This window comes from Lepisosteus platostomus, chromosome 20 (assembly GCF_059453375.1).
Source record: "Lepisosteus platostomus isolate fLepPlt1 chromosome 20, fLepPlt1.hap1, whole genome shotgun sequence".
Taxonomy (NCBI): domain Eukaryota; kingdom Metazoa; phylum Chordata; class Actinopteri; order Semionotiformes; family Lepisosteidae; genus Lepisosteus; species Lepisosteus platostomus.
The window spans coordinates 1,591,373-2,598,884 of NC_142630.1; the positions used below are offsets into that span (position 1 = coordinate 1,591,373).

At 43.8% G+C, this 1,007,512-nt stretch overlaps 37 protein-coding genes, 6 long non-coding RNA genes and 1 other non-coding gene across 91 annotated transcripts; 26 read left to right on the plus strand and 18 right to left on the minus strand.

The window, feature by feature from the left end:
• Nucleotides 1-5,378: 5,378 nt before the first annotated feature.
• On the minus strand, nucleotides 5,379-26,908 carry tcf25 (TCF25 ribosome quality control complex subunit). 2 transcript variants are annotated; one of them, XM_088613545.1, is made up of 18 exons: nucleotides 26,575-26,908; nucleotides 25,885-26,004; nucleotides 23,635-23,703; nucleotides 22,993-23,120; nucleotides 22,704-22,769; nucleotides 21,803-21,885; nucleotides 20,268-20,398; nucleotides 19,927-20,026; nucleotides 18,344-18,437; nucleotides 17,864-17,956; nucleotides 16,678-16,783; nucleotides 15,574-15,733; nucleotides 13,976-14,063; nucleotides 12,366-12,524; nucleotides 11,082-11,172; nucleotides 10,526-10,605; nucleotides 7,661-7,736; nucleotides 5,379-5,731 (listed from the first exon to the last, which is right to left on the minus strand). In XM_088613545.1, exons 1-18 carry the CDS (start codon nucleotides 26,818-26,820, stop codon nucleotides 5,564-5,566), a joined length of 2,058 nt encoding a protein of 685 aa, XP_088469671.1. In that variant the 5' UTR covers nucleotides 26,821-26,908; the 3' UTR covers nucleotides 5,379-5,563. The 2 variants fall into 2 exon arrangements, 1 of the variants encoding a protein (XP_088469671.1); XR_015928630.1 differs by lacking the exons at nucleotides 5,379-5,731; nucleotides 7,661-7,736 and adding exons at nucleotides 5,994-6,839; nucleotides 7,519-7,660.
• A 3,811-nt stretch (nucleotides 26,909-30,719) lies between these two features.
• On the minus strand, nucleotides 30,720-37,285 carry cyba (cytochrome b-245, alpha polypeptide). The gene is made up of 6 exons (XM_088614347.1): nucleotides 37,105-37,285; nucleotides 36,348-36,417; nucleotides 34,490-34,567; nucleotides 33,835-33,918; nucleotides 32,804-32,885; nucleotides 30,720-32,303 (listed from the first exon to the last, which is right to left on the minus strand). Exons 1-6 carry the CDS (start codon nucleotides 37,160-37,162, stop codon nucleotides 32,109-32,111), a joined length of 567 nt encoding a protein of 188 aa, XP_088470473.1. The 5' UTR covers nucleotides 37,163-37,285; the 3' UTR covers nucleotides 30,720-32,108.
• Nucleotides 37,286-38,201: 916 nt separating this feature from the next.
• mvda (mevalonate (diphospho) decarboxylase a) lies at nucleotides 38,202-46,596 on the minus strand. 3 transcript variants are annotated; one of them, XM_088614338.1, is made up of 11 exons: nucleotides 46,477-46,596; nucleotides 46,209-46,302; nucleotides 45,547-45,617; nucleotides 45,330-45,444; nucleotides 44,498-44,644; nucleotides 43,830-44,029; nucleotides 43,346-43,420; nucleotides 42,039-42,257; nucleotides 39,845-39,960; nucleotides 39,260-39,368; nucleotides 38,202-39,035 (listed from the first exon to the last, which is right to left on the minus strand). In XM_088614338.1, the coding sequence occupies exons 2-11, from the start codon at nucleotides 46,282-46,284 to the stop codon at nucleotides 38,937-38,939; spliced, it is 1,227 nt and encodes a 408-aa protein (XP_088470464.1). In that variant the 5' UTR covers nucleotides 46,285-46,302; nucleotides 46,477-46,596; the 3' UTR covers nucleotides 38,202-38,936. The 3 variants fall into 3 exon arrangements, with proteins under 3 accessions (XP_088470464.1, XP_088470465.1, XP_088470466.1); XM_088614339.1 differs by having other exon boundaries at nucleotides 46,545-46,563; XM_088614340.1 differs by lacking the exons at nucleotides 46,209-46,302; nucleotides 46,477-46,596 and adding an exon at nucleotides 45,914-46,118.
• A 77-nt stretch (nucleotides 46,597-46,673) lies between these two features.
• On the plus strand, nucleotides 46,674-65,477 carry zdhhc7 (zDHHC palmitoyltransferase 7). 2 transcript variants are annotated; one of them, XM_088614343.1, is made up of 9 exons: nucleotides 46,674-47,367; nucleotides 51,012-51,102; nucleotides 54,946-55,065; nucleotides 55,219-55,525; nucleotides 57,344-57,468; nucleotides 57,929-58,025; nucleotides 58,904-58,985; nucleotides 60,022-60,152; nucleotides 63,202-65,477. In XM_088614343.1, the coding sequence occupies exons 4-9, from the start codon at nucleotides 55,229-55,231 to the stop codon at nucleotides 63,379-63,381; spliced, it is 912 nt and encodes a 303-aa protein (XP_088470469.1). In that variant the 5' UTR covers nucleotides 46,674-47,367; nucleotides 51,012-51,102; nucleotides 54,946-55,065; nucleotides 55,219-55,228; the 3' UTR covers nucleotides 63,382-65,477. The 2 variants fall into 2 exon arrangements, with proteins under 2 accessions (XP_088470469.1, XP_088470467.1); XM_088614341.1 differs by lacking the exon at nucleotides 54,946-55,065 and having other exon boundaries at nucleotides 46,677-47,367.
• A 1,710-nt stretch (nucleotides 65,478-67,187) lies between these two features.
• Nucleotides 67,188-75,150, plus strand: terf2 (telomeric repeat binding factor 2). Of its 3 annotated transcripts, none has more exons than XM_088614327.1 (11): nucleotides 67,188-67,410; nucleotides 68,707-68,802; nucleotides 70,050-70,180; nucleotides 70,349-70,435; nucleotides 70,843-70,983; nucleotides 71,238-71,371; nucleotides 71,904-72,494; nucleotides 72,857-72,961; nucleotides 73,180-73,262; nucleotides 73,573-73,628; nucleotides 74,143-75,150. In XM_088614327.1, the coding sequence occupies exons 1-11, from the start codon at nucleotides 67,224-67,226 to the stop codon at nucleotides 74,299-74,301; spliced, it is 1,770 nt and encodes a 589-aa protein (XP_088470453.1). In that variant the 5' UTR covers nucleotides 67,188-67,223; the 3' UTR covers nucleotides 74,302-75,150. The 3 variants fall into 3 exon arrangements, with proteins under 3 accessions (XP_088470453.1, XP_088470455.1, XP_088470456.1); XM_088614329.1 differs by lacking the exon at nucleotides 67,188-67,410 and adding an exon at nucleotides 67,528-67,708; XM_088614330.1 differs by lacking the exon at nucleotides 67,188-67,410 and adding an exon at nucleotides 67,772-67,790.
• Nucleotides 75,151-75,570: 420 nt separating this feature from the next.
• tmed6 (transmembrane p24 trafficking protein 6) lies at nucleotides 75,571-79,261 on the plus strand. Of its 2 annotated transcripts, none has more exons than XM_088614345.1 (4): nucleotides 75,571-75,947; nucleotides 76,945-77,071; nucleotides 78,035-78,189; nucleotides 78,785-79,261. In XM_088614345.1, the coding sequence occupies exons 1-4, from the start codon at nucleotides 75,717-75,719 to the stop codon at nucleotides 79,061-79,063; spliced, it is 792 nt and encodes a 263-aa protein (XP_088470471.1). In that variant the 5' UTR covers nucleotides 75,571-75,716; the 3' UTR covers nucleotides 79,064-79,261. The 2 variants fall into 2 exon arrangements, with proteins under 2 accessions (XP_088470471.1, XP_088470470.1); XM_088614344.1 differs by having other exon boundaries at nucleotides 75,580-75,947; nucleotides 78,830-79,261.
• Nucleotides 79,260-82,164, minus strand: nip7 (NIP7 nucleolar pre-rRNA processing protein). The gene is made up of 5 exons (XM_088614348.1): nucleotides 82,001-82,164; nucleotides 81,705-81,791; nucleotides 81,279-81,417; nucleotides 80,396-80,536; nucleotides 79,260-79,794 (listed from the first exon to the last, which is right to left on the minus strand). Exons 1-5 carry the CDS (start codon nucleotides 82,054-82,056, stop codon nucleotides 79,675-79,677), a joined length of 543 nt encoding a protein of 180 aa, XP_088470474.1. The 5' UTR covers nucleotides 82,057-82,164; the 3' UTR covers nucleotides 79,260-79,674.
• A 62-nt stretch (nucleotides 82,165-82,226) lies between these two features.
• On the plus strand, nucleotides 82,227-87,459 carry cog8 (component of oligomeric golgi complex 8). 3 transcript variants are annotated; one of them, XR_015928747.1, is made up of 6 exons: nucleotides 82,227-82,810; nucleotides 83,425-83,632; nucleotides 83,895-84,713; nucleotides 85,204-85,372; nucleotides 85,726-86,059; nucleotides 86,888-87,459. XR_015928747.1 is itself a non-coding variant. In XM_088614326.1 (6 exons), the coding sequence occupies exons 1-5, from the start codon at nucleotides 82,356-82,358 to the stop codon at nucleotides 85,989-85,991; spliced, it is 1,917 nt and encodes a 638-aa protein (XP_088470452.1). In that variant the 5' UTR covers nucleotides 82,227-82,355; the 3' UTR covers nucleotides 85,992-86,004; nucleotides 86,888-87,459. The 3 variants fall into 3 exon arrangements, 2 of the variants coding, with proteins under 2 accessions (XP_088470452.1, XP_088470451.1); XM_088614326.1 differs by having other exon boundaries at nucleotides 85,726-86,004; XM_088614325.1 differs by having other exon boundaries at nucleotides 85,726-87,459.
• nob1 (NIN1 (RPN12) binding protein 1 homolog) lies at nucleotides 87,428-95,044 on the minus strand. Its single transcript, XM_088614337.1, has 10 exons — nucleotides 95,024-95,044; nucleotides 94,507-94,575; nucleotides 93,884-94,016; nucleotides 93,388-93,521; nucleotides 92,681-92,752; nucleotides 91,690-91,836; nucleotides 90,498-90,776; nucleotides 90,236-90,333; nucleotides 88,882-89,026; nucleotides 87,428-88,378 (listed from the first exon to the last, which is right to left on the minus strand). The coding sequence occupies exons 1-10, from the start codon at nucleotides 95,024-95,026 to the stop codon at nucleotides 88,109-88,111; spliced, it is 1,350 nt and encodes a 449-aa protein (XP_088470463.1). The 5' UTR covers nucleotides 95,027-95,044; the 3' UTR covers nucleotides 87,428-88,108.
• Nucleotides 95,045-95,148: 104 nt separating this feature from the next.
• wdr59 (WD repeat domain 59) lies at nucleotides 95,149-114,108 on the plus strand. 2 transcript variants are annotated; one of them, XM_088614322.1, is made up of 27 exons: nucleotides 95,149-95,290; nucleotides 96,472-96,521; nucleotides 96,897-97,032; nucleotides 97,499-97,584; nucleotides 98,148-98,228; nucleotides 98,483-98,520; nucleotides 98,683-98,771; nucleotides 99,151-99,267; nucleotides 99,580-99,657; nucleotides 100,340-100,496; nucleotides 101,316-101,395; nucleotides 102,113-102,251; nucleotides 102,931-103,061; nucleotides 103,449-103,613; nucleotides 104,187-104,282; nucleotides 104,973-105,129; nucleotides 105,401-105,470; nucleotides 105,994-106,147; nucleotides 106,557-106,613; nucleotides 107,586-107,719; nucleotides 108,040-108,121; nucleotides 108,769-108,881; nucleotides 109,418-109,568; nucleotides 110,216-110,273; nucleotides 111,120-111,243; nucleotides 111,435-111,577; nucleotides 112,240-114,108. In XM_088614322.1, exons 1-27 carry the CDS (start codon nucleotides 95,237-95,239, stop codon nucleotides 112,473-112,475), a joined length of 2,976 nt encoding a protein of 991 aa, XP_088470448.1. In that variant the 5' UTR covers nucleotides 95,149-95,236; the 3' UTR covers nucleotides 112,476-114,108. The 2 variants fall into 2 exon arrangements, with proteins under 2 accessions (XP_088470448.1, XP_088470449.1); XM_088614323.1 differs by lacking the exon at nucleotides 106,557-106,613 and having other exon boundaries at nucleotides 95,150-95,290.
• Nucleotides 114,109-114,765: 657 nt separating this feature from the next.
• LOC148644224 (cilia- and flagella-associated protein 20-like) lies at nucleotides 114,766-118,629 on the plus strand. The gene is made up of 6 exons (XM_088614346.1): nucleotides 114,766-115,312; nucleotides 115,771-115,850; nucleotides 116,740-116,851; nucleotides 116,963-117,151; nucleotides 117,547-117,657; nucleotides 117,901-118,629. The coding sequence occupies exons 1-6, from the start codon at nucleotides 115,229-115,231 to the stop codon at nucleotides 117,904-117,906; spliced, it is 582 nt and encodes a 193-aa protein (XP_088470472.1). The 5' UTR covers nucleotides 114,766-115,228; the 3' UTR covers nucleotides 117,907-118,629.
• Nucleotides 118,630-118,936: 307 nt separating this feature from the next.
• LOC148644225 (mixed lineage kinase domain-like protein) lies at nucleotides 118,937-129,872 on the plus strand. 6 transcript variants are annotated; one of them, XM_088614336.1, is made up of 12 exons: nucleotides 119,012-119,102; nucleotides 119,462-119,529; nucleotides 122,706-123,155; nucleotides 123,336-123,440; nucleotides 123,898-124,069; nucleotides 124,759-124,859; nucleotides 125,062-125,194; nucleotides 125,734-125,818; nucleotides 126,277-126,416; nucleotides 127,010-127,059; nucleotides 127,674-127,814; nucleotides 128,610-129,872. In XM_088614336.1, exons 3-12 carry the CDS (start codon nucleotides 122,708-122,710, stop codon nucleotides 128,657-128,659), a joined length of 1,425 nt encoding a protein of 474 aa, XP_088470462.1. In that variant the 5' UTR covers nucleotides 119,012-119,102; nucleotides 119,462-119,529; nucleotides 122,706-122,707; the 3' UTR covers nucleotides 128,660-129,872. The 6 variants fall into 6 exon arrangements, with proteins under 6 accessions (XP_088470457.1, XP_088470459.1, XP_088470462.1 ...); XM_088614331.1 differs by lacking the exon at nucleotides 119,462-119,529 and having other exon boundaries at nucleotides 118,937-119,102; XM_088614333.1 differs by lacking the exon at nucleotides 119,462-119,529 and having other exon boundaries at nucleotides 118,989-119,102; nucleotides 122,669-123,155.
• Nucleotides 129,873-130,672: 800 nt separating this feature from the next.
• Nucleotides 130,673-144,890, plus strand: rfwd3 (ring finger and WD repeat domain 3). The gene is made up of 13 exons (XM_088614324.1): nucleotides 130,673-130,878; nucleotides 132,101-132,404; nucleotides 133,352-133,593; nucleotides 134,350-134,420; nucleotides 135,837-136,064; nucleotides 136,848-136,939; nucleotides 137,598-137,712; nucleotides 137,971-138,205; nucleotides 138,946-139,096; nucleotides 140,624-140,800; nucleotides 141,498-141,712; nucleotides 142,228-142,445; nucleotides 142,711-144,890. The coding sequence occupies exons 2-13, from the start codon at nucleotides 132,109-132,111 to the stop codon at nucleotides 142,852-142,854; spliced, it is 2,184 nt and encodes a 727-aa protein (XP_088470450.1). The 5' UTR covers nucleotides 130,673-130,878; nucleotides 132,101-132,108; the 3' UTR covers nucleotides 142,855-144,890.
• A 3,439-nt stretch (nucleotides 144,891-148,329) lies between these two features.
• Nucleotides 148,330-151,663, minus strand: LOC148644227 (uncharacterized). Of its 2 annotated transcripts, XR_015928749.1 has the most exons (3): nucleotides 151,502-151,663; nucleotides 150,907-150,989; nucleotides 148,330-150,820 (listed from the first exon to the last, which is right to left on the minus strand). It is a non-coding gene; the product is annotated as an uncharacterized LOC148644227 (long non-coding RNA). The 2 variants fall into 2 exon arrangements; XR_015928748.1 differs by having other exon boundaries at nucleotides 148,330-150,989.
• Nucleotides 149,688-186,531, plus strand: LOC148644228 (Golgi apparatus protein 1-like). Its single transcript, XM_088614321.1, has 26 exons — nucleotides 149,688-150,222; nucleotides 167,263-167,292; nucleotides 168,683-168,769; nucleotides 168,876-169,091; nucleotides 170,439-170,642; nucleotides 171,320-171,391; nucleotides 171,490-171,676; nucleotides 172,479-172,693; nucleotides 173,267-173,388; nucleotides 174,320-174,421; nucleotides 175,076-175,229; nucleotides 175,797-175,934; nucleotides 176,181-176,267; nucleotides 176,608-176,670; nucleotides 176,783-176,896; nucleotides 177,391-177,479; nucleotides 177,901-178,018; nucleotides 178,657-178,749; nucleotides 179,159-179,296; nucleotides 179,419-179,542; nucleotides 179,634-179,776; nucleotides 180,124-180,225; nucleotides 180,929-181,036; nucleotides 181,385-181,505; nucleotides 181,920-182,026; nucleotides 182,134-186,531. Exons 1-26 carry the CDS (start codon nucleotides 149,902-149,904, stop codon nucleotides 182,299-182,301), a joined length of 3,423 nt encoding a protein of 1,140 aa, XP_088470447.1. The 5' UTR covers nucleotides 149,688-149,901; the 3' UTR covers nucleotides 182,302-186,531.
• Nucleotides 186,532-187,930: 1,399 nt separating this feature from the next.
• Nucleotides 187,931-206,216, plus strand: pdpr (pyruvate dehydrogenase phosphatase regulatory subunit). Of its 5 annotated transcripts, XR_015928765.1 has the most exons (19): nucleotides 187,931-188,066; nucleotides 189,397-189,652; nucleotides 190,860-190,993; nucleotides 191,430-191,511; nucleotides 192,286-192,449; nucleotides 192,984-193,105; nucleotides 193,598-193,715; nucleotides 194,437-194,586; nucleotides 195,415-195,607; nucleotides 195,704-195,828; nucleotides 196,545-196,700; nucleotides 196,984-197,117; nucleotides 197,664-197,812; nucleotides 198,417-198,529; nucleotides 199,137-199,231; nucleotides 199,600-199,689; nucleotides 200,267-200,449; nucleotides 200,755-201,439; nucleotides 201,475-206,216. XR_015928765.1 is itself a non-coding variant. In XM_088614456.1 (18 exons), the coding sequence occupies exons 2-18, from the start codon at nucleotides 189,408-189,410 to the stop codon at nucleotides 201,145-201,147; spliced, it is 2,646 nt and encodes an 881-aa protein (XP_088470582.1). In that variant the 5' UTR covers nucleotides 187,931-188,066; nucleotides 189,397-189,407; the 3' UTR covers nucleotides 201,148-206,216. The 5 variants fall into 5 exon arrangements, 4 of the variants coding, with proteins under 4 accessions (XP_088470582.1, XP_088470585.1, XP_088470584.1 ...); XM_088614456.1 differs by having other exon boundaries at nucleotides 200,755-206,216; XM_088614459.1 differs by lacking the exon at nucleotides 187,931-188,066 and adding an exon at nucleotides 188,460-188,613 and having other exon boundaries at nucleotides 200,755-206,216.
• Nucleotides 206,217-211,132: 4,916 nt separating this feature from the next.
• LOC148644230 (fibulin-7-like) lies at nucleotides 211,133-227,397 on the minus strand. Of its 3 annotated transcripts, none has more exons than XM_088614462.1 (9): nucleotides 226,644-227,397; nucleotides 220,793-220,956; nucleotides 216,059-216,215; nucleotides 215,191-215,361; nucleotides 214,560-214,685; nucleotides 213,572-213,703; nucleotides 212,917-213,054; nucleotides 212,678-212,816; nucleotides 211,133-212,242 (listed from the first exon to the last, which is right to left on the minus strand). In XM_088614462.1, the coding sequence occupies exons 2-9, from the start codon at nucleotides 220,862-220,864 to the stop codon at nucleotides 211,882-211,884; spliced, it is 1,296 nt and encodes a 431-aa protein (XP_088470588.1). In that variant the 5' UTR covers nucleotides 220,865-220,956; nucleotides 226,644-227,397; the 3' UTR covers nucleotides 211,133-211,881. The 3 variants fall into 3 exon arrangements, with proteins under 3 accessions (XP_088470588.1, XP_088470586.1, XP_088470587.1); XM_088614460.1 differs by lacking the exon at nucleotides 226,644-227,397 and adding an exon at nucleotides 221,274-221,484; XM_088614461.1 differs by lacking the exon at nucleotides 226,644-227,397 and adding an exon at nucleotides 221,069-221,261.
• Nucleotides 227,398-229,117: 1,720 nt separating this feature from the next.
• On the plus strand, nucleotides 229,118-246,607 carry LOC148644231 (C-type lectin domain family 18 member A-like). 2 transcript variants are annotated; one of them, XM_088613820.1, is made up of 13 exons: nucleotides 229,118-229,226; nucleotides 229,475-229,526; nucleotides 230,274-230,365; nucleotides 238,623-238,853; nucleotides 239,428-239,525; nucleotides 240,237-240,358; nucleotides 240,982-241,089; nucleotides 241,850-241,942; nucleotides 242,830-242,936; nucleotides 243,218-243,347; nucleotides 244,004-244,100; nucleotides 244,456-244,547; nucleotides 245,386-246,607. In XM_088613820.1, the coding sequence occupies exons 3-13, from the start codon at nucleotides 230,354-230,356 to the stop codon at nucleotides 245,421-245,423; spliced, it is 1,128 nt and encodes a 375-aa protein (XP_088469946.1). In that variant the 5' UTR covers nucleotides 229,118-229,226; nucleotides 229,475-229,526; nucleotides 230,274-230,353; the 3' UTR covers nucleotides 245,424-246,607. The 2 variants fall into 2 exon arrangements, with proteins under 2 accessions (XP_088469946.1, XP_088469945.1); XM_088613819.1 differs by lacking the exon at nucleotides 229,118-229,226 and having other exon boundaries at nucleotides 229,290-229,526.
• Nucleotides 246,608-247,921: 1,314 nt separating this feature from the next.
• Nucleotides 247,922-251,959, plus strand: LOC148644232 (uncharacterized). Of its 4 annotated transcripts, none has more exons than XR_015928688.1 (4): nucleotides 247,922-248,316; nucleotides 249,689-249,823; nucleotides 250,850-251,011; nucleotides 251,607-251,959. It is a non-coding gene; the product is annotated as an uncharacterized LOC148644232 (long non-coding RNA). The 4 variants fall into 4 exon arrangements; XR_015928687.1 differs by lacking the exon at nucleotides 247,922-248,316 and adding an exon at nucleotides 248,325-249,036 and having other exon boundaries at nucleotides 249,398-249,823; XR_015928689.1 differs by lacking the exon at nucleotides 247,922-248,316 and having other exon boundaries at nucleotides 248,325-249,823; nucleotides 251,119-251,959.
• On the minus strand, nucleotides 251,577-254,744 carry LOC148644233 (uncharacterized). The gene is made up of 2 exons (XR_015928690.1): nucleotides 254,627-254,744; nucleotides 251,577-253,985 (listed from the first exon to the last, which is right to left on the minus strand). It is a non-coding gene; the product is annotated as an uncharacterized LOC148644233 (long non-coding RNA).
• Nucleotides 254,745-263,293: 8,549 nt separating this feature from the next.
• Nucleotides 263,294-331,181, plus strand: LOC148644234 (heterogeneous nuclear ribonucleoprotein C). 4 transcript variants are annotated; one of them, XM_088613491.1, is made up of 8 exons: nucleotides 265,411-265,617; nucleotides 272,657-272,732; nucleotides 309,197-309,247; nucleotides 320,941-321,113; nucleotides 322,876-322,992; nucleotides 324,841-325,010; nucleotides 327,558-327,611; nucleotides 328,489-328,626. In XM_088613491.1, the coding sequence occupies exons 1-7, from the start codon at nucleotides 265,581-265,583 to the stop codon at nucleotides 327,594-327,596; spliced, it is 663 nt and encodes a 220-aa protein (XP_088469617.1). In that variant the 5' UTR covers nucleotides 265,411-265,580; the 3' UTR covers nucleotides 327,597-327,611; nucleotides 328,489-328,626. The 4 variants fall into 4 exon arrangements, with proteins under 4 accessions (XP_088469615.1, XP_088469613.1, XP_088469617.1 ...); XM_088613489.1 differs by lacking the exons at nucleotides 265,411-265,617; nucleotides 327,558-327,611 and adding an exon at nucleotides 263,294-263,845 and having other exon boundaries at nucleotides 328,489-331,181; XM_088613487.1 differs by lacking the exon at nucleotides 327,558-327,611 and having other exon boundaries at nucleotides 265,409-265,617; nucleotides 328,489-331,181.
• A 3,676-nt stretch (nucleotides 331,182-334,857) lies between these two features.
• On the plus strand, nucleotides 334,858-340,543 carry urahb (urate (5-hydroxyiso-) hydrolase b). The gene is made up of 5 exons (XM_088613493.1): nucleotides 334,858-335,634; nucleotides 335,853-335,967; nucleotides 336,759-336,901; nucleotides 338,073-338,208; nucleotides 339,873-340,543. The coding sequence occupies exons 3-5, from the start codon at nucleotides 336,768-336,770 to the stop codon at nucleotides 339,960-339,962; spliced, it is 360 nt and encodes a 119-aa protein (XP_088469619.1). The 5' UTR covers nucleotides 334,858-335,634; nucleotides 335,853-335,967; nucleotides 336,759-336,767; the 3' UTR covers nucleotides 339,963-340,543.
• A 535-nt stretch (nucleotides 340,544-341,078) lies between these two features.
• On the plus strand, nucleotides 341,079-346,760 carry pdcd5 (programmed cell death 5). Its single transcript, XM_088613492.1, has 6 exons — nucleotides 341,079-341,242; nucleotides 342,951-342,994; nucleotides 343,942-344,003; nucleotides 345,589-345,680; nucleotides 346,125-346,196; nucleotides 346,549-346,760. The coding sequence occupies exons 1-6, from the start codon at nucleotides 341,177-341,179 to the stop codon at nucleotides 346,594-346,596; spliced, it is 384 nt and encodes a 127-aa protein (XP_088469618.1). The 5' UTR covers nucleotides 341,079-341,176; the 3' UTR covers nucleotides 346,597-346,760.
• A 2,978-nt stretch (nucleotides 346,761-349,738) lies between these two features.
• On the minus strand, nucleotides 349,739-396,045 carry ankrd27 (ankyrin repeat domain 27 (VPS9 domain)). Of its 8 annotated transcripts, none has more exons than XM_088613494.1 (31): nucleotides 395,888-396,045; nucleotides 386,435-386,557; nucleotides 383,304-383,414; nucleotides 381,179-381,335; nucleotides 380,669-380,823; nucleotides 377,589-377,648; nucleotides 377,430-377,483; nucleotides 375,797-375,862; nucleotides 375,483-375,559; nucleotides 373,985-374,106; nucleotides 372,739-372,817; nucleotides 372,294-372,426; nucleotides 369,393-369,485; nucleotides 369,115-369,239; nucleotides 364,828-364,962; nucleotides 364,606-364,688; nucleotides 364,296-364,411; nucleotides 363,567-363,659; nucleotides 362,792-362,989; nucleotides 362,006-362,065; nucleotides 361,267-361,386; nucleotides 360,327-360,371; nucleotides 358,062-358,187; nucleotides 357,323-357,520; nucleotides 356,843-356,962; nucleotides 356,090-356,263; nucleotides 355,734-355,775; nucleotides 354,396-354,495; nucleotides 354,139-354,214; nucleotides 352,583-352,652; nucleotides 349,739-351,846 (listed from the first exon to the last, which is right to left on the minus strand). In XM_088613494.1, the coding sequence occupies exons 2-31, from the start codon at nucleotides 386,534-386,536 to the stop codon at nucleotides 351,493-351,495; spliced, it is 3,444 nt and encodes a 1,147-aa protein (XP_088469620.1). In that variant the 5' UTR covers nucleotides 386,537-386,557; nucleotides 395,888-396,045; the 3' UTR covers nucleotides 349,739-351,492. The 8 variants fall into 8 exon arrangements, 7 of the variants coding, with proteins under 7 accessions (XP_088469620.1, XP_088469625.1, XP_088469621.1 ...); XM_088613499.1 differs by lacking the exon at nucleotides 395,888-396,045 and adding an exon at nucleotides 390,050-390,173; XM_088613495.1 differs by lacking the exon at nucleotides 395,888-396,045 and adding an exon at nucleotides 387,065-387,168.
• Nucleotides 396,046-396,168: 123 nt separating this feature from the next.
• On the plus strand, nucleotides 396,169-398,638 carry LOC148644238 (regulator of G protein signaling 9-binding protein). Its single transcript, XM_088613505.1, has one exon. The coding sequence runs from the start codon at nucleotides 396,897-396,899 to the stop codon at nucleotides 397,611-397,613; it is 717 nt and encodes a 238-aa protein (XP_088469631.1). The 5' UTR covers nucleotides 396,169-396,896; the 3' UTR covers nucleotides 397,614-398,638.
• A 6,430-nt stretch (nucleotides 398,639-405,068) lies between these two features.
• tdrd12 (tudor domain containing 12) lies at nucleotides 405,069-435,273 on the minus strand. The gene is made up of 37 exons (XM_088613506.1): nucleotides 434,304-435,273; nucleotides 432,643-432,686; nucleotides 432,302-432,466; nucleotides 431,559-431,695; nucleotides 430,407-430,526; nucleotides 430,112-430,167; nucleotides 429,722-429,807; nucleotides 428,533-428,683; nucleotides 427,803-427,894; nucleotides 427,274-427,383; nucleotides 426,547-426,612; nucleotides 425,575-425,632; nucleotides 425,327-425,448; nucleotides 423,881-423,928; nucleotides 423,098-423,175; nucleotides 422,876-422,936; nucleotides 422,553-422,660; nucleotides 422,016-422,201; nucleotides 421,113-421,266; nucleotides 420,713-420,840; nucleotides 419,965-420,156; nucleotides 419,419-419,547; nucleotides 418,093-418,210; nucleotides 417,703-417,842; nucleotides 417,253-417,470; nucleotides 417,010-417,091; nucleotides 415,152-415,333; nucleotides 414,453-414,660; nucleotides 414,216-414,308; nucleotides 413,759-413,931; nucleotides 413,445-413,546; nucleotides 412,429-412,487; nucleotides 412,032-412,080; nucleotides 411,515-411,628; nucleotides 410,454-410,607; nucleotides 409,939-410,005; nucleotides 405,069-408,477 (listed from the first exon to the last, which is right to left on the minus strand). The coding sequence occupies exons 2-37, from the start codon at nucleotides 432,664-432,666 to the stop codon at nucleotides 408,395-408,397; spliced, it is 4,113 nt and encodes a 1,370-aa protein (XP_088469632.1). The 5' UTR covers nucleotides 432,667-432,686; nucleotides 434,304-435,273; the 3' UTR covers nucleotides 405,069-408,394.
• Nucleotides 435,274-435,517: 244 nt separating this feature from the next.
• nudt19 (nudix (nucleoside diphosphate linked moiety X)-type motif 19) lies at nucleotides 435,518-440,123 on the minus strand. 2 transcript variants are annotated; one of them, XM_088613504.1, is made up of 4 exons: nucleotides 440,005-440,123; nucleotides 438,094-438,861; nucleotides 436,801-437,008; nucleotides 435,518-436,163 (listed from the first exon to the last, which is right to left on the minus strand). In XM_088613504.1, the coding sequence occupies exons 2-4, from the start codon at nucleotides 438,850-438,852 to the stop codon at nucleotides 435,934-435,936; spliced, it is 1,197 nt and encodes a 398-aa protein (XP_088469630.1). In that variant the 5' UTR covers nucleotides 438,853-438,861; nucleotides 440,005-440,123; the 3' UTR covers nucleotides 435,518-435,933. The 2 variants fall into 2 exon arrangements, with proteins under 2 accessions (XP_088469630.1, XP_088469628.1); XM_088613502.1 differs by lacking the exon at nucleotides 440,005-440,123 and adding an exon at nucleotides 438,980-439,878.
• Nucleotides 440,124-441,096: 973 nt separating this feature from the next.
• Nucleotides 441,097-460,254, minus strand: slc7a9 (solute carrier family 7 member 9). Its single transcript, XM_088613501.1, has 13 exons — nucleotides 460,095-460,254; nucleotides 454,722-454,849; nucleotides 451,811-451,958; nucleotides 450,995-451,237; nucleotides 449,686-449,811; nucleotides 448,608-448,707; nucleotides 447,618-447,662; nucleotides 446,964-447,087; nucleotides 446,460-446,563; nucleotides 444,657-444,753; nucleotides 444,374-444,523; nucleotides 443,577-443,751; nucleotides 441,097-443,028 (listed from the first exon to the last, which is right to left on the minus strand). Exons 2-13 carry the CDS (start codon nucleotides 454,827-454,829, stop codon nucleotides 442,967-442,969), a joined length of 1,482 nt encoding a protein of 493 aa, XP_088469627.1. The 5' UTR covers nucleotides 454,830-454,849; nucleotides 460,095-460,254; the 3' UTR covers nucleotides 441,097-442,966.
• Nucleotides 460,255-469,502: 9,248 nt separating this feature from the next.
• On the minus strand, nucleotides 469,503-554,879 carry cep89 (centrosomal protein 89). Of its 5 annotated transcripts, none has more exons than XM_088614473.1 (20): nucleotides 554,633-554,879; nucleotides 553,411-553,517; nucleotides 552,473-552,628; nucleotides 551,673-551,871; nucleotides 545,259-545,355; nucleotides 544,613-544,647; nucleotides 542,348-542,396; nucleotides 540,737-540,838; nucleotides 539,022-539,240; nucleotides 536,927-537,066; nucleotides 531,788-531,838; nucleotides 530,955-531,038; nucleotides 530,437-530,540; nucleotides 526,688-526,803; nucleotides 526,232-526,412; nucleotides 525,117-525,284; nucleotides 523,691-523,832; nucleotides 518,556-518,645; nucleotides 487,666-487,835; nucleotides 469,503-474,661 (listed from the first exon to the last, which is right to left on the minus strand). In XM_088614473.1, the coding sequence occupies exons 1-20, from the start codon at nucleotides 554,672-554,674 to the stop codon at nucleotides 474,334-474,336; spliced, it is 2,580 nt and encodes an 859-aa protein (XP_088470599.1). In that variant the 5' UTR covers nucleotides 554,675-554,879; the 3' UTR covers nucleotides 469,503-474,333. The 5 variants fall into 5 exon arrangements, with proteins under 5 accessions (XP_088470599.1, XP_088470602.1, XP_088470603.1 ...); XM_088614474.1 differs by lacking the exon at nucleotides 469,503-474,661 and adding an exon at nucleotides 481,068-484,739; XM_088614475.1 differs by lacking the exon at nucleotides 469,503-474,661 and adding an exon at nucleotides 484,761-486,568.
• On the plus strand, nucleotides 487,816-503,077 carry LOC148644243 (E3 ubiquitin-protein ligase RNF182). Its single transcript, XM_088614478.1, has 2 exons — nucleotides 487,816-487,954; nucleotides 501,795-503,077. The coding sequence occupies exon 2, from the start codon at nucleotides 501,809-501,811 to the stop codon at nucleotides 502,529-502,531; it is 723 nt and encodes a 240-aa protein (XP_088470604.1). The 5' UTR covers nucleotides 487,816-487,954; nucleotides 501,795-501,808; the 3' UTR covers nucleotides 502,532-503,077.
• Nucleotides 554,880-554,997: 118 nt separating the features above from the next.
• Nucleotides 554,998-558,548, plus strand: faap24 (FA core complex associated protein 24). 2 transcript variants are annotated; one of them, XM_088613940.1, is made up of 5 exons: nucleotides 554,998-555,376; nucleotides 555,907-556,032; nucleotides 556,440-556,579; nucleotides 556,967-557,119; nucleotides 557,825-558,548. In XM_088613940.1, the coding sequence occupies exons 2-5, from the start codon at nucleotides 555,933-555,935 to the stop codon at nucleotides 558,083-558,085; spliced, it is 654 nt and encodes a 217-aa protein (XP_088470066.1). In that variant the 5' UTR covers nucleotides 554,998-555,376; nucleotides 555,907-555,932; the 3' UTR covers nucleotides 558,086-558,548. The 2 variants fall into 2 exon arrangements, with proteins under 2 accessions (XP_088470066.1, XP_088470065.1); XM_088613939.1 differs by having other exon boundaries at nucleotides 554,999-555,366.
• Nucleotides 558,549-561,280: 2,732 nt separating this feature from the next.
• On the minus strand, nucleotides 561,281-596,295 carry rhpn2 (rhophilin, Rho GTPase binding protein 2). 2 transcript variants are annotated; one of them, XM_088614485.1, is made up of 15 exons: nucleotides 596,038-596,295; nucleotides 588,254-588,369; nucleotides 581,263-581,391; nucleotides 576,298-576,373; nucleotides 575,237-575,314; nucleotides 573,765-573,889; nucleotides 573,254-573,420; nucleotides 570,617-570,804; nucleotides 569,908-570,064; nucleotides 569,293-569,412; nucleotides 568,671-568,865; nucleotides 568,318-568,364; nucleotides 566,826-566,972; nucleotides 564,474-564,629; nucleotides 561,281-563,546 (listed from the first exon to the last, which is right to left on the minus strand). In XM_088614485.1, exons 1-15 carry the CDS (start codon nucleotides 596,104-596,106, stop codon nucleotides 563,292-563,294), a joined length of 2,025 nt encoding a protein of 674 aa, XP_088470611.1. In that variant the 5' UTR covers nucleotides 596,107-596,295; the 3' UTR covers nucleotides 561,281-563,291. The 2 variants fall into 2 exon arrangements, with proteins under 2 accessions (XP_088470611.1, XP_088470610.1); XM_088614484.1 differs by having other exon boundaries at nucleotides 568,288-568,364; nucleotides 596,038-596,293.
• Nucleotides 596,296-601,122: 4,827 nt separating this feature from the next.
• gpatch1 (G patch domain containing 1) lies at nucleotides 601,123-621,407 on the plus strand. Of its 2 annotated transcripts, none has more exons than XM_088613600.1 (20): nucleotides 601,123-601,255; nucleotides 602,327-602,461; nucleotides 603,449-603,534; nucleotides 605,016-605,176; nucleotides 605,327-605,424; nucleotides 606,336-606,394; nucleotides 606,860-607,105; nucleotides 608,200-608,347; nucleotides 609,165-609,244; nucleotides 610,131-610,335; nucleotides 614,124-614,393; nucleotides 615,206-615,384; nucleotides 615,858-615,985; nucleotides 616,413-616,555; nucleotides 617,316-617,503; nucleotides 618,179-618,386; nucleotides 619,268-619,384; nucleotides 619,921-620,027; nucleotides 620,491-620,642; nucleotides 621,020-621,407. In XM_088613600.1, exons 1-20 carry the CDS (start codon nucleotides 601,183-601,185, stop codon nucleotides 621,045-621,047), a joined length of 2,811 nt encoding a protein of 936 aa, XP_088469726.1. In that variant the 5' UTR covers nucleotides 601,123-601,182; the 3' UTR covers nucleotides 621,048-621,407. The 2 variants fall into 2 exon arrangements, with proteins under 2 accessions (XP_088469726.1, XP_088469727.1); XM_088613601.1 differs by having other exon boundaries at nucleotides 617,319-617,503.
• Nucleotides 621,408-622,443: 1,036 nt separating this feature from the next.
• Nucleotides 622,444-632,508, plus strand: LOC148644247 (WD repeat-containing protein 88-like). Of its 2 annotated transcripts, none has more exons than XM_088613602.1 (11): nucleotides 622,444-622,684; nucleotides 623,090-623,200; nucleotides 623,486-623,574; nucleotides 627,382-627,445; nucleotides 627,659-627,797; nucleotides 628,437-628,566; nucleotides 629,769-629,953; nucleotides 631,032-631,114; nucleotides 631,254-631,322; nucleotides 631,531-631,623; nucleotides 632,053-632,508. In XM_088613602.1, exons 1-11 carry the CDS (start codon nucleotides 622,574-622,576, stop codon nucleotides 632,176-632,178), a joined length of 1,200 nt encoding a protein of 399 aa, XP_088469728.1. In that variant the 5' UTR covers nucleotides 622,444-622,573; the 3' UTR covers nucleotides 632,179-632,508. The 2 variants fall into 2 exon arrangements, with proteins under 2 accessions (XP_088469728.1, XP_088469729.1); XM_088613603.1 differs by lacking the exon at nucleotides 622,444-622,684 and adding an exon at nucleotides 622,723-622,861.
• Nucleotides 632,509-633,009: 501 nt separating this feature from the next.
• On the plus strand, nucleotides 633,010-633,083 carry trnat-agu (transfer RNA threonine (anticodon AGU)). Its single transcript has one exon. It is a non-coding gene; the product is annotated as a tRNA-Thr (tRNA).
• A 720-nt stretch (nucleotides 633,084-633,803) lies between these two features.
• LOC148644249 (cysteine-rich venom protein-like) lies at nucleotides 633,804-641,799 on the plus strand. The gene is made up of 10 exons (XM_088613670.1): nucleotides 633,804-634,116; nucleotides 635,252-635,404; nucleotides 637,165-637,272; nucleotides 638,483-638,580; nucleotides 638,848-638,945; nucleotides 639,048-639,071; nucleotides 639,812-639,904; nucleotides 640,280-640,381; nucleotides 641,023-641,148; nucleotides 641,542-641,799. Exons 1-10 carry the CDS (start codon nucleotides 633,955-633,957, stop codon nucleotides 641,619-641,621), a joined length of 1,044 nt encoding a protein of 347 aa, XP_088469796.1. The 5' UTR covers nucleotides 633,804-633,954; the 3' UTR covers nucleotides 641,622-641,799.
• A 514-nt stretch (nucleotides 641,800-642,313) lies between these two features.
• Nucleotides 642,314-670,486, plus strand: lrp3 (low density lipoprotein receptor-related protein 3). Its single transcript, XM_088613666.1, has 7 exons — nucleotides 642,314-643,363; nucleotides 647,343-647,390; nucleotides 654,774-654,912; nucleotides 659,970-660,175; nucleotides 662,094-663,180; nucleotides 664,128-664,260; nucleotides 665,661-670,486. Exons 1-7 carry the CDS (start codon nucleotides 643,288-643,290, stop codon nucleotides 666,276-666,278), a joined length of 2,307 nt encoding a protein of 768 aa, XP_088469792.1. The 5' UTR covers nucleotides 642,314-643,287; the 3' UTR covers nucleotides 666,279-670,486.
• Nucleotides 670,487-670,533: 47 nt separating this feature from the next.
• Nucleotides 670,534-708,503, minus strand: LOC148644251 (asc-type amino acid transporter 1-like). Its single transcript, XM_088613668.1, has 12 exons — nucleotides 708,369-708,503; nucleotides 690,157-690,344; nucleotides 685,675-685,879; nucleotides 684,409-684,560; nucleotides 681,111-681,236; nucleotides 679,283-679,436; nucleotides 678,445-678,568; nucleotides 677,412-677,515; nucleotides 676,818-676,914; nucleotides 675,327-675,476; nucleotides 674,696-674,873; nucleotides 670,534-672,517 (listed from the first exon to the last, which is right to left on the minus strand). Exons 1-12 carry the CDS (start codon nucleotides 708,398-708,400, stop codon nucleotides 672,432-672,434), a joined length of 1,596 nt encoding a protein of 531 aa, XP_088469794.1. The 5' UTR covers nucleotides 708,401-708,503; the 3' UTR covers nucleotides 670,534-672,431.
• Nucleotides 708,364-753,161, plus strand: LOC148644252 (uncharacterized). 2 transcript variants are annotated; one of them, XR_015928643.1, is made up of 2 exons: nucleotides 708,364-708,502; nucleotides 735,778-737,569. It is a non-coding gene; the product is annotated as an uncharacterized LOC148644252 (long non-coding RNA). The 2 variants fall into 2 exon arrangements; XR_015928642.1 differs by lacking the exon at nucleotides 735,778-737,569 and adding an exon at nucleotides 752,515-753,161 and having other exon boundaries at nucleotides 708,377-708,502.
• LOC148644253 (uncharacterized) lies at nucleotides 737,877-844,955 on the minus strand. The gene is made up of 3 exons (XR_015928644.1): nucleotides 844,803-844,955; nucleotides 841,222-841,338; nucleotides 737,877-738,045 (listed from the first exon to the last, which is right to left on the minus strand). It is a non-coding gene; the product is annotated as an uncharacterized LOC148644253 (long non-coding RNA).
• On the minus strand, nucleotides 833,724-836,149 carry cebpa (CCAAT enhancer binding protein alpha). Its single transcript, XM_088613671.1, has one exon. The coding sequence runs from the start codon at nucleotides 835,865-835,867 to the stop codon at nucleotides 834,962-834,964; it is 906 nt and encodes a 301-aa protein (XP_088469797.1). The 5' UTR covers nucleotides 835,868-836,149; the 3' UTR covers nucleotides 833,724-834,961.
• LOC148644255 (uncharacterized) lies at nucleotides 837,356-841,156 on the plus strand. Its single transcript, XR_015928641.1, has 2 exons — nucleotides 837,356-839,712; nucleotides 840,793-841,156. It is a non-coding gene; the product is annotated as an uncharacterized LOC148644255 (long non-coding RNA).
• Nucleotides 843,437-851,205, plus strand: cebpg (CCAAT enhancer binding protein gamma). Of its 2 annotated transcripts, none has more exons than XM_088613672.1 (2): nucleotides 843,437-843,653; nucleotides 848,179-851,205. In XM_088613672.1, the coding sequence occupies exon 2, from the start codon at nucleotides 848,306-848,308 to the stop codon at nucleotides 848,759-848,761; it is 456 nt and encodes a 151-aa protein (XP_088469798.1). In that variant the 5' UTR covers nucleotides 843,437-843,653; nucleotides 848,179-848,305; the 3' UTR covers nucleotides 848,762-851,205. The 2 variants fall into 2 exon arrangements, with proteins under 2 accessions (XP_088469798.1, XP_088469799.1); XM_088613673.1 differs by lacking the exon at nucleotides 843,437-843,653 and adding an exon at nucleotides 843,660-843,831.
• Nucleotides 851,206-855,041: 3,836 nt separating this feature from the next.
• On the minus strand, nucleotides 855,042-969,207 carry pepd (peptidase D). Its single transcript, XM_088613669.1, has 15 exons — nucleotides 969,082-969,207; nucleotides 964,771-964,954; nucleotides 957,422-957,549; nucleotides 953,942-954,005; nucleotides 938,344-938,391; nucleotides 937,142-937,203; nucleotides 935,280-935,324; nucleotides 927,713-927,788; nucleotides 920,227-920,273; nucleotides 894,104-894,172; nucleotides 892,943-893,020; nucleotides 883,884-884,032; nucleotides 863,051-863,235; nucleotides 860,485-860,676; nucleotides 855,042-856,002 (listed from the first exon to the last, which is right to left on the minus strand). The coding sequence occupies exons 1-15, from the start codon at nucleotides 969,096-969,098 to the stop codon at nucleotides 855,853-855,855; spliced, it is 1,494 nt and encodes a 497-aa protein (XP_088469795.1). The 5' UTR covers nucleotides 969,099-969,207; the 3' UTR covers nucleotides 855,042-855,852.
• Nucleotides 969,208-1,007,512: the final 38,305 nt, after the last annotated feature.

Below are 1,007,512 nucleotides of genomic sequence, written 5' to 3' on the forward strand. Positions count from 1 at the left end.
ATCTCCTGAGATTTACAAATTTCAAACTTTCAAATCCTCAGTCACAACTTCCTTTGAAAAGAAATGTCTTTTATCATTTTCAACTAGATTAGCTTTTTGGGTTTTTTTACGGAGCACTAGGAGTAAATACAAAATTAGGGTTATTTATTGGTTTGCAATGCATCTTGTACACAGAGGAAAAAAATACACCTATCACCTTTCTCTCTGCCTGTCCCACAGGCCTGCTATAAATCTATATTTAAAATGTATTTAGGAAAATCTCAAAAAGATTTGTAATTGTTCCTGCCAATATATTCAGTCTTATCATTCAGATAAGAATGATTTCACAGCTCTTTGTAACTATTTTCAGTGAAGCAGAACAAAGATTGGGTGAAATGGAAGGCAGAAAGTGAATCATATGATGGTTAAGCTTTCCTGTCTCCAAGATTAGAGAGCAGATTACACTGTTTTGCACTTAGGAGGTCATTATGAGCCCTATTCACTAATTTGACAAGAGGTCCTCCAGGACTTTTATAGTTACAGATTGTTGATAGGGACTTTGCTTTTGAGGAATATTGCATTTTCAGGCTTCTAGCAGCCTGAGGTGCAGAAGGGGCTCAAGCTCATCATCATAAACCATAAACCCTTTATATTTTATTTACGTTCACACCGATGGTCAAAAAATTAAAACTGTATAAAAAATAATTTCTGTTAACGTTTTGACAGCCTTAGAATAAGAGGACTGAATTCAAATGCTACAACTATGCTCTCATCCTGTCTTATTTGAAAAATACAAAAAGAGATCATGGGTGTAGTAAACATTATTAATCAGGAATGAGACAAAAAAACAGCTGTTTAATATGTACCACTAAAATTCCCAAGCTATTGGTGTTAATTAGGCTTGTTGTCTGGTATGTAAAAGGTGTGCATGAGGCTAGTGGCATATAACATCACAGCCCAGCCAGAGTGTCACCTTAACGTTTCATGTCTTAAGCTGTCTGTCACTCAGTCTCAGGAGTGGAGGTCCTCATGAGTCTTAGCCATTTTGTCAGTCCACTCTTAGGGAAGTCTGCACACTCTTCCTTTTAAGGTCTTCTATCAGGGTTTCCCTCTATAATCACTACTTACTCATCATACAGGTTCAGGTGGTCAGACCTGTTCCTTGGCAGTACACTTCATCCCTGCGAGTCTGGAAAAAGAGTATCCAAGCCATCTTGCCTGCCCAGCACTTGTGATACACCCACAGCCAAAAGCTATGTTGACAACTCACTCTGGAGCTCTTGCTCTCCTTTCTCCCAAGCTGATGCCCAGTAGACACAGACTCCTTTCCACCTGGCCGCACTTGAACACCTTCCCATTAGTCTGGGGGAGTGGCCAGTTCCAGAGCCTATCCTATCTGCTTCTCCCCCGGGCGGCAATAATCCTCCCCTTACCCTGCTTCTGTCTCATTAACAGAAGGCTTTCTTCCAAAGTCATCTCTCAGTGCCTCACAGGGTGCTTGGATGGTTTCTGGATGCTATTTGTTTGCAAAATCCAAAAAATGTATATAACAGCCCCTCCTGGAGTTTACACCTTGTGGGCTCCGTGAGCATTTGTGTGTGCAGACCCTTGAGACTCCTCTGGTTGGGGCTGGGGTCTGTTACACGTATTACACCACTTCTATGTGCAATAGCTGTAGTGCTTGGATGTGGAGCTGAGCTACATGACCCCCAGGACAAATATCAGAAGCAGGACAGTAGCTTCTCAACATGGCTAACATCCTTCTATCCACCATCAGAAAGCCACTTCTCCTGGAAGTGGTCACGCCATCCCAGTACAGGACATCAGTCCTTCACAGGGGGGCGGCAGGGAAAACATCAATAATATCAAAGCCTGCCTTTCTCAGACCGGCAGGGCTCTGGGGCTCATGAATGGTACTCATGACACAGCTCCAGGTAACTTATGGAACAAGGACAAGGACTGCATTTATTTTTTTCATACCAGCTGTTCCATACACTTGTCATGCGCTTTTGAAAGAATGTGTGTTCTGCAAACAGTAGCTTACAAAGTGCTGTCTCCTCAGCGCTTAGATCACCAAACTCTACCGAAGTACTGAGGGTCCCTCTCTCCAACTGCTTTAGTCAGGGCGCAGATATATATTGAAATATACAAGTTTCACTGCACTTGTAAAAATATTAACTTCTAACAGAAAAAAAAAGTGAAAATCGTTTTATTACCAATACGTGTATTTTATTTTAAAAACTGCTTGAAGATGAGGGAAGCTGAACCTGTGTTGACTGCATACAATTTCAGTAATTAAAAGAGGATTTTAAGAGGACCAGCAGACAAATCCTTAACAGTAAAAGAAAGAGGCAGATGAAAAAAGCTGTAACGTCGTCCTTAACCAGAACTAGTTTCATAGGACCTTCATGTGTAAAAACTTGGATAAGAAAGGCAAGGCAGACCAGATACAATCAGGCTGCCAATTATTAATGACTTACATTATTAATGACTTACATTAGTTCTTTTCACCCAGATGAATCCCAGAGGGCTTGCAGATAGAAGGGACTCACTTCATCCATCTGCGATCTCTTGCACACCAGCAGTCACACTCCACAACAGATCAGGTAGGGAAGTGAGAAATTGCCTCACCTGTTGGATTAAGAGGAACACTTAGGAAGGCCAGATTGTACAAGCCCAGTATGAACTCTAGCCTGAACATCACAGGGTTAACGCCCCTGTTCTTTCATGAAGTGTCCTGGGATCCTCAAGGACCTGTTCAGGAGTCAGGATCCGATGCACCTCTCTTCCCACAGAAGGCTCCTCTTACACTAGAGTCTCTGGTCACCACACTGGGACACCACTTAGGAGGGAAGAGCTCCACATACTGGTCCAACGCCAACACTTACAGCAACGAGCTGGTTTTCCTTGGAGGTACCGACCTGACCCAGCTTTGCTGAGCTTGTGAGACCTCCTTTCACAGAGGGGTCCTTCTCCATGGCCTCTTCCATTGGGCAGTAACGTCTTCTGCAGCATTGCCTTCTTTTGCTATGGTTTCTCATTTTCAGGACCTACTGTATTGACTCACTTCAATAAATTCAGACATATTACCTGAGGGTTCGTGGCTGTTTCCTTTGATATCCTCTGCCTCCGAATTCCTTCCCACAGATCACAAAGAAAAGAGCTTTCTTTTATTGGGAGATATGACAGGGAGCAGCAGAAGACTGTGTCCTGTTGATCGCTTTAAAGCACTTACATTTGTTCTCCAGTTTTACACACATTTATCCCACTACTGCATGGATTTTGTACAGTGGATTCCTCGAATCCAGCTGCTGTTTTCAAAATGTGTCCCTACAACACATGAAATACATTTTTGGTTTACTTTGGCAAGGTTCTAGTCCAGGCCGCTGTGCTCCATTCTTAGAAAGCTAAAAAACTCAAATTCTGCTATTGAGGAATTAATTGAAAAAACTGTATTTTTTTCCCCTCAATTAGTGAACATGTCTGTTAGAGCTTATTTGTTCTAAGTGCCCCCATTCTTGCTTAGACATCATTAAAGACCATGTGATTTCCTTTTAAATCTTGGAACCATGTGCTCCAATTCTTTATTTCTGGAGTAGATCAGACAAATGTCTTGTGTGTGCTAACAGGGGAACTTTTAGAGGAAAACGTGAAGAATCTCTTGGCTGATCACTATTTGCCAGAAGCAAGGACACATTAAGGGTGTCCCTTCATCTGGGTGTAAAAAAACAAAAAACATGTTTACTTTAGAATCACAGCATTTAGGACTCCTTGTCCCTGTTCAGACCACACTTGCCTGGGCTGCCCTTGTGCCAGAGTCGCAAAATATTTATCCGAGAACTTTCACCTTCACAGGATGAAGATGATGAATGTGTGAGATCCGGCAAACACAAAAATTAAGAAATGTTTCACAATGTTCCTGTGCAGATTTCATAACCTGCTTTAGATACCAGAGTGAATTCACCTGCTGATACACAAAAATACCATGTCCACCAGTGTGGACAGGCCAGTGCTTCAGTGTCTCATTCCTGAGCCTTGAAATTGACAGGCTGGAAAAAATAGCCACCTGCTGGCTAACCAACACCATTTCCAGCAGTTTTTCTTTAATGTCTCCCACTTATATACCAACTGGGCACAGACATGCTTATTCTTACAGACCAGCAGAAAAATGGAGCTTGGCAGCTAACAAAGTGACTATACTGTACAAATCCACATCAGAAAACACACATTTCCTCTGAACTGCTTTGGAGCATCTCTCTTCAGTGCTCTGTTCACTGAATTAACAGCGAGTATCAAAGTATCAAAGGAAAAATTACGAGCATGTGAATTTAAAATCACAGCTTCATAAAAAGTTCAACACACAATTTGAAATAGTGTGATCTTTCACATGACCAACTGGAGAAGAAACTTATTCTGATGAGTTTCTTTTACTTTCAGAACGCTTTTCCAATCTGTCATAGTTGAAACTAATCTCTTATGTTCTTTACATAGCCAAAGGGTAGGCATGAAATCTTAAAACTAAGGTTTTCATTATGAACACATCACGTCTTCACAATTGAAAGTAGTAAAGGAAGGTGTGACTATAGCACAAGCCATATTTCTTCACTCTGTTGGTATTTTCAACAAGATTATGTATTTAAACATAAATCCATACATCACAACTCCAATAAAGCTTAATTTCTTTATTCAAAATTAAATTTAGATAATGGTTCTGATCCCTTCTCAGTATGTTTATTAATTGATGTAAAGGCAAATGAAGCCAATGCAATCCTGGTGTTCTGTGAAATGAGTATAACCTTGTCAAACAGCATATTTTTCAGCCATGGTATAACATTAACAAAGCTGTGATTTCATAATTCAAATTTAACAAACCATCTGCTCGCTGTGTTCCAGTAATTAACTTTAGAATTGAGCTATGTATTACTAAAAGCAGGACGAGGGTTTCATTAATTAAAGCTCTTCATGTACAACAATAACTGTGCCTTGGTAAATCTAGAACTTTAAATTTTAACTCTATCCCTTTACAATTATATTAATAAGCTCTATAGAGCTTTTAAAAGCAATTATCCCAAGCGTCAAACACAGCAAACAGCAGACCTTCCTAGTTAATATTGTGGATTTCTGTTTTGTTTAATCATTTTCATAGGTGGTAAACTTCAGCTGTTCATTTTTAAAAATATATCAGGCACACGCTTTATTTGTTAAAACATTTTAGTTTACAAAATTATCTTATAAAAGAAGGCCGTTACTGCTGTACACATTTCATAAACCACCACTCTCTTCAGAAGCTCATGGACCGCTCTCTACTTACACATACTTACTCCCAATAAATATGGGAGCTACTTATTGCCTTTCCCATACGGCCACAACAATGCATTTTGAAGAAAAAGAACTCCAGGTTTGCTACAGACAGATCACACGGTTTTAATTAAGGAATAGTGCAGAGAGATATGATCAAACTGAAAAGACAGTTTTTGAATGCGATGTTGTTGCCACTGTTGTCCAAAGTCATCACCCTGCTTTCTGCTGCTCAGCAATCCTCTTCTCTCTCGCTCTTCCTCCCCTCCAGGCGAACCCCAAAGTCTCACTCCCACTCCTCCTCATCCCGATCAGGGTGGTCCTCCCTGGGAGGCTCCTGAAACTGGATATTGGCCAGCATGTCCCTCATGGCCACCATCAGCCGGTTCACTTCCTGGTTCAGTTCTCGCCCAGCGCGGGCCACTTCCAGGTCATCCTCGGCTCTGGCAGCGCCCTACGACCAACAGCTTTCGTCAAGTCACAGAGGCCTGAGCACCAGCCGAGCTGCCCCGGCAATCGAACACAGGAGCTTTCTCTGTGGTGGAGAGAGCTGAGCTGGGCTGGTGCCCAGGCATTCTCCAACACTCATTTTGCAGTTTTCAAGCCTTTATACACAGGCTTCTCAACAAGAAATATAATCTTGTGCCTTAACGTTTCTGAATGTCTGGTACGATAAAGGTTTAAAAGGACCTTACTGTATTATTTTTCTCCAGGAAAAAAAAGAGGCACATTTACATCTCTTCTTCACTTTCAGGACTAACAAAACCAATTTCAATTCTGCCCAAGGTGCCAAACCAAAATAAAAGCCTAGTAGTCCCATATTGTTTATATTGATATTGTTAAGGTCAAACAGGTAGAAATTCTAAAACAATAAGTGTGCAACTGCTTTTTCAAATGATTTTATTTTTCACTTTTAGTGGAGGGTCCAGAAAAGCTCTATGTATGTATAAGGAAATGATCATTATTACTTGAATTCTCTCCAAGTATTCTAAAATCAGTCCTTTGCATTTTGCAAAAGAACATTTTTATTTACTACTAGAACACCCTTCTTAAATATTATTCATATCAGAATCAATCACACTGATGTAAAAGTAACACTTCATCCCCTGAAAGCTATGGAAAATTCTAAATAATGATATTCTATGTCATTAAATGCATATTCTTTCTCTGCATTTCTACTGTGGATCAAAATATGTTGTATAACACGAACACATTGTGTAATTTATCTGGGAAACATTCAAGTCCAAAACCGCAGACACTGAGATTGCTTTGTAACTGCAGTCACATTGCATACTGTTAATAAATGAATGCAATTTTGAGATAACAGTATTTTTCATTTAATTTTAAATAGAAGGCTCTCATCTGCTTATGGATCTCAAGGCGAACGTCTCAGAGATAAGGAAAATGTTCCCCTTTATTACCAACCTAGCCTGCACACAACAGTGTACCTGCAGTGGCAACAGAAGCATGTTCTTAGTTTAAAGCTGGACATTGAGCTATTCCCCCAGGTCTAACAAGATCCAGTAAGAGTTCAGGTGGGCAGCTGCGTCAGCATGCGTAGGCTGCAAAGGAACAAGCAATAGGTTTATTCCATGCTGTTAAAAAAGAAGAAAGAAAACACAACGTTTCGGCCGAAACGTTGTGTTTTATTTCTTCTTTTTTTTCAGCATGGAATAAACCTATTGCTTGTTCCTATACAAAATCCAGTAAGTCTCACGTGAAAGTACTCTTCCAGTTAAATTCATAACAGTTAGATCAGTGCACAAGCTAACACAGAGAGGTTATTATTTGCTTTCTACCCATCCATTTTCTCAACTCTCTTCCAGTTCAGGACCACAGGGAAGACCGACACAAATATGTACACGCTCATCACTGTCTCTTTGGACTGTGGGAAGAAACCAGAGCACCTGGAGGGAACCCATAAACAGTAAATGTGGGGAGAACAAACAAACTCCACACAAGTAGACCCCCAGGAACTGAACCACAGTGCTGCAAGGCGCAAACAACTGCCCCACATGCCATTCATGTGCTTTCTGAAAAGGGACAATTCCCACCAAACCACCTCCATGTGGGAATGTGGCTCTCAGCCCTTCACCAATTATCTCATTAATCAATTAATGCGCCACATGTGAACCTGTACGTAATCAATAGAAGCCCTAACACCCTCTAGTGGCAGGTCAGATGTGAGCATGGTCCTCATTGCTGTTGGTGGCCTCACTTGAGTATTCGACTGTCACTGACCTGATGCCACAGCAAGGCTGAGGACAAGAGGAACACAGCCATCATGCTGTACCTTGTCCTCCACTAAAAACACATGAGTGCCTCTCATCAGCTGGGCTGCCCTCTGCCCCAGGCGCCTGTCAGGAATGGAAGCTCCACTCACCTGCAGGTTGAAGTTTGGCAAGAGAGAACGGAAAAACAGTGACAACGTGCTCTCGCTGGACGCTCCTCGATCGACTCTAGGGAGGACGAAGAGGAAACGAACATCAGATTTCTTTTGAAAAAAACAGCATGCTTACATGCACAGTAGTTTCATGGTTAGTGCTGCTGCCTCAAAGCCCTTGGGTTCTGGGATCGATTTTGAATTCTAGCTCCTTCTGTCCAGCATTTGCATGGTTACCCTGTGACTGTGTGGGTTTTCGGCATGCTCTCTAGTTAATTCCACATTCCTAGCACTTGCTGGCTGGGTTGACTTGACGTCTCTAAACCGTGTCTGTGCACTTGTGTGCCCTGTGATAGACTGGCATCCGCATCATACCTGTCATTGGTATAGGTTATTGTCCTGCCTATTGACCACGGATGATGATAAATTAAATAACGTCTGTGGCTCAGCTCTCTTCCGTAATTTACACACTCCACAAGAGGATAAGAAACACCAGTGAGGAGGTCAAATTTACATGATTTTCCTGTTCTTGATTGCAGGCTCAGACAAATCTGGATCTAAGCTCAAGCGCAAGAAGCAAGTTTCTTCCCAACAACAAAACTTTTCTTGTAGAAACTGTCAGCTCTATGGTGCTTAGGGCATTACTTAGATATGAAGGAAGCTCAGATAAATTAAAAGAAAAAACAGCCATATCACTGCTTGTCACAGCTGCTCTCAGCTGGGCAACAAATGGCCTTCTACATCAAAATCAGTTTGATTTTTAAATAGTTATCACAAGACCAAAGTAATAGCTTCAGCCTAGTGCCAGAAGCCCCATTAATACACAATACTTTTATTTTTTAAAGTAAATAGTAAAACGACTACAACCACATTGGTCAGGAAAGAGCTATCAGCTTGCTTCTGCAAAGAAAAGTACATTTAACACCATGACAAACAATGATCAGAGGATATAAACCTTGCAGGGGCAACTCTGACTAGTGACATCAGCTTTTCACACACTCACAGAGCAAACAGATTATGCAAACCTCAAACAGCAAAATAAACTTCCTGAAAAAAAGATGCCCTTTCCTTTCCTAGCAAAGCAAATGAGATAATTGATCATTTAATTCAATATACCTTGTAGGCAAAATAGGACCAAAATATATTTTTTTTTCCACTGACGACAGTGAGATGAAAGAGCCCCTAGTTTATACTTATGTAAGCAATCGTTACAAAATCCAATCAGATACACTGCGCCAGAGCTGACCTCACATCTGAGGAATCTGATGGATTCTTTAAACACTTCATCTTCATTCATAATTGTTTCTTAACGTTCAACACAATGACGCAGAGGCCTAAAAACACAACACATCTGCATGTGTCACATACGCACTGGACAATCCACAGTATGTGTTTGCGTGACTGCCATCCTATGTGAAAGTGAAATGTGACAATAAAGAAGTTTATATGAAATTGAAAGCTACAACAGCAGCAACAACTGTGTTCTGTGAAAGGGTATTCATTTTTAAAATGATTGTGAAGTACGAAAAAAATCAAATGTTTCAGAGAGTTTCGGTACAGTAAGACAGGATTCTTTTTGTTCCTGTGTTTTTAACTGCTTCTTTTCAAATATAAAGTCTGATTTCTGGACACTACATTTGTTCCCCAACCTGGAACTGTAGTTCCACAGTCCCATACACCTAACACATATGAAAAAAATCTCGTACAGCATGTAAAACCTAACGCGATTTAAAGTTTGGCCCTTTGTTTGCAGGCTCAAACAGTGTGGAGATATTCCAGAGACCCCAAGCAGAATCCCTTTTTTTAGGTTTAGCAAGTAACTGATTAAGATACTGATAAGTTATAATGTCTGTATATGGAAGAATTCACATCTTGCAATTATTGCTAGTAGAATGTATTAGCAGATGACCTGGTGTAACAGTGATGAACATCTCCCATTATACTGCAGTTGCATTGCTGAAGCAGATGAGATTGACGATAGTCAGTATTGTATTTTGACATCAATTGAATAAGTGAAGAAATAAGGAAAATTAAGGTTCAGAAAAACCACATGAAAACCTATTAACAAAACCTTTTAAACCTCCATACCATTGCAATCAACAATGAGAGGAATAATTTGCAAAGCATGTTATAAAACGTGCTGGTAATCACTGCCAAGTGTAAAACTACAATATTGTGACCAAATACCTTTTCACTTCACTTTGACACTCCGAACTCTCAAGTACAAAACTCCTGCAGCTCTTACACAGTAATGCACTGTTTTTAATTCTCGATCTGGCAAACTGCTTGTTGTACATATTCACCATGAAATGAAACATTCTAACAGCATGTCTACATTATTGCTTTACTTTTTATATGCTTAATATTGATGAAGGACCTCTCAAAGCTGACAAGATCCCCATTCCATCTCCTTCAGCCAAGATTTTACTGACCCATCTGTCTGCATCCATTTGCAGGGAATTCAGAACTTCTACTGTAGGAAGGTATCAGAAGCTCATGCTACCCTTTAACTTCAATCACACCTTTCCCCTCCTCTCAATGAATAAAAACTTCTTTTCAGACCTAGTCCATTCATTCACAGATTTTAGCTTTTCACATTTCCCCCGCAGATCACCCTTTGTTTGGAAAAACTCTCACCTGCTCTGGGATTTGAACTGGCAACCTTCCAGCCACAGGCGCAGATCCTGAGCCACAGAGCCACCACTCAACACTGAGTTTAATTTTTATGCTGTTGAGTGTGGAGTTAACCCTTATGTGTTGAAGACAACAGACAACTCGCACAGACACAGATCCCTTCTTAGAAACACACAGCTTGATCCACATGTCGTATGCAGAGTTACAGGCTTGGAGCCTTAAAATCTTTACCTTTCGGGCCTGGTGTAAGAAGCCATTGAATCCAGCGGAGGTAAAGGGTCGAAGCCCATCACTGGCTGAGTGGTCACTTCCTAAAAGGCAGCAAATGGGCAAATAATCAGAACGCAAGAAGAAACACTGTTCCCATAAACATGGTCCAGTTTTGTTGGAAGACTGAGTGCACCTCCAAGAGTCTTCGACAAACTTCATTCAGCCCTTCCCACCCAAGTTGTTCATATACATAAAACACAAACAGGGCTTGAAACCAGACGAATCACCATTCTTTTTCAACTGAAACATCTCTCAAAATTGTTACTTCTGAAGGTTTCCTTTAAAATGCGGGACAGTGACATTAAACAGAAACGGCAGAAAAAAAAACAAATGACAGGACCTTCTGCTATTTCGACTAGTTTCATGCATACAGTCCTTTTCTTTTGGGATTGTTGTGACCCCCTCCTTCCCCAACAAGAAAGGACCCCCAGAACGCCTATCGGGACGATCTGATTTTCTCCGATTCCTTCGTGCTGTTGAAGAGCCCAGAGCGAGTGCCCAAACCCTCCCGTCTCACCAGAGGCAGCGTGGCCACAGCCCCCTTGATCTCAGACAGGATGACGTGCCGGTGGATGTTTCGGGGGGCACTCTGGTACCTCAGCTTTCTCCTGCAAGTCATCAGGAAACACAAGACAAAGTGCTCTGTCAGTGCATCTCCCTGCCCTCCCAAGACACAGAGCCCCAGCAGAACACACATGACATACATAAAGATATCCTCATGGGAACATGTATTCAAAGATTTCACTTTTTCACAACACTACGAAGCCAAACAGTCTAAAGAGACTTCTAATTCCTCTTGGCACATAAAGTAAAAGGTTTGCAGCCAAGGGTAGCTGTTTCACCCACAGCTGCTACTTGTGTCCTGCCAGAGGAGTTTGTGGTGCAGCTAGGGATTGTAATAGGTTACTGTTACATGTTTGAATGTTTAAGTGATAAATACTGTCTTCACAAAAGGTTAGCTTTCAACCTTTAAGGCCCAAGATCGTGTGCTCTGAGACAACTGAAGCGGACTCACTGTTACACGTTTTACATGGACATACTGAATATTTCCCAAATTGTACGGAATTGACTGGCACCTCGTCTTAAATGTACATTTCCTGGAAACTCTTCCTCTCCTTCTCCCACGACTTTTGCATTTGGCTATGGATCTGTTTAACATGAAAGCTTGATCTTCAGTCATGGTGAACACATCAGTTAAGACTTGATGGTAACAATAAGGAAGCCGTCAGTAAATACCCACAGAAGCACAAAAGCACTACATGAGCTTCAAACTATTCATTCACATCTTCAAACCACTGCCAAGTTGGATAAACTATAAACCGCGGTAATATTTGTAGCCCATCTTTATATGGATTTCCCATGGAGCATGAATTTCCCACTTCTCCTGAGCAATTCTGATTTTTATAAAACCTACAACAGAGCTCCCCACTCATTGTAGAGAAGTACTGGGGCTCTGCAAGATCCAGCTGATAGTAAGAGTTGTGCAGCTACAGTAACAGCCTGCTAAACAAGTTTATCTCATCAGGCAACAAAACCAGTCAGGCTGAGGATTCATGATGCTGGAAGCAAGTCAGTTTTTTTTATTTTCTTTTATATAACCGTTCGGGGCCTAACACAGATTCAGCAGAGCTGGGAAACCCAACAGTGTGTGTACTATGCTTTGGGTTTGAAGGAAATTATGGTCAGATGCTTTTAATTTTCCTTGTCTAACAGTCAAAAACTGATTTTTTAGTTCTACCCAGGGCCCCTGTCTCTGAGACCTGTCGCCACTGGAGAGCCGGGCGGTTTCACAGCAGCTCACTTGCTCTCGGAGTCCTCCGCGAGGGACTTCTGGGAGTCCACTCTCCGCAAGACCTCCTTGACGTTCCCCTCCAGCCACACCATGACGCCCCCATCCTTCCACAGCAAGTGGCACCGGCCCACGAACAGCGACACCAGCTCATTCAGCGCGGGGGGCTGCCTGTGGAGGAGGGACAGAGTGCATGACCAAGACCCCAACGCTCGCATCAGGACCCGCCGCAGAAACTCCAGTTTGCAAACCTCCCTTCGTCCAGAATGCTGCTTATGACTCTCAACAGCGTTCCAACGGTTTTATTATGGATACATGTCAGGATCCTGCACTAAGCTAGGATGCAGTTGCCAGTCAGTGCCAGAGTACAGCACATGGGCCGATGCACAAAAATCTGGGGGAGAAAACAGCATCATTGTGGCAAAAACCACGGATTTGCTCAGGCTCTTAATCCAGGTCCCGACCAAGGCGTTTCTCGAAAAGATAAGGGATCCTGGCCAAATTTCCCCCTTGGCCTTTATCAATCATGGCCTCCTTATAACCCCACTCTCTGAACTGGCTTCATCACTCTGCTCTCCTCCCACTGAGAGCTGGTGGGGGGGGGGTGTACTGGCTCACTATGGCTGCCGTCGCACCATCCAGGTGGGAGCTACTCATCGGTAGTGGAGGGGAGTCCTCATTACCTGTAAAGCGCTTTGAGTGGAGTGCCCCAAAAAGTTATTATTGCAATAGACTGATAGGGTTTGTAATTGGTTTCAACCCCATACTAATCTGTGAGCTGCCCTCATGCAGGTGTGTTGCCTAGAATGCAACCAATGGATTAAAGCAGAATGAAAAAAGAAACACTGATCATGGACACGTCTGATCCAGTGTCATTCCCACCTTGCTACTCCTCATTAAGTTGGGAAGTTTTCAACCAGATATAATGAGGTTCTGCACATTATTAGACAGTTTACCTTGAAACAAGAGTTCAGAAAAAAGTCTAATCAAGCAGAAAAACATCCAGCAGACATTGTGGTCCACAAGGACAGGCCTGAGAAATGCTATCTAAGGCAATTTAGGGACTAAAAAATTCCAAGCAAGTTGGTTTGGCTTCGGATCGTACCTGTACCTAGTTACAACGTTCTTCTATCTAGCAGAGCTCTTGGTGAGCTTGACTAAGATGATGCAGAGCTCGGTGGGGTTGGAATGCGAGAGAGACAACTGTGAACTTGTCTGAAGCAGCACGTTATAACACACTGCAATAAAAGATGATACTAAAACCAAGGAAAGCAAGAAAGCTTTCATGGAAGCTTATTCAAATATTCCTAACATCCTTTAGCAGTGTCATAAAATCACTGCTAAACGATGTGTATCTAATTCAAACATAATTCCTGCAGTTTAAGATGTTTATCTTTCGCAGCTTGGGTGTTAAATGAGTTAGGATTTTGTCTAAAGAAATGGACACTGAATTTCCATGTAGACTATTTTAATCTCAATTACACCCATAATGATTTGTAAAGAAAATAAATCAAAATACTTAACACAGCACTGCAACACTTACGTACTACGTATCCATAAAGCCATTAGTACTAGGATGATAATGACAAAAACCGTAGTTGGTATATTGACGTTTTGGTTACCCTATTTGGCATTTCGGTCCAAAAAACTCATGTGAGGACACCGCAGCGTCGGGCTGTACCGTGCACAGGTCCAGCAGGGGCATCAGAACTATGGGCAAACAGAACCAGCAGTGAGTCACGGGAACAAGCAGCAGGCGCTTCTACAGCAGGACCTTCGCAAGCACACGCAATCAAACACGCGAGGGCTCGTGGAAACCCATCACGAAACACGCAACACTTTACACTCCCTTACTGGCAGCGTCCCACTTCGTGTCTGCCAGGACCCTAAAGAAAATGAAAGCCGGCTTTGTCCCAGGCAGACCCTCCACAGACAGGTGCACGTAGGCAGTCCGAGATTCAGGCTCACTCAGTCACTATGGATAAGGAATTGGAGGAGAGACACAGACCCTCTCCCCCCCACCAGACTTATTAAGGCTTGGACAGGACGTCGTGGTGAAGGCCTGCAGTCCAGTCAACGCAGATGCGCTGCAGGCAGCCGGAGGCACTGGATCAGTGTTTGCGGAAGCTCTTTGCACGAGAGAAGGACAAAGCCCTGCCTCAACTCCAGACCTGGGATGCTGTCCGTGTGGAGTTTGTATGTTCTCCCTGAGTACCACATGGGTTTCCCTCCAGGTGCTCCGATTTCTTCCCCTAGTCCACTGGTGGGTTAACTGGTTTCTGATAAAACTGGCTCTACATGTGAGCTGTGTGATTCTGTACCCTCCCTTGCGCCCGAAGCTTGCTGGTATAGACTCTGGCTCCTCCACAACCCTGAACTGGAAGAAGGGGTTAGATTGTGCACTGATGTTTTCTTCTCCAGTTCTTCAGTACACAGCATGAGCACTATATTTAATTAACTAAATGACAGCAAAATGGAGATAAAATAATTTAATTAATAAAAGCTGCATAAACTGCACTATAGTGATGGAATATGCTGTTTTTGTTGTGTGTTGTGTTGTCCATGCTATAATGCAGACAGCAAAGACAGAAATGGCGAAGGAGCTGAGGAGCTCGAGTTATTGGCACAACAGACAGTAACATACGTTACACAAGCAGAAGGCACATGTTTCAAAAGCAGAAGTGATTCAACTTAAGTCCCTCTCTAAATAGGCTCTTAAAGCTGTTTGCCATTTTATACCTTCAGTTTACATATTCATTTTATATACATGCAATACCTATCTACCATGAAAATCACCTGTCAAGTGATTTCCCAGTCCCGAATTTGCCTTTTGAATTTCTTTTGCACCAGTCTCCTACGCTAAATAACATCTCGCTTTCCTTAAATAGAACTGACAGAATACCATCACTGGGCCTTGGAGATCTACCCTTCCTGCTACACACACTGTCTCCTCCTGGAATACTGCAGTATTCCATACAGATCTTTGTACATATATTTGCAAAACCTGGTTGGCCTTTTCAAAATCATTTCTCATCTCTATTTGGAATTCATTACATCCTTTTTCTCTCGTGGGATCCTGTGCGGTTTTTTTCGGAGATTAAAGATTATTTTATGCATTCCAAGACAGCAAACAACCGCATGGCCTCAGAGAATCCGCACTCCTCCTGCGCCCTCCCGGAAAGACTCACAGAGAAGCGTCACTCCTCGTCACGCAACTCACCGCTCGGGAACATGATCAGAGCGCTCTGGAGCAGCTCGTCTGACTTCCGTTTCATCCGGGTGCTTTCTTCTGGGCTCACGTCATCCTGAAGGCTGAGGAAGTAGTAGGAGAGTGCAAGCGAGCAGGCAAAATTCGGGAGCTGGGACAAGTTCCTATGAACCTGGAAGAGCAAAAACAGCGTTGCACCACACAAACAACTTATAAAACTTAAAGAATATGACTACTTCTGTCATATCCTCTAGTGTAACTGAGAAAATGCAGTTTGGAGGACAGGGAAGAAAAATAGTTCAACCCTTCAGAAGACTGAAAGCCCTGTACCAATGACTCGTGACAACGCCTTTATGCTGCCTCTCATTTTTAAGAATGCTGATGTCTCAGGACTGTTTTCACCATCCTTAAATATGCCAATTTCAAGGTGTGCAATTCGAAATGACATATAAGACCTAAACATAACTGTGACTTGCACGAGAGGTATTCAGGGCTCACAAACCTACTATACAGCAGCATATCTGCTGTTTAAAAGTACAACAGTACAGGGAGCAAAGGTATACAGTACCTTTTGTTTAGATTCTTGTTGGAAGTTGTGCATATCAACTGATAGAAAAATGACCATAATGCACAGCAATAACAGTTTAAATTATGGGGTTATGGGGGGTTCCTTGATCACAAATTGATAAGAATGTTCTGTCAATTAACAGCCAGGGCAGGACAGAAAAGCAAATATTTACTACATAGTAGTTAATAAAAATTTCAGGCAGCATTTAAGGTGCAGGATGAACTACATCATAAAAATACAGGTTGTAGTAAAAGGGGAATGAAGATGGAGTTGAGCACGTGAGTATCTCTAAGACTCCATACTTTCATGTGTTGATATGCACATATCTACATATATATATACACTGTACGATATAGGTGTATTCAAATAAATTACTACATGCTTAGTCCTTTAATGCCTTTCTGTAATACCAGAGACAACAGAAAGAGCTTAGAAATGAACACTGATTTATAATGGGTGGTTAAACCTATAGTGATAGTTCAATTAATGATGTGCATTCAGATTTGCACACAAAAGCAAAGATGACCAGCTTTATTCTCCCTCCTTACCTCCCACTCATCATACAGCCTGATGAGGAAGGAATACTCTCGCGCCCGCAGCGACAGGAAATCGATCAGAAGCAGCATGCACAGCGGGTCGTTATCAGGATCAAGACTTTGAAGGAAAAAACGTTGAAGAGTTCTCAGTTGCATAGGACACCAATGAAGCTGCTGATTAACATGTCTGAGCTGAATGATGACATTTCAGCTCTTGCTGATCATTGCTGACATCAGAATTCATGTACTGTAGTTCAATTAGGATCTCTAATTGCACATTACAGACTAAGCATCAGAAGAAACTTACCACTTTACTTAAACAGAAGTGTTTTAAAAGAATAAAGTATATAGACAATGGATACTGATAAAATGCTTTTAGCATCACTTTGATTAATTGGTCTCTCCAGTGATTGTGACTGGTGCATAAGCACTTAATGGTTTCATTAGTGAGGATTTTGACTAAGCATGATGAGGTGATTTAACCTGTTGAATGTCAGCCCTAGTGGAAATCAAGAAAGAAAAACACAGAAAGGTAGCAATATGCCCTTGTGACACATTCGCAGCCTGCAGTTTCTCACACAGCAAGACATTACAGCCAAACTGTCCAGCAACGACAGGCCACAATCTCACAAACGTACGACACCTTGACAGCATCTTCATCATGCTAAACCTTTATGATTGGTTTCGTACTGCCAGCTGCACAGCATTCGAAACACCAGGTCCCAACAGCTAAGCAGTTCAAGTGTACAGTTTGTTCAATAATGTCAGTGCATCTACTACAATAGATAGATTTTTTGATAACGCTATGTACGTGTTGCTCTTACAAATGACAAATTACTTTTGATGCTCTTCAATTAAATAATCTTCAATTGGAATCACAAACCTGATCATCTACTCTAATGAAGCATCTACATTATACAAGGGGAATATTCAAAACTTCAAAACGCAAATATCATTATAAAATATCACTGTGCAACAGTGCTGCAGTCCAGTTCACTGCTAACAGTGCAGAGTCACTCCACATAGATTCCGTACTGTTTCTGAAAACAACAATGAAGGCCCTGAAGTCAAAGCCCTTACAGTCAGGGAAATGGTATTTTGAGATGCCCGACAGTTTTTCTCCAGTTCTTTACAACAGGAAATTACATTTTTTTTTAAAACAGAAAATGAGAAACATGGCGCTCCAGTCACAGCTCACCTGAGTATGAGTTTACAGAACTCCAGCGCAGTGCGAGGACACCCTCTCTTCTCCAGGAACATCATGTGCTTGTACAGGGCCAAGTAGAACGCCCTGGGAGGCAACGAGAGCAAGACTTCAACCCCACGTCAAACAGGGATTCAAGCCCCCTTCAAAGATCCGTCACTGACCAAGATGATAAAACTCTAATAATAAAAGCTGTCTGACTGAAAGAAACTCCATCAATCACACAGGAAAATAAGGGAGGAAATGCTGCTTGCTGCATTTAAAAAAATAAACTAGAATGTTTTCCTAACATGTGGCTGCAGCAGTTCCAGACTTCAGCATGCAGAATCTTACACCAGTCCCATAATGACTTCATCAACTCCCACTGCAGAAGTGACATTTAAAAGAATGAAGCTCTCCCCAAATACCGGTACAGGATTCTAACCGAAAGCAGCGATTAACGACCGGAGGCAGACTCAAGACTCCATTGCACACCTGTTCTCTGGCCGCAGATAATCAAGCCTGCATGTTCCCGAGGTCAGGCTGAAGATGGGGTGGAATGCACATTCGAAGCTGTACAAAGCTCTTTCTGGAAGAAGAAAAAAATATTGCTTAGCAAAAAAAAATATTTTTTTTTAAGTTTTGATATAAATCACTGCTTTATTTTAATTATACTTTTTATCTAGAATAGACTAAATGAAAGTATTTTGAAAAAATAATTAACTCAACTTGGAAATAAGGCCTTTCGTTTGCATAATAATGATGTCATGTAATGTCTGCACTTCTGAGTATTACTAAGGTACAATATACCGAATATGTACATTGAAAAGCCACCCTCTTCCTCTGACCTAAGAGGTCGCAAAACTCGCAAAACGAATACGCTCTTTTCAACACCCAGTCTTTGGCATTACAACATCTCTACCATCAGTCTAAACGGAGGCTGATGATGCGAGACTTTAATCTGACTACTTTCTTAATGCAGAAAAGCCTGGAACAAGTCTGGCTTCTTCCCCATGTGGAAATCTCTGTAGGGCTATCCTGGTATTCTGACATGATTAATAACAGGATATGGAATAAGTACAACACCCCCTGGTGAACAGAAAAAACATTATTCTTTTATGAAGTACAGTTAACTAAGTGTTCAATAGCATCTGACTTCCCAGTATTTTATGAGGTTTCTGTGATTCCAGTCGTTATGTGCTGTCATTTTTACTAACCTAATATACTATACAAATATTTCCTGGGGAAAATATTATTTCTGAAAAGTGCCTTTCATGATACATTTAAGAAAACATTGGAGGGCAAGTACACCAGTAGTGCACAGGTTTCAGTGTGCAAAAAGGATTTCGGAGAACACTAATTCATGTGCAATTTTTATATTCCCACATAACCCTTAACCCTCAGGAGTTGCTGGTCACGATGAGTTAAAAGCTGTTGAATAGATGATCTTTGCTCAGTAGTGCTCTCCAGCAGACTCTATGTACAATGAACATCAGTTCCCATTTCCAAGTCCCGAGAGACAAAAGCAGCTCTTCCCCAGTTAAGGGAATTATACTATATAGCTCTTTTACAGGATGTGTACTTCTAATAATGGAATATTCTTTTTTTCATCCTTCTTTGCCAGTGCTTAGTGAAATCTAAGGGCCAGGACCATACTGGTCAAGAGCCTGTAAGGGACGTTCACTCTCTCAGAAATTTCATGCTGTGCTGTGGAGAATCTCCACATTACTGTGGCTTCATACAGAACACAGCACACAGATCTCTTCAAAGCAGCATGTCACCAGTGCAGGTATATTATTAAAGACATGTTTAACAGGCAACTTTATTAATTTTTCAGGAACAGATCAACTCGCTTGTAGCACCACGGCAAGAGAACAACAGATTTTCCAGGTGCAGTATCTTTATTCCATCCATTTTTAACTTTATTGCACTTTTACATTTCACATTTAATCGACATTAAGCTCTTCTAGTTAGTATTGAAGAATTATCCCAGTTCTGGACCTGCTCAGCTTGCACAGTGCCCAGGCACTGTACTGCTAGCTAACACATAGCACAACACCACACCATTCTCTCCTCACCTATCAGGTCCCTGGCCATCTCCTGATCCTCCTGAATCCTGCAGACATCCGAAAGCTGCAGCAAGGAGTCAATGTGATAGGGGTTCATCTGCAGCAGGAGCTGCAAGACAACACGCACATTCAGAAGGAAACCGGGCACTGCGGATACATATTACTAGAGATCTAAGAGTTGCCTTTTAAGAAAACAGCACAAATTGCTGACAACTACTGTGCAATAAAGGAAAACAGAAAGAGAAAATGTTTATTTTGAAGACTTCTTTCTATATTCATGCCTTTTGTTTTACTATTTAGCAAACGCCATACTGAGGAAATCACCACGGGACCTGTGCAACAGCACCTACCACAATGTTGTTTGGATCCATCGACTCAACTGCGTCCAGGAATTTGAACTGAACTTGCTGATAGTCCCTGCTGTGTTCAAACGTGTAATACTGGACTCCATCTCTTGTCTCCAGTAGACTCATGGAAATACCTAATAACAAATGTAGGAGATGCAAGAAGTCAGTGCACTTCCGCAAAGGTTATAAATGAGTTCCAGAGAACACCCAAGTAAACACATATAGTGCATTTTCCTGTAATGCACAGGATTAAATCATTTTCAGGAAGTCTGAAATGACTGAAATGTACTTAGACATTTTATGGCCCGCACACAGTCTCGATCACCATCCAGGGACTAGTGTTAGAATGAAAGGATGTGCAGAAGTGACAACTGCATATGCATTAGAACCTAGCAGCAGTATGAACATCTGGAATCTGATCTCATTAAACAATTTATACAAAACAGTGACACATCCTTTCATTTGTGGTCTGGGTTAAGACTTTAGAAACTAAATTTGCAGGTGCAACAGAGGCCTGATACCCCTGGTGGTTCATCAAGTGAAAAGTTTTGTACAGAGTGAAGTCTGAGCATGCAATCTGGAGATCAGAGGGTCAGACTGCACACGCAACGCAACAGCAGTTGTGCCAGGTCTGAATGAGCTACTAACACAGACCCCATATATGTATTAAAAGCAAGTAAAATAAATAATTGAATAAAAGTTAAAACATGACATCCTTGTATAAATATATAACCCTAAATGGGTCCACCAGACCTTATGATGTTTATATTAGAAAGTTATTTTTATTTGTAATCTTTGTCAAACCTCCCCCCAAACTAAGTTACATACAATTGTTTCCCTTCACGGAAGCAAGGCCTTAATGTCTGATGAATACCACAGCATGCTTGGACTCTTCATGTTTGGGGTTTGGTTACTGAGCCTTTAACACTGCATGGCAGCCTACATAACACTTAAGATAATGTTTACATTGTGATGATGTTCAAGGATTCAAAGTGTTTTATCTTGTGACCCAGTTCAGGAGGAAAATAACTCCTCAATGGGGTCTCTCATGAGGCAGCCCTAAAGATATTTCTTTATGTGAGAAAATGGCATTTCTGAATTCTATAAGGCTTTGCCCATGCTGGTAATATTGCTTCATAGAATTAGACCATTGTCGGTTACAAAGACGGGCTGAGGGAAACGGTCTGCAGTGCCTTGAATGGCTGCCTTTGTAATGACAGAGGGGATTCTCAAGGTACTGCTTCACACCGATTAGTTACGAAATGGGGAAAAAAAACAGCCAGGGACACACACAACACTAAAAGGAAATAGTTTTCCACGGCCTGTAATTCAGGAGACTATTAATCTTTAAAACGGTCATGGTTAGGCAATAACTTTTATCTGCCTGTTGAGCTCAATTTCTTGTGTTTTAGTCGGTTTTGTTCAATAACACACCATGACTTCTTGCTATTAGCATTTAATGGCAATTAATGTCATATGTACGACATAGAACAGGAAACACTCCTAAAGCCAGAAGCCCCGTCTCCGGCGGGACTCACCGGGCCTTGTGAAGCGTGGCCAGGTGTTTTTGAAGACAGTCATCCAGGTGCTGCGAAGGGCATGCCGCTGCCTTTGTCTCGGCCTGTCCAAGGAATTGACACTCAGCAACACTAGACGCCACACAACAAGCGCAGATGCTTGGATACGAAGAGCTCTTTCGTGTATCAGATTCTGCTAAGTCTGTGCAAGAATGGAAAGCCCAGATCACTGCAGCTGTCCTCCAAAATACCTCCAAAATGAGGAAGACATGGACTTTTAGGTAATTGCTGGTAACTTAAAGAACCACTTCCTTCATTTTATTAAGCAGTCATGGCCATTATCTAAACCTAGATGATTATAACCAGCCACTTACATACAAGGGAGACAGAGTGACTGGGCAGGAAAGAAACTGTACTTCCCGTCTGAGGCTGATGAATCAGAAACTAGCACTCAGCTCCCTGAGGCCAAGTCAGCAAACTGAGGAGCTGGCCTCTGGCAAAGGACACAGGGGCTCAGTGAAATCAGCTGTGGCCAGGGGGCTGCACATAAATGGAAAACATCCATCCATTTTGTAATCACTTCTTCCAATTCAGAGTCGCAAGGGAGCCATATCCTGTCCCAGCAAGTGACTGGAACAAGGCAAGGTACAGCCTGGATGAGACACCAGGGCTCCCAGAAGCCAGTTAACCCACCCGTGTACATTTTTAAAATGTGGGAGAAAGCAGAAGCACCCAGAGGAAACCCAAGCGCACACGGGGAGAATGTGCAATCTCCATGAAGAGAGCACGCCAGGGCTCTAGCGCTGTGAGACCGCAATCTTGCCCACCGCGCCACCATGCCGCCTGGAGAAATGTGTGAGCCGGTTAATTAAAGGGGAACATTAAAGTCATCAGTTACCCGCAACGATAAAAACAGTCCTACCTTTGGTCCCCTAAAACGGCCCGTGCCCCAAAATATCTCTTCAGCTCCGTCTCTGGATTCAGATTTCTAGTCGTGAGGTGGACAGCAGAAGAAAAGGCACGAGTCAGGACTGGCAGCTCTCTAGGGAGTCGTGTAAAACAGGTTCCAAAGCAAACGGGTCGCAGCAGCAACACAAACATGGCAGAGCACGTTCGAGGACGAGGGGGACCGTCGGCCTTCCACCCTCAGAGACAGCCCCCGCCCCCCCGCCCCCCCGCGGCGCCCGGGCTGCGCTCCCGGCGGAGCTCACCTGTGCTCCACGTGCAGCACGGGCCTGCTGGCGGCGCAGCTGGAGCTCTCGCTCTGGTAGCAGAGCCCGTTGCTGGTTTCCATGGTCTCCAGGAGAGCGTCGATGTCGCCGGCCGCCCCCTCCGCCTGCTGCTCGAGACACAGGGCTGGGCTCAGGACTCGGTGGCCGCCTCAGCCCACGAGGAGCTAACGTTTTGTCCATCATAAGCGAGAGACCAAAAAGGCAGCCAAGCAAACACGCCCTCTAAGGACGATCCGATGGGACGCACAATTCGACTTATCCCCACCAAGGCCCTGACTAACGCAAAACTGCGACCCCAGGACCTGCTGGAGGCCTGTGGTTTGAGAGAGACTCCGCAGCGATGCGGTCATCAGGTTTTGGGGTAGGAATGTAGGATTGGTCCAGGGCTCAAGAGTTTTGATTTAATCCACACCCGGGCACTGGTCCTACAACAAGCTTGTCGACTTCAATGTTTAACTTACAAACTCAACTCACGGAGGATATCAATTTTTTTTTTTTAATGTAATGTAGCTTTAATTGTCCTGATTTGCAAGCGCATCTGATTACCCATTTTTAATCAAAACGGAGAGACAGAGAGAGGGCTAACATTTTGGAAGGTGTGGAGGAGGCTGAAATTCTGACCTGACTGTTCTCTGGCATGCTCTTCTTCTTTTTCTTCTTCCTCTTCCTTGCTTTCTCACTGCCATTGCACTGACCAAAACAAAGGCATCAACTTCATTTTTCAAAGGAAACAAAAGGTGAAATCCAAGACAAAAATCCTTTAACCAATCCTTACACAGATTGACTCAGCCAAGGAGCTGAAATTCTTAACTACTTTCATGGAAGGTTTTGTTTTCCATTTACAACAAAACGCTCTGAGGACACATTAGAAGATAGCCCATAGCTAAAATATTTACAAGGTTCCTTTAAAAACATTACATTATAACTGCTACAGTGCCTTGCGAAAGTATTCGGCCCCCTTGAACTTTTCAACCTTTTGCCACATTTCAGGCTTCAAACATAAAGATATAAATTTTTTATTTTATGTGAAGAATCACCAACAAGTGGGACACAATTGTGAAGTGGAATGAAATCTATTGGATTTTTGAAACTTTTTTAACTAATAAAAAAATGAAAAGTGGGGCGTGCAAAATTATTCGGCCCCCTTGCGTTAATACTTTGTAGAGCCACCTTTTGCTGCGATTACAGCTGCAAGTCGCTTGGGGTATGTCTCTATCAGTTTTGCACATCGAGAGACTGAAATTCTTGCCCATTCTTCCTTGCAAAACAGCTCGAGCTCAGTGAGGTTGGATGGAGAGCCTTTGTGAACAGCAGTTTTCAGCTCTTTCCACAGATTCTCGATTGGATTCAGGTCTGGACTTTGACTTGGCCATTCAAACACCTGGATACGTTTATTTGTGAACCATTCCTTTGTAGATTTTGCTGTATGTTTGGGATCTTTGTTTTGTTGGAAGATAAATCTCCGTCCCAGTTTCAGGTCTTTTCCAGACTCCAACAGGTTTTCATCCAGAATGGTCCTGTATTTGGCTGCATCCATCTTCCCCTCAATTTTAACCATCTTCCCTGTCCCTGCTGAAGAAAAGCAGGCCCAAACCATGATGCTGCCACCACCATGTTTGACAGTGGGGATGGTGTGTTGAGGGTGATGAGCTGTGTTGCTTTTACGCCAAACATATCGTTTTGCATTGTGGCCAAAAAGTTCGATTTTGGTTTCATCTGACCAGAGCACCTTCTTCCACATGTTTGGGGTGTCTCCCAGGTGGCTTGTGGCAAACTTTAGACGAGACTTTTTATGGATATCTTTGAGAAATGGCTTTCTTCTTGCCACTCTTCCATAAAGGCCAGATTTGTGCAGTGTAAGACTGATTGTTGTCCTATGGACAGACTCTCCCACCTCAGCTGTAGTTCTCTGCAGTTCATCCAGAGTGATCATGGGCCTCTTGGCTGCATCTCTGATCAGTCTTCTCCTTGTCTGAGCTGAAAGTTTAGAGGGACGGCCAGGTCTTGGTAGATTTGCAGTGGTCTGATACTCCTTCCATTTCAAGATGATCGCTTGCACAGTGCTCCTTGGGATGTTTGAAGCTTGGGAAATCTTTTTGTATCCAAATCCGGCTTTAAACTTCTCCACAACAGTATTACGGACCTGCCTGGTGTGTTCCTTGGTCTTCATGATGCTCTCTGCGCTTTCAACAGAACCTTGAGACTATCACAGAGCAGGTGCATTTATACAGAGACTTGATTACACACAGGTGGATTCTATTTATCACCATCAGTCATTTAGGACAACATTGGATCATTCAGAGATCCTTGCTGAACTTCTGGAGTGAGTTTGCTGCACTGAAAGTAAAGGGGCCGAATAATTTTGCACGCCCCACTTTTCATTTTTTTATTTGTTAAAAAAGTTTCAAAAATCCAATAGATTTCGTTCCACTTCACAATTGTGTCCCACTTGTTGGTGATTCTTCACATAAAATAAAAAATTTATATCTTTATGTTTGAAGCCTGAAATGTGGCAAAAGGTTGAAAAGTTCAAGGGGGCCGAATACTTTCGCAAGGCACTGTATGTGCAACAGATATTGTGGTGTCTTTAAATTGATCAAAATTATTTCAGTTATCACCACACCTAAAAGCACGTACAATACACCGCTCATTTCTGAATCTTTAAAAACATTAACGTGTATTAAGTCTTGTACAAGCTCGATTAAATGAAACATTTATACTCTCGGCTCGGACTAACCACTAAACGAGGATTAACGAAACAAGGTTCAAGTTCGGCTTCATTTACGAAAAGCACCAACACAGGTGTCCACACAGCTCGGCGACACCGGTCTCTCCTCCGAGTCGAGGGCAGCACCCAGCCCGACTGCTCACCTTGTCGGCCTCGACAGACTCGCCTCCCGTCTCGGTTTCTCCGCGGTCACTCTTCTCCCCGGCCTCCTCCTGCAGCCTGGAGCCCAGTTCTCCCCCGGGGCCGCTGTCCGCCTCATGTATCTACAGACAGGAGCACAGACAGCGCATCTGCAGCGGCACGACCCCGCAAACCAGGCCGAGAAACCCGCTGCTGTCAGGAAACCCCCTGGGCAAATATAACCGTGCTGAAAGGGCAATGCTGAGAGGGCACTTAGTCCACCTCCGTTTGTACTTTTCCCACATTGTTATTTTTATTGTCACGTTACGACAGACGGATGACGTGTGCCAGATACCGGGGTAACATGGGAGAGACAAACGGGGAATATCCCTCAACAAGGGATCAGAAGGGAACCAACTGGGACAAAAACGTTCTTCTGCACATTCGATTTATGAAACAGTTCTCCTAAGCCTTAGTTTTATTCAAGTGTGGACATCTCTAGGTTAAAGAGCCTGGTGTGAGCCTTTCACAAGAACGCCTTTACGCTAGTGAATGTTAGTTTAGCTTCTTGGGTGTTATTTGCGCTCGGATATTTATGTTGAGGGATGTGGGTAACAGCTGTCCCGTTTAAACAAACTCATAGCACTGATGCGGCCGTACGGACTGGTGTTAAAGCCCAGTTTAATTTTGTTTCGTGCTGTGAGCAGCCTCACCAGCTCAAAGAGGTTGCTGATGTTTTTTTGCGTCTTGTTTTTCTTTGCTTTCCGGTTGCTGCTCGTTTTGGCCGGTACCAAAACACACGGGTCAGGGGCTTCATCGTCATCGTCATCGCCATCGCCCTCCTCCTCCTTCTCCTTCTCCTTCTCCGCGCCCCAACCGTGCAGCAGGAGGTCTTCGAGGTGCAGGGGCTCCTGGCCCCGCTGTTTCCCCTTCAGCCTCCGCAGAGCCCGACTCGACATTGCCCCGGGATGTCACGACTCCGCTGCTCCCAGTTTGCACAACCTGCAGACAGACCCTCGCTGCGGTCTCACCGGAAGCCGGCGAGTGGTTCCCTGGAAGTGACGTCATAGAAATACGAAGGGCGCTTGGAGACAAACTGTTGTTTTTGCAGCGTTTCGCTGTAATGCAGCTGATGTGGAATATCTTTCGTTTTATTTGGTTTCTTCGCGCAGTTAGAAGAAACGCAGTAAGAGTCGACACCAACATTTACATTCACGAGACCTTATCTAATGGAATACAATTAATGATGATGAAGAACACAAAAACATTAATAATATTATTAAGCACGAATAATAATAATAATAATAAGGATGACGATGATGATAATGATGATAAATCTCTCAATCACTTATGTTGTGTGAAAAAATAATGAATGCATTTACTTGTCACGCTTAGTCGCAGCTATATCTCCTACTTGCAGCCCACTGATGCTCAGTAGGTGTGAGCCTGTTCAGTACCTGGATGAGAGACATCCTGGGACACCTGGGAAAGCTAAGGTTGCTGCTGAAAGAGGTGTTAATGGGTCCAGCAGGGGGCGCTCACCCTGCAGTCTGTGTTGGTCCTAATGCACCAGTATAGTGACGTTGAGACTATACTGTAAAAAGGCACTGTCCTTCGGATTAGATGTAAAGCCGAGGTCCTGACTGTCTGTGGTCATTAGAAGTCCCACTGAGTTTCTCAATAAAGAGTAGGGGTGGTGTTACCCTGGCATCCTGGCCAAATCTCCCCCTGACCTTTACCAATGATGGCCTCAACTGGCTTCATCACTCTGCTCTCCTCCCCACAGAGAGCTGGTGTGTGGTGAGCGTACTGGTGCATCGTCCAGGTGAGGTGGGGCTACACACTGGTGGTGGTGGAGGAGAGTCCCCGTTACCTGTAAAGCACTTTGAGTGGAGTGTCCAGAAAAGCGCTATATAAAGGTAATGAGTTCTTAAAGGTCAAGTGCTGGATGACGGGTTCACCACCAGAGGGAGCTACTTCCACAGCCGCTGACGAGGATACTTTGGCGTGTTCAAGTTTATCACCGTCAGGGACTCGTAATTCTACTGAAGATGGTTACACATTTCTTTCTTTGACCATGACTCAAAGATTGACACCAAGATTGTTGTATTTCACTTTTACTATCTACAACCGTCAACACATAGAAGACGTATAGAAATCATTTTTATTACTGTTACATAAAAATATCGTAGTTGATCACGACATGTTTGTCAACAAACCCCTTCACATGTTCTGTCACAGACTGTTTGCATACCTTGGCCATGGATTGCTTAAGAAATTCGTGCACGACTGGAATGTGTGTTTTGTTTCTAATGACAGAAATGTAGTAGAACTAGTTTACAAAAAAAAAATAGACATTTCTTCTGCCTCACATTTCCTGCAAGGGAAAAGCGTCCCTTATACACCCTGCCCGAGGTCTGAATACACTTTCCCAGCCCTGTGCAGAACAAGACTGCACGGTTCACACACACACACATCTTTTCTGGAAGCCAAATGAACTGTTGTTCGTAACGATTAAATCCAACCATCCCACTGAGCCACAGGTTCCAAGGATGCACGGAACGTCTTCCCGACAGGGATCCTCCTGCCCAAGTGGGGTTTTTACGGTGTGCTTGGTTTTGTTACAGCAGCAACAAAAGCACCTTTGTTTGCGCCCTGAAGCAAGTCGGTGTTTTCAAATGCGCTCGAGTGCCAAGCATTCCTGTACAATCTCGAAGCCCGGACTGGAACTTCCCCCGGTCCAGAGCGAACAGGAGATTCCGCCCCAGCAATAGAAACTGAGCTGCACAAAAACTGTCATCATCACGAAAATAAAACAGGATCGTGCCGAATATATAGCAAAATATAATGGAAAACCTGTGATATCGTGTGAAGAACGACTGACAGACGTGTAAACGGAGTTGAAAAAAGGTTTCCAAAGAAGTCTGAAGTACTTGAAATGTCCCAAAATCTACTAATTTTCCGAGTCATGGTACGCATGTCTATGCAGTCATTGCACAGTACGCATCCATAACAGCTAACTACTCAATGCGCGTCTGCACTATGTTTTTCATGGTCTGCCATGATTATTTTCAGTACTACATATTTATTTTTCTGTTGTTATTATTGATGTTAATTTGTATCTGAAAATGCTTTTTACATCGCTATTCAGGTAATTAGGTGAGAAAAAAAGTTACTGCAAAGTTAAGTCAGTGATACCTATTTTAAGGTAACACCGGCAGTTTATAGTTAAGATGAAATGTCAATTTAATTCACATTCGGAATACCTTTGCCTGCTATTACATAACAAGTTTGCGTTTTTGATCAGGACAATTAAGCCACCATTCATTGATTCATTATACACATGGAGTACAAATACATTTTCCGTGACAGTATAAAGAGGGAGCTAAATGTTTAGCTGGTTTTGTAGAATAACAGTTGATATTCAGTCCGACAAGCTGCATGGCTGTTCTTATGGCGCGTGTTAAAACTACGGCAAAATCACAGCACAATCCTCCAAAGCTTGTGAAAAGACGTCCAGGCGGAGACCTGTTAACTATACCTGCGCCCACCGTCACTACAAAATGCTCCCCACGGGTTTATTTTATCAGCTGTTTTGAAAGCCGTTCCCCACGGCATCCAGCAGCCTTCATTGTTAGCCGGTGTGTATATAACCCAGCAGCCACGCTCCCCGGCCGATACCGACCGCGCCTGAGTGCAGTGAGGCGGACAGTACAGCTTTCAGCCCGGCCCGGCCCGGCCCGGCTCCTCCGAGACTACGGCCGGCTGTTGCGCCCTCCTCGCTTCAAGGACACCAGCACTCCTGTCCGCCCCCCGTTTTCATATCCGACTACACTTTCCTCTCCGGCGAGCGAGAAGTCGTTTTTGAAAAGCTGGCGCCTTGCTCGGAGGAAGTGCACACGTTAAGGGAATTTCCTCCGTCTTGAAACACGAGGTCGGAGAGCGCAGAAAGTGATGAGATTATTAACGTGCACATAAAATCGAGAATTAAAAGGGGAACTGCGTGAAAACAAACAAACAAACAAACAAACAAACGTTTTAACACCTTAAATGATCTTGCCAGCGAAAAACTGTTTCTTTTAGATTTTTTTCTCACAGGTGTTCTTATGTGCAATCAGGGTTGCTCCGAGACACAGGAGGCCAGTATCTCGTCAATTTGCAACTTGGTGATTTAAAAGTTTGAAAAACAACTCAAGAAAAACAGTTTCATGTTACACGGTTAGAATTAGGAACTTGAGGTCAGGCATTGCAAAAAAAAAATTGAATTGCAACTAACTTCCTTTTCTTACAACTTTGCTACAGACTACAAATGACACATAGTGTCATAGCGAGCCGCGTAGCTCAGACTGCAAGTGCGTCCCGGGTTCAATCGCAGGTAGGAGCAGGCCATGTAGCTTGCTCTAATTCCTTCCACACGGCTCCCAGGTCCCCTCAGCCTGCTTTCCAAATGAGTACCGGGGGTTAATCCTTCTGGGGGCGATAGGCAGGCCGGAGCGTGATGCTGACCACATCACCTCCACCTCCAGTGTCGGATGGTTGAGAAACATGGTGGCCCTTGCCCCCCATTCCCCATGGGCCTTGATGCCCTGAAAAGGGACAGATCTACCCTACGAATGACACACGAGAAAATTAAACGAGTAACAAAAACACTTATGAGACAGGTGATGGATAAGAGGCAGTCATTTGCTACAACTCGCTCCAAGAACGCTTCACTTTGTTAAAGAACCGTCTCGCACTCTGCCAGTCAGTGGTCATTGGCTTCGATTGTAAAACCAGAGATATATTAATGAGGGTGGATTTTGAATATTCTCTGGAACTAGAAATTAGAAGGAATTAGAAAAATGAAAAAGAAAATGTACCAACTAATACCGAAGCAATACAGTATACTGCTTTTATTTATTTGTTTTGTCTTGGATTACACATAATCAGTTGTTGTTTTAAGATATACTGGTAAAAACACATACAGAGCATTTACAAAAAAAGTATTATAAAAGTTTCCTCACATGAAAATCTTTATACAGAAACATCTTTCAAATTGCAATGTCAGAATGCAGGTATTTACTTATACAGTACTCATTTACTGAACAACTAGAAAATTATTAATGCAAGCAAGATAAATTCTGAAAATGAACATCAGAAAAAAGACCTTCATTCACATTCAACTGCAGGTAATTTTAAGACAAAACATGAAAACAACATTCTTAAGCTCTTCTTTATTGCATTTGGCTTTTTGGGTAAATCTCAGTGATTCTTATTTTTGCCCTCACAGGCCTAATCTCAGGCTTGGTATACTAGTTTCCCAGCTTGGACAGTCCACAGAAGGGATCAGAAGCAACATCACATGAAGCGAAGGGTGTAGTATTTCCCATTGGCCCAACATCTTTCACTTCTTTGGCTGGGACAAACAGTGTAACCATTGTAAAGGAAATTAAGATTTTGTAAATGCATGAAAGACCAGGAGTGCTGAACTCCAGAATTTGAGAGGTGATGAGTCTTCTGATTTTCATTCTACCTGACACTTGATGTGGCAGTTTGAATAGAAATTTTGCTTTGAAAACACAGGCCAAGACACTGCACCAAACGTGTGCTGATTTTTCCTGGTCTTCCACACCCGAGTGTTGACTGGAAGATCACTCCCAATGCACCCGGCAGAGAGACGTTTGGCTTTGAAGCAGGTGTGGTCAAGCAGCTGCAGGTTTTTTTCATTTAAAAAAATGAATATGCTAATCAATCCAGAGACAAAACTTTGTGGAAAACACAATTCATTTTTTCACTTAAAAATAGTTCTGAATTTAAAAAATGGGGTCTGTCTTTGAAAGAGTGAGTAAAAGTATCCAAAGAATTGGTCTGGAGCGAAATATTTGGAACATAGTCCTATAACCATACATCACTGTGGATGGCAGGTGGCACTGGTTTCAGACCAGAGTAAAAGCTGACCAGGGGAAATAAACACTCGCAGTTCATCTCACTAACAAACAGCACTGGGTCTCGGTCTTCTGAACTGGTCAGACAGTAACTGGAAAGCTAGTAAGTATTCCACGCAATGAATGGCAGGTATAAACGGTCAAACAATTGCTAATTCTACTCTGCTCCACAAAAATAAATAAGTGAAAGCTCCAGAACGGGAACACCATCCCCAGACACACGCGCAGAGGGCCCAGTGCTCCCTGCCCACCTCGCACCCAGCCCGGCCCGCGAGTGGTGCCGCGCGCTGTACACAGCGGCTGTGGGCCCGCGGGCCGGGCTGTTAGGACTCGCTGGCGGTGACAGGAATGGGGTTGACATAAGCGGCTCCCTCGGCGTCGTCTGTCCGTTTTCTGCGGACGTCCACGGGGGGGCGGGGAGGGGGGTTTTGGGGGGGCTGCTTGATGCTCTGCCCGATCCGCTCCTTGGTCACCGTCTGAGGCAGGATGGGCTCCCACTGCTCCCCCCGGATGGCGGCCTGGCGAGAGCAGGGGCGAAAGGCATGTCAGGGTGGGGCCTGCCGGCGCCTGGGAGCAGACGGGTGGCGTGGGCGGCCCTGCACACTACCCCCCGGCTCTGAACACCTCCACCTGCGCCCCGACACCCTGCCACACGCGCTGCTCTGGACCGAGTCGATTTTCAGTGTCATTAACACCTCTCCTCATACACACAAGCTGGGCAGGACACATGAAGATCTACTCCAAAACGTGCCACGGTTTTAAGACTGGGTAGACAGAGGGATACCACCAACCACATGGACGCAGGTCCTTCAGGGATGAAGGAATGCCTTTTCTCTGCCTGCGCCACCTGCATGCCATCATTCATTTCAATTTGTGCCTGTTTCAAGGGCTTGGTGTGACAATTGTAGACAGTGGTCTGTCACCCTTGTCCCAGAAAGCCACGGTCCAGCAGATCATAGAGGCAGTTAGAAATCATTTGTCAGTTTCATCAGTCTGGTCTAAGTAATTTGACACTCACCGCCAGGTAGATCAGGCTAGCAATGCCAAGACAGACACAGCCCAGGACAGTGGGCAGAATGAACCCTCCTGGCACGGACAGACTGTGGGGAAGACAGCAAAGTGCAGAGAATGTATTAAAATGAGATTATTTTAAAATTCAGAAATATAGTACACGTGCTATGGGACATGTGAGAAAAGCATTCAAGAGACACACCTATAATCCAAATAATTTTAATGTTTTAGGCTATAAAAGGAAGTAAGCAAGTGACGTTAATTGCCTAAAATGTATAAAATGTTTAAAATCAATAAATCAGGACTTCCAATCCCTCCTGGTGGGGGTGGTTGTACGTTGACCTCAGCATCCAGATGCTGTCTTCCTGGTCTAGAAACATGAATCACACTCTGCCAGTAATCAGCACTGGGAGGAAAAGGCAGGCTGCTCAGCACAGGAGACGGGCAGGACAAGGAAATAAGGTACAACTGTATTTAACTCTCTTCAGTCCTGCCCTAGTGCTAACAGAAATACACCTATTAAAAATCTTTCAGCCAGACATCTGGGAAGAAGGAAGTGCACAGTGTAAGTCCTGTTCCTCTTAATCGAGGGCGTGGAGGCAGTGCACAGGGCAATGAACCAAAACAACCAAGTACAATAAGCCCTTCCTGGAACCCCACGGTGGGAATTCACCACAGGCAGTGTGTGGAGCAAAAATGAGGAATGTTACAATTCCACTGAAATGATGCCTGAATCAGGAATTTGACAAAGAGCAGCATTCAGGTTCAGTCCTCATAACCTTCAGAGTCCTCCTGCTCTTGACTCCTCACCCCTTCCGACTCACCGGACCTTTAACTGAACTTTGCCAATTCAAAAAATGTGCAATTTTAATGTTATCAGTTTCTGATTAAGCTCGGCTTTAAAGAGAACCGGAGGCCCTAATGCAATGGTGACATAAGTGATCGTGCTGGTTAGCCCAGCTGGAATAAGACATTAGACACAGACAGACTGGTAATAGACACTACCAGACCCACATGTGTGAAAACCTCACAACTTACATTGCGTGCAGCACCGCTCTGACGTAGTAGTTTCTAGTGACCGGCCCAAACGCCTTCACACAGATCGTCAGGCACCTCTGTCCCCTGTAAAGAAAAGAAGCTATGTGTGTGATGTGTTTTTATTTACATGTGGAATGTAAAACAAAAGCACTTGTCTTTAATCTCTACATGCCCACCTAATGAGGAAATCACAGCCTGCTTTGTTAACCCCACACACAAGACGGGAAGAGAGAGGCTCTTGGCTTTGTGTTTTGCTCCTTGTTTTGAACTTTGTGATTTAACTTCTGAATGGATTGAGATTGGATGTGACTCCTCAGGCCCCTGTTGCACAAATGGACACCATGAGGGAGGCTTCCAATAGAAAAGTTAAGCCTTTCTCTCCTGTTGCAGTTGTTTTAAAGAAAGGATCTTGCTGAAAACGAGGGGTTTGGCTTTCAAGACAAGTGCTTGGCTTTCAGCTGAGAGTCATCCAAACTCTGAAGCGCACTTTGTGCTGACCAACTCTATTTGCCAGAGGAGTGCGTGAAACACTGAGTGCAGCTTTGGGGTTCCTGTCCAGAAACGAGGTCATCCAGTCCCCCTCCCCCCGCCCCCAGTTCCTGCAGACAGCCCCCGTTCCGAGGCTCGGGGTGGGCAGCCCTGGGCTGGCACTCACGTCCGCTCCATGTTGGTGCCCTTGCTCATCCTCTTGCCCCGGGGGTACTCCAGCAGGCACACGAACACGCCGGCAGCCCTGTGGAGGCAGTCAAGGACTGCAGCCCTGCAAGACACGGCTTCGGCCGCCCCCGTGCCCCTGCGCCCCACTGCCCCTGCGCCCCTGCGTCCACACGCCCCTGCGCCCCACTGCCCCTGCGCCCCTGCGTCCACACGCCCTGCGTCCACACGCCCCCGCACCCCCCTGCCCCCACACCCCTGCGTCCACACGCCCCTGCGCCCCACTGCCCCCACACCCCTGCGTCCACACGCCCCTGCGCCCCACTGCCCCCACACCCCTGCGTCCACACGCCCCTGCGCCCCACTGCCCCTGTGCCCCCCTGCGTCCACACCCCTGCGTCCACACGCCCCTGCACCCACATCCCTGTGTCCACACGCCCCTGCGCCCCACTGTCCCCACCCCCGCGTCCACATGCCCCCGCACCCCACTGCCGCCGCACCCCCGCGTCCACACACCCCTGAGCCCCCAAACACATCAGAGTGGATTCATTATTCCAGAGGACTGTGGGAGGAACAGAACTTCCTGGTTCTTTTTCTGTGTGAAGAGTACCTGTAATCTGCACTGCAGAACAGAGCACTATCTAGCATTAGGTTGGATTATGGGAAATTCATCATTGTTTCCTCCGGAATTCCATGCCTAGGTGTAATGTTTTACTCTTTAATGTTGTCAGCTGTTTTTCACCTCCGAATTAAAAATCTGTATCTAAGAGCTTACTGGGCTTCCCCATATTCAGATGACCACATGCATAGTTCTGAACAGACAAACAGCTCTTAAGGGTCTTAAGAGAATCAGTCAGGTCCAATTTAATCAAAAGAGCCTGCCAAACTGGTTTAACATCTTCTCTGAACACCACTTCCTGGAGCTCTGTTCCTCAGTGTGCCGGACAGCCCCAGCACTACAGTACGTGACCACGGTGCTGCTTTAAGACTGAGCCGTCTGAAGTAACACAACAGGGTGTGTCAACACAATCGACAGAGGTGCTACAGGACACACTCCCTGGAGCACACCCCCTCGTGTCCGGGGTACAGTCCAGCACACGTCACAGCCCTCTTTCCTGGAGTACCCCAGTTTATTCCAACCAAGCTATCGAGTCATTAAAATGATTAAATCATGAAACTATTTGCTTTTAAAAATCAGCTTCAGCTTCAGCTTCACCCCTTGAATACAAAAAGAAGGGTACTAATTAGCACCAGCCTGGTGTCAAATGTTAGACTTTGTCATTCTTGTCAGTCAGGCTTGTTTCAAGGTGAACTTAGACAATGGAACTATATATCGCAGAGAATGTAAAGTTTATAATTTGACTGTTTGGCACAGTTTCTTTCCAACCTGTGTGAATACATCAATGACTGACAAGCAATTAGGTTTTTTTCTTATAAATCTGTAGGAAAGCAAAACATGTAATGCAAATTGCAGCAATAAAATACATCCTATATTTCATTGACATAACGTACTTAAACGAATTGATCACTAATGCGGGAGATTAAACAGTTTATTCAATAAATATAATTAATCCAGAAGTCAGATGAAAAACCAGTGATGAAAGGTCAGCGATATCCCCACGACGGAGACTGGGACACACTGTGCCAGAGTACAACAAGTGTAACCTAACTATTCCTGGGCTCTCTCCCTTCCTCACAAATCCCTGAAAACAGCACAGCTTCCAGAGACAGGCTGATACTGTGCCACCGAGCAGCCCTCTTCGGTTCAATTTGCTGTAGCCCAGTCACTGAAGGTTAAGTTGTTTTTATCATTTACATCAAAGCACATTCCGAGCGCGCCGCATGAGCCAAAAGGATACACTCCATAAGCCGCAAACTCCCACCCGCGGAACTGTCCCGCCACCCCCACGATGCCGCCGGCCAGGAGAACTGAAAAGGGGAAGAGAAGAGAAGAAGAGACACTGAACACCAGCAAAGACGGGCTTCGAGTAACATCCTGCAGACACTCATCGGCTTTCCCATGAAGGATCGATGGATAGTTGCAAAAGTAAAGAATCTTTTTAAAGGGGCAATATACACTCTTGACAGCTTGAAGCTGGAGGCAGGAATCTGGATATTTCAGTGGTATTTTAATGTTTAATTACCAGCTAATATATAATTAGAGAATGAGAAATGCAAAGGAAGGTGCGCATTACATTTGTACCCTTTATCACCATTAGATAAAGATACAGCTTCTTCCTTTCACGATGTTATTATAAGAACACATTTAGCGTTAGATTGAATCGTTTTATTTAAAAGATAGGGAAGGAGTTACCTTAGAATATGAAAAACAATCTACTGTTAAAAAAACATCTCAAGAGTTTTAAAAAAGACTAAAACTACACTACTTTCCAAACTTTATAAAAACTGACTTCTTGTATCAGAGAAAAAGGAAAATAAGCACCCATTTAAACATGCGATCAGCACAGACCTAATGCTTTAGTTACAGGTAAGACTGCCCGCTGTGCTCTTTATATGTTAGAAGCTACAACAGTTCACACTTCGAGGTGTCTTCGAAGTAGCAATGGAAATAGGTGGACCACCTTCGAGAAAAAAGTTCAGTGAAGTTTAACTTACTCAGCCCGGACGCCAGAGCTTGCTCATTGGCCCACATAGCCCACTCTATCTGCCCCATTGTAGACACTCAGCTCTCGGACAAACAATATCTTCAGTCAGCGGCGACAGCCGTCCTGATCCCCAGACTGACACATACAGTATGATGATAGAGGACTGCAGCAGCCGAATATCTGCAGAAGCAAAAAGAGCTCAGGCTCCGCCTTCGCGTCACTTCCGGCAACATGACATGAGCCGAAAGTTGAGATTTTGTTCCTCTTTTTTTCCATGATTATCATGTCTTTGAGAGGGAAAAAAAACACGTTGACGGGTATTTTTCGATGTTCTTGAACTTCTCACAGAATACCCGTTCTCATGAATCGGTTATCCACTGTAGGATAAGGAAATGGATCATTTCTGCTTCAGTCTTTTTTTTACACCATATAGCTGGAGAAAAAATGACACGATTTTAAACTTTGACCATAAACCTATCGGGTGTAGCCGAAATTACAGATTTGTGCGTTTTGAGGAAGTTTTCCTCTGTGTGTAGCAAGACGGGATTTCACACAAGTTTTCTAAGCGGGTGTGTTCTTTGTCAATATCGTTGTACTCCGTAGTCTACTTATGCATGAAGTCGAGAATGTCTGTATGATGCATTACACTAGTTCAAGTAGGTATCTGTGTCAGCAGGCGTAGGCTACAAGGGAACAGGTAAAGGTCTATTCACACACCTAAAGAAAGATCCACAGCCGAAACGCTCTCTTTTTTCTTTCACCAAGGAATAAACCTTTACCTGTTCCTATGTATTATACTAGTGGAGAATGTCTATATTATTGGATTAGTCATATTGATATCTCATCTATGCAGTAAGTGTATAATTTATTCAATATAAACAAACTTTACAGTATAAGACTTACACATGGGCTAACTGTCAGAAATCTTAGCTTTTGGAAGCTTGAGCTGGATATATTTCTAATTGGGACCTTAGACTGTGACTACAGGAAACAGTGCAGGAAATTAATGACTAAAAGCCCAACTCTTGTACCAATTTCAGCTTCACTGAACCATAAATGGCTCAGAAAAGAATGCCGATAGTTTAGAAAAATCTCTCAAAACACACGTTTAAATTAGAAAAGATATTTTATTTCAGAAGAGAAAGGCACAGAAAAGCACAGAACAGTGAAGATATTTAATGATCATTTTTATATGCAAATGTGGATACAAACAATTCCCATTTTGTTCTTGGTATGTTCTGGAACTAATGTTTGTGTTTGTTCTTTCACTGCTTTACTAATGCAGACATGAATGAGTGTACAATAAATTAAGAAGTTGTATCATCAACAAATAAGTACCCATTATCAGAAAGCCACTTATCCTGATGAGTCAAAGCCTTATCCTTGAAACTAGGGTACAAGGCAGTACTAGTACATAAGTGCTCTCCCATTGGATGGGACACTAGTCAATCCAAAGGCTCAACAAATAGATTTACTTTATAAACCAAGAGGTCAACCTAGCAGATCAGTGAATAGTTTAATTCAAATAAGATGAACCCATTTGTATGCTGACAACCGCAATAGCAAAAAGCAGCACTTGAATTAAAGGAAAACATTTACAGTCAGTGCCCCCCTGAATTTTACTTAAAAAACTTCAGAACAAAAAGCTTTTACTATCAATAATACAAAATGAGGTATGCAAACCCCTCATAAAGTGCAGCCAACAATGTGGATGACGCAGTGTAAAAACACCAGGGCTGGAGAACAAACACTTCCTGGTCTGAATTGGCGGTACTTCACTTCCTGTCTCTTCCCAGGGTCTCCTGTGGTTCCCTCGGGCTAGGAGCTGGGCCGTAGGAGATTCTACACCGACACCTCCTGATCAGGCACTTTCTTGGGCAGCCCGTCTGATCCCAGCAGATGGAGACTGGGGTCCTCCACCATGCAAGGACCTGGGCCAACCTGAGGGACAGAGGAGGCCGTCACTCAGCTGACGAGACCCATGGCAACAGAAAGCTGGTGCCAAAAACACAAAGCCTGTCGAGCCATATCTTACGTACTACTGAGGGTGTAAACAGGTTTTCAAAGGGGAAATTCTTCTGGGACAATTATATTGTTAGAATGACTGTGCTTTGACATCAGTGCATTTCCTCAAAGAGAGTCCTGCCTGACTCCGGGCCTCTCACCTTTGTGCTGATGATGTAGCTGATGCCTTTAGGAGTGGGGTCCATCCCGATGCTGGCCTTCAGCTCCTCAGACAGAGATGCTGGTCTCACAGGCAGACCCTTTACAAACCTGCACAGACATGCATGTCACTCTGATCCACAGACACGGTCAAAGCAGAGCAGATTATCTGCTTGACCGGACAGATTTAGAACCGTCTTCAGGTTGTGAGCCTTGGAGTGACTGCAAGCTTCCCAGAATGACTGGAGCTGCTTTCTGTTGGTCCAAGCTGCTCGTCCATGACGCACCGCTTCACAACCAGCCGCACTCTCGCTAACTAACGGTTCTTTCAGGAACGACCCACAATAAAGAGCGTTACAATTAAGAACAAGCCTGGACTTGAAGAGCTGCGGGGATCTGCTATTCTTTGTCTCAGGTTCTAATTATTAGGCTTTAGCAGTCAAAAGGATCAGACACTTAGCTACTAAAGAACATTCCTGCAGATCTCTCTGGATGGGCCGTTTTGTGCGACAGTCAGTCAGATGAACGTTATTCGAGACCTGACGTGTTGCGTTGGAGGCTCTTGGTTGTTGACATCAGGAACTTACTGTTCACCATTTGTCTCCGGGGGGAAGAAGTGCTTGACCAGCTCGACAAATTGGTCCAAGTGCTGCTGCAGAGTGTAGATCACAGCATTGGGGCCGGCATCAAAGGTGTACGCCACCTGGAGAAACACGGCACCATAGACACAGGCTGCAAAGATTCTCTCCATCCACTGCCATTTCTATGCAGCTCTGATTGTTTTTTTTTTTTTTTTTTTACAGACACAGACAAGCTGATGAAGAAAGACAATCAGACCCAGATGAGCCCTACATCGCCGCGTCAACCCACAGAGCGGGTCAGATTTCCACTGTCCGTCTCGGCAATGAGAAGAAAAGCCATCACCCTTGCTCTATGAATGCAGGTGTCCCTGCCAACAGACAAACCCACAGAGCAGAGCACCGTGACAGTCTTGCTTTTTCTCTTCCTCTTTTATTTCAACACTCAGCCGAGGAAAAAAACCTTCACACTTCCCCCTTTCACCATTTCAGGTTGCTTAATAATCGCTGTGTTTTAACAGCTCTGCAGCAGCAACCACTAAGAGAACATCTTGGCATCTGTTTCAACCACTCTGGTAAATTTCATTTTCACTCATCTGGTTTCACTCATCTGTGGACATGACAGGATATCTCTCAATACACCACACTTTATTGTTTGCGTTTCTGTTTAGGTTCACTAGTGAAATGGTTGTCTTCAGTAAAAGAATTGATGTAACTTTTTTTTACTTGTTGTATTAAATATTTTTGGATCATTTTGCTTAACTGAGCATTCATTAGTGAATGATATATTGTAGTGAGTGGTGCAGAAGCACCAAATCACTGTATCACTGAGAGCTTTCATTAGGCACAGTTGATGAGGTGATTTAACCTGCTCAATGTCAAGCCTGGTAAAAAAAAATTCAAGAAAGAAGAACAGACATAGCCCATCTCCCATAGCAAGACCACATGGCACAACACCTTGCCAAAGCAAACAAGAAGATCCAAGAGCGATGGCTTTGCCAAACGTGTCTAGTCAATGTTTGGATGGCGCTGCACTGATCAAGTACCAAGAGTTCACTTGCTGCCCTCCTTGCAAACTCATCCAGGACAACGCGATGTCCTTATGCGAGAAGCAGACCTGACCCACTCGGGGATGAGCTGGGACAACAAGTGGCTTCAAGGGATCAGAGACCAGTAAACAGGCACAAGTCTGCCCAGGAACGATGAGAGAAATAGATCAAAATTCCACAAGACGGCTTCTGCAAGCAGGTGCAGAGCCTGTGTCACCGACGTGCAGCTTGTGGTGCTGCCTGCAGTGGACACGCATACTACTAGCCTGTGATGTTTACATAGAACCCTATGACACAGACAAATGTCATGACATGTCATTTGCCAGATCGCTTCATACCATACGGTGTCGCGGGAAGCCGGAGCCTACTCGGCAAGCAAAGAGCACAAGGCAGGGTACACCCTGGACAGGACACCAGTCCATCGCAGGGCCAGTGCAAGACAATCACACATGGGGACAATTTGGAGGCCACGGTAAAGACTGAGGGGGGAAATTTGGCCCAGACACCAGGATAACTCCCTACTCTTCTCGAGAAATGCCCGGGGATCTTTAATGACCACTGAGTGTTCCAGCCACTATATCGGGGCATTAGAACCCCCACAGACGGCAGGGTGGGCGCCCCCCACCGGTCCCACTAACACCACTTCCAGCAGCAGCCATAGCTTCCCAGGAGGTCTCCCTTCCAGGTACTGACCAGGCTCAACCCTGCTGAGCTTCAGTGGGGCTGCCAGTTGAGAGCTGCAGGGTGATATAGCTCCTGGCACAAACAAATGTTAATGAGCATAATTAATGTACCTATGTCGTGTGGGCTCAACACAGTGATAAAAGATAGTCTTCTTCCTAACGATAACTGTGTGAACTCAGGCCTCGACCACAGCTGGCTGCGGCTAGAGCAGGGACAAGTTTTTGGAAATGTCTAAATGAAAACTGTCGTGACAGTAATAGAATCATTTACCCCTTGTAAAAAGCAAGATCTGACTTCCCTTTGCCTGTGAAACACAGCGCGGGGATCAATTCCAGTCTAAGTGTCCAGTCTGAGCCGCTCAGCTTGGTCCGTGTCCCTGTAGAACTGGCACCCCCCCACGCCGAGGTGCCAGTGACTAATGCCCACCCCCCCCCCCCGACTGTGCCAGGCCCGTGCCCCCGCCAGCTCACCCGCGTCTCCCCACAGTGGGTGTTGTAGCGGTGCACCAGGCTGATGATGCGCCGGGACGTGTCGTTCAGGTAGAAGATGGGGGGGCAGGTGTCCAGGCAGGTGGCGTGGAACTGGTTGCTGTCCTTCATCGTCAGCTCACCGAACGCCGCGAAGTCCCGCTGGCGGATGGCGGCGATCATCTCCCTCATCCTCTGAGGGACCACAGCGTCCGCGCGGTGCTGGGGAGGGAACCGTGGGCTCCAGCATTAGCAATGCCTTCTCGCCACCATACTCTCTCTGGAATGTGTTCTCCACAATCGCCTTTGCCTGTCTTTACTTTCAGCTATTCCAGCCACCAGAAAGGAGATATTTTGCAAGACCTTCAGCCTGGTCTAAAAAACCTTCCATGGTCCCTCACGTTTTCACTGTCAGCAGTCAGATACATTCCCTTACTGACCCAAGGGGAAGCTGGGTTGTCCGATGCTACTTTATTTGTCCATTAATTATTTAGGGAGATTCCGATACAGAGTGCGACATTTTAACCATTTAAGTTAATAAAAAAAGCAATTAGCCCCACTGCTGTTTAATTATGATACCCCCAAATCAGAGGTATCACACTTAAACATGAGAAAAATTGACAAACTTTAAAAAAAATCATTAAGAATTACACCACAGGACAACACAAAGAACATCAAATTAAATCAGCACTGAATCTCCAGAACAGGGCTGTGCTCTCAGTGAAGGGCATGTCTCTCCTCCAATCAGCACTGAATCTCCAGTACAAGGTGGTGCTGTCAGTGAGGTGCGTGTCTCTCCTCCAATCAGCACTGAATCTCCAGTAGAGGGCTGTGCTGTCTGTGAGGGGCATGGCTCTCCTCCAATCAGCACTGAATCTCCAGTACAAGGCGGGGCTGTCAGTGAGGGGCATGGCTCTCCTCCAATCAGCACTGAATCTCCAGTACAAGGCGGTGCTGTCAGTGAGGGGCGTGTCTCTCCTCCAATCAGCACTGAATCTCCAGTAGAGGGCTGTGCTGTCTGTGAGGGGCATGGCTCTCCTCCAATCCGCACTGAATCTCCAGTACAAGGCGGTGCTGTCAGTGAGGGGCATGGCTCTCCTCCAATCAGCACTGAATCTGATCCTGTGGCGTGTTAAAGGGTTGTGGCTTCAAGGCAGGCAGGTCAGAAAAGTCTGCCTACACCTCCTCTTTCTCCACTGTGAATCGTCATGGGGTTCACAGCTGTGAGTGGAGATGTGAAAAACACACGACTGCCTTTTGCAAATTGGTTCCAACAGGTTTTGAAAAGTTAAGCAGCACTGTCACTGTACCTTCAGGAGTGGACTGGTCTCCACACTGGTCTGCATTCCTGCGGTGCTGCCCACCAGTTTACGCTCTGCGCTTACCTACAGGATGGGGACACACACCCATTAATAATCCAGTGACTTTAAAAAAAACGTTTAAAAATAAACATAACATCCCATAAAGGACATCAGCCCTTATATTATACACCAGCCCTACAGGAATCCACACAGCCATCCAGAACCTGTAAACTTACATACTTCCCCACAATCGCCCTGAGCCCCTGTAATTACACAAAAACCCCTAATTTATACACAGAACCTCTAACTGCCCTTGCCCACAACCCAGTGTTCCTTTATTTAGGGTTTGCTATGGCATTAAGGGATGCTCTTTCCGCTCCAGATATCTGCCAGAAAGACACAGGTGGATTTTAAGCGTATTCTCCTCATTCCCCCCCCTGGCTTGTCACTACCTTCCTTAAATACCGATAGCAGAAGAAAAAGGATCCCCTACCACCAGGATGAGGACGCGCAGCTCCGGCCAGTGAGACTCGGCCTCCACCTGCTCCGCCACACTGTCCTTCCCATCTTCCCTCTCTCCCATCAGCCACTGCACGAAGCCGCCGTACACGCTGCGGCAGGCGCTGCCGGAGCCCAGCCGCGCCACCTCCGACAGCTCGGCCTCCAGCCCGTACAGCCGGGCCAGCGCGTACACTGCCGGGGGCCACACACGCAGAGAGTGAGGAAGAGTGGGCCGCGGCACCTCATCTCCCACCACCCTCCTCACCCTGATCAAATTCACACTTCAAACTGGACGTTCAGCAAATCCCAAGTCCAGACATTTCTCTTTTCACCTGTGGGTGGCTCAGCTCAGGGGAGGGTAAAACGACCCCCGGCTGACAGACTCCCTAACATTCAGCAGCAGGAAATACATCTTAATCAAGAGACACTCAGGGTCTCCATTTCCTTCTTCTTACCACAGCCAAGAGCAAAAAAGGTTCAATTTAACTAAACGGCAAACCACAACTGTGGAGCAAGACACTTTCTATGCCACTGCAAGGAGGGCTTTTCCAATTAATCGTCTCTCTGTGATTTCTTCGGCCCCGGAGAGCCTGGAGCTGGCCCCCCCGTGTGCTTTGGCGCCGCCCTGGTGGCAGTTCGGAACGCGGCGCCCTCACTCACCCAGGCAGGCGTAGCCGGCGGCGGAGGAGGCCAGCCCGGCCGCGGTGGGGAAGTTGTTGACGGAGCAGATGTGCACTTTGTGCGCCAGCCCTGAGCTTTCCGCACCCCCATCCCCACTGCTGCGTCTCTTCCTGGCAAGGCGCCGAACTGCGCGACAACAGGAGAATCAGCGTCAGGGCGCAGGCAGCCGCTCTCGGAGCGTTTCACAGCTTCTCTCCACAACACCCCCGAGCGCCAGGGGAGCCCATGTTCAGTCCCACACTGAGCCGTCTCTCAAGTCAAGCAATGCCAGAACCCAGCCGGTCCTCCGCCACTCCCTGCAGGCTCCCAGGGGCTGTGAGCAGCGTCACGGGAAGGCAGCTGCAGCCGAGGAGCTCAATCGGGTCGGTCAGGAGCCCGCCAGGCTCCTTCAGCTCAGAGCCCCAGCCTGGTGGTGGCTGGTCCTCAATTAATAATGATAATAATGATAATGTTTCTTTATTAGCCCTATACAATTTCTTGCATTAGGAATTCATCTTAGGAATTCCTAGGAATTCAGGGTCTGCCATTGTACAGACCCCTGGAGAAGTTAGGGATAAGGGCCTTGCTCAGGGGCCCAACAGAGTACGATTCCTCTGCCGGCCGCGGGATTTGAACCGGCAACCTTCCAGCCACAGGCGCAGATCCTGAGCCACAGAGCCACCGCTCCCCCTTAAGAACCACAAACAAATTTCAAATGCATTAAAGAAAAAAAGGGGGTGTCAGAGCTGAGAATACCCCAAGCCGCTATGCGAGTTAGAGTTTTCTCCCTGCACTTTACTCTGACCCGGGGTGTTTAATCTTTGTCACCCACTTTCTCTCAAGCAGGACTGCAGTCTGGGCAGGTTGATGTTTTCCTCTTTGCCATTCAGCCAGATGCGGTCCTCCTTCAAGCTCCCACTGGAGGCGACGGTGGTGGTGGTCTTCAGCTGGGAACGCAGAGAGAGATCGGCGTGGGGGGGGAGCACGGACGCCGGCGGGGCTCTGTGACATGCAGGCGAGGAGTGGCACTGCCCTCGCTAATACTCTACCTGGTCCTGGTGAAGCGTTACGCTCAAGGAGGAATTAATGGGCAGGACCAAATCCTCATCCCTCTTTCCCCCTGAAGGAAACAATATTAAAAAAACAAACATGTTTTTGTTGTTGTTGACATTATGCTCATCATTCTAAGGGGATCTTCCAGATCTGGAGTCTGTAATCCCTTCTCTTAGACTTGTACAAAATGTCAGTCATCAGAAAACATGAAGAATTCCAAGAACACTTCAATCACGGCCTCCTTATAACCGCCCTCTCTGAACAGGCTCCATCACTCTGCTCTCCTCCCCACTGAGAGCTGGTGTGTGGAGAGCAGACTGACGCATCATCCAGGTGGAGCTGCACACTGGTGGTCCCTATTACCTGAGTAGGTATGGAATGAAGCGTCCAGAAAAGCGCTATATGAGATTATTATTAGATACGACTTGTCTCCGGCAACAAGACGCTGTTCTGCGTTGTCGTTCTTGGTGTTTCCTTGAAGTCTTAGTACAGGAGCATACATAGAAATAAGCATTTCATTGCACTTGTGCACGGCAATAAACTCTGTGGTTTGCTTACGTAACAATCACGCTATATAAGGCTGTCTTAAGTTTATATTATATTTTGCGTGATATTTGCAGGTTAACTGCAAGGACTCCCTGTACTACGTCATACTCACAGTACTTTATAACAGCGATGTTGACTGGAGCAGTGCAGGTCACTAGCTTGAGGTTCTGTGTTCCGTCTTCGGGCATAGCGCAGTATTTTCTTTACTATGTTAAAAAAAACACAGGAAAAATGCCTTGTATTCAGTATTCTGTTATAGTGTGTTACGAATTCACCCCCCATAGATCCTTTAAAATCCCTTCCAAACCATCAGCGGTACACCCCCCCAACCCCTGCGATCGCTGCCATTGGGTGACATCAAAGCAGAACGATTTTCCCACCTATCAAGCTACAGGCTAGAACCTTCCCTTTCACAGCCACCCAATAGCGGGGATCAGGCCATGCTCACACGAAAATAAGATCAGCTCTGCGCGCACGCTCTCTGCAGCGCTCGTATGTGACGTCAAAGATCTGCGCCGGAAGAACTGGTCTCCTAGGTGAACACCTGACGGCTTTGTGCGTCACTTTAATGATGCGCAGATAAAAAAAAAAGCAGTGTTTTTGTCCAATACCGGACGTTTAATGTACAGTTCATCAGGTGTGAGCAGTCTTTTAATTGTCGTGTTAACTAACGTGTGATCTCAGTGATATGTTAATCTTGTGTTACGAGCCATCTGGAAGACGGATCTCTCCGAACAGGCTTCGAAAACAAGGAAAGAAAAAGCACATTGGATGTCCAAAAACCAGAATCTCCCTTTCAACAGTTTACAGTAAAAGGAAAACGGTGATTCGTATTTAAATTTCATTCGTTTGGTACATGGAAGCGTTAAAAGTCTAAAACTGTTGCATATCCCAAAACTAAGATTTTGTTTCAATTATGTAGTTTGATCGCGTATTTTTGTATTACGAATTTAAGGATTGGTGGGGGTGTTTCCGCCCCCTATACTGCAAAACAGGAAGATTCTTCACAGACCCCGGTATCGACTATTTGTGGGCTAAGGCTGAACTTCGGTGGACGAAGTCCCCGAACTCTTCCGATCCTGTCCGTAAACAGCCGAGTCTGAAGCGCCGAAGAATTCCGAAAAGACCCGAAGCAAACCCCGGAAGTGTTTTTTTTACGTACGGTGTGAGTCAGATTACAATGGGGGTAACTGCAATGAAACGAATCAAATCTTTTTACACTTAACTGTAACAAAGGAAAATACTACAGCTTCCGAAACAAGGACTATTCGGTAAGAGGGGCATCGCAGCAATCTATGTTAATATGCGAGTTGAACATAAGAAAATAAATCGCTGGTACACATGTATATTGGAGCTGGTTTATTTGTAATGAACAGTAGCTTGCTAATTACCCAACACGGAGAATCGTAAATTCTCCCGAGCGGAGTGTGCAGTATGTTGTTTGCTTTTGTGTTTTGCCATATTAAACAAAGCTTAGATTTTTTTTAAGCTCACGAAAGTGAATGTTTTCACACATGTCATAACGTTGCCTTTTAACCTTTCCTGGCCTGAAATACCGGTGGCTGAGTTAGCAACATTGCCAATCGCAGATCTATCGCTATTAATCTGTTAGCGAATGCAAACCTGTTTTCCAAAGGTGTAGCTCTCGCCCCGTTACAGGAGCAGTAATTTAGGAAGGGCATATGTATATTATTAAAGTACAGGGCTGGATGAAAATCAGTAGCGCTCTGTGTGGCATCTTCTGCGGCGAGTGATTCTGAAGCTAATGTGTTAAAGCCTCCGTCTTTAACTCCTCTTTCGTTTGTCAAAATAACCTGAGCTCATCTACTCACGATTAAGTAGGCATCCGTGAATATTTACATTAAGGTAGAAATTAACAATACCTGTGTACAAGATGAAATCTGAAATAGTCAGAGGGAACGGCCACTTGCCTGCCACAAGCTCATTTTAATACAGGCATGTTATTGGCGAAAAGTGTTTACCTGCTCCTCGTCTGTACAGTAGCTTTGTGTATAGTACTGGCTTAAGGCGCAAGGTGAAATCGTACTTCGAAATAATGTACTTTTTTTATCAGTTCCTCGAAAATCTACATTAATAATAAACGCTTCCTTTTCGGAGGAAAACTCCGGACAACTGGCGAGCACGCTTCGTGAGCAGTGCAGCAGAGAGATTGTTTTTTTTAAAAAAATGCATCCCCCACCTCTTGCGATTTTAACAAACATTTGACGGCTGGGCTGGGTGTCTGGAGTTATCCTTCTGAAGGTTGTGCTGGCCAGTGCCGCTAAGAGCTTCTTGGGCACAGGGGGGGTGGCGAGAAACACGGTTTTAAAACTGTTGCCACTTGGAGGGGGGAAAAAAGACCCAATTTAGCGGCGTAAAGACGCGACATGAAAACACTTTGTATCGAGTGAGCGTCCAGGAAGTTCAAGAAGGAAAGGAAAGGAGATGTGGCGTCTTTTCCCCGGCTGCTTGGAGAAGTTGCCGTCTGTGGTTAATGGGTTATGTGGGGCAGGAGCGCTGTAATTGATCTCGGTGTCTGAGACAGGCCAGAACTCACCCCCCCGGAGAAAGCGTGGTACTTTATTGAGACGGGGGGGCTCCGTCAACAACAGTGCTGAGAGCGAAGCTCTGATTCCTGATCACATTTCTGGTTTAAAAATGGAATCATGTAAAAAATAATACTATTAACGTACATTTGCCCTTCCATTTTCCTGAACATTGTAAGTGCTCGTCTTTCAGCGTGAAAGCTGAGACAAGGGTCAAAGGAGTTGTATTTTCGTCTCGGCAAAGGTTCAATGTGAATTGTGTGTTTGGTAGGGTGAGGCTTTGGATTAGTGGTAATTGTTTGTACAAATGCTCTCCATTAGCCTTTACGATTCTGCTAATTATAATGGTTGACAGCATTTCCTTTTTAATACGTTACAATTAAAAAGGTTTAGCTTTCTTCTGCCTCCTTAGACACCTGCGCACCTGAAGTCAGTTAAAGAAGAGATTTATGTTTTACTACGTAGAAAATCATTCTGAATCAGAACGTCATTGTTGTTTTGAATTCCCTGTGTTTGCTCAATTTGTTCTTGTCGTTTTATATTTGGGAGAATCTGGGTTAAAGATCTTGAATTCAGTTTTAAGCACATTTAGGTTGTGAATATTTAAAAATGTAACTGTACAACCTTCTAAAACTGGGCTGTAGGTATTCTCAGTGGAATTGATCTTTTTTCTTCAGTGGGGTTTCTTGCTCTTGTAGAGATCTCCGAATAGTATCTGTAGTATCTGGCCAGAATAAAAACAGCATCTGAGAGGTCTGGGGAGGGTCTCTTTTGTAATGGCAAAGAGCTTTTTAGTGCATCTCACCCTTTCAGCCAGCTCGTTAAATGGGGGGTGTTCTACCCTAGAGGAAATCTGGGACTCCCCTCAGACTCTCACAAACCTAGCTCCCCAAGGACAATGTTCTAAATAATGGAAACGACGATCAGACCAGTCCTGTGAGTGTTGTCTGGTGTAGAAAAAAGGAGGGTGATCAGTTAAAGTGACCCAAAAACCTGCTGAAGTTACCATTTCTTGAGCATTGAGAAGTAGACCAGGTTGTTGCTTTCGGCATCCTTAAAATAACTTGACCCTGGTGCTTGAAATCTAATGTGAGTAACTAAAAAACCTAGAAACTGCATTTACTGTTTCAGCTCATGCATTGAGCGTTCTCGCATGGTTCAGTGTGGATTGCCTTTGCATTCGGATTACATGCTTTCAGAGTTTCTTCTCTCACTGATAATCACAGATGAGAAGTCCACAAGGGCATTTCTGCTGCAGACTCCCGGTCTCGTTACGTTGCTTCAGAAGCGTGCCTCGTTACACAGGACTGGGCCATGTTGTGATTTATTTGGTTTGTGAATGCGTCTTGGTCTGGCGTCGCACGTTCTAGACGGACTCGCAAGGCACATGGATGGCCAAGACTTCCCAAACTCAAACGAGGCAGGAAGCAAGCCAAACTAGAGAACAGGGTAGGCTGGTTATGCTAATTGGTGTGTTTACCCCCCTGCTGCGCAGTACTGTACTCATTCTGATCCGCGGAGCACAAGGGATGTAATTGGCACGAGCTGCAGGCAAGTCGGAGTTTGGCCAGCCCGGGGCTCGCCTTGGGCGCTCAGCTGGTGCTGGGGGCTAGCGTGACGAAGCCTGTCCAGTGACCTTGGCGTATCCGTCCTGCCAGGGCTGACGCCCGAGAAACCTGAGCTGCATCGATCACCTGTTTCTCAGAGGCCCTGGACTCTTTTGGAAGCAGCGCAGGCTGGCAGTGTGAAGGATTTGCTGGGATCCCCTGGGGTTCTTCTGTCATCTTTTGTTTTAAGTTGTTTATCTGTCTTTTGGCTTTGCAGTTATAGCCCTCCACCTTGTTTTCTCACCACGGGGAAAAAAACAAGCTGTCCCCCACGTGCACAGCAGAGCTTTTGTAAAGGGAGGGGTGCTCTGAGTGTGACTTGTTTCATGTGAAATCTGTCGCTGAAATAAAGCGATGCACTGCTTTTATTTTGCCGACAGCAAGAAAATTATTTTATTGAAGTAGTTAGCTGTGTAGAACATACGGAGGCACAATCTAAAGCAATTTAAAAGGGGAACATGGAGTCGTATGGCAAAAAGGCCTTTGATTGCTGGCATTATTTTTATGATTATGGCACCACTACATTAAAGCTCATTTGAAATTGGTAGCAATCATGCAGGCTCTCCTGGTGTATAATCTACAGCAGGGCTCTTTCATTACAATGCACATTTCAGTGCGTGGAAGCTTGGAAAAGAGGTCGCTTTTAGTCCTGGCAATAAATCTTGGTTGTCATGGTGCATTTTACTTGGGCTCTTTGTCCCCGAGCAGGTGGAATATTGACACACTTGCATTCTCTAATGAAGGCTCTGGGTGTGTTTCTAGGTATCCGGCTCTTGAATGCTGTTCGGTAGACCTCGCTCGGCCACGGGCCTGATGAGTGGACGGCATGCCTGTACAAGACTGAAATTCTGAGGTGAGTTCACGGGGACTCAAGCTTGCAAGGGGGGGTGATAGTTGTCAAGTAAACAGTGATGTTAAATGGGGTTCTTTATCCTGGGGAAAAAAGGTCGAGGCCATCGCAGGTACAGTCCTCCTTGTGCACAGGCACTGAAATGAGCAGTTCTTGGGTGATGTTCTGAAGGAACAACTGTATCACTTTTTCCTCAGTTTGGTGATGGTAAAATGCAAAACCCTTTAATTTTGTGAAAAATGCTCTGATTAGCTGGTAAGTAAAAAGCATTTCTGCCCCGCTCTGCTTTGACCCCTGGGAGTTTCTGGAGGTGATCCCTGAGGTCAGTTACTCGGAACCTGATACTGTAAGTTGTACACGTGGGCCACACTGCTCTCCTGTAGCACCCCTGACAGCAGGCCGAGAATAGAGGCAGCAGCTCGAACAGCATCTGTTCTTCCAATTAGTGCTCCAGTCTTTTCACTCTGGAGCTCTTTGGTGGGAAAATCAATACTGTGCTCTCCTCGGCTGAGGGCCTTCCTGACAACGAGCTTCTAGGTCCGACCTCGTGGTGAAATGGGAATAAGAAAACAAAGTACTAGAATAAGTTGGTATCTGGTTAAATAGTTCATTGTTGGGGCCCCTATTCATAACCTTTTTTTTAAAAAAACTTGTCTGGCGAAGAAAATAGCTCTGTTCTGTTATTTCCTGGAAACGAACGTGTCGCGCGGCTCCCGATGACGCTGGCCTGTCCCAGCCGCGTGCGGACGGATTGAAGCCGTGTCCAGTAGGGCGATGACGCGACCTCTGTGGCTTCCCTGGTGGGTCGTTGCCTTGACCTTGGAGCTCTTGGGCCCCTTGCCTTTCACTTATCAAGGAGCAAAGCTGTACAGAATAAGACACGCGACTGGGGTTCATTCAGGGGCATGTGGCTGGCATCCAGCTTCTCGAGACGGAGGGAGGCAGGCGAGTCTCCCCCGTTTGGAGGTTTCATGGTAGGTTCTCTCTGTTCCCAGCCAGTGGCCAGGGGAGCCAGCCGCCAGTTAAGCAGGTTAGCAAGAGACCCATAGTGGCAGCCCAGCCATCGTCACGGCCAGCGGGCGCTGTGCTGGCGCGGGGCAGGGCAAGGTGGGGTTACCGGAAGGAGGACCGGAAGGGAGACGGTTTCCTGCCGGCGGGTGCGAGGACAGGCCAAGGACCCAAGGGCTTGTGGTGTCTTTGTGCTCATTGAGTCATCTACGGCTCTGACGGCACAGGCCCTGCGTTTCCACGTGTTCCTGCCGGGCTGCGTCTCTGTGCGTTTACGTCTCGAGGCAGGGCGAGATTTTCCAATCGGCTTCGTCGAGAGTTGAGTCTTGAACAGAAGAGGGGAGAACGAGCGGGTCTGGTTCAAGTGCCGTCGAAAGCCTTGCTCTTGGTCTGCTTGAGCTCCCGAAGGGCGGAGACTCTAAAGACGCGCGTGGGAACTCCGGAACGGTTTGCTTGGGCCTCAGCACAGTGGCGTTTCTTACAATTTCTTTACGCGTTGTAAAGTGTTCTCGTGTTGTGTTGTTGGTGCCCACTTCTCAAGATGTTTTAGAAGAAACATCTGGCTGGATAGATAAAAACTGCTGAATGAAGATGATGTACTGGCTAAGCGAGAGCAAGTTTTTCGTTGTTTTATGGCAAATGCTAAATGCCATCTTCAGTTTCACATAACCTTTCATAAATTAATGACAGCTATTGGCCCTTTTGTTGTTGTTTTTTTAAGCGTTGATGAAATTGTTCTTGTTCTAATTTCTGTCCTTTGTTTTAGACTCTCTGGAATTTCATGCTAAAAGGTATCATAACAGTAGAATATATGCTGTGTGCTAATAGCGCTGGTGGTGTGTGCTTTAGTATTTTAAGTGAATTGAGGGCATATGTTCATTTACACTTGGTGGCTTGGTATATTTTTTAAAACATTTATTACAGCAGTCTGAGTGAGGTACCATTCTCATGATTACAACAGCAGTGTCCCATGTGGGACCTGATCCCAATCTGCTGCAGTCTGACCATTCCTGCATGGCCTGGTCACTGACCACATGCCCTGACATGGACGAGCACCCACAGCAAGGCCCTGTGATCACGCCCAGCATGACAGTGACTCACCCTCCATCCTCACATTACAGCCATATTGCAAGAGGAACTTCTTTTGTTCACTAGTCTGCAAACATAAAAACAGTTCCTGGAAATGTTTTAAATCTCTTTCCCCCTTTTTTTTTCTTGTTTTGCCTTGGCCAGTTTTTTTGTAACCCGGGCAGGTATCGGTTTTCATATTTAAATGTAGCCATTCAACAGCCATGCCATTGCAAAACGTAAGGAATTTAAACAAGGTTGCATCTAGTCACAATAGGTGCTTGTCAGCAGAGAGAGAGGTCTCTTACTGGCAGGTCTGTAAGCTTGCCATGGTGTTTTTGCAACTTGAAAACATGAATGCCAAACTAGAACACATTCTTTGCATTCTTGTCATCTAGAAATGAATTTACAGTAATTTATAATCGCTGACTGAGCCCTTCACTGTTTTTTAATGCTGATTTGTTTCAGTAATGGCTCAGTTAATGTAGAAAATGTGGCCAAGTATGATATGGTCGCTATGGAGAGACTTCATGCTTTACCAGAAATATACTTTTTTTTTAAACATTTATTTCTATTGTTGCCCAATAGTTCCTTCAGCTAGTGTCATTTTAACATGTAGCAACATTTCGAGTTTCTTTTATTGACCCCAGATTAGTAAGAAGTCATTTGGATCCTGTAAACTCTCAGCAGTTATCGTTGCAGGGTTATTTGTCATTCTAATTGCAGTGCCTGATCTTTCACGGTGAGAGTTGTCACAGGTGATCTGTGTCTCGGCTGTCTCCTTGCTGGCCCTTTTCTGTGCATTCGCATAAGGAGGAAGCACACCGCAGTGTGTGCCAAGGATACAGCTGGCACAGAGTCCTACAGGCGGTCAAGTAAGGCAAATGTTTACTTGAGGAAGGCAGCTGTGGTCAGTGTTGGTGTCTAGTGCCTCCTCTTTCGCATTTACTTTGCTTGAGTCAGGTGAACCCATTTTTTTTAATTCATTTCTTGAGCTGTTTGTCTGAAAATGTTGCCTACTCAATGTTGTCTTTCTTGTTGTAGTTGGCCGCTGGTATTAAGTTACGTCATCTTTCCTCCGAAACCTTGAACCTCACCTTTCAGTCTAAAAGCTCCTTTAAGACAGAATGTCTTGAATCTCGTTCTGTTTCTTCATTGATATTGTGTTTTATTGTGTATCTAGACTAAATTTAAATATACGAATAAATCACCACTTTCCTTGGCTTGCCGTTTTAACGCCAGTGGAGTTTTTTTTTTTTGCTTTCTGAGGAACAAATTGTATTTAATTCACCTCAAATGTTAAATGAAGGTTAGAACAGTGACATGATCAAGAGGGAGTTTGTTTCTGATGCTTTATACCTAATTAAATATTGAAATGAAGAATGTGCACGTCTGTGCTACAGTGGAGTGTAATACTACTACTTAGTGGTGTTATTCACGTGACCAAGCATGAATCTTGAGTGTCTCTTGTAAGGAAGAACTTATGGTGACTGAGGCATCAGTATATCAGAGTAAAGTAGCAAACTCACAAGCCTGGATACAGCTTTTCAAGTAAACAAAGTGGTTGTAAACAGAGGAGACTTCTATTTTCCCCTAGGATTTTCTCCCAGGACAGTCTTCTTGATTATTTTTGACTAATGTTTCACAAATTCACTTGTAGTCTTTAAGTTCATGAGATAAAGCTTTTTTATTGTTTAGATCCATTTCCTAACCAGTTTATCCTTTATTATCCTTTTATTATTTAAATTAAATGTTTATTTATTTATACAGGGTTGTGGGGAGATGGAGCCTATCCCAGCAGGCAGCAGGTGCAAGGCGGGGTACACCCAGGGCACCCTGGACTAGACGCACAGTCCCTCACACAGACGCACACTCGTACCAGAGCCAATTGTGAGCACATCAGTGTGTGCCCTGCCGTGGACTGGCGTCCCATCCAGGGCGTACCCCGCCGGCAGCTCTTGGCCTCCCCTGCAGCGGAAGGTGGAGGGATGGGCGTGACTGATAACTGATCTCAGGGAGCGCATCAAGTCTGTCTTCTTCCAGGTCAGGGAGCATGCAGTCTTCGGGCCACCGGCTTCGTGATGTGGAGCACCATCCTCTGCTGGGTGGGGAGGAGGACTTCGAGGGGCCCCCGGGTGACGGGGAGCGCGTCTGGTTCATCCGGGACGGCTGCGGCATGATCTGCGCCTTCATGACCTGGTTCCTGGTCCTCTACGCCGACTTCGTGGTGACCTTCGTCATGCTGCTGCCCTCCAAGAGCTTCTGGTACGCCCTGATCAACGGCGTGGCCTTCAACTGCTTGGCCGTGCTGGCCCTGTCCTCGCACCTGCGCACCATGCTGACCGACCCGGTGAGTGGTGGGGCTGGGAAGGAGGTCGAGACACAGGGGATTGTGGGAAGGTGGTAAGAGCCGTTGGCTCTGCAGGTCTCTCATATTGTGTTTCACTGTACAGGAGTAACCCACTCAGTCCTTTATATCTTATGGTTTTATGTTTTAGCATGCTAAGATAGTTACACAGCACAGAGGGAGTTGTTTGCCTTTGTGATGTAATCTCAGGCATCTCGTATATTCTTTGGCATGTGTGGGGTGCAGAGGTCTCCCTGGATGTGTGTCTATTTGAGTCCCCCAGCTCCGTGTGCGATTGCTTTCCTCTGCTGTTGAACTCCACGGTGCTTACGGTGCCTTTTCTGCACGGAAATGCTGCTGTGCTGTCAAAAGCACACCGGCAGCCTTACCTGAGTCAGCCAGAAACCAAGCCGCTGAGGTCAAGGAACTGGGAATTGATAGAAAACAGAGATGTTTTTTTGCTCTCACTCTGATTGGGAGCATTGTGCTGGGGGTTTTCCTAGACCCGGCCTGAAGGACAAGCTCTTCCCCAGTGTATAGAAATGTGAGACAGAGTGGCATTGCGCTCACAAGGTTACAGTGTACAGAATATTTGTCTCGTTAATGCAGCTACTGCAGAGATGCTATGAAAGACTGAGAAAGACAGGAATTCAGACAAATTCATGTTTACACCAAACAGCGACGGAGCAACGGTATGGTCGCTTTTAACCAGCTTGAGGCTGTCCCCAGTGCTGGAAAGGAGAAGAGATGTTTAAGCCATAAAATTTCAGATTGTCCACCTCAGGGGTAACCGTAAAATTACAAAGAAAATCTTTTTCTCCAGTGTGACACCCCTGGGGCCAAGTCACCTTCCATCCATCCATTTTCTGAAAGCAGTTTGTTGCTGGACAGGATTGCAGAATGGTCGCCGAGCCCGCCGAACCTGTCACGCACAAGGGGGCGCTGAACCCTGGACAGGTGTCGCACACTCTCTTTAGAGAAGGCAGTTCTTCTAGCCAGCATGTTTTTGAAAGTTGAGAGGAAACCAGAGCACCTGGAAAAAACCTTGTGTGAACACGGGAGCACACGCAGTCCCCACACAGAATTGAGCCTGGGGCCCAGTGACAGTGAGGCAGTGTTAACACTGTGCTGTGCACACCTTCCCTAAATTCTCATGTTGATTGTTTAATCAGCTAAACTCTGCAGACGGGCCCCGGTGCGCTACAGGAGTGCGGTGTGGCACTGTGATTGCGTGACTCCGAGCAGAGTAGGAGCAGACACTCTTCCTGATGTCACTCAGATTGGTCTGTGTTTGCAGGCTACCTGCTCACTGTCTTCGCCATGCCCAGGATTCCAGGTGCATGAAGAAGTCTGACAGGAATATTGTTTATGTCCGATATGTGGCTGCAAAGGGAGGCAGGTCAAGAGATCACCTGCATCTTGCAGTGCTTTTTGTTCTTGGTGTGGAAGTCCTAAGGAGAGCTCTGGGAGTAAGCACCGTTTATTAGAGAGGGCACTGAACAGGATAACATTCGGACTGGGGGTACCTTACAGCTTGCAAGGAGGAACCCACACTTCTAAACAAGCACCAGCTATCCCTGATAACTTTTAAAGCTGTGGCCATTGACTCACTAACTGAGGATAATGGTAGAGTTCTGTTTCCCAGTCTTGCCTTGATTCCTGCGTGGTTCGTGTGCATCGTTCTCATTCAGGTTCGGCGAATCCCAAGCGTCGCTTACAGAAGCCACACAGCAGAACAGGGGCATCAAAGCCCATTTTGCCCCTGTCTGGGCCTGGAAGCACACTGCTGGTCCCCTGCTCACTGTGCTCTGTGCTCTGCAGGGTGCTGTGCCCAAGGGCAACGCCACAAAGGAGTACATGGACAGCCTGCAGCTCAAGCCAGGGGAGGTCATTTACAAGTGTCCCAAGTGCTGCAGCATCAAGCCGGAGAGAGCCCACCACTGCAGGTGAGGGAGGGACTGCCCTTCTGCAGCACCGCGGCGCCCCCTGCGGGCCCCGGAGGGTTCCGAGCACGTCACCAACTCTCTCCTTTCCCACTCCAGTGTGCCACCTGCTGCTCGTTCCCGCCTTTGTAGGGATTGATTGTTAACGTTACGTGGAGTGAGACGAAAATTGATGGGCTCTCGGGCACCAGGACCTCTACCTGATGAGCGCTTTCATTTGCGCTCAAAGCAGCCGAAACTGGAGCAAACTGCAAACTACTGCAGCCGTGTGGGTTACCGAGATGAGACGCTGTCTTGACAGATGGGTTGAGGTTGGGGTGGATTGGGTGATTGCTTAAGATAAGCACCGGGATATTTTATAGCATAATTCAAGACAGCAGAGGTATCAAAGCACTTCATATTTTGATGGTGTTTATTCAGATGTAATGTGGTCTCATGATTCTCTGTTCCCTCTGCTCCACAGTATCTGTAAGAGGTGTATTCGGAAAATGGATCACCACTGTCCCTGGGTCAACAACTGTGTGGGGGAGAACAATCAGAAGTTTTTTGTGCTCTTCACAGTGAGTAGAGCCTCTTCTGAGGGGGGTGTTTTAGTTAACACAGGGACTCAGGAGGCTCACCTGGTGTTGACAGATGTGTTTTTTTATGAAGAGGCATAAGTGGAGAACAGAGTGAGTTTCCCCACCGTCAGCTAGTACTGAGAGAATTTTAGCTACTCTTAATGGACACTGCTTGTGTTGTACCTTGTCCCTTTGGGCACTTTGGTTACTTCTGTAATGAGTGTGACAGGTCTTGGCAAAAAGCGCCTGCCTGTTTGCAAGATGCACGTCAGAATACTGTAGGCAGGGCATGTCTCTGAAGCGGCAGGCATCATTTTGAATGATGATAAACATCTTCAGGGCCTCAAAAGGTGCTAGCCCATGAACAATTTGAACCGTATCATGCAGGTGTCGTGAGTTTGACCTTTTTTTAACTAATGGTTAACTTTTTTTAACCATTTCATGCAAATTGGTGTTTTGGGCTTTCTCGTGTAGAGATCTCTTCAGGGCCATGCTTAACAGAAAGGAAAACAGGAAGCTAGCTGGCAGGGCCAGCAAAATTCTTGCACTGTTACATCATGTTGTATAAATAACTTGTTGTTGGATTAATGCTTGATGTGAAAGTAGTTACTCCCTTAATTATGTCTGAGCAACAGTTAATAGGCCATGAGCACCTGAACGCGGAGACCAGGGATCGAATGCTCCCGGCTCCAGTATCCTTTTCTTTTAATGTTATTTTTTTTTTGTGTGTGTGATGAGGCATCAGGGAAACGTAAGGATTAAAAAAGGCTGGTTCCAAAGAAAACCAGTACTGACGGTGTTGTAAGATGTATGCCTGCTTTTCATTTTGGTGGAGATGAATTGAGATGTAAATGTTCTTCCTCTCTCTCTCTCTGCAGATGTATATAGCAATCATTTCCACCCATGCGCTCATCCTGAGTGGACTGCAGTTTTTCTCCTGTGTCAAAGTCCAGTGGAGTGGTAGGTGTCAGTGACCATAGACCTCTTTACAGGCCAGGCATGCAAATACCCCAGGTGCCTTTTTTTACATTTAAATTCATGATTTTCTACAAATCATCCTCGGGCTGTCTGGGTTCGTCTTCAACGTGCCTCAAAAAACACCGCTCGTGTTTGGTGCAGCATACTTCCAGCTGCAAATGCACCTCCTCTGAATCACAACTTGCCTGGGTCCACACGTCTCTGCTCACCCTGTAGTCACTTGGGCTGAGAGTTTTGTAGACTTGAATCCAACCTCCTTGTAGTCTCCTGTGCTCCTGTGTGAAAACAAAAGAGGTTTGGTTCCTCTAGTTGCGTGTGTATGTGACAGAGCTTAGAAGACTGTATTGAATGTTGGTTCGGCCCCATTATTGTAAGCAAGCAAATAATGCAATCGAATGATATCTGCAGTGGTGTAAGAGCTGCAGCAGATAGTACCTGTGGCCCACCAGTATAAAGCACCAGTCATTCTGCTGCTCCGGCACTGGGGATGTACAGTAGCAGTGCTGAACGGAATAACCATTGAGCTCTCTGGGAGAAGGAAAAAGATGCTGGACTCCCGAGGTTAACTGACATTTGTATAAAAGCTGTACCGATTGCATCCGATTGTGACTCTGTTTAACTATATGTGACTAGTCTTCCACAAATTCACTTGTAATGTTCATAACACGTAGCAAGTTTTTCTGACCCCTGAATCCAATTCAGGGTTGCGCAGGGAGCTGGAGTCTATCCCAGCAAGTAACAGGTGCAAGGCAGGGTACGCTCTGGATGAGACACCAGTCCATCGCAGGGCAGACAGGCACAAACACACCAGGGCCAGTGTTCCCAGAAGCCAATTGACCCATTAAGTAATGGCTGTCCTCAAATCATTTTGCAGCCTGTGTGTGGTAGGTTTATAGCAGTGTGCTCCAGTGTTGTAAAAAAAGATTTTCAATCTTCAAATGACGATGCTGGATGTCCACACTGTTGGAGCTGCCCGAGGACTGACTGACGGCTGGACCACTGCTGTATTTCTCTGCAGAGTGCAGTGACTTCTCCCCCCCGGTGACCGTCATCCTCATGATCTTCCTATGCTTGGAGGGGCTGCTTTTCCTCACCTTCACTGCCGTCATGTTCGGCACCCAGATCCATTCCATATGCAATGACGAGACGGTGAGTGAAGTACAGGCTCTGCAATTGTCTCCTCTGTGTCTCTCTTTATATATGCAGATATTTACAGGCTGTCTTTATTCACATGCATAATCTACATCCAGCCTTCTCTCTATTAATCCACTTGCTCATGGTACATTTGCACATTTCGTCTTGCATTTTCAGCCGCAAAGCACTTGAGCAGTGATTTCTTTTTTTTGATCCAGTGTTAAAAAGTTCTGTGCATGGAAGTTCTTCTGAATACTCATAGTTTCTAATTACGCTAAGCACTAAAGTATCCTAATATAACATTAAGAAGAAGATCTGCAAGAATAAAGAACGTATTCAGCTCTTTTAGTCGGCAGCCTCCTTGTGCAGGAGATATTTCAAAATACCTTCAGAGGCTGATTGCTAAAAGCAAAGCCTTAAACTTGGGTCTTGCAGCCTAATTAGAAAAATTAATGTCTTAGGAGCAGCAATGCAAACACAATCTTTGAATTCATGGCTCTTCTGCTTTTCTGATCATTAAAAAATAACACACCAGACTAATATGGCTTAATATTAATATTTTGTATAAGTCGAACGTGGTCATATCTACTGTAATCCTTTTACTTAAACCTTTGTCTGAAAGCCCTGTTGCAGATGGGTCTGGTTTGCCAGTTGTATGGCTTTCAGCTTTCTTGATTGTTGGATCTTAGAAGATTTACTCAAGTTAAAAATACCAACATGCTTAGATTGTTTGTTCCTATTAAATTATAGGTCCTTCTCCACTTAAGGTTTGATCAGAAATCAGTTTTAAAATGAATTACTAAATGTCAAATTTGTAGATTTTGCAAGATTTCTGATATGTGCCCTACTTCTTCATTTATGTGTGCAATCTGCAACAGACATTGGGTAACTTTTTGTCAACATGGTAATCTCATTATCGTATTTAGAAATGCTCTAAAACAATTTGCCCAATAATTCCACCACTTAGAAACATTGTTAATAATTGCAGGTGTACAACTCAGTTTAAAATGCTGAATATCTGAGCACTCAGAAAAGGAAACATTTTATGTATTCATGTTTTTTTAAAATAAAGTGTAGGTATGTGAATATATATGGATATGATTAAATATATCGGTGGTGTTCTGATTAGTTGATCACAACTGACCATAATACAACGAGGTGATGTTTGACTGTGGCATGAACACGGTATCGCCGGGTCAGTGAGAGAACTGAGTGTGCAGAGGTGGTGAAGTGATTTGACATGTTGATGATCTAGGGCTGAGAGACCAGTGAACGGGCACACGATTGTCCAGGCTCAGAAGCTGGTGCAAAGCACGTGTTGCAGATGCACTGCACCAGGTTTTGTGGTGGCCATGCCTGAGACACAGCAGACCCTCTGTTAACCTAACCTGCTGATGACAAACGTTAATCAACATAATGAATTTAACTACGTTATGCGTGTTCACTAAAATGCCAGTGCAGCTGTAGCTTGCAGTAGTAGTCCTTGATGATGACTTATTTATTATTGGTTGGTCCTTTTTGATACTCAGTATATAAGTAAAGAGTCCACAATAAAGAAGTCTTTCTGATGGACGGACCAGTACAGTACCTGACTTGAGCTGGGTATTGAATTTGAAGGGAGAACAAATACATATTTTCAGGCCCATTACCACAGCGGGATCCAGCGGGATTAACACGGATATATTTGGAATTTTCCCTGAATGCAAATCCTAAGCACTGTCCAGGACTGGATTGTACAATCGCTACAAGAGATGGGATTGTGATCTTCCTGTGTATTATTGTCTAAGCACTGCCATGCAGTTAATATTCTTGGTGGACTTTGATGGACACTGGGAGTGGAAAACTGTCATGCTGTCGTGAACTGATCATATGTTAATAAGAATTTGATGTAGCAAATCATTTTAGTCCTGTATGCATAAGAGAAGTAAAAATATGGGATTAATCACTTCTATGAAACTGGAAAATAGCAAGAGTCTCTGGCCCTGTGAACAAATGTATCTGAAAAGTGGATTTCTGTGCTGGGTTGAAATAGCCAAAAAGTTGAAGAGTCTGAAACTCTTTTCGTTTTAAGTGGATACTGATTAGTGAGATAAGATTTAAGAGTCTTTGTTGGCCATTTAGATGTGTTCTTCCCTTTTGTGTTCTGCTGTTTAAATGCAGAAAGGCTTTGCCCAGGAAGTTCCTACTGTAAGTAACTGGTAGAAATGTGGAGTACAATACACAGCTTACTTGTTACGGAATGAGTGTTGCATATTAAAATGTTTCTTAATATGTGCCTGAAGAACACAAGTTAAAGCCACACAAAAGTTTTATCGCTAATCTTGATTTGCAGTGACTGTTTTATTGCTCAGAAGGTAGAAAGCGTGCCTACATGAGGGAAATGCAAAGGCAAGATGACCCTGTTGTGTTCCAAATGCAATACGTTAAAAATCTGCTCTTGCCCCGATTGTGTAAAGGCTGAAGTATTGCTTTGAAGTGCACTCTGCAGTTAAACAGCTGAGGCCAGAGTCCTGAGGAGCTGGCATCTTGTTCTTCGTGAGTGTAGATTTCTGCCCTGTCTGCCCCTGAGGGGCGCAGCGATGCATGTGGACTGAGGTAGGTCAAAGCGAAACAAAGGCTGTCTGTGGAGGAGAGCTCTGTTTGTAGCGTGTGCTTTATCTGTGAAAAAGAGCTCTTTATCGCAGTCTCCTTGAGGCAAAACAGGAAAAAAATAAAACCTGTCCAAGAGTGTTTTCGTCATGGGCAAAGCAGAATAGTTTACTCTTCGAGGAGGGGTTCATGAGGGATTTCTGCAGTCACCGAGAGGCGTGCTCGAGTTCAATGTGTTTTAGAGGTATAATGGTACCAGCATGATTCCCGTTTTTATTTCAAAACCATTTTTGACAGTGGCACAACTAGCCGTAATGTGAGCGCTCTCTCCTTTTGCGCCTGTAACGTTGCAGAGTGGTCTCTGCCGGTACGGTAGTTGTTCCCAGCGGGTGCCGGGGCAGTGTTGTATGGGTGAAGGCGTGCGCTCAGCTGCGCCCCGCCGGCCGTCTAACCTGTCCCTGTCCCTGTCCGGCAGGAGATCGAGCGGCTGAAGAACGAGAAGCCCACGTGGGAGCGCCGGATGCGCTGGGAGGGGATGAAGACGGTGTTCGGGGGGCAGCCGTCCCTGCTGTGGATCAACCCCTTCGCCGGGCTGCGGCTGCGGCGCCTACTCCCCCGCGCGGCCCGCCGGGGAGGCCCCGAGTTCTCCGTGTGAGGCCCCTCCTCCCCCCGCCCGCCCCAGAAACCTTCAGTCTGTGGCACCCCACCTCCCCACCCCCCAGTCCTTCAGTCTGTGGCACCCCTCTCCCCCCCACGGGCCGGGGACAGAGCAGACCCCAGCCGGGCGGACTGGACAGCCGCTGCCTCCACACGCGTCTCGGGCGCCCCTCCTCGCCCTGCTGCCTGCCACGGTCCGAGGCCTCCCCAGCCAGAGCTGCGCGACACCCGAGGAGTTCGCCTGGCGCAACACCCGAGGAGCTCGCCTGGCGCGACACTATAAAAGCCTCCGAAAGGTGGACGAGACTTCGCGGGGAGCCCCCGGCCTGTGGAAGCGCTTGTGTCAGAGGGGACGTGGTGGAGCTTGTCTGGGGAAAGCGGGGCTGTCCCACGTGCTGTTTTTATTCCCTCCCGACATGTCCTGTGTTTCTATATCAGTGCTGCTTACTTCTTTTTCTAATTACTAGTTTCTAATTAATTCTGGGTCTGTATTGGGTCCACAATCCACAGCACATGGCAGTATTGGTCTTGACCAGGCCCGCCTGAGCCAGCAACTACAGAACTGACCAACAGGCAGAGCAGCTGGAGAAACTGCTGTACAAATCCCTTGGAGAGTTCTTAATCAAGGCATTTCACTCTTATCTTTCTCTCCCTTCTTCCGTTTGAACCTTTATGAGGTGTGGTTTTTAGAAGGCTACTGCAGGACCTTCATTTTACATGCCTCTAAGGTAAATGAATGCAGTATATTAAACAAACAGTCATTATTGTTGATCCCCACCTCCAACACACTCTTCCTTTCATTTTCTGTTAGGTAAGAGTGTGCATCAGCTGTCCTTTTCATTATGAGGGTATCCAAGACACATTAGTGATCGTTATTGCTGTGCAGCAGCCATTGATCAGGATAAATACAGGCAGTAGTCAGAAGCCAGTGCATTTCCTGAGCTGGCCGTGAGGAGCACCTCGGGCGCCTTGCGGAGGGCAGAGCAGGGGAGCACGAGGTTGGTGTGGCTGAGGCCTTGCTGCCCAACTGAGGTGCCCCTGAGCCTGTGAGGTTAGGAAGAATAGGCAAGGGCATGCTTCTCGGAAAGAGCTCGGAGAGACCCGACGTCCGTGATAATCCCTTCGCAGCCCGTGGAGTAGAAGACCCTGGGCTGGAGAGAGGGCGCAGGGCACTCGAAATGCGCTTGGGCCGGAAGCGAGTTGCACAAGAGGCAGTTGTTTGAAGCCTGCAAGGCCCTGTAAGGCGTGCAGCTTACTTGAGCTCTTTTAAATCGTTGTATCTCCAGCTGTTTTTTTTTTTAGCCGCGAGGTGTCGCTCAGTGGTAAGGTTATTGTGGTCACGTTTGTTGTTTAAAACTGCCCCCATAGCATTCAAAGAAGCCACTTTCTTTGGTGCTGCTGCTTTCAAAGGTGACAGACGTCTGCCGGGGGACAAGCTGGCGAGCCTGGCAGCCTCAGACAGGCCTGCCCTTGGAGAGCCTGTGCCAGGAGGCCTTGTCAGCGTCGGTCTCATGGTATCTTCTGTTCCATCCTTTCACAGCTGGTCCTGCTGAGCTCCGATTGTGCACGACTGTCTACAAACCCCTCATCTCTCTGGGTCAAGTCAGTGGGGCTGGAATAGATAGTAGATAATTGCCTGTACTGTATTAATGAGTCTCCTAAAGGCCAAATATTGTAAATGCACACTTTCCTAAAACAGTATAAAGACTGCATGTATCCGACTTTTTTAGGGAAAGTATACATAAGCTGCCATCAATGCCAAATTAAAAATAGTTTTCTGCAGCTGGTGATTAAGTGGATAAGTCACTGAATGAACAATAGTATTTCATGTATTTGTTTTCCTCGCATTACCTTTTAAGCTCTTTAACCTCCTTCTTTTTCTCCTTCCCATGACTCAAAAGTGAGGTTGCGATAACTTTAGCCAAAATCAAGGAACTCGGTATTTACACATCATGAAGCTAATAAAGCATTTCGTTCTGCACCTGGCCTTTTCAGACTGTGCCTGGTGTAGCGCCCCATTGAAGACGATCAAATCATCGCTGTCCTTTGTTGGAAAACTGTGATAAGAATAAATGGCACGTGTTTGGTTTTTAATCTCGTTTGTTGTTGTTGTTAGTAATCTTACTGGCTCATATAATTTCATATGCACTCCATTTAAAAACAGCAGTATGCCTGCGTTTCAGCAGTCCTTAATGCACCGGTCACTACCTCATTCATAAATGTGTTGTGTGATCCTAATAACTCATAGTAAAGCTGCACTTCATTTTAAGAGCATCGGAAGTGAACAAAATGGGGGATCTCGGTCATATAATAATTACGTTAAGAGTGTGTGAAATCTGCAGACATGTACAAACTATTACACTGTATTTGAAGGTGCTGCAGGTACAACTAGAGTAGAATGCTGCCAGTGTTCCACTGTGGAGTGGTGAAGAAGCGCAGTGTCTGTACAGTATACTTTTTATTGATGGTGGTAGTGGTGTTTGTAGAGCTTATTTTCCTAAACTGTTGCATGAAACATGCATTTCTGTTTGCTGGTCGAAGGGGCGAAGCTCACTGCTTCTGTGCATCCAACGATGTCTGTTGGAAAATACTCTGTAACGTTCATTGTGTAATGCTAGAGCACCGAACTTTAACAGAGGGCTGAGTCAATAGGTGTCGAAATGTGGAAATTATAAAAAGAAGAAAAGAGCAGGGGGAGATGCAAATATTTAAGATCTGTTACTTGAAAACTCAGCTTCTCTCGAAAAATATTGGAAGATTTAAATTTTCTTCGTTTTGAAAGATGGTGGACATTTTCTACCGTGGCGTTCTTTTTTCACGATAGAGTCATTAGGTTTTAACAGGGTGTGCGAAATGAAGAGTCAGCCGCTTTTACTCTTGACAGCAGCCTGCCTTGGGCTATGGACAAAATCTCGGAGCCTTTGAAAGCCTGTCTCACGTCCTCCCCCTAGCGGAGATGGTGCGATATAGCAGGTTGCAGGTAGTCGGGCAGTTGCACTGAAAATCCCTCTTGCAACTTTCATGTTAATAACAATAATATTTAATAATAACTGCTTACACTTATATAGCTCTTTTCTGGACACTCCACTCAAAGCGCTTTACAGGTAATGGGGATCCCTTCCATCACCCCCAGTGTGCAGCCCCACACACCAGCTCTCAGTGGGGAGGAGAGCAGGTACTGACCAGGCTCTCGCATGATGGACTTCGGTGGGCTGCCAATTAAAAAAATAATAGTGACTGCATTACAGGCAATCATGTGTAAACACTTTTAAATACATCCACGGGAAAATCACTGTTGATTAGTTCAGAAGTATGTTTTTATCTGAGTGAGTCTAAATTGTGACAAAAATAACATTCTTGTCAGTGCTACTTTTTAAATAAGTATTTGATTTGAATCCATGACAAATACAGAGGCTATACTAGTCAATCTAAGGTAAACATGACTATTATGTCACTTCTGTTAAAGTGTGTAAAGCTGATGTTGTAGGTCTATTGTTTCACTCATTAATAGGTGAACTAAAAACCGCTAGGCTTGGCTATTCCTATAATTAATCAGAAAACCATTGTAAGGATCTGCACACAGCTCTTCAAGCTCTTACAAAAAAACAGAATGCTTTAAGAACAGCATTGAGACGGTCATAATTAAATGCCATACCAGGCAATTATTTTATGCGTGATTCTGGACGACAGAGTGACATGCTGCTGCTGGCAAGGGTCCGACCCCAACACACTGACCTTCCCGATATGGCCGCCGGGGCGCTCCAGGGCCACCGCGCGGGCGCGCATGCGCGGCTGCTTCCGCTCCTCCCCCATTGTTTTTCCGCCGCTCGTTAAAGAAACATGGCGGACGCTCTCCAGAGCCCGGGTAGTGGGTCTGGGGGTCCCGAGCAGGACTCGAGTGGGAGATGTGCGGATTCCGAACCTGTAGTGACCCGCTGGGTTGTGGATTATTACGTGTACCTGGCGCTCAGGGCCTTTCGCGATGGGCGGTGTGAGGATTTCTCTCAGATTCGGGACATCCTGCAGAGTGAGTATCCCCCTAAGTGAGTAGGTCGGGGTTTGTGTGTTTGTTTGTGAGTGTTTGTGTGTGTGTGTTAGTGTGTGTGTGTGTGTGTCCGGGTCGCCCCGCTGTGGACGGTGGAGGGGGCTCGAGGCGGCGGGGCTCGAGAGCGGGGCAGCCGCCGCGCGAGTGCGCGGGAAACGCGACACTTCCGGCTGGACCGCTGGCGCCGCCTGTACAGGAGTTTTTATTATTATTGTCATCATGGGGGGGAACCATAAAGAAATACGTTTTCTAACTGAAACAGTGGAATTTTTGTTGGAAGGTAACGAGGAAACGGTCGTGATGTAGTCATTTTCGTATGGCAAATGTGATTTTGGGACTTGAGAGATGTCCTTGAAGTGATGGTAAGTGATGGCAAACTGCAAAGAGACCTGATACAAATATTCAAAGTCCTTAAAGGCAAATGTCAGTTAGCAGACTTTGACAAGAAAGACCCACTTAAGAACAGGAGGCTCTTACTTACGCAAGGAGGTTTGAGATTTTGGAACAAGCTACAGAAATATGTTGAGGAAGCTGCTTCTCTACCGTCTTTCAAGAATCACCTGGATAGTGTCTTCAGATCCATTAATGGCTTTCTGATGGTCTTGATGGCCCAGGTAGCCTCTTCTCAGTTGTTGCTGTTTTTCAGCTTTTAGTTCTTTCCGATTAATTATAACGTCTGTCTACGTTGTGTGCTGTAATTCCAACTGCATCAGTACTGTACTTTGTCGTCCGCTATACTGTGTGTCCGAGAGACAAGTGCGAGTTTCAGTGTACATGTCCATATGGCAACAAACTCCTTTCCTACTCTGCTCCTAATGACTTGTGCTTGTACACTGCTTGTCATTGCGAATCTTTTCACACACACTCTAGTGGCTATTAAAGTGCAGCAGCAGCAGCAGATCAGGTAGAGACAAGAGAAATTCCGTCACCCTTGGTTAGTAGGGGCATTCAGTAAAGCCAGACCGTGCAAGCGCAGGGTGGAAATTAGGCAGGACACCGGGGGCTAACACCCCTGTCCTTACAGTACCAGATCTCTAATGACAATCTGAAGGACGGTATGTCCTGCAGCACCGTATCCCCGGTCAGCATCTGGTGGCGTCGATGTTTTCGAGATCGGGTCTCGGAAGAGCACCGCCTACAAGCACCGCTCCCGGCACAAGGCGGCTCTGCCTTGTGGATCAGCCGTCCCCGTCCCAGTCTTGCTGAGCTGCGGAGGTGGGGAAGGATCGGGCCGGGGGTGGTAATGCTGACGCTGGTGCCTTCACGCTGTTGTTCCAGACCTGCTCGCCCGGCCCATGGAGGACTCGGGGGACCTGAGCGTGAAGCTGCGCGTCATGCAGTTCCTGTCTCGCATCAGTGACGGAGAGAAGCTGGGTAAGGAAAGGGGTACGGCCTTCGGGTTGTCAGAAGGGTCCTGTCCATTTGTGGTGGCCTTTGCTTTGACCACAGCTGGTAACAACACAGTGTCTGTCTGCTCTGACTTGCATAATACTTTCTCAGGGGCTCCTTTCCTCCAAGTCCTCCAGGTGCTGCATGTTTCCCTAAGGGATTGTGTTATTTTACAGAGTGATCAGGCCAGCACCCTGAGGTCTTTATCTCAGTGGAGTGCCTGTAGCTGGTCTGTGACCCCCGAGGAGTCCTTTCATCAGTGATGGTTAAAATGTTTCAACATCAGCTGCCCAGGGGCAGCTAGAAATGTCACACTGCCCCGCTTGGTGAAATCAGTCCAGTACGATCCATGATTAATAATAACAATAATAATAATAAAAATTGCTTACACTTATATAGCGCTTTTCTGGACACTCCACTCAAAGCGCTTTACAGGTAATGGGGACTCCCCTCCACCACCACCAATGTGCAGCCCCACCTGGATGATGCGACGGCAGCCATAGTGCGCCAGAACGCTCCCCACACACCAGCTCTCAGTGGGGAGGAGAGCAGAGTGATGTAGCCAATTCAGAGACGGGGATTATTAGGATGTCATGATTGGTTAGGGCCAATGGGAAATTTGGCCAGGACGCCGGGGTTACACCCCTACTCTTTTTGAGAAACGCCCTGGGATTTTTAATGACCACAGAGAGTCAGGACCTCGGTTTTACGTCTCATCCAGATTAAAACTAATATGGAATTATCCAACCGTGAAGATGGCATCCGTTTAAACAGCACAAACGATGAAACCCACCGCATTCGTAAGTGCTCCATGGGTACTGCTGAAAGTAGTGTTCGTGCTGCTTTTGTTCTTGAGGTATAGCATTTTTATTTCCTTGGGGGTATGACGTCACTCACGTCTCTCAAGAACAGCGCAGCAGAATCAAACCATTTGTTTCAGCTCGGTCTGTACCGGTTTGTGCCATTGGGGAAATAAACCTCTGAGGTGATTTTGTTCCTGAGACATAGCGAGTTCTGTTTTCGTGAAGCCGCGTGACTGGTGTCACCGTTATAGGAGTGACAAACGCTACTTCCAGCAGCACAAGTGGAGCACTAGCCCACGCGGTGGGTTTCATTGTTTGTGGTGCTTGTCGGGGGGCGGAGGGGGGGCAACTTCACAGAGCTTGGAATTACTTCGGTCCTCTGAGAGCTGTGCATAGCTGTCCCCTGACCTCAGCACTGTCACCCCCCAGACTATGTGTTTGATGCGGACGACTCCACCACTCCTCTGGAGTCTGCTCTGCGCCTGTTGGGCTCCATCAGCGAGGAGGTACAGATTTCGGGGCAGGACCTGGAGCGGATCCAGAAGTCTGTCAGAGAAATGGTAAGACTGGATTAACGAATGTCTTGCCACTTCTGCAGAAACATAAACTCCTAGTGTTTAATAACAAAAAGGAAGTATTCTCCCCATGTGTTGTGTGTGCCTCTGAATTCGGTAGAAGTTGGGTCAGTGAGAAGTGGGTTTTGAAACGTTGTGTGTTTCTGATTGTAGGCAGTGATCATGTGCATTAAACAAAAGGAATACAAAAAGGCCAGTAGCATATTGATGAAGTACTTCCCCAAAGGCCTCAGCAGTAAGGTAAGTCACCTAGTCTGACTGGTCCAGTAATATTTCACACGCAGAGTTGTACAGTGATATGCTCTTTCTACTCATGATGGGCATTTAGTTTACTTAAAGTAATTCTAGATCTGTGCTATGAATGTTAACTGACTGACTCTATATATTAGGCCCTGCATGGGGAACCTGACCAAGATTGCAAGATTTAACAGATTGCCTGTTCCATTTCATGCCTGCTTTGCAAGTAGTAGCAATAAAACTTACGGAACATACAGGGTTAGTACGTAGTATGTCAAGATCCGCTTTCAGATTGGAGCTGGAAAGCAAGAGGGCTGCGGCATTTTGAACCCAAACTTCTGATCCCTGCCAGTTGCACTCGGGTTGTGGTGTTTCCCTAATGAGAGTGCACGTCTGTGTGTGCTCTTCAGAAGGCCCTCTTCCTGAGTCTCGTTCAGCAGAAGGTCAGTGTCCATTCAGCCCTTGACCTGGTGACGTACAACCAGTTCTGCAAGGAAATGTTCCAGTTTGCAGAGGATCTGTTGCCTGACTCCGAACCATTCTTGCACAAGGTGGGTAGAGAGAGGGTTTCGAAACATCAGATGAACCCGTCTATTCCAGAAACAGCCAGGATGGAAGGGTGTGTTTTGTCTGAAGTACTAGTCTGTTTTTAAATTGTAAACATGGAGAACATCAGAATAATTTCATTTGAATTTAATTTTATTAACTATGTAAAACATTTTTACATTAGTCATTTGTATTACAGGGGATTTTGTGCAAAATTGTTTGTTGACATTATTTATTGATGCTGTTATTGATATTACAGACTGCAGAAAAGATCATAGCAACCAGGCAGATGATGGAAGGAAGTGTTTTGAGCCAACAATCTGCAAGGAGAGAGAGTAATCCTGACAGGCCTCAGTCTCCAGCACCAGCACCAGCAGTATCAACTTTTACCAGGTACAGAGATGCATAGGAAATATGAAATTCATTATATCTCTGTGTGCTAGATAGTCATAAGTTTGAAAAGGGACTTCAACCCAGGCTCTAGTTAGGATCACCAGGAAAAGTGGGTGATAGTTTTGCACAGGTGCTTTAGTATCCAGCTAGATATCAGCGGATTTGAGTGAAAGCCAAACGTCGGACCACTTCCCAGACTAAATGTCCAGGTGGTGACCAGCAGCTCCTGTGGGCGTATGTTATATAGAATACATTGGAGGTCAGAAAGGAAGTATGTATAGAGAAAAGCAGAAGTTAAAGTGTGGGTCGCAAGATTTAGATCTGATCTTGAACACTAAAGGACCTTAACTGTATTTCACTTGTACTCACGCAGGTGTCAGGGCTGACTAGTCGTGATTTAAATATTTTAAATTATTTAATCTGTTCAGCCTGTAATACTGCTAGCACCCCCTGTCTTTCACGCTATGAGAGTCATGTGCTGAATAAGTGAACGGATTGAGCAGTCCTCCCAAGACTCTGTGTCTTCTTTTAGGGACCCCCCCTGGACTGTGTTCAGCCGCTCTGTTCTGAAGGCTGCCTTCTGCTCCATGGCTGAGGACCTTCAGGTGGACGTGGAGTTTGAGCAGCTGGAAGAGACTGACCCGGAGCCTCTAATCGTGGACCACAACCCTGTTTCACCTACAAGTGCTGCCTGTCCAAGCAAGGGGCTTTCTAAGGGAGAGAGCCCCTGTCCTGTTCAACACTCTGCCAGTCCCAGTAAAGGATCCATTGTGGAAGAAACCCTCCAGTGTCCCAGAAACTCGGCCATCCCAGAGCCATGCCATCCCGTGCTGCCAGGCAACAGCACGACACGGGCAGCCCATTCCCCTCAGAACTCTGGAACAGGAAGAGGGAGCTCCTGTTCCCCGCGGAGCTCCGACAGCCCCAGGGAGGCGTCCCGAGCCGAATCGCCTGCCCTGACAGAGCTGGGCAAGGTCACGGTGTCCAAACTGGTTATGGAGCGGGACAGCTGCCCGACAGAGGAGGAGTGTGCGGGCGGTCGGCCGGATCCCACGAGTCCCCTCTCGAGCGGCAGCTTGCCTCATCGGAGGCCCCGGCGCAGACCCTCCAAGCCACAGAAAAGGCAAGGCCTGATTATTCCTGCCCGGACCCAGCAGAGTTCTCTGCCTCGGACCCTTCCCTCTGCCTTGCCTTTCGCTTCTCTTGTGGGATGAATCCGCTTTTTTGCGGACGGTTCTGGGTAATTTAAGGATAATGTCTGCTGAGGTTCTAGAAGGACCTCAGCACAGGACAGTTTAACACAAATTAGAAGGGGCTGATGGGGTTTTCCAAACATACTTAACTTCCGAACAAACGTTGTGCATAAACTCCTTGCCTGACATTAGACCCTGTAATATCTGAGTTGTGGAGCTGTATGTGATGTTTCTTTCTCTGGGTCTTGTGCACTGAAAGATGTCTGTTTGATTTGCCCTGTTCATTCTCTAGGTTCTCTCCCGAAAGCGACGAAGACTCATCTGATGTTTCTAGCATATCTTTGGAGACGTCCAGGCATCCTAATATTCGGCACAACGGCCCATCGACCAGAAAAAGGTGAGGCTCAGAATTAGTCTTGGTATTTCTGTTTCATGTGGCAGTGCAAGAGCTTGGTAAATTAGCCCCTTTATTTAGTAAAGACTGCAGAATGTCTTCTTACAGTTTAGAAAATTGCCTGTCCTTTCAAAGACTTAAAATGTCTGGTATTTTGCTTTTAAAGAACAGTATTTTTAAAAGTTGCGCATTAAACAATTTTTACTTTTTTTTTTCTGCAGGTTTAGGATTTATGATGAGATGGAAGAGGAGAAAGTTGGCTGGTCTGATGAAGATTCATTATTCAGTCACAATCAAAAATATGGTAATATATGGTCTTACTTAGGGATCACTTGTTTTACAGAGGAGGGTTACAATAAGCATACAAATAAATGTGTGCTGGACTTTGCTAGTGCTTTTTTTTGTTACCTGGGAAGTGGCATGCATACATTCAATGAATAAGCTGTTTTAACCTAACTTCTTGTCATTAACCTCTGAAGACTTACCCCTTCTGCCATTGGAGCTTCAGCCATGAATATGGTTTGGTGTGTAATGCTCTCCAGTGGGGGATTCATATGGAAAGTGGGGTGTTTTTCTTCAATTTCATGTTCATTGACTTTGTTTTTCTTGATTAGAAACCAGTGGAGGTGTTTCGGATGGGGAGAGTGGCATTGGTCACTGTACCAAGAAGGTAAGGGCTCTTCTTTCTCGTCATGGATCTGGAAGTCCACAGATGGGTTGTTTTATGGCCAGTGTGAGCTACTGACCTTGCAGAGATCGAGCCTAGAGGACTACAAGCAGGGCTTAAACATGCGGAAAATATGGAAAAACACATTGGTCCAATTTATCTACTTCAGTGAAAATAAGTGGTTTCAGTTTTTAATGCTTTCTTGCAGCTTTTACGAGCAAAAAAACAGTATTTGCACTGAAATATACATGTTGCAATTCGCATGTGTCTTCAATTGTCTACATTGATCGTTACAATTAATTATCATAAAACAATTATCACGCCTTAAAGTGATAAACTTTAAAGTGCAAGATCTGTCTGCTTGTTACGCTCCAGGCTGTGTGAGTAACTGGTGTTCTTGGAACACACAGAAGAGCTGAAAGCGGGGCCTACAGGAAGTCCCCATCCACATATGGACCACAAGCACGTGGGGCGGCTGGTCTGGCTGTTATTTCACCCCAACATATTTGTGTTGCAGAAGTGGACCTTGGAGGAGAGCGAGTGGATCAAGGCAGGGGTGCTGAAGTTCGGGGAGGGTAACTGGAAGAAGATCCAGCAGCACTTTCCCTTCAGAGGGCGGACTGCGGTCATGATCAAGGACCGGTGGCGGACCATGAAGAAGCTGAAGATGGTATGAGGCTGGACGGGGGTGAAGCCGTCGTCCCATTTCGTTCGGAGAGATCCGGACTCGCAGTGTCTCCACAGTGTTATTCTGGACAATTTTGTTTTTTAACCAGGAAGAAAATTCACAAAAAATGTGACTGTTTTTCTAGACAACACAACTGAATTTTGAGGTTGTAGTATTTGGACAGTTATGTCTCAGATTTTAAAAATCTAATATGTTCTGACTTTTTTTAATAGAAGGTGACGGTAACACCCTGAAACTTATTAAATGGTTTGCAAATAAGCTCTAGGATGTAGTCTGTGCCAGCTCATTTGTCCTCTTTTCCTCTCCCATGGTTATGCTTTTATTGGAAACGTCTGCACATTGCAATTTAATACATACTGTTTTCTTTTTAACCATTAAGATACACATTTTGCATTCTTCCCTTTCCCTGAGTTCTAGGGACAAGAATATTTCTTGAAGTCAAAGCATTAGTCTTTTTAAGCACTCGAGTGCAGGACAGTCAACATCCAAAAGGTGATGTTTGAAAGTATTTGACTTTTCAAGTCTTATAACTTTTCTATTTTGTAAGTTATCCATACGGTAATTTATCTTTTAACAAAATATTGCTTTAGAGGCAGCAGGCACAGAGCTATAATCTTTGTGAATAGTTATTTTAAGAATGTAAAAACTACAAATCAAACTGATTCTGTATAGTGTATATTTTTCCATCCATTGTAACTTTAAAAAAGATGTTGGATGACATACTGCTTTGAGAAACTTTTGAACACCTATAATGTAATATAAAAAGCTATTTTTGTTGTCCCTTTTTTGTAAAATAATTGAGGTGATTTTTAAATTATATTTCTAGAATTAAAGATATCTCTGTGTTGTGTGAATCAGTGTTTCGGTGCAAAACGTAATTCTTTCACTCATGTACACTTGCACATATAAAGGTTATTGTAATGAGACTTTTATAACACTGGTTGTAATTGAATGGCCCTGTTTATTTTCTTCATAGCATGTAAATATTTTCATCTTGCTATAATTCTGTACCAAGACCGAAAAACACGTACAACAATGCAAAATGTGTTATCCATATTGTTCCTGCTGTCCCAGGCTGTGGAGGCTGTGTTAGTCATACTTAGTATCTCGATGAAGGCTAAGCCTGTATAAAGTTATCAGCAAGACCAGCAAAGTGTAAATACTCTGCAGAGGTAAGCACAGCTGGTGCTGGTCAGTCTAGTGGCTATCTAAAACCCGCCTCGCTTTCAAGATCACTTGTGTGGTGACGCAGGTTTTCCCACATCACACAGTGGCAGCAGGCTCTGCGCTCGAGGGTATTTTTCATGTTTTATGTCGAGAGGGGGCTGGAACGGGGGGGTTGAAAAAGTTAATCATTCCCTGGGTCTTAGTGCACTGTCGGCATTCAGCTGCTGGAGCAGTTGATGGCTGCTTCTCCCGAGACCATGCTGCACTGGGGGGCAGTGTGCTGCTGTGTGATCTTGCTGTTGGTGGGAGGCAGGGGTCAGAAGACGGAGCCCCTGGCCCAGCCTGGGGCTCAGCCCTTGTTTCGGGGTGCAGACCAGTATGATTTTGCCATCGTGGTGCCAGCCTCGGGCTTGGAGTGTGTCTGGCACTTTGCGCACCAGAGTGGAAGATTCTACTTCAGCTATGAGGTAAGAGCTCCTCTTAATCCTGTATCGGTTGTGAAAGTGCTCCAATACGCTTATATCCAAGTTCCAAGTGGAAAATGTAAATGCAATCTATAGGGTGTTATAGGTGGGAGGTGTTCTGATCCTTAATTCTCAAGTAGGCAATTGAACAATTATAAAATTAATTTTTAATTCAAACTTCACTGCGCTAATAGCATCCTACTCTTTAATTTCAGTAGGATGCTGTTTTGCAACTATTGCAAGAACTGAGTATTGCAAATCTTGCAGTACAGTGAACAGTGTAAAGCAGCTGTTAGGAATCGCATATTCAAACACTCTCTCCCATACGCCGCCAGTTCTTTGCAGAACTTACACTGCATGTTACTAGAATGGAATGTGTTGTTCATCCCGTCTGCATGCAGGTTTTTAGCAGTCTGTGATATTCCACTGGGACTCATTTTACAAAGAAAGGGTGAATCAAAAATTTTTGTCTGGATGAACATTTTAGCTCTTCCCCACACAATTACTGCACACCCATCTGAGAAAGTGAATACTAGAAGATGATAGGAGGAATATTTAGGTCGCACTAGAGCCTTGCCTACTGCTGCCATACCTCGAGAGATGTCCAGTCCACCCAGCTGTATCCCATCACAGTCGCAGGCTCTCTCACCCCCCTGACGCCACGGAGACCGGTACGCGCTCCGGCCCGGCGAGCCGGCGTGGCTTGCCTACGGAAACTGCCCAGTGCACATTGGAGTCACACGTGCGGCTGCACGTTTTCCCACTCAAGTCCTTCAGCACACGTGGAGTTTCTTGTCCAATTGTCCTTGCAACACCAGAGATAAGGACAGAAAAGGCTTTGCTTGCGAGGGCAGGTCTTATCTCTCCTCTGCGCTGTACCTGGGGTCTGATTTTCCGCCGCCCTCCATCAGCCCAATCGGCAGCGCTCTGTGCTGGGCTGAGGGCTCGGGGTCAGGAAAGACGCGAACCCAGGGCCGTCACCGTCTGTGTTTGCGTGCAGGTCCAGTGGGTGACGGGCATCGCGCAGGACAGGCACATCTCGGCCACGGTTAACTCACCTCAAGGCTTGCTTGTGGGGACCTCACAGGACGTCAGGGGTCAAATCAACTTCCACACCCAAGAAACCGGTACAGTCTGCCCTGATCTATACTCTTCTTTGTACCGGCTGGACATGTAATGGGCTATTGAAGGGGAAACATTCTGACAGCGTGCAGCTGTTGCAGTGCTTGGTTATCTTGCCTCTTGTGATTAGAGCACTGCAAGGCTATTGTGCTGCAGTCCTTACACACCCAATATACCAGAGCTCGTAGTCTGTAGGCGCACAGATCTCTCTTTCACTACCCAAACAATATGACAAGATATCAAGAGTTACATACTTGGGAATGACCAGGAATCCACATGTGAGCAGTGTGTGATTATTGTATGTCCCTACGGTGGGGTAATGCTTATAAATAAACCACCCCCTGCTTTAGAGTTGTGACACTCATAACTGAATATTACATTTATACCATATCATATCAGTGGTATAAATGGATACAAATCTTAAGTCACGTAGGCAAAAAGATTCAAATTAATATCGTCACTAACTTTATTTTACTCCTGTTAAAAGTAAAAATGCAACAATTACAAAAAATAAGGGGCCAAACACACTCCTTTTATAGTAAAGTACAAATTTTAACCCTTATAGAGGACATTTCCTCTTCGAGTTTAAACAGTGAAACATTACCATATACCCAGATTAGGTGAAGCTTTATATGAATAATTGTACAGGTTTGAAGAAGCCAAATTTCAAAGGAATGACTGGCGTTTTTTGGCTGCAAGAATCTGTCTGACTGGCTGAGATAAACCTCCTTCAGGAACAATGGCCGGGCTTTAGCATCTAAAGGCATAAGGAGTCTGTTCAGAACTGAGACATCATGGGGGTGCAGGAGAAGACAATGCTGTCAACTAGACCAAGACCATATTCTTTTCAAGCACCACTCAGGACTGTTCCCTCCTTCCATCTTCCAACTGCTTCTTCCAATTCAGGGGCGAGGGGGGCCGGAGCCCATCGCCACAAACACTTAGGATCTTATTCTTGTTCAATTCAGGTTTCTACCAGATCTGCCTGAGCAACTTCCATAACCGCTTTGGGAACATGCAGGTCTTCCTCAATTTTGGCGTTTACTATGACGGCTATGAGGAAATGCAGCAGCAGGAAGCCGAGGAGAGGAAGCACCTCAATGACACCCTGGCCGCCATCGAGGTTTGACAGCAACGTTTAGGCACATATATACAGACGGTACCATATGCGGATATTATAACGTAATTACCTGATGTATTATGTAATTATGGAATTGCACCGTGGTAAAAACATGAAGGCCGAGACAGTAAAGCAGAAAATGTTTTAAAATCAGCTGTACATTTGGCTCCTGGGTGAATGTAGCAAAGAGAGCAAAAAAGAACAGGAAATTCTAGTGGCTCCATGAAGGTCTTATACAGGCGCCCAACACCATGTTAATGGCGCTGGGAATGACAGGCTTACACCAGCAATGGGGATGGTATGGAAACAGCCCAAGCCAGGAACTGGTAGTCACCAATAGTTGTGAAACAAAGCGTTATTCAGATACAGCTGCCTGTTTTGTTAATGATCTTGTGCAGAGCTAAGATCATATAGAAGCCGTTTCCCTACAAACGACTCATGCGGTTCATGCTTTTATGCAATAAGTATCTCGCCAGATAGGTCGGGACTGCTTGTTCCAGTTACTTTGTTTGCTTAAAATAGCAGAACTTGCAGTATCCTGTTTTCTGAAGGTTATTCCTCCGGGCGATATCTCAGCTCACCACACTGTGTGGTTCAGGTGTTTCCAGGCCCTCGGGATGAAGACGCTGCTCTGATTTTTCAGGCAGGTGCCACTAAGGTGCAGGGCCAGGTCTTCCACATGTGGAGGTTCTACAACTTCGGCCGCATGCGGAGGGGGGCAGACTACTACCTGCTGCTCTCCAACTCCGCCTACGTGACCTGGTGGTCAGCCGCACAGACTCTGGTCATCGTCACAGCCGGCTACCTGCAGCTCTTCTTCCTCAAGCGCCTGTTCCTCACCAAGAGCACGACCGACACCAACAAGCCACGCTGCTGACGGCCCGGCCTGGCCCATCCTCCAGCCGGCCCCTGAGGCTGAAACCCAGCTCGGCAGGACCGCCAGAACCGGACGGGGCGGTTCACAACCAGACGTACCGAACTGTCATCACCCGCCGCAGGCGGCTGTATCAACCCCACCCAATTATTCCTACAAAAATGTGTCTGTTTGTTGGAATAAAAAAATAAATAAAAAGTTGCACTCTGTTGTGTTTATTTCCAGGTTTCACATTTTAGGCCTTCAGTGTGAAATCCTTCCAGAAAGAAAGCGTAAAGGGCTAAACTGGGTCCTGGAAACTGGAGCTTCATACATCAGCACTGCGGCAGGACCCACCTGTCAGGTCCCTGGAACCACACCAATCAGTCCGCGTGTCAACGGTTTTTTAAAAGACACTAAGATTTACAAAAATGATTTATTCACGTTCCCACACGACTTGCAGGATTTTGTCAATCGCCGGAAGCCGTCTCCATTATCAAGAGTGTGAGCGCGCCGTGGGCTTTCACCAGCACTCGGGAGGAAGGCAGTCCGACTCCGAGGCCGTGGTACTACTGTCCCTCTCCCGAGCCTCACCCTTCCCAGCCCCCGGGTGTCGGCTGGAGGTCGCCAGTCATTTATGTGAGTGTGTCCTCCTTCCTCACGTACTCTCCGATGTCGGCCTGGTGGAACACGACGATGGCCATGGGGTCCATCCGCCGACACTCCTGCGTGGATTTCGCTGCCACGCCGAACCCCTGCCGAGAGACCGCAGCCGCTGGCGTGAGGGCCGAACGGGCACCGTGCCGGGTGCACGTGCCCAACCCAGCAGGGTTTTACTGTTTGTAAAGAGCACTGGGATAAAGAAAAACCCCTCTACCCCTCTTTCAAAAACACGTCTGCTTCTTCTCTAGCTCTGAGGTTGTGGTTCAGATATTTCTACTATTTAATCTGTTGTCAGGTCATTGCCTCCCTCCACAAATGTCTTTATTGTATGATCTTTCCAATTGGTTCTAGGCAAGATCCATTATCATCTCAGTGCACACTATTTCAGATGCACTTCACCATAGTAGTAACAAAAAGTGACAAAAGGATTTTACAGCCTCTTCTCATTTGGTATATATCCATTCAACTCTTTTCTAACTGTTCTATCCAGGATAGCCTGAGCCTATCCCTGCAAGCAACAGCCACAAGGCAGGATACACTCTGGATGGGACGCCAGCTCATCCAGTACATTTCCATTACAGGATCATTATTATTGTATATTATAAAAGAATATTCAGGTTTTCAAAGAGAGCACTAAAAAGTAGGTATGTAAACTAGAATGTCTTCTGCCTAATAGTTAAAATCACTGCTCACCAAAGGCACATCTGCCATGGAGTACACCACTACCCCCTGGTACCGCTCCGTGTTCTCCGTGATCCGGCCCAGACCCGACTTCAGAATGTGGTTCCCATACAGGAAGGACTGCTCGGCTCCAGGCTTCACCCACACCTTGAACTGAACAGACAGGGAATCCACATCAGAGACCTTCCCACACAGGAGGGGACCCACTTCATTCACCAGGGAATCACAGTCTCCCCCTTGGCAGTTGCACAGCAGATCCAATGGAGAAGAGTAGATCACAGACAACTGAACCTGCTTCCTTGTGTTCATCCCAGAGTCCGCTGGACAGAGGTCTGGAAACACTTGTTTCATGCTCCCTCAACTGCTTGGCAGCAGATTAGGAGCTTCTGAGTCATTTCAAATCTAGAAAGCGTGTCTGTGACAAGCTTGAGTCTCACAGCAGCGGGAGTTTGGGATAATAATAATAATAATAATAATTGCTTACACTTATATAGCGCTTTTCTGGACACTCCACTCAAAGCGCTTTACAGGTAATGGGGTCTCCCCTCCACCACCACCAATGTGCAGCATCCACCTGGATGATGCGACGGCAGCCATAGTGCGCCAGAACGCTCACCAAACATCAGCTATTAGTGGGGAGGAGAGCAGAGAGTAATGAAGCCAATTCATAGATGGGGATTATTAGGAGGCCATGATTGGTTAAGGCCAATGGGAAATTTGGCCAGGACGCCGGGGTTACACCCCTACTCTTTTCGAGAAACGCCCTGGGATTTTTAACGACCACAGAGAGTCAGGACCTCAGTTTTACGTCTCATCCGAAGGACGGCACCTGTTTACAGTATAGTGTTTACAGTACAGTATAGGATAAAATCTCTTTAGTTTTACATGACCTCACCTTGGCATAGGGAGCGAGGAAGTCCAGAGCCGTTATGTGCAGACGGAACTTCTGCGTTTTGGTGAACTTTCCAAAACACGTTCCCAGAGACACCAACTTATCCCGGGAGATATTAGTGGCCAGTTTAAGGATTTTTTCACTATAAAAAAGAACAATAAATCAGATCCAGGACACAGTCAAAAACGGCACTTTCCTTATGTTATTATACTACGTAGATAGACTATACAGGTCACATTCTTGTAATTATCTAACGCAATTAGACGATTGAGAACGGAGTGGCTTGACAAATGAAGAGGCGACCTCTTGTGGGCAGAGACAACTAGGAGTCTTACCGACAGATCACACAACACCACAATGTACAAAATCGCATATGTACAAAACACAGGAAAGTAACCTTAATGCCTTGCAGTAATCTTATTGTCTTACCTTACGTAATAAACACGGTCGTTTTGCAGTCTGAAGCAGTATATTCCATCTGGGCGATCCACCAGAAGCTTAATGTTCTCTCCAATACTGTAGGACGAAAAACCATTAATTGTAATGCCACACACATAAAGATAGGTCGTACTTTTGTCTTACCATACTGTAGTATTACCTAAATAAATTCTAACCACCCTTAACAGCAAATTATCAACTACTTTTCTCGGCAACATATTAGCTGAATGAAAACGAAAATTCTAAAGACCTTAAATGTAATTCTTATTTTTGTAAATCCAACTTACTATTTGGAAAGTTTCTCAAACAAAACCTTCGTTTCGTCGTCTGTCAGTGGTCTCATTTTGTAATGCAACCGTTAATTTATTTATTTTTTTCCTCAAGAACCCCACACTCGCGACACAACACACAACGTGGGTCAACTCAACCGGAAACAGGAAGCAGCGACTCAGCGAGGGGAGCACGAGATCTGTGGTTGTCAGGGTGATCGGCGAGGGCGGGCCAGTTGTCACAGCGCCCCCTACAGCAACACCGCCGAGCCACCGCTGGCTTAGCAACAGGCGACCGTCTTTTTCTCTGGTGTTAAACGATCTTTTTCTTTATTATGTAAACGTGTTTTTTAACCTAACGGCTTCTTTTTGGATGACCACAACACCCCGATTCTGCTGTTTATTCGTTTGTTTTTTTTTAAAAAAATCCCGAATATTTTATTCAACTTTCATTTACACAAAGCTGGGGGAGATGACGGCTGAAGTCGACCTCACCAAGATGGCCGCCGTGGACGTGGAAGACGAGAGCATCCTGGCTGCGATTTTTAAAGACAGCTTCCCCGACAACTGGCGAGAGAACCCGGACTTTGCGGCTTACTTGTCCGAGCTGAGCTCGTTTGGGGTGGACAAGCTGACCCGGGAGCCGGAGAGGCTGGCGGAGGAGCGGGCTCAGATCCTGCAGCAGACCCGGGAGCTCGCCTTCTGCAACTACAAGACCTTCATCCGCACGGCCGACTGCACCCAGGAGATCTACCGCGACTTCGGGCGGGTGGAGAGCAGCGTGTCGCGGCTCCTGGACAAGTTACCCGGTTTTGGGGAGAAATGCAGGTTGGTGCCAGCGAGTGGACATGAACATGCCTGTTTTAGATCTCTTCCAAACAGCAGCAGCAGCAGCAGCAGCAGCAGCACTGGAAGAGCTGGAAAACTGTCCAGTCGACCAGGACAGCCCAGTCCTCTTCTAGAGCGGCGCTTCACTGAGACTGTGGCTGTGTTTTTCTGTCCAGGTCCAAATTAGTTGCCAACCATCGGTCTCTTGCATAAGTCTTGTTTACTGTAGAAAACACCACTGGTACATTTCAAAATCAGTGCCTAATGTGCACTTTTATAATCTGATAAAGAACTGGGGTCAAATGTCAAGACGGGGGTGCAAAGGCAGAGTGACAGGAAGTGTGTGTGACGGCTCACCCCTGCGCCCTGCGCAGTGTGTGTGTGTGACGGCTCACCCCTGCGCCCTGCGCAGTGTGTGTGTGTGACTGCTCACCCCTGCGCCCTGCGCAGTGTGTGTGTGACTGCTCACCCCTGCGCAGTGTGTGTGTGACTGCTCACCCCTGCGCAGTGTGTGTGTAACTGCTCACCCCTGCGCAGTGTGTGTGTGAATGCTCACCCCTGCGCTGTGTGTCTGACACATGCTTGCGTCCTGATGGGGGTGCTCTCTGTCCCAGGGCCTTCATGACGGAGGCGGAGGACATTGGGGCCAGCCGCCGGATTAACAGCCTGACGCTGAACCGCCACACGGAAATCCTGGAGATCCTAGAGATCCCACAGCTCATGGACACCTGCGTCCGCAACGGCTACTACGAGGAGGCTCTGGAGCTGGCCGCCTACGTCAGGCGACTGGAGAAGAAGCACTGCTGTCTCCCCGTTGTCCAGGTACAGGGGGGCATGAGTCCAGCCTGGAGTGCTGTTCCTTTCTCCCCAGCTCTGGACTGGCTGTTTGAGCTCAGCGCGGGCTTCAGTGACCGGCTGCAGGGTGCCTTCTAGCTCGTGATGCTTCAGGATCACGCTTGGGCATCCTGGATCGCCCAGAAGGGATCTGCTGCTTCACTTTGTTTAATTAAGGCAAAACACTTCCACAGGCTTTTGCGAAATTCAGAAATTCCTCAGTGACCATTGTCATTATCTCCTCCTGCAGGGCATTGTGCATGAGGTGCGTCAGTCTGCTCAGCTCATGCTCAACCAGCTGCTGCAACAGCTGCGCAGCAACGCCCAGCTGCCCGTCTGCCTGCGCGTGATTGGCTACCTGCGGCGCATGGACGTCTTTACGGAGGCGGAGCTGCGGGTGAAGTTCCTGCAGACACGGGGGAGCTGGCTGGGCTCCATCCTGAGTGCCATCCCGGACGGCGACCCTTACTTCCACATCACCAAGACCATCGAGGCGTGCCGCGTGCACCTCTTTGACATCATCACCCAGTACCGCGCCATCTTCTCCGACGAGGACCCCCTGCTGGCCCCGGGGGGCCAGGCGGTGAATGAGGGTGCCATCTTCCACGGCTGGGTGGTGCAGAAGGTCTCGGAGTTCCTGGAAACCCTGGAGCGGGACCTGCAGCGTGGGGTGGGCAGCCGTCTGGACTCCTTACTGGGGCAGTGCATGTACTTCGGGCTGTCCTTCAGCAGGGTGGGGGCCGATTTCCGCGGCCAGCTGGCTCCCATGTTCCAGAGGGTCGCCATGGGCGCTTTCCGTCATGCGGTGCAGGATGCGGTGGTGCAGTTCCAGGAGGACATGAATTTGTACACCCTGATCTCGGTACCAGCCATGCTGGGCAGCACCATCCCCGCCGCGCCGCCCGGCACCCAGCCTGGCACCCTCCAGCCCCCCATGATCCTCCTGGACTTCCCGCCGCTGGCGTGCTTTCTCAACAGCGTCTTGATGGCCTTCAACGACCTGCGGCTCTGCTGCCCCGTGGCCCTGGCGCAGGACGTGACCAGCTGCTTGGAGGAGGCTCTCCTCAAGGTACTGGGCCTCTCCCTTCTCTTGGCTGCTTGGTGTAGGACCTCGGCCCCTCATTCTCAAGCCCTTCGGTGCATTCAAACATTCAGACAGTCCCCGGCCAGTGGAAATGAACAGACTGGCAGTCAGTGCTTCAAGCTTCTGCCTTGTCCCACCAAGAATGCTGAGGTCCATGTTTGCTGGTGGCCGCAAACATCAGGCAGGAATCAGTATTAAGCCTGCCTAGTTTTGTAATGTTAGGACATCCAACCATGTCTATCTAACCTCTTTATCCAGTACAGGGCTGTGGGGGAGCCTAGCCTATCCTTTGAAGTAAGGGGTGTGAGGTGGGTTGCACACTGGATAGGCCAGCAGTCCAGAGGGTAGACGCACAGACACAAACACGCACACAAGCCAGGGCTGGTTAAGCCCAGGAAAAAGTGAAGCTACCAGTATGTCTTTGGACTGTGGGAGGAAAGCTGTGCCCACAGTGACCGTGCTCCCCTGCCCGCAGGTGACCAAGCTGATCCTGGTGTTCCAGCGGGCCGAGGAGGCGGCCTTCAGCGACCGGGAGAGGGAGCTTTTCACACAGTTTTGCTGTGCCTTCGCCGAAGACATGGTGCCTTTCCTGAATCGCTGCCTGCAAGTCCTCTTCCCTCCTGCGCAGATGGCTCTCATACTCGGTATGTCCACAGCGTTGCGGGCTCTCTGAAGGAGATTCTAGCTGGCCGTGGGAGACCAGCTGTTTTCTGTAACTACTGTGTCTACGTATGTAAACCTCTGTGTTACATTATGAAGGTTTATGATTCTGACTAGAGCTATAAACACTTTTAAAATGTTACAATTCTAATATCAGATTCAAATATTTTTACAAAAGTTAGATTTTTCATTACAGTTCTTATTTTTTTGTAGTATAGATTTATTTTAAGTAGGTGTGGAATGTGTGAGTCTCTGCATTTGAATAACAGATCTAGATTTAGACTACAGTTTCGCCGAAGTGCCCAGCTCAGTTGTTGTGCTGTATGTGTGTATCTAGGGATCCAGCCCACACAGGTCCACAAGCACGGCTCCCTGGGCTGCATTAATGTGGGGGAGATTCTGGAGCCGCTGGCCTTCATCCTGCCCAAGAAGGAGGTGCTGCCCCCAGCAGGGGAGCTCGGCAGCGATCTGGGGAGCGCGGGAGACGTGCCGGCCAGGGGGGGCTCCAGTCCCACGCAGGAGCCCCCCCTCCCCGCTCTGTCCAGGCTGGAGGACGCAGCGACGCCAGTGGTGCAGTTAACACCGGAGGAGGCTGGGCCATAGCAACAACAGGAAGGCACGTGCTTCTCTGTTTCCACAGCACCTCAACTGGGCTTGTTCCTTCTTGATGTGTCAGTTTTTTCATCCTGGCCCATGCTCTTTGACCAGTACCTCATCTGTTTTTGAAGAAACCTGTTTGTTGTTCATAAAACGTGCTTGCATGTTCTCCCAGTGACTGAGACAATCTTCACAAGGAGCTCTGGTTTTCTCCCAGATAACAAAGACGCACTACCTGGCTATTCTAAATTGTCCCTTGTAGCTGGCAGTCTCCACATGGATGTATAAAAGAACAGTTTCTGTGAATGTACATTATTGCAGTTTTGGAACACTGGTTCACACATGAGCAAGGAGCCCAATATATAGGGAGTTACAATTTGTGCGCAGTTTTCATAACAGTAAGATTTTAGACTTCAGGAAAGAAGTTTGAATGGCTGGTTACTTCTCTTGTATCTGCCCTGGATTTGGGATCATTCTTGTGCCAAGGCCTTCATGACCTTCCTGCCAGCAGTCTCTCCTCTACTGTGCAGGGTGGATGTATGAGAGCACAGCAGCCGGGCTCCTCTGACAAGCCCACCCATGCAGCCATCCCTTTCCTAACAAGGTCTGCAGGGACGGACCGGTGGGCTAGTGCCGACCGGAGGTGTGGCACGTCCCTGTCTTAAGCCCCAGAAGTCAATGACGTGCTGAAAGAGGACTCTGATTAATCCCTGCCCTACTTAGGGAGATGAAACTGCACACGTACATCTCATGATTACGGCTTCGGCTCAAAAGGAAGAGGTCTTTACGCTTCTTATGGTCCCGGGCAACAGCAGCGACTTCACTTGGATGAGAAACTACACTTGGTTGAAAGAGGAGTTTAATGATTAATTATCCATCCTTCCACCTTCTGTTTTATCCAGTTTAGGGTCGCGGGGGTAACCGAAGACTGCTGGGGCTGGCAGGCCCATCACAGGGCAGGCATGGACACACCAGGACCTATATACCCAGAAACCAGTTAACCTACCAGTATGTCTTTGGACTGTGAGAGAAAACCAGAGCTTCTGGAGGAACTGCGATAAGTTATGTTCATCTTAATTTTTCTTCGTGGTCCTGAAGTAGATGAGTAGTCTTTCAGTGGTGAGGGACAATCATGGTGAAGGGTGTAGACTCAAACAGATAACCTCTGCCATGTCTAGTTCAGAAATTTCCTTGGTAGCTGAGCAGCTGCTCTTTATGTTGTTTTCTCTGTTCTGAGGTGCCTGCGACATTGACTTCTAACTTTCCTGTCTTTTGCATTTTTAATTTACGGAAATCACGCCCTTTGAAGCTGAAAAAAATACTTTTCAAACCCATGTTTGCCTTCTGACACCTTAGATGCTGGTTTTCGACTTTGAGAAGTGGTGGGGTTTCACAATGTGGGGGGCATAATTTGTGTAAGGAAATACAAGGGACACCTGGGCTGTAATATAAAGAATAAATTTATTTATGAGTACATTGCTGGCAGTAGTGGTCTTACTCAGATACTGTTGAGCTATTTGTACCATCAGTATTGGACAGTGAATTCAAATCCCTGCTGATCATACCAACACTATACAAAACATGCAAATTCTTAAATATTGTAATAGTTAAACAAAATGCATTACTTTAAGATAAAAGAGCAGAGTGTGAAGTCTAATATTACTCAACAATTTATTTTTAAAACTATTTGAAAGGAGACCTGAAAAAGTCTACTGTCTTCTAACAGCCAATTGAAGTCCTGGATGGAGCATCAATTCAGGAGCAGCATCAAAAGAGAGGCACCAGCTTGGGTTGTTACAAAGCAGATCTGAACTCGTCACAGAACTCTGATTTTACATTCCTACATTTTTTTTTTAAATAGACTTATGAAATCATACCAGCCTAACACGTGCTGTCACTCGTTCACTCATGCCAGGCAGACACGAATGAATCAGCCACTGTCACATGGGTCACTCTTCAGAAAGGTCATTAATGGAGCCCGACTAGAAGAGAGACCCAGGAGGAAGGAGCCGAGGGTAGGAAATACTCTGACCCCTGACCCCTGACCCCTTGCCAGCCACGAATCCTCATCAGATACGCGTGCAGCGGCGCTCTCCGTGATCGGTGCCGGCCAAGCGCCGGCTTCATCTCCTCTTGACAAGTTTCTTCCTGGCTGCGTTGGGGTTGGTGCGCCGCCTGCCGCCGCCGGCCTGCTCGTCCCGCAGGTGCAGCCCCGCCGCGCGGCTGTAGATGTCGTTCTCGGCGAAGGGGGAGGCGCCCGCCACGTAGTCTGGGTCGAAGACGTCGGTCTTCTGCCGGGCCTTGCGCGACAGCCGCTGCTGGGGGAAGCGCTGGTCCTCCACCAGGTGGGGGTTGTTGCCGTGTTTGCCCCCTTGTGGCAGGGGCAGGGAGTACTGCAGGGGGTAGGGAGAGGAGAGCAGTCAGTCTGCCATAGCTCTCCCGTTCAGCACAGGGTGAGCATGTGCTTCCTCCTGGTTGAGCACATCCTAAAATTCATGGGGCCTGAAGAATATCCCCCAGCAAAAGCTGGATCGGACCTTGTTTCATTATGTGGCTGCCTGGTCACCCTCCCAAGTGCCAGGCTCAGATTTTCACACTGGCAACTTGTTAATGGTGTCAAATTGATGACTGTCCATTTAGATATCATCCTTCTCCCCTAATCTTGCAGCATGTTGGGATATTACCTACTTTTCTAGTTTCCAGTGTGACCTGTGTGCCACAGCAGAGTACACAGCATTTTCATTAGGCTTTAATTAAACAGATTAAACAGTACTTAAGTCTTTGGTAAACTACAATTATTTAACTCTTCTCTGAAGTGCTTTAAACAGAATTAGTCTCTCTCCTGTGAGAGGATACCTTTGTCGAAGTGGTTTTCTATCCATTACCCCCCTCTCACCTTCAGCCCCCTGGGGTTCAGCACTTTGGGGTTCTTGGACAGGTGCATCTGTAGGGTGCCATCTTCGTTGACCGTCACTGCCACTTTCTTCAAGGTCTTATTCCCGCAGTGTGGACAGAACACTTTGGTCATGTTCGTCGTGCTCCTAGAAGAGCAAATACAAAACGCATTTCTCCCGGCAGCTGTTCAGAAAACCCCAGTGCTGCGAGTTTCAACCAGCCTCTGCTGGGACTTTACTGCTACTTGCATAAGGACAATGTTCTTAATCAAAGGAATAGGGGTTATTGCTGTGTCACATACTGCATCATGAACTGCTATTTTCTGCAATATTTTCATTTTTTCCCCATTTTTTTTAAATATCCGATATAGTTGTCAAGCTAATGCCCAGCACACATCTGGGTATCGTAGTCACACAGAGCTCAGTCTGTTATGTGCTTGCCTTTTTCACCTTATTCTCAGTAGTGCTGCTGCCACAGTCCTGCTGTAAAATGTTTGATGTTGACAGGAGTCGCTCTAAACAGAATAAAACTAAAATATGCTAATAGACACCAAGAACACTTACGTCTCTGGAACGCGAGCCTGCCATGCTGTCAAAGCGGATACCCTGGTATCTTTCCATAAACAGCCGGATTAAATCCTTGGGATGCTTATCCAGTGTAGCTCGTTCGGTTGCTATAAGCTGAGCCAAGTGGTCTCCTCTTGTTTGTAACCCTTCTTATGTTCCTATAAGGTCTTTTCACCTCCAATTCAGACCGTCACCAACAACAAACCATTGGATGATAACCTTAAATCGGTCACTTCTGTCGCATTATTCATTCTCTATGCATTGGAACAGGTGAGGGTTTATTCCTTTCTTCACGTGAAGAAGCTCCATAGCTGAAACGTTGTGTCTCTTTTCCTATCAGCAGGAATAAACCCTTACCTGCACCTGTGCAGCCCACGCATGCTGACGCAGCTCCCTACTTTCTCTATGCAACGCCTACTAAGTAACAAATAAACGTGTTTTAGTTCTACAGACTTAAGGGAGGGTGAGGGATTCACTCTTGACCAGAGTTATCATAATTAAAAAAAAAAAATAACAGAAAAGTTGAAACTGCAGCAGGTCTGGTCTTGAAATGATTTTAAGTGACACCTGTTACCAGCGAACACTTTTAAGGAAGAATTTTCTGCTCCAATATTGACTTAAGGAAAAAAGTATAACACGCTAAATCTGGCTAGCCAGTAACAGTTCAATTACAGCTCTCTGACCTCTTCCATATAAAACAAACACCTGGAGATTACTGTCCTTCATTTGCAGTACAATGGAATTAAAGCATGTTTGTGATCCCTCAACATTCTCCTTAAACACACTCACTTAAAGCAGGCGTGGCAGCGCAATGTGTAGCTCCTGGTTTGCCTGATGACCATTCCATTGACCGACAGCACGTGCAGCCCAATCTGAATGAGAACGTTCTGTTTCAAAAGAACAAAGTAAAGAGGTGTTCAGGGAAAAGGCAGTTTCACACAATTCCTGGGGTTTCTTCAATACGCAAGTGAAACATGGCTCATCTTTTCCAACACAGTCTTTGCGCTCCGGGGGGACCGAGCTCTCGACGGCGGTTTCATTGCAGAGTCACCTGCATGGCGAAGTCTGTGGTCAGGCAGCCCACTCTCACTTCGCCTTGAGCCTGCTGGACTCCCATGTTGAGCTGGACCTGTCTGATGTTCCTGGGAGTGATCCAGCCTCCGTCTCCACTTTCCACTTCCTCGGAGCCACTCTCCGCCTCCTCCTCCTCTGCCACGCTCCCCGCTGTCCGGGACTCGCCGCAGCACTGATCCGCGGAGACGGGCGCCGGCTGCGGCTCATCGACAGTCGCTCCCGCTGAACTGCAGGCGGCCGAGACCGTCTCGGCGTTCTGCAGAAAGACAACAGGCCTCCTTACAGCCTGGACAGCCGCGGCAGGGAAGTTCCAGACCTCGTTCAGCCTCGAGGCAGTAACACATAACCCAGCAGACGGATTCCAAAGCTGTTCTATAATTTACTCACAGAGTGGCTGAAGCAAGCTGATCAGCCATGTAGCTGGACTACTTCAAGGAACGGCTGGAGAGTCTTGGAACAATACCAGCATGCTGGACCCAATGGCCTCCGCTTAGCTGTAACCTCTCTTACATCTTATGTTGCCAAATACAAGGTAGCCAGGGGAGCTGGAGCCTATCCCAGGAAGCTATGGTTGCAAGGCAGGATACACCCTGGACAGGACGCCAGTCCATCGCAGGGCACACACAGACACACACACACCCTGGACAGGACGCCAGTCCATCGCAGGGCACACACAGACACACACACACCCTGGACAGGACGCCAGTCCATCGCAGGGCACACACAGACACACACACACACCCTGGACAGAACACCAGTCCATCGCAGGGCACACACACACACACACACACACACACACACACACACACATAGGACAGAACACCAGTCCATCGCAGGGCACACACACACACACACACACACACACACACACACACACACACACACACACATAGGACAGAACACCAGTCCATCGCAGGGCACACACAGACACACACACACACACATAGGACAGAACACCAGTCCATCGCAGGGCACACACAGACACAGACAGCACCCCAGGAACCGAACACAGGGTCCCAGTACCGAGAGGCAGCAAAGCTGACCACTGCGCCACTGTGCCCCCTGCCTTAAGAAAACATTATAATGGTAGAGAAGGCATTAGAGGTAACATTTGGACTGCTGCTGGAAATGGAGAACAGGCATCCACTCCAGCTCTGTCCAGTCCTCACCAGTAACTCCAGCAAGTCAGCTTCAATGCTGGGCAAGGGGCTTCTCCAGAACTGGAAGGAGTTGAACTGGGCATCGTCTGGGGAGCTGGAATTCTGTGACTTGGAGCAATTTGGTCTGACTCCTACAGTCTTGTCTGAAGTACCTTTCTGCAACAACAACAAAAGAAAAAAACCATTCTTAAATCAAATATTGTCCACTATATAACCTACAAGCAGGACTTCCCCATCCTGTCCCTGGATATCCTTGTATTTGCTGGATTTCCTTCTAGAGGAGCTTAATTACTTAATTGAAGCCTTAATTGAACTAATGACTTGCTTGATTGGAAATGTTGCAATATTTTCCTACTCAAAATTCTGACACAAGCTTCTTACAAAATGTGACAGTTAAAAGGCAATCTCCATTTTTTTAAAAGCTGATGTTAAAAATAAATCACATTAATCCAGTTATGAAGTCAATTAAGGTTCAATTGTGTAACTCAGAACTCAAGGTTTATTTTAGACCTCCAGGACTAGAATTGGAATCTCTTGGCCTGCTGTGTGGAAGTGTCCATCAGGAAACTGGAGCAAAATAAAAGTTGGTATCCTTTGGTGTTAACTAATTTTTGTGACACCTTTATCAGCAGCAATATTGATTTGTACAAGTGAGAGTTTTATTGGAGCAGTCTGAGTGAACTGCAGTCTGCAGTCCCACAATCTTCCAGCTATAAATCCAGGTCTCTAACCACTGTTTTGCACTGTTACTACTCTTTCCAGGATTGACGATCAAGCTAAATGCAGCTACTAAAAACAAACCTGCAAAAATGAATTTGCTTACACAGACTGTTACCTCACCTCATCATATCTCGGGACACTTAAACTGGAAAACAGAATTAACCCTACAGCTTGAAGGAGAACACTGAGCAGCTGGCCATGTCTGTGTTAAATATGTTTGTGAAGACCAGTCTCTATAGGTCCCAGCAGGATTCTGTTCACAGTGTCCTCGGCCTCTGACCTTAGACGGGATGTGGAATCCAGCAATGTTGACGGGTGCCTCTGGGTGTCTCCAGGTGCTGCACACTTCGACCTGAAACAAAAAAATATAGGTTTTACTGTTTTATTCATTGGTTGCCAATAGGAAAGTTGTCAAACTGCAGTCTGTGCAGGACCCATCTGCTTTGGGTCTTGAAATCAGATGAACACATCAAACCCAATTTAGCATCTGCGCTCTCACTGCCTGTTAAATTTAGAGTAAAATTCAAAATTCTGCTCGCTTTTAGCCACTGACATTTGGTTCTGGTCATTTTATAGTTCTTATTCCACTCCTGACTCTGAATCAAGTGTTCGCGTGACGGGATTCTGTTCCCACTGGTCCCAGGCCTTTACTCGCCGACAGAGCCGCCTGTGTGCGTGTGGAAATCCACCTCCTCCTCACCTGGCTGAGCGCTTCACTGCAGGCACTACTCCCAGCACCAGTCTGTGGCTGGTGTGGGAATTTCACCCACGAGCCCCCGGGCACAGCTGCCGAACCCGGGCTGTAGAGCACTCCGCCTAGACACGCGAGGAGCTGTGCCCGCACTGCTGTGTGTCTGCCATGCACATTTTTATCTGTCTCTGCACGTTGCACAGCACTCCGAGACGCATTGACACACGAGGTGCTCTTGCGAATGAAAATTATGATAAAACTATTATAAAACCGAACGTCCGCCATTTTCTTCTTACTTTCACTTCTGGTTCTGTCTTGAGGTGGGCGACGCCAAGGACCTCCGACTCCAGCTGGTAGGTCAGAGCCAGCACTTTAATGTCCGTCGCCGAGAGGCTTGGGTAGTCTCCGGTCTTTTTGGAGAATTCAGTCACTGGAATCAAAAAAGCAAGAACCAGGTGAAAGAATCCCAGTTGGAGAAATGTATTCCTGCACTGCCTGTGGACGCCCAAAGTGGCATTTATTATAGCTAAGATTCTTTTGGACAATGCTGATACATCACAGTTCTGATCTACTGTACATCCTCCCAATGAGAGAAGCAAAAAGTGTAACAGTCTCCAAACATTTTAACTATTTTTATGGCATTGGCTATAACTGGTATTTTAAGCAACTGGCCCAAGCCAAAACAGTTCAAATTTTGCAAATCCATACATGAACTTTGGCATAGATAACACTCTGACATGCAGAAGGTAGAGTTATTGCCAATAACACCAAAAGGCCCAAACATTAACTCACCAATTTGAATGAATTCGGGAAGGGGCTCCTTAAACTGCAGTTGATACGGCAGGAACGCCAAACTGTTCCTGGTCTGTTTGTCCCGGATTTCATTCACCACCTCTTTCACTGTGTAGATATTCTTCCCAAAATCCTAAAATAGGGGCGACAAGACGTGTCACATGGGTAAAGAGTATATTTAAAGTACAATCTGGATATCAGACGAATCTTAATTTCGATTAGGAACAAGTAATAGGTTTATTCCATGCTGAAAAGAGAAGAAAGAAAATAAACCTATTACGTGTTTCTCTGCAGCCTACGCATGCTGACGCAGCTACCCACCTTAAATTTGATTAGTTCGACATCTAAATCTCAACACCTTAGGAACAACTGAAGATCCTTAAGAGAAAATGGCGACTAGTAAAAAGCATTCGAATTTTAATATCTACAATACGGAAGAATAAAAACTACCAGGCTATACCCCTGAGCCACTTCTCCCAGTGCGATAGCAGCGCACCAACGCACTTACAACTCCGCTGTCCCAGCACGGCACAACACCCCTGATTGTGAGCTCTTCGGTTCTGTCTGTACACGGCTAATACAGAAACAACATCCCTGTGCGCTGCGCTCACTCTCTTTCTCACCTGCAACTGCGCCTTCTTCAAAAACGCTCCAGCATCCGCGACAACATGCTCCACCACGGCAGAAGACATCTTGAAACAGTTGCACAACCAATCAGAAAATTGCTAAATTTGCGCAGGTCAGAGGATTTCACAGAATAACAAAGGAGTTTGCCCCCTGTCGGTGGTATTTTGCACTACCGAACATGGTCACGAGTCTGTTACCTTGGGTCAATTTTAATCAAATAAAATACTCTTTGCATTTTTTATTATAATCTACCAATAAAGAGGTATCGAAATACTGTTTGCTATGATGCGATATTATTGGTAATGATGCTATACGAATATGATTTACCTATCAATAATAGCACCCTGTGTTCATGGTATTTCTTATAACCTACCTAAAGCTGCCGACCTGTGTCAATTCTCATACATTTCTAGGTTCATCAGTAATACATATTTGCATACATTATCTGTAGTGAACGAGGAGGATGGACAAAGTGTAATTACACTTTTGGGGGTGGAAAGGAACTTCACCCACCATTGAGTAAAACACAGCACATAGCTGATTTCAGGAGGATACCGAGGAAGAGTTATTTTAAGAACAGCACCATGTGATCAGTATTGACCCGGAAGTCAAGACCTTTTGTTCATCGAGCGCAGCGAACTCTGGGAACTCTAGGAACGCCCTATGGAGCGCCGGCAGCCATGTGACGTCACGGTGTTGTTGTTATGGTGCTGAAAGGGAGGCAAGATGGCGGCGCGCTGGAGCAGCGAGAATGTGGTGGTGGAGTTCAGAGATTCACAGGTACTGTGGGTCTCGATCACGGGAAAGCGATAGATCTGCTGGTCGTGGTCGTGGAGATTTAGACTCCCGACACAACTGACCATGTCGAGAGCGTTCGCAGGAATGAGGGTTTTCTGTAACTTAGGGTTGTCACTCAGTCAGTTTGCAGTCAGTGCAGAAACCAGGAGTTTTGCTTTATCTCTTTAGTCAGCAGTTTAACACTGCGAAGAAGGGATACATCGATGTTTTTAAAGTTTAACCTTTTCCTCAGTGTTAGGAGGCGTTCACTTTTTAGGGGACATAAAATCGAATGGATTCCGGGCTTCGATAGTCGGAATTGAGGATCCTTGCTCTGAAGTAAACATGATATAATGTTTTATTTGTAGAACCCTTCACTGAGTGACAGTTGGAAATTGTGGCTTATTGTTGGCTAATTGTGGTTATTTTGGTGTGTTTTATTCCAACCCCCCTCCCCCCGCTGAGTCAGCAGATCAGATGTGAGATCTGCCTCTGTTCTCCAGTTTGACCCCCAGCTCGATGCTGGCTAACTGACCTGTCTAATTTTCGCCTCCCACATCCCTGCTCCGTTAAGGTTGCATTAGGAAATGTATTCTTGTCTTGCGTATAAAGTACTGTAGTACAAGTATGTTTAATAGCAATTATCTACAGTGTGGTGAAGAACTGTAAAGTTATGGTTGCGTTAACATTGCAGTCAACGCTGAATGTTAATTTTGTGATTTTGAAGAGTATCCGAGACGTAGGTGTCTATTAAAATAGCGTTCCAATTTCTCAGATTAAACCTTAACGATTCAGTTTATTCAAAGCAACTTTACTTTTGAGGTGTGAGCGTGCAGTTGTGCCTTACATCAGTACTCCACAACATAAGTGTGTTCGTAGAATATCAAGAAAATCTTAATTGTTGTACCCAAAACAGGTTGATTTCACGTGGAACCTTTAATTCCTCTCAAACATTTTTATGGAATGAATATGTAATCAGTGCTTTAACTAAATTAATTCATTAAATACAGATCGCTCAATTTACCTTCATTTTGCCTATTTTCTGTTAATTGTATGACAATAATTTGGAACCTTTTGCTGATTGTAATGGTGGGAACATTAAATCCAGCTGCTTATCAATTTACTAAAAAGGACAAAATGATGTTAATGGATTGTTTGACATCTTTTATGTCCTGTCTCTCCAGGCTACTGCGATGTCAGTGGATTGTCTTGGCCGCCATGCTGTGCTGTCTGGGTGAGCTCTCTCATCAACCTCCAGCAGCGGCAGCCAGTGATGATGCACCATGAGAGCCACACTGCCCCTGTGGGCAGTGTTTTATTACAGCAGGACTCCGCTTTGCAGTACAGCAGTATACCTTTCATAGTGTGGAGGGGTGCATTCTAGTGCGTTGTACATATTGAACAAAATCTAGATAGTGCGGCCACTGAAGATTCAGAGTGGTGTGACACTGTTTTAGAGCTTCTCGGTAATCTATTTTATTTAAGGAAAAGTGAAGAATGTTGTCTCGACCTTTTATAAAGAAGGTATCCGGGGTGGCGGTGTGTCCGCTCGGTGTGCGGTACCTGGAGCCGCAGCAGGTGTGAACCGTGTCCTGTCTGCGTGTCCCAGGCGGCGGTTCCTGTACATCGTGAACCTGGACACCCCCTCCGAGGCCCCGCGCAAGATTGGCCGCCAGAGCAAGTGGGATGTGGGGACGGTGCAGTGGAACCCCCACGAGTCGGGGGCCTACTTCTTTGCCGCCTCGGTGAGACTGTGGTGACAGGAGAACTCTGGCAACCAGACAAGATCGTTTGCCTCAACCTTTACTGCATCTGCACCCCCTTGGTTCCCCAAACATGTTCTAGCACCCCAGATCAAAGTCACTGAAGCAGTTTGGTTTTTAAATCCTGTGGTATTTAGTAACTATATAATGAAAGAGATAGAACTATATAATTTTTCTAAAATAGTTAAGAATATTATGGAAGAATTCAACACCATTTTAAGTTTATCTTAAAATGCCAAGGTTTGATGGAACAAAGTAGTTGTGCCTATGTGCCTGTGCTTAATTTGTGTTTTCAGTGATCCGCCTTCTAAAAAAGCCTTCTGTCGATGTGTTGGAAGTAAACACAGGGCTGGTTGATTTTCACTGTGACAGTGCTGAGAAGCACGGCCCAGGTTTCCCTGCAGTGGTTCAGTGCCAGTCTGACCCAGAGGCCTTCTTGTACTTGCAGAGTAACCAGCGGGTGGACCTGTACAAGTGGCGCGACGGCGCTGGGGAGATCCACACCTCGCTGCAGGGACACACGCGCGTCATCAGGTGACAGGCCGGTGGTTTGGGGTAGAGTGCTGAAATCAACAGAGAGAGTCTTTATTATTAGTATTGGTGTACAGACAGAAGAAAAAAAAGTCAGGAACAACAATATACATACATATTTGCATAAAACATCACATGTTGAGTATTGATATGGCTACAGGTTATCCCCCTTTCCTGCCATAACTCGAGCCTGTTGCTTAGAAGTCCCTTCCTCATGCAGAAAGGAATCAGTTAACCGCTTCTTCACATCTTGTATCTTTCTTCACAGTGCACATCACATAGTAGAGTATGTGTTATATATTGTGGCCAATGTGACCCACTTATTTGCTTTTTCATTGCACTATTGATAATGAAATCATAACTTAGTCTTGTGCTGCTTTTGTACTTCACAATGTTACATGGGCAAGTATAATTCAAAGGGTCCTAGTGGAATATGCAGGACATGCAGGAGTAATGCACTAGTATCTGCTAGCGTGGTGTGTGTTAATACAGCAGAAGCCCAGTCCTCTCTCTCTTCCTGCTTTCCAGGTAAATGGTCTGACAGACGTGTTGTTTGTCCCTTGCAGTGACCTGGACTGGTCGTGGTTTGATCCCGAGCTCCTCGTGACCAGTTCTGTGGACACCTACATTTACATCTGGGACACCAGGTGAGAGGTGATCTTTTTGCTGTGAAGTAACATTTGTGAAAAGATCTGTTTTTTATTTTAGTTGTAAGGGTTATAATGCAAACTGCTTCAGATGTGGATATGTGACATATGTCTCGGTTTCTAGTTACATATCTGTTTTAGAGTTGCAAGTTATCAGATTTTGCAGATATCCTTCCTTCTGTGTTCTTCTATATGTTGGTAGGTTTTAAAATATGAAAATGCATCCTAAGATGCCTTTACTTCATGTTTTTCAGAGACACTCGAAAGCCAACAGTGGCCCTTTCTGCTGTCGGTATGTATTCGTTTTCGTTGATCTGGCCGTGATGTAATTTCACCTCTCAGAGGGCCTCACACTCTTTATGTCTCTCTTGTTGCTTTCCCTGCCCTTGCTGTCTCCGCCACCCCCGTGTCCCTCTCTCATGTGGCTCTGCGGCTGTCTTCCCTCTCTGTCCAGCGGGGGCGTCCCAGGTGAAGTGGAACAAGCGGAACCAGTACCTCCTGGCCTCCAGTCACGATGGAGACGTCCGCATCTGGGACAAGAGGGTGAGCTGACCCAGCTTGATCCGATCTGGCGTGAAGTGTAGGGGGACCAGCGCAGTCCTGCCAAGGAGACTGCACTGGAGTCACCTACACCTCGAAACGCATCAGGGTCGGGGAACTCAAAAGCTAACTTTATCATTCACTCAAAAATAATGCAAGTGCCGTGCAAAGGTTCCAGCTTTGTCTGCTTGCACATGTAATGTGAACATATTTGCGATCACGTCCTTCAAATGTGTGCATTAGTAGAACTGAATCCCTGAACTCCTGTGAGCTTCCAGTGTCACAGGAGGAAGGAAGGGTGATATCCACCCATTCCGCTGGTCTCCCCAATAACCGCTCATAAACGGCGGCTTTGCCTCCGGATCTCTCCCTTTATGCTCAGAAACCCAGCACAGCAGTGGAGTACGTGGCTGCCCACCTGTCGAAGATACATGGCCTGGACTGGCACCCTGACAACGAGTTCATCCTGGCCACCTCCAGCCAGGACAATTCCGTGCGGGTGAGCACGCTCAGGCGTAGGTTTGATTCGGCAATGCCGGAAGAACCTCCTCACGAGTCTAAATTAGACGCATCTAGTATATGGCATCATGAATATTAGGTGTTTTTACATGGCGTGGAATTGACATGATAGCAGTAAGTGCTGGAAGCTCGTTTTCCAGAGCTAAAGAAACCAACAGTGGTGTCTGGTGTCGACTAATTGTTTGTGACTCTTGATTGTAGGCCTTTTACATTTCGCAAGCCTTGCTTATTGATTGCACAGTGTGTTTGTGTCCTCAAAGCGGCTTCTCTGCGCCTCTGTCTGGTATTGCAGTTCTGGGATTACAGACAGCCTCGCAAGTACCTCAACATCCTGTCCTGCCAGGTGCCAGTGTGGAAGGCCAGGTACACGGTGAGTAAGAAGAGGGCTCTTGCTCAGAAAACTACGTCATGAGCAGACTAGGGGACTGCCTGTCTGACAGACCGCCACAGAAGTCCATCTTTCGCTCTTCGGTAATGTGAGATAAGGACACTTTTCCAGCATCGCCCGAACTGTTTTCACCTGCTTGGTACTGTCTTTTCTCCTGCTGTGCTCTTTTATTTGTAAAATATTTATATTTAATTCTTCCAACTGTCTATTGGAATTTGCTCTCGTAAATGTTGAGGATGTTGACCGTGTATTTAGTGCAACTGAGCTGGCCTGGAAACGTATGAAGCATTCTTGTTACGTCAAGAACTAGCTGTACAACGCAGGACCTCTTGCGGTGTCGTTCTGTTTCTGATGATAGAGGTAACATGGCGTGACGGCTAAGGAAGCACAGTGTGTGTAGGTGTGGCATCTGACTCCCAGGTCAGGCGTGTGGAGCAGCTGGCTGCTGTCTCGGAAGATGCCGACGAGAGCAGCCAAAGGGAACGGATCAGGAGGTCTTTGTAAGATCCGTGGGAAGAAAAGCACCAACATCTGTTTTAGGACAGGACTGAAAACGTACTTTAGGAATTATGATTCACGACGGCGCGCGTGTGTGATGAAAGAGGGCTCGAGAGCCGCTGTGGGCGGCGGTCTGAGCGCGGCGTCCCTCTCGCTCTCTCCCCAGCCCTTCTCCAGCGGGCTGGTGACGGTGATGGTGCCGCAGCTGCGCCGGGAGAACAGCCTGCTGCTCTGGAGCGCCCTGGACCTCAACGCCCCCGTCCACGCCTTCGTGGGCCACGACGACGTCGTCCTGGAGTTCCAGTGGCGCCGGCAGAAGGAGGGTGGGCCCCGCGGCGCCGGCCCGGCCTCAGGGTCTTCTTGCTGTCGCCACAGTGGCCGACATTCAAGCGTCTTGATCTGCTCGTTTCTGGCTGACAATATGAGTTACCGCAGTTTGAAGTACATACTGGCATGACCTCCAGCGCTGCTCAGCACCAGACCTTAAACGTCACTTTTTTTATTTCATCCAAAACAAGTATCTCATGTGTCGGACTCAGTCTTCCGTTTTCTAGCTGGGGTCATTCACTAAACATGGGACCTGTTATAACAACTTATTTTCTTTAATACTGCAGCGGCAGAGACATTATGACCATCAATACAGGATTTACCAAAAATCATAGCGTACTGCTGTTAAATCACCTTAATATGTGAGAACCTGTGTGTAGCAAAGGTTCTCTTAAAAAGAACAGAATAGCAGACAGGCAATAATATACTGTTGGGAGGCTTAGGGTTGGTATTGATCGTTACTTATAAACAATTGTCTTGGAATAATTGTTATTTAGTATCTTGAGGTGCAGTTGTGGGTTTGTTACAGCAGGGCTGTATTTCTGCAACACGGTGGCTCTGAAACCCGCTCAGAAACTGACTACACTTCAGGAGTTGGTCTGTCACGTGTTCCTTTGAGAAAAACATGTTGTAAATATTAGTATGATTTTCCAAGTCTGCGGCCCCTGTTATCAGCTGGAGTAGACCAGAGACTGGTGCAAGGTCATGCTGTCATGATGGAAGTGCAAGGGAGAAAGCACCACAGGAGGAGGAACCTCTCACTGGAGGTACTGGCCTTGTGGAGGTGTTAACTGCTGCTCCTGTCTGTCCTCCAGGCTCCAAGGACTATCAGCTCGTGACCTGGTCCAGGGATCAGACTCTGAGAATATGGCGTGTAGATCCACAGCTTCAGAGGGTAATATCTTGGAAAGAATTTAGCCAAGTCTTTCAGTTTTTAAAATGGTATTAATAGCAACTCTGTGACATCTGTAGATGTCATGTTCACTATTGACAGAATAAATAGAATTTATGGCCTGATTACAAAATGCAGTTAGAAGTGTGCAGGCCACAGATTATGGGTACATAACAAAATCCCCTATTCACAAACCACAAAAAATAAGTGTCTGAAAAGCTAAAGTGTAAGTGCACACAGTTTCTGGTATGGACATGTTCTAAAGTTACATGTTTTTTTATTTATTTGCTTGTAGCCATGCTACTGACACATGTACTGCGGGCTAATGGTTAGTTCATGCTCCTGACAGGAAACTGCTTCTCTTTAGATGTTTAGCAGTTCTTTCTGAATTAGGCCTTATTTGATTTGTGCATATACATAGGAAAGAGCGAATTTAGGATAATTTTAAGTTTTAACAATCGTTTAGTATAGAAAGTATTGCAGTGCCTCAAATAAATGCCATACATCTGGACATGAGAATAATTACAACTATGTCTAAAGTCAAATATTTCTTAAATACGTTTTTTAATACTACATTTTTAATATTCCTGCCTTCTTTATGAAGGATGACTGATTTTCTCATCAGTTTCTCTTGGAGAACAACAGGCCAGGTTTTCTTTAACGTGTGATATTAGGGTTGGCTTTTTACCCCGGCTGGGCGTCAATCTGTGTGTCCTGCAGCTCTGTGTCAATGACATCACGGAGGGGGTGGAGGAGCTGATGGAGGGCATGACGCTGCTTCCAGAATCGGACAAGGCCCTTCACCCACAAGACTCTGAGCCCCAGCACACCTCCGGCCACACCACTGAAGATGAGGAAGGTGAGGAAGTTGCAGTAATCTAGTAATCTTCTTGAGAAAATAATTAGTTTACCACCTTTTTAGAGACAACATAGGACATAGTCTGGCAATATTTCTGAGATGGCTGAATGATGTTTTTACAGTAATTTGGACATGTGGTCGAACATCACACCTGGATCAAACATCCCCTCCAGATTCTTCAATTTAGACTGAAATTCAAGCACAGTGCCATCCAGAGATAGAGTTACTGCATTGGCTTTACATAGTGTAGTTAATGGGAGATGCAGAGAATCATGACTTCAGGCTTGTCACAGTTCAAAAGGAAATTTTGAGTCATCCAGGTTTTTATATCATAGATGCAATTAGTGCAGAAACAGCTACTCCAGTGTCAGGTTTATATTATATTAGTGTGAATAATTCACACAGCTCCTGTAGACTTGAGGCAGTGATGTTTGACACCAGGGGTTCCCAACTCTGGTTCTCTGTGTCCATTTCCACCAGATTTTATGATACTCCTTAATATACAAGAACTCTACGTGTGGAAGAATAGTTTAATTTGTCCAGTTAAGGTTTAACTGAACAAGTGTGCCCCTTGTGCACAGCCTTAAGCTGTTGAGGACTTAAAGACATGTAGATGGCCTCCTGGGTTCTGGGTCCTGAGACCCGAGGTCCGCTTTACACGTTTGCACTGCGTTCCCAGACCAGCCGGACGGCCTCCAGTCCAGCGTCACGCCCGCCAGTGCTGGTAAGCAGGACCAGCTGGGTCTGCCCCAGACGCTGCAGCAGGAGTTCTCGCTGGTCAACCTGCAGATCCGCAACGTCAACGTGGAGGTGAGTGGGAGCCGAGGGCCTCATTTACGCCGTCGGTTTGTTTGCTTTCTATTTAAGAACCTTGCGTGTCCGTTAAGCTCTTGAAGGTCTTTCTAACTGTTGATTTAATGATGAAGGTCGGCCACAGGCCAGCACCTGAATGGCTGGATATCCGCAGGTTTGCGCTGCTCTGTGTGCCACACCAGCCCCCCCGCTCTCCCAGCACGGCACCATGACTGGGTGTCACTGGGCTTTCGTGCCGGTTTTGCTTCCAGTACTATAGTGTTTCAGGAGTCTCATTCTGTGCCTTTGAAGCATTGTGGCTGAAAGAAACCCGTCTGCAGCGTGCAGGAGGGCTGGGCCGCAGTGTTAACGCAGTGTGTTTGGCGGGGGGGGCTGCCTGTGCAGATGGACGCCGTGAACCGGAGCTGCTGCGTGTCGGCTCACTGTGGCAGCCACCAGGTGCGCGTGGTGGTGAAGTTCCCGGCGCAGTACCCCAACAACGCCGCCCCCTCCTTTCAGTTCGTCAGCCCCACCACCATCCCGTCCTCCATGAAGACCAGAATCCAGAAGGTAAGCCGCTCCCTCGGGCCCCTGCTGCAGGGAGGGACAGCCAGGCTTGTTAGGAGCCCATACCGCCACTGAGACGGCTCGTTCTCCGTCCTCAGTGTCGGGCAGCTGTAAAACAACTCGGTCTTAAATGCGCAAATCTTTCTGTTAAGTCATGTTTTTTGGTCATTTCTTTCTGGGGGAACTGGAAGACACTGTATATCAGAAGCACAGAGCAGTATATGGTATTCAGCGCCGTTAAGGGCAGGAGGGGTAGAAACAGTGCCCAGGGTGAACAGCTTGTGCTAGTGCTTCCTGTGACAAGGCAGACAATACAGGAGGAATGGAGAAATATTGTGGTACCAATAGCAAATGGGGGGAAAACATGTGCTGTCTGTTAACATCATTCCTTGAAGTGTTGGTATAGTGAACAAAGACTGATTCAATCACTGCTGGCTATGAAATGTAAATGAAACTCATTTTCTTGTCTCGATCACTTTATTTGTACCCAGCCCACTCAGCTCTCGGCAGCCAGGTCATGTCTCTAGTTTAATCCGAGACGGCTGTGTTATTTGCATGCGCCTGCTGCCGTTTCAGATCCTGACAGACACTTCCCTGCAGAAGGTGAAGAGGAATCAGAACTGCCTGGAGCCATGTGTCAGGCAGCTGGTGTCCTGCTTGGAGTCTTGTGTGGTGAGGCCCACTCATGGGTATTTCCCCAGGCCACTCAGAATTATTCCTCTAGCGCAGTGAGCGTCTACCCTTCCTCTCAGTAGTGCACATGGAATGAACGCTGTTAAGCTGCAAAGATATTTTCTCCAGAGTTTGTCTAGGCTCCCTCAAGAAAGGGAAAGTGTATTCTTATTAGTTGCTGTGTTTGTTAAACGTGGAAGAGCATATTGGGGGGAAAAAATAAATAAAGTGTCTTATAATTCAGAGAGAATTTGCTACATCATAATTTCATGATTATTTTCTTAATTAATTACAACATAATAGGTTAACATTTCTTGATGGCAGCAATGTGCTTCTGTAGTTAAACCTTTTATTTACATGTTACGTACTTTATTTACGCCACTAAAGCTTGTAACAGTTGCCTGAAGCATTTTACTTCTGCTGCTCATTGTTACAGTTTTGAAGTTCTACATTTGGACTTGTGTACCCCTCGGAGGCCTCTGTTTTCTCAAACAGGAAGGTTAGGTGGTTAAGTGTTCCTCTGAACTCATTTGGACTCCTCACTGTCATTTTAGAAGCTGTACTGGTGTATACATAATTAGCTCAGTTTTGAGATGAGATGATTTTTACAAACGTCTGAAGAAAACTTTGATTAGACCTGAAAGTTTTATCCTTCATTTGTTTTTCTGCCTTTTTTTCGCTGGTATCTAGACTCAAGAGGAGAGCAGCTCCGGGAATCACTATGTCCTGTCTAACTCTGTGAATCCCACCCTTCCCACTTTCCCCCGCGTTACCAACACCTACGGCTCTTATCAGGACGCCAACATTCCCTTCCCACGCACCTCTGGGGCGCGGTTCTGTGGGGCAGGTGAGCAGAGAGCTTTCCTTAAACGGGCTTCTTTTACTGAACTGTTAGTGCTGCTCTGCTCTCTTGCGCAGAGCAGTTTTTCAACTGCACGATCCTGAGTGTGAGCGTCTGGACCTGCTGCTGGCTACCTTGGCTGAGAAGCTATTGGAACTGCTGAGTGAAGTTGTTTGTAATAAATCTAGAGCGCAGCAGTCGAATGCAGGCGCCCTTTTGGTTCAGTTAAAAAAGAGCCTGTTAAAAAACCTTGACCGCACTTTTTTATTCTGCGCAGGTTGCCTGGTGTATTTCACAAGGCCCATTACCATGCACTCCTCTGTGTCGCCCACTGAACCCACGCCCAGGTGAGCTGTGCTAGGGTTGGAGACTGATTCCCCTCAGCCGCCGTGTTCGGGAATGTGGCATCCAGAACTATGTCACCTGGCTTTGTGATCCAGAATCTTTTTTTGGCAGTGGAAAGGGCCTTAACCGTCGCTGTTCTGTTTAAGCATGCCCTAGAACTGACGAAGAACAGGCCAGAAAAACTCTGCTCGCGCACGTCGGACAGCTTAGTCTCGGTTGTAATTTTTGTTAACACAGATTTATAAGGACCTCGAGAGAGAACTTTTGTCAATCTGCTGAGAGATTGATATTTTTCCACTTGGCATCTGTATTGATCCAGATCTCATTATCCTTGCTAATTTGCGCCCAACTGCCTACCACCTGCAGTGTAGATGCGTGACTGCATAAGGCGAACAACGGTCTTAATTCCACCGTTTTAAAAACTAAATCGGTTGCTTCAGGGTAGGAACGCGGAGTGCATGGCAGGCTGTGTGTACATGCAAGCTTGTGAGGGGGCTGTACATGAGGGGTCTCTTTCTCCCCCAGGTCCTTGTCGGCTCTCTCAGCCTATCACAGCGGGGTGGTGACCCCCATGAAGATGCGGAGCGAGACCCAGAGTGCTCTGCGCCTGTACAGCGGCAGCCCCACGCGCAGCGAGAAGGAGCAAGTCTCCATCAGCTCCTTCTACTACAAGGAGCGGGTAGGATGGGCGCCCGTGGCTGGAGGGGGGCGGACAGGGGTCTTACTGGGGGGTGCCGACGGTCAGGAACTTCGAATTGCGCCTGCAAAGAGCCGTCGCAGTTTTAATACTGGGTTCTGCTGGCAGGGGCTCTAAAGAGCTTGCGGTCTTTACCCATGAGTGTTTATTCCAAGAAGAATGAACTTGAGAGACGTGGTCTGATTGAATGTGAATTCCTCATGTCCGAGAACTGTGGGAAAATGGCAGACGTTTCCTATTGGAATCTAGTGACCTGACAGGGGTTCTTGCTTTGTAAGGCTTGCTTTGCTTCTGTGCTGTCATCATATGCTTGTGTTGTTAATGGCTTTTTTTATTTGTGTTTCTGGTGATTTGGCCTGCCTGTACGTTGCTGTGGTCTGTCCCCATTCAGAAGCCTCCATACTCTGGCTCTCGCCGCTGGTCCATTCAGTTCATTCTCGACTGCCCGGTACTGATTCTGTTCTCATTTCTCCCCTGCACCCCAGACCCCCGCGCACAGGGCCTCGCCTTGCTCTGTGAGATAGCACCTATCACAGGTGCTCTGGAATTGCTGTTTGTGAGGTCTCTTTATTTGGTCACTGCTGTTGTGCTTTTACAGTCTGCGCGATCCCATCATTTCCTGACAAATGCTTTTTGCTGCCGTATTTTGAAAAGAAAGGGTAGCATTCTGCGACAAATAGTGTTGTGCTGTCCTGCGTCAAAGAAATCATAACAGTGCATTTTTCCCTTTTGCACAACACAACGGTGTGAAATACACTTGAACAGTGTCTTCAGCTAATTTGATCCTCTGTTTCCTTGCTACACTGTTACATACTGTAACATAGGAAAAAACATGGCTTCACTACTGTGAAGTGTAGATCAGATTTTGTGCAAGAAAGTTTTCACACAAGATGTCAGTAACTAGGGTTTTGTGCTTCACCTTCTTTGTGTTGCTAACTCCCCTGTCTGTCTGTCTTAATTCCTACCTGTGCTTTGCAGCACTGCACTTAGAGTAGCTCTTATTGGAGAAGATCTTCCAGATCAAGACCTCTTACAGAAAAAAATGTCTATTGAAGTTTCGTGTAGATACAATTTATGTGAATTTGACATTGAGCTTGTATAAGTAATTTTAGTTCCAAATTACGTAGTTGTATTTTACTTATGAAGGCAAACTGTCTCTATAATTATAGAAACTGAGCTAATCTGTTCTCAGGGCAGGATTGCTGTTTCTAATAGAACAAATTAATTTCTGAATGAAATTATCCAGTTTGTACTTGGGATGGACTATATTTCTGATTCCAGCTCCTGTGTTTTTTGTTTTCCTCTTAATTCTGATTGCATCTGTGCAGGACATGTGTCCAGAGAAGGGCAGTGCTGACACCAGACAGATTGAAAAGACTGATTTTTCCTTCTCTGTCTGTCTCCTCTCTTTGTGTGTTAGAAATCCCGGCGCTGGAAGGGGAAACGTGAGGGAACGGACACCACGAACCGCCAGATCAAGCTGGCAGGCAAAGTCATCATCCAGGAGATCTCGTGCCTGCTGCCCGTGCACAAGACCCTGGGAGAGATGTATATGTGAGGACGTGCTCCCTTCCTTTATATCGCGTCTCTGCTCCACTGTCGTCTAGTCCCACAGTTCTAGGTGGAAGTCCAGTCCCCAAGCCTTTCTGTTCTGTTTCCTAGATCTCTGCTTCGGTTTTCCTTAGTTCTCGCCGTCCACCAAACCGCAAGTTGCTCCTTTCTCCAACTTGTAAACTCCCACATCTTGATCGCGTGCTTGACCCTCTGTCACCTCTGACAGCTGGTGCACGCCGAGGTCTCGTCTCCTTGCCAGCCCCCCTCCTCTCCCCACCCTTGTCGTCCTGCAGTTCCAATGGGTGTGACTTTCCTTTCAGCCTGAACGTGAACGACATCCAAGAGACGTGTCAGAGGAACGCAGCAGCCGCTCTGGTCGTGGGCCGACGGGACCTGGCCAAGGTGGGCAGATTCCCCGTGCCTTCGGTGCAGCCGGTAGTCTCTCAGCCCGACGGCAGCCATATCACCCTGCAGCTCACAGCTGGCAGCCCCACTGGAGCTCAGCAGAAGGGGAGTCTGGCCAATACCTGGATGGGAGACTCCTGGGAAAGCTGAGGTTGCCGCTGGAAGAGGTGTTAGTGGGGCCAGTAGGGGGCGCTCACCCTGCAGTCTGTGTGGGTCCTAATGCCCCAGTATAGTGAGGGGCATTACTGTACTGTAAAAAGGCGCCGTCCTTCGGATGAGACGTAAAACTGAGGTCCTGACTCTCTGTGGTCATTAAATATCCAGTCTTGAAAAGTGTAGGGGTGTTACTCCGGTGTCTTGGCCAAATTTCCCCCTGGCCTTTACCCATCATGGCCTCCTAATAATGCCCATCTCTGAACTGGCTTCATCGCTCTGCTCTCCTCCCCACTGAGAGCTGGTGTGTGGGGAGAGTACTGGCGCGATCGCATCATCCAGGTGGGGCTGCACATGGATGTTGGTAGTGGGATTGCCCATTACCTGTATAGCGTTGCACAGGTGTAAGGAATTCCAATTGCAGCGCGTGTTCCCGGGGCAGTGGCGCCATCGCACTCTCACCCTGCCTGTGGCCCGTCTGCCCTCTGCAGGTGTGGGCCCTGGCTGCAGCGGCCACTGGCTGCGAGCTCAGTCCCAACGCGGACCCGGATGCGGGCACTCCCTGGGCTCGACACCCCTTTGGGCGCCACCTGCTGGAGACACTGTGAGTGTGTATGAGGGAATATTGGGGATCTCCACTCCTGGTACTGGGGAGCCTCCACCCATGGGGTTTTATAGGAAACCACTAAATCATCGCTTTCTCAAGCATTCTAGAGAACGTGGAACAGACTTTTTCATAGCACAGGGACAGTGTCTCCCTAAAAAACAAAAATTACTGTACAAATTGGTGACAATAGGGCTCCAGCTGAACTGGAGCTTTGCAGGACCATGGCTGAGGCTCGCTGGTAAATAGGATTGGGAGAGATTATTAAGTTCTCTGGTTTTCATTTGCATGAAAACTAGTATCAAACTAGTATGTTCAAGGTGCTTTTCCGTCAGGATTTGGATAAGTAATGGAAATTCTTTGTTCTTTAAAAACATTAGCAAATGTTTTAGCAAATCTATATGTTATAGAATTAAATATATTATAGTATATAAAAATTATGCACCAGCTCTGTGCAGGTGTTCGGCTGTCATTTCCTCTTGGGAACTTCTTGGGCACTGTATGTTTCTGATGGTAAAAATGTGTTCGTCCCCCAGGCTGGCTCACTACAGTAAGATGCACGATATCCAGACGCTAGCCATGCTGTGCAGTGTGTTTGAGGCGCAGTGCAGCCCTCAGGACTACTACACTCTCTTTGGACACCTGCCTTACCGCTCCTCCATCTTCACGCCCCATCACTCCCGCTTTGTAAGTGTGCTGTACACACCTGGCTCTGCTCACGGCCAGTTTCTCCCTCCTCCCACTCCTTCACCCCCATCTCCCTCATCCTGCACAAGAGACACCCCCATCTGCCTCAGCCTGCTCCTCAGTGTGACAGGAGACACCCCGATCTCCCTCATCCTGCACAAGAGACACCCCCATCTCCCTCATCCTGCTCCTCATCCTACACAAGAGACACCCCATTCTCCCTCATCCTGCCCCTCTTCCTACACAAGAGACACCCCGATCTCCCTCATCCTGTACCTCAATGTGACAAGAGACACTTCATTTTCACCATTACAACCTGAACGTGGTCATGTATGGGTACCAAAATCCTGTGGGCAAACTGCCCAGTCGATAGCAAGTAAATTAGCTGGCCAGTTTATCTTCAGTAAACCTAACTTCCCAAACCATAGCTCAGCCCCGTGTGTGTCCTCACACCATAAACTGCTACAACACTTTAACCAACAAGGGACATTGCATATTACCTGATTGTTTCTCTTACTTGTTCCCCTTCCCCTCGCAATCATGCATGTCCTCATGCTGACCTTCTCAAGTGGGAATCGTTAGCATCTGTTCATGTTGTCTCACACTGCTGCCTTAACGATGTCACTGTCTTCCACCTCTCCCATCAGCCCAGCTACACCTCCTCTGGCTCCTGCTCCAGCACCTCGGACTCTGGCATCAACATCGGTAAGACAGGGGCCTCCCGAAGCCACAGCCAGGCTCCTGCTGGTCCCTGCAGCAGTGCTAAACTAATCTGAGGGGTGGCTAAAATCTGTTATGCAAATGATATCTTCCAGTAAGTGTTCACTGTTGACTCATGACAGTATGAGAAAGTCACCGTCATGCTGGCATGAGTGAGCTCAACCACTCCAGTGAGATTCACAGCTCCCGTCCTAGTCTGAAAGGCCTGTGAATACAGGAAACACTGCAGCAGTAAAGGTCACTTGAACCGGCATCACTGTCATGGCCACATGATGATTCCTCTGAGCTCTCTGTTGTATGTGGACTTAATTGTCTTTGGATCCTATTGGTTGGATTTAAACAAAAGCAACTGTGGAAGTGGCAGCATTTTATTAATAATCAGTAAGAATGATTGGTGGATGCTTTTGTCCAAAGCAGCTTATATTGTATTATGTGCATCTTTTTTACATTCTGAGTGTTGTGGTCTGTGGTAAGTGCTAGTTACAAGGCGACTATACATCTGCGACTGCATGTCGCAGTCAGTCAGGTGATCGTTAACAATTGGCTTTGGTTAATGGAACTATTTTTTAAAAGAAAGTGGGGAAAAACTCTGCAGGAGATGTGGATTGTATTTTTGTGCTGTTCAGCGTCACTTCCTGTTTCTCTTCATTAAGTACAAAAGGGTTGTTTTACATTTGCATGAACAGATGTGCCATTGATTGGTCAATATCTGTAATATATAGTGATTATCAGCTGCTGCCGGCCGTGGAGCTTGAGGAGATTGTCAGCTTGCAGGACAGCTTTGAGTCCTGGGCTCCTTGTCTGACCTTCTCCTGCTGCTCTGTCTTGCAGTAGGCAGAGACTCCGAGCATACCGCCCCCTGGGGGGAGTCCTCCCCTGATGACTTTCGCTATGGAAACCAGGGGTACACAGATCCCCGAGAACGGGAGAGGGACCAACATGACAAGAACAAACGGTAACTGGGCGCATGTGTGACATGGTACTGAGACCTGAGGGATTGGTGTCGTCCGGACTTGAGGGGTGCTGGGGCTTCTTGTTCCTACTGCCAGCGGAGCGGGTCGCGCAGAGGCGTCTGCAGAGTCCCGTTCCGCGCTTCGCTTCGCCCGTATCGGTCTGGAGCCACTCTGTCTGTCCCTCTGCCTCCAGGCTCCTGGACCCAGCCAACGTCCTGCAGTTCGATGACTTTAAGAAGTGCTACGGGGAGATCTTGTACCGCTGGGGTCTCCGGGAGAAGCGCGCAGAGGTCCTCAAGTTCACCTCCTGTCCCCCAGAGCCACACAAGGGGATTGGTGAGCCACTGATCTGCTGTCACTTCAGAACATGAGAGCCGAGTCAACCCAGAGGGGGACTCGTGGTCCATCTAGCCCGTTGGGTAGCTATTGGCCCAACTGCACTCAACCAAGGGTCTCTTATAGCCGTTTCTTAAAAGAAGCCAGCGTGTTGGCATCAACAACATGGCTAGGTAGCTTGTTTAGTACTCCCTCTGGGTGAAGCAGTACCTCCTGTTTACCTTCTCAGTTACTTTGAAAGAGCAGAGGGGGGAAGAGTGGGGAGTTGGGAGGTTGATGACTTACCACTCTGCACTGGTACTGCCCAGGGCTGAGGACGGCATTGCTTTATATCCCCTGGCGTAGATTGGGATGGGAGGAGAAATAGGACTGGTCCCTGACAGGTGTATATTTTCAAACTGTGACGGTGAAAGAATATAAATAACACGTTCAGAAACTGGAGCACTGAGATTCCATGAAGGGCAGGAGCTCCCCAGGCAGTGAATTCACAGGAGCCTCCTTGCTCGCATGACAATGGCTGCTGGAGGTGAGTGGGAAGGCCGGCGCGGGGCTGGAACCTGCCCGCCTGTTCGGGGTTCTGCGTCCTGACGCTCACCCCGCCGCTGGAGTGTGTGAGCGGCTCGGCCGGGTGTGACTCTGTCTGTCTGTCTCTGTGCCCCCAGAGTTCGGGGTGTACTGCTGCCACTGCCGCAGCGAGGTGAGGGGGACGCAGTGCGCCGTGTGCAAGCGCCTCACCTTCCAGTGCGCCATCTGCCACGTGGCCGTCCGCGGCTCCTCCAACTTCTGCCTGAGCTGTGGCCACGGCGGGCACACCAGCCACATGATGGAGTGGTTCCGCACCCAGGAGGTGTGTCCGACGGGCTGCGGCTGCCACTGCCTCCTGCAGAGCACCTTCTGAGCCCGGAGAGGCCTCATCGCCGCGATCGACCGGCAGGCGTGCCGGCAGAGGTCTTGTTGGAGTTTTTTCCGGGCTGTGTAAGGCTGTGTCGTTTTTGGCTCGTTGATGAGTCGCCAGGCATGTAACTTGAAAAAAGAAGTTCGCTTCAAGCGTGACGGGCTGCTTGGAGGCGGATTTTGTCTTTGGTTCTACAAATATCTCGCTACTGGCGGAAAAAAAGGATCAAATCTTGAATGACAGGAGTATTTTCTGTACCTTTCTTGAGAATGTGCAATGTGACTTTTTTTTACCTGTAATATTAAGCTCATTGCAAGATTACCCAGAAATGGCCTGATCATGATCTGCAGTTTGCCACTGAGAGCTGTACTGCGAGACCTCAAGGCAAGGGGCATAAGGCATGGCCATCATTTATGAATTAAGGTAATGAAGTGCATTGGTTTGGATATTCCAAATTACTTTCAAGACAGTAGAGAGAATTAAAGCTTTTTTGTTACTAACTTTTCCATCACAAAAGGGCTTGATATCCCAGATGTTTCTGGTTTCAGTGTAGGCTGTGTGCTCAGCTGTGACCAGGACTCCCGGAGTGCGCATGGAGAACTGGCTCAGCTCCTCTGGGACGTCCTGGGATTTCATCCACTCCCAGGGGTTGGTGCAGCAGCAGACCAGCCAGGCACCTGCAGAGGCACTGTGACATCAGTGGGGCCTCCAGCACTAGAGCTCCTGTGAGGCTCAGGGAGCCTGCAGTGTCGGAGCCGCAGTGTCCTGAGTGGTCATTGTGCTCAGATCTTGGAAAGATTGTAGCATAAAGCCAATTCCCAAGGGATGGGCGAAGTAGAAGTAGGAAGATTATTAGAAATAGAAAATAATCGAAGATTCCAAACTAACACTTTTTTTTCCTAGTGCGTTTGTCAGGCTTTCCGGCACATTTCCAAAGGTGCTCCGAGTATAGTGCTTTCCAGGCTCTGGTCAGGTATTCCGGCAGCTGCTGCTGTCTAACTCTGCTGTTGACCCGTGAGTTTGGCCCCTGAGTGACCCGGGGGTTTGGGCATGGCCAGGCTGCGTTCTGCAGCACACTCTCTTTCTCTTTATTCCCTGCTTAGCATCGACACCGTTTTTTAGAAAAACAGTATTTTGGGTCACTGCCCTGTTATAAGTTTTCTTCATGAACAGCTTTGATGTGAACCATTTTTGCCAGTACTGTATGGATCAAAAACTTTGCACAACGGTTGGAGATCATTGTGCTCTAACAGAGCAGACTGGGATATTACATGTAGACATTCATCTGTCTGAAAGACAGGATAAGGACCAGCTTTTTTGCTGTGGGATTTGCGGGCTGTTGGGAGGGTGATTATAGGAGAGCTGGATATGACGCAGTCAAGACTGCACTGTGTAATGAGTTTGCTTGAGGTTCTAAACGCTCTCTAACACAGTGAATGAACTGTTTTGTTTAGGGAGCAGTTTCAGTTAAGAGGCTTTAAACAGGATCTGATTGTGATAAAAGGGAAGGAAATATTTACAGGGTCACCCTTGTACAGGTGAACTTTTGTTTTTTTTGTAAACCCAACCCAGCTTGTACAGACACAAAAATGTATATATACCAAGATGTGTAAAGAAATAAACCTTTTTGATTAAATCCTTTTTTGTCAATCTTGTCTTGTAAATGTGCAAAAGTTTACACTTTTATTTTAAACTCAATTATGTTGGTTTTAATAATAATTGCACTTTCATAACATAGCTCTTTTCTGGACATTCCACTCAAAGTGCTTTACAGGTAATGTGCAGCCCCACCTGGATGATATCTCTAATCTAATCACATCTAATAAATGGGTATCAGGTGAGCAAATCACTGTGTATCTTTCTGGCCCTTAAATATTGAAGACATGTGTCCAATGAAACTAGCTCCCATTTCACGTTGAAATGAGTTGGGGGGGAGATAAACATTTCTCATTAATATTGTCATCCAGGTGGGGCTGCACACTGGTGGTGGTGGAGGATAGTCCCCATTACCTGTAAAGCGCTTTCAGTGGAGTGTAAGCAATTATTATTATTATTGTAGTCTATTCTAGATACAAAAACGTGCCTTTTCTTGCGATACTCCTGCTGGCTATTCAATCACGTGGAGTGCCTCTCCAGGTGACGTCACGGAAGCGCCATCGCGGGGTTGGCGGCGTCTGCTGTTGCTACGGCAACTCGTCACGTTGCCAACGATGCCCGGCGGCGTGGTAGGCGTTATACGTCCGCATTCGACTGAATCCCTCTGCATAGCGTCATCATATACAAAGTAGTTCCATGGTAACCGTGCACCTCACCTACGAACACGGGCACACTGGTTTACTATCGCATACTCTGAATATATTACAAGGTCAAAGAAGAATAATAAGACGCTGGCTGTGGGTTTTTCATAACCTCGTTGTTGTTTTTTCGCCTTGTCGTGGCGGATGAATCTGCAAGTGAAGTTCCCTGATTATGATCTGGGCGAACAGCAACATTGGAGCCTGTTGCGCACACGTGTAGCGGAGTTTATTCCTATCATCAATAATAATAAGGATTCATTGTTGAACCCAAGTTATTAACACATTTCTTGCGTTCGTGCTTTTTTTCCCCCAACCCGCTGCACGAATCGAGAGAAACGGTACCCCCCAACCTGGTCGTCTGAGAAGAGTCGGGGTACAACAGCAGGGTTTCCCCGGTCAGCTGCAGCGTTAATTCCTTTCATTCCTCGGGCTGCCTGTGCGGTCCTCTGGGACTGGACCATGTTTAAAAACACGTTTCAGAGCGGTTTCCTGTCGATACTGTACAGCGTGGGTAGCAAGCCTTTGCAGATATGGGACAAGAAGGTAAGACATCTGGTTCATTCTGGTTATTGTTTCAGCATAATATGTACTTTTAGTTTAATTTTATTTCTTTGTAAGATACGTAGAACGCGCAGGCCATGTTCTCTTATGGTTCATTATGCCTGATCTCTTATCTGTCATTATGTTGCGCTCTGGGCATTTATATTGAGCCAGTGTTTTCCTGCAATAGCGCGTATCTCGCCGAATGCACTAAAATAAGTATCACCTTTCCACATTGCATCAAATAAACGGATGCCGCCCTATCAGATATATTGATTTTTGTTATCTTTAGCGGTAGAACTTGTTAGTTTGATCTTGCTCCATTGATTTTTTGAAGTATTTCTAGCCGGGTGAATTTCTCATAGTTGCATTCCCTATAACGAGCCGTTTCCTTGCGAGGTCTGTACGCAGGTGTGTGTCGGGTCCGGACTTCATCTGTATCCGGTGGGTCTGTGTTTTAGGTCCGAAATGGCCACATAAAGAGAATCACAGATAACGATATCCAGTCGTTAGTCCTGGAGATTGAGGGGACCAATGTCAGGTATGCCTGTGCACTACCCATTCACCTAGTGCTGCCTCTTCACCAGGAGTCAAGATCAGTGAGAGCTCACATTTACACTGAATAAGCCTATCACTTCACTACAACAAATTCTCAAGGTTATCAGAAAAACAACAACTGCAACAACATCTTTTTTCTGCACCTGCACTGATATTTATGCACACACACTCACACCAAGGCCAGTTTTCCTAGAAGCCAGTTAACCCACCAGTGTGTCTGTGGACTGTGGGAGGAAACGGGAGCACCTGGAGGGACCCCAGGCAAATGTGGGTAGAACATACAGACTCCACACAGACAGCTACCGCCGGGAATTGAACCCGGGGCCCCAGTGTCGTGAGGCAGTAATGCTAGCAACTGCACCATCGTGCCGCCCACGAACAGACATCACACGGGTAAATTCTGTATGCCAGCTCACATTTGTCAACAGCGGAGCGTTCTGCTGTTAAAGTCGCAGGCTAGTAGTGTGTGGCTCTCACTAGGCGCAATGAAGCTTGTCATCTGTGACCCTGCTGTTCGCCAGGCGTCAGGCCCTCTCGGAGAGCCTGGACAAGCATGTGCCTGTTCCCAGCTGTCCCAGCTCTTCCCACAGATGTTCAGTGGGGCTCACATCTAGCAAGCAGGGCGTCCACTGCGTGACGGTCACAATCGCTTCTTCCAACAAAGCTACTGACAAGAGTGATGCATGTCTTTTGATCTTAGTACTATATGTCTCCAGTGCTCCCCAGAGCATGTACATAGCAGCTGTTCATCTAAATTGACTGAACTGAGTAACAAGGTGTGAGGAGCTCGTTTAATTTGATCACGGAACAACATGTTGTTTCATGTGAGAATCATTCTGCGTCCTTTTCTGTTTTCCCTCTTCTCCGGTCAGTACGACGTACATCACCTGCCCAGCAGATCCCAAGAAGACGCTGGGCATCAAGCTGCCCTTCCTGGTGATGATCATAAAGAACTTAAAGAAGTACTTCACTTTTGAGGTCCAGGTGGGGCCACTCCTCCTTCCTGTCCGTCTCATGACATCACTTCCTCATACTGCCCCTCCCACAGCGCGGCTGAGTGGATCCCGTGGGTGACTGCTGTGTCTGTCTGCGTAGGTTCTGGATGACAAGAACGTGCGGCGGCGTTTTCGGGCCAGTAACTACCAGAGCACCACGCGGGTCAAGCCCTTCATCTGCACTATGCCCATGCGACTGGACGACGGCTGGAACCAGGTTCAGTTCAACCTGTCTGATTTCACCCGCCGCGCCTACGGCACCAACTACATTGAGACCCTGCGCGTGCAGGTAAGCCCTGTGCTCCCCCAGGTCAGAGGAACTCTGGGCGCCCTACTGCTGTTCCCTCAGGCCCTGAGCTATGATATCAGCCCTTCAGGCTCTCAACTCCAGTCTGCTGCTTCCCCGTCTCCCCCCTGACTCAGCCACAGTGCTCCCTTCCTAGATCTCCATCTCGAACCAGCAGACTAAAAAGCTCTTCAGTTCATCAAGCTCAAGCCTAGGATACATCACTGTCAGCTCTCGGTCCCAACTTTGGCCTTTTTCACCTCCCTCCTATTCTCATCCTGTTCATGCTTCTCCCAGTTTTGTCTGTAAGGCCTTGTCCACACACTTTCCTCTCTTTCCCTCTCCATGTCTCTGCCATGGTGCTGCTTCATACCTGTTGGCTTTTCTTTAACCTTTAGATTCACGCCAACTGTCGGACCCGGAGAGTTTATTTCTCTGACAGACTCTACTCTGAAGACGAGCTTCCAGCGGAGTTCAAGCTCTATCTCCCAGTGCAGAGCAAGGCGAAGGTATGAGATGGCCAGGCAGTGCGCAGACCCCCTGGAGCAGACTCGGGCACCTGGGTCAGCCAGGTGCTTCTAGAAAGTGATGTATATTCCAAAACCCCGGATGAAGAGTGCAAAAACAGGTTGGGCTGTCAGGAAAAGGAAAACTGTCAGATGTCAATGTTAGAAACAAATTTTGTGTTTAAACTCTGAAAACCCCTGAATAACAAAACACATCTGACGGATTTTCTCAACTTGTTTCGCCAGCACTGACTGAGTGACCTGGACCTGCTGAAGAACCTCGCCTGAGGGCACCGGGAGCACGGTTCACACTGCACTCTCTTTCTTACGTGTACAAATATGTGTATTTAAAAATATGTAAAGTTGTTCAGGCAAGAAAAAAGGTTTCTTTTCAGAGGAGCATGAGGGGCCTGCAGGGTCATTGACTTGGGGAAAACAGGCAGCCACCCCAAGGACTTGAAGCTCGTTGAGTTAAATGACCAGGCCCCAGCTGTCAGTGTGAGGGCCTGTACCTCTGCAGTGCTAGAAAACATCATTACAAGTGCTACTGGCAATCAAGATGACGCTACGCTAAGTGTGTGGTTGATAAAGGCTTTGTATTTAATCTGTGAGAAAAAATGCAGTATGTGTTCAAGTGAAGTTTATTTGGTAACAAATGTTTTGAGTTTTACACTGAAGAATGCCAGATCTAAAATTGGCTGTTACAATTCCTGCGATTCAGTCCTCAACGGTGACTGGTAAATTGAAGAGAGCTGTTCAGATGTCAGAAACTGAGATTACAGCTTGAACTCTCAGAGTTATCTTGAAAAAAGATGCAGTTTCATGTTATGACAGTCTTGATGTATTTTGTTACCTTGAGAACTAAGCATTATTTACTGATGTTAAGACAGCTTGCAATAATTATTTTCTTATACGTTTTTTGTGGATATTATAAATTTTACAATGAACTACAAAATAAAAATCACATGGATTAAGCACATGTTTTATTAGAATTTCATTCCATTGTTCTGCCAAAGCAGTGGGGAACTTAACGGTGTTGACGTCTGTGAACTGCCTCGCTGATTTATCATGTAGTTATATAGAGTTTTCTTACTATGTTTATTTTGACAGTCTCGATTCGTCTTTTTTTATTTGTGTGTGTGTCTGGTCTAGAGAGGGTTACAGAGCTGCGGTTGGTCCCATTATGTTATTTTCACAGCCACAGGTCTGATTAAACTCTAGAATTTCCAGTTCTTATTATTTCATGTCCGGACATTCCGCTACTGCGAAGCCGGCATGACGTGTGCGCTCACCCAGGATGTGGGCAGGCACTAGGGCCCGGGGGAGGAGCGGCCCTGCTCTTCAAACGGTAAGGGGCTGCAAAAGGTTTCATTTCCAGCTCAAGCAGAGTAACAGAAAACATCTCAGTTCACTGCAGAGCAGAGACAAGATCTCCCTGGTCACTCAAGGTAATTATGCATTACAGACTCGGATGAACAAACTGTGACTCTTAAAGAAACATCGGATCACCTTTTAGATGGTGAGGGTTGTGGTTTGATTCAGGAAAAACCCTAAGGAAGTTTATTTTGTACAAAGAATCTGTGACTTCATTATATATACAGCTGCTGTCCTGTGAATACTGAAAGGAGGATTGAAATCCTGATGTTTTTCTGCTTTGGTGGTATGCAGTATGAGACTTCATCTCAAGTCCAAACCAAGATCCACACGCTTGTAGCGGTAAAACGGGCTGAACGATCTGATGGCGGGGGGGTTAAGATGAGCAGTGTGGGAATGAAGCTACAGCTTCTGCACTTGTGTTTTTCACAAGACTAAAATGCGGAGCCGTTCAGAAAATTGAGGGAAACTGTGAAATAGGCTCAGCGCCGCGGAGTTCAGGTCAGTCTTTCCCCGAAACCTCACACTCTTTGACGGAAGTCTGTCACAGCTGTGGTTGCCCTTTGACAATGGATTGCCTCATACTGCTCTATTTCACAAGAGCACAAAGCACACGCACCTAATTATGCTAAAAGGGTGTGAGTGAAGCTGTGTTAATGTGAGCTTGTCTGTACTTGGAAAATGCTGTGAGCAAGAAGTGCTAGACTTCAGTGCTGGCGTATTGTTCAGGAGTTGTAATTGAAAGGAGGAGGCCTCTACAGGACTGGTCTGTGGTAAGTGAGCATACACATCTGGAATTCATTTCTCTTGGAGCTAAAACTGATTTTTGAACCAGGAACCTCAGCACAGAAGCTTAGCTACAATCTGATATGAGACACCGCAGTGATTCTGGTCCATTATTCACAAAGCCTTTCATTTTCAGTTCTTAAAAACGTGACTCCAAAATTTGCTCTTTCAAATTAAAGAAAAACCCAGTTGAACTGATAAATTCCTTCTAGTGGGTACCTTTCTTAACGCAGCAGGAGAGTTGAGAGGTTGGTTGCAATGCTTAAAGGTTTAAGTGCTTGTCCTGCCCGGGCCTGTGTCTGCCTCTGACATGTTGATATTTCCAAGGTGCAGTCAGGACCTTCAGCTGCCTCTGTGCACATCGTCAGATCTTTGCAGTGAGTGTGTCTGCACTGCATCCTTTCATATTACTTTGTTTTGTTCTTTCAAGTTGCGCAGCGGGATGGCACAGGGTTAGGATTGCTGTGTTGGGGCCCTGGGTTCAATTCCTGGGGTACTGTCTGTGTGGAGCTTGTATGTTCTTCCCATGGGCTTCCTCCAGGTGGTCCGGTCTTCTCCCACAGTCCTTAGACACACTGGTAGCATAATTAGCTTTGGGGAAGCTGTCCCTGGTGTGTGTATCTGTGTTTCCTCCCACTCCCCGGTGACTCTTTATTGGAAGATGTGGTTAGAAAATGGATGGATATTTCACAGCTATTCTGCGTTTATTTTAAACATCAGCATTAAACATCCCTTTCCGTGTCAGCCCAATCCTCGGTTTTATCTGAGTCACTTGCTACTGCTTTTTTGTTTGCCAGTCCTTCATTTTGTGTATCATCTTGGAATTTAACTAACTGGCTGACTACACCTGAATTAAGTCATTGATCTGAATCAGGAAGAACAACAGACCTCAGACCGATCCCTGCGTACACGACTGCTTACTTCTGCCAGGTCCTCGCCTTCAGATGATGTGCTGTTTCCTATCGGTTAGCTCCACTTTAAGTTCTGAAACGGGCCTCTACTGTCTATACTGACCAAGTCATTACAAATCATTCCAGGAACTCTGTGAGACACGGGAGTACCAAAAAGGCAGATCCTGTGCATACTTTAATAAATTAATAATTTGATGCACAGATTTATAATTTAATCTAAATATGTCATGTCATGTGCTTTAGATGAGTCAAATGACCATATTAAGTGTTCAAAGACTATTATGATAAATCTGTCTTTTCTAAATCCGTGTTGGTTGGCTCTTAAAACACCATTATTCTGTCACTGTTCTAGGCTGGCTCTATTGTTTCCACAACTTGACGAGTAACAGAAGTAGGAGTGGTTGTTTCCAGTACTGTAGTTTCCCGGATCGGATTTAACAGCTGATTTAAGCAGAGTATCATGACAGTCGTCAGCCTTCAGGCGCTGTCCTGCTCTGCCCTGCCTCAAGTGTGCAGCACGCTTGGGCAATTCCCAAAAACCCCAATCCCTGGAGCAGGATTCCTGATCTCTGACTCGCTCTTGCCCTGACCTGACCTGGTAATTCCAGAGGCCCCAGGGACAGCAGTGTGATCTGTCGTCCCCAAGCAGTTCTGTTCCACGGCTCTGCTGTCAGCCTGAAGGCACTGGTGAGGATGTCAGTTGCAGCCCTGACTAACTTCATGTCCTCTGATGTGATGTAGGAGAGGAGCTTCAGTTTGAGGAAAGGACAGAATTTGTATGAAATTTTGAGTAGGAAAAGGCTATCTCTGATGTTTGTTTGGTAAATCTGTTTTTACACATTGCCACACAGTAACCACAAGACAAAAACTAGATTTTTTATGTAAAAAATATCCAGGCTTCTGATTTGTTAAAGAGATTCAGAATCTGTCTGGTTTTTTTCATTGTCTTCTTTTCTTTAGCATAAGAGGACACTTAAAGGACACTTAAAAACAAGCTCCTTTCTTGTGTTGTGTTTTGGAAGCATGAATGTTTTTTTTTATCCATTTGGCTTCTCTCACTTCCCCTTCCCCTCTTTTCACTTTTTCTAGATTTTGGCATTTCTCTGAAACCAGGTATTACGACACAAGCACAGTATTTCTTTTTCCCTTCTTAATCTCTCGGTTTGTTTTGCTCAAGTTCTCTTCAACAGCAGATGCATCACGTTGGAGATGGGTAAGGGTAGGGTGGGATCTTTTCTTGTTGAAAACAACTTGATTTAAAACTACAATGTGCTCAACAGCCCCACCCAGCAGTCAAATGAAGGCTGTTTTGCATGGTTTTCAGGAAGGATAGTGCCTGAAGCAGAGGCTCAACACAAGAGGTGTTTATGCTGCAGAGAACACACTGTATGTGATGTTTTGCGCGTTTTTGCATTTCTGTTTTGTTGAAATTCTATGTGTGTGTGAGTGTGCTTTATTAAATAGGCAAAAAGGGGGAGAATCGAGTCCAGTGAACACAGAAAGTAATATGACATGACTCTCTTTATGACTGTCAAAGCTTTTTAGAATGATTGGGTTTCACATACCTGTGTCCTTCATTGCCTGCCTTCCTGTACTAAAATACCGTTTGTTGTGTTGTGGACAGAGTTAGTATTTGTGTAGGGATGCAGGAAGTCACGGCGCAGCTTGGTGAGGGTTCACTCTGTTGTGAAAAGGGCTTTTCTGAGAACAGACAGACATTGCCCTCCCTGCCTGATCTACTCTATATGCAGATCTGCACAAGCGGCCTGTATATCTCAGGACCACTATATTTAGCATTAACCTTTAGATCCTTCATACAGATTTCCACGTATGGGACAGTGGAATGCTTAAGTGTCACATGTCTTTTCTGTAATTATACAACACCACAAGTGTCTGTTTCCCTGCTCATGCAGAGCATTGATTCACTTCTGGACTGCACGCAGCCCCCTGACTGATTGACCACGCTCTCCCCCTGCCCAGCCATGGACTTCGTGGAGCCGGTCCTGGGCCTGGCCCAGGAGCTGTACTCGCTGTGCGCGGCGGTGAAGGCCAACAAGATGCGCTGCCAGCGGCTGGCGAGGCGGGTGGAGGCGCTGATGGTGCCCGTGCAGGTGATCAGGGTGCGGGGGCCGGGCGGGCAGCCCGAGGCCGTGAGCCGCGCCCTGCGGGAGCTGAAGGGCACGCTGGAGTCGGGCCGGGAGCTGGTCCGCCGGTACGCCTCGGCCAGCTGCCTGAAGAGGATCCTCCGGGTGGGCGACCTGGGGGAGGAGTTCGAGACCCTCAACGAGCGGCTGAACGACGCGGCGCAGGTGCTCTCGCTGGCCCTGCAGGCCGACCAGAAGGCGTGGCTGGAGAGTGTGTTCAGGGAGTCCGCGCGCCGCGGGGAGGATGGCGCGGACAGGGAGAGTGACCACAGGGAGCTGCAGAAACGTAAGGCCGCCAGCTGTCCCCCGTGCCCTCTGTGTGCCCACCCTGCCCCCTGCCCAGTGTTCACTCCTCTCACCCATGGCCCCCCCAGACCCGCCTGTGCTCCTGACGCACATCAGCTCGGCTATGTGCCCTTGCGGGATGAGAGCTCGCTGTCTCACTGTGTCCTTCTCCACCCCCCAGTGCTGTCCATAAGCGAGGACACGAACTCCAGGATGAAGGCAGTGGAAGAGACGGTGGATTCCACCCAGAAAGACGTGGAACAGATCCGGGGCCTGCTGGAGTCCTGTGAGCGTGCCTTCATGCCGTGTCTCATCAGCACACACCCAGTCACACCGCTGGGTTCTCAAAGTCTCTAGAGGGTCTTTGTCTTTCTTCACATGAGCAAAGCATTTCTGAGCTCCTTCCCAGTGACTCATTAACGAGGCTCTGTGCTGCTGTGGGAGTCAACATGCTCCTTTGCTTTGCGCCCATGCTGATGAGCTCTCCAAGAACACGCAGCACCAGGATGAAATTCTCATCCTTACTTTTTAACAGTGTCAATTTGATGACTGCTTTCAAAAGCCCAAACAATCTGACACTGTGAACTTTCAAGCACAATGGTTTCAAGTGCAGATACCAGGGTTGTTGTTCGGTGTGATTGTTTGTGATGCGAGAATCATGTTCTGTGACTTTTTCCTCTGCCCTGAGGCCCAGTGTTGTGTGTCGGGTCATTGACACTGTGCTTCTCATTCCCTGTGAGCAGTAATGAGGCCCAGCCTTCACCTGCAGGACATCAGGGAAATCCGTGTGGATGAGCTGACCTACGACAGCAAGCCCATCTTGACCACCGGCAATTCGGAGCTGTACAAGGGGGAGTACAACAAGTTCACCGTGGCCATCAAGAGATACACCTACCCGCTGAACACCAGCCCCCAGTAAGCCATGGTGAATTCTGCACTGCAGCCTGCACACCTGAGTGAAAGCTGGTAGCCAGCAGGTGCAAAGATCTAACACACCTGTTTCCCAGAAGGATTGCAAAGCAGAGAAGGCAATTCGTGTCACCTTGCAAAAACACATCAGATGTTCTGACTGATGTGTTAACAACCTAACAGAGCTGAGAGTCTCGTGTACATGTTTACTTTCTGAAGCTTGCATTTGGGCAATTTATAAATCTGGAGCTAGTTATGCATGAGCGAGATTATATCACTCGGAGTGCATTATGGCTTTTGTGACTCTCTCAGGGAGACAGGCTGCATCAATCCCAATAGTCCAAGAGCTGGAGACCAGGGTCTGTGATGTGATCTGCTCTCACTGGAGGGTCTTTTACAGAAGCTCTTGGAGAGAAAGGGACATCTTGTATGTTTTGCAAATCAACCAAAAACAAGATTTGGATTTGGAAGTAGCCAGAACATGCAATGTGAAATCCAGAAAAGCAGCAACAGCAACAAAGATTTTTAGAAGTTTCTTCGAAATGTGCACTGAATGCCTTCAATTTTCAGGTCACTAGTGGCACCTCCTGTGATGGTAAAATCAGTGTGTCCTGCATGTTTAAAAACATCGATGTCGGTGACAGACGCCGCTGCAGAAGCCAGCATGTTTCTCAGGATCCTGTTTGTTTCCACAGGCAGCTGAGGAAGATCTTCAACAAGGAGGTGGAAACCATGAAGCGATTTGAGTCTCCCAACATCCTGCGCATGTTTGGGATCTGCGTGCTGAACGAGGACGGTGAGTCTGCTCGCCCTGGACCTCTACTCCCTCGTCCCGTTGTAGTCCGCTGGACAGTGGGGCAGATGAGCACTTTCACAGAAGAGCCCAGTTCCGTTTCAAGAGCTCCAGAGCTGCCGATTAAATACCGAGGGTTGAGATACATGCAAGCTGTGTGGGTCTGTAGGGGTCTCAGCAGCCTTTCGGCCGGTGTCTCTTGCAGGGCCCAGCCCAGGCTACCTCATCGTGATGGAGTACTGTGAGAAGGGCTGCCTGCGCCAGGTGCTGGACAAGAAGCCGCTGTCCTGGGAGATCAGAACCCAGATGTGCCTGGATGCTGCTCAGGGTCTCTACAGGTACCTGTACATCAATTATAATACGACTAAAATAACAGTGGCATACAATTCTAAGAGAAATTAGATATTTCTTCACCCACTGAATTAAGGGAAAATGTTAAGGAGACCAAAGGCACAAGCCTGAAGCAATATTTCACATATGTGTAGACGGCAGCATTAATACGCCTCGTCTTTCAAACGGAGCCTTGGCATCTTTAGTGTTCAAGTAGTGAGGACCTCAGTCAACACGGGCCAGAGTACAGCACCTCGTACAGTGCTGTCCACTGTCTCCATACTGGGATACTGGGGCATTGGTTTGGAAATCCCTTTTCAAGAGGGAAGAGTGCCACCTACTGGTCGACTAACACCAGTTAGTGCAGCCACCTAACATGAGTCACTATAGTGATCATGTACTAATAATGGGGATGATGCTGCTACTATTGTAAATGCGATACAGAAGGCAATGAAGCTTGACCTCCATTAAAAGATGACCTGCCAGTGAAATCAGGCCCAGTGCACTGCGACGGCCTCCATGTTTTGATTGGCCTGGTGTGTTTCAGATTGCACCAGTCGGAGGAGAAGTTTAGAGTCCATGGCTCCATCAACAGCAGCAAGTTCCTGGTGGACGCTGGATACAGGGTGAAGGTACGAGATGCTACGATAATGCTTTCTTGGCTGAGTTCTCAGAAATTTGTTTTGCTTCAAAGCAGCTATGTTTTACACATACAGAGTCTTTAGAACTGTATAAACAGTGCAAATAAATTAAAAATAAAAATAACATTACCCAGAAGACTGAATGCAATCACTCTACTTCTGATTTTCTAATTCACATATATTACTGTACATAAAATATTTGTTCAGTTTTAAATGGCTTCAATTTCTGTAACGACAGATGTTCCTTCAAGCCATTGAAAACACAGGAATCTTTCCTGAGAGATCTGTTCCTAATCCCTTCACGGGGAAGCGAATTCAGGCCAGAGAGCTGAGCAGACGAGATGGAAGGCACAGAAACCATGACTGCAGAAAGCACAGTACTGCAGCAGGCAGAAAGACCTTCTCCTTTGATGCTTCACCGCTGAGGGTCTGTGTCTGTGTGACTGCAGCTAGGAGGCTTTGAACTGGCTAAAACAGAGACCTCCCTGCGCAAGAACAGAGACCAAACAAGAACCTGCCTGGCCTACAGTTCACCCCAGCAGCTGGAGAGCATCAACCACCAGTACGACAGGCCCTGCGAGATCTACAGGTGAGCCCTGGCTCTGCATCCGCGGACACTGCAGCGCCACAGCCCCCCGCTCGTGCCCCCCGCAGAGGGGGCAGAGCTGTCCTCTTGTATGATCCTTGCGGTGAGAAGGTATGAGAGAGGCTCTTACTGCTTTATGAAGACAAAAGCCTGATCAGGGAGCTTCGTCCTTCAGTGATACTTCAATCAATCGTTTTATTCTTATAATCAACTTTCAATCCAGTGCACGCTCAAGGCAATTTGCATAAATTATACTTATAAATACCTATAAAAATACAGTAAACGGAAAACAATATAAAGCCACATATAAATGTGAAATTAAAATAGAGATTATGAATTAAAAGCCATTGACCATTGACCATTCCAGTTCTGAGCATATGTGAAGCACACAGCACTTTTCCAATATTGAAAGTCTGCAGTTTGTCAACAAGATACACTATTAAGAGTCTGCAGTTCATGTAAACCCGCACTGCACCCTGAAACCTATCTGATTCCTGTGCATCCCAATTAAGCTGTGGACTTTTTGAAATGTGAGAGTATACAGTAAATACTGTAATCGTTCTGAATTGTTTGGTATGTGTCTTCCCTGTGTGTAGTTTCGGCATCGTCCTGTGGGAAGTGGCGACAAGAAACGTGCCCTTCGAAGGTATGTTGCAGTGCGTGCTGGGGGATAAGTGATGGCTGTTCAGTCTAGCCTGGGCCTGCATCTCCGGGCCAGAGCCAATAGCAGAGCCAATACACAAACTCTCGCTGGCATGAGAGGCAAAAACACTGCCGTTTCTTCAGAAATACGCATATTCCTGGAAGGCGTTATGAGCTACAGGGACAAATCCCCTTCAGCATCCGAAGTGACATGAAATTATATTGTTTGAAAGGGGGATGAGCTGGCTCCAGGCAGCAGCACAGTGGTGTTAGTGTTTGCCTCTGGAAGAGTAACAGAGGACGCCGATGGAGCAGTGTTGTGACTAGCAGAAGAAAGACGCACCTTTTGGAATCTGGGTGGAGTTTTAGGGCTATCTGGCATCCCCTTATGTTAACATAGTATTGATTAATAAATTGATTAAATCATTTCAACTTAAAGTCAGTGCACAGCTGTAGCTTTTCACTCCCGAGACCAAGACAAGCCGAGACAAGTCTAGATAATTCACGTTCACCCCTTTAAGCGGAACTGCTTCGGAGGCGACTTGTGTTTGCCCCTCTCCCCCTAGTGGCTGAAATGTGTAAGACCGCCTAGCTTTGAGACCGGCGCTGTTTCTCCAGGCTGCTCACACTCGCAGATCTACCAGAAAGTGTGTGTGGAGCGGCAGGCGGAGCCCCTCCCCCCGGACTGCCCGGAGCACCTGGCTGAGCTGATCGACGACTGCCGATCGTACGATCCTTTCCACAGGCCCACCGCCGGAGGTACAGGACATCGACGAAAAACGTTTCAAAAGACGAGGGCAAATATCATGCAATCTACTTTGCCTTGTAATATAACATTAGGGAGGCCGCGGGGGCGCAGTGGTTAACTTTGTTGCCTTGCAGTGCTAGGGCCCTGGTTTCAGTTCCAGATCTGGGGTGCTGTCTATGTGGAGTTTGTATGTTCTCCCCCTGCCAGTATGGGTTTCCCCAACACAGTCCGAAGACATACTAGTAGGTTAATGACTCTGCTCTCCTCCCCGCTGAGAGCTGGTGTGTGGGGAGCAGACTGGCGCATCATCCAGGTGGGGCTGCACACTGGGGGTGGGGGAGAGTCCCCATTACCTGTAAAGCGCTTGTGAGTGGAATATAGAGGTGTAAGCAATTCATTAATTGGCTTCTGGGGAAATGGGCCCTGGTGCGAGTGTGTGTTTGAGTCTGTGTGCCCCGTGAAGGACTGGCGTCCTGTCCGGGGTGAAGCCTGCCGTCTGCCCACTGCTTGCTGGGATAGGCTCCGGCTCCCCTGTGACTCGGTACTGCAGACAGACGAAAGGGTAATAATTACCCAGGGAGCTCGCGGGAGTCCCCTGATGTCCCCTCATCGCAGTGCGCAGAAGAGTGGCTCTTGGGTCCAGGTATGAGAGCAGAGCACGGACAGGGGGCTGCAGTGTTTTGTGCAGGTTCCAGGCGGAAGGGTCCTGTCTCCGTGACCTTTTCACCCCGGCGCGTGGCGGACACGAGCCCTGGGCTGTGGTCCTAACCCGCGGCCCGTCTCTGCTCTCTCCCCTCCCGCTGCAGTGCTGGTGGACAAGCTCCGGAGGGCGGTGCGAGAGGCAGAGGAGGACTGAGGAAGGGCCTCCTGCGAGAGCTCGGGGCCGGGCAGAGACGCAGACTCCCGGAGAGCTGCCGGCCTGTTCCCCCCAGCTCCGCACCACGGACAACAGGCCAGCTTTCTCAAACACGCACCTCCGCTGTCAGGCCTGGGAAAACTGTCATCCCCAGAAATAAAAACACCAGGGTCTGGGGAAGCGATAACACCAGCACGGCATATTTTTATACTACTAGACTGAGCTTAGAATTTTCTAAAGATCTGGAAGTTTGGGGGTCCTGGTGCAAACTGAATGAGACCCCGAATCTAGGCTGGAATGCCCCGTGTAGACTGCAGATGGATTGGACCGATTTGCTCTCGCGTGTGACACGATAGCAGGTGTCATGAGAGTGAGAGGCGTGTTTACAGGTCATCGTATCGGAGAGCCGGAAGGATTTATATTACACACCTTGCGGATAATAATTCCTGTTGATGTATTCATGAAAGCCTGGTTTGGAGCAGAAAACTCAGGTCAAGTTTTTTTTAAATCATTAATCATCAAGGACTATTTCAGCTTTGTGTAAATGACAGTGGAACCATTTTTCCTCCTCAATTGTTTCTGGTGGTACTTTGTTCCATTAATTAACCCAGGAGCTGATTTACTGATTATGCAAAAGATTTACGAGTTTTTCTCTGTTCCGCAATTGTGCACACAACAGTTTTTCAATACTGTTTTTATCTGAATTAAACAGTTGCAATTTTTGCAATTTGCAATTATAAGATGCAATTTTTATATCTATTAAATTATAAGGCACAGATCTAGATAAGTATTAGACAAATGAGAACAACCAGGACTGGTCTGGTACAAAGATCATTTTATAAACACCTGCTTCGTACCGATGAACGGTTGTTTGTTCCCCGTGCAGCTCTATTCCTTATTACTTGATAAGACTGTGGAGAGGTGAGGTTTGTAAGGAGCTGACACCTGTGAGCAGCAGAGACGATCTTTCCTGCGGAATGCGAGGTGGTGCATGATTCAGCAGCAGTCGCTCGTATGTTTCCAACCCAACCTCTTCTGCTCATTGTAATTGTTGAACCATTTCAATCAAGACCCAGGAAGGTATCAACCTTCTTTATGCAATTAAATGCTGTGTGTGTTGAATTGTTTTTCCTAAAATGCTGAAATAAAAAAGTTTGTTTTTTAGTCTTTAATAAAAGAAGAGTACAAAGGTACCTGATTAGAATATTCAAAATCCTCAACGTCTTGACTTGTTCAAAGGTCTTCTTCAGAATCAGAAGAGAAACACAAACGAGAAAACCACACAGAAGTGCATTTTAAATGGAGAATGGGCAACATGAACACTTTTTACACTAAGGGTGGTGGGAGTCTGGAACAAGCTGTCCAGCAATAGTCTGGTTTGTTTCAAGAAGGAGCTGGATGACATATTTGGAAGTCTTAACCTGTAGCAACCACAAAGCAAGAGAATTACCTCTATGTACGATCTTCCTTATGCTGTTCTTAAATAACGTGCCTTTTGTTCAGTGCGACAGCTTGAGGCTGTTTTTGATTGAGATCAGTAAATTCTGTTCTTCTATAGGAGTACAATGTCTGTGTTTAGATTGTCACCAAATTCTGCTCTTGATCACAACGGACTTTTCAAAAGAAAAGCAATTCAGAGTGTGAATCTCAGAATTTTAGACAACTCCTCCCTTGGGTCATTGCATACCAAATGCACACTTAAGATATTAAAATGTAAAATATACTGACCACACCTTCATAAAAGTTCGTATTCGGTGGTATGAAATGATAACGTTGTACAGTAAATAACCCCTTTCTTTATCATCACCCTAACGCACCTGAATATTGGAGACATTAGTCGGAGGAACAAACTGAGAAATTCAGAAGGAATCTCAGCAATGGAAAATAAAGAAAAGGAAAAGTTTGAAAACATTTGTTAGTGGTCTGAAACATAAAATGAGGATTAACACAACGTGTGGTAAAGTTGTCGCGGGCCGACCGGATGCAGCCCAGGGCAGCCCGCTGGCCAATAGGAAAGCGCGGCTCGCAGGGGGCGGGGCCGGGCTGTGGCGGGGAGATTCGGATGAGCCCGGAGAGGCCGCAGAGCGCACAGCCGAGGGCCCGATCCCGGACAGTCAATCGCAGCGATATTGGGAAATAAAAATAGTTTTGACACCACCCGCGGGGTGGGGGGCGTCCGTAAAGACGTCGTATTGGAGACCCGAAGCACGTTACGAAAGGTAAGTTGACGTGCGTTTGTTTACTGCGCCCTTTCGGTATACGGCTTGCAGGAGACGGTTGTAAGGGGACGAAATAAGGTAAGGTAAACGAAAAAAAGTTTCAAAAAATGAGATGAGATGAGATAAGGGTGGGCCTGCAACAGATTAAACCCCGAGCGTTTTCCAGAAGTTCCTTTCCCAGGCTGAGGCGGAGTAGCCTCGGTCTCGATTTGGTGCGCTTGCCGAGCTCAGGGCCTACAACCCGGGGTGACAGCCGGGCACGGTTCCGCTGGTGCCGCCGGAGCTCCCTGCCGCTTTCTCCACTGCAGAGCCGCACAGCGCTCGCCACCCGTAGTGCTGGGACAAGCGCTTGTTAAATCTCCCCGAGGGATCGTTTTTCATATTTCCAGATTTTACACCACTGGGAAAGGCTGTCGAAATGATCGCACTGAAGTAAACGATCATAACGGACACCGCGACGTCTGACAGCGGTCTGACCTGTTTTTATTCAAGACGAATTAAAAACGGTAAACGTATTCACTTAGCCATCCTAACAGTAGTAAATTAAATCGGTCGTCATTATTGGTTTATAGTGTGGTGTGGTGTAACTGTGACTCACGCAGAGCCAGACTGATCTTCGGTTAGCACTAGCCCTGAGCGGATCGTGATCCGTACTGGACGGCCATCCCTGCAGTCCAGCTCCTGTATGACTCGCTCTTAATGTGGTGCAATTTCTGGTGGGCTGTATGCTCTCTGTGTTTTCGGCAGCTGATTATGTTAGGAGAAGTAAAGTTCGGTGTTTTGTTGTGATATGGAACCTCAAACGTTACCTGAGCTTTAGAACTTCCGATGCTCGCCAAGAAACTTAATCTGCTAGACTTTCCTGCATAGTTGTTAAATAAAACGCTTTAAGATAACAGTTTTGTCATCTTTCCACATAAGGTTAACCCCTTCTAATGTCGCAAAGCAATGACAGTGTCAGATCCGTCCTGTGCTGGCACAAGCTCCTGTTCCTTGGTAGGTGTACCGGTGATGATGGCATAATTGCCCTTGAAACATTTCGGTGGTGGAAGCACCTGCCCCTGCAGCTTTGATGGCTGTTAGGAAACAATACGTAAAAGGAAATATGGAAATATGTGTGATTTTTGTCACACCTTATGGCTGCACGCCCCCCATGGGCCCAGGGGGATCGGCTCGGATTCCTGATTCTCCTCCTGACATCCCTGAGCTCTTCCTTTCCCAGGTGGGCCCATGGAGGCCATGGAAGTGGATCTGCAGGTGGGCGCCGAGGTCACAGCGGCCGGGCAGGAGGGGGGCAGTTACCAGCTGCCCATCTTCATCCCTGACTCGGGGGGCAGCACCGATGAAGAGGACGAGCGGGTGCCCCCTAGCCCCTCACGGCCTGGGGTGGCTGCCCTCGTGGGCCTGCTGGACCACGCCGGGCATCAGGGGGCAGTGCCCGTCAGGGCGAGAGCTGCCCGGATACACAGCCTGCTCCGCCGCACCACTACCAGGCCCAGGAGGGCTGCGAACTCCAGGAGCTCCAGGTATGTCCTATTAACGGATCGGTTCTGTTGAAGTTCTGACCTCACCTCTTGGTGTGCCTGTCAGACCCAAGTTAAGGCTTTGGGTATTTGGTTAAAGGGGAGCTGCAGTCTCGGTTTCTCAGAGCAGTTATTAAATCTCAGTCACAGATATGTTGACATTATAGAAAAATGTTACAAATTTCAGATTAAGCACAAAGCCGTGACCTTTGTGAAAGCAATTCAAGTCGCCTTGTTGTCACAGACTAGTATTCATGTTCCCACGAATTGGGATGTGATGTGGCCCTTCCTGCTCACTAGTGACTGTAACGACTGATGTAATGCAAAGCATGAGCAAGTAAGTACAGGATGGGCAGCGGACATTTCACCGCAGAAAGTCTCCAACGTGATCTGCATGCAGAGATAACAAGTAAGTTAAAACCGTCTCAAAGTCAAGAGCAATATTTCTGTGGGATTAAAAGAGATGTATTCACCAGCCTGCTTCTTTACAATGTCATAGGGCCGCATCAGGTCACCATAGTGGTTCTGAATCTGAGATTACGGTGCTGCACAAACCTGGAAATTTAGTCTGTTTTGTGGCGTAAATTGAAGGGCTTACAAGTTACATTTTACTTCATTGTGGTTTCAAATGCACTCATTAATGCCGATTCTTTCTAACTCCGGGATATAAAAATAGCATTCCCCTTTAAATAACGTACAATTTTTTGAGTAGTTTATCATTAGCTTGCAGATGTAGTAAAAGGCACGCAGTGGGCATGCGATGTCTGTGTGTGGGCTCGGTGTTAGAATCGTGTGTGTGCTGGTCCAATGAATCAGTTCTGCAGCCAGTGAGCCTGGGGAGTCTGTGTCGGCATCAGCGTGTCACGAGTTCAGCGGTGCCCGGTGGGCGGCGAGGGGTTGTGTCCGTGTTTCCCTGCACATGTCTGTAGCGTGTGCCCTTCCCTGCGCAGGCCCGCTCTGGCGCTCCCGGGTCCGGTCCAGTCCAGCCTCCACCCCGCCACGCGCGCGCCGCAGGCCAGCGGGATACTGGAGTATCTGACACGCTCGCCGTCCGCCCGCGTGCCAGCGCCTGAGGTGAGCGACTCGGAGGAGAGCCAGCCAGGGGCCGACCCCGCCAGCCCGGCCAGCCTGGCACCAGAGTCTGCGCCCGAGATCCCTGCGCTGCTGGCCCTGCAGGATCCCGCCCCTTCAGGTAACAATTCTACGCCGTAAGGAAGATGTTCAAGTCCTCCTGTGAGTCTTAATTGTCACATGTTAACTAAAAGCATCAGACCCGAGGCCCTTGGGGAATCTCCTCTTTGGTATAAAGTTTAACTGGTTGTTTTTGAGAATTTCATGGGATTCTTTTCTTCAGTCGCAGTGTTTCCACTCTTGGTGCAAAGTGTCAGTTGAGATGGTTTTGATAGTCGGGAACGATCTGGATCTTGGGTTCGTCCTTCCTTTTCCTGGTGACGAGTGATTTCCTTTGTAAAACAAAGTGCAGCAATAAATTGTCTTTTCAGGCTTTTCTAGGCTTGAGAAGAGGATTTAGAGGTAGTTCTGTTGAATTGTACACACGTTCTACCCAGTATGTAGGTGCATGTATAAGTAATTGAAGGGATAGTGAATTTTATAATCCAATTTCTAGTAAAACCACAATGGCTCATAAAAAATATCCTTTGAAAATCTTGCAGGACAAAGCTGTGTGCAGTAAATTAAGAATCTTCATCAACATATTTCCAAATTTTGGACCATTAAATGATTTCAGATCATTAAAAGGTTTAAGTAACCAAATTGATGCCTAGAAAATGTTTCACCATTTTTGGATGGTATCATTTGAACTTCTAAATAACAGTTATGGAATTGACCAAACGTAAAATTTGTGTAAGCTTTTGTGAATGGGTGTGAGGGCCTTGTCTCTGCTTCAGCGGCAGGTTTGCTTGACTGTTATCTGCGTGTTTGCATGCAGGACCAGCAGCTGCAGTGGAGGAGAGACTGCAGAGTACAGAGACTGTGGAAGAAACTCCGCAGCCCACTGAAGTAAGTTACTATAGCTCAACACAGACTGTAAGCTACTTGAAATAACCCACATCTCTAGGCTCCCAGAGAATCTCTTTCCAGGTTTTATCTTTGTTGTTTTTCTAATTCTTTTTCTAATAAGCAGCTGTACCTGTAGTTCAGATTTTGTTGTGCAATTAGATGCAAAGAGTGTTGTTAAGGTTATGGATTAATCCAATAAGCTGTGTTTACATTGTGTGTAACGTAAAGGAATGGTCACCACAATTAGGCTGATCTTCAAGGGTTCCATTCAAGAAATAGCTCAGTCATTTCTTTCTTGTTCCATGGGCCCGTTCAGATTGTGACGAAACTGGGTATAAGGCTTCAGTCTTCAGGAGCGCATTCTACAGATACAGCAGCTCTGCAGAGCAAGAGTCTTGAGTACAGGGAGCAGCTAGATCAGTAGTGTCTGGAATACAGAATAGAACAAGGTATTTCGTTCTTCATAATGGAGGTCAAGTAGGTGTCGTGCTGTTTAAAGCTGTTTTGGCTCTGAAACGTTTTTGTTGAGTGCTGGCTAATCAAATTGGTTTTGATGAGTCATATTTTAGAAGAGCAAAGGTGATCTTTTTTTGTTCAAAGCTGTATTAATCCACTTATTAGAAGGATGGACTCAGTACTTAGAGGGCTGTTGATCTCATGTAGTCTACTGAATTATTTTCAGAACCGTTTCTCTGTTAGTGTGTATGGATGAGTTTGCCTTATCTTTTGTTAGCTGAAAACTAGTTTAACTCACATTAAATTGTGAGACTTCTCAGTTTTTGTACGGATTAAGATGAAGGTTTTTGCCTAAGCTACTGTCTTTATTCGGTAGGTAGGAGTGAATGTTGTCACGATAGTTTAATCTGTTCCAGTTGATTGTTGGTTGTCCTCAGGCAAGCTCGTAAAACACAAGAAAAAATGCAGGTGTGCCTTAGGAAAGACAATTAGAACTAAACTGTAAACTGATGCTCATCTACGGTTTTGTGAAAATACAATTTCACCACAGTACTGGGGCAGTGGCTCTGTGGCTAAGGATCCGTGCCTGTGGCTGGAAGGCTGCCGGTTCAAATCCCGCGGCCGGCAGAGGAATCCTACTCCGTTGGGCCCCTGAGCAAGGCCCTTAACCCCAACAGCTCCAGGGATGCCGTATAAATGGCTGACCCTGCGCTCTGACCCCAAACTTCTCTCCCTGTGTGTGTCTCATGGAGAGCAAGTTGGGGTCTGCGAAAAGACAAATTTCTTATACAAGAAACTGTATTTGGCCAATAAAGTGATCTTATCTTACTGTGGTCTGTTTTAACCACCGAACCTGAAGATCCTGCTGCTCTCACTAGGCTTCGCTCAGGAAGGATGTGTTAGCAGCACCTTGGACAAGTTAGGAAGCTGCTGAGCGTGTGTTGCCCTCTCCTTCTCCAGCCCAGGTCCCCCATGCTGAAGAAGGAGGCCAGTGATCCAGCGCTCCCTGGACCGCCGGCCGAGGAGGAGGAGGACGGGGAGGGGGGCGAGGGCGAGACCTGCTCCATCTGTTTTGAGCCCTGGACCTCAGCGGGGGAGCACCGGCTGGCCGCCCTGCGCTGCGGGCACCTCTTCGGCTTCACCTGCATCGACCGCTGGCTCCGCGGGCAGGGTGCCAAGTGCCCACAGGTCACTCCCACGTCCCAGCAGCACCGAGCACCGTCGGTTCAGCAGAGCAGGCTGCGCCCTGGCCTGACTGGGTCTCCTCAGGAGCGGGTGGAGGGGCTTAGCCGTTTCATCATCGAAGTTTTCTGGGTGTTTTCAGGCTGGATTGGCTTGGGGTAACTCCTCAGTGCAAACGTGACCTTGGCGAGCCACGCGTGTCTTTTGCGTGAGAGGACAAGACAAGCTTCTTCTGGGCCTAACCAGAGAACAAGAAGTTACAAACAAGAGGAAGCCATTGGGCCCAACTTCCCTGTTTGGTCGTTAGTAATGAATTAATCCCAGGATCTCATCCAGCTGTCACTTGAAAGAAGCCAGGGTATCGGCTTCAGTGTGGCTGGGTAGCTTGTTCCAGACTCCCACAACCCTTTGCATAAAGAAGTGCCTTTTGTTCTTGGTTTTAAATGCACTTCCATGTGGTTTCTGTTGCGGTAGGTCTGTAAGGATATGTCCATTTGCGTTTGCTTTCCTATGCCTAGAAAATTACTGAGAAGGCACTGGCTGAGTGTCCATCATTGTCCTCACCAGAGCCCAGAAGATTGGCTACATTCAGGAATGTCGCTCTTGAGATGAGAGATGTGATGTACCCTGTAATTATCCTTATTCATTCAAGATTTTGCAACATTGGTCAGTGAACCTCAGACAGGAGGCAGACAATTCAATAGCCCAACATGAAAAGATTTATCCCAGACGTTGTCTGATGCGCATGTTTATGTACTGTGCAGTAACCATCCTGCTGTCGCCCCGCAGTGCAACAAGAAGGCCAAGCGCACCGATATCGTGCTGCTCTACGCACGCAAGCTCCGGGCTGTGGACAACAGCGAGCAGGAGAGGATGAAGAGGTACGAGGCTGAGCTCTTTCCCCTAGTCTCCCCTCACCCCCCCCAGTGACAGATGAAAGATCATCCCTACCATTTATCAAAAGAAATCAGCACAAAGACCGGCTGCAGTGTCTTGTTTTTATGTCCTGGAATCCATCCATCCATTTTCCAACCGCTTTATCCAGTACAAGGTCATGCGAGAGCCAGAGTCCATCCCAGCAAGCAAGGCAGGATACAGTCTGGGTGTGATGCCAGTCCACACACAGCCAAACACACCCCAGGGCCAGTTTTCCCAGAAGCCAATTAAACTACCAGCATGCCTTTGGACTGTGGGAGGAAACTGGAGCATCCAGAGGAAACCCACACGATCACCAGGAGAACACAAACTCCAAGCAGCTATGCCAGCGTCCTGGAATTAATTCATATTGATTTCCCAGCTTTGCTTTAGTGTTCTTTTTTTCTTGTAGTTCTTGTCCTCGTATCTAAAGTGTTTTACAGTATGTTCTTCATGCTGACTAATATGTGGGACTGTGTGGAGATCAGGGAACAGGAAATCCACCGCTGTCCCTCTCTCTCTCTGCTGCGGCCTACGGTGATTTCAGAGTGCTGTGGCCCGTGTGTCGAGCCCAGTGCTTGGTCGGTGTAGCCGGCCGTGCTGACGCCCGCTCTTCCTGGGCAGGTCTCTGGAGCAGGAGCAGGCCCTGCGCAGGAAGGCGGAGCTGGAGTCGGCGCAGTGCAGGCTGCAGCTCCAGGTGCTGACGGACGAGTGCGGGCGACTGCGCAAGCAGATACAGGTAGAGGATCGCGCTCGGCAGTTCACCGACGGCCAGCCCAATACTGATAAATTGGAATTCCATAACATAAACCCGGCAGTGTTACTTCATCAACATAATCCCTGGCTTCACTTGTGTGCATTTCAGAGTCCGTCACATTAGCGGCGGAGCATGTAACTTCAGGTTGTAACAGACACGAGCTAGTTCTTGATGCTGCTGCCCCAGCGGTAGTGAGTCTGATCGAGCTTGCACTCATTCCCCCCCCTCCGTGTGTCCCAGGAGATGAAGGCGCTGATGGCCCAGCCCGGCTGCAGCTCTTCCCAGACCCCCGGCAGCTCGCGCACGGGCCACCCTCTCTCCGCTCAGGCTCCCAGTCAGGGCCAGGGGGGGCGCTATGCCTTTGCCAGAGCAGTGCTGGTGTCCCAGATGGGGGGGTGCCGGGTGCTGTCCTACTGCGAGCCCCTCGGCTGCCTGCTGGCCTCCCAGCCCTCACCCCAGGCCACGCTTGTTCCTGGTGAGCCCGACTCCGCTGCTCCGCGTGCTCTTGTCGGCGGCTCCCTGTCTGCCCTCCGGGAGGTGACTGTTGTAGCCGTGCGAGCAGATGCCCTCATCCAGGGCGAGGGATGAGCGCGTGAAAGGCCGAGCCCAGGTTGATGTGGGTGGGTTGGTTAGGCGTGGCAGCACTGTGCTTGTGTTCTTATCCTTTTTTAGTCTTGCAGTCCAGTTCAAATATGGTCCGTGTTGCGTCCTCTGAAGTGATTAAATGTAAGTTAGAAGCTGATCCATATAAGACGTATATTAAATTATTTAAAGAATGCCAGTTCATTTATTGTAGTTGAGAAATAATCACAATTTTCTATCGTGATAAATGTTCGCTAGGCTGCATCTGCAATGGAAACCTTATGTTCTCCTTAAAGGGTGAAGGGATCTCTGGTACATTCTTTGGCACAGGAAGTACACCCACACCGTGTAGCATAAGTTCACTTTATCTCAAATGTAAAATTTGCTACATTTCGTCTGCATGTAGTACTTGAATTTGATGTGCAGTTTACCGGCAGAAGAATTCTTACTCTGCTTCTAGATGTGCACCTTTTTCTCTTTACATTTCCTTTAGGAATGAGGATTAAACAGTGCTGCCGAACAGTAGGTCTCAGTTACCAGCCCGTTAGAGCTTCATTGTTTGTTGTTGAATGAGCCCACCTGTCTTGCACGGTGGTCCCTTGCTCTGGTGACCCTGCTCTGTCTCCCTGCCAGGCTGTGGGGTTAAGAAGATCAGCGCGGCCACTATGAAGGCGTGTCAGTATGTCCCCATCCACGCCAAGCAGATCCGCGGCCTGGCCTTCAGCAGACAGGCCGACAGCCTGCTGCTCTCCGCAGCCCTGGACAACACCGTCAAACTCACCAGGTGCGCTCACAGGGGAACCTCTTCTGTCGCCTCCGGCTCGGTTTGTGTGATCATTTGGCAGCGTGTGAGTTTTAGAGCCGAAATTTGCTTTGTGATTTTATTTAAGCTGGAGGAGAAATAATGTAAAATCCTAAAAATGTCTGCAGATGCATAGGGGCCGTTTTTGAAGTAATAATAAAGTTGGTCAAGTCCACATCATTTTTTGAGGGAGAAAGAAAAATGCAGTATCCCTTTTAATTCATTAGAGCTGTTCTAATAGACAGATGGGGTCTATTATATAGACAGGTCAGACTGTGTTTTCTCTGCCACCCCCATAAGATAAGAAGGGAGTCATGATGGTCATGATGTCCGTGTCCTGTTCACTACATTTCTGTGGTCCTTCAGTGGTTCTTTGTGAACAGTTATTTCAGTGCCTAGAACAGTGGTTGGCAACCCTCCAGAATCTTTTTCTATTTTCATCAGACTAAAGCCTTTTGAGAGCTGCAAAACATAAATGTACAATGAACTTCACACTGAACTGATCTTAATTTAATAAAGATAAAGGACTTTTGGGGGAATAAAATGTGTTTTTTGATTTTTTTTTTTCCTTTTCAGCTTTAAAAAGGTTAGTACTGTTCAAATAAATTATCACTGAAAAAAAATCTCACAGTTACCTCTTGTGCTCTTGTTGAGTGCTGTTTCTTTACTCACCTCCCTTCAGGAGATTTTTTCTAAAATGTACATCAGTCAGATTGTCAGAGTGCTCAGTGTCAGGCAAACATCAGTAATGATCGCTTACTAGACAATAAAACTCACAAGAAGACCATAAATGAAGAGAATCAGAATTAAAGGTAGGTAGTTCTGTGAGTCAGTAACAAACCCTTTAGGATCTATAGGCAAAAAAAACTTGGACCAAAACTTCCACAGAGAATGTCTCATAAAGTGTTTTGGTTTGTGCTTCTGAAAAACGAAATACAGGAAGTCTGATATGGCTGGGAGCGTTGTGGCAAATACCAAGGTTTCCCTCACAAAATGGAAAAGTGAACAAGAGCATATTTCCAAAGCCTTGGTAACAGGGCCATGAGAAATTGGCAGAAATGACTGTCAAAAAGAGTGGATTCCAGATGCTGTTCACTCCTCTTCTACAAATAAAAAGAAAAGGCACACTTAAAAACACATAACTTCTAATAATTTAGATCAGGTAAAAATTCACACTGCTGACTGTCTGCAAAGACACTGATTATGCAACAGTGTAAAGTGAAACTGGTTTTTCCTCTGATCTAAAACAGTGGATATCTTCAGAGTCAACAGTGAAACAAGTCTGAGGACACAAGTGCTTTTAATATAGAAGACACCTTCTTTCACATGATGGGTTGTGGTTGACTTGAACAAGACTCTCCAGCCAAGTCGTTGAAGCTGATAACCTGGCTTCCTTCAGGAGATGGCTGGATGGGATCCATGGATCACCCAATGTGCTAGATGGGCCATGTGGCCTCCTCTCTTTTGTAACAATTCCCATTTATTTGTATCTCACTTTGTCTTCCTCAGCCTGTTGACCAACACAGTTGTACAGACGTACAACACAGGCCGGCCTGTGTGGAGCTGCTGCTGGTGCCTGGACAATGTGAACTACATCTACGCCGGCCTGAGCAATGGCTCCGTCTTGGTGTACGACACCCGGGACACCAGCACACACGTCCAGGAGCTCAGTCCGCTGGGATCCAGGTGAGGGAGCAGTCAGTTCACCAGAATCGTGACGCAAGGTTTGGTTCAATTCCTGACCTGGGGGTGATATCTGTGGAGTTTCCTCTCCCTGTGTTGGTGTGGGTTTCCTCTGGGTGCTCCAGTTTCCTCCAATAGTCCAAAGACACACTGGCTTCTAGGAAAATTGGCTCTGGTGTGAGTGTGTGTGTTTGTGCCCTGTGATGGGCAGGCGTCCCACCCAGAGTGTGCCCTGCCTATAGCCCGTTGTTTGCCGAGATTGGCTCCGCCTGCCCTGTGACGCTGAATTGGACGAAACCTTGAGAAAATGGATGAATGGTTATGTCATAATCTTATTGTACATTAAAGGAACAATCTCACTCTATAGCACTCCCATAGCTGGGCAGCTCCTTGTGTTCATCTCTGGCAAATGTGCTTACATGTTGGAAGCAGACTTGATGGAGTTTGTATAGCTGCTGTTCAGTAGGCTAGTAGTGTTCTGCGCACTCTTAGATTTTGCAAGCACAGACCTGGATCCCTGAGGTGGGTTTTTGGCATTAGAATATCAAAAGTTAATTCCGTTTGTAGTGTAAAACGCATTGTCTTTATAAATGCATCAGATGAGGAAAGTCCAGTGTGTTAACGATGGTGTTTGGGTGAGGTCATTCCCCTTGCGACTGTAATGTATGAAGAGTAGGAGCGGTGTGACCTGTTCCCCCAGGTGTCCAGTGGCTTCCCTGTCCTACATTCCCCGAGCTGCCTCAGCCGCCTTCCCCTGCGGCGGCCTGATCGCCGGGACCTTGGAGGGGGGCTGCTTTTGGGAGCACCTGGAGGGGACGTCCTACCGACCCCACGTCCTGCCGCTGGAGACGGGGGGCTGCACTGACATCCAGGTGGAGCCCCGCAGCAGGCACTGCCTGGTGACGTACAGGCCAGGTGAGCTCGGGCTCCGTGCCATGGGTAGGCACTGGATTAAATTTCGTTTTTGATTTTTTCATGTGTCGGATTTATGTTATAGGATCATTTGCATATGAGTTAATTGTGAAAGAGAATACGACCTCTCACTGTATTCCAGGGTCTTGTTAAGAAAACACCAAACAGGGACGTTGCACATTTCTGCAGAATCTGTTCTCTTGGCTCCTGGGCTGGAGAGCACGGAGACGTGCTGAGAGATTAATGCCAGCCTTATAAGCAACATTTCATCCAAAAGAGTGATCTAAAAATTGAATGGTTCCTTACTCTTTTCTTTCTAGTGATGCTAAAATATGAAGGTACGTGAAGGTTTAACAGATCCCTTACACTTTAAAGGTACAGATGAGAATCTGTGATAAACTATTTTCCCTGCTAGACGAAAGCGTACTGTAAAAGCATTTGAAACATTCCAGTTCGACGGGTCATTCAGCGGTCAGCGAGTGGAGGCCTGGCTGAGCTGTCCCTTCCTCCCTCCGCAGGCAAGGTGAACCCGTCCCTGCGCTGTGTGCTGATGGAGCTGAGCAGGGCCCCCCAGCAGGACTCCACCCAGGAGCCCTCCTGCACCTGCCACCCGGTCCAGACCTTCAGCGCCGGCTCCTCCTGCAAGCTGCTCACCAAGAACGCCGTGTTGGAGAGCCCCGCGCGGGACGGCTCCGTGCTGGTGTGCGCTGGGGACGAAGCCTCCAGCTCCGCCATGGTGAGAGGCCAGGGGCCTGGGGTGGCGCTGTGTGGCACACTCGCCACACCCTGGGACACGGGAGGCCGCCGGGGGGTGGGGTTTACAGAAACAGTGGCAGAGATTTTCAGCATTAAGAGAAAAATATTTCATACTTCTTTTTTCTATGGATTGTAGGTTTGGGAGTTGACTGCAGTCTTCCATGTTTGTAATAAGTGAATGTGTTCCTGTTGCACACTGTGATGGGGAGTGAGGAGTCCTGATTTCTGCTTCCTGTTCTCTGCAGCTCTGGGACGCTAGCAGTGGGGCGCTGCTGCAGAAGCTACAGGCTGATCAGCCCGTGCTGGATGTCTGCCCCTTCGAGGTGAACCAGAGCAGCTTCCTGGCCTCGCTGACCGAGAAGATGGTGAAGATCTACAAGTGGGAGTGAAACTGGGTGAGCCGGCAGTGAAAGACCCCAGGGTGTGGGCACAGAGCCGAGCCTCTGCTCCAGATCCGGACATAGAAACCTTGGAATGAGTCAACGGTGCCTTTAATACCAGCACTCGCTGTGCTTCAGAAGATGACGTGCGTAGTTTTTAGGACTTATTAAAGAAAACATCATGGTATTCCCGGAAACTGTTCATCTAATCATCATCTGCTGTAGTTCATAGTTGAAAGAAAATGAATATCAGGAGAGACACGTGCTCAGAGGTCAATCAAAGCAAACGGCCTCTTGCTTCCCTGCCACCTCTCAGCTCTGTCTGTCCTGCATCATTCCAGTGTTTCAGACAGTGGCTGGTGAAGAGCAGGTGTTCACCCAGGACATCGGGGTTTCTGCTCTGTGCTGCCAATGTAAAATTCACACAGTTAACAGGTGGCAGTTTATTCCAAGGCAGTGCTTTGAAAAGGATGTAAACTGAGTAACTGACACTCAGGAGGAGCTCTCAGGAGTGCTGAGAACGAGGGTTGGAGACAGCGTCCTACTCTGACACCCAATTAGGAAAAGAAAGATTTTTATTTTATTTACGGCTCTGATTACCCTCTGCCCCCGACACACATTGTTGCTCTGTATGCGATTGCCATTGCAGATGAATTGGAGCCCGTGGGTGGATCTCAGCTTTCGCTCTCTTGCTCCCATGCAGTTTTCCTTGTGGTTTGACAGTGGGTGTGAAACATCCGGATAAGCAGTACTGAGCCGGGGAAATCCTTGGGCTGCGTCCGCGATCCTCACTCTGCACAGCGGTCCTTTTAAAAGCTGCATCCCAGCAAAGGCTTGAGGATGACTGTTTCAGCTTCCTCTCTCGGGGGCATCTCTGTGTTTTACAGTAATGGCTCAAGTTACATATTGGACCCACTTGTGCTTTGTAATGATTAACAGTGATTTTGTTTTAAGGTTCTGGGATTTAAAAGTTATATTTTGAAAGGCGGCATCATGGAAATAACGGATTTACAGGGAGCTCAAAGGCAAAAACATCCATAAAAGTATTTTCTCTCTCTCATGAGGGACACATGTATAACTGCTGATATTTCTGCTCTATTAGCTGACACAACCCTTAATCACCTTGCAATCCATGAGCTTAGAACAGGACAACATTCTGCCATCATGAGCAAAAACTGCTGCGTGGTTTCATTCATCCTGAAAACGAAATCCTTGCATTACATTCTTGCTTCTTATCATTCACACATTTTAATCCACTCTGTGTGAGATGGAGTGTTTCTTGATTAGAAATGACCCGAATCCCATCGTCAAAATGTGAAAAGTACAACAAAGAACAAAATCCTTCAATCTACAAGAGCGTGTTTTATAAGTAATGATATTCAAAGTTTCAAAATATCTTTAATAGCTTGAATTCTTCCAATGTATTGTGGTTAGGGGAATAATACACAAAGTTATTATAACTATTGTCAGCTTAATGTAACATACAGATTCCAAAGGCAATCTGTTTTGCATTGGTAAAGTTCAATGTTTATTTTGGTCAAATGCACCAACCAACATAATGTTATTACAAGTTTTACCTAAAAAACATCATGTCCAGCACCGATGCTGAGACTCCCTTTACTTTGAAAGTACCTGCTCTTTTGTCTGCACGAGTGATTGGATGTATCCTCCTGTCTGATAAGAGCTAAGGTGCTTGGACAGGCTGTTCAGATCCTGCTGATCACAGAATACCGCAGGATGTGACACAACGCAATGAGATTTGGAGAGGCGGGCATGAACATTGTCACAGGCAACATAAAAACATAATCCAGCTGTGTGTCTGAGCAGACGAGTAATCGCAGTCTGCAAGAGTCAGTAGGCAAAGTCCAACTTGAAAGTTTAAACTGTGACAGGTAACCACTGTGTTCTTTGTCTATTTGTTTTGTGTGGGTGAGAAACCTGATGTTTTTTTTTATGTGTATATATGTGTATATTGCTTTCAGATAATGTCCTTATTTCAGTATTGAAAATGATATTTAATTTTTTAATAAAACATATTTGCCTTTCCTGGTTGTTGTTTTTTTTCAGGATTTTGGTTACCCACATATGATCTTGACTAGTTCTTAAATCTATACAACTTTTTTGTTCCAAAAGGGTATAACTTTGCCTTTGGAGTCATAATACAAAACAGTAAATAACACTCAACATAAAATACAGGTTAAAAACAGACTCTAGTCCTAGACATGTAATACATGTACACACATCTCTATCTGCCCATATTACACTACCATTACACATAATCCAATAGCTTCATATACAGTAGGAAGCAGTTGCTTATCTGCATTTAATATTCTGATTGCATAGGAAAATGTATTGTATACAATTTACTCGGCCATAGGCATTTAAAACCCCTTTCAGTTAAGATGAAGGTAAATGTTTATTCTGCCGTTTTGGTTATATTGTTTGTAAACCCTTTCATCGCTAAATAAAAAGTTTAAAAAAAAACTTTCATTAGCAGTTGAAAATGAAAGTAGAGAGTGGGAGGGGTCATCAATGGTGAGCTGAGCTATCGTTTAAACTTCAACAAAGTACAGTTCTTTAAGGTGTTTCTTTGGTCCCCTTAATGCTTGGGCTACCACACAAACAGTATGATTCCAAAAGTAAGGATGCTTCCTACTAACATCCTACAAACCCTCATTAAAATATTGACTTACTCTAAACCGTTTCAACTTCCTGATCAGATTAGCCTTCTGAGAACTGCAGTTGGTATTCTCTGCAAAGTTTAAATGTTAATCTGTTACTGTTTCTAGGTATTTAACTTGACTGACACCACCCTTCTAAAGCACTACCCTGGGGATCACCAATATTTAAAGCAATTTAATTTTAAAATGTATTGTTCATAAGAACACGCTATAGGCAATCTGTTAGAAAATCTTTCATCCATTTTATAAGCCTCCAATTCATAGCCAGGCACAACAGCTGGTCCAACACTGTGGATCTGGATTGTGTTTAATGCTGAACTTTATTGTAAAGGTTTTCCAAGCCAGAGAAGGGTTTTGTCTTTTGCAGGTCCTATACAACCCCCTCCACCCTGTACAAGTAAGGGCAATCCCTCCTGACCTCAAGATGCTGTTTGTTTCAAACTGACATTGTCGGAACTCCCCACCACACCAAACGAGAAAATTGAAAGACTTCTAGGAATTCAAATGTGGGGTTACCTTTTCTCTTTGCTTTATGTATTTACATTTATTTCAGCCTGCTTTGGTCTGCCTTGCTTAACGAAACCCAAGTTGTGTGCTGGTATAGATAAATATTTTCACTAAAATCTAGATTTATTTAGTGTGGCTTATGATAATCACAGGTAGAGGATTTCAAATTGTTGCACTTCACAGCAATAAAACGCTCTCGGACCCAGGGGGGCAATGAGTAGTTTTACACTGGGAGCCAGTGAAGACTCATTGACTGCTGATTACTGTCAAGTCAGACGGATAAGAGCTGAGCTGAAACAGGAACATGCAGACACTGAGGCTACCGGAATCAGGACTGGAATCTCCACACGGGTCCCACCGGTGTAAAGGAGTGGAGTACGGTTTTCCCACAGGGAAATCCAGCCCTTGTAACTCAAGCTGAGCAGGGCATCAAGGTTTCCAAAAGCAGGCCTTGCACAAGCAACATGTCTTACCAGGCAAGAAAAGCTGGCTTCTTAAGGAGTGTCCCGCTGTATTTTAAACATTAACCTGTAGTTAAAATGTAACCCTCTGTAAAATGTCCCTGTTTTTGGATGGTCTTGGAAAAGCAGGAGTCCAGTGATTGCAGTTTCTTACTGTTATTCCTTCCAAAGGTCTTGTTTCTATTTTTTTCTTTTGGCATGGTGCCGAGGATGAGCTCTCCTTTGAAAAGCCACTGACTAGGAGTGGCAGGTACACTCCTCTTGCACACATTGGAGGTTGGAACAAACAACAAGAAATAGATACTGTATATTGAATTTACACTGGACATTGAGTTACTTCAAAACATTGTGCCATCAATTTTTTTACTCTTTTTTTAAGCACTTTTTAAGGGAGTTGTTTGGCAGTCTCACCGAAAGGAGCGCTATATTATCTCGATAACAAATAATTCTGTGATGACTAAATGCTACAGTATCCATCCGTCTATTTTCTGTTTCATCCTATTCAGGGTCAGGAGGAGCAATAGGTGCAAGACTGGACACACCCTGGACAGGAGCGCCAGCCCATCACAGCGCACACTCACACACACTCACACCAGCCCATCACAGCGCGCACACACACACTCACACCAGCCCATCACAGCGCACACACACACACTCACACCAGCCCATCACAGCGCAAACACACACACTCACACCAGCCCATCACAGCGCACACACACACACTCACACCAGCCCATCACAGCGCACACACACACACTCACACCAGCCCATCACAGCGCGCACACACTCACACCAGGGCCAGCCCATCACAGCGCACACACACACACTCACACCAGGCCCAACCCATCACAGCGCACACACAGGCACAAACACGCACACACTCACACCAGCCCATCACAGCGCACACACAGGCACAAACACGCACACACTCACACCAGCCCATCACAGCGCACACACAGGCACAAACACACACACACACACACCAGGGCCAACCCATCACAGCTCACACACAGGCACAAACACGCACACACTCACACCAGCGCCAGCCCATCACAGCGCACACACGCACACACACACGCACACACACTCACACCAGCGCCAGCCCATCACAGCGCACACACTCACACCACGCACACACTTTCCCAGCAGTTGCCCAACCTAGCAGTATGTCTTCGGACTGTACAAGGAAAACAGAGCATCCAGAGGAAGCCCACACCAGCACTGGGACAAAATACATCTCTACACTGACAGCAGGCCAAGTCCAGAACTGACCCCAGGCCCCAGCACTGCTGACCACTGCACCACCTTGCTGCCCATAATGCTACGCTAAATATAAATCTTATTTTATCATTTTAAATATTTTTAAAAGGAACTCTGAATATTTTTAAACCGCTTCTGCTCACTACACTGTGAGTGAAACGAATGTGTAGGTTTTCTGTAAATCTTTCTCAGTGCTGCTTGCTGGACAGACCCCCATCATTCAAGTCAGCAGGCCAAATCAAACTCCCGAATTTAAACCTAGATGTGCAGCAAATCACATTATCTAATGCAAATGTTGGCTATTGGCAAAAAAACAACTGCCAAAAACAGATGTTAAAGCTTCTCAAAGCTACTCTGTTAGTAAAATAAAACCTGACAACACCAGGAGAGTGTTGGTTTCTGCACTACCAGTGTTTAATGTGAAAGATTCTCTGATTGCATCAGGGAACAGTCTCTCAGGACCCCAAGGATGATTAATTGATTGATAATTAATTTCAAAGCAGTATTGTACCACTGGTAGAGCCACAAATATAAGTACGAGCTGCACAACTCCCTCTACTTTGTGACTTCCTGTGGGCCTGTTTTTGTATTGTCTTTTTATTTTCATGAGAATATTCAAACCATCGCAAATGGCTGCAGCCCAAGAAGGAAATTTAACAATGCTCGTTGAGTTGTTTGTTTAAGGCAACAATAACAATCTGAAGGTCCTAGTCACCGTACTAGAGGAAGGTCTTGTCTGATAGGTCACACGTAGTCAACCAAATTGGTCAAACAGGCTCACTTACTGCACATAAACGAAGAAAGGGTATCTTGTAGGTGTCTGCTAATTGTCCAAGACATGCTGGTACGGAAGACTGGCCCTGGTGTGTGTGTGCGTGTCTGTGAAGGACCGGTGTCTTGTCCGGCCTGCTCCATGCCTGGGGCCTGTTACCTGCAGGGACAGGCTCCAGCTCCGCTGCCACTCTGTTGGAAGACATGGTTAGGAAATGGATAACTGGGTAACTGCTGTCTTGTCCTGTATGTCAGAGGCTACTCGACTGTGAATGCAGGAGTAAGACAGCGTGTGTATATTTCCAGTGTGTTGAGGGAAGGGTGTGCGTTTCTCAGTGCGAGCTGCAGTAATAAGGTACTGCACCTTTCTACCCACCTGCTGCAGAGGGCCTGGTAATCTAATAGACCTACTCCTGCCTGGATCTCTTCCACACCTGATGGATTTTTATGTGGTGAAACAGACCCGCGTTGTCCAGCAATTGACTTTGGTCCATATACCCATCACCACACAGGAAACAAACCCGCTCTCTCGATGTCTAGTTAGAACCACAATGATCGAAATTAAACAGCCGTAGTTCGCCTGTTTGAAAATCCTTCAGTACAATTATTCGGTAAAAGTTCAGCGTAGCAGAAAAGGACCGTTAATTTTTTTTTGTGAGCATTTAATAATCAAAATCTTTACCGCATTTCACAGTTTGTTCAAAGGGTTCTCTCTTTTTTTTATGGTGAACGTGTCTGAATAGCCCATGCAATCGTGCGAAAGAAATTGAAAACAAACTAAAAAAAATAGTTTTATTTTTAAAACAATTATTGCCGATGGCACTGGCTATTCAGACACGTTCATTGTATAAAAAAAGAGAACCCTTTGAACAAATTGTAAAATAGAATTCACTAGGGCTTCGAAATAAGGCAAAATTCTCATATTTCCCCAACCATCAATGCACTAGATACACGTTTATCTCTGCTACAGCATCAGAACTTATCTCAAAGCTAAAACAACGGGCTCCAAACCAGATCAATATCTGATTCTCGGGGTCGCCTAAGTTTATGGGTTTACTGTCACCGGTTAACTGTAACGTCAGTGAGCTGACGTTGTGTGTGTTGTGGGTTTTTTTTTTATTATTTTAAGGAGAAAAAAAAAAGAACGGCTACTACTACTAGGCCCGTCCCTCGTAGAATAACAACTAATTTAATGTTTTTTGACAGCCCAGACCGCTGGCAGCCCAATTAGCCGTCGGTTTCGGGCTCCCGCGGTGCCGGCCCGTCCGTGCGGGGGTCGGGGAGGAGGGAGCGGGGTGGGCCGGCCCACAGCGCGCACGCCGACGCTTTAAACAGGAGTGGCGTACCGCCGTCCTGCTGTAGCCATTTCCCCGAAGATGGCGGCGTGTAGACGTGTTCAGCTGCTCCTACTGCTGATGCCCGCCTTGCTGGCTCTGTCCGCCTCCCGGGACGCCCGGCAGGGGGGCAATCTGATGGTCGTCCCCGGCGGCGGCGTCCCCCCGGGCGGCCAGAACCCCGGCGGGCCGCCGAACCCGGGCGGTGTGGGCCTCGGAGCCCCGGCCGCGCAGCCCCGCCGGGCGACCGGCTGGAAGCTGGCCGAGGAGGAGGCCTGCCGGGAGGACCTGACCCGGCTCTGCCCCAAGCACACCTGGAGCAACAACCTGGCCGTGCTGGAGTGCCTGCAGGACCGCAAGGAGGTGAGGCGGCGGCGGCGGAGGCGGGGGGGATCTGCGGGCCGGTAGGCAGGGTGTTGCCTGCAGGGAAATGGGGGGACTGGGGGGCTGGTGTGGATGCGACAGGGACGGCACTGGAGCAGCGGGGCGCCGTCCCTCACAGACGGACACGCACACCACCCCCGCCGGGGACTGCAGGACCCGCCGTGCGGTACGAGGCCCCCGCTGGAGAGAGACACCACAGTCCTGCGTGTTAAGGGGGCTGCTGCATGCGTGTCTTTGTCACGGTGGTGTGGTCAGTGTGGGGGAGACCCGTGGGTTTGTCACCGTGGGAGACGGGTCCTTGCACGACCAGTGACCAATATCAACTGATACTCACGAGTTGCACCGGCAGCAAGGTGCCGTGTTCATAATGAACGAGCAGCTCAATGGCCAGCAGTTCAAGACGCCCAGTTTGTGAGTCTTTTAAATGGCATTGCTGAGCTTCTCTCTCAGCACTGAGGCGTGCTGTTACAGGGAGGCTGAATTTCAGAGATTGCTCGTCCACGATAGTATACGTGTCTTCCCTGGACGAAGGTTTGCAGGATTGTACAGCGCCTGTTAGAGGAGTTGTTGCATTTCCCTGCCAGAGAGGAACATAAACTGAGCCGGGTCTGAGTCTCTTGCCTCCTTTTGTGTATTTGTGTGATTGTAACCGCCGTGAGGTACCTGGGTTTTCTGCAGTGCTGTAACCTAGTTGGGGGGGTGAAGTTGGAGACGGTGTTTCGTCACGCTGTTGAACGGTGCTACTCCTGGAAGAAAGTAAAAAAAAAATAACTTCAATAAGAAGTTCAGACTAAAGGGAGGAGGGGCATCAAACGTCTAAGTTATCTATGCACTTGAAATCCTTTTTGAGAGGGAAAGGAGTATGCAAAGACTGACATTAAAGCCTTTTTCACTTTTACTCATGAAACTTGCTTGGCGTTTTCCTCGCAAGAAAGCGCTTCAGCGGTGTTTCTAGGGCACGGCGTTGAGCTTCTGTTTTGGGGGAACTGACCGCAGCGATGCATAGGTTGCGTGCCACATTTCGCGAGTGGGGCATGACGTGTCATTTAGTTGTCGTCCCACGGCGCCGCCGCGGGTGGGGTTTTTTTTTTACTGTCCACGGCCCAAGCGTGTTCACTTTGCGAAAAGCCTCGAGTTTAAGGGAGGGGGGCGGGCCGTGAAAAGCAAGCAACGGGCTTGAACAGGATTTCGGGTTTTTTTTCCCCCAACATCTGGCAACTCGAATGGCATTCAACGGCAAACTTCTGCAGTAAATTACCTTACTGACGCAGCTTGCAACGACCGTAAACTCAGGGTGAGGTGTGCAGTTGACAAAGCACGACACGGCCAGCCGCCTCGGCTCATAGGGACCCTGCCTCCCTCAAGTCGTCGTTGTGAACCGCAGGGAGAGGAAATCCTGTTTCGTCTCTCCTCCGGGTTACCAAGGTAATGGCTGGTGACTAGCGCGCCAGCCAGCACAGGGCCCGAAAATGCCATTTATATCTATATATATATAAAAACACAGTTTGGCAATAGACCAAGGCAGCGGTCCCAAGAAATATTTTGCCCCCGCTATTTTTTTTTCCCTGCGAGACGTGTACGAGGCGTCACGCGTTCAGGGCAGTAAAAAAAAAAACCACAAAAAGTCGCCTTGAAAGCTTTTGCGTCTTCTGTTTAAAACAAAAGCGCCGACTTCGGCGGAGCAGGCCGTGTAAACGGTTCTCCTTGTGGTGTTTTTAAACCAGGGTGTATGTTGCGTTTTGGGACAAGTTGCTAACCTTGTTGTTTTTTTGGTTGTATGCGGTGTAGAAATGCTTCCTCGTTGTCTCTCTCCCTCTGAAGATTCAGCTGCTTGTAAAAGACCGTTTGACCGTCACACGCGTGATGAAGTGACTTGTTAAAAAATAAAATACATTGTCCCTACACTGGCTACGTAGTGGTTACAATATCGCCATCTGCTTTTAAAAGTACATGTGGAAGGAAGATTGGCACTCTCATTTTGACAGTGATAAGGATACAATCAAGAGGCTTTATAAACTTGTAAAGCAGTGTGATTGAGTAGTATAGCTGTTCAGCACCAATCAGCAGAAATGCTGCAACATTATTCTGCCTGTTCTGGGCTTTTTACACTTACATTACCATCAACACGCCTGGTGCGTGCTGATTAAACCCTGTTCTGACTCCCGTAACATTCGCCCTGAAGCACTGCAAAGGAATGGCAAAGATTAGGTTCTGAAGCTAATTTCTGTTTTGACATGGAAGGATCAGACTGGTGCTGTTGTAAAACGGGGATGTACACCGTGCTGCAGGAGAGCAGAGCTTGCTGTGAGGTGGCTCTGTGTATCATTAGGAAATGAGCGTATTCTTTTGCATTTTCATTCATTTTAAGGTAAAGCCTTAAGTTATGGTTTTAAATAACGACCAGGTTTCTGCTCCATTGTCTGTAACGGTCGGATGCAGTCTTCTTATTCTTTTGTTCTGCATCGAGCAGAAAGGCGGTGGTCTGTTCTTGGAAAGGGAATGAAGCCAATACATTCTGTGCCTCGTTCCGTTCTGCCCAGGTTGTTGGCCTCTTGGACTCTTCTGGAGCTGGTGACTCTAGGGGGGTATTGGGAAGAGGGGCGGTAGATATTCCATTGAAATAACACGGTGGTCTGTCACAATGGCTCGCTCTCCTCTTCCTCGTTGTCCACCCTGTCCTTTGTCAGTAGAACAAAATGGCTCTTTCAAGAATGAGACTGCAAGGAGTGTGTGAGTGGCTATCGGCATTGGGGTGCACATTCAGCAAAGACAAAGGTCTTCTCCTGATGGACGCTGTCAGTGTGGAAGTGGGTCTTGAATTTGTTCTGGGTCTTGAAAATTGGTTTTCACGATGCCTGATGGTTTCTTTTGGTCATTTAGAGGCTGTTAATAACTCCCAACCCTCAGCTGTGTTTATGCTCCTGCGCTGTGACATTAAATGGGACCAATTTGAGGGTAATTGATATCATTAACCAGAATGTTCCTACTATGGAGGACCCTGCTCTTAACCCTGCCATTAAGTTGTTGGGTTGCTGGGTAGCTGTTTTAAGTACAGTTGTGAACACTATTGTTCACAAAAAAACAAAACAGGAAATTCACTTGCAGAAACTTTATGGTGCTTCCAACTAACTGTTATCAATCATTGATTGTTTTAATTTTTGGGGCTCTAAAGTGTACCTCTTGAAAATGTTTAAGATTTGCATCTCCATTGCTTTTCATACTTAACCGTAATCCGAGACCGTTTCCGAACATTAATGCCGCTTCTGTTGAATAAGGAGGGTTTTCAGCATAAAGTGTCTAAATGTATGCAAATTGGGTGAAATGATTTGACTAGATCATGTCAAAACTGCCTCTGTTCTTCTGGGAGTCTGCTTGTGCTGTGTAGTAGCTTCCTTGTTTGCTGGATGGCGAGTGGTTTGGATTTAGCTTTCTGGCCCAGTAGGTGCTGGAATCTGCCTAATTTAACTGCTCTAGTTTAAAATTAAAACTCTTTTTCGGAATCTTTTTTTTTTTATTGAGGTGTACCAGTTCCGTGTCGAGCTAAGCGTTTTGGCTCAGTTCTTCACGCAGACTTGGTGTTCAGCCTGTTTGTGCTGTCTGTTCTTGAACAGCTGCTGCAGGGCTGCTCTCAACTGAGAGAGTTGGGCTGTTCCAGTTCTCGTGCTGTTGACCTGGAGAGAACAGGTTGGAACTCTTCCCTCAAGGAGAAGAGCACAGCATAAGGGACGCCTTTTGTAATGATATCACTTATGCAGAGCTTTATAAGTATTCGCCTCTCCCAGAAATGTGCTGCTTTTACACCTCCTGCAATGGCTAATCTCCTTTCGTGTCTTCCGAAACTCTTGTGGTTTTCACACTTGATGGATATCGGTATGCCTTGGTGGAAACCAGACTTAGTCATCCGAGTGTGCAAAAACATCCCTTACTGGGGCTAAAATCTTACTATGCCGGCCTCTAGGAATTGGGGCCACGAGTGTGCCTGCAGTTATCTTACTACTTAATGAAGAATCTCAACACCTGTGCCAGTCTTGTGTAGTTAGTGACGCGTCTAAATCCTGCTGTGCAGCAACCTCAGACCATCTTCTGTCCCGTGCCTTTGAGAACCTAGTCCCGAACTCCAGCCTGTTCCCCGCAGGCCTCCGTGTTGCCTGAAATCCACAGCCTCTGCTAAAAGGCAGAATCGCTGGCCTGTTCGGGCTGGTGTTTTTCTCTGTAACTCGTGACAGGACAAGCAGCAGTCTCTGACCAAGCTAACCTAGCTTTGAAGTTCACAGGACTTGTGAGCTGGCTCACCCAGGGTGGGTAGTTTTTATTGCCATAACTTTAATGGAATTATTAATTTGAGGGGTACAGATTATGTGCAGAGTCAGGGCAATAATTGGAACTAGAAATAATCCACGGCTTGCTAATGATATACAGTAGAATCTTCAGTCTCAGTTAATAACTTGTGACATGAAGGGTTTATAGCCTTTTCTTTTAGTGTGTGAATGTCTACATAGACAATTGTACTTCTGTTTTTACAAAGTCACCTTGGAAGATGGGATCAGAATACTTTTCATGGTAAAAATAAGAAACCGTCCTTCTGGTCACCCTTTGTGCTTGCCTGGCAAACCCTTATTTCTCTGTAGGTCAGCAGTAAGGAACTCATGGCTTTTGGTCTGGTTACTGTTCATCAGAGTCCTTCTGGGTTCTGTAGTCACGCTCTCGGTCTCTAGTATATTAAGAGGAACTTGGTAACGGCTTCTGCTGTTAGATCTCGGCAGTATCGGCTTGTGGTGAAGTCTTGCAGGAGATCCTCGGCGCCTCTAGAGTGTTTCCTTGCTAACCGCAGCGCTGCAGTCCATGTACTGGTTGCATCTTGAAAGGTGGCCTGTTGGACTTATTTCAGCTATGAGTTTATTTGGGGGGGACAGAGTGAAAGGGATTACATACTGCACAAATATCCATTGCATTTTGCCCAGGCCTGTCTTTACATACCGAAATGAAATGTTTGTCCTGAATGGTCAGTGGGAGAGCACTCAGCGGTATAGGCCAGTGAGTTTTTTTTTCTCCTTTGGTGCAGATTACAGGGGCTTCACCTCTCTCCTCTAGCAGCTGATGTTGTGTGCTGATACTGAAGAGCCCTTTTCCTGAGGCTGCAGGGCAACACTTTGAAGAGTTAATTATTCTCTTGGCGTGGGCAGGCTAAGACTTTTTTTTCCCCTCTTTTTCTCCGGTCACTGTTCCTTTTTTGGTTGCTGGCTACTTGGCAGTGGCTGGCTATGTTTAGGCCTGTGGTCTTCCTTAAATCGCTTTTTAAAACAATCAAAACAAACTTACCATGCTGCAAAATTCAAGGAGTCCCATTACAGGACTGCAGCAGTAAAGTCTAAAAGATACAAAAGCTGCTTTCTGGCTTCAGGCAATTCTGGTCTTATGATTAAAACGGCTGGAAACATTTATAAAGGTTTCATGAACATGGTACTCAATTTAAACTGCCCTTTATGTAACTTCTTCCTGCATTTCTGGGCAAAGCTAAAAAGAGTGTATGATGGGCATTATCTTGGACCTACATTGGGCTACAGTCAAGGCCAGATGTATTTTGGTTTAACACTACATGTTGTCCCGGTCCAGTGTCCAGGATAAGGGTCAGTGCAGGCAGGGGTGCATTCTATGTGGAGCTTGCATGTTGTTTGGGTGTCCTCTTTCTGGGTACACTGGTTTCCTCCCAATTTACCCTCTCGCGTCCTTTCTGTAAGGATGAATGCTTACCCATCCACAGATCTGGCTTTTATTTATGTTTATACAATTTACTGATGAGAAGATATTCTGAGGAAACATTTCAGTGGCCTGGCCAGAGCAGATTTTAGGTGGAGGTTGGGTTTGGTCCTGTTTGTAGCAACATTACTGTTAGTTATGTTTTTGTATTGTAACGGATACTTGTGGGTGGTTTGGCTGGCAGTGAGCTGAAGGCGTTGGTCAGGAGTGACCGTTGTGTGTTGACACCCCAGTGTCCTCATGGCAGTATAGTTGGGGAAGTGGCACATACTGACCCTTAGGAATGGGTCTTCATGCTGTTCCGAAAGAATCGGCTTTTTGGGGTACATGCAGAGGAGAGGTTTCCTTGAACGCACGAAGTATAAAGAAAAAACGTTCCCACTTGAGTGACACATGGCAGCTCTCCTGTGTCTACAGCTCCACTCCACCAGATCAGGTCGAGTGCTGAGAGGTTAAGTCTGACCTTCAGGACAGACTGTTTTGTGTATAGTGTGGAATGTAGTTGTGACACCGCAGTCTAACAAATAGTACTGTGTGATCTTTTAATAACCATGTAGCCAGAAACTTGATTTAACATCTCATCAAGCATTCTGACATGTTTAATTTTGGAGTTTTAAGAGCACACTCTAGAGCATAATCTGGCACTTTACAGCAGCTCTCCTTTATTACTCTGCTCCTGGAAGGTCTTTTAGTTTTTTATTGCTTTCCAGAATCTTAAGTGCATGCTTTCTAAACGCCAACTCTCAAAGTGTGTGGTATATGGTAGAAAGATTGATTTATAGGAATCCTGTTTGTCCTGCCTTTTCACAGCGAGTCTTCATCTCATCCACAGGCATCTGTGAAGTCTGAGCGGGTTTCTCTGCCAGTCCTGTGTTCCTCTTCTGCCTGCCTAGCGGTCTCTTGCATAATTTTAATTAATTGATCCACTGAAGGGGAACTAATTCATCTTCAGGCTCAGAACAGTGTATTTATTCATTTATTTAAGCCTGATTAACTGCACCTGTCTATTGTCCTGCTACGGTTTTAACTGGTAATTGATCAAATGGTTTTATTTGTGGCCAAGGCAATTTCCTCTCACCTCCTGAAGACAGGAGAAACCTTAGGTCCTCTTCTTCAAATGTTTGTTGGAGTGTTCTCATCAGTATCTTGTCCGTGTGTTGATTTTTTTTCTTGCTCCCGTTTGCTGTTTGATACTGACTGCAGCAGGGCTTGGCAATGCTTTCACAAGCCCTCAGTGCTCTGGGTGTCCTCACCAGTCTCCCACTGGGCAGGTCCCAGTCCACTCCTAACACTGACCCACAGCTCTGCACTCGTGGGCTGGGAAGGCCGTCTCGCGCACACTCTCGGATGGACAAATCCTCACAGATGGGCGCCATTCTGTTTGTCTGCAAAACTGTGCCCTAACATGCTCATCCACCAACAAAACACTGCAGTAACCGTATGCTTTCATGATTTCCATGCAAACTTCCTCTCGACTGTGGATCTGGGAATGTGGGAGTGCTTTTGTTTGATCTTGGTTGTGCAGTGTGAAGGGAATTGCACCAATCACTGTAAAAATTGAGATTTCTTGCATCTAACAACACACAATTGCTGTTTTATGTATTACGTTAAGTGGGCCGGAAGGTGGTGGTTGCTTATTTGCTGCTTTGCTTTTAAAACCTTTTCTCAATATTTCAGAATTTTTCATTTTATAGTGTTTGACTCTGAACGGCGTCTCTCAAAGGGAGCGTTATAAAATGTTCAGTGGTAGATGCCACCACCAGAAATCATTATAATATGAATGAAATCAAAGTAGCTCACTTTTGAGCTGTGTTTTATGTAATATATATTTAACCTAATACTATAAGTGTTATTTTAAGTCTGTTTCTGAATTTAAACAGCCTAATAGTAAGGGTTTTTAATCCTCACTATTACTGATTGCATACAGTCACATGGATACAAATTCTATCAATTTCAAAATACAGATAAAGTGTATCAGATTGTAGCAACGACTAGGTAGTAAGTGTTGCTGTATTCGCCACTCTTATCACCCATCAAACTTGATAAAGCGATATGATGTATTTAAAAGGGTAACAACGGCTCTTATTGTTGGGGGGGTGGGGTGGATTGTGACTAATTGAAAGTCACTAATGAGCTGATTGAAGTCATTAACAGCCCATCTGGACTAAAGATCAGTGTCTCTACAGTTTCTCCAGGACCAGAACTGGGGACGCCTGCTTCATAGTTTAAATTGCAGGTAGTCAAATGCAGTTAGTACTTGTTCTATGCCTGCAAAGTAAATTGTTTCTGAAGATGATGTATTAAGGATTAACTGGGACAAAGTCTTGGAGTGGAAATGGCAAAGTTCACGTTCACTACCCCTGACCTCTGTCCTTACTTGTGTGTAATTCTGAAGCTGAAGGCTCACCCAAGAGAAATGTTCATTTTACACTTACACATATGCATAGTCCCAAGTGCAAAAATGAGCTGGACTGCCCTTGGGTTGCGGTTTAAATCAGACTTGAACTGTACCTGACAAACTTGAGTTGCAAAACCAGTAAATTTAGCTTCTGTAATTGTGCAGATCTGTCCAGCGCGTGGGAGGTCTTGAGAAGGAGCAGGAGAGGCTGGTCTGGTGTGTTCTGCAGAGGGGTTTTGGCTATTGCATGTTACTGTGCCAGGCTGCAGCAGTCACTTGAAAGCAGTGTTTTTATGTGCCCTTGATTTGAATTCACTGAGACAAGTAGTTATATATTTTCCAAACATTATAGTGATCTAGTGCTTAATCTTTTACAATTTCAGTACTTGCTCTCATGACTTTGTGAACTTTGCAATTACTGAACATCACACCCATATCACGTAACCCCTACCAAAAGTGTTTATCGGTGTTTAAATATTTAAATGATTCTAAGTTTATGTGGGTTTGTTTGTGGTAGTTGCTGACCTCTCATTGCAGGAATAAAAAATGGAGGGTGCGCTTCAAGTTGACATCGGTGAGAGTCGGTGTTGCTGGATTGTACAGCATTCATAAGATTTCCTATTGGTGATGAGGAGAGAATGATCATGCAGACACATTAATAATCAGCAGGCAGTTCTTAAAAGGGCTGATTTAAATTTCACCTTGTGGCCCAATCAGGGAGTAAAAGCCCTCTTTGCATTCTCTGTACTGTAGAGTACACTAGGCTGGAGTGGCTTAAACCTGTTTTAAACAGCTTTGCATGGTGGAATGGTAGAATTGTCTTTTCTTCCCGGCAGAATTGCTCCAATTCATTAGGGACCGATGGGCTGTCATTGTCAAGTCCCACCACAGTTTTTATAACTTTGACTGGGCTGCTCAAGCGTGTTCCTTGTCAGTGTGGCATTATTATACTGAAATGTAAACCTTTGAATAAAACTGTAAGAAAACCCATGTTAGGTGATCATTGCATGAAACAACACGATGGCCAATTGTGTCTCGACCCTTTCACTGTCACAGTTTGGACATTCCCACTGCCATGTGGGTTCCTGGTTTTTGCTTTTAAGGTTGGCCTCCCTTGCCTTCTCTTATGTGTATGCCTGCCCTTTTACCTCTTGACCTCTTCATAAGGTCATAAATATAGGAGTTGGTAGGTCCCTCTTGAGGAGTAAGAGGTCTTCAGCCACCTTGAGCTTTAGCAAAAGCAGGCTTGATGGTGTTATTTTTTCCAGGCTCAAACCTTTTCATGACATGAGAAGAAAGCTGACTCAGTCGAATGTCTCTTATGGTGACATCTTTCTGTCTGGCTGTGCTAGCTGGGTCTTGTGCTGAATGAGAATGCAGGCCTTTGAGAAGTGGCTCATGGCAGAGCCTAGTCTTCAGGAGAGCTGGCCAAGAGCCGGTTGATGGGGGAGGCCAGGCGTAACTAATTGGAGGCTTGATCACAAAAGGGGCTTAACATCCTCATTTCTTTGTGGCCCCATAACTGTTTGGGGGATCGCTGTGTTCCGATGTCTGGTGCATAATAGGATTAGGGCTAAACTTGCCAGTCTCATTGTTTTGGGCCAATTGTTGTTTTTCTGGTATTCAACTGATTTGTCATCGCAGATTTCTTGGAAATTAAAACCGGGTTCCTGCCAGTCTGGAATGGATTCCCCAGTGCCCCCTGTTACATGGGAATTTTGGGAATGGGGAGGGTGAAAGCAGAGGAAGGCAGGTGCCTGTGAAGTTCCCGTTTCTCAGGACAGCCTCGAGACCGTGGCTGTTGGGGATTGACACCTGCAACACGGCCCATGCTGTAGTTGTGCAGGTTCATTTGCTCTGTGCACTAAGCTGTTGTGACTGTTGTAATTTCTGGAGATCAAGAAGTCCTGGCTGGAGAATCGTGGGTGGAAAATTCTGTAGCATCTTGGCTCTTCGGTAGACGAGTTTTGGCATCAAGTCGTCCAGAAGTTTTCTTGGCTTAATTTCCGGTTCACTCCACCCTGTTGCTTTTCTTTCTCCTCCCATCTCGTTCCTGAAGTGTGCTTGCTTTCCAGCTGTAGTCCTGGCAGAGCGAGTCGGAGGAGAATCCCGGCCAGGCCTTCTGCAGTGTCTGGTGCATTTGGAAGAGAGTTGTAACATCACTGTAATGTCTCTTTGCAAAACATCTACTAAACGCTGATACCTCCCTACTAGTGTGACGGGCGACTTTATCACACTGGTTGACAACATGGGGTCTCTTTCAGGCCAGAAGAGGATGAATCAGATAGCAGTTACATTTTTATGTAAGGTAACCTCAGTGCTTTTTAATCCACCACCTGGAGGTGGAGTTCTATGTATATGAGATTAAATGTCTGCCACAAGGAGAACAGGATGTAAGTTTCATGTTATTTTTATTTGCTGTAAAATGTCAGTGGGAAGAATGAGTTCAGGTAGAATATTGCCATGTTACTGGGTCTGAAGGAAGTGTTTTTTGTTGAAGCTGTATGGGTCCTTCATTATGCAACAACTTTGAAAGAACTGTTCATGACTGTTGTTGGTGTTTCAAGGTTGTTCAATAATATTAAATATCCCCTAGTGCTGTTTTTTATTAACTTTTGATAAGTCTGATCTCTCTGAATTCCAGTGGCTATGGATTAAACGTTAACTTTAAATGTTGCAGTTTACCACTGTATCATAGGTGGTAATATGCAGGTCTATTAAAATAGACCTGGACATGGGTACTATATAGATGAATGACAAAGTGCTGGTGATTAGATGGCTTTGGAGCTAGAAAACTGAAGTAGAGGTGCTTTTACTTCACTGGGCAGTCAAACCTGTTATTGGTAGCATGTTTCCTCTAGTTTTGCGGGTTTGGTGCATTTAATTCCCTGAACCGAAGTCTGTCTTGGATTGCTTCCACAGCACCAGAGCAAGGACATGTAACGTCCTAGGCCTGTACACACAGGAGGCTTTCGGTTTGCCTGCAAGCATCTGTGTTTGCAGGGCTGTAACCCTTAGGTTTGAATAAGGGCTTTTCGGTTGTGAAAGAGTTGGGGAGAAGGCACTGCAAAGATGTGTAGCCTGGTAGAGAAGTCCTAGACTTCATCTCTCTAGTCAAGGGGAGGAGGGAGGGAGCTGGGGTTCCCCTCTCTCTCCCCACCTCGGCCCCCGTCACACACGTCTGGAATCTGCTCTGGGGCAGGAGTCCGTGTGTGCGGGGTGTCTCCCTGGGCTCGGGCGGGGCGGGACTCTCCCGCGGGAGTGGGGCTGGGGCCGCAGGAGGTCTGTCCGCTTCCCGCTGTTTCGCCGGCAGCCCTGCCTTCTCCACGATCGTCGCTTTCTAGCCGTTTCCACAGCGGACAGTCGCAGGTGTTTCTGTCCCTCCTCGTGACGTTCCGTGTAGCACGGGAAGCAGGAGTGAGGGAAAGGACATGCTGGCAGGGTTACTGGGAAAGCAGGCCTGGCATCCCGTCCTGGAAGGGGTCCCACCTGACTGGAGCGGGCTCGCCGCGACCCCGGCGGGATGAAGCAGTCGGGAGCCAGGGTTAGGATTACAGTCATATACCGCTCCAGCATTGCATCGGGTTTTAAAACGCCTGTGGAGCGGCAGTATAAGAGAAGAGTAAAGGGCTTCCGGCTTCCTTGGCTTGAATCACTCCTGCACCTCGGGTTGGAGTTCGCTTGTCTTTTTTTTCAGGCTATAGTGCCTGAGTCTCAGTTTAGGATGTGATGTTGCCGCATTTGTGCGAAAACATAACGTTTCCTCTGCCTATGTGGGTTCTCCACATTGAGTCACTGCTCTTTTTATTAAAAACAAAGGTGCCCATTTCCTGCCCGCACTGGAGGTAGGTAAGGTGTTGATTCGTTGAGCTTCATTCTCTTGGAGTTCTTTGACACTTGGGGCCATCTGAATCTAATAGTGTTGTTGGATTAATCATTGTTTAGTTCATCCAATCAAAGTTATTTCAGATTGGAGCTGTACTTCCCAATTTCAGAACTATTGTGGTTATAAGAAAACTGTAAGAGGTGGTGTGCACTTTGTGGTTAATTGATCATTGAACTTTGATCTGATGCATTGTTTTGGGGTCCTGCTGACGTGCACCTGAGGCACAGCACTGTGATCTGGCAGGGACTGGCTGGTATCTTAAGTTGGCACAAGGATGCACTGGCAGACGGATGCACAGGAAGAAGGCACTTCTGAACTGCTGTCTATACCTGCTGCTAGAAACCTTTTGTCGTTCTTAAGGAGCAGGAAGTGCCCAGAATTTTTAAAGCCTGGTGTGAGATCAAATTCCCTCTCGCTTTCCGAGGTTCACTTGACACCTTGCACCCCAGGCGCACTGGGTTCCTCCTGGGAGGGTGATGCAGGGCTTTGTGTCTGTGTGCACGAAGCTTTGATTTCCTGCCAGCGTACCTGCGGCACGCCCCCGATTCTCATGGCCTGCTGCCACTGCCGCTCCCTGTCAGTCATTCGGAACTGAAGCCCGGTTCAGCCGGTCCTCTGGTATATCTGCCTCGCCAGAGCCGTTACAACCCGTGCTATTTCAAGATATTTATGCCAGTGTGAGATCTGCGCTTCTGTTTTAACACCTGGTTAAGTTTTCATTTTTGTATAAATACCTGGTTCTCGAGCTGTTTAAAGACTCAAAATCTGGCTAGTTGTCTTTTTTTTTTAAAAGGAAGCCTTTCTTTCCCTCGCATAAAGGTGGGGATACCTTTTTTAGAAAATGACTCAAGGTAAAACTAGTCTGCACATTAAGGATGCACAGCTTTTATAAAGCTTTCAAAGGGCTGGACTCTAATTAATGAACTAGATTAACGCTGCTGAAGAGGGGGGCAGCCTTTTGTGTTGTGATTTAAGCAGATCACCATCGATTTCCTATAGACAAAGCCTCCTTGCAGCCAAGCTGCTGCTGTCTGCGGACTGAGACCTGTCGTAATGGAGGCTTTAAAAGCAGTTCAGCCTGCTTGTGCATGACCATGGGAACGGGGCTGACCTCTGCTACCTGGACCATAGAGAGGTAATTGAGACCACCTCAGTGTCACGCCAATCATGCACAGCAAACAGGATGTTTTTCATTTGTTCATTGCCTCTCTTATTTGCAAGGCCGGAGATCGGCTCAAGGACGTTGCAGTTTTCCTGGTGTGACTCAGTGTTTGCTCTTGGCAGCCTGAAAGCTCCCTTCTGCAAAGCCAGCTCTGTCACTGTTCCTGTGAAATCTGAAGGCATTTGACCACAGATCAACACAGGACGAGCTGTTGGCTCTCTGGACTGGAAAGATGAGACTAACAGGCAAGAGGCGAACTTAGCGTCTTGTTAAAGATCAGAGAAGCTCAGTTGAGGAAATCTGAAAGAAATAAACTGTGGTTGACTTTCTCATTAATGTTTGATTTTTGATTAATAGTTGATTTTCTCATGAACACAAGAAAAGAGCCTGAAAGCTTTGGTTTGTCTTTGCTGGCCACTGCTTTTTTTTTACACTCCCTTAATTCTGAGATTGTTGCTAAATTTGAAAAGGATTCTTAACGGGTAGCGGGTGGTTTAAACCCTGGTATGCTTGCTGTGTTCTGTTTCACTCTTAATGCGAGTCAAGTGAAGGAGGACGTGCGACCTTTCATGCTTTTGGAACTACTGAGATCCATTAAAAATGTATTGGAACCAATAGCACTTGTTTCTAATGGTTCTGGGTGTGATAACTCTGTTCTGTTGCTCATCATGAAATAAGCATTCCAGGATAAATGGTGTGAAGCGCAGGACTGCTTTCTGCTCTTGTTGAGGTGTGCAGGTTGCCAAGACTCCAAGACTTGATGTATCTGCAGGGTGTCAGTCCAGGCCTTAAAATGAGGCGGGTTCATATTTCTCCCAGAAGCTGGTGTTCGGGGATGGGAGCGTGCCGATTTGTACTCCTGCCAGCCAGCTGTGCATTTCTGTGGGGCTCCAGAGTCCGGGAAGCTGCACCCACGAAGACCAGTGGGTGTGCTTGCACATGGAGAGACGGGGGGCAGCATCGCCATCTTTGTTGAAGAGGTTTGAAGGGGGTGGTGATAGCGTGTGGGCTACAAAGGAGCACAGAGGGGTTAATTCAGCACTGGGAAAAAAAAGTAAAGGTTTATTCCCTGCTGAAAAGAGGGGAAAAAAGAAACGTTTCGGCTGTGGAGCCTTGACACTTCAAGAAGACTCCACAGCCGAAACGTTTTCGTTTCCTCTCTTTTTGTCAGCAGGGAATACAACTTGACTTGTTCCCTTGCAGCCTTATGTATGCTGACACAGCTACCTACTTGAACTACTGAAAAAACGATACCACTGCATTTTTCACTTTTCAGTGTGGAATTAACCTCCCCCTGTGACTTTTAAGACCAATTGACTGCAGTGTCTTGTTTGTGGAGTTCACTTAACTGCCGATTTGGGGGACAGAGAACAATGAGTTGTCTGTGGTAGGGCATGGGAGTGATTTTTTTTTTTAAGAAAACCTTTTAGTACCAATGAATGTCGCCAAGTGGTTTTTAACAGCCATTAGCTGGAAGGTGGGGCGTTTACCAAGCACCTGGTGTCGAGCTGTGGTGTTCCCTTTGGTTGGTGTCTTGCCAGGGAAGTGACTGTTGGTCACGGGCGTAAAGCCATCCTGTTACTGCTTACAGCGGTTGGGGGATAAAACACTTTTCCCTCCCTCCCCTATCCTGGCGATCTGTTTTTTTTAATCCTTGTGGTGCAGGTGTTTAATACAGGGCTCCTGCCACTGAAGGAGACTCCATGTACTACGGCAGTGACTGGAGCTGACTGGGCCTGGAGCCAAGTCATGATTAGTTCTGTCTGTCCAAGTACATCAACACGGCAGACCTGCGGTGATGGGCTGGCCTCAGTATCGTGTAGATGTTGGTTATTACTGGACAGAAGAGATGCAACATGTCAGGATTGTCAAATCATTTTCTGCCCTAAGTTTTAAGTGTATCAGTTGTAGCACAGTCCCCTCAGGCTTTGATGGCCGCTGAAATTGAAAGCGGCTGGTGTGCAGAAGCTTCTGCCAACTGTTCTGGGGACAACTGGTCGTCAACTGCAATATGGAGACCAATAATCCACATAAACCGGGGTTCTGCAAGTTTTCGGCAAGTTTCAGCACGTCAGTTTTTGCTAACCTGCTTCTGAGAGTAAAGCTGCACATCGGCTCCAGCTGATGTGGTATCTACATCGCGCTGACGGAACACCTGTATGTTATCAGGGCCGGGTCCCTGCCAGGCTTTCAGGAGGAGAGATCCGTCTGTCGTTTTTACTGTACTGGTCTCCTGTTTCTTGTCCCAGCAGAAGTCCTTGTTGGTGACAAGCCACTTGTGGAGGTTGAGCTCCCCAGCAACTCTGTGCTGCAAATGCATTTGTGTTTTTTCACATGTTTATAAGGCGCTCAAGCTTCTCGGCTGTTGGGTATTTTCTGCCCCTCAGCAGCTTTGTGCTTGAGCAAGGACGATGGACCTTAATTTGAAAATGCGTTTTTCCTTACCCTTGATTATTAGTGGACAGTTCTCTTTAGAGCCTTTGAGGATGAGGCGTTGCTCATGCAGAAAACCTGAAAGACACCTCTTTGGTTTGGACTGGAGCTCTTGTCTCTAAAATAAGAGTGGAAAAGGGGGTGAGATTGAAGGATTTTTAATCCCTACCTCCAGTTTGCGGGTAGAGGCTGCCCAGCTGAAGGAGAAGCAGTACAGGGTGCATTAGAGCTGAGCAGTGAACAAGGCAGCCCTGAGCAGGGTTATTGATTGGGAGAGGGGGATTATGGCAATGATGCGATTTGCATTAATCAATTTCGTGTTCACTCTTCGAGTTTCCCAGCATGTGTGCTTGATTGGTATCTGTTCAGTGATTCAGACAATGTGTCCCTGAGCCTGCATCACACCCCCCCGTTCTTCAGGCTTCCTGGGGTACCCTCCCTTTGTCAAATCTTTGTGAGTGTGACCGTGATCGCAGTTGTTTTTAATACCAGGTGGAGTTTTGAGTTACCTCATGACAGCATGACCGTTAATCCAGGTGTGATCAGTATGCCTGCTGTGCCACCCTTGCCTTAAAGAGAGGCCCTTCAGTGCCACACAAGACTGGGCTGCACTAATGAGGTTGATTCAGGGGTACTGGAAGTCACCAGTCCTCGTTTCCTGAGGTCTCGTTTTTGCGTCCGTTCGTTCTGCGCGTGCTCCTGCAGGACATGGTGGATGTGAGTTTTTTTTCCTTTTGTACCAAACCGTGCTTTGACGAAGGCTTGCTGCGCTCAGCTGTTCCTTGCGGACGAAGGTGAGTGGTAAGCCCCTCTGGAATGAGCGCATCGGCTGTTCAGAAACCTGCCTGGACTGCGGCGCCAGTCAGAGCTGAGGCGCTGTGGGCCCGGTTGTGTCAAACAAAGCCGAAGGGATCGACTCTGCCAGTGGCTCTGGCTCTGGGGGGGGGTTCTGTGAAAGGATGGTAGGAGTGTTTGCGGGTTTGCCTGTCCAGTTAATGGGTGCCAGCTGAACCCCACCCCTGTGTTCAGCCCTTCAGTCTGGCGATTCCCTTCAGGAGGAGTGTGGGTGCAGTGGGTGTGCCTGCCGGGGCGCTCGCTCTGTGCTTGTTTGGAGACGCGCCCCCCTCCCTGGCCGGGGTGTCGATGCGTGCGGAGGCTGTCCAGCTCCCAGCGGGATGGGGCTGTGTAACGCAGGTGCCTGTAGCAGCGGGAAAAGCTTTGTATACAGTGGTCATTAAACCTGCGTGTGTAGGAATAAAGAAATGTTGCCCCTCTTGTTTTGGTGAACCCTGATTACCATTGGTTGAAAACTGTTAAGAGAAGCTCACCTGGTGTTTTTCTACTTGAACCGACTGATTTTTTTTTTCTCTCCTCCCCTGACAGGATTCGGAGATTGCTGCAGACTGCAACCATGTAAGTAGTGCTTCTCCCCTTCATCTCTCTCTCTCCTCAGGACCCCCATTTTCGTGCAGAGAGGCGGTGTCTTCGGCTCCTGCGCGCTCGGGGTCTTGTTCTGCTCTGGGGTGTCGGAGCCCCTTGTCTCAAGTGCGGCTTGAGCAGAGACCCCTCAGAGTGCAGTAAGAAGAGCAACGTCTACTGCCCGAGTCCCGCTTCTCCTGAGCACGATACTTTTTAATAATTATAATAATAATTGCTTACACTTATATAGCGCATTTCTGGACACTCCACTCAAAGCGCTTTACAGGTAATGGGGATTATTAGGAGGCCATGATTGGTAAGGGCCAATGGGGAAATTTGGCCAGGACGCTGGGGTTACACCCCTACTCTTTTCGAGAAACGCCCTGGGCATTCATTCATTAAATGAATCAAATGCTTCATCTGTGTAAATTGTTTTCCTTCTCAAGCTGTTTGAGGTCTGTAATCCCCTGCCTAATAGGCCTTGGAGTCTAATATGCCTTTAAATCATTAAGTTATAACAATGGGAGTAAGACTAAGCATTTTAATATGAATATTCCATTGAAATGAAATATTAGTGCCTTCCCTTCTTGACAATTTAATATCTGTATTCTGAATAAGAAGCAGTAAAACCCCAGCCATGCCTTTTGATTATTCTAAAATGCAAGATCAGTTTTGTATTTCTGTGTCATGTACATTTTAAAATAGTCAGTTGTTGGAACAAATAGGGTAGGTGAGGTGTTTAAGTTTTATTGCTTTTTAACCTTTGGGAGCACAGTGTGGGCGAATGGATCTGAAATTACCAGCAGTGTCTTGCAGGTTTATTAGGAAGCTTTCTTTGAATGTTTGCTTATCAGTGGTAAAACTCTGATTTATCTGCCCTTAGGCCTCCTGCAGACTGCCTGTAGGTTGCTTGTAAATGTATCAGGCTTGTAAAATGCCAGCCAGTTTTGATAACACCATGACCTGACGGAGCTGAAGGTGTCAGTGGAATTGTCCCGATGTGAAATTTAACAAGCTCGCTTCCATCTTAATCAGGCTACACAGTGATGTCATTTTGATTGAAGTAGCCATTTTAAATCTCTCCTAGTTGCAGATGTTGCACTTTGCTCCTTGTGGTATGTAAAATGCAAATTTGGTCTTTTTAAAGCACCACATGAGTGTTTCATGTGACTTTCTCCATTACTTTCATCTGTAGATAAAAACCATGTGAGTACTACTGCCCAGTGTGTTAATTACTCTGTAGATGAGGTCACTCTAAATAAGGGAGTCTGTGAAGCCATTAACCTATTAATAGTCTGCAGGCGGTGTCTTGTCTTTACTTTTAAAGCCATCATGTGCCTGGTTCCCTCTGAGCTTTGACAGTGACCTCTGACCTTTCCAACAGCTGCTGTGGAACTACAAGTACAACTTGACGACGGATCCCAAGTTTGAGTCCGTTGCTGTGGAAGTGTGCAAGAGCACCATCTCGGAGGCGAGTGAGCAATTTTAGTTGTGAGCAGGAAGGGGTACCTGCGGTGCTCTCGCCCGGGGTCTTGTTCGTGTTAATTTGGTTGTTTTGCTGGCTGTGTTCCGGGCAGATCAAGGAGTGTGCTGAGGAGGAGCGAGGGAAGGGCTACCTGGTGTCCTGTCTGGTGGACCACCGAGGGAACATCACCGAGTACCAGTGCCACCAGTACATCACCAAGATGACCACCATCATCTTCAGCGACTACCGGCTCATCTGCGGCTTCATGGACAAGTGCCGAGAGGACATCAACACCCTCCGCTGTGGCAGCATTAACCCTGGAGAGAAGGTAAGAGCGACCCCGTGCCCGCGCCGCGTGCAGACGCCCCGATGGCGAGGAAGATGGTGCTCGCTGCAGCCGCGGATGTCTTCATCTTGAGAAATGGGCACATTTGGACCCGTCATGGAGGAGGTCATGGATAATTTCCTTTAATTAATGGTTCTAGTTCTTTTTTTTTTAAGAGTTTGGCGATTTCTTGATTATTTTGAAAGGAGCCTCTGGGCTCATGGTAGATTTCTGAAAAACCGAATGGCAAAAATAAAAAATGCACAATCTAAACGAGTCCCATCATTAAGTGATGATAACATTGTCCTTTGAAAACCTCGAATCAGGGGGGGAAAAAAAACAACCTCTCTGTGCTCTTGTATGTTTAAGCAGAGGTCCAGTCCTGTGTAGCTCATCTGTATCAACAGTGTGATGCATCCCAAACCTTCCCAATAACCGATTGGCGGAAACCCATGCAAACACGAGGAGAATATATAAACAGACTGCACCCCAGGAATTCAACACAGGAACTTGGCTCTCCAAGGCAGCAAAGCTAACTACTTCACCACTGTACTGCCTTGGTTAAATGCAATCCTTTGTAAAAGTGCATTTTGCATGTACTCCAAGTGCATCACCACTGAAGAACCGTCTGTGTGAAAAGCATTGTTTTCAAGGACTTGGGTTACACAATTCCTTTCAGAGACAGTGCTTTTGACTGAAGTCTTTGTCCATGGCATATTGTAGCTTACCTGAAATAATGATTCACTTTGAGACATTAAAATACACTGAAATGGCAAGAAGACATGGGTTTTTAATAGGCTGCTCACGGTCAGGGTGTGTGTGTCATGATGGATGCACTGCCGAGACCAATCTAATAAAATGTAGATGGATTTTAATGGGCTGTTTTATTGGAAGAGCCAAGTATAATGAAATATGCAGTGTGGCAGACCTTACCTGCTCTTGTCTTTTTAAACAGCCTCTGAAATATAAGGTAGTTTGCAGCAAAAGAATTATAGACACCAGGAAAGCTATGGGTGCCTAGACCTCTGTACCTGTGGTCTGTCCCCCTCCCCCCCAGTCATTTCTGACTTGGATATTACAAACCCCAGTATTCTCTGGTATTGCACAGCCTAAACCCGTCTGTGGTGTAAAACCCATATCAAAAGCCTAATTTGCTCAGAACCTATTCTTTTTTTCCACTGCTTTGAACATCACATGAAATATTCATGTCTCAAATTTTCAGTCTGGCGCGTAGTGTTTGAGACTCGTGATGCTGATTTTGCGATGAGGGGCGCGACCAGGCCTGAGGACGGGCCCTGTCCGCGTGTCACAGAGCTGAGCCAAGACCCTCTCCCCTCCCTCTCCGCGCAGGACGTCCACTCCCAGGGCGAGGTGATCGCATGCCTGGAGAAGGGGCTGGTCAGCGAGGCCGAGCAGCAGGAGGGGCGGCACAGCATCAAGGAGGAGTGCAAGAAGGCCATCCTGCGCGTGGCCGAGCTCTCCTCCGATGACTTCCACCTCGACCGCTACCTCTTCTTCTCCTGCCGCGATGACCGGGAGCGCTTCTGCGAGAACGTAAGGCCCCAGAGCCCTTTTGATCAGTCTGCTTCCAACAGGCAGGCGTAGCCCGGTGCAGCATCACATCCCACCTGCTCCTGCGAAACCGGGTTGCCCTTCTCTTTCCTGGTGAATACAGCACCTCTGAAGGGAGAGGTTTGAATGGGATTCCAGAAAGGAAGTTTCAGTTTTCCTTAAGTGAATTCTACTGAGTAAAAAAAACCTTCTGCCTCACCTCTGACACTGCAATTCCAGGTGCAGGGTGCTGGGGTGCTAAACTTGATGTGCTCACTGGTTTTTGCCACCTAAAAACAGGCAAATGAGTGCAAACCTGAGGTACTGGGATGTAGACATCCTAACATTAAGTGTTGAACCATCTTGGTCACTTAACGTGACAGGTTTTTCTCTTCTCCTCTGCGCACTGATTTCCAGAGATCAGGGGTTACCACTGGTGTAAGAGCTGGACTTTTTTCAAGAAGCACCATGCTGAGATCCTTGGGCCAGTGACCAAACAGGCTGCTAGTTCTGTAGAGCTTCCTTTTTGTGCTCTTTAAACGAGAACAGCTGAGTCAGTTGGATGAGCTGGAATGTCCTGCTCCTACCCATGCTACGCTGTACCGTTTTTTACCACATTTTACAAACCTCCTTGCTTCCTTTTGTGTGGTGTGTGATCTGTTTGTCTCTGTTGTGTGTAGACCCAGGCTGGCGAGGGCAGAGTCTACAAGTGTCTCTTCAACCACAAGTTTGAGGAGGCCATGTCTGAAAAGGTACGTGAAGCCCGCCGGTGGCCACATGGGGGCAGCACCAGGGCACCAGCAGCGGTCTGGTTTCCAGCGGTTCTGACGAGAGCTGCCTTTCTGCGCAGTGCCGGGATGCCCTGACCACGCGGCAGAAGCTGATCGCACAGGACTACAAGGTCAGCTACTCGCTGGCCAAGGCCTGCAAGGTGGACCTGCGCAAATACCGCTGCAGCGTGGACAACAACCTGCCCCGGGCAAGAGAGGCCCGGCTTTCCTACCTGCTGCTCTGCCTGGAGTCGGCTGTGCACAGAGGTAATTCATCATCGCTGACACTTTTGTACAGCGCTTTTCTGGACACTCCACTCAAACCGCCTGAAGATAAGAGCACTTTATTGGCCATAATTTCTTGCATCAGGAAATTCTTTTCACATACCCCAGCTTGCTCTCCATGAGACACAGACGGGGAGAGAAGCTTGGGGTCAGAGCGCAGGCTCAGACATTTGTACAGCACCCCAGGAGCAGTTGAGGTGAAGGGCCTTGATCAGGGGCCCAATGGAGTAGGATTCCTCTGCTGGCCACGGGATACGAACTGGCAACCTTCCAGCCACAGGCACAGATCCTGAGCCACAGAGCCACTGCACCGCCCCTAATGGAGATCCCCTCCACCACTACCAATCTCCAGCCCCACCTGGATGATTTGCCAGTCCGCTCCCCACACACCAGCTCTCAGTGCGGAGGAGAGCAGGGGGGTGAAGCCAGTTCAAAGATGGGGATTATTAGGAGGTCATGAAGGGTAAAGACCACAGGGGGGGCAGAAGTTTGGCCGTGATGCCGGGGTCACACCCTTTCAAGAGACGCCCTGGGATTTTTAATGACCGCAGAGAGTCAGGACCTCGGTTTTACGTCTCATCTGAAGGACGGTGTCTTTTTACAGAGGTGTGGGGCCTGCTGTTGCAACAGCTAGTTTTGATTAAATATAACCTTGACGCTTCCGGCTTCCAGCCCCAGATCCTTTCGCCGACTCGCCCCGCTTTGCTCTCCGAGACCCAGGGAGCGCCCGTGGGGCGGGCTGGCGTCTCACTGCGGCTGTGCCTCTGCCCTTTGTGTGTGGCAGGCCGCACGGTGAGCGGGGAGTGCCAGGGCGAGATGCTGGACTACCGCCGCATGCTGATGGAGGACTTCTCGCTGAGCCCGGAGATCGTGCTGCACTGCCGCGGGGAGATCGAGGCGCACTGCTCCGGCCTGCACCGCAAGGGGCGCACGCTGCACTGCCTCATGCGCGTGGGCCGCGGCGACAAGGGGAGCCTGGAGCCCCTCTGCCAGCAGTCGGTGAGACGGGCCGCCGCCTGGCGCGGGCCTGGGGTTCTTCAGGGGGTTCCTCAAGGACTCGAGCATCTCCTGGGTCCTGTTCTGGCCAAGCTGTTTACTTCGCACCCTTGATCACTCGTTTGTCTGCTGAGGCCCGGTGAAAGGGCCGGCTTTGCGTGGTTTCGCATCGCAGGGTGGAAGCTCAGGTGGGGCAGAAGTCAAAACTTTGGGGTTCCTCTGAGAGATCAGGGTAGAAGGTTGGGCTGGCTGTTGCCTTGAGCCTGTCAGTGCTCCAGGGTGTGTTGTGTACTGTATTTCATATACACCTGTGACTGACTGTTCACGCAGTAGCACCTCTTCAAGGCGGATAGTGATTTATACACGTACAGTACGTAGGTCTCCTAAATGCCTATGAGGTGACGTCTGTGCAAGAGGTGCTTTCAGCTTGGTAATTTTGCCTTGTGCAGGTAATGTTTAAGTAGCGAAACAAAGGCAGAAATCCTGCACCTCTTCCTTCCTTAACTCCATCCTGCCCAAGTCTTGTGCTGTTGCATGTGGCCTAAGCCACTGAAGGAGCCCTCTGTGTCCCTGCAGCTGCAGAATCTGATCCAGGAAACGGACCCTGGCGCGGACTACCGGATCGACCGGGCGCTGAACGAGGCCTGCGAGTCGGTCATCCAGACTGCCTGCAAGCACATCCGCAATGGTGACCCCATGTCAGTACCTGCCGCCTTCTTTCTAGGCCTCCAGTGCCTGTAGTTGTTCCAGTTTAGTGTTTCCCCAGTGAATTACTCCTGCACCCATCGTGCACACAATCGCTACTGGAAGTATAGTGCTTACTTCTGAATCGGTTAGAATCCGTAAGTGTAAGAGTACAACCAGGTCAAACTACAGAAGGCCTAATCCAGATTACCGAAAAGGCCTGCAGAGCTGGTTTGACCAGAAGTTGGGTTCTAATGCACTTTGCTTGAAGCTACAAATCGTATTAATGGCCAATGAATCAAGTACGTGTCTGCAGACTGTCCCTGGATTTTTGATCAATTCTAGGGTTTACCTTGCAGGATTCTAGTGGAGTTTTTTTTTGCCCTGTGAACCCAGATGGGTCAGATAGCCACACTCATTAAAGACAAGGACTCCCAATGTTTTTTGAACACAGTCGAACCTCATGCCTGCAGATGGAAATATTGAGAGTGCAGCTCTCTTCTGGATGTGAGCTTTGTGCTGACTTCAGAAGAGCATCTCCCATTTTCACACCACTGTCCGTTTGCTGCTGCTGTTGCTGGCTGCTAATTAGAACTGCTAGCAGCACATTTTAGAACTCTGTAAAAGAGCCCTGAGGTTTTAATCGGTCTTCCCAAGTGTGGTTTGTCAGATGTTCCAAAATAATAAAAAAACGTTATTATATAGCACTTTTTTAAAGGTGGCTTCTCAAAGTGCTTTGCAGAATGACATAAAAAATACACAAGATATGCACGGTGAGAGGAGACTTAAGTCTTATTTTGGGTGACTTTGTATCGTTGTCGTGTCGAAGATCTTGGGTTACCCTACGTGTTGCCTGAATCTAGGCCTCTCTCCAGCTGGAGCCAGCAGTGCGAGGGAGAGTTGGCCCTGCTTTGTCTGCTGACCACTCGAATCTCTGGCCCACAGGATCCTGTCCTGTCTGATGGAGCATCTCTACACGGAGAAGATGGTGGAGGACTGTGAGCACCGGCTGCTGGAGCTCCAGTACTTCATCTCGCGGGACTGGAAGTGAGTGTCTCCTCCCCGCTCTGCCCTCCGCTTCCCCGGGCTCACTGGCAGCAAGGGGACTGGAGGTCGCGACGCCATCTTGCACAGCTGCTCTCGGGACGTGGGTTGCTTCAGATTCCTCTTCGCTCGCTCAAATAGTGCCTCCTTCTACTTGCTCTGTGAAGAGCTAGAAAACTTGTGGTTGGCGGAGTGGTTGCAAAAGATTTTCTTATTCCTTGGGTTGGTGATGAATATGAAAACGAGAGATTTGTTTCCTTCTCTCTAGCCAGGCTAATAACAGGCGATAGGCCTGTGACTACCCACACAGTGTCCTCCGATTGCGATGTGCAGTCTTGCTGTCTCTAGTTTTGTATGTAAAACTAAATTGTCTCGTTTAAAAAAAAAAAATCCCATGATGTGAAGTTGCTCTAAACATGACTTGTAAAGCCGAGGTTCTTTTGATAGCTTGCTCTCAGCAGTTTCTACAGGGCTTGTGTTGAGATTTCCATGTCGGGCGAAAAGGCACGTTTTTAAGGCCTGTTAGTCTCCACCTAGTCCAGGCTGCCCACGATGCTTTGCAGCGCTGTGTATTCTCCAGTGTGCTGGTGGTGCAGGCGGTACACTGGGGTGTACTGTGTGGCCAATCTGCACGTTGAACTTCCCTGTCTGCACTAGGCTGGACCCCATCCTTTACAAGAAGTGCCAAGGCGACGCCGCCCGCCTGTGCCACACCCACGGCTGGAACGAGACCAACGAGATGATGCCACCCGGCGCCATCTTCTCCTGCCTCTACCGCCATGCCTACCGCACAGAGGAGCAGGGCAGACGGGTACGGCGCCCGGAGCTGTAGCGTGTTCAACGGGCCCCGCGCATCCCTCTGGCTCGTCCCCGTATCCGTCCTAGAGAAAAATATCGGTCATAAGTCACACCTGCGCGTGCGGAGTGAGAGAGCCACTGCGGTCCAGTCCTCATGGTGAAAATGTATCCATTTTTCCCCCAGGGCTGGGCTTTGGATTTAAAGTGGCTTCTGTCCACCTTTCCCGTGTTCCTCCACATGTGCGTGGCTCTCCGTGTGCACACGTGGCTTCACAGGGGACACGTTTCCCAGGGGACCAGAGCGGTAGCCGAGTGGGGGTGAAATGCACATTTGGATTAGGCTCAGAGGAGGTCATATCAAGTCAGTCTATTGGCAGGTTTACAACGCAAGTATTTGTTTTACACCTGCAGGAATGGTTTGTTTGTGCACCAGGAATGGTTTGTTTAAGGACCAGTTCTTTGATGCCCTCCCTGTATACATAAGCATTAGGAAGCGCAGACATGGCCAGCAGGATGGCTTCACTGCGTGCCTGCTCTGTCTGTGCCCCATGCTGACGGCTGTCCCCCTTGTTGCTGCCAGCTGTCCCGCGACTGCAAGGCCGAGGTCCAGCGGATCCTGCACCAGCGCGCCCTGGACGTCAAGCTGGACCCCGCGCTGCAGGAGCGCTGCATGACGGACCTGGGCAAGTGGTGCAGCGAGAAGACGGAGACGGGCCAGGTACTGGGGTCCAGGGGCACGGGGGGGGACGCGGTACCGGAGTACAGGGTTGCAGGGGGGTGCACGCCACTGTTGGTCAGGTACCAGAGTACAGGGGTGCGGTGGAGGGGGGGGGTCTGGTACATGAGTATAGGGGCGCGGGGGGGGTGCAGGCTGCTGTCGGACAGGTAACAGAGTATAGGGGCGGGCGGTGTGGTGCAGCAGAATGAGTGTGCAGGTGGATGACTCGTGTCCTGTCTGCCCCAGGAGCTGGAGTGTCTGCAGGACCACCTGGAGGACCTGATGGCTGAGTGCCGGGATGTGGTGGGCAACCTCACGGAGCTGGAGTCCGAGGTGGGGCTGCAGGAGGGCACTGGTGTCTGTAGATCTGTTGTCAGGGGGATTTATAATGGGTGACTGTGAAGGCCATCTTGCATGATGGAGAAATTGTTTCTGTCCAGTAATTCTCAGCGCTTGGTATACCATACGTGTCCACTTCTTTTAGTATTGCAGCACAAAATACAACCTTTAATGCTGTTTTAGCTTTCTCATTCCCTGGAGTTTTGTGATCGAAATGTCTGACCCCTCATTAATATTAAAAATTTCAGGAAAGATGTATTGAGAGCAGAGTTAAAATACCACCGCACTTATTACCTAGCTGCGTTCTGGTAGTGACACCTCTTGCTGCCAACAGGACATCCAGATCGAGGCCCTGCTGATCAGAGCCTGTGAACCGGTCATCCAGACCTACTGCCATGTGAGTGTGCCCCTCCTGTTTCAACAACCTCCACCCAGCTGCCACTTGGGTGCCTGGGCACTGTCTGCTGACTCTGCAAACACTGTGCCATTCTTCTGCTTGTCTCTTCCAGGAGGTGGCTGATAATCAGATCGACACAGGCGACCTGATGGAGTGCCTGGTGCAGAACAAGCATCAGAAGGAGATGAATGAGAAGTGCATTGTGGGAGTCACCCACTTCCAGCTGGTAAGGCTGAGCAGATCTGTGGGGTGACGTGTCTGAGTCTCATCAGAAGCACGAGTGGAAGCAGATAGATTTGTCAGTTTCCCTTTGTGTATGCGCAGTGTCTTGAGGAAGCAGGTGTCTCGCAGTAGTCTTGTAAGTCTGCCTTGATAAGCTACCTGTATTATGAGGATCGGGAGTTTTCACATAACTTTAGTTTACTTCATTTGGTTGTCTTAACCTGTTACTATCTGCTTATGCAGAATTCACATTATGAGCCCTTCTTTGAAATGGGCTTATTGCTCTAAAGTGATCGTACTGTGCTGCAATTTGAGATTGTTGTGGGGAAATAAAGCACTGTCCTTTGAAGACAAAGGATAATAGTGATTATCGTTCCCCGTCTTCAGCTATATCCAGATGAGGGTCTCCAGGCCGTATAGTCCTGTGGTTGTTGTCTCGCCACACAATAGTGCTGCGCTGTTGACCCTACTGCCCTTCTGTTTCTCTTCCCTGTGCAGATTCAGATGAAGGATTTCCGTTTCTCCTACAAGTTCAAGATGGCGTGTAAGGAAGATGTACTCAAACTGTGTCCCAACATAAAAAAGAAGTAAGTGGGTTGCTGGGGTTGTCTAGCCTGCTTTTCCCCTCTTACTTAATGGGAAAGCAGTTCTCTTGTGTGATGTCTTATTCGACGTTTCCCAGTGTTAGTCCAGTTTGGCACAGCAGCAACAGCAGTTATAGGGGAGGACAAAACTAAATAGATTAACGTGGTGCGATGTTATAACGCCAGATGTTGTTATTCCAAAGTCGGTTTCCAGACCCCAGGAGTGCTTTAAATGCACGCTCAATCAGCGAATGTTGTGAGATTGTCACTGGTTACTTGGTGATGGCCAGCCCTGCAATGGCAGTGACTCCCCAGGAGTGGAGCTGCTACCCGTCTTTCAGGGGGGCGGTCTGGGTGATGTGGTGTGATGGGTGTGGGTGGCGTGTCTGACGTGGGTGTGTGCGCGCTCTCTCTCTCCGTGCAGAGTGGACGTGGTGATCTGCCTGAGCACCACCGTGCGGAACGACACCCTGCAGGACGTCAAGGAGCAGCGCGTCTCCCTCAAGTGCCGCAAGCAGCTGCGCGTGGAGGAGCTGGAGATGGTGAGGCGCTGGGGGGGCTTGGGCAGATGGAGCACAGCCAGGCGCGCCGCAGCGATTCCGGCTTTTCTAATGGGAGAGAGGGGAAAAGGCCATCCTTGAGCAATATCCCAGAGAGTCCTGCATTTTTCCTAATACATAGACTGACGGAAATTATTGTGCATCGCTCATTTTAGTCAAGCCCTAAAATTCTATGCCCCTCATAAAAAATTAGACCACCCTTAAATTAAACATGTTATTGGTTATTAATGGTTTGTTGGTGGTCCATTAGTGTCTGCACGCACTTCTGAGATGGCATGGCAGTGACCTGCAGTGTCTAATTAACGGTACTGGGCAATTCAGTTTCCTACAAAGTCACAGGCTTATGAATAGATATTTGGTTCGCACATATTGTATGCATTTTTTTTCCCACTGTTAATGTTTTACCAGTCATCTAACTTGACTAGAAACCTGTCCTCCTTTTTCATGATGAATGTCTGCTTCTGAGAGCTACAGATTTAGGTTTCTGCATGCTGACAAACTGTTTTGTCATTGATCAGCAGCCCAGCTTTGCGATGGTTTCCAAAGGACCAGTAGATGGTTTGGTTTCAGCCTTAGTGGGTTGATTTAGTATTTTTATAGAATTTGCTTGTTCTCTGCAGACCGAAGATATTCGCCTGGAGCCTGAATTGTATGAATCCTGCAAGCAGGACATTGGGAAGTACTGCCAAAATGTGGCCTTTGGCAATGCCCAGGTAGGACAATACTTACTTGCATAACATTTCCTTCATGATGGTTTCTGATGCAGTGTGGACTGGAATTAAGATAGTCTGATAATTCGCAAATGACAAGTTTCGTTGTCTCAGTGTACCCTGCTTTTATTGGTGATCTGTCCTTTTGTAGCTTCCATTCCCTTGTATGTTTTAACTTATCCTTTACAACGTGTAGGATTTTCATCAGAAGGGGTTCAATTAAATGAAGGGAACTCTAGTCAATATCTGGCCATGGTTTGGCATGGATGCAGGTGACCCAGGTTGTATAGCTCTGCACATGCCAGTTATTTAGAGGCAAGTGGCAAAGCGCTGCTTGGTCAAGGGAGAGCAGGCACGCAGCCTGGTTGGTAAAATGCTGGAAAGACTGTTCTCTGGCTCTTCCGTCCCCCAGGTGATCGAGTGCCTGAAAGAGAACAAGAAGCAGCTGACATCTCGCTGCCACCAGAAGGTGTTCAGGTTGCAGGAGGTGGAGATGATGGACCCCGAGCTTGACTACACTCTCATGCGGGTGTGCAAGCAGATGATCAAGGTGAGCCAGGCTCAACTCTTCATGTGCCGTGGTGTCCTTTCATCACTTCGTCTTCTAGTTCTACAAGAGGTTCCAGTGGGCTCCCTCTCGCTGTGCTAATGGGTTTCTCTTTCGCCGTCCAGCGCTTCTGCACTGATGCCGACACGAAGAACGTGCTGCAGTGCCTGAAGCAGAACAAGAACAGCGAGCTGATGGACCCCAAGTGCAAGCAGATGATTACCAAGCGGCAGATCACCCAGAACACAGGTACCGCCACGCTCGCTCGCTCCCCCCGCCGTTAGGAGCCGCTCGTTTTGCAGCGAGACGCGTCAGCCGCCTGTGTCTGTCGCTTCTCCAGATTACCGCCTGAATCCTGTGCTGCGGAAGGCCTGCAAGGCCGACATCCCCAAGTTCTGCCAGAGCATCCTGACCAAAGCCCACGACGACAGCGAGCTGGAGGGCCAGGTCATCTCCTGTCTCAAGCTCAAGTACGCTGACCAGGTGAGGGGCCTGGCCCAGCTGGCCAACATCGCTTCTCTTCCCACTCGTAGAGTCCCTGTTGGAAGCCATCCTCCAGCTGTGTCCAGAGCTGGGCTGCAACTTAAAACACATCGAGGGCTATGGATGGGCCTCTGAAATGACATGTTGCAATAACAATTTATCCATAGCTAAATGGTTTCAGATGGCCAGGTTTGCAGATTTGGTCTTTTGATCTGCTGCCGTCCCCTCACCCTCCAATGTGCAGCGTTTGCCGTACTTCCCAAGGGAAGGAATGTCTGCAGGGCTTTGTGCTCTTGAGGGCCGGCTGTGCTGTTTGTGACGGCCGGCTGTGCCTTTTGCCCCCGCAGCGCCTCTCCCCGGACTGCGAGGACCAGATCAGGGTCATCCTGCAGGAGTCGGCGCTGGACTACAGGCTGGACCCCCAGCTGCAGGTGCACTGCACTGACGAGGTGAGGCTGGGTGCTCTGGACCGCCCGCTGACCGCCGGGACCGTCTCACCATGACGGCTGTGGTCGGGCAGCAGTTTAACCTAGAGCTGCAGCAGGGAAGTAGCATCTAGTCCACGTTGTCTGAAGGTATACAAGCTCACCTGTAGCTGCTACACAGACCTTGTGAAGATGGCCCCTGTGTGTTTGCACAGAAATGTCTGGTGTCGGAGCCCTGCCAGCTTCTCTCGGGAGAGTGATCGCTTCATTTATATTAGGAAAGGTCATCTAAGGTCATAACACAAGCTGCTATGGTTCCCTATGTCTAATCAGACACAGTTGGGGTCTCTGTCCTTAGGTGACTCTTAATACATAAATGGGTTTTGGATGGTGTGATCAAAGTATGGACTAGGTTACATGTTGGAAGAATGCCAACACAATAGAAGCAGTTCTGTAAAGTGAACATCCGGAGTTCTCTGAGCATTTGAGATCACTAAGGTTACAAACACGAGGAGGCTCAGTTACTAACAATTCACCTGAGCGTCTGTTTCAATGAGGATTCTCATCAAATCCATGACACTAAATCAATCCCCAGTTTTACCCAGGCTTGGGGAAGACGTTCTTAGTATCACTTATTTGCTTGCGTGTACTGCTGCAGTTAATACAGGTGAGAGAAGGGGCCTGGCTCAGTGGAGGGCGACGACGGTTCTGGTTTCTGTTTCCTCAGATCTCCCGGCTGTGCTCCGAGGAGGCAGCAGCTCAGGAGCAGACTGGCCAGGTGGAGGAGTGTCTCAAGATCAACCTGCTCAAGATCAAGTATGAGCCCTGCAAGAAGGTGAGACACTGCTGGTCCCCCATCCCGCTTCAATATGCTTGTGACTGTTCGGCGTCATTCTGTTGCCCCGTTGTGTCCTTGATAACAGCCCCCCTTCGCTACACTACACTTAACATTGAAGTGCATGCTGCAGGTATCCTGAGCATTGCCATTCACCGGCTCGGTACCGAAGCCCAGTGTGCAGTGGTTGGACGAGGGACAGAGGTGGGGGACTAGTGCTCTTCTGCCCTTCTCCAGTACCTAGACTAAAGTTTGCAGGCAGACGCATTGTCCTGTTGGCAAAGACTGATTGATTGTTCCCTCACCAGTGAAAGATCACCCCTCTGACGGCTGCCCCTCTCTCTGCAGGAGGTCTTGAACATGTTGAAGGAGAGCAAGGCGGACATTTTCGTGGACCCCGTCCTGCACACGGCCTGCGCCCTGGACATCAAGCATCACTGCGCCGCCATCCCCCCTGGCCGAGGCCGCCGTGAGTGCCGCCGCCGCTCCTGCCCTCTGTCGGGTTCAGCACGTCACACCAGGGCTCGGTTTACAATTCCTACACTTAGGCATAATAAAATGGGTAACGTGGCTTCTTTACTAAATGGGTTCCAGAAAGCCCACAGCTTTGAAGCACAGCGTTGCCTAATCCTGACCTAAGGGACAGTTGGATTGGCTCGGCCGAGGTATGGTCACACATCGTGCAGTCAGATGATGGGTGCCGAGTTTCTCCAAAAGCTCGTGTAAAGCCCATAATTGAGAAGCAAGGTCTGCCTGACCTGCAGTGGTATTTGGGTGCTGTGAAGGGGGAACTTTGACATGAGTGTTTAAAAGGTGCAGCTCGGGCTGTACGGGGGACCTACAGCAGGACGCTGGCCTCAGCCCGTCTCTCGGTCTCTCTCAGAGATGTCGTGTCTGATGGAGGCCCTGAATGACAAGCGGGTTCGCCTGCAGCCGGAGTGCAAGAAGAGACTGCAGGACCGGATCGAGATGTGGAGTTATGCTGCCAAGGTGGGTGCTGCAAGCTCTCGAGCCTGGCCCGCCGCTTAACAGTTTCCCCCTCCTCCTGACCTGCTCTCCTTTTTCCTGCTGTCGTTCCTTGGCATGTGTTTTCCTAGGTGGCTCCAGCAGAGGGCTTCTCAGACTTGGCCATGCAGGTGATGATCTCGCCCTCCAAGAACTACATCCTGTTCATGATCGCGCTGGGGGTGTGCGTTCTCTTCCTGGTGGGCTTGCTGTGTGGCCGCATCACCAAGCGCGTGACGCGGGAACTCAAGGACAGGTAGAGGGAGTCGGAGGGGCTCCCAGTGGCCGTTCTCTTCTCCATCCCACCCTCCCTCACCTCTGCCCGTCCCAGCCTGGAAGACCACCATGCAAGCTAAAGCCCAGCGGCGCCCTCTGATGGCCAGGCTGGGGCCTCCAGTTCCCATCCCCTCTTCTCCGACAGCGAAGCCGGACCACCCCCCCTCCCTCCCCCCACCTTACTCCAGGGGCAGGCTGCTTCCTGTCTGGCCTCTTAGGAGGCTTCTGTAGTGACCTGTAGCCCCATCTTCCTCCTGTATTGCGTGTATCTGAGTCGCTCCTTCCCCCCGGTCTCCACAGACTCAAGCAGTTCATGTTCAGTTCATGACAGATGAGACTTTTTTTTTAAGCATCAGTTTGCATGTAGACTGTTTTGATTTGTATTTTTTTGTCTTCCCATGCCAAATTTTCTTCATTTTTTGGGAGGGGGGGGGCAGGGGCCAGGGGACTCTCACACAGCAGCTTTGGTGCACCTATTGTGCACAATCACCCCCCCCCTTCTCAGTGGTGTGATGTCCTGGGCCAAAACAAGGGCTTCAGATTTTTTGGGAAGGTTGAGACTTTTTTTGTTGACTTCGTTGGGAAGAAAAGACCATAGCTTTTCTGCTATCTGGCTTAAGGGTATGACTTGTAAAAAGAAGTCGAGATTTGATTGAATCGATCACTGATATTGTATCACCCCCTGCCCCCCCGGCCCCTCTCCCACTTGCCTGCCAGGGACTGTTGTGTTTTCGTTGTTGTTGGGAGTACGACTGCGCTCATCTGAGCCTGTGATGGTCTGTGGGTGGATTTCTGTTTTGGAAACCAGGGTTGGCCAAAGGTCCTGCAGACCGGCTGTTCTAATAAAAACAAAACACATCTGATGGCCCAGTCCTGTTTGGTTGCCTCTTTCTCATTTCTTGGTAGCCACTAAGTGGATAAGAGCTCTTATTCAGGAGTTGGGGGGGTTGGAATGTTTGGTTGCCCCCTTAACTTCTGAGGGAACGTCCTCCTGTTTGGGGAAAGACGAAAGGGCTGTACTGTTGCACCTTCATGGCCCCTAAGTAAAAAAGGTCAAGGTTGTTCCCAAAAGTAACTTTTTGACTCCAAAGCAGCGCGAGAGTGGAGCTACTCTGGTTTTCAAGCAAAGGCTGGCGTTTCCAGTGTGATCACCCGGACACTTGTGCCAGACTTGACTTTGTAGTGGAGAGATGGACTTTTTTTTGCACAGTGGAAGGTGACCCAACTGGTTTGAAAACCTTTCTGTATTTGCTTCATTTCTTTTCTTTATCTGGAAAAATGTGCAGAAGGGTTGCACCCTTGGTGTGCTGAGGGTTTTTGCATTACTGCAGTATCAGTTATGCATTTCCTGTGGCGGCCTGGGTGACGGATTCCCTGCCTGATCAGGGACATCCCAGGGGCTGCTGCACAAGCAGAATTATTACAGAGCTTGGAAGTAATATCGCTGTCAACAGCTGTTTTATATCCCTGCAATGTATTGTAACCTCTTGTGGAGATGCAATCTTCCAGTCTTCATGTGGGGGTAGTTCCTGCATGAAACAGAAAGCACCCTACCCTCTCAACTTTTTTTTTTTGCCCCAACCCCATTTCACAAGGATATGTGGTTATCTTTATTTCAACTGCAGAAATACCTTTTTAGGAAAGATGCCCAGTATCTCAAGAAAAATGAACAAGAAGCAGCTGTGTGGGGAAAGTGTACATTTAAAATCGAAGCATTTTTTGGATGCTAATGGAATCATTGCACATTTTTAATATTTTGTTCAGTCATAGCCTTATTTATTGTTTTGCTATTGATTTGGTTTTCTTTTTTGCTTGTTCTCTAGTTGCCTTCTCTTTCTCTCTGCGGCGCCAAGCTCTGCCCCTCCGGTTCGGAGACGGGTGTGAGGTGGCCGGGCAGGAGAGGTGACTGTTCTTTTTAGAAATAACCCAGGGAGGGTGCCTGATGTCCCAGGGGTGTGCTGGTTAGGGGATAAAGCCAGGCGTTGCCAGAGCCCGAACCTACTTTTTCTCGGTGTGCGCTTGTCACTGTCTTAGGGTCAGTATTTTTGTTCCTGGGTTGGTACTCCTCTCCTGCAGGCCCCTTCTTTTGTGACTGGATTAGTGGAGAACAGTCTTTGTAGTGTTGACTCGCATGAGAGAGAGACGGTCTCCATGGTTACTGTTATGCTGCTTAAGTTTCCATGGTAATCGGTCTCTTGTTCCCTCCCCCTTCTAGTTATCAGTATTGGGAAGGAGGCTGGATTCCTGCATGTACTGTTCCTCTCTCCCTCATTGATAAAGTTGGGAAATGAGGTCTGAATATGGCAATTGAAACCCAAGAGTGCTGAAAGTATGCTGTAACACTTAGTTGGTACTTAGGCAGCGCTCCACGTTTTTAAACAAGAATTCCTTTTACATGTTCAGCTCCTCGGTGTTCTAAATTCCTTGCAGCTTTGATTTGGATGGCACATCAGTGTTGACTTTTTTAAAATCTTATCCTTGTTAACTCAGCATAACAGTCTCCTCATGTAAAGTGTAAGTGTTTCTGGGGAGGAGTTGATAGGAGCAGAAGAACTGTAACTATTGGCATTATGATCTGTTTGGCCTGTGTCCCAGTCTTCTGGAGGATTCCTGTCTCAATTGTCCAGCTGTCTGGGAATGGTTAGACATTGAAGTACCTGCACATGGCAAGACTGTTAATGTTTTCATTCTGATTACCTAAAAATGGACCCATTAGTACAACTGTTTCCCCACTCCTTTTGTTTAAACCTGGTCCACCATGGTACACTTATGGCACAAGCCTGGTGTGGACTGAAACTCCTGGCTGCTCCTACAGAAGGAGTATGTTGCTAATTTCACTCAACTGCCAATATTTGCCAAGTAAAAGTGAATGCTCTGCATTCCAAACATTCGTGCAGTTTTTCATAACTTCTAAAGTGTTTGCTGTGGCAGACTGCTCGCACATATAAAAACCATGGGGTCTGGGTGGTTTTCCACAGGATACAGGACTGCTGCAGCAGGTGCAGAGCTCCTGTAGTAATGTCTCTGTATGGTCCTTTAAACTGAACTGTATGGAGAAGGAAGGGGGTTTTGTTTTACTTCTCAGGGGGCCACTTTGAGAGCTGAAGAATAAAACAATTGTTGACCTAAAGTATAATATTTCTTCTTTACTACCATTAGACTGTGTGCCCTTATTGAGTTGATCTTGCAGTTGTATAGTATTGGGCTTTCACTGGTGTCCAGTTGCTCTGTAGCGGATGCGTTACCTTTGCAGTGGACAACTTTGGGGACCTCTTCACATCCAAGCTCAACCTAGAGGAGTTGCCAGAGCCCGGTTTTCACTGAGGGGAAAGGTTTAAACTTGGCTGGAGGTTTCCAGCTGGTGGCTCACGGGGGGTCAGGCTGGAACACAAACGAATGTGAAGGTCACGCTGATATTAAAGGTGGTGGAGGAAGGTTTGGTAATGACTTTGTACGCTGTTTCTTAAGGGAGTTGTGTTTAAAGACTAACCCTTTTGACCTTTGGTCATTTCTCTTGTTACAAGTGTATTAAAGTAGCAAACTTTGGGGCCTTTAGAGATTTGCTTTCAATTTTTTTTCAGTGGGATTGAGATTTTTTTCTCAACTGACTAGCCAGCACACTCTTGTCCTTCCCTCTCCCTGACCTCTGTATTTCTGCCTCTCTGGACCGGAAATCACCCAAGATTCTGGTCTTTTCCATCTGCTGCCCAAGATCTGTGACCAGACACTGAGAAACAACCCCGCCCCAGGATTCCTCCGCTGTTTTCTAGTAGGGTTCAGCTGTTCCGGCGGTGGGGCTTGAGGGGACTGAGGGGCAGCGGAGTGGGAATTGTGGGTAGGAAGTGTTAAAGGAAATGACTTGGAACCCAGGAACTTCTTGTCCAAAGAGACAAGCAGCACTGCTTCACACAGCCTTCCTTTCCCCTCCTGTACAGACGGCGTTGAATACCATCTGTCATTTAACAGATCAGTAGTTAGTCTATTGTCCGTTTGAAGTGAAATTTGCTAAAATTAAAATAAAGCAGTTTTGTAATTATTTTTCTGTGTATAGTCATGGATGTGCTGTTCATTGTTTTTTCTGATTATGCCATGTAATATTGAGATGTGACAGACTAATAACATCATGTGCATTTTTAAAATGTTTTTATTTCTTTATTTGGTTCTGTACAGATGAAATGGGACAATTTATTAATAAAATGGTCTGCAGGTTTTTACATCTTGGCTCCGGGTGGCTTTGTTCATTTTGACCAATGGCACAACATGCCTTTGAGATGTAACGTGATTCTCTCTGACCAGATGGTTGAGTGGAATCCAGTGGACTGTGGCAGGAACTGTGCTTTGGGGAAAACTCTTGGACACTCCAGCATCTACAGCTGGCTGACTTAACGGGCTTTAATGTTCTAGAAATCCACAAACACCAATTTGTAATTGAGCTGATCACACACTGTGACATGCTTGCATGGGTCTTTGCAAATCAGGCACTTTGTACAGCTGATCAGTGTTGAACACCTGCTTAGTTTTAACATGAAGCTCATGTGCCTTTGGACTGTTATAAGTGTGTGCGTGGGCAGGATCACAACTTTTACAACTGCAAATTGAGCATGTCCGTTCAATGGTTTTCAAGCTATTGTTCTTGCAGAACATATGAATGGGGAGGAGATGACAGTGAGGTGTCTGCAACACACTGTCAAGTCGTGCTTTTGGAGCTGAACCAACAGGTTCCTCTGGAAAACCACGGGATGAGACTTCATGTTGTGCCCATTGCATTTCCATATAGGCTGCAGCTCTCCTGCAACCTTGAACTGGAACAAGTGGAAGGAAAATCCATAAGTGGGTAGTTTGTAGCAACCAAAGCTACCACGATGGGTTAAGGTATCTTCCCCTATTCGCAACCTGAAATCGTGCTTGAGAATAAGTGGGCCTTCTAGAACAGCCTCTGGGATTCTGGGTCATGGTGAGATTTATGAACTTGAGGTGCAGTGGGGTTTGATCTTTGTGGAGTTGGTACGGTCTCTCTACGTTCCCAGGAGTTTCCTCCCAGAGTCCAAAGACATACTGGTACATTATTTGGCCAACATCACTGAAAGAAATTGCTGGTGCTCTTCCCATTGTAAATATTTTAAAAGAGGATTCAGTAGTTAAGGCTCTGGCCTGTTCCAACAGATACAGCACCCAGCTCTGAGGTACCGAGCGCTTGTGGCGGCGAAGCTCTGGACTCTTAATTGCGTCAGTCCAAATCCCGCAGTATCTGAAGATTCCGTCAATAACCAGGAGAATCATCTATAGTTTAATCACCACACACACACACGTGTTTAAATTAAGCTTTGCCCGAATTTGTTTTGGAGACCATTTGAAGTGAGTTTGCGTCGGGACAGTTCTTTAATGACGGGCTTTTCTACACCAAAGAATGAAAAACAAACCCACCAAGGACAGTGTAATTGATAAAACCACCCCTTGCCTTTGGACTTTATTCAAAAACAAAGACCCCCGCCTTTAGTGGTCGACAACTTTTAGTTGTTTTTGAGAGCAATGACATTTGGAGAGGGAGGACAGTCAGTACCCACTAGCGCCTGCTGCGATCAGATGACCTTCTACAGCACAGCGCCACCAAGGACACATCGCCTAGGAAGGGACACCAAGAGCAAAGCAACAACATCCAGCAAAAGAGTGCTGCAGAAACCTCAACGACACGCCACGGCCTTCTTCAGATACACCCGACCCCCCCCCAAACCTCCAAAGTTTCGAGCTGGTGAGATGTTTTATTTTATTTATTTTTCAGAAACGGGCAGCACTCGGTGCACTTCACAAATTAAAACTTTTAAAAAATTACTGTCTCCGGTCATGTACTCACGCCGCCCAAATGGTGAACATTATTTAAAAGGGAAATTAATTTAGACCTAAATAGCCGGAAAATGTTATTGCGCGCCTCTGGTCTTAGGCAAGAGGAACGGTATAGTATACCCTTTCACCTCGATAACAAAAGTTACTGCTGCCTGGGTGATGTTTTGAAAACAATATCATGTGTCGACGGGCGTGAGTGGAGGAGCTGGGGAGCAGAGGAGGGTGTGGCACCGTGCTGCCCGCCCATTGGCCACGCTCGTCGTGACGTCCCGGCGCAGAGTTGTAGTCCACGCAGAGGCGTGACGCGCCGCGCACGGGTTCTCCCCCTCAGGTCACTCCGCAGTAGAGCTTCGTTTGACCGCGTCGATCCTGCAAATGCTCTTGAGCTCCGGGATTAGAAGCGAGGTCCGGGGATTTAACTCCCGGATTTAGGCCCGGACGTAGAGGGAAGACGGGTTAGTTCGAGTGCCGCCTGGCTGCCCTGGGGGACGCGGCGGGTCGCGGTGCTTTCGTGAGGACGTGCGGGGCAGGCAGGCAGGCAGGCAGCAGCGCGGAAGCTGTCTGGGAAAGGAGAAGAGAGCAGGGAAGGCCGGCGGCTGGGGCTGCCTCAGAGATTGCCAACAGGTGCGAGCTGAGCGCCGGTACAAGGCACGGAGCTCGGGTTGAACGGGTCAGCGAGCGGCGGCGGGGGGGGTTCTCTGGAGTTTCGTCGGGGGACAAAGAGGGGATTCACCCTGGCTGCGATAGCGGCGCACCTCGGCTCTCTCAGCTGGTAAGTGATGACTCCAGCTGCCCAGAAGACGCCTATGGCAGGGGAGTGCGCGGGCGGGGCGGGCTCCGGGCTCCGGGCCGGGCTGCCTGCGCTACGTGCCGCCCGTGTGGCACAGGGTCACCGCCCGCGGCAGCCCCGACCGCCGGGCGGCCCGCCCCCCTGCTGCACCACTTGTCATTGTAGTAGGGCCGGGGATACTACTCAGATCCTGGGAGGCTTCACTCGCAAGGGCGAACGCGACGCAGTTTTGTTCTTCCTTCTGCCTCCAAGCGGAGGTCGGTGCTCGGGATTGAATTCAGGCTGGTGAGCTGTGGCGGACCGCACGGCACGCAGTGTGTTTTGCAAGAGCCTAACTACCTGCAAAGGCACAGAAGGCCTGATCTCCGAGAGCGGATCTCGGAGGTACAGGTTTCGTGCTCCTGTGCCCGCTGCGCGGAGGGCTGACTGCGTGTGTCTGCCCCTGCAGGTGGCGGCGCCATGCGCGGCAGTGCGCGCAGCTCGGGGGCCCTGCTGTCCTCCGCCCTGTTCCCCCAGCTGCTGCTCGGCGTGCGGCGCCGATGGGGGTCTCCTAGGAGCCTGGCCACCGCGGGGGAGTCGCACCCCACCCCCCTGCCCTCCCAGGCCCGCGTGGTCATTTGCGGAGGGGGCATCGTGGGCATGTCGGTGGCCTATCACCTGGCCAAGCTGGGCTGGAAGGACGTGGTGCTGCTGGAGCAGGGCAGGTAAGCTCCGCCGCCACCTTTGACCTGCTTGCGGGGAGACCTCGACGGTGGTGTTCCGTCCTGTGAACCCCGAGTTTCCAAACCAGCGCCCCAGTATGGAGAAGGGGGAGAGGCGATGTGCGTTTGGAGGCGCAGTACATTGCTGCTACTTGGCCATTAAAGATTCCCTGGCACTGCTGATGAGAGTAAGAATGGTAGCTGGACTTCAGGTTTGGGATTGCACAGTCTTTCTTCCTTAATTCAGTTAGTGAGGTAACACTCCTGATCACAGGCGTAGTGGATGAAGTGGGCTCTGTCCTGTGTTTTGGGATGAAAATGCTGTCTAAATTCTCAGGATTTATTTGTGTAGGTGTAAATACTTCTGAGGTCTCTGTGTTCTCCCCGAATACCTGTAATCTTATTCCATAATTCCATAATGTGTCATTGCATGTTTACAGAGGCACAAGTAAAACAGCCTTTATCAAAAATTTCCTCCTGTACATGTGAAAGGGACCAGGTGGAGATGTAGAAGTTTTACAGATGAAAAGCAAACCTATTTAAATGTCTTATGTCCAAGAATGAAAAATTAGTTAATGTATCCAACACGTGTTATCTGCAGATAAGGAGGAATTTGCATCTTTAAAATCTGAATTAGATCTCTCTGCTCTGCAGTGGAAGTCTGCCTCTCTCTTGCTATGGTAAAGGGCTTGTTGTTCACTGTAAATTCTGCAGTTGCAGAATCCAGAGCTCACATTGCAACAAAAGTGAGCACCTTGAGTTTTGAAGACTACAGATGCACTACAAACGCACCAGGAAAAGAGCCGAGGACTTGACTCTTGTGTGTGCGCTACACAGGCAGAGCAGCCCTCTAACTCTCAGCTCCACAGTGGGGTCCAGGCTGTCAGAGTAGCCTCTTGTCTGCGTATCCTCCTCTGACAGAGCGGTGGCTCAGTGGCTCAGGATCTGCGCCTGTGGCTGGAAGGTTGCCGGTTCGGATCCCCCAGCCGGTAGAGGAATCCCTACTCCGTTGGGCCCCTGAGCAAGGCCCTTCACCCCAACTGCTCCAGGGGTGCCGTATAGATGGCTGACCCTGTGCTCTGACCCCCAGCTTCTCTCCCTGTCTGTGCATCTCATGGAGAGCAAGCTGGGGTCTGCGAAAAGACAAATTCTTGATAAAGGAAATTGTATATGGCCAATAACGTGATCTTATCCGTCTTGTGTGTGCCAGGCTGGGCGCGGGGACCACACGGCTGTGTGCCGGCATCGTCAGCACCGTCAAGCACATGTTCGTCGAGAGCCGGATGGCAGACTATTCCAACAGGCTCTACCAGCAGCTGGAGGCGGAGACTGGGGTGAAGACTGGTAGGTGCTGCCGAGTCCGGTCTCGGCACTGACACGACTCACGGTCTGTCAGCAGGAGTTCTTAATGTGACAGTGCGCGTTTAGAACACAATAGTCCATAACCCATCATCAGCTTATAATTGGGTAGGGGGAGGTGTCCAGATCCATATGGCATCTCGGAAATACCCTCTTTGCAAAGCAGAAAAAAATGAATTGATTTTAACCTTCTTGAGACCTTTCGTTACAACATGGATTTTAAGTACTTTTCACTTTAAAGCCCTGGTTGAAGACCAGTGGTCTGGACTGTTTGAGTAAGAGCCATGCATTATTTCCTGGAGCCCGAGTTTTCTCACTCTTTGTGTTTGTGGAATAACCTAACACAGTGACTGGCGGAGTTCCTCTGTGCCGCTGGAGGCTCTGCTGGGCTGGAGGAATGACGTCCCTTTGTACTCTCCAGGGTACGTGAGGACAGGGTCTCTCTGCCTGGCCCAGAATCAGGACCGCCTCATCTCGCTGAAACGCCTGGCCTCCCGCCTCAAGTGAGTACTCCTGGCGTGCCTGTCGGCTTTTTTCCTGCATTGATGTGGAAAAAAATGTGATGAAAAATTGGGTTCGTTGGCCTCAATACCGAGTGTTGTGCCTGGAGAAAGAAGAGAACTACTCCTCACTCACAAATCGCCATCTGCACATTAAAGCATGGTGTTTGCCGACTAATGGCGTGGGTTGCTCATCAGGAGATTCGTATTTCAGCAGGATAAACACAAAGCAACCCCTTACTGGCTTGAAGAGAAGTAGGTGGGAGTCTTTGAGTGACCCAGTCAAGGTCTAGACAAAATCTGTGGCAGGAACTGAAGACTTCTGTACACCAGTGCTCCCCCAGTAACCTGCAACAGCTGGAGCGAATTTCCTCTGGAAGAGTGGGTGAAAAATCAAACCTGCAAGATGTGAAAAGCTGGTTACAATGTACTGCAGAGGACTGGAGGCTGTAATTACTGCAAAAGGGGGAGCAACTCAAAATTGAATGGTCAAGGTCTCAGGGCGGTGAATACTGTTCCAAGCTGGATATTTCAGTTTCTGTTTCGCCTTAAACTATTTTACGATAAAGATGATTATGCCCCATCAAAATGTTACATATATTTTGCTATTTATGCAGAAAAAAGTTCAAATGAGTTGCAGCTTAAAGTTGCAACCCAGCCAAGTGTGGAAGAGATCCAGGGAGGGGCCGATACTCTGTACGCCCGTGTAGGTCAGAGGAAAGCTGCTGCTCTGTGTCTTGGTGGATCTGTAGACCTGTGTCCTCTTCCTGTTGTCAGGGTGATAGGGATCCAGTGTGATGTCATCACCCCCAAACAGGTGTCGGCGCTCCACCCCTTGGTAAATATTCATGACCTGGTGGGGGCTGTCCATGTGCCCGGGGACGCTGTAGTCTCGCCGCCTGATGTGAACCATGCCCTGGCGGTGGCTTCTGCCCAGCACGGTGAGTTTGAGTGGGAAGGGACTCTTCACCTGAACTGTCAAGTAAATGGGAGTTCCATCCATCCGTTTTCCAAACTGCTTTGTCTAATTCGGGGTCACAGGTCGCTCGCACCCGGGTCAGTTGTCCCAGAAGGCACTTAACCTACCAATGTGTCTTCGGACTGTGGGAGGAAACTGTGGCACCTGGAGTAAACCCACACAAATGTGGGGAGAACATACAAACTCTACATAGACGGCACCCCAGGTCTGGAATTGAAGCCAGGACCCCAGCACTGCGAGGCAGCAGTGTTAACCACTGCACCCCTGTGCCACCGACACATGGGAGTTCCTTAGTGGTTAAAGATGATCATTTGTTTTGGATTTCTGGGGTAATCTTTTCTCTTTGCATAGGCTTATTTCTCTAGTGAGGCCGCCAGAGCCACAGTGCAGAGTAAGAAAACCCCACGGGAGCACCTGTGTGCTTCTGTGCAGACTGGACCCCCCGGTGACGCTGCGCTCTGACCTCTCTCCTGCCCCTCCCCGCGCTGTCTCACAGGCGTGCAGATCCACGAGCGCACCAGTGTGAACCACGTGCTGGTCCGGAAGGGCCACGTGCATGGCGTGGAGACGGACCGCGGGCCCATCGAGTGCGATTACTTCGTGAACTGCGCAGGGCAGGTGGGTGGGCCTCTTTCAGCTCACAGGGCACCATGCGTGGGCACTATGGCATGTGCTCCACGGGCTCGGGAGCGAAACGCTGGGGTATTCGAGCAAGGAAATCGCAGTAATTACCCCAACACAAATTACATTAGTTTCACAAGCAAGGAACAAGACTTGCTTCTCCACTGCAGAAGAAATCTGGTAGTTTGTGCCACTTTTATGATGTGAAACACTAAGTACTGTAGTACTTGCTTGTATAAATGAGCTTTTGACATTTTATTGAGGAAGGTTAAATGAGGAAAAACATTTTCTAGAAATATTTAGGCACCGTTAAATGTTCAGGGAAAAATCAATGGGTCTCGGAGTCATGCTGGGCTAAAATCCTGAAACCATTTGTAAATGCTGCTATTTAAGCAGCTCATTCATTGCGCGCGTTCAGAAGGTGTGTGCGTGTTGTAGCGGTGGGGGTGTCCCGTGCCAGCCTGCCTGGTGACTGTGTTGTGTTGGCAGTGGGCGTATGAGCTGGGCCAGGCCAGCGAGGAGAGCGTGTCGGTGCCCCTGCACGCCTGCGAGCACTTCTACCTCCTGACCAAGCCCCTGCCCCGGCCCCTGGCCCCGCACACTCCAGGTAAGACAGCCCCCCGGCGCCCCCCGGGACAGGAGGGTGGGGGGACCAGCTGTGACGGGCTGCAGTCCGAGTCCGGGCAGCGCTGCTGCTGGAAGTGCAATATCAGGGGATGAAGCACAGAAGGGTCTCGACATTCGTGAGGGTTCGGTGCACAGAATCCTCTCTATTGGCCAAATTCACATCTCGCCAAGACCACCCCCATACTGTCATATAGTGCACCGCAGTATATAGTCTGTATGGTTAAAAAACACGAATAACCCTCCCGATAATTAAAGTACCACTGCGTTGGCTTTAAATTAATTTAAATGAGCTTGTTGTCTGTTTTGCCTGGTCAGTGATCGCAAGCGTATAGTAATCAGCTAAAACAGGCATCAGCCTGCACTTTCCCTCTCTGCCTCCATGATAATCATGCCTCCCCGTAATGAAATGGGCAGCAAAACTGTCGGTAAGACTCACTTGCTCACTAGTTTGCTGCGAAGCTCCTTTTCCAGTTGAACTTAACCTGGCTGGCCAGATTGAATCAGGGATAAGTGAATTGACGGGTGTTAAATTCTCATGAAGTCCGCCCTGCTGCACGTCGTGGAGTGTTGTTGTTTAATGCTTCCTGCTTGTTTCGTCTGAAGTCGGTAGGTTTCAGGGTCTGTGCTGGAAAGGCAGACGTCCTTGTTTGACTCCTCTGTGTTGACGTCGCTGACGCGCCCGCCTCTCTCTGTGCCCACAGTGGTCATGGACCTGGACGGGCGGATCTACGTGCGGGCCTGGCAGGGGGGGGTGTTGTCGGGGGGCTTCGAGAAAAATCCCAAACCCATCTTCACCGAGGGCAGGAACCAGCTGGAGATCCAGGGCCTGCAGGAGGACTGGGATCACTTTGGTGCGCACCGGGGGCGCCGGCTCGTCGTGTTGAGGGCAAGAACAGGGGGAGGGGGAATTGTGGGGGGGCACTGGAGAATTATTCATTGGCAGGACGGGATATGCAATGAGTAACGAACAGTTTTATCCCAACAATCATTCCAGCTGATTGTGTGAAAAATAAAAGTTGGCATTGTCAAACACATCAGAACTGAGCTTGGTTCACAGAGCCAATGTGTTCATTTCAATGTCATTAAATTATACAAGGCTGCACTTTTTGAACTCTTTGAATTATTTTGCATTAACTGTGGCCTTGCTTTTTGAATGACTTCATTGAGTCACTGGCCTGAAACAAGGTTTCTGTCTCAGGCACAATAATACTGACACAGAGCCACGTGTGTTGATGCAGATGGTTGTTATTGATGTTTTTGGTATATTAGCCTCGTTTTAAAGTGGCAGGTTGGTCCAAGAATCTTGTCCTCGTCAACATGGTTTGGTGGCTTGTTTTATACTCCCACAACCCTTTGTGTACAGAAGTGCCTTGTGTTTTCAGTTTAAAATATTTACGTATATTGCTTAAAACGCCTTAAACACACAGTTAGCGTAGTGACCTGGCAGACTGTTTCTTCCAGGGTGCTTGCAGTAGGTAAGGTTATCTGTTTAAAAACTACAGTTCACAAACTGTCATTGAAATTTAGTTTTACTAATTTCAAGTGCTTTTTTGAGTCTAAAGACTCTAAAGAGTTGTGATCCACGTCTGCTTTTAAGCCTTGAATTCTTCACCAGTGTCGGCCTTGTTCGTGCTGCTTTCCCCGTTCAAACCCGTGTCTTCGCCCTGCTGTGCCCGCAGAGCCCATGCTGAGCGCCCTCCTGCGCCGCATGCCCAGCCTGGATTCTTGTGAAATCCACCAGCTGGTCAACTGCCCAGAATCCTTCACCCCGGACATGCGCTGCCTCATGGGGGAGACGCCCACTGTGAGCGGGTACTTCGTGCTGGGAGGCATGAACTCGTCGGGGCTGTCGCTGGCCGGAGGAGCCGGGAAGTGAGTACGCCCGCGCGTCCTGGAGAGGTTTCCGCAGGGCAGCACGCGCGCCCCCAGCGCGTTCTGAGTGCCGCCCCCCTCTGGCGTCGCCCGCAGGTACCTGGCGGAGTGGATGACGTATGGGTATCCCTCGGACAACGTGTGGCCCCTGGACATCAAGCGCTTCGGAAACCTGCAGAGCAGTCGCACCTTCCTGCGGCACCGCGTCATGGAGGTGATGCGTGAGTACAGCCCGCGGGGGCCGGGGGCCGCCGGGGGCCGCCGGGGGCCGCCGGGGGCCGGCGGGGGCCGGCGGGGGCCGGCGGGGAAAGCAGCCCAGCTAGCGTAGCTCGAAACCCGCGTTTCAGACATGCAGCATGGAGATCTATAAAGCTTCTTTTAAAGCCACTTATTAAACGATCATCGCGATTAGTCATTTAATTACTGCAGTTTCCATACAGCATATAGCCATCGATAGTCTGTCACACCTGGATTTATTTATTATCGGAGACAATGACGCAGTGAAATAACATGAACATTATATACATGGCTGGGAGCATGTATATAATGTTTCAGCTGAACACAGAATTGTGTAAGTGGCAGGAAGACACAAATATCATTTAGCTCTCATGTTAAATTGAGAACATTTTCAGTTAGAATTCATCATCAAAGCCTGGAATAAAGTCTAAGGAGGGGACCTACTTCCAATCAGTGCTGCGTTTTAAAGGCCATTTCATGATGCCCTGGGCCACCAGGAGTTAATTAATGGGGTGCAGGTAAACGGTGTCTGCTGCACCCCGTCGGTTTGCCAGTTCTTGGTTGCCCTTGTGCAGTAGGGATAGTGGTGTTCAGTGCCAGTGAGCTGTAGGGGCTGTCATGAGGGGCAGTGGTCGGGGGTCTGGGCTCCAGGTGTCGCTGGGAGGCCTGATGCAGCTCGGGACACGTTGTGTGCCTGCAGCCCTGATCTATGAGCTGAAGGTGCCACGCTGGGACTTCCAGACCGGGCGACAGCTTCGCACCTCTCCTCTGTACGACCGGCTCGACGCGCAGGGAGCCCGCTGGATGGAGAAGCACGGGTTCGAGAGGGCCAAGTACTTCGTCCCATCTGGGAAAGGTAAGACGCCCCCCCACCCATCAGCCTCCTGCGCTCTGCGCTCAGGAATATGTCCGGTTTCGGCACTTTGGCTCATTGATTCTTGAGGCTTAAGATGATACAGAGTTCGCCATCTTACCTTTCACATGGGGAAAAGCAACAGTAAAGAATTAATTTGAATAATAACTGTGAGATTGCAAGATTAGATTAGAGAGACTCCCGCTCATGGATGCCTCTAGGCCACGTGACATGCTTTTACTCCAGAAAGGTGAGATGTGTGCTCCTGTCTATGCTCTGTCCTCAGACCTCCTGGCCCTGGATCAGAGCAAGACCTTTTACAAGCCCGACTGGTTTGACATCGTGGGCGCGGAGGTGAAGTGCTGTAAGGGGGCTGTGTGCGTCATCGACATGTCCTCCTTCACCAAGTTCGAGCTCAGCGTGAGTCACGCCTTTCAGCCTGGCTTCCAGGCACTGCATGGCAAGGAGTCGTCATGCTCAGCCAGAGAACAGGAGTGGGCCTGGAGGGGCTTGTGGTGCAGCTACACTACACACAGCTGTAGGGCAGGGGTTAGATCCTGGGCTGAGCTCACACGGGGCCTCTGTTCCTGGAAGCCATAAACCTCATTTCCACACCTCCATAAGAACTCGGAGAGCAGAGGAAAGCACATAATCGCCATAAAAACATGTTTAGATAGTGCATTACCATTGTGACTAATGTGCACAGTACTGCTGTCACTAGTAACACACTACTAACACCATTGATAAAAGCAGTTGGTTTGTACTGAGCATCTGTTCTGTGAAAAAGAAAGCAAAAGGGTTGAGGAGACGTTGTTGTTTTGGGGTGTTCAGTTTTATGGTATTGTGGGAATCCTTTGGAATTTAATCAGAAGGCTGTAGATTGAGCCCGGTTTCCGTCTACAGAGTTGTGTGGTTGTTTGAGAGTGGGGAAGATTCTTCTGCTCACCTCTCTCTCTGTCCTGCCAGTCTACTGGGGACCAGGCCCTGGAGCTGCTCCAGCACCTCTGCGCCAATGACCTGGACGTGCCCGTCGGGCACATTGTCCACACGGGCATGCTGAACGAGCGGGGTTGCTACGAGAACGACTGCAGCGTGGTGCGGCTCAGCAAGAACAGGTGCGCGGGGTGGGGGGTGAAGGGTGGGCACGGGGCCCCTGGGGCTCAGCGGGAGACCGGCAGGCTGCGCGGACTGGCGCTCAGAGCGTGAGGGCCTGGAGGGGAAATGAAGGGAATTCTCGGGAATGCTTCTTCCCCAAGAAGCAGCCCCAGAGTGACTGATATCAAACCAGAAACACCGAATGAAGCTCACGGTGGAGAAGACTTTGTTGACCGTTTGCATGTTCTAGACAGTGCATGTAAGCATTGACAAGACAGTAAGGATATACAGTTTATTGTGGCACTGTGGCCCAGTGATTAACATTGCTGCCTCGCAGCGCTGGGGCCCTGGCTTCAATTCCACACCTGGGGTGCTGTCTGTGTGGAGTTTGTGTGTTCTCCCTGCGTTCACATGGGTTTCCTCCGGCTGCTCTGGTTTCCAGCCACAGTCCACAGACGTGCTGGTGAGCTAATGGGCTTCTGGGAAAACAGGCCCTGGTGTGAGAGTGTGCATGTCCGTGTGTGATGTCCAGGTGTATCCTGCCCGGATAGGCAATCCTGAAGCGACTTGCTGATGTGTGTGCGCAGGAAAAAAGCAGCTCATCCCAGCTTTTCTCTCCCCCAGCTTCTTCATCATCTCTCCCACTGACCAGCAGGTGCACTGCTGGGCCTGGATCAGGAAGCACATGCGCAGTGACCCCCAGCTGCACCTGGAGGACGTGACCTGGAAGTACACAGGTGAGAGCCCCGCCCTGTCGCCGCGGAGGGGTGTGATCGCACCTGGCTCTTGTCATGGGTTCTGCTAAGGGCTTTGGCAGGTGTTTGAACGTCTGACTCTCTCCTTTCCTCGAGTGTTATGTCTGCAGGCTGTGATGCAACACACGTGGAAGAAAACCTCAATAACTTTTCAAATGTTTTGCTTTAGTCTCTTCACACTAACTCATTTTGAAGAGCTCATCCTTGGGATAAACTCAATCCTTCAAAATAGTTTTACATTTACGTGTTTACACTCCTTCACTGTGGAAAAACAAATAGATGTGTGTATTCCCAGAAGTCACAAGCTAAAACGGTGCAAGAAATTTGAGCTCACTTTGATTACCAGAACCAGATGGCATAATACAAGTAAAACCATCTGACATAAGTTTTAAAGGGAACAGTCAGAATAGCCGGATTGCCTGCATTTAGAAAACTTAAAAGGTTCTAGATTAGATTTAATTGCTAATTAATATAATCGCCTCTTTTGTTCCATGCCCTTGAGGTGCGGCTCAGAAGTCAGTGTGGCTGTCCAGTGTCCTGTGACGGGTCCTTTCTGACCTCTCTGACCTCTGTCCTCCGGTCTTTCCAGCCCTGAACCTGATTGGACCGCGCGCAATGGACGTTCTCTCGGAGCTGTCCTACGTCCCCATGACTCCTGACCACTTCCCCTCGCTCTTCTGTAAGGTGGGCTTCCCTCCCTCCTGCGGCGCGCCAGTCCTGACGCAGTGTAGCGTGGCGGTTCTGTGTGGACTGGACACCGAACCACCCCCCCAGCCCCTCCACACACCAGGAGAAAGACTCCTGCCTTAAACTAAGAATCTGTGGCTGCAGGGTTACTTGGTAAAAGAGTGCTGTTCTTTATTGGCTACAATGAACGTGACATCACCCGGGCCCGCATCTGTTCATCGTAGCCTTCCAGGTTATTCAGCTTGTCCTGGCTTTGCACTGTGTTCTTTAGGTCCTCTCTGCACAAGGTCTTCTTCTGCTGGTTGGGCATGGCGGTGAGTTATCGGCCATTAGGGGGCGTGCTTCTGAGTGTGCTGTCTTGGCAGGAAATGAGTGTGGGCTACGCCAATGGCATCCGCGTGATGAGCATGACGCACACGGGGGAGCCTGGATTCATGCTCTACATCCCCATTGAGGTAAGGCTCCGAGAGCAGAGGGTCCAGCCGCCTCCCCCCTTCCTCCTCATGCCAACTGCGCCCCCTGTCTCCCTGCACGCAGCTCACCGAGGGTGTAGAAAGGGGGGGGCGCAGGCGAGCTGGTCCTTTGTGCGAGTGCGTCGCCCTCCCAGGTTGCGTAGGCAGACTAGGGTGAGCTTGCCAGCGACAGTGAAAAGTCATTGGTGCGATACCAGATACCAGCAAGCCCAGACTGTTTGGGATTTCTATTAGTGTAGCATCCAGACGTCTCAAGACAGGGCTGTCCAGGGAAAGTCTAAGATTCACACTCCGTACTTAATCATCTTTGTTTGTTTTTTTGCTATTGGTCTCAGCGTCCTGGCATCCCTTTAAACTTATCAGAAGCTAGTCACCCTGCTACAGTTTTGCAAATCAAGAGCAAATGTGAGCTGCATTTAAATTTCTGAACACAGCTGGAGAGTCTTTTGCCTGCACAGTCACTCAAGAAGAATTCACAAGCGATCCCAGACTGTTGGACTTAGGGATGCATTTCTAGCAGACTGTGTGAATTCACCCTCCTCCTCTTCCCCCCTCTCAGTATGCGCTGCACGTGTACAACGAGGTGATGTCCGTAGGGCAGAAGTATGGGATCCGGAACTCGGGGTACTACGCCCTGCGCAGCCTGCGCATCGAGAAGTTCTTTGCCTTCTGGGGTCAGGACCTGGACACCTTCACCACCCCGCTGGAGTGTGGCCGCGAGTTCAGGGTCAAATTCGACAAGGTGAGACGTCGGACTTGCTGAAGTACTTTCACCTCCTCCTCTCTCAGTTTAATCTGGGGGCTGTGTTTCTGTCTATTTCCAGGTTTGAAAGCATCCCAACACTCCAGTGCTCACTCTCGCTCACTCTCGCTCACTCTCGCTCACTCTCGCTCACTCTCGCTCACTCTCGCTCACTCTCGCTCACTCTCGCTCACTCTCGCTCACTCTCGCTCACTCTCGCTCACTCTCGCTCACTCTCGCTCACTCTCGCTCACTCTCGCTCACTCTCGCTCACTCTCGCTCACTCTCGCTCTGTGCCCACGCAGGGCACCGATTTCCTGGGCCGCGAGGCCCTGATGAAGCAGCGGCAGGAGGGCGTGGCGCGGCGCTTCATCATGCTGGTGCTGGAGGACCACGACGCCGAGCTGGACCTGTGGCCCTGGTGGGGGGAGCCCATCTACCGCAGCGGGCAGCTGGTGGGCGTGACCAGCAGCAGCGCCTACAGCTACACCCTGGAGCGCCACGTCTGCCTGGGCTTCGTCTCGCCGCGGCCCCCCGCCGTCGTCACGCCCGACTTCATCAACCGCGGCGACTACGAGGTCGACATCGGCGGGCAGCGGTACCCCGCCAAGGCCAAGCTGTACCCCTTCAGCTCCCTGTTTGCCCAGCAGCGCCGCCGCAAGGACGACATGGAGCTCAGCAGCTTCCAGGGCAAGTAAGAGCAGCAGGGGCAGCGGCTGAGCCCTCATCCCCATCGCTCCTCCAGGCTCCCGTCTCTCTCACGCTGGAGCTGCTCGCACTCGCTCTCCCCCTCACCTCTGCAACACCAAACCTCTGCTGCGTGTCGGCTGTTAACGACCCTGTCGGTTCAGGGTTCGTAACCAGCCCGAGAGAAGAACGCGTCGTTTCAAACCAGAGAAGCCATCCTTCCCTCTGAATGTTCGAACTCCTCGGTCAAGTCTGTCCAACAATCTCTCGTAACGCTTGTGACAATCTAAGACCAGTCGGCTGGTGGCGTTGATGACGCCTGAACTGTCCGTCCCCAGGCGGAATAAGGTTTTTACCAGATAAAGGCGTGGCGTCAGGTCAAAGTGCATTGACTTGAATGCCTGTGTTGTGACAAGAAATGTCCTGTTTTTAAACTTGTTTGTGCAGAGGAGTTGCATTCTGCATTGTCACTTGTTTTAACACAAGGACTGCAATGCCTGAGTTCTTGGTGACTCTCCTGCGTGGCACCTGTCAGCTTGTCTAAGCTGGGGGAGTTTTTAACGTCGCTTTTTGTAAAATCTGAAGTTTATCTTCTACATCTCCCCGGTGGTTTGCTGGTGGAACATAAAAATGTTGGGCATTGATAAACCACCATTAACCCCGGAGACCGTCTGGGCCAGAGCTCTGGCTACGTCTGGTTGACCGGTCCCAAACCTGGGTGTTGAAGAGCAGGCCTGAGAAATTGATTTGGGTTGTAATCAGTTCATTGATGTTTGTATCGGCTCGCTTTCCACAACTGTTGCCAATATCCCAGAAAAGTCTCCGACATGCCCTGTATTCCTTGAGCGCAGGGTCTGATGGTCGGGGATGTTGCTGAAATAGACCTGTGTAGATCTGGGCTTCACTTGCTCCAGTGTAGATGCAGCCTTCCTGAGTTTCAAGGCGGTCTCCATCTTCAGAGGAAGGGAGTCTAGTGAATAAGAAGCCAAAGCAATCTCTGTGAACAATGTGCAAGCTGTTCCACTGATTCTGCAGAATGTTATAATGCTGTAATGAGGTCAGAAGCACTGGGCAGCTCTCCAGATCTGAAGGAATCCTACTCTGAGCTCTGAACATTTACTTTGTTCACCAATGACAAGGGGGGCATCATTTCATCCCCTCGCTTGTTTTTAATGGCCACTCCAAGTGAGGCTTGTTGCTTCTACCTTCGGAGCTTGGAAGAATCTGCTAGTGACGCTGTGAGTAAGGGCCCTGTGTCTAGGTCTGTGGATCCTTCAGATCAACTTCTGCTTCTGTCGCAGCACTGCCAGGAACTCCAGCAGCTGTATAAATCGGCTTTAATCACCTGATAGAAGCTCAGGTTGAAGATCTTAACTTGACGTCATTATTCTATCACAGCATCCTTGTCTGTAAAGACCTGGTCGATATGAAGTGACTCCATGGTGTAATCTTCCTCAAAGTTAAAAACATGAAGTTTGTTAATGGCCCAGCAGAGAGCCATCGCCCGTCTCGCAGTGAAGAGCCGTCGGCTTACACTCCAGGAGAGGCACAGAGAAGCTGCGAAGGGGTCAGAGACCTTAGCACACTTCACACTTCACTCTTCATCACCCCCCCCACCCCACCTTGAATCACAGGAGCTGTAGCACCACCTCTGACTCTCTCTCTGCCCCGTCTCGAGTCGCACGAGTCCTGCTCTGTGGCTGAGGCACCGTTTAGTAAGTCAAAGTAGTGATGGTTCTCATTTATGAATACATGCAAGTTAATTAAGATGCTGTTTTTTTTCTAGACAAAGCTTATGAAATGCCAAAAGAGCATCCTGTTTTCTGTGTTTATAGATTTGGTAACGTTTTATTCCCCTGTGTCTATGGGGTGGTGTGCTTGATGTATAGAAATGGTGATTTAAACAGAGTGTGGAACCATGATTCTCAGTCCTGGTTCTGGGGAACCACTGTTATCTCTACTTTTGGGTCCAGCCTGACAGTTTTCCCGAGTTCTTAATACCAGGCTGATTAATTTCCATTTTCTGCTTTAGCCCTGTTTTTAAATTTGCTTTCAGCTCTTCAGATGCTGAACAGGATGTGTTATTGCTAGCTAATGGGTGAGTTTCAGATCTCACTAGTTAGAAGTCTCATTAGATTCAGACCTGCTCTGCTCTGTTAGCTGAAATGTGACAGCTTGGGCTTAAGCAGGTGGAGAAAACGAATGTTTGTTGTGGCCATCTGATCCATTGTCAGTCCCACCCGTGTCTCTTCATCATAAACGAATCTTCCATTGATAACTTTTTCCGTCAGAAATTCCAAAAAACTCTTGATTAGTATGTTGAGGAGTGGTTCTGTAAAGGTCTGTGTACTGATGTTGCTGGCAATGTACCTTAGCAAGGGTATTTTAGAAGCCAAGGACAGAATGCAGACAACATCTAAACAAGCAAGCAGATAATTAAAGTCACCAATTAGCTGTGGTGATTCAGGGCCCAGCTGGTATAAAAACCAACAGAAACGGGGGTCCCAGGACCAATATTGAGAACCGGTGGTGTTGGACAGTGAAATTCACAGGCACAGATCTATTAGGGATATAAAGGCATCAAATACTCCTTATCCTCTCCTTTCATTGCCAAAGTTGCTTTCATCTTCTGTCCATTTGTGGTGTGTTTGCATGTCTCTGGTGATCTGTTAAACAGCTGTATCTTCCTATCAGGTTAATAATGAGGCTTCCTCTCCACTTTAGTTTTGTGGGACATTGAGTCATTTAAAAAAATCAAAAGACATAGTGATATACTTTGCATGACCAGAACAGAATGTAACACAAATAAAGGCTACTTTGTTTTTGAAGCTTGGTTCTATGTCCTCTTGGACACTGACAGATCCTAGGTCCTGTTGTAGGTTGTTGTAAGTTGAAGTGAAACCTGTCTGTTCTGAGTCTGTGCCCCGCAGTCTGTGTGTGTCCAGCTCTAGGGAGATGTACTGTTCTTGATCTAAGAGCAGCGCCCAGGTACTTGCGGGGAGGGGTGAGGGCGATTCTACAGGGGACCTGTGCTTTTAGTTAGTGCATTATTGTTGGTTTCGCAGCCCCTAAGCATGTTTTTTAAGTTTTGGCTAAATAATGAATAGCTTACAAGATGTTTAGTGTAGCAGGACATTTTTTTAAATATAGGTACATCTAATTAAGCTACATTAAATTATGAAGAAATTCAAATCCCTGCCATGACTTTGGGGAATTAAAATAATTTTTCTTAGAACTTCATGTGCATAATAACCTTTTCAAGGGACGTGTACATAAGAGGCAGGATTCTTTCCTTCGTCTGAACGTTGGTAATAACACAGATTTATGGTAATGCATTACCATGCAGACATGTAAGGTGTGAATTTTTTAATAAGAAGCAAGTTAGCACACTGCTACCATCTGCATAAATTGAGAGACTGGTGTTAATGTAGGAGCTGGAGCTGCTTGCATGTAATTCTAAACGAGAGCTCTGCTTGCACTGCCAAGCTGGCGAAGGTGTGTGCAGATCAGAGAGATCATGCAGATGTTGGTATTGGTATATGCAGATCTGTATACCTTGTACTTTAACTTTATTATAGATCTCTTTATTCTGCCTTAGATTGTGTAGAAATGCACTCTTATATAGAAGTCAACCAAAGGCACAAGCGTGAGGCCATCCTGTAGCCCCTGGTGTGTTTGTAAGAGGGTTTTGTATGTTGTGTTATGTTGTGCTACGTGCCTGTGTGTATGAGGTCTCTTGTCATGGCCAGGTGTGCGATGAGAGTCTGTCTCTCCAGAGCACACCATCTATACAGTGTGTGGAAATCCTGGAGAGACCCACTCCTGCAGGATTCACAGGAACGTCTAGATCAGGAGTAGGCAGATGTGCTCAAATGGATTAAGAACCAAGTCTTCTTCACAACCTGCTGTTTACTTATGTAACTTATTTTTGTGTGTGTGGGGCTCCAAACAGTAAGCTGGTTGTACATAAATCCTGGAATGAATTTTGAAGGGCTTTTATTTAACTCCCCATATCATATCCTGGAGCAAATGGTACTGCCGTTTTAGTTCGTGAATGTTGAACCAAATTATTAAACAGGTTGCCACCTTATTGGCTCAGATTCAATAAAAAGAACGGGTCCTGTGGCTTCTCAGCTCCAGGACTGGCCAGTCTGGTTACAAAGAGTGGATGAGAGGAAGGTGTGACTGTTGGCCTGACAGTCACCCCTGCACTTCCTAAACATCTGCCCGCAGGCCAAATGTCCCTCTGTTCTCCGAACACTACCAGTACAGCATTCAGACTGTCTGTCTTTGTGGAGCTTCAATTTTATCCTTCTTGTATATATTTGTTTTTAATCCTGTTGTTCCCATTTTTATTAAATTTATAGTTTTAATGGTTTAATGACAGCAAGATATGCCTGTATACTCCTCTTGAGCATAAATTGGAAAACTTTTGAGCTGTCTTATATGTGGTGTGATGTTTGCTGTCTTCTACAGGAGAACTGAAGAAAGCAGCACAGTCTGGTTTTGCACTTTGGGTTTCCTTGAGAAAATGCACATAATTGTACCTTATGAGCCAGTGCTTATGGGGCAGAAGTGTTTGGGTATTGAGCAAAAAAAATGAAAGACTGAAGATGGTTTTCTATTGCACATTGGCTACATACCCCTCTCTGTATTGCAGACTAATGTACAGCAGTGATTGAGCAGGTTGAGTCGGACTGACTAACACAACACAGGCAATACTTTAGCCTCCAGGAGCGACAGTGGCAAAGTTTCTGAATGTCCTTACGCTTACTAACCTGACACCAGTCTGTGTCGCTCCGCAGAATAATTTCATGGTTTAGAAGTGACTGCGCTCAAACGTCAGCAGAACCGTGGAGAGCGTGTCTCTGTGGCCCCAGGCACGGGGGTTGTGACGGAGTAGGAGGCTTCAGATGAGAAGAGGCCATCTGGCCTGTTTACCTTGTTAGGTTAAGCACTCATCTTCCCACCCAAACACCGATGCCTGCCCTCTCATTGTGTGCTCTGTATTTATATGGTGACCTGTACCTGTTGGCTTTTTAAACTTTATTTTAAATAAAATTCTCAAGTACAAAACGCATCCCTGCCTCCTGTTTTGACTGCCCGGTTCCCAGTGCAGCTGTCTTGGCGTGGCCTCAGGTGTTCGGGGAAGATGCATCCTGGTCTTGCCAAGTGTTTGCTACAGCCCACGAACACCAGATGTTTTCAAGTTTGAGATGGGAAAAAAAATACAGCAGAGCATTTTAAATTATTTGGAACACGGATGATAATAAATGAACCATCTCTAGCTTTATTTTGTGAAGTGTGTTGTTTTTGTTTTTAAATGGCTACTTTAAGCATTATGAGTATTTAAAAATCAAGAATGCCCTGGTACAAAAATCCCAAGCCCAACTGAAGAGAGCAGTACAGGCCGTTATTCTGAAGCGATTCTGGTTACAGTGACCCCTCAGAAGCCTCAATAGAAGGGTTCTTGTTGGGAATCAGAGTAAGTGGAGCACGTTATAAAGTGAGTTTTTGCCGTTAAGGAATGCAAGAAGGGCAGCGTGGTGGGGCAGTGGTTGGCGTTGCTGCCTTGCGGTTTCTGTTCTCCATGTGCCGGTGTGGGTTTCCTCCGGGTGCTCCAGATTCCTCCCATAGTCCAAAGGCGTACCGGCAGGTTCATTGACTTTTGGGAAGACTGGCCCTGGTGCTAGTGTGTGTGTGTGTGTGTGTGTGTGTCCTGTGATGGACTGGTGTCCTGTCCAGGGTGTGTGTGTGTGTCCTGTCCAGGGTGTGTGTGTGTGTCCTGTGATGGACTGGTGTCCTGTCCAGGGTGTGTGTGTGTGTGTCCTGTGATGGACTGGTGTCCTGTCCAGGGTGTGTGTGTGTGTCCTGTGATGGACTGGTGTCCTGTCCAGGGTGTGTGTGTGTGTCCTGTGATGGACTGGTGTCCTGTCCAGGGTGTGTGTGTGTCCTGTGATGGACTGGTGTCCTGTCCAGGGTGTGTGTGTGTGTCCTGTGATGGACTGGTGTCCTGTCCAGGGTGTGTGTGTGTGTGTCCTGTGATGGACTGGTGTCCTGTCCAGGGTGTGTGTGTGTGTCCTGTGATGGACTGGTGTCCTGTCCAGGGTGTGTGTGTGTCCTGTGATGGACTGGTGTCCTGTCCAGGGTGTGTGTGTGTGTTTGTGCCCTGTGATGGACTGTTGTCCTGTGTGTGTGTGTGCCCTGTGATGGACTGGTGTCCTGTCCAGGGTGTGTGAGTGTGTGTGTGTCCTGTGATGGACTGGTGTCCTGTCCAGGGTGTGTGAGTGTGTGTGTCCTGTGATGGACTGGTGTCCTGTCCAGGGTGTGTGAGTGTGTGTGTGTGTCCTGTGATGGACTGGTGTTCTGTCCAGGGTGTGTGAGTGTGTGTGTGTGCCCTGTGATGGACTGGTGTCCTGTTCAGGGTGTGTGAGTGTGTCCTGTGATGGACTGGTGTCCTGTCCAGGGTGTGTGTGTGTGTCCTGTGATGGACTGGTGTCCTGTCCAGGGTGTGTGTGTGTCCTGTGATGGACTGGTGTCCTGTCCAGGGTGTGTGAGTGTGTGTGTGTTCCCTGTGATGGACTGTTGTCCTGTGTGAGTGTGTGTGTCCTGTGATGGACTGGTGTCCTGTCCAGGGTGTGTGTGTGTCCTGTGATGGACTGGTGTCCTGTCCAGGGTGTGTGTGTGTGTCCTGTGATGGACTGGTGTCCTGTCCAGGGTGTGTGTGTGTGTCCTGTGATGGACTGGTGTCCTGTCCAGGGTGTGTGTGTGTGTCCTGTGATGGACTGGTGTTCTGTCCAGGGTGTGTGTGTGTGCCCTGTGATGGACTGGTGTTCTGTCCAGGGTGTGTGTGTGTGCCCTGTGATGGACTGGTGTTCTGTCCAGGGTGTAGCCCGCCTTGGACCTGTTTGGCAGGAGGGGCTCTGGATCCCCCAACCCTGTATTGAAAACAGTGGTTAGAAAATAGATGGGTGGGATGAAAAAAACTGATGTGTAGTTCAATCAAAATTTCTCAAATGAATACCTCTGAAATACTTTAAGATTTGAACAGCCTGTCAGTTTATTTTGGGAAAGTCTTTTTTTCCAATCCAATGGTCGAAATTAGTTTGTGTTTCCATTCAAACCTGATTTAATGGCACAGTCCAGTCTCCCATGAGCTCCTTTCCTAGAACACTAGGTGGCAGTGACGCTCTGTGATTCCCAGCTGGGCATCTGCAGTTTCCCTGTCAGTAGTGCTCCGGTCGGTGATTTTGTTGTTTTCTGGGCAGAGCTGTAGTATGATGAAAACCTTTCTGAGCTATGAAAGGAGACTTGTTTACGTTTCTTTAAGTTTAACTCCATCTTAAAAGTGGTTAGGTCCCTTCGAACTCCACAGCATGGTACTGAGATCTAAACCTGATGCACAGTGAGTGAAAGGATTAGTCATCACAGTTCTTTAAAGCCTGCGTTCCCACCAGCATTTTGTGTTTTGCACCCTGGCAGTGTATTTAAGTGTAAATGCGGTGGAGAGCCTTGGGGTGAGACAGGGGGTGCGGGATTCTCTCTCTGGCACTCCTGTTGTCAGCCATTGTACTGCAGGATGAAGGCTATCCGATTATCTCCCTCCCTCGCTGCTCTATGGGCCTCCGTCCCTGACACTGGGATGGGAAGACAGGGGTGCGAAGCTCAGACCCCTGCCCCACCTTTCGCCTCCCCTGCGCTGCGCCTGGCTGGCGTTACCAGCTCCCAGGCCAGGGCGGCCACAGCGGGGCCATTGTAGAGGCGGGCCCGCTTCTCACAAGGCCCTCTTTGTGGCAGCGTCCCGGTCTACAGCCCCCCTCCCCCCTCCAGCCCTTCCTGCAGCTCTGGGCCAGTGCCAGCTCTTCCTGACTCCCCCCAGGGAACGCCAAGACACTCGCACACTCACAGGGCTTGGGTGTAAATGGCAGTGCAAGTCAAAAACATCAGGGTGCGCTTTGGTGGTCGTCTGAAATGGGCAACTGAGTCTGATGCAAACATCCTGAAATCCCACCTCTTTGTTTTGGACCCATTTAGGTGAGCTAGCTAGCGAGTCACTGAGATCAGGCTCTAATAACAGCAGGCCCTGGGCTGAAACCTTAACTTTCACAGGATACAGGATTCCCTCTTTTCCAAACATTTATTTAAGGATGCACAACGTGTTAAAGGTCTAGTTTTCTAAAAGAGATGGAATTTCATCTAGGAGTCATGTTGATTGATTGCTGATGCTGCCGTATTGATTTTTTCCTATAGTACTAATTGTAATTAGCTTTAAACAGCAAGAGCAGACTGCTTAATTGAAGACAAATGTAGAGGGTTTTAGGCCAGGATCATCAGCAATGTGTCTGTATAGAATGAAACATGGTGTGGTCACAGCGTGCAGTCCCAGTCTGGTTCTGATCAGGGGGTTGGTTCTGGTGGTCAAATAAGGTCGTGCTGAACAAGAGAGATGATGGCACTTCTTCAGGCTTGCCAGCCCGGATGTGTGCCAGTCACAGTGGAGCAGTGCAGCAGTGGAGGCCGAGAGGTGTGGTGGGAGGGGACTGTGGGGGAAGTGCTATGGGCTGCAGCCAGAGCCTCTCAGGAATGACTCATCTCAACAGTGTCCTTTATACTGCTAGCCATGTGACAGACGCACTGTAGACACTTGGAATGCTTTTGTCTGGAGCCGCTGAAAGGGGGAGTATAAGTGAGAGTGGGTGTGCTTAAGTAGTGACAGCAGAACTGAAAGAGAAATAGATAATGCACATTCTGTCTTCCATCTTCCCTAAAGCTGATTGAGTTCTCTACTCTCTGTTCTTTTTCCTACTTACCTCCCTTGTCCTTGGACAGAGCTATGTTGTTTATAGCCTGAAACATTGACTGTGTAGCTGTTCACTTGCTCGCGTGGCTGGATGGGAGTTCGGGCACTGAGCCACTGGCAGTGCACACATGAACGCCAGGACACTTCTAGGGGTCCTCAGCTATTGGACTGTGATGCCCTCCTCAGTGTCATTCTGCCCTGACCGCATTTCTGAGCCCTGCCTCCCTCTACCCCCTAATTCCACAGCAACTCTGCCACTAGCTTGATGTGTCCATTCGCTGTCCTCCAGCTCCTCACATGAACAAGTCGTTCTCCCGGGGAAAAAGGTCTTCAGCACTTCTCTGTGTTTCAGAGTTACACCCACACAACTTCTTTTTTAGTTCTGCTCCTCTGTTGGGCTCTCTGCGAGAGGAGAGCCGTGCTGTCTGACACTGACGTGCAACATTTCAGCTGTGTCCTCTCAAAAGCCAGCTCTTCACTGTGCCCTGCGCAGAGAGAGTGGGCTGATACACTCCCGACTACTGACAGCAAATCAGAGAGGCTTCATCTTCATCTGGCTCGAATCTGGGGGGAGGGGGGAGAGGCGACACAATGAATAAGAATTCCTTGCTTGTACATCATGCTTTTCGCCTCAAAGCCCCTCAAATGATCTGCTGCTGAAGTGCAGCCCTGGCTGGGTGATCCCCTGCAATCGCTGTTTCCTGATACCCCAACACCCCACTCAGGGGAGCAGGCGGAAAGGTGGTCAGTTGATTTAAAGGGTGTAGTTATGGAGACCAGGTTGAGCAGGCCCAGAATGGACTTTACACGGGAGACTGGGGTAAACACTCCATCTTTAACAAACAGCACTGTGTGATCTTTACTGAACATGTAGGCATCTCATCTGGAAGACCACCCCTCCAGCAGCAGTGTTCCTGCATCCTGTCCCTAGACCATGGCTCGGAAAGTGTTAGTTGACCTTAATCACAGTATCTAATTGTTTTTTTTGTTGAGGTTTAGAAAATCTGTGATCATAATGCTACTTAAGTTTCAGAACACTTGCTGGAAATCACATTGATGTGCTATTCACTATTTTGCACCTCTCAAAAAAAATACCTCATTAAGGTTTGTATTCATGTTTTGAACTGTTAATGTTGATAGCACACCTTAATCACATGGGTCACACCCTGCCACATGAAAACAAAACTAAGAACGCATAAACTATAAAATAAGCTTTATTCATTGAAATGCGTAACTGGAGTTCCTGCAGTATTGCTGGGAAGCATCAATCTTCTTCTGCTGGTGTTGTTGTAGTTGGAATTACAAATGCAAAAACAAATAAAAAAAACTACATCTGGTGAATGGTGACCGGGAACCGTGGGAGAGTTCGAAAGAAGCCTGTCTGCTCGAGTCAACAAGCCAATATCTCTGGTGAACCTGCATCCCACCGACCCCACGTTGCTTGAGGTTTATTTTTAAGTTGCACCCTGATGGCTACATTAACCTCCCAGCTTGGTTATTGACACAATCCACCCCAGGGGCTTCTGTGGTTTGGAGATACCACTATCAACATTGTTGCCGTCACAGACAGAATGCATCTTCTCTAAATAGAGGCAAATGCACTGCAGCAATCACTTACAAAACCCAATACACCTTTCAGAGTTTCATACTAATAAAAATAATCGCAAAATAATCGCAATCAGCTTGGTCACCTGGAAATGTAATTTTTACAGCAGTGCCCACGGATTGTGTGCTGGAGAGTACTTAGCTATCGCCTCAAGAGGATTAGATCTGGTTAGATTAAATAAGAACTGTAGTCTGTAGTAGAACTTTGGCAATAAGGTCTTCCTTTGGAAAAGAAAGCTTGCATCCTGAACGTTACGAACGGAAAGATGGAGAGTATTTCTCACGGGGGTGGTTTCTGCCGTGAGCTGGGCTCCTCTGTGTGTCTGTCCGTCCTCCAGCGCTAGAAGTCATAGGGCGACACGAGAAGGGTGACCTTGGTGATGTAGCGGCCGAGCACGGTCCCCCTCTCCAGCTCGGTCATCTCCATCTCCGCGTCCAGCGTGGCAGGGCCCTTCACCGGGCTGACCAGGAGCAGCTGGCCCGTGCGCCGGTCGGAGCGCTGGACGGTGAAGTGGCGGCGCCCCCTGCCTCCCAGCAGCCCGAAGCGCAGGCTGTCCCCCAGCACCCGCGCCGCCGACACCCGGAACAGCACTCGCGGCGCCGAGAGGTTGGACACCAGCGGCAGGTAGTGGAAGGACACGGAGCTGGGGGCCTGTGCGCAGGCCTGCTGGTCCACAGGGCAGGGACTGCGCTCACAGCGCCTGCAGGGACACAGCAGACGAGGGGGGACCTCATGACAACACTGCCCGGGCGCCCTCTGACATCCTCTCAGCGTGTCACAAGTGTGTCTAATCTTTTTTGTGTGTTTTGTGTATTTTTAATATTGTCAAGAGCAGCGCAGTGCTCAGCGTTGGCCCTGGTTCAATCTGTGTGGAGTTTGTATATTTCCTCCCACAGTCCACAGACGTGCTGGCGGGATAATTGGCTCGTGGGACCACTGGCCCTGGTGCGAGTGTGTGTGCCTGTGTCTGAGGGCGGCCCATCCAGGGCGTACCCCACTCCCCCGCGCCCCTGATGGACACAGTGGTCAGAAGAGGGATGGACTGGCAGCCCCAGGCGCTCGGTGTGCTTCAGTCTCAGGGCTGCCGGTGCTGCTGCTGCTGCTCGGGGAGAGAGGCGGCGGGAAGGGCACTCACAGGGGGGACGTCTTGACGTAGGTGGCGTTGCTCTTCGGGCGGGGGCACTCGGGGCGCACACACTGGAAGCCCCCGTACGTGTTGACACACACGTCCTCGCGGGTGCAGTTGTGCTGGCGGCTGGCACACTCGTCCACATCTGCACACGTGCGCAGGCAGCGGGGGAGACAGCCGCGTTAGAAAGGACAGGCGGCGGGGCGGGGCGGGCGCGTGTTTCGTGCGCGGCGTGTCCTGCTGACCTCTGCAGCGGCGCTGGTCGGGAGCGAGGGCGTAGCCGGCGGGACAGGCGCAGCGGTAGGAGCCGGCGGTGTTGACGCAGGCGTGCACACAGAGCCGCCCCGTCCTCCCGGAGCGGAACAGCGCGCACTCGTCGATGTCTGAAACACACACACTGACACTCGCACGTCCACAGCGGTCAGGCGGCCACCCTGAGCCACGGAGCCTCCCGCGCCAGGCCGACTGCGTCTCTGGCCAGGGTTCCACACGCGCCTCCCTGAGCTTCACGTGAGACGGCGATTCTGCACTTCCCTGCACTTTCAGCCACGTAGAGAAACCGCAATGGCTCCGCTGCGCTGTCCTGGGAATGGGCACTACAGTGGTGGATGTAGTGAGTCCAGGGGCATGAATGCGATTCCCCCTGCGTACGAGCAGGAAGTCTTCCTGACTTCACCAGCTGCAGGTTTTGTTTGCAAGCACAACACCAAATCAGAGTGCACCATGCTTAGGCAAAAGTGACTTTTATGCAACAGCCAATAAACCTGGACCTGACTCAGCCACTGGGTGCTGGCAGACGTATTTCCAACCCTACCTGCACAAAGAGCGAGGATACCAGTCAGCATTAAGGTGCCGTGTGTGTGCAGAGGTCGGTCCGGTCGAGGCTGAGCTCTTGCTCACCCGTGCAGAGGCTGCTGTCGTGGCCGGAGAGGGTGAAGCCGGCCTCGCAGGTGCAGTGCGTGGAGCCCTGGAGCTGGGTGCAGTGGGACAGCCGGCTGGAGGCCGAGGAGGAGTTGGTCAGGACGCTCCAGTCTGCGGGGAGAGAAGACATGGCCAGCAGGGCCACAGGCAACGTCTCCGTGCTCATGCAGTCATATCGGTGCACGTGGGTTCGGAGGAAGAAGAGATTTCAATGCTTTCTGATCACTTTGGGTTATTTTACTAACATCGTTACATTGTGCATCCTAAGCTAACTGCTAAAACCTGGCACCTGTTTGTCAGGTTCATTTACCCTTTCTCTTAACATGCCTGTCTGCAGAATAAAAATGCTACAGTCAAGGACATCAAAGCCAGCACAGCATTGTTCAGCAAGAAAAAACAGGCTGAATGTTTCGAAGTTACTACTGAAGATGAATATAACTTTCTGTTGCTTGATTTCAGTGTGGCAGACTTGTATCCTGTTCTTGCTGGGTCTCAGAAGCTAAGCAGGACAGGGCCTGGACAGTACTTGGTGAAAGAGCACTTCAGGAAAGCACGTTGCTGGTTGGAGGACCAGTAGGTGGTGCTCCTCCCCCAGCACAAGGGTTCCAAACCAGTGCCCCTTGTTCTGTCCAGGGACACTGTGGAGGAGGGAGTGAAGTGCTTCAGATCAGATTTAAACAGAGGTGGTGATTGCTGGGTCACTAAAGATCACATGGCAGAAGAGCTCAGGGCCCCAGCAGGGCAACGCTAACCACTGCACCACTGTGCCACTAAAAAACATTCTAGTTTTTCTATTAAAAAAATTACACAATAAATCATTCGGGTTTTAGTTTGTTCCAGGTGCTGTCGTCAGCAAACAGACATTTTAATGGCGCAGGCCAGAGCGTGTGCCAATTGCTTAAGTGCTGGCCACCTGTCTGTTTGCTCACTGACCTCTGGTGTCCTGCATGTGCCCCGCTGTACTTACAGGTCAGTGATGGGGTCTGGCAGTTGGCGCCAGTCCAGCCTTTGGGACACATGCAGATGTACTGGTTGACCTCATCCACACAGGTTCCTCCATTCAGACAGGGAGTTTGAGCACATTCATTTATATCTAAACAGAACAAAAGGGTTTTGAGCTCCCACTGAGACCAGAGGACAAAGGGATTTGCGCATTGGTGATTTCAGTGACCTTGATAAGTTTATAGACTGTCAGCCATCTAATGGTCTAAAGTAACATTAAGAATAAGACAGAATATCGACATCACACTGAGAAAAATGCTTACATGCTCAGGAGGGTTTTGTCCTCTGCCTAATGACTTCCTTTCTATTTTGTTTTGGTTCCATATATGGTAATCACAGTCTAGACAAGCTTACTTGGGGAATGGGTCTTATGAGATTATACAGCACTTCCAGCATGTTCATGGCTCTTAGGTCAGAAGATGTTCAAAGTGAGAAAAGTAAAGAGTTTCAGGGGCAGTTAGGTTGAGGGTTTGACACAGAACCTAAACCTTTTACACAAAGCCCAGCTGGAAAAGAGAGTGGAATTAAATGAGCGACACTGTGACATTTAACAGGATCAACGCAAAGGAGACGGAGGGGACAGTCCTGGGACTCACTTGTGCAGGAGGGCTGCTGGCCACTCCAGCTCAGGGACTCCTGGCACACCCTGGTCTCCGAGCCCACCAGCTCGAACCCCGGCTCGCACAGGAAGTGCACCTCGTGCCCCACGGCCATCGCCTTCCCCAGTTTCCTGCCGTTGGCGGGTGTGTCCAGTGTGGGACAAGTCCCTGCGGGGGGAAAGACACGGGTCCCAGGACAGCTGGCTACACCCACAGCAGGCGGTGATGAAGTGGAGCAGGAGGCTCATAGCGCTGAGTGAAGGAGCACCACCAGCCCTGTATATACTGCATCTACACACAGCGCACACGCTCAAGACACACCCAGCTGTCACCACACTGGCCAGTGCTGGTCTTCAAGAAATCAAAAACTAAACCCAGAAAATGTTTTACATCGGATTTGAGAACTTCAAGACTTTTATAAAATGCTTTAAAAAGGGCATCCTATCTTTTGCTCCCAACAGTGCATTCATTCATGACCCAATCTGATAAGTGACAGAAAAGACTCTTCCTGTGACCTCCCCTCTCTCGTTGCTAATTATCGTGATTGATGGTGGCCGTCTTCATGGTGCTGTTAGAGTTTTAGTGTAAGATGACATTTCCTCCAGAACTAATGGTACCGTTTCCTTCTAAAAAGAGAGAAGCTAGCAGCAGATTACAATACAATAATGAGTTGGCAATAAGATCCTGTCTGAGTTCAATCTAGAAGGGCTTTTGTGTCTTCTAGGACAATTTGGATGGAGAGAGAAAACATGTTTTGTGCAATAGTTGTGTTTGTATCCCCTGTTCCAGCTGAGATGCAGTTAAACACAAGGCAGCCTCTCATTACTCTGCCCTGCCCCACTCTCAGACAGCACTGGGGACTTACCATTGCTCCTGCTGGCCAGCCTGAGTGCCGCGCCCTGCAGGAGGCTGAGTTTCTTCCTCAGCGTGCGCAGGCTCTGCAGATAGGAAGCCTCATGGGCAGACAGCAGCTTGTGAGCCTGCCGCAGGGAGCTCATCAGGTCCTGCCTGCTGGGACAGTCCTGCAGGAGGAGCACAAACACAGCCTGGGCACGGGGCTGCTTCAGGAGGCTCAGGGATGGCCAGCAGTTTTGTGGCGGGCTACGTACTGTACTACTGTTCTTCGTGGAAGAAGGGAAAGTGAGCCTGGTGGTAATGTGGGCAGGACTCACAAACCCTGGCCTGTGTCTACCTCCATCTTCCTCCTCACATCAAGCAAAGGTCTGTACCCCACGGGACAGTTACTCCTGTCTTACCCTGTATGTGTTTTTTCTTCAGGGGTGTGCATTATAATGGATGTCCCCTGGCAGTTGGTGAATAGTTCTTTCATAAAGATGGACGTAGCAATTCTATAAATGATCATTTTTTCACATTATTATTTTTTTCCCCTTAGCCACAGATTGTTACAGGTTCACATTATCAACCATCCAGTTTCTAACCACCTTATCCAGTACCGGGTCACTGGGGAGCCAAAGCCTATCCCAGCAAGCAACAGGCACAAAGCAGGATACAGCCCGGATGGGACGCCAGTCCATCACAGGGCACACAGACACAAACAGAGGCCCACTCACACTAGGGCCAGTTCTACAGAAGCCCATTAACTTACCAGCATGTCTTGGGACTGTGGGAGGAAACTGGAGCGCCTGGAGGAGACCCACATGGACATAGGGTGAACATACAAACTCCACCAGATAGCACCCCAGGAACTGAGCCCAGGACCACAGTGCCGTGAGGCAGCAATGCTGTCCTCTGGGCCACCATGCCACCCTTTGATGATCGTTTCCATGAAAATATGTGATTTTACAATTTTTCAGGATATTTCTTAAGGATCCACCCCAGCTGGAATTGTCATTTTTGTCTTTCCACAAGGACTCACAGCAAAGCCCCCTGTACTCACACAGCCCGCTGCTCACCCACCATTGAGCCCTTCGTCTGCAGACCCACTGCGAGCTCTGCAGCGACATGCAGGGGCTCAGCACTGATTGGAGGAGACGCCTGTCCGTTACTGATGTCAGCAGCAGTCAGCAGGCAGCCTGGAATCTGTGCAGCTGTGCATTTGGCTGCAAACTGAGAGAGCTGACTGATCCTAACTATCCTGTGGGTTCTTCAAATTCAGTCAGAATGAAGTGACCCTTGAAAACACCTCTGTCATTCAGATGCACTTTACTGCACATTTACATCGCTGTAATGTGAACTGCGTTTAAAGTAGCCTATTTTTCACCACTAGATTCCCACAAGACGTGCCGATTAATTCTGTTTAAACCCAGCTTTCCGTAAGCGCTTGTATTTAGGAAGTCTTTGGGTGTGCAGGAGAGGGCAAGGAAGAAAGACGCCATTGATCATGGTGCTGCGTGGGAGGACAATGAAACAGCCCTGTGTGCGTGTGTGTGTGTGTGTGTGTGTGTGTGTGTGTGTGTGTGTGTGTGTGTGTGTGTGTGTGTGTGTGTGTGTGTGTGTGTGTGTGGCGGGGGAGGTGTCAGAAGGAAGTGGGCTCAGGTGACTTCTGGGCCAGTTTGAAAACAGGGTCTGTCTCCGAGCAGAATGGCCAGTCTGTGCTAACCTGCGCCAAGGGGCACCAGAACCTGAGCAGGGAGCTGCTAAAGGCGGAGTGAAGAGGGGGCAGTGGAGTTTCTCTGTTCATCGCGCTGGAAAAAAAACAGGAGGCTCAGAGACGCCAGGCTGTTCCAGCCCTGACGCTCCCCTGAAAAACAAACTTTCAACTGAGCTCGCACTGCAAAAGAACTCAGGATCAAAAAGACCCCAAAATAAATACGGATGTTGGTCTTCTCTGTTTTTTTTCTACTTCTGAAAAGTCTGTGGACATGACAGTATGCCAGCCCAAACAGTGTCGAGGGTATGCTGAATGTTGTCCCGAATTAACAGGCTGTTAAAATTCTTCTGGCGCTCATGCCTCGCCGTAGCGCGGTGAGCAGGGAAACGGTTTGCCACTCTGGGCTCCTCAAAGGCGGTGAGCCACCAGAATGGCGGATTAAATCGGCAGGCTCTGAGGAAGACACCTGGGCTGTCTGACAGGCGCGGGTCAGGGGCTGAGCCCTTCCAGGACTATTCCCAAGGCACATACAAGCTGCATACAGACAGATGCACAAGGACTGCCCTTCTTTATCTGAAACGAGGTTACTAAGATAGAAAATATTGACTTGTCAGAGATAGCTCTTCCATATTTTAAGAAGTAAAACTGACTCCTATTGCACAGGCGTGGTAGGCAGGCACAGTGGCTAGCACTGCTGCCTTGCAGTGCTGGGCTCAGTCGTGTACCTGGAGAGCTATCTGTGTGGAGTCTGTTCTCCCTGTGCCTCCAGGTGCTCTGGCTTCCTCCCACAGCCCCACTCTCTCCCATATACTGTACATAGAGGCAGGTTAACTGGCTTCTAGCAGAATCAGCCCTGGTGTGAGCATGCCTGTGTGTGTGACCCTGTATGGGATAAAGCACTTTAGAAATTATTATCATCATTATTATTATGACACCAAACAGATTCTTAGGTTCTCAAATTGAAGAAGACTGGGTGCTAAGCTGAGCTGCTGTGTTAGTGGGGTTTACATACTGATGTGGAGCCCTGCTACTGGGAAACCTCTGACTAGTGTGTGTGTGTGTGTGTGTGTGTGTGTGTGTGTGTGTGTGTGTGTGTGTGTGTGTGTGTGTGTGTGTTTTTGTGTGTGTGCGTGTGTGTGTGTGTGTGCCGCCCTGGAGAGAAGGAGACTTTTAAGACAGCACAAGCCCTTCCATCACCAGAGCCAGCAACGCAAGGAGCACTCAGACTCTCCATGCTCGCTGAAGCCGCCCAATTCAGACAGATCCAACCGAAAGATTTAACAGGTCGGGAAGATCTGTTTCTCTGAGTGCAGGCTGGATTCTGTGGCCAAGACCCTGTGAGGGGGTGCCTGGGTCATGTCACAAGCTGTTCCACACTGGCTCAGCGCTGTCGGCAGTACAGAGTCCTCCAGGGACTTGCAGAGACATGGTGCACTCCTCTATGTTGCTGAGGAGCTTGGAATGTGTCTGGTTAGGTGGACAGATTGTAACAGCCTCTCTGTACTCTCACTCTCCCTGTGCACCCACTGTGGGCCTAGGTTTGCATCTAATACTCAAACGCTTTGACTGCCCCTGCAACTAATCTCAGTTGTCTTGAAAAGTGGAATCGCTAAAAAGACAACCTTCGAGTGTGGAGTTCACTGTGGGCTATGATCCTCCCTTAAATGCACAAATTTCACGATCTTCATCAAAAGTTTAATGGGTCCTCTGAGCTACATGACAAACTAAGTCTAATTTTTTCCAGAGATTTTACTACCATCACTGCTGTCTCCAAGACTTAATGAATCTAGCTCTCTCCAGGCTTCTGCTCTATTTATTGAGCTCCAGACTAGTGAAGCAATCCGCCCAGTTTCAAACTGAGACAGCTCTCTCACTGGTCAAAAGATCTGGAGGTGAAGGGCGCAAAATACTGTTATAGTTTCATTGTGAGAAGTATGTGTTTGATGTGTGATGTGGGAATCAGTGAGTGTTGTCTTCATTCCTATTGCTCTCGATCCTGCCTGCAGCGATTGAGGGGCACAGAGGTACTGCGATCACCCAGGCCCCCCCTCACCCCTTGCACAAGAAGAGCCAGAGCTCAGGGTCTATAAATAGTTCAGGGTCTTGACAGTGTCAGGCTTGCGTGTGAGATTTCGATGCTCACTTGTTAAAATGTCACTCTCTCGTCAGTCTGCAGGAGGTACAGAGGAGATGTTTTCATGAGGGCGTCTGTGATGGAGATGCCTGGGCACCAGCGCTCCCAGCTCACAGTAAACGCCCTGCAGACAGCGCCTTGTAAAGCCTGACATTCAATACTGATTTTCACAGGCCTCTTTTCAGCTGCAAATCTCTCCTAATCTCCTCCTGAAACACCAGAGTCTTTCTAATGCTTCCAAAAACTTTTAACGCTTATCAGAGTCAAGTGCTCACTCAGACCAGTGCCAGGAAACAGCAGGGGGTTTTGTCAGGTTTTGAGCTGAGATTTCTGTTTGAGCTGCTTGAACCAGATCTATGTCTTGTATTAATTTAATCTTATTCAAATTAGATAACTTTGTGAGATGCAATGTATTGTTTTGCAGACAGCAATGTGTAGCAGCACGAGATCTTAATTCAGCAGTATAATTAATATCTAGCAGGCTATAACACCCCATTAATATGCATCATCTATAAAACAAAGGAAACATTATTTAAGTGCATTGTGCATAAGAAAAAAACACTTAAAGGAATGTCTACAAATCTCTACATACAGTACAGTATCTTGCAAGCGATTGTGAAGTGCAGTGTTACTGCTGAGTGCAGACACAAGCCAAATAGAAAACGTGCCGGCATCTTCTATGAAATGTTTGCAGCGGATATACCTAGCTCAGCCCTTCCATGGAGTATAATTTCAAACACTGTATTGAGATTTTCTCCTCATTGCTTATATAGTAGGCACGGAACATGCAAAACGGGTCTTTGCAATACAAGAATGACGTTTTTTTTAAAAGCACATGCGATCAACGCGGTGTATCAACGCCTTTAAACGTGCTGAACTGTGCACTGCAGAAGCCGTACGACAGGAGCACTCACCTGTGGGTACGAAGAGTGGATCAGACAGAGAGACAGGCTCAGGCTCACCATGACAACGTGCCTCCACATCATCTTCACAGGACTACACACGACCAATACCCGGTCTTCTCTCCCCGGAGAGCGGCTCCTGGCTGATCGTTTCTCTTCCCTTCCAGTTAATAATCCTGTAAATTCGACGAACATGAAACATAAAAGTCTTCTTTACAAAACAGAGATCATAAATGCTTTCTGAATAATTCATACATTTCAATTGCCTGAACTTAAACTCTCGTTCACCTTAGAAAGCGCAAGACAGAGCTCAGAAGCAAGACTAAAATAACTTAAAACATCTTCCAGTCGAGCTATCGCGGTTAATATTTTTTTCCCTTGCTCGTTTGGAAAGCACATGCAAAATTTCTCTCCTCATAAAAGCCGCCCCGTTGTGGTATTTTTAAACTTAGAGGAAAAACTCAATCCACCACTCGCTAGCGGATCAGCTTACTTCCTAACTTCATGCAGAACAGTGGCGGGACGGTCTGCGATTCTTCATCTCTTTCCAGACAATATTTTAACTTTCCACACTGACCATTCTGAATCCTTCATAATTCCTGTATAAACGCGAATTCTATGTGGCTGCATTAGTCATTTCCTCATTTCAGCGAAAGTTAAGACTTCTAAAAAAATCTTCTTATTCATACAGCTCAGATCAGTACTCGATGATTAAATTAGCTAACCTGTAAAAACAAAAAAACGTTTTTTTTGTGACTGGTGGCGAAGCGCCCGATCAAAGGCAGGAAGTATTTCATTATCTGCATTTAAACAAACTATTTTTCTATCGCGAAGAGACACAGTGAATCCAAAACTTAGGTTAATGCAGCGTGTCCTTGATTGCAACGGTGATTTCTTTAATTAAAAGCTTGCGTATCGCTCGGTAAAGGGAACCCTGCAAACTCAAATCCAGAAAGAATCAGGGCAAGACGGCAAACGCATTATAGGGATGTGGCACTTAAAACCAATACAGGGGTCATATTTTCCTACATCTACCACTGGAAATTTAGTATAAATTAAAGATGGGATTGTGAAAAAATGTTTGGCCCGAGATTTTTTAGCTTCAGGACATCTCTGTTTTGGAGATTGCTGGGCACTCAATTTATAGTGTCAGTGCTCTTGGTTTATTTCGACGCTCGCTGAAATGACAGAGTGCGGCCCCGCATAAGCTGGGCGTGGGTGCTTGTGGGCTGGGGACCCACTCATTTCAAGCTCTGCTTAAGCACCCGTCCACCGAGACGTGACAGCACACGCACGCAGCCGTCACTCCGGAGATCCTGAAATAATTCATTCATCCTCCAGCGTGCACGCAAACCGTCTTTCAGCAGCGCAGGGAGCTCCTGGGTGTACTCTCTGTTGGCATCTTCCTCGGTTTCATTTCGCTGTATTTTCGTACATAAGTTGCAAAAACCTCCTGGCACGCTTGTGCTTCTGGAACGGGCTTTGGAAAGCTGCAATCCCTATAAGGAGCAGGTGTATGTCTGATGATGGGCGGATGAATGAGGGCAGCAGGGTGACGCACTGGGGGCCCTGAGGTGCCGTCTGCGTGGAGGTCAAATGTGTGCTTGGGTCTCCTCCGGGAGCTCCAGTTTCCTCCCACAGTCCAAAGACATACTGGCAGGTTCATTGGCTTCTGGGAAAACTGGCCCTGGCATGAGTGCTTGTGTGTGTCTGTGTGTGCGCTGTGACGGACTGGTGTCCTGTCCGGGGTGTACCCTGCCTTGTGCCTGGTGCCCGCTGGGAGAGACTTTGACTCCTGCGGGACTCTGACTTGGAAGAAGCAGTAGGAAATTGGATGGGTGGATAGGTCAGTGAATGGCACTGTGTGATAATAGCTGTTCACAGTGTGAGGAAGCATGTTGTGTAGCCATGAGAAGGACTGAGTTGTGTTTCTCAGGTAACACTGCCGTCTGTCATGGGCTTTTTTGAGGGCTGGCAGTAGCTGTAATGAAACATCCCACAAACACATACTTCCCAGCGATCACCCTTCATCATCATCATCTGCAACATCGGCTTCTCCCTCAACAGTGGCCATTTTGTTGTAAAATGTATGTAAAACAAACGTCCATATAAAACAGTCTGTCCGAGAAAAGCTTGGCTTCTTCTCAAATAGCAATCTGCAGGCCCAGTCCTGCCTGTTCGGTAAAACACTATCATCTTTACTTGTTTTTAAAATATGCGTTTTAATTCCAAATGTATTTGCTTGTGGTAAACTCAATCTGCTCTTCATGAAATAAACACATTTGTGTGCAGAATCAACAACTCTGGTTATTGCTGTGTGCTGTGTTCCCCACTTGGAACATCCAAGGCTCTCATTTCACAGTACAATCGCTGTACACGGAAGGACTCTGCCCTCTGCAGGGCAATCCCAGCTCTGCGTTTTACATAAATATTGAGTTATTTTGATTTATTGCAAACAAATAACTTTGGATACACATATGCCAGAACTTGAGTAGGGCAATAGGTTTCAAAAGGAATGTGAAAGAAAATAGAGAACTGATGAGCCAATTAGGATGCTAGTAATAATAACAATCATAGCTATGCACTGGTGCCTCGCAGCACTGGGGCCCTGGGTTCAATTCTGGACCTGGGGTGCTGTCTGTGCGGAGTCTGCATGTTCTCCCTGTGTTTATAGGGAGTTTTGCCAGGTGCTCCGATTTCTTCCCAAGACCAAAGTCATACCGATAGGGTAAATTAGCTTCCAGGTGTGAGTGTGTGTGTCTGTGTGTGCCCTGCGGTGGACTGGTGTCCTGTCCAGGGTGTGTGTGTGTCTGTGTGTGCCCTGCGGTGGACTGGCATCCTGTCCAGGGTGTGTGTGTGTGTCTGTGTGTGCCCTGCGATGGACTGGCGTCCTGTCCAGGGTGTGTGTGTGTCTGTGTGTGCCCTGCGATGGACTGGCATCCTGTCCAGGGTGTGTGTGTGTCTGTGTGTGCCCTGCGATGGACTGGTGTCCTGTCCAGGGTGTGTGTGTGTCTGTGTGTGCCCTGCGATGGACTGTCCAGGGTGTGTGTGTGTCTGTGTGTGCCCTGTGATGGACTGGTGTCCTGTCCAGGGTGTACCCTGCCTTGCACCCATTGCTTGCAGGGATAGGCTCCAGCTCCCCCGCAACCCTGAATTGGAAGAAGCGGTTAGAAACCAGATAGATGGAATAACCATGCAATGTCAATCATGGTTACATCTAACTTTGAAATGGTTGTAGCTGGACTGAATTGGTATCTGGCTGATACATGATGGTTCATGTTCCTCCTGGGTCAGCTTTCTTAGTTTTAAGGGATTTTTCCTTTACATGACCTTAGGCCTTTAGAGAAGAGCTGAAACTGCTGGTTTCTGTTGTTGGAGTCTGACTGGCCTCTCTGCATTGCTGCTCTGCACCAGAATAATTCAGCTTTGCTAAGCCTGTCTTTCGTCTTTTACAAGGAAGAAACAAGTAAATAATAACGTTTCTCTTCCAAATTTCCAAGTCTGCAGATAAAAAAAAATTATGCATTAACTGATATTCATTATAGCTAATCTGCTAGACTGGCTTCCTTATGGGCTCAATTTAAATATAATTTCTCATGTATTTATATTATTTCATACCTTTTACCCTTCTCTCTTGAATCATTGAGTGATTTTAAATATATTTGTGAATGATTATTAGTTTTCAGCTATTCTAGGATTAGTCATAAGAGATTGTACCTTAAAGAACCTATTTTCCACCATAATTGGAAACAGAAAATTGCAGCTGTAGTTAAAAAAAACCCATGCAGTGTTATAATCTAGTCATCTGTCCCTAGGACACCACAGAGAGCTGTTCTCATGTTTAAAATATGAAGTGCCCAGATATTACTTTCAAAAGAAAAGCAAACTGAAGAATGAACTTGTTTCTTAAAAGCTTTGCCAGGAGCTGTCGTTCTGAAGTTCTCAGCCACTATTTGCTAACTGGAAAACCTAAACATGGGAAAGCTGCTGCTTGCGAGAAATGCCGTGTGTATTAACTAACCTCATAAAGCAGAACACCAGTGCAGGGATAACCAGGACTAGGAGCTCTCCACTCAGCAATTAAGCAGCCAAACAATTTGTTTGACAAGATCCAACCATTTTCATCCAGTTTGTGGTCATGGGGGAGCAAGACAGGGGACACCAGCCCATCACTGGGCACACAAAGACCACACACACACACCTGTGTTCTGAACTGAACAGTGAAAAGCTGTAGAAGACATTTCTGAAAACAAAGTTGCCCGTGACTGAATTCACTGACTGTTCACTGACTGTTCACGTGACTGTTAAAATCAAGGTTTTCCTTCGAGGTCAAAGAGTAAAGATCCACGTGAGTTGAGGCACAGTCTTTGGATTTTTATATACAATAAGTATGATCCCAGTAGTTCTGAAGGCGTGCCCATTAGTCCACGAACAAAAATCTTATAAAATGCATGATACTGTATCTCCTAACAGATCTCTAAAAATAACTTATCAGGATGGATGCCAAGCAGATGTCTTCTCAGCTCAAGAGGCTTTTATTACAGGAGAAAGCTTTCCACTTCATTGTTGGGTATTTCAGTGAACTGTGTTTAAAAGACACAAACCTTTTTCCTTACCAGGACTGTTTTATTAAACATCTCCTTTGAAGAAGTATTGACATTCCTAATGTCATCCCTATATACACAGACCACATGACACAGTACACTAAAAATGGCAAATGTATCAGATCTTATAAGACAGCAGTCTTGTCCTGAAAGAAATTCCATCTGCAGTAGTAGGTCCTATTATGGAAATGAGACCAGAGCATCTAAAGAAACCCAACACCTATTGCAGAACAAATTCACCAATCTAGGAGGAAGATGACAAAAATCTGTTTTGTAATACCTGCACTGACATTTTATTGAACAGGCATGGCAGTGGTAGATTCATTACACTGCTTGACATGATCATCATCGTAAGCGCTGGTCTGCAGGAATCTCCTGCGAAGCAGACGGTCTAGTAAAGAGGGCACCAGGAGCGCAATGCAAGCTGCACATCTGTGATGCATGCTTTGCTCCAGGTTGCAGGTGCTGTCTTGTTGGGAGCTATCACATTCCACTGGCCTCTGTGCCCCAGGTGCTATCCCTCATACCTTCAATGCAACTCATTTCTGGCATGTAGGGTATCCACAGCAAAACAGACTGAGATGAATTCTTGTCGTAAAAAGTTGTTTTACATGAGCTGTCTATTGTCCGTCTGGAATGTCGTCACATCTACTGTAGACGAGCCCACAGGAAAGACAGTAAGTGACGTTCCAGGATCTACAGTATATACCGCCCTGCAGTCAGGCTGGAGAAGCTCTGTCGTGACTAGACACTCCTGCCTCTGCTATTGTACTCGGGCCTCTCTGCCGATCTCCGCAGGATGTCATGATTCCTGGTCTTGCAGATCGTGGCCTGTCAATCACTGACGAATCCTGTGTGGCTGTAATATCTTGCCAGGTTAGAAACTGCAGACTGTGAACACCACAGACAACAAGCAACTACAGTCCACGTGGCCTCTATCATACCAGAGGCCCAAAGGCGTTAGCAAGACATTTTGGTTCTTTTCTGTAACATAACTTTTTACTATTGCATAACATAGTGTTTATGCAATAGTAAAAGCAGGGGTGCCCAACCTTTTTTAATGTAAGATCTACTTTTTCATTTGCCTGTCCAGCCCGATCTACCAGCATGAATTTGAAACTCTGATATGGGGAAAACAGACTGTGGGCCCATCAGTACAATAACGATACCCATCACTAAAATGACAGCAAATAAAAGCAAGTGACTCAGGCTACAGTGAACCAGTAATGTTCCCCATTTTAGAAAAAAGAATATCCTACCTTAATGTGAGCATTGACTCTTCGAGAGGCTTACTTGAGAACACCTGTATTTCTTTTTTGAACGTGTTGACACTGCTGATCTTGTCGATGACATTTTTATTTTGTCCCTGCAGCTCGACATTCAGCTCATTCAGCAGTTCGGTCGAGTCTGTGAGGAAGGCTAAATCCAGAAGCCACTGGTCATCCTCCAATTGGGCATATTCACCATGTTTAGACGCCTTGAGAAACTCTTTCATTTCAGGCAACAGGTCTTTGAACCTCGCCGAAAATGTTTGTTTTGGAAATCTCCAAACAGCAAGTCAGAAGCCTCAACAAACGCTTTTTTATGACTTCTCGATGCCTGAATGGCTTGTGTTCAGCCAGGACGTAGCTCACACGGAGCGGTTGCCGGTTTCCCTCTTGTATTAGGCCTCGTGAAAACCGACTGCTGCTAGTTGAGATTTGAATTTGTCCACTTGTCTTTTCCATAACTTACTTTTATCGCGAAAGTCCACGTCATACGTTGTGTGTGCAGTTTTGAAATGTTGTTCTCTATTTCCTTTTTTTTCGCGTAGACGCTGGCATTGCAGATTTAAATACGAAAGTACAAAAAAATAATCACGCTCCCATTCCGGTAAGTCTTTGCTTCATTATTTTCGTTATTTTAACACTACAAGTATCAAATAGGCAATCAAACTGTAGGGAAATTGTCACGGATCCGGGAATTAGCACTTAGCTAGAGTGTTTTAGGAGCAAATATAATTTGGGCCACATGAGTGGCCAGAACTGTCAGCAATACAGCGCCCCCCTGAGGTTTTCCAGTGGGCTGCATCGTCTTAAAAGACTTGTAGCTCCAAGGAGAGCTGATCAGAGCACTCTGCATGAACTTCCTCATTCTCTCCCGTCACCGGGGGTTCATAGCTGAGCCGAGACACTGAGTGAAAAACATGCCATCGGCTATTCCAAACTAAGTGGATCTGAAGAAAATGCTCTGAATATTTTTAAAATTATTAATGAATATTTTTTAAATTTAGGCGGCTGAATTACTATTTGCAGTCTCATCACATTCAACTAAGAACAGGATGTAAATAATTGATCCAGGACCAGTGTCCAGAAGCAAAGCTATAACCAGGAGACTGCATGGTCGGTTGTCAGTGAGTCTCCGTACAGCCTGACCCACAGTAATGTCTGCAGATTTAAGGAGTTGAGGTGTGGGAGGCTGTTGTATTCCTCAAACTTCCATCACTCAGCATGATGGGTACAATTTCACATCCGCCTGTCATGCTCATACCTGTTTTTTTCCAAGTGATGTGTACACTGATGCATCTGACTTGCAGAGAGGGAGAGGTGGAACAAGATTAGCTACTGTACATTGTCCTGGAGTGTCAGAATCCTTTCTGGAGGGTAGGCACGCACATTGTGCCTCAGTGCCATATGGTGCAATTCAAACAGGAATACAAGAATAAAACCCAGAGCATTGGGTGCCATCCTGCCTCTTTCATCTTGTGTTGCCGAGAGTGGGGCTGTCCAGTCCTGCTCCAGGAGGACATGTGTTGTCTGTGGGCAGCTTAGGGCTTTTTAAAACAGCAGCACCTGATAAGCTGGGGAAAGATGCTGCACTGGTTCAGTTAGAACAGAACCGAGGTGGTTTATCTCATTTAGGGCTGAGATGGGACTAGGAGTGAACAGCCCTGACATAGTGCCTTCTCAGCTCCGCCTTTCCCACTCCTGTGTCCAGGTGACCTCTGGGAATCGAGCGAGCTGCATGCCGTTTGCAGTGTGCAGGTGAAGATGTCAGTGTCCTGGGACAGCTCACTCCTGAGCACAAGCACTCTGCTGGTCATGTGATCGGCCAGGCACACCTGACCAGCCTTTTCTATTAACATATCAAAGTCTTCAGGAAAAAACGCCAGCTTAGGCTTTGAATCTTCTTCCTCTTCATTCAAAATGAAACCTGTTTAATTAATGTGTGCATTAAAAGTTTGCAGTTTCATATTTTAGTGGCTTTAGTTTTATCTTTAGCGGATGAATAAACTTTGCAGTTTATTCATAAATGTAGGGACAACATTCAGAAGACAAACTCCAAATAAGTAGAAAACAAGATTTCTACTCCGCGTGTTTTAAATATCTTTGTTGTTTTTAGTTACCGTGCCAATAGTAGCAGACGATATACTGTATGTGCCATACATTTTTGTCACATCAGAGTTGCCTATATTAAAAAGAAAATAAAGACAGATGACTTTAACATTGCAACGGTTTCGACAGCACTACACGGGTGATACTCACATTTTTGTGAAAATGTGGTAGGAAAAAATAAAAAGCAGCCTTTATTACTGTTACAAGCAACAATGTAGGCTTGAGTAACCGGGTGGAAAAGTGCGGAGATCAATAAAAATACTCCCCTCTCTTGGCACCAAGCAATTAACAGGCCTAGCTTCTGTGTTTAGTGCCTCCATCGGAAAGGACCGACCGACATTCACACAAAGCCTCGTTTGTCCTGGGAGCCTCTCTCCCTATCGGAGCATCCAAACCGCACTCTGAACCACCGGGCAGCGCGGATGGGTGATAACTCACGGCCAGCGGCCCGCTGCTGCTGGGTGTGCGGTTAGTGTTTCACCTCTCTGGGGGCGTTGGGACGCGGCGGCGGGGAGGGACCCGACGCGAGTGCGGGAGCGAGCAGGGGGGGCAGAGAGCGGCCGGAGAGGGGAGAAGACAGTGTCGCACATCCAAAGTCTGAGAACAGGCGCTTGGCGCAAGTCGCCGGTTTTACGGTGTAGACCATGGGCGACATCAAGACTCACTGCTTAGGGTGGATGTTCCTTCTTCTTACGGTCTCTCTGTCGGTTTCCCAGGGGAGCTCGGTATCAGAGGCGAAAGGAGACAGCGCCAGCCCACCTGTTAGGGGTAAGGCGGAAAAATCGCTGCTTTTGTTAATTTTTCCAGCACCACTTCACTGTAAACAGCGGGGAAGCGTGAAGCGAGGAGTGATGGGGCTGCGGCTCACTAACGGAGAAAGTTGTAAACTTCGCCTGCTTGTTAAACACGGGGCTCCAGTGACGGGATAGTGCTCTAATAATCGACTCTCAATTCATTTCTGTTATCGAAACTTGAAAAGCTCTAATTCGTGGGCTATTTAAACTGCATTGCATATTATATGTCTATATGGTTGTAGATTTTCGTTGACTCATTAGGTTTTAAGGTTTTAATCACTGATTTATAGATTCATAAATTCAATCCTGGAAAAGTGCTAATGGCAATTCTGCCCTTTGAGGCGAATAAAACACAGACTCTAACCTTCTCGGACTCTTAACCCTTTCGGTGAATTGTTGTAGAAAAGTTATGTAACAAAAGAAAAACCATCTAACCTACAGCATTCAGTCGAGACTTTTTCAATAAAAACGTAACTTCGCGGCTGCTACAGTACATCTTGCTACATTTAGTTACTGAATTCAGAAACAAATGAAAACTTTTAACAGGACTTAAACGATAAACACCGTAATGGAAGTCCTTTGTGCCCACAAAAACAAGTCAAGCTTTTGCTACGGTATCTTTCTTGTTCTTTTAATCCCCTGCATTCCGTTTCCATGGAGATCTGTAGGAAGACCTCGGACCCTCCGCGCTGTTGTAACTCTGCGCTCTCCTTCTTGCCAGAGCTCGGAGTTAAGGAGCACTTTCGTATCGTTTCACTGCACAACCGGCTGAGAAGCCGAGTCACCCCAACGGCAGCAAACATGCAGAAAATGGTGCGTGCGTCGCCTTTTGTTATTTATTTACTTGTCTTGTTAGTACAGTACGTTTCAGCTGCTTTCAGTGTTTGAGGACGGACGCGCACTTGGCACATCAATGTGCACGTATCAGCGAAGAGATGAAAGAGTTAGCTGAAAGCTTTTGGTGCCACTGAGCTTTGAAATGACCATCGGCTTGTCCGAAGACATTCAGGTGTCCAGTTCTATGACCAGTTTGTTGTGTTGTCCAATTTCAAATGACGGTTTAATGAGCACAGCTAAGCTGTGTGTAAGAGAGTCATATGGATATGAACCAGTTAACACATTTTATGCAGAGTAGCTCTTTGAAAACTATTTTAGAAACCATTTGGGTTCTCTGCTTTAACCCTGTAGTAGCTGAGTTTTGGAGGTGCTACATTTCAGAAGAAACTCCCAGATCAGAGCACACTGGCTGTGCTGGCAGAGCCTGATACAAGCAAACTAAACCTGTAAAAGAGTGTCATGCTTGTCAGCGTTTTGTCAGGTGTGACGAGATCGTCTTTCGCGGATAGACTGCATGATCCCTGTAGTGATCTGGTGTAGCCAGAGAGCCACTGTGGACCCACAGCAGTGTCACACTGGGCACTTCTGAATGAGAGATTGTGGGTTGCAGGAAAGAGATACCCATATCTGTGGCACAGTCACCAATGAAACTCAAACGCCGAGGATGAAAGTTATTCCAGTTGAGAATTCAGATTTGTTCTGGATTGTTAATATGTGACTAAAACAAACTATTTGCTTGAGGCTATGAGATGGGAATTTAAAGTTGGAAGATGAATGCAGAGTTTGATCCTTTGATACAGTATAAGACACTGCCTAAGCGAATTTTTTTCCCTATGCTGCTGTGCTGATAGAGAGCATGAAAGCAAAGACTTCCGTCTGCCTCCACAACTTCCGTTAGCTGCTGGAAGGGTATGTGTGTGTGGGAGTGCTAGCAGGTGCTTGAAGCACAGCACAAAAACCGCCCTTGTTTTTCCATGGCACCTCTTTGCTTTCAGGCCCTTACTTTGGTATAAAAGCTCAGTATGCATTTCCGCCCGTCCTGAGAGAAGCAGGCTGAATTGACATGCTACACGTTGCCCTTCAGACAGACATATTTGCAGATTTCTAAAACACTGTGAATTGAGTGCCAGAACCAGATATAACCCACAGGTGACTCAGGACAGGAAAATAAATGAGGGAACAAGGAGGTAAGTGACTAAAAACCTACCAGTTGCTTTATGTTAAGGGTGGCTGTGACATTCCTATGTAATTTGACTCTGCAATCACAGCCCTATTGGGTGGAAATGTCCAGCCATTCATCCTGTTTGATCCACTTCTCCCGGTTCGGGGTTGCTGGTGAGCCAGTGCCTATCCCAACAAGCAGTGGGTGCCAGGCAGGGCGCACCCTGGGTGGGACGCCAGTCCATCACAGGGCACAAACACACTCTCACACCAGGTGCAGTTTTTTCTCAGAAGCCAATTAACCTACCAGTAGGTGTTTGAATTGTGGGAGGAAACCGGAGCAGCCGGAAAAAACCCATGTGAAGTCGAGGAGACCATACGGACTCCACACAGGATTCGAACCCTGGTTCTCAGCGCTGCAATGCAGCGATCCCCACTGTGCCACCCTGTGTGGAAAAAAGCCTACTGTATTTCAGTTTTGCGCTGTTGAAAAGGTGGCAGCTCGGAAGAAAGGGGGAGTATCTTAAGCATGTGAAGGGCTTGTTCACACTGAAAACACAGCGGCTTCAACAGAGCTGCCGAGAGCTCAGTGTGAGGTCAATAGAAACGGACTAGGCATGCAAGTGAAAATTCCCACCGTGGACACAATTGCCTTCAGTGCATTAAATGAAAGGCAAGAATGATCACGCCCTAAATGTGGATATATTTTGAATTATTTAATTTGAAAGAATGAAAACAAATCCCTTCTTAGATTTTAATAGGAAAGTAAAATGATGTTTGCAAACCGTACAGCAACGTGAGTACTCAGAAGGTTTCTGTTCCCATGTGTTACATTAAAATACAGTCAATAGTGTTACATACCTGTGATAAATCTGTCCTGTTCTGTAAACACTTTCGATTTACAATACAGAACATATGGTGTAGTGTAATATCAAGACTATTTTGGGCACAGTTCTGCCACATGTTATAGTGATCCAGGAAAACTACATAACACAGATACCGTGACCTGTACAGTGGAATTCATTGCTATACTGTTGCAGCCATAAAACATTTTTTTGTATGCCATTTTAATATGCTACATTTCACACTGCAAAAACCACAGCCTTTTTCATAAAATATCTGACCCATCATTAAATTTCTTACTGGTTACTGCTTATATAGAAAACATGCTACATTTTACACTTTCATCTTCCTATTGTTTCATTGTTTTTATTCCAATATAGAACATAGAATTTTAGATAATATAATATATAATATATATAATATAATATCTTTGTTTGAAGAATTGCACGTTGTATTCCTAAATATTTATTGTTATGCACAGATTTTTAAAAGCAGTCAAGGTGCTCAAGGGCAGAATTCATCAGGTTATTCTTGAAAACCTTTCCCTGTGGAATTCAGAGCAACTTAAGTGGATTGTTAAGTACTTGAAACAGTTCTAAAATTGCTGCTAAGAATATAAGAAAAGTTACAGAAGAGAGAGGCCCATCTTGCCAATTGGGTCGTTAATAGTTAATAGTTAATTGATCCAAGGATCTCATTCAGCTTTTTTGTGAGTGAAGCCACAACAACATGGCTGGGTACCTTGTTTCATACTCCCACAACTCTTTGGGCAAAGACATGGCTTCTGTTCAGCGTTTTAATGTAAATTCACTTCCACGTAGTTTCCATTTGTGTTCTCTGACTTGTGCTTCACCGTTCACACTGCTGAGGGCTGTTACTGCTTTGTCAGTGGAACGAGTGAGCAGAAATCCATTTAAAAACTGCATCGTCGTCTGTGCCTGTAGTACAGAGATTACTATGTTAAACCCATTTTAGATGTCTTTCCCCCCATTTCTTTAGAAGTTCTTTACTTCTAACATCTTTGCTTCTTTTTCCTGTATCTTCTTCAGAAAAAAAACACTGAAAAGGGAAACAAATCCTATACATTTCTGACTTAAAGACTGAAAGAAAGAGCTTTTAAATGAAACATCACCTAAGCAGGAACATTCTTGCTGTGTTTTGATTGTGTGGGGTGTAGCGGGTCAGTTTAAGAAAGTGCCTCTCTCCAGCCTGGAGTGTGTGTGGAAGAGGGCTCTCCTGCTGCCCACACTGGGTTTCCCACGGATCGCAGCACGGAAGGCATGCGGGTGTGATGGGGGATCTATGGAAAAGCACTGATGTCCTGTCAGTTGCTTTGTCTTTTTCACACCCTTTTAGAAAGTCTTTTTACTAACCTGTCATGCTCCATAGAAATGTTCATGCTTCATTAAACTGTTGCTGCATGACGCACCTCTGAGTTCAAGAACTTTAACAGCTGAAAATCCACTACAGGTTTTCTATCTAGTAGTATTTACTTTACATTCAATTTCTATTTTTAATTTAGGACTTCTTGAGAATTAAACTATAATGGGAATGTGGCAGCAGTGGGGGGTCTAAAATCTATCTGTGTTGAGAATGATTCATCGAGACTTTGACCCAACTCAGTCTTATTCCTGGATAAAGGTGGGGAGGATTTTGAACACACAATTCTTAACAGAATATACTGAGTGGATGGAGAGGGGAGGGTTTTTTTAATGACTTGAATATTTTAGATCTTGAATGTTTAACATCTATACAAGATTTAGACCCTGCTTTCTTAGTAGTGAGTAAAACTTTCATAGTTTTACTGCTGGCTGTAAAACATTCAACACTAAAACTATGCAATCAAAGCTCTGTTTTGAAAACTGAGGTACATAAATCCTTTGGCACTGGGATGTGTTCTGACACATGCAACATTCAGCACAACCTTACCTGATGTCTTTTACCATAAAATACTTGAATGGAAGAACTGTTGATTTGTGCACAGTGATTTTTATTTAATAAAGTTTGGTTGCATGTTATCAATGAAATAAAACTTTGCAACACTGCATGTATTTTAAAGTGCATGGAAGAACCATATTTGAAATGTGATATTCTGACATCTGAACTTGAAATGATAAAAAAATATATATTAAGATAATACAGTATAACTGCTATTTCTCCTCCTAATATGGGATTGGAAGGGAAAACATCTTGCATTCAGCATTTCTAGTGTATATTAAAAAATATGTGCATCCATATAAAACTCATGTTCATTTTCCTTGTCACACAAAGGAGTTCCACACAAGACTGGGTTAATATTTTATTTCAGACTTTCCTGTGCTTCCTTATAGACAGTGCCATTTATCAGAGCCCTCCAGACACACAGGCCCAGCTGAGTGTGTCTGCTTCTGTTAGGAATGATTAACAAGTTAATGGGCCTCTACCGACTAAAGGTGCTTTTATATGAGCAAGGTTTCTCTTTTCCTGCACAGTAATTAACCGCTTAAAGACCAAGTCCTTTTATTGGAATCTAAAACAAAGTGAGTGAGGGAATCGGGAGAAAACACTCTAGGAAATTCTTAAGTAAGACTATAAAGTTAGTTTTGGATAATGTGTATCAGATCACGTTTCTTCAGAGCCACAGTGTATGTCTGGTTTTGCTCTCTGTGATAAAGCGCATCACAAGAAGTGCTTAATTCCCAACACATTTTAAGGCTTCCTTAAGGAGCAGTTTACAGTGGTCTGAACAACATTGACTAAGAAGGGCCTTCATATAAGGACAATATGATATATGTTTTATTGTTTTGTGATTTCATGCATACATTTGATCATAATAGAGCAAAACCACTGTGCTCTACACAGTGTTTTCAAGTGACCATAAATATTGTGACACATTAGTACACATAAGTACATTGAAGTACAGTCTGTATTTGCTTGCATATTCTTTTGAGGCAATACCTGCATGTGAGCCATGACTCGCTGAGCTCAACAAGCATTTTGTGTGATCATTTTGGATACTCTGCTGCAGCCACTTCGCTTCTTGCCTGTTCCTGGGGTGTTCTGACTTGTTCCATACATGTATTATTGGATTTACATCTGGCCATTGACTTGGCCAGCCTGGGGTTTTCCACTCTTTTCTCCTTGCTGTCACACTGTATGGTAAAGCACCTCTCAATTGGTATGGAAGCATGTTCCTCTCAACAGTGTAGTGGAGAGCATTGCTGCCCACAGGAAAACTGGCCCTGGTGTGAGTGTGTGCGTGTCTGTGTCTGTGTGACTGGCGTCTAGTCCAGGGTGTACCCTGCCTTGCGCCTGCTGCTTGCTGGGATAGACTTTGGCTCCTCCGCGACTCTGAATTAGATATAGCCGTTAAAAATTGATGGATGGATGGATGGATGGTCCTCTAAACCTCACAATTAATCCTGATATGATCAAATTTATGCTTGGAATTCCCCTAAAGTAAAACACATGATATATTAATCCCATGATCATAAATAAGAATTGTCTGCCTGTAAAAGTAGTACATTTTGACTGTGTTTTAATACTCAAGGAGGGCACTGTATGTGCAACGACCTGTGTTGCATTGATATTTTTACATTTTTAACTCAGATAGTCAGAGGAGTAGACAATCTAAACAGAAATGCAGAGAGATAACTGTGCAGAACAAGGTGTAATAGGATACTTTCATGAGATTAAAAAACGTTGTTGATAGAAGATGCTTCTTTGAGGCACTGAAGAGCTGAGAAAGGATTCCTGAAAAATGTCAGAGGTCCTAAGCATGTCCTCTGGGAAGGAGATGATGACAGCATACCCATAGTTCTTGTTTCTGTGTGTGGGAGTCAGATTATGTGCATGACTGTCCCTGCTCTCTGGCAGAGTCCTTTGCCTCTCCAGCTGTCTGTCGACTCCCATTTTATAAAATGGGAAACCTTTCAGGAAACTATATCTTCTGCAAAGCTCTTCATGTTGACCTGGAACCCAGTGGCATGAGTTAATACACAGAGTGCCGCCTCACACTGAGTCTAAGACACCAGGCTGAAACACTTCGGCAGTTTGTCATTTAACTTGGCCATCGGCACACTGACATAGCTCTGGTGAGCAGTTCTGACAAACTGAAGCCTTCTTCCGTCATTTTGAGAATAAATGCTCTATATTTTTTTCACATTGGAGCAGATGCACACTTACCATATAATGTCAGTTTCAGTTTTTCTGACACTGTGATACTGAGGCACTTTTCCAGTGCAGTCATTATATCGTCCGAGGTATTCCCTGTCTGCACAGCCAAGATTGTCATCTGTGCACGGCTGGTGTTTAAGAAGGTCCTGCCCAGGACCTGGAGTATAATTGAGTTCCTGGATCTAGCAGCTTGCAGCCTGGGCTGTTGATATTGTAAAAGCTCGCCCTGGCACAGTTTGATGGTGGGCTATTTCACCCCTTGGCTGACCCGATTTAAAAGCACTTTCCTCTGTGTGTAACGAACAGTTCTTTCCGGACCCTATGCGGACGACACAGTCCGACGGAGTGGGGAAACATTGGGGAAATGTCATGCAGGAAAACGGGGCAGAAGACAGGGGGCGTGTCCAAGGTGCGCTGGTGCACGGGGGAGGTGTGGCCGAGGCGAACGATCCAAGAGTAATCCATAGAGTATCCAAAACGCAAGGGTAAGTCCAAAACCAGGAGATCCATCCGACGAAGGAATTAAAAACCACGAAGGCCGGGTCGGAACCGGCAGACAGGGACAAGGAACAGGAACAGGGGGGTTAAAACCTTAACGGGACCAGGCGCTTCCTGGTCCCGGACTCGCACGATATGGAAATCAGATGCAGAGCCCGGAAGAGCGTCAGCGCCTGGCTTTTAAGGTGGGCAGGGAATAGGGCGCAGGTGCATGGAATAAAGTCTAGAGTGATAGGGCTGGAGCACCCTTAAGGAGGGGGAACTAATATCGTGACACTGTGCTTCTCTACAGTTGTTTTGAAAACAGATGGGTTTTGTGTTGTGACCTTGAAACAGTTGAGGAGAGGGAATTTCTCTCAGCTGTTTATGCATTCCTGCCTGCGTGTCCTCATTATCACATCCAAAGAGCAAAAAACAAAGCCTCCTTCATCTTAGTCAGGAAAGGACAATCAGCCGTATCTAAAAAATGTACAGGTTACCAAGATCTGCATCTTCAGATCATTTAAAATTGCATGAGAAATGAATTTTCATTTATGCTACTTATGCAATTGATGCAACTTGCACTTCAATAAGCGTAGGCTCCAAAGCATAAATTACATTTCATCACTTCATTAGCAAAAAGACTGCATTTTGCTGAAAAAAGGAGAAAGACACAGCCATCAGGTTTTGTCAAAGAGGCTTCCTTGGCAGTTGATCGACACAGATAGTAATGGTGGCAATTTATCATTCATCTTAATTGACAAAACATCACATTGCAGCAGCTGCCATGTAATGCAGTGGTCATGAAGGGGTCCAGTGTGGGAGAAGTCTGCATCTTCATGTTTTCTGAAGCACCTCCTTCAGAATCTCGCGGTTCTTGTCAGACTGGGTGTTAATTGAAGGTCTGTTCTGCAGATTGACGCCGGAGTCTTGCTAGGTTCTCCCGAGAGCCAGACTTGCAGTGCGCTGTGTCTGACTGTGTTCCCAGTGAGCAGCTGCTGAGGCCTGAGAATCTCCCACTTGGCAAAGACTGTGGATTCCCAGCACTCCAAGCTGCTAACAGCTGACCCTGCAGCCTGTCGGCTGGCTAACCCCTCTTTCCTCACCTCCAAGTTAGGGACTGAAATCAAAAATAAGTTAACGAGATGTTGAAAGGCTGGGAAATACACACTTGGTTTACGCTCCTCCTCATTACCTTGGAAGATGGTGAAACACATGGAGGTGTTTACATTCCCAGATCAGATCTCCTTCAGGGGGTGGAATCAGAGCTCCATTCCCCTGGGAGCTTCACGGGGCTTTGTTACCTCATTAGCCAGGTATTCTGTAATCTAAGACAGGCTGTTCGCTGGAGTTTTATTTACAACCTATTTGATCTGGTTTAATTAACACATGGTCAAAAGGCCTAGGGGCTGAAGCTGTTTACATTATTCCAACATTTTCTGTTGGAAAGCTGATGGATTAGGAAACTAGTTTGGCAATAGATTTTTCTCTGGAACGCCGATACTGAAATGTTAAAAGACAGTTTTCCCCTTTCCATTTTCAAGAGGTATAAAAAAGTATCTGAGCGGTAGGTTGGTCTGTACTGCTTGTTTCCCAGGAGTGGAGCGAGAAGCTGGCAGTCTTAGCGCAGGACAGGGCTGCCTCCTGCCCCGAGGACTCCGCCCTGGAGGGGGAACACTCTGACCACATGGGCTGGAATATCCATGACTCCGCCTCCGGCTCCACCTCCTTTCCTGAGGTCATTGGCCTCTGGTTCCAGGAGGGACACTACTACAACTACCTGAGTGGCCAATGTGGAGTGAACAGAACGTGTCACCACTACACACAGGTGAGCATGCCAGATGTGATTGCCCTCGTCTTACTGAACTTCAAAACCTCCAAAACTGAATATGGATTTCTGTCATAGCCTTCTGTATTGCCAAACATACAATATGTATTATCCTTTTTCAGGCTCTAAATTTTTTAAAGTCATCCTGTATTTATTTCAGCTTTTGAACTTGGAGAACGAATTGGAGTACCTATCTGGGCAAATGTCATATACAGTTCCAGCAATAAAGCCTGTGCTATATTCATGATTTCATTTTGTGATCACAGTGGCCACACATTATCAACTTTTCTTCCATTAAGTAATTTTGCAAATATAGCCTTGAAAAAGCACGATATTTTAAAGATCAAATTGGTGAGAATTAAAAACATAAACTTGAAAATTAACCTTGAAGTTGCAGGTTTTGGAAAAGGAGGTTTTGTGTTACTGGAATAAAGCATTGCAAAAATGAAATGTTTTTAGATTTAAAGAAAAAAGTTCGTTCGTGCTTAGTTGCACTATTTCACATGTCTCTGTGGCATTAGTCTTCAGTAAAAGGTTATGATCTGTCTGTCCCCCTCTACTCTCTGTCTTGTAGATGGTGTGGGCCACCTCCAGCCGAGTGGGGTGTGCGCAGGATGTCTGTCAGAGAGCTGGGTTACAGAGAGAGCTGTTCGTTTGTGCCTATTCACCTGGGTGAGTCTGCTGCAGCACGCAGTGTCAGTACTCTCTCCCTCTGGTCTGGAGCATGCACAAATACAGCCTGGCACACATGGTTAAATCTACACTGATGGGCGTGAGATGAAGTGCTCATTAGCTTTACAGATTACAGATGTCTCGGAGGGCCTAGGAATAAGATTTGCATGGTCTGAAGGAACCCTTTCGGTGGGTTTTGTTCCGGCGACTCTGTACAGAAAATGTGCAGTTCATCTGAACTCCAAACGCAACTGCTCTGCGTGGCTCATGTAATAAGGTGCTCCAAGTGTGGGTTGTGCCGAATGATCCAGGTGTCCCTGGTTTGAGGCTGGTTCATGTACTAGCCTACTGTGACTGGGATTCTCCAAGTGGCAGCGCACATTTTGATCAGTGGCTCCAGGAGCAGGGCTGCGATCAATCAGTTAGATCTCCTCCTGTCTGCCTGCAACATGTTGGGTACCTGCAGGCTCACAGTGTCATTGCAGAACACGTTTCTCTGCCTGTCCATTGCTGCTGAGCTTGTAACGTGTGAAGGAGCCTATCTTATCTTTCTTGCTCTCCTCATATGGGTTACAGCTGTCATTGCTGAGAACGGAGACGTAAACAACTGGTGATATTCCAGATTGGTTGAGTAATAAATAGAAAAAAAGATGTTAAAAAGAAGCAGGTGTACCCATCTGTACCATGTTGTGTTGTTTTTTTTCTGTCCAGGGGGAACTGGAAAGTGAATGGCAGGCTGGTGGTGCCCTACAAGACGGGGGCGTACTGCACCCTCTGCACATCTGCCATGTCCGGCTGCTTCCGGCTGTGGAGCCACGTGGGCGGATTGTGCGGTGAGAGCCTGCCCTTAATCCTGGGGTACCCCAATACCATATATTCCGATACGGATTCACATTTTGTTTCTCAAACACCTGCTGGATTTGGAAACACCAATCCCCGCGCCTGAGCAGAGGTGAGGATGAGATACACAGATGTGGTCCTGAGGGGTCATTCATCACTTGACGCCCGTTCTGCATCTCAGGAGGTCACCTTCCTCACTGAGGTGGCTCCAGGCTTGCAGGTGCTCAGCAAGTCCCACATTTGTCACAAGCCCAGGAGAGCCGATGGATCCCCTCCATCACCTGACAGCAAGCTGTGCACAGGAGCCAGGGGAATCCCAGTCACGGTCAGCTAGTGCCATGAACCAGGCTCGAACCCATGACTGTGCAGCTGAGCCTGCACGCAGTGTGGGCCTTCAGCAGTTGAGGACGGCTAACCTCGGGTGGCTAATCTCTCCTCAGCCTTGGCGACGCTTAGAAATTGCACTCTGCTGCTGGAGGAATCCCAGTCACAGTCAGCTAGCGACGTGCCCCAGGCCTGAACCCGGGATGCCCAAAGCAGCGAACTCGACCCGCGCTGCAAGCAAACATCTTCCTGAAGCGATGCTTTCCTAAACCGAATCTTCCTCCCACTGCAGAGACCCCCCGGAACCCTTGCCGGATGAGCTGCGGGCTGCACGGGCGCCTGAACGTCTCCACCTGCCAGTGCCAGTGTGCTCCCGGCTTCACCGGCCGCTTCTGCCAGGGTGAGAGCCAGCCGGCGGCCTGCTTCTCCAGGCATTCAACTGCAGGGGCGCTGGCACTGAAAGGCACTTTAAGAAGGATTGGCAAGGTGGCATGCATTGCACTGTGGGCTGAGCGGCGGTGGCAGCCTCTGTCTGTGTGGGGTGTGGTGTGTGGTGTGGGGGGTGTGGGTGTGGGGTGTGGGGTGTGGGGTGTGGTGTGTGGGTGTGGGTGTGGGGTGTGGTGTGTGGGTGTGGGTGTGGGGTGTGTGGGGTGTGTGGGGTATGTGGGGTATGTGGGGTGTGGGGTGTGGGTGTGGGGTGTGGGGTGTGGGTGTGGGGTGTGGGTGTGGGGTGTGGGGTGTGGGGGGTGTGGGTGTGGGGTGTGGGGTGTGGGGTATGTGGGGTATGTGGGGTATGTGGGGTGTGGGTGTGGGGTGTGGGGTGTGGGGTGTGGGGTGTGTGGGGTGTGGGTGTGGGGTGTGGGGTGTGGGGTGTGGGTGTGGGGTGTGGGTGTGGGGTGTGTGTGGTGTGTGTGGGGTGTGTGGGGTGTGGGGTGTGTGGGGTATGTGGGGTATGTGGGGTGTGGGGTGTGGGTGTGGGGTGTGGGGTGTGGGTGTGGGGTGTGGGGTGTGGGGTGTGGGGTGTGGGGTATGTGGGGTATGTGGGGTGTGGGGTGTGGGGTGTGGGTGTGGGGTGTGGGGTATGTGGGGTGTGGGGTGTGGGGTGTGGGTGTGGGGTGTGCTCCTGAGGCTGACAGGGCTGGCTGGTTTGTGTGTCGCAGTGAGGTGCAGCGTGCAGTGTGTCCACGGGCGCTACAGGGAGGAGGAGTGCTCCTGTGTGTGTGACGTGGGATATGGGGGAGCTGAGTGCGCAGGTAAGAGACCTGGGTGGGCCTGGGTGTGTGGGTGGGCAGCTGGACTCGTTCAGATTCGAAGGGCTTGACTGGCAGGACCAGTGACTTACAGTGTTACCAATTCAGGAGCAACACGCAGAACATGTCCAGACATTTTCTTCCATTTACCCATGTATCCAACTGCCCTGTTCCATTCAGAGTCGCAGGAGAGCTGGAGCCTGTCCCAGCAAACAGCGGGCACAGGGTGCAGCCTGGGGACCTGTGACGCCAGGCCATCCCAGGGCACACAAACCCACACCAGGGCCAGATTTCCCAGAAGCCAGATTAACCTCCCAGTATATTTTTGGACTGTGGGAGGAAACCAGAGCACCTGGCAAAAACCCACACAGACAGCACCCCAGGTTTGCAATTGACCCCAGGGCCCCAGAGCAGTAAGGCAGCCTGGCTAACACTGTGCCACTGTGCCACCCTAGATATTTACAGTAAAAACGTGTTACTGGACATTTAGGGACATCACAAAGAAGCTTGAGGAACAGGCTCGCTGTCTGTTCCTCAGGCTGTGACAGGAGATCTGATAGCTGGCAGGAGTTCTACTGAGTTTCCTCCCCCTCTCCCCGTGTCAGCAGCAGGGTAGCGTTTCTCTCCACCTTGCTGGCTTTTGATTTACAGTTTGCAAAGTGTCCACCAGTGGGAGCTATTGCGCTACTCACGTGTTACAAAATACCTTGCTTTCTGTATGTTTCGGTCATTGAAATGCTTTTAATGTTTTTTCCCCTTTAAAACGATCTTTTTTATCTGCTGTGTTCATTTAAGAACAAAAAAGTACTTAAAAAAGTACAAGCACTGAAAAAGCATTTCTTTTCACGTTTATGGAGAACAATTCAGTAACTCGTGTTTGCTGTGTCCAGAGAAGCTGCAGTTCCCGTTCCACAGCTGTGACGTGCGCATCGACGGCGAGTGTTTCATGGTGTCTCCAGAGGCTGATACCTACTATGGAGCCAAACTCAGGTGTCAGGTGTGGTACTGTGGGATAAAGGGCTGAATTCTTCCGCTTCTTCAACAAGCAGTCACAGTCAGGGAGCGCTGCTGCGCTACAATCCAAGCTGGACTAGCAAGTAACAGCACATTTACAGCAATTGCTTTATTCCCTTGATAAGGTTATTTCGTGGAGCTTAATAATGAGCGGTTTGTTTACTTTTCCCTGATAATGTCGGAATGTAGACGTTCTCACTGTGAGCGTACTGCAGGGACAGAGATAACCCTCTGTCCTCTGTGCTTTTTCTTGCCGTTCCTTAGGAAAAAGGAGGGATCCTGGCTCACATTCACAACCAGAAGGTTCAGGACATCTTGGCCTTCTATCTCAGCCAGCTGGAGACCACCAATGAGGTCACAGACCCTGACTTTGAAACCCGGAACTTCTGGATAGGTGGTGCATCTCTCTGCTCTCTGTCTCTCTGTTTCTCTTGTGGCCTGTAGTATCTGCTTGGCATTGGCATGCGCAGCTTTGATGACTAACATGCAATATCTGAACGTTTTTCTCCTGTGCTGACAAACATGCACTAGTTACCAGTCTCAGGTACCAGTCTCCTGCAGGACTGACCTCTGCGTGGCCTGTGTCCTGTGTACAGTTCCCTGACACTGCAGTACACTCACTGCAGCCCGCTGGCTCTAGGCAGTTCAAGCACTTCCAGCGTTTGCCTCCCTGTCTTTGGAACTCGCTTCCTGATCGTATCAAAAACGCAGCCTCTGTTGATGTTTAATTTCTCATTTATAGCCGGTTTTGAAAGTATGTCCTGTGCACTGTACTGTTCTTCTTGTGTAATTTAAGTGCCGTTAGTATGCTCTGTGTCGACAGGCGCATTATTATTCTTGAGAATAAAAGTGATTGATGGTCGTGATTCTACCGGACAAAGGGAAGCCTGAAGCTGCAGTGTGAGGGGCAGACGTGAGCATTTCTTTGTCTTGGTTGTAGGCTGTGCTCCTCAGTCGCGCTGTGACCTGCAGTGAGCTGAGCTGTTCTGTTGCAAGCCTGCACTAACAAGGGTAGAGGAGATGTGTCAGCTGTCGTTTCTCTCCTGCCAGGCCTGACCTATAAAATGTCCAAGGACTCCTTTCGCTGGGACAGCGGAGAGACCCCCGGCTTCACCAGCTTTGCTTTTGGGCAGCCAGACAACCAGGGGTGAGTGAGGAGGCCTGGAAAGAGCGATGTAATGAGTAATGGGTTCTCGAGGAAGGGCAGGGCTTTTACTCAGTTATCCCTTATTTGAATTTTTAAAAAAGCTTTTTCAGCTCATTAGAAAAAGATCTAATAGTTTATTACAGTTTAGGGATTAGGGAAGAAAGCCAAACTATTGAGGCTCCATAGATATAGTAATACAACAGGTAATGGGTTTATTCCATGCTGAAAAGAAAAGAAAAGAAACACAACGTTTCGGCTGTGGAGCCTTCTTAGCTACACCCTGTTCTTCGTTAATAAAATGATTCAGTGTGCAGTTCTCCCATCTTACCACTAGATGTCCCTTTCCCCCCTGCAGCTTCGGGAACTGTGTGGAGCTTCAGGCAGCCAGTGCCTTCAACTGGAATGACCAGCGCTGTAAAACTCGTAACAGATATATCTGCCAGTTCGGTGAGCCTGGCCTCCACTGACTGTCAAGCCAGACAAGGCTGATGAAGTCAGAAGATGCAGTTTAATCCGGTTGAGCCATTCCTCCTGGAGCACACAGCAGCAAGTAGATTGTGCAGACAGAGGCATGGTAGCTACAGGACAGGGCTTATTAATCCTAGCCCCATCTATCCAGCTGAGATATCAGTTTCTTACCTGAGGTTGTAACCGAGCTGCTGAATTGCAATTTACAAACCCTTTTCATAATTATTTCTAGTAACTTTATGGTTCTTATAACATTTAACAGTTAATATGGAGCCTCTAACAGTTTAATATCTAAAACTGATGTGAAATGTAAATAAATGAAAAATTTCGACCAGTTAAAGTTTCAGTTAAGTATCTGGGGCCTCAGAAATAAAACCAGCAGAGTCTGACTGTGAGAGCCTGGCTATACAAATGTCCACATGGGTTGTACAGACCTGTGTGTCAGGATGAATATCACACTGGATTTTGTCAAAAGGAAAAACTACCAATTTATTCCTCAGCAGCTCTGTTTGATAATCAAAGATTGTTAGTAGCTGTACGTATTAAGTTTGTTTTTCCAATCAGTCCAAAAATCTAACTATAACTAGTGCAGATACAATTTAGGAACAAGAGTTTTGTGTTATAAATAGGCTTCAGGCCATGTTAGTTGTACGCCATAAGACTTCGTAAGAAAGTCACTTTTTGTTTTCAAACAAAGACAGCATTTTCACTTCCATCACTTATCGTTGTGTGTGAGTTTTACACAAGCTGCCAGCGGGGTCTCTGGGTGCGAGTAAAGAGACAGGCAGGTGTCACTCACCTGTGTGTGTGTCCACAGCTCCAGAGCACATAGCCCTCTGGGAGGTTGGCCAGTGAGGGGCTGCAGCCTTCGGATGAAGATCTGAGTCCCTAGGGGGCGATATGGAGACACACCCTGCTGACCCACCACCGGGCACACTGAGGGCAGTACCTGCAGTTCTCTGCCACGGTGCCTGAGCCACCCTGCAATCATCTAATACGTGTTCTTGTAGCGTTCCCTGTAGAGCCAAGGCCCTCTGCCACAGTAACATGGCTGAGGGCAGCTGCTGGTGTGCTGTTTGTATTGTCTTGTGTGAACAGTGCTTCATGTTTACCCTGTTCCCGTGGCTGTCACTCAGAGCACAGAGTGCGTACAGAAGCAAGACAGCGGGCACATTCACCTGCCCGTCGGCTCTCTCTTCTCCAGGGCGCTTAGCCTGATAGTGATCACTGGCACTCTCTGCCACACGATCACCCTTCTCTCGGGCAGGCGTCGTCAAACTAGCCAAACCCACACAAAACCACCACCCTGGCCTTCCCTGCACAGTGCCTCTGCATCTTGCTGACGTTTCCAGGTCTCCAAGAGGCTCACATTCAGTAGTCAGCTCGAAACCACTCTATTCATGCAGCCAGATACCCACATGGCTGTGGTGTGGCTGCACCTATCCAGAGGTGCTGACCTGAGCTGCCTCACTCGTATTTGAGGGACGGAAGGCACAGTAAACCTCGGGAACCACACTGCTGGGCTATGGGCTGTGATGGACAGGAAGTTTCTCACTGCGGCAGCAACTCGGTTTTCCATCTCCGACACACTTTCCCTCCAAGTGAAACTGAGCCCCTGTGCCTTTGAAACCGAAGACCCCCCAGTAGACATCTCCTTCCTAGACAAACAGGGGTGTTAGAATGTGCATTTGTTTGTATTTGTCGATTTTTCTATGCTCAGTGTTCTGATTGTTATTGTGTATAAGACAAGTAATAAGATACAAAATATTAATTTCGTTCACAAGCAACAGACAGTCCAGAAAGTGCTGTGGTGTAATGAATCTGTGATGTACTGCCAAAAATAGTCGTTGTTAAAAGTTGCCAAGTGGGCCTGAAAGGCGAGAGAAATAGTAATCCTGAGAGACGGATATCAGGGGTTCACTGGGATTTAGTATTTAATATTTGTATTTTTTAATGCCCCACCCAGGAAATGGTTGTGTTTAATGACCACTGTTGTATTATATCTTCTGTAGATGTTGTTAAATAAATCTAATTCCATATATCGCTTCTTTGGGGGGTTTTGTTGCACAGACACCTTCTCTGCGCCTGCACAGTAACTGAGAGACAGCTGATGGACGTACTGTCTCCGGTGGAGTCTGTGGCTGTAGATTGATCAAAGGAAGACAAGCCGTCTTGAAGAGAAGCTCAGTTAGGGTCTAAGGCTACAAAACTGAAACGGACTGCTAATGAATTCAAGTTCATTAAGGATATGGCGTTGAAAACATTTGCATATGACCGACAGATTCCGCCTTGAACACTGTCATTATAACACAGCAGGTGAGTTGGGGTCTTCAGCCTAGGGCTGAATTCTGTTTCAGAACCCTAGAAACTGTGACTCCTGGCTTGCAGATTCTTTTGCAAGCAGAGCAATGAATAATTCCTGTTGCTCCTGAGATGAAAAGCAGGAGCAGAATCCTTCTTGCAAGGGGACTGATGAGTACACCAGCCTCTTTCCTGTTCTCCGGAAAGTTCAGGTGCTGGGGTAGCATTCCGACTAGAGACTTCAAACTTCTTCTAAAGAAATGGGGTTAACAAAAACCAGAGGAAATCTCCTTGTTGTCTCTGCATTGCTGTAAACTGTAGATAATAAAAAACCAGTACCATATAGATTATTTCCCCAAATCAATTATACTCCTTACTCCAGGAGTCTTGTTTTTCCCCCCCTGATAAATCCTTATCTCACTCACTGTGCCAGTTTTCCAGATAGAAAATAACAAATTACTGCAGATAATACTCAGACTAGACTGCTTTGCATTGGGCTGTTGCCTGCATTGTCTGAGGTACTATTTGGCAGGGCTTAACTCCGAGTACAGTGTGCAGAGTTTCTCTCATCTTCCCATACAATCACTGCTTCTCTCCATTATGCTCCGAGATTTCATTAATTTCAGCTGCGATTACTACAGCACCAGTTCACACTGCATTAAGGAGTAAATGGATTTGATTGCGCTCTCTATGTAAGATAAAAAGATGAGTTTTCTGGCTTTATAGCACAGTGCCAGAGTTTTAAATAGTTTACATGTAAATGGTATCGATAAATTTAAAAAAATGATTGATGATCTTCCTTTGAGCAATATTATTGGATTTCTTGTGCATTTGCAACAATTCATGATGAAGAGCATTACGCCGACCCGGAGTTTTGCATTTTTTATACTTTGCAAAATTGGCCAAAAAAAAAAGTGTGTGTGTGTGTGGGGGGGGGGGGGCAGGCTTTAAAGTGAGTTTCCGATTGCTGGGTTTTTATTTTAGAAACGCTCGTTTCGCTCAGATACTCATCTGAATATGCAGCTACCGAGTGAGACAGGGGGGCAGCGCGGAGCAGGGTGTCCCGCCGAGCTGGGTGAATTCCCGGCGGTCTGCAGGCTGGAGCCGGGGCGGGGCGGTCTGCTGACAAACCCCCCCGGTTCGCAGGGAACCACGGGCAGTTTCCATGACAAAGGCGGCTAATGCAACTGTCACCTCTCCCCCGTAACACTGTAATCCGCAGCGCGGAGCTTCCTTATCAGGCGAGCCGGGGAGCGCAGCGAACAGCCCGGCCCGCTAGATTACCGCAATCAGCGCTTCTATTGTGCCGCCGGCTGGCCGCTCGGTGCCGGAGAGGCGGCGGTGCTGGTGCAGCCCCTCCCGACACCCCGCCGAGCAGGCGGCCGGAATCGGGCCGAGGAGGAGGGAGCGCTGGTGGGGGGCTGCTGTGCGATTCATCTCGGCCGGGGTTGGAATGCGTAACCAAGCACTTTTTTCCTAACGTACAATAATCATCGATGACCTCTTTTTTGAACACCTCCGCCGTTAGACGCGTTTAATTTGTTTGCACGTATTTGTTTAATGCTACTAAAAACAAAAAAATAACCAACTTGAGCGGGAGATGATGGTGTGTTTGCTAGTGTTTACATTTTAAGTCAATATGATCGTTGTAAATTTCACAGTAAATTGATTAATAAGTCCGCATTGCCACACGAAATATTTTGGTTTTGAATGCTGTTTTTTTTTTATTTGAATCCAGTTGTAGGCATAAGCAGTATCCCTGTATACGCGTCCGGCCTGCGCCTCCAAACCAGTCTCTTCTTGATTTTGATTTATATTAACAGATTCAATTATCATTCCCGAGCTTCAGCCTGACTAGTTCAATCTAATATCTCTCCTCAGGAGCTGGGGAGGAGGGGGTGTCTGCTAATCCACCCTGATGTATCTTGACACTTCATTCAATCTGAACATCCTTCATGCTCATATCCGCTCGGCCAGATCGCTGTCATCTCCGGCTGCTGTGCTGGAGTTTCTTTGATTTAATTCATTTTTTTCCCTCTAAAAAAACGAAACACCCTTCCTCATATTTGAAAGTCAGAGCATCTTTTTAACAACTGTGGCTGAAGAGAGGAGAGCTTTTGAATGCGCTGAAGACAGCGCGTCAGAATGACCCGTCAGGTTGCCCTGTGTGAGTAAATGTCTGACGTGCTCAATGACTTGTGTGGCACCTACTCTGCCTTGACAGTCAGACCGGCGTTGCAAGACTCTGTCATCTGCACACCTGTAGAAATGAGACGATAAAGACTTTTACTGACTGAACACTTTCACCCGCCCTCATCATGCTAAATGCATGAGACGCTGTTGGTTGTTGAGCCATTCATGACAGAGTACAGTACGTTAACTCATGAAATGGGAAAACATGGTGCCCTTTGGTTTGTGACAGGAAGGGATGGAATATTCATCTTTTGTACAGAACATTCATTTTTTATCTTGTCTTTCAGTGTTAGTTTCGGTAGCTGTAATGTAGTCATTGTCCTGTATTCCCATAGATTACAAGGGCATTGATACAGTCAACACGGACGATTTCTGCAGAAGGAACAGTGAAACACAAACCAGTGGGAACGGCGTGGAAATGCAGTTAAAAGAGGAATTTCTTTACCCAAAGAGAAGTGGGAGTGTGGAACAAGCTGCCACTATTTACTGTACATTATTACTGTCTGGCCACATTATTGAAGCCAATACCCTAGGGTTGTCTGGATGAGATATTTGGGTCAATTGTCTACTGTTCTTATATGCTTTTATGTTCCTGTATACTCTTGTAACCACTTTATCTATTTCAGGGTTGCCGGGGAGCTGGAGCCTATTCCAGCAAGCACTGGGCATAATGCAGGGTACAACCTCGATGAGACGCCAGTCCCTCACAGGGCACACAGACACACCAGGACCGATTTTCTCAGAAGCCCAGTAAGCTACCGGTATGTCTTCACACTGTGGGACCATGCAAACTCCACACAGACAGCACCCCCAGGTCCAGATTTGAACCCAGTCCTGTGAGGCAGCAATGCCACCGCTCCACCCAACACATATTACAGCAAACTCATGTCTGTTTCACAATGCGACAGAAACAGAGTGATTAATTCATTTGCGTTCTTTGCTCGAAAGCGGGGAAGAAAGCGTGGCGGGGCGCTGTGAGCTGGAGCACATCTCCAAGACCGCGTCCGAAGGGCTCCCTGATATCGTACCAGGAGCGGGCCGAGCCGCTGCTCTCCGTACCCGGCCTGCCTTCCAAAGACAGCTCAGGTCTCGCTGTGGGGCGCAGTGGCCTCAGGGCTCCAGCACTGTCTGGGGCTGCTGGGGGAGAGAGATCCTGGAGCGCCGCTGCCGTGTTGAACTGTGTGCGCTCCAGGAACGGGCTGATCTTCTAGCACCGGGCCGCGGGGCTGCGAGGCTCTCTACCAGACAACCGGCGAGGGGAGGGGAGCCGCCGCCTCCGGCACAGGGCAGTCTCAGCGACGGCCTGGCTCTTCCATAGCTTCCTCCTGATAAGACCTTGTAAACCGAGGATTAGAGCCGGGGGGGGAGGGGAGGGAAGGAGCAGAATTAGCTGCTATTGTCATGCTAATGGCAGCGACATTTTTCACTTTCGTCAGACACGGGCACCGTATTGTGCGGCAAAGGGGAATGCAATTTCTTGGCTCCTCGTGATTGTAAGGGGGATGACAATTAGAAACCTCTTTGAAAACGCGTGTCTCTAAATGGCTTTCCATTCGCACAAGGAGAGGGGGCCGTGAACCAATTAATTTGTGCATAGATGTGGTGCTCTTAGGAAGAGCAGAGTCCTGTTATTTAAAAACCTCATGTTGTTATTTAACATGTGCCACATTCATACAGTCACACATTCAGTGCCTCCTCATTCACCTTGAACACCACTCTGCCAGATTGTGGCCTTTTTCTTCAGGTCTTCATTTGATTAGAGCAGACTCAACACAAACTTCTCTCAGCCCCCGGCAGGAATCGTCTGTTGTGTGCTAAGAAGAACTTCAGATCATCCCCCCCATTCGCCCCGTACATCATCGACACGCAGATTTGCACACCGGTGCCGCTCACTCTCACCACAAGGAGAAGCTGGGGCAGGACTGGCATGTCATGAGGCCACGTCTCGGGTAGGTCATGCAAGGTCACCCAAGAGGTGAACTCTGGGAAAGGGGATTGTGGGAAGGCAGTGTTCTCCATTGGGCATCTCACTGCTTCCAGTCTCCTTTGACCACAGAACAGGACTATTAACCAACCAAGGAAGCTGAACTCGAGCCACCCAGGTGTCTGGCAAGGAAGAAATCACCGCCAAGCCACTGACAACGCCCTGTATTGGATAATATATCCTAGAAATGGCAGAAGTGTTACAAGGAAGACCTTGACATAAACCAATCTCCACCGTTTTAAGGCAATCTACTAATTATACTTGAAGGAGCAAGAAATATATTCACAGGTCATGAACAAAACACACCCAGCTGTTGCTGAAGACAGGGGTAGTACCCATAGACTCGACATTTTTAGAAGGGAAGTCATTGAAAACACAAATTTCTTTACTGATTTTTGATCAGTGAGTGAGAACATGTTCTGGGAAACAAAGTGGCGCAGCTGCAGTACAGGTCATTTACATATCACAGACATTGTGGGGAAGCAGTAAAAACAGGATCCTACAAAAGAAGTGTCCTACATTGATAGGCTAAAAATAACAACCTTTTTAATCTTGAACAGAAAAGACTACAAGGAGACCTGATACAAATGTTTCTCACAAGCACCGGCAACGACAACCCAGAGGACTCCTCCGGAACACACGACGACACAGAAACCAGAGGACAGAGGCAGGAGCTACGTAGAAATGCATTTGAAACTGAGAACAGGAGGCTTTTCTTGGAGGTGGAGGTAGAGCACAAGCTGCCTGCCTGTGTTGTTGATGCAGATACCCCGGATTCTTTTAAGAAATTCCTGAATGAATCCTCAGATCGGTTAGCTACAAGCAAAGGGGCTTGAGGGACCAGATGGCCAACTCTCGTTTGTAACTTTTCTGAAATCCCAGTGAAATGAGGCTATTTAAGATAAATAAAGATTACAAGTAAGATAATAAAATTCAATTGAAAAGAATAATCATCTGTTTTGGTTTGGAAAAACCTGATTCCTTACCCCACAACTGCTCTGAGTAGGGTCAGGGGTAGAGTTAAGGTGAGCTGTTATGAACAGCTTCTATGTCACCTTTATTCAAATTGAAAATCCCCAGATCACAACCCACATCGTAAGTGCCATCAGCAAACAGTGTGTTTTACTTCTGAATAGTTGAATACTGACTTGAGCTCCCCTTGTGGGGATGGAGAGTGAGATTTAGTCAAAAATGAAGACAAAAATATCAGAGATATCAATATCCTTCTCCTGGAGCACAGAAGCCAAAAGAGCTTTGAATCTCCCAGCGTTCAGCATGTTGACGTTGCTCGGCCTGCGACTTTACTCCTCGCATTAGTGCGGGGTCTTGAAAGCCCCCCCAGTGCCACAGAGCTCCCAGGCACTGAGGTCGTGGAGCTTCTCCTACCGCACGACAAGATCGGGGGGAACACCGCACTCCGCCATCTCCTGCCTCGGATGCCTGCTCACACTGGTACCTCGGTGCACAGTGCAAAATGCTACAAAATGTGAAATAACTAGACCCAAAATACAGTCATATAGAGAAAGGTACAATGCTGTATTGAGGGAAGGGTTTACCTTAATTTCCTGTCCATTTTCAGGCAAAGGAGCCCATCTTTGTGAACATGTGCAATATGTTATGAACTCTTCTATTTCCAAAAAAGCCACCTTACTGTCACCCACAGCACTGCAGGGCTGAGAGCCCTCACACAGCAGAAAAGCACCGTGCAGCACCTGCTGTGAAGCAGCAGAAGGATTAGAAGAAAAAACAAAAGTATAGACAAAGTTTCTGAATGCACACGGTATGTATTAGACAGAGGCAACACCAGTCTTCAAGGTCTGTTCTGGTTGTACAGCAGCTGCTTCAGACCAAGAAAAAAAAAACATTTCATGGTACAAGTTATCTAAATAAGTAGTTAATTAAGAAATTAGGATTGGAGTTATAATTAAAATGAGAAGACCCTCTAGCTCTGAGCTACCCTTCTTAATATATCTCTACTGCAATATACTGCATAATGCTTTTATTAACTAGCTAAATACATCAAATGTGAATTAACTGCCGGTTGTTAAAATGCAAATACTTTGAGGACTTGTCATTGAGGCTACTGTTAGAATACACATGTACTGTGTTCAAGTGGGGAGCTGTCAGCTGCAAAGGAACTAGGAAAGGTTCATTCCACACTGGGAAATAGAAAAGAAAAACGACTGGGCTGTGGAGTTGAGCCGTCTTCAGGCTTATGATGTAGCGATGTAGTTTGCTACATATTGAAATGAGCCCCGAGTAACTAGTTTCTCAGAACAGCGGACGTATATTTAAGCGAGAGCTAAATTGTCTCAGTATGGCTGTTATTTATGTCCAAGGTGGGGCCATCTGCTTCCTCTGCTGGCGTTAGTGGCCCCTCCTCCACCGCGGCAGCGTTTCCCAGCCCTGCTCCCGGAGAACCTGTCTCTGCTGGTCTTCACTCTCCAGTGCTGCCCGAGGGCTTCCTGGAACCGCCCGCGCAGATCCACCTTGATTGCTCCGTCCCGAGTGTCAGAAATACCCAACTTATAGAGGGAACAAGGAGGGACAGGAGAAGAGAAAAAGAAGGAGAAACGAGTGCCGCTGGAGGGTCTTCCCCTTGCGGGGGTCTGCTCGTCCCTCCCGCCGGTGCCCGGTCGCGAAGGCAACGCGTCGCCCTTCCTGCAGGACTCCGCCTCCACACTGGACACGCCCCAGCACAGGGCCACACTTTTTTTTTTAATGTGACCCCTAAAAAATCTGAATTCGATGGACTTGTTACTAAGATCTCGGGCAGAACGAACAGCAGAAGACACGGTGGTCCTCCGGGAGCAGAGATGGAAGCCATTACAGAATTCACTTCTCCACCACGCTGTCATAATGCAGCTCTTTGAACAGGTATCCAACTTCAGCAGTATCCTGTGCAGGCATACACTTGAAATGGAAGGGTACAAATGCACCTGTCAACATTTAAAACAAATTAATATATTCAATATCCAGTCATTCTCTAACTGTTGTATCTTGCCCAGGGCTGCGGAAAAACCGAAGTCTATCCCAGCAAGCACCAGGCGCAAGGCGAGGTGCACCTTGTACAAGACTGCAGTCTATCACATACAGTATATATCAAATATAAATTTAAAAAGCTAATTACAACTCCTAGAAGGTTGCGCTACGGTACACTCAGGTGTCCGGTTAATTGCATCTGCTTGTACGCGTGAAACGGTTTACTTCTCTCCTGGATCTGATAGATTGCTCCCCAACACATTAATTCTTTTCCTCTTTTTTCACTCTATTATGTATTCTAATTTTTAGCTGCTTCCATTATAAGTAGCTAGTTGTTGCATCAGTTTGCAAGATTGAATCTGATAACACTTAATGAAAAACGGTACAATGAGAGACAGGCTTGTCCCGGCTGCCTATCGACTCTAGATTCTTATTCTAAAAGAAGGCAAGTTTAGCGGACACATTTCACTGTCGAAAAAAAGTTAACGTGTATTTTTTTCTACGGCAAATCTTTATAGGTATCTCAAATAACAGGTCAATCTATGAGCTCGAGCTGAGATCCGTTGAAAAGTCGGAAGTCTCGGGTCTGCTATCTCACCGTTCATTAGCTCTTGATGTGCGCAAACAAGAGGTCATCAGCCGCGCAAGAGTGGACGAGATTGTACAGATTCACTACCAGCTTCAGTGACGGTAGCTGTGCTCACCCCGGGTTCTGGCCAGGTGACCCAGGCCAGCCTGCCAGAGATGGTTTCACATCGAAACTGCTGCGTTCCCGGTCTGAAAAAGACGACAGCGCCTGAATCTGAAACAGCGATACACTCATTTATTCTTTCACTTTCATTCTACCCCAAAAAAAAAGTATTTCACGCTAAGCAACTTTGTGTAATTATTGTATTTCCCCTCATTAAGAAGACTGCCTCACAGCGATGCTGTTTTTGAGCTGGGGGGAGTCGAGACTGGCGCTCCTCATGTGTGGGACTCTTGAACGGAGGGAATTGCACAGCAAGCCCAGTAACACTGGCAGCGCGACGAGACAGTCGGGACGCCCCGTTTCCTCTCTGCAAAGTGCGGTTCTGTTAAATGTTTTGAATTTGATTTTAAGAGAGGGTCGGAGGGAACATTTGTACGAGCATGTGTGTGTGTAGGGGAACGGGGAAATAAGGGTGTAGAAATAAATAAATAAACGAGCCTCTCAAGGACGTCATATCTTAATTAAAAATGACAGCTTTAATTAAAATGTAATCATTTTATTCGTTTTCTAATTAAAACGGAGGCAGCTGATAGTTTGTCTCATTAACTTCAAAGAGTGCAGCAACTCGGCTGCTGGTTTTATCAGGAAGGATAATAGCTGAGGAATTCTCTGAGCAGAACCGCGGAGGAGGAGAGTGAGGGTTTTATCAGCCGGAGCTCAGCTTCCCAGCAGCGCAGTAGAGTTGGACTGTGAGAAACCGGGTTGTTCCTTCCCTCTCCCTCAGTGGCGGTGGCAATAGCGAGTCTTTATTCTCCCACAGCGACACAGGAAACAGCATCCGAAACTTTATGACTTCCTTTACCATGGTAATGAAACAAGACTTAAAATAGCATAGAATAATCTGTGACTGAACAACCTAACTGTGAGTAAAGGGGTGGTTACAGTTTTAAAAAAATATCACCATATCATAGTGACAGCAGCCATATCACCTTGCAGCTCACCACTGGCAGCCCACTGAAGCTCAGCAGGTGTGAGCCTGGTCAGTACCTGGATAGGAGACTCCTGGGAAAAACTAAGTTTTCTGCTGGAAGAGGTGTTAGTGGGGCCAGTAGGGGGTGCTCACCCTGCAGTCTGTGTGGATCCTAATGCCCCAGTATAGTGATGGAGACACTATACTGTAAAAAGCTTGTGTCCTCTGGATGAAACATTAAACTGAAGTCCTGACTCTCTGTGGTCATTAAGTGTCCCAGGGTGTTTCTTGAAAAGAGAAGGGGTGCTACCCTGGTGTCCTGACCTTTATCAGTCATGGCCTCCTAATGATCCCCATCCCTGAACTGGCTTCATCACTCTGTACTCTACTGAGAGCTGGTGTGTGGGGAGTGTACTGGCGCACTCTGGCTGCCGTCACATCATCGAGGTGGGGCTACACACTGGTGGTGGTGGAGAATCCCCATTCCCTGTAAAGCGCTTTGAGTGGAGCATAGGTAATAATAATAATAATAATAATAATAATAATTATTATTATTATTATTATTATTTACAAAAGAAGTAGCTATCCAGGGAGCTTACCACATACAGTTCTGAATCAGGCTTTTGAGAAAACCCAAGCTGTGTGGAACAGCTCACAGACAGTTCCAAAGACTAATTGCTAGATTATGAGCACTAGGTTAAGTACCCAGCCACTGCTGGTCCGTGACAAACAGATCCCAAGTGCATCTGAATGAGGAACAAATCCAGTAGCAGACAGCTGGAGCTAATCTTATACAATAAAAGTCTCCACTCGGGACAAATCTGCTCTCTAACCTACAGCTAAACTGAAGGGAACTTTAAACTGAAAGAAACACGAGACGATACAACAAGGGAAGGGTTTCTTTTGTGTAGTGACCACCACAAAAAGGACAGAAACGTTTCCACAATATACCAACACAGCCTCCTTTCCTAAACTGAAATTTGGCCTCTGCAGATCTAAAAATATCTGGATATCTGTTTCTTGAGGAGCAGCGCTGGACGTGTGGCCCATATAAGACACGACGAATGAAGCTTAATTCCATGCTGAAACGTCAGGAGAAGAAACACAACGTTTCTGCTGTTGAGTCTTCTTCAGGGATCGCCTCACTCCGCTCTGTGTTTCGTCTTGCCCTTCGCCCCTAACCTTCACTCGCTCGTTTGCAGCCAACACGTGCTGATGCAGCATTCGAACCTGAGTGAGATCATTCCCACTGTGACTGTCCAGGCACGAAAGAGAGATGGATGAAGGTACATCAATACTCTTGTGCAGCAGTCATTCACACCACCTATCGGCTCACAGTTTCCATCTTTCACACAGGTCTCCCCTCATCACACACCTCTCACTCACAGAGGGGACTAATGTAACTGTGTGCAGCCTCCTGTACCTCAGTCTAGGCCTGAGCAGCTACAGCCTACTCTAGCATCTCTGGATCCTTGATACAGCCCTGTCATCTAACAGCAGGGCAGCTAGATTTGATATCCAAGATTTGTCAGTGTTTGGTGCGATGTGACATTTACCGCGTTTGTTTTTTTTTTTCCAAAAAATGTACAAAGGCTTTAAAATATCTTTAATATTTCAGATAATATAAGAGTTACGTCAGTATCACTGAGATAAGGCAGCAGGCTGGCACCTTGTTTAGCATTGCTGCCCCTCTGAACTGGGGCCCTGGGTTCAATTCTGGACCTGGGGTGCTGTCTGTGTGGAGTTTTCATCTTCTGCCTGTATTCCTGTGGGTTTTACTCCGGGTGCTCCGGTTTCCTCCTGCCGTTCTAGGACATACTGGGGGGTTCAAGTAATTAGCCTCTGAGAGGCGTGTGTGTCTGCCTGGTCTGTGATGGACTGGAGTCCTGTCCAGGCTGTACCCCACCTCATGCCCCTTGCTTGCTGGGATCGGCTCTGGCTCATCCGCGACCTGGAATCGGATGAAGTGGGTAGAAAACGGGATGTATGGATGGTTCACTCACAAAATAATAATCAAAAGTCATCCTAAAATCTGAATTACGCCGGGCACGTGTGCAATTGGAAAGAAACTATTCCAGACTGCATATTCAATGTGGTAGCCTGTATTGACAGAAATATCAGGCCACAGATGAGCTGCAGTCCGGAATAATAAGAGCTCTGTCCTGCAGGGATGGATGATTGCATGGCTTTGTGTTAAAGGGGGGGGGATACGGCTGGGCGGGGGCTGATCAAAATCCTCTGTGGGGTTAGGGGGAGTCTGGAGGGGCCCGGGGCAGTTCTGTCATCTCCCAGCAGGGGGCAGCACTAGGATGAACAGAGGAGCTGCAGGTTGGCTCTGCCTGGTTCAGACAGCCTGCACCACAGGTGGTGTCTTTCAAAGACCTGCTCTGGCTCTGAAGTCACCCACAATCAGGCCTCGGGCCCAGCAGCACACATGCATTGTCAGTGCAAGAAGCACCCCAGAAGAGAGCTGGCTCTTCTTTTCTTCTTTGTTGATCCCAGGAGGAAGGTATTAAAACGCTTGACTTGGTTATTCATTAGTTTTAAGTGAGTCCTCTTCAGACGAGAAGACCTTGGTCTGTAAAAAGAAACATGTCTACACTGATATTCAACTTACTTTTCCTAAAAAGTCTACAAACTCTAGTTGATCTTTCCTAATTATATGATGTAGAAATTTACATGGGAGATTTTTCAAATTGCTCCAGAGGTAAGGTTTCCAAAAGGCATTCCAAAACGTTGAGTGCACAATGGAGGTCACAGGGAAGTAGTAGAAATAAAAGCTATATTCTGTTCTTTGTTTCGGACCAGGTGCCTTGTCAAATTACGTGGAGTTTGTTTTGGTGTTGCTGCTGGAGAATATTGCTGTTTCTTTTCTGAGAATGTTAAAGAATAAACTCTGAGACTGTAAGGGCAGGACTCCTGCACCATGTCCACCTCAGCAGCACACAAACCCGGAAAGTGTGGCTGTCAGCTTCTTTTTCCAGCACCAAGCCAGAATCAATTGGCTGCAAGCACGATTATTAGGATGGGATCTGTGGCAGATTAAAGACCCCTTTGTTTTATTGAAGTCATACTCCCTTCAATTTGGATATAACACACGAGACAATGCTGAAAATCGAAGGGGTGTGCTGCTCATTTCAAATACTGATCATCAGGCAGGCAGCTGTGTCCACTCTGTATCTGACCTATTTAAATGTTGCCTCCCTGTTTAAAACTGTACATCCATCCATTTTCTTACTGCTGTATCCAATGCAGGGTCACAGGGATCAAAGCAATGGGACACACACTCACACACTACAGCACATGAAGTGTGTCTTAGAACTGCAGGAGGAAACCAGAGCACGTGCAGTAAACCCACAGGAACACAGGCAGAACATGCAAACTCCACACAGTCAGCACCCCAGGACCAGAATTGAACCCAGGGCCCCAACACTGCAAGGCAGCAATACGCCACTGTGCCACCCAGCTGTGGTCCAATAAAGAGGATATGCAGACCTGGAGTAGGCAGTGAAAAGAGTTCATTATTTGTGGACACTCATACAACAGAGGCATAAGCTCTTCTAGACCATGAGGGAAATGGAAAAACGCAACACAGGATATTGCTTAAACAATCAATTAAAATGATGTTGTCACAGCAACAAGCACAATCATTAACTCATACCTCTGCCAGTCTGTAAACAATATTTTCTCAAATTTATAATTGTGACCATGAGGAATCTCTTTGTTTTTTACAAGGATGTCAAAAGAGAATATTTTCCTTGTGTATCTGCAGAAATTTATTTTTAGGTCTACGTCCTGGGTACTATACAGGACATAAAGGTATTTGAATAGAAACATCATAAATTACTATGTGTTTTATATTCAGAAATACATTCAACTTTTGTGTGTGTGCCTTTTTTAAAGAGAGTGAAACCTTTGGTGGAACAGAAAGAAATGATTTTTTTTACATCTCAGGAGAAGATAATTACTTTTTAATGGCAGCAGCAAATTGGACTGATAAGGAGCCAAATTTTTTTCCACCCACTTTGGAAAACAATTTTCCCGCTGATTATATTAGAGGGCTGAGGGTCTGTCCTCTAATGAGATAGCGGCGGTGTCCTTCTGAAGGAAAATCTGAATGCAGGATCAGATAATTAAGGCACGACTGAGAATTAAACCTATTTTGTTTTTTAAGGCTAAGCCCCTGCTTCACTGTTACCTCTGTTTCAATTTCATAATTAAAAAAACCATTAACTACAGAGATAGTTCATCTACAGAGATATTGCTATGTGAATGTAGGTACTTATTCTGTATTTATTACTTTAAAAGCTTTGAGGAAAGAAGGATTTAAAAGATGTCAACATTCCCGAAGAAGAAAGCCCTCTTGCCCTCTTACATCTGTGGCTCACCTGAACCGTGTTCCAGAGCAGGAAGAAAGGTACCACTGTGACGTTCTCTAGCAGGTGTTTCAAATTTCAGGTAGGTAACTCCAAGGTCTTTGACTGCCTCAAGGGCTGGGCTCATCATGCTCAACAGCGCTCAGGTTGCCACATTTGTGAAACTGGTGTTGGGAGCCTATGAGTGTCACCTCATCTCATCTCTTTGCCACCAAAATCTGTGTACCTGAGTCTCAATATCGGACAGGTGTCTTTATAGCGCAGACAGTAGCGGTAGTCGCTGATCTGGTGTAAATAAGTATCATCAGCACAGCAGTAAAACCCAAGTGCGTTAGGGTAAATAATCTCCCCAAGAGGCATTGTACCGCATATGACCAATAGCAGGAGGTCCCAGCAGAGACCTCTGTGGAACACCCCGAGTATGTGGGATGGCAACAGATTTACAATTGTGAAGATTTATTAATTGGCTCCTAGTAGCCTAAGCAAGCAAGAAAGACAGGCACCAGTGATCTCTGGGTAGTGTCCTCTATAACCCAGTAGGATGCTGTGATTGACAGTATCAGAAGCTGCACTTCTTCCAAAAGAAGAAGAATATCCAGGTGCCCAGAGTGAGAAGTCATCATTAACTACTTTAACAAGGGCTGTTCAGCGCTGTGTCTCTCTGTAAGCACCAACTGAGTCAGTTCAAAGAGCTCATTAGGTGCAAGATGAGATTGTAATTGAGCTGCCAGTGCCTGTTCCAGACTTTCAGTGAGGAAAGGGAAATTGGAAATAGGACACTAGTTGTCAAGTACTTGGGGGTCTAGACTTTGTATTCCTCACACAGGAGGGATAGCAGCCGCCCTTAAGAAGGGAATTTTAAGACAATGAGACCAGATTTCAGGGACTCTGATGAGGTTATTATAAAAACAAAGAGCAGATAAGCTGGCATTGAGCAGAGGCATAGGAATAGGAGAGTTCTGAAACTTAAGGAGGCATCACTATAATGAATAAATAGTGAATTGTACACAAAGCTGAGTTATCTCTTTGCTATATTGAATATTAAATATTCAATATTAAATTGCATCTCCCTGCACACAGCAGAGAGTACTCAAGGTATTACAATTTATGGCAAACGAACGATAAGCAGCAACAACTTCTAGTGGAAATGGTCACTCAGATAAAAAGGTATGACTGGTGTATCAGTCCCCACAATTCTTGTTTGATCTGATCCTGGACTCCACTGCCTGCTGGTTAGTTAACACTCTGGTTCTGGAAAGGTATCGGCCTCTGTCAGCCAGCTTCTCCTCAGTCTGAATTCACTTGTGTCAGAGTTGATACCACATATGGCAATAGCAGCCTGAGCCCAGCATCTAAAGCTTCAGTGTGCAGCTGAATTTGGATGCTGCGTTTGGAGATAACTGGACCCCTTCACACAACGTGTATGCCAAAAAAAAAGAAAGAAAGTGGCTATGATAATGTATGAGCTTTGAGTTTCCGGCGAAGCATGTGCAATTGTGATGTGCAGCAGTGCAGTTAAAGTGAAGATTAATATGTCAGGCTGGAGTAATACCTCTGTGGACATGTGCCGGTGTGTCTGCGGCTCTGCTGGCATGGAGCTGGGGCTGTTGGCAGGGAGACGGGCTGGCTGGCTGGCTGCTGACAGCCCCTGCCATTGGAACTGATTTCCCTGCTGATGAGGATGGATCTCTCCCGAGCAGGAGGGTGATATTCCGTTTGCACCCAGCGTCCCCTCCCTGCTCCGCTCCGCTCCCCGCCCTCGCTCTTCGACTGGCCTTCCCAAGAAATCCGCTCGGTTTCCCCGGATAGATCTCCCCCGGAGATAACTCGCTGAAATAAGTAACGGCCACAGATTCATCCCCAGCAGTGCACCAGCGGCACCTGAATATCTTAGGCGCCGTCTGGAGTTCTGCCTCAGAGTGCGTGTGAGGTTGGGGATCGACTGGGTTCATTGTAAGAGCTGAGGCAGGACGAGAGTTAGGCTCGATTAGTGTGATTAACTTCAGGATGAACAAACAGTACATGTTATTCCTCTGATGATCGCCTGGATGTTATAACAATAACAAATTGCATTTACTATAGATAACACTCTAATACCACTTCAGCAAGACATCCATCCATTTTCTTCACCCAGTTCAGGGTTGCAAGAGAGCTAGGGCACAAGGCAAGCTACAGACTGCAAAGGAACAAGTAATAGGTTTATTCCATGCTGAAAAAAAGAAGAAAGAGAACACAACGTTCACAACACAACGCAGCTACCCACCTGAACTACTACAAGCTACAGACTGGATGGGATGCCAGTCCACCACAGGGCAGACACACTCACACCAGGGCCAGTTGTCCCAGAAGCCAATAAACCTACCACTACTGTATCTCTTTGGAACGTGGCAGGAAACCTATAAAAATGCAGGGAAAACATTCAAACTCCACACAGTCAGCACCCCCGGTCTGGAATCAAACCCAGGGCCCCAGTGCTACAAGGCAGCAATGCTGAGCACTGCAACACTGCGCTGCAAAATGGCGAGCCACTGAATCCATTAACATGGGGCTTGGATTGATTTGGATGATTGGAGCACCTTCAATAAAGAATTCAGGTTTCAGATGCCAGCTGCTCTTAATGCTACACTGTGTTGTTTTAGAATTCTTGGTGGAAGATCATTTGGGATTGTTGACTGCTGTCAAAAGATAAAGGGGTCACCTGAACACTTGCATAGGGCATTCACAGGAGTTTTAGATTGCTTTACCTTCACCTGTGCCTGGTTCTGACATTTTAGCTGTGCCTTATTTGGAGACAGAGAGAGTGAACACGTTTTGCTACAAAGAAAATGCGAGTCGTTCTGTTTCGAGTTCTCCCTCCTTTGCGGGTTGAACTAAACGTTTTGATTTTCGTCTTCTTTTGAAATCCCGTGTCGGCCCTGTGTCGAATTGGCGAAAACTTTTAATTGTGCGCCGCGGCGGAGAGATGGGATCGAGGGGATCTGTTTATTTTTAATTAAGAAGGAAAACGAGGCCGCGTTCTTCCTGCTGGTTTTGTGTGCAAGGATTTTCAATAGCTCTAATTTTCGTTTGTTTTTGGTTGCTCACCTGTGAACTAACAAACCGGCTTAATTCGTGTTTTAGCAGTCCTGTCGCGGCGCCGCCAGGTGATTAGTGATTAGCGGTGTTTGTCTCCGCGGTCTATTTTTAGAGTGTCGCTTCAAACAGTCAGGGTAATTACAGCGACTATCATGGCTCTTTCAGAAGATGAGATGGGGTTTATTAATAATACTTTCTTAATTGATTTTCTTTGATTTTACAGCCACGTTACTCACTTTCCAAGAGCTTCGCCGAAACAAAGCAGAATGCCACCTAACATCTCGTCTGCTAACCGTTATTAATGTGGCCTCCCGGGGGCTCGGAATCCACCTAATTGAAAAAGATGGCGAAAAGGGACATAAAGCGTATTTGTAGGCAGCTATGGCGTAAAGACGCGCACGGCTCTCGTCTGAACCATCTGATCCGCCACAAACTTGTCCATAATCTGCATTCCCCGCTCCCCAAGGCCACCAACGCGGTACATAACCTGTCCCAACCAAAATGTACGGGCACTCGTATGAAAATTAATTTTCACGTAAAATCTTCCATGGACCACTCGCGCGTATCACCCACGGCTGCCGAGAGGAGCCCTCTGCACGCAGCCGCACTCGCGCAGCGCGTTTGAAACCCCAGGTACTGCTCCACGCCGGCATGGTCCGCTTTCCACGAGTGTAGGATCCCCGGAATTGCAGGACACTGTAAAACGTAAGGAAACTCTTTAAGATTTTACGACTTGATAACTTCATGATGTGGATTTCCGCGTTACGTGTGCGTCTCTTTCCACAGTAGACTTTGATTGGCATTCCTGAAGAACAATCCATTGTGCTAATGGGAGCAGGGCAAGGAGAAATATTTTAAAAGCTGTAAGAGGGGGTCTTGTCTCAGTACGCTGAGCTCGGCCGCACTGCCGGCGGCGTGGGACGCCTGTCCTCTGGGTCGTGGACCTCTGTCCCACTCCTCGTCGGGCGTGTTCGAGTCTCTGCTAATGGAAGTCGAAAGATCACATTTGCATACCGCAGTTTGGTTTTGTTTTTACATTTCCCCCTGCTTATCCGTTAATTGTTCGAATCGAAAATAATGTGACTTCTGCTAAAATACGACACAAAGTAGTTTTTTTTTCCCCCCAGTATCATATCTTGGGTGTTCAGCGGGAAATGAAATACGCTTTTTGACAATAAAAAACAGTCTGCGTTTAACACCTATACAGCATATTTTTCGATGAGCAGACTGTTTTTCTAGTTTTTTGGAATGCAGTGCTGTAGGATACGGTGTTATTTTACTAAGAATTTGGATTTATTTTGTATGTTTGTTCGCTAATGTGCTACAAAGTTATTAAATTCACAAAATACTGAAAACTGCATCGTGCAACGCTTTAACAGAAGAAAAGCTTTTCTTCTAAAATGACTTCGGATGACTGGTCACTCAGTGTCACGTGACTCGCTGTGGGCTGGGGCAGCGTCCCTGTTGTTTACTCCGATTTCGTGAGTCCTCAACGCTTCGAAAAAGTTTGTTTTTGAGGGAGTAGTGAGAAATTCAAGTAGGGAAAACTATGAACCTTTAACCCATTTTCATCAGTGTGACTCAACAATGCGTCATGTCGGGGAAATTCATTTTGCAGTCAATAAGGAGGCAGATTAATTTCATACTCCTTTTACTATTTTCATGCAAGGTTAGGGATTTTGCAATACGAAAAAAAAACAGTTTTTATTATAGAGGGGCTCCTTTGTTTACTAAGAACGAGTGAAGGCTGTTAAAATGCTCCTCCCTGTTTCTTCTCATTGCTTATAGATTTCTTTTAATTTGCAATGAATTGCTCCTCTGACTTGGGTTATTAGAGCATTGTTGCACTGCTTTCTAAGCAAACAGGTTGCCAGTTTCAAACCATCCCCAGTAGTGCCCAGTCCTTCTGCAGGCCCCTGCTGGATTTCAGTGCAATCCAGGTCCTCAGATCCCATCACTGAGCTGCTCTGCCTCTGCCTGGCCTGCAGTTTTCTCTCGAGATGCTTCTCTTCCTGTTCTGGCTGGGAGAGCCCTCAGCACAGACTGGATTGGATTTCTGTGACGCTCAGGGCTGGATTCCTTCGGCTGCGAGACTCAGCAAGACACTCGGTTCTAAAGCAAATCCAGCAGCACGGTTTCCCTTCCTCACCCCCCTCTCTTGCTTCGGTGGCTCCCTCCCTGCTTGCATTTCGTACAATGGGAGGGCCCTGTTCCCCCCCCTCTGCAGCTGAGAGATGGTACGCCCTGCTGGTACAGTCTTCAGAGCACTGTCATTGATTCAGTAGTAATAGAGCCGTGTGCTCTCTGGGGTAGTTGCTCTCCGTGTGTGTGTGTGATAGCGGAAGAGAAAGGAGAGAGAGAAAGCAGGAGTGAGACTCCAGTTGCCTCCTGTCTCTAGCTCGAGGTGTCTCCAGCTGTCTCTAGTGCTTCCGTCCCTGCTATGACCCTGTTCAAGAGTGAACATCGCAGCCCGAGATGTGAGTATAACATGGTCTCTGCCTCTCTCTCTGTCTCCCGTCATTGTCTCAGTGGATCAAAGCAGCATGGCAGCAGGCACCCCCGGGAAAGCAGTGCCTGACCGGTGGCAGCGCAGCGGGCTGGAAGAGTTCAGCAGTCAGAGAGGGGATGACAGCTCCTCTGCTGTTTACTCGCCTCGCGCTCGTGCAGCGTGCTTTTGGGAAGCAGACAGTCGGCTGTGGTCATGCAGGCAGGGTGGGAGGGATCGGGGGTGCATGGGGAGGGTTCAGACCTCTTAAGTGTCCGATCGCTTTCTCAGTCGCGGGAATCTGTCATTGTCTGGCTAAGTAACCGTGCGCCTGACACGGAGGGCAGGGAGCTGTGCAGGAAGAGTGCAGCTCTCTGGAGCGAGGTCAGACCCACACAGCCCAGGCGCCGGGGAGGAGGTAGTTTTAGACCTGATGGAGTTGGCCGTGTAGTGGCGTAAGATGGTCCTGGATTTTTTTAAGTGGAAACTGGTACTCGCCCAATTACTAAATGCTGTAGCATTTCAGCTGTCACTCCCTGCCTGTTGCCTGAGACAGGGCAAAACTCTTGTGAGCAGCTGGTGCTGGAGATGCTTTTTTCCCCCATTCTCTTCAGCTGTGCAGACAGACAGAGGAATGCACCTTGATCCCTTAATAAAAGAAGACAAGTCTTTCCTGTCAGGTTTGTAGCAGCTGAGTTACCTGTCTGTGATCCCAGCAGTGTGCTTTCTCAGTGTGCCAGGCAGTGTGACAGTTCACAGTCCCCTAAGAAGGCAGAGGCTGTGATTTGCTGTCTTCCACTGTTTCAAATACAGCACTATACTCTCTATACTCTGTGTAAAATGTGACTCACCTGTGCTGGTCACTTGTACAAACATATGGGGTTTTGCAGGTGAATGATTTGAATCCGTAACACAAGGGAGATGTTTTCTCACTTTACCTATTAGTTTTTCCTCTTTTCACATACCTAATTTCAGACATATGGTCAGCATCACAAGAAATTTTCCATGAAGAGAATACTTTAACTATCTTCTCAGCAACTGAGGATTGCTGAATAGTTTTACTGTCTTTACAATGGGAGAAAGACTATAAAATAGTTAAACAATTGCTGTAATACCAACTGCTTTGCAGGGTTTTGAAAATCAAACTGCATTCGCAAATTTCTTTTGCCAATTTGGATTTTTCAAGGTCTTTGATTTCTGTTAAGAAACGTTGTCGTAGTTTGAGGTGAACAATAGGGTGAATATTGTGATCACGAGGCTTGGAGCATTCTTTGGGATTAGAAATGTTTTTAGTGAGTATTTTAAGAACCTGGGGGATCTGAAAAGAATCCAAGTAAAGGTTTATCGTATGAACCAAAATAATAAATATGAAATATTGTAACTTGTGTGAAGAATTCCAGGGAAGGTGAGAAACTTTCACCTTTTGTGGATCAAGCTGAATGCGGATACACGTTCCGCCCTACACTCTTCTCTCCTGCTCAGTCTCAGGCCTCTTCCAGTCAACACTAGCGAACTGCACTGTAGTTTCGTGATGAACAGTAAATTGCCAGTGGGTGTTGGTGGGAGCTGCGGTGCTCATTTCCCTGGCAAAGCAAGTCTGATCCTCATCTGGCCATTCAAAGATGAAAGGCGATGGAATTAAGCTACTAACCTGGGCTGCTGATAATCTGAAATGGGCAGGCTGTGCAGTGGAGGTGATTGACACTCATGTATTCGCTGTCCGTCTGAGTGGTGCTTAGTGAAGCCTTATGAAATCCCAAGTTGTTCTCTCTGTAATAGTCCTGTGCTACATAAGAACCGAGGCAGTCCATTCTCTGTAAGAATATTCCCGTTGAAATAACCTTTAATTCTTCTTGGCTATTATTGTTGCCACTCAGTGAATGCAATTTCCCTTCCCTCTACAACCTGTACTGCTGGGAAACAGGCTTGGAACAGCCCCATATTTTAAATGTCTAGCTATGCTGTTGGAGACTGCAAATGTTATGGGCTACACGGCATTTTCCAGTTGGCAGAAAAGAATGTCACACGGCTAGTAACTCATCTCCATACGAGATAGAAGCACTGACAAAGTCTGTGCACTGACCAAAATCCCTGCCAATGGATTTCAGTGGGAATCGCAGCAGACCGGCTTTGTCTGTCCAAGAAATGGGAGAACAGCATGCTGCATGAGGAAAGACTGTTTGGAATTTCTCTGGAATTATTCTGGCCAAAGTAAAATTCCGAGATTAGCTTTTATTACTTCCATGAAAGGTATTTTTTATATACTTGTTATCGCTAACAACTCTTGTTGTTAAGGGAAGAGCAACCACACCTCCCCATCTTAATGTCCGTAGTCATCTAGGTATTAAAAGGCAGTTTCACTGCTGACAGTTGGAGGTGAATGGGCTGGACTACTCATCAAGTGATGCATGGTTTATTCTGTGAGCAAGCTCCGCTCATGCTTGTGGCCCGACAACGATATTGATCTCGGCCGATGGAGTATTGGAAACCTCCGTGCTGCAAACAGATGGTTGTTATTCATAAAACCCCCCTACCGAAAGGACAACAAGCATTCTGACAGCAGCTTGCTTTCACAGAAAGGCAGCCCGCTCCATCGCCACAGCAGGACTCCAGAGTGGATTGGCTGGACAGGCCCTGCTTGCGGTGCAGTATTGTCACAGCCCCTGTTTGGAGGTCCACCTGACAGCTTTGTGGTGAATGAACCATTCAAATCTAGCAAGGCTTTGGTCTTCAAAGGTTTACATTACCGCCATTCTTCTAACCTTTATGCAGTCGGATGTAATACAAAATGGTATCAGATCTCGTCAGATATTTAACTAATAATCAACATCAGTTATGTCCCAGGAAAACTTTAGGTAACGTACTAAACAAGTTACTTCTAGACCTTTTTGGCACAAGGAGGAACTACAGAGACATACTTCACTGCCTCTCTGCTGAGGCGGTCTGCTCACGTATTGTACATTGCTCCATGTTCTGAAACACAGTACTATGGAACAGAGGTCAAGCCCTTTGCTTTGCGCATATGTTGCTTTGAGAAATGTCTTAAAACACTGAAGTTCACAATTTTGTGCTTAATTTAGAATTTGTATTTTTCTTCCGATCATGTCAATTAATTTATTTTGTTACCGAGATTTATTTACTGAAATTGGGACTGCAGTTCCCCTTTAAATTTGAGTCGCGTTAAACAGAGATTGAGGTGTTTTCTAGTGTTTCTCTTCCATTGTTGAAAACCAGACCACATGTCTTAAACAGCTCGATTTTTATAACGCAGCACGTTTTTCTCCTTTTTGATAGAACTGTGTATTATGTGGATATTTCAGTAGAAAAAAGCACCGACAATAGGGTTTAACAGGAGTGTCGCACTGCTGTGATTCTTGCGTTAATGACAAGGTTGTGCATGGCAGAAATCAATTATTACTGGTTACGCAACAATTCAGTGAGATGTCAAATGCCCCTTTGTTCCTTTTGCGGGTACTTTGACTAGCTGTTTAAGATTAGTCGGATATCATACTTCTTTGCAAAAACATCCTAACTGGAATCGGCCTACATCGGGTAATCTGCTCCACGCCACCATTACCTAAATGTCAGGTTGCAGCCAGCGAGGAGCATAAACACATAGTGGGAGAAAACAGCAGGCCCCTAGGTCTTGTTAAGATGATGTGCGAAAGCAGTAATAGTCTTGAAAAGCTCAAGTCAACTGCCAGGCTTGTTCAGCCTGACACCACTAAGTGTCATTTAGGTGATTAAAAACAGCAGCTTAAGTTGCAGATTGTTTTATTGGCACTGCTATGGAGTCAGGTCGTTTATCAGAATTCCCTCGATCTTCCTGATTAGGATTCACGTCTGTCCCCGGCATTATAGTAACTAATTTGCCCAAGGCCTTGTTTCTTTTTGTAACGGACATTATTCCTTAGCTGTGCTCTGGACCCTCTGATGAGAGAATCTGCCTGCAAACACGACGCAGTGACCCCCAGCAATTAGGACCTGTCTGCCCTCAGCCAATTACACGTTTCAGACGAGTCCTAATTGTGTGTGGTATCTGTTGGAGACTTTTCATTAGAGCTTCCTCCACTGGAAGCTTACAGTTCTGCATTTCCCCATTAAATGAAAGACTCAAGTTCTTCCTACTGAATGAGTCAACCTCTAAATTAGCTCCTTGGCATGTCCAGATCAGCTAGAGACATAACAGCAGTCCCAGGAACACAGTGGCGTGCTTCCAGATGAGGCATCACAGCTGGGCTGTTCCTTTCCGTACCTTACTCAGTCAGATTAACTGCAGATTCTGACTTTCGAGTAGCTCCATATTTTCCTCAAAGTGGAGGAAAGTTCAAACCTCTTCTGTGGTGTGGGACACACTGACACTCAACGCAGGGCAAAAGAATAGCTCATTACCCCACTTACAATGTACAAGATGTTTTTTCTCTTAAATTGCCCTACCTTTATCACACAAAGAGCTGCTTCCTGCAGTGAAGAAACTGGATCTTCTAATTCTAATTCTTTCTTGATGAGAAACTCTCTTCACTTAATGCAGGATTGCAAAAGTATAAAGCGGACGTGCTAGATACGACAGGACCAGTCACCCAAAAGCTTTGAGACTTTGAGACGGACTTGGGTCTGAGGTGCGAGCAAGGCTGCTGGGGACCTGCAGACGAGAGCCCATTTCGGAAGCTTTTGTCTGAATTATGTGCCTTAGGCACAGTTTTCCTGTCATGGAAAAATAAGTTTTTTTGGCAGCAACACTGATGTCCAAGGATCTTTGGCATATCTAGTGCTTTCCCTTGTCTTTAGTTTCTGGCTCTGTATCTGTCCTGCCACTGAGCACTCCATTTAGGAAATACTTAGTTTATGATACCAGCACATCATCAGATATTGATTCTAGTGGGAAGAACGTGATCTGTTGACTTCATGTAGCAGTGTCCAACAGGGTTGCGTTTATATGCAGAGGTTGCTGCCTCTGATAGAGTTTTTCTTAGCTTGACAGGGCTGACGGATCAATCTGTCTGTCACACGCTTTCCCAGAAATCAATAGCTCTTCCGCTGCATCTGTCAGGGGGCCCCGACGGCTCTCTTCCTCTGGGGGGGGTTGTCAGTGGCTCTCTCGCCCTGAAGGCAGCCGCCGCTGTCGTGAGGAAGTCCTGCAAATCTCCCGACTCCCTGGCTGTGCGGCAGCTGCTCAGGTGACTAGCAACTTCCGAGCATCATAATTACATCTCGTTCGGAGAATGCGGCGGGGGATCCAGCCGAGAAGCTCATTCGCATGCAAAAAGCGGGCCTTTAGTTTAGAGTCTCAGTCACTGGAAGGGAGGTGAACAGCTTTGTGGATAACAGAAGGGGAGCGAAGAGGCACTGCGGTCTGAGCAATCTGAGCTCACTGTGGGCCTGTGGTCAGAGCCGAGACCCCCGGAGACGGGCAGTGAGGGCCTGTGGTCAGAGCCGAGACCCCCAGAGACGGGCAGTGAGGGCCTGTGGTCAGAGCCGAGACCCCCGGAGACGGGCAGTGAGGGCCTGTGGTCAGAGCCGAGACCCCCGGAGACGGGCAGTGAGGGCCTGTGGTCAGAGCCGAGACCCCCGGAGACGGGCAGTGAGGGCCTGTGGTCTGTTGGCCAGAAGTGAACTAGCAGGGGTGAAAAAAGTCTATTTCTGTCTCCAGCCGATCTGTATTTCTGCTGTTCTGTAGTTAGACAAAGCCCCCCTGTTGACCTCATCTCTTCTTTGACTGTGCGGCGCAGTGGTGCACCAGCATCATAATGAATTTCCAAGGCGCAGAGCAGTTGTCGGGCAGATGCCGCGGTTAATGAAAATCCACAAATCTGAGAAGGAGAGAAACTTGGGCCAAGACTGCGAGTGAGAGGCAGGATTTGATATGGAAGCCCAGCCCCAGCTGGTGCTCCAGAGAGATGGGCGAGGGTCAGGCTGGCGCGGACAGCAGGTGTGTGCGTGAGGAGGCTCGTTAGGGAACGGAGAAGCAGAACGGTGTGGGGGTGAAGAGAAGGGGGAGGGAGCAGGAAATGTTGGGCTTTTCAAGGGTTGTGCAGAACTGATAAATGGGAGTGGAAAGCAATTAATTTCCTGCTGGCAGATGGAGGGCAATTAGATAGGAAAGCACTTCGTTTATCTGTCCCTTTTGTCCCTCAGCATCTCAGTGGCTCAGAGAAGGGTCAAGCTGTCTCTGGCAGTCGGGGCCCCTGTCTGTCTCCTCTCTCCAGGCTGGGGGGCTGCCTGGCCCTCAGGTGAAGTGAAGGAGACCGCGGCCTGGCAGGCTGTGTGGCACGAGTCTTGCACGAGTCTCTGTCTCCGACAGAGAGCACAGCTTCGTGCAGTCCGGCCCCAAAGGGGATCAAAATGTTTTTGGCCACCTCAAACTGACGTAGCTGTGAGCTTGATTAATGGACTCCTGAGCCTATCGGTGATACGCTTTAGTTTCTGTCTCTGTTGTGATGGAGCTGGCAGATGTATTCTCCCCCTTTTAAACACTTTGTCCACCTTGCTGAGGTACAGGTGTCTACGCATTTTTAAAGTGTTGCTTGATTGATCTCAAACCGGACATCTTTATGGTTGAAAGGAGTTACGTCAGCAAGAACTGCAATGAAAACCCAAAGGCGAAAATATATTGATGGCAAAGGCATTCATCCTCCTGAGCACTTCTGGCAGTAATTAATCTGAGTCTTTTTCCAGACGTTTCTACCGACTTTGCACACCAGAATGTCCGTTCTTTTGAAAGACACTGTATCCGAGGTATTGGCAGCTGTTTGGAGTAATTTGTTCATTTCTGAAAATGGGGACATATTAACTATATAACTTTAAAGTGAACGATTTCACTATATTTCTTAATCATTTTAGAAAGTGTACTTACCCATCAGGTTACCAAAGGTAAGATGAGACAAAAAGTTTCATTCTGGGGGGATTGTGAATTTATTATTTTAAACTGGGGACCCAAATTCGTGTTGGCTTGTATTTAGTACTGTAGCTACTGTTCACTACAGAGAAGAGACCGGCCTTCCCAGTGCTGCACTGACTTCTTTCTTTTCCAGATATAAGCATGGCCGGGGAGCTGAAGTCTAGCCGTTCCAGGGCGGGGCCGAAGAGGCCAGGCCGTACAGTGTACGGGTGAGTACAGGACCTGTTTTGTTGGCTCGGGGGGTAATGGTGGTAGATACCTCGCTAAACACCACAGGTCACCATGTTCCCTCGGCCACTTTTCTCTTGTTTTGTCTCTGAGAGAAACATGAAAGGTTCACAGTGCTGAACTGTCCGCTGTCTTCAGTCACTCTTCTCCTTCTCCTCCTGCTTTTGAGTCGTTCATTTCTGGCCACTGGAGCAGCCTCCCAGCCTCTCAGCCCTCTCTCGGCTGGTTGAAACGGCTCTCTAAATCGTATATTAACTCCTCAAGTCTCTGCTGTGCTTCCCCCAGGATCACCAAGTGCACAATTCCTCCCACACAGCCCCTCAGAATAAATGCAGGCACACTGTTTTATCCGTGGGCTCAGAAAGGGTTTAAATGTTTCCTCTCATCCAATGTTCCTGCCTCGGCTCTGAGTGGCAGAGCTGCTGCCCTCCTCTTCTCTATGGGTAGAGGCCATCGTGTCTCCCCTCTCCAGAGCCTCTGACCCGGGGCTCTGAGGGCACTGCCTCAATCTGAGGTGTGCGGAGCGCCAGCGATGGGCGCCTGTGTGTGGCTGCTCGTCTCTGCGTTTGATTGTATGCAAGACGCTGAGGTCATTCGACAGCTAAGGGCGGCTGTGCTGAAGCTCAGCAGCCATTTAACATTTGCAGAAGGTCAGAGCTCAGGGGAGGTGAGAGCTGGAGGAGTCAAGGCTAATTATAGTATCCCGAGCTCGTGTTCAGACAGGGAGGGGGCAGTGGGGAGAACTGGGCACGGCTCCTCGGCAGGCTCCGTTTTCCAGAATTCGGAAGATGTGTTTTCAAAACACGGATGAAGACGGCACAAGTATTGCAGAACTCACCCGAAATAACTCTGATTTTATCTTGGTATCAGAGGCCCAGAAATAGCCACAGGATGACCTCTCCTCACCATGTGTTTATTCTAAAAACAGCATGATGAATCAGATTGCTCCACATATTTAGAGTGCTTCCAATAACTATTTAACTCATTTTTTTTTTATTATTTGAGAGCTTACGTTTGTAGTTTAATACTTTGTATCTGTACTTTTAGACTTCATCGTGCAGTGCATGACCTCTTAATACAATCTTTGCACCAAAATGAAGCTTTTGTTGTGGGCTAATGGATGTTTGTAAAGCCACTTCAAGAGCATACAAAAACAAAAGGCTATTCAATGCCTCTATGGCTGTATGATATTCAAGATGAATCAAGATTTCTTTCCTTCCTCTTGTTACAGTATCCTCTAGTGTGCTCACACTACACCTGCGCTGTATGTGCTGCAGGTAGACTGCACGACCTGTGCCACACAGGCAGCAAGCACCCACAGTGAAAGGAATGGAGGAATTGTGCTGGCCTTACTGCCTGTATGTTAATTAGCAGTGCTTACTATGAGACTTCCCAGCTAACAAGATAAAGACTTGGCTCACATTTCTTATCCGTGTGATGTTTTGTACCTCATCTCCCCTCTGACACCTCTTGACCTTGAGCAGAGAGTGTCTTATACGTGCAGCTGGAGAGCTGGCCGTGGAGTATCTGAGACGACACTATAGTGACAAAAGTGCTGGACTGGGCTGTCCCCCACCTTTTTAGAACAGGAAATGGGCCATCAGTCTGTCCTGTTAGGACAGGAAATGTGGAGGAAGACCCTTTTTCCTTGGGATGTCCTGTTTTTTTTTGTATGATCTATTCAGTTTGGTAAGGGTTATTATTTACAGATGCTTTCACCTAAAACATTTTATGCTACCATCCTAAAACACAGAATCAGCTCTTTAAACAAGAACTGTGCAAAGTCACAGAAATGTAATGTGCTTGTAAAATGCAAGAGATTACATAATGCAAGAGGTTATGTCGTACAAGATGCAGTGTAGAAGAGGTAATATACACAAAAGGCAAAAAATATCTCGTAGGCGAGTAGAGTAAAATAGGACAAAAGTATGTGCAGATCAACACAATAGTCAGTAGGAACAAAGCAGACAAGTGGACTATGGGATTTACAAGTATATTCTAAACTTTTGTGGTATCTTGCCAGGAAACGTTTTCCTATGCACCTAAGACCTAGTTTCATCCTGGCTATACCTAACCGTATAAGAATTCCTTTGTTTACTGTGCTGTGCAAAGCCGTCAGTGCACCATGCCAGCACAAATTCTTTACCGTGGTAATCACAGGGGCTCAGCTGTTGTGACGGTTGAGGTGACAATCGCTTGGTTTGCATATCCTGGATGCCGTCCAGGAGCTGGGGCTGTCTGTCCCAGCTGGGGATTACAGCACGAGGATCACTGCTGATTTATGGGGAAACAGCAAAAAATGCCAGGGCCAAGGTCTCTCCCCCCTCTGTATGGGAGTTTGGATGAGTGATGAAAGGCCAGGTGAGAAGACAGAAAGCCTCCTCTTCCTGCACGCTTTGTACAAACCATTTAACTTGTGTAAACTGTCATATAGGGCAAGTACATTTCAATCACCCTCTTCGCTATCCAACGCCAGTAATGATGTGATCTGCTGTGTTCAGTACAGAGCAAAGCAGGGAAGGGTTGGGGCTGCTTAATTGAAAAATGAAAGGTTACCCTATACTGTTTGTTCTGAAATCACACAACTTCTGCAGTGACACGGCTACAACTGTTTTTAAAAAATGAAACCACGTAGCAGACATGTGGGTCTCAGATCCCACAGTCCAGCACAATGCTGAAGATACTCCTTTTTAAATAAGGTCTCGGGTTTAATGAGATGTTGAAGACTGAATCATCACTGTCGGAGACAAAGACAGCTTTTAGTAAAAGACTTTAAAGTGAGAAAACATTTCATTTTTCTTTCGAGTATATAAAAGGTTCCCCACTCAGAAGTGAAAGAAAACCAAGCTGAGCAAGCCTCTAGATTGTGAAAAAGTGAAGTCTAGTGTTCCTGCAGCTCTTTGCTGTGGTGCAGGCGGAGGCCTGAGTCAGGCAGGGAGTGCTGGACCAGAGCACCGATATGTAAGTCATGGCACTGTGCATCCTGGGAGGTATAAAATGTAAGAAGCTGAAATAAAATAGGGGGAAATGTTTATATTGCAAATCATTACGGAATAAAACAGTGAAGAGTGAAGAGCATCTGCTGAGCACATCAGCGGGAACGTTGTTTGTGTCCATGAATATCTGCTGTGCCTAACAGTTTGGCTCGACTGTGTTCCAGCTGTTTGGGTCCTGAAGAGACCGTTGTGGCTGCAGTGGGCTGATGAGCACACCTGCTTCCCTGTGGAAAGCCCTGAGGTTTCTGCTTTCTGTCTGGCCATTGGGCAGAGTGGAATTCTCTGACTGATATGAGCTGCAAATTATACATGTGAAAGATGGTTGTATAAGCTTTCTCCCACTTGCAATTTATTTTACAGCCACATTTGAGTGGTAACATCTCGCAGTCTTGGGAGAAAGCCAGGGCACTAGGGCCATTGGACATTATATTACTCTGTGCCGAAACTGTCAAACATCTTTTCCTCCAGCACATTTACGATCATTTTGTTTTCTCTGTGTGTGCTCCATGATTGTGCTATTCTGTCATCTGCTGTATTACTGTGAGGGAGGCGGTAGGGCAGTAAAGTTCCAGGGCTGGAATAATAGCAAAGGTCCATCTGGTGTGCCTGAACATGGCCAGGCTTCTGGAGTGGGAGAGTTCTCATCTGCAGCGTCTTGGACCCAAACAGCCATGCAGCTCTGGAGCCCAGAGGTGAGGCAGCACCTAAGAGGACCTGGAGAGGCGACTCTTAACTCTGAAGTAGTCCAGCAGGATGGTGATCAGAGAGCATCTTTTCAAACCAGCTCCCCTCGATTAAATGAAGTGGCACTCTGCATAGATCACTGTTAGTTTTAAATAGATTGAACTCTGAAGCACGTAAGACTTGTCTGATTGACGTTGTAATGATCAAGCATTTAATCGTTAAAGGTTCCACTTTTGTTAGGTCAAAGCATTTGGTGGTATTATGCTGTTACACTGAGTGTTAAATCGGGCTTTAATATTCAGTTAACCCGTAAACCGAAGTACTACTGAATGTAGATCAAAGGTCAGTGGCTATGCAATGTAAGTGATATCTGAACACTGTGATGGAAGGTTGAACGCACCTCATGCTCTCTTTCTTTTGTTGTTTACACTTTGATGGGGAAAAATGAAACACCTCAATCTACACTACACAGCCTTTAGATGTGTGGTGTAATTTGCCAGTTTCTGGGTTAAATGAAGATGCATTAAATCCGTAATTAAAAGACAGAATATAGAGGTTGCCCCCAAAAGCTATGAACAGCAGTAAGTAATTAAACAGGAAATGAAAATGGAAATGAAAGGAGATTTCCTAGCATAATCACGGGCTGCCACATTTTGGAAGAGAGCTCACACACAGGGACGTTTTCTGGTAATTTAGATTTCTCGCAACATTCAGTTTGTGTCTTGGTGTGAATCCCAGCCTAGGCCTGGATTCAATCAAAATGCAAGGACTTGTCCATAAAATGCAAATTATAAACCTGGTGTTCGATGTTCGATGTGTGGTAGGAGTAAGACGCCATTAGGCAAGCAAAAATGTGCCATCCAGTGCTGAGCTTTTAATATGCAGCTGGAAAATGGGATGGAGGTTCTGATGTGATCCTTGCACAAGTAAATCCGTTATTTTCAGTAATTGTAATACCTTCCATTACCTTCCCTTGAAGATATTGGTGTGGACTTATCTGCCGTGCTCTGCAGGGCGCTGTTGCAGTACAAGGCCTGCTAAAACAATAGTTTTTTATAGTATATTATGCTTCACCAGGCAGGGGCTGTTTTTTGCGATTGCATGGCAGGATGATCCCGTTATTACTTAAAAAAGGCAGACTGTCTGCAAGCACTGGTGGACTGGTGGAGGTTAATAAGAGAACAAGATGGGAATTCCAGCCCTGAAAGCATACTGAATCCTTACTAACTCAGAGTCAGACATCCCAGAGTCAGGAATGAGAAAAGTCCATAGCACACTAGTGTACAGAGGTATTTCAGGCTCGGGATCAAGTCGGATCGGAGGGTTGGGGTTCAAATCCCTGGCAGGACATTGATTAAAGCACCCCACTCAGGTTGCTCCAGGAAATAGCTCCTCACTATAGACCGATAACACTCCCGGTCATCATTGGAAAAGCATTTGTCCTCAGTTGTTATATCTAACTGCATAAAGGATCCAATTAGGTATTTGTCTTTTGGCAGAGGTCCTGGCTTGTGCTGGCCTCTTGGCTGTCAAACCTCAGCAGTTTATAGCCCCTCGTGTCCTGTATAAGGAGAATCAAAGCAGATCGAGATATCTAGTTGATGTGGTGTGAAAAGTACTGATTTGAGTAAAAGTATTGTAAGGTTACTTGGATAAATGTAATTCGTTAAAGGTACAATTTCTTGAAAATATTTAAAGCAGCTAATCTTAACATAACTCAAATAGAAGACGTAATAAAACTAGCATCCCTTAAATTTTATACACATACATTTCTATATATACTGCATATTGAAATCTCACAGGTTAGGGATACAAATTTCAGTCGCATCTTTTTTCCATTAAAACGCATCAATCTCAAAACAAATTCTTGGATCAAATTTACAGACGTCAGCTCTTTTGAGAATGCTTGTAAGCTGTGTTGGTGTATTTTGTGTGCTTTTGTGCAAGGCAATGTAATTACAGCTATTGTGTTCTGTGTCAAACGCCCTGATGCTCGTGCTATCAGGCTTTTGATATTTAAACACATTTCCGGATTAAGTAGTTACTTTGAAATGGTAAAATGAAGGAGGGGGTGGTGAAGTACAGTAAACTGCACTTGTGATGAGGTTACAAGTTAATTCTGATGGTCTTGTCAAATAGATATGAACATCCCGCCTCATCGCGGCGAGACCGACCATTACAACCATGAAGACTTAAATCCAAGTTAAATATTTATGAAACAAGATGACTGAGAATTGTTAACTAGAGAGGGTGTGTGAAGAGTGTATTTTATCCCCTGTGTACATAATACTAACTGGGACGTTTACCTTTCCCTGCTTTTATCTTATCTGTATGTAGACGCTGATGCCTGTGCTGATGGAGTCATTTCTCCCCCCTTTTCTTATTTTGCGATGCTATCAGGAAAAGAGCAGTGCAGGGTGCAGCTCGCCACAGGCACGAGCAATCCATCTCAAATTGATCTAACAACTCCCTCCTTCCAGGCATTAAAAATCAATCTCAAATTGATCTCCCTGCCAGGGGTCGGGGAAAACTAGCAGCGGACCTTATCAAAAAATATTGCAGCATTCGGCGAATGTGACAGGGAAACTTATCAGAGAGGCACTGTTGAAATCGGTGTGGGTGCCCTGGGCGGGCCAGCAGGGCCTGCGCTCTGCTGCGATCTGCAGCCCTGGTCCCACAGCCAGGCCGCATCTGTCTTGACGTGCCTCGCTGCCGTGGAGGGGCTCCGGTCTGGAAACGCAAACAGACTCTATCAAGATCCTAACGTTCGTTCTCAGGAGCCTTATTACTGTAACTGCTTTCTGCAAACTCGCCCAGGAAGCCTTGTTAAAGTGGTGCCTGTGAGAGGGGAAGGAAGGAGCACTCAGTAGTTGAAAGGCCAGTGTTGGTATACCTCTCTGCTTGAAGAAGGCAGAAATGTGCTGTGCCTTGTGGACCTTACAGATGCTTTTCATCCATTCTATAAACTGTTATGACTTCAGGGCTTGTTATAGAAAAGCCTGGAGTTAAAGCTATTTCTTAGCACAGCAATAGCTTTATAGCAATAGCTAGAAAGATAAAAAACACCACATGTATTGAAAAATAAAGAAATATATATATATACTCACACGACGACATTGTCACGACAGGATGAACTTACAGGAATGAGTGCCAGGGCAGGTCCCAGGACCTGACTAATGTGGAGCCATGCAGTTAGGTTGCAATCAGTGGGTAAAGACCGAGTTCTGTAGCAACTAATCACTCCTGCCTAGAACAGTAGACTTGGACCTCTCCAGGGAGTGGTTTTTCTTTGATACACAAGAATTTTTCTTTGATGCACAAGAACCAGTGTATCATTCTGCACTCCTGCAACACTTGCTGACATCCATCAGGATGGCCGACAAAAAACATAACTCATCTCCAATGGCTCCACTGCTGTTGAGTCCTTCTGAGGTGCTGTTCCAACACAGAAATGGCACAAAGGCCTTGTTCTCTTGATAAGCGTGGAATAGTGGTTCACTTCTGTGCTTTTCCTTCTTTTTCACTAGGCTTGACATCCAACATGTTAAATCACAACACCTGAGCCCAATCAACTCTCTGCCAGCTCTCTGCCTAATGAGCTGATTTAGGGCTTAAGCAGCAGTCAAAGTCATTCTGTGTATCACACTCATTCTGTTGCTCCAAATAGCACCATAAAATTTCAAAATCTGCATGCATTATTTTTCTAAAACTATACATAGGGGTATACATTTATTTAGTTCTCAGTATATCTTCTATCTTAACAAAGAAAGAGACCAATGTTTTGTTTAGTTTCAGATATTCATTAGGATGTCAAAGCATGAAGTTCAACAATCACACAAAGATAATTGCCCATAATTAGAAATGGCTGATCTAAATAAACTTACTCCAATGAAGCATAAAAACATTGCATCATGTGTATCTCTAAATGCATGGCATTGTTTTATAAAAAAAAACAAATACTGTAATGATGAATACTCACCATTGCAAAATAGCAACGCTAGGTGTGAACATGAGCAGGAGGACCTACTGTACAAGCTGTGCCAGACAGGAAGAGCTCCTGTACTTGTTCAGAGGGACTGGCTGTACTGTACAGGAGGTTGAAGACTCAATGCAGTAGGACTGGGTGCTGAGCTGTGAATCTTCGGGACATATGTACCATAGATTCAGCTTCTCCTTTCCTATCCAGTGCATAGCTGCTCATAATCCAGAGTTCAGTGAAGTGCGAACGCAGTTTCTGTGCGTCAGCATTCAGTGGGACAGGAGACTGCTATGGGTTGCTTTTAAAAAGCTGTGAAATCAGCAAGATTACTATAAAGAGTCAAACTGGGGTATGCAGGCTTTTTATGGGGATCTGAGATGACCACAATTCCAGCATGCAACACAGTCCTCATCATTAGCTTGTTTGGGAATAGCCATGACCAAGACTCTCCAGAGCATTTCTTACTGACCTGTGACAGTGATGGAGATTTGCACTTGTAGCGGAGCTGGTCTGGGCACGGTGACGTCATCGCCCTCCCTGCGCGTAGCAGGGACCTTGGCCGCCTGGGCTGGGGGAGATCTCCTTTAGCTCACTCGGCTGGTTCCCTGTTGCGTTGCGCCGGAGACCCGGGTTCGCACCCAGGTGTTGTGGGACGAACCGGCGGGGTGGAGCTGCTATATATATAACTGCTGCTATAGTTCTCTGTTGCATTAGCACAGTGATATAAATGATCTAGAAGAAGCTTTGCTGGCCTTTGTTGGAAGAGTTTATTTCTTTTGTAAAAGAGGTTAAGAGTCCTGCAGATGAGATATAAAGCTGAAATCATGACTAGGTAGCCCATTGATCACTTCATAATCTCTGTGTTATTTAGGATAAAGCATCATTGATTCATCACTATGAAGATGATTGTTATAGTATGTAGGGGAATTAAATGTATAATATTCTGTCAAAACAATTTATCTGGCAAAATAATTTTTCTAGAGAAAGTTAAATGGCCTCAAAATCTCCTTCCAAGCCATATAAAATGCTAATGCTAATAAACTTACTCCAATGAAGCATAAAAACATTGCATCATGTGTATCTCTAAATGCATGGCATTGTTTTATAAAAAAAACAAATACTGTAATGATGAATACTCACCATTGCAAAATAGCAACGCTAGGTGTGAACATGAGCAGGAGGACCTACTGTACAAGCTGTGCCAGACAGGAAGAGCTCCTGTACTTGTTCAGAGGGACTGGCTGTACTGTACAGGAGGTTGAAGACTCAATGCAGTAGGACTGGGTGCTGAGCTGTGAATCTTCGGGACACATGTACCATAGATTCAGCTTCTCCTTTCCTATCCAGTGCATAGCTGCTCATAATCCAGAGTTCAGTGAAGTGCGAACGCAGTTTCTGTGCGTCAGCATTCAGTGGGACAGGAGACTGCTATGGGTTGCTTTTAAAAAGCTGTGAAATCAGCAAGATTACTATAAAGAGTCAAACTGGGGTATGCAGGCTTTTTATGGGGATCTGAGATGACCACAATTCCAGCATGCAACACAGTCCTCATCATTAGCTTGTTTGGGAATAGCCATGACCAAGACTCTCCAGAGCATTTCTTACTGACCTGTGACAGTGATGGAGATTTGCACTTGTAGCGGAGCTGGTCTGGGCACGGTGACGTCATCGCCCTCCCTGCGCGTAGCAGGGACCTTGGCCGCCTGGGCTGGGGGAGATCTCCTTTAGCTCACTCGGCTGGTTCCCTGTTGCGTTGCGCCGGAGACCCGGGTTCGCACCCAGGTGTTGTGGGACGAACCGGCGGGGTGGAGCTGCTATATATATAACTGCTGCTATAGTTCTCTGTTGCATTAGCACAGTGATATAAATGATCTAGAAGAAGCTTTGCTGGCCTTTGTTGGAAGAGTTTATTTCTTTTGTAAAAGAGGTTAAGAGTCCTGCAGATGAGATATAAAGCTGAAATCATGACTAGGTAGCCCATTGATCACTTCATAATCTCTGTGTTATTTAGGATAAAGCATCATTGATTCATCACTATGAAGATGATTGTTATAGTATGTAGGGGAATTAAATGTATAATATTCTGTCAAAACAATTTATCTGGCAAAATAATTTTTCTAGAGAAAGTTAAATGGCCTCAAAATCTCCTTCCAAGCCATATAAAATGCTAATGCTAATAAACTTACTCCAATGAAGCATAAAAACATTGCATCATGTGTATCTCTAAATGCATGGCATTGTTTTATAAAAAAAACAAATACTGTAATGATGAATACTCACCATTGCAAAATAGCAACGCTAGGTGTGAACATGAGCAGGAGGACCTACTGTACAAGCTGTGCCAGACAGGAAGAGCTCCTGTACTTGTTCAGAGGGACTGGCTGTACTGTACAGGAGGTTGAAGACTCAATGCAGTAGGACTGGGTGCTGAGCTGTGAATCTTCGGGACACATGTACCATAGATTCAGCTTCTCCTTTCCTATCCAGTGCATAGCTGCTCATAATCCAGAGTTCAGTGAAGTGCGAACGCAGTTTCTGTGCGTCAGCATTCAGTGGGACAGGAGACTGCTATGGGTTGCTTTTAAAAAGCTGTGAAATCAGCAAGATTACTATAAAGAGTCAAACTGGGGTATGCAGGCTTTTTATGGGGATCTGAGATGACCACAATTCCAGCATGCAACACAGTCCTCATCATTAGCTTGTTTGGGAATAGCCATGACCAAGACTCTCCAGAGCATTTCTTACTGACCTGTGACAGTGATGGAGATTTGCACTTGTAGCGGAGCTGGTCTGGGCACGGTGACGTCATCGCCCTCCCTGCGCGTAGCAGGGACCTTGGCCGCCTGGGCTGGGGGAGATCTCCTTTAGCTCACTCGGCTGGTTCCCTGTTGCGTTGCGCCGGAGACCCGGGTTCGCACCCAGGTGTTGTGGGACGAACCGGCGGGGTGGAGCTGCTATATATATAACTGCTGCTATAGTTCTCTGTTGCATTAGCACAGTGATATAAATGATCTAGAAGAAGCTTTGCTGGCCTTTGTTGGAAGAGTTTATTTCTTTTGTAAAAGAGGTTAAGAGTCCTGCAGATGAGATATAAAGCTGAAATCATGACTAGGTAGCCCATTGATCACTTCATAATCTCTGTGTTATTTAGGATAAAGCATCATTGATTCATCACTATGAAGATGATTGTTATAGTATGTAGGGGAATTAAATGTATAATATTCTGTCAAAACAATTTATCTGGCAAAATAATTTTTCTAGAGAAAGTTAAATGGCCTCAAAATCTCCTTCCAAGCCATATAAAATGCTAATGCTAATAAACTTACTCCAATGAAGCATAAAAACATTGCATCATGTGTATCTCTAAATGCATGGCATTGTTTTATAAAAAAAACAAATACTGTAATGATGAATACTCACCATTGCAAAATAGCAACGCTAGGTGTGAACATGAGCAGGAGGACCTACTGTACAAGCTGTGCCAGACAGGAAGAGCTCCTGTACTTGTTCAGAGGGACTGGCTGTACTGTACAGGAGGTTGAAGACTCAATGCAGTAGGACTGGGTGCTGAGCTGTGAATCTTCGGGACACATGTACCATAGATTCAGCTTCTCCTTTCCTATCCAGTGCATAGCTGCTCATAATCCAGAGTTCAGTGAAGTGCGAACGCAGTTTCTGTGCGTCAGCATTCAGTGGGACAGGAGACTGCTATGGGTTGCTTTTAAAAAGCTGTGAAATCAGCAAGATTACTATAAAGAGTCAAACTGGGGTATGCAGGCTTTTTATGGGGATCTGAGATGACCACAATTCCAGCATGCAACACAGTCCTCATCATTAGCTTGTTTGGGAATAGCCATGACCAAGACTCTCCAGAGCATTTCTTACTGACCTGTGACAGTGATGGAGATTTGCACTTGTAGCGGAGCTGGTCTGGGCACGGTGACGTCATCGCCCTCCCTGCGCGTAGCAGGGACCTTGGCCGCCTGGGCTGGGGGAGATCTCCTTTAGCTCACTCGGCTGGTTCCCTGTTGCGTTGCGCCGGAGACCCGGGTTCGCACCCAGGTGTTGTGGGACGAACCGGCGGGGTGGAGCTGCTATATATATAACTGCTGCTATAGTTCTCTGTTGCATTAGCACAGTGATATAAATGATCTAGAAGAAGCTTTGCTGGCCTTTGTTGGAAGAGTTTATTTCTTTTGTAAAAGAGGTTAAGAGTCCTGCAGATGAGATATAAAGCTGAAATCATGACTAGGTAGCCCATTGATCACTTCATAATCTCTGTGTTATTTAGGATAAAGCATCATTGATTCATCACTATGAAGATGATTGTTATAGTATGTAGGGGAATTAAATGTATAATATTCTGTCAAAACAATTTATCTGGCAAAATAATTTTTCTAGAGAAAGTTAAATGGCCTCAAAATCTCCTTCCAAGCCATATAAAATGCTAAAGGTGTAGAAAAATATCCTGGTTCCAAAGATAGAAACACGCTGTATAAATACATTGGCTTCACTAGGTACTCACACGGTTGATATAATCTCAAACCAGAGTGCAATTGCTGCTGATTTATTTGCTCTATTTATTTTTATTATTTGGCTGATGCTTTTATCAAAGCGACATATAGAGGTTTATTGTTGAGCAGTTTTTGTACGCGTTGTATGAATTTCATTTTTGGTACAGGTGGGTATTGTTGAGTTTGCGGGAAGTAGCTCGCTCGTGACTCGGCGTGACTCGGGAGTCCAGAGCCGTAAGCTCTACTCCACAGTTCGGTGCAAATCGAACCCCACAGCCCTCTCATCCATGCCCTGGCGCTTGCATGCCTGCTTTCCCCGAGTGAGGGCTGGGCGGGAGCCTGTTTCTGGATTTCTCTGGCATAGGGAGCAGCTGAATGGAAATCTGCAGTCGGAATGAGCTCCAGCTCGGCGCAGAGTCCCACCTGTTTTCAGATTTCCTTAATCTGCATACATTTTCCGCGGTTGTTCTCGAAAGGTCAGGGAACGAGGGGACTGACCTTTTCGGAGTGTCGGCCCGCGTATCGAGCCTGACAGCTGGGCTATGCCATTAAAATACAAGGTGTGATTAACTTTCACTCGGCCCTTATTGATCCTGGCCCTCTCTTCCTCCCCACCGTTTCCCTTCCTCTCACACCTCATAAAGCACCCTTCCACTCTGCCTGACTGGGCCTCCCTCCCAGGGCTGGGGCTTACCTCCTCACTCCATTAAACCCCATTTACTACCTTGAAGACCTGAGCTGCCTGCTAACAAACACGAGCCGGCCTCGCTCACACACTGCTCTCGGGAGGCACAGTACCTGCTACAGTATGTGCTTGTCCAAAACAAGAAGAAGGGTAAGGTGCTCTGCAGTAGTAAAAGGAGAGCGGTGCTGGAGCAGCTCAGGGTAAACAGGGTAATCGTGGTGTAGCAGAGAGACGTGCTGACAAACTTGAGGCCGTGAGGAATCACACACATGGAGCAAGATAGACTTGCATAAGGAAGCACTAGCTGAAATCCCATCACTTATCTCGGCTCACTCCTTTTTTTCCCCCAACATGAAACATGTAGTTTCCTGCATGGACTGTGTGTTTCTCTTAACTGCAATGTTGAACTGAAATTGTTTGTTTTTTTTCCCCATGGTTGCTTTTCCGGAAGAAGGGGCTTCATCTCTTCATTGGCATTGTTTCTTTGGTCTTGTTCTGCTCCCTGAGCCAGTGAGTCAGGGGTCTCCTCTCTGGATAACAATTCAGAATGAAAGATGCTGCTCTTTTTTTCCATGCGATCGGGATGTTTCTCTTGAATTTTGAAATGCGCCGCTCAAGGAGCTTCTCCTTTTAAAACAGAGAAGCTCCCTTCCCTTGTAAATTTCCCCATGGGCAAGGCGCACTTCCCAATAGTTTTGCAAAGCATCCACTTGGTCTCGACTCCGATCTGATTCTGACTCTCGCCTCTGTTTCACAATGCCCTTGCCAGTTCCGTTATGAGCATCATAGCTTGGAGACCGAAGAAGAGGAGAAGTTAGAGGTACCGCTTTCCTCTAGTGCTCTGTGCCTCTGGCCGCTGGGGTGCTGGAGGGCCGGATCGGGCTGCAGACCTGTGTCTGTGCGAGTGCCCTAGTGGGGGAGTGGCGTCCCTGCTGACCGAGCCGTGCCGCATGCTCGCGGGCAGGGATGCGAGAGGAGGGCGGTGGATGAGGGCAGTGGTGTGGATCACATTGTGCTGTGTGACTTCCAGAGCTGAGGGGGTAGGGGGGTCCAGGCCTTTATTGAACTCTCCCTGTGGAGGCCACAGGCTGGCTCGGGAGGCGGCTGAGCAAATATCAGGCCTGTCAATCGCAGACACACCCCAGCTCCCCCTCCAGAGACTGCCCTGAGCCACACACGGCTCTTCCTCCGCAGCACTGGGTTTTTCCCCTTCTTTCTCTTGATCTTAAAGGGGAGGATCAGCAGGTGGAAGAGACTGGACAACGGCTAACTCTGTGTTTTCTTTTAGCGAAGAGAGAATCCACAATGTGTATTGTGTACCGCAGCCCAGCTCCAAATCTAGTGTTTTATTACAGTGTGACATAGTAGAAAAATCGTTAAAAATCATTGCTTTATTAGCTACGGAAAACACAAAGGATAGAATTCATTGAAATTCAGAGCCAGTTTAACTTTCAGCCAGGATATATTTATATATAGAGTGTATAAAGAACTACTTATAACATAATTATGGGAAATTCAGGTAGGGTCCATAAACTCCGTAGTGAATGTCACTGATATTCACAGTTAATTATTCACTCATGCACGGTTCAAAATTAAACCCTGCTTTATTACTAACTCTTATAGAAAATGTCTCCTCAGCCTGTGGTCCATATTAATCTAGTATTAAATATATCAGAAAATATTTACACTCGGTTAAATATTAGTTTGGCCAAAGCAAGTTTGTAAAATTTGTTTTAGATCTATTATTTCTGTCAAGATTGAACAGTTTACCATGTTCTCATAAAAGCACTGTAGCACAGGCTTACTCTGAATTTCAGGAGCAGATATCTGTGACGGTATTAGTTTTTAATCCCAGCTTTTTAGGACTTCTGTCGCAGGCTTCTGACAAATACTGAGGGGAAGGGATTAAAGGTGCATTGTTAACAGCAGTCACAGGAATCTTCGGTTTATGAAAATGATTAGTAACCTGAGAATATGCAACCCTGTTTTCGCCTTTGTCCCTTTCTAAAGCCACCTGCCTTTTCAAATTTTTAATTAAAAACAGACCTGGTGAGATGTAGATTAAAGATTATTTTTCAGCAAAAGGTTCCTATTTGCAGGGTCCCTGATTTTATTAAGTATATGGTATTCATTTTTTGGGGTCCTGCACGAGGAACACTGATCATATTACAGACACACACTGTCAATAACAGGTTTCAATATCTCATATTAATTGCATAGGATGCTTGATGCTGGGGAGCCCAGTATTTCATTAATAGTTTTTAATTGTCAGCAGACAATTCAATGCAAAGTGCATGTGTGGTCTGGATCCAGAAAACTGTACCTCTTTAAGGTCAAACGATTCCCTATGGGAAAGGTAAGAATATCGATACGAGTCAGTTTCTATGTGTGGTCTTATAGCACCTCTTCCCTGCAGCAGATCGTGAGATCATCTCAGCTGCAGTGGAATTTGAATATGCAGGGCACTGGAGTGCAAATGGCGATCATCTCGGAATAGAAAGACATTGTTAGGACTCGGATGGAGTCACTTTTGCTCCGGCCTGTTCTATCAGCAAGTAAATGCCTTTGTAGTGCTTCACTAACGACATACTGTACTCTGCAACAGCTCAGGCTGGAGCAGCAGTGAGGTCCTCTACATTCACAGGACTTTTCTCTGCAGCGACACGCCTGACTGTAGATCTCAAGACAAGCGAATTTGCATGTTTGGAAATCCCTTTACAAATGGCAAAACAGTGCACAACATTTTGCAGAAGCATAACAGAACATAAAGAGAGATGGAAATTGGGGGGAAGATTAGTATTAATTATCCAGTATGGTGCAACAATTTGACTGTTACTGGGGTAGAAAAATCTGACTTAAGTCTATCCGTCCATTTTTTAACCACTTGATCCAATTCTGGGTCGCAGGGGAGCCAGAGCTCATCCCAGCAAGCAATAGGTGCAAGGTGGGGTACACCCATCATGGGGGACCAGTCCATCACAGGGCACCCACTCACCCACCAGGGCCAGTTTTCTCAGTATGACTTTGGACTGTGGGAAGAAAATGGAACATCCAGAGAAAACCCTTTGAGAGCATGCAAACCCCAAGACCCCAGGATTGCGAGGCACCAATGCTAACCACTGTGCCACCTCTCTGCTCAAACTGTTATGCAACCTTCTGCACATACCATATATATCTGCACATAATTCGTGCATTCTCACATTGGAACCACTTGTCTGGGCAGTTATCTCTCGTACACCTGAACTTGTACTTCACAGAGGTCTGTCTCCACTTCAACACACAAAAAGTCTTCAAATGTCCTTAAGGACCAATAAATCATATCTGTCCCCTGACTCAAAGAATTAACTACACATTTCATCAATACAGTCTTGAATTTAGACACAAATGGTTGAGCATGGAGTATTTTCATTGCTGAAGAAGACTGAAAATAGTAATGTTTCAAAACCTTGAATAAGTCCATGAAATTGCACATACAAAAAAGGTTAGGTTTCAGAATGGAGAGAAATTAATATGAGACATGTTCACAGCTGTTTAAAAACACACTCTATCTTAGGGTTTAGAATAGACTCACAGTTTGCTTCCCCTGCATTGGCTGTGATTTACTGTATAATGTCACCTGAATCTCCAATAAAATGCACTGGGTTCCTCATAAAGTCTCACAATTACGAGCTGGTGTGGAGTGTACTACTGCAAGCTGATGCATATTTCATACCAGTTCAGTATGAGATTCAATGTGGGGGGGATGCTACCTCATGCATTGTAATAAGTATCATTAATTTAAAATGGAGCTACTTTTTCTCTGAGAATTTCAGCCGACCTCGCTGAGCACCAGAAGGGAACAGTGGGGTTTGGATCCTGTAAAAGAAGTGGGGCGAGACTGTGTGAAATTGTTCCTCCCAAGAAACGTCTGCTCAACGTGTGCGGACGTTTAGAGTTTATGTTTACTGTGTGCTATATCGCTGTAAACCCGGTAATTATGCTGCTGTCTATGGGAAGCCTAGACTCAGAAAACGCCAGAGAGCTCTTATCCAATTTATCCTCTCAGCAGGGATAATGTACTACAGTGCTCCAATCCAGTCTCCTTCAGCACTGACATTTGGTGGGGCTGAAGTTCCGCGACCAAGCCTGCTAAAATTATCCTTAAAGAAATGGATTTCGAAAGCTGTGCGGTAGACATTTCGGCTTTGCGCGGATTTTTTTTTTAAAAATAATAATTTCCTTTTGTTTCTTTTTTAAATGTCTGTCCAGTAAGTTGTGCCTCTGTCACGCCCCCTTCCCGATGCCCCCAGATACGGCGGAGGCTGGAGGAAATTCAGGTCCTCCTCCCGCTCCTTGCCGTATGCTAGGAGGCAAACCAGCCGGCCCTTTTCCAAGGAGCGTTCGCTTTTATTAATCCAAATCAGAGGCAGGCCACCTGCGGAGGCAGCCACTAAATACCTGTCATCTCCTCCCCGGCGTTTATTGTTTCAAATCGCTGCTTCAGAAGGTCAGGCGCCTGTTGGAGAGGACGCCTGGTGCCGGAGCTGCCACGTTGCTGCTGTTGAACGAGGCCGTCTTCTATTTGGTATTTCAGCCTAAATTACGTTTCCAAAATACTCTGGGGTCTGGGAGCCTGGCTAATCCCGTGTTTAGGGTTTTGAGTTTTTCCCCGGACCTATTTGATCGTAATTTTCCCAGCTTTAAATTTCCCCTTTTTGTGCTCTACTCGCATTTTGTATTTACATTTCCGTCCGCTATGCCTCGGCCGGGCTGTGTATATACCGCATCCACAAAACAAGGAGCAGCTGAAGGTTCATTCGACGTGGATAGTAAAGGACACAAACGCAACGTTTCGGCTCAGCAGCCTTCTTCAGGCGGCTCAACGACCGAAGCGTAGCGTTTCCTCTTCTTCTGCAGCCTAGGCGTGCTGACAGCAGTTCGCTTCGAGCGCCTCTAGAGAGGAGACGTTTTTAAAACAATTCCCCGATTGCCTGCGGAGAAAGACAGTGGCTGTATGTCATTGACATATGGACAGGGCTGAGCAGTGGCCTCAAGTGATGTACTGCGTTTGATATGAGACGCCAGACTATTGTCTTTCGGCGCAACACCGCTAATACCGAAGAGCTGAGCAGCAGAGCCTGCTGTCCGGCCGAGCACTGATGACCGTCAGCCAGGGTCCGCGTCTCCGGACGCTCCTCACTGCAAGTCCGTGCTTGTACCGATAACCTCACAACCTCACAACCTCAACTGTCTGTAGCAACTCCTAGAGGGAGGCATCCCCGGCACTGACCTACCCGTGCTCGCCAGTTTTTCAGGTGTTCTTGCAGCCCTTCTGTGAAGTCCAGTATTAGCCTTAGGAATAAAATAGCTCAGCTGTTAATTTCTTCACGTGGGTTTTCAATCTCGACTGAGACAATATCTTACGGTGTTTTTTTTATAGACATCTGTGCCTTCGGTGCTGGATAAAAAATGGTAACGTTTTTTTTCTTGCAAAGATTTCATAGGGCACATCACCTGTCCGAATTTACACAGATATTCAAATTTGCGACATCTGTAAGCAGGCCTCTTCTCTGCCTTCTTACATGCATTTCTAATTTCGTTAGCCTCTTGCGTTCGGTGCATTGATCACTTGAATGTGATACAGTGCAGCATATGGACAGGGCTGAGCAGTGGCCTCAAGTGATGTACTGCGTTTGATATGAGACGCCAGACTATTGTCTTTCGGCGCAACACCGCTAATACCGAAGAGCTGAGCAGCAGAGCCTGCTGTCCGGCCGAGCACTGATGACCGTCAGCCAGGGTCCGCGTCTCCGGACGCTCCTCACTGCAAGTCCGTGCTTGTACCGATAACCTCACAACCTCACAACCTCAACTGTCTGTAGCAACTCCTAGAGGGAGGCATCCCCGGCACTGACCTACCCGTGCTCGCCAGTTTTTCAGGTGTTCTTGCAGCCCTTCTGTGAAGTCCAGTATTAGCCTTAGGAATAAAATAGCTCAGCTGTTAATTTCTTCACGTGGGTTTTCAATCTCGACTGAGACAATATCTTACGGTGTTTTTTTTATAGACATCTGTGCCTTCGGTGCTGGATAAAAAATGGTAACGTTTTTTTTCTTGCAAAGATTTCATAGGGCACATCACCTGTCCGAATTTACACAGATATTCAAATTTGCGACATCTGTAAGCAGGCCTCTTCTCTGCCTTCTTACATGCATTTCTAATTTCGTTAGCCTCTTGCGTTCGGTGCATTGATCACTTGAATGTGATACAGTGCAGCTATGGGATTGTACAGGAAATAACGTCTCTATAGGAAAATAGCAATTTTAAAAATAGGAATTTGAGTGTTGCAAAAGAAATGACTGAGTAATAATTCAAAAACGTGTCCTCTTGCACACATCTCTAACTTCACAGTCTGTCCTGATTAGCCTGTGAAGGAGAAACTCAGCAGGCATCTTGCTAAAACCATCTACTGAGCATTTTAATTTACCAGGGTCTTAGTTTTATGTGACTTTATTCCTGCATTTTGTATTTTATTTTTCGTTTCATGAAATTCAGCTGAATGTGCAGAATGCTTCAGTTCATGCTGATAATACCCTTTAGAGATGTGTGGATGGGAATGAATATTAGTCTCAACACCTCCAGTTTCAATTACAGTAAGAACTGTAGTATCAAATATACCAACTTGAAGTTATGAGATGGAATACAAGTTATTCTTGTTACAATCTTCTTCCCTTTCTCACCTTGTCCTGTTTTTCAGTGAAGATACCTCAACTTAATAAAATAAAGGTGTTAAATTTAATTTTTTCACATGTCAGAATCAGATATTGCATATTTGAAGACTCTGCTGTATCTACAGAAAAACAAATCTGTTTTTCCTGAGTGCTGATAATAACTGTAGTTCCTTTGTAGTTGCAGCATGGAGAAATAAAAAATGGAAATGACATTTAACGGTGGTTACAATTTTTATTTAAGGCTTGTTTTGAAGACCAAAATGTAAAAACTCTTAAAAGCTATCAAAGTGATACACAACTCTGAAAAAACAACCACCGGAACAGGAAGGTTTTGTTATAGCGATGAGTGGACTCATGTAACCTGGGCAGCTCTATAATTCTTTTTCTTTTATGTGTTTTGGAGATGCTCCCCAGCACGTGAACAATGCTCTTATTGTATCCGAGCTCTGGCCTGCTCTGCCTGCTTTCGTCATTGTTGGCTTTCTTCAGAGGCTGATACACATTCCGAGGGCAGAAGACACTTCGAAGTTTAATGCATTTAATTGCCTGTCTTTTAAAGGCCTGATAGTATGCATGCCTTTGCTTCCACGTGATAAAATTATATGAATCACCAAAGCAGCAAATTCTGTCATTGTCTTTTTCCCAGACACAAGGTGGGTGAGTTGGGCTCGGGTGATGTAACTTCCTATCCGTCATTTCTTAAAAAGCTGCTTATTTGGTTGGGGTTGTGTCATCCTGGAGTCTAAACCAGAATTACAGGGTGCAGGGCAGGACTACACCACAGACAGGTCTCCAGGCCTCTGAAAGGCACACACAAGGTCTCCAGGTTCACGCACTCTATACAGCACGTCAGCAGTGTTTTAGATCTAGGGTCAGGGTTAAAATGAGTTTGTGGGGAAGGATTGGTGTAACAGTGAAGTGCAGTGGAGTGTCTTTGTGTACAGTATGTTGGTGTAGGTGAAACTTAACGTCTACTGCCTTATGTTCACATAAAGTGTAATTAATTTTATATTCATCTTAATGATTGCAATTCTGTCTGCTTGTGGTTAAATAGATTTCAAGATTTCAAGCCAAGGGAAGCTCCTCTTGTCAGTTTTTTCCCAAGTTTCCCAAGTCACTCCTCCGTTGTCAGGCCTCAGGCCCCAGTCTTTCATGGGAAAACCAGAATTAATGCAGAACAAAAGCATAGTTATCTTAAGCAGACTCAACACCTAACTTTTTACAAATTCCTGCTTGGTAAGTTAAGGCTAGTCCGTGTGGTTTGTATAACTCTAAATGCTGTTTTCTCTTACAGCAGTAAAGATCCCTACAAGACCAAGTAAGTAAATAACCTTATGAAGGATTAAATACATCTCCCACTTTGAAATATGGCAGCGTTTAGGTCCCCTGGTGTTCCAGTCAATGAGACTGTGGCCGGTGAACTTAGGTAAACTGTTTGGTATTATGGGTCTGTCTGTGCAACACGATCGACGCATCTCTCAGTCTATAAAACACAATCAATCGTCCCGTCTCTCAGTCCGGCAGCGGAGATCAATGAAAAAGAGGCGGGAGGGGAAACGGGCGTCACGCGTGCTGTGTGTTCCCCGCGCGTCGCTGGGGTCGGACTCGTCTTCCTGTCCCGAAGGACGGTCTCCGCAGGTGCGCGTCTCTAAGCGCTGTGAACCCTGGTGCCCTTAGCTGATGTGAGCGAGGCGCTAGCCGCTTCTCTCCGCAGCTCAGGGTGATAATGGATTTCCGAGGATGTGTGCTGGCTCAGCACTGCGTGCGTGAGCGGAAAGGGCTGGATGTGTCCATTTACTTTTCTAATTTATTTTGAGCTCTAATCTCCCTCTCTCCGAAATGAGCCTGCCTACCAGACTCGGGCCTGATGTGGAATAGCAGTGGATCAAGCTGAATGTTTCTGGTAAACGTTTGGATAGGTTTGGTATATTACAAGCCCCTTTGACGTGACTAAAGAAAAGAGAGTTTTCTTTCGGCTGTAGTGTACTGCTCGTGTTTTCTCAGGCGTTTGTAATGCTCAAATCCCAGTGCTGTAAGCCATTTATTTCCTGTTTCTGAGCACGTGAATTGTAGCTGATCTACGATGAAATTTAGGATTTCTTAACCCATGCTTCATCCCAAGCAGCGTCATTTAATATTAGTGAAGGCTGTTGTTTAAGGAAGTCAGGCGATCCAGAGGTTGAAGGAAGTGGTTTGCTATCAGGCTGAAGTCTGATCCCAGCTCTTGATTTCTAATTTGATACCTAGAACAGGTTAACTAAACCTCTTCCTCTGTCCTTCGGGTCAATTCGGGAGGGTTCAGTACACAGCCCTATACCACCACACGATGTACTGCAGCATGTAGTCTGTATGGTAAACAGGCACAAGTAACACCTCCTTATGAGATAATTCAAGTACTAATGCATTGGCTTCAAGTCAATTATAATAACATTCATCTCTGAACAACTGAACAACAGTTAACACAAACTAATAGTAATCATCCTTAAAACTGCCAGAGAGCCCGTACAGTCGTCTCCAGCCTGTCATTCCTCACTCTGCTGACACAGGACCTGGAGTGTGCATTGCAATAGTGAAACAAGCCCACGCTGAGCTGCGGGGGTGGGCAGAGGGTAACTGGGCAGCGGAGAGGGAGAGGCTCACTCACTCGCTGGATTCGTCTCACCATCCGAGTCTGTTGCGCCGCTGACTTGAAAGTTGCTGTTAACGACCTTTGGCTCGGTTTCATCCCGCCCTGCTCTCCTTACATCCAAGACTCCGTCTGCACCGAAAGAGGCGCTGCAGAGGCAGGTTCTGATGCGTACTTCGCTCCCCGGTTAGTGTGAGTCAGGCAGGCAGGGACACGTGTGTTCAGTCCTATTCCGTCTGAACATCCGCCAGGATGGGAGAGGACATCGGAGAGTAGTTTTCAGTCTGGACTGTTTTGAGGCGCCTGGGGAGCTGTGATTCTTGCTGCTCCTTGTCCCTGGCCTCCTTGTTCTCTCATCCTCAGGCTCTGTGTGGAAGAGGGCCAGGAAGGGGCAGATTTCAGTAGCAGGCAAGCTCAAGCCAGCTCACGGGGCTCCTGAGGGAGCTGATGAAGAGGCCACAGTGGATGAGAGCTGGGACTCCCCCTGCAGGGGGCGGGGGGGTGGAAAGAGTACAGCTCTGTCAGTCCCACACCGTTTTGCTCCGGTCCTTCCACCTGGGATCAGGCCAGGATTCACCCAGGAACACCTCCCCTGTTCTACCTTGGTCTCTGTCTTCCCCCTGCCAGCTCCCTGCTTCGCTACAAACAATGTGCGCCCTGCCCTGGATTTAAAGTATCACACGGCTCTAGTTCATCAGCTGCTTGTGCTGCCTGTGACGCAGAGCTCTTTTCACTATAAATATCATATATATTTTTGAAAATATACGGTATATCAAGGTGGCACAGTGGTGCAGTGGTCAACATTTCTGCCTCGCAGTGCTGGGGTCCTGGGTTCAATCCAGACCTGGGGTGCTGTCTGTGTGGAGTTTGTATGTTCTTTTCGTGTTTGTGTGGGTTTTTTTTCTGGGTGCTCCGGTTTCCTTCCACAGTCCAAAGACCTGCTGGATGGTTAATTGGCTTCTGAGAAAACTGACCCTGGTGTGAGTGTGTGTGTTTGCATGCCCTGTGATGGACTGGCATCCGGGGTGTACCCTGCCTTGTGCCTACTATCTGCTGGGAAAGGCTCTGTTGACCACGAAGTGGTCAGCAAAGGCAAAGGAAGCAGCTCCTTCATTTGGTTATCCTATATTCTACAGTGTAATGACTTCAGTTCGTCTTCGAAAAAAAAATTGGATGCAGAGGTTTTCGAGAGAGTGAATTGAACTGAACTCTGAACCTCATTGATCTGGGTTGTACGTTCGGAGCAGTGATCCGGACTGTGGGCTCGTGACCAGAAAGTTGTGGGTTTAAATCCCAAAGGAATTCTGTGCTGTTGTATCTTTACACAAAATTCTGTACTCCAGTTGCTCCAGTAAAATGCCCAGTATCTTATAAGTGGCAGCAAATGCAAGTTGAATATTGTCAGCCAAATAGTTAAAATCGACATGAATGGGCTGGTGGAACTACTGTATACTGTATGTACAGCTTGTGCCACTCATGGGTAAGATGGAGGAGTAATTGATGTCTGTAGCATCTTGAAAGGCATGCACAAGTGTAAATGCTTTTTAATGCACCCAGGAATTAATCCAAGGCTTAGGGAAAAGAGTTCAGGATTTTTCAAGGGCTTAGTCATCTTGTTGGTTACACTCCCCAATGATCTTCCAGTGCTTTGTCCTTCATGCTCAACCCTGGGCTTATTTTCGAGAAAGAAAAGCTTTTGACTCATCGTGAAATAAAAACCCTGCTCATTCATAGCTCAAAATCCGGAGAAATAAGAATAGGGTTTGCAACTGACCAGAAATGAACTGACACTGGAGGAAGGTTCTGACTTCTGTCTCATTTTACAAAAGAACAGAGACTTTGAAATTTTAGTGAGAACCCAGCTTCTCTAAGTTTTCTGCATGTCAAGGAAGAAGATGAATAGCTTGTTTTTTTACCAGCCTCACTCAAAGACTTGCACTGTGATGGATGAGAATGGCAGATTACTGATTGCCAAAATGAAACCACTTTGCTCCCAGTTTTATACAGAAAGGATTCTTTGCATTATTCCATGAAAATCCCAGCTTGGAATACTAGACAAGCTCATCTTGGGACCTGGCCTGGATACAGTTTTTGTGTTATGAAGACTTAAGTCTCTATTTTAAACTGTGGGCGAGCTGCCCATTCTGCTGTCAATGAATTAAATGGGCAATTTGCCCACAGTCGAAAATCAGGCCCTTATTTTTTACTTCTGACTATGAGTGAGATTAAGATGCATGGCTCTCTTTCACCTTGACAGGTGGTTGCAGACAGTCTGCCAGTTTTCATCCACATTATTCCCACAGCACAAGTCACAGGGCACCTGTTACTGACTTTCATCTTCAATATACAGGATCCAACTTCTTCTTGAGTAGCCAAATTGCCATTATTTTGCAACTACAAACAAAGAAATATATTCTTCTTTATTCTTCTCTTTTGTGGCAAATGCCTTTTTATTTGTAGTGTATGTGTACTCCAATATAAACGTGAGGGTGTTGGTATTAGAGTGTGGAGCAGTGGTGAGGGCTCTTGACTTGTTTCTGGAAGGCTGAGGGTTCAAATCTCAGGTGAGAGTAAAAGACCCAGTTGTGCAAATGGGTCCAGATCATCTGCTTTTGATCAGATTTGATTAGTACCAAATAAAAGCATCAGTGGCACCTGACTTGAATCCAGTCTCGATATTTCGAAAGTTAAATATTTGAAGTGATATATTCCACAGCACCCTTAGTGAGATCAAGGAGCTCTTTCACTGAGGTACTCAAGAAAAAGGGAAGATAAAGTAAAATAAAATATTTTCTCCAGAAGAAAGTAACAACCCTGCGAGAGATTAGGAACGACATTAAATTGAAGATGTTCGTATTATGCTAGCATATGTTAATGCCATTGATAAATGAATGAATATTAGTCACCTATGGATCTGTTCCCATACTGAGGTGAAACAGCAGCTTTCTATATGAAATTGCTTTGCTGTCTTGCTAAAGTTGGTTGTGCTGAATCTCACTGGCGTGGGGCTGGTTCTCCTGTCTTCAGGGTGGGGATGTGAGCTGTGCAAATGCTTGCCAGGCGCTTCACGCTGTCCCTGTCCCTGTCCCTGTCCCTGTCCTGAGTGTTTGAGCTGGGCTGGACGACCGCAGGCCCACCTGCTCTGTGCCTCTGTGCAATAACAGCACAACACAACCAACGGGCTCCTCTGAGACATGCATTTGCAAAAATCAGAAGGTTCAGCAAAAACCAGAAAAAACAGCCATGTAATAGTTTTGAAGTGGCCCTTTAGAAAAAAAAGGAAAACTATTAAACCTCTGTGTTGCTGCAGGCAGTGGCAGTTGTTTTAATGGAATGTGCTGCCTATTTAAATTGATGTGGACCAGCCTCTTGATCAATGCTGTAGGCAGGGTAGCATCTAATTTAATATCGTAATCATAGTCTGGTTGTGCAAAACACCAGCACAAAAAGGCTCCCTTCATCATAGTAAACTGTATCAATAGACCCCGGACACAGCTGAGCAGCGCAGTATTAATTTTAGTGCTGATTGCTGCTCTTTGTTCTTCATGGAGGAGAACGGAAGCACAGCCCTGAAAATATTTCTCATCCCTGTCCTGGTGTATCCTGGTGTCTTCTGTTTTTTGTTCTGAGCTCAATGTTCTGAATCATTGAGTCTAACTGATCCCTGTAATTGAACTTCCTACTTGATCAAACCTTTCTGACCTCTTTCTGCACTTGGGGCTGTGTTTCAAAAAGACTGTGCTGCTGCTGCGCTGGCATCTAAGTAGAGGTGGGAATGACACGATATCAGACATCCCAACTAAATAGCGCTACAATCACTTATATTCCGTGCACCTGAAAGAACGATGTGATATGCAGAAATAAGTTCCAGATTCTTAAGAGCTTGTAATAGTCTTAATCTGCTAGAAATAAATTAGCCTAATTGATTAAGAGCTCTAATACAATGAAAACTGGAAGACATAGAGGTAGTCTAGGACAAGGCTGTGGAGAATAAAATTACCTGTGTGAAGTTTTGCTGCCTTGTCTTCAGTCAGTCAAAAGCAGGCCTTTGGATTATGTCGTGTTTCATATAGACTGGTGGTTTCATTCTCTAGTTGTTCACTGCAATGCGAGGACTACAGTGTTGGATGAGTCAGTGTTGCTTAGTCTTGAACATAAAAGGTCATGGGTATTGAAAATCCTCCAAAGTACAGAAAAGTCAACCCCAGAGTCAGTTAAACATGAGCCAAAGGACATGACTGGGGACTAAGCAGAAACTCATTCAGGACTGAGAAAAGCATTTCTTTTCACAAAGGCTTATAGCTGATCACTTAGCTAACAGCCACCAAACAAGTAAGATCCCATTTGTAACCTTTCTTATGTTTCTTGTGTTTTTAAAAGCACACCAGGCTACATGAGACAGTGAGGTATTTAGAAATTAAAAGAGATAACTATCATGGGAGATGACAGTGTCGACTGCAGTCAGATGGAATATTTTAGTGGCCTCGAGACATCATGTTATATGAGAATTGCTCAGTAACAGAATTTCCTAGGAGCACTTGTTTCATTTCAGGTAATCCCACTGAAAAGCATGGAAATTTAAAATTGAAGTTTATGGAGCATGTAAACATCTCAGTATTTAAATGGTGTTTTTATTTTATAGCATTTCTTTTTATGTTATTTTTTCATATTTTTGCTCTTTTTGTTTTATCGGCGCATTGGGGTGAATTGACTGACTCTTTGGTGCCATATTCCCTTCTGCTCCAACAGCTCTGCTCCGTTAGGAATTACAGCATTGTGTTCTGCTAATGGCCCAGTGTGTGTGTGTGTGTGTGCCATCAGCCCCACTCCTTGTGTAGTGTCTTCTACACTAACTCCTGTGCGTGTGTGTGTCTTCGCCAGCCCCACTCCTTCTTGTTTGAACGATGAGCAGAGACATGTGTGCTTGTCCACAGGCATTGATTTGACTGGACTAGTTTGAATCGCTTGAAAATGGGCCCAGTAATTTGAAGTATTTGAAAAGACAATGGACGAGACCCGTCGGGAGTGTGCTGGTACAGTACATGCTTGTGTCTCTGGGCAGCCTGGTCTGTGGTGAGGGCGGTGGAGTCTGAGGCCACCGCCTCCTGGGCTGTGCGCCCCATGGTGGTGTGGGGTGTGGCGGTGTGGGAGTGTATTCACAGGGCAGGGGCTGAAGTGTGCCCGTGGCTGAGAATATGTATGCATCTTATTGTGTGCATGTGTGTGTCTATGTGACTGTCAGCGGTTGTAATTCAGCATTAATCTCACTCCCTTCGATTTGAGAACAGCTGAAGTGGCAGGAAATCAAATTTCCAGCCCATTAACCCCCGTCACGGTGCGCGAGCCTGATTTATTACATTGCAGCGCAGTTTTGAGTGTGAACATTATCTCAGAATAAATCAATCTGTAGCAGGGGAAGGATGGGGGCAGGGGGCTGGCGGGGGGGGCGTGCGTGCGTGCGGAGAGACGGGGGCTGTCTGTTCGTGAGGCGGAGAAAGACTGACCCTGCCGTGAATGAGGGGCAGGGAGCAGGGGTCAGCTGGGAAACGAGCGGACAGCCCTCCGAGCGGCCGACCTTCGCTCTCCAGAGAGAGAGCGCGGCCGTGCAGAGGGAGGGCTCGCAGGCTCTGTGTAATGGTTTTGGAAATAACTGCGCCATTTCACCTTCGAGGCCTCTGCTCAGCCAGATGAAAAATATACTAGCCTGGCAAAAAATATATATATCTGGAAAGGCATTGCACATTATAAGTAATAGCTTTTTTTTTTACAAAGGTGCGCTATATTTTTGCTACATTGTGTTGTTCATTTTGTTTCCCTTTATGGGCTGACCAGTGCAGTGAAACTGGAGCAGAATGAAACTGCCCTCATTGCAGCTGGTTAAGTTACAGACTTCGATTCTGACGTGATCTTAAAGCATTCTGAGGATTCAGGGTATAATCGTTCCGTGGATGATGAAGAGCCTCTTTCAAAGGGTTTTAAAGCTAAAATAAATTGACCGCTCCAAAATGCAGATGTTTTTAGAAGGAAGGCACAATCCTGATTGCGATGGCGATATTATTTAAGCAGCATATGATGTCTGAAAAGAAATAAAAAATGATTTCTGTTTTTGTTTGGAGTTTAATTGGTAATCAACGGCACTGAGTAGCTATAAGACATCCATTCCTTTGAAGGCTTCGTCACACAAAGATCAATAATAATGCCTAACGAGCATCATTACACTGATGAAGATAAATGCATGTTGCAGATTTTACATCCAGGGTTCCGGACAGCTCACCAAGCACTTGTGCATCACAGATTCTTTCTGTGAATTGATATGTATTTCATAATTATGTATTGTAAGGGGGTTCCAGTAACTGGGTGGTATGGTGGTGTAGTGGTCAGCACTGCCACCTCGCAGCGCCGGGGCCCTGGGTTCTGTTACAGGGGTGCTGTCTGTGTGGAGTTTGCATGTTCTGCTCATGTTCCTGTGGGTTTACTCCAGGAGCTCTGGTTTCCTCCCACAGTCCAAAGACATGCTTCTGGGAAAATTGGCTCTGGTGTGTGTCGGTGTCTGTGTGTGCCCTGCGATGGACCGGCATCCCGTCCAGGATATGGCCTGTCTGGCACCCACTGCTGGCCAGTACAGGCTCCAGCTCCCCTGTGACCATGAACTGGATGAAGTGGTTAGAAAATGGATGGATGGATTCCAGCAAATCTGACTGCTAGTACTAAAAGTGGATTATACCCTGTTTTAGTTAGAGAGTGCCTGTGAAGTTAAAGTCAAGGGCTGTTTTAGTTTTGATTCGTATTATTAATTTAAAGTATTTTTTTGTTTAAGTTATACTATATGCTTTTAAATTGCTCTTCTACTGATGTAGTGCTGAGCAGCCTTAAGTGGCACTGGGTAGTTTACGGCTTGCACTGGCTTGTAAAACAGATCTATTGTGCTTTTAGCCCATAAAATGTGCTCTTAAGCCACATTTATATATTCAGGACACGGTTCTTTCTCCTAGAGATAGATCGTCCCTTCATTTGATCGTCCTTTCATTTAACACTGATATAATTACAAAGTGGAACTGCTGGTTTTAGAATTTCGGCATCTGAGGAAACAGTTTGGAACTGCTGAGTCCAGTTACCTTCCATTCTTTATTGATTGATTGGAAGGGAAATGTTTTGATCTGTTTGACTGGCTGGATAACGAAGCACTGAAACAAACCATTACAAATGTATTTTCTTCTTCCGAGTGTCCACTGACGGACTGCGGCTCTGGCTTTGTGAGCGTGCTCTGTAGACCGCCAGAGAGAGGTCAAGAGGTCGGGGGTCGGGGCTGGGCGGAACAGCCCGGTCAGCTGCTCTGTCCTGCCTTCCTCCCTGCCTGCAGCGGCAGCACAGCCGAAAGCCTGGCTGCACCCCTCCGCCAGCCCCCTCCGAGACCTGCGGGAATGAAGTGATTTATAATGAGCCGTGTCTAATGGATTGCCCTCGCACAAGCGGAATTATGGAAAAAATTTAATTAGCCTTTAGCGACCCCGCTGTCCGATGCAGGCCGTGTGTGGATCCTGCACTATCGCCACATCTCTCCCCGGGAGGTGTGGAGGGGGAGGGGTAGTGTGTGTGTGTGTGTGTGTGTGGGGGATGAGGGGGGGGAGGCGGTCATGTTGGGGTGACAGCTCCCCGGCCCCCCAGCCCCCCACTGACACCCGCTAGCATGTCATGGAGGTAATTAGAATTTAAATCATCAGCAGTTGTTATAGCAAAACCCTGACATTCCCATTAGAGAGGCTCTGGGATGCTTCTAGGTGCAGTCAGCGTGGGCCAAGAAACAGTCCTTCATCACCTGCTCCGTCCGCACGTCTGGAGGGGAGTATCTGTGGAGTCCAGAAGCCGACAGCCCAGGCTGCTGGGTACCGGAGCAAGGAATTGATGCCTGTCTAGGAGCTGGAGAGGAGTGACATCCTTCATTTGAAGATGTTTATGAGGAAAATGGTCTCTGCCTGGTTGCTGGTATCAGACATTCTCTGCAGCCATTCTCCATTTCAGACTTAATGGCACATTTCTGCCTCCATCAGACCTGTCACCACAAGCACCGTTCCTTTCCAGCTCTGTCACCAGTAATGCACGTTATCCACGCGACTTTTACCTCCTAAGTGTATGCAAAATATCACTTTGCTGCTCTTTCCTGAGAGCATCGTAAAGTATTATTATTTTCTTTCATTTTGGCTAAAGACTCTTGTGGAAATACTAAACCAGCTATTTGCAGAGTGGACTGGAGAGGCTTCTGCTGCTTGTTGAGTTCAGTCCGAACCAAGCTAATGGATAGGTGTGCGCTCACAAACACAGAACGTATCTCAAAGCGCCGCTCTGAGTAGAAAGTTAGGTGAGGAAGAACACTCCATGGGGACAAGGTCAGCAATCAGATGCTGTGTGTGCAGTTGTAATGATTGTAAAGCTCAAACTGCACTCACAATCGTAAAAGAAGAACAGATTGGAAAGTGTTATAATGGTCTGTCCACAGCGTTTCTCAAAAGATGGGGTTTGATTACTAGCAAGTGTGGTGATTTTACTGCTGTATAATTACTGCACTTTGTGCCGTTACAGTTCCAGTGCTTTTCACAGCTGGACATGTTTTAGGAAACTAAGGAAGGAAACAAACAAACAAAGGGTTTTTAGGAAGTTTATGTCTACAGTTCTACACTAGTTTTTCCGTTTGCATTCTTATGAAGTAACTTTCTTGTGGTTCTTTGCTGTATTTTAGAAGTCAAAATAATTGCTAAAAAATGGCAGCAAGATAAAAGGGCGACTTTAACTGGCACCTTTGATGCAAAGAGCAAGAGAAGAAAGCAGAATTGATTTGCATGGAAGGATTGAAGGTGTGACCAGACATTTTGGTTTCTGCTCATCGCAAGCTGTGCTTCTTTAAGCCTGCAAGCTAAGCTTTGCTTTTAAAGACAGAGCAACTCAGACAAAGGATGGATGTGCTCTGGGCAGTAAAAGAAAATAGATTTTGTTCTGTCTTTCCTGCTGCAAACCTGCTCCAGCCTCCACTCACACACTGGTCCGGTTTATGAAACGCTTGCCATTAAATGAATTTTATGTCTTCAAAACCAAGATTGCATGTTTCATCTCCCTGAGCAAATAAAACCATTATTCAAGAGCTAATCTGCCTCAGTGACTTATCATGACATGTTTACAGAACATGTAGCCATCCCAGAGGCGGTAGGGTGAAACTGGGCGATCGGTCCCCTCAGCCTCTCTTTAGATGACACTGTGAGGGTTTGTAACGTGCCAGCTTGTTTGAATTCTCCAGACACCGCAAGGACCAAGGAAATCTTCCACAGGCCTGACATTCCACCCCTGTTTTTACTGTCACTTGGTAGATTTTCGTTTTTTCTGCACAAAAAACAGGGTAAATCATACCCTTTCCTTCCATGGTGGGAGTACCACCTCCATTTTATTTTATACAACAGGAATTGTATTTGATGGGTTTCAAGTAGTCACAACAGCAAAACGCACTGACAGGCGTCAATTTATGCATCTGTTGCGCAATGATGAGAATTTTCATCCACTGCTCTGCAAATTGCACTTATGAACCCCATGTTTCTAGCAGTATTCCATGCCAGGGGCTGTGCTTTGCTTTCTTGTGTGATTTTAACACAAGCAACTTTCCGTTGTGTAAAAACAAAAAGCACTGTCTCTTTTCTCTGCCTGCGCTGCTGTGCAGTGGGGCTGCTGGTGCATGTCACCCAGATCGGCTAGTACTTCAGGGATACAGTGAGTTTGTGAAACATCTTGGAATTCCATTGGGATGGAGAGAGTGACTGGCATATAAATGCATGGACCTTTTATTATTTGATCTCCCTTTAACATTTCTCGCAGTTGCACTGAGAAAAAATAGCCCATATTTGCAACACATGAGGTCTGCAGTGAATTTTCTCTGACTGCCGGTGAAAGGCACAGTGAGATTGCTGCGCTGTGGTGCTCGACGCGACATTCCCAGAAGTCCCAGACAACACGTGGTGCACTGCGTGTGCTGCTCTCGGGGCTCCGTCAGGATGGGGGTGCCGACACTGCGGGAATACAACACGATTGAGCTCTGCAGGGTGGGGGTCTGGGGCTCACACAGCTTGGCAGCCCGCGTGTTAACAGCCGATGTCAGGCTGCCCTTTATAGCCTGTCTGGTGCCCTTCTATTATGTGGAGTTTCTAATTCAGGACACAGATATTTGAGTTATTCTAGCTGTACCGGAGCCATCCACACCCCCTGCAGTAGTCCCACTGTGAATGCCAACCATACCCTGGCACTACCCAGCAGATCTGAGTGAGAAGCTTCGAACATGAAGCATGGTGCCCAGTTTGTCATTCTGGGTACCGCAGTCTGAGCCTACTATGACCTCACTCTCAGGGGCCCCAACTCAACAGAACAAGAGGCTTCTTCAGATCAAATGGTTAGTTTTGGGATTCCTTATTAATCAACTAACTAGACAACCGAAGAGGGACAAGAGCCAAACTGCTTTTTATAATCTCACAAAATGGATTTTATTAACTTGTTCTTCATTTTCCTCTTAATAGTTCCCACTAGGATCAAGTTCAATCGGACGGGTCGAGGCAATTCATCCTTCCTGTGCGACTTGATTGCACATGCCCAGCACACTCTCTTGCCAGTTGCAGGAGCTGTGATCTGAGCTGTGAAAACCGTTCCTACTGGTGTCTCCATTGTAGGTGACAGTGCTTTGACCTGAACAATGTGTATCAGTGGCCTAAACAGTTCATTTGGCCCCAACTGTTCCCAGGTTTGCAATATGTGATCGGTAGCATTTCGAATGCATGTTTCAAGCAGATGCATAAACACGTTTCTATTTATTTTGCTGTTAATACTATGAATAGCATAGTAGTAATAGCACAGTGTAGTAGCTTGGTGCATAGTGAATGCGAAACCACCATATTGACATACCTAATTTAAACACTTGTGTTTTGCCTGATTATTTTTTCCATTAGTAGGAGCAAGGCTTGAACATCCTCACAGCTCCTTCCCAGGCCCTCTCAGCTTGCTGTATTCCAGTCTGGCGACTTTTCTTCATTAGCAAGCCTTCACACTTCCCCTCCATGCTCAGCACTCTGACGACAGTAATCCGCTGTACCGCTGTACCGCTGTCCCACTGCCACATTCGATTCTTCTGATGGCAGGGCCACAAAGAGGTGCAGACGGACTGAATGTCAAGGGCAGATTAGATTGAAGGGTCCTGCTCTGCATGGCTGCCCACTGGCCTGATTCTAATCCTGTACCTGGGAGCAGGCAAGCTGCACAGACAAATTAGCCTCAAGCTGCTGCAAACTAGTAAACTGTGGATCTGTTTAACTGTGGACAGTTGCTGCATTACAGGAGGCTCAGTATAAATGGGTGGAGACCTGCATCTGCTACTTAGTTGAATGTCTACCTGTCCTTTATAAATTGTCATTGTTCTTAGCTGGAAAGGAGTTTAAAGGTTCATGCTGCTCTTGTAATATTCACATACAGAAACCTACCTAAACTATTCACCTCCTTTCAATGATGCCCCATTTTGCTGAACTGCAAATAATGTATGCACATTTTGTTAAAGTGAATATTTTAAATCAAAACTTGAATGTTCAAAATGAACTTCTTTATGGGTGAATGAAGTTAAATGTCTGCAAAACCTACGGAAAGCATCAAAAACTAAAATATGCTGATTGCCTGTGTATTCACCCCCTGTGCTATGGCAAACCTAAATTAGTTTGAGTGAACAAAATTACTTTGACAAGTCTCACCATCAGTCAAATGGCCTCTGGCTGTGTGCAATAATGGTGTGTCATGTGATTTCAGAATAAATACACCTGTCTTTGAAAGGTCCCTCAGTGAATTTCAAGCAAAGATTCAACCATGAAGGGGCGGTCAAGACAACTTAGGGATAAAGCTGTAGAAAGTCACGGATCAGGAACAGGGCATTAAAAACTTAAAAGTCTGTGAATATCCCTTTAAGCATGGTGATGTGCATTTTTAACAAGTCACTCAACAAAGCTGGTCTTTATGGTAGAGTGGCAAACCCACCTGAAACACCACATGGAGTCTGTAACAAAGTCCTGATGTGATTCCTATTGAGAGTCTTCAGCATAACTTGAACATTTTAGTCCATCACAGGGAAGACAGACACAAAAACATACACAGACATGCATGCACTTGCATCTAGGGACAATTTTCCCATAAGCCAGTTAACATACCAGTAGGTTTTTGGATTATGGGAGCAAATCGGAGAACCTGGAGGAAACGCACGCAAACCTGGGGAGAACATACAAACTCCAAACAGACAGCACCCTACATATGGGCTTGAAACTAGGGCCACAGCACTGCTAACCACTGCCCCTGCTACTGTCTACTGTATACATACCAGTGTCCCAGCACTGCAGCAACGTCCACGTGGCAGGTTGACAATCACACTAAACCCTCCCTGATCCTGTGAGCTCAGTACTGTGTACAGGGAGGTGCTACAGGTTGAGGAAACAAATGCTGCCGGTGGGGATTCTGCAGGGCTCCGCTCTCTTCCTGCTGGGGAGTCACTGGAAAGGGCATGGCTCTCGGCCACACTTGACTCCTACTTGAGGGAAACAAACAGAGAGGAAAGAAGTGGTGAGGTCTGCACAGTGAGAGGCAAAGTGATGGATTGCTTAGCCCTCCGAGCTGTGAAAACCTCAAATTGGATGCTACGCAAGGAGGGGTCTCTTTGTCAGGATCTTTTACAGCCCGCTTGAAATTGCAAATGAAACGATTTCTTCCAATGGCGAGCATCCTGCAAGATTGTCTTACGTGTGTGTGGCTCATTTTACCATCTGTGCCATGTTTTCTGACCGTTTTCTGGTCTCATTGATTTTTCTGAGAGTTAGTCCAGCTGCGAAAATGACAAGATGCTCGTGTTTTGAGAAGACCTCTGCAGGTTGGTTTTGGTAGTTCTGGGGGGGGAGGAAAGGAAATGAAAACGGCCCAAGTCTGCAGTCTGTAAGTGCAAGAGGTTTCAGGAGTGTTGTTGTTATTCCTTGTTTTAGCGTGGTAGAATGCACTCCAGAAGCTATACTGTATCTCTAAAACTGTATCTCTAACTGTACTGTATCTCTAAAAATCCAAACCACATGGCACTATGTAGCAGAGACAATGGTACATTTTATTGTTGTGGGACTTTACTATGTGTCAGGAACTTACTATGTATTTATTCCTCCTCCTTGCACCTGAAGCCTTAAATAATGATAGCACTTAACTTCTTTGTACTTCAGTCTTGTCTCCTTACTGCACCTGACAGCCATCCCAAAAAGCCACATGACTGCACAATTTTAACTGAAGAATGCGCTCAGTGGGGAAAAAAAATGCTCCCTTCAAAACACACTTCGGCGTCAGAACCCCGTCGCTCTGACAGAAAGTGTGCAATTTCATCACCATGGAGAACAGCCTCTTCTCATGTGGTGGCTAATTTGTGGCAGAAAGGTGCACACTGCAGGCACACCTCAGAGCATGGGCACACTGTTAGAGACATGAGGGACATTAGAAGCTATTTTAGCGGCCTTCTAAGACTTGTTTCACTCACAACCTGGCAGACTCCTTAAAAGAAAATGTGTGCGTGTTTTCACACCTACATTCTTAGGCCTGTGCATAATTACAATGTCTCCCTGTCTTTCAGCTAAGATAGAGCTTTCCACTAGGTTGCTTACACGGCAGTTATCAGTCTGTGAGCAGGAACAACACAGCGCAGCAATGCACACTGTGTTAATCGGCATGCACAATAAATTAGCAATAAAATAACAGGAAACTATATGTTAACTGCTTTAAATCTGCAATCTCTTCTACTTATCTTCCAGTTGGCCTTATTCATGCCAGATCAGCAGTTCCAAAACACTGCATCCAGCTCTGACACAGTAATGCTAAAAACATGTGGTTTGAGCCCTGGTGGCCCAGATTATTCCCAAGTGCTTTTTAATAAACACCCCACCGGGAGCTGTTAGCATGTACCCAGGGGCTACAGCAAGGTAACATTCTACAGAGGCATTTGGGATTGAAGAATCTGTCCCGTCCTCATCTGGCTGGATGTGTGTGTACAGCCACGTGAATAGTTAACTGATGTCAGTATGCGCGTGTGATCAGCGATGGTTTTGGCAGGCAGGGTTTGAATGCAAAAGGAAGAATTCCTTCCTCTCGGTCCCACACTGACACCTGTCATCTCTCTGCCCAGCCCTTTCTCTTCCTCTGCTGACAGTGATCCTGTTCTTTTCCCCACAGATCTGACTTTGATCTGGACTACGACTGCTACCACGATGACTTCTATGACAGGTACTGTCTATCACTTTACACAGCAAATATTTTCTCTTTGTAAAGCCTTTTATAAATGGAGGGGGGTTAAAATGTCAAGAAAAAAAGCAGCAATCATCATCTGCTTGTCTTTTAGGACGGCATTGTGCTATGGTAATTAGCACCACTAACTGAGTTCTAACCTGGGCTGGTGGATGTTTTATGTGGAGTTTACATGATCTTCTTGTGTCTACATTGGCTTATCACACAGATTTGCCATGATATTCCCATGGTAAAGTGTAGTAAACCACAAATTCAAGGTGCAACATTGTGAAACGTGTCAATATCCCAAGGTAAAATAATCACAGAAGAATCCCACAGGCGTTCATATCTACGAACTCCTCTGTTTTCTTGGTAATATTTAAAAACATACAGGTGTTACTGATTCTCTTTACAGTGGTGTCAAGTCCTGATTTTCAGCTGTTATGCCAACCATAAAAAACAATGGTCAAAGATCATTTCGGCATGTAACATGGAGGAAGGAATGAAAGACTGTAAAATTGCTCTGTCAGTTCAACAGATTTAAATTCTTTTGTGTGATTGCCCGAAGTGCAGAAGAATGAATTTCCTTTAAGAAACTGTCAGTATAATCTCCGCAGCGGAATTCTTTTCAAAGACGACTTTGCTGGCTCCTTGGCTTCGCTGGAATATCTGAAGGTCAAACAGCTTGGCAAATCAGGAAGGCGGCTGTGCGCAGAGCTCACATCTTCTAATTGTGTGATTGTGCTGAAGGAGGATGTTAGTTGCATTTAAGAGCTAATGTGATTCATTGAATTTCTCTGTTCACCTCTAATTGCACGTTTCTTCAGAAGCATGCCAGAGCCTCCATATGGCACCTTTCCTGCATTTTTGGGCAATTCAGCCCTATAACTGCTGTGTCAGGCTGCTCGGTACAATTGTAAGACAGGATTTCAAATGCTTTTAGATGGGCTACAAAAAGCTTCAAAGCGCGGACATCTGATTTTCTGAAATCACTCGCTCACATAAGGGGATTCATTTTCCACACACAAAGAGGCACAGAGGCAGGCTAATAGCACATTGATTAGGATTGATTAAAAGGGACTGGGAGGTGAGCAGTGTGAGTTTTTAAAAGCACTGAAGGTCAGGGGAGGAGGCAGTGGGGACTGGTGTTGGCAGCTGAGCTCCAAGGGAGTGTAGACTAATGGACGGTGCTGATTGCTGGAGTGGGAGGATGAATAGGCCACTGGGTCTTGTGTAGAGACTGGAGGGGAGAGAGGCAGTTCGATACTTGTGGCGAGGGAGCAGGCGAGTGCAAACATTTAGATAAGACATTTATAGCATGACAGCTTTTAGAACCGTATTTTTACCAACATAAAGACAAAATCTATTCCACATTTCCAACGTCAAAGGTAAGCCTTAAGGTTCCACTCCGTTATTTTCTTTCTTTCGGGTCTCGCCTTTGTCTCCCGCTCAGCTTGAGCTTTTCTTAGAGTCGCTTTTTTTTTTCCCCTTTGAGGCAGTAAGTTTGGGAAAGTTACCCTGCAAATAACTTGGCAGGGAGTGAGGAAAGAGGGGGTTCGTACTGGTGAGCGCCGAAGGACTGGGGGGGACATGGTGCATTTAGACAATACGAGCCTGCTTCCACGTTCTGTTTCCCAGCACAAAAGACCTTATCACCTGTCTCGTAATGCTAATAATTACTTGGGAAGGGGATTGTGTGTATGAAACAGATTGAAGGTGACAAGGCCTATTTATAAGCCTGGGGCTCAATGGGAACTGGTGAAAGAATGCACTATTGGCGTCTTTCTCAGGCATCCAAGGGACATTTAGTGCACTTAAAAAGGTCAATGGCTTCACTTTAGCATTAACTGGGAGCTTTTATAATTCACGGCAAATCACATCGGTTAATAAGGCGAAGAATTGGGTATACAGAAAAATCAGCAGAGGCCAGAGAAGACAGCCGTGTCACCCTGATCAGCATTTGGCTCAGAGATGAAAAAGGAAGACGGTCCTCTGATCTGCTGGCTGGAGCTCTGTGTGCCTTGTGTGCCTCTTGGCCTGAGCTGTGCAGGGCCTGAGATCTTCATTAGGAGTAGGCAGGGGCCTCTCAAGCAGCAATTTGCTTTGACAAGTGCCTGTCAGGAGGGGAAAAACAAGTCAGATTGTCACTTGTCAGTGAAAACGTCTGAGTGATACTGAAATGACCCAGTGAAGTGTTCATGGCCTGAAAAAATGGCATTTTGGAACTTAACTTGAAAGCTAAACACGTTTTAAGTGATTGGGTTACTTTTTCTCTACCTTTTGATAGCAGGCTTTATAGACTTTGACGTTTGTCCAGAATTTAGAATTAGAATCATGATGATCTATAATATATTGAGCATCAAAAAGAAATGCACCCCTTGACCTTGTGACTGCAACAAATGCATCACATTATTATGAGGAATATGGCTGTTTTGTAGCAGATGAACTGCTATTTTATTGAACAAGACATAAGGTAGGTGAATTCATTATGCTGATGAATATTCATCATGGCCAGGGTTGATCGGCAGGGGTCTGTGTGAAGGTCACAGGCTAGCAGAATGTGTGGCCACAGCTGGAAGCAGGAGCAGTACAAGCTGCACATCAGAGACACAGGCTTTGCACCATCCATCCCTGTGCTGTAGGATTTTCTGTAATTCCTCTTGTAGAGCCTGGAAAAACATGGAAAACCATGTGCCTGTTAATTGGTCTTGGAGATTTAGTTTGAAGTGTGTTTTCACGTCATAATACAACCTTGTAATTAATTGACTTACAATGGCTTGAATTCTCCAACTCTTGATCTCCCTAACACTTTTCTCAACGAGCTGCAGTATGTCCACAACTCTGCAGCTGGACCAGTTACTCACACCAGACCCCTGCAGTACATTACTGCTACACTCAAGTCTCTACACTGGTTGCCTACAAAGTCACATATTCAATATAAGATCTTTGTTACTGACTTTCAAGGCTCTAAACAATCTGGCTCCATCATATATCTCTGAGCTCCTCCATGTTCAGACTCCCTCCTGTAGGCTCCGCTCAGCTGAGGCTGGTCCCTGGCTTACTGTACCCAAATCTTGGACTATCAGTGTCCGTGACTTCCTTTCCTCTTTACCCAGGTCTATGCCTGTTTGCCTGTCTGTATAAACATGTACGCTGTTGTTTATTTTTCTTTAACTTTTTATTGTACTTTAGTATAATTATTATTGACCCTCTTTCACTAGAATGGCAGAGAGTTGTTGAGATGTTGAGACATCAGTCTCAAAACACTCGGACTCCTCGATTGATGCTGGAGAAGTGTTGTTGTCTCCTGGATTGTGGTCATTGATAGCTGGGGTCTGGCTGGGTGTGAACACCTCAGTTACCAAGTGATAGTGCACTGACATAGTCCATCTTTCAACATACCAATGACACAAAGGCACTATTCTCTTTATAAACAGAGAATATTTGTTCCTCTCTGTGTTTTTGTCCTGATTTTCACCAGGCTTGAAATTCAATAAGTTAAATCACTCCAACACCTGTGCTCAATCACCTTTCTCACTAATGAGGTGATTATACAGCAAAGTCACTTCTGTATCACAGTCAGCCATGAATGATCGATTAATTAAAATGACATCAGAAACATGTAATAAAGATCAAATTTGTATTGCTCTAATTTATTCTTCTAAAAAGATGCAGTACATGCATGGAGTGATATTTTTTTAAGCTCAGTATATATAGTTTTCTTTATAGATAGTTAAGCAAACAATCTACCTTAGTTTTCCCAATTCCAGTTACAGAAATTCTTTCAGTGTGAGAGAAACTTCTCTGTCAGTTTTTCAACATTAGGATCCCCTCTCAATGCACATCTGAGGCACGGTATAACTCTCTTCCTTTTCTCTCCAATGTTTCCCAGCTCTTATCATGATGTGAAATGTCAAGTTACAGATCCATCTGTCCTCTTAATACCCCATTAGCCTTCACCACTGACCACAGTTCAGAAGTGTTTCTTCTGCATTGTGAATAAAGATGTAAGAATGGCGTTTAGTTCATTTCCTCAGAATCCGGCAATGTGTCCATGAGATGCATCAGGGTGCTTTAGATTTCCCATCCTCGTCTACTGTTTAAGACCGATATCAGCATAAGACAATTTGCATTACAGCCCCCTGTGTGTTTCTCTAAGAGAAGGTTCTGAATGCACTTCCCCTTAGTTTTCCTTTGTGTCTTCTGGTTTACTGCTTTACTGATGTCTCAGAAGATGTCCAGTGTTTTAACTTTGTCAGTGTCTTTGATTCTGAAAGCAATGTGACCCTCACGGACAGTGAAGCTGAACCAGCAGTAGAAATGTAGTTCCAGCTACAATACAACACTAATGTGTGTCTCTGTATCCTGTGTATCTGTATACTGTCTGTATTGATTAGGGGCCTTCAGCTACTCTGGCATTGTGTAATCAGATTTACTAGGGAGAATATTTGTTTGAGCACAGCTAATATGTCTAATTAGCTAAGCGTTCACCATTTAAGGGCTATCTGACAAGACAGTTCCAACTATGTGGAGACCAGGTGGCGCCACAACCTTTGAGACTGGCATGTCTCAGAGCTGAGCAACCCAATTCGTGTGACCAACAGTACTGTAAATGATAAGGCCACAAAAAGTGAATAAAGGATATAACAGCAGAGAAAAAGTAGGGAAGTAAGAGATAAAGTTTCTTGCTTTGCAGATAAACATTTACACACACTTGGCCCTCATTGATGAACCAGGTATTGGGCATTGAAAAAGCACATCTTTACATTAAGGAGCTGTATTCTTCTGTATTTGTAGGAATATTTAATTTTCCTTTCAAATTCAGTCAAAATGTATCACTATTGGTTATGTTTGTGTAACAGGGCTCAGTACACCAATCATGTTAGAGAAGTGACATCACTCTGTTGAAGCCTAGACAGTGTAGAAGCCTGTTAGCCTGTAAGCCTACAGAAGACCCTGTCTATAGGCTCAGCGGGGTCTGTTGCTGTCTGGGGAGTGATGCTGTCTCTGCTCTGAGCCCACAAGGGACCATGTTTGAATGCTGCCAGGGGCAGTTTGTACAGAGGGGAATTATTATCTCTATGGAAACTGTCACCTTTTACCAGAAAAAGATCTGTGTGGCACCCGGGTGCTTTAGGGCCTGTCAGTGGGAGTGTCCTGTTGAGTGGAGAGGGCCGAATGTCGTGCTTTGTTTTATAGAACTCAGTCACACTGCAGTTACATAGTCTTTAAAATACCAGTTTGTGTCTTTCTGGTTTCATTAATGGTCTTTTAAAGTATTGCCCCATTTATTTCTCTACCATGAAATTGCTCCTGGACCATGGAAGAAGGCACGTTTGTATTTGCCTGCATGTGCATGGGCTTCCTCCAGGTGGTCTGGTTTCCTCCCTCAGTCCAAAGACATGCTGGTAGATTAATTGGTTTCTGGGACAATTGGCTGTGGTGTGTGTGCCCTGTGATGGACTGGTGCCCCCTACAGGGTGTACCCTCCCATGGCACTGAGTCAAAAACTATTAAAACAAATTCACCTTAACCTGCTAACGTGGGCTGGCAAACAGATGTGTCCAGTAGATCTCCAGTTGGCTGAACTTTGCTAGCTAAGCAATTCCTCAGACTAACCGATGAAAGACTGGAGCCCTATAGCAATCTTACATAACTTCCCATGCTTTAACAGTGATATGTGAAAAGGCACTGTTCTCAAAAGATATAATCCTTTATGAAATACAGTCGTCTCTCTCGGGCGTTCCTTGAGGTCCTGGTGCTCCAGACCTCCCATTTTCTTCTTTTCCAAACGCCTGTCCTCCATTGAGGTGCCTTTCTCCACACTCATGTTCTCCATCCTCCAGCTTTGGAAAAACAGTATCCCAAAGACACTGCTTCTGCTGCACGGGGAGGAAGTGGGAAGGAAGCCAGCGCTGTCACCCTGAACCTCAACAAGCACTTTCAGCTCTTTTATTTGCAGCTATTACTGCAGCAGGGCTTGCTCTCTCCCAGCAGTAATGAAGCGTGGCGGCTAATACCTTCATGCGGGGTGGAGGGGGGGGGTTGTGGCTGTGTGTGACTGTCGGCCTCTGGGGTTCAGACACTGGGGGAGCTGACCCAGCCAGTCACCCCGAATCCTGGGCCTTCACCCCAATCTGCTCTCCCTCCATCGCTGCAGCTGCCCGCAGAGACCAGGCCTCAACTGGCCTCCCCTCCTCCCTCCCAGCTGCTGCTGCCCCCCCAGAGCACGCGCGCAAGGGTCCCCACTTCAGCCTGGTTCAGCCTGGGGTCACTCCGAAACTGCTGAGCACCGCTTCTCACAGCTGAGGACCGAGGCTGTGCGTCACACACAGAGGAGGAGAACCAAGCTTCTCCCAGCCAGCTCCCACAGAACCAGGTTGGGCTGGGAGGGGGGCAGGGGAGAGCACGTTAGAGAGGAAATGGCTGACAGCATGAAAAACGAGCCTTTCAGTTCTCACCCTCAATCACCATGAGGAGCTAATTCAGCTGCTCCAAACTGATCAGCGATAAGCAGTTCGCTGCCTGCCTCTTCACTTTTTCTTCTTTGCCTACCAGTGCGCTGGGGTGAATTTGCACTGTAATCTCTCTATGCTTTGCTACACACACACGGAGAGCATTTACAATCATTTTCAATTTGCCTTGCCTACAACACAACCCCTGCCACGCTTGACCACATTCCCCTGCTCCAGCTCTGTGTGAGCGTGGGTGCGTGCGCTTTACAATAAAGAGGTTTCCTCAAACAAGGCCTCCAAGTGTAATAATTCTCTTTTTGTGTTACGTGTTAAGACAGCTCTTTTTGCGTTCGCTCACTCATGTCCACCTGATTTAACTTGGTCTTAAAATGCCATAAATCTCCTGGAAGTGTTTAATTTTGTTATTTTGTGTGGATTTGGCCAGTATCTTTGTCCCCATGAAGAAGAGACTCTGTGCTTCCATTTTCTTGACCCAGTATCAGGCAAGGGTCTGTTTACGTAGGTCTAAGGGTACTTAGGTTACTTTAATATTTGTGTTTTAGAGTTGACATAGGTGTTCCAATCATTTGTGGAGCTGCAGTAATGCAAATCTAATTTTAAAACAATGTAAAAAAGCCAGTGACTGTTCAAGACCTGTGAAGGGACTTGATCACAGTGTGTTCACAATCCTCAAAGGCACCAGCAGTGTCGACTTCTTGACAATTGACGCTCTTCAAAACCCATCATGAAGCATGAACCAGAGGTCACAGCTGGAAACCAAGAGGAAGTGTATTTAAATCTGACAATAGAAGGCGCTTCTTTATACAAAGGGGTGTAGGAGTATGGAACAAGCTATGCAGCTACCCATTGTTGAAACCCTGGCTTCTTTCAAGAAGGCTGGATGGAACCCCTTGAACAATTAGCTAGTAATTACCAAACGGGGAAAATGGGCCTCCTGTTGTTTCTTACCTTTCTTGTCTTCTCATGGCTGGAAACAGGGGCATTGTTAGATCCACCCGTTTTCTCACCGCTTTATTCAGTACAGGGTCGCGGAGGAGCTGGAACCTCTCCTCCTGGGGAAGCTGAGGTTGCTGCTGGAAGAGGTGTTAGTGGGACCAGTAGGGGGCGCTCACCCTGCAGTCTGTGTGGGTCCTAATGCACTGGTACACTATAGTGACGGGTATGATTATTATTATAGCATCCCAGCAAGCAATGGGCGCAAGGCTGGATACACCCCGGATGGGCACACACAAACACAGACACGCACACACTCATACCAGGGCCCGTCTTGCCCATAAGCCAATTAACGCACCAGGATGTCTTGGAACTGTGGGAGGAAATCGGGAGGAAACCCATGTGACCAAGGAGAGAACATTCCAACTCCACACAGACAGCACCCCTGGCCTGGAGCCGAACACAGCACCGTAGCTCTTCGAGACAGCCATGCCGACCCCTGCACTGCTGTGCTGTCCCAATGTTATCCAAGATTTCTATCCAAGATTTCAAGGGCTGTGAAGATTAAAGATCTCTCCAAGCCCATTGTTTCTCATTTCACCTCTGACGGCCACGACCACACTAATCTCTCCGTCTGTGTTCTCAAAGACGGTTTTCCGAACTCATACATCAGAAAGACCACCGAAACTAAAATTATTCTGCAGCTAGGATCACACATTCTCCCTTCCCTTAACGACAGACTACTGTTCTTTTAAATTTTCTCCATTCATTGGAAGTTTCATTTCACACCTCTCTGCACCCATTCTGACTTCACACCTCTTGATTGGCCTCTCTTTCTGTCCCCTGCTCCCGCCTCTCACTCCTCCTCCCTCCCAACCTTTGTTCTCCCGCTACTTTACCTTTGCCTACTGCCCTGTCTCTCTCACACCTGAAGAAGGCTCCACGGCCGAAACGTTGTGTTCTCTTTCTTCTTTTTTTCAGCATGGAATAAACCTATTACTTGTTCCTTTGCAGCCTACGCATGCTGACGCAGCTACCCACCTGAACTACAAGATTTCTAAATTATGTGTATCTTATTTCCAGCTACCAGAGTGGAACCAAAGTATAATTGTTTACCCGCATTCATGTACTTAAGTGAGGATTAAAAGCTCACGGACTCTTCCTTTGTAATCATCAGTACACTGTGGCTCTTCCATCCAAGAGAAACTCTTGCAGGCGGTGCCCGGGTGGATGTACTGCATGTGCAACACAGGTGCACGTTTAAAGCTGAGTGACATCTCTGTGGAAAGTTCCTTTCACGGTCGTAAGCTGGTGAAAACAAACCTCACTGGCAGCTTTTCTGCGGTATTTGTTCCTTCCTTTGATTCTTGAGCCCGCTGGACACACGCTGCTTCTGTGGCAACTGAGCGCAGCAGGAGGCCTGGCTACCCATGAGATAAATGCCAAAGCGAGCCGAAACACTCGAGGCTAACCGGCATTTATTTCAAAGGGGTGTAGTCTTCCCAGCTCCTTTTTTATTGTTTTCCCCCCAAAAATCTCTCCTTGATGTCTTGTTTCTGTTTCTCTGACGTTTGCATTTGGCTCCTTTTTGGTGCGACTTTAAAACGCACCTCAGAGGAGCCCAGCTCAGAGCCACAGAGACAGCTCCTCAGGAGAACGAATCCAGTGGCTCATGATTCAGGATCACCAGCCCTCCTCACTGTCAGTCCTGCTGGCTTTGTCCCTGTCTGTGCACTGGCGATGACGCCTGTCTCACTCAAACGCGGAAGGTACTGTATTTTTTTCTCTACGGCTGTCCTGCCCCAGCCCTCGATCTGATTGATTGGCTCTTTGTTTATCTTGGCTCTGTGAAAGTGATCAATGCCACTTTTAATTAAGACGACTTAATTCACCCTTTTGGTGGTCAGAACAGTAGAATGGAACTGTCGGGCCCCTGTCCATCTGTTTGGAAATGCGTCTCTCAATTGCACAGAGTCTATCCAGCACGTCGGGAGAGTCTGAAAGACTGGTTCCCCAGCTGCCATTAGAAGCAATGAGATGCAGACTTGAAGTCCCTCTGAGTCCAGGGAGTGTTATGAAAAAACTTTCGATTCTCTCTGACACCATCTGTTTGAATTACGGACAGGGAGAAGCTGTCCTGTTTGGATCATTCTCAAGAGCAAGCAGAGATGAGCAAGAGGCTGTTTTCAGTCAAGAGCACAGTAATAAAACAATGATAAAGATCTGATGTTGTTCTTGTGCACCAGTCTTTTCCTGCTGTGCAATGTTTAGATTGTTTAACAGTTTATGAATCATGCTAAAGAAATCACCCAGTCTCAGCAAATCCCTGTATCTCTTGTGCTTAAAAGTAAACTCTCACACACAACCCTCATTATTTATAATAAAAAATACAGAGCATTTACATCTTTTAATTCCATCCTTGGTCAAATACGAATCTTATTAGTTTGTATTTTGCATCAGTTATTAAAGAAATAATGCAAATATGTTAAAAATGATATTTCTTAACAGATCAAACTCAAGTCTACTAATACAGTATGTCCAAATAACTAAGGAGAACCTGAGAATAAAGGTATTGTGACACATATTTCTATTTGCTGCTTTGCACAGGAGGTTTCAAAACATGTCTCCAGCAGTTTGAAAGTATAACTGTTTATATACAGTATAATTAACCATCTGTATAAAGATATAGGTATTACTTTTGTGATTGTAGTATTTGGAAGTGTACAGAAACAATAGAATTAGTATGTAAAGTTACATTTAATGAAAAATCTTTACAGGAAAACTTGTGGGGGTCTGGAACAGGCTGTACAGTCTTGTAGTTGTTGCTGATACTTCTGCTTCTTTCAAGAAGCAGCTGGATGAGATCAATTGACTGCTAACTAGTGAATGGGCTGGGTTGGCCACATGCCTGTCTCATTCGTCACCTGTCATATGTTCTTGTATGTCGTGTGTATGGTGTCTTCAGTGACGTAAGAGATGTGTTTCTCCGTGAGAGTCGGTCTCACAAATGTACTCCTTGCAGTGTCCTCACTTGAAACACAGGACACACTGTTTCTCCCCAGCACTACGGCTCTCATCTGTGATGGACATGCTGGCACAGCAAAGACGCCACAGGGCCAAGCCAAAATCAGATTCTTCGACTCAGCAGGCATTGGATATTGACACAAGGCATTAAGATTTGGGACTAATCCTAAGGCTACCACTTCTTAAAAGCAACATAATCAGAAAATCACCCAGCTTTTCCAGATCCTGCTTACTTATTGATTAGCCTTGCAGGGAATTTCCTCCAGAAACAAAAATCTGTTTTGCTTTCTGATTCTTGGCATTTGAAAATTAGTTTTTGGTTGTTTTCACACAATTCCTCTAACTGGTCCTCTAACATTTCCTCTTAACTGGTTTATAAAATCACATATTGCTTTGGACCAATCAACACAACTAGATAGCATATAGGATACACTCTACAAATATTATGGTATTTCTCCAAATTCCTTATGTATGGAAATTAGCGCACTTTGCAATTCACACACAATACATGTACTATAAAGGTACAACAATGTTGAACTTAGTGTTACTGGATTTCTCTTTATACTTTTATTCAAGCCTGCAATATAGTATGAAAATAACGCCATCATTAGAGAGTACACTGCCAGTGAAATTTCAGATAGAGAGACAGGCATCTCTGATACATTTATTCTGACACTCATGTTCCACAGTGCTGCGTGAAGATCATTCCAGATTGTTTTCCTGCTCAGATAAGGGGCTGAACGATGTTTGTCAGAGTGCAGCATTAATTTCTGTAACCTGAATGTCTGGCCAAGCTGTGTTGATATCCTAGTCTCTGCAGAGATGGTTGCTTTAAGAGCTCTGTCTCTCTTGCTTCAACTGGTGACAGTCTACAGGTTAATTTAGAGTTTCTGTACTTCTCTGCTGCATGATCATGACCTGATGGCTTTCTGGATTGTGATCCAGCAGAGCAGTTGGTGACTTGATCAGAGTCACCTTTATGTACTGTAATTACCTCAGCTAAGAGCTCAATTCAAAGACTGAAGGACTGGAGGTGGGTCAGAGCAGGAGCAGGACTGGGAAACAGAACAGCAAGGGCTTTTATTTTTGTGCAAGGATTGTTTTGGAACATGTGCCAGAACTTATTGGAGGATGGGAAAAGTGGGGCACATCCTGCTCTGCAGCGAAACAGAGGCTTGGGAGAGGGCCGGTTGGCATTGCTGTGCCCCCCGGTGGGGCCGAGGAGCCGGGCGGAAACTGACTCTGGATTTTCTCCCGCAGGGTGTACGACTACCAGCGCGTCCCGGCGTCCCTGCCCCCCGCCCCCCGCGGCCCCAGCCTGCCCAAGCGCTCGCGCCAGTGCTCATCCAGCCTGCGGAGGAGCAGGGACAGCCTGGCGCCCAGGAGCGGCAGCCGGCCCAGCAGCTCCTCCGGCAACGCGACCAGAGCCAAGTGTGAGGGGGACGGGGGAGAGCAGGCGGGGGGAGGGGGTCAGTCTCACTGTGAGCTGTGTGTGTAGCTACAGTAGGCCAGCTCATGGAAAGCAGGTACGAAATGGCACCACAATGGCAGAACTCCAATGTCAGACACTTGCAAAATTAGAATTGCCCTTGACAGCTGTAAGACATGTTTGGAGTGCTTGGCAAGCATTCTGCAAGTGCAAGGTGCTGACAGTCCGGTCAATTTATTAACAGTTATACCGCTAACAAAGCACAGGCAGAGACGTATTTAAGCTGTCTACACCTAATTGACAAGACTACACAAAAAGAACCACAGGTGTTGAGGGTTCACTTAGGTGAAAGGATTATATTTGAGGGCTGTTATACGCACAGTTACACACACACCATCACAGCTGTCTTCTCACTGGCTCCAGTGAGACCGTGAGCGTGGGGTGTCAGTGCTGGCTCTCTGCGACTAGTTTGTCTTTTTTGTTGTACAGAGTAAGGACACTGGTTCACCTTTTGGTTGGGGACACAGCAAAATGACAATGGTGCCGCAGATGCCAGTGAAATCATGAGGCTGTAGTTGTAGGTGATGTGAGGGGTAGATGAGGTTCTGCCAGGAGGTCTGTCTGCTGGCCTTGACCGCTGGGCTCCCATCTCCGTGCCTGGACACTGCACTGTGCCCACTCTCATCTGCGCAGAGGGCGATCGTGCTGAGTGATGAGCCTCACATAACGGGAAGCTCTGCACAGTATCACAAGGGCTCTCATCACCTGTCACCTGTCTCCTCGGTGTGAAGTGACAAGAGTGCTAATGTATTGGTGGAGCAGAGAGCGCAATAAGTAGCAGAGAGCTCTTGTGTCTGATGCCGTAGGTGCCAGGGAATATTGAGGGAGTTGTAATCACTTAGACTGCAGAAAGTTGGCTTGCAGTGGAGTTCCAGGGATTTGATTGCCTGATGTCTGTGTGTGTCGTGCCTTTCTCCCTCCCTCGGTAATGGGGCGCTTCTCTGGGAGCACTGTAGTAACAGCTCCAGGGCACAGCGAGAGGCACCAGATGGTACCTTCATTAAAAGCTTCTCTACTGCAGGCCGTTTTTTTTCCAATCGTGCAGAGCCTATCAGGGCATGCAATTATACCAAATTAATAGTGCATAACAAATAAGAATTGTTTATACGGGTTTATTATGAACCTTAATAGTTTTTACTGCCAGCACATGGGAGCCGAATTAGTTTGCCTTTTGTTGCTCAGAGGTCAAAAGCTTCCAATCACATTTTATGGATTTTTTTCCGTCTCTTTCTCTTCAGTAAACGTGACAGGGCAGGCAAGCTAAATGCAGAATTAAATGCAGGTCGGTTGAGCTGTGAATACCATGTGCTCTATTGTGTCTTCAGGAGGCAGTTCTGAGGAGCTGAGAATGGGCTGTTTGAAACCCGTTGTCTGTCTGGGCGGTAGAGACGCTCTTGCCGAAGGGTGTCATTATTTTGAAGTGATGGGATTGTTATTTTTTTGTCGGCAGCCGGAGCCTGCAGTACTCTTGTGAGTCTGTGGGTTCTGTTTCCCTGAGTGGCAGCTGTAAGGTTAAGGTGACAGTCCTGCGCAGGTGAGGAGGGGGTGAGTTAAGGCAGAACCTTCGAGGGGAGCTGCAGAAGAGCTGATACTGGAAGATCCTGAGCGCTTGTTAGGAAAGGAAGGGGGCAGAACTGGGAAAGGATGGGAGCCCTTAGCCCTCAGTGCCGTGGCCGAACCTCTCTCTTTCTCTCTCTCTTGCGAAGCAGTGAAGGCTGAGGAGCTGCGCACGATAAAGCGGGAGCTGACCTTGATCAAAGTGCAGATCGACGGCCTGCTGGAGAGCCTGGACAGGATGGACAGGCAGAGGGGCGATCGCACAGGTGGGGCCTTCGGTTTCACGCCCCTCGCCAGAATAAACTTAAAGTATTGACCCGCAGATTGCAGCCCAGGTGCCGTCCTGATGGCAGCCTTGCAGCTGGTGGGAGCAGGAATCATCGGACAGACAACAAGCTTCTGTCAGGAAGTACCTGGGTTTGACAAGGCCAATAGTGCTTAAGGCAGAACTTGTGACTCAGTTGAGGTCCTAGTGTGTAAACTGTCATGGGTGACCTGGGTGTCTCAGACCAACAGCATTCATGTCTGAAGGGAGGCTTGGTCACAGGGGAGGGCTGCAGCGTTTGTGAGTTTTTATTCCATCTCTGTGTCTGATGACCTCATTGTGCTGATCATTACTTTGAGTGGCCCAATTTAACAATTTGCAAAAGGCCTCAGCTGTTGCCGATTTCAAGACACACAGAAAGCCTGCTGGAGTCCGGATTGCTGGATTGGTTGCTGTGCACCTGCACTGTGGCAAGACAGTTATAACGTCAGCATCTGTGCTGACCTGTGGCTTCGATCTGAAGTGGCTCTGTCTTGTTTCGCTCATCCCTGCGCCTGGGAACTTTCCATTTCTTTGTTGTTATTGTCATGCTTCTTCTTTTCGAATTTCCACATTCATTTATTTCCTCTGCAGCTCTCCTTAATTACACCCGCCTTTCAATACCCAAGCAATCGATTCTCTGTGATACCACCATTGATGGACGATCAATGTTGTGAATCAGATTGCCAGCTTACATTTTAATGACCTCAAGAAACAAATGTGAGTCTAGACAAAGGACTGGGACCTACTAGTATTGCCATCACTGGGGCTGCATTTAGAAGAACAATCCAAAATCTTTTTGAAACAGAATGCTTTGAAATGTGTTAAGTATTAACATCCTAAGTGGTTCAACAGGTAAAACTCTAGCAAGCTAGTATAGCAGTTAGAGCTCTATGATTGTGGACCCGAGCCTGTGTGGTGTCAGAAACCACATGTAGGGCAGTGCTGTCTGTGAGGGGCATGTCTCTCTCCTCTGGTCACAACGTGAGTGGCTTGAAGGTGGGGGGTCAGAGGAGTCTGACTAAGGTACTGGTGTGGTTGCTTAGCTGGATTCATAAATAAATTAAACATTTTAACAATAAAATAATAATTTAATTAATAAAATAAAAATGCATCTTTGTTATTGCAAATGCATTACTGTTGAAACACTGTGTGAAATTAGGACTGGTGGATTAATACTGTAAACCTTGTGCTGATTATAATTGCACTGCAGAGTCTAGCTGAAATCGATTGTTTTTGTGGATCATGTTATTTGCCACACATATTCATTTTTCTTTGATTTTTTCAAAGGGTGTAGACATTGTTGTGCAATGTGCATCGAAACATTTCTAAATAGTGCTGGAAATATTTATATAAACAAAATAAAAAATGAGTACCGAATGCACATTTCACATTATTTATAGAAAAATCAAATTTAGCTAGTACTGTACATGACCATTCTGACTTTCTGCAGTGTCATTGGCTGTCAGTTGGCCATCAGGGACATTGCCTCCAGCCCTGTGTAAGCAGAGGCAGTGACAACCCTGGAGTGTTTTAACGCCTTTGCTGAGGCGAGGAAACAAAAATGATGAAGTTTTTTATACCCACAATTTCCTCTGTTTCCATACTTGTTTCTAATACTGAATGTGCCCTGCATATACCTTTCAGCATGCCCGCTGTGTGGACTGCAGCTGCAACCTGTAGCTTAGCTTCTCCGGCTCTGAACCGGCGTGTTGAGTCACATGTCACACGCGGTGGTGTTCTTGGCGTCTTGCACGGTCGCGTTGCCCAGGGAACCCCTCTCTCTAACGGCCGGCCTCTCTCCTGCCAGGATCCCCCCCGGTCAGGGACGACAGCACTGGGGGCTCCCCCTGCCGCCTCTCGGCCAGCAGCCCCGAGGGCTCTCAGGGCAGCCACAGCCCACACCGCCGGGCCCGGAGGGAGAGAGTGGGGGACGAGAGCCCCGAGCTGGGAGAGGCCAGCGAGGATGACCGGCACACGGTAACCATAGCAACTGCGCCCCTGCCTGGGGGCCTCCTACCTCAGGAAAACACAGCTTCCCAAAGAGCCAGACTGGGAGGAGGACGTCCTCCTCTTGAGAGCCCACGTCAGAATTCCTGTCGCGTTATTTTCACATCCTCCGCATCCCCCGATTTCATTAAAAAAAACTCTTTTCACGTTGTCCTGACGCCGCTCCTCGTGAGAGGTTGCCACATTTCTGTTTGGCTTTTCTCCGGCTTGTCCGATGGATGTAAGCTGCTCTTCCCTGGAATTAGCAGGTCTCTGTGAGCTTCCTCATGCCTTCGCTGCACCTTAAGTGAAGGGGATGGGGGAGTGTAGCTGTTAACACTGCTGACTCACAGGTCTTGATTCCCGGGATATATTCTGAGCTCTGTACTCTCGGTGTGGAGTTTGCATGTTGTCGCTGTGATCACCCCACCTCCCAGAGACATGCAGGTTATGTTTTCATTGACTATTTATGCTGTGTCCTGCCCCTCCAGGGCTAATTCTCTGGTCCCAGATCATCACCCGGACTTCTCGTGGTATGCTATCTCCCGGTCACAGCAGGCCAGAGACCAGCTGTCCTTTATTACACTTAGCTGGGCTTTTAATGAAGTATACCGCAATAAAGGTTCAATAAAGTTTCAGAAACAGCTTCACCCACGCTGCAGGCCCTTGACGTTTCTAACTTAAATCTGTTATTTTCTTCCCCGTTTAGACATAAAACAAATGTGGCTAAGCTGCGGAGGTAAATGGGTTTGAACATTCTCCCCAGATGTGTGCTAAAGCAGAGATAAGCTTAATAAAGAGACACAGCAGTTTGGTAAATTACACTGAAAAACTTGTATATCAAGTTCCAGTGTTGCTGAACAGGCATTACTTTTTTCAAAGAAGCTGTTTTTTTTCCCCTTTACTTAGACACTTCATTAGGCACAGAGAAATACATGCGCATACTATACAGACACACACTGCATGTTCCTGGTATAAATGCAAAACACAACACAGTGCTCCCCTGGCTGCAACAACATGAACGCACACACATGCACAAACACCCATATTCACTCATACCAGACACACTCATGTTTCTGTGCGTTGTTCTTGTTCTCTCTCTGTCTCACACACACGCTGGTAATGAGATGGAGTTTTTCTCTGGGGTTGTCCTAGAGTAACAGGATCTAATCTAGCCTTGTTCCAGACCAGCGAAGTGAGAACTGTCTTGTGAGACACTGAGAGAAAAGAAGAAAATAAAAGGAATAAACAACAAAAGCAAGCATTTTTCTTGTCAGGCTGGGGGTGAGAGAGAGAAGGAGGGGGGGTTATATATAGAGTGTTATTATTCCCTGAAACAGGAGGGTAATTATCTGTAATTACTTTCAAGTGTGTGCCTACCTGGGTGACACATTAAGTACCTTCCATTACAACTATCTCTCTGAACAAAGCAAGGCATCAATTACCCTGCTGAACTGCTGTGTGCTACCTGAATTGGGGTTCCCAGTCAGCTCTCACTAATATGGGGGCCTATTGTTTAACTGGAGGATGCCAGTGGATTTATACTGAGCAAGGAGAAAGTGCTCTACAGGAATGAGTCAAAACAGTAACAAGTCTACCATCCCCTTTTCTCCTGCTCGGATCCAGGTTCCTTTTTCTTGTGCTGAAAATGATCATAGAGAATGCTCATCCCTTTATGAAGCTCCTCCAAGAGTGCACTAGACCCCAGTCATTCTGGGAGACTGGAGAATTCCGCCTGGAACTACGGGAAATCCAATTTTACCTCTGCGCTTCCACAAGACTGCGTGTTGTCATGCATGAGTAAGATACAGCGAGTGGCGCAAGAGCACTGTCTCTATTAGTGCTGCACAGTCATGGAGCCATCAGCACATGCCATGATCTCCATTCATACTGTACCCGCTGCTGTCAGTCTGGAGATGAACCTGTCCGAACGCACACTGACTCTCCTGCCCTCAGTATCCCACTGGCCTCTTTCCTCCTACCTTGTGCCAGTCATGTGTTCCCCAGCTTTTCGAACCCATGGTCATGGGCGCAGTGACACGTGAACACTGCCACAATCACACGCACACCTGCATGTCTGCACATGATTGTAAGATTTCATTTTCAAATCATTTTTACTTAAAATTAGTGAATATACTGTATATGTCTGGGGAAATAGTGGAATCTGCGTCATTTCTTGATTCTAGAATCGCCCATTATTTTTTTGTCATATGCTTCTGGTGACCTAGCACAAGCTGAATGGATTTTGTTAATTGCTTGTTTTTGAAGGGAAGTGAATTAAGTGATTTTCACTGATAATTTGGTAATGTATACTTATGGGGAAATTTGCAATCAATGGTATTTAAAATGAGCATTTCATTGGCTCATCGTGAATATGGGATGCTGGACTGTTTGCAGTACACTAATTCATGATGTTCTGGCAGGACAATGGATATTTTCAAAAATGTCCTGTGCAGTATATGAACGAAACCAAGTGCGCTGTCTGTTTGCGGAGAGGTCCAGGCAGGGCTGACTGCAATGTGTTTGTTCTCCACACAGATTAACAATCACAGCTCTGACCTGGAGGACGACATGTGAGGAGACTGAGAGCAGGTACAGCACAGAGCGCCCCACTAACAACACAGCCCGCACGCCTCTCAGGAACTATTGTGATCTTCCTGAAACTGGTCAGGCCTGGTCTAGCCTAAGAGTCCAGGATGAGCAGGGCTTCAGAGCTCTGGGCCTAGACTGGGTTAAGGAGTAACTGAGTCATTTCAAGGTTGAGAAGTTTTGAATCTGGCCAGAGTAGTTTTGAATGGTGCAGGAACAGTGGTCAAAATAGTTTGCCATGCACTGTGAGCTTGCTGTGTTATTAATGAGATCTGTGATGGACTGGTGTCCCATCCAGGGTGTAGTCCCACTTGGCAACCTGTGCATCTAGGAAAGCCTCTGAGCTGCTCCAGCCCTCACCAAAGTAAGTGGCCATTGGATCAGTCCTCCATCTGATGCTTTAGCTCTGCTGTTGGCACAGTGTGAAAAGATGCAGACAGTCACATGTTTTGGAGAGTGTGTCTTCATCTTCAAAAGTATGGACAAACCATAGAGCACACTGAGCAGGCCTGTGGGAAGAGTGAACTTACAGTAATCACCCGACCTTAACACAACGGACTTACCGGAGATAGAATACTGCAGTTTAAAAGACACTAGTCACTTACTGATCCATTTGGAAGGACCTTGCTGTAAAGAGTTAGAGGGGTTAGCTACAGTACGTGAAGACCTGGATTGACTTGAGTTCTGAGCTGATGCATAAACAGAGTATGCATGAACTCACTGATGAACTTCGTATTGATTTCGTGTATCTTCATAGGACTGTGAGCATCGGAGCGAGGACAAGAGAATTCTCATTGTAATTGCTGTCCAACAGCACATGCACAGCTGTATGCAGTGGAAATCAGTCTGCGGGCAGGTGTTGACGCGGCTTGTTTTGCAGGTGAGACAGGAGTCCAGCTCCAGTGCAGAGGGAGAGAGCACTATACGTGGGGGTGACCCCTCCCCTCCCTCCCATACCACCAGCCCAGCAGCCCTGCGCCAGAGGACCCGCCCCCCCCCCCAATGTCAGCTCCTCCACTGTGGACAGCCTTGGACCTGCTCACAGTATCGCCTCCGAAACAGCGCCCACAGTCTTTCGGTTTCCTCGCAGTCTCTGCTCTCGGTTTGTGCAGCCTCGCCCGGGGCCAGCAGGTCCCAGCTTCATGAGCACAGCACTCAGGCCAGGTTTCGGAAGGGCAAGATTTTCTTTCTGTCACTGCTCTTTTATTTACAGAGTCTTGGCAGTGCAGTTCTAGAGCTGTGGTCCTCTGTTCCGCTTTCAGCCAGGACCAGGAGAAGCATAAACAAAACTGGTGCAGGAAAATCACGGAGAACAGTAGAAAAAATAAACCTCAAAAATAAGATCGTAGTTATTCTTCAGGACCAGGGTTGTAGGCCCCCTGTTGTGTCAGTCCCCCAATAAAACTGACCTCCTATACAAACTTTGCTTTGCTTCAAAACGCTCTCAGCACCCTGTGCATGGTTCACATATTCTTTCCTATGATAAGAGTATGCAGAAAATCACATTCTATTGATAAATTAGTCAGAAAAACCATTAGCACCTATAAATGAAAAAGCAAAATGACATTTAGCAATACTTGCTTTTTTACCTGCAGACAAAACTTGCCCTTTCCCCAAATCAAGTGTGTAATCTGTCAGCCTGGTCTAAATTAAAAATTCCAATTGTTTTTTTTTTCAAATGACGTTCAGAAATCCGATTGCCTAATGCAGCACTTCGCCCTTTGTGCTCTGATGTAGCTGGAACAATTTAGATGCACCACCAGTGTTTCCCTGTGCTGCTTTTATCAGCTCCATCCACCCACATTAGTGTCGTCAGAGAAGACCTTGACAGTGTGACAACAGCTGTCGACACGTCGCTGTCGTGAAGCTGGTAATCAGATTGCTTCTGAATGCATGCCTGCTGGGATCAACAAAGTTTCCCATTATTTAGTATATAAATACAGCACCTTGTTGCTATGTGCTTTATTGTTCACATTAATTTTGTGGAGCTCAGATATGAAGATACCTTTTGTTAATGACTGGGCTGTTCCAGTAGATTACACTGCAACGTGTATTAAGCACCTGCATTAGCACCATGAAACCCAAACCAGGCTTAGATTTGATGAAAACTCAGGTGACAGCATACATTACATAGAGGTGAGTATGTTTGTCACTGTTCATTTGTTCAGGCTCAATGAATACAAGGTATAGCAATAAGAGCATCAAGGCTGAGAGTCATTCCAGGCTTTTAATGATCTTAATGAGATCCTTTTCAAACAGGGAACTGCGCAATTCTCAGTATGTTATTAAGATTTTATTTGAAGTCTGGGATGTCTGTCAGTGTTACCCAGTAGGACTGTTGTTTTCTTTTCTGAATACTCAAAGCTTCTACTCATTCTGTTCTTCTTAAATATGTATATATTTGACAGATCTCTGAACGTCTTGTAACAGTACTTCATAATAAGAGTTATGATTAAGAACCAGCCTAGCTGCAGGCTTTCCGAACTGGTACTAGTTCCTCTTAGAACAAGAACCAGCTGTGCTCATGTTCAGAATGGTAATTTCCTGTAGATATCTGGCATCAGGCAGGTGTATTGGGCTGCTTTTCACATGCTGACAAGCATATATTCCACTCACGTTTGATTTCAGCCTGATACCTGATGGCATCAGGGCTGTGCTACAGCATCTTGAGTCGTGACCAGAGAGACCACTCTCTCCTGGAAAATACACTTGAGGACTCCTGTGAGCAGTTGTTCCTGCTAGCCATTCTGTGAAACAGGCTGCTGTACCACAAAGTGATGCTTGCTCAAGAGGATGCAGACAGTGGGTGCAATGGCTTTTAACATGTTGTTGTCAGCTGCCTCCTAAAGATGTAAAATGAAACCCCACCTTTCCTAAAACAAAAGAGAGACTGCCCTGCCACAGCAGATCCAGTATATATTGTACATGCAGAAGTATCAGTGAGAGGGCTGTTCAGAGTCTGGTGCATTGCACTTGTAGACTAAATAAGAGTCTACAAGATCTTGGAGAGACGAGTTTGAAGTACATCTGATGATGTGTGGTCACACCAGACGGGCTGTCTGTCCAATGGTGGGAGGCCTTTCTGCAGTACATGCACATACTGTATGCCTCTAGAATGAAGATGTACAGTCACACTACTGCAGGATCTGCCCATTCCTTTCTTGAAAAACCTGACAGGACATCAATTCAACTTAATATCTGAATGGATCCTTCATGCATTCAGATAAAGAGTTCAGTACACACCCATCTCTGCCAGAGCGACCAATATAATAGTCTGTGATATCTTAATAATTAATTCACCTCCATGTATAAGAGTTTCTGGATTGACTGTACTGGCTGGGCTAAAGTGTAATATTGTGTAATATTGTAAACTTTCTTGTACTTTGTCAACGCGATCTGATTTTATCTTGCATTTGTTTTGGGTTTTTTTTATTTGGAAAATTTTTGTTATACTTTGATTCCAGTGCTGTTGTTAGATTTCTCTCTTTTGGTTTTCTTATGTCATAAAATGGTGGAGTGAAAACAGAAGTGCTTAGTTAACAGTAGTAAAGTTATTTTCTTATTGATTATAAAGGTCTTGGAGTGCGTTACTTTGATAGCTTCAAGAAAAATGTCATCTTTTGCACTCTCTGTCTTTCGACATCTTGCACTTGGGTAATGAGCATCTATATTTTGTGTAAAACAAAGGAGAAACAAAACTAAGATACCAGTCATAAAATTACACACAAAATCCTTCACTGACTCCACAACATGCCTTGCAGAATCTGGGGACTACTTTGGACACTTGAACTGAACTCAGTAATGATTTCTTTACTCTTGATTTTGATGTTGGATAGCACAGTGGTATAGTGATTATCATTGACGCCTCGTAGCGCTGGGACCCTGGACTCAATTCTTGGGGTGCTGTCTACGTGGAGTTTGCATGTTCGCCCCATCCTGTTTGCATGCTCTGGTTTCATTTCACAGTCTAAACATATACTGGTAGGTTAATTGGCCCTGGTGTGAGTGTCTGTGTCTATGTGTGCCCTGTGATGGACTCCTGTCCCATTCAAGGTGTACCCCTCCTTGCACACATTGCTTGCCAGCTTAGGCCCTGGGGTCCCCTGTGCCCCTGAATTGGAAAGTGGTTAAAAAATGGCTGGATGAATACCAATCACCCTAAATTAGTTTACTGTTAATAAAAGGCACACTAAATTAAATTTAAAGAAAATTACAAAGCCAAGGCAACAAAGAAGATACAGATGGTAAAACAATTACAAAAAAGCTTAGTTGGATATTAGACTAGGTGTGAAAGCTGCCAATGTGGTTGAGTCTGTGATTTCTTTTGGGGGTGGTGTTGCAGAGATTTAGGGCACAGCAACAAGAGCCGATGAAGTGCAAACAACAGAGGGAAACCCCTCGTAAACAACAATGGGTTTTGTGAAAGAGTGAAGTAAACATTGCGCTGTCTGTTTTCTAACTGCTTTCACCAAATACAAGCCAGAGCCGATCCCAGCAAGCAGGAGTCACAAGGTGGGGTACCCCCTGGACAGGACCACTAGTCCACTGCAGGACACACGCAGACACACACTCAACCAGGGCCGGTTTTACCAGAAGCCAATAAACCTACCAGTTTGTCTTTGGACTGTGGAGCTCCCAGATGAAACCCATGTGAACCCATACAGGAAACGTACCATGTAGAGCCTTGAGCTGTAGCAGCAGCATTTTAAAATTAACCTGAAACTTAGCAGGAAGCCAGTGCCAAGACTCCAGGACAGGGGTGATGTGGTCACTTCTACTTGATCTAGTCAGGATTCTCGCGGCTGCTGAATTCTAAACATACCGTCAGGTGTAAAGTGCGGATTTACAGACTCCTGCAGTTGTTAAAATAATACAGATTCATTATGTAGTTTTTCTGCAACAAGCTCAGCCAGCATAAGGCATAGCCTGACAGTCCCACAACTTCACAATATTCTGCACAGGGAGTTCAAAGGTATTCAGGGATCACAGATCATCCCCTGAAAATTCTTAATTTTGCATCAAAATCCAAGCTGTCGGTTCCCATCATTTTAGGCTCTCAAATATGGTAGAATATGGGGGATTCTTAAAGGGTGTCCCAGTACAGCTCTGTCTAAAGCAGGACCCCTCACTTCCTGTGGGGGTGGTCTCAAGTTTGCTTGTTTTCCTTCCAACGTGAGTAGTCAGTTAAACAATTAACCTAGTTATTTTCTGAGGCAGATATACAGTGCACAGGGTGTTACCCAGGAAATGTTACTGATGTTTATTCAAAAGACTCATTATATTAAGGTATGGTTATTGCTAAAACAACTCATGTTACAAGTATTACATGTTTGCAGGTGATTCAATAATCAGATCCATTGTCCAGGTTGAGTTCAGGAGAGGTCAGGTTGGAACAAAAGCCAGATTACATAGGCCTTCCAGGTACAGGGTCCGACAGCCCTGCTCTACAGCTTGTTTCCGAGCTCTCTAAACTGTGACCGTAGCCACACTGCTTCTGAGCCAGGCCACTCTTGGTCTTTGTCAGGAGTGAAGGGAGGCCGAGTCTGGGGAGTGCACTCTCTGTTACTCCCAGACCTCTGTCCTGGCCCTGACCAGCTGACCCTCATCTGAGCCCCCTACCCACACTAGAGACAACCTACAAAACTGCAAGATCTCTGCGCCTTTACACTGCAGATCTCGTCCTGCTTAAGGCATTAAATGACACGTTAGGAATTCCATGTTTAGAGCAACGGTATGGGACCTGGAGCAGGAACAAACACATGACGGGTGGTCAGTCACCCCTGGGGTAGCGTTGGAACCCACCTGTCCTTACTTAGATGAGGGTGCAGGACTAATGACCTTGCTGTCAGCATCACAGATCAAGGCTCCCGGAGGACAGACCCCAAGCAGATTAACTGGGCTTCTTCCACCTTGCCCTTTACAGTCCCTTGACATGCTGGTCTATGGTACAGCCATATTTAACAAATTAACAATTGATCCAAATGAGAAAACAATTACTCCAATTAAGCAATTAAGAGCTCAAGGGAAAGGAAGAATAGAAGACTACAGAGAGGGTGGACTTCTGGGGCAGAAAACGCGGACCAGTGAGGCTGCAGACTGAGGAGGGCCGATGTGTCTTGGGGTTTCATTCCAACTCGCCTTTTAATGACCATCGTTGGCTTGACTGCACACATTTAAACATCCCCCACCACGGGTTCTTCCGGGGTAAAGAGATGGGACAACCAGCAGAAACAGCCGCTTCCCGGGATGAGGACTGGACAGCCCTGGTTCAGAGAGACACAGGAGCAGGGCTCTGTTGAGGAGACACACCACACCGTTGGAGCACTCTGCGTTCAGTCGCAGGGTGACCAGAAGATCTTCTGAGCAAAATGCATCACGAAAGAGAAGAAAAGAAACAAGTTTTGGGTGTCACACCTGAAGAAGGCCCCACAGCCGAAACGTTGTGTTTCTTTTCTTCTCTTTTCGGCAGGGAATAAACCTTGCTTTGTTCCTTTGCAGCCTGTGCATGCTGACGCAGCTCCCTGCTTGAACTAAAACGCATCACTGTTGAGATGCACAGAGTTGTACTTGTAGTGATGGCAAATTTTTTCCATGACGATAGAATGGCCGTGCTCTGCTGGCCAGACATGGGGCAAAGAGTATTTTATCAGTCACTTTCATGTGCCTGTGCTTTTCAGACCCACACTCCAGATCAGACACGTTCATTAAACGAGATCCTGTACTGCTTTATTAAATCAAGTAGCACTAGTTATTATTAGCTGTTAAGTGTTTTGCATGCGTGTAATCACAAATTAGACTAGAAGCGGTTTTACGCTTGAACAGAGGCTGACGGAAATGAAGTTATGAAAACGCAGCAGGGAGCCCTGTCGATCAGCGAACGGAGCCCGAAAGCCTCTGTCACACACAACCCAAACACACCCAGCTCCAAATAAGGTGACCTAGCTCTCCCAGTGCTGGTGTTACGAATAAGCTAAAGCCCTTAGTTTCACATGCTCAATGTCAACAGTGATATAACTTCATGTCTTAAAACAGAGGTACTGCAAATGAAAAATATGCCTTGGGACAGCAGTAGACGTTTCTCTTTTCTGTGTGTCCCTGCTATTGTCCGACATGGCCACTGGGTGGCGGTAAAGCCTTTGCTGTGAAGCGAGAGGCCGTGTCTGCCAGAGGTGCCTTTGACTCACACTAACAGGTATGGATACATTTTGGTGCTCGACTACGTGGATTGCAGATGGACGGATCATACTGACGAGATCAGCTTTGTACAACTGACTCGTATTTCCTGTCGTTAGGCTGTTCTTGTAAACCCAGTCGTACTTCTTGTATGGTAATACATGCCTCTAGTCTGTCTGAGTTGTGTACATATTCTCAGACCGGCGATGTCTTTTAAGTAGATTACGTAGTAGACTAAAGTTTTGTGATTTAAAGTTTAAATTGGCTCCCTCACCCTGCAATAGTTAACTCATGTAAAAAATGACATCGGACATAGGCGTATACCGTGCACAGTATTTTATTTCGTTTCATACAAATGTTATACACATAAATGCAACTCTAGTGACAGACTATGGCTGCAGCTACTTTCTTGCCGCACTGTGTGTGACACGGCGACCGGCGATTACGAGTCAAGCACACACAACCTCACGAAGCGAAAATCAATACCCGGCATCAGAGTGGTGTTCTGGACAGGGGGGAGAGACACAGCGGCTGTTGACCTTTCACAGTGTACCCGCCCGGGCGCAGGTCCGGCTTGGAGAGAAATTCCGGGAAAAATGTGCTCGATACTGAACCGGCCGCGCTGGGCAGGCGCTCAGACATACTTCACGGACACGCCTTGAAGCAGGTTTTAAAACTGAACCACGATGCAAATATTGTCGGTTCGAAAAAACACCGCGGGTGTCAGTTTCTAGGGAGTGCGGGGCATTTGTGGTTAACAACGCCTCTCCAAAAACAACGGAGCCCGAAGAGCTGCTGGTCGAGACTCTGTCATCATAATAGTCCACTTTTAAAAGATCTGCACAGAAAACAGGTGATTTTCCTTGATAAAAGATCCAGAAATCTTCCATTCATAACAATGTGTTTTTAAAAACGATGAGTGATCTTATTGAGCTGCTCAACACGTATTTGTCCCTGTTGGCTTTGTATTCTCTGCGCGTGTGCCGCGGGCACAGTTTCAGGTCGTACAGGTCTCGTTTATAGCGAATGTCTCTGTGACAAAGGAAAGAAAGTTGTTAAAAATCGCAACAGGGGGCACCGCCGCAGACTGGAGGCGTCATTCAGGGCGGGGTACGCCGAGGCCGAGGCGCACAGGGGGGCGACGCGTCTGCGCCACCTTGGGGATCACCTGCAGACGGAAGCACAGGTAAGACAAGCGCCTCCCTGGCGTTTTAAAACTGTGGAGGCGGGGACCAGCGCTCATGGTAGTGGTTTCCGGTGTTGGAACTGGAACGCATTTGGCAAACCCACTTAAAATGATTGTATTATTTGCTTTGGTGCTAGCAGTTAATTAAGACCAATTAACCTTTTCCTACGTCGAAGCTTTTATCAGAAAAGCTGATATCTTCGGAAATTTCGAAGAAAAAAACAGCTCTATTTTTAGCTTCATATAAAGCATAGTATATTTTCCATTCCTAAAACTTTAGCTTTTTCTTATTTTACATAGTCTTTGTTTTTTTTTCTTCTAGAAAATACACGTTCTTTATTCTACAAATAAATGTTTACCCACTTGAAGAAGATCGGCTAACATATTCGTGTTACAAAGATTTGCACGTTACCTTTTACCCCAAAACAACATGTAATATTGGTGTTTGTGTTAGGCGCCTGTTTAGCTTGGTGCTGTATTGTATACTGTAGCTTACATTAGAATCAAAATGTTATTAAAATCACCTGTATCAATATGGTATAAGATAGATGCATTAGAACATGGATCTTTACTTATAATACGTATCTGTGGATGAAATTCAACGCAATGGCTATTGTTAATCATAAAACATGATACGACTACACTACCAGCAGAGGAATAGTGACATGATATACAGGACATGGCTGGTTCCTCTCGGTCCTGTCCGTGTCCGAGTGGGCCACCCTGGCTGTTCGCAGCGCAGACCCGCTGACACCGGGCCCCTGTGGTTCCCTAACCCCCCCCCTCGACAGCTCGTGGGGATGGACAGGCCTCCGGGGAGCCCTCTGACCACACACGTGCTGGACACAGCCCGAGGAGTTCCTGCTGCCCGCCTGCCCCTCGGCCTGTACAGACTGGACTCCGGAGCGGCAGGGTGGACCCTGGTGACCTCGGGGTAAGACTTGCCCCCGGGCGTGCCCACTGTACCTCCTTGACTGCCCCTGACGGGAAATGTGCTTTGCAGGCAGGCCAAGACAAACACGGTACAGAATGCACTTGACGCAGCATGAATCCGTTAACAAGGGCTGCGCAGTGGTGCTTCCCAGCGCTGAGACCCTGGGCTCATTTTCAGACCTGGGGATCTGTCTGTGTGGAGTTTGCATGTTCTCCCCGTGTTTGTGTGCGTTTCCTCCAGGTGCTCCGGTTTTCCTCCCACCGTCCAAAGGCATGTTTGACTTCAGTTTTTAAGAAATTTATTTTTAGTGTCGCGAATAAATACAGATTAAACACAGAAACTGTACAATATTATATGTACCTAAAACAATATAAATATATATTGTATGCACACATTAAGAGAATAATACAAAAACAATATTTTGCTCAGGTCAGGAGAAAAATCAATCATTTTCTGAATCATATAAATAAATACAAGATTACTGTTGTTTTATAAACAAATAATTTTTTTCTTACATCAATTCTCTATAAGTATAACAGTTTTGAAATGTGACCTTTTGGTCTCCATTTTTCACAGATCTTCCTCCTGCCAAAGTCTCCCCAGATCTCTCACATAATTAATTTCTTAATCACATATGGGTGGGTTAATTGCCTTCTGGGAAAATTGGCCCTGGTGTGTGTGTTTGTGTGCCCTGTGGTGGACTAGATTCAAGTCCAAGGTGTACCCTGCTTTGTGCCTGTTGCTGCTGTGATGGGCTTTAATACACAAAGCTTTAAATAATCCTGATAGATCAAAAGACAGAAAAAAAGTTTGTTGTCAGCGAGTGAAATAGATACCTATAGATACATACATGACTAAATTAAAATATAAAAACCAGTTACTTGTTAAAGCTGATAAAATGGATAAAAGTGATTATCTTGGATGCTCCTGAGCTGTGCAGAACTGCTTCCGCAGTGGGAAATGGGACTTTTCACTGTAACCAGGAATCCTGTGGCTCCCAAATCCTGCTACATGTTTAATTGTTTTAGTGGTTTTCTGATGCGCGATTCACAGCTCAAAACCTCCACCAGGTGTGGATGTTGAGTGGCCTAAGGTTCAGAATACAAGGCCAGTGTCTTAAGAAACTGAAGAACTCCTGGGTGAAAGTGACCTGACGTGCTTGTTGTTTCAGAGCCACCAATGACGATGGACGATGTCCAGGCCTGATAACGAGGCATGCTTTCCTGTCTGGGATGTACAAGATGCGTTTTGAAACCGGGCAGTACTGGGCAGGTCTAGGAGAGACTGGTTTTTATCCATATGTGGAGGTAAGTCATGTTAGAAAATTCCCTCCTGGAATCTGGCATCACTACTGGAAATTAGACTCTCATTGAGAAACGCACAACTGACATAATGAAATGTTATGTTTCTTGTCAAGGTTTTCCTGAAGTTACAGAGATACAGAGCAGCCCTCTCATGTGAATTTCATTAATGTCATCTGTCTGACCCAAAGAGTCGCTTGGAAACAGTTAAGAAATTCCCATTTTCTAGTCCATGCATGTTAGGGAATCAGTTAATTCAGATTAGGTTATTAGATGCTGTTCATGGAGGTGAACTAATTTTAATCCACACCACCTGTTCAGTGAGCTAGATTTCTATTTTATATACTGGAGGAAGTTCAGTTTTAATCTTGCAGAACACGTTTTCTAATCAAAAAACCTTTAGTGAAAAATTGGTTGCATTAAAATGTAAAATGGAAGGTTTTTTACAAGGCACAATTATGCATTAAGTGCTTCTCAATCTTTGGATGGAAATGGAATTCACAAAATGAACCAAAGTCCACTGTGTGGTGATTTTTCATCACTGTAGTCCAAGTCGAGATACCTTTTGATGCGGACCAAATGAATTTCTTGACATTAGACAGGCAGTGCTCACGATTAGAAGCCCTTTATTCCAAGATGTTTCGACAGCCACTTCTGATTTATGTAGCTCCTTTGTGTCAGTCCACTGCATTTGCAGGGAATAAATGATCACAGCCAATTCATCATTGCTAATGGTGGAGGTGTGAATTAAGTGGTAAAGCAGAACTAATAGGAATAAAAGAAGAAGAAGTCGTTACTCCCCCTCAAAAGAATCAGGCAGATTTGCTTTGCTCATTTTTTTCAGTGTTGTAGTAATTTAATCCTCATCCTCACAAGAGTGTGTGTGTGGGCATGTTTGTGAGCACGTGATGAATAGACAAGTACAAGGCACAAGGCCAGACCACTACATGCAGCTGAGAGACAGCTCTTGATGCGACAGTGTATCTTTGGGCTGTGGGAAGAGACTGTCAGATTACTGACGTACTGGTAGGTCAGTTGGCTTCTTTGAATGGTGTGTCTGTGTGTCTGCCCGGCAGTGGACTGGTGTCCTGTCCAGGGTGTGTGTGTCTGTGTGTCTACCCGGCAGTGGACTGGTGTCCTGTCCAGGGTGTGTGTGTCTGTGAGTCTACCCGGCAGTGGACTGGTGTCCTGTCCAGGGTGTGTGTGTCTGTGTGTCTGAATGGCAGTGGACTGGTGTCCTGTCCAGGGTGTGTATGTCTGTGTGTCTGCCCGGCAGTGGACTGGTGTCCTGTCCAGGGTGTATGTGTCTGTGTGTCTGAATGGCAGTGGACTGGTGTCCTGTCCAGGGTGTGTGTGTCTGTGTGTCTGAATGGCAGTGGACTGGTGTCCTGTCCAGGGTGTGTGTGTCTGTGTGTCTGAATGGCAGTGGACTGGTGTCCTGTCCAGGGTGTGCGCTGCCTTTGCACCCAATGCTTTTTGAGCTGGATAAGCGGTTATTGAAAGTGAAGGTGAATGATATAGGTTGCAGCACAAAACTGTTTAAAAAACAGGTAATTAGCAATGGAAAGATGAATCGCCCACTTATTACTTATTACAGGCCGCACTCTTTGAGAGGGAGCTAGAGTCTGATTTAAATTTCCTCAGGTTGCGCTGTTTTTTTTTCACTGCAGGTTGTGTTCAGTATCACAGACCCGTCTCAGAAGTACCACGTGCCCCTGCTCCTCAGCCCATTCTCATATAGCACCTACCGCGGGAGCTGACGGGACCACCCCTCTCTCCACCCCTGCAAAGAACAGGAAATCTGTGAAGAAAGAACTTTTTCCTTTTATTGTCACTTGACATGACTGTAGTCCGGCTTAATACTTTCTGTGAATCATATTAAACAATGAGAAAATGTACAGTGTCTGTCGAAAGTATTCACCCCCTTGGACTTGTTCCACATTTTATTGTGTTACAATGTATAATCCCAATGTATTTAATTGGGATTGTTTGCCATCGATAGTGTTTTGTGTCGATCATTGGCAAACAATCCCAGTTAAATACGTTATGATTCTATAGTGTAACAGAATAAAATGTGATAAGGTCCAGGAGGTGAATATTTTTTACTTTAGCCACTTTCGCTCTGCTTCTTTGGAATTTTGCTGCATTTGGCCACAGATCAGGTTGCAGTAGCACTGTTTTTCTGACACTGTACTGTTTATTTGACACTTAAGCTTAAAAGATGTTTTTAGGAAATATAGTAACGTGTGTCTCATGGAGAGCAAGCTGGGGTATGCGAAAAGACAAATTCTTAATACAAGAAATTGTATATGGCCAATAAAGTGATCTCTTAAAACATGTATTTCATGTTTCTATAATATATCCATGAGCTTTTTGCTCTCCCCAGTTCTGGCTATGAGAAAGCCCAGCTGTGTTTCTCCAAATATATTTTATTTGGTTTGTGGTTACCTTTACCACGCAACATTTAAACGGTATTATTCCGTGTACAAGCTACAGATTGTAAGAACTATCTTACGTGGTTCCGACTACCACGACATGTTTATTCAGAAGATGAAAATGTGTTTTCTTATACTGTGTGAGTGACGTAACTCGTAATAAATCAATACAAAAAAAAAACTCTTGGTCTTGTTGCTTTGAAACAATTAAAATGTGTCCTCCTTACAGATCTCGCATGAAAAACAGAGGTTACAAGATTGTAAAAAGAAGGCGTAGTCTTTAGAGCATGTTAGCGCAGTCGTTGAATTTATTTCTGTAAATACAGCATTTGTTGCTGCCTGGAAAGAGTCTACTCTCCCTCGAGCGACATCAGAGTAGAACGATGTTGGTAATATGCGATTGCTTTGGTCTGGCTGTGCGCCATCGATAGTTCTGAATTAGATGTAGTGCGCCTGGAGTGGGCCTCCCCTGCAGTGCTCTCCGGCATCGCACATAGCCGTACAAGTTTTGGGGTGTTGGTAGTGGTGGGACAGGCACTATGGCAGACGAGGAATTGGAAGCTATCAGGCAGCAAAGGATGGCTGAACTGCAAGCCAGACAAGGGGTAAGACGAAAATGAGAGGCGTGTAAACGTCTCCTTATGCGGGGAGGGGCAGCTCATTCATACCCATCACAGGCGTGCTTATCGCGCAGGCCTAAGCAGAATGAGCACCGGGTTGAGTATTCCGTGCAAAATAATAATAAAAAAAAACTATCCGTTTTCAATGCGGCTGCACTGCATCAAGCCACGGGCTGAACAGATAGACTGTAATCCCAATGCCGTAACTGCCCCGAAGAAACAGGTTTATCTGCAGAAAAGGGATACAGAGCCGCAACAAAGAATATCGTAGTGTCAGGCTTTTAGATGTTGGAAACGTCATGGTTAGAAAGCACCATCGCTTTTATTTTTCCCCCCATCTATTTTATTGTGTGTCATTTTCGAAAAAGAAATGAATACATTTAGAAAAAAATGTTTGAAAAGAAGTTTGGTCAGTTGAGTAGCAAGTGGGCGTGTGCTCGGAATCGCCACACGCTGCGCTTAGGTCTGTGGAGGAGCCGGAGCCCCTGACCAGTTTTAGATGCCTACGGTAAAAAGCACTGGGACAGTGAAGTGAAATTTGTCATTTTATCCGTGCAAAGAAGTCTGTATTTCACATATAGGCTAGTAAGGTTAGTAACAGCAGAAGTGTAGAATTTCAGCTACTGTGCTTGAACAGGCAGTGTGCGCTGAGCCGTGTTCTGAGCATACGCGTTGGGACAGATGGCTGACATATCAAGAAGCAAACGAGATGTGATTCTGGCTTCCCTGGTGTGTTCAGTCAGCGAACTGCCCCCTGTCAGGTCCTGTGCCCAGTGGAAATGGTAAGAGCAGGTCAGAGCACAGCTAGGCTTCCTCAGTGGGCTTTGGACAGTGGTGTTCCCCTGCTGTTCATCACCAGAGATCCTCAACACATGAGTGGAGTTGGGTCTGCAGGGGAGGAGCGTGGAAGCTGGGTATCTGTCTGACCTCGTCCAGGGCTCGAGTTATTGGACTTCTGTGGACTTCACAGAACCTTGCTGGTTTCCCCTTTTGAAGGGCACTTGGGAATAAAATTGCCAGCGGTCCTCCATTGTAGATTCCCATGCTGTGTAGAAGGGAAGGATTATGGAAGAATGTCCAAAGGCTAGGCTTCGGGCAGCAGTCTTTATCAGTGAGGATCTGCCTGCCAGTATTTTAATGAGAATTAAATGAGTTTATATGATAGGAGCTTTTCTGATCCCCAGAGTTTCATCTGTTACTCTTCAGTATGATGCAGCGGCCAACCACAACTGAGCTCCGAAGATGCTGAATATTGTTTTGATGCATCACCCACTCATTACCAGGTGTATTAAAATAGATTGTCAGTAAGCTTGTTGCCAGATTGCCTTGTATTGCAAGAGCTCATATTGCTGTGTAGCAGGTGGTTTGTGCGTCTGAAAGTGTGGCAGTATTAGAGTAAAGGACTCCAGCTCATTTAAAATGACTTTTCTAATGCTAATTGTACCTTTCTTTGGTGGGCACTTACCCACATTGTGGGCATTGTATTGGAGCCACTTGAGTGGAGCAGCTAGCTTGACAACTGCTGTGTCCCCCCTACCAAAGGATTTGAACCTGCAGCCTTAACCACAACTTCACTGCTTGTACATGTTGGCTGATCTTGGCTGTGTAAGGTGCTGTATGGTCTTGCACAGGTGGCACTATCTTTTCTTTGAGTGAACTGTGTTAAGCCAAGAATCCCTTCTTTGTTCCCCAGGATTCATCCGGCAATCAGCAGAACCAGCAGGAAGCTAAGCAGAGGTAAAAAAAAGCTTCTCACCCCACCGTACAGAACCTGGTTTTGCACAAATAAATACATGTTCCGTTGGCATGAGCTTGTTTCATTGATTCTCTCTAGTACTTTGCATCTCAAGCTCCTGGTACAGGGAAGTGATGGGGATTCAGTGTGGCTAGCGATCGGTGTTGAAAATGCCAGAACTGTGTCTATTCTATTTGTTTCCGAGCCAGAGTAAGCACCATGAACCTTCCATCTTCCCTTCATACGGAGCAGAGTAAGGTGGGAAATTGGAAAAGTGCTGATGGCATTCTTAACTATCCTAAAAAAGTAGAGTAAGCAGGGTTGTTCAGTTGTTAAACAGGGAAGGCAATTATAATGGTATAGATGGTATAGAATCCCTGTTTTTTTTTTCCATAGTGCTTATTTTTAAATTCAGGAAGAGGAAAATAAGCATGATTACATTTTTAGACTACTTAGAATGATGGAACCTTTGTCAACTCAAGTAATTTAAAGAACCTCTTGGGCTTGTATACTGTCTTTTCGGTATCCTGTTTATTCTTTTCTTTTTATTTCTGTCATGAAACAGTGGTCAGTGTTCTGGTCAGGTTTCTGGTACTGCCTTATCCATCCGTTAGCATGAGTGGCCCGCATGAGATTTTATATGATGTAACTTTTTTCAGAACAGTCCCAACTGTCTTGGTCAGACACTTTAAAACCTTTCAGAAGTTTTTACAACAGTTCATTGGAAAAACTGAGCTCTGGGTCGGAGTGCTGGTTCGTTCTTTTGGGTTTTATTTCAGACTGCATTTGTTTGCACTGGCTGTTAATTTTTTAAAAAGGACATTATGTTTAAAGCAATTACTTTCAGGTCCACAGAGCATTTTCTAATTTGCCTTCAAGGAACGATGTATGATATAGTGTTTAGTGTAGAATAAGTGTACTCTTTCATTGATTCATTTTTTCCCCACAGAGAGGCTGACATGAGAAACTCCATTCTTGCTCAAGTATTGGATCAGTCTGCCCGGGCCAGATGTAAGTAGAAATGTGAGATTTTTTGCAACCATATTTTTTCATCTTTTTTGACACTGGAAATGTTATGGCTGGCAGAAAATAAATTGGGAAATAAAATCTGTTCATAAGGTCATGCTGAGTCATCTGAGGAGCTGAGCTGAAGTATGGATAAATTTGAAAATGCAGCAGTTTAAAAGTGGTGACTGATTGATGCCTTTCAGGAATGTTAGAGATTATCAGTCGGCACTGATACCTGCTTCTGAACTATAGGGCAGAGAAAATGTGCTGTACTGGCTTTTCTTCATCATGCTCCTTTCTTCTATTGTAAACTAACACAGTAGGGCTCTCAGATGTCTCAACTGGTAAAACCTTTCAGAAGGAAGGTGCTGGTGTACGTTTGAGCACTGATCCAGGTGTCACTGGTTCGAGACTTAAACATGTCACTAGCCAACTGTGACCGTGTGGGATTAGTGACCCAAATTTGGTTTTGAACTTTAGGGTTAATTTTACATGAAAATGTAATGTTTGATTTAAGATATTCATTTTCATTGCCGGTGCTTTGTTCTGATGAAAAATGTCCCTGCACACTTTTTATTTTTTAACCTTTTCTTGTCCTGTAATGCCAGATTTCATTGGCTTTGTTTTTGGATATTTGCCTTTTCCTAGAAATTACTACAGTGTCTTGAAATAAAATCTTGCATTCAAGAAAATAATAGTGGAAATACTGAAAGACATTAAATCATTTTAGAGTAACTGTCACGGAGGGTTTACAGGGCCTTATTATCTGAAAACTATTAATTTGTTGGGACCAGGTGGGGTTTTTCCCATCATCATTGAAAATTGAAATCAGGTTATTCATAGGCCATTTACTAAGATTCACCAACGATTGCAGCTATACTTACAGATCAGAGAATTGCAGATGTAAAACCAATTCATAAAAATGTAGACAGTACTGACCAAACTGATTTGAGCTGTAGAAAACTGTAGAACGATTATTCTTCTATTACTAGCGAGGTGCTGAATTACAAGAAAGATTCCAAAGAGTTTGAAGAGATTGCCAGAATAGAAAGTCCTTCAACTTACCTGACTTCCTAGAACAAGCAGTATGGATAGTTAATGAGATCATTTGAAATTTCAAGAAATCTCTGATGAGATCTCTAGAGAAACCTGATTGGTCAAATTTAAAGCTATAGGATTCTAAAGTAATTTGTGATTGGAGATGATGGCTTAATGTCTGACTGGACAGATATAAGCAGTGGTGTGCACGGATCCTTTTTATGCCTGTTGTTCTTTTATATATTTATATCAGTGATTTAGTCTCTTGTATAGTCGGCAAGCTAGTTATATCTGCAGATGCTATGGGAATAGAGGAGTGGCCTGGGAAGGAAGTGACAGCAAGACCCAAGAGCGTAGATTGGGAATGGGCTCCACACAGTAGGAGCGACGTAGGAACTTACACGGTCTGTATGCATGGCTCAGTGCCGTAGAGGCTGCACATGAAAGGCATCGGGGTGTTTAATGTGAAGAGCCTTCTTGGTTCTTGTCAAGGCTGTGGAGTCAAGCCATAAAAAAAGACAACTGAACAGTCTGGGCTCTGTTCCTGCAGTGAGTAACCTGGCCCTGGTCAAGCCGGAGAAAGCCAAGGCTGTGGAGAATTACCTCATTCAGATGGCTCGGTTCGGACAGCTCGGGGGAAAGGTAAGAGGGGATGACAATCTCCACAACTTCAAAACCACTCACACTGCTGGACCTGCGATGATCTAGCGCACCTGTTGAAATAGCCGTTCCCCCTCGTTGTGGTCATGGAAGCTCTCAAGTGACGTCCGGGAAGGGTACAGGGTGCACACTGTACAGGGCACACAGGCACAGAAACACACACACTCACACCAGGGCCAGATATCCCAGAAGCCTGCCAGCATGTCGTGGGACTGAGGGAGGAAACCCACACGAACCTGGGGAGAACATACAAACTCCACACAGACCGCTCTCCAGGTTTGGAGTTGAACGCAGGGCCAGGTGCCACTGTGCAGCTTCTTGTATGCTGTACAAGTGTCAGTCCCATTTTACAGGGGGCTGAGTTTCCACACTAACCCTTTCCCCGTGGTTGGTGGCTGTTGTGACTTTTTGCATGTGTGTTGTCAGATTTCAGAGACAGGATTGATTGAGATCCTGGAGAAGGTCAGTCAGCAGACAGAGAAGAAGACCACTGTCAAGGTAAGGACTGAAGGACTGCTGGCCTTTATGTGCTCATGTGGGAAATTCTCGCTTCTGGTACAGTAGCAGTGATTAGGTTTGCAGCCATTTGTACATGGTCTTGAATGACCTGCAATCTGACGGTCTAGGTCAGGGGTGGTCAGCCTTTGAATGTCTGGTCTGTGCCATTGCAGGACGTCGAGCCTTCCAATTCATTGTTTTCTAAGCTGATCCTTAATTGCATAATCAGCTGTTCGTGGTCAGGAGTGGGATCCTGATGTATGTGCAGTTTGATCGTGGTGAATGCAAGACTTGGCCTTGACCTCCGCAGAGAGCACTGCTTTGTGTTGATGGGCTTCCTCCTCGTTTTCAGTTCAACAGGAGGAGGGTGATGGACTCGGACGAGGAGGATGACGAGTGAAGAGTGGCACTGAGGCCAGGAGACACACGGTTAGCTGACACACCTCTCTGGCTGCAGGCTGAGGCAGGTTCCCTGCTAACACAGCACATACTGGAAGAGGGCACTCTGCTCTGTTGAGTGGGATTTGGAAACTTGTTCCCAATTAAACTTTTTTTTGCTTTCTTCACAGTGGTTGAATGATTTGCTGTGAATTAAATGCAGGATCTATTTGTTCTGCAGAAATTTTATAGACACTGTAAAGAGTCAATACTACTATTTATTTGAGTGAGTATACAGTCACAAAAGGCCCTTATTCATCTTTTCTCCAAAGCTGTTCATTTGATTTTATATTCTTTATTAAATAAGTTGTACCTGCAATATATCAATGGACATAATAAAATGCCTTAAAGTTTTGAGAGCTGGCAACCTGACCTACCAATCCAAAATGCAATGACCATATCTCTCTCAAACTGTGCCAATGTGTTATTTTCTGCTATCCATTTATGAGGTTCATCAGCTGCTAGGCCATTTAAAATAAACGTATTGCAGAAAGAATTTATGGCAACACATTACTTTTTACAGCTTAAGGAAGCAATAAAATTAAATTGTAATCCTGGTACTTGTTTAATGTTCTAATTCATTGGATAATGAGTTATCTGAAGTGGAAGCAGTTTCCTTTCCCTTTTACCAAGACTTGTGGGCTTGGCTCATGGGCACCTCTAATGTGCCCCCGTGTGAGAGAGTGCAGCAGTGGACATGGGGCCTGTCCAGGCTGCGGTCCTGACCTGTGTGACAGGGCTCTCGATTGCTGCAGACCCTTTTTCTTTTTGGAAATGAACTGATGTCCTTTTTTTAGAATTAAGCACCAACAAATTAATTTTAAAACAGTACAAGAGCATTCATTTTCTAACTGCTTCTTCCGGTTCAGAGGTTGTTGGGGAGCGGGCAAGCAGTGGGTGACTGGCCAGTCCATCACTGGGCACCCACGAGGGCCAGTTTTCCCAGAAGCAAGTTGCCCACCAGTAAACCTCACAAATGGGAAGAATTTACAAACAGCACCCCAGGTCTGGAATTGAACCCAGGGCCATTACATTTTATTGCACAGCCGTGACGCAGGTAAATGTATTATGCTCAATGTGTAATTCACATTGGTCTCCAACAGGATCGGCTACGAATTCTCTCGGTACAGATTCAGATTGCCCTCATGGTAACATTGAGATGCTCCTGAACGTTATACTTCAACCGCCCCATCAACTGGTTAGCAATAGAGAACAGTTAATGTATTCTTCTGTGCCACAATATTGAAATTAATTATATGAAGTATTATAGAAAGCTGTGCAGTGGTTTACATTGCTGCCTTGTAGCACTGGCGACCTGGGTTCAATTCCAGACCTGGGGTGCTGTCTGTGTGGAGTTCGTATGTTCTCCCCCCAGTCACATGGGTGTCCTCTTGAGGCCTGTTTCCTCCTACAGTCCAAGGACACACTGGTATTGACTTCTGGGACAATTGGCCCTGGTGGGTGTGCTCTGCAATGGACTGGCGTCCTGCCCCGGGTCTACCCTGCCTTAGGCCAGTTTGTTGCTAGGATAGGCTCTGGCTCCCCTGCCACCGAATTGAATAAAATGGTTAGAAAATGGAATAATATATGTTCTATATAGTTCTTTACAATTACGATACTATACATATCTGTGCCCGTGATGTTCATCAGGGTGGTCTGCAGAAAAGGGCGCTTCACTCATACAGAGCACTTCTTGCCCCTGATGGCAAGTCCTGCAGAGCTCCTGGTCCCAGAGGCCATTGCGATGAAGGCAATGGCCGGTTCACAAGCTTGGCTTTACCTGATGGTGGGTCCTTTCACCTGTAGTGCTTATGCAAAACCATCACCTTGAGTGCATTGCAGAGAGTCATGCATATTCTGTTAATCTAAATACCCTCAAAACCAGTTACTCCACATCCAGCCTTTTAGACAGATCTTAAAACATACATGCATAGTGTGTTCAATTTCTTTCTGCGTTCAGCACATCTAGATAAGAGACCTGTATAATTACAGTAAGTTTGTTACTTTAGGGTGTGAGGTTGTTCTTGATCTTGGGGGGAGAGGATGAAAGGTTAATTAAGGGTCCTGCTCCTAATGTGCTTCCCAATGCAGAGGACTGTTTAACTCGTGGTTAACTCGGTCCTTCAGCTCTGCTACAGCTCTGGGGCTGACCCATTCCAAGTCTACGGACATAGGTTAATGAGCCTGGCCCGCTGAACAAGTATTGCACACAGGGCAAATTATTTGAGGGCAGCTTGTGTATATCAGTCACACCTCTCTGCATTCCCTGACATTTCCCGTTAATTACAACGCACTGCCCTTTTCAATGTTAGAAAAATAACCACCTCATCCAACTGACCATCCACTACTATTTCACAGAATGGAGCTGTAATCGTGCATTGAATTAACAATGAGTAATTAGCAGGCTGTAGAGGTGTTGTAACAGATGCCAGTTAATTGCTTATAGAGCAATATATTTAAATAACAAATGCTTTGATAGATGATGGAATTGTAGCCACTTTCTTTCCAGTTTTGATCTTCTGCTTGCCTGTCACAGTCCTTACTTGGGCCCCAGTAAAGAGACAAAGGCACAGTGCGTCTGTTAGGTAAGTGCTGTAGGACACAGAGCAGACGTGTCAAGCACAGCTCCTGGATAGCCAAGTGTCTGCTGGCGGTTGGTTACACCTGACCTCTCGGCTACATAGTGGCTCTAATTAACTGCTTTAACTGTAATACTTTAAACTGTTTTGCAGGTTACTGTGACCCTGGGGGGGGTCACTTTCAGAGTGAAGCGAATGTATCGATTTTTCAACAGTAAAAGACCACAAGGAACCTCTCATAGTTGTCTAGGAAGTAAGAAGATAATTAGGGTTAACTGATTCATTGACAAATCAGGTGGGAAATGAACAGGAAGACACCAGGCCCTCTGGAAGTCTGGCCCTGGTATAGCAGCTGTGCACTAACAACCTTGATGGCTCATTGATGTGGAGGATTACCATACAGGCAGTGTGGACTCAGGTGATCCAGCACCACACCAGAGAGCAGATAATGGCCTTTCCAGTCAGGTTCACCTTTTTTACTCATTTACATGGCATTAATGTGCACACAGCATTTACCAATCAATCTTTTCAAAAGTTAAACACATTTAATCGATTTCTATCGGGACAAGAAGGAAGCACAGCACAAAGAATGTGCAAGAAAGCACTTGCCGTTTCCCGGCTGACGAGACTAACACTCACAGCCTTCTGCAGGTCAAAGGGGTAAAGACCATCTATGAGACTGATGATAATCAGTCATAATGTGAAAGCCAACCTGTGAACCACTAAAATGCTTGTGAGTTCAGTTCAAGTATGAAGAAACTGGAATGTACAGTATCTGATTACAGTTACACTCCTTCATCACTTTATTGTGTGTTACATTTTGGCACAAATTAAATAAGGCACGTTCACCACGTTAGGAAATTAGGTTTGCAAAAGCAAAACACAGCAACAACAAAAGTACACTGTAGAAAAATAACTCCATCCTGATTTAGATTTGGAAAGGATACCTTCAGTTACACCACAAGAACATGGTGATCAAAACTATATTCGTGAACCACCTTGTAATAAAACTGCTCGTGTGAAATCAAAACTATAGCTCCTTCCTTTTTTAACAACAGCTGAAATGAACAAAACCACCCAGGTCTTTCTTGTGCTGCCCTTGTTAAAAATGAGGTCCGCTGAAGAAGTGGTAGTCGTGATAAAATTCTACATCACACACTGTGAAACCTAATTTTAGAACAATCCATCTCTGCACACAAACGTGGTGGTAAAACTTTGAAAGAGGGCTTTGCTGCGCAGGTCTTGAGCGGCGAGATGAACAGAAAAGGGGTCGTTCAGAGAAGGTGTGCTGCTCTAATGTCCTGTCTGCACCACTCCTAGCCCGAGCCAGCTGGGGAACTGGACAGGGCTGCCTGTCTGGTGTGTGAGCTGGATCTGGACACGGGTCGAGCTGGACAGGAAGAAACGGATCTTGGTTTACGAGCGTCACACCCCCATCTCCCCAGGGTGCGCCAACACAAGGCCAGTTACTCGCAGCACCCGCCTGGCTTGCAATTCCTTTGGCGTCACATAAACACCGAAAGAAAGCGTCACCTCGCCCTATTATTGCATCTTCTCCAAAACCTTAAAAAATACCCAACAATTCGTGAAACACGGAACCACAAAATTAGAATGACAGCTGTTCTGAACTATTAGACATTCAAGGAAACAAAATAGTTTACAAAAATAGTAAAATAATAATTTGCATTACACAGTAACCAAGATGATCAGATTTGTTACATCATTCCTTGTTGTCCGGTCTTTTCAGAGCCCATAGGTACTGCAAACCCTCATCAAAACCCACCTCGTCTACAATTCCAAAGCTGATGTTGGAGGGACCAGTAATTACTCCTGTCAGTCCATCAGGACTCTAGACTCTGGCCTTTGTATCTGAAAAGGATCAGTGCACCTAAGCTACCACAGACATCAGGCCCCTAGGTGCTCCTACAGTGTGGAAAATAATTCTAAACAGCAACCAAACAGGTTTGAGTCTGTCAGATGTGCACTTCCCTTTATATGGAGGATCGAGAGGATCAAATTAGATGATTTCTCTTTTAAAAGAAGTCAGTAAAACAGCTATTGCCACAACTTGGCTAAAGTGTGTCGGCGTCTCCCCAAGAGGTCTTTTGCGGGTCCCTCTCTTTTTGCAAACAGTCCTGAAAAACTCAGCAGCCGGACTCTTCAGGTGAACTCGCACTCGCTGCCCTCGCCGCCCTCGCCGCAGGGCTGGAGCCCTGGAGACCTCCCACCGGCAGTGGCCAGCGAGCGAATCGCAGCCTCTCGGCCCGCGCGGGGCAGGTTTACAGTGCTTTTGAGGACAGCTCCTCCATTTCTCGGGGCTCAGCTCTAGCCGGCTGACTCCCGGGCCTGGCGCTGGGCTGTGGGGGGGCTCCCTGCCCGCCCTCCGCTGCGGCGGCGCCGTTCACCTCAAAGGCCGAGTCGCAGAGGTCAGCGTGCGGGCCGGGCCGCGGTCGCTCTGCGCTGCGGTCGTGGTCCAGGTCGACCGTGTGTCGCCGACCCAGGCTCTTGGCGCGAGTGCCGTCCGGCGCTGTCGGGGAACGGTCCGCCTGGTCAGGGGGGGGCGTCAGGGAGCCACTCGGGCAAAGGGTCTCCGCACGCTTCAGCCGGCCTCTCTCGGCCCTCTGGACCGGCACCTGCAAGGCAGGGCAGCCTGCTGAGCGCGCGCACACAGCCGAGTCCGCCGGGCCGTTCGCACGGCGCTCACAGCACCAGCACACATATCCGCTCCGAAATATACACTGCACGTTTTATACAATATACATACATATCTAATCTAAAGTTCATCTAAAGAGAACTTGCACTACCGCCTTTGTTCAATTAAAAACATTTACGGTCAAAAACCGCTTTGCTTTGATTTTGCTGGAGACAGGTGACACAGTGGTGAGCATTACTTCCCCGAAACACTGGGCCCCGTGTTTAGTTCTTGGGTGCTGTCTGTCTGGAGACTGTGTTCTCTCCCCGTGCTCACTGGGATTCCTACCGGCGCTCCGGTTTCCTCCCACAGTCCAAAAACACACTGGTATGTTAAGAGGCTTCTGGGAAACCTGGCCCTGGTGTGAGTGTTTGTGTCTGTCTGTGCTCTGCAATGGACTGGCGTCCCGTCCACGGTGTACCCTGCCTCGAGCCCGCTGCTTGTCTGGATAAGCTCCTGCTCCCCCACGACACTGTACTGGTTAAAGCGGTAAGAGAACGGATGATTGTACAGATTTAAAAACCCCGTCAAGTTCCCCCAGGTGTAATTCTGGACTACGCCAATTGGGAAGTGTTGAATGTGGATTTTAAAAGGACTGAAAGGAAAGTGCGCGGGCACCAGACAGCAGAACAATTTCCGCGCTCCAGCTCTGTTCAGCAGAAGTTTACCCACAGTACCTGACACTGGCTGGAGTCAAACGATGGCACACTCGTGTCCCGAGGCACGGACTTCCGCCACTGCAGGTGTCTGAAACAAAATACCTCATCAGCGACTTGTCATCCCATCGTGAAAAGGCATGATGACCCCCAGGGGTGGATGGAGTGGGTCCCCAGCTACACGTGAAGCACCTCAAGATGAAAGGAGGACCCCAGTGCCTGTAATTATCTCTGAAGACTCCAATTTCCTCCTCAGTAAAGCCATGAAGAGCTGTGGCACGGAGGTCACCAGGACCAGGACTGGACAGTTCGCTGTTCACACTCAGCTTGCTGCTCCAGCCCAGAGCCTGGAGACACTCCAGCTCTCAGCTGCTTAAACAGCCTAGAGACAGAAACTACCATCTTCTTCTTCTTCTTCTGTTTAATGTCTGAAAGGTGTGGAATCAGAAATCAGGGGTGCCTCTTCAATTGTAAAATTGAAGTCTACAATAATCCATGTCCCAGTTCAGCAAATAATTAAAATCCTTAAATAAGCAAATCTCTTTCATACATGGTTCATTACGGAAACAAAGGTGTAAACCCATTCTGTGTTTGTTCCGAGATTGTTTTATAACCAAGGATCATTACATTCATTATCAACAGCCTCGTCTAAAATCACTTAAGTGAATTCCTGTATTTATTCAATCAAACATTTAGAGATAGAGGCATCCTACGCTGTGCTGTAGGGTTCCTGACAAGACACAGACAAGACCGTACTGCTGGAGGTCATCATCTAAAACAGTGCTCTCCTGTCACTGATGCACAGCTCATATTAAGGTTCAATGAGCATTTTTCAGGACATGCTTTACAGGGATTAATCGGAGTCTGAATTGTTCCAAAGTTAAATCTTGAAACCAATCATGAAATTGAAAGCCGTTCTAAAATAATCCAATAACAAGAGTACTTCTGGTGTTCAACGTGCCTTTAAATGTACATCCTCTGGGTACGCAGACAAGTGAAAAAATGATGCTTTTTTTTTTGAGAGTGTGTTTTTATATGAACCTGGTCTGTCTTCGTCCTGACCTTCACAGGAATACATTAAATCCTGCATCAAAAGAACTTGACTGGTGTGTCGCAGTGCTGTGTTGTCTGTCAGCACCACAGGGGGGCACTCAAGAGCCTCACAGAACCTTCAGTATGGGGAGAAAATGTATTGTGACTGTGCGGATGTAATGGACGGATGTAAACAGATTATTGAACCCTTTAAAACTTTTAAATCCAAGCCATTTGAGAAAAGGAAACAAAAAGCAGCCCTAGAGAAACTCTTGAGCTCTGACGTAATGTTGTGTATGTTGGTGCTATCACGTTTCCATTCTCTCTAGATTTGTATCCTCTGCAGGTGAGTTCTTTTTAACAACAGGACCAAGCTTGAGAAAAAAAATCCTTCCCTTAAAAACGATAAAAATATAATTTTTGCTAGATGAGGATTTTTACTTCTCATATCCCTCTCCAGCCAGGTACTTTCCCATAACTGCTACATCTACCCACCCAGTGCCTGTGCCCACACCGCCCCTCCCTGCCCCCCCACTCACAAGTACCTGTGCAGCGACTGAACCACTTCCAGCTCTCCGCGATGGGGCTCGTCCAGGGCTCTGAGCTGCTTCACTAACGATGCTGCTGCGACACAAGAGAGTGTGAGACACGGGGGCGACAGAGCTGGGTTTCCCTGCAGTGGCCACTGGCCTCCAGGGGACAGTGCAGCTCAGCACGGGCAGCTGACGCCCCCTGGACCAGACCGGGCTCTGCAGAGAGGGTGCAAGAGTTGCCTTAGAAAAAAAGACCACAGTTCACTCACTCTTGCCCAGGTGGGCTCTGGGAAGGACTGGCAGGGTTGCAGCAGTCTCTTCTGGGGAATGACCAGACGCTTTCTGAAGGATCTTCGCAATCTCGGAGTTCTGCGACAAAGACACTCGAGAGTTTTAAAGTGCGACGGCACTTCCTCAGAGTTTAGGATAGCAAGCCTGAGCCCACAGATGATAGGAAGAAGGAGAGGAGATGACGGAAAGGACAGAAAAGACAAAAAGAGGGGCCTGGCGGAGGTGTGGGGCCTTGTCTTCTCTCCCCTCTCAGCCTGCCGAGACTAACGGTGCTTCTGAAGTACTGTATCTGCCCTCACAGGTGCTCCTGCTGCATCCAGCCTGCAGACAGACCCCGGGCAGACTCGCGTCTGATTTAAAGTGTCCGCTGGAAAAACGTCTGCAGCAATCCAGAAAGACGAGTAAGGGCTGAGTGGAAAGGTTTGCAATTCGCTTTTCCCTGGTGACATTCTTAATTAAAACAAGGACGCAGGTGGCTTCTAAGCAGTCAGTGAAATGGGTATGAAAAAGCAATTCCCAAACGGCCTGGAATGCAATTTTACATAATGATCATTTAATCACCTTAAAATGGAACACTGCTTTTTTCTATATAATAATTTCATAAGGGAAAAATTATTCTTGTGCAATTACACAACGATAAAGCTTTCTCTCAGGGTTACATTTAAAACTGCATCATAAATTTGATCATTTGGTGGCAATGGTTACAGGTCACCAGTGTGGGACTAAAGCGAAGATGACATATCTTACTGCAAGACTTGTTTTGCAGGAAACCCAAAAGATATCGGCAATAATCACAAAGAGTTACAGTGAGGCTCGAACACGGGGCAAGGAATGCAGTTCTGATCCAACAGGCTCATTAAAAAAACAGAGAATGGTTGTTCCAGAAAAATTGTGGATCTTCAGGGCAAAGGTTGCGAGATCAAAAAGGTGAATCCTACAAATGGAAAAGTTAATACTCTAACAACATTCATTTCAAAGCTACTTGATTGTCTCCAATTTAGCACCACAGCATAAATGAAAATCAAGAGTAAACACCAAGGTAACAATTTGTGCACGTTGCTTTGCTAATTGGAAATGAAACAGACAGCGAGCACTACAGTCTTGAAAACACATCTCTTCTTCTGATTAATGGCAAACGCAATCACCGCACTCACAGAGCCCTGCATCTCAACATCCTCCTGCAACTCAACACTGCACTCAGAATCATAAATAAGCGTGACGGTATTGTTAACAACCCAAACAGTTCAGAGAGTGGCAAGAGAAGATTCTAACATGCACTAACACTTGAGATCACTGCGTGTTGAGCTGGGGTTTACCTGCACTGCTCTCCTGCTAAGCATGGAGACTAAGAAGGTGCCCTGTGAGAAAGAGAGGCAGACGAACTGGGTATTAGGCACTGGATCTCTAAAGAATTCTCCAGGACAAAACATTTCAGCCTGTTGTTCATTTGCAGAAAGAATATTCGGCGTACAGTTTCAGAAAGAGTATTCCCTGAGTTACAGACAGATCTACACAGGAAGACTATGCTTCCCATGGTTCACTGGACTATGGGAGATATAGGCCTGCTTTTCACAGGAAGGAACCTGAATCAGAGAAGACAGACATTTTTACTAATGCCGAATGATTTCCAGACCGCTGAGAGAAACGGAGAGTGAGCTCCTGGGGTACCTACCTTGCCCCCCGCGTCCAGGGTACAGTCGAGGGGCGTCCTCTGACGCTTGTTCCTCAGATGGACGGACGCCCCATACTGGAGCAGCAGCTCCACCAGGGCCTGGTGTCCCCCTCTCACTGCTTCGTGCAGGGCTGTGTTGCCTTGGTTATTGGCCAGGTTCACGGAGGCCCCACTCTGCAGGGCACAGAGCAGTCAGACTGGGGCTCCAATCTCTCGTGGCACAGCTGCAGAGACGTGCCACTTTTAAAATAACTTTTACATTATTAGGACTATTTTTCATTCTCATTTCTTTAAATGTTTTGTTCCTTTCATAACCGCTGTACGTGTTTATGTTTCTATGTACATGTACATATACATGTGGATGGCACGGTGGTGCAGTGGTTATCATTACTGTCTCTCAGTTCCTGGGGTGATAATAGTGTGTTTGTGTTGGTTTCCTCCAGGTGCTCCAGTTCCCTCCCACAGTCTAGTCTAAAGACATGCTGGTGGGTTTTATTGGCTTCTGGAAAAACTGGCACTGGTGTGTAAGTGTGTGTCAGTCATCTGATGGACTGGTGTCCTGTCCAGGGTGTATCCTGCCTCCCACCCATTGCTTGCTCCAGCTCTCCAGTGACTCTGGACTGGAAGAAGCGGTCAGAAAATGGATGGAAACAGTATATAAATGTAGGAATGACAGATACACATACGCGCACGTCCCTTTTCCCCCAGGAGTACACTGTCAGTGATGAAACCGCCAGTTCAGGGGTTAAGCACCTGCAGTAAGGTTGTGGCCGTGTCCAGGTGTCCTCGCAGGCAGGCGTGGATCAGTGGGGTATTTCCAAAATGGTCTTTCTTGTTCGCCTTGGCATTGCACTCGAGCAGAACTGTCACCACCTGTCACGGACGCAACCTGAGTCACTGTACAGCACTACGCAGACGATTCAGAACAAAACCTTCAGTGTAGCTCCGAGCACTACCCCTTCAGACCACATCACGACAGTGTGAGAAACATGTTTAAATCTCGTTTTTTAAGTTTAATGCCACTAACTACACTCTCTCATGACTGACCATGAGATCAGACTGTCCAAACGCAGCGCAAAGGTTTATTAAACTATAGTTATCACTGCAGAAATGAGAAATCTGAACAGCAAACTGTTAGCGCTAGCTGGGCCGCCGAGCTTCTCTCCAGCCTCTCGGGATGCAGTGAAGGAGCGTCAGCAGGGCAGTGCGAGAGACGGGCACGGGCATGGGCACCTGTAGGTGGCTGTTCTGGCAGGCGAGGTGCAACGGGGTGGCACTCTGCCCGTTCCTGGCGTTGATGTTGGCACCGCGGCGCGTGAGCAGGGACACCAGGGGGGCGTGCCCGTGCAGAGCGGCCACGTGCAGCGGAGTAAAGCCGTCCTGGTTACCGCTGTTCACGCCCAGCCCGCTCGCCTGCAGGCAGGACAGCTTCTGTGCACACGAGAGGAGACGCCTGGTCAGAGCACGCACGCACCGGCCTGGGATGCCTGAGATAGGCACTGCATGATCTTCAGATCTGGCTGCTGAATATTCATGTGATTGTAACTCCTCCCTTTTGTGCCTGGTACTGTGTAAAGGGGAGGAAGATTCAACAGATGCCACAAAAGCCTCTGTTGGAGCTGGAGGCTGTAGTACACCTGTGTTTTCTACTGTACTGTATATCTCAGCCACAGAGCTCCTTAGGTCTGTCAGTGTAGAGTTTGCATGTTCTTCTCATGTACAGACTACACACAGGAACAACATTGGACTGTCATAAATACACCATTTCAACATGTGTTCATACCGTAACTTGTCAATATTTCTTATACCATCAAACATTTAATGACAGCACAGCGCTTGGGCTTTGGACTTGTGTCCATGTATTGAAGGTAAAGCACACTTGCAGAAGGGGAGATAAATGAGGAAGTCTGCCTGCACGCACTTGGCACACACCACGGGTCAGCAGCTGAGCTCAGGCCTGTACAGCACTGACCTTCTGTGTGGGCGCACACTTGGCGCACTGGCAGAGCGGGTGGCAGAAGTCGGACTCCAGCAGCGGTCCCGGCCCTTCCTCCTCGTCATCGGGCTCCTCATCCAGCCATTCCAGCAGGTATCGCACCTATGGGACAGCGCACGCCTGAGCGAGGCCCGGGCCAAGCTGGAAGAGCGCCCCACCCCATCCCTACTGTACACAACAATGACAACGACAGCACCGCGCAAGAAAAACAAACGATGGGGGAAAGAGTTACTCCCACTGCACTGCAGGTTCTACAAGCCTCAGCTAATTTACTCATCTTATGAAGCACGACTGCATGCATTTTATCCACGACTGGCTTTGCAGATTCTCTTCCAAGAAGGTTACAAGCCCAGTGCTGCCTGGGGGGTATAAGCCTGTAACTTGCAAAACACGGCATGGCTCAAACGGCTATGGAGTGAGAGTTTAAGACAACATCCAAGAGTCTAGGTGGGGTGTATCTCGGAAGGCGGGGGCAGGCAGAGAAAGCGGCCTGGTCCGCAGCAGAGGGGCCCGAGCTGGGCATCGCTGGCGGAGCTGCGTGACAGCGGCCCCTCCGGCCGCCTGTGCCACCCGCCGCAGCCTAATTAAAGCTGGGAGCCTGCTGTTGGAAGCCCAGCGGAGCCAGGACAGTGAATGACAATGCTGTAAATTATAAATGACTTCCCGCTGCCTAATCTCGGCTCGCTTCTCCCTCCCTCTCCAAATCCAAGCTCAAGCCCATTAAGGGGGATTTTCCGAGATCTCCTGAAGGCAGCGATGCCGGCTTTGTAGACGGGTAATGGCATGAGGAAAGGTCAGAGAAGCCCTCCTCCGACAGCCCCACTCCTCCTCTCCTGGCGTTGGTTTGAAGCCAGTGACAGAGGGGTAACTCGTCCTCGTGTGCAGCTCCACAATCCCCCACGACCAGGAAGAATGTGTCCCAGATCTGCCTACATACACAGAAACCCCAATGGCTTCCTCGGAGTTACTTGCAATGAACTATGTCTGTGGAATGTTCACTCCGAGTAAAATACAGTTCAGACATCATGGATGAAGTGGTTTACAAAATGACATCTTTAACTCCAGAGTAAACAAAAGGCTTGTTATATTTGTTTCCCCGTGTTGCTCTCCCTTCCTCTCAGAGTTAGCGGGGGGAGGAGTCCTCTGTGGTGTGAGGAGCGCCACCTTCCTGCTGCAGCATGCCCACACTCCCTCCCAGCTCGTTCAAATCGCCAGCAGAACTTCCTCTTATAAAACCCTCCGATCTGAAAGCACCAATCGCTTATCGCTTATCCCTGGATCCTTTGTTCAATAAAGCACCAGCGATCGAAGAAGAGTCTCGTGTTCTAACTCCCTGCCCTTCACAGCCACATCAACTTTAGGCAGCATTAGGCAAGCTTAGCACTTACCACATTTGGGGAATGTGAATAAAACAGCTGTGAAATGTGTAGGGAGATGAGAGAGACTAGTCTCAGAACAACGTGACTGTGGGCATCTGCCAGGCCCTCATGGACACGGCCTGCAAGTGGAGGCTGTGAGGCATTTTCCCACTTCCCATCTCTCACAGTGGCTCAGGGGTGATGGGATTAGGTCTAAGCCTGGTGAAACCAGATGCCCTGGCTCCATTAAGATTATCTTAGTTTAGCCTGGAAAGCTCATAACACAGCAGAAGAGGCTTATTTTAAATTTGGCCGGGATAGGCACCAGTGATGTAAATGGCGCCCTGCACTGCTCTGCAGGCGGTGCAGCTCTGGATCTCTGCAGGGAACTGTGGAGGGGAGGGCCTGCCTTGCGTCTCTCATAAGCAGCTTTTGCCGGGGCTCAGACTGATGACTGATCTCTTCCAGAGCAAGGGGCAGCGATCGCCGCAACATTCCAGTCTTGCACTACTTCTCCAATCACACACAACCGATAGACGTCTGGCATTGTGATGCGGCATGTTTTGGTGGGCAGTGTATAAGCAGACAGTTTAAAGAAACTTCATGGCACTTACTGGGCCACTAACACCTCTTCCAGCAGAAACCCTAGCTCTCCCAGGAGTCTCCCATCCAGGTACTGACCAGGCTCACACCTGCTGAGCTGCAGGGTGATATGGCTGCTGGCTACATCTGTTATGCTTTCAAAAACTTTAGGGCACCACTTAACAGTGTTTGCGCAACACCAAATGGTAGTCACGCGACCTCTGTGCCAAGTGACAAGCAGAGTTCCAGACTGACCCGAAACGGAGCACAAGGCACAGCTCCCACAAGTTCGAAGGCTTACCATCTCCACATCGCCATCCGCCACCGCGCGCAGCAGCTTCTCCACCTAAGGAGGAGAAAAGACAAGGCATGACGGCTTCCGTTACTGTGCTGATCCCGAGGCCCTGATCGGCCTGGCAAGATGCTGCTCCCCGATTCCTGAGGGGCCGGAAGGCAAGACCCCCGGCCAGCTGGTCCCGCGGCGCAGAGAAGGTCTCGCAGGCCGCCGCTTCGTGTGTAAACACCAAGCAGGCCCCTCATACCCAGCAGATGTTTCATTGATATTTGAACTGCTCTACGTGTTTGTGCTCCCGGCGTGGTCCGGAGGCCAGACCTCCTTCAGCACACACAGGGCCAGGAAAAGGGGCAGCGGACTCCACTTCCGACCAGCTGGCCAGCCTCCCCCGAGCTCCCGCTCGGACTCCGGAGACCCCGACATGAAAGCATCTCCGTTCTCCGTCGCCAACAGGTCCTGTCTAGCTCAGCACCAGTCCTGTGCGACTGACCCCACAGGAACAAACCCCGGAGATTCCCATATAACCACAAGATATTTTCTATATTGCTATTTAGTACTGCATAAGTTCCCAGGGCTGGTGCAGTGGTCGGCTTCAATTCCAGACCAGGGGAGGCGTCTCTGTGGAGCCTGCGTGTTCTCCCCATGTTCGTGTAGATTTCCTCTGGGTGCTCTACTTTCCTCCCACAGTCCAAACACATATTGGTAGGTTAACGGGCTTCTAGACAAATTGTCCCTGGAGTGAGATGGACCGGTGTCCTGTCCAGGGTGTGACTCCGGCTCCCCAACAACTGATTGATGAAGCTGTTCGAAAAATGGCTGCAGGTAATGGATTCATTTTTCAAAGGAACTTTTCCCAGCACAGAGGGCGATTTAAGCAGCAAAGCGGTTAAAGACTGACCACCACCTTGGGTCAGCACGGGCGCTGCGAGGGCGGAGGCCGGCTCACCTCTTTGAGCGCCCCCCTGTCGCCGTCGGGCTTGATGTCCGTGCTGAGGGAGGAGGTGCTGGAGATCGAGGAGTGGCGGCTGGCGGGCTCTGCGGAGGGCTGGGGGGACCTCCGGGGAGACTGCGGGGAGAACAGGACAGCCTTACAGTGACACAGCGCCCCACAGCCACCCCTGTGCCAACTGCGCCTCGACCCTGCTCTCTGGTGCAACAGGACAATACAAAACTGGCCCTGGAGGGGGCGCTAGTTCATTTGAGGTTTACTACCCAGCAAAGCTCCTCCTGTCTCTTCCATGAGGATATTACAGCTGTCACAGCATCTGGAACTTGAACTGTGAGCCCCAGTAGGTACAGTACATTACTATATGCTGTCCCACAAGACATGTCTTCTAAGTGAAAAGTGTCCTGCAAGTTTTAATGTCCAGAATTGGCACAGGAAAATAGTTTAACATTGCTTCTGAGAGCCTGTTGATAATACAGCTACTGCTAGTAACTTATGAGTGCTCTCACTTAAAAATGCAGAAATGCCACAAAGTACACAAACTGCTTGAGAAGATGAGCCAACACATCTAGAGCCTGAGAGTTTGGTAACAACAGTCCCACTCTACTGTGTGAGACTGCTGTGTGTTTCAGTGAAAAGGTCTGTGCAGAAACAAACTGGAGAATTATCAACGGTCAAATCCCTTGTACTGGGCCTCAAGACATCACAGTGAAGGAATGAAATCGGGGAACAGTCCTACCTCACCAGCACTCTGCCTCCCCTCAAACCCATTGTTTGTCAGCTCCAGGAGGGACAAGATCTGCAACACGACAAAACATAAAAGTCAGATTTTTTTAGAGACACCTTGACTTAGAGGAAAAAAGGGCATTTAAGAATAACATTTGCCAGAGCAATGATGTACAAAGGGATATCCCTTCCTTCATTTTCCTCTTATCGCTGTTTTTCAAAAAAGAAAGAAGAGAGAAAGAAAGAAGGAATAGGTACCTCAAAGGACAGCAAACCATCTATGCACTGACATCGACATCAGTGACACAGATGTCCTTACAGGAACCTGAGTCTTGTGGCATTTGCCCTCTTAAAATGCTCGTGTAAAATCATGACACAGTCACCTGACTCCTGCTGGAGGAGAGAGGCAGGGGGCGTGAGAGAAGAGGTGGAAATCAGACGACCACTGCACAGGAATCTGAGGATTTATGAGCTACTGCTACTGCAAAAGAGTAGGGGTGTTTACGGGGGTCCTGGCCACATTTCCCCCTGGCCTTTAGCAGTCATGGCCTCCTAACGATCCCCGTCTCTGAACTGGCTTCATCACTCTGCTCTCCTCCCCCCTGAGAGCTGGTGTGTGGGGAGCGGACTGGAGTATCATCCAGGTGGGGCTGCACACTGGTGGTGGAGGAGGGGATCCCCATTACCTGTAAAGCGCTTTGAGTGGAGTGTCCAGAAAAGCGCTCTATAAGTGTAAGCAATTATCTTTAATCTGAGGGGCTGCAGGGGACAGTGTTGACGCACGAGCCGGCCAGCGTACCCGCGTGTTGAGTGCACACTGGAAAGGGGTCTCCTTGGCTCTGTTCTCCAGGGAGGTGCTGGCGCCGTTCTCCAGCAGCACCTCGATGATGCCCTCGTAGCCCCAGCGCGCAGCGATGTGCAAGGGGGTGTCCCCCTTGTCGTTCTGGATGTCCAGCTGGCAGGAGAGGACGTCGTAGTACACGAGCGCCTTCACACACTGGACCGCAGGGCACCGGCGTTTTAACGGGCAGGCAGGGATATGAAACGAAAGAGGCGTGTGCATTAGGGATATCAGAAACGCACACCGTTGTTGAAAGGGCAAAGGCTTTTCTGGAGCATCTGTGTCTGTTAGCGAGAGGGCATGATCACAAGTTCAGCACAGAGCCACAGACAGATTTTCTTCCAGCACGTTACTGAATGAGGTTGTAATTGAGTACAGAGGGCAAATCAGAGCTAGCGAAGAACACACCCACATGAACACTATCACCACAATCCCACATTGCTTTCTGAAGTGCTTCTTGCGAGATGGTCCCCGTTAAAGTTCGATAACTGCTTATTCCAATACAAGGCTGCGGTGAGCTGGAGACTAACCCAGCAGGCACTGGGCTCAGGGCAGGATACACCCTGGGTGGGACGCTTGTCCTTCATAACACATGAATGCCGGGAATCGAACCCAGGACCCAAGAGCCTTGGGTGCCTTCGAAGGGTTTGAGGCTGGCGATGGTTAACCCAGTGCAAACCAGAAGCTAAGTGCAAACACGGAGAGCTCAAAGGGGGGGCTGGCAGGGCCTTACGTCTTCGTTTCCATACATGCAGGCCAGATGGAGGGGGGTGCTCCCGTTGTTGTCCTGTACGGAAGTCCTGGCTTTGTAGTGCAGGAGCAGCAACTGGGGAAGAAGAGAGACACAGACTCTGCTTATCAACACCAGAACACAAGTCAGGACGGTTAAATAAAATGTGCAGGCTGGAAACTGATGCTTCACTTTCTGAAAGTAGGAGAAAAATACCCCATGGTCATAACTGACCGACACTATATCAGCAATGATTATGAACGTGTGACCTCACCTCCCATACTCTCTCTGTTTTCTGGGTTGAGTGCCCATTGTAATCCAAAGAGAGAGCATTTAAAAGGAGCTGCAGCCACCATTTCTAGATCTCATTTAGTTTCCGAATGCAGCTACGGCCTTCTGAAGGCAGGAAGAACAAATTAGCAAGGATGAAAATCTCGAGAATTTACCTCAAAGGCTTAATCGATAGCAGTAAGTGAATACTATTTGAAATAGCAAGGATTTTCTAATACGTTTACCGTTTTCACTATGTCAGAGAAGATATGAAAATATAATTTGTTAATGGTACAATTTATCGTTACAAACACATCAAGGATCTCTAAACTGCACATTCTTAAAACCAATATTGGAATAAAGTAGAGCAACATTGCAGCCAGGGTTTGCGATGCTGTTTACTGATGTGTTGAATGTATGTCATTATACTGTATATAAAGGCATGTGGCGTTGTTGTCTTACCGTCACGCCCTGGTAGCCCTTCTGACAGGACAGGTGAAGGGGCGTGAGGGCGTGGTAGTCTGTGGCGTTGACCACTGCCCCCTTGGACACCAGCACGTCGATCAGCAACGTCTGACCTTTGAGGAGGCAGAAAGGGGAAGGAGTTAGCAGGGTCTGGGAGGAGACTGCGTGTTTCAGGCACTCAGCACCTTCGTCGCCCGGAAGAAGGTTCTTCACAGACTACTGAAGAGCACGAGGCAGGAGAAAACCACAAGCAAACACCCAGGCAAGCGCAGACTTACTGTTCCGCAGTACAAAGAAATCCGCTCACCACAAATAGCAGCAATGTGGAGTGGCGTGTAGCCCCTGTCATCGCGGGAGAAAGGAGTGACAATGGATGGGTCATTCAGCCTCCTACAGAGAGAAACTCACTCTAATGAGATTGCTTAAAGGGAAAAAAAAGAACTCAAGGCAGAAGAACTCAAAACAGGAAGGCTAGACATTTTTTCTCAGTGATTTCTAAAGTGCGAATAGCTAAACAATATTTCCTTGCCAATTGATTTCGGTGCAATCATCTCCATGTTCGCAGGTAACAAGGCTAAGAGACACTGCCACTTCTTTGCTGCTGTGGTGCTTTCCATAGCAACAGGATTCAAAACCAGTCTTAAAACGTAATACGATCTGATGTCTTCAAAGGTTTGGAAAAGAATGCAACAAAAAGAAAATGAACAACAGGTTAATAAGCAGTTGTGGCTACATGTGAACATATTTAATTATATTTTCAGAACACTACTGAAGTGTTGGCAAACCACTTAGCAATGTTTAATAAAACACAAGAAATTTCCCAAGAGGACTAACACACTTTGCAAATGCATGGTGAGAGACAAACATACAGTAAAACACTCACAGGGCAGAGCAGGAGCGGATGTTTCATGTCGTGCTTATTAAGGGTATTTATCAGCAATGCTCAGTAGTTTCAGGTTTTGGTTTGGCACAAATTTAGTCCCAGTCCTAGCCTCATTCTAAAATCTTTATCACTCCTCCTCAGCTGAAAGCTTTCTTTTCATTTTTGCAGCACTTGCCTAAGAAAAACAAAGACAATGGTGGAGCAGGCCAAATCTGTTTTATGTTGCCTTATTAAATTTGTGGAGAGAATCCCAGCTTTCTGAAAGAAGGCTTAGTGAAGAAGCCACTTGTAACGCTATCAGATTGCTCCTAGCAATTCAACCCACTTCACACACAGTACAAGCATCTTTGTATTTCCAAGCAAGTGCTCCTGCTGTTTGCAAAGCAGTTCATTAGCATTTAAAAGAGCATGAGAATCCTAGGCCTTTATGGAACAGCCCGGGGTAAAGGAGTCTGAAACCGATCTGCTGTTTACCCTCACAGGATGAGAGCACTCTGGTTCAAGTCCAAGCATTGTGTCAGGCAGGAAAGCAAAATGCCCCCACAGCCTTTAAAGATAAACCCCACCACTGCTACCTGCCCTACGGAGAGTCCAGGCAGACTAAATAAGACAGAATAAAAAGGTCTGGATGGCAAGTTGTTGAAACATCAGAAGTCAGCGCCTCACAGCTGCCTGGCATTTACTGTCCTTGAACTACAGAATGTAACATCAGTGACTGCAGAACTGTCCCTTTCATTTCACCAGTGGTGTCCACAGCAACCGGAACCCACTCAGCACCGCACCGCCAACCCACAGGAGTGACACTGTCCTCACCCCGACGCCTGTCCCTCACAGCGCTCACAGGAGTGACACTGTCCTCACCCTGACGCCTGTCCCTCACAACACTCACAGGAGTGACACTGACCTCACCCCGACGCCTGTCCCTCACAGCGCTCACAGGAGTGACACTGTCCTCACCCCGACGCCTGTCCCTCACAGCGCTCACAGGAGTGACACTGTCCCCACCCTGACGCCTGTCCCTCACAGCGCTCACAGGAGTGACACTGTCCTCACCCCGAAGCCTGTCCCTCACAGCACTCACAGGAGTGACCCTGTCCTCTCCCTGACGCCTGTCCCTCACAACACTCACAGGACTGACACTGTCCTCACCCTGACGCCTGTCCCTCACAGCGCTCACAGGAGTGACACTGTCCTCACCCTGACGCCTGTCCCTCACAGTGCTCACAGGAGTGACACTGTCCTCACCCTGACGCCTGTCCCTCACAGCGCTCACAGGACTGACACTGTCCCCACCCCGACGCCTGTCCCTCACAGTGCTCACAGGAGTGACACTGACCTCACCCTGACGCCTGTCCCTCACAGCGCTCACAGGAGTGACACTGTCCTCACCCTGACGCCTGTCCCTCACAGCGCTCACAGGAGTGACACTGTCCTCACCCTGACGCCTGCCCCTCACAGCGCTCACAGGAGTGACCCTGTCCTCACCCTGACGCCTGTCCCTCACAGCGCTCACAGGAGTGACACTGTCCCCACCCTGACGCCTGTCCCTCACAGCGCTCACAGGAGTGACACTGTCCTCACCCCGACGCCTGTCCCTCACAACACTCACAAGAGTGACACTGACCTCACCCCGACGCCTGTCCCTCACAGCACTCACAGGAGTGACACTGTCCCCACCCTGACGCCTGTCCCTCACAACACTCACAGGACTGACACTGTCCTCACCCCGACGCCTGTCCCTCACAGCGCTCACAGGAGTGACACTGTCCTCACCCCGAAGCCTGTCCCTCACAGCACTCACAGGAGTGACACTGTCCCCACCCCGACGCCTGTCCCTCACAGCACTCACAGGAGTGACACTGTCCTCACCCCAAAGCCTGTCCCTCACAACACTCACAGGAGTGACACTGACCTCACCCTGACGCCTGTCCCTCACAGCGCTCACAGGAGTGACACTGTCCCCACCCTGACGCCTGTCCCTCACAGCACTCACAGGAGTGACACTGACCTCACCCTGACGCCTGTCCCTCACAACACTCACAGGAGTGACACTGACCTCACCCTGGCGCCTGTCCCTCACAGCACTCACAGGAGTGACACTGTCCTCACCCCGACGCCTGTCCCTCACAGCGCTCACAGGAGTGACACTGTCCCCACCCTGACGCCTGTCCCTCACAGCGCTCACAGGAGTGACACTGTCCCCACCCCGACGCCTGTCCCTCACAGCACTCACAGGAGTGACACTGTCCTCACCCCGACGCCTGTCCCTCACAGCGCTCACAGGAGTGACACTGTCCCCACCCTGACGCCTGTCCCTCACAGCGCTCACAGGAGTGACACTGTCCCCACCCTGACGCCTGTCCCTCACAGCGCTCACAGGAGTGACACTGTCCTCACCCCGAAGCCTGTCCCTCACAGCACTCACAGGAGTGACCCTGTCCTCACCCTGACGCCTGTCCCTCACAGCGCTCACAGGAGTGACACTGTCCTCACCCTGACGCCTGTCCCTCACAGCACTCACAGGAGTGACACTGACCTCACCCTGACGCCTGTCCCTCACAGTGCTCACAGGAGTGACACTGTCCCCACCCCGACGCCTGTCCCTCACAGTGCTCACAGGAGTGACACTGTCCCCACCCCGACGCCTGTCCCTCACAGCACTCACAGGAGTGACACTGACCTCACCCCGACGCCTGTCCCTCACAACACTCACAGGAGTGACACTGACCTCACCCCGACGCCTGTCCCTCACAACACTCACAGGAGTGACACTGACCTCACCCTGGCGCCTGTCCCTCACAGCACTCACAGGAGTGACACTGTCCTCACCCCGACGCCTGTCCCTCACAGCACTCACAGGAGTGACACTGTCCCCACCCTGACGCCTGTCCCTCACAGCGCTCACAGGAGTGACACTGTCCCCACCCCGACGCCTGTCCCTCACAGCGCTCACAGGAGTGACACTGTCCCCACCCCGACGCCTGTCCCTCACAGCCCTCACAGGAGTGACACTGTCCTCACCCCGACGCCTGTCCCTCACAGCACTCACAGGAGTGACACTGTCCTCACCCTGACGCCTGTCCCTCACAACACTCACAGGAGTGACACTGTCCTCACCCTGACGCCTGTCCCTCACAGCACTCACAGGAGTGACACTGTCCTCACCCTGACGCCTGTCACTCACAGCGATCACAGGAGTGAAACTGTCCCCACCCTGACGCCTGTCCCTCACAACACTCACAGGAGTGACACTGACCTCACCCTGACGCCTGTCCCTCACAGCGCTCACAGGAGTGACACTGACCTCACCCTGACGCCTGTCCCTCACAGCGCTCACAGGAGTGACCCTGTCCTCACCCTGACGCCTGTCCCTCACAACACTCACAGGAGTGACACTGTCCTCACCCCGACGCCTGTCCCTCACAGCGCTCACAGGAGTGACAATGTCCTCACCCTGACGCCTGTCCCTCACAGCGCTCACAGGAGTGACACTGTCCTCACCCTGACGCCTGTCCCTCACAGCGCTCACAGGAGTGACACTGTCCTCACCCTGACGCCTGCCTCTCACAGCGCTCACAGGAGTGAAACTGTCCCCACCCTGACGCCTGTCCCTCACAACACTCACAGGAGTGACACTGACCTCACCCTGACGCCTGTCCCTCACAGCGCTCACAGGAGTGACACTGACCTCACCCTGACGCCTGTCCCTCACAGCGCTCACAGGAGTGACCCTGTCCTCACCCTGACGCCTGTCCCTCACAACACTCACAGGAGTGACACTGTCCTCACCCCGACGCCTGTCCCTCACAGCGCTCACAGGAGTGACAATGTCCTCACCCTGACGCCTGTCCCTCACAGCGCTCACAGGAGTGACACTGTCCTCACCCTGACGCCTGTCCCTCACAGCGCTCACAGGAGTGACACTGTCCTCACCCTGACGCCTGCCTCTCACAGCGCTCACAGGAGCACAGGGGATGGCACATCTCCAAGCCTTCCTCTTCACTCTCGGCCTCGCTCAGCAGCCGCCTCACCTCTGCCTCGTTCCCGTTGGCGATGTGCTGAAGGAGACACAGACACATGACATTCTCCAGTCCCCCCAGCCTTATATTCTTCATGTTGCTCATTCTTCCTCCCCCACCATCAGGCTCTTCTAGTAAATTTAATGATAAAACTAAAAATAAAGCATCTGTAGGAAGAATGCACAGGCTGACCTCAAACAGACAGTCTGTCGGGGTAGCTGAATTCTGGGAGAGCAGGTTCACTTTCTGTCTGAAGAACAGCTTGTCGTTCAGTTCGCCAGACCCCTAAGAAAATAGAGGAATGAAGATGTTACAAACAGATAAGGTGTCCCCCTTTTTCACACACCTTTCTGAATAAACTTCCCCCAGTTCAGTTCGGGAACTGAAGGCTTTCAAACATGTGTCACCAAAGTCCTGCCTTAACTTGACTGTCACCTGGACACTTAACTTGGCACCAGGTCCACTGATTGCTACAAAATCCTTGCACATTTTTCTCATTCTCTCGGTGTGTACCTATCTATCTGTAGTAATTAACAGACCACATCAGTTTCTTCAGGGAAACAAGAAGCCCAACCTGGTCACACAGGAGAGTTCATTAACAATACTAATCACAGAGAACATAAGTCATATCAGCCCTTTCGCCTGACCTGAACTGAGTCCTCTCACCTCTCTGCAGGTAGTAAACTAGTGGAGGAAGAATATTAGGAAATGTAGCCTCTAAACAACCACTCCAGTAGAGGGCTGTTTGAAGAGCCTCAAGGATTGCATGTCTCAGATTCAAGTTATGGCATGATGGTCAGGTCCACAAATTTTTATGGAAATTAAAAACCTTTTTTTGTAGGAAACCTGGAATCTCTGTGTATCCCAGTAACAAAAAAGCTTAATCTTAAATTAATAGAGCACTTATGACTAGGTTCTGATAAGGACAATGGTGCCTAGAGCTGGTCTACTTACTACAAATGGCTCAAGAGCTTGCTTAATTAATTATAATGTCATAATAATTATGGCATTACTTATAATACAATTATTAGTCATAAGGGCATGATGTCTTATTAATAATGCCCTCATGGCATAATTATGCCATTGATACAAATGCATACAACACGGTGAAAGTGAGAAAGATGTTTGAGCTCCTACAATGCAGTGTATGTAGGAAGGGAAGAGTAAAAGCTAGGTAAAACTACTACTAGTTCCTCATCTCTGGGCATTTCTGAGAGCGCTGTCCTCAACAGACCCCGAGTCCTCTCTCCCTGGCTCTCCATTAAAAACGTTGTGCTTTCCACAGAACCCATCAGCTGGTTCTTTTCTGTGATTAACTCCCCTGGAACTGCCAGCACTAAGTGGTAAAGCTACATGATGTTCAACCCACAAAGGTTCTCCTTAGGTGACCTTTTGGTGAAAAAAACGATACTCATTCACACACCCCTGTGAGATTGAAAATGTGACCCACGTGGTTTCAGTGTGGAGCACAGATGGCTTCCTGACACAGACTGCACTGGCCATAGAAGTCACCCTAGTGAGGTGAAGTCAGCTGGATTAAGAGGTGAAGAGGAGCTGGGTGACTTGATCAGTTTAATACCGAAGAAGCCTGGACTACAGGGTAAACGCAGAGCCCTCTCGACTTTATCGTGTCCTTGTTTGTCGATTACCGTGTTAAACTGCAACGCTGAAATCCCCACTGTGCTTCTGGTGTGATCCTACAAGACAATCCTGCAATCCTGGCCTGAGTTTCGATGCTTTCTGTGCGGGAATCTGCTTAACAGTCCTTCTGGAACCTTTTTCTCAAAGCAGATAAACAAACAGCTGAACCGAACTGAAAAGCTGAAAACTAAGCTCCTAGAGCTCGACAGAGCCACAGCTTGCACTGTATTTACAGCTCGGCGTATCTCGGGGACCCCCCGGAAAAGTGAAGGCAAGATCAATCTAGAAACACGATGTACTGAGTGGAAGGTACTGTAAGTGGAGAACCAGTAACCGAGACAATGTATCGATGTCGCCTCCAGACGCCCAGCCTCCTTGGCAGACGGGGCGCAGTCTACCAGACTGTGACTCTGGGCTCTGGGCAGGATGCTTCCAGCGCACTGCCTGCATGAGCGCCAGCAGCAGGGAGGCAAGGGGCAGCGTGGCGTGCAAAGAGGCGCCCTCAATAATTCATGCGACGATGTTACATGAAACACTTAGAGACGGCAGCAAGTCGCATACTTTGGACTGCGGGCTAATGAGCTCCGGGTTTTCAGCTGCTGAGAGTGAGAGTGTGACTGGGTATATACCCTACCACCAGCCCATTCTCCCGTCTGCCCGGTCTGCCACACAGCCGTGCACTTCAAACAGAAGGGGGTGGAGGCAAGTCTTGTCCAAAGTCATAAAGACCGATCCGTGTCGGAGGTACAACAAGCCATCCAGTCCACAGGGCCCAAAGAGCCTTTTAAGCAAAAGAGCTTCTCAATTCCCCCCTCTACCAGAGTTACTTAGAGGTTGCATTTCCTAATTTTGCTCCCAACTGTTTTCCAAACTACAGAGGGCTCATTTCAGGTCAGGGAAAGGGGTCTTTCTCAAAAACACAAATGAAACATCATATTACTCTGAAAGGTAACAGGCACAACAAGCTGAAGAACACAGTGTGAGGCCACTCTAGTACACAATATCTGTACACAAGTAATTCATGGTCACAAGGTCAGAAGAGTAGCTGCAAATATGGACTTATCAGGAAGAGACGAGACTGGGTGGATGCCTCTATCATTTTAAGTCAATAAAAGCTAAGCTTCTAAAGCAGGCTACCAAACAAGCTCTTAATGCTACAGCAAATGAAACATTATGAGGAGGTTCTACTTCAGCGCTGCCAGTAAACAAATGGGATGTTGACTGCTTTAATTTATCTGTCACGTCATGCTGTGGGCAGACACAGCAGCTCTTCATAGGAAATCAATACAATAATCCCATTTGATGCTGCTGTCATGATGATAGTTTGGATGGTGGCTGGTGTGGGTCTCTGTGGGGTGTTAAAAGATTCCCCTCAGAGCACAGGACCCGAATCCTCGGATGGATTTGCGTGGGTGGCCCATCGCCGTGGGCGTCAGTGGGGCGGCCCTTTACCGTCTGCCCCAGGGTGAGGTTGCCCTGGCTGATGTACTCCACCGCGGCCTCGAACGACGTCAGGCAGTAGCTCAGCTCGTCCTTTGAAGAGTGGCAGAACCGGAAGTTCTTGATGTAGCTGAGGTTGGCCATCCTGAAAAACACACGGGTACGACCCACTAGCACACGGCCAAGACCGACGCCGCAGTCCCCCTGCGCGATCCCGCTGGGAGCAACAGCAGCAGCCAGCTGGGGGCCAAGCCATTCGATCTCCGTCTGACCGAAAGGCACGGCCCAACTACGACAATCCTTTCTCAGCACGCACGTACAGAGCCCTTCTCTGCTTCCCTGATCAAGCCACGTGGCCTGGCCTCGTGGTAAGATCCTGCAGAAAGCTCAATGAGAAGAGCTGCCGCCTGCACATTTACATTTGCTTTGTCAATTTTAGAATAAACAAAAAACCTACCAGTTGGGTACTTCTGTTTTCACCAATAAATACAACAGCACAGACAGGAGGTCATCGGCACACATGGCCTCTATGTTCACTGCCAAAAAAATAAGAGAAAATTGTTTTATTGGAAAAAGAGAAGATAATCACAAATCATTACCATTACCAGAGTCATTTATTACCATTAACACTGAGAAAGGAAACATGATCAACTATTAATTTCCTGTTGTAAAAGAATATTCTCAACGATAAAATGAAATTAGACCTCAGTAAAGTACGTAGATTGTTATTTTAGGCACTCTGAGGCATCCTCCCTTTCTCCTTCTTAAATAAAACACCTCCTTGACATCATAAAATCAAGGTAAAATTTCACCTCACATGCAAAATAGAAGCAAATAGTTTGAATCCTTTTTTCTAATTCGCAAACAACTAATTGCTCCCAGTTATTTTAGATGGAAGGCAGAACACATTATCGTTCTGTCAACTACCAAATTCCAAAACAAATTGCCCTGTTTCTAAATCACTGTTGGCGATGGCTGACTGAACTCCAGCGCAGTGTTTTCCTCCAATTGTAAAACCTGCCTTCTGTAATCGCCGAGGATTGCCAGCCTGGTGTTCCTGTGCTCAAAGCCAACAGGGCACTTTCAAGTGGACCAATGTTTTTCCTTCTACTCATTCTCAGTTCTGATTTACTGACAAGCGGCAGGCGGGTGTCCTGACACTAAGCGCGTCTCACTTAATGAGGAAAGCAAGAGTGTTGAAATTCAATCTCACAGAGCAGATATCTACAGTCCGGGCAGGAGTAACTGGAAATCAAAGACTCCGTGTGAATGAAGGAAACAAACTACTGAAAACCTCATGCTGTTGCCATTTATACTGTATATATTATCTTTCACACCTGAACACTAATGGCATGGGGAAAAACACAAAACTAATAAAACTCTCTTGTAGCTATGTGGGTAGCTACAGAACACTGTTATTGCGATGAAGAATTATTATGAAAGTATTTGCCTAATACTTTTTCCCCAAAATGACTTCCAAGGGCTCCAATGACCTGTTTTTCCTTTGACTCAAGTGTCTGGTAACCATTCACTCAGCTGCGCTAGCTGGACTAATCTACTTAAAACACCTGGCTGAAGGGCCTGAGCATGTCCAGACTGGAGCCCTAGCCCACTGAGCACGCTGCCGTCCCAGGAGAGAGAGAAGATGAAGCAAGAAAAGAAACAAGGCCAGCATGTTTCAACAGGCGGGCGGGGGTACGCACCTCTGCGGCTGGGGGGCTGCACGATGGCCAGGGCCACCTTGCGGAGGCACAGGAGCTTCTGCAGGGGAGAGGTGCAGCGGTTCAGCTGGCCCAGCTCCCGCTTGGCCCGCGGCACGTTGATGCTGGAAAGGAGGAAGACAGGAAGCGCGGATCTGTGCTCTGGGGTCTGTGCTCTGGGGTCTGTGCTCTGGGGTCTGTGCTCTGGGGTCTGTGCTCTGGGGTCTGTGCTCTGGGGTCTGGGGTCCATGCGGTGCAGTGTGCACGGACACACACTCACACAGCACATAACCCTGCTTGGGGAGTTCACGGCACATTTAATTCCACTTCTCACACATCAGGAAAGAAGGCTCGATGCATACAGTATTAAACAGGCCTGGTGTTTTGTGACATGAATCAAGAGTCCCTGGCTAAATTTCGAAAGAAAATCCTATATTTAATCCTAGATTAAATGATCAAAGTCCTACCACAAGGCCAGCAGCTCACAGTTTTTAGAGATTATCCCACTCATGGCAACATTACGGAGACTATACAAGACCGCCGCCCTTGTGGGGATGCAAGTCAATAACAGATTAACGTGTCACAAAATGCAGCTCTAGATTAATGCTCACTGGTTCACTGAAGCCATCTCTCCATCCATTTCCTGCTGCTTCTTCCAGTTCACGGTCACGGGGGAGCTGGAGTCTGTCCCTGCACAAGGCAGGGAACAGCCTGGGCGCCAGTCCATTACAGGGCACACACACACACTCATCAGGACCAATTTACCAGAAAGCCAATTAACCTGCCAATATGTCTTCAGACTGTGGGAGGAAACTGGAGCACCTGGAGGAGACCCATGGGAACATGGGGAGAGAATACTCACTCACTCAGAGTAGCACCCCAGGAACTGAACCCAGGGCCCCAGCACTGCAAGGCAGTATTAACCCCTGCGCCACCTCACCACCCTGGACTGAAGCCACTGGAGTAAAACTGCTCGAAGAGGCACAGGAGTGGCCATGCAGACCTAAGCCCTAAGCACTCTTCCACACAGCCCACAAGACCTCAGACCCCAAAGAAACTAATAATAACACTTTATCTCATGCAGGAGAATAAGGGAATTCAAATGAAAATTTAAGAAAAAGATCCGTAACTTCTAATATTAAAACAAGTGTTCCCAATGTGAATAATCTATTTATTTCTGGCGTTACTGTTCATGCTGCATGAACGACGCTCCCCAAGCAGTGCAGGCTGCTGTGCTGTCACAGGCGTGTGCATCAGGCATGCTGCACAGTCACGCGTGAGACCCAGACTCGGCTCTGTCACTTCTCCAGCCCTCCCCTCAAGCTTTAACAAAAGATGCATTTTGTTGGCTGCAATGTTTTAGCATCATGACATGCCGAAGCGAGACGATGCAAAAAGTAACATCTGGCATAGCTTCGCTATAATCTACTCATATATTAAAGAAACAGCATGACAGACGTGTTGCCCTTCTCCCTATTCCTCTCAATACACCTGGGCTCACCTAAATTCAGATTTAACTCCCAAGTCTTTTTGCTGAAGGTCCTGTAGACGTCTGGTAGTCTTGTTAAATGCAGCATCCTGAAACAAATGTTTCAAAAACAGCCTGTGAGGGGCAGTGGGTCCAGAAAAGTCTCCATCTTGCCTGAACCTCCTGCCCTCTCTTACATGTCTTGACATCTTTAAGGGAGGGATATACAGTGCAGTAGCAAAACACTGACTAATCTTTATTTGACTAAAAAAACAAGTGTGCTGTGATATTCAAGTAAGCCTCTAGTTTCAAACGAAAGATGCAGGAAGAAAGGTCCTGTGTCATACCTGGAAGGCTTCAATGGTCCCCACATACTTAAAGATTAAATCATGGATACCATGGTGTATATACATCTGGGGAGAGAAAATGCTGATTCAGCACCAAGTATGGACATTTTAGTGCTAAAACACATTCAGATTCAAAAGTTCAAATTAATTTGAACTTGAATTATACAGTATTACCCCTCAGACAAATTTACTTTGCATTACAGAATCCCTGATAAGCACAAAATACACAGTCATTTGCATGTCCTGACAGCACTATACTATTCAAGGTAGACTCTCTCAACCCCTGCAATGTTAGAGGAAACCGGTCCTTACTTGGCCCTTTCAATAAGAAACTTTCATTCTATCCTGGGAGTGATGAATAAGTAAATACAGAACACTAAATAATAAACTGCCTGGGGCAGAAGAAGTAATGGCTCTTTACTCCCTTTCAAGAGTGTTTGAAATATAAAATAAAGCAGCACAGAAACTCTTCCATGTACTAAGAACTGAAAACAAAACATTGGAAAACATACAATAAACCTATACTGAGCAACAAACAATACTCTAATTCTCAATTCGTGTTCATCATTTGGATGTTGCTTTAATGTTTCTGCCATCATCTTGATAAACTGATCAGTCATGACTGACCACAGTACAGTAGTAAGTCTGACTGTCCCATCAGCACAAAACCACGTCATTAGTGATAGAGTTGCTTGTGTAAAAGGCCATGAGGTGATTTAGCCTATTGAAAGCCAAGCCTGGTGAAAATCAAGAAAAAGATACAGGAAGGAACCAAGTTGCCCTGGTTATTGACAGAGCAATGCCTTAATGCCAGCAGCATGTTGAAGACACACTTCAGGTGGTCCTGGAAGCAGTGGAGTCAAGTCCTCGCACGTGATGAATCAAGGTTTTCTGCTAACCACCATGATGGACGTCAGCAACTATGATGTAGCCGTAAAAACGATTGTGACCGGATTGATGAGACAGGCCAGGTGTCTTTATAGCTGCTTGTGATTGATGTCAATCTGACTGCATGACACTACATTGATGAAATCATGAACGTCAGTTCCTGTCCACCCTGCAGGCTCATCCTGATGTGACAACATCCCAACAGGACAACGCAATGTCCTTATGCGAGAAGGGCTCTCAGATGTGCTGTGGAGGCTCTTCCCAGCAGACCGGAGCCCCACTGACCCACTGGGGGATGAGCTGGGACAACAAGTGGCTTCCAGGGATTAGAGACCAGTAAACAGTCATAAACAGGACTTCTTCAGGCTCAGAGACAGGAATGGGACAGAATTCCACAAGACGGTATCTACAAGTTGCAACAGTGGCCGAACATCTTACCAGCCTGTGACTTTCACAAATTTCACACACGGCAAAACCCAGGTTCCACCAAACAGTGGTGATGCCAATACTCCCCATAGGGGCTTGTTTACTTTTGATTTTACTTTTCGGGGGTATGTGGTGGGGAGGGTGGTCACATTGTTCATTTCTGCCAACGGAGGGTTCTCCTCAAACCTTCTCCTCTACATTTCTTTCCCTCCAGTGGCCCGGGAATAGTTTAGGGAAGGAGGCTGTACTCATCACTGCCACTCAGACACCTGCAAGGCGACACGCCTGAGCTCTTCACGCACTCTCCCCCCGGCCTCACCTCCACCGCTTGCTTGAGAAGAGTCATCTGGAGCTCCTGCTTGGACAGTACCTTCTGCACATGCAAAAACACATGACAGGAGTCAGGGCAACCCAGCAGAACCCGAACCGGCACACAGAACGATGCAGGATTTAAACAAAGTTTTTGAAAGGGACTTACTAGTCGTGAGTCTCTGAGCAAGCACTGAAGACATCTTGTGTAAAGTGCGTTCACAGAATCCTGAATTTAAAGAAAGCAGGCGCACAAATTACACCTCAGTCCGCAACAGCACCATTTCCATCAAAAACACTGAAGACCCATTTTTCAAGAACTGCTCACTGAACTGAACCTGCGATAAAAGCAGGCTTACAACTCCTAGCCTGGAAACTATAGAAAGACCAGGTCAAAGTTCTACAGATTTTTGAAAAACTGTAAAAAGAGCAAGTAAAACAGGATAAAGGCATCACTTAACCCCCCTCTAAAGTTTTCCATATCCTTAAGGACCTTTAAATGACCAACTGCTTAACGACCGTTAGTTTTTTTTTAATTAGGCAAATAATTATTTCACTTACTAAGCGGATTCCCCTCAGAGCACAGAGCCCTCATGCACAGGATCAGGAGAACCAGATATACTGTACTGCTCAGTAATTAGAGCAGGGCTGTTAAGCACCAGCTCCAAGAAGCTGCAGGCTTCTTCTGCCTTGTTTCCTGAGCTCTCAATGATTTAACAGCTCTAATGATGTGTTCATGGGGGCAAATGTGATATTTTCATACCTTGCAGTAGTAAGGCAACATTCCAGGCAGAGGCTGAGATAGTTTCGTAGCCATCTATAAATCATGAAGTGCTTAAAACCAAGGGAAGAGACTGTTCAATTAGTCCCAATAAGGGGATAATTGGGACAATTAAGGATGTATAATAACAACTAATGAATCAATTATATGACACAGGCACTGGACAATAACGCAAGTATAAAAAAAGAGACACAAATTAAAACGGCAAACAAGTTAAAAGCTAGAATATAAGACAGAGTTTTAAGATAAGATCTGGAAAGTGCCGAGTTGTACGATCCGATATGGGAGTTATTTCACCGTCTTGGAGCAACAGAACAGAAACAGAGCCTCATGCTGGGAAGTGAAAGACGACCAGAGTCCCAACAGCTCAAAACGACGTGTGGGTGCGTCTGGGGCAACAGGTCAGGAGCAAAGTGCTCAGAACCTTAAGGGTCAGCAGCAGTATCTTCAAAATACTCACACATTTCAGTTTAGGCTAAAATCAGAGCAGCTGGATTCTGAGAGTTCTGAGAGCTCTGTGCTCTGAGGGGTCATGCAAATGTTGAAACAGAGGGTCCTGTTCTGTGAAACAATATAAAAATCTTCCTTTTTTTAAAGAAAATCAGGGGGCTCCTCATGGTATGTTTTCCACACCAACGACAGTAAATCTGTGCTCTCCTGGCGCAGCGCTGGGCCCTCAGCCAGACATGTGCTAGGAGCAATTATTCATGCTCAATTGGCACGGCTTCTTCAGTTGGTACTTGAAAGCGAAGAGTGCAAAATGTTTTAATTGATAAAAGGCAGCTCCTGTAATTAGCTTAACGCAATCACTTTAATGCGAACAATTGTTTAGGCTAAAAAACAAACAACATAACATCAATTAAGTCCTTCACACCAGAGGTGTGAAACTCAGTTTTCCTCCACACAGCAGAAGGACATGCGACTCTGCTGGGATAAAGCCTTTCCCTTCTGCTGCAGATGAAGAGTTAGGGCGAGAGTGTACACACATCAGTTTATACCAATAGTTGAATCTCCCACAGGCCTAAGCTTTTAATTTTTAATCATCTAATTGGATAGAAGCTTAATTGGACCACTTCAACACTTTTTCCAGAGCCTAAGCTTTTGGTGATTTAGAGAGACACGTCCAAGCTGCTGGACAGAGGCCCTCAAGCACCTGAACTGTGCGCCTGTAGATTTGGGTAATTTGAGGACATCAGTGTGGCACAAATGAAGGAAAGGTACTAAAATAAACTAAACTCCAGGCCTCAAGGATATCCGTGTCTATGTGCAGCTGCCTGTTCTGTTACCAGGTCTTTCATTTCTAGGGAACACTTTGCTGCACAGCCTAGCACCTGCCTCACAGCTCCAGGATCCTGGGTTTGATTTCAGCTTCAAGCGTCTGACTGAAAGCTGCACATTCATCAAGCATTTGCTTGGGTGTTTTCTGTGCACTCCGGTTTCCGCCTTCCTCCCAAAAACATACTGTATGTGACTGACTGTTCTATATTGTCACTTTCTCTCTGGCTCTGCAGCGGAGGAGGAGAGCAGTTTCCTTATATACAAACACAAATCTACGACAAATTTCTTCTAACATGTTTGCCAATTGGCCTAAAACAGTTCATACTTACAAATCTGAAAAACCTTTGAGAATATAAAAAGTAGCCTTTTAGCTTCATGGATGATTAGAGAGGAACAAATTATATTAATGATGAGAAACACCGTTCAATGAGCTAATTTAGATTTGGTTGGCAATTAGACACTGGATTAGACACTAAAATGTGCCACCATACCTAGTCATGTACAGTATGGGTTTGCATCAAGTTGCAAGTTATTGAAGAATCTGATCAATCTGAATTAAAGACTGCAAAATGTCAAGCTTGGTTTCTTCTCATCCATACGAAACAAAACTGTATAAATAAGAATCAAATTTGGGCAACATTTGATTTGAATGAGGCTAAGAAATACCGCGATAACTCTTTTATAATCACTACACAACATATTACAGTGCTGTCAGAGCTGCCCTTAAATAGCCTGATTCACCTGACTGACACAGCCAGGTAGTCACAGCACACAGGTGAATCAAACTTCCCGTCTGATTACATCTCCATGACAACTGGCACCACTGTGCAGGAAAGAAGGGGTGTGGCAGGCTGCCATGTCAATGCTAGCTTGCTTCACAGCACCCCAGCAGGGGCAGGGGTGAGCAGGACCACAGGAACACGATTATTCACAACAGCTCTGAATGACAGACACTTTCAATTGAAAGCTAAGAGGTGTTTTGATGAGCTGTTTTTTTATTATTGAAATAATGTTAACAGCAGGTTGGCAGGTGTCCTTTCAGAAAGGGTCCTTTTAGAATAAAGATAGACTGCTCCCAAGAAGAGCTTCACAATTCACCAGGCTCTCAGCTCTAGCTTTTTAGAAACATCCATCATTCCAGAAGTCTTTTACCTGCGCACACGAGGTTGATCCTTTGGATTAAAACTTACTATTTGGTGGCGAAGCCCTTTCCTTTCGTGCTCCTTGAAAGTATTCCGAAAAGCGGCGACGAACTTGTCCAGCTTTTCTGCATGCCGACCCAAGAACTCCTTGACGTCCTCCACGTTTTTCAAACAGTATGGAGCTGTCGGAGCGACTATTTCCACTGGGGGAGAGAGCGAGCGAGAGGGACGCAGAAACGATAAGGAAAAGAATAATCAGATTTACTGAACCAATGATTTCTAAAAGACACGGGGAGAACACACAAACTCCATGCACATGCACCCTGGGCCTGGAACTGAACCCCAGCGATGGCAAGGTATTCTGAAAAGAACCAGTACATATTTTATAATACAGCAAGAATGGGACAGACAGTCTAGACATAAAGATATCCTTATAGTTAGGGCTGCATGAAACTGTATTTCCCCCTTACTTTAAGCAAAGTATTTCAGCAGGCCTGAATCATGCTAAATAACACCGGCACACACAAGACACGGCACTCTTTAGACTTGGAGGAGTACCTGGGCTATGGGCGGTTTCTACAGGGCGAGCAATGCACAGGATGCTGTAGCACTGCTCTTTTTCATTGTAGAAGGTCTCCTCGAACAGAACGGGAACAGTGGGCGGCGTGTTGAAGCCAGCTCCCAGCTTGACCAGGCTGTCCTGAATGACCACCTCCTGAAAGGCAAGCGATCGTGGCCACTCATGAGTCTACAGCACGCCCATGACATCATCCAACAGCGAGACGTGAGCTCAACCCGAACACCTTCTCCGGGAAACAAGCACAGGAGACTTGAGGGCACTGCTGGTCCCTCTGCCTTCCTGAGTCTGAGTCTGAGCCTAGCTGCTGATCTGGTTTCACAAGACTCCTAATACTTGTAAATGTTCCATTTTTTTAAATAGTTAAAATAAAAAGTTGATCACAAACAAAATTGGTACCCTCCTGACAATCATAATTGGCAGGCTACCAACAAACACAACAAAAACCCCACCATCAGATTCACCAGTTAGGCTGTAAGGGGCTGGAAAACTTAAACTAGGCAACGCTGCTCTGTGAGTATGTTGTGTATAATTTAAAGTATATATTGAACCTTACTTCAGTTCTTTCTTTTTTATACAATTATTAATTTTCCTTGCTCTTTTATTTTATACCCTTTTTATAAACCTGTTCTCCTCTGCTATGTAGTAAGTAGTTGCAAAGGGCACCATATTGAATAAAGGAAGACAGATTAAGTGGTATTTTCAGAATCTTTAAATAGTTTAGTACCCTTTTTTCTGTGTGTTATATATGCATGTATTTCCCTTTTTCAAAATAGAGACAAAAATGTGCTAGAAAAGTATTTCTGAATTCTGCAAGAATCCACAAAAATATCTATTTGCAATGTTTTTTTTAATGAATTAAAGGCAAAAAGTCAAAGCAAGTGCATACTTAAAATAATAACGCTCACCATTCCATACTTTACAAACCAAAGGTGTAGCCTATCCTGTAAACTGCAGAAGTTCTACACTTACTGGTCAAATATTAGGAGCCCATAGCAAATGATATGAGAGAGCTGCACCAACAGCTCGACCAGACTTTGCCATGTACAGTATTCCATAAGGTTTTTAAAAAATCATATGCAAATCCCATCGCAGGAAAGCAGGCCTGCATTGAGTTGGCTCCTCATGTCAAGTACATGTACAGCTGAAAGAGTCTGGACATTTGACTGGAAGCTCCTAACAATCTGACCATGTGTACAATATGAGGCAACCAAAATAAATTGACGTAGAAATTTTGAAAATTAAAAAAGCACACCACAAAGACTTGACAGTGAAGGTAATGGGCACTTTCAACTACTTTATTAAACACTAACGAACGTTACTAACGAAAAGCCATTATTTAAAGTGGAAGGTTGAGAGATAAGCGTGTACTGTACATGCCAAAGTAAATCATCCAGCATTAATAAAATATTTAAAACATCATCTCTGCAGAACAAGTGGAGTTAAAGAACAAAAGAAGTACTGAAAAGTAAAGACAATTATTCGGTTTTAAGTTTAAGTTGAATAATCATCTCTTCTTTTAAAAAAATGTTTCAAATTTTTTAAATTGGTAAATTTTCTTAGGATTTTCCCAGCCAGTCCTGGGAATTTACAACATATCATATGTTTACTTTTTACAAGTTACTGTATGGTCTTTGAAAAAAAACATTTATCTTTTTTTTCAGAGAATGATGATACACAACACATTATTGCCACCGCAAGCTCAAATCTCAGACACCATGACAGACAGGTCTTTGTTTATAGCAGATGTTTATCCCCTTGAAATTGTGCCATGTGCATGTATGTAAAATTAATGCACTTGTCCATTTTAGGCATTCTGGTTAAATGCAAAACTCTGGCCACCAGGGACAGGAACTGGGAAACCATTTCAGACAGTACACAGCAGGGAAAGGCTTTTAAATAAAAGATTAGGAGCTGGATGGATCAAATGCAAACAGAATTGCTTTCCAGTTAAATAGGCCGCATCCTGTTTCTGTATTTTCCACTGCTATGACATGGAGAGAAACCTGCATTATGGTCAGCTGCGGCAGAGTTTTTAAAACGATTGCAGGAAAAACACGGATCAGTCACACAGAGAGCACTTCTGACCCCACCGGCTCACGGTACCTTTCCACTGAGAGTCCGGTAGCCTCCCTCCACAGGCAGCAGGATGTAGCTCTCAAACAGGGCCGGGTCATAGCTTCTGGCAGGCAGACTTCCGCAGCACGGGACCAGGACCTAGCGGGAAGCACAGGCAGACAGGGTGAGGGGGAGCCCAGGGGTCAGTGTGCCGTCTGCTGATTCAGGGGTCCCCGATCAGCTCCTGTGTCACTCCTGGGAAATTCCCGTCTCACTGCCACTGCCTGCAGCTCTGTAATGGAGAACTGAGCAGGGCTGGGAAGCAGAGAAGACTGAGGCAGCGCAGGACCAGGAGTAGAGGGCTCGAGCTCCCAGTGCCAGCGCAGAGCTAGGAGACTGGCTGTGTTTGCTGGCTTCAGGTCCCGCATGGCACACAGCCCGCCGAGCGCGACAGGACAGGGAGCCACCTTCACCCCCAAAGCAGGCACAGGACGATCCAGACTCCGACTCGTCAAAACAGAAAAGCAAATGTGGTTCACAACTCTGCGAGTCTCTAGCGCAGCACCGCGGCTCTTTTTTTAAAAAAAAAAAAGCTTTTAAAGAAGGGTCTTCTAAAAACCAGAAGGTTCGGATGTGCAATCTGAAGTAACTAGTGGAGGCCCAGGGAAGCGTTAAGGATTTTGTGTTGGGTCCGGCCGACCGTATGTGCTCTGATGAAGTAACTTGGAGGACCTGAAGGCCAGTTTTAGAGACGGAGCCTCTCAAGGAAAGAGGCGGAAGGCCGACGAAGCCCCAGTCAGGCACAGTGACTGGATTCTTGCGCCTCAGCTGACAGGGATGAAGCAAAATTGAATTAGGCCCAATCAGAGTCAATTTCAGATGGAATAAACAGATTGTGGCACTATGGAAACTAGCTAAGGAATCAACAAAACTAAATCTGGACACAAACCAGCCATAACTAAACTGTGTACCGAGGCAATTAGCCCCTCAGCAGAGGACAAGGCCGGTTTCAGCGCAGTGCACGGAGGAGAGCGATCACATGGAGGCCGAGGTCAAGCCAGCGGGAGGAGATTAAAGCAGCGCTCCCCTTTGAAGGAGAGATCTGCTCCCCAGTCCCCAGCCTCCCCACACAACTTCCCACAGGCCCCACTAGTTTCCCACAGCCAGCAGCCATATCACCCTGCAACTCACAACTGGCAGCCCACTGGGGCTCAGCAGGTGTGAGCCTGGCCAGTACCTGGATGGGAGACCTCCTGAGACAAACTAAGGCTGCTGCTGGAAGTGGTGTCAGTGGGGCCAGCAGGGGGCGCTCACCCTACGGTCCATGTGGGTCTTTATGCCCCAGTATACTGATGGGGACATTATACAGTAAACAGGCACCGTCCATCGGATGAGACATAAAACCGAGGTCCTGACTTTCTGTGGTCATTAAAAATCCCAGGGCGCTTCTCAAAAAGAGTAGGGGTGCAACCCCGGCGTCCTGGCCAAATTTCCCATTGGCCCTTACCAATCATGGCCTCCTTATAATCCCCCTCTATGAACTGGCTTCATTACTCTGCTCTCCTCCCCACATTATAATATACTGAAACAAAGCTTCTTGTTATTCTTTGGACATGTACGCTGTTTTTTTCCTTTTTCCTTTTTTTTTTTGAGTCAAGCAGATTAACATCAAGAAGGTCAAGCAACCTGCTAAATCAAAACGGCCTCTTGCTAAAACTAAGAACTACACCGAAGGATAAAAAGCCACCAGCTAAAATTCTAGCTTAGTACAGCATTGAAACAGGCAAAGTACAGCTAAGAGGTGATTTTAGTGCTCTAACGGGTTTTAAAAATGTAAGCAGAGCTGCAAAGTTTCAGGCACTCCAGAAACAAAAGGCTGAGGCTTGAAAAGGTAGTTCTTGTGTTCTTGAACTCTTTCGCACTTGGGAAATGGACGCGCTTTTCATAATGCTCATTCACAATCAGAATGAGTTTCTGTCCACGGAGCCACCTGCACAATGCTTGCTTTACAATGACACAAGGGTGCGCCGTTAAAGCAGGTGAGGGCTCTAATGCAAGCGAACAGCGAATGACGCGGTTTTCAAGTGCGCACGAGACAGAAATGGAACCTAAAAAAAGAAAATCTCAATCAATTCGCCATCGGGAGCCCTTTCAGCCTGCTGCACATTAATTAGGCGAGCAGTCTGAGCTGTAAGAGCATGTTGTTTTGATAAAGGTTAGGTTTGCTTGGGCCGAGCACCCTGCCGAGCGCCATGATTGTCACCTGTGGGTTTAATGATGAGTTAAGAGCTCATTAATCAGCCCTCAAGCAACACATCTCAGGCAGGTTGCCTTATTGTTACTTCTTTCTCTGGTGTTTGAAGGAGCCACTGTTTTTGCTACATGGCCTGAGGCTTTTCTTTCCCTCCGGCTACTTATTCCAGACACTGCAGTCCCTCCCTGACATCACACAATCCATGCTTCCTGGTTGCTCCAACGCACTGACATACTGTACAACCGCTGCTGTGCTCCTCTACCGTGGACTTCTCTGGGTTCAGTTCCTGGGGAGCTATGTGTGTGATGTTTGCATGTTCCTCCGGGTGCTCCAGTTTCCTCACAAATCCAAAGACATGCTCACAGGTTAATTGGCTCCTGGGAAAACTGGCCCTGGTGTGACTGTGTCTGCATGCCCGGTGACAGTCTGGCATCCCATCCAGGGCGTATCCTGCCTTGCGCCCACTGCTTTCTGGGACAGGCTCCGGCTGGCAAGCTATCTGTGCAAGGCTGGATACACGCACATGCACACGAGCCAATTAACCCACCAGCGTGTCTTTGGACTGTGGGAGGAAACCAGAGCTCCTGGAGTAAACCCACACAAACACGGGGAGAAACAGCACCCCAGGTGGGGAACTGAGCCCAGGACGCCAGCGCTGTGAGACAGCAGCGCTGACCACCAGACCACTGCGCCACCCACTGCAATGTCTTCTATACTCCTCCATCATGGTACAGAAAGGGTACGAAAACCTCTGTGTGATAAAGCGGAACTCCTTAGGGAGGACTGTTGCCATCTGCAGGACGTCAGACATGCTTCAGAGGCGACGTTTTCTGAGGATGTACCCGTTTCTGTTTGCCAGTCAACCAGCACGAGGTGCAGAGTAGCAGGTTCTTGCAGGAGAGACCAGTGTAAAACGAACACTTACAACACCATGGGCTTCTGCGACTCTGCTGCACAGCTCTGGGCGCTGCTTTTCCAGTGCCAGGTAAAAAGGGTTCTTCAGGATGTCCTCATCATACACAGCCATATGGAACTCCGACGGGCGCACCTGGGCAGGTAAAGAGACAAAAGAACTTCAACAATAGCACCTGTTCACGTCTGCAGCAAAGACCTTCACCCTTCCCTCCTGACATTGTTAATGTCTCTGTAGGTCTTTAACAATCATCCTGTAAGACAGATGTCAGAGAAAGAGAATTTTGCACATTTAAATTTGAGTAACAGACGGGGTCAAACCGTTACCGGCTAAAGGCACAAGTCACCCCCGACTGGCTGAAATTCATCACGTGGGTGTCATTAAGCCACTGATTAGCTCAAAGAAGAATACAATAGCTCAGATGAAAAGGAAACGATCTTTTCATCAGACAGAATGGAGTTTTTAAACATTTCTGTCATTTAACTGACAGCAGGTTGCGTGTCAGAAACGTTCGGGGCTCAGTCGCGAGACGCGTCACTGGGAAACTCGCTCTCCAGACTCGTGCTAGAAACCGCTCCCAAACACTTCACATGCTGTGTGAAAGAACTGTTGAAGTAGGGGTCAACTGGTCAAGAAGCTCACCTGAACACAGGTTGCGGTCTAAGATTCAAGAGTGCATTTGAACCCGGGTCTTGTGCCCAGCTGACACAAGGTCCGCTGTCCCTGCAGCACAGTGGGCTTGTGACCTTTCACCTGCAGGCCTGAGGTGGAGGAAGTGACATGTTCAATTACAAGGGGCTTGAAGGAGGGCGAGTGGGAGGAGCATATCTGTACTCGCTCATCTCTCCTGTGTGAGGTTGCAGGTTTGAGAGCACAAAAAAACAAAACTGGAGATTCCCAACAGGTGGCTACATAACTGAAACAACGGATCACTCTATAATGCAAAATAAGGATTAAAACAGAAGCAAATCTTCACAACCACAGGTATTTTAAAAAATACTACTATTCTCTGACTATTTAAAATACAAAGTCGACACGGAGGCATGCCCTGCAGTTAAGCCTGGTGTTGGACTGGAGGACAGGCCCTGGCACATGGATGTAGAAAACACTCTTGGATTGTGTGGATTTCGCTACTTCTTCACGTCAACGTCTCCGATCCAAAACCCAGCAAAACAACAGTGTGTTTTGTTCCTATATTTCTGCTACTCGGTGCTGTAGCCAGCTGCCTCTCAGCTGAGCACATTAACTGGAAAACAGGGAATGACGAGGAACAGATCATTCACAGCTGAGGAACAGTGGCCTCACATTGCTTCTCCGTGAAGAGCTATTCAAACTTCTGGTCCTCTTACAAAACCATACATTGTTTTTGGGCAAAGAGTGACTAAATTGTACAATGTGAGTGCAATGTTTGTGCAACATTCTAAAGTATACAAACTATCTTATCTGTACATCTCCTCAAGGATTATCAGAGAAGATTAACAGATCCACAGACCAGGAAACATTGCTCCTTGCTTCCTGTTTCCCACTATCCAATATGTTCTTCAAAAGAGGTTTCCTGCAACGTGTTGTGGCCACCTCTCCAATAATCTAGATTGCCGTCAGAGATTTTAAAAGATTTGACACGTACTGACCTAATAACTGAAGTCTACTGAACCATAATACTATTCTTCTGGAGCGAGACTGTTAGATCCCACATGTGCAACATGCAGCTTGTGTTCCTAACCAATGCAGTTACAGTACATGTTTCTTTTCCAGGACTGGCTACTGTCAGTATCCAGGGAAGCTATCAATGCTTGGTCCCTGACAATTGCTCAATGTGACCATGTTTTTCCTATATTATTCAAGATTTCCATCAGGAAATTTGTATTTGCATTATGCTCATTTGGTACTTCAGTTAGTTTGATAGTATGGAATTTTCAGCCCGGATACAATCATCTCTAAATTCTGAAATTCATCTAACAGATGTCAGAGGGTCACAGACTTACATACCTCCCGTGCATGAGGTATTCCTGTAACGATAACCTGACTGGCACCCGAGCTGCATCATTCCTGCTGCAAGGAAGAAAGTTCAACTGTTCCAAGCTTCACCTTACTGGAACTGGCTGCGTTCTCTCTCCTTCCAGATAATATAGTGGTAAACTTTATGCAGCCATCTGACAGTTAGCCTGCCAACTCCTACATTTTCAAATGAGTATGTAAGAACTGATGTTCAGCCAAGCAATAGAGAGCATCCTACTGGAGCAAAGGGAGATAAAGAAACACTCAGCAACAGGCCCCGGGCTCCACTGCCTCCACCTATTGCCCTATGGATAAAGCAGGGGCAATATCCTTTCTATGTGAAATGCATTTATCACACCTGGTTTGTACTAAATAACAGATTTCATGCCAACTCGGATTTTGGCAAAATACTCCAAAGTTCAAACTTGCATGCGAGAGAAAAATCACTAGATACAGCCCAAACACTAAATGATAGTCGTACCCCTGGGATTTCTCAGACATGCGTTGACATCATTACCAATGTGCCTTAGTGGGCTCAGATCATTTCAAAACAGAGTGCCCATGTGGCGAAAGGTCGAAAGGTCAGCTGCAAGACCTTCCTACGAGAGCTGCGGCCCTCGGACGGGGGTTTTTGGGGTGGCACGTTTAAAACAACGTCTCGCAGTCTCTACATCGGATTGAATCAATACCTCCTGAAAGAACCCATAAAAAACCACGGCTAATTCTTCTGATGCAGAAGGGTGCTAGGTGCAGAACAACCCCAGCGAGATGTGATGCCACCACTGCGGGCTTCTCAGTGCTATTGGCCCCTCAGCAATGTCCCCGACCTTAAAGAAAGTCCTCAGAGAAAAGCCTATTAGACAGTTGTACGCAGCCGGTTTCCACTCACTGCTTTCCACCAGTCCTGCTTTCTTAACCACCCATCCATTTTCTCACCCAATTTCTAATCTGTCCAACTCAAGGTCACAGCAGCCGACGTCTATCCCAGCAAGCTGTGGGTGAAGGTGAGCTACATCCTGGACAGGACACGCAAAATGTTTACTTAATTTTTACCTTTTGCGTTAGATTCTTAAAAATGACCAGCACGTCTCGCCTTCAAGCCCAGTGCTTCTTCATGTTAAAAGCAGCACTAAGTGCAGTTCTTGGCAGTGTTTAATGACCCCTGTATGAAATGCTGATGTAGAACTTTTGCAAAGCCAACAGCTGTGAATCAATAATTCCGTGCTACAGGAAATACTGACATTTAATACCACCTCTGAACGGTTTTGCTTTTATGCTAGCACTGCATAATTTTAGAATAGAAGCTAAAACCTCTTAAACTCAGAACGGTTGGGCATGCTATGCATTATTCAAGTCAAAAGACCTATTCCTTGCAATGACCCTTACAAAGGAAGCAAAACTCTGAACTCGTGAAAACAATGATACTACTGTTACCAAACATAACAGTGCAAAAAATAGGAACTAGTCACGCTCCAGTTTTATTTTCAAAAAGAAAGGGAACAATGTCTTTTAAAAAGAGGTCTATGCCTGAATTTGCGTTAGGTCCGAGGCTTCAACAACAGGGACACAAGTACAGTACACAGCAAGACGCCAGGAGGAATGATACGAACATGTAAGATTTGTACTCACTTGCTGGTGCTGCTCCAAAGAGATCTGGGCAGTGCACAGAAGTCTCAAGTTACTGAACGTGAAGTGAAAAGGCAGGGATGTACATACTCTCAAGCTGTTATCTAGCCTGAGGGGAGGATATCTTGCAAAAATTCCAAGTAGATTAGTGCTGCTCTTTTGAAATGTGAAACATTTTGGGAGGGTAAAAAAAAGAAGGAAAAGGGAAAAAAATCATAAATCAGTTTAGACAAGGCTCCACATGATCAAGGCCACACATCACACATGTGCTTTCCCTCAGCCCCTGGGCAAAGAGCCATATCGCCGCAGCCGCTGAGCAGTGCCCGTGTCTCACCACTGCGCTGTATCGCCAGTCAGAACATTTCCAGCTGCTCCAAGAACATCTGGCCCATCCAGCAGCTGATGAGCCAGAGGCAACGATCCACAAGCAATCTACAGTCCGCCTTCAATTATTAACAAGGGCTGCTGTGCCGGATGTCCCTTCCCATCATGAATAATAGACCTCGGTGTTTAGAGTTCAGTGATTTTGTGTATTCGAAACTCTTTCCTCCTCTTCTGGCTCTTTGTGGCTACTGCGGTACATCATGTCTTAATGGCACACTCCCCTTTAGGGCATTCAGGAGTTTGGATTCTGGTCACAGGTGTGGTGCTGGTACTTGTTACGCATCCCCATAAATGACATTGTCTCTTGTAGTAGACAGTATGTTCCCAGGCTAACTGCCTACAAAGCATAACCGAGTTTCAAGACATACTGACAGGAAATGGAATGGGGAAGAATATCAGTGAAACACCATAAGGATTCGTCAAATGGCAAAAGGCTGGTATTTGCTACACCTGCTACACAAGCACTGAATGCTGGTGCTATTGATAGTTCTGACGTGTGTCTGATTTTTATACTGCTGCATCGAGGCTTTGGGGATGCATTAGAAAGGCACACATGGGGAAGCAAATGTGCGTTGCACGTCATTACCCGTCAACTTCGAGAAAAGTTGGAGAAACAGTGTCGTTTCTTAGCATCATCTGGAAAATAATAAAAAGGTACAAATACAGATTTACACGTGAATAAAAAGTATGAGGGAGTAAAGAAGGGCCGTTGAGGTCTGTTCAGTCTCACTGATCTCAGCTTGCGTGTCTTCCAGGCGAGTCACTGATCTCTGTGCAGCCTCAGCCAGTGCAGGCCCTGCTCTTGTGCACTGGGTCCAGCAGAGGTGCATCACAGCGAGAGAATTTCCATTTGCAAGACTGACAGGAGAGACCTGTAACTCCGCCTGTCTAAACCTGAAACTTTGCTCAAAAGCCATTTTAATACTACAATGAGCAGAATGCCATCAGAAGCTGAGGTCAGAAGCTCACTGAATTTTTTTCTTCGAATGCTGCTCGAAATAGCACCTCCCCAGCTTATCCCACTGAGGGACTGTGAGCAGGGCCTCTGGGTCAACACCTGCTTTTGCTCCAAAAGGTGAAAAGGTAGTGAAAGGTGGCTTCGCAGGGAAGGAATTAACGATGTCATGAGGAATCAACCCCCTCCTTCGGGCAAATTAAGAGGCTTAGAAGGACAGCTAGGAGGAAAGGGTTTTCAGGCTGTGTCCAGACTCCAGCCTGGAAGTAGGGAAAGTGGGGAGCTGTGGGACTCACAGGCGCTGGACAGACAAGATGACTGGGAGCACACTGGCAGGCTCAAGGGGACTGAAATGTACTGCCGAGGAGCAGGGTGGGCCAGCCGAACCAGGATGATGGGCAGGGCCGGCGCCACCCATACTTGGGCCCGGGTGCAAGTAATGAGCTCTTAGGAGAGCTCAGAGAGCGAGAGAGAACGACAAAACCGGCTGCTGCTGTGTCAGGGACATACATGTTGATAACAGAGATGCATCCCTGGCCAAACAGGGTAAGACAGGGAGAGTCAGTAACAATCCGGACAGCTAGTGGCTGTTAATGAAGACCTAGTGCTTGGTGAAGCGCAAGAGCTCAGCTGAAAGAGTAAGAGGAAAGCCTTGAGCTGGAGTGATTATTTTAGTGACCATTAAGTGTGGGTGACACAGAGTTCATCTCATTGAGTCCTCCAGAGCCTGGTGACTAATGAAGACCTAGAGGAGGGTCAGTGAGTAGATCTACTGACAAGTGAAGACCAGCCTGGAAGGAAGAAGACTGTGCAGTCTTCCCTGAGAGGGGAATAATGAGACACCACTTAAAACATAAAAACCTAAGGTGACTTGTGTGTGTGTCAGCTGTGGGGTGTCTTGTGTGTGTCAGCAGTAGTCACAGAGGCAGGAAAAGGAGCTGCAAAAACTTTACTCTTTTAACAAAGGACAAAATAACTGAGTATCACTTAGGCTAATTTAATCCTTTAAGATATTGGTAGAATAGATAAAGGATGATATGAAAGCAGTACTTGCAATCGAAACTCCTGAGGAACAGCTGACAACAGAAGATGACATAAACAAGCATAGCAGTAAAGTTTCACAGACTATTTTGAGTTTCACGTGCCACACAGGGTAAACTCTCAGTTCTCACAAACAAGACAAATGGCAGGAACCAGGTCCCGAAACTCCAACTGACAGAGAGCAGCCGCTACACAAAGTGCTGCAAACTTGGCTTGACATCAGTGTAAGAGAAAAGGCTTTCAGCAAGGTCTGAAAAAAAGGATGAGGTTTGAAAAATGTCAAAAACAGCCTTTTCATAGTTCCTGCACTGAGACATCACACAACCCCTCACGTGCTTTAGCACAGCGGCAGTGTGCTTGTATTTTCAATCAATCAATCAAAACATATTTATCAAACGCACAACCATACAGAGTATTTCAATCCACAATTGTGTTGACCAAGATCCATCTTTCCCCTCTTCAGTGTGATGCCACTGCCAACTGAGATTTTATCGCCAAGCATGAATGCAGTAGTGAGAACTGTGGCCTGCTGCCTTCAAACTATAAAATACATCTTAGGAAAATAAAGTGGTTAACCCTTTATGTCCATAACGTCTGTGCTGATGAAATAAGGATTATAATTTGTATGCTGTTCTGAATTTCCCAAGTTCCTATGATTATTTTTTCAGGTTCTTCAAGAAAACCATCCTCAGAACCCCAATAATTCTGTAGGTGTTTTGCAGTTGTCCTGCTCCAGCGTTACCTTGCTGTACTGTAGAATCCACATATCGGCCTTTACGTTTGAAACAAATACTGAAAGAAGGGCCAAATGAGAACACTTTTGCTTTGAAAGCAGTTTGTGAAATACAGACTCAGGCGTGCTCTCAGCTGCCAGTCGCAGCAGGCCAGACGACTGGCTCAGCCCGAGTGAGACAACGATCTCTGCACTTGTCTGGAGCAGTTTCTACCCCACTGGCACACTCGCCCAGTACCTCAACCATCACCGAACACAGGTGGCGTCTGAGCAGTGAAGCACGGCACTCGGCTTCCTCTGCAGCCTGCTCCGCAAACAAGCGCCGCGGAGATCCGTTCTGCCTCGCTGATCTCCGCTGGCGAGTCACAGCCTCTGTGTAGCCCCCGGCCCTGGTACAAGCCCCGCTCCGCCATGCTGCCCTAACCACTTCCAAGGGCGTCCTTCATCTTTCTCTGATGAAGAGGAGAGGGCGGAGGCGACACTGCCAGTCAGCCACCGTGTGCACTGATACACCAGGGAAACCTCAGTCTCTCTCAAAAAACCTGCTGGGCAGTGTGCAATGAGGCTCCAGATACAGACTCATTCTTCATTTGCCAATGTGAATCTTCCACAGCAGACAAAGGCTGATCAGCCATGGCTACTACTTCCTGTTAAGAGCTGTGTAACAGGTGGGGAGGCGGATCTACATCTAGAAATAAACAGTTAGGATTCCTCATATTGAAGAGGTGAACCTACCAGTGTGCTGCCCTACAGACACCACACTATAGTACCTCTGCAACAACTGCTCCAGCACCATTTCTTGAAGGGACGATTAAGAATGCATTAATGGAACATTTTATTCCCTCTTTCATGCCTTGTACACCTTTCCTTAAAGCTGCAGCTAACTGACTGATTAAGCGATCAAGAGCTCGTATCCGGCGCTGTCTGCTGACTGTAAATGATCTTCACACATTTCTGTCACTTAACTAGGGCTCTCCGATGGAGTTTTACACTGCTGCAAGGTCCTCCTTGCCTTCATCTGATGCCTCTTCCGGGGCTGAAATCTGCTCCTCAGGAGGTACCCACACAGCCACGCTCACGGCGAAGCCTGAAAACAGGCACTGTGCTCCAGATACAGCTGGTTTGTGCAGAATCAAAAAGCCTGACGACAGGATCAAGCCAGTTTCAGTTCTGTAGCCCACAACAAGAGAAGTCAGAGTACTTAAAGCCCAACTGTAGTGGTTAGAAACTGCTCAGCGCTGGAGACTAACGTGACTCTAAGGCAAAGCAAACCATGATAAAACCCAGAGCTCAGCACAGCAGTCAGCAGTGGAGGTGTCTCCAGTCTTGATATGTCATGGGAATGCTTTATACTTCAGCTGTTTACCCTGTGGCAAGAACAGGCCACTGTAACTCAGTATATACAGCACATTTCCACTGCCCTGAAGATGCATAACCTGTCTGTTGGCAGCTAGACAGAGCTTTCACTTCCAAAAACCCAGCTATGGATTCAATCAAACCATCTTTGTTTTTTTGAGGCAAGATCAGTTCATACTGGAAGCTCAACTTCTCTTTTCATCTCACAGGAGCAACTTTTTTCTCAATTATTTTGATACACCAGATCAGAAGCATATTTTAATTTAAAAGGGCAGCTCCAGAGAAGCTTTACACCTTAAAGCTGCTTTAGAACATCGTGCCCAAAATGTAATGACTGTTGTATAATACATGAAGTGTTTCAATCATCTCCCTTTTTATTCCATACAAGGCTTGTTTCATTACTTTTGGGAATAAATCCAGGTCCCTTCCAAATAAGAAAATTTACACTGACCAAACAAAACCTGCTACCAATACTAGACTTTTCCATTAACCTAAAATTTGGAATCGTGTTATCACAAAACAGCCTACATCTCAACACAATCACACAGGCCTATGTGGTTTCCCAGTCAGACAAAACCCATGGATTATTTTATTGTCGTGCCCTAGATAGTTTTAACACCCGCATTCATCCTGATACGAATTTAAACCGTCTGCGGGTAACATCTGTCTGTCCAAAGCGCAGGCTCTGTATATGTGTCAGAGGTACAGCACAGCAGAGGGCATGTCCCCGCTGTACCATTTATTCTTGCTAGTGTCTGGTCGTGCATCGCCGGATAAGGCCGAGTTTTTAGAAGAAAAACTGTTCTCAAGAACCATTTCCGCATGTACAACACTTACTGCGACGAAAACATTTCCGATCCCTCTGCTGCAGAAACCGCAAACTCATACCCCATCTTGTAGGTTTGTGTTATGCACCGGTATTTTACCAGTTCCCCAAGCCAGTAAACATGGAGGGGTCACTGGGTCAGGTTTTATTGAAACTTTTATTCTGAAATTCGCTACCAACCCTTCACCACCACCAAAGGATAACTCGTGATAATAGGAGACACGACACTTGAACAGAAAAGATGACCCGGTTAATTCCACTTTATATGATGTCGCTTCGCCTAATGACAATTTAAAACAGCAACCGACTCAGGGACGCGATAAAATCAGCGACCTGCAAATACGTGAACAATACAATAAATAAGAACAATGTTAACGATCCCCTTGCGTGTTATTTATTAAAGGATACTTGAAGCATACGGGAGTAGCTACCGCACAAATCCGTTTACTAACACCGGTCTATAGCAAAGTGACAGTCACCTTCCCCGAAAAAAAGACGGCGACCACCCCGGATTCCTCTGAATATTAAGAAATGGACGTGACTTACCAATTTACACACGCCAGGCTGACATTGCAAATCTCAACTTCTCAACGAAAACTCAGACAAGCACCATTCCGAGTCCACCGTCAGCACTACCGGTCCGTTTTTGCACAGGGAGTGGACTCCATCTTGAGTGAGGGCAGAATCCGGCCAATCGTATGCCGCTCTCCTGCCCGAAAGCTAGAAGCCAACCAATCAGCACGGAGCTGTGTCGGACTCGAGACTTGAACGCTGAAGCTACTGCCTGCCCCTGAGTGGTTACTTCCTGTTGTGTGCGCCATGTGACTGGACTGGGCGCTCAGCTGTATTTAAAGCTCGTCTGCTCTGCTGCTGTAGTGGACAGCTCCCAAGCTAGCAATGTGTTAACGACGGGCTGCTTGTAGGCAGCTTTCTATGGCATTACCTGACGATTTTCTTTCTTTAACCTAGTATTTGGTTTACACTGCGTTTATTTTTCCCACTTCTGTCTTGTATTAAACTGGATTTAACGCATCCTATTTTGTTACTTCATTTGGCAATTTTTTGTACCATTTTCTGCGTTTTGTCGTTAATATGAGCGCACTTCTCGCGTTTTAAAGGAGTTCGGATCTCGCTGGTGAAGCGCCTATAGCGGAACATGCTTCTTTGGTCATGTTGCATTGTTTTGCAAAGCTGCAACTACGACGGCAAACGACGTTTTCAGTAAATAACAGAGCGGCGGGGGTGCTTTTACTTCTCGCTTAATTCGTGTCCAGCAGGATTGGATTTAGGAGCGAGAGCGGGGTCATTTGTTGCCAAGCGTGTCATCCTGCAGAACACAGGACTCGCTGACATGGATGGAGAGGAATTTGCAGCGGAGAGATCGCTGTGTGAATGTGAAAGGCTGCGCATCTGCTCTGGAATCTGAAAGCACAGGGAATCGAGACTGCACACCAGCCCCTCCTCCCCGCAAATCATCTCCTTTTCGGCTTTTCCTTCCTTCGTAAATCTTCCATAACCCGGTGCGGCGAAGGAACGGTTCCTCGCACACACAAATATGGGAAAAGAGGAATGCAAAACACTATTGGATGCGCTGAACAAAGTGACCGCCTGTTACAGACACCTGGTGGTCGCTGTCGGGGGCACCTCGGACTCCCAGAACCTGCGGGAAGAGCTGAAGAGGACCCGGAAGAAAGCGCAGGACCTCGCCGTGGCCAACAGGAACAAACTGACCGCTTTGCTCAAGGATAAGACGATCAACAAGGAGGACCGCGCCGAGTACGAGCGCCTGTGGGTGATATTTTCGACAAGCATGGAACTGCTGGAGCTCGACATGAAGAAGGCGCTGGAAATCGGGCAGGAGTTTCCTCTCCACGTCCCCAAGAGACACCTCATCCAGACGGGGATGTGTGGTAGTACGTCCGGAGTCGCTGCCCGCGCCATGAGCACGCAGAACATGAAGTACGAAGCGGACAGCAATATCGACGTAGTGGACTTGAAAGAGCTGGAGCATGAGATCAGCCAGGTGGGCGAGATGATGGAGGAGATGGAGATGAAGGTAAACGTTGCCCACTGGATGGTGGAAGCGAAGCAGGACCCCGGGGCCGAGCTGAAGTCTACGATCAGCGTCGGGGCGTCGTCCATCGGGGTGATTTCGGTCAACGAGGAAAACAAGTCCCCGTGCGACCCCACCAAAATCCTGGCAGGGGTGGTATTCACCGCTGTCTTGTTCGTTGCAATTGTTTTGGCGCTTTGTGTCATTAAACTCTCATAAAAAAGGCTTTTCATTGTCCATCACGGGGGGCTTGAAAACCACACTGGTGTAGGTAAGGAGGGCGCACTTCGATGACAGTTGCTTTATGCGAGATCTGCATGTCGCCAGGCCAAGGAATGAGCTTCTGCGAACTTAAAGACGACTGGTTCTGAATGTAAAAACAAAACTTCAGAAGCTTTCCAAAGAACCAACGGATTTATCGCTAATAATAATTTGGAGATGTTCATACATTTCAAGGTCTCTCTGATTCTTTAATAGTCGTGGAATGTGAGTGATACTGAAATGAATGTTAAAATAGTGTTTTTTGATAATACCATGTTTCGAAGAAAGCAAGGTCTGGGGGCGAGTAAAGAATTGTAGCCTGTACTGTATACTGTATACGTGCAACTTACAAGCGAATGGACTCGCAGCTCCAAAAAATTAAATCGTTTCTGAGGGGAAAAAACAAACGCTGGTAGCAGCCGATCTTAACGTTTTATAACGTGGAAATTATCGGAGTATTAGCCGGTAGGATTAGCCTAAGCCGATCTATAAATAAATGTCTGTTTCTGCATAAAGCCTCTAACTTATATATAGGAATAATAGGTTTATTCCATGCTGAAAAAAGAAGAAAAACAACGTCTCGGGCGTGGAGTCTTCTTCAGGTGTGAGCAAACTTGTATATAGGCTGTGGAAACTGCTAGTTCACTTATTGCGACGGGTTGTGCACAGAATGGATAATTTGGCGTCTTTGTTGCATAACTAAATCCAACCATCTTAACTGCGCGAATTCCCATTTCTGTACTTCATTTCCATGCCGAGAATAAGATATTCGTTATTTTTTACTTTTCAGTATTCCCAAGTATAATTCACAGTGTGTTTTCAACACTGTATACCTTTTCATATCGTGAACGCACAGGTGTGATCACACTTAACTGCTCATAACTGCAAGACTTGTATACAGAATTTGTACATAATATATTCCTGTATTAAACACTGTACATACAACGAAGTATATTTATAATAAACAATATTGAATATCACAACCCGCTGATTATATGTCGTTCGTCTCCATTTAAACTCATCCTATAAGTGTAATGAAGTAGTTTGTGACGTTAAAATGACCTGGATATGAATCTTGTTTATAAACACTAATCAAACATACCCTTGCTAAAGCTATAGCGAGTGTTGACAATATTATTAAACTGTAGAATAAAGGAGACATTTGTACCATAGTTATTTTGTCATTTAAGCAGTTAAAAAGCTGGGGGTTTGCTGTAATACCCTGCTGCAGTAGGAATCCCAGTCCATTATAATTAAGGATTAAGTGGGGGTGATGAAAAAATACTCTTTTCATGCCCCCACAAGATTCAAGCTGTACTGATTGAAACCCCAGAACCAAATCTTGTACCTTAAAGCTATACTTTCCCTGTTTGCAATAACAGCAGCCAAGATATTTCAAAACAAAAGTTAACCCTAGCTTTCTCACAGCAGTCTTTTTGTTCTGAATTTAAGAGGGGTCACATAAGACTCAAGAAAGGCAGTTGTATGGTACACTAGAACAGGGGTTGGTACAGCAGCTGGCGGTAAGTTTCCTTCTGTCCCTCTCGGATTACTCGACTCGAAGACGGAGAGGTGTTTGGTCTTCAGAAGCCACTAAATGCAAATGGTTCTTGGGTCCTGAGAACTATGTTGACTTCAGCCGAGATGAAAACAAGTGAATTGGTTCTAGAACTCTACACCTGAATAGAACACTGCAGAAGTTACATAAAATATAGTTCGGGTCTATAATCCAGAGGCCTGTTTGAAGATGGGTGTCGAGAGCGTGAAAGGTAGATGAAGACGAAGCAAAAGATACAGCTTCCCTTGCTGCCGTTAGAGATGCGGAGCTTTCTTGCCGCGTCAGTAAAACGAACGCCAGGGGCGATGCCGGCAACGACAGCCAGGGGGTGCGGCGTCTGTTCCCCAGGGCTGAAGACATACTGTACTGCTTCCATTCCTCCACAGCAGCTGCCTTGCGCCGGTCCGCATTGATCCTGTGGCACCAGGCATGAGCCAGGGGGCAGGGGTCATGCTACTGCTGCATCACCCAGACCTGCCTGCATGGAGCTGCACAGGTCCCCGCCTGTCCCGTATTGTTTTTATATAAGGCAAAAAAGCACGTTAAGTCCTCCTAATCCCTCAAAGATACCCATTACATAAAAAGCATGATCAAAATTCATTTGGGATTTAGAAGCCTCTCCACGATTTGTCTCCTACCATGATTATGGGCTGGTCTAAAATGCTGCTGGGTTTTAAATGCTACAGCGTTTGGGATTTTTTTGCTGGGGGGGGGTTGAGCAGATGCAGAGAGCGATCGATAGTGTGAAAGTAATGACGAGCAGAAAGGAGTTCGGGGAATGATAAAGGCTCAGAGGTGGATTAACAGGTCACCACAAGAGCTGTGCTGGAGTAGATCACTGGGCAGACGGACTAGATGTCTTCCCATTACCTCACCCGCTCAAGCGGATCAATTCAGAAACGGTCAGCTCCGTAAAACACGTGAAAATGAAACTTGCCCCTAGTTGTCGTCTAAGTGCTGCTCGAGGTGAAAGGTAATGGACAAAGCAGGCTAACCCCGTTCAATGCAATGGCCTAGTTAAGGGGAAAGGCTCTAGATTCACGACTCCTGCTGGAGCTCAGGCTGTTTCTGCTGTTGCCACTTTTGTTTCTCAATTAAAACTTGAAAAGGTCCACAAGCAACCCAGGAGAGACTGTAGAGAACCACGACGCATCGAGGCGTATGTTTGGTTATACTGCTCGTTTGGAAGTAATTAAAACTTGTTAAAAAACAAACTGTTTTTAGACCACACAAGCATCATTGTTTTGCTTTTCTTGAGTGAATTACATTTATCTCAAAGAAACCTACCCTCTGATTGAGAATTGTACTGACTTCAGCGTGCCTGTTCTCAACGCACTGAAATACATTCTTTTGACCTAAAAATAGATGCAAGTGTAATTTATAAATAAGAACAAACTGAAAATTTACAGGAAAAGGCATTTGCCATTAACAGAAAATCTCTAACTCAGAAATTGGAAAGCAAGTTAAGATCAGACAAAATGTTTCTCCCTTTTAAAGATCTGCGTCCTTCAGCATTTCCAAACCTCCTCTTCCTGGCACCAGAGCTGGGAACCTTGATATAAAACTAATTCACAGCAACTGTGTGGAGAGGAAGCAAATTTAACTTCCTTAAGCCAGCAAATCCCAAATAAATGTTCACACCACCAAGAGGAACCTGGAAATGATTCCCCTGGAAAATCTTTGGAATGCTGTGGGTTCAATGGCCAGGTCGGACACTGATGTAGTTACATCCTTGAGCAAGCCACTTCACCCATATGCTCCCATAAATGGGTAAAACTGTGCTTTGCTCTGTGGGGTAAAAGTGTCAGCCAAATTAATAAGAAATGTTTCAACACCTGTGTACACTATGTGCCACTTACTGTGTCAAACACAGGTCAGCGTGATTAATGTTTTAGATCAACAAGATTTCTGTCCACTGCTCTACAGCCACATTGCCATTCTGTTTACAGGGTTTAAAAGTCAACGTAATGTTTATCGTCTGACCAATTTTTCCTAATTTGTGTTGTTCGAAAGCATTTGCTAAAACAAGCAGCAATCACTGCCTGTCAGAGAAGCTCAGACAGATCTTTACACCACCTACTGGGTTTCGTGACAATATTTTATAGTGCTGCGAAGAGATACAGGCATCCTCTCCATCACCACATAGCAAGAACACCCACACAGCGTCTGGATCTGCATGAACAGCCTCCCTTATGAGGACAGATATGAACTTCCAGTGGATACAAATGACTCATCCCAAAAGTAAATCAAGGACTAGAGAGCAGTGGCCCAAACCCAAAAAACAAGAAAAGTCACTTTCTAAAACAATTAGAAGCCCAGGATTCAGTTAAAGAAAAGGACTACTATGAACAGCGAGCACACATGAAAAAGGATTGTAGAATTTCCATGATAAAGAATACCACAATGAATTGTTTTTTTTAGTCATATATTACATCAACAAGACTAGGAAAGGGTGAAAAGTCTTAGAAATAACAACGGAAAGTTCTCCGACAATGAAAAGGTATACAACTATGAACTAAGTAGAAATTTAAGATCTCTACCATGGACAAAACTAAACAAAATAAATAAAATTCAGAAGGATATGAGACTATTGGAGAAGGGGCAAAAGTGTCACAGGCAACAGAAGCACTTACGATTATATTGAATATCCAGAGGCAGATAGGAGTTCTGTGATGAAGGAAATGAGAGATGCTATCTGCAGCCCATTAGCAAAGTCTTCCTTCAGTCACGCTACAGAGGTGATGCCTGCTGACATGCAACTGACCACTGCAGCTCCCATCCATAAAAAGATGGCCAAAATGAACCGGGTAATTACAGACCAACGAGTCTTGTGTTTGTCCCGTGTAAGACCTTAAAAACAAGTTGGAACTAAACAAAAGGATGGAGCTGTGGAAGTATTGCTGTTTTGACCTCTTGACCTCAGAGAGAGTGATACTGCAAAGAGCATTCTCAGGAATAAAGCTTATGTTACAAGGTGGCAAGTCTGGACTGTGCACAAAACCACACTGGCAGTGAAAGATGCGCGGTGCAATGCTGTGACTTCATGCATCAGGGTCACCGCTGGCTGCCTGTGGTGGATTCAAAACTCAGGATCACACATCAAAGCTGTAGACAGCTCTGACTCTGTAAACCACAGGCCTGGAAGCACTCTGTGGTCTGAGATTCTCATCCCACATAGTTCCTCTGTTGGTGGCTCGCTAGATTCTGTCGGCACGGCCGTTAATGATTAACGAAGATCCTACAAGATTTGCAGTTTCACAAAATGTTTGTCACCGGAGAAACTGAAACGGAGGATCTCTGTAATTGTAGTATCTTCTTCTCTAAAATACAGAAATACTAATACAAACACTAATCCATTCATATCTACATGTAAAAACATTTTCAAGGTTACATGACCACAACCTGTGTAAATGTGAAGACTCGTCCAGCTTTTTTAATCAGGAAATCAATCCATGGCATTCTTTTATCTTACAACTAGACACTATATCCTAGTAATTCCATCCTTGCTTTTTTCCCCAAAGTATTAAGGCTTGATCTCGCAATCTCTACACAAGTCTGGATAAATCACTCCCAAACAAACCACCACATTGCCTGTGCAAAGCCTTCACACATAATTTCCAAATGAGTTTTTGCTCTTCCTGGAACAATACTAACACTAATACTACTAGGGCAATAAAATGAGAGGTGAGATTGGATCAGAGCTTTAGTTTTTAAAACCAGTTCAGACAGAATGGACCTAAATAGAAAGACATCTTGCAAGTATTACTAAGTTCTCAGACAAACCGGGAGTAACACCAAATAAATATACTGTAAATGATGCTACGAGCATTAACAAGTCCCAGATAGTGCTTTCTACTATTACAGCATACTATGCACTTTGGTTTTCTTTTGGCCCAATCTAAACTGTACTTACAATCTTGTCCATTAGCATTCTTTAATTGACAGAGAAGAATCTTCAAATGCTAGATCACAACAGCCCAGAGAAAACGAATGTATATAGTTCTACATACAAGAGCAGTCAATATCAAGTGTTGTACTAGCTAACCCATCACATTCACCAGTAAAATCTAACTGACACATTGTCAGCTGTTCCTCATCATTATCATCACTTGTATCTCTGAATTTGCATTGAACAAAAAGGCTACCTCCTGTACTACAAAATCCATTAGGATTAAGGGTTATCTTAAAGCAAAATGGCTAATAGCAGTTAAGATAGAACCGTTTCTGCATAAAGAAGGAAAAACTGTGATGAGTCCACAAAATGTCCTAAGACTTTTGCACAGCAGTGTCTTGGTATTAGGTGATCATGAGCCTTTTATTGTCCTGCCCTGTTGCAGTGAATATAATGTATTGTTCAGACATCCCTTAAATCATCTTTTTAACAAACTGTGAAAGAGCCTGATTAATACCCACCATTAGAAGGAGGAAAACAGTTTCAAAAGAACTTTGTTTTTGAAAGCTGCTCTATTCAAGAAATTGCTTTTGCAAAAGCCCAAAATGCATTCACTACAAACTACTTCAGCATTTTAAAAGACCTTAAAAAGCTTGGCAGGACTGTAAATGTAAAAGACTTCAAAACCCAAAGTCCCCAGCATGAGCAAATTCAAAATCTTTCACACTTCAGCGTTTTCATATAGTATTACATCATTTCATTTCTGGGGTCAGACTTTTTTTTTTAACCAGTTGAAAGTGACACCTTCTCCACTTACAGTCCTACAAGATGTAAAGAATTTACTTGTACCCTCACTACGTAATCAGACGTTGCTGCTCATTTTCGCCTTCAAAACCTGGCACCCATCCACCTCATGCTTTTTGGGGACGGAGAGCTGTGTTTATCCCAAATCAATATATTCCATTAGAACCCTCTGCTCCCAGAAGCGAGGCCACGTCCCTATGTAATCCCACACAACGACACAGCCTTTAAACTCAGACTCATCCTGCTTCATGCTCCAAGGTCACCTCGTATTCGAGGGACCCATCCTCGAGTCTTTCGAGAGCCGCTGAACTCATCTGTGCCCACTTCATGACCGCCTGTAAGTGACTCAAAATCAAACAGCCCTAGAGAGGCTGGCGTTGCAAATTGGAAAGAAAAATCCTGTTATTCTTAAAAAAAATGGGGGCAACACTTTTGTAATACTATCAAACACTGTAAAAACAAGGAAAATTGAAACCGGTACAGAAAGAGGTTACTAATTAGGGAAGACGATGAAAAGTTTAAGTTCAAGCCTTTAAACACATGGCTCTACTGATGCAGCTGCTGCACTCTGCTTCATCAGGAAATGAAATAACGAAACAAAAAAAGAGCAGGTCTAATTTTTTGGCATCCAGTGGAGAAGGGCATCTTTAAAGTATGATGCAAAACACGTACAGCTTTGGCACACTCTTTACCAGAGAGGAGGACCGACAAAACTGGATAGGCTGCGCAGTGTGGCTTCAGCCTTGTTGCCACGGTTACACCCACTGGCCCTGACAGACTGTCTGTCCATGATGCCTCCTTGTGACAGAGGGTGACCCCTCCCAGCAGGCAGCTGAGCAGCCCAGCTGTGCCAAGAGTGGCGCAAGATGGGACAGATCACAGATCAGCAACAAAAAACCATCAGATTCTGCAAGTCCAGTATAATACCTTTTAAACCACTATATATATATATAACCTGCGTGGGTTGCAGGATTCATGTACAGCTGTAGACTTGCTGACTCCCCTTAAACTCACACTTCAGTCTTCATACGTCTGAAAGAAACCTTTGGCAAGAACTTTAAACACCATTAGCAGAAAAGCAGCAGTGAAGTGTCCATATTAAAAAAGTATAAACTTGACAAATGTCCAGAGGATAAAACAGTTCCAATTGATTCTAAAATCACATTCATGCAGCCGAGAGTTTATTAAAAACACTACACCGTATATATTGAAGCAAGATGTTTCTATTCTACTGTGCTTTCACACCCTCTACTGGTGAAGAAATATTTAATAACCCATTTAGTCTGGTGTAAAGTTAATTAAACAACGTACATGCAGTAACAGCTAGACATGTGAGAATGCTGGGTCAAATGTTGACAAAACTGAATGAAAACAAGTGACTACTGAGAAGATGCAGACAAGGAATGGCGCAATGTGGATGACCGAGTGAGATGAGCTCTTGAGCAAGTTCCAGACTGTGCACGCGAAGTTTTCTATTTGCACTCAACTGTCTTTCTGCAGCTAGAGCCTGTAATTTTTCACACCTGTGAAACTAGACATTGCAAGATGCCAAACAGGAATATTCCATCCCATTTTGTTTTTCAGACACTGTATTTGAAACACTTCTGCGAGTGTCCTGTCTTGTGTGATCCTTTGATATGTTAACGTCTCCCTACAGTTAATGTATAAAAGGGAAAGTAAGTTCAGCCAAACAAGCATGTGCCCTGATTGCTAGGGGAAACCCTTTCTCTGTGGTATGCTCCCCTTCAGCTGACTGAATAGAAGATCTGTTTGACCAGCTCCTACCCCAAGTAAAGACTGAGTTTTCTTCGGTACCATCTTGAATAAATCTGTTGGTGTCATCTTCTTAAGAAACAATGGAGTAAAGAAAACAACGACTCGTGTTTTTTCTCAGGTCCAACTTTAACTAACAGACCCTCTTTCAGTTATAGGAAATGGTTCAAGATCAAACACCGAACATTTCCAAAAGCATCAGTCAGTCATTTTTAGGAATATTTCCAGTAAACAATTTTCCATAACAAATCTTTTGAAATATGAAAACTGAAAAATGGTTGAAAAAAATGTACCATAAAAAAGGCAGAACAAAATCAAAACATTTAACCTCTAGAATGTTGCCAACAACTGCAACAGTGAACATCTGAATTTAATTCCAATATTACTTTTCACACTGCAGCACAGGCTGTATTTTATCTTCCAACTAATTCATTGCAAGAAATAAAATGTTTAATGTTCAAAAGAGTAATATAAACTGGATGGCCAAGAACTTCAAAACCCACTAATAGATAAGGACATAAGCTTTGGCTACTTCTTCCATATTCACATTATGTGTAGTCCAACACAAGCCCTAACTGATTTATGGTCATATCATTTTCATACTTGCAGCAGGAACACAGCAGCGTTAAACAAGCAAAAAGGTGATCACCGCACAGTGAAAGATCTATTACTCCAACCAGTGATGCAAAAGGCCGATTAATCACAGAAAATATGTGAATGGCAGAAGCACTGCATACCTTCCTCACGCTATATAATATGCAGGTCCACAATGCAGGTCAACAGCAGCCATCACCACTACACACACACAAAGGCAGATTCAGTCAGCAGGACCGGTTCTACCAGCACTGACTTCTCGGGTCTGCAGTAAGCCGCAGAAGCGAGACCTGCTCTTGTGTGGAGTCGGCAGCTGTACTGTACGGCACAGCTGGCGGCTGCCCCACGCAGAGCCGCGCAGAGCCGCGCAGGCCTCTCGTGGTGTGAAAGGCATCAGGCCATGTGGCCGAGAAAGAATGACCCGTCGTACGGCAGGAACTGCATGCTGGGGAAAAATGCGTATTAATGTTGAAAACGGTTTTGAAAAGGACAGACAACTGACTTGTGATGAATAATACTACAGATGAACAGTGACTGCAAGGACAGTGTGGCCAGGATTGACAGACCACCAAAAGCCCTTTTAACTTCCCCTGTGACATCTCTTACTGAGAAATTTTAATGCTGCCGGTATAGGGGCAAACACATCTGCAACACAAACTAGCTTCTTCATCATACACAGTAGTGAAAGTCACCCTTCAACACCACGTACTGTACACACATCTGCCAACTGCGGCTGGGCTGCAAGAAAGAAGCCTCTTCTTACAACAAGAGGCAACTGGTTCATCATACATGTTCCCAACGATCATTCAAATGGAGATTGCCAGTCAGCCCTCCCCTTCTGGACAAGCCCATCAGGTTCACCTTTATGCCAAACATAATGCTGAGGTCTGAATAATCACCCCTAATATGAAACATGCTCTTGAACTCCATTTCAAGGCAGCATGGTTCCACAGTGGTGAGCACTGCAGCCTTGACGTGCAGATGGCCCCTGGGTTCAGGGGTGTTATCTGTGTGGAGTTTATATGTTCTCCCCCCCACCTTCGTTCACATGGGTCTCCTCCAGGTGCTCCAGTTTCCTCCCACAGTCCAAAGACATGCTGGTGGGTTAAACTGGCCCTGATGTGAGTGATGTGCATGGTTTTGTCTGCGTCGGTCCTGTGATGAACTGGGGTCCCCTCCAGGATGCATCTTGCCTTGTGCAGAAGACTTCAAAAATCAGTGAAATCAATTCCTTCGAGCACCTCCTTGAGATTCGCCTGTGCAGACTGCAGCCATACTGTAGGTACTACCATCATTCTGCTTGCTTTCAAGCCTATCACCACCAGAACGTCACGCTCTGACGCCACCTATAGCACAGTATCACCAGCATCTCGTCTTTTTCCTGCACATTAAGTTCAATGGTCAAACAGTGAGCTTCAGCCCATCTCATTTCCTGAAGCTGCCACCATCAAATCTTGATTTCAGTCAACATGTTTGTACTAATAATTTAATATACGTGCTCCTGTTGGCCATCTGATCCGGCAGGAAAGCTAGCACTGATGTGTGGAGCAGCGTGACCGAGTGACATCACTGCACGAGTCGGCGGTGAGAGCCATGGCGGCATGGGCACGTTGGTCTACTACCCTTGGCCAAGAGCCTCCAGGATAGGGCTGGCCCACTGCGCCACTGCCACTTCAGGAATCCTTGAGCAGCGACACCACTTGTTCGAACCCAAGTCAAGTCTGGCCATAGGACCTCAGCCCGCAACCCCAGCCTGCTCTGAGCCACATGGTTACCCCAACCATACCCAACAGTTAGGACAGACTCAATTTAGTACTTTAACTTGGTGAGTGTGCATCCACCCCCAACACCCTGGCCAGTCTGGAAGCACACGACCGCGCTCCATCTGGACAAGACGTCAGCCCCTAGAAGACCAACCGAGAGGAACGATCCAGGACAGCCAGCGACTCCTTGGCCACCACGCCTGTGGGTGGGAGCGAGAAACCGGAGACCCTAAGGAAAACTGAGAACATGCAAACTCCCTCCAGGAAGTAGTCCAATAACGGGAAGAGGAGTGAAGAGTGGACTGGGGGAGCAGCTCGTCCTCAGACCCGAGACAGCACAGCAGCTCCCAGGCCCTCAGTCGCTCTCGCTGTCCGAGTACACATAGCTTCCTTCCTCCAGGGGCACCGCCGAAAAATATTTGGTCTCGGTACTGCAACCTAGAAACAGAACAAACGTGTGCTTGTGATATTTCCCGGGGTCCGCGGCCCCACACGACCTGCTGGTTTTTGTTCCAGCTGACCCAACACTCGACTCTAAAGAAATATATATTTGCAAGTTGGGAGATTGTAATTTAACAAAGAAACACACATGGGTCCTATGAATAGGTTAATTAAGGGTTCAGCTCTGTAACTGAGCAAACTATACAGTACATTAAATACCTTGAATGAGGTATCTCATTCCCCTACAGTTAAAGAAGCGTTTTAAACCCAGTCAATAGAAAATTGGACCATAAAACATAAAACAAAAATCAGATATAGCTGAAAGTATCCTCTCATGTAATAGTCACACACCTAAGCTGACCTTCAAGAAAAAGGGTTAGTGATAGCAATCTCCACTGGTGGCAATCTTTTTCCGATTTCAAGTCATAAACGCATTAGTGTACTAGCAACGGGTATAGAAATGTCAAATGAATATGATAATGTACACTTATTGAACAGACTCAGCAGACGGTTCTGCTGGTGCCAGACAGAGAGCCTAAGTACATGCCTTTATAACCATTCTGTGAAGTCCCAGACTTGATCAATGTTCTACAGGAATTGCAAACCATCACTATCACAGTAATTAATGCCCAGCAGACTTGCAGTCCCCTGGCTTACTGCCTGGAAATGTCACCAGACTGAGCTTTTTTCGCATTCCACATTCATTAATTGACAAGCTACTCTAGAAACAGGGAGGAGCAAAACCATAGACCAAGAGCTTGTTTAAACTGGAAAATCTCCACAACATTTAACACTGATAATAAATCACAACATACAGTACAACCTCCCCTGGTCAATCTTAGGTGGTCACTGCATAGGCAAGGAGATTATCAATTTAAACTATCTCAAAGGATCCCAAAAGGGTTTTACAAACAGGAGGGGACCCACTTCATCCCCCACTCAGGAGCCACCAGTGAGAGCCACCTTAAACCGCCACCAGCCCCACTACTCAGATCAGATTGAGAAGTGAGGCTCCGCCTCAAAACCCATATTAGGAGGGGGCCCACAGGCAGGCCCAACTGTACAAGCTCACAGTGGAACTCGGCCAGGACACTGGGGTTAACACCCCTCCTCTTTCAAACAGCACCATGGGATGTTTAACGCCTAAGAAAATCAGAACCCAGGTTTGAAACCTCATCCAAAGCCAGCAGTGTCACCTGGAAACTTAGGTTCTGAAGACAATAGTCTACGGAGATTCATTCCGCTCCTGAACCAGTAAGAGCTCTTTAAGATTTGACTTCTATGATTAAGTGGAGTGCAGGAAAATTAGGCGTATAATCTTGTTCCTCTGTAAAACAGGCCCAATGTAGTGCATTCATGTCTGCGGTTTCCTTGCACCGAGAGACATCAGTGCACACATGTGTAGTGATGATACACAGCTGTTCAATAATGAAATAAAGATACTCTAAAAAACCTCACCACTGACAAGATTATCTTCATCTTCAGAGTCAACGAAGTGTTCGAAGTCCAAGCTAACGAAAGCATTCTGTTGGAGGAATTACAATTATGATTCCCAGGAAATATGCATTGGAATAGATACATCACTATAAAGAGAAGATATAAAATACGTAGGGCACTCAGACCAGCACCAATTTCCCCAGAAGCCAATTAACCTACCAGTGTGACTTTGGAGAACATACAAAATCCACACAGACAGCACCTCAGGTCTGGAACTGAACCCAGGACACAGTGCTACGACCCACCAATGCTGACCACAGTGCCGTGGCGCTGCCCGGAGATTTAAAGCATACACAGTACTTTTATAATTGATCATTTTGTTCTTTGGTTTCAGAATTTGAGTATTTCATTAGCAGTAGGGCTACATGTTCTAATGGCTTGCAGACTGCTACTGTAAAAGATCTGTGGGGAAAAAAAAAAGATAATAAAAATAATTAAAAGACTGGTTTTATAACAAGATCCTGCAAAAAACTTACTTTGTGTTTCAGAAGCTTTGGCCATTCTCCTTTGCTTTCCTTGAGGAGTGTCATCACTGGCTCGTTGCACTTGATATCTACAGAGCACTTGTCTTCAACAACATTGCCATAAAGTTCCAAGTCTGCATAATAGTATTTGTCATCAACACAGGCGCTGGAAAGGATTTTTAAAAATTACTAGACCCTTCATAAGAAATGCAAGATTAAATAACATTAAGTCTTTGTGTGACAATTCATTGAAAAAAAACTTCCATATAAAATTTATTAAACGCAATGCATCATTTACAGGCCTATGATTCTAAGGCAAAAAAACTGCTAAAACCTCAGTAATGCTGGATTCTCATGCATAAAGGCAACAATTGTGGCCTTTGATATTTTAAAGGGCAGGAAGGAAAGTGAATTTAAAAAATGTAATCAAGAAATAATTTAATTTGACCACAAAGCGCACTAGTCGCACTAAGCAAGCTGAAGGCCAGATGCCAGCAGTGGCCTCCCGATTTTACAAAGGGCAGCAAATTTTGTACAGTGCCGACACTCCAATTACAAAGAACGATCTTACAAATATGACTCACTGAAATTGTTTTGCCTTTTGACATTTTTTCCTTAAATTAAACCCAACCTTGAGTTTTAAAAAGACGAAGCTTTGAGATTTAAAAACTTAGAGATCTACTCAATACCCAAATTTGTCCCACATACTAGAAACAATTCGCAATATTGCCAGTACATGTGAGCTCCTGTCTAGTTACAGCATGTTCTTCGTGCTCTTGGATATGCTGGAAGTGAGCTCTATAGGAAACCAACCCTTTCGAAAACTGTATGACAAATTTTATCTCCATTAAAAGATCTTAACAGACATTAATCTCCCCCCAAAATTAGATTTCATGTTAAAACCTGCTTAATTAATAACAGCCCTCCATGACTTATCACAATCAACATGTAATTGGGTAAAAAAAGCATCTCTAACCTAACATATGAAAACCAAACTCTTAAATTCCATTTCATAGTTTTTCATAGCAGGATGGGCAAAAACACAAGACCACAACAAGCAATTGTAAATGTACCTGTATGTCACTTTGTCATGATGAAATGTATACTGCTGTGCTCTTGGATTTAGGAGCTTAAACTTTAATGTAACAGAGTTTTCTCTCTGAAACCATTTAATTTCTGGATGAAGTCTAGAAAAAAATGAAAAGTTAAACAATTGGCAACAGTTAAAAAACTGAATCTAAGGTTACCGATGTATACAGTTTTTTTCATTTGCATGCAGCTTTTGGAAAAAAACAAGCTTTTTCATTTTAGACAGAAATGTGGTGTGTATCCACAGATTCATTTAGTTATACCACTTGTTTCAATTGATTTGTCATGGTAAAGTTTTGACTAGAATCTTGCATGGACATCGGTTGAGTTGCATTAATAAAACAAAGGCATGAGATCTTCAATGATCAAGCTAAAAACATTTAGTAAGAGGGATAGGATGCTCACACTGTAACTAAAAATCACACCTACAAAACAACATACCCAAAATAAGCACATTGTTTTTTAAAGCAAATCAAGACACCAAAAAAAAGTTTGCAATACCGTTTGTTAGCTGCAACATCTTGGAGAACATGGCCTGTTTGCTGCAGACCTATATTTTTAGAAATTTGGGGGGAAAAGGTTGATTTGTAAAACTTTAAGAGGTAAAAAAAAGACTGCAAAGATAATAGGAGGAAATTGCACAATAATATAAGCTTAATCAATGGAGCAATATTTGGACAGATTTCAAACCAACTTCTATTGATTACACTTAACACTGGCCAATAACCGATTTGCTTTTAACATGACAGCACAACTGGCAGGACTGTCATGTTATTTATTCTGGGAGTGATTTATAAACAAAGTAAAAAAAAAAACAGTGAGTTTTAACATGACAATATTAGATTGCGTCATTTCTGTTCCCAGGTTAACCCCTGGGTCCAAGTCCAAACTGCCTTACCATTCTCCACACGGAGATCCTGGAGAGCCCGGACAGAGTTGCCTCTTTGTAGATGCACACTGCCGAGAGATCCACAGCAAGGTTAGAAGATCGCACTCGCCTTATCGTTCCTTTCTGCTATTTACTGTGAACTATCCAGTCAGGTTTCCAAGACAACGGTCAGGATGAAACCACAACTGGCAGCAAACCCACCACCCACCCCTGCGAGCACCCGCGCTGCGCAGTGGAACTGAATGTGGAGAAGCTCTTATTCTTTCAGCTACAACCTAGAGATTTCAAATCACATTTTAGAATCGGAATCTGCAATGTTTATCATAAAGAACGATCAACAAGCATTAAACAAATTACTCAGTTCAACTGAGGGTTTAATTGAGGAGCAGAGGACTCAGCTGGAGTGAATTCAGACATTGGGATGGCAAAAAAAAAAAAACACTTCATAAACCGAGGAAAAGAGGGCAATACAGAATCTGTGTTATCAATACAAATATTTCAGCTCAGCAGCTGTTTTGCGGCGGCCCAATTCAGTCAGTGACAAGCATCTGATTAAAGAAGCTCTGTCTTTAAAACACAGTTTCATATGTCGCTGATAAAAGAAGAGAGGCTGTTCATCAGCAATCAGACGTGAAGCGTGTACAAAACGTCTGTTAGGAACTGTTCAAGACATTTCACAGTAATTGTAAACTGTTCTTGCACGAGCTGTTTTAGAAACAATGGGGAATTCTGCCTGACAGTTTTGCGTGGTGCTGATAAGCTTAGTGGGGGGGGGGGAATCTGCATCACTTCCATTGTGAGTGATGTATCCACATTATTTCTGCACTGGCACCTTTCCGCAGGCTTCCTCAGGAACCCACGGCCACCCCCTGAAGTTTGCGGGTCCCTTTTACACAACAAACATCTACACCCAATAGAGAACTGTGGGAAAGCCATTTTAGACACACACAGCAGAAGAAACATGAGCTGGACTGCCCAGTCCGTGCTCTTGGAAGATGAGCGTTTCGGGAGGAAGTAACACGTACCCCTCCCCTGGGCCTTCCAGCCCCTCCTGAGAGCAGGGCTCAGGGATGTCGGGTGACCCCTCGGCGACCCCTTCCTCCAGGACCCGCGGAGCAGACTGCGGCCTGACCAACACAAAGCAGACAAGGGGTGCAGCCTCCCGTTAGGATTCCGCCGGCTAAGCAGCCCTCATTTGTCAGACTTGGTAAAACTCAAGGCTGGACTGGCTGCCCACTGCACGCTTCACCAGCAGCTGACCAATGAGGAAGCTCGAGGGGGGGGCGTGGCAAGACTGGCTCAGGAAGTTCGGAAAAGCAGACCCTCCCCCGTCACTCACTGCATGGGCTGACCCGGCTGCTCCCGGCCGGACAAGCCTCGGTCTTGGCACATCCGTTTCAACCTCTCCAGGTGCTCTGGGTTGTCCACCCCCATTCCAGTAACTAGAATTTCTGAGCGAAGGCTGTAGTCATTTACATGCATCTTCAATGCAGGAAGCCAAGTAACATGGACCTTTGAAAGAGCAGGGGAGAAACATGACTAATTCTGCAACTGTTCACCCGCAAAAGAATCAGTCATTGTCATGAAGATTTACAACAGCCTTGATACTTCCAACCAAATGAAAGCCAAGAAAGCTGTTGCCACCTAATCCTTTGTACTTGCCTGCCCATCACAGGCAGAAGGGTTTTACTGTCAACTGTGGAGGTAGACATGAACCAAGCTCAACCTTGCAGCTGCAAGAATACAAGACTTCAGACTGCTTTCGACATAAGAATGCAAATAAAATTAATACTTACCACCGGATCAACCCATACTGTTTTTTCCAGACACAGAGCAACTTTAGCTTCATGTTGAACACGTTTAATCTTCTGACTGATGCGTCTCGTCACCTAGACGCAAAGGCACATTCAATAAGGTTCTGCACAAGAATGTCTTTTCTGTACAAATTAAAAGGCCAACTAGTCTGACTAGCAAAGAATATGAACTACCCGAGAACAGGCTTCTCATGAAAACCTGCTTTCAGAAGGTCTTACCTTTGGGTGCCACTCCGTTTCACTGTCTATGGGCTTCACACGGCACAAGATGAACTCCACTGCCTGGGGGGGCAGACTGTGAAACTGGCTGGGCAGCACCAGCAGCTGATGGGCTTTCACCTCCTCCGTCCTGCCCTCGTCTATGAACCTCACACAAACCCTGTAGAAGAGGCAGCCCACCTTCTCGGGCAAGGACAGCACCTGTACCCTTTAAAACGGACCAGAAGCGCAAAAGAGGGTTAAGCTTAGAGGCTCAGAGGGCTAGAGACATCACAGCTTCTACAGCATGCATCTGCTCCATTGCAAAATAACCCTTAGTGAGAGGCACATGGGCAGCTGAGTGACCAATCAGGAAGAGCCATCTCACTCAAGGTCACTAAAACTGTTGCACTGTAGACTCGAACCCCTGCCCGACTGATACCGGACCCACAGTCCTCTTCTTAACTCCTGCCACTTACAAAAACCCAGAACACATTAACTGAGGGCTTCCAAAACTGAACGGGTTAAGGTTCATTCCAGGCCAAAACCAACATGTCACTTTTTTTTTTAACCTTCCAACACAGAATAAACCTTTACCTGTTCCTTTGTGGCCTACGCATGCCGACGCAGCTCCCTACTCAAGCAGCTGAAACTGAAGATTTGGGGCAAATTCAGATATCGAACCCACATAACACTTCAACTGCATGAGGCGTTTGTTACCTGTGTAAGACAGTCTCCTCTTGCACTCCATAGAGCCCACCCTTTTCCACATTCACTGCACTGCGCTTATGGTTCACATAGTACTCTGCCATCTCTGCTGCCAGTCTCTCGTAGCAATCGTCCTTCTTGCGCACTATCCGACCAAAGAAGCAGGAAGCACTCTCTACATGCAAGGGCAGAATCTGAAAGATATGAAGAACACACCTGAAGTATTTAACACTGACATTCGCAGAGTCATCTCTTACTGACTGGTGCTGCAATTATAACCGGCAACCCTAAAAAACAAGTACAAGACTCGTCTTTATCAGGGTGTAATGAAATGAGTGCTTCAACACTGCAGCAGTAGCAACAGATTCTCTGAGTGAAATAAACTCTTCTTTACAATTTATATTAGAAGGCCATGACTCCTATGAAAACTCATGTCACACTCACAAATGTATCTAAAATTAACCTTCCCCCCCCCCCCCCGACATCTCCTTCCAAATTTCCTTCTTGTACTGGAGTGACTGACGTTGTGTGCACATCCAAGTCTAACCCTCTTTTTCCCTTCCTTGTCCTCACCCTCTCAAAACCACCACCCTCATCCTCCCATTCCGTCAAGAACCTTGGAATTATCCTCTAGTCCTCCCTCTTCCGCCAGCATTTCTAGGTCACTTCCCTGGCTGCTGTCCTCCTCTTCCGAGCCCCTCTACTCTAAGATCTGGGACTACTCCGATGCCCCTTCACTCTCGTCACAGATTGTCTTGCACCTGCTAACCATCCTGTCCACATCATCCAAGATTCTGCTGCTCCGGTGGGCTTTCCCTCCCCGGTCTCCCACGACTACTCAACCTCAACTGGTTTAACCAAAAAAATATAAAACCGATTCTCACTTACTGCTTTCTCAATTCTCCCGAATGTCCAGATTATTGATCCCTATACACATGCCGACAAGCCTCGTCTGGAGGTACTTATCACCTTTCCAGCTGGTCCCGCCATCTTCCTCCACTGTACAAAACTCATGCCTTAAGTTGAGTTTGGGACAGTATGGGCACTTTTGGTTCAATCAAACTATTATTGCTCATACCACTATTATACTGCTAATGTATGTGTACCATCCTAATTTTGTACTATTGAAAATACTGTACTTGTGCACTATACAGTATACAAAATATAGATGAGCTGCCCTGGTAACAGCATTTGCTCGTGTCCATGCGTTGTGTTATATAATCATGTTGGCACATTTCAGATTGTTGGTTATTAAACTGATGCAATCTAAATGCCTTCTCAAAACACTTCGAAGACAAATGCATGAACTGCTGCAGCAGACTTTATGCAGTATTAACAGTTTTAATGTGTCACCAGTGACAGTTTCAGCAGCAGAGTTTAACTCCCTTTTACACACTGAACTGTGCTTTTCGGTTTATTAGCAGAACGAACAAAGCATGATGCTTAATGGTAATACAGATCAGTTAATCAAAAATAGAGAAAGTATTCTTTTGTATTGCAATTTCTGCAAGATAAAGGCAATATGTGAGTGTCTTCACCTGAGCACAAAGACTAGAAGTAATTTATCAAAGTTTTCATTAATACATGTATTGCATTATTATTTCTTAAGTCTCCTAATAGCAAGAAACCTAACAGTGTGTGTAGAGCAGCCAGTTTTTGTCTTGGTTTACAGTGCGTGGGTCCTTGAGTACTTGCACAGACTTGTTCATTTTGCCACTTCCTCCAAGATTCTGCTGTTACACTTCTCCATGTGTGGCCAATTGAATGACACTTGCCAGTCTCTGTAAGTTTAACTGGTTAACATGACATCCAGAAAAGGGCATCTTGGAATAACTCTTGTACAAGTCTACCAATCCTAAAAAAAGCTCACCGTTATACATCCGGAGTCTGGGATCTGCAGGGCATCCAAGTCCGGGTTAAAGGTGTGACGGTCTGGACAAGTCCTTTCATTTCTTGAATGAAACGCATGCAGTTAAGTTTTGCTTTTTATAAAAAAAGGGGAAAAAATAAACATTTCAGTGCTCTATCCTGTCTATCCTCTTAAATTGAGAAATGGACAGAAGTAAAAAAAAAAGCGTGAACACGAACAAGATGAAAACAATAAGGTTCCAACCTGCAAAAACCAAAGCATTTCAAAGAGCTGCAGAGTGGTCTTCTAGATTTCTGGTCCTCTCTTGCCTTCAACACCCCCTCGGCAAAGTGGATGAGCTCCGGTGGCACTACTGCCCCAGCACGCTCAAAATACCGCAGGACTCCCACCACATGCCCGGTGTTCCTTTCCGAGAGCAGCAGGACAGACTTGGTCTTCTGGGCCTGCTGCTCCACCGCGTCCTTTCAAACAGATAGAAAACCCATCAAACACAGCAGCACAGAGCCTTTCAGTCAACAACCTTGATCCCGACACGGGCAACACTGGGAAAGGGTCAGAGACCTAGGAGCTGGCTTTGAACTGGTTCTGCGGGGCAGAAGGAAAAAAACAAAAAACGATACTAAGAAACAATGAAAAAAATGCCCCTAGCTAAAAATAATCGCGCTGAAAAGGTAACAAAAAAACCACTCATACCATTTCAGCTAGGTTCTGAAAGTGATCTGACATACAATGCAGCCGACTTCCAAACAGCTTTGAACACCTGGGAAACCCATAGTGCACCACACAGGTGGCATCTGTAATCCCCAGGGCGTTTATGCACTCATTGGTCAAAACTAAAAGACAAAAATCAGAAAGCACACAGCCATTAAACACAACAATAATTAAGGTACGATACAAACTAAGTTCCTCTACAGCAAGCGTATGAAAAATAGTTCAAGATAAGCGGGTCTAAACAAGCTATATATAAAGGTCCTAGAGAAGAATGCATGCAGAATTTTGCAGCTACTTTAGGAGTATAAAATAAACGAGATGCTTTAATTTTTAGAACATTTATATTAGAACTGCAGAGAAGCCTATATTCACCCAGAGCAACACTTGTCCCTGGAGAGATGTCCTTCCTCCACTGCTCAATGACAAAGTTAAACTCGTACGTCAGGCCCTGGTGAGCTTTCATGCAGAATGCAGACGTTCTACACACGGCCTGAGAATAAAAGCAAAATGCCCAGGGTAACTGGCAAATTCTGTTTATCATTCCAGAAAAAAAAGGTTCTCGATTTGCAGTCAAATCAAATCTTGAAGAAATTCAGGTCTTTAGGCCGACAGCTTGGATCCCCCACCCTGGAGTGCTGGTGTAGCCACAGGTTTTCAGTCCAGCTGAGCTCATGACTCGAGTCAGCTCTTTGGAATAACTGGACCTGTGAAAACAGTTGCCCCCAGCTTGTCAGGCACTGCTGCTTTAAAGTAACCTTGAAAACCCACAGAAGCACCAGCTCTCCAGGAGCAGAACTGGGGATTCCTGACCCGCAGTGGGACAGGAAAAAGAATCCTTATTTTTGAGGGGATATCCACAAAAATATCCATGTACACATGACTTCGTTTATTAATGTAAAACCTTGGCCAGGGTTTCATTACTCCTTTAGGAGCCTGCCAAGTAGGCAAATCCTACATCCCCTTTCATGGTCAAGATCTCTGACAAGGTTTTTAAGACATCAATGTTTCTTCCCAAACATTTCTTCTGTATCTGCGTAAACATCATGGGAAGATGGAACGTTCCCATGAATGCTGGATTGCCTGCCTGCCAAAAGAAGACGGGAATGCTGAAATGGCAAACACACAGGGATTTATGTTTTAAAAAAGGCATCACACACAAGGTTATGATTGGATTCCTTGTAGTGCAATGGAGGAATCTCCTAATGAAGGCCAAACGGCACAAAAGAAATTGGAAGGGCCCCAGTTTTGAAGTCACACAAACACTATGCTCCAGCACACAGCCTGGACAGATCATCCAGTGCCCATGACTGATGGGACACTTGCTGCAGGACACCGTCTAGCTCATTTCAAACACAGAGGCAGGAACAGGCAGCTTGCAAACCAACACATCTGACACTTTTGTCACATCAGGATCTTCTAACCTGAGAAATGCATCCATCGAGATCATGATGTCAACACCGCGGGTGTAGTGGCAGCAGCGAACCCAAGCAACAAAGTGGCACATGACAGTAGATCGAGAGAGGAAATGAAATGCTGATCATTTTAATACCCACTGTCAAAATCAGGACTATAAACTTTCATTTTAAGCCACAAGTCCTTGACATTCTCTGAGTAACTGAGCCAAAATATTAAGAACTCTGTAGAATAAACTGCGTTACTTCCTAAACGCATTCTTTTTAATAACCTCAGGCATTTTACCTTATACACATGTTCCACATCTTCAACGGAGTCAGCAAAGATTAAGATCTTTTGAGGAACATCAGGAACAAAGTCCAAGGTGCTGAGCATCACACTGAGCTTATAACAGTCCAGACAGAGCAGGATCACCTGTTTCAGACAACATCACTTTCCATAAGCATGAGAGAAATTCTGCTGCATCACAATGACAATTTGTCAGTGCATCGAAACGTACTGTATAAAGTCCAACAGAAAGCTGGCCTTCAAGTCTAGGTTGAAAAGCGAGAGAAAAATAAAGCAACCTTAAATGAACCATTCTGTACACAAAAAAAAAAAGATTCAACTGCACCTCTGCCAGATATTGGACATTTTAATCCATTCCACACATGATACAGGTTGAAAACAACTTTCTCTAAAGCTCCACGAATCTGTGCCAAGTGCTTGTTTTCAACACTATGGGACAGTGAAGGAAAGTGGCTTGTCAACCAGCAGCGACGACACAAACAACTGGCTTGCCAGCCCTGTTTAACTGCAAAGGCACTGCAATCCCATTCCTACAGCACTCACCTGCTGCACATTCCCATACAGGGCAGCCTCCTCCCTTGCTGTAAGGATAATGGAGGGGTTGCTCATGTGCTCTCTCACCAGGCTCTCCATCTGCCTGCTCCACTGGCCTCCAACAGCGATGAGCTGGTGGGGAACCACGCCCCACTCTTTGTATGCCAAGATCTTTTTGAAATGCTGCAGGACTGCGGACATCTGCAAAACGAAAAACATGCCCACCACTTTAGTTATGCTTATAGGAGAGGGGCTGAAATGAGGAAATGCACCTGTTTTCTAACCGCTTCTTCCAATTCGGAGTCATGGGGGAGGCCGGAGCCCATCCCGCCAAGCAACAGGCGCAAAGCAGGATACTCCCTGGACGGGACACCAGGCCATGGCAGGAAACGAAGAAATATGCTCTGTAAGCCTGAGTTTGTTCGCTGCAGAGGTTGTTAACTTCTTTTCACTTAGAAAATCAACAAAACGTAATTTGGCCAGGGTTGCCCAAACTTTTGCATAAAAACTAAGTAACCATTTTTTTTGGAAAGCTCTCCGTGAGCCGACACGTTTTTGGCAACTCACAGAAGTTCAGAGTAGGTGCAGTAGGTGAACATAATTCAAGCACATGGCTTGCGTGGACATGAGAGCACCCTCCCTGCAAACACTGCAGCTCTGCTTTCGCTCACAAAAACGCTCAAGAGTGAACTGGGAGTGAAAAGTCCCAGTAAGGGACGTGGCTCAATTCAGAGCAGGGGGCACAGGGGGCACTCGCCTCTTCTGGGGCTCGAGAGAAGAGCACGTCAACCTCATCCAGGACGAGGTGGCACAGCCGGAGGAACTTGAAGCAGTGGAACTCCATCAGTCTGAGGAGGCCGAAGGGCGTGGTGACCACGATCAGGCCTGCACCGAGGAATTAACAGCATCATGAGAAGCAGAAAGGAGCACGCTTCAAGAGGAGGAGAACCTCTTTGAACAAACCCAAAAGGGTGCAAGGTCATTCCACTCTTAATTCAACTGAAAGGGCAAAGCTGGAGAGGTCTGACAATATAATGAAGAACCCAGCACAACAGAGACGATGGCTAGTCACATCCAATTTGTCGCAATGACACCTAAGCAAGGTAAACATTTACAGGCTAAAATGCCCAAAAAGGCAACAATCAAGGAAGTCTTACATGCTTTTTTAATCCTGACAGCTTTTGCCTCTTCTTTCTGAAGTCCCACAAGGATCAGCATGGGATTCCAGGGCTGGCGCACACTGCACTCCTCCAGCGTGTCAAACACAAGTTGTGCCCTTTCCCATCCCGGGCACAGAACCACCGCTATGGGCTGCAACATAAGGAACACAGTCTGTTGAGCGTGAAGGATTAAACACTGACAGAACCACTGCACGTGTTCCAGCAGCTATCTCACCCTGCAGCTCACCACTGGCAGCCCACCGAAGCTCTGCAGGGGTGAGCCTGGCCAGTACCTGGATGGGAGACTCCTGGGAAAGCCAAGGTTGCTGCTGGAAAAGGTGTTAATGTGGCCAGTAGGGGGCGCTCACTCTGCAGTCTGTGTGGGTCCTAATGCCACAGTATGGTGACTGGGACACTAGACTATAAAAAAAAAAGGTGCCGTCCTTCGGGTGAGATGTAAAACCGATTAAAAATCCCAGGGCGTTTCTTGAAAAGAGTAGGGGTGTGACCCTGGCCAGATTTGCCATTGGTCTTTACCAATTATGGCCTCCTAATTATCCCCATCTCTGAACTGGCTTCATCCCTCTGCTCTCTGTGTGGAGCATTCAGGTCACCCATCCATGAAAACGCTTCATGTTGTCATCAAAGAGCTGAGAGAGATGAGCAGAAAATCCTTCCTCTAAATCTTCTGCACAGGAGGGTGGACATTAACCACCCTTGGGAGGCTGACCCTAGGGAGGGAAACCCCTTTGGAAATCTTTGTCCCCAGAAGAAGTTTGCAGAAGGATTCAAGTACCGCCACTGAAACGGCCACATGTTGGCACATCTAGATTACCCTCAGACAATTAAACCTGCGTATTTGAACAGGGTATTGAACTGCTCAGCAGTGCAGGACATTACCCCATTGCTCGTTGTTGGTGCCATGTGCACGGTGCACAGCTGCATGAAGGTGAGTAAAGGAGGAATATAGACGCGAGGGTCCTTCCAACCGCGGGATATGAGCAGAGTGTCGCCCCCCTGCGCCACAGCCGGCCAGCAGTACATCGCCGCCACGTCTGGGCCTGGGTATTTCCGCCTCGCAAGAGCCTGAAAGTAAGGCACGTTAAAAAAACAATCAGGTTTAACATGCCTCAGTCCAAAAGATTTTATACAGAAAAACCAAAACCGCCAATAGGCGAGACGTTACAAATAGTGAGCATTTGCAGATTAAGTATCCAGTAAAATCACCCGAAACAAAACGGCTCCATTCAAGGGGCAAAGTTCTCTTAATTGATCAACAACCTGTTACGTGTTCCCCACCTTTAAGAAGCACAGGAAATGTTCAGCGAAGTAGGAACAAGTAGCTTTTTCTAGAATACTCCAACATGTCCATTAAAACATTTCTGAACCATGGCTTTGCAGGCACATGGGCAATTCAGAGCCGTGTCCGCACCCCACCTCTCTCAGGCCGGGAGTCAAGAGCGCCTTCGCCAAACTCCTGCAGGGGCTGATGGGCAGGGGCGAATGCACCAGCACTCCACTCTCGCTGGGATCGCAATGGAGGCTCTGGGGAGGGAAAAAAACCCACACAATTCCTTCCGTAAACAGTATTTACAGCTAAACATTAAATTTTGGAAGGACGTAAGAATTTCTGTGCATAGAAAATCTAAAGCACTAAAGGCAACAAGACTTTGAGCTGTAACACAGAACATCAAGCTGCAACCTGTATGTTGATTTTCAATTACAGAACAAAGACGAGGCTTCCCCAGTTGTGCCCTTACCACAGGGTCCTCCGATTCACTTCCTGAGTTCAGAGGATCGGGGTTCAAAAACTGCAACAGCCTGCCAAAACAGACATTATTAAGGAAACTTAGTATCCCCCTTCGCACGTTTCTGTAATGTTCCTATTTTTTAAAATAACAATCAAGGCTCAAGTTCTACAGCAAGCATGAAGAAAACGTGTAAAAATACAAAAAACGTTATATAAGCAGTCATTAACCTACCTAGCACAGGCAAGTTCATCCAAGTCCTGCTGCCTGGTGTCAGCTGATCCCTGCCTTACCTCTGCACTGAGGGCAACAATGCAGACGGAACAAAATATTTATCTTGAAATAAACTGCTTCTGTGAGAGACTCCATTACATCTGTTGGCAATTTCTGTATTTTGCATAAGTAACAAATCTCTTAAATTCAAAACCTTAAAGGGCTGGATTTTTGGCATATGTGAAGAGAACATCCAGAGATGAAAAATTAAACCATTAAAACAAAGACCAAAATACCCACTGCACATTTAAACTACAGAGCACCCTGAAAAACAAAGTTCTTTTTCTAGGAAAACAAAACGTTTCATTACACTCATTACATGCACGATGAGGATCACTGCTCTAATGACTTCTTTATACAACATTAAGATCAAAATCCAAAATAAACAGCAGCACAACACAGGCTCTTAATTAAAAGAATTAAACTTTGGAGTTGATTTTAAAGAGCTAGTACAAACTAGAGAGAATGTTACCATTACATTCTGTTATAATTATATGCTCTCAAACACCCCTTACTTTCTAAACTGCAATTTAATTTGTTTCATGCGTTATTAAAATAAAGGTCCATTCCACACTAAATTTAACCACACCCCCAAGGAAACTACATGCAAAATGTTTCCTTTCTGCTTCTCAGCTTAGAATTCACCTTTACCGGTTCCTTTACAGCCAACACATACAGACGGATTCCCACTCGAACCATTGGGAAAAAAAGCTTCCCTGCTCAGAAGCTGAAAAAACAAAATACCTTGACTGAAAACAATGGAGCTCAGCTTCTGGACTATCTTCCTCAGTACTGTGAAAACAAACTTTAGGGTTTCATAGTCTGACACAAAAGATCATTTCTGCAATCCAGCCATCATCTTTAATCACCAAGGCTGCATTTACAAAGGATACACTCAACCTTTCCCCCGTGTTCAGTGCTACCAGCTGAGCACAAGAAAACTCAAGTATACTGTAACCTCCAGATTTATACCTACCCTTGATGAATTGAGAAAGTAAAACAAAGCTTTAAGGACTGGATAATTTTGCTTGATGAAAATTAAGTTACTGTAATCTTAATAGCATTGCACAGAGCAAAGCTATATTTCTTATAATTAGTCCAGAAAACATGAGGGCCACACCTGTTGCTTGAATTTTGTAAATTGTAGATTACACTGACAAGACGCATCCTACAATGCGTTACGAGATTCTGCCAAACCCGAAGGAGACATTGACTTTCCCTTTCAGGCATAGTTATTCTTAGTTGTTTTGTGTATGTACGTTTCGGATAGAAACACCAGAATGTCCATTTTCGTCTAAGCTTCAGTTTCTTGGCAGAGAGAACCAAGTGTTAAGCCACAACATCCTGGCAGGTGTTGGAGTTCATGATCCCCCCCCAGACTACTGCCGAGTGGTAGGGCTGTCAGTACAGCGCTAGCTGTATAGTTGGCAATCACGGAGACAACCAGGAAAAGGGGCAGAATCGGCTTTTTATGGCTTCTCGTATAGCCACCCCCACTGTTGCATGTCCACAGTCCACAGTCCACAGTCCACAGTCCACAGTCCACAGTCCACAGTCCACAGTCCACAGTCCACAGTCCACAGTCCACAGTCCACAGTCCACAGTCCACAGTCCACAGTCCACAGTCCACAGTCCACAGTCCACAGTCCACAGTCCACAGTCCACAGTCCACAGTCCACAGTCCACAGTCCACAGTCCACAGTCCACAGTCCACAGTGCCTTCGGCAGGGTCCTGCAGGGGCTCATGGGCTGGGGCGAAGGCCAGCAACCTCCAGAGAGAGACTGACCTCACTTCGACGACGAAGTCCACGACTGACTGATTGGCATCAGCTTCCTCTGCTCCCCAGGGATAACAGGAAACCTTTGGTGGGCTCTACATTGGAAGCTCTGGAGCAACGAGCACACGACTGTCCATTGGTTCTCAATGGATTTTATTCAAGGGAATTTTTAGAAGCGGGAATAAAGGGGACCTTTGTTTTTTTTCAGAATTCAATTATGATAAATAACTTTGCTCTGCACAATGCTATTATGATTACAGCATAACTATTAGAATTTAAGTCCCATCCATATCTCATCGTATTGTGTTAAATTCCTATTTTTTCTAGTGGTATAAAGAAATCTAGAGGGCAATGAATTGTTATCTAAACACTTATGTAAAACTGGCATCTGTGCAATGAAGTGCAGTCCTACCGCTCGTCACACTCGTCTGTTCCACTGATCTTCCCTCTCTCTGGGGCCGCACTAATCACATCGGGGTTGGGAGCATGCCCGGTCCTGTCCCCTGCACTTTCCCGAGATACATCCTGGGCAGCCTGCAAGAACAATTACATACTGCTCCCACTTGTGTCTAACTGCGTCATTTGAAATAACTGTGCACATCCACAAACGGATAAAGGGGATGCAAACGTCAGTCTGCAGTCAACCGAAAGACATCTTACCTCCTGAACTACCCGCTTGCTTCCTGCATTCTCCTCAGGATTCAAAAACTTCAGCAGCCTGTTGGTATGAGTGCAGCCAGATTAAAGCTCAACATATAAGCAATCAGTCGTATCATCGCTATCTAACAGCTCAAAGCATGAGCCCTGGGACAGCAGTGCCTCAGGTCTCCACAGCGCCCCCTGTCCTGGCCGTGGTGTTACTGCAGCCACAATGCAGCAGAATGTCAGTCAGTGTCGTGTGCGCAAGCCAGACAGCAGCACCTAGAGCTCACTGGGCGTCCTGCTGCCACCTGTGCCAAAGGCAGGAAACACTGAAGACCGTGCCAGCGAGCGTTACTGTCCGGCCGGGGGCGCGTCTATTAACACCCTCCCCCGGGGAGGGGCCCCAGCCCAGCCTGTCCTGGGAGGCGCAGGTCCTCATCAGTCAGGCTGGAGCAGGGACGGCGGACGGTGGTTAATCCTAGCAAATCCTTACAATGTATCGGTGCACAGCAACATTTTATGCATTTCTTGTTTCACTACAATTTAAAAGTCTCCCTTCTGCGATGAAAATATCTGTACTGCCAAAGCAGCATGTCTGTTATTCAAAGCACTGTTCTCAGGGGTTTTCATGCTAAGTGAGTAAACTGGCTTCTTCAATACAGTTTAGAAATTAACAAACTGGCACAAATTTGCTGCCTGTATCAAGACCACTACAGAAAGCATCTCCTTCTTGGCCTAGCTTAAAAGGTAAATAGTATCAGAACACCCTTTTATCAAAGAGACCTAGAACGATGCAATTTTATGTTTCTCTCACTTCTTGGCATTTATTGGAGGCAAAAAAAAAATTAGATCCCTTAGATAAGTATTTATAGAATAAAAGGGCAAGTTTTTGAACAGGGAAGGAGTATCTTTTCAGGGTCCCAACAGGGATGCATATCCACTGCGTGTCGCTCAGAACGGCCCGATGCTCTTCTGCAAATCCTGACTCACCTGCTACAGTCAAGCTCGCAGACTGACGCTTGTGCCAGCAAAGAGCTGGTCTCAACATTTCTAAGACTCGAGGGACAAAAGCAGAGTGCAATTAATGAATCTAGTACCAATGACAAAATAGGCACATAAACACTCTGAAAGGGCTCTACAGCATGTCCAATTAAATATTTCAAAGCAACATGTGCATATCAAGAACCCCACCCCTTCGTAACCTTTAAAAGTGCTCCACAATAGACACTCATTTGTAAAAAGCTGAATTGGAGGGAAAAAAGGCCACAAGTGGGCTAAAAACTGCACAAACATACACAACTATGGCACTGACCTTTATATGCAAAGGCTCCATCTAAGTGGTTTGCATCTCTGAGACACATTAGAGATGTATTTATCATGAGTTTTATAAAAACATTGTTAAAAATAACAAGGAGAGGTTGTTTAATGCAGTGAAGAAAAACATTAATCAATGTCTGTTATGCTTCACAACATAAGGAGGTTACAAATGAGGAAACCCTTGAAGCTACCGAGCGTTTTCTAGACGCTTACTGATGAGAGGTTCTCTCCCGGCTGCTTACTGTTATTGCCTCTGGTGGATACTCCAGACACACCGCTCTGTAAGAAACGCTTCCTGTCCTAGTCACACTCTCAGTGTGCTGCCCTCTGCATGTTTCAGGGCTGAACACAAGAACAATCGGGCACAACACACTCTCTCTACAGAAGCCGGCGGCCCTACTTTTTGTCTTGCAGTTCTTCTGCTGCCTCTGCTGCTCCCAAGTCACAGACGGCAGCACCTCTCTGTGTCACCATCGCCACATCCCCCCGGGCTTCCTTCATTACACCGGTCTGCCAAAGCACACAGGGTGGTATACTTACCATTCTACAAAGAACATAGCAATAAAATAGGACCTAAACCATAACTTTTCTCCTATCAATTATAAAACACCCTCAGATCAAAGTATAGTCTTCTGTACAGCATTTTTATTTACCTTTATCTTCAAGACTGATATAATCAAGCATCTTCTGAACACAGCAAATTGTTTGACTATGGTAGCCAAAGATGTGTTAAATAATGTGATGTTAAAAAGATGTGCTAGTAATTAACTTTTAAATATATTTAGCGACAACACAAAATGTCATGACATGTTCAGATTTTATATCTCCTGTCAGCTTGTAGTTTTGAACCATTACTCAGATTGGTGGATAGCCAATTGTGACACGGGTGTATTCAAAAACTTTTAAAACACCAATTTAGACCAACTTACCATAGAACCAATCTGTGTGCCAAGGCTATGATCATTTGTTTTAGGCTCTTTAAAATGAAGAGTTACATTAGACTTCACCACTCGGACCTCCTCTGCATCCATAGGTTTATTTTCAAGAGTAGAAGAGAAAAAAAAAAAAGACATCAGAAAAAGTAAGAATGACAGTCAAAGCTGCCCGAGTCCGATTACCACTGGTCTTCCTATGCCCTGGCACTGATTAAAGACAAACAGCATGACCGAAGAACTCTAAAGTGTTTGTACCAGGACCTCATCACCCCTTCTCTTTCAAGGTTATACCTCAAGACTGGTCACATCTGCTAACCTTTTCTTTACACTACATGTCAATACAAAATGCATACAGAAATAGAACAGATTTTTTAAAAAAAAGAAAAACAAGATTGAGACAGTCCAGCAACTCTCATCAGACCATTTAGTTTCTTTCCTCAAATTTATAGCTATGCTCAAAGCTCAAAAGCAGGGCTCAATAGAGCCACTTGCATCGTTCCCTTGGCTGATTATAAGGGCTTCTGTAAGAATTACAGTAGAATATACTCAACTCCTAAAAGACGGAGATCCACACGGCTCTAACGATCTAATAATTTTTGTTAAGCACTAAAAGGCTACTACACACAAATGTATACTTGTGTCATTTATGTAGTGTTAACACTAAAAAGGTTTTAAAACAACAGCAGAAACCCAACAGGAGACCCAGCAAACTACAGAATCTTACTCGGTGAAGCTTCATCTGAGCTCTTCGCTTGCAAAAGTGACGTTGCAGGAGTCCGATCAGCACTGCTGCCCTCAGGACTGGCTTGGAATTGTTCGATCGACGAAGAGTAACATGCAAACTTTTCAGTCACCAGGACATCATTAACACATACCTGCAGAGGCCAATAATATAGGCATAAAACAGTGATCAAGAACCTACATCCTCGGCGAACAATAAATGCACTTCTACATCTCGCCAGTTATAAGGATTAACTAGTGGCAGTGATTCACTGTAACTGAACTGTGCAAATGTGGCATAGTGTGGGTGCCGTGTATATTGCTCAAATAAACCTGCATCAAACTTGTGGGCTCACCCACGTGAAGGGAGAGGCTCAGTGTTCAGGTGTGACACCAGTAAGAGCAGACTAGGCCTTGGCAATGGAGATCGGCAACAGGGGCATGGGAGGGCACTTCTCTGGCAGAGGAGCAGGTGAAACAGAAGGGAACAATGGCAACACCTACTGGGACAACAAGTGAGGAATGGTCTCCCAACATGAACCTGATCTGAGAGGTATTAGACTCTAGCTATTAGTTATGGACCATCATGAGAAGTGGCTGATGAGCCAATTCACAGTCGTACAGCTGGACCTAAAGCCACAAGCTCTGAACGCTCTGGTGACGAACCAGAAGGGCAAGACTGCAGAAAGAAGCTTCTGCCACAAAGGCTGCTCAAAATATTTTCCTCTAAATGGCAGGAAGCTCGGTTATCGGACAGAGCCACGGAGCAGAGTGGTTGCAGGTATGGAGAACTCTCCCCCCCAGGGGGATTTTGAGAAGCCCTCTACAGGGCTCATGTCCCCCTGGGTCCAGACCTCAAGGTCATCCCAGGAACGCTGGAATGGCAGCATTCACTTGGACAACCTGGGAATCCCCAAGGAGGCAAACCGAGGAAAAAGATGTCCGGTCCTCCTTTCCGGAATGCTGCCAATACAACCCTCACCAGCGCAAGAGGAAATCAACAAGAAAAAGAACAGATAGATGCAGCTAAAAAAAAAAAGTAAACCTCTGAATTCACTGAGCGATTCAAAAACCAAAACGTTAAAGCTTGTGACGTTTCAGTCCAGGAGGCTGAACAGGCCATGGAGGGATGCTTAACGCTGTCACACTGTCAATTCTTTCAGGACGTTCACCCAGGCGGGCAACACGCTCACCTTCATCTTCTCTATTGTCAGGTACAGCTCGACCTCAAGACAGTTCCCCTCAACACCACACAGCACAGCCTGGGCGAGACTGGACGCTTCAGAGAGAAAGTGGTAGAGGGAGTTAAAACCCAGTATTTTCTTTAGCTAGCTAGGGCAAAAATGGCATCTCATCCCTCTTATCTCATTCATCTCTATGCTACTTTGGCTCTTTGCAGAGCATTTATCATAGTTACTAAATTAAACAAATATAAATCCTTAAAACGTTGTGAGAAGTTTTGGTGCCCTGCTGAAAACCAATAACCTCAAGAAAATCTGAACAAAGACTGAATGCAACTAGGAAGCAGTGGGAAAGAAACTCAAGATGGTAAACTGTGAAAATGTGCTGCCAAAATAAAATACCTTGGACAAGTTTATTGAAATAGATCACAGAAGAAACATCCCAGAAGTTCTTAGGTCTGAAAGACAAATGTTCATACTTGTTTGGTCAGGTCAGTGAGAAAAAAAAGTATACATGAAAAGAAAAAAAATCTCTATCACTTCAAATGATTTTCCAGCTGTTCGTACTATTTAGGAGACACTAGAGTTCTAGGGGAAAATCCTAACTGCTCCAAGGGTATTTTAGTAAATGGTATAAATCTGTAAAGATACACACATGCACAGACAATAGTAACAAATAAGAACCATAGTGTATTACACAAATTTTGTTTCTTCCCGTAAGAGGTCAACACGCAGAGCCAATGGGTGGATATGAGCAAGACTGAACTTCTGTGCCAGGAAAGGCAGCTGGAAGAACTTCTCCAAAGGTATCCGGACTCTAAAAGAGAAATTAACATTACTGGTGCACTTTCCTTACATGCATAAAGGTGCCATAAAGCCGACTTGCTTTAGCAGCTCCAGTGACTAACCCTAACCCACATATAGGTTTTGTGGAATAACCGAACTGCAGTGCTGCAGATTCACTGGGGAACCTCATGTGGTGCGAGTCATGTTGTTCAAGTCTGAGAAAAAGAGGGAGGGCCTGACCAAGGGCTCCGTGTTTCACTGTCTGATTCCTGCCAGGGTCAGACGACTATCCATGTCGAAGCAGACTCATCTTCAACACTGAATAAGATGAAACTATTAGAGATAAGGTGCTCGGGCCAGTGACAGGTGTAGGTGGAGGGAGGCAGCACTGTGCTCAACGTGCTGCAACATTCATATTTATGGAAGTCTTTTTTAGGACACAATGGCTGAAACTTTCAACTTGTTTCACTGGTCAGTTCTGAGTGTCAACAATAATCCACTTCAAGGGTACATTTTCCAGCTGCTTCAGCACACAAAAACCTTATCCAGCCTCTCCTGGGCTTCCTTCCCATTATTTGACTGTTATTCACAAAACAGTGCATACTAGCTGATCGCGTGAGGATGAACAGACACCGGTGGGAACGACTCCATCACTCTCGCTCACCAGCGTGAGCGTTTTCTTCGGTACAAGAAGGACCAACTACACACCCCATCTGACCTCTTAAAAACCCATGTTCCGCTGGCTCCACCAAAAACCTGAGATCAGCTTGGTTCCTCATGACACCCAGTGGTGTGAAAACTGGGGTGTTCTGGGAATCCCTGGTTTACGTGTCTTTGTAAATGACAGGAGTGGCGATAATGGACAGACTAACTGCAGAAATTCACCAGAAACCAGTAAAACAGAAATCTGCTTAGGTAACCAGAAGCAAAAGACCCAGTGACATAAATGACTTCTTTCAAATTAAAAACAAAATAGAACACTAACAATACCTTTAAATGGAGAACTGTTAGCATATCGACAGATTAAAGAACGGCAGTTTTTAAGCTTAATTCAGCTACTCACTCATCCGCGCTAACGATGATGTGCTTGGCATGGTCAACCAGGAAACACTGGACCCGCTGCCCCTCGGAGCTGAGGAAGAGACACTCCACAAAGGCCCTGCACCAGCTCTTCAGGCTGGGAGAGTACACCACACAGACCTACAGCACACAGCACAGGGGATACCCGATGCATCACTTCCAGCCATTAACAGGCCAGCTGCGGCGACAGTGAATCATGTTAAATAAACCAATGACTTGTTTTATGTTTTATTGCGCGACGTAGCTGCATGGAATGGGGTTTGATGAGCAAGTACAGCTCATCGATACAGCAAAGCATCAGAACAGAATCAATTCACGAAGTGAACATTTTCATTAGTTGCTTAACCGTTTCATTTTTTTGTTTGTTTTAAATGAGCAGATTTTCCCAAATTCAGTGAGAAATAGTTAAAACATTGGCAACTGTTTTTATACATCTGTCTCATTCTTAATACTGCTTTATTATTGAAGGGCAAGCAATTTCACAGCACCACTTAAGTGTAGCAGTTAAATCTACACACTGACCGCTGAGGCGACATCTAGCTAAGCTGGTACCAATTAACTGGCTGGTCTACCTTGTAAACATGTTCACTGTTAATATACTGCACGATCACCTTAAGAAAGCCACAGTCACTGAACACATTGTAAACGTGTGTTGATTAACTAGCAAATGATAAGAAGGAAGTGACCCTACACCCTACAGCATGAAGCACAACTCGCGCTCGTCACCTGTTCCTGCTCCAGCGAAGGGGGTTTCAGCTGTTGCACGTCCAGCTTCACATTATGATAGAAGAGGTTCATCTCGTCCTGTAACTTCTCATGCACCTTTGGACTTTCTATATTAACCCCATCTCCCTTGAGAATCTTCCCCCAGAAACAACCGGGATCCTCGATCTGCAGAGCACACACACACACAGACACAGAGTGCAGAGTTTGACATCAAGCAGGGAAAATGGCCTCATGTGCACAGATGCCTGGAGCACCTGAGAGGAGCGACAGACCGACCCCTGAGGGAGGGATCACAAGACAGCCTGGCTCTGACTAAAAAGCTGAAAAGGATGAGCGAGTACCATTAGAATGGATATTTCCATCATTCTTTACACGGTGCTTCCTCCTGAAAAAAAAAAGATGAAAGGCAAATCAGAAAAAAAGCTCTCTTACAAACATAGGAGACTTCCGGTCTCTTCAATCTGTCTAAAATAAGGGTGTTCAGCCCCACACATGGGGAGTCCCAGGGCCATGTACTGTACACAAGTTCATATCGTGTTAAGCTCACCTCTGCTAGTTTGGAGAAAGGAAAGGCCAACTGCTAACAATCCAGAATCAAATCAAAAGGCTGCAGCTTGTAATAATCAGAATCCGGACATTTTTCATGCCATCTTCCCATTAGGGAAAAGAGCTGTGGTTCAATGACTTATGAACGTGGCCCAAAACGTATTCCGATTTTAATTCCAGATGAGCTCCGAATTACTTAAATCGGAAGATGTTAACTTTTCTAGACCTCAAGATTTCAAGCAATCTTTTATAGCCTGCAGGATCTTCTGCTCTGCAGGCTGGACGCCCTTGTTTTCTAATGCAGAATTAGTTGACAAGAGCCAAGGCATTTTGTGACTGCTGTTGCCATATTGGGTCTCAGCTTCAGAACCATTTGTGATGGAAAAGCAGACCTTCAAGATAATTTTGTTGTCAAAGGTTTGAAAGAAAAATAAGAGACGTTTATAACACAGTACTTGCTTCTGAAAGCTGTCTTACAATCTTATGCCATCACATATCCTACTGTGAATCAAACGTTATCTACAAATGTGCAAAGCCGCTATGCCTAAGTTCTTTTATTAGTTTCAACTGTTCAATGAAAACCCCCTCCTTATCACAATCGAGAGTTTCCCGCATAAATAATGGAAAAGCACGTATAATTTGGCATTTAATCAAATTCAACTGAAAAATCCATTAGCAGCGCATGTGAAAAGAATAATTTGCATAAAAACAGTTCCACGCGCAAAATATATGCAAACACATTTGAATGGCTTTTTAAGTAGGGAGTAAGCTATTCCTAAATACATGCGCATTTTCAACGACCTGCTAAGCAATTAAGCTAGCAAACAAGCCCTCTTCCTCATGTACGCCCGTTTTCAACGCTACCCTGTGAATATACAAAACAAGCAATAAACACGGGTATATTTTTGCACGTTTTAAACTCCAGCCCTGTTTGTTTTATTACAAACTTAGCCTGAAGAACACAGACACGTGCAACGACTCCTTCTTAGAGAAAACAGTAGTACTGTACTCAAAGGTTGTAAAGTAACGTAGTAAATCGAGACTGTCGAAAAAATAACTAGACTTCGCTTTGTAAAAGGTTTGAATGCGTTTAAAGTTTTGACTATATACAGTAGGTAATTTTATGTCAATATACAATGTAACTTATTGCACTACAATTAACACATATTGAATTTGATTTTTGCTGTAACAATATCACCATAAAATAAAATGTGGTTTTACGGTTCTTGCAAAATAATTTTTACAAATAATCGACAACAAAAAAACACGCCCCACTTTTTTTCCCCCGTTACAAATGCGGTAGTTTAAACGCAACATTTTACAGCTTTTCCGACTATGTACAAATTCTGGGGAATGTGCGAAAGTCGCACTTTGAGTTAAAAAAAAAATGTGGGAAACGACAGCCTCCGATGAGCCGTGTTAAAACAGCTCCCGCAAAATCCACGCCCGACCGCACCTGCTCACGTCGCGACCCACGCCAGGCCTGCCGCGCCTGCGCACATCGCGCCTCCCTCCGCCGCGCCGGCGAACCGCTTCTAAATCACCGCGCGACGGGCGACGCCCTTCCGGTTACCCGTTCAATTCAAACTTTATTGGCCCATTGAGGGCGAATTTGTTACACAGCACAACCCCATACTCACGGCCAGGCCCTACGAGAGGGCGGGCGGCAGCAGAGTGGCCTCACCTCAGCCCGGGGCCACTTTAACCCTCCGGTGTGTTTCTCAACTTGTCGAATCCGCAACTTTTACCACCTACCGTGACTCTTGACTCAAGTCCACGGCTGTGGAAAAAACGTCCCGCTTTCAGTGCTGAATCTACCCTTCTTTAGGAGTTTCAAAATGCCCGCCTTAATCTTCCCGTCATATTATTCTTTACATTAAAATATTTGTTTTACCCCTCTTTCCAAACAAGGATGGGGGCCTCACAGCGTGAAATGGCCTCATCTGAGCTCTCGGAGGGCCAGTTAAAGGCAATCTGACCTACCCCCAATTAGCCCCCATGGGTTCATGTGGGTTTCCTCCCTCCATCCAAAGACGTAATTGAAGGTTAATTGACTCCTGGGAGAATTGGCCCAGGTGTAACTGTGTGTGTCTGCCCTGCAACGGACTGGTGTCCCATCTAGAGTGTACCCTGCCTTGTGCCTGTTGCTTGCTGGGATAGGCTCTGGCTCTAGAAAATGAAGAGATGTTTAAACGACCCGTGGCAACACAGAGATCATTCTGCACCAGGAACCCCACTATAGAGCAGAGGAAGGGAGGGAGGTAGAAATGTCTCCAATGACTTCAGGTGGAGCCTGAACATGTAAGCTCAAGGTGGAATTTAACCAGGACACCCGATTAAAACCTCTACTCTAATCCACGTTAAGGATTCATTGTTTAGCGCAGTGATGCTGCTGTACTTGTGTAACCAATATGCTTCTATGATGCTTAATCACTTAAAAACATGCAGAGAAAACACAGCACCATTTGGTGAACATACGGAGTCAGATCAAGTCATTAAGTGTCTAGGGAGCAAATAAAAACAGGAACGTGGTAGTCATCCAGGACCAGTAGAGAATATCTGTGGTTTAATGTTTCATATCAAGGAAATTATAATCCGGACAGCAGAGGATCCAACTGGGAGTGATGGTAAATTTCACTACTGAGGACAACAAAAGTAAAAACGAACAAGGAGTTTAAAAAATTTGCCACTTTATAGTGTTGTTTATTGTACAACAGATCTCAGTCTTTTATTGGGGCTCAACCACACAAACTCAAGTTAGAATTTATCAATTCATTCTGATAGACAGAGAGCACACCATGGGATACAAGATGCCACCCAGTATTGAGTCAATGAAGCTGCATTCCTGTGGCTAAAAGTGAGAAAAACTACAAAAATATAATAATTATTGATATTTAAAGGTATTTGTCCCTATCGCTTGCATATATTATTATTTTGTTGTAGTAAACAAATTTCTTTGTTTAAAACAAATGTGAGTCACTTCTATTTAGAATTACTGCGATCTGAAGGAACTCAAAATTAAACAGTTCTCCGGGATATAATTCTGCAGTGGACAGTGGTGTCATTTAGCAGAGCTGAGCTCAGAGTCACAGGTGGCTGCTGGGTTTGACGTCTGAGCCCTGGATGGGCTGGGTGATGGGGAGGAGGTGTTTGTACTTCGGTGTGATGTTGGCATGGATTGAGATGTCAAACAGGCTGTGCATAACGATGCGGTGAAATCGAGAGCTCTCCTGCAGCTCCTTCAGCGACTTCTTCTTGGTCACTTCCACACTGCCGAGACCTGACCAGTCCGGGTTCTCAGGATACAGGTCATCGCCTGAGAGAAACACAAACATACACACACACACTTATACAGATGAATACTAGATTAAGCATGGATGCAGCGGTGCCTTTTTTCCTGTGTTTTTTTTTAAGTCAGCTGTGTCTTCCACCTCGCAGCTCTGGACCCCATGACCTCACACTGGGGAGAACGAGGAAATGGAGACGGACTGATCCTCCCCACCAACTCTGAGCCACTCTGCACCAGCACGTGCCCCGCCCCCGAATCACAGCTTCCGCACCGACTGGAGAGACTGGAGGAGGGGCGTGCAAGGGCCCGAGAGGCCACAGAGGGCGCAGTGAGATCCCTAGCCAACTCACCCCACCCTGCCCTCAGTGAACAATTCTGCGTGGCTCTTGGGGGAAACCCAGTCACAGTCAGCTAGTGCCATGACCCTGGCTCGAACCCGTGACTGTGCAGTTGAGGAAAAGTAACTTGACTGAGAATAAATGGTTAACAGAAGACAACCAAACTGATTTAATTCATTCAATTTAATTCAAAGTGGTGCAAATGGCCGATTTAGACTGGTCTTCAGCTGAGACTGATCTACACTTCTACAAACTCCAAGTGAAACCAGATTCAAATTTAAATCTCAGCGGAAACCTCTAGGACGCACGCACACAAATAGCATTACCTGGCAGAAGACTGACGTTACCATCGCTGCAAGCAAGACTGATGGGCAGCCAGCGCTCACAGCCCTCTGCAGCTCGCTCCGCGGCGAAGCTGTGCAGGTCCTGCACCTTCGGGAGGCGACTTATTCTGCTGAGCTCGTAAAACTGCGGTGGCGCTACCCAGATCTCCCGGGCCTGGAACTGGCACACAATCTCCGAGGGCGTGGACCACTGCAGAGACAGGTCAGCACAGGGTGGAGCGTGATCCAGCTGCACAACTGCACACTCCTGCATGTCTCTCAGGCAACAGGTCATGGCTCTTGTAGTGGTTAAGAAGATCAGAAGGGTTACAAGCCAGAGGAAACAATTCAATCACTTGGTAGTTAGCAGCTAATTTAAGGATCTCATCCTGCTTTTTCTTGAAATTAGCCAGAGTATCAGCTCCAACAACATGTAGAAGCCACAATCCTTATACAACTATTTACTGCACTAAGCTCCACTGTTAGTTCTTCCGAAGCCAAATGCAGTGTAAACTTTACATTTTAAAGTGTGTAAAGATCGATAACAGCTCACAACAAAGATGATTATTCGAAGCAACAGGCTCAAAACAGTGGCTACTGTTAATTTACATGCATGTGCCTCCAGGATCTGTAATGAAAGACTGGTTTTCCATCTGTTGTAACACTGCAAAGACTCAAATGAAATTCACTGCGCCGTTAATGTTATCATCCAATTTATCAAACAATCAGCAATACAATTTGACTGCAGTATTCCAATGTGCCTGCAGGCAGAGATGGGGCTTCAGTCTAGTCCCACAATAGTCAAGCTGTGTCTCTCTTAGGCTCCTTGCTACAAGCAAGATACACAGGGCACACAGGGTAGAAAAAGACTATTTAGTCAACAACTACAAGAGGCAGCAACATGCCTCCCCATGAGATTAGCTTGCAATGTGGAAATAACAGGTGTGTCATCAAAACTGCTCATTTTATAATATCAGCACTGCTGGGGATCAGATTCCAGCGCTTTGTCTTTGACCGAACACATATTTATTGCGGGACACAGGAAGTACAGCGGTAACTGCTTCCTGTATACAGTATACTTTATACTGCACAGAGCATTTAATACTGGGGTGGCCGAGGTAGACACACACACACTCCCTTACTCTCTAATATTCCGAGCTGTGAATAACAAAATAATCATTAGTCAAGGTCCATAGATGAACAAATGTTTTCATATCGCGAGTTCCATAACAGTTCGCACATATATTTCTCAAAATAAAGAAGAGTGTCTTTCCGAGCGACTAAAAGACTCATCACCTTAAAATGCACGATCTCCTTCTCGTCCTGCGCGGTGTGGGGCACCCCCTGCAAGCAGCACACGAAGAAGGCCGTGTCGTATCTCCTGCCCGGCGCGAAGGTGCCCGTGGGGGTCAGCCAGTTCCCCCACTCGTGCAGCGCCCAGATGTTGGGCACGCACCCCAGCTCCTTGCACATCTGGATGAAGTTACACGGATCTGCGAGCAGCCGCTGCCTCCACTGGGCGAGCTGGCGGCTGCCGCAGAGCTCGGGTACCTGGGCCAGAGTGTTGCCCCTGGGGTAGCCTTCATCTCCCTCCTTCGGGATGGCCAGCAATATCCCGGACTCCTCGAAGGTTTCCCTCACGGCACAGATCCTAAACGCCACCTCGCCCGGGATGGGGGAGCCCAGCTCGGCCCTGTCCGCGGCGAACAGAGGGGGTCGCGTCTGCGGCGGCTGCCTGACCGCCCCCAGGCCGAAAGCCGGCGAGAGGCGGGGGGACGCGAAGACGTCCAGCCATTCGCTGGAGAAGTCGGAGGAGTCCACCAGCCCCCCGGGGAAAACGTAGGCGTTGGGCATGAACCCGCTCTTCCCGCTCCGTTTCAGCAACAGCACCTCGTAGTCGAAGGCGGAGTGGGGAGGCCAGGGGGCTCCCCCGCCGCCGCCCGGGGAGCGGGGGTCCCCGGCCTGCAGACGCACGTCCGCCGCGGCCCTGCGCCTCGTCCCCGCCGCCAGGATCACCGTCGCCGCCTCCTTCCAGTGCCGGAGCCCCGCGTTCATGGCGTGCGGCTGACAAAAGCACGACACGACATGTTTCGAGGACTAAATCGTTTGCAGGTGGATCTTTTGGGCCGTGTCGGTTTTCAGTAGTTCACGACGTGCGCGTACATCGGACATGAACTCGTACCGTAGCGCCCTCGCCCGGCGGTGAGGGGGAAGCGCACCCAGTCGCTGAGGGTCTCATCAGCGCCGGCTGGGGGTTGTAGCCGAGGGGTCCGAGGGTCCGTAAGATGACCAGCAACTGACCCTGCGTATGTCAACAGACCTGTGCTAGCTAAAGTGTCCTCTGAAGATTAGTGTCCCGCAAGTGTGCAGAGTCTGTTAAAGAGTTACCACCCTAAACATGGGTACGCGCTCCGTCTTTTTTCCTGTAAAAGAGCAAAAGCAGGTGCTTGTGTACAGCGTCTCCTCTTGTCCTTGTCCGAATGAACCCGTAGTCGTTACTGTACGTTAATTTAGATTAAAGGGCAGAACAAGCATTTTATAAGGTAGAGCTAAATAGCGGAGTTCCTCAATAAACAGTGTGGCAAAATCACTCCACGTGAGAGGATTTAATGTAAGGCAGCAATAATAAACCACACGGCTTTGTATTTAAATTAAATTTAAACCTAGCGGTGTAGGTGCGATTGATCTATATAATTGATTAATAGCGTATTATTTTATCATGCTTTTAATAATGTTTCGCATACAGATGAACTCATATCAAAATGATACGCTGCTTGTATACAGGGGCAGATTCGTAGCGTAGACTGTAATTATGTAAATATATTCCAACATGAAATAAAATTCGCCGAGATAATTCACTTCACATTTGCCCCTACCAGAAGTGTAATCCGTTTTAAAACGAAACAAAAATGGTTCTGCCTCCATGTTTCTTTCTCATTTTTTCAGTTTTTAACATCTTCTAAAACGAAATTAGGGACTTCCATGGATGAATGTAACCGCGCTTTATTCTGTAACACGGCTTAAAGAAAAGTTAAGTGTTTTGCTTTGCTGACAACTGTAAATACATTAGAGGCGGGTAAGGCGTTTAGGGTGACTTTGTTGCACAAGTCCTAAATTACCTACGCACAGGTGACGATGCAATTCCTTCTGCTGGACGTCAAAGCCTGGTGAAAAATAAGGAAAGAAAAACCACAGAAAGGATCTGACCTGGCCCACTTTTCCAGACAACAAGAGGTGCGAGAGGTGTCTAGGTTCACTCGCCACAGGTGGCCTCGCCAGCGGTGAAAACGACTGGCACAGATACGCAAACCATCATCTAATCGTTTTGTAGGGTGGAGGACTAACAGGTGGTGGCGCTATGCACTGGGCTGCTAATCACGTTGTTTAAAAATACTGCCAATTTTTTATTGCTAATCAGACATCTTCACAGCTTAGTACTCCGCCTCGTTATATCCAGAGCTCCATGTGCTCTCTCGTGGTGCGGATTGCTTTTTAAAAACATTACCATTAGACCCGCAAAATCCGATATCGTTGAGTTTTCAAATGAACGAACCGAGACTCATTTAAAGTACATAAAGCAAAGTACAAAGTTATTAAAGAGTGTGTCTTTTTTTAAAGATTTAAAGTGGTGATTTGTGTAGAGGCAAGGTTTGTGTATGTGTGAATGTTATGTTTGTGACTTTCACAGAAAACCCCTCTGTCGATCTGCCCCGTTGATCAGCTTCCTCATCTCATGTCTGTTCAACAACAGATAAGTGCACCTGTTACATAAAGCTTTTGCCGATAATAATTTTGTGAATGTGTTGTGGCTGTAAGTGCTGTGTTTGTTCTGATGCCCAGTCTACACAGACATTTGTGCGTCGTTTAAAGAAATTCAGAATGATTGTGATGTGCTGTTTCTCATTATGCTTGTAAGGCAGGAGAGAGAAAAATGAAAAGCACACAGGCATACCTGTAACAGCGATAAAAATATATGGGAGTCTCTAAGCTCTATTCAAGTGAACAGGGTGAAGGCCAAGAGATTATTACTTTGGTTACTATGCACGTTTTATGTTGTTGTTATTTATTAACTTGACTGTTCTGTCCTGTGAAAAGGTATTAAGAAACAGATAAGAGACTTTCACCCGGAGCTAGAGGCTGGATTGAACACAGATCGATTTCTTCTCAAGCGTCACATGTTCAATGCATAAACAGTTTTATCTGAACAGGAAAATTTACACAAATTCAACAGGAATTTAACCTTTGAATACATTACTTTTTGCTGATGATTTTTTTTGTCATTTAATCAGCTGTAGACACTCATTTAATCATGGCAAACTATTCACATAGTTATTACATATGGTCAGTAATCTAAAACAGTGTTTCCCTATCCCGATCCTTGAGTGCTCCTGTGTTTTGCTGATCAAATTTTTAATTAAATCATTAAAAAAACATTAAATCATTTATTTTGCATGAAAGGGTAAGAAATTAACATGAACCCTGAGTCAGATGCTCTCATTAAGCTTACTGTTTAAACAGCCAGGCAGATTTTAACAAATGACTCATTATGTCATCAGAAATGCTCATTATGTCAGTTTCATTCCTACCTGCTTCTGTACATCATTAATTGCGATTGATTAAATATGTCACTACTGCATTATTCATGTTGTAATATTGCAACATCACATCAAAATAAATAATGTCCTAATGTGTGGATATTTTTACACAGTAAAACAAAGCAGGTGAAATTGTGAAATCGTAATAAAAACAAAATGGTCAGCCCGCTTGTAAACATCCATCAAATTTCAGTTACCACTTCATCCTTAGAGCGGTCAGCTGGAACCTTAGCCAGCAGGCACAGGGAACAGCATGAGCTTGCAGCCAGGACAGAACACCAGTCCATCACAGGGCATGCACACACACTCCCTCACACACACTCCTCCTCACACACACACACTCCCCATCACACACACGTGTTCAGGGCCCAGTTAGCCAAGATAGCATGCATATTGCAGGAGAAAGCTGGAGAACCTGGTGCTGAAGACTGGCAGTGGAATGGAAGAGGCAAGGCTGGTGACCCTGATAAGTCTTGTTTGATTGTGAGGAGCCCCCCAGTAACAATCCCAGTAATCTGATCTGATCTGTTCCTCGTTTACAACTGTGTCAGTGTGGTGTGTCCCAAACAGTTTTCCTAAAGCAGGGATTTTCCATATGGAATACAGAAATAACTTCATGTTAATGAATTCGAAAGCGTAAACAGTCACATCTCTAAGACTCAGCTGTGCTCTAGATAACGCCTTCTTACACTGTGCAAGAAATAAATCAGCTTAGCAGAGCCTAGCTCACAATCTCATACACCAATCAGGATTGACTTTGTTATAAAAACATACACACAATCGCATTCCTTTTAACACTCATTTTATTTTTTGCCAGTAAAATCAAAATCAGTCAAATGGGGCTGTAGACTCCCACCTGTAACCTATAGGTTTTTTAGCTATTGACTGTCTTTATCCCTTATATTACATATAAAAACAATAATGCCTTCGATAGTGAGGCAGCATGGGGGCATGACAGCAAGTACTGCTGTCTGGGTTCGAGTCTGGCCTGAGGTGCCTTCATGCAACTTGCATGTCCCCTCCGGCCATGTGGGTCTTCTCCAGGTGCTCAGTGCTGTCTAGATTAGCAGTACTTTCTAAACTGTTGTGTGTGTGCCCTTTAGCAGACTGCTGCTCCATCCAGAATGTAACCTGCCTTGTACCCACTGGCTGTTAAGTTAAACTCCATCTTACCATGAACCCATAGGCGACTAAACATTTATTGAAAATGGATGGATGTTTAAAATCCCTTGTGAGTTGTTTCCAGTTCCTACTGAGACTAGGCAGAGAATCCCTTGTCGATACGAAACTGTCCAGTGCCTTAGAGCTGATTGAACAGAACACCAGTCGAGAAGCCTTTCCCAAGCAAAGAGGAAGGACATCGATGTCTGGTCAGAGGAAAATAGAGAGACGTCGTCTCACACAGAATCAAAGTTGCTGGAGGTGCAGCAAAGGAAGGCGATCGAGCCAAGCAAGTCCAGGAGGATGGATTTTCCCCAGCAGGTGCGTTCTTTCAACAATCAGCAGCCCCAACAGCATTTCTGTAGTTACTGTAACATGACACCACGCAGACAGCAAGTCCCGCAGCGTTCTTCTTAATCCACTTTTTGTGGTGGAACCACCTCCATCAACAGCTGGAGGTGCATAGTGAGTGGTCCTGTCGAAAGAAAAGACGCAAGCAGTCAAACAAGAACGTGAAGCAAACAACTACGTTCAAATGACACTTTTTAGATAATCAGCTTAGCTCAGACCATAATCCATCCAGCCGTTTTTTTAAGCACTTTCTCCAAGACGGGGTCACAGGGGAGCTGGGGCTTATCCCAGCACACAATGGGCAAAAGGCGGGGTACACCCTGGACAGGACATCAGTCCATCACAGAGCACACACAGACACAAACACACACACACTATTGCCAATTATTGCCCTATTGCCCCCACAAACATGCAAACTCCACACAGACAGCACCCCAGGAATTGAACCCAGGGCCCCAGCACGGTGTGACAAACCACTGTGCCACCTGGCTGCTCGAAGATCATCATATTTTTCCCATAATACACGAATTCAAGGAGGGCTGGACCTTCATTACATCGCATATCAACTGCGTGCAATGAAATGGTGCACAGCCCTTTAAAAATGGGAGCGCTGCGGCCAGCAGTGTGCGGGGTCTTGTGTCCACGGTCGAGCGAACTGACGGTCACACTCACTCATGATCTTCCGAGACCAGCTGAACTTGTGGTAAACGAAGGGGAAGTACAGCAGCAGGCCGCCCAGAATGAAGAGGGTGCAGTACAGATACTCCCACGCGGGTTTGTCAATGATGGGCGCCAACACCAGGTAGGCGGACACTATGACCACGATGGCGGCGATGAAGACTGGCACCTGCGTACGACAGGGGAAACACAGGAGTCAGCTCGAGGCAAACCCCGCCATCGTCCGGGCCCGGCCGGCTGGCTGCCAAACAAGCAGGGCGAGCTGTACGGCCTCATTTTTCTTTCCAGACTCCCATGCAAGACTCCCGCGATCTACTGCATGAAACTGCTTAATCCAGGGGCTCTGAACCTTTACTGCAGCAGCACCCCTTTGGTTCTCAAAACACGTGCTTGCAGACCTCATCAAAAATCACTGAAGCCAGTCAGTTCTTTAGACCTAAGATATATCAGAACTAGAGAACGGAAGAGACAGAATTCTATATAAACATGACATTTTTTACACATATTTGATATATTTTTAATTCATAGTAACCTTAGAATACATGAAAAATCACATACTCTTGTATGTTTACCTTTAAATACAGAGGTTTGGTTACACAAAGTAGTTGTCCGTACACGCCTGAGCTTAACTGGTGTTTTCAATGGCTCACCATCATAAAAAACCTGGCCTGTCTCTCACCCCCAGGGGGTGTGGGTACCCCAGGTGAAGACCCGCTGCCTTTGGGTTTGTGGCAGCAGACGGAGACCCTGGGTTCTCACAGTGCTCAGGGTCTCTCTTGGTCAAAGCTCACCTTCACCGGCCGGTCCAGCTCCTTCCTCGTGAACCTCATGACGATCAGAGCCGAGGCCGTCAAGCCATAGAAAGCCCACTGAGCAAAGCTGAAGTAGTTAATGAGGGTCTCGATGTCTGCGGGGATTATGTAAATGATACTCAGAAACCCCTAAAAGCCAAGAATAAAGAGATCAGCTGTGGACAAGACTGCTTCCTCATCTGCAGCTCTGCTACAGCGTAGTGTACAGTATCTCAGGACGGATCAGCCGAGCTGCACCGACAGGGAAGTCCTGGGGTCTTACATTAAACATAAGTGCCGGTGAGGGAGAGTAGTACTTCAGGCTGATGTAGGACAAGATCTTCACCATGTGACCTTCTCGCCCTGCCACATACGTCAATCTGAAAAGAAGACAACACCACCCACTCACGTAAGGAACAGGGACATTTAAGTACATTAGGCTCTGCATTCTCACACACACCTTTTAGACTTTTAGGACTGTGTAAGAAGCATCATTATTACCATTTCCAAATACATACAGCCATTGCCTAGTTCATACTGAAAAGCTACTGTATCTGCCGAATAACATGTAGCCCTAGGTTACAATGAAAAGTCATCTGGAAACATGAGACCAGATTAAATCAGATGTGCACTGTGTCTATAATGGTGTGCATTTGAAGTAAGTAGAAAATAAGATAGTTTCCATTCACAGTGCATTACTTATACATGCTACAAAGTTGACTTTACCAGCAGAACCACAATATCTCTGTGAGTTACTTCGTGCAGCCCTGCCTGGACTGTTTGTTGTCTTCGCTCCTAAGGTTGCTAGGAGACGACCAAGGAGGAAGCAGCTTTGAGGAAGACAACTGATCGTTGAAGAATGCCAGAGAACCAGAAACACGAACATCAATCATCTCACAGAGACGAGAAAACAGTCAATGACGTTAGCGTAGCTCAGCTAGTTTAACATTGTTGCCACCGTGAATAATTAATTAGAGATGAGCCCTTAGCCACTTAGCCAGGCGTGTTCAGACACTTCTCTGGCCAGGCTGTATAAAACGGTCCGTATTCTTTTGTGTCGCCGGCAATGGAATGCCTACTCAATGGAATGAAAAGGCAGGTCTGCCGGCGAGGTGTGAAGAATAAAGCCGAGTGAATTTGCTTTCTGATCTCTGGTTGGTTTTATGCTCTGCAGGCATGAGCTCAGACATAACGTAAGAGGGCAGTAAAAACTGAGACCTTCGCCTGAACCGCTCTCCCCAGAATGCCCTAAAGAATGAGCTGTTGGCCTCATCTGAGACAACGGCTGGTCAGGTGGCAGTTTAAAAACCTGGAACCAGACGGCATTTGGTATAATCTACTGTCTGAGGACAAATTCACCAGAGGCAAGAAGGAGGTGAAGGAAGCAGACATCTACAGCAAGTACCACATCTTGTGGAAGACTTCGCACAGGCTGTAGGCTGGAGAACAGTGCGCTCTTGTGGCCACTTGTTGAAACTGAAAAGATGGAAGGTAGAAAACACCTTTCCCAAGGCTCAGGAATAATAATCCTTTCCTCAAAGCAGAAACCTAGGGATGCAGCTGCTATTTCTGGAGCTACAAGAACAGCAGAGCAATGGAAATGACCTGCTGAGCTCTGAACGAAGAGATTCCCAGGCCCTGGACTGGGCCACCAGAGAGACTGAGAGAAAACGGGAGAGTACTGAGCTGGAGAAACTGCTTCGCGTGTGCACTAAGTGGACTATTGTGCTGAAGGAGAAGGCGGAGTCCCTGCAGGCAGAACAGTAGCAGCAGAAAAGCCTGTGCACTAGCAGGGCCAACCTGTAAGACAGAACAGCGAGTCGGAGAGTGAGAGGGGAAAACCAGCCCTGGTGTGAGTGAGTGGGCCTCTGAGCCTGTGTGTGCGTCTGTGTGCCCCACAATGGACTGGCATCCCACCCAGGGTGTATCCTGCCTTGTGCCCGCTGCTTGCTGGCTCCCCCGCGACCCTGAATTGAATTGAGCGATAAGCAGATGGACGGATCTTCATTTCTTAAGCTACAGCTGATGACATGAAAAAAAATGTCTTCTCTCTGGAAAGCTGTTTGATTTTCCCAGGAATTCTTACCTTCCAGCAGTGAAGCAGCTCCCATTGGCAGCTCCGAAGGTTGAAAACACCACAAACAGGGGAACTATCCAAGACACAGGGTAGAGGACTCTGTCCCCAAAGGTCTAGGGGAAGGAAGGTTGATACACAGGGGAAACATTTCTGTGTAAAAAGTAAATGTACAAAAGTGCTATAGGACAGGAGACTCTCCTTATTTTTAATCAACAAAAGGTTTTTCTTTAGCCTCAGAAACCTGCACCATACAGCATAGTGTCAGACACCATGATGCTTGGCTTTGTCCAGGCTCAGACAGGAATATAACTGTATCAGAGGAACTTTAATAACAAAAAGATTTTGCACCCAGATGTACTATAATTGTGGTGTAGGAGGCTTCATCTTTAGAAGCCTTGAAGTTTTGAATTTGTAGCTACAACCTCAAATGATTGTGTTGGAGTGCTTTGAGAGACTAATTCTGTGAACATGTTCGAGAGCCCGACGGCACAGATCCAGGCCCACGGTCCTCACCACAGCCACGGCCTCTGACTGCAGCAGCTCAGTGGGAGACATGGCGGTGAAGTAGGCAATATTGACCAGGACGTAGCAGACCGTCACCAGGGGAATTCCAATGATAATGGCCAGGGGCAGGTTTCTGCCGTGAAGAGAGTGAGGAGAAGATCAGGGCAAGTGCTGTAAAGTTGGCACATAGCACAGCTGCAGTATACTGCAGCACATTCTATCCCATCAGCCCACACGACTTCATTTATACTAGATCCTTAATTTGTTTCTTTGAAAGGCTGCCATCTGTTGACAAATGGCCGTGAAAGGATTTGACTGTAGCAAAGTTTTTAAATAGAACGGCTGGACTAGGATGCATGTTGAAATTCAGGTATTCCTCCTGCAGCTTGAAGACAGCCTGTGAATGTTCTCTTTTCATTTCTCTATACAAATCAAATACCTGGGGCTTCACCTTTAAGAGAGCAACAGCACTGATCAGAGCTTTCCAAGGCCGTCTTGCAGAAGTGTTTTAAACAAATTACAAGGGAATCTAATCTCCTCCTGCTGTGTGTGGCTAAGAGGACTGCCACACAGCCAACTTAATGCATTTCCTGTCTAGAAACTGGAACTGGATCCTACTAAGACCCAAGCAAAAGATTATCCATCTGTCAGATGGGACCTCACCTGTATGGGTCCTTCAGCTCCTCTGTGATGAAGTTCAATTGATTCCTGCAAAACCGAAACAGGAAATACTACTGATATTGTTTCAAGTTCCTGTACAAAGAAGAATGATCATTTAGAAACAGACATCACTGACTGCTTCAAGTGTGAAGCACCCTATATTACAGTATACATAGATATACGAAAAACTGTTTTATTTTAAATCCAACACATACAGACATAAAACATCTGAAGTATATCAAATTCTATATCCATCTAGTAAGATGACTCACTCATATTGCAGTAAATCATTGGTATTTTTTAAATGCATCGCTTTTTCATTCAAAAACTATTTTCGCTATGTAACATGATAGACTATACTGGTGTCCGGTGTATATTTCTTATTATCGGCAAATTATCTCATTGTAATCTGAATAGATGTGATAAAATAAAGACCATTGGAATTCAATGGCTTTGATAAGAAATGTCTCCAGTTCCATCAGATACAGGACAGCGGGACATCTGATGACTAGATTTGTTCAAGGGTTTTTTGTTAAGTGGGAAATGTTAATGTTATGTAGGGATGTTTCTACTTCTGGGGTATGGTCTTTGTCTTCTATGGATACCAATGAAATGATCACTTTTCTTCAAATAAATCCCCTAGTGCTTGATTCAGGAGTTAGACTGTTTAACAGTCAATGAAGATGTCTTACTATGAGAGAAGACCAAAGTTTTCATTTAATCTGGGTGGACGTGTCTGTAACCCCACAACACAAACCAGAGGTTAGAAGTGGGAATTATGTGGACGTGCATTTAAAACCCAGATCAGGAGGCACTCTTTTACACAAAGGATTGTGGGAGTGGGGAACACAGTTGTTGAAATGATACACTGCATCCTTCAGGAAACAGCTGGATGAGATCCTAGGATCAATTACCTACTAACTACCAAATTGGCTTCCTGTCATCTGTAACTATTCTCATATATTTTTAAAGAAAAATAAAAGGTGAAGTTACCATCCATCATATGCCCAGAGGCCGTTGTAAAATGCCAAGCCTATGGTGCCGAAGGATGTTTGCGCCCCGTCGAATGAGTTTGAGATATTCTGTGTGTTTCCTGAAAGCAGAAATGTAGCATGTAAATTACATCTGTGACAGAGAGAAACTCAAAGTGTATGAGCATTCTTGCAGAAAGACAACAACATCAAAAACTAAGCTGTCTGCATTCTGTCAGTACTCCTGTCTGCACCGAATGAGGAGTACACAGTGCACATTACAGGACCACAGGGCTCTGACACATTCTGATAGTTTACACGTTACCTCTGGAATGTGTAGAGGACCATCAAGACAACTAGAGTCCTGTGATATTCAGCAGCATATTAAGACTCTGAGCCTTCAATCCGAGTTCACCTGGGATGGTAAGAGAAGACCAGGAGCTTCTGTTTCCTACTGCCCTTTTTGTTTTGATATCCCGCTATTCTGCTTTGAATTGTATTTGCATTGTCAATCTAAGAGAGATGGCAGGGATGTGGAATGGGCTGGTTCTTCTCCCACTGTTACTCCAGTAGAACTGGGTCCTCCTTGGATTCTCCTGTGCCAGCACTCCGCAGGCCGGACAGCACTGCTTGTGCAAGCAGAGACGCCACAGGTGAGCTCATGCACTGCTGCGTGGATGTGTCATGTTCTCTATTTCGCGTGCCAGCTATCCAGCAAATAAGTCTTGACACTGTGTTTGATCTTTGGGGGCACAAATTGTAGAGAAAAATGTACTTTACATTCACACAGCAAAGCTGGACAGTCTGGGGCGTAAGGCTAGTGAGCTGGAGGGCTGCTGCTGCCATGACAACACTCGTGTACAGTAGCATGTTTCTAGGTCTCGCCAGGAGGAAGTGAGGGTGATGATCCAGACAGTTACTGGATGCAACAAAGCATCAGGAACCTCTGCACTGTGGTCGGGGGAGATGAACTAGGGATATTGGCCTAGGGCCCATTTGGAAATTAATACAGCAGGTAAAAAAATATAGTTTTTTTAGTTTTTGCCCCTAAAAGCAAGGTAGTAGTGGTTCTCGGGCTGCCCCAATCAATGCCCTCTTACCTTGGGCTAGAAGGACAATCCCAGCCACCACAATGATGAAGATGATGATGAGCTTGGCTGCCGTGAAGACATTCTGTACGTAGCTGGCCACCTTGACACTGAGGCAGTTCACCAGCACGATCAGAACTGGGGGAAACAGATGAGAGCACGAAGGTCATCCAGCCATCTCTGTCTGCCCTGCGACGCGGCTCAAGTGATTTTGGAGACAACCAGATGCTGAATAGAGAAACTCTGAACTGTTGCATGTGGCTCTGATGAAAATGGTATTTTCAAATGAGCACATTCTCATGTCACATACCAGCTCTGAGCTGTGTGGCGGAGTACAGGAATCTGGAGTGGCGAGCTCATGTGGAGCAGAGAGTAAGGTCTCCAGAAACCAAGAAACTACTCAGTGGTTATAGGAGAAATCCACAGCACCTGTAGTTAGCTGATTTCTATCCCTATGGAAGTGAACTAAAGCAGAGAGCATCTCCCAAGGAATTAGAACCATCTCAGATGTGACACATCAGAGGTTACTCTGAGAGACTGTAGCTGTTCAAGTAATAAAGGCAATTTAAAACACACCAAAGGTTGCTGTGTCAGATTCTTAAAAGACTATCGATTTAAGTTTCAACTTCTGGCCAAACAGGATCCGCCAGTGATTTAAAAATTACTTTCAGATCCAAAGCAGGAAAGTTAAACGGTGAGGTTTCAGGATCAAACTCTGGAGCAAAGGTTTAAACACCTGGTTGTTCTGACCCAAGCTCAGCAGCCATTTCCCGTGTTCCAGAGAGAAACTGGTTTATGTACACATATCCTCCACATCCTCACTGCTCGAAAGGAGCATTGATGGTTGTTCTATGTAAAAAATGCCAATTTTAGAGCTCAGGCTGTAAAGGTGATCTATCTGAAAGTAGAGCTCTATGTCCCTGGACATCACTGCCAGCTAAGTCCTGGATTCTCACAATGTGCTCCCAGGGGGAAGGGCTGGGATCAGTCCGGACTGGTGGAAGCCCTTGCTTTCACTATACTCAGTGTCCCTTATTTACCCTCATTTACCCAACTGTTTTGATTTTTCTGGTCCACTACATGTCCTTCTCCGGATAGGTGCAAAAGTAAATTCAATGGAAACATCTCCAAAGTAAATTAGTAAGAATAGTACAGTTCCCTCAGGAAAGGATGTGACATGCTTATGGGTGCCAGATTGCTTATGTGGGTGTTAAGTACAATACTTTCCTACGCACTTATGCAATACTTTAGTGGAACATTACACATAAGCCCCAGGACAGCCACAGAGCCAGAGACTGTGGCACCTGTTCCCCACACTCACTGATGGCAACAGCAGCCAGACTCTTGGTGACAACATCAGGAGGTAAGCATCCTGGGTAGAACGGAGTGGCCGCGTACTTCGCAAAGCTGAGCGAGATGATGGCGAAGGAAGATGGCTTAAGCACAATGATGCAGGTCCAGGAGTACAGGTAGGCCGGGATCGGGCCGAAGGCCTCCATCAGGTAAGGGTACTCCCCTCCTGACTTGGTAATCATGGTGCCGAGCTCGGCGTAGCACAGCGCTCCTGGAAACACAGACACACACAGTTGAGGCACGGGGGCAGGGCTGCAACTCACCTGCCCCCAGGGACAAAACTGTCACTTTTCATAGATCTCTGGGGTTCGAGGAGTTTGTATTCTCAGGAAAACTGTAAAAGCAGCTAATTCAACTATTTTCCCTCTTGGAATGAGGCTGGAGATTTTGCATTGCACTGAGAAAGTGTGAACCTGCAGCACTGGGCTGTACAGTATTTAGAGCTACTGTACATAAGGAGCTAGACTGTTTCAGATATAACTTACCACGTTCAGACATACATACACAGCCAAAAAGCAAAACTCTTGTGCTAATGTGAACATCCAGTAAGGGACTGCATTGGGGAAGATATATCTCAGGACACAGGAATATCAGAGGCTCCTTAACTGGTTTTCACTGCCCAGAGCAGATTTCTATCTCCAAACCTGAAGGGTTTTACAACTGTAGCTCAATAGCTTTTGTTTTCCAGACCCTGTGCTATCTGCACACTAGTGGAAGTTATTGGATGTTGAGCCTGTATTCTTGAAAGCCCCTCTTTCCAACACGTACCCCTATCTTAACTTACCGAGAGTGGACAGAACGCCGCAGGCTGCCCACACACACAGACAGGGGCCCACAGCGCCAGTGCTCTCCAGCACTGCTTTGGGAGAGATGAAGATGCCAGAGCCAATCATGGTCCCCACAATCAGGCAGATGCCACTGACCAGCCCCACCTGGCAGAGAGGGGGAGCAGGGGTTACTATGACACACTGCCACGGGCCTGCAGACACTCTCTCGTCCTTGACCACCAGGCAACAGCAGCTCAAGCTGTGTCAGCAGGTGATGCCCACAAAACTCACATAGAGTGAGTTCTACATCACTGCTACAGCCCCATTAACGAATTCTCCACTTTATGTTACACTCAGTTCTGAGTGAGTGTATAAAAACCAAACCAATCAAGCAAATGTGGTACAGAGATAAGAAAGGCCATTAAGTCCTTTTAGCCCTTTTGGTGGTTAGTAGTCAATTGATCTAAGGATTTCATCCAGACTTTTAATGAGTGATGTCAGCGGACAGGCTTAAACAACATGCCTGGGAAAGCTTGTTCCAGACTCCCACATCCCTTTGTGTAAAGAACTGCTAATATCCTATCCCGTTCTCATTGCTTTTAACTGCACTTCCATGCAGTTTCCCCTTGTGTCCTCTGGTTCATGTTTCACTGTTCATTTTGAAGAAGTCCTCTGTGTTGACGCTGTCAGTGCCCTTGTAAATTGTGATCACTCCCATCAAGCATTCAAAGTACACATGGAATGAACTACATTTTTCCAACAAGTACAGTATTTTAACTGATCACATCGACCTATTAATTCTTATTTCAGAAACTACAGATGACACGTTGGTATTAATTAGCTACCAGCAAACAGATTATTAAGGATGGGCCACTAAATCTCAAACAGAGTTGTGTTGTTATAAAACAATATTCCTTATTACCAAGCCCCATGGAGTGATACTCCAGCAGTGAGCTGGAGTCACAGTAATGAAATCTCTCGGCAAACCTGACAATATCTTATCTCTGTTTGCTTACAAATTCATTTTTTATGCTTCATTTGCCTTCTCATTTATTCAGTCCTGTGTGTCCTTTTGAAATGACTTACTACAGTTTGCATCTTATTTGCATCAACAGGTCAGCAAAGTGCTAAACGTTTGCAATTGTTTCAAGGGTGAAAACTCCTTAGCCTTCAACAGCTGCTCTCAAACGCATACATTTTCTCATCTCAAGAATTACAGTAAGGTATCAACATGCACTAGGGTTCGGTTCAGGGAATCATCACGAATAGCCAAATTTACATATAACCAGGACCACCCCTATACTGTCGCATAGTGTACTGCAGTATATAAGATGTATGGTTAAAGGCCATAAGTAACTCTTCCTTATAATAATTAAAGTACTAATGCTTTGGCTTTAATTGAAATAACATTGTCCAAGTAAAGACTGGGAACAAACAGTTCGAGTTAATCTTATTATGAAGTCAATGAAGGGTTTGCTTGTGTAACTCAGGGCTCTCGGCTGGAACAAAAACCAACAGGTGTGCGGGTCACAGGGACCAGAACGGGGAACCACTGCTTTCGGGTGTCACAGCTACTGTATATAGATATTAAGCTTAAAATAAAAAAAAAAACACATCTGGCTTTCAAATGCTTCTGTTCAGGGGAAAAAAGTCCCAGTTGTCTTTTTAACAAGTGTTTTACAGCATCTACATAATATAAAGAGTGAAAAAACAGCATGTGTATAGGATCGCCATCATGCTTTGTCAGTAGCAGAGCTGGGGACTGATAGGGGCTGTGAAAGGTCAAAGGTCAATGTGACCTGGTGAGGCTGTCCTTCCAGTAGCACTGCAGTTTCATTGCTGGGTTATAAAAGAACAAAATTCTGCATGGATGATTTTACTGGTGTTTTGCTATAACTCTGGTAATGGCTCATTTTTATTTAAAATTGTTGGTAGACCAGATGCGTGTTCTGTTACTCCATCTGTGGTGGTGTATGAGCTCCAGAAACCATGTACTGTATGTTTCCATTCTTTTATTCTGAAGATTAACCTACACATCAACAGCAGCTGCCTTGTTAATAGCTAAGCCTAAAAACCCAGTGAAGGGGTATTAAAATTAATCTGAAAAACCAAGTCTGCAAATCTGCCTTTGACCAGAAATCAAATTTTGTGGCTTAATCTGATTTGACAGTGGTGGGCACAAATGCTTGAAAGTACTAAATGCTTTCAGAAGTACCTCTAGAACAAAGACACAGATGCTAAAATCCTCCATCCACAGCCTTTTTAATGATCGTGAGAAACACATTATTGTGCCAGTATAAATGTTCTCAAGAAAGAGCTCTAACTCGCCAACGGGCTTATACACAGGTGTACTCACAGAAACACACAGGTATACACACACAGGTGTACTCACAGGAGCACACAGATATACACACACAGGTATACACACACAGGTGTACTCACAGGAGCACACAGATATACACACACAGGTGTACTCACAGGAGCACACAGATATACACACACAGGTGTACTCACAGGAACACACAGATATACACACACAGGTGTACTCACAGGAGCACACAGATATACACACACAGGTGTACTCACAGGAGCACACAGATATACACACACAGGTGTACTCACAGGAGCACACAGATATACACACACAGGTGTACTCACAGGAGCACACAGATATACACACACAGGTGTACTCACAGGAGCACACAGATATACACACACAGGTGTACTCACAGGAACACACAGATATACACACACAGGTGTACTCACAGGAGCACACAGATATACACACACAGGTAGACACACACAGGTGTACTCACAGAGCTGTGCTCACACACACAGGTGTGCTCACACACACAGGTGTACTCACAGAGCTGTGCTCACAAACACAGGTGTACTCACTCACACACAGGCTTGCTTCACCACACTCACGTCTTTCTGTAGGACTGTAGCTTTCACTTCCTCTTCAGTGTGCAGGGACTTGCTGTCTGCACTCTGGCTCAGGGTTTCCCTTCTCTTCTCCAGACTTTTATCCTCCATTTCTTCCCGCCAGCCGATTTCTCGGGGAAAACAAGAGACCGGGCGTTATCAGCGGGCCAGGGAGCCCACGCCTGAGCTACTCCAGACTACAGTTTACTGCAACATCCCCAAAGTGGACCCTCACTGTACCAACCCTCCAAACGCACAGAGTCAAAATGCTCCCGTGTGTTTGTATATCTGAGCTGCTTACGCAATTCAAACCACTTTGTTCCTGTTGTTAAACATCATTTGGCACCAACATTGTATCCGCACCGGTTGTCATATTGGTTCTCCGTAACGATCCTTTGCCATTCCTTCTCCACCTCTCCCATAGCCAAGAGGTGGTGGTTCCTTAGCAACCAATGAAGTAGTGCCTAAAATTCTCTAGATGTCTATAAAAAAAGTAGGTCTATTTAACAAATCGGTCAAAAAGAGCATTGTGTTTGTAGCCTACTGGAGCAAAACCAAGTTTTTATGGTGCAAAAATTGATTTTTTATCTTCAAATATGATGTGATACAGTGGCACAGGGAGATGTGTTTCCTGTATACCACCTGGTTCTTGTCAATGACTGAGCGTTCAAGAACACGCAGGCAAGGCCTTTCAGCTCCTCACTGGGCACATTTGGTTGTTGACAACTTGAAAGGACGTTGCCCAGCTATTTCTTGGTGGATTGCAGTGTAGTGGTTTCAGCAACAAGACAGCAGCTTCACAATCCTTTGTGCATAAATTTCCAACATGTAGAATATATTTGAGTTTATTAATGATTCAATGGGATCAAGCAAAATGACTTTTTGGACTTTGTGTACCGTTTCCTTGCAGACAGCAGCACGGAGCCTGTTTCTATGATGTTTATAATGCCGATGGGTGAGCCTGCAGCCTTGCGGCGCCTGGCACTCCGTCCTCAGGACAGAGCTGGTGGAGCTGGTGGAGAGTCACAGCTGGGTCCAGGCACCGGGGGGCAGCGTCAAGGCACTCCGGAAAACGGGGAAAACCAACACACCCGGTTTTTCAGTGGACTGGCGTCACCTTGTCAAAGCCAGTTTTTCCTCTGTGAGGCTTCAGTGAGGTTACGACCATGGTCATCTCAGGTACTGCTGGACCCTCACCATCAGGGGGGCAGTGAGGAACGGAGCCCCACGGGGAGACCCCAGAAGGGGGCCGGCTCCAGCAGCACCCCCGGAGGGTACTGGCACATTGGAAATGTGAGTGCGTCTCCCGGCGAGGCTCCTGGTTCTCTGGGTCTCCCGGGGAGACCTGTGAACCGTGAATTGTGCGGTCTCGAGGCGAGACTCCAGCGAAGCCGGGTGTCAGCAGAGCCCTGTGCCGAGGTTCCGGGTTCGTGCGGCTCTGCGTTGTGGCTGCAGGCGAGACCTTCAGGGGACTGAGAGCTGGGGACGGCTCTCCTTCAGGCGCCGCCTTCGTGGCGGCCATGACGGCTCGCCAGCGAAAAGGAGGCTGTAGGGGCGAGACCGTCCAGAAGGAACCGACCGAGCGAGGAAGGTCTCTACCGCTTCTGCTCTTTGGGACAAGAAGGTTATAGGTGCCAGTGATGATCTAGTCACTATCTCATCAAGATGAAACGGGTGTTAATGTGTCTAGGTTGCTCACCTATCTGTCACAGTTACATAACTTTATTAACTCAAACACTGCTCTTCTGCCCAGTCCCTGTAAGAGACCATGCCATCTTCTTGGACTTCCACTGCCTGGATTCTGACACAGAGCAGACAGAGCACATAACAAATTAGAGTCCATACGGTGCAATTACATGAAAAGTCAGACGGATCTAAAGTCTGTTTCTTGTTCTTCACCACGACAGCCAAAACATTCACCCACAAACAGACACAGATGTCTCTACATTTGAACTATTTAAGCTAGGATGTATCTCCATGATATTTTCAGAAACATAGCTGACAAGCAGAACTTTTCTTTCTGCTTTTTGGTGTGGAGTCCAGCCTCCACTTGTGCCAGGAAAACAAGAGATGCCAGAATCCTCATTTCAAGAAGTCCCAGTGAGTGTAGCTGAACCTGACAGTAACAAAGCTAAACAAATTTAGATAAGCAATTGAATATATTTCATTAGAGTTTATCTGTTAGCCAGCTGTCCGAGACACCAATGAGATCATTCAATTTGATATGTCAAGTTCCTTAAACATTATCAGCAGCACATTACAAATACTGTATATTCATATGCAGGAAAGCAATAAAGAACCCGCATGTGGGGGAGGGAGTGATACTCATGTAAGAGGCACACTGAAGGACATTAGGACACCGGGATTTCACCACTGTATTGCAGACGGGGATCTCTGGTGCCGAGGACAAATTAAACTGGGGCCCAACAAGCTGTGCTGACCTCTGAGGTTCAAATTTCAAAATAGTTCTGTTCTGACCAAAATACCCACAGGTGCATAAAGGAACATTCAGAGCCAGAGCTGTGTGACACACTACCCCCCCACCCCCCAGATCTGTCTGTCCTCACACCATAATAAAGGGCAATGAGGCAGAGAGCCACATTTAATGACTCAGCCTCCCAGTCATTGCCCTCTCATCAATAAACTCAACATCGCATGGCTCTCTGCCAATGAGCTGTCTCTCTCTCAAGGCACAGAATCCATAAGAACAAAGGTCCTGGAGCTCAGCGAAAGGTGTGGCACTAATACACACACATCAGAGCAGGATTAACATGATGCACAGCTCATGATGGACAACCCTTGGCAGAAGGGCTTCTCCCACGCTTTACAGACAAAAGACCGGTAACACGCTATCAGTGATTGTGCAGAAGAAAACCGATGTCTGCAATAACCCAGTCTTCAGCTTGTGCTTCTAGGATGTTTTGTGATTTAGGTGGCTGTCTCTCCCCCCCAACCCCATTACCTGCATGATGGCAAGACAAGGTAAAGCATTTGAACAAAAACGTATTATATTAAACATGCATTAAAAGAGCTAGTGTAGATTAAGGCATTACTAGAAATAAACTATGAATGATAAACCACCTTCTGGTCACACTCAGTGACTTTCTGACACCAGTAATGGATCACCACATTGCATTACACTGATGCGCGGAAATTCTTTCATCTTTGTGATCACACGATTGCATTTATTACAATCACTAATTCTATTACAAAATAACAGAGCAGCTATTATCAATATTTTCTGCTATATAGTGTGCAAAGAACAAACATTTACGCTAAATCATTTTAGTTCTCCTGTCAGATAATTCCATTTTACACTTACAGGGTGCGAAAAACTTCATTTTATGATTTTCTGTTATACATAATAAAAGGGGAATGCAAAATTGAGTGTTTGAGAGTAAATAATAATAATAATTCTATTGACTATTTAAAGCAGTCAAAAGGTGATGCTCCTTAATGATCCGGGAAAATAAATGCTGACTAAATTTTAATGGAGCCAATAAAGATTACCATGACCATAAACCCTTATTGCTAAACAACAGGATTGAGAATACTTAGGAAATTTCTTCATGCTTTAATCAGACAGATCAATCCACCTCTCTATTGGGTATTTAGTGACAAAGCAGCGTGTGTGTGTGTGTGTCTCCTCAAGGTTCCTGCAAGCTATCGGCAAAGGAGAGGAAGTAAAGCAGCATAATGATAAACAAGTTAATCGCTTGTTTTGCTCCAGCAATATGAACGCCAACAAGGTCCGTTCATGAAGACAGTGCAGGGTGGCCGCCCGGAGAGGCAGGGCACACAGCGTGCTCCTGGTGTGCTCAAGCTGTCCGGGCAGGCGGGCCCCCTCTCACCTGAGCAAACACACCTGAACAATGGCGCCACTGTGCAACCCGAGTGCGCGGCACGGTCAGGGGCAGCCCGGCCTCTCGGAAGAGGCTTAGCAATTCCAGTGGGGCTTAATGACACAGTGTGTGCTTTCCCCATGACCGGCCCGGACAGGACGCTCCCCTCCAGCAGAAAACCAGCCGGCCGCACGTCCCGACCGCGGCTCACCGCCACGCTAACAAGTGAGGCGCTTGACAAAGACCCGCCTCAAGCAGTCCATCTCCGCACGCCGGGCGCTCAGGGCTGCGTGTTCCCCGTAGCTGAAGCGCGACTGCGTTTCTCAGGCCGTGAACGGGGCATGGGCGCCGCACCAGGTGGGGTTGACACAAGTCAGTTTTATCTTTCAAGGGATTTCTCCAAAAGGCTGAACAAAAGCAGGCACTTGCGCTCTTGAGTCTGTAGCCCCCAAAAGACGTGCACTGCCACGCAGTGATGGACTGCCCCGGCATTTAAAACTCATCGGCTCAGATTCGGTCTTCGCAAGCAGGGAGAATTTAAGAAAGAACCCAATCTTGGCGGTCGTCAAATGCACATTTTGTGTCTGAATATTTCACCCCCTGTGCTTTGTAGGTGTCTTCGTGTTATACAACAACGGATAATTCATTGAGAGACAACCTATCAGTACGAAAGGGTATGATAGCGTATGCTTCACTCTTTTGCGCAAATATATTCTCTTAAAAGATTCCTAAACTACACAGAAGGTGACAGACTCATTAAATCTCTCGGGTTTCATTCACACATTGGTTTTCAGCCCTGTAAACTGTACTCGTTACACATTCTTCCCTGATGAAATCCTAGTGTTACAAGTCGAGAAAGAGATTGCTTTCCTGAAAATGGAAAAACTCACGTTATGTCCGAGACTAGCATCAGAATCTGTAATGATTTTGATTAGGGAGATAACAGTTAAAATAAACTCCACGATAACGTTATAAACGTCTGTCCAGAATTGTTAATGCTGAAAACCGCTCTGGAAACATTTCATCACATCTGATCCTGTTGGCAGACATCCCACATTGCGTTTCTCAACTATTAAATTACTGAAATGCAAGTGACTTGTTCTTGCAATTTAAGAACAAAGAAATGTTTATGTTTCTCATGTAATTAAAGTTTAGACTTTAAATAAGTGCGCATCTATCCATATATGCATATATAGACATAAAAAGCACATTTAAGTCTGCAGTAAAGCAAAAGTTGTTTTATTAATGTAAAGGTCCCAGCAGAAACATGCGATAGAGAGGAGATCCGAGTCAGTAACGTTTAGAAACCCAAAGAAACACGCAAGAGCCGAACAGGTTTTATTTTAAGTAACTGGGGGGAAAAGACTGAGAAAAATGATGCCAGTAAATCGCCTCGTGCTACAAGGTTAATAATTACGCGTCGGAGATCATGCTGTTAGTAAGGTTGTTTATTCTAATATAATGTAACGAAACAAACGCGTTTCGCACTTCAAAGCGGGGTATTATTAAAGACCTAGAGTAGGGTTCCACTTACCCAGTTATTTTATGTCAAAGGACAGTTGAGCGCAGATCTCCCCCGATGTGAGACTGGCCCGGTCAGGTGCCGAGAGCTCTGGGGAGCGTGTCTTTCACGGGCTGCAAACTTTGCTCCAGGTCTGGTCACACTCCTTCAGGCACCAAGAAGATGCTGACAGCAGGAAAGTGCCGGAGGGCGTGTAGGTCGTGTGAAGTAATGATTAAGCTTGCTAAAAAAGAGAGGCGCAGGAATAAAGAATCGTTCAGAACCCAGTTTTCTGTCTCCGAGGTAGAATTTTGCAAAGTCTTACTTTTCTGTGCCCTTGGTATGAAGGAAGTTTGATATCAATGTGTGGCTGGGTAAAACCGAAAACAGAGAGTACTGCGGTATTTTGGATGCACTTACAGTATGTAGTAGGTTATTCTTCAAATTTGTAATTGTATTCCTTTTTACTTGCGCTTTTACTCTGTTGTGAATATGATATGGCATCTTGTTAATTATATTTCCCTCTGATGGTTTGTCTATCGTGCTTTTTAAAGTGCAGGAGATCTGTGCCAATAATTGGGTTAAAAACAAGCTTTATCGGTTATTGTTCTGGAAGCAAAACCGACGGGTCTGGTATAGAAGTCATCGCTGTGCAACAGCAGTTTAATAGTGTCGACTACGACCAGCCAACGACGTTAAAATATGTAATATATTCATTCATGGGGGGAAAAAACTTTTATTAGCTCCACAATGATCGAATCCTGCTGAATTCTAGCGCTATTGGTTCTTGCTACGCAAACAAAACGTGACTCGTATGAGGTCTGCGAACAGGAGCTGCTATAAATGCTTCGAAGAGCACATTAGCATTTAAGTTGGCCGGTGTGTGTGGTAAATTAGGCCGACGTCAGCGCACATTCACCGTTTTTGTTTTGTTGGGGGAAATGAGGCATCCATGAATTTATGACGGGGCTGCCCAGCCTCGTGTGCTGTCTGTCCTGACAGACCTTCACACTGCCGAAAGGACAGCAGGACAGAAGGAGTCCGTCCGCACCTCATCCTACAGTCCTCATTGCTCAGTGTTCACGGTGAGGATGAGGACGTGGACTCTTGCACCCAGCAGCAATCATAATTATAATAATAACAACAGGAGCTCTCGTCAGTTGGCAGAATCTAAATCAACTCACGGCAATCATGAGGCGATAACACGTCAATAAAATCTCATTCACCAAAGAATCTGACAACTCTGACAAGTCCAGAACTGAGGGAGGTTACAGTATGCAATGCTCTCGGTAGTATTGATTCCCAAGTCTCCCATAACCTCAGGGTTACCTCCTGTAGGCTGAATGCTGCAGAAACAAGGGCAGGCGGATCTTCAGGACTGTCATGGCTGGTCTGTCCAGAAGTCCTCTTCACAGGATCTGCTGGTTGGGACAGCGGCAGTCATTTGTAAATTTTGTGTCATTTACAAGAAATATTAAGCAGAACTTGTTTTTAAATGGTTTAACTTATTGTTAATTAAGGATTTAATCAGCACAGATTTGTAGTTATGTTCTAACATTATTTCATTATTTAAGAACTGAAATGGTTTTAACATTACTGACGAATGGTTAAGTGTAAGTGCAACTCCAACTAACGTAATTCACAGTAAAAACCAAAAGAGTGATGAAAGAGTATTTCACGGTTATTGTGCGTCCTCTATCGGTGGCCGTCGTCATTGCATCTCTTGTGCTTTAAGAGGCTGCACTACCCTGCCGCCCAAAATACAGAATTCAAAAACACATCCCTTGAGCTGGATCCACTATGTTTTAAACCTGGCTGTTGCACAGTGAGCCCCACCCGGATTGTTTCCATTATCTTTATTTTAATCACTTGATTGTGTTACCAAGGAAGGTCGTCTACCTTCCTGTACACATGAGAAACATCGCAGTGCATCCTGTCGGAAGTGGGTGAATTTTCACTAATGCTGGTTTAATTTTCATTAAAACAGTCCGAGCCGATGCTGCTAGCTTCTCGCTACTCTTTACCCAGCTAATAAAGGATGTTATCAGGCAGCAATTGCGCTTCCGTGATTATCCATGTTTCACATTAAACAAAATCAACTTTCGTTTCGCACAACACAGGTATTCACAGGTATGCACTTGACAACACAGGTATTCTCACGTGTGTCTTTCTCCGGTATTAGACTAGATCGCACGGTAGCTTTTCCTGGAGAGGGGTCTTCTACTCCGTGTTGCTTAAATACCACATTCAACCTCAGCTCCAACCCCAGCCGAAACCCCCCACTAATGCGAAACATCCCCATCCTAACCCAGGGCGAATGGAAACTCAGACCGTAATATAACGCTGGTGCGGAGGAACTGTCGCTAGATGGCAGTGTTGGCCATCCTCGATAATGGGAGCTTCGTTAATCCGCTTTGTTCATTTCAGATGATTGGAAGATTGTGTTCTGTAAAGAGAACAGAAAATAGAAGAAACCTAAGAAACGATTTTAAACGAATTCATGATCTGGCTCGCTCTAAATAATGAAAAAGGCAAACAAACCAAACGGCCTATTTCCAGTCCAGGATACTAAAGTTAAGCTTTTGAAACCAGGGCTCTTTGGAGGAAACCTGGACTATGAATATAAGTCTGTTACAGCCTATAGTTACCGATTTAAAGTTTAATACAAACATGTAATAAGGCACCAGTTGAACTGATAGAAGCAGAACTATGCTCAACTATGTTTCTCCACAGAAAATGCTCAACATTTCTTTCAATATCTACGTGCAGAACAGAGAATACTGGTCTTGTTTTTGTTTCGTACTGTATGTCCCTGTGCCGACGGAGCCGCAGGCCTGTGACGGATCTTTAACTCACAGCGCCTCAAGGTGGGGCAGATGGATGTGCCGGGCTGTGTTCGCTGCTGTCAGGGAAATGGCATCATGTGTCACTTGGATGTGTTTGAGGAATGCCGATCGCCTGCCCGCCTGGGGCCTCCGTGATTCCCACAGTAAGACAAAGCCGCACAGGGAGCGGGGAAAAGCTCTGCTTCTTCCCTGGAAAAGGCACAGGGATGGATCGACAAGTTAAAACCTCAAATATTGTGGACTGGGGTTGATTGCCCTTGTCTTTACAATCTAAAAGGTGGCGCACTTTGTCGTTCTGTAAGGCTCTGTAGCTGACGGCTGACCTTCAAGAGGCTGCGTTTACGAGAGCAGATCAAGACCTCGATGAGGCTGGCTCAGTGTGGTCTTGTGATTTTGTCCCCAGTATTTGCCAGTTACTATCATTTTTATCATTCCTTTCTACGTGTCAGCGTGTTTTCGCTGTGTCTTATAATACCCTGGTATACAGCAGTAGATTTGCCTAAAACTGTTTTTCTGCTTTTTACTATATAAAAGAACAAAACATTTTTTTGTTTTTGTTTTAGTGCGAACCTCGTGTTTCCCTGGGAAATCCAAAAGGCATTTATTATAAAAATTAGCAGAGCAAATATTGTTTTTGCCACGATAAAAAAAAACACCAGTCGTAATTTCTGATTTTGTGATGTCGTTAAAGCAGGTCCAAGCGTGAAAATAGAAACGATTGTGAAGGTTACAAGTTGTCCACTAATCTGGAAAGCTGTGGGTATCCCAGGTAATAAGAAATGAGGCGAGGGAAATACACAAACAGCAAACAGGAAACAGGCCAGGTAATCATAGAATCCCTCTGAATGTATCCAAAGGTCAGTCCTGGTTAAACAAACATCCCAGCTTCTTCCTTCTCAGGGGAATATTCTCCTCTGCTTCACGGAATACACAGGACATCCAGGTCAAGTTACTGGTACAGCGCCTTCCCTGAAAATTGAAAACAGAAGGAAAAGTGCTGGGTGTAGGGGTGTTATTGTACACACCAAAAGCACGAATTCTAATTCTCCAAACCAGTAGAGCAAACATTCTAAAGACACTGGTTTCTTTAGAGAGTGCTTTTATATGCAGTATACAGCCTTAAAGCCCTTACCGTTTTATATATTTCATTTCGACATGTGCAAAATAGAATACCTTGTAAATATTCTTTAAAGGGGAGTCAGCACAGCACGTTGAAGATCATTGCTGACCCTGTGTTACGACCATTTGCCTGTTGCTTGTTATCCCACATTTATACTGGTAGAATCTTTAAATTTGTCCATTGTTTGCAACCAGTCAGCACTCCTAACACTCAGAATAGAAAATAGCACAAAGAATGGAATAGAAAACAAGACTGAAGGCTCACTCTTCTTTTACAGACTTTTAAATACTGAGGACTCCTAGCTAAATTCCTTCACTCTGCGTTGGAGCATTTTAAGTTCCTTGTGTTCCATGTGATTGGGTGTTTTATGGTTGGATTGCTGTAGAGATCTGCTCTTTTTATGGTCACACTGTGCTTTGAGATACAATGAATGACAGAGCTTTATAAATTGAAGGTTTTATTGCAAATATAATTTAATAAACCCTTTAATAGTAATAATCCATAATTAACTTTTGATTCTACTTCTTACATGTCCTTGGAGAAAGATGAATCAGAGAGTGACAGAATATTACACTGCACTGGAATTCCCTTTCAACAGGGCATCAGGGAGCCAGAATCCAACAAGTTTATAAATTCTGTCTTTAAATATCGTCCTACGTTCTTCTTTGATCAAGTGCTTTTCCATGTTTTTAGACATTTGTATGTGTCTGAGATGTATTTCAGTATTTTAGCTGAGTGCATTTTATCTCTTTAATACTGAGAGGCATTAAAATGAAACAGAGGTGTTTTGGAGCCATTAGACTTTATTGCATTTTGAATGCCTCACATTACACTTCTGATTCACAGTACAGCACATTGATATCATGTATCTGGTTGTTGTGCTATAAAGAGGATGATGATGTGATGATGGTAAGGAGGAGGAATACCATTCTCATTATTGTAACACCAGTGGTATACTATGGACCAGAGCAAGTGACTGGGATTAATGACGTAGTTTTAGGGAGTGGGGGTCTTGCTTGCACATCCTCAGAGGGGCTCTGTAAGAGTAGTAGGAAGAAACACACCCCCAGAAGGTCTCCACAGCCGAAACGTTGTGCTTCTTTTCTTCCCCTGTCAGAGTGGAATAGACCTGGAGTTGTTCCTCTGCAGCCTGCGCGTGCTGGCACGGCTCCCTGCTTGAGCGCTATCAGAGAGGTGCACGGTTCGAGCCCTTCCTCTGTGTGGACTGCCTGCCTGTGTGTCACACAGGGTGCTCCTATCCCCCCAGCATGTGGGAGATGAGCTAGAAGCAGCAATACTGCCCCAGCCCCCCAGACCGTCTCTGCTTCTTCAATCTCCTCCTCCTCCCCCGCCCAGTCTGGCCAGGTCACAGGCGCTGCAGGTGGGTTCTCTGCCCCTTTCTGATACTTCCTTTCATGCCTTTTAATAAGAGACAGATCACTGGCCATCAGCCTCTGACATGTTTTTTTTTGGTTTAAAATCTCCAGCGGCTGTTGTATTATTACTTGTTGTATGAGTTTTAAATATGGTTTCAGTTTACAGCAGCTGTCTTACAAACCCAGGCAGTTTTATCCTGTAGTCCCAGAGTGCAGCTTATTCCCCCTTCTTCTGGAAGATTTTGCCCTCTGATCTGCGCTTTCTAGATGATTTCTGATGAGGAAACGTCGGTCCCTCGGAAGCTTCTCTTAAACAGCTCGCAGCAGGAGGTAGTCTCTGTTTCTGACACCATCCTCCGGAGAAAGAGGAGGAGTCCAAGAGGCTCTGTACGGAAAACAGGCTCTCCTCGCAGTTCCAGGGCAACAGGTCCGTCCTCAGATCACTAAATCATCCTGAAAACCAATCAAGATCCAGAACATCTAAACTTAAAAGTCATAGGGTATGTCAGCCACAAATCTTATAACAAATGCAAAAAAAATCCAGATTTGATGTAAGGGAAAATATAGCTTCCACCCAGAATAACCACCTTAGAGTTTTGGCAAGCCAGGCTGAAGGGAATTGATCCTTTTTGAGAAGATAATGAGAGAACCTGAGACAAGTGTTCATAATCCTCAAAATCATCAACACAGCCCACTCAGTGGACTTCAGAACAAACAGCGGCATGGTGAGAGGACTCAAGAGAAACTACTCAGAAGTGCATTAAACCCAAGAACAGGGAACACTTCTTGACCCAAAGGAGCATGGAAGTGAGTTCTTTAACAATCTCAGAATCATTTTTAATCAAGCTAGAAATGTATTTTGAGAATCAGAGCACGGTCATATCATGGGACCCTTAGTATTGTGAGTCAAGATGAGGAAAACACATAGAGCCAGCTTGTCTAGAGCAGCATGTTTAAGATGCAGGGCCTGATACTCCACTCACTGGTCTACTTCTCCATTTCCTTTTACTGGAGCAGAGCCAGTCACCTCCTCATCATGGGCATCTGGAAGCCAATTAATCAAGAATCACCCATCTTTTTATAATACTATAAATGTAAAATCAACTGGAAAAAGACTTTGGCCAAAACCCCTCTCCCACTACAGTGGTCTATGCTAGCGATGCCCCTGTATGTTTGTTTCTGCAACAGTTTATCAGCATCTGTTTAAATCAAATGGGTTCACCCTTCTAATGTGGAAATGAACTGAACTAGATAGAGTTGTTCTGCACAGTCCTAATAAAGCTATGTAATCATTCTGGCAAACCTTAGCGAAATACATGTTCCTTATTTCAGAGGCACATTACATTTTTTTGTTTGTCCCTGTAAGGTGTTTTTCAGTGTTGGAAAGGTTTTTGCAAATAAATTTTGGCCCTTGCAGGATATTTAAATAATTTTTAAGAGTTCCTGAACTGAGCACTCCCTATCAGCATGTTATATTAAGCGGACAAAAACACAGTGTTTTAGAAGAAAAAGCTTTTTGCAGTATGCTTGCCATAAAAACACCTTTAACCGAAAATGTTAAACTCCAAAACAAACCTTTCTGTCATTGTCCAGAAAATGCAAGCCTGTGGCATTGCTGATCATCCTCGACTGCTGTCTATTCCTCAGGCCCCATCTGACGCACAGTTTCATGTATAATAGATCACCTCCTTCAGAAAAAGACAGGAATGCAGCATGACAGGCCGTACTCTGGGTAGGTGTCTTGAGCTGGACTGTCAGGCACTAGGCTGTGCTTCAGGGACTTCTTGTGTCACAGTGCCTTCAGTTATTGCCTTTCTTTTCCAGCACAGCAACAGATTTTCAGTGGCATTACCTCCAACCCCAAAAGATAAAGTTAACTGGAAGCAAAACACTGCTAGGCGGGTCACAGCCTTGTCTGCGACTTACAGAACTTTTTCGTCTGGAGACGCTGTGCAGTGTCACCATCAGCCTGTACTGATCATTCAATTTGCTCCTGCAAATACATTGATCCAAGACAGAAATGCCTAGGGCCATCATGGCTGCATTCAGCAAAAGATCAATTTACAGGAATCAAACTGAACATTTTCTAGTAATTTAAAAAAGACAAAAATGAAGCTGGTCTGTGTTGTACATAGTAGCCATGTGGTCACCTATGGCTGTGTCTGTGTTCCACATACTGTACCAAATTCTGATTATCTTATAACTTACTTCAGTTGCCACCACAGCAGCTGGTAAACCACACCAAGAACCGTTGAGTCTTCAGGATCTCAGCTGGGTCTTAGGATTTTTCAGGATCCTGTGACCTGAAATCTTCTTGAAGTGGTTTTCTTTTTCAGTACAAGTGTTTCTACTGAGATCCATGTGGGCCACCTTGATTGATACATGTGCATGCTGCAGGAACTGCACACAGAATCAAGCTCGAATTGGAACTGAAACAGAGACAGTTTGAATCCTGTTTCCGTAGCCAGCACTGCTGGGATCTCTTTTGAAAGAAGCGAACTGTCAAGGGTTGAACAGCCTCAGATGATGTTTACTGTGCAGATACTTGACAAAGTGCCTTCAAATATTTATAAGAAGTGATAAACCAAAAGCAGGCACAGAGAAAGGTAGAGATATCTTTTATTTTTTGCTTACTATCTCTCAACAAATCAAGGTGAACAGCAGCCAAACAGGAACTGAGGCCTTCCATTAATGGAGACAGATTGCAAAACAGGGCAGCCTCTGACTGCTTCATTATTGTAAATATGATTTTGGCCACAAGCATTCAATTAAAACAAAATGAAACTGGTGTGATAATTTGGCTAAAAAGTCATTTTCACAGTTAATGAAGTATACTGGTATAGTTCGCAAGTATGCTGTAACATTTAAATCAGAGCTGTCCAGCCTCTTCAAAGCAGCAGCTGGCAGAAGCTGTTAGATTGGCAGTAAGAGCCAAGCTGGAGTGAAGGGCTGCAGAAGCACCAGCCCCCCGGGACCAGGAGATACTTCCTCTCCTCACACAGATGACTGTCCCCATTAGCTGGAGACTGAGATCTGACACTGTAAACCATGCTCATCCCAATGAGCTTCAGAAAAAGACTTACCCTTTCACTAAGCAACTACAAGGAAAACAAAAGACTGCAAGGAAAATGACTGATTTTTTTTCTTGTAGAAGTTTAACGTTTGTCATCAGCGGGGGGGTCAGCTGTGAAAGTTACAGGCTAGTAGTGTGTATGATCGCTGTCAGGAGCAATACAAGCCATGTGTCTCTCAAGCTTTGCACCAGCTTGCAGATGTTGTCTTAAGGGACCATATATCCCGTTCCTCTTATGAATCCTGAACAATCCATGTGCCTCTTCACTGGTCTATGTGCTCTCGCTGCCACAGGCTGTCTCAATAAATCCGACAAGCCTGCGATGGGACTTGAGTCTGCTGGAAGGGGAATCTATGGCATGCTTATCGCTTTATCGTCTGGCAAGAAAACCTGTGCGACATGAGCAGAATATTATCAAGGGTTGGCAGGTGAGGTCCTGTGTAGCGCCATGTAGTCATAAGTAGACACTCCCGGCCAGACCATCACACTTTGGCCTCCCCAGCAATCCTAGCAGAGATGCTTGACTCGTGGTCTCCCACGGTGGGCCGGGCTACTGACGGACTGAGCTAGACTGTAATGCCTTGCCAGGTTAGAAACTGCTGCCTCAGACCGGGGGAGCCTGCTTGCAGATGAGTGTCCAAGCACACTGATGGCACAAAGCTGTTGTCTTTGTCTGGCTAAGAGGGGCCTAGTAATAATAATAATAATAATTGCTTACACTTATATAGCGCTTTTCTGGACACTCCACTCAAAGCGCTTTACAGGTAATGGGGATCCCCTCCACCACCACCAGTGTGCAGCCCCACCTGGATGAGGCGACGGCAGCCATAGTGCGCCAGAACGCTCCCCACACATCAGCTAAAGGAACATAGTGGTTCCTTTCCGTCTTTTCTGTCCTTTCCCAAGGCTGGACGTTCAGCAGGTCCCATCACCTGTACCCAGCCATCTCTCTCAGTAGTGATCTGACTTCGTGTTTATGAAGAAGTCATCATCACCCAAGTGAATCACAAAAAATACCAAAAATACTTATTCAACATCCGCATATTTTTATATTTTATTTGTCCAGAAACATACATAAGTAAAAAGGGTGATACATTTCTTTTAATGTTTGATTGTATAAACTCTTCATAAAATCACTTTCTCAACGAAGATTTTTGGCACAAGTTGGTAACTTTGGCTACTCATATCATTTCTTCTTTCCTCTAGGCCTCAAATCAGTGTGCTATTGAAATGAGTCAAAGACACTTTTTAGGTCTGAAACAGGCCTTGTCCCTCTGTAAGGTAGAACACACACTGTGCAGCACTGTGTATGTCTAAAGGTAGACTCCACAGCTCATGAGTTAAGAGCACAGCTTGGTTTCTGATAAATGCAGTAGCAGATTGGAAATCATAGACAAAAAAGGTTGTTGAGTCTCGTACACAGATTTGAAGGACTCGCTAAACCCCACGAGGATGGAAGAAATGACATCAAGGGTGAATGAGTTTCTAAATATGTAGGTTATGGAAGATTGCACAATTAAAATATTTACTAGCAGGTCCCACCTCTTAGTAGTTGTGCTGAAGCGTGATAGAATTCTGAGCAATATTCTATAGGAAATAGTGCAACGTCTTTAAGTTAGAAACATTTTATCCAAACCAATAGAAATCAACATATGTTCTGTTTAACTGATACTGTACAGAATTTACATATAAAATCAGTAAGAAAAAACATGTACTGATTGCTCTCTTGTTTTGTCTTTTGTATTTTACATCTTTTTGACAACTGACATTAGTTTGTTTTAATTTTATTTGTAACTTTCTTTACAGCATATCACTTGTTGCCTCATGTGGACAAGCTTCTCTGTGAAAATAAGGTGCTTATCACAAAGCACGTTTCTTGGTTAAATAAATGAATCTTAAATCGAGATGCTGGTTTGTTTCTCCCCTGAGTGTCTATGTATAGTATTTCACTTTGCTTGTAGACAAAAAATAAATCTCTTGTGCTGAACCTCTGAAATATAGAAACATCTTCATCAAAGTGGAAGGGTGGTGGCACGAACACACACACAGCTTGCATATAAGTGCTGTTCATTCCTCAAAATACAAAGGCAAAGAGCTAGAAAAACTGAAGTCTTCTTAAAAATAGACCAAGCCATACAAACAAGAAGAATATTTCACACCAGGCTAGGCAGTCTTAGTTCACTTAAGAGAAGTGGGAAATTTCTACACATTCCAGTGGTTTTCATAATTTATTCCACCATGTTCTCCCAAGGACTGCAGTATCATTTTTCATTACCTATGTGTGATTTGTAAAAGACCTTCCTTTTATCATGACTGTGCTTAACAACATCAACATCCGCCTGCTTTCAGAGAGCTGTGTCTAACCACAACCAGTTTTTACATGGCTGTTTAGCTGTTGGCGAAAGAGGCACATAAATGAAGAGATCCCGGAGTCTGAAGTCAGGTCCTTTACGTCAGTCCTAACGATTACCCTTTCATCCTTTACCGCTCATCTGAAATGCAGTCCTCCAATAATTCCTCCACTATTAGACCTTCATAACCAAGGCAAAATCTGAAACCTATCATTCTCCAATTACCACATCTCACTACGACATGTCTGGGTAGCAATGCCAACAATGACAGGAATTAAGGTAACAGTATTGCACCTTAACATGCTGGAGGATACCAGAGAACACACTAACTGATGCTAGCATAACTACCAGTTGTAAAACTAACATGTTATAGTGAATAGAAAACAGACGATGGAAACACAAGTGATTTAAAGCATAGACTACAGACCTTCAAAGCTGCTCTAAATGCCTCAGATCAAATATGAAACTCATACTGCATGGAGGGAGAAATGCTCTGTGACACTTTAATGTGAATAAAATAGCTAGTTGAACAGCTGTTAGAAGCAAACATATTATTTAATCTACTTGCAGCAATAAACCAGCAACAGATCAGTAAATATGTTAAACAAGATCAGGGGAGTAACTTTGGTAAAATAGCTGATGGATGAAATTCATTTTCAAAGTAAAAAGTGCTTATTAAATTTAACCTTAAAAAAGATTGTAAGATTTGTTTCTTACATTTCAGGGGCCAAAAGTGACTAAGACAAGAAATAAATACTTGGGATTTGATACGATAATGCAGGCCCTAATTTTACAATATTAATTTATTGTCAGGTTGCACAACTATGCAAGTCAAGAGAATGTGAAGAGAGATCTACATTAGTCACTATTATGTCAGAAAGAGTCAACCTGAAACTTAGCTCACAGTTTCAAATGCCACAAATGTGTGTACATCAAGAAACTTATCACTTGGCTCCATGGAGCAATTAACTACTGAAGTCTTGTGGAAACCTGGTAATGTTCACCCACACTCCTTTTAACCACTTCCTCCAATTCAGAATCATGGGGGAGCCCGAGCTCTTCCCAGCATGCAATCGGCACAAGGCAGGACACATCCTAGACAGGATGCCAGGCCATTGCAGTATACACAGGCATGTACACCAGGGCCAGTTTTCCAGAAGCCAAATAAGCTAGAAGTATTGTTTTTGAACTGTGGAAGGAAACTGGAGCACCTGGAGGAGACCCACGTGAACACAGGAAGAGCATACAGGCTCCACACAGATAGTGGCCCAGGTACACTTAAGACAACATAAGAATTCTCTTGGTGAATCTTGAGGTGAACATCACTCTGTCAACTGTTTCTTTGTGTTGTTTTTTTGGACACTGTCAATATTACTACAAATGGGGCACGTTTCCAGACAGCCAGAAGCCAGAATCTGTTGAGCCAACTTTGAAAGTAACTCTATTATAGTGCAGTAACACTAGAGGCTAGAGTGATATTTTTTTAGTTCATAAAGCTCAGTAAAATAAGATTTTTTTGTAATCGCACAATATTAGCCTTGATCGTATTTATTTTATGTATGTGTTGTAAAAACTGATTTACAGAAAAGCAAATGGATCAAGACTTAATTTGCAGCAGAGGATAAGGAAAGATTTAGCATTCATGTTGTATTAACTAAGCGAATGTGATGCATATCTAATGCATTCATTACGCTACTAACATTATGAATTAGAACATCTCTAAATCCTATTTCACACGTGACTTCTGTTGCATGAATACTTTTTATGCAATGTTTTTAAATAATATATTTAGGTCTACATATAATATATAAAAAGAAAACTAGGGCATCTGATTTCTTCAACACTGGACCTATGATGTTAGGGACTGTATCACATATGTATTAATCACATTAATTAAATTAAATTATATTTGGGAAATATTTAATACATTATTTTAATGAATTCATTTCCTAAGTTATACATTCTTTGTACTATAAAAAAACTTTAATTTGGTAATACACCAAACCTAAAATTTACAGTATCCGTGCAGTATGTTTTACGGGAGCAACATCTTTATGAAACGACACACATTTTCACACAAAGTCAATAGTGAGACCATTTTGTATGAATCGGTCACCAAGTGGTAGACTAACCCCAGGTGGAATCCAGCTCTGGCCATCTTCTAATGGCTTTATCCCACACAGTGACACGGAGCAACAGGCACACGGCAAGCCGGTCCATCCCAGGGCACACAGACACATACGCAATCAAACCAGGGCCAGTTTTCCCAGAAAACAATTAACCATCCAGCATGTGTTTGAACTGCGAGAGGAAACCCACACGAACACGGGGACAACAAACTACCTGCACGCAGGGAGTGTCCAAGGAGCTGAACCCAGGGCCGCAGTGCTGACTGCTGTGCCACCTCGAGTGCCACAGATACAACCTGAGGTCTCCCATGCACCATGACGAAAAACAGACTGGAAACCCTACTGTCACCTTGACCACAAGACAGCTGCAAGTGGTTCTCATTAGTGTTACAACCTTCGCATGTCTGGATTAAAAACAATCATCTGACCAACAGAAATCTGCTCTTCTTTCAATTCAGTTTCAAAAAGGACTTGAAAACAGTGGAGAAGCAGATCTTTAAGGACAAAAGAGAAAGGAGATATCATTCACAATACGAACTCAAAAGATGTAATACATAGCAATAAGTGGTTTTAATGACAGAACACTCTTGAAGAGAATGCTTAATGGCTAAATAGAGGACTCATGTCCTGTACTTATCAAAGGTGAATGTATATAATATGTGGAGGTGCTTTATGGCTGCATATTGTAGTCAGTAGGGCTGAAAAGGCTGGAAAAACTCCTTTTTCCTTGCAGGCTTCAGACAGTTAAGTGAACAGTATGAAGAGCATCGTGGGCTTGAGAGCCTGTTGTGCCTTTTCTCAGCTCGTCTGATGGAGCAGTAATTAAGAGGCAACCCCAGAAACCCGATGAGGCCTCTGTGACTAAGGTGCCAATAGACCACCAGCTCTCAGCTCTATTAGGGAAAATGGCATGCTAAGAGTTGTGATCTGAATTCAGATATACTCATTACTGCTTAAATTTATGCAGTTTTATCACAGTAATTTTATTGTGGTATTTTCAGACCTTTATTTTAGTTTCAGCCTTCTATGTTTTTAACATTCTTTCAATTACTGCAAGGGATCATTGACATATGGCAGCCTGCCATTCTGAAGTTGTTTCTAAGACACGTATGGTGAATACTTTGCCATGGCAAGAGCTTTTCTCTGGCTTGAGGCTGAGAGACTGGGACTTCCGTGAGCAGCATGTAGCAAAACTGAACTAGGCAAAGAAAAAAAAGCAAAGACTCCTCGTTACACGGACTGGAGAACACCAAATTGTCTGCATGAAATATGTTATGTAGGATATAATTTATCAACTTATGCAAAATAGAGAAAAATGACACCCCATCAGATTCCTAGGGTTTAATTACCCTCTCGTGCAGACAGCACACCCATCTCCTACGAATAGAAGTCCAGCCCATTCTGCTCGCCCTCATCCGAGGAAGGGCCCTGCTGCGGGTCCGAATCGGATTCAAACATGGGGCTCTGCTGGAGCCCGGACTTGCCACCCCCCTGCGTTGCTGTCAAAGGCGGGGAGCTGGTGTTCCCCGGCTGGGGCTCGGGGGCCGTCCGGGGGCCCCTGGGAGAGCGGAAGCCCAGCGCCTGCAGCCCGGGGCCGGTGGAGGCCGGGGTTCTTCTGGACCAGCAGCCCAACAAGGCCTCCTTCATTCTGCGGTTCTCTCTGCAGGCCGACTCCCAGACCAGCTCCAGCTCACTTTCCACGTCTCTGAGAGGAGCAGCAAAGGGGGGAAGAAACGGAGAAAAGACAAGAAAGTGCAATTTAATTCCCATCTCTCATCTTCCCAGAGCATTAATAAATGTCATTTTGTGGCCATAGGCAAAGTAAGTGAACCTGAGAACTCACTGCGGCCACATACAGAAGTTTGGCCAATCCCTGGCTCCCTGAGACTTCACCCTGCTTTGCCTCTTGCTAAGGAGTTTAAAAGTGCAGCAAACCTCAGGACAATCAAACTAGTGTCCCAGTAAAGGGTGACTGCGTCTATACCCCTCTGCAATGCAATTATTTACTGCACTAGGAAGCTGTGCTCAGAACCAATTATGCTGGATGAAAATATTCACTGTGCACTGCAAATGCAGTTGCACAAGCAATTTCATCACAGGAATTTAAAGGGTTAAAATATGGCACATATGAACAGGAATGGTGTATTATGTAACAAATAATACTAATTCATTATAAACAAATGCTACAAAAATTCTCTGAGTTTGATTAACTTGAAGCATAAAAATAAAAAGCATAATTTTCACAGTAACTGCAATAAGATGCGTGTCTGTACAAGCGAGTGTAATAAGAAATTACATAGCAAACTACAAAAAAGCAAAGATAAACACTTAGAAATGATCACCATGCAATCCCACACGTTAACAAGCTATGATTTGCATTTAATCATCTTCCTTTTATTTAATCATCAAACCTTGTTTTTTCCCTTGTAAAAATACAATTATCCAACTCATTTCCATATAATATGCATATTCCTTTCACCTTTGCAGATCTCTTTCACAGGTATTGAAAGGAAGAGCCATTAAAAAAGTAATTTCTAAATATTATTATAGTAGAAGCTTTAATGCCTGAGATAAACTATTATATTTAATCAGTTGTTCCTCAGAAACCCCCATCATAAAGATACTCCTTTCCTTCTGAAATGTGATTAGCAGACAGAGTAAGGTACAGTAGTAGCAGGTCTGACATTTATGAATATCACTACTCATCTCACCCCCTTAAAAATCACTGTTTTCAGCCCATGATCAACATGAGTTATGATTATCACTGAACCCTGCAGTTCACTAATGAACAAGTAACAGGTTTATTTCCTGCTGAAAAGAGAAGAGAGAAAACACAACATTTCGGCTGTAAAGCCTTCTTCAGGTGTGAGCACTGGAGTTCACTGTCAGATGTGGCATTGCCCCCTAATATTCTATAGACCTCGCTGATTCACCCACCAGCATCCCACATTTCTTTATTTCTTTTCATACTGTAGACTGATTACCCGTGTTCATTTACACCACACTACACTATGACAGAAGTGAAACGTGCACATTTGTACATCTGGCCTCTGCAAAGCGGTGAAAGTCAAATGCAACAGGATCTGGGATCAGACCTATATAGAGAGCAGACAGTATTGACCATTCTTATTATAGCTATGGACTCATTCCAGCTCAACTGCTGAAGCCAAGGGTGACAACATTAACCTTGCTGGCTTCTTCCATCTCCCAGCAGTGTTATTTAAGAAATTCATAGCATCATTAAATAAGTTACTGAGCATCAAAAGACACGTATTACTCTATTAATGCACATACAGTATTTTCTAGAAAAAAAAATGGATTTTGAACATTGATAAAATGTTCTTGGGTCCATCCTGAAAAACCGATCATGACAGTTCATGACTTACTGTACCATGAGGCACTTGAGTGGCTTTCTTGTATAAGCTGTAAAAGCGAGTGAGATAGGTGAGGAGGTGAATAAACGTCTTCAGCATCAAATGTGATAAAAATCAGAAACACGAAAAGGAACCGATATGACCCGCTTGTGAAGAGTTGATGCTTTCGTTCGGGACTGAATCGGCGCACTGTTGCTTGATGTGTGGAGTGTCCACGTCCAGCCGTGTCTAACCTGACAGGAGTTTCCAGTGAGCTAGTCGGTGAGTGGCAGGGCACGATCTCGGAGAGTCCGAGACGCAACACCTTGCCAAGATGGACACCTCATCGTGCTCCACCCTTATGATTGCCTCCAGACTGCCAGCTCCACTGCGTCAGAAACGACAGCTGCAGTTGCAAAGGAGGCAGTTCAACACTCGTTGCTTATGGGCAAGGGGGCCACACAGTCAGTGCGGAAGCAAAAAAAGATATTGTGTTTTTATTTCTGATATAATAACTTTAATTAGTTGCAGCTGTAAGTCACATAGTTGTATTAATGTAAACAAAACTTTAACTCTAAGGATGTAGCTTGAAATACTTGAAAGACAAAGGAGGGCAAACCCATTCTGATGACTATGAGAATGTGCTGGATATATGCTTGGGCTAATTCAATGGGTGCCACACTGGTGCAGTTGTTAGCGTTGCTGTCTTGTGCCTTGCAGCTTGACTTCAATTCCTGCTGTCTGTGTGGAGTCTGTATGCTCTCTCCGTGTTCGTGTGGGTTTCCTTCCACAGTCAAAAGATATACTGCTGGTTAATGGACTTCTGTGAGTATGTGTGTATTTGTGTCTGTGTCTGCCCTGGTATCCAGTCTGTGGTGCACCCTGCCTTGCTCCCATTGCTTGCCGGTCAAGGCTCTGCCTACCCCATGAACCCGGAATCGGATAAAGTGGCTAGATAATGGCTGGGTTTATTCAAATGGCCATGCCATATGATTATTCAAAAACAAAGGCATAAATCCTAAATTCCTGCAGTTCTTACACACAATGCATTTGGTTCATTTGACATTCCCTTAACTTGTTTTACCCTCTGCAGCAGCATGATGGGGCATCAGGTATGGTATCCTCCTCAAGTCCACCCTGAAGTAATTCCATATAAAATGGAATGGCACTGTCTCAAAAATACCTTTACAAGTGTATGTGGGAGTTAGATTGTGCTGTTGTGTTGTAATTGAATGCCAATGCCCCAGTCCCCAGGAAGCACAGCTCTGTCTGCCAGCCTTCAGAAGAATGGACAGAGAGAGCCCCCCAAGGGAGATGGGATGCCATGTGACTTCTCACAGCTGGAAAACAATCTTTATTTCAAACAGAAATAGCAAAAGGACTCCAGGCCACTATGCCATACAGCCAGAGAAGAAAGGCAGTGGATGGAGAAAAGCTGACACCTGGGGTGTTTAGGAAATCAAAAAGGTGCAATGACATTGAGCTTTAGCTTTTCTGCAGTTGACTCAATAGTTTCCATGGAATAAGGCCATTGGTAGGAAAGCTGAGACAGTATGACAAGATTCAACAGCAGCTACAATTCACAATTTTTAAAAACTGTCAGAAATAATATTTTGCAAATGATAGCACACAGTATTCCATAAACCAATGCAAAAGGTCTACATAAATAATTAAGCACTTCCAAAGTCTTTCCAGTCATCTCCTATTTATAGTCACCTAAGTATTCCTCTCTCTAACATTAACACTTCCATCACATGTAATTTCTGACCACATCAATGGTCATGCAACTCCACTACACCAGTGGATGTCTCTGCACTTATTTATTGCCTTTTCCATTTATTTTCCTGGGTATCCTGGTGGATATCGCCAGCAAGCATGCCGGGGTACTGACTGGGGGCGTGACATGAATGCTGATCCTTGGACTGACAATGGACTTCCTCAAGGCTCAGTCTTGGCTCTCACTCTATTGCATCTGTACATAAATGACCTCTCTAAAACCACACCCTGAAAGTTTACACATGCTGGCGACCTCCGTCTGGCAACACAATCCTCCAGTTCTGACACCTTGGACCAGGCCCTTAATGAGGATATACAGTATCAAAACAACACCCATCCTATTCACCCTGTTCACCTCTACAACACAAACGGCATGAAGGAGTTCAACATTCAGAACAATCACCTGATCTCCACCATTGCTGGTACAACATGGGACACTGCCACCCCCCGGGGTGTCGCTGACAGGGAAATAAAGCAGATCACACTACACAAGTTCACATTATTTTTTTATTTTTCATACAACTCCTAAATGTGGTCTCATCTCCCAGACCCAAGCTCTTCAAAGTATTTCACAATTGTTCCAGTTTTGTCTTAACAATTGTGATCATGTTTAATTTATGAGTACTGCCAAAGCTTTTATGTAAGGAAGTTAAGTGGATGAAAATCTTTTAGTGGGAGCAGGCATCTAAGACTCAAAGATATCACCCTCCTAAAAGGGACTGTACCTTGCAAATGTGCAGGAATATAAATATTCTTCTTCCACCTTATTATGATAAAGCTTCAAAAGCCACTTCTGCAATGACCTTTTTTCTGAATGCAGAATGCACAACACTGTCTGGCAACCTTTGGATTTTAAGACTCTGTATACACAAAAATGAGTATGGGTCATGTTAGCAAATGGAAGAGAGAACAACTCATGTTTTTTTTTCTTTCATTTTCATCATTGGGCCTTAAATGAGCTGTCAGATTAAGCCTCCCCTCAGAAACAAAGCTGTGATTGCTGCTTCAGGATGTTATTCCTATTCAATAGCTGACTGCTATTGCATTAAGCCCCCCTTTCATCTCTCAATCAGGCCACGTGGCTGATAAGCAATTAGTGATCTGTCAGAACTAGTATGTGATTGTTGTGTGCAATAATAAGTTTAAGACAGCTTAATAGGAAACGGTGGTGCAGGTGTTAAACAAATGGAAGGAAGAGAAAACTGGGAAGACAAGTGCTGCTGAATAATTACAGCCCATACCAATTGCACTCCTATGGTTACATGTGGGTTCAGACAGCGTCATGGAAAATGTAATTCAAGTTAAACCTTAGTCTTGCACTACGTAATAAGTGCAATGTTCCATAAAATGAGGTCTAAGATTTATGGTGGTTTTCCCTGGCCTGACCAAAAAAATGGTCTGCTCTGGATCCAGAGCAGTAGGAGGCTGATGCTACACTGTCTCTGCACTGAATGCCAAAGGTCAGGAAAAAAGTTGTTGCCTAGTTTAATCACACCACAAACATTGTGTCTCTGCATTTTCACATGGCTGATAATGACAGGACTGTAAACATCTTCACATCCACCTGAAAACTCTCTGGGGGGAAATACGGGAAACTTCTTTCTGGAACGGGAGAAAAAGGAGCTTTGCAGCCGGTATGGTGAAGTCTGAGGACCAGCTGGGGGAGTCTTGTGTTACGTCTACACTTGAAAATCAGACGATACTGAATCTCGAGCTTTAAATCCAGTCTGCTCAGATTCCGCTCAGCCTCACACGATATGAATCTGTGACAAGTGAGGAATTAATCTGAGAGGTGGCTGCCTGCATTTGTGCAAGGCTCCGTCTGATCAGCTCCCAGCCCCCAGCTCAACTCCACTTTCTTCATCCGAAACCTTCAGGTGTAGAACAAATTCTCTAGACATCAAATGGATGAAAGTGTTTGTTTTTCCTGACTCGAAGTTGTAAATCCTCTGGGGACTGTACACATACTGTGCACACAATAGTCCACATGGCCCTGTCAGTACTTTCATTTGCAGTTCAATTCCATTGAAAGATCTCTCTACTTCCCTCGGTCAAATCAATTATTAATTTATATTTGTATCTAAAACAAGGCTACTCATTTAGTATATAAACGGTGTCAAACTGTCATTACTTATCAATGAAATAGCTTTGCAGTTTTACAATCATTCATCCAATTAAGAGACAGTTAAGATTTTGTAGATGATTAACATAAGATGGAGAGGTCCAAAGCTTGAGTTTCTAACCACATTTAAGAAAATGTATCTTATTTAAAATAAGAGCCAATGGGCCAAATATTCTGAGGTGGTGCAAATAAATTAGAGAGCTTAAATTGTGAAAACTGTGGATCTGACCATATAAATGTCATTTAAAATGTTTTTATAAAACTTTCACCATTAATCACCGGACACCAACAATGCATTCATAACGTAAATTAATGCCACCAACAATACAGTGCATACCTATTGGGATAATCCACTATAAAAGAAAGGGGCATCTGGATAACCCAACAGGACAGTGGCTGACTGTGAGACTTGCTGCAGTGGGATGTCTAAACAGTAGTGATGCAGGGATACAGGCACTATTCTTTACGGAGAGGAAAAGGAAAGTGACTGCTGTTGAGGTATGCCCTTACTGTACAAGGTCCATGACTTCCTTTCACTCCTGAAATACTACCAAGAATTTACAAAAGACTATCTCCAAATCTGATTTATCAGGAGGTAAGAAATGTTGAGAACAACTCCATGCTCCTTTGTTTCTTAGCCTTGTCTTTTGCTGCACATTTTTCAAGTTGGGCAGCAGGAAAGCACAAGAAAGCAGGGCCTGTCCTGTGTGAAAACAGGGCTCACTAAATACAACTAGAACATTCAAACATTACTTTGGTATACTGGCTGATATTTTTAAAATAGGAGTTAATGATGTGTAATAATAAACATAACTAAAAAAAGGCCATTAGAAGAATTCAGCAAGAGTCTTAAAAAAACAATGAGTAGCAAACACAATAATTCTTGGGGGACACTTCAACATTCAGCTTTTTATTTCACGTTATGCTGTTGAGAATTGGCTTACGTTCCCAATAATTTAAAATAAAAAGTGAACTACTAAGTTCTTAAAATGTCAATAAAGTATGCCCATTTCAAGTTACTGTGAATGACAAGAACAGTACTTCAAATGGTAATGTTATCAAAACTCTAAGAGTGGTACTGTAACATTAAAGCCCAATAAATATTTCAGTATTTACAGTATTAAAATTCAATTGCTTGTTGGAAGGTTACACTGTGGAAGGCCATAGACTACTATAATCTTTAAAATATAGCTGCCCAGAATTCCATTAGAAAGTATTTGCTTTCTTAGTAAGCTTACAATCCATATCAGCATGATATAGCTCTTCCAGATGACTAGATATTCGTCTCCTGAAGACAAGACTTTGCCGGAAGGCCGAGAGACATCTCAAACTGCAACAAGCCAGTAAGGAATCCAGACTCTGCAGTCAGAGAATACGGCAGCAGAAGTACCACGCTTGTACTGCGGATCAGTCTGCACAACGTATATTGTGTTCGTCATCTGGATGCTGATCTAGCGTGTAGCAGGGTGTGCAGGGAGAGGAAGGCTTCCACTGTCAGGATCATGCTTTCAGACTTTGTAAGCAGCATAAAAAAGATTCACCCAAAGATGTCAAGTATGTGGAACACAAGAATGTATCGCACACGTGAGGCCTCCACAAGCCATCGGCCGCCCGGAGACAGTCTGCCTCCTTCACAGTCCACTGCCTGGACATCCGGGCAGATAAGCAGCTGTGCACGCTTAGATGAAAGCTGACTGGTGAAGCTGGACTTACTTTAGCAAGCAGGCATTGCCAGGTGGCAAACATAATTACAAAAGACAGTTCATTGTAGACTTTCTCACACTGCTTGTGAATTAGACATGAAAATTGCACACACACAGAAAGTTTTTTTTGAACTTCTAACAAGCACTCTGAGATAATTCTGCAAATACATCAATATATTATGGATACACAAATATGAATGAGAGAACTGGCCCAGGAGAGGAGGAACATCATGTACATGAAGGAAACCGTAACAGAGAACTAGGTGAAACACTTGTAGACTAATGGAATACACCCCAGTGCTCTATTACTTTATGGTCTGTTACATTACCTACAAAGTAGTGCCATGGTGTTTCAAACTGGAATTATCAATTACACACTACTGTGGAAGCCAGAGATACAGTGCCCAGGGATCTGCTGGTCATGAATACCTCCAGATTTTTTAAAGACTAGTACAGAAAGTGTAAGCAGATTTTGGTATCGAACAAGTGAAGAATGACTTAGTCTTAATTATTTTAAATCTTCTTTTATATTCCATTTCCATGCAGCTTTTTCATTTAGAAATCCCATTACAATTTGCTTTATATGTTTAATCAATGAAGAACAAACCATTTATTTAGAATAATTCTGTGTGATATGACTTGACCTTGAGCTCAGTGTGACATCTTGTCCTGTGGTCCAGTTTGAGGAGTCTGGAGAGACTCCCCTTCTGTTTCTTTTGACAAGGAGCAGGAGACTCCGGGCCATTTCCAAGAGGGAATAAAGGAAAGGAATGAGCCTTCTGAATGATGACAGTGACCTGTCAAACTGAGGAATGTTGAAACCCTCCTGACCCTCTCTGCCAGCCCACAAAGCTCTTCTGCTTCAGCCCTCTGGGGAATATCCCAGGAGCCCCTCTCAACTCACTATACTAATAAAGGAGGGATTCAGTATTAACTGAGCTTCATTTAGCTGCACGCACCATGTGCTGTTCACGTGCACATCTCTAATTCAAGGGGAAGAGCCAGGGCACAGGAGTGTAAGTTACTCGCCTGGCTGTTGTGAAATGCCGAATGGTAGCCTCCCCTCATCAGGAAAAAAATTCAAAATAAGACAAGAAAGAAAACAAAAGAGACAAATAAGAGAGAGAAAAAAATGCCTGAAAGGAGAACTCACAATACTGTAACTGAATGAAATATTAATACTGATTATTCCACCTGATAAAAAAAAACCAAAAAGCCCCCCTGAATTCATAAAAATTTGAAATACATAACTCTGCTCCCTCGCAGCTGTTTTTGAAGCACAACTGAGGTTGACATTCTTGTAACAAACCAAACTAGACAGCTGAGAGAGGGAAAAATGTCTCATGATACTCCATAACTTCAATGCATCCTCAGGTACAAGAAAAAAAGTTGTGGGCTAGCTACTCATGTGTTGTTCAAGAGGTGAGAAAAACTAGGTCATATTTATTTACTACTTTTTACACATTTGACAGATTACCTCCTTACATCCTTCAAATCCTAAATCTGTCTGCTTCCCCTTTAGAAGTCCTTGGAAAAATGCAAATTGCACCAATATTTTTTTAAAATGCACCATGGAATGCAGAAGCACACATAGAACATTTTATGTAAGCATTAATATTTAAACTTGTTCTATAGGATGGCTGTTTGACCTTTAAAAACCTTGCGTGATTTTCTTATTATGATTACTTACTGACCTTTTAGATTATCTTTCAACAAAGGAAAATAGAGGACAGAAAAACATGAATAGCAAACTAAAACTGAGGATAAATTACATCAAACATATAAGGGTTCACAATGAATCTTAAAGGTCAAAATGTAAAATCAGCAATACAAGAAAAGTTGTTATAAACCAGGCTGCAGATGTACTAAACCTGGTAATGATTTAAAACATACTTTGTTCTTTACAGTTTAAAAGGTAACACACTATTTACAAATATGGCTTAGTCCTTAACTAAATCCCCCGTTATACCGTTTTTCTTGCAGTCCATATTTTAAAGAGACATTTACAAACTGTCAAGTCTGGCTTTTTTTCTCAAAAATGTTAAACTGGACCCATGCCATACAGAGTGTGAAGTCCCACTGTTATATAGGAGTGTGCCATATTATCACACATACCAGGACAATGCAGATCAAAGCTTTCCTCTTTCTTTCTCTTCCAAGCCAGCTAAACAAACCTTTGGGACCGTTTTTCCTTTTCCTTCTCTTTGCGTATACAGTATTGGCATTTGCTCCAGAGGGCAATTCACACCCCGTGCCATTGTCACTCCTGCACGGCCAGAAACGCCGGTTTCCTTTTCTGTAGGGGCCAAAAGCAAACGAATACTTCTGGAATACACCGTCTGCTTTGTTTGAAATCGAAAAGAAGAGCAGTCTGAGATAAAATCTTTTGGATCTTTCATTCAAAATCCTCGCCCACCACAAGGATACCGGCCCCGGCAGGAGGGGTAGAACTTGCTCACCTCGTTCCCAGAGGACCTGCGTGCCCTGGAGCAAATGCCTTGGTAAGGGAAAGTGAAGGCTTGGTGGATATTTCGAAATAATTTCTGACCTTCGCAAAAGTTTTTTTTAATAAAGTCCTGGACTGATAAGGTCAGATCTGTAATAATTAGAAGATGCTGGCTTTGTGGTTTTTTAAACTTGTCATTCAGATTAGAAATTCCACATTAAGAACTGACGTCAAAGGGATGAACTTTCAGAGAGCTTGTCACAGTCATTGCTGTTGTTGTTTCGTCTGCCTCTGTGTTGAAATGCAGAACAAACAGGAGGGTTTGGGTCTGCTGATTTTTCCCTTAATTGTTACAGAGGGCAGGGGGAAAACCAGTCCTGGACCTGGAAAAAACAGTTCAGTAAGTCTTACAGGTCTCCTGACATTACCTGTTTCTAAAGATTTGGAATTATTACTCAATTAGTTATTGGACAATAATTAAGTCAATGATCAATTAAGTAAAGAATATGGTCGATAAAGGGAACTCTGGATCTTAGCTCTATGAATTTCTTGGTCACAATTAAACTGTCCCAGGTCTTTAGAAATTGAGAAGTAATGAGTACCCATGGAGTGCCATGCTGCTGCAGTGGTCAGCATTGCTGCCTTACAGTGCTGGGGCTCTGGGCTCGATTCGAAGTCTTTATAAATTGAGATTTCATTGTTACCCACAAAGACTCCTGAAGTGGGGTTTTCCCACAGACGGGCTAGAAATGCCTGACCTGAACAGAGCACAGTGATTTTTTCAAATTACTCATAGGCTCATAAAAGACTCATGTCCCTGAGATCAGTAGATTTTGATACCAGGCCTGATAAAATCACTCTCTATTTATCTAATCTTAGCAGGAGGAAGCTAATGTGTATAGACTTTAACAAGGAGGGAACTGAGGACAGAATTTGCTGTTCTTACATTCATGACAGCAGTGTGTCTCGAGTTAGCCAGAACCACGCAAGTCTGCTGGACCCTCACTGATTTCTAGTTCCCCTGTGATGTCCTGTGGGTAAATGATGCTTTAATCTGGCAGTGCAACTGGGACAGGTAAGGCTTTGTGTGCTGTTAAAATGAGATGATAAATAAACTAAGGATATTTTGAAGTTCAAAGCCCGATGATAGAAGTCAATAACATAAAATGAATTAAAAAACATTATTCCCAAACAATCTTCAAATTGCCTACAGAGTGCTACAGGCCACATTCTTAAAATGTGCTTCATTTAATCAGAATATTAATTACACAGGGAGAAAACAAAAATTAATTGAATGCAGATTCCAATATAGCGAATAGTATAAGAGGACACCAGTGCTTCACTTACAATCGAGTCTCTTGAATTTACACTAAAATAAAAAGAATGCAGTGCATTAAAACTAGCTGCAAGAATGCACAGGAAAATGAAAATAAAACATTGCCGTAATGACAAAGCAAACTATAAATAATGCATGACATTTGAAACACGCCACCATCAACATGCTGTTACATACATTTTTCAGATCTCTTTAGGTATAAAACACAGCCACGTCATATGGTACAGAACGGCTGATCTTCAAGTCCATATACTGTAACTGCTGCAAGAACAGGCACAGGCTCTATACAGATAAATTATACCTTTCATATTTGACCTTAACCAGTCATCTACCCACACTTGATCTTTACTTTTTTATTCATTAAATGGACTATTGCATCATGCTCTGCATGCTGGTGAAGGAACAAACTTTGGTTTAGCAAAGGTGCAAAACATCCCCGATTTCTAATCTCTTTCAGATTTAGAGCGACTCATGTTCTGCCTCTTTTCAGACGTTCTGGGAGCTTGTGAGGCCCTGCCCTCTCGGGTTGTCTCTTACGTTTCCAGAGACACTCCTAGATCAGCTGCTGTTTGAGCCTAATGGCAGCACGACAGCAATGGCAAGAACTCCCTCCCTGAGCAGCTCAGGGGGGTGGCCTGAGGGAGCCTGCGGTCCCCTTCTTCTGACTTCACGATGTCGTCTGTCAGTCTGTCAGAGAGCCACCCCTGCTTAGGGGTTTTGTCGACTCCTCAGCTCCTGTTTCCTCAGGGTGAGAGTACAAGCAGCATCTCCTCCACTTGTTTCGAAAACCACAGGAAACTACATTAAATGCTTCATACTGTTTGGGATATTTATTGAGTGGATATTCAGTCAAAATCAAGAGAGTTTCACAGATGTCTGAAAGAAATAAATCACAGTAATAAAACATGCAGGTGCACTACTGATGCTTGACTCAAGGTACTTAGGAAAGACTGCACTGTTGTCCATCTGTATACGGACTGTGCAGCTGGTAACTCTCTCTGCTGTACCTGCTGCATCTTACATCTTATCTGTGGATGGCACCTGATTTGGATTCTATTCCAATTTTTTCTTCTTCATGTCCTTAAAAAAGGATAAGGCAGCTGAAAACTGTCAGTTGACAGAGCCTGTTTACAAAACTGGCCTGCACACTTCCAACCTTTTCACAAACAACACCACGACTCCATGTCAGAGACTCTACATTTTCCAACATCACTCAAACAGATATACAGGAGGACCTTTTCTTTTTTTAGAGGGCAAATAAAACCACCACTTATTGTGCAAAAAAAGAAGAATTTAAAATACCTGCTGACACTGGACCATAAAACTGGCAAAATCCAAGGTGACAAAGGTGTGTATGTATGACTAAGTGATCTGTTCTGTTTTCAGAACATAAGGATCCTGGAAGAACAATATATATAATGTTTTAAGCCATTACCATCTGTACTGTCTGCTATTTTAACTTGGGGCTATCAAAACAAGATGACTACAAGAAGTTATTGTAGGGGAAAAATACAGTACCTTATTTCCTCAATGAATAAAATAAAACAGTGTTTACCCAGGAGCATATTAACACACAAATTAAACCTCACAAAGGTAAAGAATACCTCCAAAGTAAAAAAAGTATAAAATAAAGGACAGCATGAAAAGCAAAAAGAAGCATTTTACATGGGTTTGATGAACGCTTGCCATTCTAACCAGTTAAGAAGGATCTTGCTATTTTAACCCAGAAAAATTACAGATTTCAGACAACAGCATGTAAATGCTAGCCAGGTCTAGAGGTTCTACATTATCTGCATGCATGTTATTTTCAGGAGAGAACGGCCAGTACAAGAACAGAGCGCACTGGAGTGAGGAGAGAGAAACCTGCCAGCCAGCCGCGAGCGAGAGGAGAGGGCAGAGCGAGAGAGGGAACAGCTGCCCCCCTCCTCCACCGCTGGCCTCTAATTGGCTTGTTTTGACTGCGTCTGCCTTACCTCTTCTGCTGCAGCGCCTGGTCCAGCACTTCCTGTCTGTCTCGCAGCAGCCGCTGGAGGTGTCGGATTTCTCTCTGGTAGGAGTCTGCCTTCCCTGCGAAGTCGTCCTCCTGCTCCTGCAGGCGGTGCCCCATGACTCCCAGCCTGGCGGCGGCTTTCTTCTTGTACACCTGCGAGAGCCGGAGAGGGGGGCTGTCAGGGCACGGGCACACTGCTGTTTCCTTGCTCCCCGCGCAACATCTGGAATGCGTCTGGGAATCCCTGCATGCCAGGATTCAGGCATGAGTAGGTAAGTGGGCAATCTGTACATTTCTAAGAGGTCTATTTGTTCATACTGCAAAGTATAAAAAATGGTCTTTTGCCTTACAGCACAAGAAAAGAACGCTAAGATCATTTTATTGGATCAGCAGACAAGTTTTTTTTCTCTTCTGTGACTTAAGAATGCTAACCATCTGAAAGCAGATTCAATAAAGATTTTTTTTGTTTGACTAATTATATATATATATGTATTAACATATATCTGAGGAGTTTCAACTAAAAAAATCTACGAGCTGATTTCAAAAACGTAATGATGCATTGCTTTCCCCTTCCACAGTGAGACATCTGTTGCATGATTAAACCAACATTATCCAATACCTCTCTTATCCGGGAGGCTTGGGGTTTAAGTATATAATATTTAAAAGTTACTGGATTTAAATCTGTACCAGATTCCTCTTGGTACACAACATTCTGGTTAACATGATGCTTATTTAAAACACAAGAAAAATCTCTCTGGGGTACTGAATATCTGTAGTGTTAATTAATTTATCCCAAACATCTTCTTCCTCAATTAGAAGCCTCCGACAACAGATATAAAGCATCTTCTGAGAGCATGAAAAGTGTGCTTTGCAAAAACTTCAGTTTTAGAATTGTATAGATACATATGTCTTTAAAAAACGTTTTACATTTAGAAAATTGTTGTGACCTAACAAACGCTCAAACACAAACACATGAACCACTAGAGAATTGTTTTTAAATTACTGAATCTAGCCTGAAAATGACAGTGGAAATGTACAGTCCTTTCCTTATATTCAGGATGAAAAAGAAGCATGTGGGCACATATCACTTTTCTTCTCTTTCAGTAGGTGGCTTCAAGTACGAAGGCAAATTTAAAGCCAAAGACTGCTCAACCCCAACCCCTGCAGGGTGTGCACACAAACTGGCAAAAAAACAAAGTCTGCTTGGCCTCCCAGCCCCCTTGGAAACAGTAACTGACAGAAGCAGGTTGTACTTCAATACAATACAATACAAATTTTATTTGAAAGCATTCATTTCTGATTTAATCCAAAGCAGAGGGCAAGGTTTAAAAAAAATGGGATGACTTAAAAATAAACTGATTTTTTAAAACTGCAGACGTTAAACATATTGCTGTTTATTATTTGTTTATTAACAAGTAAAACAAGTAGAGCAAAAATATTTAAGCATACATTCTCTACTTTGAAGGGAATGATTGGGAATATTGTTCATGTACATTTCATGATACCAGACTAACTGTGCCCTGTGACTGGAATTCAACAGAAAAAATCTGAATTTCTGAAGCAGTTTGATTCATCAGTGAAATCATGCAGACTCTTTGTAAAACCATACATTTTAATGATAATAATAACCTCAATTATTAAGTCAGAATGTAAAACAGCTATTTACTGTAAGCAAAGGCAATGTTCCAAAATTCAAGAAAATCCTGTTAAAAAACAGCAACACCCTGCTCTCTTATCTCAGCTCTCCAACACATTTTCTTTCTCGATATTTATTTATTGCTGGCAGAGCATCACAGTCATGATGCAAGCACGTGAACCGAGCACATAATTCCCTGCGGTTACCTGTAACCCGTGCAATTTTCCATTCCCAGTATTGATGTATTTGGCTTCAACAATTCTGCTAAAAAGCCCCATTTTAAAATAGATGCCCAGCAGAAGAGAGGTAAAAAGCAAGTGTTTTTTTACAGTGGTGGATGGTAGAAGAATAAGTTTCATATTTAAATGAAAATCAAAGACAGATTAGAAAGAAAAACTTTTTTATCTTCTTATTTTACAACTGATCCTGTTCCAAGACCCAGAGACATGTGTCTGCCTTAGGCACATGTGTGACCTGCACAACACTACAACAATCCAGCCTTTTGATTTAATTATTTTCCTTCATTCTATTTATGTTAACCGAGAACATATGCTTATTACCAAAGATGACCTGAGGCTGCAATTATAAAACAGATGCATTTGCTGGAGTATTTTGTGTGAAATGCCTTACTGATACACACAACTGAGCAGCATCACACCGAGAATTTGAGCCCATGATCCTCTGCTCTGGAGAGCATTATTATTGTGCTGTGCACTGGAATGCAGTGTATGGTATGCTTTTGATTACCCACAATCTATAGGTTCCTGATTCACAATCCATAGTACCAAACCCCCAAGAAAAAAAGGACAAAATATTAGAAAAAGAAAATGTATTGATGCAGCCAAAATAATTAATTGAGGTGCAAGATTACAGAAAAGACAGAACTTACCTTAAAAACAATTCAATGTACTGATTCATAGCCCAAATTCATACTAAGACAGTGAACTAAGACAGACATATAAGGGATGTGCTCATCTCCACTGTACTCTGTCCCAGCGTAAAGATGAGGGGGGTTACGTCTCCGTCTTGGATTATTGTCAGATATTGTCACAGTACTGCAAACTCTAGCTTAGAGTATTAAACGTGAAGCTTGATGACATTCTGTTAAAAAGGTATAGCTCAACATCAGTACTGGGCACCGTATGAAAATGCAAGACTGTCTGATCTCTTGCTTTATGACAAGGACACCACTTAATTTTGTAGATGTTAATGGATAAGAACGTCAGTAGGGCTATGGGCTCATTCGTCAGTCTTGGGGTTCAATTGCAGCTCGAGGTCATAATTCAAATGAGCACAATGGTCTCAGGTTAGCAACCGGCAGGCAGCAAATCGCAGAATCACCGTAGTGCCGATCATGACTTGGAAGAAAAGAGACAGCTGTGAAATGACACTCAGGGATTAATTGGCATTAAATATCAGCGCTGAAGTCAGAGGTTTTCTCTCTGCACCCACAGGTGCTCTGGTACGGCTGCATGCGTGAGCTACTTCAAGTCTCCCAAAGTCTTCTGCCACTCTTGCTTCAAATATGAAAAAAAGGAGCAGCTGCAATTTAAATGCATCCTCCACTGGCTTGCCTGGTGACGTCTATTAATCTCATTTTAAGGACCTGCACTGGCCTTTCATTCCACTCCGGAGGCCACTTCCACCACCAGCAGATTAGTACGTGACTCATAGATCCGTCGCAGATGAAAATCCCGAATACTAATTCTCCTGTGCTTATGCCCACACACAACATCATTACCCCCATCGCTCCAGAGAAACACGGAGGTCACTTTCTGCGCTCTTCCCGAACTACATGGCTCTGTTTCTGTCTGATTAGACCCAGAGGACCTGGAAGAATGCTATTTTTTTTTATCGGACAAGCAAAACACCTCCAATCCTAAAGTGGTGCAAAGCCAGTGCTTTTCTGATCTTATAAGAAGGAACTCTGCATATTTGCTGAGCAGTCTTCTTCATGGTTGTGTGTTCTGAGCATGTGAAGACATCAAACCACATTAGTGCAAGTCTTCTGAGAACTCCTATCAGCACAGGCAGTTCCTAACGAGACAATGCAGGGAGATCAAACACACCAGTCCAGAGAAACTCTCACGGCATTGTTACTGTAGTTGTCAGAATTAGAGAGAAATAAAAATATCATTTTAATTTTCATGGTTCAACAGTTTGGGAATTATCCAACTTGTAGCCATCTAACTGAGAATTATTTTTATTTTTTAGATAGGCTCTTGAGTTTAAAAATAATAAGTAATTACATTCTGAAACAAAATGTAACAAGATCTTTTTAATGTCCAAAGCACTGAACAATGACTGAAGCGTGGCCTCTTGTCATGCACCACAGATGGTATGAAAATTTGGCAAATTTTGCTCATAGAGGTCATCATGTTGGAATTCAGTGGAATATTATTATTATTACTTGTAGTGGTGTTTTTGCCACTGAAGTTATATACAGCTAAATCTTAAGTGGCGTTCAAGATCTGCATCCTAAAACAAACCTCATCTTGACCGTATATTTTGATTTTGCACCATAATTCAAAATAATTAATTCATAATTAACTGAGACCATTCTCTTAACCATTGCCTTTGGAAATACCCACTGTGGCTCACACTTTTTAGCTGGAATATATGTACAGTATGCCTGAAGTTTAAAGAACGGCACCTCTAGCACTTTGAAATTCAATGCATTTTAGAAAATAATAAAGATGTTATGCTGAGTATGTAGGAGGACACCTGGGGAAAAGCAGAAGGTATTATCTGAAACAGTTGATGTGATTCATGGTATAATGGAAAGTAGAATCCCACATCATAGCAGACTAGTCTGAAGCCTAACATCCTGCCTCAAAGCCATTACCTACACTGGGGTTGAAGGCAGATCAACTACCACCTTCAGCTGAGTTTGTAACGCATGTCTAGACTGTGACAGTCTGGAGCAGGCAATTACAGATCATCATTTCTTTACAATACACTAGCCCAAAGAGGCTTAGCTTCTTCTTCACCCCTCTCTTTAAGAAAGCATAGTCAAAATAAATTGCTTTTCCAGCAGGTTTTATTGGTTTGGTTTTACTTCACATTACAGAGATGCTAATTTTCTCATCCCCTCTAGACAGCTTGCTCACTAAAAACTGTCATTATGACTAGACGAGCACCCATTCCTTTGTCAGGCCCATAGAAATGTGAAAAAAGTGATTTATTCACCAGTAATAGCACTACAGTACATCAGATGCCTGTGAACAGATAAGAATTGTTACATGACATATCTTTATGTGTCTGACCACCATCTGAGCTAAATTTACAATGTTATACAGTGGGTGGTATTATATTTTGTCTCGGCTTACTGATTACCTTTAGTTTATTTTGACCATTATCACTTTTCTGCAATCTCTTAAACTTCTCTAATGTTAACTAAAATGCTTGCTTATTAAAATCTCTTGGGACATCACAAGGAGGTCATTTACAAGAATGTCAACCTGAAGGATGTAGTCAGATAAATGCAGAAATCTAAAAAATAATTTAAAAATAAATCTGTATGTGTGTTTATGTCATGTTCAACTGACATAGCAGCCATTTATACTTCTTAAAAGCATAGTGTTAATTGGAGCATGACCTAGAAGCCATTGCTTAATGTGTTGTGCAATATAGGAAGACAAGAAATCACAAGACTTGTTTTACGTTGCAACTGATTACATATTCAAAAAGTCAAGGGTGGAACCCCAGAGATGGACAGAGAAACTGGAGAGAAGCACATTATCTTCAAATTAATTACAGCTTAACAAATCACCTCTGATTACTGTTTCCCTGCTGATCCACATCCCTGCATTAATCCTGTGACTTACATTGAATATAAATCAGGAAATAAACCCAAGTTAAATGAGTTCATTTAGAAAATAAAGACATTTCATATGCATCTATGAATCACACTCTTACAACAATTGTAACTTCCAATATATAGCATCAATGCTAACTGAAACTGACATATTAAAACGTCAAACACACAAAACACAAAACATCAATTCACACCCGAAGAAGGTTCCACAGCAGAAACATTGTGTTTTCTTTCTTCTCTTTTCAGCATGGAATAAACCTATTACTTGCTCCTTTGCAGCCTATGCATGCTGACACAGCTACCCACCTGAACTATATTAAAACATCTTTAATATTTTAAAGCAACAGCTTCAACTGAGAGTAACTAGATCCAGCTGCACCCTATCTTTCCTGTTAAAAATAACAAAGAGTGGTTGTTTGGTTCATTCAGAGATAAAGATGCTAGCTGTAATTAAAGAAGGTGCTGAATTAAATCAGTACAGCTTTTGCTCACACCCCTCTGTTTGATCTGGGACATCTTCTAGAAAACATATCAATGTGATATGAAGGCTTAGCACTTTAATTAGGAATAAGTGCATTGCTGCCTCACAGTGCTGAGGCCCTGGGGTCAATTAAGAACCTGGGCTGCCAGCTGTGTAGAGTTTGTATGTTCTCCCAGTGTTTGCATGGGTTTACTCCAGTTTCCTCCCACAGTCCAAAGAAACACTGGTGGGTTAACTGGCCTTGGTGTGCGTGTCTGTCTGTGCCTTACAATGGACTGGCATTCCTTCCAGGGTGTATCCTGCCCTGTGCCCGTTGCTTGTCAGGATAGGCTCTGGTTCTGGTGACCCTGTATTGGATAAAGTGGTTAGAAAATGGATGGATAACTCAATTTAATAGTAGCTGAATGTTTGTCTATCCTTTCAGTGACAAAACATTTGTCAAATAAATCCTAAGTATGATACTGTTTCTAGTCAAATCAATCCACATCTATTAGAAAACATACGGAGAGAACTGTGTTTTGTGGAATAATTTCACCACTATACAAGACATGTGATCTCTCATTATTGATGTCACTGACCACTGACAGCCTACAGCTCCCCTGTATGAGGGGGCAGTGTGAAGCAGTGATTGATATAATATAATAATAATAAACTTTATTTTATATAGCGCCTTTAAAGGTGGCTTCTCAAAGCGCTTTACAGGATGACAATAACAAAAAATAAGTAGACTACAACAATAAATAAGAAAATTTCACAAGACAGGACACAATTAAAATTACAACAATACAACAATAACAATAGAGGAGACCGTGGAAGATGGTATTAAGAAGAGCAGAGGGGTGAAGAATGGAACCAGTTAAGTAAAGGCTTTTCTGAAGAAGAAGGTTTTGAGTCTGGATTTGAAGGAGTTTAGAGAAGGTGACTCTCTAATATCCTTGGGCAAAGAGTTCCAGAGCTTGGGGGCATAGCAGGAGAAGGCCCTGTCGCCCATACAATGTAGACAGGCTTGGGGGACAGTAAGGAGGGCAGAATTTGAAGAGCGGAGGTTGCGAGGTGGGGAGTAGGGCGATAAAAGTTCAGACAGGTATTGAGGTGCCAAGCCATGTAAAGCCTTGTAGGTGAGCATGAGGATTTTAAGTGATTGAGTGCATTACCAGAGGACTGTAGGTTCAGTTCCCCAGTGTAGACGATGTTGCTGTATCCTTCAGCAAAGTATGTTTGTTGCTTGTTTTGTTACTGTTAATGGTAATGTTACAAGTTAATGTTTGCCAGGTAATTAAAGGCAGAGGCTTCTTCAGGTTATGTTCATCACAGGTATACTATTTTTGCACATGAATTAAGAAGGGGGACCATGTACAGTATTTGTTTATGGGGGTGCGTCATGTAACAAGGGGAATGACATTCTCCCCCAGTCTGCCCCCTGCTTTGTGTTTCTCTCAGGGTGTGTACTTGTGTAAATAGATTGCGTCTAATAGATCATTCCAGCAGAACAGAAAGCCTGGTCTCTCTGTGCAGAGTCTCATATGTGGAGTTGAAAGAAGTCCAAAGTCAAAAGAGCACAGATGATATGCAGGTATATAAGGGGTTAATGGTTCACCACTGTAGTCAGGAAGCAAACCTTTCAAGCCCTTAAGGGCAAGCAACAGTGTATTCAATCATTCTGAGATCCACAGGGAGCCAGTGTGAAGCAGCTAAAAGAGATGATGTATGCTCACAGGAACCTGTTCGGTTTTCCCCTGAAGGGGAACAATATGAGAGTTATAGGATCCCAAAAGGGTCTGAAATAGAATAACGGAGTAAAGACAGGAGAGTTAAAACACCAAATGGTCACGTGACGTTAGCCATGAGTTGTCCAGGCTTGCCAGAGTAATGACTGGCCTTGTGTCAAGCAATTATTAGTAATCCCAACAAAGATTGTTTCTGTACTATGCCTTCATCCGAACCCAGACTGAAAAGACGTATGCAGCTTATTTGCAGATATATGGGCTTGTAACTAAACAGCAACAGTTGTTCTGCTGCAGAACGTTTGCAGAAAGGTAAGATAGCTGTTGGTCAATAATTACTGAGTTGGTTGTTCTCTAAATTCTGCTTTGTTTTAAAAGAAAGGTAATAACCACAAGTATAAGGGTAATACAAAAAATAAAAATATAACAGTCGTGGCATATGGAGAACAGCCCTGCAAAACATTCATTACCTCACAATTGTTTTCTGAAGGGCACCGTCTGCTCTTTAAAGTACTGTCAAATTTCTCCTGCTGATAATGCCGAACCTCCCCCGTGTTGAATTCGAAGCAGGTCTTCAGGGCCCCAGCTGATGCCGATCCAGCAGACATCGCAGAAATTGCCCATTGTCATGTAAATAAGCTATTAACCTTTATGACGGCACCAAAGAACAAGCACAAATCACTTCACAGTTTACCTAGGAGATGATTAGTTTGGTTTGCATTTAGCATGAAAAAGGCAGCAGTCAGCTGTGAGAGGACCAGCTAATGCACTGTGGCACATTAAGAGAATCACTCTCTGAGGGACGGAAGGACCTGATGGCATTTTTTATCAGTGCCTGCAGAATGATGACGGAGGGATGTAAAAATACCCACTTCCGAAATTCTGCACATGGGAAAGAATAGAGCAATGGATCTAACCCTTGGAGTCATCCCATATGTTTCAACTCCAGTCATGTACAGTAGATGGAATTACCCAAGAACATATAATATAGTCACCAGATTCATGGTATCACATCAGTACTAATACAAAACAAATGGAATATGTTATAATTACTAATATGAAAATTACCTGTCAAACCTTTATCCTACCTAATCTAGGATTGTAAAAAGCACCACAACATGTTGTAAATGATTACACTAATCAATACTCCCTAGCCCTTTTCGAATATTGGAGTAAATAAAATAAAAAGTTATGGTGGAATCGTAAATGTTAAATAAAGAAATGTGATAATAAGCATTGTATTTGTACAAATTCTTTAAATTTGGGTTTATATCCAACTTCGGAGATGAAACTGAAAAACATAATATTTAGCTATCCACAATCAAACAAACAAAATCTTAAAAAATTGGAAAGGTATTAAGTTAATATGAAAACATTTGAAACCATATTTGACGTTGAACACCAAAATAGACTGCGTTTAGACAGATTAATCTTTTAACTATCCTTAGAATCCATTTTTTTAAGATATAAAGGGAATTCAGTTATCCCTGCATAAATATCCCCGCTATCCTGTAATATATATGTTTTGAAGGTGATCTTACAAAAGCAGGAGTACACAGCTGGAATAAATTGATTGCATATATTTTTTATTTTTCCTATGCACCTCATCATTTGTCACACACAGAAAGAAAACAATCTAAAAAACCTCAAGCGTTCTCCCTGTAGTTCAATATACATTTTTAATATGATTTAGCAGAGTCCAACAAAACCTGAGAAACTAAATTTTCTTTCCTTGGCAGATGTATTTTGTAGCAGCAGGGAGGTTCTAAGTACATTTAAGTTGGAACACATTCTTTTAAACCTGGCAAGACTTAATAGTCAAAGCAAGTGAAGCATTTTGACCATGAATTTGGTTTCTGTATCCATTGGCAGAAGCTAAAATTAAAAAAAGAACTGGCAATCTGATTTTCTAGGCATGACTGGTAAGGCATTCTGCAACCTTTCGTAAATGTTATTAAAGTACCTACATAATTTTGTTGATGGAGATATCTGTAAATAGAGGCTCCTAATCTTAACAAATAAATTGAAAAATAGTACAGCTAAAAACTATAGAAATTCCCACTTGTCTGCTACACAAGATAAAATCATAATCAACCATGTGCAGGCTCTCACAAATTTGATTTCCTTTTTTAATAAATAATGAAAAGACTTGTTTTTCTTACCCGTAAGGAAAACAACGACTGCATTTCACTTTCCAGTTTTGTCCTGGAGATTTTCAAGTAGCTGTCGTCAATAAATAGTTATGATAATTTGATTTATGCACAGCCACCTCAGAAAAATCAAAGGTATGCCTAAGGCAATAAATAAAGGAGTTAAGTCTTACAGCACATCTGACCACAAAACATAGCAGTCAAAAAAATCTGTTGTCACATTGACAACAAAATCTAAACTCTGAGGCACAGCATCAAACTCTCTGCAAACTATGCTTCTTAAACGTATTCAGCCTTTGCAAAGGCAGAAGAACCAATAATCACTCAGGTCATATAAAAAATCAATGCAGAAATGGGGAAAATTAACCAAAAATCACACCTGGTTCCAGCCATACCATGAAACAAAAAAGTCATTAATATTTCAGACATGTTTCTTTGCTGTGCTTATGATCAGACACGGCGGACCAAGTCAGACAACAAGGCGAGTCTTATTAAATGCAGTCCGGGTGTTTTCACCGAAACAGTGAGATACATGAAAATGAAAAAAACCCTTGTTGGCAACTGTAGGGAAAACTTAATACATACCCCATCAGCTACATCTGTGATGCTGTGGTTGCAAAGCCCATGTTTTTTTCTCCAATTTGATGAACGTATTTAGTTGCAAGTGGGTGACCTGGGTTTATGTGCTACAGCTTTTCTCCTTAGGAGTTAAGGTTAAACTTTTTGTATGTCTTCTGCCACCTCACCCTAAATGCCAAATGACCCCATTTATAAATAACAAAGGGTTTGATTCACAATACATCGTTATTAGTATGTTGACTATTCTGTTTGTACATTGCTTTTTCTGAAGTACCTCATAAAGATCACTGGATGACTGAACCTGTAAAACTGGTTCTTATAGGATGTTACTGTAGAAAGCATGCACATTTCACAAGTAATGTGTTTTAAATTGCAATTGTAACAACAATAGGCCCACATGTACAGTGTACAGTGCAGAGATGTTAATAAATCATAGCTGACTCCAAAAAATACAGTAGGAGAAAAAAGCAATTTTCTTTGTCAGTCCCATGCATTTATTTGTGTCTCAATCAAGAGAATAGCATTAGAGGACAATGATAACACTACACAGTATTGATTTATAGCACATGAAATGCAAAGCTTGAGCTATTCAACAAGATACTGTCATGACAAAGACACCAATTTGATGACTTCTCAAAATATTTCATTTGAAAAACAGCTTTCCTATTTATTCTTGTTGGCACTGTTTTTCTACTGTAATACTAAATAAAGTTTGATCTGCCATTTGTTTCAATTCAAAACAATCCAGCTTAGGGCACCTCAGAAAATTATTTTCTGCATGTTAATGTGCAGTGTGCATGAGCACATCAGGTTAAAGATAACATTCACATTTCCAATGATATACGTGTAGTTTAAAAGCCATTGACCTAATAGCCATTTGCCTGAAACTGTGTCTCTAAAAAGAGGTCCAAGGCCAAAACCCAAAAGTGAGACATGTGGAAACCACTGTGGGTTGAATATATGAAAGTTTTTCAAAAAGGTGGGACTGCTTAAGACCAGTGATTCAATATCTTTTCTTTATTAGCTAAATCCCAGAACACTCCCAGCTCTTCGTGTCATCAATAACAAATCACCCTGTGATGTCTTCAAAAGACATCGACCGCAGGGCCACGCGACATTAGGACAGGTTTGAATAGCTCGAAAGGTGTGATTTGGAACACCACACACATTGCAAACCTAAGGCAGGCCTTTTAGAGACTTGCAAGGCTCTCTGGAATTATTGATCAGAGCTCTTCTCACGTTCCAGTGACTCTGCAGCCTCTCCTCACAGAGCCCTGCACCAGGGAATCGCACACAGCTTTAGCAGAGAGCACTTGCCCAGGTACTTGAGGTCATAAGAGTGCTTTTACTCCCATTCAAGTGGCCACTTGCTTCTGCACTAAACTGCAGTGAAGGGACAACATTTGCATCTCCAGCAGGCATTGAATTACTGAATACTCTTCACTGCAAACATCATATAGATAAATGAAGCCACCAGCAAATAAAGGCTAGTTTCCAAGGTGACACATGCGTCCTATGGCTGAAGAACAACTGAGTTTCCTTTCTAGTGCGGTATAGTTTTTAGTAAAACTTGAAAAGGAATGTGACATGGCTGACAAAGCTCTAACACTCCCTATATATACACAATAGTTTTACACACATTCATACATCCATTTACAATCCTCTCTTATCAAACTGTGCTCTTATAACTCCAATATAGAACACTTTCTTATAGCAACTTTCAATTTTCTACAACAAGTAACCTTTTGGATGGACAAAGCGCTCAATTTTGCGAATGAATATGTTTGTCAAAGAAAATTATTTTATTACATATTTAACAGATTCAATCACACTCAATCAATAAATGAGTAATTTGTTTATGGGCATGGGCTTTCAGTGGATTGTGTGCAGACGTGAAGGGGTGATGTGTTGTCACATGTAAATGAGCTTGTTGTGATTGTGGGGAGTGTAAATCTACTGCTAATTTTTTGTATGTATAAATCACAACTATAATGTAAGAGACATTTCTGAAAATTCAGACAAAGTATTATCATACCTTAAAAAATAAAAACAAGGTTCCTTGCTTCCTTCTACTAATATTAAACTTGCACTGCTCATTTTTTCTATTTCTACACGAAAGTCGGTCTGTTATTGTTCTCAATGTTATCATTGAAGAAACCAATGTTTCAATTTGGACTGAAGTGATAACAGGATTGAAGAAACACACAGAATGATTGACTCATCCATCAACCTAGAAATAATCTTCCTTGTTCTTTTTCATAGTGCGCAGATATAAATGTTATCAATCAAATTCCCTCCAACACCCACACGTTAGTAGCGTGTTTTCTCTGCTAGGAACCCGATCATGCAGAAAAAGAGTGTTTATTTCCATTTACAGTGATGGAATGCGAGCCATATTTGAAGGGTGCCCCAAGAACAAATAAAAAGATAATGTTACAAAACATTCACAATTGATACAAAGTCAATTTCCATCCTAATCATCATACATAGCAACAAGCATAGTTTTCAGGTTGCTATCTAAAATGCAAGCCTAGCATATGAGATGTGTTTTACCTTTGGAGACCCAACGCTTGTCGATTGGGATAATATTCTAAAATCAAGGAAAGGCAGATCTCATCTGATGTGTGAGTGATGACGACCAGAGGTGAAATATGCTATTAAAAATACACAGTTTTCATCTCAAACATTGACCTGCGATAACAGCCTTCCACGCCTGTCTTCCTTGCATCACGAAATTCTGCGGCTTCCTTCTCAAAAGAAACGAACAGGCCTAGAACAAGTGTAAAAAACGTTCTTGTGTCGTCACGAAGGACACGGAAACACCCCAAGGTGTGCAGAAGGACTAGAGTTGGGCATGAACCTGTGTGGTTGAGTAAACAGAACCCCGGTCATGGGGAGCAGGCGCTGGAGTTACAGCAAGCTGCCCTCCTCGCGGGGCCGAGGAGCTGCTGCCACGAGGAGGATGGGGGCGGCAGGATCAAACCAGACCGCGGACACCAGAAAGGCAGGATTAGCAGCCTGCACTTACACAGACACATGATGTTATCAGGCTTATTTTCAGACTTTAACAAATAAAATAAGGAAGATCCTGGAGAATCACTTATTATCAAACAGTGATTATTACACGCGGGTGGCAGAGCAGCACAGTGGTCAGAATTGCTGCCTTGCAGCACTGGGGCCCTGGGTTCAATTCTGGACCTGGGGCACTTTCGGCGTGGAGTTTGCATGTTCTCCCTGTGTTTTCATGGGTTTCAAGTTCTCTGGCTTCCTCCCACAGTCCAAAGGCATACTGGTACTGTAGGTCCACCCTTATTAAATGTAGAACACAAAAACCTTCCAGTTCTTCCTGAAAAACATGAGTTCTACCCTTTACACGTTTTCAGAGTAGGGTTAACAGTTACAACAGAGCCTTGAGATCTTTTGCTCTCAATAAATTAATTGCTTAATTGCTGGCTCATCTTAAGAAATGTAATGTTTTTTTTCCTGACGCTTTAAAAATTATGCAAATAAAATACTGTAGTAGATTCATGTTACTGTAGCTATTAATATAACTCACGTTTGAGTGGAACTGGATAATGTTTTCAGTCTTTAATGTCTTGGTAGAACTAGACTCGGATGACTTGGCATGAAATGGCTTTGACATTTGCGTTTGAAAACGTCCAAATGCGGATTTCTTGTCTGCAGCCTCCGCCATTCACATGAATTCTTTTCTTCTTGTTTTACAGAGCATGAAGTAAAAATGAGCTGTTCTCACACGGAACCTGAGGAGAAGCTATCCAATGAGGAACTGGAGTGCAAGATCTGTTACCAGAGGTACAATGCACACAACCGCAAGCCCAAGATCTTAGACTGCCTTCACAGAGTCTGTGCCCGATGCCTGAACAAGATCTTGGACATTGGAGATGGATCCCACTATATCAGCTGTCCCTTCTGCCGTCACGAGACAGAGGTCACGGAGTACGAGGTGGCTGGGCTGCCGGACGACTGCAACATCATGTCAAAACTGGTCACCAGGGACAAGTCCTGGAGCACAGAATGCAAAGAGGTGGTCCTGACACCCAAGAACCTCTCCTCCACCAGCCCATCCCATGGCTCCTCCAATTGCCTGGTTATCACTATCATGGAGGTGCAAAGAGACTCCCCTCGGACACCCAGCAGAAATACTAGCTCGGATTACTATGCAGAGCCAAGTCTGGATTCCATATCAGTCACTTCTCACAGCCACACAGACCAGGACCTCTTCTCCAAGCTCTGTAACCATGTGCCAAGGATATTGGTTTGGCTGCTAGGGTTCTTCTACTTTGGATCCCTGCCACTTGGGATTTACTTGCTGGTGATTCAGAAAGTGACTCTTGGGATCGTGTGTGTCAGTCTGGTGCCTTCCAGCCTGACTGTGTGCCTGGTGTATGGGTTCTGCCAGTGTCTGTGCCAAGGGATATGTGACTGCTCCTCCAGGACCTGACCGGCACCAACTGATAGATCCTACCAGACCTAGGCTGTCCCTCACCAAGACATGTGCAGTGATCACTGGCATCCTGCACTACTTAAAAACACTTCAATCAGTGGTATTAAAATCAACTAAAAGGTCTTTCTAATTGTGTGGTCCATAATGTTTTTGTTCACTTGCTACAAAGCGTTAAAAAATCTTAGACAAATGGCACTGTTAATTTATATTAGACCACAATGCAGAACCTCGATTTGAAACACTGATAGGTCCTTAAAATTGGGGAGTGAGGAGGTGATTAAATGCACTTTATTTGAATTCAATAATATTACTTGTGAGAAGATGGGTACTGCATTGCATATACCATGTTTTTGTCACTTATCACAAGACAATGTGACTAGATATGATTTCCAACACCAGGATGCAGCTCTTGGTTTCTTTTAAGTGACTATATTTACAGTTTCTGAGCAAGATCTAAGCCTAGTAAATCCTCGAACCTAGCTTACTTTCTGTAACATGGATCAAAACTACACACTTGAAATAAACTGGGAAGTTATTTTTTTTTATTCTTGTTTTCCTCATTTATAAAATGCATATGCTCTGAATTCAGTGAAAATTAAATCAGTGAAATTGCAAAGCACTACCAATCCATATAGTAAGCTTCTTTTATTGAGCAGAAGGCAAATGTTTGTCAGCTTCAAAATTAAATGAATTACACTGCTGAGCCACTAAATGTGCTCGGCACAACAAACACGCCTGTTCTCACGCAAAAGGAACTTTCATACTCTTAAGTTATTGGATGATCCTAATGGGTAGTATTTTTTAAGTGAAAAATTCAATCTGGTGCAAGACTTTAAAGATATGATTACATACATAAAGGCAAACAGATGTTACACACCAAAGACGGCAGGCAACTGCTTTGTTTTACATTGTCAAAAATAGAATTGACTTTCAACACATATCTGACTAAATGAAGACAAACTCGAGACTGCTAATGCTAACTCTTTTTGTGATGGCAGCTTTGTGATGTACAGTATGTAATATGCTAATGATTGCATCACTTTAGAACTAGCAGCAGTCTTTAGAATTATTCATGGCATCATTAGAGGATTAAAAGGAATCATTAAAATGAAGTAATCTGTGACATATAGTGAGAAAATGTACTGCTAAATAATCTTTTTACAGTATCACTGTGACATTCACATATTATACAAATGTCTGTCATTTCTTTTAAGAATTCATGGTTATCACATTATGATTGGGTGGAAGGCTATAGGTAGTTATTTTGTAAGCAGATATCTACACATCAAAGGAGTGCAAGTCAAGTTTGACAATACAGTGCATTCTTAGTAAATATTTGTAAGGAATTATGAGTCAAAAACTAAGATAGAGTGATGAATAAAACCCACAATTTGGATCCTATACTTGACTGGTTATTCTTCAGTGACACTTCAAATTAACTGCCGCTGACTAAAAGTGATTGCATTTTGAAAATGTGAATAATGAATTCATTAGGAAGTCTTAATGACAGACTTGCAATCATATGATTTGAATATAAATGTTAATTTCAGAATCATTTGTGTAGAACTAATTTTAACTTTTGAGGTCTTCCCAATGGAAACTGTATACATAAAAAAACAAACATTTCTCTGTCTGCTGGTAGAAACCTAATACATCACACACAGTGACAAACAACTGCTACTCTTCTGTCATTTCACAGAATACGAATTTGTAACATACTGTAACACACTTGTTGCATTATACAGTAGCTGTACAATACATATCGTACAATATAATACTAATTGTATTGAATCAAGCAAGTGTTCTGTGGTATTGTTTTATATTTTTGGTTTGTTTGCTATTGGTCATACTGACAACATAATAGCTTCTAAAAGGATATTCCAAAGTGGAAAGCACGTCACATTGTGCATGAGTGGGTAAAGTCAGCACCCCTGGTTTAATGTTAATATGTCATGGGCTAAGACACTGTGATCGTTGAGTTTGTTTTCCTAGAGGAACTTCATAATTCAAGCACAACTCAGCAGCTTGAGCTCTACTTTCTTTAGCCCACTGAAACATGTTTAAAAGTCATGGTGGGGATAGGTGAAAGCGTGTCACCCTGCTTCTTTGGGGTCAGTTCTCCATTCTAGTTTATTAATCTTACTGTCAATTGGTGAAACAAAAGCTCTGTTCACTTTTTCTTGAAGACATAATATGCATGGTAAATACAATTTAAAATGAAAGAAAAGAGAACCATTTAAATCTGTACAGTCAGAAACTGGATCTTTGAAATTTATACACAATCATTTAAAGAACATCTCTAATAACTTTTGCACTTCACACATAAAGAGTAACTTCTCTGGTTCTTAAATATTGAGCTTGGATATAAGAACTCACTTCTTGGTATAGATAAAAACCTTTTAACTTGTGTTAAGCTGCAACTTATGAAATATTCTATTTATTAAATATATAAAATAATATTTCCTTAAGGAAGACAATTCTCCAATAACTTATTTTCAAGATATACTTTATATACTTTAAAAGCAACTTAATAATGTATCATGGTTTATACATTATAATATGTACTTTATTATATTTCTACATATATTAATATACATGATATGGCTTTGCAATGACTTCTGTTTGACACAGGAATCGAACACCTAAAAAGTTAATACATTTAATAAGAGCAATGTATAGAGTATGTATCATTTACAATCTTTGAGGAAGCACTGGTCTGTCAGTATGAGAAGTTGGTTTTGATGGGAGGTTGTGGATGTTCTCAGTTTACTACAAGTTCAAACTATTTTTAAAACCCTTATTCCAGTCTTTACAAGGGATTCCAACCTCCACCCTTGAAAAGAAACAGGTCTCCCTTTATTGAGTTTGCTTATTAAAACAGTTTAAAACAAGTTTTTTTTTTCTTGCAAAAGGAAAAAGATATTAAGTTGAATGTGTAGCACTTTCTTTCTAGCAAATACAGACACCATTTAATTTGAAAACGAGTACACTTAAATCTGGAAACCAATTTAATCCATACAGTGAATCATATTTACAATTTTTGAATATTCCAGGCAATCGTCTGTATAGATCTTTATCTTTAAATTAAACAATCCACTTGATCATTGTTACTTTCCTTCAGTATGTACATATAATTTTTAAAGGCCTCTTATTTTTTCTGTTCCTTGGGAATACAGGTGCTTGGAAAAGATACCTCTAACCCTCCACAGGGAGCCTGGACACTCCGGTCGGCAGTGTCAGTTTATAAAATGCATCAGTGACGCTTGTGTTCCAGTGCACAATTCTGGTTTAAACCCTGCTCTCGCAGACTGTCTGTCAAGAAGCTTCTGTGCAGCATGGCTTTATAAAATTGAAGGCGACATCCAGCTAATTTATTAAATCATGTGTTTCCTGGTTCCCAAGTGTAGAAAATATGATATCATTGAATTCAACAAATATGACAAAGAAGCGAACAGCTCCTGGGAAGAATGGCAGGTGTTTTAAAGAGCTAGTGATTTTGTTTACTAGATTTTTTAGTAATTAATACTTATGTATCTGCTGGAGTTTGTTATTTTTATTTGTGAACAGAATCACATCTCTCACAAGATAGATAAGATTACAGTCTTGAATTCTCCATCCCTGTTCATGGATTCTCCTGTCCAGGAGGTCTTATAGATCATCCCTAAATGACTTGTTTCTAAAAAATGGAAACATCAGGTATTGATCAATTAAGCAAATAATTTGTTCAATTAAAGAAACACAGTTCCTTGAGAAGTATTGAACTTTGTTTTCCAAATGATTGAAAAAATGACTTAATTTAACAAAATACCTGCTTGAGTGATGCTAATTAAATGGCTGCAAGTCTTCAGAAATAAAGAACTAAATGATTACTTAGAAAAATAACACTGGACTGATGTTCCTCAGAACCGAGACTAGAGAGATCTACAAATCTAGAGTTATAACTTCAGCCACAAACCTGTACACATCAATTAGTATTTTTAAATTACCTAAACCTCACTGGGGAAGTATAACTATTTCGGAAGCTACTGTTTTGTTATACTGCATATGGAATGTGCAGTCTAGAATCCATCTGGCAGTGACTCATCCCAAAATATTTTATTGTTGCATTCCCAGCAGAAGAATCATGCAAGACTATAAGGTCATGTCAGAGTTAATTAGAGATGGAGTCTTTTATGCCTCAGAAGCAGTAACCCAAAGGAATAAACAATTATGTAAACTGCAGAATCCAATTTCTCCATGCAGCCCTAGAGGAAATGGGTGAGGGATATTTTTTCCAAATTCTACACTTCTTCTAACTGTGTAGAGAGAAGTGTTTGTCTTGAAAAACAGCAGGCATAATAATGGAAATAATGAGGTGGGTCAACTAGGGAATAGTGAACAGAAGGAAATGTGAAATGGCTAAATTTAATTTTTTTTTCTACATGGTTTTAAAAATAAAATGGCTCTGCTCTCTGGGCTGAACTAATCTGACAGCTATATGCAGACTCCCTTGAATATGTGCAAGGTTACTACTTAACAACTACCTCTTTGAATCTTTTTTAATCCACTTATGTATTTTACTACATAATAGAAACTATAAAAGAATATATAAAGCAACATCTGTTTAATTTGGCACCTTTAAAGTACCTCCTAAACTCTGATCCCAGGGCGGACCTGCCTAGGACACAAACTGAGACAATTGAAAATCAGGTTGTGATTAGAACTGGAGTTACTGACCCAACAGGCAGCAATCTTCCTGTGGACAGAAATTCTAAACTAAATCCCTAGAAGGGGGCAGAAGACACTGTCTTCTCAGATATCCCCTTTTCTGGGTGACCTGTTAGATTTTCTAAATACTTGTAGCAATGAAAAAGTCCACGATATTTGAGGAAAGGTTATGGATGCTAATACATCTTAAATGTTTCAGTTTGTCTTACCTATAATTTTCCCCTCTGGGTTAACTTTCTATGTCAATTCCTCACTTCAGCCCCTTATCTGACATGAAGTGTGCTACACATAAGCCAACCCTAATGGTATTTCATTTTGCCCCATCAGTAGGAGAAGTGCTAGCTGTAAAGCAATACATTTTTTAATATTTCATATTTCACTCTGGATTAAAATAGACCTGCTAAAACATTTATTCTCCAGTCACCAAGCATAAAGGCTTAAAGTGAATCAATAACAACGACTTACTGGGGGCGGGTGGGTAGATGAGGTTTACTATATTTCTGTTGCCTGTGCCATCGATATCAAAGAGCATTCCAATGTCTGGGACTAGAAGCTAACGGATATGTGTTCTTCAGCTCTTTATGCAAGTTTTTATTGTAAAGCTTTTTTCTCATCACTAAACTGAGTGGCACTGTATACCATCAGTTTGGCTCAGCATGATGGCAAAAGCCATCACTTCACTGACAAATGGATGAGCCAACAGACAGCCTGCTGTGTCCTTGGCAATTGCAGGAGTTCAGAGCAAAGCAGTGAGCGGTTTGTTAGCAGGAGTCTGAAATCTAATGAGTCAATTAGGATCTCTCTGCGTTCTTAGGAAATGAAAGATCTCTGATCAGAAAAATGCAAGAGGAATGCTACCAGGTGGTATGCCCCCTGAAAGCTGTTTATAACCTATGGAAAACAGATTGCCTTATGTAATTCAAGGACAAATGCTCAAAGTGTTAGCCAAAATAGAAAAAAAATCTTTACAGCTTAGAATAAAGATGCTTACCAACATTAAGCTTTGCACTTAGCTTTGCACTTAGCTTTGCTTCTCCTAGATCCATCACAGATGAATTATGATCCATGAAGTACAGATGTATTTTAGTAAAACAATTCAGGCACTGAAGATTTCACGGGCAATCCCTAGCCAAGGCTTGCTGTAGGGTGGAATGAGATCTATGCGTGGTGTGCTGTACTGAGGCTGGCGTTCTCAGGGATGTGACTGGACCCTTGGAGATATCTTTGTGGTCCCCTGCTAGGTGATGGGAGATTAGGCGGAGCAGCGGTTTAGTACACACTCATCAGGTAGCTTCACTTCACCAGGGGAACAAGCAATGGCTTCCTTAAATTGCCTAGTGCTGAGCAGCACACAGGACTGCTTCTTGCGCACTGCTAATGCTCTTAAAATGAGTGCGAAAATGTCTGAGATATGTACCTACGCTAAGTATACAGCTGAGTTTGGACAAGGCTTCTGAATATGTTAGAACCTCAGCAAAGACCATTTTCCAAGAATATAGCCAAATCTTTTTTGAAGCAGGTGAAGAGACCTGACCCAGGTTAATTCATTTTGAATGAGAACGCATTCGAAGTCACAGGGCAGTAGCAGGTGTGGCCACCACTGGAAGCAAGCTGCACATCTTTGAAAAATGTTTTTCTGAAAGGCAGGATTCTTTCCATTTCCTCTCCTGGAGCCTAGATGAGTATGTGGCTGTTCATGGTCTGATCAGTCCTGGTGTTTAGGGAATGTTCTCACATAAGAATATGCAAGCGGGCAGGACAGCAAGCAAGGTCCCAGAACAAAGCAGCACCATGCAGACAGACTTTCAGAAGTGGAGTTCTGTGGAAACTAGACATTTTTGGCCAGAGCATCACACCTGGACCTCCCCATTGACCTCGAAGTGTCCTGACTCATGGTCTCCAAGACAGTGGCCTATCACTGACAGACTGTTTGGCTGTATCATCTTGCAAGATTAGAAATTGCTGACTGTGAACACCCCACAAAGCAAAAAACTCCCAGAATTAACTGATTTAGTGATTATTCATCATCAAAGTCACTCAAGTGCATCATAGTCAGTCAAGAATGATCAATCATTCATCAATAGAGTGATAAGTTTATTTTGATGCTCAGTATATTTGGACCAGGTGATAATGAAAGCTGAATAAATTAATCAGTTAGCTCAGCTCCTAATACAGATTTTATTTAGAAAATGTAGCATAGAGTTTTTGGGAAAAATATGGTGCTCATTAATAAAGATAACAGAGCTGCTGGTTTTCACTTATACATTTTTTAGGTTTATTATTCTTCCAAGATGAGAGGATTAATTTGCACATAAGAATCATCCCTGCTCCCCATCCAGAAACTCTTGTACTGCTAGAAACTACAGTCCCTCAGCACAGAAACCATTTTCTGCTTTTATCTACAGAGAAAGTGAATGCAACATCCCTTATCTCTAATTAGACATCCAGAGACTGTGAAAAGAAGGAGTCCCAAATGTCAGGTGTGGGAGGGCTCTTATCTAGGCGATAAGTGCAATTAAAACTAACAAAATATGTGAAAGAACATCTTGCAGTGTTAAGTTAGCTGCTTTTAAGAAACATCCTAATCTCCTCAAAAGGCATAAGGAAATAACCTTCCCGCCTGAGGTTTTTGACTCATTCATTATGCATAAAAGAAGAGATGATTTGAGCTTTGTAGACTATTATGGGATTATCGGGCAAAACACATTTTAGATTTAATATTCATCTGTGTTGTAATAAAATACTCCCAAAGTATTGTGAGAATTTAAGAATAATGAACAACTCTTTTCAGCCATCAGGACTGCAAACGATTCAAACTGTTTAAAATCCTAAGACCAGAAAGTCAGCATAATTAGGTCTCACATCAGTTACATCCAAGGTGCAAGATTCATTTTAGCTACATTCAGCTATAACGGGGCTCGTATGATACTAGTATTGTATACAGTATAAGATACATTTTTTCTGTTGGTATCTTTCATATTGTGTATCTTAACTTTATTGCTATGCTGAGCAGGAAGCTGACTTATCTAGAAGTCTGTTCCCTGGTAAATTCCTCACAAAACATATCTTGTACTTGATAAAATCGTCTTATAGATGTTTCTTTCAGGTCCATTGGAAGAGGACCTGAAGCAAACTAATAGCAAATAAAAGAAAGGAGCAGCTTCACAATATATTAACTTTTCCTTTTATAATTTTTTTGCCTCCAGTCTCATTTGTAACTTGCATTGTGTCCTTCTCTGCATAATCTTAATGATAAAGGTTTGCTTTTTTGGATCACAGTTTCCCATTCCTGCTAAATATACTCTCAACATTATTCAAAGGGGAAAAAAGATGAAAAAAAAACAGAAAACAGATAAGAAAAACAGGAATTGAAACACACTGATTCTCATTACTGTGCCATGCTAATGTGCTTTCGATTGAATTTCTTTTACATACTGTATGTATCGAAAATCAAAATACATTTCTCTATTTTACATGCTTGTTTTTAGAAAAAGTAAACATTTTTGGCATAATTTTTTACTCACTCAGCATTCACAACTGACCATAATGTGTGACTTCAGAATGTTGCATATTGAGAGAGTTAATATACTGTAGATAGGTGATTGAACATGTTGAGTGTCAATCCTGGTGAAAAACTATAAATGAGAATTCTCAAGCAGTGGACTAAAATGCTCTTTAGCAGGAATCAAGGTTTTGTGAAGACCATGGTGGTGGACATTCACGAGTATGGCACAGTAATTGTTTTGTGCAATAGACTTGCAAATGGTCAGCAATTGACAATGCAGAGTGTGACAGTGTCGGACAGAGTGTCTAGTCACTACAGATCCCAAACTGTCAACCTGACTGCATGGAGCTACAATAATCAAGTCCCTCAGGCAATAACGACTTTCATGTAAGATAAGAATGTGACCGTTATGGGGTGGATACTCTAGTCATTCAGGCTCCATTGAACATATGGGTGGAGTCAGGATACCATGTGACATCTTTGGCTCTGAGACCAGTGAACAGGCACATGCTTGTTCAGGCTCCGTGAGAGGAATAGAACTGAATTAAACCTGGTGCAGAGCATTTTTCTAAGACATGCAGCTTGTATACCTTTCTGTGGGCACAGGCATTTCTAGCCTGTGACTTTCACAGCAGATCCTGTATCAATCAATCCTGAAGATGATGTTAATGACTATAATGAATTTTCCTACATCATGGTTGTTAAATTAATTGTCAGTAGAAAGGCTACAAAACAATATTGCAATTTTCCCACCAATTCCATTCCAGTTTCTAAACCGCTTAATCCAGTACAGGGTCATGGAGTGAGCCAGAGCCTAATCCAGCAACCAACGGGCATAAGGCAGGATACACCCTGGATGGGACATCAGTCCACCACACTTGTACTGCTAATATCCTTCAGAATTTATTATAGTTAGAAAATTCCTTTGATGCACAGTATATATAACTATCACACTTGGAGATAATGATATTTACAGCTCTTTGAGAAAGAAGGTGGTGAAAAATTGTTGCTGCATGGTGACAAGTTCTTTAAGGTCAAATGCTTGACCATCCTGTTCAGAGTAACAATCCCTTGAGCTATTCCATTTGACCTCAAAACCTAGTTTTTACCAGAACAGTTGCTGAGAGTTTTGCAATCAATATGAAAGAGAAAGCAACAAAAATAGTATAATGGATACACAATAGCAAGATTTAACAGACAGAAACAGCAACAAAACATACAAAAAATGATAAATTGGATTCTATAAACACCCTTACCTAATCTACTATCTTTGTAATAATTCATTGAATAGCAATGCCATTATGTGACAGTCAGGTAATTTTGTTCAGGACAGGTGTGATGTCACCCACAATCTCTCAAAAGAAAAGTCAGCTCATGCAGTATGTATGAGCGAGTTTTAGCCTTTTCCCTTCAAAACTCCAATTAAACATGCCAGCTAATCACATCACAGCTAGAGAGTGATTAAAACAGGATTCTAATTGATCTCCTGTTAACTCCTCTCAATTAAGATGAAGTAATGACTCAATTGATTGGGGAACAGTGTTTCTTTGATTTATTCTCTCAGAGGAAGACACGAAGCTGGGAGAATTCCTTTGGTGAACAGCCTTATTTTCTCATTTAAGACTCAGACAAGGGACTGCCTTATAAGATTTTCTAAAGTTCATATTTAATCATTTGTAAGCAGAAAATATATATGACTGCAGCTAAGTGTCTCTTGACATGTCTATCTTAATTCTAATGCACAAGTATGATTACACTGTCTTTATAATCCTACCTGATGTGGGACTTGTAATATACTAATATAAGTTTGGAATATATCACACACTTGTTATATATCCAAGACAAAAGTACATACAGTATGATCCCATTATTTAAAAAAGGTTAGTTATTTTGAGAAGAAAAATAAATCAATGTTAATATGATACATGCAAGTCCACTTTCACATTATCCCAAAACTGGCTGTGCAATTGCATTCTCAAATGTTAACAAAAGGCAAAATCTTGCAAAATAGACATCACTATGAGGCAAGCTTTAGCACTAATGAAGTGGTAATGTGTCAAAAGTTAGGATAATGAATTTTACAACCTGATACCATTAAATTTATTAACCTTGTTTATGAGCTGTACAACAAATTATTCCAAGGCTGATCAGTGATTAAGTACTAATTTTAACATCTTATTCTTCTTAAAATGAAACATATATTTCCCGATTAACTTTTTGACTAGATCATTTCACACTGTGCTAACCCTACACTATACCCAGTATAAAAAGATTCAGATTTTATCCCAAAGGACTACACACATTAACGTTTTCCATGAAGTCCTTAAGCTAATCAGAAATTTTGTTTCCTATTTTTAGCAGCTCAGATTTTCTTTGAACATAATAAAACCCCAGTTCATACCAAAGTGCTCTCTTATTTAATTTATTCTCACTTTACCGATTAAAAACACCTTCCTCTCTCTGTGCACTATTATCCTGGCTTAAGAGAAGATTTCTATGAATAGAATTCAAATTGCATTTAGTTTTGAGGAAAGGTTTGCAGCCCACAGCCTTACAGGAAAACATCAAGTGACATTCATGTACGAAAGGTTAATGGATTTCGTGTCCTTGTCTATGTTTCTACAGCAGTGAACATGTGGAAGTCTATGCCTTCCAGATATAGAAATGAGGTAAAATAACTTTAATAACTGGATAATAAAGGTAAACAGCTTTTCAGCAGATGGACTGATGCTGATCAGGATTTGTGCATTGATATTTTTTTGCTCATTTATTCTTATTGCATATTTCTGGGTCATATTATCAATACCAAACAGTGCTGTAGTAACAGGACTCATAGTGTAAAAAATTGCTGTTACAGTGATACCACTTCCCCGGTATCTCAGGAACATTCAAATACCCAGCAGCAACGTACCAGGCTTTTACTGGAGCAGGTTCAAAATCAAGGAATCCCACTGCATAAGGTAAAGTTCGACACTTTACCTTATGTAATTAATTGTAATAGTTACATACATTACATTAATTAACTAGTAATTAATTGTAAACCATAACTAAAATCTAAAATGTTTCACAAGTTGCAAAATTGAAATGCATGTAGCTATGTAAATAAGTTTATTGGTGACTTGTAGTGTTGCCTCAAATGGATTTTACATAGTTACTGTTCTGCAAAAATAATATTCTTCTGCATGTTTAAGTGGCTGTCTTCTCTATAAGCCATACGCAGTTTGACCTGTCCTACACTAGTGTCACCTTGTAACATTCTCACAAGACCCAAAGGCAGAACAAGGGATTCACTGTGGTGCACAGACAGAAAAAACAAAGTCTATAACTCATTTAGCAAAATCTAAACATTCATTTAAAAATTGTCAGAGAATGTCCATGATGTATTGTATTATTAAAAAGCAGGCTTTAGGTGTTTCCACATTAGGACGAAAGACATAAGAAATATGTACAATCCAGGTAATTCAATTGTATTAAAAAAAGGCAAACTTGTTCTGAAAATTGTGGAACTGCTTCTAGAAAATGGTTTCATTGATATTTCATTGAGGTGACATCACATTCCTTTGAAGATTAATATTAATAGGTAATATGTTTTTAGCTCATTGTGAATTTATTCACATTTAGCGCTAGCTTCAGCATAAAGATTTACTGCTTGCAACATTGCGATTCTACGATCATTTCTGAATGTTCACACCAGAGGAGTTCATAAAACACATCTGAAGACTGCAGGGATCCTTTTGGGACACAGTAGTGTGTTTGCACAAAACAGCCTCCAGCCATTTTCCATTGTAGTGCTACGTGTGGGGAACAAGTATTATGAAGGGGAAATAAACCACTGGATGAATTCATCAAGAGGGTATAAATTATAAGCACCACAGAACCTCAATAAGCACATCCATATATCCACAGCTGGCGTTGCTGAATCATGTCCAACATGTTGTATAACATCAACCACACAATCGAAACCTAACCTAAACAGATTTTAGAGATGTGATTCTATGGAGATTTAAATACAATTGTGGTTTCTGACTGCAATTACCTCACTGTATTTACTGAATTACTGTAGCTTATTTCAGTTATGATTAATTCCTTACTAACTAATTACCAAGAACATTTTTATAATTTAAATTAACCAGGCTTTGTGAAAAAATCACTTAGTCAGGAAGCTTTAATCATGTTTAACAGAAGTAATTGGATTTGTATCATCATTTGCTTTTGGAGTAGGCTCAGGTAACTCGATTCTCCTACTGCATCACAGCTGAAACCAGGCCTTAGAGCTACCAACTTAAACAAAAGCCTAAAAAAACTATCTTAAACAATCAAATATTTTTGCAAGTGTCAGTTTAAGGAGACTGAGAAGTGTTTGATTATGAGGTGAGGGGCATGGTGGCGCATTGCATTTACTATACAGAAGAAAGAGAGCTCACTAGCAAGCTTCAGTCATTGCAGCAGTGTTTTTTAAAAATGTGAAACTGAATTAAATATGGGCCTGTTCTGCCCCAGTAGTTGTGTGATAAAATCTGATTTTAAAACAACATTAACTGAAAGCCATGCAGAGACATACAAAAAGATCAATTAATAATAAATCATTTAAAGACCCGTATGCACAAATCAATTTGTTCTTTCGTACTTTTATACAGCTGTCTTTTTCCATGGAGATACACTTAATAGGCTGCATCTCAACACGAGCCAAGATGAAGGTCACTCTTCACTAAAGCTAGGGCACATTTGCTGTAAGAGCTTCAGATTTAATTATGTTAAGTTTAATTTTTGATGCTAATCTTTCCAGAGATTTCTTGATTATATTATCAGAACATATACTGTAGCACCCGCAGTGCCCATCAAGCCAATTCTTTAAAAAAATGAAACAGATCAAGAAGACATCAGAAGCACTATGCAGTATTTTTAATCTAGTCTTCATATCTCCTGTTGTATTAAATCAACAAGCGAAAATTTCCAACAGCTAATTAAATGAAATGAATGAGAATAACATGCTGCACTCAAATCGTTTGTAACTGGGTATTAATCCCTAAATCTTACAATGACATTTTTTTCATATTGTATACTGGCGCATCACAGAAGGCCATCACAGGTCAAATGTTCAAGATGCACTGTGTGAAGGGCTATGGCTGTAATCTGGCCAGTAAGCCAGTGGCTGGTTTGTCTATATCTGCCCACAGACTGCGCCTTTCAGCAGCTGCAGTCGGGCAGGCTGTTGAATGCTGGCAGTCCCTAGGACCAATGTTTTTCAACAGCAGTTCTGTCATGATCTGGAAAGGTGCAGACACTCAGAATTCGAAGATTTAAAACCCTAGACTTGTGAATTTAGTATGAAAACTAAAACATGACAATTTACATAAACAGCTTGTAAAATGAGATTGCACTGTAAAACCAATTTCCCCAAAATATTTTCTCACGTTTCAACATACTGTAAACAAATCATTAGTGTAAATTACACAGATGTCTGGCCTGCAGCACAGCGTTACTAAATTGTGCCAAACCTCCTTATGTGAACCTGTAGAAACCAAGAGATTCGAGCCTGAGGTGTCCGTTCGCCCAGCCAAGCTTTACTGTATTCATACAAGGAACCACAATAAGGACTGTTGTTATAGTAGTTCAAAGGGGTGTTAATATACACTTTTCTCTACACCCCCCCCCCCTTCTGTCTTTGAGGTACTTTCTCAAGAAACTCAAGGACTCAGAGAGCAATTAAAACATTCCTTCCTTATCAGGGAGTTTGGTACAGAAGGTGGGAGTTTAGTACAGAGAGGGAGAAGCATCTGTGCTCAAGCAAGCGTGAAGGTTAGCGTTTAGCATCTGAATTCAGCATGATTTCACAGCTCCTTCCACTATATAGGTAGAGATTCTGCTAGCGGACTCCATCAAACCTGATGAATATTAAACTATTAGAGCACTTGAAAGGGACACTGAATAGTGGAGGTTGTTAATTTAGGTGATGCGTTTATCCAAGATGATTAACACTTAAGGGTGGTATAGGTGGGAATTAACACTGCTGTCTTACAGCTCTTGGGCTCTGGGTTAGCTCCCCTGTGTGGGGTTTGTTATGTATGTGCTCTCTGCATGTCCATGTGCGTGATCTCCGGTTGTTTCCACATACAGTCCAAACACATTCTGCTGTTTCTGAATTCCCCCCTATATGCGTGCGTGAACAAATGTGTGCTCTGCACTGGGATGGTATCCCATCCAGGATGTAGATCTGGCCCCTGCAGCTTGCCGTGAGCTCTTAGGACACAGCCATGACTGACAATGGATGGATGGCCTCACGCAATGTTTATATACAACAATGGAATATCACAAACTTGCAGATAACTGTAAACCATTGCATCGCATCCATTAATCAGAAGTGTCCAGGTCAAGAATGCAAGAGTTCAGTCTCTTCATTTGTTCTCTTTGTTTTATTCAAAAACTTCCATTAAGAAACCTACCATTCTCTAACAGAGGAATTTGTACGGCTTAATCACTGTTGTTGTTTTTCCAAAAATACTGAAAACGTTTAAACTGTAAATATGAAACTGACTCACAATAAATGGTGGCCTATGCTTTCTTAATGGGTTCATCTCGTTCCAGACTGTCAGCTCCATGTCAGTTTAACAGATAAGACTATCATTTCAATTGTAGTTAAGCCAGCCAGTTTCCTGCATGTGAATCTGGATTACCAAACAAGGATTAGCTTTATCACACCAAAATCTGTTTTTCTGATTTATCAGAGTAAAAATACTTTAACATTATCCCAAAGCCTATTTTTCAGTTAACAATATAGAGAAGTGGACAGAATTTGCAGTAAAGAGCAAATACAAAAAATAAATGTTATATTTCTGGTGCCCTTGACACTTCCGTTCAACACCCTATTCTCGACCTGTTCCAGTCACCACTGGCATGTTATGATAACAGAAGGATGCTTTTTAGATGTTTGTGGGACAGAAGTAGTTTTTTTTTAAATGGAGAAAGTCAAGACAGACAGTAAGACAGTAAAAGTGTGCATCAGACAAAATACCAGATTAAGAATGCAAACCCTGGTGATAATTAAGGTGACACATTAAGATAAGTAAATAATACATATGTTCCATTAAAGATTAATTTACTATAAACATAGGTTCTGCAGAAAGTTAATAAAGCATCTACAGACACACTGTTCACATTAACCCAAACCAAACCTAAACCTCCCTCAATTTACAGTAATTATTCAAGACCCAGAATGATTCCTGAACTATTTTAATTATCCTCATGCATGCAAAAAGGGAATTGGCATGTCATAAGACAGCAGAGCTTAAGAAAACAACTTTTTAGCACAAACCTAAATCTGCTTAAGTAGAACAAAAAAACTAATTACTCAACAATAATGCAATTTCTTCACAGACACATCAAAGAAATAGTATTGGACGGTGCTTTGACAGCTTTCTTCCCACAAAGCTCAGACAGCTACAAATGTGCAGACTGTTCCTAGAAAATGTTGACTTTCTCTTTATTGTAAAATGTACTCGATTCAATTACTTTGAACTGCCAACCAAAGTAGTTTTCCTGGACTGGGATTGTTGCCTGTACACCTTGGCATCACCTCTGGTTAATCACAAAATAATGTCTCCCCAGGCTGACATCACACACTCGCGATCAATATCAGGTAAACTCTGTCAGGCAGCTATTGTCTCCAGAGCTTCTTAAATTAGGTTATTTATCATATCAGCTGCAAATATCTCCCAGGCTACTTAATTAATGTCAGGACATTACAAAGTCATCAGCAGATTTGAGTCAAGCTGGACTGCAGTTTACTACTGGTCTGTGAAGCAGACTTACCCTGACTTTTTCTTGCATCTTTCCCAGTCGAACTGTGCCCTCTATAATCCGGTTCAACACGCCATTCTTGTCCTGCTCCAGAGTGGATGCCTGTGATAGAAAGGGCAGAGGAAGGGTTACGGACCTGGGAGTTGAAGGTAAAGTGGAAAAAGAAATGAAAAGACAAAGGGTTAACAGGGTAAACATCATCCTTCTTCACACCTGCTGATATCACATGACATGGCTCCCTAGATGGTGCTCACTAAAGTATATTATTATGTTTCTCCCATCTATTTTCTAACTGCTTTATCCAGTGCCGGGTCTCAGGGGAGCCAGAACAATAGCCACAAGGCCAGATACAGCCTGGATGGGACACCAGGGCCCGCTTTCCCAGAAGCCAATTAACCCTTAAATCTCTTTGATCTTTTGAAGCGCTTTTGGTAGCAATTTCTGGTAGTGTCTCAGATCTCAGATTTGTAAATCTCTGTATATAGTAGTGTAAATAGTACATGTAGTGCATTTGTTTAAATTATTGTAATAAATATGTCTGTCCTGTTAAGCTTACCATTTAATAAATACTTAATTACCAAAGTTTACGAGAGAAGTAATGAACATGTGCTGTACTGTAAATAACACTTGGTATTTTTCTACTCTAAGGGTGGCAATTATACAATTTTATGCAGATTTTTAATGTAAGCAATTTTATTAATTGAATTTGACTTGAGCCTGTGGTCAGGGTAAGCTACAGTACATTTTATTAACTGTTTCACACTTGTTTTGATCTTGTGTTCCCATTTCTACAGCAGCTGTCACGACTTAGTTATGCCACAATATATTTTTCTGGTTTTAAATTACTGCCATTAGATCTAAAATTTTAACCATGGAAACAGTGGCTATTTCACTTAGGTTCAGTGATAACCTTTCTTCTGTTCACACTCTGCTTTGTAATTTTCAGAAAGCAGAAGCTAGAAGTTCAAAGAGACAAATGTGCTTTTTCACTGTTCCTTGAATACTGATGTGAAGACTGCAGCCATTAAGCAGGCCCTTTGGACCAGATACCTAGACACTATCAGCAGACCAAACAGGCCCATTTCCAGCAGCTAAAAGAAAGAATCAGGCGATGCAGGCAATGAGAACACTAAAGAATTGAAAATAATTATTTCATTTTTCCAGCTATTTCCTCAGTGTCTTCACTGATATAAGGTAAGCCCTTCCGAGTTAAATAATACAAAACAGGATTATACCTTGATTCAACCACCTCCCTAATAAAGTAAATTAAATTAAGTAATTGATTGATTATCTCGTTTTACCAAAGTCCTCAAAAAGGAATGGAATTTGAAATTCCAGCATTTTGGCTATCCCTCTGACATATGAAACTAAAGAAAAGCAAGATGATATCAAATCTTACACACCTCACTGACTTGAAGGTAAAAAAAAATCAAAGGGAAACATGTAACTTGTGCCTGTATTTTAGTTTTTAGATTTTCGTGTTTACTCGCCAGCAAAGAGCCCTGACATGACATTAATGGACTAAACCATCACCTGGGAGCAATGAAAGAACAAGTAATAGGTTTATTCCATGATGAAAAAAAGAAGAAAGAGAACACAACGTTTCAGCCGTGGAGCCTTCTTCAGGTGTGAGAGAGACAGGGCAGTAGGCAAAGGTAAAGTAGCGGGAGAACAAAGGTTGGGAGGGAGGAGGAGTGAGAGGCGGGAGCAGGGGACAGAAAGAGAGGCCAATCAAGAGGTGTGAAGTCAGAATGGGTGCAGAGAGGTGTGAAATGAAACTTCCAATGAATGGAGAAAATTTAAAAGAACAGTAGTCTGTCGTTAAGGGAAGGGAGAATGTGTGATCCTAGCTGCAGAATAATTTTGGTTTCGGTGGTCTTTCTGATGTATGAGTTCGGAAAACCGTCTTTGAGAACACAGATGGAGAGATTTGAGTGGTCAGAATAATACATATTCATTTTAAGGCTGCCCTGCAGCCCATCATCAACAAAGCGCTGCACGAGGCACGTCCTTGAGAAACACATACCCCAAAACTTCAATTTTGTAGCACACCCCCCCACATTAGAAGATCTGGATCATTACTGAGAAACCTACCCTGAGCACTGATCCTAGAAAGACCATGAAAACAGCCATCACTGTATTAGGATAAAGTTCTTTTAAGTCTAAGTCTTCTAATGAAGACCAATCAGTAAATCCTGCTCAGGACCTGAGGTCTGTAGGAGGGTGTCTGCTCCTGCTGCTCTAAAGTATCTCTCTTGTCATCATGCTCCACAGCAGGAAGAGGATTTACTGCTGGGAGGTACAGAGCCAAATTACCCAGTCACAATGGGAATCACAATGGGAAACTTAAATTAATTCTTATTTTTCTTTGTTCTCAGGCAGCTGAAACAAAATCAGGATATTACTGAGACAAGTAATGAATGTCAATAAAAAGAATGACATGATTTGTCATGAACTAATAAGTTTCATGTACACTTGCCAAACTAATCTTTTCTTTTTTTTAAGTTTTTCAAATATTTCATTCACAGTTAAAATCCTCAGACTCATACTTTGAACTTAACCTTAACCTGTTTAGCGTTTTCCTCTTCAAACGTTAATAAAATGTTCAGGTTTGATCAAATATAAACATCATGTATATATAGAATATACTAGCATATAATATAATGTATTAGGCCAAGTTCTAACTAAAATGGAAAGATGAATTTTTAGGGGGTATTTGTGACACACAACCTAAATGGAGTTTAAAGGTAACAGTCCAAAGCCTTCTGCATCTTGCATTAATATGTGAACATCTGATACTGCAGATCAGACCCGTCTCTCTTAGATCACCCACAAGCTACCACATTCAGTTCATCAGACACACTTCTTCCTCACAAGCAGGCACAGATTCTACATTTACTAAAACAGGACATTTAAGAAATCTAGATAACTAGTAGAGTTACCGTATAAATCAAGAACGCCTTCCAATCTACAAATCCTCCAGTAATACGTTATCAAGAAAAACGGGTCTTGTCTTGAGGCTTGTAAAAGAGAAGCTTCTACATAAAACAATGACTAGCAGCCTGTATTCGATGCTGTGAGCAGTTTTCTAAAGACCTAAAAGAACATTTTCCAATGTTTCTGTAATAAGCAATCTCGTGAAAATTATATAGCTGTGACTCACACAGCCAGAAGGCTTTAAAAATGACAATTGCAGTAAATGTGCTAGAAAAGGCAATAAAAAGCTATGGAAAGGAGGTAAAATGGCGATATTATGAAAGGTGTATAGAAAATGCCTTCCCACTTTAAATGTTTAATTGCGTTACCTCTTGAACCTTCAATTACGGTAATTGCTGATTGAGTTAAATTCTGATTAAAAGTGAAGCTGAAAAAAGCTTACAGACTATACTTTCACAGTATTATAAACTGCAAGGAAGCTGTATGCAATTTCTATTCAATAAACTTAAGTTTATTGTTTCTGCAGTTTTTCACGGAACACTACATCTAACCTGAGAAATGTAAAACAATTAAGTCAGGATCTTAGAAACAAAAACTGAGTAGGAGTCGTGTCCATGTTGAAAAAGCATTTAGTTGAATATCTTTCAATGTCCAAATGCAAAAGCATATGAGTACAAAATCATCACTGATTGTACTGCCACTCCCTTTCATAATGACACCCTCACATATCACCCATGTTTTTTTTCTCTTGAATAGTTCTGCACCAATGTACAGGCATCTGTTTTCATGCTGCCTGCTTTATGATAGCAAAGCAACCGATCTCCGGTTTCAGCACCTCCCCAGAACTGTTTCCTTTTCATGACGACACTGACCGAGCCACATGAGGGATAGTCATTTTCTGGGGGGCTTGCAAATCATTTCAAGTGTTAAAATAATCTAATCTTCACCCTTCCCAATTTTTTTCAGGAAAAAAAAAGCTTCTGATGCGAAATGATCATATTTTTCTTTCATTGATTTTTCTTTGGCATAAGATACGAGTATTTTTTAATAAAGTCCAGGTGTTATGGCTGCACAACAACAAATGCCAGACCCTTTAAAGACTTTTTTATAAAGGGTTGCAACTAGTGTGCTCTGTCAACTAATATGATTTCCTTCACAGGCTAAAGAAGATTAATGTTACTTTTAATGTAACAAATAACAATGAAAGCTCTTACTTTCTTCCATTATGTTTTCACTCAAAATAAGAGCCACCACAAATGTGTTGCAAGCAAAATGTGTCAGAAAGACTGATGAAATGCCACTGGATGTATTGCTGGGGAACATAAATTGGGATCTATCTGCCTCATCAATTGAGATCTTACCAGCCATATATTAGATTAACTTTTCTATCAAAAACCAGAAAACAAACACAAAAGTAAATAAAATTGGGCTTGGAGAAGCAAATAAATAATTCCCATGTTTGTTTGCCTCTGTCAAAGCTTTTCTTTTCACAGTCAAAACTGATGAGCTTACTTGGTTCTTGTTTTTGTGTGTGACATATCAGAATGATCTAAAATCTATTTGATTGCAGAATGTCCTGTGGCTCTCATCACAGTTGATGAAGCCTGATGGGTTTCCAATGTTGTAACTATCCTTCACTTACAGTGTGTGTGATTAGTACAGGGCAGGTGCCTGGATATATTGCAAGAGAGGGATAACATAATTTGATAACGGGCACTTGTGCAAAATCCAGGGAATTCCCCTCACTCATTTTCTTTTTTTTTGGGGGGGGGAGCTGGGGGCATGGCCAAAAGGGGGATTAATTCTTCATTTCGGGAGGGGTAAAGGGTATTCCCACAAACCTTTTCCTTTTTAAAGGGAGGAGATCCATCTAGTTATCTTAAACCCCCAGCAAACTGTCAGATGTTCAAACTGGGACAAGGTCCCTTAAAGCTTCCCATAGCACAGAGCTCTCCTAGTACCACAGCGTATCATGGCAGTTCTAGGATATAACACCACAATGTACAGTATATGGATTTCCAAATTTGCAAGAAATTTCCAATTTAAACAAACCAATAATAATGAGAGAATTAATTAATGAGAAGCCCATGGAAAGCAAAAAAATTCGGCACAGTGTGTGGGTGGTCAGTGAAATTGCCTTTTCTGCCACTTTGCTCCACCTTGCCTGTGCACTGTGGATGTGCGCATTGGGAGAGGTGTGTGTAAAGTACCATGTGCATGAGCTGGTCTCTCTCCTGCGTGGTTCGCTCCGCTAGGGAGATGATGCTGGCCAGGTATTGGTTTGCTGCCAGCTCTCTGTCCATGGCCTCCTCGACCTGCTGCTTCAACAGCCTGATCATCTTCTGTGCTTTCCTGAAGAAGAAGGAGACAAGGTCTTTGGAAATCTGAAGTTGGTCTCTGCCAAGTATATCAGTCTTTTAAGAGTCTGCTGAGGATTCAGGATTACAGAGGATCGGTTCCCAGGGACTGGACCCAAGAAGAATGTGTACTATTATGCCTAGTGGAAGCAGAAGTATGTTTTAAAGGGGAACTGCAGTTCCAGTTTCTCAGACTGGTTATTACACCTCAGGAACAAAATAATCACAAAATTTTACAAATTCTGAATTAAGCACAAAATCATTGACTCTGTTAAGGTACTGTACGGTCGCCAAGTGGTTGCAAATTGCTGGTCTTGTCATGACCATGACCATGATTTTACATTGATGTTTTACTTTCACCGCGGTTTGAAATGCACTCATCAATGCCGATTCTTTCTTAACCCCCGAAATATAAAAATACCGTTGCGGTTCCTCTTTAAGCACACATAGCTACTGAAGATTAAAGATGTAGGAAAAAACATCATTTGTTCATCAAACAGTCCTTCACAAAAAATTAATTTGCTCAAATCAAGTATGTGATGCTCTGGAGATTTACCTTCTGTTCATGTCTCCCGGTTGGACACAGTTGAATGCTTTGGTAGATGGGTAATTAAAATAGTACTGTATATCTGGTCTTATTAATCCATCCATTTTCTTACTGCTTCTTTAAATTCAGGGTTGTGGGGGAGCTGGAGCCTACCCCAGCAAGCAATGGGCACAAGGTGGAATATACCCTGGACAGGACACCAGTACATCAAGGGCAGACAGACAATAACACACACTCACTCACCCGTGCCAATTTTCCAAGCAGCCAATTAACCCGCCAGCATTTGGAGTGTGGGGTGGAACAGGATCACCCAGGGGAAACCCATATGAACATGGGAAGAACATGCAAACCCCACAAAGAAACCCCCCCAGGTCCGGAACTGCACCCAGGGAAGAACTGAACCACTACCTGAACACCACGAACTGAGCGTGTCTAGATTTTGTGAGGCACTACCATACATTCCACAATGTAAACATGTCTGGGGAAAAAGAAGGAAACGGGTACGCCCAGAAATAACCCATGTAAATATGGGAGAATATGCAAACTCCACATAATAGACACCCATCTGAAACTGAACCCCAAAAGCTGTGAGGCAGTCATGCTAATACCCAAACCCCATGCCTCATAAGAGCCTTATAAATTTAAAATTCTGTTCCCATATTTTTCACAGTTACATCTTTTGTATCAAACATAACATGTTACAAAACAGTACTTGTAAGGGTTGGTAAGTACCTGTTGGATTTCTGTGATATTTCAAGCTCTGCCTCTAAGGTCTTTTTTTCAGCACTAAGGCTCTTATTTTCCAAAAGCAAGGTTTTCTTCTCTGCTTGGAGGGACGCAATTGGACCCATCAGCTCTTCAATTTCGGCCTTCTTCATCTCTTCCTCTTGTTGTAATTGTCTTAAACAAGATGTAAAAAATGCCACAGTTTAATCACTGTGATTTTGATGTCTTGAAACATTATCTGTGTCTGGACAATGGATTGTAAACCATAATAACAATTATATTGCAATATCAAAACACTATGAATAGCTCAGAAAATCACACAAATCCTTCCATGTGACCTATAATGTTGTGTTTTAGAAGTGGGAATGATATAAGTGAGAAATCAGTACCATGATAGCATGATGCCCTATCTATATTACAGGATTCCATGGGATATACAAAAATAAGCTTTCTGGATCAACTGATTATAGATAGCTTGTCAGCTTACTGAAGTGAAGCTTGATTTAAGTGACTCCCACTGTCCACAGGTAAATATGTCAGTGAAGCAGATTCTCAAAGTGTCAAAATTATAGTTGGAAAGATAGAATCTTATCGTAGAACAAAAATGAAAAGGCTTATTATAGGCTTTTTAAAATTATCTGCAAAAATGCAGCCATTAGAGGTTTGAAACCATAAATCTATATATAATGTTCACCCTACACTGTGAGATGACATTATCTTCTATGAGTTAGTATTTACAGTCCATTGAATCTTTCAAAATGTCTTCTAATACAGTGTTCTGTGAGCAGAAAATCTTAAAATGAGAAATTGGTTGTAAGCTGCTACACTACGTTTTTAAAAATTGCTTGATTTTAAAATCAACAATGATGAAATTTCTCATTTCTTAAGAAAAAATGAGATGACATTACAAAAAAATATTACCGTACCAAATATAACAGATTAAAAACAAAAGCCCGTCTTTCAGGAATAACTGATTTCATTAATACGGATATATCATGAACAGATATCTTCAGATACATTAAATGTTGAACAGATATATAGTAAACCTGGGGAAAAAGCAATACATTAGACTCCATATTAACCAAAAGCATTCATGATCTCTAGGGGACAGAAAACTGTACTTTTTGAGTTTGTTAATGGCGGTGGAGTGCTCCTCCCAGCTCACTGCAGTGTCCAGGTTGCTGCGGGCTTCCCTGTGTTGGGCCTGCAATGCTTGGAGCTGCTTGTCTGACTTGGACAGCTCCTCCTGCAGCCTCTGCTTCTCTGACTCCAACAGCATTAGCTCTTTGGTAAGTCTGGAGACTGCGGAGACAGAGCAAGTCATTTCAACAGTATGGTCTTTATACTGCATGCTTGCCACCTCCTTAGCAGCAAATTGTTGACTTCCAGAATTGAGAGCACAAGAGCAAAAAAAACAACTCATTTTTTGGACTCAATTTCTTTGCGTTAACAGTGCTCATACAAAGCAAATCTGTGGCTTATTTGACAGTGCAGCAATTTCTTTACCTTAAAACGTAAATTGATATAATTAAAATGGAGATCACTGCAGTGAAAAAGAGAAAAAACAGCAATCATGCCTTCGTTAATGTGGAGATTGTGGGTTTCCTTGGCTTTAGCCTGCTGTATGTCAAGCTGTTCCATCAGCACTTGATTTTCCTCCAGTACCAATTTTGCCTGATCTTGCAGCTGATGCCTGAAATACATAAACAGCAATAACAGGGGGTGCTATTGTACTTGCACAAGCACAGGAACAGCAGAAAAAGATCTGGAGCAGGAGATAACACTCTCGTCTTGTTTGGTTGTCCTTGAGCTTCATGATTCTGTGCTATGCATGTATTTCACAATCAATCAACGATAAAGGGAAAGTTTAAAGAAGCTTCACATCATGAGTAATAACATTTCATCCTCCATATCCTGATGAGTATAGTTGTTGAGTGTGATTATGTGAGATTTCTGCTCACATGGCAACTGTATTGATTAGAAAAGAATAAAAACCTTCTAAGATATCTTCTTTAAGGATCAGTCCTTGAGACCCACAACGAATATTGGGTTCAGTAAGTTTCCCATGACTTCATTCATGTAAATTGTTAGTTCAACTGAATTTGTTCAAGGTTGTGTTCATCTTGTGATGCCATGAGGGGCGTAATCCTCGAAGGAGGGTACTTTCCCCGAAGTGTCATACAGTTTACCAATAGGTTTGCGTGTACCAAGATTGCCGTGAGAGATTGCCAGCACTCACAATGGCATTGGCCTTGGAGGGATTAGCTGTATGCCCTGTTACAGCCTGTATAAATCAACTACTCAGCTGGTAGAAAGCGTATCTGCTATCTAGGGAAGAAATGCAGGGTGAGAAAAGACTGCTGAACCAAGGATACAAAGGGATTGCTCCTTTATCTGTGCAGACCAAAGACTGGAGGGGGAAGCTGAAATGTGGAGCGAACATTGCTAAGGCCAAGGGCTGCGAGTATGGAACAGCCATTCTTTTTCTATTTTTCTTCCAAAATGGCCTTTTCGGAATATTAAAGAAGACAACTAAACACACCAGTAGCACAGTAGCTGTCCAGTGTTTAGTTAGGGAAACAAAGCCAGTTAGGAGCGCAAATAAGAGGCAGGTTAATTTTATTTCTTGTTTATAAATAAACACTTTCAGATTGTCAGCCTTTCTCTGGGTGTGGCTGTGTGCAGACTCATCTATTTTTCAGGCCATGTGATGATTGTGCCTCCTGCAGCATCACAAGCTAATGAATTCGAAGACTTCTTTAGAACTAGAATGCATAGTGGGGTGTAGTAAAAAAACATTAGAATTATTTTAAAAATTGGACTAATTAAATAACCATTAACTTAAATGGAACAAAATTAAAAAACACAATGTTGCTTGTTCAGGAAATGAGTGTGTAGCTTCTACTCCAAGGTAACTGTGAGAAAGGTGGCTTACACAAAGCAAATTAGCACTGCTCAATACTCCAAGGTCCACTGGAGAAATACTGTACACTTCAAAATGTGCCTTACTTACATACTTCCCCACAACACATCCTCATTCTCATCCAAATCCTCAGCACTGAGGAATCTTGGTGGAAAACTGTCTTTGTAAAAATAGATGTAACTTAAAACATTACCTAAGCCAAAAACAGATTTAAAGATATGGAAAGATATGGAAAAAGAAATAAATTAAATAAAAATCTGAATAGATATTACAGCCATCTGAGCAATAAGCAGCACTCAAGCTACTTCAAATCGTGTGCCTCCACTGAGCAACATCAAATTCAATATGTACAAAAAAGATAAGGCAGAAGCAAAAACAGCTTCTAAAAGGTTCAGCGTGAGCATTAAGATGGATTTAGATGGCAATCAGTCAGCCTTTAATCAAGAGTAAGGACATTCAATTTGGAGGAAAAGTAGTGAATTATGCAATATATAGTAATTGTAATGCACAGAGCTGGAATGCATGTTAACCATTTTTTTCTTCCCAAAGCTTAATTCATTCACTGCCTATTTAGCAATTGAAATTACTGAATTACCGTGATAATGCATTTTTACAAATATAATTTTATTTTAATTTTTATTATTTCCCATGATAATTTTTAAGTTCTAGTGTTTTTAGCAAGTCAAAAGGAATGTTGAAAACAAATCCTGAAGCATAAGGAACAAACTGAAATGGAATAGTTTATTTTGCACTAAGATTTCCTGTGGACATTTTCTTACCAATATGCTGACATTTATGGGCTTCACTTTGGTCACATTCGTAACAGACAATGCATAAAAATGTAGTACATGAGTGCCGTTATAAAAATGAATGATTTTTTTCCCCATTATGGAGAGTTACAAGTTCCACAGCAGGTTTTACATTTGCATGGGTTTGGGCCACAGCAACAGAAATCTAATTCTCAGAAGAAGTAAACAGAAATCAGAAAAGGCTATGAATGATGATGACATCTCTAAACATTTGCAACTACAGCTGTTCCTTTTGGCATAGTGACTTTAATAAGAATGGAAATAGAAAAATTAATTAAACAGCCTAAACGTAGTTTGGCTTCTTGAATTTGAATAAAATATTTCAAAAGGATTAAGACTGGGAAAATGAGGAAGACAGTGCTATATTTACAGATATTCCTAGCTAGAAGTTATTTTGCTATGGTTGATATGGTAAGGCAAGGGCAGAACAAGTGGGTTCTTTCAGAAATTAATGCAAAGAGTGTAGTACACACCTACAATCACTTCCATTGACAGTGTAAATTACACTGTAATTAAAAGGGGCATACAGAATACAGTTAAGAAATATTAAATGCTATGTAAATCAAAGTAAGTTCAATCAGTTATTATAATATTTTAATGAAATTGTTGCTACTGTATATTATTAAATTAGTTCAAATTTCACTTTCTGAACACATACTGATTACCTTAACTGAACAAAACACTTAAAGAAACATTGCTTTTTGATATGTGTCTAAGCATTATAATAAACATTTTTGCAGGCACTGGTCCAACAGAATAGAACACATAAAAATGTTGTAATGTCTGTTCCCTGCAATTCCAAAGCATTTTGGGTACCGTTTTACACACGACATATCACAGTATTCAAATAACAACTAGTAACACTAGAAGATAAGATAAGATCAGTTTATTGGCCATATACAATTTTCTTGTATCAGGAATTTGTTTTTTCGCAGACTCCAACTTACTCTCCATGAGACACACAGACAGGGAGAGAAGCTTGGGGTCAGAGCGCAGGGTCAGCAATTTATATGGCGCCCCTGTAGCAGTTGGGGTTAAGGGCCTTGCTCAGGGGCCCAATGGAGTAGGATTGCTCTGCTGGCCGTGGGATACGAACCGGCAACCTTCCAGCCACAGGCGCAGATCCTGAACCACAGAGCCACCGCTCCATCCTGTATACAACATACTATAACTATATACTAGGTTACTTGAAAAGGCAGGTACTAATAAGTATGTAATAATATCAGGAAGGGTATTACATATTGTAAGCATGACTAGGCTTGATATTCCAAGCTAGCTGAACTATTTGACTTTAGTTTCCTTATAAACTTTAGTGCCTAAATAGTATAGTAAAAAATGATCAAGATCTGTAATGTATATCACATTTTCTTAGGACCACCTAGTGTGCCCTAAAGCCCACCATTGGATCCAGTGGGACCTAGAGATCTTGCAAAGCCTTAAAATGTGATGGAGGAAAATGATACTAAAAGTCAGAGTTCAATCCTGAATCCTTTCTTACATGAGCACTTTTACTGGACAGATTGTTGAAAGCTGTTGCGCCCATCACCCTTGCACTTACACTGCACGCTGTCTTGGGCCGAGACAAAGCACTCACCACTCGCGCCGGCCGACTGGGCCACTCCTCTCAAGCTGCTGGTGGAGCTCCTCATTCTCTCTCACCACCTCTCCCACACGTGTGCTGAAGGTCTTCAGCTCCTCCTGGTTGACCAAAACAGACCCGGGCAAAGCTTTTTTAGGCTATTGGTTCTGTAACGGGTTCTAGACTACGGGTCTCATGCATCAGCTGCCACCCATAATGATGAACAACAGAAAACAAAGGCAGCATGTTCTTGACTACAGTTATTAATCATGAAATGTTAACTGAAGTCTAGAAGCCTCACTAAAAATAGCTCAACATTTTTAAACAGCAGGGCATAACAGATGCTTCTCAACCTTCAGTACCTACAGACATTTATTTGATAACTTTATAGGTACATAGTTAGATACACATGCAGATTTTGCTTTTACTACTGTTTTAAAATATGGGAAGCTCAAATTATTTAATTTAGTATTTAGGAATAATACAATCATGAGAATTAAAAGGGTTTTTCGTTCTCATGAAATAACACTTACCTCACAAACACGCAGGAGCTCGTCTTTCTCACTCAGACGGTCTTCGTATGCCAAAAGTAAAGGAGATAAATATTTCATGTCCAGCTAAAAAAAAAATGTTCAAATAAAGATGTGATATTTTTCCAAAGATATTTCATATTAAAGAATAGCTGAGTGCACGATCATGTATAACTTTTTTTTGATGATTAGAAACAACAGATATCAACAACTGCAGTTGAATAACATGTATGTTATAACAGTTACTGAAAACTGTATAGGGAGGATTATTTTATTTCACACATTTTTATCTTTATTTGTATTTGTACAGCAGACTCCAATGTGATCTATATACACACAGACTGCCTTGGGCAGTCCAACAATGGTGACAGCAAGGAAACTCAGAATATTCTGTGTATAACTCCATGTCTAATTTACCACTAACTCTCTTTCACTGTCTCAGAGGTGTTTTTTTAGTAAAATTTTATTAATAACATTTGGCAGGGTGTGGGGTTTTCCTGTGATTGATTCTACAGTTATGTTGATATAGTGTTGTGATTTGATTTGATTAAAAAAGATAACTTTACAAGAAATCAAGAGATTATCGATTTTTCCATATACCAATATTTTTTTTCCTTTAGACTATAAATTACTCCTGTCTATATAAATCACACATGTTCTGAACAACTACAACCAAAAAAGAAATTGGAGTCTTTCCTATTTTGACAATTGCACCTCTTTTCACCTCTGCAAAATGTAAGAAGCCACAGATAAATGCTGTTGAGAATATTAATTCCTCAGGGTGATGTGTGCTATTTTTTCAACACATATCATATACTTCTGTATTCAGGTCCTACCAGCCAGGGAGGGGGCGGTCCTTTCATTGGCAAGGCATTGATCTTGGGGCACTGGATTTAAAAGAGAAGAACATGGGTTTAGGCAGATTCCAAATGGTGTGTTGTGGCATATCCACTATGAAGTGCAGCATTATCGCAGGCACGTTAATGAGCTTCACATTAGACATGACATTATTCTGAAAGAAAGGTAACCACAGATAATCTTTCCTTTAGTGCCTTCTCTATTTTCAGCCTTAACTCCTTTGACACTGTCTGTCGAGTGTCAGAGTTATGAAAGCAGAAGGAACAAAAAGACCTCCGTGTAAGACTCAGAATCACAGCACGCAGTCATGTTGATTAAAAAATCCTCTTGATCTGTAACTTAAAAAAACGAATAAAACTTGTTCTTTTCCCCCATTCACACTATTACAACACACAATTCCTAAGTGAAAACCTCCATAAAAAATTCTAATTTCTAAAGGAGTTTTTTTTCCCACCATCCCATAACCTCACACATTTCAATAACAGTTCATTAGTGCTGACGGAAGAGACGTGAATACTGCAATTTCGGTTTCTCCACTGCTCCAGGTTATCCAAAGAGAACCTAAAGTGTCTGTCATTCGGGTAAGCCATTTCAATATTTAGAAATCCACTCCACACACACACGTTTCAAAAACATTTACCATTTACATTTTCATGCAAGAAAGGGTTGTACAAATCAAGAGTTTACTTACGATTAGCATTCTCCAAAATGCTAACAGTAATTACAGTTTAGTGCCTAAAACATTGAAGAATATGCAAAATTACTGAAAGAACATTGTACATTGATTTGGTGCCAGTCACAGTAAAGAATAGCCATTTGTTTTTTCCAAAAAAATTGTTTGTGTATCACTAGCCACAGATGGACCTGCTTGGTCTCTTTCAGCTAACCAACGTACTGGTCAATGTTACCTTCACATTGTTAGTTTTTTTACAGTTTTTGAAAAGTGGAGGAACAAGTCTTTTGATATTATGCTCTATTTAAAAAAGATTTTTCCATCTGTTTTTAACTCTTCATTTAGCACAATTAGTATTGGCCACAGCCCCTTTTCAGGACTTGATTTTTCACACAACAGCGAAATCTCTAGCAAAACTAAATTAATGCATGACCCCCTATAAAATAAAATAAATCTGTACAGTGGCAGATTTAATTATCCCAAAGGTATTATGTGAAAACCTTCACAAGAAAACGACACCACTGACACTCTTGATCTCATTAGGATTTGACGGGCTCCTTAAAAGAAGTAAGACGTTTTAAACCAAAGGTGAGGAGACTGCCATCCTCTTTTCCAGCCCTTTAAATACAAATTTGATTTCCAAGGGAAGTGGCCTAGATCAGGGCCACTTAAAAAAACATAAAGATTAAAACATAACCCTCTGGGGACTGCCTTCTGAGGTTTCCTGCCACAAAGAATTAACACGAGGACCAGTGGTTCCGCAGTGGAACAATCTTCCTCCTCTCTGGAAATAGTGCAAAGAATGGAGTCACAATTACAGTCCAATAAACCCGACTGGGTTCACAAAGAATGGATGGCTTGATAAAGGAAAGAGAAATCTTCAAATGTAAGACGTCAGCTGTTTGCTGTCAGAATATATTTTCATCTGCTTTTGCCTGCTGTACCGATATAGTTTATATTCTGTGGTTCCATGTTTTGTAAAAAGTGAAAGTCACAGGTTTTCCGTAATTTTGCAGTGTCTGTCCAGTGCAATAGTAGTACGTTGTATTCAAGCCGTTTCATTATTAATTTTTATAATGAAAAAAAATAATGTTCTGCTCTGACCAGACTGAAAAATAAGACTAATGCTCTCATAGCTTGCATATTTCATGTTTTTTTTTCTATGAACATCATGAGTTCTACTTGATTTGTAAAGAAAATTAAAAATATCCCATCTGCGGCAAGTCTGAAGGTCACATCTCTCACGAACTTTCACTACTGATGCCCAGTTTGAATGTCAAATGCTAGGTTTTCAAAGCCTTAGGAAATTATATCTGGTTTCTCTAATAGTTTGAAAACTATTGAATGTGTTTTAGACCCATTGTTTTTTTATATAGCTGATAATATAGCAGGGTTGACTTGAAAGGTTTGTTTGTCTTCAATATACAGTTTCTATCATATACTGGACATTTATCAGTTATATTATAAATGTACTTTCTTTGAACAAAATAAAATATATATACAAATATATAACCTAAAAATCCTCCTGAATTAAGCTTTCATGAAATAACTTGTAAAAGCAAAAAATGTAGACTTATGGGAAGAACTGTCTGATTTTTGAATGTGTTTGTCTCTATCTGTGTGCCCTGTGTCTCTATCCAGGTGTACCCTGTCTGAAGCCCACTGTTTGCCAGATTAGACTCCCGCTCCTTTGGGATCTCGTATCAGATAATGGTTACAGAATGGATGGATAGACATGCAAACTATAAGTGTCTATTACACATTTGCAGGTTTACACCATAACAAAAAGGTCAAAATTAAGAGAAGTCCTGCTTGACTTCTAGCATCTTAGTGACTCCATAATATCCAGCATGAGACTTGGGGGATCGTAGCTGGTTTGCTGGGTTAAAAAGCTCAATGGTTTATACCAGCCTCCCATGATTCTTATAAGTGCTCAGCATTGCGATCTAAACCATGAGACACATTCTGCAGCCAGGAAACAAAAGCCGAAAGCCCAATATGCACTTTGCTTTACAGCACACAGACTCTTCTAGAAGTTCTTTCACAGACACAAAGAAATGACTTATGTGGCTCCGGTAGCTCTAAAGCTCACTGTCATGCAATAGCTGACCTCCTTGAGAGAAAAATGAATAAACTGAGAGCTGACAAAGCAGTTATTATAAATACCAATCCCTCACTGTTTAGGAGAGTAATCTGACAAGACAGTGATCTAATTGCTCTGATCCAACTTTCTTTTAAATTGCCATTTCTGCCTTCCTGAGGAACAGAAGTTCTGAACACATCACCTTTTGTAACTGGCTCCACACTAGTAACCCATGTAGCAAAGATGCAAGGCTCACACACACCAAACACAAACAAAAAGACTTCAATTCAGCCTCAACATGGAAGAAGCCAACGACGGGAACTGCAGTGGAGTCAAGACTGTTCAAATCCACGCCAAGCCTGAAGTAATTGCACTCTTGAGAAAACCCATGATTATTCAGGCAAGTTTACTAGGAGTTAAAACATTAACACTGCAGGATCTGTAAAATGAATTCTGTGGTGATTAGATGTCAGGTTTCTCTAGTTACGCAATCAACTGGAAATTACCATTTGAATCAAAAGCAGTGATGCGTGTGATTGGAACTAATAAGTAAAAATGGAAAATTGGCTTTATTTATTTGAAGAATTATTTTATGCTTCTGACCTGTTTCTTTCCATTTGTCTAACAGAGTTATGGCTAATGAAAACAGAAATCAGCCAGCTGGTCTTCAGTTTTAAGTGTTAATCACTTCAATCAGTGTTATTCTAACCCCTTTAGGAAATCAGAGTGTGAATAAAGATATAAATGTTCAGGACAACTCTAGACCATACCACAAATACCTTTTATAAGACAGAAAAAAAATAATTGAGGTAAGGTAATCTAAATATTTTGTACATATAGGTAAATATATTTTGAACTTATTTAGATTAGATGTTAAAAACAAACATTTGAAGGAGATAGACCTTATATGTCTATAATTTACCATGAAACATAATGTAAAAAGATTGCAATACAGAAAAGCCCACATTTTGAAACTATTTGTTTTTTTATAAGGGCAAACAGATCTTTTGTTAATTTTCAGACTTTTAGATGACATGAAACTCAGAGAGCCTGAAATTTGGAAAGCACGGGATACAGTTTAGAAATGTTTGTAATCACATTAAACATAATCAACAATATCACTGAACTGTGACAATGATAAAAGAACTAAGAAACAGGAATCTAACTGTAGTAATATTAGTTTTAATAAAAAAAACTATCTAAAACTGAAAAAAAATCTGAGGAGAGTTTTTATGGTATTATGGTATTTTATGGAAAAATGTGTGCCCTGGTTAATTTCAGTTTGGATTCACATAGAAAAAAACATCAGCCCCTTTTCTGAAGTTAATGCTGCTTTGAAATTATAATGTGAGCTGAACTATCATCTATAATGCGTTAAACACCACTGCAAGATGAAAGCTGAAAGCAGAATTTCATTAAGGTTTTGTCAGTTAATATTTCTTTGCAGCCCCAGCCAGACAACTCAAGAGCACAAAGCCAGGTTGTCTCAGTGCTTGATAACAAGAAAGAAATTAACTTCAAATTCCCCTGCTCCATGGAGTCATTTACTTTCAGTCTTTTACTGTAATTACACTTTACAATCTTACTCCCAAAATCTTCAAGTCATTAGGAAATCAGAGTCTCAGAAATAGATAAAGCGACAGACATCCTTAATTTTGGTATTTTGAATAAGTCATGGCTGTCTGTAAGCTTGTAAAGGGCGGCTACCTTAAAGCAATTATCACGGTATTAAAATGCCAAAACGTAATGTTCCCAGTTTCAAGACATTTTAAATGCAAAATAACTTCACCTCTAGTATAGGGACCACTGTTGTGAACTTCATTCTTCAAATTGTAAACCTGAACACTAGTAACCTGTTAATTCAATCCACCCAACCATTTTCTATTACTTCTTCCAATTCAGGGATGCTGGGGATCCAGAGCCTATCCTGGCAAGCAATGGGCACAAGGCAGGGTACACCCTGGACAAGACACCAGTGCATCATAGGACAGACAGACACACACACACACTCACACCAGGGCCAGATGTCCCTGAAGCCAATGAACCTACTAGTATGTTTACTGGTCAGGTCTGGAATTGAACTGTAAGGCAGTGATGCTAATCACTGCACCACCATGGCACCCACAAAAACGCCAGCTCATTTTTTTGGGTGGCTGGGATTCAAAAACATATCCCGATATTCAAACTGAAGTATTTGTTTATATGGTTTTTAGGATTAAAAACAGACCACAACTTTAAAGGTTGATCCGAGTGGAAAAGCATTATTGGACAGCTCATTAAACACTCACTCACAAAGCACACAATTACCACATTTTAGTGCTTTTTATCTCCATCTCTCTTAAATCAATGGAGATTTGTTACCTCGGCTTTGGACAGCGGTCTGAACTTTGCCTGATAGCGACTCAGCTCCACATTCAGCCGATGGACAGTCACTTTCAGCCCATCATTTTCATCAACCAGCTCCTGGGCCTGTTGTCTGAGAGACAGCAGTTCAGCCACTTCTGGAAAAAACAAGTCGTACCAGAAGACCATCAGGATCCCAGAGCTGGTTCTGGGTCAACATGTTAAAAAACAACTATGTACAAGGACACAGCTGGTGTACAAGAGGAAAGAGATTCTAATGGTTAAAACAACTTTCTACATTCTGATATTATTATCTGAAATTCTCACAGGATGCCACCATGTTTTTGTAAATTATATATATACATTTTTATGATCTCTTTGGTTGTATGCAGGGCGTAATGGACAAGATAAGATTGCTATCTCTGTTATCAGTCTTTTTATAGACAATAAATTTAAATTAACTTCTGAGCATCTCAGTTTGAGGAATATTAAACTCGACATTTCAAAGATCCAAGACAAACTACAAAAGCAGAAGAAGGACACCCAGAGGGGTTGGCAAATCACTGCCTTTATTTACAGGCCTCCAACCACTTCTGCCTTAGTTTTGGGATGAATAACGTCACACTGAGCACCAAAATAAACATCAATCTATTCACACACGTTTTGATTAAATGTTCTGGGGGGCATTTTTTTTATAAACTGATCATTTATTACAAACTAAGACACACTTGAGTGATTTTGACACCAGAAGGAAAAGCACAGACAAGCTCCCACATATTGTCCTTATCCAGAGAAGGATGTGTTTAGTGTGTTGGAGGCTGGACTAAACCTGTGCACTGCTGATCAATAGGTGTTCATGGCCAGCAATTCTTTACCTGGCAAGATGTTTCAACCAAACACAGTCCATCAATCGTATAATCTGAGAGACCACAAGGTTTGGCACCTCACCAAGATCAATGGGGAGGTCAAAATGTGATGGCATGGTCAGGAGTGTCTAGTTTCTGCAGAACTCCACTTGCAGTGATTGATGGCAAACCGACAGGCTGGCTCTACATTGATGAAGGCCTGGGACCATTCCAGACATCCTCACACTGCTCAATAACAGCGATTGACATGCTGTGGCTGCCCTACCTGCCCGACCTGAGACCAGCAGGATATTTGCCCGATGAGCTGGGAGCATGAGTGATACCTATAGACTAGTGAACAGGCACGTGTGTGCCCAGGGTTTTGGAAGGAATGGGAAGAAACCCACAGCATCTGTAGCCTCATGCACAGCCCAAGGCAGAGATGTACAGCCGATACTGCTTCCAGCAGGGGCAGCACACGACCAGCCTGTCACACAGATGATCCACCCTGTAGGTCATGATTAATGATGATTAATGTAAATCAGGACACTGGTGCAGCTGCAGGGGCTCACCTGACGCAAGCTACACCAAGATCCACCTTAGAGGACCCTCCTACATCTACAAGTATGGTCCCACTATTAATAAAAAATTTTAATTTTCTGTGAGTCACTTGTATTTATGCCACTAATATAGAATGTCTGAGACCTTCCTAAAACTCTCTTGTAATTTCCTCAGTGCTAAAGTTTTTTTTTTAAGAATCTGATTAAGGTCTGGGTTAGAACTGGAGCTGTATGGATGGAAAATTTAATTAAAACTTAATTAACTTATTTAAGTAAGACTTAGATGAATGACTGTGCAAATGTCTGTGGGAAATATATTGATTGTGGTATTTAAATAGGCTAATTAAAAAAAGACAGGAGGCATAAACTGAAGTCTCTGTCAGTTTTCGAAATATGTGTACTGGGGCCTACAATTGTCAAATTCCACTACTGAATCAGAATAAGGAACTGTGCCTTTTTCGTGTCTGCTCAGTAAAATGTCAGTGAGCCGCAAAAAAAAAAAAGAAGACTGGTCTTTTCCTGATTTTAAGTTGGAGCTGGAGAATTTGCTGGAGATGTAAGTGGTGTTTTTTTCTGACGCTCAGTACATCACTGGACGAAGACCGTGCAGAAGCCTGAAGTCGAAGCGTGAAGTGAACAGTTATGGACGGGGAACAGGCAGGTGCAGGACCCCAGCCTGACGGGGGGCTCCGCAGGCACGGCTCCCACCTTGCCGGGGGCTCTTCTCGCGCGCCGCCCGCAGCTTCCTGTTCTGCTGCTTCAGCTGCTCCAGCGCGAGCTGCGCCGCCTGCAGCCCCTCGCCCTGCTCCTGACACTGCCGCGCCAGGGCCTGCTTCTCAGCAGCCAGGGCCTGGGTCTGCGCTTTCACCTCTCTCAGCCTCTCCTTGTGCAGCTCCAGGGCTTCTCTGTACGCCTCCTCAACCAGCTCTACAGACCGCCCAGCACAGCACAGCACAGCCCAGCACAAGCACAGCCCAGCACAGCACAAGCAAAGGCAAAACAAAACACAACACAACAAAGGATTGGCAGGATAAGAGCAAAGGTGCACATTCAACTTTAAAGGACTTAAACTTACTAAAGTGATGATATATTAATAATGTGGTCAAAAACATCAAGTAGGCTCATTCTCATCCTATCACAGTTCAGCTTTGCAGCACTGAGTAAAGATCTTATGGTAGAATCTCCTGTAGTATAGTATCATTGTTTTTTAGAAGTCATTCAGTTTCATAAAACAAAGCATCTTACGCAGTCTAATGTTTTTGCACATCTTTGCTTTAAACACCCTTTGCAAACTGAATATAAAACAAAACACATATTAAAACACAGAAATATACAGTTCATATAATTATTTGCCCATTGTAAAAGGTTTTGATAGAGAGGTTGAACACAAGTCCAAAAGTAAGAACTGATTTTTTATCTCAAATAAAATTACCAAGGGGAGGAAAACCTAGTATATTTGACAGGCACAGGTAACATTGCAAGACACACAACAATAAACAACCTGTTTGTTGATGACCTCACAACGCAGATACTCTCCGTCAACAGATGACTTCATGGAGAAAGCATCCACTGCCGTCAGTCTCAGTGTTATTGTGTAACACTTTTAACACATTTTATTTGAAATTTGGGCAAACAAGAAAGAACTGCACTATTTAGACATCAACAAATAAATGCATGCTTTAGTATGGCAGAAAATAACAAATACAATCAGACTAATTGATTATCCTATATAGCATGGGAGTTCTTCTGCTAGGTTAAATTAAGTATTTCAAGTTCAATTTTCTCTTTTGTTATAGAACCCCAAAGAAATAAATATTGAAATGATAAGATGATCAACTTTCCTTGGAAAGGGGTGGGTTAGAAAAAACATTTCAATGGATTAATAAATAAATTGACAGCTAATGTTAATAATATTTAGATTGTGTAATGTCATTTGGTACTTCTGTTTTTTTTATCAGATGTTGTTCTACATGCTAACTACCATAGGAAGGAAGCCTTACATTTCAAACTGAAAATGCTTACCTATGGTGATAATTCAGCAGTTAGGATTGATGATACAGCCCAATACTAGAACATTCCCAATATAAAGCAATTCCATAAGCTCAGTTCAGTATATGAAGATATACTGTAGATTAATTTTACATGATTAAATCTTGTTCCGTTTCAATATGTGCTTCACATAAATGCAATAAATCTGAGTTACATTTTTCATTACAAAATACCAGGTCCTGTGTGGTTTGTAGTTGAGCTTAGATTCTGTGCCCAATAATAGCCCAAAAGCCCCTCTTGCAATCATGTCTCTAATCAGCAGAAGAACCCTTACAGCATCAGAAAATTGGCTAAGCTCAGGCACTAATGAGAGGAGTAAAACAGACAAGCATCACTGCATGATGCAGTGCTTGACCAAAAGGCACGTATCTAACCTGATCTGTTGTCCTTCATTAAATTCTTCTTTAATAATGTTTGCTTCTTGGGAGAATTGGGACCTGTCCTAGGTGTTTCTACACTCAAGTCATCGGTTAAATCTGGAAAATGAAAAAAATAGGTTTTAAAAAGTCCTGGAGATGCATTTTGGATTAGGGACTGCAAATGAGGCATTCTAAATGCATAGTAAGCAACCTAATAACACTATTTTGTCAATAAAATTTACATATGAGAACAATCTGAGTTTTGTTAAGATGTTATTAACCATTAATAGGCATCAGTCTTGGCTAGAATTTTCAGAATTCACATGGAATTTGCAAGCCCTAACCTAAAATGTTACTGAAATCATCTAGAAATTCTGTAAATATCTATAAATGTTGGTGAGGACGTCTGTGAATAGAAATTTCCACCGATACAATAAATATCTGCCAGACATCTGATTTCTGCTGAGAAATATCTATGAATTATGGATATTTAATATAATATAATGAATTAACCCAAACATTATTTTTCCAAAGTTACTAACTTACAGGAATTACATCAACATCTGGTATTCTTGAGTCACTAAGAACAGGAACTAATGACATAATCAAACTAATTAACTGGATAAAAAAGTGAAACCGACTGGTTCCCAGGTCTTAATCGGATCCTAACTGAACAGGAATGTGGCACTTAAAACCCACATTGCTAGATTCTGCATAAAACCAAGGTCCTAGACTCCTTGGTGATTAAAGAATGCCATTCGTAATAGGTATAGATTCAGATCTCATCTAAAGGACAGAGCCTATTAAAGGTTATGTTCTTGAACGGGTAACACAGTTATTTGAGAGGCTTGGGAGTGATCCAGGAATCTCCCAGTAACATGCCCTGTATCACCAAACTTCATACAAAAATGGCTATTTTACAAAATCTGTTCTGTGAAAAAAGGTTTTAAGAGGTCAAAGATTTTGAGGTGAAGATCAGACTGAAAGAAAAAGCGGACAGTTTAGGAACCATGGGTAGTGGCCTTGTCCTGGGCTCTAATTGAGGGCAAAGTTAGCTCACAATATTGCAAAAATAGTTTCTACAGGTTTTAAGAGTTTCTACAGTTTGTTGCAGGTGTTTTAGTTTCTACACCTGGATTAAAAGAATGATAAATACTCTTGAAACAAATTACTTACACACAAAGACATTTTCACTCATGTTTTCAGGAACGTAGGCCAATTCAGAAAGCATTTATAATCAATTAGAAAATCCAATACTTTATATCAATAACAGGAAGAAAACCACTCAGCATTGAACATAAACACAAGCAATCGTTATGACAATTTCTTCAATTTGCTCTTATTGTGATTGTAACTCATTTCATAACTTATTGATTTCATTTGTTTTTAGAGCAAACAGAGCAAAATGTCCTTGGGAATAGTGAAATTAGAAACAAGCTTTACAAATTTATTATGAATAAGATATACTTCATAAATGCAGCTCTATGGAGTTTTTAAAGCCTTAAATGTTCACAGTGAAGTGTTGTGAGGAATATAAAAACTGGATCATACTGAAAATACAGCAGATTAATACCATTGTTATCATCACAGATTGGGCCAACACAATGAAACAAAGAAGGTCAGTACCTGGAGATGGAGTTGTCCTGTGAGCCTGCTCCATTTTTGGCATAGTTACCTTAAAAAGAGAGGGATAATAGAGAAAATATATGGAACTAACAAACAAAAATCCACTTCAAAGTAGCAAGGACTGTTCAAGTCAATCAAATGAATCCCGACATTACATCCTGAAACCCATTCCATCAGACATAACCCAATCACTTCCAAGAGCCATATGCTGTTTTTCTCATCATTCATTACACTGCATCTGAAAATCACTCAGCTTGATAAGCTCTACACTCTTCTGTCTCTCTAGGAGAGGGGCCCCAGCAGGGCTTTGTGTCCTCTGGCTTTGCTCGAACATGAGCACTCAATTAAACAATTAACATGATTATTTTCTCAATTAGACATATGGGATTTTCTTAAGGTATTTTACAGTTCATTACACAAGACATTCACGACATTTAAAGTACAGTCACTTATAGAAGTTCAAGCAGGGAGCTGCGTCAGCATGCGCAGCCTGCAAAGGAACAAGTAAAGGTTTATTCCCTCCTGAAAAGAGAAGAAAAGAAACACAACTTTTCGGCTGTGGAGCCTTCTTCACACCTTTAGTTGTTCCTTTACAGTCTCCTGTAGATCACCTCTGGGTTACAAGTGTTACAAATATGTTCCTAATTAAATAAAACACAATGTGACTGAGAACATGAACAAAAACCAGAGGGCAGCAGAGCCTCCAGGAACTGAGTCTGAGAGCCCTGCCCTAGGATGTCTAGCTGTCTCAAATAGTAGTGTAGGTCTACAGAGAGAATATCATTTGACTAAAGACTGTTAAATCATAATTTAGCTGTCCATAGCAAATTATCTGTACTTGATGTGAAAATTAGGATTGCAGATTATGTAACATAAATTAATAAAAGTTTATTCTGCACATTAAAAAACATGATGGTTGTTTTACTACAAAATAGATGACTATATCAGCCATGCCTGGGTTGGAAAAACAGCAACTTAAAAAAACAGCTCAGATTCCATTAATTACACAGGAGGAACTGTGAGACGAAGCTGAATTTAGAGACGATGGTAGGATCTCGGTAATAGATTTTAAGCTTTCTACTGGGAACGGTCAAAATTAAAAAAAATAAGCTACTAAGAAGGAAGACAAATTCACTCAACCATCCCAATTAAGGCTGCCACTTTAAAGCTTTCACACTATCTAATGAGAAGGGTAATGAACCACCACAGGTGAAAAATATTCTTCGATAAAACAAAGCAGTTTACAAGTGTTTCTGTGGTCGATCACTAAAAGACGTGTACAGATATCCTATGCTAAAACTGCAGGCATTTCATGCTCATTATGTGAAATGAGTACATTTAACACTTTAGGTGGAATTTTATTGCATTGTATTGAATGCAAGTGGAATTTCACAATCATCTATTTAAGATGACCATTAAAAAAAATCAGTGAAAGTTAAGAAATAACACAAGCCCTATTTGTGGAAACTGAAAGCAAGACTTAAGTAAAATATCTAAAAACTGTTTATAGTACATTCTGTTATGTTAGGTTGGAAAGGAGCAGGTGTAAATGCTTTTTCATTTAGGGGAAATTAAGTAACAATTTTTATGTTAAAACAGTGATTTAATTAAAATTGAGCTTCAGTAACAGGTCAGTGTTAGTCTTGATGGTCAACTCGGCATTTTCTCTCCCAGAAACCTTTTTTACTTTTATCAATTTCAGAGTCATGAAGAGGCAAGCTGAAGGCTGCCGGTCTGCATTGCTTGTTGGGTATTGGCTTTAGGCTGCTTGAGAAACCAGCCGGCTGACTTGTGGGCAAGACAGTGTTAAGAGCACAATTTCTCATTTGGACATCAATCTGCCCATTAGCGGAAGGCAACAACACTATAAATAGTCCAACTAAAACATTTAAAACTTCAAATCAGTTGCTCAGCAGGGGATGAATCAAGCTGCAGTATGTGCTGGAAAATCATTTCGGCTTTTTCTCGCCTCCAGTCTTTCAGTCTCTCAAGGGGCTCACTGTTTCATAAATAAGAATACAGCACGTTGCAAAGCTCCTCAAAGATGAATTACTTCAAGCAACGTATATAAATGCCCATGTAAAAGAGCCAGTTGTGCAATCAAGCATATCACTCTTCCCTACATCATGGCATTCATAATAAATAAGACTTTAGAAAAACTGAGAAACTGGATTTTTTTTTAAAAAGCAAATAATGTTTCAAATTGACCCGATCCCAACAAATATAATGGATTTCAGTAGGAAAAAAATATTTTAAATCCCTTACCTTCTGAACTGCCCTCTCTTGAACTGTAATGTTCTCTGAAATAAGAAAAGGATTCTTTCACACAAATATTTATTTTTGGATAATTTCAGAATTAACACCTAGTAAAACCTGTAGAAACACTTCGCAGACAGACATAGAATGTTTAATTTATGACTAAACAGTCTGCAGCCCTTGGTAATTCTAATAGTTAAGGGTACCCTAATACAAGGAAGCAAAGCTAAAAGAATTACTTGTTTCTATTGTTATTTATTTATGATGCCTGTATTTCTAGGCATTGCCAATCATGTTCAGGGACTGTTGGAAATTCAATAACAGTACCAATATTGCTAGTAATGCTAAGCCAGTGTGAGCTGAAGGACAATTATTTCATAATGAATATAATTAATATGGGATTACTTAGCAATTTCCTTGTGGAGGTGATGTTCTTTCCAAAGCCCCTGTGATTATCAGACAGTGTATCATCAGGTAAAGATATACAGTACTCATTAAGGCAATAATGCACTTCTGCAAGGATCTGGACCACAGTTCTATAACTAACTGAATAGCTGATCTCAACCTCAATAACATTTTATACAGGCCTGAGCGACCGAGCCATAACAACAATGTGTATTCAACAGCGATTCCAGCTGTGCAGCTTTGCACTGACCTTCTGTCGGCTGTGGCTCGCTTAGGAAACCAGCAGACAACACCCCAACAGCAGAGCAGTCCGTCGTGCTGCTTCTCTCGGACGTGGGGGGAGCCTTCTGGAGAGCAACAGGAAAATGGAAGCTTGAGAACTCGATCATGAATTTAAAGATTCGTTTAGACCACAGTGACCACAGTCTGTTGTTGAAGGAGCAGTTTTTATCAACAGACATTTTTTCCCAGTTATATAGTGTTGCAGATTCAACTTTCTGTCTTTCCTGCTAAAGAGGCTGTAAGAAACAAAACTGATATACAGTTATATCAGATTTACAGAGGTCCAACAGAAATAAAGGTTCAGATCTGTGCTCCAAACAGCAATGGCAACACCTGTATCCATCTAATTTTCAATAGTCTTTCCAGCAGTAATTTGTGATGAAGAGTCAATATAGAAAGTAATCTGACAACAAAGCAAGAACATCACATGGGAAACTAATATACTAAAATTAAATGTAATATTTTCTAACATTCTCTTATTGCAATTGGTCAGAAGGCAGAAGGACATTCCCCACAACATTTTGGTGAATCCAGTTGAGACTAGAGCTTCTGGTCTAATCTTGTTTAACAAGATTCTTGTCTTAATCTTGACATTTCATTTCTATCCATTTGTCTTTTAGAAATTAATTTATTCATAAAGTAGATGTGCAATTCATTGTTTCTCACGCTTTCTCTAACAGCACTTGAAGACGTGCCCCATTTTAATTATGTTTTGCTGCATCACTCCATCTGCCTCTTGGCAGTAATGTATAAACAACCCTATCCTTCCTGACACACTCTGAAACAACATTATGAATAAATGGTAGCAGTCAGACACTGCATCAAGCAACATATGTTCTCACTTCACAACTGCCAATACCTCTTATTTTGTCATTTAGAATCTCTTTGGCTTTTAATTGCAATTACCAGAAAGTAGAAAGATGCATACAGTATATGACTCAAGCTTTTCATGGTGCGATTACTAATGTCAAGATAATCAAATTATTTAATGTTGTGCAGGTTTCATAACTTCGGGTGTTTAGACCTTTTGATTTCTCTTCCAGCTTAGAGGCTTATTGATCTGCTAATTACAGTAACTGATCTACCAAAACACTGAAAAGCAGATTGATCGATTGGTTATCAAGGCAGCACTTCATTAGCTCTGCACAACACTCAGAGGCCTATTTGTAAGGCAAATGCAATTCTGATCTATGCCATCTTCTGTTAGCATCTCTAAATTCTCCAACACATACTTTTATGCCAAAGAACAACCTGCATTGAAATATTTTTTTTTTTTACTCTTTAAAGACTGTTTCCATTCACACTGCTGAATATAGTCATATGATTTCATATGACTTTGGTGCAACTAACATTCTTCTGTTGAAGATTCACTAAAGCAGAACAGAAAACACAGGCAATGAAGATTATACCACTCTTTCTCCACCTTCTGAAAAGCATCATAAGTGTATTGTGAAAGGCTGAAACATTTCCCAGTAGGCCTTATAACACCAGTGCTCCGAGTAACTTGTAATATATTCTTCCTAACAATAGTAGCTATTATCATCATAGCTAATCTTTGGCCAGATGGATGCAGGGATTAGAGAACTGCACAACCCCATCAAAACAGAAGGGAGTTTAATTGTTTAAAGAGCAGATCCTAGGAAAGCAATAACACTGGCATTCGAGCTAAAGACCATAAGGTCACAAATAACTGGAAGGCATACGGTCCATGACTTGACTGGTAAAGGGTGACCTTCACTGAAAAAACAACAACTTTACACCAGTGAAAACTACTGCTTTTTCTTTACTAGACAGAGCAAATACTTCACAGAATGTCTTTTGTGATCAATGTTAAAGGCAATCCTAAACCAATCTGTAAAACAATTGATTTCTTCTTATGTGTAAAACATGAAAGATAAACACTTGTTATTACATGGCTGATCAATGTCAGCTAAGCTCCCATCCACTGTTCATGTCACTGAGTGTATGTGAGACACATACTGTTGCTATTCTTTCCCATCAATGATTAAAAATCCAGGAAGGCAAAGAGCCTTCCACATTTTTAAAGAAAGAAAAGGCGGTCAAATCTTACTACTTACTGCTAAAGAGTTACATCTGTATTTATTTACAAATGGTGGTTCCAAAAAAGGCCGTGATCATTAAAAAAGTTTTAACACCGCTTAGTACATCTATATTACACAATTCAATGGCAAACATATCTATAGATCATGCATTGTTTCAGAGAAGAAAAAAATAACACCAACTCTAATCCTTCCATCCATTTTCTAACCACTCTATCCAATACAGCGTCACAGGGGAGCCAGAGCCTGTCCCAGCAAGCAATGAAAGCAAAGCAGGAAACATCCTGGACAGGCTTCCAGTCCATCTCAGGGCACCAACTCTAGTCATTTAATATTGAGAACAATTATCAATGGATGACACTTGCTTGCCTTTATTTATTGCTTTTCATCCCAAAGGACACAAGAGAAGACTCACATGAGCGGTGCTCAGCAGGGATTATACAAGTGCAAGAACAGGTACAGAGTGAGAATTAACCAGAGGGCTGTTCTGAGACGTGCCACGGCACCTCGGTTTAAGGTCTCCTCTGAAGGATGGAACCTCCTACAGCACTGTGCGCCCCATCACCATACCAGGACAATGGCTTCTGGAATTTCTGATCAGAAGAGAAGAGTGCCACAACAGCAGCGACCTAAGGCTTCTTTGATGAGATGTCTTTAAACTCTGTCTTTAAACTCTGGTGATAAACTGCACCACCGCAAAAGGTGGGATTTGTCACATAAAATGTAAACAGCAAAAACCGACCTTTTATCCATTTGAAACATCACAAAAAAACAAAGAAGAGATTTTCTCGTCAATAAACAACTCTCATAACACCACAATAATAAGATCATGTCCCAATCATTCTGCTTTATATTAATATAAAACATACACACAGATTTAAATTTGCAAAGAAAGCCTATGTATAATAAAAAGCAGAAGTCAATTTCACATGTGGGGATACGCTTGCTGTTACAATACGAGTTCCAATTAGCTGTATGGATGCAGACGTTATTTTCAACAGGCACCTATTCTCAGGCATTCGCAACCTGAACATGTGGTGTATACTTTAATAATTGCCTAGCTTTGCGTGTATGTACTGTACATGGTCTCCTTGGAAATACAAAGCCTAATAATAGCACATCTCTAACTCTAGGAAGGTGAAGGAAGCTACCTTGGAAACCTCCTGACACTGGTCAATCAGCAAACAGAAGCCACCCTAGTTAGAACTATGTAAATTGTTGTTTCTATGCATAATGTTTGTTAAAATATCGTATAATATGCAGTAGAACAGCTGTGTGTCACATCAGGGAAAAATCCTGCGTGAAATTTGACACGTGACAAATACAAATTGATCTGTATCTAAGTCTGTATAGTTCAGTCATTTCTTCTGACATATAAGACCAATTTTGTTTATGATGGTGGATACTTAGTTTTGCAACTGTACACATTCACTAAGCAATGGCTGAAGCTACATCCGAGTTAGTAGATGTGCAGACTTTGTGTAACTAACTGAACATGTACAAGTAAATTCACGTACAGTATGCAACAGCACTGAAAGAAATCCCAGGGATTAATGAATGAGAACTTTTTCAAAAGCATCAGTCCCAAAGAAAAGAACGATGGTGTGGCGGCCCTTGGTGCCTTCTTGTGCCCTGTCCAGGTCTGTGCATGGTCTTGCCAGGTGCACCACTTTCCTCCCACCTTCCACAGAAATGCTGGCTAGGTTTATTTGCATCTCTAAAAAGTGCCAAAGTGTGCATACCCTGAGACAGATCCTGTTATATCCACCTCATATATCCACCATATAAATGGCTGACCCTGCGCTCTGACCCCCAGCTTCTCTCTCCCCGTCTAGTGTGCCTGTGTGTCCCCAGAGCAAGCTGGGGTATGCGAAAAGACAAATTCCTAATGCAAGAAATTGTATATGGCCAATAAAGTGATCTAATCTAATCTAATCTCACACCCTTTCATTCTGGGATAATTTTGGGGGTTGTCACAAACTTTACCACGTATAAGTGACTTTAGGACAAAGGATGGCTCCATCACAAGATTGGAGAAATTACTGTTCTGTTGGGCTGAATGTCCATGACGCAGAAAAAGGAATTATCAACCCTGCCCACTGTTGTTAAATGACAAGCATGGAAATTAAATAAATGCAGTTCAGTGCAATCTGTATTAACCACACAGGATATTTTACCATCCAAATCCATGCAGAGGTTAATTCTCTGCTGGGGATTCCCACCAATAATGATATCAATAGTTGCTAAATTTTGAGATCATCTATTTAAAAAAAGGTGAAGGAGGAGACTCAACTTGTTTTCCAAAATGTTGTATTAATCCACCCAAAGACAGGCACAAGTCCTTTCAATATTTCCTTAAAAATGCCTCTAAATTACAGGAATGCAATAACCACCTGTCAGAGACAAAGGCTGCTTTGTCATGGTTAATACACAAGTCAAGCTCCTTACTGCAGGTGTAATTTTGAATTCCACATACCATAAATGTTTTTGAAGTAGTTTTTGCAAAACCTCTCATCATTTTAATTTTTTTTGCATTCATCTAAACTTAGTTATGCTACTTTTTATTAATCAAATTAATTTCTGCAGTTCTGCATTATATAACCATCTATTGGGTTACTCCCTGAAGATTTCAGGTATTCAGCTAAGTTTCTAAATTATCAGCTGTATTCACTCCCGTATTAGTAACATTTGCAAATTATACAAGCAATGAAGAAAATTAAATAAATTTGATTGGTACCTTAAAGCCTGCAAAAGCTTTAAAACACTGAGTATGGTACCTTAAAGCCTGCAAAAGCTTTAAAACACTGAGTACAGCATGCTCAAACAATAAGATCTGCTGCATTATATCAGTCACACCTAGAGACATGCATCCTGCTAGAACATAACATCACAAAAGAGCTATATTTCAGGGTTTTTTTGCCAAAATATTGAAGGTGTAGCGCCACCTTTTGGTTAATGAAAGAATCCACCTAAGGGCATTTAAAAATTAATGTGAAATTAAGATATCTCACTCTCAAATAATCAGGCTTAAATTTAGGAAGTTCAATTCTTATCATGTTCTGACACAAAATAAGAAAAATATGCATAAGCAATGAAAAGGAATAAACAGAACCTACAATACAGGTAGGATAATAATAAACATTAAAATAAATGTTGCTTACAACTGTAACAATTTCACTAAATTATTATCAGCAAAAAGCTTTATGTAACAGGTGCACTAATTAGTTGTTGAACAGACATGAGATGAGGAAGCTGATCAATGGGGCAGATCGACAGAGGGGTTTTCTGTGAAAGTCACAGGCAAGTAGCAACATGTGAGACCCCTGGCAGAGGTCACACAAGCTACACATCTGTGACACTTGCTGTGCACCAGGTTGGAGATGCTGTCTTGTTGAATTCTGTCCCATTGCTCTCATGAGTCTGGGCCAGCTGGTTCCTCTTCACTGCTTTCTGAGCCCTAGGTGCCGCAGAAATGTCTCAGCTAATCCCACAAATCATCAAGGGGGCTCAGCCTGGCAGGTTGGACATCCACAACATAACTGACATATTCTCATCTCACAAGAAAGCCACAAAGGGACACAAGCGACAAAAGGATATGTACTGTCCTGTTTTAATGTTATCATGTCAGGAGAAGCCCATAGGAAGGGTAGCAGATGAGGTCCCAGGACTTGATCAAAACAGAGCCAGGCAGTCAGGCTGCAATCAATCACTACAGCTGAAATCTGTATTGACAAATCACTACAGCCCTGAACACTGCTCTTGATCCCCACCATCGCTTTGTCTACTCTGCACAAGAACTAGTGCATCATTCTGCTTGTCTGCAATACTCGCTGACATCCATCCACCAGCATGGTCTACAAAAAACATGACTCTTCTCTAAAGACGCCACTGCCTTTGAGTCCATCTGAGGTGCTGATCCAACACAGCAGTAACACAAAGCCATTGGTGGCACTGCTGTGTTGACAAAGGCAAAAAAAAATGACAAAGGCAAAGCTGATCTCTTGATAAACGAGGAAAACTGGTTCGCTTCTGTGTTTTTCTTGTTTTGCACCTGGCTTGTCATTAAACTGGTGAAATCACCACATCATCTGAGCTTGATCAGCTCTCTCACTGATGAGTTAATATACTGCTTATGAAACAGGCAAAGTCACTTGAATACATCGCGGTCAGTCATCAATGATGAAGTAATCGAAAAGTTACCCAAACATTCAAGCAACATCCAAAACTCTTGATGTTTCAAACGTTACAAACACTTTATTAATAAAGTTAAAAATAATAATAAGTTCATTCTGAGTCTCAGTATACAAATAAAATGGAAATACCTTTTTGAGCGGAACAGCATAAACAGCATCTTGAATTGGGCTCTTATCCTCCATTTCTATAGAGTGGTACACATGTCCTTCATCAGAGTCTGAAAGCACCTCATTTTCTGCATTTTCCTCTTCTTCTTCATAGTCTTCATCCGTGTGTATGGGAGAGGGCAAGCGGGGTCTACCATCCATTGACTCATTCCACCTGTTCCTAAGGACAGTATGGCAACAACACAATGTTATAAAAACCATGTCCTTCAAAATCTGCACTTACTGTAAAACAATGTTTATCACCAAATCATAATTCAGAAATTAAATGTTGATTCAGTAATGTGTGTACTAATATATATTAAAAGGCATAATGAAACAAACAGCTTGTCATGGTTAAAGGATTAAATAAATGAACCTGTTTAGGAATTTACAGCCCAAGCTCTGCTGGGCACATTTTCATTAAACATCACCTTATCTAGTTGAGAAACGCTTACAAAGACGGCTCTGTCTCATGTGTTTGCCATATTTTAATGTTGTTGGAAAATAGAGAAATGCAAATTCTACCTTTAAAATAAAACTAATGTTCACTTCCACAGATAAAATATGACCACCTAATATCCCAATCCGCAAATAAAAATAAAATAAAAAAGCAGGTCGTCCATTTCTTCTTTTGCCTCAATATTGTCCAGATGGGTTTATATCAAGGCACAATTTTCTAGTGCCACAACAGGACAAACAACTAGAATCAACACCGATTAGATCAGTATTTTCAGTAAAGTGTGAGTTCCATCGTTCTGGTTAGCAGAGGGCGACTTTGTTACCCCGTCAGCTCAGCAGTAGTAGCATAGGGGTCCACGGTGCTCCTGTTCTCGGAGTAGGAGCAGTCACTCTCCGAGTAGGATCTCTGCCGGAGAGGCGGAATGGCCACTGTGCGCCCTGTTAGTGTTGAAGCCAAAATGGCAGCTGCCAGAGCAGACCTAAAAATGGATTCAAATGAGGGACAAACACAGAGCGTTGTGTCAAAGAGTGTAGATAAGCTTCTTAGAAATCAAACACATCATAAGCTAATTTTAGAACTACTACAATAGTGTGCTCAGACACATTGTGCACTAGAATTCAAAGAACCTAAGGCCCTGAACCTTCTGTGACCATGAGGATTCTGAGGCTTTTCCAGCCAACATGCTCAGATTGAGCCAGGACAAATTTCGTGAGGGGATGTTGAGCTGGGACAGTTTGCTTAACTCATGATCCAGACTGAAACAACATATTGTTTCTACGTCCATTAGAGTCTTCTACCCTTCTGTTTTGAATCAGCCACTGAAAACCTAATTTTGACCATGTAAGGTGAAACCTTCAGACATGATTTCTCCTGTTATTTAGTGACTGAATATTTAAATATCCAGATGAGTGCCATTGGATAATGACTTTCCAGGAAAGGAATCGGCCTTTGATTACTCATTCTGGAATGGATAACAAGGATACTGCAGTTATGAAATGATCAATTAAAATAATTCACAAGCTGACCTTTAAACATTTAACATTCCAAATTGTTTGTGTGCAATTAATACAATAAAACAAAACCGGACAGCCACAATTACTGTGAAATGTAAGGATGACATAATGAACTGCTTTTACTGTCTTTTATTTTGGGAAACTTACATGGATTGCAAAGCCCCAGTGGTAATGAAAACTAAATGGAAACAGGACAGCATTTAAATACACAACAAACAAAAAAAGTGATAAAACGTCAAACGGATACCTGGGTCTTTCTGGAGAGGGGTATGGACTGCGAGGGGGAGGGGTACGGGGGACTGCAGGTCTAGGACCAATAGTGGCAGCAGGGATCAAGCCATGAGCTATGTGTTTCTAAACAGACCATGAAGAACAGTGTTAGAGACAGGCAGATGAACACACGGCTGAAATCAAAACAAAATAATGCCATCAAAGCAAATGAGTTGGACATTAGGGGAATGAGGGGTGATCAGGGTGTGAGTTAGTGTAATCAGGTGTGAACCAACTACTTCTAAAGCAAAGCATCTGCATCTACATTGCGAATTCACACTTCTCCCATCTGGGAGACGCCTCTGTGCCCCCGGGTGTAAAACGAACAGACTCAGGAAATCTTTCATTCCCACTGCAATTACACTCTTCAACAATGCAAAGTAACTACCTTGGCTCTTGTTTCTTATCTCCTTTAACACTACTGGATTCACTTCCCTTTTGGTGATGTTTATTTGTCAATGTGTTGTGTTTGACTGTGCTGTAAAACAAATTTCCCCTAGGGGACAATAAAGCTTGAATTGAATAGGTACGGTACGCTACTGTTTGTAGACCATCCGAGCCAGACGAAAAGTAATTTTCTGTGCTTGTATGTGTAAGCAGCAATAATGAATCCAGATGGACACAAAAAATGCATATCTAAAACAACTCTGATTCCAATTTTTACATACACAAGAATTAAGATAACATGTTCATACGTGTAACCTGCATGTTTACACCACTAAACACTGTTCATCGCCATCTTCTGACCAGTATATTAGCCCGAGCTATAAGAACCGGTAACGAGAGGCCAGAGGAATGATTCCGACATCACAATCAAATCAGCCGATTCAATCTGGAAATTTACGACCAAATATCTCATCCTTCCCCCTCACAACCGTAGTAAATCAGACAATGAAACGACACGAGATACTAAACTCTTGGATATTCAGAGAAATCTAAGAGAACTGTAACCAAATATGCATCGAAAGCGTCACTGTGTTGCAAACGGTTCATCATCTACGTGTGTTACAACAGTACAGCGAAGAAAATCCTTTGAAACGCCACGTAGAAAAATAATGGAGTAATTCATAACAGACTAATTAAAAAAAACAACAACATGTGTACAGGCAAGTCAAAGAAAAAAAACTGAAAAAAATCATTGCGTAATGACGAAATCTTTGAAACAGAATTGTACATTCATATTCAGGTACACTACTTACAAATGCCATTTTGTCGCTTCTCCTAAAGCTAAATTTGGACATATTTGCAAAGTTAACTACTACAAGGCTTGGAGCCGAAATTTCGCCTTAGCTAGCTCTTCTGTTTGCAGAATAGTCGGAGGAGAACAATCAGATGGAATTGAAGATTTTGCTAGCAGCAACAAATTAAAAAATGAATAAAAACAAGTAACTTCTAAGGAATAGCAGTTCAACATTGCTGTAACTAGACGCTTTCTCGCTCCACACCACCCTCTTGCAACGCTCAACGTGATTGGCTGGGAGCACTTCAAGGGCCCAATCACAGCTCAGTTTTAATCCTCTTAGCAACGCCGTCCGTTTCTGGCCTCAGCGTTTTCTGCTTTGAAACGACAGAGCTCGTCTTTGATTGGCTTAACCTGCTCTCCCAGTAATAGGTCAAAGCGTCTGTCGAGTGCTTTATTTCTTTAAAGGGGGAACACAAAAGGGCTTGGAGTTTAGAAAGAATTCAAAGCTGCGTAAGAGAAATGAGTAAATGCTTTAACAGTACCGAATTACATGCAAGTCTGATTCACAAGAACATCAATTCACTTTGATGTTTCTGGGGGGAGCTCATATCCACGCTGCTGTTTCCGGGCGGGTTCAGCCAATCGGTGTTTTTTTACTTCGGGGTTTTTGAAGCTCCGACGTCAACAAGCTGCCGTATTTACCCACGTTTACACGGTTCAAACGAAGATCGTGAAAGGACGTTGTAAAAGGTGATATAGCGTAAGACATCCGTGCTCGGAGTTGGGAAGGGGCCCGTCTCGCAAGTTATTCAGGATGAATTACTCAGTTTCCTCTTTGGCGAAGTATAACTCCAGCACATTGAGCTTTTTCAGACATTTTGTGTAAGGGACGTGTGATAATATAGTTATTGTGGGTCCACACTGAATGATTAGTATTTTCAAAGAGCGCAGTTATACACTAAGGAATGCATGCATTGTTTTGACCGAGCAGACACGGAAATCCCTGAGGATTTTGTATTGGGGACATGAACCCCTCGATACAGAATCTAGGATATGTGCCTTAAGTTCTTGAGGATTTCCTCCGCATTTAGCTGTGTTAGCCGGAGGTTTAATGCGAGTCTTCACGTATTAAGGCAGCTAAAACGCCACTTCCCACATCCAGCAGCGTCAAGGATCTCGCCTTGCACATATGATTGCATGATCTGAAAGAGCGGGCTGTGGGAGATTCGGATACACACATTAGTGTATCGTTGCCTTTGGTAGCGTGTTAAGTGTCGCGTTGGTTTGCAGGGAGAAGGGGCCTGAGGGCGGCACCGATGGAGGGCACCCCAGTGCGGATAGGAGCAGCGCCCCCCTACGGCCATGTGATCGTCAACGAGAGGTGGAGGGGCTCTGCCATCGTGCAGGGCTTTCAGGGTGAGCCGCGCAAAACAACGCCGTGCACTTTTTTAGTTGCATATTATCTGTCTTTTACGTGCATTCTGCCCAGTCCGTAAAAAATAGAGTTGAACGCCGACTTCTAATTGCTTACATTGATGGCCATCCTCATAACTTCCGGTGTCAGCAGAAACCACCAGACCGCTTTTAAGCGCTTCCAGATTTTGCCGTTAGGGGGTCTCCTTGATCTTCGTGCACTCCTTGCTTCTGTGCAGTAAAAGTTAAAACAACTCGTTATGCGGTTAAAAAGCATAGAATATCAAGCAATCAGTCAGTAATCCATAATAACTTCTGATGACATCTCCTCGCCTAAAGCAGTATAATAAATACTATTCATAATTCCCTTCTCTCCTTTGCTGACGTCTTTTTTATGTCGTTGTGTTCAGGAAAGTTGAAAGCAATCTTTGAAGAGGGGCTGGGCCTGGTGGACTTCCACCTGTCTGACCACAGCTGTGTGCTGTACGTGTCCGAAAGTGGCCTGGTGGCAGGAAATGGCTACAGGAGGAAGCTTGTCCAGTTTAGAAAAGTAAGGGGACGCCCAAGAGCTTGCATGCGAAGCCTGTTGGATTCGAGTGCTGGTGAAGGTCAACCACAAAGTCTGTGGAGACCTGATGTGACCAAGACACACCTGTGCTAAGCCTTCAAGTCAAGTAGTTTCAGCAACACTCCCTTCAAAGCTACACTGGGCTGCCAGAAAAGGGTTATTCAAAGCAGTCGATAGACAGAAGTGTGCGAGTAATTAACAAGTTAATATACTCCTTACTTTTCCAACTAACATCAGCTTACAGGCACACAGTTATTACCATAAAGACAAGACATTGTGTTTTTTTTTATTTGACGTTTCTGTCAGCTGGAGATTTGGGGAATTGCAGCTGGATGTTAGTTGCCTGTTCTGTGTTCTGGTTTCTTCAAGGCCAGCAAGCTTCACGGGATTATAGTTGTGGAGAAGACGCGGCTGAGTGAGCAGTATTTCCCAGCCGTTCAGAAGTTCGTGGTGTTCGAACTGGGGCTGACCCTGCTTCCTGTTGCCAGCCAGTCTGAAGCCTCCCAGCTCATTGCCCAGCTTGTAAGTTCTAATCTTTGCTAATACGGTGAGCCAAGGTTTTAGCATACAGTGGCCCTGAATGGTGAGAACTGGACTACACTGGGTTCATTTTTTAGGCTTTGTAAGCAGGCCAGTCCCAGCAAGGAGATTATGATAATTCTTGCAGTGCAGACTGATCTAAATAAGGAAAGTATGTTCGTGTAGCTGTGTGCCAAGTGTCACGGGAGCATGTAAAAACCGGAGCGCATTGTTGGGGCTCAGCCTTTTTTGTGTGACATGGAGTACTTGATGGTGTTTGACTGCACGCAGTGGTGTGTATTTGGACCTGACTGGAATTCTTAACATTTGTGACAAAATCCTTTCACTTGTGCATAGCGTGGTGTCATAGCATATAGTTACTGCTTCACACCTCTTGGATCCTGAGTTTGATTCTGGCCTGGTGCACTTTCTGTATGGATTGTCCATGATCTCTAGTCTAGCTTAATCTGTCCTCTCTGTATTGTCATTCTGTCTAAGGCGTATCCTGCCTTGTGCCCACTGTCAGCTGGGATTAATCACTGCGAACCTGTATTGACCTACGTGCCTACTGAAAATATCTAGATGCTTTTGCTTGCCCAGCATAACCAGTAGATTTAACATGGATTTAATGAAATAGGAGTGAATGGAGTTAATAACGAATCCCAGTGCAGCTGAGCTCTGAGTGACATTGGGATGTGTCCCCTGTAGGTCCACGATGAGAGTAAGGAGGAGAGTCGGAACCCTTTCCTGAGGAAGAAGGCAGCCAAGCTGTGCGAGCCTGTGGTCCTGGCCCTGGCTCAGCAGATCCCTGGAGTGGGCAGGGTGAAAGCTCTGGCCCTGCTCAGACACTTCCCCAGCATTCACCAGCTGAGCAACGCCACGGCGCAGCAGCTGGAGGCCGCCGTGGGCGCAGCGGCGGCGCAGAGCGTCCGGGGGTTTTTCCACACGAGCCTGGCCCCTCCCCGGTGACGGCGAAACAGGGTCTTCCCTTTCTCTTGTGAAGAGGTCTCGGTGCCACAGATGCTGGGTCAGACCTGGGGTTTATACTGCTGCCTCTGAGACACCCTGAACCCCTGAGCGAGAATCAAGTCTGATGAGCAGAAAGACGGCTTCCTGGGGGGCTCTGCCAGCGACACGCCATGTAGGGATTATTCTACACTCCGGCCTGTGTCCACTGCGTGTCCTGGACCCTGTGTGCAGCTGTCCAGTGGGCGAACTCCTGGTGGACCGGCTGGCCTGGGTCGGCAGTATCTCGAATGCCAGGACTGTGAAGGACAGTACTCTGGGGTTTTCCACTAAGAGCACACAGATGAGACACACTGGCTGGTGTAACATTTGTAACGGTTTCCTCACTAGAAAATAATGAACAGGAATGGGGACCGACACATTATTTTTTAAAATGGGGATGTTCGTAAAATGCTGAGATAACAAACTGTTTCCTTTTTTTCTTATTTTGATATTTTCCTTTTAAGAATAAAAAAAAAACTTAAAAAAACGTTTATCAAATGCAAGTCTGGTTTTCTTCCCAATTCCTTGTGCCCAGCTTCCAGCTTGTCCTGTTATAAATAAAATGTATCTAACTTTTGAAAATGCTATATATTCATCAGTCACCTCAAAACAGATATGAGTGGAACTTGGTATGGGCATGAGCCTACTGTTAAATATGAGTTTGGAAAGGAGCAGTCTACTGTAGCAGAACATCCTTCAGGCTAGAAAAGCTTGAAAAGCCTGATCCTTCAAGCTAGAAAGTAGAAATCAAATAATCTTGGAGCGATTTAAAATACATTACGTTTCAAAGGCCCCGGCAGTCCTCTTTTATTTTAGATTTATATGACAGTCTTTGCGTGAGACTGACGCAGCAGGACAATATGCACTGAAAAAAGGTTTAAAAAAGTTTCATCCATTTTAATCCAAGGCCAGGTAGGACAAAGTTAATGAGAAAAATGTGAAGGCTCTCTGGTGAGTCAGGATCACATTTCAAGCAGTCTCCCCTGTAGGCTTTTTGGGCAGCTATGAGGCAAGAGAGCATGTCATCAGGGCTGTAGGCTGACCTGCCACCCTGCTTCCTCTACAGGAATGAGGGTTCATATTTCAGGGATTCCTTACCGTGAAGATCAAAGAAAGGGTATGCTTTTAATCATCTCTTGAGAACCAACTCAGGAATGAATGCAGAGGTGAGAAAGGTGTTGATCATCTCGTTCCACACACGTTTCAGTCTATATTTGTTGTAGTTGCGTGCCCTTTCACCCTGTCAGTTGTGTCAGTAGGCAAGAAGGTCAAATGATTTGCACCCTTTTCTCCTTAAGTAGTACCTGCAGAATGAATCCTAAGTTTAGGAAAACAAATACATCATAAAATGAAATCCACACCGATAGTAATGTTAGCATTTGTTTTGGGTGATTACAGCCTGAGAGGTTTTCTGTCTTTTTCTGGGTGGCGGTTCTCTTGCTTTGGTTAGATGCAGCATTTCCTGACGTAGCATATTCACTGCAGGGTTATTCGTGCAGAAGCCTAGCCCTCCCACACAGCCGAGTAAGCAGTAATTCTGCGCAGCCCAGGTAGAATCAAGAAAAAGTGAACAAGAAGTCGTCTTTAAAAAAAGATCAGTGTTTATTGAATTTAAGAAGATGATCTGAAAATAAATCTCAACAGTAATAAATGATTCAAGTTGAGACAAGATTCTGATTAAGCTATGTCTGTAATGCTTCAGTACTACAGCTTTATATGTCATCACTAAAGACTATTGTACACTGTACATCCTTAAATACAGCGTTCCTTCTAGTTTTTGAATCTGGAAAACGTTTTTTAATTGGGGATTAACAGCAACTCCATACCAGAGCAGATACACAGTCCGGCTCATTAAGGATCTTCAGTAACTGGCTTTTAATCTAGAAAAAGACAACCTGGAGGTCTTCTTTATCAGCGGAGGAAGTGAAAGACAGCAATAAGGCAGATGAGGGAATTACCTGACATTTGCCAGCTTTCCTCTCTCCACAATGTGAGCTACAGTCAACAGCTTTCAGAAACTTACAGTCAGGAGAGTCACCTTGCAGTAAAGAAATCCCTCCCCACAAGAGAGGCACAGTGAGCAACAGAGAGGGAGTTTTGATACCTCTGTCAGCCTTGTCTGCAAGATGCGTCTCCACAGAGACTGAACTGCTGAGAGTGCCAGATGTACAAAGGTTTCCCAGGAAAATCTGATGACTGATGTGTTTTTTCCTAGATTACCACACTCTGCCAGTGTCGGACAAGATGAGCAAGAACACTTATCTCCATCCCCTCCCTTGCCAGTTACCAGCAGTAATCAGTTTTATTTCTGACTGTTGGGGCCTGATTCTACCTCACCAAGGATCACTGAAAATGAACACAAACAGGAAATGGTTCAGAATAAAATACTGTCTCTAACCTACCCAGAAAGAGTGAGGGAATGAAGTACAGTCTGTGCTACTTCAGGAGCTAAAAGAATGGCATTCTCCAAGCCACAGTTCCAAACACTGTCACAGATTTTCCCAGTTCTTCACCAAAGTTTTCCCTTTGGCCTTGGAGCTTACCGTGCATTTAGAAAGAGCAACGTCAGTCCTCCCTGTGGTGGAAACCCTGTTGCTTGCAATGGAAGATTTGCAGAGTGGAAGTCAGGAATTAGGATATCTATCCTAGGTGGATACATTTTTAAATGAAAGTTTATTGTCGTAGAACATTCACAGACAGGAAGTATCGCCAATTGCAAATCCTAAAACAAAGATTCACTACAAAATCTTTTGCACCCTGTCCTGCTTTAGGCTTTTCTACTCGATATTTAAGTATTGCCCGTCCGTAGTTTGTACCCCAAAAGGCTTTGATCTGGTAGTGAAAATCATAAAAATGTAACCTTTTTCTCCATTTGTTTCCCTGTTAACAATACATTTACTTATTTCTATGATTCATTTAACAAATGTTTGCGTTGTGGGAGTTGACACAACATCATGGACAAGCCTAGTAATGCTTTATGAAAATCAAGTTAATGTTTTTTTCCCTTGAGTCATGATGATCACCTGCAATGGTTATGACTCTTTGCTGTAACGTTGCCTTTACAGGGCCTGAATTGCAGGGCACATCCTGCATTGGGACCCCAGTCATTGCATGAATTCCACACAGTACACTCTGATAAAACTAGTGTCAGACTGGTGAGGTTTTTTCCCATTATTTATTCAAATTCCAGTTTGCAGTTACAGTTTTTCCTGTGATTTAGTATATCTAGTGAATAATTCTAAGCATTAACACCCTTTTTTAGTTACTTAGAAGATTATGTACAGTCCCAACATCTCCGACTGAGGCACTATTAAGGAACAAAACCAAGTTCCTGGGGAAGTGAGGACAGTGAGTAAAGAAACCTTCTGCCCGTCTCTACAATTCCATGCACAGGTATCACCTCAGAGATAACAAAAAAAGCAACCACAATAACGCTTCATCTGATGAACAGCAATCTTTCACTATTTTGTCCTGTTTCATAGGACTCTCCTATGGTAGGCAGGCATCCATGAACAAGAAGCCCCAGCAACACCACAGTCTGTACAAGCACTGCCTTAAGGCTTCTCATACCTAATTAATTTATTCTATGTATGATAAGCAAAATTGTAGAACGCAATAAAAAGAAAACAGAAAAAAGCACCTAAAATGTAAATTAAGAACAGCAGTTACATGTGACTGAGGAAATTTGTTTTTTCATCTGTGTTTCCAGTTGAGCATCAGGAATATTATTGTCTTTACCCTTCTGCGTGTTCTATTGCAAACATCTAAACCTTTTCATTTCAGACATGAACACTTATTAAAGGGTAATTGGCAACTTAAAAAAATGGCAGGTGGAGATTGTCAGCTTCTTTCTTTAGAATTTCCACAGAGAGATTTAAAAAACACCAAACAACAAAATAGCTATTGTACAGCACAAAGAATCATTCACTACATGCAAAGTACAAATCAATGAAACAGATAATACACAAATAACTACTTCAAAGTGAATGTAGTAAATATGAATATAGTTTTTTCTCATTTTTGTTGTACATAAAATTATTTGAGTATCAAACGGTATAAATTATTATCTACCTTGTAGACAGAGAAATGTTCTTTAACACTTTCTGAAGTGTTAGCAAATGGTAAGAGTCTGGTCATATGAAATACAATAATGGTAAAAAGAAACTTTGGACATTTTATCATTATGTTCACAGTAGCCCTGCCCCTCGCTGTGACTGACATTACCGCTGGGGTCATCAGAAATATCCAAAGGCAGGTATGACCATGCTTATTAAACAGCTAGAGACGATACTTCAGTAAATTTAAAAAAAATCCTTCAAAATAAGCAGCAGGATACACTTGGAGTGTATAGGTTCTAGAAACACCAAGAAGTTTCTCTCCCTCTCTATCTAGAAGTAAGATCCCTTCAGCTTAACTGTTGTCTGTTACTTTGAACAAGGCTGTGTTGCACCACAGCCCATACAGTATCGCAAGAAATTCTGTTTCAAATGTATGAAACTGCTGAAATAGAAACAAACGTGCCAAAATAATTCTCTTTTCTTCATCATAATCAGTTTTCTTCCACTTGCTTTCTGTTACCCACTTTTTCCCCATTCGAAAATGGAAACGTTTTTTTAAGTTTCACCTTTCACTTCCAGCTGCCCAGCACAGATCACAGTTACCTTTGTGAGGCCTTCTCACAGAAAGGCTGTTATTTCCCTTCAGTTCCTCCGGCGCAGGAGCTGGCTACACAACACACTTTGTTCCAGCTTTACATTTCGAGCACAAGCAATGCCTGGAAGAGGGTCTGGTCCTCCCCCTCCATCACACAGGGAAAAGACAGTCACACCCCTCCTCCACACAAACATAGGAATGTATATGGGACTATGAGTGCGAGAACATCAAGTAACACGGTCTAGGAAAACCTAAACCCAAACTGTCCCTGGGTGCACTTCAAACGAGACTCGGGGTCGCCGTATTAATACGCCAGAATGACAGCAGCATTTGTTAAAACAAAACAAGAGGTAAAAAAAATAGTACTGACATTTTAAAACACTAATAATAATGTGCAAGATATAGTTTTTATCCAAGACAATTTTATACATATATACACACAAAAACCCCTCTTCTGCAGTATAAAGGTTCCGAGCAGGAACAGGTCTCTGTCCAGTGTCTGGGGCTGCAGGTCCTAGTACAGTGCGCTGGTACTCTGGGGGTTGGGCAGGGGCGCGGACAGCCTGCTTCTGGGCAGGGTGTCTGAGTAGCCGGCATTGGGCAGGCTAAGGGTGCTGGCACTCTTCTGCTTGTTCTTCATCCCCCAGCTGAGGAAGGACATCTTCTTGGTGACCTTCCGGGCCTTTGTGATCTTGTCATCGTCCATGGCCAGGCAGATCATGGAGTAGGTCTTGGGCAGGCCTCCAGAGAAGGTAGCGCTCTTGTTGGGCTGAGGAGGAGAAACCGAGGAAAAGGCTAAAGCTGGCTTAAGCATAGACCAGAAGTGGAATTAAACTGAGGCTCCGAGGGAAAATTCCTTGATTTTCCAGCTTCCCTGCATAATGAAAATCCTTTGAAATTCTTTAAAATTATTTTCAACATTTAAATCACAGCATTTGTGTAAAAGGAAAAAAAAGTGATTCAGTCCAGCACCTGAAACCGTAGATTAATTAATAATAATAATTGCTTACACTTATATAGCGCTTTTTTCTGGACACTCCACTCAAAGCACTTTACAGGTAATGGGGACTCCCCTCCACCACCACCAATGTGCAGCGTCCACATGGTCTCTGCTCAAGCACTGACATTTTGTTTTAAAAGACGACGTATTCACGTTCACAGGTATCATTCGGGTCACTTTCTTATTGACGTTCAATAAATTGTCAATACTTAAAAGGGCAGTATGAACAAAAGCCAAGAATTCCATTTATCCCCACTTCTGAAGAAGCCCAATGACTGACACTATACTGTAAAAAGGCGCTGTCCGTTGATAAAACCAAGGTCCTGGCTCTCCATGGTAATTAAAAATGCCAGGGCATTTCTCGAAAAGAGTGTGGGGGGGTTACCCTGGTGTCCTGACCAAATTTCCCCCTGGCCTTTACCAATCATGGCCTCCTAATGATCCCCATCACTCTGCTCTCCTCCCACTGAGAGCTGGTGTGTGGGGAGAGGACTGGAGCATCATCCAGCTGGGGCTGCAAAATGGTGGGGTGGAGGGGATCCCCATTACCTGTAATGCGCTTTGAGTGGAGTGTCCAGAAAAGCACTATACAAGTCTAAGGAATGATTAATTATAATTGTGGAGAACATGATGATCTGTAAGGATATATCCTTTCAAGAAGGCTTCCTTTTAAGAGCAAATGAGCCCATTCCTTACCATGCAGGGGCTGTTGTCCATCATGCTCACAACTCTGATGTCACATCCCTCTTCATCCACATCCTTCAGCAGCTTCATGACCTCACTGACTCCCATCCACTTGCAGTCCGTGTCCCTGATGGACACAATGTAGTCTCCTTCCTTCAGGCCCTCAACCTGCCCAGACAAGGTCAGAGGACTGTCAGCTCGTGAGGAACGGAGAAGTGCTGATGGTGGGACTATCACAAAGCAAACACAACGAGCACGTGGCTTCACACCGGTCCCTGGTCAATCAAAAGAACCGTAGTACTTAGTGCAACAGGTGGACCCTGCAGCCGCTAATAGACATTGGTCACCCCTCATACTGTATGTGTAAAACATTACATCACACATCACAGCCAAGCAGTTCTATAGAAGATTAGCCAGGCTAAAACTGCATAGTTTGTTTTTTAATTCACCGTGCTTTCAAAGGGTCACACTTTGAAGTTACTTTGAAGTCGTATTACCGTGTTATTTGAAGTCACGTGACCTCACTGTTTCTCCCAGCATTTTTCTGCTGCTGTGGGAATTCGTGTCTAACCTTGTGTGTTTAGTGAGGCTACACTATAACTCTTCACAGGTTAACACTTTTTTTTTAATGCTTAGTTTTACTGTGACAAAATTGTATTCAGGACTGTTACTCCTGGATGCGCCGTCAAACACATAGCTAAGGAGCCAAGCAGTGAAGGTGCTGCGTGGATTATTTTTTATCATATCCTATTTTCAATTTCCTCTCAATTCCAGAAGCCTGCAGAAAACAAGCACAGTGTGAAGGCCTCTGGGTGGCTGTATCAGAGGGGGAGCCAAGCCTGCTGGCCTTGTGGCTTAGCCGCCAAACTGGGTTTGTGGAAAGACAATCCAATGACGTTTTCTCTGAAAACAAGCTGCAAGGAACTGATAGATATAAACAGACAAGGCCAGGCTTCTTCTCCAACCAAGGAGCGGCCTTAAAAAACGTGATTGTCATGAGTCAATAAAATGTTAAGTGTGCTTAACGCTTGAGTATCTGTGTTTTGAATGTGTGGGGAATTATATTCCAGCCTGGTAAAGCTGATCGGATTCATGATTTTGCATCCATATACTGTACCTCTGCCATGTCCTACCAGAATTAGCTTGTGACCCTGTACTGAGTGCCGACAGGGTAAAGGCTAGAAGACACACTGTAGGACCGCTTATGTGCCTAAATCTCCCTGCCAACATCTTCTTGTAACTACTTAGAAAGTGCAAGCGGCCTTATTCTATGATTACGGTTATTCTGCATCACATTGAAGAACCACAAATGCTGTATCTAAATCTGGCCTTGCCCATGATAAGGGATATGTCATCCTGACCGCTGCTGGCAGCTGTAGTTATTCATGTGTTTACTCTCTGACAGCACAAGGGAAAAGAGGAAAAACTGAATGCTACAGATGTCTGCCTGCGGTCTTTCCAAAGCTCTGTGCAAGATCTACGAGAATGAACAGGAGAGACTGCTGTTTCAGTTTCCATTTGAGAGTTGTGGGAAAAGGCTGCAGAATTTGTCAACATCAGCACTTCACTTCTGACAAAACATTTCACTTCTTTTTTTCTTTCCTCTTTTTTTTCAGGCAAAAAAAGCTGGTCAAACAAATGTTGTCTGGTAACTCATAATTAAAGAGTTCACCCACAGCGTAAGCACTTGAGTACAGCCATTATATAATCTTGGTAATCCCTCTTTACATGAAGCCTGTTGGTTTTAATTAGGGCCCGCTCTTTGTTGCTAGCATTATAATGAGCATTCTCACAAAAAAACAGGAGTACAGTTCTCAGAAGTTTAATTAAATCAGCAAAAGAAGGGGAACTTGTATTTCTCCCCAGGAAGCCTTACAAGGTACCCTTGTGCACTTGCACATCTGACCCATGGTCTTAGTTTAAAGATCACTTTAAAGTTCAGCTTTATATCCCAAGAATCGCAAGTAAAGCTGAATGCTGTTAACAGGAGCGGGATTCTGTTTGTTAAATAGTTTTCTCTGAAGTCAGTGCAAGAAGCTATTGAGTTCCACAGGGAAGCAGCTACTACAAATATGTCACCACTGCAGTAAAGTGGCTGCAGATACACTGCTTTCACTGTCCTTTCACTATTTCACTATTTCGTTAAGAAAATACTAGTTGAAAAAGTTGTAAAATTAATAGTTTCGAAGCTTTTAAATTACAGAATAGTCTTATGGGTCCTATTTTACAAAGAAATAGGTGCTTATATCCCCACAGGAAGCAGAAGGAATGTAAGCACCTAAGTGTTTTGAAAAGTGGGCCCTGTGACCCGAGTTGCTCAGGGAGTGTTTCTGGGCGCTGCTCTTCAGACAGAAGGGTACTCACAGCCGCAGGGCTCAGGGGGTCCAGGGACTGGACCTGCACTGGTGAAACCCCCTTGAGCGTGAAGCCCAGATCCCCATCCTCTGTGCGCAGGCGGACTGTCCGAGGGGCTGTCCATCTCTGCTTGGCTGAAAACAGGGACAGGGGGCCCTGGAAACCAGAGACAGCTGTCAGCACAGCTGCAGTGACATCACACAAACTCAAACAAGAAATCTCGGGCATGTATGGCCTTGAAGTAGAATGACTCCAGAGCTCACTCATCTTGCGACACCTACAGTACATGACAGTTTTATCACAGCACCTTCCACATTAGCAATGCCGAGGTAAATAAATATTAAATATTAGAAACAGGGCAGTGTAGAGTTTATTAACAATTGCAAAACTGAAACATCCATTCCTGGAAAGAAGCAGCCTTTTTTTCCATTTTTATAAATAGAAATGGAACACACCTGCACATTGTTTCATAACTGCAAATGCAGAAAAGCTAATCATGCATACATTATTAAACTGTACTTTAGTGGTGTTTTGTCAGCTAAATTCAGAATCTGTTCAGGTGGAGCTACACAAACAAGCCTGAAGGACCAGACACAGTGTGGGTTTACCTTCACACTGAATGTCTCCACAATCCCATCACTCTATTTATAGACATATTTTAACTATGAGCATTACTGCAGCATATATCAGAGTTTGTAGCCTTTTTTGCCCCAGAGATTGAAAGGTAAATAAAAATCCAAAGATAACACTATCATTCATTTAAATCATTCTTGGTTATGTAAACTCTACTCCATAAGTCTGGAAGAGAATGTGGCATGAATCTGAACCCCGAGCTAGATGGATTTTGCTGCATTTTGAAATAATGCTAAAGGTTTAAAGGTTTTGAAGCAAAAATATTTATTACAGCGCATTCTTCCAAACATGTGCAAAAAAGGTGTTTATGAGCCCAGTTGGCTTTGTGGATTACACAGTCAAGAGAACCAAATACTGCAGGATGCTCCTCTCAGAAACACTGGAGAATTACATTAGGGATGGAAACAACTCAAGAAAGAAAGCATCTGACAAACTGCTCCTTTAAGGCATCTTTAGAACCAAAGTAAACACCTGTTAATTGAATTGAAAAATATTTTTATGACCTCAAAGAATGTATTTATCATAAACGTGCCATGGTTTTGTGCCAGGTACGTTGGGATCTGCCCTTCGATACATAGAAGAGACCAATATTTTTCAACTATTAACAGGCCTCCCACATTCCATACCAAGTGAACTTCAAGATAAATTTAGTTGGTTAATATTGTTAGTAGTGCACCACTTAAAGAACGCATGATTTGCTGTATTAAAAAACAACGCCAAAGTTTTCAGTAGTGTGTTTTATGTAATTGAAATAATTCAGTGTTGTTTTCCAATAAAGCACTTAACCAGTTGTAGGTAAAAGAGCCCTGTTATTTGTAGGAATTAGTAACCCACATACCAGCTTTTGGAAAAAGTCTTTGACTTTCACCTTTGTTGAAAAGGACACGGCAATTTCAGCTCTCTGTTCTGTTTTAGCTGAGGATGAAAAACAAATAATATTATTAATATAGTACAGCTCTTCAAGAACGGGCACCACACGATCAACAAAATACAACACTCTAAAAATGAAGCTTAAACGATAGCGAAGACTATCATGTCACCTACCTACAGTGAACACACAAAAGCAAATTGATAATGAACATAAACATCAGACAGAAGCCTTGTCGTGGCCCTGCCAGGAAAGAGAAAGGCTGTCCACATACTGAACCCCTCGCGAATCCGCACACAGCGCTGCACACGCACGAGCGCAGGAGCCTTGCGGGCGCCTCAGTTCACACTCACAGATGATGTCGGGCGCCTCCCTGTAGTCCACGAAGTCGTCCCCGGTCTCGTAGGTGGAGTACTTGTCGGCCGAGCGCCGGTGGCTGACCTGCAGGATCTCGTGCAGGATGTCTAGCTTCTTCAGGTGCCGGCACAGGCCATGGACCCGCAGGGCCTCCTCGTGCCCCAGGACGGCCTTCCGGAGGTGCGCTTTTCCTGGGGAGAGGACGCAGGTACCACTGTCAGAGCGCTGCAAGGCTGTCGTTCACTAATACAAGCACAACACCTTGAATTTACACACCTACGCTACGCACACACAATTGGGAACATTTGTGTTGATCTTTTCTTTCTTTTTAACACAAACTCAGCCCAGTGCAGTTTGGAGGCAGGGCGTGTGAATCTCTGGCACCACCTCACGCCCTTCGGCACTCAGGAGGCCACAGGGGGTGCTGCGCTGGGGAACCCCAGTCACTGTTGGCCGGTGACGTGACCCTGGCTTGGCCCTGCCAGGCCTGGGTCACACAGCCTGCTCAAGGCTCAAAACACGCGCCGGAAACTGGAGCACTGCGGCCCAAAAACACAAGCAAAGACCCCAGAGATTCATCACAGGCTTGCGGTGATGTCCGAATCGCTGGAGATTTACCTAGGAACGTGCGTTCATCTTTGCTTTTGAGGATGTCGAGAGGCGAGCGTCCCTCAGGCATGCTGTCGTAGAGCTGGGATAAGGCCTTCTCCTGCCGGTCTTCATCATCGTTCGGGCCCACTGAGCACACAGACACACAACAGAGACGGGCATCAGCTAATCCATCTTTAAACTGAGAGATCATGGTATCATCTGACACACACGCTGAAGGAGATGCACACGAAAAGGCAGAGATGCACTTTTTATCCTTCAGGACAAAGCCTGTTATTTTTTCCTCGTTAAAGATGTTACAATTAACATGCTTGAAGCGGATTAGTTCTTTTAGTCTGGTTTATTAGAGACTGGTTATAAGCCCCTAAAAAACGGACTCAATGTGTAACAGAACGAACTGCTCATTATTTCCTAGTAGTTTCATCTCAGTTGATTTAAAAAAAATATTACATGGGGAAAGATTAAAGCTTTTCACGTATTTTGCAACACTACTGAAATTGCCGTGAAGGAAGGGAGCAGGACTGGTCTTTGGAGCAAACTGGTTTGTCATGGCAAGACTGCTGCGCAGCTCGAAACCACACACCGGAAAGACGAGGGTGAGGAAGACGGCGCTGTGGTGCTTACGTCTATGATCAAGCAGGGCGGTGGCCACAAAGTAATGGGCCAGGCCGCGGTAGTGGCTCATCTTCACCTGCACCATGGTCGACCAGAAGAAGGGCACGTTGTCCTTGACTGGACTCTGAGTCATCGCCTGGTGCACAAGACTGTAATCTTCCGCCACCTGCGAGAGCAACGGACACGTTAGAGCCCCGGCCGCCGCGTTCCACACATGGGAGAGGAGCAGAGGAGGAAAACACGGCACCGTCAGACCGAACCAACAGGCCAAAGAGCTGCTCTGTTCCATCCTGCCGTAACATAAAACAATCCTCATTCTCAAGGTCAGAAGCAAGCTTACACAGCAAGATTCGTTTACAAAGATCAGATGCTGCTTTGGAAACTGGACTGTGTTTATTATACTGAACCACACACTGAAAATTGAGGGACATCAAAAAACTGTTATTAGTTATTATTATTAGTTTAAAAAACTTGACGATGCGGGTGACTATATACATAGACTAAGTACATAAGATTCTGCATAGAGAACATAATTCAGGTCAGTGTGCTTCACAAATGTGAAAACCTATCACATGTAGGTTCACTAACTCATCTGAGCTCTGTCACTGACGGGGGTAAATGCTCTTCCCTGATGTATTATCAACGAGAACAGCAGCAGTGCTCGTTGGGTTTAGCTGGGGCTGTACCCAAGATGATCCCAGTCACTGGCTCTCCATACCTTGGCAACCTCCTGTGCCATTCTCAAGAGGGAGAAGTACTCGTTCCTGATGCCAGGGAGGGCGGTCTTCTCGAAGACGCACTCCTGAGCCTGGGCCAGCATCATCTTCTTCAGCACGCCGAGCATGGCAGGGCTCATGTCGTAGCTGGGGGTGTGGGTGAAGGTCTCCTTCAGGTGGCTGAGGACTCCTGAGAGGGCGACACGTACGTTAGAAAAGTTACATAGGACAGGAGGCCAATCAGCCCATTTAGCCCATTCAGTAAGTTGCAGCTAATTGATCCAAAGAAACTGAAAGAAACCAGGGTATCAGTTTCACAAACATAGCGGGGCTGCTTGGCCCATACTCCTACAACCCTTTGGGTAAAGAAAGACCTCCCACTTTCAGTTTTAAATGCACTTCTGCATAGTTTCCACGTGCGTCCTCTGGTTCGTGTTTCGCTGCCCTTTCTGAAGAAATCCTCTGGCTGATATTTGTCAGCGCCTTTGAGGATTCTGAAGACTGGGATCAGGTTCCTTTGGAATTGTCCCTGTTCCGGACTACAAAGGCTCAGTTCTTTCAGCCTCTCAGTGTAGCTCAGTCCCTTCAGCCCTGGAATTCTTTCTGCTGGATCCTCCCTTTACCGATTCCAGCACAGCAACATCTTTAATGTAACATGGCGAACAAAACTGTACAAAAATATTCTGACTGAGGCCTTCACTGTGCATTATACAATTTAACATGACATCCATGGATTTAAACGCTATTATTGTAACCATACAGTAGTTTATCCTAGCAAATTTCCACCTTTTTAATTGCTTTCCTGCATTGTCCGACATGTCAACATAAACAGCCAAGTCTGTCAGCATGTCAGGCTCAGTTCTCACAGTGGGGGCTGGATTCCACCCAGTCTTACAAGTTGGGGATAAAGCCTGTTGACACATGGGCCACTTCTTCTGCATTCACTGAATTCCTGCTGAAATGCCTTTTTAATCAGAAGCATAAAATGCTAAAATCAAGGAAGGCAACAAACACTGTCCCAACAAGGAAAACACCACCTGTGCACTTCCTGATTGTTAAGATGCCAAACTAAATACTTAAACCGCATGCAAATCTAAAGCTTTATTGGATTTTACCCTCAATGTAACCTTTATCATTATTTTATTGACTTTATTTACTTATTATTTAGAAACATTACTTTCTTTCTGTGAAACCTTTAATGTTTACCTCTGCTTTGTCTTAATGCTGATTGAACAAAGCAAAGGATTATAGTGGACCTCTAGGCCTGACTTATGTTGTACAGTTTGATAATGACTGCTGTTATTTTTGCCATTAACTTTAAAGCTGGATCTCAAATATCTTTTCAGATAACAGGATGTAATGAAATTCCTTGTTAACGGGGAACAAAGTCAACACTGTCTGCATGAACCTGATACCAGAGTGTTTTGCATAGCCTGTTTCTCATGCACAACAACTTTGCATGAGTAAAGACCGTAGGAAACAAAGCTGAAGTGCGACCTTCCTAATTCATCACATGAAGACAAACCTAACCCTCCTTATTCTCCTAGTTTTATTGGAACCAGTACAAGTTGCTCCGACTGTTAGTCTTGTTTCAGCACAGTGAAAATCTGCGTTATCAAGGTATTGTTACATAGAAAGTAGTGTCTTATTCTTTGAAGCTGTGGGGGGTCACATTTGTGGCTATGAGGTATCTTAAACCCAACAAACTAACCCACAAAGAAATCAATCTGAAACAAAGGACACCTGCTGATTGCATTCATCGTTAATAGTTAGTACTGCATATAAATATAAAAGTCAGTGACAAACTACTAAAATGCATTTGCATTTGCACAAAAGAACAAAGCCAACATCATTTACCAAAAGGTGGCATTTCATTAACTATTAACCTTAAATCCCCCTCACTTCCTCATCTGTAAATAGGGCTATGCTTGTCTTCAGCTATTGCTGGCCCAGAGCGGTGTAACACAATAAGAGATAGCTCAAGAATACAATGAGAGGAAATAAGAAGACACAGAATAGAAGACATTCTAATTAGCATTTCCAAGATTTATAGATGAGCTTAACTGCGAAATGTTGTTTCATGTTGAGTAAAGGGAGTTACTTAAGCTTGAGCTTTAAGCTAAGGTTAACTCAGGCTGCTGCTGGAAGAGGTGTCAGTGGGGCCAGCAGGGGGGCTCACCCTGCGGTCCATGTGGGTCCTAATGCCCCAGTATAGTGACGGGAACACTAGACTGTAAACAGGCGCCGTCCTTCAGATGAGACGTAAAACCGAGATCATGACTCTCTGTCAATAAAAATCCCAGGGCGTTTCTCGAAAAGAGTAGGGGATTTAACCCCAGCGTCCTGGCCAAATTTCCCATTGGCCCTAACCAATCACGGCCTCCTAATAATCCCCCTCTATGAACTGGCTTCATCACTCTGCTCTCCTCCCCACTGATAGCTGATGTGTGGGGAGTGTTCTGGCGCACTATGGCTGCCGTCGCATCATCCAGGTGGGGCTGCACACTGGTGGTGGTTGAGAGGAGTCCCCATTACCTGTAAAGCGCTTTGAGTGGAGTGTCCAGAAAAGCGCTATGTAAGTGTAAGCAATTATTATTATTATTATTATTATTATTATTATTATTAAGCTTTGAGCGTACCTGCGGCTTTCTGAAAGGCGTCAATGGTGTCCTCCAGGCCGGTCCTGGTCTGGCGGTCACAGCGCGTGCCTATCTGAGTGTAGAGTGCTGCGATGTTGAAGAGGACGCTGGCCTTCTCCAAGGAGATGTTCTGCTGGCACACCGGCACTCCGGTGAAAGAGTCATACCTGCCAGGAGGCACGGCTGAGGTCAACGTCAAGCTTCCGAGGGCTTCAGCCAAGAACACGCCTTGAACTGTGCTCCATCAGGAACTGATACACTATTACAAGAACAGTCACTAGATCTAACTTCTAGTAAACCCACTGGAGGTACATTCTTGTGAAGACTATGTTACCCAAATCCCTAAAAATGATACCCACATTTTTGTTTTTCTTAAAAAAAAAACTATAAAACATTTTTTACTCTCATTTTTTAGGCTTGTCAAGTATATAAGCACTTGTTTATAACCATTCCTCACAAGTGAAAACTTAAGAGAGTAAACGTAATCACAAAGCAATAAAGACCAGAATACCATGTGAAAAATATTCCCATCTGTCGGCTGGGTGGGAAAAATCTGTTTTCCACCAACGAGAGCTGGCTGAAGTAGCTGGAGAGCAACTCAACTCCAGTCTCACTCCTGCTGGGGTTGCGGCAGGCCTGCGGACACCAAGAGACGCCATCAGGGTCAATTCCAAAGGACAAAGAAGAACACCCACTGTGTTGGCCAGCAGCCATATCACCCTGCAACTCACAACTGGCAGCCCACTGAAGCTCAGCAGGTGTGAGCCTGGTCAGTACCTGGATGGGAAACCTCCTGGGAAAAACTAAGGTTGCTGCTGGAAGAGGTGTCAGTGGGGCCAGCAGGGGGCGCTCACCCTGTGGTCCATGTGGGTCCTAATGCCCCAGTATAGTGACGGGGACACTATACTGTAAACAGGCGCCGTCCTTCGGATGAGACGTAAAACCGAGGTCCTGACTCTCTGTGGTCATTAAAAATCCCAGGGCGCTTCTCGAAAAGAGTAGGGGTGTAATCCCGGTGTCCTGGCCAAATTTCCCCATCGGCTGTTATCAATCATGGCCTCCTAATAATCCCCCTCTATGAATTGGCTTCATCACTCTGCTCTCCTCCCCACTGAGAGCTGGTGTGTGGGGAGCGTTCTGGCGCACTATGGCTGCCGTCGCATCATCCAGGTGGATGCTGCACATTGGTGGTGGTGGAGGGGAGTCCCCATTACCTGTAAAGCGCTTTGAGTGGAGTGTCCAGAAAAAGCGCTATATAAGTGTAAGCAATTATTATTATTATTATTATAACACCCATCAGCCATTGTCTAACCGCTTCATCTAATTCAGGGTCAAGGGTGGAGCCGGAGCCTATCCCAGCAAGCATCGGGCACAAGGCAGGATACACCCCGGGCAGGACACCAGTGCACTGCAGGGCACACACACACACACTCACTCACACCAGGGTCAATTTTCCCAGAAGTCAAGACTTCCAGCAGGTCTTGGACTGTGGAAGGAAACCAGGGCACCTGAAGGAAACCCGTGGAACACCTGGAGAACGTGCAAACTCCCTGCAGGGCTTCGGCGCCGTGAGGCAGCGATGCTACACACAGCGCCACTGTGCCACACATATGAGAACGTCAGAAAGGTTATCCAGCCTATTTGGTAGTTAGCAGATAATTGATCCTAGGATCTCATCCATTCAGACAAATGAAAAGTATAGAAAATACACAGAATATGTATGAGTATACATATATTAAATATATGATAGAATCTTCCAACTATTTTAATCTAGTTACGATACTATGTAAAACGATGAAGTAGGCTCTGGCTCCTCAGCAACCCTGTATTAGATGAAGCAGTTAGAAAATGGGTGGATGGATAAACTCACGAGGAACATTTAAGAATAAAAACAAAACTGTCAGGACTTGAAATTGATAATATATAAGTTCAAATGTAGAAGTTAAGAAACCTGCACTGGGTGTGGCAGTATTGCAACCTCACCTGTCGCAGATCCATTAGGTCTGCAATTTCCTCTTCATATTTTGAGCCATCTTCACTGTAATGTTCCAAAATGAAGTCCTGTGATGACAAACAGAAAGGTCACCACATGGAAGGAGCTGGCGGGAGCAGACCTGCATGTTAGAAGTGCTGCAACAATAACCTGAAACATCTGAGAAATGGAGTTGATTACAGAACTTTGGCAGGAAAGTCAGACTGTAGTCCTGCTCGTGTGTGTTCTCCTAAGTGTGTAGATATTCCCTGCCTCCCTTTGCACATCTGTCTTGCACCCCTCCCACCGCCCCATCTCCACCCTTGCAGCAGCTCCCTGGCTCATTCCTCATGGAAGTGAGGGGGGGGTTCAGTCACTCTCATCCTTACAGTCCGCCTGCTGGTCCCCCAGCTGGGTGAGTCATGCCAAACAACCTCTCACACAGTTTGTCACGGTATCGGACTTATTAAGGATCTGACCCAACTACTGAAAATGTCTTCTGGAACGGAGGCAGACTGCTGTGCTAATAACGTGTTGCTCCAGTTTGTGCTTTAATGCCTCACTTTGCTCTCTGATCTGGAATGTAGGACTAGACGCCCAGACAGTCTTTAAATTAACTGGAAGCTCAAGTCTTGTGCAAGTCACTGCCAAGCATTTCTGCAGCACATGCGGGAAAGCTCTCACAGCAGAGCCGTCAGCAATGGAGGAGGAAACCTGATACCTTATCATTAGACCCAGCATAATGATGGTCTTAACTATGGCAAACCTAGCCTGCAATTGTCTTTTATAAAGGGTGTAAATCAAGGAGATACCCGAGACAAGGTATGGCGATAAGAAATAAACACAACACTACTGACAACCTCTATATTACTGAGCTTTCAAAAGAAAAGGCTTCTGCATAGATAACGCATTTGGGCAGCTGTAATTCTAACAAGAAATAAATAATACTTTGGTTTTGGATGGATTTTTAAAGCATGGGCTGCTTCTGAACAACATAGCAAAGAGAGATGTATTTATGGTCAACCGTGGCTGACACTGTCATCTCAAGGCTAAACTCTCAGCAGTCCCGTACCTTGAAAGGAACAGAGAAGTCCACTTCTTTGGTCTCTTTCAGTCCCAGTGGGATGAGAGGAATGCTGGACGTCTCTCTGACCACATAGAAAAAAAGATAAGATAAATCAACACAGGTTAAAGGATTGATGAAGCTGGAAGCATGTAAGCTGTGTTGATTTTCATAGGTAAGGCAGAGCAATATCAACGTCTGCTTATTTACAAAAGTAATTCCTTTTTTGTGAGGCAGGGATTCGTTTCACACAATTGGTCTTGATCAGATCTTTACCTGAAGAAATATTATAATTCACACAATGGTTGTTTATCCACCCTCAGTTAGAGTGAAGCCATTATGGTTTTGGAAACTGCGACACAAGAGAGACACAGCTGTGTTTTGCTCCTAACCACATGGCACCAGGTCCTCTTACTCATTTGTTTTGACTTACAACAAGGTATCCCAACACCCGCCTGCAGTCAGACTTCTTAAAAAACCACGAGCGTAAATCCAACCACACAAATCAATTTGTTTGTGTGTTCTTTAGGACAGGGACAAATACAAAAAATAAAGAGCACCATGCAGGATATATCAATATTATAAAAATGGAAAATCTACCATTTCTTTGCAGTGCTGCTTGTTGTGACTACCTACAAATTTCCATATTATAAGCTATGGTCTCAAGTTTGCTTTTACGGTTTCAAGCTTTGATACAGGGCGATACTTCACACAGGATTATAAAGTTTGCTGCGGGACAGGGCATCACTGACACGTAACAGAAAAAAACATTGCAGAGCACTGACTTGATGAAAAACACATATACTGGAGCTTGCTGTCTGATGCTTAACAAGTGCAGTTTCTTATCTGGTGTAAAAGGATACTGTCAGGACTGGGCACACTGGAGCAGATTCCAGGAAAGAAGGCACATCTGGACTTCGTTCGCTTCCTCGGCTTCTGAAGTTTAGTATACCTCTCCCCCATCTCTTTGACAGAAGCTAAATGGGGAGCTGCTGGATCAGCAATGTTTGGAGTATCTGTGAACCACTGTTTATCCAGTTGTCAGTCTTGTGAAGACCTTTAACCTTTCAACTCTTAAATCCCCACAATTTATTCCACTTTGGGACACATCTGTTGTGTCCTAGTAGTGGGCCTTCATCATTGCTTATCCATCCGTTTTTAACCACTTTATCCAATGCAGGTTCACAGGGGAGTCGGAGCCACAGGGCAGGTTACACCCTGGATGGGACACCAGTCTATCGCAAAGCGCACACACAGATAACCACACACTCACACTTGGGTCAATTTTCCTACAAGCCAATAACCTACCTAGTTTTTTTTTTTTTGACTGTGGGAGGAAACCAGAACACCTCAAAGAAACCAGTGTAGACACAGGAAGAACATGCAAACTCCACACAGACAGCACCCTCGGAATTGAACCCAGGGCCCCAGCACTGCGAGGCAGCCATGCGGACCACTTCACCACCAAGACACCCTGATCAATGTTCATTAAAGAAACAAGTCAACAGCTCACTTTGCTCTTCTGAAAGACTCAAAAACAAGGATTCCTTCGTGTTACATATGTTGCTCCCTCCCAAACACAGATTGACATGTTATATCCTGGGGTTCCTGCTGGCAAGTGCTCAAGAATCTCTGCTGCCACAACTCTGATCGTATGTCGGGAGGAAAGGGGAAAGACTCTTTTATCAGTAAGACAAATATGGAGGTGAGAACTGTGACACCAAACCCAAATCCAATTTGCAATAACCAAATGTTAGTAACCCCAAGAGGTGACACAGCTGGCCAGGGGCCTTAGAACTTTGGTGGCTGCCCCAAAGTGGACAACAATAGTGGGAACAATAGACGACTGTTTAACTTTGATCTTATTCATCCGTGAAAACAATCACTATCTACAGAGCTGTAGATGGGTTATCAAAAGGTGAACCTTTTCTCACCTGCTGCATGAAAAAAGTGAGTTAGTGTTACCAAGGGCTAAAAGATTTCTATGACAAGAAAGCCTTCATGGAATTTGCACTAACTAACTAAAGCTTTCAGTTCTGGACGAATTCTGTACCATTATGCTAATGTATCATATCAGCGTGTTATTAATTAAGCTTTTGTTTTCAGTCAGCATTTTTAATGTTATACTAGGCGACAGGTTTTATATTTTTAAGAGAGTTTAGATTTCAGATTTGTTTTCAAGGATTGTAAAGAAACATCCTGCTATGATTCTGTGTAAAAATGAAATGCCTCATCATGTACAGCACCTGCTTAACCTTAGACATTTCCAATATATGTGAATCAAGGTGCAGTTCCACCTTGCACTCCTGTCACAGAGAATAGCCTGTTGTAGTATTTATTCAGACAAGCCTCAACTTGTTCCTTGGCTATCCTGACTGCAACTGTCCAGTCCAGGGGAACACAGTCTACAGATACCAGGGCTCTGCCTGTCGGATGACAACATGACATAGGTATGCACTGAAATTACAGGACAGTCATCAGTCTTGTGCAATACGGGAATGTGCTCATGTGTGAATTTAGTAAGAGGAGATAAGGGGGGGAATAAATTGGATAAATGGGAACGAGATGAATATTTTCAGATTTCAGATCTGTAAGGAAATCCTTGGATAAAAAGGCTACAGCAGTAAAAAAAAAACTTGGAAGTAGTCCAGACATTATTAAAGAAATATCTTAACGACTGCTCAGTAAATACTTCAGAGTACATTACTGGGAGTACATACTCACAAGATGAAAGGTGTAGTTTGGTCCTTAAGACAAAATTAATATTGGACCCATAGAAGTCAGCCACAGTGCTGACTGAAGTGACTTTCACAGTTATACAGTTATGCTACTTGCGTAACATTAGTAACACAACTTACTGTTTGACATTTACAGGAATAATTTTAAAAAGCCATCAGCTGCAGTGGTCTATGTAGTGTGTGTAGTTACCATGTAAAATATACATTTCCTCTTAAACTGCTATTTTATTTTTGCAATGTTATCCATTACAGAAGTAACTTGCAACTGGAATGAACTGCTTCTTAAAAGTCACTTTTCCTGGCACCCTGGTCTTCTATGGGCAAAGTCTCCCTGAGAGTGCAAATCACTTCTGAAGGCACTTCGACCGCAGTCGTTTGCCTGTGTTGCTGTTACAGCGATGTTACGGCCCCAGTGTGTATAAGACTGTTGATAAAAACAAATAGATGTGAACTGTTCCAAGAACAGACTGCTGCAGTCCGCTAAGTAAGTGGGTGTCTCGGGAGATGAGAAGACTTGGTGATTTGGGTGTCTCTTTTGTAAATTGATGGCTTGGATAAAGGCTTGTGGAGAGAAATGGGGCTGAATCACATATCTGCAGGCAAATGCCATTGACTATTCTCACAAATAGCCAGAGAGGCAGAGAGGACGTATGGGAAAGTGACCCAGGCCATGCCAGATGGGCAGGAGTGGTAAAACAGACCGCTGGATTGTGCTCAGTGAACGCTGACAAGGCTTGCCCCTTGGCTGGAGCTCGGGCTCTGGCGGGGGTGAGCAGGCGCGCTGCCGGGCTACTGGTGCTCCTTCACCCAACGTCACGGCTGCTTCGTTTACAGCTTTAATCACTCTTTTCATTGCGGTTGCCATTGGAAACCCTGCGTGCTTCCACAGAGCGTGACTGTGAATACAGATGGGCCGTCTGAACTGCAGCCTGAAGGACAGGCTTTGGCACTGCCTTCCTGGTGCCATTTGGACAGGGAAATTGCTGGTTTCCTCTTGTGCATATTATGTTTAAATGATGCTGTAAAAACAGATTAACATTAACAGTGCCAGTAGGCACCCTGAAACAGGAGCCTGTTTCTAATCTCTTTCAGCGTTATCAGTTGCTTTCACGCGGTATATTTCACAAGTTCAAGACTTTACTTATAATGTTTTTACTTGCAAATTAATGTTAATTAAAAAAGTAGTTAAAACACAGACCTTGTTTGGAATATGAACTCCAGGAATTAAACTTAAAAGATTTGCTCAGTCCCATAAAAAAAAGAACATCTAGAAAGCTGCCAGTCACACATAAATGATATAATAGTATTATCAATCAAACTGCCCAGCTCCAAAATCTAACAAAATTGTTCTATATCTAAACAAAACATACGCTCTTCCAGCTTATAGAAAACACAGAACTTTCTTTCACACTCAACAGCACAAGAGTGCATGTACTCTTGTAAAAAACATTGTGTTTACTCTAGGCATAGAAGAAACAGGTGCGACCAGAATCCTGCTCAGCTTTACCAAGTGCGCTCGCTGAGGTGAGCTTGACACCTGAACCTCCTGAAACTGAGAAACACATGAACTGTGATCCAACACCTTCAACAGAGAAAACCAGCCCTTCCTGTTCTGCACATGCCTCTTTCCATTCTTTCAGCAAGAGCAGCCACACACTGGCCTCATGGCTTGTCAACGTGCCAAGGCCTGGAGCCTCATTTTGCAGCATGCCAACTTCATGATAGGGCATCCCAGTACAATACCTAGGTTTTACATTTTACAACAAATTAAGGCTGCAATTTATTAAGATTATTATTATTAAAGGTCCTCGCAATCCATCATAAATCCAAGATCTTAAGACCCAATCCTGAAATTAATTTGTGACTCTGACTTTGCCTTAAAACACTGAAATTCTATAGAAAAGGATCCTGTCGTGAGGCTTTTGTTTTACCAAAAATAATTTATGTTCTTAAGTACAGGGAAAGGATTACAGTAAAGTGCAAAACTGACATGGCACTCAAGGCTCCGTGCCTGCAGGCTCTCCTGAGCACTTGAAGCCTGTCAACAGTGCTCCACACAGTTTCTGCAACCCTCGGTACTGCAGCTGCACGGAGGCACCTGAGCCGGGATATTTCAATCATCCCAAACCCTCTCGACTTTGTGTGAAGGAAGGCGTCTGCTGCTTCACCGCGGTGTCTCCCCGCGGGAGTGCGCGGAGGACGAGTGGGACACAGCCGGGGCGGCGGGGGGACTCACTGCACGTTCTGGTAGACCTCCACGGAGCTGTTGAGGCCTTCCAGCTTCTCCATGAGCAGCTGCAGGTTGGAGTTCACATAGCTCAGCTCCAGCACCACCATCTCCCGCACTTTGTTGTTGGTGGTTGCCCTGGAAACAAAGCGAGAGGAAGAAAACAAAGTGTGAGGCTTGGAATGGGATGGGCCTGCCTCTGAAGAAGAGCCCTGCCAGCGCCAAGGAAGGCAGGAGGAAGCTGAAGGATAAGCAGCTCTTGCTTCTCAGGTCCTTGTAGCAGATAATGAGAATGAATGTGCTGCCTCCCCATCGAAATAGGCTTCATATTCTCCCCTCTGTCATCTGATTTAATGCCACCACAAGTTAGGAAACGTTTAATTTCTCGTTCGGTTTATGTATGTATGGGCACAGTATTGAGTTTCATTTTGTGATAAAGGGTATGTAATTACACGAGAAGGAATATATTTCATAAAGAGAACACAGGGTAAGCATGATCATTTACAAGAGAATCATCACAAGCAACCAACAGATCCATTTTAAATGAAATAAGGTGCGCGGTACAAACTTATCTGTTTTGTCTTATCGGTTTTGGAAATCAGATATGCTGTGAGCCAGATGTGTGCTGAGCACAGACAATTCAAGGTTTAGAATTTCTGTTCAACCGGAACATAACTGAAATTTTAATACTTGTTTCTTTAAAAATCCGATGTTCCCATGAGAAACAGGAGATACTGTCGAAACGACATTCAGAATGACAGAATGTCACTGAGTTCTCTCTACTGACAAGCCTGCAGGGAGCCTGTGTGGATGGCACCCGGAACCAAAAGGACAGGAATGAAGCACATACTTCAGAAAGTACCAAGAAGTAGGCTCAATTTCTAACAGGTTCATTAATAAATCACACTAGATTGGTGCTCTCCTGAGAGATGTCCTCCGTAATGAGAGTATTTTACTTGGATTCCTTCCCTTCTCATCAAACGATTGCTTCTGGAAAGATCTTGGGTGCAAGATGGAGGAACTGAATCCTTACTGAACCGTTCGTATGGGACCTCAACAGAACTTTATCCACTGGGAAAAGCTGCAATGTCCTCTATATAATTGTATACCCATTTCATTTTTCTTTACTACAAATTAAAAGCAACATTGGGAATGCCAGACAGGCTTGATCATGCCTGGATGCTCTGCTTGCACAGAACCACTAGCCCAGAGAAATCATGCAGCATCACAGAGGGTAGCGGCTCTTGCGTCACAGACTAAGCCACTAAATTGGCCTTTGTTAGGGAAGAACCAGAGGCAAACTCACGCTTGTTTAGACAACTCGATGATTTAACCATCACCTTAGTTTACCTACTGCCAGCCAGTCCGTAACAGAATCCCAAGCACAGGAACCTAAAATTTCAAACACCTGTTGGAAGCTGTCAAAACCAACCTACCACAGTTCATAGTTCACAATGGCCAGAGCAGGCACCAGCCCAGCAGGCACCCTTCATTAAAGGGGGGCTGCAGTAATAATAATAATAATAATAATAATAATAATAATAATAATAATTGCTTACACTTATATAGCGCTTCTCTGGACACTCCACTCAAAGCGCGTTAACAGGTAATGGGGAACCCCTCCTCCACCACCAGTGTGCAGCCCCACCTGGATGTAACCATGTTAGCCCACTAACTCACCACCAGAATCACGCCTCCTCTTCACCTTAATTTGGGGTTGACCAAACAACTGAATTCACAAACCTCATTGTTGCCATCCTCTGCAAATCAGCTAAACGTGGTCAGCACTGACATGAATCACTGCACTGCACATTTTTGCAAATTTTCATCTGAAATGACTGAAACATTTGCTTCCCTATCTTAACCCATAACTGAAGCAGATAGCACTCTCGTCCCCTTCTCCAGTCTGCTTTCATAGAATTCCTGATGTGTCTGCATTACAGGGGAGGGGAAAAAGCATAACTAGGTGCAGGCTTTGATAGGCTTTGGAGTCTTTAGTGGATTTTTTTTCCATTAAAATGCAGTTTCATGACAACACCCTGAAAGAACAAGGCACAGAAACCAATAAATCAAAAGTAAACATCTTCCACTGTTTTAACTATACATCTCCCTAGGTAACTACCTTGTCAAGTCAAATAAACAACTGCCCGCCGGCCCGGGATTTCAAAATTAAGCTAAGTCCCAGCCAGCTAGATCCTTGAAATAAATGCCAGTCTTCAAATGGTATGTCTCATAATCTCAAGGTCAACATTTTCATGAACTCTCGCTCTCATGCGGTTTGCTTGAGGTTTTTGCTAAACATCTGCTGGACGATGTGCTTGGCAGATCCAGCTCTCTCAGGAGACCGGAGCACAACAGAGCACAGGAAGAGCAGGGAACATTCCTGCCGCTACCCAACCCAATCAGGAGGCAGCAGGTCCTGAAACTTCTCTGAGAGCCAACTTTCAACCACAAATACAAATTGAATCTTTACTTATCTTTATTGATTCTTCCCGATCAGTGAATGTGGATTGTTTTCTAAACATACAGCCATATTACAATGATGAATATGTTGTTGCTGTTGAACAGAACAACATTCCGAATAGCTCTCAGTGTTTCTCCTTGTTCCTCAAGAAAACCTACCTGATTGATCATTTCCCCTCAGACACTGAGAATTATTGCGCTACTTAAACAATGCAGTAGGACCAAGACTTAGAAAGAAGCCTGGACTTAAGAGGAACAGGGCCACAGCCATTTTCCAGCAATAGTGCATTTTGGCCGGACCTCCACATGCAAACTTCCACCAACAGAACTTGTCCACCATGACCCTGTGCTGTATCCTTGACTGACTAGAATATGGAGTATGGCAGAGTAACAGAACATCAAGGGTTACAATCCCAGAGCATAAGAGAATGGAGACAGCCCTAAACAGATCAGCCTACCTTCCTTATGATTGTAATTACAAATAGACCACATTTCGCTTCAGGGACATCACAGGCCTGTCATTTGTTACAGGGAGTGACTCCTCAGTCAGGTTTTGTTTGCCAGCTGAAAAACCAGTACAGTACAGCAGTTTCCTTTGTGTTCACCAGGGGTCCTAAAAAAGTAGTGGAAAAGTCCAGCACACCTGCTGAAACACAGCATCTGACTCTTAAGGCGTAGGACAGAAGTCCCATATCTCCCTGCTACTGAGTATCAAGGCCACCTTTGTTTTTCATCCACTTCGAACTAATCAGAACAAAACCGAAGAAGTGCAATCATAAAACAGGACCAGGAATCTAAGCACAGCAGCGCAAAGAGACATTCTGAATTCAAAGCGTCTGCACAGCTCCCTGAATAACAGATAAGCGACTTTGGGCTTCATAATGTACCGAAGTTCTGATGTTTGGCAATTCTGATACACCTTTACATTACCCAGATGCAAATAAAACATAATTTTAACACTGTAATTGTCAGCAGTCCTTAGTTTACAACCTGTTTGCTGATATTAAACGTAGGCAATGATGAGGAATGCTTTCTAAACCGCCTGTCAGAGCTGAGAAATATGGTAAGGAATGCAAAGGGCTTTGAAGCCTGAAAGCTAAGTGTTCCAAAGTCAGCGATATGTTAATCAAACGCAGATAAAACATCACCACTCCTGCTCTGTTCTTCAGGCAGGTTTGTGTGCTCATACCAAGGGTGCGATAAAACTTGCATGCCAAATATATGTTCAAAACTTTATGCCGGTACAGTAATGCTGCTAGGAGATGAAACTGTGTTTTTTTGGGGGGGAGGGGGGGAAGGGAGAGTATTTATCATCAAATCTGATGCTAAAAGTTCATAAGAATAAAAAAAGAAACCCTTTGTACTGCAACATAATTTTTGCAGGTTCTTTTTCTGCATGCTTAACTGTGTGCTGTTTTAAATGTTGTCATTGTACATACATATTCTACACATTTAAAATTCCAGCACCTAAATAAGAGAAAGTATTTAAACACTATAAAATGTTTTATGGAAGACTGACAATAAAGCTTTGCTCTCCTGGTTTTGAAAGTGCATTTCAAGGAAGGTGCAGCCAGCGTACACAAACAGACATTCTCATTTGTTTTTCAGAGCCGGACGAATTTTCCAGGGCAGATCGCTCAACTTGAATAACAGGTTCAGTGGGATCACTGTAACTATTTCTTTCCATAGAACAGTGAGACAACAAATGCATTATCTGATCATCATGGGCAATACCACCAGCATTAAGACCAGATCTGAGAAGACCAGATCAGTACTGCGATGGGACACCTCCAAGGAAACCACACTGCTGCCGTAAGAGATAATGGGAGACCAGTAGGTGGCGCTCTTTCCTCTGGATCCCAGTATGAAACAGGGCACAGTGTGCTGTTGGAGGTACTGTCCTTCAGATAAAGGCAAGATGTTGTAAATTTCTAGGGGGTGTAGTGGATGTCCACTCTGGGCTTGCACAATCTGTCCTATTTAAATTTCCCTCTTAATTTAATTATTGAAGTAACTTCTCCATCTTGAAGGCAGCACCTCAAGAATGACACAAGCCCCCTTCCTGCCTGAGAAATGTGATTTGGGGTCAAATTTCACACACAATTGCAAGCAGTTGCTATTTTCTCTGAAACAGGTCACTGACGAGAAAAAAAAAACATGACATAAATTCGTTGACAAGAGGCTGCCTCCCCTGGGAACTGGAACAATTAACACATTTCTATGTGGCCATGAGAAATGTAAAGAACCACTGTCTAAAAATTGTCTCTGTGTGTGAATGTTTATTAAAAAACTCTTGTACGTAGCTATACAATATACTACCTGGATGGGAGACTCCTGGGAAAAACTAAGGCTGCTGCTGGAAGAGGTGTTAGTGGGGCCAGTAGGGGGCGCTCACCCTGGGGTCTGTGTGGGTCCTAATACCCCAGTATAGTGACGGGGACACTATACTGTAAAAAGGTGCCATACTTTGGACGAGACGAAAATCAAGGTTCGGACTCTCTGTGGTCATAAAAAATTCCAGGATGTTTCTCGTCCTGGCCAAAATCCCCCCTGGCCTTTACCAATCATGGCCTCCTAATAACCCCCATCTCTGAACTGGCTTCATCACTCTGCTCTCCTCCCCACTGAGAGCTGGTGTGCGGGGAGCGCACTGGTGCACTCTGGCTACAGTCGCATCATCCAGGTGGATTTGCAGAAAATAATAATAATAATAATAATAATAATAATAATAATAATAATAATGTGCTACAGCAATGGCCCAATCAGCTTAGTTTCTGCAGCTAATTTGCTAGTAAGTCACATGGCTTTGTGTATATTAGGTTAACGGAGACCACTGAGACTTTGGAGAAGCAGCAGCAGACAACTAGAAGCCCGGAGCTCATCAAGTGCATGATGGAAGGTTGTGGGTTCCAAGCCCAGCTGAAGCCCTTAAACAAACTTAAACAAGGCTCTTTACCCACTTGCGCAGTTTTGTAACTATTGGTGACATACACACATTTGTCATATACTGACCTTAAAATAAATAGGTGTGTGCAATACATACTTCAGCAAACATTCAGAAACCAGCACCATAAGTATGACTTATTTTACTCAACGTAATGAAACCAAAAAATGTCAATATGATGGGTGTTACTTCCAAGATTAGCACTGGAGGCCTAAACAAACTTAACTTATGTGTTCTTTTTGTAGTGTTCCCTAGAGACATGGGCTTCTCAGAAAATATGGATAAAGAGAGCTGGCTTCTTTTAACCCTGCTCTGTGAATTAATATAAGTTTTGAAAACCTATGTCTCCAAGGGGTATACTGCACCAACTAACAATGGAAGCATTTATGCCATTTAAAGACTACAAAGAATCTGCTGTAAAATTATACTTCTGAAGAGATCCTCTTCAAATAGAAATATAATGAATACAAAATGAATTGATTATACCTACTCTGTCCTTTAATTATTCACTTTGACGTGAACTTTGCATTGTTTTTGCACAATTGTTACGATTTCCAAAATCAGACGTTTGAATCAGACACAGTAGAATCATTCACTTTGGTCCTTCTAAATAAATCATCTTCTGCAGAAACATGTTTCTGATCACAGCCAAGGAACAATGAGGCTGAATCGATATTCGTGGTTTCTATGCTCTGCAGTCTTTGTGCTTCAGGAACACATTTGCAACATCTCCCCCACGAATATCACCACCCCTCCGGATGAACAGTCCCAGAGGGGCGAAGGAGCAGCCTGGGATGTGAGACGCATGTCTGAAACCCGGAACACATTCATCTCATCTCCCACAATCGAGGAGCTCGAGGGGAAAAAAAGACTTCCCATGAGTGTTTAAAACTTTCCAGGGAGACCAGAGTGCTGTTTTGAACATGAACAAAAAACGCATTTTTCTGGTCCAGCCCGAGAAACAGACTGGAGCTGGAGGACTAAACCTTGACACAGTGCTATTTACAGGAGGCATTGTGTGAAAACAAAGGTGGATTCTTCCCTTCCTTCAGAAAGTACCCTTTCTTGTGAAAACAGGCATTGCAGTTACAGTTTGAACTCCCTCCTGACAGAATGCCGCAACACCACCATAGAGTAGAGTGAGACGCGCCCTGGACAGGACAGAGCAAGCACCCACGGGGAGACAGGGGCTGGCGCTCAGACGAGAGCCAGAGCACTCGGCAATAACCCACATCAGCACCGACAGGACACACAGGAGGCACCGCAGAGACAAACCCAGGGGCTTAAAGCTGTGAGAGATCCCTGCCCTTCAACATGGCATCTTCTACAGAAACGAGATGTTGCAGTTCTTGCACCAAAGAGCCCAAGTATGAAAACACAGTCCACAGTACACATTCTACTCTGCACTTTTCAGCACGATTAGGGGCCCGAGAAGCCTTTCCAGCCAACACCCCCGCCCAGGAAACAAGGCACCTCGGGTGCCCATGGGGTACTCTTCTGCACATGCCAACCGTGTTGTACATGCTTGGAAAAAACCCAACATTTTTGTTCCTTCCAGGTTAGCCCTGGGCACACGCTGAGAGACGGTCATACCGCAGGAGGTTTTCTGCTCCGGCCCTCATTCTCATCTCCTTGATGATCTGCTGGTTCAAGACGGCTCTCTTGTTCTGCAGCTTACTGCGCCCAGTCTGGGCAAAGGGGTTACAGCCCTGTGAAGACAGAACGCAAACGATGAGTTTTTAAAATCCTCAAAGTCAACACAGCAGGCTTCTTCACTGAACACTGAAACCGGAACCAGGGGACACGGGTGAAAGCTACGTGGAAGTGCATTTAAACCACAGAAAAGGACGCTTTTCTTTACACAAAGGATTGTGGGAGTATGGAACAAGCTACATAAGCATGTGATTAAAGCCTATATCAATAATCAACGCACTAGATGAGACTCCGGGATGCATATGTTTCAAAATGGGCAAGCTGAGCCACATGCCCTACGACTCGAGTGGTTTGTAACTTGCCTTATGGGCTCAGGTGAACTGATTGCAGTATTGCTGCGGTGAATCTCATATGGGCAGGCCTAAACCAGTAACTGCCTTGACACACAAACCAAGCCTTTTCATTGGAATTTCAGGTTATATAATAAATGTAATGCAATTACCTTCATACTTATTAATAGGGTATTAATAAGAATACCTATTAATAGTAGTGTAACGCTTACGGCCGACAGGCACTGTGTAAGAGCCGGCGTACCAGAGCAGGTGACGTCGCCGCCCTTCCCTGTGATAGCAGGACTACAGCTACTGGGCTGTAGAGAGATCTCTCTTTAGCTCACGGGGCTGGGTCACTGCAGAGAGACGCGGGAGTCCCGGGTTCGAGCCTCCGACGGTGGGGGGCCGACCTAATCCAGGGCGCCTGCCTGAGCCCCCGTTGCGTTACAGTATTAATACCTTTAATACTACAAATCTATAATTCATAGATGTCATGTATTGTGTTCTAATGTCTTATATTCTGTTAATACAATTGAAGTGTAATAATAAGTTTAATTTATTTTAATATACACAATAATAAAGCCCGTTTAAGCAAATGGGTTTTGAAATGTGGATTCTGAGTCCCAGGTGCACATCTGTGATGGCCTGTGTGCTGGCCATGGGGACAAGAGGCCAGCAATGAAAACAGGAGACAGGTGACAGACCCGCCTGTTGCAGTATCCTGCAAGGCTCATAAAAGATCACGTCCATCACTGTAACGCCTGCTGAGACAGAGGGATCCTGTGTGAACTGTTTCTCTTCCCCCTCTTTCTCGACACATCCCTGTTGTGTGCGCTCATACCTGTCAGAGGCGTCTCTGTGTCCTTTAAAAATGGAGATAATGTCACTTCCTTATCCAGTCATCTTAGTTTACTTTTAACCCTTTTTGCTCTGAAAACCTTTGTGGCATACAGTACCTAATGTGTGAGTTATACACTGTATTAGGGGATTATTTATTTTTCCCCTAAAACATGTAGCAAATTATAAAAACAGAACCAAACCAACAGAAGCCATAAAGTGTATATTCAATGGTCTTTATGTATAAAAGGTATTATAGCCGTGGATTTTACAGTTAGTGTTAAAACAACTTACAGTCGTAGTAGCTAGAAACTTCTGAGTATCTTCAGTCTCTCTCACAAAATAAAATAATTGTGGTGTACAAAGTGGTGAAAACAGGGCTTTTTAAAAACACAGAACTGGGAAGCACTGTAGTAAGTTTATGGAAAATTGTGGCCACGTTAGGAGAGTGACTAACTTGGTACAGCCTCCTTTGGATAAAGATGCCTGTCTGTGGGAGAATTTCGAATGCAACCCCCTCACCCCTCATTTGTGTGCTCAGCGTGCGAAAAGACATTAAGCAGGCCCCAAAATCTGATAAAGGAAATGAGACCAGAGATGGCAGCTTCACAATGAAGTTCATCCACGCCCCTGCCTGCTCTGATACCCACGTTGTGTAATCACATGGTAACAAACATTAAATAATTGTGCGATAATAAAGAAGGTGAAGTGCATGAGTCATCCCTCACTTCTCAGTAGGAGATAAAAAGAAATTTCCAGAATGTTCTGGTATAATTCAGCATTTGGGACATTTTACTAACAATGACAAAACACACATTTATTTTACTAAATATTTAGACTTCCATTCCCATGGATCAGATTTCTAAGAAGATCAAAAAGAGACCTGCACAGTAAAAACCGCATTTAAGAGTTTTTTTTTTGGTGGATATGTTCTGCCATGTACTTATATATGAATTTCTGCTTTTCCCTTTTATCAAGAAATTTTGAAAGACTAATTAAAACCTGGAAGTAGGGCAGAGATGGTCAACAGCAAACTTCCACTGGCATCAATACACAGCAGCTGCTTGCTAATATACCCTTACAGACAACATAACTAGATGAAGCAATACGTGTGACTATATCTGCCACCAGAAAGAATTAATAATTAATAATTATTATTAATAATAAGAATTAATAATACGCAGATGAAGGCACCTGCAATTATGTGAAGTGGAAAGCCAGTTGAGGAGGGTGCGTGCATGCGTGTGAAGATCAGAGCTGACATGTGTTGAGTCAGAACAATTCCAAGAGCACACAAACACTCAGACATACTGTTTAACAGAGGAGCTAAGAATTGTTAGTTGGAGGAACAAGCCAGTTCAGATCTTGTCCTGGTTAATCAGTGTCAGGAAAGAAGAAAACAAACAAACACCAAAGGAAAAGGGCACAGAGCCCTTTGTCCTACCCGTGTTGACTACTGTAGGCTACTGCTTCATATCAATGCCTGATTCAATACTTTTCTATAGCAAAGTATACTATTATAGAATACCGCTGTAGGTGAAGGAACACAGCCTTTTCTGTCCTGCACAGAGCAAACTATGAGGAGACTAGATTCAAGTTCTCAAACCCCCAAGCCACCAACAAATTCAATCCAGTGGCAATCATAATCAGCAGCGAAACATGAAAGCATTTAAAACCAAGAACAGGGTGGACTTCTTTACCCAAAGTGTAGTGGGAGTGTGGAACAAGCTACTCAACCATGCTGTTTTGAAGCTGATACAGCCTGACTTCCTTTGATAAATGTCTGAGATCCTTGGATCAATCAACTGCTAACTACCATAGGGCTAAATGTGCCAAAATGGCCTCTTGTTTATCACTTTTCTAATAGTCTGTGCGGGTAGCAATCCACTCTGTATGTAGTTGGTCTTAATTTAACTTTGTTATTGTGAAAAGACAGTTTATTGTTGCGCTCAAACTGTGAACTGAGATAATGAAAGGCATTAGTGGATCTCCTCAGGCAATTAACATCTTTCAGCAAAACTCTGTTTGTCTAATGTGACGGCTATTGGTGACAAACAGGTTTGGACTCAACTGGTTATTAACAAAACAATACTAACTGTGAAAGGGTTAAAAAAACAGTGATGAGTGAACCACTATGAACACCAGACCCTGCGTGTCTTAGTACTGTAATACTTCTGTCTGAGTACATTAGTGTTGTACTGTACTTATCTTAAAGCCACAAAGAAATTAGCATAATCTCATTTTGGCTTTACACAGCTTTCAGCCAGACTGAATGACATACTGTACACATAAAGAGTAGAAAGCAGTTTGTCTTGAAAAGTTTACTACATTCTTAGCAATGAATGTTCCACCGTAATCAGAGAAAATAATCCACTGGCCATTACACTCCAAAGGGTAATGTACACTACAGACTACTGGCACATCCTGCGCCCGAGAGACTTTTTTGTAAGCACTCTGAGCAAGAACAAAGTCAGCCAGGTCCGAGGTAGGGAGCAATTAACACTAATAAGCAAAAGTCATGTCTGAAGGCCAATTAAAACCAGACAAAAATTCAAAAATAAAGATGTTACACTGCCCCAAACCTGTTAACAAGGGATTGGTGGTGTGCATTATACCCCTTCAGCTAGTGAAAAGCTGGCTTCAGTTAGAACAGACATACAAACTTTGCTTTAAAGGAAAAGGAAAAGAGAATCTGGCTTGTAAAACTTTAAATACCTGGCAAATCCTGTGCACACAGCAACTATAAACACCAGATGACTACATGAAAGAAACACACCAGAACGGCACACTCTCTACTGTACTGTATAAAAAATAATAATTACTCAGTGGTAAACCTCCTACTGGGCTTTTGCCCTTCCACTAATTTTTCAGTTCCTGTGCAATTCACCAGAAGAGGTACTTGCATGTCTTTCTCTCAGGACAGCAGTCATACGGACTGCGCTGCAGCTCTCCAGCAGACTGCAGAACACAGTCCGCCTCCCGGCAGCCAGTGCAGATGTTGTCAATTTGTGTTGCGGCTTCATGCTGAGGAGGCACTGGGCAGAGTCTGCTGTACGTCAGCGTCTGGAGAGCTGTGTGTGTGTGAGGGCAAAGCAAGAGGAGAACTGTTCACCAGCGGAGACAGCAGGGGGTGGAGGGGGCTGGAGGACTCAGAAGAGCGACCGCATCGCACCGCACAATCCGTCATCCCAGACCAAACCAGTCTGGGTCGCAACGAGCACATTCGTCCGCTTCCAAATCAGAGTTGCGCAACATGGCTGTGGCATTTCGGAGAAAAGGCACACAAAAAAAAAGCAGGCAGATTTCAGCTTCCCACGTTCAAACGGGAAACATATGGATTGTTTCCTCAAGCCCTGGATCCTTCATGGATACAGAAGTTAAAAAGACGACACGCAAGGCCCCTAACAAGCAGCAGTTACGTACAACTCAGTCTGCTGGGTTTTCACCCGGAGGTGCACCCGGCACCAGCACTTGTGTCTCTTCTGATGGGGCCTCTGTAAAGCACACATCAGTGCCATCAGCGCACTTCTGGGTCAGCTCTGCTCCGACCAGGCCTGGAACAGTTATTGGTACAGGAAGTGGAGAAGGCCTAATGCCAGACACAGTTCACATACAGTGTGCAGGTATGGAACAAAAGACCCTTTCTCTGCTCATAACAACACCCTGGACAAAGCCATGTTGTGCAGCAGGAACAGAAAAATAACCCAAGCGGAACTCTGGCTCTAACAAATCCTCCTCAGTCCCCGTAACATTACCTGTAAAACCCTTCTTCTGCAGTATTGCTAATTAAAAGGCACTGTTGCAATTGAGTATGTCTGTAGTATGCCGAAAGGTCAATTCCCAAGCAACTTCTTCGAGCTTGCTACATTGATGAGAAGGCAATATTTACGACAGCATTGAGTGGCATTCGTTTTTATGAAGAAGTCTGAGTAGAGAGCTGCATCAGCATGCGTAGGCTGCAAAGGAACAGGTAAAAGTTTATCCCCTGTTACAATGAAAAGAAAAGAGACACAATATTTTCGCGATGGAGCCTTCTTCAGGTGAGTGGCTTCACAGCCAAAACATTGTGTCTCCTTTCTTTTCATTTCGGCATGGAATTAACATTTTTCTATTTGTTTTTTTAGGCTGTACAGTTTTCATAAATCACAATAATATGCCTGCAGTTTCCGGTTATTCCAGTTTCACACTTTGCACTTTTGAGAATGGTGGAGTGTCCTGAGGTTCTGTACTACCTCAAGGCAGCACCCTTACAGTGGAGGAAGAGTGTGTTCTGTATGGGCCACCGAAAGACAACACACAAGTAAAATTGAATCTAAAGCTAGAGCTAATATTTTGTCAGTTTAATTTAAATGGGCTCAATACATAATATCTTTTAATTTGTTATAACGTTGGGCAACTCAGATACAGCAGAATTAGTTTGATAGTGGAACAGAATGTTATTGTTGTGTTAAACCAGGAACAGTACAATACTGCTTTCTTTAAAAAACGTCCGTGAGATCACGCAGTGAAGCCATATGGAATTCAGCAAAACACCACCAAGTTTGCAGAAATATTCAATACTGTGCAAACGTTTCTGACAGAGCCTTGACCGGAAAATTAAGAGCTACCCTACGCCCTAAAATAGATGTGAGCACATGATTCTCCTCAGAAAGTACGAAACCGTCTTCTCTCTTCCTAGATCTGGACTTCTTAAAAAGATAAGTCCTGAGTAACGACGAAGCGCCGTTTAATAATTCCGGTCGTGTCTTTCATGTACTGCGTGTATTCTCTGTGGAATTTGGAAAGCAAAAAAAAAAAACCTGTGGTATCTAAAATCCATAATTCTCTGTCAGTTCTCCCTATCCGGCATGTTCTTTCTGAAATACTCCTGCGCCCTTTATTAGACTCTGTTATCAGACAGCCCTGCCCTGTCAATCCCCGATATCCGTCAGCATTCCGTAAGTACTTCATTAGTAACCCAGATTTTGTCATCGCTGGGAGAAATATGCGCTCACTGTTGCTTAAAAACCGCCAAGCGGAACAGGTGCCACTCCGCCCTGAAACTGTAACCTCGACTGTGACCCGCTTCTCAACTGGGCCGAGGCGCCTGAAGCTGAACGCGTACATTGGGGTCAGATCGATGTTCTGAAGTTTGTTTTGCGATATTCCCTCAGAACAGGCTGTCCCACACTTGAGTTCCTAATTCATAAAACCTGCCCAGCCACCTTCTTTCTCCAAATGCTCAGGGCTACAGTACAAGCCAGCCGTGCTGTTGTTAGGTGACTGTGAAAATGCGCCAACAGGCCGATCCCAGGTATTTTTTTAACCCATTCAACACCACATGCTTGCAAAACAAAATTAAAAATATCCATATTTGCTTGAATTCTTCTAGTGAAATATTTGCACATTCATTTCGTGCTTTACGTCAAGAAAAATGCACTTTGATGATAATCATGAAATTAGTAATAGGTTTATTCCATGCTGAAAAAAAAAGAAGAAAGAAAACACGTTTCGGCCGTGGAGCCTTCTTCAGGTGTGAATAATGAAATTATAACTGTAGGATTTCATAACTAGAATAACTATTATTGAGAAGACTCACAGCAGCAGGAACCACCAATCCACATCAAGGAAAGTGTGCGTGGTGATTTCAGTTCCCTTTCCACCCTCTCTTTATGAGACTAAACTGCCGAGGTGACCTTTCAACACCGTGGGTACACTGACCGCATCGCCAAACCTGAGGACAGACCGCGACAGGTGGCGCACGCCAGCCGAGTTTCAGTGAACTCCCACTGCGAAGGAGAAAAGGGGCCGAGCCAGTCACTCGAGGAATCCCGAATATGCCGTTTCTTGGGGTGCGTCACGCCCGTGAAGGAGCGACGCACCTTGCGAGACCCGAGGAGCGCGGCGAGCCACGCCCTGCGAGCGGGGACCGTATCGTGCGCCACAGGTGCGCCCACTCCCGGAGCACGGCGGCCAGGGTGCGCAGGTGGGCATTTCTAGCAAAACTGCCCTTGGAGGGACGTGACATCACCAAAGCTATAAAATACGAACCGAACTGAGGACGCTTTTCTTTTCCACATTTCAGTACATGGAGTGACACAGGATTGCGCCGTTTTATTATGTTTATAACGAATACATCTTAACGCACTGTTAATATTGGAACAGTATTACTCATAACATAACACAGGATTAAAACAATAAACCCCCTTAACAAAGATTTTAGTTGAGAACTCAACATTTGGTCTCATGTATATATATATCGCTGTTGCGACTCCTAGGTCATGGAGAAAAGTTGTCCGTAAGGACAGGAGTGTAAGGTGACCCAAGTTTAGAACAATAGTACAAACGGACTTGCTTTGTGGTCTGTGGAAAGGGAAAGGGCTGGATTTATCCACTGTCCTAACAGCAATCCACAAATCAACCGCAGTTAAATGAACAAAGTCAAGATTTCGAAAGCAAACTGCGACGCTCTCTCTCCTTTCCGATAGCCGTCTTGCCGCCCGCGATAGAAACTGGACGGGACGGGAAGAGGAATAAAAAACTTTTAGAAAGAGTTTCCCGAGAGTTTTAGCTCACCTTTTTAAAACAGCCATCGTCACCAGCCTGGTTGTCCTTGCACCCGTTGGGTAGAATAGTATCCGTCATTCCGCGGCTCCAGCAGCAGCAGCACCAACAACAAAATGATCTTCTTCAAATAAGACCTGTCCTGTAGCTGAGAAACTGTCACTCAACAGGTGCGACTTTCCCTGCTCGTCTCTCTCTCTCTCCTGTTCGCCCAGTGACAGCTCTGCTGCTCGCAATCCGTATTTCCAGTCCTCTGGCAGAAGCCCCGCCCCCGAGTGGATGACGACATCTGTCCCGCTGAGTTCGCCTGGGTGGGAACCCGAGAGCGATGTTTGTTTGAAGACTTCGGGCTTAGCAACACCTTGCTCTGCAACTGACGTGGCGGCTGAGGGCTCAGTATTAACCTGCGGAAGCGAGAAGCAGGTAGCAAGGACTGTGGGCGTGTGACTTCATCCTAAAGCACCCCTGCGAGAGCTCATCTCTAACTGGGGTGTCGGGAGTTGCGGTTTAGGAGCGACGAGGCTGCACACTCTGTGCTCCGCCGGGGAAAGATGCGCAACTGCTACGTAGGAAAATAAAAAAAAAAGTTTTTGCTCCTCCTTCACTTTCGTTCGGGGGGCACGTCCGCCAGCACTGCGGCCTCGCAGTCTGAGGGGTTCATTCTTTACCTGCTGGGCGCGGCTGTCTGTGTGGAGCTTGCACGTTGCCTCCATAGTCAGGTGGTTTTATAGCAGGTGTGCTGGTGATGCGTTTTTTTTTTATTTTCAATCCCCCCTTGTCCCAGAGTGGGGTGAGGTGGGGTTCAAGTTGATTTAATAATTGGGGGGGGGGGTTTGGTCCCAGTTACAACCAGTACTGACCACAAGAAGGAAACGAGCAATCAACCAAATAGCTTCCTCTCACTCGAGTCCGCTTCGCAGAGCTGTCTCCCAGTGTAATACAACCAGTATCTAAAAGTGATTTACCACACATGAAGGAGACGCAGTTATCGACAGGTGAAATACAGTGAGAGAGATAAATGGTCATCAAATACACCACCCAGAGATATTCTTAATTTCCTCTCTGTTTTAACAGCCTTTAAATTACTTTTTTTTCTGCCGTTTAAACCTGGGGTATGGTGTCAGAAAAACAGTTCTCAGAAGTAAAACATTGAATGGTAGGCATCATGGGTGCATTGCGTGTTTGAGAGTTTGTGTTTCTACCTGCTGACTAGGCAACACTGGGTATGATGACGGAGGCCCCTGCTGCTGCCAGATTACATGTTTATTTATGTCTTGGCAGGCAGGGACACCCCATGTTGAGGACTGGAAGAGCACACATACTGTACTTTAAACAAATAATGGATATGTTCAAAAAAGCTCAAATGAGTATTTCAAATATTGAATGTAACCTTTAGATACAGAATATAGAATTACAAACAATGCATGTAAAATTAATTTAAAAGAATGTTTGTGTAGATAATTGGAGTATAAGCACTATAGAAGGCTCCACGGCCGAAATGTTGTGTTTTCTTTCTTCTCTTTTCAGCATGGAATAAACCTATTACTTGTTCCTAAGCACCATTAAGGTCTGTTGCATTGTGTGATGGCCAGTGATTAGGTTAAGAAAATGTCAGACTACAATGTAAAATATTGCAGTTTAATTAGCTGACATATAACATTTTTTCACAGCTCATCCTGATGTAAGAGAGGGAGAAGGTCTATTTTAATTGTCCTTTTTGATTGAATTGGGTATAATTAGTGTTGGTTCAATTACGTTATCCTCAGTGATTATGAGCATTGTCCTTAGCTTAGTCAGCAGTTGATTCACAATGAAGTTTAATCTTCATCCATCAGTGTTCTCTAATCTTTCATGCAAGATACTGCTCACCAAAATTCTTTCTTCTTTCTGTGGCTTTTTAAGCAGATAACTTTTTATCTCATAAATACGACTTCAGTGTTTAAATGGTCCAGACTGTTGCCAAGGAAAGCATCCCGACAAAGGTGCACAGGTTACCAGATACTAAAACTAATCAACACTGCCCTGTCCTGTTTCCTCAGACAGTTAAGGAGGATTCTGGTGATCCAGAATGATTAACTATCGAAGGAATAACAGAAAGAAAAGATTACAATAAATACCCTTCAGATGGAAGGTGTTAAAAACCCCTGTGATTTCAAATACTCGCCTCTGGTCCTGCAGACTGCCCAGAGAATGTTTTTTCTCAGTACTTTGGTGTGGGTGACAGTGGCTTTGGAGACTCCAGGAATCTGTACTAGAACCACTGCTTTTCCAAATTTATATCAGTGCTATAAATAACCTATATATAACCTACTCAGCCATGCTGCTGAAACCCATAACCTGGCTTCTTCCAACAGAAGCTTGAGATCCTTCAATCAATTATCTACAAACTACCAAATGTGCTCATTTATGACGGTGACAAAGCTCCTCACCCAATACCTGCTCATACAGCATGTTTCCCAGATTTCCCTAGGAAGAGACTGCTTTGGACTAAAACAATTAGACCAGTGCAACTTATGTTTCTTCTCAATGTGGTCTCTGTGGTCATATAATCCCCCTATACTGTTCAATTTTGTGCTAGCCTCCCTATTCAAAATTTGACATTAGAAATAGAAGTTTTATTTAGAAAAATAACAAAAACAACATATTGAAAATCCCAGCTGTACATTCATGCTTTGTGTTTTGTATAAGCGCTCTGTATTAGCAAACAGTTGCAAGACAGTCAGCGATTTGGTAGCATAGCAACAGAAGATGTCATTCATGTGACATTCTGGGAACAATTACTCAGGGTCTTTTTCTACAGTGAGTGAGTCTAGCCAGGCTCTTCCTATCTTTACATGACATTATCTTTAAATTGTCTTCTTTGCATTCACACTGGGTTTCTTATCACCAACAATTAAGAAAAAATGTAATTAAGAATTAGTGATTAGGTCCATATCATAGAACATCATATTTAAAATCTTATCAGTAATAAAAAGCACACAGATGTTGGTTGTCTGACTCATAAATCAAAAAAGACAGGTCTACTTATTAACATTGTTGATCCAATTAAACACTAAAAATGAATGAATTTGGAAACAGGCTAAAAGGCTAACAGGTTATTATTGGACCAAGAGAAACATTCATAATACAATTCAAAACCTGGCACGTCATTAGCATCCCTTTTGTAAAATCATGCATAACAGAATTAAATTTTGTGTAAGGTGGAAGCTTCAGATCTCAGGTAAGGCACTACTGCAGTGTCCTTGGACAAGCTGTTTCACCTAAATTATGCCAGTGAAATACCTTGCTGTATAGATGGGTGCAAATGTAAGTTGCATTTGGATGTAAGTGTCAACCTCCTACATTGCTGTAAAAATTCAGGTTTGCCCAGTACCTCAGATATATAGTTTTAAATCTATCATGTTTGTAGAGTAGGTAACTTATAAACATTATGTCTGGATCATGCTTTATTTGGAAAACAACATAGTCTCCCAGACAGTTTTTTTTTTTAATTGGGGGTGACTGGGATTCATTTCTCAGATGATTAATAAACTCTTTTTGTTACGTATGAGTTTCCCTCTAGGATCAGAACCAGTTATCCAGACGACGAGACATAAAACCACAGCCCCAACAGGATTACCCTGCAGCCAGACTGCTGTTTTAAAGCTGGTCACTGAGTGCTGCAATGGGGTCAACGCAGACAAAGCCTCCAGTATGGGAACAAATAACAGACCACATCTCGCTAATGCACTGCTGTCTGCTCCAAAACTCACTGAGCAATTCCCTCGTCGCCCTTCATAATTATTCTGTCCTCTCCAGAGCAAAATGGAGAGAGAGGGGGAGCTGGGAAGCAGGCCAGGAGGCCAGGTACTTCCGTGCTTGTTGCTAGTTCTCGAGTTCCTCAGCTGAAGGTGAGCTGCCAGCAATGCCGGATTTTTACAAACTTGGCAGCTAGAATGAAAGGGAGCTCAGCTGCCTAATAAAAGAGACATTTTTAGAAGTATAAGGTTTGTATTCTAGCAAATTGGCTTATGAAGGTTTCCTCCCTGTAGCAGCATTGCAAAGGTGATGGTGCTGAAATTAAACTTGTGGTGGATGGAAGCTAGGAACCTTGGCTTTAATTTTGACTCTGTGATGTAATTTGAAGCGCATGTTAGGGAAACTTCTATGTGTACCTTTCTTCCACCTGTGTAACGTTGCTTTGTTAAGACTCTTATTCTGCCTGTCTGATGCCGATATGTCGGTACATGCCTTCTGCTCATCAAGACAGGGCTACTACAACATCTTACTTACTTCCAGTTGTCCTGAACTCAGTCTGTGTGTAAATTCAGATCACTCCTGCATCAGCACACAACTCTTCTCCTTGGAAATTGCACAGGTTGGCAAGGAAACTCAGAGTGAGCTTTAAGGCTCCAAACAGGGAGTGATCAGACCCTTCTCACTCTGGTGAGGATCGGGCTCCACACAGTGCAGTTAGAAGACCTTCGCACCTTCAGTGTGTGTGTCTGTGTGTGTCCCGTGATGGACTGGTGCCCCGTCTTGCAGTAGTTGATGGTGGGGATTGGCTCCAGCTCTCCTGCATTGGATAGAGTGGATAGAAAAAAGATGGATGAACGATATATGTGATATTATGCAATGCCATGAGTTTCTTGAACTCATAAATGTATTTCAAAAATAGGATTATTATTAAACGGCGCTAACTGTATTGACTGAGGTACTGTACTGTATTGTACAGTACTGCACAATAAATTAAAAATGATCAACACAGCTGCTTCTAAATAAGCAGAAAGGTTTTGCGTATTAATTGCATTTCCCAGCAGAATTTAGAAGTGTGGAATATCTCCAGTTCTGGATAATACAGCTTACATTCTAGCATGTTTTAAGATGAACATACACATTTTTGATACACAAAAACTTCTTTATTATTGTGTTTCTTTACTATTACACTGCACACTTCTAAATAATTCAATGCTGTACTTATTAAGCCATTGCCTTACACCACTTTACATTTTTAATGCTGAAAAATAAAATGTCAATAAAAAAATATTGCAATATGTTCTGGTTATTACAAAAGCTAACTGCAACGCACTATGATTTGAGAAACTATGATTTCGAACGCCGGTGTTTGCAGAAACGTGTTTGACCTAGACAGGACACCGTAGTTGTAGTAGTGTAAACATGGCAGCCTCTGGCAGTGACAGTGAGGAGGATTTTGTCTCTTACGGAATTCCTTTGGAGCCCTTTGAAGAAGGTAAATATAACATAATCTTGTTTCTTTTTACTTAATTGTGACTGTAATAAGCACGTAGATTCGTTTTTTAGTTTGTTGAGTCGTGTAGGCCTCTAAATGTTTGGAGCAGCAAGTCAGTTCAATTTCCAGCGGTTCATGTAGTCGTGATGTTCTTTATAAACATTTTTAAAAACCACAGTCAAGACGAGGTATAAAATATCAGACTCGTTGTTTCTATTGGCCGTTCATCGTTTTGCTAGTGCTTGCTTCGTTTCCAAAAGCGTAGTATTTAAAATCATTCGAGGGGACATCTTTGTCATCGCTCAAAAGTAGTATCTGGTTAGTTTTATGCTGTACACGCACTGCACATATTTTTAACTTACATTGTTGATTAATATTCACCCAGATGTTTTCACACAATAAATTAAATATTAACAGAAGCTGCATGATGGCGTTTAATCTGGGCCTAGAGAAAACAGCGGGTGCCTCTAGCATGCCTCGTACGAACTGCTGTATCTGTTATTTAAGGCATAAAATACAAAGCACAAAGTATACACTTTGAAAGGCAGATTATTATAAACCGCAGAAGGGACACTGTATTCTTCAATATTAATAAAGTTTAATGGAAGTCAAGGTGCTAATAAGCTGCTTTTCAGCGTGAATTCCTGTAGTGATTACATTAACCTTTTTTGCCCCAAACGGATTTTCTCTCCCATATCAGGAGTTCATAACATGTCACACACATGACAATAATACAATACAGCAACACCGCGATTCCATGATACAAAACAACATTTAACAGCATTGCTCAGCAGAACTCAATCCAGTGATTATTTCCTTAACAATTTAAAATGCATAATGGTTAAATGGATTAACATTTTGATTATCATGTTATTGTCAGTCTGCGTTGATTTCTCTTAAAATTAGAATTCTGAAGTAGTGCAGCTGAATCTTGTTATCTGGCCTTTCTTGGCTGGAAAAGCAAAGAAACCGAATGGATTTGATTTACGATTGATCCGCATAAGGGGAACGGGAAAAGCTGTTCAGAGACCGTGTCCGTACTGTGCTGACGGCCTTTTCCCCCCCGGGCAGATGGAGCCATCAGGAAGCCGGTGCCCATTCAGGAGCAGACGGTCAAGGACGAGAAGGGACGATTCAAGCGATTCCACGGAGCTTTCACTGGGGGCTTCTCCGCCGGTTACTTCAACACCGTGGGATCAAAAGAAGGTGTGGGAATGTTTCCTGGAGTAGGGGCAGGTGTTTCGGACAAACACCGGTGTCAGTAACCACTTACAGTCTAACCACAGGTGTCCCTGTCCCTGGGTTTGAAACCAGGAGGCCTGCTGTGTTCAGATTCTGATTTAAAATCAGTCCCTTTCTTGGAGTGGTTAATGACCGTTATTAAAATGTTATTTAAATGCTTACAAAGATGTCAGTTTTGTGGCTTTTGTGACATCAGGTATACTTTGTTCTGTTTTGGGAACAAATATTGGGAAGTTTACATTGTCAAAACACAAAAAAACAAGGAAATCCACTCCTCCAGCATCCCAAATCCCCCATCATCATCATCGTATTCTTATTTATAAGGGTCTCTTGTCCTGGTTCTGAAGAGCCCCAATCCAGTTATTTGCTTATTATTTAAATATTAGTAACACTTGTTAAAGTAAGCTTTGTTTGAATTAAGGGCATTCGGTCCTTGAAGCCTTGAATTGGATATTTCAGTTTTTGTTACAAATGATCTCTAAATTACTTATTTGAATACCACCTGTTTAGTTGATCATAGTCAATTTTCTCCAGGCCTTCAGTGGTTGAAGATGTCGAGGCTGCCTGCACTATAAAGTTTTTAATGTGCAGTAGTGGTTCTCAATCCTGGTCTTGTAGGATCACAAGAACAGAGGAATGGTCACAAACCAGAGGAGACCAATCGGTCAATGTTCTCTGTTTGATAGTTAGTATCAAACAGATCCAAGAAAGATCTCATCTGGAATAACCGTCAGAAGAGACATGGTATTCCTGGAGTGCAAGCAAAACAACCTTAATGTAACACACAGTACGTGGTGCTGAATTTTAACATGGTTCAAGTTACACTTCTGTGTTTTAAAACAGATCTTTTTACCTTGTGTCTGCAGTGCATAAGTAGATGGAAATGGCAGAATGCCATTTGTACCATTTCTGAATTGCATGTTTTCATAAAACACCTCCCTTTTTTTTTAGGATGGACACCTTCCACGTTCGTTTCATCACGCCAGCAGAAGGCAGACAGACAGCTGCTGAGACCTGAAGATTTCATGGATGAAGAGGTAATCGCATCACTTCTGTAGAAATGCTGTGTCAGGTGTGTGAGCCTGTAAGAGGGTGGGACACCCGTGAGGTGTGTGAGCCTCTAAGGGAGGGGGACACCTGTATGCTGTGTCAGGTGTGTGAGCCTGTAAGAGGATGGGACTCATTTACAAACATGATTTGTGCGAATTCCTGGTCACCTGCAGATTTGCCATGTTCACAAGAGGGGCATTGCTCCTCCGTGCTAGCTTTCCTGTAAGGCCCTATGGAGCTTGCAGCATGGAACTGGTGAGCTGGGATGTCTGTGCCTCCTTAGTTTCTCCCTGTACTGCTGGCATTGGTGAGCTGAGCTGAGTTTTAAAGGAACAGCTGGCAATTTCAAATTACATACCTGCTTAAGCCCAAAACCCATTATGCAGGGTTAGGCCATTTCCAACTTTTCTCCATTGTATCCTATTCTGTGTGCTCTTCTCTGCCGCCTTTTGATGTGTACCTCTGACTCCACCTCCCAGTGCCAAGTGTTTCTGGGGAATCTTCTGTTCCTTTTCCCCTGCGGTTTCCAGATAAGGGCTTATCATGTGATGTTTGTCTTGGGAAGCTGATTCCATTTTCTTTAGACCTGTGTAGTTTGGAATCTCCAACCGATTCCAAATTACAGGGTCAAAGAAGTGGAAAATACTAAAAAGGTCTTGTGACACTGGCCGTGGCAGAACGTGTTTCTCTGGTCTCCGGGGACTTGATTTCAGTTCAGGCCAAAAAGGGCGATGAGATGGCACTGGCCTGCCTTGGCCGTGACTGACATGAGGATTGACCATTCAATAATAATAATAATAATAATAATAATAATAATTGCTTACACTTATATAGCGCTTTTCTGGACACTCCACTCAAAGCGCTTTACAGGTAATGGGGATCCACCACCACCAATGTGCAGCCCCACCTGGATGATGCGACGGCAGCCATAGGGCACCAGAACTCTCCCCACACACCAGCTCTCAGTGGGGAGGAGAGCAGAGTAATGAAGCCAATTCAGAGACGGGGATTATTAGGAGGCCATGATTGGTAAAGGGCCAATGGTAAATTTGGCCAGGACATTGGGGTTACACCCCTGCTCTTTTCGAGAAACACCCTGGGATTTTTAATGACCACAGAGAGTCAGGACCTGAGTTTAACGTCTCATTTGAAGGACGGCACCTGTTTACAGTCTAGTGTCCCCGTCACTCTACTGGGGCATTAGGACCCACATGGACTGTAGGGTGAGTGCACCCTGCTGGCCCCACTAACACCACTTCCAGCAGCCTTAGTTTTTCCCAGGAGGTCTCCCATCCAGGTACTGAGCAGGCTCACACCTGCTTAGCTTCAGTGGGCTGCCAGTTGTCAGTTGCAGGGTGATATGGCTGCTGGCTAAGAAGGGAGCAAGTGCACCACAAGTGACGTTGAAACGTTTGTTCCCTCGGTTTTCGCGGAACTATTCAGTGGTTTTGTTTTTGTTGTGCTATAGGACCTAGGCGAGCACGGGATAGCATCCAAGGAGATCACCACCACAGACGACTTTTCTTCCAGCAGGAAGGATGAGATCCGGGACAAGGCGCGAGCCGTGGCCTCGATGGCTGGTCCCATCCCTGGAGACACTCTTCTGGAGGACCTGATCACTCCCGCCAGGTGAGCTGCGGACTCTGCCTGGCCCTGCTGCCACTCAGAGGGCTTTCGCCCTGGATCTGCGCGGCAGGTCACAGCTGCTAAACAGACGAACGCACGAGACAGCGTCTTTAATTCCTGCGCTTTATTCTTCTGATGCTTTTTTCCTCCTAGGACATCGATAGGGGTTGAGCTACTGAGGAAAATGGGCTGGAAAGAGGGTCAGGGAGTGGGACCCAGGGTAAAGAGGAAAACTCGGAAGCAGGAAGCCGGTAAGCTGCTAATTTCTTTTAGGTGATTTTCAAGAGCCAAGAGGAAATAAAAAAGCCCAAGCTGTTGCTGGGTGTCATTAATTTAGCTTCTTCCGCAGTATTTACACCCAGAGGGTATTACTGAACAAAAAGGTGTGTTCTCTTAGGGAACTGTCAAACGTGGGACCTGTTTTAGAACTTGTTGTGCTGGGCAGGTAAGGTTAAGGAAAGGGTTTGAAGATCTTTCACCGTAGGGTCATTACATGCAAAGTGAACCAAAGGTCAAAACCATCTCTTCTTGAGAAACTAATACTTAAGACCATGATTGCAGTTTAATTTCTCTGTGACTTTGTTGGAGTCTGGTATGGCTATTGAAAAAATGATACGCTTTACCAGCAAGGTGGATCTAATTATGGGTTTTAAGCACTGTTTAAAAGACTTTTAGATAAAGTCACTTCAGGCTTGGGAGTCATGAGTCAGATTTTTAAAGGGCCCTGTCTCAACCAAATAAGGGGTACAATTACTTGGAATTTTGTCTGTCTGTATCTCATTCTGTAACTTTTTAAGAGAAAATCAGCCCATTTGAATGACCATTTATGGAAAGTTTCATACAGTTCTTAACAGTTTTCTGTCCAATGTTTTATTTTTTTAAATGGTTATTTTGTCATAGAATTCAACACAAACATGGAGCAGAGGGAAGCCAAATCATTTGGGTCAACATGACAGAAATATCAGTAATTACTCCTGAAGTGCGTCCATATAAATTATAAGATGGCCTTGTACACCTGACTGACAAGTAATTTCTGCTGTTTGTGTTGTTGCTCCTGTCCTGTATTGGATTACAGTATTGTTCTGGCATTTGCTTTTGCAAGGTGAGCATCTGTTTGTTCTTTCAAAAAAGTAACATCAGGTTTTGTTTGTGGTTGTTACAGATCCTGGTGTGAAAATCTACGGATGTGCTTTGCCACCGGACACCTTAGACAACTCTGAGGTAACTCATGGGTTCTGTGTTATACCTGAAGCACTGCTGTCATGAGACCACAGAACTTTCGTTTATTTTGTCCTAAGCAGAACCATACTGATGTAAACCTGGAATTTCCTCATGACTGACCAGTTCTACTTAGTTACAGTTTTATAAAACTAAGTGTTATATTGTTTCATTCAAATTCACAGTACACACTTGTCCACTGCTTCTATTTGTGTTTTAGGCACTGGTTCTTAGGCTGAAAGCCATGGTCAATATTTATGTAACGAGGGTGGGTTTGTCCATTTTCTACTGCACAACATGTTGTTCAGTTGTTATCTTACTTTTCGTCGATGTTTGGCAAAGAAACAACAGCTCACTTTCCCCGGAGCACAGTCCCTTGAGGTGAGATATGCCAAATCTCTCGATTAACCTTGGGCAATATGTAGGCTGCCACTTATCCCTGCAATTTTTGTGTTTGCTGCTTGGCAGGGTGAAGAAGATGATTACGCTCCTGAAAATGTGACTTTTGCTCCGAAAGATGTCACCCCCATTGACTTCACCTCCAAAGATGACCTCCATGGGCTGGGGTACCGTGGGTTGAACCCGCAGCAGGCCCTGCTGGGCAGCTCTGGAAGGGGGCACATCGACCTCTTCTCTCTGGGCTCCGACCGGATGAGCAGCCTGCTGGGGCAGGACAGGCCGAGACACAACAGGAGAGTCGGGGTATCGGGACAGGTAGGACTCCACAGACCCGCAGTGTTGCTTCAGACACTCCCTGTGTTTCGACGCTTGCATCCAGGAATAAGTTGAAGCCTTTGTATCATATGTAAGGTTATTCTCTGGCCTGGGTGAATTTACTGTTGCCACCTTTCTATATGTTTGAATACATGACCTTTTCTTTGAATATCTGAAGCAATACATTGATAGATGCAATACTTAATCAAGATTAGACTACTCTCATGACCTGTGGTATCTTTTAAGTTCAGAGTTCTCTGGTTTCTTCTAACTAAAAGTACTTTGCATCAATACTGTACATAACTCCCCTCCTCAAAATTGCAATGGCTCCTGGTGAAATTGGTGTGATTTCTTTTCTATAAGGTATTGAATGATCCAGTTCCAGGTTACCTTAGTTTAAGATTTATTTCAGTAGTGTAGTCCAACTCTATCTGAGACTAAATCTGAGACAACAGATCCTGCTGATGACCAGTCTTCTAACAGTGAGTGAAAGAAATTTGTGAAATCCATAGCCCAGATCTGTTATAGACACTGCGACGTCAACATATTTGCTGTAAACGTTTAGTTCTACTGGGTCATTTAGCTGTGATTTTCTTCAATTTAATTCTCTGTGTTGTACAGTACTTTAGGTTTTCTTGAAAATGCTCATAAAATCTAATTATATCAAAATGTGAACATATAGAAACAGTCAAATGCAATACACTTGCAGAGAAAGGAGATTTGTTATGACAGATTTAGTCATACTTCTATTACTACTACTGCTGCTGCTACTACTAATAATAATCTTTTGTTTATAAACTGCCTTTGCAAGGATACATAGTGCTAAAAAATACAAGAAAAAATAAGCATACAAGTAAAACTGTAAGAGAATCAGACAAAGGCCCCGGTAATAAGGTGTGTTATAAATACAGACTTAAAATCAGCCAAAGAATCTGCTTTAGCACAGTCACCGATACAGTGAGACGAGGACCAGCCTCAGCTGACGGAGCCTACAGGAGGGAGTGTGAACATGGAGGAGCTCAGAGGTGTATGATAGAGCCAGGTTTGACAGTCCCCTCACCCTCCTGCTACGGTTGTGTGTATTGAATGCCCAGGCGTTTGGGGTGGGCGCCCTGGAGGAGGAGGACGATGACATCTATCACAGCGACTCCCTCACCTCCTACGACAGCGTGATTAGAGAAGAGACAGGAGATGGGCTGTTTGGCTGGACGGCACCACAGGAATACACTGGGAAGAAAAAGGGTATGAATGGACAAATATTTCTGCACTTGGAATAGATCGGGGGAAGATGCTTTAATACGCACAGGAAATTGTTGTCCCTCATGAAATTAATATGCATTCCATTCACTAAACTTGGACATTTTTTTCCCAACACCTCTAGTTTTTATAAAGAACGATTGTGTTAGCAACTAAAAAGAATGACAAAAGCTGTTAAAGGCCTTCTGTTTCATGCTGTTATGAGGCAGAGATCTTTTTCAATGAAATTCGAAAGTAGCAGGGAAATGAGATCTCTGCCTATTTAGGTCAGTTAAATAGAACCCATTGTGTCTGGCTTTAACAAACAATTCCCAGATGCAGCACTCTTAAGAATAAGTTTATTGTCACACCACTAGAAGAGGATGATAATGCTCTCATGGAACAGGTGCTGAGACATAATATTACTAAACAGAAATGGCCCATTATTTCAATAAATGTCTGTTCTTGGCTAGTTCTGCATACCACACTGTCAGTCTCTAAAAGAGGATTTCAGAAGTAATCTTTATTTTACCGCTTTAGCTTTCTTAGCCTTATAAAATCAGGAGATTTGCAGGAACTAATTTACTCTAATTAAAAATGTAATGTTGAGAATTAACCCTGAGTTACACCTGGTTTTCAGAGCTGAGGTGACAGATGTTTCCTACTTTCTTCAAAAGTCCAATCTGAAATGTAATGTTTCTTTTACTCATAGATTTGGGTCTTTTGCTATTATGAAAGTAGTAGATTGGGTGAAGGTGGTGCTTTGCTCAGAGAGAAGGCTGTCAAAAATCAATGTGTCCTTTTGTTGTGTTGTTCCTTGCAGGATCTCATAAAGATGTTACTTACGTGGGTAAAATTTTGGATGGCTTCACTTTGGCTTCACAACCTGAGCCTTCCAAACCGGTAGGTTTTTCACTTCCTGGTTTGTTTTCCTGTGATTGTTTGCTTTATTGTATCATCAGTAGGAGAATTGAATGCTAATCTCCTGAAGTTTTGAAGGCTTTTAAATGCCACTGATCAGGGCTGTCACCTTCTCTTTTGTTTCATAGTCTCAATCTCCATTCTCTGCTGAGAATCCCATCCCTGTGGAGTGTAATTAAAGCCTGATGTGTTTATACTGTATATGAGGTAGTAATTCCTAGCCAGCATGACAATTTTATCACCCTACCAGAATGCTGTAAATCTTGTCTTATCTGCAACACTGCACTGTGTTTGGAGGTGTAGCTGTGAGTGTGTGCGTGTTTGCACACCAGTATCCTACAGTTGTTTTAGGCTGTTATTTTTCACTCCTGCTGAAAGTATTGCCTGAAATTCGGTAGTGGTTTAAAGTGGTTAACCATGACTTTGCAAATCAGGCGTCTTATATCTTAATTTATATTTGCCTTATCACATTCTCTTCATTGTTTTTGCTGTTTCTCTTTTAATGCTTGTATCCCTTTCTTCGAGAGAGATGAGATAAACAGAGTGACCTGTGGCTCAGTGCTGACCAGGTGTTTCACATCTGACTGCACGACCTCTGGGTTCTAGTATTAGCTGTACTTCCGTATATCCAGCTTGCTGATCCTTCAGGTTGTTATAGCAGTGTTTTAGATGAGAGGTCAGAGGTAACATTCAGGTGAAGAGCAGCACAGGTGTCTGCAGGTGTGGGGAACGCAAGACCTCTGTGACAAAGTCTCAGCAGATGACACTGGGTTAGACCGTGTTCATCTGTAAATTCGTGAAGCGTCTTCCCGCTCGCCTCATCTCTCAACCCTCCGGCCCCCCGTGCTTCTCTTTCCCCGCACCCCAGACGTACCCTCCTCCGGACCTCCCCAGGGACTTCCGGCCCGTCCATGTCTTCCGGCCTGTCCTGGACGTGTCCAGCGCCAGCCCTCAGGTGGTGCAGGCGCTGCAGGCCTCCGCCGGGCAGGTGTGCCAGGGCGCCCAGGAGAAGGGGCGGCACGAGCTCGACGCAGCCCGGAGACGGGAGCTCCTGGGGGAGTCAGCGCTTCAAGGTGGGAGGAGCCACGATCCGTCTCGGCACGCGCGGACATGCGCTTCTTCTCCCGCTGTCGGAGGAGACTTTCTCAGTTTGCACTCGTTTCCACTGCTGTTTTTTTTTTCGTTTCCGGGGGAATTCCCGCCTCTGGTGTGACCCTCCTGCAGGGCAGCTCCCATCGGAGTATGGGAAGTGTCTGTCCACCTCTTTCAGTCGGATCTCGCCTTTCCCAGTGCTGCACTCAGTGAGCTGTGCTGCGCTGCTCGACTCAGCACAAATGACAGACCTCAGCTTTCTGTCCATTTGTATGTGTGAGATGAATAATTATTTATTCATCTAAATAAGCTTACACTTATTTAGCTCATTTCTGGACACTCCATTCAAAGCACTTTACGGGTAACGGGGATCCCCTCCTCCACCACCAGCGTGCAGCCCCACCTGGATAATGCGCCGGTCCAATACCCACACACCAGTTCTCAGTGGGGAGGAGAGCAGAGTGATGAAGCCAGTTCATCAGAGGGGGATTATTAGGAGGCAATGTTTGGTAAAGGCCAGGGGGAAATTTGGCCGGGATGCCAGGGTGAGCACCCCCTGCTGGCCCCACTACCACCTCTTCCAGCAGCAACCTTAGTTTTTCGCAGGAGTTTCCCATCCAGGTACTGATCAAGCTGACTGAGCTTCAGTGGGCTGCCAGCTGTAAGGTGTAGGATGATATGGCTGCTGGTGCTCTGTCTGGTGTGACACACCCCATGGTTTTCAACAGCAGCCGAACTGAAACCTCATTGTTTGCAGATGCATGAGCACTGAGCCTCTCTTTGCTCTCTGTTCGGCCGCAATTAGTTTCTAGCGGGGTTAATAGCTGCTGCTGTGCTGCTGTATAGTGAATGTCTCCCCAGTGGTGTAGTTATTATACAGAGTCTGAACAACCATTGCTGATTACAGAACACTCTGAATTCGGCGCACACCAATTAATTTGATGTTAGTAGGTGCAGTCAGGTGCACACACAGAGTTCAACATTACTGAAGGCTAGTTTCTTTCGACCTGTTTTGAAAGGTTTTTTTTGCAGCAGCTCTTCCCAGTAGAGACCGAAGGAGCCGTGAGCCAGAGCTATGACAGAGCTAGTGCTCTGAAGAATCGATAAATGTCCGGAGGCTGGAGTGTAAATTCGGTGAACTCCCGGAGCAGCTCCAGTGCGAGAGAGTGAGAGTGAGGCTGACTCTAGTGGGGGGCAGGAGGGTCGCAGGGTTGCTGGGGTTTTTATCATCAGTTGGAAACCTGCAGCTCAGTGTCTAATCTCACTGTCAGCAGATTTCACTGTTTGAAAGGACCCCTGGTGGGCGAGGGGGCTTGAAGCTCTTCTGAAGAACCCTCTTCAATGGAGTCTGTCAGCACCAGTTAGATAACTCTTTAATGGATTACGTTATCTGATGAAATGATCATTTAAAAGAAACTATTTGACCACCCATAATCTATAAGGTCACCATGGCGAGCCAGGTTAGCTCACTGAGCCTTCCTTGAAACCTGCTTTTTGCCGATCTATTATGTACCTTTAAAAGCAGAAAAAAGCACATATACTGTCTGGGTTTCCAAATTGCTAGGGAAATATCTGTGTGGGCTCTCTTTCTGGGCATCTGATAAATGTAATCATGCATTTCAAATGTCCACAAATTCTGAATTTAATGACAGCAGAACCAATGGGATGTATGCTTGTTTTCCTGTTGAGAATGTGGTTATTTAGTTCCCATTACCATAAATCACCATAAAAAGGTGGTTTCTTTTAAAAAAGGACATGTTGATGTTTTAATGAAGTACTTTCTGCATTCTCCTTTCACTCTATAAGCTGTTTTCTTTTCGTAGACAAAGCATATTTCAGACATTTTATTAATCAGTTATTAGAATATCATACAATGATATTAACAAACAAGAAGACAACTCTTAAGGAGTGATTATTTTTGTACATTTATACTGATAACCCTATTATACCACTTATGGATCAATTTAATTCTGTTAAATAGAGATAAATATTTAATATGCATGAATACAGAATGATAATTAGAAAATCATCAAGTTAATTATCCCAGACTGTTTCTTGAAACGGGTTTTAATCACCAGTACACAGCTGTGTTTGGAGATGGTATCGCTATTGCTGGCTCAGCCTCAGAGTATGTTTCATGATTGAGACAGCTAAGGTATTGGTTGTGAGGAAGAATGATGTTGTTTCTTCCTCAGTGTGCGTTCACATGCCACAGTCATTTGTAGCTTACTTTTCTGGGAATTTCCTTAGCTAAAAACAGGATCAGATCCAATACACGTAGGACCAGATGTCTTTCTTCACTACATATTTAGGATGTATGGGAGTAGAATTTTTGTAATGAGTTGTAATTTGGTGGAGGAAAGCATTCTATTGTACCATTTTAAATGTTAAGTTTTATTGAGGTTAAAACAGTGCATAAATTCATAGAATGAGAAAAAGAAACATTTCTTTTTCACATATATTGCATTTTCTCAGGCTTAATACAGAAAGGATGCAATCAAAGACTCAAAGACTGGTTTCACATTTTTTTCACTTCTCTCTTCTCCCAACCCTTACCATGCGATTGATATTGTAGTGTGAGAGATGAGGACAATGTGCTGTTCTTGCTGTGTTTTGTCATATTGTACACATGCACAAAAAAAAGAATGAATAGGGCAGGTGTTCCTGCTGGGGTCAAATAGCAGCTTCGTACCCTAGAGCGATGTTGAGGATGGTCGTTTGTGTGATTCTGTGATTCAGTGATTGTGTGAATTCTCAAACGTGATTGCTTGAGCAGTGCAAGCAGCTAAACAACAGCTGGCTGTTGTCAAGTGGCAGTTCTAATTACAGTGTGTTCCCACACTCTGCCTGCACCTGTAGACTACCATCAAAGCTCTTGATGTCTTTACTTGATTTGCTCTCAGTCTTCCTTCATGGTAAATTGCGTTTGAGAAAAAAGACATTAAAGAAATCATCCAGAATGACCTTAAGGTGCACAATATGTATTTTATTCTTCATTATTGCTGTATGCAAATGTATTTAGAATCACATATTAGACTGAGGTAACAGCTATACTGTAAAAGGCTTTTTTCTACAAAGGCATCTTTTATCTCATATTTTAGGGAGTAATTCAAGACTCTGTTAGACACCTTATCTTTCTTTTTGTCTATTGAGCTGTGTAGCACAGTTTTTTTTTATTTATTTTTGAACTGTTTGCGTGTTTTGGGATCATATAGCCTGTGATGGTGAGCTAAAAACTGAACTGAAAGTGCTTAAATGTCTAATCTTTAAATGTTACAATCATGCGCAGACATGCAGGTGTGCGTGTGATTGTGGCAGTGTCCACATGTCACTGCACCTGTGACCATGGGTTCGAAAAGCTGGGGAACACATGACTGGCACAAGGTAGGAGGAAAGAGGCCAGTGGGATACTGAGGGCAGGAGAGTCAGTGTGCAGGGTTCCTCATGTCACACTGCAGTCAGGATGCTTTCAGATGTGTTCAGCTCATCAGCAACAGCAACTGTTGCGTGGCACCTCCTCTGTGCATGATCAGTACAGTGATCAAGGCAGCCCTGGGAGCTGCTGCAGAGACACCTGATCACTGTAGCCAGGTCAGCACCTATACGTGAAGAAGGCATCTCCAGGATGCAGCTATGTACAGTACATGGTGCTAAATAACTAGCTTGAGTCGTTAGAAATCTGGTAACCAGCCTGAGGTATGCAGCTTAAGTCTCTGTCTTTCAGTCTGCACCGTCAGGACTTGTAAGGTTTCTTTTGCCCTGTCCTCAGGCCCCAGCTCTGTCTTTGACCTCCTGGACAGCCGAGACAAGGAGCGCTTGGCAGGGATCCGGCAGGCGGCAGAGGGGAAGACAGCCTCCATGGCCCCGTCCCAGCAGGCCCTCTCTGGCCTCTCCCTGCCAGCGGGCGCTGAGCAGGCCCTCGGCGCCTGGCACGGCGTCACAGCGGATTCCTGCACCGCCTTCAGGCCCTTTGAGCAAAACCCCGAGAAGCAGGCGCGTTACGACGACTACATCGCCAAGCTGAAAAACGGCCAAAAAGGTGACACTGCCTTTTCAGTCAGCACCATTCAGAGGTTCATCGTTGTGTTAATGTAGACATTTTTTATTAAAAAGCATATATGCAGTACCTATAGCAGTATACATGGGTTTGTGGCTTCATGTTGCCGTATTAACAGGCCCGAAGTTAGTTTTCTTTGTGGTCAGTTTCACGGTACAAGACTACGGCATCTGTGAACCGATATTTTCTTGGCTGTGTGAGGGAGGCATTGGGTTTATGAAATCTGTAGGTTGCGCCAGATTACTGCAGCCCATGTTATGCAAAGGCCGTTTTAAATGCTTATTTGCAGACAGATTATCTGAATTGTGATGTCGGTTCAGATGTTGCAGTAAAGAAGACAATGGAAAATATATTAAGCCTTAGTTTCAGGAGACTGCAGTAAAAACTATGGAGGTTAGTGGGTTTTGCATGGAATTAACCCCCACTTTTTTCACAAGGGGATTAGTTCCGCTCAGGTGCTGCTCTTAGGTGCCCAGAGTTGAAGATTTTGCGGGGGAGCTCAGATCAGGGATGAGGTGTGCCTCCAGCAGGCGCTGCTGACCTAAGAGCCCACAGACCTCAGAGACATTCCCCAGTATAATAATGGTCTTTACGCTTGTATAGCGCTTTTCTGGACACTCCACTCAAAGCAGTTTACAGATATTGGGGATCCCCTCCACCCCCACCACCAGTGTGCAGCCCCACCTGGGTGTGATGTGAGAAATAAGGATGCCGGCGGTGCCTTAACTTCACCTCCACCAGCATGTGTCCGGTAGGAGCGTGGCTGAAGGGCTGCTTGTGCTGTTGCCCTCCAGACGCGCTGGATTCCAGCCTGGACCCCCGCATGACGGAGTGGGAGCGGGGCCGGGAGCGGGACGAGTTCGTTCGGGCCGCCATGCTCTACAAGCCCTCCAGCTCCACCCTGGCGTGCAGGTTCACCAGGGGGCGGCAGGAGGACGGCGCGGACACGGTGGAGGTCCAGCGCGATCAGGAGGTGCGCTCGCCCGCGGCGCTGTTCCCGCCCGCGCCCTTGGTGCGGAGAGTCTTGGGCTCTGTGCCGGTGCAGATCTCCACCTCTGCTACCCCTGCAGAGGCTTTGAACTAAAAACGGTTCTGTACATTTAGGGGTTTCTGGGATTCCAGATTCCAGCCTTGTTTCACACACGTCCCAAAGACAGTCTGCTGCCCCGGACTCCTAAAGGCAGCTACCCCTCTCCCAGTAACACGGCTCTGAAATGTCAGTGTGCACAGCTTTCCCTGCAGTTTCAGTGTCGGAAAGGTGTGATTGACACGCAGTTTCAGTGTTGGTATCCTGTAGCACGGCCCGAGAGCCTTTGACACATCTGAGCCCAGACAGGATTTACCACCCGCGGTTACTGTTGCCTTGCAGTGTGGTGTGTTGAGAGTATCAAGATTAAGGTGCACAAGTGCGCAAGTTCTGCTTTCATTCATTTGCTTTTCCTCCAGAACGACGCCAGTGATAAAGAGGCGGCAGTGAAGATGAAAATGTTTGGGAAGCTGACGAGAGACACATTTGAGTGGCACCCTGATAAACTGCTCTGCAGGAGATTTAACATTCCTGACCCTTACCCTGGGTATGTAAACAAAGCCTGCTGTCCTGATCAGAGCAGCTGTGTTATAACGCGTTGCCTTTAGGGAGCACGGTGCCGTCTTATCACAGTCTGTGTTTGGGTACAAAACAAATGAATTCACATCTGCTGAATTTCAGCTTTGCTTACTTGTAACATATGTTCTTGTTAATATATACAGTATCAGAGATGAGGAAAGCTGTAATGAATTACCCACACTCACAAGTGATTTACTTCTGTTATTATAGTTGATGTAAACAACAGCAGAACTATGACGGGCAGTAACAGTGTTGTGAGTGTTGCCTGCTTAGGGAAAAATGTTTGGTAACAAAGTCCCTGCCTTGTGAAGGATGTTAATTAAATGTAAATTTCAGGGAACAACAACCAGAATGTTGTTTCTTTCCATCATTTCTGTTTCCTGATCGCCTCTCAGGTCGGGAAGCGTCGGTCTCCCCAAGGTCAAGAGAGACAAATTCTCTGTGTTCAATTTTCTGACGGTGACGGAGAGCAGCCTCCCTTCGGCCAGGGGAGCAGCACCAGAGGCATCAGCGCAGCCTGCGTCTGGCCCATTGCAGGGTACACGTCCTGCAGCGCTCTGCTCTCACGCCTTCAACTGTTAAGACAAAGATGAGGAAATAGCTACTGCCCATGTCAAGTTAATTATTCCAATCCCGTCCTATGGCCTGTCCAAAACTACTTGATAGCAGCTTTCTTTCTTGCCTTTTCCCAATGTTGTTGTTTAGTGTGTAATTCGCGATTAATGGTCCTCAGATCTGAGTTTAAATATATTGGTATCCACATGTTTTTTTTTAATCTAATGTTACTTTTCCATGTAATTTATATGCGTCCTTTAAAGTAGACACAGATTCTGCTTTAAGAAAACACTACCCTGGCTCTTCTGCAAAACCACATTCTTTTTTGAAACAGTGTCTATATTTTTAGAAGGGTGTCTGTCCGTGACATCACTAACCCAGGTGACATAGCTGATGTTCTGTGCAAGTCTAATGATCAGTCTTCTCTGAACAAAAAAGAGGAATCCCAGTAATGAAATAACAGACGCCCCAGAATGCAGAAAAACAGACATTCTGAACTGGAGTGTAGAACAATTCAGGAAGGACTATCCCAGATCTTTTCTGCAGATATTGCATCATGACGACTTAAATGCACTAAATAGATTTATAGATTATTGAAGTTTTTATGCCAGGTCACAAAAAAAGATTTTGTTATGTAATATTGGATATATTCTACACACAATAAAAAGAGATTTTAAGTGTTGTGACATGCAGGAGTGCCGGCTCAGCCTCTCTTTGCTCCTGCTTTCTGCCCTGTGTTGCAGCAGACTCCGGCAGGCTGTCGCAGCCCGGCAGAAAGTCGAGGTGGGATGTGTCCGCCCCGAGCAGCGAGACCAAAGACCCTCTCAGTGAGCTGCTCAGCGCAGCCCGGAGCCAGGCCACGGCGGAGAAGGAGGTCCAGGCCAGCCCTGCCCCGGGGGCTGCCGGTCCGGGCAACCCCGACTCTAAAGAGGTAAGACCTCGGACCCCCAGGCGGTGAGCAGGTGATGCCTGCTGCTCAGCAGAGTACAGAGCAGGGCCGCTCAATGGAAGTCATGTCAGTTGAAGCTCAGCAAGCTATGGTTCTTGCTAACCTGTTTAAGAAAAGTTCAGTGTTAATACTATCAGAATGTTTAATTAAACGTGAATGTTTAGTTTTTTTTTTGTAAAGACTTAGCATGAAAATACAGAGACATGGTGGCGTAGTGGTCAGCATCGATGCCTCTCGGCCCTGTGGCCCTGGGTTCAAATTCGGACCTGAGGTGCTGTCTGTGTGGACTTTTATATGTTCTCTATGTGTTTGCGTGGGTCACCTCTGGATGCTCTGGTTTCCTCCCACACTCTCAGGACATTCTGATAGTTAATTGGGCAGTAGAATTGGCCCTGGTCTAAGTGCGCCTGTGTCTGTGCCCTGTGACGGACTGGCATCCTGCCCAGGGTGCATCCTGCCTTGTGCCCGCTGCTTGCTGGGATAGGCTTCTGCTCCACTGGGACCCTGAACTGGATGAAGTAGTTGGAAAATGGATGGATAGTACTGAAAGACACTTTGGGTGCTTACTTAAGAAGCAGTTGCTTGCAGCAAAGGGGAACACTTTTTCTAGGGATGTACAGCTTGATGTTGAGAGCAGTTTCCATCTTGTTTTTTAAGCTGAAAGAGGAGGAAGAGGAGGAGCAGGAGAGCAGACCCCCGATGGATCTGTTTAAGGCTATCTTCGCCAGCTCATCTGACGATAAATCTTCGTCATCTTCTGAGGACGAGGACGAAGAGGAAGATGAGGTTGAGCCTCAAGAGGAGCGCGCTCCCGGCTCTGTGACCCAGACCCCTGCTCCGCCTGGCCCACTGCCTGGCAGCCAAGGTGAAGGCTCTTGTTGAGCGGTGCGGTCGCGAGTTCGAACCTGGGTCGTGACGGGGATCGGGATCGCCCCGAGCCCTGCTGAGCTTAGGCTGGGTTAGTCGAGGCTCTCGGGGTGACAGCGCCACCTGCTGTCTGCAGGGTGCTGTCGGGCGTCAGTGCCAAACCTCTGGTGCGGGGCTGTTGATGTTTCTAACGTGTTAAAGGACAAAGTTGGACGGGACAGAGGAGTCTGCCCACACTTCCTCATTCCCCTCTGTGTGCGGCTTGTCGCTGCGAGACACGCAGAACACACAATTGGCAATTCTAGATCGAGTGGGTATAGCAAGGTGTACTAGGATTCTAAATGAATCTGCTGAAGTACAATAAAACAGCTGTTTTCTTCTTTTTCATAAGGGATCTTGAAATGTCATTTGTTGGGGTGAAAGTCCGACTAGTCCCAGAACTAGTTTTTACGGTGGTGCTCGTGCAGTGGTTTTGGTGAGGCCACGGTGACGCCTCGCACTCAGGAGATCTTGACCGAGTGAAGCTCAGTCGGTCCTAAGAAAGGTAGCCGAGAAGTAGTGTGGACCTAGAGGACAAGAAACTGAAAGGCAGCCTAGGGACTCTCGAGCTCTTGTCAAGGCAATCAGTGGTGCCCTTGTCAGGCACTACTCCCTCATTCCCTGGCCTGAGATTAACAAAGCCATCTACACACAGAGAACAAGGTACCGAAAAGCATGTGTGAAGTTGCATAATGTCATGCTTTTGTGTCAAGGTCTGAGGGATCTGGATGCTTTTATTCTGCGTTGATGTACAGTCCGATAGGGAATTTACCTAAATGAAAATAAATTGATAAAAATAATAAAAACGGGCTGAAGTAGCTGTTCTCATCTTTCTTGCAGGAATCCAGGCTGCTCCAGTGGAAAACCGCCCTCCTGCTAGATCTTCAGCCCAGTCCCAGGACAGCGGACCACAGGATGAGGAATTTGGACCTAAGCTACCACCCCCGTTACCCCCTGGTCAGTAGTCCTCATTCACACTGTATTGAAGGCTACAAGGGTAGTATGGGATCTCCATTCGAACAGCAGATCAGATCAAACTACATGGATTCGATGGAGAAATTGGCGTTGAGATTAAAGGCCAGCGCTCTTTCTTCCTCTCTACATACTGTATATTTACATAGGAATATACATGCAACGGGTGTAACCAAGTCTGTAAAACAAGAATAGAAGTTAGTGTGCACCCCAACCCCCCCCCCCCCGCCACACACACACCCCACATTCCCTGTTTGTTAGGCGTTAAAATACTTTGTGGAGACATTTTCTCAGCTTTTATCCCTGCATTGGTTGGCATGGGTGCCGTCTCACAAGCTATCATCAACCTGGACCTGTTTTTGTAACCAATGCATGTGAGTATGTGGCCTTTCGCATGCTTTCAGCATTAGGAACCTCAATCTGGAGCATGTCTACAGTCCACTCATATTCAACTGCTTCTGATTACAAGCTGAACATTCAGCTCTCAGAAGGTATTAAACCTCTTTCCTCTTTCCCTCTAGGGGCTTCCTCCTGGACACCTCCTTCAGCAAAGGAGGAAAAACACAAGAAGAAAAGCAGAGAGAAACACAAAGGCAAGAAAGACCATAAACACAAGAAAGGAAAGAAGGTATGCTGAAAAACTTCCTGGGCCATCGACACCACCCAAGCCCGTGTTCACATCAGCACGTGCTGGTCACGGCCTGGAAGATCGGACCTAACAAAGTTTGTAATCGAAAAGAGGGCTGTAAAAACAACTTACATAAATATCTATTCTCAAGATGAAAACAAAGGATCTCAGCTATTGTTGTGTGGTTTTGCCAGCTGATATTTTTTCTTTTTACTTTTGTTGTTACGTTGTGTTTTGTAATCTGGTTCAGTCTTCGTGCCTGTTTTTCTTTACAAAATAACAGGTTTGCCTCAAATGTCCAAATTATGTTTGTAAGCCACATTGCTTGTTCTTTAAATACCGATCTCTGGTTTTCTCTTCCTTGGTTAACCTGTTCAGGGCAGGTTCGGCTGTCAAGAGGTGTGGTTCTGCACTTTTCCATGGTTGTTTCTTTCCCCTCGGGGTCTTTCCTGTGGCTTTTTAGCATAAGAAGAAACGGAAGAAACAGAAGCACAAGGGCAAGCAGAAGAAGAGGCCAGCAGAGGAGGACAGCGACAGCACAGACACCTCTGAAGGGAGCGACAGTGATGTGGAGAAAGATTCTGGGGCTTTGTCGAGCGAGGAGCTGCTGAAAAGGTTGTTTCTTTTGTGTAAATTGGGTGTTTAAATCGAAACCACTTGATTTCTTTCCATGGATGAGATTGATGGCATGTGGGTTTATGGGCAAGTCAGCTGACAGGAAGACATTTCTTCTGTGCCACTAGATGCCCATTTCCTGTTCCAGGCATGTAGGCCGTCTCTTAAAACAAAGCGCGTCTGCCTACGTTATACAAGCCTTTGCAATGATCAGAAGAGTCAGTATAGTAACTTGTCATCACCTGGGTTGCTCTTTACTTTACCTTGCACATCCAAAAGATTAACACTGTTTTTTTTTCCCAATCTAGGAACAAATTAATGAATCTGGAATTAAACCGTCTGTCCCTCTGTTTTTCTCCCCTTGTCTCTTTGAACAGATTTAAAAGCCTTCGAGGAAAGAAATGACAATGTTCCTTGAAGCGAGTGCAGTGCAGAGTGACCTGTCTCCTCTATGAGGATGTTGCGAAGACCACAGTTGCCATGTAACCTAGACTCTGTCGAATGTTTTATGTAACATTGTTCTACTGCTGACCCACTGCTGCACATAAGAGTAACTTTCCCTGCAAATACAATTTTGAATGTTTGAACGTTTAATTCTGGAGTCTGCAGACTGAAGTAAAAAATGTGATTGTATACCTTTACAAAAATAGGTGGTGACAGTACCTCTAGAAAGGTGGAAGTTATTTTCTGAAGTTATGTAACTGAAGTTGAACAGGTTTTAAAATCTTCATCTATAAAATAAAATGATGGTACATTAAAAAAACATTTTCGGCATTTCGTTTGCTGTTTTTAGAGAATTGCAGTAATATTCTAATTCACTGAGGTTTTTCCCCAGGCCTTTTTTTTTTAATTTGTAAAAAATTCGAGACCTAGGATGACACCGTTGGTACAGGAAACAGGTGAAACTGGCAGAAAAACCACTGACCTCTTTGTGACCTCTGTGTGTGGAAATTCCCTTACAGTGTCATTGAACAATGTGTCCATTGAAATAATTTTTCCTCTTCTATCTGTCTCTTATTAGATTATATCAGATTCTTATAAAAAGAGGACATGGACAATGAGGTTTTAAAATGAGTTCATGATCAAATACTTGTTTGTGAAGTTGCAACACATGACCATTTACTACTACCTTGGAGTTTTTGTTACCTTACCATTAAGGTGTCACTTTTAAGAAAAGTTCAATATTCAATTGGTATTCACTTCAGAAAATTCAATATGACAACATTATCGCCTTAATAAGAATGGAAACAATGGGTTTAAAAGGTAAAGGGAACTGAGCTTGACCTCAGAGTTGTGCTGTACCCTGACAGATGGTTGGGATAATGTAGTACTAGAACTAGTTCATCTACAATTCCACTCTGAACTAATCGGGAAGGTGAGATGCTGTAGATCTTCCTTGAAAACGCATCAAAGGGGGTGTTTTCCCTTGCGTACTCCTGCTGGGTTGCTGGGTTGATTTACATCAGGAATAAAAATCATACTGCTGACATGGTACATGCTTGAGACTATGTCCATCTCGGTTTTTAATTGGTTTTGCACCGAATATTTTATGAAAATGCTACAGTGTTAAAAAAAGCATTGTTTTTTTTCACAATTTAATGGCTATATTTAATTTTTTTTGTTGCCATTTTTAATCGTTAAAGTTTAACCCATAAGCCAAAGACTTTTTTTAGACTCGGGGACGATGTGTGTTGTAGGATTTGTTGCAGTTAAGGTTGCTCCTAATGTTGTCAAATAAACATTAAATGACGGGGCTCGGGCTTCTGGGAGCCCGATATTTGCGACAGTGAAAACCCTGTACGGTAATTGCCATGGAAACGCGGGACGCCGGAACCAACACAAAAGTATTTGGCCTTCCGCAGGCGTGCGATTTGAAGTGCAGAGGTGCTTCATATTCACATTAATCACAAACAGCAGCTGTGCGTTAGAAAATGCCTACAGCGAGGAGCAGTGTGGACCCTCTGTCTGTAGAGGAAGCGACAGAAGACACAAAAGAGGGTGACAAAGGGACTCCACTGTGGGAGCATCAGGAGCTGTCTCAGGTGAGCTTAACTAGAGTTATTCAGTACTCCGCAGGAACACATCGCAGGTATACACGGAATGTGTTTTTGTACAGGCAAGTCATGAAGCACAGCGTGATGACTGTGAAACCCCCTTGTGCTACCTTCGTAGTCTCGAAAATGTTGCGTCGGACTCCCCCTGCCGGGACCTGCGGGAGGGTGAGTTTGTGCGGTCCTGTCTGTAGGTGTCGGCTCTCTTCACAGCACCCGGAGATCGGGCAGAGAGCGGGCTAGTAAATATCCAGCCTGGCTCGTTAAGGCTTCAGTCGGCATGAAACCCCCCTCCAGGACCAGGAGAGGAAAGTTTACTGATGAGGGGCGTGAGCTATGCAAACGAACATCCTGTGCGATGAACTTTGTCTTTAAACTCCTATTCGCTTTCCGCAGATACCCATAAAAGTCTTAAGAGGCCACACTGATGCCGTTAGTAGCTGCAGTTTCTGTTTTGAAGACAGCAGAATCGTGACGTCTTCCCACGACCGAACTGCGAAGCTGTGGGTAGGAGCTTTGAAATGTTAAACCATGAGTTTCTGTTGCCACTGATAAATTCAATTCAAATTCAAAATACTGTGTTCATCCCAAATGGTGAAAATAGATGTCATATCAATGCCACACATAAGTACAGGACTAGAACAATAAATTCATACACAATGTAGTGCAGTTAATAACTTGTAAATTTTAATTAATTACAAATAAAAATACTTTTGAACCTAGCGAATGGGTGAACAGATCATCTCACATCTCTTTCCAGCTCTAACACACCCCACCTTCCTCCCGCTGTAGGATGCTGAAAGTGGAGTGCCCTTATTGGTCTTCGACAGAGGACACTCTGCGCCAATCACTGGATGTGCTTTGACTCCGGATCATAACAGGTGACCTCTGAGATGTTTGTTTTATAGGGCTATACATTTACAAAAGAGAGGTTTGCAGTGCTGTGGGTGGGCACAGCTTTGGATTGTTATGGAATATCCATTAGATGCTGTGAAAGGTCAGGTCTGCCTGGTGGGGCTGTGGACCAGGGAAAACAAGGAAAGTGCTGCTGTAACTCTGCTTGTTCTGTGCGGTGTGAAGAGACACACAATGGTAAAAAAGTACGCCGATTATCACCACTGGTTTGGAAGAGCCTAATTAAAAAAAAACATGTGGTGCACTGGTATATTTAAGTCCAAGCTTTCATCAAAGACAGAAGGTGGATATGTTTTTAGAAATTCACGTCCTAGGGGCCAACCAATGAATGCAGTGTTTGAACTGTTTAGCACCTGATCGCCTTGGTCGATCACAGAAGATTATGAAATCTAGTAGGACATCTACAAACGTGAGGCTGCAATATGATAGTAATTAATAATTCAGAGGTAGAGTAATGAAATGCAAGTTATGCAATGGAAGGAGCATAGCCACTACAGTAGCTATAGCATGTTACAGAACAACAGAACAAAAACATTGGGAATATTAGACTATACAAATTTATTGAGCACAATTTAAGAATGAATATTCATGCTTGGTCTGTATAAGATAAAAAAATATACAGTATAATTTCCACTGGATACAATTACAGTATGGCTTAAGGATATTGACTGGGTGCAAGACAGTCTCCCATCCATGCACAGCACACAAACCCAGGACCAAGAGCTGCGCGACAGCAGCAACAGCTACCACAGCAAAGCACATATGGGCTAATAAAAGTTTTTACTTTACTCAGGGAGAGCGCCTATTCTTACGAACATGAAATATGTCGTACTCTTCAGGAACTTTCACTTCAGTGGCTCAGAACATGAGAACAATGCCAATGAAATGCAAGCACTATTTTTTGCTATCTAACTTAAATGGCTTAAGTAGTATTTACTTTAACATGTTCATTTGTTTTAGTGTGATGACTATTATAATGTTGTGTTCTTAAAGGTTAAAATGAAATAGCGTGCATTTCTCAATGCTATTAAAAAACAACTGCTTAGCATGATTTTAATTATTAAAGAATGGGTTTCCAATTTCAAATAACTTTTATCTTACTACACTAGTTTTTTTTATTTCTAGAGTTAATTTCCCTTTTAGGTTGAGATGTGCATTTGTGTTACAACCTTTAATCCCTGTGTAACTGTAGGGCTAAAGTCACAGCTGATGTTTTCTCATGGATGTGCAAGGGAAACTTTTTTTCCATGTGAAATTCCCTGGTATTCAACAGCATCCAAACATCACTTCTGCCTAGATGTGGGCTGTGATGTGGTCAGCCACCTCAAAGAGGGATGTGTTTGCATTCAAGGCCAATCAATGAGTTGCATGCTTCCAAACATAAAGAAACTGCAGTTCCTGGGTGATTTTTCATTTTCAGATCTTTGTAAAGTGCTCCTGAAGGGCTCCCTTATTACAGGCCTGTGTGTTTGTGCACCCCACTGGCACTGACGCTGTCGCCTGGCAACGCCATCAGGAGAGAATGCGCATTCGGCCTTGGATACATCACTTTCATAGACGTAGAAAAAAATTGAAACTCAAACCCCCACAAAAGCATCTGGTAATTAAAATGTTACTGACGTCGCTCGAGCCCCAACACTGTACTATAAAACCAGCTGTTTACTTCAGACGGGGAGTTTTGCCTGGAAACAAATTATATTATGTTTGGCAGGACTGGTCGCGTTGCCTGTATTGCTTTTCTTCAATTTATTCCCAATGACTCTTCATCTAAAGGCCATGTTCTTTTTCATACTCCGTCACTATCCAGTTTTTTTGCGGCTTGGACCTAAGAAGGGGTTTTCTGTTGAAATATGGGATTAATTTGTCCTGTGGCTCAATATTTATGATGATAGCTTCAAGGTGAAATTGAGCAATCAGCTGGGGAAAACCTAATACCTCATCAGTATTTCCTCATTTTATGCTTATATAAATAATAAAATGTTTATTCACAATTGCCCAGATAAGAATGGTGTGTATGTAGAGCCAAACTAAACTAATATATATGCAGTATTGGAAACAATTATGGAAACAGGACAACGTGTGTATATAAAGCAAAATACAAGTGGTAGAACATTATATTTTATGTAAAAATGAAATGTTGCCTAATGCAGTGTTGTGTTGGCTAACCAATCTAATTGCGCCAAGTAAGTTTTATGTGAAATGTTAGTCTCCATGCTATAAAAAAGATATAGCTCCTCTGGAATCGGTCCAGTGAAGAGCAACAAGGCTAAAAGAATGAAACCTTGTCAATCTACAACAGAGAAGATTAAAAGGGGACCTGATCCATTCAAAATCCTCAAATGACAGCGGTGGTGGAGGAAAATTTAAATGACCCAAATGTGATATCTAAATATTCAGATAAAACTGAGTGTTGTGATCTTGTGGATGAGCCCAGTGCAAGTACTGTACAGCTGATAATGTTTCTGCAAGATCAGTGAGATGCTGACCCGTGGTGGTGAGCCGGGAGCCGAGCTCTCAGACGAGTAGAGTCAGCGCTCTTCTGGACCGGGAGGAGCTAGTGGAGGTGTTTGGGCATCACCCAGGGCACCTCCCACTGCAGGTGTACCGGTGTACCCCAGGGGCAGAGCAAGGACTCGCTGGAGGGATTGGATCTCTCGGCTGGCCTGGGAGCACTGGGGAATCCCTCAGGAGGAGCTGGAGGGATTGTATCTCTCGGCTGGCCTGGGAGCGCTGGGGAATCCCTCAGGAGGAGCTGGAGGCCATCACTTGAGGAAGGGAAGTCTGGTCTGTCCTGCGCACCCTGTTACCATCGCAGTCCTCGCGGGGGAGTGGACACCAGAGAACACATGGATGGTTGGAAGTACAGGACACAGACTGAGGAAAAGAAGCAAACCAAAATGTTCTTCACAGCTGAGTCTGGGCTTCTTGTAGATTATTGACAAGAAACAATTGTTAACGATGTTTTGTTTAGAGCTGGACTGGAGAGCGGTGTAGTATATAACAGCTACAGTATAGCATGGTGCTTGACCACTATAGGTGCCCTGGCTGCCTACAGACTCTGATTCACCATTTCCAATCCCAGCAGGGCACTTTTAACTGGGCAGGGTTGCATCTTTGGCGAGACAATAGACCTGAGCATACAGCTCATGGGAAAAACAGGATAATAGACCGATGGCCACCCATCATACAACATACGGGAGCATGAAAACAAGATGTCAGGCTCTGTACAAAGCAGTAGGGTCACACACCAAATATTAGCACTCTGAACAATGTAGACATTTGTCTTTGTGCATATTTGCATTACAGTACTGTATATACACTCTTTTTCCTGTTGACCTAATTCGGTTTCTAATGTAGAATTCTGTGTGTTTTCAATTTTAATTATGAGAGAAACCTGAAGTGCATTTAGAGATTCTTAATTAGCTCTTTACTAAGCGTCATCTTATCTAATTAGTAGAAAATTAGGGGATGGCTGCCTTCACCAAAACTGAAATGAAATGCATACACATTGGTGGACGATGCTAAATCTTACAGTCAATCCATTTTGAATCCAAATAGCTCATAGAACCGAAGTGTTTTCCTTTACCCAGCTGAGGAAAGTATCCACTTTAATTTGATTAAAGAAAGCATGTGGATACAATCTTGGGAATAACAGATTCCAGTGTGGGCGCTTGTCTTGATGTACAGTACACAATATATCGGTGAACTCGTACACAGAGGAAGTATAACCAGATTGTAAAAGTCTCACTGTAGTTCCGCCTGTTGCTTTTCAGGCTAATCACAGCATCCTGGGACAAGACGATGAAAGCCTGGGACATGAAAACAGGAGAGGTTCTAGTAGGTCATTCCGATTCCTTTGTTAAGTTATGACTCAGCTTGATTCTCTTTCAATTCAGAGTTGACAAACAATAATTGGTCGGCCACGTGCATAGATCTGAAAGGCAGCACTTTGTATAGCTCTCTGCCCACCGTTAAGCCAGCTGTAATAAGAGTAGTGTTGGGAGGATTTGCTGGGCTGGTAGCCCTCGCTTACTCCTGCTGCTGTTCCAGTGGTCGGCTGCTCACGATGGCCTCCTGACCTCCTGCAGCGTGTCTCCCGATGGGAAGTACATAGCCTCCTCAACCGATATGGAAAATGCGATCTACATCACCTGCGTGGACTCTGGGGAGAAAATATTTAAAATCAAAGGTGGGACGTTTGCTTTTTTGGGGGGGTGGTGTGAATGGCTTAAAAGCGGATAAACTGTACAGTTTTCTTGCGAAATCGTGAATGGAGTTCTTTACTCCTGCATAGTCGTTGCTCTTGCCCAGTCTTTGCATTTCCAGGTGAGCTGCTTACAGGGCCAAATGCAGGCTGAATACTTACTAAAGGCTGGTTGTATCAGTACGAGGGCTCTCGCACAGCGGGCAGCTCCCTGGAGCCCGTGAATTAGCCAGTATTGCCACAGGCTGCAGTCTAGGATGCACATTAATGAACCGAGGTCGCCTTCAGGAAGGATGCCTGTCTGAGCTTAAAATGCTGAGAAGATGTTTAAAAGAAAAACATTTACTCAACTGTGTAGAAAGAAAAAAATTATATCTGCTGGCAGTATAAAAAAATGACACGTATGAGATATTTATACTTCGACTTCTCAGTTGAGCAGCGGTTTTGGTTGGTTGTTCATTAGAAAAGGAACTGGGAGACAAAACCATTTCAAATTACTGGCATTAAGACACTATATAATAATGGCAAACTACTCTGTTGTAGCTTATATTTGGTCAATCTAAGATGGAGTAAAGGGTGACCCTGGGCGTTGCAGACACGGCTGTTTGTGTGTTGTCCTCTCAGGCCACCACAAATCCACGGTGACAGGATGCCGGTTCGATCCTGGAAGCCAGCGTGTTGCCAGTGTTTCAGCAGATAAAAGCATTAAACTTTGGGATTTTGTTGCCCGCAGGACCACCCTCTCAATAAACAGGTCAGTGGGGATGTGCTTCCTGTATGTAAAAGCCCTGGGGCAGTTTATTGAAACAGCACATTCTTATCCCTCAGCAGATAGGCTATTATTCCCCATACGAAAACAAGCCTGGCCCTGTAGCCCACCGGTATTAGGCATGTATTTGATTCCCTTCATGATTATAAAGCATGCTATAAAAAGAAACCAAGTGCTTTTGTTGGAGCTGTAAACCTGTGGTGTAGATTTCATGCTGTTTAGGCTTCCCTGGGGTTCCTTAATCCAGCTTTAAGCCATCCTTTCTGACTCCGGAGATCCCTGCTGCAGTATATCTCATCTTCGGGAAAGCACTGGGCCTCTGCCAAGACGCAGGCTCTGAATGAGGCACAGTGATGGAATGCCCAGCGATCTTTTTCAGAAAGTGTCATTGTTAAAGTGTACCCCCACCAGGTCACACTTCACAACATCTTTGCACTTCATGTCTTTGACGAGTGTTTTCAGAATATACCTTCCAAGGTTATCTGGAGAAAAAGAAGCCCTTTTAATGATTTTTATTCTGTGACATTCATTGGCAGACCAGTGTTTACACCTCTGTTTTTTGTAAGGAGAACTTACCCCTAGTTTGTTATTAATTCCTTGGAACTTCGCAATAACTCTACAGTACTATGCACGTTTCTTTCTCGTTCGGGGCTCATATAATTCCAGATGCTGAACCATAACTCTGTAGAGCTGTCATAGACGCTCGTCTCGGAGATGTTGATTTTAATCTCGCCTCTAATTTAATAAAGTGAAGATGGGGACATGGTGAAAAGATAATTGATTTTTTTGTGAACAGCACGTTACGGGGGTAATCTTCAACTTTTACGAATTGTATAAACATGCGACCGCCGAGCAAACGGAGTTTAGAGTTATGGGCCTTAATCACCACCACTATATCAGCTTTACCACAGGGAACAAGACTCACGTGGCTGTTCAGGAATGACTGGCTCAGACATAAGGATAGTAAACACTGATTAACAGTAGGATGAGCAGGTGCAGGTTATTCTGCACGGTGAGTCACTAACATCTCCTCATTGTGTGGATGGGATTCTTGGATCTATCAATGAACAACAGATGGAAGCCAAATGGCTATCTCTTGAGCACAGCCTTGCTTTGTCATGAATTGCGCTGCTGCTGTTTAACCCTCTTGTTGTCTGCCTCGCACATCGTTGCCGGTTCCGCTGCAGTGGTCACTCCAACGTGATCTCCAGCTGCTGCTTCACCGGGAACGGGCGGCACCTGTGCACGGCGTCGTGGGATAAAACCTTGCGGCTGTGGGATATCCCAACGGGGCGGTTTCGTTCACGAGGAGGAGTGACGCTAAGCAAGGGCCACGAGGGCAACATCAGCTCCTGTGTGTTCTCTGAGGACTGTAAGACTCTCTGCCCCCTGTCTTGTTCCTCTCTCCACCACTGCAGCGGGTTCGCTGATTGTGTAGCAGTCAGGACAGATCGTTAGTGCAGTTTCCTTCTCGAGTATTTGCCTTGTCGGAGCTGTACATGGCAAAACAGCTGTGAAGAATTATGTCATAAATGTGTTCACCACATTTTAACAATGCGCCGCGTTCAGTGTTCAGCTCAGGGCACGGGCTTACAGAGGGATACTTTCAGCTGAACATTCTCTGACTGAACGTAATGGCTCTGAATGCAGGTATTTTCATTTGCAAAGACCGGCATGCTGTGGAAAATGTGAGTTCGAGATGAAGGGGAAATCTCCATCCTAGTTATCCATAGCCACGGACAATTGCAAAGTCCCATCTTGAATTTCGATTTACCTCTATGCTTAGCCTGTCCCCCACAGTGACCCTGCACTGTAGAGTTGTTATCACAAAGGGTCAATAGAGACCCATAGTTTTTTATTTCTTTTCTTGTGTTATGTATACTTGTGTTCATGTTTGTTTTCGTGGACCTTGGATTTATCTTGATTGATGTCTCTTTTGGGACTTGGCTGTCTGTGCACACTATTGACAAGGTACTGTATGCTTTCCTGACACTCATTTTGCCTACATGGAGGGTTTCTTGTCAGGATCTAATGAGATTGCATGGCTTTTTTAGTAAAGGCTCTTGTAGGTAGAAGATAAAGTGTGTAAAAACAACTTCTGACCTTATTAAACTCTGGGATGATTTAAAGAAGAGAAGACGAGAACCTGAAATTTTCTCCTGTTGCAGAAAGGTTTATAGTGTTGCAGAGATTGCCATAGAAATTTTCCCTAGGAGGTATTTTCAATTGAACATGCTGTAGTATATTCTCATTTCACAAAGGTATGCTAAGCAATTTAGGCAATTTTGTAAAAACAAGAATAATCATCACTTAAGAAAGTTTAACTTTGCCACTTGATTTGAATTATGATCTTGCACTTTTGTGCCTGTGCTGCATATGCAGCCTTTCTGCATTGTTAGCTGCAAAGGTGAAAGACATGATAGAAAAACTGCTTTTTCATTGGCTTACAGCCTCTCTCCTGGTGTCTGGTGCCTGTGACAGAAATGTCACCGTCTGGGATATGGAAGGACCTTGTAAAAAACTGGTTCTGAAGGTAACAACCTGCAAAACCCCTTACAGAAACTGACTCGAAGCTGACTGTGTATCCCCTGTGCGTTCCGCCGCAGTGCTGTTGCTCATGTCATTGGGCATCTTGCACGACAATGCCGATTAATTGTGATTGCAATCCCCAGGGACACACAGACTGGGTAACGGATGTCAGCATCAGTGCTGACAAGAAGTGGATTGCTTCAAGTTCTAAGGTACGTATTTCTGGACTTTTTAAACAAGCGTGTCATAAATACGACTCTTTGCAATTTCACAAATGAAATAACTTTACTGGGATTTTTTTGTAGAAAAGGATTTAGCTGCGCCACACGTGTTTTTTAACCTCGGTTGGATTATCAATATAGTAAACGGCACTTTGGTAACTTCTGCTTGTGGAAACACTCTGTCTTGCTGCTGTTCCAGGACTCAACCCTGCGGCTGTGGAATATTGAAAATTCCGATCACATTCCAGCAGTAATTGAAACCAGGAAGGCGGCGGGGTTTCACATCGTCAAGGTTGGTAATTCAATTCACAAAACAGCGTTCATTACCGTGAGTTCTACGAGTTTGGCTGTCGTCGTTACGTTTTACGTGTATGAAACTTTTGCGTTTCAAACAGCTGTCATGATGAGTACATCACTGAGAAACAACCACCTATTTTCTAACGCATTGGCCAGTACAAGATCTCAGGTTAGCCAGAGCCTGGCGTGGCCAGCAGTGTGTACGAGGCAGGACACACCCTGGGCAGGACACCAGTCCGTCACAGGGCACACAGTCACCCCTGGGCCACTTTTACCAGCATGTCTTTGGACTGTGGGAGGAAACTGGAGCACCCGGAGGAAACCCATGCAAACTCCACACAGATAACCTATGGCCCCAGCGCTGCCAGGCACCAATACGCAAATAGTAAAAATGTCTGAATATTTCCCCTTGAATCTTTTTCAGTGTGAAGCATGTGAAAAACCCTTCTCCCTCACCCGGGCAGAGAATTCCGATTTTATTTCCAAATGTGTTTTCTGCCGACTGACGTCGCCTTCCCGAAATGACCTTCCAGCCCCTCCCGTCCTCTGAGCTTGTCCGTGGGAACCGAAACACATCACCTGCAGTTCCCCTGCACGGAATAACCAGTAAACAGCAGAAAACAGATTATTCTGGTATCAATCTCTGTTCACCGAGAAGGATTTCCTCTGTGATATATTCCCTAAAATACCTGCTGTGCATATTGCTTTAAAAGTTAAAGTGTGTTTCGAAAACCTGACGTTTTAACAACAGCAATACACCAGTAGTTTGAAATAAAGAATGTCTCCATTCCTTATTATTTATTATAATTATTAATAAAATGAATTATGTTGATATTATTGTCATGCATTAATAATACAAATAAAGTTTAACTGTTAATTACATGTATCGTTTGTGGATGGTTTGAGGTGGCTTTTGGAAGAAGCACGTTTTCGCTTACAGTAGGTCTCAAACTTCGTAGCATCCAGCCCCGTATTTCTTGTTAAGATTTTTCTTCGCACTTCGGGGTGATTCCGACGTAACACAGCTAACGTGCGACGTGTTTGTTTTACTGAAAGCGTGCGTTTTTGTCTCTAGAATATAAAATAAACTTTTCGAGTAAGTCGACGTTTTTTGCGACTCCAGTATTGACGAAGCTAAAAATGAAGATCAAGCTCGACAAAGTCTGAAAGAGCGAGTGATCCGGATCAAACTGTCTTTACCGTCACTTCGGAGCATTTGCAAAGCATAGAATGCGTTGGCTTTATAGAGTTGGAACCCGAAAGGAACACGAGTGAGAAAATACTAATTTCTCATATAAAATGATTTTAGAAAGCGGCAGGAGTAGCGCCGCTGCCCGACCCATCCTGTCATGATAGCAGTTTTTCCTCCTTGCACCACAGCGGCGCCGTGGCTTAGTTGGTTAAAGCGCCTGTCTAGTAAACAGGAGATCCTGGGTTCGAATCCCAGCGGTGCCTTTTGTTTTTTTATTTTTTCCCCGCATGAAATTTTTTAACTAATATTTTAAGGAATGTTAGTTTAAAAATAAACGCAAATGACGTTTACCGTTCATCTAGTAAATATTTCAGTAGCTTTTATATGGATTTAGCAATATATAAAAAACGTACATGCGTAAATCCCGTAGTAGACCCACTTCGCATTTTCGGGTGCGTTCCAGGGAGATGCACCTGGACTACCTCTTGCTGGTTGTATTTATAAGGTATAAGTAATGCGTCGATATTTTCATGTTTTATTGTCTGTGGTACACAGTTAACTCCTCTTAACACTAGGAGTCGCTAGGTCTACGAATCCACACGGACAAAACGTACTTACAGTCAACCTTACTAACCTTTTACGTTTTTGTGTTTGTAGTAACTAAATGTGTTGGTCTGGTAATCAGAAACTCATCCATTTAACAGAGAAAAATGTGCGTTTAAATTAGTTGTTGCTGGCAAGCCACCCCGTTAAACAGCAAACCGCATTTGCCGGCTTATTTGCTTGTAACGTGTTACAAAACCCAGATTAGTATTTTGATACAATAGTCTGCCTCCCTCACTCTCAAAAACGTTAACTGTTCTCTGTTGTAAAAAAAAAACGGAAATTATAAATAGTCTCTGCGTCGCTCTTCTTATTTTTATCTTAGAGTTTTAAAGGTTCAATATCTAGTCGCCTTCGGCGGAAGAAACGTTTCCCCCTGGTCCCCCTGCTGTGAAATGACGAGGCAGGAGTTCCTCGGACAGCAGAGGCTGGCCCGTCCTGTCAGCGAGCCTCTCTGAGCGGACGGGAGTCTGACCGAGCCATTCGCACCCCTGACCGACAGTGGCTGCGCGGAGCCCCGTTTCAAGGGCGATGCTGCAAATGTTTTATTTCTGTTTAATCGCGCTAACCCCGGTAATCGTTTTACATGGGAGAAATACCGATTACACAGCAGAAGAAATAAAAATCCTGATGGATTTGCATAATAATTACCGAAAGCGGGTAAAGCCACAAGCAGCTAACATGAGAAAGCTGGTAAGCCTTATTTTATTCCTTACCGTTGCCGCTAAAACGTAGAAGAGACTTGTTTGGTGTGAAAATAAAGTACTACACAATTTTCCTGAGCTAAGTGGATGTTAGCCTCAGAGCCAAGTTTTCTTTTAAGCGCTAAATGAGAACCCTTCTCAGACTCTTACATACTCTGACCAGGGGTTAGCTACAGTTTTATCTCATACTATTTTTAATTTGGGGGAACAAAACTGGACTTACATTTTATCATGTTTTCACGGGTTTTTTTTCCAAATGAAAGTCAATACAGAACCATGCTTTTTTTCTGTTTCTGTCTATCTGTAAAAGTGTATGTGCGAATTGAGTAACTGTTTCCAGAACTAGGGGTACATATAATAATAATAATAATAATAATAATAATAATAATAATAATAATAATAATTATTATTATTATTATTTTAATTATATAAATTATATATATAAATATATAAATAATATAAATTAACTATTTATAAAGCATCTTTCCAAACCCAAGGATACTGTACATCTTGAATTAAGAAAAAGGCCAGGAAAACAAAAAAAGAGTAAATGAAAAAAAAGGTATATTGGTTTTTACATATTGACTGTGGGCAATCACACGTAGACCTTGATAAAAAAAAGGTTTCAGTTTAGATTTGAAGAGAGTCACAGAAGTTGTCTCTCGTCAAGTCCGAGGAAGGTCATTCCGCAACACTGGAGCAGCGACAGAGAAGGCACGGTCTCCCGGAGTCCGGGACTTAGTCCTGTGGACAGTCGGAAGTGGACCGGGCTCACATGAGGGAGGGTTAGCATAGAGGAGTTCAGAGAAGTACGATGGAGTCATATTGTTTAGAGCCTTATATTGGATATGTGGCTTTATAGGCAACCAGTGTGGAGACCTGAGTGTAGCAGTGATGTGCTGCCGGGGTCCGGTGTGAGTAACTGGTCCAGCTGCAGAGCTGTGGACAAACTGCAGCTCGTTGAGAAGAGAGTGCGGGAGCCCATACAGCAAAGAGCTGGAGAAATCAAGCCTTCGTGAGACAAATGCGTGGATCAGGCGTCGGACATCGATAATGCGGGCAATGTTTCTAAGGTGAAAGAAAGATGTGTTAGTCCAGTTTTTCACACGCTCTTTCCCCTGCAGGAATGGCACGCAGGTCTCGCCAGCCTGGCCCAGGACTGGGCTGATCTCTGCAGCTTCGACCACGGCCAGCCGAGCGCGGAGACCGGCGGCTACACGCACCTCGGGCAGAACCTCAACAAGTTCATGAGCACCGACCCCCGCAGGCTGGATTCCGTGAGCACTGCCCAGTATCGATTCGGAGGAAATGGTCCTTTAATAATTAAACGCATTTTAATTAATTCTCACCAGTAAATATGCGAGGTGTAAGAAACACGTCTTCTTGGATGTGGTGGATGTTGACGATGCAGTTAACGCCACGTGAAGAATTAACAGACGATTACAGTGGGATTCTACACATTACGTTTGTTTTCGTTTCAAAAGAGAATGTATTACATGCAGCGCAGATTCATTTTTTTTCTCCTATACTTTTCTCGCAGCAGGCCTCTCTGTGAACATGAAGGTTTCATAAAGAGTTTTAAGACGGGCCATTACAATGACGAGATTCAAAGTTTCGCCCCACATGCGTTCCTAAACCCTCTGCGAGTCTCGCCCACAGAAACCTTTGCTTTCTGGTTGTAAAATCACAGACAGAAATGCGATCCGGCGGCTGCTCGACTGGAAAACTAGGGGGGTCTTCCTGCTTTGCAGCGCCACCTGTCGACCAGTGTTTATCCCGTCAATAATTAAATTGTCCTCTGCGGATCTTTTTAACAAGGCGGCGCTGTGGCGCAGTGGTTAACGGCGACGAGGCCCTGGGTTCAGTTCCGGACCTGGGCCACTCTCGGCGTGGAGTCTGTATGTTCTCCCTGTGTTCATGTGTGTTTCCTCTGGGTGCTCTGGTTTCCTCCTACTGTCCAAAGACTTACAGGCAGGTAACTAGGCTTCTGGGAAGATGGCCCCTGGTGTGTCTGTGTCTGTGTGCCCTGTGATGGCCTGGAGTCCTGTCCAGGGTTACACCTTGCCTTGTGCTCCTCACTTGCTGGCATAGGCTCCAGCTCCTCTGGGACCCCGTACTGGGTAAACTGGTGAGAAAATGGAAGAATCTAGCTTCTCACATTGCCAGTAGCTAATTAATTTCTTCAAAGAAGCAATAGTATCACATCAGCAACATGACAGGTAGCTTGTTCTCCCACGACCGCTTTGTGTAAGAAATCTCAGTGTTTAATGAACTTCTCCCAATTTGACATGTTCTGTCCCCGGGGTTTTTCAACCAATTCCAGGGCAGCGGTGTCCTTTTTATATCATAGTGACAAAATTGTACAAGGTGTACTAAATTAGGTCTTACTTGTACTGGTATACAACATTAACATACTGTCTAATTAAAAAAAAAGGAAAAATCCACCCATTTTCTAACTGCTTTATTCAGCGCAGAGCCTCTCTTGGCAAGCAACAGGCACAAAGCAGGGTACACCCTGGATCAGACGCCAGTCCATCGCAGGGCACACACGGACACAGACAGGGCCAATTTTCCCGGAGGCCAGCTAACCCACACATATGTCTTTGGACTGTGGGAGGAAGCTCACAAGCCCATACAAACTCCACACAGACAGCACCCCAGAGCCGAACCCAAGGCACCAATACTAACATCTGCGCCTCCCAATATAATGTTCCTTGATTTAAATTCTACATTTTAACTTATATCCTAATATTTTATGTAGACTTTTTTATTGCTTCCCCGCATTGCCTAGTAGATGTAAATGCTGCATCAATATAAACTTCTAAAGTTTTTCTCATACATGACCTCTTCAGGCTCAGTGTTCCCCATTTTACACCTGTTTTCCCGGCTCGCTTGGAACAAGCTGCAGTCGTCTGCTTTACATGCTGCCTGCACCACGCTCACCTGTGTCTTGTCTTCTGTCTAAACGTTTTGGCTTTATACCTGCGTCTGGCAGTGCACCTGGGAATGACAGGAAATGCTCTGTGCTGCCCTGCAGGTGGAGGCCCGGACCGTGCTGGCCGTGGGGGCCTGGTGGGAGGAGGAGCAGGGGTACGACTACGAGGAGAGTCGCTGCTCGGGCCCTGTCTGTGGACACTACACTCAGGTACTCCCTCACACAAGGCGCAGTAAAGGTGTCCCTGGAGACACTGCTTCGGAGCTGCTTTGCAATTGAAAGAACAAATCTTCAGATTCGTATTTCCCCCTCTATTTATATCATAACAGGTCTCTGCCAGATACTGTAGATGCATTGATCGCCGGACCAAAGGTTAGGTTCCTGAAATAAAATCAAGCTACTGAGATGTGACGTCAGTGTACGGTGCCGCTGTGTGTGAATAAGAACAAAATCCCAAAACATTCCCTGTTTTACGGAGAAAGGCAAGGCAGGAAAAGGAGCTGTGGTGATCTAGTAAGGTGAGGAAGTGCCCAGAGGGAAGATTTTAACAAGCCTGTTCTAATCTGAGACATCTGTTTAGTAACAGGTCCTCAAGGTCTGCAATCCAGCAGGATGTATACTGCACCTCTCTTGAAGTCCTTAGCAGCTTAAGAAACTTAAGGCAATCCACAAATTGATCCAATTAAAGCTTATGTGATCTAATTTAACCCTGGTACAGAGATCTTGAGATGCCACTGAATTAAGATCACCTTTTAAAACACTCACTTCTGCTCCTACAGAGAAATCCAGTCAGTTTCAGCTCATTAGTTTGTCATTGTATTGACTGTTTTAATTGTTATCTTTTCCGAACTGCAGTTGAGCTCTGACATTAGCTTGTGGATTGAATACTTTGTCAATGGTATAATATCAGTTTTGGTCTTCTTTTCATTACTCCTTAGGACTTCGAGATGTGTTCTTGGTAAAAACTAAAAGGTCCATCACATTCCCATTGAATACTTGTGTGTCACTATTAAGACCTGTCATAATGTGTGCCACTGCTGAGACTGTGGGTGTCATTTCACAAAGCCGCTGGTGTCGCTGTCATTAAGATGGTAATCGTTAAGCGACCTCTGTAATGGACCCCAGGGTGGGTGGAAATGATGGCTCACTGAGGATGAGTAATGTCGTGTCTATTTTTAAACAAGCCAGGAGAGACGCCCCTGATGGCGTTCGAGCATCAGGGACTCCTCAGGCCCCAGCGCGCAGAGTTCGCGAGCTGAACCAAAGACGAATCAGAGTCCGATAGACTGCTGTCATTCACCTCCGTCTGGGAGATAATTAAGTGGGAAGACAATACCACAGATTCCTTCTTCCGCCACATGGCTGCGTGCGGTTTTCCACCTCGGGGCCCGCTGCTCAGTCACGCTGGTCTCTTTTGCAGCTCGCCTGGGCAGGAACGCAGTATGTGGGCTGCGGGTATTTGAATGGCTCTCAGTGCCCTGGAAGGTTTACCTATGTGGTCTGTAATTACGCACCCAGGTGAGAATTGCTTCAGATTTGTCTTTCATCCTGGTCAGCTGTGTTTATCTAGGTGTTCCAGTGCGGTTTATTTGTAGAACATTTGGTCAGTCCTGCATTTTCTGTACCTATGTCTTCTGTTCATAAACTGGGTGATTCTGGGTGGTCATGTTTTTGTGGGCAGAACTCATTCTAAGGCTGAATAATCAAACTGACTGCCACTGAGTACTGGTCACTTTGACCTTTGGCTGGAGGCTGACCAGGGCAGTGTGTGTCTTGTAACTGCAGTGGGAACAGTGGACTGGAGCCCTGGGTGCCTTACCTGAGAGGACCGCCCTGCTCAAGGTGTGACTCAGGCCAGGGCTGGTGTGAAGACGGGCTGTGCAGTAAGACCCCGAGTTTTCTTGAATAGATAATGAATTTCAAAACCCAAACGTGTTTGTGATCTTTAGTGGACTTTAATACTGTATTCTGCTTTTCTATTACAGTTGTCTGTCCCCGTGGAGACTGTGGTAAGAGTGTTTCAGTTTCAGTGCAGTGGCCTTAGTAAACAAGGAGATTTATTGCACACAGTGAACATGTTATACTGGTGACAGAATGTGTGTGGGAGCATGATCATGCAAACATTTGTTCTGTGACAAACATGTCTTTTTGAGTAAAGCAGATGTTCATAGCATCTTCACACTGTTCTTAAAACACATTGCCCTCACTTCAGTCACTCACAATCTCGTTTCGTTTGCTGAAACCTGATACTAGCAGTCGTGAATGGCACGTAGATTAAGGATTCTAAAGAGACTATGCAGGTTTGTTTTTATACAGACAGTGCATATATGTGACTCCTGTGCATCACATTGCATTGTAAACAGACATTGCGTTGGCACCTGAAACAAACTAATTCATTTAACAGTGAGAACAGATTTTTGTATAGATCTTCTTATTTGACAGTTCACACAGGACATCTCATTTATCTCTTCATGCCATCTGTGCTTAAAATACTGGGTTTCCGGTGGAGAGGCACAAGAGCCTCTTGTGTAGGCAGAGCCAGGGTGCCCAGCTACTGTACCTTCTTCATGCAGAGCAGGGGGCTGCACCCTGAGACTTAGCATTAAAATAGCTCCAGGGGGTCTGGGAAAGGAGAGGAAACAGAACTCCACTGCCACCTAACCTGTCATTACGAATTAGTGATCAGCCTTGCCTTGGATACTGTGTGTGTCTGTGTGCATCTCAGTTGTGCTGTTGCTGTGTGCTGCAGGTTGTCCCCTGCAGTGTAAGAACTGCGGGGTTCTCAACGAGGAGCTCTGCAGCTGCTCCTGTGCAGAGGGCTGGGACTACGCTGACTGCTCAGGTGAATGCAGTACCTGCACTGATCTGGACTATCAATCAGACGGGCAGGTTTCTGGAGTTCAGCTCCAGGAGAAAAGTTAGCTCCACTCTCTTTTAGCATAGGCTTCCTGGGATAGGCTCCGTCTCCCCTGCAACCCTGAGTTGGATAAAGTGAGTAGACAACGGTTGGATGGAATTCTAGACATGGCCAGTTTAATATTAAAAACTAAAAAATGTTTCAGCAACTAAACCGACCTGAGTTATGGCACTTACCTGAGTGCGAGTTTCCCAGTCACTCTTTTTCTGTTGCACTTTGCTGAAGTGCACAGAGTCTTCCCGTCCTCATCCTGCTCTCTTTCTCTTTGCTTTTGCCTTTTGGCCGTGCTCACTGTTTCAGAAGCCTGTGAGGACTCAGACCCCAGCTTCTGCTCCACGCTGTATGAACCCAACTGTGCTGTGATTAGAGTGGATCACTGCAGAGCCAAATGCAAACAGTGCGGTAAGCAGAGACCAGCAGAAACCCAAGACCTGGACTGTGAACAGATTACAGTTGCTAATGCCTGACTCACAGCGCTTACATAAAGTCCGCTCATCAGGCATGATTAATGCCCATCTTGGATACATGCTGCTACCCACAGCTTGTGCACTCTTGTGTTCAAAAGGCTGTGCTTTGGGAAGTTTGAATTGGATTTATTTCACAAGCTGGTGTTGGTTAGAGAACAACAGCCACTTTTAAAGATAATATCGGATATCAAGTTTATTCCCTTGGCGATTTCCGGGGTGTTTCCAGTCTGGAGCCGGAGATCAGCACCTGAGCGAAGCAGGCGGAGTGCAGGCGAGTATCTGGCTGTCTCGCAGACTCTCGCCAGACCCTGATCTACCGCGAGGGGGTGGGGGGTGAACTGTCAGGAGGAGAGGTCTCTCTCTACCGCAGCGCAGTGAAGCAAACAGCCTCCACAGGTGTCCCCCACTTAGCCTCGCGGGTGTGGGGGTCCCTCTCCTGCCCTCCCTGCAGGCCCCGGCCGGGAGCCAGATACCTCCAGGAGGGGCGGCTCACCCTCGTCGGGCTCTGATCCGTGACCCTGTGATCTGTGTGAGAGGCGTGAGGGCGCTGTGCCTGACTGCCCTCTGTCGCTGCAGCTCCTTTCAGAAACACCACAGGCACACCCAAGTGCTGCGGGGGCAAGATCTGCCACAACCAGGGCTTCCTGGACACCCAGAGCTGCGCCTGCGTGTGCCCACGTGCCCACTCTGGGGAGCGCTGCGGTAAGGGCCTCCACCGCCGAAACGTTTCTTTCCTTCTCTCTTGGGTGTGGAGTAAACCTCTGCCCGTTCCATTCACCCAGTACGTCTTGCTTTGCCTTACTATTTTGTGCATACCGTATGTGGACTTTATATTTTATTATTACACTCATGTCTGTAGTTTGTTTTTGAACCTTGATTGTTCATCCTATAGCCTGACATTAAGGGTCAAAATGCAGTTTAAAACCCATGCTTTTGCACATTTAGGAAACTCTCAAAGCTTTTAATGCGCCTCCTACTGTAAGGCTTCAAGAGGTAAAAACGATGGGTGAGGGGTTCGTATAAGGTCTGTGAACACGCCCCTGATAACTCGATTGTAACAGGTCTGCTGTTGTATCTGTTTGTTCGTCCTGGCAGAACTGAGAGGTGGAAATGTCAACAGTAATCGCCTGAGTCCTCTGCTGGCTCCACTGGCTTTGTCTCTCCTGCGCCCCTGAGTGTCTCCACAACCCGGAGGCGCCCTGCCTGTCCAGCATGTACAACTTTATTGTGAGACTGATAATAAAGTCGGACTTTCATTCGTTTTTTAAAATATATTTAACACAGAAATGTAAACAAATTAACACGACTATTTTATAAAAGTGACTTTATTCTAATAAAGTATAGAGCAACGCTTTGTATGGTAGCTTCTTTGTGGTCGGTTTATAGAATTTATAACACCAGAAGCAAAACTGGTGCACTACCGTTCTTGTTTTTCATTTTGGTGCGTTATTTGAAACAAAACAAAAAAGATTCACCTTTCACCCCTCCCCAGTGTTATCTACCCATATGAAATTCTGGGTACGAATTTGACTTCTAAGCTTTTTCACCCGTTAAGTCGATTAGCTTGTGTGTGTGTGTGTGTGTGTGTGTTGTGTGTGTGTTTGTGTGTGTGTGTTTCACACATTTCGTGATTCTGGGACACTGTCCTGCGGTCGGTCTTCATCCTGAGCGCCCGTCCATCTGCAAGCGACTCATGGAGCGAAATGACGTCATGCTTTCCAGGGACGATAACGAAGGGAACAGGGAGACGAACTCCTCCTGGTGCCAACAGAATACACTGCGCGCTGCTGTCAAACAGATGTACGCAGCCAATGGAGTTACAGACTAGGAAGGCGGCCGGACATTGGTCGTCGGTCTCTTGTTGTTTTTGTGCTCATTTCAGTCGCTGCGGGTGTGTGACAATCCGGTTAATTGAACCGAGCTGGGTTAATCCAAGCGCAGTATTCCCCTCCGCCCGCAAGAGGGCTTGCGTTTGGCAGTAACATTCGTAGTCGCGTTAAAACAAAGCGGGGATCTTTTAAAGACAGAGAAAAGAGCGTGTAACACCGGTCCCCTCCCCTCTCTCCCTTCAAAACACACACAACCTGCTCGGCGCAGAGCCCGTGGAGTCCAGGCAGGGAGATGTCCACAGGGACCGGCCCGGGTTGCCGGCGTGCGGCCTCTTTACCTGTGAGGGTTGCCGTGTGATGACACGGTCGGGACAGGAAGTTGAAAAATGAGAATTTCTGCTGCCAGCCCCCCCATTCTTCTCGAGTGGGCTGCGTGACTGACGGAGGCAGGGGTTGCGACGAAGACACGCCGCCACGAAATGATTTGTTGGATGTGCCCCCGCGGCCAAGGGAGGAAACTGAGAACATTACATCTCTGGGGTTGTGTTCCCCCCCCGCCTGTCCTGGCTCAGCCCCCGTCCGTGTGAGTGGCACACGCGGATCAATGAAGACGAGCAGAGGGCTGCTCTGCTCAGCGGAAGGCGGCGGTGATTCCTTTCGGGCAGATCAATAGCGGAATAGGAGTCTTTTTAACTTGTGTGCGCCCGAACTCACGGCAGAGAGAGACCAGTGTTGATTTCTAGGATGCCAGCCATGAACGGCAACACGGTATCAGTTATTTTGACTCGTTAGCAGCGGCGTGTGCGCTCGGAACTGCTAAGGTGAATTGTGTCATTGCAAGAAAGACAGTGTTTCAGTGCTGAATTGGGAACTATTCCTTCGCTACGGTACCTGAGCGAGCGACGGCAGTTTTTCCCCCCCGCAGGGTTCGCGTACAGCACCAGACAAGGAAAGCTGTAGATGTTTATCATAGTATCCCCAGGATGACAAAGGAATTGTCTGGGGAGTTCGCATGATGGAGAGGACAGGAAAAGCAGAGCTTCCCAAAATAAGATGGATTTTGCTTCGGCTCGCCCTGGTTTGCACGGGTGAGTGTTTTGCCGGCGCGCCGTGTTTGTTTTTGGTCTGCGGGCGATTCGAGAGTGAAATCTGTGCTGTGGAAAATGGATGTTATAGTGTCGGAGATTTAAAGGTTACACGAAAATGTGCAAAACCGTGCTTAACTGTTTTATTACACTTGGCAATATAACTCTAAATCCGTAATAATATGTGTTTATACTGTACTACCAGGTTCGGTAAGCAGCACCTACGCCACAAATCTGCCCATTCAGAGTAACTGATAATATTAATTCATACTGTGTTGTGGATATTTTCAGTTAGATCTGTCTTAGATAAGGAAAAAAAAGCTATTCTGATCCACCAGAGCCTGTAATATATATTTACAAAGCATACGTAATTAGAGACACAGATGTGAGAAATGTATTATACGGATAAGGTAAACGAGAAACTGACTCTTTCAGACAGTTAATGATCAGTGTATTCGAGTACAAGGAAAACAGCTGGTACTGGTCTGTGTAAACCTATAACTGGGTTTATTTTATTACACACTATAATTAATTGTAGATGCATATTAATGTTACTCCTTTCATTGGAAAAGGGGATAGTTCTTACGGAAACAACAGTATATTAAGGTATACAATGAAAGCGCGTAAAAAGAAACCAGAAATGTCCACAGACTGTGTTGCAATGCACTGAGCCAGTCTGGGGTCACTGTGGAAGATATAAGCAAGACTAGATGATCACCAGCTGAGCTCCAGATGAAGGTTCAAAATAGTTTAGATTTGTGATCGGTAACTCTGAGACGTTTTTGAGAATTTAGATCCATTCTGCTTTGGGCGCGCTTTGCTTTTGAGTACGTGCAGAATGTTTTGGGGGGAATACTTAACAGATTGTTCAGCAATCAATCAGCTGCAGTGTTTATTTAGAAAGGCTACATTATACTCTCACTGGTGCTGCACACTTGACATTTGACAAAATGCTTGTGGAGACATTTTTGTCAGCTTTCCCAGTGATCACACTAAAATATTTCCCCAGACAAGACAGGACTTGCATTTTGAAAAGCATCTGAACACTGTAATCAGTATTTATCAGGAGCACAGTTACACATTGGTCTTTGAATTCCTTTGTATAATAACTGGAAACTGCATTCGGGCGGTATTAGTACAGAGCTGTTGAAATATTAGCTCAAAAGTACAGAGCGTTGCCTGTTGTTTCTGGTGTGCCAGGTTTATTACACTGTTTTTAAGTAACAGAGGATAACTGAAGACCAGTGAGTGTTCTCATATGTCATCACCTGGCTAAATCCCATGACCCCTGAGTTCCACCAGCAGATGCTATTGAGCTGATAAATCCAGGCAAACGAACTCAACTGGGAATCAACCCCAGTTCAGTATCTTAGTTCATTCAGTTTGTCCAGCCAGTAGTTTAGTGTTGCTTCTCTGTTCTCTGATGTACTGTAGTAACACAGTTCTGAGAATTTACCATGAACACACATTTGAAACAATCAGTGCTGTATTGCTCCAGGACCATCCTACAGATAATACCCACATAGCATGTTCTTTCTGGGCTTGACTGGAGAGATCAAAGTACAAAGTGAACCCTGATTTGATGGGAGTGGTTCTTTCCATTTAGCTCAAGAAGAGGTAACCTGCTTTATACTTTAATATACTGTATGCTGACCACTTCTCTGTTTCTGGTCCCAGTTAGACATTATGATAAAAGCTCACAGTTTATTGTTTCATGGTTCTGGAGAATTGAAAAGCCCAGGATAAGAGATCTGGCACTGCCCACCAAAATAGAGTGTCAGTCTCTAAAATATCTTTTATTTTTAAAAGCGAGGGTGTGTTTGCAGTGGGATCTTTCTCCAGGCTCCCCTTGATTAAGAAGAGCCAAGAGGAAGTCTTGTGATTGAAACGTGCAAGCTGTCTCACACAGTGATGTTTTTTCCTCGGGGGAGAAGTGTGTGAGAAGATTACAGCCTCAACTATCTAGCAGTTTCAGTTGGGATAAAAAATAGTTGGTTTGTACAGGCTCATGTTTGTTTTTTGGTCTCCATTGTAACAGTTATTTTTTTTTAGCACCAGATCTGGGTCTTAGGCAAAGTTGTATTCAGGAGAACGTTTTATGGTCTAAGGAAGTAGACTGAAAAATGCAAGCAAATGTGAACAGGTACATCAATATTGCACAGTGGTGAGAGTTCAAAACTAAAAGCTGCAGGTGATGTCATGAGGTTGTTACTGAAAACTACAGGACTTGCCTGCATAGTCGGGCTAGTTTGGTCATATACACAACAGTTCAAGGTTTTTAATTATCGATACTGAGAACCAGATGCTAGTTCTGCACTCAGGGCCTACTATGTTGCACTGTTGTGCTCAGACATGTTCGGGAAACGTGACCGTTTGCCAGTAATTTGAGAATTTTTTCGCCCCAAACTGCTTCATGCAAACTGTCTTCTCCAATGCTGGCTTGGATCCTTTCCAACAGGTAATGACATTGAAACTGAAAGCCAATACCTGAGTTTTATTGGCAAAAACTCCTGTGATTGATGGGAGTTTTGCTTTAGTTTTTTTCTTTTCAAATAGTATCGGATTTGTGGAGGGATCCATCACTTCTGGGTCAGAATAAGACAGTTTGGATAAAGAAGAGCCTGGGAATTTGGGAGTACAGTGTCTTATCAGAGGTCTCAGTAACTGTAGTTCTAGCCAGAGCTCTGTGCCAGAGGTTAAATGGCAACTTCAGACCACCTACCAGTTGTCAACTTACAAGCATGGTGCGTCTTGCTATGTTCCCATTATCAAACAAAAATTGAAGGATTTTTATGCAGGTAGGTCATCCTTTCTAAGCGTTTTAAAATAAGGTTACACTGTGGCTTTATGGAGTGCCTTTGTCTACAGATCTTCACAGGAGTGTGCAAGATAAGCCACACTGAAACAGAAATGAGACAAGATAAAGACACATCATCACTGCAAGCAAAACTTTCAAGTTTCTGAAACACACTGGAAGGGAGAAGAATGCAGGAAGCTCTGTATACTACAGCCTGCTGTTGCATGCCTGTTTTTTTAGAAAAATGTACTGTATGCACCAGTTTTTGCTCCTTTACAATTTGCTCCTTTACAGGGACATGTTGTCAGTGTTAAAGGACAACAAGCAGAAATTCCAACTTTGTTTTTCATCTGGCAGGGTAGGATGAAAATGGGGATTTAAAGGGGGAAGTGAGGAATGACCTTGTGCTTTATATTAAAATGCTCATATGTTCTATTGCGATAAATGTTGGAGGCTGTCCAAAGCTATGTAGGGATGAGTTTAGGTCATACTGAGAGCTCTGCTCCCGGTTAAACTGTTCAGATGATTTTCAGCATTTTCTAGGTCCAGCCTAGACTTATTTTTTTTCGGATACCAGAAACTAAAAATGTAAAAATATAGGCTTGTGTGTGTCTGTGTTTCAGACATCAAGCCTGTCAAGAAGGGAAACCGTCTTTTCAAATTGGGGAAGGCAAGACCATCGTTTTACATTTAGTGTGACTTCACAATGCCACCAAAGTTTCATGACATCAGTTAAAGTTCTGCATTCTGACCTTGTTAAAACTGAAATTTATCTTTGGAAATGACAAGTAAAAGTCATATTGAACAAAGTGCACAAGAGTGCAGCTGCTTGTATGCTTGTTAATGTGGTCATAGTGCAATTCTTTTCCTTCACAAGAAGCAAAGTCTACATGTTTACAGAGTATACTAGTATACAAGCAAGTCCTGTAAAGTACCGTATATCAAAAGCCTTCAAACAATACAGTATGTTTAAAATGCTTTTGTTTTTCCTGGTGTTTCATTGCTTTTTGAGCCTTGTTGTCTTAGAAGTGTTTGCTGTTCCTGCTGCGTGTCTGTCATTTGACGGACCGCTCAATAAAAGTGTGCAGGCAGGGCCGGTGCATCAGGAGCAAACTGTATATCAGGGGTTCAGAGCAGATCCTGTCCTGACCTCGTCACTCACCGCCCCCTTCTTCCCATCCACAGCTGGCGTCTTCGCTGCTCGACGGGGGGAGTCCTCAGCCATAGTGATGGGTAAGGACCGTGACTGACAGCGTCGGTCCTCTCCAGCACCGCCGCCGTTTCATCCTCACTCTGAAGCCACAGCAGTGCTTCTGCTAGGAGTGAAGACATGTTTCCATTGACATGCAGGGCGACTGAGGTTACTCGTTCGCAGGTTATGTTCGCTGTACTCTGCTGAAAACGTTTTTTTGGTTGGAGTAAAACGCACCACATCAGATTGCACACACAGACATTCAAACTCGATCTCATCTGTTAGACTTATCAGATCCACAGGGCTTGTCTGTTAAGTTATAGCTACACTGCTAAAGGCCTGTAGGCCTATTTACTTAAGAAAGTGACTTAACCAAAGGGTCCCAGGGTTTGTTTTATCCTTAAATGCCATGTTTGTCTTTTTATTGTTTTTATGTGCTGGTCACTGGTTATATTAATTTATATATTTATATAATAGGCAGACCTTGATCATCAGTTCTGTGCCACCAAGTGTTTTACGATTGGTTGGTGTTTGAGTGTTCTGTTAAGATGTGAAGGTTCAGATCCAGTTGGAGAGGGAAAGAGGTGAGTAAGTCTTTCACATCCCTTCAGCTTTTTCTCTAATTGACCTGCTTCTGTTTACTCAGTACAGAGATCTTGAGTGTCCTCAAAGGCTGTGAGGGAGGACTAAAATTGCAGTGCCTCGTGTGTGAAATTCATACTCTATAGACGTGGCACAGGGGACTGCTGACTGTATTCTGCACTTGTGACCCCAATTCTTGGTTGATAACCTGCTGACATCAGTCATTGCAGCAGGATCTTTTGAAAGCTTCAAATGTAAGAGTTTGGGCAGTTTAAAAAAAATGCTGGACTACTTGTTCTTTCTCATTCAACATGTGCTTTAACAGAGGCCATACAAAATTGTTTAGTAATTCAAAGATGGATACTTTCAACAGGATTATCAAGAACCATTCTTGCAGTAGATTCAGATATGATTTGTTTAAAGGCAGTTGGGGGATGTGTTTGAAGTGTACAGTATATCACAGAATAAATGGTCTTGCCACATTAATTTAACAAGACACTGACTAAGGAATTTAGGCTCTTTATAATAATGCAATGTTAACACATTCTTACCATTCATTCCAGCCTGATTGCTAATAACATTTGCCAGTTTCAGTATTGCTCTCTGTTACACATTGATCTAACGTACCTGGGTTTCATAAGCTGGTACCTTTCGAAGACCCAGAAAAATGGAAACAGGATGTGCTATGTTATTGGGCTGATGACATTTCACAGCCTCAGGTGTTGTGTCCAGCCCTGCTGTAGGAATAGCATCTCCTGAAGAAACCTCAGGTCACCCACAGAGGAAATACCATCTGAAACCTTGCGTAAAGAACACACAGGGAAAAACAGTTCCCGTTCTGGAAAATGTTAAGCGTGTATCCGAAATGCCAGCATGTTTGTGTGTGTGTCTGTGTGTGCCCTGCGGTGAACTGGCGTCCTGTCCGGGGTGTGTGTGTCTGTGTGTGCCCTGCTGTGAACTGGCGTCCTGTCCGGGGTGTGTGTGTCTGTGTGTGCCCTGCGGTGAACTGGCGTCCTGTCCAGGGTGTGTGTGTGTCTGTGTGTGCCCTGCGGTGAACTGGCGTCCTGTCCAGGGTGTGTGTGTCTGTGTGTGCCCTGCGGTGAACTGGCGTCCTGTCCAGGGTGTGTGTGTCTGTGTGTGCCCTGCGATGGACTGGCGTCCTGTCCAGGGTGTGTGTGTGTCTGTGTGTGCCCTGCGGTGAACTGTCGTCCTGTCCAGGGTGTGTGTGTCTGTGTGTGCCCTGCGATGGACTGGCGTCCTGTCCAGGGTGTGTGTGTCTGTGTGTGCCCTGCGGTGAACTGGCGTCCTGTCCAGGGTGTACCCTGCCTGGGCAGCTCCCCTGTGGCCCTGAACTGGATAGAGCAGTTAGAAAATGAATGGATGGATCCAAAATGCCTTGTCTAATAAAAGGTGTTTCAGGTCTTTATCAATCTGTTGAAAGAATTCAAGGAAAAATTCTCCCTTTCTGTGCATAAAAGCACCCTCAAACTGCCGAAGGCAGCACAGCGGGATTCTTCATGACGAGCAGTGCACCACGAAGCTGAGGGCTGAAGTGGACACCGCGAGGAAGTGCATTAAAATCGAGAACGGGGGGGGGCACTTCTTTACACAGAGGGTTGCGGGAGTGTGGACTCAGCCGTGGTGTCGAAGCAGATACCTCGCCATCGTTCAGAAAACGGCTGAAGGAGATTCTCGGCTCAATTAACTGCTGACTAGCGAAGGGGCTAGAGGGGTTCTCTCGTTCACAACCCTTCTTGTGTCCTTATATCGTTATGTAATGCATCTGAATTTGTAGAATCTAATGGAACTTGAAATGGCTGAACAAAACGACTAAATACTTTTGTTGAAAAGCTCCTATGGTGTCGTCAGGCAGGTCAAATGACCACCGACATGTCCAGGGTCTTGACACGATTCCCAGCCGCCAGGAAGAGGCAATAGCTGAACCGAGGCTCCTCTGAATAACGTCAGTGATCTTTTACACCTCAGCCCTTTGTAAAGTGTCAGCATGGGGTTTTTGTCGAGGGTGGTACTGGCCTATTTTAGTGGCAGCCTTTCATCACGGCTTTCTCCACCACAGCAATAATTAAGTGGCACCAGTCTGTCACACGCCGAAGAGGCAGCAGTGCCTTGTTCCTTGTTCACTGTAGCTGAAACTCGCCTCTCTGAGGACTCATCCAAGGTTCAGCCCTGACGCCTGCTTCAAAAAACAAGCAGGCAGCGCACAGCAGATTAGATTAAGCAAAATGGAAATCTAACGATGGGAACATTCGGAGTGTGCGTTTTGTTCCTTTTTCTCCTTTCTAGCAGTTTTAAGAAAAAAACAAACAGAAACATTGGATGCCCTGAATGCCTGTGCTTTGGTTGTTCTGTCACTGTATTCGTTATTAACAGTTCTAGGGAAATGCAGCGCTATTGTAATGCAACGCACTGCCACACTGCGTTTCACATTCCGGTCACGGAAATCCTCTCAGTATGACACCCTCCAATCCCCCAATCCCCCACACCCCTCCTCCGCTATTCCCTGCAACTCACGAGTGTGCAAATAATCGGCAAGGTCACACGCCCCGGGATTCTGGGATCCTGCCTCTCCCAGCGGGGAGCCGGTTTAACTACCCCAAAATAAAACACAGCGCCTCCCTTTCCTTACTGGCCTCCTGGGTTTCATTGAAGCCGACTGGACGCTGGAATTGGGAACCGCGTTTGCAGTCTTCAGAATTAAATGAACGTGATGAATGTGTACTGTATGCCAAGGGTGTTGCAGGTTAATAAAATAAAGGTTTTAAATCTGGTATCCAGGACTCTCGGTTGCCCTTCTGACAGAGGGTTAGTAGTTGTAATACTGTTACTGCCGTGGAACGAAGGGGACGAAGTTAATATCCTTGTCATGGGTATTTGTAGGAGAAGGAATCTACATTAAGAGATTTGAGCAAGTGTTGACACGTGCTGCTCTGTCTTGTCAGCAATCACAGCAGTGTTCTGTTGCCTCTTCTTGATTTAGATTGAAAAGAAATGTTTAATTGCTGGCAGATGAATGATCCAGGGATCCCATCCAGCCTGCAAGACGTCCTTTGGTCGACTTCGTCAGTGGCTTTGATGATTTTCAAATACTTGCGTCGGATTTATTTGTCCAGGCTTGCATCTTGTCTAAGTCTTCATCGGCTTCCTTTGCTGCTTTCACAGTTGTCACAGTATCTTTCAGCCCTGGGTTTATCATCAAAGCTTTGCTTTGTTGACACCAAACATATCCAGATATTCTTTCGTTGTTTTTTAATTGCTAGGTGGTTCTGTTCTTTCTGTTCAGACTTTCTTATTATTACCCAGAGGGAATCAAGGTGCCCAGTGGTTGGCATTGCTGCCTTGCAGTGCTGGGGCTCTGGGCTCAATTCTGGACCTGGGATGCTGTCTGTGTGGAGTTTACATGTTCTTCCCACATTTGCATAGGTTTCCTACAGATGCATCAGTTTCCCATTGTGCCAAGACCTACTGGTAATGAATTGGTTTCTGGGAAGATTGGCATTGGTGTTAGTGTCTGTGTTTGTCTGCCCGGCGATGGACTGGCGTCTCGACCAGGGTGTGTCCTGCTTCGTGCCTGTTACTTGCAGGGACCCTGATTTGGAAGAAGTGGCTAGAAAAAGGCTGGATGGGTCATTATCTGGTTCCAATTCTTATTCCACTCCTCGTTTTAAGCTGTGTTAAGTTCTGAACCCTTTTTTTAATTAGTGAGTCATTTTTCCAGGGCTTCCTCCGCCACAAGGATCCACCAGCTGATCCTAAACGAGAGCCGTCTTATTCATGTTTTCAGGCTGTGATGTTGCTGGGTACGTACGCCCTGGGGAAGTGAAAAACTTGTTTATGTAAAACAGAGGACCATGCAGTTCTGATCTTGACCTTAGAACTGGCGAGCATTGTGAGAAGACCTTATTTCTTTCTAGCGCAAAACTGAACTGCTTCAAGCAAATCAGCTAATTCTGCAGACCTAGATTCAGGGAAGCCAATTATAATTTATAGGTTTCCCACTGTAAAATCACTTCGTTATATGTTTTATGTGCACTGCAAAGTGAAAAAAAAACTAATTAAAAGCTTTTCTGCTCACAAAGCAGCAACTCCTGTTTCCCTTGGCTGTGTTGGAACAGAGCCATTATTTTCATTAATTATCTGCATATGTTTTCTTGAATGCTTCTTGACATTTTCACACTTTGGAGTGCAGTATAATGTAGGAACTGTGCTGAGAAACACTGTGTGAGGGGAGATAACTCCACAGGCAAAAGGCAACGCAGAGTGATTTTAATTTGATGCCTTTTTTCATTTAAAACTCGTTCTCTCCTGAAGGTGCCGACTGCGTGCTTTGAGCTCGATAGATGTGTCAGAATTGTGAACTGGAGCATCGAGCGTCAGAAGTAAACTTGCTGCAGTTTTTCTCCTTTTTGATGTTTGATGTTGCTCAGATAATTCTGAAATTGCAGGCGGTTCGATTTGTTTTTAAGGGTTACAGTTGTAAAGCACCAATAGAAGCTGACCATCGGGAACATTATCCATTGTATGAATTCTACTTCAAAGATTGTAAAGAGAAACTGAAATGGACTTGGCCTCAACATCTAAGTTTATATTCATTGTTTTTTCCTGTCGCTTTATAATATTATTAGATACCCTTGGAGATAAGACCCTGGTCATTTTTATTCTCTCTGCAGATTAAGAGTATTGAGAATAGCCCCAAGTACAGCTGTCTGCATCACTACAGCTCTGTGGACAGACGGATGCTTGTCTTTGCCTTCTATGTGCAGCTTCTCATGTAACAAGCACAACTTGCAACAAAGAAAAAAACGTGATTCCTTGCTTATAATTTGGGAACATTGCCTTGTATGCACAGTGTTGGAAATAGCATGTAAGGCTGTCTTATTTTTTAACTCTTCTTCCAAGGCTCTTTCAGAGCATTGCACAGAGGCTTAGGAACTGGCAGATGTGAGTATCTCCCAAGGCTGAAGTGCTGTTCTGTGGATATGTGTGAATCAGATGACTTTATTTGCCTCAAGGAGTGGGGAGAAGTTTTGAGTGCTGGACTCAGGTGTTACTTTTGTCTTCGTGTGCAGAAAGCGCTATCTTCTGTGATGGTGTTCAGACAGACAGCATATCCACGGGCATGTATTTGATTTTGTGAAGCTGCATCACTGACACGGTACTCCTGACCTGAATGCGTTAGGGGTCCTCAGCCTTTGTCCTCCTTCCTTGGTGTTTGAAGCAGAGCGCGCTGTTCTGAAAGGGAATCCAGAGCAGCCACTTTTTTTATCCTTAGTCTGCTGTATCTGGCTAGAGGAGCAGATTTCAGAGACATGCTGGACAGTGTCAAAGGCGCTCAATGTTGCCAGCATATTGGGGTGCATGCATTAAAATGCGTTCACATAGGGAAATTTGTTGACCCCATTCCTCACACTTTCTTTCTAACTGGTTTATTGGATAGGTGGTTGCTCACTCACACCGGGGCCAGTTTTCCCAGAGGCCAGTTAACCTGCCGGCATGTCCTTGGACTGTGGGAGGAAGCCGGAGCACCCGGAGTAAACCCACAGGAGCACAAGGAGCACAAACAAACTCCTCCCCACGCCTTAACACACCTCGGTGTATAATATCACGTCTCGATATCGATGAAGGCTTCATTAGTTGTCGATGCCCACTTCTCCTGAAGGTGGTTCTTGTTCCTCTGGTGCTAGTGTAGCCACCATGAAACACATTCGAAAGTCATTTCCTGTTGCTGCCAAAATAAGTTCAGATATTGGGGTTTGTCTTTTTTTTGTAGGGCTGGTTTTCCAAATTATTTATTGACCCATTTCTGAAATGTACATCTTCGTTGGCATTTCCCATCCCATGCAAAGACCTTTTCACTTTTTCAGATTAAACTTTGGTTGCTTATGATGCACTGATCAGTTATTAAATTATAGTTACAGAAGTAACTAACAAATAAGTTGACTGTGGCGGCTGAGACAAGGCATAATAGTTACTTAGCACTGTGTAAGCACAGTCCTTTTGTGATCTCTCAAATAATGTAATATTTAGTAATAATGCACTTGCCCCTGTTTTAACAGCAGTATGATCAAAAATACCGGGAGCGCTAGAGAGCTCACAGAGCTGCTGGCTCTGGACACTGTACTGTGCTGTATCTCCTATGAAATTCTGTTTGATCTTTATGAGTGAGCTGCCTTGAGAATTACTGAATATGTAATTAGATGCAGAAACTGAACCGCAACTTTTTAAACTCCTTTGACAAGAGCTCCCAGAGTAACTTCTCATTTTAGCAGTCAGAGAGCAGGAATCATGAAAGTTTCATCAGTCTATTTCTGTTTCTGGACACTTGGAGAACAATCAGTTTTGTAACTGCATAATCCAATTCAGGGGCGTGGAGGAGCTGGAGCCTATTCTGGCATGCAATGGGGTACACCCTGGACAGGACCCCAGTCCATCACAGGACACACACAGACACAGACGCGCACACACTCACAGCAGGGCCTGTTTTCACAGAAGCCAATTAACCTGACAGTGTGTGTTTAGACTGAGAGAGGAAACTGGAGCACCTGGAGGAAACCCATGCAGATGCAGAGAGAACATGCAGACTCCACGCAGACAGCACCCCTGGTCTGAAATTGAACCCAGGGCCACAGCGCTGCGGGGCTGCAGTGCTAACCCCTGTGCCACCGTGCCACCTTTGAAGTGACTATTTTAGATCAAAACCTTTACTGCACAATAGGAACACCTTCAGGGGAGAAAGCAGTTAAATGTCTACAAAGAGTAAACATGACCCGAGGGTTTGGGATGAGTCTCAGTCCTGTTGTGCTGTCTTTGTGCTCTGTGCTCAGCTGCGTGCAGTGGGAAAGTGGAACAGCACACAGAGAGGCGAGGAGTCATTTACAGCCCGTCGTGGCCACTCAACTATCCAGCAGGGATGAACTGCAGCTGGAACATCCAAGGAGACAAAGGAGACGTCATCACCATCAGGTAGGTGGTGAGGAGCTGGTCCTTACTGAAACAGCATTCACACGGCCTACGAGTGTTCTAGCCTGCCTGCTATTATAAGCACTCACTTTTTATTGTAAAACAGCATGATGCTTCTCTGGCTCTGCTTTAAGCAATGTAAACAATTGATATTTGAGCAAAATTAGATGCTTCTTATTTTCAATAGGTGCTTTAGGGTTGTGTTTAGGTAGATTCTCATTGCTTATATGGATCAGGTAGAGCAGTGGCCCTAATGATAATAATAATAATAATTCTTTACACATATGTACACTTTATAAATGTAAGCAATTATTAATTAATGACATTTTACCTGTCTGTAGTAGTTGGTCTGTAGCTACATCTGTGAAGACCTGTGAAGAGTTATGAATTTACATTTTTAAACAGCACCATTTGCTTTGCCTGTGGTTAATGTGAACTTATGATTGTATCTTGGAGATTATGACCTTACACTGTCTTAGTTGTTTCAAAACCTAATCAGATGTCTTGTAAACTCTCCAAAGTAGATCGGAGGAGGAGGGATTTCAATGGAGCATGTCTTGGAAACCAGATAATCAATATTCCCATAATTACATGCTGGAACAACACAGTGACCAGTGGAGACTCTGAGCTGTTAATGATAGAGGATGAAGGGTCTCCTGGTTGCGAGTGCCAGGATACTGGTCTCAGCTGCACTCTTTGAATCCAATTTGCTTTCTTTTTCATTCCACTCTGAGTGCTATCTCCTCTCACACCTAAAATTGCTTTGGGAATTAGTGCTTTTCATAGGCGATCAACAATTTCACAGTTTCTCACAGGCGTGTATCACCAAGCCGGTTGGTGTGTTCTCTGCAGTTATTGGCGTAAGCGATCTGGGTCGAGAAAGACTTCCTGCAAGCGCTCCTGAGTAAATGCAGCAGCACAGAACCGAAGGGCAGTGAACCTCACTTCTCATTGACTCTGGCCAAGCGCTTTCTTCCTCGTGTCGGTCGAAACAAATCGACACGTTTCTCTCTGTGAAACTGCAGTGAAGACTGGTGCTGCCTTGACGCGTCTGCGCCGACTCACAAGTGCAGACAACAGCAGCCCCCTTCTCAAGGCTGAGCTCTTATTTCTTTCTGTGCCTGTGAATGTTCTGAGGAGAGGTGGTTTTGAATATTTCATGCTTGTCCTACTGCAGTGTTACACAGAGGAGAAGGCTTCTGTAAAGTCCTTGCACACACAATAAGAGCATCTAATAACTTAGGTGATGATTGTGTAGCGGAACTCTTTTTCCTTGCAAACTGCAGTCTGTGTGCACTGTAGCTTTTTTGCCTGTTGTCTGGATGATAATGAGTCCTACTGTACAAGTCCTGCTGTGTAGCTTTTACTCTTCCTGATCAGCACGTTAACCAGCTATGTGACCTTAAATCATGATATGCGCTTTAAACTCATTTAAAAAGCAAGCAATTGCATAACAAAGTGACTCGTTATTTCAGTTCGTTGATATACAGCCGCGGCTGAAACGTCTGTTTATGTGCTGCTTTAGCTGAATTTTAAATTGCACTGGGAGCACACAGGGGGTGTGAAATTGTTCGCTCAAAACATACTGCTATTCCAGATGGAAAACAGGGACTGGCTTGCAAATGCCAGAAAACACGACATTTTAGATGGCAAAACCCCAACACATTAATTTGGAGAATCTATAATATTACACCCTTGAAATGCATTCCGATCATTACTAAGTAGCTCAGAGAAAGGATGGGATTGATGGCAATCAATACTGTTCAGCACATGCCTCAGTGACCAGGGAGCAAGGGCGCAATGGTTTCCTTATTCAGCTGCTTCATTGCTGACCTTTTAGAGGAAATTCATGCCTGGTCTAGTCAACTGGAACAAAGAAAAAATATCGTCTCGGGGGCAACTGTAGCAGCGGCAGCTTGGCATTCAGCTGCTGTCCTGATCGCCTTGAGACTAGACGAGAGAGGCTGGGACGGATGGAGAAGGATTTAAGTTCCTGTTTGCCGACCTCCAGAATTTTAATGAGTGCTCAGAATCGAGGGATGGAAAAGCTCTGACAGACTGGGCCTGGGATGAATTTTGCTTTGCGAGGAAGGAGGGCACAGAATTAATTTTGGAATATGGGTTTTGAAGAGCAGCCTCTGTGGTAGAAAGAACGTCGCGCCGGCAGGCTATTGACGTGTGGACGGACGCTAGGAGCTCCGTTGCTGGAAACTCAGAACTACTTCACGCCCACAGCGAGTGTGAGCTCAGGGATGCCCGATTTTCAGAGCCGCAGCTTGTTCAGACGGTTCATTTAAGAGTTGAAAGGCGAAAGTAACATTTCGACATTTATAGCCCCCTGCAGGTTTTATTTTACCAATTTATAAAAACTTTTGCAAATTGGGTGAAAAACTTACACAATACATCTGGACCTAAGCTCCTTTCAAACCTAATTCTAATCTCTTAACTATTGGAATAAGTGCTCAGAAGGAAATGTCAAGAAATCTTTAATTTAGTTCTAAAATTCACTTTAAGAGCCTGAATTATTTTAAGCTTTCAAATGGGTTTTGAAGCAGCTCTTGTTTCTTTAACAATATTAGCGTCTTAGTTCTTCCAGGCTTCTTAAATCATTTTGCACTCCTCTATTAGAGGTACAGCTGGAAATGAGTATGAATGTACATAATCTGTTTATATTGAGCTAGTATGAGTCACAAGCTTTTAATGTTCCTGCTCAGAAGATGGGATGGGATCTTGAATGACCAGAGTCAGGACCTCTTTTCAGCTTCCCATCCTCAGTTCAATAACTCCCACAGCGCAGAGACACCTCTCTCCATGCCGCTCCTCTTCAGAGAGGAGACCCACCTACTGGTCTACCTACAGCACATGCAGCTGGGTCCTGGATTTCCTGGGAAGTCTCCCAAGGTCTCTTCACTTGTGTAGCTTGCGAGAAGGTCAGGCCATGGCTGGTCACATACAGTAGAAGTATCCATTCTGAATCCAAGTCCTTACCTAGTGCGTTTCTGTTATTCCGGGCAACGCTCGGGAGAAAAAGAAAAGTTACAGTTTATTATTAATTCTGTTTTAGACTTGTCTGCCGGTCTTAATGTATTCGATAAGGACATGCATCGGTGGGGTGGCTTGGCCTAGTGCCGACACGCATCACAGCACATTCACCCTTTGACATGGCAGGAGCTGCCACAGGCGAATCTGACAGCTCCTGAGTGTCGGTTTATCTCCTCTTCTACACCTGACACAGTGTGGTGCTCATCCTGGCTCTTCTGTGCTCTTAGGGGGCTGAAACGTGTCTGTCTCAGGGCATGAGAAAGATTTGCCACAGCCTCAGGAACAACTTCTCCCCCCCTGTCAGGATTTCTGTGCAATTACATTTCTTGTGCAGCTGTCATTAGGCAGCAAGATCAAAAGCACTGCTGGATAAGAGTGTGATCTCTGCAGAATGTGAAGTGTTGTAAATTACGTGTGAGACGCTTCACCTTCTGAGAGGCAAGGCTGCGTCCATTATCAGCGGTTTTACAGCCCAGACACATCAAACCACAAACTGTAAGCTAGTTTTCCATTTGGAAAGATGCCCATTCCTTTACCCTGTTCAGCTGTTACAAAAGCGCTGTTTCTTGAAACTTTAAAGTATCATGTGTCAGGTGAATACAGCATTGGCTGTGTTGCTGTTGTTACAATCTCTCTTGATAACGGAGCTAAAACATGGACATTTAACATTGTGTTTCAGCCTGCAGTAATACATCATTAGTCTAGATGACTTGAGTCCAAGTTTAAATGTGCAATATTTATTTTTGCACCTGTATATAAATGGTATAATATAAAAAAATTAGGCTGTTCAATGGAGACATTTTTCTTAGGTCTTTCCTACGAGATAACCGTATCACTATATTTGCACGATATAAAGAGTTATTTTCAAGTTGAAAAATCAACCCTTTCTTGTTAATTGTTTCTGAATCAGTTGCATAGGATTGTGGCATTTTCTCATTATTTCCTTCGCTAACATAGACTCTGTTCTTGGAAGCCTTCTGATGGCAAAAGTTGAGGTGCATCTCCAGTCCTGGTTTCTTCCTCGTATTTCACAGTCGTCTAAGGATTTTGTACATTTTCGCCAGGTTCCCTCTGAGCAATTTTGGCCTGTTGAATGAGAATTCCTCTTAATTCAAAGAAGAGCTGAACCATACCAGCAGTTATACTAACGTATTTCACACAGGCCCCTGGAGACAGAGTCTCAGCACCAAGCCACAGTCCTGTCTGGACCAATCACCAGTCACTCTGTACAGAATAAAACCAAAACATGTTGTTCTTGCCTGCTAAAATATCAACTCTGAAGGCTGTTGTTAGAGAGGATAGTACACCAATGGTCTAGTTTAAATATTCCTGTACTGGAGAGCACTTCATCATCTGGCAGTGTTCTCAGGTAGAAGTAGCAAAATACATTTGGGTGTGCAAGCAGGATATGTCTCGCAGACCCTGGGTTTAATTCCTGATTTGGGGTGCTATCCGCCTGTTCGTGTGTATTTCCTCCATGTTCTCCGGTTTCCTCCCACTGTCCAAAGAGATGGTGGTTAATTATCTTCTGGGAGACCTGGCCCTGGTGTGTGCGTTGGTGTGCCCTGTGATGGACTGGTGTCCTGTCCAGGGTGTACCCTGCCTTCTGCTCGTTGCTATCCAGGTTAGGCTTCAGCTCCCCCGCGACCCTGCATCGGAAGAAGCATCTAGGAAATGGGTGTCTGTATGTTTTGCACAGAGCAGTGTTTGTTCTACCAAGGCCACGGCAATCATAGAAAGAACATCAAGCAGGGAGCTGCGCCAGCACGCGCAGGCTGCCAAGGAACACGTCAAGGTTTACTCCTGCTGAACAGAGAAAAAAAGAAACACAACGTTTCGGCTGTGGAGCCTTCTTCAGCTGACGACGGCTCCAGAGCCGGTGGTCTTCATTTCTTCTCTTTTCAGCCGGGAATAAGCCTTCGCAGAAAGAACATGCTCACTTCCCCCCTTTCCGCTCACCGCTGAGCTGGCTGCGCCCAAGGGGGTCTTGGGTCCTGACGTGGGTCTTGCCTCCGCAGTTTCCGGAACTTCGACCTGGAGGAGTCTGGGAAGTGCGCGGGTGACTGGCTGCTGCTGGGGCCCACCTGGAGGGAGGAGTACCGCGTGTGCGGGTCGCTCATCCCGCCTCCCTTCATTTCCACCCGCGGCCACGTCTGGCTCCACTTCCACTCCGCCTCCGCCTCTTCCGGCCAGGCCCAGGGCTTCCGCCTCTCGTACATCCGGGGTGAGTGCCGGGAGATCCCCCAGACGCGTCCCCGCCTCTTCCGGTGGCTTTGCGAGGAAACGCGCCTGAGATCTGGGCTGCGAACTGCAGAGATCATCCAGAGTCTTTTCAGCTTTTTGAGGCTTGGCGTGACGGCGGCAGATTCAAAAGCTGCCGCCACCACAGCAGAGCTCAGCGAGTAAGAAAGCAGCACAGCACAGAGAAACAGGAGTGTCAAAGTAGAGGGAGCCCCACAGTGTGTGAGCTGGAGACCCATCTCCTGAGGCGTGCAGGAGCTGTGCCCAGTGGAAATCGGGGAACACAGCAGTGTCGGTGCTGTAGAAGATCACCCAGGCTCCAAATCTCATTCAATCTGAAATAAGCACGTTCGCCTAAAAGGCAGCACGATGCTTGGGAAGTCTACAGATTGTGATAACCGCAGGCTGTGCAGCAGGTACATGGAAAACGCAGTGTAAGTCTCATTTTAGTTCACTACATATAACCTAGGGAACCCTAAAATACTACAACTACAAGATATTTCTGCCTTTTTTTTAAATTGCAATGCCTTTTCTAAAACAGATGTTGTTAGTGATGGTCTTTTAAACATGAATTTGTCTTATTCATCTAATCTCTCTTATCCATAGTCTCCAGTGTTTCTGAAAAGCGTTTCTCTTGGGTTTGTGCAAGTGTGGTATTGGATCTGGTGTCTTTGTTTCTTTCTCTTCTCTATGGAGAAGGTAGAATTGTACGTGGATTACACTGAAGTTTCTAACGATCAGAGCGCGTTCCTCGTACCTCCAGGAGGATCACGACGAGTCTGGTGGTTTGGGATCGATGGCATTTTGAGGGAATTTTGATAGGGTAGCTTCCGGCAGTTTTTCTGTGTGAAGAATAACGGTCTCTAGACTTTGCCGCTCTGCAATGCACCATTTCAATTTATATAGAGGCCTTGGTCTAACACAGTTCATGCTGTGTTTCAGGGATTCAGAAACAGTATCAACATCAGAAAAACCTCATCTGCCAGGATTTTGAGACATTGATTTCTTTTTTCCTCTACATTCCATATCGTGCCTGGGGCAGACGGGCTCAGGATCAATACCCATTGTACAACTGTGCATTTATACGCTGAAAACCACTGATTGTGCTTTGGGGCTTCTTGCTCTGGATGTAGATAACAGTTCATTGAACTGTCTTTGTTTCTTAGTGTAATTACAGAAATCATTGTCAAGTTACAATTTCTCAAAGGACACAGTACTGCACTGCTTGTAAATTGCGCTTTGGGGATACAGAAGATTTTGGCCTTTGGCCAACTGAGGATCTGCACCTCATGGAGGAGAAAAAGAGCACTGATTGGCATTCTCTTAATGGGGTTGGTTTAAGTAAAATCCACAGATTCAAAGTAATCAGAAATAAAATAGAGAAATCCCAGTTGACAATTATTGTTTTCTAGTTAGAATATTTCACATTTTTCTGACTGGCCGAACAGAGAGGAAGAGCAGATTAAAAGAATAATGAAAGTGGAAAAGCAAAGTCTAATTTTGTTTTCCCACATGTCCCAAGATCAGTGCAGGCGTTAGCTGTGCCGTCTGAAAGCGCACGGCGTCGTCAGGCGTTCTGATCTGTTCCATAAAAACACACAGGTGGCTGCAAGGCTGTTCACAGACCGTTTGGCTTCTTGAACCGGGAAGAGCTTACAAGAGAACAGCAGCCGCTGTCAGGCCTCTTCCCACTTGAATCTGACCCGGAGAAGCTCCCGGGTATCGACAGAGCAGTTTCAGGATCTCCCTCCAGCGCGCCATTGCAATGAATGTCTCACCAGCAGGTGCTGTTGGTGGTAAATCCTCCCAGGTGTGAGGTCTCGGTGGTCTCCCAGTGACCTGCGCTGGCGAGGGCCAGGGGAAAGCGGCGAGCCGATCGCGGTGTGGTCTGTGTCCCGCAGGTCAGCTGGGCCGGAGCAGCTGCCAGGCCGACGAGTTCCTCTGCGGGAACGGGAAGTGCCTCCCGGGCTCCTGGCGGTGCAACGGCATGGACGAGTGTGGGGACGCGACGGACGAGGGGAGCTGCGCCCCGCCGCCCACCGAGGCCCCGCCCGGCCTGTGCCCCCCGGGGACCTTCCAGTGCACCCAGGCCCAGTCCACGCGGTGCCTGCCCAACGCCCTGCGCTGCAACTCGGCCAGGGACTGCGCGGACGGCGCCGACGAGGACGACTGCCCCGACACCTCCTGCGGCAAGCGGCTGGGCAACTTCTACGGCTCCTTCGCCTCGCCCGACTTCTTCCGGCCCAGCCGCAGCCCGGCGGAGCTCCGCTGCTCCTGGCTCGTCGACACGCAGGACCGCAAGCACATCCTGCTGCAGCTGGACCTGCAGCTGGGCTCCGGCGACTACGTGCGGGTGTACGACGGGCTCGGCGAGCGCAGCGACCGGCTGCTGCAGGCCCTGTCCTACCACAGCAACCACCGGCCCGTGCTGCTGGAGTCCAGCCGGGGCCAGCTCACCGTGCTGTACCACGCCAAGCCCCGCGGCGGCGGCCACGGGTTCAACGCCACCTACCAGGTGAAGGGCTACTGCTTCCCCCGCGAGCGGCCCTGCGGCAGCGACCAGGGCTGCTTCTCGGAGCGCGAGCGCTGCGACGGCTACTGGCACTGCCCCTCGGGCAAGGACGAGGAGGGCTGCCAGGCCTGCCCGCAGGGGGAGTACCCCTGCGAGGGCGGCTCCGGCGCCTGCTACCCGGCCGCCGAGCGCTGCAACAACCAGAAGAGGTGCCCGGACGGGTCGGACGAGAAGAACTGCCACGCCTGCCAGCCGGGCAACTTCCACTGCGGCACCAACCTGTGCATCTTCGAGACGTGGCGCTGCGACGGGCAGGAGGACTGCCAGGACGGCAGCGACGAGCACGACTGCCTGGTGGCCGTGCCCCGCAAGGTCATCACGGCCGCGCTCGTCGGGAGCCTGGTGTGCGGCCTGCTGCTGGTCGTGGCGCTGGGCTGCGCCTTCAAGCTCTACTCCCTGCGCGCCCGCGAGTACAGGTGGGCCCCCGTCCCCGCGCCTCCCTTCCCTCCCCCCCGTGTGAGTGCCGCTCTCCTCACCTGCTTCAGAAAAAGCCGCCTGGCGGGAGTTTGAGGGGTGTCCTTTTGGAGAGCGGGCCGGTGGGGTACATCTGTTCTGTGAAATATTTCTGGAGGATCGGGCTTTCCACGAGTTGTTTGCATTGAGGAAATGAACAGCCAGACTAATCGGGTTTGAGTGTTGTGGTCACCGCGCCTGACTTGACCCGCTCCCCCGGGGGGAACGTATTTATCCTGCATTGATTCGTTTAAATTGTGCTTGTCGGCTGCATCTGCTGGCGCTGATGTCACTGCAATCTAGCCTCGCGGAAACCTCATGGGAATCTGCCCAGGCAACTCTGTGTTTGACCAGATGGATCCTGACCTCCTGGTGTCCAGTTCCTGCCACTGGGAGAGGAAGATAAATTTAGCAGTTTTATTACCTCTTGCCCCGGTTAATTGCATCTTTCTGGGGGGACCTGTCATGACTCACAATATTGATTTGATGTTCTCCAAGTTTGAAATAAGAGCTGTACTGATGTGGAAGGGTCTCCTTGCCATGTCTTATAGTTCTGGACCGTCTGCACATAAATAATTTGGACCAGTGTTTAGACTTAAATAGTGTCTACCCTCATTTTTTTTCTTAGCTTGATCAGGATTAAATGTTTCCTCTTTGAGGGGGAAATCTCTCGAATAACAAAAGAATGCCCAAGAGTTTTGGTGGATTTAGCAGTCGAGCTAGATGTTTCAGAAGATTAAATGTGAAGTCATCAAATCGGCAGACACATGCCCCTGACCAGATTTTAGTCCAGTCAGAGAGGAGAAGGTTGCTTGGTTTTCCCAGAGCTGGCAAGAGGCTGTTTACCACTGTGGTGGCAGATGATTGTGAACGATGCGGCCTGGTCTAATCGTCTCCGCCTTTTCCCCAGAGCTTTTGAAACCCAGATGACCCGCCTGGAGGCGGAGTTTGTCAGGAGAGAGGCCCCGCCCTCATACGGTCAGCTGATCGCCCAAGGCCTGATCCCGCCAGTGGAGGACTTCCCTGTCTATAACCCATCTCAGGTAAGAGCCCCGCGCTGCCCGGCTCCTGTCCCCCCTCAAGCAATAGGGCTGTGAACTCCAGCCCGAGGATGTAAGTGGAAAATATCCTGAGGTACGGTGTATTAAAAACCGAAGAACATAAGAATTTGCAGGTGCTTGGAACACGTTTGCCAGTCATGTTGTTGAAGGAGCTTCCCTGTTTTTTTCACAGAAGTGCTGGATGAGATCTTTGAGTCAGTTAACTACTAACTATGGGGGTCTTTAAAATAGGCGTACCCAGGAGTGCGCACATGGGCACAGCTGTACAGACTAGTGTTCTTTTATATACAGCACGGGGACAATAAATATCCAAAATACACCAAATAAAATAAAGGCCTACCTAGCTCCTTTTTGAACAGCAAAATGACTTCTTCCTGTCCTTCTCTAGCAAAATGAGGCAGCTAAGCTACGTAACAGCTTCCACAAGCCCCTCCCAGACTTTTCACAAAAACTCATCTTCCAAACCATACTCAACTCTTCCAGTTCCTCGGTTGGTCCTCTTCTCCCTCTTCAGTTTTGCACTTCTACACACTTCGTACAGTTTATTGAAAACACACATTTGGTGCCTGTGTTTTTATACTCTGTGATTCAGCATGTAGGTTTTGAGCTTGTACCAATTCCTTTCATTTTTGGCTTGTTTTGCTGCCTAAGCTTCTTAGTCAGAATAGCTACTAGAGGTGAATGGTGCCCTTTTCAAATATCGGGCCATCAAAGCAGCTTAAATGCTTAAGAAACCCATTAAAAACACATTTAGACATTGTGAAACAGTCTTTGTTTTCAAAGATAGTTTTGTATTCTCTTTGAAATTGTGTGTTTTTAAGAGGATAGATCAACTTCAGTCAATCTGAAGTTTTTTTTCACATTTTAGCTCTGCTTTCTAATAGTGGGTATCAAGATCCTTCCAAGGTATAAAGAATTTAACATGCTTGTCATGGTGCATTTTGTGTGCACTTTACTGCACAGGGGAAGCTTTCCTCTATCAGTCTCCTTCTGAGATGAGCCCACAGCATGAACACACGCCCGCTGGGGTTGGTGCACTGGTATCGGACTCGGGTTCAAGTGCAGGCCGTTCAGTTTTCGGCTGGTAGTGGCCCCTGTTCATCACGGTGAGACCAGCTGTCGCACTGCCGGTCAGCCAGGTCCGGGCCAGCCCGGCGGAGCCGCGGTGTGGACGCTGGGTCACTCCCCTTGCTGCCCACCTGCCTCTCGCTCGCTCGCTCGAGCGCTTTGTGTGTGTTGTGGTCCTGGCGTGGCCTGCTGAAGGCGCGGCGTGTGTCTGCTTCCGCGCGAACCCTCTCTCAATGGCCCGTGAGCACGAGCGTCCCCCCGGGGGACGGAGAGACCGAGGGGCTGACGGCTGTCCTGTTGTCGCCCCCCTGCAGGCCTCGGTGCTCCAGAACATCCGCACCGCCATGCGCCGCCAGATCCGCCGGCACTCCTCGCGCCGGGCCGCGTCCCGCCGGAGACTGGGGCGCATCTGGAGCCGGCTGTTTCACCGCGGGACCAGGCTGCGCGGCCAGATCCCGCTGCTCACCCCGCCCGGAGCCCCCCACCCGCCCCTGGGAGGCGGGGCGCACAGCTACCAGGCGGTGGCGGGGAGCGAGAGGCAGGCGCCTTCTCCCTGCAGCCCGCCGGCCTCGGAGGGGCCGACCGGGGGGCTCTCCCCGGCCTCGGAGGACCTGGAGGGGGGGGCCTGCAGCCGGTGCCGCGGCCCCGGCTCTCCCCCCGCCCCCGGCGAGGCCGAGCGAGGCCTCTGCCCGCGCAAGGTGTCCCGCAAGCTGGTCCAGGGGCTGGCGGCAAACCTGAGGGGCGTGTCGGTGCGGCACTACTCCAGCCTGGACCCCCCGCCGCCCGCTCAGCCGCGCGCAGAGCCCCCCCCGGCGGGGCCCTCGGGGTGCCGTTCTGTGGAGGTGCCAATCCTGGAGGACGCCGGGGGGCTCGGGGGGGGCCGGCGGCCCAGCAGCGACGAGGACGACGACGAGTCTCTTCTCGTCTGCTGAAGGACCTCCCGCGCCCTCCGCCTTCGTCCTGCCCTCTGTCTCGGAGCCGGCGTGTGCTCAGTTCCTTTGTTTGTGGATTTTTTTCTTTAGTGGGCAAAGACCCAGTTGTCGCTGAATTACAGCGTTTCCATGCTGCAGTCATTCGGTGTAGAAGACGTAGGGGCCGCAGGAACACATCACACATGCTGGCTTGGCGTTTCCTGTTCTGCCATTTCCTTGTTTTTGTCCAGCAGGGAGGTGATCGGTGTTGGCATGACTCGCTGCCTGTCCCTGCTGTAGCTGTAGGATCAGTAGGTGTCCTGTGATTGCACTGTCTAGCCTGTTACTTCCTAATTTCCCGTCCTGTGAATGATGTGGATGCTGTTTCACTCTACACTGTAATATCCAGCCTCAATGGACTCTGTTTTAAAAGCTGTTAATGTGGAGCGGTCAGCGAGCTGGGCCACAAACAGCTTGCCCGGCCCGGCCCGGCCCGGCCCACAGGAGATCACAGGCAGATCCCTTTCCGCAAGTCAGCGTTCTGTCCCGAGAACACGGAGCTTCGTGAATCACCTGCGGGATAGAGGTCACTCGGAGCCGCTGTTCCTCCTGGGAACTGAAGCCCCAGCCAGTGAGCGGGGAGTTTACACTGCTGTCGCTGAGCTGGAGAAATGGAGCAGCGTTCAAGACCAGGCAAGCTGAGCACTTCAAAGCCCATTGAAATCTGGTTTCCTTTCTCAGGAAGACAATACAGGTACAGTGATTTACTTCAGTGAAGACCAGGTCGGTTGACTTCATTCGACTTAGTTTTACCACTCTTCCTCCTTCTGACAGCACATAGTCGATCCCTTTTTTAAGAAACGCAGAACCTCAGGGAGGGGGTTATACAGAAACAAGACTAAAACATATTTTCGGCAATGATTGGAAGTCTTTTGTAACCCAAGGAATTGAAGAAAGCTTGAAGCTTTGAAAGTAGATCATAATGTTTTAATGGACTGTAATAGGAGGGGTTAGAAAAGGGTAATTAGATCATATTTTTCTACATGTAAGAACTTGCTCTGATTTTAGTTGCTATTCCAGGCCTTACTAGAAGAGGTTATCGGAAATCCAGGGATATGACTTTCGTCTTGTCATTGCCGTGACTCTTAGGCAAAAACGTCTTTACCCATTTGGGAAACCTTTTCATTTTTTTTTTATTTGCTTTATGTTACTTGCACTTGTGGGAACTATGGTTGGTGTTGGCAGATGTACCAAGACCTTGCTTTATGTTACCAAATGTTTATGGCCTTTAAGCTAGGAGTATGAGTTTTGGATAGTGTCTGGGGAAAAAAAACTGATTTTTCTTGCTTTTAAAACAACTGGAGAAAAAGAAAATGCATGGCCGCAGTTTGTTTCCTTGGTTCACTGTCTCATAACTGCCTGCGTGCGGTTTCAGTCATTGTCGTATTGGTCCTGCTTAAGAGAAGATGTTGACTCTGTCTGTAGCAAGCTGTGTCGTTTGGACATCATGGACATGTTGCTGAGTGTACTGTATGTAAATATTTTCACGTATTCTTCCGTACAGAATGAACACGTCTCATGCTCACGTCCAGCAGACAGTGGAATTACGAGGGTGAGGTGATTTTAAAGACCGCCTCAGTGGTGGTTATGGTGGCAGTAGCATACCCATAGTGCTACGCTACACCCCCCTGGGGGTGCACCCCTTCACAGGAAACTTTCCAATCTCCACGCCTAAGTGGGGGGAAAATGACATTTATACCCTTATTTTTCAGTTATAACCTTTCTTCATTAGTTCGCATTTTTAATTTGCACATTCAAAAAAAAAACATCTCCGCAGACCGCATGGCACATCTGCTGGAGCGGCTCGTCCCTCTCCGCTCTGCAGTTCATGTCGTGTGCCACGCAGGGGCCTGTGCTCCTTGCCAGTGTTGCCAGGGATGAAGGTCTGGCTCATGACTTGATTAGTCTGAAAATTACCATCTGATCTTCTGTTTCCATATTTTGATATTTTGGTGAAATTTGTCGCAATAACTGAAACAAAAGAGCAATAACTGAAATTATTGCTCTTTTGTTCTTTGTGAGTGTTTGTGGGTATTTGGTCTCCAGGAAGTCTGCCGGGGGAAGTAAATTTGTGTGACACCACTGAAAAGCTGGGAAAAAGGAGCAACTGTGTGTTACTTTTATTGCTTCCCCATGACATTTCTTTCCAATTCACCTGTGAAATGCCTTCTGTATTTCCTGGAGACTTTGGCATTTCAAGACAAAACATGCACAATAACATGGAATCATTAAGGACATACACAACAGTATGTAAGACAACTTAAAACATTGTTTTATTATGGCAACCATTTTCATTTTGGTGCAAAACTTAAAAATGTTTTTCAACCCATTTCTTATATCTGTCCTCAATTGCAGAGTAATTCGAATGCTATACAGTTGTGTGTGTGGTGGGAGGGGTGAAAGGTGATCTGTTAAAGGTTGTGGGGTGTAGTTGCTGAGATGAAATGATTGAAGACATAAATGTTAGTCTCTTTTATAACACCTCATCTAACTTGTACTGTGGACAGTTACACCTAATGCAAGTGCTGTCTTGTTTTGGGTGTCTTTTATGGTGAAACAGTACCCCCTAGTGGTAAAGATGAGCTCTGCTACTGTTCCATATAGCCTTGCCTGTCATAGCCTATGAATTTGACAGAGCGGCTATAGTTGTCCCTTTTCTTCAGTTTGACTCTTTTTGACTTCTGCCTTTGTTCACCATTAACTCCTTGCCATAAAATAGTAATATTGGATCTGATGGAAGCCATATAGTAATAGAGGCTCTGAGTTTCTCTGGAGTCCCTTTGTTCGACTAGAGCGATGCGGGTTATGAAAAGCCCTTCTGACAGGGGTTTTGGCCTTTGGAATAAAAATAGATCATTTTCAAGAACAGGCTTTTACAGTTTTTTTATGTGTGTGTGCTAAAGCAGAGAAGTGCTTTTTGTCGTTCGCCCTCATTAGCCAGTAACAACAGAATGCACCTTCTCCATTCCCCGATGGAAAGGATTGCATTATTTTTCAGTAAAGTTAACTTTTCTTTCCTATTAGGTTAGAATATGACGAACAGATCCTGTCCCATTCAGCTCACAGGAATAAACTGTGAAACTGTGATGATGTTTTACTCACACAACCACTCTCGTCCAGCTCTCTGGTTCTGGACACGCTGTAGAAAGCCGAGTGAAAGATAAGAGGGAGGATCACTTGATGGGAACTTGGAGGTTTTTGTGACTATTCCTGGAGTGGAGGTGGAGGTGTTCTGGTAACCTGACAAAAAGAGAGTCTGTCTGCTAATGTTGTGCATAGTGGTGCTGGATATTAATCAAAACATCCGCTTTCACACAGTTTGATCTTGAGAGGATTTGGTGGGGAGCAGGGGAAATGAATACCTTTGTAAACAGACTAGGAGTATCAGCTCAGGATTTGTCTTCATTTTTTGATGCCTTTTCCTTTACAATTGACCCATTTTGCTGTTAAGGCTGGAAGGGCTGAAAATCTGCAGACTGTGTGAGAGCACCCTGGTGAAATGAAGTCATGCGTAGTGTAATGGGTGTTACCACCCTGGGGAACCAGCCTGGCTTTTTCGGGATAACTTGTGAATCCTCTCTTTTTATAGGACTAGTGGCAGGCTCCTAGGCCAATTGGATTTCTATAACTAATTCCCTGCTCCCACCCAAAGCCTTAGAGGTTCTGTTTAATGGATATCAACACTAACATGGCAGGGAAATCAAGTGCATAAGCAGTTTTGGAAAACAGGGGCTTCATTTCAGTGCAACAGGTGGGTTACTGTATCAGTGAATGTGTGGGCATAGCATCTGGATGTCATGGGAGCTCAGTTTTGTTACATGATATATTGTAACATTTTGAGATATTTAGCTGCATTGACAAACAAGTTGCCATCTGATATATCATTTTTTACTGTATTATACAGTGCATTTTCTCTTTATGAAAGAGAATGAGGTATAATTTATCAGCTGTGCATTATGAGATTCTTCTCATTAGATTTCTTTGTATTTCTGCAGCTAGCATCACTCAAAAAGTCCTCTTTCCTCTTGGTAATAATGTGCTGGCACTGTCAACGAGGGTTGTCATGGCAACATCTGCCAGTGTTGAAGTGAACTGTGTGCAGACCTTTATGATTGTCTTAAAGTGTCTCTTCTTGTGCCTGCATTTAATAAACCTTAGTTTCATTAACACTGATGAATGGAGGTATTTTTTGTCATGGTCAAGAAGGAGCAAGGCATTCTTTCCTCAGTATTAAATTTATTACACTATATATTGTTAAGTTTCATCTTTATAAAACAAAACGTAGACTGCATAAGTTAACATTCCAAGAATGTAACCCATTGTAATAACTGATGCTTTACAAATAATTTACAGTGTATAACATCTTCAATTCAAGAATACCTCCAATACTTTGGAGTTCAAAACTGCATAGTCCTAAAACAAGGTTACAGATTTAGTCGAGGGTGTTGTGAAATGCTGACAGTGCACAAATAGCCTGTTCCTCTACCTGTGCGGTCAATGAACTTGGAGATGAAAGACAAGGATTTGGGACTTTAGGTAACTACTTTATCAGCATTTAGGACAACAGAGGGTTGTAACCCATTCCTTGCTCACATCCCTGTTCAAAAAACATATTTTCAAATTTCTTCATGGAAATCACAGTACTTACAGCAGGTAATTTGGTTATGCTTTTTAAATGTTGCTGTTATAAAAGAAAAACACTTTTTATTTGTTTTAATGTCATGAAGCAAAAAACTGAATTGTTTTCATCGTACAGTAGCTGCCTGAAGGCACCTCAGGTTTCCCCTTAAGTGTTATTTCAGTTTTTAAGGGTGTTATATTAAATCTTACCAAACTTAAATCTAAACCAAGGCATCCTCAAGTCTGTTCAGCTATTTAAAACAAGGTGCAACCAGCTGTAACATTAAAATCCCAGTGTTGCCAATTCTAACACTCATTCATACAGACAACAAAATATTTTTCCCTCACAAAACCCAGGGCACTTCAGATTTCCCCTAAATTAGGAATAAATGATCACTGTTCATTGTGAAACTGAGTGTTGTTTTAGAAAAAGAGCAATAGCTTCTTAATTGGTGGTACTGGAATGTATTGCTTTTACAAACTGGCAAATTCTCCTGCATGAAAAATGGCTTTTGGTGAAATGAATGAGGCTGGAGTCTCACTTGCAATCTGCAAGTTTCAAACTTGTCTGGGGGTGGGACTCCATTTGTCTGAGAACCCCCTGTACCTACCCAGTGGAAGGATACTGTCGATCAATGGGCTGAAGGTTTTATTTCAGGCCTAAACTGGAGAGATCTGGTTTTCTGTGTGTGAAAACTCCTCCTCATTCTCATTAACAGATATATTTTGTATTACCAGCCTGCGATAATCAGCACAACTCACAGTGCAGCCGGAGTGGATGCAGTACACCAGTTAAATGATAGGAGGAAAGCAAGAGGCTTCTGGGAGTTAGCATTTTGCCATGTTAAGAGTAGCAGGGGTTTGAGGAAGAGTGTGGAAACGTGACGTACATTATCCATCCTGTTGAAAGGGCACGTTGGGAAAAGTAGCAGGGATTTAGATGTTGAAGCGTCAGATAGGAGCTCACAGACCTGACACTATGAAGGAAAAATTCAGAAAGATGATAATGATAAGTGTACTGAACATCATCTCATCTTATAAAGACATGGTGTGGCCAAGATTATTGTTAATAAGGAATTATTTGTACAGTGGACAAAATGCTATTTCACTTTTTTCCAATAAGGCACAATCAAATAAAATATTCTGTTTAGAGTCCTTAAAAATCCACTTGCCAAAATGTCAATAGTTAAGATAAAAAGAAACATTAAATACCTCAAGCTCCATAGGGAAAAGAGCAGTTCATGTCACACTGTGGTACTGTTGGTATTAGCTTGGTGTTTCTTATAGACAAGCACACAGTAAAATATGCAAGAGGCCCAGTTTCTTAAAACCAATAAGTCTCCCTTAGTTGTGCAGAACCAAAACCCTGGTTTGAGATGGATATTGGACATGGAGCGTGTTGAGTCTAGGCTTGCCACTGTAAACATTGTTTACACTTTGAAGAATCACGACAGATGTCCCGGGCACAATGCCACATGCTTCACTTTTATCAGTCTAATTGGGCATTGCCTCGTCCTGCATGGGATCGATCTGGGGGAAGACGACAAAACACAGCTTCTGTCCTACATACGTGGCAGATTCTGAAAAAAAAAAGACAGACACAATGACTTTGGCTTAGTTCAGAATTCTCCACCGACCTCCCCGCAGTATTTCAGCCAGCCCATGTCCAATAGCGACTGAGCCGTTTGTATTCTCCAGCACATAAAGCAAACGCAGATTTCTACCGTGCTTTGAACATCTGGGAGAAATGGTGTTCAGTACGCCTAGTTTTGTTATGTAAAGTCCAGTCTTAATAATAATAGTAATTGCTTACACTTACATAGCACTTTTCTGGACACTCCACTCAAAGCACTTTCCAGGTAATGGGGATCCCCTCCACCCCACCAGTGTGCAGCCCCACCTGGATGATGTCTTCCATGTGAGCTATACACTACATAACAGCACTGGGCACAATCAGCAGACTTGGAATAACCATCCATCTGTTTTCTAACCATTACTTCCAGTTCAGGGTTGTGGGGGAGCTGGAGCTGATCTTGGCAAGAAACAGGGTACAGCCTGGATGGGACCCCAGTCTATCCCGGGTCGAGTCCACTCTCACCTAGGGAAAATACTCCCAGAAGCCAATTAACCAACCAAGAGCACTGTGGGAGCAAACCGGGCCGCCCAGAGGAAACCCATGTGGACATGGGGAGATCCAAAGTCCATGTGGACAGCACCCCAGGAATCAAACCCAGGGCCAAAGCACTGTGAGGCTGCAATGCTAACCACTGGGCCAACCACAATTCAATACATTTCTCTCACTTAACACTTCTCATGTTGCACATTGTTTTAAACGGAGACCCCCGTCCTCAGGATTCGGCGTTTGCCAGCTGGATCATCCAAGAAATGACTTCAGAGCCCCCGGCTACGGTATGTCAAGAACTGTGCTGATCAAGTCTAAAACATGTGAGCAAACTTCTCCTGTGCAGAAACGCCTGTGCTGGCTACCAGTCTCCTATGGCACTGACTTTCAAACTCTCTTGCTGACCTGCTGGACCAAGAGTTCCTGTCCCCTCACACTCAAGCTCCCTCACCTCTTTCCCCTGGAACTGGCCTCCTCAGTGGTCCACATTGTGCATGAGGCTGAGGTTGTTCAGAGGCAGACTCTTGTCCATATCGAGAACACATCCACTGCTGAAATCTCCCCTCAAAACTTACTTATATTTCTTTAAATTTCTTTTAATTTTCATATATATATCTTTTTTTTATTTTGTAATTTTCTCTTTTTCTGCTTACTGTATATTTTTATATACATCATTTATGTATTGTGCAATGAAAATACTCTAGAGTGAAAGTTGCTATATTGATAATCAAGGTACAGCAATGCAGAGGGTTGGAAAGAAACCATGGGTTTTAATGGGTTAAAGGGCAGAGAGGAGAAAAAAGGACAAAGTTGTTCTGTGAATTGGCCAGAGAGATGGACATTGTGTCCTTACAATTTCAAATTTTTCCATTATTTAAATGAGATGCCTTCAGGTATTAAGATTGCTGTGCAAAACAAATGCGCTTTCTTCTTGTTTTTCAAGTTAAGTGTTTTTTTTTATGAAGAAATAAATAAAAGTCCTTTTAAAGGGTAGTTTAAGGATAGTCTCCCACAAGGGAGAAGTATTTTAGTAAGTGCCTATGCACAGTAGTTGTGGTTTTGCTGCCCTCTACTGTTAAACAAGAGTTTGTCTTTTGGAAGGAAATTGAATTACACAGCATCACCCCACACACAAGGCTGCAGTTATTTGTGTAATTTGGATAGTCCTTAGATTTTATGAATGTTAAAAACAATAGGAAGATATCAACAGCATAGGTGTCATAATACAAAGCCTGTTTTGAAACCTTTAAAACCTTTTCACCTGTTTTTTAAAATGCAAGATCACTTGATATTTGGGAGTCTGGGAAGTGTCACTGATGGGACCAAATTAGCAGAAGGTCTCCAGATAAAATTTAAACCACGTGCAGCATTGTGAATTTCACCTCACTGTCCAGTAGCTGTGGTAGCAGTAGCACTATCATGTAAAGTACACAACTGTACAGCTCCAAAATATGGTAACATGTTAGGGGTTTGCTAACATTTCAGCATTCTGTCCAAAGCACAGCTGCAACAGGAGACTCCAGATCAGGAAAAGCTGCGAGAGAGAAGATCTGCAGAAGGCGTTTGTGCACCTGGGCTTTTCGGTATGGAGAACACAATCCTCGTGTGCCAGGTAACGAGGACTCTGTTGACTTACCTATGAAGCTGTCTAAACACTTTGGCTTCTTTTTCCAGTGCACTCCCAGGAAATAGACAGGCACCCCTGTCAGAATGATGATCAGCCCGATGCCACACACCACTGGTTCTGAGTACATGCTGAACACCAGCAGGAAGGCCCAGAATATCAGGTAAAGAACTGGAACGATCAGATTCACCTGGGGGAAACAACAGCTCAGCGATGAGGAGGTGAAGCACTGCCTCCGAGTAGCTCTGTTAGAAATAGGACGCCAATGGAGGCAGAAATGCACAACCAGCTTTGTAGTACCCTCTTGCTAGTCCACATTCAACCGTTCTTCCTGCATCGCCGGATTCATTTTAAATTGTACCTTTTTCTTTTCATTTTTTTTGCTGGAATCTCAAAGTCATTCACCACCATCATGATTGAGAAAAACCAGCACAAAAATAAACAAACCAGTCAGCTTTTTTTCCTTCATTCTGTTTCATTACACTGATATGTTTCTTTAAGCTTTGTCAGAAATCAAAATATTATTTTTAAAAATATACTCTTATGCCAAAAGCTTTCATTTCTCTCAGGGCTTGCTGATCTAAAGCAGATTAGCAAACAAAGTTCAGATCAAGGTTCAAAGATCAAGGGTCAAAGCATGTACCTTGATGGGCCTGTGGAGTTGAGGTTTCTTCCACCGGAAGAACAGCAGCCCTGCAATGGTAACACCATAGGAGAGGTAGTTGATGAAGGAGACATAGTTGATGAGTGTCTGTGTCTCTCCAATGCACAGGATCACAATGGTTGCAGCACACTGGCAGGAAAAGACGAGAAATGTAGTGAATGACTCTTCTTTACTTGAGAGGAGGAAACTGAGCTCTTAAGACACTGTTGTACTTCCATTACACTGGGAGTTTGATTTAACTGTAGTTCAGGTTGAAAACTTTATTAAGGTGTCTTTTTAATACAGACTTTTAAAGCTATCCTGCTGGCTCCCTATTAACTGCAAGAATAAAATAATTAAGCGTAAATATGCAGTTATTTGTAACCGTTTCTAAGGAGACACACTTGCGGCTGAAAGCGAACAGCAGAACTCCAGGTAGGGACATGTCAGGCGAGAGTGAAGGAAGACACCGTGAGAGACCTGAAAGCTGACAAGGACTTTCTGCAAATGTAGCTCAGTAACATTTGTCTTGATATTTATATGTTAAATTTTATTTTGATATATGATATTGATGCATGTTACCTTATTATGTTGTGCAGTGAATACAGTAAAGTGATACCCTTTTCCTTTCTTGATTTTCATCAGGCTTGACATTAAACAGATTAAATCACTTCATCACCTGTGTTCAATCAACTCTCTCGCTAATGTGTTGATTTAGTACTCTGCTGCCAGAGTCACTCAAGTGTATCCTCAGCAGTCATGAATGATCAGTTAATCACAATGATGCACTGATTTTGATTCATGGATTAATTAGAAATGATGGAAATGTCCAGGATGTATTTTTAATTGGATTTTAATTCAGTCATTTTAATTTTCTTTTAGCTTGAAATTGGGTTTAAGTTATGCTAGAAAGATTTCAGGTTCTTATCTGGTTTCTAAATGGTTCGTAGCTCATTAATCAGTAAATATATGCCACGCTTCTGCACAAGTGCATTGGTCCTCTTTTAGTTTAAAGAGAGGCAGAGACGTACATTGATGTCTCAAGCCTATAACTACTATACATTACTGATCATACTCTAGACTGCTTTTTTATGTTCATTTGAAAGTTAAAAAAGGTTTCCCTGAATTGTTCTGAGACCATGACATGGTCAACAACTTAATCAATATCAAATAATCAGTACCTAAAATCTGTCCACTTAATCTGTCTGAAACATCCGTGCATTCATAGTAATATTTCTAATGATGAGTAAGCAAAGGACTGAAAGTGCTGCTTTGGAATTTGTGAAAGAAGTGAACATGAGTTCCTGTGTCTTTGTGCCTGTCTGGTTTTTCATCTCTCTGCCTTCGTACATCATTGTCTTGAAAGGTGAATGGAGTGTAAGTCTAACAAAGGAATCTGTGTTTTTTTTCAGATCTATTCTCCATGTGTCCCTGTTCACACAGACACAAGTGCCGGGAGGCTGGGCGAAGCAGGCAGCGGTGGTGTCTTACGCAGACCAGGAGAGCGGGGATGGGCGTGCACTGCTTGAAGTGGATCATGGCAAGCAGACTGGGCAGGTGTCCCTCTCGCGCTCCTGAGAAGCATAACCTGAAAGAATCAGTCAAGTTGTGTGAGAAGCAGCTTGTAAAATTCGAATGGTAGGAAGAGTTTATCACCTGCGGATGGGGCCACATTCTCTCCCACTTACAGCACAAAAGATATCCACCCACTTTTTAACAGCTTTATCCAATTCAGTTTCGGGGGGGAGTCAGAAGCCGATCAATCCACCAGTGTGTCTCTGGACTGTGGGAGGAAACCAGAGCCCCCAGGGAAACCCACACGAACATGGGGAGAACATGCAAACTCCACACAGACAGCATCCCAGGAATTACATCCAGGGCTCCGGGACTGAACGACAAATACCATGTGACACGGCCTTACAGGCTTACAAATCAGAAGTCGAATAAGACAGAGGAAAGAAAGAATAAAGAATGCACTTATTTTGTGCAGAATAAATAATAGCTGAGGGGCCCTCAAGTGTTGGAATATTCTGTGAGTGCTGTGAATAATATGTGACCGAACCAGATGCATACATGCAGACTGACCTGGAGGAAGTGAAGAGATAGCCGTTAATCCCTCCAAATGTAGACAAAGCCACCGAGATAGGCATGATGGAGCTAAACATTCCGAGGAGCTTTTCCCCAAAGGTCTGCACACAGAAAAATCCAGGATTAAAATCAGACACAATCTGGTAGTTAATACAACGATATGTCCTGTATAATATAATATCTGTTTCAATTATCTCACAAGATGCAATGTTGGAACTTACATTAATTGCATTAATGAGTGTTCAATTAACTTAGGCGAAGCAGTGTTTAAAATAACTATTGTTAAACAAAGTACTGATTCCACCAAAATCTCAAATAGCCTTTCTTTAGTTACATGTGACTTCAGAGACTGCATGTTTATGGCCACACATGCAACACCTTGCAAGAGTAGCCAGCAGCTACCCGTAATGTCACATTGTGATGTAGTCTGATGCCGAAATGTATGCATTTTTATTCACATTAACGGGCAGACGGCAGACAGTTAGAAGGAGCCTGTCTGCACTTCCTCACTCGCTCTGTTTGGCTACTGGGGTTGTTGCAAAACGCAAAAACTCAAATTCCAAATTGGATGGGCAGGTTAGTAAAAAAATCAAACATTTATTGAACCGAAAGAGCCTGCTGTGACCACTTTTTTACCAGAGTGGTGGGGGGAGAGGGGGAAAGGAAGCTGCTGCAGCACCGGATGGTGTGTCCTGCCCTGCTAGCTCCAAAGAGCTGTGTAGGAGAGTCACCACCGGCTGGAGGAGGGGCACGGCGCACGCTGATGTCACTGCACACCCACAGATTTGCAGCAAGCCAAGGGGGTCTGTCTTTTGGGGTTTGCCAAAGAAAACTGTGGTTGGCTCAAGCCCTTCAACCCTGGCATGCCGTAGCTTGTTGTTGTGGATCAGTTCCCTTGGGCACAGTCAGCTAATGAAATGACCCAGTCTGATTAGCTGGATGAGCTCGTTTTCTGAACCAACAGCCATCGGGAAGCCCCCCAGTATACCTTCACATGTACTCAGAAGAGCAGCACCTGCCGCTTACTTACAACAGCCACTGCATTGGAAGACAAGAGCTCCTCGGGTGACATGGCGGTGAAGTAGGCGATGTTGGTGAATGTGTACACAAAGGTCACCAATGGGATGGAAATGTAAATGGCACGAGGTAGATTCCTAACAAAACAATGGACAACATTATTGCAGTTGCTTTGCAGTATCTGATCACTTGCAGCAAAACTACTGTACCTCTAACAATTCTGCTAGTTCTGACATGTCTGTTCACAGGCAGTGAATTTTACACTGTAATTTTTCCACATTAGTCTTTTACCAAAAGGGCTAGCTGGGCCAGGTGGCTACCTCTCCTCAGTGACTATTCCCCTGTTCTTATCTTGAACAACTGCACCAGCATACAGTACCTTGTCCACGAGTGCACAGCCTGGGGGCTGATCGCAGCTTGTGATTAATTAAAAAAAAACAACCTGTCTGTTCTATTAAAAACAGCTGTTAAGTGAAATCCAAAATAATTCACTTGCCTCCTGGGGACTGTCACAAATTACATTTTGAAGTTTGGAATGTTGATTGAAGAAAACCCCCAAGAACGCACAGGAATGTACTGTATATATTGTACATTTCAGGACATGGCATGCAATAATGGAAGAATGTTAACAATCCTAAAATTTGTTTTAAAGTAGTGCCTGAAGACAGATAAAAACAATACATTCTAGATATCAGCTCGCTCTGAGAAAGATTGTATAAAAGGCCTCCGATCAGCACAAATTATTTAACCGCGTCGGCCTCCTGATAGTTCTGTCATCGTGACCTGCTGCGAGGGCAGTCCTGGAGGTGACTGAACTCCGCCTGTGCGGCGTGGAGAAACTAGGACCTCACCGCCGCGGCTCCACGACCTCCTCCGTCACGTAGTTGAGGAAGTTCCAGCCGCTGAAGGCGAAGGAGGCCTGCAGGAAGGCCAGCGCCACCTGTCCGACTGAAGGCGTCTTCCAGAAGTCAAACGCTGCCTGTGGCGTCAGGCTGTCGTAGTGCCCTTTGTGCAACAAAGAAGAATCGGAGTTTCTCCATTTGCCAGACAGCACGCCCGCCTGTGCTGGGCAGGGTTTTTCCCATCTGTTGCGTGCGTGCTTTCAGAAGTGGCACGGCAGTGTTTAAAACATGTCTTAAACCCAGTCTGGGCAGATGTTATATCGAATGGAATACGGGTACCTAATTTTTGCACCAATTTGCAGAGGATCAACTCAGAAAAGGACTGACTTGTTCATGACAGGTGTCTTTGAGTACCGTAATACTGTAGCTAGACCTCATGCACGGTCCTCACTTCCCCCCCCTCCTACCACACGCTCACAGTGGGTAAGTGTAACGCACAGAGCCATGAGGCACGGCACACTGACTGCACAACGCACACTTCTAGGATTTCCTCAGGTGGACTGGATATACGATCAGTCATGACTGCCCAATCCCAAAACAAAAAGAAATACAGAACCAAAAGGTAGGGATTTCTTCTCGTAGTGTCAGGAGGGCTCTATCGTAGGTGGTCTTCAGTGACCAGTCAAAGGCAGGGAAGACAATAGGTGCCCAAGTCCTGTGCATGACCCTAAAGATGACCCTGGCACGGAATTCTGGGTGGGAGCCAACACATTCTGCTGCTGTACAATGGCTCTTGCAGAGAGGCTGTCTGAGGCTGTAATGGCTCTCATTACACAGGCTTGAATACTTCCGCCAAGCCTGGGGACCCCAGATTTAGAGCACATTACGAAACAAAAAACAAGCTGCTGATTTTCAAGAACCTGCTAGGAAGTGGTGGTGCAAACTTCAAATGGCAGTGCATACTCGGGTTTTAAAATGACTGTATTTTTTTTGCAGAAGCAAAAACAGATTCCAATAAAAATATGAAAATGCCAAAAAAACTAAATGAAAGATAGACTAAAATTCAACTATTAAATAATGTTTTCACTGCAAACTTGCTAACAGAGAATTTGTAAATATTATTTAAGATTGGAGAAGAATATGCTGGACAGTATAACTGTAAGGGGTATTTTCTCTGTGCCACTACAAAACAGCCAATTTTTCAACACAAACTGTAGGACTTTACAGTTCTGAGTAAAATAAATTAACCTATCATTTTTTAGATCATTATGGTAACTTACAGTCATTAGAAAATTGACATACCCTAAAATGATTTGCTTTTTAGTTCATTCTGAGACAATGTTCACATTCCTCCCAATTCACAGGGATTTTCCAGTTCGGTTTCAAAATATGAATGAGATCTTTTTATTGATTCAAAATTTGTTACATTGTGTGCTTCTTGATTTTCTAATATCTCACCCTGTGCTGTGCCCTGTCTTTGAATTTTGAAGACACTCTTTGGAAACACACACCGTTTCAGAAAACTCCAACAATGTTGTAGTTATAATGCTGAAACCCTGTCAGTGCCAGTTTTTACTAGACATAAAAATAATCCCCAAGTCTGAGAGAAAACCTATTAATTCTGGAACTGCATGTATATATAGATGGTAAAAAAAAAATATCTAAAGATAAATATCTAAAAAATACCTAAAGAAAAATATCTAAAAAATATCTCAAAGAGGAAACTGCTCTCCTGTTCTTTGACACCTGGTATAATAGGCTGAGAACTGAATTATAGTCTTTAATCAACACGATGGACCATGAAAGAGGTTAAGTCCAGGATGGGCCTGAAGCTCACCTTTACAGATCTGCACCAGACCTACTGTGATGATGAGGCCCAGAGCCAGCAACTTGCCCACAGTGAAGATGTCCTGGATCCTAGTAGCCCAGCGCACACTGGAGCAGTTCACCCAGGTCAGGAACACTAGGGACAGAGAGAGAATCCAACTTAAGCCTTACAGCCAAAAAATAAATATGGAAGTGATCCAGCCTCCAACAACAGGGTACAGAGTTCTACAGTATTTAGTGCCCTACTAACCTGATTTACTGGGTGAACGCAGAAGATGAATTGACAGCCATACACAAGAAGAGAAAGCACTTTCAAGTGTTATTTAGTACCACAATCCTTGCTTAATGGTGAATTTGTTACTTCAAATTAATAGGTTTTGTCTTCCTGATGCATTTATAACAGAAGCTCACGTTTCATACATCCACCCCTTTCCTAACAGCATCATCCAATTCAGGGTCACAGGGGAGCAGGGGCCTATCCCAGCAAGCAACGGGCTCAAGGCAAGGTACGCTGTGGATGGGACACCAGTCCATCGCAGGGCACTCACAGACACACACAATCACACAATTTTCCCAGAAGCCAGTTAACCTCGCAGTATGTTTTTGGAATTTGGAAGAAACCCCCTGCAAACGTGTGGATAATGCCCCAGGTCCTGAACTAAAACTAGGGACAGCACTGCAAGGCAGCATTGCAAACCCTGCTCCCACTATGATAGAGGAACATGTGTCACAAGAGACATACGCACAGCTATACACTCTTGCCTAGGTACATGCATACACAGTATGTGTATTGTTTCTATATTCATGTTCACATACATACATATACTCCAGTTGTAAATTATTACAATGGGGTTTGTTTTTTATGCAAGGGGAGCGATGTTTCGGTAGCCTAACCCGGGGGAACACCAACTACCCGCGGCCCCTGTTCCCCGTCAATGTATACACATCACTGAGTGGCTGTCCCCAGCTCTTCCACAGGAAGGCAGGCTCCAGTCTCCAGGACACGCTGTGCCGATGGGCGCCGGCATGTCGGAGTCTGGGGCTGAGGGCTGGATTTTTCCACCTCGTCCATCACTGTCACCTCCCTGTGGGCTGCAGTTGCTACACTCCCACAGAAAGGGAGCTGTGTGAAAAAAAACTATAAACAGCTTCGGATGCCACAAAACAAGAAAGAGAAAACAAGCCCGTCTTTGAGGCGCTGCGCGCTCCCGCTCACAGGCTCCGGGTTATCCAGCAGCCTGAGCAGCTCCCAGAAAAAGTGAATCCAATTGCTGCAATTGTTTCCAGAATTAAAGTACCATGTACACATCTAAATGCCATGGTAGTCTCCTTGTAATTTCACTTGTAAGACCTGTTCAGCCCTGCTTAGAACAAGGGGCGTGATTATTTCAGTGCAGGCACAATGCCCGTTACAATGAGTGAACTGGAAAATTTACAGGTAGATTAAGGCCAGAGGAAGTCACGTGATCACGGGGCAGCCAGTTGGCATGGCGACAGTGATGCTATGGTGAAGCCTGGTCATTAGGGCTGCCTTTGACTTCGTGACTCCCAGGACAGGGAAGAGACAAAGGTGTCCTGCTCTCTTCATCCAGGTTTAGGTGAATATCTTTGCCCCTTGACTCCCAAAGTTTACTTTTACGGTCGATTTTGTACCAAGAAGGGTAACTTAGGCCTCACTGCAATAAAAAATCAGAAGTAAATTACAACTTTCCACTTGCAGTGGTTTAACAGGGGCTTAAGCTGACAAGACGTCTTGAAAATGAGGGATCTCAATTCCCTGCTTCAACCCATGAGTTATTTAAAATGCAGGTTTGGTTAGAACTAGTTGTTTCTTTTTGTGTAACTCATTATGAAACCGATTACCCCACACGGGTTGCAGAAACATGGCACATTGCAGGCTGGCACAACTTCAAGATGGAAGGCAACCAGCTCTCATCCAGGAGAGAAAGTTGCAGGACCACTGTAATGAGGCAGTGGAGGGCATCCCGAGTACGGTCCAGACACTGCTGTTGGAAACCTGACAAGAATGCATCACAGATGGTGCTTCAGCAATCAGCATGGTAGCAACCACAGTCGGCAACAAGCCCAGTGCCAAGGAAAGTTCAGGGGCCAAACCCGTCACCCTAGAGAGCTGAGTGGAGGGAGGGCCGGAAGGCGGCCGGCTCATTTCGGTCAATCACCACAGACAACTGCCCCCCCAAAACTCTCCTGCAGAGGGTCACCAGTCTTCATTCAATAGAGGGGCGACAGGAGACTGGGCCTCAGGACGAATGATGGGAGCAGAGCCTTCTGTTCAAACAGCTGGTGAGGCTGGGTCAACTGATGCATGGCGTCAGCTTCAGTGCCACTGCCAGGGAGAGGCGTGGAGAGCAGGACAATGAAGGCAGCCCTGGGTGAGGGCACCACTGTGGCGAAGACGTCGATGAGTGGCAAGTTGATCACCCAGGCTGGGCAAGATCAGGTCCAGGGCTCCGAGGAGTGACAAGGGGCGGGAGAGGCCCACCAGCAAAGCCTCACCTGTCGCCCTGTGCACCTATTGCTCATGACCCCTGTGCTAAAAGGTACAAAAAGGAGCAAGAAGAGCTGTCCTGTAGCCGGCAGTTGGGGGGTCCAGAACCGGGCGCATGACCTGAAATCACAGCCTTCCTACTGGGGGACACATCTTCCCAGAGGTGCTCATGTGGCAGAAACTGGGCAGAGTAAACACAAGACAAGCCTTCAAGCCAGGTGAGCAGCACAACCACAGCTTGGTTAAATTCTCAAGGTAACACAACACAACAGCAAAAGGTGCACAAGGTAAGACCTCAAGTCCCACTCCTTTATTTTTAGGAGGTAAAAAATAATAATCCTCCCTGCACTTCTTCGGCTTTCCTCGTCTTCTTCCTACAATCTTCCAGGTAATGAAAACGACAGCCTGGAGATCAGGAAGAAGGTCTCGGTGCTTTTCAGGGTGTTTAATGTATATTAAGGTTTTTTAAGGAGTTTGTGCTCCTTGGCCAAGGAGCAGCCCCCTGGCAACAGGGCCATTATTAGGCCTGTGTATCAAGTAATCTTGAAGGATGTTTCTGCAATACGCATTTCTTTTGGTCACGTTATAAGGCACCACATCTTTCAAGATTGTGTTTACATTTAAATTTGCACCACTAGGAATAACCGTGATCACCACCCTGTTGTTTCTTTTTTTTTAAAAGTACAGAAAACCCAAGAGTGGCCCCAGCGAGTCCGATGACTATGATCCAGCACCTGAAGCAACTCCCTGAGTGCGATGCTGGCAGGAGCAGCACAGGGTGTGGAACAGCGCTACTCACAGAGGCAGGTGGTGGACAGGGCTCTGGTGGCGGTGTAAGGAGGAAGGCAGTCAGGGAAGACAGGCTGCAGGACGTAGCTGGAGAACGTGAGAGCTATGACTGCCAGGGTGGTGGGGTACATTATCAGCACTGCACTCCACAGCAGCAGAAACCTGGAGAGAGAGACAGACTCTTTAACCTCCTGATCAAACAGGAAAGAACAGGAGAATGGGAGCAATGTTTTGGTAGTCTAACCAGGGGAACACCAACCACCCACAACCCCTGTTGCCCATCAATTATAATACTGTAGTGTATATACACTACAGTCGAGAGCAGGCCATTAGGCCCTTCAAGCTTGTTTGATAACGAGCAGTCAATTGATCTGGCTGTTTCTTGAAAGAAGCCAAGGTATTGGCTTCAACGACATGGCTAAGTAGCTGAACGCGAAGGGCAGCATGCTTCTGCTACCTGTTTTGTAAAGGAATGCCTCCTGTTTTCTATTTTAAATGGACTTGCAGGGAGCTTCTGCCTGTTACCCTGGTTCATGTCTCACTAATGAAGTCAAATGGGTTGACTTTGCTGATACCTTTGAGCATTTTGGATACTTGTATTCTTGAACATGTGTACTTAGGAAGGATTTAGTCATCCTGAGATAAGCAAACAGAATAAATGGAATGGATTGGTTTTACAGAGAATAGAGGGTCTCATCTGGGGATTAAACTGGTTGTAGAATTTGGTGCATGAAGACAGTGAGATGACCACATTTGACCACATCAGCTTTTGCCACATTTTTGCAGCATCTCTCATGTCCTTTGTGGTGAAGTTTTTTTTGGCATTTTACATTATTGATGAACCCTGGAGCTGCTTAACTTCACACAGCTCTACAAAGAAAAGAAGCACCAGAATTTCCAGATGTTAACACTGCGATGCGTCAATCTGAGGAGCACGTATTCACTCTCAGTCCTACAAAACTGGTGATAAGTTCCAGACACATGAACCTTTAGGCTTGTGTACTGACTAACTGATGAAGAGCACTGGATCACACAGTAGATCAGAGATCACTGGGTCATTGATCATTGGAGATACCAGCCTGCTATTATCACATACTTATTTCACAACTATATCAAGAATAGAGCCATTACTTTTTATTACAAAAAAACATTTACACCCTGTATGTGTTCCATCTTTACTTATAGCATTCCCTCCACCATTTCTTCATTTTGCAGTAAATATTTCACACACAAAGTACAGATTCCGCAGGTAGAAACAAACACATACAACACTTACCCTACTAGGCCTCCGAATATTTCTGTCACGTAAGAGTAGTCGCCTCCTGATTTGGGAATTGTTACTCCTAGTTCTGCGTAGCACAGGGAACCCAGAGCTGCGATCCCTCCTCCCAGCACCCACATGATGAGAGCCAGCCCAACAGAGCCCGAGTGCTCCAGAACTCCTTTCGGGGAGATGAAAATTCCAGAACCAATGATGTTACCTGTGGGCCACAATTAAAAAAACAGAACATCAGCAATCAGATTTCACGAAACACATTTTCATTATAAAGCACTCAGCACCGCTGAGAGTGTCCTATCGTACCATCTATAATATTCAATCTCTCGAGCCGGTTCTGGTCCTGAAGGGAAATGACTGAGCTGAATACATTATCAAGTTATTTCGTCTAAATTACCACCAGTCTTAAATGACACCCTTTTAAGCTACGTGTTGAAGCTACTGAAGGAAAAACTGCTGCCTCTGCCTAATAAAATCGTGTATGATACGGTGAACATCCGTGAAGAACAAGCCAGGTCCTTCTTGTGTAATTGTGTGGTTCACCTCTGGGGTTGGTTTTGGAGGAAATGCCTACTTGCACCATTAAGAAAGCAAGTAAAAGCAGTAATATGTGAGAGGAGGGAATGTTTCTCTTTTGACATTACTCCTGCTGGTTCCTGCGTTATTCACCTCAATTAATTACGGCCAATTAAACCTCTGCCTCGGCCCTGCAATGTCTGTCTTATTTTAGCCACGAAAACTGAATTGAAGGATCCACCCCTAGCCTGAGTCTTGGCAGTGCTGCACATTAGAGAAGCACAGGCTGTTCTTACATAAGCAGGCTGCTAAATAATTTACGCTGAAAGTCTTGCTCTTAAGCTGGAACTGAAATGAGAGTTGCCAGGATGCTTCATGCTTTACCTTATATCTTCAAAAACAAAAAGAAACAGAGGAGATACCAAAACACTGAACTCGCTGAAATTAGAATCAAGGACATAAAACAGAAAACGCTGACTTGAAGCATGCAGATGTTGCAGATGTAAACTCCGGGATGTCTTGACACGAAACACTACCATGGTTTATCCTGTTTTGTCTTGTATACAGAAAAAAATACAAAGTCAGATTACTTACTTCACCTTTTCACGCAAAGGAGTCTACAAGTACTTTGTAAAAACAAAAAAATCAAGAGTGATAGAGAGCACCATAAAAGAGGAGCAAAAGAGGAAAAGAGGAGCAAGCACATGTTCAGCAATGGTCATTTGTACATTTTGCCTGTTACTTAAATCTGTGCAATAGCACCTAAAAGCCATTAATGAAAGCTACTTGTTTCAGCTGATGACCTAGAACAGGATCGACAGTCCAACTATGGTCCTGCAGGTCCTGAAGCCAGCTGTAAATGCTCAATGGAGCTGAGATCCGGAAACACAAACTCCTCCTAATTAAGCAACTGATTGATCCAATTATGTTTTTCAGAGCTTAGAACAAAAAAACAGAAAACCCTGTGACTTTTCAGGACAATGGCTGCAGGCATCTAGCCTAGAAAGCACACCCTATGTTCTGTTCACAGTCACTGCATTCAAAGATCTCATTATCAATAATTAGGATTTCTCCCTTGATGTTCATTGCAGAGCAGATACACTCTGCTGACTTCCTGAAAACACTGTTCAGTCTAACTGCTTTGCCAGAAGCTGCTGTCAAGTCTTGAATATGAAGAGTGGCTATGGGTGTTTAGAAGCCGTTATGTTCACAGCCTGTCAAAGAAAATCAGTCCCTCCTCTGTAATATAATGTTACATTTTCTTAAAGGTTGTTATAAAGGCACTCAGGCTTCCAACAACATTTAGCATCTTTTTAATTTATGGAGACACCCTGTGTGCTCTGAGTCACAAGTGCATCAGTTGCCAGTGGGTGTCCGCAAAAGGACACAAATTTGTGGAAATCTCTGAAAAAAGATCTGCTACAGGTGCCATTAATATCCCATCAACCTCATTATCCACCCATGATCAGAAAGCTGCTTATTCTTGGTGAGGACTGCGGCGCCAGGAGCCTCTTCATCATACTCTGGAAAGGAAGCCAGTGCGTGAGACCCCAGTTAGCCTGGCCAGCCTGTCTTTGGGAAGAGGGGGAGACTGGAGCACCCCGAACACACAGAGAAACCTCGAGGGCAGCCGCCTGGAAACTGAAGCCCCGAACCAAGCGAGAGATGCGAGGCAGCTAATCGCCACTCAACTTCTTAGAGCCACATTGTTGAATAATTCGAGTCGAGAAATAATGGAGAACACCAACCTTTGTCCCAGATATTCATTCATGTAAATAACACATACAGCGGACGTTTCCAGACAAACCATTACGTTCTTTTCATGAAGGTTTACAATTCTAGGTAAAAGTACTTTCATCACCTTCTGCGCAGTTTGTGCTTTCCCTAAACGTCACTGCGATTCCCGAGAAAGAGAGCGATTTTCTCTCCCCCGTCTTTTCTACAGTCTCGCTCGGACCGCAGCGGTCCAATGGGGTTCGAACCGCTGCCACTAGCTTATTCACCTCTGCGGTCGAAGGTCGAGGTGGGACCTTATCAACATGAAAACTGCTTTTGACTAAAAGGCCACACACTGCCGGAGCGCGCAGAAGGACACTGTGCTACAGAATACTGATGCGCTGAGCGGACCGCCGGCTGGGACTGACCTGCCAGCGTGCAACACCAATCCCCCCAGTTACCTGTTACTAGCAAAAAAATCCCGATTAAAGAACCACAGCAGTTGTTAGCTTTTTGAATACGCCGTAGCGTCGTTTCTTGAACAGCAGTGCAGAAACAAATCTCTCTGCACCATCCTTTTAACTTCTGAAACGCAGTTCTTAAAGTTGGGAATTTGACCCTATGGAGCGAAACCTGCTGAAAGCGAGATCACAGCACGTACTGTAGAATTGCTCCAAGAACAACATGTAAGTACTGTCACTCCCCGAAGTCTAACGGATTCGGTTAAACGACACTTTCACCAGCATAACGCAAAACGTTTAATCATGTACCCCGCTGAAAGACGAGCAACATTTTTAAGTTTTCACGGGCTGCTCGACCACTTTTTCAAAGCGCCGTGAAGCTGTCAAAACTCTCACCTATGATAATGGCACAGGCGCTCAGTAATCCAATTTCTTTTTTAAGCGTCACTCTCTCCGGGACGGGGTCGCGCTTGTTGTTGCCATCTTTCACCATCGCCTCCCTCGCCGTGGAGTTCGGCTTGGTGCAGTTACTTCTTTTCCGATCGGCTCCATCCATTTCCGCGACCATTTAAAAGGCTGCCCTCGGATCTCTCTCTGGGGCTGCTCTAGCGCATTGATGCACGCTCAATAGCAGGCGCATGCGCCGCCCGGCGCCGCCGCTCGGGGCCGGAATGCTAAACACTCGGGCTGCGGACGAGCTGATGCGCCGATACACCTGCGGCACGCCCGCCTCTCGCCGCTCCACCGGGCCAGTCCCACCGTGCTGCTTTTGAGTGTACTGATCCGCAGTTAGTCAGAAAGACCTCAATCAATTGACCCCAAAAAAAAAAACAACAACCCCAAAACAAAACACCCCCCAAAACTGCGTTTTTTTAAAGTTGCGCGCAGAAGTTAAAGCTTAACAATGCAGACGAAAGCATACCAGATAGAACTGAGCACTCTGCTGAACTAGTTTTACGAGTTATCTTAATTATGCCTGTGGATTTCGTAAATTAATTGTCCTGCTGGATGAGTGAAGGACAGCCCAGTTGTACTGTGTTACACTTAGAACTGACAGGATCCGTCCTTCAGTTATTATACACCACGACAAATCAATAACGACTGGGACCAACTAAAGCATACAGACAATTGTACTTAAAAATAACCTTCTGAATAGGGCATGTATCACAGAAGAGTACCGCTGTTTTAGTGGATAGCGTTTAGATCAGAATGGATTCAAGCTAGGAGGCAGAATGACAGCAGTGTACAGCCTCCTGCTGTGAGGAAATATGTTCTTAAAGGGAAACATTCTATAAAAACATCATGGTCATTTTAGGGCTGTGAAGACCAGGGATTTTCTGAAAGAAATGTTTTTTTTCTGTTTTGGGTCTCCTATGAGCCATCAGCTACATAAATTGCATTAAACCTTTTGCTTACACATCCAGATTTTGTGCTGGGTCTTGATCACTGATGCGATCCTACATGAGCAGGCCCTCTGAGAACAGAAGGCTGTTCTTGACCTTTACTGCAATGTCGGCCATAAAAGAGTCATAACATAGCTAGCACATGAAGATTGCAAATGAGATTGAGGCCACTCATTGATTTTCTTACTCTTTCATGCAATGCAGGGTCACAGGGAAGCCAGAGTCTATCCCAGCAAGCCACGGGCACAAGGCAGGGGACACCCTGGATGGGACACCAGTCCATCACAGGGGACACAGGCACACTCACACACATTCCCTTTTTCCCAGGCAAGGCTAGGCAACAATGCTGACCAGTGCCACAGCCGCCACGCCGTCCGGATCGACACCTGCCAATTCTAAAAGGCGTCCATGACCCAGGAGTCGTTCTGCAGCACGACGACGTGCGCTGACCCCGGGCGAGGACTGCAGGGCAGCACACGCAGGAAGCCGACTTCGAACTGTTACCCCAGTCGCTTCACTGTCTGTCCTGATGGGGCTCGAACTCCAGCGATGGCACAGGGTCCGAGGGAGGGGGCTGGGGAAACAGCAGAGGGGAGCAGGTGGGCAGGTGTCTGTACACAGGAGGTTAACCCCTCCACACCTGTAGTTCTTGGTTATACTAAGAACCGCAGAAAAGTTTCAGAAACATTTCATTTATCATAATGTCCTGAATGCAACATTGATAAAAAAAAAAGTTTTGTAGAAGTTACTCTTATTTTATTTAAGATTTTTCCCCGGTTAACAGCAGGGAGCTGGGTTTTATGTAAGAGCCTTATATCTTGAACGGTGCACACTTCTTTTACTGTAGCTTCACATACAAAACAGGTACAGTGTGTGCTAGGTATACGTTTGATTTGCTAGCCAGTGAAACTTTGTCCACCTAGAAGAAAAAACACAGCCTTGAAACCATCCATTTTAAGGCTTTCAGCTTTACACATATTGTCTCATATTTGTTCCACTTTCTTTCAAGGAGGTCAGAGAGAACATGGAAGAGGCATTAAAGCAGAAAAAAGGAGGCTCTGTGTAAATTAGTAAATTGTTTGGGGAGATTAAGTCCAGAATTATTATAGCAGCTTAAGGAAATGTGCTGCACAGCCTGCTTTTAATTAAACTGCTAATCAGTGCTTCCTAAACAGAGTAGGCCTTCAGTCACCACAGATCTGCCTAACCCCCTGAGAGCTCAGTAAAGCCACATGGAATTGTAACATTGTGGGCACTTCTTGGCAACCTGTTCAAGGGACAGGCCTCAAGTAAACCCATTTTAATGAAGCAAGGCTAGATGAGAGGAACCGAGTGGCAGGTAAGGGAACTTTACTGGATCTCCTGCTGTGAAAATATGTAACGCGGTGAAGGATATGGTTTTGCTTTTCTTGAATTTCTCCTTCAAACTTTCCTGCATTAAAGAATCCTTGCATGTTTTCCCTTTATTTCACAACAGTTCTTCATTAATAAAGTGAATAAACAGAAACCTTTAAGCAAATAAAAAAAGCAGTACAAATATATTTAATAACTCTTACCTCTTAGCTATTAGTATAATCTAATAATAATTTCGAATAATTTAATAATTAAAGTGTGTGGATTAGTGGATTAAACTGCAACCAGCTCTTATGGGTCCTCTTTCGCTTTAAAATGGGAAAAAAGTCTCTTCACAACACAGTCAGACAGGTGCGAGTAAAGCACACAAACGTCTGTTTTGCAAACTGAGGACAAAGGCGTACAGGAAAGTAATCTGACACCTGACACAACAAGGGAGGCTTGTCTGTTTCTGTCCTGTAATGAAAGAGGCTGGGACATGGCACCCAAACACAGTGGAGTTTAAACTGCTGGCTTGGGTGGGGCGTCGTAAGGCTATTGTGACCCCTAAACTGAAGGAGCTTGATTCTCAGTGTGACACCTGGTAGAACTGTGGGTATTCTCCTGTCCCAGAACCCCCAGTCCTGGTGGCCATGGCAATGCCGACAGAGCCACACACAGACACACACTGCGATACACGCACACACAGCGGGGGAGCAAGGTTCTGCAGCAGCTTTCACATGGGACATGTGCAGGTATTGGGAACATCTTGAAAAGGGTAAAAACTCAAAGCAAGTGATTCCCCAGCAATATTTTAAATGGTGACTTTCTAGTTAACGTTTATGTAGTGGCGCAGAATTGCCGGTTTTAAGATAATTCACGCAAATTCCCGAGCCGTTGAAGAATTTCAGTTAAGAAAGCCAGAATTAATTACAGAGTGAAGCCTAAAATCAGGAGAAAGCAACCCCCTCTGTTTGGCTGCTGATTTGCATGTGCATTTTTATGTCCATTAAAGAAATACACTTCCTTGCCTGAGCATGTTCTGTCTGACCTCTGCCCCCCACCACTTCTCTGTCTCTCCAGTCACTCAGACACACGTTAAAATAAAACACAGCTGTGTATAATAGATGAATCTTTGAAAGGCTGCCTGAGAGTGTAGGGAGTTCATATTTTAGTCATAATATTCTAAAAATGGAAACCCTGCAATGCCAGGAGCAGACAGCTTAGTGCTTTCTTTTCCATCTAATAGAGCTTGACACGTAGTTTAGGAAGTCAAGTCGTGAAGTTGTTACAAGGCTTTTCTCTCTCACTAACACTGCCCAGTGCACAATGGAGTGCCCTGCTTAGACTTATCCTGTTAAAGCACCACTGAAAAGAGGAGTGGCTTTGTTAGCCAAGAGGCTACATTGAACACTGGCTGCAGTGTGTGATGACAAAAGGGAAGAAGCAGAAAACCAATATATCACAGGAACAACTGGGCCCAGCGCAACAGAATGGGTTACCCTCACCCCGACTTCGTAAGACCGCAATGTGCACGTTTCTCAGCAGAATGCATTTAAAAAAACTCAAGTCTCCAGTAAGTTATATTTTTCTAAAATAACATTATACAATACGGTAGAAAGGAACAGCACAAATGCAGAAGCAGACCCGAGCATATATCATTCTGTCAGTTTGCATAAATTTGAATTTTGCTTTGATTGTGTATTAGTAAAAGTAATCATGAGAGATGATGAGACTTTGCACTCAGGAGTTTCAAGGATGATCTATGAAAACATGGAATATGAAATTGGAGCAGACAGCTGAAATGCTTGCTGTTATAGTTAAAGGAGAGGTGTCCATAATCCCTGTAATAGAATAGATCCATTAACTACTGAAGTGTAACACGGTGCCTTGCAGGTGTGCTCCTCTGTCACTTGCACTTGTTTGTAATAACGAACAGAGATTACCAGTACAAACAGTGCAGCAATCATACAGTGCAGAACCAAAACAGAGTACATCCATTCGGACATGCAGGATGCTGGAAAATAAAAGTGAGAGAAAACGCAGGCGATATAAGCTGCCTTTTCATGTTCATGCAATTCCCTGTTCACAGGAGCAAACTGGCTTTTTCAACCGGCGGCTGAGGTGACCGTCTGCAGTTGCGGGACTGCGCAGGACAGAAGTCGCAGAGGCAAACTACAGGAAGCCAGGCGACCTGGTGCTAACCGGTGTAAAAAGCAGGCCCGACAAAAGCACAGGAAGAATTACCCACACAGGCTGCCAAGAAACTGTTCGCTCATTGAGGCAGGGCGCTTAAGAGCGCTGGGATGGAGTGCTGCTCAATGCGCAGGCCGGGAAACTACTATGCGAACAAAACGCGTGACTTGCAGGGCGTTTACACTGCAGCCCACAATTTCATCATATAGATTCCCAAAGCGCCGCGCTTTCCCCCTCCAGTAAGAAACGTATGGTGAATGTTTCCTCGATCGAAGTACTTTGCTTCCCCAAAGAATTGCCATGTTCCTGCATAAAAAATAATTTGTAAACAATAAAGTCAAAGTTCTTTGCGAGAAGGCTATTGCTGCATAGCAACTGAACACTTGAGGTGCAATGAAGCTTGTATATTTCCTCTTTAGCTTTAGGGTGGTTTTGTTGCTATTTTTTTACTTGCAGCTTCTGAAAAAAAAAAGACAACCAGCTTTCAGTTTTTTCGGAAAAAAATCTGTTGAGAAGCGTTTAGTGGGCGCATTGAACGCATTAGAGGGTCAGCGCTTTGATTTTCAATAAGCACTTCAGAGCATCCACACACGTAGAATTAATGTGCGGGCCATGAGCCAACTGTATCAGATTTAAACAAAAGAGAGCTTGTCTGAACTAAAATAAACTAACAGTTGTCTTCTGGTTAGTACTGTGGTATAGCAGTCGTTCAAACGTATAATCAAAATAATTTTCTTAATTTAAAATGTTAAAAAAATGACTGACATTAAAATGAGGTTTCCGTTTAGTGCGTCTCGATTTTGTTTCACAAAAATAGAACAATTTTCGCAAAAATGCATTGCAAGAAAAATCGACCCGAGTTTAATCATTTGTGCTGATGTGGTTTACATTTTTACAGGATTTGGATTTTTGTTGGTAAAGTGAACCCTTCAAAATTGAAGATAAAAGGTAATTCGTTGGAGTGTGACTGGGAAAGTAAACCCCGAATTCAAGGGGACAGGAAATGATTGTTATATTTGAATCTTTTAACCGTAGAGTCACAGATCTTGATCTAAAACAAAACTAATTTGGGACTACATAATACAAATTGTGATAAGCAATTCCAGAACAAGTGCTATTTCTGAGTCTAAAATCAATCTGTAGACTTCATCTGATGGGATAACAATCCCGTAGAACTGCAAATCCTGGAAGTTGTTTTGCGCCATCTAGTGGTAGTAAACTCACCTTGTCGGTGGTCTCGGCCACACTCTTATAAATCAATGAATGACTGAAGATCTGCCACAGCCCGGGGGACTGGATCACCACTCTGCCCAGGACTGCGGCTGGGAGACCAGTGTCCTGAACCTCAGGACTACAGCTCTTCATTCCGAGTGTGATGTGTCATTTTTACTATTTACAAAAAAAGGTTTCTGCATTCAAATCTGCCCACGCTCATCCCAATTTGTGGACCCCTCCACTGCTCTCCGATGGAAGACCTGCCCACGTCAGGCTGGCGGCTCCAATCGGCTTTAATGAAGAGACAGAGAGAGGGAATGACGATGCATCAGGCTCTGCAATTACATTCCACACTCCAGGATGGAAAGCTGCTCTGTGAAGCTCAGATCTTGGTTCGGGGGCTGAGACTTATTAATAACCCCGGTACAGTCTGTGAAAAGAATTCAGTGTTGTCTGGATAGCTAGTGAACAGGGACAAGCTGTTTTTTGCTTGCAGTTAACCCAGCCAACACAATCCTTTGGGAAGCAGACAGCAGACTTATATACTGTAGTTATCATTGAGAAGAAAGAGGAAGTTCACTGCTGAGTATACTCTGTAGTAGCAATTTGGCTTCCAGAGAGAGAGAGAAAAACATTAATAGACAGGTGTCTAGCATACCACGAAGAGACCAGGGGTTAGGAGGAATCTCCAGCAATGAATCGTCTGCATGTAGTCAAACCAGTTTTATTAATTAATTGATGTTCTTCCACACACCGTACCAAAAGATTTCATGAGCACACAAACACAGAGATCATGTTGCCAAATGTTTTAATAATACCAGACTTGTCACGCAAGGAAGTCATGAAAAGTGACATCCAACCTTTTCAAGAAGCACGATCAACAAGACTCATTTATCATCAGAGCTGGTATGCACATAAAGCAGATCATGATCACGCAAGACAAAAAGGAGCCTTTTAAATTAAAAGCGGAGTTTAACTCCTGGTGATTGAGTAGGCTGTTCACACTGAAGTCTCAAGATCAATAAGTGCCTGCATTCAAACATGGGTTGTTCCGTCCTCCCCCGCATGCTGACACAGCTACAGTACCTACTCAAATTTCTTCGACCTACGTAAATTTAACCAACCCAGATCCTGGTTTTTAAACCGTCAACTGAACAATTGTCTTCCATCAACTGGCCAGGTGACCGAGAGAGACAGATCTTTGCCCACAGCTTGCAGGGTAATGTGGTACAGACCAGGCTTGCTAGCTTGTCTGAAGCTGCTGCCCCACGACTGTATGCTCTCTAATTGATACTCAATATACTGTCTTCATAAAACAACGATAAATAAGATGACATTAAGTTGGCAATACCTGCAACGCCTTTTAATTATGATACCCAGCTGAGACCTGGTGAGAGGCTGAAAAATCTCTGCTGGACGGGACCAAACTCTGTAATACACTTCTTCTAACTGAAGAAGCTGTGCTACTGTCGCTCCCACTGCTGGTCATGGACGAGGGGGGACAGCAGTATCCAGATGTTCTCAGATGGCTTAGCAGAGCACACAGCACTTTTGCACCTCTTGACTTTGACTTAATTGGCTTCATTGAACTCCTTGTATTGATTGGTACAATTTCACCATTCCTCCCAGACCTCCAGGAAGTGACGATGATTTTAGATATCTATTGGACTGCAAAGGCTCGAGGCTGAAGCCTGCTCTACACCGAATGACGCTGCTAATTTCAGAAAGAGCAGCAGTGGTGCTGTTGCAGGTTTTAGCCTCACGCTGAGACGCAGCTCAATAGGCAGCATTTTCAAAAAGCGTCCCATATCTAGGGTGAGTCTCCCACTGTCTGTATTGGTGCTTCCTGCAGCAGTATCCCAGCAGAGATCGACCCTTAACAAGAATCAACGGGTTTTCCCCAACTCCTGGGCCGTTGAATCAGGGTTAGGCCTTGGTGGAATAACTGGAGTGACCTCCGATTGGAATCCCACCTTTTGGGACCAGGCAACAGTTACAGTCCAACAGCAGTGCATCTTTCCAAAGAGAAAATAGGCTTTGTTTGTTCTCTTTAGAAAAGAAAAGCAGATTAAATCACAAAATGAGTCCCCTGGACATTGAATAAAAGAAATCATCCCCCCACTCACCCACCCTGCTCCAAGATATTCGATTCTGTTTTAATTCTTTTTAAATTGGTAGGCTTGGCTAAACTGTTGATCCGGGTCCCTCTGGGATTGCTTATTAATTTGCGAAGTGCAGAGGGAGTTACAGATGCTTTGCGCCACCAGGTCACATCCGGCTCAGAGCGAAATCCGAAGAAAGGCCAAGACTCGCAGGGCTTGAGCAGGGTCCAAGGCGCGTTTGAGCAATAACTCAGACCGCCTCTGCCATGTGGTCGCCACACAGGGGACAAGGGTATTATTAGACTGTGCTCCATCCAATGTGTGCACTGCTGCAGCACTGAGGCGATTACGGGCTCACATTAACCAATGTCAGATGCAGGAGATGAGAACACAACAAGAAATTAATTAGGGGAGGCTTGCAGGGGATTTATGGATAGTGTCACTCCAACGCAAACCTGTGATATCGAGAACGCCGCCGTTTCGACAGCGATTGAGTTGTGCGGCATCACTGGGACGCATGAGCTGTTTTTAGTCACGGTTGCTCGCCAAAAGCCTTCATTCGAGTGGGTGTAAAAGAAACCAGAAACAGGAGACGCTCGTCGGGAGCAGTGTGGGGAGGCCGTTTCTCATACCCCTGATCTATTTCCCCCTTGTGAGTTATAGGATGAGCTGGTGAGGGAAACACTGGCTCCTCCAGCTCTGCACTACCCCTGCTGTGCCAGCAGCCGCTGAATTTACAGCACTGTGCTCTGGCACACGAGCCCTCTGTGCCAACTCACTGCAGGGGTCCAAAATCTAATCTCATTTTCCAAAGTGTATGTGTGTGCGAGGGAAGGGGTGGAGATATCCCTTCTTTTTAAAACCAAAGGTTTGTGCAGGAAAATCTAAACAAAAAACAGTAAAAATGGTGGAACATCAGTTATCTACTTAAGGAAGCCTTTGGAAATGTATTTCTTTTAAAATTTGATATAAGTTAAGGAAAAAAAAGTATTGAACAAATTCCAAAATAAGCCTTGAATTTAGTACGCATTCATTTTTTTGGCAAGATGACTGACACAGATAGTAGAAACCAAAGCACTGAAAAGCAATAAAAATATATATCTCCTATTGGAATTACTTGAAAGCTGTCATAAACAATATTGTTTTATACTGCTCCCATTTAATACAGCCTGGAGTGACCTACTTTATGTGCCAGTGCATTACAAAGAGAATTGTAAAAAATAAAACAAAATAGCTTTTCATCTACAGTGGTTGCTGTATGCTCATTACCATTTAATTGGGTCGTCTGAATTTTAAGCAACCATTTACTCACTCTTGTTAACCTATGGGATAAAAATGAAGCAAGAAGATTTGTGATTATACTGATGAAGTTTATTTTAATGAACTGCTTCTATTCTTTAATGATTAACTTGCTGCGAAATGTATGCAGATAAAGATTTAACACACCTTTGTTTACACCGGTCATATAATCCAACCAGTGAAATCTAGACATATACCTGTGCACATGATCATTACCTATATAACTTAATCATTAGGTCTAAACTTTATCCAGAGTTCACACCTCCCATCCACTTTCTAATCACTTCTTCCAATTTAGGGTCACAGGGGAGCCAGGAAGCAACAGACAAAAGGTACATTACACCCTGGACAGGGCACCAGTCACAGCACAGCACAGAGACACAACCATGAAATTTGACACTTGCCAAATTTCCCCATCGGCCTTTATCAATCATGGCCTCCTAACAATCCCCCTCTATGAATTGGCTTCATCACTCTGCTCTCCTCCCCACTGAGAGCTGATGTGTGGGGAGCGTTCTGGCGCACTATGGCTGCCGTCGCATCATCCAGGTGGGGCTGCACATTGGTGGTGGTGGAGGGGAGTCCCCATTACCTGTAAAGGGCTATGAGTGGAGTGTCCAGAAAAAGCGCTATATAACAATTACTATTATTATTATTATCCAGTCGCCCAAGCGGCCAATTTTACACAAGCCAATTCACCTACTAGTTTGTCTTTGGACTGTGGGAGGAAACGCACACAAACACAGGGAGAACACAGAAACTCCACACAGACAGCACCTCAGGAACTGATCTCAGGGCCTCAGTGCTGCTAAATCATTCGCCCATCCTGAAAGTTTTAGAAATATATGTGAGAAAACACCACTATTTTTGTAATTAAGGCATACAAGGTCTATAGAAGATTAATTATATTGTGTTGCACAGGCCTGGTGGTTGATATCTTGTGTCATCTGACATAGAACATTGCCTAAAACAACTACTAGCTTCCTTTTTTGACTTCCATATATTGATGCTTAAAAAAATAAGAATCAAACCAAAATATTGTCTTAAGAGCCATCATAAATATTGTGATGTGGGCGTATTCAAGCTCCACCAGGATTGGAGTGTGGAGCTGATACAAGAGACGAAGAAACACAGAATAAAAAAAAATCTTTATTAGCGTTAGAAGCAAATAAATAAAACACTGGATTAGTAGCCAATAAAAATAAGGAATAAATCCACGTCTAATAGTTCCTTCAGGATCTAATTTCTGGCTACATGCAGGTCCGCTCTTTGCCAATGCAAGCATGTCCTCAGCCCTTGCAATGTCCCCTCTACCGCTGCTACAACAGATAAGGGCCTCCCAGTTTTCTACTGGGGGCAGCTCTGTATATTTGCTTTCAGTTCTCAAAAGGTCGAATGGGAACTGGAACTGGTATCCACCAAGTGCAGGAGTTTCAGAACTGTTCTTATTCAGGGGTGCAGCCTGAGACGTGACCCACAGGACCCCTTGCAGAGGGAAGACGTGCTCATTGTGGCCATCTGATTGAGTGTCATTCCCACTAGTGTCAGTTCATCATCCTCTGACCCACCAGCAAGCTCGGCCAGAGAGGGTGGCGGGACAGTTGAGGAGAGGCTGAGGAAAATTCTGTGTGCCGAAGTTCATCAATCAGCACTGGAGATGTGGAGCCCAGCAGGAATGGAAACCAGCAGAAACAGTGATCCTCCAGGGAGCCACCACCAAAGCCAATCTCCAGAGCGCCAGGGGCCTCCTTCTGTTTACTCCCAACCGCTTGTCCACACAAGGCAGATTCTGACTCGTTCCCCATTCGAGATGATGGAAATCACAGAATGAAGAAGGAATGCTTTGCCGAAAGATCTGATATCAGAAGCAGTGGTCATTAACTTAACTATTTTAGTAGAATATACTAAAAAGGATGTAACCAAAGAATTAAACTTTTGCATTACTGGTCCATCCACACCACACATACTCCTCGTGGAATATATCTTACAGAGGAAGTACAGTGTACAAAAACAGACAACATAAAGTAGTCTTCTTTCACAGGCTGTATCTCGCAGGCAAGCAACACAGACGGAAACACTAACAAAATCAATGTTCAGAGCTATCAATGATTCTCTTGAGCACATTTCCCTTTGGGTGGCACAGTGGCATGGTGTTTAGCATGGCTGCCTTGCAGTGCTGGGGCCCTGGGTTCAAGTCCTGGGGTGCTGTTTGTGTGGAGTTTGTATGTTCTCCTTGTGTTCACATGGGTTTCCTCCCACAGTCCAAAAACACACTGGTAGGTAAACTGGTGTCTAGGAAAAGGGGCCCTGGTGTGTGTGTGTGTGTTTGTGTCTGTGTACCATGTGATGGACTGGTGTCCTTCCTTGTACTGTCTCTTGCTGGGATAGGCTCTGGCTCCCCTGTTACCGTGAATTGGAAGAAATGGTTAGAAAACAGATGGATGCAAATTTCACTTTCTCTAGTTTATACAGTAAATTACATTGACACTGTACAGGAGCTACAAAATGACAATATCTTAGATTGCCCATCTGAATCTGTAACAGACACTGTGACTGTGAGAAGCTAATTGACACAGAGGGTAGTCTGCTGCGAACAGTTATTCTGAGCCGGTGGCAACAGACTGGCAGGGGTCTAATGTTGATGCTGTTGAGGTTAGTCACCACTAGATGGCGGGCTCTACACATTGCAATGGAAGCACTGTCTTTGTAGTGTTCTAGCTCACAAGAGGGTTGCCCAATATGAAATAATTTTAACTACGTCCCATATTGTTCCGATTAAAATGACAGGAGGGTACATCAGCGTTGTAACTATAGACACATCCATTATGCCCTTCACTTATGCATATAAGGGTCTTTTTTATAAGAAAAACTAAGAAAACTGTCTGAAGGTTTTTCTGGCGAATGCAGCACAAGGGGGCGGCACAGTGGCACACTGGTTGGTATTGCTGACTTGCAGCTCGGGGGACCTGGGCTCAGTTTCTGATATGCTGTCTGTGTGGAGTTTGTATGGTCTCCCCATGTGCTTCAGTTTCCTCTCAATGTCCAAAGACATACTGGCAGGTTAATTGGCTCTTAGGAAACCTGTTTGTTTGCCAATGTAAAATGTAATACTAGGATATAGTTGGCCAATATGTGTTATTAAAGGAGCATTGTATTGTCTTAAAGAACATTAACAAACAAGTTTAATACACTGTTGTGCTAAGAGCCACTTAATCAAACTTAATACAACGCCTTTCAATGCGCTGTACTGCCTTTGTCATTATATTTTGTAATATTATCATATCGTACTACAAATAACTTTTTTTAAAATTTTGAACTTAAGGATAACACCCTATGTTAGTGTATCTAAGCTTTCCTTTTTTGTGTGTCCTATTGTATGCAGAGGCCAGGGGTAACATTTGAACACAGCTGAAACAAATACCTGAAGTACTACAGACCATATCTCACTAGAACATGAAAAATATTGGTGCCCTCAATATTTACCTGAAGGTTTGTGTTGCTAAGTTACCAAAGGGCCCGTTTCGCCACTCAGCCATGACCTAAACAATACTGTCAAAAATGTTCTTCAAAAGGACAAGAAAACCAAGCTTGAAAATGGTCTCTACAGTAGGTAATAACTCCACCTCGAAATCAATATCATGCTTTTAAACTGCTTAAGATGAAAGCGAGTGCTTTGAATTATTCACTTTGTTTTCCAATACCAGCAGAGTTCTACATGCCATAGTGCTGGGGCCCTGGGTTCAATTCCAGACCTGGGGTGCTGTCTGATTGCAGTTTGGACTGTACGTTTTCCCCATGTTTGCATGGGTTCCCCCTGGGTTCCTCCCACAGTCCAAAGACATGCCGGTGGGTTAACTGGCTTCTGGGAAGGTTGGCCCGGTGTGAGTTTGTGTGTCCTGACTGGGATAGGCTTTGGCTCCCCCGCGGGCATGAATGAGAAGAAGTGGTTAGAAAATGGATGGATGGAAATCCTCTTGGTCAGGTCAATTTAAATGGTTCACTGCATTAACATAAGCTCAGGAAGAGGTCAAAGTCTAATGCATAAATAATTGCTGGCTGCCCACAGCTCTGCGCATGACTTTTCTAAGCTCATCTCCCTCCACCCCAGCTTCACCTTTGAGAAGTACCGTGAGAGTACCTATCTCTGGCTAGTGCCTCAGCCAGGCTAGTTAACACCAAGGAATTCAGCATGCTAACCCTTTATATCATTTATATCACATACCTTATATCATTAGAATTAGACTGAAATATACAGCAGCTGTGGAGCACTGAGTTCTTATACTTTTTCATTCATATTCTAAATTTACTGGACATTGTTTTGCTTGGAATGCATACATGCATAGCAGCTGCATGCAAGTGCTAGAACTGAACCACCTGAAATAAGAACAGGAGAACAGTCATTTCTGGGTCAAGGCCAAGTCAGCCCATTTGGCTTATTTGGTACTTAGTAGCTCAGTGAATCTAAAATAGTGTAGTTTATTTTCAGGGGATGTGTTACTTCCTTGCACGTTTTCTGTGAGCAAAAGGTATATACAGTACAATCCGTATTGGGATGAATATACAGTATTTACCTGGTTAGTGAAGTGCAATTCTATAGTGACTTGAAAACCTAAGTTCCTCACAATAACAACAGGTCTCAAGGATTATTTTCAGCTGGCAAATATAATGTTTTCCTGAAAATGCAATTGGGAAATAGCTTTCTGTGATTCGATACACACTTTTAAATTGGTGGGAGTGCGGGTGAGTCCTGACTGCTAAGTTTATCTGAGGTTCTGCCTGCTGTAAGTGAGGCTACAAGCTACACATTTTCCTAAACACTACTCTTTCACAATCCTCGCAACTCTCAGTAGGGCTGCAAGTCCATTTTCACTTGTCTAACAGTTAGAAGCAGTTCCAAGTGATTCCACCCTCACAGAAGTTGGGCTCTCTTCCCTGGCAGCTTCCAGGACTAAAGGGACTGTTCTATCTAATTATTGTATTCTATCTGTGTTTAACTTGCATTTGAGTGACAGATTGTGCTTCTTTCCGATAGCTTTTTTTCAGGAAAGAATGAGCACAGAAAGCACGGCAAAAAGTAGCAAAAGGAATTGGTCGAAGAAAAAAAGGGAGAGCTACAGAGAGAATGTACAGTAATTCATGGAACTGCATTAAAAAAACTGGCTGACTGCCTTTTTATAATGGAACAAGATGTATCTAAACTTATCCAGAGCCAAGGTGAAATATAATTTTAAAAGACTGAAAAAGCTGGAATCTAAATTTGAAACTGCTGTGATAATGTGTTTGCACCCATAAAAATATGAAGTGGGGTACAGATCAAACTTACTTAAGGGATAAACATGCTTTTAGATGGATTAGAATACATTTGCTATTACATTATATTTACTAAAACAAAGAAAAAGCACTCTGTGACTGATATACGAGTTATTTTTGGAATGGCTTTGTTAATACAGAGCTTGATGTGAATGTCTTGCTCGGCCAGTTGGATTTTGGTATGGATGATCTTGCAAACTATCATAACTAATGATGCATTGGAAGATTCTCCAGAATAAAGATGCAATGACAGCACTTTGATATTCTCATGGTTAAGGTTCAGTGATCTTTTATGTCAACAGAATCATAACATTTTTTTTTCTTGCTGAGCCTGATCTTAATTGAATAACCTTTTGTCAAGAAGTTTACAGTAACCGAAGTCTATTTGTTTTGGAAAGCATGTTTCTCACAAGAAGGTTGGTGTTTGGATTTCCCTGCTTTGCTTATAGGACGTTACGTGAGTCAGCCCATCCCAGACACTATTGTTATGTGTCCTGTTTGTCAAATGCGAGTCAAAAATTGATGCGTTGATGAAGAGCAGCATAACAAGAGAGAAGCCACAAACCAGACGGACAATAATTACTCTTAATTCCCTGCAAGATCTTCACCATCAGCTAAAATCCCTAAGGGCTTAGTGGGTTTGGAACAAAATGAGGCACTCCTTGCAGACATTTAAAAGTAACAATACTAATTATTACATACAAATCGTGATATACAGCCCAAGCATTTCCAAAGATTTTTGAAGGGCTTTTTGTAATTTACTGCCCTGTAATGATGACCACAATCTCCTGAGTTAAATCTGGGAGTTTAAAATGACCTTACGTCAGTCCTGTCATTTCATTACTTGTAGGAACAAGAGAAAAAATACCATAAATCATAAAACAAACAACTGGTTCTCGATTATTTAAAAGAAGGACATTTTTTGAGCTTCCCTTAATTTGAACATGGGGTTTTGGTGTAGTCATGGTCACTGGCTGCCTCTTGTGGCCAGAGATAATTGTCTCTTGTGAATCTGAAGATGACTTGAAAGGGCTAATGTGCACATTGTGCATTCTCTGGCAGGCTGATCTGTCTCTGGGGACTCTATCAGATGTGGTCATGATGATCTCTCTTAGACACTTACACTTTATTTCCTTGTTCTGACATTTTTGGGGTTTCAAAGAGCTGGGTTCTTTCACTGATATTCTTCCTCCATCTGATTGGGTCAAGGAATGTCCCAACATCTGATATCAGTAATGCTTTTAAAAGCTTCTTCTTTGGTGTGATTGTCTTGGCTAAATTGGAAGTATTCTTTGGAAACGTGGAATCTGACTTCCAGATGATCCAGAAATGATCAAACTAATGAAGGTGATGGAGGATGATTACAGCTTCAAACCCTGTGTCTATCATTCTATTTGATACATCAAATCTTCCTCTTGTGGTCAGAAGTAATTGTCTTTCATGAATCTGAAGGTGACAAGTAAGGCCAGTATGCTATTTCATTGAAGCTCAATGAAATAAATTCAGAAAGGTTCAGAGTCACTTGGGATTAAACAATTTACTGTCCATTAATTAAGTTATCTCCCCTCCATCAGGGAACATGTCTGTTGCGAGATGGACTATAGAACTCAGAAATATTGAAAATAGAGTGCGGGTGTTAACACATCCTTGTTTGTCTCTTGTCCAATCTTCAAAGGGCTTGACCAATTCTCTCATTTTGCTGAATTACAAATCCTACATTGAAATTTAGTTATCTGTGATATTTTTATTTCTAAGCACTGAAACTCAAAATTATTTCAATGTGACATAGTTTTATGTTAGAAATATTCGTAAGAAAAATAAAAAAACTGAAATATGCTGTTTGCAATCCCTGTGTTGCGGATGTCCTAAGTTTACACAGGTGAAATACAATTGCCCTAACGAGGACATAATTGCCTTACAATTGGCCTCTACCTGTGAATCATTAAAATAACTGCCACATTTTCTGGATAAAAACCACACAGCTAAGGGATCATTATCCAGGATGTGAATCTGATGGACAGCTGTGAAAATTAAGACTAAAGAGCATTCCGAAGAAGTTAGCGATAAAGTAAAACAAATGCATAAATTAGCAAAAGGGTACAAAACAATATCCAAATGTTTGGATGTCCCAGTGGGCACTGTTGGTTCAATTATCAGGAATTGGAAGCTACATCAAACCACCCAGAGTCGTCCCTCAAAACTCTCTACACAAACAACAAGGAGACTTGTGAGAGAAGCCATAGAGAGGCAACGATCACTTTGAAGGAGCTACAGAGTTCAGCAGCTGAGAGCGGAGTAAAGGTGCACCAATCAACCATCTCAAGAGCTCTGCATAACACTGGCCTATATGGGAGGGTGGCACAAAATGATATGTGTGGTGCAAATCTAACACCGCCCACACCTCAGAAAACACCATCCCTACAGTGAAGTATGGCGGTGGTGGCATCATGCTGTGGGGCTGTTTTTCCTCAGCGGGGACTGGGCATCTTGTTAAAATAGAAGGAAGAACGGATGGTGCAAAATACAGGGAAATACTGCAAGAGAACCTGTTTCAGTCTGCTAAAAAACTGAAGCCTGGGAGAAAGTTCATCTTTCAGCAGGACAATGATCCCAAACACAAGGCCAAAGTAACACTGGACTGGCTCAAGAACAAAAAGGTGAATGTCCTACAATGGCCCAGTAGAAGCCCTGATCTCAATCCAATTGGGAACCTGTGGCACTATTTGAAAATTGTGGTGCACAAACATCATCCGACTAACCTGAACAACCTAGAGCAAATCTGCCTGGAAGAATGGGCCAGAATCACTCCTTAACAGTGTGCAAAGCTGGTGCATACTCACCCCAAAACACTTAAAGCTTTTATTGCTTCAAAAAGTGGCTCTACAAAATCTTAAAGGGCTTGAATACTTATGCAAACAGCATATTTCAATTTTTAAAAGTTTCTTAAGAATATTGTAGAATAATGCAGGATTTGTAATTCAGTAAAATGAGAGAATTAGTCTGAATACTTTTGCAAGTCACTGTAAATGCAGCATCACAGCTCTTTAACATCCAAATGTCAAGTACGTAAGTAAAACACAAGCAACAGAAAGAAAATTATTTTTTTAAAGGAGTTATTGCTGCAGAACATCAATGACCATTGCATAATGAAGTGGACTTTGGTACTACTGTTCAAAAACACCCTTATGCCATCAAATAGCTCCCTAGTGCCTAGTGACTGTATCCCTGCATGAGGTTTATAAATAAAACTTTATTCCACTTTCTGTCCGAGCAATAAATTTCCATGTGGCTTTTCTTTGGCTTTTCTTTGATAAAATTGGCATTGCTTGATATGTGATTGGCTGTCTTGGCTCAGGAGCTGTAGGGTAAAGTACATAATTTCTAATTTTCCCCAGAGAGTCACAAAAACATGGACCACAGTTCGCAAACAATGCAGATGTGCATTAAGCAAGATGAAGCTGTAAATCAGCCCTTGAGTACAATAAGCATAAGATACGAAGCCGTCATACTTTGTCGGTAGAAATTACAAAAGATTTGGTGCAGTTTCAAGATTTGATATTAGTGTTGTAGAAGATGAACAAAAGAATGGTGTCAATCAAGAGGAGGCCAATTGACCCATCCAGCCTTTCTGGAAGTTAGTAGCTTATTGATCCAAGGATTTCATCCAGCCCTTTCCTGAAAGAAGCTGGGACATGGCTGGGAAGCTTGTTCCACACTAGAGCTCCTTGGCCTCGGTTTAAAATGCACTGATTTCCACCTTTGTCCTCTGATTTATGTTTCACTGTTCACCAGGAAGAGATCCTCTGATTCAGTTTGTCAGTGCCTTTGGGGATTTTGAATCCTTGTATCAGGTCCCTTCATAGTCTTCTCTGTTCAAGACTCAAAGGATTCGGAGTGATTCTACAACGTGGTGGCCAGAATTGTATACAGTATTATTACTGGTACATTTTACAATTTTAACAACGTGCATCCATTTCCTAACCCCAGTTTTCACAGAATGCCTTTGGACTGTGGGGGGAAACCAGAGCACCTGGAGGAAACTTCCATGAACACAGGAAGAACATACAAACTCAACACAGACAGCACCCAGGAGTTGAATCCAGGGCTCCAACACCGTGAGGCAGCAATGCTACTGAGTCACCGTGCCGCACAACACAACACCCCTTGATTTACAATTCTGCACTTTTGACTATATATCAAATATCCTAATTTCTTGCCATTTTTATTGCTGACATTAATACCTACAGTCTTTTTCATAAGTTGCCTCTCCTACCTCAGTGTTTCTAATTTTTTATTTATAGTTTGTTTTTATTATCTGCACGCAACACACTGCAGCTGTCAAAATTAAATGCCATCTGTGACAGGTTTGACCAGTCTTCAATTTTATATCATTCCTACTTCTATGGTTAGCTAACCCTACCAATTTGGCATCAGCTAGAAGCTTAAATAAATATAGTTTGATAACCATCCCAGGATCTATATCATTGATATAAACTGGAAAAAGCAGTGGTACTAGTACAGACCCCTGTGGTACTCCATTAATAGCATCACCATCACAACATTTACGCCTTATCTGCACTCTAGTATCTGTTAATTAACCATGCATTTCCTTGATTGCTTACGACCTATAATTGGACAATTAATCTGTTATTAGGAGTTTTATCAAAAGCCATTTGAAGACCTACATACTACATATCATATGCCCTGTGTGCATCCATTACTGTTGTTACTTGTTCAAAGGACTCTAAATCATTTGTTAGAGAAGACCTAAGTACCTTTTCTAAATCCATGTATTCCCTAGGATATTATTTGTATATACAGTAGGTGACCTTCTAGTTTCGTTATACCCAGGTAGTCCTCGACTTACAACGTATGCGACTTACGACCACTCGCGCTTACGACACCCGTCCCCTTAATCGTATCGTACAGTACTGTATATTATTTTCGTGTCCCGGCGTTTGGTTGTAACGTCTAACATTGATGACATCATCAGCCTGCGCGATACCGTGCTGCCGTATGTTATTGTTTACTCATCCAAGATGCACCTGCTTGCTGCAGGGAGATTTACAGTGAAAAGAAAAGGCAAACTGCGCAGTCTAAATTGGACACATTTTTGAAGAAGCCCAGCACTGCTGTCTACTCACCCCCTGAGGGTGATCCAACTCCTGAAGGACATGATGTTGATCCACCATCACAAGCCTCCTCTTCTGCTTCATCCAATTTAGCTTCATTAAAAATTTCACTCGTGTCCAGTGTGATTCAGCTGACTACATTAACGGTAAGTGCATAGCAGCGCTTTTTTACTCATTTTTCATTATTGACGTTTACTGTGTTCCATTTTATATCTACATTGCATTATTTTACCATGAGTAAAGATTAAAATTAGTGATGTTTTTAAAACAAATCCGTATTACACAATGTAGTATTTATACATGTTAATAATTTACGCATCCATATGGTTCTTGTAGTATCGCGATAAACGCGATCTCGATTTACGAATCCGTATGGTTCGTGTAGTATCGCGATACAGGCGATCGCGATTTTCGACTTACGACGGAATCGACTTAAGACGGGGTGAGCTTCAGAGGACTACTTGGGTAATGTTTGCTTACATAACGTAATGAAATACGAGTCTATAGTTACTTGGGTAAGTATTGTCATCTTTCTTGTGGACTGGCAACATTTTCTGTTCCATAGGTGATACCCCTACCTTGAAGAACATTTGAATAAATGCATCAGTTACTTTGTGAAATCTCTTGTATGAAAGCAGTTTACCCAGTCTTCCCGAGTTGTTCGTTCCAGGGAAGGTATGCCACCCCATTTACATTTCTTATTGTAAAAACCATAATTCATTAAACTAGCTGTAGATTTATAGGTGTAAATTTGTCCTGCATTTCAGTGCAACACCCTTGGAATAGTATTTGAGTACTAATAAAATAGTCTCTTTTATCAGAAATAAGACTAAATGGGACTATTTCCTACCATTAGGAAGAATTTAATCAGACAAACAAATCATATTAATTTACGCTATAAGAGCACAGTATGTTCAACCAATTATCATTTGATATAAAATCTTTTGAAATGTGAATCAAACACTACTACTACAGTATTAATACTACTATAAATAGTATTAGTAGCAACAGTATAATATCACTGTCAGCATTTACCACACTGCAGATTTGAGGTGACCCAGTCCAGAGGGTGATATCTACTTCTAATTGCTAAGAAAACATATTTAGGTGTTTTTCTAGAGCATTTTGAGATTCCTTATCAGGCGGCCATCACAGGATATTGTGGAGTAAGCAGAATGTGTCTTCGGGGGACTAACCTCAGCCAATCAATGCCAATGCAAGGCCTTGACCAGGCTGACACAGCACTGTCCACAGCCTCCTTATCACACAGGGAGGGAGGTGATTGGAGGCTGTAGCCTGTGGCAGCAGTAGCAGATTGCCCAGAGCCAAGCCTGAGAGATAAAGAATCTGGTTTGGCATTTAGAGTGAATATGTGTTACCAAACGAAATTTTGTCCATAAAAGGTACTGATTAATACTGTATTTATTAGTGAATCCAGAGGCTTACAGCATAATACACACAGATTTGTGTTCCTACCAGTTTTCGTTAGGGGGCAGTGTAGAGCAGTGTTCAGGGCTCTGCATCCTCAGCGTTTCTATAGAGCTCTGCAGTCTACCCACCTGAACATATGAGTGCCAATCTTGAAGGTGGTGATCCACATACAGACCAGACATCTACCCAGGATAAATCCACTAACTCTCAGTCCCCTTATCAGGTCTGGCTTGTTGAATCTGGCTTGAGGCTCCAGTGTGGATTTTATTTTTACTACCACTTTCCTTGAGTCAAGATACAATTGATTGATGAATTTGTTGGATTGATGAGCAGAACCAAAGCAAAAACCCAAGAAAAAAGGAATAAAAACATTACAGGGTATTATGGATGAGGTACACTACTTCTTAAAACAATGTAAGTTTTACCAGGTCTAACTGGTTTGGCATTATACCTTACTTGTGATAATAATGGGAGCTTTTACTCACTCAGGGAACTGTTTGAGACTTTGAAGTGGGCTTTTATAATGACTTTCCCATGTATTATTTTTTGTCCTTTTTATTGTACTTTTGTTCCGCTCATTTTCCTGGAACTGGCTGACCGTTGGTTCAGTCAGAGGCAGGAGGACGAGCGAAGCTTCTGGAAAAGTCCCAGTGGACGTCACGCTGTACGCGATGTGAGGGCAGACGAGAGACTGGGGAGAAGCTGTACAGTGTGTTTATTGTGCTGACTGGGCCCGATTTGCCCGTGCCATGGTGTGCTCTGTCCCGTTCGGTCCAGAGCAAGTTCAAATGCAATATATATACAGAGGACCACCCCCTTGTGTGAATTGTGTCTGTTTATAACACAAATACCATCTGGCTTGTCCCGGCGACTGCACTCTGGCAGAGATTCGACTTTGTCAAAATGAATCTGAGCAAAGGGTGTCATTAGGCTGGGGTCCAAGAACAATGGCCCATTTTGACCCGTGTTTATTGCCCTTAAGAACATCCCATTGGTCGGAAATCCTACAACTAGCCTGTCGATTGTGCCAGCAATCTGGAAGCACCTCCATAGCCAAGCATGTATGGTACCATAGACATTTTTGGCATCTGCTCAGCTGGAATTTAGCCCTGCTTTAACCTGAAGTGGCCTTTGGACTAGAATAAACAGTGTTTCACATCTGACAATGCAGTTTTAATATCCTTTAACTCTGCATGTTCATCCTGTGCCAAAGATATGGACAGATCTCGCTCATTCTTCTGTATATCCACCTTCACCCTGACTCTCTCCTGTTCAATCAGTCAGTTCAGTCAGAGTAAGAGTTTAATTTACAAATCTGGAGAGAGCAGGTGAGACCTTTGGTTAAGATTTTTTCTCAATCTATGAATTGGCTACATTACTCTGCTCTCCTCCCCACTGATAGCTGATGTGTGGTGAGCGTTCTGGCGCACTATGGCTGCTGTCGCATCATCCAGGTGGATGCTGCACATTGGTGGTGGTGGAGGGGATCCCCATTACCTGTAAAGGGCTTTGAGTGGAGTGTCCAGAAAAGCGCTATATAAGTGTAAGCAATTATTATTATTATTAATTAAACTCATCAGATTTTCTTCAGTCCAGTTGCTGTTGCAAGCCTGCTCACATTGTATAAATAGGCTGGGACATGTGGTTTCATATCAGGTAGAACTCATCTAAATTCCTGGAAAAATGCAAGAAATAGCCATTTACAAAGAACAATAATGTAAATGAAGGTTATGAACAGTATGTAAGCTATTTATTGCCAGTTAAATATTATAGGTATGCTTTAAAAACTTGCAATAAGTGTAGCATGCTAAAGTGTGAATAGCAAAGCTTTCTGTTAACTTTGAGTTCCATGTCTCAAGAGAAAATATAGTGAAAAGATCAGAACACTTTGGCAACAAAAGAGAATTACATTACACATTTCCAGTTCAGTACTTTGACAATTGTTTGACAATTGGTCTAGTGGACTTAGGAAAGTGCTAATTTAGAAAACAAAACACAGCAAATAGAAAAACATTGTGACAGTGAGAAATGACCGGAGGATTAGCCTCCAATTTTTATTCAGTAAATCTTCATTTCATTCCCTTTCTAACTACAGTCCTACTGCTATCAAATGCAGAACAAATGATCTCAGCTTTCTCTTCCATTGACCTCTGAAAATGAGTTTACATGATGTAATATCACTCAGTATAAAGAGATTTGTTCAAGAGACTGTGGTTAACTCTTGGGGAGACAGGTTTTCACCAAGTTGAACCTTGAGGAAGGGAGACGGTACAGGACTCCCCTACTACATAGATGGCATGAAGGATTGTTCTGCTGGCCTAGGGGAGGCTGGCAGTGGACTTTCATCTTGGCAACATTCAAGGACAGGCCAATTCTCTTTCACAAAGTATTGAAGAAATCCGGCATCACTCTGCAGAGCTCCGAAGAATGTGGTTGATGAAGACGTGGACATGGTCATGGACAAGAGGGAGCTCCCACAGTCAGATTCCTCCTTTTTCTTGTAAACGGTCATGATGGTCACGCTCCTTCCCAGGGAAGTCCTTTTCGTCCTGGATGTGGAAGATGAGCTAGAGAAGTAGTGATTTGTGACAGGTGGCCTGCACGGTCGGCCTCTTAGACTGTCTTTCATGTGACTTCTCTACCCAGTTGCTGTTGTTGAGATCGGTGATCATTTTTTTTTAGCAAAAGCATTCCCCTGCCTACTCTGCCCCTGGGGACTTTTTGGATTCCTCTTTCTCTGGAACCTCCACCTCAGCATTAACCCCAAGAATGAAACTGCCAGGAGCATATTAGAAAATACTGTGGAAGCTGCTGCTGAGAAGAGCATCACTGCTGTGTGTTCTGCATTGCACTCTTCTGTTCAGAACGTCCATTATCTTGCATCAGTACTCTAACACCAGACTCCTAACTTTGTACCCTTGAGCTATTTAAGAGAACAGTCCCAATATCCCACAGAAAGTGATTCAAGACCACATGGAGCATTTTCATTAATTTTTAAATGTGCACCTAACTCTGTGTCTCTATGAGAGCCTATATGTCTCCCTGAGACTGATTTAGATTTTTATTTCTTTCTGCGACAATTACTTTTCTGTCACCGGCCTGTTTTTCTCTTCTGTAAGGCTTGTGCAGTGTTGCTGATGAATCATCTCCTCATACAGTTATAATCCTTTCAAAGATAGTTTGCTGACACAATTGGTTGGCATGACAAATAAACAAGACAGATAAATTGTAAAAACACATAAATAACATCTTCTGTATTTGTCCATTGTAGTGTTTGGAATTTCACTAAATGCTCATTTTTGTTATTGCCAAACATCTGCACTGTGAGAAGTCCTTAAGATGCCTGTGTGTTATTTAAAACATCCCCTCCTTGTGCTACCCTACACTAAAAGCTTGGCTATCACATTGCTGAGAGGGCATATTTATTCTTTGTGCTCACATGCTTCAGTTCAAGAGGACACCCTTGAATCTAATAAAGCAAGACATTGTTCAGATGGTTTGCTTAGCCTTGCCAACTTTTGGAATGCTATTAAACATCAGGCACATTATCATCCCTACTGTTCCTTATAGAGTGACAAGCGTGTCTGGGAGCTGAGTCACAGTTACCACTGGACTGGTAGAACAGCTCATGCAAAACACCCAGCAAACATAAAAATGACACAATTTGTGATTTAAATAGAACAGATTAAATAAATCTGTCACTGAAGGGATATTTAAGGGTAAAACAATAAGGGAACTCTCAAATTACTACAGTCGGTCTTTGCAATACATGGAAACGTGAATCAAAACAGGTGATTTACAGACTTACAGCAACATCAAGCAAAATGTATCAAGCAAATCATAAGCTGGTTTTTACCAAGAGTAAGGACACAGAGCTTGCTTAAAACTTTAAACTGTAAAGGGTGCTTATTTGTCTGTATGCTAACTCATTCACCCCAGGTTATGTTTCACGAGGTCTAGCACTTCCTTTCTCTCACTTCCTGTTTCCTCCAAAACCGCAACCTTGACTACCTCCTTTTACTACATTCCCTGAACCTCAACAACAGCCTCCAATAGCCTAACAACTGTCTCCCTCAAACACGCAGAACTCAAAACATACCGTAACACGGGCCTACCCTGTTAATAACTAACAAGCTCCTGACTGAGCATAAAAACCCGCGTAGGCTCTATTAACTTCACAGTGAATACAAGCTGCTCTAAAAAAGTGAATAGCCCTTGTTTTTTCAGTCCTACCAGCCGTCTACAAAGAAAGTGTTCACAGAACTAAAGGTAGCATCTAAATTGTAAGCTGGCAGATCTCTCTTCCGTGAATTCACATTTGGGAATTTTCATACAGCCTGACATGTGAGCAAAACGATTGCACGGAATCTTCAATATTCAGTTGATGACATCACAGTCTGTCAATCTGTAATAACTCAGTTTGCAGAAGACATGAATAGCTGAAGTGCTTGGTACAACACATAGTGATTAAGCCTTCACATTCTTTACAGTTGATGACTGGGGTTGCTCACCCTATCTGACCTCGATACTGGGAAGGGATTGTTTCTAAACCGAAGCAATTCAGTCAATTGTTGTGACTAAAGCCGATAAGGTATAAGTGAAATTAAAAGAATGGTTCGAGGAAGTTATTGCAGTTGCTTGTTTGATAACTTCAGTCAGTGTTATGCTGCAGTGAAAGTATATACACTGTACTGTTTCTTATAAGAGCCCCTCACATCACAAGACCCTTTTTTTTTCTATGAAACACGAAAGAGGAAGTTTCAGCCACTTCCTAATATAACCAGTAGTATTTTGCTGATTCACATCTGAGCACTGGGGTTTTGTCTCAAAGTTTTCCATCATATGCCATGGTTAAATATAATTAGATCCATTTTGCATACAAGAGTGCACGACAGCTCCTGTTTTAAAAATAACACATTATTGTAAAATGTGTTGGCCTAGACGCATTCTCTTTTAAAAAACACCCTTGTATAAAAGTATGCAATATTTGAAGTCTTTCTTACTGTCTAGAACATTCATCATACCTCGTATACAATATTGTACTGATGAAAAGCAATGTTGACAGTGATGAATGCTTTCTTCTACAATGTGCATGGAGTTTAAATGATGCTTGCAGAAAAGCAAGGCAGTGCTACTAATTGTATTGCATGAATGGCAGCCTTGTGCTTGAGAAAGTCTGAAATGCAGTTGGAATTATTTAAATTGTTGACTACTGCAGCACACCAGTAATGTCTGCATAAATAATTTTTCAAACATGCATCTTAGAAAGAACACGTGCAACTGGAACTGCAATCAAAGTGTAACATTTTATTTTAATGTTTGTATACAGAGGCTTCATCCCTTCATAAAATCTGAGAAGGAGGAAACTGCAATATGTTCTATACAGAGTGCATCATAGCAAGATGAAATGTGTAAGTCTGCAGGAGTAAGCTGAGTGAGGGTAATTAAAAGACAGATGTTCATTCAAGAATCTCATTGAGTGTTTCATCCAGCGGTTACATAATGAAGACTGAAGATAATGGAATATATCTCATTTTCATGTAGTATTTTAAATAATTTAGTCCAGCTAATAACAAGTGCCAAATAGTTCACAACTTTAAAAGAAAATAAAAGTTGACAGCCAATTTCAGATCTCTGATAACATACATCCATCTTCTAACCACTTAATCCATTTCAGGTTCGTGGGGAAGCTGGAGCTTATCCCAGCAAGCAACAGGCACAAGGGGGGATACGCCCCAGGCAGGACACCAGTCCCTCACACACAACGTACTCACAAAAACTCACACACTCGCGCCAGGGCCCATTTTTCCAGCTCCTGCCAGTATGTGTTTGGACAGTGGCAGGAAGCTGGAGCACCTGGAGGAAGCCCAGGTGAACACAGGGAGAACATACAAACTACAAACATCTCTTTAATAACAATAAAATGCTTTAACATTAAAATAAAAAAATATGCAAAGTGGGGGTGCTCCTCAGACGTTAAAAGTCTGGATAATAGCCATTAAACAGTGTCTTTGAAAAGATCATGTTGCATTTCATTTCCACGAAGTGACTTTTCAGTGTAGCTGGAATGCCTTAGCGTGTATTGAATGTGGACCCAATATCTTATCTCTTATCTCCTGAATGCAATGCTTTTTTTTGCTGCTAAACTTATGCTCTCACACAACTAAACAAAGAACAAAAGCCCATAAACATACTGACCCGTCTCTGGAATGTGTGAGAGAATGAGGAGCAATGCAGAAACAGGAGCTCTGATGTTACATTGACTGGATACAGCATGACTGGTGTCTGAATCGGACACACACACTTTCCTGTTGTGTTAATTGAGTGGCAGAGGTTAATACAACTGCTTTGTGTTCATTTGGGATGATGTCAGTACTGGTGATTATCCAACTGAATGAATGACAGAAATGATCAGTCAGGTGGCTTTTTTTTAATACAGACAATTCCTCGTGTCTCTGTGCTCTCTGTGCTTTTATTAGTTCGCTGGTTTTTTTTTTACATTAAGCCGTCCCATGAAAAAGCACATGTTATCTGTTTAAGGCTCCTTTCACAGAAAGGACTCCAGTATTTCACACAGGAGAGTTTATTATTTTACACATTTTCTTCAAGAAAGAGTTGTATGCTTCGAAGCGAAAAACAAAATTGTAATGGGAGTGCATACTGTAGATACTGTTGCTTTCATTATTTATTGGATTTCATCCGGATGGTAGTGCTTCTTATAGTTATTGACACAGACTTAGGCATATTTAATACCTAATAATATGAATTATTTTAAAAAATACTAAAGTAGTGAAACAGCACATGACATTCAGTTGTCCCCTTCGATCTTGTTGACTTCTGTGTTTAAGATTGTGCAAGCTGCCTTTTTTAAATCACTTTCATATCAGACGATGACCTGACTTTAAGGCAGATATTTTCTTTTGCTTTTTTCTATTTATAGTTTCATTGACTGTGGGAATATGTTCTGATCTAATTAAAACTGAAAATGTGTCTTGAAATTACTTGTACGTTCTTTGAGAAATCCTTTCCCCTTGACCCTGGACTGTCCCAGCTTTCTCAGATTTGAACAGTTGATCTACAGTATGTGAGGCAATTAATCAATTATTTGTGACTGTTTCTCCTGAGAGGGGCAGGAGAATGACCATGAGGCTAGTTAAGGCTTACAATTTCAACACAGCTGGAAGACCTTGAATTGATTAATCGGCACTCTCTCCTCTTGGCAAGAGAAGAAGAAAAGAAATTCCAAACAAATACTCATGTTTTCAGGTTTTACATATTGGTCTAATCACCAGCAAAAATTGTGTTGAATTAAAACTGTAATTTTATTTGTTAGATCTACAACAGTCAGTATGTGTGTCATGTACAGTGTGCATATGGGAAAGATTTCAGAGCATTCTATTCATATTCTAATCAATGCAAATCATTTCTCCAAACACAAGGCACTCCTAACCTAATCCTCATGTCCCCAGTGTCATAGAGTTTCCGATCTAACTGATTAAGTTACTCAACTGCATTCTTACATCAACTAATAATTCAGAAATCCACGTTACATTTTCAGCTGTGGAACTGAGATTTCAGGTTACTCTACACTGTTTAGGGTGTAGTAACCCTAAAACAGATCTATATGTGTGGCTAACATTAGGCGTTAGCCTTATCAGAATTCTGTCCCATTTGTATACAGTATCAGTTTTTTTTTTATAAATCTCAATCTGTACACATACGGTACATTGCCTTGGATTACCACAGGACTCAAATAGTTTATTAACTTTTCAAGTTTATATAAAGATTCCTGGAAATTTAAATATACCAGATTCTTTACATCTAATGCACCTTTACATGAGTCTCTCTAATTAACTTTCTAAATTCCAAAAACTAACGAATAAGAAGAAATGTCTTTTTCCTTAAAATAAATATATATACTGTAGACTGAATTATTGTAATTGTTTACTACTAATTCTAACTTCAACTCTATAAATAAAATACAGAGAAACACCATCCAAATGATATTTTTTGTATCATATTTTATTGAAAATGTGTCTGATGTTACAAAAAATCTTTTGTAGTTTGAGAGTAAGAAAAATCACAGATATAGTTAATTGAAACATACAGGTCTTGCCTTCTCAGGAGAGTGGCTAACTGATCATGACAGTTAAAGAGCATTATGGACTATGCAGACCTAGTTTTTACAATTGAGAAAGATAGTCAGCTGTGTTGAGCTCCAGATCTGTTAGGTGCTTGTGAAACTAGCAGTGCTCATGGTGGCGTCTGTTTAACCTTCCATTTTGTCAACAGGAGGACAGGTTTAAGTGGCATGAATATACATCTTTTACACCAATTCATGTGACCAAACATGTTCCACTGAAGCCATGACAGCAAGTGTAAAGTTATAATATGCTCAGGGCTCACTATCTCTGCTGTTAAACGTTTATTCCCACCCACTCAAGGACCAGATGCTGGTTTAAAGGGATAGGCAGTAAGACACTTTGTCAATACCAGAGCAGACTGGTCTGCAAGGGGTTTGAGTGCAGAGAACAAGGATAACAGTTGTTTGCCTTTTGTAGTCAATGGCCCTTGAACGATAAATAAAGCGCTTGCCAGTCTTGACTGGCAACTTAGGAGTTTATCTGAGTATCTTGTGTTACTAGTACTGCAGGTTTAAAGATGATGGAAAAGAAAGGTGGACTTTCTTGTCTGTCACTTGGGCTGTAGGCCAAACCTTCTCCTTTCTTCATTTCACAACACAGCTTTGAGTTAAAAATAAAGACACCTGTTACATTGTTTTGTTTGAGTGAAAGCAATTGGTATGAATCTGACACCGTTCAGCATAACAGCATTACAGCCTGTGATCTACAAGAACTACTCTGGTTTAGAGTACTCTGTGTCTACAAGATATCTTGACTGCATTGCTTGGAGGGCACTGTCCTCTGAAACAGACCTTTTAATATACCAGGGAACCCTACAACTGTGGCATTTTCCAAAGCATTTCCAAAGTGGAACTGAATAAGAATGATGCTTTAACAGAATACAAAAGGATACACATTCACAAGCGGAGAGACAATTTTAAATAGAAAAGGTATGCGCATACTATACGTGGCACGGTGGTTAACTCTACAGCCTTACAGGACTGGGGTCCTGGGTTCAATTCCAGATGTGGGGTGCTTTCGGTGCGGAGTTGGTATGTTCTCACTGTGATTGCAAAGGTTTCCTCTGGATGCTCCATTTTCCTCCCACAGTGCAAAAGCATACTGGTGCTGTATGTTAATTGGCTTCTGGGAAAATGGGCCCAAGTATGAGTGTGTGCCCTGTGTCTGTGCCCTGAGATCATCCAGGGCCTTCACCAGATCCCTTCTGAGATTTCACATGCTTTCATTAATTTGCAAAGGAAGCATACAGCAAAATGTTTTTTACTGTTACATATAAAATATCTCCAAACTAGGCATAGCGAAAACCATTGGAGACATTTTATGTAAAATAAGGATTGCACAAAAGGATTTACCTTTCCTTTTTTTCAAAATAGTTCTTTTTCATTTCATTCTTCAAATACTATAAAAATAGCTATTTAAAAATGCATTGAAATGAATCTCTTTCATTTTCACTATGATTGTCTAGGAACTTCAATGGTCTTTTGTGTCGATTGTTTCTCAAAGAGGGTGAAGACAGTTCTGCAATATTCAATTTCTGCTTGGCTGCCTCTGTCCTTCTCTTTAGAAAAAAGGTTTCCACTCTGATAATGAGCGCAAGTATTTTTAAGAGTTGTATTCAGGGCAAGCAAGATATTCTTAATGCAAAATCTCACATGACCTGGATACCCCCAAGGCCACTACCACACATACACACCGCAACACCATGAAGCAGTTAACGGCTACCAAAGTTACAGTATCATTCTGAAAACAAAAAACGCACACTAATCTGTGCTTTCATGTTAATGAAACATAATGAGATTTACTCACTGTTTTATTGCTGCAGTTAATCAGCTGTAGTTATTCTAATTACAGCACCTCCTCGGTTGTTTGTTAGAGGTTGTATTGCATTCCAGAAACCATAACAAACTGGAGAATGGGATGCTGTCCAGCAGACCTCAGCATGAGTAAAGCCTGTGCTCTCCAGTCCTTCATCACATCTCTGCCAGGTTGAAGTCTGAAACCACAGCCACTCTTAGCCACGATCACAATGTTGCCATCCGTACTTTACAAGCTTGCTCTGGGCGTAAGTGTGATGACAATACATCTTGGACACACTAAGGATCTTCATGATCACAGAAAAGGGGTTTTACAATATACATTCCATCTTGCACCAAGTGAATTTGTTCAATGCTTTATTTTGTTTGTTTTATATTAAAACGCAGGCAATGAATGCTTCACTCTGCAAAAAAAGTTTGCTTTTACTTAACCATTGGACAATCAGCTGTGGACCACTTAAAACACACACAACTGCAAACAAGAAAAAAGATAACACATTAACATTAACATTATCTCCTTTATTTCCTACTCAGTATGCCTTAGTATTTCAGCTAGTGAGACATATTCAGAAAAAAAAATTTTTCAACTCCCACGCATATGCAAGCACAAACCAGCATATCCCAGCTAAGCCAAAACACAACTCATAGTAATTACACTGTCAAAACATTGTGATATATGGAGACCTAATAATTCTGGGTTTAGTATCTAATTAAGGGAAACAATACTCATAAGAACATGAGAAAGGTTAAAAAACAGTGGGAGAAATGCAGACTTCTAGAACAAGGGGTTGCCTTTTCTTGAAAGGAGTCAGAGTATTAGCTTCAGCAACATGGTTTGGAAGTGTGTTATAGACTCCCCCTGTCACAGAAGCATGTCAGAGCCATGTGTGTAAGAAAATGCCTCTGGTTATCAGTTTAAAGTGCGCTCCCCCTAAGACCCATTAGTATCCTCTGGTTTCTATTTCACCGTAGACTGAAGAACCCCATTGGGTTGACTCCGTTAGTGCCTCTGAAGGTTCTGAATAAGTGAAACAGATCCCCTCATTGTCTTTTTTATGTTAATGACTAAAAAGATTCAGTTCCTTTAGCCTGTCAGTGTGGAACATTCCTTTAAACTCAGGAATGGTTTCAGATATTAGACTGATTCCAGAATAGCAACATCTTACTTGGTAAATAATACTCTAAACAAGGTCTTATTAATGCACTTTACACTTTTAACATTATATTCCCATATTAAAATTATATCTTTTAACTATATTTCCTAACACCCTATTTGCCTTTTTTATTGCTTCCCAATTTATCCAGAAGATAAAAATGAAGTTGTCACCAAGCTCATTTCCCACTTTCTGTCTGTAGCTCATGTTTCTGTCTGTTTAGCTCATGTAGCTCAGTAGCTGTAAGGATTTTGAATACCTGTATCGAACCTCACAGCAGTCTACACTGTGGAAGAATAAGGAGGTGCAGTTCCTATCACACCTGGAAACATTTTAGAAAGAATCAAAAACTGAACAAGACTTACAGATAGAGAAAAATATATATATCAGACAGAGAAAATTGTAATGAAATGATAAGTTTAAATTATGAATACAAATTGAAAATAATAAAGAATGTTTATTTTCTGACCTGTTTCTTTGTGTTTTGTTATTTTTGCATGTTAACCACCTTTTCCAGCCATAAGCTTCCCATTAGAAGGCTCAGAGCTCACCAGGGGGTTGGGTGTGATTATGAGAACGTAAAGAGAATGTTTCTGAGCCCACATAACTTGCGTACAGTACACTGTAGCCCCTGGTTTCCTCTCATTCCAAGTGTGGAAATGTTTTTCAATCAGAATTTATCAATCAGCCTATCGACAGAGATGAGTCAAAGACAAAACACAGGTAGAGCACTCAAACGGATCAGATTGCATCAAGTACTCCCATCTTAGAGCTGTCACGAAATCCGAAAGTAGTCAAAAACAGATCCTAACCGGCTTGCGGCATTTACACCCCTCGTCTTCACGCTGCTGAGAATTCTGACACTTCCGGATCTGGAGAGCTGTCCAGACAGAAGCCCCGACTTGAAGGTTAAGTGTGATAGTGCTTCTCATCTTTCATGCATTTCAGTTATTGTTTTTACATTCATCTACTGTGCTTTTGGAGTTGTTAATAATGCCTTTTCTAAATTCATACAGCAGTGAAAGAAGCAGGACTTACATTTTCCTGTGCATTTATGTCTGGCTTTACGCCCAAAGCCAAACACCGACAGGCAGTCTACGTACTACAAATATTTATTAAAATAAATCTGTGGGTAAAGTATGGCAACCACTGAGTACAATGCAATGGTGGAGGGTTTTTTCTACAGCATTGGCTGGATAACCCTTCCCACCCTTCCCCACCTTTGTGGACGGAACGGGATCTTTCTCCTGACCGTACGAGAGGCAGGAGTTTGGGGTGTAGCTAGTGAAAGTACATGGTCAACTATTTGCTGAGATAATAGTACAAAAGAAGAAAAATAAATGTTTTCCCCGTCCACAAACAGAGAAAGTGGCCTGGTGACAGAATGTTCTGGGGGAGGTCTCGTAAGGGTCAGCACACCCTGGCACTAGTGTGCTGGCATGCTAGGCGCTCTGGAGAGTGTAGTGTTTGTTGATACTAAAGTGATACTAATCTTGTTGGAAAGAGGTCTGAGAATGGGAATTCTGCGTTGGTGAAGTGGGGTGGAGCGAGGGGCGCTAGCGAGACAGCACATTGGGCCAGCAGCCATATCGCCCTGCAACTCACAACTGGCAACTCACTGGAGCTCAGCAGGTGGGAGCCTGGTCAGTACCTGGATGGGAGACTCCTGGGAGAGCTAAGGCTGCTGCTGGAAGAGGTGTTAGTGGGACCAGCAGGGGGTGCTCACCCTGCAGCCTGTGTGGCTCCTAATGATCCAGTATAGTGATGGGAACACTATACTGTGAAAAGGCGCTGTTGTTCGGATGAGACGTAAAACTGAGGTTGTGACTCTCTGTGGTCATTAAAAGTCCCAGGGCGTTTCTGGAAAAGATTATCATTATTAAGAATAATAATAAGAATATTAGGATGAATCAATTTAGCAAATATAGGCAAATGCATAATACCTTTCTCTTATACACATAGGGGTTTTTATGTGAGACAAACTAAGAACATTATTTCTGTAAAGTTTCATGATGACTTTAGCTCAAGGGGGAGGCATGGTGTTGCAGAGCTCTTTGTTGGTCTGGGGTTCTGGGCCTATTTCTGTGTGGATTTCTCATGTCAGCCTCTCTGTTCACATGGGTTTCATCCAGCTACTCCGTTTCCCTCCCACACTCCAAACACATGCTGGTAGGATAATTGGATAATTGGCGTCTCATCCAGGATGTATCCCGCCTTGCGCCCATTGCTTGCTGGGATAGGCTCTGGCTTCCCTGAGACCGTGAATTTGATAATACTAATAATAAAAATGTTCAGAATGGTATTGTGGCCATACATCCCAGAGGCAAGAACAAAATACGATATTTTATGTGATATTTCAATCATTCACTTCCCACTCTTACTTCAGAGAAAAATGATTGGAAATTAAGAGCTATCAGCAAAACATAGCATTTACTCCTCAGTAGAGACTCAAGATCCAAGACCTATCAACACACATGTTGCTTCAATGTTTATAGCAAGGCATTTCAGGAGTACACTGTGACACTGAATGAGAAATGTGAATAATGTTTTACTTTACAACACTTCAACCAACTGACATTTTGTGTTTTGAAATCGCCAAGTGTTGCACACATTCAATTTTGCAATTTTGAAATCAGTGAGGCTGTTTCTCCCGTTATTGATGTTTGCGGTGTGGGTTGTTCTGCAAAAGGTGGTTGTGTTTTAACTGGATCTGGGGGGTTCGATGGGCTGAGCAATTTTCCTTTTGAAAATATATTTATAATTAAAATAGAGGTGGCACTTTCCTCGCAAAATACCAATGAAATCGGACAACTTCGGTACTGCTCATTCTTTGCAGGCCAGAAGGAGCCAGTTGTACAAACCTGAACTTGGCCTGTCTATTTTATTCTACTTCAACAAGTCAGTCACGCCGAAGATATCGCAGTATTTAATCTTATTTCCCATGGTTCGACATACATTCCTGTGCTTCCCTGCAAGAGGGTCACAAGAAAACAGAACACACTTTAGTAAACATTTCTTTCGGTATATTGTGGTGTTCCCATGATAATGTCACAGTGGTAAAACAACATAAGGGTATCCAGCAGCAAACTTTGTTTATTGATGTTAAACTAAAATAAACTGATTAAAAAGCATAAGGTGTAACGTAAGGCCACATTTCTAAAAGGAGATTCGTCTCTTGATTGAAACTTACACAAGCACCGATTCTCTTTGTACAGTATGTAGATAAGTCAGATTGCCCAGTAACTAAATGTACCTTCGACAACAAGGCAGCAGCAATATAAACAATCTTTCCCACATTGTGTCAGCCTTCACTTCGTGTGCAAACATGGCACAGTTTTTGCAAATACTAGCAATAAGACACAGCATAGAGCTGAGAACTACAAGAAGCTCAGATTCACTGTTGATTATTTTGTTCTCAATAAAACGTGTGCGTAAGGCAATATAACAGAATTTCAGTCGGGAAAGATTTAACTTAGTATTGAGATCTTTGATCATGGGTTTGAGCCTGGGTCATGTCACTAGCAGACTGTGACTAGGATTTTCCAAGCATTGGCTGAGAGCCACTGAGGGTGGGGTGGGATAAGTCATACAAGGTTCTATTGATACTCGGCAACACAGCGCCCCCTGTGGCCTCCTGGGTGAAGAACGCAGTTGGCGCTGAGCCTCCGGTACGGGTCTGCGTTCCCTGTGACATGTGAAAAGACACTCTTCCTTATTCTACCCCGTGCGGGTGTGGTGTTCGCAACTGTGAGGAGAGAATTGAAAAACACAAAACTGGAGATTCCAAATTAGATGAATATAATATGAAATAATTGGCAATTCGAATTTTTTAAAGAAAAGAAACTGAGCTTTACAATGCCATGTGCCCAGGTGTAAGCTCCCTGTAAAGAGCCATTGGCTCATATAAGACCCATATTCCACACAGTTCTGAGACACTTGACACTGCTGAGCACCTGTTCTCACTCCCTGTCACAGCACGCCCAGTCTGGGAAGACAGTGACCTTGAGTGCCACCTGTTTTGCCTACATGGTTTAATTTTTCACTTGTTTACATTTGTTTTGTGGTGCCAGCCTGAAGAAAAGCAAAATACGATCCAAAAGACAAGACCACAGTTCTGAGACATATAGATTTATTTGGGCACTATATTATGAAATGACTGAAAATCAGCACAAAAAAAATGATTACTGATTATTGAAATTACAGCAAAATGCAACATATCCCTTTTAAAAAATCCTCAACTGTATGTTTAAGTGGTCTCCACAGTGCAGTGAAACCTTTGATTTTACAGTAACTGCGGTCTTCAATTAGTCAGCTCTTCCAAGTGGTCATTTGCAATCTGCATTGTAAATTTGCAATCTGTTTGTTGCTAAACTTCAGTTAGACTCAGAGCTCATATAGTAAAAATGCAATTGTGTCATTTTCTTTCTGAAAGGTTGTTTTTACACATGACACAGGCTGACTGTTAAACTCCACCTAGAAGATAAAGCTGCATACAGCAATAAAGTGCAGCCTAGTATACTGTCAAAACTGTGTGTCCTTTGAATTAAAATGTGAATAAATATCTCACTAATCTTAAAAAGGAGGCAAAAGCAATAAAAACACAGAAATACCAGTAACAAAGCTTTGATGAGAAGCACAAGGTGCAAACATTTATCAGGAACCCAATGTATTTTTGATATATCAGCAAAGGAAATGTACCACCCATTCAAAAACAAGCAAATACTGTGAGATAGTCAGATATTGTGAAATAGTACATACTATGACATGCATGTCTATGCATTGGATCTTTGGATAGCCTGCAGAAAATATCTATAGATATAAGATCTAATAATAACTTCCGTGACCTAAGGTTACCAGCAGGGTAATCTAAACATGCAGATGCTATAATTTTCCCTGTTGTGTGTTTACTTCTTACAACTAATTCAAAACAATTCAGCTGTATTTGCGGAGAATTACATCATGAGACGTTATTTTGCTGCCTCTCAAATCTTTGTCATAATATCCTGAAGAACATAATGCTCTTACAGCAGCGAGTGTTTAGTCATGCCTGCGATGAATGTGGCCAAATCTGCCATGTGTGTTAGGAGTAATTCCTGAATCCTGGCTTAATAAGAGCTCAGAGACTTGGGGATTTAGAGAAAATAAGGTGCATGCTGTCCATTAACTCCCTTGGAATTATAGTTATTTGCTCCTTATTCGACAAGAAACAATAACATTCCACACTAGCCACAGACATTGCAATAATAATAAAAATAATATCTCATTCCTACATGCTTATAGTTTTTGATGTTATTTCTACATCTGAATAGACAGCGACATATATACAATTACTGTGCATTTGAGAATCTCCTACTCCGAGCTTCTCAGCCGAGCAGGTGCACAATGGCCAGCGGTCAGCACTAAGCACCAGGATCCCCCAGGAATCCCGAATGTGAGGATTCGGGAGTTGCCCCGTACTGTTCTGGCTCCACAGGTAGCATAGGCTGTTCCCGAAGTGACTAGACTGCATGCTTTCGACCAAGAAAAATAATTCCTATTAGCATACACTGAATTTTAGAGACAAAAGGGTTTTGCAGCTCATCATGCAGAGTACTTCTAAAAACTATTTTCAAACATGGCCTCGGCTTTCTCCAGTTAACCAGGACGGATGTGTAGAGGTCCTGGGCACACAGCCCCATCACAAAAGTCCACAGGGGTTGACATTACCTTATTACCTATCTATTACCGGAATGGGTACAGTCTGACTTTGGGGAAAGCTTGTCAATGGACTGTTGTTGCTTTTAAAGCAAGGAAATATGTTCCTGATGTATGGTTTTGAGATTAATCACGTTTGTTTTCCAACAGTGTTTGAAATGTATGAGCCGTTGCTATGGAGACTGCCTTTTTAAGACGTTTACACAAAGCTCAATGTTTGTTTCATCAAAAGCTGTTTGATCACCGAATAGAACAGGAATGCCTGAACTGCATATTCTGTTTTCTAGATAAGAAACTGCATAATGAGAAATGGTATACTATTAGTGTACTAATGGTGTACCTAATAACTTTCCAGTTCCATAAAAGTCCAAGAGACTTTCAGCGTTTACATTTTTATTTTTTTTATTTAAGTTCTAAGGGTAGAAAGATACAGTAGAATAATAGGCCACACTCCAAGAATTACTTCACTAAATGTAACTACACAGAATACCTAAAACTATAATTATGTTAATTAATTTACTTTGGTATAGCTGAATTTGCTAGGGGGGGTAAACTCATTTCATCACTGTCGAGGTTTTGAAAAGAGTTATTTCTAGAGAAAGAACAGAAATTATTGAAGGTTCTGCCTGGGTTGTATATTTTCTTAAGTTTGTGTATTGGTGTAAAAAGTATGCAAAATTCCAGTGGCATGAAGTACTGTCGCTGTAACTTTGGTCTGACTGCCCTTTGACAATTAATATGACCGGATGACGAAACTGGACTAACAGAAGGTAGAAACTGGTTGCTTTGCCACTAAAGTGAATGAAATCCGAGTACAGCCACCCGACAAAACACGAACCCTAAAAATCTGCCATTAAAATCATTAGCATCACAAAACTTCACACCAGGCTGGCGATTTGGAGTAACAACACTGAGGGAAAATGGCGGCCTCGCTGCGTTGTTCTTACAGTACTTCACTAAACACATCCGCTGAGTGTGATAATGAAGACTGGGCTGCAAGCCCTGCATGTGTTTTCCATTGTAAAAACTGGGACTCTGCACATGGTCGGTTGTGGGTATTTTATGTGCCAGGGAATAGGTAATTTCCTGTAAAAGAGAGAGAGAATCTGGAGGGACAGTGGCATGGCTATAGTGAGTCAGGGTTGGTGTGTCTAAATCTGTTGGAAATCGTGGTTACTGCCAATGTCATTGCAAGATTTGTAAGATAATGTTCTGAGCCAGTAAGATCGTTGGTCAGAGCCAGTGTTATAGGCAGTATGTAGTGGGGGAAACAGTTCATCTAATGGTTTACAGAACGAGAGGATATTCTGGCCCTGTTACTTTAGATTCTCTGGACTCCTCTGCCTGGAAATAATTATCATGAAGTCTCCCAGCAGAGCCAATCAGGACGACACTCGAAACACGAGAATTATTTTATAAACACATCATAATTGTTCAGTAAAAGTGTCCTGTGGAAATTACCCAGTTCCTGAAATGGTTTGGTAATGAGAAAAACTCTACAGAAGATAACATTAGAGGAGTTACGATGACAGCATCTCATAACTAAAGAAAAACTACAATTCAGAATTCTGTTTTCAGACATGGACAAAACTGAATACAATGTTAGGTAAGGCAGTGACTTAATGATTAGATTCACAATAATTTAAATCTGTTGATTGGCAGTCAACATGCTCTGATCCTCCTATTTTCTAATCTTTTCTTCCAATTTAGGGTCACACTCACAGGGGAGTTGATCTCAGCAACTACGATGGGATCAGCCCATTGCAGGGCACACACAGAGCCCAGTGACCTACCAATGGGTCTTTGGGCTCTGGGAGGAAACCAGAGCACCCAAAGGAAACCCACATGAACACAGAGAGAACACAGAGAGTACCCCAGGAATTGAACCCAGGACCACAGCACTGTACTGCTGACCACTGCACCAAGGCACTATCCAGCATGCAGTGATTCTTCAAAATAATGTGTACTATGAAAAGGAAAAGTCTTTACACAGAATATATATATTTTTTGTTTTATTCCAGCTTAATCTCTTTACATTTTGAGTGTTCTCTCACAAGTGTAAACAGGGAGGGCAGACAGAAGGAGGTGGAGGATTGGTGTTAACCTCACCACAGAGTGCCTGAAGGCAAAACAGTACCTAGCTGACTCAATGCTAGAGATACTTCCCAAAGGTTGAATCACAACTCTGGTATTATTAATCCTTACCTCATAAAATAGTGATGCTTATTTACAGTAACTATTGGGTACTAAATTCAAACCTGACATTAATTTCTTCAATTAGGGCTTTTAAGCTACTGATGATACTTTCATCACAGACAGGTTTCAGGATATTAAAATAAGTGGGCACGCTAGCGACTGAGTTGAACTGGTGAACAAGACATCATTCAGTACCCACCATTAGCTCAGCCAGTGTGCTCTCTGGTATATACTGTATTTGCAGTGCGCCCGCACCCCAGAGCTTTCTGCTCAAAGAGCAGTCTTGGCTTACAACATAAGCGAAGAGAAAGTGCAGCTCAATTTGCCGAGAGAGAAAGAACCCACAGATGAGGTCTTGACACGGTGATATGGGACATTGCTAAGCTAAGTTCAGCTCTTCAGCTTCAGTTTCTCATCGTGTGCTATACAGATACTGTACCGTATGTGCTTGAAGAACAGAATACTGTAGTTAAAGTAGTTGACAAATTCTGAGCTCTTTTAATATCTCGCTCCAAAGGAAAATCTGGGAGCTCTTTTTTAATTCTGTACTTAACTGGATGAAGTAACCAGTGTCATTGACAACAACAATCTTTTATACAGAATATGAAATACAGATATTCTTTTGTACAGAAGAGTATTCACTGGAGTAATTAGCATAAGGTGCCTTGCACAGGACTACAACAGCAATGCCCCTGGGATGTGAACCCACAACCCTCCGGCTGATCATCTGTACCCTAACTCCTGCTGCACAATGGTGGGAAAGGACTGGCAAGGGTTAAACGCTTAAGCACTGTCTGCGAAGGCTGCCAGAAGAGGAGATAATTTATATCCATCTATTATGTTCCATTAGACGGCTGAGAGGACAATAATATTAATTTCTGCCAAACGCGGGTGTTGAGAAGGTAGGACAAGCGCGTAGGTGTGAAAATGTAATATGCCTGAAGCCAAGCAGGCACTGAATAGAAATTAGAGCTGTGGTGTCTACCTGCTTTTGGCAGACACCTGAAATTTTTCACAAATAAACTACGTTACAATCCTGTCAATCAGCACATGACTGTAAGTAACTTAATAACTTAACTTCTTCTTAACCATTTTTTCACTGAGAGTAGGTGAGTAAAACCTCCCTACAAACTGAATTACAAGTGAGTAATGCTCAAAACTAACAGGGCTCACAAGTGGGAATTAAATAAAGAATACTGTAATAATGTAAGGGAAGGCATTTAAGAAAGAACGTCCTCAATTTGCCCAGCGGAAGTTTGTTTTTTATTTCTGTGGTCTGGTGTGTTTCGGTCTTTGTCGAAACATTAACAATGTCTTGTTTTTGCTTATTTTTCATAATGTTTTACTTATTTCGTTGAACATTCAGTATGGAATGAGAGAAAATAAAATCTATTTCATGTCTGTGCAAGAACCACTTATTTAGGTAAGCAGCTTCAAATAGTGCATGAGATGGTGCACAGTAAGAAAACCTAGAGTAGTTTGTCACCTTGTTGTTTGACATGTAATCCATTGCGACGAAGATCCAATAGCAGCAGGGGTCTGACTTCTTGCTGCTTCTTTGTGCTCTGCTTTCTTCTTGTTCTGTCATAAATAAAATCTATTTAACTTTTAACTGAAGTACAGGCTTCATTCTTCATTCCGAGTAGCATGTTTACCTGCCAATTTGCCAAACAGCTACTGTATCAAGCCGATACAAAATGCCCAGGCTTTGCAACAACAGGTTCATTTGTCATTATAGGTGCTTCTTCTGATGACAGCTGCATTGCCAGAAATACAACCCAGCGGACTTACTCAGAATGAACAACGAAAAACAAAACAGAGGTCACAACTGCAAACTATATGAGAGTGAATTTAAAACAATCTTTAGATCAATCTCCCCAGCCCAGTTATCGAAGCTGATAACCTGGCGTCGATCAAGAAATGGCTGGTTGAGATCATTTGGAACAGTACTAAATGAGCTACATGGACCAAATGGTATCCTCATAAGTTCTAATGTACTGAAATTAAAAAGTCTAGGTACAACTCTCATAAACAGCATAACCAGACCTCTCTGTCAAGCTCAGGTTATATTTGTGTCCTTATGAGTTCCCCTGGGCAGTTATCCAAAGCAACAGGAACAGCTTCAGCGAAAAAAAACAAAAAACTTTCAAGCCCACACCAGAAAACAGAAGTGAAACGGACAGAGCAGTTGCTTTGTATTTTAACAGTTACATTTTCTGAACTGGCAAGGCCGAGAAGTCCCGAAGAGTCAGAGATTCAAGCCCAGGGAGGGAGACTCAAAGTGAGTCTTGGACTCACAGAACAGATGGATGAACCCTTCCAGGGCCTTTTTACTGAGCTCCTAATGAAAAGATGATCTTACTGTTCTTACTGATTTTACTGTTCTCAAGGAATAAAGGTGTTCCTTTCTCTTTCTTGAGAATAGCATGTTATCATTTTTAAAACATATCTGTCCAATAAAGTTATTGAACTAGTTTTTTTTCCAGTCAGTTAACACCTTTTTAAAAACTGTTAAATCAGCCATTCACTAATGACGTGATGATGGCAAAACAAAGATCAATGAACTTGTTTACGCAGAAGAGACCAGCAGAGTCCAATTACACCATTCTGTGATTGTCATGTGGACAAATATCTCCTTATGTTATGCAAGCCATTGACTACGACTGCCTGATGCCAAAATCATTTATCCTTGCACAGATAGAAATATATTGCTGAGTAGACCACAATGTTCACAATGAGGAATCTTCAAATAATAAATGCTTATAATAGATTCAGCATTGTTGCACAACATCACAGTAAATGACAGTAAATACCATTTAGATTAGTTTTATTTTAGCATAGACACAAAAACAGAAAGAGAAACACCGTATTTCAGCAAAGCTGCAACAGACAGCCACACAGAAAGGAAACTGAAGGGAACCCATGATAAACAAAATTAAGGAACAATTTCTTGTGGAGGAAGAAACTAAAGTGCAGCAGGCAGATGATCATTACGCACAGTCTGTCCTGAGGATACAAGCCCTTCATTGCAAGGGGAAGAAAAATGGGAGCAGTGGAAACAGTTCTCATCTCCTCATGCTAATAATGCATCAAATAAATTCATGCCTGTTTAAAAATGTAAGACGAATTACAAAGGTAATTTGGTCCATCTAGCCAGTTTGGTAGTTAGGTAGTTAGTAGTTAATTGAACCCCGGATCTCATCCAATCGATTCTTGAAAGAGTCTGGGTATTGGCTTCAACAGAATGCCTGAGCAGCTTGCTCCACACTCCCACAACTCCTAGTGTAAAGAAGTGACCGCCCCCTGTTCTCATTGGACTTAGCTTTCACCTGGCTTCGTGTTTGTTTTATCAGTATATATTTCCTACAGTTACTGGAAGGGCAGATACATATAACGTGATGCGTTGTAGATGTGTACAAGTCAGTGGCAGAAAAATCAGAAGATGCACATCAAATAGAATTTCCTGTTTAGTAACGATAGGTATTATGCAGACATTATGGGTGCTGTCGAACGCTTGACAAAATCGTAAATGCAAGATGAAAGTATTCACTTAAAAAACAGAAAAAAAAGCATCAGCTGGTTTTAGCATAAGGAGGTTGGGAAGATCAATATTTCAAATGGCTGGCATTACTTAAGTGTAAAGCATGCTCCTGTGTGGGACAGTAGTGAATCTGCCCATTCACCATTTTCCTGCTTTCCAAACCTTGCTTTGCAGTTTTTTATTATGAGAAAAAAGACAGGAATTATCCCTAACTATAGAAATGGTAGAAACTTGTTTAATCCCCGACTAAGTCTTTAATGGTGAATACAGAGTTACTCTGTTCTTGTGGTGAGAGATGCTTTTTTGGTGCAGTCACCAGCTCAGCAAAATCTTCTGTTTAAATACAGGTCACTCAAACCATCTTAACTCACCGTGAGTGCTAAAAAGCTGTGTTAGAAATTGCACTTTGTTGTTTCCCTTGTCTGTCGCTGCACTTGAGTAAAACTATGTCGATTTTTCTTAGAATTCAGTGCGATGAAATGGCACCTTGAAGTTTCGATTCATAACAAAAAAATTGCCGACGATAAATGTTAGTCAGAATCCGGGAAACACGAGAACTTCTCATGTACTGTAGTTAGATGGGCAGCTACAGTGCAACTCATTTGACAAGAACGGCCTGTAAACTCTCCCAGCCTTTTTTTGTCTGTTAGTCTGTTTCAACTGCAGTGAAGTTATAGAAAGAAAAGGTTTTTCCATGAAAAGGTTGGGTGTCGTGCATGATCGGTAAATATATCCAACAGCCCTGAATTCTTTTTTAACCACTTTTAGATAAATCCCAGTTTTTAATGTTGTAAATATAATAATAATACTACTACTACTAATAATAATAATAATAATGTGTCTGTTGGTATGGAAGAGAGAATAAAATCAGTTTATGTGGTAAGAGCTTGTATTTGGAGTGCCATACTGTATGTTAAAGCTATAAATTATTATGGAGCTTAAATGACCTTCGGTTATGTAATGACACTGCAATAACAAGAGGAAAGCAAGCATTAAACTTCACATGACTGAGCACTTGGACAGCAAAAGGGGAACTGAAAAACAGCCTGTTGGTCTCTAAAGAGTTTGAGTGAAAGCAATAGATTTCGATTGTCTTGAGAAAGGCTGCGTCTTGTGGATTACGTTCGAGACCAGATTTACCTCTGTTGCAGTGGGAGTTCAAATCTAATGGAATAACTTATTAAAAGCAATAGCTGTCACTAAGGCTGTGGCCATCCATTATGCCACGTTTTACAGAAAACAGAAACCCACCAGCCAGGGAGGTAAACTTCTAACAGAGATTCAACAGTCTTGCCAAAACCAGCGACCGAAGAGGAAGAAGTAAAAAAAAAAAAGAGCTACAGCACAAGAATACGTTTTGTTCTCATATTAAGTTTGGGGCCTAAATGTTAACTAGCAGCATGTCCCAGCTTTTGCTTCTTCAGTAGAACTCGTAAGAAGATGCACTGTGCCATCCGCTCAGAATCAAACCACAGAATCAAAGCACAGCAAGGGAGCATGCGAGACTGGCAGTGACACAGCGCTGATCAGGAGATTTTCTGCTGGTTTCACCGACACATCCCTTGACCACTCATTGTGTTATTTCAAGTCCCAAGGCCCTAAGGTTTTTCAGCTAGAACACAGGTTTTTTAAAACTATATATACACAGTAACTTAACCTTAACTATTGAGCCCCACGTCTCCCAGAATTTCAGCACTTCTTGAACTCTTAAAATTTAAGATGGGTGAGAATGTTCTTTTTTCCCCAGAGCTGGCAAACGTCAGTGTGGCAGTACTGTATATTGTGTCACCCTCTTGAAATATTTAAAATGAAACAAAAGTCCTGTATAGCTTAACATAACTGTTGTGACTCCCAGGCTCATTGTTTTGCATCTCTTGTCTTTATGTGGTTAGTGTTATGTACTTATCCTAAGTGACAAGGAAAACAAATCAGCACAGAACACAAATCCGGGGACTTAGAAGGGACAGGAACCCTCCCACAATTACAGAACTGGCAGGTGAGCACCTCTGCCCGTCTGACAGCACTGTGGTTAACATCAATCGCAGTGGAATTCACACACAGACAAGTGAGCAATGGCAGATAGTTTTGTCTTTATCTTCTGATGGCTGTAACTGAGGGAGAAATGAATTATGTGTCATGCAGGATAACTGAAAGTTTAGCTCGTGACAGCCCCGGGACCTCCTTCACATCAATGGCTGTCTAGTTTCGGTTTTGAAACTAACCGCAAAGTCATTCCGAGCGAAATATATACTGGTGGGTGGCACAGTGGTGCAGAGGTTTGCTTTGCCAGGCAGCGCCGGGGCTCTGGCTGCAGTTGCTGGGGTGCTGTCTGTGTGGAGTTTGTGTGGTCTCCTCGTTTTTGCTTGCATGTCCTCTGGGTGCTCTGATTTCCCCGTACAGCCCAGAGACATACTGGTAGGTTAATTAGGTTGTGCGCGCGTCTGTGCCTGTGTGTGCACTGCAGCGGACTGGCCTCCTGTCCAGCGTGTACCCTGCCCTACCCTGCCCATTGCTTGCTGGGAAAGGCTCCAGCTGCCCCGAACCCTGTACTGGATGATAAAGTGATTAGAAAATGGATGGAACATGGATATTTACTGGTTACACTGTTAAAATGTCCTGTAATTCTTTAACAGTCTATACAAATCAGCGATAATGTTTTTTTTTTCTGGAGTGGTTGCACTTTATTTTAATTTTCAGAGGAAATGATTTTCGACATTATTTTCAGCAGATTGGAACCAGTTCATTGGCAGCTCAGTACAATGCCGTGCTTTTAACATGACCCTCACTAATTTGAAAGCATTATGCGCTCCTTCTGAATTCAGAGTGTGGGCACAGAAAAATGGGATAAAATATTTCCCTGATAAATTACTCATAGATTTTCAGTAACTAAAAGCTTTTAAATCTCTTTCCACAGCACACAATTAAACATGGGTTCACACTAAACTGAACATAAAAACAAAATTTTCTATAGAGGAAAGGTACAGTAACACTCTAATTTTTATGAAAAAAGAAATAAAGAAATATGTTGAATACACTACAAACATGTACAGTACAGTATGTTTCATTGAAATTTAATTGTATATATCAAACCACATACTGTAGCATCACATTGTAACTATGAATTAAGTATGATAATGTTGCCAAATAAACAATGGAGAAAAAAGTAAGAACAGTCCATCGATTCCAATGAGATGAGTTTAATATGGTAAAACTGAAACTTGAATGAAAGGTGTTGTATTTCCACAGTGGAGAAGGAAAGCAATGAGTTTCACTTCAGCAGGTGCTTGTTTTCTGTAAGTGTCTTTTCCCACAGTAAAGAATATTCAGGTTCACTGTCTCTCTGGAATGCAGAGGCATGATGACAGCCCTGCATCGGCTCGCAATGTCAAAATAACGCAGAATGACGTGGAAGGCATTTGACAAATGGTCTGTTTCTTTTTTCTGCAGCTATCAGGAAACAGCACTTTCTGAAACGCCATCTGCTGCTCTACGCAGGACTTCTTGTTGTGCAAGTTATTCATCATCACGGCAAAGGTCAAAGTTCACGGGGTGTCTGCTTTTCCAGGGGAGCTGGGCAACTGATGCGGAATTTAAAAAGCAAAGCTACGAATACTCCAAGCATGTTTTTCTTTGGTTCTGTACATTTCTGTTCTCTGCTGTGCCATTCCAAGACTGACTAGGGGGGATTTGGAAAATGTTCAAGTTGGAACCTCTGGAATCTATAGAGTTTTAAAAAATGGATTTCTAAAATGGTGATGAAAGAAGTACTTTCTTGGCAGTATACCCTTACATACTTACCTCCTTTTCCTTGCTTTAGTTTAATCATATTTTGGACTCCCTTATCAGCAGGCCACTATACGAGCAACAAATCATAATGAAATGTTTTAAAAACAAATTTGTTTCTTGATTCAAGCTTGTGTCTTGGGGCGAAATGGTAGCAATCAAATTAATGCATCCCATTATCTAATTTTCCAATCTGACCAGTGCGAGTTGGATTCATTCACATAGTTCGCTCTTCATCCTGACAGCTACATTTTCTGAATTGGATGTATTCCAGCTCAATTGCCTTCTTCTTTAGGCTTAAATATTTATGGGGTGATTTAGCTGTCTCATCTCAACCTCATTCCTAGCGAAGACAGAAACTATAAGCGTGGGCAGTGTCTGATGAACACACGCAAGTTTTGCTTTAAGGAATAAAGTGAATTTAAGAAAATGAAACAGAATTAATGGGATTTATCTAGATCATGCTGTACATACGCATATTAACTGCTTGGAATAAATAGTACTGTACTTAGGTTATGTAGAATTGTAGGTATCAACAGAATCTGACTGGAAATCCATATAAGTGAATCTTATTTTATAGGAAGCAAAAACATTGGAGCTTTTCATTAAATCAGCATGTGACTTTTCGAAATGAATAACATTAATTGTGCTGCACTGTACAGTACAACAGAACAGTTGTGTTGCAGAGACAAAAAAACACTAATTAAATTCACGAACAGTACCTGCAGGCACCTCTCTTAGCTTTGTTCAAGTTTCTGACAAACACAGCTCTTTCTTGGATTTATTCCAGTCTGATAGCCTTGTTTTCAATATATTCTAAATATTTATGGAGTGACATAACTATATTAGGCTTATATAGACCTTCTGCTATTCTGTCTTCAATACTGTTAGAGGGGTTTAGTGAACTGCTGGAGAAGTTAAACCTTTCCAAGAAAAGGGACTTATTTCTGGATGGGGGGTGGTTCTGAGACACAGCTGTGTGTTGGATGATGGAGATTTTAATTTCAATTTCAGTACTGCACTAATAAGAAATGAAGTTCACCACACTAACAACTAAACAGAAAGAAATTGAATTCAGCCAATAGGTCAAGATTTAAAAAATAATTAAGATCCACTTGGTCTGTTAATGAAAGGGATAGTTTTGGGGGATTCGTGCTGTCTGAATACCAGTGTTGCAATGATCTCAGTTGTGCATTAGCAAAAAAAAACATCATGGATAGAAGTTCACAAAAGTTCTGTTAAATCCTGACTGAAGGTATAGCACAATTAACACATTAGTTTCCCACATCACTGTCAGACTCATGTGCCTTAAACATTAGAATGTGTAACATTCTAATATTTCCTCCAGCTATGTCCTGTCTTTCAGTCTTTATAAGTCCTTTCAGAGCAATCTTTCTTTTTGACAGAACATTTACAAATTGCATAGTAAATAATTTACCCCAAAACCACAGCAGAACAGGGCACAAAGAAAAAAATGCAAACTGTCTACGATATGTACACATGTGGAGTGGTATGCTATTTCAAGTTCAGCATAACGACACACCCTACATTTAATTACAAAATGTCAACACCAAGAACCTTTATTGTGAACAAACAGTTCCGGACCAGATCCTAATGATTCTTGTCCTTAGTTCTACTGCGAATCTTCTTGTACAGTTGCCATGCACAATGTTATTATAGTTCAGTGTGAAAACACAACTGTACTTAGTTTTATTTTCAAAGGAATCCAATTACAGCTACAGTACAGCATACCGTATCAAACATGAGCCTGAGAACAAAGATGATTACTGCAGTGTAAGTGTTAAAAGACTCACTGAAGAAATCTTCCAAAATGAAGGGTCTCATTCAGAAGGATACCTTTATTTCAAAGCAATGCGCAGAGACGGTGTGGCGAGGTCCAATAGTCATTTGTGGTTTGTCTGTGGTTGAGGGCTGTTGTGAGAAAGAGGAAAGAGAAATGAAAATGAATATTATTTTTGAACTGCATTTTCAGCAAAATGGTAACTGGGGTATTATAGCAAAAAAGTCAGAAAAGATGTCTGAAAATGTGATGGCTTTTTCTGTTGTAGAATCCACCCACTTCAATTATTTTAATTGTCAATATTCTACAGTTAATTGATGAGAATAACTAATCATTTATCAGGTGTTCAAAGCCATTGTAACAGTATAAACAAGCGCATAGTGCTCTCATCTGTGATGAGAATGTTACTTATTTGTTAACCTGTCAGAAATGTTTGAAATAAATAAATGTCAGAAGTGGATCTTCAAAGGTAGGCTATCCATTTGGTTTCACAGGACAACCAAGATATTATCACCATAAAATAAGACTCATGTCAAGAATTGGAGACTTATAACTTGCATGAATTGAGAAAAAGGTATTATAAACCATCTGACAAAAGGCCTTATTCATTCATACATGTGATAAATACATAAAAATAAGCTCTAGTAGCTCTTTTATAATGGAAATTCATGCCGTACAGAGGTACAGTAGCAGTCTCCTACAGCTGTGTCTTAGCTTCCTTTAAGTTATTTCCTTTAACTAGTCAAACTAGGACAATGTAATCAATGTAGGGTTTAAACCCTATCATAAATACTACATTTAAAAAAAAATTTGCAGTTTCTTGCAGAGTGAAAGAATTCAAAGTGCTTGTTGCCTCAGAGCTCTCCTGATCATCCACCCGCTATGAAAGACATTCAGTTCCGTCTTTGGACTATGTTGTAGCGGGGTGCCCCAGTGGGAGTGTGAAAGCCTCTGCTGTTTGTGTATGTGCTGTGGTATACAGAAATGATTTCATCCTGGCCACGTTCTACCAGGTAGTAAGAGAATCTGATTTTCTTCTACTTGCAAACCTAAAGTCCACTTTGATACACAAAAATCTTCTCAAAACTTTACACTCTTAATGTTTCAGGCATTCATTAATTGAAAAGTGCTGTGGAATCTGTCATACAACTCAGTGCCACATCCACCAATACACTAATAAATGAAGTGAAAAAGCTCTTTCCAAACTAAAACCTGATATGTGGACTGAAAGAAAGCTGAGAACATCTTGAGTTAAACGTCAGTCTGCAGTTTTCTAATTTATTATTATATGACCATTTTCAGTATTTATCCCAGAGAAGTGTTTTCCAAGGAAGTATCCACTTTCTGTTATTTCACATATGAAACAGCTGGGGGATTTTGAACTCTTTTCAGACTCTTCAGCTGTTAAGAATTTAGTAGCAAACAATCCAGGGTAGCTAGAAATGTAAATGTTTCCTCTCCCACAGAGCAGTTTTAGATCACTTTTAAATGAGAACTTAAAATGACAAAAGCTTTTTGGAGCTTTGCGAAAATGTTTGGGAAGCTCTGCGCTTTGGCAAACATACATTATACAAGCCTGCAGGTAAAATATTGTCTTTGGCTTCAATGAATTTTACGAGGAGTTGGCCCTACAATCCTGTTCACAGGCCATTGCAATACGTTCTACTTCAGATAATAAGGGAGAAGTTTTCTCCTTCCCCACCCAGCATTTTATTTAGTTACCAGTTCCTTAGAAAAAGAAGAGACACATAAAGACCAAATGTTGGTCCTGAACAGTGTAATGTTTCAAGCATCTATTTAAAGCCCAGTGATTGGACCTCCTGCCCTGTTCCTCTTCCACCCAGTCCGATCGCAGCACTGAGAGCCCATAGAACTACAAATGTGGATTACTGCTTCTTGCTGCTCCCTGCCCAGTGTAGGAAATTCACCCATCTCCTTGGAATTCAACATTTCAGTGCATTGTACTCAATGTTTAAAGTATTTTTTATTGTCTGAAAGCAGGTGATAAAAGTGACAAGGAAACCCCTGTACTGTAAATAGTACAGTAAATAGTACAGTACAGGTACAGTAAATAGTAACCCCTGTACTTCTTCCCTACACACGGGTTTCAGAGCTACAGCTCCCGCAGGGCCATGAGCAACATGCCCAGAGAGGGACACAGCACTGAGCCACTTCCCAGAGAGACAGCTCAGTGACAGAGTCAGGGTTTGAACTGGGATACAATCTAGCAATAACCTGCACACTACACCTGAGTTACTGGGGGGCTTAGTGACTAAGAAACTTCCCCATTAAGTCAACTTGGTGTTGGTGTTGTACTGCTCTAGTGAGACCGCTCCTTGAGGAATTTGGGATTGGTTGTAAAAATAGTATATTTGCAAGCCATAATAAAAGACATGGCATGAATTAGAAACCCTTTGGGGTTTATAAAGAATTTGGCATTTTTCTGCAATCACAGGCTTTGAAAATCTAACTGTACATGTTTGACATGGATGTACTGTATCAATACAAGTGAAGCAAGGGCGTAGCTGTAGTATAGGCTGCAAAACCAAGCAGATTTTATTTCTTTACCCTCCTACTGAATCCTATGGTTCTGTGAATCTTTATTTCTTCCTCATCTGGAATTCAAGGAAATCAGAAGTTGAACAGAAAAACTGAATTGATTAACATTTTAAAAACACATTAATTCCCTCACAAACGCAGTTGCCTTTACAAAGCTGAATGCTGATCGATGCAGGAAAACATGCATTCAAATCTTGTAGTGACACAGTAATTAATCTACTGTATAGCTGTTTAATTCTTTACATAAAACATGTTGTCAGCTTGATCCTTTTTTCAGGGTTTTATTAAATGAGTTTCATTAAATGAAAAGGGACTAACCTTTTTGATTTCTACAGACAGAAACCAGATTATACTACCTGGTCTGAGTCAATAATTGAGATCAATTCCTGTGGCCTGTGTTCAAAGATCACAAAGTATGATAACTCTTTTTAACTAATAGTGTCAGCTGCTTTCATCAACATTTGCACAAATTATGCATACAGCAGCCTCCTTCTTATTATGACTGGGTGTTTGTATTTAGTAATAAAATAAAACTGACTCAAATGTGGTAACTAATTTTATAGATTTTGTTAGATTCAATGCTAAAAAATGCCTAACCAACTCTCTTCTGATGTAATAAAGTAGGAGAAAAATTAATGTTTGTAAATTTGGGGTAATATTAATTTATGTACAGTATAAATATATTACAGTATATACAGTTAATATATTATATACAATTATAAAGGTCAAAACAATAAACATAATCTAAATGTCCACATTTGTGGTAAATGCAAACCACCTGAAACTTACTGCATCACTGAAATTAATTGAGCATTTAGTCAAAAGTTTCTTGGGCATATTGCTTAAGCACTAAATCAGAATGAATACTATAGCTTGAAAACTTCTATAATTATAGTGCTTGGTTTTTTTATATAGCATAGCATAATAAATGTGGTCATTTATCAAAATACATTTTTCATGTTTTTAAAATTATCCTACTGATTTCTTCTAATATTACTCCCATGTTTGTAAATGCATTTAGTAATCGCATTACATTCTATTTTAGAATTTAAAAAATAGTGTCCATTTTGTCCATACAATTTTATTCAACCCTAATTGATACAGCAGCATGCCTGCTTAGCTGATTGATGAAAGGAAATGAGAAGAAGGTTACTCTTCGTCAGAGATGTCTGGGAACGGTTAGTTCCCAGAGACGATTTTGGTATACTCATGGTATCCATCTCGACAATCCAGAGCAGGGCGAGATAACTCAGGTTTGCCAACATGAAGCTTTAGCCACAGTGTCATAGAAGGCAATTAATGAGATAACACTGTACTGTATGTGCCCTGATGAGGCAAACAGAATCGCTTTCCTCATTTGGTGAGGCACACCATGTTGTCAGAAATCCTACCAGAGTTCAGGACCCTAGCCCTAGTGAGGGCTGAAAAGCAAATTCTAAACACAGATCACAGCAAAAGCAATAAAATAAATGAATGTATACTATTAATTTTTAAAAATAAGATCCTTTATTTTTATAAAGTATCAACTAGTAATGAGGCAAAATTATCAATTGAAATTATTTATTTTATGTGGGGGTGAGATTTAAAAAACTCTACTGTCCCGAAGAGTTCAAGAATTGTGATCCTCTGTGGTAATCTTAGTTACAGTATGTCTCAGAATCAAGAGCACTTCTTGCAACCTCTGAAAACCATACTGAGTGGAGTTGCAACTTTGCCTGAGGAGAAAGTCTGCCCCCTGCTGAGCCAACACAGGCACTGCACACACTACAGCAGCAAGCTCCAGTTCTTCCAGGTTTTCAGAGCCAGTTTTGACTAACACTAATCTGACCCAGTGTTTCTTAGTCTTGGTCCTGTTAAATAATTTCAGCTCTTAATCAGTAAAACATTATTAAGAATCAGAAACTTGTATGAATCCTGAATCAGACGTTAGGTTTCAGAACTTATTTATATTTATAATTATTTTTAATTGATCAGGTGGAATTGAATCAGTAAATCCCTGAATCATTTAGAAACCCTATTATGGGAGTGTCTGACACACACAGGTGGGTGTCATTCTCACCTGTTTCTGTACATTATTAACTGATAGACTGATTACAAATCTACAGGAGTGCGACAAATCTACAGGAGTGCGACAAATCTAGCTAAAACAGAAATTAATTGGCTTCTGGAAAATGGGCTCTGATGTGAGTACGTGCCATGCAATGAACTGGCATCTCATCCAGGGTGTACACTGGTACCCTGCCTTTCATCCATTTTCCAATCGTTGCAATTCAGGGTCTTGGTGCAGCCTGAGACTGCCCCAGCAAGCAACAGGCAAAAAGTACCCTGGATGAGAAGCCACCTGGGCCAGTTTTCCCAAAACCCAATTAACCTACAAGGATGTCTTTGGACTGTGAAACCTACACCAACACTGGGAGAACTTTCAAACTCCAAAGAGATTAACACCCCAGGGCCTGAGCACTGCATGGCAGCAATACAAAGCACTGCACCACTGTGCCTCCTGAGGTACAGGACCCAAAATCTAAACCCTACCCATCTTATTTTATCCTTAAGGTTTATACGGAAATTTGCTGCTAGTATAGTCACTCTTCAGGATTCATTTTTTGCAGTGGTGCTGGTGCATGTCTCTAGTCCTGGAAGGCACAGTGCCTGCAGGTCCTCATTCCACCTCTGCTCTTCAAGACCTAATTGAGCTAATCGTTAGCTCAACTGGACCAATTTAACATTTCTCAACAACCTTCAGCTGTGGATGATTTAAAGAGACCTAATCAGAATCTTGCTGCATTCTGGCCAGGAGAATTGCTGCAGTGCTCCTGTGGTTTGTTTATATTGATTACATTATTACAGAACTCCACAATGATTCTGGGTTGAAACTATTCAAATTTCCATTCTCACAGAACAGCAGAGTTTTGTGTCCATTAAAAAGCATCTGCTTGCATCACGTCCTGTTCATCTCGGAACCAATGTTCTGTTTTTCTCAGAAATACAAACCTCAACCCTCTCTTTTTAATCTGAAGTCATTCTATTCTGCAGAAAAGATGCAGACCGTCCTGTTCTGGGTGTAGTTCAGTGCATTCAAACAACAGTATAGTAAACAAACTACACAACCTGCATTAGCTCCAAGAGTGAAGTGTCTGATCATTCTCCTCTCTGCATGACTTCCTCTTGACCTTTACCTGTGTCTTTGCCTGCATGTTTGAAGTTCCTTTACGACACAAAAAAACTTGTAGTCTCATATCAACCTGTTCTTTTTCTCACCAATGTCTAGGTTTAACAAATGCTTTTTTGGTTTCAAGAAAATGCAATGAATCCAAGAGTCATCCTCAGTTACTTTATCCTAAAGAGATCTACTGTAACCTAAAGGCTAACCCAAGACAGGACTACATTTTGGAAGAGACACCAGTCCATTTCAGAGCACATACTTAGGTAGGGCCAATTTAGTGATACCTACTGTATGTGCAACATGCAGACTCTATACAGAAAGTTCCTCATTCTGGAATCAACCCCATGGTCCAATAGTTGTTAGGTTGCAGTATTCCAAAGTATAGCACCTACACCATTTTGACCCCTTATATAAAATATACATTGGATTGTAAAATGTGCCATTTAAATAACCACACAATTAACTTGCAGAATGAACTTTGGAAAACTCTTTATTCTCATGGTTTATTCAGCCCTGGGGGTACTTTTCTAATAAATGTATACATCTATAATAGATGTTTCAGACTGTCCTTGCACTTTTTGCAAGCAAAAAGAAATGATCATATTACTCAACTAATGTGTTTTGACCTCCCTTTTCTCTTCTGCCCCCTTCATAAAAATGAATGATACAATTTCCTAATATGATGTTACCTCTTGAAAGCATTGATGACACTTGGTCATAGAAAAGCATGTAACAGAATAATACAGGAATTCACCCTCATTTTAACACTGTGCTCACAGCCTCTCAGTCATGCTCAAACTGCACAATGAATGCAGGACCATTTGCACAAAAGCAGGACTGAGTCTTGACAGTTAACCTTTGCCCCCACTCCTCTTTCAGTGGTGCAGTGACCCTGGCTGAAGGTCACTGATAATATTTTCCGGTTCTCTGACAAACAAACTCCGATGAGAGGGTCAATCATTAGCCAGCTGGATTAGGACAAGTCATAAATGAGCATGCATCTCTCCCTTGTTGGAGTGCTGGGACACTGCAAGTAGCACTTATTACCATTAGTTTATTTAGTTGTGATTTCTTTTAATTGTTCAAAGATATTCAGAATGATTTTATACACTGGTTTCTCTAAGTACTTGACCTGAATGGGATTCTAGAAAGCGCATACAAAGATTTTTACTAGTACTAACACAGAATTCCTTTTTAAGCCAGGTCTTTCCAATGAAGGTCTTGATAAGCCCTTTGCAGCATTACTTATTTGGTTATTTAGAATGATTTCATTCATTTTCAGCTCTTAAGCTGAAGGAGACTTTTAAATAACTTAAAATTTGCATGTTTTTTAGCAACTGGAAATAATGGCAAATACTAATTAAGCAAGTTATTAATTAAATTAGGGGATTCATTAAGCGACAGAGATCCTGCATAAAGGTTTGATGTTCACAGATGATAAATGTTATGTTAAAAGGTTAAAGTTTTTAAATGGTCCAAAATCGAGTTATTTGTGAGTTCTCAGAGTACTTACCCTTACTCACAAAACCAACTGGGATTGTCTGAATCATTCATCTTACACTGTTACTTCCCTGTTCACAAAAAAAGCATGCTTTCTCAGCATTCTTCAGTGGTAAACACAGGGTACTGAGCCAAGCATCTGAAAACCGACCGTTTCCTCTTGGCCATATTGATAGCACACAACACACTGAGAAGAACACCCCCCCGATCCGCCCTGCTGTGCTACGTGTGGGTCACGGCTAAAGATTCCTTAAATCGGAGAAAAAAAGTGTTACTTGCTGCAAATCGTGCTCTGCACCAGAGCTCATTCGGCTGCTGAAAGGTTTGGCATAACTGCATAGGGGAGGAAATATAGAGCAACACTGTCCAGCTTACAACTTCAAAGCGAATTCAAGTCTAACATCAGGGTGGGGTGGGGGGAGTCAATGGACTATTAAAAACCTATTTGCATGCCATTCGAGTCAATCATTTGAACCTCGGCCATGCTTCAGATCGAGCCACAGGATCAAATTAATACTGAGCCGTTCAATACCCCTGAAACGCACATTCATTGTTAGTACTCAGCAGTGGTCTGGCTCTGAATTTGTAATACAGAGGCTGCTGGTTCCATGTCTGTGAGCAAGGTGCTTTCCCAGATTGGTCCAGGGCAATGCCTACCTGTGTTCTGCAAGTGGGTCAAAATGTAAGCCCTGTGGGATCAAGATGTCAGGCAAAATAGATTAGCCATCAGAAAAGAGGCCTCTGCAGTCCCCACAGGGGTGTATTATGGCACTGAAACACAATTTTACTTTTTTATCCTCAGGCAGATACAGTATACTGTAGTGCCATACCCAATGATACCCAGTGATTACTGTATGTCAAGCCACAGAAAGAATACCACACTCTAAAAGTGTAAAATAGATGTGATATACAGTATGTTATATAGTGTATTTCTCTTGTATTAGCCCTCACTATGTTTTCTTTTCCTTTTCTTTTCCTGAGGTACATGAATCTTTTTGACAATATCAGCCTTGGAAGAAGGTTGCAGGGATACTATAAATGTACAATAAAAACCGAAGTTTTCACGTCAACATTTTATGCCCTAGCTTCCCGGCTTAAAATGACAACTTTATTTAACTGCATTTATTCAAGGTTTCTGTAATTGTTTTCAAAGCAAATGCTTTTCACTCTTCAAATTTTTCCCTTCCAGTATTTAGTCAATTCCTCAGCATGGCAATGCCTGAATTTGACCAGTTTTTATTCCTAATCTACCCTCTGAAACTGTAAAAGCAAATGAAAATATGTACAGTCTGCGTCCTGCAGAATTATTCATGACACGAGAGCCCTCAAGGGCAGAAGCCAGGAGGCATCGGAAAGATGGTGAAACTCTTCTCATCACGTTCACTTGCCTCGCCTTGTACAGCCCTTCCAAAGGACGAAAGAAAAGCAACGCTCTGCACCTGTTACTTTGTTTCCATTGGAGTTATTGAACAGCGATGATCAGCCAAGTTATATGGACAGGCAAAAATATGTTTCGACTAAAATAGTTTGGAAAAATACGTGAATAAGACAAAAAAAAAAGTGTACAATCATTGTTTTCATCTCCTGCTTAAGCAACAGGAAAACTGTTAAAAACCCACAACAGGCAGAGGTCATCTTCATGAAAATCTTAACAGACTGGTGCAGAGAGCCAATGTGCAAACAACTCACAATCAAATTCTCAAATCCTGGTTGACTGCTGAGGTGGAAATTTCCAAGCCTCCGCACTTGGGTACTAATTCACATCCAATTTGAAATCAGCACCACTGTCTTACAAGTCCTCTTCCTCTGCCTCCCCCGCCTGCTCTTTTAAAGCTTTATTTTTGCTTCCAATGAACAAATCACTTCAAGACGTTTACATGATTAAAGCTCAGAGTGCACTGGGAAGGGCGAGCATGTAAACACTGAATGCTTTTACTACCACTTTTCTCTTTGTGTTGTTTTTAAGTCTTACTGTCTTGCTGTGTAACTGTGTTTAACACAGTTAGGGTGACACAGTGGTTAGCCTTGCTGTGTCCTTCAATCCCAGACTGGGGCTGCCAGCTGTGTGGAGTCTGTATGTTCTCCTTCTGCTCACATGGGCTGCCTCCAGGAGCTCCAGTTTCCTCCCACAGTCCAAAGACACACTGGTATGTTCATTGGCTTCTGGGAAAATTGGCCCCGTTTGCCCTGTGATGAAATGGTGTCCTGACCAGGGTGTACGCTGCCATTCGTCTCTAGCTTGCCAGGATAGGCTCCTGCTGCCCCGCAACCCCGAGCTGGATAAGGTGGTGAGAAAATCAAACCCTTTTCTGCCAATGCAACACTACATTTTCAATGCACAGACCTTGATAAATCAGATCGCTGTTTACAGAACAATTACACTGCCTTCAGAAATGGACTCGGAATATTTTCATGAAAACGTTTTCAAAAAGGATGATACAAATCATTTTTTAATGGTCTATTTTGTGGCAGTTTTAGATAGGAGCAAAGCAACTGTCTCGGCTATCCTCTGCGTTGCAAGAGCAGCAGCAGCAGCACAAAAAGACTGCTTCTGTTAATGATTGCTCTAAAGAGTTGTGTGTTTGATCAATAGAGGTAACAAAGCAGAGGCTTTGATACTATTAACCTATCAGGGTTATCAACAGATGATAAAGTCATACTGTAGAAGATCACAAGATCATTACCAAAGAGAGGAGGTCCTACAGGCCATCAAATGCCAACAGTCAGGGAAAACCCATAGGCCTGGGGGATACTGTTATTGAGCCTTATTGAAAATTCATCCAGATAATTGTGCACTAGAGAATTGTTAATTGTGGTCACATGTATAACAGGCTACTGGGTTCTTACTGAGAAGACCTAATGTCTTTTTACATGGCATCACTTTCCCCAAGAATTAAAAGCATGAAGAATGTTCATTGAGTGCTTTGTCATACTGTAGATTTGGATTGACCTGCTGAACTGAGGGATGGTGCCCTGGCCATAGAACAGGCTGGGACCCCACGGAGAGTGAATTAGGCAGCTGAGGTGATTGTGAACTTCACTACTATCATCCTTCCTGCTCGTTCATTGCAAATTCTATTAGTTTTAAAGAAAGACAAGGATATCTTAGACTGGGGCTCATATTGTCCTCATATCTTCCCATTAAGTCTTGACCAAAAGGTCGCTGTTTAAGCTCTAGGAAACAGGATCAAGGAATCATACCATGTAGAAGTCAAAGTAAACAATGTGCCAGTCTTTCAGATCTTGCTCTGAACACATTTTTTACAAATGAAAGCATTGTAATATTCTTTAAACTTAAATTCTTTAAACTGAATGGAGAGATTTTAATAACAATTTTCTATTAGTGTGGTGTATCACAAAACCATTTTCATATTTTTCAAGAATTTGAACATATCAGGTAATTGTCTCAAAACAGGATTAGCCTCAAGTAATTACACAGTTTTATGCAGTTCTCATCAGTCTAGATAAACAAGAGCTAAAATTCAGGATTTGATGCAAGCAATCCCACAGTATATCACAGTCTCTGGTTATCCTGAATCTTACTAGATATTCAAAGTGAGATGTAAAGGAGCCATGCACCTTATCTGTATCAGCAAGGACAAGCTTCTGGAAATGGGCGAAAACTCCATGCATGTCCAAATTCCTGGAATGCGACTCTAAAGGAAAGCTTTCACCTTTGTTACGAAACCTTAAAAAGCAGAAATCCCTCAAAAAATGATTGTCAAACATCTTGATTCACAACTCATCTTTTAGTTTTGACTAAGTTCTGCCATGAGAAGGCAAAATAGGACATTGCTTCTCTGCTTTGTCCATCACAGATGGAAATGATAACGAAGACAAAGGAAATATTTGGAAATAATTGTGTAGGCTGGTTAGCACACTAGGCTCATACAGTAGTTAGGGCCATACTGTTGGACTCCTGAGCAAGGCAGTTCACTCAGATTGCTTTACTAAAATACTCAGCGATATTGTTCATCAATCCATTTTCAGAACACGTCATCCAATTCAGGGTCGCAGGGGAGCCAGATCCTATCCCAGCAAGCAACAGATGCAAGGCAGGGCACACCCAGGATGAAAAGCACACACACGCACACCAGGGCCAATTGCCCCAGAAGCCAATGATTCTACCAACATATCTTTGGACAGTGGGAGGAAACCAGAGCTCCCAGAGGAAACCCACATGAACATGGGAAGGACATACAAACATGCAGAGAGCACCACAGAGCCCCAGTGCTGTAAGGCAGCAATGCAAACCACTGCAGCATCTCGTCACCCCTACATACTGCATTGTGTTATATTGTTATATTGTATTATATTAACTCAGATTATATCTGGGTACAAATAAATGTCATTTTGGATAAAATCATCACTGAAAGGATAACCATAACACCCACAAGAAAAATAAACAGCTTTCATTTATTTGCACTGCTGTTTATAAATGCTGACAACAGTTTTGTCTGAAGTCTTCATCTTGACGTGAATTAAAATGAAACAATCCAAAGTTAAACATAAACATTGTCTCTCTTTTGGTAAATGATGCGCCCTAAAAGCAACAACCATCTCAATAATGAAAGCTCGTGAGTAGTGCTGCCAGGTGAACACTGACGAGCAGCAGTTTCCCTGTATCACACAGGACCTCTTTTCTAGCTGCAAGCACTGCTGGGAGAGTCAGCCATGCAGATGGCTGCTTTTAAGGTTTATTGCTGACGCAAAACATGTCAAAGTGGTTTAGGCTTTAGGAACTCCATGTCAGCAACTGCTGCTTCCGTATGTTGGGCCCTGATCTTTATGGTGATCAAACAATATACTGTTCAATGCCCCTCCTGTAAAATAAAGCTTTCCTGCTCTCTGTTCTACAGCTGTACAACAGCACATATTATGCACTTCACAAGGTGTATGTCAGAATGAGAATAGGAGCCACTTTGTTCCTATTTGTGTTGTATTGTTCTAGAACAGCGGCCCTTGAGTGGTTAAGATGCTGTAGCAATTGGAAGTGAAGGCTGCCTCCCTGTCACAGACGGTATTCAGGTATTCAGGAATGGCACACTGGGTAGGAACTTCCCCCTGTCGCTCTTGTGTTGCTGGTGTGTGAAAAGTGGTGCTGGTGGGAGTGGGAAGTTATCTGTCAATTTCAATAAAGTTACAATTTATTTAGTCTAACTCAAGGGTTATTGTGAAGTGATATTTGGTACTCTAAACTCTTAATTTAAAGTTGACTAAACAGTATATAAAAGCTACAGAGTCATATTTTCATGTTGACTTACCTGATACGAGCAGTGATAAGGATAAAAGCCATATGAGAAATGCTGCCACTTGTTTCTTGGTATCTGACACTCGATTTGTAATTATACCCATCTGTCAATTTTGCAATTCTACTGTCCAGAATGAATCTTTGCTGTATTTACATAACTACGTACATCATGCAATGTTAGCACATACAGTGTGATACACACGTGCAGACAATCTACAGTACGTGTAGACTAAAATAAATGGAATAAAATCAGCAGACAATATAGTTGTACAGGCTACTACAAACGCCAATCAATCTCATTTAGCAATTAGCTCATTAATTTTAAGCTTTGCCTCCTTCAGCTGTTACGTGTTGGCTTCAGATGTGTCCAGACAGTGACATGAATGTCTGCCCTTCGAAAGGATGCTGCATGGCACTTGATAAAAGCACACTTAAATATGATAGATGTTGCCCGTACACATACTGTATTTGATTGAATTCAGAAGGATTTAGTGATTTCCTGATACAGGCAAAGGGAATTTTGCTCCTGGTGCAAAGGCTACCTCAGGTAAAGGGGGTGTAATGAATTATTTTTGATTCAGTTTCTACAGACATGCACTTCAGTATTTGGACGAACAGCGAAGGTAAGAACAAGCTGCAGAATCAGGGAGGAGCATGCAGGCGAAGCTATTGCACATGAATTTCCACATCCGTTACAAACCAAGAAGATCTGCTGCTACTGTATATTTCGTTTTTTTAGCATGACTAGTTCCTTCTCGTATAAGATTGATGTTGTGTATTCATGTGACAATACGGAATAGACATATTTAATCTTGTATCCTATGTCTGCCTACAATTGCTTAAGGGAAAGTGTACTTGACGCTGTTGTAGTTAAAGAACTTTAATATCGCTGATTATAGATAATGAAAAGGCATACAGGCGTGATTCCCTCGTCATTCTTTCAGCTGTATGGATGACGAAAGGTGTTTATCACATCTTTGTGTGATATCAGTTTAATCATGTAACAAACACAAGAAGATTAAAAAGTCAAAAGCACAGGTTGGTTGCCGACACCTTTCGAAAAACCTTTTAAATACACATCTCTTTGATCCTGTACATAACAGACTTGCGAGCAGATTTGCAAGAGCCTACGGGACTGACGCAAGTCTGCAAAGCCACTGTGTGCCAGCACAAAAAAAAATCTAATATTGTACATGGGTGGAGTGTTTTGGCTATAAATGACACCTCGAGAAATGATCATGAACTTGACCAAGGATGAGATGACTTTTTATGTTATCCCAAATTAAATACAAACAGGAAGAACACAGTCCACTTCTCCTGTCAGCCATTTTCATTTCCCCTTTCTTGGCCTGTACCCTGCGCGATCAGGATCAGGCCTGAGAAAGCAGGGGAGGCTGGAGGCTAACGTGCCCCTTGCAGGGATGAGTCATTGGTTTGGTCTTACTGGAAGACATAAGAGAATTTCATTTCAGGAAAACAAGTGTCAAAAGGTTTTGAAAGTCATGTACAATTGACTAAACTATGGATCCTTTGGACTAAAATTAGCTGTTTCCTTGGGCTCGTTTTGTTTCTGCAAGTTAAGCCACCAATCATTATGAAGAAAATTATTAAATAAAATCACCAGGTCTAAACACAGTTTTTAAACACAGTCTTTACTGATACACAAGACAAATGCAACAGTCTATATTTTCTTTGATGGCTCACTGGGATTATAACATTATTTACATCTCAAATAGAGAGCAGATTTTGGTTTTATGATCATTAGAAAAGCAGGCTCAATGTGTGGTTTGTGAGTTGAGTTAAAATTGCCAAAATGAGATGATTACCAATCATATTGTCATTAAGGAAAGGCATCAATTTTAATTGATGCGAAAGATACAATCATGGGCTCTGGAGAAAACATGATCACATGATGGCTGTCAGCATGATCGACAGATTGTCTGTGAGAGACATTGCCCGGAAATTGAAATGCAATCAGCAGACTAATCCAGACTAATTACTGGTCATGTTCTAGTAGGTAGTGGGTCACCACAGGAGCCCAGGGTGAGCAGGAGAAGATCTGACATAGAGGAAGAGAAAGTGACAGAGCAAGTTATTCACTGGTAAACTGTTTTTGCCCCTTAACAGTGCATGTGGAGATGTGGTGGTGAGCCGCACTATGTTACCGTGTTCAGGCCAACCAGAGGGGTGGTGGAAGTGTGCAGATGGAAGACAACCTCAACGCTCTGTGTTCAGCTCCTCAGAGCTTCCCCGTTCCTGCAAGCCAATCTGGAAGTGTCCATTTTCCAGCAGGACAATGCAAAACGGCAAAGTGCTGGGAATACAACGGCACAACTGCAAGGAAATGATGCCAAGGTCTTGCCATGCCCAGCTTTTTTCTCGAGTCCAGTAGAGCAGCTGTGGAAACCACTTGCCTGTGACATTATACAGGAGACAACCGTGACAGGCAACCCTTCGTCAGCTTGTGGCAGTTACACATAACGACTAGCAGAACAGCCCACAGCAATCTGTCCAGAGGCTGCTCAGGCCCACACGTGGGCAGTGCAAGGAACATGTTAATGCTCAAGGCGGTGGACCCAGCTCTCGCTCTGACAGAGTGGAATGTGTCTTACAGAAATCTGATTGCGATTCTTCTATCGAAATTGGTAGTCACCATTTTTGTGATTTTGTTTGGTATTCATAATTAATGGACTGTTTAAATACCAAAGTGTTGTGTTTCTTTTGTTTGTTGGTATTTAGCATTTGTCTTGTATTAAATTATTATAACAAACTAATTTAGAAACACTTTTTATTATCGTGCCATTGATTAATATTTTAAAATGCTAGATATTTTCAATAAACTAGTTAGGACATATTCCCAAGATAGTATCTGTTAATAAAATGCCGTGAATATTTCACATTTGACGCCAGCAAAGCAGTTTAACGTGCAACCTAGAAATCCACACCAATGGTAGAATAAACCATTTATTGATAACTAAATATAAGATTAACAATCTATTAATATCACCACATTTTTACTCATTTAAGTTACACCTTCTAAGATGCATATGCAGTAACGCAGATGCAGTTATTTGCTGATGTTATTATTTATACTAAAAATGTTTTTTTTTAATTAAAATGAAATTTTAAACAGATACTCTAAAAATTTATTTTAAATTAAAATTATTTAAAAATTTGGCTGTCTCATTAAATGTCTTGTAAGAAAAGATTTAGCCACTTTAAGATGATTAATAAAATCTGCTGTTTTTTTAACAAGATACTACATATTCACCAACGTTTAACTATTTAACTGTACATAATGAGGAAGATAAATGTAAGAGTTTCTTATCAGCGTGTCATCATAGTACTGTAGTATTGAGCATTATTAGCTAAAGGTCAGGCATTTTCTTCCTGTCCCTGGAACAAAACTATTTTAAAGTACTGATGTAACACTAAAAAAGAGAATTTATTAACTGCAGGGGGAATAAATGTGTGTGACCTCAGGTCAGCCAGCCATCCTCAGGGGGTCTTCCTCATTTTTCAGTCAGACCCCACGTGAAGACTCACTTCCTGAGGACGCCTTGTACTTTTCAATTTTTTTTGTCCGCTATTATGTCAGCATGGTTAATTAGCCAAACTGATCAAAGTGTTGCAGAAATGAGAAAAAGTAACACCCATTGAGAAAAAGGGACAGAAAGTTCACCGTCCATTGTCTGTCCCGTTTGATTGACACCGCAAAAAAGGGGAAATTTACCAGAAATGCTGCCGAGGAAGGCCAGGCTCTGCTGGGAAGTGGCGAGACTGAAGGTGTCACTGATGGTAACCACAAGACCAGGAGGAGAGATCTCAGTGTGCTCAGGCACATCTGTGACATGCTGATTATTTCGACAAGCTTCAAGAGCTCAGTTTTGTTGAACACCAACTTCCTGTTAAAGGACATATTAATACTTTTGTTCATCCTGTGATTTCTCAATCATTGGAGTTTTTTTATGGCAAGAATACTAGTAATTGCAACCTAATCTAGTAATTTCTAAGTGATCAATGAAAGGCAGGGTAACTCAGCCGCAAATCATGAATCTCAATAGACAAGCATCTATAACTCCAGTGCAATTATTTAAGAAACAAAACAAGGTTTTCTATTGAGTCTGCTGGAAGTGTTCATGTGTTCATTATGTCTTCCATACTGATCAATTTCCTCACTCCATCATTTCCAACTATGTCACAAAGTATAACCTGTGAATTCACCCTCTGCTGTTCTCTTAAACACACAGTGTTTAAGCCTGTTTCACATGAGGGCAAACACTTCCAAAAACCAAACTCTGTCACCACACTGTACAATAGCCTAGCATTACAACTTCTCAAAGGAGAAATGGGACTGCAGATTAATTCAGCATCAGCAGATTATTTTTGGTTGAAATAAAGCAATAGTTTGAGTTTCAGAGAGAACCCTGTAAATAGAATAAGTTTTTGACTTTAATGCATGAGGACAATAATTCCTACAGACAGTGCAAAACAACACTATGGCACTGTTAACTTCAAGATACAATGTCATAGACGGACATTAACACATAAAGAGTTTTCTTTTGTTGCTAAACCATTGCTCATGGTTAAAATATCTTAAGTCAAATAAGATCCACTAAAATAATACCTCAACTATTTACAATTTAATCAATTATGCTAGCATACATCACACTCTGCAATACACACCATAGCATGAGAGCTGAAACTGAGCAAACTCCTTGAACAGCTGCTGTCTTTAAATCTTGAACCGTGCATCCTCCAGACATCACCACAGGTAGGAAGACTCCCGGATTTGGACGGAGTGATACTTACTGGAGTCAAGTCAGTCCTCTACCATGGATGCAAGAAAAACTGTTTGCAAAACGTTTAGTAGCAGACATTTTACACAGAAGGTTTTTGAGAAATGACAGGTTGTCTACACACGTCGCACAGCATATTACAATCTCAACAGCAATAAAGATTGGTTTTATTATTTGCACATACAGTAGAAGGAATTGAACGCTGACTTTGGTTTGATTAATAAAAATACCCTCTATCTCACACCCATCCATCCATTTTCAAACTCCTTCATCCAATTCAGGGTTGTGGGGAGCTGGAGCCTATCCCAGCAAGCAACAGGAACAAGGAGGGGTACATCCTAGACAGGATGCTTGTTCACCACAATGCACACACAGTAGGGCCAGTTTTCCCAGAAGCCAATTAACCCACCAGTATGTCTCTGGACTCTGGGAGGAAACCAGAGCACCTGGAGGAAATCAATGCAAACACAAGGAGAACATACAAACTCCACACAGATAGCACCCAGGGAATTGAACCCAGGGCCCCAGCACTGCAAGGCAGTGATGGTAACCACTCTGTCGCCCCTATACTGCACTAATGAGTATTAGTATTATTATAGATTTGATAGAGACAGGTTACATTTAAAGGGCTTAATAACATAAAGCACATAGACTAGAAAGTAACATTACAGAATGTGGTACTTTTAGATTGGATACTCTTAAAAATTGTATATCCCATTCTTGAGATCTGCAAAGGCACAATGAGCATTTACACTCCTCCCTCAGCTACTGAAACGTAACAATACAAGTAATTGCACAACATCCTTGTACAGTACAGTATGTATCACATTCCTGCTGCAGTATATAAGGATATGTCTCGGAGCTGGGTTGCGAATTCTTTCGTGACGTCTTCTCGTGCAAGCTGTGCCACTCCACACTAGTTCTTACATGCAAACATGCCTACTCTTTTATAATGACCTTTCACTCAGTAATCCTGGTCTGTTACTCGAACACAATATACAAGCATGCCAATGAAAACAAGGCTGTTATGTAGGGTATCTGAAAATGGCTTTGGGGGGAATTGCAATCATGTGATTTAATCCCAGGCCTCCTTCAGCCACAGTGCAGTCCAAGTGTTGTGAAGGACATTACATTATAACTTGGGGACAGCAGGCCTTCCAAGGTACAGCGGGACTAAGTTTAGTGCAGTGTGGCAGACAGTAATAGGTGAAATGTGTTTGGATTTGAGGAAGAGATATCAGGACACAGTGGCACTGTGGTTAGCATCGCTGCCTCGCAGTGCTGGGGCCCTGGGGGGTCAATTCTTGGGGTGCTGTCTGCGTGGAGTTTGTATGTTCTCCCTGTGTTTGCATGAGTTTCCTCCAGGTGCTCCGGTTTCCTCCCACAACATGCTGGTGGGTTAATTAGCTGCTGGGAAAATTGGCCCTGCTGTGAGTGTCTGTGCGTGCTCTGTGATGGACTGGAGTCTTGTCCAGGTGTCCTACCTCGCACCTACTGCTCATCAGGATAGGCTCTGGCCCAACGCAACCCCGAATTGGATAGAGCAGTTAGAAAATGGATCGATAGATGTCAAAACGTTATTAGGATTCTGAAAAATCTTCTTCTTTCACAGATTAGTTAAAGATGAAAGATAATGCCAATAAAAGATACAGTATTACAGTCTCATGCACAATACAGTAGTGTATGCTGTTTGTGGTTTAGTACAGGACGTGTGTAAATGTCCAACTGGTACTTCATCTCCTCTGCATGGCTCTGGGATGACATACTGTATCTTTATTGTCAAATATCAAATAAACTTCTTCTGGGAGATTGCAGGATGTTGTTGTTTTTCATTACATTCTCTTCCATGCTCCATAATCAAAAGAGAAGTGGCTTTTGGGGGAAAAAAGACAATAAATTAGCCTCTGAATGATCTTAGCAAAACAGAACGCAAGGAAGACACCCTCTGTGCCTCCAGTGGGTTTCACCTGAGAGCAGCACATGTTTCCTTTCACCCTCTCTTGTGGCAAGGTGCTCTCTGATATCTTTTAGGATAAACACAACAGAAGTAGAAGTAGTTTGGAAGAAAAAGATTAGGATATTTAGATGCCATAAACTAACCATGTTTTTGCCTACAATAGTGCAAAATCTGATTTTAGTCTGCTTGTGTTCATTGGGGCAGTCTGCCTTTAGTCCCAGTTTTCAATAGCCCTTCCTGTTAGGTCAATATGGCTTGATAAGGACCGGGTCAGACTGTTTGATCACAGTGTATTTCATTGCCACAGAGCAAGCATCCTTTTCATACCAAACTGATCTTTAAAGTACACAGTATGTTGGTTTCTGTGTGTTAACAAGTATGACAATAAATGCTCTGTTTATTTCCAAAGTGACAACAACATATAAAACATCTTTATGAAAAAATGTGTTGCACCAATTTGCATGTTAAAAATTCCTTTGTTTCAAAAAAATGTTTTCATGACACCAAATATTCGGCGGAGCTATTTCATAAGTCTTTTTATTTTTTATTTTTTAAATGACTCCTTAGCTGATCGGATCTGATCCACTTATTATCCACATATTAACCTAATATTAGTTATTGGGAAATAATAACCCTCAGAAATATTAACTGTTTGTTCCTCGTCTGAACGGCCTCTCAGGCTGGCGGCGCCGCTCCTGCAGTGAAACTCAGTCTTGCATTGCCACGCAGCGGAGCAAGAGAGAGGTCCCAAATGCCAAGACTGCTTGCTGCTGGCTTGGAATCTTAGCCCATTTTCAGAACCACTGGGTGAGCGAGAACTCTTTATAACAAAAGACACGCTTGCAAATTATGTTATTTTGGTGATCAAATCGAAACCGCTAATGCTACCACTTCTGCTCTGTGGGTCGGGGAGCGTTGATTTGTCAGGGCCAGAAACCAACTATCTCTCGACACCATGACATCCGGGAGACCACAGGGGTGGATTTCTACAGCCCTCCAGGTGCAGTGTATTCCACTCTGCTCTTTATCAGCAGCCACGGCAATCCTGTTTCCACGGACACCCTTCTGATCGAGGCGATAAGGGGCCTGACAACTCTTCTCGTTTCGCAGAGCTGAGCAAGAGTGTCTTCTTCTTTTATCTTGGAAAGGGAGCTTAATAGTGTCATCCTAGACACCACTTTCAATTCCCTTTTTTGGGGGGTAAATAGACTTGAAAGACAAAGTCAACATTTATTTACCACCTCCTCCTCACTGAAACCTCTAAAAAAATTCCATAAAGTTACAAAATAACAGAGCTAGTAAATTCTCACTGCTTTCATCTACTGGTCTACCTTTTGTTCATTGGGTTTAGATGGCAGCTTGGTTTCAGATCAGTTTGCAGAAGAAATAGGCTGAATTTGCTGTGTGGAGCAGAGTATTTAGTTATAGTACTAAGAGCAACCCAGTTTGGGAGTTAAGCAATCATGATATGGAACATCAACACAGCAAAAGATTTGAGCATTGAGCAAAATCCCCAGAAAGCTAATCGGCAGTCACTGCCCCTGTATGTCTTTAGCATAAATGATAAAAGTTGTACAACAAGAACGGCCAGGAACTAACTTGTGAAAACCAGAAAAAGAAAAGTTGCTAAAAGCTTTGCGTTTCAGATCCCTTGGCTTTTCAGGAACATTGTGACATACCCTGCTTACCCAGTGCTGCTTCTTAAGATCAGATCAACAGCAACTGTCCGGACTCTTATCTATAAATTCAGACAGAGAATACTCTGTGTCATGCTAATGCGTTGTCTTCAAACTGCAGAAAGAAGTTCTGTCCAGCAAGCCAGCTTTCTTGAGATTTGAACTAATGATTTGGAATAATAATTTAATAATAATTTTAATGGACTCTCATCTATTAGCATAAAATGTAACGCCCTGATTATATACAGTGTATAAAAAGTGAGTGATAGTTTAGCTTTCATTTTGCAACTATAGGAGTATAATTACATTTAGGTAAAGTGGCACAGTAAAAATAAATTGAAAAGGGTCCTGTCAGGTCAGAAGGTTCTGTCTCCATTAGAGACTGAAGAGGAAAAGGGGAGAGTTTGGATGTCAAAGTGTATCAAAGTGCATGCAAAGTATTAAGCTGATTGCACAAATTTATAGCACTGAAGAGCAAGGGAAGACTGAATGCCAAGCTTGGGGGTCAAACAGATTAAATACTTAAAAGCATATGGCCTTGGTTACTAAAGATATAAACAAACAGAGAGGAGAGACACAGATATTCCCCTTGGAATGGTCAGGCTCTGAGCAAGCCTTGGGTTGCTGTCACTGAGCCAAACTCATGGCACGAAAAATGTCACACATCTTGCCAATTTCAAACTAGCCCTGTTAATACCACTGCTGCAAAACATGCTTTTGTGTGTGTATGTGGGGATGAGAGGGATGGTTCAGTTTTTTAAAAAAAGATGCTGCTGATTACTTAGTAATGAATATGTTTTCTTTGATAATTTTAGAGTCACGCTGTAAAAAACATACTGAAATGCTGAACAGCCTGGATTTTGTAATTCCAGGGAAAGCTGGCAAGTTTTAAGGTGTTTTGTGAGAGCAGACATGAGCAGAGGCAATCTGCTGACCCAAGCACTGTACCACAGACGCAGTGTACATGAGAAGTTGCACGACTAATACATTATTTCAAAGCAGATGTTGCTCGCATAACTCCATTTTGACCACATGCATGCAACTTTCCTGCAACACATGCATCTATAATATAACGCAGAGACGAGAAGGTAAACATGAACAAATGTATATCTCACACCAATACAAGACGTTCTAAAGAAGATGACATAGATGAAGCAGGAGATAACAAAGGAAAAGGAGAAGTACATTTTGCACACTGTCCCAGCTGCCAGCAAATCTTACTGTATCTTGCTTACACTGAAGAAAGGCATTCCAAGCGCTAGTGACCCTAATGATAACAGATGCAGGCTTGTTTATACAAGGCCGTGCTGCTGGACTTAATAAGTAGATGGCTCCAGTGGGGCTTCCTGCCTCTTGTTTTACTTGTGAAAAGGAATATGTGGAGCCATTCTTTATCTGGGAGCAGCAGTTCAAGAGCTGTAAACAGCAAGGGGTCCATCTCAAAGGACCTGGGCGACAACCGAAGTCACGTTCAGAGAGAAGGTGAGGGGTTGCGACCTTGGGCAAGGCTGCCACTGGCGGCAGGTCAACACACTTACTGGAAATAACCAGCGTCTGAGGCAGAAGGCCATTTGAATGGGACTGTGAAACTGGAGGCCGGGCTGAGAGCAGGAGGGGGGGAGGAGTGGCCACTGTGGGTGATGTCAGAGGCAAGTTCCAATAGAGAATCTGCTCTCTTTCACATTGAGACCAAATAACTCCACGGTTCCTCTTCAAATGAAATACTTCCAGTAACAAGCCCAGTTTATTTCTAAAAATGGGCTTTCTAGAAATGGTGTAGAAGGTAGCCAGAAGGACACCAGCAATGTACACTTAGTGAACCACAATGAGGAAACCACACAAATAATGCTTATTTTTTTAACAAGCTCGTATTGTGTCACCAAGCACCACCAGTTCAATGCTCATCAAGCTCTGAAACCCAGAATTTCCAGGAGGATGGTAAGTCTTGGAGTCTTTTCCTCAACAGACACGTGAAACTGTGGGAAAGAAATAAAGAAAACAGCTGGAAAATAAGAGTCACAAGACCCAGGAGCTCCACTAGGAGTTTGCTCTTTGTTTATCACAAATTACATGTATTTAGAAGACTCCAAAACAAACGTCCAACAGCTTTTAAACAGGCCCGTACAAAATCACCAGTGGAAGCTATAAGAAAGACAAAATTGAATTGTTTCCATACATACACAAAGTATGATGTTGTATTTTTCCTAGGGGGTAGATAATATACAGTATATATAAAATATGGAAATAGGAAAAATCACTACAAAGGGACTGAAATGAGTATTAGCAGTTGCTATTGTCATCTTTTACTAACTCCACTCCACTGACCTCACCTAGAGGAAAATCTGAATCCCTAGTAAAGGCTTTAGTACACGTTCCCTTCAATTATAATGAATGAGATTTCTTGTTCCTGACAGAAAACAAAAGGTGGTTTTGTTTAAAAATGTACTATTCCAAAGCAGCATTTACTTTCCTGTTGAATGTTTTTTTCTTATTCTGGCTCTACATTTGAATGGCCAGTAGCAAAGGGATTTTTTTCAGGAGCACAGATGTGGACTTGAGGGCTTTAACCGGGGGCTGTGCCATTAGTGGACAGGGACTAGGATTTTCCAGGTGACGAGGCTCAACTGGCCAGCTGCCTTCTGCCCTCTCCTGGGCCCGCGTGAGGGTTGTAGCTATTTTAAATTGTCACCCCAGAAAAGAATAATTAACTGGTGATTCTACATTTAAATGGGAAAAGGAGAGAATGACAACTTTCTTGCAAAACATTTTTTCTAGGCATGTTGTATTACCCTTGGTTATTACATTTCTATATTTTTCTCTTCTTGTCGCTGATTTTAAACAAGCAGGCACAAAGCAAGACATTTGCATGATGCACCCTAATAGGTTCCACTGCAAAGTCTCTTTAACACCCCATTTGCACAGAGCAAAACATGAGAAGGCTGAGTAATGTCATATACCAACATAAACACACAGCAAAGTGCAGTAAAGCCCAGAGAAATCAAACACAATGGATCATGGAAAAGCGAATACTTGTATAGAAAAGCATGATACAAACTGCAGAAATGTAGATAAGGATCGACTGACCACCTTGGGTATAGAAGAAGACATCTTCTATGTGGCTTCAACTGGCCACTTAATTGGTTAGCTTCTAATATGATAAGCAAAACCAGCACAGCATCTGTATATTTACAAAGGTTCCTTTTCACTCTACCGTGGAGACAAAAATGCCCGTTAACACTTCACAGCAAGATGTTTTCATCCATTTCCTAACTGCTTTTTTAAATACAGGGTCACAATGTTTTTTCCATGCAAAAGATAGTTTTTAAAAATGTCACATTGTTACATTTTCTAACCATGTCATCCAATTTAGGATCCTGGGGGAGCCGGCGTCTCTGCCAGCAAGCAATGGGCACAAGGCAGGATACACCCTGGACGGGACACCAGTCCATCACAGGGCATAAACAGAGAAAAACACCCGCTTTTCCCAGTAGCCAATGACCCTACCAGTATGTGCTTGCACTGTGGAAGAAAACCAGAACACCCAGGGGAATCCCATATGAAGAACATACAAACTCCACCCAGACAGCAGTCCAAGTCTGTAATCGAACCCAGGGCCCCTGGATGGGTAGGCAGCAATGCTGACCACGGAGTGACGCGCGAGAATGTCTCATTATATCAAAAATGTCCTAAAAACAGCAGAGACAAAAATCAGACTATTGCAAGCTTACCATTAAACATGGCACACAGCCAAACTAAAGACTGAATGAGAAAAAGCTGGAAATGAAAGGCATATGAGAAATATACTGCAGTTTCTATTAGTGGTGTTTTTTCTGCAAAGGGGAACATGGATCAGAACATTTCTTAAATTGCCTGCTAATTGTGACTTCATTTATTTTAAAAACATGTTAGGGAGATAGTCCCTATCTGCCACTGTGGCGAGTAGGTTCTGTCTTTTTATCAGCACAAATAAACAGCTTCATCATGAATGTGTGCAGCAACACAACCGCATTATCTGCAAAACAGCAAAAGGTTTAGACTGAATAAACAGCCATTAGAATCGCATCTTTGAAAGGCCTCAGTTTCTGCTGGTGCATAAGACAAGGGAGTAAAAGCTACAGTATATGCTAAACTTTTTTTCTTTACTTAAAGGAATGAGAAACACAAAAGAAACAAGCTTCGCTTCACCATATACATTTGAAAACTTCACAGCGTTGTAGGCGGTTTGTCATAAGTTAAAAATAAAAACATACAAAACAGTTTCACTGCAACCTCAGAATCCTTTCTGGTAGAAAATTACTTTCTTTTGAATCTTAATCACTTTTGCCACAAGATGTCTGTTCCTATATACTGTAAGCACTGGAATATACAGTATCATGCTGGAAATGTAAGATATTACCATGTCAGATTTAATTCAGAGTGGAACTATTTTGATTTGTATTTGTGAATTTAAATTCTTACTTTCCCACAACATTGCTATTGAACTGAATGGTTTCACATGGCTGTTCTCAAATATCCAATGTAATCTCTTCATTTTGTATTGTCCAAACTGTTTATTTTTCTGAAATTGGTATGTTAAGTGTTTACTTGGATCCTGTAAGCCTAGTTTGGCTGGAAAAACAAGCTCCACTCAAAAGAAAAACAATGGCGTTAGCTGTTGTGCTCCTTAGGGAACAGGCAGTGTATTATTACACTTATGTGTTATGATAAAGCACGCCAGAGCTCCTGGCTCTAGGATTTCAGTGTAAAGAACTGGTAGGGTTAAATTAAAGCAGTAGACTTGTCAGGTTGTGCAAACAAAGAGGTTAAATGGCAAATGAATGATTCATACTGATATTGATCTCTGAACATCCCAGCATGTCCTGCTCAGCAATGTGATTTGTGAAATGATCTATTATGATCTATTACTGAGGGTTGTATTGTTCTGTACAGAACATGCCCGAAGACAGGACAGGGCCATCAACATTGCTGAAAATCTAAGAAGCCTCTGAGCTGTGGAAAAGACAGGTAGCACGTTAGGCTTCAAGAATTCAATTGAAAATTTCAGCTGACAGACTACTGTACATTATGTCATATTGTGCTGTAAAATTGCTTGCTCAGAACTACACCATGGGCATCTGATCACCTTTAGCAATATACATGTGATAACAATATACTGTATTACACCGCCAAATGGAAAACCTCTTTGACAACTCGAGTGGTTGGAGTGGTTTGTGCTCAATGCTGGTAAGAAACCTGTAACATATCCAGGTGGGGCTGCACACTGGTGGTGGTGGAGGGGATCCCCATTACCTGTAAAGCACTTTGAGTGGAGTTTCCAGAAAATTGCTACATAAGTGTAAGCAATTATTATTATTATTATTATTATTATTATTATTATTATTATATAAAAAACTAGAGGCTAACTGGGTGTGAAATAAACTCTGGACACACAGGTCATTTAAAAGAATGTCACAGTCCAAATACAGATCGACTTCTCCATCCAGTGTGTACCCCTCCTTCTGTCTGGTGGGTGAAGGATGGATGTAACAATGACAAGTGTGTCTTTTTTAAATGTGTATTTTAAAAAAGCTCTGCTTAAGTCTTTGTTGCCACCTCAATTCCATTTGTACGGAAAAGCATTCGACATAACATCATTCACTGCTTCTGAAGGTTAAAACAGTGTAATTGCATTCATAGTACATTCATTCGTTGTGTTAAAAAAAACGAGTCATTTTTTTATTTTCACATCTGCAGAAGGCTATTCCTATGAAGAGAAAGGGCAGCAGAGGAAGATGTCCAGAAATCTGTATGGGAAACAAGCTACACCTGCAAGTCTTCTTTTTTTGTGTACTCAATTGCCATTACCCACACATTGTCAAAGCCAAGTGACCTTTTCAGAAGACAACGCTGAGAAAATAAATGCTGAGGTGCTGCTTAATCTTCGTACCCAACACAGGTATGTGCTGTCTATCTCACTGTACACCCAAAACAGTGCAGCAAGATTCAGGAACTCCCTCGTCTGAGGTCTATAGATTGCGTTGTTCTAAAAGTGAACAATAACAGTGCCTACTAAGACAAAATTTTGTGACCTTTCCTGACATATTAGAGTTTCTGTTTGTCTTTCATATGCTTTTTAAAAGAGATGTTTTTTGTCTGTGTGGGCTATCCTCGGCCTTCTGAGTCACTTTGTCTTGCTTAACTCCTCTTTTACTTTCCTTCCTTGAACATTTAAGCTTAATGAGTCTTATTCAACAGTTTAAGGTTGATTCTATTCTCCTGCAGTGCTGTGTGTTCGTTTTTGTTAAATATCAATCTATTGTATACAGCAAAACAATTTTCAGCCTTTCCCCCTTGTTTCACAGACTGTCCAACTGGAAAGCATCCAAATTAACTTGTTTACATCTAAATGGCACGCAGAAATACACATCTGAAGATCCAGTAGCTACTGTAACTGGCTTCATAATTGCATGTAAAGGAGTTGAAGGGTTTGAAAGGGGAATGATAAATGCTAGATTCATTCAGTACTCATTGACTTTGTATGATCAGTTCCAGTTCATGTGTGTTAGTGCTGGCTCGATGGAAGACCGATGGAATTTAGATCACTTTGTCCTGCTTCAGCTTGAAACACAGCATGACTTTAAAGCATTAAATCCAGTACATCACTTCTAAAATAGCAGGTTCAATAATAGTAAAGGCATCTAATTACTTGCTTCCACCTAAGGGAGTGCTTACCCAAGGTCCATGTTGCTGTATATTATGGAAAGAAAAGCTTCCGTGGTCCAGATGATTTAAATTGGACCAGATCACTTCTACTATGTTGGAACCTTAGTCGCAACAACAGCCTGAAGCCTTACGAAAGGATACTTCTGTAACTCAGCTGAAGTAAAGAAAGTGTTGCAAAATTCTCAATTGACAGGAATGGAACTCAAAATGAACGCAGTTGCAACACAAAGGTTCATGAAGTGATTGAAGGAAAGTGATTTTTTTTAGTTTCACACATTAATTGCTGCAGCTCTAGTGCTGCACTTTTGCATTATGAGCTTTCTTTAGTGAAAGCTCAGTTGAAGTGTGAGTTTCGACAGAGGAATATGCAGTGAAGATGGTCACAGAATGCATGCTCTTCCCAGACTCAGGATGTATCGGGCAGTTGAAAAGAGATGTGTAATCAGGGAATAAACGCAATTATCACCTTATGCGTTTTTCAGGATCAGGACCGTTGGTGATATCTGCAGGGCTTTTTGAAAACCAAAAAAGCAACTAATTCCATTTCCCAACAGGGTTTGCTCATTCAAATCCCTGTTGCTCTCATGTGGCTGCTGTCTGCACTGGCAGAGATAAAGCCACTTATCTTACATGATAGCATCGGTTGATGGGAGAGACAAACCTGTGCTTTAGTTTCCTGAAGCTGTGCTCAGATAAAGGCCACTGTCTATACAGCAGTGTCTAGACCACACTGCATAGCATCATAAAGCAACCAAGCTCATTACACTTAGTCTTTAAGCATCTGTACTACAGTACCATGAATTTATGGTTCTATGAATTTAACACCTGTAAAACTATCAGGGTTAAACCAACTTTTTTAAAAAAATCGAAGAAATAATGAACTGTTATGTTATGATATGTTATTGAATAGCAATAAATTGCAGTGTTGCTATGCTATGTGAAATGTTATACCTCTTGACATTCCCAATCATGGGAAAATCGTTTGATCGGGGATGAGCAGAGACCCTTCAGAGCACAATAAATGAACTGTCTTTCTGGGCTAGATGGACCCAGTGGACTCCTCTCATTCTACACAGCGGATCAGGTGGAGAAGTAATTTTCCTACACCCAAGATATGAAGAGGGGCATTTAGAAGGCCAGGAAGGCCAGACTGTTCAAGCCCAGAGTGGAATTTAGCTATGATACAGGGGTGAACACCCCTAACCTTGCTGAAGAGTGCTCTGGGATCTTTAATAACCAGGAAGTCAGGACCTTGTCTTAGCATCTCTTCTAAAGGACAGCATCTGTCTGATTTGCTCAAATCATCTAGTAGCAGCAACAAACACAGCAAATTCAGTATTTTTTCAAGAGTCCCTATTTAATCCCCATCATAAATGGCCATTTCTATACCTTTTCTCTTTGTAATATTGTATACAGCACATGTTTAATGCAGTTTGTTCACAGTTTATGTTTTTGGGAAGTGTAAAACAATCTGCCTGAGGAATTCAGAAATATGGTCTACATCTTTTCCTGTTCACATTGAGTGTGCAGCAACTTGCCACACCACTGACAACACAACCAGTGTGCATATTTCATTTCATATTCATGGAGGTATTGACTCCTAAAATTCTCATGACAGATGTGACTTCTACCAATGTCAGTAATTAATGTGCAGGATAGCCTTTATCCAGCTCTTTAATGGTTAATAATTCTATTGCATACAAAGAGCTAAAAGCCCACAGGCACATTAGCTGTAAAAAAACATTGTGAGGTGTCATACTAAACTGAGTACTCGAATACATAGCTGGATAAATCTGATGAAATACAGTAATTTGCACAGGGAAGCAAATCTACAGTACAGGGTACAGGAATCACAGTAAAGTAAGTGCAAGATTAGATATACAGAAAGTGTGAACAGCATGCATGCAGTTTAATAAAAAAAAAACAATGCAAGATACTGTGATGATAACTCCACTGAAATGCTAGTACAACTGTATCTAGTGCAGGACAGAGAAAGACAGAACTCTGCCTTTGAGAAAGAACAACAAAAAAATGAAAGACTATATACCAGACATTAACCTAAAATTATTAATCAATTAAAACTGGCCTAAATTCAATAGATCTGAACTACATTTAAGGTTTTGGCTATATTAGGGTGCAATTCCATGTTACTACATAACATGTGTAATATGTTCTTGCAATTGCTTTTATAACAAGAGAACACAGCACTCAAAACTCAGTGTCCTTTTTCTATGGAATTTATATCTTTATTGCAGACTGTTTTTGCTATTTGGAATTTTTCATTTATAGATATCCAAATTTTTTACTTATTGTACTCTATTTCAACCTAACTTAAATATGTGCTGTCACACTACTTACTGACTAAATACTTTATTATAATGTTGATTTGTAACAGAAAAAGTGAAAGAGGTGTCTATAACTGAAATGCAAACCCAATTTTTAATTAACACAATTGTATTGCAGTGCTTGTGGGTAAACTGCATTTAACAGCTGACTTGACATGATTTTAGTTTAGCGTGACAGAACCTGTTTAGTTCATGAACCCAGTCTGATCTAAACTGGTTTTCCTTGATCAACCCAAAATGGACCTTGCCCTCCCTTCACAAGACACCTAACTACAGATGTTAGGTGAAAGCAAGACAAATATGAAAGCGTGGAAAAAAAAACGTAAACGGAAATCTCTCAAGTGGCGTCTTTCCTGTTCCGGTGAGTAAAAGGGGAGTGGGTGGAGCTGGTGTCTCGTGTGTCTGTGTGTTGGAGGGGTGGCAGGGAAAGAGGGGAGAGGGGTGACTCACATTTGTGGAGACGGGTTCTTGACTGGAGGGCTTGAGTAAGGCCACAGCAGGCGTTATGTAAGAGCTTCAGATGGAGAGACCATACTCCCGGGGAGGTGAGGCTGCTGGAAGGTGATTTCATAAAAAGGGGGAAGTTGCGTCTGTTTATCTCACTCGATCCCTGGGCCCATGCTTCCTGTGGTCAGATCTGCAGCAGAAGCTCTGGCCTAGCCACTGCTCTGCGGTCGTATTGTACCTATCAGCAAAACAAAGCATGGGCCGGTGACAGGGGGAAACAAAACTTACAATTTATTATAAAACCATGCCAGAAGCCCCTTATCTGGTTACTTAATTAGAGTTACCACGGATTAAATAACAGGACCACAACAGTGACTCCACCTGGCTATCTCATTTCCCATCTGCTTCTCTCTCACCTACAGGGGAGAAGCAGTGAGCAGCTTTCTGTGCAAGCTAACTGCCGAGATGCACAGCCTAGCCTGGTGAGGCAAAGGAGCTGCAATAGTTGGTGATAGAGAACGGATGTTGATAAAAAAGAGAAATAAGAAAGCTTCCTTGGGACTAAGATTTAGGCCTGATTTTTATTTTTTCCTTGATGTCTTATTGTTCAAACCTAATATGGTGATATGGTATTGCACTCAGCTATTATTATGCAGTTTTTTACTGTGTTTTAATTACTTGACTTGCAGACAAAGGCATTTTAACCCAGTATCAATAAATCTAGTAAATTTATCTCACTGTTACAACTGACACTTAGTAGGATTACCATTTGCTTAACAAACCTGGAATGATCTCTGGAAAATACTTACAATTTAATAGAATCCATGACACTAAATTAATTAGTGTACAACCATGCTTCAGATACCATACTTAGTTCTGCAACTTTCTGTCACTCTCTATACATATGCTTTCATCTTATTTTGGCATTTTTTCACCAACAATTTGTACTCTTCAAATGCCGCAGGATTAACATTCTGTTTAGCATGTGTAAGCAGAAATTAGAGTCATCTTTAATCCATAATTAGAGTATATACTGTAAATTGAGAAAACACGCTGGAATCCAAGAGGTGGTGGTGGTTTGGCCTGTTCTTGGGCTTCATCTTAAACACTTTTCCGCAGCACATCAAAGGACACATTCTAATTGCTTTGCAAACTCATTTGCAAAATCAGATTCTGCAAGCTGTGTACTGGTATGCAACACTTTCTGTCAGTTATTTCTTGGGAAAGCGCCTTCTCTGTTGCAGCACTTTCCGACAGGAGAAAAAGGGTAAATTAAAGTCTGTGTAAAGCAGATGTTGTTGTGATGATGAAACATGCTTCTTTGTGGTCCATATCTCACATTTCTGTAGTATCCTGTAATGCAAATGGGACATGCCTGCCTAATTTAGTCATTAAATCTGTGTGTTTGCTACCCTACAGCAAAAAGTAAAGTCAGTTCTACTAGAATGATTGAAAAAGCCTCAAGCCATGACAAAACCCAATCCTGTTTCTTAATTTGGATTCACGGGTAATGTTCATGGTATGCAGTTCTGAATAAAACACTTTTTTAAGAGGTGGTATGATGATGTTCTGTACTGTTGCCTCACAGCTCTTAGCTCCTAGCTAAGAAAGTGCTTGGGTCCTCATGTACACTGTGTAGAGTTTGCACGGTGTCCCTATTTCTATGTAAGTTAGCTCTGGGTGCACCACTGCCTTCCCTCCTCCCAAAGACAGTGAAGCTGCAGGTTAGGTTCACCGGTGCCTCTACATTATCGCTGTCCACTTATCTGTGTGGCCAGTGATTAACTAGCATCCCATCCCTGATTTAGTCCCACTTTGTGCCTTATGCCAACTGTTCCCAGTCCTGGTCCTGGTGGCCCACACTGGCTTTCATTTCAGCCAATCTTAATTACTTAATTGAAGCCTTAATTGAACTAATAATTTCCTTAATTGGAACATCTGCAAGGTGTTGTTTTGTTCTCAAAAGTGGGGAATTTTGATACTCATGAAGCTCAATAGTTAAAAGGCAGCCCTCCAGGATATGTAAGAGCTGAGAGCAACCAAAATGTTCAAATTAATCATATTATTAACTCAATTAAGGGATCAGTTGTGTAACTGAGAGCTGGGCTGCAACAAGCTGTTAGTGTGTGAACCTCAAGGATTAGGAACCTCTGCCCTGTGTGTCCAGGATTGGCTCTGGGCTGGCTTAACTTTTACTAAAAATAAGAAGCTTCCTGAAAAGGGATGGATATTTATTCTACGAACAGATCTGTTGACAGCTACAACCCTCCTATCAGCATGGGAAAGGATGAAGACTGTGTATGCTTTCTTTATAAACTGTGAGGTGAAGGTGAGGAGGCTGTCCAATCTGAATCCTCTTCAATTTACCTGTCTATTACCTGCAGAATCCCAGTCCCATCTCCTGATCAACAGTCTTCACCAGCTGAAACACCTGGTTATTTATTTTCTGACACAGAAGCAGCAAGCAATTCAAAGGATTTAAAAATGAACAGAATATTTCCCCCATATAAGCACCTGAAAAGGATTTAGAACTCATCTGAAAATCAGGTTTTTTCTTTTTTCTTACACGACCGTTGGTCATGTATGTGACTTCCCTTGACTTCATTGCATTACAAAAGATGACAAAGCAGTACTGCTGGAACAAAAGAATTGCTCTCCCCTGCCAGATTTCAAAAGTTTGCAATATCTTTTTCCTTTTACTAAATGAACAGCAGAGACTTGATAAAAATGTTTTGTTAAAAAAAACAAAATGGCTGTGCAAGATGTTACCAATTTGAAACTTTTTTTTTCCACAGACTCCAATCCTACAATCCTAACTAATCTACACAGGTTTATGTGAAAGCATTTACTGTAGACGGATCCCATTCAGACGGATGAAGCCTCAAATGTACAACTAAGACACTCACTGCTAATCTTCAAAGCATGATAGGAAATTATCCTTTTCACAATTAAGGAGGAAACCCATGTGCAAAGTACAATTAATAGTATGTAATAATAATTGCTTGCAGCTCTACAGCACTACTGATTGCAAAGGATCCCAAAGGACTTCACACATTGGAATGGACCCACTTCATTTGAGACAGAAATCCAGCATGCACTCTCTTAAACAGGAGAACCGCTTCAAAAACAACCCAGTTTAACTCGACTACCTCAAAACATCGAAACAACAGAAGGAACGGTTTCCTGAATTATCAGAAATTCAAACCCAATGTCCTCAAAAAGCAGAATAATAGTTCTATATACACTCTTATCTGTCAAGAATATAACCTAAAGGTTTCTATAAAAGAAACATTTGTACACAAATCTATAGGTCATTTATATAATTCGATCTATATAATTCTTTTGGTAAGGGATAAGATACTGAGGACAGACCTGAAGAAGTGTTGAGTGACGTGCTAAACAAGAACAATGATTTATGAGGTTTTAAGAAACTTTTTCACATTGGAAAATTGTCTGCACCGTCCATGAATGTTTTGCTGCTAGGCATTCTTGTAATAAGATACGAAATCTGGGTTGTGTTCATGCAAATGAGGTGCCTGAAATTTTCAAACAATACTCAACAGACGCTGCCAGCAGTATGAGGATCTATGTGTTTAATGTTTGGGAAAGGGCTTCTTAAACAGGTGCAATCAGTGAGTCTGAGAAAAGGCAATATGGAGAAAACAATTCAGCCTGGCTGCAGCAGGAAGGAGACCTGCCTTCAGCAATAACAAATGAACAAAGGGGGACAAAAGAACAGACTTCTCCTCCAACATCCATGTTCTAACCACTTGCTCCGATTCAGGGTCGCAGAGGAACTGGAGCCTATCCCAGCAATCCCAGGATACAGCCTGGACCAAACGCTAGTCCATCACAGGGTGGACAGAAACACAGACACACACAAGCACACACTCACACCAGGGACAGTTTTCCCAGAAGCCAATTAACCTGCAAGTAAGTCTATGGACTGTGGGAGGAAACCGGAGCACTCAGAGGAAACCCATGCGAATGTGGGGAGAACATGCAAACTCCACACAGACAGCTCCCCAGGTCTGGAATTGAACCCTGGGCCCCAGGGCTGTGAGGCAGGAACGCTGAGCACTGTGCCCGCTCTTCCAATATGTCGAGACTAAATTGACGAGGTGTGGATTGATCTCAAAGACTGCTGCCCCTGGGGTAAAACTATCATCTAACCTGCATATTCTGGCATCCCTCTCTTTTTAGGGATGGTGATTGCAGTTGCTGACATCTCACAGTCCACATCTTCCCATGCACTTTTAACTGTGCTTAATGAAGTTTTAAACCACAGCTCCCTGACTCAGGCTTCAGAAAAACAAGGAAGGTTGAGGGGGTGTCAACAATATTACCCTCATGGACAAGGTTTCTCCCTTAAACCACAGCTTAACCCAAAAAAACATACAAATTAAAATCACTCCACTATGCTGCCATAACAGCAAGGAAGGGACTGGCAGAACTGCAGAAATGCTTCATTGAGACAAATATGCAAATATCTTCTTCCAGGATATTTGGTGAGAATGTTTGAGCAAGCCCTAATAAGCTGTTTTCTTGGGTATTTATTGGTTTCAGTAAACATATTAGATGCAATAAACCACTAAACAAATCAGCCCGTTGTGGTCATGCGTATACAAATAAGATTGAGTTTCTATTCTGTGAATATGCATGTGGTTTGTGATTCAATTACAAATGTAGCGAGGAGTTCTGGGTAAGTTCATGATTGTTCTTAAGAACGACTGCATTTTTAACAGGTGAGGTCATGGATACGTGGAATTTCCCACTCCTCACCAGGAAAAAAAAAACTTTTCTTTCCTGGTTCCCACTTCATCGCTAATGTCAGTGGTGCCCTGGTGCCCTGGTTTCTGGTCAGAGAAAATATGGGCTATTTACCTGCTACTTTTCAGAAAGCTGTCAGAACAATCATAAAGTCGCATTGTAATGCTTATCTAAATCAGTATATTGCTGCGCTGCTCAATAATATTTTCTCATATTACCCAGGGTGCAAATTTTACTTTACAAGCCATCACAAGCAATCCTGTCTCAGTGCACCATCAGAAAATAAAGGTGTTAATGCAGTTCAGGCTTCATGAAGTAGAACATGCTCTGGAGGTAAAATTATTTGCACTGATACTAAAAATACATACTCTTACTCATAAATGCATAGCTGAAGTCCACTGAACTTGCCTGTCTTCATTCCTAGTAACATGATCCCACATCCAGTGCAACTGGACACTGAATCATTCAATGGACTGTCCCACACTGACAGTCCACATTAATAACTGAATCCCTTTAGTCTTGAACAGACACTGACAAGGTCAGTCCAAAGAATGAGCGATGAAAAGCGAACCAGTGGACATAAGGGAAAACTATGGGAAAACTGATTTTAAAACAGAGAATAGGATGCATTTCTTTGCAGGTGTGTGGAACAAGGTGCTTAGGTATGATATGGAAATTGACACCCTTCCTTCTTTCAAGAACGGCCCAGCGAGATGGATGGATCAATGAGCTACTGTATAACCTAACAAGCTAGATGGGCTGAATGACCTCTACTTGTTAGGAACCATTTTTATGTCCATATGAAATCTAGGTCCCTACTTTGTGCCTTTTGACAAATGGTCAAAAGTAAAAAGAGCAGCAGTCTGGCTGTGAGAGGGTTACTGTATTGTGTGTGACTTCCCCACTACAGATCATTAAAATATTCTGTTTACACCACACAGCTGTAAAACCCTGCAATTATCATATCTTATTGGCTTGACTCAAAATCCCTGGATTACAGCTAGGAGTTTGTATGTGTTTTTCTTGCACGTTGCAACATGTTTTTTTCTCCATTTTATTTTGTCAGAGCCCTTTCAGATCTGCATTAGGTATCAGCGACTGCTGTTTGGTATTACCTCATGGTACAATCACAGAAAGACCAGGTCAAACACCTGTACATGGTGAACCATGATGCGTCCAAGAGGAGAAATGTTCCTATAAACCTTTAAAAATAAGAATAATGTGCTGTAATTGCAACTAGTACATAAAAAGGTTTCCCTTGTAGAATTAAGTTAGATTTACCATAAAGTTGAATTAAAAATGATAGCTGGGGGGCTTAAAAAATAATTAGTATTGCTACTAATTTCAGAAGATGATCATTTTAGTGGGTGATTACCTGCTTACCATACTGATGAGCTGCAAAGGTATTTTTACAGCTCTTACATCTCCAAGGAATAGTAAAAAGATCATTTATTTTAAAGTTCAGATGATTACTCATCCTACTTCGCAAAGACAACACCTTCAGACACTGAAAATCGGAGTGAATCAGTCCCCGAGGCTGTGCACACTGGTAGGTGGTGTTTTAGCATGGGGTGTACCTATTTCTGTTGCTTCACAATGCAGCACCTACAGGGGAAACGTTTTCCCATAAAGTTTTTTTCAACACACTCTTTGAAAAGTCCTTCAGAAGTGGCAATAACATCCTAGAAAGTGGAAACATTTGGCTTCTAGAAGGAACCGTGTAAATTGTACTTGTCGGTGCTGTCAAAGAAATGAGGAAGTGTAAAGCATGAAACCAAGAGGGAGCGATCAGTGGTGAAGCATTATTCACACAGGGCTTGGAGCCCTGATTTCAGGAAGAGAAAAGTCTTGGAAGCCATCGGTGCATGGAGGCAGCACTTGATTTTAGTCTGGAAGCCTTTTCATTTGGCCCTTTTACTTAAGATTTATTGACATGCCGAGTTGATGAATCCTGGCCACTTTAAACAGGAAACAGAAAATCTTGGAACTAGTTTAAGGGTTAGTTTAGATCATCTGCTTGTTCTTGTTATTGAGTTTGCTTTTACTACTTGTCTCACATTGTAATGTCTGTAGTTTTTAGCGTCTCTCTTGTTAATCTTTGTACCATTATTTTCACTTTCGTAATGCCTAATCAAACCAACACTAACTCTGACAAGACTCTTCAAAGCAGAATGTGAAGGAAATACAGCACATGGGAATGCACTGTACAGCAGTGTTACTCAGTTGACAATGCATCACTAGAGGGCTTCAGAGCCTTGGGTGAAGCTACAGTAATTTGCTTCCCCATTTTCATTTCCTTAAATTCAGACTTGAGGAACCTGTTTGGAAGGACTTTTGTTCCTAGTGTTGTCAGAGTGGCAAGTAACAAACAAGATGAGCTATGACTTTAAAGGGGTTGATATTAACAGTGGAAAAGCACAGTATGTCTGCGGGCTAGAAAATCAGACAGGATAATAGACAAAAACAAAAAAAAACTCTGCTGAAACATTTCTGTACCAAGTATGTTGGCAAGCTGCAAAAGAATACGCCAAAGCAAAAGATTATGGCTTCTCATTAGTTAAATCCACTGCATTAAAGATTCAGTCTCAACTTTGTTTCATAAAGATAATTCAATTCCATCTGCCAGCTTTCTAATCCTTTCTGCAGTTAGGTAGCATCACTACAATATTTCTCTCGAGTCTTCTCATAGTTTCCCACCACAATAGCCTCTGTGTTTTATTACAGGGCATGAAAACTGAAGACTTAAACAAATTAAAGAAAAGCACAAAAAAAAGTGAAGTCGAATTCTTTAATTACACTGTTTTGTGTTTCTCTCTCCTGCCTAAGAGAGAGAGGCAGACAAACCTGAGACACAACAAACTTGAGATCAGTTTTTTTTAAATGCTTGATCAACTACAGTACTGTCATATGTAGTTAAACAAAGGTTTATATATAAAAATAATAACTAAAGTTAATTGAATTATTTTTCTCCACTATTAATACTACTATTCATAATCCATTAGTTATTCTTTAAAAAAAGACCAATTATTATAGAATTATTCTTATTGTTTTTAGGAATATTATGCTGGTTTTTATTTATTTCGATGTAAAGAAGAACAGTCAAATTTATCAAGTTAAATATGGCCCTATTCAGGGCTTTTAATTTGTTTTAATAAATTTTAATCTGAATAGGATGAACCGGGCTTTGCTTAATTAGATACAATGTAAACAATTGTGCACTAATCTACAGTAGCACTCCAGTTCTAATATTTCTTGTTATTTTTTGTTGCTCATGCCTTGTAGTGTCTATTTTCCTCTCTTTTCTGCATAGTTCACCACAAACATGAAAAACTATGTTAAAGCATCTTGAAAGGATAGCTTCTTCACTTTTTAGGAAAGTGTATTTGGTAGTTACTGGATTACCAACTGTACCTCTCACAGAATACCTGCATTCGAATAACACCCATGGCTCTGATATTTAAGCTTGTGTATATCTACGCCTCCTTACTCCATGACAAAACAAATATACCTATCTTATAACAGGGATTACAAACACAACTGCTACCAAACACAAACCTACAGTTAATGTTTATTAGTTCGCAAAGCCATTGAGCTCCTCAGATCAGTTTAAGTCTTTAGACCCATTGAGAAAGACTAGAGAGCAGGTTGGATAGTAATAGAAAACTAACACTCTGAGAAAGTAACCTGTGTATTTCCTGTGTGCATAGGCTTTCAGGATACTTTTCTACAAGCTTCTCACAAAGCCATTAGCTCCCAGAATTCCCTTCACTGACAACATCTTTTTGTCCTCCATGACTGTATAACTGACTCACAGCTCCGGTTATTAAATTTCCTCTTTCTCAGAATTCTTCTTGTTTACACTGGCTTCACTCGAAATTAGCTTTGTCACCGATCGCACAGAATTTTGCTAAATTTAAGAAAAAGCCACTTGTCTATTTTATAACACGACCCTCCTGGTCAGACCCCATGTTGTTTGCAGTTGTATAATTCCCAATCACAATTATGAATATGTGGATTATAATTATAATTGCAGCTTTAGTTTGATACACTGCATAATTGTAATTACAGTTCATATAAGTGACCAATTACAGTTCAAGTGAACTGTTTTTTTAGAATTTAATTTTATGTATATGCGAGATCCACTGCATCACAGATTATACCGAACTAGAATTACAGATATGTTACTAGACTGACATCAAAAGACGCTGTAGCAGATCAATCTTGATTTAATGCCGCAAACAAAAATAAAGAAGCACTCCTTGATATTACTCAAATTACATTATACTTGACTTTGAAATGCTGCTAATGAATATTTTAGTTGATTCTTTTTCAGCTGTGATCACTTGCAGTTCCAGTACAACACAAGCATCGTCCTGTATTAAACTGTTATGTCTTACATGAAGCCCTGACGTCAGCCAGCAGTGGGAAGCTCTCATCTGAAACCTGAAATTCTGCCACACACCCCTTGAAGAGCTCATGTCCCTCAAACGTATAGATCAGTAGTTCTCAACTCTGGAATCCAGAAGGTTTTCAAACATTCAAATTAAAAGAGATTTGAATTGGCATCACTGATGAATTACAGTGTTGCCAAAGCCGTAACAATAAAAGGAATATTTACAGACATTCCCATTAAAAACATTATTATTAGACACTTACAACATAAAGCATATTGTTATTTAAGAGTCATGCTCCTTGTTCCACAGGCTGTGACATGAGATCTCATACTGGGCTGCTTGCCCTATTGAGTTTCCTCCTCACTTACCATTTAAAGCTGTTTTGATTCGGACAGGTGTGGGAATTCTGGGATTAGATGTATTATTTTAAGGAATAATGTTTGTCTGCCTGTGTAGTCCAGTTTCTATGGCCAGGCTGTGGTCAATGATGCTGTAATTTGGAAGGTCTGTCTCCGCTTGCCATCTGTCCTCCTGATCAGACACTTAGCAAATGTGTATAGTTTTTTTCAGGGTCCAGCAGCCTTCCAGTTTGTGTTCTGTTTATATTTACCAGTGGGTGAGGTAGTGTTGAACTCTTTCCAGACAGGCTTTCTATGTCTCCTTAAGATATAAACAGCTCTCACCTGTAACCAGTTAAGGCTTAACTAAGCCAATGTACAGTTTCTGTAGCCAGGCTGTGGTTACTGATCCTGTTCTTTTTGGGCAGCCTGTTTTTGTCAACAGCTGTTGGTGATTTAAAGATACGCAGAAATCCTACTTGATTCTGGACCTTTAGGATTTGAGTTGGGAAGCCTGTACACTAGACAGCTTAGTTTTTAATGCAAGCATTTTCCACTGTTTTAAACAATTAAACTATATGGCTAGTTGATTCATTTATACCTGTTCTAATAGCTTGATTATTTAGACTGCATGTCTATTTTAAATAATTACTATTGAGCTCCTTTTTTAGCATAATCCTATGTAAAGCTACAATTATCATAGCCTGATTGAAAACATCATTGTCTAAAATATCAGACTAATCACAACTGCAATCAGCAACACTGTGATTTAATTCACCCCAGGTTTAACTAGATCTAGAACACAAGAATGGAGAAAAATGAAGACCAACAGTTTAAAAAGCACCGACAGTTATATAAATAAATAACAGAGGATGGTCATGGAAAATGCAGCAGCAACCCTTATAACATATGGACTAAAATGAGATGTGTAAACTATTATCAGAAGATAACAGACATACAGTATCATGCTCCCTTTGAGTTTAACTGTGAGTGACACGTTCTGGACTAGGAAACAAAATCTTGATACAAGCAGTGAAGAATGTAATTTACGAACATATACAATATAATACAGTGTTTCTGGTGTTAAACAAGGGGGTAATTGTTCTTATAAATAAAAAAAGACATAAGCATTTTATTTAGACCTACAAAATTTGCAAAGCCCACTATAGAAAGTGTAATACTTACTGTACATCAAATACACAATATAGTTAAATGTGAAGGCAAGTGCTTTATGTGTAAACAGTAATTAAAAGTGAGGTAATGTATTTCAATACAGGTAGAAGAATACTTTATGATCTCAGGATTTTGGCTCTTTGGTTCATCACTAAAGGAAAGTCTGCACTTGTTTTCTGTGTGCCTGAAAGCAGCATTGAGTGAAGACTTAAAAACTTACTTGGGGCTGTACTATTAAATTGCATTGTGTTGTTCCAGTAAACACTGCAGTTAGCTAAATATTTTCTTTTTTGTTAACAATATTTTTTAAACTGCACTAAATGTTTTTTAAGGAGACTGCAGGTCTCCTTAAAAAATGACATCTGTTAATAAGTGATAATACCAATGATGAAAAAATCACACACAGTCACATTGGGAGACCAAGTGATAGCAAGGAAGGCTAGAGACTGGCCTACTGAACCATTTAGTCAATTTCCTCTGTTGTGTTTCTGGGTGTTTTTGTTTTAAATTGTGTCTGATCTGTAAGAGAAGGTGGGGACCTGGAAAAAATGCTCCTATCTCCCACTTTAAAAAAATGAAAGAATTTGCTTCGCCTGACTGTGACGGACTGTTGTCCTGTCCAGGGTGTATCCTGCTTTGCACCCTGTGTCTGCCAGTGACAGACATACACCCCAGCTCACTGTGAGTCTGTTGTGGGCTGAAAATGATTGGACAGATGATTCACCTGATTTAGGAGTGAGGGCTGCTTTGCTACCACAGTGTATTAATCAGCAAACCCAGCCTGTGAAATTGGAGATATTGGTAGTGACAGCTTTGACTAAGAATTTAAAGATTCACACAAGAACTATTCAGCAACTGAATAGGCGCAAACTGGACTTTGCATCAGCAGTGAAGGAGGATGTGTGAGGGTTTTGTGAGGTGGGAGAGATCGGTGCATTACGTTTAGAAAAGGCAAAATAAGCAAAAAAAATGTTTTTTAGCATTAGATGAACAACTGCTAAACCTGTCTAGCTGAGGTTATAATCAATAATAATTGCTTACACTTATATAGCGTTGAACACATTTAACACAGACACAAAGACATCCAAAACGGTGGAGGCTTAATTGAAGTTGCTGGAACAGTGAAAGATGAATTCACTGACAGGGGTGCAGGAAGAGCCCAATAGTGCACAGACCGACTCAAGGCCTGTGTCATCAGGTGACTGTGACCACGATTCCAAACGCAGGTGAAGCACTGCTAAGGTACTGACTGACAGGCTTTAGAGCCCCTTGGAGCTGCCAGCAGACACGCGTGATCTCGCAGTGCCGTCAAAGGGGGTCGCATCTCTCTTCTTCACCTTGGAGGCGCTGTGAGAATTACTCAGGGAGAAAGTGATGCACGGTTCTGATAACAGAAGGCCTGCACAAGTCCTGATCCACCTGCTCTGCTTGTAGCAGGAAAGGGTAGGGTCGTAGGTGTAGGCCGAGATGATTAACAATTCCACAATAGCAGTGGGAAGGAGGGGTCAAATATTGGATGACAAATAATTAACTGTTTCGACTTACTCTGTTTCACAGGTGTTTAAGGAATCCTTTTAAACCATACAGATTTTGTAGTGAAAGTCTTTTAAAACATTTATAAAATATTAATTTAAAAGGCATAGACACAGAATACCGGATGGTTCTTTTGCTGACTCCATGCAATTCCCTGTATGTGTTTGTGAAAAGTGATCTTGCATGTAAAGAGGTTTTAGTGGGAACAGTAGGAGGCGCTTACCCTGCAGTCTGTGTGGGTCCTAATGCTACAGTATAGATACTGTAAAAAGGCGCTGGATGAGTCGTAAAATCATGGTCTTGACTCTCCATGGTTACGAAGAAACTCCTTGGCCTTTACTAGTGATGGCCTCCTAATAATCCCCATCTATGAACTGGCTTTGTCACTCTGCTCTCCTCACCTCTGATAGTTGGTGTGTGGTGAGTGTACTGGCACACTTTGTCTGCTCCGTCACATCTCCAGTGGAGACCTCAAATTGGTGGTGGAGTGAAGTCCCCATTACCTGTATCCAGGTTACCCGAGGCAGAGCAGTGGCACTGTGCCTAAGGAGCTGCACCTGTTGCTGGAAGGTTGCCGGTTCAAATCCCACAGCCAGCAGAGGAATCCTACCCCATTGGGCCCCTGAGCGAAGCCCTTAACCCCAACTGCTCCAGGGGTGCTGTACAATGGCTGACCCTACACTCCAACCCCAAGCTTCTCTCCCTGTCTGTGTCTCATTGAGAGCAATCTGAGGTATGTGAAAAGACAAATTCCTAAGACAAGAAACTGTATGTGACTAATAAAGTGATCTGATCCAGAGTATCCAGTAATTGTTGTTATTATTATTGTTGTTCCTTGCATTGCTTTCACTGGATTAGGTGGCTGGAGAACATGCATTAATGATCAATCTTCTCCTTACTGGATGGATAGTATTACAGAACCTTCAAGGGGACTCACAAAGTCAAATCACATGATTAAAGTAAACCATCATTCAAATCACACACTGATTCAGGTGTACAAATGGGAGTCATGTCTTAGGAAGGTTGTGGATTTAAGAATCATCTAAACCCACTTATGAAGTGTGAAATGCATTATAATTTAGCCCAGTGTGAAAATGAATATGGAATTGATGAACCACTGGTACGACTGCTATAGACTGCAGGGTTTTGCTAAGTAATCTCACTGTTATTTAATACAAAACACTAGGGTGGGAACTAACTGGCAACTTTCCTCTAGATACAATAGCCATTATTAACACTGTATGTAATCCCATAACGAAATGAAAGATTAGAAGGCATTAACCAGGCTAAGACTATGTCTGCTCACCTATGATACATGCAGTTAAGGTGTCTTAGAACCTGAATCACAGTTTAAATTGCTCTAACATGGTAACATGCTATTGCACATTTCCTCAACAAACAGGTTTCTAGTGACACTGCAATCCCTACAGAGCTATTTGCTATTGGGGTCAGAGTAAACATTGTTCATGAAAAGCTTTTTTTTCTTTTGTTTATAAATTTACTACACTCCAAAAGCATTTTCCCACTTAAGAAATTTGATGCTTGCCATTTCACAGGCCGTGAAAAATCATTTTGACTTTTTGAGTGAGATTGAAGAGCTGTAGTGTATAATCTTGAAGACCCAGTCCTCAGTTGTGCTGTAGGTTTCTGTTAAGGCACATCCCAAATCTGACTGTTTAAAATTGTGTTCAAGTCCTATTTTCTTTTAAAAAACATTCCTCAAAATTCCACGCGAGCCTCACTTCTTTTGAACTGTATCGTGCTTTAATTTTAAAGTAATTTTATAATTCAACAGGAATTCAGATTTGGTTTGTTCACTTCGTTAGCAGTTTCAATAAAACAATTTTAGAATTCTTCTTCAAGTCTGAGTGTTGAGAACAGGAAAACACTCTCCATCTGTTTCTCAAACTTCCTGTTGAACTATAGTATGTTTTTAAGACACTGAAATCAGCTTAAGAAAATTAAGTAACAGTTTGATTTGGAGAGAAAGGGGTATTGGCATGCAGTCTCATTGGACCTATGTTGTATGGTGTTTATTATTCTAAAATTATGATGTAGAACAAGCGTGTGATGTCTTAGACTGTTGATTAAAACAAACGCAATTGTTTTAAAAACAATACTCAGAACAATCTAGGCTGTATAAAAAATTCATCTGTGTTCAAATCATACAATTGAATCAATTATGTAGCTGTATATGCTGTAGAAAAAAGCAGGCAGCACACGCTGTTTGACTCTGGCAGTGATTAAGTTCTTATTTACAGTAGGTGAAAGGGTGCATGACTTTCAAATAGCTGGACATCAGAATAGACATTCTGTGTTGGCATTTAAAATATCTGTATACTGTGTCAACATTTTTTTCACATTCTGTGTTTAAATATATGTAGTGTCCTTGTCTTAAATGTGACATTGGAGGTAACAGAAGAGGTTGACTGGGGCTGTGCCTGAATTCTAAAAGTCCCTTGAAAGTGATTGTGTTTCCAAGACAGAGTGGGCACTACATCCACTTTACTGTCTGGATGGGCATGCATTAATCCCCTCACTCTATATCTGCACTGTAACTTATTGCACCCCTACGATACAGTACACTGTACAGTGCAGACCGGTGTCAGAGCCATTGCTGGAAAGGCAGGGGAGGGACATAAGGTGCCCAGCTCCCGTCCACATGGAATAGATCAACTTGAGTTCCAATAGACATGTACCCAAAATGTGTCTGGCAGGTGGGGGGAAACTGAACAACCTGGTGAGAGCTCACAAAAAGCTGGGGAGAACTGACAAACGACACATGGAGAGCAGCCCCAACCTGGAAACCCACATCCACTGCGCCGTGAGGCTTCAGCTCCACTTCATGTCACTTGGCTGTCTCTAAACTCCGTGCAGTCAGCTTACTTCTGTGCAAGTCACACAGACGCAGCGGAAAGCCCAGATTTAATGGTACCTTTCTGAGCTTCCATTACAAATCAGAAATGTGCTGTCTAGAAGAGATGTCTCTACAACCAGCCATCAGGCAGAGCGCTGATACAGTACGTAAGAGGATGAGTTCTGCGTGTCTTACAATAACGTATGGAACTGAAGTGAATCACTCTAAGTATTCCTCAATCCCCATCACTGTGAAAAGAAATCCAAAGGGATTTTAAATTAGATGAGATTCAGTTTTGCCATCACCTCAACAGGAACTTAACCTCCTTTCGATGTTTTGTTTTCTTTTTGTCGCCAAACTGACATTTTTTCCCCTTATATTTCCTTTGTATTGTGCAGACACGGCGCACAAACATTTTTTTCAGTCTGACGAATGTTTAACTCGGCTTTGGGGTTTTGAATGATTGTTAAAGTAATTGTGGTTTGATATGTTTGCCAATATCTGCTGCAGGAACTCTGTTGTTTTAAATATAGAATCCAGTCTGCTGACACAACCAGTTGGTCAAACTGCACAAATAGCTCTTTCTCATCAATATGACAATGAGCTGTGTTTCCCTGCCCAGTTTACTCTTCATCCCCCTGGGTTCACAGCTTGATCCTGCTGCGGCTACAGACTGGATCTTTAAAAATTCAAGCTGGGGTCTAAACAGCGCTTTTTAAAACTAGCATTGTTTTTAACAGTGGTTTGAACAACGTGTGAAACAAAACCATTGTGGCTTGGCCATTCACACCTTATAAGTTCTCATTTCGAAAGGCAAATTGAAAAAGATGTTAACCAAAGCCGTTCACATTTCCACATGCTACAGCAGTAGTCCTTGTATGCTGAAGTCCAGGGTGTTTTATAGGGATCTCTTGATTAATAACTGCTCAATATACAGCATTGGGTGGCCGTGGCTCAAATCCTGGGCTGCTAAGTGTGGAGTTTGTATATTCTCTCCCGGTTCGCATGGGTTTCCTCTGGTCACACCAGTTTCCTCCCACAGTCCAAAGACGTACTAGTAGGTTAACAAGTTTTTGGAAAAATTGGCCCTGGTGTGAGTGTGTGTGTGTGTCCTGTGATAGACTGCCATCAAATCCAGGATGTGCCCTGTCTTGCACCTGCTGCTTGCTGGGATAGGCTCCGGCTCCCTTGTGACGCTGATTTGGATGAAGCAGTTGGGAGGATGGACATACAGAGCCTTCAAGGGGGCTCTCAAAGTCAAAGCAAGCGATCACTTCAAACCCGCTATAGATCACGCAATAGATCACGCTACGATTCAGGTTTCGAAAAAGTCATATCTTTTGAAACGTTGAGGATTTCAGAAACGACTAGCCAAACCCACTGAAGGTGCTTTTCACAGAGATCATTGAAGAAACAATGAGGATAGAAAGCTACTAGACACTGGAGAAGAAAGTGTGGTCCTGCTGTAGGTTCCAGCCTTCGGTGCACATTTAGGAAATGATCAGAAAACATTTGAAACAGAGTCTCAGCTGTTGCTCCCTTTGACACACTAGCTGAAGCTGAAGCTGACGACGGCAGGCAGTAGTACCTGACAGCGTGGGCCGCGGCGCCCAGCTTGTTTGCATTCTCCCGTGTTAGGGTGTCATTAGCTGAGAATGCAGACGTATTCCTCGCTCCCTCGTCAAGGCAGGCAGTACATCTCAGACACGTGACCCTGAAAATGCTGCTGGGCAGGATTTTACCAGCACAGGACGCGAAACAATAACAACCTGGTTTAATATTCCTGAGTGTCTGCTCGGATTAAACGTGGTCTCCACAGCTCCAGCTGGGCCTTCCCTTGCTGCGAAGGGGGCAGCTTCTCCTGTCCGCTGTCGTGCTTTGCTATGGGTCTCACCTGATGTCAGCATGCAGGAATTTGCATGCAGCTGCTCTATGAATTGGAACTGTTCTAGATGTGCAACTAACTTTACATTTTCATCTTCTATATAAAATATTTCTTTTTCGTAGTAAAGTTCGACCGGGGTCCAACACAGGTTCATTCCCTGCTGACAAGAGAAGGAAGAGAGGTGTCAAGGTGAAACCTTGTGTTTCTTTTCTTCTCTTGTCAGCTGGGATACACTTTTACTTGTTCCCCTGCAGCCTATCCTTGCTGACGCAGCTCCCTACTTGAACTACTTTAAAAAAATGACATTTATAATTGTCTAATGTTATAATATCATTATAATATAATATTCCTTTTCAACTACAGAACAGGAACCACCTCCCCCCCACTGCACATCTTCTCCTCCTTCTCTGGTATTTCCAATACTCAGAAAATCGGTGAATTTAAATATTATTGCACGTACAGGGGCCATTACACCACACAAAGAATCGCAGATCAGATTCCTGTTCAGAAATGCATAATCGTAGAAGGGAAAGGGACTGTCCGTGTGTACATGCGTATGTGCATATGTGTACACCTGTGTATAAGATCATTCAAATGGTTTTTGTCTCTTTCCTGAATTTTTACTCTATGCTCTATCGCTCTTGTGTTGGATATGTGTATATTTGTGGAATATTTTATGTCCTGCTGTTTTACCCTTTGCGCTCGAATTTGTTTGCGACATCAATAAACGTTTTAGCTTCACAATGCAAGAAATTGCAGTTTTTTTAATTATTGGCCTATAAGGATGCATTATGTTTATATCCATGACACGTTTATTATGTGTTTAATAAAATACTGCTCATATTTTTAGATCTCTGTTACAATAGTGCACAATATAAGCAATCCATTAACGTGCTATTACGAAGCTACAATCATTTATTAATACACACAATCATAGAGCGTTATTCTGGCTGTGGTCAGGGTTATGGTTTAGTTCCTCCTAACCACTACCTATGCAGAGGAGGTTGAGTTATAAAGTTTATGTCACTGTATTCAAACTGTATCTATGCATTTCATTTCTAAAGTGTTTATAAAAGCAGTCCACATTCACTTTTTGCAGGTTTAATAAAAATACAAAAAAATAGACCCAGGGAGCACAGGCAAACAGTGAGAAAATCTGTGAAAAGTAATTTAAAAACATCTGGAAGGAAAAGAAAGCTGAAACTTAGGAAAGAACAGATCCAAGCAGTTCATTCAGTCCAAGTTGCTGTAAATGCCTCCAGCCTTAAATGAAGAAAGACATACTAACAGCTTTTCTTGTAGTAAAATGAATTGAAAATTTCCTGCCATCTGATTTCTCTCTAAAAGATGGCTAGGCACAGCTGTAAGAGCATGTCTTTCCAGTGTAGGGAGACATCCTAATCTTCCATATCTAGTCTTCACCAAACAGCACAGTAATAGACAGGAAAAAGAGTCTATTTTATATTTTTTTATGACACACATACAAAACTTAATTGCAGATCATGCTTCACAGCCATGATAAACAAAAACAAGCGCTACTCAAATGTATTAAAAGAGATGGATGTAGACATTTCGTCTCAGTGCAGTGAAAAGAAAAAGTTGCGTCCCTTTGGTTTTAAGAACAAGAATATGTTTTCCATTTCCTCCATCTAGACTACCTCCCCTTCTCCTCCCATGTCCAGCCCAGCCTCATCTCCCTTCCTGCTCTTGATCTCCTCTCTGAGGGAAACTCTAGTACCTGGCAGAGCAGGGACAAATGAAACAGCTGGAGGAATGGTGGAAGACTGGCAGAATAGCACAAAAGGGTGAATTTGAAAAACAAAAGTAGTTTGGTAAACAAAGCTCACTAACAGCACACCACGAGGAACATCTGACAGGAAATATCAACGCAGACCATCACATTTTATTTTTTCTGTTGATGACTTCACTCCACTCTCCCTCATTCTTTAACGACATGTCTGAATCCCTGCAGCAGCCTGTTCCTTAATTACCCCTCCTGTGAACAGAGGGGGGCCTGAGGTTCCTTACCCTGGAAACTGACTTTAATTCTTGCATCCAAGAACTCCCCTGTGCAGCATCAGACTTTTACAGCTCATCAGCTTTGCTTTTGTCTTATCAGTGAAGTGGAAAAAAAAGCTTTTGTCTTGCTTTCACTTAAGTCTGAAGACTCTTAAGCCTTATGTCAAAGGGGTTGTACTCCATAGGAGTTGATATGCACACCTTTGAACTACACACAGCGATTTCAAAAGGACTGATACAACCACGGCAGTTTTCTTTGGCACAAATCTTGGATTTTTGGGGTTAGTGGTATATCCACAAGCAGTGCTAACAGTTTTATTTAAACAATTGCAGTGCCATTTTGGATCGTGCATTGATATCACTTGTGCCTATTTGAGCCTATCCTGGCAAACAATGGGCACAATGCAGGGTCCACCCTGTACAGGACACCAGTCCACAGCAGAGCAGACACTCAGCCTCAGAAACAGGCACACACACACATCAGGGTTCATTTCTTCAGGAGCCAATTAACCTACTGTACAGTACTGTACGTCTCTGGACCGTGGGAGGAAACTGGAGCACCTGGAGGAAACTCATGCTGTCAGATCCGCCTTTTGGGTTACAAACCGATGGGAATGAATGACGAAGTGAATAAGTAAGCATGAAAATACATTTTGTCTGCGATACTCTTTAAGAAAATATGGTTACTTTGAGCATTAACAAAGTTTGTTTTCGTGTGTGATTTGCAATAAAGACAAGACGTTCCCAATATACTAGTATCACTTGCCTTTCAAAATTAGATTCAACAGACTATTCCTTAAAGCAAAGAGCTATTTATTCTTTACTACTGTTGCACTTGGGGAAATGGCCACTAATTTAGGTTCATGTTAGATTCGATGGGTGTGGGGGGGTTAAGATAAATCATGGCTCATTTTCAAGGTAATTATCTTAATACCTTGACTACCTCTGACACATGACATCCGAATAATTACCTCTGCTAACATAATAATTGATAGTATCATTTAAGATCAAGAAATTGGATGTCCGGTTACATAAGAGAACACCTCCCTATTGTTTTCTGCACACATTTTCCACATTCAGCATCATTGATTATCACACCAAGAGAGGCGTGTCTGTCTGGAAGGAGGGGTCCAGCGATGGGAAATCTGTAGAATCTGCAGTAATCTCTCAAGTCACTGCACGCCTGGGCTTAGACATGCCTGACTCTTTCTAACACACCAGCCAATGAGAGGGCTTAGTCTCATCCCTAGACTAATTCAATTAAATTAGATCATTTCTGATAACTGAGAAAAGAAAGGGCTGGGAAATAATTATTAGAAGGGAAGGACGATTAGCACGCTTGTCAATAAGCTAAAAAAGAAAAAACGTGACGTACACATAAGGTACTTTCAATTCGAGATATTCCTGAGTGGCTTGTGTGGTTCTCATCCAACACCAGCACTGTCCAGGCCCAGGCATGCCTGAATTGCGATGTTCTTATGAGACAAGGCAATAGTGTCACGTTTCTGAAGGCTCCTTTGGATGCAATTACATGAGCCACCCTGAGACACAGTAATCACCACCGAATTGCCCTGAGTTCATCTGTGAAGGCTCCCCCTCCTCTTGAACAAACACCTGCACATCCCTTCCCACGCCCTGAGCCCGGATCCCGCAGGATCGCCGCACACTCCAACTACAGCCACCACCTCCCAGCAGGCTACTTTCCTCTCCCCGGACGAGACATTGGCACCAGTGTTTCTCACCAAGAGAGAGAGAAAAAATCCTATTTGAAGAAGTAAGGCACTGAAGAAAAAGCCTCGTGGATGTGTTCCTGAGTTTCTGCCAAAAGCACATCGGACAAATGTGGCAAAGGAATGCAGCCAGAGTCAATCACAGTGTATAAAAATCAGTTTAACAAAGAGCACACTAGTCCTTTTATTCCTCTTTAGAAACAAAATATAGTCTTCTTATTTACTTTGTGGGTTATCAGATGCAAGCCACAGTGACAAAGAGGGCTGTCGGTTTATGTGGCTTTTTTTTTTCCAATGGTATTACACAATAAATCTGCCAAAAATAATACTGTGGATTGCACCAAGGGTAAAATTTGAAAACAAGCTCAAGTGGTAAAAATGCATTGGTATCACGTACAATAAGTAAAGAATGGAACAATGAAACAAGGGAATAATGAGACATCACAGGACAGCAGATAAAAGCTCCTAAAGATGTTATTGTTAAATCTAATATCACTATGGATTTTTTTAAATGAAAGATATATGGTCTTTTGGGGAAAATGAGGCAATGCATTTGCTATATAAACGAAATAAGACCTCCATATCATACTGAACTGTTTGTTTAGAACCACTATAAAAGATTTATTCTGGTCTGGAATTTTTTAAAATAATCACTGCAGCTCTGCAAAATACAGTGGACAGGCTTTAAATCTCCTTTTCATAGCTTTTGACCACCAGGGTTAAGCCGTTTGCCGGTGGAACTTCCACTTTCACAGGGTTTACTGGGAAAGGCACGGAAACACATGGCTAATTATTCAATTCCATCTTGGACTGTGTGTAAATCAAGCTGGATTCCAAGGCCCCGAGGCACTCTGCAGTTGCAAATTTTTTATTTGTAATATTAATTAGATTTAAAGGTGAAAAGATTGCAATAATTTTTCAGAATAAAATCGGTGCAGATGCCCAATTTCCTTTCAACCCCAAAGCGGAGCATGAAAAACTGTTTTCATTCGCAGTTTCTTCACAAAGCTTCCATTAGTCCATCGTACAGTTTGTGATATACCAAGCTGTAATATCTTTATCCTATTGTTGCATTTTTGACAATTTCTTTAATTGTTTGCCTCCAATCTCCCTGCTCTCTCCTTCTTTCATGGAGCTTTCAAGACCAGATTTGCCCCACAGTTTAAAAGAGGATCCAGACTGACTTGAGAAACTAATGCAGTCCAATTATAGGATTTCTGTCACTGCAGCCTAGGCAAAAATGATCTAATACTCAGCTTGCTGCCTGTAGGGATATCTCTCTTTCTTCCACCATGCAGTTCTAACAAAGTGAGAACTTTGAGCTGGGCAGCGATTTGGCCAAGATTGCAGTTCCAAACAGCAGACACCACAAACGCGGACACGAATGCATCTAAACAGAGCAGGCAAGCAGCCATGGCTATAAAACACTGATCCTCGTGATGCAACACTGTGACTTTTAATAATGACACATCCTTTCTCAGTGAAGTGAGTCAGTGGACATTTTAGCTTCTGATGGAATATTCTATAAATCTGACTCACTGTTGGCCCTTGAAACAGATGTTTACAATGATCACTGTATAATGACAGCTTGTATAACTAATTCATCTACACTTTTTGCTAATTCTTATCTTTCAATTATTAATACTTACACAAAGACTGACAGTGATTGCAAGGAAAACACAATCATTTCCTCTTGAATCATACCACTTAGAAAGATATTTTCTACAATATAGCAAATAGCAGCCGAATTGCAGAAACTCAATATAATCAAGAACTGTGTTGGCATTGTGCTCATATGTCATTGCTGATTTGTTAAAAAATTCTCTTTTGTTTCCTCTGTGATTCACTGCAGATGTGCCTCCATAGAAGGCACCTCACTATCAGCTCTTTCTTCAGAGCTCAGAAGAGACCTCACACTGAAGGCTTAGAAATATTCACGTTATTAATTCATGATGCACTAAATTCGACTGGAATCTGAATTATTTTAAAAACAATACCAGATCATTTTACCACACTGATGTTCTACATAGGGCTAAAATGGACTTCATCTTTTATGTTTTTTAATTAGATTTTAAATCCAGAAATGTACAGTACTTGACTCTAGATCAACACAAGTGTAATATAAAGAACATACAAAAGCTGCTCAAGACACAATGATTAAATCTGAATTTGTTTTCACAAGAAAAAACTGAAAGATGATGTGGCCATGACGAAGAGGCAGTTAAAGTAACAACAAAATTAAGAAATAAAGGGAAACGCATGAAAAATTATTCTAAACATTTCCTGTACAAAGCTGTTAAATTAAAAACGCGTAGAAAATCCTGCAAATCTGCAACATCTAGTTCCTTAAAGAACAAGTGATAATTATATTCATGTAGGATAAAGAATTTCCTCAACTACCACTTCATGTGATTACAATGTGTCATTAGAAACTTACTTAGAAACTTAGAAATTACTTGAATTTCAAACCAAATGTCTACTTTGCCATTTTCAGTTACTGCACTTTCTATTTTAACAAACATAAAATCCTAAAAATAAAATCAATGCTTAACACAAATCTATATGTGATTTCCTTTCAGTTTCTCTACAGGATATACAATATACTATAAACTCGGGAGTATAATACACTATAAACTACATGTTTATGTAGTTTATACATTTCTTTGCAGTCCCACTACATAGACAAATATTAGAGTCCAAATCTAAAAACATATATTAATATATTGAGAAAACAATCTTTCTTCTTCGGTGGAAACTACCTGTCTTTTTGATTTGGTAGCACCAGATTTCACTGTGTCGGCACACTCAGTTGAGCTCTGATGATCTCATTAACAATATGGCATATGGAGCCCCCCCCAGAAACAGGTGATATTTCAACAGAAATATTATAGAAAGGAAAGGTAGAAAACAGTACAATGAGGACTAAAGGACAAAAAGAAAGGCTACAGTACTGGTGCTTTCTAGAAAGAATTAAAAGTCTCTGTCCTAAAGTGATCAAATGGGACTAATCAGTTATTACTGCTTTTTTCTTCAGAACAAAATTAGCATTTACTGTATCTTACTAGAAAGACAACTGGGTGTATCAGTTCACTCTAAGTTTATCTCTAAAAAAAGTTCCGCTATTGTATTATCATTGCTTTCCTGGTACTTTATGTAAAGATATTCTCAGGACCTGAAAGCAAAGATGGGTGTATCTTATTGTTGCTCCTGTGTTACTATTCCACTGTAGGTGTCCTGCTTCTTGCGTGCATCTTGTCTTCAGTGTCAATAGTGCTATTCCCTTTTCTGTTTCTCCGGCCTTGGTAGGTTCACGTGAAGATGTTCCGTTTCTCTCCTCCACCTCCCTCCTGTGATCACTACACCACCTCTTCTGCCTTTGTGAGCAGCCTACTTCCTGTTTTCAGGACAGCTGTAGGCCGATGATAGCATCTCCAAGCTGCTGGACTTCCTCTTCTTATCTGCCATCGCTCAGAGCTCCGAGACACAGCCAGGGTTTTACGGTTAGTGGCCACACCAGCCCCTGCAGAAACAGCTGGGGAGCAGAGGATCGTGGGCTGCATCACGTTACTCCAGGACACGAGGGGATAAAGATAAATAAAAGTCATATTCAGCTCATGGAAATTCCTCAACAGCTTTCGGACCAAATTCCTGTTTCTAAAAAAAAAAGAAAAACCTCTAAATGTTTTTTTTTCCTGCAAAGTGTAAAGAACTGACACCCTTTATTATGGTATGGTGGTTGACCAAATTTTCCTTCAGAAAGGACTTTTGTTTTTGCAAATGCAGATGTTTTCTTCCGCAGGCAACGATGAACAATGACATGAAATTTAGTTTCTTAGCATACAAAGTCTTATTTGAAAGGAGATAGAAGCTAATTTTTGTGACCATTAGATCCTATACAAACAGTTCCTACAAATGTCGAACGCAGGCTCAAAGGAATATGGATATTTTTGGCAATATTTACAATCCATTTTAATTTTCCATACTGATTCTTCCATTGTGATTCTGATTGTTATTTTATGAGTTAACACATCTGCTGAGGTGCTGCATGTCCTTCTTTACTTGCTCGGACTGACTCTTTTTGTGATTCCCCAGAAGCACAGGTCTGCCAAATGCCTCTTCTGGGGGGTTCAGGCAGTGGCGTACTGGTTAGATCCCAGAAGAAAACCCGCTCATTGCTGAAAGTAGAATTGGTGCACCAGTAGGTGGCACCTTCCCTCCTGGGCCAGAATTTCCGAACCCCTTCCCCAGTAGAGTGATCTCTCCTTTGCATGGAATGTTGAACAAGAAGATCTCATGGCACTGTTTGCAAAAGTAGGGCTGTGTCTGTGGCCAGAGTCTTTGTCTGCATATACTGATCTTACAGAATCCGGTCTTCATTGTTTTGCCTCACAATTCACCCAGACCAGCACTGACGTGCTGCATAGTCAATGGGGAGTCACAATGGTCACTACGTGTCTCCCATGTATCTCCAAGTAGGGTGCAGATCCCTTCCTACGTGTACAATTCTTTGGAATCCTTTGGGATGAAATGTATAAATTATATGAATGCAAGTCATTATGATTATTATTGATGTAACATTGATAATGTAAAACTATTATAATCATTTAGAATATTTATATAATTTTTAATTATTACTCTTGCCTAAACCGATCCATAAAATTAATTTCTGCTAATGGTCATCTTAGCAGAACTCTCAGCCTTTTCTATACAAACATCGCCAATAAGGACCTTGTTTTAAAAACTCCTCTTTGCTTTTTCCCCTGCTTTTCAGTTGTATCTGTGCTCTAAGTTAATGATTGAAAAAAATAACACTTCAACAGAGAAGATATTTTCCCAGTCCTGAATCTAGTTTACTGCAAGATAAACATGTTACGATAAAGACTGCAAAGGTTTACCATTCTCTGTGTATTTACATACATAGAGCAAGTTTCAGTTAAGCATTTTTGCAGTACAAAAAAAGAGAAAAAGACTGCACACCCAAATGTTATTGAGGTGTTGTGCAGCAGAAATTGGCAAAAGCAAAATCCACTGGGTGCACACTGTATCGACTCCAACATCATTTATTAACAATTGTCAGTGTTTTGACTTACACAAGCCACCATCAGGACATGTTTTGAGTACGTACCCAGTTTGTTTTGTTACTCTTTTTTGTTTGTTTGTTAAAACTGATGCAACTAATCTGTACCACGTTTTAAAGCAATCTCATTGGAAAAACGGAAAGTAGTAATTACATATTGGATAGTTTTTTGCATTAATAAAAATGCAGACAGATCAGAAATGTCATGTTCATTACTGTGTACAATACATATATCCTCAATCCAGGAAATCGCCAGTGACTCATCACACTGGCCAGGCAGGTTAGTGAGTTGAAGCTGACAGTGATTGAATGTCATATACAGTGTCATCATTTAGCATAACATTCTAACAAATGTGACTTGTTTTTTGTTGAATCCCATTATCTTGCTATCATATTATCTACTGTGTATCTCATTCTGTATGTTATGTTGATATTTCTCATTTAAATTAGTTATAAAATCATACTTACATTATATCATAGGAATAATTTTAAATAACACAAATAGTATTAGGTTAGGAATACACACATTTAAATATCTTATACTGCATCTTTAACGGCCAATTCATATACCCTGCTTTCCAGTTGGTAGGGTGTGTACAGTTACCAAAGGGATGACACCATTTAATTGTCATTCAGTTTAAGTGATCCACTCCTTGTGAGTCTGTTTCTGAACTGTGAACTTTTTAAAAGCAAACAGCTCTGCGACCTACAGGATAATGATAACAGAATATTTACATATGTCTTTTGTTTGTTACAAATGTATGACTTCAAATGTGTTTATCAAAATTCAGACTTCGCAAAGAGCATATTTAGCATTTAATTGTACATTCAATCCAAATGTAAGATAATCTCTTAGCAAAGAACACTCATGCTGAAACTCTACAGATCTTAAAAAGTTGATCAGTAACCTGACTGTAAAAGAATTCTCACACAAACAAGTTTTATGCACTCAGTTTAAAGTCTGTTTTGATAAATACTACTTAGATGGAGTTAATGTTTGGACTTTGCCCCACTTAACTCGGGTGGCAGTTGAACTGCTACTGAATAGCATTGTTATATAAATGATGTATAAAGTATACTTGGAATAAACAAGAGGTTTTGTACTGAATGGAGCCTTTATTGTGTTATGTAATGAACAGAGCTAAGGAGAAGTCTCATTCTGTTGATTGAGGGTTCTAAACCAAGGGTAGCGATGGGGGGGTCAGAGGCTGAATTTGCAGTTACTGGTTCCCTGCCTAACACTCCTTTTACCCCTACAACAGTGAAAGGTCAGAAACATCAACTTGAGAAAATGCCAGACAAGCACATTAATACAGCTGTCTGAATCCATCTAACGAAACGTATTGTTAAAAAAAAATTAGCACTTTTTCCAATTTTCATTGTTGATCCCCAAAACCTAGGACTTCCAGTTGTAAATTGGATCGATACACTTCTCTAGTCCAGTTACCAACTCAGATATATTGAAGGCTGCCTACCCACATGCTCTGGATCATTCTGGCACCTGATAGAGAACAGGCCCAACTCTCCTAAAGCTCAATGTGAGCTCACTGACGTCAGGTGTGCTACAGGGGCTGATTTTGTATTGGAAGCCTAGGAAGTAAAGGTCGACTTTGATCCTGTGCAATTCTAAGGGCTTTCACTCAGTTGCGTACCACCCACTGGATGAATCCTAGTCCCAGTCAGCTGAGGACTACTCAAGGTATAGAAGACGCAGACATGCAAGCTCTCAGCTCTATGCAGGCTATTAATACTCAGGAGCCTAATAACTAGTGTTGTCAGTCTCACACGCACACACTCACACCAGGGCCAGTTTTCAGAGAAGCCAATTAATCTTCCAGCATGTCTTTGGACTATGGGGGGAAACAGGAGCACCCAGAGGAAGCCCACGCAAGCATGGGGAGAACATGCAAAGTCCACGCAGAAAGCACCCCAAGTCCAGAATAGAACCCAGGGCCCCAGCAAAACGAGGCAGCGATGCCAACCACTGTGCCACAATCCCACCCGATACACATTTTACCCAACTAAACCTTTTTTTTTACCTGGAAGAAAAAGGCCATTGAAGGGTTAATTAACTTAAATAGTGTCTGTGACAGGAAACTACCATGATCAGCAAAGGCTGGGCTTGTTTTAGGACCATGATGTCAAACTATTTAGGCAGTAATGATGTTTGCACTGCAGGTAGTCTGGCAGTAAACCATTAAAGAGTCAGGTCAGGAGTCTGAAAGTTAGAAGACATTTATCAGTAAACATTGCAGAACTCATCTTTGTAAGAACTGTTGCAGTCAGCTGGTCAAAATAACCTGAAACCAGAGAAACCTGAGAAATTAAATATGTAGACTTGTGTGTGCACAGCCACACAGATGCACATACTGTAAACCCAGTGTATTAAAATTTACTCTGCTAACTGGAACCCCATGACAGGTGCAGCCTCCAGCTGTGATTCTTTTCATGGATGGTAATGAACAAACTACCTGAGCTTCCAGCAAGAAAAGCTTTGCAGATTCAGAAAGCAAAGTATGAAATACTCTGTGATGTAAAGGGCCAATGAGCTCCAACTTTATTTGGAAATGATTCCCAAATGCTGTAGCAGAAGGGCCTTTTAGAAAGAGGCTATCCAAGGATTCATGTTAGGTCATAGTGAACAAGTGAGGCCCCACTGGCCCCATGGCTTTTCACAGCCCCAGCTCCTTGTCATGTTATAAAGTAGATAAATCTCCTGTCATCTGCATGTACCACTTGATTTAAAGCATTTCCTATGTAAGTGCCCCAAATGAAGACAGAAGATCTCCAGAATAAACACATTCTTTACTAAAGTAGCCCCAAAAATGCATCCCAGACACATCCCAATTATACTGTATTTTCATGACATTTACTTTTTCTGTTGAAAAGAAAAACAAAAAAAGGAAAAAAAAAATCCCTGGCTAGACACTGGTTGGGGCCCAGCCAGGTTTGAGTTCATTCAGCCCTGCTCCTCGGGGAACAGGAGACGGGACTTGGCTGAGGCATGCTCTGTTACTATTCGGATAATGTCAGGCTGTTTGCTGTTTTGTACTCAGTTGTTGTTCGGAATGTCTTTTTACATCCTGCTTACAACCGGTAAAGTGAATCACGAATTAATAACGTGTACGAGGACAGCCTACGGTTTGTTTCCATGCTCACCCTACCGAAGATGTGGAAGAGAATTGTGCCGGTAATGTGTGGACGATTGTACTGGCCAGCTCGATTATCAGTTGGACTGGGCTGGGACACTGCTGTAGTACCCTTGAGCAAGGTACTTCACACACACTTCTTCAGTACAACACACTGCTGAATAGATGGGAACAAATGTGTGCCACTAAAACACAAGTCCATCGCTATGGGTTTATGTGATTGAGTGTTTCATCCTGTCTTCCTTGCATTTAAGGTTCCGAATAAAGCACTAGCTTGACAGAGAAACAGAGGAATATGAATGTTTAAAGTTCCACTCTGCTATAAACAGCCTGTTGTTTTATTAATTCTAAGAGAGAAAGGGTTAAATCTTTTTACTGATCATAACACAGTTGGCCTATGTGTGTGTAAAACAGGCTATATCCTGAAGTACTGTACTGGAAACTTGGATATGTTTAAATCTTTCAGCAGAAAGTTTTGTAGAAGACCCGCAGATTGTTGTGAATTTAAGTTTAGTCTAGAATAACAAAAACGGGTTCTGCACCTTTAAGGGTAAGTAATAAGGAGTGGCAATGACATGTGCAGCTGAAAAAAGCTGTGGGTTTGAAAGTGCAGAAGAATGCCCCTTTGTTTACTACTCCGGTACAAGTGGCAACTTGCCAAGTCAATACTACACTGCATAGATACCAGGGCTTGGAATTCCTAATAGGACATAAACACACTCCTCATAATGAATCATTGTTTCAGAGTGGCAAGGTGAGCTCTCTCAATGGAGGACGTCATGACACAAACAGCAGACGCCTCTGCAGAGGCCCAGCAAAGCCTTACTGAGGTGAGGGAAAGCCAGGCTCTAGGGAGGTGTCTGGCAACGTAAAGAACAAAGGAATTTAGAAAAAAAAATCAAATCGAAGACCACAAGAATTACCGTCAAGATTTTTTAGTGTTGTATATCAGTACTGGATATGTTTCACCGTAGTTCAGCTTGTTAAAGAATTATCTTCTATAAGTTAAAAGTATTGAAAGAGGGCCTTGTAATTTTTGTGAATTTTGTGAGTCATTGTCCAAATGCAATATACAGTATATGCACTGCTCTCGCTGTAATATTAGAGAACAGTATGCTCAATAAGAATAACCATCCTGTCCAAAAATGAGAATGACCCAGCACATGATATGTACTGTATCATTATTCCTGTGGACAGTAAAGCAGCAGCAGACCGGGTATTTTCTCTAGTGTACTGAGCAATAGAAAAAAGCACTGTAAATGTGATCTGGATAAGCTGTAAATTCAGACACCCTCAAGGGTGCACACGTACATATGCACACAGAAATAGCGATTCTGTGCAGTCTATCGCACTGCTCCCCTTCGCTCATGCAGAGGGGTGTCGGCTGGTGGTGGCTGAGAGGTAAGAAATTTCCATTTCCAATGGACAGTGGTGAACAACTGGTGGAACTGATGGTGGAAAGTGTGGCAGAGATCGCCACCGCTGGAGTTTGTACTGCACTGGCTTACCAATGAAGTTTTACTGTATAAGAGCTAAAGGATTGATTCACCCACCTTAATCATTTTGTGCCAGCAATGTGTGGTGCTCTGTCCTGTTTCACCTTCTTAAGCTTCCTTAATAGCTCCCAAAAAGCATATTTTCAAGCAGTCTTCGCAACTTCCCCAATGTCTCATGACTTTATTATCTGCGTTGTGGGGGGGATTCAGGTTCGTGTTGGCTAGATTAGTCACGAATATTGGAAACGGCTTGGTAAACAAAGCTCATTATCTGCAAACAATACTAAAACCACATTACTGCAAACCATAGTGCATACACTTACTGCTTGCTAACTACATTCTTTGCTGTGTGTACTGTCCAGTCAGTCATGTGATAAGTCTTTGCCCTTCAGCTTGCAGGGCCTGGTCTTTAGAGACTTTTTATCTAGGGTGCCCTCATATTTACTCAAGTTCGCTGAAAGTTCACAGGTTGGAGTTAAAACTCAACTTCATGCCACTTTTCTTTCCCTTGTAATCAGATTACTCCATATTCCATTTCTGTGCCATGCACCAGCACACACAATTTAGCATTACATGCATGCAGAAAAAAAAACCTGCATTACGAATTACTTTAAAGGATATTAACTTTCTGCGGTGCCTACAGCCTAAGAGTATGTGAGGAACTGGCCTGCATGGCGCAGAATGCTATTTAAATCCCCACCTCCCTAATTTTAAAATTCCCCAGAAAAAATAAACCACAGGATTGTAAATGATTCCCCAAGGAAAGCATTGTTCTGCATAACACTTAAATCTTATAGGAAAGCTGAAGGTTTTTCTTGGCTAACTTTTAAAGGAATCGCTAATGAAACAGATTAAGGAAGGACTCTAGGGCTGTATACTGGAGGCAGAATGGAAGATCAGCAGGAATTCTGTGCCATGTCACAAGGCCCCGACTGCTCCGCAGCTAATAGTGCTGAACTGTGAGTTTGTAATCTTAGACCATAATACTATTACTGGATGTGAAGCGGTGTGAGGTTTGTGTGAGGGGGCAGGGGACATTGCAGTCTGATAACATTCGGAATATCAAAACCTTTATGTGTTTATGTGAATATATAAAAGTGCTCACAGGCAAGTTGACAACACTTCTTATCTCTCCCCAGTTATTCTGTGGCTCATTCACAGTGAACTCAAATTGGAAAACAAGGATGACTGTTTAGGCTTTTTGTTTTTTTAAATTTAGAAACACGTTGTTTGACAAATGAGTTGTCATTCTGCAAATAATCCGAAACTGAAGGCGTAACATACAGTATATATGAGTGCCCTGCAGGGTTATGGTACTGTAGGTTTTGATGGGCACGCAGCTGCAGATGTGATTCATGGGAATAAATGTCAGTTAGCTTTTATCAGAATTCCTGCCAGAGTGAGATGGAAACAGAATCACAGATGCGAAGGGGTAATGAGAAGACAGCTCTCCAAAGTGTGGTGATACGGCAGGAGCTGATTAATATGTTTCCCATGACTCACAGCAACTTAAAGAGCCACCATCAACGTGGAGGGTATTTTACACAAAGGGTCGTGGTAGTATGGATCAAACTATCCAGCCATACTGTAGATCTAAAGGCAACGCTTCTTTCAAGAAATAGCTGGATGGGATCCAGGAAGCAATGGGTTGCTAACTACCAATTGCAAGTTTATAGATTCTCAAATGTTTTATGTTCTTGGAGGAAACATATTGCACATACAGTATCTATGTTACACTGGTCAGATCTATCTATGTTATGTTAATGAGCTCTAATAAGGGTCTTAACTTGTCTATATGGTAAATGCAAACGTAAGGATTACAAGTCATAAAATCTCCAGTGGTTGTGATAGTGCAAGAGCTAATATATACTGAGCTTTAAAGGAAACATATCACTCTGTTTATGCATGTTTTTAGAACAATAAAGCATACAGATTTTGGATATTGATTAAACATTTATGGCATCCTTTTGATTAACTCATCATTCATTACTGATTGTGATACACTCGAGTGACTTTGTTCCACAAGCACTACATCATCTCATTAGAGCTGATTGAGCACAGGTGATGAAGTGATTTAATCAGCTGCATGTCAAGCCTGGTACAAAGAGAGAAAGAAAACCACAGAAAGTTTCTGGAACCAATATCCCCTGCTTATAAAGATAACAAATCCTTTGTGCCGTTATGTTGGAGTAATATCTTGGGAGGACTCATCAGCAGTGAAACCACTATCACCTTCTTTATTGATAAGTCTAGGTTTTATGTAGACCGCCCTGATTGACATCAGAGAGTGGCACGGACCTACAGAAAGATATGCTAATTGTTGAGTGCAACAGACAAATTATTGGGGAGTTTCAAGTGTGATGGTCTGGGCACGACTTTCTAATCATTACAGAACTCCAACCATAGAGACTGATGACAGCTTGACTGCACAGCACTACTGTACATTGATCAAGCCCTGGGACCCATCTCTCTGTCCTAACTGAGGGTTCATCCTGATGTGACAATCATTCCAGCAGAACAACACACCCTCCCGATGCTTGTGTCATGCTGTTTTTCTTGCAAGATGAGCAAGTGAGAGTTAGGCTATGGATGCCCTGTTCAGCAGATCTGAGCCCCAGTGAACACAACTGGGATGAATTGGGATGCTCTAGGGCTCAAGGACAACTGAACAAGCACATTGGTGTACTGGATCTATAAGAAGAACTGAACAAAATCCCAAACAGCACCAACCAGTTACAAAGTATGATGTACATCAGATATACAGCTTGTATTGTTTCCAGCGGTAGTCACAAACATGACTGGCTTGTGATTTTTCATAGTAGATCAACACAGTGACAATTTTTAACCAGCAAAATGGATTTATCTACAGTATGTCATGACTGTTCATTAAAATGTCAATGCACCAGAACCAGTCATTTGTCATTGTCAAAGATTGTAATTTCCCTGGTTATAACTTTGTGTGTTAGTTGCAGTTATAGGTGATAAGTTACTCTTGAGACTCAGTATATATTGTTTATATATATATATCTCATTTGCCGTCTTTCAGATGAGACATTAACCTAGGTCCTCTCAGTGGGCATTAAGAAACCCTGGGCATTTCTCGAGAAGAGTAGGGAGTTATCCTGGTGTCTGGGCCAAATTTCCCCCCTCAGTCTTTACCGTGGCCTCCAAATTGTCCCCATGTGTGACTGGCTTGCACTGTCCCTGCGATGGACTGGTGTCCTGTCCAGAGTGTACCCTGCCTTGCACTCGTTGCTTGCAGGGTAGGCTCTGGCTTTCGGTGACACCATATGGTATAAAGCGATCTGGCAAATGACATGACATTCATTTGTACAAGTACAGAACTTTTTCTGTCTATTAAAACATATCTTCATCTAAAATGTACATGAACAGAGCCATTGTCTTTTTTCGTATTGTACTTCGTCAAAATTCATGCACCAGAGATTAACATTTTGTTATGGATACGTAAAGTTAAACTATAAAATAAAATCCATGTCTCCCAGACTGCTAATAAAGGCATTTTACAGTTGTTGTTTCATTTTTTATATACAGTGTGCTTAACTATTATACCTGCAGGCACACACTGCAAAGCTTTGTGTTGTTACTTCTTATGCCCAGACAGATCAACAAGTGTTTAAAGACGTTATCTCTTTAGCTGTAATAAAATCTTCCTACAGTGCCCATGTATCTTATTTCCACTTCTAAAGCCATTTGCAAAACAGGGCAGAAATTAACAGTACAAAACCAAATGAACTAGTTTGCAAGTGTTGTATAGAAGAACCGTTATTCACCCATAGGATATAAGTCCATATCCCTCTGTCACCGCAAAGGGGATTAAGCAATCATTTGCACAAAATGCAGAATGGAGTAACTTCTCCAGAGCTGCATTACCACAATAGCAATTGTGTCTTTTTTCTAGAGTTAGGCTTAATGGAGACAATCCGACACTCAGGCCTTTGAGAGAGAAATTCTTGAACTCCAAAACTGCTGAGAGCCCAGGAGCTGTGTCTTTGGCTGGTGGCTGTGAGCTCGAGCTGATGCTCAGTGCTGGCCCTGGCCCTGGCCAGATCAGATGGGGAAGTTGGGCAGCTGTGAGGGGAGGAAGGCTGGGCGGAAAGCCACTGTCCAGGGTGGAGCTCTGACTGAGTTCCTCAGTAGACTATCAGCTGATCACGGCCATAGGAACCACATGGCCTTCTAGGTTTTTGATATTTTATACAAACATTTAACTGCAAAGATTCAAGGTGCAACAGATACGGAAATGCTGGTCAAATTCAATTCTGAATTACAATTTTATCTCATGCTTTAAAAAACAGGGCTTTTTTTAAGGGCAAAACTCTTCTATTGCCAAGAAGAGCTAGATTAAAATATTTGCATGAAACTGTCTCCACCTCTCCATTAAAAGATTTTTTTGGGGGGGGCAGGCTCCCTTTTTGTTGTGGGTCAACCAGCAAAAGTCTGTTAGCCAGCAGTCCTGAAGCAGTACATCATGGATAGGGTTGGCATTTAGCCAGGGCCATTTTGGACTCTTCGTATAAAAGTGATATCAACAACTTGCCAGGTCCCCACAGGTGTGTAGCGATGCCTGTGAGGGATGCACTGCTCAAGCCAGTCAGCACTGACTCTCCTGTCAGGCACTATGGTCCTTGCAGCACATCGTGTGGTCTGTGGCTCTGATAGATGAAAGTGCCAGAGGTGAATGCAAGTCCTCTTTCACCCCATGCAGGAGAAGCACAGGCCAGTGCAATAACAACTGGTGGTTCGATTAAATTGTGGGCAAGTCGACATCTCTAAAACGTCATCGCATTTCATACCTTGTAGGGTTAATAAATCAGCCCAGTGCACAGAACACAGCAGCCACACAAAGCTGAAAATTCATCCTTTGACTTTTTAAAACTTCATGGACAGGATTTTTTGGGGGAGTGCTCAAATTTTAAAGCTGCAGAAAATAACTTTGCAACACATAGTAAGAATTACGTTCATGCCTGAAATGCAGGTTGCATGATGTCATTCAGTTGTTAAAAGGTTACTTTCAACAAGAATACAAAATTTAAAGAAAAAATCACATTTCTCAATATTGTGTCTACTGATGTCCTAATAATGATTTTCTTTTATGTGGACTAATGTGCACTGTGTCAGGACATCAAAGTGCTTTATATTTCAGATATGCCGATGATCAGCTCTTTCACTTGACAAGCAGGCTTGCGATATACTTCTTACAAGTCATTGCTGGTGTAGCACCAACAGGCCAGGACTCTTAGCGCTCATGGCAGTGAGTAACAGAAGTTGGAAGCTGGGTCAAATCGTCTTTTTCTTAGCACAGCACTGGATATGTCCAGAGGCTGATGCTGCGATGCCAAATTCTGTCTGTGATAATTTGTTTTTGAAAAAAAAGAGTAAGTGCAGCATGAGAGGATTCTTTGTAAGGGCCTGTGTGCTGTGGGGTAAATCACTGCTCTGCAATATATGATTAGGACCAATTTGAGGCTCATTTTGAGTACACTGTGTTCTACCACCAAACCAAAGCTATTGTTACAGCAAACCTAACATTGTGTCACAGTGATTGTATTTACAAAACTATACCATCCATACAGCAACTAAGGCATATAAATATACAGTGCATGTCACATCTCTGTCCCTCCTTGCATCTGTTTCTTTGGTGGAATATAAATAATGACCTTTGCAAAAGGTATAATGGGCTCTAGTTAATGTTTTATTCAGATATTAACATTTTATCAAAAACTGTAATACTTTTAGTAATGCGTATCTTCTATGGTTCTCAGTCGTTTTAGGTTTGCTTAGGTCCCGTTTACTACATAGCTTTTTATTCTTTGAAAAGTGTAGACGTTTGCACACAATTCTAGATTTTGATAACTAGTACAATATTTTTGAAACTCCTTCCAGATCGTACACAGTTATTGTATTGATCCTGTGAAGGGTTGGAATGCTAATTACAGGTTTCTGGAATAGAAATGATTGGAAAGCCACGCTTTCCTATTTTGAACTGGCACCAGACTTCTGCACATGCAGGATCTAATATTGTTTTACTCTCATGTTAAATAATGGCTTGGGCAGCAGCATTTTTACAAAGTACTATTCATTCTCGTGAAGAGGTGACACTGCCTATCTAATGTACCAATTATCTGTTGCCTGTAGGTAACACAGAATGAGGACCGCATTTGTGAGAAACTGAAGAAGGCTGTGCTGTTAACATTTAGCAGAATGGTAGACTATAATTACATATTCAACACAGCAGAAAAACCCATGTGTCTTTCTTTCATGATAAGGCAAGACACTTGCTCATTGATGTGTTTTTCTGTTTTTTAATTGGTATCTTGAAGAGTCATGTGAATTCCAATGAAAATGTGCTGCTACAAGTTTCAAATGACACAGTACAGTTTGTCATTTTGATGAGATTTGTCATTTTGATTCTGCTTTGTTTTTGTTCTTCTTATCCAGCAGTGCGGCAGGAAACTCTCACAATTCTTATGTGGTGTCGGAGAGCTCCTTCATGCACACCTTTAAATGTGGTGTCTCTAAATTAGCCCTTATATCCTTTAATCCCAGATTTGTATATACCCCCAGTAATGTCTGGGATTCATAGGCTGATGAATCAGTAACCCTACAGGTTGAATACTGAATGACTTTGGTGAAACCAAGAAGGTTTTGCCCAGGTTTAACATGACTGAAATGCTTTATGCTGTTAATGTTCACCCTCACCATTGCAGATATTCCTGAATAAATGCTGATCCTGCACTCAAAAAAAAAAACTAAAACCACCGTAAACAATGTGAAAGAATGATTTCGTTATTCGGCGTTGATTCCACATCACCGGTGGCTGGTTGATGCCACTGTAAGCTTCTTTTACAGCAAATTGCAGAGTGATCAGCAATCGGCATAACTGCTCAAATAAAGTACAGATTGGAGAATACATATTAATGTTCCCCTCTTTCTACAACTAAACGTTATGTTTAACAATTGTCGTAGACAAAAGAATAAGGCATCGCTAAAAGAATTCTGCGAGCACGCATGAGTCTAAGTCAAAAGTAAATGCCTTGAAGCAAAATAAAAAAAATAACCTTGACGGGCAAACATGGCAAGAAGATAAAAGCCGAGAAGGAGACTGATACTCTGCACAGGCTGATCTGCTCTGCTTCCCGGTCACGGGGCAGAGGAGGCGTGAGGTGGACGAGGAGGTCGGGGGACTGGCTGGCGGCTGTGCCAGTGCGAAATACCTGTGCCAGGTACTCCCTCGCCGGCGTGCCGCTCTTCCTGCGGGGACTCACGTGTGACTGGTCCTGGGGACAGCGCGGAGGCGCAGCGCGCCGGCGGGCGGAGAGGAGCTCCCCTCTCCCAAAGATAGCCGACGGCCACTTGCTCCTGTCGCACAGGACGGGGCTGGTGTCAAGCTATTCATGACACGACGCAGCAGGGGATCGAAACAATCCACTGATGCAGCAAAGGTTCACTTCGAGTCGCCACAGTTAAAGCACGTTGATAAAATTAGGGTGTGAACAAGGCGCATTATTTAACTTGGAAGATTTGAAAAACTCAAGCCAATAAGATCAGTTATTAATATGCCTAAGTTTATAGTGTTCTTCAGGGCTGGGACGCCCCTTGAAAATAAGAGATAATTAATATATCATCGCAAGAATAAGCTTCTCTTAAAATGTTATATAACCCGTCTGTATGTGCATTCTATCACAGACGGACCTGCGATACCACAGGAGTGAGCAGTTCATCAACGGACTGTGATCAATAATATTTTGACCAGAAAGTGATGACAAGGGAATTGGACCTGCGTGTGTTAACCGAGTGTGGGACTGAAACAAGAACATTTTCTTGTTTCGATTGGAGAAATGTGTATGTGTTTGTTTTTTCCAAAAAGACCAGCTTGTCTAAACATGCAACCACCCAGAATTAAAAAAAACAAAACAAACAGTTGTGGCATTACAATTTGGAGTACCTTGGCAAAATCAAAATTTCTATTCTATAACACATCTACATATGATCTCTGCTGCTCGCTTTGACCTTTCATATTGCTCAGCGCACCAAAAACAACTTGCTTCCTCGCTATTTCGTGGCCAGCAGTCTGGGATTGACCAAAGTCATGTGAAACAGATGCTCTGTCATCCTTCCACCAAGGGCCTGTGTGTGTCATCGCTGAAGTCGTGCATCATGCGACCTAAACCACACGCTGAGCCGGGCTGTTTGCTCTTCAGATGTTTGGAGTTTCCTCTCTCAGACTCAGAGCACTTGCTAAAAAGAGCTCCTCTGCATGGACACCATTTTTAAAGAAAACCATCAAACTTTTTTTACATTTCATTCATCTGGGTAATCTAGTTTATTTTGCTTTGGTTTTACTAACCTAAAGGTTTGTTAGCATTTTAATTTATCCATGTGGTGTACCGTTTTAATTGCATTATCATTTTCTATATGAAGTAACCCCTTTGTACAGGAGTGTTCAAGATACCATTTGCCACTCCATCTTTTACACAATACAAAAGATCCTTCAAGACGTTTTCAACAGCATTGACAGCCATTTACTACAAAAACTGAAACACTGCAACAAGCTATAGAATTCAAATCAATAAAAAAACACAAAGCTACTCTTTAACGGGTACAACAATTCCACAGAGGGAAAGTCCTGTACAGTTGAGACACACATACCGATAACAATCATGTTCACCCACCTCTCAACTCAAAAAGAAATTAATCTGCATTAAGATCTGCAAAGAGCGATTCACCGTCTTTGCAACATTGCCCTCATCTGCTCCACTGTCAGGATGACCATCTCCCTCAGCCAAACAAGTGTCTTTAAAAGGCATGAAACAGAAATACAAGTGAAATGTCAAACAGCGCACGAGAAAATAAGAAAAGCTGCAAATGAGAGGAGAGCTTATATTGCTCACTTAGCGGTTGAGTATTGAAATTAAACTCAAATTTTATCTCACTAGCTGGGTACCAGTTCCAGACACCCAAACCCTTTTATGTAATAAAGTGTTTCCTACACTCAGGCTAAATTTTTTCCCTTTTAGTTCCCAATTGTGATCACAAGTCCCTGTTGTAATACTAAGCATGGAACAGTCTCCTGAGTGGACCCTGTCTATATCCTGGAGGATTTTATTTACAGTACAGTATTACAGTAACCTGACCATATATGGAGAGACCAGGAACCAGTCTTGTTTTTCTTCTTTTAACAAATGTCCTTTTTGTGGTATGATGACCAAATATGAGCACCATATTCTAAATCAGCTCTGGATAATTCAATGTACAGTGAAGCACATTGTCTCAGTTTTTTATTCTATCAAGCACTGAGCTTGCCTTTTTTGTTGCTTATCCGCATTGTCTCATAGAGAACGTAAGGGAATCTGTATAAACACCCAGATCCCATTCATGTGGAACTTCTGCAGCTCAGAATCACCCACACAACATGTCTAGTGTGTGTGATTACTGACAGTGCATCTCGTTGCACCTTGCATGTGTCAGCCCGATTCATGATTATTCACAGACAGCAAGGCTTTTTTGCAATTCCCTGGCACAAGAGAACTTTGCTCTGTGTTTGCCATGCTTTTTATTTTTGTATTATCTGAACAGTTAATTCATTTGCTAACTACATCACAGTCTTCTCCCTCAGAATTATCCTGGGAGTTTGCGAGCATCAGACCAACAGGATAATATTTACTAGCAGGTGTTTTTACAAACTGCAGAACAAACTCATTAAACAATTGATTTCAACATTTCAGACAAGTCATTTTCCTGTGTCATGTTGTGGAAAACTGAAAACTCACAATAATATAACACCTCCATTGATTCATACTGTCAGGATTTCACCAAACAATAAACTACTTGCACTTATTTCTGTTTTAATTGGTCTATAGTATCCAGCTGTTAAGAGTTTAGAATTCCTATTTACCAATTTCACCCACATAGATTCTAAACTGCCTGTAACCAATAGCTTGGGATGGATCTCTATCTTGCAAGTTATTTTCAACATAAAGTCCCATCCTGCCACCGTTTAAAACCAGACAATCTTCCTAAAAAAGTTTTCACTCACTATGTTGACAGTCATCTCCATCATCCCTCCAAATCCATCAATCCATTTTTTTCTAACTGCTTCTTCTTATTCAGGCTTGTGGTGGAGCTGGAGCCTATCCCAGCAAGCAACAGGTGCAAGGCGGGATACAGCCTGGACAGGACGCCAGTCCTTCACAGGGCACACGCAGACACACACACCCTGGACAGGACACCAGTCCTTCACAGGGCACACACAGACACACACACCCTGGACAGGACACAGAGACACACACACCCTGGACAGGACACCAGTCCACCGCAGGGCACAGAGACACACACACCCTGGACAGGACACCAGTCCTTCACAGGGCACATGCAGACACACAGACCCTGGACAGGACACAGAGACACGCACACCCAGGACAGGACACCAGTCCTTCACAGGGCACACGCAGACACACAAGCACACACTGACAAGGGCCAATTTTCCCAGAAGCAAATTAGCCTACCAGCATGTCTCTGGGCTGTGGGGGGGTAACTGGAGCACCTAGAGTAAAAAATACACAAACTCAGGGTGAACATACAAATGTGACTCAGACAGCACCCCAGATCTGGACCTGGACTTGGGGCCTCAGTGCTGCAAGGCTGCAATGTTAACCACTGTGCTACACTGCTGCCGCCTTTCAAATCCTCCTTTCAGTTATTGCTAAAATATCATAATTACTTGTAAATGCAATAGCCTCGTGGTTTTGCAATTTATTCCTTATGCTTATAGCATTAAGTTATAAGCTTTTAAAACAGCATATGTGTTTGTTTCAAGCTTGTTCAGTGTGTTGCCCTGGGTTTTCCTCATCCCGCAAAAACTAGCTCGTTGTAAGCCAACCCCACAATTCCTTTGTTTAAATATGCCTCGATTACTGCACACATCCCTCCATTGTCTAACCATGTCAGCCAACTCAGGGAGATGGGGGAGCCAGAGCCTATCCTGGCAGGGTATATTCCAGAAGGGACGCCGGTGCATGGCAGGACACAGACTTTCACACCAGGACCAACTGTCCCAGATGCCAAACTACTTGCCAGTGTGTGTTTGGACTGTGGGGGGACACCGGAGCACCTGGAGGAGACTCCCATGCACATGGGGAGAACATACTTACTCAGCGCCGAGGCCCTGGAATCAGTTCCGGATCTGGGATACCGTCTGTGTGGAGTTTGTATGTTCTCCCTGTTTTCATGTGGGTTTCCTCTGGGAGCTCCGATTTCCTCCCACAACTCGAACACATGCTGATAGGTGAATAGGCTTGAGGGAAATCTGGCCCTGGTGCAAGTGCGTCTGTCTTTGCGCCTGTCTGCCCTGTGATTAAGTCCTGTCCTGTCCAGGGTGTGTCCTAAATTGCGCCAGTTGCTTGTCGGAATGGGCTCTGGCTCCGCCATGACCCTGAATGGGAAGAGGTGAACAGAAAAGGGATGGAAGGATAACTCCAATGAGACAATCCCTCGTCAGTGATTAAAAGAAGAAAGTTGTACGCTTATCCCTAAATACAAACCATGAAATTTACAGATCCACTAATCTATATAATACACAGATCTGATCTTTCAGACTATGCCCTATGGTGGCTTCAATAACCTTTTTATGAGAGCCTGGTCACTTGTGCTTTATCAGACAAGAATCCCCCCACCTCCCCCACCATCTCCATCAACTCTGATTACAGCCAGATGTTTTCAGAACAGAACCGCTTGTTCTGCATCACCACTGTGTGTTCAAGATATGGCAGCTGGCTGCTCTTGGCCTGCCTGCTTGCCTGCTTTCTCGGAGATCAAACAAACTCATGGGCATTGACTTTCTGTACAGTACATTATTTATTATCGGGACTTGTTCTATCATATGCAGGGGCCTCTGCAGGAGACTGGGAAACAAAAAAACACAAACAGGCAGCACAGACAATTTAATTCAGACGTCTGCTTGTCCTAACTTAACGTTAAGCCCAAACTAGTCCTCATCCTACCATCTGAGCTCCAACATGCAAATGTACAATTATGTCAGATAAAAACCCCAGGGGGATCATAAAACTGTGTTATTACAAGAACAATTGCCCCTTTTCTCCAGGAATACTCTGAAACTAATATGACAGAGTTCTCAAGTTCTCATTGTATGGAAAACTAGTAAAGCAAAAGCAAGAAAGCTTCAGGTGATGTGTCAATGCTTCAGTTTATTATTTCTTTTTAAATTGATCAATGATAAAGCTGTAAGCAGAGGTCACATTTCCCATTTCCTAAGCAGGTTTGAATTTGATGTGCCAGCTTTTTGACATATCTATCGTTTCAAAGTACACAGGCTGGACCCGGGATGATGCACTGAGAACTTGTGAAGGACTGATAAGGTCCCATATTCCACTCCTTTGTTAAAAGAACATCAATGGCCCGAGGGAATGTCTTTGGGCTGCAAGCCGTGTGTTATTACTTTAAGCTCCTGTCACGTACTGGGTAATTGACTGATGTGCAGGGTGTGAGAATTTTCCACCCTTATTCTTATGAATCATGAATGTTAATAAGCCCAGATTTTCAATAATTAGCAGTTATACCTCATTTAGTGCATGCATCACCAGGTGAGGATTTGGGGGCTTGTCAAATAGCTACTCTTTGGTCCCCATTAGTCAAATCAGCCTAATAACCAAGATTACATGTTGGTGTTTGTTTTTATTTTATGAAATTTACAGTATGTTGTTTGAGGTAAGGAAGCTCAATGACGTTTGGGGTGTAAGCAAAGCAAACCACGTGTTTCAATACCTGTCACACAGTAATGACTGATATTCTGAGCACACGGGAGAAACAGATTTAATGTTACGTGACTATTCATAGACAAAACCCACATTTAACAATACAGAATCACTTAACACGACATTCAGAATTCACTGGGAATATGAATTCCCTTCTTGCTCCCTAAAAGTAATAAAGATCATTTCACAAAACATTTCCTTTACGTGTCACTTAACCAAGCTACATTTCTTATTCCTGAAAACTGTAAAGAAACACAGTGTTTGAGTGAAATACATCAAGCCAATAAACAACTCTTTAATTTGTTGCACATTCAGCAATTTCAGAAAACTTTCAGATATCAATGTCGTTATTGTGGACCAGATAAACTCAGGATATCTAACAAGACAACTGCACAAATCTTGCAACACAACCACGGTGTCTTGTTTTACCCTATTTTCTGGGATGCTCCCAGCCCTGAAACCTTGTCACCCCCAAATATAAACCAATTTCTGCCCCTGACCAAGTGTCTCTACTCTGTTGAAGCAGCCAGTGAAATGAAACAAAAACAAATGAACAGGTGAAACAGGAACGTGTTGCTTTAAATTACACTTCGAATGCTGCCAACATCAGTCATATTTCTGTAAGACAGGCTCATAAACCAGTCTGATGATGAGAAAGAGAGAACTGCCCTAGGGGTGTAAGTGTATACACTGTCTGGCTATCTGCCATTCCCTTAGACTGTGATAATGAACATCATAAAAAAAATTAACCAGACAGCAGAGTAGACAGAATAGACTATTATCCGTGTTGAATGGAGAGCCTTCCTCCTACTCTGTTAACCATAAGTACTAGCTTAGAGGTGCCATGCCCTTTTTACAGCCCTGCAGGATCATTTAGGATTGAGCACAGCCAATGGCCTGGGTTCGAAGGGTGGGGACTCAATCAGAGAAAATAATAGTCATTAATAATAACCATTGTTTTCCCAGAGATCTATTATTGTGAAATGAGCAGAGAGCAATTAATAAAATTAGTCTGCCCACTAACACCTCTATCTACATATTCCTAAAACAGTAAAAATCCACAAAAATGGTACAAAGATAATTTTGATGTCAGGACGCAGAGATAAATTACAGCGATTGTTTTCGAAATTTCGAAAGGGTGCAGCTCTGAGGCGTTGGACAGACAGGACGAAGGGCTGCTGTGCCGGTGAAGGAAAAGGAATGAAGTGGTGTTGTTTTCCACGTGGTAGACACGGGACTTGCAAGCGCTGGAACGCCCCAAAGACTTCACACTTATCCAATCAAGCCAGGAACACATTCTTCACAAAAGCAAAACTTCATTGATTCACTGCGGCTTTTTCATGGATTTTATAGAGTCTGCAACCAAATGTAGTGTATTTGCCCTTCAATAGACTTAGACTAATCACCTTTGGGGCAGAGGTTAAAGGTTTCTTTCGGCCCTTGGCTCTCACTCCTTGTCCTCAAGGGCTGACATTTTATGGTTTTCAATCCACCCTGGATTATTAATGACTTTATTTGAACCACTTGTCCACTTAATTTGTCCAAATTACCACAGTTTCCAGGTCTTTACAAAACCTGGCGGACTGCAGTCCTTCAGGAGTGAGTGTGGAGCACCGGTCTATAATAAACATCAAGCAACTACAAAGGAAGTTTTGACTTGTCTTTTTCAGTGTACCTACTGAGGTTGACATTTTACGAAGAAGCATTAAGCGAGCCCCTCAGCACCATAAGAGAGTAAAGTACACTGCAGAGATTCTATTGCAGACGCTACCTACACGTTGCTGTATGTATGATCTCTAGAGATCTAGTAGTTCAGGTGGTAGCTGCAAAGGAACAAGAAATAGGTCTGTTCCATGCTGAAAAGAGAAAAAAGAAAACGGAATGTTTTCGGCTGTGGAGCACACCTGAAGAAGGCTCCACGGCCGAAAACGTTGTGTTTTCTTTTTTCTCTTTTCAGCATGGAATAAACCTATTACTTGTTCCTCTAGAGATCTAGTCAGGTATGATCTGATCAATCTCAGATCTTACTTGATCACCAGCTGTGCTGGTAACGGACGAATACCTAACAGATCACCTTAACTGATCCCACCTTACAGCACCACATGTTCTGAATCAGCTGTGAATTCTTTTCAGAAAATATCCACCCTCCACCAGCTCACAGCAATTAGCCACTGTCTGTGTATAGTACATGCTGTTACTTTAAGCACTGCATTAAGACACTGCTGTGCTCACTGTAAATTTTGGCTACTGGGGGGAAAAACATTCCACAACATTCTCAAATCATAGAAGCCAATCTAATCAAACAATTAAATAAAAGCTTCAGTTAAGTCATTTAAAGTAGATGTGCAATAAGAATCAGAATGCTAGCCAAACGCCTTCACTGATGAGGCGAAATGTGCAACTTTGTGTAAGATGCTCCATTCAGGCCAGAGCCTCAGCAGAACAGCACATCCACACAGCGTCAAGGATTTGGGTTGTTTTATTTTGTTTTCTGCACCGAATATTTATGTTTTCCAGTGAGGATACTGGGAAAGAACCCAAAACAGTGAGAATTGTAAAATTGCAGTTCGACCGCAAAATGAGAACCAACAAGGGATTTGTGGCCTAAAAAAAACTCAGCTCGCCATCCCAAGCCAGGACTGAAATATTTCACATATCATTTTTAAATTGTCCTACTGAAATAAAGTAAACAGGACAGGATAAAAAAATATGTCCTTCCCAGTTCCACATTCTATTTAATCAGACAAAGGAAAACCAACATGGCAGGGATATGTACACTGGCAGAGTTTCAGCTGCGGGGTCACGTGACCATCTTTGCTCCAGGGCTAAGAACAGTGTAACACAGATGAAGGAGCTTAAAGTAGACGGCTGATGAGGGACCAAGGAGTGTTTGTGTACCTCAACAAAAGTGTTAATAGGCTGCTGACACTTACAGCGGCGGCACCTGATACGTCAAACTAGAATGATGAATTTGCAAAAGGCTTAAAATTTGCTTTTCGGCTTTTTTCTTTTTCACCTCACATTAACCCCTTGTCCCACACACCCAGAGCTGCTAACTAAGGTTCATTGTTCGCTTTTCCAACAGGACTGAAAAGGTGTCGATTTGCCCAATTAAAACTCATTCTCAACCCTGGATCAAGCAACAGTGTAGTATAGGTTCCCACCACATGAGAAACTGTGGTTGATCTTGTATTTCGTTAATTTCTGAATTGCTGATTTTTTTATATACCCATTTTCTCTCCATTTTGATTTGCCAAGTGTAAATGAACAAAAAACAAACCAGACCTGCAGCATTAGTAATGGTGGATACGGTCAGTTTGCTGAGGTAAGCGTAAGACCTTTCAGAGGACGATCAAGGGCTAGCTGTGCCGGAGACAAAGGGGATATTTCTGTGCTTTGAGATTCTCATTAGTGCGTTAGAGATGATAACAACATAAGCATGTGTTCCAAAAGCTGCACTTTCAAACTGCAAGCCCCCTTCGCCAAGGTGAGAGCTTAGACTTCACAGGGGGGTCTGACTGGACACTCTGAAAAACGTTCAAGCCATTAGAAAGTAAAACATGGTCATGGTCAATGGACACTAGCCATTGTCAACTCACCCAACACTGGCTGACCTTGGCCAGATTCACAGCACCAAGTAGAATCCCAGGAACTGTTGTCCCTGGCTGAAACTATGGCCTGATCTGAACCACTAATCACTGGACTACAGGGTCCTGTCTGGAGCCATGTCTGGTTGAGCTACTAAGAAGCCCTGCATTTTGCATCTCTTTGGTTTTTAAAATGCAGTTATAAACATAATTTGTGACAATGACTTTTCCTTGAAACTTTCCCTGCATAGCTTGTTGACAATAAAGACTCTCCTTAAAAAACCCCTGGCTATCCTACAGTAAAACATAAGGGAGTCCAGGGTTCCAGCATCTGTCTGTGTGGAGTTTGCTCCCACCTCCCCAGGCCATGCTGTTGAGGTCTGATTGGCAATTGAAGACTGACATGTATTCATCCATTGATTAGGAAAAAGAGGTTAGATTACATGTACTGTAAATGTGCAATAAAATAAGACGTTTGTAGAAAAAATGAAATATTGTCAAATCAATAATCAAAGACAACTCATTTATAAAGTGTAGCATAATTGAGATGCATTAAAAGTGGGAAATACCAATCATAATCACAAATCCTTCAAGAACCGAAGAAGGGGCAGCTGTGACAATGTATGATCTACAAAGGAACAAGCAGAGGTTAATTTCATGCTGAAAAGCAAAAACAAAGAAAAAAATCACCATGTTTTGGCTCTTGATCATTCTTTAGGTGTGAAAGTATAAGTCTAAAGAACACTCAACAGCCGAAACATTGTGTTTCTTTGTCTACTTTTTAGTGTGGAATCAACATCTTTAGATGCAGCTGGGATTTTCTGACTTCCATCAGGAATGTCTATACATACTTTGCAAAGACCACCGTGAGAGTGTTGCGGGATGTTTTTTTATTTTGGTTTCTTTGTTAGTAAAATGCTTCCAGGGGAAAAGAAGTGTCGGAAATGCTGCGGTCCATGTCGGCAAGGATAAGCGGAATTTTAAAAGTCTTGGAATAATAATGCTAATAATAAAACAAAACAAAATCTAAACACAAAATAATGCATATCATGGCTTGTTTATCTATTGCAAATTCTTTGCATTACAGATGGCAACAGTGGTGAGTCGAGATGAATCCCTAAGCTTTCTGGTCAATAGAGGCTCATGTTCCTGCAGAGGGAAGAGGCTTGGCTCAGAACGGGTCTGGAGTGGGCTCAGTTACCCCCTTTCTCGAGTACTTGATGAAATATGTAAAATGTCAACAATCAAAAAACTCCTAAACAAGCAAACCCATAAGGGTGATTTACAAATATTTCAACAAGCTTAATGATAACTCTAAAGAGAACATTCACCCCCTCTCGCACTCTCACTACATTTGTATTTCACGTCTCAGTTTCTCCGGTTTTTTTCTCCTTTTCAAAGTCATTGCCAAGAACTGAAACAATCATGCTGTCTTCCAAACCTCCCTGGCTTAAAACAATACCATCAATCACTGTGGGGCTAATGGACACACTAACAAATTTATTAATCACACAAATACACAGCGCTGACACTCTGGGAGATTCTTAACTCTTTCTGTGAGGGAGTTCAGCCAAGAAAACACTGTTTATAGATAACAGGAACTGATCCTTTTCAACAAGCTGCTTCTCCATACCTAAGCTGTTCCCTTACAAAAAGCTATTAATATGCATGGATTTTTTTTCTATCAATATGCACTGCTGTGTTACAGGTATTGATTACTTTTTCCTCCACACAAGCTCTGAAATAGTTCAACTGAAGCTGACTCAGATCCAACCTCTGCTCAGCTGGTCAGTATTTGGGCAGGTGGTACCACAGCCCATACATGATATCGCATGAGCTGACTAAAAGAAACAACATTGTAATCTTTGAGCACAATTAAGGACTGCAATGGTTCAGCTCTGATCTTTTAAATATTTAAAACTTTAATATTATTAAATATTATTTAAAACACCATTTAGCAGTCTTATGTCCTGTATGTGCATTGAGCTACAGAAAATATCATGGGTGAATGGAGCTACAGTAGGTTGAAGAATCAGAATTCTTCTGCTGATGGATCATATGAGGATACAGGGCATAGTAAGACAACTGTCTTGAAGAAATAATAAACAGGTAGAAACTATAATTCTTTTACCAGCTCTGTCTTTGTGTGAAAAAGTAACCTCATATGTTCTTTTAAATTATTGCACTAATATATGACATATAAATGGGTAATAAGATACAAAACATCCATGAGAGCTTGCAGAATTGTGTAATAAAATGTGACACTCACTCAATGTTATACTGAGTCCAAAAATGAAGCTATTGACATTTGTGTTTCTCTAGTTCGAAATGTGCCGCACATTTTATAGTTATCAGAGTTAAAAAAAAACCCATAAAGAAACAAAATCCATGTTAACATTCCATTCACTTTTGGGTTCTGAGACATTACATTAGGTTGCATTTTCTTCCAGGTAATAAATCATTTCTAACATGAATGAAACAGTCTGGCAAACCTGTATCCAAACATGCAAACATTTCGTGAAGAGCTGCCATCAAGGAGGAGGATCATGGGAGAAGGCCTAACGTCTCTCCAGAGGGCCTTTGCTGTGATTATGGAAAAGAAATCAATGGAGATGTGAACAGTGTGTCTTGTACCACAGCGTTCAAGGGCCAGGCTGGTCTGTTGGTCTCACATCAGTTAACAGGCGAGAGGTTCTCTTACACCACTCATCTGGATTTGCTTTCTCGCTGGGTTTAAGTGTTGCGAATGTTATCAGACTTGAACACACACACACACACACACACACACACACACACACACACACACACACACACACACACACACACACACACACACACACACACACACACACACACACACACACACACACGGTTATGGAACTTTATTTTCTGCGCACTTTTAGATCTTGACTTTGATAACTCTAAAGCCATCCTGGGGCCCAAAGGATCTGCACAGAAAAAAGCCTTGTTTTCATTAGCAGAACCCCTCCCTGGGCAAACACGACAGGCTCTCTCAGCCAGATCCCCACCTGTTCCTATAATATACCTTTTAGCCTTCAAAATTCACTGCCACAGACCGCTTTCTGACATTCCCGTAACTGGCAGATGTTCTTCCTCACAAAAAAATAATTTTCTACTTTCAATTTATGGGAAACAAATTACATGAAACCATCTGATGACATTTTTAAAATAAACTTGTTCCACTTGTACTGATTTCATTTGTAAAGACAGCCTTTTAACACAATAATTATAAATTACTATAAATTAAATAAATGTAACAATCAGTAAAATGGAATGTAATAATCAGTTTTCTAGTAGCTTCTTTTTGTGTATTCTTCTTTATCATTGTCTTTTCGGTGATGTGTGTTGGTTTTTAGTGATTTGAAGGTTTTTACTGTGTAAAATGCATTTGCTGCAAATAAAGCATAGAGTATTTAAAAACACAGACGACATGCCATTTAAAGTAGTTTTGCAGAAACAGTGCAAGTACGTGATTAACGAGAAATCAAATATTGTTTGTAAATACAATATGATATACTTTTCATTAGGTCACGAGTGCCAGAAAGTGGTGGAAGCCAGATTATCGGTCGCCGAACACTCAATCGTCTACTGTAGTGGGAAAAAAAAAAGAATGTTGAAAGAAAGCTAACGAGTCCGGCGAGCTTAAAACAATTATTTGCAAACCATTTTTTTCCACTCATCCATCACCGGAAAGCTGCTTATTCCTGGGAAGGGCCAAGGCAATCCAGGGTCTGTCCCAGATTCGGAATACCAATATTCCGAATCTGGGGCGGAGCGGGGCTCAACGTAATTGAAAGGAACGGCTTTCGTGGATTCTCAACCCCAAGAGTTCGTTAGACTAGTCGCGCCACATCTGACACTGCCCAGCTTCTCCTCTTAAGAGGCATAACCACGGGGGGACAGAACAACATCCTCGTTTCAGCGCCGCTTCCCAGCTGGAGCCCACAGGGATCGCTGGGTGCTGTCCAAATGCATCATTCTGCCAGCTGCCTCTTTCCTCTGGTCCTTTACAATATATTGCTGTATATAGGCACACCACTGAGGTTTGGGCACTGAGCTTTTTCCATTTGGAGATGTTTATCCCTGCTGGTCAGGCATAAACCTGAGTTTCTTAATAAATCAGCACCATCATTTAAACCTACGGAACTGAAAGGTTTTAGCTTGGTATACAGTATGCGAAGAAGTTCTTTGTTATGTTAATGAAGTGATATTTTGACAACTCTGCTAATAGAAAGGGCACTCATATTAATATAATATCATATTTTTGTGAGTATAAAACTAAGAAAAGGAGGCCCTTCTTTGTACAAAGGGTTGTAGGAGTCTGTTACTACCCTGGCTTCTTTCAAGAAGTGGCTGGGTTAGATTTCAGCCTCCTCTGATTTGTAACTGCGTAATGATCCAAGGATCGCATCCAAACAGTACATGAAGGATCCCAGGGTATCAGCTTCAACAAGAGCAAAGAGTCGTTTTTTCCAGACCCCCACAACCCCTTGAGTAAGAACTGTGTGCCGGTTTCAATGCTTAGCACACTACCTCTTACTGTCTTCTTGTGTCCTCGTGACACATTTTCACCGCTAACCTCTCAAATTGTTTGACCCCCCTCCCTCATAATCAAACTGGATTCATGTCCTGTCTTTCTTCTTGGGGAGTGAACTTCAGTGACAACTGCTTCTTGGCCTCCGTCTGCTGAAAGAGAGCTGTCCCATAAGGCCCAATAAAACCCACTCGCTTTAAGAAAGGCGACAAACAGGAGGAGGTCACTGTTTTACGTTCATATGGCTGTGGAATAATTTATTTCTGTTTATGTTTTCACTGCACTGATTTATGCATAATTTCCTTTTACTCTATTTTCAGATTCAAATTTGTTATTAAAGCAATAAAATACCAGTAATGAAGGAATATGGGATAGCGCGGAATGTAGTCTTTCAAACGAACACTGAAAGATCTTGCAGCTCCAGGAGAAATGGGAAATAACTCTTAAATATATTCCTTACCTTAACCGTGTTTGGGCCCCTTTAAACATTTTGTTTATTTTCATTGGAAGGAAGCCCTTACAAAACGTTTTCAGAACACATGGTCTACGGCTTTAACTTATCTTGCTAATGCTGACTTGTGAAGGACTTGTGAATAACCTGTGTGACTTAAAGCATATGTGTGCACTGTATGTGTATATATACATACATTTTACAGTCTGCATCTTGCAATGGACAGCAATACATTTAAGTAAAGGGCCAACTGATATGAACTGAGAAGGATATGATACTTACATATGCAGTTATTATTTCCAGTTTTCTGCACTGAAATAAATATACACATTTACCGTCTCATTGCCTGTGACAGATTAAAAATAACAACAAAAATAAAGCCTAACACTTCAGTGCATGCACTACTGTTTCTTGCAAACATAACATTCTTTTTTTCTATTGCATTTACCTTTTGCCTTTACTGACATGGGTAGTAAACAGAATGAATTCCTAGATCCATGCTCTGACCTATAATCAGTGGAAAAGTCATATTTCATGAATCAGACTTATTGCAAACCCTTTTGAGAGCAAACCCTTTATTTTCAATTGGGGTTGCTTGGGTAGTGGGTCACCCCGATGCAAGACGTCTGTGAATCGAATGACAGACAGCCCGTGACCTGCTCTGCACCACACCACCTGCTGTTAAAATTACGGAGCACAAAAAAAAAACTACAAAGGAAAGAAAAGCTGAGGCCAAAAAACACATTTCAACAACCAAGGAGAAGCACCACCCAGGCCTTAGATTTAGGACTGTGAAACCTTCATGAGAACAGTCACCCCTGAAGGAGCTTAAGATACTCTTTCCTGTATCTGTGCTTTCTCATTAAATCCGATTATATGTGAAGAGTTTCTGACACGGCTGGAGACCTGCAAGGCTCCAGTGTTTGGGCTGCGGTCACAGGCCTCAATTACTTCAGAGGTGTAAAGTAAAGGCGTGGTGCTCCACATCAAAACTAATGGTGGCAGCTCATAGTCAAGGAGAGTCTGGAATTACTGTGAAGGAGGGAAAGAAAATGCTGAAACTGCCAGTAGTCATAAACCTCAATGGGTTTGTTTTCTGCTTACCCACTCTTACTATAGCCAAGCAGTCCTTACCCGATGTGTGTAGGAAACATGAACCCAGAACTAAAGCTTTTGGATTTGTGAACATGAATAACTAATAAGAAATATTGCTAAAGTCATACTGGCAATTATGTTTTCAGTCCAGATGGCAACTTCTAACAAGTCACTTTAACCTACAATTTTTTGCAACTCACTCAAAAGATTATGTCGAATTTTTGCAGCATATTTTTTTAGTTATTCAGCTTTTGACTTTGATTTTCAAAACATTTAAATGCATATTAGCATGTGTAACTAATCTTATTATCTGTACAAGAATCAGCATGAATCTCGTGTTCTGTCCTGATCTCAGGATGCGTTAATTCAGATACACAAGCTAAACAAAGTTGGTAATGTTACTGCATCCTACAGGAATTAGTCTAAGAAAGTAAACATTTAATTATGTTATCTACATAAAGAAAGATTATGACCCTCATAAATTAAAAAAACTATTTTTTTCATAAATCTTATAAAACATAAAGGAGAAAAATGTCTTAGAGGCTTTTAATTGTCTTTTAGATCAGGAAAACAAGGACCAATTTAGCAATTTGTTTCCTTTTAACTTCTTGTTAAAAATTTGGAGTATAACTACTGAGATTGATATTTAATTAGAAACATACCATAAAGTACTCCACACACACGTGCACTCAGAATTTTATGTGTCTTAATTAGGGACCAGGTGAATCACCATTAATTGTGCAATTTTAATTTCTACAACTCGGGTAAAATGCCAACACTGGAGGACAACAGCTGTCAATTACTCTAGGCATGAACATTACAGCAACACGAGGCTCATTCCACACTGGATGAAGCCTTGCATTTTTCCAAGGGGCTAATCACAAACAAGGGAAGAGAGACTACCACAATGCACGTGAAGCAACAGGTGTGGCTTAGCCAGGGTTTCTTGTTAATTATCCTGTCTAGTGGAATGAAGGGAGGGAGAGAAGGCTTTCACAGGTAGAGTATGTCCTGATCTGAGTCTATCCCAGCTTAGCTTTCCCACTCAATTCCCACACAATAACAAACCTAGCTCACACAAAACCAACAAACTCATCTGGAAGTAAACATATCTATTACAAAATAGTAGGCATTATCAGGCTAGGAGCGTGTGAGGGTGATGTGTTTATCGTTCGGTTCTCCATAAACTTTTCCAGACATGAGAAGCACTGGGAATAGATCTCTGGTCTCCCTTGTGACACAATTGAGAACGCTATGGCATCACAAAAAAGTTCCACCAGCATGCAAATATTTCTGTGATTTCATAACCTAGGTGCACCCCTATCCAGTCTGACCACACTTCCTGCTGAACTGACCTACCGCATCATGGACAACTCATATGGGACCCACGCCTCTGCAGCCCCACTGAAACGCTACAATACCTCAAACTGGCAGGCTTTCTCACAGATAGTCCAACTGAAGAGCGCTGATTGGAAAAATACGCCCCTGCTTGCTGCTGTGTGGTTGACATTCTGCTGTAGAGCGGTTCATCAAGGCACAAGTTGCAGGTATTTGCATTTTCAACCAAAATAAAAAAAAATTGCCTGACAACTGATGTGTCTTTTCCACACATTGACTCCCACTCTGTTTGCTTTTACAGCAATAACAGCATGCTTGACAGCAGGCCAATCAAAATCACAGCCTGATCTTGGAACTTGTTTTTTCATTTTCCAAAGCTAGGCTAGCCTTCTTGGAAGGCAAATGACGACCGTATTCAAAACACACTTGGAGGGCATCCTTGTGAGTTCCTCCATTCCATGACTGTGATGTGGCAGCGACATTTGCAAATGTTTGTTGGAAAAAAAGATCTTAGAACAGTTGAAGTTATGTTGAAAGATAATCTGGTGTCATTTTGCTTGAAAATGTAATCTCTTTTCAATTCCCTCAACCTCACTTTCTATATCCAGCTTCATCTTGAGGGTACAGATACACACAAACAGCAGGTCTGTTACCTACAGTACAATGATATGAATTCTAGAGGGCTGGGAGAACAATTTGTGATGTAAACGGACTTCCAAATTAGGACCTATTTAGCCTTCTAGTATCACTATCAAGACAATTCTTACAATTTAATGGAGTTTCAAAATATCCATCCACTCATTTTCCAATGCAGGTTCGCAAGGGAGCCAAAGCTTTTCCTGACAAGAAACAGTCACAAGGCAGGATACATAACATCTCTTTATTAGCCCTATACAATTTCTTTCAGTAGGAATTCATCTTTTCGCATACCCCAGCTTGCTCTCCACCAGACACAGACAGGGAGAGAAGCTTGGGGTCAGAGCACAGGGTCAGCCATTGTACAGCGCCCCTGGAGCAGCTGGGGTGAAAGGCTTTGCTCAGGGGCCCAATGGAGTACGATTCCTCTGCCAGCTGCGGGATTTGAACCAGCAACCTTCCAGCCACAGGTGCAGATCCTGAGCCACAGAGCCACTGCTCCGTCCTGGATGGGACTCCAGTCCACTGCAGGGCAGACAGGCACAAACACACACACTCACACACTCTCGCCTGGGCTAATTTCCACCAGGACCAGTACGTTTTCGGACTGTGGGAGGAAGCTGTAGCACCTAGACGAAACCCACGCAAATACAAGGAAAACCTAAAAACTCTGTGGAGATAGCAGCCAGGTCTGGAACTGAACCCAGGGTCCCAGTGCTACAAGGCAGCAATGCTAAGCACCACACCACTGTACAGCCCAGGTTTCAACATGTCCAACTGTTCATCAGTTCATCAACCAAATGAAGGCATGGAGCTGAGCAGATCATCACCTCGATCTGATCTGCAAGCCGAAAATAGCCGCAGTCGTGTAGTGTCATGCGGCTACACTGGGAGAAACACTGTATTGCCATGATAACAGAACCTGTGTTCTAACCTCTTCCTCATTTGGCTCTTGAGACAAACCACACTTACAGCAATCCCCTTCTCAGGCGATGAGCCCCTGTGGCTCTGTTCTGGAAAATAGCAAAAGAAAAAGAAAAGATCACGACAAAAAGCCATATATTTTCCAGGACTATAGAAAGATAGATGGCCAGCAGTCAAATTCAGCTAATTGCCTAGCCTCCCTTGTCTGGGAAAGTAAGTAAAAGTAATCAAGAGTCACATTTGGTCCAAAAAACAGTGAATTAAGGACTGGCTGGAAGTGTCTTTGAAACACAGCTCCACATCACAGAAAACATACAAAGAGGGGTGGTGGACCTCATGGTTAATGTAACCCATTGGTGGTCCCCAAAGTGCAAAGCTCAGGCTCATTTTCTAGGGCACAGCGAGAATATCCCATTACCGCTGAGTCTGCTTTATTTCTTCCACATTCTGTGTGATACCCATCTAGACCCTTCACCTGCCACAGGAATTACAAAATCCTCGGAAGGCCCTGACAAAGTCAAGCAAGCAGAGTGCTTCAGAACCTTGAAACATAAACCAGAGGAAAGTGGAGACCATGTAGAAGTTCTCTGAGAATAGGAGGCACTTCTTTACCCAAAGAGCTGTGGGAGTGTGGAACGAGCTACCCCCCCCCATGTAGTAACTGATAGCAGGGCTGGATGAAATACTCTGAATGATTACCAATGTCCCCTCACTGGTAACTATTCTTATGTTCGTAATTACATACATTTGTAAAATGCTATGGGTATTAATCCATACACAATCCCATCAGCATCCATGCTTCTCTGGTCCCAACTTTCATTTACAAAGAAGGATTTGTTTCTCATAAAAGAAACAAGCAAAAACAAATCTTTCAAGTTACTCTCAGAGCAAAGTGAAATGAGGAAAATCTGTTAAGGGACAGAAAACTGTTTCATGTAACGGTTCCATGAAACAGAAAGGAAGAAGTCCCCAGGTGAGTACATCATTGTCACCTTCACACGCCCAGTACAGGCAGTCTAATTTAGGAGGGCAGAAAGTTTCATCTGAAAGTCCTGTGCAGACACACTCATGTTTGCTGGAGAGGATATCTTTCCATCTACTGTGACAGAGCAGCAATGTGGCACAGCATTAAAGCTCTCTTAATGGCAGCGTTATGCATCTCAACAAGGCAATAGTGTTTGTGAAGTCCTCCTTTAACAACCCGAGATGTTATCATTTTCTTCACGCTGCATAACTGCGTAAGGAATAACACCCAATGCTTTGCCACTAAAAACAAAATAAAACAAAACAAAAAACTGCTACAATTCCCAAGGCTCCCTGTTAAAACCATTTTTCTCCTGCAATCCAGACCTTTTTTCATTATTATTGGAATCACTGGATATTTTCGTAAGCCCTTTGGTATAAAAGACCTAACATAACCTGTAATTGGGCACAAAAAACTTCTTGCCAGTTTTTGTGTTTTTTTTTCCTTCTGAGGGGCATTAAGTCTGTTGTCTGTAACCACAATGTCAAAGTAAAATATGAAGCTGGCATAAATTAGAAAACGGATTTAAATACGATTCTTGGTTGAGTGAGATATATGGACCTCTTTTTTCTTTTTTACCTCCTCAGTCCAGAAGTTTGCAGCCTTTTAGCTGGATGTCTGTTTTAATTAATAAGCCTTAATCCCAGGAGGAGCTTCTAATGGACAACAGTTTCCAACAGGAGTGTTCATTGTGTGTTAAGGCAAAACAGACATTTCAGCTGAACCATTAAGAAGGATGTTTTCTGTGTTTTATGGTCCTCCCTTAACCAGGTACAGGATAATAGAATAGGTGGTGCTTATTTTAAGATAATATTTTTACTTTGAAGACATTGTTCATTTTGAATTACCAAAGGCTGCCTATACACACATACCCATTTAACTAACAGACTGAGACTAGCAGGAGAGCTGAGCTTGCAAACATTACTCTTTAAATCACCTGAGGGCAATCATAGTACTTGAGGGGTCCAGACTGGCAGATGCAATAGGGACTTTTCAAGCTTCAGGTGCTTGACCTCAGTTATCCACTCAATAAATATTCATTTAAATTCTCTAAGGTGATCTGATCACCTTTACCTTATATGCTAACTGCTTTGCACATTTATATTGTCATGCATGCTTACATTATCACCCTGTACATTATTCTTGTTGCCCAAAATTAATATTTTACTTCCAATAAGTAACTAATGGGTTTTGAATGTTCCTGCAATGTGCTGGACCATTCCACATATTATACTACAAAATTGTTTCACCTATTATGAGCATGTAAATTATAATTGCACTTTGCCTTGATATAAGCAAAATAAAAAAAAAACGATAATAGTATTACTAGTGGAAGTGTAATGAAATAAATAATAAAGATGAATTTATATAGTGAAAAAATAAAAGAATGCTCCAGGTGGAGTTCAGACCTTGCAATCAAAATAGCAACCACCACTTATTTTGTTAATAAAAAGATTGATTGATGAATCACATTTTTCCTTTCTCAGAATATAAGTTTAACTTATACGTCTGGATATAATATTCTAATGCTTTGTCTTTTCTAATACAAATAGCAGTCTGTATTTAATGCATGTAGTTTCTGTTAAAAATGTTGGACTGGTGTGACATGAGGCAGAACAATCTGGTGTGTGCTGGTGCCTTGTAAACTTTGTTCAACCTACGTGTTGTGATAACCCTGAGTATCTCCTATATTCAACTCCTGCATGATTGTAAGATTCAGTTAAGACATGGGAAATAGCGCAGAAGAGGGCCCTGCTATCCTTGAATGCATTGCAGGTCAAGCAGTTGTTTTTGGACTCGAAAAACTGAGACATACAGGCTACAATTTAGCACAAAGAAGAAAACAAGAACTCCAAGATAGGAATGAAACCCTGACTGCAGAGCCAGCCCTCTGTGTGCAGATGAAGGTTCACACAGCAGTACGCCACACTCATGCAGGTGACTTGCCGGTTAAATAATAGCTTATAAGTCATGTTTTCTCTCACACACTATTCTAATCAGATTAAACCAATTAGAATGTATGCATAAACAACTGCAATGTATAAAAGCTAAACATATTGTTCAGGCATATACTTTTGATAGTAGCTCCTGGAGAAAGAGTTTTACTGTAAATTAAAGATGCAGCAATCTTCTCCATTTCTGTACTATTCTGCAAAGTTACGTGCACTCAGCAGATGTACAGAGGACCTTGTCAACTATATTACAATATAGACAGGCTTCAAGTCAGTGAGCCAATTACATGCCCAGATGATGATATAAACATGACACATGACAAAGTGTTTGCTCATACTGTAGATATAATCTGAATCTGAAAAGTTTAGAACCAAGTACTGGAGCTTCTGAATCCGCTTTAAGAAGAAAGGAAACTTTATTTTTGGTAAATAGACACAGAAATTGCACACTTACAGTATTAGATCCTTGTAGTGATAAACATACTGTAGGCACAACACATAATGGAGTTCCTCTAAAGCACTGATACTTCACAGGATACTTCACCAAGATCTTCTGTGCCTATGTACTGTATATCATCTAGTGCTCTAAGTGCAGAATGCAAGGTTTTACTGGAATAAAGATTAACAGGGTGGGCTTATAGTAAATAAGGAGTATATGTACAAAGGCTGAATGCATGGAGACATAACGAAAGGGAAATGTAGAAATATTCCCCATACAGAATTCATCTAAAATCCTCATGATAAGCAGACACCCCATTAAGTTTTTAAGTGAGGAAAAAGTACCAGGAAGTACAGACATGTAAAACTAACGTAAACTACAAATACAAAATTGAAATGGAAGGACATCTGGGATCACTGCAGTTGTTTTTAGACTCTGACCTTGCTAAAGTGTCTTGAAATATGAAGTCACATAGCCAGAGTGCAAGCTAGCAAGACCATTCATACAGCATGAATGCATGCATATCCCAAAAAACTGCAGAACTGAATAAAACACAGATCATGAAACCAACAGTTCATGACAACCAATGAACAATAACAGTAATGCAGTCCAAAGTGATTCTATAGTGTCCCATTAATTTCAATTAGTATTTTTATAAACAAGAACATTTTGGAAGTGTTTCTGCCATCTCAAAAAGGAATAAAATCACGCTTCCACCTGTCTCTTAAAACAGTTTAAAAAAATACTCCAGTATTAATATTTGGATGCCTACATCCTGCTATTTAACAGCCAAATGCAACCATATGCTTAAAACATTATTTGAATAACAATCAAATGCTGCTACAGAGGGCACTATTTATGCAGTTTAAAACTGTCACAGCAATTTTATGAAATCGCCAAGGTAGAAATAAACAGGTGAAGCAAATGGCTGGAAATCAGGCATAACCTTTCATCTTCTTGCCTGGCGTTGTCTAAATATGGCACAAAAACAGCTGAAACGGCACTCGAGACACTGCACTGATGGGAAGGTCTGGTTAAATTTTCTCAGAAGGCAAACATTAAAAAGTGTCTTCAAACAGTCCAAACACAGGCATAGGCACACACACAAAAATTGCCCAGTTCCTGAAGAGATTGCCCTGTAGGACTTTGTTCATTTTAGCTTGACCTCACGCAGGCTGAGGCTGCACGTACAGAAGGCATAATTTTGGGGATGCTGTGCAAAGATCTTAACCACTGGAAGGCACAAAAGACAGTCTATTACCACCACAGTGTGAAGTAATAGCTTGATCGCTTCAAGGTGTCAACAGGGGTGCATTATTTTCCTAAATAAAAATTCTCATCATCCAATTGAACTAGTTTGAAATAATGCAGCCAGCCTTTTTCTGCAAAACCAATCATATTGCAATTATTGCATAATATTTTTCACAACAGGCTGAAATTAATATAATGATTTGAATACCCAAGTGCCTCAAAGCCCTCAGGCGATATGAGTATGTACACTCCGGTGTTGAAAGATGAGGAGGACTCGCTGATCCTTCAGAAAAGCTCCCGTATCCCACTCAAGACATCGGAGAAGCAGACACTTGTTCGTTTAGGTTAAAAGCTGCTCTGGCACAGCTGAACAATGGTGATAACTCATTGGACAGACCGCAGGGCCGAAATAGCAGGAACACTGTTCTAATAGTTTTGATAAGGTCCTACTAAATAAATGAACAAAATGGCCAAAATGACCCAGAATGACTTCTTTGCAATATTTTAGATGTTGTGTATCTGTGTTGTTAAATACTGCCAAAAAGGAGATTTTCTCTTTTGCAATGGACATTAAATGATTTATGAAGTGTTACTCAATGCATGTGTGAAACCAAATCTTTCACGTTCTTCCCTCCTGCGAGTGATGGGGAGAGAAAAACCTGTTATTAACTGCCTGTTGCCATCAGTACAGTAGCTGGGACCCCACTGGGAAGGCTGGGTGACTGGGTTCAGCTGTCAATGAAATGAAAGTATCTCCTAGCAGCAGCGAGTGAAGTGGTAATGTGGAAAAGTGATGTCAGGGCCAGATTCTGCTGGGCATGATGTTTTCATACTGTACTTGAACCTCCTGGAATCTGAGCTCACTGACTGGTTTATTGAATTAGATTATGTAAAAAAACAACCAGATTTAACAATCAGGTACATTTCTATGATATGGATAGAGCACAGTAGTGAGGTGATTAGCTCTGTGTCCTTCTGCATGCAGAAGCAGGAAGCCAGAACTACAGTAGGAATTTATATGTTCTCTCCAGTTTCACTAAGAACTTCAGAAAAGTTCAAAAACAAGTCGAGGTGATTCGACCCATTTAGCCTTTCATTAGTCAGTATGAATTGACCCAAGGATCTGTAGTCAGTATGAATTGACCCAAGAATCTCTCAATGCCATAAAGATGCGCCTGGTGTTCTCTGAAATGCTTTAAAAGCACTTCTGTTGTAGTTTCCATTGTCTCCACTGCTTCGTGCTTCACCGTTCTCCCTGAAGACGTCTGCAGGGTTAAGCCTGTCTCCACCTTCTGAAGATTTTGTATGCCTGTCTCGGATTCCCTTGGAATCGACTCTGATCCGGACTACCTGTCAGTGTGGCTCAGTCCCTTCAGCCCCAGAAGGTCGCTCTTCTCCAGACTGCTTCCAGTGCAGCGATATCTTTTCTATAACGTAGCAGCCAAAATGTTAAATACACAATATTTGAACACTAGGCCTTACTAGAGTGATAAACAATTTTGTCATAACACCACTTCACGAACATGCCACACTGTCACTCTGTGCTCTAGCATTTTGCTTCCCTACATTGCCTAAAACATGTAAAGAATCAGTTGACACAAACACTTAAGTCTTTTCAAAACCAGCTTCTTTTAGCTCTGAGTTGACGGTTTTCTTCTTGTCTGCATTAAACGTCATCAGTATATAATGTACAGTATATGCCCAGTCTTAAAATCTATTTTTTTACATTTCTATTTGCTGCTTCTACAGTGTTTGCCAGTCCTCCTAATTTGGTATTGCATGCATATGTGACTATTGCAGACACAATATCATTGATGCAAACCAAGAAGCAGTTGTCTTAACACAATCAGATAATCAGTTAAATCAAGTAATCAGATAGTTACATCACCATCACCCAGATTTTAGTATTCCTCCCATATCTGTATCTATTTATTATTTAAAACCCAATTCTCAATCCAAAATGCCAGCGATTTTAGAACTAATCATTAATCATGAATGAATGAATTCCAACAAGCTGGTCAGGCAAGACCTGTCTTTTCTAAATCCATGTTGACTGTTCCCTAGAATATTATGTCCGTACCTGCTATTGTCCAGTTCAGAGTTTATAATTGTTTCCATTACCTTACATGTATGAAAAGTCAGATTTATTTATCTATAATTAACTTAAGTTCTCTCAACCTTTTCATGGATGGTTTGCTACATGAGCAATTCTCCAGTCCCTGTGTACTACCCCTGTCTTAAGCGAAAACATGGGCTTTCTCCAGGTAGTGTGGTTTCCTCTTACCTCCCAAAAACATGCTACTGTATGTTACATTTCTGTGTGCTTTTGATATGACCCTGTGCGCTGTGATGCCTTATGCTTCCTAGGACAGGGTACAGGTTACAGTGAAGCAGCATTAGGCAGGGAAAAAGCAAGCTGTTGCCTTGCAAGTCTGGGTGGAGAAGATTCTTCCAGGGATTTAGCTTCAACCAGAAAAGATCAGGCAAAAGCAACCGTTTTAAAAGAATTAAAATACCAGTTAACAAAAGTGTAATAAAACTATACCCTAGTCTACCGCACAGTCTGAAAGGCTGTAACTTTGTATGCAACACCAGGTGTTTGAATCTTAAACATTTGAAAAATAATGCCAACCAAACTGAAATGGCCAGCTGGGAATCAATAGCCCACTGAGCTGCATGACGTGAACTACAATGAGCTGTTCCATACTCATGTCGAGTGCCTCAATTAGAAGCAACTGCAGTCTCTAGAGGTTCTCAGCAGGGTATTAAAGTTGTCAAAACACTTCAATAAAACATTAATTAACAAATTAGATCAGACATTTATGGTTGCTGTTTAAATTCAGATTTGTTTTTTCACCCAATTTGCTACTGGACTCCTTGACCCAGAAATGCAGACCCATGTGTATGTTCTAGCCAGTCTGTCGTTTATACTGGTGTTCTGAAAGCAGTGGGCTCCCATCAAGCTCAGGGCACAGAGCTCACATCTCACTGCTCTCCCTGACTTCCTTTCAGGTAGTTTCTATTAGCAAGTGTCCTTCAATCAGCTGCCCTCTGCTCCAATCAATGCTTAAAATTAATTATTATTTAAAAAGCTCTGCTGCTAAAGGTCACTTTGTTGTTGGAATTAAAACTTGCAAATGAATTCAAGTGCCAAATTTGGTTAACCTTGCCTATAATACAGAAAATATTGTCTGCTGTCACTAAGTGTTCTCTTTCAGTTCAGACAGATGTTTTTACAGATGTTTCCAATTTTATATCCGGTATAAGGCAATGGAACTTGTATTCCAATCAATCCAGCTGTACATTTTCAACTACTTTAACGAGCATTTTTCTAAAATTGAAAGCTAATTTTCAAAAGCCGTGTTGGAGAAAAAGCATGCCCATTCATTTACCCATTCATCTTCAGTAACTGCATAGTCAAGTACAGGCTCACGATGACTCCAGCAAATAATGGGCAATGCTGGGCACACACAGGGGGCAATTTACAGACTTCAGATAACCCAGACAGCACGGCTTCTGGCTGTGGAAGGGATCTGGAGCACCTGGTGAAAACCCAACATGTGGAAACCAGGCAGGCTCCATGGAGAAGGTACTCCTGGGTGGAATCGAACCCGGGACTCACGAGCTGTGAGACAGCAGTAATACTTACTGTGCCACTCCGTAATGCTCACGTCTAAGTGCATAATCTTCCACATGGAATTATTTCACCCCAGTACTGGCACAAAGCCAGACAACGCACAGCCACTAGATTAATATAATGTACATTAACAAAATGCTCATTTTAAAGGTGGAACTATGGTCCAAAATTTAAATAATGTACTTTGTATTAGGTTTAAACAACTGACATTGCTGAAAGGATTCACTTTCACAGAATCCACTGCACCACAAAATATGGTTCATTAGGTTACGATCTATACTAGGAAACACAAGTTCTGTCTCCCCATCAGTCGGAGAACATGATTTAGCAGCGTATGCTTGTCGTTTAAAATGCGTGCATGTTCATTTGAAGTAAACAGAAAGAAATCACCATAATGTTTAGAATGAACAGAGAATGACACGTTCATATATGCATTGCCAGGTTTGAATGGAAAAGTTGTTTGAATGTTTCACATTCTTCCATGATTTAAAGTACTTTGATGTTTCGTGCAGAAAAAGTATAAATCTTGAGATGTTTCCGCTTGTTAAATTGCAAAGAAAACAGTCATCAGAAAGTTCCTTTTCTGAATATAAAGGTTTTGTTGCAGATATTTTAAGAGAACATATAAAGCAATAATTTACAATTAACGACTGCTGTAAATATCTGATCTTTCCAAAAACGTATGTCTTTGTCATACCACATTTACACTTTACAGGTGCACAAATATTTAAAATTATACACACTTTTGACAATATGATATGAGTCTGTTTAATGGTTATGCGCACAACGTGTTGCACAAAATAATAAACATTGAAAAATTAATGTCACCCTATCAATAACCCGAATTTAAATTGCTACTATTGGAAAAGCGATGATCGCCAACCTCTACTTACTAGTGTTTATAAAGCGCCATCTACCGACACTTTTTGGAGCACTACCACAACTGTGACAGAGATTTTACAGGAATATTTAATAAAAAGATATACCGAATTAATAAAAACGAATCCCAATAAATTACATAATTGTAAGTATGTTATTCGATTTTATTTTATACATTATATAGCGTAATGGCGAAGCATTTTAAAGAAATAATATTTAGATTTAAAATAATGTACGTGGTAAATTGATAGCTGCGCTTGTCAGACAACTGAAGTGAAATTAATCCAATGTTTTTTTTTACCTTCTGCTGAGTTCAAAGATGATAAAATACTATTGACTTACTTCGCGGGTGTAGAAAAGCAGCAGTCTAACAGCAAAAATAACAAAAAAATCAATTTGGTCTTAGAATAAAAGAGACGTAACAACAAGATATAACACAAGGCTTTCATTTATTATATTTTTCAATAATTTTTGGCATATATCATGTATATTTTTATTTTACAATTTAAACGTACTTAAAATATTTGTATTACACGGCAAAATGTCATTTGTAAAAAGTGCTTGCTTTACTTTTATTTCCAAAACTTTCGACCAGTGATATCGTGAAGAAAAAGAAAGGTGGAGAAGGCACTTAATCCGGGTTTCTGCTCGAGAGAACGAAACACAGTGCGCAGAAACCAACATCATCGAGCAGATTTCTAGAGAACAGTATTTCACTGCAAAATCAGTGAGAAAGCACACCAAAATGATCTTTATATGGAATCATGTAGATGGCAACAGACACTGTGTAAGGCATTCTTTCACATTCTGAATTGTACAGTATAAATGTAAGGCTAAAATCCAAAAGCATACATTGAGAGACGTTTAATAGAACTACACCCGAGCCTATTGCCATTTCGAAAACACAATGTGCTTCATTTACTCGTATTCTGACGACATACAGTATAGTGCATTGACAACCTGCTTATATGAAGCAGAAACAGAAACAAGATTATAGCACTTGCGTTCCAGTCCTTTACTTTGGCGTCTCATAATTCAGTCGTTATCTTTCCCCTTCCACCGCGCATGAAAATAAAAAGTTAATTCTTAGACCTTGACTGAAACGTTTAAGGCAAATGTACCCAAAATTTAAATATGCTGTTTTCGGACAGGTGTGAAAAAGCAAAAGATTTTCAACTTTTTGCGCACGTCAAGAAATTCCTTAAAGCTTAAGTACTTAATATTGGTGTTGACAAGCACAAAAACAGCATATTTAGAAATATCGTGCGCATATTATTTTTAAATAGTTTTCTTAAGGCACAGCGCATATGGTATTTTGACAAAAATAGGCATTATGAGGAGATCTGAAGTTTTAAAACATGAACAAAGATTAAAAATTACAATTGTAGCCTACCTTAGCTGCACTGATATGTTTTTGCTTAGCTAACAAACACACTGGCGGGCGCTTTCTTACATTTAAGGCACGAAAACACTTAAAACCTCCACTGATAACACTTAAAAGTGTGGGAAAAAATGAGCTTATCGTTTTGTACAAAAGGCACATACATGTATACCTCAGCTGCCTGGCTCCTTAAAAAAATAAAGGTTCGAGAATCTGTCACATCTGTGGCTATAAGACCCAGCAGAAATCATACCAGTGAAGAGTCCTGCAAAGTTCCGAGTTCCTTTTTACGCACAGTTGCCCATAGCCTTGACCAAGGAGCCATCGGGGAGTTGCCTGAAGATGCCCCTTAATGTCTCTAACTCTCTGGTGAGGTGCTCCACCCTCTTTCGCAGTCTTTCGTTGTCGGTTGACAACTCGATCACCTTCTGCTGGGTTTCTACATTGCGCATCTTCGCCTTGTCCCTGCTTTTCCTGACCGCTATGTTATTGCGCTCTCTCCGAAGGCGGTACTCCGTGCTGTTCTTGTCGACGTGCTTCTTGGCTTTGCTCCGGTCTCCGCCGCCCATCATCTTCATGGAGCCCCCCGGGAGGCTGTTCTGCTGGTGGTGCGGGCTGGGTACCGGGGTCGGGGGGGGCGTCGGGTGGCCGGGCTGCAGGTGCATGGTGGTCTGGGCGCAGTGCGCGATCTGGTACTGGAGATGCGAGAGGTGCTGGGGGTGGGAGTGGGGGTGGTGCTGGGGGTGATGGTAGGTCGGCGGCATGGCAGACTGGCTAGTGTCTTCGTCCTCCCTGGGCTCTTGCTTGATCGCCACAGGTCGGATTCTCGTGGCGGAAGGATGGTCGTAGATGGGGTCCAGCTTTGCCGTGTCCATGTAGTTCGACATGCAGCCGTAGACCTGCGGGTGGGTCACGGGGCCGCCGTGGCCGCCGCTGGCGTAGCCGAACTCGCCGCTAGCCAGCTTGGCTTTGTCTTGCTTCGCACTGTTGTGGAATAAATCAGCCAGAAACTCGTCGTTAAAGGCCGCGGGGTCGATGTAGGCACTGATGTCTATGGAGTTCTCGTTCTCGCAGATCTCGCTGATGTCTCCGGCCGCTGGAGGCTCTTTGTAGCAGAAGGCACTTTGCTGGTTCGGGGGAATGCTGCTCATCAGGGGCCGAGGGTCGACCTCGTAGAAATTGGGCTGCTCCATGGAGTATCTAAAACCAGCCAGGCATGGTGAAGAGCTCCGAGAATCCAGCTTGCTCGCAGTGCCGCAGAAAGCCGCGATGGCTCGGGGAATTCAAGCAAGCTCAGGTTGCGGCCAGGTACTGTAGGTGAGTGGCTGGGCGAGAAGCAGTTCAGGTCTGGTCTGCCGCTATAGATCGGGCGGGCTTCGACAGTGCAAACTGAAACAGGAATGCTTTCCAAAAGGCAGTTCCTTAGTCTCACTTGGTTTGTAAGCCCCAGTAGCTCACAACTGATTTACTCTCCCGACTCAGTGATATATATACCGTGCTGTAGAGGAGGCCGCCTGCTCTTCAGGGTCCTAGTGCGCCTGGAACAGAATTCCCTACCGACTGAACTTTACCCGAGGGTACTTTAAAAGAGCGGGGGCAGTTCCCCTAGAACCGTCTAAAATAAGTGCATGTAAAATAAATTAACTTAAAAATTCAAAGGGATTTTATTTTTAGGAACATACCTTGGCTGATGGAATTCTAAAATACATTGCAATGAATACGGATACCCCCCCCCCAATTGAATATTCATTCGATATCATGTTCATTCAGGATTAAACATTCTGTCGAAAAAGTGCATGATGTATTGCCTGGATGTATTTAGATGTAATCGATATCCCATAAAAATATGGGTTTGACGCTGCGAAATCGTTATGATATCTGCGAGCCTTATGTATGTATTATAGCTATGAATGTAAGTTAGCTTCGAAAAATCATATCGATAAGTGTATGATATACACACATATATGTGGGCAAATTTGCCTAACAGTTTAAGTACATACGAGTACGAGTCTCTTATATTCTGTATGCGGTATAATACCGTCGGTTTCACTTTATACTACATAATGTAATAAAACTGAATAGCAATATTGGTTAAGTGGTCCCTTCGTAAGATTTGGCAACAATTAGATTAGCAATATAAAAGTCCGCCTATATAAGTGAAAGAGTAGTTGGAAAATGCTATATTAATATCGCTAAACATGAGTGTTCTTTACAGCAGGAGTCGAGGTAGAACAGGAATAAACAGTAATTGCTGTTGGGTATGCGGATTTTGCAATAGGTTTGTTATTTTTATATACGCTACTGTATAAATTGTATGTACCCAACTCTGGTTAAACTACAATGCAAAACTGTGCATTGCAGGGTATACTATACTACCAGCAACTCATTTTCTTCAGGGATCCAAGCACCGAGTGAGGGCTAAAACTACAGTAAAAGTCATAATGAAAACCGTGCACCTTGAAGAAGGGGCTGGTGCCTAGGTGAACATTTTAATTAATGTGACAGAGTGACACTGCAGCTCTTTTACAAACGCTCTCAAAGAAGAAAGTATTAATGAATAGCCCTTCTCTGCTTTGTTTGCAATAGCGGCTCCGAATCACAATTCCGATTTAAAAAAATTCAGGTGACAGCGGGCTGGGAAAAGGGGACACGAGGACAATTTCGTTTACTTCTTTTTTTCTTTCTACTGTTTGATGTTCCTGTTGCTGCGGTCCGTCCCCCCGCCAGCCAGCCAGCCAGCGCAAACCTGCCGTGTCTGGGTATCTTCCCATACCGCGATCAGCCCGGACAGACCTCCTCGACACGCCGACGTGACTTGTCGAAACGCACAGAGTGTTCCAGCGGCGCTCCTCCCCTTGAATGTGAACTACAGCTGATTAGATACCGCTACAATGATTTCAATATCTGCGGCGTGTCATTGGGGAGGGAGGACTTTAAAATATGCACTATTGCATTAGACCGTTTTCCAGACAATACTTCAAGTCGAGAGTCGATCTTTATTGATTGTCTATTAGTAGTTACTCTACAGTATAACGAGATTTTCCCCTATAAGTATGACTTCACTGCACAGTACCACACGAAGGGCTACCTCGGAGTGTCGGTTTGTAACTGTATTTTACCACACGGCAGATGGAATTCCCTGTACCCGTTATGTCTGATGAAGGGATTTTGTTTCTAAATCAAGAGTCCCGGTGGGGAGTTTTTTTTTCCACACTTTGTTTTGCGGATTTGCATATTTGTCCCTTAGGGGGAAAAAAAGAATCTGTAGATGACCTATAGGTTTCTAGGCAACTGTAAGAGTTGGGAACCTAAAGACAAACGTCTAGGTGAGTTCCCCATGGGCTGCTACTACAAGAGGGGTCCCAGGAGCCCGTGGTTAGCCCAGTATGCGGCAGCTAGGGTGCAGGGAACACCAACCTGTACTTAACCGGAGAAGCAATAAGCTGTGTTGGGAATTTTAAACTCCCCCCCGACAGTCAGCCAGTCTTTTCACATCCTGTTATCTGAGTGTAGGTACATATCCCCTAGTCACAACGCTGTCACCGAACTCCACTTCTACACCAAGCTTGGACGAATTACTGAAACGCTTTCACCGAATCATTCTGGGTCACAGTAACAAGTTAGTTCTTGTGCTGAAACTGTACCAGCATTGCTTGATTTATTCCGCGTAAACTGCATTGTGCGAACAAACTGATTTATTCTGAAAGCTGATCGTTTTCTTGAAAATTTAACGTCTCCGTACCAAAGCATATGTGTGCGTAGCGAAGTGTGGTAGTGTATCTTCGACATTACATTCAAGTAAAAATGAAATGATGATGCATTCTTCTTCTTCTTATTATTATTATTAATACACACATTAACCAGCATCAAGAAAACAAGGTTAAAGGTTTCTTCTAGTTACTTGTTAGAATCGCGGAGTAGTGAAATTGCTTAATAAATGCAATTGATTCACGTTAGGGTGGCTGTACTATATTTTGCCAACATTGCAACATTTTGGCATTTGGCACTTAAATATATTTTGTCTGCCTGCAAATCGCTTTTTCGAGACAATTGTTGGAATTGTCTGTTAAGAAGTCAAAGGACACATTTTCGACTTAAAAGCTTAAAAATACAATCCTCATAATTTCACATTTTAAGGACATAATGAAGGCAGTTGAACTAAAGTCCGATATTTCCCAGATATTTTCTAGCTGTATATGTACACCGTGGTGTAATGTAGAAACTTGCATACTATTACATGTAAGTAATAATATACTAATAATGAAGAGAACATAATGAAAACACTATGGAGGTAATTTCCGTTATTAAATTAAAACAATACAATTGAACAGATGTTGATAGTTCTTTGTTTTCAAGCACTGCGGTAATGTTTTAGTAAGGAAAAGGCAACAATGAATAATATAAAAAACACTATATTTCAAGAAAACTTGAGGCTTTTATGATATCACCTTTATTATTCGAGTGAGATGATTGTACATGATGCTATCATAGTAATCTCACTGTGCTGTGTGAAATCGACTACAACGGCTGCGATTCAGCCGGTGACCTGAAGCTCGCTCTCCGAGACTTGGCACAAGTCAGACTCCTAGCTAGCGACGGCCTGAATCGTGACTCTGCCTTTCCTGAGCGGGGAGCTCCCTCTGTTGTTTCGCGGAGAACTTGTTACTGCTGGAGGAAGTCTGTAGCCTCAAGCACTGAGAGCGAATACACTCGGGTTACCCCGCTTTACGCTTTTTCTGAAGTCCTGATTAACCAACCATTGAATTTCAACGGTGACCGCAAACGGTGCCCTGCGTGCGCTCATCAGAAAGCAACCGAGACTATAAAAAAACAAAGGTGCCTCCGATCTGGCGCGTTGCTGTATCACAGAGCATTCCTTTTATCAGGCTGGATTTTGAATTGCTCAACTGAAACAGACGATATCCGTTAAGTATTCAAAAGCAACCGTAAGAGCAATGAAACACAGACTCGCTCAAAGTCAACAGAGGGCAAGATGTCAAAAAGATTGTCTGTTGATTATCGACCCGACTCTAAGGAGGTTAGTGAGATTCTGACTTTTTTTTTTAGGTTTTCACTTTCTAGTACCCTTTGCACAGCTGTTTGAAAACATGTTTCGAAAAACGTGTTCTGAACATCCAAGTATCGACAACAGAAAATTCTATAAAAGGTACGAGCTGACAGTACTGCACCGCACCGCATCGCAGCGCTCTGTGCGAGGGCTGTGCACAGTGTCCCTGTGGACTCAGTGTTTCAGGTGGAGGTCCCCAAACACAGTAGAGATTTAAGCATGGCGGTGTTCATAACGACGATAAAAAACATCTCATTAGTAACATTTTTACTGTGGGCAATGTTCTGCGTCGCCGTTCAGGAAAAAAGCAGGTGCTGAAAACGATGGGTGATTGTTAGAAGAAAATGCAAGAAACCAAGAGCACGTACCAGTAAATATACATCTCGGTATTACTTTCAGTTATCAGTTACTACTGCTTATTGCTTATTAAGTTTTATTTTCAGGACCAGTGCTCTGTCTCTCCTTTCTTTGGCCTAATAATGTTAATACTCACCTTATGGTGTAAGAAATACCATAAGGTTCATCTCCTGTTTCCTGGTTCATCTAATGATCCATCTCAAATTAATTTTCACCCAAAGAATATATATGATAGACAGAAGAGACCTCTAAATGGCCTTTGTTCTCCCTGTTAGAAAACACAATGGGGTGATACTCCCTGGCATCCAGAGAGCATTGTTTTTCAGATATTACCAACAGTTTCTTTATATTTGGTTTAGATCATGTAACCCTTTTGTGTTTAGGTTTAGATCCCGATATCTAGTAAGTCCTTTTTCAGAAAGTTACAGAACTCAGAGTTGGAAAGAGTTTGGGGGTACCAGGGGGGTTACAAATCCACAAATATTACATTTCCACACGCTGACATTGATCAAGTAATTTGTGAAATGCTAAATATGTTGGTGTGTATCATTTGTGCTTTTACAACTTAACCCCTTCCTCCACTCTTTGAAGAACAGCTTGTTATGTGACACATCATGCCTGCAGGTCATCATTTATGACGCCCAAAGAAGACTCCACACCCAAAACATTGTGTTTTCTTTCTTCTCTTTTCAGCATGGAGTAAACCCTGACTTGTTCCTTTGCAATCATCATTTATGTCAGGGGAGTAAAGTAAAGCACCAATACCTGCCTAATTGTGTTTCACTGCGGCTCTGCTAATTCGTACATATTTGTCAACTACAGCATTAAACTAATGTACACTAAGGGGTGTTTTTATTACTCTTGTTAATCATTTTGGACTAAACAATCTTGTTTCTTTTGTTATTGAACACTTTCCTTGTGAAAACTGTAAGGTATGGAAAAAGTCAAAGGGAAGTAAATTATTAATAGTAACTAAGTTTCTGTTAAACTGTAAATGTATCTTCACTCTCTCCCCAAGGGCGAAGCAATTGATTAATAAAAAAGCTCATGAAATCTTCATAGGTTTGTTTCTTTTTAAAAAAAATAAAGGGAGACGTCACATTAGAAATGCAGTGGACTTACCTTAATTGGAAATTTCTTTTGACAGAACGACCTTTTCCCCATTTCTGATCTGTCCACATCCCACCCTAGAGGGTTCTGCCCTGCTCACAGTTTTGAACTTCACCACGGCAACGTCCTCTTTCCAGAGTTGTTTTGGGGAAAAAAAAAAATAGTAGACGTTTGGAGCTGTTTTAAAAAGTGCCATTAGAAATTTGGATCTTTCAGACTTCAAGCATGACTGAGGCACAGCTTTCAGCACAAGAGTATTCTACATGACTGCGCACAGAGAAGCCCAGCACCTTCAGCTGCTGTAGGGGTGGCGTGGGCTATCCCAAGAGGATGTTCAGACCTCAAAGGGGAGCAGTATAGTGGTCCTGTGCCATAGGAGTGAGTGCCTGGCAGGAACTGGCATGCCGAACCCCCTGCGATTATAGTTTATCAATAGGATTCGAGTCAGGACTCTTCACATAAAGCCGCCACAGCCAAGCCTGACAGTAGGTATCGTACTGACTGAATGATGCACCATGTTTACACTTTGCGATTTAGGCCACCAAGTTCCGCTTTTGTCTTGCCTGCCCACAAAACCTTTTGTCGCACATTTGCAGAATCACTTAAACGCTGCTGCATGCTCCCATGTGGGAACGGACGTGGATTTTCCCCACTCTTCCATACAGGCCCCCTTTAAGGAGCAGCTGGGGTATTGTTGACTCGCACACATTTTCTTCCATCTCGGACAACAACAACAACAACAACAACAACAAGGAAGTCTGAAACCCTTTCAAAGTCACAGTCGGCCTCACGGTTCCCTCCCTTCCAGTTTCCTCCTTGCCTGGCTTCTCACTTAGCAGGGACGGCACCCTCTAGACAGTGTCTGGGTGGTACAATACACATCCATCTAATCTCTTCAGCCAATTCAGGGTCACAGAGAAGCCAGAGCCTATTGTGGCAAGCAAAGTGCTCAAGGCAGGGTGCACCCTGTATGGGAAGCCAATTAACCTGGCAGTATGTTTGGGACTGTGGGAGGGAACCAGAGGACCTGAAAGAAACCAGCGCCAACACAGCAAGAACATGCAAACTCCATATAGACAGCACCCCAGGTCCAGAACTGAACCCAGGGCCCCAGCACTGCAAGGCAGCAATGCTAATAGCTGCACCACCATGCCATCTGTATGACACAAATCCCACTTCTTAATGAGTGACTTCACAGGGCTCAGGGATATACAGTGTTTTTGAATTCCTTATAGCTTTCTCCTGATTTGTGCTTTTCTACAACATCTCTGCAATATTTTGAGACCTCCTTGGTCTTCATGGCTGAATCCTTGCATGAAATTCACTACCTGAATGGGACAGATGCATTTATGGTGAAGAATTATCATTGGACACAGAGCCCAATGAACTTCTTGTGTGGCAATGTGAAAGTAATTTTGGGCACCTGGTTAGAGCATATGGTTCGAATATTTCATGCAATCACGAGTTTTCCCTTTTCCTTAATATTTTTATTAACCCTTTTCCACTGAATTGTGTGTTGGAAGGTGTGGAATAGATTGTGTACATAAATACCGATATTCCAAAGTGTCATGACCGCTTGTTTTAAAGCGACAAAATGTAAAATCCGTGCGAAAAAAAGTTAAAACATCTGTACTCTTACTGTTTAAAGGACATGCTGTTGCCGCACCTGCTATTTTGCTCGTTTAATCTGTACTATTCCCCTGCCCTGTAAAAAGAAAGCTACACTATGTTTAAACGTTACAGTTTCAGTTTTATTATTTTAAGAGACCTTCTCCGGAATCCGCGTCATCGTTCCATAATGTTCTCGAAACCCAAGGGTCAAAGATGGTATAAAAAAAAACCCAACAACACCCGTGTCTACATTTTAAACGATGAGGCGAGCTTTCAGCACCTCTCCGAGAACCAGACAAACAATAACCGAGTCTTATTTTCTTAACAGCCGGATTCCCAGAACTGAGACTTCCTTCAAATATCTCCCCTCCACCCTTCCAACTGAACATGCGTCTGAACCTAAACAGTGAAGGTACAGTATGGGCATTGTTCGGGCGCACACGCTCCTTATTTGACCTGTGACTGGGAGCTTTCGCTGTTGACACCCTGCGCGTCTATGCGGAAGTTGCGCGCACATCCCGCAGCAGTGCCCTCCCCCCCCGGCGCCGCGGCGGCCTCCCCGGATTGGCCGGCCGGGCTGCCGCTCAGCGGGCGCCTTGCGTCACCCCGGGCTGACGCGCACCGGCCATTGGCTCAGCTGACAGATTCCCCTACACGGGGAGCTCGATTTCGCAATACTGACACCAGCTCTCGTACCACACCAAAACAGAAACAGGACCCCCCCCTTACACACACACACTTTTTTTTTTTTGGTATCGAGGGGGAAAAAAAAAAGAAAATTAAAAGACTTCGAGCCTCGATTAAAGATTCGGCTGGACCGGCGAGCGCCCCAGGTAAGTGGCGAGAGAGGGTTATTTTCCCTGCCGACCAGGATTTCTGTTCTCGCTGTTTTCCTCTTGCGATCTAAGCAGCGAGCCCAGGCTTGTGGGCTGTCGACTCGCGGGTTCAGGGAGGACTACGCGGTCCAGGATCGGAGTTTTAACCAGGAACAGGCGTCTTACGATGACCTCGGTGGGTATATCGGTCTGTGGGGATGTCATGGCGGCGGGGTCGCGGCGGTTTTAGGCTCGTTTCGGGCTGTTAGGAGCGTTTGTAGCGAAGCTACCCGACGTGTTATTGAACAGTGGGCGGATCCATGCAGCTGGTACCCCCCCACACACACACGCACCCGGCGAGAGTCATTTATTGTGATTAGTGTCTTTTTTTAAAAAAGAAAAGACCCGTTTAAATGTAACATTCGTCCGCGGGTCGGCGGAGCGAGAGCGAGGGGAGGGGGGTCGCGCGGAGCGAGCTGCCCCGTGCCGGTGCTCTCTCGTGCGGCGGCGGCGGCGGCGCGCGGAGTTTCCCTTTCCCTTCCCGAGGCTGCAGGGAGCGCGAGGGGAAGAGGCCGATGATGCAACCAGGAGCAACACGGCGGGTGCGCGCGCTGATGTAATCCGGGCGACACACATGCACGCCGCACACGTGTTCACGTCGCCCGCTGGGGTTTATCTCCAGTCATCTCTGCCCTGCTGCCTGGCCCCTTTTAGTGTCTTCGAATAGCCAACAACAACACCTAAAACAGCACCAGAATGCGTAGATGAGCGCTGGGAGTTTAAGGGCAGGCGGGGGAGCTGGGAGTCCAGATCCACGCTGAAGTGTTTTGCCTGTGGAGCCTTCTTCAGGTGTGGGTGTGGGGGGGGGGCACGTATTTCTTCTTCTCGTCCACGCAGTGGAGGAAGACTTCACAGCCGAAACATTTAACTTGTGTTCTTTTCAGCGTGGGATTTAACCTCGTCGCCACTTTACAGCAGCGCTAATGCGCAGGGCATCTTAAATGATGTACACACGACGCTAAATCATCCTTTACGTATTCGCAGGCTGACATTAGTACCCAGCGATTGACTTGTATTTGGATATATATCCCCTTGATTAAACAAGACACGAGAATCGTCTGCACACAGTTTATGTTGTTTTCTAGGAAGAAACTGTGACCGGCTTACCTGAGCCTGCTTGTCGTGGGCAACACGATTTCTACATATCCAATACGTATTTCGTCCAGGGTTATAGAGAGATAACCCAAACTCCAAAGTTGACATTTGATTTATCTAAACTCGGCACCAGCTCCCCAGACTCGCGAGCGACGCCGAGTCTCTGCGCCGCGCGGTCATGTGACTTATGGGGTTTGGTCACATGGGATGCAGGTGAATTTGGGAACCCGGAAGTAGACGCGAAAGATGGAGGTGTTCCTCCTATATTTGCTTTTTTGTATAGTTAATTGGTTGCCGATGGAGGGACCAAATAAAGTTAATGAAAACCCAGCGCAGACGTCTTAATTTGAGCTCGGATCCCGTTGCGTTACCCATCCATCCATTTTCTCATCGCTTCTCCCAGTACAGTGTCATCTGGGAGCCGGGGCCTGTCCAGGCAGTCAAGGTGGGGTACCAGTCCATGGCAGGGCACACGCAACACTGTGGCCCCTTTCTCAGAGGCCAGTTAACCTATCAGTGTGTGTTTGGACTGTGAGAGAACCTGAGCACCAGGAGGAAACCCTCATGAACCCGGGGAGAGAACATGCAGACTCCACACAGACAGCTCATCAGGCCCAGAACTGAATGCAGGGCCCCAGCGCTGCAAGGCAGCAGTACTGACCACTGCACCACTGTGCCTCCCAGTTACATTTAATTAGTGGGGGAAAATCTTCATTATGTCAATGAGATTATATAAAGCTTTTTTAAGTTGCTATAGCGGGTTTGAATTCAACTGAAAATAACAGCTTCTTGGAACAGACAGCCCTGCTAGCTGCACAGTGAAGGACCAAGTGCTGGGTAACCACCCAGAAACTGGCACTCCCCTATTCAATGTACAGGGCAAAGCTAGTGTGTAAAAAAATGACACCTGAAGAAGGCTCCACAGCCAAAACGTTGTGTTTTCTTTCTTCTCTTTTCAGCAGGGAAGTAAATCTATTACTTGTTCCATGAAAATAAAGTACCACTTCTATGCCTGATGCAATTGATGGGATAATACTGGATGTGCTAACACGCTTTTTAGAGCAGCATTTCAAAACAGAAATCTCTTGGTGCCACTGTACTGGCAACTTTGCTTTCTCATATCTCGTGCTTTGACTCAATTGCAGAGACTTACGCAGTGGCTGCACAGCCTGAAACGACACCAAAATGAACAAAAACTGCAAAAATGATCTGAAAACCTGTACATTGCCATAATCAAAATTAGCCATGAATATTTCCAGATGGGATTTGAAAACCGCATCCCCTGGTTGCTATCGGAAGGCCCTACGCGTGGTCATTTTGACAGCACACTGTTGCTGTTGCATCCAGAAACAGACACTGGTCTCAAGAGGGAAGGATATGGGCAAGAGCCTGAGGTTGTAGGGGGTCGATCAGGAGGGGTGGAGCAGTCCAGGCCACCCAGCAGAGGGTTTGAACTCCAGTACTGGAGGGCTGGAGTCATGCAGGTTTTGTAGTCCAGTTTAAACGAAGCAGAGCCTGATGAGAAATTGTGAAACAGTTGCAGTTAAGCCAATAATTAGATTAAGAACCGGGCTGGAGTGAAAAGCTGCAGAGCTGCTGCCCTCCAGGACTGCGTTTGGGAAGCTGTTCCAGGTGGCAGCGTTTCCCAGCCCTGCTCCCGGAGAACCTGTCTCTGCTGGTCTTCACTCTCCAGTGCTGCCTGAGGGCTTCCTGGAGCCGCCTGCGCAGATCCACCTTGATTGCTCCGTCCCGAGTGTCAGAAATACCCAACTTATAGAGGGAACCGTGTCCTGCAGCTGGAGGCAACAGACCTTAACTCAGCTGTCCTGCCCTTCTTTCTGAATAAACAGCTCTTCCTGGCTGATCGAGGCGCAGGCTGGGATGACTGCATCAGACAACCCACAAGGTGTAGATGCCTAGCCCTGCTGATCTCTAAATCTGTACAGTCCCAGTCCTTCTGGGTTCATGGGTACCTTCAGTCATTGGCTCACAAGCACATCATTGTAGGCCAGGTGTAATCCTTAAAGATTTCAGTACACTTGGAACAATTTAACTATGATCACTGAAACCTGAGTTCCCTTAATGGAACAGATTACTTGTTTAATTCATCACTAACCAACACGCCTTCCTGATAATTAATAACTTTTAATGGCTTTGGAAGATTAATTGGACTTGAGGTTTCCAGGACCAGGGCTATGGATCCATTACATAACTGAGAGAACAAGTGAATAAAAAGTTGATTTTGCATCTATGGTGGCACAGTGTTTTCCCAGCGCTGGGGACCCGAGTTTAAATCCAGACCTGGGGTGCTGTCTGTATGGAGTTTGTATGGGTTTCCTCTGTGCTGCAGTTTCCTCCTCCAGCCCAAAGACTTGCTGGTAGATTAATTGGCTCTTGGGAAAACTGGCCCTGGTGTGAGTCTGTGTCTGTGTGTGCCCTGCAATGGACTGGTGTCCTGTCAATGGTGTATCCTGCCTTCCACCCATTGCTTCCTGGGATAGGCTCCAGCATCCCCACGACCCCGAATTGGAAGAAGCAGTTAGAAAATGGGAGGGATGGATTTTTATCCATTCAAGACCTGGGCTGGATTATCTTCATTTTAGAGCCCAGGAGTCCTCAGTCCTCTTGCTGATCTAGCGTGATCTAGAGCAGGGGCTTTAAAACTGAGTTCCTGGAGGACCTGGTGTCTTCTGGTTTCTATTCCAAGCTGAATAGCTAATTAAACGGTTAACATAATTAGTTATTTAGACATCCATAGGAAGTTTCTTAAGTTAATTTGTCAAATGACATCATTTAGAAATCAATCGGAGCAGAAATTGTCAGTCCTTAGGGACCAGAATTGCCTTGACTGGACATGTTACTTGTTTGAATTGATCTGCAACACAGATTGTTCCTGACCTGTAAGAAACTGGTGATGTGGGCCGATCTATAAGAATCGCTGCTCAGAGTCTCTGCAGGACCAGGCACCTAGACGCTGCTCTGTCAGTTAAGCAAGTGAGCAAAGCTCACATCACATCAGTCCTGCCCAAACAAAAGCACAGATCGCTGCGCTGGTCTGCTTTCTGCCGTATATCTAATGGAGATAGTAACAGGAGTCACTGTGACATTGCAGATGGGAGGGTTAATGTTTAATCCAGTCTTGTAAACAAAACCAGTACTTCACTGCAGTTGTGATAATACGTTTCATGTCCAGAGAAGTTTTTTTTTTAGGTTCGACTGTAGAGGAATAAATCTTCTTTCAGTTAACTGATAAAGTTTTTGTTTATAATCTGAGTTTCTAGGCCACCAATTCAAGATTCCTCCTGGGGCTCTGCGAGCTACTGTAGCACGTGACTGTCCCGACTCGGAGCTTGTCTTGTAAAACTCGCCCTTTCTGTCCCCGGATCAGGTTTCTGGAGGCGCCTGTATGTTCAGCCCGGGCCGCGACGGCCGCGCCAGCGCCCCTCTCTCCCAAGACAGATCCGCGAGGTAACGGCGCAGTGGGGGGCGGAACGGGGCAGGGGCTGGCGGACCAAATGAGCAAGCCTTCGCAGCAGAAGCCCCACGCGGACCAGAACGGAGTGAGTGTCATCCAGGCCCAGACCAGCGGCCTGCAGCAGGTGCCCCAGCTGGTGCCGGTCAGCCCCGCGGGGGGGGGCAAGGCCATGCCGCCCAGCAAGTCCAAGAAGTCCAACCCGGACAAGGACAGCGACGAGTACCGCATGCGGCGCGAACGCAACAACCTGGCGGTGAAGAAGAGCCGCATGCGCAGCAAGCAGAAGGCCCAGGACACCCAGCAGCGCGTGAACGAGCTCAAGGAGGAGAACGAGCGGCTGGAGGCCAAGATCAAGCTGCTGAGCAAGGAGCTGAGCGTGCTCAAGGACCTGTTCCTGGAGCACGCCCACAACCTGGCGGACAACGTGCAGCCCCCCAGCACGGAGGCGCCCGGCCCCGCGCAGAACGGCAGTGGGCATCAGCACCACGCGGGGTAGCCGGGCCGGGCCGGGCCGGGCCGGGCCGTGCCGCTCTTCTCCCCCCTCTGCCGGGGAAGAGGGGCCGTGGTGCGGCGCTCGGCGTGCTTGTTCCCTGAAAGCCTGCGAAGACGTTGCGTTAGAATGGAGTTTTTTTCCCCCCCATCAGCTCCAGGGTGATCCCGGCGGAATGGTAAAGAGCTTCAGGCCTAGGAATGTTACCTTTATAACCTCTCTGTGTTTTAATTTTCAAAACCCCGGGTTCCGCTTTCTGATGATGATGATAATTCCTCACGTTTCAGTTGCTCTTTCCCTCCCGAAGTGCCTTACAAAGGATGGGAGGAGCGAGAAATTCCTACACTAGTTGAATTGGGGGGCAGTTTAGGGAGGCCGGCCTGGAATTTGGGGTTAACACCCCTGCTCTTAAGAACAGTGCCCCCAGGATCTTTAATGACCACCTAGCCAGGACCTCAGGTTGTCTTCTTCCAAAGAACAGCGCCTCCTGCAGGACAGTGACCCCAAGTCACCATACTGGGGCTCTGGTGAGGAAATGCAGGTCGAGAGGGAAGAGCTCTGGTCCATCACCTCCAACATCACTAACAACTTTGTCTCAGCTAATCCTTAATTGAAGATTAGCAGTTAGCTGCAATCCTCCGTTAAGGATCAGTTTAGGAATTAATGTACTGGAAGGTTAGAAGTCTTGTAATGATATATAGTGGAAGAGCCACTGTTACCTAATCTTGATTTAATTCAGCAATCTATTTTCCTGTAGAAGTCTCCTATCCCAGTACTGACCAGCCTAGTGTAGCCTCTGAGATCTGGAAAACTAGACTAGACGTTGGTGCTGCTGCAGTCAATAACTTCACTCTATAATCTGCTTTTCTACCATTAAGTTGTTTTTTTCTTGTTCTGAGCTGGTGCAACATGGTGCATAAATTTAATGAATACTTGTTTTCTTTATCAAATGGCAAATTTGCTAGATAAAATTCAAATGTAGATCACAGAGGTTGAAAATGTCACATTTTAGTTGTGTTTTGGATGTCTGCTTTAACTCAGTGATTCAAGGGGTTAAGAGCTGTTTTTGGCTATGAAACGTAACTGTTCGTAGTATTTCATACTACTACGTCTGTAACTTTTCTGTGTATGCAGATGGTATTTGTGCACTTTTCCATAATGGACTTTTAAATCAGATGCTTGCTCAACTTTTCTGTTTTTGGACTGCCCTCTTTTTCAAATCGGGCACAGTGAACGCATGCTGTGGACTGCGAGTGCAGTAGGGCCGGAGAACTTATCCAGTTAAAATAGTGAGGATTTGGTTGAGAAGTTTTCAAACTACAAAAACATTGTCTAAAATCATAGATTCCAACTGACTGACACACTCCCAGATGTGACCAACCTGCTGGAACTGATTTAATCCTACAGCTGGCTTTTGTCTGCCGTTGTTACAAGTGTTTTAAGGGTCACTTTGCTTGCTGAGTATGACATCTGAAAAGAAATGATTTCTGGTTTACTAAGCGAAAGCAAAACGATGTCTTTGCCTGGGTGGATCTTTACCAGGGGTTCAGTGGATCATGTTAGCACTTGCTGGCCCTGTCTGTGAAAGGTGCACTCACACAGAGTGAAAACAGTCTCCACAGTATGTATCAGTGATCCTCTCCCATATCTGTTGACTTGGTGATGACGCTGAAAAACAATTCTAAACCCACCTCGATATATACCCATGACCTCCAATACTAACCTGACGTTCTTGTGTAAAGGTCAGATTTATGTAGGTTAGGAAAAAGTCATAAATGGGAGCTTATCTGTCTTCAGGTAGTTGTGCAATCTTGAAGCACTAAAGACTAAAACAAACTTGGTACAGACATGTCGTCATCAAGGTTTGGTTTGTGTGAACAGTCTCAGTCACACAATTTCCTTTCAGCATTCTGTGTGCGAGGATTAAAGATAGTTCCAGGGTGAAGAGATTTTATGACCTGTACTGTACTGGTCACAGATCAATTTTGTATCTTGGATTTTTTTCCTGTTTGAACAATGTAATTAAAAGCAGCGTGTTATGTCAGGAGAAGGACTTGCCTGGAAAAAAGAGGCTGAATATGCTTTTTTCACCTACTGTCAAGAAGAAGTACAAAATGGGAAAGTAATTATATACTAGCAAGATGGATCGATGTCCAGTGAAACGCGAGCTGTACTGCTTATCGGAGAACTGTGTAATTCAAACAAGTGCACCTGAAATGCAGACGTCAGTTCAGTTTGCAAACCTGCATGAAATTAAATTGAGATTGGGAAGTGTTTTATATAAAATTGTCCCCAGAATCCAATTTCTGTATGTTTCCATTACAAATTTTTGATTGACCTATTTTGCTACTAATGTTGCTGGGCAGCATTTATGTATAAGTTGTGACTCTTTTTTACTGAATAACTGGGGTTAGGTGCACTGTAAATTAATAAAGTTTGGTTGCAGATGACCTCAGTGTTCCTTTTTTATGATTGTGACATAAGATTTTTCTATTGCTTTTAGCCAGTTGTGAGTTTTGGGGAGTTATTTGTCCTTGATTGTTTTCCCAGTTATTTTGGAATGAGGGATCATCTACTTGGCTCATCACCACGATCCTCGATCCTACAACCCTCATTCCACCGTAGTCCGGCTGAAGATTTCCTCATACTTTCCTCTGGAACTTGGTAAAAGGCTGAACCTTCCACCATTTCTTCTGCGCGTTGTCTGTGTTTTTTTTCACAGCAGTACAGCAGGCTGCAGCAGGGGTCGCTGTTTCACGGTGAGGACACCCCCAAAAGATCTCAAACACGCCCCAAGCCAGGCGGCGCACACTGCAGCTCGGGGGAACCCCAGACACATCTGGAGATGGGCAGAGAGCGGAAGAGGGCTGTCCAGCTCGGACTTCGGGACTCTCCCTGTGCTCCGAGGAGGAACTTTTAACAACGAGCACGTAGGGAGCTCCCAAGGTGAAGCTCACTTTGCGATCCACATTCTTGAGATACTGTTCCCTTAAGAGGGGACAAAAAGTGCTAAAATAGCAACAACGGAAAGTGTTGTCATTTTAACCACCGGCATGAATTCTCCAGTCTTAATGGATGTCTCCCACAGGACCAGTCATTTGTGATGGATAAGTTGTTATATACTGTAAAGTCTTCATGAAAATTTATGAAAAATGCTTTGTACAGTGTGGGCCACGAGCTTGAGTCCAGTTCATTTCAAACGCAAAAAACAGTTCCATAAATGCACCATTTTATCTCAGAACGCACAGAAATAACACAAAGAATTTCTACAACATCAACACAAAGGGAAAAGACATTCAGGTCGTCACGGAGGACGGGCCCAAATAAGGAGGCTTTAGCAGTTGTTGGCGAGGTCTTGAAGTTTGCTTGTGCTTTTTGGTGTTAAAAGTTTGGTTCCTTTAATGTTTAGTCTAGTCTAAAGACACTAGAACAAATGTATTTTTAAGTTTTTCTCTCTTAGTCGTTATACTCTTTAGCAGCACGAAAAAGCTAAGGGCCAGTCTAGGAGGGAGGCAACAGTGTTTCCATTTGTGTTTGAACATGCCCTGCAGAAGAGCTTCTAAATAGCACCTGCTTTCAGAATCAAAATAGGATTTTAATTAACATACAATGAGTGCCGATCAGGGGAAATATTTCAACACCAAATTTTCTGCAGTTAATTTTTAAATAAGGTCTTACGAAATCCCGTGTGAGAACAACAGACATGCGCCCTGTAGGGCCATATTGGAGGCTGTTTCTTTATATGTACCTTTGATTAGACTTTCATTCCGTCACTCGGTGAGGCTGTGCCAAGATCTATTTTTATTTCTGCTTGCTTTCAAGGCTGTGTAAATTGAAGCAGCTTATTTAAGCAGAGCAAATAAAGTTGCAGGGAACAGGGCGAGGCAATTTATAAATAAAAGACAATAAAATCAGCCTCCAGAAAGAGCAAATATCTATTTGCCCGAGTCCTCAGTTGCACCTCCCCCCAGAGGTACAAACCTCTCCTCCTTGTTTTTAGTTGCCCATTAGTACACTGGGCTATTCTATATCTGTGCCCCCTCCCCCGGCTAAATCACTTTAAAAGGATTGCTAGAACAAAGTGCCCTTTGGCAGTTTTTTGGAAAAAAATATTTTAGTTTATCTCGAGTTCGGCCTCAGATGTAGAGGCTGGTGTTTGAAAGCCCTGGTACGTTTACTACAAGAGGCAACAGCGAGCAGCCATATCACCCTGCAGTTCACAACTGGCAGCCCACTGAAGCTTAGGAGGTGTGAGCCTGGTGAGTACCTGGATGGGAGACTCCTGGGAAAAACTAGTGCTGCTGCTGGAAGAGGTGTTAGTGGGGCCAGCTGGGGGCGCTCACCTTGGGGTTCATGTGGGTCCTAATGCCCCAGTATAGTGACGGGGACACTATACTGTAAACAGGCACCGTCCATCGGGTGAGACGTAAAACCGAGGTCCTGACTTTCTGTGGTCATTAAAAATCCCAGGGCATTTCTTGAAAAGAGTAGGGGTGTGACCCCAGCATCCTGGCCAAATTTCCCATTGGCCATTATCAATCACAGCCTCCAAATAATCCCCATCTATGAACTGGCTTCATCACTATGTTCTCCTCCCCACTGAGAGCTGGTATGTGGAGAGCGGACTGGTGCACTATGGCTGTCACATCATCCAGGTGGGGCTGCACACTGCTGGTGGTGGAGGGGATCCCCATTACCTGTAAAGTGCTTTGAGTGGTGTGTCCAGAAAAGCGCTATGTAAGTATAAGCAATTATTTATGTGACCACTCTCTGTATCTGTATCTGAAATGGCTTCTTAATTCTTCCACAGCTCTGAGGTTATGCGATGTTAGCAGCCAACCCCACGAACATTTGTGGATTAAACAGGAGAACCGATATTCCACTTAGTCATTCTGTTTTGGTATGTGGAGGATAATGTTTGGAGATTTCACACTCATTAGCAAGAGTTCTTGCTTTTTTTGTGATATGTTTAGCCATCTTGTCACAGGATACAAAAACCTTGAGCCTGGATTGGGCATTTTTTTGTTGAATACAACCTGTTTGTAGAAAGTCCTCTGGACAAATCTTCCACAGCACCATTTTTACAGATAAAACAAGCTTAAATGAAAGTTTGTTTTTGCTTTTCAATAATAGTAAAAATATCGTATAAAAATCAAGGAAAATGCCACATGGTAAAGCCCAGACTCACAGGGGTCCTCACCCTGATTCCTGCAGGACAGACATCCTGTCCCCTGCCTGACTGCTATGTTAGTCTGTCTGCTTCAGTGACAATTCTTTTCAAGTGGTTTTATCGAAAAGACAGCTCCCAATCAACGAAGGATTGGTAGGCAACAAGTGGGCTGACATCCCTTAAAAATCGCTCTGGGTGCTTCAGTTGAGTGACAGGGGAAGCAAGGCAGGGAGTCACGAGGGGCAGGGGGCTGAGGAGTTGGGCAAGGTCCCGGCCAGCCTGCGTGCCAGCGCGAAGGCGTGGCTCCCTCGGTGATGTGGACTTTGGCCTGCCAGAGGAGTGCCCAGCCCGTCCCGGACGATAAGTGCCTGCAGGAGCACTGCAGACTGCTGGGAACACGGCCATGGTTTCCCAGCGACCCTGAATATCGGGCAACCAAACTGTCCACGTGCTTACGGTGGCAGGTGTTGAAGTCGGATCTCTCCTCTCCCAGTTAACACAGGTTTAAAAACGTGAATCGGGTGCAGTGCTCTTACACCCTTGTCCACTCATCAACCTATCAGTGCATGGATGATTTGAGAGAAAAGCGTACGCAGAATTTGATTATTGATGAAGTGTTCTGGATGTCATTTTGACCAGCTGGTCCATCGTAAGCGAGGGAGAGTGAGTGAAAAATGAGTGTGAACTCCCCTCATTAGTAAGCGAGCTGAGCTGGGCGCTGGTGATAAGAAAACCAGAATAAAAGGAACCCATAGGCCCTGCGTACACCTTCCTGCCATCGGGGTGCTGGACGCCGGACCAGATGGAACTGTTGCTCATCGTCTGGGACAGTCACAGCCAGCAAACTCTACCCTGCTAAGGCATTACAGCCAAGCAGGGTACAACAATGATACGCTGTTGTGGGAGATCACAAGTCGCAATACCCCCCCCGAGATCTATGGGGAGGTCCAGGCGAGATGGTCTGGTAACTACAAAGCTCCTCTATCAGTGATAAATGCAAGATGCATGTTGTCTGCTTCTGAACCACAACACTGTGTAAAACTCCAGAACTGGACAAACCCACTCTACGTTTCTTCAGACAGTGTTAAGCGAGAGGCAGAAACAGACACAGGAACATGCAGTTATATATGAAGTTTATTAGTCAAACTGAAAAACTTTTTTTGCAATTTGTAAAAATCATGCTGTCGATGAATGCAAAGCAGAGTAAACTAGTTTGATAAATGCTCTCCATAAAGCACCTTATTAGGGCTAGAAAAATTATAATGTATCATATATGTAAGATGCTACGAGATCAAGTAAGCGTGGCTGGTTTTCTGCTGTCATAGAAAGTAACATTGCTGGATTGTTCTTTGTCACCTCCTTCTGGATTCACGATTATATCCGCTGACAAAGAAATCCACCTGAAAAACTGTTGCATAAGTGGTTTCTAATAACAGCTGTTTGCTTTTCACAGTTCCTGACACAGTCCGGCCACAGTGATGATCTTTGCTCATCTTGTAAAATCAGTACTACGATCTGCAGTGCAAGTGATAAATGCAATTACACAATGAAGAGTGTATACTAACTGTACCCCCGCAGGCAGGTGCAGATTACACTTCTCTTGTTTTCACCTTTTTTCATACTTTCTTTAAAAATTGCATGCGCCCTGAAAGGAGCCAGCATCCACTGAATCTTCATTTTCACTTCTCCGCAAGATCAAAGGCAGGTTTCTGAAATTCGGCAATTCTTTTCTCATTATGATTAATCTCTTTTAAAGCTGTGGCTGACAACGCAGATTTGATCAGAGTCTCGGATCTTTCCCTTGAAGCATCTTAGCCTTTATTTCAAGACCTGGCGTCTTGTTTTACAGAAGGATAAAAGCTGAATTAGTGCCGTGATGCGCAATGCTAATGAATGCAGTTGGGAGTGGGGGGCGGGGCCGAGGCGCTCAGAGTTTCTGGCTGGCCAGGCAGTCGAAGGACTTGGCAGAGCCCTGCCCCTCCGCCATGAAGGCCTCGACTTCCTCCACGGTGCGCGGGACACAGGTGAGCAGCTCCATCCCCTCGGCAGTCACAGCGATGTCATCCTCGATACGGACCTGGGCGACAGGAGACGGAGCTCAGCGTGGAGACAACTCCTGTCTGAGGTGCGGTGGTGCGGATCGCTCACTGTGCCCCAGGACACAGATAACAATTCCCCTCGAAACAGAACTCCTCTCGCGTATAATTTAAGCACAACACCTCTGTCAGAATGAATACTGCTGCTTGATTACCCGGAAGAGAAATAAGAAAAAAATAAATTCATGAAGTATAGTTTTATTTGAAAAGATCCAGGTTTATTATGTTGTTCCTATTAGTTCCTATTATTTAATTTGATCTAACAACATAAAGCTATATATCATATTTTATATAACAGTAGTGTATAAAACCAAATCTGTAACGTTGTTCAGTTCATACCAATCTAAGTTAATTTTACGGCTCCTGTTTATTGGGCACCAATATTACCGCAGAAAAGATGAAATGCTTGAAATGCTTCATACTGTATGTATATTTTTTTCCCCCAGTTTAAGGGACAGTGTTAAAACTGTGGTCTCTCACACGATCTCACAAGGCTCCACAGAGCACTTCCTGCTCCTCTAGGCTCTGCCTGCATGATGACAGTACAGTAGGTGTGATCTGAGGCCTTGTGGCCACTTTCCTAAGGAAGAATGACAATAGTATGTCTTCTATGTACCATCTTCTTTACTATATTTCCACTCATCTGTCTGCTCTCCTGCTTGTCCTGCTATCCTGTCCTCCAGCCTTCCTATGTATCTGCTGTCCCTACGCAACAGGCAGCCTCCACAAGTGCCTCCCTTTCGCAGACAAGACCGAGCAGAAGGAGAAACCGCCTGCTCGCGGCGGTCGCGCAGGGCAGGATGAGCGCTCCCTCCAGCCGGTGATCGCCGAGCAGGCCGGCCTTGCCACCGCGGCGATTCGCCCTGCCCTGCCCTGCCACGCCACGCCACGCCACGCCACGCCACGCCACGCCACGCCACGCCACGCCACGCCAGCCCGGCGGCCGAGCGCACCAGTGCCAGGCTGAGCTGCCAGCAGCAGACGGAACGTGCTCTCTGGTCAAACAGCAGTTCAAGAAAAGATAAACAGTACAATACAAAAGCAAACATGAGGCCTTCAGCCCCTCCATGCTCTTTCACACGTTGGCTCAAAGGCAGCACTTCAGATAACACGGTGTTCTCACACAAAAGTAGGTCACCGCACATGATTGTAACTATGGAATAGTACTGACCTAAAATAAGAACATAACCACAGTGCACAGGGAAAAAAATCATACTCCTCTGGACACTTCCCTGTGCTTTAGATGAAATTCAAGACTGAACAGACACTTGGCAGATGATGTTTAATTTGGCCATGTGCAGTGTTTTGCACACAGGTAGGAAAACATTTTCCCATTTTATAAAACTGGCAGATATTACAATGAAATTCTCTAGTTCTGATCGCAGGATAATGGCCTGAATAAAACTAAACAAAGAAGCACTGTACATAAACATTCTAAATGTCTCTCTTCGCTTCTAAAAACATCTTGCATGTATATTATTGATAAGGTGTGATGATTTATGAAACAAGCCAGCAAGACCTTTAAAGAAATACTTCACTGGAAAAAATTAAAAGGAAAACTGAAAAAATAAATGAAGGAAACAAAACACTACACTTTTACAGTAAAAATGTCCATACCCCCTGACAGGTTACAAGCCCAGCAGAAAAACCATACAATGAGATTATGAACATGGTAGAAAACTACAGTGCAAGAATAAATCACCCATAATGTTACTATAAATATACTTTTCAAATATTGATCTTTTGACACATTTGTCTAAAAATAGACCCATTTATATTGCTTTGTTCTCTTTGACCTGAGGAATGCTTTGTCATTGAAACTGACTGATTTCTTTATTTGCATTAAGAAAAGGTGTTTGCTCCTGACTTTTCAAGACTCACACTCTGATAAATCCCTGCTTATCCTGTCTTTTATAAGGCTGATAACTTTGCTTAAGCTTAAGTAATAATGGGCTGGTAGATAACATAAGCCTGATAGAGCATGCAGTACAAATTGTATTCCAAATTCCTGGTTTTGCTGCTGATAAATTAATGTTCCTATATATATGATGTTATTTGCATTTGTGTAATTCTATGCATTTAACAATTATTTCAATAGTTAAATATGCAAAAATCAAGATATATGCAGGCTAAGTAGATTCATCACACTATTCCTGAGAAATCAAAGCTGTTTAAATTTCATAATGAAGGAATGTGAGAGGTGTGGTTTGTATGCTGAACCTACTGGAGGAATTTCAGCTATGAAGAATCTTTATACAAAGACCTCAACACTGTAAAGGAATTACCTATTTTCAACTGCACTCCCCCTTAGTTTCTATTTGTGTCTTTTGGGATGTGTTGATACTTGAATCAAGTTCACTCACAGTCTTCTATCCTCAAGACCGAACTGATCCATTATTTTATCCCGTTAGTGTTTGACACTCCACTGATCCAGAGAATGCACGGTGCCTGGCAGAAGCATTCATCCCTACTAATGCTGCCCCATTTGGGATGTGCAGACATCTTTTAAAGTAAATATTTTTTGTCAGAACTTGAATGCTCAAACCGAACACTTTTAAAAGATGAAAGAAGTTAAATAGAAAGGAAAAATCAAATTCTTGAATTTATTGATTGTGTACGTACAGTATTCACCCCTTTTTCCATGTTGAATATCAATTAATTCAGGTGTTTGAAATGGCAAATCACACAACTATTTGAACGCTGTCTGTGTGTTATAGTAGTGGTTCAGAAGATGTCAGGAAAAAATATTAATAAAAATAAGCCAGAATAACAAAATATGAAACATCATTGGAAGGGGTTGAATACCTGGGCTCTCAGTTTTCCCAGAAGCCACTTAACCAACACCAGTGTGTCCTTGGACTGTGGCAGGAAACCGGAGCACCCCAAGGAAACACATGAGAACAGGGCAGAACATGCATACTCCACACAGACAGCACCCCAGGTCCGAAATTGAACCCAGGACCCCAGAGCTGAGAGGCATTTAAGCTAACCACTGCACCACTGTCCTAATCTCTTATATCATCTTGGCCAAAACTTGTTTTTAACTACTGTTTGTCTAAAATCATTTTTGTTTCCCCACATTGTCTAGATTTCAAAATTGATTTGGCAATATAAACACCTAGGTCTTTTTCGTAGGCAGTTCTTCAGGCTATTTCCCATTTTACATTTTAATTTGCTACCTACCAACCTGCTCTTATCTACATTAAATGTCACCTGTCAGGTGTTTGCCCAATCCTGAATTCTGTTTTTTTTAATTTCCTTTGCCGCTTTTACAGTGTTTGCTAATCCTCCTATTTCGGCATCATCTGAAAACTTCACTAGCTCACTAACACAATACCAGAATAGAGAAAGTTGATATAAATTAAGAGGAATAATGGGCCTTGTACGTTACCTGTGGTACTCCACTAGTTTCCTTACCCCAGTTTGAACCCATTATTACCTGTCCTTTCACATTGCAACAGAAAGCAGCTCTTAATGCTCTTAATACAACTGGAATGTTTTGCATTATGTTTAACATCAGATGCAACCCTGTCATTGAAATCGGGTATTCCTTTTTCACTGTACTTTTCACACGTTAAGCGTTTAACCCTTCCTACTCATTTAACTGACTGAGAATTTCACCGCATTATTTTCTAAAATCCTCGTCCAGGTATTTTCAATAGAAATGAGGAAAGTGATTATAAACTCGCACACAGGATTGTGAGGTATATTTAGTACAAAAAGAGGCAGTGTTCTTGAAGCCAACAAATAGATAGGATTCTTGGGTCCATTACATGCTTTGAATGGAACTTAACTGGAATTAACTGGATGCCCCCTCTCATTTATAAACATTCTTAGTTTTTATGTTTAAACTGTTTTTTCATTAGAATAATGAAGCTGAAGTTGGCTTCATGGGGGTAGACTTCTGGTAACAGGAGGAGGAACCAAAAGACAGTTTGTACTTGGCTTCTGAAGCATTTCTGAAGTGTTTATCAAAGAGGCCTGAGATTCTGATAAACAGGAGAAATTTTCAACCACTTCAGACATACATCACAGCTTATCGCCTGTCTACCTAACCACACTGAATAAGGAGTCTTGGATTTTAGACGCACGGCCCAGAGGAGGTAGGCACAGAATAGTTCCAGGAAATCCTGACATCAACAGGAAACGTAATCGGTCACTGCACTTCCACAGCAAGAGGGTTCAGGCAAGCCGTCGCTCAGTGCGAAACCAGGGATTTGGCATTTTAATAGTCTGCTCCCTCAAAGCAAAGGCTGCCCTTGCTGAGGTAGCTACTCTGAGCCGTTGAGCTTTCTAACGTGCATTTTGAAGAAAAAAGAAAAAAGGGTTTGGGGGCAGAAGAAAACAGTGGCTTTAGCTAACTGAGACGAGCAAGGGACTACTCCCATCCAGCACAGGAGCGGAAGGCGGCGCTGCGCAGGGCTGGAGGTCCCATGTGCACGGCGCGGTGCCGGCGGACTCACCCCTCCGAAGCCCCGGAACCGGCTCAGCGCGTTGCGGTTGATGAAGCAGCTCTGGGCCGGGGAGGCCAGCGCCTGGTCCAGCAGGTGGTCGATGAAGTAGATCCCGGGCTCCACCGTCAGCACCATGCGCTCCTGCAGCACGCGGCCCGTGCGCAGGCTCCGCAGGCCCGGCTCGTCGATCCGCTCCACGCCCTGACAGGCCCAGACCCGGAGCACAGTTAGCAGACCGGACCACGGTTTACTATCAAAACTGTAATAGTGAAGCCACAAGCATGTTATCCAAGGCTGTGTGCTGCTGCCTAGCACTGCCTTTGAACAAAGCACCAAAGATGCAGGCCACTTGTGTCCTATATTATTGCTACAAAAAAAGCACAGTACTAGTGATCTTAATCATCTTCAAAACGTAAATTTAAGTGCTGAAAGGAAAAACTTAAACAGAGAAAAGCACAACAAGCATTTTCTGAATGAGGCTTTGTGTAGCCATGATGCCAAGATGAGCGAGTTTAAAGTGAACCTCCTCAAAGTCTCTGGCACGCAAGCTGTAGCAGAGGAACATCTGGAAAACATGTCTTTAGATTTCTTTTTATCATGATTCTTTTTAAACTCAAAACCCTTAATGGTTTTCATAATTTAGCATAAAGTTAGGGACATTAGTTTCAATAAACTTTCATTCATGCAGCGTCACTCATCAAACAGTTGTGTACTGCTGTCAGCAGTGACAGAGTGTCTTTACCTCCGGAGCCAAGAACATTTAGTTTCATTGAACAGTTCAGATAGGGCAAGACACAGAGGTATATTTTGGAAGCCATTATGACAAAGTGGAACGTTATCCTTTCCAAAACATACGGTCATTCTTTTTGGAAAGAAAAAGGCATGCACCTACCAGTTTTAAGTTAAACAGCAAAGGGGTTATGTAGCATAAATAACTACCTTAGTACTAACTGACTTAGGATTGTTTTTTTCTTAGAACTGTGGTTCACTTTATCAGACACTAAATTGCTCTGATCATTACATCTTGAAGACATGTTCTTAACTAAAATATCTGGCACTTTTGCTGTGAACAATGGGAATTTCAATTCTGCCAAAGAGAAGCTAAATTATGACAGACTATCTAGGGCAATTTCCCGACTTTCATTCTTAAAAGAAACTCATTAATTTCTGGGGTTTAGGTCACAGAGAGTTATTTGTTGCAATGCTAAGAAGCAAACCAAAGGATGTCAAGCTTTATACAGAACATCACATCCCTCGGCCAGGAAAAACACTCCTACAGACCTGACACAGCACACGTGCCCTAGAAACACCATCCCTTCTTCAGAGTCATTTGGTGCTTCTTGGTTTTCGCTGCCAATAATGTTAAATTTGTGCAGACACAGCATTAACTATCACCAGCCAGAGATAAATGGGCAAATTAGATGAAGGGAGTAACCCAGCCGAAACCTCACTCAGTGCAGAATAAATCTAATTGAAATCCCCCACTATGGCTGGAAATTCTCACACATTCATCGCATGAGAGCCTGGAAGCAGCAGATGACAAGTCTGGAAAGTGCAGCCTGTCCAATAGAAAACACAAAGGGAGTGACATCCCACATCTGTTTAGTTGTTTTTTCCCCTCTTTCATGGCAATCGTCCCACAAACTCAAAATAGTTTCTCTTTTTATTGATTTGTTTACAGCTCTGTGAAAAAGTCTGTATAACTTCCTTTTTAATGCAGCTCCAAAAGGCATGCCAGGCATATTTAGTTAGACTATACCTTAAAACCTCCCATACGTGTACAGTGCATGTATCCACATTACAGTGCTCTTCAGGTATAAAATGATGCCTGTGGACACGGCTGGACGTTTAAAAAGTTTCTGTGCTTCAACTAAGAAAGGGGAGAGTGCTCTGTTCTTCACACAAATGAATGACTCTCACATCCGAGAACAGTCACCCAAAAATAAATCACAGAACTACATGCAGTGAGCAATGCCAATTCAGAAATATTTTCATTCGCAGTATTCTGGCCAGGGAACAATAGCTAATCAAACTAAACACAAGGGCTGGAAGCAATTTATTTAGAACACTGTGTACCTGGCAATTGATACATTTTCTTTTAACCCCCAAACCACAGCGTACTGTATATTTAAGAAGCAAAAAAGCAAAAAAAAAACATATTGGAAGGTGTGTCTTCAAACACACTCAAGTTGACAATAATAGACTTGTGGGAACGATGTTCCCACAAGCAAACAGCTTGTTGGCTGGATTCTTTTTATTATGACAACTGCTAGAAGACTGGAAGAGCTGCTTGTCTTCACTTTTAGCATCTTGTACCAGATGCCACTGACCTCCTGTGAAACCCGATTAGGAGTGAGAGAGCGAAGCAGCATTTCTCTCACTGAAAGGAGCACAGGAAAGACAGAGGAAGCCATGTATCGAAGAATATCCCACCGAATTCCCAGCTCTCCCTGAATTCCCAAAGCTGGGATTCAGGGAGAGCTTTATAGCCGGCAGCCTGCAGGAGAGGTTGTCTATAATCTGCGCCCAGCATCAGCAGGAAGGCAAGAGCAATGGCGTCACGCCAGGGACTGACCTCCGGGTACCCCCCGACATCGTGCACATCGATGCCCAGCAGGTGGCCCAGGCCGTGTGGCATGAACACCGCGCCCAGGTGTGCCTTCACCATGTCGTCCACGCTGCCCCGCAGGATGCCAATCCTCAGCAGCTCCTCCAGGTGGACGCGGTCAGCCAGCCGGTGCATGTCCGGCCACGCCACCCCTGGGGGACAGAAGGCCGAAACGCGGGTCATACCGAGACCATGCTGCTGAGAACGCATGCAGCCATCCCTCCGTCTTAACAGCTAACCGACCGCTTCATCCAGATCTGGGCCGCGGGGAAGCCAGAGCCTCTGCCAGCAGGCGACGGGATACACCCTGGTGGAGACGAGAGTCCTCCGCAGGACTGGCACACACACACACTGGGGCCAGTTTTCCCAGAAGCCAATGCACCTAGCAGCACGTGTTTGACTGAGGGAGGAAACCGGAGCACCTGGAAGAAACCCACACATACAAACTCCACGCTGAACCCAGGGCCCCAGCACCACACGGCTGTTTACACGTTAACCACTGTGACACTGTACCGCCCTTAAGTACGCATAGGAAATAAGATATGTATGGCAAACAAGCAGGTGACCTAAAATCATCTCTCTCACTTGAATATGAACATTTTATTAATCCAAGGGTGTCAACCCAGCTATTTAATGAATATGTACAATTCTATATATAAGCACTGTGCATTTTCATGTCTAATTTCATGTCCCTCTATCAAATTAACCACAGCATTTATGCACCAGTTGTGGTCTGTGAGAGAAGTAAAATGAAATAGAGCCCTGAATAATGGCCCTGAATCAGTCTGTCCCTCCAAAGCTCTGCCTTATACTCTGTTTTTCATCTATGGAAGGAGCTGTCTGAGGCGTGGCAGCATTTAGAGACAAACACCCGGCTAGTGTCAACATTTGCAGTTCTCAGGAGCATCAAAAGCAAGAACAGGAACCGAGGTTGTCTGTGGAGCTGTAGGGGGTCTGAGATGAAAAATATCCTTGGTTTGCCTTAGTTAATTAAGTTTTGGGTAGATCATTAAGAGTCATCAACAGTGCAGGAATACAGGATATAAAGACAAGTAGAGAAGAGTGGAGAAAGAACAGCACAGGAGAGAGAAGAGGAAGACACCAGAGACAAGAGGTGCTTGTCAAGATCAACCTTAAGGACCAGATTCAAGTTGAGCTTTGAACCTTGTAAGAGGTTCAATCTGTTGATTTTTAGGAAACTGGTTTCCTGTGTAGAGAATCCAGGACTCCATTTTCATTGCAGCATTCAGATTTTTATTTAGAGAGATTTAACTCTTTTGCATAGAAGGCAGGTTTATCTCTCTTGTTTACCTGTGTAGGTATTCTAAAGCATGTTTTAACATATTCTACATTCTGACCAACCAGAAAAACCACAGACAGCAGTCGGGGATTTTTCTGGTTGGTCAGGACATAGGCCTCTTAGAAACCTTGTTTGTAAATAGTGTACGTTGCATGTAGCTCAAGCAGGCAGCTGCATCAGCATGCGTAGGCTGCAAAGGAACAAGTAAAGGTTTATTCCCTGCTGAAAGGAAAAGAAAAGAGACTCAATGTTACAGTTGTGTCACACCTGAAGAAGGCCCAGCAGTCAAAATGTTGTGTCTCTTTTCTTTTCAGTGTAGAATAAACCTTTAACTGTTCCTTTGCAGCCTACGCACGCTGACTCAGCTACCTACTTGAACTTAATAAATATTTGTTAACGCAGGGTGTCTGATTGATTACTCGTTTCGCTAAAGCTGTGCAATAGAACGAAGAACTCAAGCATATTAATAATAATAATAATAATAATTATTATTCTTGGCCTAATCTTTACAATTTGGGGTATTCGTTATTTTACTCATTGATTATCCCAGTTTGCTATTTCTGTAATTCTCTATTTTTGTTACGAACATTAAGAACACAAAGCATCCATGGTCTCAGTCCAATACTATGGGCCCAAGGTACAGACTACATGTAGGAATGCTTTAGTGGCAGTAGTTGTTTTAAGGCTGGGATGAAGAAAGCACTTGCGCAGAGCTCAACTCCAGAAATGCACGGCATTTCATGTATGCCGATATCTGCAGGCAACAATTCCATGGGTCCAGCTTGTGCCAGAGCAGCCTCAATATAATTTGACAGATGATCTCTTTAAACACAGGTAATGCTTGCATGCTTGCATTTTTAATTTGTAAGCATTGTGAGGTTGTGAGACATAATGTAAGGAATAATTACACAATAGTGTTAAGGCATCACAAATATGGTAACAGGTACAGCTGATTGCTTCACCATTGTGGGTTTACCCCCCCAAATGGGAATACAGTCTCAAGGGCACCTCTTTCATACCGACCTAGCTGTGCCAAGAGGAAAACTATGCCCTACAGTCAGTCCATTTCAAAAAATGCATCTGTATACATTCTTGTCTTTACTTTCTCACAATACAAATTGTGAACCACTGCAGGTGAAGAAATCAGGCCTCAGAACCTCTGTTTACGGGTTGTCGCTTGTCATATTGTAATGTCACCGTCAGCAGACGCCACTCATGGAATCAGACAAAGTTCTGGGCTATGCAAGCATTAGCAAGAGAGAAGAACATACAAGTGACCCTTTTTTACTTGTTTTTTACCATTTTATCTGCTTTTTTAAATTGTTTTTTTTTCCACAACACCTTAAACAATATTTTACACATTATAGACTATAAAGAAAGCCTCTATGTGAAAGGCGGAACAGCAGAAGGTGACACCTAGTGAAATCTTGGGAACGTGCAGCGTATTAGTGCACAAATGGAGATTTTTTTCCCCAATTTGTTTAAAAGCTTTAGCTCTCAGTTCACCCTGATAGTTGCAGGGTCCACGTACTCGTATTCTGTGTGCAGTCTCCCAGGTAACTCGCTACCTTTCCTGCTGTGAGTGTTGAAATAATGATCGGTGAGTGGACCTTCCACTCTATTAACTTCAATAAACGCTGTCAGGGTTGTGTGGAAGAGCTCACAGGAGAATAGTGCTATATGGTACAAAGCGAGGAGTATCATGCCTGACAGTTTTGACACTTCAGACACACTGCTAGTCCTGGATCAGCTTCCACTGACACCTTCACCCGACCCAGCAACAGAGGAGCCCTGACAGGAGGCTTTGTTGAAACACCCACAGTGTAAAGCAGTCGCACAGATTTTGCAGACAGAAAAGCGCACACTGCACTTCAGAACGCAGAACCCAGCCCATGTTATATAAGGAATCTCCCCCTGAAACTGACCAACTGCACTTTGCAACCAGTTACAATCAGAAACAGAAAGCTTTCGTCCTGATTCCTGCAAAGATTATACATTTTCAGCAGAACTTTTAACACGTCTCTGGACTCGTTAAGATAGAGATGACAGAGTTTGCTTTTCTTGCCTCTTACTGTAGCCTTCCCTCCTTTTAGAGATACATCTGGCTGCACTTTCTGTGCTCACTCTCAGCGGTGCAGCTCAGCCTTCAGAGTTTTGTGAATACAGTCAGAAATGATAATGCCATTCCAATTTAATTTTATACGAGCAGCACGCATTTTTGAATTCCCTGCGCTAAAATCGAAAGGGAAAAGCCTCCTTTGCTTGTTTCTATCCTTACACACACGCAAGTGTATTGCAGAGAGAGCAAATGACCCTTATAGTTTTGGGAATTTTCCTATTCCAACATTAGTGAGATTTACTGTCTGTTTTCGGGGGGTTTTGGCCCGTGCTGTTGCAGTCCAGATCAATAGTCATAACCTTCAACACTGTACTGGAATAATCAGAGGTAGAGTTACGCAAAACTAAAACATTCGGTTACATGCAGTACAAATCTCAAATCTTAAACCTAGCTGGACCTCTTCAATGTGGAGGCAGTGTCTGTGTTTACAGTACCAATTGATCAAACGATACTGCTAGACATTGCTCATTTTCCAAAAGTCTGCAAACAATCATAAGCAAGTTTGAGACGAGAGGAAGCCTTTCGGTTTTAAGTAGCTAATTGATCTGAGGATCTCATCCAGCCATTTCCTAAAGAAACAAAGGCATCGGCTTTGACAACATGGCTGGTTGTTCTGAACTTCACAGCTCTGTGTGAAAAAGCACCTCTTGCTCTCGGTTGTAAATGCTCTTCCCTGTAGTCTCCACTTGTGTCCTCTGGTCTGTGTTTCACTGTTGATCCTAAAGGAGTGCCTTGGCTTGGCTTTGTCTACGCCAATGAAGATTTTGTAGTCTTGATCAAGGTACAGTACCCCCATAGCCTCTGTTCAAAATGAAAAGTATTCAGCTCTTTGAGCTTGGCAGAGTATGATATTCCTTTGAGCTGGTAGATGTACCTAGTTGCTCGTCTCTGGACTGATTCCAGTGCAGTCAAATATTTCTTGTAGTATGGTGACCAAAGAAAAGCAATAAAAAAACAAGTTAGATCTTTTCAGTCACTGGGAAGCAACAGCTCGACTAGGGAATGTTTCCTGCTTTCATGAATGGCTAAAAAAATTGATTCTTCCAAAAACATCCTCTTCAAATACATTTAACCAACGTGCAGTAAAAATTACAACCGCCGCTTGTTTCATTCCAAAAGAATTTCATTCTTTGAAATTAACTTTTATTACTTGCACGGACACACGACTGGAAGCTGCAGGACTGATTTCAGAGTGAATCCAATTAAAGAACAAAACACAGGGGAGCTGACATTCTTTAACTGCTTAGAAGAGAATTACAAAATACCCCATTTACAAAAAGACATTACTCATCACATTTCATTTAATGTGTATGTGCAATCCAGTTTTGGTTTTGCCAAATCCTAAGTAGCACCTTCAGATTATGAGCAGAAGTTAATTAAGAACAACATATCAAGCAGGATAAATCAGTTAAAACATGTTTTGCCTGAGTGGATACATAATGTCACAAAACCATGCATGACACATTCATTTTTTGCATTGGAAAAGCAACAAAGATGTGCTTTCCTGTGATCGAAGGGAAGTCTAACACACTTTAGTAAAAGGGGTTCACTAATAACAATCAAGTCTTTTGTATCACCAGGAGCTGTACAGGGCTGCCAAAAGAACTATTAAATGCAGTGAAATCAGTGAAGCTCCTCCCAGCCTACGAGCCTGAGACCTAAACCGGCCTCAAAGGATAAAAAAATGATCAATTTAGTTGGATAATTTCAAAATGTGTTAATAATAGAATTAGTAACCCTAAACTGACAGCTTCAGGCTTTCAGCTGTGACCGCAGTGAACAGTGTCCAGCTGGAAACTGTCTAACGCTGGCCATGATGAAATATTTAAGCAGAGGCTGTGCTGCTCAGGTCAGGGTCTACTACATATTCCAGCAAAGCCCGAAAAACCACTCCAGCTGCCAATAAGCTGTGGATTTCATGTACCAAGAGGCTGACCCATTCATGTTCCAGGGACCAATTTATAAAACGGCTACAGCCCGATGACAGGTCCAGCGCAGGAGACTAGACGGCAGTGTCCTTGGACTTTGGACTCCAGCACTCAAGAGAAGTCTGTGCCCAGGAAAATGTGCTGATGAGGTGTCTGTTCAGCTCGCGCTCTGCTGCCAAACCAGCGACCCAGCATAAGAGGCCCTCGTAGCCAATGAGTGAACAGCAGAGCACCCAATCACAGAGCACACTGGGTATGGCATAGTAACCGAGGGCTACTCAGCTCTGATTGGCGAGCTCTTGTGGACAGGGGGGTGGGCAATAGATGCTTCTTTACACAAGCGGTGCACACATCGAGGAATATATATGCTCACAAGAGCATGCAAGCTATCTCAAGTCAACAGCAGCTGCTAGCGTCTAAGGGATATGAAGAGAAATTGTGAAACGCTTTAACACTGCCACAGCTCTGATTTCACTTAAGCACACTCAATCTGAATCAAAATTAAAACAATTATTACGCATAAAGCAGATGAAATAGGACAAAACAATGAAAGTATGATTAACTAGAACTTTTATCACAAATGAACACTGGCATTGACCTGGTCACAAGGCACTGGAGTCACAGGCTATTATTCCGCTGTTATCTTAATGCTGTTGACCTGATTATTTTAATAAAAGCGCAGTTCAAACTAATAAAGGTCCCAGAAGGGGAGTAGCATGATAAGATGTACTAGTCTTTAACAGAGTGTCAGAAAATAATTAAACTTGAGCAAATAGCAAGTGCAGGGCTGTCTGGATATGACCAAACATAATCAAACACCGCTATTGAGCTCTAAGCTGCTGATTTCCGCTAAATAAAGTTTCATCGATACCATCAACCACAATGGTGGAAGAATCACTGACTGATGAACTAGCTAACGTTTCAAGAAATGTTTTTCTAACATAAATGGTTTTGGTAAAAAATGTTAAGACGTCAAAACCTTTATCACTGTGGCTTAAAGGATCCACGAGGAACTTCCACAATCCCTCCCATTACAATGTTGGATCTTGTCCTTGATATTTAGAGGGAGCTGGGTTCACGGGGCCAGGACAGTGGCCGTTTGTCCAATTTCACTTTTGGGGCCTGATGGCTGGTGATTTGGAGATGAATAGTCGTGGAAGTATTTGCTCTGTTATGTTTTGAAACAGTAAAATTAAGAAAAATTGTCTCACAAAAAATAAAACTTTGATTTTACTCTTATGTCCATTTTCAAAGTGCATACCCTCCCGCATACTGTACTTCATGCACAAAAAACATTTCTCCAGCTATGAACTATTCTGCTGTGAACCTTTCACAGAGCCTACTGAAAGACAGGTATGTTGCACATGTTGTTCAGTCCTTTGGTTAAAGGTCATGCAGTGACTGAAATGAAATTAAAACAAATGACAATCTGTTTTGCCATTCAGACAGAGTTAAATCATTGTACAATAACTAATTATATGCCAAATGGCAAAATATGCCAAATTAATATCAGCAGTGCAGGCTTCAGACGTGTATTGTCTTGTTCTTCAGAATGTACTGACGTACACTGATGCAGATGGACTCTTGCCCAGTCAGGCATCAGGAATAAACATGCGAGGAGGTCCTTTGACAACGGGTCTGTCGGTGTTGTGTTAGTGGTTGTGCTTGAAAACCCTAAGATTGAGCAAATTTTTTTTCATTTCTGAAAACGCATCTAATGACAATATGCACAGTACATATATAGGATTTGGTATGGGTGCCCCTTCCTTTCTACAGAGTTAGGCATGATGTTTTTTATGCTCTTATGATGTATATCAATGAATGACTCTTTCAAATATCCTGTAGCACCTTCCACAATTCATTGAAGTTGCTTGGTTGCCATTTGCCAGCATCCCTGCACACGCATATCGTGTTCATACAGGGATGTCTGCAGGTCTCAGTATCTCTGGGAGTCTGCAATCAGCCTCCTTGCATTGCAAATAATTATTGGAACAACCACCACATTGACAGCATTCTTGGGGTCCCTGCCCTATGAGACATATGCCCGTAGAAATAGCATGGGCGCTCAGAGCCTGCCCAGACCTCTCAGCAGGCAGGGTACCCTTGATGTTACAGAGATCCTGACACCTCTGACTGAGAGGCAGACCCATGGTTGTATTGATCCGGCCCCCTCCTTCTCTTTGCAATACACTGATTGATTAACTGCTCTCCGCGTTCAAATAAAATTCCATCGATTACTGCCAAACAGTTCAAACTTGGACTCGCCTGCAAAACGCCTCTCCCCCATCAACATGTTACACGCTGCATGGAAACCATTATGTGGTGATGTGCATCTTGCTGTTTTTATTGTGCTGTTTGCTGCTGTACATGCAGCATGGTCACTCACACAATCTGTGTGGTTAGACCACCTATCACCTATCACAAAGAAACAGTCTGAGGAGCTCGACACCAGTTTGCAAAGTTGGGGTCTCCTTCCTCAGCCACTTCTATTTTCAATAGCACCAGTATCAGGAACTCTCCCCAGCAGCTCACACACAGCACTGGATGAAACATGGAGTTGTGATGCCACCTGTCATGTGCGTAGCCTTCAATAGCTAAGAGCTTCAGTTCAGTTCCTTCCCAGGAACCACAGTGTTTGTAACATGCTGGTGTCGCACTTTCTGGTAAACTTTCTTTAAAAAAAATATTTTAAAAAATGGCACCGATAAAGAATTACGTATGAACCTTTTCCCTTTTTTTTCTTAAGACTGTACAGATTTTACAATTTCTTAATCATATGTTTCACAGAGTGTCAACCTCAGAGAGTCTTTGAAAAGAGAGAGAAAACGTAATCTATTTGAACCTAGAAGAAACAAAAGGGAAGGTGCTACAGCTTTACACATTTAATTGGTGATTACAGCTATTACATGCCTCACGCCATAAATGAAGGGTTATTGAAATTTTAGCAATTGATGATGTTAATTCTTTCCATTTGGCTGCACTCATGGGCTCAGAAATGAGCTGGTAGTTTCTCGAACACAGATCAACACAATTATAAATCATTATTTATTCCTGAAAGATAATTTAGTTTTTTGATTATCACACTTTTCTGATAACCTCCCCGAAAAAAGATTTGCATTTGATTTAAGATAAAGTAGATGTACAAACCATCCATCCATTTTCTAACTGCTATATCTAATTCAAGGTCCTGGGGGAAATGAAGCCTATCCCAGCAAGAATGTCTTTTCACCATCTTTGCTGTATTTTGCCATAAGAGTCTGTTAAGTATTATCAGAACAGCCTTTTCTAAGTTTGTCACAATTCACATGGCACCCTCATTTTTGCCTTTTCTGGATAGCACTGGGGTATTTTAGAAAGTGATCCTGTGGGTAGCAGTTCAGTTGCGTTCTTTGGAATGAAATGTACAACAAGGCTTGTTTGTTTAAACTTTACAGGGGCATATTTTGAAACGTAGAAAAACTGTTGCTCTACATTTGTAAACCCAGGCTAAACCCACGAACTGTCTGGCAGCCCCTTGCAGTAGAACATGGCATGACATTCCTCTTCTGCAGAAAGGCTGCCTTTGTTTTGGCTTTAATTAGCCAGGTCAGTCGGTTTAAGGCGACATACCGTATGAACCCAGTGAACCTAAACATCATGCAGTGAGGGACGGGGAAGAGAGGGGACTAAGGTTATGTCATTCTTGAAAACCTGTAGTTTACAGACACGGGTCAAAGGGCTCATATTCCAGCTGGATTCCCCTAAGGATGTCGACGGGTTCACTGGCTATCTCTGCTCACGCTTACCGGAGGGCACAAAGCAAGCACCACGCGTCCAAACACGGCCTTGCTGAGACAATAACAAACAGGAGCCACATCAACCGCTCTCAGGGCCACTGTCATCCGGCTCTGGGCAGTGGGAACCCACGCTCTGCCCTGCTAAAGGTCAACATCCAGCGCAGGTGAGCCCCGGAGTCTCTCACAGGTATATTCTCCCAGGTAAAGCCTTCGATCCCGGCCTGCCCAGGTCACGGCCACTGGGTCAGGGCTCGGGGGCCAGGAACGGCCAGGCTGTGGGTTCAAGTCTCTCGGATTGTTAATGCCAAATTGGTATGGATGCTGTACCCCTGAGCAAGTTACATCGCTCTAACTGCTCCAAAAAAACGCCCAGTGGTGCCTGTTAAATAAATCATTGATGATAACTGTCCGCATGACTTCAGACGGGCTTTGTGGAGATCGTCACTGTCGTCATCAATGCAGGGCAATGCGGCTATTAAATCAATTAATGGGAGACATGATACGCTGTCAACTGTTTGTCACAATTTTAGTAAGTCACTTAAATGTTTCCTGTGCTCTTTCTTTATTAGGATGCAGAGACAATTTAAAATCTACTGATTTCACTCCCCAGAGAAACAGAAATTAAGACGAAAAGCAAAAAGGCCAAGCTCTCTAATCCCTTATAAAAGACACAATACACCCAAATTTACTCCTCCTATTTTTTGGGGGGTGGACAAACAATAACAGATTGAAATGCAAACAAACTTGTGCATAGTTTCGTAAGGATCTTGCGTCGAAACCCACACAGGACACAAAGATCAAAAGGCCCCCAGCTGAGAAGCAGGAACAGACATTAAAAGACACAGAGGCCTGAGGATGCAGCCAATCTTCAATGAAGTATCGATGCACTTAACATTGTATCCTGCATATGATTATGGCTCCATGTCATAATTAGGAAAATGGAAAGAAAAATGATTTAAGTCCTTTTTGGGTTTTCCATGGAGCTGATGACTAAATGTTGGGAAACATTCCATATAAATGCTTTTCACCTCCAAAGGTTTGACAGGATATGCAGTGTCAGGCCAATGCCAAGAAGGGGAAAACAACAGAAATAAAAGCAATTAGTTTGATCAGGATTGCAATACACTGTTTATCTTGAAAGTTATAAGGCGTTCTGAATCCAAATCCTGCAAATAAAGTGTACATACGAGAGCAGACCCTTTTAGAGGCAGAAAGAACTACTTTATCAGCACTTCATTAATTAAAGGTAAAGCAAACTTGCTTGATTTGTAATCAGAGTTTCTAGAACCTGATTACTGGTTACTGAAGTACACAGTTACCATATCTTAATGTGCATATTCTTCATTCTGTTTTCTATTAACAGGACTACAGTAGCAAGAAGAACGAGAGGTGAAAATACACCTTTATAAAGACCTGTGTGGTATGAAAACATGCAGTTGTTGAAAAGTGTCACAGTTCAAAACAAAGTTCACTTAAAACACCCAATGTTCTTCTACTGAAATATCACCAAAAATATTGCTCTCATAAATAGACAACAATGCAGAATAGGATTTGCTGGATTATCCCTTAATGCTGTGTTTCTGCTCCTCAGTTGTATCTAAATACAGTGAATACTAAGATAAAATAAGATAAGATCACTTTATTGGCCATATGCAATTTCCTATATTAGGAATTTGTCTTTTCACATACCTCAACTCCATGAGACACACAGACAGAAAGAGAAGCTTGGGGTCAGAGCGCAGGGTCAGCTGTTTATACAGGGTCCCTGGAGCAGCTGGGGTGAAGGGCCTTGCTCAGGGGCCCAACGGAGTAGGATTTTTCTGCTGGCTGCGGGACACGAACGGGCAACCTTCCAGCCACAGGCGCAGATCCTGAGCCACAGAGCCACCTCACCACCCCATCAGCAGAAATACTGCTGTTATTTCTTCCATCAGAGTAAGAAGATTTTAAAGTACTGAGCTGTAGCTTCTGCACCAGTCTGACCAGCCGTGACCCAGGACACAAGGACAGAAACAACCCTTCCCCTCAATGCACATCTGGAATCTTTACAGCAGTGTCTATTCCCCTTTTACAACTTGGGTATGACAATCTTTTATTCCTCCGCGCTGTGCCAGTGATCATGATTCATTCATGACATGATGGTACACCATGTACAAAGTCTATAGAAATAGCTCATGGAACAGCATTTAAGGTAAGCAAAAGACAACGTAAAACTTATAATTGTATAGCTAGCCTTAAAATACATATCTCAAGATGTGCTGTATGCTTTATCTTTTATAAATTTGTTTTTTTTTGTAATATAATTAAATGAGCAGGGTATGACTCTGTGTTCACTCGCACTTTGATGGGATTAGTAAATACGGCAAAAGGCCTTTGCTGAGATGAAAATTGGCAACAGTGTGAAGACAGTACATATGTGATACTAGTCTCAGTTTTTACAGTACATAATTTCTCAACTTTTCTGACTGATTTTGTCACACTACTCAGAAGAATAAGAAGACAGAAGAAAATGTGGATACATTTGACTTTCTTCTTGCTCTACCTAGAGAGATAGCACTGACACGGTAATCCCTGAAAATTATGAGTCAAGAATTTCTGCAGACCATTGGGAGGAACTGTGGAAAAAAAAATCGCTTTTATTTGCACTTCTCAATAACCTTTGTGCCCCCTTTTTAATGCACAGCAGGCCAATATGATCACCAACTGTTAAAACAAGAAATGGAAAAAAAGGCAACTAAACAAAAATAAAGTACAACTAAACTGCGATTTCTAACAACGCTTCATAAACAGAGACAACACAACACCCTGGGCTCCGGAGCTATGTCTGACTCTGATGCCAATCCGCCCTGAGTGGACTTTGCAGCTTCATCGCCAGGTCAGACACATAAACACTTCAAGAATGAGCACAAATGTTTGCCAGTCTGGCCAAATGAGGCTGTATCCCGGGAGCACTCCGTCAAATTGGTGCAGAGGTTACCAGATTGAGGCGAGCGCCTCATTCTGGAAAGGCACTGGGCCTCTCCTCTCTCCAGCAGGCTTTCAATTGCTCAATGCCTCCAAAACTGGACTGGACTGATCACCCACGGCCTATTTCAAAGGGGATTTTGTTGCAATGGGTCTATACGGGCCTGTTTGAATAATATCTAGTCTGTTGGGCTCTAATTGCTGCACACAGTAGAGCACGCAGGCAGCACACTGGACAGTACATCTGGTTCTGATTGCCCACTGTGAGCAGCTGGGCCTCCTCTATGCACAGGTTACACTGTCAATCTGCGGGACACTTAAAAGGCTGAAAGAGGTAATTCAGTGCTACAGCCCCACTTCTCAAATAAAGTTATCTGCAGTAGTTATGATATCTGAATATTTGCCAACAGAAAAAAAAATCCTGTTATGCAGTTATATATGCCTGAATGAAGAAAACGTTGGAAGAAAAAAAACATTTTAACGTCCTCCATAAATCCGAAGGTTTGTACTCTTTCAACAGACGAAATAAGCCCTTGAATATGTGCAAAAATGGGGAGTTCGGAAACTGTGGTTTTTATTCAGTCTTTTGTCTGAAAAGGCAGGAGCAGGTTAGTGTCTAAGGTGTCTGCCAGAAGAGGTCTAGAAGTCACTGTGCTGTGAAAAAAATTCAGATGGCAGGAAAAGCTCTTCAGGCTTTTGCCTCCCTTGGTAATTGATAATGTCTCCCCACACGTAATTGAGGAAGCTACGTTGGGAAATGTCTTTGTGAGTGTCTCTGCTTATTGCACAATTTCTTCTCCTTGTGGTTCCTTTGTTGCACAGCAGATGCAAGAATCTCCAGAGGAACAAGGAAGTCACATCCTTCGTGTATCTCTGTCCTCTAACACATTTCACATTCTGTCCATCAGTGCATATGTGCTTTTTATTAACTGCACACAAACTGCAGTAAAACAATGCTAACACAATTGTAAGAGATTTTGCAATTAGCTGGACTTGTTTCGGAAGGCTCCCTGAAGCAAACATTACAATGTGAATAATGGTATAAGCTATTCTACATACTGTGCTACAAAAACAGTCAATTATTTCTCATTAGTTTGGATTGGCGCTATTGTGAAAGAGCAAAAAACAAGGAATTACAGATTTATAGCAACCAACCATCCATTAATTTTCACAGGGGAGGCAAAGTCTACCCCAGCATCAACGGGACCAAGGCAGGGTTCACCCTGGACAGGACACACAGACACACACCCTGGACAGGACACACAGACACACACACCCCGGACAGGACACCAGTCCACCGCAGGGCACATAGACACACACACCCTGGACAGGACACACAGGCACACACACACCCTGGACAGGACACCAGTCCACCGCAGGGCACATAGACACACACACCCTGGACAGGAAGCCAGTCCATCACAGGGCACACACAGACACACACCCCGGACAGGACACACAGACACACACACCCTGGACAGGACACACAGACACACACACCCTGGACAGGACACCAGTCCACCGCAGGGCACACACAGACACAGACATAGACACACACACACTCACACCAGGGCCAGTTTTGTACCAAAACCCAATTAGCCTACTAGCATGTTTCTAGACTGAGAGGGGAAACCGGAGTACCCAAAGGAAACCCACATAACATGGAGAGGAAACAAACTCCACTCCAGGTCCAGAACTGAACCAGCACCGTGAGGCTGCGATGGTAACCACTGTGCTACTGCAGATTTACAGCAACTAACCTTCAGATTTAGTGCTGGAAATCAGACTTCTATCAACTTCTTCGAACTTTTTTAACTTTTAACGAACTGTCAGTTGTATGAATACATTCAATAAATATTAGCAACCTACTACTCTCCCATTTATTGAAAGTTTTGATGTAATTACGATACTTGATCTTTCACATTGGAAAAGTATAGATGAAAACCATGTGCTTTAGAAACACAAGTGAGAAAAATACAACAGATGCAAGAACTGAGCTGCACAAAAATAAATTTCTTTATAAAACACCCCCAAAATTGCTAAACTAAAGGATAACAGCAGCAGCAATCACAAACAAGTCAAAGTAGCTATAAAAATCCCATGAAACAATTATATGAGCCATAAGAGGAGCCAAGGAGAGGATATACAAATTATTTTTTTTCAAACATGGAGAACACAAACTCCTGGAGAGAGATCAGATCACAGAGAAGGTAAATGATTGAGAGAGCACTTTAATAAGCCCAGTGGGAACTTTTACTTCAAGAACTGGAGTAGTGGCAGAGGTTGAGCTAGAACTAAGGCTCTTACATTGGTAGACAGCTGAAGGAGACTTAGAAGAGAAAAACAAAGTTTATCCTTTAACCTGCTTGTTTAATTGTCTTGTACCTTTTCCTGTCTTTGCAAAATTGAGCTAAAGGACGTTCACTTGATTCCATCCCCCTCCACATCTTCAGAAAACTTGTGTGGTTGAAGCCTTGGTTAGCTTGTCTGTGTTTGAAGGTAAAAACGCAGGCAAGAGGACAGACAGCCTTTTCTGCTCCAACACAATCGCCTGCCTGTTCTGGACTATAAAGCAAAGGTGCACTTTTGCACTTTAACTGCTCTTTATTAAGTATCAATCGTTGCCTAGCTAGTACAAATGGCAAATGAGAAGGAAGCAGGGTGGTTATTTTTGCAGTATCCAGCAGGTTCTAACTAATGGGTTTGAATAAGAAGGCTATATGGTACTTAATGTGGAATAAACAAAAAAAAAGATTACAATACAGATGCAACCACTTAATTCAAGCCGGAAGAATAATCAAGCCCAGAATCAAACCAAAGTCATCTGGGTTCTGAGCAGATTCTCAGCACAGCACAACTAAATCATTTTGACCCTCCAAACCATGTGTCTCCAGCCCTAGCCCCTGAGGGCTGGCAAGTCTACAGTTGTTTTATTGCAACACAGCTCTTGAAGTCCAAAATCAAGCGGGTTTCGAGTTAAACTGGGCTTCTCTTTAGGTGCTGCTGCTTTACAGAGACCTGGAAAACCTGCGGACACAGCAGCCCTCCAGGAGCAGGACTGGGGACCCGGCTCTAATCCTGAGGTCCTGCCCAGGTCGTCATCACCGACCCGCCGTTCACAGATCGACAGAATAAAGCAAGCGCCCACGGCTGTCCTCCCTTCACCTGGACCGCAGTACTGACGCAGAGTGACGCAGTCTTTACAAGGCAGATTGGGAAACCTCCTCTTGCAACCACTTGTCACCCAGCAGCACTTCCTTTACGGGACGCTGTGGACACTTGAGGGTACTTCCTCTCCAGCACGAATTCACTAGACACCTCTTGCTGAGGACCAGTGCCAATAGCATGATGTGCATCTTAACCGATTTCCTCCAACTTCCTCTATTACAGAAACAGCGGTGCAGAAGAGTCAATACAGAGTCTATCTGAAATCCTTCAGACATGACTCATACAAACGTCTTTTATCAAAATGTCACTGAAGACGATGGTAGATCTGTTGATCTGGAAATGGATAATTACTGGTTACCTTGAGTTGTATTCTTCCTGAAGTTTACAAGTTCAAAGATAATTCATATTTACAGATTTTGTTTTACGAGTGGTAATGGACAATGTCACAGGTCTCCAAAAAGGCGGAAGTATTAACCTTTTGTATAAGAAACAGAAAAGAAACCAAACTGTTCATGAAGGAGAAATCTAACAATACATAATTGCCTGGCCTGCCAAGTAATCTTGGCTTCATTGTACATCAGCCTTTTTGACCACCAAATAATTTGGTCCATTCAGGTGAAACATGAAGAAAGATTTTCAGATGAAGGGTTTGTTTTAGCTTTTTCCTTGTGTTAAATTTAGGAATTAAGCTCTGCTTCTCAAGCTGATGGTGTTTCAAAGTGGTGCTTTGAGCTGATTTCATTTGGGGTAAATTCTACAAAAACAAGCATTTTTCTTCACTGCCTTCAGAGATCTGAATTTGTGCACAGTAGTTGGCACTGCTTATACCTAGATGTATATCTGTTTGGCAAGAATAAAGACATGGTAAGTGACTGTGGACTGCAGTTATTTTTTATTCCATTATTTCTTCATTGTTGAACCAAACCTATTTCAGCAAAACTGGAAGACAAATCTCACATATCAAAGTATTAAACAGTTGTCTGAATTTTGTTATCATTAATATTTAACTTCAGTTCAGTGGAGGAAAGAAAACTCAGCTGTTCATAGGTAGGTTGTCGAGCTAGAGTGACACACCATGAACAGCCACTCAAATGAGCACAACCACTGCCAGCTACTGTCACATGCAAGCAAGAGTTACAGCTCTTGGCAGCAGTAAGGCTACACAGCTGCCCTGTCTGTTGCCAGAGCTATGGACAGGGTGAAGTCAGGACATGTGCACATTCAGCAGAGACCAGCAAAACCTGAAAGCAATCAGATTATCACAGCCATAAAAACAAAAAGTTAAAAACGCTATTCTCCAACAATCGTGTGCAAGCCAAAGTGTCAGTCTTAAGCATATCTCTGTTTTGCCACACTAGGCAGAATTAAACGGCATTTTCAATGCAAAAGCTAAGATGTGTATCAGAATATGCCCAGTTGTCATCACTGGAGAAGGGCAGATTATCATCATCTTGGCACAGAGCCCGACTTAAGTGGAAATCTACAAAGCAAAGATCAAGTGATGAAAGAAAGTTCGAGATTTATGCCTTTTTGCGGTTTTCTATTCCCTCCAAAGCAGGATAAAGTTACATTTCTGTGGATGTTGTTGAGACGAACAGTTAGTTGTTTCTGTTGTTTGCTCATATGTCAATTATTTAACTGCAGGATTCCTGCTAGACCTCATTCTGCCACCCAAATCAATCCCCCTACCTACATCACAAAGGAGCTACACAACCACGCAATCCGTCTCACAGAGAACAGAAAGAATGACGGGCTCATAACCGTATCACATATTCTAGCCAAAATCCACGAGAGATAATGTTATTTTGATTGAACATGTCACCATTCGATAACAAAACGATATGTCCAATGTGTCTCAGCACGTATTTCTCATTCAGCACTTGAAGTTTCACAGTGACTTTATTACCTACAGTATGAATAACGTTAAATACTGAAATGCAACAGAAATAAAATGAGACTTCATGGCTATTGTACCTTGAAGGTGAAAGGACAAATGAAAACTATTAAAAACTGTCAAGCAAAATTTTGGAACTGAAGAATTCAATTTTTTTCTGACTGGTGCTTTATCATATCAACCTTGAAGAGCCACACACAGGACTTTCTCACATTTCTCAACTTGTTGTCTGTCAGTTTACCTCTGTTCACGCAGAGGTGACATAAGTCAAATTCAGACTCAAAGCCTTGGGTAAAGAATTGCTTTCCATCTTAAACTCACCTCCACATACAGTAGTTTCCACTAGTGTGGTCTGGTTCAGGCTCCACTGTTCATTCTAAGAAATTCTGCTAGGTGGCCTTTGTGGATTCTTAATAATTGTATCAGGCTGCCTTGCAGTCTTTCTCTGTTCAAAAACTAACAGGGCTTCTCCAGCCTGTCAGTGTAGGATGTTGTCTTTATCCCGGGAATGTATCACGTTGCTCTTCTCTGGACTGATTCCAGAGCAGCTACAAGGTGGGGACCGATATTCTAAATCTGGCCTCACCAATACGTGATACAATTACAACATAACATGCTTTGAATTTCAATTCTACATGTTTAACTATAACCTATGTAGCCTAAGATTTTATTTTAGAAACCTGAGCCATGAACAACCTTCCTGCAAAATAAACATTACGTTGGAATGAATTGTTATTGTTACTGTTCACAGCAACACAATTAAGGGATGATGAATGAAGTGATAATTGGTTTTGGTTGGGAATTTAATAAGGATGGATTAAGATGGACAGAAGCTACAGCATGAGCTTAACAAAAAGGTCCTTTCACTTTGAGATCCAAATGTCACTCTGCTGTGGCCCCCAGTTAGACAACAACTGTGAAATGTATTGTGGCCCTTGGCCCCCACTCTCAGTTGGTGATACAATTTCAGCTTCTCAACAGTACAGAAATATCCACTAGTTTTCTCATCAAGTTTGACCTGGTCACATCAGAGAGATACATCAAGATGTCCTGAGTTCCTGGGTTCAATTCCTGGGGTGCTGTCTGGGTGGAGTTTGTATGTTCCCCCCGTGTTCAGGTGTGTTTCCTCCCAGAGTCCAGACACATGCTGGTGGTTTAATTGGCTTGAGGGAGAAACAGATCCCGGTGTGAGTGTGTGTCTGTGTGTCGGTGTGTGTGCCCTGCGAGGGCCTGGCGTCCAACCCAGGGCGTACCCTGCCTTGAGCCGGGGGAGAGCTCCAGCGTCCCCCACGCCCGGACTGGATAAAGAGGTCAGACAATGAATGGATGAGCTCTGGCCAGAGCAGTGTGGTGGAACACCTGACTGTCCTGTACAATAAGAGCCTGGGCAGAGTCCAGGGCAGCACACAGAGGGAATGAATGGTCACGCACAGGCTCACTGCCTGCCCTGGAACACAGGAAGGACATGTGGGGAGCTCATGCAGCTCGTGGTCCATTATAACCATACTGTATACTCAGGTGTGGAACGTACTGCAGATAAAGACCTATCTGCTTCAATACTGGCCAGAAAGAAACTTAACTCTTGAAAAAGTGTTTTTTTTTGTTAAATACTGACCTTAGGACAGCCAGTAGAAGAGACAGCAGTCTCTCTTCTTGCAAAGGCAACAGGTTCTCTGAGTTTTGTTTAACTCAGGTCCTTTTATTAGACCTTAACTAATCTAATTATTTGATTACACGGAATGATTTAATAATTCCATCTGTAGTTGAGGTGTTTAACAATGGCTGTACGTCGAATTAAGCAATACATAACCTATAAGACCCAGTTGAACACTGGTCCATTACACAACTGTAACACTGGAATCAATAGTGGATCTCTGTGAACGCACTTTTTTTGGAGATGTATTTTATTTGGGTTATAAACATGTAGTTTGGCTTGTAAACATGTTCAACAGACTTAAGCCAGTTTAGGGCCCCTTCAGACTGAATGTGGCTTTAACAATGACAATTGTACTGCATCTACCAAGTGAAGTGAGTACTTTAGTTGGAACCAAAGCAGCATCTGCGATTCATACTCCCGGTGTACTGTCAAGACGCAAAAATACTGACTTCCTCCTGTGGCACAAACAAAACAACCTTTCCTTTAATTTGCAGGCCTTTATAGAAATCTCTGAATAAAGTCACCCTGGAGAACTCATAACACAAAGTGCAAAAAATATCACCAAAAAGCAAATTAAGATCAGACGGAGATTGCCGTAATAGCGAGTGTGGTATAGGGAAAAGGAGAATTTACCAAAGTCAAGGGCAACAAGAACATTGTTTTCTATAATGAAAAGGCTCGAGTTGAAGGGGGGAAAAGGGAACAGGGTGAGCAATGTTAATAACTGCAATGCATTATTGGCACCCTAATGAGACCAGGGTAGCTCGTTTTAGGTAAGGAACTATGAACATACTGTATAGAGAAATAGAGTAAGTGAGTAATAGAGACTGCAAATAAATTTCCTGTACCTGCTGCATCAGAAGAGCAACTCTGCTAAAACTATTTGCACATCAAGGCTCTTTTTTATTTTCCACAGACACTTCTAGCACTGATCCTAAGTGACAGTAGTGAACTGCTAATGATGGTTTATTAGATGTCATGTTTGCATAATAAGGGATGCCAGGAGTTAAGGCAGCTCAGGTCTGACGCTTTAGCAGAGCTGTGCCACGCCGTCTTGATGAGAGGCAGAAAAATCATTCATATCTCATAGTCTGGAACGGTCTTTGCTATTTATAACGCGGGTATTTTATCAGAGCTCGATTTTTTGTTTAACACTAGTTAATCAAAAGATTTTGAGCAGACAGCTATAACCAGGCCAACCCTACAGAAGAAAGTCCCATGTTATGGGCACAAGGATCTGGAGAAGGGGCAAAGTCCTGTTCTTTATTCCATCCATCCTTCCACCCTGTAACCGCTTTATGCAAGTCAGGGTCACGGAGGGAGCTGGAGCCTAAACAGCCAACCAGCAGGTGGAAGGCAGGGTACAATCTGGATGGGACGCCAGCCCATTGCAGGGCACACACAGACACAGACACACACACTCACATCAGGACCAATTCCTCCCTGGAGCCAATTAACCTACCGGCATGTCTTTCGACTGTGGGGGGGAACTGGAGCATCAGGAGGAAACTCACACAAACGGAGAGAGAACAAACAAGTTGCACTAGATAGCGCCCCAGGTCCAGAACTGAACCCCGGGCCCCAGTGCTGCGAGGCAGCAACGCTGACCACTGTGCTGCCGGGCAAACCCTTGGTCTTTATTTTTTAGTGAATGGAAAACACACAGGAAGACTTTAGAGCATCGTGAACACAAGACAGATTTGAATTTGTGCTACACAGGTAAGTCCATGGTCTATTAGAGTTTGGTTGCAGAGTCATTTGAGAATATCACCTGGGAATAAAGGCATTTGTTTTCTGTAAAAAGACACACAGGCCTTAAACAGAAACAAATAATTACTCAGGCCTCTTTCTGAAAAAAATTGTTTAGCAATCTGCAAGGGTCTGAGCACAGGCCATCGGCGACGTGCTTCCTGACTCACTCACCACGACAGACTTTAACCTCACTAGCTAACCGGTCAGCAAATGTACAGAGAAGATGCCACAGTGTTCCTCACCAGGTTTGATGGCAGCCATGACTGCACGCGATGACTTCAGCACTGCCTCATATATGGCCCGCTGGTCAGCGGTAAACTTGCCGTTAGCCGGGAAGGAGCAGGTGATGTCAGAGGAGTAGCAGTAATACTCTCCGCCCATGTCAAACAGGCTGCAAGGAAAGCAGAAGACGAGCCTTAATTGCAACACTGCTACTGTACCTTGTCTCTACAAGCAGATGCTCAACTGACACAGTGCTAAACATTTATCCTTGTACTGCAGCTTCAGCTCTGCATTTGTCCTTCTCTCACTTGTTTTACTTACTTATCACAAGGTTTTAGCAACAAGAAACTAATCCTTCTGTTGCCGTAGTGGGTGGAACATTCCTGTCGTTATTAAGTATGGCATTTTACATGCTTTTCTAAAAGGCAATACGTTTGACTCCTGAATCTGAGATGGAAAAAAGTAAATCTTGTGGTGACAAAACCTTGTATATTGTATATACCTGCTGCACAGCTGGATGTTGAAGAAGCTAGGGGTTTCTCTGTTGTGTGTCAAGCTTTTATCAGAATATATGAAGGGTTTTGAATCCAGCATGTACTGTATTTGACTCCCTGTACCAGTGATTTTTTTTTTACATATGAACATTCTCATAGGTCAGAAAATCATTGCTGTTACATAAGGATAAAATTAACTTGCCTTTCTCTATCAGTTAAGAGGCAGAGTGTACAGACAATAAACTGCGATGTTTCCCTCAAAATGTAAAAAAAAACTGTCATGCTTTCCAAGGACACAAATGTCTCACAACTGCAGTAAAATCTGGATTAGCTCCCTATTTAATAGCAGTCTTTGAGTTATCTGGATGGGACAAACAGAAAGTATGCAATGAAAACGTATCATTAAGAATACGTGCTGAATCAAAACACTAGAAATATAAAAACCCTGTATGTTCATGATCTAACAACATCGAAATGCCTTAAGGCCTAAAACAGTTATTGACCCTCATCAATTGCCTTTTAAAAGGCACACGCTGCTGAGCAGATAAAAATCATATTATGCACTCCAGTGGCTTCTCAAGGCATGTGAGCCGCTGAATGTTCCAGAGACAGAGTACTTTTTAAAGATACGTGTCGATCTTAAAGCCAGTTCGCAGAAAAGTCTGACAAGTCTGTGCAACTGGATCAGGCAAAGAGGCCAAATAGCTGCAAATGAAAGCATCAAGGAGGTTCCAGTCATGCAATGCGGAACCCAAGCATGTTGCATGTGCATGTGTAGCGTCACTGTCCTCACTAATTACAGCCAGCCTTAAAATGCATCAACAACCAAGAAGAGGGTGGTGGAAGGTTCAAACACAGTCCAATGAGTTTCGTTTCAACCTCTCAGCCTCTCAGCTCCACAGGCATCATGCATCATTTTAAATATGCCCCTAGATAACCATAACTTTTCTAAATGAGTTACTCTTATCTGTCTGACAGTCTTTTCTTGCCTGAATACTGAACACAGTCATTGTGAAATCAGAGGCCCTGATAACTTATGTTGCCTTGAACATAACCTTAACAGAACTGCTGCATATCTTCGGTCATTTGTGCAGGAGACATTGCTTCTTGGTTGCATCAAAACCAGAGGTCTGCACTTCAGCTGGCTTGCAGGCTTTGAGGGGGTCAGCGAGTGCATCTCCTATGCAAACAGACACTCAACAGAACTGGGGGGCTGACATCACAATGTAAAGCTGCTCAGCCAAGGGAGTGAGGCCAAAGTCCAGCCCCAGCAGGGTATATGCCCAACGGAGATGGGCTATGATTCACAAGCAAAGGGCCTTAAACTCTACTGCTAAATATAGCCTTTGAATAACTTCAATTACTGCAAAATGGTCTAGCTGATAAAGACGTGTTTATTTAATACACATTTCAAACAGAACTTAGGCTAATGTAGGATAAAGGTCAGAGCAGAGCTGTAGATCCCTCAGAGCACAGGCAGCTTTCAGGCTTGCTTCCATAGTGAATCAGGAGAAGGAACTTCTACAGCATTTCTTTCCACAGCAACCGGGGAACCGTATGAAAACAATCGTGCATACGTTTAGATATAGATGTCTAGATAAATACACAAAATTTCTTTATAAGACTACCTGATTATATGTTAATGCTCTTAAGGTCTGTTTGTGTGCTTTATGCAATCCAATAGGCTAGAGACGATCAAATACAATATGTCAGAAAAGGGAATCACCTGCGTTCTTTTAAAGCTCAGTCCTTTAATGACTAACCACAAAATTCCAGCCACCCCCTTTTATGAGGTGATGTTATGCTATCTTCTCTCTGCTTTAAGATGACACTGCGCACTTCTGCTGATCAAGACCGAGTCATTAGGGTTGTGCAGAAGAGCAAATTAGACAAAATTCTGAGTGTCAGATGATCTGTAGCAGCAGAAAGGGCTGCAGGGAGTGAAGCTGGCTGCAGGAGCAGTATAATTTGCGGGACCTGACTTGTGCTCATACATGGATACAGTTGTAATATTGCGCGAAGCTACTTGAAACAGTAATCATTATAAATGCAGTCTTTAATATATAATTCATCAATTGAACTTTTTTATTTAATGATGATAGAGCTTTTATGATTAAAGTAATATGATTCATTGATTTTGCAGAATGCAGTGTTGGAATTTGTCCAGCAAGGAGCTTTCAGTGTTCTTATGCAATGAAACTCTAGCCTCAGCTCCAGTCCAGTATGTGCTCTGCTTTTTATCAGACTCTGTAAAACATGTTTTTTTGCAACGGCTGATCAGACCATGATGATCAAGAAAAAAACGGTAGTATTTGCCAAGTTCAAACAGCAGCATAATGTGCATCAAAATTGAAGAGTAAAATCGTGTTCTAAACCTTATTTGTAATAAAAAACACCTGCCAATCTTTTATTTCTGAATCAAAATACCTTATGGCATGTAACACCTCTGCATACATGCATCTCTATCAATCTGTTTAGAGTTTTTACAAAAGCAAAACAAAAAATTAAAAAAATATTACATAAAGGTTTTAGAAGTTTGAAAATTCTGCTTGGAACAATGCTTGCTGCATTCAGCTTCTTCTATGAAAGTCTCAAAAACAGGCATAGAAAAAAGTTTCAAATCATGATGAAGATGGAGAAAAACAAATGAAAAAATCCACATCTACAGTAGTTTATTTAAGATCAGAATGTGTTTATATTTCTACTGCAAACTCTTAACTTCAAAAAGGATAGCATCTGTTTATGTAAGATTTCTGGTAACTTGTTATCCATTATCATCTGAATTATGCTCTTATAGATATCAAAGTCATGCCATTTTAATGTAATATTAAATTACAAGTTACTATTCTTATAATAAAACATTTTTATAAAGTGATAGTAAAAGCTTAACAAATAAGGCTAAAACTAAAGTTTTTCTGGGCTGTTTGCTGAGAGACAGAACATTCTTATCAAGTTTTCTGGGACTGGACAAAATGCAGATTAAATCGAGATTCTCTGAAATTGAGGTACTGGGCTAGATCAAGAATATCTGAGAAGACAAAGAGTCAATGAGAAGCAAAGTATGAATACAAACTGAAGGAAGTGCATTTCTTTTTAAAAGTGCTGCCCACATTTCATCTCACTTCAGTGACATAATGATTTACTTACATTAATCAGCCACTATCACAGTCAGCAAACACTGAAGGACCAGTACAGCTGCTGACTAAACTGGGTGAAGAGTCACCAGCCTGCCATGTGGAGTGTCAAAGGGAGAGGCTGTGTGTCCTGGTCCTCGAGGAGTTAATACTGTACCCTGACTCAGTGTCACATGGGTCACTCCTTAGCTCCAACCTCACATGATCTGGAGACCAGATGCACTTTGAACTGAACAGCTGGTATAAGTTCACGATGTCGAACAAAAGTGGGCATTCCTTAGTAATTTGTTACCCTGGGTTGTGTACAAACATCCCATTTGATCAAGTGGTTTATTATGTAGTGGGCATTAATTGGTGGCATATATATCATATCAGATATCATGAATGGCAGAGCAACGACAGATTCTATCCAGGCACAGAATTACTCCTTCTTTGATTCCTTGCTGGTCACACGATAGACCTTATTTTTCACTGACTCCAGGACATCTTTACAAGAAAGCTTCAAGTAGCACTGTGAATGTTAATCCCAACCACAGCGCTACAAACTGTTTTTTTAAATATTCCCTTTGTGGAGTTCCTAGTGAGGTTTGAGCTGAATTTGCGTTTTTATCATCCTTATCACAATCCTCGCTACAGAATGGGTCACAGATCTCTCCTACAGTAATACTGCACCACTAAGTCTTACTTAGCTAGAACTGAAAAAGCCCTCTTATATTTTTCATTTTGATAGTTACTGAGCCTTGCCAGCTACTGTATAAACTACACTCTAAACCCCTTCAAATTTCTGGATGAGAGGACATCACTCAGTTTACACTGAGTGAGTCAGTTTACACGAGTACTGAATACCAAAGGTGATAAAGAATGAAACAAAAGTTGAAGGAAAATACACAGCAGTTGACAACTGATTTGTAAATCTATATCAGTTTATTACCATTTACTCAGTAGTTGCTGTTTGAAATACAGCTGAACCAAGACCTCTCGCAAAGTAAAAAGCACAAAAACAGTGCTTGAACCTTTTAAACCCTAGTTCGGCAGGGAGATTCATTTTTGTGAAGGGTAAATTATTGACTAGGTGCTGTACACAATTGTATTCTGGAAGAAAAGATAAAACTTAGTTTTAGTAAAACCAACACTTTCATGTGGAGTTAGAAGACATCTTCCCCGATGACTGTATTTCATTCTAAAAGTATAGTAACTCCTGGAAATAACTGTGAATAATCACTTTAGAAGAAACCAAGATTCCTTGTAAATGTGTTTTTCTTTATAGTATCAAAATTAAATCTATACCTAACAGCAATTCAGAAATCTTCAATGCTATTGCCTCTTTTTATCTCTTAGTCATAAAACATGATTGACCACAATCCATCCCTACAGCCCCATTTCAAGCAGTTCTAGCTGATATTTTACTGCAACCTGTCCAACACCCTCTTTAACAGACCTTGATCAAACAGATCTGATACATTTATCTTAAGTTAGGTGATCGTTTAAAACCATATTCAAGCCAGTTTCACATTATAGCAAAAAAATATTTTAGAAAAAAAATAGATTGTTAATAATAAAATACAAGCCTGGGTTTATTGAAAATTAGAGAATTCATATCTCAGTGTCCAGATAGCAAAAGTCTGGCCAGTGTCTTTTAAGTCTTTAATTACTTATGTGGCAACATGGAAGATTTTCAGTTGTCTTAAAGACTATTCAACCTGTTTTATCCAAAACATTGGGAAAGACCTTCTTCTGGTTAATTCAGATTAAGCGATTACAATAAGAAGTTCCTTTGGGTCCTGTCAGTGATTCATGGCTCTTAATCCATTGAGCAGTATTGCAGGTGTTTTTGGAGAATTCTTTTTAGACAATTTAAGCCAGCAAAAGTTTTTCTTGGTGGGAAAACATCTTGTCAAACTGTCAAGTAATTCTCAGTTTTGTCAAACTCTTCTACAGTGATAGGTTGACAAAATAAAGCATTTGGGGAACAAACAGATTTTACAAAATAAAGGATGTGGGGAACAGGCTTTTTTATTTAAACCAAAACTATTAAATGTTCTACTCCAGTCAGTCTCAAAGGAGAATCTGCACCTCTGTATCTGCTTTTCAGTGCAACAGTGCCACCATGTGGAGAACTAACATTACAGCCTGCATTGGGAGTCCATTCATAACTCTGCGCACATGCACACACAGTGTTACTAAAAGGCCATGAGCACAGCTGGTCCGTTCCAGGCTACAAAACAATCTGGAATTACTTTTAATAAAGCTGAAACACTGCAGTCAATTAGAGGAGCCATGTCTACACACCGAGCATATATGTCAAACACATTAATTTGCCAATTAAACTTCACTGCAAAGCCTCAAGGATGTTGCATGGTTTGTTAAGTCTTCCCAACAGCAACAGTTTAAGCCCCGTCCATTAGCAATGGGAAGCATCGATATTATGGACTGTGTGGAGAGCTTGGGCCTGTCACAAACACTCAGGACTCACAAAATCTTTCAAGAGGGATAGAACAAAGAGCAAAAAGTACAGCCCTGAGAAAATAACAAGGAACATTTCAAACACGAACTATGGAAAGGTACAATCTCTTGCGAGATATTTGCAGCTATTCGATTATCGTACAATTCCCAAGCTGTGGTCAATTTTGTGAAACCTTGAAGTGGGTGGATACTACAGAAACTAAACCCAGTGCATTTCCAAGAAAAGAGATTTATAAAACCAGCACTTTATCACGTCATCCACATATGGGTGGGTATGTGTGTCTTTAGTGAGTAATTCAAGGGCTTGGCCAAGTGTTCTGACATGTTCTTGTCATTCACGAATGACGTGAAACCAAGGGCTGCAGACACATTGTTATACTTATGACTAATAGGTAACAGAGGTTTCATTTTTACTGTAAAACATCTATGCATGAGTAATAACAGATGCAGGAGCACTATATAAAATATACCCTATTGTACAAAAGTCTGACCTGAGCTTCCATTTCTGCAAATTACTGCAATCCAACCCAAAAAAAAAATCGTGATTCACTTTCAAAGGGGCAACACATACATAAACAAAAGCATTTCTGAAACTTTGAGCACTTTTCCCAAAAAGGTGTATAAATATTCAGAACATCTGTCAAAGCATGTTACAGTGCGTCTCAAAATACTGTGGGTATCGTTAGGTTCACATGTTCAAGTGGCTATCTCTGTCAGCGTGCACTGGCTGCAGAGAAACACTGTTAATGTTAATTCCTCACTGAAAACAAAAGAGGAACCTGAAGAAGGCTCCACAGCCAAAACATTGCATTTCTTTTTCTATTTCTCAATGCAAAATTCATCTTTACTTCAAAAGTGAAGAAGGCCCTAACAGCAGAAGTGCTGTATTTCTCTTTTCCATTTTACTGCATGGAATACATTTGTACTTGTTCCTTAGCCAGGTTTAGGATTAGTGTTGAAATTAAATTACCAGTGATGTCTTCTGGACGAATAGAAATAAATGATTAGAAATATCACAATAACATCTTATGTAGCCTCTAAGAAGACATTATGGTGGCTGTATGAGACAATATTCTATATACAGTGTTACCAAACAACGTTACGCTTCTTTCAAAATAATATTGGAATAACTGAGCCAAACAAGATGTACAGTTATACTGCATCCCAGCAAGGCAGTTTCAATTTCAATATTTCCCCATCTTATTGACATCACTCTTATTTCTTTATTTCAGGATGTTATCCTCATGTTGAAAGTTCTAAAAGCCAGAAAGAGTTCACTTTCAACGACAGGGTCGAAAACAGAAAGACTCCACACTTTCTCCTTTTCCAAAATCTGTCACAGCAGCTCCACCAGACTGACAGGAGCAGTCCTGCTCTTTCTCATGCAGCTCTTCTGAACACTGACAAACAGAGCTCAAGAGCTCTCCTCTCTGCTCTTGACCTGCAACGGGCACCCGTGTCTGGAAATACGGCCTTTAAAATGTTTTACAATGATCCAACTGACAGCTTGCACTGTGCAAAATTCATAGTTTTTAACATCTACAATAAGCCCGAACAACGCAAGCAGTGACCGCATAACCCAAAACATTTTACTCCAAAACTGGGAATGATGACTAATCACCAATCAAACCAAAGGTTAAATTAAAATGTACTAACTTGTTTCAATTCCAAATGTATGCAAAGACATTCTATTTTTTTGGAATCACTAGGGGGAAGGTTAATGAATCTTGTAAAAGACAAGCATATTTGATATTCAGGAACTGGAATTAGCACTCTGACCTGCTTTTATTTGCTACATGATTATTATGAAAGACTTCAGCTTAATGTCTGATTCATACGTTTTGAAAACCCAGTGCAGACGTTTTGAGATTGTTCATAGCTGGTGGCACATTACTGCTTTTCTTCAAGCGTCGAGCACAAACAACTCTGAAGGCAGTTGTTCTATTATAATGCAGAGTCAGGATTGCTGCTATTTTCATCAGAATTCATATCTTCTGTAGAACTTCTTTTTTTATCCATTCATACACCCATTTTCTACCCGTTTCATCCAATTCAGGGTCACAGGGGAGACAAGAGTGTTTTTGTTTTTAAAGTGTACAACTTTAAATTTAAAAGTATTTTCTACAATATATTGTAATGCAATTCCATTTTTTTAAGTCATTCCTGCAGTCACAGCACCAGCAAAAAAGTACAAATGATCAACTTGCACAGGACTGACAAAGTGACTCGTGCTTTTCAACTCACATGCCCAGGTCATGTAAATGCTTGTGATGATGCCTTGTTATTTATAACGTACCTGTGTTGTCAGACTTGTTTAGCCTGCTACAGTACTTAGATATTTTACTTTTTGCTTCTTTCTTCAAAACTCTAAGTCCACATACTATGTTTTCATATTATATTTGGTAGGTTTTTATTGAATTATATGTGTTTACATAACTGATTGCAATCACTGTTATTAAAAGGCTTTGGTTTTTAAGTGTACAGTATACTGTATTGCATATTCCATAATAATCACAAAATAGAAGAAAGCTGCAGTACTACATAAAATGCACTAGAGGGAGCCCTTAAGCCAGTTCCTTCCTACAGCCGATTTTATCATGACCACCAGGTGAGGGTGAGGGATCCAAGCAGTGAGCTTTGTTAGATAAGACGATAAGACTCTGCTCACACACTTCCCTTATACAATGAAAAACCTACCTTTACCTGCTTTAAAAAAGCTAACTTTTAATATAGCATCCACTGAGTTGAAACGGACAGCCATAGTGGTAACTTAATCAAGGCTATAGTTAAACTGATGCAGATTTATTAATGTAGAAATACAGGCTAGACTTGTATGAACTATAAAACAGAAGAATTTCACTCTTCAAGGCCATAATGACTAATTTTTCTATTGGATTTTTATTGCAGCAAAACAGAACTAAGAACAAAATCTCTCCTATTGTCTCCTATTCCTCATAACAATCACCCCGTCCTTATACAGAGACTTACCATATGTCTCCATCTTCAATTGTCTTGTCATTGGGAGCACCAGCATGGCCATAATGAAGGATGGAAGAGTTGTGGCCACTGAAAAAAAACATTTTCATTCTATCAATAATTACTAAAAGGCAATGGTACTGTAGGTACATTCATTCTCTACACAGGTTTCATTTTCTTATTCTATACACAATCTCTTAGGTAAACTAATAATTAAAAGACTCAATTAGATAGAATAATAAATATTAAGAAGAGAAAGCAATACAATCCTTTGGGGACAAATAGTTAACTGATCCCATGACCCAGCCACCTATTTCTTGAAATAAGGATCAGCTTCAACAACACGGCTGGGTAGCTCATTCCATGCACCCACAAATCATTGTGTAAAAAACATGGCTACTTTTCGTGGTTTCAGCTATTAAAAATAAAACAAGAAATTTTATTTTCCACTCCCCAGTGCGCATTTCTTTCTGATTGCTTTTCCCACTTGTGTGCTCCAGATGGCTTTTCACTGTTGATTAGAAAGAAGTCCACTGTGGTGACTTAGCGCCTTACAGGATGTTACAGTGCCCTCTAGTGCAGAAACAAGGGCACTCAAAAGAATTGTGGTATGCATGATGTAACACTTTAATTGGCTGGATTTAGTAAACCGTGTTTCGGTGTCTTTCACGGCACTGCTCTCACTGCCAAAGGAAACAAGTGACGCTGTATTCTGCCGATACAGCTGCCCATTCCTATGTCTTGCTCGACGAGTCACGGCCTCTGTCTTTTCTCAGTGCTTTTTTGTTTTGAAGCTCCACGTCACGGGTAGAAGCCGACAGTCCGGCCAGCCCCTGGAATTTTGAGTGCTGGTCGAACTAGCTCTGTGTTTCGAGCCCTCACATCTGGAGCCCACAGCAACCCGATCTGCCGCTCAGCGTTGTGCAGAACAGAGACACGAGCCCAGGCCCAGGCTCCCTAACTTCGACTGCTTTTTCACTGCGCCAGACAAACTCCCTGGAGCTCAGTCAGCAGATCTCCACCAGTCCATAAGACATGAGAGCATTAGGTGTGGGGAATTTGATTTCAATGATGGCAGAGTGCAGAAACATGACAGAAGCTTCAATGGAAAGCATGCAATGCGGGACGCAGAGTCAGCATACAGTATATCACTCAGGGATAACGAAGTCTTACCTTCCACAGATGCAGGTATAGGAGGTGTGGCGCATCCCTCCACGAGAGTAGCAGTAATGCTGGAACAGACTGCAATGAAAATCACACCAGAGGGACGTTTTTACTCAGAAAGCCAGAGTACGGCCAATAAAAGTGTCCAGCAGTTTTACAGCATACCAGACAGGGCAATTCTCAGGTCAAAATCCAGTTATTTGATGTATACATAATTGATTGTACATTCCATGCTGCCTACGGAGCATCTGTACCGTAGTGTGGATGCATGCAAAATCCCCCAAGCATCTGTATCAGATCTCTTCCTGAAAGCCATGAGTTAGACCCAGTTTGCACTGTACTCAGAGAGCTGGTTATTTCAATACAGAGTGTAAAAGCCAATGGCCTGTCTTCTGTAGGCATGAGTGTACAGAAGTCCTTGCAATACTTAAAATTCAAAACATTTTTTTTTGCGAGCACACAAGGGTTTAACTGGTCAGAGATTAAAATAACTATTAAAATGGCAGGAGACTGAATGCTTAAAAAATCCAATTTCTCCACAAAAAAAAAAATCATAACCAGCACAAAGGAAACAGTACATTCAAGATTTGTAACATAACTCTTATTTATTAGCATCACCACACATTTCAAGAAGAAACGTCAGTCTCAGTTGTCTTACTGAAGCAAACTCAACTTTGTTGCTGAAGACGAAAATGTATTTCTGTCAGGCACATTTCTCTCCATTCCTAACCAAAGCAGACGCATAGAGAACTGCAGCTGAAAACTAAGAATTATTTGCACTGTGCTCTTTAAAATGATGAGTATGCCACATTACTGGGACTCATTGGGAATGTATTAAACAAATTGGGTGTATTTAATAAATGTGGGTTCTGGGCTGCAGCGCTCCGCAGGTAAAAGGCTACTCTGATTAAATGGAACCACAAGAACATTTTAATTATTCCCTCGCACTTCCTGGGAGATTCATGTCACCATATCTTTCAGTGTTCACCATGAGTGACTCCCTCTGGCTCCCTTTCGGTTCAGAGGCAGGCACAGGGGATTCTGGGGTGACATTTACAGAGGGCAGGTCTGTCGTCAATCAATAATAACCATTTCAGCAAACCAGCCCCTTCACTGCCTCTGAAGGTCCACTGGAGAATTACTCACGGAGTTCAGCTAGCACGCCTGAGGAGGTGAACTGCCCAAAGAAAAAGGCACATAATACTGTACTGCAAATTCTATTGCGTTTTGAACCACAGAAAGTTTTTGGTACTGCAATTAAGGACAAAGACCTTCAAATTCTTATCCTTGGGTATGTCAAAAATCATTACAGATCTGTGAGCTCTCTAAGCTTAAAATCGAGTCAGTAACAAGTTTCACTAATGACTAAACTGAGGCTCCAAAGGCAAGAGACTCATGTTCTTCATCACTTTCCATCTTTGATCACTCTACATTTAAGGTTTTCGACATATTAATACTGCATATAAAACAACCGGTACGTATTCATGTCTATTGCCAGTTTCCGGACTGGACTTCTATTAGAGCCGAGGAAGAATTCATCAAATTTCAGGTGGAAATGGAGGTCAACAGCAATTCTCTGTATTCAGCAGGAAATGTGAAAGAGGCGATGAAGACACAGGGCTCAGGAAGATTATTTCCTTCACTCTACAGTTTAATAAAAACAGATGCAGCAAAGAATCCAGGTGACGGCAGCAGATGAGTTTGTTGAGCGAGCCAGTAGAGGTACAGGTCCCAGCCCCCAAGGAAGAGGGGAGAGATAATCCAATCCACACGGAGACCTCGGTTAAGATTACTTATACTTTTCAGCCACTTAGATGAAGGTCTGAAATAAAATGCAGTATGTCTTATTTTATGCACAACACCACAAGCAAGTATTTAAAACCTACTCTTGCATCATGGTGGGTCACGGGAACTTTAGGAGGCAAAAACATCCTGCCCCTGTGTTTTAACTGCTGATGTGAGCTGGCTGTTCGCGATCACTCCATGAAAGAAACAGCAGGGTATTGCACTGATCAAGGTATTAGACTCAGGGTCATTGTGATTCAGACCCAGATCCGCTATTTACAATGAAACCAACATTTAAACAGAATAAAGCTTCAAAAAAGAGCACACCGAATGGATTGTACTTTTAATCTCTGGAGCTGGAATCATACAGGGAAAATCACTGCAGACGTCTGCATGATAATGACCACACCAAAATTACTTCAAATACTGTCAGTCTAGATTCATTCACACAGAGACATGGTGCTCTGTCATAGAAGCAGACTGTTGGTTTCCAATATCACGATCTAAATTATTTCCAATTACACTCTTACTCCTTCAATCCCCTGCTCCAATTGTTTCAGATTCAATTTGTTCCCTTGTTATAATTTACATTAAGTATTTCCAGTCTTGCACTGCCTAAAATATGAATCAGGCTAGGGTCCACTGGGCAATACGATATAATCATTCCACCTTAAATTACAAACCTAGTACAGATACAGTATCTCGACACCACATTGCATCACTAGTTAGCTAGTTTCCTACTTCCCCCAGCTGATGTGTGGAAATCAGCTAAATAAGTCAATTTACAACATGAAGGGCTTGCAAAAAGATCGAATTACACTAATTATGTTATTTTTTTAGCACCAAACCAAACTTGTCAGGAATAAGTAGCTTTCTGATCATGGACCATCGTGCCAATGTTAAGTGGAGTGAACACATCCAGAGAATAAGGCAAAACCATGCTTCCAAAAGTCCAAACTGTCTTACACATGTACTCCTGTGGGAGTTCTGAACATTTTGTGTAGCCACTTTCAGAAAAATATGGACCTGGTGTTTCAAGCTGCTGCTAAATCAGTAAGTAACTGACAGCAATGATAATACTTTTATGAATTGCTTTTGGTTTTCTGGGTTATTACCAGCTCTGGTTAGCTTCAAAACTGTTACAATTACACAACATAATAACAATAATATAACACCACCAATGCCATGACTTTATACTTATATTGTTCTGTTTGGAAAGGTTTAACACTAGAATTGCTAAAGTACATTAAGATTAACAGGAAAATTGAGACTTGTTAAGGACAAAATCAAAAAGTGTAACAATAAGTTCTACAACAATCAGATGTCAATATTACTTCATTACTTCAGGGCAGTGTTTCCAAAATCTGGTGTTGTGGTACCCCTGTGTCATCTGGTATTCATTTCAACTAAACTCTTAATCAATCAAGTTTATTAAACCCTTAATTGAACCAACCGATTGATTTTTAACTGTTTTCTGCACAGAAGACTTAATCTCACAAATTACCTCCTTAATGTGTGTTGTTTCCAAGCAATATAGTGAGCAGAGCTCTGTTTCAACGTGTTTTAAAACTGTTACTCCCCTTTATCGAGCTAAACAGCTCTCATTGTTTATTAATTACACTGTCAAACACTCACATCATAACCACTCTCACTGCTCTTACTAAGTAGTGCTCAGCGCATGGTTAAACTCAATCAGGTCTAGAGAAAAGAGCTGAAAATCAGCATCTAGCACAGGTTTCATGCTAATTTCTAATCTCATTTGCTTATTTAAGAACTGAAATTGTTTTAACTATACACACAAAACAATTCAAGTTAAGAACTTAATGAACTATAATAATAAAGATTATTTGAAGTGAATTCCAGAAAACACAGGTGTACTCCAGAACCAGGACTGGGAAATAACTGCTTCAAGGTGTCCCACAAGGTTCAGTCCTGTACTCTACTCTTTTTTCCATCTATTTACTGTATATAAATACAATTTCTCAGAATTAGGCATCTCTCTTACTGGCCCCCAAGCCAACAGCACCATGTCGTACTCAACCAGACCCACTTGATCTTCTGCAATGGCCAATTACTGTATAGTTTTCTTTTAAATGTGTTTTTGGTGAACTGTATCGCCAATAAATTAAGATAAAGTTGTGGATTTAATTAAAATTAACTGCTCTCTTAATAATCAGTTTTTAAATTAAACCTAACTGGACGTAGTTTCTAAATATCAAGGCACCAAGGTCAATGGCCTTTAATTTTTAAAAACTGTTGCTAATATGCGCCCTAAAAGCAAGTCTACACTTGGTTTACCTCATTACAACAGATCTTATTTTACATGATCTCAGCAACACACCGGTTGACTTGTCCACACTTCTCCTGAACTATGGTGATCTTTTTACAGACTGGGTGGGAAACTCATCATTGTGACCATTATTCTTCGATTGATCGTCTCCCTGTGCAAACTAGCTTACACATCGTCAACAGGGAAACACCTTCCAATCTCATTTTAATGCACTTCTCTGTAACCATCCTGCTGTACAGTTTAAGATGAAGCACTAAAATCTGAACTTGCCAAAAGCAACTCCAACCAACTCCGATGGCAAGTCATTTCAATTTGCCACTGCCAGTGACTGGAACAGTGAGCTGAAACTGTCTGTCTTCATCTCTGAGGGTGTTCTCAGCTGTGTGATTCAATCTTTTCTACTCGATGCCCACACTTGTTAACACAGCCCTGTCCAGCTGTATTTCACTGTGTGCTCTTCCCTGTCTGTCACTGCTTTCTCCAATGTGTGGCTGTAAGTCACTCTCGGCCAGGTCAGCGCTGTACACAAGAATTTGCTCTAAACTGACTGATTGACTAAATAATGGATGACAATGATGATGATGATTTCAAAGAGCCGATAGCTACACTCACTACACTAGCCCTGTTTTTTTAACATCAAAAGCAAAACTGTTTTTTCATTGACAACTCTTAGTTTTTCATCTTATTAGAGTACCTGATTTCTATTTCCTCTGTATTGAATTCCACTGTGATTGCAGTCTATTTAATTCAATTTTAAAAGACCATTTCCTCTTGCCAATTAAAAAAAAAAAGAAAGCACCGCAAACAAATGGAAAAACAACAGATCTTATCAAAAGAGTATAGAGCTGCGCGTGAAGGACAAAAAGCTTTTGAAAAGTTTCAAAATCACCATCTGCCAAGTTAGCTCAACAAAACAATTCCATCTACCCTGCTACGAGTCGTTGCCGAGAAAATGCCTCTTACATTCTTTTAATCAACATAAAAAAGACAGATCAAATGGCAGCACATCTTTAAAGACTGTATAATGAGCATTAGGTAGGTACTGAAGACAAACTGAGAAAACACATTTCTCTTCCTGAAGTTTTGTTTTCTCGTTGCCAGCTGCCTCTCACACCCATCATATAAGACAAGTGAACATTTCTAGAAACCATATTTAATAAGTGTGTGGCATTTATTAAAATAAAGAACTGAAATACAGGCAATGACTTCAGAGTCCCTTACTGTATTGCCCAAGCGCATTTTAGAGCAGGCAAGTCACTGTGTCTTTTTCCAAATCCCTCCTTCCTGCAAGTGTGATCCATACAGTATCCTCCGTAGGGACTGGGAAGGTGCAGCACCTCATTACAATATGATTCTACCGTGACCTTTGTATTTGTCAGACCGTTTTCATGCTAAACGTGCTTTAACGGCACAGGCGTGTATAAATAATACATTAGTGGGTGACCTACAACGTTCACCGCACATGAAAAGGTCAAGCTTTTTTGATGGACACCCACTAATTGGGATACTGCTGCTACCTTTGCGTGGACGGATTTTAAGGAAATGAGGTCATCTTTCAAAGAAATGCCATAGGAATAGATGGTCTAAGGCCATTTCTACCTAACAAAGAGATTCTCAGGCCTTGGAATCAAGGTTATATTCACACAAGGATTTTGTTCTGCAGTTGGAGGGGGCTGTTTCCAGTTATCAATGTGCTAACAAATACAACTGTCATCCTCAATTCTGACATCCAACTATGCCACAGCTTTTGCAAACTTTTTTGTTTAAATATTAAGATCTACTACTCACATAATGATTTCCACAGGAGATTCATCTTTGTGCCAGATGGTTATAAACTACAGGGGTATGTACAGCTTTAAAGGTCTAGAACACTTTAGAAGCTAAGGTGTATAAATAGCTTCAAATTAAAAAACAAAACAAAAAAAGCTTCTCTCCTTTATAAATCATTACAGTTAATAAACTTGTACTGAGTGACAAACACTTTTGTCTTCAGCTTGAAATTGCAAAAGCAAATCCTACATTCAAAAGGAAACCGTAGCAAAAGGAGCACAGCAGGCGATGTGTTAGGAATCTCAAGCCACACAAGCACAATTAAGGATTCTGAATTAAAATACAAAGCAATTACCACATAAAGACACTTGCTCCTCTCCTCTAATAAATAGAGGTTTTTGTTTACAAGACATAGTGGTAGAGAAACAATTATCACTCAACCTCATCCATCTCCAACAGCAGTTAATAGGCCTTGCTATCACCAGAGGGAAACAAATGGAAAACCATCACGAAAAGTACTGATTTTGACTCAGAGGAGAAGATTTGTATATTTATTAATCCATCCACCAGATCACATAACTTTGTCATGTGGTTAGCGTGCATCAGGCAATTAATTCCATTTGCTGGAACCGGCATGTTTGCAATTGATCAAGTTACACTTTAGATTAGGGGAAGCAAACACCCTTTAAATTTAAATTTAGAAAGCCATTCCAGATTTTTTTTAAATCTGCATGTAAAGATGAGAACAAAAAACGGTGCTTTACACAAAGGGCTGTGGGAGTATGAAAGAAGCTACCCAGCCATATAGTACCACACAGGCAATGGGCCATTTGAAATTGTCCCTGTATGATAATAAACAAGCTTTACAGTAAATTATTTACAAGTTAGTGACAACACCTTATTCTAAATCATAGTCTGAACCAGATGCCTAACACAGACCCAAAGGTCGTGTGCAGTAGACAGCTATAACTTTTCAGAAATGTATTTTCCATTTATAAATTGCAATTTGCCAAGCCCTAATCTAAAGTCTGACCATCGCATTTTGGTGGGGAGATTAAATGAAATATAGATTGGGCAGGCTGAGGGAGAGCTTTGCTTTACTGTTGTTCCAGAAAGCAGCTTTACACAAATGATGATTTTTTTATCCCTCCTTTCATCCTTGAGTTTAACTAAGACCATCCGTCCTCCAGATAACCGGCAGGAACCACTCACATCAATAAGAAAAACTGTCAATTCCGGCCCCTCTCACGAGAGTCGGAAGCAGCCTACGGATCTTCCTAACGGTGGCCCGAGCAGCTCGTTTGGCATTTTATTAATGGCCCTGAGACCCTGCGAGACAGCCATGGGCGAGAGCCGGGAGGTCGAGCAGGAGACCCGGACAAGACAAACGGGATAGAGAAAGGCAGGGAGACCTTCGAAACCTTGTAAATCACTTGGCAAGTTCGCACGCCTCGGCTTACCGCTCAGGCTTACTGCCAGGGGGAACAGCGTCACTCTGAAGCTGATGAATGTAACCGAGCATGTCGCCATTTCTCCATCTGCACCACTGCGGCGCACACACACAGCGCGGAGGAAGGTGCAAAAGGGCCCGGGGCTCCGTTCGCCGAGTCGCGGACAGCCAGGGTGGACAACAAGACAGCGAGGTTGTCAAGACAGACCCTTCAAAACTGGCAAAACCTTCACCCACATGCTAAGTGGAGCTGTTCCAGCCAGAGAACACAATGACAACTGCACAACTCCTTTTTTTTGTGTACCTCCATGTATGATCACTTGGAAGGAGAGAACACAGAAGCCACAGCTCCTGGATATATACTGCATTGTGTATTTTGCCACGCTACAAAGGCACTATATATAGCACAGCTGACCCCTGTTCACAGTTGCTTATTAAGCAGGATGATCTGCACACTGCAAAATCCCTAATTGGCAAAAGGAAAATGTCACTTGAATGGCAAATTTAGAAAGAGATCAATGCTGCTTTTCTAATAAGAAAATCACAAAGTAAAGTGCTCAATAATAAGGGGAAAAAAGTGAAGATGCATTTTGACTGAAACTGCTCCTTGCCTGTCTTTGCTCGGTTCTTTACTGCCGCTTTCCTTGTTGAATAATAAATGGGCTGAATTCTGCTGGAGTTTGACATTTGGCTTTTTTTTTTGCGGGTTTGGTAGTTTGCAGTGTTTGCAATCATATTAACAAGCATCGCCTTGCTTGGATGGTGCTTTGTCTGTGAAACATCTGTGCATCTTAACCACATGACATGCAAACCACGGATACAGGAAATTTTGTACAGCTCCTTCCTATTACCTGCTAGTGAGGATTTGTATGTTTTGCTGTCTGCTATTATTATATTATTAGGTGCCCCTAAACAACAAAATGTTGCTGCGATCGGTTTGATTCGCAGTTGCCCTGCATTAGAGCTCTGCAGGAATGCTTGTATTGTAGCTTTTGTGTTATTTGTTACTTCTAGTAGATGTGCATGAGGTTTGAATGTCTTGCGCGCACAGAAAAATTTATATACAGTAAATTACATTTTGTCGGTTGACTTGAAGATAAGAAAGAAGACTTTGTTGCAATCTTAATGGAGCAGATTTGACAGCTGGTGGATTTTCTTTCCAAGGTGGACAAACTCCCCTTTGAAGACCAAGAACTTCAATCCAGACACCTGGGAATGAAAGGTGAAAACAATATATACACCACGTCCACGTTTATACCCAGATTGTATTTACAGATGTCCCAACCCAAAACTAAACATCTGGGAGGGAAAAGGATTAATCTGGACAGACTGAAGCCCCAGTGAGCCCTGCTTAACTGCAGATTATGCGTTACTGACATCCATAACCCAAGACAGATGTTAATTTAAAAGGGGATTTCCTAACAAGCCGGAATATTAAAAGCCATTGAGATTCCATTCTGATTTTAATTCTATTTTAATTTTTGAAATGGCCTGGGCTTGATCCAATCGATGCAGTTGGCAAATTGGTTTGGACAGCGTGTGGCAGTTTCAGCTTTGAAGTCATCTGAGGTGACAGAGTCAGACGTTCAGCAGCTCTAACAATATCTGTCATGGAAAATCACACTTTGAAGTGACCTTGGGTATAACATTTCATAACCAAGCACTTTCAAAGACACAGGGCAACATTCTGCAAGTGTTAACCATCACGCTAGGTTTTCCACGCTTTAGACCAAATACAAACACAAATTCTCAAGTGGCATGTTAAGTTTCCCAGGAACTTAACCGAAAAGCTCTGCGGGCAGTTTAAATATTTCTTTCTAAGAAGGAAAGACTGAACACGGAGGAGGTTTTAGCACTGAGTGTAATTGTTTCAGCAGCCACTGTCTTGCAGGTCATGCAGTGTTGTAGAGTGAATTCAATGCACTACTGAGTTGTAGATAGCTACAAGCTGCAATTCTGAACCTGATTATAGTATTGTAAACAGTTGTGTTCAGGCTGAAACACAAGCAGGGGTCCAGGTTGATCTATGGAGGGTTATTCCATACCGCAAGCAATTCAGTGCCAGATATAAGGGCACAGCGGCTCACTGGCCCACACCCTGAAGACCCTATGCCATCAGCACAGAAACTATATGGGAGCTTCCAGCCAATGGAGGCTAAGGATGGACACACTAGTACCACCACACAGCAACAAACGAACTGTGCAGCCTGTGAGGTCAGCAACACTCCACAAAGAACTCTGACAGAAGAGCTATATGTGTGATAAATATAACAAAACCCTGAACCTGCAAGGAAAGTTGCATTTACAAGGCGAAGAGGCTGGAGAGCCTCAGACAGCAACAAGATGTCAACAGGCTATCCAAGCCCACTGAATATTAATGAATACAAACAGGTCTGACCCCCTTCACTGGGACACCAAAGAATCTAAAAATCAGTATTTGGAAGACTCAAGAAATAGAATCCGTCAACCCCCACCAGATCTGTGCTCTATCAACACTGCACGTCCCAACACAGTGCAATGGAAGACAGATGTTCTCGGCAGGACAAATGAAACTGAACACTCATACCATGATGACAGAACTTTCTCAGCCCCAAAAGGAAGAAGAGAGAACATGGAGGCTGCTGGGGAACTCCACTGTGAGAAATACAGCAATTGCAAACTGCAGCACTGAGCCTAGAGCTGCAATTTCAGGAGCCCGGCTGGAAGACCTTTCCAGAACACGTAAAACTCCCAGCCTGAGCCGAAGACTCACGTGGGCAACAAAAGACACTGAAGAAGTCAAGCAACATCAGATAACACGCAAGCAGGTCGAAGAGCAGAAACAGCCCAGTGGACCTGTGTGGGATTTCCCCTGCATCTCACAAAGCTCCACAGCCACTGAACTGAAGGCACGGCCACAAGGCATCACTCCAGGCATGGTGTTCCCCAGCAGGATTCAGTTTGAAGAAGGATAAAAAAAAATCAAAAACAGTTCAAGTCAAACCACCATTAATTGCAACGACTATCCGAAACAAAATATTATAATTACAAGCCACTGCACAAGCAGCTAACGAGACAGCCTAGTTCCTGCCTATGAGCCAGATCTGGGCATGTTGCCGCTGTAAGTGGTGCTGTTGGACCAGTAGGTGGTGCTCTTCCTTCTGCAATATATTCTGCAGATGCCCCACTATGGTGACGGGGTCACTGTGTCGTAGGAGGTGCATTTCGTTTTTTAGTTGAAACATTAAATCCGTGTTAATTGATCATTGAAGATCCCAGGCTAGTGCTTAAACAAGTAGGGGTGCTAACACTACTGTCCTGGCTAAACTGTACTCTGGCATGCTTAAAGGCCGCCCTTGATTCAATTTGAGAAATAGTTCCTCCACCTAATGTGCTGAGTAGTGGGGCTGCCAACACTGAATTTGTTTCTGCACATCAGCCCTTCTTCACGTGAAATCCTGTGGGATACATTGGAATGAAAAGCACTATATAAAAGCGAGAAAAGATTATTGTACTACAGTGATATGATAGTTTTTGAAACTTGGTTAACTGAGAACAAAAGGGATGAATATAATATTACCAGGTATAGTATTTCCATTAAGAATGGAATCACTCTATGCGAGTCAGACTAATGCAGAACAATTGGAAGGGATTATTAACAGCAGTGTGTTATACACCACCAAACGATTTGATCAAGTACGGAGTTAAGCAAGAAGGAAGTTGTGTTCTCACTGGGAATCTCAATCACACAGATTGGAAAAATCATCCCAAATCTCCCAGGAAGACAGAACAATCATGGTTCAGTGGTAGAAATGGTTACAAAGTACATTCTTATCCGTTCGGTCACTGACAAGAGAAGGTGTCTGTGTTGATTTAATACTTGTAAATGACCGGGAAAGAGTTAACAAGAGAGAAATAACAAAACCATCAGCCAACTGTGATCACAAAGGGATTCATTTTGAAGATAACTTTGAAACCCACATGCACAGTCAAAAGTAATGGTTTACATTTTTTTTTAAAAAGCCAACTACAAAGGAATGAGACAGAGCTTAAGGGAAGCAGAATGGGATAAAAAAAAGAAAAGGAAGCAAAAGAGAATGTGTACTGCTTCAGGCATAAAACAAACATGCCACAGGTTACTGGTCTAAATGGTTTAACAGCTCAGTTAAGAAAAATATCAGGAGAGCCGGAGAGGCGGCACTCTATGAAGAAGTTAAAAGTGTCAAAGACAAAGAAAAAGAGTACATTATGCTGCAAGGTCAAATCAAAAGAAGTGTTAGGAAGGCTAAATGAGGTTGAAACTGTTACAGAACACTTCTTCCAGTACTGCAATGGCAAAAGAACACTGAAGGACGAGATAAAGAGCTCAGGAACTGCGCTACCGTTTGAGCACGATGTGGTAAACGGCCCCCTCCTGTTTGTAACCTTGTGCTCTTAAGGCAAGTCTGACTTGAGTTCATTCAGTCAACTCTTCTCCAACTCGGATATGATCATTCCCGAAAGAAAACGATGGAAAAAACTAGGACGACTTTATTTGGGAGTTTTGCTCTCCCTGGCACAAGCGTAAGGCAATCACTGGCGGTGCAGGGAGACCGAGACATTCAAGACACTGACCACTCGAGACCACCTCTCCTCCACGGCGGGCTGGAGCTGGCGACTGTGCCCTCGGGCTCCTCCAACGGACCCTGGCCGTGTCCTTTCCTCATCGGGGGGGAATCTCATCAGGCACCACGGGACTCCCAGCACGAACAGCGGAAGGAGAGGGTTTGAGAGCAGATTTCCAATCTTAGAACAAACTCCTTGATCCACACACGGAAAAGCAAACTGCGCGTCCGGCGCAGGGCGCCACTTGGCTTTTGGGAAGAAGGAAGTCGGCTATGGCCCATAAGAAGATGCCTTGAAGCGCTAGGGCTGGACGGCAGGATTGGAGATCGGCCGAGGACTGGATTAATTTTAGGCCCATGACCAGAAAAAGAAGCGCTGCTGTCAAGATTGCCCTGGAATTATTTCAAAATGATTTGCAGCGGCAACAGGGTGTCTTGTCATCTGAGAAAGTCTGGCTGTCGCGCAATAAAATGTTTCGCTGCGTCCAGGAAAAGATGTGCAGTGGAGCACCGATCCAGTCGCTGACAATGAAGCCGAGATCTTCCCACTGGGAAGATCCCTGGCGTCTTCCTCGCAGGCCCGGGAGGAGCCGTGGGAGCAGTGTGTCACCCTGGCTTCCAGCCATCAGGCCACCTGACCACAGCAGGACATCCCAGCAGCCTCCTCCACTCTCTAACCGCCTCTAGGAGCAGAGGAGATCCAGATAAAAACTGCAACAACAAAAAAACCAGTGCCTCGAAACGAGGAAGCTCGTTTTAATTGGTAACAGGAGGGGTCAGATCCCCTTCATCTGTATTCCATTTCTGCGAGACTGCGCTCCGGGGTTTGGTTGTGTTCAAATATGTATTTTAAAACAGGCGAGCGTTTACTGGATGATTTAATGTCCTCGCAGACTGCAATTAAATGGACATTAGGAAGACAATTAAAAGAAAGCAATCAGTTCTGAACTTACTGCATTCCCAGGCATGTGATAATAATGACTGCACAAGCCGACATGGCTGAAAGGCACGTTCTGTGAAAGAATTCGAACGGGCTTTAATGCGATGTTAAATGTTACACCAGAAATCAGACTCCAGAAGGCCAGGACACGTGGAAGGCCAGCATGTTAAACTCAGTAAAGAGACACATGCACACCAATTAAGCCAGGCTGATTAACGTCTCCGTAAACAGCAGAAAAAAAAAGCAGAATTTGAGTTTTGCCCCTGAACTGCCCCTCTAAAAAGTGAGCCCAGCAATGGGTCTGACGTCAAACAACTGCGATGTGTCGAAGGCGCATTCTGCAGCTGAGAAGAAAGGCCAAAAAAAGATTTTTTTCACAGCATTTTTCTTCACTTCATTTGCAACTTTTACAAATTGACACATTCAGGAACGAGGCGGAGGGGGGTGGAGGCGGGGGGGCGTAGTTGCTAGGCTCATTTAGACCACGGATTATTCAGCACGAAAGGCTGACTCATTATGTGTTCTTTTCCATTATCAACAGTCTCATGGTAGGCTATATTAGGAAGTCTATAATGAAGAGGCCCATCCTTCTAGATGAACAAATAGCGAAATCCTTCAGGGCAGAGTTGACTTTGCACTAGGAGGCATGAGCACTGTAGTCGGAAGACTGTGACAGGCAAGAAGAGGTGGTAGGGGGAGTAAAGACTTTAGGCCGAGTTCTGAAGTCAAGCACGACTAACAAACCCATTGCTTGAAGATGGATGATCCACCAGTTAGATAAAGAAGATGCCTCCTACAGACAGAAAACCACCAAAGGGAAGGTGACGTGGACCACAGACAGACTCAAATAATTTACAGTACATTTCAGTAAGATGTTGCGGCCCAGGAAGGCAGACATCAGTCAACATAACCCTCAGACTAAAAGCCTGGAAAAATTACCAGCATGAGACCAGCCATGTAAGAGTAGGAAACACACATGTAATCTGATAGACCTTTCACTTTAAGACCACAGCATGTCCCAAAAGAAGCAATGGAAGAAGTAAAGACTAATTCCACACTGAAAAACAAACAGAATAGATACAATGTTTCGTGGTTAAGCCTTCTTTAGCTATACTGAAGAAGGGTTAATGCTTGAACAAGGATTACCAGTTGAAAAATTGTGCCTTTTCATTCTACTCTTCAGGGTGAAATAGACCTTTTCTTGTTCCACTGATACAGCTCCCTGCTCAACCCAAAACAAGCAATGCTTACTGAAGGGGTTGAGAATCCAGTCTGGGAACTAACCAGTCCCAAAGGAATCTTCAAAAAAACAGCTCCATCACACCACACAATACACAGAGTCTCACCAAACCTGACGGAGATACCCACTGCTGAAACTTCTCTTGCGATAACTGTAAAAAAGAGCTCTGGGCATTGCTGTATACACAGCCAAACACAGAGCAAGCTCTTTTACAAATGATAGAAAGTGTCTACCAGCCACAGGGTTTCCAGTACTTCTAATCATTAAAGTCCCATTCTGCTGCAAATCCCAGAAAGTATTTTCTTCAAGTAAAAAAACAGCTAAAGGCTTTATTTCACCTGTGGGGTTTATTATTGGCAAAGACAATTACCTTATCCATACTGCTTTTCTGTCTAGCTCAAGCCTTTGGAACCTGTAAAACACTGGCACTGTTGTCCTGAAGACTGTACGACACACCACAACAAACAAGGGGCAGACCAGGCCCGGCCCGAGTGCCACATCTGTTTTCTTCTTCAAGGACACGGAAAAACAGTAGCTAGGACACTAAAGATTATTGTGTTAAAACGGTTCTCTCATCCTAAAATTCATAAATTCTTTACACCTAACAAGCCATGGTTTAAAAAAAGAAAGCCTGTTGTTTGGAAAAAGATTTCACGAGGCTTTGCAAAGGATCTGTGCAATAGTGAAGGGAGGTAAGATGTTTTTTAGGTTTGCACTGTGCGAGGGCTCAGCAGTGATTATGAGCGCAGCTCTTCCTATGAAAAAATGATTAAAGCAGCTGTCTGCTGATGTACGGTGAAAAAATCACTCAAAAACACAGGTGTGCTAAAGGTTTCAACCCTTTTCCCATCAGTAAAGGCCAGCACTTTCGCCAAACTGACTCGTACAGTAGCTGGCATAAATATGTCATGCTTCGGTTGTTCAAAGTATTTCCAATAATTTAGCAATCCCACAGAGCAAAAGGTAAGGGTCATTTTAGTTATACTTCGTTAACAGCTATGAAAAATGAATCATTATCTAAAAACTCACACAACAGTGTCATTTCAACATCAAAGACTCTCAAAAAATTAACTGCGGCTGAATTGTTCTTCATCGGCTGAAGATTAAAAAGAATGAGTCACAAACCCTTTCGTTATCTGTTGCCCTAATCAACACATTTAGCACAATGTATTCAGAAGCAGGCATCTGCCTGATGAAATTCAGTAAGCAGTTCACACCCGATGTGAGGCGGTATATATGTAACATGTATATGTATTGTATACACATCCCAGATACTGTACAGTTTTAGAAAATGGATGTACCAAAAAATTTAAAATAGCAATAGAAAAAAATGCCAGTACAGATACTGTATGCAACAAATAAAGCAACATTAATTGGTTTCCTCCCACAGTCAAAAATACTGGTAGGCTAATTGGCTTATGGTGAAATTGGCCGTGATGTGTGTGTGCGCGATGATGAACAGGCGCCCCATCCAGGGTGTCCCCGTGACCCTGAAGTGGAAGAAGAGGTTAGAAAACAGATGGAATTAAAGAAGCCCCCTTCACTTAATCCCAGGAGCTGTCAAAGAATCTAGCTTGTTATGATCATTCCGTTTCATCCCAAGTGCTTATCCCCCAAACTTAAGCTACTTACAGCCCAACCTAACACAAGCGGTGTTGTCCCCTCTTGAAAAGTTTAAAGGACAGATTAGGCAACAGACTCACAGATCAGCTTAACTATAATGAGGGAGGTATAATGTTTTGAAAGACAGAAAGCCTACTAAAAAAAATATTTTTCATGATTAATGGAAACCTTAATGGAAACAACTACAACAACAACAACAGCACTCTGACATTTTTAAAGATTGAAACCTGGCAACAACATTTAATTTATACTGAATTCTTTATGACCAGAATTACATGTGCACTAGGTCTACACAATTCAGAAGAAAATATTACATGTAAAAACTAATGGTAATTAAAAGCTAAATGATAGATGGCTTCTTTTAAGATTGTGGCACTAAATGTTCAGGATATAAGCCAAAAATTGCTATTGCTACAGTTTTTTAATAAAATGAAATAATTACTTTTCAGGGTTTTTAGGATGTTGTTTTCTAAAAGTGCAAAACTATTGTAGCTACTGAATACTGCCTGTCAACAACAGCAATTTCATAGGCTCAGTAAGGACCAAATTATCTTCACACAACAGAAATCAAGCACATTAAAACTTCGACAAATAACCTTTATTACAAGCTACTTGTCACAGAAATGATTTATTCAGTCAATATCAAAATCGTTGAAAATGAAAAAAAGACCACATCCAGACAAACACAAGCCATAAAAGTTATCAGGGATTTTTTTTTAACAAAGAAAACACAAATCAACACTTGAAGGTCAGAGTGAAATTTTAATTGGAATGCAGCGGCATCCCGATAAACAATACCCAGAGCACAAAGCATTTAGCCTCATCAGTCAGTCAGTGGGACAGCTGTCTTCAGCTTTACACGTCTCCTGAGCATGGCCTTGTATGGCCTTGTATGGCCTTGTATGGCCTTGTATGGCCTTGTATGGCCTTGTATGGCCTGGCTTTATCCTCCATCGAGAAAAGACCGATCCCGACGCCTGCTTCTCCAAGGCGGAGTGCTCAGAGCGTCACACACCTCCCGAGGTCTGGCCACGTGACTCGCTTTGCGACGCGTCGGGGGCAAGACAAACCCCAACCCACCGCTGTCCAGTACGGTGCCGCCTGTCCTGGGTGGCCGGATCGCCCCCCGGGGACCCAGGAACTGCAGCTCCGTCACCTCACTGTCATTACACCCTTTCCATGTAAAGGAACACACACGGCGGAGCACCGGAGCACCTAATTGGAAAGCCCTACCCCTGCCCTAAGCGCTGTGTCTCTCTCCCTCATCAAAGTCCTATAGATTGAGTGCCCTGGCATGCAGGGAATCAAAAGAACGGCACGACTTGTTATCTCCCTGCAGCTTCCCAGGCGCTTGCTGTGAAGCCATATCAGTAGCGTTTGAAGTTGCAGCCACTGGCAATGTCTCAAGCACTTCTGCCATCAAGCAAGCTCCCCTTCATTAAATCCGGGAGCCGCTTCTAATTACCGCTAGTATCTTTACCCTCAGCGCAGGGCGGCGGGTTTAAGGAACACAAATCCGAAACGGCAGGAGAGAAGAGAGAGCAAGAGACGGGAAAAAGTAATGAGAAATGTAAGCAAAAAAAAAGCAGGGCTTCAAAAGAGGTGTCAAACTTATCCCTCATGCGTGGAACACAAGTTTGCAAAACCACAAAGCGGGTTTTTCCTAAAACAAATGTACATATATATTCTTTTTTTTCCCCAAACTGCTCTCCTCTCCACACTGTGCCGCAGACTAATTGCTTTGGAATGTCAAGACAAGGACACATTTCTGCTCAAACCAGCATCCATAATGATAGCACTGGTGCCTGAAAAACAACTAAGAAAGGCTTGATGATAAAAAAATGCAATTCTGTCTTTTCCACCAGTAATATGATATAACATAATATATATAACATAATATAATATAACAAATCCCGACCTCTGTTAATATTCATCCTAGTTTTTTAAGCCACTGGCGTGACCGTGATATTGCATCTCCTTAACTCATGAATGTACTGAGTAATGTCATGTTGAATTTTGTTTCACCATGGAGCACCATTTAATCGAATAAAAGTTGAAAAACTACCCGAGCTCAACAGACAATGTCAAGACCAAGGGCCCCTGAAACTCTCAGGATGAGTCAATTACACGTGTGGACCAGTGTGGGGAGGAAACACAGGAAGAAGTTTGACTCTTATTAACGTGAAGGATCTTGCACAAATATGAAAAGACCCAAGAAAAAATAACGAGAAAAAGAGAATAGAAAATAAATGAGATGAGATGTTCCCTCTATTAAGAAATGGAAATTAATAACACGATGGCTTTAAGCTGTCTTTCATCCTTTAACTCAAAGCCCGCTTGCCACCTGCAGGACCAGCTACTCTATTTATATCTTGTAACCATAACAACCGCTGCACATCCTTACTAATCTAAGGAAGTTCCTGTCACAGACTTTCTTTTTGTTCTGAGAACAAGCTTTCCTTGTGAAGCTTTTACAAGGCTTTCAACAAATAGACTGATTTGTCAAACTGGAGGTGGAAGCATTTGAAATAAAGAAACGTGTCAGATTTCTTGATGTCCGATGCCTTCGAGAACACAACCCCATAAGTCAAAAAAGTCCGATATTAAACTAGAAGTCCAGGGATGATTGTTTTCTTCATTTGTGTGAGTATTGTGTTTTTACATTCGGTTTTGCATTGGGAACAGGGTCTGCAACACGCTGAATAAAAAACAAGATCACTGATGGCAAAAGAGTAGTAACATGGCAGTCAAGGCTCACAGCTTTCCTGTTTCAATTCCTGTTTGCGGCTTTTATACTGGAGAGCTTCCACAGAAAGAAAAGAAAGCCAGAAACAATGACAAGAGTGGCCTCGTTCTTTGAGCAGCGCGTCGGAGCACGATGAAGCTGTGAAACTTCAGTACCTGCTCAGAACTTGCTCTGTGGGCTCCCTGCTCTGTCCTGGTAGCAGACTCGGAGAAGCCGCCCACCCTCAGACCTGCGCAGGCTAGGCTACAGGCAGCCAGGCAGACTGGAAAGACCAATGCAGTGAAAGTGGGCTTGCAATGAGACGGAATCGTGCCAGTCCTTGCCGGGGAGGGTGGGGGGGGGACGGACGTTATTTTAGCTTAAGAGTTGTGAAGCCAGAGGTTGACAAGACTACAGCTTTCAGCGCGGGTAAAATCCTTCAGCAAGAGCTAATTGTTCCCACAGGGACCAATCCACAGGTCACAGCTCCCTTAACCTGACCACAAACAAAGCCGGAGAAAGTTGCCGCAGAGCTCTCCCTATCCACACTCCAGCCTAATCAGAGGACTGAAAGCACCACTTCAATAATTATTCAACACGCATCTTTGCGGAGATGAGGAACTGGATGCCAGGCCGAATATCCAGAGGATGAGGAGAGGCAGGGACAGAAAAAAAGACTCGCAGTTGTCTTTTCGGTTGAAGCCCCACTAAACAACAACAACATTTCTCTGGCTGTTTTTCCTTAAATGCGGTGTAGGCTGACATTTTGTAGTACCATACAGAGTGAATTAGGAGTTAACGTTGTAGTAACTCCTCCTCTGTCCACCAATACAGCTTTTCACAAGCACTCTGGAGAAGATTATGGGGTTTGCTGAACGATGTGAGGTAAGTGTTCCAGAAACAGTTCACATTTAATGACCTATACAGGGAATAGCAAAGCTGTTGTTCATAAAGCAATCCTTCTATAGGATTGTTGTGCCATCAGCGTAATAATCCAGCCATTTAGTACTTACGAAAACAGCCAGTACAAAGGCAACACTCTTTAACTGACGATCCCAAGCTGACTGCCAAGCCTCAAAACTTAATAAGTTCGAGAGAACTAATGTGTCAAACCGCAAATTTCACTCTTTTTTACTAAACTGATTAGTTTAGTGGTATTTTTTTGCAAGACACTTGCTTTAGAACCACAATCGATTACAGATTCATCCCATTGTATCACTGTATCAATGCAGTATTCGCCCCCATTTTCAATTTCATTTCCAGAAAAAAATGACTGAGGTGGTATCAAGGTTGAACACAGTATACAAGCCTTGTAAATGAAGGAAGGATGGGACACTTAGCCAGACAGAATGAGGCTGTGACAATTTCTTTGAAATCAGAGACCTGTTCCTGGCATCAGGAGCAACTGGGAACAAAGCACGGAAGACAATATTCCTTTGTAAAGCTTTAATTTAGTTTTAATCATTTTGTCGTGTGATGGGAGTATTATTTCCTTCCTTGTAAAAAAAAAAAGGTGCACTTGGCACTACAGAAAACGAACCATTTAGCAACTTGGAGTCCTACTGGCTTCCTTCGCTAGGCGACACCCGATAAGGCTCCAAAGGCCTTCCATCCTCTCCAGCCCCCTGTGTCTCGGCAGCCTGCTCAGTCCTGGCGTGGAGCTACTTTGTCGACGTGACGCTGCCCCAGGAAGGCCAGGGCTTCTTGGATCTTAAGCATGCCTGCACAGCTCGGAGACAGGAGCCAGGCATGTAGGATTTTGTCACTCCATCAGCTCATTTTTCCCTCTTGGAGGTCCCTCTGGGGTCCTGTTATTCCCTTGATCCCTAGAGTGAGGCACCTGCCTTGGTCCTCTTCTCAGACTGGAAGTGTCTGGGGCTCCATTTCACAGGCACAAAAGTGGCTGCTTGGAAGCTGAAAGCTGGAATATTGCTTTTGGCAGCCATGGGGAGCTCAGCTTCCTCTAGCTTTCATGATCATCCACAGTGATATCAAAGCTCCCTGCGGGTCCAGCTTAAAGCTGAGGGCTGCAGTGAATATCTCCATTGCTCTAGGAAGAGGTTTGACATCACCAGAATTATGCAGACCATCTACTGCTGAACCTGTTCAACCTGAATCCATGAGAACTAAAGGGCAAGATGGAGAAAATGACTTCAAGACGTGGAGGAGGAGGATAGAAAGTGGCAGAGGAAGGGAAGAAGGATTCATAGTGTTTGACAGACTTTAACCCAGGACGGAGTACTCAATTGCTTCTTTACATCTAGGCTTACGACAAGAATGCATTCCTTGCAAGGGCAGAATGAAGACGGGCAGAAATGCTTATATTCCATGCTCACAGGTCTGGGCCACAGAACTTGCACTCAGAGGTAGTGCCTTCACTGGTTTAGCAACTCAGAAACCCTATTTTTATATTATATTAAACTTCACTGAAACCACTCACAAAATTAATCAACTTGTTATTGTGTGACACATGGTGTACCAATAAAAATACAGAGAGGGTTATGTTTATGAATTTCAATAGGACAGATGGTATCTTGTCATTTATTTCAATAAAACGACAGTATTTCGCTACAGAGCCTCCAAGGTGTGGGTCTTCCAACACACCCATACTGTTAATTGAGCATTTGAGCATTCATGCCCTAGTATAATGGCAACAGACACTAACGAGGGACAAATATTTCCAAATTCAACTGCTGATATAATGTCTCAGCAATGAAGAATCTCTCCTGAAGGCACCCCCCTCATCTGTTGCTAGGTCACCATTTGTGCTCTAACTGCCTTCAAGAGCTACAAGCTACAATGAGTGTTATTTAAACGGAGATTTTGTAAAAACGTTTCACCAGGGGAAAGTTAAGAAGAACGGTCACTTAGATATTTTATATTGTGCCCATGTCAAGGGTCAAGAATGCTTGAAGCATGTAGGAATTATTGTTTTCTAGATTTTTGATCTTCATCATCATCTGAGCATCTGTGAGCTATGATTTAATGGACACAGGGAAAAATTATAAAACATATATACTAGAAAAACATTATACTGTACCTTCCATTATGCAACTACTAAAATTTCATCTTAAATATCCTTTTGACTTTAACAGAATATTCAGATTTGTGTAACTGTACTGAATACAATTTAAACATTATATACAGTAATACTTTACAAGCCTAACACAATCACCAGTTATTTAAATTCAATATCAAAGAATTGGCTTACAAGGAGTGGAATGCTCTCACATTACATCACACTAAGCAATAATTCAAACAAATTTACAAAATCCCTTATGGACGTGGTCACTGCAAAAAAACTATTTGTTGCATTTTAAAAGTTGGAGATTGACTCTCAGCTCCATGCTGTCTCAATAAAGCTGATTACAGATATGCCACTGCACTGTAATGCATCATAATCATTCGATTGTTTTTTCATTTATAGCTAGGTTACTGCAAGAACTAAAGAAAACCTTGACTTCAACCTAAGCAACTAAATCACTTTAGTATACAATCATATCTTACAAGCTAGGGAGAAATTCTAGAAAATACTTTTCATTAAGTGTTAAAGATTTTGAACTCACAAAATGTGAGCATATGAAAGAGTTTTTCTCTACAAAAGATCAATGCCTCAAGGGCATATGAAGCCTGAAAAGTTCTGACTGCGCCTGAAAAATCTTAAGAAAATTGCTAGTCAGCTTTTTTGTTCAAAAATCAGTTTCTAATTATGTTTTAACTCAATCCATAAGCCAAAAGGTTGCAGGTTTCCCAGCATTTGCATGTCAATGCTGATCACAAATTACTACCTTTGCAAACAATGGCATCTTTTCCTTTGTCTTTCTCATTGCTTGGAGGAGGAGGGACACTGACAGTACTTGCAAGCTGATGCACGAAGAAAACACATTCACTAGGGACCACAATAAGCACCTGTGGGCAACACTTAACCACTTCCTGCAGAACAAGACTCTGGGTCAGCGCTGGTGGCACCCAGGGCAATTCACCTTGTTCACAGGAAGAGGACGTGAGCTGTTGCAATGCACAAGGGAAATGTCAGCATCACAAAGTCTTACCTTCACAGGTATTTTTCAGTAAGAAAAATTTTGTTAGAACATTGCTGCACAACACCTTCATAACTGCTACACAAGAAGTTGTAATCAGATGCATCATGCTTTACAGGGACATAAGAAGTCATAAGATTTGGCTTAGAATCATTTAAAGCGCTTGGTACAATGCGACCTTGGTACTGTACATGACCTATGTGATGTCATCTGTGCTTGTCCCTATGAAGCTCTATGCATGGCGATTATGACATTTTCTGTAGCAGTTACGCAGGGATTATGAAGCTGTTATGCAGTAATATAGAAATAAAGCACTACTTACTTTTAATAATAATAAACTATTTTATAAAGTGCCTTTAAAGGTGGCTTCTCGAAGCGCTTTACAAAATGTTTCTTAAAGTGTGGTGTCTTAATGCTTCCAGATAAACAGGCATTCTTTCCAAGTGTGCCTGTACAGTATGTGTACATCACGAGACTTGGTTCATCATTCCCAGTGGGCAGAGGAAGGAGCGAAGGGGCCGAGCGATACAATGATCTACATCATCCCTGCGATTTGAAGTCAGCGGTTGCGCTGCTCTGTCACGAAGTGTTCGTCACACACAGTGAGCAGAAGTCGTGGTCTAACCCTGCTTCCCCTGCCAGCCACGTCCCGGCCTGGGTGCGATTCCCAGCCTCCCAGATGTCACTGCCATTTCCACACCGACAGTCTGACCGAGACGCCCCAGTCTCCCCTCGGCCCTACCACATCATCTCCTGCACTCATCAGAGAATGTCGCGAGAGGCTGCAGTGGACTTCGAGGGGTGAGGGGGGCATTTCAAGGTTGTTATGGGATTACTGGATTATTAAAAAAGTCTGGTTTGACTTTAACATCCTGTCTGGTGGTGAGGTAATGCAGTCAGACTCATTGCGTTCCTGCAATCTGAACAGTTCCAAGCTGCAGTCTTGTACCCCAAACATGTGAATGTGCCAGCAGACAGCAAAGAGCAGCCTCATAGAGCATTAGGTATATTCATTCGCTTACAAACAAGAGGAGGCAATTCGGCCCATTGAACCTGATAGCATCTAATTGATCCAAGGATCTCATCCAGCTATTTTCAGAAAGACACCAGGGTGGCGGCTTCAACAACAGGACTGGGCAGCTTATTGCACACTCCCACAATCCTCTGGGGAAAGGGCCTCCTGGGCTTGGTTTTGAGGGCACTTCCACAAACAGCTGGAAGGAGAAAACTCATGCTTGCTTCAGATATATTGTACAAAAAGCACCACCACACAGCCATGCCTACATTTCCCGTCATGCTCCATTCTGCTCAAGAGCTGTCCGCACACTGCATCACCAAGACCCAGCTTCACTCACACTCCCCTCTCCTTCACAGACAGCATGAGAGCACACAGAGCACCACGCCCGTGTGATCAGCAGCTACAGTGACTTCAGGTAATCCCGGGTAGGTTCAAAAACATCCAAAGAACACCGTTTTAAATTGCCCCGTCTCAAAACTTGAGATATTAATGCAAGACGGTGGTCATGCCAAAAGCAAGGGATTGTCACACAGAATGACCCAGCTCCCACTTTGGTTTAATAAAAATAACGTCTCACTATATCTGAAAGTATAAACTGGAGATAAACCTAATTAAAATTAATAGAATTAAAAATAGCCCAGACTTTTGCACAGTACTCTGTTTTGTATAATTAACTAGAAATAAAAAGCAGTACAGGGGCTAGCCTGAGCTCATTAGTGACATGGATGTAGATTTCTAGAAACGTTAGCACGCTGTGAAGTGTTGCCTAATTATTCATAGTTTTATTTTGCAATATCACCTGAAACTCAGTGACTCATGACTAATTCTCAAACAATGTAAAACCTCTCATCCACTGACAGTGAGGAAGACATTAAATAACAGTGAGAAACGCTCTTCTTAAACCATTAGGGACAACATTCATTTCTGGTCAAAAAGGCTTTGACAGAGAGCCAGTGTCCATGAGCAAACAGAGGAAAACAGAAGAAGTAACCACACGTTGCATCTTTTCCCAAAGAACAAAATCACATATTGAAGTTACTGCAGCTCAGCTGAACGCATACTGTTTTCTGTTCATAAGGCATCCTAAAAAAAACTATCCTCAACATTAGAGGAGTTAAAATAAGAATTTGAAACCAGCTCAAGCCAACTAAATAATCAGCTGTACATTTAACAGAAAAATGCAGCCAAATAGAGAAAGTACTTTAAGCAAGAACAGGTGACAAATAACTTGGACAGTATCAACCAAGCTAATGTCTCAATCTCTCGTACTGAGCTTGAAGAGCTTTCTTCAGGTGCTGCTAACTGATGTAATTTAAAACAAGTTCAAGCTTAAAAACAGCACTGCTAGGGGTTGAAACAGAAACACTTTATCAAAGGTACTGCTGCAAAGAAACACCACAGACAGGGGCCTGACATCAGCTGGAAATCTAACTGCTTTCATGTCTAAGTAGTTCACAACAGAAACATAATTTTCAAATCAACACGAGCTAGCGAAAGAGAACAATGAACGCTAAATGATTTCTTTTTAACACAGAGACACATGTTGAAAAAAATCATGACTGTTTAGCAACTGCACCTGATTCAAGCACAATGCTGTCCAATCATCCAGCTAATTACAGTAAATATTTTGTGTACTGCTTATAAGCCCTCAGCTTGAATGGCTCGGGTCCTGCTCACAAGAGACAGGTTATAGGCAAAAGGCTCAGTCTCACAACATATTGCTAATGGCTTCCAGAGACAAGAGTCTCATACAGTAGATTTTCTATTAATGTATAAAATCAGATTCCTGTGACCCCCTCCCCTCTGTCACAAACGCACACTTATAAATAACCAGAGGCATACATACATCAGCCTCACAGCCAGAGCCTGTGGTCACTCCATGGGCCAAACTAGGAGCAGGTGCTGATGCACTGAGCTGTACAAAGCTGTGATTGACCTCAGCACCCCCCCCAGGGCCTGCCCAGATTCCAGTGACACTCTGACTCACATCGGGTTCAGGACATGTACCAACTCCACAGCCCTGGAGCTGAGGACTTGTTTAGGTACCCCCAGCCAAAGGTCCCCACAACCCACAGACTACAACCAGGCACACATCTGGACTCTCTAGAGGGGGCAATGCATACTTACAGTACAGTGTATATAGGATCTCAAGTGCTCATTATGGTCAGTGCACGCATGTACAAGCATGGCTGAACTCCAGTATAAAAAAGTACAGTATGTTAGCAATTTAAGCAATTTTCCCCAACTCCAACAGTAAATCTTCCATCCATCCATTTTTTAACCGCTTTACCCAATACAGGGCTGCAGAGGAGCCGGAGCCTATCCCAGCAAGCACCGGATGCAGAGCAGGATATACCCAGGATGGGACACCAGTCCATCACAGGGCACACACAGACACAAACATGCACACACTCACATCTGGGCCAGTTTTCCCAGAAGCCATTTAAACTACTAGTATGTTTTTGGATTATGGGAGAAAACTAGAGGAAACCCCCACAAACATGGGGAGAAAATACAAACCCCACACAGATAGCACCCCAGGTCTGAAACTGGACCCTGGGTCCCAGCACTGCAAGGCGAAAACGCTAACCACCACCATGCCAAACCTACGTAAATATACTTTTCTCATCAACCTTATAAATAATTTGAAAAATAAAAATCAATTTACCTCTCCATTTCATACTCTTTCTTCCCAGGTCTTACATTCTTCATTATCTGAAGAAAACAGAAAAGGGAGATTTTCAATGTTACCACTCACATTGCATGCATTTTTTCTCGGGGCTGCACAATAGCCATGGCACTTGTGACGTGATGCTTCGGATCAAATAGCTGGCGCGGTACTGTTTTTGCCAGAAGGCAATCGGTTGGCTCCCTGCGCTCCTTCTAAATCAGGCAGGGAAAGGGCTTGTAACGCTTACATCTGCAGTTTGAAGTTAAGATGATTTCAAGGTGCAGCTGCAGGAATCATTATGTTTGACCCCCTCAGTGTGTAACAATGATGATTCTCAGTTCAAGTACAAGGGTGTCCTCATGTTACACCAGCTGATTGAATTAAGAAGGAAGGTAAGAGAGGCTTGTAAGAACGGAAAATGTTTTTTTTTAAGTCATGAGCCGATGAATCAAAGCTGTCAGGGTGTCATGTTTTACCCTGAGATGCCAAAACAGATTTGTAAAGACATCAGTCGCAGGTACACCTTGTCTCTCTGTAAAGGGAAAGTCAGTGTCCCAGTGCCTTCATCCCTGAAGTCTGGTTGCTTCGCTTGCTTTAACGATTGACACCTCTTATTGTCTCCTCATAGCAGAAAAAAATAAAACCCACAGAACAAATCCCTTCATTTTTTCGAAATCTCCTACTGTGATTAAAACGGCCAGACAAATCACTGCTTCTGCTGCATGTGCTGATGCAGATCTCTTGCTGCCTGCCCTTGTCTCTAATAGCTGACCGCATCAATGACAATGAGGCTTTTAGAAGTCGATTAAAAAAGTGCAGTACACCTCCACTTTGTTATAGTTTCTTGTTTGCTAGCACACTGTTGCATGTGTTCTGGTTGCACGCCTGCTGCTTCTGATGATAACGCTGCACGTCTGTGAGTTCAGATAAAGTTCTGAATTTAGGTTAGGCTGTACAGTTCAGGAATCACTGACAAGGATCTGGGCTGTTTCCTTAACTGACAACAGCACTGACTGCAGCCATTCTGATTGATGGAAAGAAGCACAACTGTGACCAGCTGTGGTCTTTGGACGTCGGGCTGCTGGGACAACTGGACTGTTAGTCGGCCACTTCCTAGTGAGGTGGTGTGGGCTTCGCCACGTGAGAAGTGGATCCCCTGAGAGGACACGTATGGGAAGGTGCGCACATGACCCGCATGATCACCGGGGGGCACCATTCCAAGCCAGGGAAAAATCATTGCCATGTGCAATCATCCCACATTCATTTATTTTTTTAAATAAGCCAACATCTACCAAGACATCTGAAACCGAATGCAAGCACAGGGCGTGGAGAACAAACTGAGCAGCCTTGAGAAAGTACGTCAGGTCACTGGTGCTTATCTTCCTGCCCTCTCCCCGATCTTTCACTCACCTGTTCTGTGTAAAGCAAAATCCGTCTGTGATGATCCTTCACACCCCTGGTTTAATAGCTTCCGTTTACTCCCATCTGAAGGCAGATACCGACTCCCCAACTCCAAAACCATCAGATTTAAGTTAAATTTTCATACCCCCAACCATATGCTTACTAAAACTTGATTTTCTATGCCAATATGTATGAACATTGTTGTTGTTGTCTTGTTTTTTTTCCATTCGTCCGTACACCACTAAAGTGTGCCGTTACCATCTGAGGTTCCATCTGCCCATCAGAGGTTCAGATTGCAAAAGGGCTCACTCTCCTTTAAAGGAAATAATGCATTTATTGGTGTATACACCAGGGGGCGGTAATGAATTAATGATCGCTTCACCATTTCATTTGGCTTTGGCAGCTTGGCCTATACAGTAGCTTAGCCTCTGAAAAGGGCAATCTTCAGAATGCAGAACTTTTGTGTACAGAAGTATAAAGATTTGTGTACAGTACTTAGATTAAAGCAATAATTCAGAGCCATGGATTAACTGGAGTAATCTATATTTAATAGGAATAAGAAGCAGAAAACTAACAATGTCACAAACTGTCTGTCTTGGCTCATTACCCAAAGCATTTTGTCAAAAACAGATTATTTAAAACAGAAAAATCTGTATGTATTTTATTTCTCACCCATCTGCTCTTTACAATAAAAAAAACAGAGAAGTCACTAACAAACATCATTCTCCTCCTCCATGGTCGAGTGGCATGAGTAATTAGCTGTGCTAAGAATCAGAAAGAAGCCAGCTTGGACCCAGGACTCACGCCGTGCTCACATGAAACACTGGTCTGCCACTTCACAGGGAAGATCCCAAGACAGACCGTGAAAAATCACTTAAGACTCGGGAGCACCAAGGAAACCGGGATTTACTTCTGGGCTGGGATAGAGAACACAGACACTGCAGTCTGGACAAAGGGGATAAGGGATACGTGACCTGATGATTATAATCAGTGCAGGTACTGGGAGAAGGATTTTAATGATGTCCCAGGAGATAACAGGGCTGATGTCAGCCAAACCAGTCAAGCAGAACTGGAGTCTGACTCCTGTAGCCACCTTGACAGCAGAGTGTCACTGCTGTACAGGTGGAGGTCTCCTTTTCTATCCATGAAAGAATCAAAATCATACAGAAATAATTACATTAAAGTCCCATATCACAGACACCTCCTCAGATCTCTGGGCTGTCAACATTAGCCCTGGTGTAATAAACTCAAAGACAACTTCGGTTTGCTTTTGGAAGAGAAGTCACTTCATATAAGGAGATGTTAAAGAAATGTAGATATGTAGAAATAATTAGTGGTGGAAGAATGAACAGCTTATTTTGCATGTTTTGCATGGAGAAAGACAATAACTTGTCTTGGGAAATAACTTGGGGAACAGAGATCCATCCCTCAACGTCAGGTGAGAGCTCCCTGATATTCTCTCGCTAAAATATTCCAGCTAAGCCTGTGTTTTCATGTATGTGAAAACAATCCTCCCCCACTGTACAAAAACATTTACATTTTTCTAAACTCCACATTACATTTCCCCCTCATCAAGCCAGTCCAAGGGTCAAATGACTGCACACTTCTACTTAGTTATCTCAGATTTATTACATCGCCCAGTCCTTGGGCACAGCGCTTCTGATTTAATTTCTCAGCCGACGACAGAATGAGCCTGCTCGAATTACTGAGCGGAATTCTCTCTCAAAACAAACACGGCCCTTTTCTGCTCCAAGCTACATCTCGGAGAAAGAGAGGGGAGAGATAATTAAGCAAAAAAAGATTTCAGATTACGGCCTCATGCCTAACCATGTTTGCCCAATTTTTGATTTTATCAGTTGGACAAGTGTATTTTAGTTCATGTGTAATTCAATGAGAACAAATAAAAGTTGGTTTTATGACTAATTAATGAGATGCACTGTGAAAGCTAGACTGTATTATTAATTTCTTAATATTTTAGAGTAATCTACCATCAGCGTTTAGGCACACTGCCTCAAACCTGCCCCTTGCTACTCTCTTTACTGGAGAAAAATGTGCCCTGTGTTTGGGTTGTCACTTGCAGATTTTGCTTATATTTTTATTAATGCATTAAATCAACTTTTCAGCATGAGCTCAGCTTCTGAAAATTATGCACTTGAGTCTTTTGTCGGCAAGTGCACCAGTGGTGATCGAACCGCTGAGATGCCCGTGTGGTGAACTCATTTGGATTTGATTTCTTCTTTCGCATTCAGAATCCATTTGTTTTACAGCCACTATTGCCCCCGGAGTCCTTCACTACTTAAAATGAATATCCGCTAATAGTAAGGGAAACTAACTTTGATCACATAGGTTAGATATTTGTCTTCATCAGTGCTGTATGAATGCAGCAGCTATGAAGACTTATGCCATTTAATACACTTTATCCCTTTTATTGCTAAAGATTATATAATAAGAGCACTTTACACAACAAACTGCTTGCCTAAGGCACACAAGGCCAGCTTGCCCTGACTGGCAGAATTGGCATTGTTTTTTTTTTTTAATTAATAAGACAGTTCTATAAATGTATTATTTTGGACAAATATTGCATAAAAATAAACAGCAATCCCATTATTTCTCATCCCTAATTCATATGCAATCCAGGTTATCCATGGTAACATGCTACAGAGAGGCACAGGGTGTTAACAGGCTTTGAGTCTGAGTCCATGATCAACCACAGAAAAAGCCAAAGATAGTTTCAAGGCTGTTCTCTTTCTCCACCACTTTATCTGTCTTTGTAGTGCTCACCCATTATTCCTCTGTGTTGATGCTTCTGTAGAGAATGTTAGACGCTGTAAACCTGGCTCTGCCAGTAAAGGCAACTGTTCATTCATCTATTTTCTAACTGCTTTATCCAATTCAGGGTCACGTGGAGCCGGAGCCTGTCAGGCAAGCGAAGGGCACAAGACAGGATACACCCTGGACCTCAGTCCACTGCAGCGCTCACACAGACACACTCACACAAGGGCCTGTTTTCTCAGATGCCAACTAACCTACAGTACCAGTATGCCTTTGGACAACAGGAGGAAGCTGGAGCACCCGGAGGAAATCCATATGAACACAGGGAGAACATACAGACTCCACGCAGACAGCGCCCCAGGTCTGGAGCTGAAGCCTGAGCCCCAACTGCAAGGCAGCAACGCTAACCACTACACTACCGTGCCTCCCTCAAGGCAGCTGCTCTTAGGAGGAGTATATTCCCTGTAGAAAGTGCAAGCCTGGCCTCATTTTCATTCTTTGCTAACGGTGATGAATTCTCCCCGAACAGGGGTGATGAACGGGGGCCCAGCTGGTGTTCGATGGACTGTAGGAGATGGAGATATCCTCTGCTCCCTGCACAACAGTATCTCCTTTGACTTCCTCTGCACTAATGAGCTTGTAGTGTGGTTGGCTATAAATGTACGACTCACACAGTGTCCACAGATTTATGGGGAGATATGGCACGAGGCATTCTACTCACAGTGCCAGCAGTCTAGCCCTAGTGGGCTATTTGCATCCCTTGTGCACACACAACCACTAACGCAGTGGTACTCTTACCTGAACAAAGACAGATACAGCTCCTCCCGTTCTAAAATAATTCAGCATCCCCAATAGCATTGGTGATACAGACCATTTAATTCAATTATACATTCAGTTAGCTCACTATGAAATTAACTTTAAGAGAACTATCCCTGAGCTAAGAGAACCAATTTTTCAGAATGACATCATGCAAAGTTTTATACAATTGACAAACAAGAGAATACTGACTCGTCCTTTCAATTCTATCAATTGATTGGAATATAAAATGACAGGATGTTAGCAATTTTGATGTCTCCTTGTGACACTGGGAATACGTTTGTGGACAGCAGTCCTTAACTGTCCTTGGTTTGAAGGTTATATTGCCATTTCTATAAAAGACACAAAAGAGAACTGCAGGAAATAAAATAAGTAAGAGGGGGTTTTATCGGTTTTAAATTGAATTAAACAGGAGGCACTTCTAGTTCACAGGAATTATGTTATTAAAAAAATAATCAAAATTCTTCAACACAAAACACAGCAGTGACAGTAATATGTTTTATATTGGTCTCTAGAGGAGGAAAAGCTAATACATTACAGGCTGTGCAGTGTTTTAATTGTGTTATATCACTGAGCAATGGAACATTAAAATTATAGAAACTTAATAGTGTAGACCATGCTACCTGTACAGTTTTCTCCAAACATTCCAAGCAGAAAAGAATTCTCTATGAATTGCAACTCAAGGGAACATTCCTCCAAAAGTCACTGAAAACCTTCAAGAAATTCAGCTAAATTAAAAAAATAACCCCACACAATTAAGACCAAGAGGCAAGAAGCAATAATACCGTCTTCGGTTCTGGATATGGGTGCTCAAATCCACTTTGTGAAGGTCATCACAGATTAACCCAGAGTGAAAACTAGTCTCCCACACAAAAAAGCAACTTTAACCCTACAGCTTAGGGTCTTATCTTAAATAGCACAAACAGACAGAGTTCCTGAGCTCGGCCATCAAACAACTTTCTAAAAATGCTCACAGGCAGAGGACACTCTAAGTACAGAACAGCACTGGGCACAAACTCAAGTATGCATTAGAAACTCGGTCTGAACAATGCTAACCCTCAGAGTAAAGGGGTATTGTTCAAGAATCAGCATGGCTATCGTCCACTGGAATCCTTTCTTCCCACCTGCTAGAAAACTGATACCTGAATGCTAAGACTTAAAAAGCTCCACTGTTTTTGCTGCAAAGAGTAAAAAAAAAACCCGAAGGAGGCAATTTGAATGGCCAGTGTTTCTGTGAGGTTGTCGTCTTTTCCTTGGAGAGGGCAGTAGCTGCTGATCTAGCTGTGTTTTCAATGTGTATTGCACAGCCGATCCAATTGATCTTTATTTACTTGACCCTAGTTCAAAATTCATCCTTCTCCCCAGCTCATTCACATCATTTGTTGGCTCATTGAGCAAAGTTTTATTTCCCCTATATCTCTGTAATTTGCTTTTTTGTGTTTTCTGCCATGCAATCTGAAGCAGCCCACTCTTTCTACTTCAAATCCAATCAGGAACACAACTCTAGCAACCTCCCAAGACAGACGAAGTTGACATGAATGTCTTCCAAGACATATACCTCAGGAGTCAACTGCTTTTCAGTGCACAGGGAGTCAGGAATGTAGGCAGCAGGGCTGCTGTGTCAGACATAGGCTCTAAGAGTGGTACAGCCCAGATTTGAACTGGGAACTGCACTCTGCACTCAATCAGATTACAAATGGCTACCATCAAGACTGGGACTGTGAAAATGGAGCTGATGTCACCTACAGCAGGAGGTGTACCTTGCCAGTCTTTATTATATTAGAGTCTGCCATTTATTCAATACCCAGGGGCATGTGGGTCACTTCCTCACTGACCCCTACAGACACACAGAGATGGAGTCACTCCCCAAGAGTGGTACAGCCTAAATTTGAACTGGCAAACCTGAGTGAAGTGGCCGTTGCAGCATGATGGCATAACCTTCGACTGACTTATAAAACACAGCCAAGCCACATGGAGCAGCACCCTCCCTTGTTGAGATTGGAAGTATGATTTCACTCGCTTCACATGCAGCTCTTCAGAACTGAGGGACAGGATTCTGGCACACCGGCTATCAGATTGGTCTTTATCACTGCCTGAAAAAGCCACATTCTCAAGACTTACAAAAATGTTAGTTTCAATTTTGCATATCTCTGCCTTGCACACCCTTATCTTTCTTCTGAAGAGTAATGTAGCTCCACGCGAGCTCTTCATCAGCCTAATGTTGAAAGCCGACTTTCGAGGTGCTAGCTGATCTTGCTACGCGCAGCAGTCACTTACACTGCCAGTAATTACGCCACTAAGTGGAAATGATTCACAGGTTTCCGAAGGCTGAAGACAGAATCGCTTGAATTTCCCGAAACAAGATTTCCTATATTTTGCCGCTGTGCAAGGCGAAGATCGACTCTTTATTTTAAAAATGAAAGGAATCCAAAGTTCTAGTTCCCTAGTTTATCACAGACGGCCATCTGCAGAGGAACAGCAGTGTGCTTCTTACCTCTTTGTGGGCTTCACTTGAGATCCGGTTAGTGTATCGCAGGACCTCCAGCTCCATATCTGTTTTAATCAGGCGGCTGCAGGAGATACAGAAGACAAGGTGGGTTAGAAATACACACATGCAGGTGCAAATAAATACAAATGCACAATGTGACTGCCCTCAGGCACAAGCAGCTGAACAACCGAGAGACAAAGGAACTGGAGACAAACGAATAAGAATAAGAATACTTCGATCTCCCCAACAGGGTGTGGTTAAAACTATGAGGATGGTCATAATACACGACTGGAATAGTGGAAAGTGGTCAGGCTTCTGCAATCTGAACGAGAGGGTTGTGAGCTCAGTGGGTTCAAGTCCCGGAGGAACACTTCTGTTTTGCCTTTGCGCAAAGTACATCATTTAGATTGTTACAGCTGTATACATCTGTACGAACTGTAAGTTATTATGGGTAAAGGCATCAGCACAAAAACATTGTATTTATATCAGTCTTTATCATTATTGTTCATTCTCAAATTTTCTTGCTTTAAAGCCTTGGTAAAGGAGTTAATATTTTTGCTTATACAACATTGCAAAACAGTGGCGTAGTGGTCTGCACTGCTGTCTCGCAGCTCTGGGGCCCTGGGTTCAATTCTCGGGGTGCTATCTGTGTGGAGTTTGTCTCGTGGACAGCTGGTAGGTATTGGTTTCTGTAAAAACTAGAACTGGTGCGAGTGCTTGTTTGTGTCTGTGCGTTTCCTGGGACAGCCAGGCATCCCATCCAAGGTGTATCTCGCCTTGCACCCACTGATTCCCAGAATAGGCTCGTGGCCATTATCACCCCGAACTGGATAAGCAGTTATTGAATGTGATTACTGTATTTAAACCTTTTGATCTGGCAAACTGAATTAACGTACAGTAGGTGCACAAAATTACACAACTGGTTGAATGGCCTCTGTCTGCCTGTGTACAATAATAGTTGTTCACAAGATCACTAAATCAATACACCTGTCTGCAAGGTGAACTTTAAGAACACTGCAAGGCACTGAATGCACTTTGCTCGAGAGCACGTGTTGATTGTGAAGAAATCACCACCTGCTGGAGGCACAGTCCAAGGTGTGCAGGCACAGCATGTCACTGCGAGTCTGTTCACAAGGCCCCGCTGGTGATTTCTCTTGTTCAAACCAGCACCCGGACCCCCCACCCCCTCTCATCTCCCCTGCCCACCCCTCTTCCAGCTCCCACGGACGATTTCTCCACCTCCCTCTTAGCCATATTTCATCGACAGGTCGCCACCACACCCCCACAGCCCCAGTCAATGGCTCTGGATCCACTGCGCTAATGGAAGTGCATCTCCACCAGCTGTGGTGAAGCAATATCCTCCGCAGTAACGACACGCCACACACTAGACCCGCATATGCAGAAGCGCCTACCCACACGACTGCAGGGCCAACAATGGAGGTAATGAGGCTAAACACAGTCACCTCAGAAAATACACATTAAAAATCTTTTTTTTGCTGTTTGATCTACTGTGACAGTAGTGCAGTTGAGTTACTGCACTATATAATTCTTTAAAGCAAACTCTGAATTGTCACTTTTTATTGAAGTGTAGCAAAGAAGTTGAGCAGCGTGGTTGCAGGAAAATTACATCCCAAACACCAGAGCAGTGAAGAAACACGATTGCTTTAGAGAAAACACTTATCAAATGCAACCCATGGCGTGCTTAACATACAGATGATTTAAAGTACTGCACTGATATTTGAATTGAGGTGAAACAAATCACTATATCCCTGCATGTATTTCATGTAACAGCTCTTTCCTTGGCCTACAGTAGGTCAAGGTCAGCCCCCGCAAACGGCTCAAAAATGCCAGACTAGACATTTACTGTAACTATATGACCTGAAAACTCAGAAAGTATTCATTTTCAAAAACAGCCCGGAAAACTTTTCTTTTTCATTTCACAAAAAAAGTTGGGACACGGGAGACGTCCGCCTTGAGCTGCCAGCTTTCTTATTTGGGAAATGTCAGGTTCATCAGGACCGATTCGCTTCCCGGCCATCCTTGGTAATCTTTGGTAATAAGTAAGACAGAGAAAAAAAATGAAAGCTTGCAGGGAAGTGAGGTGTAACCATAATGAACTGGCTTCCCACAGAGTAATAAAGGTCTGGGCCTAATACCCAGAGCAGCCAGGCAAGCACGGAGACCATTACAGCTGAGCACTCCGGCTTATTGCTCTGCCTCGGAAAAAAAAAAAAGAGTCCCAGCTTATACAAGAGGATCGAAACATTACCTCTCTGAGGTCTCGGCAACTCCTGCTTCATTTACTCCATCTTTTAGCTGGATTTGACAGCGGAAGAAAAAGTCTTAAAGCACTCTCGGGTGAGCAGGGAGATGTTACAGAGCAGGTTTGTCTCAATTGTACACTCGTCCCAGAACTGCGGGCTTCTCTTCTTGAAAATGTGGGTGTGGTGTTCGGTGGTGGTCTCCTCAATTGCAGGCAGTTCCACAGACACACTGGGATGGATTGCAAAGCTAGTTTCATTACTGGAATCCTCAGCAGGTATCATTCCACTGCACACAAGAACCCACACAGCTACAGAAGGGGGGAGTGACACAGGCCTGTGTTTCAGGAAGGCAGCATTTCTTCAACTCTGACTGCACTAGCTTCTTGATTTGGACTATATACCTTACAAACTGTCAACCGTTCCAGGTCCCCGGCTAAACCAATGGTGAGGCCAACATTTTCAGAAGACGACACTGCTCCAAAACAGCTAAATCCACCAGATTTCTAGTCAGTTTCCATGCCAAAACCAAGACGGTCAGCTACCTGCACTGACTGAAAGCACTGGTCAGATCAGAAGCTGCCGACGCAGATGGTGATCTGTCAGGTCTTTGAAGGCACAACTGGAACACATGTACACATAATTGTCTTCCTCGCTCAAGCTTGCAAGGTTCCCAATCTGATTGTCAACAAGTCCCTAAGGACGTCAATCCATTTTACCACCACACAATACAAGATTGCCTGAATCGATGGCAGTCACTTCTCTAGGATTCCCAGTCTATTAATCCTGTCAAATAAATAACCTTACTTGTGTTTTATGAAGAGCATTCTGTAATTAATGTTTTGCTATTTGCTCAATCTCTGGGACCAGCAGGTTCATTTTAAAGCAATTTACATGATCTAATATTGCTCCCTATCTCCAACATTTACTGCAAGCAGAGAACATACAAGAACACTGATATTATAGAGATATCATATGCAAATTCTCTAATGAGTACTTCTTAAAGGATATTTGGTCTTTTGTGTTGTGTCATGTATAACACACTGTATCGGTGCTGGGTTTTTCAAAACAAACGCTTTGAAAAGCAAAACTGCCTCCTCTGGAAGTTTCTTATTCAGATGTGTTTTTATAGGATAGGTACTCTACATCCCAGACTTGACTTTTAAAAGCCCCATGAGGCTGTCAGCAGTTTCTCCCAGTGATGTGGCAGTGAGCTCCAATAATTGACCGTACTCAGTGACACATCTGCCTCTTCAAGAACTCACAGGCGGGGTGTGTTATACAAAATTCTGTAGGTGACAAATTACCTCAGGAAAGCCACTTCCATCACTGATGCCAGTAAAAACATTCACATTCCAACCCTTAAGCTACAAGAACCATCTTTTTATACTTTAATGTGTGTATGCTTATTGATGCATAATTTAAACAGAAATAAACCAACAGTTTGGTTCACTTCTCTGTTCCACATCTACAGTACATCTGGAAAAATGTGCAGCGTTAACACCTTTACAAATACCTGCAGAAAAAAGACAACTTTGGTTCGGAACAAAGAGCTTTGAAAACTACCCCGTTAGATCTTAAAGGTTCAAGACATGGCCTACTAGCTAATTAGGAATTAATGACTAAATAACACACAGTGAAAATGCAGCTAGGGATTAACAGCACACTAATGATTACTAAGAGTGTCTAATTTAAATTAACAATCCATGACTAAGGACTTATTTTCAATGTGCAATTGGCAGGAAATTAAAACTGGGAAATGAAACCTATTGTATTGCCATATTCCTCACAAAACAATTACACGGGAAAGAATGATCCCCGTTTGTGGATTTTCATCTGCAGTTATTCAGGAGCAATAAAAATTGCTATAATTCAGGGATTAACGCACAGAGCAAGTCTCTGCTGAGGATCTTTAAATTCATGCGTTGCTACAAGAGAGTCTCTTGGAGAAAAGCTCCAGTGTGTTGCCTCACTGTGGCGTTCTCACCAGCCAGAAGCCAAGCTTCCTTGCTACAGTCATAACCCCTACTCTACTTGGAAACAATTAGGAAGACAGTACCACACTACGGAAGTATAAATCCTGCTCTCTCCAGTCTGAGAGCGCAGCGCCTCCAGCCGAGAACATCTATCAAGCGGAGACGGCATGGCGTGGTGCAATTACATGATCAATATATTTCTATTACCAACAAAAGAGGACAGGGAAACAGGGAGACAAGGCAGAAAGTTAGACTGAGGATACCACCAGGCCCAGAATCCTCAGCCCCTCCCCTGCAGAAGATGAACGTCTTCATACTGAACAGGCCTTTCCACGGCCCTAAAAATAAACCAGACGTCCCAAATCAGCACTGCCAAAGACGAAGAAGATTGGAACTGGAATTTGAGGCAAAAGATGTGAGACCCAACCTCGGGACGAAGGAAAATAGCAAGCAAGAAACTCTTATTTTGCAAAATACAGAAGAGAATAATATTTGCAATTACAATAAAGCTTTGACTGTTTCCTGAAAAAAATGCATAAATAATAATATCATTGAATTTTAAATGTTTAATCATCAAATTGAATAACTAAAAATAAATTGGCCTCCTGCATGTACTGAATCTTATGAATGCTGTGAACAGTGAGCAATATCAATAAAGGGCTTCCGTTGCACTGAAGGTATCATACCAAGTAGGGTAACAGAGACGTTTTATGAACGCAAATGTTATTAACAATAAACAGTCAATGAAGAAAAAACGTATGAGAAAATGATCTTAGTTTTATTAAAAGTTACTAATCAATGGCTATCACAAATAGCTTTTTAGCACTCAATTAATGTTGGTTACCATTAACACTCTATAAATGGTAATCCGTTACAGGTAATACATTCATTTTTTTCCTTTATTTCTGTGCCTATACATCCAGGAAACAGTTTCAAATGTTCTCAATCATAAGCACTTGTAATACAGATTCCTCTAATTGCAAAAAAAAATAATCCTTTTTTGTTGTTTAAACACACACAATCATTCCTCCTACTCCTAGTGCAGCTAAGCTAAAGGAAGGAGTTCTGCAGTGTACTCAAATGAATCTTTACGACAAAGCTTGCTCACAGCTCCCCACACTTTACCATTGTTAACTGTGCTAAATATACATACGTTTGTTTTTCTTCAGAAAAGAATAAAAAAAGATTTCGCTGGCAAGAAAGAATACTTTTCAAAACCAATTGTTTATGTTTTTTTTTCATACAATAGCTGTTGACAGGCTTTACAAAACTAATTGCTATTTTATGCCCTCAATAATATTTTTTTTTGTTGAGAACAAAATCTCAGAGTAAGAATGATTAAATCTTCAGAAATCCACCGAAGAGTATCTTTTAATCCAGTTGTTTTGAGTAATCTAATTCCTATTTCATCTCATATTTAAAATTACTACTGGACAAAGCCTTATGTATTAGTCAAGGATTTTTAAAAATTCTTTAGTATCATAACTAAGTACTTCACAACGTATCAACCATTTCCCAATGTATATTGACATCAAGCATTTCATCTCCAACAGAATCACAGCTCAACTAGTTGCAAGGCTTGTAAAGCCAACTTTGTTCCACTATTACCAAATAATTGTACGTGAATTTTCAAATGGTTTTAAGTGACTTTTTAAACTTTCTTTATCCAGCAATGTTGTCTGTACCAGACATGCAACTATAAACGATCACACCCATCTCACAACTATTTTAAAAGAATCCATCAAAAGTAAACAGCAAATCACAAATGTCTATACCATATATAGAGAGAGATCTCATTTTCTTTTACTCCTTACGTATTTCTGCTTTTCTTGAGCTTCAATTCCAGCTTATCTACAACTGCAGTTGACTTTATTATATTTAGTCAAATTATGTTTTTGATGCGAGTCAAGAAAAGAACGAAATGAGTTGGTTTGAGAACGAAATGTTTCTTCAACACAAAGGTACAATAGTACAGTGAATGCATTGTATACCACCTGCTCAATAAATGTAAAAGGCCTGGCAAGAGCATTCACTCCCTACAATGCTGTCCCGTATTGCTCAATTTTAAATTAGACTTTTTTTAAAGTGAAGATTTTTAATTAAAGCTTGAATGCTTAAACCTTTCATGGGTGGAAAATAGTTAAATGTCAGCAAAAACTGCAAAAGCGTCCACCACTCTTGCTGAACTGGAAGTGGTACGAGCACACACACTTGTCAGGAAAGACACCTGCAAGCCAAAACCCTGTTGTGTGTTTAAATATGTTTCATTACACACTGGACTCTTAACTGGTAGGAGGTGGAAATGTTGAAATAGGTAGATGAGGACCCGCCCACCACCACCCATCTTCTAACCTCGTCATGCGCTGAAGCTTCAAGGGACAGCCGGAGTCTATCCCAGCAAGCAACAGGAGCAAGGCAGGGTACACCCTGGATGGGACATCAGTCCATCGCAGGGCACACACAGACACACTCTCACACCAGGGTCACCAGGGCCAGTTTTCCCAGAAGCCAAATATCCTACCTGTATGTGTTTGGAGTGTGGAAGGACTCTGGAACACCCAGAGGAAACCCACGCAAACACAGGGAGAACATACAAACTCCACACAGACAGCACCCCAGGTCCAGAACTAAGCCCAGGGCCCCAGCACTGTGAGGCAGCAACGCTAACCACAGCGTCACCATGCCGCCCATCCACTATCATGTCAAGGATACGACTAAAACACAATTGAGTGCCACTAGAGACGATGAGCTATATTTTTGAAAAGACACGTACAGCAGGGGATAGAAGGGGTGAATGAGAACTGCTGTATGTTCCGTTTATCCGATTGGAACACCAGGAAAAAAAAAACATTCAGAAACCAAGCAGTCCTATAAAAAAGGCAACTTGAGCTCTCAACACAAATTACACGAGCTTTAGGGGGTTCCTTTGTAGATCCTGCAATTGGAGCGAATGAGTTTTCAGAGCTTAAAACAGGATTAACACTCTTGCAGCTCTGATAAAGTGTCATTTTGAGAATGAAGAGAAACAGGAGGGGAAAAGTATAATGTGTATTGAAATGTCAGTCACAAAAGAAAATACAAACAGGTGTTCTATTGAGAAAGAAGAGATAAAAGTGTTCTTGTTTTGCTTCTTTTAAGAGGGGGTTTAAGCTCACATTGCTTTCACTAAAACCAAAGGACGACTTTTGCAATGTGATGAGACTTGAATTTAAGAAACCAGAGCTCAAGGATGGCTCACTGCAGTTGACGATACTGTCACAGCTTGCATTTTGAGATATTTTTTTCAAAGTAACTCGGCTATCTGCCAAAGAAGAATTGATATGGCAGGATACTCACCACTCCACTATTTCAGGATGCAGAAGAACATTGTTGACTTGGAACCTGAAAGATCAAGGCCAAAATACAGAAAAACATTTGAGCATTTTACCATCAGAACCATTGGTGTGCATCTTAATTTAAAATTCCTGTCTATCAAAGAGAGGTATGGTAGCTTTGATGGTCTCGTAAAACCCAGTTTCATGGCAATGAAAAGCAGTAGTTGCTCTTTTTGGAGTGAATGCAGAGAACAAAATCACAATCATAAATACAAAACTAAAGCACGGCTATTATTTATCACCATCTTTTATTGAGAGTTAAAAAAAATCTTACAAAAGGTCTATAATTACTATAGTGATTTCAGCGAAACAAGGAAATAATATGCCCTACTACACTTTTCATGCACACCTCATAAATACTGATGGATTTCAAAAGCTCATAATGCAAGTCAGCCTTTGCAGATGCACAGTGTATTTGGGGGAGCTGACATTTATCAAAAGAATAAAGTCCTTTATATCAGTATGCATTCCAACACTGAGCAATGTCACAGAATGGCCTGAGAGGAGAGGAAATTTTATCGAATTTACTTTTCAAAATAGGAAAGAACTAAAAAGAATCTTTTCATATCCAATGTCCAGTCACAGGCAGAAATACCAATTAAAAAACAAACATGTCACACTATCAGTACACAAAATAGTCAAAATATAAGGTCGGAGGTAATGAGAAAAAAACTTTTAATTCAAGTGTAAAATCATTTTTCAGCTTTACAAAAAATACATCTAATTTTCCCAATAGTAGCAGGAGATTGCCTCATGCATTATTTAGCAAGGAAATTCTTTTTGCATTAAGAGATACAATAAAAATATTTCAATATCTTGGCATTAGAGTTATCTCCTTGCAAATGAGATTGCAGTGTCCAAGACCAATGTGAAAATTGAGTTTTTTCCCCAGTTGACAAGAGAGTTTGTATGGCATTATCGAAAGCAAGAAAGTATATATTCTTATGTTAATGAAGTTTTTTTTTTTACATTTCGTAGATAGTGATTAGGCTTTGTTAGTTCACTCTGACTACTTCACACTTTTAGCTCCCAATTCTGAGTTTTTAATCATCTCACAAATGGCAGAAGAGGAATGATTAATAGCTACATACTTGTGATACGTTGCCCTGTTAATCTTTGTCTGTCCTCTGTGCATTAAAGGCATTTCCAGGAGCTACAGTACTACAGATTGAGAAACTATGGTTTATTACACCTACAGAGAACCTTGTAACTCATTTATCACACCTACAAAGCAACATTTACCTCCTTTTTATCACCTTTTAACTACTGCTTTTCAATACAAGGATGTTCAAATGATATATTTAAACTCCTGTGTTGCCCTTTTCTGTGTCCTTTTAGTGACAGCTTTTATTGAAAAAAACAATACAGTATACTAGAAACAAGACATTCTAGTTACATTTAAATAGCAAACGCTCATGTTTAACTTGTACTTTAGATACACTACTGTAGCTCTGGACCAAGCATAGAAGGCCTTGTTTTTCTGTAAGCGTGGACTCCCTTAATGCTTTTGGAAAACTAGGAATATGATTATACGTTATGTGATAAAACTTCATTTAATCTAATTAAAACAATTAAAAGTATGTTTTGTTGTCTATTAGACTGTCAGCATCTAACAAAAAAGGAAAGAATTATGCTAGCAAAATTACAATCCAAGAGACAACATACAGTTCCTACAGTTCGTTGACGAATTCCTTATCAAATTGAATGAATCTGCTTTCATTTGTAGGCATGCACGTTCGGCATCTTCCATATAATCAAAGCCTGATGTGTTTCCTGAACAACTAGCAATTACACTATTAAATTATTGAAACCAATTAAACCTACCGACTGATTCCTTCGAAGGAGGCTTCGCGGCAGGTGCTTCCACTATCTGTATTCAGCCCACGCTGGAAGAAAGACACACTTATTACTTTCCTAGCAAGTCGTCTAATAATGTCAGTCCATTGCAGGGCGGACAAAAGCCAGACATCGATGCTTCTGCCTGTCTGGCCCTAGAGCTAAATGAACTCATCCTAAGTCATAACAATCTCATAAGGAAAAGATGCTCCTTTTGGACAGAAAGCAACTTCAGTTTTATAAGCCCACAGTTTCACTTGAACTGAGCTGTATTCACACACAGGTAAAGCACTGAAACATAAAATAATTCTGCTTAAAGAAGCACCAACAGTAGATTAGTTTCTACATACTGTACAATCAGAAGCACAGCAGTTTCTCTGGTAACAGGAGCACACCCACCTCCCCTCAATTCTAATAGTCTTCTACTGCAAAACTGGTAGAACTGAATGGGTCCCATCTTTTCATGATATTCCATGCTCTTTGTGTTTCATTTTCATTCTGTTAAGGTGACACTACAGCCCGGATTACACAAACTGTGCTGTGTAGTTGTGAAGGGCTTTGAAACACAAAACTTATCCAAGTACCGAGCAATCATTCTTTCAGTGGAATGCTAGCAGTGCTGGCGCCAAGCACTTTCTGCCAAGGTCTAAAAAAAAATACAAAGCACTAAAACCCGATACCCTACAATGAACACGAATTGCATCTTGAAGAAAAGTAATGACAGCAGGAGATCACGGATGTGCACAGTCCATTAGACCTGAGCTAATGTGTATGAAAGACTTCAATTACATATTTCTAAACAGCTCAAAAACAGAGTCAGGGGCAATAAAGCAAAAACATTCTTCTTACTTCATGGATCATTTCAACGGATTGAAAATGCCTCTGTTAAGTCTCGTCACCACCTACAAATATTTGTCTCTTCAGAGAACAAACAATGTTGAGAAATAAGATGCCCAATATACTGCACAGTCAGCATCAACATACCATTATATTTATACACATATCAATAATATCGACATAATATATACTCTGAGATTGCCTCACCTATCTGCATAATTAATATACATGTAATACTGAGGTAATCTGTCTGTCAGACATGAACCAACCAGGGTTCATTGTGCAGAAATCACTCAGCTAAGCTCTTCTACTGTTCTCAGCCTCTTAAAAGCAATGCTTTGAAATAAACTCACCAGTGTAAGGAGAACTGCTGGGTTCATGTTGGCCAAGACATCAGCAATCTGCAAAAAAAAAGAATGAAAACAAATTTTAGAGGCTATTTGCCTACTCTTTTGGGGGTAAAACATGTTACAGTAAACATGCATTTTTGTATTTGCAAAGGTCAGGCATGGTGGCACTGTGTGGGGTTTGTACAGTATGCTCGCCCTGTGTTTGCACAGGTTTCCTCCAGGTTCTGCAGTCTCCTCTCACAGCCTGAAGGCACACTGGTAGGTGAGTTGGCTTGTGTGTGTGTTCACGTCTGCCTGCCCATCCAGGGTGTATCCCACCTCCCCTGTGACCCTGAATGGGATAAAACAGTTAGTCGAGGGATGGACTGATGGACTTGTAAGGAAGGGCGTGGCAGGATGTTTCTGTGAAGCCAGTGACACTGTAATCCGAAGAATCCAGTAATCCAAAGAATCGTGAGCATAAAGCAATCGTGATTGCTTCACAGTGGTAGGAGTAAGCATGCAAGTGTGACCAGAAAACAAAAAGATGATACAAGGCAAGGATGAGCCTTTTCTGAACTGAAAAGTCCACACTCTGCACATGTTCTCCTTTCAGCATTCAGCAGCTCCTCTCTCATGATCAGTCATCTGACACTAAGGTGCTCTTGAAATTTCAAATTCCAAATGGCAAACAATGCTTACAAGAGATTACTGCAGTTAATCACTGCTCTACAAACAGCTTAAATGTCACATTACAATGTGATCACTCTCTGCAACACTTTTATAACAGGACATGCTGTGTTTACACCTCTGAAACAAATAAACAAGCTGAAACTGAGTTTTGCAAGAAAAAGAAATTCTTACCCTGAAAGTCATGTATGTTTGAGAGCAATGGTTCAACTCAATGGGTTCATATAGGTTAGAGCAATGGTTTAAGAAAAGTTAAACTCAACTCAATACAACACAACTCTATATAACATCCTTTATGCCACAATATTCAAGGCACTTCACATAGATAATAAGTAAAGAGGCTCATAAATATAAATATTAGTTTTTCCTACTGATCCTCACCCTCACAATACAAAGAAGTCTGCTGTGAGTTCCCATGTCAAGAAGTACAGGGAAATAACTCTGAAGGGAAATGAAATTGCAAACCCATGCGAATATGGCAGGAGCTGCGTGTGCTATACGGTACAAGAAAGAAAACTTTGCAGGTGAATTCTGTACAACCGGTAGCTATTATAAGGCTTGGCTCAAAGAAAGAATGGTGACTAAGTCCAGACTGGATGAAATAGAGGCATGGCAAAAACAGAAAAAAAGAAAATATTCGATAATTCACATTTACACACAACTGCCTTTGCCAAAGAAAAATCAGAATCCCCTGCAATATGAAAGTTAAAAGAAAACTGAAATGGAACCTACCAAGCGTCTTTCTTGTTATGCCCACACTTTCCTAAGCAAAACTTTGGTGAAGTTTTAAACCTTTAGCTCCCTCTGGAAATGGTAACATTTTCACTTGGCTGATTGTAACTGACAGCTTCCTCTTTTACAGGTCAGCTTTAGAGAGATGTCGCACATCTTATTCTTTAGGGCTTCATTTATTGCCTCTAATGCATTATTTATGCAAAAAACAATTAACTGTTTTATGGTGGATGAGGAATTTTAATGTGCTGGCTTACTGCTGTATTCCAATACAGCATACGCATAATCAATTTTCAATCACACAGAGTATATTTGCAACATCTACCACTGAGAGCAATATGAGCAAATAGATCACATTTCTGCATTTTGGGAAAAGGAAAATCAATTACTGTACATCAATGGCACATCATAAAAAAGATACATGGGGTGCAGGGATAACTTTGGGATTTTAACTGATGTTTTCTGTAAGGTGACAATCATTTACAGCACATTCAATCTCAAGCAGACTGCATGTCGCTCAGTATGGAGACCCAGTGTGTCAATGTCTCACCGAAACGCAGCACACGCCCTTATTTGGCACGTTTTCATCTCCGTCTCCGACAAAACACACAAAGACAAAACAGAAAAAGCAGCTGATCTGTCATTACAAACTCCTGCAGGATTTCTGTCTGACAGTATTAGTAGTTATCAACCCTCATTTTGGTCACATTCAGATTCTGCCCATGCTGAACCCCAGAGGTATTTACTGCCATTTTATTCAGGTTTTCCTGTTAACGGCAAATACTCAGAATCTAAACCCCCCTTTTTTTAAATTCCAGGCGTGCTTATTTTATTCAATGGTCTCATTGAAGGGACCACAGCTTTCACAACACAAAGCCTCATTCCACTTTATGGAGTTGCGGCTTTAACACTGAGTGAGAATGAAAAGACCACTTTGACACAGAACTGCCCAAGATGCACAAGAGAAGGCAATATCAGTGATGATGTGGTCCTCAGTTCTGCACTGCAGGTCCTGCATAGAAGAGATAACTGACCTTCTGTTCCATGTCAGCCACTGCTTAAAGCATGCTTAAGAACAGATGTCCTACTGAGGTTTTATGCTCTATAATGCCTTAAAAGAAAATTAATTAATTTTGAGTAAAGCAACACTTTTGAGAACCAGCAATATTAAATAAACCAGGTTTTTCTTTCCCGAAGTATAAAAAGCGATCCCTCATTGTGTGCTTTCTGTAGCCTCACATATCAAAACTGAGAAGCATGTGCTCCAGACATGTAGATAGCATTGAAAAAAATAAACATAATTCAAATGAAACCTCAAATGTAATCTTGTACCTCTCTCAACAGTGATGCTTGGAAAAGAGAAAATGTGTTTATTGCAACTGTTGAAAATCTGAACTAATTTGGTGTGACACACAGGGCTATAAATGAGTGATTTTTTTTAGCAAGCAGCAGTTAGATAAGTGAGAACTTCCTGAATAAGTGCAATGTACAGTAGCTAATGAACTTCTCTGCTAATTAGTTTTAAAGGAAATATAAAACTCTAAATTGGCCCTTTTTCATCAATCATAGATAAACATGCATCGTTAATATTAGTCTTGCACCACAAATGCACAAACTCACAAATAGTCATTAAAAAGAGACTTGGAGCATTAGCTGACAGAAACACTTGCTTAAGCCTTTGCCTGTGGTCAAGGCAGCATAGCACGCCATTAAAAAAGTCTTACGCACTGTTAGAGAACTTTGCCAACTACTTGCTAAAAACCTGCTGAAGCATTAAAAAAAAAATGCTGGGCTCCAACCCCCTTTCTGTCTCGCACACCCCTAAAGCAAATGCCCAAATCCCAGTTCTGTAAAAACAATTATTTCCCTTGAAATCCTTCTGAAATACAAGAGGGCACTACTATGCTGAGACAGTGCATGTAATGAGTGCAGCTCTGCTCCGTCTCTGCTGGGATTCGCTCAGTCACTTGCAATCTCAGAGAATATGCAGCACTTCTGTAACATGGCTGCTGCTATCGAGTTATACTCTCCCCCTCTCACACTCAAACTTCATTTATCTGCAGAAGCCTCAGCGACTGATAGACGTATGCAGCTGTGCTCTAACCCTCTCAAGATTCGCCCGCATGCAAGCTCAGAGTACACACAGCACCACCCTGTAAGACAGCACTGCTGTGAGCTCTGCATCACCCAAAGACTGGGCCTTCTTCTCTGGGAGAGTTCCACAATCTCTAGGTTTCCATCGGGTGACATCACTTTTGAGCCACTGAATCCTATTATACTGTACTTAAGCACTGATCGGTGTCTAGAGAAAAGGGTGCCAGGTGTGATAAGTCCTTATGAAGTCCATTAATCATGATAAAAATGAACAACTGGGTTACAAAGCACCCTGATTTGATTTCTGTCAATAAATTCACATTAAATTGTGCAATGCTAACTATGCATGCTGTTGCATTTCATTAACCAAATCACACATTTAGCATTAAACGTTTCCACCGTAACTACATATGCGGCATACATGTAAGTAAATCCACCAGCTTTACAAAGTTCAGGATGTTCCTTCGTATACTCGAATAAAATGTTTCTCATTTAAGAAGGCAAATACAATATCTAAAACTTAAAAACAAAACCCAACAACAGAGAGAAACCAAGCACAGATTCATCCCAAAGCAAAATGCTGAGGACCAGCGGTGCTTTGAGATTGATCAATGGTAGATTAGCGTGTCTTGGTGGCTGCATCACAAATCATTCCAAACGTTCCTCTGGGCAAAAGGGCTCCCAAATTGTGCTTAGAATGTTTAAAAAGGATGCATACAGAAATCAGAGGAGGAGACAAATCCATGGATAAAGGCAAAAAAGCCGACAAGCTGGAGAAGAAGGAAAATGCCAGTGTCAGATTAAACTCTGTTCTGAGGCGACTGTATGATTATTACCTGCTGACAACTGTATTCGTTTCAGGAAGATCAAAGATGAACCAAAATGGCCTCCCCTCATCTGTATCTGTACCTTGTGTTTTCAGAAGAATCCTCACTCCGGATGATTACAGGTCTGCTGGCAATACTTGTCTACCCGTGTTGCCAGCTCATTTAATCAGCTTCCGTCCATTTCTTACAGACAGAAAGCACCTGCCAGATCCTGAGCAAGTGTGAATACTCAGTTCTGCGTGAGTATGATGCTCTTTGGCAACTAGAAAACTGCATCTACTTGTGAAGGCTCCCAAGCAAGTCCCAGCCTGTTAAGTTTGAAGAAAACTGTCCCAATGATTTTTGGAAAGGACCTGTTCGCATTAGAGGCAGCATGTTGCCAAGCACACATGGGCTTCTTTCAGGTGCTCCAGTTTCCTCCCAAACACATACCAGGAGGTTAACAGGCATCTGGGAATATTAGCCCTGGTGTGAGTGTGAGCGTGTGTGTCCACTATGCATAGTATACCCACCAAGATTGTAACTCAATGGCCAAACAGGAGGGTTACGGTTATGGGCAACACACTGATAGTGAAAGAAAAAATGGCAGTCAGCCAAGAATTCAATTTTCACGTACATTTATCCTGTTAGCACTAGAATTAGACCTATAAATCTTGGAAGTTATAGGCATAACAGGAACCAGAGCTATAAAGAAAGAGCCAGTCCATTCCTTTTGGTTTGAGCTTGCTTGCTTTAATGGTATTTTAGTTATATTTATGAAGTGTCAGAGAATTCCAAGTAATTTTTCCACTTTGAGTGGTGTCTGTGCAATGCACTGAATGCACCCCACCTTTAAAAGACACCCCAAAGACAGGCTTTCCCCAGTGGTGTCACATATCATAAGGATGTGCCAAGTTTTGTACTAAAGACTAAAATAAACTATCCTACTGGGGGAGCTGGTTAATGGCTATTGCATAAATGCAGATAAGAAATAAAAAAGGAAATGCCAGAAGGTGCAGGGGTGTTTTTCAGCAGAATAGCTAGCTTGCCACATGCTGGGTTCTGCCTATTTGTCTAGCAAGCAGCTGAAAGACAATCTGAGGCCTCGGTCACAAAATTTATTGCAGAAGGCAAAGGTTGAGCATAAAGCACTGCAGATGAGATCACTGATAGCTGAGCTGAGGCAATCCACCAAAAAAAAACGAAGCTGCCAAAGTTTCCATTAAAGTCAGGGAAAGAATGAGAGGCAGTGAGAGTTGGGGCCTTGGAGGTCATTAAACAGCAGCGAGGATTTGTATCCCTGTTAGATGGGTTGTAGCAGGTCATTAGAAACAAATCCATAAAGAGAAATATCACAGAGCTGGAAGAGAGGAAAAAGAATGTTGATGTCATCTCTGTCACTGCATCGTCGGCACACAGAAAAAACTCGCCATGCTGTAGAAATGTAACGATACCCCCCGTACACCAGTACTTCACAACATGCATCATGTGGCAATGCAGTATCATGGCATTCTTTGCATTTTCACTTGTTACCAGGTGTAGTGCTCAACAAGAGTGTCAAATATACATATTGGAACTATACTGCTATAAAACAACGCATAGTGGTCTAATTCAGCCCTCATTCAGCTGCTGTCTGCACGCTGTGATTAAGCCTGTGGTTTAGATGGTTGTTTCTCAGGCATGTCAGTGTTCCTAATTAATAACTGGTGTTAAATGTCAGCAAGCTTGGCGCTGAACATGCAGGAAGCATTACTCTCGGTCTCTGTGGCAACAGCGCTAGAACATGTAAGAATAAATCTGCACTCCGTCAAGATTTAAATATTTCATAGGATTAATTATTAAGCATTATTAAATAATATTATTTAATATTAATATTCAAAAGGTATAGATCTGACAAAGCGCAAAAATGTTGTTGACTTATTTAGTTAGCAATTCCAACAGATGTGCATGAATTAAAATGAGTTTTGTTTTGTTTGTTTTTTTAACATGAAACATTAACAAACAGATTTTCATGCCCCTCTCCAGCCTGGTCTTGCCAGGTGCCAGAACGAGAAGCGAGGCTGGGCCTGGCCACATGGAGGGGAGGCAAGGTGCTGGGCCAGCAGGTGGCACTATTCCCTGGGGACCAGAGCTTTCAGCCCAGGGCCCCTGCATGATGAACAGGGCTACTACAGTAGTACTACTATCACTCTGCTCTCCTCCCCACTGAGAGCTGGTGTGCGGTGAGTGTTCTGGAGCACAATGGCTGCCGCCGCATCATCCAGGTGGGGCTGCACACTGGTGGTGGTAGTGGGAGTCCCCATTACCTGTAAAGCGCTTTGAGTGGAGTGTCCAGAAAAAGCGCTATAGAAGTGTAAGCAATTATAATAATTATTATTACAGCATGTTGAGGGAAGTGTCATCCACCACATGAGACACTAAACGTCTAGTGATCACATGGCACTGCTGCCATGAGTAAAGGTGTTAACACTAGTGCACCAGATCATTTGTGTTCTGGACTTGTGCAATCTGTTAAACTCCTTAAAGTTCTCCCCTAATCCAATATTTGAAGCGATCTCTCAGTTCTCTACACCTGTTCTGATGCGCAGTGGAGCCGGTGACACAAAATGGCACAGACACAGTCCCCCTCCGCTGATCAGTAAAGCGCTTCCAGATCCTTTGTGATGACAAGCGCTAGATAAACTGAAGGAATGACTATGACATTCATAGCAACGGCCTTTCAGATGTGCAACCCGAACAGTAGCAAACTACAGCAGAAGGGAGGAGGATAATCTAATTCCCCAGCTGTATTTGGCTGTATGGAAACAGTCTTCCTTCCCCATTGTGAAGCATAAAAATATTTTCTTAACATTTTGAGTGCCTATGAAGCTATATTTAAAGCAGGAAAAAGATTTTACAGCTGAACAATTTTTGACAACTGTAATTTTCCAGAGTATTTGACTGCTTCCAGATCCAGCCTTGTTTTGAGTATAATGATATGTATCATGGCTTCGGTACATAGACACACTTCACATATTCCCCCAGATTTCTAGAAGCCTATATTTATATACTGCAGATATGTTATCAGGACACTAAGCACAAAATCTGTAGGTAATCAAGCCCACAAGAAAAAACATAGCTGATCATGCATTTATTACCACCTTCATAACCATAAATATCTGTAGTATCTCCTTACTTTAATCTGTAATATAATGTTACAGCATTATTGCACTATAGCAACTGGAACAATTACAAAGCAGAGTATTTCTCAATCCCTGCTAGTTGTTTCTGACTAGCTTAGATAATGAGGTCCAGAGTCCTAGCTAACCTCTCAGTGGATGTCTCAAGATGAACAAAGACAGCAACATTTCAGAAGACAAGTTTTGCTACACAGCAGTCCATGATGTACATCAAATTGCAATAAGAAGTGAAAATAACATTTCCTCTGAAAGGGAACTCAAAACAGATCTTGAGTTGTTAAAACTCACTTTGCTAAAATGGTGTCAACCAATAATGTTCACCATCTTTTTGCGAGGACTAATGTAAAAAGAAAGATATGATCCAAATTATTTTTGCTTAATAACACTTTAAGAATTTGACAAAGAAACTAAAAGAGTGCAGTAAGCAGTAGCAAAGAGATATTAATAAACGTGCTACAGACTAATCCAAACCCCAAATGTATTAGGATTATTTTGAGCTTTCTCTGTTGATGGAAATGAAAAAAATGAGCGATGCGTATCGCAATCATACCGAAATGTGACTCCACAGCTGTCATATAACACTACTGTGGAAGAGAGATTTTTGCTTGTTATGGAAAAAAATAAACAACATCTGATGATTAAGTTCCTGTTGGAGAAGGTTATGAGAAGAGGCTCACTGCTCAGATGTAAGGGCATCTAGGTGGAACCTTAAGTAAGCAATGATGGGTTTTAGAGAGTGCACAAACTCTCCTGTTAGAAAGAGCAACAATTTCAATGTTTACAGTATTCTTGTACAGTAGGGATTTTCTTTGCTTTCACAGACATATCTTCTAAAAAATACCAAATGTTCTACCTCTGACAGCACAATCGACTGCTTGTAGGTGAAAGCCACAGCTTATTACTAAAAACTGGCTTAAAGTCTGGCTCGCACAGAGACTGGGAAAACGGCAAATTTTTGGTGCCGCACCTAAAAACTTCAGACTCCAAGGACACGGGAGAATATAAAATGAGAGAAGAGCACAGCATTCACTGATCCACACAGGAAAGTGAGAAAAACACGAAAAGCCTGCTGATGTAAGAGCAGGGCTTTGAAGAAGCAAGTGGAAACTAGGTGCAAGCGCATTTAAAACCGAGAACAGGCAAAGGGTTTACCCAAAGGGTTGGGGGAGTATGGAACAGGTGGATGGCATACTCGGACGCTAGCCATCAGTGCGCCTCTGTCATTAGAGGAGCACTGCAATAAAAAGACTAAGCAGTCCAGATTTGCTCATTTTCCACAAGCTCAAGTGGGCAGCTGGGTGGCTTGTTAATTACTGATCAGGGTAGCTGTGTCTTTCCACAGGCGATTGTGGCAGATTGCTGCATATGAACATCCCCACACTCAGGCTGCTAATTATAAGCTCCGAGTGCTGGGACTCCTCGATGCGCTCTGTGGATTGGACAGAGGATCCACATTCAATGGGCCGTACTGGAGTCGCGCTCACGGTTATCATCCCTGTGTTTATCGCCCCCCCCACCCCCCCACAATACCAGAGTCCCATAAACAGATCGCCACGAGCCACCGGCTAGATGAATTTCAACTAATGACAATCATCTCCCTTCGCTCAGACTTTCTTTAATCCCCTGGACTGTCTTACAAAAGCGACACCAGATGCGAAGAGGAACTAGCCCCTGAATATTAAACGAGGCAAGGCGCTGACTTCCAAGCCAGTGCCACCCAAGCATCAGCTGCTCATTAGTATGTGCAAAGGCACCGTTCCTAACAAGAGCCGGAGTCTGTTGACAGAGAGGATTGCTGCCTCCTGTCTGCGTCTTAACTCTCCCAGCTTGGTACTGGTGATTTCAGATTACCCCTCCAGAGTTTGTTTGGTTTTCTTTTCACCTTGTTTTGTATGGGAATTACATTTTCAAATTAATTCTTTAACAGCAAGGGTACTACCCTGACGGATAAGGTTTTGATTCTGCTATGAAGGACACTGTGCTGCTGTACTGCTTTCCCCGGTGCTTGCAGGCTGCATAATTTTTTGACTGCCCAGACTCTGGATCTGCAAAAATTCAAATTCTTTCAATCAGGAACTGCATTAGCTGGCACCACCTCAAATGCATTCCAATGAAATGAGAAGGTAAAAGCCAGCTGATTTTATCCTCTCTTGTCCATTCTCACTGCTGTCTAATACTTTCAACAGCCCTGCATCTGCTTTCCAGTATCTGTACCTGGAGGTTCAAAGATTCCCGAACAGATTACCGTCTAAACTCCACATAATACGGTCTAAAAGAGAACCAAGTGTCTCTCAACATACATTCTCAAAAACAACTGAAGAACAGAGAATTTAAGAGAAATATAACACGGGCATTTCTTTTTTTTTCAGAAGATAAATCAGAACCGGGAACATAAAGCAATTAGCTTGAAGGTTACTGTGGTTATATTGACAGGTTAATGTCCCTTAAAGGTTAAAGGGCTATTCAATGTAAAAATATTAACGACTTTTCATTTGTCATGCATTATATATATATTAAGTCTGTGAAATATTGATTTCTGAAATGCAGTTTTGGAGCTGACGGGCAGCTTCAGACGTTTTCCTCGAGGACTATACTCAAATGCACTTCCTCCAGGATCTCTGTGTAATTCAGAATAGCCTGTTATGTGTTAAACCCACTCTAGTCAGAAAAGTGAATTGTGTGTTTTTCTTGTGCCGGTTCACAGCAATGAACCCTGCGGTCACACACAGGAAAGAATCAGAAGTGTGGGCAGACTCTCCTCCAACCCGCCCACTTTCGAGCCCCTTGCCTCTCAACATGTCACTACCAGAGACTCAGAGACAACAGGGGCAGAGGCACACCGAGGAGGCTGTGTCGCTGAGAGTGTGGAAGTGAATAGATTAGAGCCCGGGAGGCACTTCTCTACACAAAGCGTGGTAGGAGTGTGGAACAAACCACCCAGCCATGTTGTTGAAGCTGATACCCTGGTTTCTTTCAAGAAACAGCTGGATGAGATCCTTGGATCAACAGCCAAGCAGGTTAGATGGGCTGAAAGGTCTTCCTCACTTGTCACCTTTCCTAAGCAATTACATCACCCTTGGGCACAGCCCACTAGTGACATGACCCAGGCTCAAACCCATGATCACAGAGCCCAGGCAATCTACTGATGGTGGAATCACACAGCAGGGCCTAAGATATTCCTGCCCTGGCCTGTGTTACCTACTGAGACCACTGCAGAGGTGGCTACAAGTGTTCTCTGATGCCTGCTGGCAGTAATACATATTTGAAGTTCATGAGGCACACACACTTACACAACCCTCCTAAAACCACAGCACTGCATTTTTCAAAAGCCAAGATTAATCTGTGTTTACAATAATTAAAAACCAAATAAAAATACAAGTTAATCTATAAAACATGTTTTCATCAAATGCCAGCAACGGTATTGTACAAAAATATTACAATTTTGATCAAACTTGGACTGAAAACAAAGTTTGAACATGTCAGCAAAGGGTTTTTTCCTCTCTTTGCATCAAGGAGCACAAGAAAATGAGAAAATGCTTTTAACTGGAAAACATAATAAATTAATCTCTTTAAAAGCCTTGCCTTCAAATTCAGATAAGCTTTGACATTTTCATAGCATTAACTTGATAATTTTGTCCTTTGCTGCTTAAGGAAAATACAGATTCTTCCAAAGTAAAAATGAACACTGTTTAGTGGATGTGAGAAATCTCTTTGGCTGCCTTATTTATAATATACTAGACAAAATATATTTGACTGACTGTGACAAACTTAGACTGTAGATAAAGGGGAACCTGACACTTTTTTCATTTCACTTTCATCTTTAAATTCTCTCGTACTATAATGTATCATAATATATTGCCCATTGATTTGGAAATCTGTTTTAAGAGGAATACATCAATAAGCACATAGACTGCTAAATGCATTAGGCACCATTCACAATTATATTACAGCAAAAAGTCAATGGAGATTGATGAATGAGAACAGGGCTGTTCACCTTCCCAATAAACAATCTTGTCATTCATAATTTATGAATACAGAGTCTGACATGAGCCCAGTCTTTCACATGATGAACTAGGCAGAATCCGAACATTTATTTGCTTTAGTCACACTTGACACTTCAAGGTATATTGATTTTTGTTTTCCACGTAAAGATAATTGTTTGCAAAAATTCCCTTTCTCCTTTCCTGGAAGACTTTGATAGATGACGAAAGATAAAGAAAACAACCTGGTCTGAAAGGTCCGAACACAAAGAACTAAATTCATTAAAAACTGCACAGAGAAAAAACTTACAAGATGTCCATGAGTGATACCTATAACATATGCATAACAGACAACCGAATGTCATAATCAAACCCAGTGCAAAAAAAAGATGGAAAGCGTCTTTGTTTTCAGAAGCTCATGTTTGACCTTCCTTCACCACAGCCCCTTAGGAGCCACAAACACCCTCAAAGTGTTGCTTGATCATACAGCCAGCTCAGCTACCCTCCCTCCTTCGAAACGCCACCTGAAGACACAGGCCAAGTTTTTTGCTCAGCTCCGCAGCCACATCTGAATTCAATGCAGATCTGCGAGTTGTCAAGCACCCTTGTTACGAGATGCTTACCTGGCAAGATCAAAACCTGTCAGGGAGAGAGATTTCAATCTGACGCAGAGAACCTATCTAGCCAGAGATCGGGCTTAGTAACTACAAGGGCCAAGATGCTCCTGGGATGAAAAAACCCCGGCAGAGCTCACTTGACTTGCTCGTCTGTCCTACAGTGTGCTGAACACAAAGTCACAATTAGGAGTGACCTTCCCTTCCCCTTGTGCCCTCCACAGGATTTCAGGATAAGTTCCTAGACCCCAAAGTACCCAGAATTGTTCCACTGAAAAGCTGCCCGCAGTCTCTAGGCTGGAGTGTTCTGTAACAGCCAATCCTGTGCTGCAGAGGAACAGACACAGCACGGAAACAGCCTGGAAGTTTGAAATAGGCTACCTAAAATGAACTTTTTTGCGTACCTTAGAGTAAAATGAGTGTCAGGTTACACTGTTACTACTGCTTTGTAGTACTGTGCAATGTAGGTTAACAGCTATGCAAGACGTAAACTGCTTCAGTGCATACCAAATAGCAGCTAGTCTGCTTTACCTATATTAGGTGATCATGGGATTGCAGTCTGGCAAAAAAAAATACAGCAGAAAAACTGTCCAAACAGAATGTATATGCCTGAATGTATAATTCTTACGAGGTGCAACACATAAATCTCAAAATGCAAGGCTTCCACAACTATTTAAAAGTCTCCACTATGTTGGCATATTATTTGGTTACTACACAGTTCTCCATGCTAACAGGGTCCTAAAAACTCCAGCAAGGAGTCAGTGGAGTGTTTCTGTAGATTTAATAGTCTGCCATACTTGTTACATTCTAAACCACTAACTCTTCACAGCATTTTCCAGCTAACCAGACAGGTGAGCCAACATCCTCAGGTCCCAGGAGATTAGCCTCAGCATCACTCTGTGCAGGTCAAATTTTAACATGACAGGTCCCTGATGCAGCTTTTATATAACAATGAAGATATCCTAACTGCAGATACCATCTAAAATCTCTAAGAGAGATAAGTGTCAGGTCTGTTTTCACAACATAAAATGAAGTCGATTTAAGTATTGCTATACAACATCTCTTTATTAATCTTATTGATTTTTCTTTATTTGGCCTTTTATCATGGGAGTATGAGTGTATTAACTGTTTATCTTTATTGAATATCAATGCATCCTAAACCTGAGTGTGGATTAGTTTGAATAATGATAAGGCTGACAATTTTAGTACTATTTGCATTAATAAATCTCAGCACAGCAGGGAGCATCTAGAATTATTTCCATCCTCATTGACAAAATGTGTTTCCTCATTGCATGCACAATTATAATTGACCCCCACAATACCTGACCTCAGACTGCCAATGTCTTTTTTAAGGAATAAGGAGTAATACAGGGCAGCATACCAGTTCACACAGACAAACTGTACATGATTGCATGTTAATTCCAGCTGTATAAATCTGACCGATAACAAATGACTACAAAGAAACTAAGATTTAAACCAAGAGATCCCTAGAAATTAGCAGGTGGTTTAAACATTTTTCAAATTCTTGTTGTAAGTATTCATAAAAGCCCAAATTCTGTCATCTGCCTTCAGTTTAAATTTTACCTTTCTGCCTTCCAGGCAGACTCATTAATATTTTATGTCAGTATGAAATGTGATCCTTGTAATAATACAAGGAAGATTAGCTAGAGATACTAAAACGTGAATCAACCCCATGCTGGCACATTGCATAGGCCTGATGTGACCTGTAGTTCAACTCACACCCTTAATGTTCCAAATTTCAAACAACCTCACTATTTTCAAACCTCACAGTAAATGACAACATCACATACAGGCTTTAGAGGAATATTCCCAACGTTTACTAGGGAAGGACACACTAAGACTGGTTTAAAATCTATCTTTCAGTCATATTTTAAATACTTGGGTCCTTTAATTAATAGTCAAACAACGAGCTGCACAAAGTAATCAGAGAATTGTGAACCGGAGATTTCCTGTTGCGTCCTAGCAATTGAAATCCAGAACAGGAGACACTGCTTTACACAAAGAGTTGTGGGAGTATGGAATAAGCAACCAAGAAAAGCTGTCAATGTCGTTAACTTGGCTGCTTTCAAGAAACAGCTGCATGAGATCCTTGGATCCATGAACTTCTAACTACCAAATGGGTTAAAATGGACAAAATTACCTCCTCTTGCCTTATTGCGATTCATCGCATCCTCACCTTCTATGCATAGATTATATGGGTTATTTGGTATCTGTGTTTCATTCATTGTACCTTACACTTAACCAAGGGACTGTCATACATTAAGGGTAAAGTATTTCAACAGGAAAACCTTAGAGCAACACCATACACTACTGAAAGGAACATTCCACTGTATTATAATAGTGCCTGAGTGTTACCAACACAGACAGACATAAAAAATTACATATTACAAAAACCAACTCAATAACTCATATCGGCGGCCACCATGTTTTGCCCTCTTCAGGGTTTTAGGAGCGTGTATGCTTAACATTATGCTATAAATTCTGCTGCAGGTCACAAATCCGGAAGTGGAGGGCTAAACAAACAAACTGCTGACTAGACCACAGCCTCCTCTGCTACAGTAGAAACACAACTGCCCCCCCCCAGGCAGCATAACAGCTGAAGAACAGGGAAGAGCGAAAGAGATTTACAGTGTCCTGCAAAAATACTGGGAATGGAAAAACTGTTACTTTGCTTTACTGTCAAGCAGTTCCTATTGGTTGATCATGAGAGTGATCTAATACATGTTTCAAACTAAACATTTCCACTCTGAAATTTGTAATGAGTGCCATAAAGTATCATGAAGTATATTTTAGTTTTTAATGTATATCCTTGTACGAATCATTCATGTTATCTCATGATCATAAATATAAATTGCTTGATTGCAAAGCAAAAATAACGGCTTCGTCTTTGCTGGCCCAATACTTTTGGATTGGATCTTGACAGGTGCGTTAATATAGTGGAGTTAGCTGGAGAATCCTGGATCCTGGATCTGTAGCTCTGCTGCCCTTAGGAAAAGAGATGCCAGTGTCTTAGCAGTGTTCCCAGAATATCTGTACAACTTTAACCTGCCATCTGGAAGACAGACACCATCTCCTATGGGCACAAAAGCCCCGATCCCCAAGCATTTTGCTTCCAGATCCTAGTTTGTTTATTCAAATCTTTCCAGTTGCTTTCAGTGTGCCTTTAATTAACAGCCTCCCTTTGTTTTGTTTATTTCTTCTCCCTCCTTGCTGACAAGCTGCCAGCAACAATATTCAATTACAAATTATTTTACTAAGGAGGCAGTGCATACTGGAGGTGACAGTGTCACCCAGGGACAACAGAAACACCGTGTGATCTTTCCACGTCAATGAGCTCATTGGTTCCGCTCGGCATGCAGAATCGGAAATTACAGTTATGCATCCAAGCCAAGTGAAGCGTGAGAGCCTGTCACCCCACTGTTTAATGAGAGCTCCTCTCTGATATGTCTTTAGGAAATTAAAAATAAAATGGTGTAAAGAAGGGAAACTCGAAGGGGCTGACTCACATCGCTGGTGTAGTGAACCTCGTGCAGTCCATACTTGTCTTTGAAGTGCTCCCGGGTATGGATCCTGTTAACGAGCAGAATTAAACAAGCCTTAATTAGCAGACGTTGAAGACCCTTCTAAGTCATCAGAATGAAGACCCACAAAACTCTCACCAGTCAGCCAACTCCTTGGGGGCCTTAAGGAGACCAGACTGCTGTTAAAATCCTCCCAGCACTGGGCAGAGCTCAGAGATATCACAGCCCCTTTGGCAGGGATGAGACTTAACAGCATGTCTTGCCCAGGTAAAGACATTGGGACTCTACTTCCAGAAGAAGAAAAAAAGAACACGCACCCCAAAAATCACAGAGGGTCGGCCCAGAAAAACAGCTATAAAAAGAGAGTAGTCAGCTGGATGCACTCTGTACTCATAAACAGATTTTATTTAACAAATGTCAAATGTTTCAGCAACAGTGCTGCTTCCAACCAGAGCCATCTATCGTAGGAGATGAATTGGAAGACTTAATTATTTGCTGAATCATTTTGGTACCCTCTATTCTAAGGGATAAATTTCACCCCTCACTTAACATTAATTAATCCAGTTTAAAGTTTGTTGTGTTGAGGTCTAAGATAAGAGCTTGAGAACAGCCTTTATTTACTGAAGCTGCTGCACATCAGTTAAACAGATCCCGGCTGTGTGGGTGTTCGCATTATTTTAATCGGTACTGCGTGTGCCACATCGCTTTTGTGAGCTTAATCCAGGCCCGCAGAGGTGTCAATTAAAAGTGCCGTCCTGATGCAGGAAATAAGATTCCTTTTGAAAAAAAGTTCCTGCTCTCAAAACTAGAATCATTATCCTCCTCAGCTCCAAGCAGCTGCAAGACAGCCACCACTTCTCCCCTTGCAAAGCATCGCCTCACAAATGTACATGATTGCTAACAGAAAACAAGACAAATAATATATATATATACTGTACATAGTTCAGGAATAACAAAGATGTGCTGGAAGACTGCTGCTGGATCTGCTTTGTTGAGCAGCTGTGTGGGAGGATTCACAGCCTTTCAGAAAATATTTTTAGAGGAGGGACTGTATCTGGAGACTTTATAGGTAGAGATAAGCTGTAGGGAATATATTTTTCTTTTTTTAGTCAAGTAAATATGCATGAAACTATGCATGTAAATAATCCTTTTTATATAGGCTTTAAAGAAATTATATCTGCTAGGTGAATATCCCTTATGTTTCTTTCAGTCTTTGCAAACTTTCCTACACTTTTGAATGTTTAAACATCACTTGAAACCTAGAACATTTTGTCACTCTACTTGTGAAAGACTCTATCATTATTGCTGCCATTATAGTAGGTACATAACTTTAACTTAACAGTATGAACTGTGCCACTCAAAGTTTAGCTGGGAGTTTACTCAAATGCGAGTTTAAAAAAGCCACAACAGTTAAACTATTTTATAAACTACTTTTAAAAATGCACAAAGTGCAGTATGCAAGGTCTCCTCGACTTTTTGGGTATTTTTTCACAGTTCCTCCCACACGTTCTTCCTGACATGTATGTATGTAGATGTCTCTCAGCTGACATCTACAACAATTGTCACAAAGCTTCTACAGCCAGTAACAAGATAAACAACTGTCTTCGTCGCTTATTAAAACACAAAAACACTGTCAAAAGCTCTGTTCACCAGACAGCTTGTGCTGTGCTGTACAGAAGATACTTTCAGCATGGAGCCTGTGAAACTTCTCTTCTTCTGGGACAATTAAATAAATCTGCATAATGTATCCAAACCTCAACAGGTAAGACTGCATGCTCTGCTGTCATGGAAAGGAAAATGGCAGGCGTCATGTTAATTAATTACAAGTAAGAGCGAGGAATAGGCATGGAGCGATGTCAATAATGCACCTTTCAAATTAAAACAGAAATTAATTAATCACGCCTTATTTAATTACCTCTTGCCTGCCTCTCTGTTTAGACAGTTGAAGCAAAAGCGTGTCATTTGTATCATGAAACCCAAGAAGCTTTCAAAGGAAATCAAGGAAGAATTGCTTAAGAGGCACAGGTCAGAAGGAGGTTACTTTTCCCAATTAGTACAGCAACGTCCAACATTATGAAGTAGACTGTGCACCATACTACCCATTTACAACATATAATGAGCCACCATCTCAAACAGAGAAGCCAGGTAAGCAGGAGACTTGTCATGGATGCCACTGTGAGGCAGAAGTGACTCTGAAAGATCTGCAAAATTTTATGTTTGAAATGGGAGTCTCTGTTCACTCACTGACAATATAATATGTGTCCCTGCAAACTTCTGGCCTGTATGGGAAAGTGGCATGAAAAAACTCATCTTAAATCTTCATTGACATATAATGCAGACATGTGGCAGGACACAAAAAATGTGTCCTGTCCTGCAGGAGACAGAAATTGAACTTTGTCTAAATGCAGAGCTTTGTGTTTGGCGCAAACCCAACAAAACACATCACCTACTCAGCACCATCCCAGCAGTCAAGCATGGTGCTCACCATATCATATCAGCAGGGACTGGGAATCTTTCAGAACTGAGAGAAAAATGGGCGGTGCAAAGTACTGGCAAATTTTAGAGGAAAAAGGTAGAGGAACACCTAACAGAGTCCCGGAAAACACAGCTCATGGAAATCACAGCTGATTGACTGTTTATCCACTAAATTGGTTACATTTAGTAATTAAGGCCTGAGAGGGACTGGAATATTGGACAACATGTCAGTGTTTCTCATCCTTTTCCAAACCACTGCAGACTTTAACTTCCCTTACACGCACACATCACTGTCCCAAATAAATGATTAATATTACTAAAAAAACGTATTTCAATGTTTAATCTGAGTTTGCATCAAAGTGCGTAGTCGCCTTATTCTTGCAGAAACAGATCAAAGGAAAACAGCTCAGCCCCTATCATACATTTTTGTCTTTTAATGTCTGTCAGGCATGAAAATCTTAAGTCTTAAATCTTAAAACAGGTCCCACAAGTACAATCTTAAGAGTGTGGCCTCTGTATAGACCAAACGTGCAAAATGGCAGCTGTACCACAACACGAATAAGTAAATAATCCTTAAGATATCAATTTTTGTTTCTCCTACATGACTTTTCCCAAGTACTGCAGCACAACCATTAAGGTTTAAAGGCACACCACTGTAGCACAGCACACCTGTTGGGAAATATTGTTTGAAAGAGCCGTTCTGCTCATTTCAAAAGCTAATTAGTCTTGCAAATACGATTCTATAGGTCACCATAATAAAATTAAGACCACATTTATTTAATGGAATTCTACTTTTATCTAAAAATAAGGTTTGTATCTTGTGCAATTATACACAGTCTCCTGAAATAACAGTGCCACATCAGCAGAAAGATTTCAATTAGAAAAAGATCCAGAAATCTGAGCTCTCTTCAAGTTCCTTAATCATATTTTGTATTGGATTCTCTGAAATCATCCGACTGAAGTGCAAACTTCTGAGAAGCGGGGACATACTTTCCCATCCAGGTGGCGTAACTTTCAGGCAGTTTGGGGACGAACAGGATGGACTTCCCACTGTCAACATCGATTGCCCCATAGCAGTCTGGCTCTGTCACACCGAAGGTCCAGTGGAAGAAAGACTCCTGCAGAGCAGAAATAAAACAGTCAGCCTATTCGCCCCAAGAAGCCTAACATTTTTGATAGTCTCTGTGTGATGAGTCCCACCTCCACATGTTTTTTAGGTCATGCTCTGTTAGTTTCGATTCTCGATTCGATTTGTTAGCTTGGATCTGAAGAAGGAGAGGACAGATGTGCCCCTAAAAGAAACTCTCAGGCTGTAGCTCGGTTAGAGAAGAGTTGATCCCCAAGAACAGCTTTTTTGGTCCATTAACATATAACAGGGTCTACCAACTGGTCCTGTAGAGCCACAAGCATGGCAAGTCACACTCAGACCAGAGATCTGTAAAGACCTGGAACACAAGTGAGTTTTGAACAATTTAGTAAGTGAATTGGTCTGCCTGTTCCCAAGTTAATTTAAATGAACTCAGAAACAGGCAGCAGTGGTGCCTGAGAGCAGGAACAGTGGGTTCATTTCAGATGATGTCAGTTGAACAAATCAACCGCTTCGGCGCTCAAAACAAAACTGTTTCACATCTAGCGATTTGTGGGCGACACATAAAACTGGCCAGATTGTGGCTCTCGAGGACCAGGGGCAACAAAGCCCAACACAGAGTCTAGTACAATTACATTGCTCTAATGAAGAAAAAAGTGGCAGCACCATCCTGTCATAAAACAACCTATTAAAAAGGTTTCAGCACAGTGGGTGGAGTGAAGAAGGCTAATGAGACGCCTGTGAACAAGCACCATGCACTCAGGAACTACAGGGGCGCCGAGCGAGATGTGGTCTCATGCAGGGTGGAAAAAAAAACCTGTTACTGGAACTGGTTTTGAAATCTGAATATACAGTACAGCGCCTTGCAAAAGTATTCAGGCCTTTGCTCAGTTTTTGCATTTTGTTGTTTTAAAGCTTGCATTCATGACACTTTGAAGCAGCGATATGTTATATACACAACTCGGCACATTCAAAGCAAAAAAAAGCAACAAGAAAGAAGGACAAACAATAACGACAGAACGATGAAAAAGCCACGATTGCATAAGTACTAAAACACTTTGAGGCGGCAGAAATTACTTTAGGTGCACAAAATGACATTAATGAGGCACAGATGTGCTGAGTGGCCTCTGTGTGCAATGAAAACACCTGTCACCGTGAAAGACTGTTAAAGCAGCTTTCAAAGTAGGTCAGGGATAAAGTCACTGAAATGCACAAGATCCTGGTCACTCCTTAGAGCTGCCACGTATGGCAGAGTGGAATATCCATCTCAAATACCAGCACATCACCCAGGAAACCCCATCCTTACAGTCAAGCATGGTGCAGGCAGCACCACGCTATGGGGAGGCTTTTTCTCAGCAGAGACGGGGAAATCCAGCTGGATTTAAGGAAGACTAGATGGAAAAGGTATGGGTAAATACTAGAAGAAAACCTGTTTCAGTCCTGCTGATGAATTCAGACTAGGGTGAAAATTCACCTTTCAGCGGGACGATGACACAAAGCACAAGGCCAAACATACACTGGGGGGGCTTAGGAGTAGGAAAGAGAATGTCATTGAGTGTCCCTGTCAAAGTCCGGATATGAATCCTCTTGAGAATCTGTGGAAAAGCTTGAAACTGAAACCCCGTAACAATCTGGAAGTTTCATCAAATGTGCTAAAAACCCAGGCAAAAATCACACTATGACAGTGCGCAAAGTTGGTAGAGACTGACCCAGAAGAAGTTGTAATTTTTGCCAAAAGTGCTTACATCAAAAACTGAGTTCATAGGGGTGTATGCAATCAACGTATTTAATTTTTTTCTTCTTAGTTTTTGTTGGCTTTTGCTGCAACGTATCTTACCTGTAGAACCCTTCAGTTGGAGCATTCAGGTTTTGTATAAAATCGGAACTTTAAGGGAATGTGGATGCAACATTTTGTAACTTTACAAAACGGGACACAACAGGAAGGCTCTTAATACGTTGGCAAAGCACCACATAAAGGAATACCAGCCGCTTCAGAAATGGCTCCGGGGCGCGAGTCAGGGAAGGAGAGCTTGCTTGTTAATTTCATGTTAAATATGAAGGTTGTGCATCTGAGAAAAAACATCTTCCCCCCCAGCTAAAAAAGACGGTTATTCAAAGCTGCGGTGCATTATTCAGTTTCACTTTACTTATCCAGCCTCCAAAGCATTCCCCAGCCACAGCTATTACAGGCTGATAAAAGATACTTCTCCCCGTCTTTTGAAGTCTCTCTCTCCTGCAGCATCACCCACCGGCCAGAGTGACGGATCGTTAGAAGACCGTTAAACTCAGTCTCGGGGGAAAGACGCTAACAGGATGGGGGCAGGTGGGCTTGCACGGAGAGGGCTAAATACCCTCTTGTGCAAACACTGCTTCATCCCTTATCAGCCCCCTGTCAAATTACATTTAATCCAAGCAGAGGCCAAGAATGTATAGATTTATTTCTAACAGTAAATATTTTATGAGAGATTAAGCACCAAGGGAAATCGCGCAAATTTTTATTCTGAGGGAATATTATTCCTAGACAACGCAAGTGTTTGCATTCTTTCTCTTGCCAGCCTATTCTCCCAGCTGTGGAAGGACTCGTGATCAATGACTTCCGCACCCAGGGAAATTCTGCACACAGGAAAAAAGACGTTTGACCCTATATGACAGCACAAGCCATTCCAGATTTTACTAAATAAAAACCCTGCCAGGCTAAATCTTATTGAACCTAATTTATTTAAGGATGGATTTAGCCATTTCTATCTTATGCACTCCGCCCCGAGTGGGTGTATAAAGTGTGCGTTGTAGACTGTAGACGAAGCTAATCAACCCACGAGCCTCCAGGTCTGATTCCAGGAGAAACAAAGAAACACGTTTTCGAGCTGCACACAAGTCAGTAGGAAAGATTGGTCAAGCATGAGAGCTAAACTCCAGCCAGTTCAGTTTCTTCTGTATTTCAGTGACTAATCCCTGAAGCTAGTGTTACACTGCAGCCCACCCACATTTTACAAGTAAGGACCAGCATCTTAAACAGAAGACAAACTGGAAATTGTCACCATGCCATCTCAAACACCTAGGCCACTCCATGCACAAAATGATGAAAAAAGCCCAGCAACCTTAACAAACCTTTGTTTTTTGTCTTTTGTGTGAGAAGTATAGTGGAGATGCCAGGAACAAAAATGTAATCTTTATAAAGAGATGGAAAGATACCAACGTTATCCGTTGATTTTGGGGCTTATGATATTGAGAAAAAAAATATGTTTTGCATTATGTGAGCCCATATACAGAACAGGAAAGAAGAATGTTTTGAAATGAGAATTGTCCATTTTATACCAACTTCTTTCAGTGGGATAATCCTTCAGTAATTAAAAATGAGTGCTGCACTACAAATTAGATGAAAGTTTTTTCAGCAGCTTTTCTTTAGAGGCAGTTCAGCAACACAAGGCAGTTTTTATCCTAAAGAATCATTTCCTGAAGCACTTCCCCATACAGAAGGGGCTCTCATCACACACCACTGAAGTACAACCCCCACCTACCCTCTCTGCACCAGCAGCCCCACTGCACAGCAGATCAGGAGGAAAAGGGTGAAATCACATCGCTAACTGAATTACACGAGCTCAAAGCCGAATTTAGCCACTCCTGGTGTCATGAACACTGCCAGGGGCTCTTTTAGTGTCCTAGTGTAGCAGATCTGCGACTTTAACATTCAGTCCTTGGTGACTTGAGATTCGGGCCGGTCGACAGCAGAGTGGGAAGAAATTGAGCTGGAGCGCGTCGCCGTCAACTTTCAAATGAGCAGCACAGAAGAGTCGGGCAGAGACCACGGACCCAGCGAGAGAGAGAGAGCCCCTCCCAGCCCCCCACCTGAGCACACGCAGCTCAGTGCGGCCTTGTTTTAATATCATAACGAACACTCCCAGCTGTGTCTGCGCAGACTGGAAATGACCTTACAGGGCTCTCTGACAGCTTTATTGCCCGTCTCATTACGGTGCAGCATGATAATCACAGAGGCAGAGAGAGAAAACACTCGCTGGATGCAGAGAAGGGATTCATGCTGCTTATTTTAGATTAGATTTTGAGACTGCTGTTGCTTCTTTAAGTTGATCAATGTTATTTAAATTAATTTAGAGCCAATGCATTAGTACTACATAATACTGTATAGAATACAATTATATAAGGGAGGGTTACTTATGTCTTTTCGCCATATAAACTATACACTCTGGCACATTAAGCGAAAATATAGATATAAATATAAATATTGAAATATAAATTCAATATAAATATTGAATTTGGCTATATGTGACAGTGTTCTGCACCGAACCTTTGCATTGGTCCAGAACCTGCTGTATTCTGGACCTTGAATTAACTTATCAGCCAGCAGCCATATCACCCTGCAACTCACAGCTAGCAGCCCACTGAAGCTCAGCAGGTGTGAGCCTGTTCAGTACCTGGATGGGAGATTCCCAGGAAAAACTAAGGTTGTTTTTGGAAGAGGTGTTAGTGGGGTCAGCAGGGGGCGCTCACCCTGCGGTCTGTCTTGGTCCTAATGCACCAGTATAGTGATGGGGACACTATACTGTAAAAGGTACCGTCCTTCGGATGAGACATAAAACTGAGGTCCTGACTCTCTGTGGTCATTAAAAATTCCAGGGCACTTCTCAAAAAGAGTAGGGGTGTAACCCCGGCGTCCTGGCCAAAGTTCCCATTGGCCCTTACCAATCACGGCCTCCTAATAATCCCCATCTATGAACTGGCTTCATCACTATGTTCTCCTCCCCACTGAGAGCTGGTATGTGGGGAGTATTCTGGCACACTATGGCTGCTGTCGCATCATCCAGGTGGGGCTGCACACTGGTGGGGGTGGAGGGGATCCCCATTACCTGGAAAGCACTTTGACTGGAGTGTCCAGAAAAGTGCTATACAAGTGTAAGGAATTATCATCACCTCAGGAATACCACCACCTATAGGACAGTGACTATAGAAACCACACATGGATATTTGTTACAGTTTCTGGTCCAGAGGTGTGAGCCAAAACACCTCTTGCAGCAGTAAGTGGGATTTCTTAAGAGGTCTCCCATCCCATTACTAACCAGGCCCAGCCTTGCTTAGCTACTGATATCTGTTGAGATTAGAAGACACCAATGTTGCACATGACGTAAGCAATCAGCTTGGTTTAGTACTCCATCCTGTTTACTCCAAATGTTTTAGCAAAGAAAAAGGACTTGCTTTCAATAATTTCTACATTTACATCTATTTTGAGATATTTTAAGAATTCATCTCCTTCCAAAATGAAAGAAAAAACAGGAACATAAAAATGTCTCATGAGGTCAGCATTATCATAGAGGGGACTCTTTTAACAACATATTTGATTTTTGCAGAGAGTGCTCTTTGTCATGTCTAAAAACTGAACATAAAAGTGCAGCTTGATTCCTGCTAGCATTAGTATTGCTGGAATTAAATGTTACCATTCAGCTTTGCTTCAAAAAGGCAGAAATTGGGCTGTGTTTGTCAGCCTAATTTCATTTCATTTACACTACTGTTAATACAGCGCTGTAAAGTATCAATTATTCCCAATGCAAAATATAATTTTCAACAATACCCATAAAAACCCCCAGCAGTGAATGAATCAGCTGGCTCATAACCTCTTTTCTTACACAGCATTAAGAAACAAACAAAGGAGCTCTTTTTAAATGCAAGGACAGGATTGTGCTCTCAACTCGAAAGTGCTCGCCAATTAAAGACAGGGAATCAAAGAAAATAACTTGATGTGTGCAAATGGAGAGAACTTCTTATTACTGCCTGAAAAGAGTGATTTGACAGGTACAATGAGTTTATCACGCAAGGCATGCATTTATTGAATTGTTTCGCTTCTCTGAGTTTTGAATTGATAGATAATTATACTTTTCATTCAAAATGTAGTCGCTCTTGACATGAATGTCAAGCATGGGTTCTGTGCTTCCAAATAACGAAGAGTAATTCTGGGGTTCAGTCAACTGACACTTCTGAGATCCTTACGTGTGTCTGTAAAAGTTAAACAAGTAAAAACAGTTCCTAAAACACTGTAAGAATGGGGGACCGTGCATTATCATGATGCATGCGGCAGTGCTGCCTCCCAGCTCTTGGGTCCTGGTTTTATTCTGGACCGGGGTGCCTGCTGTGTGGAGTCTGCAGTCTGGAGTCTGTGTGGTTTTCACCCACAGTCCAAAGGCTTGCTATCTAACTGTGTCTGTCATCTTAAGAAGATACGCAGATCCAAGGTGCAAAGTCACACCGCACCCTGGTGCCAGCTGGGTTAAACTTTGGCTCTTTCTGAGCCTCCAAGGAAAAAGTACTTACTGAAAACAGATGGATATAGGAACAGGTATATGCTTCTGTCAGCAAAAATTCTTCACAGTGTCTGCTGACACTATCATGCGACCACAGCAGCCACGCCCACCTACCTACCTTTATAACCAAATCACAAGTTACACGTTGTTGGGAAAGAGAACAAGAGGCCACACAGCCATTCGAAAACTAGGAGTTAAACATTATAGAAACCTACACTTGAAAGCTAAACAAGGTTTGTCCAACAAACTTTGATCCAAAGCAGGCTTTAACAAAAGATAAAATGATACACCCATAAAAACCTTTGTCAGGATTATTCTCTAATATTCTGTCACCAGCACATTTTAACACTTTATGGTCTGACTTGTTGTTTTGTGTAAGAAAGGAGGAAGACATGCTGCCATACTGTAGGCCAGCGAGCAGCTTGATTCTGCAGACTATAAGAGATTAAGATAAGATAACTAAAGATAAGGTAAGAGACTAACGCCTCTGCTCACTGAAAATCTTCCTTTATCCCTCACAAATTCAGAATTCATAGACGTTTTCGACTGGCCGGTCTTTAAAGTCCAGAGCAGCCATAGAGGGTACAGATTGTTTGATACTGCAGCACTGGGACCTCAGGTTCAATTCCTGAGGAGCTGTCTGTGTGGAGTTTGTATGTTCCCCCCCATGTTCGTGTGGGTTTCTCCCAGGGTGCTCCGGTTTCCTCCCACCATCGACAGACATGCTGGTGGGTTAATTGGCCTCCAGGAAAACTGGCCCAGGTGTCAGCGTGCGTCTGTGTGCGCCCTGCGACGGACTGGTGTCCCATCCAGTGTGTACCCCGCCTTGTGCCTGTTGCTTGCTGGGATAAACTCCAGCTCCCCCCGCGATCCCCAAATACAAAGAAGTGATTAGGAAACGGAGGGCTGCTGTCCTGGCTCCCTCTCCGTCACACTGCCGTTACCTGGCGAAAGAGCAGGTCCGTGTCGGTGCAGTGCTTCCGGGTCTGCTCCCCGCCCTGCAGCACGACCACCGACCTCCTGGCCACCTCGGACTTGGCCCTCAGCCGCTCACACAGCCGGCGGCGGTTCTCGGCGAACAGGGCCATGGAGACCCGCAGGGTGTCATTCCCCAGCCAGTACACAGGCCTGCGGAGAGAGGAGAGGAACAGGAGCTAGCCTCTTCCCACACTGCCGTGTGGAAAGCACACGGCAAACGGAATCGATCCCGAAGGGGCTGGGCATCCTCCAGCTGTCTATGTGTTCCCCGTTCAAGACAGGCCATCGTGGGCTTTCTCTGCGCCATTCCTGCTGGCTCTGAGCAGCCCTCTTGCTTCTTACTGCTCAGTAAGAGGCCAACACTAGGGCGAGCTACGAGAGGAGAAAATGACTACACCCAAGAGTTTTCATTGTATGTATATTGTCTTATCTAGCTATACATCACAACCTTTTCAATAATAATTGGGCAGAGACAATCATGTATTGAACAATTATTTCATTGCTGCCTCATCAAGATATAGTGCTTTCAGATTGATTAAAAAAATAATGGCTCTTTCACTGAACCAACACCATTATTTGACTTCATGGGGACACAGAAAAACCTTACTTTAATGGATCCTCAAGAAGTCCCTTTTCTTCCCCACAGAAACGCTAATGGTTGTATCAAAATGTACGCTTATTCAGAGTGCTGACCCCAGCGAGTGAAGAGAAAAGTACGAGCACTGACAGCGTGTTACGACAGAAAAGGGTTGCCAGGTCTCCAGCTACAGAGTTCTGTCAATTTCATCATCCACCTGACCCATAATAAGGAACACGGCTGCACAGGATCCATTAGCGACAGCAGAAAGAAAACATTTCAGTATCAATTGCATCTAACTCCTTTAAAGTGGTTATATTTTCTCTCAATTTTACTTTGTTATCAGTCAACGGAAAGGCTGTTCCTGTCTGAAAGCCCCTGTCATGTGCACGCTGCTTTGTCTCTTGACTTTTGAAGTGTTTTAAAAGGAGGCCACATGAACAACAGTGTCACGTAGACAGGAGAGGAACAATTCTATCGTGAATGTGGATTTCCTTAATAATACCTCAACCTTCCTCATAAAGCACCTACCTACACATCTTACCACTAGGTGTTCTGTCTGTGAAACTATCCCAAGGAGAAATGTGTAAAAAGGAAGTATTCCTGCTTTACAAGCTGTGGTTTTGTTTCTTTATTTTTCAGGGCTTTGCAATAGACAGCCTCCCTCCTGGTGGGGGGGGCAGTGGTCATGTGCTTGCTCTGTGGCTCTGGGACTGGGCTGGACTTAGCATGACTCACGCCAAGGAAAACGGCTTTCTGACAACACACGGCAGAAGCTACATCTGCTTCGGGGTTTTTAAACCCTTTCCCACGCCTAACCCAGTACTGCACGGATGCTGAACCGAAATCAAGGATTCAAAAGATTGGTGAAGTACTGTACACCCTCATTAAGATCCACATGCTCCCCTTACATGAATAAGAACAAGAATGGATACAAATGAGAGGAGGCTATCAGGCCTATTCAGCCTGTTAATTAGTTAATTAGTTGGTAGTTAAGTAGGAGGCCAGCACAATCGTGAAACATACAGGGGATTGCACGACCACACAGACCAAATGAAAAAGAAACAACTTGCACAGCAGCCTAACTCTTTGAGTCCAAAGCAGCCTCTTCCTTAAGGAAAGACTGTATGGGAAGGTATTGGATGAGGAGCTGTTACCCTTTGAACATAAGGACGCTTACAAATGAGAGGCCATTTGGTAGTTGGGAGATAACTGACTCAAAGATCACATCCAGCCATTTCTTCACAGTAACCAGGGTTTCCACTTCAACAACATGGCTGGGTAGCTTGTTCCACACTCCCACGACCAAAGCCTTTGCTCATAGTCTTAACCATCTTCACATCTACACAGTTCCTACTTGAGTTTTCTGGTGTGTGTGTCAGTGTTCAAGAAAAACACCAGAGTGGTCAGTGTGCTCTGCTTCTTCTGTGCTGCCTCTAGTTACAGATAGCTTTCCATCAACAGCTCTGGATTAATAGCACTGTGGATTGAAACCATGACCTCTATCTGCTTGGGGCAGGGCTGTGTGTCTGATGAACTGTATGGGCTAGACAGCATAACATTTGGTTTCAGGATGTTTTTTTTATCTAGGCATTGTGAATCTTTTCAGGGTTTTGCTGCAAAGGTTAATTGAGAGAAATAAGAAATGCACCTACGTCAACAACAAAGCTCGGTCTTGAATCTCTACGTTGTGCAAGCAATCAAGGATTTAAAAAAAATCCTCTGGGCAAGGTCCAAAGATAAAAAAAATAATCTTGGTATATACAGTAGGCTTTTTCTACAAAGAAAACAACGGATTTGAAATCAAATCCACTGCTGCCTCTTTCTTTTTCATATACATAAGACCAAACGTATACTCTTGCAGACCTTCCTGTGTTAAGAATGCTTTTCATCCACATCTACACATCTATTTTTCTGTGAGTGAGACATTCACTCACTCCTTGATTGCGTCGAAATTGAAACCATTGTACCTTATCGGCATTATCCTCGTATCGCGCAAACCACAAGCTGAATCCAAATGCAAAGTACAATGAAACAACTTCTTTAGTCATATGAAAGCAAAAGTGATATGAAACTATAGCTCCAAGTGTCATTCTTTATTTTTAATAGCGTGGATAATAAAGTCAATCGCCTTTTCTCATACCGTGTACCGTAACCGTGGTAGTTTGTAAAGTCCGAATAAATAAAACTATACATTACTGAAATACTCAAGTAAGAAACTCTTTGCGATTGTGACTTTTTGACTTCGGCGATGTTGGTTTTACACGGCGCTGTGGAGATGTTGTGGACAATACGACACCGTCTAAATAAGACAGAGGTGATGAGCAGGCTTCATTTCAGAAGCCACAAAAATCTCATTTTGTGCCGTTAAACGCCCGAAGGCAATGTTGGTGTTTCGAGTGAGTTACCTATATCAGCCCTCATGTACCGTACTGCGCTTGCACAATGATACCTCAGCTGTAGTTAGTAGCGCAATGAAAAGTTCCAGGATTGGGTAGCTCCCTGTACAGGGGTGTCTGCTAAGCAAACCGAAATAATAATATAACACCCAAAACAGAAACAGAATTCCGCAAGCAACGCTACAGTGACCAAATAAAACGCCCCAAAAGATTTTAACGAGGGCATAGCATTTAAAGAAAATCGATCGACTGTAAACGGTACAACCAAACAATTTAAAAAAATGAAATAACCTTTATGAATTAAAATACCATCACACCAGTACACACGCCACGTAAGCATTTTAACTTTAAGAGTCATGTTTAAGTTTAAGCGGCAAGAACCGACTTCCACGCCGTCTGCTGAGAGATGCCGCCGCGCAAGCGCACAATCTGCACGGACAATTTCGACACGTGGAACTGATTTTTGCAGTCAAGCATCTGGGTAATGTTATCTCTTGGCTGCATATTAGCTTATGACTACTGCTGCACCTTTCACAATCCTAAAACGAAAAACAGCTCTTGATATATGATTAAAATGATGCCTGAACCCTTAGGTTTGTCCTAATGCGCTAGACGCGAGTGCAGATGAATGCATCATTCCGCCGGTGTCTGCAACACAAAAATAATCGCTGCTAGTTCCTGACACACTGGTTTCGAAAACCATTAAATATGGATAAAAATGAATTGCAGAAACAATTATTTGCCAGTGACAGCTACGTACAGTTCAGTAAGCGTTAACTTAAATGCCCCCCCCTAGAAATTTAAAAAATGCATTCTGGTCATTTTCAGATAAAGCTATGGGATAAAACACTCTTTTCGACAACAAATATCATTCTATAAGTGTAAATGTAACAGAAAACTGAAATAAACTGGGCGGTCAGTGTATGCAATCTGTCGTGAAAATCTAGCTACTCCTTTTCTCCTGGGTTAATTCGCACCTTTAATTAAAAACTAAGATACCGATAAACCGTGAGTACCCTAGCTTCAGACCTAAAAGCTCAATAACCTTAAATTATTTACTAGTGTTTAATTGGAAACACTGTCAGCCATAGCAACACAAGTTTATTGTAAAGAGCGGATACGTTTGCCATTGCCTTTACTACTAACATTATCGAAGCCTTTGTCCACGATAAATGGAATCAATCAAATTTGTATTTGTTGCAACTGTGCGTTGTTAAATAACTACAACAAATGCAAAACCCGTTTTTGTCATCTAAAATAATACCTTAAAATTACAACGCGTACGAAAACATGCAACTTACTCCTGCCTCGTAGCCATCTTGATAGACTTTGCTTGTCATGTGACCGGTCACTTGATTTTTCTCATCAGCTGACGTGCTTGCGGAGACTGCGAGATTGATTAGAAAGTGCTGATGAGTGAAATATGTGTTTTTCAAAGCTTGGATATCTAATATGCACAGTTTAAAACATCGTATATGTGTATATCATCCTACATTTCTCCTTAGAATTAAAAACTAGTAGAATTATAGCATTCTAGATGCGTTGAAAAATACATTTTCAAATCATTGTAATATATGTTCTGAAAAAAAGGTATTGTAATGAAAGTCCATTTAGATCTTTAAATATCGTAGCGTTTAAACTGAGTACATGGATACATACGATGTTCATAAATTGTTCTTTCAACAACCTATTGAGTTTAAAGGTTTGCGTTTCCTCAAAACGTTGAAGTTTATTTTCATTTGTGTTCCATTACATTGTGCTTAAACCCGACGTTGATTTGATATAAAGGTGCACAATAACATCATAAAATAAGGACCGGATAAATGCAATGCCACAACACTATTAAGCCCTTAATAATTCAGCTGTGGCATCACATGAAAACTAACTTTCCATAAAAATAATGGAGGTGTCTTAAAAGGTAATAAAATTCCTTTTAAAGCTACAATATCTTCAGATTGTGTGGGGCCCCTAATCCTGATGTATTGCAATTAGGATGTTTTCACATTGAATTTTGATGTCTATAAATACATGCATACGCAGGAATATAGAGGAATATTTCCTTGTGGTTCTATGTCACATTAATAGCAACTTCATCCATTAGTGTATTTCTTCCTTCAAAATTGAAATATTGTAAATGGTACTTAAATGTTTAATGGGATACTTTGTGGTAAAAGCTGAATAAAATGTATGGCCGATGCTAGAGGGGTATGGACAGCCATGGGAAAGCTGTGGCAGGGTAAAGGCATGGAAATCTCTCACCAGCAGTAAGGTTACCTGTCGCTGCGTTCATGAGCACTCCTGGGATTTCAGGGATTAGCATGTGAAATGAAATACTGCGGTTTGACGTGTTTGATTGATTCTTCTTTAATGTCAGAAGCGGAGAAGAGTTTTATGTCTTAAGCACGAAACGCCAATCAGCATGGCAACAGCATTCCTTTAGAACAGGGATTCTTCAATCCTGAGTCCAGATCCCTGCTTAAAGGTCATTTGGGGAGTTTACTTATTTATTAGCTTCTATCAATTCTATTGTATCAAGCTCTTGAACAAGTTCCAGAGACAAATTGAACAGTACAGTCATAAAAGATAGGGCTGATATAAGCAACTGTGTGTAGTTGTGTAAAAAAGACCAATCACATGGCTGACCTAGTCCAGAGGTACAGATTGTATTCTTCCTCTTTTGGACTGCTTTATTTGCTTAGTACCCAATAATATAGTAGATTCAAAATGCACAAAAACAAGTGACTAAACCTTAATGCCCTGTTTTCCTTCACTCAGCCAAACTGTGCAGGATATATTCAGACATTGCACCTTGGAATATCAAAGGTGAGATCCCTTCATTGTGAAAAACATTATAGAGGGGGAGCACACAAGATAGCCTGTCCCTTGATAATGAGCACTCCCTATCTGCGGAAAGACAGTGGTGTCAAAGTCAATACCCTGTCTTCTACTGTACTTTATTATTAAATCATTTGAATAAAGTTGTTGATTAACTGGAATTCATTTAAAATCTCCCTCCAGGCTTCAAAATGTTTTCTACATACTCTGCCTTGAATTGTGAACATCTATGAAATCAGTCCCTGAAAAAAAGAACACTAAATGTGGGTAATTAAGCAAATAATTAAATCAAATATGTACTAGCGGAGACTAATGTGGATGAAATCTAGAGGAACTGCATGTCTTGAAGAGTGGAAACGTGACACCCCAGCTTTAGGGTAAATCATGCATTACTACATCAGATTTAGTAGAAAGCAGATCTACTTTTAATCTAACAAGGAAATTGTTAAGTCTGTATGCAAAATACACATTGTGCCACACAAAATGTGTAGCGAATGCTGGAACTGTTACTTTAATGTTTGCTGTTGTGCTGCTTCTGAAAATATATAATCTTAGAACAAACATGCGACTGCTCTGTATTTTTTCTTCCTTGGACTCATTGTCACAAACCTTCAGAGGAATGTTCTGCGTGTGCTTTGTGAATCTTGTGTTCGTGATTTGAAATCAGAACAGGGTAAGGAAATTCCTGAATACCTGCCAGAGTACAGTAGTTCCCAGGATATACCTTTCAGGAGCTGGACACCGTCAGAAAGTAGGTCAGCATGAAAGAGATTTATCTTGTGGCTGTGGCAGTGGCAGATGTACTGGACTGGCTCATATGAGCACGTCTTCCATGCAGCCTCACAGGGTTAGTCAGAGTGGGAAAACCACACGCTCTGCACCGGATTGTTGCAACAGCTATGTCCCTGCCGAAGAAGAAGGGTGTGATGCCCACAGGACTGAACCTGCTACTCTGGCATTCTTCTCTTTTCCTAAGCTGCTGCTACTGTATGCCAGCAGAGGAATCAAAGCCCCAGGAAATCGTTTTGAAACAGACGCCTCACGTTTCTTTAAAACCAGATGAGTGGAGAGCACGCAAGGTTTATTTTAAATTCTCATGAAAGTAACCCGACTCTGTATCAGCTTAGATGCTTTTAGTCCATGCAGTTCGCTTCACTGCAAATTGTAGAAATAAAATAATCAATAGGCACTCAGTACATGTGTGAGTGGCATGGGAGCTTATTTAATTTTTCAGCTGCATCTTTCAGTTTATGTAATTTTTCAGATCTGTTTTCTTCATCTAACTGTATATAAAAGAACATACAGTTGTTTTTTTAAGGTCTACAACCCCATTGTTTTCCATTTTCTTGGTAGACAGATGATAATACCACCTTCTCAGGCCATGGGCTGTCTCAGCTGCCTACAACCCATCACCTAGTTAGGATGTAACTGGTCACTGAAGTGAAAAATGTCACATCATACGAATAACTAAAGCAACAGGCAGTCAATCAGAACATTACTCAATTACTGCATCATCAATCTGTTTGATAAAAGGTGTCTCCAGTAATAGAATTACACCACTGTACACATACTGCTGGTGTCCATGTCATGTTCATGATTTACTCTGTTGACAACAAAATATTGTTATTCTCATTTACCTTCTACATAAAATATACTGTATTTGAAAGCTTGTTCTTTGTTTTACCTATGACACAAACACCTAAAACAATCACATTCCTGTATCCTTTACTTTTTCCATTAGATAAGAACCCTGCAGGACTGAAAAAAGCTTTGCCCATCTGACTAATGAAGATGAAAATTGATTTAGTTTTAATGATTATTTTTGCTACAGATACTATTCTGTAACACTATAGCCTTCCTACTATTCTAGATATTTTTGTGTGTCCTATTTCCTAGCCTTTAGCAGCAACAAAATAAACTGTGCAGCACCTGAACATCAATCACTTTTAAAATAGACCCAAGTGTCGACATTATGTAATCAGTTTGTTATTGCACATGGAAAATGATGACAGAGCAAGTGCTTCTTTGCCGAAAATATGCCAGAAATCTTTTTTGTTTCCATTTAATTTGCAAAATCCATCTAAACTAATAAGTTTTTTTAAAATAATAAAATGAATGCAAAAATGTACCAGAAATGATGAAAATGAAGAGTTTTGAAACAAAGGCTCTTTTTAAAAAAATGAATGTTGCAAATATAAACCCTTTCAACAGTCTAGAGTTACTATAGAGTACTTGTTGATTAATTAACATATGTTTGGCTGGTTCATCCATTACAGTAGAACGTATTCAAAAACCTGATAAAGATTCATAATAATGCCATACATCACACCATCACTTCAGACTTAGGGTAGGACAAGGGTGTAAATATACTGTAACTGCAAAGCAGGAAAATTCAGGGCTGAGAAACAGGAGATACATCTGTACTTCTGAAGGGTTGTGGGTATATGGACCCACATTGTGTAGATGATCCTGCTGGACTCCAAGAGTTGATTCAAGAATTATTGTGGAATTGTGTACCGGGGCAGGACTATTTTCCGCCACACGTTTCTTTAAAAAAGTCTTCAACGTTCAATGACATTTTTCATCTCCTATTTTCGTATTCTCTCTGATATTCTTCTTGTCTGTCACCCATCATCCCTTTTTCTTCATTTAGGTCAGGGGACCAACACACCCGCTGGCTCTTGTTCTAACTGAGCTGTCAGAACCCTGAAGTGATTTAATAATAAAATTTATTTAAACTTGTTCAATTTTAGATGTCCACATTCTGAGTAGAAAAAAAATCACAAAGTTTCTAATCAGGAAAATACACCTGATTAGAAAGAGGCGGAGCCAGTAAACACCATCACTCAGAGCACGAACTGAGCCTTGTGGCAGTGGTGGTCAAGGGGTACCACTGTCTGCTGGTTTGTATTTCAGCTGAGCTGACTGATGCCTGCAATCGATCTACAGTTGTGCTTGTGTGCACTTTTAATTAACTTGTTTCCACACACAAAAACTTTCAACCAGTTTCTGGGCTACCCATCTACACTCATTCAAGTGTGTGGAACATAAGCAATTGGATGTCTGAAGAAAACAGCCGCAGCAGCTGGCTGATGGGAGAGTTTGAGCTGTGGTCATTGGACATTGGATTTTAACAAGCTACTGTAAGTCACCCTGGATAAGTCAGTCTGCTAAGGAAATCAATAATAATATTACCAAATTGGAGACAACTGGCCACTCCAAATATAAAAAAGGAAATAATGACATTGTAAATGTCATAGTTGTTAATGTTCTTGTCTGCTGCAAACTTAATAAGGTCTTTGAATGTCATCGATGTTGATTCCTGAAGATATTTGAATGACTTTTTCAAACAGTTAGATGAGCAACAGGAGTCTGGTGGCTCCTGTTTGCACAGTACTTTTTATACATTCATAGACAAAGTACATGTTAAGATATTTTCACGTTGGACTCTGTTAAAACCTGTAGGCTGGCCACTTGACGACCATGATCATATACATGTAGTAGCACCTGCTATAGATCTCTCAGAACAAGTGATGTCAAAAGAAATTAAGTAATGCAAACCTTGCTATATTCTGGTTTAAAGTTCTAATGGACAGGGCCAGTGTGAAGAACATCATAATCTCGCATGTAGCTGTGGTTTTTCTGCTTATTTTCATGTTACATTATTTATGTGTAACTGGTATTTTTCTCCCTTTAAAACACTTCCATCAATATTTAAAAAATTCCAGCCTTTCTTTTGGTTTATGACGAACATTCCCCCATTAAATAATAAAAGCCTTATCCTCTGAAGCATCACTGCAACAGATACTGTACATTTTCTCCTTACAAACATGCTATGATTCTTAACACAGACAAGCCAATGATATTACTGCTACCACCTCTACCACATGAGTCTTTGAACCCCTAGCACACTCATATACAATACTTTGTAATTTCTTTTTTATATGGCACCCATCCTAAGGAATATTTGAACTGTTATATTTCCACTTGTTATTTGTCTGGTGAAGGACTGGTGTCCCATCCATAAGCTCCGGGTTTCCCTGCCTTGGATAAAACAGTTAGAAAATGAATGGAGAGATATTTGTACTTCTTTCATTTACTTAACCTGATTTTTTTTTCAGGTTAAAGAAGAACAGTTAAATATATTGAGGCAGGGTATGCTGGTACTATTTAAATAATAAAACACAATTTGCTAATAAATAATAAAGTAATCCAGAGCACTTTGGTAAAGTGACCCTCTAAAGTGAAAAAAAATTAAAATCATGTAGGAGGCACAAGAATGTGTGGTACACAACTAGATATACAGTATGTGTGCAACTCTAGGTAAGTGGTCACCCAGAGTGCTTTACAAGGGCTGTCAAAAACAGTGGTGGGTGTCATAGGGTACAGTAGGTGTCATGTAAAACTAGGAATAACTCTCCACATACAGGCTAGGCAGGGTGGGTGGGAAGGTTAGAAACCTAAAATCTTTAATTTTACAAAACCAAAACCAGAGTCTTACTGCAATATAACCATGTACTGTACTTTATCTGAGAGAATTGTTCTCTCAAAACTGTTCCTTCGAATATTATTGTGTCAGCTTGGTGTTTAGAGCGTGGATGACATTACTTGTTGATTGCTGGAATCAAGTCCCTTAGAGACTGGCATTTTTTAATAAAAGCATGCCGCTCCTTTGACTTTAATTGCATGAAAATGGTCATAAAACCTGCAAACAAATGGCTTGGCAATTTATTGGGCCTGTGATTTCCCTGACTGAGACAGAAAGATGTAATAAACATTCGGAAGGCTACCCAAGAGAACTTTTGACACGAGTTTCATTACCTGTTGTTCTCCATGTGGTAATGAAGCAGGAAGAAGCCTTCTTTAAAAAGCTATTTCTGTTCCTGCTTTTCTTTCTTGCATCAGAGCATTCGGTTCAACACAAGCAGTGACAGCTGGTTTTTAATTTCCAGTCTTTGCACTTTGCGTTGCTTTTGGCTAAAGCGAAGTGGATAAAAGCCAAGTTGCATGTTGTTCAGTATAGCCCAAAGTGAGTTACAGATCCCTTAGTGTTAACTCTAGCCTTGATGCTGTAATCTAGGAACTAGACTCCTTGGCAAAAAAAAAACGGGGGTTTAAAATGCATAAACAATCTTTGATTTAGGTGATGTCTGCATTGCTGCAGCAGTCCAGAGACAGCTCCGTTTTCTGTTGTTTTTTTTAAATAATGAATTAACTAAAACAATTATTTCCTGGATTTAGGTAATATAAAGCAGCATTTCTCAACTTTGTAAAAAGGTTTAAAGAAAGGTAGGAAAAATCATGGACCATTGCCCTCAAAGAGCAGAAGCCTGCAATGTGTGACTATGCTCACAATGAAATTACAAAGCAGTTATCCCATGAGAATTGAAGCTCTAACCTTTCTTTCTGAGGATAAAAGCTCCAATTAGTCTTTCTGAGAATAGAAGCTCTAACTATTTTACAGTTTTTAGGGAGGATGCATACAGTCTACAGTATGATACACTACCTTTTAGGGAGGGTTCACTCATAATCCCCAGTTGGTAGTTTCACACCTGTCTTCCAACTCTCTGTTTCTAAGAGTATAATATCCATTGTAGTTACAGTTCCATTAACTGATGCTTCTGTTGAAAATTGGCTTCTTCAGTTTCAGGATCTCACGACTGGGTTTACATATATTCTGCATTGTGCACATTCTGTGGCAATACTAGCAGTATTCTGTATCGAATGAGTTAAAATAAGATCTACATAACTATGGCAAATGGACATTTTAAAAGTCAACAGAAGTTTGCTTGCAGTTGGGGACATATTTGAAGTCTAGTCTACAGATCCAATTTTAGTGTCTCAGGATGCCCCCCCCCATTTTTTAATTCTCCTGTTAAGTCAATTTAGTCAGACATACAGTACTGGCTGAATGCCTGAGGCTCGGCACTTTCCATGGGCTAATGTCTCTGTTTAGCTTCCTACTCACAAAACTGATATTCCAGCCTAGCTGATAGCTTGTAAAATGGAGGTAATAGATACAGTGTGTGCCTTGACCAGATTCTTTGTCACTTTTTTTCTGCTTTGCTTGCAGAACTGCAAAGCTTCTTTAGAGAAAAGGGTTTTCAAATGATAACTATAAAAGCTGCTGATACAAAACCTGAGAGTATGGGCTGTACAGTGCTTCTCGATGGGGGTTGGGGGTTGGGGAGATCAATTTCTTTCACAAAAGGAGAATGTGTAGCCTTTTCTTCTCTTGTCTCCCACCTACATGCTCACAGCAAAACAGCATGATAAAGTGCTGGGCTTTTTCGTAGCTGTAATTGAGTTGCACTGTAGCTATTTGTGTTGTACACAGCGTCTGATTAATTTATATACCAGAAAGGCTTTAATCAGTTAATTAACTCTGGTGATGGAAATAGATCATAGAAACAACATAAATCTGTGCTGCTAAGTGTTGCTAAATGGCTCTAACATTGCCTCTGAACCATTCTTGGCAACTTAATTCTAATTTACACCACTTTCCTGATCTATTAACCACATTGGAGTTAATTTTCCAGCTAATGACAGTGTTAAATATTGGCAAACGGAGCCTTCTTTGTTACCCTAACCTCTGGAAAACCTAATCAAGAAAAGCAGAAAAGCGAAGTCTCACCGCTTTCATGAGTGAAATAAAGCTAACAGGGGGGAAAAAAGATACTTGTCGAAAGGATGGAAAAGATTGTGCATTTTTAAAATGATTTTATAGTACCGTAGTTGGTATTATTGAATTGCACAAAGTATTAAATAAATGTGGAGGAATTTCGGAAGCTGTGTGTGTTAGTGTTATAGACAGTTGAAAAGATAGAGAGCATTTATAAAAGGTAACTTTTGGATTTATTTTCACCCATCCTCTTGCAAAATTGTGATGAATGAAATGGTCATTTACACAAATACTGCATATTGGTCACACTTTAGGTTGTATACATAGGAATTTAATAAATAACCCATTGATGATCAATTACCTAAAAAACTGAGGTTTTGTAGAATGTTAATAATAATTATGTATGTTTCTCAGTATAGATACACAGTAGTGTTTACTATAACCCTGACTTAATCATAATCCTAAACTCATCACTACTAAATTTCTACAGATGCTACTGTATATTGATGTTGTAGGAAACCTAAATTGATATCAAATTGATTATTAAAAGAGTATGTTTTAATATAACATAGTCCAAAGCATGTACAATATCCCTCTGATTCAGCCAAATCATAAAGGTTATAATATTGTCAACCACCTAACGTGCAGATGTGTGATCAGAAGCGATTTCGATCAGGAAGGTTTCCATGAAAACAAGGCTTCCGATGTGTCTGGAGCTGAAACCAGCCCTGGGTGCAGTATTTATAAATAAACCTGAAGGGATTCAAGCTTTATTATCATAATTGTCACCTGCTGGTTTAATTTTCGTAATCGGTTAGCAATAACAGAAAGTAAGCAGCCTGTATCTGTAGCACAGCCTGTTGGCCTGATGGTATGTATCTCTAAGTTACTTAAATATCTTATTTAGTGAACCTTTCACCCTGATGTAACAGTAATTTTCTTTCCTCACATACTTCCTCCTAAGCAGTTTGGAGAAGTCTGTTACAAATATTTAAAGTGCAACAAAAACATTTTGCAGAAGCCACTCAAAACATTGCACATTATGTTCTCACGAGGGATGTCCAAACATGAATACAGGGTTGTTACAGGATGAGTTGTGCCCCTTATTCTTAGCTTAATGAAAAAGAACTATGGGACCATCGTGCCAGGTTAGTGCTGGGAGTGCAGTGATCATTAGAGAATTGTTTCTTGCATAATGTTTTCGCGTCTGTCAAAAACAAAAGGCCTATAATTACATGTTCAAGGACTGTGACTGAAACTGATCTCTTCGTAGGGTTTGTCAGAGTGCAATTGGTTTTTATTTCAAAGTAACTTTTTTCGAGTGCATGAGCCATTGAAACAAGCTTTTTTTTTATGGGGGCTGCTATGGCAACGAAGGAATCCTCTCCTTGTTCTGGGGCGCAGCAGCCGGAAGAGTGATGCGAGAGGTCGGTGAGAGTATGTGTCTGCAGTGGCACTGCCTCCTCACACCGAGCCACCTGAGACCCTCAGTGTGGAAACCGTCACGATTGAATCGCGTTGACTTTGAAATACCAGGTGGACCACTTTGATGTTGATGTATAAGGCAGGTTGAAATGTTCAATTTCCTTATGCTCGGTGCTAAGATAACAAATTTACTTCCCAAGCATGAGTGATTTGTTTTGGACTCTGGGGAATGTGTTATGATTTAATAATAAAATGACTTTTTTTCTCTTCAGCTAGACCTTCATCAGTTAGGAAAGCAAAGGAGAGCTGAAGTGCATGCATCTCATCCATTGTTAAAGTTACTGCCTGTAGCCATGACTGATAAACTGCGTCTTTAACCAGAGTTAGACAACAGTCTGCTGTTTAAGGTGTGCTCATCTCTTACACGAGCACTTGGTCATGATAACTCAAGTCTTTGCTGATACCAACTGCTAGGATTTCTTTTAGACATCAAAGCCTGACCCACTAATAGTTATTGTGGATTTGACCAGGACATGTATCCGCAAACTTGGTTAAATGGCAGGAACGAGAAATTTAAATATGCAACCGGTAGAACAATTAAATAGCTTAAGATGTTATTTAAAAAGTGAAGCACGGCAATGCAGACTCCTACTTTCGCACATTTTAAAGTGCTTTAAGAAGGGACTCTGGCACCTGGTGTTATTTGAACAGCTTGCTAGAGAGGGATAAGATTTGTATTTGTAAGTGTTTGTTCTCCCCAGGGTTGCGTGGGTTTCCTCTGGGTGCTCTGGTTTCCTTACTGGGAGGTTAATTGGCCTCTGGGAGAATTGGCCCTGGTGTGAGGTTGTGCTTGTGTGCCCTGTGATGGACTGTATCCTGTCTTGTCTGATTGCCTGCTGGGATATGTTCTGGCTGCCCCACGACCCTGTACTGGATAAAGTGGTTAAACATGGATGGATGGACAGCAAGGATGATCTGAGCAAAAAAGCAGATCCCAGCTGAGTGGAGACACCAGATTTATGACAATTTATAGGGCTGGAATATGTCTGAATCAGATTACCAGGTTTGTGAGTCCAGTACTGTTCTTAAAAAGACAGACTGCAGAAGAGGGGAATAGCTTCATAGCAGAGTTGCAAGAGAGCAGCAAGGAACACAGAAGAGAATGTGTTTCAGTGCTGCAAACAATCACTTGTATTCTTCATTGCCAAATCCATACTGTTCAAGTAGTGAACGCAGAAGGAACTCAGTTTAAAGTAGCTGAGCTGTATTTTCCATATTTGTGAGCATATTTTCTTTAATATTTAAAATTAAAACTATCCTTGCCTTCAGATGCATTCTTATACAGTGACCAAAGGCCTTCCTCTTTTTAGAAGGAGTTTAGAATGTGATCTTACCAATAATTGATTATTTTAGGAAAACAGTCTCATTTTCCCCAGATGAAGATTTCTGTGTCAACTTATGAGTATATTCAGGGTGTCAATGTTGACACAGTTTTAGTGTGTTATGTTGGAAATGGTGTTTTGGATTCTAGAATTTTGTACATTGTCTGTAAATATTTTTTTTTTCCATTTTGTGTGTTTCGTTTTTTCTAATTCCCAATTAATTTTTGTCTTCTAAGCTTTTTCCTGTTACTCAAGCACCAAACTGTGAGCATGTTTTATTTTTTAACTTTAATTATTTACTTATATAGTGTAATTGCTTTCAGGAAACTTCTTTTATACTATTGAAGATTCTGTTTATGCAATATTTTCATATACTTTCCTTTTCCATCTTGTAATGGTGCATGACACTTGCTTTATGCATTATTGCATTTCAATTCAAAGACCAATTTGAAAACCCTTTTCTGTAATCTAGAATAATGGGGTCAGGTAGAAACCATATCCATGGCACAAAGGAGCCAGTCTGTCTGATTTCAGCTGTGGTTAAAATATAACATTAGCAACTGGCTACAGAAGTGGCTATCACTGTCTTCAGATTACATTATAGCATCTCTTACTTTGTTAGCTGTATTTAGTTTAGCTTTTTTCTCAGAACAACCTCGAGCTAACTGATCTCCATTGCTTTAGCCATTCGGTTTCAAAAGGAAATATACAAATTGCAGGAAATGCTGCTTTATTTAAGCCCCAACACATTCCCACATTTCTGGATTTGCCCAGAGTGTGGGCTCACTGTAAAACAAAGCAGGATCCGCCAAGCGACTCGAATAGAGGTAAACAATCATACCTAACTACAGAGGGGGGTGGAGACTGGTTCTGTAAAATTGTCCCACTTGAGACACTTGTCAAAAAAAACATAAAAATAAAAAATGTGGACTAATTCCTTTCATTCCCTGGAGCCATTTAATGTTCCCATCTACTAAACAGGAAGGAATTGCACTTGGTGTGCACTCTCTGGGAGTCATAGCCCACCCAGGAAAGTTAGCAGGATTACAAACTCTCTCTGACAGCACTTGGTGCTTGACGTGCAATTGTGAGTGCTGGACAGGCAATTTGTGTATGAGATCATGAATATACTGTATATTCTACTTAAATCAGAAAGAGCAGGTACGTTGTCTTGGCAAAAGTACTGAAACAATCACCTGTAAACAGCTGTCTGTTCACTGATTTCAGGAAATAAACCAGGAAATGGGAAAAAATGATGTTTCAGTGGCAGTCCAATTTATATGCCTCCTGAATGACATTTGGATTAAAAAGCTGATTTTAATGCACGGGTTTGGCCATTGATGATGCAAGCTATGTTCTATCTAAAGTACCCTGGCTAACTTAAAAACTTCCATTCAGTGACATCATTGAGATAAGGCTGTTGTTGTGTTAAATAATTTAATTTAGCCTTGCGCAAAGGATAGATTAATCTTTTGGTAAACCTTTGCCAGAAAATGAGTCCATAATTGATTTTCAAGTGATCTCTCTTCACAGCAGCATAGCAAGTGTATACAGTACCTATAATAATTGTGATTAATATTCTTTCAGAGTTGAAGATATACTATACAAACTGGAGATCGTTTTGCAAATAGACCATAGGAAATACTGGTGCTGGCTCAAGTGTTTTCTTAATGTTGCATTTTTTATTTATACCTTTTCTCCAAGCCTACTGTACAGTAGCTGTTACACTGTCATAGTTGTTCTTATAGCTTTCAAGATACCTGGTGAGGCTGAGTATGTAACACCTCACATCTTTCTGTATCTCTTTTATCTTGATGTAATTCACTTTGATCATTCATAAAAAGTGCTGCTCACAACATATACCCATCTCTCACTGAATTGTCTCTGAATTCCAAGCTCCTACATCAATAACTACATCGACAGACTCACATTTAAAGACTGCTATTGTTTTCCCTTTTTTTCCTATAGGAAAATAAGATATATATTGGAAAACGCTGCAGATGGAACCCTTCAAAGGGCTGAAGAGTTTCATCCATTCCTCTGTGAATCTTCAGAGAAACATTTTAATTAGTTAGAAGAAAGAAATAAGAAACGGAAAACCACTCATTTGTTTTTGTATTCCAGCCAAACACGATAGGTCTAATCCCATCCTGCGCCACCTCGCTGCAGCTGGGATGAAGGAGCAGTGGCCTGGCGCAGTCGTCCTGCCGTGGGACATCCTCTTGCGTTCCCTCTGGGGCGTTCAGCCGCAGAACTGAGCCGGTTCAGTCCACGTGACGGCCACCGCCAGCGCACTGCTCAGGCCGAGACCTTTCACCAAAGTGTCTTCATCCGGAACACCATGACACTAAGCAGAACTTAAAATTTTCCTTGTTTGTTGATAATTACAAATTTGCAGAGTCGCTGGAAAAAAACACCCACAAAATCGTATCTTTTTGCTGAATCTGTACGGGGAGACTGGAATTGGTTTTGTTGTTACATTCCTTCCCAACGGGCTGTCTGGTTTGCGTAAAGCACAGAACATGGCGTGGGTACAGAGCACGACAGATTTTTAAAGAATAAGAAAGAAACCTTTGCAAATGGTTTTATAAAGCATGGATGAATCACTCACTATAATGCTGAAGAAGACAATCATTTTTGATACCCATTCAGTTTTTGAATATTTTCTGCTGTTCACAGTGAAAACAAATACCCAGCTAGGTCACACTGACTGCGCTCTGTCACCTTGGAAGAACATTCTTTGCTTTGGCTCTGCCAGGCCTTTGAATTGACACAGCAGACAGTGGCAAGGTTGCATAACAGAAAATAATACATACTGTATAAATTACTTGTGGTAAATCTGCAGAACGTTGCAGATATAAACGTTGGTGTTCTCTGGCCCAAAATAACCTATTAGAAATATACTGTAAGCTTTTATTGTAATTAATAGGACACTTCTAAAACCCATGCTAATGGGTACAACCTATGCACATCTTTGACAAGATGGGAAACAACCTTTGTCTGAAACGTCTCGTATGGTGATGTGTATACTTAATGGACAAGTTTAAGATGGTGTAGCTGGGTATTTTGAGGAGGAAAATGAAGTCTCCCAGAATTCATCCCAATCAGGACTACCAACCCCCATGTCTAGGTCGCTAACTTGCATAAAGGTAGCTGGGAAGTAAAAGGAGACCAGGCCACTTACAGTAACTGTTGAAACAATTAGAGCCACAGGGTCTGAGACACATAAATTAGGGACATCCAAGTATATTACTAAGAGCACAAACTGGTCTTGTAGGGCTGGTAGGTAATGTTCTGAGGACCACAGAGTAGGAAGAAGTTTTTCCAAACAGGTGAAAGGTGATAACTTTTCAAAGTTGACTTTCCTTCAAATTACCATACTATTGTAGAAGAAAACATCCTGGAGCCTAACTGGTTTAATTAAATAATTTCACATGAAGACCTCAATCGAACGTCCAGCCCTTGTCCCCTTCCCCTCTCTGGTCATTTTACAAAGATGTGGCAGTTTATAAAGAAATAAACAAGACAGGACTCCATTCAGAAAGGTGTTTGATATTTTCAGACTGGCAGTAACAATAGTTATTGTACAATGTGGCAGTATAAAACTATTAATGCAAATCTGAGTTTATTAATTGCTTGTTTTGGGTTAAGTTCAGGATAACTTTTATATGATAGTTGGGGAGAACAAACTTTTATATGAAAGATCATATCTATGTAAATACCTTCCTAGAAGAATAATACTAAAATTACTCCTATTACCCTCATATAACATTTTTACAGGTTTCTGAATAAAGCTCTGATTCATGTCTTTCTGAGCATAATACAGTAACATCACAGAAACGTGGATAAAAGTATCTTGTATGGCAGCAATCAATCCATAATAAGGATAACATCACAGCCTTCCATTAATTTTTAATCTAAGTATATTTAAATTAATCTGGCACTCTATTAGCACAGTGGTTGTTTTCATTTTTAGAGATTACTGTTCATATACAGTTTCCATTGCTTTTTATTAAGGAACTAAATCCAAGAGTGCCCAAAGCTCTTGTTCCGTAAACCTTGACTGCTCAACACAGCCTTGTTGAAAAGCTTACAGAAAAGGCACAATCTGAACAAGTTATTAAACTGTACTGCACATCTTGGATTATTTTATTTGGACACTGTTGTTTGTCTGGTTATCTTCCTACTGATACAAATCCTAGACTCTCTTTTAGAACAAATGATTGAATCCCTAACTTGCAGTGTGCATGCTAAGACATTGCAGCTATCCCAGAGCACAGAGAAAAATCAACCTCATGTGTCTCATATTTTTCAGGTCAGCATTGTCATTCTGGAGAAGAACAGTACAAACATTTGTCATCTAACTAAAACCACATTTATGGTGTTGCTTAATGCGGCGATAATTCTGTTCACAAGAGCACTTCAGTAGGAAGGTCATACTTTTCTCATTTCTCATTTTTTCATTTTTCTAAACATAGCCATGCTCCTCATTGGGTTACCCAGTTGTGAAAAGACGTTTCTGTGATTAAGCAGCATAAATTGTATGTGGTTGTGTGTGCATAAAAAAACTTTTAGATAGTACCATGAAAAATGAAAGCTGGCTATAGGTATAAATCATTATAATATCTCTAATGAACCCTACATAAATGATTTCTGGCATAGTAGTTAACAGTTAATACTGTATTTCAAGCTTAAAGCAAACCCAGTATTTGGAAGCATGAGGTTTCCTCTTGTTTCAGTGCAGACCTAAAGGTTTGGTATAAAGAGATGTTAGTGATAAAATTGCTTCAGGTGCATTCTTAAGGATGCTGGTTTCCTCATTGTGTGATGCACTCAAAGGTTGTCTACAAGTGTCAGCAGCCCAGCACCACAGTTTAGAGGAAGGTAGTTTTGCATGTGGTGATGGGCAATAATTCTGAAGAAGATTCACTGATCAAAGCAAATGGAAATACTGTAATTAATCTAGAGAAGTGGAACAGAATGGAAATACTGAAAAAAGTCAACTTCTCTGAAAAAGCCTACAAACACTTAACTACCAGTTCACTCAGTTGGTGTTACAGCATGAAAGTCATTTTCTGCAAAATTAGTGACCAGATCCATTTTTCTGAACTTGGGAGTCTGGTACATTATACCCTGCAACAGTGTGGGAGCCCTTCCTCTGTTGTCCCATTGTGTTACAAAATGATGCATCCTCTGTTTTATTTTGTTCAAAAGACGAATTAGGGGTAAGACAAATGTCAGCAAAAACCAAAGAGGAAAAAATGAAAATGTTGACTAAGGGTCTTAGAAGAGGTGTCTTCAAATTATCCCCTAGAAACATTACTTTATTCACATCCACCTAAATTAAAACCTTTTTTAAAAAAAAAAAACTACTACAGGCTTTGAAGCTTCATTGAAACTGGGCTTGAACCTACTCAAAAAAATCAATTTGGTGAGGAAGTCTGGAATGCGTAAAGAACTGAAGCACAAAATCAAGAGTCCTTTCAACAGCAGGACTTTTATTTTGCAGTAAGAACATTGTGTCACCCTGCTATTTTGTTTCAGTTATATAAACTGAAATTTTATCTTCAGAATGTTATATTCATTAGAATGCATCTGCTTTTGCATTATCGCGCCCGGGTTTACTATTAAAAGTGAATCGTGCCGCAGATGTAACTTATGAAGAACGGAGAATTAAAAGCCTAGGGGGTTTGCTTTAACTTTATGGATGTTGGCAAATCTGAAATCAGTTTCATTTGCATTTTACAATTTTTTTTTCATTCTAAATTATTTTGATCCCAGCTCTAATTATACATTTCTTTTTCGATTCAAAAAGAATATCCTAATTTAAACAATATTAAAACCTAGAGGCTATTTTGATTTTCAGCAATATCAGGATGAGTTTGGGCTCCCTTCTCAGTTTGTTACTTTAATCTCATAATGGTAATATCTTCCAGCCAGGTGCATAAATAATCTCACTCAGTGCTTCTATTTCCATCCCTGCAATTCCAAACAGTTTCAGGAAAAGATTTGTCTGTTGATTACAGCTCCTTGTCTTCCTGTAATTTGTGCTTTTGCTGTTATTTTTATAGATGATTTGTTTCGCTGCCTCCTTGATATGGGGCGAGGTCCAAGAGATAACTATAGCAATATAATGCATTATAAGGTCAAAGAAAAAAATTAAGATGGTTTGCCAAAAAAGACAGTAGTTTACACATACAAACTCCATGAATACACTGTGACAAAAACATAAAATGCATTTACTAGAATTCAAGTGCAGTGCAAACAACAGTCATTAAGTGTTGATATGATACTATGTAGCATACTACAGAGCAGCATAGACTTTACTTGTAGGAATGCACACTTTAATATGCACACAGATAATTATATTTATAATATAGAAATGTACTATGTGAACTAGAGTGTCTGACAGGTTTCAAATCAGAGGAGACGATTATGTTGTAATATCCTGAAACAGCAAGTTGAGTCATTTGTGTAGGTTGGAGGCTACATCCATTTGCGAACCAGCAAACCAAAGACAACTTCCTACTTTCTTACTGTGTTTGTCTAGAGGAATGTGAGAAAATGTACTTTCACAAGGCCTGATTGAAGTTTTAAGGTAGTCTTGCTTTTACAATGCAATAACATTCAGTCCAGGCTCAGGTCTTGAACCACATATACTGTATTTAGAAAAAAGAGAGCTCCAGAGACTACAAAAAGGCACACCAAGGACCTCCTTTCATTTGCTTATACATCTTAGTAGCAAGGTCAACAGAATAATTGCACAGTCTTCTGAGCTTCTGAGAATGCTTCAGTTAGGTTAGACCTTTTAGGTTTAGACTAGCCAGTTATTTTCTAAGCCTCTCACTGCTACAGTCCTCGCACCACATGGGATCAGAGAAGACTGCACCTGTGCCCTCAGGAGCACTTGACTTTTCTCTTCTTACACAGTATTCTGTACACTGTGAGCCCATGGTGCCAGGTAAGGAGATAGAACATCAGATGCAATATAGTGGAGGATCTCACTGATGATGCTCGTGACACACAGTGGGGCAGGATGTGTTTGCAAGCATCCTTAGTAGTTCAACTTCATTGTCCCCTAAAGGAACTCCTACACAGTAATACAACCATCACCAACAAAGAGGTCAGAAAAGCAATATTAGCCCTGTCCAACATTAGACTTAATATTACTGTACTGTGTCATTATTACTATTACTAACACTAGACAATACAATAATGTTGCTAGTGATACAGCAGTATTTAAAAACAACCTTTTCTGCATCCTTGTTTGTATGACAGTTTTGACTTTTTTTTTCATTTTAACCAGAATCATTTTCCTCAGCTAGTTCCAAATCCCCATTTTGAGTTTCACCAACAGAATTATCCATCTTCCAAACGGTTTTTCCTTTCTGCATCTCGCTCTTTGTCACTCTACTCTGTCCTGTTAGTTGGTCAGAGCAGCCAGACTAACCGAGGCAGGCGCCTTCCAGGTGTGTCAGGTTTCCTCGATTCTTCACTGTTCTCCTGAGCCCCCAGGTTCCTCGGGACTTGTAGATTGTTGATGTACAAGCTGGATTCACTTCCTTTAGATTAGTGTTGGTAATGTACCAGTGGGGTACATTAGCATCAGCACTTCTGCCTCGCAGCGCTGGGGCCCTGGGTTCAATTCTGGTCTTGGGATGCTGGCTGTGTGGAGTCTGCATGTTCTCCCTACCTAGGTTTGCGTGGGTTTCCTCCAAGAGCTCTGGTTTCCTCCCCCAAGTCCTAACACATACTGGAAAGTTAATTGGCTTCTGGGAGTTTGTGCGTGTCCGTGTCTGTGTGTGCCCTGAAATTGACTAGAACCACATCCAGGGTGAACCCTGCCTTGTGCCAATTGCTTGCTGGGATAGGCTCCGGCTCCCCCCCTGACCCCAAATTGGATGAAGTGGATAGATGGATTTACTGTACCAGTGCCCCTCTGTTTGTACCCAGGGACCACGCAAGACAAGAGGATTACTGTGACAGCAGCCTGCACGAGGCACTAGATCAGATCTGGGATGAACAAAGGTTTGTGCCATCTTTGGCCTGTAGAGCCTGATTGGCACCTTTACCTGTTGAGCCCCTCATGAGATGTTTCACTCGCTCTTAACTCGCAGCGAGGCCAATTGCACGTGAAAGGTAGATGCTGTTCAATCTTCACATGCCAAGTGTCGTTCCATGTTCCCAGAATCACTTCTAAATTGAGTTTTATAATGATCTTGGATCTCGTGTTATTTTTTACAACTCAGTCCAATGCACTTAAGGATCCATGTGTGCAAGCAAGGCTACCACAGTTAATGAAAATCCAGAAATCAAGCACATGAAAAGCTTAATGAAAAGATTTTACACATTTTGCACTGCATTATTTAGATGGGTAATAAACAAATTCCTTTGTAGATCTGGAAAACAGTAGGTGCCAAAAATATATATATATATGCATCAGCCTATTTAATGCTCTGAGCAATTTAGAATAATTAGTGCCACATTGGGAGAAGCAGGTTTTAATATTTTATAGCAATGGGAGGAAGATGATTTAAGTAATTACATGACATTTAACAGAATGCATGTCAAACGTTTTGATGGTCATGCAGAATGGTATTACTTTTCCAGGGAACAAGGAAGTTCTTGGATATTTTGCCCCAAGGCTTGTAGTGTGTAAAATTAGTATACAGTGGTACTTTCTGCTTCATTAAAAGGCTTTAAAAAAATTCATGAGACATCGGTCTGCTTCTGGTGTTTTGTTGTTTCAAATTGCATTTTTTAAGATAAACACGTGCTTTGATTTGAAATTGATCTTTTCCCATTTGAAATTAAGAAAAAATCCCAGTCTGTACATGTCATTAAAAACTCCGTACAACACTATTTCTGGTGACTTTGAAAAGTAGAATTAAATAGCAAAAATGCATTAGGTGATGAATTTAGGTTTTATTTGAATCAATCTACTGTAGATGGATGACCTGCTCCTCATATGAGGAGCATCTTTTTCAAGATGGACTTTGTCAATAGCTATATTGAACCAACAGAATGGTTCATCTGAATCTTATGCAGGACTCAGTCATTGTTGAGTTTTAAACTGTTAATGGGTTTCTGGAGACTTGCTCCGCTGTGGAAGAGAGTGCACCGATCTTTGTACTCCATTCATCAGTTTCCATAAGTAATTTGTTTCTCGTATAAGAGCCAATGTTAATTTCTACCTAGTCTGCATGAGACTTCAGGCTTAGTAACCTATGAGTTAAAATTCTAGCTTAATAATTAGGATTCATTCATTAATTAAAAAAAACATCCAGATCTCATCAATAAATATATTGGCGACACTAAGATGTTGAGTTCAAGGGCGAAACATAATCCTTGATAATATTCAAGCCTTCTGAAATTGGCTAACTATGGGGGATAAGTTTTAAATGCTAATTTCATCAGAAAATTAGCAAAATTGATTTTTGTAGCAGTACTCCTGTTAACACAGAACAGAGTGAAATAGATTTCTGACACATGCTTGACATGTCTTGGCAAATACAGTACATTTGGTAACTGATCTGTTTCTGTATCTGATTTTTATTTTTGTATTATTTTGGTGTGTGTTCTTATAAAGGAATATTATGTCCAATTAGGTCAAAATATACTTTAAACAGCAATAAATAGCAATTGAATTCTTGAGCTTCAGGGATTTTGTAACATGTTTGAAAAATAATGCTCTCACTGTCATTCATGAATCCATCTCCACAATTACAGTATTGACCAGGGGTAAGGAGGAAACTGATAAAACTCCAGTGATGACAGCAACCCATCCAGTCTGAAACAGTTTGGGAGGTGTGAGACTGGCAGGCATTTTCAATGTCATAAGCCTTCTGCAGCAATGGGCATCTGATGAAATGGTCCACTGGATCAAGCAGAGGGGATTTATGACGTAAACCACACTGTGGATCAAGAAACTGATCTAAGGGCTCTGCAAAGATAGAGGTTTTCTAGATATATATTTATTTTGCCTTTCAGAGTTCGCTCAAAGCAGAAGAATTATGTGGTCCAGCAGTTTTCAGTGATATTTCCCTATTCCATTATGAAGACTGCAAGCCCTGGTGGTCAGAAAATTTTAACCCCTTAAGTTCTCTTAAAATCTGTCCTCTTAAAATATAAAAATGAATGCAACGCTTTTTCCCCTTCACTTTAGCATTTATTGAGGTCTCATTTAGCAATTAAATTAATTAATTTAGCAATTAAAATAAATATGCATCAATCTTTTTATTTTGAGTTCATCTCCCATCTTTGTCACTGTGCTTGGGACTAGCTCATTACTATTCATTCCTCCTCAACACTGCTCCTCTGCTGAGAGCAGGGCTGTCTCTTTTCAAGTTGCAAAGAGAGAAGCTCTCTGCCTGAGTGTAATGGCAGCTCGAGGGTGAGGAGCAGTGTACAGATTCCCCTCCGTGTCCTGTTTGCTCCAGACAGACAAGACATCACTGTCCCAGCTGAATGCCCTGTGCAGCACCTGGACTTAAATCAAACCTCCTGTGGGCCCCTTGCCTTCAGTCAGTGAATAAATAACTCCCGGTTCATAAAAACAGAAAAACGCAAAATTAAGTCAAGATTTTAAAAAAGATGCGTATGTACTGTATGCACACCTTCCAATACAGCGTCACTCCAGGAACAAAAGCATTCTTAAGATAATCATGCAGAGAGCATATGACAGAAAGGGTAGTTTGAGCCTGTGCAGGGCAGTCTGTTGTTCGCTGCCCTGGCAGGATACTGTGACCTCCTATGCCACATGTACAACCCGGGGAACCTCTTTAGGCAGACGGTGCGAGTGTGACGCAGCTGGATCATTAAATATTTCATGCCCTTCTGAAACAGAAAGTGATTAGGTTTCGGATTTCCACCCTGATATTCAGCGAGCCAGCCCAGCCAGGGACGTAAACTAGCTTCTCTGCCCACTACACTTTTCATCCCTTGTGAACATAAGAGACAAAGAGAGAAATCTCCTTTAGCATGGTGGTGTCATGAGAAACAACACATAGAGATGAACAATACAAGAGGCTGTGCAAATCTACTGTTCTGATATATTTAGCAAGAATGAGATGCTAGTTGATATGTTAGTCTATAGTAAGCTATTGCTGCTTCCTTGGCATTAATACTGCCGTTGAAATTAACAGCAACTGTTTTCTGCTGTGTATCATAAAAACAGAATTTCCAAGAATGTCTCCTATGTGCTGACTCTACTGTTCTCAACTTCCCAGCTTCTTACTGAGAGTTGCATTTTTTCCTGTTTAATGTTGAAATGATTGTGTTTTTCTGTACTGAAGCCTATATTGATTTCTAAAAAAAACAACAACAGAAACAAAGACGGATGTCGACGCAGGATGTTGCTGACTGGGTTTGTTAAACCAGAGAAATGCAGTATTTCATTTCTGGTCATTTTCCTGGGGATGTATACCTATGAATAGGGATGACTTTATGCCTGAACAAATCTGTCTGGGACAAGATTTATTTTAAGGGTGTGTGGCAATCATTCCAATCTCCTCTCGTGAAATGACGAATAAAATAAAATAAAACACCCTTTCAAACCAAACAGTGGCACTTTTCACTGTGGGATGGCAACAACTGAGAAAGGATTAGATAAAAAGCAAATAACAGCTGAAATATTTGGCTATTGGATCACTCATAGCATTAATTAAGCACAAAGAAAGCTTGAAAACTGATAGATTACTGCTTTGAAAGCATTTATTCTGTATTCAAACCCATTTAGTGTAATGTAATCAAACTTGGACAAATTTGATCAGTACAGTAATATGCTACATTGTATGCATTTATCCGTGGCTTTTTGAGAAATCAGTAGTTGGTTCGTCAGCAGGTGGCGCTCTTTCTTCTGACTCAAGGCACTGACAGGGAAATGGGGTTCACTGTTGTGCAGGGGTTATTTTATCATCAGGGCATAAGATGAACACACTTTTTAAGAATATACTGTAGGCGCATGACGTGAAGATTAAAGCTCAGAGGAATTGTTTTTAAGTGTTATTTAAACAGCTGAAAATACATTTGACGTATCTGTGTTTCTATTTGTGAAGATTTGGGAACAGGGTTGTCTGGTAGCATCAGAAGACTTTCTTTATATTCTCTAGCAGCAAAGGAAGTGCAGAGTCACGGGCTGTTAATTGACAAGCGTAGGTTTGGTTTACTTAAGCATTAGCAGGGTAATTAGAAAACGTGTTGAGTAAAGGTTTGAGGTACATTATCTGCTGTAATTTCATCCTTTGTCTTATTTCACAATTAAAGTGTTTTTAAAGCACAAACGTAATCACCTCTGCTATTTTTTCACTGTTTCAAGATTTAAGCCTCCTCATCTTCATTAAGTCAGGCAAACAAGAGCTCTAGCTGCAGTCAACCTCTCTAACAAAAGTGAGCCACCAATGGCTGTTACTTTGATCACAAGATCTGCTCTGTACTAACAAGATCTGTACTAAAACCATTGCTCAACAATTCATGTCAACTCAAAATGGATTTTTCTCTCTGGTTTTGCTCAGTGAGGTTTTCTTTTGTGGCACCTCCATAATTTGGACATCACACAACATGTTTTTCAGCACAGATTTAATTATTATTATTCGGCAGTGACTTGATATGATGTCCACTGCATTAATCTTCATCATTCCCTGTGATGAAGAGCGATGTAGTTTCACCTTCACTTTTCTTATGTGACCAAACATTTTTGTACGGGAACTTCTCCTCTGTATTCTGTACAAGGAACTCGACACACGGTACAGATATGCCTATCACTTAACATAACATAATCAATAATACCCTGAGTTAACTAATGCCGAGACAAAACACAGCCAAAGTTAAAAAGCAAAATCAAACCCCTTGAGAGTTTTCATTGTTTAATAATTAGATCAATGCCCGATGAGGTTCCAAAAGAGTTATTAAATTAACCACATACTGGACACTCAGCACATCATTCCCATTGCCTGGGGTGCCGATAAATGTCACTTTGAGCATCACTCCCTCAGGCTGGGGCCATGCTGCTCTGGGTATGTGACAGAGATACTTTGAGGTAGTGCACTCATAAATACATCACAAACTGTCCGATGCCAAAATAGATCAGGGTGCAAAACACAATGTCCTCTCTTGCAGGTCTTCCAATCCATCCTCCATCAAGTGCCAGAATACTGATTTTGAAACTCAAGCTGGAAACACACAAGTTTCTTTTCCCTGCTCACGTCCCAGTCTGTATTTTTTCAGCACTTTAATCAGTGATATGATGAATATCTGTATTTTTTTATAGGCAATCCCTACCACCTCATGAATAAACTCATTAGATTTAATGACCCGGCACTAAATTTAGCTTGTCTGTTTATTGTTCCCTTTTTGACCATTCATTTTCGACCTTCCTTATTCCACTGGTACACCTTCACACCCACACATTCCTAATTACATACTGCGAATAATTGTAATACATTATGGAAGAGTGGGAATCTTCAATTCTAGGGATTTGCGCACCGATTTACGAATTTCACCTCTGTGCTATTTGCCTAATAAATACAGAATTCCAGCTGAGGAAACGATATGCGCTGAATGACAGGCTAACATAAGTGTAAGCTGTTTAAAGGTAAAATCTATTTGGATTTCAAGAAATGTAAAAACGGGTACTTCAATATACTATATACCACAATTAATCTAAATGCACTGTACCAAAACTTCTCAAAACATTAGCTTATGCAATAATTCGAATTAAATAGATATTCTCAAAGTGCTTTCATTTCTATTGAACATTAATTAAACTCTCTGGAAAACTGCTATTCAGCACATACAGTGGCACCTCACACCTTTTACGTTAACGCTATCATTAAAATGTTATTTTATATAGAGCTCCCATTTGTTTTAGATAAAAGCGGTTCCACTTAGCCAACCTTATCTCATTACATAACGTAACAGCAGGAGACTCGCACAAAAATCTAATTGCCTGTTGTAATTAAATATAAGCATCTCATTTCAAATGTACTGTAATTATTGAGGATAGAAATGAAATAGCGGCACATGATCACATTGACAAATTTTCATAGCTGAGAGAGCCGAAACGTTTGAAACTGATCATATGACTTCGTTTTAATTCCTTTTCTTCTTCAGGGGTGAAACGCCTGTTTATTAAAAGTGCCTTATCGGAGTGCGCTTCGTGAAAACAGGGGGTTCTGCCAGCAAAGCTTGTGGTTATTTTCCTAAGTCCGATCCGAGACTTGATCACATGAAGTAAAACATTCATTCTGATTTGAGCGACCGTTCACCTGCTTCTGTTCTCCTCTTGGGATGCGTTTCAGTTCATCCGAAGATTTGCATTAATGAGCAAAGGACCACACCGGTTTCTCAGCCTCAGAGCAGCGCTTAGCCCTTCCTTTGACAACCAGAACGCTATCATAATGCCCTGGCATCCAACGGGCATTAAATCTGCTTCTGGACAACCGGGAGCACCGCTTTTCCGAAATCGAATTTATTCCGCGATGGGCGCACGCGTGCCGTCGGTGAAGCCGCGTTGAGAGCACACACAGTAGTTTGACTGCATTTTTATTTCTTAGAGAAGGGGAGAGACCGTCTCCCGTTACAACAACAACAGAAACAAAAAAAAGGCGAAGAGCTCAGCCTTCAGTTTCGCAGGTCTGCTTTCCGGGTGGTTACTGAAGCCTTCGGGGACGGTTATGTTAGCGGTTGCCTGGAGGCATCCGCATCGCTTGCCCTGGAGACTTCCCGGGAAGTAAAGTACTGCACGGACCCGAGATGCAGGATTGAAACAGCGGTGTTACTGTACCTCCTGGCTACGCGTCATACTTTCTCATCACCGTGTAGTTCTTGAGGCGCTCTAAGAGGAGAAGCAGTCACGGGCAACCACATCTTTGCAGGGTGGAATTCGTGCAGAAGTATATATATGACCTGGTTTACGCTATTTTTATCCGCACACCAGGGTTACTTTTCGAAAGCTGGATGGTCTTCCCTCTTCGTCTAGGCTGGCACAGGGCAGCACTACTGAACAATAAACTCCAGCGGGCGAGGAGACTCCCGAAACAGCGCCGGCCAGAGGGATAACGGACCTGCGAGGAGCTTTTTTTCTCCCTCCCAGCTGTATGCTAATTGTAGCCTCCGCCGAGGTCAGTACTTTACTTGTCAAACTGTAATTTGGATAATTAAATGTTCATATTTAAAAACCGGCTTTCAGAGATTGAATGCGCCGCATGCACCGTGCATTAAAAACTGATATCGCCCGCGTGTTTCTCTCGCCTGGTGTTAGGAGCGTTTGAGAGAGATTCTCGTATTTCCGTCGTGAGCATTTGTTTTATTATAAAAATGGCAAGGAAATAAAATAACGTTTATGGACGCGCTTGATGGGAAGTCGAGTTTGTTTGTTTACCTTTTGCAGGCTGCAATTGCTAGAAACGGGATTAAGGGTTTGTTTCGCGTCTGAAGTCTTAGACCTGCCAGTTTGATGTGGCACATTCCAGTTCAGAAAGGTGGCCCCTTCTGTGAAAGTACTGTACAGTAGCTACTACAAAACAGCATTACTCAAGCTCCCAGAGAGATAGGCACCGTGCACGAATCATGATGAAATGTCATCTTAAAGTAACGTGTTCACAAAAAGACAATTAAGTTTCCCCGACAATAGTGAAAATAATGACAAATCCTTGCTGGTGCAAAGTGGAATTATATTGTCCTCGTGCGTGGTAAGATTAAGATTCTGTATTTCGGTGTTGAATACTGAAGCCAGAATGACTTAAGAGAAAACAAGTGACCATCACGAGCATTTAATTACTATTATTATTAGCGAAGTGAATTGTTTTTGGATTTTTTTGCCGTAATTGTATCGTTTCTTGTGTAGCCGGTTTTTTTATTGTTTATACTCTCGCATTAAACTTTATATGCACAAGCATTCTTGAAGGATTTGGCATTTGTCTTGGGTTTTTGCAAAACTTTATTTTGTTCCACAAGCCGCCGATACAGTTCTGTGTCCACCCAATATCTGAAAAGGTCTTTTTCATCTTAGAGTCTGGGAGACCTTGTAGTAATTGGTACGTCGGTTTAATATGAACTCTTTTATTACCGTTTCTGCTTTGCGAGTATTCAACAGACAAGTGTGTCTGTGTTGCAGTGTATCTTTGGTAGTACTATTCTTGTCTTTTGCAAGTTCTGCTTTTGCCAAAACGTCTTTAAACAAAGTTTTCGCTTCCCACAGGAAAAATGACAAAAAGTTTACCATCTCTAGTATTCCTAAATAATTGTCCACTTACTGTATGTCCAAGTTTCTCATATTTTTTAAGCCGTAAGTGCGCGAATTACAGACCTCATGCGGTCTATCGGCGAAAACAGAAGTACTTCTAACTGTGTGAGCAAGTGGTTCAGCACGCCCGAAAGCATAGCTCACAGTGATGCCCGATTCCTCTATCCTCAGGACCAGTTAGTTTGCTAATAAAAGTAACTATTTTCCCTCGGTATTCGTGTCCGAACTGTAATGCCTTCAAATCCTTTGGAAGCACAGTGCAGCGGCAGCCCGGGAGCTAAATGAGCTCGGGTACCGGTTACAATAGAGGTTACATTTTTTACAGCTACCTGCCTAAAGTTATTTATAATTATTTTTAAATTAAAACTTCCGTAAATCGTTATACACCAGCTTTGGTCTCTTTTTTAACCCGTGGAATAGAATTTCCTGAGTTTTTTTTTTGTTTTGGTTGCTACAGTATAAATTCTTGAACCCTCTTGTTGTTTTGTGCAGTCCAAAAGTGGTTCAGGCATTTCACTATTTTGAATCAGAATCAGTATGTTCGCTACGGTGTTTTCTGATGTTTGTGGTGTTTTTTTCTTTGGCCGTTGGTGTAGATGCAGGTGACCCTTTACAACACAGGGTTCCAGTGTTAAAGAGAACCACCATATGGTCTCCTAAGCAGCCCAGACCCCTGCAGCACAAATGCTGCCTGCTGCCTCCACTTAGCTCTCCTGCCTACAGCTGCTACCCACTGAAGCTGTCTTTAAAACAGAGCAAGCGAAAGGGCTACAGTACCGTCTACCTGGCTGGAATTGTAGCTAAGAACTACCATTCCAGCCCAGCCTAGTTTCTTCACATTACTCGGTTATGATTTTGGGGTTCTTAGAGTACGCAGCCATGAGTTTCTGTAGTTGTACTGCCTGACTTAGTTTCTGCATCTCCATTCTTTCTTCTTCTGGGAAAGCAAAAAAAAAGTAATACTGTGAAAATTCAGGGTTCATTTACACATGCATTGTTCTAAGGAATTTTAGAACAATATATATTCATATACAGTACTGTATGTTCTATATGAAATTGCGAATTTGGATTGAGATAATAAAACAAGGAGGTTCTCATAATGAAAACATTTTTTTTGCTTTTTCTTTCATTCATGTTGGCAGCAATATAATTGCATGGCAGAGCTCAAAAGGACTGATATTATTCTCCTTCCTCCAGCTATTGTAGGTACCTGCAGCACAGTGGTTACATCTTGTATATTACTACACCTTATATATACTTCTCCCTAGATTCAGTACACAGTTAAGTGAAGATATACAGGCATCAATAAAACTAACAGCATTCCAATAATCCAAAGTCTTATTTTTTTCTTTCTAGTATAAAAGTCAGTTACAGTATATACAGGGAAGTATTAGAAATACAATTAATATTTATTTAAATACACATGTTAATTTTTAGCATTCTGTATACATTCTGAGGTCCCACATAATAAAAACGGTTACTTTCTTTGATGAATTGGCGATCATGTAGATGTTCTCCTTACAATCCAATATTGAGTTTTTGTTATTGTGTTTCAGTCTGAAACATCGACTCACATATCGGCCATTAGATCATTATTTATTATAGGTTAGGTGTTCAGACAGAAGCAGCTGCTTAGTCTATGCCTCCTTTCTTTATAGTACCATCAGAGCGGGTGAGAAAAGCTGTATTAAAAAACAATTGTTATGACCTGGGAATAAACATTTATTTTAGACTCATCAGCAAGGACTGTACTTTGAAAGTAACCATGGCTATTAGACTATTCTCATACATAATCACATGGAGAACCATGCTGCGGACAAATACAAATACTAAATACAGCACAGGTTATTAATGTCAACAAGGGATTTAAATGACCAATGACAAAAATGACATTCCAGAGAGTTTAAAAGGAGATAACAAACAGAACAAGCTTCTTTTCACTGAAAAGGGTAAGCAGTAATTTTAGAACACAAATATGGTTGTTGTGCAAATAATTACTACAGTTTGATTATTTTGCATTCAGTACGCAGACAGGTGAGTCTGTGCACCCCCCATTGACAAAACAACAGTATTTAAAAGGGACAGTTCAGTCGGTGAGGATAAGGGAGGAGGAAGTATGTTAGTTTGTCGGCCGCATTTGAATTTGAATTCCCCTGGCTTGGTTGTGAACCATGACAGATTGAAAGGCCTGGTCTTGCTCTAACAATCACTCTTGTTTTTATCGCTCCAGCAGTGTCACCTGGGACAGACAGGTTGTCTCATCTTAGCTCTCTGCTGTTCAGCATCCGCAACTGCTTCTCCGGTGATTAATACTTCGCAGAGCACAAGCGAGCACCGACGGCCAATGAGAAACCCGTAAAAAACAAACTGTATGTGCCAAAGCTTTGCAGACCCTCTGCGCTGGCATTCTGGTGCCATTCAACTCTTTTATTGCATCAGTCAGATGTACTTGTGTCTATACCGAAACAGATCGGTTTCTAGCAATTTGAGTTCTCCTGCTAAATTTGTGCCACACTGGTTTAGCTAATTGTTTTCCTTCGGTAATGGCCTGGATCCATTCCAGCTGGAAGTCTGCTTTAAAAAAAAAAAGGAAAGGTGCAAGCGGAGAAGATTTTCTCGGAACGAGTGGAAACGCCCAGTATCATTTAAAAAAGGGGGAATCATTACAGATGGTGTCATGGTTTTATTTTTTTGCTGGGGTCTTTCCCCTGGCGATTTTAATAACAAAGCTGCTGTAAACCATAGCCTAGGAAGCAAGGCCAAGGTGTCTGCGCTGTCTAACCGAAGATAATAAAAGCAATATTTTTGTTTTAGCGCTGAGCCTCTGACGTCCTCCACAAACATCGGAACTCCCAAATGATGTCTGGTCAGTCTGCAATGAAATTAAACATTTCTCTTTATTTTAATGTATGCAGAAATGCTGCCAGAACATTTAAAGAAGATCCACTCGGTTGCGCAGGACTTTATTAAATAGTCTAAGCAGACATTCCAGACACAAGAACATAAGATTGGTTACAGACAAGGTGGTTATTCATCCTGGCTGTTTAGCTCTTTTAATTGCTATTAGTTAGTTGATTCAAGGATCTAATCCAGCCACTTCTTTAAAGAAGCCAGGACATCGGCTGCAACAACATGACTTTGTACCTTGTTCCCAGACTCCCACTTGACTCCCTCCTCCCTCTGTGTAAAAAGTGCCTCCTGTTCTCCGTTTAAAAAAAAAAATCTTCTCTTTAGTTTCCACTTCCATCCTCTGTTTTTTTGTTTCGCTGTTGATCCTGGAGAAGTCCAGGAAGTGGGCTGATTTTTTTCTACACCAGGATTTTGAATACCTGAATCAATTTGTCTTTGTACGAGAGTGCAGGTGGGCAGACAGTGCATCCGCAGTACCCTAACGTGCATGGCAAATGATCTAGCGGCAGGCTTTGCCGGTACACTGTACTGTAGGCTTTCTGTATGCACAGCTTCAAACCCTAGTTAGAGTTTTGAAAGTTTCTTTGGGAGTCGAAGCTATCAATCAGTGCTGCCTACTGACACAGCAGGGCTCTGACAGAAACAAATAGCAGTCTGAGTCTCAACGCTTCTATTTGGAGTCCCTGGCAAAGCACCAGCAGTGCAGGGACAGAACTGTCCAGATGGCCTGGTTGAGTGGGCCTGTGCCATGGAATTGAGAGGGCAAGCACTGCGAGCCCAGCTGGGAGTGAGTGAAGTCTGAGTGTCCAAGTGTGAGCCGAAGGAGTTCTCTAGTGTTCGCACACATGCCACCTGTCATGAAGGGGCCAGAGCGGGGCTTTGTTTTTCCTAATTCGTTTTATTTATTAAGGATAACATTATTTACAAAAGATGTCTTTCTGCCCAAAGCATTTTTTTTTAAATGTGGCCACGTAGAGTGTGTGGATAGGGAGTAAAATCCCTGTGCCCAGAACTGTTCCTTTAAAAAGGTAGGTCTAATATTTGCTCATTGAACTGAGCTGCCCTTCTTGGGAGCAAAACAAAACATTAAAGAAAACAAATGACTTTCAGAGAATCCTTAGAGCACCCTTAGAATGTCTGCTTTGTTAGCCTGAAAAAGTAACAGTGCTAGCAGATCAAAAAAACAGAATTGTGGGGATAAGTAATTCCAAAATTAAAGGAAAAGGATATTAAAATAAGTTTTAAATGAGCCCTTCCTATAGTTAATCACAAAGATATGTTGTTAACAAAAAAAAAAGTCAAACACGATTCCTGAAAGAAATCTTGAAGCAGACCTCAGTTCACAAGAACACCCCTAGGTGTCACTGTTACTCAGGTGTCTCAGACAGCAGGTGATACTGCTTAGGGTAACATTGCGGAATCGTGTGCAGGTCATAAGATTGTTGACAGCAGAAGATATTAGTGAAAGTGATCAAGTTAAATGCGTTTACAGTACAGTATACACTATATGACAGAGAAATTATATATATAAAACTGCCTTTCAATATATGACATTTTCTCTCTAGTTTTACCAATACAAAAGGCCTGTATTTCTAGAATTCTGTCTAGTTCAATAATCTTTTGCATCTGTCGGTACCTGTGGTCAATTGGCTGTGGAAAAAGGTTTGCTATTGTTTTACAAATAAATATATAGGTCAAGTAACATCAGGCTAAGACTGCAACAGGTAAAAATAGTTTCCCTGCTCCCTGTAAAACAGTTTATTACAGTCTAATATACAGTATATGCACAAAAGCACTTCAAAGTATGGTAAGCGATGTACTGTAAGACTATAAGGAGCATTATAAACAAGAGGAGCTTATTTGGCCTTGGAGCCAGTTGTGCAAATAGCACTCGTAGCTAATTGATCCTCCCATTTCCTGATAGATGACAGGATCTCAGCTTTAGTTACATGTTGGATGGCGCATTCAAGATCCCCTCACTCTTATATTAAAAAAACAGTGTCTGTTGTTTACAAATACATTTCTAATAGTTTCCATCAGATTCATTAGTAGAATCATAAGGAAGGTTACAAAAAAGAGCTCACTTGGTTGTTGTTTGAGCCGAGTATTTCATCCACTCGTCACCTGAAAGAAGCCAAGCTCTCTGGGTATCAGGGTATCAGCTATGATGCCATGCCGAGGTACCTTCTACGAAACTCTTTTAAATCCTTTGTGAAACCCTTTGTGTTTTTACTCTCCCTTTTTTATTTCCCCATACTATCCAGAACCGAACAATACTTCATCATAAACAGTTAAGCCTTTTTCAAACAGAAATTCCTCAAGCTCACCGTGTCACATCATATACTTACAGTTTTCATTTCTTCTACCTGCATGCAACACTGCACATTTGTTTACACTGAATGTCATCTGCACAGCCTTGGCTCAGTCAGTCTTCCATATTGTCCACAATATGTCCACCGTGTTCTGTTCTTGCTATTTTTATATAGCATTCTAGAATGTGATTGGGGTTACTAACTATGCTAGAATCCAGATCATTGATATAAATTAAGATGAACAGCAGCTCTAATGCAGTCTAGTAATCACCTCACTTTGAGCTTCACCCCATTCTTACATTACTCCATTTCTATCCATTACCCAGTTCAAAATCCAAAGATACGTAGTACCCTGAAAGCCTACTACCTGCAATTTTGGAATTAATCTTTTATCGGGAACTTTATCAAAAGGCTTATGAAAATCTACACATACCATATCATATACTCTGGTCTCATTATTACTGCTGCTTGTTCAAAGCACTTGGTAACACTATGGTTAAACAAGATCGCCCTTTTCGAAATCTGTGTTGACGATCTCCGATATATCTATTGCAACATGATTCGCTAGTTCAGTCAGAATTATTTTGAAATTATTTTCTAATGTCCATAATCTTTCCATAACCTTACATAATAATTGAAGAAAGATGTATTAGTGTATAATGAATTTTATAAAATAATTTCTCATAATTAATCACATAAAAATAATTGCTGTCATCTTTGTTAAGGACAGGGACCACGTGATCAATTTTCCAGTCCACGTATACTACCCCTGTCTTGAGCAAATATTGAAAGAGTTTTGTTAATTCCCTATGAATGAGCACCTATAGGTATAGGTAGAAACCATCAGGCCCTGGAGAGCTGCACATCTGTAAATGTTTCTAGTACCCCAAACACTTCTGCCTCATCTCCACCTAATACTGTTTAATAAAAAAACTTAGCCTTTCCACAGCTGAGGTATATTGTTTGTTTCTTCCTTGATAGACTCTCCATAGTGCTCATTTTGTATCAGCCATTCCCTTTTATTATCTAGAAGTTTTCCATTATTATGCTGGATTCATCATTCATCATTCTTCTTTGCAATATTTATTTCTATTTCTCTCTTGGTCTGTCTAATATCAGACTTACCTGTGCTTCAAACTTGTTTTTTCTCTAAATGGATACTGTTTTTCAATCATTTTATAAAGTGCTGTCTTTCTCCTTATATTTTTCCTAATTGCTTTGGTAAACCATTAGAGTTCTGTTTCCTAGCCATTGATTTGGTTACTTTTGGGATAAATCTGTTCTGTGCCTGAAGCAGAATATCTTTAAACTGTTGCAATCCATTCTCCACCAATTCCGTCCCCTTCTCTCTCATTATTACGTGCTCACAGTTCTTTAATGGTTTGCTCACCTCAGTGTTTCTTACTCTGTCTTTGATCGTTTGAAAACAATAGATCAATACAGGCGTTCCCTCTAGCAGGAGCTCTGACAAACCGAATAAGAAAACAGTCCTTCGCCATGTCTGCCCTTTCAGTTTCAGCTGCCAGCATCACTGATGGTTTTTGTCAAGCTATTTGAGGACAATTAAAATCTTTCATGACAGCCACTTCTTTCCTTATGCAGACATTTCTAATGTCATTATATAAGACTACATTGTTAATTGACATCTGCATTTGGTGGTCCAATATGTACAGTAGCATATGCATAAGTACAATGCCATTCCTTTTTTTGCCCTTCCAAGGGGGTCTCTTTCAGGCTGTGATCCCTGTTTATAACCCTTGCAGACCTTCTCTGGAATCTCCTCTTTTTCCAGTTTCTAGTTTGAGTTGTTCTAGTTTTAATGTTTTGGAAATTTATTGGAGATCTTTGGCTTTTTCCAGCTGGTGCCCATCTCGTTCTTACGTAACCCAGTGTCATGTAAATACGTTTTGCTATGGAAATGTTTCCTGTAGCCACGATAGCTGAGACCTCCCCCAGCGCACCTATACCCAGCCACTTATTTAGTCCTGTTCTTTGCTTCGTCTGCAGAGTCTTTGAATTTATTTTGTATAGAAAGGGTGTGGTTTAGGCTAACGTCATTGGTTCCAACATGAAACACAACAACCAAGTCTTCATCTGTCGGGAGCCTGTCCATTTCTTGACCAGCATCAGCCTCCTCAACTCCAACCGAAGTTTTTGTTCCTGGAGTGTGAACTGCAGTTTCTGTGATGGAGCTGTCATGGGCTATCTGGGATACATGCCTCCATGCATGCCGGGTTTCCCAGTTTCTGCACCTGGTGCTCTCTTGAGGTTCCCAGTGTGGCGTAAAGTTTGGAGTGATGTGGGGTCAGATGGCACTGTACTGACAGAGCGTTGTACCCTCTTCCATACTCTAACAGAAGCTGGTGCTGGGACTATCTTGGATACACATGTCCATGAATGTGAGGTTTCCCAGTTTCTGCACCTGGTGGTCTCTCAGGTGCGGTAGCTCTACTCCAGTAAGTGTACTGGTCAGATTTTTTGGCAGCCTTCAAAGATGTAGTTTGGATGTTGGAGGATTACCGTGATGCTAAGCAGTTTACACAAGCTGCAGGATTTGGAGAACTTTCTATGATGGATATTTTATGTTTTTATGGATAATCGTACAGTATAGTGCATGATTCTACACAGCCTATTTGATTATGATTGACACCTTATCAGCTCCACCTGTGATACCTCTGTATTGGTCATGACAGCAGTGAGATAACTGTCTCATTCATAGACAAAAGGTCCTACAACAGTGAACTGCAAACAGCGCAACTTCAGCTTTATGCTCTGAGAATATAGGAAATTAATGGCTGCATTTAAAGTTGTGCTATATGGCAGTTTATTTCTTCTCATCTGTCTGATAGCTTCTCCTCTTAGTAATTATGGGATAATGTTGGAAATACCATGCGATTGTATCTCTCATTAGCCTGGATTTGGTAGTTAGGAACCATCTGAAGAGTCCTCTGTTGTAGCGGTAAGACTTACAGGCACTCATTGATCATTAGTCCTCATCATGCACATAGTCACATCAATCCATACACAGAGGGAAAAATAAATGTGCAAGTTCAGGGTCACTGTCTGTGGTTAGGCATGACAAATGATTCCAGTTGATTCCAATACTCATTTGTTGTATTTTAAGACTTCATCATATCTGTATCATATCCTCTGTATGTTATATAGAGTATGTACTGTATATGTATTGGATTTGGTATATTATACAAGAGTGTAGTAGATTATGAATTAAAAATGAAACAAATAATGCAAAATGCAGCCTTTTATATAAGATTGTACCAATGTATTGTGTCATACAAATGACAAAGTCCAGGCGTCTGTGTAGTAGAAGTCTCTTTATTTCATATGCATATGGAAGAACGGCCTGCAACCACCGAACTCAAAAATAAGTAAAGATGGTCTTTTATACCGCGAAATAACAACACATGCCACATGCCAATATTGTTATTAATCATATCTAAGTTGCAGACTTGACAAAAGCTAGTTCCTTTCATATGTTCTGGGCACACAGCCAGCTTACCTCATACATGCCCTTTTATTCTACTGACCAAGGCCAGGCAGCACATTTATATGACTGCATAGTTTACAAAAACACAAAAATGATCGTTCAGAAATCTCTTATCTCTTCAAATGTTTTACTTTTTATACAAAATTCTTGGATATTACACATCTTTATATTTCCTAAGCCTTACAACAATGTTTTAGACCTTAAATAACAATGATCTGGAACTTTTTCAGGTGCTGTACAAGCTACAGTAAGTACGGATCATTGCAAGTTTAGCAACAGTCAATACACGATGAAGAAAGGATAAATCTAAAAAGTAGCAAGAGCACCTCTTTCTTGAAAGTTTTGGGAAGTATAAAGCCTTTAAAAAGATAAGCAGGCAAAGGAAATTAAATGAGTTATTTTCTGTCATCATTTAAGTGCTCCTTCAAAAAGTTTATTGATTGGCAAAAGTGAATCAAATCTTGAACTGGAAGGCAAAGGTTTGAGAGGTTTTGTTCACAGATATTAGTTGGAATTTGACTGTGAAATGTAAATCCTGAGCATCTTGTCTTGGATGGGAATGCTGCTTGTTGGAACCTGGAAATAAGCACTGACCTTGAAGTATGAGAAGCTGTGCAAATATGAATATCAATTAGTGGGTGTTGTTTTTGCTTAAAAATATTTATCAGGATAGGAAACAAATTAAATCCTTCTATAAATTGTATTTTGAAAAGGAAACCCCCAAATTGAAAAACGTTAGATATACACTTTCACACTGACACTCTGAAAAAAGGTCGATATATTATTACATTTTCCTTCTGTCCTGTTTGTTGAACCATTCTCATTTGTCTTATTAATTCTAGAAATTGGTAGTTAATTAATTTAAGATACGGGATGTTCATAGGGACTACAAATGTCTGACCCACTCATTAGAATGAAATGAACTCAGACTATTAAAACAAGAAATTAAATTTTCTGGCATTTTCTGAAATCACACTTCATGAAAAGGTGTGGGAGGGAGGGATCATTAATTGGATCATTTTTAAGAAACATTTGTTACTGAAGACATTTGGCTTCTTTTAGGCCTGTAAACATGGTGAAGATGTTTTTTTTCTTCTTTGTGCAGCTGGATACAATACCCTTGAGACTTCACCAAAAGTGTTTTGGCCTTTTCAATACTTATAGAAAGCCTTTAAAAGCATTAGCCCCGCCAAGATGGAACACACATCCAGATGGAAAACAATCTTTTTCATCCTTGAACGAATGAGCAGGACAAAGCTTCACTACATCATCCTGTGTGGAGGATATTGTCTGTGCCACAGTCACAAGGACTTTTGCTCATAACCAGATGAGAGCAAGCCCTTAGTGAATCATGATAAACAAGCCAACTTCAAAGAAATAACCTCGCTTCCCTTCCTCCATTAGTCAGCGAGGGAAAGAAAAGAACACGGTCTTCTCTTTTGATTCCTGCTCTTCTGCTCTACTAAGGAAAGACTGTATGATCTTCACATCCCATCACTGAATTATTTCTCTTTACACTATAAATAGCATGGAGCTACAGTATGTCTCAGATGCCTTGTCTCTAGTGAGATGACTAACCAGAAATCCCAAACTTTCCTCAAGTATCAGATTAAATGAAATGCTCTTTTTGGGGCATTCAGATAGAAAAAAGACACCCAAAGACAATACCTTAGAGTAGTTACAAAATGCACCCGATTGATTAGTTATATGGCACACAAAGAGTCACACAGGGCTCTGTATGATACATACAGTATGTGTGTTGCAGGACTAAAATGGAGAAACAGGAGAAAACTACATGATACCCACACACTTATTTAAATGGAAAATCAGAAACTATTTGAACTGCACGTGCAAATAAATACTTCTGTCTGTGTGGTGGTGAAATTATTTTGGAGCATTTAAATAAGTACACTGTTACACAGAACCGTGCTCCTGTATTATTCGGAGTCATGAGTGTTCAGTTTTGTTGCAAGACAGTAAACAGCATATTGTAAATCGATTTATTACTTGCATCTTACAAATGAACTGGGTAGCAGCGCCTGTTTGAAAAGGAGTTAAAATAAGGAATCTCGATTAAAAAAGGTAACTCTGCATCTGCTGAATGACTGTGCCCAGATGTGCTTTATTCGGATTACGCAGGAAAGTGCTCTTCCTGCAAGTGTTTCCCTACAAGAACATGTAAACATACACTCACACCACAACACTTCTCTATTTGATATGGGGATGCAGTGCCAGGTCATCCTCTCTAATGAGCAAAAGGTCACCTCTTGATTTTTCATCCGATAAGCGATACAGACCTCAAAGACGGTTATTTAAAGGGTGAGCTCCTTGAATAATACATGAAGAGGATCCCCTTACCTGTGAAAGAGGAAGACTTTTCTTTTTCCCCCTGATGCGCAAGCACAGGTTTTTTTTAGGGTGACCTTTGCCATTAGTGCTGAGCTGCGGTGGCCCAGGAGGCATTTCCTGCTCGTTCCGATACGCCCTGCCGAAGCCTG

Excerpts from the sequence above, each read along its gene's own strand:
- wdr59 (XM_088614322.1), top strand. The coding sequence starts at position 95,237 with ATGGCGGCGCGCTGGAGCAGCGAGAATGTGGTGGTGGAGTTCAGAGAT. Across the intron at positions 97,585-98,147 it reads GGACACACGCGCGTCATCAG|TGACCTGGACTGGTCGTGGT; the intron begins GTGACAGGCCGG and ends TGTCCCTTGCAG. Across the intron at positions 110,274-111,119 it reads GGACTCTGGCATCAACATCG|TAGGCAGAGACTCCGAGCAT; the intron begins GTAAGACAGGGG and ends TCTGTCTTGCAG.
- LOC148644251 (XM_088613668.1), bottom strand. The coding sequence starts at position 708,400 with ATGTCCTTCAGGAGTTGGATCACCCTCAGGGG. Across the intron at positions 685,880-690,156 it reads ACGCCTTTTAGAATTGGCAG|GTAACATCATTGGTTCTGGA; the intron begins GTGTCGATCCGG and ends TGTGGCCCACAG. Across the intron at positions 678,569-679,282 it reads GAGGTCGTGGAGCCGCGGCG|GAATCTACCTCGTGCCATTT; the intron begins GTGAGGTCCTAG and ends TTGTTTTGTTAG.
- rfwd3 (XM_088614324.1), top strand. The coding sequence starts at position 132,109 with ATGGAGGCCATGGAAGTGGATCTGCAGGTGGGCGCCGAGGTCACAGCG. Across the intron at positions 132,405-133,351 it reads GCGAACTCCAGGAGCTCCAG|GCCCGCTCTGGCGCTCCCGG; the intron begins GTATGTCCTATT and ends TTCCCTGCGCAG. Across the intron at positions 134,421-135,836 it reads AAACTCCGCAGCCCACTGAA|CCCAGGTCCCCCATGCTGAA; the intron begins GTAAGTTACTAT and ends CTCCTTCTCCAG.
- cog8 (XM_088614325.1), top strand. The coding sequence starts at position 82,356 with ATGACCACAACACCCCGATTCTGCTGTTTATTCGTTTGTTTTTTTTTA. Across the intron at positions 84,714-85,203 it reads TGGAGGAGGCTCTCCTCAAG|GTGACCAAGCTGATCCTGGT; the intron begins GTACTGGGCCTC and ends CCCTGCCCGCAG. Across the intron at positions 85,373-85,725 it reads GCAGATGGCTCTCATACTCG|GGATCCAGCCCACACAGGTC; the intron begins GTATGTCCACAG and ends GTGTGTATCTAG.
- LOC148644224 (XM_088614346.1), top strand. The coding sequence starts at position 115,229 with ATGTTTAAAAACACGTTTCAGAGCGGTTTCCTGTCGATACTGTACAGC. Across the intron at positions 115,313-115,770 it reads TGCAGATATGGGACAAGAAG|GTCCGAAATGGCCACATAAA; the intron begins GTAAGACATCTG and ends TCTGTGTTTTAG. Across the intron at positions 116,852-116,962 it reads ACTTCACTTTTGAGGTCCAG|GTTCTGGATGACAAGAACGT; the intron begins GTGGGGCCACTC and ends CTGTCTGCGTAG.
- lrp3 (XM_088613666.1), top strand. The coding sequence starts at position 643,288 with ATGATGGAGAGGACAGGAAAAGCAGAGCTTCCCAAAATAAGATGGATT. Across the intron at positions 647,391-654,773 it reads GTCCTCAGCCATAGTGATGG|CTGCGTGCAGTGGGAAAGTG; the intron begins GTAAGGACCGTG and ends CTCTGTGCTCAG. Across the intron at positions 654,913-659,969 it reads GGAGACGTCATCACCATCAG|TTTCCGGAACTTCGACCTGG; the intron begins GTAGGTGGTGAG and ends TTGCCTCCGCAG.
- LOC148644238 (XM_088613505.1), top strand. The coding sequence starts at position 396,897 with ATGGGAAAAGAGGAATGCAAAACACTATTGGATGCGCTGAACAAAGTG.
- gpatch1 (XM_088613600.1), top strand. The coding sequence starts at position 601,183 with ATGGCAGCCTCTGGCAGTGACAGTGAGGAGGATTTTGTCTCTTACGGA. Across the intron at positions 603,535-605,015 it reads AAGATTTCATGGATGAAGAG|GACCTAGGCGAGCACGGGAT; the intron begins GTAATCGCATCA and ends GTTGTGCTATAG. Across the intron at positions 616,556-617,315 it reads TGCGTCTGGCCCATTGCAGG|CAGACTCCGGCAGGCTGTCG; the intron begins GTACACGTCCTG and ends CCTGTGTTGCAG.
- zdhhc7 (XM_088614343.1), top strand. The coding sequence starts at position 55,229 with ATGCAGTCTTCGGGCCACCGGCTTCGTGATGTGGAGCACCATCCTCTG. Across the intron at positions 55,526-57,343 it reads GCACCATGCTGACCGACCCG|GGTGCTGTGCCCAAGGGCAA; the intron begins GTGAGTGGTGGG and ends TGTGCTCTGCAG. Across the intron at positions 58,986-60,021 it reads TGTCAAAGTCCAGTGGAGTG|AGTGCAGTGACTTCTCCCCC; the intron begins GTAGGTGTCAGT and ends ATTTCTCTGCAG.
- terf2 (XM_088614327.1), top strand. The coding sequence starts at position 67,224 with ATGGCGGACGCTCTCCAGAGCCCGGGTAGTGGGTCTGGGGGTCCCGAG. Across the intron at positions 70,984-71,237 it reads CCGAACCATTCTTGCACAAG|ACTGCAGAAAAGATCATAGC; the intron begins GTGGGTAGAGAG and ends TTGATATTACAG. Across the intron at positions 71,372-71,903 it reads GCAGTATCAACTTTTACCAG|GGACCCCCCCTGGACTGTGT; the intron begins GTACAGAGATGC and ends GTCTTCTTTTAG.
- LOC148644230 (XM_088614460.1), bottom strand. Across the intron at positions 214,686-215,190 it reads CCAGCAGCCCTCCTGCACAA|ATATAAATGAATGTGCTCAA; the intron begins GTGAGTCCCAGG and ends TGTTCTGTTTAG. Across the intron at positions 213,704-214,559 it reads CCAGACCCCATCACTGACCT|ACTGGAGCGTCCTGACCAAC; the intron begins GTAAGTACAGCG and ends CTCTCCCCGCAG.
- LOC148644234 (XM_088613487.1), top strand. The coding sequence starts at position 265,581 with ATGACCCTGTTCAAGAGTGAACATCGCAGCCCGAGAT. Across the intron at positions 265,618-272,656 it reads TGAACATCGCAGCCCGAGAT|ATATAAGCATGGCCGGGGAG; the intron begins GTGAGTATAACA and ends TTTCTTTTCCAG. Across the intron at positions 325,011-328,488 it reads GCGAGGATGACCGGCACACG|GTGAGACAGGAGTCCAGCTC; the intron begins GTAACCATAGCA and ends CTTGTTTTGCAG.
- LOC148644231 (XM_088613819.1), top strand. The coding sequence starts at position 229,403 with ATGGGCGACATCAAGACTCACTGCTTAGGGTGGATGTTCCTTCTTCTT. Across the intron at positions 229,527-230,273 it reads CGCCAGCCCACCTGTTAGGG|AGCTCGGAGTTAAGGAGCAC; the intron begins GTAAGGCGGAAA and ends CCTTCTTGCCAG. Across the intron at positions 243,348-244,003 it reads AACCCGGAACTTCTGGATAG|GCCTGACCTATAAAATGTCC; the intron begins GTGGTGCATCTC and ends CTCTCCTGCCAG.
- nudt19 (XM_088613502.1), bottom strand. The coding sequence starts at position 439,036 with ATGAGACCCTCAGCGACTGGGTGCGCTTCCCCCTCACCGCCGGGCGAG. Across the intron at positions 438,862-438,979 it reads CGCCGGGCGAGGGCGCTACG|CCGCACGCCATGAACGCGGG; the intron begins GTACGAGTTCAT and ends TGCTTTTGTCAG. Across the intron at positions 436,164-436,800 it reads TAACGTCAGTCTTCTGCCAG|GCGATGACCTGTATCCTGAG; the intron begins GTAATGCTATTT and ends TGTTTCTCTCAG.
- pdpr (XM_088614456.1), top strand. The coding sequence starts at position 189,408 with ATGCGCGGCAGTGCGCGCAGCTCGGGGGCCCTGCTGTCCTCCGCCCTG. Across the intron at positions 191,512-192,285 it reads CGCCTGGCCTCCCGCCTCAA|GGTGATAGGGATCCAGTGTG; the intron begins GTGAGTACTCCT and ends TCCTGTTGTCAG. Across the intron at positions 197,813-198,416 it reads GTGCGGCTCAGCAAGAACAG|CTTCTTCATCATCTCTCCCA; the intron begins GTGCGCGGGGTG and ends TCTCTCCCCCAG.
- LOC148644243 (XM_088614478.1), top strand. The coding sequence starts at position 501,809 with ATGAGCTGTTCTCACACGGAACCTGAGGAGAAGCTATCCAATGAGGAA.
- mvda (XM_088614340.1), bottom strand. The coding sequence starts at position 46,064 with ATGCTTATTTCTATGTATGCTCCTGTACTAAGACTTCAAGGAAACACC. Across the intron at positions 45,618-45,913 it reads TTCATTCCATACCTACTCAG|GGGGAAAGAGGGATGAGGAT; the intron begins GTAATAGGGACC and ends TGTTTCCTTCAG. Across the intron at positions 39,369-39,844 it reads CCGGAGACAAATGGTGAACA|GTTTGTAAAGGGTCTGCCTG; the intron begins GTAAGTTCCTGA and ends ATGTCTGTGCAG.
- LOC148644249 (XM_088613670.1), top strand. The coding sequence starts at position 633,955 with ATGCTGCAAATGTTTTATTTCTGTTTAATCGCGCTAACCCCGGTAATC. Across the intron at positions 634,117-635,251 it reads CAGCTAACATGAGAAAGCTG|GAATGGCACGCAGGTCTCGC; the intron begins GTAAGCCTTATT and ends TTTCCCCTGCAG. Across the intron at positions 640,382-641,022 it reads AGCCAAATGCAAACAGTGCG|CTCCTTTCAGAAACACCACA; the intron begins GTAAGCAGAGAC and ends CTGTCGCTGCAG.
- tdrd12 (XM_088613506.1), bottom strand. The coding sequence starts at position 432,666 with ATGATGGAAATATCCATTCTAATG. Across the intron at positions 420,841-421,112 it reads TGTCAGGATTAAAAAAGCAT|GCCTGATCGTGGTCACCACG; the intron begins GTAAGACTTCCT and ends TCCTCGGTGCAG. Across the intron at positions 413,932-414,215 it reads CAGTATGGGTTGATCCGGTG|GTCCATGTTACTTGGCTTCC; the intron begins GTAAGTATTAAT and ends GCTCTTTCAAAG.
- tmed6 (XM_088614345.1), top strand. The coding sequence starts at position 75,717 with ATGGCTGCTTCTCCCGAGACCATGCTGCACTGGGGGGCAGTGTGCTGC. Across the intron at positions 75,948-76,944 it reads GATTCTACTTCAGCTATGAG|GTCCAGTGGGTGACGGGCAT; the intron begins GTAAGAGCTCCT and ends GTTTGCGTGCAG. Across the intron at positions 78,190-78,784 it reads ACACCCTGGCCGCCATCGAG|GTGTTTCCAGGCCCTCGGGA; the intron begins GTTTGACAGCAA and ends TGTGTGGTTCAG.
- faap24 (XM_088613940.1), top strand. The coding sequence starts at position 555,933 with ATGGAGGGCACCCCAGTGCGGATAGGAGCAGCGCCCCCCTACGGCCAT. Across the intron at positions 556,580-556,966 it reads AGCTTGTCCAGTTTAGAAAA|GCCAGCAAGCTTCACGGGAT; the intron begins GTAAGGGGACGC and ends GGTTTCTTCAAG. Across the intron at positions 557,120-557,824 it reads CCCAGCTCATTGCCCAGCTT|GTCCACGATGAGAGTAAGGA; the intron begins GTAAGTTCTAAT and ends TGTCCCCTGTAG.
- pepd (XM_088613669.1), bottom strand. Across the intron at positions 927,789-935,279 it reads CATCCTGAAATAGTGGAGTG|CCGCCTGATTAAAACAGATA; the intron begins GTGAGTATCCTG and ends TATCTCCTGCAG. Across the intron at positions 893,021-894,103 it reads TATACCTGCATCTGTGGAAG|TGGCCACAACTCTTCCATCC; the intron begins GTAAGACTTCGT and ends GTTTTTTTTCAG.
- urahb (XM_088613493.1), top strand. The coding sequence starts at position 336,768 with ATGGACAGGCCTCCGGGGAGCCCTCTGACCACACACGTGCTGGACACA. Across the intron at positions 336,902-338,072 it reads TGGACCCTGGTGACCTCGGG|AGCCACCAATGACGATGGAC; the intron begins GTAAGACTTGCC and ends TTGTTGTTTCAG. Across the intron at positions 338,209-339,872 it reads GTTTTTATCCATATGTGGAG|GTTGTGTTCAGTATCACAGA; the intron begins GTAAGTCATGTT and ends TTTTCACTGCAG.
- cep89 (XM_088614473.1), bottom strand. The coding sequence starts at position 554,674 with ATGTCCAAATTTAGCTTTAGGAGAAGCGACAAAATGGCATTT. Across the intron at positions 544,648-545,258 it reads CGAGCCACAGCCGACAGAAG|AGAACATTACAGTTCAAGAG; the intron begins GTCAGTGCAAAG and ends TTCTTATTTCAG. Across the intron at positions 526,413-526,687 it reads CAATCTCCACATTAACGAAG|TCTCCAGACTTACCAAAGAG; the intron begins GCATGATTGCTG and ends CTGTCTCCGCAG.
- cebpg (XM_088613672.1), top strand. The coding sequence starts at position 848,306 with ATGAGCAAGCCTTCGCAGCAGAAGCCCCACGCGGACCAGAACGGAGTG.
- pdcd5 (XM_088613492.1), top strand. The coding sequence starts at position 341,177 with ATGGCAGACGAGGAATTGGAAGCTATCAGGCAGCAAAGGATGGCTGAA. Across the intron at positions 341,243-342,950 it reads AACTGCAAGCCAGACAAGGG|GATTCATCCGGCAATCAGCA; the intron begins GTAAGACGAAAA and ends TTTGTTCCCCAG. Across the intron at positions 344,004-345,588 it reads TCAGTCTGCCCGGGCCAGAT|TGAGTAACCTGGCCCTGGTC; the intron begins GTAAGTAGAAAT and ends CTGTTCCTGCAG.
- LOC148644247 (XM_088613602.1), top strand. The coding sequence starts at position 622,574 with ATGCCTACAGCGAGGAGCAGTGTGGACCCTCTGTCTGTAGAGGAAGCG. Across the intron at positions 631,115-631,253 it reads GTAAAAAACTGGTTCTGAAG|GGACACACAGACTGGGTAAC; the intron begins GTAACAACCTGC and ends TGCAATCCCCAG. Across the intron at positions 631,323-631,530 it reads GGATTGCTTCAAGTTCTAAG|GACTCAACCCTGCGGCTGTG; the intron begins GTACGTATTTCT and ends CTGCTGTTCCAG.
- LOC148644225 (XM_088614331.1), top strand. The coding sequence starts at position 118,952 with ATGTGGGCAGGCACTAGGGCCCGGGGGAGGAGCGGCCCTGCTCTTCAA. Across the intron at positions 123,156-123,335 it reads CCACAGGGAGCTGCAGAAAC|TGCTGTCCATAAGCGAGGAC; the intron begins GTAAGGCCGCCA and ends TCCACCCCCCAG. Across the intron at positions 124,070-124,758 it reads CCGCTGAACACCAGCCCCCA|GCAGCTGAGGAAGATCTTCA; the intron begins GTAAGCCATGGT and ends TTGTTTCCACAG.
- nip7 (XM_088614348.1), bottom strand. The coding sequence starts at position 82,056 with ATGAGACCACTGACAGACGACGAAACGAAGGTTTTGTTTGAGAAACTT. Across the intron at positions 81,792-82,000 it reads TTTGAGAAACTTTCCAAATA|TATTGGAGAGAACATTAAGC; the intron begins GTAAGTTGGATT and ends TTCGTCCTACAG. Across the intron at positions 81,418-81,704 it reads GACCGTGTTTATTACGTAAG|TGAAAAAATCCTTAAACTGG; the intron begins GTAAGACAATAA and ends TCTTTTTTATAG.
- slc7a9 (XM_088613501.1), bottom strand. The coding sequence starts at position 454,829 with ATGGAGGATAAAAGTCTGGAGAAGAGAAGGGAAACCCTGAGCCAGAGT. Across the intron at positions 449,812-450,994 it reads TCTGGCTGCTGTTGCCATCA|TTCTGATCGTGCTGGTGAAC; the intron begins GTGAGTGTGGGG and ends TGTTTCCCCCAG. Across the intron at positions 444,524-444,656 it reads CACCGGCACTTATGTTTAAT|GGGTTTCTGAGTATCATTTA; the intron begins GTAAGACCCCAG and ends CTTGGCTTTTAG.
- LOC148644228 (XM_088614321.1), top strand. The coding sequence starts at position 149,902 with ATGGCGGCGTGTAGACGTGTTCAGCTGCTCCTACTGCTGATGCCCGCC. Across the intron at positions 176,671-176,782 it reads TCATCCAGACCTACTGCCAT|GAGGTGGCTGATAATCAGAT; the intron begins GTGAGTGTGCCC and ends TGTCTCTTCCAG. Across the intron at positions 178,019-178,656 it reads GCGTGGAGGAGCTGGAGATG|ACCGAAGATATTCGCCTGGA; the intron begins GTGAGGCGCTGG and ends TGTTCTCTGCAG.
- nob1 (XM_088614337.1), bottom strand. Across the intron at positions 94,017-94,506 it reads TGAAGAAGGCGCAGTTGCAG|GATTTTGGGAAGAATATCTA; the intron begins GTGAGAAAGAGA and ends CCCCTATTTTAG. Across the intron at positions 89,027-90,235 it reads CGCTGCCACGCCTGCTTTAA|GAGCACGACGAACATGACCA; the intron begins GTGAGTGTGTTT and ends TTGCTCTTCTAG.
- cebpa (XM_088613671.1), bottom strand. The coding sequence starts at position 835,867 with ATGGAGCAGCCCAATTTCTACGAGGTCGACCCTCGGCCCCTGATGAGC.
- ankrd27 (XM_088613494.1), bottom strand. The coding sequence starts at position 386,536 with ATGGCTGTGTATGATGAGGACATCCTGAAGAACCCTTTTTACCTGGCA. Across the intron at positions 363,660-364,295 it reads AGGGCTACCAGGGCGTGACG|TTGCTGCTCCTGCACTACAA; the intron begins GTAAGACAACAA and ends CTTCTTCCCCAG. Across the intron at positions 352,653-354,138 it reads GTGGTTCAGTCGCTGCACAG|ACACCTGCAGTGGCGGAAGT; the intron begins GTACTTGTGAGT and ends ATTTTGTTTCAG.
- rhpn2 (XM_088614484.1), bottom strand. The coding sequence starts at position 596,106 with ATGACGGATACTATTCTACCCAACGGGTGCAAGGACAACCAGGCTGGT. Across the intron at positions 575,315-576,297 it reads ACTTCTCTGTTCCTTTCAAG|GACTTCATTTTGGAACATTA; the intron begins GTACGGGACTGC and ends TTGTCATCACAG. Across the intron at positions 568,866-569,292 it reads AGATGAACGCACGTTCCTAG|GAAAAGCGCACCTCCGGAAG; the intron begins GTAAATCTCCAG and ends TCCTCTCCCCAG.
- cyba (XM_088614347.1), bottom strand. The coding sequence starts at position 37,162 with ATGGGGCAGATAGAGTGGGCTATGTGGGCCAATGAGCAAGCTCTGGCG. Across the intron at positions 33,919-34,489 it reads GGCACCAACATGGAGCGGAC|GGGACAGAGGTGCCTGACGA; the intron begins GTGAGTGCCAGC and ends TTTTCTTTACAG. Across the intron at positions 32,304-32,803 it reads CTAGCCTGATCTACCTGGCG|GCCGCCATCCGGGGGGAGCA; the intron begins GTGAGTGTCAAA and ends TGCTCTCGCCAG.
- tcf25 (XM_088613545.1), bottom strand. The coding sequence starts at position 26,820 with ATGTCGAGTCGGGCTCTGCGGAGGCTGAAGGGGAAACAGCGGGGCCAG. Across the intron at positions 26,005-26,574 it reads TCAGCAACCTCTTTGAGCTG|ATACATGAGGCGGACAGCGG; the intron begins GTGAGGCTGCTC and ends TCCTGTCTGTAG. Across the intron at positions 15,734-16,677 it reads GGCTGTATGATGAGTGGGAG|GTTCATAGGAACTTGTCCCA; the intron begins GTAAGGAGGGAG and ends TTGCTCTTCCAG.